The 855073-nt window shown below is 50.5% G+C and overlaps 312 protein-coding genes across 312 annotated transcripts in view; 151 read left to right on the top strand and 161 right to left on the bottom strand.

Annotated features, from left to right (window-relative positions):
- Z518_04963 (uncharacterized protein) overlaps positions 1 to 322 on the top strand; it is a gene marked incomplete at both ends in the record, with an annotated part of 3644 nt that extends 3322 nt beyond the window's left edge. Inside the window, one exon of the mRNA XM_013418669.1 lies at positions 10 to 322. Within this exon, the coding sequence (XP_013274123.1) occupies positions 10 to 322 (313 nt within the window). The remainder of the gene's footprint in view (positions 1 to 9) is intronic.
- Positions 323 to 1787: 1465 nt separating this feature from the next.
- On the bottom strand, positions 1788 to 2390 carry Z518_04962 (uncharacterized protein; the record flags this gene model as incomplete). The annotated part of the gene is made up of 2 exons (XM_013418668.1): positions 1788 to 2081; positions 2145 to 2390. The coding sequence occupies 2 exons, from the start codon at positions 2388 to 2390 to the stop codon at positions 1788 to 1790; spliced, it is 540 nt and encodes a 179-aa protein (XP_013274122.1).
- A 697-nt stretch (positions 2391 to 3087) lies between these two features.
- Positions 3088 to 4448, bottom strand: Z518_04961 (uncharacterized protein; the record flags this gene model as incomplete). The annotated part of the gene is made up of 3 exons (XM_013418667.1): positions 3088 to 3566; positions 3719 to 4021; positions 4103 to 4448. 3 exons carry the CDS (start codon positions 4446 to 4448, stop codon positions 3088 to 3090), a joined length of 1128 nt encoding a protein of 375 aa, XP_013274121.1.
- A 2764-nt stretch (positions 4449 to 7212) lies between these two features.
- Z518_04960 (uncharacterized protein) lies at positions 7213 to 7554 on the top strand (the record flags this gene model as incomplete). The annotated part of the gene is made up of 2 exons (XM_013418666.1): positions 7213 to 7468; positions 7517 to 7554. The coding sequence occupies 2 exons, from the start codon at positions 7213 to 7215 to the stop codon at positions 7552 to 7554; spliced, it is 294 nt and encodes a 97-aa protein (XP_013274120.1).
- A 5321-nt stretch (positions 7555 to 12875) lies between these two features.
- On the bottom strand, positions 12876 to 14057 carry Z518_04959 (uncharacterized protein; the record flags this gene model as incomplete). The annotated part of the gene is made up of 1 exon (XM_013418665.1): positions 12876 to 14057. One exon carries the CDS (start codon positions 14055 to 14057, stop codon positions 12876 to 12878), a length of 1182 nt encoding a protein of 393 aa, XP_013274119.1.
- A 409-nt stretch (positions 14058 to 14466) lies between these two features.
- On the bottom strand, positions 14467 to 15816 carry Z518_04958 (uncharacterized protein; the record flags this gene model as incomplete). The annotated part of the gene is made up of 1 exon (XM_013418664.1): positions 14467 to 15816. The coding sequence occupies one exon, from the start codon at positions 15814 to 15816 to the stop codon at positions 14467 to 14469; it is 1350 nt and encodes a 449-aa protein (XP_013274118.1).
- A 529-nt stretch (positions 15817 to 16345) lies between these two features.
- Positions 16346 to 18052, top strand: Z518_04957 (uncharacterized protein; the record flags this gene model as incomplete). The annotated part of the gene is made up of 5 exons (XM_013418663.1): positions 16346 to 16630; positions 16684 to 16880; positions 16937 to 17046; positions 17113 to 17261; positions 17318 to 18052. The coding sequence occupies 5 exons, from the start codon at positions 16346 to 16348 to the stop codon at positions 18050 to 18052; spliced, it is 1476 nt and encodes a 491-aa protein (XP_013274117.1).
- A 331-nt stretch (positions 18053 to 18383) lies between these two features.
- Z518_04956 (uncharacterized protein) lies at positions 18384 to 19466 on the bottom strand (the record flags this gene model as incomplete). Its single annotated transcript, XM_013418662.1, has 1 exon — positions 18384 to 19466. The coding sequence occupies one exon, from the start codon at positions 19464 to 19466 to the stop codon at positions 18384 to 18386; it is 1083 nt and encodes a 360-aa protein (XP_013274116.1).
- A 303-nt stretch (positions 19467 to 19769) lies between these two features.
- On the bottom strand, positions 19770 to 20307 carry Z518_04955 (uncharacterized protein; the record flags this gene model as incomplete). Its single annotated transcript, XM_013418661.1, has 2 exons — positions 19770 to 20048; positions 20116 to 20307. The coding sequence occupies 2 exons, from the start codon at positions 20305 to 20307 to the stop codon at positions 19770 to 19772; spliced, it is 471 nt and encodes a 156-aa protein (XP_013274115.1).
- A 674-nt stretch (positions 20308 to 20981) lies between these two features.
- Z518_04954 (uncharacterized protein) lies at positions 20982 to 22843 on the bottom strand (the record flags this gene model as incomplete). Its single annotated transcript, XM_013418660.1, has 4 exons — positions 20982 to 21097; positions 21149 to 22467; positions 22520 to 22689; positions 22748 to 22843. 4 exons carry the CDS (start codon positions 22841 to 22843, stop codon positions 20982 to 20984), a joined length of 1701 nt encoding a protein of 566 aa, XP_013274114.1.
- Positions 22844 to 23253: 410 nt separating this feature from the next.
- Z518_04953 (fumarylacetoacetase) lies at positions 23254 to 24783 on the top strand (the record flags this gene model as incomplete). Its single annotated transcript, XM_013418659.1, has 5 exons — positions 23254 to 23358; positions 23421 to 23543; positions 23595 to 23810; positions 23889 to 24369; positions 24419 to 24783. The coding sequence occupies 5 exons, from the start codon at positions 23254 to 23256 to the stop codon at positions 24781 to 24783; spliced, it is 1290 nt and encodes a 429-aa protein (XP_013274113.1).
- Positions 24784 to 24942: 159 nt separating this feature from the next.
- Positions 24943 to 27680, bottom strand: Z518_04952 (acetoacetate-CoA ligase; the record flags this gene model as incomplete). The annotated part of the gene is made up of 11 exons (XM_013418658.1): positions 24943 to 25423; positions 25484 to 25553; positions 25621 to 25977; positions 26058 to 26122; positions 26179 to 26303; positions 26373 to 26453; positions 26508 to 26885; positions 26940 to 27037; positions 27095 to 27329; positions 27382 to 27485; positions 27584 to 27680. The coding sequence occupies 11 exons, from the start codon at positions 27678 to 27680 to the stop codon at positions 24943 to 24945; spliced, it is 2091 nt and encodes a 696-aa protein (XP_013274112.1).
- Positions 27681 to 29141: 1461 nt separating this feature from the next.
- On the bottom strand, positions 29142 to 31273 carry Z518_04951 (uncharacterized protein; the record flags this gene model as incomplete). Its single annotated transcript, XM_013418657.1, has 3 exons — positions 29142 to 30350; positions 30407 to 30702; positions 30763 to 31273. The coding sequence occupies 3 exons, from the start codon at positions 31271 to 31273 to the stop codon at positions 29142 to 29144; spliced, it is 2016 nt and encodes a 671-aa protein (XP_013274111.1).
- Positions 31274 to 32113: 840 nt separating this feature from the next.
- Z518_04950 (uncharacterized protein) lies at positions 32114 to 34346 on the top strand (the record flags this gene model as incomplete). Its single annotated transcript, XM_013418656.1, has 7 exons — positions 32114 to 32458; positions 32518 to 32536; positions 32584 to 32778; positions 32839 to 33134; positions 33186 to 33392; positions 33456 to 33967; positions 34022 to 34346. The coding sequence occupies 7 exons, from the start codon at positions 32114 to 32116 to the stop codon at positions 34344 to 34346; spliced, it is 1899 nt and encodes a 632-aa protein (XP_013274110.1).
- Positions 34347 to 34808: 462 nt separating this feature from the next.
- On the bottom strand, positions 34809 to 36354 carry Z518_04949 (uncharacterized protein; the record flags this gene model as incomplete). Its single annotated transcript, XM_013418655.1, has 6 exons — positions 34809 to 35089; positions 35141 to 35428; positions 35484 to 35775; positions 35833 to 36071; positions 36123 to 36192; positions 36274 to 36354. The coding sequence occupies 6 exons, from the start codon at positions 36352 to 36354 to the stop codon at positions 34809 to 34811; spliced, it is 1251 nt and encodes a 416-aa protein (XP_013274109.1).
- A 505-nt stretch (positions 36355 to 36859) lies between these two features.
- Z518_04948 (uncharacterized protein) lies at positions 36860 to 37936 on the top strand (the record flags this gene model as incomplete). Its single annotated transcript, XM_013418654.1, has 5 exons — positions 36860 to 37024; positions 37093 to 37170; positions 37225 to 37267; positions 37322 to 37757; positions 37810 to 37936. The coding sequence occupies 5 exons, from the start codon at positions 36860 to 36862 to the stop codon at positions 37934 to 37936; spliced, it is 849 nt and encodes a 282-aa protein (XP_013274108.1).
- Positions 37937 to 38226: 290 nt separating this feature from the next.
- On the bottom strand, positions 38227 to 38886 carry Z518_04947 (uncharacterized protein; the record flags this gene model as incomplete). Its single annotated transcript, XM_013418653.1, has 1 exon — positions 38227 to 38886. The coding sequence occupies one exon, from the start codon at positions 38884 to 38886 to the stop codon at positions 38227 to 38229; it is 660 nt and encodes a 219-aa protein (XP_013274107.1).
- A 481-nt stretch (positions 38887 to 39367) lies between these two features.
- Z518_04946 (uncharacterized protein) lies at positions 39368 to 40735 on the top strand (the record flags this gene model as incomplete). The annotated part of the gene is made up of 3 exons (XM_013418652.1): positions 39368 to 39763; positions 39825 to 40381; positions 40435 to 40735. The coding sequence occupies 3 exons, from the start codon at positions 39368 to 39370 to the stop codon at positions 40733 to 40735; spliced, it is 1254 nt and encodes a 417-aa protein (XP_013274106.1).
- A 791-nt stretch (positions 40736 to 41526) lies between these two features.
- Positions 41527 to 43092, top strand: Z518_04945 (uncharacterized protein; the record flags this gene model as incomplete). The annotated part of the gene is made up of 5 exons (XM_013418651.1): positions 41527 to 41935; positions 41986 to 42176; positions 42242 to 42407; positions 42458 to 42708; positions 42763 to 43092. 5 exons carry the CDS (start codon positions 41527 to 41529, stop codon positions 43090 to 43092), a joined length of 1347 nt encoding a protein of 448 aa, XP_013274105.1.
- A 778-nt stretch (positions 43093 to 43870) lies between these two features.
- Z518_04944 (uncharacterized protein) lies at positions 43871 to 45796 on the bottom strand (the record flags this gene model as incomplete). Its single annotated transcript, XM_013418650.1, has 1 exon — positions 43871 to 45796. One exon carries the CDS (start codon positions 45794 to 45796, stop codon positions 43871 to 43873), a length of 1926 nt encoding a protein of 641 aa, XP_013274104.1.
- Positions 45797 to 46661: 865 nt separating this feature from the next.
- Positions 46662 to 47078, top strand: Z518_04943 (uncharacterized protein; the record flags this gene model as incomplete). The annotated part of the gene is made up of 1 exon (XM_013418649.1): positions 46662 to 47078. The coding sequence occupies one exon, from the start codon at positions 46662 to 46664 to the stop codon at positions 47076 to 47078; it is 417 nt and encodes a 138-aa protein (XP_013274103.1).
- Positions 47079 to 47653: 575 nt separating this feature from the next.
- On the top strand, positions 47654 to 49363 carry Z518_04942 (diphthamide biosynthesis protein 2; the record flags this gene model as incomplete). Its single annotated transcript, XM_013418648.1, has 1 exon — positions 47654 to 49363. The coding sequence occupies one exon, from the start codon at positions 47654 to 47656 to the stop codon at positions 49361 to 49363; it is 1710 nt and encodes a 569-aa protein (XP_013274102.1).
- Positions 49364 to 50143: 780 nt separating this feature from the next.
- On the top strand, positions 50144 to 51085 carry Z518_04941 (uncharacterized protein; the record flags this gene model as incomplete). Its single annotated transcript, XM_013418647.1, has 1 exon — positions 50144 to 51085. The coding sequence occupies one exon, from the start codon at positions 50144 to 50146 to the stop codon at positions 51083 to 51085; it is 942 nt and encodes a 313-aa protein (XP_013274101.1).
- Positions 51086 to 52032: 947 nt separating this feature from the next.
- Z518_04940 (uncharacterized protein) lies at positions 52033 to 53946 on the top strand (the record flags this gene model as incomplete). Its single annotated transcript, XM_013418646.1, has 1 exon — positions 52033 to 53946. The coding sequence occupies one exon, from the start codon at positions 52033 to 52035 to the stop codon at positions 53944 to 53946; it is 1914 nt and encodes a 637-aa protein (XP_013274100.1).
- Positions 53947 to 55532: 1586 nt separating this feature from the next.
- On the top strand, positions 55533 to 57215 carry Z518_04939 (uncharacterized protein; the record flags this gene model as incomplete). The annotated part of the gene is made up of 1 exon (XM_013418645.1): positions 55533 to 57215. One exon carries the CDS (start codon positions 55533 to 55535, stop codon positions 57213 to 57215), a length of 1683 nt encoding a protein of 560 aa, XP_013274099.1.
- Positions 57216 to 57646: 431 nt separating this feature from the next.
- Positions 57647 to 58858, bottom strand: Z518_04938 (uncharacterized protein; the record flags this gene model as incomplete). Its single annotated transcript, XM_013418644.1, has 4 exons — positions 57647 to 57886; positions 58018 to 58305; positions 58393 to 58591; positions 58710 to 58858. 4 exons carry the CDS (start codon positions 58856 to 58858, stop codon positions 57647 to 57649), a joined length of 876 nt encoding a protein of 291 aa, XP_013274098.1.
- Positions 58859 to 61175: 2317 nt separating this feature from the next.
- Positions 61176 to 64550, bottom strand: Z518_04937 (uncharacterized protein; the record flags this gene model as incomplete). Its single annotated transcript, XM_013418643.1, has 9 exons — positions 61176 to 62030; positions 62296 to 62374; positions 62452 to 62512; positions 62614 to 63123; positions 63189 to 63285; positions 63353 to 63669; positions 63734 to 64086; positions 64141 to 64282; positions 64334 to 64550. The coding sequence occupies 9 exons, from the start codon at positions 64548 to 64550 to the stop codon at positions 61176 to 61178; spliced, it is 2631 nt and encodes an 876-aa protein (XP_013274097.1).
- Positions 64551 to 64873: 323 nt separating this feature from the next.
- Positions 64874 to 67115, top strand: Z518_04936 (uncharacterized protein; the record flags this gene model as incomplete). Its single annotated transcript, XM_013418642.1, has 8 exons — positions 64874 to 65174; positions 65287 to 65457; positions 65507 to 65650; positions 65701 to 65811; positions 65865 to 65992; positions 66054 to 66427; positions 66491 to 66733; positions 66818 to 67115. 8 exons carry the CDS (start codon positions 64874 to 64876, stop codon positions 67113 to 67115), a joined length of 1770 nt encoding a protein of 589 aa, XP_013274096.1.
- Positions 67116 to 68706: 1591 nt separating this feature from the next.
- Z518_04935 (uncharacterized protein) lies at positions 68707 to 69964 on the bottom strand (the record flags this gene model as incomplete). The annotated part of the gene is made up of 2 exons (XM_013418641.1): positions 68707 to 68968; positions 69015 to 69964. 2 exons carry the CDS (start codon positions 69962 to 69964, stop codon positions 68707 to 68709), a joined length of 1212 nt encoding a protein of 403 aa, XP_013274095.1.
- Positions 69965 to 71005: 1041 nt separating this feature from the next.
- Z518_04934 (uncharacterized protein) lies at positions 71006 to 71601 on the top strand (the record flags this gene model as incomplete). Its single annotated transcript, XM_013418640.1, has 2 exons — positions 71006 to 71039; positions 71111 to 71601. The coding sequence occupies 2 exons, from the start codon at positions 71006 to 71008 to the stop codon at positions 71599 to 71601; spliced, it is 525 nt and encodes a 174-aa protein (XP_013274094.1).
- A 1621-nt stretch (positions 71602 to 73222) lies between these two features.
- On the bottom strand, positions 73223 to 74197 carry Z518_04933 (uncharacterized protein; the record flags this gene model as incomplete). Its single annotated transcript, XM_013418639.1, has 1 exon — positions 73223 to 74197. The coding sequence occupies one exon, from the start codon at positions 74195 to 74197 to the stop codon at positions 73223 to 73225; it is 975 nt and encodes a 324-aa protein (XP_013274093.1).
- A 340-nt stretch (positions 74198 to 74537) lies between these two features.
- Z518_04932 (uncharacterized protein) lies at positions 74538 to 75148 on the top strand (the record flags this gene model as incomplete). The annotated part of the gene is made up of 3 exons (XM_013418638.1): positions 74538 to 74774; positions 74825 to 75010; positions 75056 to 75148. 3 exons carry the CDS (start codon positions 74538 to 74540, stop codon positions 75146 to 75148), a joined length of 516 nt encoding a protein of 171 aa, XP_013274092.1.
- A 128-nt stretch (positions 75149 to 75276) lies between these two features.
- Positions 75277 to 75900, top strand: Z518_04931 (uncharacterized protein; the record flags this gene model as incomplete). The annotated part of the gene is made up of 1 exon (XM_013418637.1): positions 75277 to 75900. The coding sequence occupies one exon, from the start codon at positions 75277 to 75279 to the stop codon at positions 75898 to 75900; it is 624 nt and encodes a 207-aa protein (XP_013274091.1).
- Positions 75901 to 76877: 977 nt separating this feature from the next.
- On the bottom strand, positions 76878 to 78806 carry Z518_04930 (uncharacterized protein; the record flags this gene model as incomplete). Its single annotated transcript, XM_013418636.1, has 4 exons — positions 76878 to 78097; positions 78165 to 78394; positions 78460 to 78599; positions 78633 to 78806. 4 exons carry the CDS (start codon positions 78804 to 78806, stop codon positions 76878 to 76880), a joined length of 1764 nt encoding a protein of 587 aa, XP_013274090.1.
- Positions 78807 to 80054: 1248 nt separating this feature from the next.
- Z518_04929 (uncharacterized protein) lies at positions 80055 to 83041 on the bottom strand (the record flags this gene model as incomplete). The annotated part of the gene is made up of 4 exons (XM_013418635.1): positions 80055 to 80268; positions 80342 to 80426; positions 81097 to 81359; positions 81405 to 83041. The coding sequence occupies 4 exons, from the start codon at positions 83039 to 83041 to the stop codon at positions 80055 to 80057; spliced, it is 2199 nt and encodes a 732-aa protein (XP_013274089.1).
- A 410-nt stretch (positions 83042 to 83451) lies between these two features.
- Z518_04928 (uncharacterized protein) lies at positions 83452 to 84337 on the top strand (the record flags this gene model as incomplete). The annotated part of the gene is made up of 2 exons (XM_013418634.1): positions 83452 to 83652; positions 83699 to 84337. 2 exons carry the CDS (start codon positions 83452 to 83454, stop codon positions 84335 to 84337), a joined length of 840 nt encoding a protein of 279 aa, XP_013274088.1.
- Positions 84338 to 86401: 2064 nt separating this feature from the next.
- Z518_04927 (uncharacterized protein) lies at positions 86402 to 87984 on the bottom strand (the record flags this gene model as incomplete). Its single annotated transcript, XM_013418633.1, has 9 exons — positions 86402 to 86777; positions 86829 to 86927; positions 86996 to 87072; positions 87138 to 87181; positions 87237 to 87342; positions 87404 to 87438; positions 87487 to 87709; positions 87756 to 87785; positions 87835 to 87984. The coding sequence occupies 9 exons, from the start codon at positions 87982 to 87984 to the stop codon at positions 86402 to 86404; spliced, it is 1140 nt and encodes a 379-aa protein (XP_013274087.1).
- A 2736-nt stretch (positions 87985 to 90720) lies between these two features.
- Positions 90721 to 90945, bottom strand: Z518_04926 (uncharacterized protein; the record flags this gene model as incomplete). Its single annotated transcript, XM_013418632.1, has 1 exon — positions 90721 to 90945. One exon carries the CDS (start codon positions 90943 to 90945, stop codon positions 90721 to 90723), a length of 225 nt encoding a protein of 74 aa, XP_013274086.1.
- A 13-nt stretch (positions 90946 to 90958) lies between these two features.
- On the bottom strand, positions 90959 to 91732 carry Z518_04925 (uncharacterized protein; the record flags this gene model as incomplete). Its single annotated transcript, XM_013418631.1, has 1 exon — positions 90959 to 91732. The coding sequence occupies one exon, from the start codon at positions 91730 to 91732 to the stop codon at positions 90959 to 90961; it is 774 nt and encodes a 257-aa protein (XP_013274085.1).
- A 1082-nt stretch (positions 91733 to 92814) lies between these two features.
- On the top strand, positions 92815 to 94320 carry Z518_04924 (uncharacterized protein; the record flags this gene model as incomplete). Its single annotated transcript, XM_013418630.1, has 1 exon — positions 92815 to 94320. The coding sequence occupies one exon, from the start codon at positions 92815 to 92817 to the stop codon at positions 94318 to 94320; it is 1506 nt and encodes a 501-aa protein (XP_013274084.1).
- A 1509-nt stretch (positions 94321 to 95829) lies between these two features.
- On the bottom strand, positions 95830 to 96815 carry Z518_04923 (uncharacterized protein; the record flags this gene model as incomplete). The annotated part of the gene is made up of 2 exons (XM_013418629.1): positions 95830 to 95996; positions 96095 to 96815. 2 exons carry the CDS (start codon positions 96813 to 96815, stop codon positions 95830 to 95832), a joined length of 888 nt encoding a protein of 295 aa, XP_013274083.1.
- Positions 96816 to 97656: 841 nt separating this feature from the next.
- On the bottom strand, positions 97657 to 99474 carry Z518_04922 (uncharacterized protein; the record flags this gene model as incomplete). Its single annotated transcript, XM_013418628.1, has 2 exons — positions 97657 to 97942; positions 98096 to 99474. 2 exons carry the CDS (start codon positions 99472 to 99474, stop codon positions 97657 to 97659), a joined length of 1665 nt encoding a protein of 554 aa, XP_013274082.1.
- Positions 99475 to 106643: 7169 nt separating this feature from the next.
- On the bottom strand, positions 106644 to 108056 carry Z518_04921 (uncharacterized protein; the record flags this gene model as incomplete). The annotated part of the gene is made up of 1 exon (XM_013418627.1): positions 106644 to 108056. The coding sequence occupies one exon, from the start codon at positions 108054 to 108056 to the stop codon at positions 106644 to 106646; it is 1413 nt and encodes a 470-aa protein (XP_013274081.1).
- A 756-nt stretch (positions 108057 to 108812) lies between these two features.
- Positions 108813 to 109811, top strand: Z518_04920 (uncharacterized protein; the record flags this gene model as incomplete). Its single annotated transcript, XM_013418626.1, has 1 exon — positions 108813 to 109811. The coding sequence occupies one exon, from the start codon at positions 108813 to 108815 to the stop codon at positions 109809 to 109811; it is 999 nt and encodes a 332-aa protein (XP_013274080.1).
- A 395-nt stretch (positions 109812 to 110206) lies between these two features.
- Z518_04919 (acyl-CoA thioesterase II) lies at positions 110207 to 111248 on the top strand (the record flags this gene model as incomplete). The annotated part of the gene is made up of 3 exons (XM_013418625.1): positions 110207 to 110284; positions 110369 to 110801; positions 110860 to 111248. The coding sequence occupies 3 exons, from the start codon at positions 110207 to 110209 to the stop codon at positions 111246 to 111248; spliced, it is 900 nt and encodes a 299-aa protein (XP_013274079.1).
- Positions 111249 to 111881: 633 nt separating this feature from the next.
- On the top strand, positions 111882 to 114587 carry Z518_04918 (uncharacterized protein; the record flags this gene model as incomplete). The annotated part of the gene is made up of 1 exon (XM_013418624.1): positions 111882 to 114587. One exon carries the CDS (start codon positions 111882 to 111884, stop codon positions 114585 to 114587), a length of 2706 nt encoding a protein of 901 aa, XP_013274078.1.
- A 3240-nt stretch (positions 114588 to 117827) lies between these two features.
- Z518_04917 (uncharacterized protein) lies at positions 117828 to 119633 on the bottom strand (the record flags this gene model as incomplete). Its single annotated transcript, XM_013418623.1, has 2 exons — positions 117828 to 119065; positions 119138 to 119633. 2 exons carry the CDS (start codon positions 119631 to 119633, stop codon positions 117828 to 117830), a joined length of 1734 nt encoding a protein of 577 aa, XP_013274077.1.
- A 7555-nt stretch (positions 119634 to 127188) lies between these two features.
- Z518_04916 (thioredoxin) lies at positions 127189 to 128200 on the bottom strand (the record flags this gene model as incomplete). Its single annotated transcript, XM_013418622.1, has 2 exons — positions 127189 to 127631; positions 127687 to 128200. 2 exons carry the CDS (start codon positions 128198 to 128200, stop codon positions 127189 to 127191), a joined length of 957 nt encoding a protein of 318 aa, XP_013274076.1.
- Positions 128201 to 130012: 1812 nt separating this feature from the next.
- Z518_04915 (uncharacterized protein) lies at positions 130013 to 130294 on the bottom strand (the record flags this gene model as incomplete). The annotated part of the gene is made up of 1 exon (XM_013418621.1): positions 130013 to 130294. One exon carries the CDS (start codon positions 130292 to 130294, stop codon positions 130013 to 130015), a length of 282 nt encoding a protein of 93 aa, XP_013274075.1.
- Positions 130295 to 131115: 821 nt separating this feature from the next.
- On the top strand, positions 131116 to 131649 carry Z518_04914 (uncharacterized protein; the record flags this gene model as incomplete). Its single annotated transcript, XM_013418620.1, has 1 exon — positions 131116 to 131649. The coding sequence occupies one exon, from the start codon at positions 131116 to 131118 to the stop codon at positions 131647 to 131649; it is 534 nt and encodes a 177-aa protein (XP_013274074.1).
- Positions 131650 to 132900: 1251 nt separating this feature from the next.
- On the bottom strand, positions 132901 to 134425 carry Z518_04913 (uncharacterized protein; the record flags this gene model as incomplete). The annotated part of the gene is made up of 2 exons (XM_013418619.1): positions 132901 to 133930; positions 133986 to 134425. The coding sequence occupies 2 exons, from the start codon at positions 134423 to 134425 to the stop codon at positions 132901 to 132903; spliced, it is 1470 nt and encodes a 489-aa protein (XP_013274073.1).
- Positions 134426 to 134921: 496 nt separating this feature from the next.
- Positions 134922 to 136278, bottom strand: Z518_04912 (uncharacterized protein; the record flags this gene model as incomplete). The annotated part of the gene is made up of 4 exons (XM_013418618.1): positions 134922 to 135052; positions 135110 to 135568; positions 135617 to 135900; positions 135959 to 136278. 4 exons carry the CDS (start codon positions 136276 to 136278, stop codon positions 134922 to 134924), a joined length of 1194 nt encoding a protein of 397 aa, XP_013274072.1.
- Positions 136279 to 137761: 1483 nt separating this feature from the next.
- Z518_04911 (uncharacterized protein) lies at positions 137762 to 139490 on the bottom strand (the record flags this gene model as incomplete). The annotated part of the gene is made up of 3 exons (XM_013418617.1): positions 137762 to 139225; positions 139292 to 139325; positions 139375 to 139490. 3 exons carry the CDS (start codon positions 139488 to 139490, stop codon positions 137762 to 137764), a joined length of 1614 nt encoding a protein of 537 aa, XP_013274071.1.
- Positions 139491 to 143472: 3982 nt separating this feature from the next.
- Positions 143473 to 144714, bottom strand: Z518_04910 (S-methyl-5-thioribose-1-phosphate isomerase; the record flags this gene model as incomplete). The annotated part of the gene is made up of 2 exons (XM_013418616.1): positions 143473 to 144097; positions 144152 to 144714. The coding sequence occupies 2 exons, from the start codon at positions 144712 to 144714 to the stop codon at positions 143473 to 143475; spliced, it is 1188 nt and encodes a 395-aa protein (XP_013274070.1).
- Positions 144715 to 145060: 346 nt separating this feature from the next.
- Z518_04909 (uncharacterized protein) lies at positions 145061 to 146072 on the top strand (the record flags this gene model as incomplete). Its single annotated transcript, XM_013418615.1, has 2 exons — positions 145061 to 145414; positions 145512 to 146072. The coding sequence occupies 2 exons, from the start codon at positions 145061 to 145063 to the stop codon at positions 146070 to 146072; spliced, it is 915 nt and encodes a 304-aa protein (XP_013274069.1).
- A 317-nt stretch (positions 146073 to 146389) lies between these two features.
- On the bottom strand, positions 146390 to 146638 carry Z518_04908 (U6 snRNA-associated Sm-like protein LSm6; the record flags this gene model as incomplete). The annotated part of the gene is made up of 1 exon (XM_013418614.1): positions 146390 to 146638. One exon carries the CDS (start codon positions 146636 to 146638, stop codon positions 146390 to 146392), a length of 249 nt encoding a protein of 82 aa, XP_013274068.1.
- A 507-nt stretch (positions 146639 to 147145) lies between these two features.
- On the bottom strand, positions 147146 to 148242 carry Z518_04907 (uncharacterized protein; the record flags this gene model as incomplete). Its single annotated transcript, XM_013418613.1, has 2 exons — positions 147146 to 147951; positions 148002 to 148242. The coding sequence occupies 2 exons, from the start codon at positions 148240 to 148242 to the stop codon at positions 147146 to 147148; spliced, it is 1047 nt and encodes a 348-aa protein (XP_013274067.1).
- Positions 148243 to 149115: 873 nt separating this feature from the next.
- On the top strand, positions 149116 to 150675 carry Z518_04906 (uncharacterized protein; the record flags this gene model as incomplete). The annotated part of the gene is made up of 3 exons (XM_013418612.1): positions 149116 to 149308; positions 149370 to 149566; positions 149641 to 150675. 3 exons carry the CDS (start codon positions 149116 to 149118, stop codon positions 150673 to 150675), a joined length of 1425 nt encoding a protein of 474 aa, XP_013274066.1.
- A 1590-nt stretch (positions 150676 to 152265) lies between these two features.
- On the top strand, positions 152266 to 154644 carry Z518_04905 (uncharacterized protein; the record flags this gene model as incomplete). Its single annotated transcript, XM_013418611.1, has 3 exons — positions 152266 to 153426; positions 153477 to 153562; positions 153615 to 154644. The coding sequence occupies 3 exons, from the start codon at positions 152266 to 152268 to the stop codon at positions 154642 to 154644; spliced, it is 2277 nt and encodes a 758-aa protein (XP_013274065.1).
- Positions 154645 to 154905: 261 nt separating this feature from the next.
- Z518_04904 (uncharacterized protein) lies at positions 154906 to 156402 on the top strand (the record flags this gene model as incomplete). The annotated part of the gene is made up of 1 exon (XM_013418610.1): positions 154906 to 156402. The coding sequence occupies one exon, from the start codon at positions 154906 to 154908 to the stop codon at positions 156400 to 156402; it is 1497 nt and encodes a 498-aa protein (XP_013274064.1).
- Positions 156403 to 156891: 489 nt separating this feature from the next.
- Z518_04903 (60S ribosomal protein L36) lies at positions 156892 to 157376 on the bottom strand (the record flags this gene model as incomplete). The annotated part of the gene is made up of 2 exons (XM_013418609.1): positions 156892 to 156975; positions 157164 to 157376. The coding sequence occupies 2 exons, from the start codon at positions 157374 to 157376 to the stop codon at positions 156892 to 156894; spliced, it is 297 nt and encodes a 98-aa protein (XP_013274063.1).
- Positions 157377 to 157863: 487 nt separating this feature from the next.
- Positions 157864 to 159180, bottom strand: Z518_04902 (uncharacterized protein; the record flags this gene model as incomplete). The annotated part of the gene is made up of 1 exon (XM_013418608.1): positions 157864 to 159180. The coding sequence occupies one exon, from the start codon at positions 159178 to 159180 to the stop codon at positions 157864 to 157866; it is 1317 nt and encodes a 438-aa protein (XP_013274062.1).
- A 250-nt stretch (positions 159181 to 159430) lies between these two features.
- Positions 159431 to 161188, bottom strand: Z518_04901 (uncharacterized protein; the record flags this gene model as incomplete). Its single annotated transcript, XM_013418607.1, has 1 exon — positions 159431 to 161188. The coding sequence occupies one exon, from the start codon at positions 161186 to 161188 to the stop codon at positions 159431 to 159433; it is 1758 nt and encodes a 585-aa protein (XP_013274061.1).
- A 293-nt stretch (positions 161189 to 161481) lies between these two features.
- On the bottom strand, positions 161482 to 163992 carry Z518_04900 (uncharacterized protein; the record flags this gene model as incomplete). The annotated part of the gene is made up of 4 exons (XM_013418606.1): positions 161482 to 163117; positions 163165 to 163394; positions 163440 to 163805; positions 163957 to 163992. The coding sequence occupies 4 exons, from the start codon at positions 163990 to 163992 to the stop codon at positions 161482 to 161484; spliced, it is 2268 nt and encodes a 755-aa protein (XP_013274060.1).
- Positions 163993 to 164578: 586 nt separating this feature from the next.
- Z518_04899 (uncharacterized protein) lies at positions 164579 to 170746 on the bottom strand (the record flags this gene model as incomplete). The annotated part of the gene is made up of 7 exons (XM_013418605.1): positions 164579 to 166123; positions 166175 to 166639; positions 166701 to 166827; positions 167128 to 168837; positions 168883 to 169111; positions 169157 to 170495; positions 170546 to 170746. The coding sequence occupies 7 exons, from the start codon at positions 170744 to 170746 to the stop codon at positions 164579 to 164581; spliced, it is 5616 nt and encodes a 1871-aa protein (XP_013274059.1).
- An 813-nt stretch (positions 170747 to 171559) lies between these two features.
- On the top strand, positions 171560 to 174490 carry Z518_04898 (uncharacterized protein; the record flags this gene model as incomplete). The annotated part of the gene is made up of 1 exon (XM_013418604.1): positions 171560 to 174490. The coding sequence occupies one exon, from the start codon at positions 171560 to 171562 to the stop codon at positions 174488 to 174490; it is 2931 nt and encodes a 976-aa protein (XP_013274058.1).
- Positions 174491 to 174544: 54 nt separating this feature from the next.
- On the bottom strand, positions 174545 to 175933 carry Z518_04897 (uncharacterized protein; the record flags this gene model as incomplete). Its single annotated transcript, XM_013418603.1, has 1 exon — positions 174545 to 175933. One exon carries the CDS (start codon positions 175931 to 175933, stop codon positions 174545 to 174547), a length of 1389 nt encoding a protein of 462 aa, XP_013274057.1.
- Positions 175934 to 176337: 404 nt separating this feature from the next.
- Positions 176338 to 177810, top strand: Z518_04896 (uncharacterized protein; the record flags this gene model as incomplete). Its single annotated transcript, XM_013418602.1, has 1 exon — positions 176338 to 177810. The coding sequence occupies one exon, from the start codon at positions 176338 to 176340 to the stop codon at positions 177808 to 177810; it is 1473 nt and encodes a 490-aa protein (XP_013274056.1).
- Positions 177811 to 178080: 270 nt separating this feature from the next.
- Positions 178081 to 178685, bottom strand: Z518_04895 (uncharacterized protein; the record flags this gene model as incomplete). Its single annotated transcript, XM_013418601.1, has 2 exons — positions 178081 to 178282; positions 178339 to 178685. The coding sequence occupies 2 exons, from the start codon at positions 178683 to 178685 to the stop codon at positions 178081 to 178083; spliced, it is 549 nt and encodes a 182-aa protein (XP_013274055.1).
- A 404-nt stretch (positions 178686 to 179089) lies between these two features.
- Positions 179090 to 180865, top strand: Z518_04894 (uncharacterized protein; the record flags this gene model as incomplete). The annotated part of the gene is made up of 1 exon (XM_013418600.1): positions 179090 to 180865. The coding sequence occupies one exon, from the start codon at positions 179090 to 179092 to the stop codon at positions 180863 to 180865; it is 1776 nt and encodes a 591-aa protein (XP_013274054.1).
- A 901-nt stretch (positions 180866 to 181766) lies between these two features.
- Z518_04893 (uncharacterized protein) lies at positions 181767 to 182594 on the top strand (the record flags this gene model as incomplete). Its single annotated transcript, XM_013418599.1, has 1 exon — positions 181767 to 182594. One exon carries the CDS (start codon positions 181767 to 181769, stop codon positions 182592 to 182594), a length of 828 nt encoding a protein of 275 aa, XP_013274053.1.
- Positions 182595 to 184056: 1462 nt separating this feature from the next.
- On the top strand, positions 184057 to 187738 carry Z518_04892 (uncharacterized protein; the record flags this gene model as incomplete). Its single annotated transcript, XM_013418598.1, has 3 exons — positions 184057 to 186458; positions 186540 to 187146; positions 187196 to 187738. The coding sequence occupies 3 exons, from the start codon at positions 184057 to 184059 to the stop codon at positions 187736 to 187738; spliced, it is 3552 nt and encodes a 1183-aa protein (XP_013274052.1).
- A 406-nt stretch (positions 187739 to 188144) lies between these two features.
- On the top strand, positions 188145 to 189878 carry Z518_04891 (uncharacterized protein; the record flags this gene model as incomplete). Its single annotated transcript, XM_013418597.1, has 1 exon — positions 188145 to 189878. One exon carries the CDS (start codon positions 188145 to 188147, stop codon positions 189876 to 189878), a length of 1734 nt encoding a protein of 577 aa, XP_013274051.1.
- A 1620-nt stretch (positions 189879 to 191498) lies between these two features.
- Positions 191499 to 191845, top strand: Z518_04890 (uncharacterized protein; the record flags this gene model as incomplete). Its single annotated transcript, XM_013418596.1, has 3 exons — positions 191499 to 191576; positions 191636 to 191667; positions 191722 to 191845. The coding sequence occupies 3 exons, from the start codon at positions 191499 to 191501 to the stop codon at positions 191843 to 191845; spliced, it is 234 nt and encodes a 77-aa protein (XP_013274050.1).
- Positions 191846 to 192156: 311 nt separating this feature from the next.
- Positions 192157 to 192939, top strand: Z518_04889 (uncharacterized protein; the record flags this gene model as incomplete). The annotated part of the gene is made up of 1 exon (XM_013418595.1): positions 192157 to 192939. One exon carries the CDS (start codon positions 192157 to 192159, stop codon positions 192937 to 192939), a length of 783 nt encoding a protein of 260 aa, XP_013274049.1.
- An 894-nt stretch (positions 192940 to 193833) lies between these two features.
- Z518_04888 (uncharacterized protein) lies at positions 193834 to 197346 on the top strand (the record flags this gene model as incomplete). Its single annotated transcript, XM_013418594.1, has 1 exon — positions 193834 to 197346. The coding sequence occupies one exon, from the start codon at positions 193834 to 193836 to the stop codon at positions 197344 to 197346; it is 3513 nt and encodes a 1170-aa protein (XP_013274048.1).
- A 1873-nt stretch (positions 197347 to 199219) lies between these two features.
- On the bottom strand, positions 199220 to 199867 carry Z518_04887 (uncharacterized protein; the record flags this gene model as incomplete). The annotated part of the gene is made up of 1 exon (XM_013418593.1): positions 199220 to 199867. One exon carries the CDS (start codon positions 199865 to 199867, stop codon positions 199220 to 199222), a length of 648 nt encoding a protein of 215 aa, XP_013274047.1.
- A 653-nt stretch (positions 199868 to 200520) lies between these two features.
- Positions 200521 to 202059, bottom strand: Z518_04886 (uncharacterized protein; the record flags this gene model as incomplete). Its single annotated transcript, XM_013418592.1, has 1 exon — positions 200521 to 202059. One exon carries the CDS (start codon positions 202057 to 202059, stop codon positions 200521 to 200523), a length of 1539 nt encoding a protein of 512 aa, XP_013274046.1.
- Positions 202060 to 205246: 3187 nt separating this feature from the next.
- On the bottom strand, positions 205247 to 206551 carry Z518_04885 (uncharacterized protein; the record flags this gene model as incomplete). The annotated part of the gene is made up of 1 exon (XM_013418591.1): positions 205247 to 206551. The coding sequence occupies one exon, from the start codon at positions 206549 to 206551 to the stop codon at positions 205247 to 205249; it is 1305 nt and encodes a 434-aa protein (XP_013274045.1).
- A 3241-nt stretch (positions 206552 to 209792) lies between these two features.
- On the top strand, positions 209793 to 211418 carry Z518_04884 (uncharacterized protein; the record flags this gene model as incomplete). The annotated part of the gene is made up of 1 exon (XM_013418590.1): positions 209793 to 211418. The coding sequence occupies one exon, from the start codon at positions 209793 to 209795 to the stop codon at positions 211416 to 211418; it is 1626 nt and encodes a 541-aa protein (XP_013274044.1).
- A 2175-nt stretch (positions 211419 to 213593) lies between these two features.
- On the bottom strand, positions 213594 to 215193 carry Z518_04883 (uncharacterized protein; the record flags this gene model as incomplete). Its single annotated transcript, XM_013418589.1, has 3 exons — positions 213594 to 214202; positions 214252 to 214433; positions 214485 to 215193. 3 exons carry the CDS (start codon positions 215191 to 215193, stop codon positions 213594 to 213596), a joined length of 1500 nt encoding a protein of 499 aa, XP_013274043.1.
- Positions 215194 to 217467: 2274 nt separating this feature from the next.
- Positions 217468 to 219594, bottom strand: Z518_04882 (uncharacterized protein; the record flags this gene model as incomplete). Its single annotated transcript, XM_013418588.1, has 2 exons — positions 217468 to 217614; positions 217690 to 219594. 2 exons carry the CDS (start codon positions 219592 to 219594, stop codon positions 217468 to 217470), a joined length of 2052 nt encoding a protein of 683 aa, XP_013274042.1.
- Positions 219595 to 222329: 2735 nt separating this feature from the next.
- On the top strand, positions 222330 to 223769 carry Z518_04881 (uncharacterized protein; the record flags this gene model as incomplete). The annotated part of the gene is made up of 1 exon (XM_013418587.1): positions 222330 to 223769. One exon carries the CDS (start codon positions 222330 to 222332, stop codon positions 223767 to 223769), a length of 1440 nt encoding a protein of 479 aa, XP_013274041.1.
- Positions 223770 to 224236: 467 nt separating this feature from the next.
- On the bottom strand, positions 224237 to 224708 carry Z518_04880 (uncharacterized protein; the record flags this gene model as incomplete). The annotated part of the gene is made up of 2 exons (XM_013418586.1): positions 224237 to 224368; positions 224451 to 224708. The coding sequence occupies 2 exons, from the start codon at positions 224706 to 224708 to the stop codon at positions 224237 to 224239; spliced, it is 390 nt and encodes a 129-aa protein (XP_013274040.1).
- Positions 224709 to 226837: 2129 nt separating this feature from the next.
- Positions 226838 to 227815, top strand: Z518_04879 (uncharacterized protein; the record flags this gene model as incomplete). Its single annotated transcript, XM_013418585.1, has 2 exons — positions 226838 to 227196; positions 227278 to 227815. 2 exons carry the CDS (start codon positions 226838 to 226840, stop codon positions 227813 to 227815), a joined length of 897 nt encoding a protein of 298 aa, XP_013274039.1.
- Positions 227816 to 228304: 489 nt separating this feature from the next.
- Positions 228305 to 229859, bottom strand: Z518_04878 (uncharacterized protein; the record flags this gene model as incomplete). Its single annotated transcript, XM_013418584.1, has 4 exons — positions 228305 to 228948; positions 229039 to 229168; positions 229257 to 229409; positions 229497 to 229859. The coding sequence occupies 4 exons, from the start codon at positions 229857 to 229859 to the stop codon at positions 228305 to 228307; spliced, it is 1290 nt and encodes a 429-aa protein (XP_013274038.1).
- A 1206-nt stretch (positions 229860 to 231065) lies between these two features.
- On the top strand, positions 231066 to 231272 carry Z518_04877 (uncharacterized protein; the record flags this gene model as incomplete). Its single annotated transcript, XM_013418583.1, has 1 exon — positions 231066 to 231272. The coding sequence occupies one exon, from the start codon at positions 231066 to 231068 to the stop codon at positions 231270 to 231272; it is 207 nt and encodes a 68-aa protein (XP_013274037.1).
- An 810-nt stretch (positions 231273 to 232082) lies between these two features.
- On the bottom strand, positions 232083 to 234226 carry Z518_04876 (uncharacterized protein; the record flags this gene model as incomplete). The annotated part of the gene is made up of 4 exons (XM_013418582.1): positions 232083 to 232348; positions 232442 to 233854; positions 233911 to 234122; positions 234144 to 234226. 4 exons carry the CDS (start codon positions 234224 to 234226, stop codon positions 232083 to 232085), a joined length of 1974 nt encoding a protein of 657 aa, XP_013274036.1.
- A 2275-nt stretch (positions 234227 to 236501) lies between these two features.
- On the bottom strand, positions 236502 to 236877 carry Z518_04875 (uncharacterized protein; the record flags this gene model as incomplete). The annotated part of the gene is made up of 2 exons (XM_013418581.1): positions 236502 to 236573; positions 236650 to 236877. The coding sequence occupies 2 exons, from the start codon at positions 236875 to 236877 to the stop codon at positions 236502 to 236504; spliced, it is 300 nt and encodes a 99-aa protein (XP_013274035.1).
- A 586-nt stretch (positions 236878 to 237463) lies between these two features.
- Positions 237464 to 239878, top strand: Z518_04874 (uncharacterized protein; the record flags this gene model as incomplete). The annotated part of the gene is made up of 1 exon (XM_013418580.1): positions 237464 to 239878. The coding sequence occupies one exon, from the start codon at positions 237464 to 237466 to the stop codon at positions 239876 to 239878; it is 2415 nt and encodes an 804-aa protein (XP_013274034.1).
- A 766-nt stretch (positions 239879 to 240644) lies between these two features.
- On the bottom strand, positions 240645 to 241657 carry Z518_04873 (uncharacterized protein; the record flags this gene model as incomplete). Its single annotated transcript, XM_013418579.1, has 2 exons — positions 240645 to 241361; positions 241574 to 241657. The coding sequence occupies 2 exons, from the start codon at positions 241655 to 241657 to the stop codon at positions 240645 to 240647; spliced, it is 801 nt and encodes a 266-aa protein (XP_013274033.1).
- A 588-nt stretch (positions 241658 to 242245) lies between these two features.
- On the bottom strand, positions 242246 to 244112 carry Z518_04872 (uncharacterized protein; the record flags this gene model as incomplete). Its single annotated transcript, XM_013418578.1, has 5 exons — positions 242246 to 242976; positions 243026 to 243796; positions 243846 to 243871; positions 243922 to 243959; positions 244020 to 244112. 5 exons carry the CDS (start codon positions 244110 to 244112, stop codon positions 242246 to 242248), a joined length of 1659 nt encoding a protein of 552 aa, XP_013274032.1.
- Positions 244113 to 247848: 3736 nt separating this feature from the next.
- Positions 247849 to 253750, top strand: Z518_04871 (1,3-beta-glucan synthase component FKS1; the record flags this gene model as incomplete). Its single annotated transcript, XM_013418577.1, has 3 exons — positions 247849 to 247997; positions 248051 to 253330; positions 253396 to 253750. The coding sequence occupies 3 exons, from the start codon at positions 247849 to 247851 to the stop codon at positions 253748 to 253750; spliced, it is 5784 nt and encodes a 1927-aa protein (XP_013274031.1).
- A 505-nt stretch (positions 253751 to 254255) lies between these two features.
- Z518_04870 (uncharacterized protein) lies at positions 254256 to 256035 on the top strand (the record flags this gene model as incomplete). The annotated part of the gene is made up of 5 exons (XM_013418576.1): positions 254256 to 254483; positions 254540 to 254640; positions 254696 to 255206; positions 255261 to 255752; positions 255841 to 256035. The coding sequence occupies 5 exons, from the start codon at positions 254256 to 254258 to the stop codon at positions 256033 to 256035; spliced, it is 1527 nt and encodes a 508-aa protein (XP_013274030.1).
- A 2382-nt stretch (positions 256036 to 258417) lies between these two features.
- On the top strand, positions 258418 to 261579 carry Z518_04869 (uncharacterized protein; the record flags this gene model as incomplete). Its single annotated transcript, XM_013418575.1, has 4 exons — positions 258418 to 258504; positions 258556 to 258895; positions 258955 to 260535; positions 260585 to 261579. The coding sequence occupies 4 exons, from the start codon at positions 258418 to 258420 to the stop codon at positions 261577 to 261579; spliced, it is 3003 nt and encodes a 1000-aa protein (XP_013274029.1).
- Positions 261580 to 262351: 772 nt separating this feature from the next.
- Positions 262352 to 263107, top strand: Z518_04868 (uncharacterized protein; the record flags this gene model as incomplete). The annotated part of the gene is made up of 1 exon (XM_013418574.1): positions 262352 to 263107. The coding sequence occupies one exon, from the start codon at positions 262352 to 262354 to the stop codon at positions 263105 to 263107; it is 756 nt and encodes a 251-aa protein (XP_013274028.1).
- A 2105-nt stretch (positions 263108 to 265212) lies between these two features.
- Positions 265213 to 270271, bottom strand: Z518_04867 (uncharacterized protein; the record flags this gene model as incomplete). The annotated part of the gene is made up of 2 exons (XM_013418573.1): positions 265213 to 265351; positions 265410 to 270271. 2 exons carry the CDS (start codon positions 270269 to 270271, stop codon positions 265213 to 265215), a joined length of 5001 nt encoding a protein of 1666 aa, XP_013274027.1.
- A 1089-nt stretch (positions 270272 to 271360) lies between these two features.
- On the top strand, positions 271361 to 273145 carry Z518_04866 (uncharacterized protein; the record flags this gene model as incomplete). Its single annotated transcript, XM_013418572.1, has 2 exons — positions 271361 to 271656; positions 271714 to 273145. 2 exons carry the CDS (start codon positions 271361 to 271363, stop codon positions 273143 to 273145), a joined length of 1728 nt encoding a protein of 575 aa, XP_013274026.1.
- Positions 273146 to 273807: 662 nt separating this feature from the next.
- On the top strand, positions 273808 to 278323 carry Z518_04865 (uncharacterized protein; the record flags this gene model as incomplete). Its single annotated transcript, XM_013418571.1, has 3 exons — positions 273808 to 275073; positions 275126 to 277951; positions 278018 to 278323. 3 exons carry the CDS (start codon positions 273808 to 273810, stop codon positions 278321 to 278323), a joined length of 4398 nt encoding a protein of 1465 aa, XP_013274025.1.
- A 1820-nt stretch (positions 278324 to 280143) lies between these two features.
- On the top strand, positions 280144 to 281123 carry Z518_04864 (uncharacterized protein; the record flags this gene model as incomplete). Its single annotated transcript, XM_013418570.1, has 3 exons — positions 280144 to 280306; positions 280369 to 280484; positions 280548 to 281123. The coding sequence occupies 3 exons, from the start codon at positions 280144 to 280146 to the stop codon at positions 281121 to 281123; spliced, it is 855 nt and encodes a 284-aa protein (XP_013274024.1).
- A 1357-nt stretch (positions 281124 to 282480) lies between these two features.
- On the bottom strand, positions 282481 to 282825 carry Z518_04863 (uncharacterized protein; the record flags this gene model as incomplete). The annotated part of the gene is made up of 3 exons (XM_013418569.1): positions 282481 to 282563; positions 282676 to 282708; positions 282774 to 282825. The coding sequence occupies 3 exons, from the start codon at positions 282823 to 282825 to the stop codon at positions 282481 to 282483; spliced, it is 168 nt and encodes a 55-aa protein (XP_013274023.1).
- A 1444-nt stretch (positions 282826 to 284269) lies between these two features.
- On the top strand, positions 284270 to 285633 carry Z518_04862 (uncharacterized protein; the record flags this gene model as incomplete). The annotated part of the gene is made up of 4 exons (XM_013418568.1): positions 284270 to 284398; positions 284463 to 284867; positions 284926 to 285556; positions 285602 to 285633. 4 exons carry the CDS (start codon positions 284270 to 284272, stop codon positions 285631 to 285633), a joined length of 1197 nt encoding a protein of 398 aa, XP_013274022.1.
- Positions 285634 to 288852: 3219 nt separating this feature from the next.
- Positions 288853 to 290661, top strand: Z518_04861 (dihydroxy-acid dehydratase; the record flags this gene model as incomplete). The annotated part of the gene is made up of 1 exon (XM_013418567.1): positions 288853 to 290661. One exon carries the CDS (start codon positions 288853 to 288855, stop codon positions 290659 to 290661), a length of 1809 nt encoding a protein of 602 aa, XP_013274021.1.
- Positions 290662 to 292487: 1826 nt separating this feature from the next.
- Positions 292488 to 292769, bottom strand: Z518_04860 (uncharacterized protein; the record flags this gene model as incomplete). Its single annotated transcript, XM_013418566.1, has 2 exons — positions 292488 to 292564; positions 292628 to 292769. 2 exons carry the CDS (start codon positions 292767 to 292769, stop codon positions 292488 to 292490), a joined length of 219 nt encoding a protein of 72 aa, XP_013274020.1.
- Positions 292770 to 294963: 2194 nt separating this feature from the next.
- On the top strand, positions 294964 to 295536 carry Z518_04859 (uncharacterized protein; the record flags this gene model as incomplete). The annotated part of the gene is made up of 1 exon (XM_013418565.1): positions 294964 to 295536. The coding sequence occupies one exon, from the start codon at positions 294964 to 294966 to the stop codon at positions 295534 to 295536; it is 573 nt and encodes a 190-aa protein (XP_013274019.1).
- A 1025-nt stretch (positions 295537 to 296561) lies between these two features.
- Z518_04858 (uncharacterized protein) lies at positions 296562 to 298078 on the bottom strand (the record flags this gene model as incomplete). Its single annotated transcript, XM_013418564.1, has 2 exons — positions 296562 to 297547; positions 297610 to 298078. The coding sequence occupies 2 exons, from the start codon at positions 298076 to 298078 to the stop codon at positions 296562 to 296564; spliced, it is 1455 nt and encodes a 484-aa protein (XP_013274018.1).
- A 334-nt stretch (positions 298079 to 298412) lies between these two features.
- Positions 298413 to 300434, bottom strand: Z518_04857 (uncharacterized protein; the record flags this gene model as incomplete). Its single annotated transcript, XM_013418563.1, has 1 exon — positions 298413 to 300434. The coding sequence occupies one exon, from the start codon at positions 300432 to 300434 to the stop codon at positions 298413 to 298415; it is 2022 nt and encodes a 673-aa protein (XP_013274017.1).
- A 549-nt stretch (positions 300435 to 300983) lies between these two features.
- Z518_04856 (uncharacterized protein) lies at positions 300984 to 301479 on the bottom strand (the record flags this gene model as incomplete). Its single annotated transcript, XM_013418562.1, has 2 exons — positions 300984 to 301168; positions 301224 to 301479. The coding sequence occupies 2 exons, from the start codon at positions 301477 to 301479 to the stop codon at positions 300984 to 300986; spliced, it is 441 nt and encodes a 146-aa protein (XP_013274016.1).
- Positions 301480 to 303889: 2410 nt separating this feature from the next.
- Positions 303890 to 305389, bottom strand: Z518_04855 (uncharacterized protein; the record flags this gene model as incomplete). The annotated part of the gene is made up of 1 exon (XM_013418561.1): positions 303890 to 305389. The coding sequence occupies one exon, from the start codon at positions 305387 to 305389 to the stop codon at positions 303890 to 303892; it is 1500 nt and encodes a 499-aa protein (XP_013274015.1).
- A 1499-nt stretch (positions 305390 to 306888) lies between these two features.
- Z518_04854 (uncharacterized protein) lies at positions 306889 to 308157 on the top strand (the record flags this gene model as incomplete). Its single annotated transcript, XM_013418560.1, has 1 exon — positions 306889 to 308157. The coding sequence occupies one exon, from the start codon at positions 306889 to 306891 to the stop codon at positions 308155 to 308157; it is 1269 nt and encodes a 422-aa protein (XP_013274014.1).
- A 1438-nt stretch (positions 308158 to 309595) lies between these two features.
- Z518_04853 (uncharacterized protein) lies at positions 309596 to 313678 on the bottom strand (the record flags this gene model as incomplete). The annotated part of the gene is made up of 4 exons (XM_013418559.1): positions 309596 to 312302; positions 312350 to 313311; positions 313360 to 313386; positions 313511 to 313678. The coding sequence occupies 4 exons, from the start codon at positions 313676 to 313678 to the stop codon at positions 309596 to 309598; spliced, it is 3864 nt and encodes a 1287-aa protein (XP_013274013.1).
- Positions 313679 to 314253: 575 nt separating this feature from the next.
- On the bottom strand, positions 314254 to 314814 carry Z518_04852 (uncharacterized protein; the record flags this gene model as incomplete). The annotated part of the gene is made up of 4 exons (XM_013418558.1): positions 314254 to 314559; positions 314611 to 314638; positions 314691 to 314738; positions 314792 to 314814. 4 exons carry the CDS (start codon positions 314812 to 314814, stop codon positions 314254 to 314256), a joined length of 405 nt encoding a protein of 134 aa, XP_013274012.1.
- A 284-nt stretch (positions 314815 to 315098) lies between these two features.
- Positions 315099 to 315410, bottom strand: Z518_04851 (uncharacterized protein; the record flags this gene model as incomplete). Its single annotated transcript, XM_013418557.1, has 1 exon — positions 315099 to 315410. The coding sequence occupies one exon, from the start codon at positions 315408 to 315410 to the stop codon at positions 315099 to 315101; it is 312 nt and encodes a 103-aa protein (XP_013274011.1).
- Positions 315411 to 316339: 929 nt separating this feature from the next.
- On the top strand, positions 316340 to 318086 carry Z518_04850 (uncharacterized protein; the record flags this gene model as incomplete). The annotated part of the gene is made up of 2 exons (XM_013418556.1): positions 316340 to 317492; positions 317632 to 318086. The coding sequence occupies 2 exons, from the start codon at positions 316340 to 316342 to the stop codon at positions 318084 to 318086; spliced, it is 1608 nt and encodes a 535-aa protein (XP_013274010.1).
- A 903-nt stretch (positions 318087 to 318989) lies between these two features.
- Z518_04849 (uncharacterized protein) lies at positions 318990 to 320390 on the top strand (the record flags this gene model as incomplete). Its single annotated transcript, XM_013418555.1, has 1 exon — positions 318990 to 320390. One exon carries the CDS (start codon positions 318990 to 318992, stop codon positions 320388 to 320390), a length of 1401 nt encoding a protein of 466 aa, XP_013274009.1.
- A 904-nt stretch (positions 320391 to 321294) lies between these two features.
- Z518_04848 (uncharacterized protein) lies at positions 321295 to 322118 on the bottom strand (the record flags this gene model as incomplete). Its single annotated transcript, XM_013418554.1, has 4 exons — positions 321295 to 321785; positions 321834 to 321887; positions 321940 to 321999; positions 322055 to 322118. The coding sequence occupies 4 exons, from the start codon at positions 322116 to 322118 to the stop codon at positions 321295 to 321297; spliced, it is 669 nt and encodes a 222-aa protein (XP_013274008.1).
- Positions 322119 to 323646: 1528 nt separating this feature from the next.
- On the top strand, positions 323647 to 326321 carry Z518_04847 (uncharacterized protein; the record flags this gene model as incomplete). The annotated part of the gene is made up of 4 exons (XM_013418553.1): positions 323647 to 323766; positions 323814 to 323906; positions 324049 to 324177; positions 324228 to 326321. The coding sequence occupies 4 exons, from the start codon at positions 323647 to 323649 to the stop codon at positions 326319 to 326321; spliced, it is 2436 nt and encodes an 811-aa protein (XP_013274007.1).
- A 2256-nt stretch (positions 326322 to 328577) lies between these two features.
- On the top strand, positions 328578 to 330292 carry Z518_04846 (uncharacterized protein; the record flags this gene model as incomplete). The annotated part of the gene is made up of 4 exons (XM_013418552.1): positions 328578 to 328962; positions 329026 to 329321; positions 329371 to 329495; positions 329545 to 330292. The coding sequence occupies 4 exons, from the start codon at positions 328578 to 328580 to the stop codon at positions 330290 to 330292; spliced, it is 1554 nt and encodes a 517-aa protein (XP_013274006.1).
- A 998-nt stretch (positions 330293 to 331290) lies between these two features.
- On the top strand, positions 331291 to 332725 carry Z518_04845 (uncharacterized protein; the record flags this gene model as incomplete). The annotated part of the gene is made up of 3 exons (XM_013418551.1): positions 331291 to 331549; positions 331606 to 332201; positions 332258 to 332725. 3 exons carry the CDS (start codon positions 331291 to 331293, stop codon positions 332723 to 332725), a joined length of 1323 nt encoding a protein of 440 aa, XP_013274005.1.
- Positions 332726 to 335975: 3250 nt separating this feature from the next.
- On the bottom strand, positions 335976 to 337382 carry Z518_04844 (uncharacterized protein; the record flags this gene model as incomplete). Its single annotated transcript, XM_013418550.1, has 3 exons — positions 335976 to 336582; positions 336651 to 337222; positions 337284 to 337382. The coding sequence occupies 3 exons, from the start codon at positions 337380 to 337382 to the stop codon at positions 335976 to 335978; spliced, it is 1278 nt and encodes a 425-aa protein (XP_013274004.1).
- Positions 337383 to 339089: 1707 nt separating this feature from the next.
- Positions 339090 to 340599, bottom strand: Z518_04843 (uncharacterized protein; the record flags this gene model as incomplete). The annotated part of the gene is made up of 2 exons (XM_013418549.1): positions 339090 to 340332; positions 340400 to 340599. The coding sequence occupies 2 exons, from the start codon at positions 340597 to 340599 to the stop codon at positions 339090 to 339092; spliced, it is 1443 nt and encodes a 480-aa protein (XP_013274003.1).
- An 862-nt stretch (positions 340600 to 341461) lies between these two features.
- Positions 341462 to 344134, bottom strand: Z518_04842 (uncharacterized protein; the record flags this gene model as incomplete). Its single annotated transcript, XM_013418548.1, has 4 exons — positions 341462 to 342763; positions 342822 to 343033; positions 343088 to 343895; positions 344000 to 344134. 4 exons carry the CDS (start codon positions 344132 to 344134, stop codon positions 341462 to 341464), a joined length of 2457 nt encoding a protein of 818 aa, XP_013274002.1.
- A 1100-nt stretch (positions 344135 to 345234) lies between these two features.
- On the bottom strand, positions 345235 to 347323 carry Z518_04841 (uncharacterized protein; the record flags this gene model as incomplete). The annotated part of the gene is made up of 2 exons (XM_013418547.1): positions 345235 to 346645; positions 346698 to 347323. 2 exons carry the CDS (start codon positions 347321 to 347323, stop codon positions 345235 to 345237), a joined length of 2037 nt encoding a protein of 678 aa, XP_013274001.1.
- Positions 347324 to 347926: 603 nt separating this feature from the next.
- On the bottom strand, positions 347927 to 348928 carry Z518_04840 (uncharacterized protein; the record flags this gene model as incomplete). Its single annotated transcript, XM_013418546.1, has 1 exon — positions 347927 to 348928. The coding sequence occupies one exon, from the start codon at positions 348926 to 348928 to the stop codon at positions 347927 to 347929; it is 1002 nt and encodes a 333-aa protein (XP_013274000.1).
- A 288-nt stretch (positions 348929 to 349216) lies between these two features.
- Positions 349217 to 350340, top strand: Z518_04839 (uncharacterized protein; the record flags this gene model as incomplete). The annotated part of the gene is made up of 3 exons (XM_013418545.1): positions 349217 to 349305; positions 349360 to 349476; positions 349524 to 350340. 3 exons carry the CDS (start codon positions 349217 to 349219, stop codon positions 350338 to 350340), a joined length of 1023 nt encoding a protein of 340 aa, XP_013273999.1.
- A 556-nt stretch (positions 350341 to 350896) lies between these two features.
- Positions 350897 to 353882, top strand: Z518_04838 (uncharacterized protein; the record flags this gene model as incomplete). Its single annotated transcript, XM_013418544.1, has 2 exons — positions 350897 to 350932; positions 351000 to 353882. The coding sequence occupies 2 exons, from the start codon at positions 350897 to 350899 to the stop codon at positions 353880 to 353882; spliced, it is 2919 nt and encodes a 972-aa protein (XP_013273998.1).
- A 978-nt stretch (positions 353883 to 354860) lies between these two features.
- On the top strand, positions 354861 to 356141 carry Z518_04837 (uncharacterized protein; the record flags this gene model as incomplete). The annotated part of the gene is made up of 1 exon (XM_013418543.1): positions 354861 to 356141. One exon carries the CDS (start codon positions 354861 to 354863, stop codon positions 356139 to 356141), a length of 1281 nt encoding a protein of 426 aa, XP_013273997.1.
- A 368-nt stretch (positions 356142 to 356509) lies between these two features.
- Positions 356510 to 358372, bottom strand: Z518_04836 (alpha,alpha-trehalose-phosphate synthase (UDP-forming); the record flags this gene model as incomplete). The annotated part of the gene is made up of 5 exons (XM_013418542.1): positions 356510 to 356627; positions 356751 to 357090; positions 357177 to 357547; positions 357620 to 357998; positions 358084 to 358372. The coding sequence occupies 5 exons, from the start codon at positions 358370 to 358372 to the stop codon at positions 356510 to 356512; spliced, it is 1497 nt and encodes a 498-aa protein (XP_013273996.1).
- A 1107-nt stretch (positions 358373 to 359479) lies between these two features.
- On the bottom strand, positions 359480 to 360706 carry Z518_04835 (uncharacterized protein; the record flags this gene model as incomplete). The annotated part of the gene is made up of 1 exon (XM_013418541.1): positions 359480 to 360706. The coding sequence occupies one exon, from the start codon at positions 360704 to 360706 to the stop codon at positions 359480 to 359482; it is 1227 nt and encodes a 408-aa protein (XP_013273995.1).
- Positions 360707 to 365594: 4888 nt separating this feature from the next.
- Positions 365595 to 366766, bottom strand: Z518_04834 (eukaryotic translation initiation factor 3 subunit I; the record flags this gene model as incomplete). The annotated part of the gene is made up of 4 exons (XM_013418540.1): positions 365595 to 365954; positions 366006 to 366122; positions 366173 to 366679; positions 366740 to 366766. The coding sequence occupies 4 exons, from the start codon at positions 366764 to 366766 to the stop codon at positions 365595 to 365597; spliced, it is 1011 nt and encodes a 336-aa protein (XP_013273994.1).
- Positions 366767 to 367456: 690 nt separating this feature from the next.
- Positions 367457 to 370276, top strand: Z518_04833 (uncharacterized protein; the record flags this gene model as incomplete). The annotated part of the gene is made up of 1 exon (XM_013418539.1): positions 367457 to 370276. The coding sequence occupies one exon, from the start codon at positions 367457 to 367459 to the stop codon at positions 370274 to 370276; it is 2820 nt and encodes a 939-aa protein (XP_013273993.1).
- A 508-nt stretch (positions 370277 to 370784) lies between these two features.
- Positions 370785 to 372413, bottom strand: Z518_04832 (uncharacterized protein; the record flags this gene model as incomplete). Its single annotated transcript, XM_013418538.1, has 3 exons — positions 370785 to 370928; positions 370982 to 371133; positions 371204 to 372413. 3 exons carry the CDS (start codon positions 372411 to 372413, stop codon positions 370785 to 370787), a joined length of 1506 nt encoding a protein of 501 aa, XP_013273992.1.
- A 783-nt stretch (positions 372414 to 373196) lies between these two features.
- On the bottom strand, positions 373197 to 377856 carry Z518_04831 (uncharacterized protein; the record flags this gene model as incomplete). Its single annotated transcript, XM_013418537.1, has 4 exons — positions 373197 to 374069; positions 374130 to 376850; positions 376918 to 377150; positions 377199 to 377856. 4 exons carry the CDS (start codon positions 377854 to 377856, stop codon positions 373197 to 373199), a joined length of 4485 nt encoding a protein of 1494 aa, XP_013273991.1.
- Positions 377857 to 378952: 1096 nt separating this feature from the next.
- Z518_04830 (uncharacterized protein) lies at positions 378953 to 381137 on the top strand (the record flags this gene model as incomplete). Its single annotated transcript, XM_013418536.1, has 4 exons — positions 378953 to 379121; positions 379187 to 379396; positions 379452 to 379762; positions 379821 to 381137. 4 exons carry the CDS (start codon positions 378953 to 378955, stop codon positions 381135 to 381137), a joined length of 2007 nt encoding a protein of 668 aa, XP_013273990.1.
- Positions 381138 to 384083: 2946 nt separating this feature from the next.
- On the bottom strand, positions 384084 to 385927 carry Z518_04829 (uncharacterized protein; the record flags this gene model as incomplete). The annotated part of the gene is made up of 7 exons (XM_013418535.1): positions 384084 to 384221; positions 384288 to 384488; positions 384542 to 384709; positions 384768 to 384958; positions 385016 to 385368; positions 385422 to 385767; positions 385846 to 385927. 7 exons carry the CDS (start codon positions 385925 to 385927, stop codon positions 384084 to 384086), a joined length of 1479 nt encoding a protein of 492 aa, XP_013273989.1.
- Positions 385928 to 388151: 2224 nt separating this feature from the next.
- Z518_04828 (uncharacterized protein) lies at positions 388152 to 389984 on the bottom strand (the record flags this gene model as incomplete). Its single annotated transcript, XM_013418534.1, has 4 exons — positions 388152 to 388320; positions 388459 to 389541; positions 389611 to 389837; positions 389895 to 389984. The coding sequence occupies 4 exons, from the start codon at positions 389982 to 389984 to the stop codon at positions 388152 to 388154; spliced, it is 1569 nt and encodes a 522-aa protein (XP_013273988.1).
- A 794-nt stretch (positions 389985 to 390778) lies between these two features.
- On the top strand, positions 390779 to 391928 carry Z518_04827 (uncharacterized protein; the record flags this gene model as incomplete). Its single annotated transcript, XM_013418533.1, has 4 exons — positions 390779 to 390966; positions 391027 to 391123; positions 391172 to 391254; positions 391325 to 391928. 4 exons carry the CDS (start codon positions 390779 to 390781, stop codon positions 391926 to 391928), a joined length of 972 nt encoding a protein of 323 aa, XP_013273987.1.
- Positions 391929 to 392149: 221 nt separating this feature from the next.
- On the bottom strand, positions 392150 to 393699 carry Z518_04826 (uncharacterized protein; the record flags this gene model as incomplete). Its single annotated transcript, XM_013418532.1, has 3 exons — positions 392150 to 393416; positions 393524 to 393604; positions 393647 to 393699. 3 exons carry the CDS (start codon positions 393697 to 393699, stop codon positions 392150 to 392152), a joined length of 1401 nt encoding a protein of 466 aa, XP_013273986.1.
- A 382-nt stretch (positions 393700 to 394081) lies between these two features.
- Positions 394082 to 394411, bottom strand: Z518_04825 (uncharacterized protein; the record flags this gene model as incomplete). The annotated part of the gene is made up of 1 exon (XM_013418531.1): positions 394082 to 394411. One exon carries the CDS (start codon positions 394409 to 394411, stop codon positions 394082 to 394084), a length of 330 nt encoding a protein of 109 aa, XP_013273985.1.
- Positions 394412 to 394460: 49 nt separating this feature from the next.
- On the top strand, positions 394461 to 395096 carry Z518_04824 (uncharacterized protein; the record flags this gene model as incomplete). Its single annotated transcript, XM_013418530.1, has 1 exon — positions 394461 to 395096. One exon carries the CDS (start codon positions 394461 to 394463, stop codon positions 395094 to 395096), a length of 636 nt encoding a protein of 211 aa, XP_013273984.1.
- Positions 395097 to 398732: 3636 nt separating this feature from the next.
- Z518_04823 (uncharacterized protein) lies at positions 398733 to 400606 on the bottom strand (the record flags this gene model as incomplete). Its single annotated transcript, XM_013418529.1, has 5 exons — positions 398733 to 399200; positions 399256 to 399627; positions 399699 to 399893; positions 399942 to 400370; positions 400418 to 400606. 5 exons carry the CDS (start codon positions 400604 to 400606, stop codon positions 398733 to 398735), a joined length of 1653 nt encoding a protein of 550 aa, XP_013273983.1.
- A 5932-nt stretch (positions 400607 to 406538) lies between these two features.
- Positions 406539 to 407732, bottom strand: Z518_04822 (uncharacterized protein; the record flags this gene model as incomplete). The annotated part of the gene is made up of 2 exons (XM_013418528.1): positions 406539 to 407451; positions 407578 to 407732. 2 exons carry the CDS (start codon positions 407730 to 407732, stop codon positions 406539 to 406541), a joined length of 1068 nt encoding a protein of 355 aa, XP_013273982.1.
- A 1899-nt stretch (positions 407733 to 409631) lies between these two features.
- On the bottom strand, positions 409632 to 410817 carry Z518_04821 (uncharacterized protein; the record flags this gene model as incomplete). The annotated part of the gene is made up of 6 exons (XM_013418527.1): positions 409632 to 409665; positions 409723 to 410145; positions 410196 to 410336; positions 410383 to 410464; positions 410516 to 410659; positions 410706 to 410817. 6 exons carry the CDS (start codon positions 410815 to 410817, stop codon positions 409632 to 409634), a joined length of 936 nt encoding a protein of 311 aa, XP_013273981.1.
- Positions 410818 to 411746: 929 nt separating this feature from the next.
- On the top strand, positions 411747 to 413268 carry Z518_04820 (uncharacterized protein; the record flags this gene model as incomplete). Its single annotated transcript, XM_013418526.1, has 5 exons — positions 411747 to 411971; positions 412027 to 412150; positions 412201 to 412230; positions 412283 to 412379; positions 412434 to 413268. The coding sequence occupies 5 exons, from the start codon at positions 411747 to 411749 to the stop codon at positions 413266 to 413268; spliced, it is 1311 nt and encodes a 436-aa protein (XP_013273980.1).
- Positions 413269 to 415718: 2450 nt separating this feature from the next.
- Z518_04819 (uncharacterized protein) lies at positions 415719 to 416305 on the bottom strand (the record flags this gene model as incomplete). The annotated part of the gene is made up of 2 exons (XM_013418525.1): positions 415719 to 416028; positions 416064 to 416305. The coding sequence occupies 2 exons, from the start codon at positions 416303 to 416305 to the stop codon at positions 415719 to 415721; spliced, it is 552 nt and encodes a 183-aa protein (XP_013273979.1).
- Positions 416306 to 419480: 3175 nt separating this feature from the next.
- Positions 419481 to 421256, top strand: Z518_04818 (uncharacterized protein; the record flags this gene model as incomplete). The annotated part of the gene is made up of 2 exons (XM_013418524.1): positions 419481 to 420053; positions 420111 to 421256. 2 exons carry the CDS (start codon positions 419481 to 419483, stop codon positions 421254 to 421256), a joined length of 1719 nt encoding a protein of 572 aa, XP_013273978.1.
- Positions 421257 to 422708: 1452 nt separating this feature from the next.
- Z518_04817 (uncharacterized protein) lies at positions 422709 to 424043 on the top strand (the record flags this gene model as incomplete). The annotated part of the gene is made up of 1 exon (XM_013418523.1): positions 422709 to 424043. The coding sequence occupies one exon, from the start codon at positions 422709 to 422711 to the stop codon at positions 424041 to 424043; it is 1335 nt and encodes a 444-aa protein (XP_013273977.1).
- Positions 424044 to 429890: 5847 nt separating this feature from the next.
- On the bottom strand, positions 429891 to 431204 carry Z518_04816 (uncharacterized protein; the record flags this gene model as incomplete). Its single annotated transcript, XM_013418522.1, has 1 exon — positions 429891 to 431204. The coding sequence occupies one exon, from the start codon at positions 431202 to 431204 to the stop codon at positions 429891 to 429893; it is 1314 nt and encodes a 437-aa protein (XP_013273976.1).
- Positions 431205 to 431444: 240 nt separating this feature from the next.
- Positions 431445 to 432205, top strand: Z518_04815 (uncharacterized protein; the record flags this gene model as incomplete). The annotated part of the gene is made up of 2 exons (XM_013418521.1): positions 431445 to 431700; positions 431757 to 432205. 2 exons carry the CDS (start codon positions 431445 to 431447, stop codon positions 432203 to 432205), a joined length of 705 nt encoding a protein of 234 aa, XP_013273975.1.
- A 714-nt stretch (positions 432206 to 432919) lies between these two features.
- Z518_04814 (uncharacterized protein) lies at positions 432920 to 434083 on the bottom strand (the record flags this gene model as incomplete). The annotated part of the gene is made up of 1 exon (XM_013418520.1): positions 432920 to 434083. The coding sequence occupies one exon, from the start codon at positions 434081 to 434083 to the stop codon at positions 432920 to 432922; it is 1164 nt and encodes a 387-aa protein (XP_013273974.1).
- A 708-nt stretch (positions 434084 to 434791) lies between these two features.
- Z518_04813 (uncharacterized protein) lies at positions 434792 to 436357 on the top strand (the record flags this gene model as incomplete). Its single annotated transcript, XM_013418519.1, has 1 exon — positions 434792 to 436357. The coding sequence occupies one exon, from the start codon at positions 434792 to 434794 to the stop codon at positions 436355 to 436357; it is 1566 nt and encodes a 521-aa protein (XP_013273973.1).
- Positions 436358 to 437113: 756 nt separating this feature from the next.
- On the bottom strand, positions 437114 to 440052 carry Z518_04812 (uncharacterized protein; the record flags this gene model as incomplete). The annotated part of the gene is made up of 4 exons (XM_013418518.1): positions 437114 to 437739; positions 437797 to 437961; positions 438010 to 438273; positions 439191 to 440052. 4 exons carry the CDS (start codon positions 440050 to 440052, stop codon positions 437114 to 437116), a joined length of 1917 nt encoding a protein of 638 aa, XP_013273972.1.
- Positions 440053 to 440870: 818 nt separating this feature from the next.
- On the bottom strand, positions 440871 to 441569 carry Z518_04811 (uncharacterized protein; the record flags this gene model as incomplete). Its single annotated transcript, XM_013418517.1, has 1 exon — positions 440871 to 441569. The coding sequence occupies one exon, from the start codon at positions 441567 to 441569 to the stop codon at positions 440871 to 440873; it is 699 nt and encodes a 232-aa protein (XP_013273971.1).
- A 4469-nt stretch (positions 441570 to 446038) lies between these two features.
- Positions 446039 to 446374, bottom strand: Z518_04810 (uncharacterized protein; the record flags this gene model as incomplete). The annotated part of the gene is made up of 1 exon (XM_013418516.1): positions 446039 to 446374. One exon carries the CDS (start codon positions 446372 to 446374, stop codon positions 446039 to 446041), a length of 336 nt encoding a protein of 111 aa, XP_013273970.1.
- A 283-nt stretch (positions 446375 to 446657) lies between these two features.
- Positions 446658 to 447264, bottom strand: Z518_04809 (uncharacterized protein; the record flags this gene model as incomplete). Its single annotated transcript, XM_013418515.1, has 2 exons — positions 446658 to 447167; positions 447244 to 447264. 2 exons carry the CDS (start codon positions 447262 to 447264, stop codon positions 446658 to 446660), a joined length of 531 nt encoding a protein of 176 aa, XP_013273969.1.
- Positions 447265 to 447860: 596 nt separating this feature from the next.
- Positions 447861 to 449294, top strand: Z518_04808 (uncharacterized protein; the record flags this gene model as incomplete). Its single annotated transcript, XM_013418514.1, has 1 exon — positions 447861 to 449294. One exon carries the CDS (start codon positions 447861 to 447863, stop codon positions 449292 to 449294), a length of 1434 nt encoding a protein of 477 aa, XP_013273968.1.
- A 2193-nt stretch (positions 449295 to 451487) lies between these two features.
- Z518_04807 (uncharacterized protein) lies at positions 451488 to 451956 on the top strand (the record flags this gene model as incomplete). Its single annotated transcript, XM_013418513.1, has 2 exons — positions 451488 to 451570; positions 451614 to 451956. The coding sequence occupies 2 exons, from the start codon at positions 451488 to 451490 to the stop codon at positions 451954 to 451956; spliced, it is 426 nt and encodes a 141-aa protein (XP_013273967.1).
- A 1806-nt stretch (positions 451957 to 453762) lies between these two features.
- Z518_04806 (uncharacterized protein) lies at positions 453763 to 456814 on the top strand (the record flags this gene model as incomplete). Its single annotated transcript, XM_013418512.1, has 3 exons — positions 453763 to 454085; positions 454333 to 454804; positions 454865 to 456814. The coding sequence occupies 3 exons, from the start codon at positions 453763 to 453765 to the stop codon at positions 456812 to 456814; spliced, it is 2745 nt and encodes a 914-aa protein (XP_013273966.1).
- A 1344-nt stretch (positions 456815 to 458158) lies between these two features.
- Z518_04805 (uncharacterized protein) lies at positions 458159 to 458979 on the bottom strand (the record flags this gene model as incomplete). The annotated part of the gene is made up of 2 exons (XM_013418511.1): positions 458159 to 458622; positions 458706 to 458979. 2 exons carry the CDS (start codon positions 458977 to 458979, stop codon positions 458159 to 458161), a joined length of 738 nt encoding a protein of 245 aa, XP_013273965.1.
- A 5098-nt stretch (positions 458980 to 464077) lies between these two features.
- On the bottom strand, positions 464078 to 465535 carry Z518_04804 (uncharacterized protein; the record flags this gene model as incomplete). The annotated part of the gene is made up of 1 exon (XM_013418510.1): positions 464078 to 465535. The coding sequence occupies one exon, from the start codon at positions 465533 to 465535 to the stop codon at positions 464078 to 464080; it is 1458 nt and encodes a 485-aa protein (XP_013273964.1).
- A 3718-nt stretch (positions 465536 to 469253) lies between these two features.
- Z518_04803 (CDP-diacylglycerol-serine O-phosphatidyltransferase) lies at positions 469254 to 470196 on the bottom strand (the record flags this gene model as incomplete). The annotated part of the gene is made up of 4 exons (XM_013418509.1): positions 469254 to 469625; positions 469686 to 469867; positions 469983 to 470020; positions 470072 to 470196. The coding sequence occupies 4 exons, from the start codon at positions 470194 to 470196 to the stop codon at positions 469254 to 469256; spliced, it is 717 nt and encodes a 238-aa protein (XP_013273963.1).
- A 470-nt stretch (positions 470197 to 470666) lies between these two features.
- Positions 470667 to 471574, bottom strand: Z518_04802 (uncharacterized protein; the record flags this gene model as incomplete). Its single annotated transcript, XM_013418508.1, has 5 exons — positions 470667 to 470896; positions 470949 to 470977; positions 471032 to 471177; positions 471227 to 471327; positions 471379 to 471574. 5 exons carry the CDS (start codon positions 471572 to 471574, stop codon positions 470667 to 470669), a joined length of 702 nt encoding a protein of 233 aa, XP_013273962.1.
- A 206-nt stretch (positions 471575 to 471780) lies between these two features.
- On the top strand, positions 471781 to 474260 carry Z518_04801 (threonine-tRNA ligase; the record flags this gene model as incomplete). The annotated part of the gene is made up of 2 exons (XM_013418507.1): positions 471781 to 474013; positions 474094 to 474260. The coding sequence occupies 2 exons, from the start codon at positions 471781 to 471783 to the stop codon at positions 474258 to 474260; spliced, it is 2400 nt and encodes a 799-aa protein (XP_013273961.1).
- A 483-nt stretch (positions 474261 to 474743) lies between these two features.
- Positions 474744 to 475922, bottom strand: Z518_04800 (uncharacterized protein; the record flags this gene model as incomplete). The annotated part of the gene is made up of 3 exons (XM_013418506.1): positions 474744 to 475331; positions 475386 to 475826; positions 475899 to 475922. 3 exons carry the CDS (start codon positions 475920 to 475922, stop codon positions 474744 to 474746), a joined length of 1053 nt encoding a protein of 350 aa, XP_013273960.1.
- A 379-nt stretch (positions 475923 to 476301) lies between these two features.
- On the top strand, positions 476302 to 476763 carry Z518_04799 (uncharacterized protein; the record flags this gene model as incomplete). The annotated part of the gene is made up of 2 exons (XM_013418505.1): positions 476302 to 476319; positions 476371 to 476763. 2 exons carry the CDS (start codon positions 476302 to 476304, stop codon positions 476761 to 476763), a joined length of 411 nt encoding a protein of 136 aa, XP_013273959.1.
- A 781-nt stretch (positions 476764 to 477544) lies between these two features.
- On the top strand, positions 477545 to 478660 carry Z518_04798 (uncharacterized protein; the record flags this gene model as incomplete). The annotated part of the gene is made up of 1 exon (XM_013418504.1): positions 477545 to 478660. The coding sequence occupies one exon, from the start codon at positions 477545 to 477547 to the stop codon at positions 478658 to 478660; it is 1116 nt and encodes a 371-aa protein (XP_013273958.1).
- Positions 478661 to 479153: 493 nt separating this feature from the next.
- Z518_04797 (uncharacterized protein) lies at positions 479154 to 481662 on the bottom strand (the record flags this gene model as incomplete). The annotated part of the gene is made up of 2 exons (XM_013418503.1): positions 479154 to 480304; positions 480351 to 481662. 2 exons carry the CDS (start codon positions 481660 to 481662, stop codon positions 479154 to 479156), a joined length of 2463 nt encoding a protein of 820 aa, XP_013273957.1.
- Positions 481663 to 482125: 463 nt separating this feature from the next.
- Z518_04796 (uncharacterized protein) lies at positions 482126 to 482766 on the top strand (the record flags this gene model as incomplete). Its single annotated transcript, XM_013418502.1, has 2 exons — positions 482126 to 482367; positions 482418 to 482766. 2 exons carry the CDS (start codon positions 482126 to 482128, stop codon positions 482764 to 482766), a joined length of 591 nt encoding a protein of 196 aa, XP_013273956.1.
- A 31-nt stretch (positions 482767 to 482797) lies between these two features.
- On the bottom strand, positions 482798 to 483973 carry Z518_04795 (uncharacterized protein; the record flags this gene model as incomplete). The annotated part of the gene is made up of 1 exon (XM_013418501.1): positions 482798 to 483973. The coding sequence occupies one exon, from the start codon at positions 483971 to 483973 to the stop codon at positions 482798 to 482800; it is 1176 nt and encodes a 391-aa protein (XP_013273955.1).
- A 278-nt stretch (positions 483974 to 484251) lies between these two features.
- Positions 484252 to 487372, top strand: Z518_04794 (uncharacterized protein; the record flags this gene model as incomplete). The annotated part of the gene is made up of 6 exons (XM_013418500.1): positions 484252 to 484287; positions 484335 to 484881; positions 484927 to 485053; positions 485135 to 485173; positions 485221 to 487165; positions 487214 to 487372. The coding sequence occupies 6 exons, from the start codon at positions 484252 to 484254 to the stop codon at positions 487370 to 487372; spliced, it is 2853 nt and encodes a 950-aa protein (XP_013273954.1).
- Positions 487373 to 488980: 1608 nt separating this feature from the next.
- On the top strand, positions 488981 to 489643 carry Z518_04793 (uncharacterized protein; the record flags this gene model as incomplete). Its single annotated transcript, XM_013418499.1, has 1 exon — positions 488981 to 489643. One exon carries the CDS (start codon positions 488981 to 488983, stop codon positions 489641 to 489643), a length of 663 nt encoding a protein of 220 aa, XP_013273953.1.
- A 1034-nt stretch (positions 489644 to 490677) lies between these two features.
- Z518_04792 (uncharacterized protein) lies at positions 490678 to 492157 on the top strand (the record flags this gene model as incomplete). The annotated part of the gene is made up of 3 exons (XM_013418498.1): positions 490678 to 490990; positions 491129 to 491725; positions 491835 to 492157. 3 exons carry the CDS (start codon positions 490678 to 490680, stop codon positions 492155 to 492157), a joined length of 1233 nt encoding a protein of 410 aa, XP_013273952.1.
- Positions 492158 to 493618: 1461 nt separating this feature from the next.
- Positions 493619 to 497410, top strand: Z518_04791 (uncharacterized protein; the record flags this gene model as incomplete). Its single annotated transcript, XM_013418497.1, has 3 exons — positions 493619 to 494555; positions 494618 to 495067; positions 495120 to 497410. The coding sequence occupies 3 exons, from the start codon at positions 493619 to 493621 to the stop codon at positions 497408 to 497410; spliced, it is 3678 nt and encodes a 1225-aa protein (XP_013273951.1).
- An 853-nt stretch (positions 497411 to 498263) lies between these two features.
- Z518_04790 (uncharacterized protein) lies at positions 498264 to 499703 on the bottom strand (the record flags this gene model as incomplete). Its single annotated transcript, XM_013418496.1, has 2 exons — positions 498264 to 499099; positions 499163 to 499703. 2 exons carry the CDS (start codon positions 499701 to 499703, stop codon positions 498264 to 498266), a joined length of 1377 nt encoding a protein of 458 aa, XP_013273950.1.
- A 1641-nt stretch (positions 499704 to 501344) lies between these two features.
- Z518_04789 (uncharacterized protein) lies at positions 501345 to 503051 on the bottom strand (the record flags this gene model as incomplete). Its single annotated transcript, XM_013418495.1, has 1 exon — positions 501345 to 503051. The coding sequence occupies one exon, from the start codon at positions 503049 to 503051 to the stop codon at positions 501345 to 501347; it is 1707 nt and encodes a 568-aa protein (XP_013273949.1).
- A 1456-nt stretch (positions 503052 to 504507) lies between these two features.
- On the bottom strand, positions 504508 to 508889 carry Z518_04788 (uncharacterized protein; the record flags this gene model as incomplete). The annotated part of the gene is made up of 3 exons (XM_013418494.1): positions 504508 to 504776; positions 504827 to 508664; positions 508725 to 508889. The coding sequence occupies 3 exons, from the start codon at positions 508887 to 508889 to the stop codon at positions 504508 to 504510; spliced, it is 4272 nt and encodes a 1423-aa protein (XP_013273948.1).
- An 865-nt stretch (positions 508890 to 509754) lies between these two features.
- Positions 509755 to 511478, top strand: Z518_04787 (uncharacterized protein; the record flags this gene model as incomplete). Its single annotated transcript, XM_013418493.1, has 3 exons — positions 509755 to 510039; positions 510093 to 510250; positions 510299 to 511478. 3 exons carry the CDS (start codon positions 509755 to 509757, stop codon positions 511476 to 511478), a joined length of 1623 nt encoding a protein of 540 aa, XP_013273947.1.
- A 400-nt stretch (positions 511479 to 511878) lies between these two features.
- Z518_04786 (uncharacterized protein) lies at positions 511879 to 513922 on the top strand (the record flags this gene model as incomplete). Its single annotated transcript, XM_013418492.1, has 3 exons — positions 511879 to 512424; positions 512471 to 512743; positions 512795 to 513922. 3 exons carry the CDS (start codon positions 511879 to 511881, stop codon positions 513920 to 513922), a joined length of 1947 nt encoding a protein of 648 aa, XP_013273946.1.
- Positions 513923 to 515697: 1775 nt separating this feature from the next.
- Z518_04785 (uncharacterized protein) lies at positions 515698 to 516820 on the top strand (the record flags this gene model as incomplete). Its single annotated transcript, XM_013418491.1, has 2 exons — positions 515698 to 515989; positions 516198 to 516820. The coding sequence occupies 2 exons, from the start codon at positions 515698 to 515700 to the stop codon at positions 516818 to 516820; spliced, it is 915 nt and encodes a 304-aa protein (XP_013273945.1).
- Positions 516821 to 517803: 983 nt separating this feature from the next.
- On the bottom strand, positions 517804 to 519542 carry Z518_04784 (uncharacterized protein; the record flags this gene model as incomplete). The annotated part of the gene is made up of 3 exons (XM_013418490.1): positions 517804 to 518605; positions 518658 to 519121; positions 519171 to 519542. 3 exons carry the CDS (start codon positions 519540 to 519542, stop codon positions 517804 to 517806), a joined length of 1638 nt encoding a protein of 545 aa, XP_013273944.1.
- A 438-nt stretch (positions 519543 to 519980) lies between these two features.
- Z518_04783 (uncharacterized protein) lies at positions 519981 to 521335 on the bottom strand (the record flags this gene model as incomplete). Its single annotated transcript, XM_013418489.1, has 2 exons — positions 519981 to 520938; positions 520989 to 521335. The coding sequence occupies 2 exons, from the start codon at positions 521333 to 521335 to the stop codon at positions 519981 to 519983; spliced, it is 1305 nt and encodes a 434-aa protein (XP_013273943.1).
- A 1050-nt stretch (positions 521336 to 522385) lies between these two features.
- On the bottom strand, positions 522386 to 524662 carry Z518_04782 (uncharacterized protein; the record flags this gene model as incomplete). Its single annotated transcript, XM_013418488.1, has 3 exons — positions 522386 to 522673; positions 522729 to 524351; positions 524405 to 524662. The coding sequence occupies 3 exons, from the start codon at positions 524660 to 524662 to the stop codon at positions 522386 to 522388; spliced, it is 2169 nt and encodes a 722-aa protein (XP_013273942.1).
- Positions 524663 to 525834: 1172 nt separating this feature from the next.
- Z518_04781 (uncharacterized protein) lies at positions 525835 to 526683 on the top strand (the record flags this gene model as incomplete). The annotated part of the gene is made up of 2 exons (XM_013418487.1): positions 525835 to 525879; positions 525934 to 526683. The coding sequence occupies 2 exons, from the start codon at positions 525835 to 525837 to the stop codon at positions 526681 to 526683; spliced, it is 795 nt and encodes a 264-aa protein (XP_013273941.1).
- Positions 526684 to 526718: 35 nt separating this feature from the next.
- On the bottom strand, positions 526719 to 527479 carry Z518_04780 (haloacid dehalogenase, type II; the record flags this gene model as incomplete). The annotated part of the gene is made up of 2 exons (XM_013418486.1): positions 526719 to 527257; positions 527314 to 527479. 2 exons carry the CDS (start codon positions 527477 to 527479, stop codon positions 526719 to 526721), a joined length of 705 nt encoding a protein of 234 aa, XP_013273940.1.
- Positions 527480 to 527879: 400 nt separating this feature from the next.
- Positions 527880 to 528635, top strand: Z518_04779 (uncharacterized protein; the record flags this gene model as incomplete). The annotated part of the gene is made up of 1 exon (XM_013418485.1): positions 527880 to 528635. The coding sequence occupies one exon, from the start codon at positions 527880 to 527882 to the stop codon at positions 528633 to 528635; it is 756 nt and encodes a 251-aa protein (XP_013273939.1).
- A 3517-nt stretch (positions 528636 to 532152) lies between these two features.
- Z518_04778 (uncharacterized protein) lies at positions 532153 to 534494 on the bottom strand (the record flags this gene model as incomplete). Its single annotated transcript, XM_013418484.1, has 2 exons — positions 532153 to 534244; positions 534292 to 534494. The coding sequence occupies 2 exons, from the start codon at positions 534492 to 534494 to the stop codon at positions 532153 to 532155; spliced, it is 2295 nt and encodes a 764-aa protein (XP_013273938.1).
- A 329-nt stretch (positions 534495 to 534823) lies between these two features.
- Positions 534824 to 535504, top strand: Z518_04777 (uncharacterized protein; the record flags this gene model as incomplete). Its single annotated transcript, XM_013418483.1, has 2 exons — positions 534824 to 534860; positions 534912 to 535504. 2 exons carry the CDS (start codon positions 534824 to 534826, stop codon positions 535502 to 535504), a joined length of 630 nt encoding a protein of 209 aa, XP_013273937.1.
- A 1655-nt stretch (positions 535505 to 537159) lies between these two features.
- On the top strand, positions 537160 to 539374 carry Z518_04776 (uncharacterized protein; the record flags this gene model as incomplete). The annotated part of the gene is made up of 5 exons (XM_013418482.1): positions 537160 to 537229; positions 537283 to 537763; positions 537817 to 538931; positions 538989 to 539191; positions 539243 to 539374. The coding sequence occupies 5 exons, from the start codon at positions 537160 to 537162 to the stop codon at positions 539372 to 539374; spliced, it is 2001 nt and encodes a 666-aa protein (XP_013273936.1).
- Positions 539375 to 540383: 1009 nt separating this feature from the next.
- Positions 540384 to 542840, top strand: Z518_04775 (uncharacterized protein; the record flags this gene model as incomplete). Its single annotated transcript, XM_013418481.1, has 2 exons — positions 540384 to 541011; positions 541063 to 542840. The coding sequence occupies 2 exons, from the start codon at positions 540384 to 540386 to the stop codon at positions 542838 to 542840; spliced, it is 2406 nt and encodes an 801-aa protein (XP_013273935.1).
- A 1474-nt stretch (positions 542841 to 544314) lies between these two features.
- Z518_04774 (uncharacterized protein) lies at positions 544315 to 546217 on the top strand (the record flags this gene model as incomplete). The annotated part of the gene is made up of 2 exons (XM_013418480.1): positions 544315 to 545398; positions 545451 to 546217. The coding sequence occupies 2 exons, from the start codon at positions 544315 to 544317 to the stop codon at positions 546215 to 546217; spliced, it is 1851 nt and encodes a 616-aa protein (XP_013273934.1).
- Positions 546218 to 548350: 2133 nt separating this feature from the next.
- Positions 548351 to 549309, bottom strand: Z518_04773 (uncharacterized protein; the record flags this gene model as incomplete). The annotated part of the gene is made up of 3 exons (XM_013418479.1): positions 548351 to 548616; positions 548677 to 549156; positions 549222 to 549309. 3 exons carry the CDS (start codon positions 549307 to 549309, stop codon positions 548351 to 548353), a joined length of 834 nt encoding a protein of 277 aa, XP_013273933.1.
- A 1041-nt stretch (positions 549310 to 550350) lies between these two features.
- On the bottom strand, positions 550351 to 550848 carry Z518_04772 (uncharacterized protein; the record flags this gene model as incomplete). The annotated part of the gene is made up of 3 exons (XM_013418478.1): positions 550351 to 550521; positions 550572 to 550687; positions 550740 to 550848. 3 exons carry the CDS (start codon positions 550846 to 550848, stop codon positions 550351 to 550353), a joined length of 396 nt encoding a protein of 131 aa, XP_013273932.1.
- A 577-nt stretch (positions 550849 to 551425) lies between these two features.
- On the top strand, positions 551426 to 553048 carry Z518_04771 (uncharacterized protein; the record flags this gene model as incomplete). The annotated part of the gene is made up of 1 exon (XM_013418477.1): positions 551426 to 553048. One exon carries the CDS (start codon positions 551426 to 551428, stop codon positions 553046 to 553048), a length of 1623 nt encoding a protein of 540 aa, XP_013273931.1.
- A 325-nt stretch (positions 553049 to 553373) lies between these two features.
- Positions 553374 to 554875, top strand: Z518_04770 (uncharacterized protein; the record flags this gene model as incomplete). Its single annotated transcript, XM_013418476.1, has 2 exons — positions 553374 to 553628; positions 553682 to 554875. The coding sequence occupies 2 exons, from the start codon at positions 553374 to 553376 to the stop codon at positions 554873 to 554875; spliced, it is 1449 nt and encodes a 482-aa protein (XP_013273930.1).
- A 784-nt stretch (positions 554876 to 555659) lies between these two features.
- Z518_04769 (uncharacterized protein) lies at positions 555660 to 556026 on the bottom strand (the record flags this gene model as incomplete). Its single annotated transcript, XM_013418475.1, has 3 exons — positions 555660 to 555715; positions 555815 to 555944; positions 556003 to 556026. 3 exons carry the CDS (start codon positions 556024 to 556026, stop codon positions 555660 to 555662), a joined length of 210 nt encoding a protein of 69 aa, XP_013273929.1.
- A 1113-nt stretch (positions 556027 to 557139) lies between these two features.
- On the top strand, positions 557140 to 558360 carry Z518_04768 (uncharacterized protein; the record flags this gene model as incomplete). The annotated part of the gene is made up of 2 exons (XM_013418474.1): positions 557140 to 557251; positions 557327 to 558360. The coding sequence occupies 2 exons, from the start codon at positions 557140 to 557142 to the stop codon at positions 558358 to 558360; spliced, it is 1146 nt and encodes a 381-aa protein (XP_013273928.1).
- A 1883-nt stretch (positions 558361 to 560243) lies between these two features.
- Positions 560244 to 561594, bottom strand: Z518_04767 (uncharacterized protein; the record flags this gene model as incomplete). Its single annotated transcript, XM_013418473.1, has 2 exons — positions 560244 to 561105; positions 561182 to 561594. The coding sequence occupies 2 exons, from the start codon at positions 561592 to 561594 to the stop codon at positions 560244 to 560246; spliced, it is 1275 nt and encodes a 424-aa protein (XP_013273927.1).
- A 2323-nt stretch (positions 561595 to 563917) lies between these two features.
- On the bottom strand, positions 563918 to 564166 carry Z518_04766 (uncharacterized protein; the record flags this gene model as incomplete). Its single annotated transcript, XM_013418472.1, has 1 exon — positions 563918 to 564166. The coding sequence occupies one exon, from the start codon at positions 564164 to 564166 to the stop codon at positions 563918 to 563920; it is 249 nt and encodes an 82-aa protein (XP_013273926.1).
- Positions 564167 to 564960: 794 nt separating this feature from the next.
- Z518_04765 (uncharacterized protein) lies at positions 564961 to 565504 on the bottom strand (the record flags this gene model as incomplete). The annotated part of the gene is made up of 2 exons (XM_013418471.1): positions 564961 to 565210; positions 565371 to 565504. The coding sequence occupies 2 exons, from the start codon at positions 565502 to 565504 to the stop codon at positions 564961 to 564963; spliced, it is 384 nt and encodes a 127-aa protein (XP_013273925.1).
- A 1025-nt stretch (positions 565505 to 566529) lies between these two features.
- Z518_04764 (uncharacterized protein) lies at positions 566530 to 568676 on the top strand (the record flags this gene model as incomplete). Its single annotated transcript, XM_013418470.1, has 6 exons — positions 566530 to 566736; positions 566787 to 566840; positions 566892 to 567179; positions 567245 to 567464; positions 567517 to 567685; positions 567737 to 568676. The coding sequence occupies 6 exons, from the start codon at positions 566530 to 566532 to the stop codon at positions 568674 to 568676; spliced, it is 1878 nt and encodes a 625-aa protein (XP_013273924.1).
- Positions 568677 to 568784: 108 nt separating this feature from the next.
- On the top strand, positions 568785 to 570011 carry Z518_04763 (uncharacterized protein; the record flags this gene model as incomplete). Its single annotated transcript, XM_013418469.1, has 1 exon — positions 568785 to 570011. One exon carries the CDS (start codon positions 568785 to 568787, stop codon positions 570009 to 570011), a length of 1227 nt encoding a protein of 408 aa, XP_013273923.1.
- A 316-nt stretch (positions 570012 to 570327) lies between these two features.
- Z518_04762 (uncharacterized protein) lies at positions 570328 to 572241 on the bottom strand (the record flags this gene model as incomplete). Its single annotated transcript, XM_013418468.1, has 1 exon — positions 570328 to 572241. One exon carries the CDS (start codon positions 572239 to 572241, stop codon positions 570328 to 570330), a length of 1914 nt encoding a protein of 637 aa, XP_013273922.1.
- Positions 572242 to 574529: 2288 nt separating this feature from the next.
- Positions 574530 to 575621, top strand: Z518_04761 (uncharacterized protein; the record flags this gene model as incomplete). The annotated part of the gene is made up of 1 exon (XM_013418467.1): positions 574530 to 575621. The coding sequence occupies one exon, from the start codon at positions 574530 to 574532 to the stop codon at positions 575619 to 575621; it is 1092 nt and encodes a 363-aa protein (XP_013273921.1).
- A 357-nt stretch (positions 575622 to 575978) lies between these two features.
- Z518_04760 (uncharacterized protein) lies at positions 575979 to 576650 on the top strand (the record flags this gene model as incomplete). Its single annotated transcript, XM_013418466.1, has 1 exon — positions 575979 to 576650. The coding sequence occupies one exon, from the start codon at positions 575979 to 575981 to the stop codon at positions 576648 to 576650; it is 672 nt and encodes a 223-aa protein (XP_013273920.1).
- A 291-nt stretch (positions 576651 to 576941) lies between these two features.
- Z518_04759 (uncharacterized protein) lies at positions 576942 to 577896 on the bottom strand (the record flags this gene model as incomplete). Its single annotated transcript, XM_013418465.1, has 2 exons — positions 576942 to 577640; positions 577693 to 577896. 2 exons carry the CDS (start codon positions 577894 to 577896, stop codon positions 576942 to 576944), a joined length of 903 nt encoding a protein of 300 aa, XP_013273919.1.
- Positions 577897 to 578189: 293 nt separating this feature from the next.
- Positions 578190 to 579085, top strand: Z518_04758 (uncharacterized protein; the record flags this gene model as incomplete). Its single annotated transcript, XM_013418464.1, has 3 exons — positions 578190 to 578399; positions 578453 to 578971; positions 579020 to 579085. 3 exons carry the CDS (start codon positions 578190 to 578192, stop codon positions 579083 to 579085), a joined length of 795 nt encoding a protein of 264 aa, XP_013273918.1.
- Positions 579086 to 579240: 155 nt separating this feature from the next.
- Positions 579241 to 579999, bottom strand: Z518_04757 (uncharacterized protein; the record flags this gene model as incomplete). Its single annotated transcript, XM_013418463.1, has 2 exons — positions 579241 to 579468; positions 579517 to 579999. 2 exons carry the CDS (start codon positions 579997 to 579999, stop codon positions 579241 to 579243), a joined length of 711 nt encoding a protein of 236 aa, XP_013273917.1.
- Positions 580000 to 580385: 386 nt separating this feature from the next.
- Z518_04756 (glutamate 5-kinase) lies at positions 580386 to 581831 on the top strand (the record flags this gene model as incomplete). The annotated part of the gene is made up of 3 exons (XM_013418462.1): positions 580386 to 580425; positions 580486 to 580673; positions 580731 to 581831. The coding sequence occupies 3 exons, from the start codon at positions 580386 to 580388 to the stop codon at positions 581829 to 581831; spliced, it is 1329 nt and encodes a 442-aa protein (XP_013273916.1).
- A 4062-nt stretch (positions 581832 to 585893) lies between these two features.
- On the top strand, positions 585894 to 589484 carry Z518_04755 (uncharacterized protein; the record flags this gene model as incomplete). The annotated part of the gene is made up of 1 exon (XM_013418461.1): positions 585894 to 589484. One exon carries the CDS (start codon positions 585894 to 585896, stop codon positions 589482 to 589484), a length of 3591 nt encoding a protein of 1196 aa, XP_013273915.1.
- Positions 589485 to 590133: 649 nt separating this feature from the next.
- Positions 590134 to 592036, bottom strand: Z518_04754 (uncharacterized protein; the record flags this gene model as incomplete). Its single annotated transcript, XM_013418460.1, has 2 exons — positions 590134 to 591317; positions 591376 to 592036. 2 exons carry the CDS (start codon positions 592034 to 592036, stop codon positions 590134 to 590136), a joined length of 1845 nt encoding a protein of 614 aa, XP_013273914.1.
- A 738-nt stretch (positions 592037 to 592774) lies between these two features.
- On the bottom strand, positions 592775 to 593731 carry Z518_04753 (uncharacterized protein; the record flags this gene model as incomplete). Its single annotated transcript, XM_013418459.1, has 1 exon — positions 592775 to 593731. The coding sequence occupies one exon, from the start codon at positions 593729 to 593731 to the stop codon at positions 592775 to 592777; it is 957 nt and encodes a 318-aa protein (XP_013273913.1).
- Positions 593732 to 594044: 313 nt separating this feature from the next.
- Z518_04752 (uncharacterized protein) lies at positions 594045 to 594467 on the top strand (the record flags this gene model as incomplete). The annotated part of the gene is made up of 1 exon (XM_013418458.1): positions 594045 to 594467. The coding sequence occupies one exon, from the start codon at positions 594045 to 594047 to the stop codon at positions 594465 to 594467; it is 423 nt and encodes a 140-aa protein (XP_013273912.1).
- Positions 594468 to 594897: 430 nt separating this feature from the next.
- Positions 594898 to 595292, top strand: Z518_04751 (uncharacterized protein; the record flags this gene model as incomplete). Its single annotated transcript, XM_013418457.1, has 2 exons — positions 594898 to 595087; positions 595135 to 595292. The coding sequence occupies 2 exons, from the start codon at positions 594898 to 594900 to the stop codon at positions 595290 to 595292; spliced, it is 348 nt and encodes a 115-aa protein (XP_013273911.1).
- A 203-nt stretch (positions 595293 to 595495) lies between these two features.
- Positions 595496 to 596443, bottom strand: Z518_04750 (uncharacterized protein; the record flags this gene model as incomplete). The annotated part of the gene is made up of 1 exon (XM_013418456.1): positions 595496 to 596443. One exon carries the CDS (start codon positions 596441 to 596443, stop codon positions 595496 to 595498), a length of 948 nt encoding a protein of 315 aa, XP_013273910.1.
- Positions 596444 to 596632: 189 nt separating this feature from the next.
- Positions 596633 to 597454, top strand: Z518_04749 (uncharacterized protein; the record flags this gene model as incomplete). Its single annotated transcript, XM_013418455.1, has 1 exon — positions 596633 to 597454. The coding sequence occupies one exon, from the start codon at positions 596633 to 596635 to the stop codon at positions 597452 to 597454; it is 822 nt and encodes a 273-aa protein (XP_013273909.1).
- Positions 597455 to 599661: 2207 nt separating this feature from the next.
- Z518_04748 (uncharacterized protein) lies at positions 599662 to 600417 on the top strand (the record flags this gene model as incomplete). Its single annotated transcript, XM_013418454.1, has 1 exon — positions 599662 to 600417. The coding sequence occupies one exon, from the start codon at positions 599662 to 599664 to the stop codon at positions 600415 to 600417; it is 756 nt and encodes a 251-aa protein (XP_013273908.1).
- Positions 600418 to 600498: 81 nt separating this feature from the next.
- On the bottom strand, positions 600499 to 602568 carry Z518_04747 (uncharacterized protein; the record flags this gene model as incomplete). The annotated part of the gene is made up of 8 exons (XM_013418453.1): positions 600499 to 600522; positions 600592 to 600733; positions 600889 to 601073; positions 601202 to 601311; positions 601660 to 601894; positions 601941 to 602047; positions 602154 to 602322; positions 602383 to 602568. The coding sequence occupies 8 exons, from the start codon at positions 602566 to 602568 to the stop codon at positions 600499 to 600501; spliced, it is 1158 nt and encodes a 385-aa protein (XP_013273907.1).
- Positions 602569 to 603391: 823 nt separating this feature from the next.
- Positions 603392 to 605227, bottom strand: Z518_04746 (uncharacterized protein; the record flags this gene model as incomplete). Its single annotated transcript, XM_013418452.1, has 5 exons — positions 603392 to 603947; positions 603992 to 604413; positions 604460 to 604894; positions 604942 to 605079; positions 605129 to 605227. The coding sequence occupies 5 exons, from the start codon at positions 605225 to 605227 to the stop codon at positions 603392 to 603394; spliced, it is 1650 nt and encodes a 549-aa protein (XP_013273906.1).
- Positions 605228 to 605976: 749 nt separating this feature from the next.
- Z518_04745 (uncharacterized protein) lies at positions 605977 to 608492 on the top strand (the record flags this gene model as incomplete). The annotated part of the gene is made up of 4 exons (XM_013418451.1): positions 605977 to 606143; positions 606197 to 606408; positions 606461 to 606996; positions 607044 to 608492. The coding sequence occupies 4 exons, from the start codon at positions 605977 to 605979 to the stop codon at positions 608490 to 608492; spliced, it is 2364 nt and encodes a 787-aa protein (XP_013273905.1).
- Positions 608493 to 608823: 331 nt separating this feature from the next.
- Positions 608824 to 609606, top strand: Z518_04744 (uncharacterized protein; the record flags this gene model as incomplete). Its single annotated transcript, XM_013418450.1, has 3 exons — positions 608824 to 608920; positions 609133 to 609360; positions 609440 to 609606. The coding sequence occupies 3 exons, from the start codon at positions 608824 to 608826 to the stop codon at positions 609604 to 609606; spliced, it is 492 nt and encodes a 163-aa protein (XP_013273904.1).
- A 92-nt stretch (positions 609607 to 609698) lies between these two features.
- Z518_04743 (uncharacterized protein) lies at positions 609699 to 611326 on the top strand (the record flags this gene model as incomplete). The annotated part of the gene is made up of 8 exons (XM_013418449.1): positions 609699 to 609769; positions 609818 to 609946; positions 610070 to 610135; positions 610186 to 610250; positions 610304 to 610555; positions 610606 to 610657; positions 610715 to 610786; positions 610843 to 611326. The coding sequence occupies 8 exons, from the start codon at positions 609699 to 609701 to the stop codon at positions 611324 to 611326; spliced, it is 1191 nt and encodes a 396-aa protein (XP_013273903.1).
- An 827-nt stretch (positions 611327 to 612153) lies between these two features.
- On the top strand, positions 612154 to 613069 carry Z518_04742 (uncharacterized protein; the record flags this gene model as incomplete). The annotated part of the gene is made up of 3 exons (XM_013418448.1): positions 612154 to 612448; positions 612517 to 612764; positions 612827 to 613069. The coding sequence occupies 3 exons, from the start codon at positions 612154 to 612156 to the stop codon at positions 613067 to 613069; spliced, it is 786 nt and encodes a 261-aa protein (XP_013273902.1).
- Positions 613070 to 613872: 803 nt separating this feature from the next.
- Positions 613873 to 614783, bottom strand: Z518_04741 (uncharacterized protein; the record flags this gene model as incomplete). The annotated part of the gene is made up of 3 exons (XM_013418447.1): positions 613873 to 614028; positions 614077 to 614318; positions 614366 to 614783. The coding sequence occupies 3 exons, from the start codon at positions 614781 to 614783 to the stop codon at positions 613873 to 613875; spliced, it is 816 nt and encodes a 271-aa protein (XP_013273901.1).
- A 1323-nt stretch (positions 614784 to 616106) lies between these two features.
- Positions 616107 to 618409, bottom strand: Z518_04740 (uncharacterized protein; the record flags this gene model as incomplete). The annotated part of the gene is made up of 4 exons (XM_013418446.1): positions 616107 to 617156; positions 617201 to 617502; positions 617554 to 618240; positions 618289 to 618409. The coding sequence occupies 4 exons, from the start codon at positions 618407 to 618409 to the stop codon at positions 616107 to 616109; spliced, it is 2160 nt and encodes a 719-aa protein (XP_013273900.1).
- Positions 618410 to 619650: 1241 nt separating this feature from the next.
- On the top strand, positions 619651 to 620310 carry Z518_04739 (uncharacterized protein; the record flags this gene model as incomplete). The annotated part of the gene is made up of 1 exon (XM_013418445.1): positions 619651 to 620310. The coding sequence occupies one exon, from the start codon at positions 619651 to 619653 to the stop codon at positions 620308 to 620310; it is 660 nt and encodes a 219-aa protein (XP_013273899.1).
- Positions 620311 to 621066: 756 nt separating this feature from the next.
- Z518_04738 (uncharacterized protein) lies at positions 621067 to 621420 on the bottom strand (the record flags this gene model as incomplete). The annotated part of the gene is made up of 1 exon (XM_013418444.1): positions 621067 to 621420. The coding sequence occupies one exon, from the start codon at positions 621418 to 621420 to the stop codon at positions 621067 to 621069; it is 354 nt and encodes a 117-aa protein (XP_013273898.1).
- Positions 621421 to 623715: 2295 nt separating this feature from the next.
- Positions 623716 to 624368, top strand: Z518_04737 (uncharacterized protein; the record flags this gene model as incomplete). The annotated part of the gene is made up of 2 exons (XM_013418443.1): positions 623716 to 623970; positions 624018 to 624368. The coding sequence occupies 2 exons, from the start codon at positions 623716 to 623718 to the stop codon at positions 624366 to 624368; spliced, it is 606 nt and encodes a 201-aa protein (XP_013273897.1).
- A 647-nt stretch (positions 624369 to 625015) lies between these two features.
- Z518_04736 (uncharacterized protein) lies at positions 625016 to 626997 on the top strand (the record flags this gene model as incomplete). Its single annotated transcript, XM_013418442.1, has 6 exons — positions 625016 to 625420; positions 625469 to 625633; positions 625693 to 625858; positions 625907 to 625975; positions 626022 to 626714; positions 626774 to 626997. The coding sequence occupies 6 exons, from the start codon at positions 625016 to 625018 to the stop codon at positions 626995 to 626997; spliced, it is 1722 nt and encodes a 573-aa protein (XP_013273896.1).
- A 417-nt stretch (positions 626998 to 627414) lies between these two features.
- Z518_04735 (uncharacterized protein) lies at positions 627415 to 630132 on the top strand (the record flags this gene model as incomplete). Its single annotated transcript, XM_013418441.1, has 8 exons — positions 627415 to 627592; positions 627650 to 627704; positions 627758 to 627857; positions 627912 to 628047; positions 628074 to 629056; positions 629117 to 629208; positions 629297 to 629667; positions 629762 to 630132. 8 exons carry the CDS (start codon positions 627415 to 627417, stop codon positions 630130 to 630132), a joined length of 2286 nt encoding a protein of 761 aa, XP_013273895.1.
- Positions 630133 to 630975: 843 nt separating this feature from the next.
- Positions 630976 to 632945, top strand: Z518_04734 (uncharacterized protein; the record flags this gene model as incomplete). The annotated part of the gene is made up of 7 exons (XM_013418440.1): positions 630976 to 631222; positions 631283 to 631595; positions 631645 to 631724; positions 631771 to 631922; positions 631971 to 632397; positions 632454 to 632808; positions 632858 to 632945. The coding sequence occupies 7 exons, from the start codon at positions 630976 to 630978 to the stop codon at positions 632943 to 632945; spliced, it is 1662 nt and encodes a 553-aa protein (XP_013273894.1).
- Positions 632946 to 633084: 139 nt separating this feature from the next.
- On the bottom strand, positions 633085 to 634785 carry Z518_04733 (uncharacterized protein; the record flags this gene model as incomplete). The annotated part of the gene is made up of 1 exon (XM_013418439.1): positions 633085 to 634785. One exon carries the CDS (start codon positions 634783 to 634785, stop codon positions 633085 to 633087), a length of 1701 nt encoding a protein of 566 aa, XP_013273893.1.
- Positions 634786 to 634989: 204 nt separating this feature from the next.
- Z518_04732 (uncharacterized protein) lies at positions 634990 to 636612 on the bottom strand (the record flags this gene model as incomplete). The annotated part of the gene is made up of 1 exon (XM_013418438.1): positions 634990 to 636612. One exon carries the CDS (start codon positions 636610 to 636612, stop codon positions 634990 to 634992), a length of 1623 nt encoding a protein of 540 aa, XP_013273892.1.
- A 1395-nt stretch (positions 636613 to 638007) lies between these two features.
- On the bottom strand, positions 638008 to 639780 carry Z518_04731 (uncharacterized protein; the record flags this gene model as incomplete). The annotated part of the gene is made up of 6 exons (XM_013418437.1): positions 638008 to 638393; positions 638444 to 638549; positions 638594 to 638786; positions 638836 to 639203; positions 639258 to 639553; positions 639612 to 639780. 6 exons carry the CDS (start codon positions 639778 to 639780, stop codon positions 638008 to 638010), a joined length of 1518 nt encoding a protein of 505 aa, XP_013273891.1.
- A 1291-nt stretch (positions 639781 to 641071) lies between these two features.
- On the top strand, positions 641072 to 642022 carry Z518_04730 (uncharacterized protein; the record flags this gene model as incomplete). Its single annotated transcript, XM_013418436.1, has 1 exon — positions 641072 to 642022. One exon carries the CDS (start codon positions 641072 to 641074, stop codon positions 642020 to 642022), a length of 951 nt encoding a protein of 316 aa, XP_013273890.1.
- An 831-nt stretch (positions 642023 to 642853) lies between these two features.
- Positions 642854 to 643222, bottom strand: Z518_04729 (uncharacterized protein; the record flags this gene model as incomplete). The annotated part of the gene is made up of 1 exon (XM_013418435.1): positions 642854 to 643222. The coding sequence occupies one exon, from the start codon at positions 643220 to 643222 to the stop codon at positions 642854 to 642856; it is 369 nt and encodes a 122-aa protein (XP_013273889.1).
- A 1648-nt stretch (positions 643223 to 644870) lies between these two features.
- Positions 644871 to 645330, bottom strand: Z518_04728 (uncharacterized protein; the record flags this gene model as incomplete). Its single annotated transcript, XM_013418434.1, has 2 exons — positions 644871 to 645183; positions 645245 to 645330. 2 exons carry the CDS (start codon positions 645328 to 645330, stop codon positions 644871 to 644873), a joined length of 399 nt encoding a protein of 132 aa, XP_013273888.1.
- A 333-nt stretch (positions 645331 to 645663) lies between these two features.
- Z518_04727 (uncharacterized protein) lies at positions 645664 to 646196 on the bottom strand (the record flags this gene model as incomplete). Its single annotated transcript, XM_013418433.1, has 3 exons — positions 645664 to 645859; positions 645925 to 645977; positions 646017 to 646196. 3 exons carry the CDS (start codon positions 646194 to 646196, stop codon positions 645664 to 645666), a joined length of 429 nt encoding a protein of 142 aa, XP_013273887.1.
- Positions 646197 to 647068: 872 nt separating this feature from the next.
- On the top strand, positions 647069 to 647811 carry Z518_04726 (uncharacterized protein; the record flags this gene model as incomplete). Its single annotated transcript, XM_013418432.1, has 2 exons — positions 647069 to 647190; positions 647235 to 647811. 2 exons carry the CDS (start codon positions 647069 to 647071, stop codon positions 647809 to 647811), a joined length of 699 nt encoding a protein of 232 aa, XP_013273886.1.
- An 835-nt stretch (positions 647812 to 648646) lies between these two features.
- Positions 648647 to 649640, bottom strand: Z518_04725 (uncharacterized protein; the record flags this gene model as incomplete). Its single annotated transcript, XM_013418431.1, has 3 exons — positions 648647 to 649402; positions 649474 to 649566; positions 649629 to 649640. The coding sequence occupies 3 exons, from the start codon at positions 649638 to 649640 to the stop codon at positions 648647 to 648649; spliced, it is 861 nt and encodes a 286-aa protein (XP_013273885.1).
- A 764-nt stretch (positions 649641 to 650404) lies between these two features.
- Z518_04724 (uncharacterized protein) lies at positions 650405 to 651681 on the top strand (the record flags this gene model as incomplete). Its single annotated transcript, XM_013418430.1, has 5 exons — positions 650405 to 650544; positions 650586 to 651009; positions 651058 to 651117; positions 651165 to 651533; positions 651583 to 651681. 5 exons carry the CDS (start codon positions 650405 to 650407, stop codon positions 651679 to 651681), a joined length of 1092 nt encoding a protein of 363 aa, XP_013273884.1.
- Positions 651682 to 653770: 2089 nt separating this feature from the next.
- Positions 653771 to 655174, bottom strand: Z518_04723 (2-methylcitrate synthase, mitochondrial; the record flags this gene model as incomplete). Its single annotated transcript, XM_013418429.1, has 1 exon — positions 653771 to 655174. The coding sequence occupies one exon, from the start codon at positions 655172 to 655174 to the stop codon at positions 653771 to 653773; it is 1404 nt and encodes a 467-aa protein (XP_013273883.1).
- Positions 655175 to 655742: 568 nt separating this feature from the next.
- On the top strand, positions 655743 to 657437 carry Z518_04722 (isocitrate lyase; the record flags this gene model as incomplete). Its single annotated transcript, XM_013418428.1, has 1 exon — positions 655743 to 657437. The coding sequence occupies one exon, from the start codon at positions 655743 to 655745 to the stop codon at positions 657435 to 657437; it is 1695 nt and encodes a 564-aa protein (XP_013273882.1).
- A 621-nt stretch (positions 657438 to 658058) lies between these two features.
- On the top strand, positions 658059 to 661436 carry Z518_04721 (uncharacterized protein; the record flags this gene model as incomplete). Its single annotated transcript, XM_013418427.1, has 2 exons — positions 658059 to 661315; positions 661373 to 661436. The coding sequence occupies 2 exons, from the start codon at positions 658059 to 658061 to the stop codon at positions 661434 to 661436; spliced, it is 3321 nt and encodes a 1106-aa protein (XP_013273881.1).
- Positions 661437 to 663003: 1567 nt separating this feature from the next.
- Positions 663004 to 664077, top strand: Z518_04720 (uncharacterized protein; the record flags this gene model as incomplete). Its single annotated transcript, XM_013418426.1, has 1 exon — positions 663004 to 664077. The coding sequence occupies one exon, from the start codon at positions 663004 to 663006 to the stop codon at positions 664075 to 664077; it is 1074 nt and encodes a 357-aa protein (XP_013273880.1).
- Positions 664078 to 664289: 212 nt separating this feature from the next.
- Z518_04719 (uncharacterized protein) lies at positions 664290 to 666347 on the bottom strand (the record flags this gene model as incomplete). The annotated part of the gene is made up of 2 exons (XM_013418425.1): positions 664290 to 664379; positions 664446 to 666347. 2 exons carry the CDS (start codon positions 666345 to 666347, stop codon positions 664290 to 664292), a joined length of 1992 nt encoding a protein of 663 aa, XP_013273879.1.
- A 51-nt stretch (positions 666348 to 666398) lies between these two features.
- Z518_04718 (uncharacterized protein) lies at positions 666399 to 667229 on the bottom strand (the record flags this gene model as incomplete). The annotated part of the gene is made up of 1 exon (XM_013418424.1): positions 666399 to 667229. The coding sequence occupies one exon, from the start codon at positions 667227 to 667229 to the stop codon at positions 666399 to 666401; it is 831 nt and encodes a 276-aa protein (XP_013273878.1).
- A 399-nt stretch (positions 667230 to 667628) lies between these two features.
- Z518_04717 (uncharacterized protein) lies at positions 667629 to 668841 on the bottom strand (the record flags this gene model as incomplete). The annotated part of the gene is made up of 2 exons (XM_013418423.1): positions 667629 to 668722; positions 668772 to 668841. 2 exons carry the CDS (start codon positions 668839 to 668841, stop codon positions 667629 to 667631), a joined length of 1164 nt encoding a protein of 387 aa, XP_013273877.1.
- An 820-nt stretch (positions 668842 to 669661) lies between these two features.
- Positions 669662 to 670897, bottom strand: Z518_04716 (uncharacterized protein; the record flags this gene model as incomplete). Its single annotated transcript, XM_013418422.1, has 1 exon — positions 669662 to 670897. The coding sequence occupies one exon, from the start codon at positions 670895 to 670897 to the stop codon at positions 669662 to 669664; it is 1236 nt and encodes a 411-aa protein (XP_013273876.1).
- A 408-nt stretch (positions 670898 to 671305) lies between these two features.
- On the bottom strand, positions 671306 to 673248 carry Z518_04715 (uncharacterized protein; the record flags this gene model as incomplete). The annotated part of the gene is made up of 2 exons (XM_013418421.1): positions 671306 to 672926; positions 672971 to 673248. The coding sequence occupies 2 exons, from the start codon at positions 673246 to 673248 to the stop codon at positions 671306 to 671308; spliced, it is 1899 nt and encodes a 632-aa protein (XP_013273875.1).
- A 776-nt stretch (positions 673249 to 674024) lies between these two features.
- Z518_04714 (6-phosphofructokinase) lies at positions 674025 to 676409 on the top strand (the record flags this gene model as incomplete). The annotated part of the gene is made up of 1 exon (XM_013418420.1): positions 674025 to 676409. One exon carries the CDS (start codon positions 674025 to 674027, stop codon positions 676407 to 676409), a length of 2385 nt encoding a protein of 794 aa, XP_013273874.1.
- Positions 676410 to 677637: 1228 nt separating this feature from the next.
- On the bottom strand, positions 677638 to 679194 carry Z518_04713 (uncharacterized protein; the record flags this gene model as incomplete). Its single annotated transcript, XM_013418419.1, has 1 exon — positions 677638 to 679194. One exon carries the CDS (start codon positions 679192 to 679194, stop codon positions 677638 to 677640), a length of 1557 nt encoding a protein of 518 aa, XP_013273873.1.
- Positions 679195 to 679844: 650 nt separating this feature from the next.
- On the bottom strand, positions 679845 to 681370 carry Z518_04712 (uncharacterized protein; the record flags this gene model as incomplete). Its single annotated transcript, XM_013418418.1, has 5 exons — positions 679845 to 680016; positions 680067 to 680617; positions 680675 to 680986; positions 681038 to 681186; positions 681286 to 681370. 5 exons carry the CDS (start codon positions 681368 to 681370, stop codon positions 679845 to 679847), a joined length of 1269 nt encoding a protein of 422 aa, XP_013273872.1.
- A 1720-nt stretch (positions 681371 to 683090) lies between these two features.
- Z518_04711 (uncharacterized protein) lies at positions 683091 to 684657 on the top strand (the record flags this gene model as incomplete). Its single annotated transcript, XM_013418417.1, has 3 exons — positions 683091 to 683597; positions 683647 to 684210; positions 684352 to 684657. 3 exons carry the CDS (start codon positions 683091 to 683093, stop codon positions 684655 to 684657), a joined length of 1377 nt encoding a protein of 458 aa, XP_013273871.1.
- Positions 684658 to 684780: 123 nt separating this feature from the next.
- Positions 684781 to 688998, bottom strand: Z518_04710 (uncharacterized protein; the record flags this gene model as incomplete). The annotated part of the gene is made up of 1 exon (XM_013418416.1): positions 684781 to 688998. The coding sequence occupies one exon, from the start codon at positions 688996 to 688998 to the stop codon at positions 684781 to 684783; it is 4218 nt and encodes a 1405-aa protein (XP_013273870.1).
- A 242-nt stretch (positions 688999 to 689240) lies between these two features.
- Z518_04709 (uncharacterized protein) lies at positions 689241 to 691382 on the top strand (the record flags this gene model as incomplete). The annotated part of the gene is made up of 1 exon (XM_013418415.1): positions 689241 to 691382. One exon carries the CDS (start codon positions 689241 to 689243, stop codon positions 691380 to 691382), a length of 2142 nt encoding a protein of 713 aa, XP_013273869.1.
- A 254-nt stretch (positions 691383 to 691636) lies between these two features.
- Positions 691637 to 691903, bottom strand: Z518_04708 (uncharacterized protein; the record flags this gene model as incomplete). Its single annotated transcript, XM_013418414.1, has 1 exon — positions 691637 to 691903. The coding sequence occupies one exon, from the start codon at positions 691901 to 691903 to the stop codon at positions 691637 to 691639; it is 267 nt and encodes an 88-aa protein (XP_013273868.1).
- Positions 691904 to 694781: 2878 nt separating this feature from the next.
- Positions 694782 to 696380, top strand: Z518_04707 (uncharacterized protein; the record flags this gene model as incomplete). Its single annotated transcript, XM_013418413.1, has 2 exons — positions 694782 to 696092; positions 696150 to 696380. The coding sequence occupies 2 exons, from the start codon at positions 694782 to 694784 to the stop codon at positions 696378 to 696380; spliced, it is 1542 nt and encodes a 513-aa protein (XP_013273867.1).
- A 1640-nt stretch (positions 696381 to 698020) lies between these two features.
- Z518_04706 (uncharacterized protein) lies at positions 698021 to 699383 on the top strand (the record flags this gene model as incomplete). Its single annotated transcript, XM_013418412.1, has 6 exons — positions 698021 to 698253; positions 698343 to 698476; positions 698526 to 698681; positions 698759 to 698959; positions 699152 to 699277; positions 699331 to 699383. The coding sequence occupies 6 exons, from the start codon at positions 698021 to 698023 to the stop codon at positions 699381 to 699383; spliced, it is 903 nt and encodes a 300-aa protein (XP_013273866.1).
- Positions 699384 to 700842: 1459 nt separating this feature from the next.
- On the top strand, positions 700843 to 702884 carry Z518_04705 (uncharacterized protein; the record flags this gene model as incomplete). The annotated part of the gene is made up of 5 exons (XM_013418411.1): positions 700843 to 700905; positions 700976 to 701083; positions 701141 to 701472; positions 701525 to 702429; positions 702499 to 702884. The coding sequence occupies 5 exons, from the start codon at positions 700843 to 700845 to the stop codon at positions 702882 to 702884; spliced, it is 1794 nt and encodes a 597-aa protein (XP_013273865.1).
- Positions 702885 to 704958: 2074 nt separating this feature from the next.
- On the top strand, positions 704959 to 705854 carry Z518_04704 (uncharacterized protein; the record flags this gene model as incomplete). The annotated part of the gene is made up of 2 exons (XM_013418410.1): positions 704959 to 705293; positions 705350 to 705854. The coding sequence occupies 2 exons, from the start codon at positions 704959 to 704961 to the stop codon at positions 705852 to 705854; spliced, it is 840 nt and encodes a 279-aa protein (XP_013273864.1).
- Positions 705855 to 706396: 542 nt separating this feature from the next.
- Positions 706397 to 708210, bottom strand: Z518_04703 (uncharacterized protein; the record flags this gene model as incomplete). The annotated part of the gene is made up of 2 exons (XM_013418409.1): positions 706397 to 706983; positions 707052 to 708210. The coding sequence occupies 2 exons, from the start codon at positions 708208 to 708210 to the stop codon at positions 706397 to 706399; spliced, it is 1746 nt and encodes a 581-aa protein (XP_013273863.1).
- Positions 708211 to 709565: 1355 nt separating this feature from the next.
- Positions 709566 to 713023, bottom strand: Z518_04702 (uncharacterized protein; the record flags this gene model as incomplete). Its single annotated transcript, XM_013418408.1, has 2 exons — positions 709566 to 712809; positions 712857 to 713023. 2 exons carry the CDS (start codon positions 713021 to 713023, stop codon positions 709566 to 709568), a joined length of 3411 nt encoding a protein of 1136 aa, XP_013273862.1.
- Positions 713024 to 713918: 895 nt separating this feature from the next.
- Positions 713919 to 715114, bottom strand: Z518_04701 (uncharacterized protein; the record flags this gene model as incomplete). The annotated part of the gene is made up of 4 exons (XM_013418407.1): positions 713919 to 714115; positions 714186 to 714227; positions 714282 to 714950; positions 715009 to 715114. 4 exons carry the CDS (start codon positions 715112 to 715114, stop codon positions 713919 to 713921), a joined length of 1014 nt encoding a protein of 337 aa, XP_013273861.1.
- A 690-nt stretch (positions 715115 to 715804) lies between these two features.
- On the top strand, positions 715805 to 717183 carry Z518_04700 (uncharacterized protein; the record flags this gene model as incomplete). The annotated part of the gene is made up of 6 exons (XM_013418406.1): positions 715805 to 715997; positions 716083 to 716172; positions 716239 to 716496; positions 716555 to 716805; positions 716881 to 717062; positions 717123 to 717183. The coding sequence occupies 6 exons, from the start codon at positions 715805 to 715807 to the stop codon at positions 717181 to 717183; spliced, it is 1035 nt and encodes a 344-aa protein (XP_013273860.1).
- Positions 717184 to 717215: 32 nt separating this feature from the next.
- Z518_04699 (uncharacterized protein) lies at positions 717216 to 718181 on the bottom strand (the record flags this gene model as incomplete). Its single annotated transcript, XM_013418405.1, has 1 exon — positions 717216 to 718181. The coding sequence occupies one exon, from the start codon at positions 718179 to 718181 to the stop codon at positions 717216 to 717218; it is 966 nt and encodes a 321-aa protein (XP_013273859.1).
- Positions 718182 to 718701: 520 nt separating this feature from the next.
- On the bottom strand, positions 718702 to 719813 carry Z518_04698 (uncharacterized protein; the record flags this gene model as incomplete). Its single annotated transcript, XM_013418404.1, has 4 exons — positions 718702 to 718770; positions 718829 to 718935; positions 718986 to 719685; positions 719769 to 719813. 4 exons carry the CDS (start codon positions 719811 to 719813, stop codon positions 718702 to 718704), a joined length of 921 nt encoding a protein of 306 aa, XP_013273858.1.
- A 1037-nt stretch (positions 719814 to 720850) lies between these two features.
- On the top strand, positions 720851 to 723378 carry Z518_04697 (uncharacterized protein; the record flags this gene model as incomplete). The annotated part of the gene is made up of 5 exons (XM_013418403.1): positions 720851 to 720990; positions 721039 to 721066; positions 721153 to 721771; positions 721877 to 722679; positions 722770 to 723378. 5 exons carry the CDS (start codon positions 720851 to 720853, stop codon positions 723376 to 723378), a joined length of 2199 nt encoding a protein of 732 aa, XP_013273857.1.
- A 306-nt stretch (positions 723379 to 723684) lies between these two features.
- On the bottom strand, positions 723685 to 725015 carry Z518_04696 (uncharacterized protein; the record flags this gene model as incomplete). The annotated part of the gene is made up of 4 exons (XM_013418402.1): positions 723685 to 723818; positions 723898 to 724344; positions 724447 to 724570; positions 724722 to 725015. 4 exons carry the CDS (start codon positions 725013 to 725015, stop codon positions 723685 to 723687), a joined length of 999 nt encoding a protein of 332 aa, XP_013273856.1.
- Positions 725016 to 725720: 705 nt separating this feature from the next.
- On the top strand, positions 725721 to 728049 carry Z518_04695 (uncharacterized protein; the record flags this gene model as incomplete). Its single annotated transcript, XM_013418401.1, has 8 exons — positions 725721 to 725929; positions 725997 to 726234; positions 726291 to 726600; positions 726667 to 727051; positions 727173 to 727418; positions 727559 to 727628; positions 727697 to 727742; positions 727802 to 728049. 8 exons carry the CDS (start codon positions 725721 to 725723, stop codon positions 728047 to 728049), a joined length of 1752 nt encoding a protein of 583 aa, XP_013273855.1.
- A 578-nt stretch (positions 728050 to 728627) lies between these two features.
- Z518_04694 (uncharacterized protein) lies at positions 728628 to 730795 on the bottom strand (the record flags this gene model as incomplete). Its single annotated transcript, XM_013418400.1, has 3 exons — positions 728628 to 729492; positions 729554 to 729663; positions 729761 to 730795. 3 exons carry the CDS (start codon positions 730793 to 730795, stop codon positions 728628 to 728630), a joined length of 2010 nt encoding a protein of 669 aa, XP_013273854.1.
- A 1477-nt stretch (positions 730796 to 732272) lies between these two features.
- On the top strand, positions 732273 to 734310 carry Z518_04693 (uncharacterized protein; the record flags this gene model as incomplete). Its single annotated transcript, XM_013418399.1, has 2 exons — positions 732273 to 732435; positions 732509 to 734310. 2 exons carry the CDS (start codon positions 732273 to 732275, stop codon positions 734308 to 734310), a joined length of 1965 nt encoding a protein of 654 aa, XP_013273853.1.
- A 572-nt stretch (positions 734311 to 734882) lies between these two features.
- Positions 734883 to 736663, top strand: Z518_04692 (uncharacterized protein; the record flags this gene model as incomplete). The annotated part of the gene is made up of 4 exons (XM_013418398.1): positions 734883 to 736042; positions 736097 to 736230; positions 736291 to 736494; positions 736551 to 736663. 4 exons carry the CDS (start codon positions 734883 to 734885, stop codon positions 736661 to 736663), a joined length of 1611 nt encoding a protein of 536 aa, XP_013273852.1.
- A 909-nt stretch (positions 736664 to 737572) lies between these two features.
- On the top strand, positions 737573 to 739527 carry Z518_04691 (uncharacterized protein; the record flags this gene model as incomplete). The annotated part of the gene is made up of 7 exons (XM_013418397.1): positions 737573 to 737830; positions 737886 to 738108; positions 738165 to 738233; positions 738287 to 738622; positions 738684 to 738968; positions 739021 to 739249; positions 739311 to 739527. 7 exons carry the CDS (start codon positions 737573 to 737575, stop codon positions 739525 to 739527), a joined length of 1617 nt encoding a protein of 538 aa, XP_013273851.1.
- Positions 739528 to 742103: 2576 nt separating this feature from the next.
- Positions 742104 to 742286, top strand: Z518_04690 (uncharacterized protein; the record flags this gene model as incomplete). The annotated part of the gene is made up of 1 exon (XM_013418396.1): positions 742104 to 742286. The coding sequence occupies one exon, from the start codon at positions 742104 to 742106 to the stop codon at positions 742284 to 742286; it is 183 nt and encodes a 60-aa protein (XP_013273850.1).
- A 1746-nt stretch (positions 742287 to 744032) lies between these two features.
- Z518_04689 (uncharacterized protein) lies at positions 744033 to 744688 on the top strand (the record flags this gene model as incomplete). The annotated part of the gene is made up of 3 exons (XM_013418395.1): positions 744033 to 744127; positions 744183 to 744478; positions 744618 to 744688. 3 exons carry the CDS (start codon positions 744033 to 744035, stop codon positions 744686 to 744688), a joined length of 462 nt encoding a protein of 153 aa, XP_013273849.1.
- A 584-nt stretch (positions 744689 to 745272) lies between these two features.
- On the bottom strand, positions 745273 to 746831 carry Z518_04688 (uncharacterized protein; the record flags this gene model as incomplete). The annotated part of the gene is made up of 2 exons (XM_013418394.1): positions 745273 to 746423; positions 746477 to 746831. 2 exons carry the CDS (start codon positions 746829 to 746831, stop codon positions 745273 to 745275), a joined length of 1506 nt encoding a protein of 501 aa, XP_013273848.1.
- Positions 746832 to 747849: 1018 nt separating this feature from the next.
- Positions 747850 to 749232, bottom strand: Z518_04687 (uncharacterized protein; the record flags this gene model as incomplete). Its single annotated transcript, XM_013418393.1, has 2 exons — positions 747850 to 748860; positions 748927 to 749232. 2 exons carry the CDS (start codon positions 749230 to 749232, stop codon positions 747850 to 747852), a joined length of 1317 nt encoding a protein of 438 aa, XP_013273847.1.
- A 2069-nt stretch (positions 749233 to 751301) lies between these two features.
- On the top strand, positions 751302 to 753132 carry Z518_04686 (uncharacterized protein; the record flags this gene model as incomplete). The annotated part of the gene is made up of 8 exons (XM_013418392.1): positions 751302 to 751465; positions 751542 to 751642; positions 751756 to 751832; positions 751935 to 752090; positions 752168 to 752438; positions 752561 to 752812; positions 752915 to 752988; positions 753058 to 753132. 8 exons carry the CDS (start codon positions 751302 to 751304, stop codon positions 753130 to 753132), a joined length of 1170 nt encoding a protein of 389 aa, XP_013273846.1.
- Positions 753133 to 753595: 463 nt separating this feature from the next.
- On the top strand, positions 753596 to 755409 carry Z518_04685 (uncharacterized protein; the record flags this gene model as incomplete). Its single annotated transcript, XM_013418391.1, has 3 exons — positions 753596 to 753910; positions 753971 to 754356; positions 754425 to 755409. The coding sequence occupies 3 exons, from the start codon at positions 753596 to 753598 to the stop codon at positions 755407 to 755409; spliced, it is 1686 nt and encodes a 561-aa protein (XP_013273845.1).
- A 913-nt stretch (positions 755410 to 756322) lies between these two features.
- Z518_04684 (uncharacterized protein) lies at positions 756323 to 758280 on the bottom strand (the record flags this gene model as incomplete). Its single annotated transcript, XM_013418390.1, has 7 exons — positions 756323 to 756520; positions 756694 to 756713; positions 756767 to 757073; positions 757246 to 757571; positions 757625 to 757772; positions 757829 to 757971; positions 758040 to 758280. The coding sequence occupies 7 exons, from the start codon at positions 758278 to 758280 to the stop codon at positions 756323 to 756325; spliced, it is 1383 nt and encodes a 460-aa protein (XP_013273844.1).
- A 553-nt stretch (positions 758281 to 758833) lies between these two features.
- Positions 758834 to 759634, bottom strand: Z518_04683 (uncharacterized protein; the record flags this gene model as incomplete). Its single annotated transcript, XM_013418389.1, has 2 exons — positions 758834 to 759005; positions 759066 to 759634. The coding sequence occupies 2 exons, from the start codon at positions 759632 to 759634 to the stop codon at positions 758834 to 758836; spliced, it is 741 nt and encodes a 246-aa protein (XP_013273843.1).
- A 596-nt stretch (positions 759635 to 760230) lies between these two features.
- Positions 760231 to 761085, top strand: Z518_04682 (uncharacterized protein; the record flags this gene model as incomplete). The annotated part of the gene is made up of 1 exon (XM_013418388.1): positions 760231 to 761085. The coding sequence occupies one exon, from the start codon at positions 760231 to 760233 to the stop codon at positions 761083 to 761085; it is 855 nt and encodes a 284-aa protein (XP_013273842.1).
- Positions 761086 to 762912: 1827 nt separating this feature from the next.
- Positions 762913 to 764853, bottom strand: Z518_04681 (uncharacterized protein; the record flags this gene model as incomplete). The annotated part of the gene is made up of 5 exons (XM_013418387.1): positions 762913 to 763270; positions 763341 to 764069; positions 764126 to 764491; positions 764562 to 764597; positions 764660 to 764853. 5 exons carry the CDS (start codon positions 764851 to 764853, stop codon positions 762913 to 762915), a joined length of 1683 nt encoding a protein of 560 aa, XP_013273841.1.
- Positions 764854 to 765685: 832 nt separating this feature from the next.
- On the top strand, positions 765686 to 767128 carry Z518_04680 (uncharacterized protein; the record flags this gene model as incomplete). Its single annotated transcript, XM_013418386.1, has 1 exon — positions 765686 to 767128. One exon carries the CDS (start codon positions 765686 to 765688, stop codon positions 767126 to 767128), a length of 1443 nt encoding a protein of 480 aa, XP_013273840.1.
- Positions 767129 to 767751: 623 nt separating this feature from the next.
- Positions 767752 to 769810, bottom strand: Z518_04679 (uncharacterized protein; the record flags this gene model as incomplete). The annotated part of the gene is made up of 6 exons (XM_013418385.1): positions 767752 to 768111; positions 768217 to 768295; positions 768352 to 768434; positions 768499 to 769208; positions 769264 to 769481; positions 769539 to 769810. The coding sequence occupies 6 exons, from the start codon at positions 769808 to 769810 to the stop codon at positions 767752 to 767754; spliced, it is 1722 nt and encodes a 573-aa protein (XP_013273839.1).
- Positions 769811 to 770602: 792 nt separating this feature from the next.
- On the top strand, positions 770603 to 772082 carry Z518_04678 (uncharacterized protein; the record flags this gene model as incomplete). The annotated part of the gene is made up of 7 exons (XM_013418384.1): positions 770603 to 770672; positions 770770 to 770899; positions 770958 to 771103; positions 771174 to 771284; positions 771342 to 771436; positions 771498 to 771875; positions 771942 to 772082. 7 exons carry the CDS (start codon positions 770603 to 770605, stop codon positions 772080 to 772082), a joined length of 1071 nt encoding a protein of 356 aa, XP_013273838.1.
- Positions 772083 to 773189: 1107 nt separating this feature from the next.
- Z518_04677 (uncharacterized protein) lies at positions 773190 to 775363 on the bottom strand (the record flags this gene model as incomplete). Its single annotated transcript, XM_013418383.1, has 5 exons — positions 773190 to 773348; positions 773455 to 773870; positions 773929 to 774430; positions 774508 to 774851; positions 774955 to 775363. The coding sequence occupies 5 exons, from the start codon at positions 775361 to 775363 to the stop codon at positions 773190 to 773192; spliced, it is 1830 nt and encodes a 609-aa protein (XP_013273837.1).
- A 1004-nt stretch (positions 775364 to 776367) lies between these two features.
- Positions 776368 to 778657, bottom strand: Z518_04676 (uncharacterized protein; the record flags this gene model as incomplete). The annotated part of the gene is made up of 7 exons (XM_013418382.1): positions 776368 to 776978; positions 777059 to 777198; positions 777268 to 777474; positions 777530 to 778158; positions 778217 to 778374; positions 778423 to 778518; positions 778576 to 778657. 7 exons carry the CDS (start codon positions 778655 to 778657, stop codon positions 776368 to 776370), a joined length of 1923 nt encoding a protein of 640 aa, XP_013273836.1.
- A 497-nt stretch (positions 778658 to 779154) lies between these two features.
- On the bottom strand, positions 779155 to 780945 carry Z518_04675 (uncharacterized protein; the record flags this gene model as incomplete). Its single annotated transcript, XM_013418381.1, has 5 exons — positions 779155 to 779202; positions 779263 to 779568; positions 779643 to 780385; positions 780527 to 780830; positions 780901 to 780945. 5 exons carry the CDS (start codon positions 780943 to 780945, stop codon positions 779155 to 779157), a joined length of 1446 nt encoding a protein of 481 aa, XP_013273835.1.
- An 815-nt stretch (positions 780946 to 781760) lies between these two features.
- Positions 781761 to 783447, bottom strand: Z518_04674 (uncharacterized protein; the record flags this gene model as incomplete). The annotated part of the gene is made up of 4 exons (XM_013418380.1): positions 781761 to 781926; positions 782001 to 783071; positions 783126 to 783352; positions 783415 to 783447. 4 exons carry the CDS (start codon positions 783445 to 783447, stop codon positions 781761 to 781763), a joined length of 1497 nt encoding a protein of 498 aa, XP_013273834.1.
- A 550-nt stretch (positions 783448 to 783997) lies between these two features.
- Positions 783998 to 784558, top strand: Z518_04673 (uncharacterized protein; the record flags this gene model as incomplete). The annotated part of the gene is made up of 1 exon (XM_013418379.1): positions 783998 to 784558. The coding sequence occupies one exon, from the start codon at positions 783998 to 784000 to the stop codon at positions 784556 to 784558; it is 561 nt and encodes a 186-aa protein (XP_013273833.1).
- An 807-nt stretch (positions 784559 to 785365) lies between these two features.
- Positions 785366 to 786865, bottom strand: Z518_04672 (uncharacterized protein; the record flags this gene model as incomplete). The annotated part of the gene is made up of 1 exon (XM_013418378.1): positions 785366 to 786865. One exon carries the CDS (start codon positions 786863 to 786865, stop codon positions 785366 to 785368), a length of 1500 nt encoding a protein of 499 aa, XP_013273832.1.
- Positions 786866 to 787332: 467 nt separating this feature from the next.
- Z518_04671 (uncharacterized protein) lies at positions 787333 to 788010 on the top strand (the record flags this gene model as incomplete). Its single annotated transcript, XM_013418377.1, has 1 exon — positions 787333 to 788010. One exon carries the CDS (start codon positions 787333 to 787335, stop codon positions 788008 to 788010), a length of 678 nt encoding a protein of 225 aa, XP_013273831.1.
- A 23-nt stretch (positions 788011 to 788033) lies between these two features.
- Z518_04670 (uncharacterized protein) lies at positions 788034 to 789282 on the bottom strand (the record flags this gene model as incomplete). The annotated part of the gene is made up of 2 exons (XM_013418376.1): positions 788034 to 788272; positions 788319 to 789282. 2 exons carry the CDS (start codon positions 789280 to 789282, stop codon positions 788034 to 788036), a joined length of 1203 nt encoding a protein of 400 aa, XP_013273830.1.
- A 197-nt stretch (positions 789283 to 789479) lies between these two features.
- Z518_04669 (uncharacterized protein) lies at positions 789480 to 791579 on the top strand (the record flags this gene model as incomplete). Its single annotated transcript, XM_013418375.1, has 1 exon — positions 789480 to 791579. The coding sequence occupies one exon, from the start codon at positions 789480 to 789482 to the stop codon at positions 791577 to 791579; it is 2100 nt and encodes a 699-aa protein (XP_013273829.1).
- A 1742-nt stretch (positions 791580 to 793321) lies between these two features.
- On the top strand, positions 793322 to 795497 carry Z518_04668 (uncharacterized protein; the record flags this gene model as incomplete). The annotated part of the gene is made up of 2 exons (XM_013418374.1): positions 793322 to 793393; positions 793452 to 795497. The coding sequence occupies 2 exons, from the start codon at positions 793322 to 793324 to the stop codon at positions 795495 to 795497; spliced, it is 2118 nt and encodes a 705-aa protein (XP_013273828.1).
- Positions 795498 to 796236: 739 nt separating this feature from the next.
- Z518_04667 (uncharacterized protein) lies at positions 796237 to 800244 on the bottom strand (the record flags this gene model as incomplete). The annotated part of the gene is made up of 1 exon (XM_013418373.1): positions 796237 to 800244. One exon carries the CDS (start codon positions 800242 to 800244, stop codon positions 796237 to 796239), a length of 4008 nt encoding a protein of 1335 aa, XP_013273827.1.
- Positions 800245 to 800777: 533 nt separating this feature from the next.
- On the bottom strand, positions 800778 to 801962 carry Z518_04666 (uncharacterized protein; the record flags this gene model as incomplete). Its single annotated transcript, XM_013418372.1, has 1 exon — positions 800778 to 801962. The coding sequence occupies one exon, from the start codon at positions 801960 to 801962 to the stop codon at positions 800778 to 800780; it is 1185 nt and encodes a 394-aa protein (XP_013273826.1).
- A 273-nt stretch (positions 801963 to 802235) lies between these two features.
- Positions 802236 to 804221, top strand: Z518_04665 (uncharacterized protein; the record flags this gene model as incomplete). Its single annotated transcript, XM_013418371.1, has 1 exon — positions 802236 to 804221. One exon carries the CDS (start codon positions 802236 to 802238, stop codon positions 804219 to 804221), a length of 1986 nt encoding a protein of 661 aa, XP_013273825.1.
- A 1031-nt stretch (positions 804222 to 805252) lies between these two features.
- Z518_04664 (uncharacterized protein) lies at positions 805253 to 808297 on the top strand (the record flags this gene model as incomplete). The annotated part of the gene is made up of 2 exons (XM_013418370.1): positions 805253 to 805417; positions 805580 to 808297. 2 exons carry the CDS (start codon positions 805253 to 805255, stop codon positions 808295 to 808297), a joined length of 2883 nt encoding a protein of 960 aa, XP_013273824.1.
- A 2347-nt stretch (positions 808298 to 810644) lies between these two features.
- Z518_04663 (uncharacterized protein) lies at positions 810645 to 813720 on the bottom strand (the record flags this gene model as incomplete). Its single annotated transcript, XM_013418369.1, has 2 exons — positions 810645 to 813632; positions 813691 to 813720. The coding sequence occupies 2 exons, from the start codon at positions 813718 to 813720 to the stop codon at positions 810645 to 810647; spliced, it is 3018 nt and encodes a 1005-aa protein (XP_013273823.1).
- A 3847-nt stretch (positions 813721 to 817567) lies between these two features.
- Z518_04662 (uncharacterized protein) lies at positions 817568 to 819970 on the top strand (the record flags this gene model as incomplete). Its single annotated transcript, XM_013418368.1, has 2 exons — positions 817568 to 817630; positions 817772 to 819970. 2 exons carry the CDS (start codon positions 817568 to 817570, stop codon positions 819968 to 819970), a joined length of 2262 nt encoding a protein of 753 aa, XP_013273822.1.
- A 522-nt stretch (positions 819971 to 820492) lies between these two features.
- Positions 820493 to 823792, top strand: Z518_04661 (uncharacterized protein; the record flags this gene model as incomplete). The annotated part of the gene is made up of 5 exons (XM_013418367.1): positions 820493 to 820804; positions 820860 to 821823; positions 822622 to 822804; positions 822856 to 823580; positions 823625 to 823792. 5 exons carry the CDS (start codon positions 820493 to 820495, stop codon positions 823790 to 823792), a joined length of 2352 nt encoding a protein of 783 aa, XP_013273821.1.
- Positions 823793 to 823954: 162 nt separating this feature from the next.
- Positions 823955 to 824629, top strand: Z518_04660 (uncharacterized protein; the record flags this gene model as incomplete). The annotated part of the gene is made up of 1 exon (XM_013418366.1): positions 823955 to 824629. One exon carries the CDS (start codon positions 823955 to 823957, stop codon positions 824627 to 824629), a length of 675 nt encoding a protein of 224 aa, XP_013273820.1.
- Positions 824630 to 825036: 407 nt separating this feature from the next.
- On the bottom strand, positions 825037 to 826598 carry Z518_04659 (uncharacterized protein; the record flags this gene model as incomplete). Its single annotated transcript, XM_013418365.1, has 2 exons — positions 825037 to 826419; positions 826482 to 826598. The coding sequence occupies 2 exons, from the start codon at positions 826596 to 826598 to the stop codon at positions 825037 to 825039; spliced, it is 1500 nt and encodes a 499-aa protein (XP_013273819.1).
- Positions 826599 to 827845: 1247 nt separating this feature from the next.
- Positions 827846 to 828627, bottom strand: Z518_04658 (uncharacterized protein; the record flags this gene model as incomplete). Its single annotated transcript, XM_013418364.1, has 2 exons — positions 827846 to 828421; positions 828481 to 828627. 2 exons carry the CDS (start codon positions 828625 to 828627, stop codon positions 827846 to 827848), a joined length of 723 nt encoding a protein of 240 aa, XP_013273818.1.
- A 2288-nt stretch (positions 828628 to 830915) lies between these two features.
- Positions 830916 to 831530, top strand: Z518_04657 (uncharacterized protein; the record flags this gene model as incomplete). The annotated part of the gene is made up of 1 exon (XM_013418363.1): positions 830916 to 831530. The coding sequence occupies one exon, from the start codon at positions 830916 to 830918 to the stop codon at positions 831528 to 831530; it is 615 nt and encodes a 204-aa protein (XP_013273817.1).
- A 1521-nt stretch (positions 831531 to 833051) lies between these two features.
- Positions 833052 to 834188, top strand: Z518_04656 (uncharacterized protein; the record flags this gene model as incomplete). Its single annotated transcript, XM_013418362.1, has 1 exon — positions 833052 to 834188. The coding sequence occupies one exon, from the start codon at positions 833052 to 833054 to the stop codon at positions 834186 to 834188; it is 1137 nt and encodes a 378-aa protein (XP_013273816.1).
- An 878-nt stretch (positions 834189 to 835066) lies between these two features.
- Positions 835067 to 835700, bottom strand: Z518_04655 (uncharacterized protein; the record flags this gene model as incomplete). Its single annotated transcript, XM_013418361.1, has 2 exons — positions 835067 to 835281; positions 835367 to 835700. 2 exons carry the CDS (start codon positions 835698 to 835700, stop codon positions 835067 to 835069), a joined length of 549 nt encoding a protein of 182 aa, XP_013273815.1.
- A 6462-nt stretch (positions 835701 to 842162) lies between these two features.
- Positions 842163 to 842949, bottom strand: Z518_04654 (uncharacterized protein; the record flags this gene model as incomplete). The annotated part of the gene is made up of 2 exons (XM_013418360.1): positions 842163 to 842871; positions 842921 to 842949. The coding sequence occupies 2 exons, from the start codon at positions 842947 to 842949 to the stop codon at positions 842163 to 842165; spliced, it is 738 nt and encodes a 245-aa protein (XP_013273814.1).
- A 4465-nt stretch (positions 842950 to 847414) lies between these two features.
- Positions 847415 to 848468, top strand: Z518_04653 (uncharacterized protein; the record flags this gene model as incomplete). Its single annotated transcript, XM_013418359.1, has 2 exons — positions 847415 to 847534; positions 847647 to 848468. The coding sequence occupies 2 exons, from the start codon at positions 847415 to 847417 to the stop codon at positions 848466 to 848468; spliced, it is 942 nt and encodes a 313-aa protein (XP_013273813.1).
- A 429-nt stretch (positions 848469 to 848897) lies between these two features.
- Z518_04652 (uncharacterized protein) lies at positions 848898 to 850581 on the top strand (the record flags this gene model as incomplete). The annotated part of the gene is made up of 2 exons (XM_013418358.1): positions 848898 to 848935; positions 849003 to 850581. 2 exons carry the CDS (start codon positions 848898 to 848900, stop codon positions 850579 to 850581), a joined length of 1617 nt encoding a protein of 538 aa, XP_013273812.1.
- Between the last annotated feature and the right edge of the window lie 4492 nt (positions 850582 to 855073).

The raw sequence follows: 855073 nt of genomic DNA, 5'->3' as shown, positions 1-855073 counted from the left end.
AAATTGGAGCGAGACAATTGTGCGGCTGTTGGTGGACAAGGGCGCCAACATCGAGGCCACCGACAACGACGGCAAGACAGCACTACTATGGGCAGCTATAAATGGGAGCGAGACAATTGAGCGGCTGCTGTTGGACAAGGGCGCCAACATCGAGGCTACCGACAACGACGGCAAGACAGCCTCACTATGGGCGGCTGAAGGGCAACGCGATAGGGTCGTGGAATTACTTTATGGCCAAGGGTGGGAACATCGAGGGGCAGGACAAAGACGACCGTACGCCGTTGTTACACGACAGCTTGGAATAGGGACAAGCGTGAAGTAATCGACATCTATGGTGAAACGCCCTGCTTGTGAAAGGAGCCACCAGTACTTAGGCGTACTTTTGGAGAATATGGCACCGCCATCGGATCCAGTCTGTGGACCATGTGGCCGAGCAGGGCTGGGGACAGTATATGGTGCCGGCGTCGATATCTAGATGGTGCTTAGATCGGATCCCATGATATACCACCGCCATCGGATCCAATCCGTGGACCATGTAGCCTTTGCATGGAATGCAATATCACAACGTTGAACCCCTGAGACAGAGAGTACGCAGTTAAACGGCTCTGGCACTCCTCGACGGAGCTAAAACCCTCTCCTGTAATAGGTTCCTCGAACCACTCAGGCGGATAGGAATTGACGACTCTCTTCAGGACGAGGCGGACATGTTCGGGGGAATGTGGAGGCGCACACCAGCCGTGGGCTTGAAGAGAGGACATATTGATGCGGTTGAGGCTATAAACACCAAGGATTTCTATACAGATAGGGTCGACGACGAGGTTTTGCAACTGCAAGACTATTTTTCATGAAGGATGGAGCAGGTACCTACGTTTGTGCGGTGGAGCCAAGGAATCATACGTACAGTACCATAACATAATAGCTGAATTTGGTGCTGAGTTTATCTATTCCCGAGAATATTTTTAGGGTAGTGTCGAACTTCTTGTGCAACTTGAATTGAAGGAGCACTCTGGCTCTTCCAATGAGTGCAGGACAGAGCCCATCTATATATCTGTCTACGCAGTGTACGTCAACGCTGCCGCCTGTCAATAGTGATGTAGCCTAGTTGGCGAGTGTTGCCGAATGAGTCGGTCTGTTGCGAACGATAAGTCACCAATTGTTCCACAGGTAGAATCCGGTTTTGCAAGCCTTTGTACTTAGTCTTCTAAAGCGCTTATCGCAAACCGTGCATTTGTGCCTGAGTGTTTGCCAACATATTAGGTGAAAATTGACCCATGAAATTTGCCGAGGAGCAAAGAACATTGTTTAGAAGAGACTATCTTGCTATGCAACGTGTCAACGGAGCGTTCGCCAGACGTTGTAGCCCTGTCGGGTGGCACAACAGCATGCATGCAGCTGAACCACGATTGGAGCCAATGGATTGGTCATTCCCTCCTTGGGTAAGTTGGAGGAACGTCGATATGCGGGCATGTGCAGATGCCGTGCATTGAACTCGTTTCGTCCAAAATGCCCCATGATGGTCTGGAGAGCCGCATGGATCTGGGCTGCAAGGTGTTATGGAACAGCATCTCGACTCTTTGAATTGGAAGATGTTTCTTCAGGAAATTTGTGGAACAGTCAAATTAATGTAAGACGTGACGGGAAACTGTTTGATATTATAAAGAGACATTCATCATTGTCGGGGCATACCATTGAGATTACAGTATGTCAGAAATGTTAGAAGTCCTTCGTTGCATTTAGGGCGCATTAATCAACGTTAACGTGTTAGGCTGACAGTATTTGCTAACGACCTAAACCGCCGTCTTGAGGGTTTTCGGGAAAGTCTCGATGAGCTTAGCCAACGCCTTGATGCGGTTGATCGAAATCCCAATAGCCTTAGCCAAAATATCAATAATCTCAGCCACCGCCTTGATATCATTGATCGAAATCCTAACAATCTCAGTCAACAATTTCATACCCTCGAGCAGAATCTCAGCGGGCTCAGAGACGGGTCTGACAGCTTCCAACGCCGTCTCGACGCAATTGACCGAGATCTTAACAATCTCGGCCAGCGACTCAACACCCTTGATCCGATCGTTACTGAACTAAGGCAGAATATCAATAATCTCGATCAACGTATTGGTGCAGTCGATCGTATCAATCTTGACCAGCGACTCAATGCTCTCGAACAAGGTTTTAGGCGGCTCAGAGATGATTTTGGCAGTATCCGGCCGCGAATTGACGCCATTGACAGGAATCCTGACGGTCTCGGTCTCCGTTTCAACATTCTTGAGCAACGTTGCAACGACCTCGGTTTCCGCCTTGAGGCTGTAAATGGAAACATCGACCGACGTGTCAACAGGCTGAATAGAAGAATCGATAATCTGGGAGCGTGCTGTGTAATTTTGTGACATAGTCATTGAAGTGAACACTTTTCCAAAATCGACACTCTTGAAAGAATGCTGCAGGAAGAATGTTGCAGGAAGAATGCTGCAGGCAGACGATGTCCATCCATTGATTAGCTAGACGCCGGCCCCTCGCTTCGGCCCCTCCATATTAGCCTTCAGGGCCCATTGACTGTCAGGATATAGTGACCTACAGAATATAATAACCTTCGGGACGTAGGGGCCTTCAGGACATAATAGTCCAATAGCCAATCCAAATGCGCTTGTGTCAACAACGCTTTCACGAATGAGTTGGAGGATATCCGGGGCCAATCTTAGTTGTCGCGCCGGCGAGCCTGACCTCAAACTGGAAGCGCGAATTCTAGGATTCGATCGCTGACAACCTGGACGCCGATTTGGGAGGGCCAAGACAGTAATGACCACCCGTGTCGTTCCGCCATCTCCCCATTATCACGATATCTCCAAAGATTCCTACGTAGCGCAGGTTCTTCCCGTACTTATGCTGATTCAGAGTTCTGGAAACAGGTGCTGGTGGACGAATCGCACGAAACTAGAGCGCAGGGACGGCGTTGATGTTGAAAACAGGCTTGCAAATAGATAAGCCATATCCAGATAAATCCAAATCCAATCCAATCCAATCATGATGTTGGATTTATTTGGATTCTGTCCAATCAGCGCTCGCCAGCATTAGGCAATATTTATCCAATCAAGCTGAAAACGCATATATCGTAACCCTTCTATTTAGTCCCCATTTCACAGATCCAGTGTCTTCTAGATCAGTGAAATAGATTACGGTTCGCGCAATCCTCCAACTGGCCTTCCTGGCTGAAGTTAATAACACCTTCATTCCTTGGAAGGTCGCATGCCCGATATCATCCTGATCTTTTAAAGGGGGGAACACTCCAGCAAAGCCACAAAACGCAGCCACACTTCTTTGCCTTGGATCTCGTTTGAGGTGGAATGCAACTGGATCGGACAGTGGATCATTGACGACGTCGATTGGTTTTTCCTTGTGCGCACACGAATGCTGATGAAAATTGATACTGGCTTGAACGTTGGACACGTTGGCATTTGGTTGTTCAAAAGCGATCCAGGGACTCTTATCCATTGCTTCAAGAAGCAGCGGAATGATATCTGAAACTTCGAATCCAGCTTCATTGAGGTAAAGAAGCCATTCGAATTTCCCTTAGATACCCAGTCAAAATGCCTTGCAAGCAATAGCTCAACAATTTCGGTGTAGTATTTAGTCAGAGCAGTTTCCAAGTGTGATGGGCCGTCGATGCGATTTCCTCTCTCCAGAAATAATCGTATTACTGCCGCGTGTCGATTCTTTATACCCCAAGAGAGCGGCGTCAGATGGAAGAGGTTGTCCTTAGAGTTAGGGTCAATGCCATCTTTGGTGAGCGGCAGCTTTACCACCGCCTCGTGCCCGTTCCCTGCGGCCCATGATAGCGGCGTCCGACCATCGTTGGCCTCGGCGTCTGGGGCCTGCGGCGTACTGCCGTACCATCCGGCACGGCCACCATAAGCACTGACATCCGCTCCGGCATCCAGTAACATCTTCACCACCGTCCCATGGCCATCTGCTGATGCTGCCTGGAGTGCAGTGCCATGGTATCCTCTTTGAGCATTGGCATCCGCTCCGGCATCAAGTAATATAATTCACCACCCTCTCATGACCATCTGCTGATGCTGCCTGGGCTCTATTCGAGATAATGCACTTTCCACCTCTTGCTTGGTGAATTTCCATAGTAGTGCTGACTTGATCCGGTCTCTTTTCTTGGATGATGATAATTTGCTCACGATTGTCTCAAGAAAGGTTTTGGACTGGGTCCAGCGGGCCATTTTGAATCCCAATAACTTCACTTGATTAAACCATGGATCGTTGGATCGGGCTTCTTCTACTCGAAAGCGGAGCATGGTCAACAGACCGTAGAGATTATTGGCTTCAATCGCCAGCAGAGCCTTATCTTTCGTCGCATTTTTGGAATCGTTGATGTAGCTTGTGAGGGCTGATGTGAGCTGCAGAACAACAATAATGCCGGCCGTCATCGACAGAGCTTCCATCGTGCGCGATTTATGGAGTAGGCAGGAGGATTCTTGAGGTCGGCCGCTCAATCACTGCTAAAGTTATCGAAGGGAAGGAGAGGAGGCAGAATCAGACAAGTAGGTTTACACAATATTGCGCGGCTTGGATTATCGATATGAAAATGTGTTCATGGTAGACATTGATGATTGATAGGACAATTCTTCGATGACGCAGGCGGTCTTGACTTAAGCCATAATTAAAGATCCCGACTAAAGTGCAACGTCATGTCGAATGAGTGGACCAAAGGAGGGGGTCGTAGCGTACCCACTATTGCCACAAATAGAATTCTGCTGCTGCTTTATGTGGCTTCAGAATTTGGCTAGAGTTTCGTAAACATTTCGTGTATTCGATGGTAATTATGATACTATCGTACAAAAAGCCTCTTATGTGATTGGCGAGTGGAATGAAAGGCTCTTGACTTAGAATGGCAAAGTGGCCGGACCCCTTGCATCGAAGTGGGGTGGAGATTAATTCGAGTTGCATTGAAGGCGGTTTTAGAGGGGTTGGACGGGACCTGTTATGGAAGCCATCCCCTTGCGTATCAAGACAGTCGACCATCATACCCTTTCGCCAAGGCACTATTCCTAATCTAGTTCCTCTCGTTGCTGTAGTAAAAGTCGACATGTACGTGCGGGATCCGGAAAATCTATAATCCGACAACCACCACTTCCTTTGCTCTGATTGGCTGGCCCCATCGGATCCAGTCCATGGGCCAACCCCCGGGCCTTTCGTGTCACGTGGCCAACCCGATGTAACCCGGAAAATTTATAATCCGAGTATTACGTAATCTTTTGCATTCCACATCGGATCCAATCCATGGCATCCGCCCTGATCGGATCCAGTCTATGGATCACGTGTAGACGATGTTGATCACGGTGTCCTGTGCCGTAATCCTTGGCACATGGTCCCGTGACAATGTGGTTGATATCACGGTACTAATTGTTCGAGGTCAGACCTGTAACCCAAGCCAGAAGAAGAAAGCAAATAATCGAATCTTAACCCGCCTTCTGCTGCGCCTCTCAAGCTAGAAAGAAGAAAATCAAACACGGTCGGATCGAGATGCTCATTGTGGTGTCGAGCGAAGCTTTTTTGGTTCTGCAAGGGCACAGTTCTTGGCAAATCTTCGGTGGTCCCTGTGTAGGACTCGGAAGTGTCTTGGCAATACTATGCCAAGAGCCTGGATGGCGAATTTTCTCTCAAATTAGCTCTCTTGTCTCAGTATCTCAGACCCCAGGCTCAATTGCAGGGTGTGGAAGCACTAGGTCATTTCTGGAAGGAAATGCCTTCGCAAGAGCGATGGGTATTACGTCGACAATAGATGCGAGCTAGACAAACCCGGAATTCGGGAAATTGTTGCTGGTCACTCAAGAGGTCACTGCGCTTAGGCAGCAACAACAGGGCTAGCTCAGTAAAATTGTCCCACTTATCATGACGAATTCGCAACCTTCTGGGAACTCGAGATCCTGCGTTTGTATCAAGACGGGCATTTAATTCCCTGCCATTTCTTCAAGCGGCAAATCGACAGATGGCTCCACAGGAATTCTTGAAATCTGGCGTTGTCGGTATTAACAAGAGCTCCAATTTGCGAGATATGGGACGATAAGATGAGAATCCACTCGTTTACCGTGGTGGAGTCACAAGTGGTGTAAAGTTGAGGGGGAGGGAATGAGAATGGGGACGGAGAGGGTGAGAATAAGGGTCGGAGGCCAACCCGCAACGTTCTAGAAGATCGGATCCATAACTTTAGGCGCCTGGGGTCCCAATGCTAGGTAAAACTATAGACTTGCGTCTGCCAACAGTTGAGGATAAAGCAAATATCTAGCGACGCGTGTCAAGTTACAGGACTCGTGATTATCAGCCGGATACCAGCCACCTCGATATCCTTATACTACTAGTATTGTGGCAGTAATTCGTACCGAACACGAGCCCAACATGAGGATGTGAATGGGTTATCTATTTGTTTCGAAATCCACCAGAAGCGTCAGGCTGGGCCGGCCCGTCCTCGCATGAGAATGACCCAAATCCACGTCTCTACTCCCCCCGGTGGCCAATGGCAAGGCTGTCCAGCCCGAGGGAGTAGCCGATAGCACTCTGACGCCCATCGGGAATGAGGATGACTGGCTGGCTCATACTATTCTCGCGGAGTATTGTAGCCAATCTCTGGAGAGTGCCCTCACATATACCGACCATGATCGCATCTATCGGGCCTGCAAGAGCCAGTTCATCTGTCATTCCCGACCGTCCGAATTATCACCATGTCCATTTAGTTCTGGTCAAGGTCCCTGTTTAAGACGCCAATGGATTGTGAATCAGTCGTCCTATCTCTCCATTCGTGCTCCATGTCTACGATCCTTGCCCCCTCTTTGCCGGCGAACCGATGTTATCTGTAGTACATATCCTCCTCCTGTTCCTTTCTTCCCCTTTAGCTTTGCACCTTTCTCTCGTGTGCGTTGTGATACCTTGACAAAACTCACCAGTCCAAACCGACGCCGGCGCCTTTCAACTCCTTCCCGTGCCACCTTTAGCCATCTGCCAGTCGAATAAAGGGGAAAGGAAGGATCCCAAGCGGTTCAACCTGACCGGCCATATCGTTCGAGAGTCCTCTTTCGCATAGGCATTCATAAGTTCACAAAGACGGAGTTTGAAGGTTAGGATAGCGCTGGACCGGCTGCCGTTGCTGAACTGACATGGACCAAGTCAACAGGCATTTTCTCTCCTTCTCCGTACATCATCATTATCGTCATGAACGAGGAAAAGGACTGTAAGGCTGAGATGCTTGACTCTTACCTTTATCAGCCCCACAACATCGTCGATCGTCTCACTGAAGAGAACGTTGATTGCCTAAAAAGCGACAAGAACCCAAAAGAGAGCAAGGAAAATGAGCATGATCAGAAGCATCGTAAGAAAGGCTGCGATGAAATTGTGCGCAAGCTTGAAAAGGAGTTAGACGCTATGACGAATCCTATCTTCCTCGGCGAAGCCAGAGAGGATCAGCAAAGTAAAAGCCTCCTTGTTCAAGGAAGTGAACAGTGCTAACCGGCGTCAGACCTCAAGGACGGTACCAGCTCTTACTCCCAACTCTGACCTTGCTGACGGCATGGCAAGAGCATGGCAAGAGCCGTGCAGCAGAGACTCGACGTGGTGGACCATATCAACAGTGACTTTTCTTGAGATGTCTTAATGAATTAATTGCGCCTTGCTTGCCTTTCTTATTCAGGATCGTTTGGAGGAATATTGAAATTGGTCGGGCGAATCCGACGATGCTGAATTTTGAGTTTGGGGCATTCTTTTCCATGGGTACCATTTCTCCCAAGTGTAGCTTGTCGAGGGAATCGGCCCGCATTACTCTTGTTAATGCATGACGTGCACCAATTTTTCATGAAGGCAATCTGTAGCTTCTCTTTTACTTCCGGTTTCCAGCTCATTCTTTGAGGAAACTTGGGGCGGCAATAGCAAGATGACGATTGTTGAAGTTCGCTCTGTCAAATTAAAATCCACAAGACGTTGCCATGAGGCTGGGAAACTCGTAATATAGCCGGAAGATGGAACGGATGATCTCGGGCCGAAAAATTTCTTCAAGTGTTGCGGACGCGTATCTGGTTGTGATTTGGATCTTAGTTTAATGGATACTGAGACAGGGGTCCGACTTGGGTTTGGGAGCGTCGTAGCAGCGAAACAGGCCGTTCAAATACCGTTCAGTATCATATTCTGATCATATGCTGCACAAGCAGCTAACCGGTTCGACAAAATTCATCGATCCCGCGAATTGTCTGAGACACTTTTCCGCAGAAGCAATATCGGACTCGTTATGATGTTCCTTTGGCGTCACGTGACTTCAAAAACGGATCACACTGGGAACTTTTGTCAAGGCATGTGAACGTGAGGCTGTCGGCCCCCTAAATCCCTGTCTCTGAGGGGTTGGGGATGTGTCCACCCTACTTTGGGATAAGGAGCCCAGACAAAGATAAGCCGGGGGTTATCCAGGCGCTTAGGAGTCGACAGCCCCCAAGGAGCATCTCGCCAAAGCTCATCACTGGATCGCACTTGCACTTCTAAAAGATCGGACGAATTCTTCTCCTCCACTGGTTCTCAAAGTTTCAAACCGGTGTCCGCATTGACGTGCATGAATCCCTCCCCAATGATCTCAGGAGCACCAAACTCAGTACAAAGAGCACCACGCTGTCGCAGTGCTTTGTCACGAGAACTCCGAACTTGTGTTACCGAGGCAGATAGGTTGGTGATCGCTGTAGGTAGTCTCTTACGACTTCTCTTCACAATCGAGTCAGCTTTATTACTGGGCGTTCACAGGACAGAAGTCCAGGTTTGTAAGGCACCGAGCCGTGCGCCAAGACGGGGTTTGCAGTTGCTGCGACTCGGTATCTCAGCCTTCGTCCTCACTTTAGATGTCGTGCGCAAATTTTTTCCAAATGCACTCTGAAGCGCCAACTCGAACCGACCCTGCAAATTACACCGTCTGGCCAGGCGAATATGACCTCAGAGCCTCTGTCCCCGGTCGCTGATCTTGTACACAAAAGCACACGCCCCACAACCGAAGTTAAATTATTAAGCATCAACTCACTGATATGATGAAAAGAGTGGGAGATTCGCCATCACGCCCTAGGGGGTAAGACACTGAGCTCCCGACCTCCTTAGACACTTTGCCTCGTATTACTAGGGAGAAGTTCGTGGCCAACCACTGAGTAACCTGGTTCCGGTCTTGAGACCGCGTCAAGGACCGACCCATTCCGCCAGCGCTACAGGTTGCATCAAGGCAAGTCTGGCGGCATCTCGCATCCTCGGCTTGGACAAGCTCACTATTAATTCTCCGTCGTTGCCGGTGTGTGACCCATATCCGTGGATCAGGGAGTGAGACAAGTCTAGCCGCATGAGCCGGTTGTGTCATCCAGAGTCACCGTCGCGAGGCTGAAAATGCGTGTTCCGAAGGAAGGAATCTTTTGGCTCATGCTAGAAAATTCCAGGAATCCGGTATTTGTTTCTCAATATAGCCCGGCCTGAAGCGAGTAAAGCTTTGCCAGTCCCAAAGTATAATGACACGGGAATGTAAGTCCGGCAACGCCTGCTCTTCGATTATGAGTCGAGAACAACTAGTGCGTAGGGTTGCATCGCCTGCGAGGCCATCGCACGCGCTTTTCAACCGTCTAACAGAATATCTTCTCATCCAGTAGTTATTTCTTGACAGCGTAGTGTGTACTCTGTTCCGACTGGTATGACTTGGTATCGAGCTAGTCAGTCGTGATAGGAATACGAGTTCAACAGGGAGGACACCACGCGGCGATCCTACATAGGTGCACTAATTCTGTCAGCCTCATCGTTCCATCCGGTATCCCAGCTTCCAGGATCAAGACGGCGTGCCGTGCAGATCCACTGGAGACTTAAAACAGTCACATAATCATGGTTCACCCCCTTGATGGCAGCTCAATCTGCCGGCTCCAGCACAGATGGGAACCCAAAGGATCTCAGGAGTCAGAATCTCCCGTGTCAGTGAGAGCCACGGGTTGACCGGTGGTACTGATCTTTCGTGTAACATTGCCAACCCCGTCTTCAATCGCGTTGGGTCCCCTTCCGGCCACAAAAATCAGTCTCCTGACTTCGAGGCACACTGATATCTCAAACGATTGAACCTTATCCGCGGACAAAGGAGGTCGTGCGGATCGTGATTTTGCCGCCCTCATTTCATTGAAGAGGACCTTTTGGTGAGCTCACTCTGGTGGACAAAGTATGTGGCAAGCTGCCGTTCCGACGAATACTTATTGATGTTCAATCTGACTTGTGTTCCAGAAAGATGAGCCTGGGTCAGGTGTCAAAAGGGGACATGCTTCATGCCTTCCTGTTCACCCAGGACACTTTTGTTGATCGACTGGCCTCCCACCACGGTCGAAATCTTCGAAGCTCCGCTGGTACACCAAACAGAATCGGAACGGACCAAAGGACAAAAACGTGCAGAGACTTGACCCAGAATGACTGACCCGGAGATTCTGCGCAGCGCAAGATGGGATCAAGAATGTAACTCCGTTTAGAACGGAAACAGCCTGGAAAGATCTAACCTGCGGCAGCGATCGACTGGGGTGTTAACGTCTGCTCCTCAGTATCAATCTTGGTTGCCGTTGATCCCGGCCAACAAGCCATCCGACGATCGAGAAAGTCATCCGCGAAGCAGTCAGGATGGATACAGTGAAGGGACACCACCGAACTAGGATATCTTGGAACCCGCTGGTGGTTACACCGCCCATGTTCCGGAATCAGTTCGACCATTAGGTTGGAATGTTCAAGCTGAAGAGTGTGGTGCAACGTTCTCACCGAATAATAAGTCGACGGTAGAATGGGCGGCACATGTCGGCGAATCTTGGTTCGGGATAATTGCGGCCGGGCCGCAATGCCGAACCCAAGCATGTTTGTATTGGGCATCGAGGCGGATAACTTGCCGTGTAACCAATCTCGGATTTATCCACGTGGCCTCAGTGTGTCAGTGGCGCGACGTAGCAGTGTCTGTTATTTTCTCCCATATTCTGGACGGGTATTGCTTTGCGTCACCGTCATCGTCATAATGCTCGACTCCCATTCAGCTTGTTGCCTGATATAGGAGCTGGTCACTTACGGAACCTGCCAACCCCGTTCCTGAATAGGCCTAACCGGAAGAAATCGGGCTTTTGCAGAACGCCCGATTTATATGATATGTGGCCCAGCTGGAGAATCCGGGGGACGGGTGGGGTGTTTCTGGGCCAATCCTCGAGCACTTGAACTTCAGCGAGGTTTGATGGAATTCGAGGAGCTTGCCTGTGACAAGACGGCCTCTTGATCTGTGTTGGACGGCGCAGACAGGCTCTCCGACAAAGGTTCTCAAGGGACTCGTCATGAAATGCAGCATGGATCGTTGTCAGAGTCGCAAACCACGCAGTCCCAAGCAATTCCGTCGCAGCGTCATAAAGCTTTAGTGTCAGAGAAATTGGTTCAAAGCCACTCGAAGTCCATTAGCCAACCAATTGGCTGATCAGTAGAGGTCATCTTCATGCAAAGGACTTGTTGTTTTTTTTTCCTTTTGGAGTGGTAACCTCTTGAACTGTCCTTTTTTCAATGGAATGGAGAAGATGCGCTAAGTGATCGGGACGAGTTCCCCGGCACGTCTTCGCGGTCGTCGCCTGACTTTAGGTCCAGGACCGCCTCAATTATATGGCGCCGGCCGAAAGAGGACGAATCATGAATCGATAGAGCCCCGTCATTACGTTGGCACAAAATCAGCCTTCTGAGCGACGAGGCTTCCGCCCACCTAGCGTGGGGGTGATTCACGTTTCACTGCCCTCCAGGCCAGACACAATAAGCGATCCCACAAATAGACCACCGTAAAGCACCAAAAAGGTCCCCAAGGGAAGCAAATGCTACTTGATAGTGCATGACGGACGCAAAAAAAAAGGCAGGATTGCCTGTCTTGCCAAATCCTATAAATGTGCCTAGGGCTCTTAGAAGATTTCAAGTAGAATGGATCTGTTGTAACATGCCTGGCATGACACAACAATCAGTGCCTAGACTTGAGTCAAGTTGGCTTGAACAATCTTCTTTGAGATATCAGTGACCGATGGCTGGGACACTCAGGTACGGACGTGAGAGGCGAAAAGGGGGATCGCTGATCAAGCCCAGGATCGAGAAAGTCGGCTCTGAAGGACGTGACATCCGCGGACGACAAGAGAGCGGCATGCTCAACCAATTCCTCTACGGTGGACAGAACGTGATGGACTTCATCTTGCTGGGCCGAGGGACTGACAGTCGAGTAATCCGAGGAGACGGGATGGGAAAAAGGGAATTGAAAACAGGCGGGCGCGGCAGAGCAGATCGTGATAGGATGATGGCTCTGGTAAAAAGCATGGATGAATTGACGGATGTAAATATCATTGAGGAAGCGCAGAAGTATCGAGCCTTGCTGATTGGATAAGAGTGGATGATTAAGAGAGCGAAGTAATGAGGAGGATGACTGTCGACCTTCGGTTTCAATGGGGGAAGAAAAAGTACTGCCAAGGAAAAAACAACTTCCTCCCGGCCGGGGCACCCTACCCAAGAAGACCCCCCAGTTTCATTGCTGCGGAGACGGAAATTTGATTCCGCCCATTGAGCTGGCAGCCTCGTAGCCTCACTGCCGGAACAACCCCCTTTCTCATGGCGTAGGGAATACTTCAAGAGGAACTGGTTATTAATTCTGGTTTGGTAGGATGGAACCAAGCGTGGTAGCTATCTTTCTTCTCAAATCCCATCCATCTATGTCTTATCACCACCATTCTATCCACCGTCTAGACCTAGCCTCTACTATTGTCACACCCTCATCTCCCTCTTTGACTGCCATCTATGGAGTTGTACAAAACGCCTTCAACGTGGTACACGAGGATTTTGCTCGTTGTTCAGTCCGTTCGTTTCCAAAAATCCATGATACTTGCAACCACTTGTTCGCTCTTGCTGATGGGTACTTCGTGCCCGGCTTCGAAGACCACAAACTCGGCATTCCCCAAAAGGACCTCTTTCGCATCCTCTTCAATCTCTTGCCTGACGATGATAGGATCATTCGCGCCGCAGACAATAAGAACCTTCTTCTGAGTGTTTTTCTCGTTGTTTTCCCGCGTCAATCGGTTCCCAATTATGCGCCATCGATCGTGTTGATCTCGTACAGGGCCGTATCGAATACTGGACATGAATGCAGGCACAAATCCGACATGGTTGTCCAGCTGGTCGATCACCGTCTTTTCGACCGTCACGTGTGGTCGTGTTTTGGACAAAACAGCGGGCGGATTGGATTCCAGGTTGACTTCGGCCTGCACGGCTTCAGTGGCGTCCACTATCTTATTCTTCTCCGCTCCTTTCAATGGAGCGGCCATCGGAGTGCGAAGGCGTCTTTGGACCAGGGTCTGGAGTATCGACTCAGGGATGATTCCCTCCGAATATATAATGTGGCTGGTTTTGCTGATGTGATGAGGCCGCAAGAGTCCCGCGGGAGCAAAGAGAATCAGAGAGTCCACCAGGTTCGGAAAGTAAGAGGCGAAAGTCGCAGCAATCCCACCTCCCAAAGAGTAGCCGATCATAGAAAATTTCCCCGAGCTTGATCCTGTCCATGACAAAGGGGACGAAGCCAGTGCCAGCAGGATTTGGGTGGTGAAAAGTCTAATGTCATGTTTCAGATCCCCAGGATTGTCGGAGTAGCCTCGTCCAAACAGGTCGAAAAGCATCACACGACACCCATTGTCCGCCAGAGCGTGGGCGACGGCGCCCAATGCAATTGCCGGCGTACTGATCCCGTGCACCAACAACACCTTTCGACCGTCTTCTGGACCAAACTCGTACACCCGTATCGACCCAAAGGGTGTATCGACATCTCTCACCCCAGGTAACACATCTGGAGGATATGGAAGCTGGGCCTTCTCACTTTCGGACAAGGTTGGCAGGAGTGTCGCCCGTGGAGAGCGTTGGATGTAAGCTTTGGATTTGCTGACGATGCTTCGGGCCAGGACTCCTGCAGCAAAAAAACAAGTTCCAGTGAGGACGAATCTCCATTCCCATCCACTGGGGAAAAGGCTTGACTTGGATGCCATGCTGGATTGTCAGTCACTGGATGAGGGAACAAGAACGTTTCGGAAGAAGCTCGTTCTTATCTAAATTCCTGACGACGAATCAGAAAAAGTTTGAATTTCGCTGCCTCGGCCCTTTCGTACGGCGTATCACTTCGCTGTTCTCCGAGGCCAGCCTCTCCGTTCTCAGCCTCGTCAGGAAGACAACATCGAACTCCTCTTGGTTGTTCCCAGGATAATCATTATTAATATTTGGTAGCTGATTGAAACAGGATTTGATCTGTTCCAATGCGCGGGACATCATCTCATTGTTCAACGAACATTGATCCGCTCAGATGTATCCTGCCTTCTCTCAAAATAATATATATACAGAGGGTATTTTTCCGCATTATTTTGAAAACAGCATGGGTCTTCTTTTTGGTCATCCGAATGATCATAGGGAGAAGTCCAACGCCTTCCCACCCGATTTGTCTTTTCCCTTGTTCCTCTTTCGCTTTTTTCGTTTTGGCTTTGTGCTCTGCTCTTCGTCGTCGCCGTCGTCTTCCCTATCAGATTCTTCACCGCCGTCGTCGTCGGAAGAAGACAGATCGTGTTTCGAAATTCCACTTCGTCCCCCACCGGGCAAACCTTTGGCTTCTGTCCACACTTTGACGGTTTGGCCTCCCCCGCTGATCATGCGACCCTCCACATCGAATCCGAGGCCCACCACTCCATCGATATCGTCGTGCTTGGCATCCGCGTCGGCCAAAACCCCATTGCGGCCCAGACGAATGAATCGAACTCTTCCGTCTTCCAAGCCCGCAGCCACGATTTTTTCGTTCATCTTCAACTTGCCCCGGAAAGAGCCGAACGGGACTTCGGCCAAGCTCTCCACTGCTAGTCCTCCTCGATCGACTACGATCCGTTCATCAAGATCGTCCCAGACACCTTTTTCCCACAGACTTACAACGCCGTCGCTTTGACCCACCAGGACTTTCTCACCGACACTGGTGCCGCCCTTTTGGAGACCCTGAACCACAGCTATGCTGGTCAATTCAATTTCCTGGTCCTCACTTGTCACCATCGTCCCTTTGCGAAGATCAGTCACTGCAAGTGTGGTGCCGCCCACGCTGACCCATTGCTTGGGAAATCCGCTGGTACTAGTTTCACCGACGGGCAAAGGCACCAGTGCATTGACATGTTCGTCGCCGTGAGGAGTCCACGTCTGACTAGCACTGGACGCGATCTCTTTCCCCCCTTGCCTCAAGTCTTGCAGATACAGCTTCCCCGAGTCTGTGCCAAGCAGAAGCGCTTGCGGTGATAGAGCGCGTAATACCGTAGGTCCATCAACTTCTTCCTCTTCAATGGATGGCGGAATTGCTATCTTGCTGATGACTCTTCCCGTGTCCGTGGTGAAGGCCTTTACCAAACCATCAGTCCCGGCCGAGTAGCATGTTTCTCCATCATGACTGAAAGCAAGACATCGACATGAGCCCTTGTGTCTTCTCGTGGTCCAAAGTGTATTTATTGATCCTAACCCACTTTCCGAGACGCTTCCTGTCGATGACCGGCGAAGGGATGGTAAAATGGGGGTTGATCCAGAACCGTTGATCAGATTTGAGGTTTTCGGTGGTGAAGAGGAGCTGCCTTCAGAGGTATCCTCGACGACATCAGAGTCGGAGGGGAGTTTGTATGTGTGCACATGCCCTGAAGATAAGCCGACTGTAAATAGAGGCTCGGAGGGATGGATAACTTGGGCAAAGACGTCGGATTGTAGAGGCAAAGTGCAGATGATGTCGAACATGACGGAATGAAGATCAGGGATAGGACATGCACAGGTGTTGTTGGGGGTTGTTTATTGGGGGGGAAAAGCTGGCGGTTGTGGTGACCCGGGTTTGAAGCAGCCGAGATCTCGAGGTTGCAAGGGTCATAAAGTATAATTTGGGCGGCTACGTGAATTTCTTCGGGGCATCCAGGGGCTGCCGGACGGCCAAGATCGCGGGTTTTTTAGGCGACGTAGAAGAAGCCTGGAAGATGGCTTTCCCTCAGGTACACCAATCATTCTGGGCGCGCTTTTAAAACATCGAGCCCGAGGAAGACAGATATACTTTCCATCACTACCTGTAAAAATTACACTGTATATTTGACGAATTTCATCCTTGAATTGGATTGATGTGCCTTCATCTAATAACATCGACCAAAGTACAACGAGCTACTCCCTTCATCGACGTTTTCAAAACTTACGATACAGCGCTGCTTTGAGTGACTGATTCCTCCAAGCTCTCTGAGTTTCATGACTGCGATTCTATTCTTCTAGAACCTAAACGTCCATCATGACTGCCACCAACTCCACAGAAGATCACGCCGACGCTCAAGTCGACGATGAGACGACGGCATTGCTTGTCGTCCCCACTGCTTCTCAGGACCAGGAGAATGGCCCCAGCAATAAGACTATCGACGAGGACAAGCCGTTACCCAAACAGCAGATCTTTTTCCTCTGTTTTGCTCGCCTGGTTGAACCTATTGCATTCTTCTGTATCTTTCCCTTTGTTAACCAGATGATCTGGGACACGGGCGAAGTCGCGGAGACCGATGTCGGATTCTACAGCGGCTTAATCGTGAGTCACCTGCTTTATCTATTCAAAGCACATCTCTCACACGCAATCTCAAGGAATCACTATTCTCATTAACCCAAATGCTGCTCATGATCCCTTGGGGCAAGGCAGCGGATCACTGGGGAAGAAAACCGGTCCTGGTCTCCTCACTGGCCGGTGTGGCGGTTGCAACGGCCGTCTTTGGTCTGAGCAAATCGATATGGCAAATGATTTTGTTCCGATGTTTTGCCGGCCTGTTCGCTGGGACTGTCGTGTACGCTCTTTTTCACGCTTCTCTCAAGGTCCACGACTTACGCTCGAGGAATCCAGAACCATCCGAACAATGATCACCGAGAACAGTACACAAAAGACCCAAGCTCGAGCATTCAGTTTCTTCGCGTTTACTGGTAACCTGGGTATCTTTCTGGGCCCTATCCTCGGTAGGTGTGCTCCTTCGTATTTACTCCTTGCGATATGACTACTGTGAGTTTGACTCTCTTGTCCAGGAGGCGCACTCGCGAACCCAGCAACAGAATACCCATCGGTGTTGGGCCACATCAAGTTCTTCCACGACCACCCTTACGCACTTCCCACGTTCGTGACGGGTTCCATTGGAGCGATTGCTACAATCACAAGCGCGATATGGATTGAAGAAGTATATGAACCCATGCCCAACTCGCCCGGAAACTGACCAGAACCATTTAATCATAGACGCTTGTCCGGAAATCGAGATCATTCTCCGATTCCTCTGACTCGCAACCACGCATGACGACCCTCGAACTCCTACGCGCCCCCAACATCCCAATAACACTCTACATCTACGCGCACGTGATGCTTCTGGCGTTCGCGTATACGGCCATTGCACCCGTCTTTTTTTTTACGCCCATCAAGCTAGGCGGCTACGGCTTCAGCCCCTTGCAGATCTCTGTGTTCATGGGCATCGGCGGCCTAAGTCAGGCGCTATGGCTCCTCATCGCGTTCCCCTGGCTCCAAGCACGCATGGGCACCGCGGGCGTGATGCGTCTCTGCGCCACAGCGTATCCGTTCTTCTTTGCCGTCCTACCGCTATGCAACATCCTCCTGCGTAACCACTGGACTGCGGCGTTCTGGGCCATTGCCCCCGTCAGCCTCTGTGTGGGTAGCGGCGTCAGCATGGCGTTCACGGCGATCCAGCTCGTGCTTAACGACGTGAGTCCGGGGCCCGAAGTGCTAGGAACCCTCAACGCCGTCGCACTTACCCTGGTCAGCGGCATCAGAGCGTTTTCACCAGCCTTGTTCGCAAGTCTCTTCGCCACGAGCGTCCGCAGTAGGATCGGGGGCGGCCACTTGATCTGGGTCCTGATGATCGCATTGGCGGCTGGTTTTACTGTCGTGAGCCGGTGGGTGCCGGAGCGGGAGAAGTTGGTGAAAAACGCCCGCTGTGATGAGCACGGGGAAGAGGAATAGAAGCCATCGGTTGTTGTATAAATATTAAAACCGTTTTCGGCATAAAACATAAACATAAAAGGCTGGATCTGATTTGAGACGATCTGGATTGGAAATAGAATGTCGATAGCAACCGGGGATGAATTGACAGGCAAGGAAGACAGGAATCATGGAAGAAAGGGCAAACAAGGCAAAGGCGGTATTCACATTCTTGACATTTGACAATGGACCGTCTGAACCCTGGCTGCCCTTTTGGTATATATTTAAATCACTTCATCAGAGAGCGGCGGCTTGTCAACCGAGTTTTGGCAACCTAGACTTAACCCCCCCCCTCCCCCCCAAACAAAAAACACTATAAATCAGCCCTAGCTGGTTCACCAGCCCACGCTCGCCGAATCAATTCCCGAATCGGCTCTTTCTCAACCTTTCTTGGATTCGGGTATTGATTACTCACGGCGATCTCGGCGGCTTTGTCGATGTCTTCCTCCTTCATGCCAAAGTCCTTCAACGCGCGTTTGACCTGGAGTCTCTCCAGGAGGACGTTCAAGCCCTTAGTGGCGTCACCGTCACTTCCGGGAAGTACAGAGGCCAGTTTGGCCATGGCGTCCGGGATAGCGGGCGCGTTGTACGAAAGAGCGTGCGGGAGCACGATCGTATGTGTCTCAGCATGCGGTAGATTGAAGGAGCCGCCGAGTGTGTGACATAGTTTATGGTGCAGGGCCATGGAGGAGGATCCGAGGCAGACACCGCATAGCCATGCGCCGTACTGGGCTTTCTCGCGCGCTGGTTGAGATTGGGAATTTTGGATAATTTCGGGAAGAGATTCGGCGAGGGCTTTGGTGCCTTCAAGCGCGAGAAGTGATATGATGGGGTTTTTGTTCTTCGCATACAATGCTTCGACAGCGTGGGCGATGGCGTTGACACCTGACGTGGCGCTCAAAGAGATGGGCAGCGTCATGGTCAGGTCGACGTCGTATATGACCGTGCCAGGAAGGATTTGGGGATCTGTCCGAGTGGTCTTGCGGCCGTCCTGTGTTTCTCCCAGGATAGGCGTCATCTCACTACCAGCATATGTGGTGGGGATGCAGATATGATGTAGACCAGTTCGGACTGATATGGCTTTTCCCAGTCCGGTTGTCGAACCACCTCCTATTGAAACAACGCAGTCTGCGGATTTCGAGTGAATAAAAGACATGGCTTCTTCGGTGATGTGGGAGGGAGTGTGCATGGTCGCATTGCTGTATACGCCAGCAGGGTCGATGGAGGCCGAGGTCAGGATCTTTGCGAGATGTTCTACTTCACGGACTTGTTGAGGTGTCGACAGAAGAAGAGGCGATTTGAAACCCAGTCGTCGGATCTCATCCGGCAGTTTTTGGATGCTACCTGGACCAAAGACCACGCGGCCCGGGTTCGCGTTGTACTCGAACGGTTCCATATTGGGAGGTTTGAATGTGTGCCGCGGAGGGTGAGTTGGTTATTTTGCTCAATTCGAAAATTCGGGATGCGAAAGAAATTATAAGATGACTGAGTCGGCAGAATCGAGACCGGGAGAACACGACTTGCAAGGGACCCCGCATCGGAAATGGGCATGTTGATGGAGGCCTTTTCGTGGGGCATTGCCGGCAGAGGCACTGCAATACCCGCAATCTCTTCTCCCATTTCACGGCGTTTAGGTTCCGAAATGTCGGATGGTATCTCATAATCCTGACAAAGCTTATCTCGATTCATTCCGCGTTCGTCAGTTCAGAGTCAATTGCCAAAGGTACATCACCGTCACAACTGCCCAGCTGACGGCCAACACCCCGAGTACCTGTCGCATCTGATTCGAAGCTGTGATGCCTTCATTGTAGTCCGACAGATAAAGCGCTTTGGCCTTGTTGCGCCAGAAATTACGAAGGTGTTTGTATGTCAGAGCGATACCAATCGCATTCGTCAGGCTGAGCATGAATGGCCACTTGCTCCGATCGGATGACGGACCGATGGCGAGGATCACAGATGAGACCAAAGAGGAAACCGTCTAGCCACTTGTATTAACCCATTGAGGTGAAGCAGGCGTCCTCGGGGATTTGAAACCAATAACTTACAGCGAGAGCTCCAATGGTTTGAGTTGTCCTGGTCTTGTGGAGTTGATGTGCAGCCATATTGGACCATTGCGCCGCAGTCTCAGCTTGACCTTCACGTTGTTTGAGATTGTAGATGGCCATGGCGGAGAGGAGGCCGGTACCGACGCTGGCACATGCTTGAGCAGCATGGAAGAGGGAGAGGACGACAGACATAGTGAATTTGGAGAGACTGAAACGTCATGCTCCTTTGATACGAATCAGACTATTCCCGCTACTCGTTCAACTCATTCCTCGATGATTAGGTTGCGCAATTAAGAGAGAATATTGTGACTGATATCTGGAAAGGTGAGAAAAAAAGTTGACGAGGTTGCAGCAAAGATCGTCAAAAGCGGCAAGGTGCACTTCATGGGTTGCTGCTTTAACAGAGTCCATCTATGAACCTGAAACCCTTGGGTGAGAGCCTGGTCATCTCGCTTACCAGCAGCCAATCTCTTACTCATCTTTAACTGTTACCGGTTCTCTGACATACAGATCCAGAGCAAGGCGACTTAACTAATTCTGAGCATGGTTCTGACCCAGAATGGATTTTCCACGGATATACAGAAATGGTATAGCAAAACCTCGAGCCGGACTATCTGAGCTGAGGAACCGCAGTGGCAGTGGATAATCTCGACGCGTACATGTACATCGACAACGACGAAACGACTACACCTCCAGGAGAAACCCCGCTCGTTCATATGGAAGAACAGGTTCGCGGTATACGGCATTGGAAAAAATCGAGCAGAGGCGGTGAAGAAACCAAATCTTTTGCGGAGAATTTCATGACCAGTTATGAAATAGGATTTAATCCGCTCCTCCAGTTCCCACGCACCATCCTGGGACAATATTTATTGTGCGACAGCCTTCTCTACCGCCCTCTCCCCTGGAGAGATATCGACAATATCGAGAGGCGCATCGATGGTCGACGTGAACTCGTCCTTGGGATCTCTAAGAAAGCCTGCCCCTGCTGTGCGTTAGTATGTGGAAGAAGTGTGACGGGAAGAAAATTCCTTACCAACGAAAGCGAGGAACGTGAACGATGCTGCAGCGGCCCAGACGTAGCTGAAAGCAAGATGGTACGTTTCTTGTAAGGCCAAACCTGCCGCCGCGATTATTTCAGGAGTCACTCCCGGAATCTTCGCCACTGCCGCTGTGTCACCCGATGTCAAGCCTCCAATCAAGGGTGCTAAAGAAGTTTCCGGCATCCCCAGCGATAGGGTCGCCGCGGCTATCTTCGGGGCCAGGTTCTTCGAAAACCCAGCGCTGAAGACGGCTTGGAAGATAACTAAGCCGGTGGAAGCACCCAAACTTCTCACCGCGAGCACCAGACCAGATGTGATTGCAATAAGCCCCGGCGGAGTCGAAAATTGCGCTGCAACAACCAAGGTGGTGAGAAGCAGTCCGAGACCTGCTCCCAAAACGACCATGTAACCCCAAAAGTTAGCCTCAGGGGTGGATGTTGTGGAGGTCGCTGCGAGGATGAAGAACAGCAAGAATCCTAGAAACCCGGACATTGTTGGGATTCGGACTGATTTTGTTTTCCAAATGAACAGCCCCGCCGTCAGCGCGAAGAGGATGAATGCGAAATATGAGACGGCATAGCACAGCCCCACCCGGAAAGAGCCCATCGAAGGATACCCTGTACTGAGTTGGAATGGCACAAAGTAATTGGCCGCGAATGCACCGTGTCCTTCGATATAGATGCATGCCAGCGCAATCGGAAAATTTCGGTGGCGGAACAAGCTATGATGGAAGAGCCCATCCTTCCTAAACTTCCACTCATACACTATAAGGGCGACAAGAATGACGACGCCGACCAAGAATGGAGCCAGTACGTGAGAGCTTTTCCATGGATATGGGTTTTCAGCCCAGGAGAGACCGATGCACAGCAAGGACACTCCCGATGCCACCATACCGTATCCGATCCAGTCGAGCTGTCGAAGTTTGCTCCGAAAACTCGCAATCTGGGTTTCTCGTGGAGGTGGATTGTATAGCAAGGCACATGCTATGCTCGATGCTGCATAGACACTAGCTGATATGTAAAAATAGGTTCGAAATCGCCCGGGATGGGCCTGGGTCAGAGCACCTCCGACCAGAAGTCCACATATGGCCCCAAGGCAAACCGACACGTTGACGCTGGCTTGAGCCCAGGATCGATACTTTCGCGGTAGAACTTCTGACACAACCGCATGGAGGAGCGGCTGAGCGACGCAGGACAGACCGCCAATCGTAAATCCGGCTATGGCCATTCCCATCGAGTTTGATCTGGAGACAATGATGGCACCGACACATCCAAAGCCGGTAAAGACGACCAAGAGGTGCTTCCGCCCCCAGCTTGATGACCAGTCAGCTTGCTACGTGTCCAGTACAGGCTCGACTTACTTACTAATCGGCAACCTGGGATGCAGGGGGGCTCAGTGCGGCGACCATGATACCAAGAACCGCGGTAGGCCATGCTGTAAGCGAGGCTCCGCCGACAACAGCAGCAATGTCCCGAGCGAGGAGGCCGCCACCAACCAACAAGGTCATCTGACAAAAGTAGATGCTGGAAACAGCCTGCGAATTTTTTGGGATCAGTACCGACCTTGTGCGAATGGAAGGGGATTTGCTATACCACAACCAAGACTAGTGTCTTAAGATGATTCCAGTAAGTTGGTGAGGGCTGTTGATCAACAGCGGCCTCGATATGCGTACTGTTGGGGTTTCCCATCTTGGCTAGTGAAGAAGTAGTTGTGGAAAGGAAGATATGGACGTCCGATGGTCTCTTTTCAGCTGAGATCTGCTGCCTCAATGGTGGTCGCCTGATTAATGTATACTTTTTTTGCAAGGCTAGAACTACCCCGAGATTCCACGCCGTCCCGAATTTAACCCCGGGTTAACAGCTGCCCTGGCCCAGCGCTCCAAGGACGCCAGATGCTAAAGGAGCCTCTTCCGAGGACCGATAGCTGTCCTGAAATCCCTGCTCAACGCACGTGCCGAGGTAGAGGTTCACTCGGATGGCTCTTCACACGTCGGTCCGAAGATCGTACAATACTAGACCATTATACAAGTAGAGGCCGGATCGATTGAACAAATACGTGGAGCAATTGGAAGAAAAGAAAAAGAGGTGTTTCTGTCATCATGGTCGTTGTTTCCTTCCCCATAACGATTCCGAAGGACAGTCCCTTCGGGTTGTATAACATTCCTTTTGGGATTTTCAGTACCTCGCCAGATGTTGGTCTCGGAGTTAGTTCTTCCAGTATTATCTGAAGTCTTCCGTCAGTGCTGATGGAATTATTCATGTTCAGTCGAAACCTCGAGCCGGGGCCGCTATCGGCGAGTTCGTCCTCGAGCTTGCTGAATTAGCAAAGCATGGCATATTTGCTGCTGAGTCTGAGACTTTGATGCCATGGGAAGATATTTTTCTTGAGGTACCAGGACCCAGCAGCTCTTTTGGACAGCCCTCATTGACCAAGATATAGCCGGTTCTCAATTCGTTCGCGGCCCTGCCGGCCGAGGAAAGGAGATGGATCCGATCTACCATTATCCAGAACCTGTTCAACTCGAAGTCCTTGCTTTTCACGGACTCGGATCTGAATGAGAAGGCTTTTGTCCCGATGGACCACGTCCAGATGCATCTGCCTATGATAATCACGGACTACACGGATTCCTTCTCATCTCTCATTCATGCTCAGAACGTATCCTCAACAGCTTCCTTTTGAGTGCCGGTTCATTGCTGACCGACAATGTCGTCTCTTCATCCGTTAGGACTCGAGCTACCTTCGGCATTCACTGAATATCCTATGGGATATAATGGTCGGATTTCATCCATCATGGTGTCAAGAACCGGCGTTCGCCGACCCTGTGGATTTTACCTGAGCCCGGGGGATAGCAGGCCCACCTTTCAGCCATCCAAACAGCTAGATTTCGAAATAGAGCTTGGAGCTTTCATTTCAAAACCCATTGATTTCGGCGGGACGGTAGACGCGAAGACAGCCGCGGATCATATATTTGGGTACGTCCTGCACAACGACTGGTCAGCTCGCGATATTCAAAAGTATGAGATGCCACCTCTCGGACCATTGCACTCCAAAGGGTTCATCACGACAATCTCTCCGTGGGTGGTAACGGTGGATGCGCTGAAAAGTAGCACAGCTGGGCCGCCGACATCGAATTCAACCAAAATTCATCCTGCGCTTGTTGCTGACGAGAAAGACCACGGCGTATATGATATTGAATTTAATGCCACCGTCATCCGTATGTTTGAATTAACTACCTGCTCAATCTGACGCTGACGAACTGGCAGGCGGTGGCGGCGACCCCGTGGAGATAGTACGCTCGAATTTTACCCATTCTTACTGGAGCATTCCACAAATGATAGCATATCAATCATCGGCCGGTCACGGCATCCATACCGGCGATCTGGTGGCCAGTGGGACCATTTCGTCACCTGCACCGGAGCTGAAAAAGGGCCTAGGCACATACGGTTGTTTGTTGGAAGTTTTCGCCCAAAACCATGTGCTCCCGGAGGTAGGTGGAAAACCGATGTCCTGGCTCGAGGATGGGGATACTTTCACAATTGAAGGCTGGTTCAGGACAGAAGATGGCAGTAAAGGTGGTTTCGGCGGTGTGACGAATCTCGTCCTATCTGCCAAATCTTCTTGGACATAGACACATGATCTTGTAATCATTTCCATCACCATACCGTTGTCGAGGATACGTATTTCGGAGGAACATGTTGGCGCAAGTGAGGCCGACAGGATACCTTCCCTCATCGATGTCCGGCGCTATACATGTTGCCTCATGTCTCGATCAGAGCCTATGCATACCTCACAGTTTCGCGCCTCCTTTCTTCAGGTTCATCACCACCTTCTCGATCTCATAGAACCTCTCAAACCACTTGATCTGTCTGAACTCCTCCTGAGTCAGCTTCAATTTAGCAAATGCTTGCTTACCCCCACACAGCACCGCCTTGACCTGGATCTCCAGCTTCTTCCCATTAGCATTGTATGGCACTTCCTTGGTCTCGAAGATGAAAGCCGGAACATGCCTTCGGCTGAGGTCGTTCGCGATCTGTTCCCGAATCGCCGCCTCGATTTGGGAACAAGGACGCAACGTCCCGGTACTGGCCTGCGGAGTACATTTGAGGAAGAGGACCACGCGTTCGGCCGGATCTGAATAAGGTGGTGTGATTCGTTGCTGACCGACGACGATGGCATCGGCAATGCGGCCGTTAAATTTTGGCGCCGCGAGAACGTTGTAGATCTCGGAACTGCCAAAGCGTACACCTGAGGGATTGAGTACCCCGTCGCTGACATACGCGCATGTTAGAGTCGGCATCCAGTAACGGCCCAGATACAAAGTAACTCACCTCCTCCCGAGGACATAAATCCCCTTTGTTTCTCGGTGAACCTGGATAAAGTCTCCGTGAGTCCAAACATCTAACAGTATTATATTAGCCATCTCGCCTTGCACTCTTGGGAGAACCTCCTTGCGGAGACAACTTACGTGGAAATCTGGTAAAGTACGAGCCATAGTACCGCTTGCGCTCCGGATCCTTCCAGAACATGACCGGCATGTTTGGAAATGGCTTTCGACAGACTAACTCGCCGCTCTCCCCGTCCGGGAGAGGCTTCCCATTCGCAGAGAACACGGCAACATCGAGTCCCAACGCCTTGACCGTCATCTCTCCAGGATGAGACGGCAAGGAGCGGGTGCCGTGCAGAAAAGCACCACAGAGCTCGGTACCCCCAGACATGGAGATCTGGCAGACCGGACCAAAGGCCTCCGCGAGCCACCGAGCGAGAGGAGGTGTGAGAACAGCTCCAGTCGATATTATGGAATGCAGGGAACGAGCGTATTTGTCTGCGTCGGATGTGGTTTAGTTTATCGAGGCCGAAGAAACCAAAAAGGAGTACGTCAATTGATGTTAGTGACCAACTTACTGGGCTTCACATCCAGGTTTTGAAGTTCTGAATAATAGCGAGGCCCAGCTCCGAAAGAGGTAATCCTAGATCTTTTGAGTACCTTTGTTCATCACCATCGGGTAATATAGGACCGACCAACCTGTGTTGGAACAACATTTCCAGGAATCTCTCCGTAGACGGGTAGAATGGGCTACCATCGTACAGGATCATGCTGGAACCCACGAACAAAGCCCCAATCGATATGTTCCACAAGGTCCATCCGATCTGCGTGCTCATTAGGCACGTCCCTATGGCAGAGGTGCTGTTGCAAACTATTCTGTGGCTGCGACTCACATTCGTGTACTGGTAGTGTAAATCTTCTGGTCCAAGGTTGTTGTGGAGAAGATATTCCTTCATGCCGTTCATCACGAGCGCCTATACTAGATAAGCTGCATGGCTCAATACGTCCTCGTAAATGTGCAAGCTTACTCCTTGCGAATGGACGATGCCCTTGGGCGTTCCTGTGGTCCCTGACGAGAACATGACCACAAATGGTGTGTTGAAGGGAACTTGCTCAAATTCCAGCTCCCTGCCCGTGGCACGCGCGAGAAAGACATCGAACGAAATACTGGGTCGCGTTAGGTATTCGTGCACTTCAATGGTTGCTAGGCCATGAACTACATACCATTTTGATTCCAGCCGCTGCAGCGCACCGATAATGATGGCCTCACAACTGCCGGTCGGTTGAAGTTTCTCGATGGATAGGTCCAATTTGCCCGAGATGTCGTGTCTCTTTCCATTGTAAGAATATGTAGATTCCGCTATCAGCAAACGGGGTTTCAACAACTGAAGTCGATCATCAAGTGCCTATTGACCACGTCAGACCGACGCTGATTTAGAGGCTTGAATGTCTGCACGAACCTTGCCTCCCATATCGGTCGCAAAAGAGCTAAATATGCCTCCTATTGCCGCGGTTGCCAGCAAAAGGGCAAGCGAACGTATACAGTTTGACCCGATAACTGTTCCCACGATGAGTACCATTGCGACGCTACCAAGCGAAGGGCGGATGTTCATACGCGCGACAACTTCCCCCTTCTTGAGACCAGATGACTTCAAAGCATCGGCATATTTTCGCACGAGTTCCCGCAAATCCTGGTATGAGAAATGCTCAGGCTTGGTCATGTTGCTTTCGTTCATGTTGATGATCGCTAGACCGTTTCCCTTGCCTGCAAAAATGTTCTCGCTGAAGTTCAATCTCGCGTCTTCAAAGAAAAGTGGAAAGTGGTCGATGATAGCATCATCGTCTATAGCCTGATCTTGTTATGAGCTATTCTCATTGGACTAGTGGGCCTTGCACGCTTACCTTCACTGGATGCACTGATGCTTTTATGCCTGAAAAGTCCCACAGGGTCATCCAGAAGTCGTTCAGTCGACTCACAGAAAATGCATGCAGATCGGCGTAGGTAGCTGAGGGTCAAGGCGAGTTAGAAGGATCTGGCAAAGAGCCCACGGTGATGAATGATGCGGCCGTAGCCCCGAGTGAAGGTATTGAACGGAATACTCACTCAGGCGTAGATTGTACTTCTGGTTCACGCACGCTCTGAATTCGTCCAGGGGTGTCCACAACCCTGCCGGGGGTAGATAGGTGGGAGTAGGTGTCATTGGTCCTCTGAATGTAAATGCTTGGGCAACTAAAATATCAGATGTAAAATACAAATCTTACACCGACAAATAGCAAGCTGAAACTGTAGAGTTTCAAAACATCTGCTCTGGCTAGTGAATTATGTCGAGCTATTAACAAATCCCGATAAATCACAAGAGTCTGAGTGTATGTTCAGAATTCAATTCTTGATGATTCGTGGGGCCATATCAGGACAAATTGTAAAGTACTGCTTGCTGCAAAACTTAGTTTTGGCTCAGATCGAGCCGACCGAGTGCAAGCTCACGTCTTGCACCACACGACGAGTAAGCCACAGCTTGTTGGAGCGGTGGTGTGGATCTAAGGTGTTGCACGGTCCGAAGCATGAGGTCGGAGAGGGATTTCAGACTTGTCCTAAAATAAAGGAGCCGAGACTTGAGCCGTAAAGTCTTGGCATTTCTCGGTCCGCAAGCCCCTTTTCGGAAGAGCCGAAGCATCTTTGAATTGAGCACTGATAGCACAATTTCCCGGCCGAAATGAGCTTACCAACATGTACCCAAGCATTTTTATCTACGGCATCCGGCGGATAGTCCGCAAGGGCCAGCTTTTGCTTCAGTCGTCGAACCTTATGTGTAGGAAACTCGACGTTGAAGGTGTGGATTGGCATGACGAAAGATGTAGGATACCAGTATTGTCAGGGATGAGATAAAGCAATAAGGAAAGTGATGCATTCGTAAACTTATGCTGGCCTCGTGAACTCATGCAAGGCTGGCGACTTCTGCACAATGGTGGCTCCGTGAAATATCGACAAGATGCCTGTTGACGGGCCTTTTGGATGCACCTTCTCGTGGAAAATCGTCCCGGTTATGACGACCCCATTTCCGCCGCTTGTGGAATTAGCTCCCCAAATCAAGTACATAAGCACTCAACATGTGTAGAGGACTTGCCCAGACCGGCCTAATTGCGAGAGCATTGAGTGTGCACAAATAGCACGTGCAATGAAACTCGGTGAGCCTCTCCGCACTTCTTCATCTACGCGTTGGCTATGACCTGTTGTGCCTATGCCAAATAAAAGGTAGTGGAGTCGTCGAACCTGGACCGTCTCGCGAAGGCAGCTGACAGAACCCGATCATTCTGGAGTGCTCTACAACCTCTTTGCGAATCCTTCCTTTCTTCTCGGGTCGGCGCACAGCTGCGCACATGACCATCTTCATTCGGGCCGGGCTGAAGTTTCTTTAAGCCGGCTTGTTGTTTGGCGTCAGGCCTTATTTGTCGATTCTGACCCGGAATTCTCGTCAGCCTCGCTTTCTTGCTCACTCATCAGCGAACAAAATATATTCGGGAAAGCTTCTGGTGCCGACTTGCCAAAATCGAAGAGGAAAATTTGCCATCATTGGATGATAGCCGAAGACAAACGCCATCGATCATCTAAGCGAAGCTTCTCAAGGCTCGAGACCAGGGTTGGCGGGTATTATGTGAACGTCTCAAAGTTTGGCACCGCCGAATTTATCATGTCGAATGAGGACAGCAAATTCCATCTCGGCGAATCTAGATTCATGAAGTTGACCTAACAGGATACGAGTTAGCATATCTTTGGCGTAGAAGCGCACCCTGGTTCGCTGGTGAAAGTGACATACATCGCTTAAGGCCGCTGGATCAGGTTCAGGATTGTCGAAATGGAGAGGACCAATGTCGAGAGCTGGCATGTGAGCATCATGGCCTTGGCGCTCGCAGTGGGCCGTACTTTCGACGGACGTGGGATCTGGCTCCTTGGCCTTGGCCGCTTTCACTACTTTGGACGCGACGTTGGCGGCTTCTCTCGGGAGGGAGATCGAGACTTGCGATGAGGTGAGAAACTCAATGTAGCCGAAATGTCCCGCGCAGACATCCAGCAGACCCAGGTCGGCGGTGGCCGTCGACAGTGTTGGATACTTGAGAATGTAGATGAACAGATTGATGACCGCATAGATCGGGTAGTAGAACGCCAGCCATGACGGCGTGGTCACGTTCGTGTGGATCAACCGAAGAGCGAGAATGATCTTCCGTGCCGCTTCCGCCACCGTGCTCGACGAGGACGCGATCTGGGTCTCGACAGCGGCATTATATCCCTCGGCGGCGAACCTCGACGTCATCCATGGGTAGAAGAGATGTGCATGCACGGCCATCAGACTGCCATAGATGGAGAAGTGAAGGTACATGATCTGGATAAGGCGACGAGTCGGGTGCGGTGGTCTTGCCAGTGTGCCAATCTTGAACTCGGCCGGCATCTCCTCGAGCAATTGTTTGAGCTGATCATGAAAGTGATTGACGCAACTGATGAGCTCATTGGCCGACATCGACAGAGCTTTGAACGACAACAGCCGACGCGATATCTGAGAGTGTATCTTCGAATAGCGGATGCCGATGCTCAGGCTTTCTAAATGAATATTGCTTCCGCTGGGCAGCGTCGTCGGAACATGAGCACTGACATTGTCATCGTCAATGACGGATGGTCGGCTCCCACACAGGGCGAGATGCTTCTCAAGAGCATATATCGCCCACCAAAGCCAGTTCCTCTTGAGGGATTCATCGGGAGAAATGCCCCATGCGTGGTCGGGTTGACGATGTAGTCCTTTGGATTGAGCTAAATAGACGGCATTAGCGCACAAAAAATGCTTGAAAGCTGGATTGCCGAGGCCTTCAACATAACATGCCTATGATAGATCCGTATCAGCATCTGCCGGAGACGTCCCGCTGAGAATGCACACACCATCAGTGTTAGCGCTCGGATCGCCATCAAACGTGCCGGGGGTAGGAGGAGTCTCGTGAAGACGGAGAGCGCATTATGGAAATAGTGCCCTGCTTTTGCCTGCGCGGCGGCAAATGAGATGGTGGGGTCTCTTGCTAGCAGACTTCGATATCCGCCCGCGAAGACGATATTTCGAAGTGCGAACCACGTGGGATCATTTCTGGGCATTTGATTGCGGTAATGAGCTTTTAGCTGAGCCTCGAGATCCGTTCGGTCGATGATACCAAGGTCAGCTTCCCAGCAATTCTGATAGAATGCTAGAAACACGGGGTTAAGATGATACCATTGACGGCGCCGGATGTTACGCGATCGCTTACCATCAACATACTTCCATGCAGTCGCTTCGCCTGTCTCGGGTGACCTGGCACTCGCTGACAGATATTTGTCATATGAGGATCTTGGGACCATGTCTTGCGCGAAACGCTTTGTAGTGGCTACGAAATCTCGACTCCCCGTGACACTCCGGATCCACTTGGAACCGGTCTCAGAGCAGATTGATGTCCAAGACCACGGCTCATGGTACTCCCAGTTGGAGTCTTCCAGAGAATCTTGACTGTCTTCTGGGTTTGGAGGACTGCCGGAGATCCCGATGTCGAATCCAGACGTCTCTGAGTTGCATTCTTCTTCGCGAGACACTCGACTGGTCGCTGGCCGAGGTGATTGAATTGTGTCTCGACAAAGGCGACCAGCTGAAGCGGTGGGCTCGTCCTCGGCTCCCCGTGTCGGATACAGCGGGGCGGGATCTCTCGAAGGGAAAGCTCGTGCAGAGATGAGAGTGTCGTTTCGGGTTCTGCTATTCGAAAGCCTCGCATCCCAGATCCTTTCCATGCTTCTCCTAGCCGAGTTTCCGTTGGAATTGGGAGTCTGGTCGTCTGGGGCTTTGCGTCTCCTTTGTTGGACGGGAGGGTAAATGCACTCTTTCCTCAGCCTCAGACAATCTTTGCAAGGCTCGCCGCCACTACCTTTTCAGAATCGGTCAGCATACGGCCAGAGAAGGGTGCAAGAAAAGCCGTTACATCTGACTTTCCTCTGCCGACAGTTTCGACAAGCTATTGCCACTCTTCCGACCTTCGGCCGTGGGGAATGGGAAGACATGCTGGCCGTAGATCTTGCTGTGAGAACGAACCGCTGACGAAAGAGAGCATACAGCTTCTCGGAGAATATTCTGTCAGCGGCTTTGATGCGTTACCATCGCAACAAACATCGGTTGTTGAGAGAGTTCCGAGGATGTCAGGATCAGCAGACGTGGTATGGAATGAAATCTATGGCAAATTCCCGCCTGAGGGAGTCTAGGCGAGGTGAACCGTGCACGTTTGACCCGAAGCGTAAAGCCTATGGGTTTAGATTAATGGTCAAATTTCCTCAGGCCGTGCCATGGCATGGGGCTTTGGACATGACAAGAACCCCGCGTCTTCATTTGCCCTTCGCCTCCACCTCCACACCTCCGCGCCCCAAGCAAAAGTCACACACTCTTTCTTCTAACCGCATGTGTGTGCAAACCGCTACTGAGACAAACTTTTGATCCTACCAACCGTTCGGAGAAGCATGCTGTACTAGACGACTGACGGCCGCCTGCAGCTCAATCTAGGAATGGGCAACACCATGTCACCGATCTTCGTTGGACAGCAGATAAACGAATGAACACATTCTCCCTCAAACAAGACGAAGATGGAAGATATGCTACATTTTGAGGGTTCCAACCCGTTTCCACCCCACCTACAGCCCTCCGATGGCAGCCTTTGCCAACTTTTTGAGCCTTTGGGGTCTATTCCAATCGATGACGAGTCAGACACTTTGGGCCATGATTCTATCAATTTCAAGTCTCCTGAGTTATTTGCGTCAGGAGTGCTGAACCCGGACGCGTTCATGTCCCTGGATGGCCCTAGGCACTATCAGTCCGTGAGCGATTCCGTCGCACATGAGAGGTATGAAGAGCCTCTGAACCTTCCTTCCGCTGGCGAGGTTTGCTACGAGAGCCCCAAATCGTCTCGCTACTCGGAAGATTCGCAGAGTGTAAGAGATCACATCGATTGATCCAATCGACTACCTACACGGGGCTGACCTGGCATTAGATCATTCCAGAACATTATGGTGAGTCTCAAATGGAAAGAAATGAGTACATCTCATCATTTCAATAGGGCCCGGATGCTGGCTGTCTGTGTGCTCGCCGTCCGGCCTCGCTTGGGTCCAACAGCGCGCCGGCGCGGACGACTTTGCCAGTATAGCTGCCGACTTGACTGCAGCGTGGGCAAAGCAACTAAAGTTGGAGCGTGACGAACCGACCCTCCGTAGTCCAGAGCCCGGAGCTGAACTGGCTTGGAGATATTCTCATGGTATGGTCGACTTCAGCAAGACGAGCGCACGTGCAATTTACTGATACGGAGCGCATACAGCCTATTTCGAACGATCCGTGGACTCCCTGTTTGAGGTGGTCTACCGCCCGGAGTTTGAGTGGCATCTACGTGGTCACCTCGAAAACACATATCGCAACGACGATCCTGCGTGGTATGCTCTTCGCAACGCCGTCTATGCATCGGGCTGCCGGCTTTACCACTCCGCCAATCACGCCGCTTGTTTCACCAGGATTCAAGATGAAGCCTGGCGCTATTTCTCGAATGCATTATCCGTTCACAGTGAACTGCTGCTGAGGAGCCCTTCTCAACGAGCGGTTCGGGCATTGTTGGCTATGGTTCGTGCGATATGCTCGCAACCGAGGTGTCGGCTAACTTGAGAAAACAAGGCACTCTTCGCAGAGGGGTTAGGGAGCCCGGCCCTTGGATCTGGCTTGATTGCCAATGCCATGCTGCTGTCACAGTCCCTGGGCCTGCACCGAAAAGTGATAGTCCTGGAATCGGCGCTGGACACCGAGACTCTGAAACGACTCTGGCTGTTTTGGGCGGTATATTGCTGTGAAAAGAGCATTGCACGACGGACTGGTCGTCCCTCCGTAAGTGCCAGGGGTCTGTGACGTGGGCGTGGCTCTCTGACCTTAGCTGACGGAAACACTCAGGTGATCGATGATGACGATATAGGCTGCGGTATCCCTACCGTGGTCCACTCAAGGAGCACGATAGACCCGGCCGCCGTCAGATGCATCATCCGAAGCTGTCAAATCTCGAGTCGAATTTGCAAAAGGTTGATGTCCGTTAGGAGCCTGGAGGGCCAACTTATGAAAGTCTTGGATATCGTGACGGACTGTGACAAGCAGCTCCGATCCTGGAAAGATTCGTTGCCAGTCGCCATACGTCCCCAAGACCGCCTCAAGCAATTCCAGGTCTCCCGAGATACGAGCTCGTTGGCGCAAATACTGCTGCATTGCTCGTACTACGACCTCGTCATGGTGTTACACGCACCATTTGCATATCCGTGGATGACCAAACACTTGTGCTCTGACACAAACACCAATCTTCGAACGAGAGTTAATGCTCAGATTGCTCAAAGCTCGGAAGCGACGGTGGAAGCGGCCAGAAATATCATCGTCATGGCTAGAAATTTTGAGATCAACGGCGCCAATACCCATGCGTATGGCAATCTCCCCGATAACAAAATGGGGTGTTCCTGCTGATGAGAATATAGGTTCATGTTGCATTATCCCATGCACGCTTTCATCAACCTGTTCATATACGTCATCCAGTTTCCACATATGAAGTCCGTTCGGACAGATCTGGCTCTGCTCGACATGGCGGCGGGTTATTTCGGCCAGATGGATTTCGTCACGGGTTCAAAGCTCAGCTTCCCCTTTGCCCGCGATATTGCCACGTTCGGACGGCAGACGGTCGACAGTTACTCTGAACAATCGGCCAGCTCACCTAGTTGTCGTGAATCCCTTCATCGACAGGGTCCCAGTGTCGCCTCAGCGACCATGCCGGTCAGTCTCCATCCATATTCGAGCTCGAGTTGACACTTTCCTTCTCGTGACGGCACCTCAAGTCTTCGACAACGAAACCTTGCCGCCAACTTCGACGACTTCATTACCGGAATGGCTTCTATGTCATTGTATGTTTCCACCAATAGCCTCTCCCCGAGCACAAGATGGCGCGTGCCTCCCGTACACCAAATCAAGCAAACCTGTCCCGACATGGTCAGCTTGGCCATTTTACCGTTGGGTGGCTCACATGGATGGTAACGAGGGTTTGGGGAATGCTTACTTGGACAATAGTCAATGATATGCAGGGGAGACTAGATCTCTGCTCAAAATCGCGTCGCATTTATTGTGGACCTAGGCGCCACCAGAACTTCTCGATATAGATCTATATACTCCCACACGCGCGAATCAACCGCAGGACATCCTCTTCGATGAGCAATTTGACCAGGCCCTCGGTTCTATGATGACTCTGAATCCTCGGATGTCGTGCTATTCGGATCAATCCGTTAGCTGGACTGCATTGGGGGCTCTGACGACCTTCTGGCCGTCCATCTTCTGCAAGCCTACTTTGAACATGGGGCTCTCTTTAAGCTCGGCGACAAAGAGTTTGGATGCAGTTTCAAGCGACAACGCTACATCCCTAGTCCCTCTCGGTCGCATTCGTTCCTCGTATGCGGTCACCACTTCTTTCAGGGACGATTGTCCGGAAGCAGCCAACTTGACCGCATCCACAATCTCTGCAGCGTCCTGCATAGCGTTATTCAACCCTTGTCCACGATCTTTGCATTGTTAGGGTCACATCGTGCAGAGCTGGCGAATATTCTCCTTACTGGGAAGCATTGAGTGAGCGGCATCTCCCGCAATCGTGACCGTCCCATTATGATTGTCCCAGGGAATCGTTGACCATTGTTGCCCAGGATCTGCGGGCAGCACGGTATCGTCGGGGAGAGCAGCGGCGGCCGTGGAAAACGGTTCACAAATGCGGGAACTTCTCTCCCGGAAGAATTGAAGCCGAGCCTTGGGATCTTTCAAGTCGGCTGCTGTTGGAGCCCCCCACCAGGCATGGTGAATCTGGAAACTCCACGTTTCTGGCTTTTCGGCGTTGGATGCATCGAGTACTATACTCGTCAGTACTGGGAATCAAGTGGGAAAGAGACTATAATTCAGTCATACTTGTTAACAGAAAGATACCGGATACTTCTGGATCATAGAAACACGTCGCAACTGGATGATATTTCCGGAAGAGGCGAGCCTGCTCTGCCGTGAAACAAGAGGCAGCGTGGTTGATGATGGTCATGCCAGTGTCGGATGGTTTCGCAGCCTCCGGCCCAACCAGATATTCCCGGACTTTTGACCGTGAACCGTCACAGCCTACAATGAGATGTCCTCGTTCTGTGGAGCCGTCTTCAAATGTTGCTGTGACAGTCGATCCCGTCGATTCGACAGAAACGAGTTTCTTTTTGAACTGTACCACATCGTTAAATCACGTTGCTCCCTGTGGCTTGTTGGATATTGAACCCACCGATATGTCGAGGTCTCGCTTTGATGTCAAGAAAGCTCGCAGTTTCTTCCTTGACACCCGGACCATTCCTGGCATTGCTATTCTGGCCATCACTTCACCCGTTTTTCCGTTCACATGGGGAATAGGAACTCCTTCCGTTCCATCGTATGCCGGATCGGCCAAAGTTTCGTCAAATCGAGCTTGCAAGTCTGCCGGAAGCGTCTTCATCAGGAAGCCCCTCCCCCAGTGCAGCAACATCCCTGATTACCACTTCAGTTTTCTTTCAAGCCGCCTACAGGAGGTCGATATACCCCAGTCTCGTGTCTTGTCCCAGAAGTCCTCTGCGGAGTCACGCTCGAATATCGTGTATGGGATGCCTCCCTGAGACGGACCAGTCAGCGCCCTGGCGAAGCTTATTTCCAATCCTCCCTTTTACCAGTTTCCTTCGCGAATAATACTTACTTTCTGCAGTCCTTGTGCAATAGCCAATCCGCAGGCGCCCGCGCCAATAATAAGGACACGGAACCCGTCGCAAGACCCCATCCTGCCGCGACTAGTTCTCTTTGGGTTGTGTATGAGTGTCGGTCTGCTTCGGCAATTGAGCGGAGTCACAGCAGGTATATGATATTGGATCTCTAATATACCATTCCGGCCTCTGAGGTCCCCCAGCGACATGAAACTTGGCGCAGAAGAACGTTGTTTTCGCCAGACATGATGACCCCCCTCCGGCATGTCGTAAGTGCAAGCATTTTCCGAAGTACTTCTAGATCGCTTGGGCTCTGGAGGCCGGGCCGAATCTAAGACTGACCTAATCCGGGGGTGAACGCTGTTCGGTTCAACCGCATCCGAAGTCAGCCGCCGTCAACGCACGTCTCACCCAAGAAGCCATGGGAAAGCGCCGTTTCGCTCGGCACGAAGGGAAACGTAAGTCATGCAACGTCAGACGTTTTGGACATCGGCCTAATAACATTCTCGAATCCATAGATCCTGTATTCAGCCTTGATGAGTGTACCCAGTTGCCACAAACCCAAAGCATTGACAAGCAAGCATGGCGGCCAAATTCTCTCGACTCGTCCGCTTCGAAGACTCAAGTGGGAAAATCCACTTTGGCGAGGCTGGATCAGATTGGCAGAAAGATCTCGTTGGGCAAACTGTTCCTACCTACAACATATCTGATGCATTCGATGGGGAGTATGCCTTGACTGGAGACAAAGTCGAGATTGCAAAGGCAATGATTGATTCTTTCTCAAGGTATGATCGAGCAGCTGACACCATTCGCAGGTTCTTTGCCCGTTGATGTCGGTGCCCATCATCATTGGCATAGGCCTGAACTACAAAGTGCATGCCGAGGAGGCCAATGTAAGAGTGCCATGGGCTGGCAAGTTTGCAACGTACTGATATCAACTTCTCCAGCTGCCAATACCGGAATACCCCGTTGTCTTCACCAAATTTGCTGGTGTGTTGGGCCCATCAGGCTCTTCGCCGTTCTGGGAAAGCTGACACGAGCTAGACACTCTGGCGGGGCCGTTCCAGGACATCCATGTTGATGCGATCGCGAAAGAGCTAGACTACGAAGGCGAACTTTCCATCATCATCGGCAAGGACGTGAAGAACCCTCGTCCTGACGAGGATCCCCTTGATTATGTGTTAGGTTACACAGTCGGAAATGATATATCTGCAAGATATTGGCAATGGCCCAAGATGTCGGGCTCGCAACACGGCTATGCCAAATCCTTCGACAACTTCGGCCCAATCGGCCCCGTCATCGCTTCTAGGAAAGTCATTCCGAACCCGGAAAGCTTGAGGCTGAAGACCTGGGTCAACGGCGATCTGAGACAGGACTGCAAGACGGATGATTTGATCTTTGGCATTGGCAGGCTTATCCGGCATTTGAGCCAAGGCATGACGCTCAGGAAGGGGACTGTTATCATGACTGGCACACCAAAGTAAGTACTCCTGGGCATCGTTGAATCAGTCATCGGGTTGACCCTTGAACAGCGGTGTAGCTGCCTTCTTGCAGCCTCGAAACTGGCTTAAAGACGGCGACGCGGTCAAGATCGAAATTGAAGGGATTGGAACGATCGAGAACAAAATGGTAGTTGCCTCTGAACGAGGCAGTGTGTAGAGGCTGCGAGACTCTTCAGTTGCTAGCAGCAGGATAGAACAACGACATTCACCCCAGCTGGCCTCAGATAATTTCTTCTACCGCAATTTCATCCGCCTCCTCTGCATATTCACTTTCAGTTTCCGTAATTTGGTTTTCGTCTCAGAACAAATCGAACGGGTTGTAATGCATCGATGTCACCAAGCAGCATGAAGTTGTTGGATGCACCATGCATAAAAGTTGAGGCTACATAAGCAAATTCGTCTTCCCTCACCCTCTAAGTCCGATGATGCCTAAGCTATCGGACGTCATCATGGCGCAAGTGCAACCCATGGGATTTCATGTCTGGGGCCAATCTCTTTTCTGGTCTTAATGCCCCTGATTTCTTCCTCCGTAAGGCCCTCTTCTCCATTTGGCTTCATCTTGCTCAGAATTCGCTCGGCCCAAGAAGGAGGATCGATGTCTGCCCCGACTGGATTCGCCGTGAATAGTGGACCTCTGACGAAAGCGTCCGCTTCTTCCGGGGTGTCAAAATTCTCGATTTGTATCTCGACCTTGTTACGTTCCGGATCGCGGTAATACATGCTGCTGGTCATTCCGTGATTGACTGCCCAGTAGGGCTCATACCCTATGCTTTTGAGGTGTTGGTAGACCCTTGCCATCGCTGTTGGGGTTGCAAAGGTGAAGGAAACATGTTCAAGCCCGGCGCGGTCACCCTCTTTTGGTTCTGTTTCAGGCGTCATCAGAATACCGACTCGGTGGTGTTCATAGTCATAACGGAGGAATGCAAAAGTCTTCTCCTCAAGGATGATCTCTCCATTCAGGAGCTCCTGGTAGAACGTGACCATTTTGCGGTAGTTGGCCGGTGTAGTCCGCAGGACTACATGGGCAAGAGCGATTGGACTTGGTCGCGGAGTCATTTTGATGTCGCCGATGACTGTTGTGCCATTGGCATCGGGAATCGATCCCATGATGCTATTGATTCGAGTTGCGATGAGTGTCTGGTTTAGAATTCTCAATGTTGCGTGTGGAGTCCCAGCCACAAGCGATGAATTGTCCCAGATGAGTAGACAAAGATGGAATACTCTGGGGAGGTTGTGCCATGTCTTTGCACCGCCTTCGGTTCGAGAGCCTTGTCAGTTTGTCAGGCCAGAAGTCCCCAGGTTCGGATAGTTTTGAGACCTCGGTTCGGAATTAATATTTAAAGGGGAAGAAGACGCGACCGGCCCGAGAAATCTAGTTGCGCGTAACACAGAAAGCGGTTCAGACAGCTAACCACCTTGCTGCCGATGTGGTGCTAACTGCAAATAGCCATAAGTCTCGACTCACCAGGAATGTCTTCTGAACTATTGCAATGTTGCGTTTATCTCACGCTTAAAGATTGATCGTCCGTATCATTCTTTTTGTCACACGTGAAGTGATTGATCCCGAGTCTCATCGTCGTCTTCCGTCATGACTACTTTTGTTATAAAAGATGTCCGTCTTTTTGATGGGGAGAACGTGCTTGATAATACAAGCGTGCTTGTTGAAGATGGTGTGATCAAGCAAGTTGGGCACGAGGTGGAAAAGGCTGACATTCCGACCATTTCGAAGCCGGGGCACACTTTACTTCCGGGATTGATTGATGCCCACTGTCATCCATATCGGGAGTCCAGGCTGTCGGAACAAGCATTTCGTTTTGGCATCACGACTTTGATGGACATGCACAACTTGCATGAAAACGCGGTTTTGCAGAAGAAGTGGGCGAAAGAGAGAATGGATTTTCCGGATGTCAAGAGCTGTCACTTCGCCGCCACAATTGACGGAGGTTGGCCTGCATGGGTGGAAAAGCAGCTGAAGAACAACGAGGTAGGGTCCGCTTAGAGGAAAAGTCCTCGAGTTTCAGCCAGCATCCATTTGACCATTCCAGTTTTCTACCTACGATGATTGGCCCAATGTGGCTCGAGAAGAAGACGCTGAACCATTTATTGAACGGGCCATGGCAGACGGTTCGGATTACATCAAACTGATGCATGAAGCCGGCAGGGCCATAGGAATCGAGGCGGGCCTAATCAATCAGCCGAAAGAAGCTGTGCAAGCAGCGGTGGTCCGAGCCGCTCACAAGCGAAATTTAAAAGTCGTCGCGCATGCATTGTCGCGCAAAGACACTCTGGAAGTTTTGAGAGCCGGTGTAGATGGTTTGGCGCACACATTCTTCGATGAGCCCATCACCACCGAGGTCATTGACTTGTACAGGCGCAATAATGCCTGGGTCAACCCTACCCTGATTGCTGCTGGATCTCTGACCTGCGAGTCGAAGGAAATTGTCAAACTGTTTTCAGAGGACGAGAGAATCAAAAGCAGAGTCTCGACAGGAGACGTCCAGCTGATGCATCATTGCTTGCATATGAAATCACCCGGCGCCAAATGGGAATATGCAATTGACGGCGTCCGTCAATTGAAGGCTGCCGGCATTGACATTATCTGGTAAGGAGAAAACTCCGTGTTGTTGAAACGGAAAGCTAATGTCGTCATCTCAGTGGCTCAGATGCAGCGGCGGGCGCCCCAGGTCTGGTCTTTGGTGCTAACCTGCATATTGAAATGTATTTCCTGGTTCACAAGGCAGGTCTATCACCGATAGAAGTGTTGAGAGCCACCACAAGCCTGACAGCCGACCGTTTTGGATGGGCAGACAGAGGAAGGATAGCAGCGGGACTAAAGGCAGATTTGCTCCTTGTAGAAGGAAATCCTTTGAGCGATATTACTGACCTGCTCAACATAAGAGGGATCTGGAGGAACGGGGTAAAGTTCAAAGGCCACCCAGGGTTTCCGCAAGAGTGAACAGTGTTGGAACAAGTATTCTAGGATCTGATCGTCGGAACGCTCATCGCGGCGATCACCCACTGTCAGAAAAGGAGGGCGTGGACGTAGAAGCTAGGAGTGATATCTGTGGAAAATAATGCCACATATCCTTTAGACCAAAACACTCTCGCGGCTGATCAGAGCTAGGTAAAAGTATCCAGAATTCACCCCAGCCGGGCCTTTGGAAGATCCCATGGTCAGGGACTCGGACGGGCCACGTGCACTTTAACTCCCCCCGAAAGGCTCTGGTCTGGAGTGGTTGCAGACCATAGTTTTTAGTTTCGGAATTTCACCGCTCGGCCCGAAACCAAAAGCGGTTTCATGTCACACATATCCTGTTCGGCTTGAGCAGGGTTCGGCATCCCTCTGAGTCGGGCTACATCCTCCCCGCAAGTTTCGCATATGTGGAGTAGAAACGGGATATAGGTGACGGACCAGAGTCACTCATAGTTGCAACCGGCTCAAGCCAAAAAGTATTTGCTGTATTTCGATTTCTTTGAATTAGGAAGTCCAAAAGACAACTTCCCATTCTTCAGGCTCTCGTAATTCAAGCCCCTTCCTCCACTAAGACACCGACCAATCAGTAAAGATGATCTTCCCTCTGAGTAATCTGGTCTTCTTTGTGGCAGTGTTGGTTGTAAGCTGGTTGGTGGGGAAGGCCAGTCTTCACACTCTCTCAGGTGGAAAGTCGAGGAGCTGACTTCTCCTAGGTCGCCTACGCCCTGTTCTTCTCACCTTTGAGAAAGATACCAGGACCTTTTGTCGCCAGGATGACTCCTTTATGGCTGAGACTCGTGGACCTGGCAGGCAACCGGACTATGACTATCCACCGACTGCATCAACGTTATGGATCGACAGTCTTGATCGGGCCTGATGAGATTTCCCTCTCTGACATCTCAAATGTGAAGGATCTGTATGGCCAGCAGACGAGCTTCATGAAAGCTCCCGTCTACACGTCGTTGACTATGCCCCCCAATGGTGTTTTCAGCATGAGAGACAAGACGGCGCACAGTCAAAGAAGAAGACTGCTGAGTCATGCCTTCTCCCAATCCAATCTCCAGGAGTGTGAGCCTCTGATCCAGAACCAGATCCAGAAGTTGGCCGGGGTGATGCAGAATCATGCAGATAGACCCATAGACATGCTCAATTGGTTCAGGCTGACCGCTTTTGACGTCGTTGGTTCGTGGGGAGCCCACCATCATGAACCACACAGACTGACTTGCCTCCAGGGGAACTCTTCCTCGGGCAATCCTTTGGAGGTCTTGACTCGGGAGTAACACCACAATTTTTGAGTGACATCGAGCTTTTCTTCATCCTCGCCGATCTGCAATGGAACGATCCTTGGCTTGCAGCCCTCATCTCCTATATCCCATTGCCCTCTGTTCGACACTTTTTGGGCGCAATGCAAAGACTCGCAGATGTGAGCCATATCCTGCACCTCGGTGTTGATGTGTGTGATTCTATCTGGCTAATGAGTTGGGTTAGTATGGAGAAAAAGCCTTCCGCCGTTACATTGATCTGTATGGCCGGGATTCAGGGCGTAGGGATCTCTTGACAAAGATTTTGTCGGTCAAAGCCGAAACTGGAGTTGCTCAACTTAGCGACAAAGAGACATCACTTGAGATCGGCAACCTCATCTTTGCGGGCACAGGTATGGTGGATCATTCCGAATGAATCATCGTGGACATGACAGCGTGATAGACACAACAAGCACCACCCTAACCTTCTTGTTCTGGGAACTCTCACGACACCAGACCTGGCAGAAGAGGCTTCGGGAAGAATTGATGACTCACACTGGCAACTCACCAACATTTCAGGAAGTGCAGGATCTACCAGTGCTTGAAGCGGTCATCAACGAAGCTCTCCGGCTTCATCCGGCGGCACCAGCGAGCCTTCCAAGAGAAACGCCGGCTGGTGGTAGAGAGTTGAACGGGTATTTCATTCCCGAACAGGTAGGTTATGGACAGTTTTCCAACCGTGCAAGTCATTAGTCTGACCGTCACTAGACCATTGTGTCTATGCAATGCTATACGACGCAACGTGACCCCACGGTCTACGCAGACCCCGAAAGCTTCAAGCCTGAGAGGTGGATGGAACCGAACGACGTCACATATGAAATGAAAGAGCTCTTCATGCCGTTCTCCAAAGGGACAAGAGCATGTTTAGGAAAGAATCTGGCAATGATGGAGTTGAAATTGATCACCGCGCACCTAGTGCGGCGGTTCGAGTGCGCACCAGCACCCGCGACAACAGAAGAGTCCATGACAACCAAAGATCACTTTCTTCTCGTTCCAGCCGGAGGAAAGTGTGAACTGGTATTAAGGGAAGTTCAATGATGTTTGTTCGATCTCCGCCGAGTGGCAGAGCTGTTCCCGAGCCTTTGCTGCGAGCTCACGCGTCCTGCCAGTGTCGACTGAGCAATTCTCTTGCTGTTGATCGATTCCATGAAGGCTTTAAACGACCGTGGAATGAATCCCTCTCTCCATATCCAATGTAGTTTGCTTGCGTGTGACACTTGTGGACGTGGTCCTGACGACCCCGCGTGCTGAGCGAGACGGTCAAATTTGGTTTTTTGGATCAACGGCCACATCAGAGGGATTTCCCAAAGGAAGTTGTACTCCGGTGTGCGGCATAGGCATACGAAGTAGGTGTCATCGCTTCGCCAGCAACGTTTGAACCTCTGGAGATTATAGGCTATGGACGATCCTGAATGGCATGCTAGCGCTACGTATGATGTCATTGAAAGAGTTTCCAACTGCTCTAAGACGACCTTGACGAAGCCAGAGAGGAGGACGTTTGTCGAACCGTCATGGGCTAGTACACCGTTTCTGCTCACCCAAAAACGTGTGTCTTTGTAAAGGTCGAGGACGCAATATTAACCTGAAATTTTAGTTTGCGGCAACATTCAAGCGTCGAGAATTAGCACGGTCCGAGGCCGTAGCCTTGTCACGTGGCAAAGGGGGCCCGCCAATACTAAGTATTTAGCCTACTTAGGGTACGTGAACTAGCCCATTCGGCTATGCTACCATAACCTCGAAACTCTAAGATTGGCATTGAATCAGATCAGGAAGGATATTAGATCGTATATAGCTAAAAATATGGCTATTCTTCACCTCAAGTACTGGTGGAAGCTGTTGCTGGTTGTATAGTATTAGGACCGACCGTAGTAGTAGGTGCAGTTGGAACCGGGGAAGCAGTCGGATTAATGGCTGACTGCGGCATTGTCGGCGACGTTGATGGAGACGAGACTAAGTTGGTTTGTGCAGATGTTGTGGACGAGACTGGTGCAGTTTGAGTTAACGAGATCGATGAGCTCGCCCCTTGTTGCTGGCCCGTAACGGCATTCAGAGGTACGGAGAAGTTGCTTTTACTTCCAAGTTGCGGAGGATTAGCCATGAGCGACAACGTGGACTGTTGCTGAAGTGACGGAATGGAAATACGAGAACGCTTTTTCCAGAGCTTGAGGCCTTCGCAAATAAGTATCGCGACGAAAATGATGACGACTGTGGCGATAAATCCAGACCAGTGGATGTTGGTATATCCTCCTTCTCGAGATTTTATCATTTGGCAAAGTTGATGACTGGTTGAATCCGAAGGGAATGGGACGAACCCGTCTTTGGAAAGGAACGGTGTTGGATGAGCTATTGAGAGGATGTTCAATTGCAATTTGGCCAAAGAGATGCCGAACCAACCATTCAATTCCTCTTGCCATTGCCGTTCGCTTATTTTTTCTTGATTCTGTGACGAGATTGATCGCTGCACAAGCAAGGCAGAGGCGCCACGCCCATTGATGGTATAGTGGATACTTGTGAGGGAAAGGACATATTGAAGAATGCTCCAAGCAATGTCATCTTCATCTGTGTCAATAGCGCCTCCAGGGTTAGGGGCTAACGCTTCCGGAGATTCCCACGGTCCACAAGCACCCGTTCCATTGTTGCATAGGATAAATTCATCCACACACGCGGCGACGTTAATGAGGTTGTCAGCAGACCATCTCAACCCGCTTGCAGCGAAAAGGTTTTCTTGATGAGCAGAGAACATCAAATCATCCACTGGCTGAGGGAAGTATACATCAGGAGCTTGGAGCAAGATAACTGTCACAAAGCCATTCGGCATCCTCAACCTCAAGTCAAGTGGTTCACTTGTCATCTGCGGGATTGTAGATAGCCTGTAGCCGGGTGATATACCAGACAGATTGCGCACATCATATTCGTAGACTTCATGTGCGCCGAAGATCAAGGTGAAGGCCACATCTTGAAGCTCCGGCCTTGGAGATGCCCGAAATCGCTCAAAGTCAAGAACGGTGCATGTCATCGCTTTCTTCAGACGCAATTTTGATCGAGAATTAATGCATTGTTCGTCCATCGAGATAAATGGTGTCTCCAGTCTGATATTTGTCGGTATTTCGGCAGTGGTTGAGTTAGCACAGGCTTCAGGTGAAAAGGGACATTCAACGTCGCTGCTATTCCAAGGCAATCTGTCTTGTGCTAAGTTGGACTGGCAACTAACCGGACTGTGTTCGAGATAACACCCCTGGAAATATTCGCTTGCCGCCAGCGTCATGTTTGCGTTTCTCAACGTTGCTGCCGATCTCTCTGAAGGTGTCAAAAATTCGCAAATTGAACCCGAGGACCTCACAATAGGCACTTCTTCCGTCTCATAGGTAAGTCCAAGTGCCGCTCTTATCGGGATCCCCGGCGAAGCAAGTAGAAATAGAGTTGAGATCAGCCAAACCAGGAGCAGAGATGACCAATGTTGCTGTCGACGGCGCTCATGCCACATGGCGAAAATCAAGTCTGAAAAGACTCTACCGTATCCGGAATCATCAGAGTTTCTCAGTTCTCTCAGTGAGGCAGGCTGTGGAGGCAACAGTTCCCGGAGATACAAATACTGTGCAGACCAGATGCTGGTGATAGCATATGAGATGAGTAGAGCAAGAAAAGTCAAGATCACAAAGGCAACGCTGTCAGTTATCGTCAAGTGATGTCTCGTTGTTCCTTGAAGGTACTCTTTCCAAACTCCGGAAAATATGTATGCCATAGTATAATCCTCGATGTGGGCGTTGCTGATAAATCTGGCATGTATGACGGGCGTTTGTCGGGTGCATTCGAGTAGCGAATGACTCAAGGGCTGGTCTGGTTGATATACATGAAGAAACAAAGCCAAAGTTCTCTTTTGATTTGTCTTGGTTAATGTGCCATTGTCTCTAGTCAGGGATGTGACGAAGTTGCAGCCTATGCCACTAGCCAAGGGGAGACAGACGCAGAACGCTGTCTCAGAGGAGAAAAAAAATTATAAAAAAAAAAAAATTATACCTCTGCATCTAGCCGAACCCCCCGATCCATGCTTAAAGTTAATCCACAGCGGGAGCCTTTGATTGAACTTCATGAAGCAGTTCGAGTCAGTAGCGAGAGTCATTGGCTCTTTGGTGTTGATGAGGCTGATGCCTAGTAAATGCCTAGCCTAATAGCGTGAGACACCACGAGTCTAGAACTGGCCTGTTCAGCTGGTATCGGAGTACAGCCTGATCAGGCTCCGGATGAGAGTAGACGATCAAACTAAGATCCATCATACATACCTCGACATAGAAGAACAGGCTGAACCAGAGCGCCTCCGGCCTGCAAGAATTGCAGTCGACATCCCGAAAGCTTTTGCACCCCCTAAATCTCGCCTTTCTTGGCCCATTCCAGGCATGGTAAAACAAACTACGTCAGCTACAACTCCCACACAGAGGTAAGAGGAACTGGTGGTCGCAAGACTGCTCCTGGATTCGGTGATCGAATTTATGTTAATCGTCCTCATAGGAAAAAATGGCCCAAACTCATTGTCATAGCGATCATTGTGATCGTGATTGTGTTGGGTCTGGGTTTGGGTTTGGGTCTAGGCCTGGGACTTCAAAAGAGCAATGAAGAGCAAACCAGTGACACGCCTGACTTACAGAAGCAGTGTCGATTCGGACTATGAGCTTCTCCTGGGAGACTGGCTCATCACAGATGCACCCCTGAGTAATGCATCTGGGAATTGCGTAACGGACAACAATAACGTCCCTTATGGGGATGGAGGTGAGCTGTGGTCAACCTGTGCCGGATATTTTGGAGAAACCAGGTTCACCGTATCGCAATATGCCAATGGGAGTTATGCCCTGGCCGGCACCTTTCCGATCGAATTTGACAACGCACTTGGGTTCTCGCCGACAGAGGGAAACTCACCGTTTTATCAATTCCCGGTCAAATTCTTCACTTCTTCGGGTACTTGTGAAGTCTCATTCCATATAACCATCCGGTTGGGAAGGACGAAGGAGGACTTCCAAATCGAGACGTAAGTGGTGAATGAGCAGGCTTACCGACGACAAAAGCCTGGGACTTCGATGTGGATGAGCTGATATTTCTACGCAGACTGTCGAAGAACCCGAGCGTGTGTGTTGTAAAGCGTAGTGTTAGCGAAGCTTTTTTTATTTAGACTCCGACCCTCCCGCGCGCGAGACCTAGGGATCAAATTTGCTCACGTGACTTTGCCCGTTGCTGATTGGTCGGAAAAAGTCCAATCACATGATCTCCCGCAATCACATGACCTCGAAGCCTTGGCAATCTCGATCGTAGTGACCCCTGGCGTTGGAGGGGCTAACCGCCAAAATACAGAAGCGACGCTTTTACCCCCCGTGGAATACTGTCCACGGCCCCTAGTTTAGGAGAACAGCGTGCTTGGAAAGTAAAGGAAAGGGCAAGGGTGAAGAAGCTGGAGAAAGTAATCTTGGATGGCCATCCACGTGACACACACGTGACTTGAACGCCAAGTCGCATAGTATCCTTCTTCCAATTTTATCTCCCTGATCCTCCTCTCCTTCATTCAAGCAGCCATCTTCAAAGGCTGTTGATGCTAAAGCTGTCGATATAAAACATGGCAGAAAACCTCACAGCCCCGCCTGCGCTCTCCACGCCCGATACGCGCATCTTGAGTGAGGGTGTGCCAGACCTGGCCCAAAATACTCCCGAAACTTTGTCCGAGGAGCAGCTCCAGACAAGGTATGAGGTCAGGAGGACAATCAACGAAATCAAGCAGCGAAAATGGAACCGCGTGGCCTTGCAATTCCCCGACCATATGCTGCAACATGCTGCCCGCGTCTACCAACTCTTAGCCAGAGGTTTGCGAGATAATGGTCAACACTCACATGCCACCGCCGCCACGGACGGGAAGCAGCCTTCTGAAACCCACATTTCTGAACTCTCCATAGAAGAAGACATCAAGCCCGTGAGGCTCACAATTCTAGGAGACACATCTTACGGATCCTGCTGCGTGGATGAGATTGCTGCCGAGCACGTCGATGCAGATGCAGTAGTACATTATGGCCGAGCCTGTCTGTCGCCGACCGCGAGATTACCAGTCTTGCATATTTTCACCACAATGGACTTGGACTACGATTCCGTGGTCAAATCGTTTCAGGCCTCTTTCCCCGAACGCGATGCAAAGGTGGTCCTAACGGCTGACGTTCCGTACGCGACACACGTCCAGGCGGTATATGACATGCTACAGAATCTCGGATACTCAGACGTCTTTGCGGCGTCCATTGTTCATGATCCCTCTTCATCAATACCTAACCGAACGGTCCCGGCGTCCGTCTCCTCGGATCCGTCATCCCTCTCGGATTGGAGCCTGTTCCACATCTCCGAACCCCCTACCTCACTTCTCCTGACCCTGACCTCGTGCATGGCTAATATTAGAGTCTACCCGACCACCAACGACCCTTCGGCCACTGCAAGCCTATCAACGTCGTTTGCCTTGGAACACTCAACTAAGCTTCTCCTCCGCCGACGCTACGCTCTGATCACCTCCCTCACCACCGTTCCCGCCTGGGGAATACTCATCAACACTCTCAGCGTCAAGAACTACCTCCACATCCTGTCACACATCCAACGCCAAATTGCAGCCGCAGGCAAGAAATCGTATCTCCTTGTCGTTGGCAAGTTGAACCCTGCGAAGATTGCCAATTTCTCCGAAATCGGTGGCTGGGTTGTCATCGGCTGCTGGGAGAGTTCGCTGGTCGACAGTAAGGAGTTCTACAAGCCGATCATCACGCCCTTTGAGTTGGAGCTCGCTTTACAGACGGATGAGAGTCGCTTATGGACGGGAGACTGGCGGGCGGATTTTCAAGGAGTGCTGGAAAATGCTGCCAAGCGAGCGGAGGGGGGCAAGACACCGACGAAGGATTCGCTTGGTGAAGCCAGGGCGACAAATGGCACAGATAAGGCCGAGATCGATATGGACTCCGAGTCCGAGTCTGAACCGCCAGAATTCGACCTCCGAACAGGTCGATACATTGCACGCACGCGGCCGACGCGGAATCCCCGGACGGTGCAAGCCGAACTGCAACAAGGCACCGGCACCCAACAGTCCACAGCCTTGGCGAAACGTAACAAGGGCGACGTGATCGCCGTCAACGGCGTTGTCTCGCCTGCGGCCGAGTTTCTTGCTCAGAAACGCACCTGGCGCGGACTCGGCAGCGATTTTGAGGTCAAGTACGAGGAAGATGATGAGGTCGGAGGCATGGTAGAAGAAGGACGAGCAGGCATTGCGAAGGGGTACACGGTCGGAGGATCATTGAGGACGTGACACGGATAAATCATTAGGTTGAGGCCATGGCAAAGTCCTGAACTGACTCCATTGTCAGAGCCGATCCAAGACTCGAAACAGTGCATCGACGAGTTAACATATATCTGTAAGACTCAAGCATATCCGAGCCTCGCGGTAAATCGGGGTAACTAGATGGGGCTTTTCCCGGAGCCGAAATTGATTAAGCCGCACTCTGTAAGCTTTGGGCGAACTCGTGTACCGAAGAAATTCAGGCACGTCACTGAATGGACGACTTTGTTGTCCACGTCGATGAGATGATACTGGGTCTGGGAAGGGCTTTGCGACCGGCCTATTTATTATTCTGTTCTCCAGCCTTTGATTCTTCGCGAAAGATTAGGAACCAAGATCTTTCACGGTGTTGCTTCGGAGTGACGAATACCATGCACAAAAGTGGGAGAAATGTGTCAGAGGGATCCTCCCCTCCCCTCCTTATTACTCGAATAGGTGTACTCGATCGAGATCCTGGTCATCAGCGAGTGAAGATTATCGACGTGGCGATGGCAAAACATTGACGTCATTCTAGTATATGCCCCACGCAATATCACTTTCGACTGGCACTGCATGGAATAATCCTCGGAAAACGACGAGATCACCGATTGAGGACCTTTGTCTGATGTCACACCGTTCGATGATGGATGGCGTATGGAAGACTTAAGGACCTCCTCGAGAATGGGCCGTCAAGGGACCAGATTCCCAGCAGGACTCAGCCTCGCCCATTCACTCACCTAGAACAAGACGTGACTTATGGCTGCGAGAAAGATGACCAGCTTACTCTTTAAAGCTGCCAGGCCAGCCTTGCGAGCCCAAGTACTGAATAACCACCGGCTACTCTCGACCAGTCCAATCCAAAGCCAAGCACAGACACTGCTCCAAGACAAAGAGAACGGATTTGGATTCATTCGGCACAATCCACGCACTCCCAAACCTCGAAACAAGGGAGTGACGGAGATTCGTGGTCCATACTACTCAGCTTATGGCAAGCGTCACCTGCAAGATGTACTGGAAACGATGGGATACCACGTTGATGGACTGAAGTTTGCTGGCGGGAGTTTCTCCGTGATGCCTGAGGCGGTGGTACGAGAACTGGTCGACCTGGCGCATCAGCATGATGTGTATGTGAGCACAGGAGGATGGATGGAACATGTCCTGACTCAACCCGACTCCAATACGGTGGTGGACAAGTATTTGCAAAAATGCAAAGATATGGGGTTCGACGTGATTGAGCTATCGTCTGGCTTCTTGTCTTTCCCGCCCGATGACTGGCTCCGACTGGTGGACAAGGTACACAGCATGGGAATGAAAGCCAAACCCGAACTGGGGATTCAGTTTGGCGCGGGAGGCGACACGGCCGCCGAAGACCTTGAAGCGACGGGGACATCAGACCCAGGCAAAGTGATCAATCTCGGCAAGAAATTCATCGATGCTGGAGTGGAAAGAATGATGATTGAGAGTGAGGGAATTACAGAAAATGTTAAGAGTTGGCGAACAGATGTGATCCAGGCGATTCTGCGAGACTTGCCTCAGGAGAAGGTCATGTTTGAGGCGGCAGATCCGCCTGTTTTCAACTGGTATGTCCGAGAATTCGGAATCGATGTCAATCTGTTCGTGGACCACTCGCAGATTGTGCAATTGACCTGTCTCCGAAGCGGGATCTGGGGCATGGCGGATACGTTTGGCAAGATTGTGAGTTATCGAGAATGAAATGAGGAAAAAGAGGGCCGAGTATCCGCCACTTCCTCTTGTAGGATGGCTTGCGAAGGGAACTTTCGAGGCAATCGTTTCGATGAGGGAGTGTGATTGGTAGGGAGCTTCACAAAGCGCGGAGGACAAGACTTTTGGCGTGGAATAATAAGGTTCTCGGATCCACCTCTTGCATAAATTAAACCGAGGGTTGCGAATGTGGCGGTGATGCGGGATGAATCGAGGAAGATCAGATGAGTGAGCAAGGAATATTCCATCTTTTCAGGGGAATGAAAGTGGCTGCGCATTTGTCAATGGCGGGGCCAATTTATGCAGGCAAATGGACGGCGAGCGATGACGATTTGCCCGTCCAGCCAGTCATATCCCGGTACCGACGTAAAATATCTGGCAAAGTTTAAAATTCCCTACTAGGTACAACAGCTCTCACCTGTCCAGCGTCGCATCTTCAACTTGCTGTCCCCCCGTTCTACAAACAAAACCTCTGCGACGGAGGCCCCGGATGTTGGTGGAATGCTCACACCAGGCTCACTCTCTAGACGTGTGCCAGTCTAGTACTAGTACCAGTCAGCCTTCACCATCCTCCCGCTGGCACCGTGGCACCTATAAGTATTGGCTATTGACATCAGATCCACCTTTGCTTGGGCCGATTCGACTTTGTTTCTTGGTACTGCAAGAGACCCTCTTTGTTTTGCTCTATTAATGACTTCCTCTGTTGCCTCTGTAAGTACTGCCATGACCGTGACGTGCATCTGAATATCCCCCAGTAACATTTCTCATATCTTCTCATTGAGTCCCTTTCCTATCCCTGCTGTCCTGGATATCTACTCTCACGCACCCTACAGAGAAAATCAATCAGCATGAGATTTGCCCTGGTCGCTACGATTTCCGGCAGCATTGTTGCCGGTGTGGATGGTATGTTCATACTCCCCCCCCCAATCAGCTTCGTCATGCCTCGTCTGATATCTGCCACAGCGTATTCCGTTTCTGTCGAAGATGACTCCCTCCATGCGGTCCCAGCTGTCCGGAATCGGCCTCGAGCCCTGCCCAACTCTCCGAACGAATACACGCCATCCTATCTTGATTGTCCACCCGATGTCCCGGTCGTAAGAAGCGCCACTGAATTGTCGCCCGACGAGACGGCATGGTTGGAAAGAAGACGGAACAACACTATCGGACCCATGCGAGATTTGCTGGGTCGTTTGAATGTCTCTGGGCTCAATACCAGTCAATATATTGACCGAGTGTCGAACAATGCGTCTGCTCTGCCTAACATTGGTATTGCCGTGTCTGGTGGTGGCTGGCGAGCCAACAACAACGGTGCTGGCGCTATCAAAGCCTTCGATTCGCGCACTCCCGATACCACTCAGGAGGGAGGGCTAGGCGGGCTCCTTCAGGCCACCACGTATCTTTCGGGCCTCAGTGGAGGTGGGTGGCTCGTGGGCTCTCTTTTTATGAACAACTTCACGACGGTGGGAGCACTGCAAGCGGATGACACCGGTTCAGTCTGGGAGTTTGGAAACTCGATCCTTGAAGGTCCCGAGGAATCAGGCGTTCAGCTTTTGAATACGGCCGAATACTACTCCACTCTTTACAGCGACGTCGATGGAAAGGACGATGCCGGCTTTGAGATTTCTCTCACGGATATCTGGGGTCGCGCTCTTTCATTCCAACTCATCAATGCCACAGACGGTGGCCCCGCTTATACATGGTCTTCCATCAATCTGGCCCAAGAATTCCAAAATGGCAATCAGCCGCTCCCGATGCTCGTGACTCTTGCTCGAGCTCCTGATGAAAAGTTGATTCCAGGAAACTCGACCGTTTATGAGTTCAATGCATTCGAGATGGGCTCGTGGGATCCCACGTCATACGGCTTCGTTCCCATGAAATACTTGGGCACCAACTGGACAGCCGGAGAAGTGCCGAATAATGAACAATGCGTAGTCGGATTTGACAATGCAGGATTTGTCATGGGAACTTCATCTTCCCTCTTCAATCAATTTATTCTCCAACTGAACGGGACGGATATACCACAAGGACTGCAGGATTTACTGTACAGCCTTTTGGAGTTGATTGACGAGGATAACAACGACATTGCCGATTTCACGCCCAATCCCTTCTACCACTACAACCGCCAAACGAATCCCTCTGCGAATTCGACCCGCCTGACCCTGGTCGATGGTGGTGAAGACCTTCAAAACATCCCTTTCCACCCCCTCATCCAACCTAATCGACACGTCGATGTTATCTTCGCCATCGATTCCTCCGCGGACACGGAGTACCTGTGGCCAAACGGAGCATCCATTATCGCCACCTACGAGCGCTCGCTGAGTGACATCTCCAATGGCACCGCATTCCCCAGCATTCCCGACAAGAACACTTTCCTCAATTTGGGTCTCAACTCCCATCCGGTGTTCTTCGGCTGCGATACCTCCAACTTCACGGAGGGCACCAATATCCCCCCTTTGGTTGTCTACCTCCCTAATGCACCATACGTGACCTACAGCAACCACTCAACCTTTGCACTTGAGACGAACAACACGTACCGCGACGCCATCATTCTCAACGGTCTCAACGTCGTGACCATGGGCAATGGCACCGTTGACGAAACTTGGCCTACCTGTGTCGGTTGCGCCATTCTGAGCCGTAGTCTCGAGCGAACCGGTACCGATGTCCCCGACGTCTGCACGCAATGTTTCGACCGATTCTGCTGGAACGGGACCACCGACTACTCGACACCTGCGCCGTACGCACCCGAGACCATCCTGGAACCTCTGGATATCACCGGTAAGGCCACGACGAATACGATAAGCCGTTGGGCGGTCGCGGTTGCTGCAGTTGTTGCGGTTGCTTCGGCTTGGTAATTGCGTGAAATTGGCTTTGGTCATGATTTTGAATTGCACGGACCGACTGGGCACACATTACGCAAAATCACGGGGGGCTGGCGTTCAGATTTTCTCTTTAATATTTTTCACCGTTTGAAATCCCTCCATTTACGATTCACGATATCTTGGACATACGCGGGGACGGTTGGGTGCGTAAGCGATGGAAATCCTTGGTTTTTGTATGGCATGTTAGATTTGAGAGTAAGGGAACATGATGATATCCAGCTGCGGTCTTTTAGTCTGAGATTTGGATGGGGGAATAACGCTTCTAGATGTGCATGTGCATCTGCGATCCTAACTTCAAAGCCTTGGAGTGTGGGGGTTGTATAGTAGTGTATACATATGGATCCTAAAACTTCTCGACTGTCTGAGCAATCTTGAAGACGCGGTAAGGGACTCGTACACAATAACTGTCAACTTCTCTGAAGAGGTGTAATTCTTTTACACAACCTTGTCATTATCAGCCTACCGAACATGCTGAGGACTACGTCTAGAAAATGAACATCGCTCAGAAAGGCAAGCCGTAAAACTCTTCTGTTGTGGAGAACGGATCAAAGTCTGACCTGCTTCGAGCAATGCTCGCCTCCATTCACATTCAGATGCAAGGAGGAACTTCTATTGCAAAAGCTTTGTATCAAGTCACGGTTCGCCCACGATCATGCCTGTGGCGTGTATGAGTTTGGCGTACGAGAACCCACCAAACTCAGCGCGAACAATGTAACCGTACATAGTCGCAGCCAGAAATCATGGCATCACCGCCACCTCACTGAAACCATTTGGACGCGAGAGATAAGACAAGGAGAATCGAGCACGATTGAAAACCAACAGAACGCTGACATAAATCTTGAGTCATGGCGTTGCCACGCTCTGGAAGCATGCTATTCAACGACCGAGGTCAATTCCCTTATTCGGTTTGTCATCTAACATGCTATGGGGAGTCACATATATTCGACAAATGCATCTTGCACGAAATGAGAGTCAAGAATCGATGAAATAATCAATGCTGTCGGAAACAAAATGGCAAAGAATGGTTACCTGTGGCAAAAGCTTGTTGATATACACACGCAGGGCGTCGTGGTGAGCCCGAACCATCTGTACCCGTCTCGCAAAGAGATATCATCTTCACAGATGAGGTCCTTTGGTTTGTGCGTCATCTTGTTCGAGTGCTGACAAAGACACCGGACGTATCTCGGAATATGAAAATGGAGCCCCGCATGCTGGTGAAGACGCGATGTACCCCAATCACTGAGGCTGATACCGATCCAGCAGCCTCCTCGGTCTATTGCCCGCCGTAAAGCAGGCTCTGTCAATGGTCAGCCAAGCGGAAAAATGACACTCAGAGGACGACGAAGGAGCCCCAGTCGTGGTCCTTCTTTGGAGAAACAGAAAACCTACGGTCTAGTTCAGTCACATTCCTCGTCTTTACCTCCTACTCATCGCTACGATAGATTGTGTTGGTTTGTAATCCTCCTATCCCACGTATAAGCCCGTGGCTCACTCACACATAAGTACAACAGGGCGTCCTACGAGCGATGCGTTGGACGCATTGATCCAAGCAAACCCCAATGGCCGACCAGATCGAGCAACGATTGATGTCATCGCAGTCGCACACACAACAGAACAAAGTCGACATGGACAGCCTTGAATCGAAAGCAGAACCCATCCTGGCCTTGGAACCGTCACCTAAGAGTGCCACGGTGCATAACGATGGAACCGAAGATGGCATTAGATATGTGTATCTGACTTTCGACACCGAAATTCCCCTCGAGAGGCTCAGTCCTTCGGAGGACTCCTCAATTCCTCCTCCAGACCTTCGACGATATGAGTCGCCGCTCACGTGGTCCTCGACGCATAAGACCATCGTCCTGATATTGTCATGTTGTTGTACCTTTCTTGCCGCATACAGTGCTGGCTCATACTCGATCGCCGCAGGGCCTCAACGAGCAAAATGGAGCCTGTCCGGTGTCGCCTTTAACACTGGGGTCACCACTTGGGCAATGGGGTTTGCGTGCTCTCCAATGTTCCTGGCGCCATTTTCCGAGATCAATGGTCGGCGACCGGTCTTCATCGGATCGGCCGTCATGTTTCTGGCAGGTCTTATTGCGTGTGCAACTACACCGTCGTTTGCTGGAATGTTGGTTGCTCGATTCTTCGTCGGGGCTGGAGCGTCCACCTTTGCGACCATGGTGGGCGGAGTGGTTTCCGACCTGTACAATGCTGAACATCGCAACACTCCCATGGCCATTTACAGTGGTTCGGCACTGACCGGCACAGGGATAGGACCCTTGTGCTCTGGCTTCATCATTGGACGCGCGAGTTTTCGTTGGGTGTACTATCACCAAATTATGGCTCTCGGCGTGGTGCTCGTGGTGGTTTATCTCTTCTTCAAAGAAACTCGTGGCTCAGTGCTGCTCAGTCGGAAAGCCAAAGCCTTGAACCAATATCTGGCCGAGATTGAGAAACACCATCCCGCTGATGACCAGGTCAATGAGAAGCCACCAACTCTTTTGCGCATCCGCTACAAGGTTGCAGCAGACGAGAACCGATCGTCATTGGGTCACATGTTGTACCTGTCATTGACCATCCCTTTCAAGCTCCTCGCCACGGAGCCTGTTGTGTTTTTCTTTTCTTTGTGGGTTTCATTTGCCTGGGCTCTGCTGTACATGACATTTTCCGTCATCCCACTGGTCTTTAGTACCCGACATCACTTCAACACTGAGCAAAGTGGGGCAGTGTTCTCCGCCATTTCCATCGGTACCATCCTCGCCACCTTCATATCGATATACCAGGCCAAGATTGCAAAGCGACACTGGCCAAAACTCGACACCAGTCCGGAAGGACGATTGTATTTCGCATGTCTTGAATCTGCCCTCCTACCGATTGGGCTTTTCTGGTTTGGGTGGACGACATATTCCTCGGTGCCGTGGATCTCTCCGATCCTCGCCATTGGATGTGCCGAGATGGGTATCTTTGTTATCTATCTCGCCGTCTTCAACTATCTGGCCGATGTCTACCACCGATATGCGTCCTCGGCTCTTGCGGCGCAGAGTTTCATGCGAAATCTTCTTGCAGCCGTTTTCCCTCTGTTTACGGACCAGATGTTCCAGAATCTCGGCTATCCTCAAGCCAGCAGCTTGTTGGGAGGAATTAGTGCTCTGTTGACTTTGGTGCCATGGGTTCTGCTCTTCAACGGCGAAAGGATTCGTGCTCGAAGTAAGATTGCAAGACAAATCATGTCTGGAAGTTGACATTGATGTCTTGAGGATTTAACGTCGCCATCTACATAGGAGCTTAACCGTTTCAACTCTTCTAGGGTTTTGTATTCCTGTAACCCAGCCTTTGGGAAAATCAGGAACATTCTTCCGATGAATGGACTGGAACGACGATTATGAACACTGTATGAATTATGAAGATCAATTGGCGTAGGATATTTGCTGGAAAAACGAGGCCTTGATCGTAGCAAGAGCAGCATCTGGTTCATGACAAAGGAATTGGAATCTGTTAACCAAAATCTGTTACCTCGCATGTGTTAGCCGCAAAGTCCCAAATCATGGGAGATGATATATGTCTCAATCATATTCTGATCCCTTCCCAAATTTCAGCCATCTATAATTTTGGGGACCCGTCGACCATGCACCTGTTCCATCGCACACAATTATCCCAGATAAATTTCTTTTTTTCACCGTAACCCCGCAAGTCGACGTTCGTGAACCTCGGTGAGCGCCCTGCTTCCTGACAGAAAAGCCACGAGCCCAAACGCGAATAACACGGGCAAAGTCTGAAACAAGTTCCAGCTGGTGTAGTAGAGAAAGAAGACGCCTTCGATACCGATGATGGATCCGACGAAGAGGCCATGTGAGATTGGGGCGTTGGTCAGTGCTTTGGACAGATGGTTGATGTTGCCGCCTAGGTACATCCACTGCTCACAATATCAGTATGTATTTCAATAATAATAAATTTTTTTTTTTTTTTTCTTTTTCCTTTCTTTTTTTGGGGTTGGGGGTTCCTCTCCCCTTGTAATTTCTTGGATTGAGGAAGTAGGGAACTCACAGCACCCAACAAAGATGGCAGGCTCGCGAGCACAATACCCAAAATAACCATGCTGATGACGACATTAGGACTCGTTGGGTCCGGGCGGAAGATATGGTGAATTTCGGGCAATTTGCCATAACGTAGCGGTTTCTCGACCACGGGTACAGGCACGTTCGGGTCCAGCTCGACGGTCAGCATGAATGCGGCAGAGTTGTACCCTACGGACGAGCCGAAGGAGGCGATGACGATGCTTGCGTCGATGGATGAGGTGGTGCGGAGGAATTGGATCGGTAGGTCTTTGTGTGTCTAGGATACCAGGTATGTGTCAGTTATGTGTGAGGATGGATCGATGTCTGAAAGGCCATTAAGGGAGTGATTGTTGTAAGAACGAACCAACTCGACTTTCGCCTTGCCTGACTCTTTAACGCTGAAAGGATAAGAGACGTCCAATTTGGACGTCGTGTCTTGGAGGAGCAAGAACGCTTGATGTGGTCGTTTGGCCGATTTGCCTTCTTGCGTCGTCAGGACGACTTTCAGGGTATCGCCGGCGCCGAATTTGACGGGTGCACTTAGAGGTGTGAATGGGACGAGTCTAATGAATCAAACCGCAGGTCCCGTCAGTATTTGGTTCCAATGGCAAGAGGCAGAGTGGAAAAGAAGCTGGCGATTCAACGGCTGATATCTTATGTCCTGGAGCATTGTCAACTCACTTCTCTTTCAACCCGACTCCAACACCGGCGCCTTTAGCCGCAACATTGACGGAGCCATCTGTGAAAGTCCACGAAGCTGCAGCTGCTGCGCTTGAGGATAGGGTCGATAAAACCAGAAGGGCCTGGGAGAGTAGTGATTGGAGGCGCATCGTTGTTTTCACGGGGTAGAGTGAGAACCCTGGAACTCAATGGAGTCAATGGAGTGTACATATGTAAATGCAACACGTTGCCGGATGCAGCAGCACTCCAAAAATTGCCAAGAATGCATATCCCTGATTTGGACGAGAATGACGCCGCCCTGTGCCATCCCCCAGGCCAAGACGGAGGTGCCTAAGAGTCACGTGTTAAACACGTGACCAGATAATGTACAGCTCAATCCTGGTTGGTCCCGACTGTGACTCAGGCCGGCCTGCAAGGACAAAGATCAACAGGGAGGTAGCAACTTGGCCCTCCGGGATATCAAATTCATTAGAAGCGCGCAAAAGGTCTGATAGTCAGCCGAGCTGGTGTATCAGATCGATTGAGATTGTTCCTGACAGAGAGCCATCCGACCTGAGCTCGTCGTCCGCTGTTGTTGTAGCAACAAAGCTGCTTGTCTGCTTGATCAAGCCTCAAGTGCTATCGTTAATATGTTGTTGGCGGAGTGCCATTGATGAGCAGGAAGCATTAGTTGAGTACGCTCCCCAAAGAAGGGCAAGATTGATTTTCTTTGCCTATGCAAGGTACCTACGAACTTTCAACCCCCCAGTCGTAGGGAAACGGTCCCGGAACACCGTTTCATGGAGGCCGGCCATGGGCTAGGATATGGGGCCGGCAAATTCGGTATTTGGCAACGCCACCTTACATTGGGTCAAGGAAAGTTTTAAGAAGCTGGCCACGGTTGCAAACTAAATTCTCTCGCGTAAATCGTCCGAGAGGCTCGACTGGTTTCTCCATGTATTGTGGCACCCCTTCTTGTTGTCCATTATTTCTAATCAAGAGGAACCTCGTCGCTACAGTACCTTAGGGCTCAATTACCTTGTATTCGACCTCCTCAATCCAGTGCTCATTGCTGAGTGACTCATCCACTCGCGCAGCATCCGCGCCCGTCAGGGTCTCCTTGAGGAAGAGAAAAAATCAATCAGTGCTACTTGTCTGCTTGTTTTCGTCCAGATTTTCGACTTACCTATTTTCACACAACACCTCAAATTCTGGCACATAATCTATGAGTGTATAAATCAGGAATGATACGACAAATGCCCGTGTGAAACCGATGAGAACTTTTGCAATATGGATAAAGACCAGACGGAAATTGCCGCTGAGCGGCCAGCTCCTCGCAAACTTTGCACCAGAAATATGTCAGATAACTGCAACGTACGAAAACGAAAGGCATCAACGGCATCGGCCTTACCCTGTCACAAGCACCACTGATTCCAATCGCACAAACAGTTGCATCGTAAAGTAGCTGGAAGAAAGCGAAAAGTATCGCAGGGATGGATCCCGCAAATTCAGAAGGCACACATACGGAGCACATTCTTCAGTCTTCCAATGATACCGATGACCTCCCCGTATGCCAGCGTATAGCCCATAGTCCATCATTGCACTGCCCCGACGGAGACAGTGAGCAACGATGAGTAGAAGCTCGTGATGGCATTTCTGCGCGTCGACTAACCTGAATGCGCAAACCCAAACGCCAGGATGATAAGCCAGAGAATGCACAACAGTTGATGACGAAGAGAGTATCGACCTTGTCGCAAGTGTCCTAAGCCGCCAGAACAGCGAACCCAGCACCCATGATTGCGATTTGACAGTACCATTTTGTTCAGTCAAGACGTGATTACAACGGGCTCGGAAAGCTCGGAGAGAATGAAGCATTCAACAGATGATAGAGAACAAGTGAGAACAGGTGGGGAGGATCATCTCGACCATCCGTAGGAGCGTACTGAATTTATCTTTGGGCGCAACTCGGTATTCTCTTCCTCCTTCTCTCCCCCCAAGTCCCTTTTTGGTAGAATATCCGCTGGGGCAAGCTATTGATTGTAATCATCTTGTCCAATGTAGTTTGGCACTTCTAGAGCAGCAATTTGTAATCTGGTTATCGTTGAATCGACGTTTGAGTATTGGAAAGGATAGGAGGGAGTAAGATCATCAAGCCTTCTACAGTATAAGCTGAGCTCCTGGTGGGGCCAAATAATAAGATGGAATATTGAATACTAGAACCTGTGACGGACGGCAACCTTTCTTCCTGAGAAGGTAGTAAGATACCCAGATACCCAGATGGCCGAGGTTCGGACAAGGCTGATACAGGCCTCTTGTAGAATACTCAAGCCTAATTTGCTTGAAAGGAGACACACCTCGGTCACTACCCGACAGCATTCACCAGTGAAGTACGTTTTGTTTTCTTTCTCACCGGATTCCAATTTCCTCTCGAAATAATCCTTCCCGAAGGGGGGGCAGCAGAAGACGGATTGATTCCTTCCCATCGATTCATCTTTCCCCAGTATTATTCTTGCCTAGAATCTCCCGCAGCGTCTGTATCTTCCTCAGTCTCCGTGTCCCATAAAGCGAGAACAACGTGCTCAAAATGACGCTTGCGCCCGTCACTACCGCGAAACCCCATGGAGCTTCCTCAACATAATTGACGAGGTTCGTCCCGAACAACCCAGCGACCAATGTTCCGGCCGCCAATCCGAGCGTGTGTATAGCAAGTCTTGCCTCCAAGAACATGATTTGATTCCGCTGCACTGCAAGTGCCGCACGAAAAGTATTTTCCTTCTTTCGAGTGACACCGATGGCGGCGGAAGCCGATTCAACTAATGCATCGGCCGTCTTGTGGTAGGCTTCAAGCATGTATTCGGCCTCCTGGTGATCGCTGACGGCGTGGGGCTTCCCAGCGAGGCTATCGGTTAGGTACATTGCCGCAAGATCTTCGTCGGTGTCAAGAACTTCGCGAATAGCATCACGCACTAAGCGGGCCTTTTGCTCGATCTTGGACAGTCTCCGCGACCGCTCGAACAACAGGTCCAGGCCAACGGCGGCAAAACCGGATTCCAGTTTGAGCTGGCTTGCGCTATGCTCGGCTTCTTTTCTGGCTTCGATGAGCTCATTTCGAGGACTCGACAGAACAGCCACCAGCGCAGCCTCGACTGCGCGGAATTCATATGGCTGTTCCGAGACACCCACCGGGCCATTAACTCCGGTGAGATTCTTCTTGAAATCGTGGGGCCAGGGTGCTGGCGGACTTGGTGCCGTCTTTATGGACGGTGTCGATGAGTATGGCCTCGTCAGCCTGGATAATGATGCATAGGTCAAAGAATTGAAGTAGGATGGTAGCAGGACGAACTAGTATCCGAGTGACTGCCTCGGACCTCAAGTCGATGTCGCGAAGATCTCGCTATTGGAGGTCAAAGCGTTCCGCTACCTGGGCTTTGGTGAGCTCTTTGGGTTCACAGACGAGTGGGTCGGCTTTGGGGAAAGAAATGCCAGTGATTGAGAGGCAATGGGGTGATGATTAGATAGATCAACGGCCGGGTCGCTGAGGAGGCGATCCAAATCTTGTTTGGAGAAAGGTCGCGAATGTGGGTGAATGTTCCTCGACAGGAAATACCAGATTTGCGACTGGGGGCTCTGGGAAATCAGGCATGGCCTTAACGTTGACGGGAAGAGCGGAGCGGCTTTGCACCGGACTACGGGAACTCGGAGCATCTCGTCAAGACGAGAGAATGAGCACTGCTAGGTATATGCTCCGCCCGAATACTCTCACCTAGTGACTCTTTTCGCCTTCGCCGCCCCGAAAGCTCCCGCTTGCCCTGAGGCTTGAGCCCCTTATAAAACATTGTGGCCAGCACCTGTTTTAGGTCTCCCATTCTTATTTGACCTTGCGTTTATGCCTTTGTGACCCCAAACACAGGAGTCTGAACCATACCAGTCTCAGCAAAATACACTTCCCAATGATCGACTAATCGCTTTAAAATGGCTGGCTCTGATTGAGAAAGGTCATGGAGCTCCGCCGGGTCCTTGTCCATATCGTAAAGCTCCCAATCATCCTTGCCCCGAGGACTGTTGATCCATACTGCCTTGTATTTTCCTTCTCTGATTGCCCTTTGTCCAAACAGTTCCCAGCCATGTACATGTACATCTTCACCATGGACAGTACTGGCTTTATAGTCACTTGAAGATAAATGGGGGACCCAAGACCGACCTCGAGGAGTGGCAACGGTTCGACCCCGGAAGCTCGTACCGGGATGAGACACGCCGGCCAGGTCGAGGATCGTGGGCAAGATGTCCATTACCGTGGTGAATGAATGGGTTATGGCATTTGGCGCGTTCTTGAATGGAGGGTATCGAATAAGGCAAGGACACCTAATCCCGCCTTCTGTGATCCAACATTTCGATCCTCTTGATGGCGCTGTTGCAGCACAAGCCCAACGAGGCCCTGGAAGTCCATCTCAGCACCACACCGTTGGGACATGAGAATGTGTCGTGAATTTTCCTACTTACCGTACCACACAAATGAATTGGCTTCGCCAATATTCTCGAAACTATTGTCATAGTACTTTTCAATAATACTACCCATCGTTTGCGGGCCTCCCATCATCTTGAACCAAAATGCGTCTGTCAGTAATGAAATCCAATTTCCAGCACGTTCAAGTATCAAGACTCACCGGGAGCGCTTCCAGAGCAACACCTTCCGCCCCGTTGTCCGACATGAAGAGAATGAATGTGTGGTCGAGTTCGTTCGTGCGTTCGAGATAGTCAACGACTCGACCAATATTCGTGTCGATGATGTCCACCATGGCCGCAAATACTTCCATTTTACGGGCAGAAATCCTTTGCTCTTCTGCCGTCATGTCTTTCCACTCCTTTCCGAGAGCACCAACTGGCGGGGCGTGCTCTGTACCTTCTTCGATCAGACCAAGCTCGATAAGACGACTCAGCCTTGTCCGAGTTAAGGCATCAGGACCATTATCGTATTTTCCGGCTACCGCCCCCCGAAAGATAGACAATTAGCCCTTAATGCCAATAACAACGCCGGTGACACTCACCGTATTTCTTGACAATTTGTTTTGGAGCTTGTAACGGCCAGTGGGGTGCCGTAAAGGGCAAATACGCAAAAAAGGGTTCTTCTTTTTCCTTGCCTGTCCTATGCTCCAGGAAGTCGAGCAGCTTGTCGGTGAAGGATTTTGTCGAGTAAAATTCATCGGGAAGACCAGTTTTCCGATCAATGAATTGATTTCCCTCCATCCAATGACCGTCGGTGTTGAGGCACGGGATTTTAATCTCTCCATCGTCCAGCTGGGGCTCGTATCCATGATGATTACCTGCTCCCGGTAGGAAACTGAAGTTTTTCTTGAAGCCGCGAGAGCATGGAGCGAGGTCCTTTGGCAAACCCAGATGCCTAGACTGAACGTGAATTACCAAAATCATTTCAGTCAACGATAATGAGGCTTACCATTTGCCGGACATGATTGTATGGTATTCGTGGTCCTCCAGAATTTCCGAAAGCGCTGCCACTCGCCAGTTCAGATATCCCTCGTAGCCGGGCTTGTCGTTGAAGTAATCACCAAACGCTCTCATATGCTCTGCCATCTGACCTGCCAGTGGTCAATGCCTTTCAATTCCCTGTAGGCTTACTTCAAACTTACCCAGCCCCGCAATATGGTTGTCGGTGCCGGAGAACAACATGGCTCTTGTGGGTGAACATGCCGAAGCAGTATGAAAATTGGTCATTCGAATACCCTCTTTGGCAAGTCTCCAGAGCGCAGGAGTATCAATTTCTCCTCCGTAAGGCGCGATATCACTGAATCCAAGATCATCAGCGACGATAATGAGGAAATTGGGTCGTTTGAAGCCGACGGCCATGGTGATGTTAGAAGTCAAGAATGAGATTACGGTAAGTCCAGTTCTAATCGATCCGTTGTGAGGGAGATTGCACAGTGTCTTTGACCAGCTCGCTGAATCGAAGTTTTGTGCTTTTGTTCTCACGGCATTCGAAGCTCCCTAGGTGTCAAACTCATAAGCCACGTTGCGGCCTGGCAAGTCAAACATGGTTAGGATCCACCGATGTTGCTACCATGTGGATCAATTGCGTCATTATAGAAATGCCATAGATCCTCGTTTACGGCACAAGTTCGATTATCTGCAATGTTTTGTTAGTTCTTTTGCAAGTCAGTACCGCAATCCGCATGGGACCGAGGACGAAGGGAGCTCGGTCACGGTTGTCGGCGCTCCAGCCCCTTGCCATCCGACCGGCCCTGAGCACCGATATCCGTTTCAGCATCCGCCAAAAACACCCCAGACTCAGTGGACACTCATCCCGCATTCGCCTGGATCTGAACTGGAAGCCCCGAGAGCCTGGGTTTTGGGAAAAAGACTATTTTCCCCGATACGAGTCAGAAGAACGGGTCCTCATTCAGCAACTCTCATATATCAAACGGACAGCCCTCGCTCCTTCCACAGCTTCATTCACTTTCACAGTAACACTCTGTAAATCCTTCAATCCTTTGTGCATACAGAAATTTCCAAATGCTGGGACTAGGACATCTTGCTCTCGGAGAGAGCTTCAACAGGCGACTCACTCTAACTGTTCTCCTCATAGCAGTATCACAATTTAACTTCGGCTTTGATCAGCAAGGGTTTGCTGCAACCCAAGCCATGGACGCTTTTGACCGACAATTTGGAAAATACAATTCGAAGAAAGGCACCTATGAACTACCCACTGTGTGGTTGTCGCTCTTCAATGGACTTAACTATATTGGCTTCGGCGGTGGTAGGTACAAGAGAAGTGGTTCGTCGAGTATGTGACTTACAAGCAACAGGAATTATTATCGGAAGCTTCGTCAGCAAGCACTTTGGCAGGCGTATGTGCATGTTCACAATGAGCTGTTGGGCCATTGTTGCGGCGACTATCATCATTACTTCTAAGAATCGGGATCAAATTCTTGCCGCACGCGTGCTAAATTGTGAGCAATTCAGCGTATTAAGATATGAGGAAGGTGTTTGACGGATACAGATATCTATATCGGCATGGAGCTCTCGGTTGTGCCTATTTTCCAGTCTGAAATCACTCCTCAAAAAGCCCGTGGATTTGTGGTGGGAACGTATCAAATCAGTCTAGTGGTGAGTACACTATTACAATCACAATGACATCGCCCTAAATTTTTGGATGGCTCGGAGGTCTTGTCATCAACAGTGTCGCCCGCGGAACTGGCTCTATGGAGAACAATGCTGCGTGGCGCATTCCATTTGGCCTTTTCTACATCATACCATCCTGTGTGGCCGCCTGTATTTGGTTTGTGCCAGAGGTGAGCTACCCAGATTACAGCATAACATATCGTGTATGATACTGACTTCTACGGCCTCCAGTCTCCTCGATGGCTTATTATGAAAGATCGCCCCGAACAAGCCATGCAAACTCTGCGGAAGCTCCGAAGAGGTAAATTCTCCGATGACGAAATTGCTGCCGAGTTCCAGATGATCCTTGCCGGTATCAACCAGGAACATGAAAAAGGCACGTTCGTCGACATGTTCCGTGGGGTCAACTTGAAGCGGACATTCATTGTCCTGGGCTGCAACTTCTTCCTTCAATCGACTGGTTCCATCTTTGTTTCGGTCTATGGGGCTATCTTTGTGAAGTCATTGGGTACAATCAACCCTTTTACCATTACTTGTACTACGGCAGCGGTGAACTTTTGGGTTGGCATCCTCGCCATGGCGTTGGTGGATAAACTTGGGAGACGGTAGGTATAGTTCATCTCTATTTCATTGATAGGAAATGATGTCTGACCAATACGACTCTGTAGCATCATGTTACTCATCGGAGCCTCCATTCAGTGTGCAGCATTGATGATCATGGGTGCTCTAGGGACGGTCCACAACCCTGGCCATGACATCAAATCAGGCATTATTGCGATGATGATCATCTTCGCTTCAGGGTATTCTCTGGGTTGGGCTCCAATTGTACACACACTGAGTGCAGAGCTTCCAAGCTCGAAACTGAGAGACATGACGTACAGAACCGCATCTGTGCTAAACATCTGCACACAGTAAGTTTGCAGAATTTTACCCTCCCTTCCACCAGTGGCGTTAATGTCGACCGGGCTGAGCTAATACATGATCGCGCTTCACAGGTTTGCTGTTTCATTCTCCATACCATATCTCCTCAATGCGCCGTATGCAAATCTTGGTTCCAAAGTCGGGTTTATTTTTGGCAGCATGGCATTAATCTCCATTGTTTTTGCCTTCTTTTGCGTGCCTGAGTGTCGCGGCCGCTCTCTGGAAGAAATCGACCTCCTTTTCGAATCGGGAACTAGGATGCGCGACTTTGTGACTGCCAAGGTAGACCTCCAAGCCGATGCAAGGGAGAACTTGGAATTGAAGGCGGGCGTCGTTGCTCATGTTGAGCAATCCGTAGTTCCCAAGATATGATGTGTTTTCATGGCTGGGGGCCGCGGACACCATCCTGGTCTGGGAACGGTGATAGGACAGTAATTCAGCGAAATACTTTATGGCTAGATACTGCGGTAGTGTTGTCAGACTAGTTAGGACGTTGACCCACTGAATAGAACTTGACCAACAAGCCGCGCGACCACGAGGCCACCAATCAGAAATGCATATCTTGAAGTCACGTGCACAAGCGTCCCTTTTCCTTGGCGCGTGTATAAGACGAGGTCAATGGACGGGCGCGCTCACCTTGGCGAATTCAGTGCCTTATAGACTCGAATCCGTGATTGGAGGCTCCTTCCGTGCGCACTGCCAGCATGATCTGCAGGTGCCATGTTTCTGCCTGAAATGCCGAGAGAGAATGAGGCCTCCTGGTAACGTCCATGTGACGAGAGTTGCTCTGTAGGATATGATTAGACTTTATCCTCTGGTCATAGTCCTACACTGTACGATCGATTCGTCTCACCAAGAGAGTCTCTGCGCTGTAACTACGAGACTACGAGACTACGACACCATGCACCTAAAATCCGAAAAGGCGATTGTGGTTGGCTCTTGTGTAAGGATTTCCCGTGCAAAAGAAGTCGTGTGCATTGACTTTCAGAAGATTGGTTTTTGCGCGTGTGGCCTGTCATTGTACGTCTGACTCAAAACCTTGCCAGATCGTCTTCTGATCCAAGCCAGGTGGACAGGCGTTCAAACGCAGAATCTGGCGTTGCCGTTTCCTTTCTGGATTTCAACACTCAATATCTGCATTTCCTTGGCAGGGTTGGCAGTGATCTGGTTCTCTGAATGGATCATCTCGCCGATCCGAGGCAGGCAGCCTATTTCTTACCTCACCATTCTTTTGTATGGAATTGTTTTGTTGCCCTTTACTTTAGTGGTGCTTTCCGCCACGCATGTCGTACCTTCAGACCTCAGAACCTGCCGCACTGAAATACGATGGGATCAGCTATTCCGCTCTAAGAACGAAGCTATTGTCCGATCAATACAGAGTCAATTACATTGCTGCGGCTTCAATTCAATGCGCGATCGCGCATGGCCCTTTCCCTCTCGGAACGTTGATGCTCGCACCTGCGAAAGGACCTCAGGGTTTCGCACCAATTGCGGACCACTCTGGGATGAACAATCACAACTTGCTGCCGTCCTGAGTGGAGTGGCCAGTATTTTGAATATGGTGCTGCTGGTTTGTCCTTATGGAAGCATAGTTTGAGAAAGTAGCTGACGAGTCCGGTAGCTCGTCATTGCGTCCATAATCTCGAGATTCCCAAGATCGACTGACTTTTATTCGCCCAACGAAAAACCTGACCGGCAAAGGAGCCTCCTTCACGGTGACAGCGATGCTGCGCGCGATGTACAAGAAACACTGGAAGAAGACCTGCGGAGGCGGGTGCGGCGAGAATCTATGTGAACATGGGACACGAATCCAGAAAGCATTTTATCCCGGTGTTCGAGTCCTCCTCTTTCTGCAGACTTTTAGTCTTCGCCAGATCAGGCGATAGTACGTAGGAATCAGAGCGACATGTCAAGACCAAGGACAACAGACGTGCGGACAAATATCTGTCCCTATGCACCGTTATTATTCTCTGTCCAACGAGTCACTGTCCTCTCCATTGTCTGGCAATTCTTCGCACAGTTCCACCACTTTCGATGGGTCCATGGTTCCCCCGTTGAAATCGCCGCAAAATTCGACTGCCAATTTCGGCACATAGACTTTGCCATCATACACAGCTTGCACAAACGGTGTGAGTCGTGCTGCGGCTTGACGTACGTACCCATTTCCCTTCTTTCCCAGGAAAGTCAGCAAGACCTCGCATGACTTCTGGCGAAGGGTCTCGAACCTTGATCGGTCAGCGTGGTCACAGGAATGGAAGCGACCGAACATACCTTTGATTTTGTATGTGAAAGTCTCCTCCACTGGGAACCAGGGCGATGATACCGAGTCCGAATAGGTCAACTGCATGTCGCCAGTTTCTAGCCGCTGAAAGGCGGTTTTTCAAACGCTTTCTTTCTGCCTCATATTTCTCGCGCCATTTCTGAATATCGTCCTCGTCGGGATTCCCGACAGTATGTGGATAAGCTTGCTGTACGAGCTTGTCCAGCACAATGCTTTCCACTTTACCTCCTAACCAGAGCCGACGATTGCTCGCGACGTCTTGTTGCGAATTTTTCAGCTCTTCTAGCAGGTCTTTACGATGATCGACGATGTGTAAAAGCAAAATTCGGCGCACGAAGGCAATGGACTGCTGTAAGGTGTCCAACTTGTCCAGTGCCTTGACGGTGTTGACGACGGTGGAAATGTCATGGCACAGAGTCCACTCATCTGATCTACGCATTGCCGAAACCACGTCTTTCAGTTGAGACATTGAGTCCGGACTGGCCACAGACCGGTACAGGTCGCACAGAAATTCCACTTTGTTTTCATCTTCGCCCTCCAGGCTCTGCGTGAAGTCGTGTCGCAGACTGGCGTCGTCCCCCGATGCAGAGGACGGTGAGATGCGCCTCATTCTCTTACGTCTAGTATCTGCTCTGGGGACACGAGATATAGCTTTGGATCGCGATCTCTCATGGCATCTAAGGCGCGTTCTAGACCCTGGAGATTGATGTAACCGGGACTGAAAGTGCGTGGCCGTTTGTTCTAAATCGTGGTGAGTGGTGCTCATATTAAGACGGAGCACCGCAGGATCTATGGTATCATTCCCAGCCATCACAGGAGGACATTGGCCTGTAACCAGGTCTGAGGCTGTTTCCACCATTCTTGTCATACTGTCGTAAACCTCTCCGATATGCCGCAGCTCGGGAGATGAGAGACTTGTGTCTAAAGCTGGTAAGTTCATGCTGACCGTGGTATTTCGAGGTATGCCGCCCTGCAGGTCTTCAGAGGCTTCGCCGCAAAATCCTAGAAAGAATCAACTTACGGGTGACGTGAGATAATTAAAATCCTTGTGGAATAACAACAACCCGTCATCTGGAGTAGCCATGGCTGGACTGTTCGGGCAATGTATCACCTCGTGGAGTTGGGTGGAACGGCCGCCATTGTGCTGGAGCGCAATCTGGTAGACGTGGCGAGCATATTGATCCAACTGCCCTCCTATCAATACGGTCTCTAACGGCCATTCCTGCTGAAGTCGACCAAGGAATGTTACAAAATGGTTGATTTCTCGACTAAATTCCTGGGCCGTGGGTGACTACATTCAGCAACGTTCATCGTCAGTCCCCTAGTTGGATTACGCACATTAATGATAGCCGATTTGCTATCTTGGGACATTGCTGGCCATGGACATGTATCTCATTCCAAGAAACAAAATGTGCATCGACATAGGGAGTTTGGATTTCACGTACCGCAGGTTCACCTACATTAAATTATATTCTGTGAAGATATTTCGGCATACGATCTAGCGGGGCTCTGGCCCCGTCCGTGGGATATCATCATGACATAAGCCCCACATCTCCAAGCCTCTAAAGTTCATGCAGCGACTGTATTGGCGGCCTCTCGAGATTTATAACAAAGACCGGAACAAGTTCCTGTGCAAGTTGGCTGCTTGCATTTGGATTTGCTATGCTTGCACAGGGACAATGCCTCAGTGGACTCACGAAAAGCAACAAGAAGGTACTCTCGGGGTTAGTGTGATCTCCCGCAGAACAAGCGATATTTGTCTCAATTTGATTTTTGGCAGGCCAGGAATATTCCGAGCTCCAACATTGCCGCTCCCCGCAGGGCTGAACGGTCTTTGCTCATTCCTACGAAAGAATCATCCTCACGGAGCCTGTTAGACGTTGCAGGCCAGATACCCTCTGTTTCACGTCCCCAAGAAGATGCCTTGCATCAGCGACGGTCTGTATCTGGCAATAAAAACTCTGAAGGGATGGGTGACACGATGAGGGGTTCCGATGATAGCGCAATGGTGGGGTGTATGTTGTCCGCTACCCCGATAGCGGGGCTTAGACGGTATAGGTCAGTACCAGGCTAACAATTTTGCTAGTCACGACGTTGCACACTCCCATAAACTCTACAGTGAAAACGGAAGCTGCCGATGCACCGGTGGACATCAAGTTGTCATTTCCAAAAACAAGTTCGGGAGAAGGTCAGGAGACATTTCGCCAGCTGAAAATTCTATCAGCCCGAGCCGAGCAACTAAGGAAGGAGCAGGAGACGCACCTCCAGAAGGCTCAAGAGCTGCAGCGACTGATAGAAGCGGGCGAACTTGCTTGCGGGCGAATGACTCAACAAGTGCTGCAAACACAAGAGGTAATTCGGCAGATGACTCGGCAGGTGGCGGAGACACAGAATGCAATTGATATCCGGAGAAGGCACATCAATGAAGACGAGGATAGATTATCGCAAGAGATGCGGTCCAGAGCGCGCAAAACGGAGGAAATTATGTCGATTGTCTCACAAATTAACACACTTGCAATAGAGGCGAATGCTGAAGCATCCACTAGTGGTGCGTCACTTTGGCACGAGTCAGACTGAACATGCAAGAGCAATCCATGGGTACTGTTAGTCTGGGACCATGAACGACGACCTGTACATATCATCTTGATGTTCGAATGGGGGACTGAAATCAGTTTCGCCGATTTATTGCACGCCATAACAATTTACAGCATCAGGAAACCCTGCTTCCGTCTGGCTATGCAAGAAATCATCTTTGAGATTATTGGCCTTTCATCCCGCTTTTCTAAATTCTGCATGGCGTACAATGCCACCGGGTTTGACGTGTGAACAGGGAACCCTAATGCAATGCAACATTCAGCGTGTTATCCTCGAGACGTAATTTGAAGTGGAAAAGCGGTCCAAGTCCACGACCTGATGTTGTCTGATCGATTAGGTCGTCGAACTTCTTGCGTAACTTGAATTTGAATGAATGCTCTGGCTCTCCCAATGAATGTAGGATAGAGCTTATCTAAGCTTTCGCGGCTCTGGCAAGGCGGTCTTTGAATTTAGTCCATAGTGTCCAGACTCCGTTGCGGCCGAGTCAAAGTCCTCATATACATACACTGATCCCTGCTTGGCATTGTTCCCACCCCCTGACCAGCCATGTTGTCTCGCTCCCTGGGCGATCTGCACAGATACTCAATAATCCCTGGTCACAACCAGGGCCAGCCAAAAGACAGGTCAATGATCTCCGTTTCCTAACGTGTTCTTGCTGGCAGTAGAACCAGCACCAGCGTGGTTTTCGGTAATATTATCGATAATGAATCGATCGATAACTGTTATCGGTCTTATCGATATCGATGTCGATAATGGTGGATAATTCCTCACATCCCACGCCCGTGACGCACGTGATGGGGAGCCCCAGTATACCAAAGCAAAGGCTCGCATAATGTTAGCGAGATGGAGCCGTACGGCACATGGTCACTACAAACATGCTAGGCCATCTGAAGTCAAGACATGAGATCGATGTTGAAAACACTTCGAGTTGAAGGAGTGCTCTGTTCTTCTATCTAACTAGGTTTCTGCATCTCACGTTTACATAGGGAACGATGGTTGCCATCTTTCGGCGTGTTCGTACTCAGCTTATGGATGAAATCCTTGTCTAGCTGAACATTCATTGCCACGCTGAAGTGTTGCCACATATTGTCTCACAGTTCAACAATATCCTGTCAATTTCAGCCATGAGCGACGAACCAGAGCGAGTCTTTTCGGGAGCACGCCGTACGATCTCGTGGGAACTGAAGGCATTGAGAAAGTCGAGTGCTCAAAGCACTGGAAACCGAGTGGTATTACAGAAGGGCACCTTGAGATAGTCAACTAAATCTCTTGTTGACCTGTAAGGGCTGGGAGTTTGTTGTCAAAGGGATCTATAGTTAAGTGCTCTGGTTAATCGATCCCGGAGGTGGTCCACAGGCATCTATATCATTCAAATGCAAGCTTGACGACACCAAGAGATATGGTTGGATGAAGAGTGAAGACTTTGTGGATAGTTGAAGTGAATGCATGTGCTAACTAAACCTATCTGCCGAGGTGGCCGCTTTACTTATATGTCCAGCGTAAATGAATGTAACCTAGCGTAAACCAGAGTTCTTGGTAGAAATCCACAAGAGCGTGGTCATATGTCGACAGACCTGCCCCACCTCTCATAATTTCATGCTTGCTACCAATCCAATGCGCTGTTGGAGGCACACTTTGACGAGGAAGGGCGTTTCCAATCGTAAACCCCGCCTCGCTCGTAAAAGCTGTCTTCATCCCAAAAAACCTCGGACAAAGCCTGTTGTACACCCACGGTCAAGATGGATGCAGACGGTTTGCGACCTTCTCGGTCGAGAAAGCGCAAGTATTCATCCAATATCAGGTATGATTTCGCCATCAATCGATTGGGCTCCGGCACCATGCTCACCTGTCGTTGATGTCTCAGGCAGAACTCGTCAAATTCCCCGTCTGTGATCATGAATTTTCGTACGTCCCGGAGTGTCTGGTCAGAGTCGTTCTCTCCCGCGACCATCAAGACCTGAAAGCATTTCCACCGAAACGGTTGGAGCCTCGAGATATGCTGGTTCATGTCTTCATTCATGTTCAGCTTGCAGACGACCGTGTTCAGTTTGAATTTGATACCAAATTCTCGGCACCACTCGGCAATCTGGTACAGTTTCTCCACCTGGTCCCCGGCGCCTCTGCCAATCGCAATGTTGGTCTTTTCGTCGAAAGAGTCGCACGAGACGGCGAGGATGTCGATGTGGTGGCCATATTTGGACAAGAATGACTTGGTCACCAGGCTGCCGTTTGTGACGATGGAGACCGACTCTAGGTGGAGTTCCTCCTTGCAATAGCCCACAAGACTGCCTAAGAACTTAGGATAGAGAAACGGTTCTCCCCCGGCAAAGTTCAACTTTTTCATCCCGGCATCTTTCAGCATCTTTAATCCACGCTGTGCTGATAATAGATCCTCCTTGTGTGTCGTAGTCGCTGTGTGGAAGCAAAACCCACAAGACTTGTTGCATTGTCGAGTGAAGTGATAGTTGACCGACACAGGACACGACTTGGACATACGATTACCGGGGAAACACCAGCGGACGACCAAACTCAGCAGGTAAAGTACAATGGCCGACAAGAAAATGTACAGGTAGTGCATGTTTGTTTGGAGCCAGCGGCCTGGATTTGGGAAAAGGAAATAAGAAACCAAAGACGTGAATTACAAGGTAGCATTTGGTTTGCAGACTCGAACGTAGGCTTTCATACCTATATATATTTAGGCCTCGCCTCACATCAAGGTTGTGCACGAGGCGATCCAAACTTTTTCTTGCACTGGAATGTGACTGTTCCAGAGAAAGCTGCCCACCATGAACAATTCCGAGGAAAGAAAGGTCATCTACGTCATTGGTAATCCTCCCTCGCGGTCAAGAAACATCAACTAAGTATTGGAAGGTTGCCCTGGCTCCGGGAAGGGCACCCTGTGTGGCAAGCTCACCGAAATGAACCATTTCTTTCACGTTTCTGTGGGTGATCTGTTGCGACAGCACGAACGGAATGGATGGATCGCAGAACCCCAGATACGAGAGTGTTTGCGAACAGGAGCGTTGGTGCCGGCAGGATACCTCGCCGGGATCTTGAAGAGCTCTCTTGCCGATCATAAAGACACAGCCACCGAGATTATCCTTTTGGATGGATTTCCCAGGCGAATTGACCAGATCGAACAGGTTCAGGAGGTCGTAAGTGAATCACCAGCGGGACGGCGAGCCAGGCGCTGAGGCCTTATCAGATAGGTTTGCCATATGCCGTGTTCTTCTTCAACTGCTCAAAGGAGATTGCGCAGCACCGTGTGATGCATCGATCGCTGCCCTACCGCGAGCATGACGAAGATCTCTTTGAACGTCGCTATGCCGAGTTTTGCCACAACAATCCTGCCGTCATCCAGTATTTTCGGGACAAGGAGATCTTGATCGAGGTACGATCATGCTGACACCACAGTTTGGGATGCTGATAGGTGTAGGTTGACACGAGCGGTTCGACACCGGAATCGTACCGGCTTCTTCTAGAGGCATTGCAAAGTCGTGGAATTGTGCAGGGCGGGACAATCGGGTGAAACGGGAGATGGTCTCGGCGGACAAAGATCTTCGGCGCAGTTGCCATTTGGAGGGATTTCAGGTCCCCAAGCTCTTTTTTGATACGGAGGCAACTGTAAAATGTTCTCCTATTCCTTGCACCTCAATAATGAAATATCCTACTGCCATTCGTTTAGAGGTAGAACGCAAATTCACATCTCTGAAGTGCCATCCCCTGCGCGTGGACGGTGGCAAACCACCCTTCCTCAGTCTCAGAACTCTAGGCAAACAGGATTTTCATGATGTTTATTACGATTACGAAGACCGACTCTCGCGTGCTGGAACCTGGCTCCGGCAGCGGAATGGCAGGTGGCAAAGCAAGGTCAGAAGGGGTGGGACTTATACAAACTCACAATTTGAAGAGTCATCAGACCTGGAGACGATCTCCACACATATCAGAGCGTTGACGGGGCTGGACATTCCCGCGTCTCAAAGCTTCGGCCTGAGTCGCATCGCGAGCCTTACCACATTCCGCCAGGGTTGGATTGCGGATGAGGAGTTCAAGATTGTGTTCGACCGCACGGATTTCGGTCACCAGGTGGGTGAAGTCGAGCTTGAAAAAGAGGTCATCGAGCCAAATGAGCAGGAGATCAGGAAGATTCTGGAGAAAATGGACCACGAAATTGCAGATTTCCTCCGGCGTTACAATTGGGCATTTTCAGAGGGTGAGCCCGTCGGAAAATTATCAGCCTACTTTGCACAGGGCCACTCCGAGGGGCCCTCGAGACATTGAATGAGCTTTCGTGAAGGAAGCGGTTCAACGCAGCATGTATTTGAAACGACACTCTCACACATCAGCGACCAACTTCAGTTGGCTCTTCCCTTGATCCTCTTCTTCGGTGTGATGAGCTTTTTGCGACAGCTAGGAAAGTTATTGGCTGCGGGAGGGAGCGCCCAGCAACGTTTGCGTCCCTGGGTTTTGGAGACGATTTCAAATGCGGGCACAGGACTGTCACAAGCAGAGGCTTCGAATTATTAGTCTGAACAATTTTCCGAAAGCTTGACCAATGCATCAGAGTCATAATCAATGAAACTTGGTTAGCCGGATGCCTTCAAACTCATCAGACTTGTTGAATGATGTATGAGCGGTCGTATTCAGCTCTACCCCTTGCTCCGAACAAGGCTTGTCGGAGTACATAATAGGGATACAATCGTCAAGCTCACGCGTGACACTGTGACTGCGTGTCTCACTTCAGCATAAGTTGATGAATCAAAATGACGACCGGAGTTAATACCCACTGGTTCTCTCTTGCCGCTTCTATCGAAGATGTCTAACTTGAGCCTCTTACAGTAAGATCGCGGTCCCTTTTTCAAGACTACATATGAGATTCTCCTCTCTCTTTTCTCTTCTCTACAGAAGAGACAGACGACACATAAGGTCAGAAAGTCTACCTTATTCTCCACCGTGGTGGTAGCGGTTGTCCTGGCGAAACTCGGTAACATCTCAAAAAAAGGGGAAGCCACAAATCCTTGATCATGTGCCTCAACCGGGCTCGACGATAGCGATACGTATGGCCTCGCAATGGTGTATGGGTGGACCCGCGTCGAGAGCATTTTTTAAAAGAGGTATCAAGATACACACTCTTGCTTGGGGGTCTCGCCATGGCGAGGATTCTACGGTACTGCTTCTCGATCAACCTCGATCGGATCTTAGTGAACATGAGCCAACCGTTTATTGATGTAGAATGAGATGAGCCAGTCTCCTCACTACTAATGAGCAGGCAGCAAAAACCCGGAAAAGTACTCCTCCGCGGGTTCCCACGCCTCGACTGGGCCCTGATAACCAACGTAGCCGTCAGGTCGCACGATGACCAGTCGCCCTTGCACAGGATCGACGTTGTATGCTGAATACGCCGAACCAGCAGGGGGGTCATGCTTGTCATTGCCAGCCCCGTCGTAATACAGCGTATCATAGACGTACCCCAGTGTCTCGTCACAAGAAGTAAACACGGCAGGCAGGTCGGTATAATTGAGTGTGCGTGGATTTGCCGTATGTAGGGTTAAAGGAGCGATGACACTGTCGTTCCTCGTGCCCGACAAGGTCGTGGGAGCGTACTTCTTCGTCAGCCGTGAGAGGTTCGAGCCCAGGTCTCGATATCTCGTCATCGCTGTGGCCTGGGGCAGATCCCCGGCGAAGACAATGACACGGAATCGGCCGCCGCTCCTGAATCGATCGCCGAACCAGACGAGGTGGCTTCTGAAGTGGTCCCGGACTTGGTGGCTGGGCATCCGCATCCCGGTCACGACGCCTGGAGGGAGTTGTCCTTCGTTGATAGATTTTTTGGCCTGGGCAATCGCGTCCAATGTGGTACGGGTGAGGATGCCCGGTGGGTTGATCAACTGCAGATTGTGGAAGACGAGGAACGCAGCCTGGTGGAGTTTGGGCGCCTGCACCTCGGTCGTCGCAGATTCGGAAAAGGATTCGGGCAACGTGCTCCCCGTCATGGTGGCGGCGTATTTGCGATCAAAATCCACCAGGGCCTGACCCGCGCCGAGTCGCTCGGCCTCGTAGGTCGGGAGAATCTTGTCCGGGTCGGCCAGTCCCTTGGTCACCAGGGCCAGCTTCCACACCAAGTTGTGGGCGTCGAGCATCGAAGCCATCATGCCCTGACCGGCATGCGGCGAGTGGGTGTGCACGGCGTCTCCGGCGAGGAAGATGCGATTGTCGACGGTGTTCTGACGTGCGATGCTGCGACCGATCTGGTAGACGACCCACCACGCGCAGTACGTATAAGTAAACTTGTACGGCGCGAGCTGCTCTTGGACCTGCTTCAAGATATACTCGGGTGTGACGCGAGAGCGGAACTGCTGGCCAGCCTCGGGTTTCAAGGCTGCGAGGGCAGTGTAGACGCGAACCATGCCGTTCTCGCGGGGAATCCAGAACAAGCCTCCTTTCCCAGTCGTCACCACGTTGATGAATCGGGGCATTGCTCTCGTCGTGGACGTCAGCGGATATAACATCCTTGTAAGGTCGAACTCGGGAGCCAGAAAATTTACGAAAGTCCGTGTTTGGAATCACGTCCAGGATTCCCCAGAATACATCTGTATCCTCAGCCGTCATGTTGATTCCGACCTCTTTTCGCGTCCAGCTATGAGCCCCGTCGCAACCGATGATGTACTTCGCCTGGATGGTTTCTGAGGATGCGCCAGCCTTTTGGCTCTCGGACAGGATCGCCTCATCGTCGTCCAAGTGGATGTCATTGGCGCTATCAGCTTCCGTTCTCTGACTTTTCCGCGTTGTTATCGACAGGGGATACTCGTGCTGTCGACGTTCGAGCTTCTCGGGAATCACCCTCTTTCAACTTGAATGGTCGAGGCCTGGTGGATAAAGTCCAGCATCAGGTCCGAAATTCGAGCTTGCGATAGGGCTTGTGTCCGGTAGTGACTGGGCATCTCCATGTCGCCCACTTGTTGTACGTGCATGAGCCCGTTCTGGGTCATTTAAGAGAGGCCAGCGGGTCTTACCCAGATCTGCGAAGCATTAAATTCCACGTTCGTGTCCATGATTTTGCTCGCCAGCCCAAAACTGGCCATCAGCTCCATCCCTCGTGCATGCAGACCATCGCCATGACCTGCCAATAGCTTCGTCGGTCTCTTGTCGATGATTCGCGTCTTGAGCCCATACGAGGCGGCCAACATCGCTGCCATAAGACCGGCGGCTCCAGCACCGATGATCAAAAAGGTCGACTTGACTTTCGGCAGACATTTTGGCAGATGGTCCAATGACGAGATTGACGGTTCAAGACTTGATAGAGCAGAAGATGAGGGTATGTGGCAGTATCTGAAATTTCTCCTGGAGGGAGACTCTCTAGCGCCATATGCCTCTTCAACTGACAATCAGAGCCTTTCTGCGTCCCTTAGTGCTTACGCTGAGACCGCAAATGGGATTGATAATAAGCAACTAACTTATCCACCGCGAGAGTAGATTTCATGATCATTCAGGGGCTGTCCTCGTGATTGTACGACCTTCTGAGGACCATACTCTAGTTGTCCAACGCATCGGGGAGGGCTAGCGGCTGCAGGGTGAGAGATGAGAGGTGTGAGGAACGAAGAGGCTAAGAGCAAAGATCGCTATTGCATAGGGGTGGTAACTTGACATAGCTGGACCCCTGTCTTGCGGCTCCAGAACCGCCATGACCCAGCTCTAGGAGCATACAGAAGTCGGGTATCCCCAATCACCCGAAGCGTACGTAACGTTTGGTCGCCGACTAATCGATCGATACAAGTGCTGCTTTAGGGCCCGTAGTGAAGTCATGATTCAGGATTCCCGCCTCCGGGGCAGCGGATCCTTGGGAGTAACACCGTCAAGAGGTGAGGACAATTGCGAGTACAACCTCCGCGGACGCTCGATAAGCACAAGTATCTACCATCTACACGAGACTGGCCAGAGGTTTTTCTTGGCAGGGCTGCCATCCTTCCTCTCTCCATTCGCATTACTAGGACTGTTGCGAGAACGTTTCCGGGAAATTGACTCTAATTGACTGAGATCGGTGGGGTTGTGGTGGTTTAGATCTTGCATATGCCTCATGTGCTGTCGTGACGAAAGGATACGGAGGTATGATACAGAAACGACAGTCTTCCCATTTCGCGTTAGCGGTAACGTATTCGGTCTCCACTTATTTATGGGGATTTCTGACGGGTACCTTACATTAGGTCCGGATGTACATTGCTAGCGCACTAGGCAGCCACCCGACCCACATGTAAGGCGTTGTTGCCCCTCTTAAGACATCGGTGGAGTACTCTTGGTTGGAAAAAATCCTGAAGCTTGGCTAGCTATACTATCGCTAATCACCACGACCCGCGTTGGCCGAGACGCTGTCTAGGAACTTCTGTGGCAGAACAAAGCTACCCTCGAAACATGTAGCTGACACTGGCCTCGAGAGCTGCCTACAAGTCGGCCGTGGCCGCGGGAGCGGTATGACGTCTGAAGACGTCATCGAAGACGTCCTCAGCATGCAACTCGGCATCATGTTTGAGGATCCAGTCTTCCCGGGGAAGGGCGACCGACGCAAGAATCTCGGCAGCTTTTGCCCAGTCAGTGTTGTGCATCATCCTGATGGTTGACAGTGCCGTCTTTTGGATTGCCTTGACGCGATCGTACCTGCGACAGTTGAGAATTGGTCAGGAAACGTACCGGAGGGAGGAGGGCTGCCATTCAGACAGGGAATACATACCGGATGTCTTGGTGAGTTCGGATTGCAGCCGGGATATTGCGCTTACCTGTGCGTCTCAGGCATGCGGCAACCGTGGCGGCATCTTCTAACGCCTGAGTGGCCCCCTGCGCCCTCGAGGGCAGGAAAGGATGTGCAGAGTCGCCCAATAGCAATACGCGCCCACGTTGGCTGACCCTCTAGATGCGCTAAGGGAATGAAATCTTACTTTGTGCTTGGACCGTTTCTCGAATTCCGTTTACTGGCTATGGCAAGCACCTTTCTGCCGATTTGAAGCTGTGTGAGGACGGTGTTCCACTATTTTTTGGTCGGAGAATTTTCTGGATAGAATAGCCTTGTTGCATTGTTGATCTGAATGATGGTTCCAACTGAGAAATTGAACCCTAGCCATATGTTGACGAACAGACCTCGACACAGCCGCCCGTATAGGCAATTGGAGCGAGGAATGTGTTCCCTCGTCAAACTTCGTTCCCGACCTGTGTCGCTCAGTACATTGACACACTTTGCTTTTGTATATCTCGTTCTCAGGCCTGGTCCCTCGGACTTGCTCCCACTTGTGAGGAGATCGTTCTTGATTCGTCCGACTTCGTATCGAGCGATTCCTAACGCCATACTGATAAGCATGGCGTTCCAGTATACTCCAACAATTCGTTACTTATGGCCACCACGACGCGACGCAATCCAGGCAAAGATGTTAAGTGTCTCGTTCTGAGCTTCCATTAATGGACCGGGTCATTTGGAGGGGATATCTTGCTCACGAACGACCTCGTCACGCCATCTAGCAATAGCTAGTTGTCCAAGAGTTCGTTCCGGAGACTCGTGGCTGTTTCCCCCTTCACTCTCTTCTTCGAAAAGATTCTGCATCCAAGGGTGTTTGTTTAGATTGCGGATCTCCTCTAAGCTCTTACCATTTCCTTCATCCAGCCACATCCCATCTTCGTAGCGAGAATACCAGGCATATAGGTATCGAGTCGCATTGCTCGAGATTTCAAATGCGGATAACCAGTTATCACGGTAAGAGCTAAATCTGTTTAGCTCGGATTCCCAGAAACGTTGGTGGACTCACACAGCGTCATTAGTCGTTTCACTGACAAATGTTTGCAAGCGCACTGACTTGGCGCCACCTGTCCACTCTTTGCCCATTTCGCGAAGATCATTGTTTTGAAGGCGTTCGTAAAACTTTGCGGATAAAAATCGGTGACCGTGGCTGAGGTGTTCTCTCAACACAAGGCTCAAGTTCCTTATTGGGGTTTTGCCAAACGGTGGTGCTCGAGGCAGCGGCTGTATTATTTCTGGACGCGTAAGGAATAGTAGGGAAAATTCTTTCGCTCGACTGATGCAGTCTTCTCCGTTGCCGGATACATACGATACCTGCCAGGCGGTCTGTACACTGTGCGTCCACACCGCTAAAGGAATACAGACGGGAGGACCTAAACTGAATATTTCGTCCATCATTTCTCGGGCTTGACCGCAAGCAGCAGCAGCATACCAAAACAGGGTCAGGTGTGGAAACAACGTACAGATCGCCGTGAGAAAACGATCGCCGCTTCCTTCATTGTCGATGTCCAGAGCAGAAAATATTGCCATATATTGTGCGCCCAAGATATTACAAGGCAATGAGGGATCGAACGATGCTTCAGAGAGAAAGGAATCCGTCCCTTCAATTATGGATCCCAGCATTAAAATCTGATCAATTCGATCGAAGACTTCGTATGCAGCTGGAGGAACTGTCCCACCCGAGGTGGTTATTTCCAGGGCCGGGCTTGGAATCCATGGCATCAATTTTGGAAGAGGTCTTCGGAAAGTAGGCGGAGACAACACAGCGATCGTCATAGCCACAAAGAACTCAGGCAACAGGAGGTGCCGAGTACAAAATCGTAGCAGTAGATCAAACACTTTGCTGAAATTCGCCAATGCCGGTTTTGTAGACAGACTATAGTACTTGTCAGCGTCGCAAAGGAACAAGGTGAAAATGGTGATGGCATACTGATGACTTGTGATCCAACCTTCGCTCTTGATCATGAATGGAGAATAATAAACTTGGTTCTCATGGGTGAAGTGGACTTGCCAGCTTTCATCCTTTATCATCTTCCAAAATGCTTCCTCAGAGCTCCAATTCGCTTGGTGAAGAACAGCAACCTCCTGTCCACTGGCCTGCACGATCTCAGCCCACCTGCAAGATAATGCGTAGGACCAACCCAAGACTAACCGCCTCAAGTGTTTCAGCCGACAAGGGCTTTTGCGGAAGGAGCTTGTCATCAGCTCAATCTCATCGTTGGCTTCGGCAAACGTAGACCATGTCGAGGAGCCCAGTGACACATTGAACTCGATATCCTTCATTGGTTGAGAGCAATTTGGAGCATCAGTAGTCTGTAAACGCATAATGCCTGGAATGGTGAAATTGGCCTTGACTTGATCGGCTTGGTGGTGTGGCGTTCTCCGATAGTAGCCGTCGAGATTACTGACGCGGAGGGGAGGCACACCATCGACACGTTCCAAAAACGATCGTATATGATAAGGATCATCGTCGCTCCAGGTAGCTTCCTGGGTCGAGGCTCTAACCCATCGATTCTTAACGGCGTTATACACAGATTCGTGCGTTGCCAGAGACGGACAAACGCCATCACCGAAAACACCTCCCGGATCTGGGTTTGATTCCACAGTCGACAAGGAATAATCAGACGCGGCCTCATCCTGTACCATGCTGGTTGCATCCGGCATCAATGCAAAATCTTCTGGTTGTCTGAGCCACCTTGGGATGTTTCCTTCACTGGTTTTGCATAAATGCGCAGCAGTTGAAGGACCAGACACGGGCTGCAATATGTGGCTTCGGAGTTTCAAAAGAATTCCGTACAGAGGACGAGCAGTGACTCGTGCTCGCTTTTGTCGTCCGCTAGAGGCGATGAGACTAGACTGGAAGCCCGACAGAGGCCTTTTGGTGACGGCTGATGTGGACGAACATTCAAAATGCTGGAAGTCTGGTGGAGTGGTTGCAACCACGATGGGCCCGAAATCGGGATTGTATTGGAAGGAGGGTTAACCGAGTACGAATGTTTAACGGCCACCACGTCACCCGTAGGAACATCGCGTCCTGCGCGGATCAGTCATAAACAATGTTTCATCGTGTCTCTGACAAGCCTCCCAATGTACACTTTTCCAGCAAAGGGAAACGTCCTCAAGGCATCAAGAAGGGACAAAAGCCAAATCCTCTTCGACGGAGCGCCCGTTTGGACTGCTTGATCGAGATTAATGAGACTCAAAAACCCAGCAAGCAGTCTCTACCATCTCCAGTCAGCGACGATAAACGTCTTCATGTAAGCCGCCAACGCCATTCTGTGACGGAAGACTGATCCAATATAGCGTGCGCAGCCACCTCCTACCCATCTACCATCGAAGCCTTCAAAGCGGAAACGAGAAGCTGAACAGCAACTAAACCCGCCCTCTCCGAAACGACCGCAAACATCTTGCCCTAGACCCTCTGTTCAGGACGTTGATTCTGTTACATACTGGACGCAGACATACCACTGGCCGCGAGGATACTTCAACGAATGTGGCGAAATGAGTCACTTATTGGCGAGAAAGAAATCCACCGCCTCACTTCGCCGAAAGCGATCGGATAGCGAGTCTGGCACACCCAGCTCAACTACACCGAGCGACCAGAAGCCTAGGGAGGAGAAGAGTGCTCCTTATCAAGACCCACGCTACAGGTCACTTCTTGAGGCGAAAGGGAGCTTTATGGGCAAGTATATTGGCCGGAATGAAGAGGGTCCCACAGCAGAGAGCAAGAAAGAGTACAAGTCCTTGCTCGAAGCCGAGCAGGCAGTTCCTGAGCACGATCACTTCGCCCTCTTGGATCCTTGCTTGTGGAAAGCAAGGCTGCAACATAAACCCCGGCAGACACCTTTCGAAGTTTGGCAAGCGCTAAGCACGATTGCTTTGGCCAGTTTCAAACCGAGCTTTCTGGAGCACGTGTCAAGTAAACCTTGCCGCTATGAGTAAAATGTACTATAGGCCAAGAGGTGCTTCAGAAAACCTTTCCGGGTGGCGGTATTCTTTACTTTGGCGTTGCTTGGCATTCTGTCATTGAGGCTGTCCGTAGGCCGGTCTAGAGAGCAAGGCGGCTTGCTGAGCGCTCGTCTCGTCTCGTTTATGGACCGGATTAACCATTTTCCGGGACCTTCGCCATCGGATCCAGTCTGTGGACCATGTGCCCCTCGCCTCCCCGGGGCCTACTAACCACACATGGACTGGATCCGATGAAATCCCCTTTTTTACGGATTAACCCTTTTCCGGAATCACGTGCTCGTCCGGGTTCCCCCTAACGGATTAACTATTTTCCGTAATCGTGATTACGTGCTCCCTCCCCGGCCGGGGGCCCTCCCAACTCGACGTGGTTCATGGATTAAATTCGATGAAATCCAGTCTATGGGATTAACCATTTTCCGGGATCACGTGCTCCCCCGGGCCCATGTTGAGGGGGCACCCTACTCAATAGGTATCGATATCCTCGATATCGAGATGATCCACGCATCGGATCCAGTCTATGAACCACCTGAAAAGCTCTACTAATCACACTCGAGATGGTTCGTAACCGAGCGTGAACGGACGAGCCTTGTCGTCGAGATGACTCGTATGGATGTTAATGGATAGTAATTGGTCATTTCACTGAATTACCGAAATTTCGTATAGATCATTTGATTAATTGTATTGTGGTAATGTTGGCCACACACAAATCGGTCACGATTTTGACCCAGGCCCTTCTGCAAAAGGTCGCCCCCACGGGGGCGATTAGTGCCTTGGCACACCAAGCAGAGGGTCGTGGGTGCCGAGACAAGACGTAGGAAGTGACCAGGGAGCGATCTTGGCATCGAGGGAAGAAACCCTCCAAAAGCGGCGGCACTGACCGCCAAATTCGGCGGGAAATTTCCCTGCAACCTGGTAAACACCCAAACATTTGTTGCTCGCGCTTGGTCTCTTACGCTTAAATAGTCCACTGGAAAGGACCAATTACCTTCACAGATCGTCTTCAGCAACTTCCACAGCAATATTTGCTCTTCAACATAACCATTGTCATGACATATGGTACAGAAGGTTGGAGATGTCGTCCGGACTTAATCGATTACGCCAGCAGCTCGACGAAGAGAAGCGGCTACAAGAGGAAGAGCAACATCACCGCATTGCCGCCGAAGAGCACGCCATTTCGAAGCAAGAAAGCTACTGTCGAACAAGGTCTCACTGAATGGCCGAACAAGTGCCTCTTTATTGAAAAGGGGTTATCACCCCTATGCAGGTTTTAGGGGTAGAAATAGGAGAAGAAAAGGGGTCAAGCCAACCTGTATATATACCAGCAATCTGGCAGGACCAGTTGTGAGGTAGACAGAGCATTTAATACGTTCCCCAGTTTGACAGGTGCTTTCTGCGTCGACTTCATCTCGGCCGCACCGGTATCCATCATTCTTGCCCAGGAAGAGTGCTTCGAACGAACGCCAACGCAGATCAATCATGCAAACAAACTCAATATCTTACTTCTCTAAGTGGATGACAACTTGTCAGGCATACAATGGAGCAGCTCTAGCTCTAGCACCCAGCGGCATTAGCGGAACTATCACGTGTCCTCTGAGCACATTTTGGGGTCGGGGCCCCATCATCCTCTGGACGTATTTCGTCTTTCTTTATCCTTGGGTGCGTGCTCTCAGAAGATTTCCCCACGTACTACAGCATACGGTGTCCTGTGGGAATCGTGTCCAATGCCGCACCCACAATTGCCATTGGCCTGCCGTAAGACATGGTCTTCTTCCACGAAAGAGCACGTAAAATCGGGCTCTGGACCGTCTGTTTTATCGTCTCACCAGTAGTTAGTCCGTTCAAGCACAACGTACTTTAGATATACTTTGGTACGCAGCTTTATATCTAGTCGTATTTTTGGACGAAACCTAGTACCGCCGCGACTTAAATCGTAGATGTCACCTGCCGCGGGCCCATAGAGAATATTATTTCCGTAGGACGAAAAGCTTTACCTCTGACGCTACAATGCCCAATCTAATCCTGCACAAGGAGATAGATCTATTTGACAGTATAGACAGATCTCCGGACATTCTGGCCCTCGACCCGGCCCTGCGCAAATCTCTCTATGCTATCGTCACTGCTCTTTCCCACGAAACTCTGGATTGTCTTCGCGTTCTTCATGTTGTCCACCTCCGACATCATGTGGGCCTCGTCTTCCATTCCAAACCGTGTTTGGCTCTCGCTGTCCTCCTGTCGTGGCTTGCTTCTAAGATTCTTGTAGAAGCTGATGGACATTGGCCGTGTGTCTTGAAGGTTGCTAGAACGCCGAGGATCCCTACTGCGCCCGGAGTGCAATGACGTGCCGAGTATGCTAACGAAGAGAGGTTTAAGGCAGGGCAGGCTACCAGCGATGATGCCCACGGTAGCTTCAATTCTGATCCACAGTCAGCTCTGGAGTCGACTGGGGTGGAAGACCGAAACTCACGTGCTCCACAGAGTAATATTTCTTGACTGCCACAATAGGTCGCTTCGCTGTCCGTAATCGCCAATGTACCGCATCTTCACGATTGCGGCCGCACAGGAGCTGCGGTGAGCCGTCCGTCAGTCAAATCCCCGCCGAAAGGCGCACACTGGCCCAGAGATGACACTTACAGAGTGCCCAGGCTGAGGATGGCTATAACTGAAAGCCTTGTCCGAACGTTCATCTGGAGCTTCCACAGGATGGGGATCTGTATTGGAACTCGAATGGTCAGTCCCGGGAACTGGGCCGACACGAATTCGGACGATGACTGACCGGTATACCAAGCGCGAACAAAATGTCAGTCAAAATACTTACACCTGCACACTCGGTCAATATGCAGTGGTCCATGAAACCCACTGATAAGGTACTCACCACTGGTAGTATAGAGCAATGGCCCGAGCGCTTTCACGCTGATACATTCGGACTTTACATTGGGGTCCCATAGGGCCGCCGGTTTCTTGCATTGAAGTGTGATCACCTGCAAATATTAGACTTTCCCTTGGACAGATTCATTTTTTCCTCGCCCTGTGACCACGTACGAAGAAGTTTGCCAAAGTAAAGCAGACTGTGAACACTTTGGAAGTCAAATTCTGAGTCCATAAAGTCACATCACTGTGCTCACCCATCAAAGAAGTGATGAAGATTCTCCATGGCCTGCTGCGAGCAAACCGGAGTAAGGCCATGCCGACCGATAGCTTCACAAAACATTCTACCCAAAGGTACAGCGGAGGTGTAACAAAATTCAACTTTTTTCCGATTGAGACTGTTTCTGCATCTAAATCCGAAATGTGCTTTCCGAGCCCATAGTGAACGTTGGCAATAACAACTGCTTCGAATGCAATTCCCTTGCTTGGTCAGCCTCAGTCTCTTGGTCCCGAAGAAGGTACCTACTAATAACATTGCAATAAGCATCAGGTAATCCTTGATTCCTGTCAGTTTCAGAACGGACAGCATGATCCACGAGACTCACATCCCATCCTATGTTCTGGATGATTTTGATCCGCACGTACAGTCGAAGCATGACCGTTAACAAGGCCAGTATCGACACCGCCAGAGTGACTCGGATGATTGTGGGCCCGTCATTTTGGCCAGAGTTTGAAGGCGATGGTTGATCGGCCATGTGGCGGCCGTCTGGTATAAGTCGTCTTTCAGAAGCGGACAAGGAGACTTATCAGGTATGGGGACAAAGGTAAGTGCCATGTAGTCCGACAGCTGTTATAAAGATGAACATGCTCAGGGAAAATCCTGGACGGGCTGCTGGACGGGCGTGGACGAGGAGGAATCCCCCCCACATCCCGAAACTGTCTCCAAGCTGGAATCCGATCCGGGGCCCCAAATTGGTCAGGACGCCTTCCGAGTGCCCCAACCTCACTAACAAGGTGGACTACATTCACGCACTCATGTCTCTAACTGCATATGGTAAGAGAACGTTGAGCTTCGTGAACTTCGGGCTCGCTGATGATTTTGAAAAGTTCCGGCGGGGCAAAACCACGCAGAGCATCCCATGGTAAGGAGGCGCCTCCTGAGGGGTACAGACGAAGCGAACGCCACGAGGATTCGATTATTGCGGATGCACCATCCGAGAACATTGACATGCAGCTAAGTGCTGGTGGCAGACGCATTTTCGCCTTCGGTTTCAGGGGAGCTTTCCTCAGCTGAGAATGCGGCTGTTAAACCATTGGATAGCTTGAGAGTTGCTAAGGAACCACTGAAACACTGCTAATGTACAGGTACGCCACTATCGCTGTCTGAGTAAATTGGCACGTTTTATATTTCGTATCCCGGAAATTTGATCTGCACAGGGTCTAAGTAAACCATGTGAGACCGTTTTTCCGCCTTGCATGAACTCCAGAGAAGGGCGCAATAAATTCCGAGAAACTTTTCAGCCTAGCGAGAGAGGGACTCCGCGCCTAGAGTTAGACTAAATTATTACGTGACGGCTACTCCGTAAATGTGGGGAGAATCCTGTCAAACTTCTTAGAATTGAAAAAGCGTTCTGACTGGATTTTGGTCAGAAGGTGGCATAGAGCTCATCTATATATCTATCTAAGGAGTGCGCATCATCGTTCATGCCTATCAATGGTGATACAACCTAGTGGCCGAGTGTTGCAAAATAAGCCGGTCTGTCTCGAGCGACAGGTCACCACCATGTTTGGATTTTGTGGTGAGGAAGATTGCAGTACGACTTCCGAGTTGTCGCAGATTAGTACCAATCTTTGTAACAGTTGCTTTCACATATCGCCCCCCTGGGGCCCCACGTAAATTCAAAATCTGTCCAATTAAGACCCGGACTTCGGCCAATACACTTCCCCTGACCTAGAGCGACACGGGAAAACAAATGTTAAATACAGCTCGCTACTAAGCGCGCCTGCTTACCAGCATTCGGCCTGGTAAGATATTGACCTTCACCCTATTCGAGGCGCGCAGTGAACCGTCAAGCACTCGACTTTCTGAAGTTACCGAGACGGGCATGTCGACTGTCAACGGCTGCTTGATTCGAGCATTCTGCTGTGAAGTCCTAGTCCGATGCTGTTAAACGGTAGTATTGAAGGAATGGTGACCTATCGTTCACGGCAAACCAGGATATTTTGCAACAACTCGCTCACTAGGCTCTAGGAGAGCCAGAGCACTCTTTCAATCCAAGAAGTTCGACAGATGCATACTGTCTTATTAGGCCTATTTTTCGTCATGTGATATGTGGCGACGCCAAGGCTTGTAAAGACCTTAGGAAGCGTCGTACGTTTCGTCCACGCTTCGAAAGTACTTAGTCTGACGGTCCCCTGGACCCTTCGAAATAGGGCAAGTCCTCCATAAAATCACAAACCATCTCGAGCGTGATCAGTAAGGGCTTGTCTGAGGTGGTCCACAGACTGGATCCGATGCGTGGGTCATCTCGATATCGAGGAGGGTGGCACCTCGGCCGCATGGTCCACGGATTGGATCCGATGACGGGGCGACAAGGGGAGTGCCCACGAGATAATGCCAAGCCATATACCTACGTGATTGGCCAGCACGTCGCTCTTGGCGTCGCCACACAACGCCAAGCCGCACCCAGGCGATTCCTAAACTAAAAAAATAAAATAATTCAGGCTTATATTTTATTCCGCCAAAAACAGCTTCAAAATTGACACCAAATCGTGGTTGACCTATCAAGGACGAAACCGAGTGGGCGCACTAGGTTTTAGTCGAACCGATAGAATTGAGGGACCTTACTAGTGTTCGATCATAGGTAAGGCAAGAGGGTTGTCCGGCCTAGCTTTCTAGGTGCCCTAGATGGGTAAACGTAATGCTCCAGCCAGTGATTGTTGATGTCGTCTTGTTCATACGTTGGGAGGTCACTGATTCAAACTCTTCTGCTGTTGGACTTGTGTGGCTGAAGCTTTCACTGGCTGCGGCGCCCCATCTATGAGTTCGTCAAAGATGGACTATAGGAGGGAGGCCTTTTAATAATTTTTTGTTTGCGTATATGTGGACCGCCTGCCTTATAGGGTTCATATTAAGTAGGCGTAGAGGAATTTCACTAAAGGTTAATGTTGTGGAGTGGTGCTAATGCTTCGCGTTAAGGATAGTGGTAGTAAGCTAATTAAAGTGCAGGCCACTTTGTCTAAATAAGTTCCCTTCAGACCCACTTAAAGTCGCCAGGCCATTCAGTTGATTGAAGGACTTGACAACTGGTCGAGAGCCGGTTGATTGATGGAAATGCAGGTATTGGCAATCAATTCAATCAATTGGTTGAAATGGCCACCTTCTCTTTGTCATGAATTGACCTGCAACTCCAGCATGTCGTATTCGTCGGCTTTGGCTTTCTTCTGGGCGAAACGGGAATGGACTCGGCTGTATCCAACAGCGTCAAGGCTCATACGGTCTCTTCGTCCGAGCTCGAATCGTAGACCTCCTTCTTCTGCTGAATCATCTCTGGAGACTTGGGGTCATGTCCAGTCTTTGAGAGCGACGGCCACCAGCTTGGACCTCCTGACCGTGTCGGGCTGCTGGAATCTGTGGGTGCTTGTTTTCTCAGTCGGCTTCTCTCCCATACCGAATTGCCACCACTTCTTGTTAGACCTCGAATTCTTTTGAGCATCTTTGGCCGCTTGCTACTCAATCTTGTGAATGTGGCGTTCTACCACGGCAATTAACTCCTTGTCTCCTGTGCTCTTTACAGACTGTAGCGTCGACTCCAAATCTTCACTGGACTGAGTCCCCCGCATCCTCTTCTGCTCCTCGTTCAAGAATACCTCGAGTGCGTCGGCACGTTTGCGATTGATTGCTGTCATTTTGGGAAACGATAGGCTGGCGGTCAGGGGAACCGTCCTTTTGATGACTTCTATCGGTTGGTCGTTGGTCATGGCCGGCAACAATTCACATCCAAGATGGTAAGTGTAGCTGCCGTTGTCCAAACTCATCGCTCCGTGATCTAGAAGGAAGAGAATGAAAGGCGCATTCTGAGGACCCTCTTCAATAGCCAAGCTCAGCATGGACGTCATGTGGTCGTCGAACCCAAAACTGACAACGTCAGGGGAGTAGGAATAGATCAGCTTGAGCATATCGAGGTCTCGCGTCTTAGCGAGCGTTCTGACGGACCAGGGTTCTCTGAAGTCGAAGGCAGGATATATCGAGCGCAGGTATCGGACGGTGGATTGTTGCCCATGAGAAATGGCTGCTTCAAAGAGCATAGCCGTCGTAGGAGCGCCCTCTCCTTTGGTGTCCTTATACCAGATAATTTCGTGACCTTGCTTGACATGGTGCTCCTCAAACAACCGTTGCAACTGAGCTAGTTGACCGGTCTTGCATGCTTCGATCATGGCTTCCTGGTGAGGAGACAGAATCTTCCATGGCTGCGGCTGGGGTTCTGGAAGAGATGTGGCCATTATGGGAAGTGCTGCTCAAGAATAAGATGTAGATAGAAGGCCATCGGAAAAATCAGATGATCTCAATGACTGTAGACGGTCTTCGGAGGCTTTAAGCCACGAAAATGTGATTCTTACAGCCCGCAGTCGCCGGCCGGGAGGCCACAAGGCGTCAAGTACTCACTGATTTGGCGTCGGCGGGTAAAGCCTTGTTTCAGTATGCGCTGGCTATGAAGCCTTACGGGAACCTGTAGCCGCTTGAGGTGAAACTCTCTTGCCGCTGGAGCTAAGTAAGTCCTCGTAAGATTTGAGTGTGGAGAAGTGCTAGTTTTGGCGATAATGAGGCTCTGTGCTACGGCGAAGGATTACGGTTGGCCAAGTCCCTCATAATGACAATTTTCCCATTGTTCGTCGTTCTGTTTCGACTCGAATGCCGCAAACTCTCTGCATCGACAGCGCACCGATTTCATCTGTGTATGAACAGGACCAGGCTTCCCGGTAAGCCAAGACTGCACACATAATTTGTTCTCAATCTCAAAGTCCCAAATGTTGAGCTTGGCAAAACATCTGATAAATTGCGAAAGCCACTGCAGGCTCCGCGAGGGCGACTCGCTCCGTGGCCACGCTATAAACACCATGTCTGCTTTTGGCAACATGTGTCGGTAGTTCAATGCTGCTTCCATAGCAGGATGGAATGCCCGAGTTTAAACGTGCAACCCGACCACGCTCTCGCCATGCTAGGTCCGAAGCAATGCAGGGCATCTAACATTGAGATTGACTCCACTGCAAATTCATCAAGCGCCGGCTAAGAGCTTTTAGAGTCGCGAACAGAACTCGAGAATACTGCTGAGGCGCCTCAAACCCTTCCAAATTACATTCGATGAACTACACCTCTAACAATAGCGTCGACGATGTCCAAAATGGGGACAAACCAGAGAGGTAACCCATGCTATGCACCGGTAATAGAGTACTATATATGCAGAGCTGAGGACTATGGATCGAATACCTCTCCTCTTATTACAGCAAACCTCCGCCTGTGTTGGACCAACGATAAAGTCAAAACGACGAAGCTCCCCAGTGTTTCCTCTCTCTTGAATTCCGCAATGGTCCACTTCTTGTCGGTCACAGCCGGCAATTGTCTCTCAGATCAGTCCGATGAACCGCTGGCTCCTCCTCTTCCGCCATACAAGGAAGGAAAGCTATGTCCGGAACTCTGGGCTTGCGAAGATCCCAACCTCGACTTTCCTACAGTGGAGTGCCTTCTCGCTGACGTCAAAACGTGTGGAATCATTGGCGCAAACGGGGCTCCGACTATTATGTACTCCTTTGGCGTGACAGATGGCAACATTGCAAAATTTCATGACCCTATCGTCCCAGAGGGCAACATCTATCGCGATATGCTGGACGGTCCCTATTGGACACAGGCGATAACACACACAAATCTGAAAGACAAGACGAAACACGACCCATTCAAGCTGGGCGTACCGGCAAGGGTGGATGTTCTCATTGCGAGGTCTGCGGAAGCGTACGCTGCCAGTGCGAGCGGCGAGGTTCTCGTCTTCATCGGCCAGCAGAAGGGCACAGTGGAGGGTGACACAATGCTCGGGATCTTCCAAAAGCCCTTCGTCGACCCAAAAAATCCAAACCCCGACCCCAGTATGTTGCAAACTTATGAAATTCCGATTTTGCAACGCAACCCTACCGTCACGCGGATCGTCAGCATCGACGTCTCCAACAACTTCCAGAGAGACGTTGACTGGGAGAACGGGCAATCGCCGCCAGGTCTGGATAACCCTCTCCTACCTTTAGGTGAAGCAGATAACATACCCGTCCCACCTGTTCCTGCCGGAATGCGGAAATCCCGGAGAGACGGAAACAGCACCGAGGACGGCGCCGATCCTCCAACCCTCTGTCCTATCGCAGTTGCCGACGCAGTTGCGACTCCGAGCTCAATATCTCCGTCTCCAACTTCCAAACCATCATGCGTTCTCCATGAGCAAGATCCTGACCAAGGCATTACGCAAGCATTCTGTCTCTGCGACAGCACTGCGACTCTCTCGCGACTCTCCGCGGCGTCTACAGGCGGCCCGAGCGACAGCTGTGCATACACCACCATCCCAGCCACAGCGAAAGAAGCAGTGACAACGTTCACGTCCACGTACACTAAGAACTGCCAGGGCTGCACTCAAGTTGGATTCAACGCCCCTAGCTGCACAACTGTTCCTCAGTGTACCCCTACTAGTGCAGAGGTTACTGTTCAAGCAGGAAGCTCCCCTGTCCACGTTGGGACCCTCACCGGCACGGCTCTCCATACTTCTGTTTCCAGTGCACTGGAAAAGCTGTGCCCATCGGTGACTCAAGCCATGAGTTCCACCGCCTGCGAGACAGGCAGCGTAACGATTCCGAACACCGATTTTGTCAGCGACGAAAGTCTCGACAGCGATGGCGAGCTGGTGATCAAGGCAGCAGCAAGTTCGTACAACTCGACCGCGCTCCGCGATGCAATGATCAAATCTGCACAGAAGGGCTCCAAACAACCTAGTTCCTGCTACAATCAGAGTTATACTGTCATGGGGCGCCAAGACCCCATGCCAAGAACATGTATATAGCATGCGTTACGCAGGATACCCCTATCCGACTTCCAGGCGTGGAAGTCGATGTCGCCCCTGCACCTATATAGATAGATAGGTATCCTTTTGACGTCTTTACAGCCCGCTGGCGAGCCTGCCCCTGACATCCAGGTCGCCCCAGGCGGCGATTTCTTGTGCGACTTCATCGAGGATCTGGAGGTAGGATTAGCCGTGGTGGCGCCGGAGTTCGCAGTTGGGGATCTCACCACGGTGCCGGATATACAAGCCTTCTGCGGCGGGTCGCTTCTTTGAGAGAACGGAGTGCTGGCACTCATGTACAGTCCAAAAAGTTGGTGGCTTTGTAGAAAACATTGAAGCATATTTATGGTGAGGGGCGTGCTTGGTTTCTGTCGATTGGCCACGGTAATATTTTATGTATAGTCTCGCGGTAATGGTATCTTTACATCTACCCCATTCGGTCACTTTCCTCAAGAAAGCCTACCCATAGGACATTAAGTGAGATTCTCCTGTTACTCTCGGTGACATCCAGCTCCCCTAGCCAGACAGCCTTGTGGCATGGCTAACCACGAAAATGTGAGTGCTGCTGATAACGGGAACGGCCAGCCGCATTGCCCATCGAATACATAAAAGAAGACGAGTAACGAGACGCGGTTTAAGAGGGGTCAAAGAAGGTGCTCTTCTATGGGAGAGTGAGAAGATCCATCGAGATCCTTGCTGCGCGTCCTTCAGGCGCCATACTTGGGGCAGTGAAGGCATCCATTCTTTCGGTGAATGGACGATTCCGTTGTTTCTGAAGGGGACTGTTTCTGGTCCTACTGAAGCCGGCATGAGTGGGGGAGTCAAGTCTGCAACGAGGGAAGGCCAGGGTCGGCGTTCTTGGCACCGAGGGAAAACCTAAAGAATGCTCTGATCCCTTGGGTCAAAGGATGGCATCAAGCCTTGTCGATATATCTATCTAACGAGTGTACGTCACCATTGTTGCCTGTCAATGGTGTTACAGTCTAGTAAGCAAAGTGTTACAAATTTACCCGGTTAGTTGTGAACGATAGGCCATCAATTGTTCAACACCTGTGCTCACCCGTCGTGACAGCGAAACCGTCAGCCTCCTCGGCATTAACAGTGTGGTGGACACTGTACCCACCACTGGGCCAAACATTTGAGACTCCTTTCCTCAGCATGGACACGCTTGCCAATGCCGCTCGCCGTTCCTTTGCCCACACAGCCGGTGTTGCCGCCGAATATTCGACACGTCGGTACTTATGCTGCCAATGTTCCGAAGAGTGAGCAGCTCCTGTCTTCCACAAAGCTGAAGGTATGGCCGCGATGTTTCCCTCCAGGGCGTTTAGCTACCCTGCCTGTCATCTCCTGACCTAACGCGATTCGTAAGAAAAATACTCTTGACAGCATATCTCCCGACTTGTCTACCGTTACCGCATTTCAATCTAATGAATGATTTAGATTATCTAAGTCTATGTGTAGGAGTGACTAGATAATGATGGACGGGGCTTCTTCTGCATAGTCTTAGTACTACATTGGCACACCGTGCAACAACACCCTCAGGAGCAGTGAGTCCTTGAGCTCGTCGGCCTGAGCCTTCAGTTCATCCACGTCCCAGTTGACCCACACGAACTTTCCCTTGAGAAACTCGGCTTCAGGAGAGGCAAGCCAAACATGGAAGTGAGCGGGAAGTTCGACTAAAGAAGATGGCGATTAGCCAATGGCAAGAGGGACAAGAGGAACTAAACAAAAGAGATGGGGGGAACGTGAGGAAAATAAAACACTCTCTGCTTACCATCATCTTGCCCTTCCATCACGGTATTGATTTCGGTCGTCACGACGCCAGGCTGGACGTTGAAAACATGCAAGTCCGGATTCTCGGCCTGCAGGTAGTCGAACATCTTGGTGTTTGCCGCCTTGACTACCGCGTAGACCCAGACCCCGGGCACGGCGTTGATGTGTGCGATGCCCGACGTGACGTCCAATACCTTGGCTTTGGGCGCCAGTAGGGGCAGCACAGCCTGGATCGCGTTGAAGGCGGCCAACATGCTCAGCTCCACGCCGTGGCGGAAATCCTTCTCGTCGTAACTGGTGACCGGGCCGACCGTCGGGAGGATGCCAGCGTTGCTGACGAAGACGTCAATCTGGGCTCCGCCGGCCTGCTGGGCAGCGCTGGCGAAGGCGGCGTCCACAGCCGCACGCTGGCTCAAATCAACGCCCTCGAACACCACCGTGGTGGTCCCTTGGGGGTTGGCGTTGCGGATTTCCTCGGCCGCCGACTTCAGTCTCTCGACGCGCCGCCCGAAGATGGCGATGGCTTTGGCACCGGCCTGTGCGAAGGCGATCGCGGTGGCCTTGCCGATGCCACTACCGCCGCCCGTAATGAACACCACTTTGCCGGTGGCCCCAAGCTCCGGGCGGGTGGGCGAGATCTGGGGATAAGACTTGCTGTGCCAGGTCTTGGTGAAGGACTTGAACATGCCGTTTCCTGGATACGGCTCGGGGTAGCTGCCCATCGTTGCGTTGATCCACGTGAACTGCCTGTGAAAAGATGGTCAAATTTATCTGTTGGTATACCAGGGTTGTTTTCTAACAGAAAGAAGTTGGATCAGGATGTATCAAGTGATTTACATGTCCTTGGAGGAGAGAAGTTTCCCTCGTCTGGCGGGTGGTCGAGACAACTTATGTACTCGTGCTGATACATCTCCTTTGACCGACCGACAGCTACACGATTCGAAATCAGCATTCCTAATATGACGGGGGGTTAATGGAACATGTCTCCTCGACATGGGCCCGCCAACGTTAGGTACCCGTGTTCGAGGGTATCGAACGCCATTTGGAACCTTGTTTAGCGCATCCATCTTTGAGAATGATGTGATATCGGTGGTTCCCGGGGCGACCGTGGAACCTAATCGAGTCGCCGTGAAACAGATCCCGACAAGGAGGAACTTACAAAGCACTGGGGAAACACCGCAGGAATTAAGCTATCCGCTCAACGTAGACGGCACTGGAAGACCCTCCGCGGCCTTCAGCTTACTCAGTCGAACGTCTGTGAATCATCCTACGCCAACGCAAGTGTGACTTAAACTTACATAAGCTGTTCCAAACTGTCGTCGTCCCGCTCAAAGCAACAGGTATCGGACAACCCCACCCCTCCGCGGGCCTCTAGTTTACTCTGTGTGAATCATTCCGGTGATGCCACGCCAACGACGGAAGTGCGCCTCAGACCAAAATATGTATGTTGTTCACACTTTTCGTCGTTACAGCTGGATACATTCTCTATTGAACTAGGTCAACAGGGTGCGGTTGGAATAATTTTCTGTACACTACCAAAAACCATCGTGACGTCCCTCTTCCTCAAATCCCCGACTGAGCATCTGAGAAGTATAAGAAGAAGTCGCGGTGGTTGGCCTTCATGGTGGCTTCACCACGGCTCCTCCGCTGGACCTCCTGATTTAACTCGGCGCACGTGCCCCGAAAGGACCGCAACGCTTCGCTCTCCATCTCCTCCACCATTGTGTCAATGGTCTGCAAACCGGAAGCGACTAGCTGGCTATCAAAGGATATTTTTTCATGCCGTGGTCTGTGCATGCTATTCGCCGTCAACAGTATCATGGCCGTCATATAAGTGCAGCCCATTTTCCTATTGTATTGTTGTTGCGAGTCAGCCTCATCATGATCAATCATGGAGCAGCGATTAACATCAGTTATATATACGTGCGAGAATCGGATGGACACGTACGGCCATCTCATATGTTCGATGCTGGCGTGGTGTTTTTTGGGGAGGTTGACTTACCAGAAGTTCCAGCGATCTGTGAGCCGCAGCGCGCTCAACAAGACCATCAAATCACGCGCCTCGTCCACAATCACCTCCCAGTGAGGTGGCAGCAGTGGTACGGTGCCCTCCCTCCCGTGCCGGCGTAGGCTGGCCACCCATTGGGCGTTCCAGGCATGCGCCTGGCTTATCGCCGTCGTACACAACAGACTGGTTGAGTGCAACACGCACAAAAAGCGGAGCGTGTCAGGAGACACTCCTCTCAAGGCCGCCGCGGCACTAAACTCGGGCGGGTTGGAAGCCTTCCACCGCTCGAGGGCGCTGGCTACACTCTCCAGGGCGCGGGACCGCTCCTTGGGACTGCGTTTTTGGGAGCGCGTCGAGTACAGATAGTCGTACACACCGCCTTCAACAACGGCCAGCTGGATGCGGGCGACGAAGTAATTCATCTTCGCGGCTCCGTCGGCGGTGGTGATAATGCCGGCACCGACGCCGTCGGCGTCGTCGTCGTCGTCGTCGCCGCCCACCTGACGTTCGGTAGCGGCGAATTTGGGGGAAGGCAGGTCAAGGTCGATGTCGTCGTCCAGCTGGATCGACGGCTGTTTCGAGCGCATACTGAGGTCCTTGTCGAGAATGTACGCCAACCAGAAGACGCGAGTGCGCTGTCTCGCGAGGACGGGGTCCAGGTGTGCCGAGGAGGCACGATTGTGCAGGCCCAACTTGTGCGCGAGACGCATCGTCATAGCAAGCAAGATCAGCGAAGGCTGCAGATCTTGCGAACTCTGAGACAGCATCACCATACCCACCAGAACCTGGATGTTGAGCAGCTCTATGTTGCCCAGCGTCACGGCCGAAAGCACTGACTGCGCTCTGCTGAAACACTCGGCGTAGTACTTAGTGTTACTACTGCCTGCCAGGCCCTGCCGGTGTGCGAGGGCTAGCACTATGTTGATGGCACCCCATGCGACAGGATCGCGCCGTTTCTGGGGGCCACGATGGTAGAAATCGTGGACGAGATGCAGAAGAGTGTCGGCATGAAAGAGCGGTAGCACGGCGTTGAACTTTTGGAGGAAGATTTGGACGACAGGCAGGACCTGCTGTAGGGGAGGGAGACTGATCGATTTTGGAGAGTCGTCGTCGTCGTCTGCATTTCCATCCTCGCTTGTCGGCATCGTTGACAACGTCACTGTGGCGGTCGGCTTGGGTCCCCGGAGCTGAGCCTTATCCTGAACCTCATTTCGCCTTTCAGCAGCTTCTAAGCGTTCAGTGACCTGCTCAAGGAGAGTCTCTAGGTACCGAAGCCGGGCCTGTGTGTCGCTGGTGCTCTCCTCGATCTTTGCATTGCTCTGTCGTTTCTTCGGCTTGGACTTGCGACTTGGTGCCGTGTAAGTACAGTGCATCGCATAGATAACGCAATGCGAACAACGAGGCGTCTGTCCATCGCACTTAATTTTGCGCAGGTAGCAGAAGTCGCAGGCCTTTTTCGTTGTCTAGTTGTTAGTCAGTGGCCCCCACAGACAGTTTCGCGATAAGGTAGTTACTGCAGATTTCTATACTTTTCTGGGAGTCTTTGAGCCCTCCATGGTACTTTCACAGTATCACCCAGGCCCACGAGAACGAACGCAGTATTTTCGCTCGCGGTGCAGCAGACTGTGTTCGCTCCAAAGTCACAGGCCGCTGAATAAATAGAGGTCATTTTTGAGCCTCCGCGGAAGGCCATCGGAACTGGTTGCTGACAAACTCGAAAAGCAGAAAGTCCACTAGTGTGGAGGGAAGACTCGACATCATTGGTGGTTTGAATCACGCTAGACCTTCGTGGGCATACTTTCCATGGCCTTGGCATCACCTCGACCCCGTCGCTTCTTCAAACCGCGAGCCTCCATGAACTCCATATGCTCCTTCGATATGACGAAGCCTTCATTCCAGTTTTGAGGCGAATGATAAATGCACCTGCTCAGATATGTTGATTTCCGATTCGATGGATATTTTCGGTTTCGGTATGTCTACACTCTCCGGTCCTTGGCTTCATGGATATGTTGAAATATTTTCGCGATGCGTCACACGCGCGATCCGTTTCCCCTTCACTGTGGACCATGAACATCCAAGTTCTGAAGTAAAATCCGAAGCATAACGACCAAGTTGCATAATTGTACGTAGCGACCACGCTTCCCGGATGTGATTGGCTCAAGCAATGCATTAAGTGACAGCTGTCAAGCGCAATTGAGCAATTCCTGTTCGCCGAGGCGCAACGGATCAAGCACGAAATGAATCTGGCGAATAGCCGCAGGATTAATGGAGACTCGTTGACTTGCCAAAAAAGACTTAGAGCATTCTCCCCTGTCTTCCTTGTCTAGTTTTGATATAAGTGAGGTTTTTCAGCCACCTTCGGCGCACCAGATGCGCTCTGGTAAACGTTTCGGGAAATGACGGGAGGGAGAGAGGCGAGAGAGGAGACGCCAGTGCCACTACGATTCGAAAGGCTCTCTTTTGTGTAAGAAGTTATCCGCTCATGGATGAGGAACTATCCATGGAGGAAGGGGAGGACTTGTAGAGGATCGGATCGACTCTCCTCTCCTCTTTCATATGTACACTAGCGAGAAACGCTATCGCACGTACTGTACCTATTCTGATGCTTGAGCACCAGAAGTGTCTGGGGAAAACGGAATCCGCTGGTCCCTTTCCGATTCCCACGTAGAGGATCCCAGGACACACATCCGGCGCCAGATTTCCTCCGTGGCCGTTTGCTCAAGTGGCGTTCAAGGATCCATCTCAGGATCCATTTCGGGCCCTGTACGGAGAGCCTAGCATCGTATTTCGTTTTCAGTACAGTATGACTCTTCTCATACCCAGAACCCAAAAGGACGAAAATGGTGCCCTCTAGCTTCTCGGGGCTTGTTTCAGGGACCACCCAGAACGGGCGTACGAGGCTGAACACCCATTGCCACGCTGAAAGTGTTGCCCATATTGTTTCACAGTTCAACATGTCATTTTACGCCTTGTTTATCTGTCGAACTGGGGAACAACTTGAGATGTATTGAATGCTCTGTCTACCTCACAACCGGTCCTGCCAGATTGCTGGTATATATACATGTTGGTTTGACCCCTTTTCTTCTCCTATTTCTACCCCTAAAACCTGCATAGGGGTGATAACCCCTTTTCAATAAAGGGGCACTTGCGACTATTCGGCCATTCTGTCAGGGCCGCCCCTGCCAAGACACTAGATACCGGGCGAGACGCAGGCTTATAACCTGCTCATCTCACCCCATCATCGCTTGACTCCTCAAGCGATCGAGTCGATATCATATAGGACTGTCAATTCCATCAATTCCCTATTGAATCACGCTTGCCCTTCCGTTCCTTGGCATTCCTTGATACATTTGAGTTGAGATGGGAGGCGAAGAGAGAGAGCGCGAGAGAACACTGGGGAAAAGAGCGGGTCCACGAGAGAGTGCTGTTGGCAGTGGTATTCATTTCTGTCTAGCTAAGTTCTCTTGGGTATTTTAAGAGGGGTAGATGTAGCAACAAAGCCAGAGAGGAAGGAGCGTCTTGGCATCTCGTGACAAGTACAAATTGTGATTTTACGGAAGACTTCGAAGGGGTCCAAGGGACCGTCAGACTATATACTTTCGAAGCGTGTACGAAGCGTACAATGCCTTCGAAGGTCTTTACAAGCCTTGGCGTCGCCACATATCCCATCTGCCGCCGAATTTGGGCAGGTGGCGCCGCCGCTTTTAGAGTTCTTCTTCCCTAAATGCCAAGATCATCCATTCTTCGCTCTCATTGCAGCGAATTCATTCCCACGCGAGCATTTGGCTGGTACACCAAGTCTTACAGCCTCGAGAGAGTGACACTTATACATCCGCTTTCACCTATTGTGTTCATTGTTGGCCAGAATAGGCAATGCTGGCTTGGCGTTGTCACCGCGACTGGCTTGGCATTATCACTCTATAGTGACACTTGAAGCAACTTTGTACCCTCAACTCAGTACACTCCCGACTCGTCAACAACTTTTCCCTGCCTAATTCTCCTACCAGCTTTTTCCGCTCCTTCAACATTGCGCCATCTGCCCTTCGAACCTCAACATGAATACAATTTGCGGACCCAGCGATGGGGCACGTACATGTACACCCATGTCAAGGTCATCCTCAAGCTCAAGTACATCAAAAGAGACTATGACAGTGGAGAGTTCACCACCGAAGTTATCGCCCTTAGAGGGATTGGAATACGCTCGTATGTATAGGTATAAAGGGATCCGAGATCTAAAAGAACGTGTCCGCTCGCAGTCTGCTGCGTTGATGGACGGTCACACGAATCAGCACTACCTTGTTTTCATGGGTGTCACAAAAGACCACCTTGAAAAGATTGACCATCAGCGCGCCAATATAGGGAAGCATACCCGGATGAGCCTTTACGCGTATAACAATCTATTAGTTATCAAACTGATGCCCTCAGCGGAACATGAAGTTGCGCATCTCAGATTAGCCCAGAAAATTGATCGCGCATTTTCCAGAATGGGCCTCCCAGAAGATTGCTTATGTCCTATTGGCGGGACAACGTACAAACTCCCTAATTCCTCTAAGGAGGGTGATATTGAAAGTGTTGCCACATATTGTCTCACAATTCAACACCATACAATTTCACATCGGCCCCCGTCGCACAGGGCGACAACGACGCCCAAAAAGGCACTTTGACGAGCTTAATTAGGCAGTACTACGTAGAATGGACCACGTGCACTCAGTGTGATGCCTTCCTGGACCTCTTCTCTCTGTAAATTGTACTGCAAAGAAGGCCCTTTACACCTCCCTTCCATTGAAGCCTTCCCGCAAATTGACCAATCAGAGCAAGGCTCGGAGGTTTTAGACCAATCATATTGAGTGTACGGAATAAGTTAAAGGATAGTGAACGGAATAAGGATTTTCCATCGGTGTTAGTAAGGGCGGTGTATTAATTAGTAAATCCCGGCAAAGCGTTTTCCAAAGTATTAATAAAGTCAGTTGCGGTCGCCGGCAGTAGCGTCTTTCCGACACCCCCATGTTTCTGAAAGCCCCACAAACGCGCTCCCCGGCCACGCCGAATATCAAATTCTCAAAACTTCAATTCTTCCTCGATTGAAATACATCCTTTTGCATCTTTTTCGTTGTCTTTGAATGGATGCCTATACCGAAGGCGACGCTCAGAACGCACTCGCAGATCTCAAAAATGGGGTCGTTTTTGCCACCGCTGCCACTCGACTTGGGGTCCCACGTAACACTCTACGTGGCCGCCTTAATGGTACCCAACCTCACCGGTATGCTCACGACGACGAACAGCGGCTTACGGCCGTTCAAGAAGACCATCTCGGGCTCTGGGTTCTCCAGCAGGAGGCTCTCGGTTACGTGCCAACGCACACGCAAGTACGAGCGATCGCTAGCGGCGTACTTCAGCGGAAAGGGTGACCACAAGCCCCTAGGGAGGGAGTGGTCAAGTCACTTCGTGAGGCGCCACCCGGCCATCAAGACAAAGTTAGGTTGCCGGACTGACTGGGAGCGTATAAATGCGGCCACTCCGGACAACATTAGACACTTGTTCAACTTGTACAAGAATTCCACGGATTCCGCTGAGTCTGAGGCTGAGTATTGCCTCAATTCAGGATTGTTCCTCCCAACTTCGATCAATGGGTTTCGACGAGCAGATATGCACGTCCTGCTGTGACGGAACAAGATGACTACAAGAAACACCTTGAAACGGCGCATTGTCCGAATCGGCTCGGAGATACTCAGTCGAGCTCTCTCGACCCAAGTCGGTTGAGTGGCGTGCGTTCTAGGCACACTACGAAGTCGAATATCCGTCGCTGGCTCGCATGGCCTTTGACGTGCTGTCGATCCCAACGATTAGCGCTGGATGTGAAAGAGTATTTAGCTCCACCAAGCTTCTGCTCACGGACCAGAGAGCTCGGATGAAGGAAGATATAATGGAGGCATCGGAATGCTTAAGGGCTTGGCTTCTAGCTGGGCGGAATGGGAAGCGGTCAGATTCGTAGTTGGCGCTGCTTGTCTGGGTGGTCCACAGACTGGATCCGATCCATGGACAATCTCGATATCGTGCCCTCCGCCCGAGGGGCCATGTGGTCCACGGATTGGATCCGATGGCGGTGGTATGCCTTCGTCCTCACGCAATTATTCGACGCACGATCTTGGCGTAATCACGTGCCGCACAACACCAAGCCACAACTAGGTAAATCCCAAATTAAAAAAAAATTAATTATAGTGTAGCGTTGGCGAAGCTTTTTCTAGACTCCGGACCCCCGCCCGCGTGAGAGAAGTACCTGGATCAATCGTGTTCACGTGACTCGAGTCGATTCTGATTGGTCGACGAAATCGCTTCTGATTAAAAAGCGGAGCGCTTGGAACAGGAGGGATATTGTGCGTATGCCCTACCGTAGAAACATTGGCGAGAGGTTGACGACGTTACTGATGGTTGCTCTGCGTAACGACGCAGCATTCGCATGTCTATAAAGTACCTCGACAAGTAGACAGAGAACAGAGCTCCGCGGAGGACGTCCGCAAGTGAGATATTTCGAAAGGGTACTGTCAGCCATCCAGGCTGTCGATGTCGCACGGTGACAACAACTCGATTCTATGGCTCATACGGAGTGAATTTCTCATGAGTCGGAGAAAACTTGGAAGCAATCAGTTTGGATGACTCTTGAGACGTCGAAGCTAGCTAGCGCAGCCTATGCTTGGTTGCACGGCTAAGCGCCTTGAAGGGACGAATGGTAGTAAAGTTCTGCCTCGCATAAGCGACACCGCATCATTGGAAGACTCGGAAGGCGAGGGTACATTCAAGTGCCTGAAGATATTTGTGAAGGTACGGGCCGTCGCGCGGTGACCCACAGAATGAACCCTTCCGTCGCTGCAAGTAGTCAATCTTCCGCGATCGCGGTGATCCCTCCGGGACTTTCTTACCGCTGCAGAGTGGCAGCTTTGTAAGACGGGCTTGGTGGGCACTATGACACTGGCCAAGGCCGCCAGCGACCGCGGGTAATTCATTCAGAGTGTGGAAGACACGATGGAAGAATAACTCCGCGGGTCAAGCTGGGGGGGAGGACGCTCTTATAGTGCTCCTGCATAGCTTCCTAGGAGGCAGGGACAGTGTATGACGAAATCAATCACTCAGAGAGGAAGCATGGGACAACGTCTCGAGGGGAGAATTGCTGAAGGAGGAATGTCCTTAGGGTGACAGATATCGAGGACAGATATCCTGGCAGCGTAGGAAGAAGCTCAAGGGGGAAAACAACACCACCTAGAGCTCAGCACAGATTTTTGAAAAACGCGTAAAATAATTGCTCTAAATTGCCCAAAGCTTGAACTAATTGGCCCCTGTGACCATTGACGCGTTCAAGTCCCGTAAAAAGGTGTGGTGGTAGCCATGGAGCAGGTGTGGCCGAGTATAGGCTCTGAACCCGACAGCATAAAAGAGCACGCCACGTTTCTCCATGAGGCATATGCTCAACTTAGAGCGGTCCAAGGCACTTGTACTGCGATACCAGCGACTACTATAAACCCTATTATTGATTCCACCCTGTACCTTTTGTCCAAGATCTCCCGCCACCTTGAAGAGCAACCTGACACGAGGCTAGTGACCCAAATCCAACAATTCATCAAGGAACAGCCAAAAGAACAGCGCGGTGCACAGATCAAGGATCATGAAACCATCAAAACCGCAATCAAGACAGCCACTGCTCCACTCCAGGCTGCGACCTGCTCCGGGGTTGGCCCTTGCTCGAATACCTTCTATGCACTAAGAAAGCAGAATGGTGGGTCACAAAAGCGAAATCGTCAATCTTCTCTCTAAAAAATAACAGAATCTCCGGTACGCCAAAGACAGGGCCCGAAGTCTTCAAGATCGTAAGTAGTCTTTGAAGGACTGCCAACAATTCCTCTTATGGAGCGGTGCTGCCTACTCAGAGACCTTCCCTCAAGTTGAGAAATTTTTTAGCCATTTCATCTACTCGAACAAGAAAATCTATTTGCTTTCTCCCAGAGCAGATGAATAGCCTTCTGGGGGAACTAACACATCCACGACGACAAGGGACTTCTTCTCTTTGACATACTGCACGGCCTGCCTTATAGCGGCCTCGAGCATCGTCCGCTTCTTCACTTGATTCCCCAACACTGTGGCGCCCAGAGATTCGGCATGTTGGCTTATATTTGGAGCCGGTTCATTGATGCGGATCCCAATACCTTTGTGTTTTTGACAGGTCTACTTCGGGTGACCGCTACTCGTTCTTGGTGCACTTCGTCATTGAGAAGTTGTTGGCAGTGATGATCAAAAGTGGAATCTTGTAACGGGCGGCCGTCCAGATGGCTGTTGAGCCCATCATGAAATCCCCATCACCCAAAACGGCAACGGTCAGGTAGGGAATGTCTCTCAGTGCTAATGCTGCGCCGACGGCCAGACGTCCCTTTGACCCTGAAACGAAACAGCAGCTTTTGGAGGTCAAGGCCACGGGGGCCAACTTTGGACTTCCTCGCCGATGAGATTCTATGTGGCTCACTCCTCCCCGCACCATGCCTGCAAGGCTGGTACCTTAGGACCCTGTCGCGGATATTCTGAGGTCGGTAGAACCTCTGCTTAGAATCTGTTTAATATCATCTTCACATCCGAGAGCGTACTCACAAAGACCCCATCGATGAATTTCGTTGATCCATTGCAGTAATCCGACAACTTCTTCTTCCTCCAGACAAGACCCGTGATCAAGCACTCGTATTGTGCAGCCGGCCCAAGCACCATTCACTATTTTTGGTTCAAAGACCCGTACTATCCAAAGGTCTTTCTCCATCGTCAATCCATAATGACGAACTAGATTGAATTGCTGGGATTTGAATTGCTCCAAAACGGTCTGAGAATAGGCATCGAGCTTTAACTGGCATCGGTTGAACAAGGAAATCAGACCTGCGGCAGCGACTTGGTTTTGCACAACTCGCGAATCATCGGTTCCTGCTTTGAACTCTATCGAGAAATAGGGACAGAATGCACCCGAGGCATTACAATGCACGACTTGTTTGGCAAACCTTCGATACTCGACATTTATGACCTTGTTGCTTAGCCAGTATTGACTGTCGGCATAAATGTCGAAGCCAAAGAGTTTGGAAGGAGTCTGGTTCGAAAGGAGTGGAGGTGCATACCACATACGTTGGCTAATAGTTTCGCGGGGTTTGAGCGAAACTTCCGCGAGCCGTACAGCACAAAGCTGCCTTTGAATATCATCTATGATTATGAGCTGCTGCCCGATGAACAGATTCTGCCAAGCATATATCTTGAATTCAGCTTCGGAGTAGTGTGCCTCTCCCAGTCGGCGATACGCCCTCTGCACGAACTTGACGAAGTCGGAGTCCATGGACAGGAATATCGAATCGTCTATATCCTGCTCAGCTCTTTTCACGAGCGCTTCTTGGACGGCCGCCCGGTAAAATTCGCGTGATTTGGCAAAGTCCGAAGGTTTGTCAGAGCCGAAATGGTTGTGAGCTCCTGACACAACACCCACGCTTAGATTCGCATGTTTGTATATCTCAACTCCTCGCGGAATTAGCTGAATCTCCTCGAAGTCAACGTCGCGGACCGTGGCATTTCTGGCGCCCTGTGTTCTGCTCGTACCTGTCCTAGAGACCGTTGTCGAGGAGTTTGTCGGTGTTCGATTTGCATGAGCATTTTGTGGTAGGCCTGGTGAGTTCCCCGGAGCCGGGCTCCTGAGTTGGCTGGCCGTTGTTGGACGCGCGTATGGGGGTGTTTGTGATGCCATAACTTCTCGCCAAAGCAGTTTGATTTGTTGTGGATCGGTTTCCTTTATTTTATCCGCCGAGAATTGTGGAGAGTAGGTTAACGAGTGAGCTTGTTTCGTGTTCTTTGGTCGAGTAGTCTTTGCTTTGGGTTCAGGGCGAACCGTGGAGGAGGGACAGCCGGCACGGTTGCCTATTCTTAATGAGTCACAGCGTGTTTGCATGGGGAGTGACATACAAGTTCGCAGTTCACCTCCCATTGAATCTGCTACACCTCATGGACATTGCATGTCCAGTGGAGCATGGTAGGCCGTTTTCGTCAGAATATCCGTCGTGGATCATTCAAGATTTGCCGGACTTGATATACAGCCTGGATGCGGTTTGCAAAATCTTGAACGTTGAACATTTCGAGAAGGATTGAACACCGACGTGTGTTGTTGTAGCGGCGGGAAGAGAATGTGTGTACTAACTAAAACTGTTTGTTGGGGGTGGCCGCTTTTACTAATATACTGTGTATGCTCCGTAAGCGAATGTAAGCTAGCGTAGGCTAAAGTCCTTGGTAGAGAAATCCCACACGCGGTGTTGAGAGCCAGGGTAGTCTCTTGGCATTGAGGCGAGAACGCCGTCAAAAGCGGCGGGAGAATTCCGTGCGAGCTGTGGTACGAAGGTCGCTGCCCTGAGACGTTCCCTGGCCATCTCATACCCCCGATGTATTGACGACCTTTTCAGCCAGGAAGAATTACTCCCGCAGCCTCGCCTCTGACTAATAGGGAATGCATACTCATTCACAAATTTTGCGCAGAGGTTGTGGCCTTTTCCTTCGCATGTCGCTCTCAGGTAACATGGACATCCCCGCTCCAGAAAAGGTTGAGTTCTTCCGACAAATTGCCCAAACATTTTTCATGATTTATAATTTTTGACCCTTGCAAACTGTCTCCCGGGCATATCTCTATTTGAAGAGTCCTGGTTTCTCCCCGGAAATGACCGAACCGGCCAAAGTCTTCATAATCGGCCCCGGGTTCATCGGTTGGAATATCCTTGAGCTTCTCGTTGACGAAGGATATTCTGTCACTGCCCTGACTCGCCGACAGCAACATGCTGAGGGTATCAAACAGTCTGGTGCTGTTCCGATTATGGGCTCACTGCATGACCTGCACATCATCGAAGAACTGAGCGCAATCAGCGACATTATCTTCCAAGTGGCAACGGGCGATAATTTGCCGCTGGTCCATGCGATTCTAGCGAGCGTGAAGACACGAGCCCAGCAAGGCAAAGGCACCATCTACATCCACACGAGTGGAGCAAAGGTGTTCGACGATGGGGCCAAGGGCATGTTCAGATCGGATAGGATCTACCATGACGACAGACGCGGGGATATGGACAGTGTCGCGGACGATGCTCCGCATCGAGAGGTCGATCTAGCTCTGGCGAGAGCCCAGGAAGAGTGGCGAGACTGGTTACGGCTCGCTATTATTTTGCCCCCCGAAGTATACGGCTACGACAGCAAACATGGAAGACTGTCCATGATGATACCCAAACTGACGCGATTCGCCATGAAGCATGGCTACGCCCCAGTCATCGGAGATGGTCTATCGGTGGAGACACAAGTGCACTTCCGCGACATAGTCCGCGGATACATGACCGTGCTACACTTCTTGGAAAAAGCAGATCAGAAAGACGTCCTGGCTAATCCTTACTGGCTATGCGAGAACGGCGAGGAGTTCTCATGGAAAGAGGTCGCAGAGGTTATTGGACGGGCATTGCACGAGGCGGGCAAGATCCAAGACCCGACTCCTCAACAGCCGCCGAGGGAGTTATATCATGAACTGTGTGGAGAAAGGACGGAGAGCTATATGGGTCTTAACTGTCGAGCCCGAGCTGTGCGATTGCGGAAATTGGGCTGGGAAGCTCGTGAGAAGGGGATTTGGGAATCGTATATGGAAGATGAATTACCAGTCATTTTGAAGGAAGCAGACTAAAGGGGTTGTGACCTACAGTCAAGCGATCGCAGGGGAAATACATGCCTCGGTTCTTTCTCCCTCGGCGCCTCAGCCGAACTCCCCGCATTCTTACAACGAACTTCCCACGCGAAATCCAGGATCTTAACGTTATGTATCAGGTGCATTGCTCTGACGTGGTCCACGGAGAATCAAAGATATAAAGGGAGGCTCGGGTGTCAGTGATTGTTCTCTTGCAAAAGTTGACTCGGAGTCGATGATCTTCGCAGTTTCGAGACGCTAGCGACGCAAAGCTCAATGAGTAACATGACTTGGATATAAATTGTCGGAACACATTGTACTTGAGGAAGGTGCATTAAAATCGGCAGAAAAGTCCCGTTGGGGGTCGGGACCACTCATCGAACCGCTGCAAAAAAATGGCCAAAGGCAAAGACACCTCCGCGACAAAAGCTTTGGATTTCGAATCACATATCGAGTTGAAGCAAATCGCACCTGTAAGCAGCCTACACTCCGTCTGGTTTGTTGGAAGATGACATGGGTCTTCAAGTGCAACAAGCAATCTCTGATCAACATGTCAGGATGTATTCACCAACGTCCATCAACCATGGCTATTTCATATCACATACACTGTCCCTGGGCCACTGATGATGGCCGAAGCTGCGGCGGCCGCCTACAAGACCGTTCCTGAAGGATTCAGGTTGCATTCACTGCAGACGCACTTCATGTTGCCCCCGAATGGGTCGAAGCCTCTGGTATACAAGGTGCAAAGACCTAGCCAGGGACGACGGTTCGCAGTGCGGATCGTGACCATCGAACAGGATGACAAGCCGTTTGTGACCATCACGACAAGCTTTGTGAGCGGGGCTCACTGGACAGGGCGAGCAATGACGCACGCGGTGAGAATGAAGATCGAGCGACGAGTGCGGGAAATTACCTTGGATGATTTTGAAGCGGCGCGAGGGCCGCTGGGACCGTTTATGAAGTTCGAGAGACTCCCGCTCGTCCATGAAGGTGAGAATCCTGGGATGGATGGGAAAGAATGTGAGGCTGAGCTCACTTGTCTTCTTAGATCCGCAAGACCCCAGCACGACCGTCGCCCCCGTGGTCGCAAAGATTGATCCCGCGATCAAATCTCCTGCTGGCACGGCCGCTCATATTCTTGCCATCATTTACCTATCCGACTACCACGTCATGGACTGTCCGCTGTCCATCCACGGAGTGAATATTGGCATGTTTCCAATTGGTGACCATTCCAAAACGCTCACGCCGGTGGGAATGAAGATCATGACTAGTCTCAACCATACCGTTTCCTTTCATACACATGAAGGGTTCAGGGCTGACGAGCTGATGTACATCGAGGTAACTTCTCCGTGGGCCAAGGACGGGAGGGCGATGATACATTCGAGGATCTTCAGCAATCAGGGTCTTTTGGTCGCGACATGTACTCAAGAGGTTTGAGTCTTCTTCCATTCTTTTTGGTCATTGTACTCTGGTCTGATGATACGTGATAGGCTTTTTACGTGTTTAAAGACGAATCGAAGCTCTGAGAGAATTGGGAATCTCGTGGATCATGGGCATAGAGAGCGAAATAGTCCATATATAGTGGAGAATGCCGGAGGGAGCTGTGGACGCAGGAAGTGTTGGGCAAAGGCTTGGGAGGCTCATTTGTCGACATTGAGGCCTAGCTTGAGATGCATTACCTTCAATAATGCATTGGCGATGGACTAGATAGTGCGAGACAAGACCTAGAACGGCAAAATTACACCTGAATGAAAGAGCAGAATATGGAACGCTTCCCTCCAATAAATTCGAGCCAGGAAGAGCACTTTACCGAGTTATGCTCGACAGTACATATGGAGTACGGCGGATCAATGAACCTGAAAATGTAAAGTAGAAGGGCGACCACCGGCCAAGTTTCTTTGCGTGACCTCTCCAGCTGTCGCTTCTCATGCTAAACGCCGTTGATGCCAAATAATTGATTGGAACTTGGCTTCGTAATAATAATATTATTTATATCATGAATTGACGGGAGTGCAACGCAATCGGTCACTTGAAAGTTGTACCAATGTTTCCAATATTGGCAGTTCAGGAATGTCGGACTCTCTCCATGTCATTGCACTGATATCCGGTGGCAAAGATTCTCTGTTCTGTATTCTCCACTGTCTCGAGAATGGCCACAAGATCGTGGCACTAGCGAATCTCCATCCCAAACACCGACAAACTTCTCAAGGCGCAGATGAAGCCCTGTCAAACTCCAACTTCAAGAGACAAGGAGAGGAAGACCTCAACAGTTTCATGTACCAAACCGTTGGACACTCGGTTATCCCACTCTATGCCGAATGTCTTGATCTCCCACTGTACCGAAGACACATAACCGGCTCAGCTGTGCAGACTGGCCGATATTATGATACCATCAACAAGCAAGCCGCATCGGACAAGACCGAGGACGAGGACGAAGACGAGACAGAAAACCTGGTCCCCCTTCTACAAGAAGTTATGCGAAACCACCCCGAAGCCAACGCTGTCTGCTCCGGCGCTATCTTGTCAACGTATCAGCGCACCCGCGTCGAGTCGATCGCCATCAGACTCGGCCTTACGCCCTTGGCGTATCTATGGCAGTATCCCGCTCTCCCTCCCCCGACACCAAATGACTCAGACGGTCGCGGTGATTCCCTGACTGGCCTACTAGACGATATGGCAGCCGCTGGATGTGATGCGAGAATTATCAAGATCGCCAGCGGTGGTATTAGGGAAAGTCTATTGTGGACTAATGTCGCTGACGCAAGGGTCCAACTAAGGCTCGTGAGTGGGTTAAGGCCGTTCTTTGCCGACCATGAGTTCGGGCTTCGCGGTGCGGTTTTGGGGGAAGGGGGAGAGTATGAGACGTTGGCAGTCAATGGACCAAAGAGGTTGTGGAAGAAGAGGATCGAAGTCTCCGACGGTCCGAATTTGGCTCTCACGGGGGATGGGGGAGCGAGTTACATCCGCGTAGGAAAAGCAGTGACGGCGGAACATGATCCGAAGGACATTGAGCAGGAGGACAAGGTCCTGCGAGTACCCAAACCGTTGGATCCTCAATTCGAGGCGATCTTGTTGAAATACCAAAACCAAAGAACTGATATCTCCGGCAGCGGGAGCAAAGCTGTAGAAGACCCCAGCAGCAGCTCGTACAACGTTCCTCAAGGTATCCTAGAATTTGTTCACAACCTGAGCTCGACCCATTTATCAATATCCAACATAACGATGCCTTCGTCCAGCTTGCCAGAAGTGGACAATAACGCCACCACTCAAATGAAGCAAATATGCGACAAACTCGATGCCTTCCTTGCGTCCGTATCGACCTCTCCTAACCTCCCTTCCCGCCTCACGACCTCCAATATCGTCTTTAGTACCTTGATCCTCAAGAACATCTCCAACTTCGCCGCCGTCAACTCCATTTATTCCTCACTATTTCGCTCCGGAGAACCCAATCCACCAGCCCGTGTGACCGTCGCATGTCCGCTCCCCGAAAATGTGGAAGTCAGTTTGAGCGTCGTACTTGATCGGGGACCTCGAGAAGCAAGGCGTGGCCTCCACGTCCAAAGTCGCAGTTACTGGGCACCGGCGAACATTGGCCCGTACAGTCAAGCGATATGTGTTCCGCTCGTGGTTCAGCTAGACTCTGGTGTCAATGTTCATGACGCAGAGTCAGTGGAGATGGCTCACATGGCAGGTCAAATACCCTTGGTTCCACAAAGTATGCAGGTTGCGCAAACAAGTTTCCATGAACAGGCGGTGTTGAGTCTTCAGCATCTATGGCGGGTCGGGCAGGAGCGTGGCGTGGATATTTGGCCATGGGGGATCGCTTTCCTTCAGCATGAGGATGGTTCTTCGTACAAGGTCGACGTGACATACAGAATATGGCATGACGCTCACCGGATTTCGACAAGGACCAAAATCAACTCACCTACCGAGGATGAAAATGACCAAGAGGAAGGCCCCGATGCATGGGATCTGCAATACAACCGATCTCAGATATATGAGGTGGCCCCACTGCAGATGACCGTCGGGAACCATCGTCATATTCTTCCTCACTCGACCATTTTCAAAGACACGACGAGCGAGTCGGTGTTTATTCCTCCTTTCATCGCGGCAGAGATTCTTTCTCTACCTCGACATGCGCCAGTTGAATGGTGGAGTCTAGGAATAGCCAACCTGCCCGAGAAACCTCATTCAACACCTCGTATATCTACGAGTCGAAAGCATTATTCATGGGGATCCACCAACCGCGTCACTATTCATCCTTCTACTAGCCTTGAGGAGCGTGCTCAGTCAGGGGCCAGAGAAACATGGGTTCATTTGGTCACAGTGTTGGTTCACCTAAATCCATTAGATATCAGTTCCGATGTCAAACTCGTTGAAGAAGTGCTATTGGACCTCCTTCTGCCGAAGTCTGATCTCGGCACCTTAGCATTTTCAGATCCGGAAATTGTCCACGGCACAGCTTTCATATCCCACAAGGGTTACACTTACTGGACCAAGATGCGTGAACGGCCACTTTTTGCCACCTTGACAGTCATCCCGTGCACCACATTGTACGGGAACTGTAGAGTTGACACGTCCATCGACGATCCAGGCGATGAAAGCAGCGGGATTTCCGTTTCCAAATCTTCAACGAAAAAGACCGAGCAAGAGGTGTCTTCACTACGGCCCAACGAGGAGACAGATATCAAAAACGACGCGGCGGCGCAATGCCCCTGGCAATGCCGACCTCTCGCGGCAGCAATGACCATCCGCATCGATGAGAGCCGAGACTGACAGAGTAGCTTTTTGACCGGTCCGGACCTGTGTATCTTTTGACAGCTTGTCAAAATGATACGGGCTTTTTCGGCCCAGCCACTCGAATTCGAAGCGGTCTCCACAGAATAACCTCCCAGTTGACACATCCGAAGAAACGGAAAAAGTCCCAACCCCACAAAAAAATCGTCGTGGAGGCTTACAGCAGACGATTCCGGCCAGGTGCATGGACACTTGGACCCAAAGTTTCGTGTTTCGCGCGTCCGTTTGACAGGATGCGCCATTGTGGATAAGTGAAGACGTCAAAGATAGCTTTTCAAACTTAGGAATCGTGTCCTCTTAGACTTTTCTGCTCTGCGATCGCAATGTGGCAAGCCTGACCTATACAACCACCACGTCGACTTGCTTTGCTTGCAAGGCTGCTCGTGCTTCTTGACAGTTCGGTAACAATACAGCGAAGAGACATTGATTCGATCCTGGAACCCTGGTTCTCCAAAATGACATCCGATTCGGATCTTCGGGATTTCCCGCCCTCTGCATTTTGGCAATTGGAAGGAACGACACTGATACCCTTGAGCCGTCTCGTTTTTGCTTTGTCTGATATCGCAAGAATCTGGATGTTTGCATGCTGAGAGGGGGTCCACAGACGACAACGGCGCTTAGGGCAAGGACTACCATGCCGCACCGCCCTGCCTTCCCTTGCGGCTTACCATCCGCAATGACAAAGGACCACGTCCAAATTCCAAGTTCCAATGTGAGTGCTCCCCCCCCGGGGGGGGGGGGGGGCTTCTCCCAGAGCCTAAACGCAATAGCGTTTCCCCCGCCAGAGCCACAGGCCAACCCTGAGTAGATCATCATGGACGCATCTTTCCCCTGGCATGGTCCTTTCCTTGGGCAAACCTGGAACAAGACACTGGGATGCTTGCTATCAGTTCTAAACATGACATGCATTGTACAGCCATGTGCAAAAATAAGTCAAGGTAAAAAAGAGTAGAGCAGGGTATCAAAATATAGAGATGTAGAGAAAATGGAATAGGAAAAAGAGAGTTTACAATTCATTTTGACATAGCAGATCCTCACTTTGGCATTGCCAGAGGAAAAGGGAATCTGGTGTCCTCAACATTCTCGCATTTGTCGCCATTCCAGTGCAACTGGACCGTCATGAAAAAGGAACCCAGGGCTTCAACCCGTGAGTCTATTTGAGCACAGCCAGGTCCAAGCGCCTAGAACATGCACTGCCGTCGATGGACGGGAGGATACTCGATCCTGTACCTGCACTGCACTGCATGTTATGTTTCTTTCTCGCCGTGTCCATCCTCCTTCTCTTGAACCACATCGTCTGCTAGAGGACGCGATACCTGGCTCACAGACTAGTTCGCGGCGTCAAGTCAGGTGAAGTCACTAAGTGACAGTGTCAATTGAACATAGCCCGAAGCGCGCTGCCTACTCTTCACGACTCAAAGTCAGAGTGGGGGACCTAGCTGTGCTGTGACCCACGACGCGCTATCGGAGAGCCTGTCGCGCCATGGAAGTTTTGTTCGTGAATTGTATTGCGTCGCCTCGCCCTCTGGCCTTCTTCTGCCAGAGCGTACCCCGAACAAGGAGTACTTTGCTCAAGTATCCAAGTAGATCAGGTACTCCTACACCCCATTCAGCTAAGCGGAACGAAGAGGTCAAGAATAATCTTCATCTAACCGCCAGACAGCTTCGAGAAATCCCATTGGTATATCCAACCAGGCAGCAATCGAGATCTGGAAGCGCCAAGGTTGAGGGATCAGCTGAGCGCGAAAAGAACAAAGGCAAAGCGACGCGCCCAACTCATACTGTCAACTTGACAGCGCGAGTGCGAGTGCCTTTGGTTATCCGCGCAGTCCGCATACGAGGGCTGGGATAGCTGGCTGTTAGGCCTGATGCTGGTGGGGTGTAGCAACAAAAGTCAAAAAACTTTGGAAAACAGAGGACTCTGTCTCGCCTTCCCACTTCCCCCGCCTCGCCTCACTAAAATTCTGAAATTTGTTGCTCGAAAACCCAGAATCCAGGGAAATGCCTGGAAGGACATTCGAAACTTCCGGCCCCTTGGCCCCTGCACTAGCTTCGTTTCATGTTTTGGCTTTGGGCGCGAGCATTGGGAAGACCATCATTTCGTTTGTTTCGTTTCTGTGCATTGCGGTGATTCCTCTGTCCTATCATTGGTGAGTTTTTCTGCTCTTTCGGGTCAACAAATCGCATCTCATCACATCTTTTTCACCGAAATGAGCACGGGGAATGAGGACAAAAGGGAAGCAGAATATGAGAATACGGGTCAGTCCCCTGGTCTGAGAAATGACAACACTAACCCACATGGGCGTCAGGGTAGATATCTCGCTAGTCCATTCTCATTATCATTATCGACAAGTACCCGAAAGGCCAAAGTAAAATTCCTCGTGGGTAATACACTATCTACAAGGTGCCGACGCGGTGGGTGAGCAGTGGATCGTGGGCATGGCACATGGATGAGAAGACCTCATATGACCTGGCGTAGATATTGCAAGCACTGGTCGTTGGGGAATAATAGATTGAAGTGCTAAATCTAGCAGACGTACAGATTGTAACAAAACAACCGAAAAGACGATGAAAATGGATGCAACTCAACGTGTCAATTGTCTAATGGTACATTGAACGGGTATGGATACATACAAAGTACGAGCAACGGCTGTGATGAGTAATAAGAGGCTGTGCTGCTGACACAAATCTCTCCTTGCTTTCCTTTCGCCTACTTTCCACACCCCGAACATCAAAAAAAAAAAAAAAAGGGAAAATGAAGGATAAGAAGCCTATGAAAGAAAAAAATAAAAAAAAATGTTGATGAAACAGAATAGAAAAAAGTTATTCCCCCTTGATCCCCTTCTCCTCTGTGTGTCCAGCAAAAAAGGGCATCCGTTCTTGTAACTCACTCCAGCCATCACCGTAAAGCCCATTCCTCGAGAAACCAAGGGCCATAGAATACATGATTTGTCGAAATTGACTAAAAGAGTTAAAAGGCTTCGAAACACTTTTTTTCCTCCCGTAGGCATACCCTCTTTGTTCTCAGCTCCTAAATCGCTGTTCTGTCTTATGACTCCTTAACCTGGCATGTCCTATTGTGTTGTGAGGTTTTTCTCCCCTGAGAATATTTCCGCTTTGCACTGGGTCTTCTTCACATCATAAGGATCGTTCCGTCGTGGTTGCTTCGAGTTGTTTTGGTGATTTGTTTTCATCTCTCGTGAGGTCAAATCTGGTAATTTACATAGATTCATCCCGCTTTCTCTTCTTGAGAAGACGTTTGCTATCTCCAGATGAGGATGCCTCAGAGCCACTGCTGCTGGAAGAAGTGGCCAGGGCCGCTCGTTGAGCAGCTTCGTAGAGAACATGACCCATTTCCTCATCGTAGGGCTGATGAGGCTGGAGCTCTCCATTCTCCAAAACACCCATCACGATGGCACCGCTACCGTGGGTACGGGCGTGTTGAGCCAGATTGTCCGAACGCGAGAACTTCTTGCCACATTCATTGCATTCGAATGGCTTGTCTTGAGTGTGGAGGGAGCGGTAGTGACGCTTGAGATGTTCCTGGCGACGGAAACGACGAGAGCAAAGAGTGCAGACAAAAGTCTTGGAGGGGTCCTCGGTCAGAGACTGCTTTCGGCCACGGCGGTTGGCAGGAGCTTGTTGGGAAGGAACAGAGCCATCGGCAGGAACGGACGTGTTGTTCTCGTCAGTAGAGCTGGGCTGGCCTTGAGGAGTGGCAGAGGAAGTGTTTTGGCCTTCGGATCGGCTGTGGATGTGAGCATCAGATTGGCTGAATTGTTGGAAGTCGAGATCACTGTCTGCCGAGCCGTTGCGCTTCATCTTGCGTTGAGACTTCTTTTTGCTGGTACAGCAGGAGCCGGCGTCAGAAAAGGAAGACACAGGGGGCGAAGGAAGACCGGCGTGCGCGACGTGGTCTTCGTCATCAAAGCTGCCGAAGCTGTGAACGCTGAGAAAATCCTCCTCTTCCCCGAGTGACAACTTTTGCCGTTTGTCACCGTTGTAGACAATCTCAGGGTCGGTGAAGTTCACAAAGCCGAATTCGTCCTCGGAGTCAAGATCGGTGCAGAAGGACGAATCGAAGGAAGGATTCTCAGCGAGAGTGAAAGGATCGGCTGTATCATGCTCGGGAGTGATGGGAAGGGCGGTGTTGCCCAGCGCAAACTTGTGCTCGTCGTCCTCCGCGGACAGAGTGGGCAAAGGGGGAAAGCTCTGGAGAGGAGCAGACACGACAGGTTCAAAGGAGGTGGAGGTCAATTCTCGCAGGTTGACGAACTCGGCGACGGGGTAGGTAGAGGGCGAGACCTGAGATTGGGGTGAAGCCGGGACTAAAGCGGGAGATGTGCAGCCACTGGAGGTGGTGTTGGTAGAAGTGCTGTTGGAAGTCTGAGCAGTGGCCGTGGCCAAAGTGCCGGGTAAGAGCTTGGCATCGCCGGGATGCGGGAATATGTGAACTTCTGTTCTCAGGCAGTATCAGCATCGGTTTCAATTCCAAATCCCAAAACACGCAAGTTCCGGATCATACTTACGTCCGCTCTCCGACCAGTCGTCCAAAATGGGCAGAGGCTGAATTTCCTCCTTTGCGGCCTCGATGGGCAGGTTGAAGTAGCCTGCCCCGTGCACCGGAGTCTGGTTGACACTACTAGACGGCGGGCTGCTGGCCGTGCTGGGACATGCGGAAAGGCATGGAGTGGGTGGTGAAGAGTGCCTGCTCTCGAGGAAGTGTCCATGTTCCATTTGTCCATTGTGGTCCATGATGATCTTAGGCATTGGCATGGCCAGTGTCAGCGGTGGTGAGGCCTTGGGAGTCATGACCTGCTGCGGCATGAAATGAGCTCGGGCAAAGTGAGGAGGTGCTTGCCAGTATTGAGGAGCCATATACTGCTGAGGGTATCCAGCCATGGGGCTGAATACCGGTTGCTCGCTGGGCATTGGAGTGAACACCGCGTTATGTCGTGCGTCCGAGTCTGGCCGGTATTGGTAGAATTGAATCTGCTGAGCAGCCATTGGATATGGAGCTTCCATTGCAATGGGGCTTGGTGTGTTTGCTTCTTTTCTTTTCCCCTTGAACTCAGCTTTTCTGTCTCTGGCAGAAACCTGGAATATCCCAAAGTCGTTCAGTGATGGCAGGGTTCCTGATTGTAGTACAAGTCGGTACGAAGAAAATAGGTGTCCAATGAGTGGCACTGTCGGCTTCAAAGATCTCCCGTTCGATTTCCTGGTGACTAGCTATACATATAGATGCAGATATGCTGGTAACCGTGAACAAGAGAGAGCGCGTGGAGTTTCCTTGACGTATGTAAGGTTAGAGGATTATGATATGATACAATATTGGCACAGGCTTGAAGGAAGGACTGGATGATGTTCAGTGGTGTTGTACAGTGGATTGAACAAAGGATCCGGGAAGGGCCTGGTCAAACGAAGAGGTATAAACAGATGTAAAAGAAAGTTGTAGATCGCGGGGAAAAAGAGCGACTGCCTCGATATGAAAAACGAAAAGAGAGAGGATAAAGCTGAGAAGCAAGGTCGAGCCATAAGAGAGATCGCTAGATGTCCTGAGGGTCTTGAGGACCGGCCTTGTCGACCAGTGACTTGGGCGCTCGATGGGGAATGGCAGAGGGTTGCAGGAACGGGCGCTGCGCTCGGGACCGTCGTCGCGACCCATGCAAGTGACTGGAAAGGATGGTGGATCGTATGGAGTGTAAGGTCTCACTCCACCCCAGTCCGTCCCGAAGACTATCACCCACTAAAAGTGGCCCACTTTGCCAGCCGCACTGTTAGAGCAGCAAGCTCCTCCGGGAGCCCTGGATAGTAGACTGGCCAGGGTTGACGCTGGGAATGTCCTGTCACGCAGAACTGACATGCACGGGAAATTACACACTGCTCAGCACACCACCTTGTCTGCGAAATGTCTTAATGCCGATGATGCACCTTGGCCCTGAAGGAGGCCAGATGTGCGGTTACTTGACTGGCCGCCTCTATGGTGATGGGTTGCTTCTATTGAGGGTTTGAGCAATCCCATGGTGGAAGAAGACGACGACCATGTCCTTGTCATTGGCTAAAGGAAACCCATCTATCACAAAGGAGCGCTTTGAATAGAGCATGTCGAATGGCTGACAACCCGTTTGAGAATTGGTATGTCTGAGATCTTGGCCAAAGTTTCCTACCGTTGGGTGTTCTGGGTTTGTTTGGTCAACCGGACGTCCAAGCAGAAAAGAGAACGTCGTAGTCAAGACCGTTCCAGGGTTTAAAAAAAAAAAAAAAAAAATACCTCGTAGGCAAAGGCTGACTGACCTCCGTGAGATCATTCGCCTGAGACGACATATCGTGACATGGGATGACACAAGAAGTGGTGAATGACAGAAGATACGCCTCGATAGGCTCTGTCGTTCACAAATGCAGGCAAGTGGTGCTCGAATCAATGACTTGGGACCTGCATGTTGGTCAGTGTAGGCATCCCGAGTCTGTGATACTCCATCCAAGCGCAGACAACGACTGGGCGAGTCGCCGGGGATTGTTGACGCCAATAAAGAACCGGACGTGAGAGAGGAGTTGGTGATAAGCTGCGCCCTCGGGTCTCGAGCGAATCGCTTCATGGCCTATTCTTGGAGTTGACCACAAATCCAATACCCATATTGCCATTCCATTTTCTATGGGGAAATCTGGCATACGGCCTGAGCTGACAAGTGCCGGCGAACAATACTACCGACAGCACCTAAGACACCTTGTTGAGTTTCGTGAAATGTCAATCAGGTTCGGGAAAGAGGTGGCAAAGGAAAAGGCCTTTGACTAGGATATTGAAGCGGCTTGATGATGGCGTAGAATGGCGCATGTGTCTCAGACTCTGCGAGAACCACTACATGCCTACATATGCAGGTACACCTCGCGAATTCAGTGGGCAAGAGGTGACGACGAGTTTGCTGGATGGTGGTGACCTTTACCACTTAGGATCTGGCTTCGCATCAAAGAGGGCTGGGATCTGCCAAACACAAAGCGAGTTGTTCCTCGCTCTCAGTCTTTCATGACGCGACACCAAGTTTCAGTCGAAAAGTCGGTTTTGACTTGTTTTCTTTTCCTACTTACGCGGTCTCCAATTCTCACGTGAGGATGCAGGGACGAAGAATTGGAGGCGACTGGAAAATGCACATGCCTTCTACTTCTCCTGCAGCCATGCCGTCGCCACTATTCGCTACCAATGGCCAGTGTGCAGTTGATGATGGTGCATCACCAAAGTCACAGAATCCAGAAACCTCGCCTGCGGGTTATACCACTTGCTGTTCCCCGCGATTCCTACACGCACTCGAAAGACGACCGCGTGTTTCATCCTTCTCCAACGGCGTCCACAATGCATGAGCGCGAGCAAAAAAGGCGGGTCAAGAGGTTCGTTCTCGTTATCAATGCCAAATGGATGGATGGCGAGATGGGAGAAAATCATCAATTCTGGCTCATAGCACCGTCTTCTGTAGCATTGAATCATTGACCCGCCGGGACCGTGAGGATTTAGAAGCCAGTAGATCCATCCCATCGTAACTTGTGGCCACATATCAACAGGGCCCTTGAAGGCCGAAACAAACCTACCAAAAAGGTCTGGGATGCGTGGAGCCCAGGACTTTCCCTCTCAGGTCGGTTCGAACTTTCGGTGGGGTGAGGAATTCTTCCTTTTCCCAGACCAACGCTTAGGTTATCGATAGGCATCTCTGGAACTTGGGTCATGGCCTCATGGCTTGGGCCGATCAACCACTAAAAACTTCCTCCATCCATTGGTCTCGTCCGTCAAGAGACAGGTGGGCAGAGATTACCTTAACAGCAAGCCCTCCTACGAAATGTTGGTGCTTCATCTCGGGGTGGTATTGTACTTACTCACACCTGGCCACTCTTTAAAAAGAGTAAGGTGGTATGGTCTAAGTGGTGCGTGTTTTGATGGAAACTTGTTTTCCTTCTGATCACCAAATATCGCCTCATCATTTAGCGGACATCAGGGTCAATCACGCACCTAATTGCGCTTGGGCGATGTCGACACCTTCCCAGACGCTACCAAATTGGACCTGGCCACTCAGATGGTACAAGACGACCGCAGCACAAAAGCAGCACTACCCTTGACTCGATGAAGCTGGTGCTGCGAGCAAATCCCTCTCTGGTTGACGAATAGCGGTATGGCTGTCAAGCCATTCCTAGGGGATCAACGGAACCAAGGAGCTAGGGGCTGATCCCAATGCTGGCGACACGCAGGAACCATCACCTCGCCAAGTGCCCAAAACACGTCCAACTCGGCCCCCAAAGTTCCCGTTCGCGACCCGGTTGTGCTACACTCCCAGACGGAGGACTTCCCAGTACCCATTGTCCGCTGCGTAAAACTCAACCCTGGACCATACCCCTGCCTAGGTCGAAGACCCCCCAGCCTGCGGCGCCGTCTTCTCTTTGCGCAGACGGGAACACCTTTGACCCTGCAACTTTATGCCCGAATGGGAGTAGAACCGTTTCCAGAAGAGCCCGTTGTTGATTCCGATTCCACAAGAAAACCATGGCCTCGGGCCATAGAGTAGCGTGGCAATTCTGTGCTCATCCTCACCCAACCGAACCTACGAATGCCGCCAGAAGCGCAGCGAGACCCGCTGCTGGAGCTGGACCCTAACGCAGGAACACCGAAGGTTCCTTATGCAGCTTGTGCCTGAGAGGCTCAGAAAACCACGGCGGCCGCGAGCACCACTACCTCTACCACCCAATGAGACTCTCGAGTTAATGCAGGTACGCAGTTTTTTTTTTTCTTCCTTTTTTTTTTTCCCCCCTCCTCTTCATTGTGTTTCTTCATCCATTAGCATCAGTTCTTTTCTCTTCTGTTTGTCCGAAGAGCTGCAGCTCGTGTTTCAGGTTCGAGGCGGTCCGACTTGCCGGTGCTCATCACTGTGCATCAAATCCATCCCATGTTTGATTCCTTATTGCAACCTTCTCCCACACTTGCAGGTTACACGAATTTTTTCTCCCCTCACGGCTACAATGCTCGAGCTCTCACGCTCTGGTCGGACATTAGCTTCGACTGGTTATCTTAGTGCTGGATGGGTGGCTTAGATATTCCTCCAAATTTGGGCATGGACACCTAGCAAGTCTGGCGGCCGCCCCCGAGTCACTATGAATTAGCTGGTCCTTTTTTGCCAGGGATCAATTATAATAACTGGCGGCGAACGGATTTCGCATTCGATCGTGGATGGCAGGAACCAGCTCGGCCTTCAAGCGGAGGGAACAGATGGTGCTTCCGGGGAAATTGAGTCTCCACTCAATTATCTTTCTTATCGTACCTGGCGTCGGGGAAAGGATGAGTGGCAGGATGGCTAGTCTGCAATGGTGGAGGACAAGTCTTCACGCATTGGTCGGTCTCTTTTCACCTTCCCCGACAATTTTTTTCTCTTTGGTGGCCAGGTTGAACCTCCGTTTCTCACCTCTCCACGATATTTCGACTTCGACAAATCCAGCCACATCCACCCAATGATGATAACAGGCTAAGCGATCTTTTATTTTCTCTCCGCCATCCTTCACGTCAACGCACTAAGCAGGCCGGAAGATCGGCAATCCATGTTGCCCTTTTCTAAAATTCTCCAGCTCAATCATTTCGGCCCTGCTCGAGACGAACTGTACGTAGTCTTGTGTGGATTGACCAGTCAACTTCAATTCTGTTGACTGAGGAACAAGAAAATCAAGCTTATAGGCAGTTCTCCAGATTTTCTGGTAGGCTGTGATCGGAATTTTCTTTGACAGAGTATGGGACCAAGCGATCAAGCCACACAGCGCCACCATTCGATCCACCTAGAAATGGCATAGCATGATGAGATTTGACAGCTTTGACATCACAGGCCGTGGATTCGACTGGGTCACAGGTATCCTTGACCCTGCTGTGCGAACCCATGATATGAGGGCCGACATATCCCAGAAAGCGTGGTTCTGTGAATAGAAACGTGTAGGGATGCTGCAATGTAAAGAACGCGTCTAATTCGGTAAAGCGCAAGAGGCTGTGTACGAAAGCAATCAAATATCCCGGCGCCACTCGTGTTTTCTTGCCTCTCGAAGAGTGTGTGTGCCTCCATGCTCGGTAAGCAATCGATCAACTTTTGGCATGAGGCATTTCGATCTCTTTCCTCAATTTTGTCTATGACGATCCTGTACTCATCCTTTGGCATTTTGAAATTTTGAAGGTTCAATCCCAAGGTTGAGACCTTGAAAAAAGCTTTTCCTCTGGCGGTGTATCTTTTCATCAATGCATAACCCTTAAAGCGCGAAGAGCCTGAACCGTTTTATCATATGCGATTTACCCTGATCAAAGGGGTAATTTTTGAGAACTGACCTGGGAGAAGTCACATGTCCCAGCATTCGAGTCGACCAAGACTGGGAGGCACTTGGTTTGTGAAGGTACTTATCATTCCGATACCATCACTTTTGGCCATCTGTCAATTGCGATCATGGATTTCAATCTAGCTTCAACTATCCCCGGACTCTGCAGGATGGATTATCTGTCAATCCCATACAGACCATTTGTGATACGATCTGAACGTTGGAAATATTGGCATGTTTGAGCGCCATCTGATTTCATCTGGCTTCTGCTCGCAGATCAAAATATTGCCGTCCTTTGAACGACTCGCGAGCGAACAAATGGAAAATGGCCGACGCAATAGCCCACAGACCGAGCCTGATGCACGTACTCCTGTAACGGCGAGTGAGCCGAGCCGAAACGTTGAATGCACTGATGAAGTACAGGCGTCGTTTTGGAGGGAAAAACCCAATCACGTCAAAAGGGCACCAGAAGATATTTTCAATCCTTTGGACCTGATTCAGGCTAGCAGGCATTGACCCTTGGGTCCTCGGGACGGGAGGATGAGCTCACACAACAGCTTGGTCGGGCGACAGGGTATCAACCCCAAGATATGTTTATTGTCAATATCTCACACAGGCCGCATCGTTGCTGAAGCTTCATCAAATTTCGGTCCGGCCCGGACACAACACAATGAGATGTCAACTGATAACAGCGCAAATGAAAATCTCCAGACCCCAAAGAATGTTCAAGACGGAAGCGTCGAGTAGTTTCAACGGGCGAAGTACTTCGAAATTTGGAAGGTATCAAGGTCTGTCCATCTTACCTCTGTCGGGGCCGACAGGATACCCGAGGCGCAGAAGAGAACCGGATGTCCGCATGTAATGATGCAATTTGCATTTGGGAGCATCTTCCACAAGTGTGATCCAAGCCCGTGGCTTTCAAGATCGATGGTCATCCTTGCAGTGGTCAAGATATTGACTCCGTTTCTTCGGAACACTTCAGAGTAGACATCAATGATCAAGTCTTCCCAACAGGAATCACTTGGACGGGGAATGAGTTCAAGAAGTATATGCATGAACAAGCTCGCCGTCAACAAATACCAAGTACTGCCCAAAGTGGCGCGTGGCAAAATTATAAGTTTGGCTTCAGAATTTCAAGTCAATATTTGAGATCATGATGATCTCCACTCAAACCAGGTTTGAACGAAGAGACCAGCAATCATTCTCTTCCTATCGTTCATTTATTGTTCGATTCATCACGAGCCATTTCTTCTACGTTGAATTCGAACTAGTAAGGCTGCAAGTTTCATTTTCCTTAAGCGAGAAATGCCAAGACGAAAAAATAGTTCTGCTTGACAGAGAAGGTTTACCGAGAGTGAAGAACGATCCCCGGTCCTGTCCACGTCTCCTGAAGTGCTTCGATGTCCTCTACAATTGCATGGAGACATTGATGATTTCGGGATGAGAGATTGACAAAAAGCTCTGCAGGGATGGTGCATTCCGAGACGCAACAGCAAAAACGAAGTCGCAGTGACGGAGGCCGCCCAAGCTATAGACATGGACTAATCCCAATCCGGCTACTTCCCACAGATTCTCGCCTTTATCATAACCTCGCACCGATTTATCCCTTCTTTCTTATGTCGTGCGGCGCTGCCACCAATATTTACCCCTGTGTTGCTTGGCCGATCTCCATTACTCTCAATGACGAGTCCAAGTGTCAGTGGTAGCACAGATGAACTACAATCCAAAATTGCAAGCCGATCTCCTCGACGGAACAAGCTCTTGTTTCGCTGCTCAGGCTGTCTACCAAGGCTGAATTCGAGCTCGTCGAGTGCTCCTGCGCTGGTTCACGCGTGGGGTCGGACAGATTGAAAATGAAAACGAAAACGGAAGTGACTCAAATATGGTCGACATTTACCGTGATGGCGACTTGGCGTGATAAACTCAATGAAGTGTAGCAAAATTTGTTGCAAGAAATGATGAGCTCGGTCCCATCATGACATGACGACTTGGGGCTGTCGGGAGACCAAAAATGTACAGACGTAGGGCGAAAATGTGAACTCTTTAGTAATATGCAGTGAGATTCAGGCCGTCTTGCTTTGAGGGCAGGTTCATTTTGCTCAGTCATTCAATTCCAACCCGACCATTTGCAATTCCTCTTCAGGCTCTATGACTTTCCATATTGGGTCCACCTGTGCCTTGGTCTATGATCTTGTCCCAGCCGGGATGCAGTCATATCTCATATATCTCATGGTCAATTCCAGCATATCCATATCAACCCTTAGTCATCAGATTCAATCTTCTCAATCGTGGCATCCCTCTTTTCGCCCGTCTCTCCTATGATTCGCACCCGATCAATTCTGACCTTCTCATTATCTCCCTCGCTCTCTACAACAAACAACACCAAGCTAGTCACGTTCTGGAATTTGACAATGCGTAGATCGATCTTGGCCGTTCCAGTTTTTGGGTCCCAATCTTTCTCTGACAATGTCACCTCTTGCGTTGCTTGTGTATCCTCGGCCTCGTCAAAACCTAGAATGCGAGGCCGATTCGTGTAGAATTTGATCAACTTAGGTCGACTGGGGGATTCGTCATCGTCCGTGGTGTCCGGCAAGGAGGTAAGCTGTACCGAGTGGATTTTCAGGATGGACTGGAAAGGAATATAGAACATGAGTTGTTCATCCGTATCGCTTTCGACCCAATCAGCTTGGGCATCCGCTTGACCTGAAATCATCAGCTCAATCCGTTATGCACGTCACATTGTTGTATGAGGACTGACCTTTGGGCTTGTCACCACTGATCAAGGTTCTGGCACTGCCGTGCGAAGAATCCCAATTCAACAGCTCCATACCCAGGACGTCGACCTGAGACGTAACATTGCTATATCCGCGTGGAAGCTCTGCACCAAGCCATGTCCCACTAGAAGGAACTCCACCAACTTCACCCGCTTCCATCTTGTTCGCCTCGTTTGCCAACTGTTTGACCACATTTGACAGTTTTCTCGGGTCTGCCCCTTCGATGAATTCCACCTGTTGAGCATTCTTGAAAATCATAAACGTGGGCATCGCCTTGACTCCGTATGACCTGGCAAGATCTTGCTGTTGATCTGTATTGATCTTTGCGAAAGTGATTTTATTCGGGCGGGACAATTGCGCAGACAGTTGTTCGTAGATGGGGGCGATCTGGCGACACGGCCCACACCAGTCGGCGTAGAAATCGGCGACGACAATAGCAGAAGAAGATAGCAAAGCAGAAAATTGTGAGGTAGACTCGATATGGACTGTTTTGGACATGGTGGGTGGTGGAAGGGGAAGATGATGGGGAAAAGGGAGTGAGATCGAATGGATTTGACAACTGCAATGAACAGAGCCCCAGATTAAGAATGAGGAAGATGGACCAGGTCAGCAAGTTTGTCGAGCATGTGGATTAGGGGTTGGAAGATTGCATTTGCAGGTCATACGTTAACATGTAGGCGCAGGCATAGAATCCCAGACCGCACAGCTACTCTTGAGCCCCACCGGCGTGGGAACACCATTTCGCCGAATCAGGGTACACCTTAGGACTTCATCTCCAGCCACGTCCCACTTCTTAACCGTGATCATGTTCCTGTTCCTGGTGATCTTTTTCTCCTCGCTTACTTCTTCAGCCGTTCCAGACCAGCCACGGTCTGACCTCGTGTACAGAACTACCTCTCTATGTCGTTATTCCTTCGACATCGCTTATACTTGCGGCGAAAAGCGAGCTGAACCGTTTTCCCTATGAAGATCGATCCATCCTCGGAAGAGGACTGGTCTGATTCCATTGACCTTTTCGAAATTTCTCAATGTCTCTTACCCATCGACCTCCAGTTCCATCGAGGCGCAATCCCCATCTCCTCCCCTTTCTGTTTCAGTCTAAGCATCCTTCTGCCGATACTTCGCTGAAATCAAAGAAAGATATGTCTTCAACGGGCGAAACCAAGGTCCGCTTCATCTCCTACGGGTCTTCGTGTTCGTCTGAATCGTCCTCTCCAGACACTGCCGGGACATTCCAAAACATACTGCTCGCGAGTACCACAGAAAGCCAAACCCCAACGACTAGCTAAGGATGGCGCGTTACATAAACGTCATGCGCGCAGCAAGAGCGAAGCATCCAATTCAAATCAAAGATATTTCTTTCATCGCCGCCTCTTACCCTCGAAGCCAAGGTCGCCCCGATGGCACGAACTATACCGTGCCCCTGCCTATTGTTGATCCGGGAGCTGGACAACTCGATCCATTCAATGTCTCCGTTCCCGGTGATGTACATCCCGCAGGTCCTAGAGATGTTGGACCATGGTACGTAACTCAGTTCAACAGAACAGATCTTACCATACTTTCAGGTGCTATACTTGTTCAATCTCTGCTTGTCCGTCTCGCGGAACTACTCTCCGCCAGCAAAGGTCGTGGCACTAGTAGGCAACATCAAAAATACGGTGCTGGCCTGCGCTATGGCCGTCCCTGCCTCATTCTACTCGATAATCTTTGCGGCGCTACCTAAAATGCCTTCGCTCCTGTAGGCAGCCAATTGACTCCCAAAATTCTAAAAACCTTGCTCCCCTGACCTAGATCATCCATACTGACCATTCGTACCGCTTTCAGAAAAGAGGCGTGCATGACACCGTTCAACATATCCGACCTTGAAGCGAACAGGTCGGAGTTGATCAGTGACCAAACCGAGGCCAACAGGTAGTTTAGTTATGCGACGCTCCCAGGTATCAAGTCTTCTGCATCGTTTGCTGTGGGCCCCTGTGGACGAGCCGCATCCCAGAACTCATCTTCTCAGACTTCCTCCACTTTCTTACCTAACCAGCTTCAAATCGCCAGTGTCGCCGTGAATTCAGTGCCAACTGAGGTCAAGAGAATGGCGATGGCGAGAATAAACGGCTCCAACGAAAGTCCTTTTTCTTATTTGATCGAGAAAAGGTCAAATCAAACAATTGAATGACGGCCATGGACAATGACACCAGTAGCATTGCACTCCCCACACCTACGGGTCAATGCAAACTGGTATGCCCTGATCAATTCCGTCGTGAGATAATCGAAGTTTAGTGGCGGAAACAGTTTTTGCATCCCGTTAAGGTTTCTCTACTGTTCTGAGCGTTCTGCATCCAATTTGGATTTCGGTTTCTTCGCACCACTTAGGCCTATCATAGCCATTGCCTGGGTTCCTGAATATCTGATGATGATTGGAAGAGGCGTCACTAGGTTGCTGAATCCTCTGGCCCCCTCGTTGCACTGCTTGTGTTTCATGTCATTCCTCGCCTGCAACAGCTTCGGTCGTCGATAGTTCTCGTTTGCCTGTTTTGCCATCTCTTTCTTCTTTCTGTCCATCTGATGGATGCTATTGTCCCTGTACTCTTTCCCCATTCTGGGGTGACTCTTCTTTGCTTCTTGCCGAATCTGCTAGCCCTTTCCACATTCCTGTTCTGTATCTTGCATGGCTAGTGTTGCGACTCAGGGCAATCCTCACCCTTCAATACACCTTTGGCTGGCATTATATGCTCTCTTCACGGTGGGGTAACTTCCTGGTCCCGCCGCGCATCTTCGGCAACGCGCTTCGTTCGGCTTTGCATTTTTGAAAGGTTGGAATGGGATGACGAGAGGTGAGGGTTGCATGGTATGTTCTCCGGCAAACATCTGGGTCGAACTCGTCTCGAGCGGACATTTTGACAGTCGGATTTGGTGTAAAAAAGAGTAGTACTGGGCGTGCTATACTGAGGGAGTAAAGCAAGGGCAAAACAACGACTAAGAAAACGGCAAAACAGGACCTTTTACCTGTGACACACTACGCGAACTGAACGAGAACCAGTCGCAGCAAAAGAGGAGAAAATGAACAGATTCATTCAACCGCGACATGATCAAGTCTTCTTGTAATGGAAGCTACATCATCGCTCCGCAATTTGTAGACAAACCAAAGTAATGAGAACATAGGAGCAGCTTATGACGTCTGAAGATTGCACGCGTCTAGTTACAAGGGACTTTAACCCAGGCACCGCACTCAATTCACTTTCATAGGACATGGTCTTCTGCATATCGGCAATTGAAAGCCAGGAAAGAAGGATGCGGGTGTGGGGCGCTAACCCTCACAAACGCCCCCCCATCAAAAGCCCACAAATCGCATCTTATTACTTTTTGTTTTTTGGTTCTCTACTATTTGCGAAAGGCGACGACGGCGATCGTGTTTATTGATGTCCAATTCATCAAATGATCGAGAAAGACAACACAACCATTACGATGTCCTTCAACTCCCGAGTTATCCAAACCGTGCTCGATTGTCCAAAGAAAAAATCAAAGCGGCTTACCACCGTGCCTTGCTCATCCACCATCCAGACAAATCTCCGAATGATTCCCTGAGGCCCTCACCCGGCTCCCATAAGTCTTTATACTCCATCGATGACATTGTGACTGCTTACGAAGTGCTCATTGATCCCCAGAAGCGCGCTACATATGATCAGGCACTCGCGCAGGATGAAGCCTTTGGGTTGAAGAGAGCCGGTGGTGAGAAAGGTACACATATTGGAGTGGAAGTATTTGACTTGGAAGATCTGGAATATGATGAGGTCAAGAACAGTTGGTCAAAGACCTGTCGTTGCGGTGACAAGCAGGGATACCTCTTGACTGAATCTGATCTGGACAGGGAAAGCCAGCATGGAGAAATCTATGTTGGTTGTGGAGGCTGTAGTCTGTTCATCAAGGTCTTGTTTGAGTTGGAAGAGGAATGATGCGTGCCAAAGTGACAGCCTGCGTTTTTCATAGCTGCCGGTTGTTCATTCACTCGTGACTTTTCCTGCGAATCCGATTTTGGACTTGCACTCTCCTCCAAGTCATTCAACGCCGCCATGGCCTCATGAACATCCTCGGATCGACCTTGCAGGACCGCCACGAATTCTTCCTCGACCACCGCATACGCATCTGCGAGTTCTCGGGTGTGCTTGATGATTCGGCTCTCAATCTCAGCTTTCCGCTGCGCAAGAGCAAGCAGTCGGGCTAAACGGGCTTCCTGAATGCGGAACCTGTTGATAAGAGCCATGTTAGAGGAACAGGAGCTCCGGAAATTTTCATAGGTTGAAGTGGATGAAACGCACGATTCCTGCTGATACTCCTCAAGCCTCTCGTCAATTTGATCTTCCAGAGCTCGGACTTGATTTTCAAACTCCTTTTCAAGGCGCTGTTGTTTCTGCCCTTTACGCAAGCCGGCCTGATGATGTCAGTCGAGTACGGTAGCATGATTTGACAAGGGAAATGGGGAATGATTCAAAGGCAGCCATCCAATAATCAAGTGTCCCCTCAGGCTTGAGGACCCAACTCGCATCCATCGCCATGCTCTTCTTCAAATTGGCCTCCATTACTCTCAATTCGCGGCACCCTTCAAGTCCAGAATCCCCATCGACATCGGCGTCTTTGCTGTAAGCCTAAGGTGCATTCGAAGCAGACGAGGATTTGGTCTGTGCCGCTCCGAGTCTTCCGGAAGGTTACTTGGGAGGCGTCGTTCGAAATAAAATAGAGCGCAGTGAGGAGCAGAGATTCTCGAAGGCGAGAAGGAAGAGAGCAAGAAAGATTGACAAAGCAGACGAATAAAGGACAGTGACGAAAAGTACGGATGAGGAGCACCCCAAGGTCAGACATTTGAAATTCATTCCAATCCCATGTTATAATTGTGATTGAGATGCTCTTCCGGCAAAGAAGCCCTCCTTTTGAATATGATACATTGTTATAATCCGACCGGCTGTCGCGGTACTTTTCTGAACAAGCTAGTCTTTATCCAGCGTCCCAGATGCTGTTTGTCTGTCCAGCACAAAACTCGTCACCGCCAATCCCTTGCCCTCGCCTAATGACAGACGTAGTATATTACACAAATCTCAAGCATGCCTGGGTATTACCACAGTTCCAGCCTGCTCAACCCATTTCAGCCCAGCCAGCCCGTTCACCATAGCTGGCCTGTCATCAAACGTCTCATACGTCTCATACCTTCTCTACTCGACAATTTCGAGCTCTCCCTTTCGGTCTTTGGCAAAAGTGTTTTTGTATCCATCCCACAATCGGACCAACTCCGCCACGTACTCAGTATGGACTTGGTCAAGGTACGCTTCATCCACTTTGTTGTCTTTACTGCCTTGCTGGACCACTCTAATGGGTCGACCCACCACAATATTGACAGCGCGGCGATAGGGCATGAGCCCGACATCATAGTTGAATATGCCTCGAGCATGAAACAGTGGAATCGTGAATCCCATCATCTTTTTCACAATCATTTGTCCCTTGTAAATCCAAGGGTGTTCGACGCTGTCGACTTGATCGTACAGTTCGTTCTCACCGAAAGCCAGCACAGGAACAAGATCAGCACCCATCCGGATTGCCAGCTTGATGAATCCTTTTCTGCTTCGGAGGACGAGTCGTAGAGAATGGGGCCGAGCATCCAGACTTTCTCGAGCGCCCCCGATGACAATAGTCACCGCTCGACCCATGCCTTCGCCATTATGGCCACCTTTAGACAACAGATTTTCGATGGACTCTCGTGATACGGAGGCTAAGCCCATTGCCAAAGCATAATCTCGATAGAAGGGAACCCGAAAATTGGTGTCGAGTGTTAAGAGAGTGTTTGTTATACCAGGGTAGAGATCCGCGAACCCGAGCGCTTCTGTTGCGAAAGCCGCAAATGCTCCATGAGAGATTATTCCGTGCGGGTGGTACCCAAATATGTATTTTCGGGTCGGCTCCAGCTCAACAGTGCGATGCAAACGAGCGGGGAAATAGGATGCGAACAAAGACCAGAACTTAGATCTGCGCATCCAATTGGACCTTCGGGAAAGTGTCCCATTTGTAGCTTCCTCACTGATCAAAAGGGTATAGATGAGATAAGGAATCAAAAGCGGCCAGGCGAGAGGAATGGCACAGAGCAAGAAGAAGAGAGAGAGGAAGAGAGGAATGGAAGTCGTATGCCACAAGACCGCCAGGGTCTGAAGGCGTCGTTGAAGTGGTACATTCAGAGGAGCCCATCGCATCCTGTGCGGGCGATTAGCAGACTTTCGAAGCATATAGAACCATGTTGTGTTCATACGCTGACCTTTCCCAGCCTGCGCCAGCCCTTCGGCCGCTCGCAAGCTGAGCATCGGGTACATCCTGTTGTTTGGACGGCTTGTTTGGCTTCTTCTCTCGTGGCGGCGTCCTTGTCTTGTGCGTGAGGTTCTTTTCGAGGTTCTCGCTGAGCTTGATGCCTGTCAATGAGGTCTCTCCTTCCTTACATAAGTGTTTCTCATATATCGCTTTCTCCTCATCGAGCCGTTTCCTCGCGCCGTTAACTATTGGAGCAGGGGCGGATCCGTTGGCTGCGCTGTTCTGGCTTGCGGCAGCAACAAGACCATCATTTTTCCCGTTCACTTCGACCGGCTCGTTAACGGCGTCGGCGTCAGATTTCGGAGGAGGATTGTGCTCAAGACGATCTTGCGGCTGCGAAGGCTCCGAGTTCAAGAGTACGTAGCTGCCGGCGGTGGACGCCATCTCGGACAAGAGATCACTGCGCGCTCCCACGAAAACCAGGCAAAGTCGGAGTGACCTCGCTGGAGCATAAATTTGAGACTAGAATGGGAGTGACATTGCTTGGAGCGATAGGCAACGCAGCAACAGAGAGGAGTGAGCAGGTCATAGTCAAGTTCTTGGAGAAGGGGAGGCGATCGGAGCAAGCCCCATGACGTCAAATTGGGTGTGTAAACGTGTGAACAATGCAGGTACAAAATATGTGGTCAAATCTAGATGATATATAGCCATATCCATAATATTATGCGTTTTGTCCCATATTTATGTACGTTTAGACACACCAGAACGGAGACTCCTGTCCAAACTCTCGATTGAATATGCGTCGTATATCCCATTCAGACCCACACGATGCTGAACGCTCCTTCAGCCTGACAGCGCCCCCCCCCGCTCCTAGTCTCCCAACGACTCTCATAACACAAGGAGTCACCACAGCCATCCGAGATTGCAAAAGGTTGATCCCTTACAGGTCTTTTGGCGCGAAGCCAAGTTGGGTGTTGTCGCTGTCAAAAACAGCAAACACAGCCTTGAGGAAAATATCCCCGTAGATGGAAAAGCCGATACCTTCGTTGCTCTGAAGGCCACCATAGCAAGCTTCGGAATACTACATTAGTGATGTCTCGAAACAAGGGACAACAAGATTTCACTCACTAGAAGAATCAGCTGGAGCAAAGTTCATGAATGAACCTGGAATAACAGCGTGATAATCTTCAATGCCGACGGCGAAGTCGGGGAGGTCAGCTGAACAGGGGAATGTATAACCACCTTGGGTGTTGTCGTATTTGGCACCGTCAACTTGATCGTAATAGGCGGAAACAATAGAATCATCCATGAGTAGGAGCGTGGTGCCGGTGTCGGCAATGGCGTCAATGCTCTGCTGCTGGAAAGAACCATCACCTACAGCATAACCCGTGCCAGTGAATTCCCAGAAGCCGTTTGCAGTGTCCACCGGTGTATAGGTAATGTCGCCGGTGTGTTTGCTGTCGTCAATGAAACCAAAGTCGTATGTGCCGGGTTCACCTTTCTTCAAATCGACCGTGAAGAGGTTTTGAGACAGAACCCCTTGCTGGATCGCAGTATCGAAGAAAGTTGTCTGTTGGTCGGGTTGGACTAAATATCGGTTAACCTGGGTCTCTCAGAAGGAATCGCGCCACGGACCAGTATTGATCGAACTGAAAGCCAGGCCAAGCAAGCCATCATTGTTTTCATCTTGCTGGAATTGGGCGCTGATCTGAGCAGCTAGTTCGACAGCTTGGCCGGTGACAGTGGTGCCGCCAACATCAACAGTATCGGTGTAGACGTTGCCGCTGGCACCAGACCCATCACCATAGGAGATGTTCCATGTTGCGCCCTCTAGCTCTTTCGCAGTATCAGACTTTGAAGGGTCGTAGATGCTATGTCCGGATTGCTGTGAACTTGGCAACTCAGAAGAGAAGACCCATCTAAGTACGGTTAGTCTCCCATGCCCGGGCCCCGCCTTGGGTAAAGGGGACAGCTCACAGGTCCGCGGAACCGGTGTCGAAGTCCAGGTTCAGTGTCTGACCTCCAATGCTGACAGGAGAAAGATACTCCGCATCATATTGTTCGGGCGTTGCGGTGACGGAGCCATCAGCTGCAGCGGCCTTGACATCGGCCGGCACAGCGGTGGTGTACTTGTTGTACGTCTTTTGCAAGACCACAGGACCAGCCTGGAATGGTTTTGCAATAGCTTGCTTGACAGTGAAGCCTTTCTTCGTAGAGACGTCCGAGGCCGGGATAGGCTTCGCAAGCGAATGGGAAGCGAAGGCGGACACCGCCAGCAAAACTGTGAAAGAGTGCATATTTGATAGGAAAACGAACAACGGGTCTTGACACAGAGAGAGAAAAAACGAATGGATGTCTTGCTGGTTGAGAATGAACGGCTGACCTGGAGAGATTTTGAAAGAGAGTCACCCTTCGAGGTTTTATATATCAGTTGCAGAGCACAAGGACGGCCATGCCAATTCGCATCGGACCCATAACTCCATAACCTCGCCTGGCTAGGGTATGAAATGGTCACATCACAATGATACTCTGGACCCAGCAGGCGAGGATCCGTGATATTGAAGGACTCTCGATATGCACGAGCATCACGGAGTGCTGGACGATTCAAGAAGGTGGGGGAGATATCGAAGTCTCAAAAGCTTCTAGAGCACATGTCATATGCAGCCATGATTCGAGAACGCCGCTGAGCATCGACAAGCATCAGGCGGAAGCTTCGGCAGCTCTAATCTGGCCAGAGAGGCCCGTTCAGCTGATCAATTGGACAAGGCCAATGACTAAGGCAGTTGGAAGGAGTCTATACAGGCCCTAGTTTGCGCCTCGAGGAAATTGACAGGGGCCGCGAAACACAGGCGAGCATTGGATCATCAACGGGGGAGCGTGTTTGAACAGAAGGAAAGTTGGCAGCCTGATAGATTTGGATAGAGAGGTTGACCACTTGGTTTGATGGAATTTTAAGATGAGGTTGGAAGAAGAAAGGTGCCATGCCCGGCGCTGATTGGCTCGCCGCCTGCGTGCGCTAGTTTCTCCATGATCGACGCCCCTCGACGCCCCCTTTGCATCGACGACAAACCATCTTCTGTCACCGGTGTCGCAGATGTTTCGGGGCCTAAGAGCTCGACCAGGGCCCCGCTAGTCTCTGCACAGCATATCTGCCTTGCGCATCCGTCATTTGGTGTTCTCGAAATGAGCTCTACCCCCGCACTCCGCTGTCGAAGAGAGGCTCTCTCACAGCCTTGATCCTTGCCGTCATATCAACTTTACTGCTTCACAATGCAACTCGACTCGGACGAGCTCCTTGTAATCTTTCCCCAGCTCGAGACTCTGTGGCTGAATACGGGGAGCGAGAGATGTTCTCGCAACCGTCCTGCTCGGCCAGTTCCGTTTTCAGGTGTACCACCACCACTATCCAACCCATGTGGTGTTCTTTTGAACCCATCATTCTACATGGTAGTCATACGAGAGTGGGGCAGAAACATCGCTGAGATTACGGCCAAGAATGATCTCCATCCTACGAGAGGCCATGGTCCCCGGAGGCCGCCGATACGAACACACAGAACAATAACTTGGGGTCAGATAACCCAATCTGATGGCTTAGACGAAATAATAGATAATGCTGGTGCAGATATCAGATTTATGCGGTGTATTTCCTTCCCGTACACGCCTCAAAAATAATGCTTTATGGAAGTTCCCTGAAACCTCAACCATGCGAAAGGAGATCACGCTTTTTATCTCTTGTCATACCGTCATATCCGGGATGGTGCCGGAATAACAAGCCATTCGCTACAGGGATGATCGCGGGGGTGCGTAGTTGAGCGCCTTTGCTGTCTCAGGGCGGGAGACGCCGGCGGCGAGCCCGGCGAGTGTATTTGCCGCATCGCTTTCTGACCGGTCTAGTGCGGACTGGGCCTCATCTCGCCCCGATCGACGAATCTGCAATGCCTCGGTTATCAACGGCCGTGGCTGTTCCATACTACGGCCAAGATGCGGAAGGGTAGGGGTGCCCGTGGATGGAGTTCGTGGAGGTGGCAGAGTTCTCGAACTGGGCCCTTGACCAAAGTCGGCCAGTCGATCGGGCGACAACAATGGTCGTAGCTGAGACGGGCTTGATTGTTGTGTGCTGGGAGATGAAAATGGTAGAGAGCTGTAAGGAGCCCGTGGTGTTTCCTGGTAGCCTCGAACATCTGGCGGACGATTTCTCCATGACGGCTCCTGCATGGTCGGCGACGGCAAAGTCGGTGGAAAAGCCGCGCCTGGAAGAGATTGTGCACTTCCAGCGGCACTGGGGAGCTGTTGCTGCTGTACGAAATACGCGAGCCGGGATCGCGCAATCAGGTCGGGGGATCCCTGTGATTCCGTGGACGCAGCACTTGGCGCTAGTGCTGGGAGTGGTGGTGTTCCCGAGGACGTTGCACCCAGTGATAACGCCGATGTACGCATCAAAGATTCTGGCAACTCACTCCGTACTGTAGAAGACTCATCCGAGACCGAGCTATGACTCGAGACCAAGCCTGGTCGAAAGTAGTCTCGGCCATGATGGACAGAAGGAGGAGATCCACTACGAGATGACGAAAGTGCTGGCCGCGGTTGCACGGTGGACGTTGACGTATTTGGCTGCGGGGGGACACCAGCAAATGGGGAAGACACAACCGAGCCCATGGAGCCTCCTCGAACATGACCCGACAGCTGTGACACGGCTTCATGGTTTGTTTCCAATGACTTTGCAGACACGATGCTGCCACTGGATTCGGGATCAAGTTTGGGTCTCTTTGGTTCCGAAGTCTGCCCATGTTTGGCCTTGAAGTCTGAAAGATACTGCATATATTCCTTGTAGGCATCGGTCTTGCGATACGTCGATAATTGAATGTTATATCTCTCTTTAGCCGCACTTGCCTGGGCCTCAAATGGCTCTTTGCCTGAGGGATCTAGCTTTTGCCATCGGTCACCAACCAGTTTGGCTATTTGTGTGAAGGACAAGTTCTGATCTTTCACCTCTTCACGCACCTTGTTGGAGAATATTACGTAGGCCGAAGGAGGTCGTTCGGGTGCATTCTCGTCGGGCTTGGGATGCCGCCTGTACTTTCTCTTGGTCTCGGGCGCCGGTCCCGAGCTTCGTTCCGGCCCGGTCGGAGGAGTTGCATTGCTCTCAGGAGCCCGGCCGCCATCTGGAAGGCCTTCTTGAGCCGGAGACCCAACGAACCGTTCGTACGAGATTCCTCGATATTCAGCAATTGCCCGCTGAAGTTTCTTTGCACCGGCTGTCAGCCAATCTTGCCTAAATACCTCCGGGGGGGGGGGGGGGGATAGACTCACCCTCCGATGACCCAGTTTGACATTAAGAGCGTCACTAAGGGCAGGTCAGGATGCGATACTTTCGCAATGTTGTACCAACTCACAAGTCACTTTCTTGAATGTCCGTCACAGTCTCCCAAGTGTCGAATCCCTCGCCTATAAAGGCATCGAGGTACTGCTCAAGGCCTAGGCGCTGGAGATGGGGGGCGAGATCTGTCATTCAAGCGCACGTAGTTGATCATCGATAGTGAGGCGTAGCTGAGGCGGGTAGCGATCAATCAGGACGATAGGCCTTGCAAGCAGTACGGTGGATCGCAGTAAAGGATGGCCTTTGTCGCATGTGGAAATGATATCTGGGGTGATGTGGCTGGATGTCAATTAAGCATTTCACGGTTTTGCTCCTTTGAGTATTGAAAGAGTAATGCCCTGACTGGGTAGTATACAACGGCCTTGGCAACCTCACCAGCCACAAAGTAGAAGCCTGGTGCTTTTAAATTTTTTTAAAAAATTTTTTAAATTTTTTTTTCCCCCCGAACGTGATATTGTAGAGAGACGACGTGGGTTGAGGCGACTTCGGTCTCAGACCGATTCAAGACGCCCTTTGGAAAGACACAAAGATCTTTCCTTGAATCCGTCTCATTCGGTTCGATCACCGAATTAGTGATGACAAACAAAACCGGGAGATGAATTCTTCAGGGTCCCCAAAGATCTGTCTCAAGACCAATCCGTCCACAACAGCATGTTAATAGGGTAGACACAAATGAGCTGCGATACTGGCAGACCCTTGCGATGGAACTGGGCTTGTGCAGCTCTGATCCAGATCAGAGATAGATTGAGCAAGTGCTGAAAAAGGATGCTCAGATCTCGTGCTGGGCAAAAAAATGTACGAGGCTCGATGGCGTTAAGATGGCGAAACACGCGGTCAGGACGGCGGTTGAGGTCGAAGGCGACGAGCGCGCCGCAAATAGATTCGCAAATCCCCGCCAACACACCCGTGAAATGATCTGACGACAAAAAGTTTGGCGACAAGCGCCAGTATACGGAAAGGATGGGGGAAAAGGCGAGAAAGTGCCGGCAGGGAAAGTCTATAGGCTGTTCATGACCTGGGATAGAGTGATGTTTTGGAAAAAAGAAGCCAAGTCAGGTGCGTCAGTGTGGACGTGGAGACACACAAAAGAGATGATGCAAAGATGCTGTTTGCTGCGCCGTCATTCGCCGGCTAGCGAGGAGCAATAAGACGCGTGGGCTGGGTTGACGATGGTGTGAAGGGACGGCTTGGGGGAGTTTGGTGGGCGGCGCTGCCCACATTGACAACCCTCTTTTCCTGCGGTACATAGTTTCGTACCCGTAACCGAGTCGTATAAGCTTCGTGCCCGACTTTTCTCTAGTCATCGCCCAATGCCCGCCGACCAGGGACCGCCCCTCTCGGGCGCTGAATGGAGGGGCATATGCCCACCCGCAAATTGTACCTGCGTGCCTGATGACTGCATCGAGGCGTTCGCTTCCATGTCAGATATCGATGTCTGAACAGCACTCTTTAGATGCAAGATCTATATACATATCGCAGAACATGGGAGACTGTCCTTTTTTCCTTGAACACCGCAGACGCTTTGCCGAATTACTCTTGTTTCTCCGACCATAATACACCAGCGGTAATCTCGCATCGAGCATGTTGCAAGCTGTACCAAGCAGAGACCAGGATGGTCCATCGCTTCTGGCCGACGGGCTGGACTTTGACAGTGCTATAAATCGCAGGGTGCTGTAACTGGAGCGTTCTGAACCTGGGTGTGCTGATCCAGCGTCACCAGTCTCCGGCAATAAGGCTTGTTGGCGGCTGAATCGCTGGTTCGGGGGGTCCAACTTGGCTCGGATACAGCAATCGAGGATCAACGCTACGCACCACTGAGCGAACTGGACAGTGATGCAAGCGGTTGGATCTGCTGGTGGAACATGTCCTAGGACCCTGACTGGTACAGGCACTCACAATCGTAGTGCTGTAACGGTAAGTATGGGATATTCCCGTGGAGCCGTCTACGTCGATTGCAGGCCAGGACTGCGATCTCGGAACCCGGGGAGCAATACCTGTGTAAATGAGATGTCCCTGCAAAGATTCGATCTTCCGGTCGGTACTAACCCAGGCCAAGATTCGGCGTGTCCACGTCTCTTCAACGGTTGGCCAGAGCTCAAATCTTTCAAACTTCACGAAGGTTGGAGCGCCGCTCAATAATTGGAGGGTTGACTCTTTCGGTAATTCCTAAATGCACTCTGACCTCGCTAGGCGATCCGCAAACCGCCCACCAGCCCATGGTGAGAGACTGCATCCATCAAAACCGGGCCTTGCAATAAAAAGAAATGTTTCGGTATAGTCTAAAGGTGCTCCAGCTTGCAGGTGACAGAATTTGCCGAAAACTCTACGATCCCCTTTTAGGTGTCAAGAAGGCCAGATAAACACCCAAAGAGTCCATCCCAGAGGGGGTTCATTTCGGTGTTTGCGAAGTGGCTAGTCTGTTACGGAATTGGAAAGCCGAGTAGCATGAATTCATCTTTACTAGGCTAAAATGGGGGTATGAGAGATTCAACCCCGGCGTACGTCATAAGCAGCACACTCGACTTTTTCAATTTCGGCATGTTGAACAAGTCCGAGAATTCAGGTGCTGTTACCGGAAAGTCTGGATGTAACAATCTGCCATTCGACCTCCTTTGCTTTTAATACTGAAAACCACCACGTGGGGGAGTCTTGTGGATCGACGGGATCAGCACCCAGCATGCCTAGGTTGTCCAAGTCTTCATGCCCTTTCTTCCGCCCGCCTACTTCAGGGTATATGTTATTTCTCCTGCGGAGGACAGGTTCATCACCCTAGGGAAATGGGGTCGGGAGCTCATGGATGGATCGACGGGCACCAGAATGCAGACTCGGCTTGGCGTCGAAGTGAAAATTTGGTAGCGAGAAAAATTGGAGCCATTTTGGAGAGCTGTGAGTAGGCCTCTTTAAGGTTATATGCTCCTATCCAAAACACGATCTGGGAAAAGAAGTAAGAAACCGCTGGAGATTGGAGCAACCACACAACAATCATTCGTTGCAGGACCGGGCGAAAAGTCGATGATCGTTTGGCCTGTAGAAGTGAACTTTTTTGTTTGACTGTAGAAGTCGAATGCGGAACCGGAGCATGCCTCGGGGCAGAAACCCAGCCTGGAATAGAGGGGTCGAGCGCAGTCTGTTGGGGCCAAGGTCTGATCCGATCAACTGGAAAATCGAATGCAACGCACTGAGATACGCGGTACGGAGAGCGCCAGATGCGCTGCTTGCTCTTTCGAGGAGCCTTTTTTCTCCATCTCTTACCTCGTTTTCTTCCAGACTCTGTCCCTCAACCATTCGCACCCCTCCAACTCTATCCTACCGCTATTTGTCAACTCTCCATTGTCTACGGCAATTACTCTATTTTCGGTATTTGCTAGACGAGCCTCTACTTTTCCCATTTTAGTTCCCTCTTTTGCGCCTCACCGCCAAAAATCCCCCTTGTAGCCGATCCTCGACTACTGACTCACCAATTCCACCACGGGGTTCCGGCATCCTACCGACAAACCAATATCTTACCTATACACCCCCGTCCCATCGCAACTCTTTCCCCCCCCCATGGGACAACAAACCCCCAACTCCCAGAACGCCGGTGCCCAATCGGACCCTGTCCAAGACAATGACCATCCTCCGCTAGTAACCTCCGAGATGGCTAAGGTATAGCAATGATCCTACTTGAATCCCGGCCCGTCCTTTCCGCTGACCTTGCACCATGTTTGATGAAAAGGCTTTCCAAGACATTGCTCGGTATGGCTATCACTACAAGCATATCCCTATTCCGCGAGCCCTTTTTGGTCATTCCCACTTCTGGAGGAACGTTCTGACAGTCATTCAGAGGCGAGCGAACTGCGTCGGTCCTTGAATCTAAACTCGACGGCATCCACAAGAGCCTTGACCAGCTCCTAGCAAGCTTCGAGGAGAATGCACACCCACAAGGCCCTTCGACAGACACGCAAAAGCGAAGCTAGATCTTTGGGACAGCCGTGCGGCCACCACCGGAGCACCTGTCGCTTATACGTCTAAATTGAGGACAAATCCTTTCAGCAAATACCGTGTTTGCGGGTCTCTGTAGTATAGAACCACACAGCCTCACGGCCATTTCAAGGGCAGATACCAGCTGCCGGGGTCAAGACTGTTGAAAAATAGATCTAAAATCAAACTTCCCGTTGACCTTCTCTACCACCCCAACCTCGGTAATGACACCATCGATAAGCTCCGCTGGAGTCACATCGAAAGCAGGATTCCATACATCAATCCCAACGGCGGCAATGCTGATGATTTCTGACCCCTCGTCAATCAGTAACTTCCCGTCCGTCGTGACTTTGGGCCCCTTCATTCTAGTGACTTCTTCCGGCGCTCGTTCTTCAATTACAATGTATTCCCCCGAAGCCGTCGCAAGGTCAATGGTCGTTCTCGGGGCAGCGACCAAAAACTTGACGCTGTGATGCTTGGCGAGGACCGCAAGGGAATAAGTTCCAATCTTGTTGGCGGTGTCGCCGTTTGCTGCGACTCGGTCGGCTCCAACGACAATAGCGGCGAGTTGGTTTCCTTCTCTGGCCAACAGAGCACAGGCCATCGAGTCCGTGATCAGGGTTGCTGGTATCTTGTCGTGGACAAGTTCGTATGCCGTCAGCCGAGAACCTTGATTATAGGGGCGGGTTTCTGAGCAATATGCCCGGGTGAGCATGTCGGCGTTTCTCAAGGATCTGATCACACCGAGGGCAGTTCCATAACCTGCAGTTGCCAATGACCTAAATAGACGTCAATATCACTGCGCGTTCCACCAACTGCCGGCCGTGTCTTACCCAGTATTGCAGTGTGTGAGGACCTTCAACTCCTTCTCCTTGTCAAGTTTTCTCCGCTTCCCAGCCACGGTATTTTCCTCAATCCAACGAGCCCCATGTTCACCAATGGCTTTATTGTCGGACACGTCGTCCTCCAGCATTCGTTCAGCAGCGGCAATGTACATTTGCACGACGGAGTTCGCAGTTGCTGTCGGCTCAGTTGTGGCCATTTTTACTACCACCTTCAGCTTGCCTACCGCATCACCCAGGTTGACTGCTGTCGGTCTGCTTGTTTTCAAATATTCCAACCGTTCGCCTAACATCGCTCTCACCTCCTCCGCTGACGTGGGCAGTTTTCCCGCCGCGGCCAGTGTCCCAGCCTCCACAGCAAGGGCAAGGGCAGCGACAATCGCGATCGCGGGTGCTCCTCGCACTTTCATTTGTTTTATCGCAGCATGGGCTTCCTCGCAGTTGGTAATCTCCACGTAAATTGTTCTATGAGGCAGCAGAAGCTGGTCGAGGATGCGCAGGGTCGGAGGCAAGGATGCGGACACTGGTTCATATTGAATGGCTTGCAGGACCATGATATCTGCGGGATGAGGAGTTTGATGAGTCTAAAACTAACAGTGACTGACGAGGCTTCAGGGTTTATTGTTTTTCCGCTCTTGATTCCACAGTTAAACACCAATTTTTTAATAACCGTCAACAAATCTTTTTTGTTTTCCACGCTTTCCACCGTGCGGGGTTTGCATGTTGTTACCCCTCATTCTCTGACTGGTCCGGAGGACGTTGTCGTCGAAATGAACACCGAGGGGCCCCCTGGGCTCGCATTTTGAAACTTCTGATTTGACTTTGGCCTAGATTTCCACAGAGTTGAGATCGTTGGTTCTTTGGGATCTGCTTGCTGTATACCAGATATAAGATCTCATCATGAAGACATCAGAGCTTCCAGAAGCAGTCAAGACCGGTTTCGCCCCGGCAGCAGCCTATGATGCTCATCGGCCATCGTATCCTGAGGAAGCAGTTGAGCAACTACTCCAAGGCCTGAAGGTTGCCGGCGTAAAAGGTGCGAACTTTGCAGATCTCGCAGCTGGAACAGGAAAATTCACCGAACTTTTGGCAAGGAGACCCGAAGAATATGATATTATCGCAATAGGAACCCACGATGGAATGCGAGCACAACTGGCGCAGAAGAACCTCGCTCGAGTTCGGATCATGAAAGGAACCGCTGACAACTTGGTCGGAATCCCTGATGGAAGTTTAGCTGGCGTTGTGGCGGCTCAGGTAAGTCACAATGTTGCAAGAATGGGCGATCAATTCTCTCATCTGCCATAGTCATTCCATTGGTATATGAAAAGTCCTCTCTCTCACAAAGAGGCAGGTGTCTGACTTCTCCGTAAGGTTTGCCACCATGGACGCACTGAAGGAAATAGCTAGGGTTCTGAAGCCAACTGGCGGGTTTGGAGGTATCTGGAACATTGACGACTGTGCGCTCGATCTCGATAGTCACAGACCAGGGCCACAAGCTCATCAAGAACCAACAGATAATTCACCAAGATCGTGGAAGATCTATCCGGGGTGGGAGAGCGTAATGCGAGACGTAGTCTGGACATTGGATGACAACATGCCCCGGTTCCGACATGAGAAATGGCGTCAAGTATTCGACGATCGAACCGAAAGTGATCCTTTGAGTCCGCAATTTGCCGATTCGTTATTTAAACTGCCATTGGGTGAAAGCGAGGTGGAGTTTGAGGCATGGCTATCCAAAGATGCCGTCTGGAGCAGATTGAGAACGCCGAGTCAGCTTGCAATATTGGAAGGAGAAGAACGGGAGAAGGTAAGAAAAACATTCTGGGACAGTGTGGACTCAGAATCCACCAAGACAGATGAGTTTCGGGCGGGTTGCCGTGCATGGCCGAACTGTGTTCTTCTGGACAAGTAAAATACCAGCGAAGCCGTAGAAAATTGGTGGCTAGACATTGTATATCAATCGAATTGTTTCCACCACCTTCCGGCACCATCATGTATATATCGAATCTTGATGTTTCGAGCTTCGGGTCTCGAGGGTTCGCGTGGAATATCGAATTCATCTCTCCGCAGCGAGTCTTTGCTTTTCATAGCGTCTGTTGGGTCTTTCTCACTCGCTCGAGATATACAGCACTGTACAGAATCATGAAACCTTGTCAGCCATTACCATTCACCCGACCTTGATGGCCACCGCAGGGTCAACCTTGTCGCTGCTAAAATTCCGCGCCGCTCTTAGGGTGCTAACGAAAAATGCAGCGTACCATTATTTCCCCTGACAAACGCATCTCCATAGCTTCGCCGCAACTGGCCATTGACGTATTCCGCGCACTTTTCCAGCGCGATGTTCATGTATCCGTCCACAGATTGCAGCTCGCCTTTGTAGATGACGCCAGAATTCAGCTTCACGGTCACAGGGACACCGATGATCGAGGAAAGGAAGTTCGCAGGGTCTTTGGGGTCGGTAGAGTCGTGGTTCTCCATTTCTGGTTAGGATTTCAAGTGGAAAGCTAGGATGAGGATCGGGAGAGTCGTGTTGTCATCTGAACTGCCGACGCGCAATGAGTTTGTGGATGGGGGGTGAATGAGCTGCCATCTTTTAGGTTGGGGCTCAAAGCCTTGGCGGGGGGGGGCAGATAGCAAAGGCTTGGCGGCGAATGCTCGTTCAATACTCCATAAACACGGGAGCGGAAGAAACATATGACCGAAGATTTCGATATGGTCCCAATGTACTGCAATTTGTTGCTATCCAAGGCGAAAAAATCCGGCCTCCCCAAAAACCTCGTACCAGATGCAATGTTTCTGCCAAAAGAAAACAGTCATTGAAGATCCATTTCCACAATGCTTCGTTTGATATGTTGGTGCGCTCGCATGACATTCAACTAAATGGTGGAACATTTCCTGGCCTAGCCTTGCGATCGCAACAAAATCTGACCGTCAACAATCATTCATCTCCTGTTGACCCCCTGTCATCTGGCTTCTGGCCATACACTACGTATCTGCAACCGTGATCAGCAAGGTAACCATGCAATGGATGAACAGGACGAGAACGTACATGGGGAAATAGCTATGTATGCGTTTGTTCTTCCACTCTGACCTGCACTGCGCCAGCAATGCTTCCAACTCCTCAACGGACCAACCTAGCAGCTGGGTGTAGACTCTTACACTCAAGCCGAAAACACCATCTAACAGACCGACGAGAGTACAAAGTCCAGACTGGCGCAACATGGGGTCTTTGGCCCATGCTCCAATCGGCATTTTGAAGGGGAGGATGTGGACGTTGATGAAACCCGCTTCCCTCATCTGGTTTGCCATCTGATTCGGGTAGCATCTGCCCGTCATACCACCTTTCTGAATTCCTTCCTCCCAAAGATTCTGCCATCGTATAACGGCACTATCTGGGGGGATGGTGTTATCGTCCGATTTAATATCAAGGTCAAACTCCTGGCACTCCACCCAACCGCCGGGTCTCATTGACTGGAAAGCCTGCTCATAAAACTTCGGCCAGCTTTTAATGGAGAATCCGTTCATTTCTCGGGTATGGATGAAGTCAAATCTGTTAGGCATATCCCATGTCTCCTCGAGATCAAAGACCCGGAACTCGAGGTTCGGAGCAACCCAAGTGGGCTGTATGGGAGAGAGGTCGATCCCGAGGACGTGCGCGCCTGGATATGCGTCTGCCATATCCAAAGCCCAGATACCGGTCCCTGTGCCTACATCGATGACGGACGTGGGGTGTGCCATCGGGGCATGAAAGAGTTTATCTCCCATGGCATATCGCAAGCTGTGATAGTGAACTGAACGCCACCTTAATTTCGACCAGAGAATTGTGTGCTCAGAAACTCACTGTCCATGCGCTCCTGCTCAGCTTCGTCGTTGGGTATCACGTAGGATTTGCCCGCCTGATATTTTCTCCCATTCTCGATGTCAAATGCGTATATGCTCGAAGTGACTGAGGAAGTTGAAAGGGTTTTCTCTTCGTAACCAGAGTCGCTGTCACTGCTGGTTTGCTCGATAGCATCGATGGGAAGGGCACTGGGCACCTCCGTTGAGGCGACTCCTGCTCCTTTGACTGAATGGGAAGCCATCACATTTTCCAAATTCCATTAGACATGAAGTTGAGCCGGAAAAACAAAGAGATCATCGGACTTGCCCGGAGTATAACGATGGGAGGACCCGATACCGGTTCCAGGCGCTAGGCCCCGTAAAGCAGTTCCTCTCGGTGTGGGCGGATCTTTCCGTACTGCCCATGCCTCGTAGTAGCTGTGCGTGGGAAATGTTGCAATTTAGAGGCCGTCTCTAGTCCTTGCGCCCCGTTTTAGAGACGGTGGGAGGTGCATTATGCTCCTGAGCCTAACGGCTAAGTCACCCGGCCCGGCGGCCCGATTTGGTTTTCAAGGCGTCCCCGGCCGTGACGTGGCAGCTGCCGAAAGGTGATAAACCAGCGCTGTCAAGGCGTAATAAGGGACTACTTACCACCCGCAATCCCCCTACTTCGTAGATACACCCCCCTTCCTCATTCAGCAACAATTTACTAAACTATACCTTTCGCTTTCCTTAGCGACGTGATTAGAGAATTGGCAATGCCCTTTCCCTGAGCTTTCACTGGTGATTTTGCAATTCCTATCGGTCGCTCCCGCGTCTTAATGCTTGCCTGGTCCCTGGTCCCGACGTACCGTCCGCGCAAAGAAATCGCGATTCTATTCCGATTCATCCATGAGCAGGGCTTCGCTTACAAGCAGAGTCCACAGAAGGATCACTCCCGCCACAATTATCCGCAAAGACTTCTCTGCTAGTGACAACTAGTGCAGTGGAATCAGCCAAGCCAGAGTTCTTTGTGTACCACTATTCCCCCCCGTTTCGTGCTTGGACCAACTTTTACCTTCCTCCCTCTACCTTTTTCTTCCCTGGAGTAGGATCCTCTTCTGCAGAGTTTGAAAAGATAGTTAGGATATCCCATGATGGCTTACACTCTGGCCCTCATATTGATCGGCGCTTTCGCGTTATACACTGTCGTGAAAACATATCTCGACTATCGCAAGCTAAGCCACTTCAAGGGACCTCCGCTGGCCGCCTTTACAAGTCTGTGGATGGTAAAACAGGCCATCACGGCCAATATGAATGTGGCACAAAAGGAGGCTTTGCGAAAATATGGTATCGTTGGAACTTTTCGATTTCGAGCCGGACCCAAAGGACTGGGCTAACAGATCTTCAGGATCTCCGGCACGGATTAGTCCTAAATTGCTTGTTACAGACGACCCAGAGTTATTGAGGCATATGAGTGCCCCAAGGTCCAAATGGACGCGCAGTTCTTGGTACGAAGGCATGAAATTAGATGCCCGAGTAAACAATATCTTTTGCGAACGCGATGAGCGTAAGCACGCGGACATGAGAGCCAAAATGATCGGGGCTGTGAGTATCATTGCACTCCTTGCACCGCATTGACGAGTGTTACGCATCCCGCTTGTGGGCGCTGACTAGTGTAGTATTCTGGGAAAGAAATCGACACGTTGGAACCCGACATTGACGAGAATCTGCAACGACTACTGGCTTTAATCAAACGAGAGTACAATGGCAAACCTCTCGACATGGCGCTCCTGGCCTCATTTTTCACTCTGGATGTCCTCAGCCAGATAGCATTCGGAGACCCGTTTGGCTTTGTTGAAGCCAATGAAGATCTCTTCAATTTCAACAAAATTGCAAACCAGTTCTTTGCGGTGATAGAGTTGATCGTCAACCACGACACTCTACGAAACATCATCCAAAGTAGGCCAATGCAGAAATTGCTCGCGCCGAAAGGAACGGATGAATTTGGTCAAGGACGCATCATCGGTATCGCGCAAAAGGCAGTGGCAGAACGCTATCGCCCTGGTGCCAAGGTAAAGCGAGACATGCTCGGACACTTTATCGCAAAGGGACTCAGCCAGACTCAAGCGGAAGCTGAGTCCCATCTCCAAATCATTGCTGGCTCCGATTCTACATCGGGCACCTTACGAATCACAATGATGATGCTGGTGGGCAACACAGTGGCATATCGGAAATTGGTATCCGAGATTGATAACGCCGTCGCCGCGGGAAAAATCTCCTTTCCCATCGTCCAAAATTCGGAGGCGGCTGAATTGGAATACCTCCAGGCCTGTATCTGGGAAGGTCTCAGATTATTCCCTCCCCTGTTCGGTCTTAAGAGCAAACTGGCCCCTCCCGAAGGCGACACTATAAACGGAGTCTTTTATCCTCCGGGTACAGAAGTGGCGCTGTGTGATGAAGCGTTTGGGCGCAGAAAAGACATATTTGGCCCCGATGCAGATGTCTACAGACCAGACCGATGGCTGCATCCTGACCCGGATGTCAGGGCAAGATATTTGAGGCACACGGAACTAATCTTTGGCAGCGGAAGGTATGTCTGCTTGGGAAAGACTATTGCAATGATGGAGATGAGCAAAGCCATTTTCGAGGTAAATCGAGCGACATTGCAAATTTCATATCTGAAGTATACTGACTTTTCACAACCCAGCTGGTAAGGAATTTTGACTGGGCTCTTTTAGACCCAATCAAAGGGGCAACGTCCATCGCTCATGGCATTTGGGTTCAGGAGAACATGATGTTGGTTGCTTGGCCTCGTCAAACCTAATTTTATATCATGCCAGGAGCAGACTGCTCCTGAACCCCAGCTTTGTTGTGGCCGCGCACCTCTCTCCCCCCACCCCCCCGGGGACATGAGCATGTTCCCTTCTCAGAATCAATGCGTTAACCAATACTATGCTTGTGTTTGTCCTCTCCCACGAACTTCCGACCAATATCTCCCAGACCCAAACCCGAGCATCAACCTCCAAGTTTCTGACAGATCTTACACTTGACCGAACTATTGACCACATCATGATATCATGCCGTCCTCAATTCTGCTGGATCATTGAGCATTCAAGGTCCTGGGTAGGGCAATTCTTCGCACCGCTCCGAGAGCCAGTCTCCAACACACGTTCAACAAGGAGGGGTTGGCCAAAACATACATCAAAGTTGTCGGAGGTGAACTATCCAACAAATACACAGGAGATTCACAATGTGTGCATTTATTGGGGCTAGGGCCTAAGCCGATGCCGCCGCAACGGCAAAGGCAGGAAAGTTCTCCATCGAGCTATCATGAGCCGATCGAAGGCGCTGAGGTCAGTCGCACATCTGATGAATGAACTCTCGCGGATTGCCGCTGTCGAGACCCTGTGGACGAGACATGGACTCCTTAGTCCTATGAAGTGCAACAATGGGTGTCCGAAGCGACTCACATGCCCATCTCATCGGCCTTCGCGGCTGGCTTTTCCGATGTGCTTTTCGGCATGTTGCCATAGACTTGAATTGGGAAGCTGTCTGATATTTGCATTGATGAGAGATAACTTGCCGAGTTGAGAGACATCTCAAATGGAGTCCCAATAGTCGGCTTCTTTTATATCAACCCCTCTCTGTTAGCTCAATTGAAGTCGGTTCCGTAATCTCAGAACTTTGTCACGACGACCACTCCCGGAATCTAAAAGCCATTGATCGCCTAACCAGACCAACATGCCCGACTCCCTCTTCAAGGAGGTACTCAAGCTACGGTAGATGAAAGGAAGCGCGTGATGTTCAACGACCTCCAATACCACAAAGATGTCTGCTGGTATCTTGGGTTCTTGAGATGACAAACAACTAACGGAGAGAAGTCTCGTCCTGGTGATTGGCTGATTGGAGGTGAAGATATCATTCATGTTGTTGCCTTCGGTACTCGCTTTGTCGGCACTAGGGAGTGCTTGCTTGTGTTTATTCCTGTTATGGAAATTAGGTCAAATGTGAGCATTGAGGAAAAGTCTGCCTGATTTCGATGATGCTGAGCTCACAACCCCAGGCTCTATACTAGTCTTCTTCCCCCCCCGCACTTTTCTACTGATTGGGTGCCTGTCAGGTGCCAAAGCACTTCGTGTCGCTTGTACTCCCAAATTTGCGATTTTCTCAATTCCGTTAGTCACGGTGTATTCAAACTGCGACTTCTTGAGCGTCATCCCGTCGGATGGGACACATCCAGCCATATCGTGATCGTCTGGCGAGAGACAGCAATCACCAGCGCTGCAATCGATACCTGAGCGAGAATGGCTGAAGCCGCGGCTCTAATCGGCCTCGTGGCCGCCATAGCTCAGTTTGCTGAGTATGGCATGAAACTGTCCGAGCGTCTTGAGGATTTCTCGTCCTCGGTCAACGACAGGCCAAGTGCCTTCACCGCGATCAAAGTTCGGCTGCCCGCCGTCTTGGGAATCCTCAAGCGCATTAACAAACAAATCGACAATCACCTGCTTGGCATTTCTGAAGCCGAGATGCTATTCCCTGTTATTGCCAACACTGTCGGCCAAGTCAAGTCGTTGCTGATAATAATTGAAAAGTCAGCACCGCCTAAGAAAGGCGCACTTGTTACCAGGTATATCAAGGCGATGCGGAGTCTTTCTCTCGATACGGAGGTTCAGAGAATCGGCGATCGGCTACAGGATAACCTTCAGATCATTTCACTGTTTCAGACGACGGGTCTCGTGGAGTCAACTCAACAGCCTACACAACAGTTGCCCTCTCCAAGTCCAGACGGCGTTGCTAACTCTCACGACGTCGTTACCTTGAGCCAGATCGCTGCGATAGCTGGCGACCAAGCCGAAACGACTTCGATCAAGACATCAGATGGTAGTTCAACATCGATTTCTGGTACAGATAAACTTGATATTAAATTGTCTGTCTCGAGCCTGCAACCAACATGTGAAAGCAGGACCGCGCCGTCGGACTCGGACCATCCTGAATCATCGCCGCACAAAACTGGACACGGGGGAAAGTCTTCCAAAGACTTCGCTTTGACCGCCCCGTCAGCAGACCGTTGCTCATCGTCCTGCAGTTGCGTTTGTCATCGACCATACCAGCTCTCCACACCGTCCTTCTTATCGCAGCTAATAGGACATCTCTCCGTCAACTATGCCGGTCAAGCATTTGTCAAAGTGCCTTGCAACGAACGGAATTGTCGAAAGCGAAAAGAGTCTGCGGCACGTATGACCTATCGCTTTCCCAACTGGGCTTGGGATCGAGTCGTTCATATGGCTCTGTCCTCCACGGCGTTGAACACCAAGGTGAATCTTAACACGATGAGGGTTTTACCTGATTCTGCGGAGGTGTTTTCGGTCATATCCAAAGGTGACATTAACAAGCTTCGAGACATGTTCAAGTTTGGACAGTCCTCCATCTATGATGTGTCGCGGTCGAGTTGGACCCTTGTTCATGTAAGTCTCTCGGATTCCGGCTCTCATGCTACAGCTCTGATTGTCCTTAGACTGCTTTCACGCTGGGCAGAAGAGAAATGTGCGAGTTCTTAATATCGGAAGGAGCAGATCTTACTATAGACGCCGCAAATGGCAGGTATGACTCCTCTTGCGCCATCGTCGTTCAAGGTCCTGAGTCTCATTCATAGTAATGTCATTGAGAGGGCCTGGATCCACGCCCAGAAATCCGCCAAAACTCCCGGAGACTATGTCATGTGTGATAACGAAATTCTGAGAGAAGTTGACCTGGATGACTTCGTGAGCAGCCAGCAATACAACCTGATCCAGAAGATTGTCCTCGGGATCTCAAAACTGAAACTCTCCGATGTTCTTGAAAGTTCAACATCCGACATCGATGGCACTGACATCCGCGGTGCCACGGCGTTATGGTGGTCTGCCGCGCAGGGAAATATCCCAGCACTACGTATGCTCCTGGAGAATGGTGCCAGCCATGCAATTGGAGCCGCCATGTCGCAGACTCCTTTGCATATGGCCAGGAACGCCGAAGTCGTTCGCAGCCTTCTGCAACATCAGGCTCAAGTGGATGCCAGAGACACAGCCGGGCGCACACCTCTGCATTGCTTCTGCTACCGCCAAGTAGGAGCTTCAGCAGGCATTGTCCGCGAGATCCTCAAAGGCGGCGCCGATGTTAATGCAGTCGCCTCCGGTGGACAAACACCACTTCACTACGCCACCATGTTCGACAATGCAATCCTTATCCCACCACTACTGGAATTCGGCGCTGATATAAATGCCCTCAAAGATGAGAATGTCACTCCCTTAATGGCGGGGATTCGATACGATAAATCTCGTGCCGTCAAATGCCTCTTGGAGAACAATGCCGACCCGACAATCGAGAACCAGTACCGTCAGAATATTCTGCACGTGGCCGCAATCTATGCCGGCCCAGAATGCATGAAGATTCTCGCTTCTTCTGATCTTGGGCGACTTGATCCAGGAGCCCGTGACTTCAAGGGTTGCACACCGTCGGAATACTTTGGGGTTCGCAAATTTGTGTTTGATGATTTGGAGCAAGCGTTCCGCAATCTCATCGGTGCTGCGGGAAGTGTAACCGGCGATGAGTCCGATAGGGAAGACGACGACATTGATAAACGAAAAGCAGATGCTGGAGCCGACTGCCAACGGTTCGTGATGCCAGGCTCCTTTTCGGCCTCATAGATCCTAGACGAAAGACATGGCGGGATTATTCTCCTGAGCTCAGAGTCCGTCTGACCAATTTGTTCGCTCACCCAATTGAACAGGGGACGTTTAGTTCTTACTAACAAGACATGAGAAATGTTGAGGAGAACAAAAGCCCGCCGAGAAAACATTCTACCGAATCGGGTTAAGTGTTCGCGATACGAATGAAGGGTGCGGCAAGGTTGCCAACTTACCAAAACACGACTTTCTCCGAGCAGAGCTCCCATAATACGCGCAAATATGAATACTGGCGTAAAACGGACCCTCTTCAGAAAGCCGGCCTGGGATGCGCCCACCACCTCACTCCCAGATGACTCCTCCATTTTCGGACGGAGTGTTGTGTACGATGATATCCTGCGGGCCGAGCAAGCGAAAAGAGAGAGAAAGGCGGCCAAGGCCAAGACTTGCACAGATAAAGAGAAAGGGAAAGGGGAGGGACTAGAGACGAAAAGGAGAAGAATATCAATCGATGATGAGGACGGGGCCAACCAGAACAGGGAGGAAGATTCGCGAAGCAATTTAAGTCAGACAAGGACGAAAAACATAACGAAACGTCGAGATGGACCCGTGACGCGGAGTACACCTCAGGAGGCGAAGCAGTTGGCGGAAGGGCGAAATGCTTCACCTCGAACATACCGGTCTCCGCGACGAGGGCGGGGTGTAGGAGATGTGACTGTACTAGACGACGATGCTGACCAGGTCGAAGACGATGAATTGGTGATGTTGACGCCCCCCAAACCAACGAAGACATCGCCTACGAAACGCCAATCAAAACCGCCATTAGACGTCGAGGATTCGGAAGAGGAGGATGAATACCTGCGTGAATTGAAACAGAAGGCACGCGAAAAAGCCCGACTTCAGCGACAAGGCGTCGATTCGGAGCGGTCGCGCACACCAACCACGTCGTCCTTGGCTTTGAATCGGAACGCAAGATCATCATCCACAGAGCAGAACGATAGTCGTCCAATCTCTGCTGGTTCAGCTCGAGAGTCCGCCAGGACCACACCTGCCTCTGAGCCTGAAGATGATCCGCGGGTCAAGATCCTCATCCAGTCAGAAATACCGAATACAAGGCCCCTGATCGTCATGCGCAAAGCTTCACAGTCTCTAAAACAGGTGAAAGAGTACTGGTGCATGAAATCGACGTTGGACGAATCCACGGCCAAAAAGGTCTTTTTCACCTGGAAAGACACGCGATTATTTGACTCGACCACCATGCGAGGCATCATCCGCCAACTCAAGCAAGACCACTACCGTCAGCAAAGCGTCAGTCTCGACCAAGATGACGAGGATGACGACCACAGCAGTGCCGTCCAAGACCCGAGCAAAGGGAACATCATACTCGAGGCCATGACGCAAGAGATCTACGAGAACAAAATGCGACAGAAAGAGCAGGGCCGGAAAACGGAGACGTCTGCGGATGAAGAGCAAGAAGATTATTACGAGGGCGATTCTTCACGGGCAACCACGGGCATGAGAGACGGTGCCGAGGCAGAGGATCAGTCCAGCAGCGCCATCGTGATTTGTCTAGTCAGCCAGACTCTCGAACCCATGCAGTTGCGAGTGCGACCACACACGACCGTGGCAAAGATCATGCGTGGCTTTGCGGCGATGAGGAAAATCGAAGAGGGCAAGACACCGTGGTTGATTTTTGACGGAGACCGCTTGGACCCCGACGATACTGTGGAACAAGTTGGTTTGGAGAATGATGATAAGGTCGAAGTACGTATCCGATAAGAGCTAACAAGGAGAGATGGTAGAGAGCAGAGAGCAGATCAGAAGACGATCTAGAAAATAACGAATCGTCCAACGGTCACGAATCATGCATGAACCAAATCAGCTTTGTGAAGGAATCTTTTTCTTCGTTTATTGATTTCAGCTCCTTGTCCATTCCTAGCCAGCCCTGATCTTTTTGACCAGAAGCCAGAAGGATAACTCTTCGCGATTCGACAGGCCGGTCTTTTGGGCCCATTTCTGCTTGGGTATGGAAATGCGAGATCCATCCATTCCATCAGCACTGCAACCGCTGCATTCCCATTGCATTGGACTGGAGCGCCCTCCACAAGGGAAAAAGGTGTTCAAAAATTCTTTTCACAACGCCCCATCGTTTTTACTTTTTCTGAGTCTGTCAGGTCGTTCCATACCGCGGCAAATCCCAAATCATATTTCTCATCTTCCGTTCCCAGACCCCAGAATCAACAAAACATCGGAAAGGTGTAATGCTGTTTAGTGGCCACCGGTTCTTCTGGCTTCGGCAATGACGCGTTGCAGTTCGTCGACCTTTCTCTTCGCACGACCGAATGTACCGAGCTGCAATCATCGATCTCTGTTAGCCCCATTCTTCCCGTTATGCGTCAAGTTGCCTCAAACTGCCCGATATTGACGTGAACTTCATCACCATAACTTGAGTCCGTGAGAGAACCTCGATCCGTCTCCTCGAACGTAGATATCCGAAAACAATGCTCAGACAAAGAGTAAAATTTTGTGGGGAGACGTACCCTCTTCTTTGCCAACTTTCTAGCACGCTTATCCTTACTGTTGCGCAACAATTCGATAACACGACGTTCGTACGGTGCGAGACCAGCGACTTCCTTGACAATTTCGCGGACGAAAGCTGTGCGCTTACTCAGGTGGCCTTTTGTGCGGCTGATGCGTGGTTTCGGGGTGATGGGTGTGACTTTCTGTTCATTGAGAAGGATGCCGTTAGCCATAACTTGCGCTCTTGTCAGTAGCAATGAGGCAGACCTCGGCAAAAGGACACCGCAATCGAAGGAATTCTCGAATGGAAACGGTAACGAAGATTGACCTCTCTTCGCCGCTGGGATGTCGACTTCTTGTCTGGGATTTGCTGAAGTGATTGCGACTTACATGGCCCTTGTTCAAGCCGACAATAATGCCGGACTTCTCAGTTGCTTCCTTCGCCATTGTTGATGACGGTATTGGCGACGGTGACTGAGAGTGTGCACGAGTTTGTTTGTTCGATGAAAGATCGAGGTCCGCTTTGGTCAAGCATTTCGTACTCGCCAAGACTTCGATTGTGGGCTCCTGAAACGGAAAAGCGCCCTTATATTTTCTTGGCATAATTGGCGTGTTTGTCCGTACAACTTTTCAAGTCCTTTCCCGGCTGCATCTCCTATTGATCTGGTCTGATATGGAGGTTCGACATTCGATGTCGACCGTGAATAAACCGCGTCAATACTACGACTTCAACGAATGCATCACCAACTTCTTGTAGCCCTCCAATGCCTCCTCCATATCCCCCACCGTCAATGCCTCATCCTTCCCGTGGGCCACCAGAATACTGCCAGGCCCGTATAGATACCTCTTGACTCCGTCCGCGACTTCAAGATTCGGCACATCAGTCCCATAGTTCACCGTAATAGTATCGAATCCGTCAACATCCGCATCCAAAGGAATGGGACCGTAGCCTTGGCTGAATTCCAACTCCAACCGCTCATCCGGGTCGATTGATCGGACAGCATGCTTGATAATTTCCTTTACTCCCTCCACCGTACCTCCTGCCAATCGAAAGGCTATATTCGCCATGGCGAATTCAGGGACAACATTTGCTGCCACGCCTCCTTGCATGTAACCTATGTTAACTGTACTCTTTCCATACTTTTCGCTACGGGGTAAACCCCCCTTCTCTTCGGGAATATCGCCTAGTTTGTCCAGCACCGCCAAAGCCGGGAGGATCATGCTATTCGCACTGCGTCCCAGCCAAGGATATCCTGAGTGCGCGGCTTTGCCGTGAGCCTTAATGGTAAGCATGATGATGCCCTTGTGGCCGGCAGCTAGTTTGCCCTCTGTAGGCTCGCCGAACAAAATGGCCTTGTAGTCCGAGTTGGTTCTGCTGTAGAGCCCCGAGTCGGAAAAGTGTCTCATTCCGTCTCCGTACTTCTCTTCCCCGACCACGAACAGCAACGCCACGTCGGATGGATTGATCTTTGCCCGGGGATCGGCAAGTAAATCGAGCAGTGTTTGGATCTGGACCGCCACACAGGCTTTATCGTCGACTGTACCACGTCCAGCGATCACAATGTCCCTCCGAGAGGAAGGAGAGGCCTCCGATTTCTTCGGGAGAGACAGCGAGTACGGGATATGTGGCGGAACAGTGTCGATATGGGAGCTCAACAGAACCTGGGGAGAAGTCTCAGACTTTGGAGTCTCCGCTCCTCCGTACTTCGAAACATCTGGATATGCGTAGACATTAAGTCGCTCCTTGGTGCTGTTGGGCCGCGGAACGTTTTGAGTTTGGACGGTGAAATTATGAGCTTCCAGGATGGAGATAATGAGCCTTCCCACCGCCAGCTCGTTGTCCGTGATTGATTCCACTTCACATATTGCTCGATGGAGCGAGAGTAAAGGCGATGCAGCTATTACATCGGAGAGCTTTTGATGGGTAGAGGACTCGGATGGCTGAAATGGGACAGGATGTTGTTCATGCATGGTAACGAGCGCCTGGGACGCGCACGTTGCGAGCAGTATCGGGGCTCCGCTCCAGAACAGCTTCATGTTTCCAGCCAGACAAACTTGGAGAGTCTAAATATTCATATGTGGAATGAACAAGGAGTGTGTTGATCAACCAAAAAGAGAGTTGGCTCGGTAAATGCATGCTGCGGGATAACGGCCCGAAGGATCGTCACATATCTGAAAATCCCCCTACTGAAAGACATGATCGAGACCAGGCCATTCGCCAAGCTCAACTGATGCAATCGATTCTCGATTGGATTCTACGGGGATTTGGTGATCATGTCTCATTTGACTATGCTTTTGCTTTGCCTTTCGCAGTTCCATTCGCCACCTTGGGTTTTTCCTTTCTTCGTTCCCACACCATCAGATAGCCTTCCCTGGTGAAAAGCGTCTCGGCTTCCGCTCGTTCAACCCACAGATCCTGAACTTCCAACCATTCCGGGAGATCGCTTCGCTGGGCGTATGCCGCGGCTTTGTCTCGCAGCTGAACCTTCCACGCTACCTTTTGACCCTCTGCTCCGACGGCTTTGTTTGCGGCATCTGCAGCATTTGAATCTTCACCCCCGCCGGTGGACACCGATGTAGTGTCAAGGATGATATTGGCCACCATCTCATAAAAAATAGGTTCACCGGGTGGATGGATCGCTGGATTGGGTTCGACATAAGGCGACATATCCAATCCTCGAGCGGAAGGAAATGTCACAATGGTGGGATTCCTCTCGGACACGAATTTGTTGACACTGAATCTCTTGATGTGGAAGAGAAGGTACGGAGGAAGTGGATGCAAAAGCCGATGTCGAACTCGATGGGCCTGTCTCTCAGAAGCATGGATACCATCGTACTTCTGTAATAACGAAGTGAGGGGAACTTGGGGAATGATATTTTTGGATTCGACGGCGTCTCGAAAGAGAGGCACCGGAGGGAGATCAAGAGTAAGGATGAGATATGGGGTAATGTTTGTCGCAATGTTCGATGATTCTTCAAATCTGAGACGATCACCGGTGGTATCAGATTTGGCCGTGATGGCTTGCGACTCCACTCTCAGTTTTCCCTGGAACGTCCTTTGAATGATGGATGACAATGTCTTCGTTTTCGAACCTCCAAGGGTAAGGTGGAGGTTGTTGAGAAACCAGGAGAGAAATTCAACCGGGTCGGATTGTTGAGTCAATGTGAACTTCTTCGAAGATCGTAGCGCGATCTCTTGTAGCAGCTCATGTGGTGACACATGTGATCGGAACGCTTTGGGATTCCACAACTTTCGCACCAGCGTGCTGAAACGGATGGGGAGCTGAGACGCCGTCGGAGGAAATGAGTGGAGGAGGAAGAAATTCCTCAGCGGTGCCACATGCGCCAGCGTCTGCACCACCACATTAAGATAATCGTTGGCTTTGATGTTGTTCATCCCAATAAAGCCCGGCCGATATTTCTTGTTCGATAGATCGGTGGACACCCGCGGCTCTCTGTCCAATTTTCGCACCTCGTCCTCGGTGAACTTGGGATCTACCACGTATTTGATGTCATCCAAGCTCTTGTTGTGTACTTCATAACCTTCCGGAAGTACATAGACTTTCTTCGTCTCCATGTTGATGTAGACATGATGATCCACTTCGAGCGCGTGAAAATATGCATGTGACTTGGGGCCGCGTCCTTGAAAATATTTGCCACAGACCAGACATGCGTAGACGTTGATATTCGAGAGCGAAACGGAGCACAATTTCTCAAAGTCAAAGTCGAGGAGGAATCGGTTGATGGTATCTAGGTACAGGTCGTTATAGCCTTCGGTGGGAGCGCTTTGTCGCAGTGGCGCGACCGGAAACCTGTCATCTTCGACATCGGATTCGAGATCATCCTTTTCTTCGTCATGTGGTACCTCTATTGATCTGCTCGTGTCCTTGGGCGTTTCGCTGTCGTGGGTTAAGTTGTTCTGCAGATCTCCGTTTGCAGCCTGCAATCCTTCCTCCGGGACATCTTCGACGCGCGCTCTTTTACTCGGCGGAGACGTGTCATTGATGACCCTCTCTAGAGGTTCTTCAGACTTGCGTTTCGACATGGTGGACCGCTTCGTCCATGCGAGATGAAATTCTCCAAGAGATATTTGACCCGGCAAAAAGCAAACGGTGCAAATAAGCTCCCCACCACAGGCAGACGCCTCGCCAAGGTGGGCCTTTTTCATTGCAAGACTCCGGTAACAGGAAAATATGACACGATATGTTCGAGTTTTGGATCAAGATCATGAATTAATCAAGCAATTCGTTTACAGATGGTGGTCAATGGACCGGGTATCATCGTGATCGTCAGTCGTTCAAATGGATGCCAACCCTTCCGACAACCCCAAGTAGACTATTAAATGTTGCCCCATCCGAATTGACGACCCAGACGGAGTGTCAAATGCGTGCTCGCCTTCCAAATCACGAAGTTGATTAAACCTTGCATACCAATAGTAATCGACCAATTTCCCATGAAGCGACACCAACCTGCGAAACTGAAGTTCTTCACCCAAGACCCGATGGGCCACACATCAGCGAGCAATGCATCTGCTCCAGTCATTCCAACTCTCGACTGATGAGTAAGATGATTCTGAGCAAGTGATCGCAGAAACAGGATTTCGAAGGGAAGCAACACGACTGTCTCGACAACGGAGGCAAGACTAAGAGCAAACATTTCCGCTGGGTGATTTGAAAGGATGGTGACACGATACTGTCCTTCTTCTCCATGGCGAAGATTTCTCGGCGGCTGTTGGCGATAGAGTAGTTCTTCCCGGACGGGCCGGAGGCCATGATCGATGTCCGTAGGTCGACGAATAGGTCTCGGATTTGTGAGGGGTAAACTGGCTGCTCGAGAAATGCCTGGGACAGGAGAACTAGGATCTGGGGAGTACTGACTAGGAGACGGACTGGAAAGAGCTGGAATAGGCGTGGACGGGCGCGGCCACGGATCGTCATCGGTGTCTGTTGAAGCAGCCTCGAGTAAGGTTTCAAGCGGAACGGTGGGCTGCGGAACAGCAGACTGCATGGTAATATCTTCCGGATCTGGAGACGTCGACACCACCAGAGACGTACTGATCCCACTTTGGGCATCGGCAGACTGGGCGTTTTCGGCTCTTGAGTTGTCTTCGATCTGGTCGGGGAGTGCTTGAGCTGTACTCGTGCCCGGCTCAACAACTAGTTCATCCCGAATATTGTTTTCGCTCCTTGGTTCTTGCATCGTTTGTGCCGCAGGCGGTAGGTCTGTTGGGTCGGGTGTCGAGGTCGACACATCACTAGCAGTATGTGAGCTCATTTCATCGGCCATGGCAAAAATATCCACGATGGCATGATCGGGGTCTAAGTTGTAGTCGTTAAAGGCGGAACGAATCGCCCTAACACGGAGCTGTCGCGGAGTGAGGTCCGACACGGTTTCGCGGTCCCGCTGAAGCATTTGTCGGCGGTACATCCTGCTCCGTTGGAGCAATTCCTCCTCGATATCTGGGCTTAACTCGACTGGCAGAGGAGCTCTCAGAGTTTGCAACAGTTTTTCCCAAAGCCAGAACGTGGCCGGAAACCACGTTCTGATGGCTTCCACCACCGCCTGGGCCCCGTAATAATCTCTACTGATTTGACTGCTCAAAGCCATGCGCGAGATAGTCGTGTCCTGGAAAGAGATGTTTTGTCTGGCGCTCAGAAGTGAGATGCGGTCAGGCCTGTCGGGTTTCACCACAAAATGGCGGGCGATCGCATAAAATTTTGTGAAGAGAAACTTGCCCACCCGGTCTTTGATGTAAGCAAGTAGAAATGGGTGGGAAACAATATTCATCGCGGAAGAGAACAACGAAGGCATCGAGCGACCGAGAGACAGCTCCGGAGCTTGAATGAGCGATGCCCTGGTAAACGGTATCAAGGATAGAAGATTTGGTGTGGTCTGGAGAGGCAGAAGGTAGAGTGACTGCAGGACGGAGAAGGCATAGAAAGGATATTGGACCGCAAACCAAAGAATTCGTAAGCTGCTCTGAATTAGCTGGAGGAAAAGTGTTCAGAAAAACCCTCTCACCTTTGGTTCCCGATCGTTCGGACGACCATTCCGCGCTCGGACAAAATGCTGGAAGATTGAAAGACATCGGGAAGACGGTCATCATCCAATACTTCATCTCTCAAAAATTCACTTAAGCTTGAAATCGTAGCCAACGGGATACCCGCAAAGAGGAAGGCTCTAGGTCCTAATATCCTCCATTCAGAAAGTATCATACTGGGGATGGGTAATCCCAGGTAAGATTTGTAGGTCTAGATAAGTCAGACATCAGAATGAGGATTTCCAGTTCAGCTTACAAGGAGTCGCCGGCGAAACGTCACTATCCAGCGCGTGGACAGTTTCTGAAGAAAGGTAACGAGCAAGCCAAAATGGGCGCCCAAGATGTTTTCGTCGAGAAGAAGCTGATGTTTCTGCTCATCGCTCATGGTTTGCCAGAAGGAGCGGTTCATCTTCTCTTTGCGAACAACGACGCCAACGGTGGATAAAGCGTCATTTTGCGCCCGCATAAATCTCCGACTCGAAGCCAGGGATGTCAAATTTTGGGGATGGCCTCGTGCGTCAAAATGTTGGACATAGTCACGACTGGTATCATGTTGTATGTTGGGACCGAGAAGGAAATCTCCATTGTCGTCTTGTTCGGGTGCCTCGAACGGCGACCTGCCCTGCAAGAACAGTCAGCATGCCTTCCAGAACCTCTTCGTGGTAGAAGCATGGTTTGCAAAAGACCAGGAGGACTGCCGGTCTTCCTCCAAAGAAAGCGTTTGAGCCGATAAGGGTTCTCTGTCAATACAAGTATCTTGGGGGCTGTCTCACCAAGGCCAGTCGGGTAAGGTGGGATTGGCGGCCCATTCTTCCAAAGTCGCAGGTATTCAGCGGCCGATAGAGGAAGGCAATCAGAGACAAGTCATAGAAGTGGAATAATTAATTGCATCGCGAACGAGTGCTCACTACTCACTGGCGAATAAGGCTTAATTCAACGAGTGGGCGCCCTTGAGAGAAATGTCGACAAATCTCAGGAAACAACGCGCACAGCGCTTCACAGTGACTAACCGGTTACCAACGGTGAGCGCTTCGCGCATCATACGTTGGAAGCAGCAGGTGGGATGGAGGATGTTGGGACGGACTGATGATTTTGTCGACCAGGATACTATTTCGCGGTAGTCACGAGTTCAAACTGGCAGTTCGTCATGATTTTAGCCAATTTCATACTAGCTCCATGTGGTTGTGACCAAATAGGTCTACTCGCTCAACTCCACTAACGCCAAGTAGTGTAATTGTGGGCTTGACAGAAAAGCTCTACTGCTGCCCAGACGATACACTGGATCTCGTACTTAGATGCGTAGATTAGGGATTATGTGGTCGGATACGAACAGCTATTGTACTATTGAATATCACACCAGGCCGGTTAGGCTGAATTGTGATAACAGCCCTCTCCTCACGGCTCTCCCTTTCCGTAACTGCCGATACTACCAGTATTGTCATGATGGAAGAGTCTTCTCCACAAAGGAGACCGTTTCTCTTCAAACTTCGGCTCGTCGCTATCCTCGCTCTCCGCGCCGCCATCTTTGGAACCTCCGTCAACCTTCTTCAGGCTTTTCTTGTATTTTCTTTTCAAATTCTCGAGCTGCTTTTCTCCTTCTTCCTTCTCCTTCCGCCAGCGTTCCAGGGCGGTTCTCAGTGATTCTCCTTTTTGCAGGTGTTGTTCAACATTGCCAATGCGTGGGACCATCAGGAACCGCTCTAGGTTGAGTGTTTTGTATTGCTCTTCGGCCTGACGGAGCTCGCGGAGCTGTTTCTCTCTCTTATATCGCTGTTCGGTCTCATTTTCTTTGTGGCCCTGTTTTGCCTGAGATGCTGCAAATCGGGTGCCCACAGACGTCGTGGATTTCCGTTCATCCTCCTCTGTCCGGAGTTCGCGGTCAAGGCGCCGGAATGGATACAACGGGAGGGTATATAAGAGAAGTTTGACAAGATCAAACAGGTTGACGACCACAATGTGGAGGATCTGGACCAGGAGGTAAAATGGGAGAGTAAACGCCCCGAGGACAACCTTGAAAGTGTCGTTCCACCATTTCTGTTTCTGCCTGAGCATTTCCCTGTGCCTCCTCCTCTCCTCCACAGCCGTGTACGGGCCTTGGATAGGACGGTCCCCGTTGTCGTCGGCACTATTGATCCTCTCCGGTCCATCTTTTGCGAGCGACTTCTTGTGTTTCTTTCCCCTCTTTCTTCTTCGTAGCAATTCCCGGCTGTGTATGCGTTCCGCGACGATGACGCGAGCAGTGAGGACCATGTTGGATGGGACCTTGACAAACCATGTGTCGAGAGCGCGGAGTACACTCCACCATTGACTTTTTGCGTGCTCCATTGCGAATCCATCCGGGGGTAATCCCAAAATCTTGTTCTTGTATTTCGTCATAATGCGCATTGGTGTTCCCGCATTGAGGACGAAGATGATGGTGGCCACCAGGGCCACAAAAGCGGCGATCAAGAATGAATTGACTGTCGGATTGTCGGGTGCACCTCCCATCGAGAAAATGCTGGATGCGAAACTCAGCGGCAGGAAAACAACGGTCGCGTAGGTAAAAATACGGACGTCGTCGGCCGAGCGATTTGATACTCGTGCCTCTTTCAGGTTCAAGTCATCAAGGAGCCACTGGCGTAGCTGCGTGATATGGTCAATCCTGTTTTTGACATGGTCGTGCATGTAATCAAGAGCCTTGACATTGGCGGTACCCTCGCGCTCCCAGATATCGATCTCTTCCCGATAGGCGGCTTCGTCGTCCCGTGTCCAACGCGGCTGCGTCTCCCGGAAGGCTGCCCTGGTTGTCCAACTTCTTGTCATATTCCTGATGGCTTCGAGGCTGTCCTTCACATCGAAAAGCAGTTTAATCAGATCGCCGTAGAGAAGGTAAGTCTCCTTGTTCTGGTCAAACGTCCTGCTAAAGCTGTCGTACTTGTTCAAACTGTAAAACCGATTGTCCTGCAAAAAGAATCAGCCAGACCATCCCGGTATCGGGTGAAGCGACCCTACCTTTTCTCCAGAGACTTCCGCAACATAATCCAGGATCCCTTTCGTCTCATTCACCATGGTCTCGGTCGCTTTGGCAAACCATCTCGCCTCTAATATCTTTCGTTGACTATGCCGCGTGTTCTTATTTCCTTCTCCAGAAGGAGCAACAAGATCAAAGGAATTCTCGTCAGCAAACCATCGGCGGTTGCCACGAGGCATATAAACGAGAACATGGCTCGTCCAGTAGCGGTCATTGAGGTCCCCGACAAAGTGAATGCTGATCGCCGCCGTGTCGATACACCAGTCTTCCCGACCGGGGCAGGGCAATCCTACCCCGTCAAAAATTGAGTTCTGGGGGCTCCCCTCTCCATCTTCTTCGTCACTGCTGTCGTCGCTGCTGTCATCGAGATCTGCCGGAGTCTTTCTGAAGACACTGTAGAAGCCGAAATGGAGCTCCGTGACCCAGGTGTTGGCATGTCTTCGTGTCTGTGGGGTGGACAAATTATTACTCGGAAATAGTGTGACATCTTGGAGTTCGAAAACTTACCTCATCGTGCAAGAACATCCCTCGTTTTTGATGGCGTTCCAGAAATTCGGGGAGATAGAACTTCTCAACGCCGGCAGCTCCTAGCATCAACGCTAGGGCCGTGCGAGGAGCACAATTGTAGACATATCTGCACAGGGGATTCGTCAGCACTGCAGAAGACGATCATCCAAACACTTGGCTGCCAGAAATTTTCAGAATTACTCAGCGAGGTGCACTGAGAGAAAACGCCGCATTCCTCGGCCGGAAGACAATTTTATCCCATCAAAGGGGTTCGACCGACCGACCGTCATTTAACAGCTTTAACTGCGCCTTGCTCCGTGAAAGCGTCTCGATGCGGGTTTCCACCAAAGGCAACTCCTGACAATCTTGGAAATCGGCGTCGGGCAGCGCTGAAGATGAGCAGGTTTTGAGTGTGAGTCTGACTTACATCAACCGCTTCTTGATCTCATTCCTCTCTCTCTTGCTTCGAAGCTTTTCGAGGAGCTCTTCAGCAAAGTAAAGCCGTTCTTTTATCACTGTGCCAACCTTCCAGCCATTTTCTGTACCTGACCGGATAACTTCGTTGACAGCAGAAGTGTTTGCACGAAAACTGTCTTGCCCAAAGGAATGATCGTTGGCTTCAAACTGCGCGATGCATTTGGCAATAACCTTGAATTCGCTGTTCGGAAAATCATCGTCTAGGCTGAGCTCTCTTTTGAGACTCTGAACATCCTGGCGAAGTACCTCCTTGTCGCAAGAGCGATCTTCGGTAGTGAAGAAATCCGGATCATCAAATAACCATGCGGGCTCGCAGGGATTTTCGAGAATATTTGCTTCGTTGACCTTGGCATAGAATCCACGTTTCTTGATGGATCGGACAGACTTTTCATACTTGAAATTCTTTCGAAGATGTCTCTGAGACGATCCAGGTAGCTCGAAGCTGCCATCGTCGCCAACATTCCAAAAGCATCGTGTCGGATTCATCAGAAGGTGACGGTATTTCTGGCGAAGTAGGAAATGGGGAACGGTAAACATTGTCTGTTTACGTTTTCGATATTCCCGAGGACGGGGAGTCTTCGTAGCGGGCTCCAACTCTTCCGCGACTCTTCCGTCAATGAGAACACTTCTCAAGATGGTTGACGTACAAACTCGCACCATTTCCCTTGCGTCCATAGATTGGTCGATGGAGAATTCGGAATTCGAAGCCAGAATAAGCGCTAAAATGTACCTGTGCGGCTTTTTCCAGAGTGCTGCGTGCTGAAAGGTCTGTAGCTCCAAAGTTTGCCTCCACTCGTCCATTCGATTGTTAGGACCTTCATTCACAGGCGTCTTATTAAAGATACCACCATCGTATCCTTCACAAAGGATCATGCTGTCGGCAGTCCAGTGGAATCGTGGTTTCTGTTTCCCCGAACGACTGACTGCAATTAGACGCCTGCTCATTTCGCCAGTTGAGTCTTGGGGGGTTCCTCCTTGAGCTCTCAACTGCAGCAAGTCACGAGGCTGGAATGTATGGTTAAAGCTAAAACGGTCGAGGATCAGATTTCGCAATCCAACCACAGAGAACAGGTGTCGGAGTTGACTATCCTTGAGAACGTCATTCAACTTCGTCGACAAATCTGAGACGCGGTAAGAGGGGCATGATTGTCCAGAATCCGCCATCGTGCGAATAGCACCGAGGGTCTGCCAGATAAGTACCGACTGACAGAGATCATACTGGGGTACGATGATCTTATGGGGATTCTGATAGGAGTCTTCCCCCTTTTCAAGGCAGACTACCTGCCTGCCCTCTTCCCAAAGCCCAGATTTAGTGTTCTGAGATAATTTCAGGTGAGTGAGCCACCCTTTCAATCTTTTGGTAAGCTTTTCAAAGATGAAATCCTGGTCAACTGGAAGCTTCTCCCCGGCTTCGAAAAGCTTGAGAAAGTGTAGGCAACCTTGAATATAGTCATCCTCGACAGAGAGCATCGAGCCAAATGGTCGGTATTTCTTGGCCCACGTGCCTGAACGAGTTGTTTGAGCTATGTCAAAGCACCAATCCAAGTGACCCGTGCAGATTTGGATGATGTGCGTCTGTAGTGCCTTTTTCAAAGAATCATCGGCCACTTCACCTTTTTCGAGCAACCGATACATGTCAACAAGGAAACGGAACTGGAATCTATGATGATCAGTCATCCATATCCAAGAGTGCGAAAGACCTTACAAGCTGGATTTACTGTATTTGTTGTTCTCGAGAAAATGGCCGTCGGAGAAAAAGTAGGCCGCACGCACTTCTCCTTTGCTGCTCCAGTGAATAGGAATTGTGGTAACGAGCAGCAAGTGCTGAAGATGACGGCGAAATAGGAAACTTGAGTCCGCGCCGCCAAATGACCCCTTCCAATGTCCGTAACAGCTCATTCGTAGATATTCTTTGGTGTCTATGTACAGCGGATCTTCCAAATGTCAGCAGATTTCGTCATATCAATGAGGAGCCTTACCGTTTTCTCGCCTGATTTGCGTTCGTATCCGTGCAAATGCCTCTTCCAATCTCGAGTCTTGAGCCTGCCATCTGTTTGGGCGAGAGCCTCTTGCAAACAGAGGGATTCTGAATGATGCGATTGAATATTGTGAGGGTTCATATTCTTGTTCCCACTCCATACCGAAGAGCCGGTGGGAGGAAAACGTCTCCCCGCCCCAATTGGAAAAAGGCTTAATATTCCTCGTTTGGCCAAGGTCAGGGCCGTCTCTTGTTGATTCATTTGCGACTTCTTTTGTGGGTAGGCCTTCATCTAAGAGGAGTCGTGCACTTGCCAAATCATTGGACGCTTTGTACTTTTCATACTCTTCCATGAATGTTCTTTCATCCTGACGCTGTTCCTTGTACAACTCTCGTGGCTTGTTTGCGATCAGGTCCATGGAAAAAACTTCCTCACGTTGCCAGGGAACATGGTCAAGATGATAAATGGCAGTAACAGTACGTATCTCCCCTGGATGCATTCGAACACGGTGTTCATGGACTATCCCCAGGATTTTCTTGGCCTTTAGGGTGACATTTTCTTTCTCAACATCGCTCTCATCCGAGTTGTCACTATAAAAGGACGGATCTTTGTCATCGGTCCAGGAAGGTTTCAGAGGAACTGGTCGGCCATCTGCAAAGAGTGATGCATAGAATCGAACGTAACCTCCAGGCCCACCAGCAAGAGCAACCGCCGTAGGGCCCGTTGTGAAAAGTTCACCGTTCGCATTGCACGCATTTATCAGTCTCCCATCATTCATAAAAGGTGCTTCGACAAGGATCCCCATGTCGAAGATAAAGTCGACGTCGACAGTAGAACTGCTTGCCAAAGTATAATGCTGGATGACCTTCCCGTCTTTGATGGACCATTGGACCAGAGCACCAAATTTTTGATAGTTTGATGATATTCGAGGCCATCGATCGTGCACATACTCCACGTTGTGGGTTCCACTCTTGAGAGACTCCCCGTGAAAAAGCCTCAGACCCATACCATATTTCTCACCCCGAACAACTTCAGTCAGGGCGGACTCATTATAGTAGTTAGGTCTTGCCCGGAATAAACCGGAGGGTCCGAGGTCGAGCATCTTCACAATACAAATGAGCTCGCCTCGCTCGTTGACATATGCTACCGTCCCGTTTCCGTCTCCCAAAGCAATGTCAGTTGGAACGCTTGGCGAAGGGCCCGGAGGGGCCCTGAGAATGCATTCTGGGCTCAACTGGCAATCATCTCGAAGCCTTGATTCAGGCGATTCCGGTGGCTGAGAGGCTATATCTGCAGACGTAAGCGCGTCGAAGCGTGTCAAAGGAATGGGTTCAAACCCCTGGCAACCAGTCTATTTGTGTCGTTCGACAACAGAGATTGGTTATTTACCCTCTGATCCTCTGGGTAGCTTCCATAGAAATAGAGAACAGAGCGTTGACCCCGAAGCCGTCCAATATGAGCAGCATTGGTTACAGGCGCAAAGTCGGCGGTCACAATGCCAGCCTTATCGCCCTCCTGCTCACCGACCTGGTCAACGACAGCGTGATCGAGCAGATCACCGTTAACATCTCCAGGTGGTTCTGAGTTCATAGCTCGTGTGCCAACCTAAGCTCCGAACCAGCAACGATGGCTGAAGAGGAAGGAGGCACATTGTGACCGATGTCTGAAGAGTCGAACTTGGAGCCCATCGATGGCTAGTGCCCATTGAGACGTGAGGCGGGGGCACAGAGTTGCTTCGGCCACAAAATCGCTCGCCAATAAAAAAAAAAAACCTAAAGGTGCAGATCGCTTGGGGCGGAAAGGCTAGTGAGGCTGACGGTCAAACAATGCATATAGCGCGGTTGTTCCCTGCCGATAACGATCATCTAGTAACCCCCTAGGCTCGACGGATCATTAGGCTCATAGCCGACCAATCCGATGTTGACAACTAGACAGAGGACTTGGGCCTGTTGACGTGAAAGGTCGGAGACCAATCACGTCATGTTTGGCAAGGCTGGGAGCCGCAACGCATCTCATGCGATGGGGGAGGAAGAATGACTGGTCGGCTGTACCTGATCAATCAAAGAAGGTCATATACTATGTATGTCTTTTGAATAGCCATATGTATTGATCTCCCTGGCACATAAAAAAGGATCTTGCTTAATTTCAGTAGTGTACGGTACCACCCCTACATGTATTAACGGTCTCGCTAACCTAAAGTAGCACTAGTGCAACCTTGAAATTCTAACCATTCATGGAGATCTCACATCGACAAACAAATTTTTTATATCCGTGGCGACAACCTGCCACTTGGACTTCCAGAGACTTGAAACCTCCCAGAGCCGGACTGCTCTGTCTGCACACCTTGGGTTTGTCAATCATACCATCTGCCGATATGGCTACAACATAAACGACAGCAAGAAAATGGCCACCAAAGTCAACTTCCAGACCACGTTCGAAGCGGCCAGGACCATCGAGCCGATTTATACTGGCGGCGATGTATCTCACAATTCCGCCGGGACGCTGATTGCGACATGTATCGAAGAATATGTCTTGATTGTCGGCGTGCGCACTGGCAAAGTCCTGTGTCGAATAGAAGGAGATGGAGAACCAGTGACAAGCTTGTGTCTGGCTCCCAACGCGGCGCACTTGGTTATTTGTTCCCGATCCCTTTCTCTCCGAATATATGCCCTCGCTTCCGGAGAAGAATCTGACACTTTGATTCCTCATCTCTCCCGCACTCTCAAACCACACACTGCCCCTGTCGTGTCTTCTGCGATTGATGCAACAGGATCACTTCTCGCAAGTGGAGGTGCGGACGGAGTTGTCAAAGTGTGGGACGTAAGAGGAGGTTATGCCTCCCACACCTTCCATGGCCATGGAGGTGTCGTTTCTGCATTGCATTTCTTTGAGTTAAAATCGAGCGATTCATCTACACAAAATGGCATAACGCCAAACCGAAAAAGAAAGAGCCGCGATGGAGAGCGAATGGATGTTGATGGCCCGTCTCCCGCCCGGCTCCTCTACCTTGCATCTGCTGGCGAGGATGGAAAAATTCGGATATGGAATTTAGTCAGTCGGAAGTCTGTTGCGATCCTCGATTCACATGTCAGTGTCGTTCGAGTTCTGCAGTATTCTAAAGACCAAGATGTTCTCTTATCAGCCAGCCGGGACAGGACAATGATACTCTGGGAGTCCCAAACGTGGACACAGCACAAAGTCATACCGGCACTTGAAGTTATAGAGACAGCAGGTTTCCTTCTGGGTGGCCTATTCTTTTACAGTGGAGGAGAGAACGGGGTCCTGAGAGTGTGGAGGACCGTCACCGGGCGTGAAGTCACGCCCAAGCCGAAACCCGGCCTCGAGAATGACACCATCACAGCCAGTGTACAAATCGTCGAAGATGATGCACTTCTCTCCATACATCAAGATCACACCATGAGATTGCACAATATCTCCCCGCTTCGAAGGCTCCAAGAAGCTGAATTGCTCGGTGTCCTCCCTATGATCAGAACGATTTCGGGAAACTATGATGAAGTGATCGATATGGCTTGTGTCGGACAGGGTCGAACATTACTAGCCCTTGCCACCAACACGGAGAGCATCAAATTGATTTCAATTGCAGAGAACGACACCGAGACTACGGAATCCTCCAGTGCCAGGACTTTCGGCAACGATGTAGCTCTCCTTGAAGGGCATGAAGACATTATCATATGTCTAGACGTAGACTGGTCAGGCTTCTGGCTGGCCACCGGTGCAAAGGACAACACGGCGAGACTATGGCGGTTGGATCCTACTTCTTCATCATATTCTTGTTTCTCCACTTTCGCCGGACATGCAGGATCCCTCGGGGCTATCGCCTTACCGAGAAGTCCGCCCCTTGATGGAGCCGCTTCCAGGAACCCTGCGGACCATCCTCCAGCATTTCTGCTCACGGGGTCTCAAGATAAAACCATAAAGCGGTGGGATACTGCAAAGCTACAATACTCTCCGTCAGCGACGGAGCCGCATTCTGGAGTCAAAGCCTTGTTCACAAGAGTGGCGCATGAGAAAGACATCAATGCGATCGACGTCTCGCCAGTCGCCCCATTATTTGCCTCTGCGTCTCAAGATCGGACTATCAAGATCTGGTCGTTAGAAGACGGATCTGTGGCCAGTATCCTTCGCGGGCATAGGCGTGGAGTATGGTCCATCCGATTTTCTCCAGCCGGCACCCCTCCGCTCGCTCTCGCAGACGGAGGTTCAAGTGGCCCTCGTGGACTCCTCGTGAGCGGATCTGGTGATCGCACGATCAAAGTCTGGTCACTGTCGACATATACGTGTCTTCACACTTTCGAAGGCCACAGCAATTCCGTGCTCAAAGTCATCTGGATTCCACCGACGAGTTCCTCCTCAGATTCAGAATCTTCTTCAGACCCCCGACAACAACCTCGACCTAATAATCAACCTCTGATCGCATCTGCCTCGTCAGATTCCCTGGTCAAGCTCTGGTCTCCATACTCATCCCTAGATTCCGACCATCTTCTCGCCACCCTCGACAACCATACTGACCGAGTCTGGGCACTGACAGCACCCAACTCCTATCTCACAAATACATCCACATCCACATCCCCACGTCCGGCACCATCCTATCCCTACCCCTTGATTTCCGGCGCCGCAGACGCAACCGTAACATTCTGGCGCGACACGACGATCCAAACCGCAACCCTCGCCTCGAAACGCGCAACCGAGCGCATCGAACAAGACCAACAACTTCAAAACCACATTTTTGCCAGAAACTACCGCGAAGCCATCACATTGTCCTTAGTACTAAACCACCCAGGCCGCCTACTCGGGGTCTTCGAAGACTTGGTCAACCTGCCCGACGCCGAGAAAGACAGCTCCAGCATCATGGGGGTCAGGGCCGTCGACGAGGTCCTCGCATCGCTTGATCACCAGCAGATCTTCACCCTCTTGGAGCGAGTGCGTGATTGGAACACCAACGCACGCACCGCGCCCGTAGCACAAACAGTGCTGAATTGCTTGTTGAAAAGCTATCCGGCGAGCATTTTCGTGGATATGGCGAGAGAGCGGGGCTTAGGAGGCACGTCTGGTGACAAAAGCAACAGCAAGGGGAGAGGGGGGATGAAGGAGTTGCTGCGTGCTTTAGAGGTGTATACTGAGCGGCATTACAAGAGGATGGAGGATCTAGTGGACGAGAGTTACTTGATTGAGTACACGTTGAGAGAGATGGATGAGGTTGCTGGAGTGTCGGCGACGGGAGGAATCGGTGGGCTCTTCTTGCCGAATGGAATTGGGAATGCCGGTGCCAATGGCGGTGCAAAGGGGTTGGATGAAGATATCGTCATGGTTTGACGTCGTGTAGAACAAACAAAGATCATTATTATTTTTCTCTGATATGGGATCAAGTCATCTTCTGTCCCGATGATGGTGATCGCTGTCCCTGTCCATATCTTTATCACGATTTCTGCGATTTCGATAAGAGGGACTCGAATCATACCTGTCTTCGTCCCGGTAGCGGTCTCGATGCTTGTTCCGATGACGGCTATCGTAGTCGCCGTCTTCCTGCCTTCTTCTATTCTCTTCCCGCCTCGACCTCGAATGGTCATAGTCACGATCGTAGTCACGGTCATCCTTGTCCCTCTTCGATCGAGAGTATTCCCGATCATCCCGGTCTCGTTTGGACGAGCGAGACCGAGAGAAAGAGTTCATTTGGTCGCGATAATCGTCGTTTCCATTAGTTAGGCCTCTTCGATCACGGTCGCGATCACGGTCACGATCTCGACCGTCGCTCTCGAGATTGCGGTCTCGTCGTTTTCGCCAATCCTCTTCATCCTTGGTTCCTTTGGACTCCTTGATTCGTCTCTGCAACTCTTCCTCAGATATTCTTTCTCCTGTCGCTTTGTTCTCTCGCATCAGCGGGGTGAAGAAGCCCTGGCCCTTGTTGTTCTTGCGCATTTCGGTCTTACCCCAGGCGCCCAATTCTATGTCGGTTCCAGGTGCGGCTTTTGCACCAATCCCAAGAAACCCTTCTTGTTTCCGCAGCTTTCGCGGGTTGCCATCTGATGCCGAGATCAAGTTGATGACCTCGCCGTTGGCACGACGTTTCTGCCCCATGCCTCTTAGCATGGCCATACCGAACTCTTCCACAGGCATAGCGGCATATTCTTCTAAGGTACTGGAATCTGGTCTTGACGCCACGTCGTCTCGGAAGTCTTCGATCTCGTCGCGAGACGAGAGTTGCGTATTTCCTTGTTGACCGATGACCGCCTTCGACTTTGGCTTGTCAGGCCTATCATCCAAAAGGGCCTGCAAAGCCTCCTCATCTGCTGTTAACTCTTTCCGTGGTTTCTCCTCCAGCTCAGTCGTTGTAGGTTGCTGTTTACCATTCGTTTCCGGCTCTTTCGTTTCGCCCCCATTTTGTGCAAACTGAAGTCCACCCGCCGTGCTGACTTCATCTCTTTCGATCACGACAACACCACCGGCTGCTTGCCGTGCTTGAACACCTGCAGGAAGAATGTTTTTGTGTCCTCGCCTGCGCCAGTCACTGTTGCCGGTATTTTTAATGACTAACTCTTTCGATTCCTGTACAGGTTGACTTAGAACAGCACCACTTGACGAAAAGCCAGTGACTGACTCGTGCCTAGGTTCTTCCTCATCTTCGTAGTCTGAATCATGGCAGAGCGCAGTTCGCGAAGGGCCATTCGAGGCGACATGTCTCCGAGCAAGCAGGCCTCCACCCTGAACGGGCGTGGCGGGCTTTTGCTTGCCAAAACCGAATGAAATGGACTTCGACATGGCTTTTGAAACGATAGAGACACCTCGCTATCATCTATTAGAGAGTCAAAGTAGCGACGTCACACAGAGATTTGAGAGATGTTCGGGAGACTTTCCTCTCCAATAGAGAAATACATGTATTGCGGTAAAACATACCAAGCCCTCTAACAAGCATGCCAAGACTGCGTGTCGGGATTTACGAGTTCGAAGTCTGGCGGGCCTCCGCCCGACCAAGTGTGTTTGACAGACGCGCTGGGCAGATACTACCAACACAAGGCCATTTTCGAAGTTCGCCGTTCTTGTCAACGGCAGCAGCGTGTCACCTCTTACCGATGTCTCATAATCTCCCCTATAAATCCTAACTGAGGACTTGTCGGAGGCTGATTCGAATCTTGTATGACACATTGAACGAACGTCCTGGCAACATGGCGAACGCCGATTTGGCCCTTCTTGGGACGTTCCAGAAACACATTGAGGATATGCGAAACCTGTCTCTATGTAAAATTTGCATAAAACCCTTCTACGAACCATTCGTCCTCGCATGCGGCCACACATATTGCTATTCATGTCTTGCTGGCTGGTTTGGTGGACCGCAAGCCAGAAAGAGAAAGAAAAATTGTCCAGATTGCCGGGTCGAAGTGACGGTCCAACCATCTCCCAACTACCTCCTGCGAGATCTCGTCCATATGTTCATCAGCCGGGCCGAACTCCTCCCCGAAGATGAGACTGTCCAAGAACATCAGCAGGCAAAGGAAGACGAGGCGTCTGTTCTAGCTGCGGACCGCGCCGGAGGCGGTTTGTTCAAGGGTGCTTTCAAACGCCTCCGGCCAGGATACGATCACTGGAACCGGGGCTTTTACGACCCGGGAGATAATATTCTTCGATGTCCTGATTGTCACTGGGAGTTGGAAGATGGTGAATGTCTTCATTGTGGTTTTCGTGTATATCAACACGATGAGATTGGTACAGACGGAGATTCTGGAGGAGAATCACAAAGCTTACGTACACTCGATTCTGAGTTTGATGACGATGAGGATGAGAACGACGGCGACTTTGAGGCTGGCATGGAGCCTGACCACTACCATCAGTGGCATACCGAAGACGACGCGTCTGCAGCAGAAACAACCGCCGCTGATAATGATTACTACGATGAGGACGACGGTATGGACGGATTCATTGAACCCGATGAGGACGATAACGAAGACGAAGATGCTAGTAGTATATCCACAACGGCCACTATCAATGGGGCTCGACCAGTTGTTAACAATCGAAGACATGGCTTTGGTACAGGAGCCCGAAGAGAGCGGTCTTCCAGATTTTATGGGGGAGAAGACGATTATGACGATGAGGACCACGAGACCGATACGCATCCCACAACAGATGAAGGACATTCTCGTACTAATATGAATTATGACGAAGCTACAGAAGGCTCGGGCCAGGAGAACCACTATCCACCTATCCAAAGAAACAGGAGGTCACGCATTCGAATCGTCATAAGCGATGACGATGACGAAGAAGGTCTACGAAATGGTGAGGAAGATTCACAAACGGAAGAAATAACAACTGAGGATTCTGAAGATGGTGACGAAGAAGAGGAATCGCCAGAAAATTCCGAAGATGGATATGGAGAAGAACAATACGAGTCCGAAGACTCGGATGTTCGGCCGCCACAGCCATCAGCACGGCGTAGGCAGCATCTGCAAAGCCAACGAGCTAGGCGGAGCAATCACAGCTATCAGCCACATGTTCGGAGCCATAGAGGCCAGCAGAGTCACCCTCCGGCCAGCGACGTGAGGCAGCATCACCATATTCGTCACCGAAGTAACATTTCTCAATTGAGCGGTCTGGGTCGACTGGGGGTATATGAACGGCGACTACCGGGGATTAGAAACTTCTGAATCACGATGACGACTCTGCGGATTGTCAAACGGTAACTAGCAAGGCGTTTTGCAGGAGCATCTTCTTGGGAACCAAAAAAGCAGACGTCGAGAGTACAGCTCACGCTATAGTTGAATCTCCTTTGAATCTCGAGTAGGGGTAAAAAATACCCCGAGTCACGGATAAGATAGATGCATCATCATTCAATCGATACCCATTTGATTAGAGACCCTATTTGCGCCGCGCTATGCATGTGTATCATGGGACATATTCCACACCGGGGCCGGTGCTTAGGCAGCCAAGACTTGCTTGCTGGTGTCGTACTCCATGTCCACGATTCCGTCCTTTTTGACCACTTTGACTGTCATCCCCTTGAAATCGATAGGTAGTCTTCGCTGCAGCTCATCCGTACACATGCGTAGGATCTTCATCCCCTGCTCGAATGAAATGTCTGGATGGTGGTGCTTGTCCAGGATCGAGAGGCAATAATATCTGGGCGATGGTCAGTCAAGCAACCACAAAGTTCATTATGTATCGCGGGCACTTACTGGGCATATCCATGAGCAGCATACGGCACCTTCGCACTGCTGGCGAGATAATCCAACCAGTACAAGCTTGGCCGCTTGGTGATCGGATCCATGCCGCCCAGCAGCAGATTCACACTGTATGGCTTCCTGCTCCGCAGACTTTTGGCCAGTTCGCCTCGAACGTAGCTAGCGACTGCGCCTGGTCCCAGCTCTGCCTCATTCCTCATCGTGTACAGTGCGATGTTTGCTTGAATCAACTCGGCGAATTGAACTGTGTCACCCGCCTCACCGGAGAATGCGAGGAGTGTGTGCTTATTGAGTTGTCTGGTCTTATCATCTGATGATTTCAATATCGTGGCGCCGCGCATGGCTGCTTTCGAGGCGGCGATGATTGTGAAATCACGGCCTGTGAGGCCGAGTAGAACTTCCCTGGGATTTGAATGTTAAGCTCTCTGCTTCTTGCGAAGGAGTTGACTCGTGTGGGCTTACATTTTGAGTGCAAAATGAGTAGAGTGGCTCTAGATGATCTCAGAAATGTTCTTGAGGAACGGACTTGAAGGTATTGGAAGGCGTAGAATGTGACCGTGGTCAATTATTGAATCAGACACGCACGCGAAGCTCTGCCTTGGGGATGTCCAGTCTAGGAAGGTGCGGCGGGATTTCCAACTACGAGGCTCTCAAAATTTTTTGGGAGACAAAATACAAACCCTCGACATGCACTACAGCAACTAGACGGCCCAATCTCTGGGACATATGACCTTGTAACACTAATATGTCTTCCTTCTTTACTCTTCCACCCTCTCGACGGAAGCGGAAGCGAAGGAATGAGAGCCCGACAAAAGCAAGAAAAAGGCGCGAAGTAGACCAAGCCGGAACACACGACGAACAAGACGACGGGGCCCGTCGAAGGCCGATACGACCACAGAAAAGAGATCGAGACGAATCGATATCCGGAAGCGATTTTGAGGACAATGGAGAACCTGTGACTGATGATGAATCAGACGCTACTTCGGAGGAGGGCGAGACCGCCGCAGACAGACGTATGAGGCTTGCGCAGCGATACCTCGACAACATCAGACAAGAGATAGACGAGGTCGGCTTCGATGCCGAAGACCTTGACAAAGACTTAATCGCACAAAGATTGAAGGAAGATGTTGACGAGGCGAAAGGGAGACAATACAGGTTGATTGCCTCAAATCTGGACTTCGCCAATGCCACACACTGTGCCTTTCGCGCAGATACAGAGAGCACTACTGGAGTGGCCGTGTGCCCCCCTTATGCATACACCGTGAGCAGAGATAAAACTTTGATCAAATGGCAACTCCAACCACCGGCTTTCCCAACAGACAGTAAAGGTCCCGCAGCGCCCCGAAGGCGGCGACCGAAGCAACTACACTATGTTAAGGGCATCAAGATCAGGGTCCTTGCACCGCAACAGCACGGCCATACGGGAGCTATATTGTCGGTCGCCGCTTCACCGGATGGAAGGTATGTGGCTACCGGAGGAGCGGATAAGAAGTTGATCATTTGGTCTGCCGAAGAGTTGAGGCCACTCAAGACATTCACAACCCACCGAGACGGAGTCACCGGTCTCGCATTTGCACCAAGTTCGGCAACGCAATCGGGATTTGGAGTGCAGCTTTTTAGCGCAAGTATGGACCGATCGTTGAAGACATATAGCCTAGCTGGCGAGGACAGCCTTGCTTATGTGGAAACTCTCTTTGGCCACCAGGACCACGTTGTGGATATTTCGCCAATTTCGGTAGATCAGTGTGTCACGGTCGGAGCCCGAGATCGAAAAGCCTTGTGGTGGAAAGTGGTGGACGAATCCCTCACCAAATTCCTCGGTGACAGTTCCAAAAATGAGGAGTATCAGACCGGAAGTTTGGACTGTGTGGCAGCACTGCCTCCACAGAATTTCGTGACAGGCTCTGACTCGGGAGCAATCAGTCTCTGGAGTATGCATCGAAAGAAGGCCCTCTTTACCATCCAAACCGCTCATGGTGTCGACGAGCCACCTCCACTCGAAGAAGTGACGTCGGAATCGGACCCAGCTGTGATTCAAAGACTGAAGAAGAATGATGGGAGGAGACCTATAGCAAGAGCCATAACTGCGTTGGCCGCTGTACCGGGAACAGATGTTGTCCTGAGCGGGAGCTGGGATGGATGGATTCGAATATGGAAGCTGAGTGATGACAAAAGATCCTTGTTGCCTCTCGGTACAGTCGGTCGGCCTGGCCAGCGTCCCGAAACTCTGAATGGGCACGCGAATGGAGATTCAAATTCGACCAGTATTTCTTCAGCTGCCTCAACAAACTCTGAAGTCACCTCAGGCCCGATACGAGGCGTCGTCAACTCGCTTGCTGTGTTTGAGAGAAGAAAAGAAATCGCGAGCGAGCTGGGAGGGACAAAAGAGGGTGGATGTCAAGGAATTTGCATCGTTGCCGGCACGGGGAAGGAGATGAGGCTAGGACGGTGGATGAGGATACCTCACGGCAGAAATGGGGCAATGGTGTTTGAAGTACCATTGCGGAGAGATGCCAAATAGAAATGTCGACTATGTCGGCCCGGGATGTAATGGGAGGATGGATTGCTATCCGTTGAAGACGCGAAGTCGACCCGATGCAGAGAAAGTCGACAAGGCTGTATGCACGTGACCCATCGACCCCTCCAACCACCAGGGGCTTGGCGGGCGCCACCACCAAAACTCGTTCCGGTCGAGCTTCAGCTTCTTCTTTTCTTCTGTTCAGATCAAAAATGTTAACAGAGCCAGCCACGACCGTCGTTTCGTATTCTTCCACAGCGATGTGTTGCCATGAGTTCTCTCGAACTCGGTGGCCCTGGAGAATAATCTTCTTTTCCTTGTAGGAAGTTTCTTTCTCGTTGGGTCCTCTTTAGTGAGGGCGATGAGCTTGAAATGTCGATTTATGGGAAACATTCCCTTTTAATCCCCCATGGGCATTGATAATTGCCGGGGCCTGCATCCAGAATCCAGGACCAAGCATCGCACCTGAGCTCGAATGACGAAGACTCGAATGGTCGACCCATCCAGCCAGTCCCATCCCTTCGATCGAGCATCAGTCACAAATCATATCCAGCTTGACGAATGTCCAATCTCCAAGGCATTCTTGAGTACGCCGTGGAGACGTGCTCTCATTCCCCAACCATGTCCTTTCCCCAATGAGACGGTTGTTGTAGTCTATTTGCATTCCAAACACATCGCTATGCGGAGCTCGTCATCGCGCGGTGACCGCACCAAGGTAAATATCATTGCTTGCTACACCATCGTTGATGTGTCCTTCTTCCAGCTCGATTGAGACTGGTACACGTGTTTGGAAAGTGCTTTCTCGCTCTCAAATCACTCATTTGTATCGTTCGTTTTGATTATTGTTTCCTTCTCAACAGAAACGTACGAATTACGTCAGGTCCATCCTATTCACTCTTTCAAAATGAAGCAATATACAAGAACTATACCAATAGCGGCACTTCTGGCTGCGAGTGCCAATGGGCAGACCACGAGCGTCGTCGGTGACCTGCAAAGTAACGGTACTACAACTGTTACCCATTCAGTCTGCCCAACCGCTCTGACCACTACCACTTCGCCGAGCACAATTACCTATTGTCCAGGACTCGGCTGCAATGGAGGTGGTCCACGGATCACCCCTCCTTCACAAGGTCCATATGGTGGCTCCGAGGTTCTCGTTTTCACTACCACCGGTCCCGACGGAAATTTTTCGGAGTACCGCGAATTCCTCACCGTTTACGACCAGATTTGCCCAGCTGGAGCTTGCATCAAACAGGCAACTTGCACCATCATGGAAGAGTGTCCATGCCACGTGACGAAGAATCCGTCTTCCATTCCATCGGGATTCACCACAACAGTTGTTGCCTGCGACGTTTGTGCTAATGGCGGACCTACTGTTCTTACTCTTACAACACCATGTGCTACGGGCCCTTATGCTACCGTCACTCCAGACGTTGATTCTGACACTGGCGCTGGTACTGGAGCGGATACAGGGGCAGGTACTGGTGCTGGAAGTGGTTCAGGCTCTGTCTCCGACTCCGGCTCTGATAATGGATCTGCCTCTGGTGTGGGAGCCGGCTCGAGAGCCGGATCTGAGATGGGAGCAGGAGCGAAGAATAACACCATCTCACCACCTATCACGCCTGTCACCAGTGAAAAGACCGCAGCATACATGGGCGGAGCCGACAAGACCCCCTTTGCGCTATCAGCCGTTTTGGTTATTATTGTTGGATGCTTACCATGGACACTGTAATTGCGGGGCTCTCAACATGGAATGGAATGGATTGGAATACTGGCTTTTTTTTTTTGGAATGGTTCGCAAAGAATGCATATTTCTTTTATCAGGACATATGGTGCCGATGGATCCTTAAGAGATCTGTGGACGAAGTGCTACGCTGGTCCAGTAGGTAGCATTATACTAAGGTTGGTGTAGGTCGTCCGAACTTGCATCTTGTTTCTGAAAATCGGCTTCAGCCTCGTCCTTGATCATTCAAGTCCTATTATCCAAATTCTATTTACGGTCTCAGAGACGCAGTGTTTCACCAATCTTACCAACCACTTCGAGCTGTCGGAGCATTCTGCATTTTCTGCCCCTTCGAGATGATGCTTATAGAATGGCATGCAGGTATTCCATTGGATCTATCTATCCTAAAGACCTTGATTTGATCCAGGACACTCTGACAATGTGTAACTCGCTATGCGATCTGCATCTGCGGCTTTATAGATGGCTACTGAAGTCGCTTTCTGCGGCGCCAGAAGGGCATTGTGGAGGAACCTGCACACAAGGAGTAAGACATCTCTTATCAATACGAAGCTTCCGGTATATCACTACCTTGGGACGTGACCCGACCTAGAACAGGTCAAGAGAGCGGCTATCGGCGAAGACATATCCTGAAGTCGGGCTCGAATTCGAGATCTCCATACCTTAGTTTTGCGCCGGGAGCATAAAAGTCGACCTGGCTCTCGTTGGCGCGACGGCAAAGTCAGGTCCCCATTCAAACTAGATGCGGGTGCTCTTCGGGGGACAGGCTCACAGGAGAAGCGTGGTCTGGCGTGACCAATCATGAGCATGAAGAGCCAGATTGACGCCCAAATACGTGGGGCGACAGAGCGAAGAACAGTGCTTGGCCGGGCGGCTACAATCGTCGAGATGCGACTGGACGGCAGAGGAGGATCAGAGGATGGAAACATGGGATCAGTGGCACAAAATAGCAGCTGGACAAGTACCAAGTAGTACCGCTGGCGAACAGAGAGGAGAAATCCAAGTGTACTTGTCACGTTCATCCAGCATGCGTTAGAGGACACATGAGACGACAAGAAGGAGTCTGCGCCCGAGAGAGCAGCAGTGTTTCTCTCATCATCTACCAAGATATCCGTCTAGTTTATCTGCTCGCTGGTATTGATCACTTGCTGGCCAACCGTCTTCCTCGATTCTCTCCCCTTTTCCTCGTCCTCTTCTAAGGCCATCTTTCAGGTCCCTCGGACTCTCACACACCTTCTCACGCCATCAGGTGTTTCTAATTAAGTCCCCATCGAAGGCCTCGACCCGGGGGGCCATCCCACTCTCCTCGTCAGTCTGTGTCTCCGCACCCGGTCAAAAACCGCCAATCCATCACCGTCTTCTACGAAGAATTGGACACATCCTTCCTCAAGCCTCTCGGGTGCAAATCTTCATTATTGACATACGTCGATCTCGGCGTTTTTCGTTTGTCGTCATGAGTGCCTCCGGGCACCATGGCAAGCCGGAAGGCGAGATGTTCTTCAATCGCCCCTCCGATCGCGACTCACCCACCATCGTCGAGCCACTGCGCATCAATAAGAGAACTTCCAGCGCATCCTCTGGAATGCCTTCAACCACCGGCAAGCAAAGCCCTGCTCCCCAGCAACCACCTCAAAGTACAACGGTGTATCCTATGCCTTCCCTGCCTTACCCCGATGAATATTCCAGGCAGCAATCAGAGTCTTCAAGAACCAATGGCTCCCCCGCACCGAATCCGTATCCATATCCCGATGTGAGAAGAGTGACTTCTCCAGAAGGGATTGGTAGCGCAGGCAGTGGAACAAGACAACAGGCTAAGAGAACGACTTCGGGAGATGGACGACAGGGCCAAACTCTGGCAGAGCGACGCGGGACCATGCCCAAACCTTTACCAGAGTCACCGGGACCCGACGCCCCAGATAAAGACGGGCTCTTCCAACGAACCCCTCAACGAGGTGATCCTCCATTGACGGCGCCCATGCCCGGCATTCAGAATCAACAGCAGTACTGGCCACCGCCATCAGCCTCGTCTGCCGCCGATGCTCTCAGCAGGCTACAGATCAGAGATCCTTCCTCGATTAATCGCATCAGCTCTACCGCTTCGACATCGACGACGCGTGCTCAGCGAGGGTCACCTCCTCCACCAGAGACACCAATTGTGGCTCCTGGCGCAAGACCCCAGACGGACATAGAAGCCCGCTATGCAGCATCGGGAATTGCCGGTACGGCCACCTTGACCAGCTTACAAGCTCAAAGCGTAGCCGCGCAACAGAGAGCCGCTCAGTATGGGATTGCATCTCAGCCAAACCAGACGCAGAGCAGTGACCCCCCGAGGCGGCCATGGACACCAACCGAAGTCCCAGGCAGCAGCTCTCATCCAGCCCCTACAGTCTACCAGGGCATGGGTGAGGCCCAACCTTCTCCTCCAGCGGCAGCACCAGCACCAGCATCTCAATCGAGACCGATCCAGTCTCCAGGTCGGACCCAGCATCCTGTTGAAAGTGAGATATCAAGAGTACAGCCTCACGAAGAACCCCCGCCGGCATATTCCCAAGTTTCCGGCCCCGCCGCGGCCGCCGCGCGACTCCAAAATGAGAAGAACCGACGAAGTGTCGCCGGTGGAAGCACTCCGGCATCAACAGCAGGACCAGCTCCTCAGGCGAGCCCTATGCCTGGAACACACATGCCCAATCAATCGGATCATCCGGCTTTTGCTAATGATCCCCGACAGACCGCCCCGAGCGTGGCAGCTCATCAAACCGTCAATGGCCCGGTGCATCCCGCTCAGCAAGCCATGCCTCAAACTCCGTCGCAAATCCCTCCAGCGTCTCCTCCTCCGCTCCCGGAGGGATGGATAGCCCACATGGACCCCAACTCTGGACAATATTATTATATCCATCTTCCGACCCAGTCGACTCAATGGGAGTTCCCCAAAGGTCCAACACCACTGAACTTGAATGACACACCATTATCACCCGTGGCTAGTGTCTATCAAAATCCTCTGGCATCTCCTGGACTCTCTTTTGCTCAGAAACCAATGGCATCCCCGGGGCTCCCCTTGACTCCGGGATACGACCAACAGAGTGTCATGGGCTTGTCGAATCCGGCCGCTTTCACAGGGCCACCACCGAGCAGTGGAGTTGATTTATACAAAGTCGTGGCTACTAATGGAGTTTATTTTGGTCCCTACCTCCGTTATGCCAATATGGATATCGATCGAGGCATTTGGTATGGGTCAATTCTTTTAGTCACAGACGCACCGCAACCGCCGACGATACACATCCACCAAAGTGTCGACTTGTCACCCAACCCGCGCCAATTGAAAGCGGCCAACATTTCGACGCATCAGCGCTGGACGTTCTACAAATACGACATTGATCTTCGAATGGAGGAGTCGGAACCAGCGAAGTGGACATACGCCATCACGTCCCATCTTGGCTGTACACGATATGAATTCCTGGTCGCTGGCAAGCACGAGACAAACTGGCGGTTCATTGCCACGTCCGGAAATGACTTTTCGTTGAACGTCAGTGCCAATGAGCGCACGAGATTGGGCGGTGTCGGTTTCATGTGGAAGGATATTATGCAAAAACATGCGGAATGCGGTGGATTCCATTGTCAGCTTGGGCTAGGAAGCCAAATTTATGCTGACAGACTCTGGAAAGAGATCCCTTCGCTAAAACAATGGTTGGCGATGAGCGGGAAGGAGAACCGAAAGAATGCGGTTTGGACGGCAGCTCACGAAGAGGACGTGACCCATGCATACTTTCATTACTACACCAGCCATTTCGACCAGCCGTATTTGCGCGAAGCTTTTGCTCAAATACCTCATATTTTGATAATTGATGATCATGACATGTGAGTTGTCTCCCCGAAGGAGGAAAAAAAAAAGGAGGGGGGTTTTAAGGGGGTTAAAGTATGATGCTAACAAAACTACAGTTTTGATGGTTTCGGATCTTATCCCGAATATATGCAATTCAGCAACATGTTCAAGAATATTGGACGTATCGGCATCGAGATGTACCTGCTTTTCCAGCACCACACCACTTTAGAACTTCTCCGCAACGTGTCGGACGACCGAGACTTATTCACCATCACAGGAACTGGATGGCATTTTGTCAAATTCCTCGGCCCCGCTGTGGCTGTGGTGGGTCCAGATACAAGAAGCGAACGGAATCCTCACCAGGTCATGGCCGGCCCGACGTATCAAGGTCTCTTTCCCAAAATTGCATTGCTCCCACAGACCATCCAGCATTGTATTTTGATGATCGCGGTGCCGTTGATCTACCCCAGGCTTGATGCAGCTGAGCAAATTGCTCATACGATGGCCACCGGAAAGAAAGCGGTGACGGGTGCGTATAATGTTCTGGGGAAAGTCACAAGTTCTGTAGCAGGAGTGGTGGGAGCCAAGGGCGCGGTGGGCTCTGGATTTGATTCGGTCAAACGTGCCGTCGGCAAATCAGGATTGATGGGAGGCATCCTGAGTCCCTTTGGAGATATCGATGTTCTAGACGAGTTGAAAGACCAGTGGACGCACGAGTCAAAGGTAAGTTCCATGATGGGAGTTATGAATGCGCTGTTGCTAAGTTGACGAGGATCTCGAACGGACCTACTTCATTCGTACGCTACAAGGAATCTCTCACCAGAGGTCCATTCGCATGACGTTTATCTCCGGTGCTGTCAACACCTGTGGTGCAGGTTTAGTGCATGACCCGTCGCATCCATCCGATCACAAGACGATGTATCAACTCATTTCATCGTCGGTGGTGAACACGCCTCCTCCCGGATATGTCATGAAATTGCTCAACAACAACAAACCGCTTTACATTCCGGCAAACGGACAGAGATCGACTCCCTCGCAGCCGACTGATACCAAAGAAGACATGATGGAAATCTTCACACACGATGTGACCGGCCAACCAAGCAACAACCGGAAACTGATGGCAAGGAGAAATTACGTGGCGGTGGTGGTTTATGATCCCGAAGTGGTGAACGGAACTTTTGGCCAGACCGGCATGAACCGAGGATCGGGCAAGTTGAGTCTGGCAGCAGACTTCTTGGTGCAGGGAGAGGGCACATATGGGAATGTAGTGAAATTTGGACCAGTCGTTGTACCGAGCTTGGAGTATGGACGTTGACGAATCTGAAGAGACGGAACTTTCTGCTCTGGAATGAACGATTGACAAATTGCGCATAGCGATTGGTTGTATTTTCTGGGCCTTTCAATATCTATAGCGCAACCCAAGTTACTAGTCCGTGGAAAAGATATCGTGGAGACAAGAACAGAAGAGGTCAAGCTCACTCATACACTGCCACGTTTCCCAGTGTGGAATGTATCGATTTGATTGGTTCAATGCTACTACATGTGGACAAGCCAGCGTAAGGCTGGGCCTGCTGACTGACTGACTGACTGACCCAGTGACCCTCACGCGTTAACTTGGATAGCTTTTTTCTTCTCGATCCTTCTTCTCTCTGCAGGTGTCTGTCACATTCTTTTATTGTTTCTTGCATTTCGAAATAACGACAATTCTCTCCCACGGCAAAATGTGGCTCATTAACACGGAGACCATGAAACTCGAATCGGTAGTGGACCATTGGTACGAGCCATATGCGATACTTTCGCACACCTGGGGAGACGAAGAGGTGTCTTTTCAAGACTGGGCGCAAATCGAGGCGGGGGGTCCCATTGCCGAAACTTTGAAAAAGAAGGCAGGATACGACAAAATCCAAATGACCTGCCATTTGGCCAGGGGCGAGGGTCTGAAGTACGCCTGGGTCGACACCTGCGCTATCGACAAAAGCAGTAGCGCCGAACTTTCTGAAGCCATCAACTCGATGTTCAAGTGGTACGGACACTCGCACATTTGCTACGCGTACCTGTCCGATCTTGAGAGCGGCTCCGAGCTTCAAGCTTCCCTGGGTCAATGTCGATGGTTCTCGAGAGGTTGGACCCTTCAGGAACTCATAGCACCTCAGAAAGTTCGATTCTACGACAAAACTTGGGTTGAAGTGGGCACCAAGTCAATGCTTCAACAGCTCCTCAGCGAGATCACCAAGGTCAACTCGGAAGTCCTTCGCGACAACAACAATCTCCTCCTCGTCCCTGTCGGGAGGAAGATGTCCTGGGCGGCTTGCCGGCAAACGACAAGGATCGAAGATGTTGCGTACTGTCTGATGGGAATTTTCGGCGTGAATATGCCGTTGCTGTACGGAGAAGGGCCCCAGGCGTTCACACGCTTGCAAGAAGAGATTGTGAAAGACTCGAACGATCTGAGTTTGTTTGCATGGAAGTCAAAAGGCGGGTCGGAGTTTATTAGCGGAATCTTCGCCTATTCACCTTTGGATTTCCTCCATTGTTATGACCTGAAGTCTCAGGCGGGAGGGGATCACTCGAGGAAAGAAGTCACGATCACCAATATTGGATTGCGGGCAGAAGGGACGTTCTATCACGACGCAGAGCAGGGGGAGATCTGCATTCTGGACCTGGCGTGCTGTCGGGGGACGGGGCAGGCAACAGAGTGGCTTTGCGTCCGGCTTGAGAAGGTTCGAGGGACGTTTGTGCGAGCTTCGTCTGCACATCTTCACACGTCCAAATCCCGTCTCCCGTGGTCGAAGGGCAGCAAGAGAACGATATACATTCGTAAAATGCTGTCGTTGCCCGAAACCATGGAGACGAATGGCAGGTTCCGCGAATCGTATTCCATCAGAATCCGCTTTGGCGATTCGCTCGGCGGTCTCGTTTCGCATCATGGGAATGGCGTTCTGCCGTCTCGCTACTGGCGTAGGAATGGCAAAGAATTCTCCATCGACAAGGGAGAGTTTCTGGGCGTGTTCCCGTTGAGGTTCCAGCTCGGCAGTACGAGTGTGCGTCTGGTGCTCGTTTGCGGGATTGGTGATTACTTTGTCCCCGGACTGAGAGGGCTGGATCAGGACTGGGAGGTTTTGTTCTGCGAATTGGATCCGGTGCACCCTTGGGCGAAGTCCCTTGTGGAGCTGGCGCACTGTGACAGCATCGACGGCGATGAACCGCTCACCGAATCAGATCGACTGGGTGAAATCAAGGATATTATCTTTACTAATTTGACGGATCATTTTGGATCGCTATCGACCCGGGATCTGGCGAGATTAAGTTCGGTGATGATTGACGATCCTGCAAGCAAGGGCAAGAAGCAACATAAATTGTTCTTGGTGACGCACAGAATTATCAACTCGGGAAAGCCTAATGATCCAATATCAATTGTGGTGACGCTGAAATATGAGGTCATTCGACGGGATTGACTGGAGACGACAGGATTTACGTCGATATGGTGCCGGATTTTACGATTTCAAGGGCGATGGGTGAAATACGAGAATAAGATGAAACCGGATGAGATATCTAGTACATACCACAGGTTGAATGTACAGCGAACGAGTAAAAAGGTGGGTCAGATCTCTGGATCGACAAGGTAACTCGAATATATATACCAATTTTTGGAACAGCTTTCCGGGTTTCCGTTATCTGTGACGGAGCTATCAGTCTCATAGAGGATTATTTTTGAGAAGTGTTCTATAGTGGGTTGACGTGCGAGAGAGTATCACTCAAGTATGGAGGAAATGATTATGACGCACTTCAACATAATTGGTCAAAAACTGTGTCTCTGGTTTACTTAACTCGCTTTCATCCCAGCATATCCTTGAGGGCCCGCGATATTCCGATTTAGACAATTACTAGATCTCTTCTGTCAGATACTCAACATGGAATTGGATACTTGCCTGTTCCATCATGTCTGAGGGTAGACATGGAATTCAATGGTTGCCGACCTAAACGGGGACCCGGACATGCATATTGCCTCGTGGAAGCGTTCTTCCGCGACGTCGCACCATTCCGATGCTTTGGCTTCATCCATCAGCCTTCGTTCATACAGCACTGCAATTGACTTGTCCCAAAAGAGAGAACGGACCCTCTTCTCATGACCATCGGCGCTCTCACAATCAAGACGAGTGACTAGGGTTCACTGCAAAAGTCTGGAACAAAATGGACGGCCGAAGCACTTCGCCTGGTGTTCCAGACGATTGACCACACCAGTGTGCGTTTGATAGTGCTTCTCCATGAACACTCAGCCCGGATTGATCGACTTTGTTTGTGTTTTCTGCTCTTGTCTTGAATGCCGCAGTTCAAAACTCTCAACAACGGAGAAGGAAACGTGCAGACGTCTATTGTGGGCATGCTGCGTGATTGACTCCGCTACAGCATGTGGCGTTGATCAATTGAAATTACCGTGCCAAGAGGATATAAAGATTCGACTGCATAGAAATGAGGATCGTTTTCGTTAGCGCCCGGCCCAGGCTACCTCGTCCCTGTCACCGATTGGAATGTTGAACAAACCCATGCTCGTCACGAGCTCACCATGAGATATCGAAGGCTATCGCCCATTTTAGGGTGGAGTTTGTGGTGCTTCGAGAACGAACTCTTCGTTTTCGGAAGAGACTCGGGCAGGGGGCGCAGTCGACCTTGAGGCGTGGAAAACGGCTTTACCTTGCAGTCTGCACCTTGATCCGGAAGTCATCTAATTACATCCGGAAAACTGAGCGTATGTTGGGAATGTCTCGGGGTGGAGTAGTGGATAGAAACAGGTAACCACTAAGGCAAAGGTACCTAAAATCCCCGGTAAAACGCATATAAATCGAGGTACCAAAACATCACCCCGCTGTGGTACGAAGGCCGCTGCCAAGAATCGCTGCCCCAAAACATTTCCCCCTTAAACCCCGTCACCTCGGCCAACGCGTGGGGAATTTTCCACGGGTGAATGCGATCCAGGATCGAGCGATGATACAGAAACAAAATAACACCCCCATAGCCAAATAGTGCGGTCGGTGGCGCGGTTCTTAGCACTTCTCCGCGAGTGTCAGACCTCGAACATGCGCTATTCGGGACTGCAGCGGGAAGTCCTCAAACTCTATCGACAATGTCTGCGTGAGGCGGGCAAGAAGCCAGAGGTTGGTCCGACCTAGCTTCGCCACACATCAAGGGCCGACTCTAATCAAATACTATCCAGGCAACAAGGCAGAACTTTCGAGACGCGGCGCGGTGAGTCTGAGATCTGTCCATATCGCCCAAGCGAGATCTGATCGTGCTGGCTAGACGAGAATTCCGCAAGAACCAGAAGATCGATAAAAAAGATTTCTCCGCGATCGAGACTCTGCTCCGGATGGGGTCCCGGAAACTCGAGCTATACTCGTCACCGGGGGTCAAAGACATCCATTGATGTGCTCGTGGCGGGATCTGATGCCAGCAATGAGATCTAATCTCACGACCAAACGCATCTGATCCTCGCGTGCGGATGGAAGACTCGTGGCTGAAGGGTTTTGCTGATGGCAGAGCCGGCCCTCTCACGTGATTAGAGAACCGTGTAGATGCTCGGAGAAACGTTTCGCCACTTCCGGCACGTACTGGAATCAGGCTGACAACTGCGTGCGTTTCCCAGAATCAGCTAGCATTATCGACATTTGTCGACAATGTCGACATAAGCTGCTTTCTCATCGACCTCGATTCTCCCAGTATCTTCCATCAGGCAAGATGAGCGGCTATAAAATCTTGATCGATGCAGGGCTTCCCGCAATCCGATCATCGTCAGGAATCATCCCTCGATCGTCCAGAATCATCAAAACCATACCATCCAATACGAGAAACATGTCTTTCCTCTTCCCTAGAATCGTTTACGCCCCTGTGCGCTGCGGACCAGTTCGCCACGAGGCCGCTCCGCTCTTTAGCCTCTTTGATGAGACATTCAATGAACTCCAGAGAGCCTCTCGTCAAGCACGAAAACAATTCAATCCTCGATTCGATCTGAAGGAGACCGAGGAGGCTTACTCCCTCGCGGGTGAACTTCCCGGTATCGATCAGAAGGATCTCAGCATCGAATTCACCGACGAGAACACGTTGACCATCAAGGGTCGTACTGAGCGCCACACCGAATCTGGTCAACACCCTCAAGCCGCCGTCGAGGGTGAAAAGAAATCTGAGATCGAGAAAGCTCCTGCATCTGAAACCAGCAGTGTCAAGTCACACCAAGCCACCGTTGAAGATGAGGAACCGGCTAATTCTTCTGCGGCCGCCAACGAGAACGCAGAGGTCGCCGCACCAGCACCAACACCAGCCACCGAGCCAGCAAAGGCTAAGGAGCCTGCCAAAGATCAATACTGGATCTCTGAGCGCCACGTCGGAGAATTCACTCGCAGCTTCAGCTTCCCAGCTCGCGTGAACCAAGAGGCGGTCAAGGCTTCCTTGAAGAACGGTGTTCTCAGCATTGTGGTCCCCAAGGGCCCAGCCCCAGAGAGCCGACGCATCAACATTGAGTAAATGAATCATCGTTGGAAATGGACCTTCATCCTGTATAACATCGGCATAGCAGAGCATTAACACATATGGGATTGTATAGGCACTGGCGATGAAATGGATGGGCGCATACAGGCGAGGGAGTGATTGGGATGTACCTTTAGAATAGGATCTCGGCTCCCTCGAACTAAGATCATAATATATATGAATTTGACATTCCTCGAAAGACTTTTTTTTGTGTTCTTCGGCAGCATCTCCGCTGGCTGTCTTGGTTTTGGACCCGTCTGACGCGCAGGAATATGCACGTCTATCGCTACATTTGTCCGTGTAAATCCACTGGGGCCCTGCATCTTCGCTGGTAACTCGATCACGTGATAGCATAACGTGACCGACAAAATCACCAAAAGAGTAGACAAAAGCGAGGTCTGACAGCCCAATAACGAGCGGTGGATACTCCCTGGCGGGTATTGGGAACCTTGTTCCCTGGACCTCGGTGAACCGCGTGAGCCGAACGTAAACACGCCTTTTTCGCACTCTTTTCTATTTCTCTTTTGGTTCCTCATCGACTCTTTGTGCCTCCTGGCTCGCCATTGTCGTCTTTCACTGTCATTATCGCGATCGGGGGCCCCTCCATTGCAGCTGCATTCACTTCTACTTGAGCAAACTTGTTTATACTTCAAAAGTCATTCCTTCAATTCCCTTATTCTGCTTCTCTTCTTTTCTCACATTGCTTTGCTCCTACAGCTAGAGTATTGCATCACTCCCTCGCCGTGCGAGGTGCGGAATGTTAGTTGATTTCATCCTCAGTTATTCGTCCTGTCGCCACCTTTCTCCCCCAGATCGATGGTATGCCCTAGTACGGCCGAACCAGACTGTTGAAGAGAGGGGCCCATGACAACATAATTCCTGAATACGGCGATGGAAGACGCCCACTCACACGCCAGTACAATCCATACCCGCTCGCGCTCGATTCCTACCCCAGCCTTGCGCGATCCTCATCCGATACAAACAACTCCCAAATCGGCTCCTCATCCTCGTCAGCAGCGATTGTTACCGACTCGTCATGCAAGGCTCTCCGCACAAAGACTATCTGTTCATGGCATCACAGTACCGTTTCCTCATCTGATTCGGTCAGCCGAGAGCGACGGGTCCCGATTTAACAAGTGCGAAGATGATGGCAACAATTACCACGAGACTACACTTCTAAGTAGCCCTTCGCCGAGAACTTCAATATTGAACGAGATTACAAATTCAGCTGGCTATAGTGGGCGCAGATTACGGAAGCGGGCTCCCATACCTGTCTTTCAGGATTCGCCAGACAAGCAGCTTCCTGAAATCATAGGTACGAAGTCTCCGTCAGTGTACCACGACGCATCAAGCAACATAGAGCCACCTTCCATCAGTTCGACTCAAGATCGCTCACCGAGTATGGGCGGCCTGAGAGAAGTTTCTGTCAACGTTCAGCGTCCATCGCCTGACAAAGAGCCTCCATATTACCGCTCAACGCGAGCGTCTTCGCGCCGTAAATCGTCTTCAGTCAGACCGCGGTTCAATTCAGAAGAGGACATCGAACACGTCGAGAATGAGTTGCAAATGGTCAAGGACGCCATGTATTCTCCAACCACCAACATATCATGGAAGGAAAAGTTGAAAAAAGTGAAGGATGAAAACGACCGATTGAGGGAAGAAATGGAGACTCTGAGGGCATCTTTCGAATCCGAACTCCGTCAGACAATCGAACGCTATACAGAAGCTGAATTGAAGCTGAAAAGGAGGATTAAAGACCTGGAAGACGAAGTCGAGCACAAACAAAGCGCGATTCGAGATCTGGAGGATGTTCGCGAAGAGAAAAGACTCGATCAAAACACCCTGGAAGTATTGAGGTCCAGGATTGACAAGCTCGAAGAGGACAAGACAAGCTTGGAAGTTACCAATCGAGGCATGATGAAGCGTAATGAGGTCTTGACCCAGCTCCTGGCTTTGTCGCCCACGAAATTGCAGCAAAAGATGGAACTTCCTACACCGAGACGGAGGAATGCGCGTCCGATGTCTCTGATCATTCCTCGAATTCCTTCCTCTCCCGGAGGCCAAACACCCTTGAGCAGACCGCAGTCGGTCCTCGCATCACCTGCAAATCGCGGTTCAGATTATTTCCCGGCAAATCCTGCATCGTCGTCGTCGTCGTCGTCGTCATCGTCATCATCACTTTTGGTGTCAAGTCCAGGTGTTCGTGCAACCGGTTCTCCGCCAGTTACAGATGAAATTCATTCAGTTGATTCTGGGACTAAAGGGTCATGTTCGCAAATTTCTAATCGGGGAGGGTTTGGATGCTCTACACTGACGTCTCATGCTTCGAACAACCCAGAAATGCCTACAACGGGACGCTCTGAGCTTGAAGGTAGACCACAATCTCCAGTGAAGCAACCTTCGAAACGAAGACCTCGAAAATTCATATCAAGCTCAACCCAGTTGAAGCCTCTTCTTTTGCCTACGTTCACTGCCGACAATGGTAACCTACCTTCGACATCACCAATTACATCACCTGATCGCCCACTCCCAACTACTTCTTATGCGCCACAATGGGAACCTTCTCCCATGTCATGCAAAACAAACGGAACTTTTCATGGAACCCCTCCGCTGAGTCCTGACCTTGTCACTGGCCAACCGGGCCCTTCATTTCAGAGCCTTGATGAAGTCTTTGCTAAGGATGAAAAACCATTTCGACCAGGAGCCATTCCAACGTCCATAGATGAGCTTCTTCATCCAAGACAAAGTACACAATACCAGACGCCACTTCAGCCTAAGCACCTGGGACTGAATCTCGAAGTTTCAGGTCTTGGGAAACCCCAACCTCGTGCTCATGTTGACTCTGGGTTTATGAAGACAATACCGAGTGAAGGTGGATTCTTGTTCGGTCAATATCGTGATCAAATGGATCGAGGCGAGGACCATTATACGCGGAAACCACTGGGGATGAGCTCAATCTTCCATGATCCGCAACTCTCGCCTGAATGCGATGAATCTCCGATTGGTGATATCAATGATAATGTCGAAGTCCCACGCCCGTTGTTTTCGAGATATTCTGAACCCCGAAGTGGAGCGGCTCGGCCATTGTCTCATTTTCATTATGATTCGTCTCCCCTGAACCCTCGAAAACGGCGAAAGGGAAGCTCTGTACACGAGTTAGGACTGCCGGATACTGAGGCCGTTAACCGTGGAGCATCTGAAACACCATTGCCTCCGCCTGGGTCTCGTCAAGTGCTGATGCCAAGCTCGGTCATAAACCGTACAGCCAAACCCATCCCGAATCTGCCATACCCTGGATTCGCCAGAAAACAAGGTCCTACGAGAGCCCGGAGTTCATTGGAGATATTTCAACATTGGAACATAGGCTCAAGACCTCTTGCCGCGATTACGATTCAGACAGTTTATGCGACCTTATCGAGATACACGTCTTACATACAAAGTTTCAAGCGAGACCCTCTCGCCTTGGCTCGACGAGTGATGGCAAATGCCTGGCGATCAAATTGGACCATGTTTGGAAAGTTGAGTTGGTGGGTGCTTGGCCTTTTCATTGGGTATCGACGTCCCAACCAGGATGGTCGCACGTGGGATTGGGATATTTATGACGGCGAAACCATCGCCGATCGGTGTTGTACGACGCGTGTCAGTGATCCCCCAGTGGGTGATAATTCAAACACGACGGCCCAAGAATCTTCAGAGGCGGCCAGTGAACACGATAAGAAATCAAATGCGCAAGCGTCCACCACGTCAAAGTCTCTCCCGAGTGAACCTAGGGTTGGTTGGGGGAGATCACTCTTTCTTTGGGGCAAGTTCAGTGTTGCTATTATGCTTGCTGTCGGTGGAGCCGTTGTTAAAGGGCCGGCCGAGATGTTACGGGAAACTGGAGAGTGTAGAAGATCTCGAAACAATACGGCCGTCGAGCCTCAAGTCGACGGTAGCAGTGATCATTCCTGTCAAGTCCGAGACCGCGGTTGGTCCACCGAACACGTTGATAGCAGAAACGATGCATGCGGCGATGCTGACGACTTGAGGTCGCACAATACAACGGCGACAGAGACGATTCGCCAGGTTCGAAGCTTCAGCTCTCCAACGCCATCAACGAGACGCCATCAGTTTGGGACTGCTATCACAAGCCAGTGTCAGCATAAACGAGATGAGCATAGGCGAGGTTCTGGGCCGGAGAGTCCCAAGGATCCGACTGGCGCTGTTTCCCTAGAACCTGAATATTCCGGTTCCGTCAGTGATGACACGCTGAAACCGACAAGGAGCGAGCGTAAGGGACTCGACTCTATATTCCAGGAGTCTTGTGGCGAATACTGCGAGCCTGATATCTCTGCAGCTTCGGTTACTTCATCCCACGTTGAAGATGATGACAATAGGTATGCGGACAATTCAGAGCACGGCTAGCACTGAATATAATCCCGCGCCGACTTCTCTATTCATTGTGTTGTCTGAACCTGTTTGGCAGGGCTGTGATGAGGAAAGGGGGGAAAGAGGGAGGGACGAATGCTTGCACGATTAATGAGTTAATGAATTATAGCATTGCACTGTATTATGCTTGCATATTGTATGATGGCGTGAGAGATGCGGCATGTCGGAGGAGAATTGGGTGGGAGAGCAACGAGGTCGTGAAGTGGAGAATGATGATATGATGATGATGAACGTTGCATAGCATTGCGTGGATGAGCTTGAACGATATGAGAGGTGTATTCGGTATGAATAGAAAAGAGTCGAGATTCAGTTGAATACTGATGGGAGCTGGGGAGTTGTAGTGAGGCGCTGGGCTATGAGATTAGGAACCGTAATGATGACGAAACTTGCATACGACAGTGTTTTTCCTTTCGTTTCTTTCTTTGAAGTCATTGTTTGTGTCTCCAGTGCCGCGACTCTATATGGACAAATCCGTGCCTTTGGGTGCATGTTGGTCTGAGTTCAGGGGGAATACGGCCTTGTCCTATTGTATCGACTTTCCCTTTCCACTTTTTTAATTCGTTCATCTGTCTGGCATCACACCGTTCGTCCCAGTCCCTTGACTCTGATGGCTTAATATGTCAGGCAATTCAATGCGTTACACTTCAGCACAAAGATGTTGGCAATTGACTTTATGCCTCAGCGTTGTTCGATATCCTGTAAGCTTACCTAGGTATCTTGCGTCTCGTTGAATTTGATTGCAGTTTCCGTATCGTCATCCAAGTGAAGCACCATGGACTTTGGCTTGGATCAAATGCTCCAACTCCATGCAGACTTGTTAGGTCGGCTTTTCTTTTGAGCGTAGCGTTGATGTGGTATGAAGAATGCCCCTGACTCGACTGGGAACTTCAATTATTCATTGTTTGCTCTTGCTCCTCGGTTCGCTGAATGAAGAATCAACGCATGGGCTCGAAATCGGTCGTCTCGAGCTCCAGTCTGAGTCCTGCATAGGAAGATGAGGAGCCAGGCCGGCTCTTTTGCTAAGCACCAAACAGCCTTGGCCTGATACAGTTCTCACCAGAGTGTGGACGCTGCGATGGTTTCAACACCGACGAAAGACTCCCTCATTCAGACATTGCTCTCGCATGCGATGGCAAGAAAGGAATCATTGACCACCACGCAGCCTTAATTATGGAGAGGGGGGGATTCAAAAAGACCCAACATCGGAGAATCGAACAAACACCAACAATGGACACCTGGCCTGACACTATTTGTCTCAGACATATCTTCCTACGCACCTGCCAAGGCCCCCCAAGCCCAGTGTCTCTGACAGACAAAGATTTAGGAAATTCTATTGTATTTCCGAAAGTGCGGTCATTGGAACGCTGTGGATGCCAGTGAAAGGCTTCGATGAGGATAATGCCAGACAGCGGTATGCGGAAAGCGGCGACTCTTCCATACTCTGCAAATGCGAAAACTTGGATGGTCATAGTAGATTCATCGAGAGGTAGTCTCTCGAACAGGAAAAAAGACTAGAAGATATGGAGAGGTTCCTCAAGTCTGTTTGCTGAGGGCTGAAGGGAGCGTTGCTTCTTCGATGGACGAAGATAACGCATTGTTCGATTGTATTGACATTCTCCGTTAGAGAACCTTAAATACCTTGGCGGATCGGCAGATAATTCCGGGCTTTTGCTCGGTAACGATATGCTGAATTTTGCAGACGAAGCTGGATCGATTTATGATTGGCCGCCGTAAACCGTCGTACGAAGTTTACCAGTCTCTGGCGGTGGAGGAACGTTCTTCCCCCCGGCCCCCTTGGGTGGACAACGGGTGGTTAATAAACATCGGAGCGCTTTTCTCAGTGTCTGGCTCAATCCTTGTCGTTTTCATTTTCACCCTTCAATTTGCCTTCGGCTCGTAGCTTCCTCCTCTCACCAACATCCCAATTGTGTACTCTGGCAATAGCGACCTCAAGCGTAGTTATTTGGATCCTCAGAAATTCCAAGTCTTCCTCCGCGGCGGCTAAGCTCCCTTTGGCTTTATCCAATTTTCCCTGTAAAAGTTCCTCTGCTTCATCGAGGGGATATGCAACCATGACATTGGCTCCGAGCCAGAGGTAGACCTCACCGATTTCCGCAGGCTTGATTGTTGCTTTTGCGTAGAGCGTGTCTTGCAGACTAAATGTGGTTTCGATGTCGTCGGGAGTGGTTTTCTTGCCCTCCAATTTGTCGTCAAGCTCATCTTCATCTGCGCCCTTCTCTTTCCTCTCCGCAATGATCTTTCTTCTCTTCTTGATGAACCTGACGACCTCTAGCGTTCGTTTCATCTCGGGCAATTTCTCTTTCAAGCCAACTGCTCTGCGCTCTACATTCCGCTGCATGAAGGTATATTTCGAGATCATCTCTTGAAATCTTTGCAGTGTTGATTCCACTTCGTCGATCGACTTGACGTAATCTGTGACATTCGACATGAACGGGAAGGTGGGAATACCCCGAGGATTCGTGGTTGTAATATCCATCGAGTGAGATGTTGTAAGAAGAGGATGGAGCCTATCAAGTGGTTGGGTGTGCGGGGCTTGTCGATTGAAAAGATGGAGGGTTTGGACGTGTGATTAAATCGCAAAGTCCCGAATAGAAATGTTGTGTGGCAAAGACAACACGAGAGAGGCAAGTCTCAAAGAACTTTGATGTTAGCCGGAATTTCTATAAATCCGATGCGAGATTGATTAGTGGGAAAAATCTTTGCGGCGAAACGGCCACGCGCTTACGAAGTAATTTTTGGGGTCCGCAGAAGAGCTCATTCGAGCACCGGTTTGAACTTCTCGCATTTATCAACTTGTAACATTCAAGATGGAAGCTCGTCAGGTGATGCCTGTAGAAACGATGCTTTTTTAACCATACATATGGCCCTTTTTTGAACTTTTTCTTTTGTGCTCGTGGGAGCTTTCCGTCCGACACCGGTATTTCAGAGGCTACAGGGGCTCAAAACTAACACATTCTGCACTCTTATCGTTTCCATGTCGCTTCATTAAACAATTGCCGCGCCATTTCCCTAACGCACATTCGCGGTATCAGTAGCCGCGACCACACGCCTTGGGAACCCCCCCAAAAAAAATTTCATTAGCGATCATTGTCTGGTACAATGTTGTACATCATGGCATTCAACTTCACATCAGATTGTTTGCTCTTTGGCTTTTGCCTGCGAGTCATATTCCTGTCGTCTTCTCCTCATCTCATCTGCATCAAATGCTGGGATCTCTTGAATGATTTGTTCATCGTTGCGATTTGTGGGACGGTGGCTGCCGTCATCAGGACTCGTATTTGACCGGATCCTTCTAATACTGCGCTTAATACTCAAGCCGCGGTCTTTCGCGGGTGTTGGTGGTGGTCGTTCCGAGTTATCCATCATCACTATCTCAGTGGACGGCGCCGATGCAGTTCTCGGTCGTGGTTCGTAGTTGACGTTATTTCGACTTTTCATTTTTCGTAACTCGCGAGCAATTCGCTCCAAAGTTGATCCAGAAGTTTTCTGTGTCACTGCGATATCGTCATCCTTGGGGGGTGGTAACGGCTTCTCTGGTAGCTGCTTGTCCCTCGACACCTGACGACTATGATTGCGGCTTCCAGTGCTGAAGCTGCTACTTGTGCTCGGTCTTGTTGCATGGCTCTGACCAGAGTTGCGGTTGGACGAGCCAGCTGAACCGAAGGAGATGGCCGAGTCAACTTTGCTTCGCCCATCCTCGTCATATTCTGCGGAGCTGAAAGAGGCGGCAATCGGAGAACTGTCACGTCCGGTGATCTCATAACACTCATCAATGACACTGTTTGCCATGCAGACATAGTCATCGAGTGTCTCTCGGAGTCCTGTCCATCCTGTAGCATCCTCTGGCCTCTTGCCCTGATCCATGAGCTTGGAGAGAACTGAAGGCCCATGTCGTTCGACAGCCGTGATATACTTGAAAAACCCTTTACCCTGATCAGCGAGGACTTTTGGCGTCAATTGGGCCGTGGGTTGGATAGTGATGGGTGGATAGAGGGTGCTGAGCATGGCTAAACAGTTGGCCTTGTTGAATGGCGTCAACGAGAGCTCGTTGATCATCGTCCAGCGTCTCAGACCCAAGTAAACTTGCGTATACAGGGCCTCGATCTTGCGCTCTTTGTCCTCGATATCCATGACCCACCGCAACACACCAGGATACTTGCGGGCTAATTTGTCTCGATGGCTGATATCATCTCTTTCGATGCCCAGCTTGTCCAGCGCCGCCACCACCTCCCGTCTCCGTCGAACTTCCAGGTCCTTGAGGTAATCCATCGCGGTCAAAGCCTGTGGGAAATCGACTTGTTCCAGTTCAGGAGGGAAACATCGTCGAACGAAGCTGGTTATGAAGCTGGGAGGTAATGACATTGGCTGGGAGGGTAGTTGTGAAATATGTGTCATGAGGTTTGCCCGCAACTGGGCAGCTGCTGTGACAGTAGCCATACTTTGTTCGTCCACCGCATCGTGGGTTTTGCGGGGAAAGGCATTTCCAATGACGGTGGGTGATGTTGGCAGACTCGGACATTGTTGATTTTGGGTTGCGGCATTGAGAGCGTACATAGTTCGCAAGGGAATCTCGTAAGTGCCTGGGTAGGCCAACAAATGCTCGAGAACCCATGAATAGGCGGCACCCTGAGAACCAGGATCTCCCTCGGGAGAAGACATGGCTTCCATTCAGGGACTTCAAGCACGTGGATTTGAGTTTTTGATGTTCGCGTCGGACCGATGTTGAAAAATGTCGAGGTCGAGGGAAGAGGTGTCGAAAGATCAGATCTTGAGGGTCCTCCTCTTTGACCGAGTCACCAGGAAGCTGGTTGCACGGAATACGCGTCCAATTGTTTAGAGCGTTGGGGAATTTGTCAACAACACAGCAGTGGTGAAACCTGTGAGGGCTCGTACGTCAACGCGAAAGCTGGACAATTTGTGAACCGTGCGTTGACGACAAGGCCTGATAATGATGGATGAGTTGTGTTCGTGTGCGAGCGAGAGGAATTCCGAATGTGAAAGAGGGACGGGATGTGGTGTTGGGGGAAGGGAATATCCCAGACGAGAAGAGAAAGAGAGCTGGAGGAAATGCTGCAGCAGTTTGTATCCTGCGGCGTTGTAGGAGTATGTCTCGGAAGATGGAGAGGTAGTTATGTGAGAGATCGAGCAGTGAAGGACCAGAGGTATTCGGTACGGGTAAAGAACTTGCATGGATGTACCAGAGACTAGCAACAGTCTAAAGGGAAATGCCAGATGCGGTAGGAATGAAAGATGGGGAGCAACGGGCTTGGAAGGATCCGTGACCAGAAAAAGGCCAGGATAGAATTGAATGACTCGACTGCAAAACCGTTCGACAGGGGAGTTTAGTAACTGTGACGGGATTTTGTATGGGGATAATACCACAGTATACAGAATACGCGACAAGTAGCTAGTGGTACTATCTACATGCCTAATTACATGGAGAATTTTGGTACCTGGTATCATTGGTAACAGGCATGGAATCCTGCCCACTGGTTAGTTCGTTACTCCATCGTGACAAGTTCCTATCATAGTACTCATTAGTTTCGCTACGGATACCCTTCCGTAGTCGGATCTCTTCCACCATTTCCACCGTGACCACGACCCACCGGCCCAAATAACAATGACAAACTGCGTATGATTCGGTAACACAGTAGGTGAATATTTGGATGGGATACATACGGATTCCAATCGACATCATCGAGTCTGGGCCCCTCCTCTCATTTCCACAGCCCTCTGGTTTCTCGGTCTGCCGTTGTTCAACTTTCAATTCGTGGTCATATCTTCTGATCTGGACCGATGTGTCCTCCTCCCAGTCCCTCGTACAGATTCAATCAGTCCTCATCGACGACTTATCGTTCCTGCGCCTGACTAGCCCGCTATTACCGGATATGCCCCACTATCCCACGACAAGCAGCCCTAGAGCCAGGGGCCCCTTAGCGGCAGAAGTTGATCCTGGTCCCAAGTCGCCAGGCGGCAGCCACTCCACATATCCCGTCGTGTTGCGTGGCTGGGTTGGCCGCAGATTTTGGCAACGCTACACCCGACTACCTTGCCTTAGCCCCTCTTCTGTCCACTCGGCTTCCTCAAACCTTCCCCTTGTCTCTCTCATCCCAGCCAAACGGCATCACACTAGCTTGAGCTCGGGTCAAAATTGTCCGGTGGGCTCATCACAAAACCCAGAACGACATGTGAAGCAACCCGTCAGGAGTGTCATCACTTCTATCACTTCCATTACTTCCCCGAATACAGCCAGGGTAGGACGGATTGAGATGTTTGCAAAAGATAAAAAGTCAAGGCCCAAAGTTCAGTACCACGGTTGTTCTGTACAAGCGAGAATCGGTGCCCTGGTGGCACAACTCCGTGATCTCGAACCTTTTTCCTTGCCACCTCCCTTTGCGGGGGGCAGTGATTGTTCACTTGCACTGCCTTCAAGGCACACAACAGAGATCTTCAAGCTTTTACGAGGCGGCTTGGAAGGGGCTGAGAAGGCTGAAAGTCTCGATGCGTCCCGGACGTCCCCCTAAGCTGTCCCTCGCCTGCTGTTGCAAGCTTGTTTGATTATTTGACGGGAGTCCTGCACTTAGCAACCCAAGGTGGACGTCCAGTGAGAACTAAGTCACGCCAAGTCCTGGGATCGGAAACTCTACCATGTTCAACGCTTGCCAGGGAAAATTTCCCGTTCCCACCCCGAGCCATACCACATATGGTGTCGCTTTCTTCGACGCTCTGGTCCCAATTGCCATGAACCCGAATTGGGAAGAGCACGAGCAAATATGCAGGGGAACGGGCAAATCGCAACGGTGCGCGTAACATTTTCGCCGGCACCCCGACTGTCGCGGATGCGGACGTCAAGTTGGTGTCCTCGGCGTACCTCGCTTGTTGGAAACAATTGTCACTGGCAGCCTGGGGCTGCTTCTGATACTCAAAGCTAACTCTCGGGAGCCCGAACCCTTCCATAACTCACAGTTCAGTCCTAAGCAGCATCTGCGACCAACCTGTGACTACGGCTCTTGAATTTTCCGGCCGAGTGAGGGTTCGACGGTAGCCCAAATTTTGTGACCTGGACTCTGATTGGGTACGTTTTTTTGCTTCCGTGGGCTGGCGCCCAAGCAAGTGACTCCAGCACTCGGCACTACCGAGGGGCAGCCTCCAAAGTTCCTCTGAAATTAGGCGGTCCATCCACCGAGACGCGGCAAGAAAATCGGGGGAAGGGAGACTCCCGTGTTATGAGGGGTTATGACTCTTGAATGGCAAACGGGACGTCCCTTGCTTATGCCCCCCCCCCAACCCCATGAGTTGCACAACGACGGAATTTTGCATATCATAATCGATCTCCAGTTTCACATCTGGATGGTGAGATCTGCAATGTCGTGAAGGGTCCCATCCTTGGGCATGGCTCCAAAGGAAAACACTGATGTCGCCGACCGGGGGCCATCTGCGAACTAACGGAGAAGGAATGGGGACACGCCATCCTTGCCGGTGATCATAAAGTCATGACTGGCGGGCGACATCATACTTATTCAGCGTCCCGGCTATGGAACAAGTCGGGCCACACTATTCTCTGAATCGAATGCTAGACTCGACCAAGCCTTTACTAGCTGCCTCAGTTTCCTAGCTGCCTGCCTGAATAGGATTCTCAAACAGGACCATCTGCACTTTTCGGGGGGGGGGGGGGAAACATGGGCATGGAGATGATCACTTCCGGACCAACTTCTTCGGCGTCTTGGTTATTCATGCTAGTCTATGCTGACCACCGGAAGCCACTATGATGTTTTGAAACTTCTATCAAACCGCCTGAGCCGCAATCTTGTACCGAATCCCAAGCCCCTGGCACCTGTTGGTACAAAGACATGGATCAAGTTGTGCCGGCATCGTCGTTGGAACTTTCACCACCATTGCCAGAATCCTCCACGTCGCTCAATGCCCACTCGCCCAAGAATCCTTCCTCTCGGACAGGGCTTATCAAATCAACACCGTTCTTCTCCGCCCACTCCACAATTTTAGATCGCTGAACGATCATGGTCGCCAGTTCCCCTGCGTCTGGTTCACCATGGGCACCGGTTCCGTTGGCTTCGGTGGATGTGTTCTTCTTGCGTTTGGGCACCATCACTTTACAAATGCCCATCTCACTAAGGGCAGCAGCGACATCTTCCCCTAACATCCCCGTTCGATCTCCAATTTCCTTGACTGTCATTTCTTCCTTTCTAGGGTTGACAGTCTTTTTCCTCGCATTTGGAAAAACTCTCTTTGCATCCGCATCTGCCGTCTGCCCCATCATAAACCGAGCAATACGCTCCGACCAGAATCTGAGGTAGCTTTTGCGGCCCATTGCACTAAGAGGCTTTTCCGGGCCACCAATCACTCCTCCTTCCCATTCCCATCCACTGAGCTTGTAGGAGACTGCCATGAGCAATTGACCCAACTGCCGGTGCTGGAAAGGAGGAAAGATTAAGATACATGCCAGGTTGTTCGAGTCCCAAGACAAATTTTCTTTGGAGAAGAATCCAAGCACCTGGGCACGGGGTAAAAGATCATCTTCAAAGACCGATGAGCTTCGTTTTCGCCCCCGTCCTTTGGGGGCTGGGGACGGTGGAAGGGAGGGTATATGCGTCAAGGCATAATATTTGAAACCACCAGTATCAAAGAAGACGCTTTTCTGCTCTAGAAAGAGTTTTCCGAAAAGTGAAAGGTTCTGGCAGTAGAGCTTTTCCCTCTCGCCGTCAATCTCCCATACCGCATAACCATCCCATTCGTAGACTTTGAACGCAGATTCAGGCACGGGCTGAGTCTCGAGCCCTTGCTCGCGCAAGCCTCGGTGATGCTGCAAGTGCTGCACATAGTCACGCTCATCTGGGGTATAGCGAAAGCAACTTGGACAAACATAGAGGCGACGACAGAGTGGCTCTTCCTTATCTTTGACGAGACTATGAGCGTGCCCGTTTCTCAGGTCGGCTGCGGATCCGACATGCTTGTAGGCGTGTTGAGCATTTGGACCGAGAATAATACTGTCCGGGTAGGGCGAATAGTACCAGGCATCAAAAAGCAGGTTACCCAGGACCACCTGGTTGATGTTTCGGTTCAAAATCCTGAGAGAAGCCCTCCGGGACCGATGCGGGGATCCTTCCTGGAGGACTGATATGCCCTCGACCGCGGACGGCATTGTCAAGCGACCACCATCCCGCAACAGGGGCAATCAGCCATCTCTAGGATTGAAGGGTCATCCTCAGCCTTTGATGGAAGAACGAGAATGCAGTTCGTGTAATTCGAAATATTGGCTCGTGAGCAGCGCTCCAATTTGATGGATGTTGAAGTCTTCAGGCGCGTGTGACGCCCGAACAACCGCGCCAAGAGAAACGCAACTCTTTTGGGAGAAGCGTGATGCCGCCCTATGCTCATCCTATCGCTTGATGGTCCTCTGATAATCATCACGAAGCGCTCTTTCCTACCCCCAGGATTTTAAGAGCCTCATCATTCTTCCTCGTTCTTTCTCAGATCCGTTGAACGTCAACTTAGTGGGCTATGAGATCCGTCATTGGTCTCCGAAACCTTGAGAAGCTTGGAAGCCCCTACCGATTCCCCGTCAAGCCGATGTGTTAGATATCAAAGTATGCGGGTGCAGTTTGAGTGGAAGTTGGTCTCGCAGCTCGATGCTCCTGACTATGTCCTTCCTAGATCTATACTCCGCATCATTCGGTTCAATATGGCACATAGCATAGTTCGGACATGAACCTGAATGTCCACTCCTCTGGCCTTCGTTCTCATTGATTTGGGATCCATGCCTGAAAGCCCTTGGACGGTAGAATTGAATGTGGAAGAATTGTTCTGCTAAATTGAGACACAGATACCGAAGACGGCCATGGACCTTGACACGCACCCAAGGCCGTATCGACAACACTCGACGGGCACTATCAGAAACTCCCAGGAGCAGAGAAAAAGCCGGGTCCTCTCTCCCACGGTTTTGGATCACTGATCTTTCATGTCCTTTACTTCTTGAGCATTCTATTGCGTCTTAAAAACATCTTTCGTCCGACCAACTTTGTCGACCGGTACAGCCTATCATATCGAAGAGCAAATTCACGCTAGGCTTTGCTCTCTTGTGTCTGCTTCGCGGTGCCATAAGATGATCGAGACCCAGAGGAAAGAGACATTGATGTGATCAGTTACCATGACCTGGCTGGTATGCTCATGCAATCCACTCCCATTCGTTAGTCACTTCCGCATGACACTGATCGGTGAAGTAGATTGTCAATCCAGTTCAGTCGATCACCTTTATGGGAATGCCTCCGCAGGGATATTGACCTCTCCGTAGGTAATACTGTACGCCTGGCAGCCTGGAATTGCTCCGAACCATATAGCACAGCGGTGTTTCACTCCCATTACATCAACTTGACGCGATTTTACGTCGAAATTTCGGATTCTTCAAATTCCTCCAACGCCCCACCCTCGACCATTTAGCCTGAGTAGCTCAGAGACTTCGGCCCAAAGTTCGGCCTCGGCTTCATCCACACCTTCGTTGTCCGGAACTTCCTTTGAACCGTGCAGCCGTTGGCGGCAGGGGCGGCGTCAGAGGCGGTGGGGGAGACTCCCTTTACGGTCATCGCTGTAGGATATTGGTACTAGATGCACCAAACACGGCCCCAAAGAATTGTTAGACTCCTCGGTACTCATCCGAGCTGCCTGCAGAATGCACAAAGCACTCTGACTCCACGAAAACATAAACCTGAACGCCAGAGCGGGCATTTTCATGGAGCAAAAGTAGGTGGTGGGTTGGATGTATTGACCATTCTCGTGTTCCACGTTATTTGAGCGCGGATCTCGCTTTGTTCTGTCAATGTAGAAAGTGTTTCAAGGTGAAACAAAACCGCCCTCGGGCTTGCTTGACGCGCCATGATCTGTCCCTGTATATTGTCAACAAGCCTAGATGTAACAATGCTATTATCAATTCTCTTACGTAGTTGGGCCTCTTTACCAGTTACAAATCCAAAACATACTGGTAGTAGCCTCCACAAATGATAGAAACATGCCTTGGAAGGATCCTGGAGTTAACGCCATTTTAACAAGTCGCGCTTGTCAGAAGTCTCTTCGTGCAATGGAACCTGGAGCCATTGATGTCTCTCGGTGCTCTGAATCAGCTCTCAATGTGCCTGGTAAAGTCCGAAGAACGGAAAAATACATCCATGCCTCCAGGCTTTGTGGCCTCATCTTCATGCTCAGGTAAGAACATTTCTCATCTTGACTCGAGAATAAAAGAACACATCTGTTCCCGAAAGCCCAAGAATTTCGATCCCTTCTTCCATCCATTCTCAAACATGTCTACCATCTCAATCAAGAAAGGCCCCATCCATCGCGCTGGAACTTCTGTTTAAGTCATCAGCGGCTTCTTCGGGCCGAGTCACCTACACTGGCTATTGTCCATCCTAGTGGTGGCATCAAGGAGCAGACTGCAAGCTGATACGCAAAGTAGCTTGCGGAGGTGGGTTTCGCTACTGTCGGCTCTGACTCTTCCCACCAAGGCGAAAGCGGCGAAGGGTCTCACTTCCCGAAAGACCTAGCTACTAGAGTTAGCGATGGTGTGGGCCATTGTCGACTATTTCCAACAACAAGATTTTGTCGATACTGAAAACAATCGCCGTAGTCGGCATCCGCGCCGGAGGAGGTTACGCCGTGGCAGCAGCACAGATGACAGCTGAAACTGTGAAGGGTGCTGAATGTGTGGCTGAACCGGCGTACCGCTCCAAGCTGACGGCAAAACGCCATACGACCTCAAAGACGCACACGAACATCACGTCACTCCAAGATGTCAACATCCCCTGGCCGCAAACAAGGACGTTGATCACCAGCCTACCCGTGTCCTCATCCCTTTGATTCCTTCCGCTTAGCCGATGTTTTATTGAAGCAGCCAACTCTTCATATCGTGGGTGAGGATGCAGGCTCACGAAGGCATACCCGAGAAGCTCGACAAGATGACCAATGGGGCTACCAAGAGGACTGCGGTCCCCAACGGAACTCACATGAATTTCTATGACAAAGGAGCCATTCGCTGATCCTGCCGCTAAGAATGTCACCAAGTTTATGAAAGCTAACTGGTCTTCAGGGTACCTTTCTTATGCGAAGGCCTTACGACTAACTCCTTTCGGTCTCTAATACGGCACGGTCGGGGAAATATGGAGCTTGTTTAGGCACAAGGCTGACGAATTTCTGCGAGGCTGCAGCAAACGACTTGACACGTGACATGCCAAGTACGGAAGAGGACAGATTTAACAGCCTTTCCACGAACAGCTGCGACGTTCTACCCACACTCCTTCTATTCATTGTCTACTTTTTCTTCTTTCTATCCTCATTTAACTTCTGCCCCTGTACCGTAATTTCGAGGACAGCGTGACCAGGAACAGTATGCGACGATGATGTTGCGATTTCATAGACCAGTCTTCCTCGCAGCAGTGCTTGGACTCTGTCTCACTTCTCTTTGTATTGCCGAGACGGTCAACATACCTTCCGATACTCCTATTTCTTCCTTAATTGCCTCTGGAAAGGCCGCTCGTGCTCGCGGAGCCAACAATGAGGCCCTTGCATATTTCGATGCCGCCGTGTCCAAGGACCCATCTGACTACATCAGCCTATTTCAGCGGGGGGCAACGTATTTGTCTTTAGGCAGGAATGCACAGGCTAGTGCAGATTTTGACAGTGTCTTAAAAATAAAGCCTGGGTTTGATGGAGCATTGTTACAAAGAGCAAAAATCAGAGCGAGGAATGCAGACTGGACTTCGGCCAAACAGGATTATCTCGCTCTGGGGAAGAAAGCGGCAGAAGAATTAGCCCAACTCGAGGAAGCAGAGGGTGCAGCCTATCTGGCATTCGAGGCGGAAAAGAAACAAGACTGGGAATCGTGCATCAATCAAGCGGGCATCGCAATCATGACGGCGGGAACAGCCCTGTCACTCCGACAACTACGCGCAAGATGTCGATTCGAGCGGGGCGAGGTGCAAGAGGGCATCAGTGATCTGGCACATGTGCTGCAAATACATCCAAGCCTTGTTGATCCTCATCTCCAGATGTCAGCCATGTTGTTCTACAGCTTGGGGGACACCGAACGCGGTTTGGCGCAAATCAAAAAGTGCTTACATTCAGATCCAGACTCAAAGCCCTGCAAGTCCTTGTTTCGAGAAGAGAAGGCTATCCTGAAAGAAGTCGACAAGATCCAGTCCCTCATCAATAACAGACAATTCAATTCTGCAAGCAAGTTCTTGGCCGGCCGGAATACCCAAGACGAACCGGGACTTCTAGCAGAAGTCAAATCCAATATTGATCTCCACCGCTCGAGTGGTACCATCCATGCAAAAGCGCCATCCGATCTCTATTTAACCCTGTTAGAGAAAACTTGCGAAGCCTTCCTCTCCATGAATAACATGATCAAGGCAAACAAGTATTGCCCAGAATTATTAACCCGGAATCCGACATCGCTTCAGGGCCTCCTCCACCAAGCACAAAAACATATGGACAGCGAGAATATCGATGCGGCAATCGCCTCACTCAAGACTGCCCGAGACAACCATCCGGAAGCCCAAGCCACAATCAACCAAAAACTCCAAGACGCTCAGGTCGCCCTGAAACGCAGTAAGTCCAAGGACTACTACAAGATCCTGGGAGTCTCCCGTGATGCGGACGAAAGAACAATCAAAAAAGCCTATCGTACGGCAACCAAGATTTATCATCCCGACAAAGCCGCTGCAAAAGGAATGTCCAAGGAGGAAGCCGAGAAGAAAATGGCTGCCATCAACGAAGCGTATGAAGTTCTCAGCGATCCCGAGCTGAAAGCGAGATTTGATAGAGGGGAGGATCCAAATGACCCGTTGGCGAATCAAGGAGGCAATCCATTCCACGGAAGTCCTTTCGGGCCTGGCGGGCAACAGTTCTTCTTTCAGCAAGGGTTCCCTGGGGGCGGGGGTGGTCAGAGACAATTCAAGTTCTCGACCGGTGGAGGAGGCCCGGGAGGGAATCCTTTCGCTGGCTTTCCTGGATTCGGATGAGATCATGTCCGGCACCGTCTGGCTCGTTTTCACGGCCTTGCTGTTGTCACATCTTGGCGCTTGTACGAATTGATACCCCATGTTTTGAACTCAGCCTCCTACAAGTATCTCATTTCAGACTCCTAATTTGGAGACAGTTGTTCCAGGATTTCGGAACTTCCCTAACTGAACCCTATCTGACACACCCAAAGGGCGAACTCCATTTTTTGAAACATCCATGCCCTTCTCTTAACGCACACCTTGCCTTCTTTGGTCGACCGTTGAAGGGATAGCTTCCCGGTGTTGCTGATTCAGATCACCATCGGACTCAGAACCGGCATATTTGACAATCCCAAACGTCAACATCCCCTGTCAATGTTGAAATTCAGTTCACCATCTGGGCTCTGGTAATTGATACAGCCGAAGTGGCGTAATCTAGACACGGTATTCAAAACACGGTGCCTTCCCCATGTCGACTACGCCGGCTCTTCTCAAGAACCGTCTGCCACCGAACACGGATGTGCCAAACAAGGCAAAGCACTAGAGTTTTAGCGGCACACCAACCCACAACTCGCACGGACCCGCCTCGCCTCGCCTGGCCCGCAACTTCATGAACCCGCATACATATTTGCACCAATACTCCATGTACCTCAGGGTTGAAACATGAAACAATAAAGCAGGAGAGGTTAGGATGAGTGAGTGATACCAACGAAAGTTTGTTCTCGAGCATGTCCTACGGAACTCCTCCTCTCGGAGTATCTAATGTTTCATTTCGAGAGCCGTTCTCTTGTGTGGTTTTTCGTCACTGCATCCTCTAACCTTTTTCGCACTGGGACTTTTCGATGGTCTCTGCAACTACTACTGATTCCTGCATAAGTACCCGTCACTTGAATCCCATCACCTCAGGCCCGCATCGCATGCCGAAGGAGCGTGGAGTACATACATCATGCAACCACTGCTTGCATCTGCTATAACAACTAGGCCTTCAACTTCACATGTCATAAATATTCCGATACCTCCAGTTTATGACCATTGCCGGATTAGTTGCCCAGGACACACGAAACAACCCCGTGTACCATTTCCACTTCGGGGGCTCTGCTATCCAGCCACAGCGCTAAGAAGTCATGGGGCCCTTGCGACGTCAAGTGTCGGAGAGAGCAAGTGAAAGCGACGGTATGGGCGAATTCTCACCCCCCTCTTCTCTGGCCTTCGTAGCAGGAAAGTCCTACCATCCACCGCCTTCCCCGGAAGCGAGACTAGAGCGGCGTTCATTCAAACTCAGATGCAGGAGGAATTGGGATGGAATAGGGTACAGTGGACTAGAGCAGAATGCGTCAGGTCCCTTCTTCCGGTCCTATGCTCTACGCGAATCCGATACTGCGAACACCAGAGTTCGGCCTTTCTCTCGCGCACGCGCGCCTCTCTCGTTCTCTCTTTGTTCAAATCTCATTGAGAGTCATTTGCTAATTATTGATCTGGAGCCTGCTCAAAAGAATGTCCACTACTGCCAAAACAGAGTCTAGGGAGATACGATTCTCTACGTTCATATCTGCAGTGATCGCTTGATTTTTCCCAAGCCGAAGAGATAGTATTCTGAAATGTCTTATAAGAAAGAGTCTTACCCTGTCCTGCCATGTCCTGGATTGTAATGTAATGCCGGCTCTTGCTCTAATTTGTCCTACAGTTGACAATATCTAGCAAGCAGGTCAAGGATCAAGTTCACTGTCTTTTCGATGGAGACATGAATAAAACATACGGCGCTTGGAAAGACCAACTCAACTCCGCAATGTCCTCGAGCCTCAGCCTCGTGCGACGGGTATGAGAATAGATGTGAGCCAATGGGAGTTTAATGCCATTTAAACCAGCACTTTTCCTTTCTTGCTTGTGGTTTTCCACATGGATTGGGCCTTGTCGCTATCTTGGTGACACACTCTACCTGGCTGTTTGTCTGCAATCATTAAACCGGAGTTTTCTGTGGTTCAGTGTGTCTGATGATTCGATTGCACCAACATACTTGAAAACCCCCCTCTTTTTCCCTTCTTTGCCATTGTGACCACAATCCAGTGGACGAAGCTCGCGTACCAGCTCAAGGTACTCTAAGCATATCTCTCCTTGATTCAATGAAGAACGGTAATACTGTAAAACCCACACCATCGCTGTTTCATCGATCACTTGCTCCGGAAATATGTTCACCTCTCAAGTCCGAATCTTTCGTGAAGAAATTCGAGCCAACCCAGCTGCACAAGTATTGTTGTACCAATTCATGTCCAGGCTGTCTACCCAGAAGATACCGACTTGCCCCTGAACATTGGCGTAGAAGCTCAATGTACTCAACTTGTAGAACAAATGATTGAATATGATCTTCGTGAGCTGGCAATTCTTGAAATTCGGACATGGCGGGATGCGGAAATGTTGAGTTGCAACCACCACTTCACTCCCTGTAGGATTGTCCCATCGGTAAGCAGTGGCCACAAAATCGCAAACTGTGCTCCAATTCGTGGCGCCATTATCACAGCCCACATAGGCAGAGCTTGCAGTAAACCAATATCGATTATCGTAGTTGCGAGGGCCTGCACCCAATGAGCTCGGTGGAATAAGTCCAGTGTATGGGGAACCGGTTATGTTGTTGGCTTGAGAAGGGATAAATTGAGCGAGTCGATTTCCTGATTGGGGTGGATAAGGCTCGTTGGGGGGAGGTACATACGCCCATCCGTCACCCCAGAAGAAATGGTCGTAGGGATTGAAAATTGGCGGGAAAGGTGCTGTATTGTTGTCAGCTGGTGAGAACACGGGAAGTTCATCAAACTGCCAATCGTTAGTCATTTGGCGATGCAAAGATACCCGGATTTCTTACACCAATTTGAAACGGCCCAACTTCGCCGCACGCGGTGGGACTGGGAGTCGATGATCCATATATTGGGACAGTGGAAGAAGTTTCGAAAAATGAATCGACAGATGAAGATAACTGATCAGGGGAGCTGGCAGCTGTGCTTGCCTTTCCGATGGTATTGATGCCGGGTATATAGGAAGGGGGAGCTATGTTTCTGTCAGTTAAGTTGTTAAATATGCCACCAATCTGTAGCCTACCAGTTGTCTCCCAGGAAGTGAAAGTCAACGTCGAACCTCCAGCCCAATTATTACACCAGCCCACCTCTTGACCGCCGATTGTAGCGGTTATCCAGACACATGTCTGTCTCTTCTCGACAACGTCATACTCAACCCACACGTCCGGTGAGCCATATCCATAATCAGGGGTTCCAGATCCGAATGTTGGTGCTGCAGTCATAACGACACTTTGTGTGACGGCGTAAATGGTGTGTGTCAGGGTGAGTGTAGACGCAGGTACTTCGCTTGACGCAGCTCCTAAACCAGCTCCGGAGCCCCAGGAGGTGGCGTTTGTGCCATTCCAGCCACCTGGAGGTCTCGAGAATGATCCGTGGGCCGAGATACTCAGGTCGGTATCCCTATGAAAAGTCGCTGAAGACTTAGGAACTGGTAAAACAGTAACGGTGGTTACCTCGGCGACGATAGCCTCTGATGGCATGTCGCCCCAATTAGTGTTGGAAGGGTCCTTGGACATGTAGAAGACCGAAGTGCCATCATTTGGGATTTCAGTGGCTTCGTAGCCTGATATCAGAACTGAGTGGGTGAACACAGGTGTGGTAGGATTTAAGAGGTTCGAGACAGGGGCTTCCAGGCTCTGCTGAATGACTTGATCAGTGTCAACCGATGCCATGGACTTTGCAACCGAGGATGGATCTTGTTGAAGGATGGTAACAGTCGGAGGGGTGTGCATGATGGTTTGGGTGATCGTGACCGTATTAAAGACTGTGACAAGAGAGCATGGTGGCACTGGTCTGTTTGGTGCATGTTAGGAAGAAGCACCACCAACTTCAAAGCCTTCGTTGGAATGTTCATCTTCACGTAGGAATTCTTTCACTCACTGTGGTGTAGGGTTGACGTGTCTGATGGGTAAGATTCCAGCTTCACAATGGGTCGAGATCACCCCCGTAAAAGCGATCGAATGCACAAGTCTCATGATGTCTTTGTGACCGTGATCTTGTCAGATCGTTGGTGATTTGCTTCCGTCCGGTATCTGTCTTGTGGCTGAGTCGGCTCGTTCGACCAGGAAAGGAGCGATGGCAAGTGAGTGTAAGCAGAGGTGACCTCGGCAGGAGAGGGATGCTGGACTGTGAAAGGTCAGATTCGCGAACAAAAGAGTGAGTAAAGATTGTGAGAAGGCCGTAAGAGTGTAAGAGAGTTGAGAGAGTGAGAGGATGGCGAGAGTCAACAATCAAATAATGGTGATGGCGCGGGTTCTGTTATGAAGGAGAAGAGATTCGCCTGCGCCTTTCTCAAAGAGTAGGCAGCCATTCACCAGCATTTTCCCCTGGGGTTAGTCTACCGTAGGCTTTCCACAGCTTGTCTGCCATCCTTGTGTTCAGTCCTCCTATTTCCCCTTACCCGGCCATGTGTGAGGTCGCTTCTGACCATCGAGCCAATGGAAAATGTCGCCTCGACGTTCTAGTCCCAGCCTCGCTCCCACTTTGATCTTCTGCGAGATCGCACCAGGCAGCATATATGCACGTGGAAGCCGTGACCCGAAGACGAAACATACCCATCTCGCGGAGCTGCTTCTCTACGTAGCTCGAGCAATGTTCCTAACCGATCTCAAGGGCAACCACAACAGCCGATCGATTTGGAAAAGCAGTATGTCAACATGGACGCCGCTAGCCTTCAAAGTGGACAATTGTGAAGTTGACGCTGACAGATTTCCTTGAGAGCAAACAAATCCATCTCAATTTGTGGAAGAATTTTCAAAATGAGGCATCGTGCTTGAGTGGTGTTGATCATCGTAACGCGATGACACGGGAGGGTACCTACAGCATATGACCTCCACGCCGGAGATTTAGTGAAACGGGTCAATTAAATGCATGTGATCTCCAGAATGTCCAATTCTCCTTCAAAGGGACATTAGCTGACCAAAGATAATTGAACTAGCTGGACAAGATTTTCAAGGAATCTTCAGCGCAGATACAGTGTTCAGTGCGGCATCTTTAGGGGTTCCGATCGCAAGGCGGAATCTTTCTGTTGACCATGGCGGATATTTATTGAGCTTCCAGTATACCTGGGATGGTGACAATAAGACGGGGTTGCGGTGCTCTCCATGACTGCTGTATTAATCATGATATTGGAGTGAGAGTCCCAACTTCATCACTATTCGGAAACCAAGCTGGACATGATCCAAATTCAGCTCTTGGTCCTCCCGGCAGCTGAAGAAACGTCGCAACGCTCCGCGTTCAAGTTTTGGTCAAGTTTGTCTTGGCATGGCAAGCCACTGTAGATCGATCGGGCCTGACAAGCACTTTCACAGTAAACACTGTATCGGGTATCAGGATCCTTGTTCGGGGGTCACCGGGAAAGTTGAATATATATCAAATTGCAGCTAGGAAGAGGAGTCACTCAACGAGGACGCGGGGAAAGCAATTGTCGTATGGTTCATTGAGAAACTAGATGACAGATCAAAACAGTTTGTGCTGACATCTATCCATCAACACATTCATTCTCTCCAATCTCAAAATTTGTTGTACCGCCATTGGCAGGAACTCTGATCGTGACGGCGAGCTCGAAGGCGTGGAGTGAAAGAGACGAGAAGTTTGCTGAACGATAAACTCGTACACCTCGACTGAAATCCAACCAAACGGTACTCATAATCACAACAGTCATGAACTAAAACGTGGGTATTTCATGATGCGCCCAAGAAGCCACTTCTTAACGCCCGCTTGCATCAAGAACAAAATTTCATAACCCATATGCATGCACCCAATAAATCCAAAGGCATGAACACATGAACTGAATGGAATTAAAGAAAAATTCGTTATGGGTATCTCTCAATGCAGGCCGTCAAGATTCAAGGATCAGAGAGCTGTGTCTCGAAGTATGCCACCGCGTGGGCCATCGTGAGAATTGAGAAGCCATCTCACTCACGGGGCCGGCTCTCGTCGTGAACTTAGTGGAGTCGTATTAGAAATAGGTGTCTTCGTCATCGTCACAGGCGGATACAGCTGATTTATCGAGCACCATTTTCACCGCTGGTTGCTACCGCTACCAGGGCTTCAAGACGATTCATCTCACTGCCAGTGCCACCACGTTCATGATAAGAGGTCGTGTTTTGGTGGCGAGTTGTTTCGATGTACGGAGCAGGGGCAAGACACACCTGCAGCAAAATTAGTTGAGACCATCTTTGGTTTTTTTTTTTTTTTTGGAAGGGATGCTCAGGCGAAAATCTTACATTTTGATGTCCATCTGGAGGAAGTGCTGCATGCTGTGTGTCCATGTAGCCATTGCTGGACATAATCATGGGATGCACTTCCACAGCAGTCATACCAGGGGTCGGAACCCCATCACTACTGCTTGAATCTTCAGGAGATGTTCGACCAGGAGGCAGAGGTCCATTATACCATCCCTGCCTCTTGGACTTCTTCGGAGCGGAAGACTGCATCTCGAGCGCTTCTCGAGCCATTTGTTGTTGCTGTTGGACGGACGTCATGGACGGAGGTGGAGGTCCCATGTCTAAGGGTCTGGTCTGCTCATGATGCTGAATGCTGATGTTCTGGATTTCATTGATGGTTTGTTGGCCCCAGGATCCTGCCACTTGGCCCCGGTCTCCGTGATCATCAAGATCGGGATACTGGCTGGGACGACTCCCGTCCCAAGAAACATGGCCTTGACGTACGCGAGGATCTTGACTCGGAGCCGACGATGAGAGATGGGAGTCGGCAGGGTGGGAGTCAATCTGCATGGGACTTGGTTGACGCCGAGGAGGGGTGTATGACCGATGCTGAACATGATCGAAACTCTCAATACCGGGCAAACGTGGAGCTTGACCGGCAGCGGCGGTGGCATGTTGTGCATGAGCAGGTTGAGGTGCATCCGGGGTTTGGGAATATGTCAGTCCGCTTGTCGCCGGACGTCCATAGTTGTAATTGGCGGCAGGATAAGTGGACGGGTGCCACGTCCGTCGTCGCCAATCCTCTCCTGGTAGGATATGTTGGCCCGGAGCGCTGGGAAACGTAGTCGAGGAGGGACTAGCAAACACGCTCGAGTTTAAGGATGCATGCGAACTGGGAGGACCCATTTGATTCATATAAGTCATGGGATATCCTGGTGGGTATTGGCTTTGATATGGATTTGGGCCTGAGGGCACCGATAATCGACGAGCTGGCGGTCTCGAACCGAGGAACCCGCTTAACCGCGAATTGGTCGACACCGGAGAACCCATCGACGATAGAAAGCCTGGACTCCCGGGAGTGGCCGAAAAGTTCGCAGACGTGGGTGTACTCATGCCACTGGGAGAATTGGTATTGTACCCCCGATACTGCGCTGGGGGTGTTTGTGGTGGTTCGATGCCCAAATTGGGTCTGTTCGTGCTATCATTGGCCATGAGGAGCGGCGGTGGTCGCCTTTTCGCTTCTGTAACAACGCTGTAATTGGATGATGTCGAACCAACGCTTGAAGCCGAAAGGTTTCGGCTGTGACCTCGACTGTGACTGCCTGTACTCCCAGCAGTGCCAGTACGAGGACGACCGGTTGGCCGGACACGGTCAGTGCGTATCTGTCTTTGAAACCGAGTGCCCGTAGCGGCGAGGGAATCTGTCGGGATTTCCTCATTGACGTGAACAGTTTGAGCATGTTGACGCAAGTTATCCAGTCTGGAGAACCTTCGATTGCAGTGACACTGGAACGGACGTTCGCCCGTGTGTTTCCTTATATGGCGAGCCAGATGCTCGCTCCTGGTGAAACTGAGATTGCAAGGCGGATAGCCCGTGCAGAAGAATCTCTGGCCCTTCTTCTTTCTAGAAGCAGAGTCTGCCTCGCCGGGCTCGGCTTCGTTGTCCGAGCCATGCTGATCGTTTTCATCATCTCCCATATCCATTGAACCCGGTATCGCCTCTTCTCTATCGGCATGGTCTTGACGATGGTCCGGGCCGTCTTTCGGCGCACCTCGACTTGAAGGTTGGGAGATTGTGGGAGCGCTTGATCTCGGGAGGGTTTGGCCTACGACGGCGACATTCGAATCGTCGGCAACCGTCGAGGCAAAACGACCGGCCCGCGGAGTTGTAGGAGTGTCCAGCTCTTCCACCCGGTCTTTCGCAGGTATAGCCTCGCTCAATACGAGGCTCGATATCGCCGCCATCGTGTGGGTTCAGTGAGGCCTTACGATGGTCAAGCAACCCAGGAGTTTGCGGCTTCACGCCACACAAATGATGCGCATCCGGAGCGGCGCTGTTCGAAAATACAAATGCAATATGTTTCGCAAAGGTATCTGGATTGATAGAGTATTCGGGTTCGAGTGTGTGGCAACGGACCCTCTCGGAGGGGCTGGAGGGGGACGGCGATAAGACTAGGGTTCGGATGAAGAAGGTTCAGGAAGGCTGCGCACACCAACAATCCATACGATCGACGAGGCCGGGGGAAGGCTCAGGGGATGAGAAACAGGATAGGATGAACGAAAACGCTAGCAAGATCTGATGAATTGAGTGTTGCTAGGTCGCCAAATGAACTTACGGCGGAGGAGGGTAGAGATCCTGATGTGAAGCGCTGAAGTGTACGGAGCAGTAGGCTCAAGGTGTTGGCGTCAAGGCGGGCCCTGCTGCATGTGGAGCCAGAATGGCAGATGACGAGGGCGCCCGGCTGAGCGGTGTGTGAGCAAGGAACTGGCGGAATATTATACTGTGTAAGGGCCTGCTTGATTTAGTCAGCGATTCGGTAGAAATGAATGGATGAATGGCCGCATGGGTGATGATGGTATAACTACTGTAGACCAGGAGGAGGCGAATGACGAACAGATGGCGATGGCGATAACCGTAGCAGTGATGATGATGAATCAGGAAAGGAGCGTGTCTGGTTACCTCGCAGTGCGTCGCACTGAATGAGTTGCATGTGCAGCGACGCAGCCTAGTTTTGCAGTGCAGATTGCAGTGTGTAGGTGATTAAACTTGCAGAGGGCTGGCATAACCAAGGACTTGACTGTTGGTAGCAAGTGGAATTGAAGAAAGGTACTGGGCACAACTAAGCCGTCATTGCCGTCAGAGAATCAAGAGTCAAAAGAGAGGGGCAGGACGTCACTAGAACCGCCGGTCGAGGGCACATATGTCGGCGATGAGTGGCCACTTTGCTGGTTCCTGTTTTCACCTGGCGGCCGTCTGGGGCGCCTGGAAGCGGCTAATAAAGGAGTGAACAAACCTTAAATGCTTCTTCGAGGACCTCCAGGGGCATTGATTGGCAGGGCTCGACCTGGGCAAACCAGGGCAGAGAGGAAAATCGCAGGCTGCAAAAGGCATAACTACGGATACTGCGTTGATGTGCAGCGGGGCCCGCACCAGCCTACTGTATCTGCATGGTTCATCGCAACCCTCAGTGTGAACCCCTCCCCTCCTTCGCCCCTGGGCAAACATCAAGAACGTCAAAAGTTGATCCTGATGAACCTCAACCGCTGCAAGATCAACGGCGCGGCCAGTCAGAGTCGCCGGTTTGAATGGCTTTCATCGACTCTCATATCTCTCCCACTTCACCAGGCAAGGTCAAGATCTCTGGCCACCTCAGTTCGATCCTTAAAACTCTGGTAACCAGCACATCTTTTTCCTTTGACTTTGGCGGCCTCGCCACCATCATCATCCTACCCGCTTTTGTCTTGTCCAATGTCCAGCCTTCGCCTTGTCATCCCACCCACATAATCCTTTCAACACGAAGGAGGCTAACGAGGCCGACCATGTCATCCTGGCCTTACATTCAAGCGTCCTCACTTGCCCACCTCCTCCACTGACTCACAACTTTTTATCTTGCGCGTACCAAAAGGGACCCGCCCTGCAGCCCTCCCCCGCCATCGTATTCGCTCGCCTGCTGTCAAAGGAGGGGGGGGTTGGATGTTTCGCTGACCGCAGATATCCGGCTGGACTCTTAGGCTTCTCAGAAATAACTCAGGTACGTACTACGTGGAGAAGGCGGGCGCTGTAACCCTTAAGCATGACAGCAGAGTTCTTTCGCTCGGTTCAGGCACAGGCACAGACTACTTGCAGCGTCAGGTACCCTCGAATCGTGAACAATAGGATCCGCCGGTCGCTGGTCGCTGGTGGACAGGAAATCATATGACCCTTTTCGATAGACTATCTATTGATGCGTTTATCGTCAGGTCAAACCCGATCCATTCATCCGAGAAAACGACTACCAGTCTTCCGTCGCATTCTTTCTTTTCGCGATTACAACTTGTGATATATAATTGGGACAGACCCTATGAGAATACACCTCGCGCAAGCATCCTGCATCGAAGCCCCGACATGAAAATGGTATATTACGTCATGCTCTCCCTTTGGTTTATTTACCATGTCACTGATATCAAACCGTATTTTGTAATTCAGAAACACGGAGGACCAACATTGAGGACAGCGTTACCGGCAAGCAAGTAGCAAACAGATCATGTGTCACATAACAGGCCTCCAATCCTGGAAAGTATTGATATAGCCTTTGATTTTACAAAACGCTCCTTTCTCGAGCCCTTCTAAAGAGAGTCTGGTGCAAATGACCAAGAGTTGGCCTGATCCTCGACCCCTCGGAGGGGCCAGCCTCAGCCTTACTCTGGTGGCGTTGTGACGGCCTAGCCTCTTTCGTGCAACGCATCATCCCATGTTCTCTGATCGAATCAATAACACGGATATCATATTTGAACCATCTGTTTATCGTCCAGAACCGACGGACTCATCACAAATTGAGTGCAACATGTCACAGGTGCAGGGCTTCATGCGGTGATCTATCTTGACAACGTCTCTTTCAAGACAAGGGGCACAAGACTTATTGAGGGCAAAAGAGGTTTAATCCCAACAAAAACTGCTCTGCCAAACTCAGTAAAACTTCGTCGTCATCTTCGGCTTGAACATGACTGCACCAAAACCTACCACTTCAACATCGACCTATATCGACCTAGATTTCCTCACATCCGAAGACTTTTCGCCCTATGCTCACGCCAACAACCTTGTCACTGCGACCAATAATCCTTCCGATCCCACGATCGACCTCACAACACCGCTATCCCGAGTCCTCTTTGATCTCCAAGAAATAGACTCCCACATTCACACCCTGACGTCCCGGTCAGCCCTGGACATACTCACGTACACCTCCTCCCAAAATGCTGCCGCTCAACGGATTCTCTCCCGTGTCGAAGACGAGCGTGTTCGTCTGGTCTCCAGTTATGAACGTTTAGAGAAAGAAGTGCTGGTACGCCATCAACGAGCGGTCGACGCCAAAACCACGGCTCAACGAAGCTGGGAAGTTCTTAGACTCGGACGCGGCGTGCAAAGAATCCTTGGACTCGCCAGGCAATTTGAGATGATCCTGGCCGAATCAGGGCTTGGAGGCGGCACGAGGCCCGGGAAAGAAGACCATCACGCCCTCGTCCGCGCAACGCTTTCGATCCTCGCGTTCCGTGATGCAATGAGCGGGAATGATGGCAATGAACTCGGGCGGATCAACCTCGTCAAAATATTGCGTGGGAGAGTCTTCGAGGATGGGGAGGCAAGGATTCTCGACTTCGCCCGGCGGGTAGTCCGAGAATATTCCATGAGCGCACTCCCATCAGCGCCGACTAGTGGAGGATCAGCGTCAGGTCCTACACTGCGCGAGGCGGAAGACAGTCGTGCCCGGTTTACGAGTGCAGTCCACATTCTCTATCTTCTCTCACCAGCGCCAAGGATCGACGGTGAGAAGATGACGAAGCAAGACTTCGAGCCCGAATACTTACTTCGGGCGTTGCAAGGCTATCTACAAACCGCCATCACATCAAGTTCCGCATCAATCGGAAGGGCGCTGGGCCAATTACCAACGCTGGACAGAGCCTTGTTGGAAACGAGTGCAAGATGTCAAAACGTAGCTGCCCTGGAATCTCTCCTGCGTGGAATATGTGCCCCTGTACACCCTTTGCTCCGGGAGGAACCAAAGAGCGATGTAGAGGATAATGACGAAGATGATGTCACAGACACGACAAGGGAGTCTTCTTCTGACACATTTCTCTCTCTCCTTCTCAATGCTCTCGATACCGCATCCCTTCCGTCATACTTTTGGCGCTCTCTGGCGTCGTCATTATCTCCTCGTGTCGCTGAGATCTTGAACAGAGGAGGAGTTGCTGCCCGCACGCTTCGAAGTCAACGCGACACTGTTCGGGCCGAGATACGCGAATGTGTACTACGAGGATCCAAGATGCCGAGCAGTGTTGTCTTGGGAGATGCGAGGGCGGCAGCTAAGAGTGAGGAAGTGGTGGAGAATTGGGAAAGGGAGGCTGCGGTCATGGTCGGAAGTGTCGCGGGTGTCCTGGGACGATAGAGAGATCTCTGTAGCCTGTGGTAGAGGGTCGAACTTTTCCTGCGATGAAAGACCAATGTTTCTGTCGCCAGACGATAGGAAACAGTGCTCAAAACTGCCAAAGACTACATCCAGGTATGAGTAAAGATTATTCATTCGGAGTGACGTCTCAATGGAGCGGGGAGCTGTAACATCTCCATCCCCATAGTCGGACCCGAAAATGCCTTGTTCTCGTACACTCGCGCTATGCGATTCCGTCATTTCTTTTATACAGTGTGCCAGTATGCATCCAACTTCCAGCGAGAATGAGAAGATGGTTTTTGCCGTACTCTGAGGACCGACTATGGCGCTGGTGCCGTACGATATAGTACGTTGTTCAGAGATGCGCCGCGGCTCCTCATCCAGCAAAGTGACTTCTTCCATGGTGTGTTCGGCCAATATCCTCTCATTTGGCATCGTAGAAAGCCGGATTCACGTTCGCTGTTCAATCATCCAAACCATGAACCTTTCTTTCTCTCGGCTTTCGCCTTCGCAACCATTTTCGCATCGTCTTCCTGGATTTTAGCTAATGTTTGATCCCGTTTATATTCCATCACTCTCTTCTCTTTGAAATATTTAATCTACAAACACCCCATAAGGTCAGCAGGCTCTTCCATGCAGAAAGTCTTCCAATTTTCAACCAAAAAGTGTGATGGAACCCACCCAGGTCTTTGCACAGTCCCGCTCAAATTCCGATATTTCCTTCGGACACACCTTCCTGGCCTTTTCGTCCTCTTTTATGGCGTCCAAAATGTTATTCTTGTCCAGGCACTCAAAGAAGATATCTCGGGACTCGTAGCAGAGTTCTCTAGCATTGCGATCGGGAGCGATGAACCCCCCATCTTTGGAACGAGGTCGGACTGTCTCTGGTCTTGAGGCAGGAGGACTGCCACCGAGCCAGGTTGGAAGCCCCCAGCCCATGCTAGCAAAAGAGAGAAGGACGGAGTGGATTTCGGCGAGAATTGGACGAGATTGAGAAACAACCTCTCGAGTAAGGGCTATTGCGCCGTAAGTGCCTCCAGGAAATGAAGAGCAGGACTTTGCGAGACAAAACTTTCCATTAAGATGCAGTTGGTTTAACAGTTATTGAACCTCATAGGGCTGAAGTCGGCGCACCTCCAAAAATCGGAGAAGACTGACTTGCACGTGACGAGTGACTGCGGCGCGCATCACTCCAGGCTCCCAATTCCATCCGTCATTTATTTGTTCCTTTTTTTGAAGGGAGGGGTTTTATAGAAAACCAATGTCTAGACATGCAGCAGATTTCGAACTCCCCCCGGCCATGCTGAAGCTTCTTTCTGTCAGTAAAAGACGGGCCACATCAACAAGCGAATGCCGCCTCGACGAAGAAAACCACCTCGCGCAGGCGCCCTCACTGAACTCCCACCCCTCAAGATCATCCGGTCAATCCTCCTCCTTCAACTTTTCTACTACGCGACCGCATTTGTATTAATATTATTCACGGCTCTTGTTCTCGGGCAGAAGTTCTCATTAGGGTTACTTTTTGATTGGAACAGCGTTAGAGGTGACACCACGATCGGCTGGACGGTCGGATTTCTCTGGGTCATTGATGGATTTATTATGTATGCTCGGACATCTACTTCATTGGATCCCTGCATGTCCAGACTAATGATGGCCATCAGAGTAATACCAATTCTCCTTTTCGTGTCGCGGTCAAAGCTGGTCCCGGATTTCGCCCTCACCATCTACTTTATACATCTCGTAATCACGTCTCTCTACACGCAAACCATCCCGACGAATCTTCTTTGGTGGGGATTAGAGGCCGCAAGTGCTGCGCTGACGATCAGCTTGGGAGTTTGGGCGTGTCGCTACCGAGAGATGCAACCAATATCATTTGGTACGGTACCGAAGAGGACCACGCAGAGTACAACGAACGAGCCTGCCACGGATAATGATCATATACGTGGTGGACAGGGCCGAGGCAGAAATGTGGACGCTGGTCCAAGCTACGAAATGGTTAATGTGACGAGAGGAGATCAAAATGTATAGTGCCAATGGACAAACTCTCCTCTGTGGGGGGGAGAATGAAAGCAGACTCAACTTTCTTCACCCAAAAATCACGCTTCTAGTGAAATTCGCTTGAACAGGGCAATCCCAAATCGGCGGCGAAATTCCTCGACTCTTGAGCAATCGCCGCATCTCTAACCGACGATCTTTAGCTCATGGAATCAACAGGTTAGGGCAAGTGTGATCCTCTTCCAGAGTCTAATTCTTTGAATCCAACGCCAAATTCCTTCCCTTGGACCATGCTATCCTTGCCACGAGGCGGCGTCATTAACGGGGACGGGGAGAATACGACAATTTACCGTTAGACCCCACCGAATTTGTGGACCTTTTACAGCGACGCTTTCGCCTGTCTGGACGATGTCAACAGACTTCCCTTAACCCTCAGTATCGCCCTTCATGTCGCCCAAGGCTGGATCAATGTCCTGCAGCACGGTAAGCTACCGGTGTGGATGCGTACTTATTCTAATGGCACCAATGGAATCTTGCATACGGCAAGAGCTGATTAGTGGATGTATTCACCCTGCTTCACTGCTGTCCAACGGACTCTGGAGGTGCGGAACGAAGCAATGATCTATCTCGACTTCAGAGGATTGCGGCTTTCCATGACCCAGAGCTCATTGGCTCACCCCCAAGACAACTCAGCATTGCATGCATACCGGTCAGCGTCCAACCAATCTCGAAAGCTGCGAACAGGAAGGGTTTGGTTGCCCAATTTCCCCGTGTGATCAGTGCTCGCTTGACTCAACTTGAGCCTCCTTGATGTGGGGGAGAAAGTACAATACAGGCCCTACCCCGAGGTATCGCTTTGACAACCTACAGGTTGGGCTTTGCCTGTAAAGCTTTGCAGGTTTCCCCCAACGCTCCCCTTACCAGGTCGTGGTATTCAGCAACAGATTCCTGAGCTTTTCTCATCCCATCGTCCGCCGAACCAACCTTGATGCTATATGCGTGACCAGGACATATTTCCTGGCCTGTTTCGAGCACAACTGCCTAAAATTAAACGGGTTTCTGCCCCCCCAAAAATGGGCCAGGGGGAGTACCTTGTCAAGCTGACGACATATGTCACGCCTGAGGAATACGATGAATTGCAAGAGCACGGCATCGAAGATGGCGACGATCTAGCGAACAGGTTCATTGAATGGATGAAAAACGACAAAACCCTCAAAAAGCGGAATAAGTGTCTCAGGGTCCAGAATGAACGCTTCGAGGCGCAGTCCAATGAAAAGGTCCAGGAAGTGCAAGAGTATGCCAATTGCGTACAACAGGATAATACCAGATTAGAGGTTCAGGTTAAAAAATTGACGACCGAGAAAAGCGAATTGCAGGCTAAAATGAAAGAATTAGGCGAGAAAGCGAGATGCACGGAGAAAGCTAGCCAGTGGTACGTGTGTGATAAACCAACATCTCAACATATCAAGAGGATCTGCATCTGTCGGCTGACAGGCTACCTGACTCTATCTAGGGCCGGACGGTGGAGTGACCTTCAAAAATCAATCAATGCAACAATCCAGGCCGAGATTCCAGCGGACCAGCAAATCATATCAATGGAGCTCGTCTGTCGATCGCTGTTTGAACATGTCCAAACCAGGGAACCTGTCTCGCCGACAGCGGCCAGACCAAGATATTCATTCTCGGGAGAGATGAATTCAAAGGACTATGGAAAAGGTGCAAAGGCCATTGAATCTTTGTTTGGGCGATTGAAGCCCCGGAACCCCGAGAAAACCAGACTTTATGAAGAATTGTCGGACTATTTCATCAAAGCCTTTGATCTCTGGAAAGAGATGAAAGATGAGGGCTATGTGGTCCAGCTTAACTGTAAGCCTTGCCGAGTTTGCAATTGTGGGTGGCGGGTGCAGCCGATGCCGGCACAAGAAAAGCTGAAAGATCCGAAAGTCATATGCCTGTTTCCCAAAATCCGAATTCAAAAAGACGCTATGATGACGGTGGTGGATGGTCTATATGCCCTTCAAGAAAGGAGACAAGGCTCCTCAAAAGCCTAGACGAATGGCATGCCTTCTGATTATCTGTTTGGGTGACTAAAATTCGGACATATGGTGGATTGTCCAGAGAGGAAAAGACGCGGCTGTTTGTCTCTTTAATTTCACGATATCTCTCATGAGCATGCGGTGGTGTTTCAAGGCCGCTGGCAGTCAGACGATATTCATTTCAATAATCTTCGCCTTCCTTATTACGAATAAATTCGCGACTCGTCGAACACCTTTTCACCGGCCACCTCCAATTGTCTCATCTCGTCTTAGCTTTTCAAACACAATCTTACAGCTTTGACCCCTCGGCCGACTCGCGATAATCTGATCCTCCATCTCCATATCACTGTTCATCTGACCAGATACCGTCGTTCGACACTGAGAATAGACTTCGCGGAGGAGTAGTTTCATCTCCGCAATCGCCAGGCTATTTCGACACCGGATCAGGATATATCCAAACAACAGCTATCTCGAAGCGCAGGAAAAAGAAATGAGAAGGATTGCTTACTGTTTCCCAAGACATCCTCTTCCCCCAGCCGAGAAAGCGAATGACCACCGATTCCTCTCCGGCCCGCCTTCTCTCTCCAACCAGCGTTCAGGTATGAACTCTAACGGGTGAGGAAATACATTGGGATCCTTATGCAATGTCCACGCTTGACAGCTTACGATCGTGCCACCGGGGATGAAGTGGCCTTCAATGGTGCTCCCTCCCTGGGGAACATAGCGGGGCAAAGACATAGGTATGGGCGGAAAGCAGCGCAGGCCCTCTTTGACCACGGCGTCGAGGTAAGGTAGTTGATCAAATGGTGTGTTTGGGCTGGAGACCAGTTCTTGATGCAGGAGTGATTGAATGCGCTGCGAGGCATAGGTGGGCAGTGACAAGTGGTACATTAAGAGGCACAGAGCGTCGCCTGTCGTGTCGACACCGGCAGCCAGGTGGTCTTTACATTCAGCGGGGACGGCGAGAGGGGCCATGCTCGAAGTGGCCTTGGCCTGGGCTTGGAGTTTGGACAAGAGGCTGAACGAGGACGGCGATTCAGTCTTGCTAGTTTTCAGGACGTACTCGTTGGATAAGGGTGCCGGCTTGGGTGGGTTGATATAGTGGATCGGTTTCGAGAGCCATGGTGCGTAGTAGAGGAGGTAGTTGCCTATCAGTCATTTGTCGGTCGGAATTAACATTGTGAAATCGTAGAGAGACAGGGGTAGGGAAAGATAGGTAGATAGGGGGCCAGACGTACTTTGCAAACTGTTGTGATAGGACAGTTCCTGCATGAGACGGAGATCTTTCTCGTTCACATTGGAGTGTGTCCCGTATGGATGGAAAAGCTGATGTGTGACACCGTCAAGAGCGAAGCAGTGGAGATGAACCTTTAAGAAAAAAAAAAAAAAGATCGCTCATCAGTTTCTGACATTCCCTTCCTCCATAGGACTAGAATGGGTTGTTTTTGTTACTTACATAGATATCCGCAAAGCCATCCCGGGAAGAACATCTCTCCATGCATTTATTCAAGAAGTCCTTCGCGTGGCTGGAAATGCCATTCAAAACCTCGGTTTTCATGATACTCGTGTTGGCATAGCGATCTGCCAGGTATCGTTTCATGTAGCTATGCTGAATGCCAGACAGGCAGATAGAGTCAGTCAAGATAAAAATTCAATGACGGTAGATGGATGGCGGTGCAATGGTTCACTGACATACCGCCGTCCGCGGCAGCGTAGAAAACAACGTTCGCGTCCCGAACTGCATAAACAACGTATAAAAAGGTGTCTTGTCATAGCCACTTCCGCCAGACATATAGATTTCTTTTACTGCATCGGCTGTGGCGAAGGATACTTCGTTCGGGGCCAGACGAACGACCGGTCCATATTTCTCGTGCAGCGCGTGAACGTAAGGCCGGCGGGCGTGAGTGAATTCCTGATATTTGAGGACGATGGAGGTAATCGCAGTGTATTTTGGCCCAGGAAGTTTGGTCAGAGGCGATCGAATCCTTGAAATGAGTTTGACGAAGCCGGCGAGGCATATGAGATATGGGAGTAACCATATTGTGTGTGAGGCGAGCATGCTGGTCGTTGATGATTGCCCTTTGAGATCACACTTTCAGCATCGAGAGGATGAAGATGAATTGCCTTCTTTCTCCTGTTGAGCGTTCGCTATGGCAAGTCGCATATATATGTAGCCTAAGCTAGTGGTATAAGGAAGACTTTATCTTTTTCAATGGTTGAGGCGGGACATTTGCGGTCAATATTGCTTAGTCCTTTGGAGATAGCTCTCCTCTTTTCACGATTCTTCAAATGAAAAACGATAGAGCGACGAGATGAAAAAGGCATTATTTGAGTTTCGCATTGGGGCTTTATCGTCGTTCTCCCTAACCTTCCCCATCCAGTTTAGTGTTGCTGAGCATGTTGATGATTATCGGACAAGGCTGCGTGCAGATGCCCGCTGTAGGCGCCATAGGGTCTTTATCATCTACCTCGGAATCTGCTCCTCTCCAACTTTCCAGACGGGAATTGCTTATCTTGACGTCCAGAATATGTTCAGCATGGTTGAAAGGGAGTATACAGTATATAGGCTTCTCTCAACCATGATCCATTCCACAGTCAACCCCGTAGTCTCAATCCCTCCACCGGTTTTGCCCCGCCACTCATCCCAGCAGCACTGGCAAAATAACTGCTCAGGCGGATACAATGGAGGAAAAACAAATCCCGACGGATATCTAGGGTGGTCGCCTCTCACTTTGATGCAGCCGATATTCGCCATCTTCCTAGAAGTACTGGGAGCAAACCTCTGGTGGCGACACCATCCAAAGACTATCTTGATCCGTTGGACTGGTCAACGCCATGCAAATATCTCACCGTGGCAGTGGTATGCTACTTTTATTTCCTGTTGAACCTATTTGATGATCGCGTCTGTACCCTCTTCACAGAGCAATTCAATGCTTCTTACAACCAAGTCAACTGGTCCTTTGGTCCATGGGTCCCTTCGTCACCAGCAGAAACATATGGCTGTCGAGTTATAACTGTCATCGCGACGTTGATCGCTGTTCTGACCAGTGAATAAGGGGCAATCGATCGGTCAATACATGGCAGCGAGGTTTTCCGAGGATTTGTTGCTGGACCGGTAGCGAACGTTGGCTTAAGCATCGTCAACGATATTTCTTGGGAGCAGGAAAGAGGCCTCCCAATTGCTCTCTGGGCCACGTCTGCACATTCGGATAGTGTCCTAGGTTGGTCTCACGAAGGTTCCTCGCCTCTGGTTAGACCGCTAAATATGGCTGACCTGAACCTAGTTGGTAGTTTCGTTGCCACGGTGGATCAATTCTGGGTAGCATCCCATGTTGCCATGGCTTTGGATCTCCTCCTGCTCCTGGAAATATTTGGCCTGACCGAGAACACAGTGTTCTCGTGCCCAACATTGTCGCTTTCGAACAAAGCCGGTCAGACCTCAATGCCTGTCGCGAAAGCATTCAGAGTATGACAATGGGCATGAAAAGAATGATGCACCTTCCCTGCTGGACAGTGCCGAGATATATTTTGTTAACAGGCTTGATGGAGTTTTCGCAAGATCAATCGTGGGCGATATTAGTAATATTTTGCAAACCGTACTCTTGTCCAAAATTGGCTGCTAGTGTGTGCTTACATCTTCTTCCATTATTGGTGGTATGCAACCAAGATGTACCTTGATTCGAACAACCACTGAAAAGATGCAAGATCGCGGCTTTGCTCCCAATAATACCGCCGGCTTATTTCGAATCTAAATTCAGATCCAAGGACTGTTCTTCGCAGGAGCATTGATCGGTGTCATCTTGGTGGAGATATTTTACCCCCGGACATTTGAGTGACAGGATCATAGGCCGTCTTGCACGAAGGAATGGTGGTCAGAGGATACCTGAATAGAGGCTCTGGCTTGCCGCAATTCTCTCCTCCATCGGTCCATTACTTTTTGGTGCTTCCACCAAAAAAGGGACGTCACTGGATTGTCCGACAAAATCGTGCTTTTCTTCTTTGCGGTTGGTCTCCAAGCTGGTAACACGACCTTGTCGGTGTACGTCATGGGCAGCTATCCGGACCAGGTAATCGGGGTAATAACGTTTATTCTGTGGTCATAAACGTGAGTAGGAGTTCAACATGGCATGTATGGCGTTGAAACTGACGGAGACCAGATATCCGCATTCATTGTGCCCTGGTATATCTACGACCGGGCCATGGCGGTTGGTGAGAACCTGCGAGATCAAGATTTTGAGATCAATGCTGACTTTGTCAAGATATGGGGGCGGTACTTCGGCACTTAAGCGATTATTTGTGCTGTTTGCCTTCCGCCGACATATTTGTCCTCCAAAAATGGCGCCGTGGATGGGTGAAGCCAATAGTCCTCGCCTCGGATGGCTCGGACCAAGGATTCGATCCTTGGTATTGATATTCCATGGACGGAGTCAATTAGCCCCAAGTGGTCGCACGAGAAGCAAGAGGAGAAGAGCGATCCGTCATTAACTGGATCAAACTCTGTCGTCTTCCGATCCGAAGGAACTGGGAGGGGATGAGGAAGGGAACCCCCTATGGTGAGTTAGTAAGGCAGAAAATCCCAATTACGTTGACCTGTTCTTTTGTCAAATTTCCGACTTTGTCATGGAATGAAATGTGACATACGTGAGAATTCCTCCCAGTTGATTCCAGATGCTTCAGATTCTCTCCAAAATGTCTCCAACACTTCTAATGCTCGTTTCATGTTTGGCAATCGTAATAGGGAGAACATGTTTGTTAAAAAGTGTGCAATCTTCCTCCGTGCCACGCCTTGAGCCTCACAACCTGCGGTGAACAGGGGAGTGGTCAACAAGGTGAGCGGTGATAATGTTGCGGCAGGCTTGATGTTGTCAACACATTCGATGATCCTTCTAACAGACTCTTGAACCAAGGGAGCATCTGGCGGGAGACGACGAATACGTCTGTGAATGTGGATGAGTGCGGTATGCTGATAGGCTTCGTTGCAGAGGAGGAATTCTTCACCCTCTTCCAGTGACAATTCATGAGCCCCGGACACGTTGAATAGGACTGCGCGGGACCTATCACGCTCCATTATTCTTCGGACCGACAATTCTAGGATGTCTGCTTCGCGTAAGAAATCGGCCTCAGAAAGTTTTGGATGCTGAGTCGGATTATCGGGGGCGCTCTCTCTTTCCCAAGCGACGGCTCCGATTTCTCTGAAAGCAACGGAAAGATCTTCTGTGCAACCAGTGTACACGTCAATACAAACTTCCTGATGTTCTCTTTCATATGGCTGCGTTTGAGACCCAGGGAATGTGATCTGACCCGCCGACAATCCCTCTGTCGTGAGGGCTACGAGGGCTTCGGTGATATTGTACCACCGTCGAAGGAAATGGATCGAGGAGTCTTGCCAGGAGCTTGGGGCGTTGCCAGAGGATCTTTCCGTTGACATGATTAGGGCCTGTGCTCCCATGAAATGCGCTCTCCAAGCCCGGAGAGTGGGAGATCCGGAGATCACTTCGCACAGAAAAAGTGTACGAATAGTGGCAAGATTGGCTCCTAGTTGACTCGATTGAGACTGTTGGAGTTGTGCGCGGAGACATCGAATGCTGGTGGCTGTCAGTTGCGTGACAAGCGTTCTAGTGCCATGGTCGATTTGGAGATCAACCGTCGAGATTAATGAAGTACGATGAATCTCAGCCAGGGCAAGGGTCGCGTAAAGGAGTGCCGGATTCTCCATCACCATAGGCAATACAAGCTTGCAGACTTCTTGGTGGACAAAAGTATGAGAAGCCAGAGCCATGGAAGCATTGCAAGTAAAGTAATCCAGGAGTGCTCTGTTGTTCGGAGGGATGAACGAGAAGAAGTCGATCCGAGCGGGAATCGTGATATGCTGCCATCTGGTGGTGAGGTGGACTAAATCTAAGGATGTATCAAGATTAGCTTCTTGAGATGGGAGAGTCGCACTCTCTTCTCGGACAGGGGTGAAGCTTGCTTCGCCTGCCGCTAGAGTTGGCTTGGAGGGGACACGTTTTGGAGACGGCACTGAAGTGTACACGAAGCCTCCGTCGGTCGTAACTATGGCTCAAAGTCAGAGACTGTTTTGCGGATGCCAACGTCCTTTGTTTTCCTACCGGCTTTTCGCGCGCCCCCATCCTTGGTCGAAAGACATTTTCCAAAACGCGACTGAGCAAAGGGTCGCCCTCCGAATCGCAATGTCCTCTCATATATGCATGTGATTCCATCCCTCTGGCATCGACTGCATTGTGGCTTCTGCTCACCGCACTTCTGTCGTCGTTTGCGGCAGCGAACGCAGCCATTCCAGGATCGGGAGGCGGGTTTCATCCTGCTCGTGAATTGTCCCTACTGTGCAGCGGGGGCATGCTGAGCATCGCGTGGAATGTTGGCATTGCCGAATTTGGGACTTTTAGAATTTGATCGATACGCCATGATTCAAGACAATAGGATATCCATTGTCAGTGCACGCCGTGGGGGAACCCGATCTGATGTCCGGAGAGTCGAAAGTCGATGGTCGTCTTGATAAGGGAGTGAAGTCTAGAGCCTTACCCCTAAACCTGAAGGGGAAGGATGAGGCGACAGCGATGCCCGGCTTGGACCGGAAGAGGGTTTTGTCCAGAACGTGTTCATCCCTACCGAATTACTGCTCAATCGGTCTCGAAGTTGTATTAAGAGTGGGTACTCGCGATGATAAATGTTTTCATTGACTTTATTGGTGGCGGCGAGAGCTGTCTAAGCACCAATTGAGCCTAGTTGTGCGAGTGTTTGTCCGGTGGATGGCGAGGTACCTCAAATCCCTAGTAAAATGGGGGTTTTTCAGGTACCTTTCCATCCACTTTGCCTCGCTCGCATAATTGGCCCTTTTCCAACGTCGTTGATCTATTTGACAGAGCCCTTTGCATTCGTCTTTACCGGCCTTTTTGCACTCGATTTTGGCGTTGTTGCGTGGTCAGAGCGTCTCTGTTGTCTATGAAGGTTTTCTATCGCTCGTGGAGCCCGCCCTCCTACCTTCTGACCATGTTGTCACTTCTATCGCCTCTGTGGGCTCCCGGCCGCCTCTTGACGTCGCTGTCGAACCCCTTCAGGACCTTCTTGACGCTCTGTGAGCCTCTTGTGAGCCTTGAATGAATCCCTGCTCTTTTTCCTGGTTGTATCTCGTAGTGTGAGTGCGCACTCTCTTGCCTCTCACCCCGGCCAGTGCTGGAGGTGCTGTAGATGCCGGAATCTCGATTGGCGAGGCCTCAGGAGAGGGCGATCGACGCGGTCGGGGTCTTTCAAGAGTGCGGATCGGTAGGCGCCGTGAGAGAGCCCGCAAATGCCACAGGTGTGTCAGTACCTCAATTTTGATGTTTTGGTACCTCGATTTGTGCGATTTACTGGGGGGGGTTTTGAGGGGGGAGGGAGGTGCTAGGTACCTTTATATCATTGGTTGTGCCTCCCCATCCACTATGCCAAATCGAGCTTTAATTAAAGTCGCTGTTGTACGAGGGTCGCTCTCCTGATCCTTGAGGGGCCCTTTTTGTCGACCGAATATCCCGTCACAAAACGAGAAGACACGTCAACATGTCCTTCTACGAGAATCAGCATCCGCTGGGTCCTAGGCGAAGCATCTGAACCGACCGATACACTGGTGATGAGCGCGGGCGGCCAGTATGTCGATATGCGGATTACCAAGCTTGACAGCTCCATTGACTAGGCAATGGCTGGTGAAAGAATTATATTGTCCCAAGAGCCGTGTACGTTTGATTGTCATGCGGAGCTCTTCCCCCAATGTCATTGCATTTGTCTTCGTCGTAAAGAGCCTCCAACCTCGAACCGACGTGTTCTCGGCCGGTAACATGCAAATGGAACGCATTGGATAGATTCGAGAGGGTCCACGGAACATGATATTGGCAGCTTTCAACCCTCTAGCTCTGATGTCGTTGAAACGGGCACCATGATCAATCCGGAAACAAGCATTCCCACGCCTCATGAAGAGGCCTGGCGGTCACCTCCCGTACGCTTTGCCGAGAAGTTCGAGTATTCGTGGATCGTACGAAACACGGAAGGAAAGAGGTTGCTGAATGGTCAATCATGAAGCGGGAGATGCGGTAAACCTTGAGCTCTCTGCCTCACGTAGCAGCATGCGCTGAGATGGGCAATACCAACCAACAGTTGTGTGAGAGAAGCTACGAGGAAGAGGATGCCGTGAATATCTTTGGAGAAAACATTTCGTTGGTACAATCGAGGGAATTAACTTGGGCCTGTCTGTGATTTATCTTGCGAGCATCTTGTCCGTATATGCCGGCCAAGACATATAAATTCTCGTGAACCTGTGTTTGCTTTTCCAGTTCCACGAAATGCCGGGCCATACAATTCATGGAGTAATTCTATACCCGCAAGAGGGTCGAAATCACAGCACAGAAATAAAACTCGCCATCATAGCCTTGGGTCGGTTGGAAAGAAATGCCCACGATCTTCTCATTAAAGAATAGCCCAATGATGCTCGCTTGGACACTTAAGAGTGGTCTGCGGCACTGCTTGTGAGCTGGCCGTTGATTCGCTAGCTCTAGCATATGAGAATGTGGGTGATTCGCCCCGGTGTCGCAGTCAACAGGCCCTGGTCGATGCATTCCACGACGACCTGGAGTGGATTTTCAGAAATGACGATCAGATTTTGTGATATTTGGTTGTCGGCGAGCGACCATGAGTTGGAAAGAAGACGTGATCACTGTGCACCTTTATCTTCCTTTTTTTCCTTTTCTAATTCTTCGGCCATCGCATCGCGATCCGCTTTAATCTGACCCGCGTTCGTCAGTCATCACCGATATTCCCGAGCGGAGTATATCCATTCTAGGATCCTACCGTCTACTTACATCGGCCTCGCTAATCGTGGCATTCTCTTCGGACCAGTGGTGGCTGTGTTTTCTATCTGGTAGCTTCTCTTGTGTGAATCCGCTTTCTGGATGTTTTTTCAGGTCTGCCGCGCTTTCAGCACGGTGGATGGCAGTCGGCTGGAAGGCAATGGGGCTTGCCGTGTAGCGTCGGATTGCAGCGATTGGCACCAGGCGTGTTTTGGCCACGGAGTGGTAAATCGATTGCATGATTGAAACGGAAGTAGGAAATCGAGACGAAGGGCTTCTGGGGATGGCAAATGAATAGAAGCAGGAGATGATTTATGTGCAGGTTTGAAATTCTTCCCGGTTGAACAAACAGCGTGTGTGATATCTATGGTTGAAATCAGGTGGTGTGACGTGGAGATCTGGGTGATTCCTATTCGAGGAATGGTTTCTCAGCGTGCAACCAGTATCATCATCGCTCACACCACTACTTCCAATTAACTTCAGATCCGGCAAGGTCCATTGCTGGTTGGACAAGAATGTTCGTGGAATAGGCGGGACATAGGGCATCTTCCGTGCAACATACGCGGTCGGCTATGGTCATCGATGCCAGAATATTCAGGCGAACAACTCAGCCATATGGGATGCCAACCGGTTGGAGTTTTTGTGGTGGGGGCCAACAATGTTTCTTGGTAGATTATGTAATCTTGCACGTGACTGGGCGTTTCTCGTTACTCGAGTGACCCAACCAAAATTTCCCGAATGGGCGGACATAAACATGTAGCATCTATATCTCAATCCTGACGGCACCATTGAATCGTGAAATCGGATCCAGGTGGAAGCAGCCAAAATGTTGCCCCATTCACTAGAAGAGGACTTGCCAGAGCTCAACGCCATCCTAGCTCCCCCACCATTAATGGCGACAGGTACAAATGACTCTCTTCGAAGATCACCGCGAAAGAAAACCACAACCACATCATATATCGACAAGTCTCCGAAGAAGAAACTGCGAGGTATCGCCAGTCCAAAGAAACCAGCACCCATCAGCTCTCTCAAATCGTCGACAGACACTAGGTCTCTCACCATATCAACAGGCTCGGCCAAGGTACCTCCATCCATCGTAGACAGCACTCCTCTTCTGCCTTGTCATTCGACAGTGTTTCCGAGCACCACCACTTCCAGCAATCGTCACTCACCTGCCACGGGCCAAAGAAGTCTCACGCTCGCCCATGTTGACACCTTCCTTCTCCCTTTGAAGGCCACGGCACTGGAGGAACAATGTTCCGATACAATCGTTCCTCGCTCACTGACGAAGGCTGGACGGTTGCGAGTTTTGGATGACAAGGACCGATCAATGATGTCTCTCATGACAGAAACAGCGAGAGAATCGAATGCAAAACGTGTACCTCAGAAGATGATCCAAGCGTCCGCCGACGCAGGCCGATTTGTCTTGAAGGAAGCCCGATGTAACGATGACGAAGACGACTCCGTTGATGAAGACGATGAGGATGAGGACACCGATTTGAGCGGGTTTATTGTGGACGACGATGCTGAACTTAGCTATCATAGCTCTTCAGCAACAGAGCCGGACGATAGTGATGGAAGGAAACAGCTCAAGAATGTTCCTCGACCAGCTCCACGACGAAGACTTCAACGAGGATTGCCTAATCGAAGAGTGACAGATTCCTCTGACGAAGAATCTGATTCACACAAAGAGGAACATCTGGGGAAAGTGCTGTCGAAAGCTTTTGAAAATATCCGTTTGAATGAGGGAGGTGCGCACGAAACGAGGGAAAAAGAGATCGAAGTGATTGATCTCACTTCTTCTCCGAGTAATGTACCTGACCTTGATTTGAACACACGCCGTGGCCCGATCTCACATCAACCTCCAGTCTCTCGTTCAGTGAAAAGGGCCTCAGACAATTCACATCCTTTTGATGAGTTCGATGGCATCCTCAAGATGGCTCCTCCGTCCTCAAAGCCCACGCTTCGGATTCCATCGAAAGCCATGTCGCCTCAGGGACCCATCGACCTCGACGGCACAGAGGACGCGGACGGATCAGCCGAGGTGACGGATGATCGCTTCAGAACGCCGCCAGCCACTCCTTCCCGATTGCTATCCAAACCGAGGTCACCATCGAAGCTCTTGTCTCCGTCAAAGCGACAGCATATTCCTCAGTCACCCCATCGTCAGAGTATGGATGCGTTTTGGGATCATAATGTGATCAACGAATGGAACGATGAGTTCTCTCCGCAGAAAGCACCCGCGACGTCCCCGAGAAAGCGTGGACTTGCCCGTTTTCCAAATTGGTCAGACTCGGAGGAAGAGAAGGAACAAGAATATCCAGGCAGTTCAGATTTGCTTCCCAGTCCCTGTTCTTCACCGAGGAAGTCGCGGTCACCAACTAAGCGTCCACAGAAAGAGGAGAAGAGACAGCTGTTAGAAGAGAAACGGGCAGCTCTATCGCAGAAGAAGGACTTCGATGCCCGAAAGAAGCAACTTGCCGTCGATTTGCTGTATGAACTTGACACAAAGGTTGCCAATTCACAACTCGGAAAACTGGCATCCAGTACTGGTGGTGTTCAGATAAAATGGTCCAAAACTCTTCGGTCCACAGCCGGCAGAGCAAACTGGAAAAGATCCGTCATCAAACCGTCAGGGTCACCGGTTAAAGACACGGAGCAGATCGGTCCCGGAGTGACAGTCCAGCATTACGCGACTATCGAGTTGGCCGAAAAAATCATCGACTGCGAAGGTCGACTAGTCAATACTCTGGCTCACGAGTTTTGTCACTTGGCAAATTTCATGATCAGCAATGTCCGCGACCAACCGCACGGGGCCTCATTCAAGAAATGGTCGGCGAAAGTGACGGCCCACCTCCGACAGAGCGACGTTGATATCTGGCGCCAGGTCAACGTCACCACCAAACACAACTATGTGATCAACCACAAATATCTGTGGGTGTGTATAGGCAGGGACAGGACGCGCACCATGGACTTTCTCAACCTGGATGAAGATGAAGGCTGCGGGGCAGAGTACGGTCGGCATAGCAAGAGTATCGACACCGAGAAGCATCGATGTGGTAGGTGTAAGGGACGCCTACTTCAAGTGAGGCCAAGGCTGAGAGCAAGTCCGCGGAAGAAATTGAGCGAAGAGAGCGCGGGGACTTCTTCAAGTTCGAGTTTGGCTTCGAGGAGCACAAGTGCGAGTGGATCGGGGAGTGTCTTGGGCAGCATGATCGAGACAGTGGTGTTGAGTGACTGATTGTTGGATATCAACGCTGTACAGAATCGGTTCATCTCATGTGACAAAATTCATTGGACGACGGGATTGTTTTGGTCGACAAAAAGGATTGATTGATTGGTACTAGCCAGTCTTGAGCATGCAGACAGGCGATATGGGACGTCGGTTGAGTATGCGAATGGCATCGTCCGGGTTCAGGTTCAAGTTCCCGCATATAAAAGGAGTGCTGAGCTGACCGAGATTTTCAAAGTCCTGTTTTGACTTGAGAGCTGGGATGAATATGAATGGAGCATTTCTTCAATTGGAGGACTTCCTTTTCTGTTCTTTTCCACTTAGCAGAGCATTGTCGAAGAGTTGATCCTATTTCGTGGTTGATTCGCTATCTAATTTGTCTGAATTCGTCGCTTGTTGACCAGATCATCGAATGTCGTGTGGTTGGTGCTCCCTTCGATCCTGGCGCCCTTTGCTTGCTCTCTACGCTTGTGATCATGACAAATGACCGACGTGAGGCCGGTCCTACCCATCCTGTCCTCCATCCATCAAATATACCCAGGCTTCTTTGTACTTCTGTTTCTGCACTATTTCATCCTCGCTTTGTCCACCTCTGAATGTGTAGGATGGCATCAGTTTCATCGCCTTGCTGAAACCCGACGCCGATTTCGAAGCAGCGAAATCCCTCCAGATGCTCATTTCATTCTTCCAACTAAACATCTCAAACCGTCAATTTAGAAGCCCTTTGCAACGCGATTAACCGCAAAAGTTCCTCTTCTTCGCGCGCTTTGATTTCTTACTCAAAACCGAAAAGCCCAAAGTCCACAACCGACAACGAGGCAACGACGCGCGAGAGCATGTCTCCGGCAAACGTCTCTTCGGCGGCGACCCGGGCATCATTCTCCCCGAATTCTTTCATGGGAACGTTAATGCGGACACAAAAGTCGGTCTTGTAGTCTCCCATTCGGATCAGGAGTTGGGTTTGGTGTACGAGAGACTGTAGCACCGAGGTGGAGAACGATGATGCCTGAGTTACTTCTGACGATGAAGAAAAAGAGGCAGACTGAGCATGAGGCTGCGGGAGTTGTGGTTGGGATGGCTGGTGCCACCGGGAGGTCTCGTAGCTGATTATGTTGCCTGAGAGTATGTATGCTGGGTAACCCGCAAGGCTGGGTTTTGCCATGGTGATTCTTTGCGGAGTGGGCAAGGGTGAAGCAAGTGTGTCCGGCGGTGAAATCACGTCGGTAAAGTGATATTTCGCAGCGTCGGCGTCCGCTTCGGGACCAGAAGGAGAAGAAACGCCATTTGCGGCGGTGGTCGTTGTGGATGTGGATGTGGTTGTTCCGTTCGCTACGGTTGCCGTCGTCGTATTCGTCGTAGGGTGAGGGTTAGGCGTCGAGGATTCGACGTAGGCGTTTATCTCGAAGATGACGGAGGTAAGTGTTGTAGGTGAGAGGAAGACTTCTTGATGGTCGGGGATTTGGCGGATATTGCTGTTCAGGGTATTAGCCAGCTAAATATAGTGGTCATCATGGTAGCATCGAGAAATTTGCAAATGTGAGAGGGTGGAGTTGCCGTCAGTACAGAGATCTAGAGCAGTGTTTTCCGCTTCACTTCTCCCCGTAGTCATAGGAGATATGACGAGAGAAGCAGATTATTCTCTCACGCATCCCGCATGCGTATCTTCCGATGGAATCTGGCGAGAAACATTCAGAAGGAACTAACATGCCTAGAGTCAATGAATTCCACGGGCAATTCGACTGTCATTGCCCCTCCATACAATTCCCGGACGCCGTAGGTCGCGGCCATATTCATCATCGAAGCGAGACCAAACCCTGGCCTTTGGACTCTGATCTAATCTCAATATCAAATTCTCGAAAGGGATAACTTGGTGAACGATACACGGGCAAAGGAGTAGGTTCGTGAGGTGGTCCACAGTAAGTTTGAATATTCTTATAGATTTTGTCCAAAATAGGCAGCACCGCTTGCTTTGGAGCCTGAACGGGCAAGGCACCACATGCTTCACCTACGTCTAGAATGATCGCATTCACAGTTCTATAACGAAAATCTGAGGTCGGGAAGTATATTCAGGGTCATGAGACTTCTGGCCTTTCGAGTCGGCAAGGCTCGGAGCCCCGATCCGCTCTTTGGAAATACGAATAACCAAAAACATACTACGGGAGCCAGTGCCAGTGGGGTGAACGCTCTGTTCATCATTTTGACACAAACTAAACCAGCCATCCCAGCGCATGCGAGACTCCATTAATGCTCTAAATTACATTCCCAAGTAATGGAGCCGTTCCGGGGTGCTTTCGCTAAAGAGGGATTGTGCAAACCCATATTAAAACATGATCTGTGTCCACCAATCCAACCAAGCATACTTCGAACTGTCCTCGCCTACAATAGAATCATGCCAGCACCAGAGACAAAGGCAATGGAAAGGTAGAACACCACATGCAAAAGACCAATATGGCTTGGAACGGAGAATCCTGGAACACCTCCACTGGAGGAGCTGCTGCTGCCGCCGCCGCTGCCGGAACCGCTAGAGTCAGAGGAACCCGAACCGCCAGTGCCGCTTGGTTGCGACGTGACTGTGCCAGTGCCTGCACTACCAGCTTGAGCAATCAATTCCGAGCATGTCCCGGTGGGTTGGACAGGGGACTGTGTTGTAGCAGATCCCGAGAAGTCGCAGGCAGAGGCGCCATTGCCAGCAGCTTGCTGTTGCTCATAGTAGGTGTTGAGAGCCCAACCCAGTTGTTGAGTGGGGTTACACATGCCATAGGCGCCGTAGTCACCACTGGTCGCATTCGCAGTGATGCCGTCGCAGACTCCGTCGGCCAAACCGCAGACAACACTGAAAAGATCGCCAACGTCGTCGGTGCTGACGTCATTGGGGACGCAGGTCAATGCATCGAACATGCACTCACAAAGTTCTTGGTTTGGTGTAGGAGGCAGTTCGTCCGAGGCTTGCCATTCGTCGCCAACAGTAGGGCAAGCGGCAGCGGCGGTGTTGGTAGGCGTGTAGTCATTGGCATTGACTCCAGTCGGGTCGATCCGTGCAATTTGTGAAGACAAGGCGTTGAAGTCAGCCAAAGTGCTCACCGAATCTCCCGAAACGCTCACAAGACCTAGAATACGGTCAGCCGAAGGCTGATAATGACCAAACATGAATCCTACCGTAGTCGTTGGCTTCCTGGAAGTACATGTAGACAATACCGCCGGACCAGACAGGAGTCATTTGATCTCCATACAATGCTTGAACTTCGGTGAACTCGCGCGGCTGCACGGTGTTGCATCCATACTCGGCGAAGAAGACAGGTACATTGTACGTTGAGAACTCCTCGGTGCGGACGTTATAGCCGGACTCGGTGTAGCTGGAGTCTCCACACCACGAGTAGATATTGTAGCCCCAGAAGTCAATCGCCTCATCACGGTCTCCGCAATCGAAGTAGTTGGCAAGATTTTCACGGATGTCGGCATCATCATTGGTGGCGTATCCAACACCAATCGTGCGGTAATTTTGCTGTTTGATATAAGCCTTCATGTCCCGAACGGCAGCCTTGACAAATGCACTGGCATCAGTGTTGGTATTGTTGTTGGAAACCTCATTTCCGGCGAAGAACCCAAGGGTGTTCGTGTAATTGGCCATCATATCAATGACGGAGGTATAGCGAGCGTAAAGGTCATCGTTCCAGGTCGGATCGTCACGAATGATCGAATTTCCGGGAGAAGAAAGGTCGGCAATGACATAGATACCCGCATCTGCCAACATCGACATGCAGTCGTCGTGGTTCTTGGTAGGGTCGAGGGCGTAAACGCGGATGGTGTTGGTGCGCAGCTGTTGCAGATAGGGGATATCTCTCTGGCAGGATGAGGAGTCAGCTAAGGGGTCGACATAGTTGTCGGTCCCATCGCTAGCCGAGGTTGATCCATTACCCAGGTATTCCTCTTGACAGGGTCAGCTCATGTCTTCATAAACGTGGTGGCTTGGACGAACGTTGATAGGCAATACCCTTGATAAAACTGCGCCTGTTAGACAAGTTTGCGGTCCATTTCAGTGATGAAGTACTCACAATTGAGTCCCATTGGATTGATAGAAGAATTTAGAGCCCTTGAAACATAAGATCAGAATACAAATCCTCTTCAAGGGAGCACTTGCGAGCCGACATACTTTGATCACAATTGGATCCAATTGAGCATAGGCGGATTTAAGAAAAAGCGCAGCGCCCGCGACAGCAGTCGCCGCGGCGGTAAAGCCCTTCATAGCGATGACGATAAGCGAGAAATGTGTTGGACACGAAGTACGTGGTGATTCAATTACGTGTATCGAGGTTCGAGACTGGGGAGTAAGATGGATGGGACTCGTCCTTACTCGAACGGCGAACGAATTGTCACTGCCGAACAAAGGCAGGAACGAAGGACGATAAGAGCTGGATGGAAAGAGTGTCACGAAAGTGAAGACAATGAAGGTGACAAGAAGCAAAGCAAACGTGCGGAGGGCCACACAAAAACAGATGCACAACTTCTATCAAGGGGGAAAGAAGATGAATTGTAGATTGAGTCCCAGGGATGAGATGGGGGATGAAAAATCACCCACAACACCGAGTTACCGCTTCGGCAGCCCTTTTGGACTCCAGGGGACGGGGGCGCAGGCAAGCTTGGCCACGACGATACGGCATTCAGGTGAGGTTTTTCCCAACTCATGAGTCGTTTGGGTGTTAGTCCTCCAAAGCACTCGAATGCTTCAGGTCTTGTCCAGATCCGGGTCCCTAGTTGGGTCATCCATCACCACCATTGGCCATCGCAGTGCCGCATATCTGTTTTCAACCATGGTCTCCGCTATTGCTGGTGTAACACGAAGCATCGGACACGCGTCCTCTCGATCCAGCTTGTCTAACATTGGGTCGGAACACTTTTCCAGAATCCTGCCCGTGATCGTCCGTTCATTTTTGCATGGTCGATTTGCCTACCTCAGTATGTGACGGCATTTGACCATTAGGAAAAACATTCACGTTTGGGGTACCGTCACGGTATGGACAAATGTCGAGCTTTTGTCTTCGATCCCTTAATTTTCTTCACTAACATCACTTCTCTCGGGCCGGCGAAACAGGCCACAAAAAAACCGTGCCGGTGCATAAATCTGTCAGAGCAAATAACACGTCTGGATCCCCAGCTGGGATTGAAGGAACCATTGCAACCCACATTGTCTTGCAAATATCATCAACCGAATGCTGTGGTAACGGGACCATTTGCCACGAGCCTTTCGAGCAAATGAAAGTTGAGGAAAATTACTGCATGTCTCACCATGAGTGCCTCAGTTGCATGATCTGTCTCGAGGTCTCCAGATGTGTCTCGCTAAGTAGCTTTTCTCTCATTTGTTCATCGTCGAAATTGGATTGTCTGGTTTGCTGGCAATTGTCAGGATTGATTTGGGGATCTGCCCCTTTTCCCGTCCATCAAATCGCCGGTTGTTCTGAACCCCCGAGACTTTAGAGGATCCAGTAATCCCATCTTGCCAACCGACCAGCCAACCAACGGCATCCTTACCCCCTAGACAAGAAGACGAAAGGCCTTGTCAACCTTAAATAGCATTTGCCACTCGAAGCCGGCCCGTTGGCTATTGTTTCCCATCAAAGCTTGTTTCACGCTGGATTTGGACATACCAAATGATGTTGTGAACTTCCACCACAGTAAATCCAGAGAAGGATGTTCCTTCGGCTCCAGTAAACATGTTTTCAAGCACATGATATGTCGGGAAACGGAGTCTGATGTGAAGAATGCCATGATCGGATTGAAACAAAGCGGATAGCAGTGGAAAAAAAGACACGAAAAGCTTTCTCAACTCCCACATCGGGTGAATTTACGGGTGAGCTCTCACTACGCTTGCAGCCTCCACCAGTGCAGATGGCTGCCGATCCGTTATCAAGATCCACAAAATGGATGAGGCGGACTTTCCGGAATGATAGAGGGGGAAAGCATGGTTATTGAGCTGTCAAAGAGCATATGGACGGGCCAGGACAACGGTGAGGGAAATCCTACGTCATGTGCCGCATAGAAACATTCTCATTGAGTCTCCGGACTTTTCGCGAATCGCTCGTAGAGATTAGTAGCTTTTCCACTTGTTAGATCCGGGTGCTCGTCACGGAGAACTAAACATCAACGACGCTGAGATTAACGGACTACCGATGATAAAGATGACCTCGCATTCGCAAGTATGTGTTTTGGACGCCCAGAAAAAATAGTCGTCAGCTCACGGAGCACGGAGAACGGAAAATGCCCAATACCGTATTGGCCGCCTCGACCAAGTGGTACCTCAGCGGACTGCGCCTTGTAGACACAGCACCTGGGTAGGCCAGTATGTGAGAGCAAATGTGGTATCTTTTGTCAGCTGAGAGATATTGGCATCGAACTCCCCAGTCTTATTGCTTGGTATTCGTACGCAGCTTATCGTTCAGATATTCGAGAGTCCAGATTTCAAGAGTTCGTCCACCATTTCTGTGAAGGGCACTCGGACCGCCTGCATTTTGCCCGCAGAAAAAAATTGTCCGACACGCATCAAGATCTGCAACGCAGAATGTCCACAATTTGAAACATGGATTGTGTAACCGTGGGTGCGGAGTGATGCTCCAGGCCTGTGTCTCTGTAGGCGAGTGCAGGAATTCTATATCTCCCTCTTTACAATATGTTCCAAGTTTGGGGCGTCAGTCATGATGGAAATTGTCTTCGGGCTCGACCTATCGATATTCTGCTTTTTGTGCATCGCCACAGAGTTACGAAGGACCCAGCCACGGGAATGCGTCTGATTTGGGGGGTGGGGGTAGTTTGGTCCCAGAGATAGTAGTCGACCTGCAGCTGGGCGGGAGGTTAGTCCGTAGCGTAGCAGGCGATGCCGGCCGGGTGGACTCGTGAAGTGTCGCAATCAAGGCCACAGGAGCGAATTGCGGGAACAGACGAACTTAGGCGTTCCTCTAGCTGAGGGAGGCCCGGTCGAAGTTTTGACTCTCGATGTGTTGACTGTCAGTCGAGCCAGCTGGTGTGGCGCACCACCGTGGTGCCTTGGTTCCCCTGCCACCCCTTGTTTGATTCCCTGCCTCCCTGAGCCCCCTACCTCTTTGTGGCCTGTCAGAATGGCCGGGACAGGGCAATCCTGATTTTGCTCCGTCACGCTCTTCCAGCTTTAAGCCCCTGCCGCCCAAATCAAAAAGAAAGGGATCCACCCACCGTACAAATCCACTTTGACCACCCAAATTTCTGGCCTGCGCGCACCCCAGTGGTGGCCCCTAAACCCGAAACAAGCAAACCTGGTACCACTGCCAGAGCTCGCCTGCATCTCCTGTCTCCCTGGCTTCCTTTGTTGCCCTTCTCCCAATTCAAACCAGCCTCGCCTCAATACAATCGTTTTCCCACCCTCGTCTCCTCCTTCACTCGTTTCTATCGTTGCGAGAAAAGGCAGGTGTAAAAGAAGCTGTCGACAACTCGAACTCCCTCAGAACCCTCGGGCTGAGGAAGTGGCCGGCTCGGAATCCGTTTATTAGCCACGCCTGCCGTGGACGCGCTCAGCAGCTGCATTGGCTGAGCAACCAAACGCTTCTCCCTCACTCGTTTCACAACAATCGTTTTGCGACCGCGTCCTCCTCTTTCACTTGCGATCTTGACGTTTGGGCTACCTGCTACTGTCTCTTTCGACTTTCTTCGGATAGACAGGCACAATTTTCGCGGTCGATTCTGCAGAAATTTTCCAAAATTTTCCCGTGTTCGCTTACACCCCTGAACTAACATTCGCTGCTTATGCTTAACATCTAATAATATCAACCACTGAATAAGCCACAACCTCACAACGCATACCTCGCATATTGAATACAAGGAAAACCGTTGATGGGACTGTCCTAAAGTACGTGGAAAAGAGTCGGGAGAGGCTGCACATCCCTGAGTCAGGCACACACACACCCCTCAAGACACTCCTGACATTTCTGTGTGCCCCCCCAGGGATCTCACTCAACATGTCTGGACATCCTCAGCAGGGCGTTTACGATGATGGATACGGCCATCACGGTAACGACGCCTATTACCAGGACGACCATCATGGCTACCACGATCAGTATGACTATGGCCACCAGCAACATGGAGGCGAAGGATATTATGATGAATCGTATGGAACTCGCAGTTCTTGATCTTGATTTCTCTGGCTGACGACGAACATAGGGGCTACTACAACGCCGACGCATCGAACCCGTATCACAATGACGGCGGTTACTACGAAGGCCACCAAGGATATCAAGATGACTATTATGATGGCCAATACTATGACCAAGGAGCTGCAGGACAGCACAATTACCATGGTCAACGCCCAAGGCGCCGCGGTCACGACTCCGAAGAGGATTCGGAGACATTTAGTGATTTCACTATGAGATCAGACATGGCTCGTGCCGCTGAAATGGATTACTATGGAAGAGGAGACGAGCGTTATCACAGTGGCTACGAAGGCCAAGGTGGACGTGGATACAGACCACCATCCTCACAAATCTCGTATGGCGGTAATAGGTCCTCCGGCGCCTCCACTCCGGTTTATGGAATGGACTACAACAATGCTTTGCCTGCGGGCCAACGCTCTCGTGAGCCCTATCCAGCTTGGACCTCTGATGCTCAGATTCCCCTTTCGAAGGAGGAAGTTGAAGACATTTTCCTCGATCTCACCGCCAAGTTCGGTTTCCAACGGGACAGCATGCGCAACATGTACGACCATATGATGACTCTCTTGGATTCCAGAGCCTCTCGAATGACACCAAACCAAGCATTGTTGTCTCTCCACGCCGACTACATTGGGGGTGATAATGCAAATTATCGCAGATGGTATTTCGCTGCCCATTTGGATCTTGATGATGCCGTTGGATTCGCCAACATGAAGCTTGGAAAAGCCAATCGTCGGACACGAAAGGCACGTAAAGCTGCCGCTAAAAAGGCAAAGGAGAACCCGCAAAACGAAGAACAGACTTTGGAAGCCTTGGAAGGTGATAATTCTCTTGAAGCTGCCGAATATCGCTGGAAGACGAGGATGAACAAGATGTCTCAGCATGATCGTGCTCGCCAGATTGCTCTTTATCTCCTTTGCTGGGGCGAGGCGAATCAAGTTCGGTTCATGCCTGAAGCACTCTGCTTCATCTTCAAGTGTGCAGATGACTACCTCCATTCTCCGGCTTGCCAGAACCGTGTCGAACCGGTTGAAGAATTCACCTACCTCAATAACGTCATCACACCTCTCTACACCTACATTCGAGACCAATGTTACGAGATTATTGACGGCAAATATGTTCGACGCGAGCGAGACCACAACAGAGTCATTGGCTATGATGACATTAATCAACTGTTCTGGTACCCAGAAGGTATTGAAAGAATCGTCATGAACGATAAATCTCGGATTGTCGACCTTCCTCCGGCTGAGAGATACCTGAAGCTCCAGGATGTCAACTGGAAAAAGGTCTTCTTCAAGACGTATAAGGAAACACGATCTTGGTTCCACTTGCTGGTCAACTTCAACCGTATCTGGGTCATCCATCTCACGGCTTTCTGGTTCTATACGGCTTTCAACGCCCCCACGCTGTACACGAAGAATTATCAGCAACAATTGAACAATAAGCCTCATGCTGCTGTCCAGTGGTCTGTTGTGGCTCTCGGCGGATCTGTCGCTACACTTATCCAAATACTGGCAACCCTTATTGAATGGTCGTACGTTCCTCGAAGATGGGCCGGAGCTCAGCACTTGACCAAGCGACTCCTCTTCTTGATCGGTGTTTTCATCGTCAACGTCGCTCCCAGTGCGTACATCTTTTTGTTCAGTCAAACTTCAAAGATTGCACTGATCTTGGGCGTGGTGCAATTCCTTGTGGCTCTTGCGACGTTCTTCTTCTTTGCGATCATGCCTCTGGGCGGGTTGTTTGGAAGCTATCTGACACGAAATTCTCGTCGGTATGTTGCAAGTCAGACTTTCACTGCTTCGTATCCTCGATTGAAAGGTAACGACATGTGGATGTCTTATGGCTTGTGGATCATGGTTTTTGCGGCCAAGTTGGCTGAATCGTACTTTTTCCTGACCCTGACATTCCGGGACCCGATTAAGATCTTATCCTATACCAAGATCAGTCGTTGTCAGGGAGATGCGATCCTGAAAGATTACCTTTGCAAGTATCAGCCTCAGATCCTGCTCGGCATCATGTTCTTTACCGACTTGATTTTGTTCTTCTTGGATACCTACTTGTGGTACGTCATCTGGAACTGTGCCTTTTCGGTGGCTCGATCATTCTATCTCGGTGTGTCGATTTGGACACCATGGCGAAACATCTTCTCCCGTTTGCCGAAGCGTATCTACTCCAAGATTCTGGCCACCACCGACATGGAAATCAAATACAAGCCCAAGGTGTTGATTTCTCAAGTCTGGAATGCAATTGTTATCTCCATGTATCGAGAGCATCTTCTCGCCATCGATCACGTCCAGAAGTTGCTCTATCACCAAGTCCCTTCGGAGCAAGAAGGCAAGCGGACGCTTCGGGCACCAACCTTCTTCGTCTCTCAGGAGGATCATTCGTTCAAGACCGAGTTCTTCCCATCTCAGAGCGAAGCCGAGCGTCGTATCTCCTTCTTCGCTCAATCTTTGTCTACACCCATTCCGGAACCTCTTCCAGTGGACAATATGCCAACATTCACCGTTCTTATTCCCCACTACGGCGAAAAAATTCTTCTCTCTCTCCGTGAGATTATTCGCGAAGACGAGCCATACTCCCGTGTCACCCTGCTGGAATACCTCAAGCAACTCCACCCTCACGAGTGGGATTGTTTCGTCAAGGACACCAAGATTTTGGCGGATGAGACATCTCAATTCAACGGTGACTACGAGAAGTCCGAGAAAGATACTGCGAAGAGCAAGATTGATGATTTGCCTTTCTACTGTATTGGATTCAAATCTGCTGCCCCGGAGTACACGTTGAGAACTCGTATCTGGGCTTCACTTCGCTCTCAGACTCTCTATCGCACAATTTCCGGCTTCATGAACTACAGCCGAGCGATCAAGCTCCTGTATCGTGTTGAAAACCCGGAGGTCGTGCAAATGTTTGGTGGTAATTCTGATAAGCTGGAGCGTGAGCTCGAGCGTATGGCACGACGTAAATTCAAGATCGTCGTTTCAATGCAAAGATACGCCAAATTCAAGAAGGAAGAACGCGAGAACACCGAATTCTTGCTCCGCGCTTATCCAGATCTCCAGATTGCCTACCTTGATGAAGAGCCACCGCAAAATGAAGGCGAGGAACCTCGTCTGTATTCTGCTCTGATCGATGGTCACTCGGAACTGCTTGATAACGGCATGCGTCGACCCAAATTCCGAGTTCAGCTTTCTGGTAACCCTATTCTTGGTGACGGCAAGTCCGACAACCAGAACCATGCCATCATTTTCTACCGTGGAGAATACATTCAGCTCATCGACGCCAACCAGGACAATTACCTCGAAGAATGCCTAAAGATCCGAAGCGTTTTGGCCGAGTTTGAGGAGATGACTACGGATAATGTCTCACCGTATACTCCTGGTCTGCCCCCGACGAAGACCAATCCCGTCGCCATCCTTGGGGCTCGTGAATATATTTTCTCCGAGAACATCGGTGTCCTGGGTGACGTCGCGGCCGGCAAGGAACAGACCTTTGGCACTCTCTTCGCTCGTACCCTGGCACAGATTGGAGGCAAGCTTCACTACGGTCACCCTGATTTCTTGAACGGTGTCTTCATGACGACTCGTGGCGGTGTCTCTAAGGCCCAGAAAGGTCTACATCTCAACGAGGATATCTACGCCGGCATGAATGCTCTGATTCGAGGAGGTCGCATCAAACATTGCGAATATTACCAGTGTGGAAAAGGTCGAGATCTTGGTTTCGGCTCCATTCTCAACTTCACGACCAAGATTGGAACGGGCATGGGTGAACAGATGTTGTCCCGCGAGTACTACTATCTCGGTACTCAGCTACCCTTGGATCGTTTCTTGTCCTTCTACTATGCTCATCCGGGTTTCCATATTAACAACATGTTCATCATGTTGTCAGTGCAGCTTTTCATGATTGTCCTGATCAATCTGGGTGCTCTGAGACACGAAACTATCCTCTGTTTCTACAACCGCAATGTGCCGCCGACGGATCCTCTCAAACCGACGGGTTGCACCAACTTGACTCCAATCATGGACTGGGTTGAGCGTTGCGTTGTCTCGATCTTCATCGTGTTCTTCATCTCTTTCGTGCCTCTGGTGGTACAGGAGTTGACTGAACGTGGATTCTGGCGCGCTGCTACTCGTTTGGCCAAGCACTTTGCCTCTGCCTCGCCAGTCTTTGAAGTGTTCGTCTGTCAAATCTATGCTTCCTCCATCCAACAAGATCTATCATTTGGTGGCGCTCGGTATATCGGAACTGGTCGAGGGTTTGCCACGGCCCGTATTCCTTTTGGAGTCCTCTACTCCCGTTTCGCCGGCCCGTCCATCTACCTCGGAGCTCGGTCTCTGATGATGTTGCTCTTCGCAACTGTCACAGTCTGGGGTGTCTGGCTTTTGTGGTTCTGGGTTTCTTTACTCGGTCTCTGTATTTCGCCTTTCATCTTCAACCCGCACCAATTTGCGTGGAATGACTTTTTCATCGACTACAGGGACTATCTTAGATGGCTGTCTCGCGGCAACTCTCGTTCGCACGCATCCTCTTGGATTGCCTTCTGCCGACTGTCACGGACCCGCCTCACAGGTTTCAAGCGCAAGGCCCTGGGTCAGCCCTCTGAGAAGCTCTCTGGTGACGTTCCTCGTGCCAGATTCACCAGCATCTTCTTCAGCGAAGTTGTGGGACCGTTCGTCCTCGTTATCTTCACGTTGATCCCCTACCTCTTCATCAACGCTCAAACTGGTGTCACCGACGATGTCCAGCCACCCACCAATTCTCTTGTTCGAGTTGCCATTGTTGCCTTTGCACCTATTGGCATCAATGCCGGTGTCTTGGCCGGTCTGTTCGCTATGGCCTGCTGTATGGGACCTGTCTTGAGCATGTGCTGCAAGAAGTTCGGTTCTGTCCTGGCCGCCATTGCTCACTGCATTGCTGTCATCATGCTCTTCGCTTTCTGGGAGGTGATGTTCTTCCTGGAGGGATGGGTCTTCGCCAAGGCTTTACTCGGCATGATTGCGGTGGTGGCGCTCCAGCGATTCGTGTTCAAGTTGATCATTGCTCTCTGCTTGACCCGAGAATTCAAACACGATTCGTCCAACATCGCCTGGTGGACCGGCAAATGGTATTCCATGGGTTGGCATTCGATGTCTCAGCCTGCTCGAGAATACCTCTGCAAGATTACGGAGCTTGGATTCTTCGCCGCCGACTTCATTCTTGGACACACCATCATGTTCATCATGCTTCCAGCCCTCTGTGTTCCTTACATCGACAAATTTCACTCGGTTATGCTCTTCTGGCTGCGCCCTAGGTATGTAAATTGATCATCCCTGACGGCTTCGTCGTGCTGACTTTTTTTTTTTTTCCCTTCCGCAGCCGTCAAATTAGACCGCCTATCTACTCCATCAAGCAATCCCGCCTCCGCAAGAGGCGTGTCATTCGCTATGCCATCTTGTATTTTGTTATGCTCGTTGTATTCCTTGTTCTGATTGTCGGACCGGTCATCGTCAGGAAATATATCACCGGCCTTCCCGACATTCCAATGGACCTGGTTCAGCCCACGGGACAGAACAACAACGATACAACTACCGGCATCACCGGTTCTGCTCTTCTCGACTTCGGTCAGGACGGTGGCGGCGGCACTGCCGCTGCGACTGCGGCTGCCACGAGTGCCAACTCCAACGATCCTTTCAGCTTTGGCGGAGGTGGGAGAAGACTCATTCGATGGTAAAATAAGTCAAGCCCAGGAACTGGGAAATCTGATGCGTCCCCACAATGGAAAAGGGAACATGTGTGAGCCCGCATATTGGTCCTAATGAATTTGAGATCCTCTATCGGTCTTTGTTCCGAACAAATTAATGATTGAAATGGCATAGACAAAGCAGCCTTTCACATAGATAGGTGCTTTTTCAGCTGGTTTTTACCCTGGCAGTTATTTGGGGGGGGAGGGGCGTCGCGGCAACTGGGCAATCCTTTTTATTCATTAGAAATACTTGTTCTGTACATGAAAATCAATTCGCAATTGCACCTTCACACGAACTGCTTTCATGTGATGTATATTCTGCAGGGATTGGGCCGGAAACCATCGGAAATTTGGGTGCCCCTGATTGAAACACGTGATCGGCTGCGTTGAGAGGCCGTCCCTGCGCGCTCTGACTACCCAACGTCTCGAGGCCGCCAGAAATTCTTCCATTGAGATTCTCGTTTTGCGCGTCGGCCGCTGGTTCAAGCGCAAGATGGATTCTCAAGACGCTCAAGTGTATTTTACGAGCCTAGCCAATGTGGCTTCCGAACAATTCCAAAAAATCCCTGGGTCGGCGATCTTCCTGCGGTACGTCAAATCAAGTTACCAGAATGACCCTATTCGTTCCGTGGTCGAACTCCTCCTCGTTTTGTTCGCAGTACGGTATCTTCTCGCGCCAAAGTATTCGACGAAGCCCAATTATGTCAAGTTATCTGAAGAGGTGGGCATTCTGTTTCCCAAGGACTAGTCGGGCGAGGTTGGCTCACCGGGACATAGGAGATAGATGATCTTGTGGAAGAATGGACGCCGGAGCCCTTGGTCGGCAAAGCAACACCTTTTGAAGAGGCTGAACTGGAGAGCCGACCTGTCATTGTCGGGTTAGTGGATCACCCTTTCACTTCACCTGAGAATATGCTAAGTGCTTTGGAACAGTCCCAGCGGACCTCGGTCCAAGTTAGCCAACGGCCGCACTGTGACGAACCTTGCCTCCTACAATTTCTATAACTGGGTGTCAAACGAGAACCTCAAGGAAAGGGCTATTCAAACATTGAGAACATATGGAGTTGGTCCTTGTGGACCGCCAGGATTTTACGGTACCCAAGACGTGCATTTGAAGCTCGAGTCTGACATTGCCGCGTTCCTGGGCACCACGGCGTGTATCATATACGCACAGGCCTTCTCGACCATCTCAAGTGTCATCCCGGCATTTTCGAAGAGGGGGGATATCATTGTTGCCGACAAGGCAGTGAATTATGCCATCCGAAAAGGTATACAAATCTCTCGGAGTGCAGTGAGATGGTACGAGCACAACGACATGGACGACCTGCAAAGGGTTCTTGCCAAGGTGACCAAAGAACAAGCAAAGAAGCCATTGACTAGGCGGTTCATCATCACGGAGGGCTTGTTCGAGAACGTTGGCGACATGGTCGATCTGCCAAAGATTGTGAGTAACGGCCATTGATTGAGCCGCGAAGACATGCTAAGCGGGAGTGCGCAGATCGAGTTGAAGCTCAAATATAAATTTCGTCTCATTCTCGACGAGACGTGGTCATTCGGAGTCTTGGGAAGGACTGGAAGAGGTGTGACGGAGCATCAACATGTGGATGCTGCTGAAGTTGACATGATTGTCGGATCTATGGCCGGTCCATTGTCCGCCGCAGGAGGTTTCTGTGCTGGATCAGATGAAGTCGTAGAACACCAGCGATTGTCCGCCACGGCGTACACCTACTCGGCTGCCCTTCCGGCGATCTCTGCGGTGACTGCGAGCGAAACACTGATGATGATGCAGACCCAGCCTGACCTTTTTGTTCAGTTGAGAGAGAACATCAAAGCCATGTGGGCTCAACTGGATCCTCGAAGCGATTGGATGTACTGCACGAGCGCACCCGAAAATCCCATCATGATTCTTGTTCTCAAACCGGAGACTGTTTCTTCCCGAAGGTTGACGATCCAAGATCAACAACTATTACTTCAGGACATCGTAGATGAGGTAAGCCTTCGTGTCAATGCCTGTTGCTGTCGGCCCTCCCCCCCCCGAAGATCCATATCAGCTAACGTATGCCTGTGCCTGAGTATAGTGCCTCTCGCAGAATGTTCTTATCACGCGGGTCAAGACACTTCCTGCCGGTCCCGCTGGCGCCAAATCCGACATTTACATGCCTCTGCCGGCCTTGAAGGTCTGTCTTACGTTGGGACTGACGAAGAAGGAAATCGAGAAGGCTGGCATTATTATCCGCCACGCAATTACCAAAATACTCACGAGGAAGCGGTGACCAATTTGACATTCATTGGAGTTGGACAGAAGTTCACTTTTGTACAATATTTACTTAGACCTTTTAATAGCGTCAGAGGAGGGAAGATGGAGCAGCGACCAGGCTTTATACAGCACGGAGTCAAAGTATGCATGAATTCATAGAGCGCAACTAATGGGCCACGTAAACAAAATTTCTACCAAAGCCAGTGATTGACACACTCAATTAGCCAGACTTGGGGACCCTCAGCCTCCCAGGACAACCCTCAATAAGTAGATTTCATGATGGATGGTTCGTCACTTACGTCGTGAACAAAGTATAATGAGTTTGCCATTTTCCTGGTTTGAATAAATAAGCAACCAACGGGTGGCATTAGCAGATATATTTTCCGAGCAACTCGCGTCGATCAGTGCATGAAAATGGCACTTCACGAAAGGAGTACCGGAAAGAGTCAATAGTCTGAGAATTTGGCGAGGATCGGGGCGTCGAGGCGTCTTGTCAAGACGAATCGAGGCTTCACTTGGGGTTTTGTCGGTGAGCGAATAACGCTGTGACACCTTCCTGATCCTTCTTCCCTTGCTTGTTTCTTATGTCTGGGATTTCCCTGGTCGTTTTCGCTTCATTTTCGCTTAGATGTTACCTTGAGACGTCAGCAAGCGAGAAGGAAGCGAGAAGGTCTCTCACATGTCCAGTGAGGTTGTCGGATAAGCGAGTTATCGTCAATATGTTCGGTTCTTGAAGCGAAGGGAAAATAGTGGGTGAGGAGATGAGACAGAAAGACGAGTTGGGATTTAGAGATTGAATGGGTGAGGATCGCTTGAATTCATATGATCTGACTACCTGAGATCCCCGTCGTTTAATAGGAATGTAAATAAACATCCTCCTTCCTCCGCTCTCTTCGTGATTTTGATTTTCATCTCTCCTTCTCTCGTTCATCTCAGCGGTCTTGATTTTGGCCTGTGCGCCCTGATAGACTGTTGAGTCTAGAGAAGGAATGTGTTGTTGTTCTAAGAGAGCAAGACGAAAAGAAGGAAGGGCGCAAGTTGCCAAGCCAAACTATCTCACGTGACATTGCCAAGGCAAAGCATCACGTGACTGGCCAACACGCCCCTCATTCGTCCATACGAATTTCCCAAACTACCATGTCACCACAGTCCAAAGTAATCGTTCCTACGCTGCCTCTCCGTCTTGGAGGCTGGAATTGAATGATTACCTGTTTGTCTGGACAACGATTGACCATAGAACATGTTCCCTCAGGCAGCCCTACTGACAAAACGCTTTGCACAACTTGGTTAGAAGCTTCTACGAACGCGGGGGGCCCCACGGGTTCTTCTTGCTCTGGGAATGCCTCGTCTTCAGCATCTCTTTCCACATTATGCGATCGCTGAACCTTTGGTGGCTTTCCGGCTCAAATTCAACATATGTAGATCGAATGAACTTTGAAAAACTCCACCTCGTGCTGCTCGTGGACGCCTGACCCACGGGTGTGGCTGAGCTGAATGTATGTTATCTGGTGAGTTGATCGGGTTTCGTGCATAGGACGGTGGGAATGTTTTGCTGTTCCCGGTATAATCTCGGCACCGCCAGTGGTCCTTTTTGCTTCCGCATTGACTGGTCATTATTCGAAGCAAATCCGTCCCAAAAAAACAAAATAGTACGCCTTGTCTGTACCAACTCAATCTCGCTCCCATTCTCACAGGAACACGGGATGACGAGACACGAAAACATTCTGCCATGAAGTGGATGGAAGATTACACCATCATTTTCAACGCGTGCGGAGGATGGGACAAAACCTCAAGTGACTGGTTTACCTCGGATTTCGCGAGGATGGCCAAGGCAGGAATGGGATGTCCAAATTCCGGGAGAGTTCCATTTCATCTACGTCAAGAAGAGTGGAGCAGCACGGGGAGGGATTGAGACGAGAAGAACAGAGATCATGAGCGACTCGATGCAGAGAGAAGTCTTGAAGATGTAGGGGAGTTTTCACAGGCTGTAATTCCGTTCGATTCAAGAAATTTGGATCTATTCCCCCATTGTCCTTGTGTTAGAAGTACCTTATTCTCAGTCCACAGTGCAGGATGCAGTGCCATCGGAGCGTCCCTTGATTCGTTCTTTTTCTCTCTTGTGGATTCAGAATGATTTCCAAGGGTTCGCCCAGTGCATTTTGGTGGCGCGTAGGACATGCGGACAGTGTACAACGACGACGAAGTCAGTTGCCAAGCGAGGCCAATGACGCTCCAGAGAAGTGATGGGAGCCAAGAAGTGAACGCGTTACGCAGCCTTGAGAGGTCAAGGCTCATAGCCCTTGCCTCGTCCTCTGCTCCGCCTGTTAACAACGGGCAAAGAGTTGAGAAGTCTTACTTCCTTTTGGGTGATGTGAAGATCACCGCACCCTCAGACGATATGGCACACCTCCTTCGCGGCAAACAGGCCGGTATCCCAAATGATCTCTCGGTTGGCATTTCGCCTGAAGTCTTCATGCTAGACGAAGTTGGTTCCCCACCCCCGGCCTACATGGATCTAGATTAATGACCACGATAGTTTGCCCGCTATGGTATCAATTCTCAGATCTCGGTCCTCGCCTATGACCCCGTCCAATCCCTCCTCGCGGTCGGTACCAATGAATCCCCATTTGGACCAGGCCTTGTCTACGTCTTTGGCCAGAAACGAGTCTGCGTTACCTTCACCCCTCCACGACGGTCCTCGATTGGAACCATCCAATTTTGCGCCGACAAACTTGTTGTTCTGGACAGTAAGAACGATATTAGCATCTTCAGCCTTGAAGCCAAGCACATGCTTGCCAACTACGCCCCGCCCGGTCATGTTATCACTATTCTCACGGACCCGAGCCTAGACTATTGTTTATGTGGACTGCAAAATGGTGGGTACGGAAGAGAATATGGTGACGCATCTCCAAAATGGACTGATATGGGTCCCCAGGTGACATTGTCGCATACGATTTGGACCGAGAAGGCATCACGCCATTCAGAATCCCCAATCTCTGGCGCGAGCGGAATCCGCGAGCTCGAATCCTCCCAATCGTGTCCATGCAATTTCATCCCAAAGATATCGGTACCATACTCATTGGGTATCCCGAAGGAGCCGTGATCTACTCTTTCAAGCAGAACAAGGCGACCAAGTTCTTCCATTACGAGGTTCCCAGAGGGGCTCGAGGTGGTGATGGAGACCCTTCAGCCTCCAACCAAGTGAGACATCCACGACTCACGCACGTTCTCTGGCATCCGACGGGCACCTTCGTTTTGACTGCTCATGACGACTCGAGCTTGGTGTTTTGGGATCCTCGGGATGGTAGAGCTGTCCACGCCAGAACGGTCGATGAAACAGATGTGAATATGCCGAGCGGCGGATCATCTCGAGCGGGGCCCGGAACAGTTTCTGTCAAGGAGCCTTATATCAATATTGCATGGTGTTCTAAAGAGAATCCAGACGATACTGGTCTGCTCGTGGCAGGTGGCTCGCCCACCACCAATCCAACAAGAGGTCTGACCTTCATTGAACTGGGCCCAACACCCAATTATCAAACATCGACCTGGGATTTTCTGGCAAGTCATTTCAGAAACCCGAAAAGAATACATGTCCTCCCTACACCACCCAATGCCGAAATCTGCACCTTTACTCTAATTCCTCGCTCATCTCCTCATTTCTGCGGCGCCCATGATCCGATAGCAATCTTGACCGCGCTGTCCTCTGGAGAACTCATCACTCTCAGCTTCCCTTCCGGACATCCCATCACACCCACCAATCAACTTCATGTCTCATTGTCTTTCGTTCATCCGTTCGTCACGAAAACGGCATTGTCGTTTGTCGACCGGGTGAGATGGCTCGGCCTACGCGAGATTCGTCAACACGGTCCCAATTTCTTGCTAGGTGGAGCTGAAGGGACCAAACCTCGGAAAAGATTTGAAAACAGAAACATCATTCAGACAGCACACGCGGACGGGACCGTTCGTGTCTGGGATGCTGGACACGGCGATGCCATCGAGAATCCTGGCGTACTCCAGGTCGATCTGGGGAGGGCAGTTGGTCGATGGGACCAATTGGACGTGACTCAAATGAGCATGTCAGGTGCCACTGGAGAAATCTCGGTGGGGTTGAGGACCGGAGAGCTCGTGGTTTTTAGACTCGGTCGAAATCAATTGGCCGGTCATCCCCCGCCTGAGCCCGGCCCCCATGAAGGACCTGGACGAATGACAGATATCGTCGAACGAGCAGATGCTGGGTTGAAGGAAGGTTTATTACCATTGACTATGACCAATGATCAGCAAGGCCCGGTAACGGCTCTACGACATTCTGATGTCGGGTTCGTGGCTGCTGGATATGCCGGAGGGGGTGTCACCCTGGTTGATCTTCGTGGACCAGCTATCATCCATACGGCTCTGCTGAATGAATTAGCGGGCGGGAAACACCGAAGAGGGAGCATCAGACGATCGACCCCTGCGACTCAATCTACTGAATATCCAACCGCCATGGAATTCGGTATCATGACCCTTGAAGGCGACGGTATTTTCTTTCATCTCCCGTAGACGGCTGAGCTAACCATCGCCGACAGACTACTCCTCGCTCGCCTTGTTTGTTGGCACATCGCGTGGTCGAGTTGCTACATTCAAGATTCTGCCATCTCAATCTGGTCGATATTCAGCACAATGCGCCGGTGTGACCCAGATATCAGATGATCGAGTGATTTCCCTGTCGCCGATTGATACTCGAGTCGGCTCACCAGCGGTTGCCACAGGCCACGCGATGGCTGGCTTACAGTCAGGCAAGAAAATAGAGGGGGTGTTGGTGGCAGCCACGACGTCATCTGCCCACATCTTCCGCCCGGCACATGCCAAAGGGGCGTCCAAGACTTTTGATCATTACCTGTGCGACTCATCTTCGGTTGCGCGATACGAGAATCGTGGTTATGCACTTGTCGGCTTATTTGGAGATGGCGCGGCTCGAGCGTTTTCTATCCCTGCTTTGAAAGAGCTTGCCAGCACTCGCGTCAACCATCTCCTGGACACGAAAAGATTTGGTGATGCCATCATCACCCCGACCGGGGACATTCTTGGATGGGCAGGCCCAAGCGAGATTGCCATTGTTAATGTCTTTGGCGCTGGCTTGTCGCTCCCTCCAAGCCCGGATCGACTATTCGACCCTGCGAAGCTCGTCCCTCCTCGACCGACAATCAGCAATCTTCAATGGATCGCGGGTACACAGTACATCACACCATCGGACATGGATATCCTTATCGGCGGTCCTGACCGACCACCTTCGAAACGAATGATGGCTGAAATGCGTGCGGCGAAAGAGGCAGAATTTCAGCGGCAGAGGGAAGCTGCACGTTCTGGTCGATCTGCACCACCAGATCAAAGTCAAGAGACTTATTGGGCATATATGCAACGACAGTTGGCTGAGAGGACGGAAAGTCTCGGCTTGGCGGGCGACAGTATGGATCGAGCGGCTGAATCCAGCAGCACTTTCAGCGATGACGTGAGTAAATTTGTTGCGAAACAAAAGAGGCAGGCGGCGATGGGATACTTTACCTCCAAACTTGGCTTCTAAGAAGTTGTGTAGGTATAGATGGAAGGTATGTGTGATTTGCCGTCCCTTTCCCCTTGGGCTTCAGGGCAAGGGTTGATTGATTACGAGTTACGCTTATACAACTGGGAGAAAAGATCTGTTCGATGGACTCCCTGTTACGTGCTCTATTATTCCGTATTCATTCTTCTTTTGCCCTCTTTCGCTAAGTTCTGTCTCGGTCCCATCTTCGGACAAACTAGACTCACGTGGCGATAAATGCCCGGACGGCATCAGCTCAAACTTCGAACTCTTCCTTTGTCATTCTGAAATACACCATTCTTTCTGGGCGGACTGTCAAAGAGTTCACAGTGGACCGACATACTGGGGGTCTTCCATACATGTACCAAAAAAGTGGCTCCGACCGTTCATCACCTTTCCCGCAAACAGTCATTCATACTCTGGAGCATGACTTGTACCATCCTGATCCGATTAACGCATGGCCAATGAATGACTGTGGCAGGGACTTGGGCCTTACCTTGTTGGTCATGGCGGAGCCCACATTGTCTTCCGCATTCGGTATACTCTGGTTCGTTATAATGCCCTCGCCACCTTAGTGTACGAAAAGCAGGAAATATCGCGGGCAATCGCATTGAGATCTCATCCTCGCAAACAAGGCAGGATTTGAGAAAAAGACACGAAGCTGACAAACAACAAGGTATCACAGATCACAACGACCCCCGCCGAACAGCTGGGATCTGAGCTACATCTTTTCGTGCCCTACTCAATTAAGAAGGACAAAGCGTGAAAGGTAAACATGGAGGCAAAGATGAAGAAGCTCGTTCGTTCTCTCTTTTCTCCAAAAACAAAACCTATCTCAAGTCCTTCGGACTCAATCCCCCCAAACACACATCTCTTCTTTCGGCAATGTCCACATACTACGCCTCCAACACCGCGGCCCGGGAAAATCCCTCCCGTCCTACAGATTGAATTGCTTGGCCAATCCAAGAAAGACCAATTCCAACTCCAAGGTCAAGGTCAAGGTCAAGTCCTCGGTGTTCCAAATGGCAAGTCTACACCCCCTGCAGCAGACTCAGATATCAGACAGTACCTGACCGCACCCCCCCGATGCCTGGACTGCACACTCGATCTCGCGCGCGAGAAACAACGCACGATCCATGAGGTGATTGGCAACGACATCGCGGGCTGCCGTGCAAGGATTTTTGAACTAACAGCTCAACTTGCGACTAGCACCGTAATCGACTCAGAGACCGCGGAGATGTTGAATAAGGAAATCGCCACGCAGCAGTTGCGTCTAGCTGAGCATATCCAAACTCGGCACCGTGAGGTGCGCGCAGTTTGGGACAATGTCAAGACAGAGTGGGAGGGGGCGGCGAGGGGTGTGGTGCGAGGCGATGGATCCGGAGAAGGTGAAGAGAGGTGCCACTTTGAATTCGAGCCTGTACCTCAAGGTCCCCTAGGTGTTCGTGATGGGGAGGCTGAGGTTGAGAGCGAAGCAGAGGAAAGTTGGCGGGTTCTAGTCATTTGGACACCTCTTGAGGAGGGGAGTTGACTGAGTGGGTGCGAGGGTGAATGAATCACCACCCTGGATGTACCTTTTGGAAAAATCGTTTCTCCCCTCCTTGGATATGAGATATGGCCACGGCGTCATGATGTCGAGATCAAGAAAGAGAGATATTAAATGATAAATTAGATAGAATACAGCTCTTGGCTCTAGCGCCTGTGATTCGCACCTTCGCAGCCCCTTTTTCTCTTCCTGGTATCAACTTCAGCCTCGTAGGGAGCCTCACCAGGGTGACCTCAGCCTCGTGATGACACTTCCCTCCCGCGCACTTGGGTTAAGCCAAGGCAGGACCCTAGAAGACTTAGGTAATGACGAAAAAGGGAAATCAATGCATAGCGCGAGCCAAAGCCAAAATCAAATGGCAGGAGTTGAACAACATCACGACACCTCTCCGGCCCCCCTCTGTAATCATCTCGACGTTCTTAGCTGCATTCATCACTATCACTTGACAACGACAACAAATCCTTCCCCCACCGTTTCATCAAAGACCGGTTTAGGCTTCTCCTTCATCTTCTTCGTGGCCGTCGCCTTCGCCATCTTGACTCCGCCTGCTATCTCTTTTCTTCGCAGGTGATCATGTCTGTTGTTGCGCAGGGGGTGCTAGTGGTAGTAGTAGCTGCTTTAGCTGCTTTCTTTGCTGTCGCTGACGGTGTGGCTTTGCCGTTGCCCTTTTGTTTTGACGGCGGCGGCGGCCTTCTTCCTCCTTTTCGCAGCAGGTTGCTTTCTTCGTCGTCCTTTCTTCTCCTCGGCCGGTCATTGGTGATTGGGACAAGCGATGGCTTGGCCTTGGCTTTCTTCTTCAGGCTTCCGCCCAGGATACGCGGAGTTGGATCTGTTGGCGGCAACAACACTGGCACCCTCTGAGTTGTGACGAGAAGTAGCGCCGGCCATGGAGTTGGGTTTCCTCGCGCTGGCACCTGCACTCGCACTTGCGCTCGGTGTTTGGGCTCGTCTGCCACCATCACTGCCGCTGCTGTCTCTAATCTTGGCCATCCCCTGGAGAATTTCTGGCGGGATACCGGCTCTCTGCGATGGTGCTGGCTTGCTTGAGTTCGAATGGGCACTACTAGTATTGACCCTTGGACTCCCGCTCTTTGAAGGAGACGATTTTCGCGGAGAACTTTCTTGTTGAGACCTTGAAGGCTAGTGTTGATGGAAATTTACATGTCAGCCGATATGTTTCGACCAAATACCGTGAAGGAATGAAAAAGGGAGAGGCTTGCGCTTACATCTGATCCTGACAATGACTGTTGTCTCTGCTGCTCAACTCTTTAAATCCTTGGTCGTGACGAGCTGAATTCAGGCTGTCTGTGGGATGGAGAAGATGAAGCAAGCTGGAGGCTTTCCGGCCCCATCTTTGGAAAGGCTGGTGGAATACAAAATCCTAGCCACCGACGAACTAGAAATGCTCAACAGGAGAACAAAGCCAGATAGGTGAAAGCAGCTTAAACACGCTCAACTCTCCCGGGTCAGCTGCCAACTAGAGGATAGGCTGATTGGGGTGGGCGCCAGCATTGGTGCAGCAGTAGGGTTGTGCTTTATGGTGAAATAACAAAACAATTGCCTGTTGGGAGCGGATAGAAGTGAGGTATGTAGAATCATCCTGCCGAGTAAAAATCGAACTTGGAATGTGGATGGAACAACCCGGGGAAAATAGAAGATTCAGAATTCCAGAGTTCCAATCACTTACTCTCTCCTGCGGCATCCAACAGCGTTATCCAACACCCAGTGAACTCGACTGTAGAACTATTCATCCGGGAGACTCCATCGCTCCATGTCCCTTTCATTCCTCACCAAGATCGCATCCAACCCTCCAAGATGGATGCGACTCCAATCAATGGTAATACTCATACATTATGCCTTGTTCTTTTCTTGGGGGGGTCAGAAATTCGTTCGATTCGTATTTCGCCGTTTTTTCTTTCCTCGTCTTATGATAACCTCGATCCCTGCACATCCATCAAATAAGTTTGCAGCGTATCGTGGGTGGCATGTGTTCCGCGTTTCGAATCGACGGGGCATAGGATTAGCACTCGTGAATTTGGAGGTTGTAGAAGTTCGTAAATTAAAAGGGCGACAAGGCGGGGAAGAGTCCGTCAACCACCCAGTCCAGTTCCATCTACATTTCTCAATTTCGCCGCCAATGTGGTATCGTAGAAATTGTAGTACGGGTCCGGAACACAGAATGTGGAGTGTCGAAGGAGTGTGTCGGCGGTCGGTCGGTCAGTTGGATTACTGTCGACGGGTCAGAATTCTCAATCGTTCATAAACATTTTTAGGTAAGTGGACTTACACCTGGAAACAGTCGTACATAAAGTTCAAGCCGTCGACTGTTGCGGTCGATTGTACGTCTTCGGGTATAGGTGGGGCCTGACTGAGACTTCCCAGCTTGAAGATGGCACCGATGGCTTCTTCTCGACTCCACGGTCTCTTTCCTGCAAACATTTCCAAGACCACACAGCCAAGGGACCATATGTCAACTTTGGCGCTATATCCTTGTCCTTGTGACCGAACCACTTCTGGTGCCATCCAGAAGACGGAACCTTGCATGCTATTGGTGACGTCGTTGCCGTAGATATTGTCCGATTTCTTCGATATACCAAAATCAGAGATCTTACAGCTTCCGTCCAGATCGAGGAGGATGTTGTCGGCTTTCAAATCCCGATGGAGGATACCTTCGTGATGAAGATAAGCGAGGCCTTCCAAAGTTTGTCGGGTCAGTGATCGAACCACTGATTCCTCGAATTTTCCATGCTTGCGAAGGCAGCTCCCGATCGAACCACCGGGAATATATTCGAGATAAATGCTGATGGAATATTCTTTGCGCTCACAACCAAGATATTGGACAATGTTGGGATGCTCGAGATGCTGCATGGTGTCGATTTCCTGGTCGAGGGCCGCCACCATTTCCTTGATGCGATCTTTGTCGTGACTTGCCACTTTCTGATTTACTTCGACCTGCTTGACGGCCAGGAATTCACCGGTTGTCGCGTTCATACCGAGATAGACACGTCCGTAGGTACCTTTTCCGATAAGTTGACCACGAATGATCTTGAATGTTGCCTGTCGCTTGGGCGTGTCGTCGGTAGGGACTTCTTCTTGCGGTATTGGATCGAGAGTAGAGAGCCGGTTGCCCGGCTTCGGTCTGATCTGGACAATTTTGCCACCAAACATCTTCGTGCTCTTCCGGCGAACGATGCTGCCGGCATTGGCTTGCTCGACCCGAGCTGCGACGGATGGTCCTCTTCCGATGTCATTCCTCTTTTGTGCAACTTCGCGGATGGATTTCATTCGGGAAATACCGCCTGTTGCCTTTCCAACTTGTCTCTGCGCCACGCTGGCGACTTTGTCACGGTCTTTAGCTTTGAGAGTTGATTCATCGGATCCCAGAGTGTCTGAATCACTCTTCCGATTGAATTCAAGATCCAGACCTGCGGTGCCAAACGTAATGCCTCCTGTTGACGCATTCTGGAAATTGTCAAGAGCATCGTGATCGGCCGACTTCATCGGAGAATTGTTATCTCCCATTTCTTCAAGATAAGGTTTATCGAGATCGACCCCCGGAAAAAATTCGTCGAGATGATGAACAACATTTTCCACGGCCGGTCGATTCGCCCAGATATCACTAATGAAAGAGTCTCTCCGACTCATCCGATCATCTGGCGACTGCGCAGAACCACTAAAACTGCCATCAGAGAGACTCCGTTCGTAGGCCTCTCCGCTTGTCGTGGCGCTCTCATCTCCAGGATTCTGATTCAACGAGACTCCACTTGATGAGCTTGGTGACTTGAATCGAACATTCTTGCCGGTGTTGTGATCCGTGTCGACTGTCAGCGCCGGTCTTTGATCTTTGCCGCCGACCATTTGACCATCACTCTTAGACATGGATTTGTTGGCCAAAGGAATCGCAAACAAGCCATCGTCGGAGTCATCGTCGGAATTTTCATCCTTCATCGGATGTGGCGATGGAGCAAACGAAACGTTCGTCTCTTTGAATTCAAGATCTGGACCGTACGACTTTCTGGTTTGAAGAACAGGTCGGGGTGCGGTCTCACTAGAAGGACTGACATTGGGAGAAGGTCCGAATCGTCGTGCGTTGTCCAAGGCAAGATTGCGTGGCCGATTGTCTTGATATGGCTCGCCGAAACCTTCTTCATAGTTAGGAACTCTGAACAACATATTGCCTTTACCCCTGGTCAAGTCGGGACGAGGCGACCCACCTGACATGGCTCGATTTCGGTCTTGCTGCATGCCCTGGCTACTTAAAGCCGCTGGTGCCCCGGCCATCTTACCAACATTGGCCAAAGCAGCACCAATTCCACCCGAAGCAATTGCCGGGGAACCACTGGTTTTTTTCTTTCCACGGTCCATGTCTTCTTCGGCGATTGGATCAGAAATTCGCTTCAAGGCATCCAGAGAGGATCTACTGCCTGATCCCTTTGCTCTCAAAGAATTGACTTTGGTCAGAGTCGTAGACTCGGCCGGCGCTGTTGGCGGCCGTCGGACAGGTACAAGATTCTCCACCTTCTTGTCCTCAAAAGGCGACAGTCGTGGACTATCAAAGTCTATGACTGTACTTCCGCGGATGCCGCCTCCACTATATGTGGAACTTTGTTCTTTCTGTGCCCGACGAGTCTCGAGAAATGCCTTGTGCTTGGCCTCTGTTTGTCGTCGATACTCTTCTGCTTGTTTCTGAAGCAGAACGGGGTCTGTCACGGTTTGATCTGCTCCCGGACTTGGATTCAACGGATATCCATTACGGTCGATTCCACCAGATGAATTGGACTTGACCATAGGTGCACCCCGCAGAGGCCCTTCCCCTTTTTGGCCCAAAGAAACACCTAATCCGGCGGATTGAGCACTGGGTCCCCTCACGGCCGACAACGTGGGGCTTTGCACGTAGAGCTTCAAGCTTCCTGAATTATCCGTTCGACTTCGTACAGCAAGCAGCATGTTGTCTGAAAGCGGATTTTCATGATCAGTTTGTCCGGGCTCGGTGACGAAAATCTGGGCATATTCGGAATCCGCTATCCCGAGCTCGACACAAATAAGACTCCGCAACGAAGCTGCAGTATCCACCTCCGTCACATCGACGAGTCGGTAATTCCAACAATCTGGCGTGACGAACATATATCGTCTTGAAATGTTGGTTCCCCGGCGGACGGGATATGTGGATTTCTCATCTTCGCTTGCCACGCTCACCGAAGCTGGACGTTGGAGTAGTGCTGAATCACTGCCATTCGCACCAGGTTTCGAGAACAGCCGGAAACCTCCTGGACTCGTGGGTGATTCCAACACATGATCTTCCGGAGGAGGTTGACTATGCTCGTGCCTTTTCCTCATGAACTTGCTCAAAAAGCCTTTGCTCTGATCTTTTCCTCCTGGTCCTGGAGCGTAGTCGTTGCTCCATGTCCGTTGGACCTCGAGTGGTGAGGGTCTTGCCATTTCCTGCGCGTCGCGTCGATCCGCATAGAACCGTCCAGAAGCTGCGCCATCAGAGGATCCAGATGCCGCACTTCTGCCGGGTTCAGATGCGCCTTGATTACCAACCGTAGACCGAGGTTGGCTGCTTGCCTTGGGCATGGAGTCAGTGCTGTTGCTCTTACTGTGGTCGGGCCGGTAGGTTTGAGAGGAACTCGAGTCTGATACGGGCACGGCGTTCACTAGGCCTGGACTGGCGTTTGGCGAGGCCTCAAAGCCTTTTGGTAATAAACTGGTGGAATTGTCGCCCGAGAGGTTCGGGCTGTGGCGACCACGGCTGCTGATACCGGTCAAAACACCTCTAGTATAGTCAGCGCGGGTGGCGCCATGAAGGCTGTCTGGCGGCTTGGGATCGCTTGGAGTGGAAGCAGTGCTGCTATGCTTGCTGAAAACCGGCATCGTGCTGCTTCGTCCCTGGGAGTTTCGGGGACCTAATCCTACCGGAAATTGTGCAGGCATTTGCTTTCCCGGGCTTCCCTCAGTCCCCGCGGTGCCAGGAGTGCTGCCAAACTCCGATCGAGGGAGGTGAGGCGAATTTTCCAAGGTGCCTTCTGTGGATGCACTCGGAATAATGCCAGACTCGCGTCTTCGATGCCCGATACCTGCGCTAGCTGGGCCTTCCCCGCCCTGTTCTACAAGTCGCGAGATCAGTTTCCGCAGTCTCTTGCCTTCTTCACGCTCTCGACCTTGATCCCATCCCGTATTGCTGCCAGAACAGACCTTGGCAAGCTGAGGATAGATTGTCTGATGCATCATGCCTAAATTGCCTCGTCCATTGGGACCACGGCCGAGATCGAGAAATTCCGAGCCCTGAAGCTTGAGGAGTCTGAATGTCTCTTGCCAATCATTGGAAAATCCGTTGGCTGCTAGCCAGATGAGAACACGCTCTAATGGCCATTGCGATCCAATCTCGCTCGAAGTATTGCTGGTGACGGCCGCACTGTGCGCTCGCTGTCGATTGTGGTCACCACTTGTTTGGGGATTCTGCAATGTGGCAGTAGGGGGTCCGGGAGAGACTGGCTCATTGATGTCACGGAGCGGGAGAGTGAACGAAGGCCTGTTAGAAGATGCCGAGGCAGCACGGGATTCTCTGTTGGCAATATCAGGATTGGGCTGAGACGGATTTGGGTAAGAATAACTGTGCGACGTCGTTGTACCGTCCAAGTATTTCTGCTCCGAATGAGAGAGGGAGGGTTCCGAAGTGAATGGAGTGTCGTACCGGGAGTATGACGAATAATCATCAAGGGGAGGGATTCCCACTCCTGGACCGAAGGAATCGCCCGTCGGGATAAATGTCGCGGACAGAATTGGTTTATCATTCTGTGGAGGTGGAGGTGGTATGTTGAGATGAGACGGCTGGCGCATACCGTAGGGCAAATTTTGGACTTGGGCCTGATTGTGGCCGACCATAGGCGGTGGAGGGGGGATATTTTGACCCAATCCAGATCTTCCCCATGGCGGTTGCCATTGCGACCCAGGAATTCCGAAAACGCTCCCTAACGGTAGGGCCGCTGATGGATGCGGCCCTGGAGGCGGAGGAGGCAGATTGGACTGCGGATATGGTCGGGGCGGAGGAGGTGGAAGATGGCCCAGAGTACCTTGACCTGGGGGGGGGGGAGGCCCGGGAAGATATTGCTGACGCTGGTTATCCATGATCTGGCTGTTGGAGACCATGGTCCGATGCGTAGTCGTTCATGAACGCTATGTTTTGCAAAACAGTGGCTCAAAAGATCGGATCGCAACAGTTTCACCGCAATCCAACGACAGAGGCCGACATAGCGTACATTTACCCAACTTTTTCCCGCTTCAATTGTGCGTCGCAGTCAACGACGATTCTTAGACGAGTGCCTTTTGTCGGTCTTTGGCCGGTTGAACGTGGTGATCGAGGGTCGTGTCCTGCTGCCGATGCAGTAGAGCAATAATCCTTTCACCAGCGCATGACTTCTGGAAGGTCCTTGCCTAGCATTTGATCAATCGAGCAACCTGCGGCGGGCAGATGAGAGATGGAAGCGGTGCGCAAAGGTGTCGTGGCCGTTCGAGTTCAAGAGAGGAGGGGAGATTTGCAAGTGAAAGGCGCGTTTTTTCTATCTTGGAAAGTCACCAAAAGAACCCAACAACTCGCAAAGATTTCTCAATCAGCTCTTCGACGCAGTCAAGCTGGAGATGGTCAGCAACGAAAGCCAATCGTGGTTGGAAAGTCCCGCGAGGCGGAAGGCCCGTGGTTATCGGACGCTGTGGATATCCGAGGGGGCTTTGAGCGAGAGCGTCCAATGGAAACCCCCGAATAAGCGCAAAGCGCGAGGTGAGAGAAGTGCTCAACAGGAGAACAAAAAAGGGAATGTGATTGGCTGTTCGTACTGCGACGTACTGGGGCCGATAAGTGCAACGGAAGGGCCATAATTTTTTCACGTTACGTGACTGCGGCGGCGTGGGGGATTTTGCCTCAACCCGTTACCTGCCTATGTAAGCCCTGAGTGGTTACAGGCCTCCGCCACCACATCACACCACGTTTGCACCAAAGCTTACTGTATTTGGTGGCATGCTTGTTCTCGACGCTTTGGCCTGATTGCTTCATACTCCAGCTCTCTGCAAGTGTATCTAAATGTTTTTTGTGTTGGCCTCTCTCATGGAAAGGCTTGCCGGCTTCTCCGCTGCACCCTGATGACGTTTCTTTCCCATGAGTATTTATTTTTGACGCAGTGACATCTTGAGTCTCCTCTTCCTTTCAAATTTCCTCCATTGCTGTCTCCGTGCATGTCGAGAATGGCTACTGGTACTGACATTCGAACATCCGAGCTCAGAGAGCCAGTGGATGTTGCTACTTATCTCTTTACCAGACTCAAACAAATAGGAATCGATTCGGTCCATGGTCTGCCCGGAGACTTCAACCTAGTTGCACTTGACTATCTCGAAGGCTGTGGCCTCAAGTGGGTGGGCAACTGCAATGAACTCAACGCGGGCTATGCCGCAGATGGCTATGCTCGAATCAAAGGCATTTCCGCCGTCATAACCACTTTCGGTGTTGGGGAATTGTCTCTCCCAAATGCCATTGCCGGATCGTAAGTGGATGCCAAAAATGCAATTCAACCAATTTGCCTCGGGCTAACACGCCGTAGTTACGCAGAATATGTCCCGGTGGTTCACATTGTCGGAACACCCAGCACCATCTCGCAAGCTAACGGCATGCTCCTTCATCATACACTAGGCAACGGCAACTTCCATATCTTTGCAAATATGGCCAGCCATATTGCGGTGGATGTGGCCAGGTTGACAGATCCTCGAGACATCCCTTCGCAGATTGACCATGCCCTCCGCGAATGCTACCTCCGAAGCAGACCGGTTTACCTGACCCTGCCCACAGACGTGGTGAAGAGAAAGGTAGAGGGCGAGAGACTCCAGGCCAAGCTCGATCTGAGCCCTCACAGAAACGAGCCGGAGAAGGAGGATTATGTAGTGGACGTGGTGTTGAAGTACCTGAGAGATGCCAGAAATCCTGTCATTTTGGTCGACAGCTGTGCCATTCGTCATCGAGTTCTAGACGAGACACACGAGCTCATTGAGAAATCCGGTCTTCCGGTCTTCGTGGCTCCCATGGGAAAAGGCGCGGTCGACGAAACCACGCCCACCTTTGGTGGTGTTTATGCCGGCGATGGATCCAATCCCGGAGTACAGGAGCGGGTGGAAAATGCTGACTTACTCCTGACCATCGGCAGTGTCAAATCTGACTTCAATACCGCGGGATTCACCTACAGAACCTCACAGCTGAAAACAATCGACTTCCACAGCACCTACACCCGTGTCCGTTATTCTGAGTACCCTGGTGTGGGCATGAAGGGAGTCCTCCGCAAACTCATTGACCGACTACCGAAACTGAATATCGAGCCCGGCCCATTGGCTCCCCAAAACAAGATTCCTCTTGATGAAGACCTCGGTGATCCCACCATCACCCACGGTTGGTTCTGGCCCCGAATGGGTCAGTGGCTGCAAGAGGGTGACATTGTGCTCACCGAGACGGGAACGTCCAACTATGGGATCTTCGACACCCGTTTCCCCAAAAATGTCACCAACATCAGCCAGATTCTATGGGGAAGTATCGGTTATGCCACCGGTTCATGTCAAGGCGTCGCCCTGGCGGCCAAGGAACTTGGAGGCACACGCAGAACCATTCTCTTCACGGGAGACGGCAGCTTCCAGCTTACGGCACAAGAAGTAAGCACAATGATTCGGCACAATCTCAACCCGATCATCTTCATCATCTGCAATAATGGCTACACCATTGAGCGTTTCATTCATGGAATGAGGGCAGGTTACAATGACATTCAGAACTGGAGATACAAAGACCTGATTCCAGCGTTTGGAGCGAAAGAAGGCACATACAAGACTTACCAGGTGAAGACCAAAGCCGACGTCAACGCTTTGTTTGAAGACGAGAACTTTTCCAAGGCCCCTTATCTCCAGTTGGTTGAACTGTACATTCCGTGGGATGACTGCCCTTCAGCATTAAAACTGACCGCAGAGGCGAGCGCAAGGAATAATGCGAAGATGTGATTGCTAGAGACTGCGTCGAAAAGTCCAGATGGGGCTGGGCGGAAAGTGGATGAGTTCTCTTCAGAAATGGAACGGTTTTTCTGCGCCAAAGGATCCCAATAGTACCGATCTTGATAGATGATACAAATGTAAATGTCTCGTAAAGGAGCAGAGGGGTTGGAATGTCGAACCGAGATTCGCCTAAAGTTGCCTCGAGACCTGCTCTGCCTAAGCACATCCACATGCCCCCTTGAGCCCCAACGGCCATGCTTTTTCTCGCTTTCTCAGACCGGTCACGATGCATCCAAGAGAGCCGAAATATACTCACCATCATTCCCGCACTGGCACAATGAGAAGGTCAGACGTGAAGTGTCCTGGTTCTCACGCGCCTTGACAGCCAGAGGCGCCTCAGAGCGCCTCATAATGTCTGGGTCACCTCTGATAGATCCTTCCTTAGCTATCGGGCTCACTTGCACGACAAAAGCCCTCCCTTTATCAGGTGAGCTCTCGCCGCGGGATCTGTGACCCCCAACCATCCAGACAAACGACTCGCACTCCATCCTCTTACCCCCAGATGCTTCCTGCGTTACCTAGAAATTAAGCAGTCCGTTTGGGCAGCCGAACCGGGCGAGCCGTCTCTCATCTCCAAAACCGCACCCGCCCAAACAAGCCTTCACCGGACAATGGCGAACCTCGACACTCCTCTCAAGAAGGGCAGCAGCCGAAAACTGCAGAAGCGAAACCCCAATCTCAACCGCCTGCCCTCGTCGCATATTCCTTCTCGCCTCCGACTCGGTGCCGATGCCCAGGAAGATGTAACAGCGCCTACCCGAGGCCACAACGCGCCAGCACAATACATGAACCAGTCCATTTTCTCCATGATTGCGGCGGCAGGGTCGCGCACGGATTTCAATGCCAGATTTGATGAATCCAGTGACAGTGACGATGAGATTATCGAAAAGGAGCAGACAACCACAGAGGGTGAATCGCACGCGGCCCCTCGAGGAACTGAGTCGAAGGCGGCACAGGCGGTGACAAGGAAAGACGGAAAGACCTCGAAAAGCCAACGTCTTTTGGGCGGTCGACCGGTACAGTCATTGGAACGACCGTCTTCAAGGCCTGCGAGATTGGAGGAAATAGAGCCGCCTCCTCGGCAAAGCCCCAGCCCTCAAAGCGATGCCACCTCAAAGTCCTCTAGAAGCAATCCGCGAGATGCACCGGTGTTGAGCAGACTCATCACCGCCGAAGCTGAGTTCCAAGAGTGTGCCGAGGCGGGTGAGGAAGGGTCGTCGTCTCCCAGAGGCCAGAAATCAAGAAGCAGACGCGAATCCTCCCCACAGACGCTCCTTGCCACGAGACTGATGGAAATTTTTGGATTCGAAAAGCCAGAACAGGTTGTGGCCGAGTATCCATGTTGGTTACTGCAGAGCGTGCTCCTCCAGGGCTACCTATACATCACCGAGCACCATATTTGCTTTTACGCATATTTACCCAAAAAATCACATACTGTCTCCAAAACTGGATACCTGTCGAAGAAGGGCCGGACAACGTCAAAGTACAAGAGATATTGGTTTTCCTTGAAGGGAGACGTGCTGTCATATTACTCTGATCCGTCCAACCTCTATTTTCCCTCTGGAAACATCGATCTCCGATACAGCATGTCTGCCGGCTTTTCGAGTGAGAAAAGTAAACAGAAGGAATGCAAAGACTTTTCAGTGACGACAGATCACCGCACGTATCATTTCCGTGCCGACAGTGCTTCGAGCGCCAAAGAATGGGTGCAGACATTGCAAAAGACAGTCTTTCGCTCTCACAACGATGGCGACAGCGTGAAAATATCCCTCCCTGTCGATAACATTATCGACTTTGAAGAGAGCCCCGTTGTCGAGTTCGCTGAGACAGTCAAGATTAGGGTGATCGAGAGTGGTGATTCCTATGCGATTGACGAAGTACGTCAACCTCAATATAACGTGTTTCTTTAGCTTCTAATATGGGTTGCAGTATTTCTTTTCTTTTTTCAGCTTTGGCCAAGATGCGCTACAGGTTCTCGGAGGGTTACTCACCGAAGCTCCAACGGGACGGACATCTGAAGATCTATGGTCACCAACGAGGAGAGGTGACACCATGTTGAGTCCCCAGGCCATGTCATCTGCCCGGCGCCACTCCTCGGATGTTGTGTCAGGCAGTCCCAGAGCCCAGTCAAGCCCACCTCTCAAAGACAACGTTCGAACAACCCTGCTGCCATTTTCCCTTGGCAGTGATGGCAGAATGCCTCCGGGGATGAGCGGAGAGTTTTCGCGCGGTGACAGTCCTTCCCGTTCCAGCGGCGACTTTGGTGGTGAATATGGTCGAGCCAGCTTTGACCGAGGTCGGAGAAGTGGCAGTACAAGTCGACTGGACGTGAGCAAATCGAGACGAACCGGTCGATCCCCGCTTGCGCGGCACCACGATTCAGAAGATTCATATGTTCAGTCGATCGACAAAGAGACGGACTCGTCGACTGCCCCGTTATCTCCCGGAGTGGAAGCGCAGATGTCGGCCAGTCAAATTCTATCCCGGAGCGACGTGTTTCATCCTCGTGCTGCCCATCGAATGGAGACGTTCACTTCTCTGTCAACAGAGCCTACAAGAAAATCGTCCGAGGCGGGCACAATTCTTTCCAGTTCTCCGCGTCGGGAAACGACCTCCCCGATCCCAATTCGATGGATGGCAGACGCAGCGGGCCATGCCTCGAATGACCGCCGAGCCACAGCACCGGAGGACGTCGTGTTTTCAGAACTGGAACGTGACAAGAAATTGTCCAGAAATGACCCCCCGCCAACCCTGCAGGACCTGGTCAAGGCGGGGACTTATCCTCTTCAACGCGCAGGGGCCCTCGCCGACTATCTCAAAAATCGGTCGGTCTCCATGCGAAAACTCCTGGCGACGGAATCCATGTCGTACCTGGAAAAGGTTTCGGGCATGTGGGCTGGAAACAGGAAACACTATGGTGAAAATGAAGGCATCGTGCCCGATGACAAAGGTATCGACCCAGAAGATGAAGAAGCTAATGTCGGCCACGGCGATCGATTCCGGGCACATTTTGCTCTGCCCACGACCGAAAAACTCCAAGCGACTTACTTTGGCTTTATTCATCGCGTCCTTCCGCTGTACGGGAAGATATACATCAGCAATCGCAAATTTTGTTTTCGGAGCCTACTTCCGGGAACGCGGACGAAGCTCGTGTTGCCGTTGAAGGATATTGAAAACGTGGACAAGGAAAAGGGCTTTCGATTCGGGTACCATGGCCTGGTCTTGGTGATCCGGGGCCATGAAGAGCTCTTTTTTGAATTCAGCTCTGCGGAGCATCGCGACGATTGTACCGTGACCCTTTTGCACAGCCTGGAAACCGCTCGGTACATGGCGGAATCTGGGCTACTGGCACAACAGGACGAGGATGATGCCGAAATCGCCAAGGAAGAGCATCGCATGCTTCAAGAAGCCCGTCGGATTTCGGCTGGCGAACATCACCTTGTGTTGCCCGACACGGCCGAAACCATCTACAGCCATGAAGAATCTCCGCCGGTCCTGTTCGATGATCCCCACGCGTCCATCATCAACTTTAAGCCCACGACGCCGTTGCGAATTACCTGCCTCACGGTCGGCTCGAGAGGAGATGTGCAACCCTACATTGCTTTGTGCAAAGGCCTCCTGGCCGAGGGTCACAAACCCAGAATCGCCACGCATGCGGAATTCGGTGCCTGGGTGCGGAAGCACGGCATTGAATTTCGACCCGTTGACGGCGATCCGGCCGAGCTGATGAGAATCTGTGTGGAGAACGGCATGTTCACGTATTCGTTCCTTCGAGAAGCCTCGGCCAAGTTTCGCACATGGATTGACGAACTGCTCACGTCCGCCTGGCACGCGTGTCAAGACAGTGACTTGTTGATTGAATCACCGAGCGCCATGGCGGGCATTCATATTGCAGAAGCGCTTGGTATTCCATATTTCCGGGCCTTTACCATGCCCTGGACCCGGACTCGAGCCTACCCACATGCGTTTGCGGTGCCCGAACACAAAATCGGGGGAGCTTACAATTACTACTCGTACGTCATGTTTGACAATGTGTTCTGGAAAGCCATCGCCGGACAGGTCAACCGGTGGCGGAAGAAAGAACTTGGACTCCGTAGCACCAACTTGGACAAGATGCAACCAAACAAGGTGCCATTTCTGTACAACTTTTCGCCTCATGTGGTGGTCCCGCCATTGGATTACAGCGACTGGGTTCGAGTTACCGGGTACTGGTTCCTCAACGAAGCGCAAGGTTGGACGCCGCCGGCAGAGCTCACCGCTTTCATCCAAAAGGCCCGTGATGACCACAAAAAGCTCGTCTATATTGGATTTGGATCCATTGTGGTTTCAGATCCGGCCGCCCTGACGAAAACCGTGGTTGATTCGGTCATAAAGGCGGATGTCCGATGCATTTTATCCAAAGGCTGGAGTGACCGGTTGGGAGATCCGGCGGCCGTCAAGACGGAAGTTCCCTTGCCCCCGGAGATTCTTCAGATCAAGTCTGCACCACATGACTGGTTGTTCGCGCAAATCGACGCGGCCGTGCACCACGGCGGGGCTGGGACCACCGGAGCAAGCCTGCGAGCTGGCGTCCCCACCGTGATCAAGCCATTTTTCGGAGACCAATTCTTCTCTGGATCACGTGTGGAGGATCTGGGGGTTGGCATTTGCCTGAAGAAAGTCAATGTCAGCCTGTTCTCGCGGGCATTGTGGGAAGCCACCCACAGCGAACGGATGATTGTTAAAGCACGGCTACTCGGAGAACAGATCCGCAAGGTAAATACACCCCCCTCCTCCCTGGCGGGATGGACATTGAGGATTCGACACTAACGGCTTGACCAGGAGGATGGTGTGCAAACGGCCATTCGGGCGATTTATCGCGATCTGGAATACGCCAAAACGTTGATCAAGCCACGTCCAGCAATCGAAGGATCCGCGGCCATCGCGGCTGCCGATTTTGATGACGGAGGCGACATTGAAGAAAGTTGGACATTCATTGGCGATGAGAGCGACCCCGAACTCCAACGACGGATGCACGATTGGGAATCTCCCGCTCGTGGTCGTGCGCCGAGAGTGAGCATGGACCGGGCCGGGCTGCGAGCTGTCCAAGGCGTCGAACCCGTGAGGAAACACAGTGTCAAGCGATGACGGTGACAGGTGACGGGCACGACGTGCCAGGTTGCTGTAGAATTCACGCCACAGGAGTTGACGGTACGATGATGAAAGGTGTTTTGCAGATATTGAATGGGCGTACAGGAGAGAGGGGGTATGTATTGGATCGATGATCGTGACAGAAGCAGAATGGACCACATTCGATATGAGTACGGTGTTCGAGGCGGCTACTGATCGGGAACGGGACGAGCACGGGAGGGAGAGCGAGGTAGTGGACCATGACCACCAGCTTTTCGTAAATAATGACCGGGACGAGATTGAAGAGATAGAGTAATTTGTGGCCTCTTGTTCTATGCTAGGTGGATTGCATCCAATGATCCATTCTTCTGGAAACCATATCCGATGGAGTATAAGGTTGGTGCTAATCGTGACGCCGGGGATCCCTTCATGATGATAAGCGCGAACCTTCCACCTACCCAGGCTGAGATCACGGGGAGTCACTTCGTATTATTACTGGCCTTTACCCAACGGTGATCTTCCTGGCACGGGGAGCATTCCAGAATACTAGCATAAGCCTCGGACCCCAAACCCGGGAGTATGGAATGGGAAAGAAACGGAAAGGGTAAAACGTATCTCCGGAATACCAAGTGGCGGAGGGCATATTATGGTGGCGGTGGTGGCGGTGACAGATGCTGACAGCGGCATCGTACAGAAATGAGGCCAAATACATGACGATACCGATCGGATTTCAGTGTCCACCCAGCACGTTTCGCAGCCACTTCGCCCAACTCTCTCCTGTCCACGCGACGGAGGACATTTATTTGCCTGTCAGCTTTTGGGTTTGGACCACCTCATTCCCCCTTTTTGTATTTGCGTTTTCGTGTAGGTCTTGCACAACAACATGCACATCCCAAAATCACACTAAGATCCACCCCGCCATCTCCGAACCCGTTTTCCAAGACAGTTATCTGCCGGTTCGAACACCCCCGGCGCATTTCACATTGCTTCTCTTTCTCCAGACTTCCAGTGCTGGTTCTAGCCCAGCCTATACTTGAACAAAATCACCGATTCCCCACCCCCCGTCCCCTTCTCGGGGCTTATCACGCTATACCTTTCTCCTCTTCCCACCCCCTAGACCACTAGAACCATTCTACTCGCCTCCTCCTGGTCTCGACCTTCGATTCCCGCAGCCATCCTCGATTCCTCCCGACCCTCGACTTTGCCGGCCCTCTTCTCTGCGGCCAGGGTGACCTGCAGACATCAACTAGTCGAGCCACCCACTGCTAACACAATTCGGTACGGGACATTGTTGTCTTTTCGCTTACTTCCCTCGCCCACTGACAGATCAGATAACACTTTTTGACAAAAAACATACCACTGTTTTGCTCCCACCACTACAGCAAGAACAGTCGTCCTGTCCCTTCCCCCCCAACCTTGTGGCACAGCCCACTCCCTCCCTGCGCTACCACACCAACTTTTACGGCCATATGCTAACCCACCACTTGTTTCTCCACCGCTTTTCCGATCCTCAAGCGGTCGGCCACACACATAAACTTTCTTGCTCGATACATCTACCCGTGGATCATCCTCGCCATCTCCCGAAATCTTACCTGATCCTCCTTCTTTCTTGGTGCTCTTCTTGACCGCTCCTTCGGCACGCGCCCTTCCATCAATCTGCTGAGTTGCTCTCTGAATTTTGTCCGTTGATGTCCTTCATACCTTGATTTCCTGGATCAACTCAAGCCTCGACCAGAAAATTATGAGACCAGTGAATGTCAACGCTAGTATGTCTCCCCTGTCTGGTCCTCCACCCAGCTTGTCCAAAAGTACATCGTTACCAATATCTCGGTCGAATAATGGCCCGTGGGACAAACCTGAACGAGCTCGTACCAGTCACGCTTGCGAACCATGTCGTGAGCGAAAGACCAAGTGCGATGGTTCACGACCCGCGTGTCGCCGATGTCTTCATACTGGGACCACCTGCTACTACGGCTACGGCAAAGGCTGGAGGAAACGGAAGTGAGTGACTGCCCTTTCGCAGCCGGTTACCATTCGCCTACTGATATTCGCTCCTAGAACAGCCGAAGACCTGACAGCCACCTCCCGGCGGTTGCAAAGATATGAAACTCTGCTCAATGACATCTTACCCATGGTATCTCCAGAGGTAAGGGCTCTAATCGAGGAGGCCCGCGACCATGTATGTCAGATCTCTCCCCACCTCTTTTTGACCACGGCGCAGCTCTTCTCAACTCTCGAACAGGACGCTGGAGCTTCCAACGGTTCCGAAGGAACGGACACCGACCATCCTTTTGCTCCGCCGAGTTTACTCAAACACGACGCGGGCCCTGGCGGTCGAATAATACTCCCACTCCCGGTTCCAAGTCCTCTCCCCCCCTCAGCCTCAGGCGCCTATGATTCAGCTCCACCTCCCTCTGTCGGGGGTGGTCCTCCTGCTGCTGCTGCTGCTGCTGCCGCCCCGATGGGAAGTGCCAGCGCTGGCGCTGGCATCAGCGTCCAAACATCTCGACGACTTTCACCAGATTCTGCTTCAGCAAATCGATTACCGTCCATCACAATGGATGGGACTCTGATTGAAGCGGGAATGAGAGACCATTCACCACCTATGGGGCAACGATCCCATGATTCGACCGGAAGTTATGGACAAGACCGTCTGGGAGGTCGGCCGACCTCTCCGACTAGTCACACATCCCATGGAGGTTGGTCCAACGAACCACTTTCTGGACGTGTACACGCTGACAGTCGGACAAGAGACTACGAGGCGGCAACCATATTCCCCTGGCTAAAGCCTAGTAAAACTGCCACAGTTCCAATTTGAATTCCCGCTTATCTAGCACGGATTTGGTTTCGGCTGCGATCCCCGAATATCTTATCCGCCAATTCAATTTTACCCGAATACCCCCTCTCCCGCTGGAACGAGCAGTTCTCGGACCTTGCACAGGTTCTGTCATGTGGGATGTGGAACTGGGGGCCACAGTCGGGAGAATTACCTTTGATCATCGTCGAATTTGGACGGCCAGCCAGACCTCGGCTTGAAAATGAAGGTACCAGGAGAAATTTGGGAATCCCATTGATGGAGCGTTCGGGGGATTACCATTTGTTGGAATCTCGATCGGCCTTCAAACTGCATCTGGATCAACCTAGGCAAATCCTGCAAAATGTGGAGTAGTGGTGGTGGTGGTGGTGTTGGTTGGAATATGGTAGGCTGTCTGCGAAGCGAGCAAAATTTTTGGGTTCTGATGCAGGGATGACAGAAAAAGCCAAGGCTTCTTCGGAAGAAAAGCACCGCCGCTATCCTCTTGGACCATGCAATACCATGCGATTGGTTACATCGGTCCAAATTGCCTCCCAATCTGTTCCGAGTGGTGGCGGATTTCCATTCCGACACGTCACATAGCCGACCAGTGGCAGACCAGGCCGATTTCAATCCGGACTCCGAAACGGAAAAGTGCTGACGGGGATGAAACGTTGTCATCGCATTGATCTATGTGGTGTGTATACCGATATATTGACGTGCCTCGTGCCTGCCAGGTAATCACCAATGACATATCGCGTGGAATTCCTGCACCGATATCCGGACCACACACCGAAAGGATCTTCATTCGATGTGACCTCGTGGGAGAGACATTGGGGGGCAAGTTGAAGGCCTCAACCGCATCCAAAGGTCACTCCACAGCCTGTTATTACCGATGAGGAATATCATGACACTTTTACAGCGCATGAGTCTAGACATTCAAGACCGGACTCATGATCCAAGGTGGCTGCAGAACCGACCATGAGACACGCGGATGAGTTTCCCGGCGGCGCTTGATGATCCTAACGCCCAACCTATTTTTTAAGGTCCAGTTAACGAAATGGGAAGCATGGTGTTGACACAGATGGTATGCATATGAAAGATCCAATGATGATATTATATGGGCCGTATATTTTTGTACAGGAATTATCCCGTGGGCTCGCTCTTGCAGTCAGTGGGGATAGAAATAAATACACAACGCCACAATCTCCACAATTCCACATCTGGCGTCCAAACACCTTTTGCTACTGATCCCATTTTCCTTTTCCATGAAAGGTGTTACGCCCATGATTTGGGAGATGCCTAGTTGATTACCTCCCAATGCCGACCTTTCCCCTTGTATCTCCCCCCATTGACATGCAAAGATGCTTTTCAACGTACCTTATCTGGCCTTTTCAAACATGTCTCGTGCCTTGTCGGTCATCTTTTCATTCATATTCCATGATTTTGCCGGGTCAATTTTGCCTGAGATCGGTCGAGATCAGTGTCTCTCCCCATGCTGGCGCCTAAGGTTCCAATGAAAATGGTGGAACACGGGGCTCTCAGGCTCCTAGAAGAGTCGAAACGCAAAACGTACCACCTCCGAACTTCTTCTCCATGGCATCGAGACCTATAGAGAAAAGGAAGGAGATTAGCTCTCTGGTCCCCCGCAGAAAGAGCAAAATCTAAATTCACCCATGTCGAGGTAATCCTCTTTTGGATTGGCACCGGCTCCGCGATTGTTCATCTTGGATGAGGTGAGGAAAAACTAGATGGGTGGTTATATGCAGTTTTGGGAGAGGAACAATAGATGTCGCTTGAAGTGTGAAGCCGCAGGTGTCTCGATGTACCCCAACCCTGGATTTGCATCTACATCATAGCCCATCGACCTGGTCCCAATGCACGCGCCTCATTCATCAGACCAACAAACTTTGCTATCAGGCGTGCTACAAAATACATTCATGGCCCTTTTCCCTCCAGTCTAGGATCTGAACCAGAGGACCTCCTCGAATTGAAGGGGGGGGGATTAGCAGAGACAGAGTTTCAATAGGCAGGGGCAAGATCGGGTTAAGTTCAAAGACGCCCGGAGGTTGTCACGTAGCAAAGTAACACCACAGGAGGAAAGGGGCTCCCAACAAGCTGGATTCAGATGTTCTGATGTCATATGCTGTCCCAAAATAGATTAGCTCGCAAAGCTTCGATCAGAAGCATCTTGGCACCTGGCACGTGATATTAGGGCTTGGCATTTCGTCTTGCCGCAGGGCTTTGAAACACTCGGCTCTCCTCGTAACAGCTTCACCATTGTCCGGCTTCTCGACCCTCCGAGCGACTTGAGGAGGATGGAGTCACAGAGAGACATAGGATTGTCTCATCCACCTGTGTGGCTGGTGCTTTTTGCCTTGATTTGGCATATGTGAAGGTTTAATCTCGACATTTTCGGAGAGCTGCCACGCGCAGGGCTACCCTCGCCTATCTTCTTCCGGCAGCTCACCGTTCCTCCAAACGATTCTCGCAGTCCTTTCGCCGTCGCGTGCAAATTGCAGTGGTTAGAAGCAGAAACCGCTTATGCGCCCCCTTCCCATCATCCTGCCCAACTCGGGACTCTCCTCTCCGCACGGTCCTGGCCCAGTTACCCGACAAGGTCCAAAGATCTCTCGCTACCCGCCGCCACATTTATGTCCGAGGCTTCAGCCTTCTTTTGCCAGAGGTCGTTACCAACTAGCGTGAAGATCGATGTTCGGGATCTTCCACATTCCGGCAGAGAACCGCCAAGCTACAATGCTCCTTCCTCCCTGACACTCACCATAAGCCGAGTTGAAACGACAAACCTCTAACATCCGGTATCATAATTTGTAGTCAACTAACACGGCAATGTGATGAGCGAGTCCGAGTTCGTTTATTCGGATCTTCATGTTCCTGCTTTGGTACGCTTCGTCTATGTATATATTCATCCCCCATCCTCGATCTCTTCCTTTCCGAACGCTTTCCATCACCAAGCTCCACCGCACTCGCAGTTCCATTCCTTTCACCAGAGACTTTTGATAGGTCTCCTTTCAATCTTTACGGCTTTTGACAAGCTCTTCAAATTCATTTGACTGGTGCCGGACACACTCACTTTCACGTTACAGAAACCATCCTTTTTGCCCATCCATTCCCGACGGAACTGTTGAACGAAGACAACGACTATCAAAATGAAAGCATTCTCTCTCTCTGCATTGAGCACTCTCTTTGCTGGCTTGACGCTGGCTCATCCCGTCGACCTGAAGGCCCGGTCTGGTTTTTCCGATGTTGACATTACGATCCTTCAATTTGCCTTGACGGTGAGTCCAACCATTAACTCCCGATCCTATGGGGGACGAACGGAAGTCTAACATGTGAATTCAGCTCGAGCATCTCGAAAACACGTTCTATCAACAAGCATTTAACACGTTCACTTTGCAACACTTCCTTGACGCTGGCTTCGATGAGGACTTCTTCTTGAATTTGCAATTCATTGCCTCGGACGAGTCGGCCCATGTCGAGCTGCTTCAAGTCGCTATCCAATCCGCCGGCATTGTCCCCGTCGCTCCCTGCCAATATAGTTTCCCTGTCACCGATGTCGCCAGCTTTGTGACTTTGTCCGCCATCCTCGAAAGCGTCGGCACCAGCGCCTACCTCGGTGCGGCGCCCTTCGTTGGATCAAAGGATATTCTAGCTGTCGCCGCGAGCATCATGGTAACTGAGGCTCTTCACACGTCCCTGCAGAGGTCGTCCCTTGGTGGAATTGGTGCCGCCGATCCCTTTGGAACTGTAAGTCATGTTCTAGTTCTCCACCCGGTGGACCCCATGCTAATGAACCGACGAATAGTCTCTCGATGCGAATTCCGTCTTTACCCTCGCTGCCCAATTCATCGTGTCCTGCCCTCCGGAGAACCCACCGTTGCCATTCACTGCATTCCCAGGCCTCCAGGTTGATGCACAGCCTTGCTTTGGCGAAGACTCTTTTGCTACTTCTGCCGTCGAAGCTGCCGTCACTGATGTTGCGAGTGCGACGGCCACTTACTCCACTGATACCGCGACCGTCACTGACTATGTTGCGGCGGCCAATGCCACCGAGACCGCCGCTGAGACTGCTACCGAAACCGCCTCTGCGACGGAATCTACCATGGAGATGGCTATGGAGACTCCAGCCCCTGAACGTCTCCGAGCACGCACTGACTCTCTCAGCTGTGCTGCTCCTTTCGCTGGTTCCAACGTCAACTTGATCCCTGACTTCGGTGCCTCGAGTCATGACTTTAGCCAGATTGTCACTATTTTCGTGACCTTCGTCTCTGGCCTCAACGTCATCTCCGTGGCGGCCACCATCTCAAGCGGTACAATCAGCGTTTCTATCCCCTCAGGCATTGGCGGACAGGTCTTTATTTTCATCACTATCATCGACATCACTGGCGGAAAACTCAGTGACAGTGACGTGCTCTTTGGTCCAGCGATTATGGAGGGTGAGTTTGTTTTATCCTCTTATATTGACATAGCTAACTCAACAGTCGCTCCTGCGGTCCCTTCGCTCGGTCACTAAGCATGTTACGTCAAAGCATCACATCGCGTCGTATTCTACCACCGCATAGCAACGAAGGGTCGCCACGGATCGGGCATGAGGGGGGGAAAATTAGAGTCATTTGAAAATTTCGAATAGGAGGCCGATTTTGTCACCAAGAGGAGATGTTCCCGAGATTTGGTAAATCCGAGGCTGCTGCTTTTATTGCCCGTGCTTTGTTTCTTACCTTTCGTGTCTCTCATTGATGAACATTTGATGTCCTCTTAGCATTTTTGTGCTCTGTATCAGTCTGTTTCTGCAAAGGGGAAGGACAGGAAAAGTTGCAGTTGAAATTCGCCGGGGAAGGCGATGAAAGGGAGAGAATGCTGAACCGTTATGGGTACACTCATACTGTATATTTCTGCTGATGGGTCTATGGAATGATACCAGAGAACGAAAGGGAAAGCAGATCTTTGAAATGACCTGAAGACCAGGGGGAAAAAAAATTTTTCCCCCCCAAAATATAGAGATGAAGAAATACTTAAATGTGTAGGAATTTTGGAATCCTTTTTCTCATTCGTCTTTCCACGAGAACCCAAAAAAGGTGCAGAGTTCGAAATTGCCTGCAGAAGTTCGTGAGAGAATGAATCCCGCTCAGCTGTCTACCAGAACTCTCACACTCCCTAACCACATTTACCTTTTTAGCGAAGTCGAGACACGTTCCTTCCTCCCGAAGATTAATTGCGCGAGCACATTTGGAATCCTGCATTGCGACACTCCTTAGACCACCAGAAAGGGAAGAATATTGTAAATCCCGAGACGTTATCTGTCTCCGCCTCGATGGAAGGCGTTTTGTTCCGACACTACTCTGCGCCCTTGAAGTTCATTGCCTTGCAGCCAAGGGGTCCAGGGATTCGAGGCAGTCACAGTCGCACCACGAGGGGAAGGCGCTCAAGGCCGATGAAACCATGCTCCTTTGCCAGTATTCATCCTGGGGAACATCCTCCGCCGCTCTTTCTGGAGAAGGGATGTCTCGCCCATTGACCTTTCCCACTTTACTAATCTGAATGATGAAGGGAAGAGTATAGTATGAAGTTTGACTCTTGGAAAGTCGATTGCATCGAGACGTTTTGGAGTCCGCAGGAGATAGGCCAGCCTTGCTAAACACCTGACACGATCAGAGCGGCGCAGCGGCGCAGCGTCTTCTTCACACATAAACTCGGAGAAATACCGGAGATCTCTGTCTTTCTTCATGAGGCTGTTTGGATGATGCAGTTCTCTACCTCAAGGAGGGAAACAGGCAGGGCGTATCGACAGCCTTCCGAGCCTCCAAACATATGTCACGCGGAAGTTCAAAAGAAGGACTTGTGGTAAGGCGGGATTGTCGATCGGGAGGTGGCTGCCTAATAAGTCGATGACAGCCGTGATGGATTCATCCCAACGCAGGCATCAACACACTCGATATAATCACTCGTACACATTGGTCGCTCCAACAAGCCATTTCAACGCCAGCTTGAACGCCACGAGGCTACCCATTACCAATCTCTACTGCCTGCATTTTGAAAATGATCTGAAAACTCAAATTCCCACCTAAAACATCACACTGACTGTGACGCCCAACCATTGGCGTGATCAGGGGTCAAGAAATTTTCCTGCCTGTTATGTCAACCACTTCGAGCTACAGCCAGAGCGGGAAGCTCCCTGCGTGGTGATTCGTGACGAAAATTGGAAGCCTATACCCAAAGCCAGACAGGGATTGACATACTCCCGACTTGCAACATTCACGGGAGCTTCACTCGACCATTAAGTTACACCCGAACTCGAGCACCAGCAGACACAGAAATATACTTTCTCTATCTGTAACAGACACACCGCCTCAAGGGTTCAGCATTTCCCAGACACAATTCCATTGCCCAACACAGGATGAGAATAATGCTTCCTATCACGATTAGCCTTTGATATTGCCGAAATCCTGTCCTGCTAGTGATGACATATCCCTGGATGGTAGGGTCGCTTCGATTAGCAGCAACTCTACCGATAGGGTAGTAGAAAGGGGTATGTCGACCTATAAGCTAACGCGGTCCGCGGCGGCTGTGGAATTCACAAATTATTCGGCCCAAGATATTACATACTCATGGAGCTTCGTCAGGGCACTTGTCAGCATACTACAATTACTGTACACCATTTCATCTCCTTGTAGTGCTAAGGGTAATCAGATTGATGTTTATGGCCACGCCACCATTGTAGCGCCCTACGCTGTCATGTGGTTTACCCATCTGCTGGGACAACTTGGTAGCGGTGGAATTTCCCAAACTGCACCTGGTTGGGTTTTCTATGATGCAAGAGGCAATCGAATGCGGAGGAAGATACGTAGGAGTGGTCGGAAGATGGTATACCCCCAAAGGCACTACCAACTAATACTATCTTTGTCAGAGCCATCTCGAAAGAGGCGGGGATGATGTCGTTGAATTCGTAATGCAGAAGACTACAGAAACAAATGAACCAGTTCCAGAAGCCGTTCAAACGACAATAGGGAGATGCCAAACCCTAGATTGAATCTCAGCCTGATGCCCTGGCTATTCCAATCGATGTTAGATGCTCGGCCAAGTGCGTCGTCAATATGGAGATAATGGATACGACACTGTATGTGCCTGGTAGCCACATACCTCTCCATCGTTGGACGGACAAAGTACAATAGCAGAGCATATGTGGACAATGACGTAGTGACGTATGGGCTTGTCGAAATGTCTCTATTTGGCTTGAAAGGCAGGTCTATTAGGCTTCTTAGGGTGTTTTCTGCGGTCAACAGTCTTGGTCGAATAAAGTATGGGCGAGAGACTTAGATACATCGCTCTTCTCATTGGCTGAGACGCCAAACAAACCCCTCGTTCGGAATAGTCGCCGACTCCAAGGGGGGAATCGGAGTATATTGTTCAATGTGGGGGAACAAACTTCAGTTCCCTATGTGACTGTGACTCTTTCTTTAGGTCGTCCTTTTCTCTGAGTGCTTGATTCTTTGGGAATTCTTTTTTGTCCTTGTGGCCGTCGTACAATGTTTTTCAGGTCATTGATCTAAGGGAACTGGATACACATTGAAAAGGATCACATACATTCGACACGACATCTTCGGAAAATCATCGGAGGCCACTCACCCAGTCAGTTACAAGCGAACCATCATCGTGTAGACGGGAGAATTCTATCATAAGTTAGCTTGACTTTCGCGACTATCTTTCCATATATGAAAGGTTAAATTTATTCAAAATGGCGAAAACGGAAGGACTCCAGGAACCCCGATACCTGGACTTCACTCGCTCCGCCGAAGTCACCGGCATCGACAACAAGCCCATGCTTAACCGGTATTCCTCCCACTTGACACGCGACCATGACTTCCCCGGTGCTCAAGCAATGCTCTATGCAGCAGGGGTGCCCGATCCACTCACAATGAAGACCACCCCGCACGTCGGCGTCGCCAGTGTCTGGTGGGAAGGTAACCCGTGCAACATGCACCTATTGGACCTGGGCAAAGAAGTTAAAAAGGCCATCACATCCCGTGGCATGCTGGCTTGGCAGTACAACACGATCGGGGTCAGCGATGGCATTACCATGGGCAACCAGGGGATGCGATTCAGTTTGCAGACGCGCGAAATCATTGCGGACTCGGTCGAGACCGTGACGTGTGCGCAGGCCCACGACGCCAACATCACGATTCCCGGCTGCGACAAGAACATGCCGGGCTGCATCATGGGGATGGCGCGGCATAATCGGCCGAGTCTGATGATCTACGGCGGGACCATTGACAAGGGATACTCGGAGACGCTGCGCAAGCCGATCAACATCGCGACGTGCTTCGAGGCCTTTGGCGCATACAAGTTCAACACGCTCCGGCAGCCAGATGATGGCGGTGATACGTCCAAGACCAAAGACGAGATCATCCAGGATCTCGAGCGGCATGCCTGTCCGGGCGCCGGAGCCTGTGGCGGCATGTACACGGCCAACACGATGGCCACGGCGATCGAGACCATGGGGTTGAGCCTGCCGGGATCGAGCTCGACGCCGGCCAGCTCGCCGGCAAAGATGCGCGAGTGCGCCAAAGCCGCGGAGACCATTCGGACATGCCTCGAACAGGACATCACGCCGTCGAAGCTGTTGACGAAGAAGTCATTTGAGAACGCGCTGGTCATTACCATGGCGTTGGGCGGTAGTACGAATGCCGTACTGCATTTCCTCGCCATGGCAGTGACGGCCGGCGTCGATTTGACCTTGGACGACATCCAGCGAGTAAGCAATAAGATCCCCTTCCTCGCGGACCTGGCGCCCTCGGGGAAGTACTATATGGCGGACCTGTATGAGATTGGCGGGGTGCCGAGCGTTCAGAAATTGCTGATCGCGGCCGGGTTGCTGGACGGCTCCATCCCGACCGTGACGGGTAAGACGCTCGCGGAGAACGTTGCCCGTTGGCCCAGTCTCCCGAGCGACCAAGTCATTATCAGGAGCTTGGACAATCCGATCAAGAGATCGGGACATATTCAGATTCTGCGCGGGAATTTCGCGCCGGACGGGGCGGTGGCTAAGATCACAGGCAAAGAAGGGCTCCGATTCACGGGCAAGGCGAGATGTTTTGATAAAGAGGTCCAGCTGAATGAGGCGTTGAATCGCGGGGAGATCCCACGGGGAGAAAATCTCGTGCTGATCGTTAGATATGAAGGGCCCAAAGGGGGCCCCGGGATGCCGGAGCAATTGAAGGCCAGCGGGGCCATTATGGGTGCCAAGTTGACCAATGTCGCCCTGGTCACAGATGGAAGATACTCCGGAGCATCGCACGGGTTTATCGTCGGGCATGTATGCCCTGAGGCCGCGGTGGGAGGGCCGATTGCATTGGTCAAGGATGGCGATGAGGTGACGATCGATGCCGAGACGAATACTATCTCAATGGACGTGGATGATGAGGAGATGGACAGGCGAAGGAAGGAGTGGACACCCCCGAAGACGTCGGTCACACGAGGTGTTCTCGCGAAGTACGCTGCGTTGGTCGGTGATGCCAGTCATGGGGCCGTGACGGATCTGTTCTAGCATGGCATAAGAAGATGAACAGAAACGCAGAGGAAAGGGCACGTGGGAAAGAGGGTAAAGATAGAGCCGCGGTGATAGTACGAGGGAATCCTGCTGCAAATAATCGAGTATGGATATAAACGAGAGTAGGTGGAAGTTACTTCTTGGTCTCACCCAGCGAATGAACAAAAGGTTTGTGGAGTCCGTCAAGGACAGTTCACCCTGACCGGGAATCGTGATGGTGGTCATCATCTCAATAGATGCCATAGCCGACAACCCAAATCCGTATATCCAGGGTGCGGAAGGTGATAATCAGAAACACATGTACAAAAGGTTCCTCCGATCGGTCGGCACCCAGAATGACATACTCTCGTACAGGTACACTGACAAAGTCGTCTGAGCAGCGAATACTCACCATGCAGGTTGTAAATGACGCCGAAACGTGGGACGGGATGGGTGAAGGGAACGTCCCTGGATCCATCGTCGCCGTCGTATTGATTAAGACCTACAGAACCCTATCCATGAGGCCATCCTGGATCGACCATTCATGCAGCATTTTGAGGATTTTCTGCTATGCTCAGGTAGATTCCGAAGATCTGTCCGATCTCGGGAAGGTGTCTCGACAAGAGTTCAGCTACCCTTTTCACACGGGGAAGAGGACTTTTGAACTGACGGGAAAAGGGAGGGTTCGTTTCTATATCAAAGGCCAACTTCCTCATGAGCCCTTTTTCCTTCTTCATCCTCTCTGTCCCTCGAGACGAGCGCGCGCTGATCCTATATCACAATACACGTCTTACTCCAGAGTATCAATAATCTCCTATCTGGGCTTCAACATCAATCAAACTCAACAAAGAACATCATCCCAGTCTACCAGACCAACAACATCAACATTACCCTCTTCAACGACCTTCTAGAGGCAGAGAAACCAGCCGCCATCCAGCCACGTTCAACACCTCGTTTCTGAACAACCGGGCTCCTCCCACACCGCCTCCAAGACTCCGGTTGGTTCTTTGTCCTCATCAAACAAGACAAATACGCCTTCCTGCCAGGTGGTATCATCATTGCTAACGCCGCTACCTCCCCTGCCACTGTGGGCCAGGGGACGACCGTTGCTAGTCCACCACGGGACATGTTAAGTCTGGACAGATGACCATATTCCCACAGACGTCTCTCCACACGATGAAGAACATTGGTTATGAGAATGCGCCACTCGTCTCTGCGTTGAACTATGATGTTACTGGCACCTCCGACCTCGCCAGTGCTTTCTTCGGCTTCCCCTGAACATTTTGGGGACGGTTGATGGAGGTGGTATCAATGTGGTAGAGTGACTTCGACTCCTGGGTGCGCGCCTACAGCAAATATCGAAATCCTCGTGTAATGGGTCCGCCAGGATTGTGGAACATGGGGGTTATTGAAGGATACGATTGGTAGATATGACCTGAATGGTATTAGTGAATAACGATTGCAAATTACGAGCTAGGTTATGTATGTCCGGGTTCTGAGGTCCTGTTTCCTAACCCTTACCAGCTTGCCAGCTTAGCTTGTAGTAGCTGTAATGGGCTTTGGTCTGGGAAAGATGATGCTAAGGTGGTGAACGACCGCCCAGCCAATGCTTTTCAGTGCCTTCCTAGCAGGCCTTCCAAGACATCAATGTCCTCCAGAGGGCCTTCTTTCCTCGCTTTCCCCCTTTTGCCCAAGCCTTGCGTTGACCAAAGAAAATCGAGGGATGTCCTGTCTCTGTTGGATGATTTCTCCCTTTGGATCTCACCAGTCCAGTGCCGCCGATCACGCCCCTCGCCATTTCTTATTATGATTGTTAATTGTGGATGCCGCGCGAGACGACATGCTCATCTGGCCCAAGCAGGCAGAGTTTCACGTCGGCCCTCTGGGATCCTGGGCTCAGGAGGTTCGATGTTCTTGATCGCTGTGAAGGATAAATTAGCATTTTACTCGATAACAAGAAGGCTGCCCATTCTGATTGTCGAACCTTTCACGACTCTTTTGACTAGAGACTCTTTAGGCTTCCTTTGAGAGCCCTCAGCTTGGGCTCTTTCCTTCTCGCTCATGAGTGAAGAGGCAGAAATAGAGGCGGCGTCAAAAGAAGTGTTAGATTTGGGATCTGGAGACATGATGTACTGCAGTGATTGGTGTTGCTGAAGGGCTAGCGGTAGGAATACCCAGATCTTCGAATAGACGATGTCGTCGAGTATGTCAAAGTAAGCTTTCTTCGATGCACCATTGAGTGGAGGAAAAGAAGACTGACGACTCGGGATCATCCGACATGTCTTTATATAGGGTGACAAGATAGACACTGGAGGAATGGGATGCCGGGCAGGTGCCAGGCAGCCATAGAATTAAACTGCTTTCTACTCACGTTGATAAAAAGCATGCCTGCAGATCCTGATTCAACCATCCTTGCTTTCCTGGGTATTCCTCTCTTTTCCGCACATCGTTCGACTGTCTTCTGCGGAGCTGAGTGGGCCCGCTAGCGCCCCCGGCCCAGAGAAAGACTCTGAACCGCTGACTCATACGTAAGCTCTGCCGCCTCGTTTTTCTCAGCCGCTTGACTTCTTGTATTTTCGCTGCCCCTGACGAGTGCTTGAAACATCATCATCATCAACACGGTCCGTGGTCAGAACGCAATCCCTATTCACATGGAGACGAGACACAAGCTTTGTGGCTCCGTGGTATGGCCATGCAAAGAGAAGCTTGTCGGGACCATTTGGCATTGGACAGCGCATCTTCGGTTTTCCACTCAACGCGCAGACCAATCACCGCCCATGATCCCGTAGATGGCCTCATCAAGCGCACCGACGTACTCGTAATATTTTCCGGCTGTCTGAGTCACAACTTCCATTTGCATTTCCAGCGTTGGGTTTTTGCGTCATGGCCGCTCGTCTAGAACACCAAACAACAGAATTCTCTGTTGTCACATCCGCTATCATGCAAGAGGATATCACAATATCCGTTTCCAGAAGGTGGGAAGGTGGAAGGTGCGATTTGAAATCGTCCGATACGAGCAAGAATCACATCAAGTAGATGACAAAATACTTCCATTCGGTAAGAGAGGGCAGACCTTGGCCTTCTTAGCAAATTCCTCCCCTTTTTCTTCCAGTGCATTGACGAATTCTCACTTCCTGGCGATATGTGTCAACTCTCCTCCTTTTGTCTGCCGGCTTGCCAGGCGGTCCGCCATCACGAGCGCAGAACGGCGTAGTATTTGCGCGGGCTGGAACGATTTTCGCGAGGATCCTTAACCCTCAGTCTTCGATCTTTCGAATTCTGAGGCAGAAATCGCTTATTCCCGATGGATTAGAATCTCTCCATTCTCTGCCATGGATAAGCATTCCAGCTGCAAAGGACGCCCTCGATTCACTGGTATGCCTCTTGAGAGATAGACGAACCTGTCCCAAGTTTCTTTCAAAGTCTGTTAATGAATCTCGCAAGATGAAGACTGCGGTCTGCTGGCTGATGAAAGCGCCATTCAGAGGGAGAACCCCCTTCTCTGGGTTATGCCGTGAACTTGCACCCTTTTGCTGACTGAATCCATTCCGCGAATGAACATCTAGATCCTCAGATGTCTGACATCAATCTACAGACACATATGATTTGCTCTTCTGATGCCGTGACTGCACAGATTCACGGTCCTACAAACTATTCTCTCAATTCGCTTCGCTTTCTTGACCGTTCACCACAGGTAATTGTCACCATTGCTATCTGAGCGCAGAAGGGACCAACAGAGGTGCGGCGATGCCTGTGACAGAGCCCTGGGCCCGATTAGAGGTCCTTGATACCTGAATAAAGCGTTTCCACATCCGAACACTTCTCAAACATGGGCTGTTGTTTCTCATCAGGCCGATCTTCTGAATATGTCCGGGAAGATTGTTATGATCCATCTCCACATGACGGCTGACCAGGATGTTACTATCCCTATCTGGCCTGACCCCGTACTCCCGCCACATCGTCACGACACTTCCTTGAGTACTACTTCGAACTTGTGTCCATCAGCCGTCCTGGTAGCGCATACACTCGATGAACTGCGACGACGTATCGCCCAACTGGATTCGATTGATCATGAGACACTCCTTCGTCCCAGAAAACGAAAATCTCCCCTCTATCACGATCACGAACACCAGATCCAAACAGTTCAGGCCGCCCTTGTCAACGAAGGTGCCAACCCTACGAACGAGCGACAGATGTGCTATTCCTGGCAAGACATTCTCGAGTCTCTTCCCCTTTTTCTACCATGTTGTATAGGACGTCTCGTCACAATGCAAACAGAGGACCATACCATTCAAACCGTCGTCGTTTGTCATGCCCAAAATGGACAAACGCCACGACAATCCTCAGGTTCACGCCATTGTTCGTGTATATATTCACCATCCCAAACTTGGTCCCTCACTCATATGCTTCATTATGGCCAAACAAAAGCGCCATCGTCGTAGAAATGGCGGTGGTCGTCGCGATCATGTCTCTCGACGAGCTCATTCCTCTTGCAGAGACGGAGATAGAGATTCACAGCGCCCTCCGCCCAAGGACTTCACTTATCGCGCCCCTCAAGAATTCCATCACCCCATCTTACCTCCTCACTTTCACCCAATTCGACACCGGCCAATGCAATACCATCTTCATCAACTCCGACCTGGGAGCATTCCAGAAGCTCCGGACGAAGGCATCAACCAAGTTTCCACTGGAGAAGCTGCTGTCGCTGCTGAACCAGGACGGCAACAAGGCGTGGGCCCAAATTATCATATCCTATTCCAAGGCATTACGAAAGAGGAACGTCTCTACCGTCTGAACCACTTGAGCTATGTGGTCGTCCTGCTCGGTGTCGTGCTTATGTGGATGCTCGTTCGATATTTCTTCCCCTCAGTCAACGGAACCGATCAATACTGAATGAAGAACCATGGTACGTTAAAGACTCCTGTCTGCCGCTTGTTCGCTTGCACCATTGTCTCATTCGAGGAACCAGCAAGGAAGATCCAGTCATGACATGATGTGAAAAGATACAATAGTGTGGAACAGGATAGGAGAGAAGACAAGATATGAGGCAGGAGCAGAAAACTCTTTCTGTTCGGTTCGTTTTGGTTTGGTGCTGTTTACAGAAATACTATCGCTAAATCAGTTGAATGTAATAGCTCACGTTTTAACTTCGATTGTCTGTCTCTTTCACTACTGCCGCTGCTGTCATGATCCCAGCACGAGATCATGCATCGAGCGACAAAGACGGTGACAAGATCACTTCGAATCCGGATTCATCCACGCTGACTCAACCTCACCATCAACAACACGAGCATCGCTATCGACATCGACATCGACGTCAACGCAAACACCATCACCGTCATACCTCCTCCTGAAACAATATCATTCAATTACCGACACGCTCTGGATTCCTCCAGGCTTGACGTTAGGTGTGGTCCGATTCTTGTGCTTCTTTTGGTTCCGCCACGTCCGATGCCGATACAACGCATAGAACCGATAGAGATACGAGAGAAGGCGCCGGGGGGTTAGAGCTTTTGCTGGTCTGGAAGGTGACGTGGGGATGAGAAATCGGAGTCGATAGTGAGCTGAACGAGGGGGACAAAGAGGCCCACAGGGTATTGTTGACGGTGTGTGGTCAAGACTTGAGGTCATGGGTACATGTATGGGCTTGAACTAGACTGCCGATGGCAAAGAATTGCGTGCTGTTGCTGCTGCTTTTCCTTCGATCTCCTGCCTCTAGGGTCATAGCATCGAATAGGTAGATTTGGAGGAAAGATCGTCCCAAGCCAAATCTAAATTTTGGGTATCGTCCACATTCCACGTTTCCGGATACCTTTCTCCACTGGTGTGGGCTCGGTAAAATGATCATCGATGAATTTCAAGCACTGCCTGAACGGTCACGGACCGCAGAGCTGACCTTTCAGCGTTGATGCTGACGCTCACGGACCTTTTCCGCTCCCTCCACTGACAAAGCGTCTGGTGACCCAAGCGCTTCCGTGCTCCAGGTACTCATCTCTGGTAACACCATACTCTCTCACGACTTGAGGGAAGCTGCTCGCCATCCTCGCGCCTCCGAGCCACGTCGACTTGATAGGATCGTCCATCTTGCGCACTCGAACCATCCATTCCGTCTTAATCCTCGTGCGAAGCTCGGCTTCAATCCTCTCCACGAAGCCTGGCATCTTCGCGCTTCCGCCAACGACAAGAACGTTACTGAGCATCGTGGCTTGGACGAGCGGAGGGAGCACTGAAAGCGATTGCATCACCATGTCGGCGAGACCGGGCTGTTTGGAGCCGATGTCGCTGGGTGAGAAGAGGATTTCGGGGACGGAAAATCGTTCGTTCCCCAACGTCATAGAGATCTCGGCGTCGGCGGGATTGGAGGCGGAGAGGGTGGCTGGTTTGCGTTGTCGTGCGGCGGGGGAAGGGTCGTGAGGTCGGCTGAAGCCCCTTAGTAGATGGATGCCGTCGGGGAGAATGTAGTCGACTCGAATCTCGTCACCGGAGGGATTCCGGTCGACGTCCATGGCACTTTGATCGGAATCTTGCTCTTTGGTCGGAGCTGTTTTCAGACGTCCTTTGTTTCCTTTCCACGTCTTCTCGAGATCATTTCTGAAATCTTGGCTGACGAAACACACATCGTCTTTGATGTCGTTGACGATTTTGGTGTCTTGGTGTAAATCGAAGTGACGGATGGAGATGACCTCTTTGAGGAGGTTTGTAAGGTGCTTGCCTCCGAAGTCCAACCGGCGTATCGCACGATGTAGCGGACGTCCATTGAAGAGGGGGGTAACTGTCGTATGGCTGTAGCCACTATCGATGACAAGGAGGCATTCCATGGGGAGGTCGGCAAGGGGGGGCGTCGAATCCATCGGAGTCTCTTCAAAAAGAGGATGAAGATCATTGTATGCGTTAAGTGTCGGGCCTGTCTCAACAGTCAATGCCGGTACTTCAGGCATAAGACGATTCCGGCACAGCCATACCTACCGATAACCCTTGAGTAGCCACCAAATCCCCATTCTTCCATGATAATCTCGTCGGCATTCTTCTGCAACGCCGGCATCGCATTGGGAGGTTCGGTGAAAATCAACGTCGTGTCCTCGGGGGCCCGGACGAGAAGATCTCGTCTGGCAGTACGTTCGTCGAAGAATGATTGATCCCATATCTCTTTCTGTGCCTCCCAGCTCACAACTTGTCCATTCTCCACCGGTCGGCGGAACAAGGCTTCGCTCCATTGGGTGATCTCCTCGGATTGCGCTCCGACGTATATTTTCTTGTCCCGAGTGCGGACGAGGCCGTTAGGAATTAGGTGGCATCTTGAAAGCGTCTCGGTGTCTGAAAGGGTTTGAGAGGGCGCAAAGCCTGCTTTGATACTGTAGCCACCATTGTCGAGAACGAAAGTTGTAGAGGGGAAGCCGGGAATATTTCGAGCAGAGGTCTTGGAAGTACGAGGCATATTGGATTTATGTGGGCGTCGGTCATGGTTCGGCGGGAGTGCGAGAATTTGAATGCTCCAAAGACGCGTTCCAGAGCAATGGTTCTCCAAGGAATTCCTCACTACAGTAAATCGAGGAATTTGGATTCATGGATTTGCGGATGAGAAAAATACGGTGGACCATTACAAGCCTAATGAAGAAGTCCTTCGTCGCCCATTTCATCTTATGGATTTTCTGTGTTATGATCAAATTCCAGCCCGTACTTCCATTTTCATTCTCATGATGGATAGCCTGGATCATGTTTACATCTCCAGGCAAGAGGCGTCTACGGTGTCAGCTGGCGAGGCTGTAGCCTTACCCAAAAACTTCAACCATGAAATGATACTCCACTTCCGTCCCATCCTCCCTTCCTCTAAGCGTCATCTGATGGCATAAGTCGGCCAAAGCATGGCCGATGACCGGTGCGCCGCAAAAGAAAACGCCAACTTTCCTCTTTCTAGCTTTATCCCTCGCGAACAACGTAACCATCTCGTCGTAATGCTCGTTCATGATCTTGGGGAAGTCCGGCCGTCCAAAATGCGTCGGCGCAATGAGCCCTGTTAGTGGTGACATGGGCTGCGCCTCTGTGCGATGCTTCTCGAGCAGCCACCGATAGATGTGCTCGGAGATGTCCTTACGCTTCTTGGTCAGGTGGTTGTGGATTCGGACATCGAGGTTGGGATTCCGCTGTGAAGATTCAGAAGATATCTTGTTGAGCAGATCCGAAAACCAAAGCAAGTGGTTCTTGTCGCGCACGATCCAGTGGAAGTCCACGCGGCGATATTTCTCGAGGTCGTAAGATTTGGCGTTGATAATGGCCCTGTTGCCGTTGGCATTTGACGACGTTGTCGCAGCTGGTCGCGAGATCTCGTTCGACGCGTTCGTCGAAGTCGAGTCGCGTCGTCGGCTCCAATGGTGGTCTTCTCTCGTCTGCAAATCATTCAGAATCCCCGAGAATGGTGTTACACCGATCCCGGCACCAACAATGATCGCCTGGTCGAACTCGTAGAATCTTTGAGCCGGTGCCCCAAAGGGACCGTCAATTCCCACAAACCTAAGGTCTTTCAATTCTCGCAATTTTTCGGTCCAGTTTCCATCGGTCTTGATATGGAGTTGGATTTCTCTGCCGACACACGTCGAGATGGTGAACGGATGCCACTGAAAGAAGGATATCTGAGGGACTTGCAAAAATACATACTGGCCCGCTTTGTATCGCCATATGCGGAGTCCGGGAATCGTGCAGCTTATGCATACCGTCTCCTCGTCTAGAACTTGGAGTGTTGCAGGAAGTTTGTGAAAGCCGCTTATGATCCTTGTCAAGCGCTCAGCCAATACCAGTAAGGAGGGGACCGCCATGACGAGGCCAAGAACAGGAAACTGAAGGAGGTTCTCGGTGCCATGTGCCATCAGGAGACCAATGAAAGGAAACATCAGAAGGTGACCAATCTGAAAGATTTCATAAGATCGTTTTCGGATGTAAGGGATGCTGAATGAGGCAATCACGTAGAACAGGCCGAGAGCTGTCAGTCCGGTCCAGCCCGGGGTCGATCGGATGAAGGCGATGTATGGTCGAGGAACTGCATCTGGGCCCAGAAGAGCGGCAACAGCATCCTGTCGATTTGTTCGACTACCGTAGACGAACGAACCTGCGAGATGGCCGATGGCATGGAGCGATGCGAGACCCAAGGCCGCACAGGAAATCTTAACATGGAAGGACTGGCTCAAGTCCCAGTTGATGACGCGAGAAATGTAGTACGACTTCCGCATCCAGGTCGAGAACCACCGAGACATGCTCAGCAACACAAAGAACATTGTCGGATACAGCGCGCCCGCGCATGCTTTGGCCATCCCAACGCCCCAGCCCAGCGCCGCTTGATATTGGCCGCCTGTCGAATACTTGACGCACTGCCAGAGGCCGAAGCCGATCTGAAGGCCACCAACGATGAGCAGGAACAGATACTCGGGTCCATCGACCTCCCAGATCGCCCTCAGCCTCCGGACCCAGGAGATCCCTTTCATATAGTTGTCCTCGCCCCGGGCAGCCTGCTTGTCCTGCTCGAGTGACGGAATGTTCCACGACACCACGGCCCGCTTGAACTCCTCCGCGGGGATCGAATCCTTCTCCGTGCCCATGACGCCACGCAGAAACTCGTGGCGTGCATGTTCCCTTGAGTCGTGGTGTAGATTGTAGTGTCTGGCGTCGGGTTGTAGCTCCTTGTATACGGCGTCGAGTTTGTGCTCGAGCTCCACGTAGGAGATGTTGCCGTCGCGATCCTTGTCGAGTGCCGAGATAAAACTGTTCATCTCATTCTCGGTGAGGGTCTGGGTGCTCGCCATTGCCTAGGCAGAGAAGACGACAATAGTATTCCGGAGAGGGGTATGAAATACTGACGAAAGACCTTGCCTTCGGCCAAGGACGGCCCAATTTGGGCGGTTTTGTCTCTCTTCGTCCCCTTGAACATGTGGTTTCTCGACACGGGGTCCTCATAAGGTTTTAGTTCCAGAGTGCGTCGATGATACCATGGTGTAGCGAGTGCCAATGAATGCCCAGGAGTGACCCGAACCTTTAAGCGCGATGCCGAGCCAACGGCTCAAGGCACTCGGTCGAATGAGGATGAAGCATTTTCTATATCTGCGTAGCTATGGGGTTAAAAGTCGGCCCGCCAAGTTTGCAGGAAACTTGGAAGGCTTCTCTTGTCGCCAAGAAAGGGGGGAGATATGAAACAATACGCGTTCAAAGTGTACGTCACACGGACTGGGTGTTTGGGTGTCGACGTGCATGGCGCCGAGATGTCTTTCTTGTATGTACAATATCTCTCTATGGGCAAATCCGTGATGAGCTTATCGGACCTCCAGAAGGGACCATCTTCGTGGGTTTATTCATTCTTATGTTAGACTGGTTCGTGTCGCTTCGCTGGCCTGAGATTCGTTCACCTCAGGCTTCAGCTCATCTGTTATGTTCTTGTCGTCTTTCCACGCAAAAGCCACAAACTTGGTGTGGCTTCCTCGGGCCACGATCTCGTTGTCCTTGTTCATGAATTTGACTGAAGTGTATGCGAGGGTTTTGCCAACTGGTATCAAGTCAGTCCGAATATGCAATGTTGTCAGAAAAGACCAAGATCCTACATTTGTCACATATCACCTCCCCTCTAATCAGGTCACCAATCTTTCCGCCAGCATTTAAATAGGTAACGTTCAAATCCGTCGAGACTCCGGTAGAATATAGACCTCGGGAAGCCAAGGCAAGTGAACCGCTGGTGTCGACCATCGTCGCCAGCGTTGCACCATGTAATATTCCCAGGCGATTCGTATGGTGTTTTTCGATGGGCAGTTCAAAATTGACCTTACCAGGTTCGGCTGCCGTTATTCTCATCTGGACCATGGCGCATAAGTCTTTGATTCTTCTGAGAAGCTTCCATCACGAGGGACGTTCGAGTTCAATCATTTCAGAATCCGACTCCCAGGCTGCAACCTTCTACTCCCGTCTCACGCCAGATTTGAACTTACACTATCAATCAATCTATCGAGGCTTAATGCCAATTCGGCCCCGTCAGGTTGCTGGACTCACCTTGGCTCGACTCCCGACGTGGTTCGAAATGATTCCCATACCTGAAAACGTCAACTTCCAGCGATATTACAGGGCTTCGGAGCGAATGAACGTACTGAACGGACGAATTTCAATGCTGACATGGTGGGTTGGAAACCTAAAGTCAGGCTTTCTCCGTTCGATGCAGGATATGAAAAACCCAGAGAATATGTACTTCACCGTATTAAAGATGGAAAGTATGCCGAGATGACGTAAAGTAGCCAACGTGACGGACATTTTCACTTCATGATAGCGATATGGAATCATGGAGTGCAACTTCAACGTTGGGGGATGAATAACCTGTTCGGCGAGCTTGAAGTTCTTCGTCATCTGGTAACTGTGTCCTTCGGCCAGAGACAGAATTATGCATTTAGGGAAAGGAACTATCAAGGCGCCTCGTGTGTGTGTGCGTATGGCTTGCATGAGGCATTGCGAGGAGCTTCTCTGAGTGCTCCTTCATCAAATCTAGACTCAAAAAGTAGCGGCGGTGACGGAGTCGTGGTATTCTATGTCCAGCAGACCCTGGAGGTGCTCACTCCATTCAGAAAACCCAGGGTCTTTCTTACACATCGGAGACAACGACGGTTCCGATGAGGCAATGATATGTCAAAGCTGTGCGTCCGATGGTCAAGTTCTGTGTGATATCGACAACAAGGATGGTTACTCTGTTAGATTGTCGCCCGTAGAATGTGTCAGGAAGTATGTCTGGAGGATAGAGCGAGAATTGTCTTCTCGTCGCCATTGCGGCCTGGAAAATTGCGCGGCATTCGGGCTCTTCGCAGCATCTCTGTTCTCTCTTTTGGAAAGCTTGCACTCAGACATACCTCGAGGTATGCGGAAATGGAGTTGTGGGTGAATTTTGTGCAAAAGAAACGGCAAAGTGGGTCCTGTCCTGGAAAATCTCCTCCACCGAGTCGATGGGCAAGCCAGCGCCCCCCAAAAACCCATTTAATGGGTTGAAGAAGGAAGCGCAAGGATTTTCGAATAACATCCTTGATACTATCAATGCGGCGCGATATCTCAGCCTTGATGAAGAGGTCTATTGTGACCACCTTCTTTAATGCGGCGCGGCATTGAATGGCTCGCTTGCCACGGGTCATCAATGGATCCCAGGACGACCACAGATTCAGTGGCTGATGCCAAAGCGTGCTCCATATCTTTACCAAAGAGAATCATGAACGCCTTCTCTCCAACAACTTTTGTTTCGATGAGAATCGCAGCTTTGAAGGTCATGTCGAACTTGGCTTCAATACCACTATCCCAGAGAACGAAATGGTCATGCTTGGCCTTTCTGGCGCGTAGCATACGAATTCAGTGCCAGTTCCGCAAGCAGTCTCGACTTGCAAATGTATCTCGTCCAGCCTTTCAAGAGCCTCCTTCCATCGAGGGTCGACATAGTATTGGGTTCGTTCGGCCATTTTCAGTTCGTGTAAGTGTGTGTCTCGTCTTTCGAGTAGTTGATTGTTCAAAACAGGCATGGAAAACAGGAACAGGTGTATCTCTTGCTAACCTGTGCTGAGCCTGGAATTTTGTTGGCTGGACATTGTCGACTGAAAGACCGACAGAAACACACAAGGTGGGCAACAAAAGAGGTTCACTGACAGTCAGAAGTATGAGAGAGAAGGGGGGAGGAGAAGACGACAGGATGAAAGGAGACCTTGACGAGAGACTGGCACACCAGAGAAACTAGCTGAAAACTCGCTGGAGTGGGTGGGGAGGCAAGTTCTGCATGAACAAGGGACCTGTTCTCCGGAAAGAGAAGTTGAAATGCTGGAAGAACAATGTAGACAGTCTGTATCTTTGCCGATCCCACCGCGTAGTGCTTCACCAGCAATCTCTGAGTCGTCTTGCATCGTGCGAGAAATCCTAGCAAAACCCAGGAGGAAGAATGAAAGTGTTGCTGGCTAGGAGCAAGGCTTTGTCCCTTCTCCCATCTCTCAGACAATACTGGTGTACCGCCCATCTCAATTGGAAAACAAGGATTCCTCCCAGGATGTAAAGTGGCTAAGAGGGGAAGGCGACTTGCATTCTTGTTGGAACGGAAAGTATCAGGTCAACCAAGTGGAATTTAGGTTGTAATTCTCTTTGTGGAACTCACCCTCCTCAAGTCCTCTTCTTGGAGACACAATGCGGGAGTCGATTATTGTTACATGAGTTCTGAGGCAAAGGAAAGAATGTTTCGTCTCGTTCCTAGCCAGCTAAATGATCATCCTTGAGCATTTGCTCTCCTCTCTGCCATGAATGCGCGAACACCTTCAATGCGATTGACGAAGAACATTCTTTTCTTATCATTCTTCCACACCAACACACCGATTTCATCGGCGTAGCGACATGGTGCTTCATAATCGGCATTGTTGGAGAAATCTTTCAGTAGAAAGCCAGCAGTGGTCGTCATTCTATCGCGCTCCAGCTGCCAAAGATGTATTTGATCCAGAATGGTCGCAGGGAGGATGGGCACGACGCGGCTTTGATCTGTATTGCGGGCTTGGAGTTGAGCTTGCTCTGCTTGTGCATGTCGACGCATCTGTGGATGTGCATGAGATGTCAAGTATGAAATGATCTGATCGGCTGTGATGCCTGCTTGGACGGCGCGTTGCACAGAAGCCTTACTCATCTTCCCAGTGACGAGATTCGGATGGCGGGATCGGAGATTGACGAACAAAGACAGAAGGGCAATCTGCAGCGGAGATGACGTGTATGCGTACACGCGATAGTTTGTTTCGACGATGATGAAGTCTTTGGCTGAGCCGGAAGAGGACGAGGACAGAGAGGAACCGATTGTGGTGTTGGTGGCGGAGAGAGTCGTACTAGAGTCAGAAGTCAAAGTGGTCGCGAGCCGAGTTGGGTAGAAGTAGTCCACAGGCTGACCATCATCTAGGAGGGGTTGGTAGACGATTCCGAACGAGACAAGGTCGGAGAGACAGCGCTGCTGGGTTTCATCCAGGGTCTGAGTGGAATACGCGAGACCGAGCTCGAGGGATGAGACGAGGAACAGGAATGACAAGACATCGACTTTGTCCATGTCAAAAACCTCTGCGTTGTCGACATAGAGGAACAGAAGCGTCCAGATTTGCGTATTGATATCTTGAAGGACGAAAGCAAATCCCTCTTTGGTGATTTTGGCGGCCTGTCCGGGACTATGGGTCCCGGTGACTTCGATAAGATGGCCGGCTCTAAGGAGCTCAACGACTCCGGGGGATGGTTCAATGGCTGCCTGCTCTGTCTCCAGCGGAACGGCCGAAGATCCGACCATGTAGCCCAAAATCCCTTCCCATCGTTGGCGAGAATACTCGTCGAGTTGAGCAGTGATCACCTTCTGGTCGTCTGGAACATTTGCTAATTGTCCGAAGGACCTGCTATCACCTGCGCCGGTCAAGGCTCGACGGAGTGATTTTGCAAAATCTGGTGTCAGCGAGTAGGCTCTTGCCGAGTCGAAGGTGACATCTTTGAAGATATGATAGCGATGAAGCAGGTCGAGGGCGTACTCACGCTCCCCTCGACTGGTGTCCTTCACAAATAATTCTAGTTGCTTGACGGGCATGGGCCGTGGCATGTAGAGCAGCATCATGACAAAGGACTTTGCTAGACTCGATAGCCGCTTTCTGAAAATCGCCAGCGCTGACGATGGACTTCTGTATAGTCGATAAAATTGAGTTCCTGGAAGAGTCTCGAGGTACTCCCATGACTGTAGAGTGATGTCTGACATGTTGGTTGGTGCGACCAGTAGCCATAAGTCTCGCGGTGCGCTAGGGAGGCAACCCTTGAGATTTAGTTTAGCTAGCCATCGCATCAGGGGGACATCTGTCACCCTCAGGTCTGAAGATTCAAGTGGCAGAGTTGATATTGTGGATTTGAAAAAGAGGCAGCGGACGCCAAGCTTTTATGTTGCATCTATTTGGGAACAATGTTCACGCCGCTTTAACACGAGCGGAGACGACCTCTTCTGCCTCCCTTCCAGCACTCCCTTCCGAGTCCAGATTCAGTAGGTTTAATGATGTCTCGGGGCATCTTGACGTTCGTACATGGCACGTTTTCTGATGTCCAAGCTCTTGAAGACTGCCGCCAGTGAGATATCGTTCTTGGTTCCCTCGGAGACTACTCTGCCATCCTGCCTCAACGTCACCAAATCGCTGCGAACATGTGGTGGGGTTTGCACAGCCGAAGGTTCCCATCCGATATAAGCATCTATGGGACCATATCTGAAGATCGATGCCACCCCCCCTTCAACGTTGTCTTTGATTTGAACAAGAGTGACCATTGATATGTTCTTTGCCAGCTTCCCAGGCGCATCGATGTTCGGCGAGACCGCAACCACTCATGCACCCATAGCAGGGGCTATCTCCAAAACTATTGCCACCGGGGTCCCATAGGGCCACGAATATACCATTGCACCGCTCATCTCTCATGAGTTTCGTTGATGGCTCAGTGAAGCCCTCCGAGGCACCTATGAGGATAGACACATCCGTGTCTTTACAGCCTCAGATGAACACTTCCAGCCTGACTGGTTGGCTGACAGTCAAAGTCGTAGTGTCATCTCCTATTGCGGCAGTCTGGGCCTTGACAGTAACACGGCCTGAATCAATTATAGGTGCGGGAAACGACTTGACGGTCAAATGGGTCCTCTACAGCTCTACCAGAGAGACCATGACTAGTGGCCGGAGACTTGCGCGTTGAGATTGATCCACATTGAAAATTGCAAAGGAAAAAATATCAGTGAGTACATGCTACATAATTTTCTGCATATTTGTCTTGACGAGTCGGACTTTGCACATATCACCGGGTCATCTACCAGCATGGGAGATTAAATTCGTCTTCTCATCCATAACCGAGGCTCTGTGGGAGGCAAGTCTTCTACAATATGCGGAGGGTGGCTAGTCGCAAATGTGAAAAATACGACAGGAGGTTAGCGCAAAATATTAGCGCACCCCGAAGACCCTCTCATGAGGAAGATAGAGTTCAACTATTGGTCCCTAGTTTCATCAAGCAATCGGCTCAACTCTAAACTCCGGCCACCGCATGACGTCTCTTAGGCCTTTAACGACCCCAGCAGCCGACTCTAGAAACAACCTCACCTCTGTATTTCCAGGGAGCAAACAATAATTTCAGCTCCACGTATTTATATGAACATCGCCCTAGACACTGCTGGCCGTCTAACTCGAACGGGAAGGGCGTGCTGGCCTCATCAGTGATTGAGCTGGACAAGCCATGGCCAAATCTAGGTCTGACTCCAGCAGCGGAGATTCGTCTTTACGCAAACGAAAAGCACACAAGAAATCGAGATTAGGGTGTCGAAACTGCAAGCTGCGCAGGGTCAAATGCGACGAAAAGAGGCCCATGTGTGAAAAATGTCTGGAATTCGGTGTTACCTGCAATTATGATCCCAATATTCCTGATCTCCAGCCACGGCCAGGAGCTGCCAAGGTCATTTGCATGGATACCACAATTCATAAGTCTCCTCTCTCGTCAGCCAATAAGCCTAAGTTGGACATGATAAATATCTCCCTTCGAGAAGACAGAACCGTGCCTGTGGGCAAGTACGGGCCAATGCGCTTTGATTTTTCCGACCTGGACCGGCTCGAGAAATTTCATACGAGGACCATTCTCACCATCGGGACTAAGAACTCCTCTCGTATTCTTCGAAGGGAATTGGCCCAACTCTCTTGCTCGCATCGGTTCCTGATGCACCTTGTCCAATCAGTAACTGCCTCGCACGACCGATTCCTGTCCGGATCGGCCATTTCGAAACCCACTCCAGTCGAAATGTACCACATGAGCCAAGGCATATCGATGTTCCATACCAAGCTCTCTCGACCAGTCGTGGACGAGGACCGTGATGCCTTATTTGTCGCTGCCTCCCTTCTTGGCATCATCACATTCTTTACCTTGGAAGCAGAGTCTATCGAGGACGTTTGGCCCCTCAAAGACGACGATTTGAGCTGGCTCCACCTGAGCGATGGCAAAAAGGCCGTGTGGCATGTCACAGACCCTTTGCGCAAAGATAGCATCTGGCGACCTGTTGCCGACGCATACGCGCAAAAGTTGTGGCCCACGCCGATGATTCGTCAGCCATCATCCCCTTCAGTGTTCGATCATCTCTTAAGTGATGACGACTCGATATCCTTGGCGGCGGTCAATCCGTATCACAACACCGTCAAGAATTTTATACCGTTGCTTGATATGGAATGTGATGATACCACGTGGGTGAGATTCCTCGATTTCATCTGTCACACCGACCCCCCCTTCAAGGTGTTGCTCCTGCGCAAGGATCCCTGGGCTATGCTCATGCTAGCGTACTGGTATATGAAGATGTGCCGAGGTCCCTGGTGGGTTACACCTCGTGCCATCTTTCAGGGCAAGGCCATCTGTATGTATATCGAACGGTACCATGCCGACGATAGTGCTCTTCAGGGGGCCGTTATCACCCCAAAGAGGGAGCTTGAAGCCGCGCTCAAGGAAGGCTGGGCTGGGTTTTGACCAAAATGCGCGTGGCTCGTTTGCCGTATATTCGTCATGAATCTTGATCGATCTGGTAACGTCTCTGGAAGGTTAGCTTTTGGGGGGAGTTTTTTTTTTTTTTTGATTGAAAGCTCCAATAGTATCGTCGGTTCAGGCGCATTGAGAGTTGGAAACCAGGGAAAAATATTGTGGTGTTCTTCAGAATCTCATCGGAATGACCCAGCCTGATGGCGAGGATGGAGGACAACTTGAGCAAGCATGTTCTTTCGCGCGTCGCGTGGCTCCATATCAATCAAGATATCACTAGGGTTTGATCAATAGATGCTCGTGTTTGCGAGTCTAGCTTTCTAGAGACACAAAGAATTAGCTCTCTTTGTTGCTCCTTTCTTTGTTTTGTTGTATCGCTCCATTACCTATTGTCGACGACTCAATGGAGCTCTTGTACGTGACTGAACCTTCACAACGTCCTATTGAGATGGTACGTACTCATCCACCTTCGAATCGCCAGAAAAGGGGGGCCCGACTGGCTCACGCGTCTTCCGTCGTAGCCGTCTTGATTGATCTAAGGGGTGAAGGTGTCTCCATAAACAAAGTCTCGAACGTCGGAGATAACATACATCCTGGATGTTGCAAGATCTCGCCGCTTTTTCCCAATGCACCTTGCTGACAGTGAATACTCCTTATGTCGTGTATAAAATCAGGAAAATCGTGGTTGCATAGGGGCTTCGGGCTCCAAACTCGCAACGTCACTGGCTCGTTGGCACAAATCACGCCATCGATCGGGCTCCAGTTGAATTCAGGTCCCCGATGATCATGATGAGTATTGTTTCTTTTCCGCATGTTCATTCTTCACAGGGAAATGTGAATTACTCATCGGTGATGGGAGGTTCCGATCAAAGGCTCGGTTAGCTCAAAGTAGAATTCCAAGGTGTAATCGGGAAAACCCAAAGGCTGTTGGACAGAAACCGGAGACTGCCTTGGACGACTGCCTCACTATTGCGCCGCGGATGATTTTCGAGGAGACGCTCCTGCTGCTGGTGCGGGCGCGGGTTGCGGGCGTTAGTGCCTTCTGTCTGGGAGCCGCGTAGAGGTGAGTAAAACGAAGATAAGAGCGAGAGGACCTCGGACCACGTGGAATGGGAGATTAACAATATTGCTCCCTGGAGTTGACTGGTGGAAGAAACGTCGATCAAAATTGAAGATGGTTGTTGGATACCGCAGACTGCTGTCGGTAGGAGAAGTGTGAAGGAGAGACTAGAATGTACGGTGGAATCATGAACTTGACTGGCAGGGGTATCTTTGGTCTGTCGAGGAATGCCTCCTTGTGTTTCCTTGCACAATTACTCCAAACTTTTTGAGCCTGCGTTATCCGAATCTGTTGGCGACGGCCCCATCGAGATCAGATAAATCATCGTCGGGATGACTCTGGCAATGAGCAATGGTTGAAAAATTGAATTTATCCACCGCCCACAGCTTCCATCTTCTCGCTAGACTCTCGACAAAGGATACACCCGCCCACGGCTTGAATCTTGTCCTTCAATAAACGCGCATATGTGACTTTGGGGCCAACGGATCTTGAGAACCGGGTTTCATCGGCATCGCCTTCGTCATCCTGGCTTTTCTGTGCAGTCGCATTCCGGGGTAGAAGCACTTCATCACCCTCCGCGTCTGGGCCACGGAGAAGATGCGGGACGTGGTACACATGTCCACAAGCAAATCCCACTAGCGTATCCGTCTCGTCTTGGTGAAATGCCTTATGACACGATGCACAATGTCCTGGTTGAGCATCATTCCCGCCTTCGGCTTGCTGCTCTGTCGCGTGCTCTTGTTGACCGTCGACATCATGAACTGCTGGTTTCTTGGGACGAGGAGTGGCTTCCAAAACATCAAACTTGATACCCTTTCTCCGACCACGTCGCAGGGTTTCCATACCAACGGCGACTTCACCGCTCAACACCGTGGCTACACCAGAGCTGATGCTATCCTGCAGATCGTGTTCTCGAATCATCTTTTTCAGGCCGTCTTTTAATCCCTCGACCTCGAGTCCAGACGGTATTCTTTTGACCAAGGTAATCGGATCAATCGCGGTCCCAACCTCTGCCAACAGCCCGGAAATGAACCGGGGTCTCGACATACTGTATTCGAGTAAATCGTCCCAGAGACCCTGATCGTCTTGTTCTTTGGCGAAAGCGATAGCTTTTGAGACGTCCCCGAGTTCGTCGATGATCAGAAACAGTGCTTTCTTCATTTGTCCGGTTTTGCTCAACAGGTAGACCAGTTCTTCGACATAATGCTTCTTTTCACAAACTTGGACCGCTTTTTCGAATGTGTAGGCTGTTGACGCTTGCAGAAACTCCATCAGCAGGTCTCGATCATATTCCGTGAAAAGTTCGACCGCGGTATCCGCAAATTGTTCTACCAGTTGCTTGCCCCTGTCCGCCACAAGTGATGTCACAACAGCGGAGTGGCCGACGCGAGATCGTGCAGGTTCAGGCGCTGTGCTCTCACCACGCCAAAGAGCACGAAGATAGAAATAAAGAAAAGGTTTCAGAAGGGGAGAATCAAGTTGCGCGACGACCTCATCAGGCTCAACCACTCCCGCAGTGGCTTCATCCACAAGGACGTTAATTGGTTCAGATGCCAGCTCGCCCAGCTCGTCCAGTGACGCCGACTTCAATTCGTTAAGCGATACCCGTAGCATCACAAAACTGGGAATATCGTCGGCGATCGCGTCGACGAGGTGATGCTCCCTGATCAGTGACATAGCCGCGTCGGCGTACTGAAGACCGATGTAGCATTTGAGAGCATCATTGTAACGCCCATCAGCCAGGAAAAGCTTTGCCAAACTTTCTTGCAACAATCTCCAGTCCTCCGAACCTTTGGGCGCACTACCGTTTCGGAATTGGTCTTCAATTGCTGTCGTGATACTGCTGATTTCGAACAAGTCCGACGGCCACTGATCAAGCAACTCTTTGAATCGTATCCTGTCCGTCTCCACATAGTGGCCCAGGATTATCTCAAAAATGGATGACGGAAGCGGAGGTGTCAACTCCAGAGTCGGGACGTGAGGCGATATCTCATCCAATTTCTTATTTTTGATGAATATCCAAACCCAATGCTCCCATCGGGTTGTTGTGTTCAACACTTTGGCAGCGACCTCGCCAGCATCAACCCAATTATTGGCATCAACCAGTTGTTTCAGCCAGAGCTCGCCTATTCGGCGCTTCTCTTTCTCTGCAGCAGAGAACTTGCTCTCCGTCTTAACTTGAGCCGAACTGGTAACGGAGGCGGAGTCCGCAAAAAATTCGGCCAAGGTGGCCTGGTGATGGGCTTGAGTCGGACTGGGCGGGACGCCGGAGCTAGGTTTGGCGAAAGAGCTCGCCTTAGACGGTGTTGGCGGAGTTGATGGTTCGAAAGATTCTGCTGCGGTTCCAGCGGCTTCGGGATGCTGATCCACCAGCTCCCAAGCTTGTTGATATCGGTTCACACTCACCAGCCACTGCATTCGGTCGTGGAGGTTGCGTCTGACTGCGACGATACAATCGTAGGGACTGTAGATGAATATCTTCATACTCTGCGCGACTGCCATTGTATTCACGTCTTCGTGGGCATTCGTTTCGCTTGAACCCAATCCAGGGATCCAGCCTGTAAGATAATTGCGTTCCCTGGTGCTTCCCGTTCGCTCAGGGCCACTTGCGCCACTTCTGATGCTTGCCGCACCACTGAAGATCCGATTGGCACCTAACATTCGTGGTCCGTACATCGTAGCATCCCACATACCTTGGCCAACAGTTTCGACTCCTGTGTAGAGACCTGAGCCCACTGTGCTCATCCCCGAACCGATCGTACTAAGATATCCTCTATGTACGAGACCAGCGGGAATTCGAACGGGCGGAAGAACGCCTAGATGATAGTCTGACGCCGAAAGGGTTTCAAATCTGCTCACAGTGAGCGTGTCGGTGCCGATTTCCTCCTTTGTGTTAATGTCAACCAAACGCAACTCCGGTTCTAGGGCATTGTGTCGTACACGACGACCTTTTTTGCCCGGTTCATTGCTTTGGGGCGTTGAGTGATCCCCTTTCTTCTCCATGTATGCAAGTACTAAAAGCAAACTCGGGGTATATAGCGAAATTCCAGATATTGTACAATCATCAAATCGTATACTGCAAGATGGTTAGCACACCACGGCTTTTCAGAGCGTGCTGCTCACATCGTAGCGACCTCTGCGCGTCCCATTTTACTCTCAGTTCCGTTCTCAGTAGACCCCGGATAGACTTTGACTATCCATGCCGAGTCTCCCCAACCTATCAATATTTCTTCGGTTTTGGCCTTCTTGGGACCTGGCTTGGGTGATACGCCGTTCGCTGTAGAAGGTACGGCAGAGGTGATAGGTAAGTCGTTATCAGCTTCGAGATTGTCCCGATCGATCCATTCAGCGCGGGCCTTCCAGACTCCAGCCATTTCTTCCCATCCAGGTCGGGTGGGTCTGTCAATATGGCTGATTCTTTTCCACTCTTGGTCCGACTCTCCGCTTTCCAGCTTCAGATTTGACCTCATAATCTTGATTCCCCGCTCATTGACCCACAAAATATATTTCCCGGACAGAGACCATTTGATTGTACTGATAACGCCTTCACCGCCGTGCAAGACCTTGTCTGAACCTGTATGGGCCCCCAGACCAATAGATCCTAGCCAGCCAGAGGCGGCAGCGGCAGCCCCTGTTGTAGTAGCATTGGTACTCTTTCCCGCTTGCCCACCGACGGTCAATATAAGGCTTCCCGCTAGACCACCTGATAGGTAGCTTCGGTCTGATTTATACTCCGGCGAGAGTGCCACTGTTTGCACAGGCCTCCCGAAATTTCGTAGCTGCACATCTCGAGAATCGACCAAGGATGCAATGCAGACATTGCCGTCAATGGACGACGTTGCAATATAGATCTGGTTGGATGGTATGTTCGGGACGGGGGGAAGTTGCTGCTTTCCCTTGGGCGCTGGAGAGCTTGATGGTGATTTGCCACTAGTAGCAGCAGCTGCCGCTGATAATTTTTGTGCTGGTTCACCACGAAAGGTGGGTAGCGGAGGGGGATAAGGGGATATCGAGATCGCCGAAATGCTAGCTGTATGGGCATGATACACCCTCAGCGGCTGGAACTGTGATAACGCAAAGACATGCTATCTATGTGAGTAGGTTTTCGCCAGAGAAGAGGGAATTGGTCGTACAATGGTTCCATTGTGAGTTCCGACAATCTAGAATCCAAATGTATCAGAGGATTTGTCCACGAGAACAAAAGCAGTGTTTTCAACTTGCCATTTTATCCCCGGCCACCAGAAACGTACTCGTCGCATCTCCATTGCGATACAATGAGCTTACGTTCCTCGTCAAGGTGGCATATTTCAATCGTGGTTCTTCCTCCTCTTCATCATCGTCCTCGGATTCCTCTGCAGTCGGTTGGGGGTTTGTAGGCTTTGGAAGAGATTCATTTCCAGAATGGAGCTTTTCATCGTCGCCTGGCTCTGATGAGCCATCTCCGCCCGCCATCCAGATCGAATAAGGGTCAGTGGCGCGTCATCGGAATACAAAGAGCTCGACACTTTCATGCGGAGCCCTGACGGGACCTCGACTCCAATTCCAGTGACGAGGAATTTTAAAGCGGCATCGCGTACGGTAGTGACTGGGGCGCAGCGCAGGGACACGATATGCACGTCGGAGCCGCGAGGACGACAAGTCAGCAGCCATGAGCTGTGGCTGTGCTGTCCTGGCCGTGTTTTGAGTAGCTATGAGCACAACTGACGCTAGCACTGAGCTGAATAGGTCGATGGAAATACACCAAATCCATTGTAAACACCCTGTCGCCTTCTCAACCACAACCCGCGACATCTTCCACCTACCCCACTAAATCTAAGCCGCAGCAAAACAACACATATTCGTTCTCGCCGTCCTAAACATACAACCCACTCTTTAGTCTTCACCGACTGCATCACCCTCCTCGGCTACCCATCGCGAGGCAGCCATCAGTACAACCAGGACAGTTGTATGGCTTCTTGGGCGTGCTTAAGGCGTCATTACCGTTCTCATAAACATCATTACCGTGTCTGCGGGAGCGTCATCGGCCATCAGAGGGTTGCCGTCAGGTCGTCAACAAAGGGGACCGTCCCATCGGCGTCAATGAAACAGTTGTAGTGAGCCGCGTCATGGGCGAATACTCGAGCTTGACTGTTCCAGGTATTGAGGTCCACCCGGTCTTCTTCAAGCTCCGCTTTGCCTTCTTCTATCGAGTCTGCCAGTGAAGGCAATTCATGAAAAAACTTCTGGTAGAAGGTTGTGCGGGTGCACTCGACACCATAGTATGTGGCACCGACTGGATTGGTGTACGCCTCGAGCCAATTCTTGTCATTGCCTGGATACCGTGTGGAGGAACACTACAATCTGGAGGGCTGTTCGGTTTGTCTCTGCAGCCATTTCAGGATCACCCGAGTTGTGGCCACCGCCACAGCGTACCTTGAAGAGTATGAGTATGAGTGGATGATTAATGGCCTAGTGTGAAACTTACCCAGGACCATGGACAACGAGTAGATCTGTTGCAGTTGCACAAAGACGTCTGTGAATATGTTGTCAGCGAATGCAGTCGCCAGGAGAGATAGGCGCGTTTACGCTGATCCGTTGTCGGCGGTCATCCGGAATTTGGAATATACAAACTTCGGAAGACGGGATTAGTTATGACAAACGTCTCTCCATGTCAGGCCAGGAGACCTACACACGCAACAGAGGGAATATACCCTATCGTCGTACTCGAAAATGACGTTGCTCTCTTTTCCACAGTGTTAACAGCATTTGACGCGTTTCGTCGCGTATTGGCCGTCTCCTCTTGTGCTTCCCCGAGCAATCAACGTCGTTGTATTTCCAATCACTCTTGAACAGATCGTTGTTCAAGAATCAGGAGAGGAGGGTTTCCGTCCCTTCACGATGTATCTGCAGCAATTAGCGTTTGTCCGCTGGAAGAGTCGGGGTCACGCACGCTGACCAATAGCCGTGGACCGACTTCGTCCTCAACTCCTTCCGAAACCCTGCTAGAAAAACCTGCAGCGCTCGTTCCATCCCAGCACATCCTTAAACAGCCGACACCCATGCCATACACAGCGTTATAAGGTGCGATCAGACCAAATTTCCCAGACTCTTTTAGCATTGGGCCTTTTGACCATGGTCCAATTGGAATCTTCTTTGCGACGACCTGAGTGTTGATGAAGCCAGCTTTTGTCATCTGGTTGACCATTGTCCGAGGAATACACCTGCCGGTCTTGCCAATCATTTCGACACTTTGATTCCAGAGCTGGGCCCACTCAGCAAGTTTGGTATTCTCGAGAAGTGTACCATCATCGCTGACAATGGTACAATCGAACTCCTAGTTCTCGACCCATCCGTCATGCTGGCCAATCACGTGGCACATTGCTTGGCAATGTCGCAACTGGCGCCCTTCCTTATTCAGTCTTGCTCTCTTGTGATAGAACAACAACGCATTCTCTAGACTCCGCAGTCTATTAAGACACTAAAACCCATTCATGATTCTGGTGTGCACCAATGAGAACCAACCGCACCTGAGCAAAGGCCCATGGCTCATCAGCGTCAGCAACTTCGAACTTCAAGTTCGGCGGTACCCGGCTCGGTTGGATTTCCCGTCCGACTACCTCAGCTTCTGGCCGAGGGAACTTCGTCAGATCAGAATACTTGGGATACTAGGAGCGAAGCAGCTAAAGGTATGAATTCCAAGCTGCATGTTAGCAAGAGGTTCTCCTCGCATCACGACTTCTGATAAAGTCTTCTCCAGCTGAGGAGAATAATATACCTACCTAGGTAGGCGTACTTCAATGCAGATATCGCGCTTCGGAGCGAACTTCCGATGCATCCGGCGAGGGTGCCTGCCCCGCTGCTCCCTGACGATCCAATCCTCGTAACCCTTGCGCATCCTTTATTTACGTCGCTCTAGACCACCAAATGCGCTGCAAGCTGCATGGGTACTGCAATGTGGTGCCTCTCGCTCCTGCAGTGAAATTGCTCGTAGCTTCCTTCTCTCTGCATATGACAAGTAACCAGCTCAGCAGGTCTTCCCCCGCAAGTTGTTCTTCTTTGTCTCCTTCCAACTTCTTTAGTCCTCCCAGGTTTCGTCCTTGAGGCTTGCTAAGGCTAGTATCCCCACATACACAGATGGAACGCGAGGTCAGATTTCCACTCTGGACCCTTCCTTTGTCCCTTATTGCCGTGTTCCTCTACATCGGTGTACACTGTTATCTCAACTACTACAAGGCTCCTCAATTTCCTGGCCCATTCTTGGCGAAGGTGTCGACGGTATGGCTGTTGATTCATACATTTTCGGGAAAGCTGAACCAGTACAATGCTGCTATACTCGAGAAATATGGCTCACCCGTCCGCATCGCGCCCGACAAGATCCTCACCAACGACCCCATCATCCTCCGGTCCATGAGCACTCCTCGCTCCACCTTTCGCCGCGGCACCTTCTACGACGCCTTCTCTATGCAGCCACCGCTCAAGAACGTCCTGTCTCAAAAAGACGAAAAACTCCACAACACCCTTCGTGCGAAACTCATTAGAGGCTACTCTGGCAAGGACCTCCCAAAGCTCGAGTCCGACATTGACTCCAATATCACCAATTTCGTCAAACTCATCCGCACGGAATCAGCGGCTGGCAGACCAATCGACTTCTCTCGCCTCTCGCAGTACTTCACACTTGATGTGCTGACGCATATCGCCTTCTCCGCTCCTGTCGGCTACTTAACGCAGAACAGGGATGTATATTCCTACATCCGCACGGTGTCCGACTTTTTGCGAGTCCTCGAATTAGGAGCGAATAGTTCTATCATTCAAACCATTCTCGATTCCCCTCTCATGGCTCCGATGCGGCCGACGCCGGCGGACAAAGATGGCATGGGCGCGATGATGGGCATGGCGAAGAGAGCCGTTTCCGAACGCTACGGCCCCAACCGCAAAGTGGAGCAGGACATGCTTGGTTCTTTCGTCAAGTGCGGCCTGACGCAGCAAGAAGCCGAGTCTGAAGCTATGGTGCAAGTCCTCGGTGGCTCCGACTCAACTGCTACTGCCATTCGCATGATCATACTATATGTGACCACGAGCCCAGCCGTCTATGTCAAACTTCAGAAGGAACTGGATGAGAACCACGGCCTATTTGACGGCTCGTTGATCACCAGCGCGAACAGTCGCAAACTGCCGTATTTGCAAGCATGCATCAAAGAAGGTCTGCGCATATGGCCGCCGTTACAAGCTCTCAACTCGAAGCTCTCCCCACCAGGAGGAGAGACTGTGAATGGGGTGTATATACCAGGTAAGTGACTCTCCACGAGAAGAGGAACGAGGCTGCTAGGAAACAGGATGACTTCTTTCGACGCCATGGCGCCCTGCCAACGCACATGCTGCTTCGAGTTTTAAGCCTTTGGACTTACTTGGGACTGACTTCCTCTCAGGCGGCATTGAAGTCTGCCACAACGCCTATACCACCCAACGCCGAAAAGAGATATACGGCCCTGACGCTGAGTTTTTCCGTCCAGAGAGATGGCTTGAGGCCGCTGTCGAATCCGGTCAACTTGAAAACGGAGCACTCAGGAGTCATATCATGCAGGGAGGCGAAAATAGCGACATCGAAAAGCGGCCCGCCATGACCGAAACGAAATCCAGCCGATCCCGTCTCACGCTCATGGAATCCACTCTTGAACTCATTTTCGGGTCGGGGCGGTTTGGCTGCTTAGGGCGACATATTGCCCTGATCGAGCTGGACAAAGTGATCCCGGTCCTGTTGAGAGAGTTTGATTGGAGTGTGGTCGATCCGCAGAAGGGGTTCCGTAGCCAGTGCTATGGCGTTTTCGTCCAACGAGGAATGTGGCTTCGAGCGACAATCAGAGATAAGAGAAATACTGATTAAGTGATGCAGTGTCAGGCTGGACTCTAGTACGTTAGCCGAAGGCGGCTGATTTTGAAGCAACGCATCTTCTTTTTCGAAAATTTAGGGCTTTTCTCAGTCCGAGTGCTGTCGGCTGGAATGCAAGAGTTCTTAGCTGGGACTTGGAGTTTGACCTACTGACTCCCGCCAATATGCACCTGAGACTACATTGTCCGCTGACCCAGTTAGAATGCGTACCGCGCTGGCTTCCTGGCCATCAACACCTCTGCTTCGATGATGACACTACATTCCTCTTCTTCAAGCTCGTTATAACTTTGTCCACAAACTTGAAGACATCAGTGCTTATACCATGATTCTGGTACTAGCTTCGCTGTTCGTTTCTCAAACTCCAGTAGGTTTGAGCCTACATTCGTTGTCCGTGTATACAGCCGTGGTAGCAGAATACAGCGGTTTATTCTGCCAAGAATCATCAATACTGAATGACGAGGTCAGAGCACCTCTTTGGACGAATGAAAGTTACAATGTGTCCGCAAGTATAGGCAGGTTTCGAGGACGTCTGTAATGGAAGTAGCCTGCCTATTCCATGGGAGAGGTCAGGGTAAATGAATTCACTCATTTCAGTCAGTCTGTACAAAGGACATGGTAGACTAGTAGGTATTGACCATGTCCTGCCAGTTAGATCCAAAATCTCCTGGTTAATGGAGCATTTACGGTGCCGCCGCATTGGCTGTGCCAAATCTGACGAAAAAGAGCTTCATGTCCCTTGTTGCTGACATGTTGCAAACCATTGGCGCGCATTCGTAATTTTGCCAAGAAGGCCTGTGGCCAAATTCATGTGGTGTCACATGTGATCTGGCTTGGCGCGGGTGTCATGGACGGTCGTGTTTATAGTGAACCACTTTTCAACCTTTACATCCTCTGAGAATGCGCCCGGTGTCTATCCGCCCAACCCTGGGTCTTGGGAATCAGCATCTCTGTGCCAATTGTCGAAGAACTGGCTATGAGAGTTTCAGGCAACCTGGTTTCCGACCACTCCATGCATCGCCAATTTTCCAGCGTCCCCGCCGCCGTGAATTCTTCTCCTCGAACCCTTTCTTATTGAGTCAATCGGCGCAAAAAAAAGAGGCACAAGAAGATGATCCAGGCGTCGGATCGGCCACAGTACAATCACATAAACGCAAAACGGCACGTTCTCCAGGCACCAAAACGTCTCTAAGAAGAGTGGGATTAGAGGCACAAAGATCAAAAGCGAGGAACCTGGTCAAACCGGACGGAAGGATTCAGGATGACATTGGGACGCCGAAACTTGTCACCGCATATGCCGTTGCAGAACAGTTCGATCTGAGCAAAGTAGTTGACATCCTTCGCAACAAAGGCTACGAACCAGATCCATTGAGCACCGGTCTCTTCCCACAAGTCGTTCATGTGCAAATTCCCATCTCGTCCATCTACCGATCCACAAATCCTTCTGCCAGAGATCTGTCATCCACCGAGGTCGGTGATGTTTTCATCTTCCCTTCCGGCACCCTGGTAACGTGGGCTCTGCCGGAGGGGTTCACGTCGTATTTTGCGACCCGTACCCTTCTCCCCGCAGCGGACAATCCTCACGAGGAACCAATTGAAACCGAGGATTTAGACTACATCGAAGATCCCAATCGTGAGCACAGCCTGATCCGCGGCGACACGATCATCCTGGGCACGAAGAAATCAGAAAGCCCGGCGCAGGATAGTGAGATTGACGACCAGTCCGAATCACAGTACCAAACGGTGGACACAGTCCTGACGAAGATTGCCTTTTCTTCAGGTTTTGCACGAAGCACAAAGCTAGCCGTCCTCGAAACTAATCTATCCACCTATCTGGCATCCACAGCCGATATCCCCGCGTTGCTGTCCAAAGGCTCACGTTTGCCCTTCAAACTCTCCCGTCAATTCATCCTGCGTAAAACAGGCCAACTGCTCTTGCTACGCGCCCAGCTGAACCTGTACTCCGAATTGACGGACTCTCTCCCGGATCTTTTCTGGGATTCCCGCCACGAGCTCCACCTGGAAACCTACTATGACCAAGTTGGGCGGGCTCTTGACGTTGGAATTCGGATTAAAGTGTTAAACGAGAAAATGGACTACGCCGCAGAAATTGCGTCAGTGTTGAGAGAGCGTTTGAGCGAGAAGCACGGATTGTTTCTGGAGTGGACGATCATTGTGCTCATCGCAATCGAGGTTGGGTTTGAGGTTTTGAGGCTCTGGAAAGAGGGCTTTTGGGAAGAGGTCTGGGAGGATAAAAAGAACCAAGAAAAGGAGGAAAACAAGAAGAGGATCTTGGAGTAACACGGTTCTTGATAGGCATACTGTGCTTTGAGACTTGGTCATCTACCCAGGTTTTTGAAAGCAGGAGGTCCTCATCGCATCTTATCTCAATTTTTATGCGCTCCGCTCTTTCCTCCTTCCTATTCCTCCCAATTTCCTAGATTGGAGATTGTTCCCGTATGACGAAACCTTCAAGACAGACTACTCCTTCTGCTATGATTCATCCCTGTTATATTCCTTTCGCTTGTCTTCCATTCTGTGGTATAGTCCCCCTCAACCTTCCCAACCAAAAAAAAAAAAACACGCTGACTGTTTAGCAAAGAACTTTCAAAGGCGACTGACCGGAATAAGAGAAGGGCATTCAATTGTCAGCTTAGTAAGCAAAACTGAAAGAGTACCTGTGCCATGTCCGGTCTTGTAACATGGGCAGACATGATTTACGAGAAGGAAGGACTCATAGAATAACGCAAAGACTACGATTGAACAAACACCCCCGGTAAGAAGGGGAAAGGTGGATTGCAAGAAACAACTCTTGATTTTCGGAAACTGGCTAAGGTTCAATGATCGTTTTGACCAATGAGCCACCTATGGGTGGAACCGTCATTAGTGGCAACAACAATTAGGTTCGATTCCTGATCCAACTTGGAGGTGCTCTCAGTCGTGACCATCACTGATCTCACCAAGCCAAATGGCCTAGCTTGAAATAAAAAATTCAATGCAGTATGCGATCCCCTTACTAGTGGTCGACCTATGGTGTTCCATTTGAAAGAAGCTCGTTGTGATCGTTTTGTCAATCAATCTCATTTGTTGGATGTGAATGTCTGTGTCATTTGCATATGCTGATGGTGTGGCAAGTTGTGGTGCGTGGCAGACATAGCCGCAAAGAGCTTTTTGGTGGTGGGGTGGATGTGTATGAGGCATGTTCTTAGACGAAAGCCAACATAGCCACAACACCTGCCAGGGCTACATTGAGACCAGCAGTACTGGCGCCGTTGTTAGGAGCAGGTGGAATTGTGGATGTAGTTGAGGTGACCGTAGGACGGGATGAGAAAGTTGTTGAGATTTCAGTTTCGGTAGTGGTGGAGGTGCTCTCAACACTGCTGCTGGTGGCAGAAGTCGGGACAGAGGTGTTTATTCCAGGTGTGGTCTCAATGCTGGTCTGAACGGGTGGGGTAGAGTTAGCCTCAGACGTGGTTTCGACAACAGGAGTCGAGGTGATCGGAACACTCGGAGCCTCAGAGGGAGTTTCCGTATTGACGGTGCCGGACTCTGGTGGAGTGCTACTAGTCAAGGACTCGAAGGCAGTAGCGAGAGTGGATGAGGTTGGACTTTCGGTGGTAGCAGGTATAGACGCGGTTGCGGGTGGACCGTAGGAAGGACAATCAATCTCGGTGGTTGTGACTGTAACGGTATTTGCTGGAATGATGTTAGCAATATCCAAAAAGCAATAGGATTTGAGCCCACCCCGTGGCATGAGATTGACAATCTCCTTGATCTCATCAGCCGACATATCTCGAGCTGTGTCCATTGTCAGTAATCGAAAATTAATTTTGTGGAATCGGAATCTCACCCTTCAAAGCCGCAATGACTTTTGCTTTCGCAACACCGTTGCTGAAGTTGACCGTAGTGGCTATCGAAAGTCAGCAAACACAGGCGCAGCCAGAGGAGTCTCTAGTCGAATTCACCAAAGCCCAAGCCCACAACATTCATGAGGATGACCAAGAGGCCCGCCAAGTTCGCGGCCTTCATGATGAAAGACGTTGAAAGAAATTGTGTCGGCAGACTGTTTTGAGTAAGAGTAATGGTTATCCAAGTTCAGGGAGTATCTGGTCCGACAGAGCGACACAGGAAGAGTTGATGGAACTTGATGAATGAAGTGGTGGGAGTAAGAGTGAGTTGACGTTGTGTAGGTGCAGAGGAGAAATCTATACCAGTCAGAAGAGCCTCCAGACCAGTGAATCTGGGAATCACTGAATCGCCAGGCAACGACGACAAGAGCGATCCGGCGCACTTCGCCAATCTGGTCTGAGCTGATTTGATCTGATCGTACGCACTGCCGGTGCTCAATGTGCTGGCGGGTGCCTGCGGCTAGCTAGTGCGGTGAATATAAAAGGCACTTGGCTGTTTGTCTATCTGTCTGACTGCCTCCTCTCACACACCATCCATGCAGACATCCGACGGAGGCAAACGCAGAGAGTGTGTCAGGACAGAGACACCAAGCAAAGGGGAAGACACCTGGCCCCAAATGAGGCTGATACACTGCTGAAGACAAAAGGGCTCCTCCTCCCTCAAGGATGCTGGCTGATATAAAAGAGGAAAGTTGTTCAGCATGTCTGGATCTTTCAGAATTCAACAGCCAAATTCGGGGGGCTGGAAGTCAGCTTCGGCTACCTGCAATATCTCATCACACACAAACCAGATCTGCACAGATCCCTCACACTTCCTGACAATCTTCCTCATCCATTCTTCGACAGACATACACAGATTCAACATGTTTTTGTCAAGTCACATTGCAAGTGTGATACAGTGTCAAAGGAGTGATACGATGAAGTGAGGTGAGTGGGGATTATGTCTGAGCGGCAAATTAGCGGTGGATGATTGATCGCCAAACTAATTCCTAGCTCCTTTTAAGCGTCCCAAGCCCCTTTGGTGGGAGTCTGCCGTTGTGGTCATAACAATCCCAGTACTATCTAGGCGGAACGAATATTCAAAGTGGAATAGGAAAATCATATCCACTACCACTCGATCAATGCAGGCAATCTTGAGAGCTCTTTTTTGGGGACCAACCTGGATTTTCTCTCTCCTTGATCCTTCGCCGTCATTGGTTCGAAGCTGTCTGTGCGATCTGGGATGATTGGTGGATCAATCAAGTACAAGTTCGGCGAATATGAGAGGCAGAGCATCAGGGCGGCGCGCACATGCGAGGGGCAGCATGAATTTTACCACCATGGCCCCTTCCGGAACCTAGGTTGCTGTTCTCGAGAACCAATTCGAGGCCAATTTTGCATCTCTCCTGCTCCTGTAGTATTTCAACATGGCGAATATCTGACCAAAATGGTTTTTGTGGGCTTGTATGCCGTTGCCACCCTGGTGTGTGTGCGTGTCCGTACAACGCTGCGTATACTCCGCAGGCATGCTTTTGTACACTTTTCAATATCCGGTCCATGAACTATAAGACAGACAGGATTACCGACCTCGGGAACCTAGGGTCATGGGAAGCGCACACTTATCTACGTGATTAAGCGGCTCCTCACTAGGATTCGACCAATTTGCCTGCATGCACCCGTTCTCCTCGCTGACTATTTGCATTTTCGTCGCTGGCTATATCACTGCGCGTTGGGATCTCGTAACAAGGCTCTACGAACTGGCCATCTTTGCCTGGGATCACGGTGTTGTTGTATGTTCGTCTCTCTCGGCCAAAGTCAGTCACTTACAGATTTGCAGGCCAGAGCGACAAAAGCTTTTGCCATCATTTCGCTCATCTTCATCCTCATTGCCATTCCCCTTGACCGCATTGCAGCACATGAAGCAGTAGTTGTGAGTTGGTCCCTAGATAAAAGGAGCAGGGCTAAAAAAAAGGGGCAGCATCCCCGATCCCCAACGCATGGAATCTCAGCCCGTGAACAGTTACGTCGACGAGGGTCATTCTGAGTCTTGACAACATGTTATCATGGTCGAGAATAACGATGGCATGCTACGGGTATTCTGGCCAAACAGCCTTACTCGGACAGTCACACCCGGTGTGATAGTGGGGTGGAGAAATTCCGAGTTGGATTTGTTTGTCATAACTGTCCTCGAGGACGTCGAGGTATGCCTTATGGAGAGATGAAATTCTAGCGCCATCTCTGACTATAGCAGGTCCGCAATGTTGAATCGGCTCTTCGCATGGGAACCCTCTTCCGCAATAGTCCTTACCCTGTGGCTCGAATTTTCCAACTTTGTGACCGGCCGAATATGCATGTTTTGGGTACACTCAATCATCCAAATTTGCCAGACTCATTTGAGCCTACCCGAATCTGCGCCTTTACGATGCCTGGTACTAGACGGCCGTACATTTATTGCCCTCCGGAAGCGAACTTATCTCTGCAGATAGTCCTTTTCGACCCGCCCAACCCCACCCAGATGCAGTACGTGTCTCTAGAACCGATGTCACTCGCTCTTGGGCGGGACCACTCATCCGCCCGAGTGCCGCTGGATTCTGGGGACGAGGTCGAGATTCAGGAGGGGAAAGAGCGTGAGCGGTTGTCTCATTTGGTGTCAAAACTTCGATTTCACACCGTGGTGAGACATGCACCAACCAAAAAGGAAGTGGCTCTGGCTGCCATTCTTCGCCAGATCAATTGTGCACAAGAGGTGGCTGATCTGTTGCAGAAAAATACCCCTCTCGTTGGGCCTCGTCGGAAACGAAGCATCTCTGTGAGTGAGAGAGTCGTGGAATCTGCACAATCTCTCTACGCATTTGCGGCCTGGTCTGTCTGGACATTGTTCATGACGTACGCATTCCCGAGTTTGTTGTACATTTTCAAAATTGCCATCATCGGTCATCGAATTGTCGCGGAAGGGATTCTTCAGATCCTGGAATGGCCATTACCTTTGCAAAGATTCCAACTTCCGGAAAGCCCCCGGCCTGTCAATGGAACCATTGCCCTCAAGGACATTTCAGCTTGCTGTCAACAGGTTCACCTGAGACTACAGCAGTTTTCCTATTACCCAACGCAATACTCTCTCCTCCGACGTCGTCACGCGACGTGGTCGTCTTTTCCAACCACGAACAGCGACTACATCCGATTCTACAACTCTCTTTGGCTGGTGGCGAACGACGTTATCATCGGTATAGCATTGGGGAGTTTCATCAGTGACAATGCCCAGGCCACTTCGCAATTTATTGGGGGGGTACTGAATGAATACACGATTGAAGGACTCAAACGTATGATCAGATGGCTCATGTCATACCCTGGTGGCCTAAAACTCAACACTGAGCTCGCCGCATTTCTGGGTGATTTGTTTCTGTGGGTTATCGAATACTGGTCTTCGACGACAGTCCAGCTCATTTTACCCCGATTGCCCACAATTGTATACTTCATTGGATTTTCCTCTTTCGCCGGAGCGAGCATGCCAATCGCAATCTTCTCCGACCTTCTCAGCTTGATGACGATACACATATATTCCTTTTATGTGGCAAGCGCACGCATCTTCAACTGGCAGCTCACCATCATTGTCAGTCTGTTCCACCTGTTTCGAGGCAAGAAACGAAATGTCCTCCGCAACCGAATCGACAATTGCGACTACGATCTTGATCAACTGCTGCTAGGCACGATTCTTTTCACCTTGTTGTTTTTCCTCCTACCCACTGTGGTGGTTTTCTATCTGACGTTCGCCTCCGCTCGAATGGCTATCATATCATTAAAGGCCACTCTGGATACCTGTCTGGCATGTCTCAATCATTTTCCATTGTTCGCACTGATGCTTAGAATCAAGGACAGCAGGAGGCTGCCTGGTGGTGTTCATTTTCAGCTGTTGGACACAGAACACATCCGGCTACCATACCAGGAGGAGACTGGCCGGGATGACGGAGAGGAAGACGGTGATACCGATGGACAGGAGAGCTTTGCCACAAGTGTCGCTTACATTCGATTGTCGCCTACTCCGTTGTTACTGCGGCAGATATTTGAGCAATACTTTCAGCTCTGGGCCCGCATCCGCCGACACTATCTATCTCCCAAGGTGGTATTCCGACTACTCACAGGTCGATTCGTACCACCCTTAGGTCGGAGCGAAATGTACGGACTACAGTACTCTGTTCTTCCAAGAGAGCGCGCAACAATATCCGAAGTGTGGAAAAGCCTGAGTGAGAATCAATCAACCGCTCGAGATCGTGTACCTTCCTATCCACGCACCCCCAAAGGGTCTCTGGGAACAAATGGGACCGTCATAGGAAAACAATGGAAATGAGTAGTCCTACTTAGGTCGAGCCCACCGAACCATCTCTCACTCCATCCAAGTCTCATTCTCGGTTGACTTAATTGTTGAAAGCCAAGCTGCTCGCTACGATCAGAAATACGCTTACGTCATCGTCGATATCCATTCACCATATTGATGCTTCTCCCCTCTCAATATCATTAATTTTTATCTTCCTTTTCCCTTCCTGTGTGTCGCAAACTTATTGCTTCATTCACCTTTTTAATAGACTTTTGGGTATTCCCGCCCTACTTCTCTACCCCAATTCTTGTTATCCACAACTTTTGTCGGAGCAAGTGTTTTCATTCCAGAGATTGTCTGGCGATGGCAAAGTGCCCAAGATGCGGTGGGCGTGTTGACTTGACCAAGGATGGAGACTGGGGTCACTGCGCCAATTGTAACACACCAGTCCCTAGCAATGATGTGTATGCTGACAAAGCCTTCAGGCAATAATGTAGGCTGGAACAAGTAATGCTTCTTTAGCGCAGTAGATACTGAACATTTCAAATCATTGAAATCAAGAAGGATGATACCGGAGAGAAAGCAACACAAGAAGCAACAAGAACATCAGCCGAAGTCAAGAGATGAGTTTGACAATTGAGGTCGAGTGGAATACGGAAGTCAAGAGCACGAGATCCTAGAACGAAAGGGAACTATCTGCACTGAAGTGGCCATGGGGCGCGTCACATCTTGTTGTGTCGCTGAGATATTTACATTGACCGCGCTTTCCCCTGCGGACGGCTCAATCCGACATAAATCTGCTCCTCGACGTTCTTTTACTCTTATATTTCTATGAGCTTGAGCTTGACATCGATTTTGCTGACCTGGCTTCTCTGCCTTTCATTCTCATCATTTCAACCCCCCTCATTGCAACGTCAATGACCATGAAATCCCCTCTCCCAAGCCATGGATCTTCTTTTTCGCCCTCTGCATCTTCAATCTCGGTGCCGCTGCCCCAACGGAGGACACCAACAAGGTGAATGCGAACGTGGCCGACGCCAGCGAGAGCTCCAGCGAACAGGACGCAGTCATTCCGTCCACTGGGTGGAAATTCCTTGGATACCGCCACACGGATAATAGACTCAGCCTAGGGCATTGCACTCCAATCAACGGGCCGTCGTCTCAAGATAGGGCCAGATACTTGCAGCCTGCAACTTTCGCCAAGCCTGTTTTCAATGTTACGTGTGAGTATCGACCAATTTTCAATGATGGGGCATGTCCAATGCTGCTGCTGCCGCCGCCCCCTTACACGCGGACGATAGCACACACCGGGGAACCTAACTGGGAGCGGGATGAGGAGAACGATGATAAGGCTGAAGTTGACAATGATGCAGAACTGATATGGAGGCGGAGGGTGGGACACATGATTTGACGACGGAATTTGGGCCTGACGGCAACGCAATTCTCACCAAACGAGTTATAAATGTCTCAACCCAACCTCGAGGTGGATCAACGATACGACTGTAGAGCGCGTCCAACAAAACATGTTCTTCAGCCGACGGGGAAAAACCGCTGTTGTTGGCTAGGATGGTGGCATGAGCACAAACAGACTAAGGTACGACGCGATCTCTGTTTCATGACAAGCCCGGCGAGTGAGACCACGGAAAACTCGGGCCATCTTGCTCGGTATATCACCGCTGAGATGGTGGTAGAAACTAAACCCTTTACCCTCTGTGGCAGTCATCAGCCAGCCTGCTCTAATGAGCCCCGCCTTGCTGACTTGTCTAGAAGGGGTGGATGTCAGCACTGTCTTCGATAGCTTTGTTTTGAACCCCCCTCCTTAGGGGCTCCTACCCACTGGGCAATTATCTATCCTTTCGCGCTTCCTTGGTCGATTGAGCCAGTGCTAAACGAGAATCACCCATTGAAGAGCTTGAAAGTTGATCTCATCATCTCCCTACCCAATTGCACCGCGGTGTCAGGGCCACCGTATCTCATACTCGGACGTAATTTCTCGCACGTCCCGGACCAGGTACAACTCGTGCTCGCCGCTTTATTCTTGCTGAGCTCCTTCTCTCCCGGGTTGAATTGTGAACAGCATCTCGACTGTCACTGGTCCAGCTGACAAAGCGTAAGCGCTCTCTTGGCCCAGGACGGTGAACCCTGACTTTTCTTTCGTATGAACCCGGTTGTTGGGGAGAGGCGGTCGAGCGGGGGCATTCTGGTCCATATGCATATACAGTTTCCCCCCCTTTAAACCGCAAGGACGTCCTTCGCACCAAACATGGTGTTTTTGGCTCAATCAGAGATATGGCAAGATCACTCAGGATAGAAGAGCTACTCCTGCATAACTCTTCTTCAGGCGACAACGACAAGACCCGCCAAAGCCCCTCAAGCTGGAGGAATGATGCGCAAAGCGGGACGCCGACGCCTCGTCCGGAGCTTTTGGTGAAGACTTCTACCAGCCTTGTACGGTCCAAGCCCCAGGCCCTCGATCGATATTCTTGGGAAGTCAACAGCGATGAATCATCTTCAGTCCGTCCCGGAAAACGAAAATCCCCTATCGAGGGCCAGGTTGTGCCGGTAAAGAAGCCTGCTCGATTACCAAGATTCTCCGTCAACATCTTCCATCCCGAACCAATTAATATTTTCCCCATCCCTGCCGAAGGGTGCGTACCGCGCATGGTGAAATATTGTAAGTTGGAGTCCTGTCAAAGTTGCACGGGCCCTTAGCAATATATTTTCTGACTGCGTACAGACTTGCAAGTTTGGGCGCCACAGCATGGTCGGGCTCTTGCCTTCGAGGGTCATTCAAGACCATACCAGTCCCTAGTATTTCCTTATGCTCTCGAGCATGCTGTGCTCTTTGAGTCCATGGTGGCTCTTAGCCGTGCTTCATGGCTTTTGACGGAAGGAATACCTTGGTTTCGGGACAGTGCCTTGGCTTACCACCGCGCAAATGCATTTGCCGCCCTTCGACTGAGATTGACATCCGAGGCCACACGGGCGGACGACACCACGATTTTAACCATCGCTGCTCTGACTACAATCGATGTAAGCGTTCAACATCTCCTCGACCTTCCTGATCTGACAACCGGCACAGTACATGTTGGGGATTCATGAAGGTGCAGAAAACCATATCAATGCCATGCGGCAAATCCGAAAAATCAGAACCGACCTAAAAGGCGACACACCATGGCAATACTTTGTCATTTCTTCGATGAAAGCGTAAAAAATTTCACCCGGATCTCCATCCTACATTGGCTGACGACACCAGTTATGAAGCCCTCTGGACATTTGTCAAGGACAGAAATGAGGCTACGACAAACATGTCTCAATTGTCCATAGAATCGCCCATGCGGAACGAACTGCCCGCTTATCCGTCCCTTCCTTTCAACACCAAGGTCTGCGAAGCTCTATCAAAAGTTTCCCCGGCCTTTAACGACATGGCCATGGAAGGTGAATTGTCCATTCAGATAATCGACATCTTAGCAAACCTTTCGATCGCCACAAAAGGCGAAGGCAGTCCCAGTCCCCCGAGTAGCCCACCAGGCTCACCCGGAGCTCGAGATTTACTAAACACGATCGCTGACCTTCGATGCCTCTCCGTCATGGCTACCACTTCAATAGAGCACATGCTGTGCTTTGGAATTATTGGCTGTTGCTTCACATTACACTTTGGAGGTGCTAAAATTGGGGAAGAATTCAACGAGTCACTCCAGGAGCTTGAAGATACCCTTACCGGCAATGGAAAGCGAGGACCACAACTGGAAAAAACTTTGGAGACGCATCGAGAATGCTTAACATGGATTTCAATGGCTGCCACAGGTGCTCTTGAGATGTCAGAAATTTTGTCACCCGTGAGTAGAGTATTGGACCAAACATTGGAAAAATATCCTGAAGAAACAGCTCGGTGGGAGACCTTAGAGAAGATACTGCAGAAATATCTGTGGAACCCCCTTCTAGCACGACACTGGAAGAGGTGTTGGCGAAGAGCCATTCACCGGCAGTCAAAAGCACGATGAGATGCACGCAATGAATCAGCAAATTTTGGTCATACCGCCTGTCAATCTACTTGCAGGCTCTGCACAAATTCGATGGCGAAAGAAATACCAGACTTCTAAGCGGCCTGTGGACACCCGATCAGAAGATGTTTGCTGGAGAGCCTTGTCATACGCATCTATTATCAGGAAAATTTTTCGAGTGTGCAGTCCTTCTATCCAGATCCTTTTCGCCTCGTATATTGGAGCCTGCAAACAGAGGAACTTCTGCGGTCTAGAGCGCGGGACCAACCTTTATCCAACACAGGGTTCTAGCCATGATATTCGACACCAAATCATCATTGGGCAGACTATTACCACGGTTGCACTGCATCTCGTATTTATCTTTACACCCTCAAAAAGACGAGTTGGATGACAAAACACACCCATCAAGCTTCCCGCCCCCGGCCTGAAAGGCTCTCAGGCCCCCACCATATTTGGGCAGTCCATATCTCCTCCCATCTGAGGGCGCGGGTGCCTCAAGAAGAGCTCTCTGATTCAAGCTTGAAGATAGAACAACGTTATCCCACCGGCCTTGGTCGGCTTGATCTAGCCTTATCGTGAAACCAGGACTTCCGCGACAACATGGACAGCTTACCGGCAGAAAACAATACAGAAATGGTGGGAGGGATTGTCGAAACCGCCACCTCAGTCGCCATTCAAAGTACGCAGGCTACAGCACCAACGGCTGGAGCAGGGGATTTTATCACTCTTGCTGTCAATATGTCCGGTTTACTTTGGAAAGGTAGTGCATACCTTTATCATGCAACTCAGTGCAAGAAAAGCTTTCCTTATGTTTCCTAGAATATCAAGACCTCGGGCTCTTAACCAAGTTGCAGACCTCTCTTGATCCGAAGGCCACCAGCTGGATTACGACCCCATCATTTGGAGATGCGCATTTCCTCTGATCAACACATATCCATGGATGAACTGCAGAACCTTGGACTATTTTCCCAGGTTACAATCTATACAGACCCCAGAAGATGTCATTCAATATCATGCAAGGACTGTCACGCTCGTGTGTTAGGTATGGAATTCACGATCCCGTCAAAACTGACGCCGAACAACGTTTCAACGTCATCGGCTCCGCGCAAATGGGATATATTGCACTCCACAACGCTTTCATTGCCGAAGGACAGAGGCGGGGAAATGGATTGCAACCTCATGTGGTTCCTGTTCTTGGGAGGGTATTGGCTCTCGTGGCGGCTTGTGGCATTTTTGAGATTTCTCTCCCTGAAATATGTGAGGCTAAGGGCATCTTTGATCTCGTATTGCGCATCTCACTGATTTATTCGAAGCCCCTATCCTCGGAAAGGCACCAATGTTCGAGACTGTCGCCAGAGAGAGGATCGCAAATCTCCGTGGTCATCATGCGAGCCACATTTTCAACTCTCTTCTCTTCCAAGGGAGTACGGAAAGTACCGCAACCGGCTTTTCTCAGAAAACTATGTCATTCAAAGGCACCAGGGTCGTCATCGGACATATTAAGAAAGCGAAAAGGGTAGAACTTCTACCACAATATGTGTCGAATCTCTGCGAAGTGTCCGGGTCCGTGGACAAAAAATATCCTGTGGGCACACCAGTGTATATGCTGTCGGGCTGGGCGAATCTGCTGCTCCACCGGGAAGCCACGGAAATAGACAGGGACCAGAAGACATTCATGAACAGAGGTTTCACGTGTACTCCAATCAGGACGACCGACATTCACGGGAACGCATATATGTCCGGTGGGGAAATGGGCAAGATTGGAGTCCGGGTCAAAGAGCTATCGGACGGCACTTTGATGGCGAAACCACGAAAATTCGACCATTTCGACTACAAATGCAGCGCGGACTATAGCAAAGGCCATAGCCGCATCGAAGCTACGGGTCAAGAGAAGCTATTTGGCGGCATTGTTGTCGAGGAACCCCGGATCCGGAGGGGAAAGGCCAGCTGATTCGGACATGGAAGTTGGGCACAATGCTGAAAATCAGCAGCCGAGACATCGTGGGCAATTCCATCGAGCATACGATCGGCATGTCCGCTGGTAAAGTGGCAATTCTTTGGCGGCCGGGTGACTGGGTACTGGGTTGTTTCCTGATGCAGACGCTCCCGCAGAGCTCGTACCTTCAGGGCAGAGCCCAGTGTTTGTATTGTGCGGTCGAATGCGCCGCTCTCACGGGATGCCCCGAGGTCATTGCTTGTGGAAGCGGACGAGTTACGGCAGAGACGCTTGCTGAAGAGGTGGAACGAGACCGGCAACGGCAGAGACAGTCAGGGAGGCTTTCGAACAGCGTTCCCACTCCTCCTCCCACGACCTCGACCATTGGGAGTCCGCCCGTGCTTCCGCCTTACCCCTGCTTCGCCACCAGTGCGCTCACCCTCGACACCACCTACGCCTTTTTCCGCGAAAATGGATCCAGTACGGTCACAGGGTGAACCGCGAGACGATTACCTCACCCCCGTTTCATCAGAGAAGGTTACTCAACCGTCAATGACATCCTCGGCATGCTATCGATCTGCTCCAAGTGGTATGCTTTCCCGATTTCCCTCCTTGGCTAGAGGAGTCGAGAAAGAGACAGCGGCGCTGATGTCAAATATGAGACTCAGGAGCAAAAGCAGGACTAGGACTAGAACTGGAAGCAAGTCCAAGGCCACTCCCTATCCCCTCTCGACGAATCCTTCAGCGGGATACGAGTATCAAAATCATCCACCGCAGCGGAGTTTCTCAAGTATGTTTGTTGCCCGTGAAGATCGTTACTCCTACCCGCCATCAGTCAGTGTTCAAATTTCGGCATCTTACGCTAGCCATATCACTCTCTCCAGGCTTCCATCCAGACGCAGATATCGAGAATGGGGCAGAAGAACCCACTCCGTACGTTCTTCCACCAATATCGCCATTAACCCCGTTCGAAGCATCTGACACGGCCTCAATCTCAAACCTCAAATTCCCTCATCTTCTACCTTCCCAACCTGACACACTGCATCGCCTTGACCAACCACCCACGAGTACGAGGATAGTTAATGTTGGGGGCAAAAATGGTGGAGGTGAGTCAGATCCTGTTCAGGCGACTGCGGAAAATTGGACACCTGCGAGACAAATCAAGGTCTCGATTAAGCGAAAACCTGTGGGGAATGGTGGTTTGAATACATACAGAACGCCACGGATCTGAGCGGCCGGCGGAGAGACAAGAGGAGACACGTCCATATCAATGGACTATTCTGAGAATGTACTTCGTCAACGACCCGACAGCGAATCCGTCCCTTGCCGCTTGATATCCTTGCGCCGAGAACTGTTTCAGCTATCACCCCGCTATCGATACTCCTTTACTTCGCATGTACTCCTTCTCTTACCTGACCTTCTATTCGTACATGTTGATGTAAATACTACCTTACCGGCGGACTACTTTTTCAACGCTCTCCGCCTCGCAGAAGCACTCCACACTTGATTTGGCATCGTTCCATAGAAGGCTAGACTCCATCTGAGGTGTTCGTCAACAAGGCAGCAGACACCTAAACATGGCAAGTCACTCTTACAGTTCATTACATACTAAAATTACACAGCAAGTTACATGCCCCGTGACCAACTTCGTAATACTGTAGCGGCAACAAAGTCGTAGAACTTGGTTTTATGCTCTCACGGGGCCAAAGAACTCTACTTTACGCTAGACCACATTCATTTACGAAGGATATATAAGTAAGGCGGCTCCAGCACATTCCCAGTTTGAGCCAACCAAGATGAGCGCTACCAACTAGGAAGGCGAGATGTTGGGTTCTGTTGGATAATGATGGACGGAGGACTAAATACCAGAAGGATCGCGCAATGCCCATAGGCACACGGTCTGTAATATGTGGGATATTTCAGTTCGGTTCTTTCCTCGGATTCGAGCTCATGAGCCGAAAATAGATTTCCAGATTCTCTGGCATGCATCCGCGCGGCCTGGTCTTTTTTTATCCAAAGAAAGATTTTGAAGAAATGCAGAGAGCCGTGGCAAGAACCGCAAAGATCAAATATGAGTGCAAGAGTCCCTGAAACAATTTTTGGCAGAAGAGCGCCTCTGGGAAGTAGCAGTATGGTTGGTGCTGACAATGCAAGAAGTACGTGTCAAAGGTGCTGTCGATAACTTCAGGCGGCGGTAATGCCGTCCACGGTTTTCATTGAATTGTTAGCACAGAGGGTTTAAAGGGAGAGGAGTGGTCAAATGCTCTCACTGATTCTCCGATGCGTTCACGCTGCTTGTGGTGATCGCGTGTACCCCAAACTGAGGGCATTTGAGAGGAAAAGGGACATGGCAGCTTGAACCAAGCAATCAATTGACGTCCAGGACCGAAGGGGTCCGAGAGTTGATATTGCGTAGGAAGCTGCATGGGAAGATTCGTCTCACCCTCGCAGTCTGGTCAAATTCCTAGGGACTGGTTCCAGCGTGACTGAGTCACTATAGAGCTGTCTGCTGCTTGGTCGGACTCTGGGCAGATAGAGTCGGTTGTGTGCTCGCGTATGCGCCTCCTTATTCTCTTCCTCCTGAAGAAATAGATGAGGCCGATCAGCAAGATGACTGAATGGTGCAATTGAGTCGTGCCGGCCTAGCGACGGCGGCCGCACGCTCGTCGAACCCGCTCACGAGGTCTGTTGCTCTTCGAAGAGAGATGGATAGGTTGCATATCCAAGCGGTTGATTGGTTTCGATCAAATCCGGAGGCTTGAAGTGTCAGCGACCGGGCCAGAGGAGCATTCTGGCCCTTTATAAGTTTAGAGTTGGTCCTGGAATATGTTGAGGATCGTGATCTTCTCGTAATGCAGGAAGGTTAGCAAATTTGATAACCCGGCTACCGCGAGGCTTCTCCGCAAGGCCAAGTATTGATCTTATGGCAGCAGGAGTGCATAGGCCTCGGTATTGAGGAAGGAATCATGACCAGTGCGCGTTGGAGCACGATATGGTCGGGTGATTTGTAGACACATCCGTTGGTATATTAGTGGAGTTTTCTATCTTCTCCCATTTGTTTCCTCAGGCCCAGACCAAATCCCCACGCCACCCATATCCTCAGTTCCGTGCTACCGAATGCAGATTCCGAGGAGATGATGATGCACTGGCGACAGAAACTGAAAGGCAATCCCCCACCCCAACGAAAAAGGGAACAGTACTAGGCGAAGTATGCGGTGTTAAGTTCCAGTGGGTAACAGGTTCAACCAACACACGTCGATATCCATTTCCACATACTGTCCGTATCAATATCCGTACAAAGTCTCCCATCCGATGTGATATCCAAATCGACGAAGGATTCGGACTCTGACCCCGACTCCCATGTCGCTGGTCCCACGCAATAAAAGCGACCCTCTTGCTGAATTTCTAAATTTCCGAACTTGGGGTGAATATGACGCTCGCGGAAAGTGGTCGTTACATGATAATATGAGGAAAAACGGTGCCGCCGGTTCAAGGTGTGGCCCTAGATCCATGGTTGCTCTTCTTCGTTTTATATGCTGTTGTCTGATTCGCTCTCGGCTTTCTGCTGAGCCACCGTGGCTTCTCGGTTCAGACTCCTTCTCTACCTCAAAGATCACACTTCAACCCCCTCTTTCCTTTTCAAAAATCACTTTTATATCCCAACCCCTGCTGCATTGAAAATAAATCTCGCACATTTCCGATATCGAATCGACGGCCACTTTTCATTCCGAGTGGCCGTCCAAATGCTCAAGGCTCTTCCTCATCTCTAACCACATGATAACGGGCTCCTTGTCTCTGCAGCCGGTCTCCCGTCGTCGGAAGAGGTTTGTCGACTCTGAGCACCCAACAGAGCATATCTTCCGCCGGCAATAAGAACATCCAGACCTTGTTGCATAGCAATGACGTCGTGGTTGTACACATGGCCACTATGGCATCAAGCCAGTAGTGATTGGCCGTTGCCACGATGACCGTCAAGACGAGCAATGGATAGCAAATTCCCGCCACGAGGAAGAATATCTGCCAGACGACTGATTTCCGGGGCTCATTGCGACCAACACGGCGGAAGACCCCAGAGTGGTAGATGAACGTGCAACCAATGACGAAGGCGTACGTAAAGTGCAGACTTGGCATGGCGGCCAACTGATTGACGTAGTTGCCACCGACCCAGACGGATTCGGCGTTGGCTTGGCGCACGGTGTCGTGGAAACCATATTCCTCGGGCAGGAGCCGTGGAGGCATGCACGGGTAGAAAGTAAAGATAGAGAAGGCGGCAAAGTTACCGAGTGTCATGGTTCGGCGTACTGTCGCGAAAGTCGAGTGGTTGGGCGCAGCGTAGTAGTACCATGACAGGAAGCTGGAAGGGGACAGTGTCAGTGTCAGAAAAGAATGTCCCTTGTGGGGGGAGGAGACAGCCAAACATACGCCACAGTGCCGGGAATATGGACAAGCGAATAGATGCGATTCAAAAAAGTCATGGTGGTCAAGTGGCCATTGAGGAACCAAGCTTGAAACTCATTCTCCCAGATGGGGAAGAGGAAACGCAACCAGGACTTGTGCTCGATGTCCAGGATGAGCACGCCGTGGTCCTGGGCCAGTTGGCGCAATCCGCCGTACCCGGAAAAGGTGACTTGGGCGACCGCTTTGGTGAGGGTGTAGAACAGGAGGTTCAAAACCCAGTAGAACATTTCAATCAGGAAGGGAAACTTGGCCAGAATCCGCGAGTGGACGTGGTCGGCGAACCGGGATGAGTTCGGGGTTTGGACGACCATACCACAGCAATCCCGCTTCTTGGGCGGGTGCTTGGACGAGGTGAAGACATCCGAGTCGGTGGATATGTACGAGTCGGAATCGGTAGAGCCATCGGGCGAAAAGTCCTGAAGGTGGCTATTGGGCAGCAATGACCGGGTCGGTGATCGTCCTCGGTGAGCATCGATGATCCGGAAGCCTCGTCGACGGTTGACCGTGAGGGACGTGATCATGATTGAGACGACAATCTAAGACTGGTCAGGATGGGAGACAACTAGGACGGTCGACGTTGGAGGGGGGGAAACATACAATGGGTTCCACCCAAGTATGGGAGGCGAATTGAGCCCCGCCCATGTTGGGCTGAGCAGCCGTGGCGGCCTCAGTGACATTGAGAGCGGGGGAGGCCATGGTTGCAGAAGGACAGCGCGGGAAGTCAGGATTCTTCGAGATGGTCTTGGATCATGAATTTCGTCGATGAGGTGCCCAAAGTGACCGTGTCGGAAGTGTCGCGTGTCCGTATCGAGAAGATCACGTGCATTCGGGGGTCCGAGCACCTTCACGTCCAAACAATCGCCGGTCGCGTGTTCGAACCGGAGGGAAAAGGAGTGACAAGACAGCAATGAAGCTTAGTGACAGCGGCAGGGAACGAACCCGCGACGGAAATGTGGGAAAAGGTTCCGTACTCAGTGGAAGTGAGGTTTCGAATCCCTGAAAAAGCTAATGGGTGTGAAGAAAGGACGTGAACTCGAGAGGGTGGTTCGTGTTGGGCGAGAGGAGGAATAAGATATTAAAAGGTGGTGAGGGAGAAACAAAAGGGAACGAAGAAAGAATGGGAGGGGGAGATGGGGATGAGAAAAATGAACGATGGGAACTGATGATGTGAGTGAGTGAGAAACACGAGAGAGGGAAAAAACAAAAAAAAAAAGAGGTGATGGCGAAGCACTGTAAGGCGAGACAAACGCCCGAACCGGCTACTGGTCGGTCTTTGGTTAGGGGATGCGCTGGGGTAGGTTAGAGGGAGACGGGCTGGCTGTTGCATTGTGGCGGTTCCAGAATTGGGGCGAATCATCAACGTCTCATGTCAGCAACGGCGATGGGGACACCACGATGATGGGAATTGGTATGATTTCGCATTAGGCAATTATTAGCCAAGTGCCCAAAGGCTGTGATTTTTCGAGAGGTAAATCAACTGCTTCAAGGGGATTAAGGCCGGCCATCACTGTCCCCATACGGAGGACCTCTGATACATCAGTATGGGTCTCGCGCAGAAGGTTAAATAGGGGGACAACTTTGCCATTACGCGTGTCAAAATCTGCCCCCATGAGGAGGGAGGAGGGAAGTGAGTGAGTGTCTTACCATGCATATACGTAAGCGTACACATTCACGGAGGACATCTGCATCCGGTTGTGTTTGCACAGTCATTCATTACTGTACCCGGAAACTAATACCTGTCTCGCCCGTAACTCTCAAAATTATGTCTTGCTGCTCGTTGCGAGGACACGGAGTCGGATGAATTTTGCGAGCACGTGCTCCGATTTTATTCTCCACGTCAGAGAAATTAGCTTCAATCACGTGCTAGGCGGCTAGACGTACGTCCTTGATCACCAGCCCGAGTCACTAGCGCCGCATTCTCGCAACAGCCCCTATCCCAGACCAGGCAATGCCTCGTCTGCGCCCATTCTGGCTCCAACCCTTACACCCATAGGATGGTCGTATTCGATACGATGCTCGTGCTTTTTCCCCTGAAAGCAGGGCATTTGGGATGGAGAAAAGATCGCAACGGGGGCCGGAGCACGCTTGAAACCTGTTGACCTCTTTTCCTCATCTACGATCCGAGTCGCGAATTTCCTTTCCCCACGACCCTATATCATCACGAGCAAATGGCAAACGGGGTGCGTCGGAACCTCCGACTCGAAGGGACATCAATAGATAAAATACCTGTTGTCACATATCTTCTCAATTCTTTGGTACTGTATGTATATCTAGGAAAAGAATCACGGAATGTCCGGATTACCCAGACCATCTCCTGGAGGTCGTATGCAAACCAAATACTGTCCATGATCATGCATCATCCAATATGCCCCCATCGAATCCATACTTGCCGTGTCCATCTTCTCACGGTTCTAGAAACTCTCCCGAGACAAATCGCCGACTGTCCCGAAATCTTCCCTTGGTGGCCTTGTTGCTCATGAGTTTTCGAGGGCTTCGCATTCCATCACCGCCGGGAGCCCGCAAGATCATTGGCAGAGCGTCCAGGACTCGTTTGTTGCCCTCAAAGTAATGATTGACAAACCCCCCTCCCAAAAGCCGTCGAATGGCGTTCAACCGCATGAGTTTCCACCACTTGTCCACGCGCATCTCTCCCTCACGATGAATTCGCACGACCATCTTGGAGGAATTGCTGGCCTGGAGTCCTCGTTTCGGATTCTGCACCGTCAATGAAATGCTGGAGAAAGATTGGTGCAACAATCTCTTGTCCCTGCGGTTCATCGATTTGGTGCTCAGGGAGGCCAGCGCCGTCACCTTGTCCAACACTTCATGGGCGTTGTGGTAGGCGTTGTATCGTTTGACAAGGTCGGACGTATCTCGCGCGGCCGGCAATTCATCTGACGAACCCGTCTCGTCGTCGTCTCCCGATGACATGGCTTCATCCTCTTCTCTGGGCGAGTAGCTTTTCTCGTACAGCAAGGCAATGTCTTCCCCCGCTGCCACTTGAACCTTGACGTTGTCCGCGTCCAATTGATCCAGAAACGTGGCCACGGCGTCTTCCGATTCGTACTCGACGTCGTCCACTTGGGTGGTCAGGAATCCATATGTGTTCAACGCTGCCGCAACCACGTCGGCGTCGTCATCGGCCCCGATGAATGCACCATCACTCGAGGCAATTTCCAGCAAAAAGGTCATGACATCCATGATTTCTTCATCTCCCGCGCCGCCGAACGAAATACATATTCCGATGGAGTAGATGGCCGCCGCTTTGACGACGGGGGATTGTGAATCGGAGATGGACCGTTTCAACAACGCAGAAACCGCGTCATAGAGTGTATGGTCAGCGAATGTAATGGCGGTGAGGGCCATCGCCCGCAATGCCAGCGTGGTTTCTTTCTCGCTCGTTTCCGCCTTGATACTCCGACTGAATGCGGTGAGCAGCTCGGAGACTCGGCCATACAAGACTTCGGCGAGATAGTGCGAGGTCAGACATTTGACATAGGTGGTTAGAGAATCTTCCCGGCTCTTGGTGCTGCTGCCCTTTCTATCTAGAAGATCAGAGATCGCGTCGCCAAGATCTTGTCGGAGGACGTCCGTCGTTTGCTCATTGAAGTCGTCGCTTTCGAGGAGGGCGTCGATCGAATTGATACTATGGAACACATCGGTCAGCTTTCTCTGAGATGTCCACGGGGTGAGCGGGACGCAGCGCCTTCTACCTCGGTGTGGTATCATCGCTCAAATTTCCATTTCCGGCGTCTTCCTCATCAGACACATCTCTGCTCTGGACTCGAGATGCGACGCGGGAATTAGCGGCTGAGTTGCCTCGAGAACTTCCGCGTGACGATTGTTTCGATTTGGCCCGGTTGGACACCGTCTTGCCACTTTCCAGAGCTCTTCTGCGCAAGTCTTCATGCATAATGCCCGATATTCAGGCTGGAAATCGTCCTGTCGAGGATAATCAATTGATGGCCCACCGTCGCTTTGGTGAGAGGCAATGAACGTGTGGATGATGCCAACTGACGCGAGTGTGCTGTCACCCTTTGGGAAGAGAGGCTCGATATGACAAATGGTGCGGCGGGAGTCGTTGAATTTCCATGTGGAGAGGATTCACGGACTTATAGAGGATCGGACGTGATGGTTTGAGAGGTCAAGTAGAAATCACAATAACAGTATACCAGTGTACCATGAATATAATGAGAGGGGAACACCGGGAGCGGTGAATAATAAAACTGGGTGTGGGAGTACTTGGCCGGCACATGCACTGAGGTTTTCAGCCACTGACGAGTCATACTACCTGGGAACGGCACAACCCGGGAAACCACCTTGTCCTCTCATCCGCTTGGGCCCCATGACGGCAAATCATCTACCGTCGTGCGCTTTGGCCTCCAATCATCTCGTCGAAAATGGACGTGAGGCACTTGGCCCATGTTTTTCTTGGATTTCCTCGTCGAAACCGAGGTTTCGAACGCCAAGTCTCTTCACAGATGCTCGGTTTCCTAGTCTCCTATCCGAGCTCGTGTGATTCAAGGATCGACGCGTTTCATGGCAATGAAATGAGATTGCGGTACTTAATGAAAACAAGCCTATCCCCCCTTGACCCCCGCGCCGATTCAGCCTGATCCAAAAGCCTTTCCTTTACTTGCTCCATAATCCTTGGCACTTGGTCACCATTCATCGGAGCATCGTTTTCTTACCGTGCTTTGGCAAGCTGAACTGATTTCTTGTAGTTGTGCGAGAACTACACTCGTTTGTCAAGGCCACCATGTCCACCCCATCCTTCACTTGGCCACTGAGCGTTGAGCTTCGTTCAAAAAGTCCTCGTCACTGGCATTCAGAATATCGTATTCCTCATCGGTCAAGAATCCATCCTCATCGCTCTCGGACTCTTCAAGCTCAAGACTCTCGACATCCTCAAACAATTCTTGTTCTTCGGTTTTGGTGGTGGGCTCCATCACGGCCGCGGGTGCTTCTTCCGCATGTTGTTCGCTGATATCGTTGACGCTAGAGCGGGGAGACTCCTTCTCGAGCTTCGGGAAAATCATGGTGGAGCTGTCTGGCGACCCGTCTTCCTCCTTGGTATCCGTAACTGGCTCCACTCTAGCGGGAGCAGGGTTCAAAACAGCAGGTCGAATCGGCAACTCAACAGGAGTGGAACGAACTTCAATATCGACCCAGAGCTTGTGGCCGAATGGTAGACCCCCAGGAGTTTTGAGACGCCAGTACGAAATAGCTCGTCCCTCGCGAGCGGGAGACTTGAGGAGAACAGTGAAGACCGCAGTCTTGCCCGGCTCGAGGCTGGTCTCGAGAACATTGCTGCGATTGGCCACGGTCATGGTACTCACACTGGACGGGTGAAGAGCATCGAGATTGCGCATGTCATCTCCACCGACATAGTACACAGCACAGCCGGCCGGCCAGGCCTCGGGACCCGGGTTGCGGAGGGTCCAGGACTGAGAGACCAGATGATTCGGAGCGATTCTGGTCCCATCTGGAGTAGAGTCCGACATGTACCAAGCTTGCAGATCGTTGGGCAAGGGCTTGCTCGACATGACATCGTTGGCCTTTGGAGTTTCCACCAGAGCTGGCACGTGGTCCGCCGGGTCGACCTCGGCCACAGTTTGCACCTGGGTCGCGGCATTGGCGGAAGTCGACCGGGTCGTTTCTGTAGCGGCATGTTTAGCCATGGGTCGGTCTCCTAGCTGGGCGATCTTGACACCATTTTCTGTCTCTTGCTGGGTAGTAATAGAGACATGGCGGATGGGGATCTTGATCTTGATCAATGGGTGGGATGGATTATGGCCGTTGTTGGGCAATGCTTCACAATTGGCGCAGAAATCGGTGTCGTGGCAAACGGCGCACTTGTATCGATCGCCAGTGATGTAACGGTTGTAATTGGTGCACAGTGGTCCGTCACAGTAGATACCACGGTGGCTCGGCTTGGGAGCACGAATGTTCTGAAGAGGAACATAAATCGGTGCAAACCGGTGTCCGGGATGCTTCTCGCCGGCCGAACGAACACAAGTTGAGCAATAGTCAAAGTCAGGGCAGCCCAAGCATTTGTGACGAACACCAAAGATACCCTTTTTATCTCAACTGTCAGTCAGATGCACTACGCCAAACGCCGCGGATCCAACGTACCTGCTCGCAGCCGTCGCAAATGGCTTCGTGGCGAACCCCTCGTCCAGGTGCACAGAGAGTTTTGATGACCGGCTCGACCATCCGCTCTTCAGTTTCCTGAGGCTCAAAGGCATGTGAAGGGTCGTGACCATGTTCACCCTCTCGGAAACAGGCTAGGCAGAGGTCAAAGTCGGGGCAGTCCTGGCAAGTCACGAAATTGTGTGCGGGCAACACTACAGATATGATTCAGTCATGATCTAGAATGGGCTGATCTCCGGCCGACTTACAGCAGATGCACGAGTTGCAAGTCCGTTCACCGTCATCCTGTTCTGGGCTGGTCGGTGGATTCAAGTCATCGGATGAGCGAGCGGTAGCCGTGGACAGCTTCTTTGGAGGGAGAGTCTCCGTGGTGCTGGGAATGACTACTCCGTTGCGGATAGTTCTCTTGAGGAGCCAATGCTCATCGCCGTCGCAGGTCACTCCAGAATCAATACATTCCTGGCAGAGATCAAAGTCACCATTCTCACAGATACCGCAATGGTAGTGCTCGTTGGGGACAGACTTGCCGCAGTGATTGCAATCAATGCTGTACGAAGTGGAGGGGAAGTCGTTCAGCGAAGGCAAGGTGGGAAGACTGAAAGCATCGCCGTGGCCGTCCTTGGGACCATGAATGACAGGGTCGAGACCTGAATTGTTCAGGTCAAAGGCGCCGGGAACGGCACAAGTTGGGGAATACGGCAAGTTCTTCTGGAAGGACTTGAATGAGGGTGCAGAGCCGTTGGCCAGAGGCTGAGACAGGACCGTGTCGAGGAAGCTCTGCCTCGGCCCCGATGCGGAGCCCGGGGAAGCATCCTTCAAGGTGTTCTTGACTCCAGACTGGTCCTCCTCTTTGATGTTGCTGTCATTCGATTCCCTCTGGCCCGGCGTTTCGAGCGTGGCCCTCAAGCGCAGCTTGAGTTTGGCCTTGGCTGCCCGGTACAATTGCTTGTAGATGGCCGGATTGCTGCTATCGAGGGTAATGAAGGCGCCGGCAGAATCCGAGAATCGATCAAATCGAACTTCCTGCTCCGGAGGAATAGCGAGCAAGAAACGAAGCTTGTAGATGAGAGAGTTAGCTCGGTTTCAACGTCGGGGATTGCGGTATTGGGAATTGAGCTAGTTGGCAGAGGAGTGTTAGGCTGACCAGGCACAATTCATACCTTTTGGGGGAGCACGTTGGCACCAAGATCACGAAGAGCAAGTTTGAATCTTCGATTTGTTCCGTCGATGATTACTTTGACCGTGATTAAGGTGTCAGGACCAACAGTGCCTATGTGAGGATGAGGAGCTGCCATGATCGGTGATAAGGGCTTAGTTAGGCGGTGTCGAGCAGGTTGAACGGATGGGGATTGCCGGTAGGCCCAAAGAGGAGACGTTGAGATTAGATCAGAAACCTCAAGAGGAAGAAAAGCATGGATAAGAGAAAGTACCTGGGACACCTCTCTTCAAGATCGAAATGGGTGAAGGAGGACCGAGATGAAGGTGGATAGAAGGGCAGGTTGGTGGTCGGGGTGGTGGTGGTAGAGCAACAGGCACGGCGGGAGAGGTGCGAGGAAAAGAATGACGGATTGCCCGCAGCCTAGTCCCACTGAATGTGAATGAGCAAAGGATTGCGGGCGGGGAAGTCTGAGGACCAGAGCCTAAGCCCAAGCCGAACCTCACTTCGGCGCACAAGCTATGAACCACAGAATAGCGCAGTCTGACACACAGGCAAAGTTTCTCTTCGCTTTTTGAGGGGGTGTGGTCAACAGCAGTCGCCTCGTCAGACTGGTAAATTGGTGGCAAGTCAAGTTACGCCGCAGGCTCCCACCATTCACCTGATCACTCTCACCGGTCACCTCAACTTCACACAATCTCGGACCTTGGTTTGGTTTGCCTCATGACTACGGCAGGACAAGAGAAAAAAACGGGGGATATCTCAGTGATCCATTGCTTGACGACCCCCAAACTCCCGCTCTCCGAGGCTACTAAAACCTCGTTGACCGACGCCGGTCTCAGCGAATCCAGCCTCGCACCAAACACCGCAAAACGTAACCACAACCAATCGATCAATAAAATATGTGATCCGGAAATCAGCCTTGAGCTTTTCCTTTTCGAAAGTCCGTTTGCCCCGCCTGAGCCAACTCTGTCCCAAGGTCTCTCTCTAACAAGTCCACCTGAGAATCTCTTTTCAAACCACGAGATATAATGTACATACCGGATATATGATGAGGGATATCTCGAAGCCATGATGCGGAACACTAACCAAAAATGGCGTCATTTTGACCCCCTTTGCAGATCGACAAACCTGCTCACTCCCCAAATGCAAATTTACTCCCATAACCGGCGCTAATCAAACCAAATCGGACGTATTATAAAAGGAAAAAAAAAAAATGCGTTGGCCGGCAAAGATAGATCATTCAGGCTGTGCCGGGTAGAACATTCCATTCGGAACGGAAGGATAGTAGAAGGGTGTTTGAGGAGGCATTCCGTTGGCCATGGCCACCATGGTACCATTTGTAGCAACAGGGAATGGCTGCAGCCCGCCTTGAGTATCCGGTGTGAAGACAGGTGAGTTGTAGTAGTAGACCATGCCATTGGACTCGTGGGCCACCATGTTGGAGGGAATGCTGCTTTCCACCGGTGCTGCAGCAGGTAAATAACCAACTGGGTGCGATTGCGAGCCTGGAATGAAGTTAGGTGCTAAGACGGGGCCAGTCATCGGAACTCCAAAAGAGCTACCATCAGCCGGGGGTGGATAGAAAACTGCTCCGGTATTGTAAGGCGTTCCAAAGTAGGTTGGTCCGCTCATGACGGGATATGGTTGAAAGCCTTGAGCAAAAACGGCCCCTTCGGGTATCTGCGAAAGTGGCGTTGCTCCAGCCATTCCAGTCACGGTTTGACCAGGCTGAGTTGCTTTCTCGTCCGCGTAGGAATTGGAAATGTGAGCTGGGACTTGCTGGTGGAACGGCTGTTCTTGCTGTTGTTGAGGGGCTTTGAATTGAAAAGAGGCTGGAGATTCAATATCGGCGACTGATACAGTTTTTTGAGGCCTGGGCTGATGCATGGGAATCGTAGTCGAGTGGCTTCCATACATTGCAGGAGGCTGCATATGCGGTGGTGGGGGGGGTGGTGGCACATTCATTCCAATCTGTCCATTCATAATAGGCATTCCCGTCCTTGAAAGAGATGGTGTAGGAACTGCTGATGGCATTCGAACAATCGGTCGGGTACTGTCCGTGCCGGTAAAAGCCATGCGAGAGATGACGGACTCTGACGGAGACCTTATACCATCTCTCATGGTAGACGCACCGATGGAAGACTTTCGGCTCATGGCAATACTCGAAGTGTAGGCGCTGCCATAGAGGCTTGGTCGGCGGCTTCCTTGAAAACTTCCTCTCCCACGGCCACGATAAGATTGCTGATTCGGACGCAACGCTCGGGGAATGAAAATAAATGATCTTTCAGTGCTGGGGAAAATATATCGAACCGGTTCGTCGGGAATGGAGACACGAACGGGTTTATCTCGTCTCAAGGGCGGGCGATGCTGCGGGAGCAAGGTATATTGCTTCTTCACAACATTGGGGATCGACAATTTCTGCTCCATGCCCGGGAGATATATTTGAACGGTGACATTTCCAAGCACTGTCGTAAATGAAAAGGACCTATTTGGAGCGGTTGACCCTGATGACTTTGCATTTTGTTCGTTTTCCGAGCCAGGCACGTCTTTATCTTGAGGCTGTTCGGGTTTCAGCGGCATCTCGTGGTCTTCGTGTAGGTCATGAGCCCATGGTTTGTCGGTAGGCTCATTGAAACTCACGCCGCGTCTGGTGGTGATCAGTAACATGAAACAATGCTCCGCAGGGTTGGGCATCTTACCCTGGGTGGGCTGGGAACCCATAGCCTCTACCTCTTCCCCGTACGAAAGGTCTGGCATTAGGTCTCGTCGATGGCGAGTTGCGATCGTCGTGGAGAAAGAATCCGCCTCTGGTCGGGACAAATGCGGGATTGGTGTTCCGCTGTCTGATGTATTCCAGATGCTCCCGACGGCTCTTTTGCGCTGCAGTCTCGTGTCGGGGTGCTTTGGGAACAACAACCTCCGTCTTTGCAACACCAGCGTCTGCCGGCGCAGCCAGATCGTCGAAGTGGATCACCTCCGTCTCTTGCGACTTTTCAGTCTGTCCAAGCCCGTGTAGCATAGCTTCTGTATCAGCAGAGGCTTTGAATGCACCATGGTGTTTTGAGACAGCCTCAACCGACAGCACTGCATCTCTCTCTCGTTGTAAAGCAGTTTCTGTTGTGTCGGTGGTGTTCTTGACGGACTCGTGCTCGTCTCCACTAGAATCGCTCTCGTCGTTTTCTGCTTCATCATCGCCATTACTGACCGCGGAGCCTTCGCTCAGAGAGTCGTCTTCAAAGTCCCCCACCACAGACCCTTCGTCCTCTCCATCATCTTGTCGCCGCCGTCTGCTGGCGAGGAGGGTTTTTCTTCGGGGCGCAGGCATAGTTCCGGGGGATGAAGAACTTCCGGTGAGCTGGGTAAAGCACGATACAACAATACACACAAAGGCACTCAGAAGACAGAAGTGTAAATCATTCTCGGTAGTTCGACGACACGAGTTTCGGCCCGACGATGCGAGGACGATTTGTTTTCTCGAACAACAAGGATTGGATTTAGAGAAGCATCATTTCGAGGATGGAGCCGGACACAAGCAACATGGGCCAGGATATTGATGGTAGGTGGGCACTGACCTGGAGGTCAATAAAATTGCAGACAAGAAAGACACCTCTTGCGTTCACAGAAACCGTCTTTTTCGGGCTGGTGTTCACTTGAAGGCGAAAACGGAAGCCATTGCCCCAGATTTTCGTCACGGTCACGGGCAACCGCCAAGCGCATCGGGCTCGCTAAAGCATAAAAAAGTAACACCACCGTCATTCGCTACTGGTGGGAGGCTAGTAACACAATCTGTACTTGTACACTCAATCTCGTGCTTTTTCATTCTGTCATGTGTTTTAGATGCTACTTGGATCAAAACGCCCCCTTTGAGCTCATTCTGAGACATGAGCTGATGAAATTATACTGGCGAGAACAACGGGCTTGAATTTGCCTATTCAAACACGGTCCGTTGACCTTTGCTCTCGACAATCGCCCCGGTCAACCTTTGGACCGTCTCCTCCGTGTATTTTCCACCATGCTTCCGTGCGTTCTTCCGCCTGACAGCGACCGGCTTTGGTTCGTCTTTCACTTCCATCATGGGTTCATGAGCAGCGCCTTCTCCTCCGTCGCCAGACTCCACAGATTTTGCATTCTTTCCAAATCGTTTTTGGTATCGGGTGGCCTTGTCTTCAGCATACTCCATCCTCAATTTTCTGCCGTTGAGCTTGTGTAACCAGATCCCCTGTTTCGACCACTTCTCAGCCGGAATGGGTGGTTCTCGCCACCCTCGCATTGCAGCCTCTGCCGAAGCCGCCTGTTCAAAATCTATCCAAGCATACCCTTTGCACTTCCCGGTGTCTTCAAAGGTGGCCATATGAGTGTGCGAAATCGACCCACAGGCGCCAAAATGCGTTTCAAGATCCTCCACGGTGGTGTTGAAATCGAGGTTGCCAACGAATATCCGCTTGCTTGGAGGGTTTGTCGGTGCGTCATCCGTGCCTTTCTTCGGCTGTGGTCTTCCTTCAAAATCTTTGGCATTCTTGATTAGCACCCGGCGGCCACCGAGTAGGGCTTCGCTGAATTGTAATGCACGATGAAGGGAGTCTTCGTCCAGGAAGTCGATGTAAGCAAAACCCTTATTGGTTGCTTTGCCAAACTTTGGCGGACCTTGAGGTAGATGAACTCTCGTAATGTGATCTTTCTCAATAATATTCTCTGAATCACCCGTCAAAAATTTGACGAGATCGTCCTTGGTGGTGCTGAATGATAAGTTGCCGATCCAAATTCCATACGGAGATCTCTTGCCGTGGATTGAATCATTTTCCGTTGTCAGTTTGGCACGCTTCGACTTGCGCAAAGCCTTTTTCGAAGAAGGCTCTGGTGCGTCGATATCAATCTCAATCTCTGCCGCTTCAGCATTTCGTTTTCGATGTTTTGTCCCCGTAATGCTCATTGTGCTTGTCTCAATGCTCGTTTCTCACAGTGTGGCAGTTGGATTAAGGTCTCCTGGTAGGTCAGCAGCAACGAAAAAAAGTGATTTTGTTAAGATTTCGTTCCTCGCGGATATCAAATCCGTTCGCTCCAGGCTAACCCACAACCTGATAGGCTATAACGCGCAAGGGATTCGCTCCCCCTTGTCTCTATCATCAGCCGCTCACTTTGTTTTACTACAGCTCCTTTCATACATTTTTGTGACTCCGCTCTTTACCGTGTCATCTATCTCTCCGTTGAACTTCTCTCCATGGCTTCCACAGACCCTCTCGAGGTGCCGGAGGTGGCTGAGCAACCGAATCCCCTTGAGCAACCTGCTGCTTCGAAAAAGTCATATAGGTAACCTTTTCCGGATATTTTGAGTGGACCCTGTCCGATCTCACTGCTTCCTAGACGGAAATATCGCAAGATCATGGTCTCATTCGAAGAAAAAATGAGAGACAACTCTGCATTATTCAAGGAAGAGCAAAGGATCCTCGACATATCACAAAGACTGGCTGAGCAGACCGAGTAAGGTTGGAGATGGTTCATATTGCCTCTGCTAATATCACCTTCAGTCAAATGCTTCAGCTGCTGGTTGATCTCAACTCCTGCCCTCAAATCCCCCCCCGACTTCGGTACGACCTCGCCGCTCCTGGAGATCGAATCTCAACGGATGGAAGCTTGATACAAGTGGACGGCGAAGAAGAAGGCCACCTGGATCTGCGGAAAGCGAGAAATCAACTGCAACGAGGAGAGATTGACGCGGTCAGATACAGGGAGATTGAAGCTGGACTTCTCAGGACGGCAGCATTTGCGCCCGGTCGTTCGTATTCATCCCTACTCGACGCCGCGCCTCCTCCCAATCAATCAAACGGAAGCCATGGCCTTCCGAGTGGGTTCTTGTCGACCAAGCAAGAAGAGCAATATTTGCAAGGATTGGACGCATTTCTAGACGGCGCCACCACGAATCCCCGGTCGCACGCTGCGAACAGCTTGGGCAACCGAAGTATGGACAAAACCACCGAGCGCGAACGCGAAACACAGCTCAAAAATCCTGTGTCAGTCTACAACTGGTTACGAAAACACCAGCCTCAAGTATTTCTACAGGACAATGAACCTAGCACTGAAAAGGCAACCCGAACCACAGGCTCCCGAAGTTCTACAAGAAAGTCAACGACCAAAGAAGCATTCAAGCAGGAACAAGACTTTTATGACGATGATGGTATTGCAATAGAGATCGAGTCATCCTCGAGAGGGAAGCGAAAACGAGACAACGATGGCGGCTATCGACCCAAAGGAGGAAGTGCACGAGGCACCAAGCGAAGAAGGGAGTTAAGAGAGGATACCGGTCGTAGCAAACGGGTAAAGAAACTCTCAGTCGACGCGAGATAGGCCACATGCTCGAACTTTGAGGGATATTACCTGACTACTAGCACGCGGTGAATGACCTGCGCTTTCTGAGACCATTCCATAACATTCTCAAATAGGAGAGAGGCTGAATTTTCACGTGGCCCCAGGCTGGATGATCCCGTGTCTAATGGCCCATATTAGTGTGGTATCATCTACAGTGACTGGTCAGGCTTTTATCATCACGCCCGAAGCAAAGCCGGAAAAATCCTCAGCTACATAAAAGTTATGTCAGAAGTGCTTGCCCATCGGTGGGTTGGAGGAGAGGGAGGCCGGGCCGGGCGGTTTCATGAACATTCGTGCCCTTATTTTCTCGGCAAGTTGCCTTACCATTCTCCGATACTACTTACGGGGTTACTTTTTTCCCTGGTCCTTCCGGACACGAGCAGGCTGACTCGCATTTCTTCAAGGCCGGATGCGCCCGCAAACGCGTCCAAATACAGCAGTTTCGTGATTGTTCTCCTTCATATCATGTCCTTGAATAACGAACGGCCCAAGTTCGCATGAAAGGTTGGGTCGAGACTCTCTACCCTTTTCCTCCATGGCTGGCCTTGAGCAGATTGAGGTGCATTCCAGGGTGCGCTGACACCACCATGTTTACGGTTTTTGGGTACATGATCGCTAACTCGCAAGCCACACTTTAGAATTACCTCGTGCGCTGGGTGAATGTCAAACAAGAACATACAATCTCCTGGACAATTCAACCTCACAAAAAATCCATCAACTTCGGATTGTTCAAGCATCCAGGACCGTTGTCCCCTCTCCATTCCTCCTCGACGTCGCTGCCTCCTTCTTCACCCAATCCTTCCGCTGCCGACGAGGACAAACTCGACAATCACTCCACCGCGATTGAGAAATTGACCGGAATTGGACTCAAACAAATTCGGTGGGTGGGCAAGTGCGAGGCCGACAAAGTATCGCAGGGCAAGTATGATGTACGCCGGGGTGAGGCCGGTAACTATGCTCTGGTCTTCGACAATACATTCTCCAAAAGTATCTCCAAGACAGCCACGGTTTTCCTCTTCACCTACCCTACAGCATGTCAGTCGCAAATTCAATTCGGTGCCCAACTGCACCACTCTCAGGCCATGGCCTCCGCCATGGCCACCGCCTCGGCTTCTTCACAAATTTTCAAGAGAAGTCCCAAACTCAAGGCCAGGGACAAGGAATCGGTCGACTCGCTGAGACAAGCATCCATGAACCATCCGGTTCCAGGAAGCACGGCGGCCGCGCCTGAAGGGCCCAAGGCGGCAGAAGAACCTGCCTCCATTCACACCGGAGTTTTGCAGAAACGAAGAAGGAAGAAGCATCAAGGTTATGCGCGAAGATTCTTTTGCTTGGACTACACGTCGTCCACGCTATCCTACTATCGCGATCGGAATTCTTCAGCTCTTCGAGGGGCTATTCCACTGTCATTGGCCGCCATTGCAGCAAACGCCAAATCCCGTGAAATTTCCATCGACTCAGGGGCGGAGATATGGCATCTGAAGGCGAATAATGATGCAGATTTTGGGGCTTGGAAGACCGCATTAGAGAACGCCGCACGTCTCATGCTCGAATCCACCACCCCTGTGGATCATATACATGTTGAGACGGGCCATGAAGCTCCCGTTGAGAAGACCAGCCCGTTCGACGAGCAGGAGTGGGCAAGACTAGAAACACTTCTGAGTAGAATATCCGGCACACGAGACGCGGTGAGGAGGCTGTGTTTGGACACCCTCGCTCAGCCATTGCCTCCTCCATCCCCTCGACCCGGTTCCACTTCCACCAGTACAACACCCACCGACGGACCGAGTGAGGACTACTTCAAACAAGAGGAAAGGCGACCCTTTTGGAAACGAAAACCCAGTGCGAACAATAGTCAGACGAATGTCTTTAAACGAAGTGTCTCTGCCCAGCTCGCCGTTCCGGTTCCGGGTGGTGTCGAGCCTCTTCTACGTAATGGAGTTTCTGCCCCTCAAGGAACTCCCGTCATGCACCGGCCTCATCTTCATCACGAAGAAAGCATGTATGATCACTGTATGGCATTGCTACATGACCTTGATTCGGTGGTGGGGGAATTCTCGACGCTCATGGCGGAGATCAAAGTCCGCCGGACGACGCCACCGAAGTCGGCGGTGTCGAGAATGAGTCTCCGGTCGGTTGAATCGCAGGAATATTTTGATGCGGAAGATAGTTCCCGACTCCTCAATATCCACAGCGACACGGATCACGAAGGCATCGACGAGGCAGGAGAGGTGGAAGATTCTGCTACGAGTAGTGACATTGGCGAGGATTCTCTCGACGTCTTGAAGAGGCGATCAGGAAGTGTGTCATCATACCTCCCTCCGCGAGCCAAGTCTTTGACGCCCTTGCCGTTGGACCCAGTCCACCGAAGGAAGTCGATTGCAGCGCCGACGATCATGCCGCCTAGTCTGATCGGATTTCTCCGGAAGAACGTGGGCAAGGATTTGTCGACCATTTCGATGCCGGTGTCGGCCAACGAACCGCTGTCACTTCTCCAGCGAGCGGCCGAGCAGCTGGAGTATTCTCAAACCTTGGACCGTGCCGCCAAGTGCACGGATGTATACGAGCGATTGATGTATGTGACGGCGTTCGCCATCGCATCTCTGTCCAACACGCGAGTCAAAGAGCGATCAATCCGGAAACCCTTTAATCCAATGCTGGGAGAAACGTATGAACTGGTGCGAGAAGACCGGGGTTTCCGATTTATTGCCGAGAAAGTGTCACATCGACCCGTGCAGCTCGCATTCCACGCGGAGTCCTATGATTGGACCTTTGCTCAGTCACCCTTGCCTTCACAGAAATTCTGGGGGAAATCGTCCGAGATCGTCATGGAGGGCAAAGCCCGATTACTCCTGCACAATACCGGGGAGGTGTTTAGTTGGTCGGCAGCGACCTGTTTCCTGAGAAATATCATTGCCGGCGAGAAGTACGTGGAGCCGGTCGGGACCATGACCATCTTCAATGAAACTTCTGGGCACAAGGCGGTCGTGTCTTTCAAGGCCAAAGGAATGTTCTCCGGTCGTGGTGAAGAAGTGGAGGTCCAAACGATCAATGGTCACGGACAAGAGTTGTCCGTGGGATTGACGGGAACCTGGACGAATTCACTTCAGTTGAAGGAAGCTGGGAAACAAGGTCAGTCGACGATCTGGTCGGCCGGGCCCTTGGTGGGGGATGCTCCCAAGCATTACGGAATGACTCTGTTTGCAGCCGAGCTGAATGAGATGACCGAGATCGAGAAAGGAAAGCTGCCTCCGACCGACAGTCGGCTGCGACCAGATCAACAAGCATTGGAAATGGGCGACCACGATCGGGCAGAAGAAATGAAGAATCAACTGGAAGAAGCACAACGAGCCCGGAGAAGAGAGATGGAGGCGAAAGGAGAGACGTGGAAAGCTCGGTGGTTTACCAAGGTCGAGCTAGGCGATGAAGTCGTCTGGAAGTTGAAAACGGGCAAGGAAGGGTATTGGGAAGAGAGAGCCCGAGGCGAATGGACAGGCGTAGTACCTGTTCTTGGAGCGTGACCACGGGCGTGATTGTGATGGATGACACTGTACATATCCGGTTGGTTGCCGGTTAGAACCACGCTAGAGTCTCCAAAACGTAGAGATTTATACTATATAGGGAGGTGGTTGGGACATGCGCTCAAGACAGGTTATCTTTAATCTTTCCCATATCGACATGGTCCAGGAGGGAGAATGATAACGATGATTGACCTCATCTCTGCTATTTCTGGCCCCGTTTGCCCGCGCCTGATACTAGTTGTCGGCGGTCGAACAGCCTTGAGTGCCGTTCTCAAAGCTGTCTCCCAGTACCAATAGCAGCCTCTTCCGTCCCACGTTTTTTCCCTCCCGTTTCCTTTCTCGGCCATCCGGGATATCGACTTCATCTGGACTTTGTCGGCTTTCCTGGTCTCGAATTAACGGGCCTGAGTTGAGATTGCGGCAAACCATGGAACTCAAAATGCATGCCATTTCCATTCACACCCACCTTTTCGTCCCTTTCTCTCTATCCTCGCTCCATCCCCGCCCTCTCTACTGTGTGGCCCCAGATATCCACTTTCAACTGAGGTTTTCTCTGACCGTATCATTTTTATTCCACTTCTAGCCTACCTGCGATTTCGTTTGGACAAGTTTGCCGCGCTTGTCCAGCCTCACAGCACCCATTTACCTCGCTCCTCTACCACTTTTTCCATCACCTTCTCTGTCACCTCCTCCGCCACCGCCACCGGCTCCGTCGCCTTCGACCGAACAAAATTCAAACTCGGTATCAAATCCATGGAACCGGCCTGGATGGCGTACTGAATCCCATCATAACCATTTTGATCGTCTTTGCCAGTATGGCTCTTACAAGATTACCCACCCTCGGACAACCAAACCATACTGTCATCAACAATTTCTTATGACAATGAAGGAGATATCTTATTCGTAGCCTCTGTTTCCTTTCAACCACCCTAGCGCGCGCAACACCTGAGGATATCAACATTCCCCCGAGGAGGAGAAATGTCTGATCCCCGTCCCCTTACGACTCCAAGCTCGGTACCCGCCGCCGAATCTGGTGCTCAGCCTGGTTATCCCAACACATCGGTGCTCACCCCTCCAACCTCACCTCGACAAAATCGATCGTCGTCCAATATCTCAAACATTGCTCTACCCTTCTCCGCTCCTCATGCACAGCCTATCGCATCACCGTTGAAATCACGGGGTGGGAACCTCGACCCTATCCAAACCAACATCTACCATCGGCACTCCCCAGCCGAAACACGAGTCCCTCATTGCCCCTTTGAGATCCGAATTCTCAAAGACCATCAAGACAGAGACGCCATTTTTGGCACCGGCGCTTGGAGCGTCGTCTACAAAGGCACCACGCATACCAAGGCGAGCACGATCTCCGGGTCGTTGACTCCACCTCAATCCCCGACTGTCACCACGCCTGTGCTCGTCGCCGTGAAGAAACCGGCCCGACGTGACGCAACGACCGTTCTGGAAAGCGAAGCCCAAGTCCTCCAATATCTGCACACCATCCCCGAGAGTGAAAAGTACATTGTGCCCTTCTACGGCGTCATCGACGAAGCAACCCTCATTCTCGAGGCCCTTCCATTTTCCCTAGAAGACCACATCCGCAAATGCGCCGTTGCCGCTTCCCACACCCTCTCCACCTGGACCATGAGCGAACCTATCATCGGAGGCTCAGCGAAATGGCTCCACCTCGCCAAACAGCTCATCTCTGCACTCGCTTGGCTCCACACCGAAGCCGAAGTGGTTCACGGTGACATCAAGCCCGGAAACATCCTCCTCGCGTATATCCGTGGATCATCAGAGCACGACGTCGACCGCGGCCTCACCTTTGAGCCCGTCTTCGCCGACTTCTCATCCGCCCAGCTCCTGAATAGAGACGAGACGACGCCTAACACGCTCTCCGCCCTCACGAGGGAATACACGGCGCCGGAACTCCTGAGCTCCAAAGTTCTTCACGACCCCAGTGCCACCGCCACTACGGCCTCGGATGTGTTTTCACTCGCGGTCACGCTACTCGTAGCCGCCACGGGCCAAATGCTGGTGTACCCTGGAAGTGTTTTCCAACGACAGGCAATGGCGACGCAAGGGTGGTTGGTTCTCAACCATATCCGCAATGGCGAGCAGGGCGCTAGAGTGCCGAGAATGGGCATCGTGGAGAGGGTCGTGGAACGAGCCGTCCTCAAAGCCGATATGGGTCGGGTGAATGCTCAGCAGTGGTGGGAGATTGTGGAAGGCGTGGGTAAAGGGGAGCCGATGAAGCTATGATTCCCGGCCGAGGGGATCACATGGAAAACGGAATCAAAAATAGATTGTGTGCCACCCTCGTCCGTGGAGCCTGGCTACTGGCATGGGGGCCACAACAAGCTACTCTCGTTCTGCTCCATTCTAAAATTTTGGGGAGTTGGCTCAACTTGGGTTGGGTTCAAGACTGTTTACGTGGGTGGTGTCGGTCTCACCAGTCTGTACAGTATATGTACCTGTCCCTATTCACGAGAGCCCCGGAAAAGTTCCCAAACTTGAAAAATTTCTACGACTTCGTCAATCAGATGAAACTTTTCCTTCCTATACTCATTGAATTGGAGTTCATCATCAGGTCATGCCGTCCAACTACACTCCATTGTGGTCGTCAGCTTTTAGCTTCGATGTCCGTCACATCCGAGTTGGGGACCGGCGTCTTGGTCTGGGAGAGCATCTTCTGGTGGAATTTCCATGGTGATCATGGTATTCAGGAACGAGGTGCCCCAATTGACACTATTACCGGCCACGGAGTCAGTGCTAAAATTCCGCCGATCATGGTGGGATAAAGCCCGTCCAGGTACACATCGACGCCCTGTGGAGATGGGGATATAGAGGGGATTGAATAAATCCGCTCACCTTGTCCATTTATCCACCACTTTGATGATCTCGCCATGTCGTCTCTCGCGCTCTTCCATCGGCATGTTCAACACTTGATTGATCCTTTCCGCGAACCGAGGTGTATCCCATGGGTTGAAGACCACGCACTCGGGCAGCGTCTTAACGGCACCCGCGTAGTGCGACATCATCAACACCCCCTTCCGTTGCTCCTGGCAAGCGGCGTATTCGTAACTCACCATGTTCAACCCATCGCGGACCGAGGCGATGATGCACACGTCCGAAGCGGCATACAAGGCGCACAGTTGTTCTGGCGACACGGATCTGTAGAGGTAGTGAATCGGGGTGTGGGAGAAGGTTCCTAGATTTGAAGACGTGAGTCGGTAAGTTTTCGGTCGAGATCGTTTGCCGTCGAAGCCGATGACAAGGAAAAAGAGCTCGACGCACCGTGCTTCCCGTTGACATGGCCAATGAGCCGTTCGACTTCTTCTCTCAACTTTTGGTACGTGACGACCTCCGCTCGCGTCGGTATGGCCAACTGAATCATGGTCACCTTGCCCACCCACTCTGGATGATCTGTCAGGAATCGGTCAAAGGCTTTCAGCTTCAGCGAGATGCCCTTGATGTAGTCCAAGCGATCGACCCCGACAAGTATCTTCTGGTCGCGAAATTCACCTTCGAGCTTCCCAATCTCTCGCTGCACCGCCCCCGTACGTATCCGCTGCTTGAAGTCTTGCGGTTCGATTCCAATGGGAAATCCGTGGACGACGACTCTCCGACCGTTCCAGTGTAAATCGCTCAACGAATTGGAGACGCCCCTATTCGAGGTTAAAAGGTTAGGGTATTTTCCATCCCGGCCATTTTGAACATCGCCAGAGAGTGAGACATACTCAAGGACGATTCTTGCACTGTCCAAAAAATCTCTGGCATATTGATCGGTATGAAATCCCACCACATCACAGAGAAGCAGACTACGACAAATGCTCTCCCGGAACGGCAGGATGGTGAAGTAATCCTCGCTGGGGAACGGTGTGTGGAGAAAGAACCCAATCCTCAGGCCCTTCTTTTTGTGCAAGCGATCTCGTAAGATCCCAGGAAGGAGCAGGAGGTGGTAATCGTGTATCCAAATCAAGTCTCCATCTTCCACCAAAGGGACAATGTTGTCCGCGAATATCTCGTTCACTTCTCGATAAGCGGTGGCCCAGGCGTCCTCAAAGTCTGAGCTGACTTTGTCGGGCATTCGGTGCATGAGAGGCCACAGGACAGAGTCTATCAAGAGGGTGAGAATGGATCCAAAATGGTCACGCTCCCCCTTCCGACGCCCAGTGACGTTAAGGCATTAGATGGGACTTACTGCAGAATCCATTGTAATGCCTCTGTGCAAGGTTCTCGGTGAGGAAAATCGGCACGGCGTTGAACTGATCACGCAGCTCCTGCCTGACGCCGTCCTTGTCGTTACGATGGATGTCAACACCCGGCCAGCCGAACCATTTGAAATCCACGGCCTTGGCCAGACTTCTCAGTCCGGATACCAAGCCTCCAGTAGCCATGCTGTAATCAATGGTGCCATCATCGTGGACCGTTGTAGTAATAGGTAGCCGATTTGCTACAACCAGGACTCGGCCGTCAAGATCTGAATTCATGTTTCAACGCAAGTACCGAAATTGATATATGCGTTTTCAAGCGTGGCAAGGTTTCATACGACTTCCACGGCCCAGATAGTCTTTATATCCTCTGCTACAGCATCGGCGAGCCATCATAGCAAAGAATCCTTGGCTCTTCTTGGATACCAAATGACGTCAGAATCAATAAGGGCCAAATACGACAAGGACAAACGGTTGGGGCATAAGCCTGATTTCACACACGGAAAGCGAAGAAACATGGGGCATGAGGCATCTTGGAACTCGACGTAGTGGTGTAACCAACCGGCTTCGTTGCAGAAGAATACCAGTCCATCATGAGCACACCCTCAAGCGGTAGGGGAGCCGGAGCATCGTACACCCGGTATTGGCAAAGGGGCAGGAGCAATGGCAAGGCTGCGATGTGTGACGTATGGCAGCCGGAGCCCGGATAAAACCCAATCTGCAAGCGCAGGTCCCCATTCTCGTAGGATGATTCACGCCCGATAGTAATACGCAACCGGACTGAAGAAGGCTGTGTCGCTGGTTACTGGCCGTTTGTTGGGATCGTCACCGAAATGGTAGAGCCCGGAAATATTACCCATCCACTCCCCGTTCGGCGGGTCTTGAAGGATTGGAAATGCAGTAAGCCAAGCACCACGCAATGGATCGAGACGATGAATTCGTCATTTGTCCATGCGGTGGAAGGAAGAAAGCAAGGTCAGGAATCTGTGTATGCCGGGGTCCTAGACCACCCACCGATGAGAACCATAGATGGGAACTTCACTAATATGAATAGGACCGGGATAGAGTAAAGGCAGATGTGCAAATTGAGGAGTCTACGGGAAGATATATCTCCTGCTGTTAAGCACGAATTTCGATTTGCCATGGAGAACCAAGTTTCGACATTGGATATCTGGAAATTAAATATGTATCTGGCTATGTGGGCCTGTGTCCAAACTGGCCTTTTTTTTTTTTTTTTTTTTTTCAACCTGATCATCAGAGATCGTCAATACGCAGGGTCGCTGAAAGGCCAACACAATTTGACACCCAAGCTCACAGATTATCTCTTCAAATGCAAGGGTTTCTGCCCTACCGCCTAACTGGCCCTTTTTGTCCAATCTTCGACTCTCAACTGACACTGAAATCTCTCCTCTCAACAGCTCCACCCATACTTTCGCAAAACTCTCCCAGACGCCTTCCCCACTCAATCATCCTCTCCTCCATGTACTGAGCGTAATCTTTCTTGACTTTCTTCGCCAGCAGGCCCCGTTGCGTTTCCCAGTCCCAGTACTCGCACATTTCCCTGCCATCGCCTGTGACGATAGGCCGGATCTCGTGCACTCGTTGGGCCTGCAGCAAGAATTTCGGGAAAGACTTGGGCGGGTTGTAGCCGTTCGCCATCGCCCAGACAAGTCGGTACACTCCGGACTTGGATAGGGTATGAGTCTGAGTTCTCGCCAGTTTGCCCGGTCCTTGCTCCTCCAGCGGGTCATCTGGTCGTGAGACTTCGGTCACCACGACGTTCAAGTCTCGTGTCTCCTGGCTCGTGGGCAGCTTCATTTTCACGTGGAATGTCATTCTCGTCCCGACTTGGATTCGCACGCTCGGCTCGCCGTACAGTGCGTTGATGTGCAGTTGCCGTCGGTGGGAGTGGCTCGCGCCGCTTTTCCGCCGAGTTGCTTTGTTGGAAACCGCTAACGCAGTAGATGCTGTGTTTGCCGGCGCCGGCATCAGAACAGACGGGTGGTCCGGCGACTCAAGCATCACGGCGTTCTTCGTCGGAGGCGGCTCTCGGCCCGACGCAACAGAGACCTTGCGGGCTTCTTGAGCAGCTTGGTAATTTGGCGCCGCTGAGACTCCATTTGTCGAATTGGAGCGAGCTGTCTCGGTGTGGGACTTATCGGACATTCTGCTGGCGTTGCTGGCTAATCGTTGCCGCGTGACAGGTAAGCCTTCCGGACTAACCGGACGGGAATGATGGCCAGAGCCCGGTGGCGCGAGGCTGGCCCCTCCTGTTTCAGCGCCAATGACACCACGGGCCATACTCCCTCTCCTCGGTGCCGGGTTATCAGGCATGATGGCTCCGTCCGTAATGTCCGAGTCGAAACTCACGGCAATGGATGTATTGCGGACTAGTTCTTCTATCTCGGCCAAGGTAGCATCGTCCTCGTCGTCAGGTTGGAATGTTATCGTCACTCGCGGGATCCAACGATTCCAGTCTTTCCAAGTCTCGGTATTGCGGAGCGTGCGGAAAACAAGGCTCGCCGGGGCATTGATCTGTGTGCATGCCGAGATGGAGAAGGTAGCTTCAGACATGGGAATATCAGGAGTTGAGAAATCCGTTTTAGTCGCCATCTTGGGGTTGGTGGAAGTCGGATTCGACAACAGGGAATCGTCGGATTCGTGGCGGCGAAATTCTAATGTCCAGATTATCCGCACTACGTCTCAATTAAATCTCCAGGTCACGAAGGGACTTTGTCATATTAAGACCTGACCCATAAGCTCCCAAGCAGTTCCTTTGGTAATATTCCCAACGATGTGTTGAAGCAGTGGACACTTGGGAACAACGGGGTATGACTGCAACTAACCACTAACTATTCCAAGCAAGCGCCCGTTTTAATGCAAGAGAATGATTGACTCGGGACCAGAGCAGGGGTTTTCACAGATAGACCGTTCTGTGAGAGCTCGAATCAGGCTGACGCGGGCTGACTTGACGCAAAGTGTCCCCAAAAAGAAATATTGTGGGCAGACCAGAAAGCTGATGCGATAGGTAGGATCTGGAGATCAGCACCGAATACGACGGAGTATGTTTGACTGAGAGCACATGACATATGTCATGACTTGCTAAAGTCAGGTCCTTGGTCTCCAATGGTCAAGTGTGGTCGCGGGAATAAGATCGAGGAGAATTCGATAAATATGGCAATGATAGAACATTCACACCGTCGTCATGTGGACTAAATTTCAACACACCAAGACGAATAACTGCTAGCAGGTAGCCCGAGCTCCGTAGATCCACACATTATCGGACTATCATATGTAGAATGGAAAAAGAGGAGAAAATGTGCGGCACTGAGGGAGAAATCGAGGAGGAGAAAAATGTGGGGAAAGACGCAGTATTTGATAAGAACGCCAAATCAGGAAGACACTGCCGAGATCATGTGACATTGTCACGTGACCGTAATCTTCGATCTCCGAATTACATACAACCTTTGACCAGAAGTGTAATCTACCATACCGTCGCGTTTTGATGCCAAGGTTCAAGAATCTCGCGACATACTGCCCTCTCTAAACTGCGCGTCGTTCAAAGTGACCTTGTACTTGTCGAAGGATACCAGATTGGGAGCTGCCATTGTTATCACCAGAGCGCTGCCGGAAGCCGTACGGATCGCGTCTTGCACGTACATGTCAGATTCTTCGCCAGCCATGCTTCAAACGTCTTCTGGTTACCGATTTCCAGCAGGAGGACTCCCAGTCCCAAAAGGGCGTCAATGGCCGTGGCGCGTTGGTATACACCACTTGCAGAATTACTCTGAAGGCTTTGGGGAATTTGAGAAGGTGCCGGTGTAATATATCGCCTTGCTAGCGAGATGGAAAAAATGTTATGGAGTCCTTCGTCCAACATTCCTCCGGCTGGAGCGCGAGTACCGCCATAGCCGGGGGGGGTTGATGATCGAATTGCTCCGTAGGAGATGCGAAAGAGTGAATGTGTCGACGGTCTCAGAACTCTTGCAATGCACAGCAGAAGGAAGTTTGATATTTGAAATCACGTTGTTCAGCAGATGGAGGCTGTGTTCGAGGTACTCTGCACCCTTCATCACCTGACGTGTGTGATGAATTGGATGGTTTTGAATTTGCCATGACAGTTCAGCACCATTAGGCACATGAAGTGTCTACAGCGACTGAGATGTGAAGCTCCCTTCGGACCATGCTACATGATTTTTTAATTCGTTTGGGCCAATTCCATCATCGGGATGCAACACAATGTGGTGAGAATCCAAGCATTCAGGCAATCGAGCACTATTGGATGCAGTGTGCAAACACTGTGCGTGTAAGCTTGCTACATGAAGCCTCGTGATAGGCACATGGCTTGGCATTTGTTGGCTGCTTGTGTCTGCAATCGATCCACCACACCACTGTCATTGATGAAGACACTGAGTGTTCCAGTTGGACTGGTCCCGCCTGGTAACCAGTTCTCCAAGCCCTTTTTGCTTCATAGCGAAGTCAAGACGCTTCCCTTAGGTGAAAGCATCATCCGACGTCGACAGAACGACAGGCACAATGGCCAATACAAGACTAGCAACACCCAGTCAGGACATTTTCCACTACGGCCGCTCAGGGTATATCAATGCCACATCACGGGGGCGGCTTCCTGGGACTCAAATACATGAGCTGTGCGAGAAATGAGGCTGAAGGAGAAGTTGAAGATCTCTTGAGATGCTGATTCGTGCGCCTACTGCATACACCATGCTGACCTTGGATGGGGCCTCGACGATACTGTACAAGCCCTCATCAATGACGAGGACCACCAATTTCGGGCTATTTGGGATCTCAGTCTTTCATGATGACAGCAGGCCCCTTTCTCGGGTTCTTCATTTTTCAATACACAATCCGTTGTTTGGGTGTGCAGCGTCCTAGACCAGAAGACAGCATCCATGGCCATGTCTAGCCCCACCAAGTCGTTTCGCGAGTGGGAATCCGCATTCTTGATCTCTTTGACTAGATCACATATGGAGACGGCCAGAAAGACAATGATAAATCCAATTTTGGTGATATCGGAGTTGAATATCAAAGGTTTCGCCTGTGGGCTACCAGCCACTATCGGCTGCGTGACGCTCAAGCCAATATGATCTGGCGAAGCACTCTTGGGAGAACTATCCCGAGGCCCTGAGCGATTGTGGATTATGAGTCAACGGTGTTTTCGCGGAGACTGACCATTGCTGTGGTCGACATCTCTTCAGGTAGACGCCGATCGTACGAAGACAAGCGCTCAAGCAGACCCAATATCACCACGGTCATCTCAACTTGCTGCAGCATCTCTTGAGTCCGTCGATGCCGATGACTTGTCACAGTTCTCTTCCACCTCCTCAGAGCAAGGTCCGGTGGCCAGATGTTTTTGCAATAATCCAGAAGCTTTACCAATTCGCGATTGATATCCGAAACTCAAGCACAAGATCCAGACCCGGAGGCGCCGCCCGCCACTTCCAAAAGAATCTCCCGAGAAACGGCCGAAGTATATCGAGGAGACTGCCACCCCCGAACTCGGCTGGACTGAAAGTCACCTTCAACCACTCCGACGCCAATTCAATGCATGTGGATATGGGGAAGATGTGTCGTCGAGAACTCTCTGGAGCAACAAGCAAAGTCGCTGGGCTTCCAAGGCCTTATCGAGTCCTACCAATCTAACGCGAATGGACTATGGAGAACATGGTCGTACTACTTGCTTTGGACTGGGTGACATTGAACAGCCTCCATTCCCCCAAATCATCAAGCTTTGTTGCGCTTGGGTTTCAAGAAGCATTTAGTTTGACAATTTATAGCAGTTGGGATGAAAATGATATACTTCTTGAATGCGAGTTTCAAGGTGATCAGGACAGACATATGTCTCGACAACAAATGTCAGGGATGGTACTATCGAGACGGGCGTACAGTGTGTACCTCACATCCAAAGAAGAGTCCGGAAACCTTCTTCTACCACCACCTACATAGAACCCTCAGACTCCCGAATCCTGCATATTTGTCCACGTCCTCCCGCGTCGGCTTCTTAAGGTCATACAAGATCCAGATTCTCGCATTGCTCGGCTCAAATTTGCTTGGCTGTTCATTACAAGGGCTTAAATGACTTCATCGGCATTCCATTTTAGACGTCGTTTATACACAATAAGGAGGGGGGGAATTGTGCACCTCAATCAAGTTCCCGAAGTTGTATGCTTCCATATTTACTACCACTACAACAACTCCTGGTAACTCCTGGATAACTCCATCGAGGAGACTACAGAGCTTGTATGTGTCGTCAAAGAGTTCAAGTTTTTCTCACAGTCACCATGATAATGTTGACAATGTTGAGACGAAAGACGAATTCATATCGAGCAATCAGCTGTGCCCGGGTTTCCAGATCAAGAGGATTCCAACCAAGAAGATCCGGTCTCTTATGGTTCAACTGTGCCTCGAACCGAAACGAGACTGGGCGGTTCGTCTCGCCCATCTATGGTCGGATGGTGGTATTGTCTCTATGTCAACAACTACCGCCATCGCTAGTTGGAGATGCGTTTAATGTCCACAGATGTATAGGTGGGAAACAAACATGCTGGTTTACAGACCTAATTATGTATATCGCAACTTTGGGAGGCTGCAATTTCTAAACGGCAAAGTAGGTTGAATAGGAATCCAAGCCGCATTAATCCGAGCGGATCAACGCTCTTCGACAGGTAAGATGTTTCGTCATTGCTCGAGCAGGAACCCATACAAGGTTCTGACACGATGGAAGTCAATGTGAGGCATTATCTGTGCGCAGAATATTCTATTGAAAAGAAGACTATTTTGGGACGAACGGTGAAAATTTTCTGTTGGACCATGTCGTTCCGTGCCTGACCAAGCAGGTGGTGGCGAAGAATATTCCATCCTGTGGCCTGCTTGCCATCTCTAGATCATGAACCTCGTTGAAAAGGCCCGGCGCAAGCGGGTGATGTTGACAACCTCAGCCTCGTGGCGGCTGCGCTCGGCGCAGAAATTCATTGAAATATCCTCATTTTGATGATGACCGAGGTCCATCTTTGGATCCATCATCTCGAAGTCCATGGCCGTGATGGATTGACCCGATCGAGTCCACAGCCGTGGATCTCTATGTCAAGGGCTTTAATTAGAATGCCCCGAAGGGTTGACCTCTAGTGGTTAGCTTTGTGCCATTGAGAAGCATGAAAACAAGCTCAGAAGAGGAATCCATTTATCGGTATCCCCGTATCAGCGCCCGTTCCTTCGTCCCGCAACCTCTTCGTGTAACATTCTCGTCGAGGATGACATGCGACTTGGCGATGTGGACATCGCCAACAGAACGCCGAGCTGAAAATGCGACATGTGCAGGTGAGCTTATTCCTGTTGTCTGTAATCAACAGCACTCTATCGCCGCACTACCGATCGTCCGCCGTTTTTACAGCTGCTCTCTGCAAGCCACCGATGCTTGTGCGCTCATTGGCTATGCTGTCATACATTCTCATTCCATCAAGGATCTCATGAAGAGAGATCAAAATCATTTCCGTGCTTGTTCCCTTTCAACCTCATACATAAAGTCGAAATAGGGTTTGTCGAAATGGTGCATTCTGACGTAGCCATCTTCTCCACCACTGGCGTACGCAACGCCTTGTGGGTGAACGGCAATGGTGTTCAAAGGGCCAAAGTGACCTCTCACTCGACCAATCTCATCCTCGAAGATTTTGTGGTAGAATCGAGCCTCGAATTTGCCCTGACGAGCAGATGTCGTGGTGACTTCCATTGCGGCTTGGCCCCCTCCGAGAATGACAAAGTCTTTCTTGGGAGTGATGGCGGCCGTGTTTAAAGGTGTGTCGGCAACATAGGTCTTGAGGATGCTGAGGTCTCGAGAGGATATGATCTGGTAATATTAGCAGAGTTGGGTAGAACTGGGGGACAAAAGCGGGCTAACCTTGGCAGTTTTGTCTTTGCCGGCGGTGATAAAATAAGTTCTATCTGGCGAGAATTGGAGGTCGTTAATTGTGGTGTCGTACTCGTGCGCTTCCACGCTCATCAAGTTTTCTCCAGTCTGTTCCTTTTGTGAATACCAAGTTTTCAACGAGGCAGAATCGTCCATACCTTGGCATCCCACTGTGTGACTGTTCCATCTTCATGGCCGGAAATAATGTATTTGTCCAGGTAGCTCCAGCCTGCCACAGTAGCCTTGCTGTCCTCACAGGTAATTCTGAGGCTATGCTCATTGGTCTGATCGGCGAGATCATCTCCGTATCGAATGTCGAAGACGACAATTGTTCCCAGGTATCCCATTCGCTTTTCTGTGACGGCCAGCAACTGTTTCCCGTCTTCACTGAACTCCACTCGTTTGACTGCGGTTGGAAATTCCCACGTCTTGACATTTTCTCCAGTCTGAACATTCCACAACTTGATTGTGTTGTCGGCCGCGCCGGAGGCAAGAAGGACGGTGTTGGGAGAAACATCGACTGTCCAGATGGCACCTTGATGACCACCGTATGTTCCTAATCGTTCTCCATTGCTGGTAAACCAGGCACAAATCACTTTATCTTTCGCCACCGAGAACAAAAGGTCGCCATCTTTATTGTATTTGATTTGGTTGAGCGATCGCTCCTGGACAAATTGTCAGTAGATCCGGTAAAATTTTATTTTCCGTCGATCAAAAGAGCCTACATGGCCTTGCAATAGTGTCGGCCTCATCTCTGGGACGGTATTTTCCTGCCGGCTGAATAGTTCAAAACACTCGCCAGATATGAAGGGTTTCGAGTTTCTTCGACTTTCTCCGAATGGAAAGGCTGGCTATGCGATAGGGTCGAGAATGAATTATGTTCCTCAAGAATGGTCTGAATCGCCGATGTGGGAAAATGATCGCCAAGACTTCGCTGCCGCACGAGTCATTCAGGTTTGCTTCAGTGAGTCATGTCGCAAAATGTTCTCTTAACGGCAAAAAAAGCTTCGTTTCAACCTTTACCCGGCTTTCAATGATGGCTATACTTTGAAGACCGGGGATAACCACTCCTCGTGGTCACCGGGACGATTTTTTACGGAGCAGAGCGCTCTGACATGGCCAGCAGATTATCTAGTGCGCCGTATCCAAGTACGTCTGGTGCCTGTCAGTTACCTTACCCCAAACGTTCTCTCCGTCCTCCGATATCACCCTCTCAACTTACTCATCCTTCTTCCGTAGTTCTGTCAACCACAAGAACTGCGTCTTCACCCAGCTGGAATAGAAGAGGCGTTTCAACGGCTCGCAAGGCTCCTTGCCGCCCACTTCCTTCCCCAAACCCCCTCCGGCCGACTTGTATCTTGTTCAGTGGGGTCTCACGAGCAGCACCTTTCTCGCAATTATCGTCATTACAGCCAAGATATTTCTCCAGTACGACAAGAACCATGAGGGCAAACAAAATCGATGGGAAGGCAATTGCCCAGAAGATAAGAGAGCGGTTGGCAGCCGAAATCCAAGAGAAACAAAAGGGGAATCCCCGATACAAGCCATGTTTGAAAATCATACAAGTGGGGGATCGACCAGATTCAAGCACCTATGTGCGAATGAAATTAAAGGCCGCTGAGGAAGCTGGTATTGAATGTGCTTTGATTCACCTCCCATCCAGCATCTCGGAGCCGGAGCTATTGCAGCAGATTGCTCAATTCAACAATGACCCGTCGGTCCACGGCATCCTCGTTCAATTGCCTCTTCCCAAACACCTTTCTGAGCACACAATCACCTCCGCCGTTCTCGATGAGAAAGACGTGGACGGTTTTGGCGCTACCAACATTGGAGAACTGGCGAAAAGAGGTGGGAAGCCGTTCTTCGTCCCATGTACACCCAAGGGAGTCATGGCTTTGCTGCACGAGAGTGATGTGGAACTCAGAGGCAAGAGAGCGGTGGTTCTTGGACGAAGTGACATTGTGGGAAGCCCTGTCAGCTATCTTCTGAGGAATGCCGATGCGACAGTGACTATCTGTCACTCTAAAACGGAAAATTTGAAAGATGTGGTTAAACAAGCCGATGTTTTGGTTGCCGCGGTGGGTCAACCGGCCTTTGTCAAAGGAGATTGGTTGAAACCAGGTGCGGTAGTCATTGATGTCGGCACCAACTACATTCCCGACGCCTCGAAGAACTCGGGGCAACGACTGGTGGGAGACGTCGAATTTGAGACAGCTGTTGAGGTTGCTTCCCGAATAACCCCCGTCCCGGGCGGTGTGGGTCCCATGACGGTCGCCATGCTTATGCAAAATGTTGTCGACTCTGCTTCTGCTTACTTCGAAAGGCTTAAAGCGCGGCACATCGCTCCCCTTCGAATCAAGCTACAGAAGCCGGTGCCCTCGGACATTGCAATCTCAAGGGCTCAGCATCCTCGGCGGATTACAGATATTGCTGCTGACGTCGGCATTGCACCCCACGAGTTGGAGCCATACGGTGCCTACAAGGCTAAGGTTGATCTGTCGCTGCTATCGAGACTGGAACATCGTCGGAATGGAAAATACATTCTGGTCAGTGGTATCACCCCAACTCCTTTAGGTGAAGGAAAATCCACCACCACCATGGGCCTGACGCAAGCTCTGGGAGGACATTTGGGTAGACTGACATTCGCCAATGTTCGACAACCCAGTATGGGCCCGACTTTTGGGATCAAGGGTGGCGCCGCTGGCGGTGGTTACAGTCAAGTCATTCCTATGGACGAGTTCAACCTTCATCTGACCGGTGATATCCATGCCATTACTGCTGCGAATAACCTCCTGGCCGCTGCCATCGATACACGTATGTTCCACGAAGCGACACAGAAAGATGGGCCTTTGTACAAAAGATTGGTCCCTAGTAAAAAGGGCAAACGCGAATTCGCTCCTATCATGTTCCGAAGACTCAAGAAGCTCGGGATCGATAAGACCGACCCAGATGACTTGACAGAAGAGGAAATCCGCCGGTTTGCACGACTCGATATCGACCCTGAGACGATCACTTGGAGAAGAGTGCTCGATGTCAATGACCGACATTTGAGAGGCATAACAATCGGTCAAGCACCAACGGAGAAAGGACATACCAGAGCAACGGCTTTCGATATTTCCGTGGCGAGTGAATGTATGGCCATCCTTGCATTGAGCAACGATCTGAGAGATCTCCGTGAACGTCTTGGCCGAATGGTGATCGGGGCCTCCAAAGCCGGTGATCCCATTACCTGTGACGATATCGGCGCCGGCGGTGCCTTGACTGCTCTTATGAAGGATGCAATCAAACCCAATCTCATGCAAAGCCTGGAGGGAACTCCAGTCTTTGTTCACGCCGGACCATTCGCCAATATCAGTATCGGCAACAGTTCCATTCTAGCTGATAAACTAGCTCTTAAACTGGCCGGAACCGAACCTGATGAAGATCATGAAGCCAAAGCTGGATTTGTTGTTACCGAAGCGGGCTTTGATTTCGCCATGGGAGGTGAAAGATTCTTCAATATCAAATGCCGGTCTTCCGGTCTTGTGCCTGATGTTGTGGTCGTAGTCGCTACAATTCGCGCTCTAAAGGTTCATGGCGGTGGTCCCGAAATTTCAGCGGGTGCATCATTGCCCGAAGCGTATCGCACAGAAAACATCGAAATGCTGCGGGCTGGCTGTGTAAACCTGAAGAAGCACATTGCAAACGCAAAATCATACGGAATACCGGTCGTGGTCGCGATCAACAAGTTCGAGACAGATACTGAAGCTGAACTCAAGGTTGTCGAAGAGGAGGCACTTTCTGCTGGAGCTGAAGCAGCTGTTCCTGCAAGTCACTGGGCCGAAGGTGGCGCCGGTGCTGTCGATCTGGCGAAGGCAGTGATTGAAGCTTCGTCAAAACCAAAGGATTTCAAACTTCTCTATGGTCTAGAAGGAAGCGTCCAAGAACGCATCGAAAAAATTGGCAAGGAAATGTATGGCGCGGGAAAAGTCGAATTCAGCGAATTGGCGCAGAAAAAGGTGGACATGTACCAAAAACAAGGATTTGGCAACCTGCCCATTTGCATTGCAAAGACTCAGTATTCACTGAGCCACGATCCCGCTTTGAAGGGTGCACCGACTGGATTCACGGTCCCAATTCGGGATGTAAGGCTGGCAGTTGGTGCCGGATATCTGTATGCACTCGCTGCTGATATCCAAACGATTCCTGGCCTTCCCACCGCTCCAGGATATCTGTATGTGGACGTGGACCCGGAGATCGGCGAGATTGACGGTCTCTTCTAGATGGACAAATAATGCATGTTATCACGACTTTCAACAATTCCGAGATACCCATTTCAACATTCATCGAGGTGGTAGATTGAATCGGCGCATATTTGAGGGTACATCATCTCAACGTCTTGACTCGTTTTGAGTCCCTGCAATAGCAGTCTCGGAGGGTTGCCGGAAGGGGAATGCCGGCCCCGGGAGATATCAATCATATCAATAATGAAATTCACTTTCCTGACGGCCTCTGCATCGCCTGAATGTTTATCCCCCTCTCCGTATATCCTCTCTGCAGCCTCACGAACTTTTGAAATCGAAGAGCGTCGACTGGCCTAAAGGTATTAGCGCGGTCACTTTACAAGATTGATTCGGCAGGAATCGGAATGCAAGCTTATGCTTTCCGAGTTTTCGTGCCTGAGGAGACGGGAACACGGGTATTTGCAAATGCCACCATCCCATTAATTGATGCCTGCCTATCGGAAAGACAAGGAATGATCCTTCAACAAGATTCTGACAGCCGTTCACTTCACCTTTTCACGGAACGGGACATCAGATACTCCTCCATCAGACCGGAGTAGTCCTTGGGATAGTATGGTCGCAATATTTCCCTCCAACCTCCACCCTTTCGCGAGTCTTTCAGACCCAGATCCCGGACTAGCATGGACTGGTACTGCACTCACTGATTAGTATTATAGGTTCAAACTTCTCGAATGTCTTACTCACAGGAATTTGGTCAAATATAATGACATGCCCATCCGAGAGATATCGACGACGTCGCCAAGCGATCCTCGAAGCAACTTCTTCTCGCCTCCTCTCTACGGGCGGAAGCTTCAGTTCATTCGTCAGGTAAGCAACCGCCCGGAGACTTTGTATCTCTGCGATCAGGAAACTCTGCGTCGTTCCTACTTGGCCTAGAAATGCCGTTGACCTATCCTCGTCCTCGACGGGAGCAATGGACCGGTACAGGTGATTCGGCCGCCAAGCTATTCCACTTTTCCACGTTCTCGGGTGGCACATCTCTGACCGACATCGGTAGGCCAAGTGCAAGGGCATCCTCTTTCGAGAACATTGGATACGACAGATCCCATCCTGTACACGCAACCACCGCATCGCAGTCCAGCATTTCACCGGATGACAGGACTGCAGACTTCTCATTGATTCGAACGACCTCGTCGCGGTAAATTTTTGCCTTTGCAACCGTATCCCAGAGGTCAACTGTATTTCGCACTCCAACATTATCTGAACCCCAGAATGCCGATCGATCTGGTTTTAACTTGGACATGTTCTGGCTGCGATCATACTTGGCAGGACCTTTCCACTGAGAATCGACGTGACTCCAAATAGCGTTTGAAATCCACCGACCCAATCGCCATCGGTGGAAGAACCGCACCCACCGGTCACCAGGTTCAAAGACGCAGGGGCTCGTCTTGGAGATTAGTCGAAGTGACAGGATCTCATTTGAGTTTCGAAACGGTCCTGCACCTTCTGGCGCTGCGAGAAGCCCGGGCCCATGTCCACCAGGGCGGATGATCCATGAGACTGACTTGCCGGCTTGAATCAGCATATATACCGCGTCGAACGATGACTTTGATCCACCGATGACAACCACATGCTGGACCTCGTCAGAGCTCAGAAATTCTGCATTTCTGGCCAAGTCTCTGGAATGAACAACGGGAACAGGCTGAGGCTGGTTCAGAAGCTCAGGTAAATGAGGGATGGATGTCGCTCCGGTCGCCACAATTAGTTTCCGGCATCGAGCCTGCAGTCCATCGACGGTATGAACCTCCCACATCCCCTCTCGTCTTTGAGCCTTCGTCACCAAAGATGAGAACCTCACTCGCTCTTTCAAGCTCTTTCCCGAGAACTTCATGCTCAAAGCAAACGCCTCGAGATATTCGCAACTGTGCTCTCCAGAGAACAGCCCGTAGAAGGTCTTCTCCGGCTGCTCCATGGGGAAGCACGAGTATTCTAGCATGCCCACTGGCGTTTGTGTTGTCAGGGTGGGATAGACACGGTTGCGACTCCATGCTCCGCCGAGCTCGGTGTCGCTTTCGAAAATAATCACATTCGAGTCCGGGCTGAACTTTAGCCAGGTGTACGTAGCGATCAAGCCTGAAGAACCTGCCCCGACGACTACCAGGTCCACCTCAGACATCGGACTGTCAAAGGACGCAGCAACCAGTGGATATTAAAGAGTCGTATGTCTCGTTCAATTAAATTTAGGCATGGGAGGGGCGACCTGAATATATTTACGGATCCAAGCTGTAGACCTACATTTCTGATCCTCAAAAGACGGCGTCCTAGAACTTTCGCTCGTATCCGGATTTCTCAATAATTAGTTGCATACTTTCAAAGAATCAAGCTTTACCGGTTTCCGAAAGATATTCAATAGCTGCCTGTGTTTGTGCAGCATGGGACCCAATGGGTAGCTTGAGTATCTTGGCCGCATAATGTTGCATGAACCAAGAATTTATAGGAACTTGGGAGCTGAAGTCCACGAGATCACTGATACATGCGTTACTTTCGAGTGTGCTGGGTGCTGTGGACAGAATCATTCGCATTGATTGTTCGGTACGCTATGTATGGCTGGGCAGAGACGACACCCAAACTTGACATGAAAGCATTTAAATGGCCGACGGATTACGGGCGAATGGACTTCTTCTGGCTCCTAATTTTCCTCTTTCCAGCTGCGGCCGATGAAAGTCCAAATGCTACCAGTATAGAATCTAGATAAAACATTCCGGGAGCATTTTTTGCTGCGTCGCAAAATCGACCATCCCTGACATACATTTGACTGAAGCCGACGAGACTCCGAAAAGCGGTCCACTAGGCCTTCGAAAATAAAAGAGAGGGGGGTCTATGATTGAAAAGGAAAGGAGAGAGAGCCTCTTCGGCATCCATCCAGTATCCCCCACACGCTCAACAAAACTCACCCATTTCATGCCTTTAAGCTCGCCGTGGTCTCGGTCGGGCTATTCTTCTTATTTTTCATCAGCGACAGTATCGATCTTCGAACATGGAATGTTGCCACTTTGGCAAGGTAGAAGATGATGAAGGCAATGCCGGCGTTGAAGACAACGTACGCGAGCATGATGCCCAGGTTTCTCCAATGCTCGCTGTAATACATGTTGCGTGTCTCGAGGTACTGATCTCCAGTCGCGTAGCGACAGTATTCGCAATCCGAAGTCGAATCCGGATTAAACAACTGACCACTCACGTGGGCAAATGCACCAGCATACTCCCCGCATGTTTGTCCAGTGGGAGGTTGAAAGATGTTGATTTCCTTGGGCTCGCAGACGATGCGGACGCCGTGAAGGGTGGTCGACACCACGCCACCGAGAAGGTAAGTGTAAGGTGTCAGATGGTACATGAAATGCCAAAACTCCGGTAGCTGGCTTAGAGGCTGGAGGACCCCATTGAAGGCGACGACAAAGGAGGCGAAAAGCGTGGCGAGGGCCGAAGCAGTCTGAGCATTGGGTGCCAAAGAGCCGATGGCGATTGCAAAGGTCGAGAACCACATTTCAAAAGCCATGACTTGGAGCCATATGTAGACGCCCCTTGACGCTGTGTCTGAGCCCGGCCAATCGCGAGAGAACCCGATCCCGAAGTACCAGGGGAAGAAGAACAATGTGCCCGTCAGCAGATTGAAGGAGACCTCACTGATGAGACTGGACAGAACGAAAGTGCTCCAGTGGTACATGTTCGAAGGCCTTTCTCGAGCCGTGAAGAGACTGGCTAGACTAAAAAATTGGGGCTGCAGCTGGTGCATCAGGGGCATAGCGATAATGCACGATGTGAAGGCCGCAAATAACTGGTAACAATTAGATCTAAAATACCACCTTTGGGAAATCCGAGTGTGACGACGGCTTACCTTGTTCTGAAGTCCTTGTACTGAGTTGTCTTCCTTGTAAAAGGTAAATCCGAGAAACAAGCCAGTCAACACGTTGACCATGATCTTGCTAATGACATATTGAGGTGTTCTCCAGAAATGCAGATAGAGCCTCGATTGTACAGCGCGATACTGGGTCCACCACGACTCTGCAAAGCCACCGTCGAAAACTCCATTTCGAGCTTGAACTGCTTCTTGATCCGTGGCATACTTGTTTTGCAGTGTCTCGATATCTTGAAGCACCTGGCGGTGTTCTTCGCTCTTCATCCATATCTCATCCCATTTAGGCTCGGAACCGGTATTGACACCCGCCCCGGTGACATCGAGAATGTATTCTGCAGGATTGCTCTCGGGAGGACAAGGGGTGCCGCCATTCCATTCAAAGTATCTGATGACAGTCTGGGCGTGTCGACCGATCTCACCGAAATAGACGGGCTTCCCCCCTCTGGCAAGCAGGAGCAGTCGATCGAATTGCTCAAAGACGATAGACGAAGGTTGATGAATCGTGCAGAGGATGCCTTGTCCAGAATCTGCCAGCTTCCTCAGTAAACGAACAATGGACCAGGCCGACAAGGAATCAAGACCGCTTGTCGGTTCGTCTAAGAAGAGCAATATTTCAGGCTTGGCCACGAGCTCGACTGCGATGGTGGTTCGCTTTCTCTGTTCAATATTCAATCCATTTCCGGGAGTGCCGATAATGGCTTCGGCGAAATCTTGCATCTCGAGCATCTCAATGACCTTTTCCACGTAGTCAAGTTTTTCGGCAAGAGAAACCTCCCTTGGTTGGCGTAACTTGGCTGAGAACTGCAGCGCTTCTCGGACAGTGGCGGATGAGAGGTGAACATCCTGCTGTTGCACGTATCCAGTCATACGTCGAAACGACCGACCCGGCGGTGAGCCATTGACCAGACATTGTCCGCCGACGACGCCAGTGTTGACTCTCTCAGCAAGAACTCTAAGTAACGTTGTTTTACCGGCGCCAGACTCTCCCATCAAAGCTGTGAGAGTGCCAGGCTTGACGTAGCCCGTCATTTTGTCGAGTAATCTTCGAGAAGAGCCATCGGGCAGGGTGATGTCGTACGTTATATCTTCCCATGAGAAAACGTTTCTGCTCTTAACGAAGTCTTTTATTTCCGAGGTATTGGTATTTGTTTCTGTCAGGGCAGTTTGCGTCCTTTGTTCTTTGTAGCCATCAATCATCTCCTCATCCGGAGTCATTCTCTCTGGCTGTGCTGGTTCGTGTCCCCTTCGATAATACAGTCGCTCTTCGCTGTGATGCGACGACGAGGATATGAACTCGGTGGCAAGGGCAAATATCGCAATGAGTCCGCACAGGAAGGCGCCCAGAATCCCAATATTTCTCCATACGTGGGAGTAATGATAATCGAATGATGTTTCAATGTAGTCATCGCCGCTTACGTGCGCTTGTCCAGGTCTTGATCCTGTTACCGCACAGACCTGATTCTCGGGCGATACATTCTGGTAGCCCGGGCCTGATGGTACCAGACTCGCACAAGGTGCCCACGTGTCGTGAAACTCGTTGGCGATAAGTATTTCGAAGGCATACGCGAGTGGATTGATGTATGTGATCCATTTGAACCACGGATGCATGCTCGGCTTCGGAATCAAGTACCCTGTGTAAATGGCGAATACCAACACCGAAACTCCAGCCACGCCGATTGCAGATTCTGGAGCCTTTGTGACGGCCGCAATGGATCGAAAATAGGCGCTCATGGTCAGAGTGCCTAGGTATGTGGTGAGCCACAGGATAAAAAATGCTCCGGCGTCTCGCTTCAAGCCAACCATGAAATAGACCACGATGTCGAAGGCGCTGACACTGACGATCTTGTACGGCCATTCCACCAGGAGAGAGGCCAACGCGTCGACAAATGGATGGTACATGGCGTACGCCTTTTGACGGTTGATAATGGGTCGCTGTCCGTACAGAGTGCCAATCTCTGCTAAGGTCTGCAGGGCGTTGAAGAGAATGGCGAAGAACAGAGCACCTCCCTTGGAGAAGAAACCGTTTGTCGAATTGGATGTATCGAAGAACAGGCTCCCCATGATCAGAGACATGTATATTGCCGAGAAAACCATGGCTCCGAGGAAGGCTTTATCACCAATGAATCGGAAAAATGCCCGTTGGAGGTTGGCAGAGAACTGAGTGGGAATGTCGGTGGCGTATATGCTTCTCTGTCTCTGGTGTTTGGACTTTGTTATGGAATGGTAAGCTTCATATTTCTCGAGTTCGACATTTTCATCGCTGAGATCTTCGGTGTATGTTTGCAAATCTTTCTGCAGTTGGCGGTAGTGGGAACTCTCTTTCCAAAGCCTCACAAAGTCATCTGGAGATCTGGGAACTCTCAATTCCCAACCATCTCTTGCCCGTCTCGCCGTGGGATCGGTGATTGCAGTCAAGAAATCCGCGGTCGTTTGCTGCGGATGACATACAAACCCCATGTCTTCAAAGTATCGTTTGGCGTCTGTGACGGTCCCGAAGAAGATTTGACTGCCACAATAGAGCAAGGTCACTTTGTCGAACTCCTTGATGAGATTTTCGCCCGCTTGATACAGGGCCACAATCATGGTCTTGTGGGATATTCTCGTCATAGCCCGGATAACACGAATGAATTCGAGAGACGTCGACGAATCAAGGCCGTGTGTAGGATTGTCCCAAATGGTAACCGACGATCGTGTAGCGAGCTGTGTGACACAACGTTAAAAAGAAACGCTCGATATATGATGGACGCGTCGAGGTATAGACACTGACCGCTTCAGCCAGAGAAACTCGCTTTCGCTCCCCACCACTGATTCCATGGACGTACTCGTCACCGACCTTGGTGTCGAGAGTATGTTGAAGCCCGAGGAGATTGGTGTAAATGTTTGTCATGGACCGCATCAATTGGGAACGGGCCCGGCCCTCCAGATTGGCCCGAGGCGTCTTGGTCTCGGACGCAAAGTCCAATGTATTGCTAACAAGCAAATGAGGAAAGTGAACGTCGACTTTGTCGGTCAGCCTAGATCTATGACACGTCGTGCAGATGTACTTACCATCGGGTGTATACACCGAATCTCCTCGGAAACGAGCCATGAAGGTGTTGATATCCACTCCATTGTACTTGATTTCCCCATTTACACGTAGACTGCCTTTTATTTGTCCCCCCAAGATTTTCAGAAATGTACTAACGACGTTGTTAGGGCGGCCCAGGACCAACAACATTTCACCTTCCCTCACCACGCCGCTAACGTCTTGAAGGATGATCCTCTCCGGCTTTCGCTGCCGTGATAGGAGAGACGTTGCGAGGGTGACCGGGGTTCGGAAAATGCTGCCAAGAGTAGGTTGAGCATATGTCCCCGTCCTTGCCTGTCGGGCGCACAAGTTGGCGAACATAATAGACGAGCGAGACGACATCTCTGGAAGGTTTTGGCTCTGGAGCAACTGTGACATCTCACGAAGATTGTGGTGGAGTCTTTCCACGCCTAGAGATTCGTCCGATGTCGAAATGTCTGGATTGGCCGGGTTGGGGGGTTTTTGCCGGTCATTTTTGGCTGTAGGGTACCCGCCATGATTTTTTGATTTCTCGTCACTAAATCGATCTGATCCCGGCTCCCTGGACAACCCACGATGGTCTGGTGAGGCAACTTGTCCATCGACCACAGCCGCATCCTTTGATTCATTGGAATATTGGTCAGGAGTGTTGTCGTTCATGGTGGATGGAATTGCCGGTAGACGGGGGGAGAGCGTGAATGATGAACATGAGGGACTGAACAGAGTGAAAGGAGGATCAGCGAAGAGAAGGGAAGATATAGCATCACCGTTGGTTGCGAAGGGCCGTTGAAGCGTTTGTCATTCTGAAAAGCTCTAGCGCCATGGGTGTCGGCGGAGAATGGAACGAAGAGGGCCCGAAGAAGGGGGGTGTTCGTGAAAATGGTATCATTGCCAATGGAGATAAGAAGTCATTATGGGGATTGCTTGTCGAAGAGAAACACTTGAGAGCAAAACATGAGATTGTGTCCCGGTGCATCGGAATGAGAAAAAGGCCGTTACAGTACCGATACGTCAAACTTTATTTTATGCTCCAAATAAATCTACCGGTATGGTTTTCTCGTGAAATCAAAATACGGGCGAATCACCACCCTGCTTTCGCGTATTCGCTGTACGAACGTCTTTCGCCCTGCCTAGATGGCCCGATGGTCAGTGGCAAATTCTCCTTCCCGCACATGACATTTGCATATCTGAATCTAAATTCTTGTTACCCTCTGGGACATCGATATCGAACTCTTCGCGCTCTCTCCTGCGCTGTTTTGGCACCCTTGCGTCTCGGAGCGTCGCCCTGACCCCCACATATGCGCTTTCGGCCCTGAACTTCCAAGCCAATGCCAATCTAGCAAAAGAGGACAAGATCACAGCTCCATCATATCCCAGGAGACCGGTATTAATCATGCAGCCCTCCGGTGCCGGAAAACAAAGGCGAGGCAGAATTTCTTGCGACTTGTGCCGACGAATGAAGGTATGTCCCCATAACTAGATGTCGGCTTCTCGTGCCTTGTCTGGCGGTGATTTGGGCCTTTTTACTCACCGCAGTATCGACATGACTAGATCAAATGTGACAGACAGGGTGATAATCATCAATGCTCAAACTGCCGACCACGGGAGATGCAATGCGTTGTCACGCCGCTGGAAAGAAAGTCCACCAAAATGAAGAGGTTAATGCCCATCGCCTTTAGTCAGTGCGATCGGCGCTAAAACACCACCCTGTTGCAGAGCCGAATTTCTTCATTCCATAGAATCCCGGATTCAACGAATGGAAGCTCTCCTCCAATCTAGTTCCGTACCGCCTCCTCGAGCGCCCGCCGATGTTAAAGGTTCCCCTCGTCAAGAATCCGTGGACGCACGGAGCGCATCTCCTTCTGTCATTGAGAAAGAGCTTGCTAATTTGGTGATAAATGAGACAGGAGAGCAGAAATACATTGGTAAGCCTCATTACGGCTGGAACTCGAAGTCAACCGAAGTTGCTAATGAGACCTGTTCAAAATAGGGCCATCGTCGGGATTTTCGATTCTTTCTCCCCGAGGACTGGCATGGATTGAACGAAAAACCGGCTCGATGAGGATGAAAACTATCCTGCAAACCATCCAGCGTGCAGGGCCTTTTTGGGCCTCCTTTAGGATCGGCCATCAGTGGGACGGAGATCAGTCGGCAAGATTTGACCTCCCATCCAAGGAAGCAACAACATACCTCGTCAACCGTGAGTGGAGAAATGTTGGGAAATTTTCATCTCTACTAAGTCCAAGTATGTGTAGATTATTTCAAATGCTTCAATGCCTCGTTTCCTCTTTTCGACCGGTTCGTGTTCTGGGAACTTTTCGAGCGACAATACTCCAATAACCCTCCAACAAAACGGTCTTGGTTTGGCGTGTTGAATGTCGTCCTCTCCATTGGTTGTATCACGGCCACCGCCTCAATCCGCACAGATATTCAGACGCGCGATCCTTTCATGTCGACCGATATGTCAGACTGGCCCTGGAGATTCTTCAAGAACGCCTGCTCCGTCCTGTTGGACATCATATTTCTAGACACTGACCTCATGGGCGTCCAGACAGTGATTGGAATGGTAAGATCGATTTCCCCTCCCATATACGGACCTGTTTCATGCTGGCTAACCCCGCCAGGCTTTTGTCATGCAAGCCATAATGAATCCTGAAGGTGCCTTTGCCCTCATCGGGATCGCAGCACGCCTCGCCACCTCTCTAGGTCTGCATCGATGGCTTCCAGGTTTTGGTCTTTCCAAAGTCGAGCTCGAGCAACGTCAACGAGTGTTTTGGATAATGTATATCCTCGAAAAGGATCTGGCAACTCGTATTGGCCGGCCTTCTGCGATTGATGACGACGACATTGGATTCGGACCTCCTTCCGGAGAAATACACGGCGAGGGAGAAATTGCTATATCGTTGCCCTCCATTAATTATAACAAATTCTACCCTTTTCAACGCATGTGCACTCTGGCCATTATCGAAAGCAAGGTGTACAAGGAACTCTATGCTGTTAGTTCACGGGTCAAGACGGCCAGTGAAAGACTCCGAGCAATCAGCAGACTAGACGCGGAGCTCCAAGAGTGGAAGGAAAATTTTCCGATAGAGGTCAGACCGGAACATTCACTACAGTGCGACCCAGAATCCAGATTTCCCATTATCGTTCTTCACTTTGGATATTATCACTGTTTGGCAGCCATCCACCGCGTCAACGCGCATCACGAGTTGTGGCTTGCTGATGTGGAATCTGACAGTGGCAGTGGTTCCCCGGAAAACCCCTCGACAGCTGCAAAGAGGAGTGATCGTGGTCACACGTCGTATTCGCTTTGCCTAGCTTCAGCACGGTCTATACTACACCTTTCTGTAACTTATCTGGATGACTGGAGTGATCCTCGCAACAAACTCATCTGGATAGCGCCATACTTTCCAGTTTCTGCATTTCTGGCTTTATTTGCACACATGTTGCAATCGCCTCTTGACCCAAGGGCTGCCGGAGACCAGATTCTGATGGAGCGGATACTGGGATGCCTCAACAGAGTAATCACTTTGGAAGACAGATCGATCGTACAGTTCCTCGCCACCATGATCGGCGAATTATTTGTCATCGCCCGGCAGCACGTCGACAATGTCAAAGCGCGATTGTCCTCACCCAACTCCCAGCAATCCAACTTTGGTGCAGAAAAAGGCGAGATGAATCCGATTCCACAAGGATTCGTGAATCCACTTACAGAAATGGTTTCACCACTACCCGATACTACCACGCCTTCTCAGTATTTTCCAACCAATGAGTTAGTCACGTCGCAACCACATACCACAAATCTCTTCAATATAAGCTCCTTTCCGGCTTCAGATCAGACCATGGGCCAGAACGACAATACTCTTGCCGACTTTCCAGATTCGATGATGGACGACCCGTTCTTTTTAATGCAGGACTATGATTGGGACTGGAGCTACTAACCCCGGGTCGCAGATGCGACATGAAAGAGTTGGTTGCCCATTTGGACTTCATGAACAAACCACCGGGTTGGCCCCGACCCCATGGATATCAATCTCGATACATTTGGTTGTTCAGATTTTCAATCAGAGGAAACTCGACGGAGCCGTAGGCGACTATGCTTTCCGGTTTTGCTATCCGAGCTACACGGTATCGGTCTGTGTCTGATGAGGCCTTGTGCCTCGCAGGAGTTTCTTTGGTTTCGATACAATGGAAGTTACAAAACATTCGGGGGGTATTTACGAGTACTGAGTATGCGTCAGTGCTTCTGGCAAATCGAGTTCCACGTGCTCTTCTCGGCGAGATACTTTAATTCAAAGCTACCTGGCATTGATCCCTGCTGCCAGTGTGCACATCCATCTCCCGAGATATCGATCCTCCGCCTGAAAATGTGGTCTGGTGAAGTGGGAGGGGGTGAGAGAAGCTCCATTGATATTCGTTTTTCATGCTGCCGCAGGAAAACTTTCAGCGGGCCCTTGTGCAACCTAGTCACGTGGAAAATATTTTCTAGGATAGGAAATTTTTGTCCTGCATTAATTCTAATAAGCTGGATGAGCAGCGCTGAAGCAAATGCTTACGCGGTACAAGCTCTAGGGATCCTTTGACAGAGATTAGTCTGGAATAGAAAAGTAGAGTAAAAAAACAACAGCGGCGTCGGCACAAGACCTCATATTTACTACATTCGTAAACAGGTCAGTCCAGAGATCCGGGCCTCCACCAGATTCGACTGGCTATTGCCGGCGGTATTGGAAAACTCCGGGGCGCCTATCAAAGCATCGGAAGCTGTCCAGATGGGTTAACAAGCACTTTCTTCGCCTAGGGCCAAGATATAGGTGCAGGGGCGACATCGACTTCCACGCTTGGAAGTCGGATAGGGGTATCCTGCGTAACGCATGCTATACATGTTCTTGGCATGGGGTCTTGGCGCCCCATGACACGATGGGCGACGGGGGGATTTTATCGGATCCAATCCATGGATCATGTCGAGTTGGGAGGGCCCCCGGGAAGGGGCATATGGTCCATGGATTGGATCCGATGGCGAAGGTCCCGGAAAATGTTTAATCCGATGTGACGGTGATTCGGAAAACGGTTAATCCGTTGGGCGACGAGGGCCCCCGGGGGCTCACATGGTTCACGGATTGGATCCCCGATGACGGTGATCCCAGAAATATTTAATCCCTTAGTGGTGGTCCACTGACCGGATCCAATCCATGGACCATGTCCGTCCCCCCGGGGGCAACATGGTCCACAGACTGGATCCGATGCGTGGACCATCTCGATACCGAGGATGTCAACCTCTATCGAGTAGGGTGCCCCCCACCCCCCCAGCCACATGGTCCATGGATTGGATCCGATGACGGGGCGGCAAGTGTGAGGGTTCGGGGTCAAGGATACAATCGTATTCTAGCTAGCATCGAGTTCTAGGTTACAAGACGTAGCACGAAGGGAGTCAAGATGGGATGCTAGCTAGAATACGATTGTATCCTTGACCCCGAACCCTCACATGGAGTGCCCACGTTCCCACGTGACACGGCCAAGCCGCGTGCTTACGTGATAACGCTAAGCTAACGTGGATCACAGGCTTTGGGATCGCACGGGCTCGGGGATCACTCAATTTCCTACCAAGATTCGTGAAATTCGCAACGAAATATCTCAGCCATTAGAAAAATTTTTAATGCCAAATTTTGATCCATGATATTTCTCATTGATTTCATTAAATCCGGGGCTTACTATTTTGTACACCCCTCCGACTATTCAGTGCACTCGCACTAAACTCTTTTTGGCCGGATATTACTATTCCGTACACTTTCTCCGTCCCCAGAGCCTCATAAATCCTTATCCCGTACACTTAACAACGTCATGGACAAGGCTGTTGTTATGGAGACGCCCCAGCAAGGTAGGTTTGGCGAGATCAGAATGGGTCTTTTGTGCTGACTAGGGTAACAAACCAGCGCCCATAGGTTGGGGGGACCGCCCATAACCCGGGGGTGAAACCGCCCATAAGCCGTGGGGGAACTGCCCCGCTTATGAGCGGTTCCCCCCCAAACCTATGGGCGCTAGTTTGTTAGTCAGCACAAGGTATCGACCGTGCAGGGGATACAAGGATTTTACTAACCCCGAGTGGCGGTGGCAATCCTTTCTATACATATGCGAGGCAGGACCTCAACTTGATAGAAGACAGAGCACATAATGTAACAAATCAATGTAACAATCAAGAGATACTTACTCTTCCTCTCATTGTTCGACAGGTGGTAATGCAAGCCCATACAGGTCCGCAGCGAGTCCCCCGCCGACAGCGACGCGCAAAGAGGCAATTGTGCGAGGTCGATTAGGCAGTATTAAATAAAATGGACCTTGTGCGCTTATCTGTAAATCGCACTGCGAAGAAGGCCTTTTGTAACCCCTTCTATTGAAAACCTCCCCGTAAATCGACCAATCATAGCAAGGCTTGGAGATTAGTGTACGGAATAAGGACTTTCCATCGGTGTACGGACTAGTAAGGGAGGTGTATTAATTAGTAAATCCCGTATCTATTGGGGGGAGGAGGGCACGGGCAATGTCAGCTCTGCATTCCTGTGGAGGGCATTGTAAGCACCTGTGTGATCACATAATGACTTGGTCTAGTGTTAGTTTTGTTGGGGGGGGGGGGGGGGGGGGGGTTGCCGTCCGGAAGCTGGTGGTGTTCGGCATGAATTTCACTCTGAGAGTCGACCAAAAAGGCTTATTTGTAGAAGCCAAGATCCCTAGTTGGCAGATTTGTGACGGCCGCCAAGGCGGGCTTATTTGCTCCACCACCTGGATTCGGAGCTACATACGACTCGTAACCATACCTGGGACGCAAGCCTGCCATCACAAGATCATCGTGTGGCTCTCACAGATCTTGTCTCAAAGGGCCGGACTCTGAGCCACTAGGAGTCCTTCATCTCAACCTGTTCTTGGTGCGTTGCAGAAGCCATAAAGGTGTCGCCTGGTGCTTTGTCAATAATATCCGATGGCGCTGCAACTGTATCGCCAAACACCCCTGCGATCTCTTCCAGAGTTTTGGACTTCAGATTGGGTTAGCACTTTCGGTGGAAACGAAGAGGCAGTGGGCTGCCTGGGTTCGTGCTCACCTTAGTCTCAGGGTAGAAAAAGTAGACAATAACCACATATACGCAGTCAAAGATGAGAAAGATGAGAAAATATTTCCACGAGATGGCCGCTAGGGCGAGTGGCGCCGTCTGGAGATGGAGGACTGTGACTGCGTTAAAGGTGAAGTATCCCAGCGCGACGCCAACGGCCCGGATCTCTGTGGGCATAATCTCGGCACCATACTGTAACCATTAGAGAAAGGTTATCAATATCTGTCGCGTCCAAGGGATCATACCGCTGGCCCGAACGAGTTCATGACGGCCGAGTAGCCGAAGGATGTAAGGAAAACACCAACGTTGATGCCTCTAGCTAAGTTGAGATTCTTCGAGCTGCCAGCCTCATACGCAGCCCAGAGTCCGACAATGATACAGGCAGCTGGGATCATGATCCCATAGCTCATAAACTCGGCACAGTCAGTATAGCTAACCGCACTTCTGATGGACCACATTAACAAAACATACCAAGGAGTTTCGTCGACCCATCTTGTCGATAAAGAAACCAAGTGTAAGTACTGAGACTGTGGAAACCGTGCCCCATAAGCCGGTTAGAACTAGTGACAATACGGCACTCGCGCCTAGATTCTGGTAAATGACGACTTGGTAAAATGTCAATGGAATAATCCCAGTGCACCTATTAGCGACGGTAAGTGCCACTCTCGCATTCTTGGTATGAGATGGGTAGTCTCACTGTTGGAAGAAGAAGAAGGCACAGATTAATGCCACTCTTCTCATGTACGATTTCTTTTTGAAGATAGCGCCGACTCCAAGCTGATTGGACTTCTCGAACTCGATTTGTGCCCTAATCTGATGGAACTCAAGCTGATAGAACGTCTGATCATGCTCATTGGAGTGCATTCGTTGAAGGACTTTCAGGGAATCGTCATAACGATCTTTCAGGACAAGCCACCGCGGAGATTCTGGCATGTAAAATGATCCTGCTAGCATGCACAAGCCAGGCAAATACTGGAGGCCAAACAGAACACGCCATGAAGCGTTGCCGTGGATGAAGTAGAAGGCCAATCCCAGCCATTCCGTGATCATGAAAGCGACCGATATATTTAGACTGCCGTGGTCGAATTAGCAGTGGCGATTTTATGAATTCAGAGAAAAACTCACGCGTAAAATGCACCGACACGGCCTCTGAGTTTCGGAGGCGCGATTTCGCTGGCATAGACAGGACACAAAGAGAAGACCATTCCCCCGCCGATACCGCCCAATATTCGCCCCACAATGAACATGGCATAATTTTGAGCAGCAGTCTGTAGAGTGATTCCTACAATTGTGACAATGGTGCCGAAACGAAGAGACCACAATCGACCCATCCTGTTGGGCAGATACCAGTTCAAGACTGTACCTACAGCGCTCGCCCCATAGTAGGCCGAGTTAAAGGCTCCAATAGTTGTACTATTCAAGGCAAAGTATTCGAGAAAACTCGTATACGCCAATACAGATGATGTGATCCCTATGGCATCAGGCCGTCAGCAGGGATTCTGAACTCAACATATATCTGCAGGCAGCTGCCAGACCCGCACCAACTCACCAGTATCATAGCCGTAGAAGGAAGCGCCGAAGCAGATGTATATCAGGCAGCATGCCTGATATACGTTCAAACCGAAGGCCATCTTTTGCGTTGGCGAAAGGCAGAAGCTGGGTATGGGTAGATGAAATCGGGGCTGTGACCGTCCCCAGGTCGCAATAAAATGCGGAGGAGGCTCCCCACGTTCAGAGCTATCATTCCCTCGCTTGCAAGCGAGGGCCTAGAGCTTCGGTACACGGCAGGTGCATTTTGAAGGATCCATTGACGACTCGTGAGGTTGGAAGTATAAGAGCTGTTTCTATTAGTCCGTAGGTCCGTTAGCTCTGATATGAACAGCGGTACGACTCGTACCGCGGTGAAAAGATCAGCCGATTTCCGAGGCCTTCCCTGGGCGAGGATGAGCGAAGTTGTGCTACAACTCTGGTAATGGTACAGTGCCCGAGAAGATCGGCTGGCAGATGTCCGTAAGCCTTTCAAAGAGGATGAAGTACTCGTTCAGGCCATGAACAACGTTGACTGACTCATGTTACTACTCGCTACGTCTGGCGGGTGTGACACTGGAAGACACAGCTGCCATGGCGGCGTGCGTTTTCATCTCAAACGTGTTTCTTGGGTGGGCTGAGATCGTGTGCTTGTTGAACTCGACCATCTTAATCTCGAAATTGGCTCTGCCGGGGGTCTTGCAGAGGTATACGTACTGCGATCTCGGCTATAGGCACCGTGGTATTCACCACGGTGTTGACTAATCGACTGGCGACGACAGTACCTGATAAAATTGCCCCTGCTGTCATCAAAGCAGGTCTTCCACATTCAAGTGTGCCAGACTTTCTTCAAGCTCTTAGTGTCGGTACAGCACAGGCATTTCCCAAAGTTCCGGGCATCGCAGAAGCAATCATCAACGATGGGCTGCTGGCAAATAAGAAGGCCTATGTGGCATCCTTCCGCTCAGTCTACCTAGTCAGCATCACGTTCGCTGGTTTTGCGTATGCTGTTCCTGGTTCACGCCCAATATGGAACAGTACTTGAATTCGAAGGGGGCGACGGTCTTGCATGCTGAACAACTCGAGAACAATGCATCTCCCGACAAGGCTGCTGAAGGAGTTAGTGAAGCTCAATTAAAGAAAATACAGGCTACTCGAAGTGACCGATGAAAATTCAGACTTTGAGATTCTATTTAGCCCGACGAGTTTTGTGCTGGACTGATGACAGTTCTGTCAATCGGTGTCGCCTGTGGCTGTTGCATGAATGTTCCGCATTGCATGATCAGGGCCTAGGGATGCTCTGAGATTGCCAACTGTTATTACCATATATAGGCAAGTCTGCCATCTTGTGTAGCCGAGAATCACCACCGGTATGCTGCCCTTACCCGACATTTTTGGTTGTAGGATTGAAAAAAAGCCCATCTGGCGACAAATCCTCAATTCTACGGGCATTCCTGGCCTTGAAACACTGGAAGATCATAGTATCCGCTCCTTGATTAGATGCACATTTTCCCACCAAGTTTTTCCTTTTGGGGAGACGCACGTATAGCCACGCGGAGAACTAAGGACTTCGAGCACTCAAATTGATCGGTTCGATGTCACATTACCAGGTGTTGTCTAACGAAGCTTCTCAAGGACTTCCCATGACTCGAAAATATCCATTCTCCTTGGTATAGCATCTTCTCTGGAGTTGCATTCCTAGTGTGAATGCTTCTCCCAGATTGAAATAGTATGAGGAGGCTGGTGGACACATGGGGCAGCTTTGATATGAGTCGACGCGCTTGATACTTCCGATCCAGAGCCTCAGCTTCCGCGATTCCAAGTAACTACAATTTCTGCATATATCAAGACATATCAAAAAGAGGCACGAGGGGGCAGGCAAGGCAGAGGCAGGAGGCTCAAACAAAAGAACCCTCGAGTATATGGTCAACACTGGCCTTCCTACAGCCACGTCGCAGGGCACTACACAACGGTTCACCACACTCAATGCACAATTCAGTAAATGTCCATCACCACACACGGGTATACTAGCCTTGAGAGTCTCGATATAGTACGTAGCACGCACCAGCAGCAAGGTTAGACGGCCGTAACCGTCAGACGTCCGTCCTTGACAGGTGACACAGCTTCAGCAGGAGCCATTTCGTATGATATATATTCCAGCTCGCTAGAGCATCTGCTTTTATTCCAACTATGCGTATTCCCACACCTCTCGCGCTTTCCAAGAGCTTTTGGATAAATGGATTCATACCACTTTATGGTTCACCCAAAAAGACCCCATTTTGTCGTGGAATCCTGGAGCTTCAAAAACGGGAACGTTCGACGCAGATGTCAAGCTTCTTTACGAGGTGTGATGTTGACGTAGAGCGAAGGCTTCTCCCAAAGCATGAACGTCTGTTGAGTGGTAATCCACTTGTCGTTGTCACTCTGCGGGCTCAATTCAAGGTCGAATGTCCACAACAGTTTCGCCAAAATTGATCGTAGTTCTCCGTACGCAAGACTAAAACAAGGCAAGCCAAGTAAATTAGTAAGAATTCTTCTAAGTTCGCGGTACTCCGCAGTGACTTTGAGCGCAGGGGCCTTCTGAGAATGAAAACCAGCCTTCGACCAAGGCAAGAAATTAAACAAATATACTCACTTTTTCCCTAGGCAATTCCGCGGCCCAACGGAGAACGGTTGGACCACTTCCTTGTTGTCGTCTTCGAAAAGGTGTGCTGGCACGTCTTGGCTCTCGTCACGCAGAGGATGGAGGTCCGGGAGGTGGCGCTCTGGTAGGAAGTCATCGGGTCGATAGAAATTCTCGGGGTCATGGTTGGTGGCCCACTGGCTTACTCCAACGGTGGTGTCTCCAGGTACCCACCGCTCCTCGATGAACTCGCCGGGCTCTGGGACAATGCGTGGATGCGTATTTGGAGCCGGCGGGTAGCAGCGGAATGACTCTGCCACAACCGCCGGGAGATAGCGAAGCTCGTTGGTGCTGACAATTCCTATTGACTCGTATGTTGAGAAGGTATCGCGGATCTCCTTGACCAGGCGCTCATAAACTCTCGGATTGCGTAACAAGAGATATAGTGCACCAGATAGAAACGTCGCCGTGGTTTCACTACCCGCGACCATCAGGATGATGGCAGTTTGCTTGATCTCCGCGTCCGACATCCCTCGATCGTCGTTGTGGCGAAGAATATAGCTCATGAAATCCTTGCGGTCAATATTGTCCTTCTTGGCAAGTCGCTCATCAACAGTGCTGATGGCATTGTTGTCTGCTTTGGATTTTGCTTCGACCAACTCGTGTGGTGTCAGCCATTTCCTTAGCGCTGTGAGATTGTACCACAAGAGGGCCTGGACCCACGGGTGTTGTTTGATGCCTTGGAAGATCATCTTCACCCAGTCGTGGTAACGTCCTTCTTCGAGACATCCAAACGGTTGGCTGTACGTCAGCTCGCCCATAATATCAAAGGTGGTATAGTTGAGCCAGCTGACGATGTCTTGGGGTCCCTCGATGCACTTGTCTCTCAGCCGAGAGATAAGGAGATCGACGTAATACTGCATGCGATCTTCCTGCTCCCTCAGCGCCTTTTCAGAAAATGCATGAGCCACAGTTCGTCTCATTCGGGCGTGATCTTTACGTGGAGCAGTGTTGATGGCCGGAGCTTCCGCAAACGTTGGGAGGAGTCCAGACCCTCTCAGATCTTTAGACATTTCATTGCTGCGTAATCCGTATCTAGTTAGATAAAACGTTAGCAAGCGTTTAGTTGTCGGCTGAATTGAAAGGCCTTCGGGTTCAACATACATCTCTTTCCAGGCATTTTTAGTAGTATAAGACAGCTCTTTAGGACCGATCCGAACGATTCCACCATACTTCTTGTGGAGCTTCAGGATCTCATTGTGCACCCGGCCATTTGTTGAATGGTAAATGAAGGGGACTCGTGAAGCGGCCCACCATTTTGGACCTGGATATTTTCGAAGAGGGTGAAAGAAGACATTGTAAACCATCATCCCAATTGTATAAACCAGACACTGCCAACAGAGTTAACCTACCGAACAATCGGAGATAAATCTGACGCATCACCTTACCAAGGAAATGAACACCGTGGTCAATAACATAACGCCTTGCATGATCGTCACCCTGGAAAGCAGGCCTACCCTCTCCTTCATGACATTCATCGCGAAATCCATCCTGTCGTCGAGGTATCAAAAATTATGATCGTCAAAGGCGCTCTAAGAGATTCACCGAGACAACAGACCCAGTGTCGTTTCTTTTGGCAAATGACACGCTTCTTTGCGTATATGTACACATTTGGCAAGCAAGGGAACTTCGCTACGATTCGTACATGGCGGATCATTTCAGGTACCATGCCAAAAATTGGAGTAGCTCCGATAATGAAAGCATCGAATAGGTGAATCTGATTTCTAACAATAAACTTCATCACTTCGCAAAAGCCAATTCTTCAGTTAAAGTGCAACGTTGCGGGAAGCCCTACCTAGGGTTTTGCATGTACCTAGTGGCGTCCACCGCTCTCCCCAGACAGCCACGATCATTAAAATCTTGTACTTCGCCCGGTGATTGTAGGGCCCCCGGTAGGTGCCAAGTAGTGTAATGACATGGTACGTGATGCGTACCACTGGGTACAGTATTGTAAAAGTACCCCGTATGCTTCGCATAGTCCGGCACTCTCCCAGAGGCCTCCTTGAATCCACCATGTCCTCCATGAGCCACAGCCCTACGTACAAGGCCCCTACTTTAATCAGTGCACTTCGCATCTGTGGTCCTGAGAAGTTGGATCCAAAAAAAAAAGATGACTGAGAATATCTGTCACCTGATTGGGACAGATTTCATCCCCGCCTCCGGGTGGCCCCTGATCGTGGGAAGAAACAGGAGCTACAACACGAATCCTTTCACAAGGTGGTCAAGCCTTCAGCACTATTTTCCTCACCAGTCTTCTGTGTTGATTGTCACCATGTCTTCGGGTCTGGCCAAGCCCATTCCAGCCTTTGATGACTTGCCCCTACGTCAGGGAGACCCTCACCACTCTGCTTGGGGTCTCTGGGAAAATCCCGCGTTGGGCGCGTTGAACCATCTCAGAGATGAGGTGGTGTTGAGGATCGTGCAGGAGGAAGTGCGCACTGGCGAGCGGGTGACCTTAAAGTAAATCCAGCGTTCTTTAGTGGTCACGCAGAAGCCGTCTTGTGTTGACCAGCTTTTTAGTCTCCCACTCGATGCAGTGAAACCAGCATTGCTCGGCCGCATCGATTTCGAGCAGAGGATCATCAACAAAGCTCCCCGAATTATCAACGATGACGTGGTAGGAACCCTCGATCTCAGCCGTTGCAGCCATTTCACCTAGTTACAGATTACTTTCAACACCCAAACAAGTTCCCAGTTCGACTCGTTCAGGCATTTTGCGTATCAAACAGAAGGCAAGTTCTACAACGGGTATGTTCAAGCTCGTTCTCAAAAGAGCCGCTCCCTTCGGCTGATGTTCTATCTTGATCTATGTCTCCAGAGTCACCCAGAATGACATCCACGGACCGCCCGGAAGTGCCGTAAATGGCATCGACGGCTGGGCTGAGAAGGCGGTTGCTGGTCGAGGCATTCTGATTGATTTTCCCTTGTGGTCGGATGAGCAAGGTATTCGGCACGACACAATGACCTCACGTGCCAGCTCTGTCGACCACATCAAGGCGATAATGGCCGCGAGGCATATCCAGCCACGGCAAGGCGATATTCTCTTCCTTCGCACCGGCTATGTCTTGGCGTATACGAAGCTCGATGCCGCGGCGAAAGCCGGCCTGAAGGCCGCCAGTCACAGCTGGCCGGGTCTCCAGCAGGGCGAGGCCATGACGCGCTGGCTCTGGGAACAGCAATTTGCGGACGGGAGCTCCTCTGACCATCTCATAGCGCCGGTGGACGAAGCATGGCTCCTTCATCCTATCTTGCTCGCAGGCTGGGGAACGCCTATCGGGGAGCTGTTTGATCTCGAGGCCCTGGCCGAGACATGTAAAAGAAGGAGTCGCTGGTCCTTTTTTGTCACCAGCGTTCCTCTAGTCTACAGTGGAAGACGATCGAAGTCATACCGAGGAGCACATTGGTTTTTCATTGTAGTATGAGCACGGGTTAAGAGGGGAAAAAATTAGATCGTCACTATCGTAATGATTGAACTGCGGAAGAGGGATATACACAAGCCTGTACAAGTCTTGACTCTATGAATCATGCTGTTGTCCATCCGCCTTGAAATCTCTGTTTAAGAACAACCCTGTTGTTGGCTCTTGGCCTCGTTTATGCTTCACATCTGGATAACACTCTCAGCTGCATTACTTTTTTTCCCTTTTCAGGGCAGGACTCGACCGAATTGCCAGCTAGACGACACAGGAACGTGCAGTTTCTTTGCCGCCGCGAATACCCACCCAGGCTCGCGCAGGAACTGGCGAGCTATCAGCACAAGGTCAGCCTTGGGTTCCTTGCCAGACAGGGCGGCCTCCGTGGCGAGGACGTCATGATCGTCGGCACCCTGGACGATGTCGCGAGCGGCCTCAGCCTCGGTGATCAGACCTGCTGCGCCTACCAGCGTCGTGTGCCCGGCCGCGTGGATCTCTTTCCGAAGCTGGTCGGCCATCTCGACCTGGTAGTTGCTGTGTGGCTGGATCCGTTGGTCCTTGTGGTTGCCGCCGGAACTGACATCAATCCCGAGCCCCTGGAGGAGTGTGACCAGCCGGATCGACGACGTCATGTCCCAGCTGCCCGTGCCCGTCTCTGCTGCTGCCACGCTTGGGTGCTCTTCCAGCCACTCGGTGGCGCTGATGCGGAGGAACAGCGGCATCCCCGTGGGTATGGCGGCGCGGATGGCAGTGGCGACTTCTCGCACAATGCGCGTGCGGTTCTCAAAGGTGCCTCCGTACGCGTCGGTGCGGCGGTTGGTGACGGGGCTGAGAAACTCGTGTAGCAGGTAGCCATGCGCGGCGTGGATCTCGATCACGTCTACGCCCGCCTCTACGGCGGTCCTGGCGCTTGTTGCGAAAGCCTGAACGACCTGTTCGATTTCCGCGACTGTGATCTCACGCGGTGGGCAGAACTTTACATCGCCAGGCGCCCATTTAAACTCCTTGCCTCCCGTCGGGGCCACCACGTCCGAGGGCCATCCGTGCGCGCTTTCGTCGCACTTAATGCTGCTCGTCTTGGGGCCTTCCCACGTCGTCGACAGCCAGAGAGCGACGACGCTTGCTTTGCGGCCGGCATGGGCCAGCTGGACGCCGAACAGAGCTCCTTGGCTGTGCACAAAATTCGCCACGCGGCGCAGGCCCTTGAATTGTTCCGACTCGGGGCCCTCTTGCCATAGACCCGCGTCCTGCGGAGAGATCCTGCCGTTGGGCTGGACGGCCGTCGCCTCGGTCATCACCAGCCCTACCCCCTTGGTGGCCAGATGGCCCAGGTGGGCGACGTGCCAGTCGGTGAGGGCGCCCACAGCTGGCGAAGTGGGGTCTAGCTCGGATGAGAACATACACATGGGCGCGACCACGATCCGATTTTTGAGGGTCTTGTCCCGAATGCGGAGCGGACGGAACAACGTGGGGGTGTCGGAGCCCCTCGGCCCTCGTGTCCTGCGGCGATCGGAATGTCATCGATTCCGCGGTGTCATGCTTATTTGAGGGAGAGACTTGGAAGAAGCCACCCCTTCAGGGCGATTTAAGTGGAAGGCACCACGCACCAGGTCGTATATCGGCCGATCATCTCGTCCATGGGTGCGGAAGGTATCAGCTCTCCATCCCTCTCTCCGGGGATGCATGAGCTGGGGCACAATACTGCTCGACTTGGAATTCACCATACGAACCCGGGACCCCAGGGATCATGGCCCAAGACAGAAGCGTCGGAATTTAGGGTCATGATGCTGACTATGACCAGTGGTTACGTTAATTGTGACAATAGTCGTGGGTTTATTGGAGTGTTGTATCGTTCTTCTATCCCCCGTGATCAACCATTCAAAGGCTGAGCTTCGGGCAGGTGGTGGTGACAGACGCCTCAGGGACAGTAGTCTGACGAAAGGCTTCCTCTTTCCTCGACAGAATTCTAGGCGTGTTGTCGAAAGAAACCGAATCCCTGACCTTCCCAGTGCCTGGTTCGTGCTATTTCGCTTTGATCTAGTACATTTGCCCTGGAAAACGGGTTCTCCATATCAGGCTATCAATGCATGGTATTGACCAAGGCAGTGGGGAATATGCAAGGGGGAAGAAGTAGGCGGGTATAACAAAACGACGACCTTGTTGACTTACTCAAACAGCTGAATCCTGTCTCGAATGACGTCTCCATACTGGCTGGCACTCCGCGATCGGACGAAGAGAGTAATTCGGACTTGTTCGCCAGGATTGTTTGGCACAAAGAACCAGCATGCCAGGACGGGATCGATCGACTCCATCTCCTCGCTGAGTAGCCGCGCTTTATCCAAGAAGCGCGAGATATTCTCAGGGCCCCGTGCGGTGTATTGGACGAACGTGAAATGGTCATGAGGTGCGACCGCCTCCTGCGCACCCTCTTTCCAGAGGAATCCAGCGCCCGCAGGGACGTACAGGGGCACACCGCCCCCCCACTCCGCCTTCATCACATGGCGGGTGGGGGATGTCGTCCGTCACATCGAGCTCGAGCGGGAGATGGAAGTCACAAGGTCTTGGACCGAAATTTTCCGAGGTGTCGATGGGAAGCGCACCCACATTGCCGTCCTGATCATCCTCGGAAACGCCTTGACTGGTATCTATTTTGTTGCGCCTTACGCCGCCCTCTTCCTCGAAAGCGTTGGCTTGAAGAATGCTTATGTCCTCAACGTCGTCGTAAACTCTGGTGTCTTGGGTGGTTCACTTTTGGGTCCGTCTCTTTGCGAATTCGCCGGCCGCCGTTGGACGCTCATCGGAGGATACACCGGCATGGCGTCTTGCATGCTTATTGCTGCTGCCTCCGCCACTGGCCTTGGACAATCGAACCACACTGCACAAAACCTCCTGGTTGCCTTCCTCTTTATTTGGGCCTTCATCTTTGGCGCAACCTCAGGCCCTACCGTTTGGGTTGCTTCAGCGGAGATGCATTCGCTCCGACTTCGTACCATCGGCCAGGCTTACACAACCGTTTTCTTCGTTCAGCTGTGCCTTCTGGATGCCGTATATGCTCAACGCAGAATATGGGAACATGGGAACGAATGTAGGATACTTCTATTTTGGCATCACCATCGTCATCATTACTCTTACGTGGCTGTTCATGCCGGAGTGTGGACAGTTGTCTCTCGAGCAGGTTGACGAGTATTTCGTGAGCGGGAGGCCGGCATGGCGGACGAGCTTGAAGAAGAACAAGGTCATCGCGGCTCAAGGAATCATACAGCATGCTACTGCCAAGGAGGCCGAGGGGTAGTGCTTTCAAAAGGAGAACTCACTAGGCGTCAGGCGTTCCTGTCACTACTTCAAGCCCCCCCGATCTCATCCATTGGTTCCCTTTATGTAAAGTTTGTTGTCGGGAAATGCGCCTCCGGTTTGGGCAGCCTGGCCCTTTCGGGCATGGTCGTAGGCTGGGCGCGCCGCCGCTTTTGACGTCTCCAAGAGGAGTGTGTCTCGATCACCTCCTCACGGCCGGCACTTCGGCCCCCTCAAAGTCCCCAATTTCTCCATGGCACATTTGACGTGCAGGCTCAGCAGACCCCGTCGATCATCTAGAAGCCTAACTAGGGGCCGCGGACAGGATATTCCACGGGGGGTAAAAGCGTGGCTTCTATTTTAGGGGCCACCCCCAAACCCCCAGGCCTCGCTGCGCTCGATATTGCCAAGCCTTTGTAATCACGTGATCTAACCGGTCACGTGGACCTTGCCATTCTTGGCGGCGCACCCGTGCGGCCCCATAACGTCTCACGTGATTGATTGACCCCATCGGTGTGATTTCACGGAGGACTTAGTTGGCATTCGAAGAGGTCCGAGGGACCGTCTGACTATATAGTATCTGAGGGTTACTAGCGTGCTTCGAAGACCCCTGGTCATTACAAGCCTTGGCAGACCTTCAAAAGGGTCACGTGGGCCACCCATAGTCACATCGGATCCAGTCCATGGCACACCCAGGAATGGGTAGAATGCCGCCTTTGGATCATATGCACAGAGTGTTGATCCCATCGGATCCAGTCCATGGCCCACGAGTAGACGACGGTACACTCAATTAGGAAAGCCGACAACGATATCGGCGATGAGATCGGCATTTGCTAGTTCGGAGCACTGTCCATTATCTCATGCGCAGCCAGAATTGCGGACTTTTGGTCTTGGCACGACCACGCCTATTCAACTTATTTCTTCCAACTCTTCTTTTTGACCACTTTTCCCAGTTAAAATGCAATGCAAAGGCGTTCTGCGAGAGTTCCTGTTCCCAAACGTCATTTCGAAGATGTGTTCGAAATTTTACCCTCCAAAAAGCGCCAGAAATCGACTCAGATTGTGCTGCAACCACCAATGCAAGAAGAGGCGCGTGTGGGCGCGGACGCGCCCGTATTGGTTACAACTCAACCCACCCCTTACGAAGAACCCACTACTCCACCACCAATGCCTATCGGATTCGAGGACTTTAAGATCCATTGGAAAGAACGAGAGCCAATTGAACTATTTCTTCGATTCTTTGATCCACAGTCGCTATTCGCTATTATGCCGTCAACAAATACGCGTGCAGCCCGTGTACTAGCGCGTCCCGTCGAGTCCTCGACTACGAAATTCCAATATCGCGAATGGCACCCAGTTTCAGCCGGAGAGTTACTTCGATGGCTCGGAATTCTTATTTATATGGGTCTTCATATTGAGAAGTGTCGTTCCGACTACTGGCGTTCCTTCAGCCACGAATTAGGTCGATACATGGGCAAAAATCGATGGGAACAGATTCATCGCTTCCTGACTATTAACCCTGACGAATCTGTACCCTCCGACGCTCCAATCTGGACTAAGCTGGAGCCTGTTAACTCAATTATACGAAAGAATTGTCAGGAGGCTACACAACCTGCTACCTGGTCATCGATTGACGAGGGTATGGTAGCGTTTCGAGGTCGCTCCATTCATAAGGTTAAGATGAAGAATAAACCAATCGACGAAGGCTTTAAGCATTGGGCTCATAGTACACACGGCCTTATACATGACTGGTTATGGCATTCGAATTATCATGGTACAGAAGAGTGCTCAGAAAAGGGTAAGAATCGCCAGTTCGATAACGTACCAGAATACGGTACAATCCTTCTTGCACCAACATTTCAAGTATCAATTCGGCTCGCGGAGAGACTAAGAGCCCGCGACCCTTATACGAAATACACCATATTTATGGACAATCTCTTTCTAAATGTACCTGTGGTGCGCCAATTACTCAATATGGGTATTGGTTGTACAGGCACTATCCGCAAAAGCGCCGTTGGGTTGCCTATCGAGTTACTATCAAAAATAGCTGAGAAAAGCTCTCTTCAATGGGGTGAACACATTGCCGTATTAGCTGGCAAAGCACTATGCTTTATCTGGCAGGACAACAACGCTGTCCGCGGCATTACAACGTCGTTCAGTATACATAGAGAGGAAGATAAGGTTATTCGACTCCGCCGAAGGCCCAAAAAGACCTCTACCAACGCCGCGCTTATACGGCCTATCTTTGGCGACCTGGTACGTAAAGAACTACCAATTCCGACTGTCATTGATGCCTATAATCATCATATGAATGGCGTCGACCTCGCTAATCAACTCCGCGCCTCGTTCACGTACCATAGACCTCTTGAGGACCGCTGGTGGCGTCCAATCTTATATTGGCTCATCGATGTCTGTACGGTCAATTCATTTCTGATTTGGCGGACGACTAGGTGTGAAAAGGAAGTCAGATCTCGGCGCTTACATCGAATATTTCAAGAGTTATTGGTGCAGTCCTTATTGGCTTTCGACGTTCAGTTGCCTCTTTACGACAGGCTCTCAGACCATACTATTGAGCGCCGCAAAGGCCATGGTTATTGCGCATGGGGTCGTAAGCACCCAGGGCAGTGTCAACAGGGCATTAATAATAACGCTGGCACTAGAGTTGTATTGGGAGAGGTGGTTAACGAGGCAAGGGGGACGTTCAAGCGCCCACGCCAAGTTAATAGCTTTTGCACGAGGTGCAATGTATATTTATGTATTAAACAACAGTGCTACAGGCATTGGCATGTATATTTATATAGTAATACTAACTAATTTGCATAGGAATGGCTTCACAGTTGTGGAATGGTACATGGTGTGGAATGCCAAGACCAAAAGTCCGCAATCCTGGCTGCGCATGAGATAGTCCAAGTCCTCGGTCTTGGGACATAATAGTATTTGCCCTCTTGAAGTGATCCAAATCAAAGGGCCCTCAAACAACCCCCCGTCCAAGGTCTTCACCCGTGATACCGCTACATACGACAGGCCCAGACAGTGCTCTGTTTGACTTAAATCTAGAACTACCCTAGGTAGGATTAGGCCCTGGCTTTTATGAACCGTAATCGCATAGGATAAGCGGACGGGAAGCTGAGTGCGGGAGCATGCTATCCCTTGGAAATCAAACTGACCATTAATAGGAAAGATCGGGACGACTCCTGGGTCACACTGGGGGAAATTTGGGGCCGGTATAACTGTCAAAACTTGGCCAGTAAGAATGGGACCGAAGAAAAGATCCTGGCCTTCCTGCCAGGCAATATCTTGGATGCAACCCATCGATCCATTCACCAGCCCTAATTCGGTCCAGAGATTTGTGGTGAGCATCACGCGGGCCTGAATATCTGCAGAGGTACGTCCAATAGGTCAAGAACCCCCATTAAGTCGGATTGCCAACAGCACAACACGGGTTGACGGGAAATCTGCCGCCGAATTGGGCGGGTTGTACCGCCGCTTTTCTTCCCTCAATGCCAAACCACCACCCTTCATTTTCTAGTGTCTCCTTTTGGACCCTGGCCCTACCATCTTATCTAGGTGATTCCCATTCACAAGCTGAAACTTGCTGACCCACTTGCCATGCCTATCCATCTCCCTCACAAGTATCTGGCGTGATCCAACAATCACCACCGCAAAAGCACGGAAACTTTTGTCCGCAATCTCCTTTTGGACGGTAGACCCCATAACGTAAGACTGAAGCTGACTGCGGACACTTCCAGACACCGGACCATACCTTCTTCCATCAATCCAGTTGTTAATGCTCCCTGTTCGGTATTTGTCGCCCTTGAATTTCAGTTTAAGAATGTCGTTGAGCTTCATGGCTTCGAGTTCTTTCGCTTTTCCAATATTGTCTTCTCCACTCAGGTCCAGGTAGCGGAGTTGGATGTTCTTGAACTCGACAAGGGTGTAGAGGTTTTTATTGTCTGTAATGAGGAGATCGACAAAACCTGGACTGTTACTCACCTGCACAGATCAGCTTCATATTCGCATTTATTGGATATGAACACAGAGGTCTTACCTTCGCAACATGATATTCAAGTGTAGACTGCATGGCGTCGTTTTGTAGAATACCCCACCGAATATTGTCTCGGTGGTGTTCCTCCTTCTTTAAAAATGCGTCTCCGAAGACATCACGCTCTCGCATCATGTGACAGTACCCAGCCAGTACGTCCTTTGGGTTCCCAGTTTTCGCAAGAGTATGTACAGCATTGATCATAAAATGGTATAAACCAAGTCGATCAAGGAGCGCGAATCCGAACCTCTTCGCTGCTATGAGGTTAGGTATCTTCAAGTAATTCGATGGATCATTCATATCAAAAGTCAGACCGCCCATGTAGACCATTAAGGATCGCCATGCAGACATGTCGCCTTCACTAGCAGCCTGGAGGTTCTAAGTAGACAAGGATGTGAGATACCACACTATAGTATAATCTCTCCGACTAATAATGGAACATAACTTACTAGTTCGGATAGTTTGAAGCTGCGGAGCACTTTGTCATATGGAATCTTTCGGTAAGCGCCGTGTTCGTCTTTTTGAAGTGCTAATTGTATCTCGTCCACAGCTCTAGGTGCCCCTGCACAAGCCTCCAAGAAGCTTTCAGAGACCTCCGAGTTTGGAGCTTCACCAGCTTCAGGTCTTTCTCCCTGCCTAATTTCCTATCCGGTAATTAGCATTAGGGTTAGCTAGCACTTCTCTTTACTCACTTCAAGATATGAAAGAGCCGTATGAGTGTTAAACACCGGCTCTACACTCCGTCTGTGGCAGAAGTGATAGCCATTGGCGTTGTGTTCCAATTCCCTCAGGTTCTTTTGCACCTCTTCCTCATTGTTGCAGATAACCCTTAGTGCTCCTAGTACGTCGGATCGAGTTAATCCGCAAATGGTTGAAAATAATGGACTGAAAGAGACGTTTTCTTGGTTGTTCGCACCGCTGACAAGGTCGCTTAAAAGCAGAGGCGTAACGCCAGTGATGTATACCTTTTTAATACCGTAACTCCACCTCTGGCTAGTTTTGACACTAGCCCAGAATGCCTTCAAGAGACGAAAGGGTGCGTCATCGGACCATAACCTTGGATTGTGCGGATCCATATAATCGTTGGCGCAAGCATCGTATTCGTCCGCTAGCAGATAGATCTAGATGCATTAGAATGTATTCAGTAGTTGGTTGAGAATAAATATACCCCTTGTACATTCCAGAGGGGATGGTCCTCCTCGCCTCTCTTATGAATGTCTTGAAGCGTTCTATCAACAGCAAGAACTAAGCGTGCGAGATTTCCGACTGGGTTATTCTCCATGAAAGTAGACGTCCGCGATGCAAACGATTCACCTAGATATTCGGTGTAATCACTTATGAATGTCGACAGCATCATGTTTATATGTTCCCCAATGAACTGCGCAGACTGGTCAAGGTTGTGAGGACGGATAGGTTGGGAGAAGTCAAATTCCAAAAGAAGATATCGTCCAGGTTGAATTGTGCCATTGTTGACAGCTTCATCCACGTTGAGACCCTATTGAGCATAAGTCACAAATCTAGTAGTAAGGGACTTCACACCACACTTTGAAAAGCTCGTCGTATTGGTCGCGAAACTGGAATCCATGGAAATATCGCAGCGTAGTGACGGTGAGCGACTTTCCGAACCGTCTAGGGCGGCAAACGAGCTGGACCGCTGCCCCCTCTTCAACCTCAGAAATATATCCCGTCTTGTCGAAGTATGCCCCTCCGGGGATCTTGCGAATACTTCTGAAGTCCGATAACCCCACGGGGAACTTTCCTAGCTTGCCGCGTACCGCGAGCTTCGATGGCGAAGTGGAACTCCGGCGGGCTGCCACGAGAGGAATTCGGCTGTAGGGGGGGGGGGTAGAGGAGGGCAAGCTTGAAGGAAATGAAGTGAGGGACTTGTTAGCCTAGTACAGTGCCTGAACAGGTCGACAGGCCGGCTGCCGATCATCGCTATAGCAAAGGCAGATCAGTGAGAGAGAAATGGCGGCGAGGAAGGGACGCGGCACTAGATGAAGACGTAGAAGAGTGCTTGAAGCTGCAAATACGACGAAGCGTTGGTGGTTCGGAAAAAAGAAAAATTAAACGACCATCAGGTAGACCGCGTGGTGCAGGGGAGCAAATCTTGGCATCGAGGAAAGAAACCCTCCCAAAGCGGCGGCACTGACCTCCAAATTCGGCGGGAAATTTCCCTGCAACCTGCGTTGACCTGTAAAGAAGTGCAAAAGCAATGATGTGGCACCTGCAGGGTTGATCGACAGACTGTCACATGACATCTAGGTTGAAAGACCCCTAGGCCTATTCGGGATTAGCTCAATAGGCACCTACTTTGGACCTCTTCGAAATAGGACAAGTCCGGGGGGTATTATTCTGTACACCACCTTTTGTTATCCTGTACACTCTTTTTGCAACATTGAATCGCCTTTGAAATTAGACCGACCAAAAAGCTTCGAGTTTTTCTACGTTGTGAGGTAAATAGAGTGGTGGGAAAAAGTTGCGTTTTGTACGTTAAATGGTACGACGTACAAATTTCAAAGGGTGGACCATTACGCCAGAATGGCATTCACTTTACTACAATTCTGCAAGAATGTTTGAGCGGTTTGAAAGCTGAAAAGATGTATGTCTACTGTACTAACTGAGTATGTCTGCACATGATACAGTAAAACTTTGAGTCTTTTACGCAGTATTTAGAGCGTTCTGTGGGGGATATTGCAGTAAGGTGGTGTACACCCCCGCAGAACGCCACAAACACTGCATAAAAGACTTGAGATTTTGCTATATCGTGTACAGAAATACTCAGCTAGTGAGCAAACAACTTTTCAGCTTTCAAATCGCTTATATATGCTTGCGGAATGGTGGTAAAATAAGCGCCATTATGGCGTAGTGATCCGCCCTTCTAAAAATTGTACGTCGTACCATTTAGCGTACGAAACGCAACTTTTTCCCACTGCTCTCTTTACCTTGCAGCGACGTAGAAAAACTCGAAATTTTTTGGTTGATCCAAATTTTAAAGGCTACATAGCAGCTATATTAAGAGTTTCAGTATTGTCAGACCACTCGTTGTTGAGATTTTGGCGATTCAATGTTGTGAAAAGAGTGTACAGAATAGCCGCTGCCCACCTTGGACACGATATTTTATGCAGATGTCAAACTTGGGAACAACTTGAGATGCATTGAATGCTTTCTCTACCTCGCAACTGGTCCTGCCAGGTTACTGGTATATATACACGTTGGGTTGACCCCTTTTCTTCTCCTATTTCTACCCCTAAATCCTACATAGGGGTGATAACCCCTTTTTCCAATAAGGGGGCTCTCACTACAATACCGTTCAACCGTTCAGCGAAGCCTTGTTCGACAGCAAATCGGACAAGCAAAGAGTGTGGAATTAAGACTGCAAAGAAGATATCCTTGGCGCCTCATTAGAGTGCAGCGCCACTCTATCCGGCCCACGTTTCACTTTTTCTTCGTATGCGGCGAATGTTTTGAGATATTTCCCAAAGAACCATTGATTGAGTTGCATATTCTTCTTGCGTCCCACCTTTTTCACCGTCAATCCGGGTTAAGCTTGACGAGTCCTCCTGGAATTCCTTTGGGATTTCGTTACCGCTGTCGAAGAATGTGACGATGGATTGTACCCATTCTCCAGGTATCTGCAGGATCTTCTGCCTCCCTGGTAGAGTTATCGTCCCAAATATCCGATGAGTTCGCTAGCCTCTTTCGCGGAATCGGTGGACCGTGAGGTGTAAACCAGCTTAGGTTGCTTACGTGCAATTGCTCATGCGATTCCGTATATACACGCAGTGAATTAAGCAAGTCGCGAAGGTGTTGCTCCCGTATTCCAACGTCGTAGTCGAGATACTGGAGAAGCTCTCGCTCCATGCAGTTAACCTGGGCAAGAGTAAAACTGAATGTGACCTGGCCATCAATGGTGGAGATGGTGCTTTGGTAGTAACCTCCATACGTGTTCGGGTTGATGTAGTCGGCGTGCCTCATCCTCTCATTGATGAAGTAGTCACCGCCTCCTTTATTTCCAGCACATTAATTTTACGCGTCCATATATGTCCCTTTTTCTCTCGGGGCAAACTCACTATTGACTTCGAGTAAACACTCGCGCCGTACGGCCTCTAGAGTCGGTCTCTCACAGAAGCCCGTTCGCCCGCCAAGATTGCCAAAGGCGTCTACTAGTGAGGTGGCCGCTTCAAACGGGGAGGTGTATCTAGGGAATACCGGCCTCTGCAGCACGTGTTTCTCGTAACGTAAGGGAACCGAATCTCGATCACCTTGCCTCGGTATGGCGCAGATGTCTCGCCAGGTTTTGAGGTCACGAAGACCACCGAGCGCAAGGACCGTACTCATGAAAAATGCCACGGTATTGCAGTAAAACGGCTGGTCGATCAATTCGTACAGAAGATGTTCCGGCCTTTCAGTCCTATTATTAGCGCATTTGTACGCGGGTGATAAATAGGAGGATAAACTGGCTGCTTCCGCGGGAGATTGGCAAGTCCCTTGGTGTGAGTACGACAAAGATCGACAACGATTTGTGGTTGCCGCCCTTCCTCCATCTATACTAGGTATATGGCAGTATCCTGAAGATGTCAGTCAAAAATAAGATCCAAGATCCTCGTGCTGGAAGGGGAATATCTAACGCGGTATCTCAAGTTCATCACATACTCGGCAGAGCGAGCGGATGTGTTTGCGTGAAGTAGCATCATCAGCTGTACGAGGACGCGATACAGCTCGCACTGGAAATCATACCAATCATTCCCCTAAAGTGTGGCCCACGCAAGCTTTGAAGTCGATTGCCGTGAAATATCGAATAGGCCGCCGTACCGTCCTCAGGTTTAGCCAATTATCGTCGCCACCGTAAATGAGCTAAATAGAAAAAAGATAGACGTGTCAACGTCCTCCCTTCTTGAAGAGATCGCGGAAAGGGAAAAAAGAGCTCACAGTCTCGATGGTCGTTTGAATATGTTTCGGGATGGAGGCTTTCTCTCTGCGTTGGCATCCTGACATAAAATTCTTCCAGCACGTGTATGCCGAGTCTTAGGTGATTCGAGGTAGCTTTTCGCCGCTTTCCTCCTCCTCCTCGCCTTCCTCGTCGATGATGCGGCCTACCCGTCCGTCACAATACCATTTCAAGAACTGTTTAAGCGTCTCGAGAGGCGAAACCTCGCCGCCATGTTCAGCGCTAAATCTAAAACTCCGTCAGTATTGGTTTCCCCCTAGAAGCGGGGACTGGAAAAAAAAGCAGCTCACGTATCCCATTCCTCAAGCATTCGGTCATACGAGCTCTTGTTCTCGGCTTAATAGGCTTCTGAGTAACTTTATCGGTAGCCTTGTCCGCCCAAAGTCTGAAGTTTCGCTTTTACGGAGCTTCGCCCGCTCGGCTAGTTTACGAGCAACGAGGTGTTCCCTCATGGGCGAGTTTGGAGCACCGAAGGGGAGAGAGGGGAGGAGGAAAATAATTTTCCTAGCCCGACAATGACCACCTGGATTAATTTTTTTTTTTTAAAAAAGGGAGCGCACCCCACGGAGAGCGTGAAGCGCCAACTCCCCTTCATACTTCGCGGGAATTCTGACATCCAACCACCTCTCCCTCCCGCCGTGGTTCTTGTTGGGCTTCCCGGTTTTTTTGGGTTGGGGGGAAGGGGGGGTTTGGTTCCCATTGAATTTCGAGACCGTCCCACGGGGAATGGTGGACACACTCGATCCCAAAAAGGTGAGCGAGGGATGAGCGCGGGAGAGCGCGAGGGAGAGGCGCTGGTGTGAAAGGGGTGAGCAAAAGGGGCGAGCGACACCCTCCCCAAGGGGAAATGGACCGGTGAAGAATCTGGGCCCTATTACCGGCGGTGTTGGAAAGCTCCAGGACGCCTATCAATTCGAATGTCGTGTAGCTAAGTCCGAAACCGAACTCGTAAAAAGAATCAAAGCATCGGGATGACGATAATCAATTAATTGCGCCCCCGTGAAAGGATCTTGCCAGTTATTGGAATTCAAGCGGGGTGATGTTACCACAGGAATGTCGAGGTACAGTGTATGGCAGCCGTCTAGATGGGTTAACAAGTGAGAGAATGCCACTTTCTTCGCCTAGGGCCAAGATCGCCGTGACATTAGAAAGCGATAACGTGTTCACACCTCCGGAACGTGTAATAACAACCGTGTTGTTGCTTAGAAGCTACTGAATTGACAATAACCTCAAAGTCGGTAGGGTCCGCTGCCTTTAAGATGCCAGCCGTAACGTAGTCGTTTATCGATCAAGTGCTGGGACGCGGGCGCCCTGTACGATTCTTAATTGTTTCGAGTGTGCTAGACTCTTAAGTAAGACGACAGGCTCGGAGCCGTACACCTCTGGGCTGGAAAAGTAAAAGGGACACATGAGTTGATAAGAACGGATCCATAGTTGGATATCCCCGGTCCTGGCCGAGGGGCGTCATGATGCGTTCAATCATATCGTCTAAGTGCTCCTCGGATAGTGTTGCATTCTGAATCGCCTCAACGATATTTGGACCCCAGAACGTGGCTCCTGTAAGAACTGATGCGTCATCCATATGGCCGGGCGTATTCATGTCAGCACATGGCCTTGATCACAAGTCGACATTGCAAACATACCAAAGTTTTACATTGGGCCCCTTTGCACGAATTTCTTTCAGCTATTGCTTTCCTTGTCCCACGTCGCAGCTTCCGTAATGTCTGCCTGATGCTGGATGGACAGTCCGAAAGACAAAGGCCGCCGAATCCCAAACGACCCAATCCAAGTCCATTGTCGATGACGATTCTCGCCCTCTCTTTTAGTTGGGCCGGGAACGGTTCAGCTTTCTCTCGAGCAGACCCTATAGTATCATTGCGGCGGTGGAGGTCGGGAGAAATTCGGGTGTGGAGAAGAGCAGACTGCGACAAGGGCACAGGAAAAAGGTCGAAGACTAGGACCTCAACAACAGCGGGTGGAGAACAAAATCCGTCATCTCGGTGCATCTCACAGCGATGGAATGATGTAAGTCCAGGGAATGATGTCAAACATGTTGTGACGCCACGGCCGAGGCCCTAAATCAAGGGAGACAAAATCTGAATGAGGAGCAAAAGCAGACACTATGCCTTGCCCGGAAAGCAGAGCCGGTATCCGCTCGGGTTAGGCTTGATTTGTAGTCGATTTGATTCTTCATCGACAAGGCTTCTGGAACTTTTGTCGATGTTTGCTACAAGGGTTGAACATTTAGCCCCATGGTCAAAAGATCAGGAGCTATCTGTTACTGCCGTTGAAAAGGCCTGGTCCGGAGTCTACCGCGAATCTTGCATTGAAATATGTACTAATGACCGCCCTGTCCAAGGGCTTGACGTTTCCTTTTCTCTGCAGCCTGCATCTCAGCAACCGCGATTCTTTGTTGCAAAGCCGCGTGTTCTGCCTTCAGCCGTCTTAATGATTCGTCCGACTCAAGGGCTTCCGCCATCTCACGTTCCTGTGCTTTCAGGACATTGATATCCGTTGAGGATGTTGAAGCCATCTGCGCCACTTCCGGCCGCCCGGATGGGTCGACCGGGATCTTTTCTGAACCAGACCCGGCCACGACTGGGTAATTGAGCGGCGGTAACGTTGGCTCTGGGAGTGGTGAAATTGATTTCTCTGACTGTAGGACTTGTTTCCCGTCACTTCCTTCGGTCAACGTGGAGCCTGTCGATGTCCAGGCCGGGACAGATTCAGGAGAAGATCCGTACATTTTTGGTGGTTCTATTCCCATCTCATGCTTGGTCGGAGGGGCACCTGTGTGTGGCTGTTCATTTGCAGCGAGTTCGGGTTTCGCGTAAGGCTGGGACGTTTTTGCTTCCGCTTTGCGTCTGGAACCAAAGGTTTCAGGGTTAAAGTTGTCGTGATCATAGGTTCCAGAGGTGTCGTTTGTATTGCCGTAGTTGCCTAGGTCTGGATCCGGGTGCGTGTCTCTCTTTAGGACACTGCGCTCCTTGGACCGGTGGCGCTTATAAAGCCATAGACCTAGCAAGCCCAAAATTATCACCACAAGAGCCACCCCAACACCAATTCCAGCTTTCGCTCCGGTGCTCAGTTCAGATGATGCTGCTTCATCCTCATCCTCAGAGCCTACCATGACGGTGACAGCGGTGGCATTGTTGACTATCAAGAATCGGTATGACCTGGCTAGGCTGTTGCTGTAGGTGAAGTTCTCCGTAGCGTATTGTGTTTCTCGAAGTGAAATCGCAAAGTCGTACCTAGGTGCTCTCATTAGCTTTATTCCCCAATCCATAGCTTAATCACAGTGAATTGGGAGAAGGGGGATGATAACGTCAATCGAGATTTTGATCGCACAAGGTGGAGAATGCAGCCTGTATGCTTACCTCTCTGAGAAATTGAAGCCAACTGGCAAGGCTGTCACTGGAAGCGTGTAGTTGACTGTAGCCGGGCCCGTGTCGTCATCATCATCGCCATCATCGCCATCTTCGTCATCATCGTTATCATCATCATCATCATCACCACTCGAACAGTCAAACATTGCGAGACCGTAGGTAGTAGTGGTTTCTCCAGTCTCGTATATGACCAAGTCGAGGCCGCAGAGCTCCGATGCAGATCTAAAGTGGGTTTCATTGTCAGCTTGCCTGAGCAGGAAACCCCTCACAAAGACAAAAACTCGCTGGGCAAAGAAGAAGATGTGAAGAAGACCAAGTAAGTGGAAAGGGGGGTTCGGGTCTCGTACTGGAAAGAAAGCCTTGTCCATTGAATATCGAACGCATTGGTATTCCCCACGTTCCAGAGACTACCCGAGTTTGGGATCTTCACATCCCAGGCTAAACATTGCGAGACTAGCGTGGCGAAGAGGGTAATGGCCAAAAGAGAACGGCCCAGGCGAGAATTTGTCGCCATGATTCCTTCGATGAAAGTATTTGCGCTGGCGACCGAGGGTGGCATATCTTAGCTCATCGTACACGGCTGCTGATGTCCACACCAAAGGAGCTACGGCCGGCGGACCAGCTCGAACTGCTAATTATTTGAGCTCGACTGCAATGCGAAGAGGTTCAAACTGCCGGCAGCGCAATACAAAAGATTGCAGGAATCCAACTTAACTCCAAGTTGGAGCAGAACAAAGGAGACACGCGTCAATTTCGGCATCATGAGGCGTAGTACGTATTTTGGGTCCAAAAACAAGAATTGCCAATTCCTGGACCCTGCTTTCCCTTGGATATGCCCCGTCTTCGACATGGCTGAGAACCTCGCGCCATCGGTGGTACAGAGTGACCAATGACAGCAACGAATATCGGCATGAATGGGCCTTCAATTTCGACCTTCTCCCTTGGCCCAGAACGCAAAGTCTCGGCATCATTCAACGCAGCACCGCACGCGCTTTACGCAAATTCTCCCATTCTCTGCATTTCCACTTTATCATCCAACTACTCTACCAATTTACACTTAATTAGGCTCAAATGGTACCCAATCGAGAGTCCCATCTTCAGTAAGCTATCAAGGACTGTCAATTGTATCGATATCCTTCCATTCGGGGCCGCTGCGGCCGCAAACGATGTCGATTACTCTACTTTATCCCGCAGACTAGGAAACCAGGTCTCTCGCCTCGTTTGCTCGCGAGCCTTAACAGCTACGGTCCATTCAACAAGAGGAGTTAATGAAGAGGTGGATAATCGACCTTGAGGCCTCCCGTTATCCAGTTTCTGGGACGCCCCCGACGAAAGTTACGAAGTCCCACAATTCCTCCTACGAGCATTGTGACACACATCTATAGGAAACTTACTATTTAGTTCCCGTTATGATGACCCCGAAAGATTTCAGAAGAGAGACTACAGAAGACAAGAGCATCAATACTTTCGGTAAAGCGGCCACCCCGGCAGGTAGGTTTAGCTAGCACATTCTTTTCACGCCGCTACCGCAACACACCCTTCGAATCGCCTGCGAGGAGTATATTGCATTCATACCTCCCTAAAGCGCGACTAGTCGATTTACATTGACTGCCTCGCCGAGCTCCTACGCTTGTATATCCTTACGATTCCACCCCGAGGCACTCTAACAATAACTTCCCATGCCAGAAAGGGGAGAAGGTCGCTGAATTGGCAACCGTATAATACCTGTACAAATTGGTGGAGTTTTCATATACCTCATATTCGTTCCCTTTCTTCTAGATTGGGTCTTTCCTTGCAGACCAATATACACGATGCGAGTTATATGAAAGGATCTCGTAATGATTCCCAGACATCTCCTTGGACGTGTGAGCCAAAGCTCCATCCAGACGCCTATTTCAGCACCCATGGTGCCATCACACTGACGAGAAGGTGGAAGATGGACGCTGGCACAGCCATTGGTTTGGCCGGTAAAAAATACCAGCATAAGTCATCAGCTAATTCGTCCGCCGCCATACAATCAATCCCAGTCTCCAACAACACCATAGTCATACGTGCGGTTTCTGTCCGTACACAACAATACTAGATATAGCGTTAGCTTTCGTGTCCCACATTGAAGTAGAAGTATTAGAACCTCACAACGAGACGTAGCTATGAAACCGCTGATTCACCAGCTCCTTCCTCATCCGGGTCAGCAAAAGCTCCAGCTCCTCTCTCGTTCTGCCCAAGTTTGTCGTATACCCTCGAAGCAAGAATGCCTGTGCCCCTTCCATTACATTCATCAGCTCCAATGCACCAATCTTCTTTAATCTCGGATCCCGAGGCCACGGAGAGGTGGGTATCTTGAAGATATGCTCGCGAACATTCTTGAAACCGGCGTCAATCATCCACGACCTGTAGTTCAAGGGAGCGTCAGGCGCCGCGCCGATCTTCTCTGCAATCTCCTGGAATGTGTCGCACACCTTTACGTACGCCGAACCTTCTCTGGGCAAGGTGCCGTCGTCGCTCTTGGGTACTGGCCACACGCAGGCAAGTTCGAGATATCCTCCGGGCCTGAGATGGCTTGATTCGCGTTAGTTTAGGTCCCTTCGGCTTGCTTTGGAGCTGCTCACGTGTATGCTTGGCCGATGAGCCTAGGCCAATCGCGAATTGAGTGGTAGAGGTCTCGGGCGTGGACGTAATCGAATAAGCCCCTCGGGTACACCCAATCTGCTTCTGCATCGTCGATCTCGAAAGAGCAGTTCGGGGGCACCCTATACTCGTGAGACTCTTCCCCTTCGAGCAACGTAGAATCCTTACCATGGAGGTTGCATTGGCGAAATGTCCGTTCCGGTGACTATGGCCGAGGGGAACATCTCTGCAACGTCGATGGCAAAGATCCCTTATTGTATCAGACTCTGTCTCCGCTTCACGTCCGTAGGGCTGAAAATACCTGTGCCGGTCCCAATATCTAATATCCTCTGGGGGTCTAGAGGCAAGGGTGCAAGAAATAGCTTGTTTCCCTGCAGTAGAGTGTACTTTGCGTGGTTCATATCGATCCGATCCAGCTCGTATTCGTCAACGGGCAAGCCATATTCTAACACTCATTAGAGGCTTCAGAAGGGGAGAGGGACTCTTCGCACCATTTTTTCCGTACGCGGCGTACACGCGCCCATTCTCAATCCTTCCGTTCCTGATCTCCGACTCGATCGACGTACAATAGCTCGTGGTACTTTGAGCTTTCGTCAGCCACATAATGGACCGCAGGCCAAGAGAATTACCTTGACTCTGCAAAACCTTCGTCTTCTAGTGCGGACTGCAACAGCAGGGTAGAAAGACTCCTGCAACAGAGATGGTCTGGCTTACGTCTGGTTCAATACCCACCTGTGTAATCAGGATCGGATCGTTTTCCTGCGCATCTGCCATCGTCCAGCTTCTGTACCTCTCTGCTATTTTATCATTGAAATTGGTCGAGGTGGAAACCAAGGTCTGTGCGTGGAGTATTGGTGTGTGCCAACAATATAGCCATTGCGCGCTAATATATAGGCATGGGAGAAACTGCCCTCTTGTCAGTCCGGCAGGTGGAGGTTTTGCGTTCGGGAGATCGCCTTCCGAGGAGATCTTCCGTTCCCCGTCGAACTCTAATTTAACCCTTCCCCGTCGAACTCTTCCCACCATTCAATTATAGTGCCATGTGCTGAGCCTGCGAAGGCGCCTCCAGTGATTCCCCTCCTCACCCCACCGAGACAAGGAATGGCACCGGGTGTATGCAGCATGCATACCGTCTATGCCGTCATCGGGATGGAGCAAGTGCCTCTCATTCTAAAACCTGCAATCGGAGACACTGCCAGAACACCCACAAGTAACGAGGGCCAAGCGAAGGGGGAGACGCGGATGCTGAGTTGCATCCGAAGTGCGGGCCGCTTGACCGCTAACAGTGCATTATCAACAACTCCTTGTCTGCATTAGAGCCAATCCCATCGTTGACCTCGCAGAAGGAATCTGCTGTACATTCTGCGGCTTGCCCCTTTTCCTTGTTGTGGTCGGGGTGGGGTGGGCATGATGGCCTTATCAAGGCGCGATACCCCTCACCGAAGCTGGAACCTTGTCATCTGGGCTTTCTGTCTTTCCCTAGATTTAATTGACGGCTGAAAACGAGCCTTCGGGGCTTCTGGTCTGAAACAATGGGTTCTGAAGGAAATGATCCTTCCACTCTTGATGCCGGAACAAATGAGCTCGTTGAGTCTCTCTATGCCCTCACCCAGCAGATTTCCCAGGCGTCGAAGGACTACAAGGATCCCTCCGGGCAACAAGGTCTACTGTTGCGTCAACGAATGGCCAATGCGGCCAGGCAGATCATCGACATCATCCGGGAGCCTGGTGAGACACCGTATGAATTCTCAACACACGTTAGGCTTTCAGTTCCTTCCACATATCAGTGCCTAACGGCTGACATTGTTTCAGATGGCGGAGATGGGTGCGATTCGTATGTTCATGAAGATAAGAGCATTTGACAAGATTCCGCTAGAAGGGACCATTTCATATAGAGATTTGGCGGCCAGTCTTGGTGCTGAGGAGTCGCTCATCAGTACGCTTGATGATTTCACTTTTCGGAGGAGGTTAATTAACGAGTACAAGCTCGCATGGCGTGGATGATGGTGGCTACTGGTAAGTCGGGTGAGCATGCACTACAGTCCGGCCTCGTCTTAACACGATACAGGTTTCCTCCACCAAATTGGGGAGGACCTTGTTGCACATTCCAGGCTTTCAAAGCTCTATGTCCATGGCAATCCTCAAGGTGTCTTCTTCCAGATCATGTAACACACCCTCTTTTCTACTACAACTAGAGACTGAAGAGGTCTCTCTTCCAGGTTCGATGAAGGCATGGTCCCATGGGTCCAATGGCCCCAATTCTTTGACAAGTATGGTCTGAAAGAACCCAAACTAGGCAATTACAATCCCCACTCCTTTGCTTGGGGTGACGAGGACAAAACCTTCTGGGAGGTCATCAGTAAGGACCCGGAACGCCAGGCCGATTTCAATCAAAGTATGAATACGTTCGACGAGGTGCTGCCGGTGACGGGGATGTACGATTTCAGCTGGATTGCGAAAGTGGAAGGACCCGAGGACAGGCCGCTGATTGTCGATGTTGGCGGTGGGAAAGGCCAGGCCCTCAAGCGCATCATGGCTACGTTCCCAGAGATTCCAGCCAAGAGGTTGGTGTTGCAGGATCGAGGATCAGTCATTGAGGAAGTCATTCAAGCCAATGAGCCCGGGTTTGAAGAGGTCAAGAAGATCCCTCATGACTTCTTCAAACCGAATCCTGTCAAAGGCGAGTTTCGCCCCTTTTTCCTCTGCACCTCGCTTTTCCGCGCCACTGACTCTTCCTTCCCATTTCCAGACGCTCTCGTCTACTACATTCGGCGCTGTATGCATGACTGGTCGGACGACAACAATCGCATCATCCTCTCCCACCTCGCTGACGCCATGGCCCCCGACTCCAAGGTCCTCATCACTGAGCAGATCATGCCCAACCCGCCAACTGCCCTAAATGCCTGGACGGATCTCTGCATGTTGAACCTTGGTGGCAAGGAACGGACGGAGAAGATGTTCGACGCTTTGACGGCGAGCGCTGGGTTGAAGATGGTTGGCGTGCACAAGAGCTTGGCGACTGATGTCGCAGTTATCGAGTGCGTGAAAGCGTGACCAGAGGCGATGGAATGCTAAGCTAGGTGCTATAGGAGATCATTAATTCCATAGCCTAAAGTTTACAACGTCTAGTGGAATGACTCGCAGGGTCTGTGACGGGTAGCTGGTATCGTACATCGACAACCAACCATTTCAACAGCGAAACCGAAGTCTACTTTAGTTCAATGTTCTTCGCTTTCAGAACTCTTCCGCCACCTACTCTGCCGACTTGGAGAACTGAACGAGTTGCATTTCGGACACGCAACGGACGTCGTTTCCGGTCCTACTCAGACATGGCAAGGACGCGATGAGGACGACCAGTGTTGACGATAGTGGCGGCATCAAGCCAATCAGAGTGCAGGTCAGGCAGCGTTCCTAATAGGGGGTCGGTCCAGTCCAGAGGCCTCAAACTGGGACCGCCTATCTAATTAGGACCTGTGGACCGGACCACCTGCCAGTCCAGACATTGTGGACTGCCTTATACAGTCCATGTGGTGGTAGAGCTTCGCGTGCGTAACGACAGTTTGGGACTAGTGCAGAAAACTCTTGGCACACTCTTAATCACGTGATACACACTCACAAAATCGGGTATTTAAGCGCGGCTAGTCCTAGCCGGGCGTAAGCGTAGCAAGGTATTAACTGCAAAGAAAGCCACGAATGCCGCGATGCTGATTGGCTAAGCCAAAATCCGCCTCCTTAGTCGGCCAAAAACGAAAGACAAATCATGTGATCGGGCTTGGCAGTCTCACGCGAGGGTGTTGACACCCGCCATCGGATCCAGTCCGTGGACGATGTGCCCGGGGGGCACGCTACTCGGTAGGAGTCGATATCGACATGATCCACGCATCGGATCCAGTCTATGGACCACCCAGAGAAAGCTCTATTGATCACACTCAACATGGTTCGTAGATTAGATCTGATGAAAGACCATCGCCATCGGATCCAATCCGTTGACCATGTGACCGGGTAGGGCTGGGGACGCGAGGGTTCAGGGTCGAGGATCCAATCAATGTATTCCAGCTAGCATCTCGTTCTAGGTACAAGACGTAGTACGAAGAGAGTCAAGAAGGCATGCTACGCAGGAAGTGCCGAAGAACCCATGAACACGTGATCCTTGGCCGCGTGCTCTGTGATTTCACGGAGGACTTAGTTGGCATTCGAAGAGGTCCGAGGGACCGTCTGACTATATAGTATCTGAGGGTTACTAGCGTGCTTCGAAGACCCCTGGTCATTACAAGCCTTGGCAGACCTTCGAAAGGGTCACGTGGGCCACCTATAGTCACAACACTGCCGTCGTTACGGCGCCGACCCCGATATCTAGGTGGTCCTTGGATCGGATCCCATGAAATACCACCGCCATCGGATCCAATCCGTGGACCATGTGGCCGGGGGACCGGGAAGAGTGGTCTTGCTCCTTCTGCAGCGTGTGCAGCGCAGCCTCCCTAGCCTGATCGGATCCAGTCCATGGCCTATCTGGACGATGTCGAAGCTGTAGGGGCCATCCCGCAAAATCCAATCGTTTGTGAATGAGCGAATATCGTACCCCTATTGCGTTAAATACTTCCCTCCTGAGTCTCTATCGTACTCACTCGGCATACGGTCGGACTCCTCAACCTTTGCAGCAATTGCATAATTTGGATCGTTCTCGCTTCCCCAATCTCCGCAGAGCGCTTCGCACTTAGTTTTCATGTTCGTCTTTGGGTTTACTATTCGGCAGCTTCGGAGCTGCTCGCAGCTGTTTATTGAGTGGAGTGCAGCATTCGTACACCGTTGCATGTCAATGTCGCCGCAACGGCTTGATGTCACGGCGATTTGCTTGGATGTCACACTGCTGCATGTCGACTTCGCGGTGACTTACAATGTCGGTAGCGAGGAGAGGAACTCGATTAGGAATAGTGCCTTGACTGAGCAATTTGATTGCATGTATTCTATTGGCTTAAAGTGTAACGTCTTAGCAACCCAGTCGGGCCAGCCACCCCAGCCGGGCCGCCGCCCGGAACCCAGGCACTGGACAGCCCATCATTAGGCACAACCCCGCCTAAAAATCGGCTCCCCCTGCCTCTAACGATGATACAGGAAGTTTTGGGGGACACTCTTTGCACAACTTTTGTATTGGTGTCGAAATATCATTTCATTACACCTAAGAGAGCCACATCCCAAATCTCACAATGTTCCGTTACATTGTGGTGGAGGTATTCAGGTCCGAAAACGCAAGTTTTCTCTGTGTTTTCGGGTGGCCCGGACAGGTTGGCTGGCTCGAGCGCCTGCAGTCGCCGGGTCTGAGAGGCTGAGACAAATACCCAAAGCAGGGAGCTTCGGGCTACTACTGTATGTGTCGACGTAGCCGTTTGTAAAACAAATCAAGGAGATAAGATCACTTTTTATCTTCCACCAGACGACAAAATATTATGTTGACACCTAGAATGCTCATGTGTTTGATCTTATCGAAAGCGTTAACATACATCTACTTAATAAGAAAGTCCTAAATCAGTAATGTACCTTAAGGTCGAGCCCCCAAAATTGTTCGTTTGCTGCCCGGAGAAGTAGCCTTGTTGAAGACCGTAATTTTGGCTTCCGGCGAATGTGATGTTAAAGATTTGTTCCCCACCAGAATGGTTAGACTTGATGGCAGTACTAAGCTCAGGGTCTTGTTCGGCGACAAAAGGAGCAATGAGCGACGTGTTCTTATCCGATGCTAATTCAGACCCGTCCTCCTCGCACAGCCGTTTCTGCTCCTGCCGAGCGGCTGGGAACAGTTCGACCAAGCCATTGACCACCCTGGATCAATCGATTGAAATATTTCTGGCTTGAACCGCCTTAGTGATAGCATCTCCAGCTTCTTATGCAGGGAAGCCGTAGCCTCATCCAAATCGTTTGCGGTGTCACAAACATTAGAATCCTTCCTCGTAGGCTTCAACTTTACCGATGTTCGTTCTGCATCCTCAAATAATTCCACTATCTGGTCGAGCAATTCTTTCGCTTTCTCATGATCATCTTGAGACCCGACCACCCCTGGTAAAATTTGCGTACTTTCTGCTACTCGATCTAGTCCCATCGATTGGCCCCAGTGTTCCGATCTAGTAGTTCTCGATCGCGTCGTCGATGGATCTAGTAGATCCGGATGTCATATCCGTCGCCGATCAGTGGCGGTGAGTGTGTGAATATCTTCATCGTCATCGCAGTCTACCTACCTGTAGACGTCGTCGTTACATCCTATATACCTATATACGACGTCGTCGCTGACTGTTGTAACTTGCAAAATGGCTAATAGTCAATCATCTCTTCCCTCCACTGTGTCAGCCAACCCACCATGCCTAGCGCTGTGGATTACTCAGCAGAGAGGCGGAGGTGGAAGGGCATACCGCAAGAAGAAGCTACTTATCCCGATTAGAGGCGACAGCGAGATCACGATACGATACGATATTCATACACCCTGTGCGGGTTGAGCCTATAGGGCAGCGAGATCACAAACACCATGGGGGGAAAGGACGGAATACCCAATTGGGAATGCCGAGAGCGCGATCGAGTAATTATCTACTAGGTCTCGATCGCGTCGACGATGGCGATCCTTGATCGCGAGCGATCTAGTAGATCGAAACACTGATTGACCCCATCGGGAAAGTCGTAGTTTGGAAATGTCGAGTCTGAGGATGGCAGCCTGAAAATCTTGGTCGAAATTTCGAGCAACTTGGACGCACTCGAACACTGAATTGCGTCGTTGAAGGCGCCTAATATTGCGAATGCTAGTCCAACAGCCTCGGCCATCTTCTTGTTGTCTCAACTATGACGTATATACCTCGAATGTTGAGGGTTTGAGGAGAACATCGATGAGCAGAGGTATTCTAAAAGGAAAAGAGAAGTGAAAGGAAGTGAAGTGCCTATCTGTTCGTCGGGTTTGCCAAAGAGTATTAGCTAAGGCTTCAACTTTTAGGCTGAGCTTGGCCTCGACCAATGCAGCAGTCGTTGGCACTACAACACATTCATTCCGTCGACAATAGCGGCAGCTGCGACTCCTGTATCCGCAAGCCTTGCCTAGCGAGCGACCTCAATTGGGCTAATTTGGTGCAATTTCTGCACTTTCATTCGGTTGAGTCGTGTGATATCAACCAGGAAGACACGGAAATCTTCCCAAATCATTTTGTCGGAGCAGGCTCTCATGCCGGTATCTTCTGGGCCAACACGATAGCCTATCCAGGGAAGATTATGGGGATCCCAATCGAATCCTTGCTGTTGAAGCTCGTCGGCCTCGAACAATTCGACGCAACTATCGATGCGACAAGGATGCAGGACGGTAGGCCGCGATGATTCATACATCACGAGAGTTGCGTGTCGTGAGTTGTCGGATGACAGCCAGAATAGGAGTAAAGTCTGTGATGGCGGGCTGGGTATGCTTTCCGCGTTCAATTAGGCCCGACAGATTCGAAAGTTTTCACTCAGCTCCACCAATGATATTGACCTGGTCGCCAAATCGGTTGAAGTTTGATTCATCAACTCTTGTACTGGACGGATCCGGCGCAAGAGTAGACCAAGGCCGTCGTAAACCGAGGCGACACGCAGAGTTCCGCGACAAAAGTCATAATCAGCTTTAACTCTTGGCAATAAGACGAGCTGGTTGCCAAGCCTTATGCATTCGCCGAGCGAGTTCGTATTCTCGAGGTGTGGCCTGCTCCATAGGTCTGTGGGTGAAACGTTGTTGAAAGATTTGGCCGTACGCCCTGAATACGGCAGAGCTCTGTCCATAATTCCGATATGAGCTGTGGTCCGCGGTCTGAGACGACGGTATTGTTGAGGCATTCACAGGCTTGGTCTTGAGGCAGTTCCTGAGGCATTCTCGGCAGCGTGGAAAACCAGATTCCGATTTTAGGCACTCCTCTCGAGGCATTTGAGCAATACTCTAAAATCAGTACATTTTATATATAAAACAAGAGGATCTCGCTGAAATACGAGAGGGCAGACGGAATCATACAGAGAGCTTATGATCTCACAGAGCTGCGTCCGGTCGTCCGTGAATACGATAAACATTCGATACAAAGAAGCGTACCATATCCTTCTCGGTAAATAGTCCTATAGTAGGGTATCGGGTACGCACGCTTTCCAGGCCGATTGATCACCATGTTAAAAATATTAAAGCCACACTCGTTCGACTGGAAGGGATCGCAGGTTCTGCAGTATCTGCGTAACATGTTACAATAGTTTCCTGCGAATATCTCTGTATAGTCCGTATTCTGTAATGAGACGTGTGAATCTGAGCGTTGGAGATTATCGTCGTTGAGGCAACACGCATTATGTCTCAGTATGGGAGCTACTGTACGTACGTTACCGCCTCGCTTGGCACCATCCGCCCCCCCGCCCCTGGCCCCCCCCCTCTTCCCGGGGGTCCCCCGGCTTCGATGAAATGCTTGATTGATACGAATCTGGGGACTTTCGAAGAGTCAGATTCCCCGAACGTTTCTCCGATCGCTCTCCCTGACATCCCTGATGCCGAATTTACATTATACTGAGAGTTCATGTTCCTATTCTGGAAAGGCTTGAATAGGTGAGGCGATGGGCGGGTTGGAGCCACCACTGGAGTGATGTTTGTCTCTTGGATAGAGGGATGGCGTCTCCGTTGTTGAAGGGGCCAACCTCATCACTGTGAGTAACCATAACTACCTGTTCTTTTTATTAGAGCTCATTCTCGTCCCTGCTCTCGGTTAGCTATAGAGCTCACCGTAGCTGTCAGGGGTAGAGCTGGATTTCTTGGGTTGTGTGCCGCTGAAATGCTAACTGGACACAAATAGCAGAGAACGGAGTGGATGTCGGCCCAAAATCAAGAAATCCTCTAAATTCCCGGGGTGACTTGGACGCATATATCGACATAGCCGCCAAGGTTGAGTGAATTGCTAGGTAGAGTAAGTAAGTCCCGAATACGCGATGCCCGACAAATGTCCGCCCGTGAACCATCTAGTGGTCTTGCTTTAGGAAATTCCTCTCACCCGGAAAGGTACTTGTTCTAATTTCTGGGTGGTGCTGCTACGACGCAGCCCTTCCACCACTTCCACGATGTCAACGCCCTCAAGGCATGATCGGACTGACCCTCAATTCGGAGCACAAGAATCTAGCTCACAAACAGCCAGGATTTTGTTTATAAATAAAGCCCAAGTAGGTTGTTGATATCGAGCCATAATCTTCCCTGCCTACCGCTCTAGTCCTCGTGACATATACCATTGACGATCACCATCACAATCATCATGGACATTACGACCGACAAGAATGGTGTTTCTAATGTGGAACACAGCTCAGTTGTTGCAGCCCTACCCCCTGATACCGGAACAATTGTTGCCAATGATTCCACCTTCAGGCACTTATCCACGTCAGTCCCCAACTTGGCCGAGGTTACTCGCAACGCGAAATCCGCAACAAATCTACAGCACAGCCAGGGCGTTCTCGAATCAATTAAACGCTATCCCAAGGCTGTCATGTTCTCCATGGCTCTCTCGCTTTGCCTTGTCATGGAAGGCTACGACCTGGCTCTCCTCCAAAACTTCTACGGCCTACCTCAATTCAATAGAAAGTTTGGCGTTCGCGTTGGCGATACCGACGACTATCAATTGACTTCGTCATGGCAGTCTGGTTTGCAGAACGGTGCGCAGGTTGGCCAGATTGCAGGTCTCGCAATAGCAGGCGCGATCGCAGATCATGTGGGATACAAAAAGACTCTGCTGGGCGCACAGTTTTTGATGATCTGCTTCATTTTTCTGTTCTTTTTCGCCCAGAATGTTGGTATGCTTTTCGCCGCCGAGTTTTTGTGCGGTCTTCCGTGGGTTGGTACTATGACTCTCCATGGTTCTGACAATTGTTATTGATACGAAGGCTTACAGGGTGCTTTCCAAACACTAACGACTACCTACGCGGCCGACGTCACTCCAATTGCTTTGCGACCCATCTTAACCACATTTGTGAACATGTGCTGGGTTATCGGCCAGCTCTTGAGCACCGCTATTCTTCGCGGTCTTCTCAAGCGAGAAGATGACTGGGCCTGGCGGATTCCCTTCGCTATCCAGTGGGTCTGGCCAGCTCCCATCATCATCTGCATTTTATTTGCTCCCGAGTCACCCTATTGGCTTGCTCGCCACGACCGCATCGACAAAGCCAGAAATTCTTTGCGCCGTCTCACCAGCAAGAGGGTTAATGAAGAGGAGCTGGAGATGAGCCTTGCGATGATTGCTCACACTAACGAGCTTGAGAAATCTGCTGGCGCAGGAACTACCTACTTCGATTGCTTTAAAGGCACCAACCTCCGACGTACAGAGATTGCCTGCGTCACCTGGATTGCTCAGGTAGGGTGTGGCCTTTGGTTTGGCCTCAGCGTCGTGTACTTCCTCCAGCGCGCTGGCTTTGATCCAGAGCAATCATTCGATTTCGGTATCGGTCTTTCCGGTGTTGCCCTTTTCGGTACCCTTTGCGCGTGGTTTATCATGTCTAAAGTCGGGCGGCGCACGCTCTACCTAACAGGTCTCGGTACTATGTTCACACTCTTACTCATCATCGGCTTCTTGGGAATCCCCGAAATCAAACCAGCTTACGGCTACGCCTCCGGCGCATTGTTGATGGTATTCATGTTCACCTACGACCTGACAGTCGGCCCGGTGTGCTACAGTTTAGTGGCTGAGATCCCATCGACCCGTTTGCGCATCAAGACCGCCGTTTTGGCTCGTAATTGCTACAATGTTGCCGCACTTTGCGCCAATTTCCTCAACCCTCCTATTCTCAACCCCACAGCATGGAACTTGCGTGGAAAGGGTGGCTTCGTCTGGTGCGGTTTCTGTTTTTTGGTCTTGGTCTGGTCGTTCTTCCGTCTTCCAGAGCCAAAGGGTCGTTCGCCAGCTGAACTCGACGTGTTGTTCGAGCACAACATATCGGCGCGCAAGTTCAAGAACTTCAGCCCCGACCCTTTCCGATCCGACCATCTGAAAGTCACTTCAGACGATGTCCAGAGTGAGAATATCCATGACAAGATGGGTTGAGCAGAAATGCACCAGTGTTACGACCCTGTTACGCTAGTGGAGGGATTGGCAGCAACATGACACAATTGATAAAATCCACCAAAAGGAGAGAATCATGGTCTCGTGGTACACGCTCATTTTCCTTGTGATTGAGAGAGGAGAACGCGTCTCAAAGAAGTCGGTCCTCTTGTTCGGATGGTAGTATCCCGTTGTCGCAGCAGGAAGGCTTTTTGCCGACAATTCGTCTGAATCAGCGGAAAGATGATGAATTATACTTAAAAAGCCCACGCTGCTCCAATAGGACTAGTCAATGGTTACAAGGCTAGCAGAATTGAACCTCTCTAACCTTGGATACTTTTGAGACCGTCCTTAGGCCCCTTGAAATTGCTCACCTCGAAATCTGTTTAAAGGAGGAAAACTGGCTTGCACATGATCATGTCCTCCACTTTGAACAAATTCTAGAAATCTTTCGCCAGCTTCCGCCATTCGCGCGGCCCCTTTGCGGATGAGCGCTAGGAGGCCTTCATACATGCTCAGTAACTACTGACTCTCGAATTCGTTCTCAACGGCTTGGCCTGATGCTGATGACATTGGCGGAAGCTAATATCCCTCGCCCCAATTCTCGTATTTTTTTAGAGGGGCCAGCAGAGCTGCATACACCCTTGCTGCAACTCCGTATATTAGGTAGCAAGATGTATGGCTCGTCCGGTTAGGATAGAGTCATCGTCGATCGTCCCTCTCCGGCTCTGCTAGTAGCGGTCATCTTCGTGATTTTTGGCTTTCACCGCCCAAACAGGGTCTATCGCAGGGTTCCAGCATACACACCTAGCATCCAGTCCTTGCGCCCAAGGTTTACGTACTAGTGTCGTTGCTAAGTCTGTTTGCGGCCCCACGGCTCACAGGGGCTTGCAGATTCATGCACTTCCGTTCCTAGATATTCATGGGCTCAACAGCTCACGTTGATTTGCAGTGAAGGTCCTTGAAGCATTTTCATCTGTAGTTTCCTTTTGAGTGTGAGCTAGATATCATTAATGTGATTTTACGAAGCTTACCTAGCCTTGGCGTTGCTGCATATCACACGTCCTAAGCATCGAGGGAAAGACGCCTCCAAAAGCGGCGATACCAACCGCCAAATTCGGCGGGAATTCTCCTTTACAACTTGCGTTAGACTCGGAAAGAGCGAGGCAGAAGCCATCGGCGCTATTTGTAATGGTTCAAGTTATGAACCGATGGAAGTTCTTGGAAAATTCACGGTATTGCTCCCTTTCGAAGTACGAATTCTAATCGAGCGCTTACTATACTTGTGCTGCCGAACGGGTGTGAAAGGCCGGCCTCGGCCCTTTGTCGGTGCTGAGTACCGAGGTAGTGTGATCGTCACGGAAACTTTTTAGGTCATCTATAAGCCGCATTTTTCAACTGTGGTCTTAAACCTCACTTTCGGCGTTTAATCTCAACAGCATCACGAACCGAGCAATGTCTACAATAAACACAGCAGAACTCTCGCCTTCCGTTAATACAAATCGGCGCTTCGAAGTCCTCGAGTTCGATGCTGGCGATATCACCTCGATTCAGGCCTCCAGACTCTCACCGACAGACGGTGGTCCCGCAGCGTGGCGGCTCTTAATCGTAGCATTCGTCTTTGAAGCTCTCCTCTGGGGCTTTCCACTCTCCTTCGGCGTCTTCCAGGACTATTACTCCAGCCTCCCCGAATTCAAGGACAATCATTATACCTCTGTGATTGGCACGACCGCATCAGGCATCTCGTATCTCGGAGCCCCTCTAGCTTTGCCGCTGGTGAGGCGTTGGTCAAACTACCGGACGCAGATGATATTGGTGGGGTGGCCGCTGTGCATTGTTGGGTTGATTTCGGGAAGCTTTGCGGATCGGTTGGCAACTCTTATCCTGACGCAGGGAGTCATGTACGGCATAGGTTTCATCACTTTTTACTATCCGATATTGACGATGGTGGATGAATTCTGGGTGAGAAGGAGGGGAATGGCGTACGGGCTCTTGTGCGCCGCATCCGGGGCATCGGGTGCCGTGATGCCATTGATACTGCAGGCGCTGTTGACCAGATTTGGGTACCGGACCACACTCAGGGCTGTTGCCGTGGCGCTGGTGGGACTGACGGGACCTTTGATACCTTTGCTTCGGGGCCGCCTTGGACGACAATCCAATGCGAGCCTCCGGACGAGTTGGAGATTCCTGAAGAACCGATTGTTCTGGATCTACAGCATGAGCAACCTCTTGATGGGCCTGGCCTATTTTTTCCCTTCGCTTTATCTCCCATCTTACGCAACGGCGGCGGGCCTAACTGTATCAGATGGAGCATCACTGCTCACAGTCATGAGCGTTTCACAAGTCGGGGGACAGTTCACCTTTGGCTATCTTTCCGACAAAAAATTGTCGGTGAATGCTCTTATGACGGTCTCCCTCACCGTCGCGGCTATTGCGACATTCAGTACTTGGGGTGCTGCGCGCTCGTTACCTCCCCTGATCATCTTTACCCTGTTGTATGGCTTCTTTGGCGCAGGATATACAGCCATGTGGGCGAGGATGGTCACTGCAGTTGACGAGGAACCCTCCGCCTCTCCAGCCATGTACAGCCTCTTCTGCTTCGGGAAAGGCATCGGGAATGTGCTGGCTGGTCCGATCAGCGCCAGCTTATTAAGAATGTCGTCTGGCAGGGCTGGATATGGGCAGGGAATGTACAAATCGGTCGTGATTTTCACTGGAATTTGTCTGCTTCTCAGCGCCGGTAGCTTAATTGCAACTCAGTGCAATTGGAGGAAACAGCAGACAACGTAGGTTCGCCCTGCTTTGGAGGGAAATCTACGACAATTCGAAGCAGCCTTCATCGAGGTCTGCCGGAGCAGAGGCCCGATCATCCCTATTCCAGTGGGACGAATTAATGCTCCTGACTAACATTCACCTCCTGGCGTGCAACACCATTGACAGGCAACAGCGCCAGCATACACCTCGTAGATAGATATATAGATGGGCTCTATCCCACACTCATTTGAGGGGCGCAGAGCATTCAATACATCTCGAGTTGCACCCAGTTTGACAGATGCTCATTTAAGCTTGGTTTTCCTATCTTGACACACCAGGTGTCTGTTCCGACTGCGTTAGCAGTGGCGGCAAAGTAGCCGGGTGAAACCTGAACAGCGCTTGACGAAACAATCTAAGGTTGACGTTGGAAATTTTATTTTGGGGCGCTTAAGATGCGATTATAAATACCTGAGAAGGAAGCCTAAGCCCCGTAGAGATCCTTATCTTTGAGGAGAATCTTTGAAGCGATCATGGTTGACGCATGAGTATCATTTCCACTGTTGGCCTTACTTCGGAGGCTGTAAAAGCACTTGCCAGATTTCTGGACGATGTAAGGAAGCACGATAAAACCATCAATGCATTATTTGAAGAGGTGCAAACTCTCGAGCCTGTTTTGAGTTCTCTTCACGAAGCTGCGGTAGCGGACACATTCTTATTCGCAAGGATTGAGTCACCCCTACAGCGATGCACAACAACATGCAAGGATTTCACGGCCTTGATCAAGAAGTGTAACACCCATTCGAACGGATCTAAACCTAGCATCCGCGATGTGATAATGCTGAAGTGGAAAGAAGACGATGTCATTGCATTCAAGGAATCGTTGAACTCTTTGAAGTTGACTATTAATACAGCTCTTAGTTTCGCAAACTGGTACCCCCCCGTTTCCGCAGAATCAGGGTACTGCCACTGAGAGATCGTACAGGCGCGGGACTGACGACAACACGACTCGGCTCAAGCAGCAACAAGAGTGCTTCACGAATACGGTCTCCGTACTTGAGGAACGCCTGGCGAAGCAGGAAGAAACTTCCGCAAGTCAGATGCGGACTTGTCCGACGAGGACGCAAAGGAGAGAAACCGTTTGATGGCAGACAAGGCTAGCACCCAACAATATATATCTCTCTGCACGGAGTTCTCAAAACAGCTGGAAATGCATCGTGGACAAATAGCCGCGAATCAGAAAGTAGCTATGGATCTAGGACTGCGTCCTTACGCTGAGCGACGCACGAAAGCACTCTACATGTGTGTGGAGATGAGTCCAGTCGAGCAAAATTAGATCTCCACATGGAAGAAATTGATAAGAAGCTCCAAGGTTATGCTTCAGTCAATGAGAGATTATTGCACGAAATGGAACAAGAGCGAAAGAGAAGGGAAACCACCGAAGAGATGCTAAAGATCTGCTTAGAGTTAGAAGCGGAAGCGAATGACACGAGATCCTGTGCGTTCAACGATATGGCTGTCGGAGGCGGCGGGGCGCAGATCACAATAAACACATTTGGAGGAGGGATCTCTGGCAGGGGTTTAAAAGTTGAACCTGAAGGATGTCAAATAAGTGGACCGATGGAAAAGGATACTGCGCAGCATATGTCGCAAGATCACACCGTCCGATTGCAAGAACACCATTTTCATATCGACAACCGCACCGACGGATTGCGTAAGCTACCGGGCAGGTTGAGGACAGTACAAAGGCCGAAGATGTCCGAGGATCGGCTTGTTGCACAGGTCAGATATCCGATGGGAGATAGCAAAAATTTTGAGAAGCGCGGACAACGTCAAAGCTGGTAAAGGAATACCTCACATATTTGTTCACCCTGATCGCTCTACTCTGTCTATTCGACAGGCTATGTAACACCCAAATATCACGCAACGAATTCCCAGCCATCGCAGAAGTGGCAGGAAGGGGGTTGGACGCCGAGAATGGGCAAGTACCATTCTCAGCAAGTTGCCGGCCATGTCGTCAATAATGCCTCGGCGAGTATTAGGGCATTGGTCTCCGATCGAGATTCTGCATAGCCATGCCGGATCTACAAAAGCCCTCTCTACTTTAACATCCTGAACCCCCACAATGATTGTAGTTGACACGAGGTAATTTCTCGAACAGATGATGGCGAGACAAGGAAAGGAATATCTCGGAAAAGGGAAAGAGACAGCATTGTCAAGCAGCTGGTAGGAATGCAGCCCAGGTGGACCCGAGTGAATTGTGAGACCCTGTTGAACAGCTGGTGCCTAGTACTCTTGATGTCAAACTGGGGTGCAAATTGAGATTTGTTGAACGCTCTGTCTTTTTGACAACTGATCCTGCCAGATTGTCAGTGTATATACATGCTTGGTTGACCCATTTTCTACTCCTATTCTTCCCCCATATCCTCCATAGGGGTGATAACCCTTTTCCAAAGGGGTACTGCTCATTGTTCGACACCTGAACTGTCTACATACAGGGGCTTCCCCCCTTCCATAGCTACAATCTACACACGAGTTTTCCACCTCTTATCCGCCCTTGTCCTAATTGTTCGACGTGTACATTGTTTAACATGAGTTTCTGCCTCGCATTATATATAGAGACAGGTTGCCACAGCTTTCGACGTCTCCCTGGCCAGCTCATAGGTGATAGGCTGTGGAGTCTAAAGACACGAAATACGTTGTTGTTCTCCCAAACAGAGAGAGAACTTGAATAAGTGGGGCGCAAGCTGCGACAGTGCCAAGCCAATAACAATGCCAAGTAAACGTGTCTCGTGATTGGCCAATACCACTTTCATACATCACACTGTAGGGGAAAAAAGAAAACCCCAAAGGCCCCCTCCCATAGTCCGTCTCTGACGAACTCATAGATGGGGCGCCGCAGCCAGTGAAAGCTTCAGCCACACAAGTTCAACTGAAGGAGAGTTTTGAGAATCAGTGACCACCCAACGGTATGAACGAGACGACATCATCAACAATCACTGGCTGGAGCATTACGTTACCCATGTAGGGCACCTAGACTCAATGGAGCTAGGCCGGACAACCCTCTTACCTTACCTATGATCGAACACTAGTAAGGCCCCTCAATTCTGTCGGTTCGACTGCGACCAAGTGTTTTTACCACTCGGCCACGTCCTTGACAGGTCAACCACGATTTGGTGTCAATTTTGCGGTTGTTCTTGGCACTGTAAAATATGTAGTTTATTTTTGGTTGTAGTCACGTGAATTTGACTAAAGGTGCGTGGGGATGCCAAGGCAGCGGTATTGGCCAATAATATGAGCATATGGCTTGGCACTGAATGCGGTTGGCTATCCGCTAGGCTGACTCGGTGTGTTTTTAAAGGGGTACTTGCTTCTGTTCAATATGTTGTCTATAGCAACCATCCTAGTCGACAGTCGACGATGTGAACGGACAACGAGAATTGGGGACGAACTTGTCTAAAGCACTTCGACTGGGGCGGAAAACTGTGGCTACTGTTCCGGGAGCGTACTCGGTATTGAATCTGAGTCTCGTTAGGACTTGGGTAATATCAAACTTCTTGTGCAACTTGAATTTGAATGAATGCTCTGGCTCTCCTAACGAGTGTAGGATCGAGGCCCATCTATATATCTCTCTACATAGTGTAGTCAACGCTGTTGCCTATTCATGGTGATACAGCCTAGTGAGCGAGTGTCGCAGAACGAGTTGGTCTGCTGTGAACGATAGGTCACAAATTGTTCAACGGGAAAATCAGGGGAGGAAGTCGAATGACAGGCGATTGATTATGGAAGCGTCGTTGTAGCGACATCATTAGCGACCACTATGGTAAATAATGATCCGTTTCTCCCTACCATCCTGAATTGCTTGGTAAGTGTGATTTTATGGGATTTACGGCGCAATCGAGGAATTGGGTTTGTCCATCGAAATCGAAAGAGTTGCCATCAATCTTACTCCCGGAACGATTTGGTGATCTCGGCATTTTGCGAGGTATACTGTTTAGGGGGACACTAGCGGGTTGCCGTTATTGCGAGAGGTCAAACGTAGTCGATAAGCTGTCGGGATGACACCGAGCGGCTGTGGCCACGTTCTTGCGACCATAGACCCCTAATGGTTCCAGGTCCGGTCGGCGCTCTCTTTGAGTTTGTACTTCTCGGAACGCCTTCCCTATAAAACGTTTGAGGGCTACAACGGCGGCGGTATCAAATTTGCCTACGTTTACCCCACCAGAGGTTGGGGCAAGTGTATTAGCATACTTCCGAGAGCTTTGAACAGCGACAACCAAAGATAGGTTGTTTCCATGTTTTACCAAGGGGTGTTCGTTAGAGATCGATCCACAAAGGTACATCACTTGAGAGGGGCCACGGTGCTATCATTAGCATGCTTTTTAACGGCGGAGGCGATGTTTCGAGGTTGGCAACGGTCAATCCTGAACGATACGAACAATTACGTTAATTCCCCCCGTTCCCATAACCGCGAATGTGCGGGAATACAGTTGCCTACAAGAGGAAGGGGAACGACCAAAACAAGCTCTAAATGAATATATGCGCCGGATTCGCCGTAGTTGGTATTACGATTTCGACCGTTTTATTGCCTTGGATCTTCGGGCCGGTGCCATTATTTGTTACAACCGGGAAAGTGCGGGGTATATCACTCCCAGGTCTCGAATGCTGAGGGCGGATCGGCCGACACCTGGCGGGTTTCACTCCAAGACCGCGATTGGCTTGGCCTGAACGGAAATAGAGCAGTCCTACGGTTGCAATAGTACTTTCCATCCTTTTTAAACACTCCGAGCCTTATGCGGAGTAGAGAAGAACTGGTAATATAAAGGCAGCAACGGAAGGCCAGTTCTGGTTCGAGAATTCGAGTATAGGGTCCTTGGTGACTCAAAACAATACGCGTGTTCAGTGCAAACAAAAGCTTTTGTCCGTCCCCTATCTTTAGGAAAGGTAGTTCCCTTTACTAATCTTCTGGCATAGATCTTCTTACAGCGAACCCCCCGGTTCGTCCTAAGCTTCCACAACATGCAAGGCGCCTACGTCTGGAAGCTCGCCCTTACGAGTCTTGACCTCTCGAGCATAACATCGGGCTTTGTTATGGATGTATACGAAAGCGGAGATTGTTCTGGTGAAGCAAGGAGTGTCAATGTGTACGACAATACTTGTGCAAATTGGATGGGGACGTTCAACTCACTGAGAGCGAATGCCCTCAGCTGGGGGCCTAGACAGCACGCTTATATTTGCTATGGTCCTAATTGCAACTTCTGCGATTTATGGTGGGTGAATGGAGACAGCCCCGAGTTCCAGCCAGGTCTGTGCATCTCGTGTACCGAGTCGTGTAACTCCGCACGCTCATTCGCCCTTTGGGTCCGTAGAGATTCGTGGCCAAATAAGCGGGATCAGATCGTGAAAGACTACGATCGGAGTGTGCGCAATGAGCTAAAACGGTATTCGATGGACGAGTGTAACTCTTTCTTGATATGTTCTCCACATCACTCCGTCACTTTAGTCACCTGCGCTGAGGAGATACCTCTGTGTTTTCTGTGGACTATATTAAGACTAATGTAAAGGTGATGAACGGTATAGCACTTGAGTGCTGTTACGGCACAACCTGGCTGGCCCCGATGGGCCTGCCGGGTGCCTGCAAGATGGCCATTGGTGCCTGCCGGTGGGCCCACTGTGGCTGTCGATAGTTTTGTGTGCCTGCGTGGGAACCTTGTGGTATGATTATGCTACGAGGTTATAAGTATCTAGAATAGCCTCGCACTGCTTTTGTCTCTCGTCTTGTACTTTATAGTGCACTGGATAGTAATATCATTGTCGGATCTCCACCCTCGTTCTATTGTACGTCTCCACCCTGACAACTGGAGGGTGTCATTCATTGATTTGCAGTCAGGCCACCCCGATCCTTCTCCTCTTCACGTCAATCTGTTTGCTGTCTTCAAGTCCCTCTCGATACGCATCCTTGTTCCTGACCGTGTATTTTCGGCGTCTGTCCTTGTGGAGTTTCTTGTTCTGCGCTTTCAAGTACTCGCTTGCAACCTTCTCGGCAGACTGACGGAATCGCACCAGAGCCTGGCTTGTATTCCAGGGATTGACCGTGAGCTGGCTTTCTCTGTCATGGTCAACCACAGTTGCAGAAGTTGCTGGAGCAGGACCAGGGACCATCTCGCGAAGTTGTTCTTCAAAGTCGGCGTCCAGATCAAGTGGCTTCTCCTCCTGTTCCTTAAAAGTCACTTCAGCCTCAGCTTCATCCTCGTCACTGACGTATCCTTGATCTTCTGGGCTTGCCAGATTCTCGTGTTCACCATCCCCCAGCTTGATAGTAGGTTTCTCCTCCCCATCCTTAAAGACTACCTGATCTTCGATGTCACTAATGTTTCCCTGCTCTCTTACGTCATTGAAGGAATCATCGTCACTATCCTCCAGCTTGATTGCCGGCTTCTCGTCGTTCTCAGGGCATGGTGAGATTAGAGCTTTTAGCAATGGTCGTGAGCCTGTGTTCTGATCATCATGGTGGTCGTCTACAGGATGGCGATTGTGTTCCTCTTGCTCACGTCGTCCTTCCATCTTTTCCGCCCGGTTTTTCTCTTCTCTCTTCTCCTTTCGAGCAATCTTCACCAGGCCTGTACCAACGCCTAGGCAATAACTGTGTTTGGCGTTCTTGCCAGTCTTGCTCCTAGACCATTCAAGCGTCAGATTATGAGCCATTTCGAAGGCCATTGCTGCGGCGACCGTGTTTGCAGCAATCCCGTAAAAGGTCCATTCAACTGAAGCCAGACGACGCGTGGAATAAGTCTGGCAGTCGAAGAAGATAGTCATCGCGATGGCAACGTCGTGAACCCAAGTTTGGGAGATGACTCTTGCTCCACTACCTTTAGTGCTCGTGATATCCACCACCGACTGCCCTCCTAGCGCTGCGTAGTCGTCATCGTTAGTAGTCCGATCCAGAAGATCGGCCTGTGTGACGTTGTATTGAGCCATTAAGCGGCTTGCCATACGCCATGCAGCTTGGGCTTCCGACTCTGGGGTGTTTGGATGCTTAGCTCGTTGGAGACATTTCTTGATGCGGTCTAGTATTCGCTGCTCGATGTTCGAGTTGCTGTCATTGTTTGCTTGTCCCTGAACAGCCAGCTCTTGTACCTTCGCGGTCTGTGGGGGAGGAGGGCCGAGCTTTCTTCTGGAGTTGCGGTATGTGCCAGGCATGTTGGGCTCGTCGTTAGACACTTGAACAAATGAAAGAAATGTTGAAAATGAAGGACAATCTCAGCCCATCTACCCGTGCCGTTGTCGCAACAAACTTGGATCTTCGGTAGGCAAGCGGTTCCTCCGAGCGCATTTGGCTTAGACTTAGCAACCCATGGTTATGCCAAGCCAAGCCAAGCCAATGAAATCCCGCGATTTCCTGGGCTACAGATGCAGTATCTGACCCCAATTATCACAGGAATGCGACAACTGCTACGGAGTAACACTGAACGTTATGTCGATATCATCTCTGGTGTCAACGATACCGCCGAGGACCTGATCAAATCCATTGAGGAAGGCCATGAAGAAGTCTCCCCATCTACAGTCTTCGCTGTGGCTTGTATTCTTGACAAGGTCCCCTTCATCAATGGTTCTCCTCAGAACACATTCGTGCCTGGTGATATCGATCTCGCCGAGAAGCACGGTGCATTCATTGGTGGTGATGACTTCAAGTCTGGTCAGACCAAAATGAAGTCTGCACTGGTTGATTTCCTGGTCAACGCTGGCATCAAGCTCCCAAACAATTCCGCTCCAAGGAGATCTCCATGAGCAACGTCGTCGATGACATGGTTGCAGCCAACACCGTCTTGTACAGGAAAGGCGAGCACCCAGACCACTGCGTAGTGATCAAGTACATGCCTGCTGTTGGCGACAACAAACGTGCTCTTGACGAGTATTACGCTGAAATCTTCTTGGGTGGTCACCAGACAATCAGCATCTTCAATGTCTGCGAGGATTCCTTGCTAGCATCTCCGCTTATCATTGATCTGGCTATTGTCGCCGAGATGATGACGCGTATCTCTTGGAAGACCGAATCCGCGAATGACTACAAGGGTTTCCAGAGCGTCTTGAGCATCTTGAGCTACATGCTTAAGCATGACCTTCCGAGTTTCGACATTCACATCGAAACTACCCTTCTTGTGACATTGGCAAATCACTACAGAGCTAACCACTATCGTTGAATAGGTACCACTGACGTCGCCCGGCACTCCCGTCGTCAACGCACTCGCAAAGCAGTGCAGCGCTCTGACAAACATCTTCCGCACCTGCGTCGGGTTGCAGCCGGAATCCGACATGACCCTTGAGCACAAGTTGTTATAAACCCCCACAGCGTCGGTTGTCAATCTACCTAAGCAAGAGAATGAATCAAATTAACCCTGTGCAGTCAGTACTTGTGAACCTTTCGGGATTGTACCTACTTTGTAACTCCAACTGCAACTACGACGAGGGTAGCTGGACTGCTTTTGGTCTTGATTGTTCTTGCATTGCGAATGGCGAACCTGATCTTCTCTCTCGACCTCAATGAGGGTTTCTCCTAAATTGCACAGAATTGTTCTTTGCTTTATGCCCAACTCTAGTCATTCTTTTCGAGAGTCAGTGCAAATAGTCTAACAAAGATATATTGGCCTGTGAATTATGTTGAGTTCCCATTGCCATCTTTGATTTCAAGGCCGAGTTGAAAGGATCTATCTTTGACATCTTGCATGATCCTAAAGTACATGATTCCACTGGCTCATTTCCGTACTTTCTGGTGTACAGTACGTCGCCATGTTTTGCAGAACAACCATTTTAGATTGTATTTGACGAAGACGAACGTGATGTAATATTGATCTTCTCACATATGTAGTCTATCTTCGACTTTTTTGATATAATACGATTGATTGCTTGATTTAAAATCATTCCTTATATTTCCTATCATGGAATCCCGCAAGTACCTCAACGGTGCCATCTCCATTTTCCGCCCATCTCTTCGCCGCGATCTCTGGATTTAATTGGAGAGTCTGTTTGGCGCGGACCCACTCTTCCATGGTGACGAGCTTGTCGAACCGGGGCTTTACGCCCGCGGCTTGCAGGACAGGCGAGTCGGTGATGGGAACGAGCACGGTGTCATTATGTGGGCGGGCAAAGTACAAGAGTCCTGTGCGCTTGTACTCGCGCTGGTCAGCGGGCGGGGCCACGACACGGTGGACCGAACTCTTCAGCCATCCGCCCGTGAGATGGGAGAGTGTATCGGCCAGGTTGACGGTGATGGTGCCGGGTTGGGCTGCGACGTAGTGCCACTCGCCGTCCTCGTCGTTGAGTATCTGTAGGCCGGCCACGGGCTGGCGGAACAAGAGCGTCACGGACCCGAGGTCGGTGTGGCCACCGCCTTTGCCGTAATTGCTGGCTTCCCACTCGGTGTCGCTGCGTGGGTAATACAGCATGTAGCGGAAGTGGTCTTCCGATTTCTTCTCGTATGTGTGCCGGCGGGCCAGATAGTCCTCATCCGGGAGGCGGAGAATGATGGCGAACAGGCGCAACAGTGGGGGCACCACGTTGGCGTGCAGTGTGCGGTGGAAGTGTTCGATCTCGGATATGTGGGCTTGCAAGAGCGGCGGTTGCGAGTACTTGCCCGCGAAGTCGGGCGTGAATTTGGCGAAGTTGTAGATTTCCACGTTGTCTTTGACCTTGGCTTGCAGCGAGCGGCCCGGGCGGCGCCAGCCGTTGTAGTCGGCCGAGGCGTAGTTGATCTCATATTTTTCCTTCTCAGACACGGGGAGCTCGAAAAAGTGCTTGGCCAGTGTGAACTGGTGGTCGACTTCTTCCTGGCTCAGGCCGAAGTTCTTGACGTAAAAGAAGCCAACGTGGTGGACGGCGTGCTCGAGTTGGGCGGCGAGTCGTTCTTTGCCGCCGGGGCGGGCGTAGTCTTCGAGGTCGAGGGTGACGAGCTCGGCCCAGGGAAGGTCTTCCTTGGTGACGGGCGGGTGCTCGTAAGGCGTGAGGCGGTCATAGTCATATTGATGCGGGTCGGCAGGAGTTTGGATCTCAACCGATGCCGGTTCCACGGTGGTGCTGGACATATTGAAGCTTGAATCTTTCTTGTACTGTGACACCACGGCCAAGAGATGCTGCTTGTCTTTTCTTCTTTCGCTGGGTGTCGCTCAAGGTACGGTGCGGTACGATAGGACCCCGCGAGCAGATACCCGATAATTTAGATACGAGGTTGAAGAGGGGAAGACTAGATGTTGTCATCCCGTCACGATAAGTCGCCATCGAACATGGGGCTTGACTCTCGTTCGTTGAAGATAACCCTTTTTCATTACAGGTGTATAAAATAGTGTAATCACGGTATGCATTGAAACGAATTATAGCACTGCATACGGGGCAGTGCGCGCTTTCCGACGGCGTGGGCCGTTGCATATCTGTCTCCTGACATCCCGATCACTGAATCGAGTGACGGGGACTCCCAACCGCACGCGAGACAATTGGTCCGCTTTTTCACGCCCCACTAGCTGATATGCCCAGTTATGCTGTCTCTACAATGTGTCTTGCCAGTTAGTTTTGTTCTGCGACGTAGCGGAGACATGCTCAGAGACCCTATTCGAGGCCAAAATGTCAGGAATTGTGATATGGCGCAATCATGTCTCGAGCAAATGGACTTTGAAAGAATGCGGATGATGAAACCAGTGTGTAAAATGTCGCCATTGTGATGAGACTCTTTTATAGCGTAGTTGTGGAGGTCTTCTTTCCAAGCCAAAGCAAAGGTACATTCTCCTAATCAAGCAAATATGGCGGCAGTGGTATCGAACTTGGACAAGCCTTCTTTGGAGGTTAATACCAATCCCGTGGTAGAGCCAGCCTCAAAAATATTTGAGGCAAGGCGTAATCCTCAGCACCACGGTGCTCAGAGAACAAGGAGTCGTCGCGTCCTTCGATCAATCCAACGATACGTCTGGGATGATCCAGACAAACCAAAAACGGAGAAGTGGTTTCTGTTTAAACTTGATGTCTTCCTGCTCACCATATCCTGCCTGGGATATTTCAGCAAGAATCTGGACCAGGCGAACATCAACAATGCTTATGTCTCTGGAATGAAAGAGGCCTTGCACATGGACGGAAGCCAGCTGACGTATGCCGGGAATGTCTTTACAGCTGGGTATGTTCTCGGCCAATTACCTGCAGTGATGTTGGCCACGCGTGTGCGTCCTTCCATTCTCATCCCAACAATGGAGGTTCTGTGGTCTATCTTCACATTCTGCTCAGCAGCGATCAAGACAACACCCCAGCTATACGCCATGCGATTCCTGCTTGCTGTCTGTGAAGGCACATATTTTCCCACGGTCGTCTATATCATCGGATCATGGTATACCCGGAGCGAGCGTGGGAAGCGTATGACCATTTTCTATGCCACAGCGAGCTTGGCCGGGATGTTCAGCGGCTACTTGCAGGCTGGGGCGTACAGGGGGCTGAATGGACAGCTAGGCCACGAAGGCTGGCAGTGGTTGTTCGTTATCTGTGGGATTATCAGTTTGCCCATCGGGCTCGCTGGGTATTTTCTCTTCCCTGACTTTCCCGAGACGACCCGTGCCTTTTATATCACGAAGGAAGAGGCCGAATGGGCAAGGAAAAGACTGTCGGCAGATGGCATGAAACCTCTCGGACCTTCAGCATGGGATCGGACCAAGATCTTCCGCGTCATGGTTCAATGGCAGTTCTGGGTTCTCCCGGTTGGATATTTTCTGGTCCAAGGCAGCTTACCCATATATCAGCCAGTCTTTGCCCTGTGGCTGAAAGCCACAAATCATGCCCTCCACCAAGTCAATGTCTGGCCCACTGGTCAGTACGCTGTCGCCGTGGTGGTCCAAATATTGGCAGGAATCATTTCGGACTCTTCACTGCTCCGGGGTAAGCGCTGGCAGACCTTGATCGCGATGCAAGTGCCTACAATCTTTGGTTGCATCGTGCTTGCAGTATGGAATGTCCCTGTCGGGCTCAAATACACGGCGTACTATTTGACATATAGTTGCGCTGGGGTGCCCGGCATTTATTATGCTTGGTATTCGGAGCTCATCCCACATGACCATGAGATGGGAGGGTTTGTGATCGCTTGGTCGAACATGTTCAGCTACATCCAGTCGATATGGTGGACATTGACAGTCTGGAGAACCATCCTCGCACCACGTTTCCATGCAGCATTCGTTGGCGCCACCTGCCTGGGCATCGCGCTTTGTTTGCTCTCGATTCTGCTTAGGATTCTTCAAGAGCGCGATCGTAAGAAGCGTGCTCTCATCCAGGAAAATATTGGTGATGAAGAGACACCCGCAACAGAGAGCGAGGAAGAGAGCAGAAAGTAGCTTGCAATCGTGGGCGACCTAGTCCGCTAGGTCTGTAGACAGGGGGTGAATACCTGCCTCATTGTGTCGGGATAATATAGTTGGTGCAATTGGCAGATGTCAAGTTTCCGACTCTTCTCACCATCACAAGAGTTTCACGACCATGATGAAATCATGCTTTGCTTGCAATAGGACTGACTTCCACCATTTTGCAAGCGTGGAATGACTGTGATTGCCGTACGATGCTGCAGTTGGGTTCCACCAGAAACTATCGAATACCACCAATGTCGAATAGGCTTAGATGAAGCAGTACTAGGTAATAACTTTTCTCCTAATATTGGTCCCCTCCAGTTGATCGCGAGATTTTCGTAGGTGAGCTGGCGAGATCTAATCGAGTGTTGTGGAAGGAGACGAATTAGAGCATCAAAATCAATGCTTCAGCGTGGTGGATCGTACTCGACAGTCATCATTTTCGTCAAGAATCATAATAATAGAGCCCTCTTCGTTTCAAATGGTTTAGTCAAAGCAATGACGATAATGGACTGATATTGTCATGGGGCGCCAAGACCCCATGCCAGGAACTTGTATATAGCATGCGTTGCGCAGGATACCCCTATTCGACTTCCAAGCGTGGAAGTCGATGTCGCCCCTGCAACTATATAGATAGATAGGTATCCTTTTGACGTCTTTACAGCCCGCTGGCGAGCCTGCCCCTGACAGATATCGACCGCAATCTGTGTCGAGAGTGCATATGGTCTATCGAAACAAGCATCCCAGTTAGTCCCGCCCAAAACCCAGAATCTTTCCAGAACGGATTTGGCGGTCAGAGGCGCACAGGTGTCTACACGACGGCTCCATCTCAGTTAGCAGCTTCTTGACAAAAGTACGCACACCTGTGGGCCCATGTGTAGCTTCCACACCGAGAACCACCAGTGGCCAGAGCAGGAATTGGTTCAGTCTCAGCGATGACGACGCTTGGTCAAGATGTACTTGCAGCCGCTGACCATGTATGGCACATTGTACACTCAATGGCCCATCGTGGTGCAGCACCGACAGGCTCTGGAGTGAAGAGATGCAGTATAGAGCCACAGGAGCCTGGTAGATGTTGGCTAGCAGCATCCAATCTCTTTGTGACGAAGCTTTAGTTTCAGACCACTGTTCCGGCGAAAACTCTTCGATGCGGCGCAATATTTCGTACGTCTCTTGCGATAGATTCTCATCCGTGAACTCGTCTTTCGTGGTTCGCGAGCGAAGGTGATTTATCCTGATGATCTCCGCGACAAACAAAGAAGGACACGTTCGGTGATCTCCCGCACAATAGAGTTGCAAAGGGTAGTCGAGATTGTCAAGGTGCAAAGTGGCCATGGCGAGGTCAGATGCAGGAGATGTTGTATTGCCAAAGACTGCAACCCGGTGTGAGGTCAGTTTTCTTCTTCACCAGAAATCTTGTCCATGGCAACATACAAGACGAAGCAAAGCAATAGCGGCTCCACTACTTTGGAGCTCGACCACGCTCGAATACCTCCACGAAGCCAAATCAATCTCTGCATGCCCTCGAGATGATTTCGCCAGTTCAATAATAGCACGGTCAATCAGTTCCATTGCTGCGCAGGAAATACCCACGTCTGCAAGCAAAAAAGTCAGAATTCCAGCAAGGACCAAATCTCCCGTACGCTTTTGCTTCACGTCTATTTCTTCATTAAGAGAGCGGATGGCAATGTCACGATAGCGATAAAATCTTTCAAGCAGGGAGGTACACTGAGGTTCATATCCCATCTTGTTGATGCGGTGGCTAAGGGTCATACAAACAAAGCTCAATTGTAAATGTTTAGGGTATTTTGGAAGACATCGGAGGTGCTTAGACGTGATTCGGTATACCTCAGGAGTGGACCCGGGCTCTTGAGTCGCGGCCAGATCTTGGTATATGCAGGAATTGACTGTTTCAGTTAGATTGCCATTTGTGTATATTAGAAAGATCTCTCCGCTTGTACTTGCAGTATTGAGCGGCCTCAAAGACAGCGCAGATATCTGTCCTTAAGTCGGCGCGAGGAATGAGCACCTTTCCAAAATTGAGGGAACCATCATCGTCAAATTTCGATTGCATTTCGTCCCCAACTTCAACAATGGTACCAGGTGAGACTTTTTCGGACCTGACTTGATCCACTTTAAAGGCCTTGCATCATCGTAGCCCGGACATTCAACACCAAATGTAGAACACCTCTTGCATGCGGGAGTTGTGGCGTCGCAGACCAGACGGCGGTGGAGACATTCCCAGCAGTGGCGTTTGCGGCTCTTCTCCGGCTTTCTCGCGGACGATGCCATGCCTTGTAATAGTTGACCATCCTGAAACCTCTCGGAGGTGTTGGAGGGAGCCCTTTGACAGCGAGTCAGAGTACGGCCTATGCAAAGTTCAGGTAAATTAAACTTGGGATGGAACGTCGTAGAGTTCTGCAAAGATATGGCTTTTTAGCATGGCGTTGTTGAGTATTAGGGTGCTCATACAGTAGAACGGGGTGCTTTTGTTCCCGCTTAGTCTGCCTCAGGGAGTCTTGGTGTTCTGGAGAGCGCGCGTGGTTATTTTCCCGTACGTACTCACAGAATTGAGGAGCTAATGAACGTTGCGTAATTCACCATGGGGAAGATGAAGGTAAATAGAGCCATAGCGTCCGTAAGCGACATCTAGAACTGGAGTAGCTTGTCGCCAGACGAGAACGAAATGCTTTTCACAGTACAAATAAATTTTCTACATAGCGCCAGCGTTACGTTTGTGATTGAGTTCACCTCCGGCCCTCCCCAAAAGGTTACTGCTACTACTACAACTTCTTCTCTGGCGCCTTCTTCCCATTAAACGCACTCATACTCCCCAAAATCAACGCCCCGTCGTTAAGCCTCGTCGGCCACAGCTTCTTCATCTCCCGCGTGAGCTCCCTCCCGTCCTTGATCCTCCCGCTCTCCACCAACCGGTCAAAATCCAGGATATACCGGCGGGAGTTCTCAAGATGCCACGCGCCGTCCAGTTCGTGCGGTTTCCTGTGGCCCGGCACCACGGCGACGGGGTGGAGTGCCATGACTTGTTCGATGGCACGGACCCATTCGAGGCGCAGGAGGTGCGTGTTGGCTTCGGCGAGCATTTGGTGCACGTCGCCGTACACGACGTCGCCCGCTACCACGAGGCGAATGGAGGGCACCCAGAGGACGGTGCTGGAGTGGGTGTCCGAGTGGCCGACTTCGATGGCTTCGAGTTCGTAGCCGTCTTCCTTCTCAGGGCTGGGGAGGTAGAATTTCTTACTCGGCGTCTGCGGAAGCGGTTCTGGAAACACAAAGTCTGTGTCGATCTGGTTTGGGAAACGCGATCCCCACATCGCATTGAATGTCTTGGGCTCAATTTGGCCCTTCATGTGCTCGATCGTTCCCCTGGTCGCGATGGCCTTTGCACCGGGGAATTTCTTGAGCAGCTGGCCGATGCCGAACCAGTGGTCGCCATGTCCATGCGTGATGTAGATGTACTTGAGCTGGGTGCCTTTGTGGAGCGTTTGTTCAATCCAGGTGATCAGAGCGTCGACTTGGGATTTTGTAATGGGCGTGTCGACGAGGACGGCGTGGGTGGCCGTGTGGATTAGTGTGCAGGAGATGGGGGACCAGAGGCCGCCAGGTTTGCCGCCGGGCCCGGTGATGGGGATGGGAGGAGAGACGTGCACAGAGGCGTAGAGGGGCATGGTTGGCTTGGATGGAAGGAGGTTCAGGTAGGGATCGTAGTGCATAGACTAGATGGATGGGAGTTGGAGCAAGCCCGAATGATATCAGGTAGAGGAATACAAAGAGATTACAGATTATACAACTGCAAGGAAGATACTTGTTGCTGTATTTCGCAGCACACGGGGATAGCTCCGCATGATATATCATCAAAGTTGTAATATGCGAGAGAAGATGAGGTCGCAGAGTGCTTGGATTCGGGGGAAGATCTAAAGAGATCAGTTGTATAGTAATCCGCATGTTTCCACTACCGAGGAAGCAAGTTGATTGGCCAGGACCTGGATGGCGCAACACTTGGGTCACTCAACAGGGGAACATGTACACGACCTGGGGTGCCCTCAAATTCATTTGTTGCAAAGATGAGTAATCACAATCCCCGCCCTTCTTGACTTGTCGATATGATACTCACGTCCATCATCCCACTTGTTGCCCTCGGCCTCTCCAGAATATACTCCCCGGCCTTCATCGGCTTGTATGGACTCTTGCCCATACATCGCTCCGGCAACGTCGTCACCTCGGCATCATAACTGAAAAAGAACGGCACAAAAGATCTGTCGAATCGCGGAACAACTTGAAATGTATTGAATGCTCTGTATACCTCACAACCGGTCCTGCCAGGTTGCCGGTATATATACACGTTGGGTTGACCCCTTTTTCCTCCTACCCCTAAATCCTGCATAGGGGTGATAACCCCTTTTCAATAAAGGGGAACTTGCTACTATTCAGCCGTTCAATGAGACCTTGTTCGACAATACTTGGGGACGGCTCCTCCATCTTGATTTCAACCATTAGCGCTGCCACGTCTGTTACTTTCATGATTCACGGAAGCGGGAGAGGACCGCTTGGGTTCACCCCTGGTGATCTTGGCGATGTTCTCCTCGTCGGATTCTGGCAACGCCATCTTCGCTACTTGCATGAACTCTTCGGTTGCCGCTTGGAGCTGACGGCCCAACGAGTAGTGGGACGTCAGGATGCCGGCATCGACCATGTTGTCGTGCAGGGTCAGGAAGGTTTTATTCATTTGTTCGATGGTGCTTTGGAGATCGGTGATCTTGGCTTTCAAGGTGGAAATAGTGGTTTCCTTGTGATGCCGGTATGCCCGCTGTGCCAACCGAATTTGTGTTCGCCGGCGGTCGGCGGCGGTCTCGTCTTGAGTGTTTAGACGGGGCCTGCCCCTTTGTTTCCTGGTCTCGGTCTGTTCATCTTCATTGGATGGCCGTTTGGTGGACTTCGTTTTCTTCTGTGGTTGGGCTTGCTCGGCTTCATTTGCTGAAGATGGCGTACTTTCACTCCTGGTCTTAGCAAGCGAGAGACTACCATCGCGGTGACTCGACAAGGTCGCTTTTCTCTTGCGAGGGCTCTGCTCCATCTCCTCATATGGTTGTGTTAAAGCATGAGGGTACTGAGATGCAGAAAGGATATCGAGATCGCCGCCCAGAGACCGATGAGGCGGGCGATTAGAGATCAATACGTATTGCATGAGGTTGTCCAGGATTGACTTCAGGGTGCTTTATGCTCGATCATTATATGGGTCCTTCGAAAAGGACTGCATTGTGAGAGACATTGCACGTTATGCCGCCCGTGTTGCCAGAGAGGTTCATCCGCCCGAACTGATTAGTGAACCTCACTGAAGAACCGCTGCGGGGGTAAGTAAGGCTACAGCAGTGATGCTAAGCAGCTTGTCCAGGCTTGTAATAATTACCTGGAGGAAAGGTCTCGGAGGCTCTCAATTCGCGGCCGACATATTATCGATACGGTGTACGAAGAGCAGAAGGTGAGATGGTGCATTATCGACGCTTCTTTCCTCTCTTCGAAGGTCAAGTCCGAGGGATTGTCAGAGGGCCTGGTATTTCTTCGTTCAAGAAGTCGAAGTCATCGACTTGCGGTCAGTCAGCTGGGTGGTTGGAAAGGATGAATAGTAATCATGGTAGCCGCCGACACCGAGATTGGCGGATGCGGGGAGGGAGTTTAGCGAACGTATTAGCCACCCGATACCCCGCCGGTACAAAGATCGGCCCCATCCTGAATGTGAGAGGATTGAATCTGTTTGAGCGAGGTGCAAGGGCAGCGGCTATTCTGTACACCTTAATTAGTAAGCGAAAAATACTATTCAGTATACTAATCACGTGATAAGCCTTATTCTGTACATCGGCCTCTGATTGGCCAAAAGTTGACGTCATCCCTGTTAGTTTCATCACGTGATGCAGTTTTCCCGCCGTCACGGCTTCTCATTGGCCAGAACTTTGTGTTTGATGCGTGCACTCGAGGATCACTTCGTAGGTAAGCAAGAACGTCAAGATGCACGAAAGTAGGCTAATAAGTGTTGCATCTTTATTGGTGCTATCCGAGCTGGTCGCCAAGAAACCCCGCGCACGCCGGCAACAACGGTGACTTAGTTACTACCGCACATGTCCAATTGCATCGATATCGGAAGACCACTGGCAGCAACGGGAAGTTGCCGGGCAGGGCATGGCCCCGACCGTCTCCAACAGCTACTAGGCACCGATGGGGCGACTTTGAGTGCCAAATCCGCGCATCGTTTCGAACTTGACTGTCCACGGTGCCGATCGAGTTTCATGGGCCTGTGGGCCTCAGAAAAAAAATAGATTGTCTTTGAAGGATGCATGTTCCTTGAGGGGACAGCTGAGTCTTGGTCAAACAGATGTGGTAGACCCAGTCGACCGGCGTGTCCCGTTCGCGTTTCACTGGAGGACATGATAGCGTCATCAAGAACTCATATTCAGAACTGCCTTATCACCTTCTGTGTGAATAGTGACTCGGCTGTCAAATTCAACAGCAAGTCGTGCTCATTGTGAACACGTCCAAAGCTATGACTAATTCTACAAGATCCTTCCCAATCTCCATTCGTACCTTTATTTTCGTATCTTCCTTCTCGGGTATCTGGAGACTGTTCAACGTCATGTGTGTGATTTTGATCGGGGTGCAGAGCATGGAGGCACGATAGCACGCCAGGATGTGTAACAACGATACCAACGAATCTGTTACGAGGGGTGTAGGGAGAAGGATCATAAATCGTTGCGAGTGCACAAGGTATGGTATGGAATGGCAATAGACTGAAACCTATCTCTCTATCTAAGGGTTCGAAGGCTCTTCTTATACCTTTCGATCCTTTCATCTCCTTGCCTGTTTTCGGCGTCCAGCCCCCTTCCAGCGCCCCTCCTGCCACTTCTGCGATGGCTGGGAATTCGTGGCGTGATATTTGGGTGTTACAGTCGTGACTGGGCAAAAGTCTGTGGACTGTGTTATGGTACCAAACAGAGTTCTGCAGGTGGGAAGAGTATTAGACAGCAGCAGGAATATACACTGAACAAAATACGTGTCGTCAACATGATTGAAAGACATTCTGGCCTCGCTGGACCTATCTCGTTGGGAGGTCCCCACAGCAACAGCCTCGTCAATGAGTATACTGAATATGGATTTACAGGCTCTGGGGAAGGGAAAGGTGTATGGAATAGTGGTATACGGCCAAAAAGGGGTTAGCGCGAGTTACGGAGAAGTTAGAGGGGGTTGTACTAATTAGTAGATCCGACGGGCACTGCGTTAACTCCCATCCCATCCACTTTTCCCCAGCTAGCCATGTCTTTCCACCACAGTCACTCAGCATTTCGGAACCCCAAATTCTCGCTCCACTGACAAGGACGATCATATCACACCGTATGCTTCAACTCCTCCCCCAGCGCAAATGGTATAGCAATAGCAGCGGAAGCCTCGTCACTGGGGAATGTGCTAATATGTCCAGACGTCGATTTGTCTGCTGTGTCTTCAGCATATCTAAGCCCATGTTTCCCGCCTTGGATCCACGCATCGGCTGTGCTGTCTGGAAGTGTGAAATGGATAAGGTCGGATATGAACCAGACGAATCTATTCGAAGTATTAGCGCCACTCGTCCCGGGTCCAAAGGGAAAGAAACTTGAACATCCTGAGCTACAGGAGCGTTATGTAGGCCAGCGTAGTATCTCGGCGGAGAGACACTCAATGTCGAGTTCGAGGCATTGCCAAGGAAGACTGCTAGTGAGCCTGCAATTCCCGGTACTTCTGATGTATAGAACGGCGGTAGTTGCCAGCATTGGAAAACGGAGCTTTTATTTTTGGTTGCTATGACTGTAATGCTCAGGGCCGGAGTTGTACTGGTGGTCAACGTAGTAGGTGCACATTTGGAGGTAGTTTGGGACAAGGCCCCATCGAATAGCGTCGATAAAGGAACAAGGAAATAGGGAAGGATAGAGAGTAGCTTCATTCTAGAGTAGGAGGGCGAGGTAGAAATGTAGAGGCAATTGCAAGTCTTGAGATGAGAATAGAAGTAGATAACGGTGACTTATGCTAGAATAACCGATCTCCTACGGGAGTACTAGGATCCTGAGGAGGGATAAGAAGATCGTATCTCGGGCCTCCGGGTCGATTGTTTTGCATTTCATGATGAAGGACGTCTTCTTGGATATATTGCCTTCAACTAACTCAAGGTCATGTTCAACCCCATGTTCAGATAGCCGAAGTGTCAAACGTGGGGAATGTGGAGGACAAGGTGAGTGGCTCCCCGGGGTCCAGGGAAGGTTTGTGTGATGGTTGTGGAAGTGGAGTATCCACATTTTCCCCAGGATGCCATAAGATGGAGGGACGAAAAGAGGGAGCTAGGTGAGGCAGACACTTAACTCTGGTATTTTCGAAGGAAATGCACGTGTGAAACACTAGAACTCTGGCTGTAGGCGACAAAAACAAATTGAACGGGGCCCTTTGTTCTGAGAATAGAGCGATAGTGATCGAAGTACCGATGGATCCGACCGAGCTGACGTGGGGAGACGAACGCGATAGTCCTTCGAGATGCGAACATTCTTGGCTCAGTTAGCCATAGTTTCCTGATTTTTATTGCATTCTTTTTGACTCTTAGCATTGATAATATTCAACTAGACACTAGCAGAGGACCCGCGGATCGCTTGTCAATCCGTGCCATTGCACATTTCCATGTCCCTGTCGGTGGTCATCATCCTTTAATGGCTCGTCTTTCTTTCAATTTCAACCAAAGCTTTGCCGACACCAGCCCCCCCGGTGAAGGTATCATGAATCTCCATATCGGATGGCGTCATTTGGACCCAGTCGATCTCACCATCAAAACGGAAGGAAAAGGCGGACGAGGCCAGTGTCAGCTCCAACTCGGCAAGGTAAGAGCCCAGACATTGCCGACTGCCGAGGGAAAGAGGAGTGAGAGCCTGATTCCGCAGTTTCTCGTTGTCACGTAATTTTGCATTCCTACCACCTTACCTTTCTGCACAAAGGCACCGTCCAGAGTCACGTCCTCAATAACAGTCCGAGGCAAGGTCGCAGGAATCGTCAGGCACGGTCGGAGCGTCTCGATGAAAACCGCCTGGAGATAGGGTAGCTTGCTGAAACCAAGATAAGATGGTATGGTGGTCCTCTCCTTGGTCAGATCCGGAAATGCCCTCGTCGATCTCCTTGTGCGGCGACTCAATCACCCGTCGATTTTGCAGACTCGCCCAGAGCAAATAGGTAAATGCGTTTCCTATAGTTCCACTGCCACCGATCATGCCTCCCGTACTTTCTTCAGCCAGCCCTGAGTCTGTCAATGGCCGCTAGAAACCTTTATCTTCAGAGTTCATGACCTGATTGAGATATCGTGTCATCTTGGTCGACGCATGGCAGGCCTTGATGTGGGATAGCGAGACCTGTTTCCCGGCCTTGACATCGTGGAGCATGTCGCCCACACTGCCCGGCAGATGGCAGCCCCAAAATGCAATCTTCCGAAAGAACTGTTTATATTTGAATGTCGGACGCCACGACCGCATGTACGTGCTCTTTGCCGGTCTCGACGATTCTCAGATCCTCGCCAAACATGATCCCGTAAATCGTGTTGAACCCAATCATGTGAGACCACATAAATGCATTGACCGAGTTCCCGGTTCTCGTAAGAACAGATCACTGATCCAACATTGCCCGGACTTTTCGTGCCAGATGTGATTCGAAGTCGTACATGGCAGCACGGGAAATGCCTTTGGAGAGCATCTTGCAGCGAGCCGAGTGGGCTTCGACGTGCCTCTCGGCGAAGATGTGCATTTGATCATAGAGCGTTTTGGATCCGTAGAACGCATTTTCCTTGACGAGACTCCTCGACGTGTAGATCTGCCGGGCGACGGCCGGGTTGCCGAAAGACAGCTCATTGGGCACTACGCTGACAACGGGGCCGTACTTTTCATGTGCTGCAGCGTGGATGCGATGAGATTTACCTGTAGTTCCGGGAACTGTTAGTGCCATGGAATCTGCTGTCGCCCGAGATTGAGACTTCAAATCAAGGTGGAAGTTGAACGGTTAGAAAGCATATGGGGTACGTCAACCTACGTCCAAGAAAGTTTCCAATAACACACCACAGCGTAGACACCTTAGCCAACGGTGGCCGGGGAACTTGCTCAGAGAATGAAAGAACAGATTGTACACCGCACATCCTGCGAAATAGGCTGTGGAAAGGGCTAAGAGGAGGAGCAATGCTCTTGTGGGCGGGACGGGTTGCAAAGAGCAATCCTTGCGTCTAGCCCCATGCTCAACTCTCGGGACGATTAGCGAAGAACTGCTCAAAGCTGCAGCTCATCAATTCGATGACCATGCCCCATGGATCCTGCATATAGAGCGCCACGTCGTCCTCTCCAAGATGTCGATATGGGACGACGCTCTGTCCAATCTTTTTGGCTCCCGCGGCGACCGCCCTCTTACATACTTCCTCAGGATCTGCAACGGTAAGGCCAACATGGAAGACTCCGCCACGCGTATAGTCAAAGTCCGCCTGCTGCTTGAATGGCGGGTCGATGAACTGGAATAATTCAATACCCACCCCATTCGAGGCACTCAAATAAGCGACCTTCGCCTCATGAAGGCGGTCGCCGTAGATCTTGAAGATGTTGGCATTGGGGTTGACTTTTCGATCCTGGACACGAACAGACTTCCGCAATTTACGGAAGCCTAGAATTTCGGTGTACCATTTGATAGCAGCCTCAATGTCTGGCACTGAAATGGCGACATGATTCACCGGAATATTGGCCAGTCGCGCCGTATACTACGGTTGTTGTCAGCGCACCCTCATAGTGGCTAAGATTGATGGGCCGATAGCAGCTTCAAGGGATAAAATTCACCTGCTCGCCAGGGGTGCCCATTGCGAAGAATCTGGCGTAATCAACCTGATACTCGGATTCAACAAAAGGGAGTATCTCAAAGTTATGCAGCCGAAAAAACAGGTTTTCTGAGAGATGCCGTCTTCTGTTCTCATTTCAGGCGTCAATAAGACACTAATATCGTGGATGAGGAAGCTGCCTTATCTCTCTAGCTCTCAATGGAGCCAGATCAACAGGTTTTACGGTTTCGGATATTTCAAACGGAGGGCTGTGTGACGATAATGCTATCAGAGAGAAAGCCAATCACATAGCTTTCGAAATGGACTAGCGAGCTCAGCATTAAACCGCTTTGAACGAGCGATTGCAGTTGCTCTCTCGGTTTTGGCAACGAAGATGATCTAGGGTAGAGCCCTCCCCCACCGGCTTTACCAGGTTTCCCCGAACCGGTCCATCTTCCGACAAGGAAATATCCCGTCCTCATGAATGTTCAGTTCCGTACCACCTTGATCTTGGCTCTTGATGAGCGTTTCAAATTCCGCATATCGGTATTGTGCAGTTATAACGAACATTTCGAGATTTTGGTGGCTCCTATCCTTCCACCTAAATTCAAGATAATTTTGTCCCCAAGATAAACCAGCATGATCGACCAAGCGATTCGTTTCTGTCAATTCTCTTTTTCAGTAAACATATACCTACTTATCGGCTATGTGGTGCTGATACCTGCCCTTCTTTATGTATGCGCAACGGAGTATGTCCGTTCCTCCGCCAGAATCAAAGGACTCCCGGGACCAAGGGGCTTTCCTTTGGTTGGCAATATTCCCCAGATACGAGTCAATGCCGCTGAACAGTACCGCAAATGGGCCCTCCAGTTCGGACCCGTTTATCAGATCATGTTGGGCAATGTCCCGGTTGTCGTTATCAACAGTGCCAAAGCCGCGAAGGACATTTTCAGCGCAAACTCGCAAGCACTGAGTTCGCGGCCAGAGTTCTACACATTCCATAAAATCGTCAGCTCGACTGCGGGCTTAACAATTGGCACCACTCCTTTCAGCGAGAGTCTTAAGCGGCGACGGAAGACAGCAGCATCGGCTCTCAACAGACCGAGCGTCATGACATACACGCAGCATATTGATATTGAGTCACGGTCATTTGTTAGAGAATGTCTCGAGCAGGGCGCTGCTGGAAAGAAGGGAGTGGATCCCAGAGCAATGGCACAGAGACTGAGTCTAAGTCTTGCACTAACACTGAACTGGGGCATCCGTGTGGAAAGTCAGGATGACGAGCTGTTCGGTGAGATAACACATGTCGAGCAAGAACTTAGCGGCTTTCGCAGCACAACAGGAAACCTCCAAGACTACATCCCGATCCTGCGTTTAAACCCATTCCACTTCGGTAACGCAAAAGCCAGAGAAATGCGGAACCGACGAGATATTTATTTAAACGATGATCTGGAAGCTCGTATGGAAAAGGGTCTGGATAAACCGTGCATTCAGGCAAATGTCCTTAGGGACAAAGACGCAAAACTGTCCCGTGAGGAATTGATTAGCATTTCTCTGACGATGTTGAATGCCGGCTTGGACACATTGGCAACGCTGCTGACATGGAGTGTGGCATTACTGGCCAGCAGACCCGACGTGCAGGAGGAAGCATATCGAGCAATAAGGGAGGCGTATGACCAGGAAAAAGCAGGGATCCTTTGCGACGCTGAGGATGATCAGTCCATCCCATATATTGTGGCGATGATTCGGGAGTTCCTACGTTACTATAGCGTGCTCAGACTCAACTTGCCCCGGGCCAGCGTCAAGGACATATTCTACAATGGAGTGAGGATTCCAGCGGGGAGCGTGTTTTTCCTCAATGCCTGGGCCTGCAACATGGACCCTGAGGTATGGGGTGCAAATGATGCTTTCATCTTCCGACCAGAGCGGTGGCTCGAACAGCCTGATGCGCCCATTTTCAGCTATGGTGTAGGGTATAGGATGTGTGCTGGTAGTTTGCTGGCTAACAGGGAGATGTATACTATCTTCCTGCGGCTAATCAGTGCTTTCGAGATCAAAGGATCTCACCTATGAGCTGGTCGCGGAGACGCCGAAGGGCTGTGCCATTCGTTCTCTATTCATACGTGCGAGGCAGGACCTCATATCAAACTTGAGGGTGCAAATGAGATGTATTGAATGCTCTGTCTCTTTGGCAACTGGTCCTGCCAGATTGCCGGTATAAATACATGCTTGGTTGACCCCTTTTCTACTCCCATTCTTCCGCTATATCCTGCATAGGGGGTGATAACCCTTTCCCAGTAAAGGGGTACTGTTCATTGTTCGACAGATAATTATGCAGAACTAGCCGCCAGAATGGCGAAACCAGAGAGGGAATGCTTTTTTCTCGAAACTTCTGAACGTCAGCCTTCGTAAACCACACTCTTTCGATGAAACCTTCAGTGTGCGCGTTCAAGATCGGCGTCTATGCATCGATAAGGTCTTGAGAATGGATTGTAAGAAGAGTTTCCCTGGATCTTGTCACATCGGTGCTGCGAGACAATGCGTTATTTAGCGCCGCAATCAGTTGAAGATAGATAAATTCAGCTTTTTGCATGGTAGAGGACATCAAAACATCTCTTGGACGACAATGCGAATCAGTAGACGACTGCGAAAGGGTAGAAAATCAGTAAGGAGGAATGGTGAATTGACCCAGCAACAGTAGTGGAACCATCGGTCTTTTGGCAGAAGACTGAGATTAGGATATGTACACACCCTCATTCGTGACCACATCTCAACCGCCTCGGAATTAATCTTGCCAACTTCGGGGGTGACTTTGAGCAAACACTAGCTGCAGCGCTGGAGCACTGGTATTTGCCATTGTGAGGGTCCTGCGTGGAGTTAATGGAAGGTGAAGGCTCTAATGCAGGGATTTCAACCAGGCTATCTCGAGTTCTAGAAACAAGATGTAGCGTAAAGAGTGAGAAGGGTGTGATCTGTAGCAGTCGAAATTGTGCCCCTGCGTTACCTTCGGTGCTGCTATCTTGGGCACATTGCCTGGTGATTTGGTCAAAGTTTCTAATAATACTAGTGTAATTTGGAAATACCCTCTTCCTTCGCCAGACGATCTGCCCAGTCTTGTCCAGGAAGACCAATGGAATTATAGGTGGTGGAGATGTTGGATGAGAACGGTAGAATGGCCCTGACAAATTCCAGATATCCAACCCGTGCCGGTCCCATCATGCTCCCTGTCGGCTCTAGGCCGACCTATGCGAGTGGATTGGAAACATCATTTCACACAGCTGTCCTCCTCAAAGCATCCGTTCCCTGAAGTCGGTGGATAATAGCAATGAGAACTAGCATGGCAAAGTAAATTTTCGACCTCAACATCCAGGTGCTGATGGCGTCCCTCATGAACATGAGATAGAGGAGGATACTGTTAAGTAATATTGTGAAAGTCAGAAGGAGAATTCGGATGAAGAAGTTAGCTGAATTTAGCATCGTCATCGAACCACCTGTAGTAGCTGCTGGCTGTGGATAGGGAGTGGGAAAACACTGCTATAGAGGACCGGGAAGTGTCCTTTTTATAGGCAGGTGCCAACGGACTGTGGTCCGAAATATCCATCCTGGACCAATCAGATTGCGAGTGAGGCCACAGCAAAGAAAAGAGCACAAAGCTCGATCCGCCGTGGTATCCACCTTTTCCTTTCCACACCAGAAAACCGGGGTGGAAATCAGTGTTGGCCGGGTTTCCGCCAAGCGAGCTTGGAGAAGTCAACTATGTATATTTTGGCAGTGGCCTGAGTCAGGGGGCTCGCCACCAAGAGATCAGCGTAGAGCGGGAAGCGTGACAGAGAATTCAGTATTCATTTCGTGCCCACATTGTAAGGAATCATGACCTATAAGTTGGCGGCCCTTAATGGGTAGCCCTACACTATATCGACTTGTGGCACTACCTAGCCTATTCTGATGCTATGCGGCGCTGAGCGGGCGTATGCGGGTTTAGGAGGAGATTGATGTCCCATCAATGAAAGACTTCTATTCTAGTCGATTCTCATCATTTCAAGAATAAGTTGCCAAAGGACCTCGATGTCATGATGGCGGCCATCAAACGTCCTTCAAAACAACAAGACATTCATGTCCTCTCTGCATAACCTTGGCCATGGTCACAACAACAGTATTTCTGATATCCTCTCTTGCTCTAGCGGCTCAATGGTTTCCCTTGGCCTCATCTCAAGAACTTCGGAACGGCCCTGCAGACCAGGAAGTTAAAGCTTCCATATCAATCATATGGGCCTCAACGTCCGCAACATGACAAAGTCCATGGACTTTTACGGGAAGGTCATCGGAATGCGTCATATAATCACAATACAGTACACACCCAGCTACAGCCTTACTTATATGGGCTTCGCGCAGGGTGGTCGGAACGGCACCGGCTTTCAGACTGGCGCAGAGTTGCTTCGGAAGAAGAACAACAGCGACGCATATCAAACTGTTCCATTTCGCCGACCCCGAAAACCCTCTTGTCGCAACTACAGAACGGACCAACACCTTCGCGAACATTGGTCTTGTCGTGCCTGATGTTCAGGCCGCTCAAAGCCGCTTCGAAAAGCACGGCGTCAAAATCATAAAGGCTCAAGTGGACGCGGTGATCAAGGGACTGTTGACTACGGACTTCGAGTATATCCTGTTTGTGGAGGACCCTGATGGCAATATGCTTGAGGTTGTGAAACAGGATGGATTTTGGGGTGCTGCTTAACTCAGCACGTACATTCTGACGTTCTATGGGCATGAGGCGGTACTCAGGCTACTAGTCAGCAGAGGTGCGGACGTCCACGCGAAGGACAAGGAGGGTTGGACGCCACTGTGGTTCGTGAAAGAGAAAGGGCACGATGCGGTTGTCAAGTTGCTGGCCGACGACCGTGGCCCATCATATCAACCAATTATATGAACGCCGAACCCGCCGTCGACCAGAGTTGTTGTTAAGGGGTCCACAGACTTCCGAACGTCCCTCCTTACAAGGTATCGGGTGAAAGTCACAGCTTTGTTTTGTGTCCGCCTTGCCATTTGCAAGGATCGCACCTGGTAGACTTCATGTTTTAAGAAGAACCTTTTTATCTTTCTCGTAGTAGACTTATTCACGGTTCCAGAGCCTTTCTGAGCAAGGAAGTATAGATGATAAGAGGAAGCCGATTTGTTGTTATTCAATGCTCAGCTACAGTTCCCCCTCTGGCCATATCTGTCATGGCTGCCCAGCCACTAGGAGAATATGCTGTTATCTTGCTAGTCACACCCTTACCCCTTGATCGATTGAAAGCGATCAAGTCGATATCAATAGATTAGTCAATTCAGTTAATCACATCGTCAAAGACCCAGTATCACGCTTGCCCGTCCACTGACTTGGCCAGTCTGATAATATCTCTTGTTCTTTCTGTTGATTCCCTCGTTGATTGTTTCATTCGTTGTCCATTTTTCCCCTTCATGTTGTCCATGATTCTCATTCCGATGTGGGCGTTATCGAGGTTGTCCAGTTCGTGAGCCCTCGTGAATTCGGAGAAGGGTAGGACAGGCAGAGATAGAGACGAGGGATAATTCAAGGCTTCGCGAACCTCGATCGATGTAATATGCGCCAGTTGCGTCGAGTTGGTGCAGCCTAGGACGAGCACGTCAATTCGGCCACATAGCGTTTGTCCATTACCATGACATGTGGGCTAAAAGTGGCTGGACAAGTTGCTGTCCAATGGCACCTCTTTTGTAAGACTCCATGATCCTGGTCTAGGACCACGACTAAACCTCGATGATGATGGAAATTCGCGATCATTGCCCCGGAAAGAGCGATCATAGGGTGATAGCGTAGAGATGTTCGAGCAAAGAATGGTGATCGTATCCGTTTCGAACAGGTGCAGATGCACGGCCAATTATGGTTATTTTTCAAATTGTTCCAGAGAAGGGAGGAGGATGTCCTTGAACTTCAAGGTCTATTATCCATCTCCTCAGTACGTTTTCTTGTTCGTGTGACAAAAGCTATTGTTGTTCTTGGGTAGGAGTGGCTGAAGACCAACCTGTATTCGTCGGCAAGGTCTTTCGGTCAACTTCGTGCGCCGCTGCGGCTGCGTGAAGAGAGGAATATCGGCCGTTTCGCATGGCATCAATAATTTGCGAAGTCGTATCCCTTGTCGGACGCCATCTGAGAGCAAATCGTACGAATTGGGAGAGTTGTCGAGGGTCGAACCCAAACACGGGTTAGTGATGCGAAAATGCATGGGCCAAAAGGGGGCTGAATGAGGGTGGACCTACCCCATGGTTAAAGCCTTTGGCCCCCCCTCCCGGATCAAGCGGCCCGCTCCGTTGAACCCTCTTTTGGCCCCTCCCAAGGCTGATTCATTTCTGAGACCTGCTCAGCATCATGAACAAGCTGCGCCAGAAGGCGGTGCTGCCTTCCCAGTCATATCCGCACTTGGGTGACTCAGCCTGTCTTGGCTGCAAGGTTTGAGGTATCGAATAAATTGGTCAATCTTTCCTTGGATTCTGAACTTTGAAGTGACCACTCTCTAAGAACAGCAAAATGGCGAACACCGCAGATGAAGTCCAACTACGCAGACTGTTGAGACGATATAGGGTGTTCTACGATCTTGATGATCGTCAAGCCCCGGTCCACGATGCTTACTTTGAGGATATTCAGAAGCTAGGCGAACACAACATTGATGAATACCGTTCAAATATCACTATTGAGTCCAGACAAAGACCCTGGAGGCAAGACATCCTCAGCCGAGCAAAGGCCATCAGCGCGAAGGCTCGTCGATGCCTCGAGGCGAATAAGAACGAAGCAAGTTGGCGTTTGAGTATCGAGTCGGAGATCCTCGCTCGCTTCAGCGTTGAGGTTGTCTGGTAAGCTGGGTCGGCACAACACGAACGTGTAGATGCTAACTAGTGTTTCGTCCTGAATGCTGCGCCCGCCTCTGGAGATCTGAATTGGAAGTCGCTTTAACTACTTCGGAAGGCAACGTCGAGGATTTGGCGAATAGACAGAAAACTCGGGTGGCTTGTCGATGCCCGTCACGCAAACGGGGAGAAGACCGGTCGGTGTTTCCTGCCAAAACAGACTCCCGAGTGCATTATCTAACACTGGCGAAAGCTCTGATGAAGGTTTAAATCCGCTTTTTGACGACCGGGCAGACGAGGAGATTGAGCATCCGAGTGAGATTGAAAAGATTCTGAAGATAGGGAAGAAACCCGATCGTTTAATAGGCCTCAGAGTCACGAGAAGATTGGACAGGATCCTGAATCAGACTGAAGGTCCACAAGGTGACTTGATCGGGGACTCGATCAAGACATCTCCGTTCAAGCATGGTTGCCAGCCACTTCTATTCCCCTTCATACTTCTGGAAGCCAAATCGGAGAAAAGTCCAGACGCGTTTTCGAAGATTAATCTACAGACTGGCTTCGCCATTCGAGCTTTGCTTGAGCTACAACGCAATCTTGCACACGCTACGGTTGAGAATCGGCAGTCGGGAATGAAGCCTCTCGTCTGGTTCTTATCCTATAGAGGAGAGAGCTGGCGTTTGTCGGGCGCTTATGTGGAAGAAAGAGAGGCCGAACCAAACTATGTAAGTGGCCGTTCCGGATCTGCTGCACCTTGGCTCTTGAGACTGATCACATCCCCGCAGCACATATTGCAACTTTGGGAAGGAAATATAATCTACGAACATCAGGCACTTCGCCTCCTTCTGATTCTTGATTATATATTCGACTGGGCACGAGATGTTTACCGTAAAGAGATTATTAGCAGCCTGTTGTCTTTGGCCGTGAACGCTTCACCCAGTCTCGCCGAAGACACTGATGTCTTCAGCACCTTCGATCAGTTAAATGATATTGGCGAAATGCCTGAACTAGATACAGACGATATTACGGAGCAGATTGAACCTTTTGGGGTCCCTCAGTTACTAAAGTTTTTCGACAATCAAGATATTGCTTTCCGCGACGCCAGATATATGCACCACAAAGTATGTGCTCTTCATGTCACATTAGCAAACCTCGACAAGTTTCTCTACTCGGTCAGGACAATGAAAGAGGCGAAATTGCTCGCCAGGAAACTGTGGAGATCAATTCGCGGTCAATGGACATGGTCTGTCACTGCAGAATGTCTCAATATTGTGGAAAAGCTGTGGACGGACAAAGAACGGGAGCTGCATGCCTTTCAAAACCCTGAACAGCTCTTTCTTGTGTCGTTTGCAGTCGAGTCTTACCTGGCACATGGTGAGCAACTGAGGCCCGGGCGTGGGGAACGAGCTGGCCAATGGGATCAGATTCATCGGCTCTCATACATTGCCATAGCCCACGATGCATTGCCAGCCTTAAGAGAGCGGACAAAACTCAGCCCTCGTTCTTTACAGGTGCGCATCGAAGATTGCCCCAAGGTGCCTACCGAGTGGGTTGTCGATCTGTTCGAGCGTATGCGGTTTGCGCCTGTAAGACAGAGTCTTGCGGCAGCCATTATCCGATCTAGGCTCGGCTCCGAATCTTACAAGAGCTCACCAGACAAGCAAGACGGCTTCGCAACATGCCCAGATGCACGTGGACGTGTCAAGTATTTTGCTCCAGCCCTCACTAAATCCGAAGGTTCGTCGGTTCTAAGTTCAGCGGAACTTCCTTGGGTGATATACAACCGTCTGAAAATTGGAATGACCGAGCCTTCGGAAAGCTTTCTCCGAGTTTCGCAACATTTCGGTAAGCACGACACCGACAGGACTTGCTCCAGGAGGGCGAACTGGGCGAGAAGAACACAAAGTATTCTTCGGAATTATGCTGCTGTGCTTGTGGCAGGAGTGGACGGCGATGATGAAAGAGTTTACTCGGTCCGCCATTGCGTTTTCGTCCTCGATTTGCCACCTATCAACGAAAACGAGAGAGGAGATACATCCAGCACAGCAGCAGTGCTTCCGCAAGTTCTGCGTACGTTCCTCCGAATCCGTTGGAACAGCGTCCCCAAGTATAATTTCAGGGATGTTAAGTGGGACAGGACGGAGGATTTGCATATTAGTCTCCAGATTCTGGAACATGTCTCGACGCAGTATCAGCTGGTTCATTCGCTTAATCCCCATGGGTCTCCTGGTGGTATTCCTGGCTGGATCAAAGAAAAACAAGCAATCCTCAGCTCATCGGAGAAGGCAAAGTGGCCATACGCCTTTTTGGAGACAATAGATGGCATCAAGCAAGTCGGGGAGTCATATAGTTTTGGTCAGATCCTGCAATATCTTATTGCAGCGTTTCAAAAAGTGATCAGAAGCGAAGAGGCACAGTCGAGGCTCCTGGAGGAACTGAATCGTCTCAAGCACGCGACAGAAGTTCTGAAAATGTCAGCTGCAGGCAATTCGAATGAACCTCCGGGAAAAGTCGATGAGGCAGACAGCAACAACGATTTCGCAACCGGCTCTGCCACTTCGAAGTCATCATCGACAGGTCAATCTCCCATTTGTTCACACGAAGTGATAGTCGTCGACGATACAGAAGATGACATAGAGGGACAAACTATCTGTTCGCCAGAGAGCAACATCGAAGAGGCCAATGAACCAGTGACCAAGAAGCGACGACTATATGATAGTGATACGGAGATGTAAGATATGCCGTTCAGAGAAGGGTTAAAGGGTGGGTGTCAATCTCATGGATGGTAGATACATGCACAGGGCACATACCTACACAAGATGCACAGACCTCGTGACGGTGCCTGGGTTGCTGCTGGCGGTGGACTTCGAGGAGGCTTGGGAAGACATGGCAAGACACCTTCACGGCCTGTCCCCAAACACGGTTCAAAATCGCTTTCGGAGGCCCCGAAACCTGAAAGCTCGATTTGATTTCAGCAGCCTGAAAGCTCAGGCGCATATGTATTGTGGCAATTCGTCGGAGTAACTTGAGGCCGTCGCCCCGTCTGGCAGTGGTTGGCGCATACTCAACAACAAGTTCCGTTCTGCGTCATATCCGACTTTCAATTGCAAATTCAAATGATTGTGGAAAGTGAACCATCAGAGCAGGGCTCCAGCATGTCCACGAAAAGCTTCGAGCAACTACCCAGCGTGTTCCATTGGTTGCACTATCGCTTTTGGCGGACAATTCAAAAGATGTTTCGAGCAACCCCGCAATGGTGTCAAACATAGTCTTTTATGTGGGTGAGGTGGAAGTTCCCGCTATCCTGTATCTGGACGATCGTCAACGCGAGCCGGATGCAACTTGTGTCAATCCAGTTAGTTACGAGGAGGCCCCTCGTGTCACGTGATTAGCCAAGCCCGCGTGATCCGGAAGATCTATAATCCGACACCTAATCACGTGCTCTAATTGGCTGACCCCATCGGATCCAATCCATGGACCGCCCCGAGCGGGGAGCTGAACACGTGATACTTGGCACTTGATCACGTGCGATTAACTAGAGCACTTAACGATCTGTTCGGGGGGTTGATTAACCAGGGCATTTAACTAGATCCGCTCAAAAACCCCCATCGGATCCAGTCTATGAACCCTCTTCGGGGGGAGGATTAGCCGGAGCATTTAACTAGATCCTGTCAACAACCAACCCCATCGGATCCAGTCTACGGACCACCTTCGGGGGTTTGATTAGCTAGGGTATTTAACTAGATCCGCTTAACAACTATCCCTATCGGATCTAGTCTATGGACTGCCTCAGGGGCCTTTGGCACTATCAAAGGCAGCCAAGCGGGGGTACGATTATTAGAAGAAATCGACGGGGAAAATCCATTAGTTGCATATAAGGGAGAAGAGTATTTTACTATCGGAACACGAAGGCCATTTCTATTTCGGCTGGATACTGGTCGTGCGGGAGCAGGGTCAACCTCGTCGTCGATGACTCTCGTTTTCTGGACTCCTCTATCTACTCCGACACCTACCTAATGCCACCTTGAAAGTCTCCCGGATTGGCGGGACAGGACGATTTCTGGCCTATACCTCGCCCGCTAGTAATCGCTTATCGAGTCGTTGCTGGACAATGATGGCTCGGATTGAGGTAGGCCCATTGGCGAGGACGGAATAGGCGGAGGACTGCTGCGGAGAGGAATATCACGCTCTTCCCGTTCAGTCCAGCCAACATGCTCGGGACGACGTCGTTCTCGATCGGCTAGGCGTGACTTGACCGTGTCAGATATTCTCACTCGAAAACGCTCGAAATCAAAAGGCTCTTCGAATAGGATACCTCGGAGTAACTTGATGCGGGACACTGCGACGTAGCTGAGACCCGCCACAAAATCACGAGCCGTGAGGTTCAGGACGGCCTTTTTCACCGTCATTCCTTGCACCTTATGGACCGTGATCGTATAGGCATTGGTGATGGGGAACTGTGTCCGAAAACAGCTGACGGCACCGTAGTAGAAATCTCGCCTCGAGCGAAAGATCGGCACCCAAGAATGGCCACCTTCGTCACCTAGAGAAGGCCCATCGTAGCCGTCAAAGTGGACGAGAATCGCGAATGGAGGGTCCTTCCGCCAATTCGCATCCGCCTTCCACTGGAATGTTCTCTGCCCTCTTGAGAAGACCGAGTTTGTGCAGTCCTTAATAGTTCTTCTAAATTTGGGGTGGGTGAAGGCTCGCCGCCGCCGCGACGAATAGATCGATGTTCTCTGCTAATTGCAGCTTGTCGTCGACGTGCATCTCTTTCTGCAGGCGTGTCTTGACTGTTGAGATTGCGAGGGAGAATAGGCCGAGGAGTTCGGCCGCGAGCTTTAAAAGTCACCGTCGGTTGCATAAAGCCAGGTTTGCGTTGTTCATGACCGGGGCTCATTAAAGGTGCCGTACTCCGCTTCTCTGATGTAGATACGCCTTCACGACATTCTATGCAGGTCACTGTAAGCCTTGTACCTCGCCTAGGTCTAAAGTCATCAATTGACTTAACTTGACCACAATGAGAACAGGTTCGGGTCTTCGATAAAACACTCGATTGATCAGGAATAGACAGTGAAGGGTCCGAAGGCTCAAAAGGGTTCGGTGGTTCTCCAGCGGGAGTAATTAACGAGGCCATATTAGCCCTCGATAAAGTAGTATCTTTTGCCAGTATTCTAAGATGAACGTCGGGCCATCACTTTCCGGTCATAAAGAAACGGTCTACCTTGCGCCGGGGAGATGTCGAGGCGAAGTTTGCGCTTCTGTTTCTGCTCATACTGCTTATGCTGATGTTCGTGCTCATGCCAGGTGCGCTCTTTTGCCGAACTGCTCGTCCTCGGGACTTTCTACTTCCTTTCCCTTCGACCCGGTCAGTCTTGCTTCCACTTCATGCATTCTGGCCTCACTCTCTTGCTCATATCTGAAGTTTTCATTAATTTCGGAGAACACTCTATTTCTCTGAGAGAGTCGATCGGCCAGAGTGTTGCCCGTTTGCATCGCGGCAAAGAACCGCTCGCTCGAATCGGTAGCCTTGAAGTGCCCTAGGCAGCCAAAGATGGTATGGCCGTGTCCTCGTGAATGGATAGCCCACAAATCAGGTTGCTTTTCATTTGCGCTGCGCATCACTTGAACAAGTGGAGCGTAAGCCGCACTGCTTCTGACCACCCCTAGATCGAAGAGGAGGAACAGGATCGGGTTCGCCATCTGAGTGAACACAAATTTCGTCGGCTTGCGATCAGAACTCGTCGCCTTCGATTTGCCCGAATCCGACTTGTTCGGGCTGACATTGATAAACTCCTCCCCGAAGATCTCTCGAGGTGTGGTGGCATTCTCCTTGTTCTTCACCTGTACTACGATGACTCCGCAATTCGAAGGGTCGAACGTCTCATCCTCCGTGCCATAGTACACCGGAATCAGTAGATCGTATGTTTCCTGGTTCCAACATAGCTGCATCGCAGCACTCCGGCGCAACAGGTCCCGACATAATGCAGGAATGTCCTCGGCGGTAAGTTGTGTATCAGTCGATAGAAAATGAGTGAAGTTCATTCTAGCTCCCAGTGTCTGCTCAGGTATCTTTCGAATTGAATCGTGATGATCGTTAGCATATAATGCCATGAGAAAGTCGCACACCGTAAAGGTTGGTGGAAATACTGGTTCACGAACCCACCGAACCCAGTCGTGTGCAAGGATCAACACTAATCGAGCATAGAGTTCTCCTTTGCGCCCCTTTTCGATCAATCCTTTCTCGAGAAGCACCATACAGAGCGTGGAAATGCTCAACGACCAGCGGCCTTCGATGCAGAGATGCTCCATTGCTGCCTTTGCCAACACTGGCTCGGATGGCGTCGTTGTGTCCATCATTCCCGTCTCGTGGTCCATAGATATGACCACTCTCATAAAGGAATTCACCGCCTCCCTTGTGAGGGAGAGAGTGGCGGGGTTCTGCCGGCAGACATCCAAAGACAGACGAAAGGACAGCGCAGCAAAGACGTGGTTCGAGTCGAGTGGATTGTACTCTGATTGTTGCTGGCCGCCCAGAAGCTTCAATTTGGCCACATCGATCATATTCTCTTGCTGACATGTATATGCATACCAGAGAGGCCTACCGAATAAGGCCATGTGCTCGAGGTCCGCAAACTTCTTTAACGACTTGACGAGCTCCTCTCTCCTCAGTATTGGATTCTGCATCCTTCGTCGGTCCTCGATGTCGAGCTGGAGACTCACAAATGGGGGAAAGCGCATCAGTTCGGCGGGCTGTGTAAAACTCTCACGAGCGGAACGGTCGCGACCGCCAGTTCGGATGATATTGTTCGGCGGGACAAGGTGTCCGATGAGAGATTCTGTTGAGAGGAAGAAGGACCACATACGAAACTTCTTCAGGCAACTGATAACTCGATTGAGCGCCACATAGAGTCCGGTGCGTGGTTCACCAGAGAACCCCTTTTCTATCAAACTTGACGCCTCGTCGAACACGATGACCAAGAGTGAGTTAGTGTCACTTACGTTCCGGCACTGCTGAATATTTTTGATCAGGTTTTCGGCAGCATTGAGGAGGCCGGTTAAGGGATCGAGGGGTTCTGTCCACGCCATTTCGAATTGACGACGAATGCTTGAGGAGCGGTCATCGCCGAACTTCTCGACCCAGGCCGGACTGAAAATCCAATCGTTGGCGATAGCCCGAGCTCTCTTAGCTACCGATTCGCAGAACTCGATGCGCATCTTGGAGCGTTGGTTCTGAGTGTCGTTAGCATCGGTAGCTGGTGCAAGCGGTGCCATCTCTGCGTGCCTGTCACCTGCAAGCTTTTCTAGAGTCATCTCGCTAAAGGGCTTGCTCTCCACCCAGATATTCACTGACAGGATCGAATTAGCGAGAGTTTGGTGAAAAAGCCATTAGCAATTTACATATCTCGAAACTGGCTTGGAGCAATGCTGCAGCGAGAGTGTGATTCCACGCTACGATCGCTCTCCTCTCCAGAAAATCACTAGATGTCCCCTGCAGGCTGGTGGGCTCGGGGATGTTGTCTGGCCGCTTCTCGCGCAGAAATGACAGTATCTCTTTATCAGGAGGTGGAAAGCCGGAAGTTCCAGGCTCACGGAGAGTGAAGTTGATCATGGGACAGAGTTGGCCGAAAGCATCCGCCAATCTTGATTTGCCCGTACCGCTGCTCTGAACGAATACCAAGGTCTTTGCGTAATACTTGCTCACATCGAGTAGCTGGTACCGCCGAATGAGGTCCCGCAGCGCAATTAGGGAGTGCGGAAAATAGACATTGTTCCAATCTTTTTGCAAAGCATGGAAGATAGCTCTTTTCTGAGGGGAGGTCAGTACGTGGAAGGCGGGATTGTTCGTGTTTGACTCCTCCTTCTTAGCCAGATTCGGGAATAGCTGTTTGTACTGTTTTGGATGGTTTTTCTTCAGCCAGCTCTGTAGCTCTTTCATAGTCATATCGTTTAGCTCCTCGTCGTACTCCTTAGGGTAGTTTTCCTGAAGCCAGAGATGCAGGTCCAACTGTCTTATATCTTTTCGCTCCTCTTTCGCTATAATGGGCTCTACTTGGGAGGCTTGAAAGCCTAACCCGGCGTGCCCTGGGTTCGGTTCCGAAGGGGTGCTCATCGTGATGCTACCTAGAATAGCTGGACGTGACGGGAAGAGAGGCGAGGAGGAGAGTCCTCGGGGGAAAGTTGGGGGAGGTATTGAGTGGGAGTGGCAGGCAACAGCGGCGGCAGAGCTGATGAACCAGGCGATGAGAATATGCCTTGATCGATTCTATTGAAGATGAAGGCGGTGGAAGAGAGTTCAGTCTGTTGAATGATTGATTTGACTGATTTTCTGTTCGAATGAGTAAAAAGGTTGAGGGATCGTATTGCCCCAAGTGACGCGGCGGGAGTGACACGGCGAACACAACACGCCAAGCCAGGAAACACCGCGGGAGTGACGCAACACACGTGACACAGGGAAATTCCGCCTGTCTGCCCGTGAGAAGAATTACCCAGGGGATCAGTTTTGTTCACGTGACTTAAGCCGTTTCTGATTGGCCCACGAAAATGCTAAATCACATGATCTCGCGGTACGTGCGCGCCTTCGGATTTCCTCGACGCGTTTGCACTCCTCTTCCCTCCTGTCATGTTCGACGAAGATACGAAATACTGCTCGGCCCGTCCCCAAAGGCGCCCCCTCTCCTTCTTTCTCAAAGATGCCGCCGCCGCCCCCGGGAGCAAGGTCTTTTCCACCTGTATTGCCCGCCGTGACAAGTCCAGAAAGTGGAGGGCTCGACAGCCGTCACGGTCGACGATCCCGTCCAAGAGGCGTGCGACACCGCTCATAGAAGCTTCTACACGTCTAGAGTTGCCTTCTCTTCTCGAACGGGCGTCGGTGGTGGAGAGCGCGCCGGGCGGCGAGGGGAGGATCGAAGGTGGATAAGGTTGAGGAGGCAAGGCAGATTTTGAAAGAGTCGGGGGGAGGATAATCCAGGAGAAAGTGGGGGCCTTGATGCGGCAGGGGGGGATTCAGGCGTTGTCGGGTGTAGGGCGACGGAGGTGAAGAAAGACAACAGGTTGGAAAGGAGGAAGAGAGGGATGGGATGGGAGACGAGGTTTTTATAGATGTCAAAAGCGGCGGCGTGCCCAGCCTGCGACCATACCCAAAGCGGGCGGGCCGCCTAAACCGTAGGCGGATTTTCTCAAGACGCAGCCAGGTCCCGCGGATCCCAAGGGCTCTCTTGCGTGATACCGCTCGCCTGGACAAGCTTGTGCTCTCTTGGGTTAGCGACATCCCTTACCAGTTCCGACCGGGAGGAGACTTGCCGTCCCCCCGGGAGAATTCCACATGGCAGCTCATTTATCCATCCAATATAACCAGGCCTTGATTGCTCTGCAGAGAGCGGGTCAGATCACTCCAACAGCCAGCTCTCAAGCCGAGGTTGCGACCCTCTACGCGGACGATCCTTATATGTATCGACTCAGAGAGGGAGAGTCGATCTGTGTGAACAGTGCCCAAGCAATAGCGAAGGTTTTAGCCGCAGCGTCCTCGATTGAGGCACGCTTTCTCCCAAGCTCCATCAGCACTGGCTTTAGATACTTGCCTGCAAGCAATCCAATGATCCGACAAACCACAACACTCCCGATGAATTCCACATTTCTGATGGCTTTGTGCGCGATTAATGCCTCTATGACGGCGGGAGAGTTCTCGTGAGGAGTTTGTATGTCAATAATGACATCACGGGCCAACTCTGGTTCCATGACTGCCTCTAAGAGGAGGTGATGAGTCTTCGGGTAAACGGCGATTTGCTGGGAGTGGTTCGGGACACCAAGAGTACTGATTGAATCAAATGTCTTTGCAGGGCTGTTGTTGTGGCCGCGGGAAGAGAATGTATGAGCTAACTAGAACTATCTGCTGATGAGCCTTTTTAGGGTTTCGAAGCAAAATGCTCAAACATTCATGCTAGGAGCACAGTTAGTATGGAGAGTTCAACACTAGTTGACCGGAGATCAGTCTGAACTTACTTGATCATGATACTCTTCGGCTCCAGATAAGCTTTCAGGCCTTCCTCCCCAAGTTCTCTGCCGATACCTGATTGCTTCATACCACCAAAGGGGGTTTGGACTTCGGGCAGGAATGGTGAATTGATGCTTACGCCACCTGTCTCGAGCGCGCTTGCGACACGAAGGCCCCGTGTTAGCGAAGAGGTGTAAATGTTGCTCGCCAGTCCGTAAGCGGTTGCGTTGGCCAACTCGATAGCCTCTTCCTCCGTTTTGAACGTTTTGATGCTCATCACGGGTCCAAAAATTTCCTCAGTCCAGATTCGACTTCCCTCGTTGGGGTTCCTGAATATTGTTGGCTCAATGGCATACCCTCTGTTACCTTTCCTCCTTCCTCCTGTTATTAACTCGGCATCATCCTTGCCAATGTCGATGTATCCGGTAATCCGATCGTACTGAGCCTTGTCAACAACAGGGCCGTGTGTGGTGGTTGGGTCGAGAGGATTAGCTCCGAGTCGCTGGTTTGCCGCCTCAAATTGAGCCTTTACTGCTTCTTGAAACTTCTCGGCAATGTCCTCTTGTACCAAGACTCTCGACGAAGCGACACATATCTGACCACTATTCGCAAGAAAGCCCTGGGCAACGCCTCCGACAGCTGCTTCGAGAGGAGCATCGTTAAAAACGATGGCTGGTGATTTTCCACCAAGTTCTAGGGTGACACGTTTCATGTTTGACTTCGTGGCGGTAGCCTGAACTGCCCGTCCGCCACTGACCGATCCCGTAAAGCTGATTTTGTCGATGTCCATGTGACTAGCCAGTGCTGCACCAGCCTCACGATCGCCTGTAACAAATTGAACGACTCCTGGCGGAAAGCCTGCTTCTGCGTAGAGAGGAGCAAGTCCAAGAACTCCTAAAGGAGATTTCTCCGACGATTTGAAGATAAACGAGCAACCCGCCGCCAATGCAGGTGCAATCTTCCAGCCGACGTATAAGAACGTGGCGTTCCAGGAGGCAATTCCAGCACAGACACCGACAGGCTCGTAGCGGACCAGTTTGTAAGTTCCATTGTCCTCGGGAAAGGTCTTGCCGGCAATCTTATCAGCCCAGCCCGCATAATATCTGTAAACTGATACCATGGCAGGAAGGTCAAAGTGCGTGATCATGCTGATGGGTCGGCCGGTGGGTAGAGATTCTAGGCGGGCCAACTTCTCAATGTTCTGCTCGACTAAGTCCGCGAATTTGAGCATGGCAGCAGCTCGTTGTGCCCCGGTGAACTTCTTCCATGGTCCTTTCTTGAGAGCCTGTCTCGAAGCAGCTACAGCAATGTCGACATCTTCTGCCGTGGCACAGTGAACCTCTGTCGCCACGGTGGACTCGTCCCACGGATTGTATAGTGTTAGACGGCTCGTGCCCTTAGACGGTGCAAATTGACCATTGATGTATAATCTGGTCTCAAACTGCGAGGAAGTATCTGCCATCGTGAATGGTGGCAGGTTTTCGATGTACGGGGTCTTGGGTCAGGTGTACTCTGTAACAACAGGTAAGAAAAAGTGAGAGAAGAAGAGATGTTGTTGGATAGTAATATGGCCGCGGAATAGACGCGCCTCGCCTATTCCGTGTCGCACCATATACACGGAATTGAGTCTGGGCGTAAATTTGAAGAAGCTGTCTTAGTCAGATCCACAATTGTAATATCTCGACGGAAGCCTTCCGACAAGATACACTTTTCGCGGAGATAAGGCTTTCTGCCGAGGTATGCTGGAGCATCATATGAAATAGCTGCCGTCCATACTACAGCTAGTGAAGATGGTTATACCAGAGTGACGGTTCCCCAGATGAACACAGCTGTTCGTCCAGGATCTCCCTTTCGTGGCAAATGACGTTGTCCGTCGAAAGCAAGAGCCTCCTCGCGAAGTGGCTGACAGTAAAGGAATAGAGCGCCTTGAGGTGCATCCGAATACGAGAAATTGAACGAGTCAATGGTGTCGTGCTCTTAGATATTGGCGCAAAGGGCCCTGAAGGCGGCGAGCGGGGCGGCTTGAAGCTGGCTAAAGACGGTCGTGTATGGTTCTGTCACCCCTGTGCAACGACACTTGCTGAACATATTACTCCCAGACCGTCCTCATCCCTCGGCCTTCAGATGATCCTAACGGTCCACCGAACTGGTCTGAGACCAGTGGCTGTACGTGCGCCTCGGTTGATATGTGGCTGTCTGGAGCCGTTAATCTTAATCGCTTACTGGAGTTGTGGCCCAATCTGGCTTCTATCATATCTCTATGGGGACGAGAACGACTTCTGTTCTGGCTGAACTCGATTCGCACTTGCTTGACGTTAAGGTATTCTTAGTCCAAAACCTGGCTGGATATTACGGAACCCGCACTCTCATGGGCTTCTGCTTCTCTCTCAATCTAACGGCCGGACTGGCTACTATCCAGGATACTTTCTTCTTCCATCAACAGGCCCGGAAGATTAGCATTGGGACCGCAATGTTGCTTACTTCTCCCTACTTCGGCCCTCTTTCGGCTCCTTGATTATTACCAATACGAAAAGGTAGCGAGCACCTTACTACTCGACAACGTTCGAACTCAGCGGCTTGACCTTGGTCCTTTGCATTCTTGTGAAACAATACGTTTCTAAACACAGCGGGATTTTCAAACCAGGGGCTCGATTAGCGCCTGTGTATCCTGCGCATCTCCTGATGGTGGCCGTCTCATACTCCTCGGCCAGACTTTTGGATCATCTCCTTCATTGGGTATGGTTCATATTTGGGTGGGGATTTTCGTGGTCAGACAAATGATTGTAATCATCCGGCTGACGGCTTGTGCTCTGGATGCTACCCAAGTGCTCCAGGCCAAGTGTCCGCGCTCATAAATGCTGCCCGACTTTTTAAGGATTGTCGGCCGGCTATTTTCAGCTGAATTGGGGATTGAAAGTAGGATTCGACGTCTCATTCGGAACCCGGGCCGCCCTTGCGGGGCCATCGGTTTTGATATTGATCACCCTTCATGTGTGGGACCGGAAAATGAGGGCAAGAGGCGGAGTTGATATGATCCCATATTCGGACGCACCTCGCCTTCTTGTGGCTCTTACTGTGCAGGAGTCGGTATTTTAACGTCTCATGAGCTTGATGCTTAACTGTACAGAAACGGACTCCGGCTGACGGATGATGGGGAAGGCCTCCCGCCATAGCACCGCCCGAAGGTCGAAAGCCACTTTACCTCTTCAGCTCGCAATGTAGACTTGTCGGTTGGCTTCAAAGTCTTATACTCCGCTTGAACACTCCCAAGCCCGAAAAGCCAAGGACGCCAAAGGCTGGCATCAGGCTGAAAGTGGCCGGACTTGGAATTTTAGTGGACCCCCGATTGGCCCAATCGTCTTAAAGGGGCTAGGCAGGGGGGAATATTCTCGGCATGTAGGAAGGAGATATGCTCACTGGACCCCATAACGGGGCACTGGATACTGGTCAACAGCAAGGGAGGTACCTGAACCCGCCAATTTTTACCAGTAGTTTCAGGTACCTCGCCTTCGGTTGAACAAGGCTCGCACAACTAGGCTTAATTGGTGTTTAGCGGGTCGCTGTGGTATGAAGGTCGCCGTCAGGAGTCAAATACAGTAGTTGGCATGATGTAAAGCTGAGGTTGTTACATTAATCTAACTTCAATGCGTAAAGTTGCCGCTGAGATGATCAGAGGTGCTTCTGCTGAGTATAGAAATTCATTCTTCGATTGTCAGGAGACAATGGCTACACGGCAAAGTCTAATTGAATGTCCCTACACAAGGAGCTAGGGGCCCATGATGTGACCTTTGATCGCAGCATAGGCGGATATAGTTATGCAGCCCATGTGACCTGGTTTTTCTTCCCAGTGTGAATTTTGAGAACGCGGATTGAATGACTGTTTCTCATTTGAGATGGACGTTGCCTACTCATGTGTGCTCACTCAGATCTGGGTGTTTGAGAAAGGTCTAATCCTCTCCATCGAACATGAACCAGCTTAACTGACGATCTCCGCCAGACCGTAGGTGTTCGACGGCGTCAAGTTCCCAGGATTCCCGGTCGTCGAACCGTGGAAAGCATAAGAAGCAAAATTCCTGAAAAAAGGCTTTCTGCTTTCGAACGGGTCTTGTAAGATGTTGCTGGGTTGTGCCTATTGTCTAATTAAGCAGTGTCAGAGAGGTACGATAAAGGACCGGTGTAGTAGACTCACTGTGAGGATCGTGATAATAGACCACCTTTATCCTCGACGGATCTGAGGATCGGGCGATGCGTAAGCCGGTAGGGTGTTGGTTTCAAACCCTGTAGGAGCTGATGTGATGTGAGTGAGAGAGGAATGCAAAAACAAAATATTGAATGTGGTTGCACAAGCAGGACAAAGCCTCGCTCGCAACGAGAGCAAATGCACAGCAGAACGCCCGAGACCGAACCAGTATCACTAGGATTTGGTTCAGGGTCGAAGATTCAGTGGAGAAGACCTGTTGCGATCATCCAAGATTTATATACCTTTGAACAAGGTGGCATTGTTTTCCCAGCGACAGTGTGACGGACGCTACTAGTACTAGTATGCATACCAATCAAGGGGCGGTGGATTCTTCTGCCTCCGAGTACCTGCAAAATCCTCAACTCAAGTCGAAACTTTGGCCTTTTCTTCTATGTCACAAGAGTCCAAATGTATTGCGCATGCTAACAGATTCCAATTTGTCGATAGCCTCGGGCCCTTTGTTGGAAGGGAAGCAGCTTGAAAATCTGGCCGAACTGGCAATGCTTCACAAATCTTGAATCCGGTGCAAAACACATTGCTAATAGTTCGGTTCAAGGCGCGATGATTTGCGGCGGACTGCCAAAGACCGTGATACGAAGTTCCACGGTCCTGGACAACAGGGCGGAACGGAGCTCTTTTCCATCGAGTATCATTTGCACAATCGGCGGTGATTCGGATTCAAGGAAGGTTCAGTCAGGCCTCAGGATCGGTGCCGAACTCGCGTATGAAAGGACCAAAAGCTTTCTGGGAAAGGAAGCAGAAGTAAGATTTTCGCTGTATCCATGGGTCGGCTCGAACTCTAACTCCGTTGCCATGCCATTTTCCTCATAAGCCCCAAGTTGCTGATGATGGCACACAGCAGGAGCAGTGGAGATCCAATATCAACTGGCCGCTCATAAAACTCCCCTGTGAATAGCTCGTACAAGCCGGCCCTATTTTATCATGGTTTGGGGACGTGTAAAGTCTTGCTCACCATCAAACAGCCATTCACAAAAAATATGACCGCAATGGGATGAAACTCGAACAAAGACCCGGCCAAAATAGTCCCGAAAGGCAAAGAATCGTGAATCAAACCCATAAAAGTCCATGTAGCCATGATCCCCGAGCTTGTCAGACAAGCGAACGGCACGGGGGTGCCTTCGAAATACTTCGACTTTCCGGTTTTATCCTTTGGAAGCATGGCGACCGTTACGTTGAACCGTGCTAATCGGGTCAAGCTGCAAAGCACGTAGAAGCTCAGGATCATCTGGTCAACATTGGTGCGGAATCCGATGGCAAATCCTACCACCGCGGGTGCCAATCCAAAGGAAATCTGAGGAACATTTCGTTAGATCTCGTCCATCTGCCGACGGGTGTATGGTTGTGTGCGTACCAGGTCTGCCAACGAATCTAATTCTTGTCCCATTAATGACGACTTCTTTCTCCATCGTGCCACTTTGCCATCAAAAAAGTCAAAAAACAACCCAAACGGCATATACGCGAACGCTAGCCACAAGTTTGTGAAGTCGGATGGGTCGGCCAAGCAATATCGTATCGAAGACAGAATGGACATGACTAGCATAAAAGAGGATCAGCGGTTGGTCCAAAGGCAAAATGCATTATACGTACAGCCACAGAATCCTATCATTGAATTAGCATATTCTGTCAACGAAGCATCCTCGGGGCTCACCATTCATTTCCGTGATCAAGTCCGCCAAATGTAGAGCTCTGGCCTCCAATTAGCGGTGGAAGATTTGTCTGAAGCATGGTGGACCCTACTTTATCAAACTGAAGTGGCCAGTGTCTTGAGCCAATAGCATAGCTTGCTTCTTTTGCCCATTGTCTGGAGGTGCGGTGGAAGATTCTCTTTGATCGGCATTGTTCGTACCTGATCTTCGAGACATGGTTGTGGTGAAGGTCAAAGAAAATGGGACAGGGGAGCTGCCAGAGATGAAATGGTCTGATTCAGAGGAAAGAGACCTGAGAATAGAAAAATCAGGCAATAATAGAGAAGTAGATAAAAAGGATCGACCGAAGTAACAAAAACATTTTGGAGAAACAAGGCGCAGCCACGTCGAACCAACCTCGACTGGTGGAGGCGGACGACTCATGAGCCACTCTTGTGTCGTCATCACGCAGTTCGCCCGTCGCAGGAAAATGAGTGACCCAAAAAGCCAGTCACGTGCCAGGAACAAAGAAAAAATGGAAAAGACCTTGGAATCGCTGCGAAAGAAACTTGGTCCTGCTTTCTGATTCATGCACAACCAAGACTTGTCTGTCCTAATGGAGTTGTCTTCCCAGTCCATTGTAAGGGGTATTTCCTTGAACGCCCAAGTCATGCTGTAAAAGACATTCAACAAAGCACACAGCGGGATCAGGACCTGCCGCCACCTCTTGTTCCAAAGCCACTGCCTCTCGGACCTCCTTGTCCGGCAGAGAAACTTCTCCCACGCCCTCCTCCTCTAGGAGCACCTCGAGCACCACCACCAAAAGATCCTCTGCCTCTGGGAGCTCCTCTTCCAAGTGCCCCTCGTCCTCTAGGAGCACCTCGTCCACCTCTGGCACTACCACGAGCACCCGCTGGTTTCTTGGCTTTGGCTGCACCTGCGAAAATTGTCAAACCGTTGCCTGTCTGTCCACCAAGATGGCGACTTACCTGGAGGTGGTTTGGGCTTGGGCAAAAACCTGTCAACTCCCTTAGCATCATATTCTCCCCTCGGTTTTGGTGACTCGACTCACTTCTCTAGCGGTAGCAGTTTGTCTCCTCCAATGTAGAATTTGTCCCCCTTCTTGAAAGATGTAGCTTGAATGCCTTCTTGTGGTTTGATTGTGAAGTAAACTTGATTTATGGGTCCTAGAATTTCATCCACTTTGCCTATCGTACTCTGCTTCTGTCAGAAAGGAGCGCAAAGGGGCCCGGGCAACATTTCGTACCTTGTTCTCGAGATATATCGGCGCATTGAAGAAGGGAATCTTGGGGTTAAGGGACTGGCAGACCATTTCTCCTTCGGACGCGTGCATGAATTCGCCCATTTCTGATCAAAAAGTGAGTTTCACAGATTCGCCATCGACATCTTCCAACTCACCAAGCACCTGTGCGGGTGGGCCGAAGCTCTGTTGCTGAAAACCTCCTCGCCCTGCATAACCCACCCTGGTCAGTTCAAGGGAAATTGTCGTGCGCGGAGGCTTGATTTTACCTCCGCCTCTTCCACCGAACGATCCTCTTCCTCTATCACCACCTCGAAATCCACCACGACCGCGCGAATCGCCTCGAAACGCCATTCTTGTTTGTTGTGGAGCGGAAGTGGTGGTACGAAAAGAGCTTGTCTGGGGCAATAAATTTCATACTAGTTTCCTCCATGTTCAAAGCTGCATGCGGATGCGGGCAGAATTTCAGAAAACACGTGATTGACACCTCAACCCGACACCGTACCCCCAGTGCGATATTCCCAAACCATTACTCAACCACTCTATCGAGGAATTTGATCATGAGCCACCAGAAGAAAGTCAGTCTCAATCCTCATGATCTGTGGGGAGTGCTGAAAGGCGGCGACGTGAGTCAGAACGGCACACCTGGCCCTGAGTCATCCACCCCTGGGTCCCATAATATATCAAAAAGACCAGTCAGCCCAACGTCCAAGAAGACGGTCGCTAGCAGACCCAAAGACATGTCTACCCAAGCAGCGCCAAAGGCCCGTCAGCCGCCTAAGTCGCTGCCGGATTTCATCTTGGAAAGAAATGAATTCTTCGACCAACTGAAGAAGCAGCATGATGAAGAACTGGCCGGCAGGGACAAACCTGCAATTCAAATCCAACTCACCACTGCTCCTGGTCAGGAAACCACGGTCCCGGGTAAAGCCTGGGAGACTACACCAGGTCACTTGTTGAAAAATGTCCCCAAAGAACGGGCAGGGCAGATCGTGGTCGCCAAAGTCGACGATCAGCTGTGGGATTTGGATCGACCGCTCGAAAAAGATGGCAACGTGTCCTATTTGACATTCGACGACCCAGAGGGCCGAGATGTCTTCTGGCACTCCTCAGCTCACGTCCTTGGTGAATGTGCAGAACACGAGTATGGCTGCCGACTGTCCCACGGTCCCCCCACCGCAATGGGTTTCTTCTACGACATGGCGCTGGAACCCGGTCAAGCCGTCAAAGAAGCAGAATGGCCATCTCTTGAAAGTCGGGCGAAGAAATATACCAAGGACAAGCAACCGTTTGAACGCCTCGAAGTGTCCAAAGAGAATCTGCGCAAGATGTTTGGCTACAGCAAGTACAAGATGCACTACATTGAGAAATTCGTCCCCAATGGCGCATCCTCCACAGTCTACCGCAACGGCACACTGGTCGATCTCTGCCAGGGCCCGCACCTCCAGAACACGCGCAAAATTGAATCCTTCAAGATCATGAAGAACAGCTCTGCGTATTTCTTGGGTGACCAAAACAATGATTCTCTGCAACGCATTCACGGTGTGGCATTCCCTACCAAGCAACAACTTAAAGATTGGGAGAATTTTTTGGAGGAGGCCAAGAGGCGCGATCACCAAGTCATCGGCCAGCAGCAGAAACTGTTCATGTTCAGCAGATTGTCGCCGGGTTCGCCGTTCCTTCTGCCCCATGGAACCCGGATTTTCAACGCTCTCCAGCAGATGCTGCGCGAGCAGTATTGGGAACGTGGATACCAAGAAGTCCAATCGCCCAACATGTACGCCGTTGATTTGTGGAAGACCTCGGGCCACTGGCAGCACTATCAGGATGACATGTTCCGAGTCCAGGTGAAAGACGACTCAGCGGAGCCGATACCTTTGACCGACCAGAAACCCGACAGCAAGCCTGTCGCCGAGATCAAGGATAAGGATAAAGGCGTCTTTGCGTTGAAACCAATGAACTGTCCGGGCCACTGCCTCATGTTCCGTGATGAGGAGCGTTCGTACCGTGAACTCCCCTGGCGAGTGGCCGACTTTGGCGTGTTGCACCGCAACGAAGCATCCGGCGCTCTGTCTGGCTTGACTCGTGTGCGCAAGTTCCAGCAAGACGATACACACATTTTCTGCACGAACGAGCAGGTTCAGTCTGAAATCGAAGGACTGTTTGACTTCATGGAACACGTCTACGGTCTCTTTGGATTCCCCTTCAAGTTGAAATTCTCCACCAGGCCCGAGGGCTACATGGGCACGTTGGAGGAGTGGAATACAGCAGAAACACAACTGAAGCAAGCGCTCCAGAACTTCCGTGGTGATGACTGGGAGATGAACGAAGGTGATGGCGCGTTCTACGGTCCTAAAATCGACATCACCATCTCTGACGCCTTGATGCGTGAGTACCAGTGCGCCACGATCCAACTTGACTTCCAGGGCCCGCAGAACTTCAAACTGGAATACCGCACCGGCGAGAGCGGCGAGGCGATTCACAACACCGAGCGCGATGCCAAGGGTGTTGCCCCTGGAATGGCTCGACCAGTGATGATTCACCGCGCAATTATCGGATCATTTGAACGTTTTATTGCCATTCTGTGTGAGCATTTCGCAGGAAAATGGCCCTTCTGGCTGTCTCCGCGCCAGATTTTGGTGATTCCCGTCATGAAGGCCGCCGAGGACTACGTGCGTGAGATCCAGCAAATATTCCACAAGGCCAGAATGTACATCGACATCGACGTTAGTGGGAACACCCTGCAGAAGAAGATCCGGTCCGGCCAATTGGCTCAGTACAACTTCATTTTCGGTAAGCCCAAAAAAAAAGGGGCAACCTCTTATACTGCCCACGTCCAATAGACAGACCAAGGCTAACAAGCACTGTTTCAGTTGTCGGCGCCAAAGAACAAGAGACCCGTACCGTCAACATCCGCAACCGCGACGATCCATCAACACAGAAAATGGGCGAACTGATCCCGCTGCAAAAGGCGCTTGAGCGGCTCGTCGCACTGCGCGACGAGAGAAGACTCGAAAACAAGATCGACATGTCAGACTAAAGCGATGGTCTTCAAAGAGAGCTGTGATATCATCTTGAACAACTCTTCGGACCTTTGGTTTCTGGCAATTTGTCTTCGATTACCAGTTCGTCCACGCGAACAAATGAGAGCATTGTTTCTTTTTCACTCAGCGCCCCAGAGTTAGAAAGGAAGAGAGACCCCGGTGGAGGTCGTGAAGCGGGAGGAGTGGCAGGGATACATAGATGAAAACGCCTGACTTGTTGAGAGTAGATTTTCAGTATCACCCTCCTCTCCGGTATGTCAGTTTTGGGGCCTTGTTCGAACACCCAGCAAATTCATGGAATTGTGTACTTTCAAACCATCATGGACAATCATTGACGGGAACGAGTCAAAAGCGTAGATTGAAACGCATCGGCCCCCTTTTTTAAGCTGCTAAGCATTGTTGATGTTTACAATGTCCCAAGTTAGACTTCCGAGAGAAAAGATTCCCAAGAGCCAAAAAAAGAAATCATGGACACAGACCTATGCCGTCTGCTCAGGAGTCTCCCCTTCCGCGACCACTGGCACAGGAAGACCGCGACTGGGACTCTGCAAAACCAGAGCCTCATGCCGCCTGGCGCGCAAAAAGTCGGAAACTGCTCTGATGAGAATAAACCAACCAATAATCATCAAAACATAAGAAATCCAATCGGCGCTCGTAAATCCACTAATCCCCTTACTTCCCTGAGATTGATCGCCGGAACCATCAACGGCATTGGGGTCGAAACTGTGGCTATTGGGGTCCGGTGGGGACGAATTCGAAAATTGACTCGGGTTCCCAGTATCTTGGGTTCCATCGCCCGATCCACTCATATAGAAGCCGTACTGAACAAGAGTCAGGCCCAATCCAGCTCGACTGCCATGTTTTGCTGCGTGTGTCGTGTGAAGAAGGTAGGTAAGGAGAAAACCAACGAGTTGGAATGACATGGATATCATGCCGTTCCAAACAAAGGAAAAGACTGAGCCAACGGGAAGGCCATCGACATAAACTTCATCGGATGACATGCCCGGGGCGAGAATGGTGGTTTCCCAATAGGGAGGAGTAGCATCGGCGGCAGCTTGTTCGTAAGTCTGAAGATGAATTAGTCTACTGTGCTGATATATGTGGGTTATGGTATCACCTACAGGAGGCTTTTCGTCGAGTTGTTCACCCCGTTCAGGCTTCGCAGACAAATTTGCAAACACGCCATCGGTAGGTCTCGAAACAGATCCCGGCATTGGCCTGAAAGCGGGAAGTTCAGTCACCCTCCGCTCAATCGCGGGTGTTCGTTGGCCATCAGAAGTGGACGTAGAGGGAGAAGCAGCATCTTGTCTCATCGCTCCAGGGTCGGCTCTCATCAATCGTTGTCTATCGTCACCATCATTTTCGGCATCTGACTCCTCGCCATCATCAAAAGTATCTGCGAGGTCTTGATCCGCTTCGCTAGATAGGGGATCTTGGGCTAGTAAGCGGCGCGACGTGGGTGATGACGCTCGGGATCGGAAGGAGGGAGGAGGCGAGGAAGGGATGCCCTGGGAACGATCGGGGGAGAGAGGAGAGTCAACATCGTCGTCATGCGAGTTCACCTAGACAGAGTTAGTGATGATCAAGTTCTGATGGCCAATCGTGATGGGATTCATCAGCCTAATGATACTTACCGCTTCATATCTCTGAGGGGCCATTACGAGGCCGCGGCTGAAAGATACCACCCTTGGCGGTGAATTGTGTGGGAGTGAGAGATGAGAAATGCAATGATGTGAACGGAAAGATGAAAAGGTAGGTGATTATTAGGAAATCGGAAGCACACAAGGGACTGGAAGGGAGTGGAAGGACGTCGTTGATTTGGCCCAGACGCTGTGAGCATCAGAGTCAAACCAAACTCGGAGTCACGGCAGGCCACGCCACTCAGCTTCGGGGCGCTGTGGCCAAAAGTGGAATAGCCTGATGATTGAATCGTGGCGTCATTCCCTGGACAGAGCATGGGGGTCGAAAATAATCTTCCATACTCTTTGTACCTCTTACAACCATCATTCTGCCATCTTGAATCCTATCATCTACAGCATGTCAGCCAACCAGTCCGTAAGTTCCCGTCATCGTTCGCGATGTCATTTCACTCATCCCGATATCTAGATTGCCGTCAAGCACTGGGCACGCATCATTAAACGATGGCCTGTCGACCAGCTGCGTCCTGAGTACGTCTCGTTCCAAAAATGCATGCAGAATCGTCTACAGGATCCATCTTCCACGCCTGTCACACCGGAGGCAAAGCCCAATAAAACTGTCGGAACGACAGCAGGCGAATTTACATCTAGTCCAGAAAAAGACATACGACAGGTGAATGCCCTCTACGCTCTTCTAGAAGATCGATTCGCCAAAGAATATCCCACTCCAAACGCCCTACGTCATCCTAAGGCTACCCCTACTCACTATGATGATTTGGCGAAAGAGATGGAAGCAGCTTCAACTCGAAGCTGGGCTGGGCAACTTTGGAACAGACTGAAGGGTGTTATCCGTTGGGGATAAGATACGCCGTGTGTGATCGCAGTATGCACACTCCCAGGAACGAAAAGATTGATACGTACCTTATCGAGATACATGCTAGTCCGGGAGCGGACACCCGTGATTCCCCACGAAGCGATGAAGACACTACATGTTTGCAGATCCCCATAATTGGGAAAGGTGCTGAACACACCCCGTGCGCGAGACGTGTGTATACCGCAGGTATTTGGATTATCGGCCCATTCTGGATTGGCGATCGAGTGCTTAGGTATTCTCAACACCTTCGAAATCCCTAGTCAGTGTTCAGGACGACGGGAGGATGAATATATTCTGATTGGTGGTGGAAATGAGACGAGGAGAGCTGGCATTCATTCTACTAAACGAAAGAACCTCAACGAGCTGTCAAATCCATCTGATCTTTACCAAATTGGTCGGTGGTGTTGTGGAAATCACTGAAATGGTTGCGGGCGTGATGCACGGTTCTGCAATACGCTGGAGCAAACCTGGGCAACTCGGTGGAAATCGGAGTGATGGTTGGTGGTACAGATAGATTCTGAAGCGATCAATGAGTTCTTCTGGCAGCTCAAAAAGACTCCTGGCTTTGGGTGCGATGTTCAATCTATGGCGAATACCGTTCAATGTCGGAGAACCCAGAAACATTTTCCCCCGCAAACATTTCAACCGCGGCTCAGTGATGTCCATATTACTGTACATAATTTCGTCCGCTCTCATCCTCCTACCCTTTTATTCTATCCTGTTTCTATAGAACCGTCAACCTTGTCCGGAGTTCTTCCTCTCTACAACCATGTCCAAAACCACCCCTAATCCCGTCGCCTATACCTATGGACCGCCCCGTACCGGCTTCGGAGTACACTTCATCCCAAATCCGGAACCCATCTCCGACGCAACATATCACATAGCCGGTATCCTAGTAACGGTCTTCGGGCTCAACGAACTGCTCCCTTCCACAAGCGATGTCGCAGTCCTCTGGCTCTTACACCCACGGCTGCAGACACAAGCATGCATGGCACCGTTCGCTGCCCACCTAGTCACAGAGTGGAACCGATATCAAATTCGCAGAAACCCGAAGACGAGGAAAGGTCTGATTGCTGTCTCCTTTGATCAGCGTAACCACGGAACCCGCCAAGTCAGCGCGATCGCCAACGAGGCCTGGCGTAGCGGCAATGAGCACCACGCCCAGGACATGTTCAGCTGCTACGCGGGCTCGGCGCTCGACACGTCGCTGCTTCTGGACTACTTGGCAGGATACGTCTTCCCGTCAAACGAGCGGCGCATTGTGCAAAACCTCGTCTTGGGCATCAGCCTCGGCGGGCACGCGGCCTGGCACTGTGTGATGCACGACCCGCGCATCAGTGCCGCAATCGTGACTATTGGATGCCCGGACTACGCTCGCCTGATGACCGATCGCGCCAGGCTGAGCAAGCGTAAGACCTGGACGGAGACACAGGGCAGAGACTTCTTGGGCTCGCCTGACTTCCCGGCCAACTTAGTCGAGGCGGTCCGCAAGTCCGATCCGGCCGGTCTGTTATGGTCAGGCGGTGGACTGAATCAGCAAGCGGGCCAGGAATACTTACACGACGACATGACGGCCGAGGAGAAGGAAAGACTCATGTCTCTCATGACACGATGTCTGGGGAACAAGCGCATCCTACATCTCTCGGGCGGGAGTGATAAGTTAGTCAGCTATGCGCACAGCAAGCCATTTTTGGATTGGCTGAAAAAGGCGGTCGGTAAGGGCGGCTGGTTCGACGGTAATGGCCTGTATTTGGAAGATATTGTGTATCCTGGCGTAGGGCATGAGGTACCATCGATGATGGTGGATGCGATGGTGAAATTTGTGAATGAAACGCTCGAGAATGAACAGGAGATGAGGCAAGGGAAATTGGGGAGCAAAATATGACCACAACACCAGCGGGGCAAGAAGCAATAGACATCCAAAAAAAAAAAAAAAAAAAAAAAAAAATCATGGACACTGTAATTTGAAACATCATATCGGTAGGACGTAGAAATCTATGCGGGAAGTTTCGTTTGGTCCTTTGATCATGATTGATTTCATCGAGGTGGTGATGCTAGACTCTTGCTGTGTCAACTGAGCCATTGGGCAGAACTCTGGCTCTCTACCGCTGTCGATGCAGTAGGTTCAGCGAAGGAACACACCCAGCAATCCTTGCCAAAATTGCCTGATTTTTCCACCAGCATATCGACATGATTGTATCTGTATGCAAAACAAACCCACTTGATCGAGACATGATCACTGGGGGAAAAAAAAACCGACGTTGACAACAGAAACCATCACGTTGATGAAGATTGAGGGAAATCCGCTTCTCGGCCCTCGCAAGGAGCACCCTATGCTTCTCATTTGATTCCATCAGCCGCGTCTCCGTGTTTGGGATTTAACGATTGTATCTCGCCAAAGTCTCCATAATATTTTGTACATTTTGTTGTGGTTGTTGCCCAGTTCCATATGCTGGAGCGTTACCATAACTTGGTGGTTGTTGAGAAGGAGGCGATTGTTGAGGAAATTGCCCAGCTTGACTCTGTTGACGAGCTACATTGCTGAGAATGCCCGCAAGATCAGGCGCAGGTTTCTCGCTTGTAGTTGACGTACTATTCTGTGACTCTCCAGGCTGCCGAAGGTTCGCCAGTAGCTGCTGTAGATTCGGAGCGGACGAATTGGGAGTTAAAGGCGTCTGCACCTGGCTGTGATATTGAGATTGTTGGCTGTACCGGAATTGATTGTGCTGTGGCTGTGGGAAATTTGGAGGCAATTGGGGTGCGAATTGAGGAGCCGGGTGATGGCCAAACGGTGTCTGTGGGTATCCCTGTGGTGGAAAGCCTTGAGGACTGAGCTGCACAGTTCCTCGTTCTTTTTGTCGGGCATGAAGGACAATGTCCGCCGCGACCGGGATATCAAGGTCGACATATTCGTTGAAATTGACGTTCGAAGCTCCTGTGCTTCGGTCGAAAACTTGGAGAGGAATCTTGCTGTTGAATTGAGCACTTTGAGTCAATTTGACCACTGCTTGGACACCTTCAATAATCTGCCTTTTCACGACGGCACTAAGAGGGAGTCGAGGGCTGAGCCAGATGGTCGAAGCCCGCAACCCTTTAGAACGGAAACCTTGCTCGATCCAATTGATAAAGCTTCGTGCAACTGAAGGGTCGATAATGAGGAGCTGTACGTCCGGAACATCCGCTGGTTCTCTTCGCGGCAGAGGCAACAAAGCCTCTTCGTCATATCCGGGAAGATTTGCCGGTGGGAAATTGCTTGAATACGGGGACCTGGGTCTTCCATCAGAGCCAAATTGTGGGCTTTGACCAATTTGGCGATAATCGTCTCTGGTGCGATAACTTCGAGGCGAAGGCGAACGTCTAGGGCGATAGTCGTCACGCCTATTGGGTTGGTCTCGGAAGTCACTAAAGTTTGAGCGACCATATCGGTCATTCTGGCGTGTGACTCCACGATCCGGAGAGCGAGATCGACGTCTTTTGTTGCCTTGGCCCTGACTTCTTGTGTTCTTCTGAGGCTTAGAAATCTCCAAATCTGTTCGAGTCAGTCGTGATCCGTCTGCAGGTCGATAACAACTCACGAATTTTCCTTCCTCGAATTTCGACACCTTGTTCTGCGTGAAGCGCAGCTTGGCACGACGATGCTTCCAAGTATTGGACAAAACCATACGCTTGTTTTATTGATATTTGAGCCAATCGGCCATGTTTGTGGAATGTATGGAAGAGATCACGCTTTGTAACTTTCTCCGATGGCAGATTACCGACAAAAAGCCGAGAACCTTGAGGAAATTTATCCCATATCCCTTCCGTAACATACCGTCGTTCATCCTCGAGAAATCGATCATACAGGGCTTGAGTCGTCGGAGTCCACGGACGTTCGTTCAGATCGGTTGATATCGACGATTCGGATGATTGAAGAAGATTGCTGGCGGAAGAAGGTTCAGCGTTTCTGGGCAATACTTGGCTGGCGGTCTGATCCCAGGTGCCCGGGGCTTGGGTAAGGATGCCTTGAATGGCAGGTTGGGACGTAGTTGTCTCTGTACCGTTGAGTTTGGAAGCATCGTGGTTCACTGTTTGGTACTGTTCTCGAGGGTCGCTTCTGGAGTTAGAATATGTGTAATAAGTGGGAGATTCTGGAGGATTCGCCTGCGCCGGTGGCTTGGGGGGTAAACCGGGAATTGGAGGAAATGGATTGGATCCTTGGTCGACTAGCGATGCAGCAGCAGTTGGGGCAGAAACAGGATCTGCAGCAGGGGCAGTAGAGGTAGATCGAGAAATGGTGTCCAGAAGTGACTGATAATCTACTCCACCTTTTGCTGACCGAGGGTTGGGCTTCACGGTAGACTCTGGCTCAAATGTGCTCTCAGCAGTAGTTGGAAGGCTAGAATTTCCATTGCTAACATTGGCATTGGACTCAGTGATCGACGAAGTTTCATTGCCTGTCTGCGCTGCAGTTTGGGCCTGGTTGGAGACATCTTGGGATGTGTGTGCATTTGGCTCAGACGATTGCGGAAATGTGGAAGTACTTGCAAGGGCTGGAAGAAGCGTAGACTCGATAGAAGTACCACTCTGGGTAGTCTGGCCATTTGTATCTGGGAACTGAGCATCATTCTCGAAACGGGCATTTTCTTCCTCGGCGCCTCGTAAGAAGTTTTGAACGGCGTCTTGTTCGTCAGAATTGGGTTCATTCATAGCGCGGGCAGAGTCTGAGTAAGGAGAAAAGGTTTGATTATGAGGAATGTTATAGGTGGCGGTGTCATTGAAGACTGGGTCCATTTGATTCAGCAAGACGGGAATGGTTGAAGGCTCGGGTATATGGACAGGTCGAGGGCTTTCGGGCGTCTGCGATCTACCAAAGCGTTGCGCTTCTGGCGGAGGGCTTGTATCAGTCATTTTGAGGCGGTGCAATTCATGAAGGGCGACGCAAAGGGCGAATGTGTCTCTCAGGCTGGCGACGCAGGGAAAAAAGGCTGAAGGAAAACTGAACAGGTCAAGGGAAGTTCCAGTGACAACAGTGCATCAACAGGAGAGAAGAATCGATAAGAAATAGGAGCCCCAGGTTTTTAAGAATGATGAATTGGATAGTGAGAAGAAATGCGATGTGATTGTTTGTTAGTCGGGAAAGGCGCAGGCGCAAGATCGAACTGGAGGGGGAATTTCGATGGCGAGGACGGGGCATCATGGTCGGTTCGGCAAACCTGCTCTGTGGACATGGAGCATATTCTTCGGCTAATCCACCGGAACAAGAACTTGTCTGTACAATTCCAGAACGGAGGATAAGGGAGATTGATAACTTCCTGTATCTCGCAAAGTCTTACCGATTTGCATGTTCAGACAAAATAGCAAAGTGTCGCTCATGTTTTCATGGATCAGAAAACCACCAAAAGTTCGCACTTGGTCTCATTCACGCCGAGGAACCCAACTGCCGCTCGGCTTGACTACCACCAAATTTTACTCCTCAAAGGTTGAGCTGCCCGAATATGACTACGCAGCAGCGAGGGATTGGTTTAAGAATTTCGATGCCCTGAAGGCTCTGCATGATATTGGCGAGGTTACTTACAGCCGTTCCAGTGGTCCCGGTGGCCAGAATGTCAACAAGTATGACAATGTTTTACAATTACTAGCTGACCTTATCTCATTCGTTCCAGAGTCAACTCAAAAGCGCAGTTACGTGTTCCTGTCGATCGTCTCCTTCCACTGATTCCTACCGTCTTGCACAAAGGTATTCTCTCCTCACGGTACTATGCGGAGAACTCGTCCAGTCTGGTGATTCAGGCAGATGACAGTCGAAAACAGCAGGCCAATAAAGATACATGCTTCCGCAAGCTCAACGAGCTGATTGTTGATGTTTATAAGCACGCTGTACCAGGAGAAACAAGTGAAGAACAAAAAGAGAAGGTCAGGAGGCTCCAAAAGGCGGAGAACGAAGCAAGATTGAAGAGTAAAAAGATTCATTCAAGCAAAAAGCAGAGAAGGTCGAAGAACGATCTGGACTGACGAGGCCATGCGGAATAAGTTGACGTTTCATTTATGCCGACGAAGGACTGTCTAATGACCTCAAGACTGATTGTCCCACCTTCTGAATTCCTGGGTCCGAATCTGGGTTCTGTACCAGTCTCCGCAACCAGCTTCTTGCCCATGAAAGTATCTCGGGATCATTTGTCTTCACGCGTGCCTCTTTGAGGTGTACTAGTGCCTGTCTGAAGGCCGGAGGAAAAGCCGGAGAAGAGGGCGCCAATGAGACAAGTGGTAGTTGAATATGGCAAGCCTGGCTGCACCAACTCTGTGGATTATCTTCCATCAACTTTGCTTCCACATGTTTTAAAATCTGTCGACAAGCTGAAAGTTCGTCATACTCCAAGACCATGTTGAAGAAGTCGAATCCAAAAGTTGGGTCCCGGAATTGAACCATGGCCGCGTCAAATATTGCCATGGGGATAGCACTGCTCATTGCTGATGTTGATTCCAAGTTTTGCAAGGCTGATCTGTCGACCCCATTTCCTGCCAGGTCCGGGCTGATGTCCGTCGCAGTCAAGTTTGGTAGTCGCATGAGATTCTCGTCCTCGTCAGCCTTCTCTCCTTGGTCTGGCTTGCTATTCGTTATCCCCAGTATTTGTCGACGAGCATGGATCTTGGCAATATAGGTCATCTCCAGCCTTGCATATTCCAACCACATGGCTCTAGACCCTTTGCAAAATCTGAGGCCTCGCCGCATGTAACTTCTCGCTTCCGTCATGTCACCATTCTCCTCCATGGCAAATTGCGCGGCGTAAATCCAGAGGTCCGACTTTGTAGGATGTAGCCTGAGCACATTGGTGAACATTTCTTGGAGCTTCTTGTAAGCCTTCTGTTTCCTGGCAAATTCTATTGCCTGCATCCATAGACCGACATCTCCAGGATGTTTCCGTGTTCCACGGTCGAAAACGAAAAAGATGCGCCTCTTGCCATTATGAGTCGTCGACTTGATCCCCAATCTCTTGGCCCTCTTGCGCCTCAAAGCATCAAGATTAATTTCAAATTCTGCATATCGAGCATAGTCCGTTGGTGTGGAGCCTCTGGCGTTAATTTTGTGCTCCAAGTCGGAACGTTTGCGGACAATACTGCTGATTTCGTCGGGACTGAAGACATTCTTTCGCTCGAACTCTTTCAACTCCGGTACACACTGCTCAAGGAAGTAACGAGCCTTGTCACTTGCAGCCGCCATGGAGATCAATTGCAGGTTGCTTCGGTGCCAGACTTGAAAGCAGAACTTTTTTGCTCCCCACTTTTCGGGTTTGCTCCGATTGCTCCGCCCTACAAGCATCCCGGTTCGGCAAGTTGCCCAGGCTGCGGATCATCAGGGGGCCGTGTCAACTTTCCCTTGCGCAGCTCAGAAACATCCTCCTCAATATTAAACCAAAAACTTCTTGTCACTCTTTCTCCCCTTTTTTATCATGTTCTTCTGATCCCTGCTGGTCGCCTCATAATCGTTGATTCTGCGACATGGCCCCCAGAAAAGATGGCGACGTGGTGTTTTCTGTCTGTAATCTCCATCTACGTTGTCGTTGAAACTAACGTTTTGCTAGTTCAATGGAAAATATGTTTCTTGGGTTCATACCGTTGTCGCATATGCCGCTTTTATCGGAGCGTTGATCGTTGGAGTTTCCTTACATTACCATAAGATCGTACAAAATGAATACTACGGATACCCGGATGAATGGTTTCCCTCCGTGTCTAGCACCATTGGCGATCGATATCCTGAACGATCCGTCTTCATGGTCTTCATTGCCATAACCTCGGGCCCTCGATTCGCTCTCGTTGGGTTGTGGTATTTCCTTACTAGAAGACCCAATTCGAATCTACCAGATATCATCGCCGCTACGGGCCTGTTTAGAACACTTACATGCGGTGGATGGACATACGTGACGTCTACGGATGACCACGATTGGCATGATATTTTCATGATATCGTACCTGGTTGCTACCCTTCCCTGGACGATGGGATGTCTGGCATTGAGTCCTCCAAATGCTAAGGCCGTCAAATATCGTAAGATTTTGGCCGGTCTGTTCTTTGGTACACTGGTGCCGTTGCTTTACTTCTTTATCCAACATAAGGTCCATAGGGTAGCTGGCGGTAAGCCTTTCTGCTTCAGCGTCTAGCCAACACTGACTTGTCAAGCCTATACCACCTATTCCTTTTTCGAATGGTCACTAATTCTGTTCGATGTGGCTTTTGACGCGGTTACGGCACTTGATTTCGAAGCATTTGAAATTGTCGTGAAAGACGTGAAAGGGCTCAGTCGAGGGTACGTGCAGATGCTCCCGAGATACTCAAAAGTACGACCAGGTCGAACCATGGTTTGTTGAGTGACTGACATTGTTGTTAGTGACGCCAAACTTCTTAACGAATCGATAAAGGAGAAAGCGTACGTTAAACAGACTCGTCTCAATGGCTCTACTGACCTCGATCTAGGAGCGACAGTTCCCTCATCCAAACGTCTACTTTTGAAGGCCCTTACTATTGGCCCGCTGTGCTTGACGCCGCAGCAGATATCATCCACGGCTTCGCATTCTGGTCCATTCTTACTTCCCTTGGTGTCCTTGTCTGGTACTTCCCCTTGTGGCATATGGGCATCTCTGGCTATGAGGTCATGGTCATGTCCACTATCTCACCTTTGATGCTTGGTATTCCATTCCTCCGATCTCTGGCGATCAAAAATATCAGATGGGTCCACATGTCGTCTCTGGTGGGACTCCTTGCTTGGCTTGTGAAAGATCCAGCCAATCGGTTGTTCACCGTCGGATTTGCTGTCTGGATGGGATGTCTCGCTTGGACCGCAACCTGGTATGCGGAACGAAGAAACCCAGCACGGCTTCAAAGCAGAATCCTGGCTTGGAGTATTGGACTCATCCTTTCCTCCATCGCCAAATTCGCCAATCACACCAACAACCCTGTCTGGCCAATTTTGCACTCTGGTATCGGCGGTTGGAACAAGACCGGTTTGGTGATTGCCGTCATGGCCGTTTGGCGATCGACTCGCCCGGTTTCCACCAGTGGTGGAGATTACGTGCCACCGAACCATAAAAAGGGTTCAAGTCTTCTGGCCGGCCTTGGTCTTGGCGGTCTGTTTTTCGCCATGCACTCTTTGCTCTCAGACTCCAGCACCATGATCTTATGGGTCTGGGAAGGGTATCCTGTTCACGGACCGCTTGCAGTGCCGCACGGTGCTGTCACCATTATGGTGATGAGTGCAGGACTGTTCCTTGGAGTCGCTCGACCGGGATTTTTTGAATCCTGGACGGCATATGGCTTAGGAGCCGTCGGTGCAGCGTTGCTCACCTGCTATGGTAACTGGACCGGGTATTTCGGTGGGCTCATCCTGGCCTTCTATACCATGGGAGTCGCGCCAGTTTTGATCTCTTCGGCAGTTCAACACAACCCAGCACCCACCTTCGGGCTTGGTTTTTTCCTGTACAACGTTATGGTGTTGTTCCACGTCTGGGTTGTGGCCTATGCTTTTGTTCCAGGCGGGCCACTGGTGAGAGAACATACCGACTGGGTGATGATCACCACCATGCTTATGATGGGAGCTGGTGTTTTTTCCGCATTGACAACAAACTCAAGCTACCGGCCCAAAAGCCAGTCAAGTCCACGTGCTCGGAAACAGTCAGCCTACTATCTGCACCTTCTTCTGGCGCTGCAATTGCTGACAGCCTCGATTGCTTATCTTCGCTTCCCTACGAACGACTATGCACCCTACCATAAAGATGAGAAGTTGATCACGGCGGGAATTTGGACCATTCACTTTTCGCTTGACAATGATATGTGGTCGTCTGAACGAAGAATGCGTGATGCCATTAAGGAGCTAGAGCTCGATGTGGTTGGACTTCTTGAGTCAGACCTTCAACGAATCATCATGGGCAACCGGGACACGACTCAATTCCTGGCAGAGGATCTTGGAATGTACGTCGACTATGGCCCCGGCCCCAACAAGCACACCTGGGGATCAGCCCTCCTGTCCAAATTCCCTATTCTCAATTCTACTCACCACCTACTTCCGTCACCAGTCGGTGAACTGGCGCCGGCAATAGAGGCCACCTTGGACGTGTATGGGACCCAAGTTGACGTTTTTGTGTTCCACTCCGGGCAAGAAGAAGACCCCGAAGACCGACGACTTCAGTCAGAGTATTTGGCCCGGATTATGGGAGCTACTCCTCGACCGGCAATTCTGCTAAGCTATCTTGTGATCAAACCGAATGAAGGAAATTACAACACCTATGTGAGTGAGCTTAGTGGCATGCATGACATTGACGTTCGAGATTGGGATCGCTGGTGTGAATACATCTTATACAAGGATATCAAGCGAGTGGGATATGCTCGAGTGAGCAGGGGTACTATTACAGACACTGAGATCCAAGTCAGTATCCGGCAAAGACCTTTACAGATATGGACTAACATGGTGCAGGTCGGCAAATTCGTCGTGGGAGAACCAGTATCGTACTCGGACGAGAGAATCCCAGAGGAACAGGTTCCACCGGGACGAAGGTTCCCCGCGCTATTCCGTGGTGAAGGTGTCCGTGGGCATCGATACCATGTGTTTGATGAGCCGTGGTATTATGCTTAGAGATGTGAGAGAAGTCGGGATGAGGATCTGGCCATTGTGAGCTTGTTGGAACAACGGTGGAGAGATTTTGAGCAACAATGGAAATGCTCCGAGCTGCAGTAAAAGAAAATTTATGTACAGCACCACGTTTCCACGATAATGGGGAGCGGACTCGGCGACGAGAGGAGTTCGCTTGACCGTGAACGCTCCCCGCATTTATAGATTCCTCGTATACGCCCGTTTACGGAAGAGGTCCAAAACAAGGTCCAACGCTCAGACCGGTCCTGGACGCACAGGGTGAGCGGCGAGCTTTCTCATAATGGAGCTCACCAAGTCCCAACACACCATTCGATGAGTGCCATTTGTCTGACCAGACGCCCGACCCCGCTGACGTTCTGCATCGAACTTCCGTAAAGTTCTATCCCACTCAGTCAGGACCCATGCATGCTGGCATTGTTCAACCGATTGCAACATCCTCTCCTCAACGCCGTCTATGATTGCTGTTGTCGCCAATTGACAGCGTTGTTACCTATTCATAGGTAGTCTAACGGTACGACATTCCAACAGATGATTCCCGAGTCTACGACAGACACCAAAACTGATTATCGTCCGAATTGAGCCAGATGCCAATTGCAGGTCCTGGCGGGGGGGTCATGTCTCGGTTAGAGTTTTCTCCTTGAGATGCGTCAACACCGGCCAGACAAAGATGCTGCAACTTTTGGATCTGAAGAGCGTTCCGTCCTCACAGCACGCTGAAAACAGAAGGTATTTTCTCCCAAGGACTCTTGAGGAGAGTATTGGCTGGGAGATCTAAAGAGACGCGACAACAGAATTTTGCCGCGGTTCTGTCGAGTGACATAAGACGACCTAAGCCCGCGTGAAGCCTTTTCTCGGTACATGACTGCTGCGTTCTTTGCCGCCGGTGCCTGATTCTTCCTCTGTCATCTGCCAATCGTCTTCAGGACCCTTCTTCTTTGTGACGTTTGGCAATAATTTGTAATGGAGTTTGCCATGCAGACAGTCTCGTCTTCAAACTTGGTGGTTGTTCGGCCGTTGAGAGCGGGGACGAGAGCCGTGAATGAACAGCCCGCGTTGAGAGCACACTTCTCTTCATTGAAGACGGGTATGATCTGAACCCCTGAACCAATCCGAGTTCAGAACTGAGAATCAGCCTCCATGAAATAAGCGATTGAAATACTCTGGTCACAAGAGTGTGGTCCGAATCGCTCAGCCAATAATAAAAGTTAACGGTGGCGGTCTTATCCTTATCACGAAGATGGATTGCGGGGAAGGTTAGACCGCGCAGTCTCGGAAAGACTTGAACGTCATCAAAGCTATGACTCAAACTTGATTGAAACGTGACTCAGTCAACCGTTCCATACACAAACCTCTCTTCCGCTGCCTCCGTTTGTACCCGCCAATAATAGATGCATAGCTGCCTGCCTACTCAGGTGTAGCCACCGAGTACAAAGAACGCTGCTCCAACCCCAGAACTTCCCCCATCATTCCTTTTGTTTCCCATTCCTGCAGGTCAGTAATTCCAGCAGACCATTGAATTTCCTTTGCGGTTACGGTTACGGAGCTGGTGACGGCGTTCTTCAATCCTTCGTCTCCTAACAAGTTATCATAATGGCTGATTCATCTGCTCCACCTCCTCCCGGTTCGAGGGCAATCAAGATCCCCGTGCACGTCAACAAGATGTCCGAATATTCAACGCCTAACTCACTCCGACGTAGCGAACGCTATCTCAAGAATGCCGAACGAGCCGAAGTATCAGATGCTGGTCCATCCTCGCTAGGCTCTGACCAAGAATCTCCCTGGTCCTACAGCCCTGTTCCAGGCCGGCCGCAAGATCGCCTGCAGACTGTAGCTTCTCCATCGACACAAGACCGCCAGTTCCCGGCAGCATCGAACCCGGCAGATGAATCAAATACGTCCCAACGAAAAGACAAGCACAAAGCTGGCTTCCCTCCTCCTGACAGCATGTCTACGCTATTCAGCCCCTCCTCGTCTCCGCTCGGTCCTTGCATGCTATCTTCAAGCTCCTACAAGTCTATCAACCTCAACTCACATCACGATGACCCCGATGAACCTCCCAGGTTGATCACATACACCAAACACAGTCAAGGGTTTACGTGGAATGATGAGCTATTCCTCCCGAGCTACATGCTGGGACGGTATGGACCGCGGGGAAGAAAGAAGCAATATGATGGAGACTTCGGAGATGAGGACCAATGTCCTGTGGCAGAGATCTTTGTGACTGATGAGGAGGCCGAGGCTATGATGCCATGAGCACACTGTCCTCTGATATGTTAATTGAAGCGGAGTTGCAATTGGAGGATGTCGGGTTTGAACCAACATTAAACTCTTCAGCAGGCGGTTGATCTCAATAGTAAGCGGTCGTTGCCTGGGAATTTCAAGGTCATTCTTTTGGGATGTGGACGTGTGAGTGGTTGGAGTATCGGGAAATGGTCATGGGAAGAATGCTCCACATGCAACATTATCAAAGACAATCTCAACTCAAAGCGGGAGTATTGGGATACAGGGGACTGAGAGGAATCGTGAACAACCAATTAAACATGGTGGTGCTTTGCCGATAATTGCTGGGCTTTCCGCAGTACCCTCCTGTTGTGTAAACATGTGAGAACTACATATACACACCTTTCTTCCAACCATTTATCCCCCTTTTAAAGTTTCCTCCCATCGCTCTTATGCCACCCCTTTGCGCCATCCAAATTAGGAATCACTCATAATCCACTTTGCAAATCCTCCTCGATCACGGGAGCAATCTTTGGGCAAATGAAGCAACTCCTCCCTCTAATGCCGAGCCTAGTCCAAAGTGGATCCCTACCTGTGCCGAAATGAACGACATAAATGGCCAAATTCAACGAGTACACCTCACGATACCTTGACCTGCGATGCGCTGGCAAACGGAGATGCCAACAAGCCACTTGCATGATACCAACGCAGGATGTCTCTATCCTAACTCCCGTTAAAGCTCGGATTTGGCCACGATGATGGTGATGACGGCGGCCGTTATGTTTATCAGGAACTACGTTACCTCGGCGCGAGGGGCCATCTCGCCTGAAAGAAAAAAACATTTCCTGGCCGTAGCAGATACATAAGAAGTCGCAGGACAACTCATTGCGGTCTATCTACAGCCTTTCACTCGGGTGAGCCTGTTCTTTCAGAATACTGGCCAAAGCAATAAATTCACTTCGTTAAGCCGCCAAGTGAATCGTGACAACACTTGAAAGATCTCGATTGAAATCTCGGCACGTTTTTGTCCGTCGTCGAGAAATCCGAAAACAGCGTTGCAAATCCATATGGCGGATTCGTCACTAACATCGCTCACCTCAGAGCTTTCCAATCTCGCAGGCAGTTATGTTCCGCCCACAAACCACGACGCTGCCTCCCTCGCTCCGAAAATGGCCCTTTTCAACCTCTCGAAGAAAATCATGTACTCTCTCATGGATCCGGGAATGATGGTCCAAGCGCATTCTCTCCAGATGGCCGAAATGGTCTCCGTTCGAACGTTGTTGGACCTCAAGGTATTTGAGAAGATGCCGACCGAGGAGGGCAAAACGATCACGGCCAAGGAATTGAGCGAGAAAACAGGAGTTCAGGACGCTTTGCTTGGTGAGGCTTTCATTTTGCCCTTTTGGCCATATCAAGACCGTCTTTCCGTGAATCCATTTACCGGGGAACGCCATGGTTCCCTCGAGGTGAGACAGTTTTAGGGCGTCCTCCCGGCTAATGCACGATCATTCTGAACAGAAAGACTGCTCCGCCCTCTCGTCGCCTCAGGTTTCATCACTCAAGCATCCGACGGTTCGTATGGCTCCACGAAGTTTTCCCAAGCATACACATCCTTCCCTGGCCTATTCTTCACCCTAATGTTCGACCACTTCCTCCAACCCATGACCGATCTGCCGAAATATCTTTCAAAACATGGCGCGGCGGAGCCCACTTCGTTTTACGTCAACCCTTACTCCGACTACCACAACGCGAGCGATTCCGGAATGACAACGTGGGAAATCATGTCGAAAGATCCGGAGAAACTGAAGACGTTCCAGTTGGGCCTAACGACCGGTGACGCCATGGTGCCGGTCACGGGATACTACGACTTCAACCAGCTCGCGTTGACAAAGGAAGAACAGGAGAAGGATCCAGACCGAGCATGTCTCATTGATATTGGCGGTGGAGTAGGCAACGTGGTCAAGAGGATTTTGGATGAGTATAAGGACCTTAGTCCCAAGAACGTGATACTGCAGGATCAAGGTTCCGTCATCGATATCGCAGAGAGAGAAAAGATTCCGCCCGAGGGCGTCAAGTTGATGAAGCATGATTTCTGGACAGAGCAACCGGTCAAAGGTGAGCTATCCTCAAAACAATGGGCCTGGACCAGATTCTTTCCAGAAGAGCGACTGTTTCACGGGACTTGCCCAGTACTAGGACTGACGATGCGTGTTTTTGTCTCTAGGTGCAAAAGCATATTACTTCCGCCGTGTCTTCCACGACTATAGCGACGAGCTTTGCGCCAAAGCCTTGAAGCAGATCATCCCGGTCATGACGGCGTCGGACTCTCGTGTTCTCATCGCCGACATGCTCCTGCCTGAGATCATGACGGAGAAGGAAGCTCACACGGCCGCTTTGGACGTCGCGTGTATGGTCATGGGCGGTAAGGAACGGACGGAGGAGAATTTTAGGCAGTTGTTCGATAGTGTAGGTCTGGAAGTCGTTGCGATCCATCGTGCACCCGGCGCCGCGGCGGGAGTGGTTGAGGGGAAGCTGAAGAAGGAGTAAGTGAGAGGCTATAAGAAATAGTGTCATAAGCCAAGGATTGGGATATCGAGGAAGGCGGTCGCAACATGGCGATTGCGTCTCATCGATACGTAGGATGAATAGACATGACGATTATGGGGCCGAGGATATTGAAGAGCGTTCATGGGTATCCCACCGCCGTTGACCTCTTTCTCCTCCCCTTGGGCCATTTAGCAGCCGAGCATTTGTCCTGAACCTCATGTAAATGGCCAAGACGATGAGTGCTATACTCAGAATCCAGACCATGATGAGATGTATTGTCTGATCAAAATGGAACCCAAGATTTTCTTCCTGAATTAGGACCTCTTTGACTTACTATACTTTGTGTGCTGCAGACGTGGATTCGCAGCTCCCTCAGATTTTAGGGCCTCATAAACGTAAAGGACATCAGTTGCTGCTGGTCATTGTGTTATTCTCGTCGAAGATCAACGTTAGCCAATCTGCGGGGCCATGGTCCGAAAAAAGAGACATCCTAACTAAATCAATCCGTGTAGTCCGTAATTCAAAGCCATCCGTCCATTGTTGGACATCCATCGAGATGGCGTTGTAGCGGGGGGGCGAGTTTGGTGGTATAGATATCACTACTGGTCATGGAAAGGATGCTGCAGTCCGTCGAATGATAGGGTCGTATTGGTTGTTGAAAACGCTCTCTCCCTCTCTGTATGTATACCTGCCCTTCCCTTCAATCAGCTATTCTTTATTGAGATGGTTGCGAGAGGCATTTGATTCAACCGAGGACGCATAATACGTTCACGAACATTGATGTGCTGTCATGCTAATAGTGGGTCCGTGTATGACCTTGTCAATGGCCAGCGAAAGTCGCTGCATAAATGGCCTCCATTCTCACGGTCACGCGCTGGTTCCTGTTCCGGTGTTCCTTGATTCGCAAATTCTTTGCGTTCGACTCTTTGGTATGCTCTGAGGTTAGCTAAGGCTCCTGGCCGGGGAATTGGTCCCAGAATGAGGCTGAGGCTCGGTCTCGGCGCTAAGCACCGAGTCGTCGGGGCCATGCCATCGACCGTCCGAACAACGGGAAATGTTTTGAAGCGTTGCGTGATTGGTTCGACCTTTGGAAACTAACTCACGCGATTTGAACTTTGTGGTCGGGTGCATGAGTTGGTAAGTGGTTGTCGCCAGAATCTAACGGTACTAGGCCGTTATCAGCCACCTCAGATGTGCAAGTGCAACACTGCTCAGGGCTGAACGTTGACTTCGCCCCGCTCTTGATCCAACGACTTCCAGCCATGTCCCTTGGGGCTGAAAGAATTACTCATATCGTCTCGATGGCATCGTTTCAGCAAAGTAACTTCCTCCCTGCCCGAGGCATGGCATGAACAATGCCGGCGAGAAACGAATAAGAAATTCCCACCCCCAGCCTTGCCTTGCTCACTGCCGACCGGTGAAACCTCTGACCATTGAACGATCCAGAAAACGGTTGATAAAATGCCGGAGGGAAGAAAAAAGCGGCTTGACCACCGCGACTACACCGTGGCCATCATATGTCCCCTCGAGGTGGAACTGAGCGCGATGAGGTTGATGCTGGAAGACGAACATGCCATGTTACCGCCAAAAGCTGGAGACACGAACGGATACATCTGTGGAGAAATGAGTGGACACAATATTGTAATTGGGTACCTGCCTTATGGCTCCCAGGGTATCGGAGCGGCCGCTTCGGTTGCCACGCACATGGAGCGTACTTTTCCCTCCATCAAATTGCGCATGCTTGTTGGCATTGGCGGTGGCGTGCCTAGCGACGAATACGATATTCGGCTCGGTGATGTAGTGATAGGAATGCCAGACCGCGGACATGGAGGCGTCATTCAGTACGACCTGGGAAAAGAAACCCTTACGGGATTTCAACGGAAAGGACATCTGGACGCTCCCCCGACGATTTGGCGGGACGCCGTTGTGCGTATGCGATCAGATCACCGAAACAAGCGAAAACAGCAAATGTGGAATTTCTTGTCAGAGGCGCAATCCCGAGGATATTCATGCCCTGCTCCGGAGAAAGATGTTCTTTTCCTCAATGATAGCCCTCACGTTCCGAACCAGCCAACGTGTGCACAATGCGACAAGACTCGAACGGTAACTCGGACTTCCAGAGATCCATATGTACCGTCCATCTTCTACGGCCTAATTGCCTCAGGCGACCGAGTGATGAAGAATGCGAAGAAACGAGACAAGATCAGTCAAGAATTAGGAGGCGCTCTTTGCTTTGAAATGGAGGCAGCCGGCTCGATAAATGATTTTCACTGCATCGTCATTCGTGGAATTGCCGACTATGCTGACTCTCACAAGAATGACGATTGGCACGCGTATGCCGCTGCGACAGCGGCCGCGTGTGCAAAAGAACTCTTGACATATGTGGCTCCCGTTGTCGGTACGTCGATGCTCCTACCCCCAAGTGTGCCCACACGTGAAGATGTGAACTTTTTCCACCAGCAAGGTCCCCCGAGCCGCCGAAGTCCGAACCGACGAAGTTTTCCAATATCCCTAAACTCCTCGTCAAAGATTTTGTAGGTCGAAAAGCCGAGCTACAAGATATCGAAGAGCATTTCACTAGTCGAGTCCCGGATGGACCCCGAATTATCATAATCTCCGCCCTCGGAGGACAGGGCAAGAGCCAGATTGCCCTCGAATATTGTCGACGAATGAAGCCCGTCTACAAAGGGCTCTTTTGGGTCAATGCTAGTTTCAAATACACCGCCAAACGATCATTTTCGGAAGTGGCCAAAGCGCTTGGTCAACCCGTAGTGGACTCAGAGAGCGAAGACGACCAGGTCCAGTTTGTTTGTGACACTCTCGCCGAGTGGGAAGATCGGTGGTTAATGGTGTTCGACAATTACGATGACCCCGATAATTTTGGCGAGGTTATGGATTTTATTCCCCATGGTATATCGCCACCTTTTCAGTAGTGTCGGTAGGTGCTGACCCACTGCTCTAGGGACTGAGGGCGATGTCCTTTTCACCAGCCGCTGCCAGGATCTAGACCGGCTCGGTGAGACTATAAACATTCCTCCCCTGGCGACCGATGATGGAGTTGCGCTCTTGCTACGATCGTTTCGGGGCGTGGACGTGGAGAAACACAGGCCTGAGGCAGAGAAAATTGTCAAACGACTTGGAGGTCTCGCCTTGGCCATTGACCAGGCGGCAGCTTATATTCGATATCGTCGACTGTCCGTTGGGGACCTTCGTGGCTTCGTGGAGCTGTATGAGGAGCAACGGGAGAAAATCCTTACTCACACTCCCGATCGATTTTGGGAATATGGTGTGTTTGGTAAGGAGAAGGAAGCCCGAGAGAAGGCGTTATCTGCTTTCACTACGTGGGAAATGTCGTTTCAGCAACTTTGTCAAAAATACGAGAAAATCGCGGACGCCGTTGCTCGCTTCCTGACTTTGTCTGCGTTCTTGGCCGCTATACCGATCAATGAGTGGCTTTTCATTAATCATCGAGATAGGAAGGTCCCCCCAGATGATTGGACCTCGATTTTCAGCCTGAGGGCGGGCTACGATGGAACGGTGCGTGGCGAGGGGGATGATTCGGCAGTTCCACCGCCGGGCTCCGAAGACCATGTGGACTGGGATACTTACAAATTTTGGGATTTAATCCATGAAGGTAATCAGCTTTCATTGGTGCAAGAGATCTCGCGAAGTTCAGGCCAGGAGGGGGCCACGTTTGTTTTTCACCCTCTGATTCGAGACTGGCTTCAGCTTAGACAAAGCCCCAAAGAACGTCAGAACTTTACGAAAGAAGCGATGTGGGTCATAGTTGATTCGATCATCAAATTTGAGAAGTCAACCGTGGTGGCAAGCGTCAAACAAACCCTTCTTCTCCACATCGACGCCGCGATGGAGAACGACGAGAAGTTCTCCAAAAAAGGTTGTCGCATAGGGGAAGAAATGAAGGGTGATGATGCCGGCAGGGACTTCGCAACGTTCTGCTGGCAGCAGGGCCGATATGCCCTGAGCGCAAAATTGTGGCAGATTGTCCGAAGGACAAGAGAGGTCGAACTCGGTAAGGAGCACAAGTCCACATTGGCAGCCATGAACGACCAAGCTTTGGTAGCGCACGAACAAGGCAACTACCCGGATGCGGAAAAGCTATACCGGGAGGTCCTACGACTGAAGCGGAAGGTTCTAGGGTCAGAACACCCGGACACCCTAGTCACCATGAATAATTTGGGAATTTTACTGAGGGAGGAGAGTGCATACGAGGAGTCAGAACAGTTGCACCGAAAAGTCTTGAAGATTCAGCAGCAATTGCCGAATGATCATCCAGATGTCTTGCACAGCAGGGTGCACTTGGCGGCCGTGCTTTGTGATCGAGGCAAGTTCAAAGAGGCGGAACACATATATCGAGAGGTCTTGGAGATCAGGAAACGCGTGCTAGGGGACCAACATGAAGATACGCTCGTGACGAGGCACAACTTGGGCTTAGCATTGCTCCACCAACGTGAATATGCTGAAGCTGAGGTGATATATCGAGATGTGCTCAAGATCCGCGAAGAAGTCCTTGGGATGGAGCACCCAGAGACGCTGAGTTCTAGGAACAACCTTGCCGAAGTCTTGAACTATCAACGAAAGACGGAGGAGGCCGAAGCTCTATTTCGAGAGACGCTTCGAAGCGAGGAAAAGGTGTTGGGCCCTAGCCATCCAAACATGATCAGAAGCCGACATAATTTAGCCTGGGTCCTGGAGGGTCAAGGAAGAGATGATGAGGTCGAGGCTCTATATCGGGATGTGCATAAAGCCCGCACAAAGCTGCTTGGGCCAGAGCATCCAGCCACGTTGTTGACCATGAATAATTTGGCAGTGTTGTTGACCAATCAAGGTCGGTTTTCCGAAGCTGAGAAATTGTACAAAAAAACTGTGGCTGGCCGGATCAAAGTGCTGGGACGCGATCATGCAGACACTGTTGCATCTGAGGAGGATTACGAATGGATGCGTGAGAAACGACGGATTAAGGAGGGAAGAGATCCCAGCCCCGAGAGGAGAACGCCCGATACAACGCCCGAACGAAGTCCTGACGCACCCACCAAAAGGAAGCATCGTCAGCCTGATACGCCCACAAAACGAGACGAAAATAGGATTCACAGGAGAAAACCTGCCTTTGGGGAGCGAAGGATCCCAGAACGCGGGGGAGGTCAGTACGAACGTTCTTTGATGGAGACCGTTGGACTAATTGTAGCAGTGAGATCGGCTCTACGATCATTTCTTAAAGGTGACCGCTACTAGAGCTGGCATGCGTTGGGGAATTGTCTATCATTGGCAACGAGTATGAATCTGTTTCGGTAGCATGCGCAAAAGATGAATCGGGGAATTCGGAAAAAGGACTCGGACCAGAGACAAGCAGACACCAGCTCAATGAACATCGGCTGCAAAATTGCCAAGCGAAGACATTGAATCTCAAAAGATCCAGCAACAAGGCGCTCGACATGGTGACTAACTAGGACCACGACAATATCATGATGCTCTTTGCTAATACACCACAGGCGCCGTTGTATATATCTACACATATATATAGTATGCAGCGAAGCTCTACTCGTGGATAACTTAATCGATACCAGATTCCTTGAGAAACAGCGCGAGTGTGAATAATACTGTGTGAGAGGTATCATCACATCAGCATAGATGCGTAAGGCCGAGTGACGATCAACGGAAGGCCTCAAATGCGGAGAGCGCGGGACAAGGCTGTATACGCCAAGGAGTCAGCGTTCAACTTGAGCATCGCGCTCTTCTCCTCCCTTCCATCTGATTGCAGGCTGCCTTGCTCAGTCAAATGGCTTGCACTCATACTTGTTTCATCGTAGTATCGTAGCAATAGACATATCCTCTTCCTTTTGTTCCCCTAATCAGGCATGCTTCTGAGCCTTTCCCATCCTCGTTGGGCTGAAACTGCTTTGCTTTCGAGCCTTAGCCAACTCCATGTGTCGGCGGGAGTGGGAGGACGTCTTTGTCCTTCGATGCCTTCATTTTTGATATATCCAGATGATACAAGGACTGATTAGTCAGGCTTTCCCCCATCTTTTTTCAGTATTGTATTGGACTGTATTGCAGCTTTGATTGGTTTTTCTTTTTTTTCTTTTGATCAGTGCAACCAACTCGTCTTGATCCGACCTTCCTTATCGAACTCTGGACCTTCTGAGCTTCGATGCTGATGGCCGAGATGGTTATGGTGATGATTATGACTAACTCTTCGTCCGATACTCGTTGCAATGCCAATCCGAGCTTCCTGCTCCTTGAAATTGACCATACGCACCTCCTCGCCGTACGAATGCTCGTCTGAATGTGCTTGTGTTTCAACATCATCGGTCGTGACAACGCTGCCTGACCCGTCGCCGCCACCTCGAGACCATCCGAAGTCCTTTTGCACCACGATCTGGCCGCCCTTTAGGGCGGTGACGCTGTTACGGCCGTAGCCAGGCCCGTCTTCGAGAGGGATTGATTCGGACTTTATGCCTGCGCCGGACTTGGAGATCGCGGAGGCGAATGGGCTTCGTGTTCCTGCGGCGCTGTGTCCGCCTTGGATCTTGCCTGAGTGTTGGCCTCCGCTGTTCCCGCCGTATGCGTAGATGGCGCCAGTGAATTTCTGGATTTGTTTGCCCAGGAAGCTCTTGAGTGGTGGGAGGGATCCGATGATGACAGATACTGAGCTTTCGACGAGACCCCAGACAGCGAGGCCAACGGGATCGGCACGAGCCTGTCCCACGATCTGTGTTAGGCGGATGATGGCTACCGCGATAATGGCTAAACCCAGACAGAAGACGACACCCAGGCCAATTTTTTGTGGTCGCGAGACTTGAAGTTCGCGGAGGAGGCGGAGTGGTAGGGACATGATCATTAGGTCGGAGAGGATATCGACGGCTGTGGAGTAGGAAATGCTGATTGTGCTGCCTGCTTGGTCAATGGGTTTGGAGCACTGGCCTGTCAAGTGGGGTTGAGGTTAGTATTTGAAGATATGGGAACAATATCATGGTATTTGCTAACCGAATTGAAAATATGTGCTAGGAGGGTGACATGTCCAAGCTGATGCTATCCAACAACCGGCATAAGCGAGGGCGCTGAAGACGGCGACCACCCACCAGAGGCGCTTGTAGGGGGGCAACCCCTCGAACAACCTCCAGAACAGAGCCAGAAAGCTGGCCTTGACGCACCAGAGGACCGTCCACATCAGGCCAATGATGGCAAATTCGTACCGGACATAGATATTCCCTTGAGTGATCAACTCCTCGCCAGCAGCAATGCGGCCCACTGATACATAAAGAATGTAATAAAGGGACTCAGTCTGAAGAGTTTGAAGGACAGCATTCACTGTAAGCACGATAAAGCTGGCCACCATCCAGTAGTCGTCAGCGAAGAGGCGTCGAGCCTCACGAAAACGGGAGAAGAGTCGTAAACTGAGGAATGATGCCGCTGTTGCTACACCTGCCCACGCCACCGCCTTGAGGCCGCCTTCACTAAGTCCTCTGGCTGCACCAGTGAGCCTGGCAGATGCTCCTGCGGCGACTGATGATGTTGAGTCTGACATCTTTGTAGAATTAGTGACATGAAATATTAAAAGGCACAAAGAGAGCAGGTGGGATGTAGATCGGCGAGAGTTGTCGGCGATGAGTCCGAGTATCGACGCTCACCCCGATCTCATTCCAAGGAATGGAGATAGAGGAAAATAGGGAAGCATATCTTTTCAGGGAGCGAGTGAAGAGAAGAGGAGCTCTAGCAAAGGAGTGCTCGCTTAAAAGCCGGATGCCTCGAAGAGCAGTATTAAGGTGGTGGCGAGCTAGGCAGTGAGTAGGTTCGTTGCTTGTCCCAAGCCTGACAGCCAGCAGCAGGAGCCGTGTTAGAGCTTCGTCAATAGCCTCGACAGGGGGAAAAACTAGGCTGATGCAAGGTGTCTCTTACCAATGTATGAAGGGGGGAACGAGGCAAAGTGTAGTATGAGCCAACAGAGAGAGAACTCAGGCGTTTAGCCGAAGGAATCAGTTGTTCATCTTCTTGGTGCAGCCCTGAGAGGAATCTCTACTGGCGACCTCTAGAACAGATCCTTGCAGCATAGAGTTTCTTGTGTTGGGGGATGAGAGTGGACCGAAGCATCTTCTTTTTGTTGTCATCCAGCAGAAGCAAAGCGAGCAAAACGAGGGAAATTTCAAGGAGAGACACAATAGTTCAAACTACCATCTGCAAAGCTAGCCAGGAAAGGGAACCCTCGATCGCTCGGGATAGGCGGGTGAACGGGGATAGTTAGCGGAAAGGGGAGCGCCGTCTTGTTTGACCTGTTCAAGAAAATGGGCTTCGGTAGAATTGAAGATCAGGACGCCTCGTCCCCTCAATCTGTGTCTGGGCTACCTAGGTCGAAAGTGGTAATGCATTGGCAGTGAAGCGTAAGGCACATTTCGATTGATCTGAGAGATCTGTAGCCTCTTGGTGTATTGTTAGAAAGAGAACGCTCGGAGGTATCCGATGTCCGCACGTGGATTCGGATGAGAAGGTGGAGTGGTAATGGTCATAGGGACCAATGCTGATTCGTGGACAGGGTGACATTAACTTCTCAATCGATGTGTCTTCGGTTTGCTCGCCTGAGCATGGGGTGTAGGAACAATCGGCCGTTAGTGGACTGGGCTGTCTCTGAACACGCTTGACGGGGCAAAAGATGTGTCCCGTTTGAACCCCGTGGCACTTCCTCTGCCAAACGTGGTTCCTTGACTCGGACATTTGCCCTCCAGCCTCAACTTCGAAGTCGATGCTCGAGGTCTGAAAGTTCAGCAGCCAACCGGGGTGGCGTTTGTCGATCAAAAAAGGCTTTGGATCCAAAGTTTAGAAACCTAAATCCAAAGCCATGGTTTTGTCCATGGCTGGGGGTTAGTTTGGCACCAATAATGCAGCCACTGTTGACCGTCGTTTTGAAATCCGTCGGTAAGCAGGTTTCACGCTTGTACCTGCCTGGGTTTGCATTATCAAGTCAACAGTGCGCAAATTCTTGCCTCCCGTTGCTTATTTCCCAGAGAGAGGTTGCCTATCAGGCATCCCCTGCCTGAGCAAGGGTTCATGATGGTCTAGGCATTCGGAGTGATACAAGTCTGTGACCAGTCTGTGTTCTGGTTCAAAGCTCCTGGTCAACAATTAGAAATTAGAATTATGATTGAGATGTCTATGTTGCATATGTTTCGTGAATCTATACTCTGCAAAGTCGTCCTGTGGCATCTTCTCCGAATGCGTCGCTACCCACACACGTGGGGCAGTAGAACACCAAGGAAGGATCGTATTTTTGCTTGATTGACAGGAACTTGTCGTAGTTGCTTCCGTAGAAGTCAACCTTCCAGTCGGAATCCATCCGGTCTGCTTCGTTCATGTATGCCCCCGTGTTGGGGGCCAGTGATTTCATAGCGGCCGTCTTGACATGGGTGATGTCATACTGAATAGAATCCACGACAGACTGGGGTGTTCCAATGGGATACCCTCTAGCAACAATGTTACTGAAGTAAGAGGTTCGCCAGGCTGGGAGGACGCCCGAGTATGGATCGGCTTTGTCAGTGAAGACCTGCCCTCCGCTGACAATTTCGAAATTGTTAAAGGTGAACTCTTCAGGAGCTCCAGCAATGGTGCCGACCATGCTTCGAAGAGCAGCGAAGCTTTGCGTGACGGACGGGCGATCGAAAAGGCGAGATCCAAGTGTGGCCGAGGCACCGACCGCGGGCTCAACGCCGGATTCAGTGTCGTAGAAAGTCCAGTAGTCAGGATAAGAGACATAGCTTTCCGAAATGAAGACGCTGGTCAAGTTGTATGGCGCAAGTCTCGCTCGTGTTGCGTCGAAAGCGGCTTGGGCTTGGTCCACAGTCTTGTTAAACATGTAGATACCGTGAACATAGCCGGCGGTGAATGTTGCGAAGAGTGGCGTTGGGCTGTTGATCGCCCACTGGCCGTATCCGGCATATCCCGCGTCGTTCAAGTCCGGGTAGGCAGAAAACATGATGGCGATAGTGTCCAAAAGGCCCGTGGTATCCGCATTCAGCGCACCGATGGCGAGGTGTTGTACTGCGACGCTGACCATTGGGTGTGCCTTGACTGTGGTTGACACTACTACTCCATAAGTGCCGCCACCGCCACCTCGAAGAGCGAAGAAGAGATCGCTGTATTGGCAGGCATTGGCCGTGACGACGAGGCCGTTTGCGAGGACCACGTCCATCTCGAGAACTTGATCAGCCCCCAATCCAAATTGCCTCGAAGCTGGACCATGGCCACCACCTTGCATCCAGCCTCCAATAGCTCCAACAGACGGTGTACCACCGCCAACAACGATAACATTGTTCGCCTGGGCAACCGCATAGACATCTTCCCACGTATAAGCACCAGCAATTTTGATGGCACTGCCTGTCCAACCACTTTTCGAACATCCTTTCGAAGACTTGAATGTCTTCTGAAAGGTAATGCCGTTACGCAGATGACGAATCCAGACTTCCAAGCCACCATGGCCCTCAGATCGACCACTCATATCGTGACCAGTATTCTTAACCACGAGACGAATGTTGAAAAGTCTCGCGAAGGCGATAGTCAAGGCAACATGCAGAGAATTTTTGCAATCGACTGCATAACTCGGGCTCACTCCCAGTGTGCAAGTGCCTTGAGGTGTCTCGCCGGCAGTGGCATTGACAGGAGGGCAGGTAATGTTGGTAGGATATGAAAGCCCAACCACGTGGTCGGCCTGAAATGTTGCGTCGGCCCAGTTTGCGTCGACATAGGCACATTGAGATTGGCTTTGATCGGGGCCAGGGTAACAAGATATGGCCACCGGCTTGGTTTTGATCAGGTTGCCTCCCACTGTCGCATTGAAGATTTTCAAGACCAAATCCGATGGGAAACATGGGTCTCCGGGGGTCTGCATTTGATGTTAGGCCAAGGCTGTATGAGAGACGCACGGACAACATACGCATTTGCATGAATGTTCGGGGAAAAAATTGGAAGCGGTGGCGACCAGAGAATCCGCCGAGGCTACAACATCTGTTGATACAGAAGCAGTTGAATCTGTGCTTGCTGTTGCGGAGTGGACAGCCGAACATGCAGCCAAAAAAAAGACTGTAATCCGAGAAATGGCTGACATCGTATTTGTCCGTCTTGCCAAAGAAGAAAAGAATGAAAGAAAGCTAAGGAGTGGACGAAGGCAGGCTTAGCGATCGAGAAGGACTCGCCGACTGGTCTGCAAGGGGCGAGTTCTTATGAGAACCTTTCGTCCGCATGTTGATTCCTGATGTTAGATCTCCGCAACACCCTCGAGAAACAATCGTAATTCTTTCCACGTGTGTTCCTTGGAGGAAATTAAACTCGGACGGACCGTGGTCCCCAATAACCAGAAGAGTATGTGGATTGTTCCATTTTGCTCTAGAGGCTCGTGCGGTCTTCAAGGGGAGGATCGCTTGAAGACGTAGTGTCGGTCGGTCCATGCAAACCCTGACCTCCCCCCCTGTTAGGGAGTCTTAACATCGGAAGACTAGCATTCTTTCAGAGGTGGTGCATCTTGGCTGGCCGCGTGCACCAGGCGGACGGGATCATAAGTCTACCGGGGTTGTTGGGGTCGTCAATCCTCATTGAATCCTCCATTTGGCCATGAGATCCAGTACATCGCTTCTTCGGCCAGAACATCCGGGGGTGATGAATATGGAGACCGTTTCCTACCTTTTTCTTGTTTCCTCAACCCACTTGAGATGCCGTCCTTTGTATTCTCTTTTCGTATTCAGTCATGGACGTGAGGGGAGGATTTGATGGCCGAGTACTTGGAGTTCGGCCTTCATAACTCTCCGCAAGACACGCTGTAGATGTACTTCGATAAAGACTAGCAAGAATCGTTACCGGAATAGTAGAGAATCTGAGACCTTTCTTGTTGCATCACAGTGTTATTCGGGTTCTGAGGATTGGAAATAATCTTAGTAGAAATTGCAACACCCCGACTAGCAGATGCTAACGTGGGTACTAATGCACACAGGTTAGCATTATCAGCTTATCCATCACTTAGCATCCGACGTCAAACCCCCTTTGCTTACCCTAGAATAGACGTCTCGAATGCAAGGAACAAAGCCTATCCGATCCGTCCCCTAGGGGTCGGCAAGGCAATAACATTGGGGTCGAACTTCTGCGCTCGGGCACAGCTTAAGGCCCCACATTACCCCCTGCAAGGCTCCAGATTTTGAACCAAAGTCAAATGCGAAAACGAAATCACATCGATTCAATGGCCAGTCGTAAGGATATTCTGGTTCTAATGACGCTCTATGTGCCAAATACAGAGCACAATTCCCTACTCGATGCTTGGGGATTCCGTCTAGCACTAATAAGGAGAATTCGATTTTTCATCTTCTCACTCCTCTCCCCATGGTCGCCGCTTCATGCATGTTCTGGAAAATCAATTTGAACCCGTTGCACAGATCTCGCATAGTAGGATATGGTTGCTTCATCAGTTCGAACCCCTGAGGAATGACTCTCACAGCCCAGTCCATTAGTTTGGCATTCTGACCGGCTTTGAAGACGAGATGAAATTGGCCAGGTCGTTCTCGGTTGATGCAGAATTGATACATTGATCGTTTAGGGTTGGCGTTGGTGTAGGTCGTCAGCCACTCTTCTATTCCTGGAGTCAGTACTGTTCATTTTACTCAATCAATGGCCACTCACCCAATGCCGCTTTGGACTTGTCTTGGAATTTTTCGTTGCCACACATCTCATCCACTTTGCGGGCCATGGCTTTCACGTGTAGCACGATCAATTCGTCCAAGTCCGAGTAGTTGTACCGACCACCGATTCTCAACGTCCGGCCGAGGGAGAACTCGTTTTCTTTATCCAACTCAAGCACGTCAATGTGCTGGAAGATTCCATCGGCGACTTTCCACGTCACCGCGAGATGGTCTGTGCCTTTCGATGATGGTCGAATCACAACATCACCGCGATTTTGGCTGCCCAAGTATTCTTCTGCTTGTTTGGCATTGAAAGGTCGAAACAGAGGGTGTTTGATAACCCTGGCGGCACGATTACCTGAATCTGTCTTCTCTTCCAGAAGTTTCTTATCTGCGGCCTCTTCTCGGTCATCCCATTCGTCGTAACTCCGGTCGCTATGGTTGTACCTCTTGAATGGCTTTTTCAACAGATCGTCTCTTAAGCTGACACTCACGGTGAATTCTTTTCGATTGATCGCCGTGATATGAGCTTGAACGGTCTGGTGGAGCGTGTAAAGTTGCTTTGGTGAGACCGTACTGTCCGCCCATTGACCCTCCTCGACAACCGCGTCCAATCCGGAATCCAGTTTTCCTTCGACGTGCATGTCGGTGATCTTCTTCAGGGAGATAGGCACATTCATGCCTCTTTGAAGCGAATCTCTGGTCTCCCCGGTTAGCATTGTAAATATCTCTGATTCTCCCAGGTTGCTGCGGAACGGATTTCTCAGTTCCTCGTAGGGTTCGATGAGTTCCGCTCGAATGTTCTCCAAGGTCGTATGCTTCTTCGAATTGAGGTTCTTCTCTAGCTGCTCAGCATACTCCTCGAGGACCAGATCGTTCACTCGCTCTTGTGCTTCCTCTCGGATGAGACGTCGGACGATCGCTCCCGATCCACCTTCCTGTCTCTCAGCCTCGATATCTTCTTCGTCCAGTTCGAGAGCGTCGGCGGCCATTTTGCGAGCAATATCGTAATCTTCGGGATGGACCCGCGTGTTGTCCAAATATTCCGACGTGGGTTCCGATGGATCAAACTGAATGTACAACGTGGCGGCGGCATTACTCCAGACTTTGAATCCCATCGCCGCATGTAAGTCGTTGATCCCGAGCAAATCTTCACGTGTATTGACGTAACCGCCATTGAGATGGATCACTTTGAGAAGATGTGAAGCTTTGCGGGGACCGAGACCGGCCACATATGGAAGGAGATTTGCAACGGCAGTGTCACTAGCGGCCTCATTGAGATCGACTCCAACCATGTTGACGTTGTCGACCAGAGCCATCTCCAGCTTTTTCAACAATTTCTCTTGAGGGAGGAGGTTCTGGGCGGGATGAAAACTGACCGAAACAATGTCTCGACCCAAAGCTGCATATTCCTTCAGAGGATCTTGTAGATATCTTCCCAGAGCGACGCAGTAAAGTGCCAGTTGTGGAAATCCCGGATGATCCAATTTCGCTCGATCACTCGTCTGATACATTCGCGCAACTTCGTCGTTGACCATTACCACCTCCAAGAGTTCGCTTCGGTCTCGGTCGTCCTCGTCTGAAAATGTTGGGCCATGAAGGTCGTGGTTTTTAACCAACGTCACCAGGTTTGAATGGAGTTTCCGCGTATCGGGGCACCATCCGGATACTCCAATGACTTCTGGTTCTCTCCGTCGGATGACCTCCAGGAGAGCCTCCACATCTTTACCATCCGGAATGCCGCGTTCTCGATCGCCGGGGCCTAGTTCCTTAAACCGACCATGTTCGAGAACCCGGCCATCGTCGTTGACAAATGCCCAATAAATCATGTCACGTCCAGGGACACCCCCTCCATTAGACAGCGTTAGGACGCGCGGAGTGGTGCCCTTCTTCATTCCTCTGGGTTGATAAGGGGCTTGGTCCAGTCTCTGATTGAACTCCTCGCGGCATTCGACACCGATATTATTTTCGCACTGTTCTTTCAGGTTCTCTTTGACCAGTCGACCCATGAGCTTCATCACCTTGTCCACAGCGACCGAGATGACTTCGCGGCGTTCAGCATTCCAAGCATCCGCCACGTTCGAGTAATTGTCAGTCTCGATGTGCTTGTTGAGCTGCTTCTTGAAATTTTCATTGTTCCGTAGTCTGACTTGGATTTCGACGAGGCCTTCTTCCTCAGCTTTCAACATTTTCAAAAACAAATCTGGCCGCTGGAAAAACGAGCCAAAATTCTGGTTTCGTAGGTACTTGAATTCATAGTAAGGGTGTTGCTCGTCAATCTTTCTGAGACCTTTCTCAGTCCGATGACAGTCAATCACTCCCTCTTTGTAGACATTCTCCCGGATCAGACCTCGAAATCTTGGGCTCATCACGAGTTCTTCGATAAACATGGATTTCGCCGCTTTGAGCACTCTCGAGCCCGTGGGGAACTCGCCGTCGATAAAGGTGTCGGCAAGATTCTCAGGATTATCAGTGGGATCCTCCGTGTAAGTTCGGACGCCTTTTCGGGCCGCGTTTTGGGCGAATGCGTCCGCGGTAATACCAAAAGCGCGAACAAGACCATATGCTTTTGCTCCTCGGATTTCTTCATAGACCGTCTTGGTCGCCGCCTTTTTTTGGGACATATTGATGCCGTTGGTCTCACCGTGGGATGTGAGTGCTAAATCTTTGAGCCGTGACGCGTATTGGAAGTAGAGGTAATCCTGGAGATCCTGAAGTTCCTCCATGGTAGCGGCCAACGGTAGCATTTCCTGAAACATAACGTCCTCGGGGATGTTAACTGATTTTAAATCTTCGTAGGCCTTCCGTAATGCCTGTCTCTTCTCAATAAGCGCTCGATATTTGAGGTCGTGCTCGAATATTTGCCATAAGTCGCGTTGGACGAGGAGTCTGGTCGCATCTGATACCGTCCGTGGAGTTCCATCTTCTTCCCTCCCAACAACTCTCTGAACAACGTGGAGGAGGTAATCTTTCCGATTCTGGAAGATGAAGGGAACTTCGTAATCATCTCGAACCAAGAACTCCAAGACCTGTGCAACCGCTCGTCGAAAGGGTTCATGAAGGTCTGCATTGAATTGTTTGCTCGGAAGCATGAGATTGGAAATCCAAACGGCCTCTTCCTTGAATTCGTCTTCACTCAGTTCAACGTGGCGATATGGCTTTCTTGCAAGTTGGTGCCGTTCGGCCTCATCGGTGTATCGAATGGTGTTGTCTTCATCGGTCAACATTTTCTCGGCCAGCTGTGAAGGCTCAAAGACATCCTTGAGGTCCAAGTGCTTGTCTCTTTCGGCCTCCTCTTCATCGGCCTCGTCTTCTTTCTCAAGCGCGAAGTCGTAGTCAGTTCCGTCACCGAAGGCAGCACGGAAATCCTCGAGCGCCTGCTCGTCGAGACCAGCTGCATCTGCAATACCCAAATCTGGCAGCCCACGTCGATTGGGACGGGCCACCTCTTCATCTTCCAGTTGCCGCTGTTGCTCCTCATCCGAAAACACATCCTCTTCAATGAAGTCATCAAACTCGTCCTGCAAGCCACGGCGGTCCGGACGACTTGTTCGTCGGCTGTAGTCAACAGCCTCCTCTTCTTCGTCCGAGTGGCCAAAAATGTCATTGACACCGTAGGGCTGCTGTACGTCACGGTCTTCACGAGGCCCACGCTTCAGTCTCTTGAATTTTGGTTCCGGCGCCTCTTCCGCAGGCTTCAACCCAATCAACTCGAGATCTTCCTCATCAAGCCCTTCATCTTCACGTTCTTCGCGGCGCCGCTTCTTTCGTTCGCGTCTTCGCTCTCGACGAGTCTCTTCATCGTCTTCATCCTCGTCGACGATGAAACCTTTGGCGACCTAGAAATTATATCGATATTAGAACGCTTGTATATGCGCAGGCGTCGTCGATAATCTCACCTCCGCTGCAGCTTCTTCGTCGTCATCATCCTCTTCTTCCTCGGAGGAGTCATCAAAATGACCGTTAGCTCCGTTGGACTTTTCTCTGACTTCGCCAGTCTCTTCATCAAAAGATTCATCGTCTTCTTCATCGTCAAGGACTGCGCGATCATCGATGAGATCCATGTTGATGAGAACAAAGAGGACGAAGTTGACGGAGATAGGGCGCAAGAAAGAGGAGACAAACACGCCAGCAAGACGAGGTTCACTCGCGCGATCTCCTGTCTAAACAACAAGTCACTGTGAGTTGCGAAGATGTCTGGTGAAGAGGTTGCGGCTTTCGCCAGAATTTCCTTTTCTGGAAAAAACCTGCGGATACGACAAACGAAATCCGCCGTAAACCAGTTTAGGCACTATACCGCGGAGTATTTCCCACCTTAATGCAGCACTCCACAGTTGTTAGCTACTTTGTGTCTCTCTTGAAGCCCAAATAGGCGCTTTCGCTTGAAGCTACGACTGGTTATTGGCGAAATCATCTGGACTACCTCTGCCTATGCCATGAACTATTGACGAAATCTCTCCTTGTTCTGCTTTCGGTCAATCCACGCTTCGCTCATCCAAGGCCGTACTGAAGCGCCGTTGCCCCTATCTCCAGTAATCCAGTTTCACAATCTGGTTTTCCCTTCAAGACTCAACTATATTTATCAGTTGCCGTCCAACGACCCTTCTCGTGGAATTGTGACATCTTGCACCCTTCAGCATAGCTGACGCCTGGTTTATTCCAAGTTCGACTTGGTCCAAGATTGCCGCCGCTGACCCTCCTCTACCTGCCCGATCCGCCCCCCTGCTCAGTGCCCCATGGATCAGATGGTCATCGCGGTTGGGGTCTGAAATAGCCGCCCAATTCACTATCGTCCACATAACCGCGCTCAAAAATACACCGGAACCTGCTCTGTGTCTTCAGTCGACCCTCGAATCCTTTCCCAACCGTCCCATTACGAAACCGTCTTCGTCGATCTGCCGTGCCTCGATCCCGCATACCATCAACATCATGTCCGACCCCTTCAAGGCCAGAACACTGAAAAGGAAGAATGTCAAAGGATTGGCCTTGAATGCTCCTCCTCGGACAGCAAATCCCTCGGAAGGTGATTCACAGATACCTGGGGCCCTGGGAAATTCGGAAAGTGACCGTACAGACACGTTGGAAATTGGATTGGAATTCAAACTCGACTTGAGAAGTGAAGATCTGATCGTACTTAAAGAGCTGGGTGCGGGCAATGGAGGAACTGTGAGCAAGGTCATGCATGCCTCGACCAAGGTGATCATGGCGAGAAAGGTGTGTGCAAAGCCATTCTAAGAAGGCGGACCCGTATTCTAAGTGGGATACAGATCATCCGAGTCGATGCAAAGGAAAATGTCCGCAAGCAAATCGTCAAGGAATTGCAAGTCGGACATGATTGCAGTTCACCATATGTGATCACATATTATGGAGCTTTCCAAAATGAAGCTCGCGATATTGTACTCTGCATGGAATACATGGATTGCGGGTGAGTCGCGAGGCCTCCATTGATTGTCACCGCGTTAATGGCCTCCAGATCCTTGGATCGTATATCTAAAGATTTTGGTCCGATCCGCGTCGATGTACTCGGGAAAATCACAGAATCCATACTTGGAGGCCTTGTATACTTATACGAGGCACACCGCATCATGCACCGAGACATTAAGCCATCCAACGTGTTGGTAAATTCGCGGGGAATGATCAAGCTATGTGATTTTGGGGTCGCTACAGAAACCGTCAACTCGGTTGCCAACACATTCGTCGGAACTTCTACGTACATGGCGCCGGAACGAATTCAGGGAGGAGTTTACACCATCAAATCAGATGTTTGGAGCGTGGGTCTTACAGTGATGGAACTTGCCATTGGGAGATTTCCATTCGACTCCAGTGATTCTGCCGCCGGCGACCGGGCCAGTGCGGGACCGATGGGAATTCTCGATCTTCTGCAAACCATTGTCCATGAACCTGCACCAAAATTACCGAAAAGCGAAGCGTTCCCCGTCATTTTGGAAGACTTTGTGGCCAAATGTTTACTCAAAAGTCCCGACGAGAGACCGACGCCGAGAGAACTGTACGACAGGGACAACTTCTTGCAGGCTGCCAAGCGGACCCCTGTTGATCTGCAAGAGTGGGCTGTTTCGATGATGGAAAGACACAATCGGAAATCCTATTTGGCACCTCCCGCCCCGAAATCCCTCAAGAGTGATGGCACAAGCTCGGACGCGTCCTATGCCACATCTGCGGCGTCCACCGCATCTTTCGCCAGCGATACTCGAAGCACACCGATGACAGCGAGACGATATGCAAGTCCTACCTCCGACGACATACCAGTTGCGGCTCCACAATTCGCCTCTCAGCAGACTCCAACTGGAATTGTGGAGAGATCACCGCCCCCTCCGCTTTCTTTACAACATCTCTCCTTGGAGACGAGGGATGCGCCCAACGGCGTCGGATCTCGTTCCAATCGCCTGGGATACAACGACCGAGACAACATACCTGAGCCGGCCTCAGCTATTGAACCTTCCCAGCGGCCAATGTTCCCGCCGAGGACAAGCAGTAGTAACTCTGTCATGAATAGAAACCCTCTGGCGAGCCCAGCGCTTTCCATACGACAACCGCCACCTTCTGGACCCCTCCCACCGCCTCCGATGAAAGACTTACCGGCACCACCTACATTGAGAAGCGCGGGAATAGCTAGTCCACGTCGAACTAGGTGACATGCAGCACACATATTTGACACTGTTGGGGACGGAGACTTCGAGCATTGTTGTGTGGGGGGAGGGCAAAAAGGGGGAGGTCCGCATTGGCTGTAGCATTTGTTCCGGCGTATTCGTTTCATCCGGTATCTTTGCAATACCCTGTAGATCTTGCAGAAGGACACTTTTACATGGAATTTCATTTGATGGCCTACGACGGTCTTTGGAGTTCGCTTTTGTCCCCCGGTTCTACGCAAGGCTGTGACTTCGGTGTTGGCTTGCCCCTCCTCCATGCACGTGCTGCCAAGAGCGTTTCGTCACAAGTCGCCCGTGTCCCTTTCTCAGTCAGAGGACAATTGCCGCAGTCTTGAGAAAAGAGAATCAGAATTGGACTGATCAAGTTTGCTTCGCACGAAGAAGCATGGAAGCCACTTCGGCAAGGATGGCATCGAGGAACCAATTTGATGGGTTCTCTCCGCCTCGGTCGACCCTCCAACGGTTCATCTACAATGCTTGCGATCCCATAGCCAACCTGGAACCTAATCTGGCCTTGAACCTCGAGATCGTTGACCTGATAAATTCCAAGAAAGGCAATGCGCCTCGCGAGGCTGCAATCACGATTGTCCAACTGATCAACCATAGAAACCCCAATGTCTCCCTCCTGGCCTTGTCGCTACTTGACATCTGTGTCAAAAATTGCGGATATCCATTCCACCTTCAAATCAGCACCAAAGAATTTCTCAACGAGCTGGTCCGGCGTTTTCCCGAGCGGCCTCCTCCACGGCCCAGTCGAGTGCAGAACACGATCTTGGAAGCCATTGAAGAATGGCGCCAGACTATATGTCAAACGTCGAGGTACAAAGAAGACTTGGGTTTCATAAGAGATATGCATCGACTTTTGTTGTACAAAGGCTACATGTTCCCGGAGATTCGCAGAGAAGATGCCGCCGTGTTGAACCCGAGTGATGTATGGGAATGTGATCCAATCATTTGACCTCGGCTGACATGTATAGAATCTTCAATCTGCTGAGGAAATGGAGGAAGAAGATCGGGCGGCACAATCGGCTAAACTCCAAGAATTGATTCGACGAGGACGGCCCCAAGATTTACAAGAAGCGAATCGGCTCATGAAGGTCATGGCTGGTTACGATACGAGGCATAAGACGGATTACCGTGCGAAGGCAGCCGAAGAGGTTGCCAAAGTCCAACAAAAAGCCAAAATATTAGAGGAGATGCTTCAAAGTCACAAAGCAGGCGACAAGATTGGGGATGGAGATGTCTTCGAGGTAACCTTTCATTTCGGATATGTTTGGCTCAAACTTCTAACCGACCAATAGGAGCTCGCGGCAGCCCTCCAGAGCGCACATCCAAAGATTCAGAAAATGTGTGAAGAAGAGTCCGATGACGCCGAAGCAGTCGCCAAGTTGCTCGAAATCAACGACAGCATCCACAGAACGATCGAGAGATATAAGTTGATGAAAGCAGGCAACATCGAAGCGGCCAACAAGATCGAGAAGGGCACCTTGGGAACCACTACCGGCGTCGGTAAAAACGCCGCCAACGAACTATCATTAATCGATTTCGACCCAGAGCCTTCAGCCTCACCGACTGCTCAAGCGGTGTCCGATACCAATGGCTCTTTACTTGACACTGGAGCCGGTGCGCCGACGCAAGCCAAACCAAAGACTGTGGAAGACGATCTTTTGGGCCTCTCATTGGAGGACACCGGATCTGGGTCGCCGGGAGCTATTTCTCTTGGACCAAGTACCGTTTTCACGGCTCCTTCTGGCTCAATCTTTTCGAATGCTTCCCAACTGCCTACAAGCCAAACCCCGGTCTCTCAACCCTCGCCTAAACCCAATTACGACGCGTTCGCTTCCCTCACTAGTGCTCTGCCGCAGTCCAAACCGGCAAGTCCCCTCCCAATGTCCCAACCGCCGCGGCCATCCAGTCAAGCACCTGTTGACCCGTTCGCCGCTTTGGTCGCCTCCAGTTCTCGACCGTCAACGCCTTCACGTCAGGCCAATAACCTCCAGCCCATGACGACAAAGCCGGCTCCCACTTCCGCGCCCGCGGAAGACGAATGGATGTTCGAGTCGTCACTGCCGGAAACTCCGGTGGTGAAAGTACTCTCTTCATCTGTTGAAATCGAGTTCGAAGCTCGACGGGCATCAGGAGAAGCAGAAATTCAAATAACTGCCCGCTTTTCCAACGCGACTGATCAACGGATCACGGGATTGCATTTCCAGGTGGCTGTGGAGAAAATCTACTCTCTCCAACTGAAACCGCAGAGTGGGCGTGAGATGTCACCGCGATCACGACATGCTATCCAACAAGAAGTCCTGCTCAGGGGCGTTCCTGTAGGCAAAGGAAATGTAGTTAAGATGCGGTTTAAGGTGGCATACGAATTAAACGGCCAACCGCGAGAAGAACAGGGCAACGTGCCATCACTGGGAATCAGTTAGAGCGATGGGAAGTTCCACCATGCGATATTCCCCGGAAGAAGCGAGATGACTCACGAGTCAGAAGTGCGACAGCAGTAACTTGGTGTTGTGACGGCAATTGACATTCCCCTGACCATGGTTCAAAGCAACCGGAGTCCTTTTTCCAATCTCAACATGCTATGTTCTTATTTCTCCATCTCTTCCCAAACGGGTTAAGTTGTCGTGGAGTTTTGCATTTCAATCTTGGATCAGAGAGGCAGGAGAAATATGGCAAGTCGGGCTATCGAGGTGTGACGTAGAACAGAAATTTTTGACCTGGAATTGAAAGTCCCAGACGCGAGGCGGCAATAAAGGGCTGTGATGGACAGTGCCAGCTGATTCGCGACGATCAGTCGATCATCATAGGTACGGATGATAGATCTGTATCCGAAGGGGTTGGAGAGATCAGATTTCGCGGATGCCAGGAACTGATAAAGCGTGGGGAGATTATCAACCTGGGTTGCCGATCTTGTAGTGGGGGCGTGGGGCGAGGTCACTTTGATCCCACACTCCACGTCCACTAGCTGGCATTTTATTTCAAAATCATTCCAGGCTCTACCGGATTCCCAGAACCGACATTTTAAGGAGCCCCTTGGAACCCTGACGGTTGCTTTCGACTATGCTTTAACCTCAAGAGGTCATTCTGTGGGGCTAATTGTGAATCAATATTCCGTACCAGTTCCAAAATGAACAAGTTCTTCTTCATGTCAATGGTTCAACAGTAAAGATAACAGGTAAGTGGACCATTCCGTTTATGTTCCAGCTGAGGCTATGACTGCTAGGGCGAAAGCTGACCAATGCCTAAGATCGGAACATTTTGCTCTGCAGCATTTCCCCCTCTCGAACCTGAAACTATGGACATGGGTGAAAAAGAGGGACTCTTGCACATGTATCGCAACGAAGCCTGGGAAGAAATGGATCTTCCGGCATGAGACGAAGATCCAGGACTTAAGGAAGTCGCCCGGACACATACTTTCGATGGACGAATCAAGGAGCCGACGGAAATGGTTTACGAGAGGGGCAGGTACCGTTCATGATGCATGATTGCCAGGCGACCGCAGTCCCCGTCCAACTCTATTATCATCCCTTTACCGGTCGATTCGAGCCTGGTGGCCTCCAATTCGGCTGACCAAAGTGGTTCCTCTGCATGAAGATCTGTCTACGAGAGCTTTTTTTCGACACCATCTCCCGCCAACCTGAGCCATTATGTCCCGCGATCTTTGTTTCGATAACTCCACCTCCTTCATCTTTCTTCTTCCCCTATCTACGGAGCCTGGCACTTCATGGTTCCGTCTCGCTTCGGTTGGACTTTAGAGTACTGCTTCTCGCCGACTCACATGTTACACTTCACCACTTCTCGTATCTCCTCTTTATGTTGCCTCCACCTCAAATGATATCTCGTTTTGGTCCTGTTTATGCCATACGACAGTTCCAAATTATCATTCGACCGTTTTGCCATGCCAACGAGTATCGGGCCTTACCAGGGGATTCGCCACGATATAATTCGGCTTCCATTCCTTGAAGGTATCGGCAAGAAAATGAACTCCAAACTATTTGCTCCCAGCGACAGCACCCGTCTGGGCCCTTGAAACTGTTTAGAACTACTTTCACGCTATATCCACAAGCAGCAGTGTGGAACATTGCCACCATTACGCACTACTCCGGCTGCTAAGGCAATTAAAATGGATCGAATTCATGGTGAAAACCAGGAAAGGTTAGCCATACTTTAAAACATACCCTTCCTTCGCACTGACAACATGAGAAGAGCATATATTGTGGCGTCAAGAAGGAGTGATCGAAGTCTAGAGGCTCGGGTAGAATCAGTACGAAGAGCCTCAGAAATCCACCAACGTCGAACCGGCCGTTCTCTACGTGTGACGGAACAAGATATCATCAATGAGGAAATGTACGAAGAGGAGGACGATGATTTGCCATTACCGTATCATCGTCTCACGACGCACCTTCAAACTGAGTTTGGCCGATTTCAATCGACGATTGGCTGTTTATTTGACGAACCAAGTGGCAATGCGAAGCGCAATGGAACAGATGGTCCAGAACACCTATGCTCAGTACCCTAATGATCCCTATCAACAAAGACCAACGATGTTTCCATCACCCATGTTCCCTCGACAACAAAATATGACTTAATCACCTTCAACAGTGTATCGATCCGCCCCATATCTGCCTCCTCACCGACCCAACTTTCGACCAAACCACCACTGAACATTCTCGATGGCATCACTATGGACATCCCAAGACCCAACATCGCCTTCTGGATCCGTTCCACCAGGCCCATTTAATCATAGAAGGATGTCGACAACAGCATCACTTCAACATGGTGATATATCGACCGACCATCAAATCAGTACCGATGGTATGAAAATGGATTCCGAATACCTGAGGCGAACTCCGTTCACCATCTTCCCATCTGTTGGTGCCACTTCGTTCTCGCCTTTATGGGAAGACATGGGACCCTTCACAACATCACTACCACCCAGATGTCAACAGATGATCGCTCAGGCACCCGGCTTCGATCCCAATGAACCTGCCTACGCGATGCTCATACGTGGCTCTGACCAGTACGTGTCCAATCTATATGACCCATGGCAGGACATGCGTGGTGGTGTCAAAAGCATGCTTGGCCAGATCGTCAACGGCGCGCAGAACACCAACCCGGATTCAAAGCCCAAAACTATAGCTGCACATCCATCCCTTGGGCAAAACGACTACGACCAAAATGATCTTCCGACGGCTGGGTTGGACTTCAATTTCAGCCTGGAAAATAAAGGTCTAGATTTCGCCGGTGGGGGGGTGAATTGGCCCCTGGTTCAAATCAGATCACGTCTGCAGGAGAGGAATTCTTGGATCTTTTCGTCATAGATGGGAGCTGGGAGGATAGTGGGGAATTAGACACGTCAGGTTTCGGCGCTGCTAGGAACGCTGCCGGTGAGGCAGGATGAGACATCAACCACCTTGAAGACGGATGTTGATGAAGAGAAATATTCTGGATGGGAACGTGAAGGAATAAGGACCACGAGGACATTAAATCGAGTCCCTCTGATTCGCTCCTGGCGTTCTGGATTATAGAAAACGAGAATTTGTTCGAGGCTGGATCAAACAACCAATCCTCACTAAGTGTTTTGAAATATGCCCACGACAAAATCCGGAGGAAGACATGATTCAGGAAACCTCAACGAAAATGAATTTAATTGTCAACGACGTTTTGTCAACAACCCCTTTTTGGACAACTATGTCAAAAAATCATGTCCACACTTCCCGAGACGAAGAAAATCCGAATGAATTTTCAAATTGGCGAGCCGTGTTACGCGTTGCTACTTGGGCGCCAAACTCGATGACGTACCAGTTCGGGAGTAAGTTTATAACGCATTTTTCCATTCGTTGATACCGACACGAACGGCAGAGTGAATGATACTGTGCCTTAGCTGGAGGATACACAATATACCTGAGCATACCGGCAACGAGTCCTTTTGCTTTTGTGACAGACTAGTAGCTCGACCCCTTTCTTCCTCCGTACTTTCCCTTCCCTCGGGCAGAGTAGAAGATGCAAGACAAATTTCGATGAATCTGCAATGTAAACTTCAGGAGAGAAAAGTGAGCGCGCCAACTGACATGTATCTGTATCGATCAAACAACTTTCCTCGAATTCTTCTCAGATTGTATTTCGTTTTCGATTCTATGTATTATTTCTCGCCAAGTCGGGTATCCATACACATAACATACTCACCTCCTCATTCATATCTGTACCCGCGCCCTGACGTGGGAGCTTTGGTCTGTTTGCTTTTGTATCCAGAAGGGGAAATTCGAGTGTTCGAGTCCGTTGTGTTGCCTCCGGCTTCCGCTTCTCAACCCCTCGCACTTCCACTTGTCCCTGCTCCACTAGCTTCCCGGGGCAATTCCCCTGACGGCCTTAATGCCGATCCCTGGCCCGAAATCGACGGCCTGGATCCCAAATCAATGCTCTTCCTGACACTGCTGGAACTGCTTCTCCTCCTCCGCATGCGAATTTCACTGGGATCTGCGACATTCGTGAGTCCGCCTGCACGGGCAAAGAGGATCAGGATGTCAGTGAGACTGACGACGCCGACCAGGCGGCCGGAGATGCGAGCACCCGGGAGTGACGAGGCGGAGACGCTTGGTCCCGTTGGAGCGATGAAGGGCGCTTTTGGCGAGGGGTCGGCGACGGCGCTCGCGAGTGGTTCAACGGGGGTAGAGGCGACCAGGGGTGGAGTGCCGTGGTGTTGGCTGGAGCTGGAGGAGTGACTTGAGGTCGGAGCTAGAGTTGCTGTGTGTAAAGATGGAGTTGGAGGGCTAGAAGAACTGGGTGATACCGGTTCTGTAAGCCACATCCGGTGGGATTTGGTAGCGACAAGTTTCGCGACGGTGTGCGCGAGGGTAGAAAGCGGCGTGACATAGAAAACTGGAAAGGAATCCTTCCCTTCAACCATACCACGCGTGGAGAGAATGACAGTAATGAAGTGGATGCAAGTATTGCGGAGGAGTGGGAGTGAGGACGATTTGGTGAGTAATTTCACGTCAACATTCGAGATGTTGCCGATGACGTTGCGATTATGGTCGACGACCGGAAGGGAAGAAACCCCTTCGTCTAGGAGGAGGGTGAGCCCTTCGGCTAGCGGTCGATCGCCGCTGGATTCATGTGAGCATGACTGGAGATGGGGACAGAAAGGGAGAGACTTACTTGATGGCCACGACGTCGTGGGACCCAATCTTGAGATCTCGCAAGTGTTGTGTATAGAGTTGATCGAGAACGGGAAAGCATCTTCTATTCTCCCACAGGAATCTGATCAGCCGGCTCTGACTCAGGACACCGGTTGCTTCTTTGGTGGTTTCGTCAATCACCACAACACGATGGACACCTTTACCAAACGTCTCAATGGCCTTGAGCAAATCTGAGTTCTCGTCCAAGAACGTCAACGGTTCCTTTTTGCAGAGGTCTTTGATTTCGCCAAGATGTATAAGTTTTCCTTCTCGTGCGCGTCGAGCCAATTCCATAAAATCTTCAGCATGTTCGTCATCCGGTCTCCATAGGCCGACGACCAGGAGGAGATAGGCGTTGAGATCACGGTGGTCGAATGTTCCAATGACGGGCGATCCAGCCTTTTCGCGAATGAGCACCACTGGTGCACCGGATTCAATGAGAAGCTGTCAGCTGTCAATATCAAAGCCCAAAACTCAAGGAATCCCGTCTTACGTTGGTGGCTGCTTCCACTCCTGTGTCAATGTCGACAAACCTCAGGTCGTCGGGATTCACCAGCTCTTTGACCTTGACCGTGGTCCAGTCTCGTCCAGCAAACTTGGGATCGGGGTTCTTCATTGGAGGGTTGTCAATCAACTCCTGAACAGCTAATTGTGAAATGGAAGGTTGTCTCTGAGATCTTGGAGAAGGAGGATGGCCTCGCAGTTCATGGAAGCTCTGACGGTGTTGAGCCGCAGCGCTGGGCATGGAAGGAATTCGTAGCGAAGGGGTTCTTGTGGAGGGTGACTGAGCGTCCATGCTCGACCTTGATGACGCCGACGTAGATGGGGTAGAACTGTGCGGAGTCTCCCGGTTGGGCGTCGCCATATTGGCAAGCGTTTGAAAGGGGATTTGCGAGAATGGGATCAATGGGCTCGGTTCGAGATGGGGTCCAGCTCAGTTAGTCGCGGGGGCACACTGTGACGCATCCAATTGGGAAGAGTGAAGTCGTATGTATGGTGAGGTGACCAACAACCACGTCTGATCGAGGTCGATATAGAGGGAATGGACCGCGGGATGCCCTTGGATGTCAAGAGACTTTTTGTTTATGTCACAAGCCGAATCACCAGGCGGGCTTCTTACTTGGGTTTAGGCTAGAAAGCTGGAGCTGACGTCGATGCCGAGCCAGGCCCCATGACGGCTGTGGAAACAGGGTCATACCACACTCACGACCCCATTGTCAGAGAGCCAAGACGCTTCCGAAGTTATTCTATTTGTGTCCCGAGGACCGAATGAACCAGAATATCGCTTGCTTCATATCCGGTGTCAAGCCTGAAATTCACACAGCAAGTCTGCAACACTCTTTCCATTCGACCTCATCATTGGTCTCGTTTGGGGTCCTCGCTTCGGCGGAGGCGACAGTGTCCCTGGAGGAGCCAGCTCCCGGTTCCTTACTCTTTTGGCCTGGTCACGATTGCTGACTGGAGACCGTTTGGCCTTCTCCGCCCTAGCATGTGTCTTGAGATTCTCGAAGAATATCGTTCGCGTTGAGGGAAAGTCATCAACAATGTGCGACCATTGCCGGGGTGATCCGAGCCAGACTTCCAGCAAGGGTAATCTGTCTACCAGATTTGGCCGGCGGGCGTGGGCCAGGTTCCTGAAGAGCTCGATGCTGTCGTAGTAGCAGCCCGATACGGAGCCAAAGTGAAAATCCTGGTCGCCAATGATAGGACGCAGGCTTCTGGCACTCTTCTTCGCGTGTCTGGCATCCCAACCGGCCGCGATGGAAAGACTTTCCCAGTCTCCCCGATTTCTTTGATGCATTCGTGGGCAATCCGTCACAATGATGTGGCATAACGATGGGAAGCGGTCGACGTATTTAAAAATCCAACCGGATAGATTCTCTTGCCAACCAAGTAAAATCACTCGGAGATGTTGAAATGCCTGGCCAGACGCGGCCAGTTCCGCCCACGCCCGCATCATCCGTTCGTCATATCGCGAGGAAATGTCGTCGATGGTAATTTGTCCATCAGAGAGGTCAAGAATTGCTAGATTGGTTATGGTATGAATTGACAAGAAATCACTCGTAGCCATCTGCTTTGGTGAAACACGCAGGCACGTCAACCAATTGTTTCCGGGAGACGTGATGCCAGTATAATATTCCGAAACAGGTTGCAAGAGCTGTTTGATCTCCAAGAGATATCTGTATTCCCTTTGACCAAACTCTTCTGCGTCGGGATATGCCGAAGCCAGAGTCCTCCACACATGGAAGCTTTCTCTCCGCCTGTCTCGAAGGGTCAGCGTGAACGACCCAATTGAATGCTCGCTTCGTACATGGACAACACATCATTCCAGACTCTCTGCGCCATGGCCCAGGGTATATGAGTAAAATGATCCGCATTTAGCACCCTGAATTCGAGAGCAATTTTGATTATTGCCATCTCAGCCAGTGAGCGAGCACCCGCTCCATTTCGAGGTGGCTTCTTGACCAGAGCGGGCGTTTTGGGCTCCCCGATCCAGTCAGAGTACTGCTTCCTGTTGAGGGGTACTTCTATCTCCGAGAATACTTGGCCAGATTCAGAGTCAAACTTGTGATCTCTTGTTGGCCTTGAATATCCCAAGCTGGGTTTATGCGAGGGAGCTTTTCGTCTCGATAGAGCAATAGCTGACTTCATCGCCATTCTCGAAACCCAGGACCCTTCTCATTGAACGCTGGCGACACACGGTGTCAAGTCTGTTGAAATCCGCGTGCAATTCCAAATAGATTTAATATCTCAACAATCACAACCAGGTCTTAACAGCTTCGTCATGGCTATCAAAGATTCTTTCCCCATTCTACTTGAATCGCCGTAATTCACAGTGGAAGACGAAGGCTGCTGAGTCCTCATTGTTTCCCAGATCTCTCTAATATGGTACTAGCTAGAAACGTGCTAGTGTATTTACGAGACGATGATTAACAACCCAGTGTTCCAATCATCCTCGATCTCGTAGAGATATTTGATGTCTTACCCGACGCCGCAAAATTCCGCTTCTTATACTATCGACGGTTTGATGAGAAAGGCAAGTCCTGGACTGTGGAGAGAAAAGCATCATCTCCTTAACAGACGTGCTGTATTGACGACTCTTCTACTGCATATCTTTTTATTTGCTTTGTGGTCTGCCTACAGCAATCCCGCGCTTGCTAAGGACCTCGATTGATACCGCTGTCTTTGACATGGTCTTCCACGTTGAGGACCTCAAGAACGGAGCCGCAGGTGAACAAGGGCCCTAGGATCGTTGAGCCATACCGAGGCGACGCCTCCCGTCCTGTAGCCGGGTGTTGCAGTTCATCTTTGCCAAGCGATATTTCCCGCCTCCTCTCCCCCCAACACAATGACCAGCAGTTCGAGAGCTTCTCGGAGATCAAACTCGTGACCCCTCAGTTTTAGATTGGGGGACCGGCAGAGCACCTGCAAAAATTACCAGCTCATGAATCAAGTCAAAGGTTGCTCTGAGATGGAAATATCCTTAATTATCATCTCGCTTTCAGCTATTCGGTTGGGGCTCCTCGGGGAGCACCGGTAGTCAAAAAGGCAACTTTTTATAAACTCGAGCTTCGTAGCAATGTTGCTAAAGAGTAATATGGTCAGCGCCGAAAAATAGAATAGTCATTTCTCATGACCAAATAGCAACTCCTTGAGCCAATGAGGGGTGTTGTCGGCGAGTAGCTCTCTCCTTTCGATCGTCCTCTTTTACCAGAATCCACTGGACCTGACAAATCTCTCTTGGTGCTCCTTCAAACTTGCCCAGTGTACCAGTTCTTCCTCTTCGATCTCTTCCGCCGTCCGCAGAAGTCCCCCCGTGCCCGCATCAGCCACCCCTCGGAAACGGGCGGGACCTAATCTTTCCAGCTTCGACAAAATACCGAGGAAGGTGTCGAGGTATTTGTTGACGCCCTCCGAGTCGAGCGTCGGCATAACGCTCATTCTGGCACGCTTGGTTTCAAGTAAAGTCGAGGCGACAGTTCGAATTTTGTTACACTGCATGTAAGAGTCAGTATTAATTCCACTTGGCCATATGATGTGTTGAGCTTACAAAGCTCATCCCATTGGGCTCCATGTTGACTTGATTGATGCTCTTGAGCAGAAGCGCCATATCACGAACAATATCTTCTCGCTCCACGGCCATCATTTGTTCTCCAGCATCCATCATACTGTCGCTAGGGGTCCGACCAGCCACCTGTCGGTAACTGTGCTCCATTCCGGTCGTCATGATTCCCGCGGTCGGAGAAGAACTGGTTCTCGACTTGTCGGAAGGGAGGGTCAACTTATCGCGGTCGACGATTTCGTACAAGTTCCAAAAACGCTCGACGAGGTATGATCTGGACGACAGTTGCGTGGCGTAGATATTGGCCTTTTGGATCTCAAATTGGATGGCTCGCTTGGAGTAGGGCAGTGGTAAAGATCCACGGGCACTGCCTGGTGTCGCGCTTGGATCAGTCTCACCTCCTTCACGATCATGGAAGAGATGAGAGTATGCTGAGATGTCGGCTTGCGTGGGGGGCCACTCGCCGAACCCGTTGGCAGGATTTAACTGCAGTTCTTTTGGGGCATCTCGAGTGGCGTCCTTGACATTTTGCAAGGCTCGGCGAATGATTTGACGCTGGCGATCCCAGTCGTAGACGGTGTTTGCGCCAAAGGCCATTTCCAAGGCGGCCAGGAAGTGAAAAGCCCGAAAGACTTTGACATTAAGATTGAATCCTACCATTTCCGAGACCACTCCACGAGGCTGGGGAAAAACCTGAGACTCTGTGATGTATTCATCGTCCACTTCGAGAGGCAGAGGCGGAAGCATTTCGGCATGTGACACTGGGGGCATTAACAGATCGCCCTCAGCTTCGTCCAGTTGACGGGCCGACATGGCGCCAACGAATAACAACCAGAAAAGCCGACGACCAGATTCTTGATAGACGTGGTCGACGGGTGGCGGTCGGTTGGTATCAACCGGGGAAAATAATCCTCCGGGCGGAGCTGAGGTTGGTCGATGAATCTCTGGTCGATGGAAATTGAACTCCCTCATTATGATGGTGCATTCTCCCAGATAAAGACGCATGCGGGGAATGTCTAGAACGTAGCCAGCAGCGAGTCCGGTCAAATAACTCGCGATCCCATCGTAGAGGCTCATCGGCCTGTCCATATATCCGAGACCTCGGGCCTCGACGAAGACTTGATGACATCTGTCGATCAAAGCACCCGCATTGGGAAATTGTGCTCTTGCTTGTTCCGAGGTGAATAATTGTCGTGGTCGGCGTGGAAATGAGGCCACCAGACATTCCACCATAGCAGCCACCAAAGACAAGAAGTTATGGTTGGTCCGGTCCTCTCTGGCCTCAAAAGATCTCCGGAATGTGGGCTCGTGTGGAAGAGGTATCAAGGGATGGATGTAAATGAAATAATCATCTAATAAAACTTTCAAGGTAGGCAAATCGCATATGGATTCGGCGGACAGAGGGGCAGGGCCAGACAGAGCGGCGAGGCTATATGCGGCATCGTGGGTTGGTGAACCTCTTGAACCTTCAAAGCCCCCTCCTTCGAGTTTCTGTCTCTTGATGGCTTCGGCATGTCTGTTGGGAGGCCCACGACGTCGACTGGGACGATCAAAGGTGCATGGAATATCGAGGGCAGCGCATGATTTGCATGGTGGACCGGTCTCGTCACACTGAAATATACATCAGCTTGTGTCGCGACGATGTCATGATGAGGTGCACTCACCTTAACTTTTCGCACACTGCAACTGTCACAAGCCTTCCTCAGACGAACCTTGGGTTCTGATGACCCAGAACCTTGAGATTTCGAGTGATCATTTGGATGAGCTTCAGGTCCGGAGCGAGGGACGGGTAGAGAAACCTCGAACTGATGAGGATAGGCTGATGGGATCTGGTACGCCGTAGGATCCTCGTATTTGTAGGCATTGCCTGCGTCCTGGGGCTGAGAGGATGCGTAAGAACCTGTGGGAGAGATTGACGACATTGAGAACAATTCCTATCTCCGTGTCTCGGTATGCAACAAGTCAAGGACGACGACGGGTGAACGTCGGCACATTTGGAGCGTGAGTTGGTACGGTTCGGGGGGAAGGTTTAGATGTGGAGGCGGGGAGGTGGGATGCGAGACACAAAACCTGCCCCGTAGTCGCTTGCACTCGGCACTTGCGCGAGTTTCTTCTGTCGGTTCGGGGAGGATGTTGTCATTCACCGCATCTGCTGAAGAGTTACCACGAGATTGAATTCGAGAAAGGAAGGGAAATATAGGGTGCAGGCGATTTACAGGGAGCTACAGGCGAAATCAAGCAACTCACCACACGGACAATTTTTCGTAGCCAATTAGTAGCAGCCCTCGGGGCCAGCAAAAGCTGGTCGGGTCACGCTCGCCCCTCGCGCTCAAGTTTTTATTTGATGTATGGTTTGTTTTGAAAGATCCGGGGTCGGTTGTTGGATGGCAATCTCATTTCCATTCTCTATTGGAAGCCTCTTGTTGTTTCTGTTTCTGGATCTACCATGTCGGTTGACCTAATCATCTCTACCAGAGAACCACCATCAGGAGACAATCCGTATATCAGTACGGGGTATCAAACGATTGATTTTGCTGCAGGAAAATTATCCTCTCGCTTCCCCCAGATCGAGAAGTCGTCTGGCATACCTCTCGGTCCTCAGTGCGGCCGACCCCTCATCCAGAAGTCGTAATCACAGTCGCAAGATGTTTGAGCTCCTCCGGTACCAAATACTGATACTGGCCAAATGAGGAATGAAATACATCAACAGTCCAGTGCATTGCTGTGCAGCCATAAATATTTCCAAAACCTCCACGATCCAGCAAACACAGCCATTAGCAGGTTAGCAGCAGGAGGCCCTGGGGTAAGTGGGCAGCTGTAGGAAATTCCTCTCTCCTCCGATTTCCCCTCCAGCAACTATAGTTACCACAGAGAAGCGGCATTCATTGATAGAGTGAATACGGAGGATGTATCAGTTTTGGTAGCAAGGAAAAGATCGAAGAAATTTGCGTTTTGAAGGCCGGAACGGGACCCGCCAAGGTATTTCGGCTGACGTGCGTCAAACCGAATTGAGACTCTACGGTTGACAGCCTGCAGTCTCGAAATTAGGGTAGTAAGGACTCGCCAAAAATCCATGTAGAAAAGGCGTTTCAACATGATACGTACCTTGACAGATGCTGTGTGGCTTTACCCTCTGAAGGTGAGTGTCTTTTTGGTTCAACGTCGAACGATCCACTGATCGGTCGCGTTACAGGGGATTGTCTACTTTGTCGGCCACCCATACTTCTACCCTCTCTTCAAAGCACGTCTAGTCCCCGTCCTCCTCCTGTCCGCCTTCATCTACGCGAATCTATTCATCTGGGCATATCTTCCACAAGTCGCCTTCCTCGCAATCTTTCATGGGCCAGGAGCTTGGTTAAATGCAACATTTTTGGTCCTGGGCGAAGGCGCTGCCATTGTCGCCTTGCTGTTTGAGGCTTTCTTCGTGGATGAAACACTAGTGGATATCTTTGATGCAGTCTTCATTGACCAAGGTCTCGACGACATGATCGATGAAGCTCGTCTGCTTGATCAAAGGGGTTCCAACTCTGTCCAGATGCTGGGGAAGCCTACAAAACCGTCGGTCTACAGTCCGTTCTCTCTGCGTCAGATTATCGAGTTCGTGGTTCTGCTTCCGCTCAATTTGATTCCCTTTATTGGCGTTCCAATCTTCATGATCCTCACAGGATACCGAGCGGGCCCATTTCATCATTGGAGATACTTCCAATTACGCGGTTTCTCAAAGAAGGAACGAAAGGGATATATTGAGAACCGGCAGCTGAAGTATACCTGGTTTGGAATTGTGACATTGACCTTGCAGCTTGTTCCAGTCCTGAGCATGTTCTTCCTACTGACATCTGCTGTTGGTAGTGCCCTGTGGGCCGCGAAGATGGAAAAGGCCCGGCGGGCCCGGGAAAGTCTTCCTGCTTCAACCACGGACCCATATCGAGATGACCCAGCGTAACCGGCTCTTATATTCAGACCATTCGACTATTTGGTTCAATGAGCGTGCTTCCCCACAACATCAGCTACCTCCTCTAAGCTCCTCACAGTCACAGTTGGCCCACCAGCCAGTCTATCCTGCCAGCCATTTCCAGCTCGGTCCACCCACGCTGCTTGCATACCCACGGCGCGAGCACCGACGACGTCAAATGGGTTGCTCGACACAAGCCACATACCATCTTCCTGGCCTGCCTTGTCGACCTTTTGAGCCAGGAATCTATAGACCTCCGGAGCCGGTTTGTAGGCTCTTACAAAGTCGACGGTGACGAGGTCTTTGAAGACGGAAGAGTCAAGGTCCCTGGACTGATTGACTGAATTGGATACCATGGTCTTGGTGCCGTTGGAGAATAGCACGCATTCAATGTTGGGATCCTCTGCCAGTCGCTTCATAGCCGGGTTTACATCCGGAAAAGTGGACAGAGAGTCATATGCTTTCATGACTTGATCAGATTCCGCCTCGCTAAGGCTCACTCCGTGTTCGGCCAAAGCGTGATGGAGGGACCTGCGAGTCACTTCGGAGAAGTGTTCATATTGTCCTTGACCACAATCAGCCACTGTTAATTAGCATATGCGATCAGATCAAGGCGTGTACTCATGCTATTCAATCTCCATGTATATTCCAGCTGGTACTTTCTCCACACGGCAGCAATTGAGGCGGCCTTCTCATCGCCAAATTGCGATGCCAATACCTGGGCAATACTTTCTGTCGACAGCAGGGTGCCATACAGATCAAACGCCACCACGATCTTGTTTGTCATGTTGCAAAGCAAGATAGTTGACAACGGGGTCTTTCTCCAAGCCAACTTCATCTGTTAGCATTCTTAAGTTCGTGGAGGTGAGCCTCGGACAAGACACCGACGATGTCATCTCCCCGCCATTAACCACGTGACTTGTTCCACTGTGCGCCATACGTTCCTCATCTTCATTCAGCATTGCTCTATTCTGTGATGGAGTCCAATATGCATATAGCCTGACATATGTATCTTGTCTATATGAAAGACTTTCACTGTCAAACACGCCCGTTTCCCTGACGACGACCTCGCTGTACCTTCCACGTTTGACATCAACATAATTGCGCGGCCGACGCGGCATAAGAATAAACCTACATAATCCTTTCTTTCCACTTCCATTGAACCATCCCCTTGTAATGTATCCTCCATGCCCATCAGCAACGCCAACAATACCAATTATGACGCCTTCAGAGATTGTCTATTCTCTGTCGTTGTCGAAAAGTCCACGGACGGAGTCCGTAAGGGCCGTAAACGTTCTGCTGTTGGGAAAAAGACCACTCCAGCAGAATCAACATTCACGGCAACAGAGCCTTCAGAGCTGACAGATTTCTCTGATTATTTGGCCATCGAGATGTTTTCTAGCCTTCCAGAGGAGCTTAGAGGCCTTTCTCACCATTCAGTTCAGAGCGACGCCGCTCTTTCGGAGAAATGGTCTCCACCATTGACGGTCTCTGGCTTGGAGGAAGTTACAACACTCATTCCAGGAGACATAACCGATACCCTGACAGCGTATGGACTTACTAACCCTCCCAAATCTGATCTGCAGTCTTTTTTGGCTCCTGTTCTATCGGCATATATTGCTTTTGTCACGACACCACCTCCCAAGTGGGCAGAAACCAAAAAGAATGCTTGCGAAATATGCGAGCGTGACTGGGTGCCAATGACTTACCACCATTTGATCCCGAAACAAGTACATGCCAAAGTCTTGAAAAGGCGCTGGCATGAAGAGCATCAGTTGAACAGTGTAGCATGGCTTTGTCGTGCATGCCACAGCTTCGTCCATCGGATGGCATCAAACGAGGAACTAGCCCGTGCATGGTACACTGTCGACCTGATTTGTGAAAGAGAAGATGTTAAGAAGTGGGCACAATGGGTCCAGCGTGTAAGATGGAAAAAGAAATGACAAACGCGCCGAGAGCACCAGCATATGTCTTGAAACTCTTGTACAACCGACTTCTTTGTCAGAGGAAAGGTCCACATTAGCATGGTTTGACCGAAGCGATGGTTCCAAGAGCAAATGGTTCAATCAGCCAAAAAAGCTGACATCTATCACTAAAGCCTCCTCTATTCAGCCTTGCTCGTCTATTTGTCCGGTGCTTTCCAATCGCCCAAACGACGCCCCCAACGCCTATTTCTCAATATCTAACCTTGCCGTCGTTATATAAAGAACGCTCCCCAGTATCTGTCGCCGTGGCAGCTCAACGCTTCACGTTATTGACATCGAGAAGATTTCTCTCAAATAAACATACACTTCTTCCACGAACTCTTCCTTTCCACCTTCGCCTGTTCACGTCACTGTCCATCCACAACAGATCAAGTTCGAACTTGAATTGTTGGCTTGGCAGCTTGCACAACAGCTTCCGACTGCTCTATTCTTCGCTGAAAACCATCCACCTCCGTCCTCCGGCGTCGGAAAAACAAAGCCCCGGTGAAAGGAGTTCAGCCTCAGAGAGCACGTGACATCATTACCTCGACGTCTTCATAATGGCAACTTTACGGAATAACCACGACGGCAACATTGCCGCACCTCTTCCAAACAATTAACAGCATTCATCCAGACGTTGGTATTGAAACCGCAACCAATCAACTCCACAACCCTCTTGATTTGTCGTCGATCCAAACACTTCTCAACCTTTATCCTGGCTCTGCACTGTCATTCAGACAGTGAACCAGATCCACACAGTTGCCTTCTTTCCAGTCGGCGCAGAAGTAAACAACCTTCTCCACGGCGTACCCGTAATGAATTCCCTTCCCGCAAGCGGCCTCGTTTACAACTTCGGGAGAGCGCTCAGCTACCCATATCAATTACTTCTCTCTACAGCCTCAGACAAACCGTTGTTCAGAATTTGCTATCTCTGCCAGCAACACACAACAACTGGCGAGACCCCTTCGGCAGGCTGCTGGGTTTTCTCGTCCAAAACACTCCCCACCTGACCGCACACCAAGCAGCCACGAAGGCCTATAGAAAAGGAATTCAACAATACCTCCAAATCGTCCAAAACCGCGGCGTCCTTAAACCTGTGCGCTAAAAGCCGTTTGAGGAAGCAGTCGACCAACTTTTCCTTATGGGCGACAGGCCACACGCGGTCTTAGAGGCATCCGGCAAGCAGGCGCTCGGGAAGCTCGTCTTACTCAAGGACACCTTCGCTAGCCACGGAGTCGTGCTCCGTCGGCAGCGGCAGGAAGTGGCGCTTGGCCTGGGAATCAAAATGTACCAGGTCATCCACAACTCCCAGTTCGTGCTCCGGGAGCAAACTGCCGGCGGAGCCAGGCTGGCAAGGAAGGAGGAGGGGCTCGGGTGTTCGGCGTTGCGCACGCCCAGGGAGGATGCGGAGGAGGATAAGGGGCAGGGGGGAGGGATGGAATGGATAGGGGATGCAGAGGAAGAGACAGAGGAAAACGACGACGACGAGGCTGGGGCCCCAACGGGCCGCCCCGTCCGTCACAGACCCGGACGTACGCTCCCCTGGGTCTGCCGTTTCCGTGCAAACCACAGAGGAACAAAACACAAGACCTCGATGACCCGCCACCTATGGATGGTCCACAGCCTCCGTGGCTTGGAATATTAGAGGTTCGCCTCTTAGGAGATCGGCGTTCATCAATGGTGGAAGATCCTGTTCGTTTTGTCTGATGGTGTGCCTGAAGTGCCCGGCGTGCCTGCGTGGACTTATACTTGTCTTGTTTGCTCTTACTTTTTGTGTGCCCTCCGGCCATCTCCTCCCTCAGTAAAGGGAAGGATGGGAGAAAAGACAAACAAAGAAGTTTATGCCGGGTTCTCCTTCATCTTCCTCTATCTTCCACGTGCTGTGTGTCTTGTATGTCCTTCGAACCTACTCATGCCCAGTATCCCATTGCTCTCGCCATTGAAATCGTCGAATAACTCCTTTAGTCCTGCAGGCTGCGCTCCGCTCCACTCCGGCCCATAGAGATTTCACGATTGCCTCAGTTGCCTTCGACCGCTGGAAATTCTCAGCCCAAACAATTCACCACCATCTTGTGACCGCCGTCCTCCAAACACTTTGCCTTCTTCCTAAGGGAGCAGCGGTCCAGATATCTTACAACATTCATCTAAGCGCATTCACCCACACTGCAGAGACCCTAACAAGTTACCCCCTTTCCGATGTGCATATATTGTTTGAGTGCTCTTTGGTAATCAGACGGCCGCCGGCGTCTCTGGCGATTTTGCAATTCAATCACCCTTTGAAACCTCAAGGCCGCCGTTCGCAAGTTCTCAAGTCCCGATTGACGATCTATTGTGTTAACTCCACTTATAGAGAACACCTCTGGCAGTGTCTCCGTTGCAACTTTGTGCATTGTAGTACCATGAGTGTTTCCTATTACGACTGTTACCACATTCTCTGTTCCAACTTGTTCTGCATTCTTGATACTGAAGAAATGTTGATTGTTGACCACCAGGCCGGAGTGGTCTTACTAGTCGTCTGGGATTGCTTCCCAGGCGGCGATTCCGGTACCGCTTTCAACAACAAATGCTAGCACAGCATGTACGCCGACATCGAGAGCATAGTAGTTGTCACTTATCTGGTCATCCGCAGGAACCACGCCAGAGCGGCTGGTTGTTGTAGCAAGTCGGCCATTTGATCGTTGGTTGCGACCCTCCCAAATTGATCTCGGTAGTCGTCTTGGATTTGAGCTAGAGAGGCGTTTTGATGCCACTGATTCGAGGACGACACTCTGGCTGCCTCCCATGTGCCAAAAAAGAGAAGAAAAGCCTGGACAATCGCAAAAGGCCTGCAGCATCTTCCGTACTTGACAGGCGCCACAGAGGTGGCAGTGCAAGAAGAGGACTCGTTGAATACAATTCAGACGGGGGAAGGTGTCAACATGAACCGGAAAGAGAAGGGCCTAGATAGATCGGTCAGCGGCTTAGATGTTGAAACCTCGAATGTGTCAATGTTGGATGATCTCTAGCCCTGCCGTGATATCCTCCTACCTATCAGCGGAGGACCGCTATATATATTTAATGTTGAAAGAGAGTGGGAATGTGGAGAAAACAATCGTGGAACAGAGAGGGCGAAAAGTACAGTACCCGACGTTACACTCATACTTCCAGCAAGGACGATAGTCAGTTTCGTTCGCTTCTTTTTGGTCAGTGCGACTGCGAGCACAGGACGCAATCCTGGCACTAGAGGAAGAATTGCAGCCGGACACAAAGCTCCAAGCAGTACAGAACATGGAAAGGTTGCTTGTTAATGGACTCCTCTTATAGAGAGATATTGGATCATCCTGTAATAATTTTGAGACAGCTGTCAGCCTTTCGGATATGGGTCAGGGCTAGTCACTGCAATGACTAAACTCGGCATTTCATTGCTCGATATATTGAAGAGACTTGACGATACTCTTGTTCCATGCCATCATATTCAGTACTATAATATCATCTCTCGTAAAGAGTGGGATACCAATCAGAAGCGGACGAGCTCATCCCAAAACATAGTCTTTGTGCTGTCGCCTGCGACATTGAAGACACCGCTTGTCCCTTCAAACGCGGTGATTTCGCCCGCTAGAGATCTTCGATCGCCATAGTATTTTAATCGGTACATGCCAGTCTCGGTGCCTGGTTCTATCTCCCATTCTATATGGACCTCACTGGTCCCGAGGGTGGTGCTGATTCTCTCCCATCGATACACCAGAAACCAGTCACGGTCGGAACGGACTTCAACCCAACGACCAGCTGAAGAATCAAACTTTTCCACGGCCGCAAATGTGCCTTCGAGGCGGAAATTATTGCGCGGGTTCGCCCCGACGAATCGTGCTTTGACGATTGAACCTGGTGTGAATGATTGAGATGGATCAGGAGATGACAAAGTGGCGCCAAATTTTCGAAGCAGACCAGCGTTGTCAACGACTACTGGTGTGATGAATGACCACGAGCTATTGACGTTGATGGGAGGACTGGGACCCGGAGGAAGTCGGTCAAGGTGAGACCGTTCATCTTCTGAACCCAGATAAGGGAGGTAGGTGAGTGTGAGATTGATATAGGCTTCCAGAGTATGTTTTCCGTAGAGAGTGCTGGCACCTTCGTAACGTTGTACGGCGTATTCCTCTTCCGTTGTAATGTAATGTGCGTAGGTATTGGCAGGGCCACCGAGCACGACTTTTGGTTCGTCAACGCTCAGGACGGATGGAGCAGCGGCTGCCAGCGCATCACGCCAGCGGCGTCCTGCCATTGTGGTAGCCTCACCCGGCGAAACGATGATTATGAGTGGGCCTATCCGCAGGAGTTGAATGTCAACAATGTTTGGAGACCATGCGTAAGGATCGTCGGCTTCTCCTACGTCGAGCAGGATGGGCTTTGGCTTCTGACAAGTAACCTGCTCATCTGTTGGGTTGTGAACGAAATCCCGTGCCAGTTTCCAGAGAGGATTTTTGAGTGATGGAGAATCGTCAGTGTCATTCGTCCCCTGAGAGAAGTCGAATGCTCCGGGACCGTCCGTCGTTCCACCTGCAAAGCCGTACCCTAGTGCCGCAGAACAGGTCCTCAGGTGTTGAGACCGGTTGTAGGGTGATGTAAAGGAGAACGACGAGAAATTGACATATGTATGGAAGAAGGATACTGTTGATGCTGGTATTCGTTCTAGGTTGTCGCTATCTAGGATGTCTCGGGCTGCTGCCATCTGACGGCTCCCAATCTCGAAGCAGGATTTTGTTCCTTGGTCCACGGATCTAAACATTGGTCCACGGCCATGACAAGGTTGAGTGCGGCCGCCGCAAGTACTGTCGTTGAAAGAACATTGAAGGCCAGTGTCTTCACAGAATGCCCCGAGAATATTCGGAGATGTGTCGCCAACATTTGCTTGAGAAAAGCCCGCTGTAAAGTTTGGATTCTTTTCTTTCATATACTCCTCGAGTAGATATGCTGCAACGCCCTTGTTGTCGCCAGTAACGAGAGTATTGTTCTGATAGAGCGAAGTCCCATGAACCGGAAACCAAGACAAGATACCCAGAGGGTGACCATCAGCTGTCTCGAATTTTAAGAGACTCAGATGTTTGTCTACATCTTCAGTGTACCGATGTCGCTCCGTCTTCGGGTTTTGTAGATAGGCGTACGGGCTGCGATTGATATTTGCATTTGAGATCTTTTGACGTCCGAAGCTGAGATAACCTGGCACAAGGCTGGAATGTGCCCGTTGTATTGCAAGTATAGAGCCATTGACAATAGCCTCATAGCTCTCCTTGCTGAATCCTCTACTCGTGATTTGTGGCAAGAGATAGTTTAACCATGCTCCAGGTCCGCTGTGGCTATGTGTCCCCGTCACGGCGACCGTGTTCTTGTTGTACATGTCATATTCGGGACCCAACTTCTTGAGCTCTTCCAGGATGCCATGCCGAATAGCCGTGTCTCCGGATTGAGTATCAAGGATAAGGTATACGATTCGAGAGGAGTTGTGCGACAGGCTTCCGACAATGAAGGCTCTGCAGTAGATCCGCTGCCTCAAGCCGGTTCCCACTTGATCCGTATCAGCGTATCCCATCAGATTGATTTCAACAACCGGCCTGAATGTGTCAGTCCTCGCTCCAAAGGATACTTGGCTGTTTCTTACCCAGTAATGTCCGCCCTCCCAACCCCCACCAAGTAGTCACCCTGCACGGCTGCTTCGTCATATTGTCGCCCGTTCGGAAGCTTGAATGGGAAGAAATGCTCGTCTCGAGCACCATTTTGGAAAACAAAGCAAGGCAATAGGAAAGCCGTAAGCAAAATAAGACAGAGAGTGTATAGAACAAGGGCAAAAGATCTCCGTGCCATTTTCTAGTGCTGCTGAACGGTGATGTTCTTGCAGCCTACCACTGGAGCCTTTGAAGAATAATCCCGGTCCTTTTTCGGGAAAGAAAGGGTTGTATCGGAAGATGTCATCCTCCTTGCCGTCTCTGACAGATAGAAAGAATCACTGAAAAGGAAACGAAGCTGCTCTGGTGGTAACAAATTCTCTTTGTCCTTGCTCTCTGAAACGGAGTGTCGTCATACTTGCCCAATACAGACATGGCTTGGCATCAAGTTTTGGGACATCAAACTGCATCTTCCTTTTTTTGGGCCTTTGCGGCAGCGATGATTGTGTCCTCCTACATCACAGCAGGATGCCTCTCATCTTGGAGTCCCACGACTCCCTACCTTGTAAGCCACTATATGGCCGCCTTTCCCACACCCTTACTGACTTGTCTGCAGATATCGACCCGGACATTACTAATGCCGACCGCGACCATGCCAAAGCCTTGATCACAGAACACCTCCCTCCCAACTATCTGACCACGCCGCATCCCTCTCTTGCCCCTCTTCCTACAGTCGAGTTTTCCGAAATCTTCCTTCAAGAGGTTAACCGGCTAGCGGCGGGTCAGCCCCGCCAGGCAGGGATCGACCTGTCACGATATGAAGCACCTGAGACACCAGCCAGTGATAGCAGTGAGGAGGTGATGCGACAAGCACTACGGAATGCGTATGTCTCGAGAACATTCCTGTCAGGCAGACACACGAACCTGATCCTCTTGGATGAATTCGGCAAAAATGCTTGGCTCACCGGCAATTCCCAAGCAGAAGAAATCCTCCAAGGCCTGGAACGAGAACTCGCCAGGGTGAAAGCTGAAACTGAGAGGGTAAATAAAGCACGAAAGGCAGCGCAAGAAGGCTCCAAGGGGGAGCTTCTGGGGCTGGAAGATGCTTGGAAGCGCGGAATAGGTCAAATACTGGAGATACAGGTCGCTACCGATCGACTGCAGCAGCTGATTGTCGAACGACAACGCAACCCTGCACCAATTCCCTGAACCACGAAAATGAATCTTCCGAATGCGTGATAAGCAAGCAAGGATTTGTGCTCATGTGGATGCTCCATTCAATGCAGTGATCTCAGTCAGATGCGGAGAATGCCCGTCGTACAAGTATATACGAGTCGGGTCAATCATAGGCGAGCGCTCCGCATTGTGGAACCTGCTGCCGAGCGCAGTTGATGAGAGTTTCTGAGTTTATGCTAATTCTCAAAGCGAGGGAAACCCGGAGAAAGGTTTGCTGAAAGGAAATCGTCGATGGACCTGAAGAGAGACCATTTTATCAGGGAGGATTTCTGAATCGCTTTGGACGGTTCTCGACCTCGACAGGAAGTACGAGGTCTGATCGATTTCGGTGAGCAATCTACCAAGTCCCAGACCGGTTCTGGGCTATTTTCGAGAGGAGCTATACCAGTTAAGTCCACCACTGCGCTGGCCCGAAGGCATCCTCGGGTAAATCACTCTAAAGGATGACCATGTCTTCTTAACGTGGGGAGAAAAAAATATCCCCACCACACATCCTCCACCTCAGTGCCATTCTGGGCGACGCAGCCAATGCTGGAGACGTCAGCATTCTCGATTTCTCCATCCTGACAGGTCGGAGAGCGAACTGGAGCTCCAATATTGCGGCGGATCCGAATGAAGCTAGATCAATCTCCCCGCAAACAACGGATAGGCTATTGAGGGCGAGACACAACCTTTTTCCTTCACGGCTATCATCGCATCACTCCACCGGCTTACGCAAGGATTTTCATCCCTTCTTCTCGACTTTGGGATTTTGCCTAGTGGGCTTTTTCCCCGCGTTTCTTGCATTGGCCGCCATTATGACACTATGCGGGTGGGGCTTGAACCCGCTCAATCCGCTGGCGGCAAGGTACAGACGCATCATCTTGGCTGACATGGGCCCCTTCTACATCTTCTCACTTGCCGTGTTATCGAAGGGAATTTTCTCCAACAGCTATTCTACTCGTTCAATGTCTCGAGTCGAGGACCCAGGTGCTCAACTTGACTGGCAGCAGTCGACCTAGCTTCACAAATTGAGGCCTCGCTCTGTGGCTCGCTCAAGCTAACTCGTTCTCTTTCTCTTCTCGCTCGAGCTAGCCTTCTTGAGACAGATATGTGGAATATGTCCCTGGTCAGCCTGAATTCGAGACTTGTGGCCCTTGTCATCTGTTATGTCTCGAAAGAGTGTCTCACTGACTTGACTCGTTCCATTTCTGCAAGTCCAGGGACTCCCTAGTTTCATCCCCAGCACAGATTCTCCTTGTCGCCTCGACGCACGTCGGGCCTATGTCACAACACGGCTTCCTGGTTCTTTCGTCAACCCACAACCTTACCGTCTAAACCCCGCATTTCACTCGAATCAGGTCATCCTTGAGCTCAATTCGAGATGATCAGCTCGCAAAGATGACCGAGCATAGCCCGGACCTCCTCACTTCGAGGACCAACTAGCATGCTACCTGCATGATAACCCCCCTCCATTTTCTTTACCGAAAGGTGGAGAGGAGCTGTATCAGAAAATCTTATAATGCGAGTTTGTGTTTCCCTTGCTCTTCTCTTCCTTTCTTCCAGCCTGCTCCTGGTTGAGCAAAGCGTGTCTTCCTTTTATTGTCAAGTTTTTACGAGCACGAGTTTCTATTGAATCAATCGCAATCATGACTGTCCCGGACGAGGTTGATATTATCGTCTGCGGAGGCGGCAGTGCAGGATGTGTTCCTGCTGGGCGTGAGCTTTCCGTAAGAATTCTCGTCATCGACAAGTCGCTAACATCTATCAAGGTCTGGCGAATCTGGACCATGACCTCCAGGTCCTCTTGATTGAGGCGGGCGAGAGCAACCTCAACAACCCATGGGTGTATCGTCCTGGTATCTACCCAAAGAACATGAAGCTGGATTCCAAGACAGCGACATTCTACTACTCCCGCCCTTCCGAATGGCTTGATGGACGTCGAGCGATCGTTCCCGCCGCCCACGTCCTTGGTGGGGGCAGCTCAATCAACTTTATGATGTACACGCGTGCCTCAGCTTCCGACTACGACGATTTCCAAGCCAAGGGATGGTCCACCAAGGAGCTGATTCCTTTGATGAAGAAGCATGAGACCTACCAACGTGCTTGCAACAACCGAGACATCCACGGTTTTGAAGGCCCGATCAAGGTTTCGTTTGGCAACTACACCTATCCCATCATGCAAGACTTCCTTCGAGCGGCCGAAAGCTTGGGATTCCCCGTCACTGACGACCTTCAAGATCTTGTCACTGGGTATGTGCAGTTTTGTGATTTTGATCAGTCACAAACACTGACCTCGAAAACAGACACGGTGCCGAACACTGGCTCAAGTGGATCAACCGTGATACTGGCCGTCGTTCTGATGCTGCTCATGCCTACATCCATGCCACTCGTGCCAAATACCAGAACTTGCACCTCCAGTGCAACACCAAGGTTGACAAAGTGGTCATTGAGAACGGCAAGGCAGTTGGCGTCTTGACTGTGCCAACGAAACCAGTTGGTGGAACCAACCCACCTCGCAAATTCTGGAGGGCTCGCAGACTCGTTATCGTCAGCTGTGGTACCCTGAGCTCGCCTCTGGTCCTCCAGCGATCTGGTATTGGTGACCCGGTGAAACTCAGGAAGGCTGGCGTCAAACCCATTGTCGACCTCCCCGGTGTTGGCCTCAACTTCCAGGACCACTACCTCACCTTCGCCACCTACCGTGCCACGCCTGATACGGAGTCCTTTGATGATTTTATCCGTGGTGTCCCAGAGGTCCAGAAGGCCGTCTTTGAGGAGTGGAACCTCAAGGGCACCGGTCCGTTGTCAACCAACGGTATCGAGGCTGGTGTGAAGTCTCGACCGACCGAGGAAGAACTCGAGGAGATGAAGTCGTGGCCCACACCGGACTTCAGCCCCGACGGATGGGAGAGCTACTTCAAGAACAAGCCAGACAAGCCCGTCATGCATTACAGTGTTATCTCAGGATGGTTCGGTGACCATCTCGACATGCCTCCGGGGAAATTCTTCACCATGTTCCACTTCTTGGAGTACCCATTCTCTCGCGGCTTTACCCACATCGTCTCTCCAGACCCATATGAGGCTCCTGACTTCGATGCTGGGTTCATGAATGACAAGCGAGACATGGCTCCGATGGTTTGGGGTTACATCCAGTCTCGTGAGACGGCCCGTCGCATGCAAGCCTATGCTGGTGAGGTCACAGCTATGCACCCTCACTTCAAGTTCGACTCGCCGGCCCGAGCTGCAGATTTGGACCTTGCCACTCGCAACGCCTACGGTGGCCCGAACCACATTTCTGCAAACATCCAGCACGGCAGCTGGACCATCCCGGCGGACGGAGGAGATGAACCTGCGGCCACCACCCTCAACTCGAACAAGCAAAATTTGCGTGAGAAGCTCAGGTACACCAAGGAAGACAGTAGGCTTAACTCCTTCCCTACCACGATGCATTATCTTTACTAACCTGGGACTCTAGTTGCTCACATTGAAAAATGGGTCCAACGACACTGCGAGACTACTTGGCACTCCCTTGGAACTTGTAGCATGGCTCCAAAAGAGGGTAACAGCATTGTTAGGCATGGTGTCTTGGATGAGAGATTGAACGTCCATGGTGTTAAGAACTTGAAGGTGGCTGATCTCAGTATCTGCCCTGACAATGTTGGCTGCAACACCTTCTCGGTAAGACCTCTCACCACCCCTTTACTTTGTCCAGCGCTGACCATATGCCAGACTGCCCTACTCATCGGCGAGAAGTGCTCCGTGCTCGCTGCTGAGGATCTTGGATACAGGGGTTCCGCCTTGGACATGAAGATCCCAACTTACCACGCACCTGGTGAGACTGTTGGTCTTGCTCGTTTGTAGTGAGAATGAAATGAAAAGTGGTAAAAGTAACCTTTTGGAAAACCTTGATGGATGAATGAGGACATTCCTTGACTGGCTCCTCACGACGCTGAATGATCATGTTTGTACGAAATATGACCAAACCAATAGTCAATGGACCCTCCCCCTGTCATTCATTAATTTCTTCTGCAAACAAAGTGTTTTTTTTTTTTTTTTTTTTTTTTTTCGTTTTCGAAAGGAGAACTACCCTCTGAGATGCCTTGGCGGAGGATGACTGGGATTGACCTTGAAACTGGAATTCTATTAGTTCGTATTTCCGAGATCTCTTCGATCCTTCTTTGCTCCTACCAATCGTAGATTTCGATCGTCTTCGAAGCCGTCGAATCCCTCATTTGCGCCATTGTTGGGCAGAGAAGATGTTTGGTGAAGTGGAAACAAGGGCCGGAAGTGGCATCCAGAAAATGGTTGCAGGAGGAAAAAGTAGGGTAGATTAAAAGAGGAAAGGAGCGACGCCAGCAGCGGGCTGCCCCGGCCATCTCCACCAACTGCTTTATTGAGATCGAGGTTCTGGGCTCTAGTGGCCGTCGGGTATTTCTTTCCCATCAACTCCTCACTGCCATGCGATCCGCCCGGTTGCTAGACAAAAAGAGGGGCCATATCTGTAGGTCAGCATCGATCTGCATGTCTGAGACCTTGCGAATCGAAAAGATTGTTCCCACATTCATACTGAACTTCCATCGCAGCAGAGCACTGCCCCCCAGGCGTGGACCACCATTCCCACCTGACTTCATTGGCCGTTCCATGTCCCAGTCTTGTTGACAATGGCCTGACTTAGTCGCAGCTGATCTCAATCGTTCAACCTCATACACATCCGAGTTCTAGGCCTTGAATTTACTGTACGGTGAGCTGTATTCAAACTCATCTATGCAAGACACAGCCTTTCTCCCCCCGGTCGTCATTGTTTTTCACTGTTGCCGCCATCACTCTATGGCCCGTCTCATTTGCTAGGCACGTCTCTACCATTTTCCGAATGGCATCCAGCGAGTTTCAATGCTCCGATTCCGAACATGCCACAACACCTACGGACACACCTATTCCTTTCCAGAAATATCCTCCTCGTTGGAGCCCAGAAGCTGACAGGATACATTACGCCCGAGACCCCTGTTTGGGTGACGATAAACCCCTTCGCCGAAATTCTGCCTTTCTCGAAGTCGGACTCGATGGCGATGATGCGATTATCGATGCCAAATTGAGAAGGGATTCAAGACAAGGACTACAAGCCCACTTTCGTAGCAGAGTTGACCTCTTCAAACCTGATCCCGTCAGTTGGTCGGAATCGTTGCCTCCAGAGAAACATTCTCGAGAACAAATGCTTCCGTCCTTCCCTACACTTCCCAGGCTACTCTTTCTGACCCTTGTGATTGTACTTGTTATTCCAAGCTTGCCTACGTCTCCTTTGCTGACGGCCGATGCAAATTCTGTTGGAGAAAGAGCTGGAACCCTCGGAGATATTGAGGCCATCGGGAAGGTTAAGAGAGACGACAGTCCGACCGTTGTTTGCAAAAGATGGTCACAACAAAGCGCCTTGGTCAATGGGACATTATATTTGTACGGAGGCCGATCGACCACGTCTTCAGACCAGACGACAGATACGTGGAGTATGTGCTCCGAGTCGCTCCTGTTTAATCTGCTAACCGTCGTGCAAATAGATAACGACTTTCTTACCCTCGACCTCACCAAGTCCTGGCAGATATCCTCGCCGTCATTGACTGGCCTTCCCATCCCCAGTGGTCCACCTGCAGTTTCACTCGGGTACCTCTGGAACTCGTATGATTCCTTGTACCTCTACGGCGGCGAGTTTTCGGATTCTCCAGTTACTTCACCTGTTCCCTTTTCGACCTGGTCCTACGATATCTCCTCCTCATCATGGTCTGAATCATCAAACCCGCTAACAAGCGCCGGGCAGAATTCGGAAGAAGCCAATCAACCAGTTCAGCGTGCGGCCGAGGGCGCAGGCATATCGGTACCACATATCGGCCGCGGCTTTTATTTTGGTGGACATCTCGATGGCTATACTACCCCCGGTTGGTCCCAGTCAATTGCCCGAGTCTATCTTCGAGGCCTTCTTGAATATACGTTTCCGGGATACAGCAATGCTGCGGTGAATGGTGGAAACGTGGCCGGTTCGTCGGGTATTTATCGCAATATCACGGAGGGCGGAACCCAGGATTCGGATGGATTTCCTGAACGTGCAGACGGAGTCCTCGTTTACGTTCCTGGATATGGCAAGTCCGGTATTATACTTGGCCTCGCAGGTGGCACCAACGCCACGTTTACCCAAATGAACATTATCGATGTCTATGATATTGATTCATCGACTTGGTATAAGCAAGCCACGGCAGGAGAGACCCCGGAGATTCGAGTCAATCCGTGTGCCGTGGCAGTATCCGCGGCCGACGGAAGTTCAGCCCAGGTATACATGTATGGGGGGCAAAACTTGATACCATATGGAGAGCAAACTCAGTACGACGATATGTGGATTTTGACAATTCCGTCATTCACCTGGATCAAGGTTGATATGTCCAACCAAGCGAACCCACCAGCGAGAGCAGGACATACTTGCAATGTTTGGAATGCGCAAATGGTCGTGGTTGGTGGATATGTCGGGCAAGATCTATCTTGTGAAAGTCCCGGCATATACGTTTTCAACACCAGTTCCCTCACGTGGCAGAACGAATATACTGCCGTGGAGACCAAAGACAACCTTAACCGGCAAAAAAGCCAGCAGGATGACCCTTCCGCGCTTCAGGGTTCATATGGTTACCAAGTTCCAGAGCCAGTACAGTCCGTCGTTGGAGGTAATGCCGTGGGAGCAGCCACCCTCACTGCTCCCGCTCAATCGGCCACTCAAGGACCTCTGGCCACAGGCACTCCAAGAACATATACGGTCACACAATCCGACGGGCCTGTTGCGACAGTGACATCATCTCCGGGCAGTGGCGCTAGCGGTAACGACAACGGCGACAACAATTCATCAGGCGGCACCAATGTCGGAGCCATCGTCGCCGGAGTCATCGCTGGATTTTTCGCCGTTCTCGCCGCTTATTTGGGATTCTGTACCTGGCTATACCGGGAGCAACTCAAAATTTATAAGAACCACGTGTCAATGGCACAAAGACAGCAGCTGTCAGATGACCCCAGGTATATCGAGACCGGCTACGGGGGCGGAAAATACACAGACAAGAGTCAAACAAGCGACAGCCGCAACAGTGCGGATAACCGAAGTGGAAATGGCAGTACCGGGTCAAGAATCGGAGGGAGAGTGAATCAGTTATCAAGCAACAATCCTTACAAAAATGTGCCTGGTGGTACTGGCTCAGCGACTGCAGCAAGCAGTACAGATGACCTTATGGCAGGTCAAGAACCGAGTTTCTTAGGGGTGGTCTTGAACCCAAGGCGAAGTCTGAGGGTCGTGAACAGGGATTGAACCCGGAGAGCATACGGATTTCATGGTTTCATGATTGGCTCAAGCGTCGACACAATGGCATCTGAGGGTTCACGCATACGCATGGTCATGATTAAGGTGTTGATACAGCAAAGCAAAATCACGTTGCTGATTTAGAGTTTCCTTTTGACTTCTCCTCGTCTTCTCGATATACAGCTTTTGATGTTTGAGAGACCAAAGAGTAACCCGTCCGTAATCGCTTTATGAAAACGCCGAAGTCTTCCGGAACCAATATCTATCTGATGGGAGTCGCTATTTGTAATTTGTCGGTGGAGTCTTTTGGGGACTGAGCGATTGAAATGGATGGACCCTCTTTCATGCCATTATTCGAAGTCTTAGCGAACAAATCCTAATCGGACGACCCTTCACCACACATGGATTGACGACAATGAGCATTCAATCTGGCCTTCGAGATAAAAGAAACATTTCCTCCTTCTCAAATCATGGCTAGGACTTCTCCGGACGGCGACGGACCTAGATGATATGAGTGTGTAAACAGCCTCGAGAGTGTCGTGGACTGCGATCCGCAATGGTGCAGCATTCGCTAGCAAGAGCAAGGAATTTGACAATGCCAGAACACATAACAAGGGTCTCATGAGCTCTACCTGACCGAGTCGTGCTCTCGCATTGGTGCGTCTCGAAGACAATCGTTGAAGTCTAGAGAAACTTCCCAAACACAAAAATTTTCACGCCCATTTGATTCTGATGCTCTCGATCGGCCCAATGTCGCCAGTCCGAATCGAGAAACAATAAATGGCGAGCCACCATGAGAGTGATTATGGCTGCGATTCCTGATCTATGTATGGTATGACGGGGGTACATCAACAGATTGCGCCACTCCTCGGGCCATCTTTGAGATATATCTCGTGATAGGCCTGCCCCCTCCATCCCCAGGTGCGTCGACAATCTGGGGAATGAGCGACTTTTGCAGCCTTTATCTCGCCTATCAAGCCACTGCTGAACGAAGGGGGGAAGAGTTTGCGCTTGTCCAAAAACAACAAGACACCCGACGAGGGGGGATACCGAGGTTCATTTGCAGGGGGGATGAAAACTCTGCTTAACAATCCAATAGACCAAAGCGGGCGTATACAGACGAGTTTTTCATGGGCTTTTTGCCTTTCCCCACCAGAATACCACCACCGAAATGTCTTATCTCCGACTTCTCAAGCTCTGCCATTGCCGCTCTTCCTCTTCACTAGCAAACTCTTGCCTCGTCATGACTGGTCTGCACGGCACCTTTTCCGGACGGTTGAGTCGACAAGCCTTGCGCAACCCAATGTAAGTACGCCGCACTTCTACTGTGATATGCCATAGGTAGGTTCATTCACTCTCTTGCTCGGTTTACGCCCTTTTTCACCGTTGCGTGGCAATCCTTCTTTGCATCTCCCCATTTCCCGAACCACCCCCAACATAGCTGTTGCGATTTTGAGACCAGTCTTTCGAATATTTGGCAAAAATGGCCAATCTGGAGAAATCGGTTCCTCCAGTCGTCACCTCTCCATACCCCCCTCCTGATCATACAAGACTTCGAACTCCAGACCAAAGTCCTAGCCCTCAAAGTCCTTCTCAAAAGGAATTCTATTCCTCCGTCGACCACTCTCCCACATCAACAATCTCTCGATCGGAATCTGATCATGATGAACGGGCACTTACCTTAACCATCACTCAAGCATCAAGACAATCCGCCACAGGGACTGCGACCAGAGTCACGACTCGAGGCACGACGTTTACTTCAGATCCTGCGTATGAAGTCGATTTTGATGGGGATGACCCTGGAGATCCCCGAAACTGGTCGTTGTGGTACAAGTCCTTCTCCATCTTCGCCATATCCTTTGGCACCTTGGTGGTGGTGATGTATTCGACGTCGTATACATCCGGCATGTCAGCCATGCAGGAAGAATTTGGAGTCTCTTCAGAATCGGTCGCGACTCTTGGTGTGACGACTTACCTGTTCGGTCTCGCGATAGGCTCACTGATACTCGCGCCCATTGCTGAGACATACGGTCGCCGTCCGGTCTACACAACATGTATGGCCATGTTCACCATTCTCGTTCTTCCGGCTACTCTTGCCCATGATATGGTAAGTATCATTGTGGTGAGGTTCTTTGGGGCCATCTTTGGCAGTGCGATGATCGCCAATGCTCCCGGCACCATTGCGGATCTGGTGTCTGACGAATATCGCGCCACAGCCTTCTCGGTCTGGTGTATTGGCCCCATGAATGGACCGGTCGTCGGACCTACAATTGGCGGCTTCGTGACTGAATACCTGGGCTGGCGATGGACAAATTGGATTACCATGATTTGGGGAGGGACATCATTTATTCTCCTCGTGCTCCAAAAGGAGACATACGCGCCAGTCTTGTTACAACGGCGAGCCCAACGGTTACGCCGTGAGAACAATGATGAAAGATACTGGAGCCGGTACGACGTTCGAGTCGGATTCATCGAGTTAATGAAGATCAATCTGAGTCGTCCTTTTGTCATGGCTGTCAAAGAACCCATCTGCATTTTCTGGAACGTCTACATCTCGCTAATATACGGTTCGCTCCCCCCCTTGCCTTTGGAAAACCAACAAAACTGACGAGGACCTAGGAATTCTTTATCTTTGTTTCGTCGCGTATCCGATCGTCTTCACCGAAATGCGAGGCTGGTCCATTGGTGTGAGTGGTCTCTCCTTTCTTGGAATCGGTATCGGGACCATGATCATCATATGCAGCGCCTCGCCCGTTCGCAAATTGATCAATTCCCACGAAGTCGATAAAGATGGCAACGTACCGCCCGAGGCAATGATGAGCATCGTCTGTATTGCCGCCATTCTTATCCCCATCGGCGAGCTCTGGTTCGCTTGGACCTGCTATCCGATCAGCATTCACTGGGCATTACCCATTGCAGCCGGTATTCCGTTTGGTTTCGGTAATGGTGCGGTCTTTATCTACGCCGGCAACTACCTCACATACAGCTATGGAATATACGCCGCAAGTGCTATGGCCGGCAACGCCGTCATGCGGTCGCTCCTGGGCGGCACCCTCCCACTCGCCGGACCCGCTATGTACCGAGCCATCGGTCCCAATTGGGCCGGAACCCTTCTTGGTCTGCTTGAGGTGCTTATTATCCCGATTCCATTCCTCTTCTACCGTTATGGTGGCCGCATTCGTGAAAAGTCGGCCATGATCCGTGAGATGCGTGAGAATGAGGAGCGGCAGGAGCGAAAGAGGAAAAAGGCGGAAGAGAGGTTGAGAGTCGCCGTCATGAGTGGTGACGAAGAAGAGACGCAGGAAGCGAGGGTCGACCTCTGTCGTGCCCGAAGCCGTTTCGATGAAGACGCTGGTGTCGAATGGAAACGAACTCGAACATGCTAGCACGACACGACATGAGACGATGGCGAGACGCAGCAATGAAGTCTGAACTGCAATTTGATCATTTCTACGACATACAGCAAATTAAAGCACAACATGGCAAAATTTACGGACGCATCGACCTTGGCATTATCGGTCATGTTCGCACAATCACCTCTATTCATCGAAGAAAAGCAAAGCCTCGCAGCGTTGGAAATGGGTTACTTCTTGAGCAAAAGCGTTCGGAGTTTGATCGACGTTAAGCTGGGTTGGATTGGACACCGGATACCGGACAGTGGAATGAGATTTGAATGAGTGAATGAATGAATGGCACTGGATTTAGAACTGGTGGGAGGATTTGCATTTATTCATGGCGTTGGACCTTTCGACCGCTTTTTGAGAAGAGCGGGATCGACGAACCTGGGAGAATTTGGATTTGGAATTGGAAATATCAATTGACCTGAAGATAGTGGGATCGAATTGAAGATCTTGAGCTGGGAACGGGTAGATTCAAGGTCTTGAAGGGACCATGGGTAGACGAGCTGCTTGGCTATAGCGGTCCGTAGAGCACTCAATTTGATCCATGGGACAAGAAGATGACCTTGCATGCGTTAGACTGAAAGGGCCGAAAAGGGCAATGATGTAAAAGGTACCTAACAACCCCACCCCCCCAAAAAACCTTGTAAAGTCGTGTGAAATATGCCAAGGCGCTAGTAACTGGGAATAAAAGTGGCCTTCTAGCTACCAAATACAATTCCACTCGTTATTTTACAATCGTACAAATCGAGGTACCAAAACATCAAAATCGAGGCTCTCACATACCTTTGGAATTTGCGAGCTCTTTACCTCATTGTTGCTCGATTCGCGATTTGTATAGACGATAGAAAGGCTTCATAGACAACAGAGACACCCTGACACGCAACAAGGCCAAAATCGAGTGTGCGAAGGAGGCAAAGTGGAAAGGTACCTCAAGCCCTAGGAAAATGGGAGGTTTTTCAGGTACTTTTCCACCATGCGGACAACGCCCGCACAACTAGCCTCAATTGGTGTTTCGAGTCCCTGTGGGTGGTTGCTTTCCCGATACATTTCCAAAATGGGGACTTTTTGTATTATTTCGGACCTGAGGCCGGGCATCTTTCCTTTTTCAGTCCGGGAGCGAGATTGACAAAAAGCTGGCCCGGAAATCGCCAATGTGGAGGCACCCCGAACATACTCTGCGAACTCCTGGAGTCGACTTGTGGTCGTTTTGCTCGAACTGTTGAAAATTCGGTGGAAAGTCGCCGTACCGTGTGGACAGTCTCCAGCACCAGAACCATGTTCTTCGTTCAGGGATAGTCGAGGTGAAAAGAAAGACCCATCCTCGGGTTGTGGAGAAGTTTCACATGCAGATTTCAACAACCAAGAGATTTGGGAAAAGCTTTCTTGTTTCGTGAACCGAATTCTACTTGACTCTTGCAAAGCATCCCAACTACGCCAGAACCGACCTTCGGTAACCACGAGATCACGAACACGGAAAGTGTTGCCGAAACCGGCGCATAGGCTGATCGATAGTCTATCCCACTCAAGATTCCTCGTTATCTTTGGAGCCCATTCTTGCACTCTCCAACCAGATCTTCGACACCGCCGCCTCATCACTGACACATCATTCCTCGCTCGACGAATGGGCCCGTCGTTTATCTCAACGCGGCTCTATCTTGGTCTACGCTGCCTGCACTGGTACAGGTACCACGACTTCTCCAGAACATTTGTCATCAACAAGCGCGGACGCAGCTTCCTACCATTCAACTAGCGATGTGAAGGGCTTCATTTTCGCACACGTCAGATCAGATGGCTCATTTCCCCTTCCACGGCTGCACATCTGGTTGGCCGGCGTCAGTGAAGTGGCGCGTGGGACTGGCGTGTTTGCCGGCATGGTCAACGAGGTCGAAAAGCACGCAACAAGCCAAGGAATAGAGACCTTGAGCGTATGCACCTTTCCCGACGAGTTCGTCAAGATGTTCGTTGTCCTTCAAAAGCAAGGATGGGAAGTCAAGGAGTGGATGGAAGAGGGCAAAAAAGTGTTGATGATAAAAATTGTGTGAAATGAGAGCTCAACAAGCATCTGCTGGCTGGGCCTTTATTGAGCACCAACCAGGTACAGGCATACCTTTACTCAGATCACTCTTCGAGTTCTTCGTGCGCACTCTCAACTTCACTCGCATACTCCTCCTGAGCCTCCTGGAGTTCCTCAATATCGCTACTTGACGGGTCGGACTCCTCAGCCACCTCAGCCTTTGCCTCTTCGAGATCCTCGCGCCCTTCCTGCAGGGAAGATCGCTGACTTGATGACAACTCTGGATTGTACTCGAGTGGAGGCTCTGTTGGAGCCGCAGGGGGCAGTGCTCCATTGCCTGCTGGTGCAGTAGCCGCGGCAGGGTGTGAGTCTGGATTGGTGTTAGCACTATTTTTGTGATGAGCTGTTGCGGGAGATCATTTATCATCACCACCGTCCGACAACACATTTGCAGCGAGAACACCCAAGGCGGCACCTCCCACTCCAGCAACGACCATATTTCCTATGCCAGAGCCTTGGTTCTCTTCATGTCCGTGTCCTGGAGCACCATAATAAACTCTGGTGTGCTCGCCATGTCCACCCATCGGTGGTGCAGCGGGCATTGCTCCACCATAGTTCTGATGGAAACCCAGACCACCGGACGATGGTGCCCCTCCCCAACTCGGAGGCTCATATTGAGTCCGACCAGTGGTTTGTTCAAGGTAGTAATGTCTTTGAGTATTTGGTTCCCACTGTGATATCCAACCTGGCGGTAGCTGGGGACTAGATGGAGGCAGGTCATATCCGGATGGTGGTGGAGGAGAGTATCCGTATTGAGGGTAAAGTTGTTGCGGTTGACCATAGGGATCTCGTTGATCGTTTACGTTTGGAGGCTGATTGTGGAAGTCCCTGGTTTGATCGGAGGCGTGAACTAGATGGACGTGTCAGCTTCGCGGGAGTATTTAGAAAGGTTGATCTGGGATGCTGGATCCATACCTTCCTCCTCTTTCTTCTGCTTGCCGCCGTCATCGCCATCATTCAACATCTCCTTGAGTTCATCTTTGAGTTTCTTGAAGAACGACATGGCTGATATCAATCAAACGAACAGTATCTTCGAGAATGCAGAAAAGAAACAAACCTACCACAGGCCTTTTTATCGACTTCACTTCCTCGAGGCGAATGAGGGAGGCATCATCAAACGGCCCATCTTATTTCACTCGGCGGTTCATGCGTGAATGTGTACCCCGGCCCAGCTGAATGCCAGCACATCAAGTCAATTACTTACCACTAGAGACACAGGTGACACGGGAAATTTGCCGGAAATTCTTTCTCGCCCGCATCCCCCATTGGGGTCATGGGCAGGACTTGTTGTATACGTTTCTTGGCGGCATGTCTCGGTCATGCTTTCTGTACAGAGTGAATGGTCGATTTCGACTTGGTAGTGGATATCTTCATGCGAGACACGTCATAGTGTCGAACAGCGCAGGAAACCAGTGGTTCGATAAGGCGCATTTTACTCTGTTGAGGTGCGAACGAACCTGGTATTCGAGAACTCAGGGCCCGGACCGTCGCGTGGTTCCATAACCGGTCTTTCAAGGTCTTGAAAGGATGATTGAATTCTTGAAGAGGCAAGGAGAGTCAAGAGACAGGTCTGGATCAAAGCAATACTAGAAAGATCTGATAATACCTCGGAAATCTCCCGATCAATAGTTTGCTGCATCTGAGCTGCATGGGACTGGGCTCGGTCTGGGAAAATTGACTGCGTTTCTATGAAGTTAGTGCGGACGTCAACTGTTTGAAAGCCATCGCAAGTCAGTCAGAACGGATGCCCCTCGTCTGATTATACATACCCGAGATGCACTGGGGAGGAAACGCTTTTCTCGACGATGGCTGTGGTCACGCGTCTCAAGGGTCTCAAGGTCTTGCCTGTCAGATCATGTTGGTCTCAAGATTGATCCTGGAAGAATACAAGGTGGAACAGAATCAATCGACGAAGCTATGGCGCCATTGACTGTACTTTGTTCTTAATTTGAGGCCGGGTCGTTCCAGAAGCACGATGTACGCAGCATTATACACATGATAAATCTCCCCAACGCCAGAATCAGCACCATCATCGCAATTTGACCTATTTTCCAGAACCGAACCAGCTGCTGATTCCACTCTTTGCCTTGGCTGCCTTGTCTTCCACCGTCTTGTCAAACTTGTCAATGGCACTGTTGATCTGATTGCCTGTCTTTGCACTCAAGTCTTTCGCTTTGGATTCGGCATCGGCGAGTTTGGATTTGGCATCGGCAGACTGTGGCCTGGTCAGGACTGATTCGTGCGATCAGACAGTGAGGATCTTACGGCTTGGTCGAACTTCTGGCCAGTTTGAGCTCCCCAAGCATCCGTCTTCTTCTCTGCTTCCCTTTCTTTACCCGGAAGATCATTCTTCACTTGTGAGGATAGCTTAGAGGCATCGGCTACGGTCACGTCAACGAGAATTCGAGTGGACAATGCTACGAGGTTACCTACCTTCGAATTGTTTCCGAGCAGCCTTAGGATCACCTCCAGCAATATACAGGTAGTACCCAACCCCGCCTGCGACAGCCAACCCGGCAATCGTGAGTCCTCGTCTCGACATGACGGAGTGCTTGGTTCTGAGGTGGAGGAGGAATGGAACTGAATCGCTCAATAGTCGAGGTATGGGGGGAGATATCGAATGACAAAGACGTCAAGATGAAGTTCGAACAAAATACGGGGCCCCGGTAAGAAATTACCTGGGTAGGAGGATAGCAATGAGTGGTGGTATGATGCATGCGGCCTCCAGAATGACGAGAAGCATGGCCTTTGACGGTGACATCATTGGGTGCTTCTTTTATTCCCCGCGCATCATGATTTTAATTAAACGACCTGGTCACAGACCCCCGTCCACTCCGGATGTGGGCACTTTATCCCGATCTCTGCCTTGCTTGTGACCTAAATACTCAATTCAAGTTCCAGGCCCAGCAGCGGCCTGTGACGCTCAAACTTTCCTTCCCTTCTGCTCCTCTTAGTCTTCTGACATTGAAGGCAAATATTCTTGGTACATATTTCAACAAAATTGTGGTAACAAACACCTCTTACCGACGCCTGGAGTTGGGAAGCTGCCTACTCGATTATGAGTAGATCTTGAATATCTCGCCTCCAGCAACTCCTCTTCCTTTCTGCATTCCGAAGGAATGTCAGAGAATGTCTCCAACATCGTCACGCGCATTTCTAACCTCGACGGGGCTGCCCCCGATCCCTACGACCACCAAATTTCCTTAGTCGATGCCACCGAGCCAGAAAACCAAGATGTACCACGATCCAGCTCGCCTAGCCCAAGCTGGAGAAAGCTTGCAAAACGAGCAACCAAATCGTCAGTGAAGGACCATCTGGCCCGAGGGAAATATGCCAAGGGGCAAGAAGATCGCTATTCTTCCCAAGCGGGCAGTTCTGTGGCAGAAGGGAGTGGGTCAAAACCTGCATCGATACGCCCCGAAACGGGAGAGTCAGCCGAAGGGACCAATACTGTAGATTTCGCACACAGTCAACCGGTCGACAGACGGCTAAAGATTGCGCAAAAGAGACGGAAGGAGTCCAAATATGTGAAAGAGCAGGTTCATGAGATTGATATTCTCTATGAAAATCAACGAGGGTCCTTCTTCTGTGGCATACCATTATATTCACACTCCTCTCTCATGCCCTATGATCCAAGTCCTTGGGTCAACAGGGATTTCAAGGAATCACCGGTCAACATCACCAATGCCCAGGTGCCAGATCCTAGTTGGGAATGGGCATGGAAATCATGGTATGTTGACATGAGTGATGATGTGGATGAGGAAGGTTGGCAGTACTCGTTTGCGTTTGGACCAAAGTTTGCCTGGCATGGCACACATCCTTGGTTTCATTCTTTCGTCAGGCGAAGACGCTGGTTGCGCAAAAGAGTCAAGAAAGAACCAGAACCTGGACGCGGAAAACCTGGGAGTATGGGTGCTGCTCATTACTTGACCGGGGACTATTTCACCATTCATTCCCAACGAGATCAAAGTCCTGTCAGTGCTGTCGATGGTCCCGGTAAACCGGCAAGGCCATCTAGCTTCATCAGCTATCCCAGCACAACCGATGTGGATGAGCCACCCGAGGACATCAAAGATATTGCAAGTCTTCTCAAAGCCCTGAGATTCGCCACGATCGATCGAGAAAAGATTGATCTGGTGAAAAAATTTGTCACTCAAGGGGGAGAGGAATTGGTCTACCTGAGGGATCATGTTTCCGACGTCATGTCATTCTTCGTCTTTCAGAATTCAAGGAGACAGCTACTTTCGTATCTTAAGGACACGGCAAATGAAGCACGCCAGCATCGGCAGAAACATGACGACGAGAAGAGACCGGAGGGCGAAGTTGAAAGTCGAAGAATTAATCATCTCCTTGCTGCTGTGGATGCCGCCGATGCCCAAATTGGAGAGCTTGAATTCTGGAGTGACAGAAAACATGTGTTGAAGACCCATGACAATGCAAGTCTTGCTACACGAGCAATTGCTACCATATTTGATGAGCCCACACCGAAGCTGAAGACTGCAGATGACCCAGTGGAGGAAATAAAAGGAATCTCGGAAAAGGCCGATATCTCTTACGACAGCTACCCACCAGTTTTCAGTCCAGCGCGACAAACGTCAATTGAGGGCAAGGAGGAGGAGAAGAAGGAGGAGGACAAGGGCAAAGGTAAAGCAATTGAACACGATAGTGAGGATGATCGAGTTGAAGGGAATGCAACTCCTCGATTGGGACGGGACGAAGTACTCATTCTCAATCAGGATTAGGAGTCTTCGAGATGGGATTGCATTGTTTATTAGCGCAGGCGTTGGGGGATGCAAGCATGAGTACGTGAATACAGGACCACAGAAATTCTAATATGTTCCCGATTTGGATTAGTTGAACACGTACGCGTTCTCCGCGTCGACCACCGCGTTTTCTAGAGGTTCAATCGAAACCACCTCCTGTTTACAAAATTTGGACCGCGCCCGTTTAGAACACAGGACGAGCTGGGCAGCTACATATTTCTCCTGTAGTGCTTCTCCACTGCTTCTCGCCATCTCTCCCACCCAAAGTCGTATTCGCATTGCGCCTTCCGTCTTTCAATCCACCATGGCGTCTTCCGTTCGTGGGACAACCAATCGAGTCAGCAAGCGACAAACAGGTCTTCGAAGTTATGCAAAAATCTCCAAAATCACCAAAACTCAAGTTATTTGCAAGTCAGCCGTGATAGAAGAAGCCATCAGCCCAGCAGTCAATCCCAAACAAACCACCAAGTCTACTCCGAAGCGCAAACGCAGTGAAGATCATGATGACAGTGAGACTGAGTCAGGAAGTGCCTATGTCGCCACCCATGGTTCGAAGAAGGTTCGACACTCAGTATTCCAGTGCCCAGGATGTCATTGCTGACCTTTACCCAGCCAAAGCTTCAGTTGCTCAACCCCCCATCTGCGCATCGCGAAGAGTTGGATTCCATTGACATTGAATTCTCGTCTCCAATTCAAATGCGACGCCTTTCGCTCAACACCGACCCTGTTCCAGAAGAAGAAGGACCTGTGAAAGAGCTTCACCCTGCCCTTCAAGACTTTGTGTCTTTGCACGCTACATTCCTCAGAGCATATACTGTCCACATTGTTTACCACGGTAAATCGGCACCAGCGGAATTGGATAGCCTGATGGCCTCTATCACCAAGTTGTGGAAGAGACGCACCGTCATAAAAGAGGACATTCAGCGAATGTTGGCTTTTTACGAGCCCGACGTGTCCGGTGTTGCCAGTCCTCCACTTCTTAAACACAAGGAAGCTCCCTTCAGATTGACGACAGTTGGTGGCGATTTCGTCCGATATAATGTCGAGTATGTTGGTGGTGACAGCATCAACCGACCTCCGGATCCTCCATATGATGAGCACACTCTTCAAAAGCTCTATGAAAGCAAGATCGAGGCCTTTTCCACCTCTCAGCGACACAACTTCTCGGCCTGGCTTCATGGCGAGCTACGCTACTTTCCCCGTCTCGATTTCGCTGTTGGTGTGCAGACACGAGCTCGCAAGGAAAAAGTCTCTGCCATTCGAAAAGAGATCTTGGCTAATCGTCCAGCATCACCATCCGATGGTCTGACGAATGCGGAAGTCATTGCAGAGGAGATCCAAACACCATTGATTGTCAAGGATCGAACTTTGTCTCTCTTGGACCGTGTTCGAGCAAGAACACTCGCCAAATCTGCTGCTACCCCTCACACTCACGAGGCTATCCTCCGTCGTTACGCTCTCGGTCGAATCCATGAAGTGGTTGAAATTCTTCGAATGAAGCAACAACGAAAGCTGAGCTCCCAATTCATCTCATATGCTCACTCCAGCCCCAGCAAGGTTCGAGGCAGAGTGTCGTTCGGCCTGAAACAACTTGTCGACGACATCAAGGGCAGCGTCGCTGTTCCAATCGGCGATGCAGAGGTCAAAACGTGTATCGACATACTTGCAAATGATATTCCAGGAATATGGTGTTCTGTCTATACTGTCGGAAAGCTTCAGAGTGTCGTTCTTAATGGACCAGGTTTGAGTGGTATTGAGGTCAAGAAAATTCTGGATGAAAGGGAGAAGATGAACTGGGAATCGTGAGGAATTGAGTCAGTGGGCTAGGCGAGCTAAGTCGTTGAAGAAAGAATCGTGGTATCGATATCCAACTTGGACTCCACGGGAATTGGGGATCTCAACACGAGGGATGTGTTCAAACCCCTGTTTATACCAATTTGAAAGTCCAGAAGTTACATGGTATGGATAGGTCAAGGTCGTGTCAGCCGCTGCAATTGACACACAGAGTTGTCTCACTGATCTGCTCTAGGGCATGATGACCGAAACGACAACATGAGAGACCATATCTATTTCACTTCCCTACCCATAGGACCGGGGGTTCCTATCTCCATCTCTTCTTTCGCTAAGCTGAAGAAATAGAATAATGAAATAGGTCCGAGAACGTGTTGCCGGAACTTTGGGGCTTCTTTGTGCGCGGAAAAACAAACTTGGGTATCGTGACAACCACAAGCCCTTCGTTCAGTTCTGGCTCACTCACCAGCTCACCATGCATTTGTCTGTTCATGCTGGAATTTGTGACGACTCGGCATCATGCGTTGTTCTCAAGATCCTCTGATGCCGAAAACGGCCACCTCATTGACGATAGCAGCTTTATCCCTGCTCGAGGATCAGTCCGACATTTCAATAAACTGCTTCCGTGGCAATCGCTACCTCATGGTCTGTTCCTCGAGCCTTCTCCATCCGTCCTCAAGCGATCAGCCCGTTCCTCGCCGCAGAGCCTTCCTGATCGAGAGTCGTCCGTGACCGAACTGAGATGATTCCGCCGGAGTAAAGAACCGCACCATATCACATCCGAAAGGAGTCTTGCTTCCTAATGGATATGCGAATGAGCTGGTTCCTCATACTTTGTGATGACCCACCAGGCATCTAGAATCAGAATGTGATTAGCGAAAGAGGGTTCAGCTTCAGTTTGCAGTCCATTCCCCCTTCGACGATCGACGTGACTTGGGATGCAAATCGACTTACGGATACATCCAGGCAGCCAACTCAGAATGGTGAGGAGGATGTTGATGATGAAGTTGGAATCACATCCGGTCTTCAAGAGAACAGCGAGAGGGGGCAGGAAGATGGCGAGAATGTACAAAAGCACGTCGCTCTATCCCGCAGGTAAGTCGGCTTGTTCGAGAGATTCGAGAAAAGAGATGTTTGCTTACAGTTGAAGATGGTGGTTTAGACATGGCGGGGATGCGTCAAATGTCGAATAGTATCGTGTGAACTGTTTTGTCGATTGGGATGATTGACTTGTTGTCAGAAGGGTGTCAAATTGATCAACCAGCAAACAAATGGGAAGTGGCCGGAAGATGGTCTGATTTAAATCATCTTCTGAATGACACTCCCTGGTCATGCGACATGTTATGACTTAACCTCGATTCGACTCGAGGAAAGACCACCTAAAGAAAATTGACGCGCAAAAGTCGGCTCACGACGGCACCAGGATTCAATTGGATTGGAGAGAACGGGATGAAACATCTAGGCTGTGATCACCACGACGATGTCGACGAGACAAATTTACCTTCAAGGCCCTTTGGTCATCTGCCCATCTCCATCAAAGGCACAGCCGATGGAAACCATGATGAAAAAAAGGCGAAAAACTGACGGATATCAAACGCGAGCCCTTCTGAATTCTTGGAGCTTTCAAGGCTGTTTTATTATAAGCGGGCATGATCTTCAACGCCACAACCTTGCATGACGTGGGGATGGGAATTGAGCCTCACCAGCCTCAGATGTTAACCGAGGGTGGCGAAATCAATTTCTTCATGGCCAAGGAATATCTCCAGGGCCAAGAATCGGTGACTTGCACTGATGCTAGTTTTAATACGGCCCGATCCTGGATATACGGAACACGTCCTTGAAACGATGTCGGAAGGATGATGAGTTCTTCTATCAGGCCCAGAACGTTTCCCCGTCATTGCTGACCAGTGAAATGTTAGCAGTCTACAACGACAAGATGTTGCTTCACTGGGATGGTCTCTTATCTCTTTTCTCCCCTTAGGCAACCCATATTCATGTATTGGAGATGCTGAGCTGGCCCCTAAGCTCCTCCCTCCTCATGAGGGTATCGTCAAAGGGCGGACTTTCTCCAGTCAACCGAACAGCTCACAATTTCATCCATCTATAAAGTGAAAGTCATCATTTGAGATGCCGACCTTCACAGCTGAATCTCGTCGGCCTATTTACGCCCTCTTTGCCTGCTGGTGGTTTGCGACATCGATATCTGTTACCAGACTTTATGCCGGAAAAGAATTGATTCATTGCGATAATATTTTCGTACCAACTCTATCCACATCAACATGTCTGGAGGAGCACCAGTTCCTGTTGTCGTCAAGGGCAAGGAGGCTGCCATACTCTGTATGGAAGATCTTCAAGCAGCTGCTGATGCAAATCTACCAGAGATTGCTAGAGGTAGGCCCCCAGAACTCTGGGATTCAATGGGATCTTGATGAACATCTACTCATCCCCCTTTGTTGCGGCCTTCAGATTTCTACAACTCTGGGTCGACCTACCAAACGACCATTGCTGAGAATAGCTCCGCCTTTGGTAAATACCGATTACGGTCTCGGGTACTTGTCGATGTCTCCAAGCTAGATACCTCGACGACTTGCCTTGGACGCAACATCAAATTCCCCTTGTCAATTTCTCCGGCCGGATTGCAAGCGATGGCTCATCCCGATGGTGAACTCGCGACGAGCAGGGCCTGCTCCACCACTGGGGTGAACATGGCCATCTCAAGTTTTGCGAATCACCCTATCGAGGATATCATGGCTGGAGGTCAAAGAAACGTCAACTACGCCATGCAACTTTATACAATGAAGGATAGAGCGTTGCAAGAGCGAATCATCCAGAAAGCAGAAGGGGCAGGATGCAAAGCGATTTTTTTGACGGCCGATTCGCCGGTTCTAGGAGTTCGATTCAACGAATGGCGCAATGATTTTCGGACTCCTGAAGGCCTCGAATTTCCCACGTTGGAACTTACGACGCAAAAGATCCGCACTCAGACGCATGATTCGGGCTTTACGGCATTCAATGACGACTCACACAACTGGGAACGCGACATCGCGTGGTTGCGATCGAAGACGAAAATGCAGATATGGATCAAGGGCATCTTGACGGCTGAGGACACGATACTGGCGATCAAGTATGGTTGTGACGGTATCATTGTGAGTAATCACGGCGGACGACAATTAGATGGTGTCCCTGCGACCATCGATGCATTGGTTGAATGTGTTGATGCCGCGAAAGGAAGGATTCCCATTCATGTCGACGGCGGGTTCCGAAAGGGGACCGATATCTTTATCGCGTTGGCCCTGGGTGCGAAATGTGTCTGGGTTGGTAGGCCTGCCATCTGGGGATTGGCATATAAAGGTCAAGCCGGCGTTGAGAAGATGATAACAATGCTCCATGAAGATTTTAGGCGGTGCATGGCACTTTGTGGGTGTAACACTGTCGAAGATATCAAGAGGAGTTGTTTGGCTATGATGGGGATCGATGGTGTCTTGAGAAGATTGGAATAGAAAGACGTTCAGAGGCGCAATCGGGAACAGATGACAGACCGCCTTGCAATCTACGGCCTCGAGCACGAGGCATCAGCCTTCACGGCGAGCTTGAACGACTCTGAGGACTTGCGAACTCGATCACCATACCTTCAAGAGTACATCCCTTGCTGATCTGGACATAGCCGCTTGTGCTCCAATCCTTCTCAACGTTCATTTCGCTTTAGATATCGATGAGGAAGAGAAGACCGTGTTCGTGACCGGCATCAGCGAGCACAAAGAACAGACGGTTCACTCATTCCCTCAGAGACAAGAATAAACTGGACATCTACCATATAAAGCAAAGGCATAAATGCTTGTGACAAAGCGAGAAATGAAAGGAATTCCTTTGCGAAATCTAGGAGCACTTCATGGTATGCAATTGACTTGATTAATTTAGATCTCCTAAAAGCAACAGATCCTCACCCGTGCTACTGTATCATCAGTCCGCCGCGTTATGAACGCATCAAGAACCAGGATCGGGGGGGTTGAAATTGAACTTAGGCTGGCTCCAGCCCCGATGCGCCACTCTCAAAGCTGTGACACGCGACTGATCTGAAACAATTTTATGCCCCAAACTTTCGTGACCCTTGTCATCCCACCATCTAAATAGTACAAAGTTGAAGGTCTAATTTCTACGCGTTGCTTGGGAGCGAAGTTTCCTGCTCAGTTAGAAAGACAAATGGTTTGTGTTCAGAGGCAATGTCTATTGTACCTGCGTCGGCATTGTGCATTCATTAGGTATTATGGTATTAGATTACTTCATCCGCGTTCTCTCGCGTTCAAACTTCGCGCTCCTGATTCCTGAATGCGTAGCGTACGCGCCCTTTTCCCCGGTTAGCCCCAAGTCCACGACGACTGCATGGTTGCGTCAAACAAAATGTCCAATGAAGATGAGCTAGGCTGAAAGACTGCTGCCTACACGGTTACCAGAACGTGCAGAACTCGACATTCTGTGAAAGCGGAGTCCATGTCCATGCACCAGGACACCCTGTCAAAAGTTGGGGGGTGGAAATAGTGTGGCTTCAACTTGTGGGGGCTGAGGAACGGTTGCCTTTCTGACATGGATATCCCTTGATGCAAGATGGGTTGACTCGGTTTCACCAGCAATCACTCCTCTTCAACGTTCATGCCTAAGCTTTGGAATCATCATCTTTTTACCGCCTCCTCCAGAACTATCACACTTCCCCATGTTGACCTTGACAAATCAAAATCCATGAACTCCAAGCTGCTTTCTCTTTCTTCCTTTCTTTCCCCTTTTTGGGGAACACAAGCGAATGGCATCTCGGTCATAACAATCGACAGTCGATATTGTTTTGTACAAAGTGTGAAGCGAATGTCGTGTCTCAATTCAGACGGTAACAGTAACCGCTGAATGGGCGCAAGAAATCTTTGAGAATGAAAAACCGCAGGAAAACACAAGTGGCCGTCCCAATCCCCATCCCAGGATCTGTGCTGTAAATATCCTGCTGTTGTGCAAGGTCCGAACCACACCCAATGGCAAGAAAACCTTGGGTGTCAAAACAGTGTAAAAATCCCAATGTTCAAAGATCAGTAGCCATTGAAGGCTTTCCGAGTCGCCTGATTAGAAGACAACGTTAAAGCGACAGGTTGGCGTGTCCCTCGGAATAAATTTGGGGTGAATTGAAATCGTTTCGCCCGACCACAACTATTACAGTAAGGTTTGAGGTCTATTTGCAAAAAATTCAAGAAGTGTCGCTCATATGCAAGTTTCATCCGTAAAACGTCGCATGGCTCGTATAATGAACGCCTGCCAATAATGCCGAGACTTTAAAGAGAGGTCCGAGGTTTGAGGTTTGAGGACGTCGTATGAGTTCGATCTCAAGACGGGAATTGACATCCCTTCATCTTTCGTGGTTTGAATAGGCTTCAGTCCAGAGATTTTGGTTTTCCTCAGTGGGACTCATGGATCCGGATGAAACGGATGACGATGATCCAATGGTCCATTCATCGCTGTCTGGGCTGGTTCCGTCTAGACCAGCAAGACCATAACTATAGTCACTGGCTGATTCACCAATTTCAATGTAGTCATAGTCCCATCGATACGTCTTGTCGGGTTGCAACCGTGGGAGGAATTTGGCCTTTGCGAAATAGAAGATGACGCCGGCCAACATACTGCCCGCAACCAAATCGACGGCATAGTGATGTGAAAGGTACATGGTAGCCCACCATAACCACACGGCGTAGAATGTCCATAATGGGGTGAGTTTGGGGAAAACATGGCTCATGAATAGAGCTTCGAGAGTCGAGGTAGCGGCATGGAGAGAGGGAAACGCTCCGAAGACCATAGGTGATGCAGTGAAACCCGAAGTATAGAGATCCAAACCAAGCAATGCATCGATACGGGCCAGACCGGCTGGCGATCCTTTCATGGAATAGTTTGCCGGAGCCAATCCGTACATGTTCTCGTACCACGGCGGGGAACAAGGGAACAAGACTTGAGTGATGACTCCGAACAGATTCATGTAGCCGAAGGCGAATCCAAACACGGGAACGGTTGACGGCGGTCCATAGATGAACATGACGGCGGAGCAGACGAAAGGAGCACCAAAGTGACCGAGCCCGTATGGAAACCATGCCAACAGATCCAAGACGGTATTCTTGTGGGCGGAAAGGATATTGCTCAAATTGGCGCCATAGAGGATATTCTCGAGGGCAGGGAGGACTTTGACCCAGATCGGAGGTCTCCATTCAGCCGGGATGAATCTGTAGAGCACAAAAATTAGTTCTCGTCGACTCGGTATTGTCGGGAATCAAGTGCCACGGTCCCAAAATCACCCACCTGCAGGCATAGAAAAAGATCAGGTATGCAGCTATAGGCATGAAAGGCCGGAAGAATTGTCGTGTGATGGGGAATATTAATGAGGCGAGTAAGAGCGTTGCAACCGCCGTTTTGACCATCGGGCCTGGAGACTCAATAATGCTCAAGGAGAAAATTCCCACCACCGCCAGAAACAACCATTGTCCGTCGTACAGCGTCCATCTGTGACTCTGAAGCGATCGTAGTGTATCGACAGGAGAAAACGAGGTCTGAAGGGCGGTGATGGACGAAGCAGGGGACTGTCGGTTGCGGAGCTTAGATCTCAGCTTGCGCCGAAATCGATGAGGTACCAGAAGTTGTATTGACCGCCATGGTATTTGAATATGTTTTTTCGAGAGAGCGGTGTCCTTCCAGGACGGAAGAGAGGGCTGCATGGCACCTGGTGGTGCGAGGAATTGAGCGTCGTCGCCGACGTGTGAGCAATGGTGACGAGTTTGCTTTGAGGAACCGGAGTCGCAGGAAGTGGTTTGGGTACAGTGGCGCCAGGAGAAATGCAGGAGGCGTGAAGGAGGAGAGGATAAGGTCGGTCGAGAAGTGATTCCGAAGACGCCGGTGAAAAGCAATGGGTGACGAGAAGTGGGAGAGAAGTAGAGAGGTAGGAGGAGAATTGAGGACTTGAGGATTTCGAGGAGGCTTAGGTGAGCGAGCAGAAGAATGGTGACAGTAACAAGTGGATGTGAGCGGAAGACTAGGGATTTGATGCGCTGCGATAGGTTACTTGAAAGTCGAATGGGCATAACATTAGGCGAACTTCGAACGGTGGAAGAAAATGAACCGACGTTCCCGTTAGCCGTGTGTGCCTAATGCCGTAATAAGCCCTGGGGGCCGCTGCGACCAGTCAGAATAGAGAGAGCAGACAAGGGCTGCGATGCATGACCGCTGAACATCTAGGCACGGTTCTCCTCGCGCCCAATTGGTTGACGGAAGCCGCCTGGAGCACAATACTTTCCTCTCGTCGGAAAATTTCTCTCTTCTCTTTCCCTCTTCGATGTCAACCATCGTCCGTGGCTTGTATCTCGCGCATGATGCAATCATGCAGATAATTGCGAATGGGCTGACCGTTCTTATTCCAGGAGCTAGGCATTCAATCGATTTTATCCCGTCGCGACACCGATGGATATGAAGCACAATGGAAACCCGGCCATCGGACTCGTACCCGAAGCTCTATTTCGAATCCTACACTTTCGTCTCCAAAATTGCAGGGCTGGGATAGACAGTGGATAGTGGGCACGCGAACAACAAGGAGGCTTGATCAGCCAGACTCGCGGACGCACTATCGAGATGTCTGTTGATTGCAGCCAATTTCCCGATTCCGTTACCCATCGTGCTGACAAAATGACCTCCGTCACATCTGGGATTTTTGAGGGATTTTTCTCCGATATTTCGTCAGACTGAATTTCTTTTTCTTCCCTGGACCGTTCCTCCATCTCCCCCTTCAATTTCCCTTTTCCCTCAACCATCCAATATCATCAGGTGAATCAGCACGATTTTCTCCCATTTTTCTCCATAATCTGATCTTTTCGAGCCTCATGGCTTCTCAAATCAAGCTCCAACAATCTGGTTTGATCGACGGGTCCCTTGTCCCCCGCGGCCTTTCCTATCGCTGGCACGTGAGATTTCGCTTGACCGCATAAAAATGATTGTTCCGGCCGAAGGCTCCCTTACAAGTCATGACCCGAGTACGAAAGACAAAATCCGAACCCGAGCGAGTTGAAAATACAAGTAACTGCCCCCAATTGTCGGCTGTGGGCACCTCCGCTGCCGCAACTGTGACGGGGGTCATCCAACTATACATGAAAATGATGTTCCTTGAGCAGAGCCGTGATGTTCTCCATGCGCTGATTGGATTTTTTGACGCCGTACCCTGGCATTGGCCAGACCCGTCCGTTGATTTGCTGAGATTCTTCAGGCTGATGAGTCCTTGCGGACAAGCACCATTGTCCCTTGTCGGGGATGCGCCCTAACGTACAGTCATCAGCTTGCTTGAGAGCCACCAGGCTTCGACGGTGAGAAGTCGCTTTCTTGGACTACTGAGATGCTTGTGATTTTTCCGTGATTGGAATTGGCCGCACTATTTTTGAGAATTCGTATCAAAAGCAGCTTTGTCCCGAACGCGAACATCATGGCGTGTAGTCCCCAGAAGCCGAGATTTGGATACCGGAATATACCACTCGACTTCTGATATTTGGACAATGATCATTCCCATTTGTGATAATTCATCTTCTCTGGATCCAAGGCTCCATTTCTAACTCTTCATTTCATCCGTAGCGACCGCTCGTTTCCATATTGTGGCGAATGCGCCCTTCCACCGATCATGATTTCCTCCGCCCAGATCCCGTCAACCGAAATAAAATTGTATTCTAGGCTTTTTTCACGCTCTGGGTCGAGGTAGTCCTCGATGGCGGACTCACTTGTGCCGATGTTGTCCTCGACAAATTGGCCTGACTTGAACCATGATGAGAAAGGGGAGGAGTTTGGGTGGAAGATGCTCGGGAGAACCTATGATCTTGACAATCAGCCATTGGATGTCCCGTACACCCTTCCACTGGATGGCAAACGTACGGGTTTCGCTTCTCAACTGATGGTGTTGATCCAGGAGGTTTGTTTCCTTGACCCCACCCCAAAATCGAGTTATACTCCGGCCACGATGAATTGTTCCAGATCTTTGTTATCACCCTGCACATGTCAGCGCCCCGCCTAGAATGAAGGCCCGAAATGAATTGAGATATACCTCTGCGTCGCATCTTCTTGCTGTTCCACGGTGACCTCTTTGACCCCTACTTTCATTCCTTCCCGACTGAAGGATACATTCTTTCGTTCCAACTTTTGCCTCGTCTGATGTCCGACGTCATGAGCGATTGAATATGCCACGAATCCAACAACTGCGATGACTGCGACAATGATCAGGAGAATGATCAACGGGATGATGTGGCTGAGATTCGGCATGATCGCCAGATAACCACTGTGGCAGTTCGAATGTAAGATGAGAAGGAATCAAGTGAGAGATCGCAATAAATGCGTCGAAAACGTTGGAATCCTGCGAACGACGATTGAAAGTCGTACCCTGCGCGAGTGGTCTCAGAAAGGCTCGTAACTAAAGAGTGGCCAATCCTGATCCTTTGATAATGGTGAATCCGAATCCCCCTTTATGTAGCTTATGATCCTTTTCAACGGATTGCGATCGCTTGAATGAATTTCCTCCTGATCAAAATTGGGGGCGATTTGGCACGCTGGTAGGGAAGCGCCACAGTTGAATCTCCCTGAGGCTTGAGACTGGGAGGGAAAATCGCTAGTTGAATCGGGCAAGGACCGGCGTCACGACGGCTGAGTTCAAGTAATAGAGCCCGCCCCTCCTTCGGGTTACGGGTAAGGCCGCTTTAGAGTGTCGCGCGGGTGAGCGCTCAACCCCTAATCGCCCTCTGGCCCCCAATCCTAGATGTTTGGAGTGGCTGAAGTTTTATTCGCTGCCATTCTATCCTCAACAGACGTTGTAGTAGGATAGGTATTGGACAAACCCGCTGAGTCGTTCTGTGCCCTAGCGTTACCACTGACCGTCCAAAACCTCCTCGGGACCTTCTCAAACACGCTTTCGTTCTTTCGTTCTCTATCTAAAAGACGGGGGACATTCGGTTCTACCGGAGAACAATGCTCCAAAGATTTCATGGTACAGACTTTTCCTTAGCGAGCCTAACCCAGAGGCGTTCAGACCGATATTTTACAATTTAATCAACCCACTACCCTCAATCGCTATCGCTGTCAGATACGATATCCATGTCCTCTAATTCATCCCCCTCCTCTTCCTCTTGCCGTTCGGCCTCAGTGCCTTGCTCATCATCATCATCATCATCGTAAGAATATTCGCCTTTGCAATACGCGATCCGATTTCTCACGACCTGTGCTGTGTCCTCGAGCGTCTGGATGCGGTCATCGTGTCCCTCGTCAGCATCATCGCCCTGCTCTTCTCGAACTCTCTCTCTCCCTTCACGCTCACTGCGACAGAAGGCAAATGGTGTCAGCTATGAATGTTCGGTTCACATCGAATTTGGCAAGGACCTTCGCCGACGTTGCTGAAAGGGCTGGCGGGCCAGGAGTGTGATGAAGCGGAACAGCCTTGATGTGCACGGCAGACAAGAGGGAAAATTTGGCTTACGCTTCGATCTCAGCCAACAGCTCTTCGTTGTTGAGCAGTTCATTTTCCTCCCACTCCTCCGGATGCTGCTGGCCCCAATCGTTCAACTCTTCCCATTTGTGCTGATGGTAGTGATAGTCTTCATCGTCAGACATATTGGGTCCGATGAGCTAAACATCAAGAGAAGCTGCAGGAAGTTGGACAGGGCGGATTTACACCCTCAAAGTTGAACTCTACGAGGGCTAGTGGAACGCAGTTTCCAGATCCTGTTAATAGGAATGGTGTAAGGTTTATGTGGTGTTGAAGAATGTATGAGCCCGCAGCTTGCATGTCTGAAGACCTTTTAGTTTATGCAGGTGCGAAGCGGCCGGTGAATCTGGCCCCCTATTCACACCACTACTTACCATCGAGCTACACCCTCTACGTGGGAAGTACGCCCTTGTTTCTTAGGCGCCCCGGGTGAAGCTACTGCTGGCCAAGCCGTCAAGTCCAGATGAGGCCCCGCGCTTTTGCCCATGTATTGTGCCGCGATGACACCTCAAGGGAATCACGCTCAACTTTGTTGCATACACGAGCCAACGGTCAAAATTATCCATACACGGCAATGAATTTGGTTTCGTTGCCTTCCCCCTCCCCGGTATGAATACCGGAAGAGGTGTTGGCTAGCTTTGAGTATCGCCGCTTCTTTACCTACCCAGCTAGCGCTTGAGTCAAAGCCCCCAGGTCGCTTAGTGACTTTGGGATCGCGCGGCCTAGCCTTACTTGAACTATGACATGCTGCTCTTTCCTGTCTGCTCCTTGCGGTCGCGATACAGCAGTAGCAATTACCGCCACATCCAACGAGAAGGGGACTTGTGAGAGATGGCCACGATACACAGGGAGGGCTTCTCTATCGTGTCTCCAAGCAGGAGCCGAGCATCTCCGGATGCAGCAGGAGATGCTGGTATTCCGGAACCGCTCGTGAAGTAGATTTTGCGATCCCGAGTCACAGTCTATGTTGACATGATACAGTGTTGTGCTCATACACGGCCTTGGGGGCCATCCTCGCAAGACTTGGGGACAGAATTCGAAGCCCGTCAGAGAAGGCACGCAGGGCCGTTCAGGATTCTGGATTTTCAGATCTCGCAAGAATCAGTCCCAGACGCACGAGTCATCTCCTCAACCGGCCACAATTGCTACTATGGCGGATAGCTTGAACGCCGCTACTAGTGGCGACTTTTGGCCTAAGCAGATGTTGTCCGACGATCTCCCCCATGCCAATATCTTCGTATATGGCTACCACACCGATGTCAGCACTGGACTGTTCCAAGGCAACAATAAGAATAGCATCCTGAAACATGCTCGAGATCTTCAGGTACGATTTGATCGCGAGGAGCTGTTGCAAACGGTGAAAATGAGCCATCTCACTGCAAGGGGTGCTATGACTGACTCACTTAGCAGGGTTCTGTCATATTCATCGCGCACAGTTTGGGTGGACTCATTTTGAAAGACGTCAGTTCAACCCTCTCCTCGATGCGCCTTTCATGTATCTGATTCGCAAAGGCCTTTACGAGATCTTCGAGCATGTCTCAGCGCACGAAGCTTATCATTTTCATGGGAACTCCGCACAGAGGCAGTCAATACGCTTCGTGGGGCGAAATTGCGTCGAGAATGGCTACTTTGGCTTTGGTCGATACCAATAGGAAGATTTTGAAAGACCTAAGGGTCGACAGCGAAGTTTTGGACAGGATTCAAACAGACTTCGTCGACAAAGTGTACCAAACGAAAACCAAAGTACATTCCTTCTACGAATCGAGCGGTTACTCCTCCATCAAAGGTCTGTCTAACAAGGTGTGTGTCAGGCCCCTGCTCAGTATGTCATTCACTGGGACTATCGCTAACAATATATGTCAAAGGTGGTCCCCGATGCTTCAGCGAAGGTTGACCTACCGCAGTCCCTTGAGACCGTTGAATCTTTGCCGGGCAATCATGAGACCATGATCAAATACAGCTCGAAAACAGACATGGGGTACCGAAGCATCGTCGCGGTTTTGCGAAATAACATGGCGCATAGCTTCGTCGACACCACTCCAGGAGAGACCCAAGCCAGTCAGCCTGAAACTCAACGAATATCAAGTGAGTCAGGATTGCCTAGATATAGCCATCACGACTGAACCAGCGCAACCAGTTAAGGACGCCGACGCGGCGCTTGCCATGGCACAGCCGTTCCACAATCTTCCAGCGGACTCTTCCGATTGCTTCGTTGGCCGAGGGAACGCCCTTAGAGACATCAACGAAGCAATACAAGATCCGAATGGCAAACATTACTTTGCACTCGATGGACTTGGTGGTATTGGGTAGGACGGCTTCCTGCATCTGCAATGAGGACTGTTAACGTGTAACGACAGGAAATCCACCGTCGCCCTCCAAATCGCGCGGGAAGTCAACAAAGAGCTACACTATAAAGTATTGTGGATGCATGCGGGCTCGTGGTCTCGGTTCGAGGAAGACGCGACGGTATTAGCCCAGGAGCTCTGTTTGCCAGGAGCTACGGAGGCAAAAGTCCACAAACCAGCACTACTTCGAGACTGGCTTGAGAGCAGTCACGCGGAGAAGTGGTTACTCGTTCTCGACAATGTCGATGACTGGAACGCGATGTTTGGCAAGATCATAAAGGAACTCGACACCAAGGACCCACCGACTCAATACATCTCATCATACATTCCCAAAGTGGCGGGCGGTCAACGTTCTGTGCTCATGACCACGCGCAACCACAAAATTGCTGTCAAGTTCGCCGGATCCCAGAACACCTTTCGTCTCGATGAGCTAGAACCGGACGCTTCCTGCGAGCTTCTCCGACGGCGGATAGGGGGAAACTATACGGTGGATAGCGCAACCCGAAACCTCGCTGTGGCTCTCTACAACATCCCTTTGGCACTGGTTCAAGCAGCCAGCTTCATGAGTGTCAATACCATGTCCGCAGAGGAATATCTCGATCTTTACAGCCGCAACAACGATCAGAAACTGAGGCTATTGAGCAGGGAGGCTACCCACGAGTTAAGCACTCCCATTGCGAAGACATGGGTCATATCTTTCAGAACGATTGAGCGCGACGATGCTCTCGCGATCGACATCATGTCTTCCATGAGTATGTGGGATTCTCAGGACATACCTACTAGTTTATTACCGCCTAGGGACGATGAGATCGAGCTCCAAGAGTCTCTGGGTACGCTGAAAGCGTACTATCTTATTTCGTTCAAGGCATCCACCAAAAGCTACAGCATGCACGGCATGATACGGTTGATCATGCGCAAGTGGCTTGACGAAGCAGGAAAGTTCAAGAGCTAGGTGGAATTCGACGTCGCGCTCATCGCTCGGACATTTTCCGCCGCATTGGAAGAAGACGAACGCCACGGTCAAGCGTGGCAAAGATATGTCCCGCACGCGGTCTCTGTCATGGACTCGGCGGCCTCTTTACATTACGAAGCAACGGAAAGCGAGCCGATGCAAGTCGTCCAGACCGCAAGGGCCGCACTGCTCAGCTGTACCGCATGGTTCTATCGACACTCTGGATCATACAACCAAGCAGCCACCTTCCTCGAGGAGGCAATTAGGATCCAGAAAGCGAGGAAGGGCGTCACGGATATCGAAACCATTGCCAGTATCGAGCGACTAGCCGAAGTCCAGCGAATCATGGCACACTACGCGGAAGCACAGAAACTGATCGAAGAAGCGGTCGAAGCGAAGAAGAAAATTTTGGGGTCTCACGACCCGGGAACGCTCACGAGCATCAGCAGCCAGGGCGTCATCCTGCAAGCTCGGGGCCATCATGCAGCCGCAGCCGACGTCCACAACCAAGTCTTCGAGAGCCGACGAGCAATTCTGGGGCTAGCCCATCCTGACACTCTGATGAGCATGAGCAACCGCGCCGTCTCTCTGCGATCTCTTGGCCAATTCAAAGAAGCAGAAGCCCTGCAACGCACCGTCCTCCGGGAGCGAACCCTGCTCTTTGGCGAGAATGACCCCCTGACATTAACCAGCAAGAGCAACCTCGCCTACGTCCTGCAGTCCAACAGCCAATACGCGGAGGCCGAAGCACTACATCGCGAAACACTCCGCGGCCGGCAGCAGATTCTCAACGAGAACCACCCGCAAACGCTAATGAGTATGCACAACCTGGCCGAGTGTCTCCGCCAACAAGACAAGGACCCCGAGCAGGTGATCGAGCTGCACCAGGGCGTCGTAAGACAGCGGCAACTGGCCCTCGGCGCGCAACACGTGCAGACGCTCGAGAGCATCCAGGGCTTGGGCAGGGCGATGTGCCGGGGCGGCAAGCCTGAGGAAGGAAGGCAGCAGATTGAAGGGGCGCTGTCCGGCTTGCAGCAAGCGCTTGATTCATCTCATCCCAAGGTCATGCTTTGCATGGACACGCTGGCGCAGTGCTGCGAGGAATGCGGCGATCGTATGGCCGCCAAATCATACTATGAGCAAGCGCTTGCTGGGTATGAGGCGAGGCTAGGGAAGAAGCACCCGACATATATGGCGTGCCATCAGAGGTACGTTGAGCTGCTGAAAAGGGCTCAAGACGTTGCTCACTGTGACAGAGCGATAGAAAGGGAACCCAGGGTAACGTTGGCTGTAACGAGAATCGCTAGCCCGGTCCCTGCCGGCACACTTGTATAGACTAGGCCACTATGAGACGACACGTAGCTTTGAATAGAGTGTTTAGGCTGTTGAATGCGACTAAGCTCAGGACTGGGAAAGGTCGACGTGATCGTCTCGAAATGGACATCGCCGATGAAGGGGGGAACGATTGACGTCGCCAAGGATCGCATTTGATCACCGGTAGGAATTGAACAGAGGAACCCTTCAGGTTCAAATGATCTGTATAATTCCTTTCTATACGTCTCTTGTGAGAACGACATTCAACTCCATTTTGACACAGGATATATACCAACACCACGCTATGCAACAAATCGCCTCTGTACGACTCGTCTCATCATTCGTGATCAAAGATTTGTACCTTCTCACTGATTTCCCAAATCCGGCTTTCATAGTTTTCTTCAATCTGATATCCTTTGCCGCCAGCAACACGCAATATCAAATCATTCAGGCTGCTTCTACCAAGAATATCCACATGATCTCCAGTATTCGGTCCACCTCGAGGACTAAATCTGTCCGGTTCGTGTGGCATTTCAAAGGTGCTGATTTTGATTCCGGCTGGATTGTATCGTTTGATCTTTTTCCATCCTTTGGCACACATGAACCCTGTGGACAACAAATTCACTGTCCCATCTCCTTCACCAAAAACCACCCCATGATCAATGGAACCCAGTTCCTGGAGACGACCATTTGGCGTATTGATCGAGGTATCGATGGATACGTTGATGTTGCCATGAAGCGGATCATCATTCTCCTTGTAGAAGTATGCTCGCTCGGTTGGTTTGCCGATCCCGTAGAAGCAGTATATCTTCATATCTGGTGCATGAGGAAGTCGAGCTTCCAATGGATTCAACCAAGTTTGAGGTATGTTTTCGTTCTTCTCCACCTCTGCTTTGGTATGTGCGACCCCATGAGAATACGAGTGTTTGATCTGATCTGCATACCACGGCTCCGTGTTGTTTAGCAAATATTCAAAAGATTCCGCCATTGTCAGATTCTTTCGCAGAATTTCGGTGGCATTCGCTTTCGGTTTGAAAGAGAGAAAGACACCGTGAGTAGTGTTTTGTGTTGGCGATGGCAAATCGTCTGGCGCCCAAGAACTGTTGCCCCAAACTGCGTCGCCACCTTTGGGTAACATCGATGATATCCCAGGCATTGCTCGGAAGAGTTCTGCTCGATCCCCCTTGGACAAAAACTTTTCCAGCCCGTAGACGGCGAATGCGTTCAGCTGGGCTGTATCCTTCATTTCTCCCGACAGAATGGCTGGGATGTCTTTGACCGCCCCAAGCATGCATCCAGATATATTAATCCAGGAATCAATATGATCGTTGACCCATTTCGGACCTCCTTTTCCATGATCTTTATGTTCGACCCATTTCATAAAATAGAAAAATACTTGACTGCCCATAGAATGCGAAACAAGGACGACCTTCCTTCCAGAAGTGGCGTGCGCGACCTCAATATAGTTTTTCAGCCGGGTAAAGAATTGGTCACGAACTTCCAGATTGGCATAGGAAAGACGCCAGTCATAAGATGCCGTGAATGCATTCGTTGGATCATACCCAATGGTAGCGAGGTTCTCCAAGATTTTATTCCAAATCCAATATCCGGTGATGAAGAAATCGGTCGCATCAAAACCCTGTGCGGCACGAAGTTTGATTCCTGGAGGATCAAGTCCTGTCTCCTTGTCCAGCATGATGTGTTTCTTCCATTCTGCTTGATCCATCACAAGAGCTCTCATCATTGACCAAGACCCCCAAAGTCGCTTTCGAAAATATTGTCGGGATTTCTCCCCGGTGGACCATGACTCCAGGCCAGTTGATATCACTCCCGGAACCATAATTACCGGATGGTGGGCCGATATTCCTTGGGATTGTAAATGTAAACCCACTGAGAACGAGTCGTAGTTGACAACCTCTCGCTCTGCCCTGGATAGATCTTTCACGTCCTTGACCATGCCTGCAGGGATCGCATCCATCAAACTGTCCAGGTTGACTTCGAGTAATCCTTCCAGCTTTATCACATCTTGCGATTGCGCAAATAACAGTGCTAGCACCAGCCCAAGAAGACCTCCAAGTCCGAATATGATCCCCGACCTCCTCTTGCTATGTTTTCGGGTTGCGAACTTGTCCGACTTCTTGGCCGAGGCAAGTTGGACCTCTTCATTGGAATCAGGCGTGCTGTCTCGACTTGCAGAGGGGGAAGGTGAATCTCTAAGGGCATTGATGATACGGCGACGAAGAGCAGACATTATCGATGGTAATGCTCTTGAAGAACGGAAAATCTCGCCGAGGAGCACGCGATAGTCAAAGATTGCATCGATCGAAGATTGAATCAGCTAACAGGCAGACCGGAGAGGCTGTAGCTTTCTAGTAATGGCTGGTTGCACATGCTGCTCGTGATTCAGTCAATAGTTTTTAGTTCCAAGATCGCCAGGCACAGCCACCCTGTCGCCATACGGGCGAGTATTTGACCACCAAATGCTTTTGGCCTCGAGCCATTCAGCCTTACAGCAGATTCAGCGAAATCGCACATTCTCCGAGCAAGTTCAGGAAGTCCTCTTTTCAGGTTCAGCTCTGTTCGAGGCCTGCTGCATCTTAGCAAGGACGATGGACTTTACAACTATTTCTGTGGACTAACAGGTACATAGCAAGACCTCCGATTTTGACTGATTTGTTGGCCTACTACGCCCGATGTCGTATCCCGGGAGCGAAGTCGGAACGGTTCTCGGTGTAGATGGGCAAGAGTCTTTCTTTATATCTTGATGATATGTTACCGACGATCGACACGAGGTCAAGGTCATCGTCGTTAATCTTAGCCGCAACAGATCTGCCGCCATACAGACTGCGAAGCATGGTCAGCACCAACACAAACCTTCCTCAGCGAATACGTTGCTACGTTAGGAAACTCAGCCTGTGAAGAATAAGGTGTCTTCTCAGCAACGATTCCAGCTGCATCATCTACTGCGTTTGGAACGGCAAGAAAGACGACTCCTGATATCGCCGCATTTGTGAATGGCACCGTGATCCGTTCCGTCAATGATAGGTACTTTGCTAAAGACACTTGCACGCTCTAGCGATTCCATCCCAGCCTGTATGACGGCTGCAGAAGCCGAAGGAGCAAGTGGACAGGATCCAATTTTATCCATCGTCCTTGCCAATGAAATCCAACGTCGCCACAGCCAATCTCTATAAGCATGGACGGGATCATGTCCTCATTGCTGCTGCTGCTGCAGCTGCTGCTGTTGTTGTTGTTGTTGTTGCGGCCGGGAAAAAATAATGAGGCTCCCTCAAATCCTGCTCATGGAAGCCACCAACATTACGGTGAGTTCACTCATAGCATTACGACAGATGCGAGCATATAATCTCTCGGCTTGGAAAGGCCCCTCGGCAGCAAACGTTGCTAGAAACGGGGTTTTACTCCGCTCTCATTGGGGTGATGTTTTGAAGGACCATCTTTGATCTTTGAAGGTGAATTGGGTTCACAAGGCAGATCACCGGGCCCATTCCGGCTGGTATCCGAGAACTTTGGAACTCCGAGGACAAGGATTTTCATTGTCTGTCCAAAGATTGGCGACTCCGGGGTGAACAACATATGGCCCTGTTTGCGGCTTTTGAACTCACGAGATGAATTCCTGACTTGTCCCAGGTCAAATCAGTTGGTTTCGACACAGCCTGGGTTACATATAACACACTGGGCAAAGATCCAGAAAAGTGGCAGCCACAACCAGGGAGACGGCAGATCATAGCTTACCGTACACTGCAGCACGGTCTCTCATGGACGGAGAAATCACACCAAGATCGAATACCGATGGAAAGATTCGCGATCCAAAGGTTCTGGAGTTCATAAAGCAGACTACAGTTAGCGAAAGTCCCTCACTGACAGCTATGTTTCCGGACAGGATTCCAAACAGAGTAACTATCCAGCTGACTGCTAGAGAGATCTTAACAGCAGCAAATGGATGGTTTTGGGTGTTCCTGCGGAGAATAAATATTCCATGATCGACGAATAATTCGAGAACATATGCCGTGACTTGGTTCGGCCATATCTATCGCAGGAGAAGAGTGAAGAACTTCTCAAAACGCTTCGGAATATAAATAAAGAGAAGGACGCTTCTGCAATTGCATCAAAGTGCACCGCTCAAGTGCAGAATCAGAAAGAATAGGAAACGGGCGGTCCACACCCGCAGTACCAAGTAGAAATTCTTACTCGCGTTCCAGGAAGTTTCAACGACCATCAAACGGTTCTTAGTATCCTCAGCTTGCTTGTGAATGGCGGGATCGGCGTCCTGAGCGAGAGTGGCCATATCTTGTACATATGTTTAGGCCCTATTTTGGGTAATTTGTGGGTCACTCCATGTTTTCCAAACTACGGTCAAGTACTTTGATATGTGGGAGGCTGAGATGATCCGGTTCAGGACAGTATTGGATCGGAATTCACCCGAACCTGATCCTGTGAAAGCCTGAAAGAGCTCCGACCTCGCATCATAGTCAATTCCTTCGTGATGACTTGACTTCGCTGTTGAATCAGACAATCTGGATGTCGACATCTCGGAAACCGGGATTTCTCTACACAGGGGAGAAGATCTCCGTGGTCAACAATGCACCGACAATGACATATTTTGTTCGCGGCGACCCAGCTAAACCGATGATTGTGGTCATCCCCGGCGCCGCACACCCCGCTCGAATATTTTACGGAGGACACGAGAATAGTGACCCTGTCGATTTCATTGGACACTGGTTTACAAGGTTTGGATACAGCTTTTTGGCCATATCGTACCCTTTTGAAAGCGAGCCTGCGCTTCTGCCGGCTGATCGGCCAGATTTTACAGTGCAAGAATGGGGAAACCAAGCTGCTGAAGTTACCATGCAGATCATCAAGCAGGAAAACTTACCTCGACGGGCCATATTGTTGATGTGGAGCATGGCAGGGAAGATCTTACAACCGTACTTCCAAGCTGCACACAACTATGCTTTCGACGTCGACTTTGCTGTCAGTCTGGTGGCGACACCAGCAATTCGAGGATTGAGAGAAAGACCCCCAGGAACGACCTCGAGCAAGACTGGATATTGTATCGCCAGCCCACAAATCAAGCAGTCTTTTCTCCTTCATCTTCAGGAGCAAAGCGCCATCAACGGCGGCAAATGCATCATCCCGGACGATACCTATGTCCGAGAATACGTGGCAAATCTCCCTGTTGGACTGACGGGCTGGGGATATCGATGGTCCGAACAAGACCGACAGCTGATCGATGACAAAAACGTGGCCTTCGAAGTTGCAGACCAGACGTCGATGGGCGATCTTCCTTATCTATGCTCAATATATGGCGACAGCCCTGCGGATCTGAGACATTCAATAGCCGATAAATACACATGGGGATTCATGATGATGTACCAGCTCATGGGGACTTTGACCCCAGCCGAGAAAATGTTTCTGATTGAGAATCCGGAAAAGGGGAAAAGGGTCACCCGGATCATCCAAGGAGCGCCGGATAGACTTTCTGCTCTCGTGCAGGGTGGTCATCATTTCTTCATTGGAGAGAAGGGAGCGAAACGGACGGCAGAACTGGTGGTGCGGTTTGAGAAGGATCTTGCGCACTTGAAAAGCGAGTTGCGGGCAGTATTTCAATAGCGGTTCGTCATGAGTGGAAACCGGAGATCGAATGTATGGTGATCAATCACGATCAAGGAATAGCAGGTATTCCTGTGCAATTTGCTCATAGTCATCAATGCTAGTCTGGGCACTGGATCATCAACTGCTCGTGAGATCAGGACGACGTCCTCGTCGACCGAAGAACCCTAGGATAACTCCTTATCTCACATAGCCTTGCCCTAGTTCAACAGCCTCGTCACCTGATCAGGCCGACTCACGGGGAGACTTTTGGCCTGCGCTGTGAACGCGAGTCACACGACCTTTCTTTCGACCATGGCAACACCTGACATGACACCTCGCTAGCATCCGTCGCCCTTTTCCTTCTCTCCTCTGACGATGAGCAGCGATGCTGCACTGACGGCCCTGACCACGAAGAGCAAACTCGACCTTCCTAGTGCGCACTTTCAAACCAATCCCCCAGGCATAGATTATGTACAGTACTCGCTCGAGAAGGAACCCGAATACCTGCCTCAAATCCGCGAACTGATTTCCAAAGACCTCTCGGAACCCTACAGCATCTACGTGTACCGATATTTCCTGTACCAATGGGCCGAACTGTGCTTTATGGCCGTCGACACGACGGACAACAATAAATTGGCAGGCGTGGTGATTTGCAAGTTGGAACCGCACAGAGGTGGTCCCCTAAGGGGTTACATTGCGATGTTGGCGACGAAGGAGAAGTTTCGCGGGAAAGGGATTGCGACGACGCTGGTGAGCAAGGCGATTGATTTGATGATTGAGAAGGATGCGGATGAGATTGCGCTGGAGACGGAAGAGACGAATACGGCGGCGATGAAGTTATATGAACGATTGGGATTCCTGAGGAGTAAGAAGTTACATCGGTACTATTTGAATGGGAACAGTGCGTATAGGCTACTGTTGTACTTGAAGGAGGGGGTCGGTGGGATTCCGATTGATGAGGACTATGATGATATGCCACGTACACAGGAGGAGCTGAGACATCAATATCGAGATCCGGATGATGCTTTCAGCCATGGAATTGTCTGATACGACTCCTGGACCGAAATGATGAGGATTCACCACGGCGACCAGCACAAAGACTGATGGTCTCTCCGCGGTCTTATACCGTCTCTCCCACTGCAACCACGAGCCGGAGCCATAAAGGCATGAAGATAATTGAAGATATTGCCGCTCCAGCTTGTCCCTGATGTGGACACACTCTGGGAAAGAGACAATCCCGTACAATGACCAGGGCAGAAAGCAACGTCAAGCCGATTTTCAATATCGACTACTCGCGAGATGAATGAGAAATAGATATCGGAAGCTTGTCCAAAATGATCATAGACAACTGCCTATCCATTCTTCCCATCTTCTCACGCCCTTTCCTGCTTCTTCACCTCTGACTGCGCCTCCAACAATATCCACACTAATGTCGTATTCTTCTTGCATCAACTGGAAACTGAATTTCTCTTCTCCTCCCCCACCAAGAACCTCCTCGTCGGCACTGGAATCTGGATCCTGACCCACCGTCGTAAGTCCTTTGCTTCTGGATACTCTCACTCTCTCAATCTCTGTTTGAAGTCGCTCTTTGACTGCGCCGGTCGGTAAGGCAGTGAACAGATCCTGCTTGTTCGCCGCTATGAGCACGGGGATCTCAGTTCTGGCCTTGTTCTTCCCAGTCTTTCGTCGTTGAAGCGCAAGCAGTGTATCATGAAGGTAGACAGCAGTGTCGCGAGACGAGGAGGAATCACTTGAATCGAGTGCACTTGCATCGACCACAAAAATTACCCCGCGGAGAGCAGGATTCTGTATCTGCGATAAAGCTTGTTCCGACCTGAGTTTGCCATGACCTGGGGTATCTATCATGACATATCGAGTGGGTTGCTTGTCCTTGAACGAAGTGTCATTCTCGGACCGATATTTATCGGATCCCAGAGACACCGAGGCTGAAAGCAGTAAGCTGACGGTTGATGATACCTGAGAAATACGAGTGAGGGCGGCCTCGGAGTCTTCTGGATTGGAAGATCTTTTTTGCAACTGACTCCATCAGCGAATTTTTTGCGCGTGTCCGGACCGGAGGATGCCTCACAAGAGATACGAGCGAAGTCTTTCCTGCGCCGCTGGGGCCCAGAAGTAGAAAATTTGGAACAACTTTGGCACGCGCAGTTTGGGTGTAGAAGTAGAGATGGAGGAGGAGTGGAAGCGAGATTGTTACCAGGAACGCAAGAAAGATTGCAATGGGATCGCCGGAGAAGAGTCTGGTAATCAGACTGTCTGGCGACGACCAGCCCATGATTACCAGATTGAAACTGTTTGTTGAAGATTGTCGAACTGCATCGTCGATGACTGGCGAGCCATCGGGGGATAACGTACCTGAGGAGGGCCGTGGATTGGACCGCCGTGCCTGGCAGCGCGGCCGTCTTTATTTATGGGTCTGGATGAATCCTTAGCGGCTGTGCAGTGATCTCCTCAGGTCTCAGCGACTTGCGCTCACCCTTCCCCGTCTCATCTTTCTTTCATTTCTCATCCCAGATTCGATCAATTCTCCCTCTTTCGCCCTCCGACCACATTCAGACGGTCGAAACCATGATTTTGCGGAGCGTTTACCTTCTGGCGACTGCCCTCCTATCCTTCACCCTGGCCGACATTCAGGTCACTGGACCGGTCGCAGGAGATACCATCACTGGTCTCTCCCTCGACATAGAGTGGAAAGATTCCGGAAACTCCCCTCCGATTTCAGACCTTACATCGTACCAAGTGTTTTTGTGCGCCGGTGGAAATTCCGATTCGAACTTTGTAAGAGGGGAGACATTGGATATGAGGCGGACTCGGTGCTGACACTCAATTAGATTCAACTGGGAACGCTTGTACAAAATGGCGATTTTGCAGATGGCAATTCCGTCACCGCGCAAATTCAGGCTGGTTGGGGTGCGGATGTGACAAACGCATACTTCTTGAAGTTCATATCTACGGCAACAGGAGGCACAGTGATCAACTATTCAGATCGTTTCTCATTGAAGAGCATGACTGGTACATTCCCGCCGTCGGTGACCCAAGGTCTCAGAACCGTATCTGGGACTGCTGGACCAGAAGATGTCAATAATATCCAAGCACCACAAGCAGAGGACGCTCAAGGGGCTACCTCTTCGGCAGGGGGGGATTACGATGTCCCATATACCCTGCAAACAGGAACGATTCGTTATGCTCCCATGCCACCTATGGCTCAATCCAAGATCACTGCCAAAAATGCTTCTCCTCAATGGCCGACTAGTGCATACACGGTGTACACGGCGGTCGCCGGAACACCCAACGCGATCACCACCCAAACAGCATCTCTCACATTTAGTGTTTCCAGCAGAGAGGCGACTGTACGTTTCCACGAGGTCTGCTGCATAACGACATGCTGACTCTCACAGGTTGCTGCGGCCGGTCAGCCCACTGATGCTGCTTTGCAAAAATTCTTGAACCGGTGGAAAGATTAATGGTGGCGATGAAATTGTATGGAGCTGGCGTCGAAGGTGAATAATCATGGATTGGGAACGGAGTTATTTGGTTTTGTCTTGATCTGTAGAATGCCCATGTGAAGAGGCGCCTCCAACGCCTTGCTAAAAAGGATTCAGAATCATGTAACCATCTGTCAACGAAAGATTTCGTCAAAAGGCCTCGTGTCTCTGAAACAACTGTCCCAGACCTCATTCACCACTTTGACGGCCTGGACATCGTCTTTGCAATTCGGTCTGGACTTGACTGAAAGTATTGCTCTCCGTCGAACGCAGTCTTGATGATGGTTTGTGAAGGAGAGGATTTTATTTCGGAAGAACTCGTTCGCCCATCGACATTCTCCGCTGAGATTGCTTGCTCTGATCTATACCTTGTCAAAGACAACACAGTCATCCACGGTATATCAACTCACCTCCGAGCAAGCAGCATGTCGCAAGTCATCCTCTGGACCCAAATCCGTCTTGAATCGCAAATGGTCGTAGGCATGTACCATCTCATGAGCCATAACATCTTCCAGCATGCTCTTCTTCTCTACCCAATTGGCACAGATCATGATCCCATACTTATGATCAAATCCACCCAGTTGACCCGTCTTGCAAGTTCGACAGCGAATATTGTGTCTTCCAATGTCCCCTCCCAAGTTTCGTATGTTGTCCGTCATGAATCTGATGATGGGCGAATATTTTAACAAATAATCTCGCTGCTCCTCACACCGTTTACAATCTATTTTGCTGTATCTTTCGTCCGCATCTTCCCAGTATAACCTCTGTCCCTCCGGAGACATCTTGCCGGTGGCCATCCGATAGAAATTTCTAAACTGATTGGAGAGAGTGTCGCTAGGGAGAAAATCGGAACCGGGCTCGGGTTCGGCGGGAGATTCTTTTGAGTCAGCCATAATGAAGGAGCAGGACTAAACGTAAACAAAAGCTGAACAGAAGCAGGGAATGTTTGTGGACGATGACAAAGTATTGAAGCTGCGGAAAAGGGAGGGCATCTCATCTCATGTCAACGAGTTGCGTTATGATTGGACATCCAAACTGCGGTTACATTTTATATTCCCCACTGTAATTATAAAAATGCCTTCCCCAGTCTCTATGATTCGCCAAATCCGCATCACAGGGCGGTCAGGCAAAATTTTCTGACAACGGGCGAACTTTCGTTGCTCCATTAGCTAGCATTTGTGAGTCTTATAGGGCGTACTGCCCTCGTTTCTCTTCTCTTCCAAAATGATAGGTCTTGTCCAGACGGTTTCACGGCGGGGAATATATCCTCACCGCAGACATGAAGCCAGGAAAACATTTGACTGTTGTCATCAAGATCGGTATAGAATAGACCATGCCGCGCTACCAGAAAACAGCGGTAAGGCTCACTGTGGTCATAGGGACCTCTTCTATTGTCGATGAGAGGACACATGAACCCATACTTTCTATTCTCTCCTTGATTGTGGAAACAGCCATCAAGCTACGACGAGATGGACACCGAGTGGTCATTGTATCTTCGGGCGCTGTTGGTGTTGGCCTTCAAAGAATGAACATGCCTAAACGGCCCAAGCACCTTGCCCAAGTTCAGGTGAGATGGCGACAGTGTAGCCAGATACAGTGGGCTACTCTGACAAGATCAATCTAGGCCCTTGCTGCCATCGGACAGTCCAGGCTCATGTCGATATGGGATTCGTTATTTGCGCATATGAACCAGCCTGTCGCCCAAATTTTGATTACAAGGAACGACATCGCCGATCGGTCCCAGTATCTCAACGCTCAAAATACTCTGGCAGAAACACTGTCTCTGGGGGTCATCCCCATTGTAAACGAGAACGACACGCTCGCCGTGTCAGAAATCAAGTTCGGAGACAACGACACCCTCTCAGCAATCGCATCAGCAATGGTTCACGCAGACTACCTCTTCCTCATGACCGACGTCGACTGCCTGTACGACAAGAACCCACGCCAGTTTTCCGACGCCTCGCCGATCCTCGTTGTCGATGACATCGACGCTCTCCAAGTCGACGTCTCTTCCGCCGGCTCAACACTCGGGACGGGAGGCATGGCCACGAAGATCGTCGCCGCCCGCCTCGCAACCGCAGCAGGTACATCAACCATCATCACCAAATCGTCCAAACCCGGCAACGTTGCCTCCATCATTCGTCATCTTCATCCGCCCATCGACGCTGAAACAGGCGCCGTCATCACCGATCCCGTTCCACCTCTGCACACCCGCTTCATTCCCTCCAGCACACCCATACGCAACCGCGCATTTTGGATCCTGCACGGCCTCGCGCCGCACGGGACCATCTACATTGACCGAGGCGCCAGCAACGCACTGGCGAATAAAGCCGGACTTCTCCCCGTCGGCGTCGTCGGCGTCGAGGGGACATTCGCACAGCAAGAAGCCGTGCGTCTCGTGGTCGTCGACAAACAACCGCTCGGCAGCCTTTCACCGACAGGAGACTCAGGCTTCGTGGCCATGCAACTGGTCCTACGCGGCGAGGAGATTGGAAGAGCCGTCGTCAATTACTCGTCGGCCGAGGTTGCGCGTATTAAGGGCCTGCGCAGCGCCGAGATCATGGGCATCCTGGGTTACGCAGACTCCGAGTACGTTGCGTTCAGGGAGAATGTCTCCTTGCATACGACGGAAAGGAGTCGGCCAGAGACGCCGAGCGGGTTCCGTACTCCGACGACGAATGCGACCCCCGAGCACAGTATTGTGGATTTAAGGGCTGGACAGTAAAGGAAAGGATTGTCAGGACGAATTTTCGTGATCATACTTCAAGGAAAGAAGGAAGACATCTAGGCAGAAAATGCCTCCAAAAAGAACATGGATTTCCGCAGTCAGAGCAACAAGGACGCAGAAAGAAATGCACATTGGATGGGAGAATCGTTTTAGGATATGTAAATATGATGGCGAGCGGAATACATATGCACCAAAATGGCAGTGGAATCCTATTTCTGCCTCGCACGTGCTCTGAGAACATAGTCTACGGGCTGGTAGAGGGGGTCGTGGCCGTGATGAGGCCATAGGATACCCCAAGATGTGCTTGAAAGCTAACCAACCGCAGCAAAATGAGAGACATATGAGAGACCTGAAGGAGCAAGGAGCCAAAGGCCAGATCAAGCAGATATCAAAGTTGGGCAAAACGACTGAAGTCAATGTGCTTTCATCCTCCCTCGTATCATCCTTTGATCCTGATTTGACCACCTTTAGGGTGCTCCTGCAAGCTTCAAACCCATCCTGGCTCCTAGTCCTGATGGGTGGGATGTGTTGTGCAATGGTGGACCAATCGCAGCCACTGGGATCGATGAAGTGTATGGGTTGCATGCCGATTTCTTTGGGTACCGTGAAGAACGTTTGTACCACATTCAAAGGTCCTGGATTTGCGTCGTTGAAAAAGAATATGGTTGATTGTTCTCGCCGCCTTGACTCGGGCTCGGACCACCCCCCCAATACGGTGCATTGAGTGAATACTAACAGGCGGAAAGATTATTATCATTCCCGGGGTCAGTATCTGTTCGACGAGACGCACTCCGTTCTCTTGGGCCATGGACGTGTGAATCGATCCAGAGATTGCAACCACGAGCAGAGCCAACAAGACCCCGAGGTCGAGTTGGGCCGCTGTCACATCGAGTATCGAGAGCATCGGCCATGTGGCAGCATTTACATTGCAAACACTTCCTGGTTTCCAAGAGCGCTTTGGGTTGGCAGAGAGGAGCACGATGGAAGTTTCTCCGTCGGAAAAAGAGGTAGCTAAGTCTGAAAGTCGTGACCAATGTGAAGAATACTGCGAGGGGTACACCTGAGGGCGGTATAGTCTCCAAAGTCTCGAAAACTAATTTTGCCCCGGTTGCAGTAATCTCGGATGGTTGCGCAAACCCCGGAAATCGGGTCGGGAGATGACACAGACATGGGTCGTTTCGATTTATGTGCGTTCCCACCAACCACTTCCTGCCTTGATGAGTCCAGGTTCTCGTGGCCTGCGGATTTTGTGAGGAGCTGACGGTCAGTTTGAACAGAAAAAGTGGCATTCTCGATCTGTTTCTGGGAAGATGATGAAGGACCACAAGGGATTACTGGTCGTCGTTGGTTCTTCGTCCCTAATGATCGAGAAATTTGATTCGATACCAAGACGAGTTTTCGGTAACTCTCGCGAAACATCCCAACGGAACGTGTTCTCATCATGGTCATGTGTCACCCAAAATCGTTCCTCTTGTTGAGGATGAATGAGAACGTGCTTGTGTTGCTCGTGTTGCCTGGTTCATAAGACCAATCTTGAAAATCGTACAGAAAGAACAATCTCAGGTGAGTGAGATTGTACATCAACCAAGCGAGACCTTCGGGTAGCGGCCTTTGACGACTTGAGCATGAGATCGATTTCCAAGGAATCAGGAGGTTCTCATCTAACTCCGTCGTGGTGAAAGGCATTGAAGTAACCCGAGGGAAGTATTCAACATTTCGTGGATGAAAGAAGAAAAAGTATCATCCCTAAACATTAGCTTCTGTAGATCATCATTACTTCATAAATAAGTAGGAAGGAAATTTTCCAGAGACATTGGATGATTTTCTTGTCACAAACCTTTTCCCATGTATCCGCCATGTGATTGACATGGCAGAGAGCGAAGTGGCTTGAAGCTGTACATCAACCAAAGTGTCGAGAGACTTGATCTTCCTGTGTAGCAATTTGACCTGTTCGTTCGTACAGGCTGAAGAATTAAGTCGGCGAAGCTGTCAGTTGGCCTCAAGTGAATAGATGGTAGGGACATTGAATATCTAATCGATTGTCCCCTGTGCCAATGTGCTCACAGCTTTATACAACCATTCGCCACACCGGTTGAATGCCCATGATCTGGTAAGCGTCCGGAACTCCGTTCATGAACAAATTGGGTAATTGTTGCACCAATAGATCTTTGCACTACCGGGTAAATATCTTCCAGAGCAACCATCCTGGTCTGTGTATAGGATAATTGTAATGCAGCTGGATATTTGAATCAAGCACGCAAGCGGACCGGTCACCATATGAAGGCGAGGTTGGCTCGCGTAAATTTGCGCAGGGCCGAGTTCTCAATTGTGTTGCTTTTGTTGTTTTCATAGAAAATGCATGAACGGGGCTAACCGACTTGGGCGAAAATCTGAGGGCGTCTTTTGATCTGGCCTGCAAGGTCGGATAATATGCCGCGCTGCTGGCTGTCAAAAGTCTTTAGATCATGCATGAAAAGGCGCCGTTGACATCAAGCTGCGGCATTAGTCAATATTCATGTTCGTACTAGTTTTGGCCACGAGGAAGCCTCGTTTCCCAAGGTATATTGTCCTCCGAAGGATTGGGTTGTTATGCTTCAGTGGTCGGGAGAAATATTGATTCCCGTTGAATCATTTTTTATGGATAACATGGGGGCCATCTCTCTCCCCGCAAAGAACGATAGGCTGGTGGAGCATCTTAGTGAAATACGAATCGGCTCATTCAGCAGGTTAGCCATTTTCTGGGAAGTCGAAGCTCGGCGACTAGGGGGTGACAGGAAGGCAGGACAAATTGCGAAGTTGGATGAATTGTGAGACTTTCTGAATACACGCTAGACGTTGACGAAAGCCAGGAGAAAGAGACGGCTGCGTAGCGGACAAGACTGGCGTCGGACTCGGTTGGATAGTGGAGAGGTAGCAAAAGGTGGTGTGGTGGAAATCAGGGGTTGGCTTTTGAGTTTTTGGTGAGCCCACAGCGACTGCGAGTGGCTTGTTGACACACAAATGAGGGATGGTGCGTGTCACGAAAATGTGCCTGCAGCAATGCAAGTCCTGCTAGTTCAGCATCTTGGGTCTGGTTCAGGGATGCCGCATTCAAGGAGATAGCAAGATACTAAATGGGAACTGCACGAGCTGTCCAAAAACCAAAGTTCCCATCACAGGCTCAAAGCTCTCTCCGAGTTTCTCATCCTCACTGAAGGGCCCCCCGTTTCATCCTCTCCGCTGTTTCTCTAACCGACTTTCGATCCCTTCTGCTTCCATTGGCGAACCGCTCAAGCTTGACCTTGCCCCTCGAACAAGTGACCGCGCGCATCTGAACTCAACTCCAACTTCATCGCGGACTCTCCTTCTTTCCTCCTTGACTATTGTCAGCGTCATCCCTCCCCCCCCATTTCTAGATCCTCGAGACCCTACATCCTCCGAGGATTCTCATCACACCGCCCTGCTCTTGAGACCCCGGCAGTCACGGACCTCTTGAATTCAGTGGCGAACCCATACCCACCCTCGACCATCAGCGGCGGTGGATACGCGGCAAGAGAACATTTTCAAATGTGTGGGATTGAATAGGGAAACGGATAGACGACGGCCTATACGATGTCTGGTTAATTTGACGCCATGTTCTGGTCCAAAGCGAAACTCAGGAGCACAGGTTATTCGAAACAGGATCACGGTCTTTTCTCGAACGGTATTGTCTTCGACTCCGCGATTGCCTCCGATATCATTCTCCGTCGGACTTGAAAGAGGGTGCCAATTTTCTTCAAGAGTGGGAATACGCAGACATTCGAGCAAGGGGGACCCGATTGATTTACGCTGGTCGTCGTGATTCCCATCCCGACTGAGTCCGAATTCTCCTGATTCATTAGGCGGCCTTTCACCTGCGGGAGCGAGCCGCGGCAAAGCGTTCGTTTGAAAAGGTACACCAGTGCGTCGGCTCTGCATCGGCAGCGTAGCCACCGAGTCCGATTCTCGACATTGGTCATTTCCTCATCACCCACTTGTGACATCGATGTTACCCCAGCTCAACAAGCAAAGTCCGGATCTCTGATCTTTTCTGTCAAAAGAATGAACCCGACTGTGACTCCTACCACCTATAACGGGAGAACCTCAGGGTCTAATTCGGCGTCGACTTCTGTTCAGACGGTCAAAAAGGTCGCTTCTGTTTCCGCCCAATCTTCTCGGAATGCCCACTTGAAAGGAAGATCCGTCAGTCCAGATCGTGCATTGCTACCTCTGTCCGGAAATCGTCATTACGATCGAAGTCGTTCGAGAAGTCGACCTGAGAATCATTTCGAATCCCAGACACTTAGCCCGAATTTGAACATCAATCGGTGGTCGCATTCAACCTCTTCCAGTGTATCAGCCATTGATACCGAAGCCCTTCGTGCTCGGGCCAACACATCATCTCGACGAATGAGTATAGGTCCTCCTTTGATAACGTCAGAACGAGGACCAATCTCATCCCGTTTCTCCATGACTTCCAGATCTTCCAGTCAAAGTCCTCCTAGGAAACAAAATTCGGGGTCAGGATTTCTCCAGGTGGACCACCATTCCAGTTCGCGCGATATCAGTCCTGTGGCCATCTCTCCTCTAACTCCGACTTCGATGTTCAACCCTGGCGCGGGTGAATACGTAGGTGAAACCTGGCAAGGTCGGAGGACTGGGAAAAATGGGGAATCCGTTGCTATGTCGGTGCATTATATGAGGACGGGTTCACAACCTAGTCTTAAACCTGCCGAAAATATCGCATCACAATATACGACTCAGACTCCTCGTCCCGGTACCCGGGAAAGGAGACCCGCCACAGCCGGTCAAGATGGTTCCGCTGAAGGAAACACTGTTTCCATTCGAGGAAGAAGTCATCGAAGCCCTTCTCAAAAGGCGATGTTATCGAAAGCACTCGCCAAAGCAAATACTGCTGTTCTCCTGGACAATGCTCAAAATACTGAAGGCGCGATTGAGGCTTACGCTGAGGCTTGTGATATTTTACAACAAGTCTTGGTACGGAGTTCCGACATGGATGATAGAAAAAAGTTGTCCGCTATCAGAAGTACCTATTCGAACAGAATAGCCGAGCTTCATGATCTTAATGACTCCTTTTCTGGTCTGATGGAAAAGGCTCTTCCGGAAGATCCTCCTCTTGATGAAACCAACAACACATTCTTCACCGGTGAAAGTGTTGAACCCGATACCACTGGTCTGCTGGAATCGGTTCAAATCCCTCCTCGGCAGGAATCCTTACTACCCGAGATTTTTGGCGGCGAGACGTATATGAACGAGTCATCCCGCAAAAGGTTGCATATACATAGTCTGGCGGTGCCGATGGATACGCAATATATGCCTCCACCACTTTCACCAAGGAGGCCGGCATCCCCCTCTTCCGAGAGGGATACCAATACCCCGCTGGCGACTACACCTGGTGAGTCCGCAGATGGTGTTCTTCATGCACGAGAAGATAGTACCGAGTCCACCTCATGGCTGGATACTCTTGAGGACGGTGATTCTTCATCCAGATCATCTCGACTGTCATCCATCGACCTTGGTATTCGTACCAACCAACATCTTGCTGATGATATTGAAGCAGAGTTTGACGCGGCTTTGAATGCCGCTGTCGACGCTGCTTATGACGATAGCCTAACGGAAGAACCCACGCCCAGACCTGATAAACACGGACAAGACTTCAATGGAAATTTTGGTCTCCCTCTCCCAGAACTTCAGTCCACCTCTCAGGGACGGCCTGAATTGTCAGATCTCGATCTTACTCGAGAGTATGATGAAGGCGATTCGTCAGAGGAAGAAGAGCGGTTACTGGAGGAAATGACCAAAGGCTATGTCTTTGATGATTTCTCCTTCGATAACAAGTCCAAGTCTGCCCTTCCTCGACAATCAGATTCAAGTACAGTTTCAGGTCGAACCTGGGCGAGTTCAATTCCATCGACAACGGCAACAAATGCCACGGCGTTGAGTACACTGGCGGAATCTCATGAACCATCAAGTGAATCCTCTCCACCACCGATACCTCCGGCCAAAGACCCGTTTATGGCATCACCCCTTAAAGCAGCACCTCTTCCTCCTGCTCCTACATTGCCTTTACCAAATCAACCGACAAGCAGCCCGACCAGGACCGACAAATATGCCGGACTCGGTATCCGGGAAAGAAGGATCTCGGGTCAAGTCGGCAAACAGCTCAAGATTGAAACCTTTGCCAAACGAAGTTCGTCTAAGCCAACCGTTCTGGCACCCTCTGTTCCAGAGCTGGAGATATCATCTACCGATCGTTCGGGAGCACCTCAGACGGCACCGCTTGAGGCTACGTCTTCGTTGACATCCGGAACCCAACCGATTACACCCATGACTTCGATGCCATCCACAGAGTCGATGAAAAGTGAATCTCCGGCAACTCCTGCTTTGACCCAGGCTGGATCGCAAGGTAGTGTTGATGATTCAATGGCCATGCCACCATCACCAGCCAAAGTCGCAAAGATGATGCCACCTCAAGCAGCGGTCAGGAAGAATTTATCTTCTTCGAGCTTAAGAATGAGGAATCTTTCTGTCACAACGACCGAGACCAATAACGAATCTCCAGTCACACCAATCAACACTAGTTTCAGTGCCGACGCCAAAAAGGTTGTACCTCCTTTACCTTCGGCTGCGTTGCCCACTCCGTCGACAACTGCATTCGGACCCCAACTTCTTCAAGCGGGAGGAATGTACTTGTTTGAGGATCATACTGGAGCCACGAGTTCGCCAGAAACACCACGTACACCAAACGCCCCCACCATGGCTCCCCCACAACCTCTCGAGCCTTGTCCAGAATCTTTCTTACTTCGTCCTTTCTGGTTGATGAGATGTCTATATCAGACGCTTGCTCACCCTAGAGGAGGGTATATTACGACACGACTCTTTATACCTCGGGATATCTGGCGGGTCAGAAATGTCAAACTCAGGGCTCTGGATGACAAGGTCTCACAATGTGATCTTTTGACTGCTGCCCTTTTGAAACTGGCCAAAGTTGACACTCTCGATGCAGATGCAGTTCTTGAAGAGTTACAATCTTTCGAGGCTGTCCTGGATCAGGTTCGAACCACACTGCAAAAGAAAATTGGCAGCGATGTGGGATTCTCGGGTTCCTCCAGCATATTTAAAGCTGCGGGAGAAGAAGACCCCAGTTCCAACAGGACGAGCAATACCACCGCCAAATCTTTGGCTTCAAGTTGGAGAAAATTACGGTCGAAGTCAAGCGCTCCTGCAATCGGTAATCAAAGTGGACAAAAGGACGGTTCTACCGCTGGTGTGACCATGTCTTCATTACCAATGACTTCGTCGAATTCTATTCATTCATCTCGATCGCATCAGAATCGAAAAATCGCGCCTCCCCCAACCCCGTCACAATTGACCAACGTTCAACCGATCCATGCTGCTTATATGTCAAGCTTAGCTCGTCTATTTGACGCCGTTCAAGTCTTGGATGGGATCGCTAGACAAGTGGAAGATCCGGGGTTAAAATGTAGCAATAAAACACAAGTTGGGTTGGAATTGGGGGTCAAGAATGCAGCAGAATTCTTTGCCTTTTTCATCATTCGGTTTGTCATGGCAGATTTGATGTTGTTGGTGGATAAGTTCCTAAAAAGAGGAACGGAATGGGTTCTGACTTGATGTCACAACGTCGCAAATTTACAAAGTCTGGATTGGAAGTATTGAATGTTGCATCGTTCTTTTGGGGGGGGGGGGAATGATGATCGATCAACGAATGTCGAACGTCGTGAAATGAGCATGAGCATTGTCGTGCCATGATACTTGAGTGATACCTACAGAATTGCGCATTGCGGATTACTTTCAGCGGCATCGGTATTGGCGGCGGCCTCAGTCATTTACGGCCGTTTTTACTTTTCGTTTAATCCACTTAAGGTTGCAGTTGCATTTGCCTTTGCATGCAGTGGAGCCTTTTTTGTTGTTGATGTTTTATGATACCAATCACCACTGTCGCTTTCGTTGTCGTGTGAACGCAGGGGTTTATGTCTAAGTGTCCAGATATACCGCCAGAACTGGAAAAGAAAAGGGGCCAAGCTACAGATGGATGGCACGCAATGGGATGGGATGGATGTAAATAGGCAGAGACAGCTTCATGATCAGAGTCAGCTGACTTTGGGTGAAAGAGATCTCTTCTGTGCTGAATCCCTGAGAGCCGTTGAGGGCTCCGTATTCCCATTGCTCAACCCCCTTTCCAGTACCCTATACCGTTGAAGCCGTTTCCAGTCCAGCCTAGTCCGGTCCCGTTATCTATTCGGATTGGTAGGTATATCCTTCAAGCTCCGTCATCGTGGATCGGCTCAGCTTTCTCTTCATCCACGATCCTATTAGATTGCGGATGTCTTTCCTTTCCACGCTGGAATAAAAGAGTCCGTCGTCCTCTTCTGCCAGTGCCAGCACGCGTCGCTGATCTTCGCTGTCCGGCCTTGCTCGCTTTCCTTCCTCCAATCGAGCCTTGCGAACTGGATGCAATGGACCATGCCCGCCTTCTCCACCATCTTCGGTGATGGCCAGGCACTTTGGCATGTTGCTTGGGCTTCGTCGTTATGAAGCTCAGCCAGAATACACATAAGACTAACCCCGCCGCGACGACGGCAGCGATCCAGAATCTCTTGCCCCCACCACCCGTACCCTGTGCCCCCCCTGACGAGGAAGAGCCAGGTAAATACGCGTCGTTCATGCTGAAGAGGCTGGTGACGAAGCTGAGGGGCACGAATGTTAGTCCGAGGTAAGTTAGGGCGCGGACGCTGCGGGCTTCGGACAGGGATTGCCTGTTGCCGACGATGCTCGCGAGGTTCGTGAACGAGGTTAGAAGCGAGGCAGATCTGCGCTTGAGCTTCGCGAAGCGTGTGCTGAGATGGACGAAATCAGGGCGCGAGGACGTCCAGTCTCTCGCCGTATTGACAGGTCCGTCGCATGAGCTCGAACAGACACCGCCACAGTAGCATTGACCTTGTCGGTGGCGCTCTGCTGTCTGTTCAGACTCGGGCTGCTCGATGCCCATTTGCTCAAGCACCGCGGCAATGTCGCTCTCATACTCGTCGCACCGCCGATTGAACGAATGCAGATCACTGCATCTCTCCTCTACCCAGTCGAGCGTTAGATTTGCAAACGTCTCGCGCCGCGACAACAGCCACTCCAAATGACTCAAGACGCCCCGGTAGTACTCGCCTAGCATCATGAAGTGCGAGGCTACGATCTTCCGCACGAACAGCGTACTGCTTGCTGGGGAAGCGGTGATGGTCAGACAATCGGAGTGATGGGAATAGTAGTACAGTAGGTCGTCGAAGAGGGATGTTCGCGGGGGTCCCGGCGTGGATTTCGCCTCTTCTAATGATGTGTAGTTGATAAAGTCGGCGTAGCCGCCTTGGAAAGCCTCGTTGGGCATTTCGGCACGGCGGAACGTTTGACCTGAACCGACGAGGGCTTCTTTCACGGGTCCGTCGACGATGAGGATCGCTATAGCAATTGTTAGATCGCATTATGCATCATGGATATATATCTCCACACAACGTACCATCCCACCCATCGCCTTTCGTGACTTTGGCCCAAAACGATACCTTTCTCTGCACAATGCCCACATTGTCAAACCTGCTGTCGATTCTTGATACCGCGATGTGCCGCTCATTGGGCGCACACCGGAGGTAAAAATCGCGGATCTGATCGCGCAGAAACCAGAGAAGTTCCCAGTACTGGAAGCAGAACTGGGTGGACGGGTCACGGAGACTCGGTAGCGCGGGTGTGTTGCCCGCATCGTGGTCGTACTCCCATAATGCCTTGCGTCGGTGCTGCGAAATGACGGTTGGTGGTATGCGTAGTCGGTGACCTAACACGGTCACGTAGCTGGGTTGGAGCTCTTCGAGCAGGAAGAATCTGCGTGTGCCGGCTGGGGGAGGTTGAGCGAGGAATGCATCGAGTGCTTGTTCGCTGGGGAATATGCGGTGCGCAATGGTTGAGGCTGAGCGAAATTCGACGCATGCCACGCGCGACTGGCCTGCCAAAGGTTGTTGGAACGGGTATACTTCATACCGTTTGTCATCAGCATAACGTAGAGTCGGGTACTTGCTCAGCAATTCTCGGATGTCATCGTGATATGGCGGACCCGCGAGATGGAGGCCGAAGGTACCGGACCCTGGATGCGGCATAGGGATGGCACTATTATGATTTCGCGAAGACATCGTTGATGATGTGGCCGAACGACGATGTCTCTGTCGGTTTCCGAGATGTGTGATATGTTGGGGGATTTCATTGCCTGGTTCTCGGAGCTTGGCAAGGCGCAATTCAAGACCTGACGGCCTGATCGTGGAGGAGCAAATGATTCGTCCTGGTTGCAGCGAGGCTGTGGGATTGGAATGGGCGCAGGCCGAATCAAAGGCGAATCAACCCCACAGTGTGAATATTGTACTCTGCATATCATAGCACACAAATAGAAAAGGTAAGCGAGTGGGATTCTCTGGGCAGTTGATATTGGAATGCCATTCGTGATATTTTGTGAGTTTTTCCGCTATGCAAACTTACCCCTAGACCTTGTACCTGGCCTTAGTCGTGGTCCTGATGTTGCTTTTTCCCTTACCGGTTTGATGAATGTTGCCTGGAAGGCTGAAGTGACCCTGTAAACGCTGCTGATTTATCCCTTATCACACTTCCCTGAGCTTGATTCGATCACCATCCAAGTCAAATTTGCCGTGACTCTCGTGTTTGCGGAGACGTGCCTCGGGAGGCTAATTCTAGAATAGCTGAAGGCGCTGTTGCAAGCGAAGCATTAGGAGGGTTGCCCAATGGAAGAAAACGCTGCAAACCAACCGGAAGGACCATGGTGAATCTGAGACCATTTCGTCGGGAGGGTTCAGGAGCTGAATCTTGTCCTGGCTACCTAAATGCAACGCATGCGGGCGACATGGAGATGGTAGGCTCATCTATCTGCCTTTGAAGGATGGCTTCCTTTTATCTGCAAATGCCTTCAAAGCTTCCTCTCGGTCTTCGGTGTTCAAGATGACTTCGTAAGCCTCATTTTCTGCAACCTCACCTCGTTGCCATCCATTAATTGCTCGCATCGCCTGGGTCAGCGCAATGGGACCACCTTCACCAATATCATGCGCAAGCTGGATACTGGCATCAAGAACCTTTAGCCGGGCTTTTCCTTCCTCTTTTGACTCCTCTGGTGTGATCTCCACCAATCTGTTGCACAAACCCAGGAAGTATGCTTCAGCTCCACCAACTCGTCGTCCTGTGAGGATGAGATCTCGTGCTCTATTGACACCGATCAGGGCAGGCAATCTATATGTGCCTCCGGCCCCAGGAATAATGGCCAATTTTGTCTCCGGCTGGCCGACGATCGCCGACGATCCGAATACCCGTAACGTCGTGCAAAGAGCTATTTCCAACCCTCCTCCCAGCGCAACTGACGAAATGGCTGAGATGGTCGGGATCGGTAGGTTTGATAAATCACTAAAGGTATTTCTCATGCCAGTCAGGAAGTCTCGGGTCCTGTGCGACTCATAAGCGACGATCAAATAGAATAGATGCCGCATCACGAACTCTTCTGGGGTCATTCCCTTTCTCTCCCTCAAATCTGCCCCAGCGCAAAATGCCTTGTCTGTATTTGAGGCCAGAATCAATGCTCTTGTAGGACCTTTCCCACCTTCGGCCTGGATTTCATCCACATGATGTCTCAAGTCGGCGACCAGTCGGCGGGAGAGAGCATTTCGAGCTTCGGGTCTGTCGAGTAAGAGGATGCGAATATTCCCCGAGTGAGGTGCTGGCTGATGTTGGACTTTGATCGGTGAAGGTTCCGCCGCGGAAGCAAAGGTGCGGTGCTGTAAACGAGAGACGCGTAGGATCGCGCGAGCCTTCCATCCTAGAGCACCTCGCATGGTGAGCGTGCACATAAAGTCTCTGGATATTGTGTTCCATGATGATTGATTTAAAGACAGCATTAGAAAACGACCCGATGTCGGCTACTGGGCCCGCAGGCCGAAGGGCTGATGGTGGTTCTTGGACGAAGATCAGTCCACTGCCTAGGCGCCACTTATCTTAGTAGGTATCACCAGGAATTTCAAGTTTGTCAACTTGGTATATCTTCAAGTCGCGAAGACAATCGAAAGGATTGATCCCCATCTGTCATCTCCACACCAATCTGCCCCAAACCGGTCATTCCGCTCCTCTCATTGTCATTCAAATGGTAACATGGATCCAATGTTGCACGACACGATCCGCTCACTGGAAGACCAAACCTGGCGAGCCTTGATGGACTCAGGCGCCGCTCTTCTTCCCTTCCTCAGTCGAGATTGTACAATGTTCTTCCCCTTGGGCATGAAGGTCTCAGCGAAGACGTCTCCTAACCTGGAAGATGTAATGCGGAGCGAAGCATTTGTTCCTTGGAAACGCTACAAGATGAGCGAGTGCGAAGTCATTCCACTGGGACCAGAAGCAGCGCTTATCAGTTATCGTGTCAAGGCGACGAGGCAGCATATCACCGATGATGACGATGAACGACAGGACGAGTTTCGCGCATTAATCTCGAGCACTTGGAAGAAAGATCTTGACACGGGTAAATGGTTGATGTGTTTTCAACAGCAGACACCTTATGAGGAGGATTTGGACCTTTGAAAGATGTTAATGCAGCGGTAAAGGGACGCTCGGAGAATTTGGGATATTTGAAGCTGGCCTTTTTTTTGGATTATTTCGGTATCTTCATCCAGAAGTGACGATATTCTTGATTGCAATTGTCGGATCCCATCTTCCTCGCCCCCGAGTTGCATAGCGATGCCGTGTGAAGCGCCAATGTCTGCACTGTGACATCAGTTGGTAGGGCGTTGCTGATCCCGGCAAGTCAGTGGCGTTTCGCCTGTGGGCAATCGATGTGGGGTCAAAGTTCAATGATGGATGGTTCGCAAACTTGAAATGGTTATGGCACACCCTGACATTGTGACGTCGGTGAGCAGGAAAGAATCAAGCAGGTCTTCCTTCATAATTCGACCTGACCTCTCTCCCACTACCTATCCTTCGAAAGACCACACCTGCCCTCCACTCTGTCAAAATGTCGTTCCTCTATAAAACAACATCTGTCCTTCACCCGGCAGTGAGATCCTCTACAATCCGTTCATCACCTCGCCTCTTCTCCACCGCGATCGTTCATCAGAAATCTGCTGCCGAAACTGTGAAAGATGGCCTCAAAAGGGTTGACCGAACGGTTTCTGATGCCGCTGTCGTTGGTATCGACAAAGGAAGTATGAAATGTCCACATTTTTTGGGACAATGCTGACATGATTGCAAGTGGAATTGAAAAACAAAGCCACCAAAGTTGCAGGCATCGAGACGGGCAAAGCTCAAGGCAAAGCTCAACAAGCTGCGGGTGAAGCCCAAGGCAAAGCTACCGACTTCAAAAGCAAGGCCAAAGGAAAGGCTGAGGAAGTCCAGGGCAAGATGTCATGAACTTACACATTGATCGCGGAGGGGAGTTTAGACGCATTGCATCCGAGCAATTCAAGTTACCAGGGATAATAGCTGGCGTTCTGTGCAATATCCATCGATGAGAATTTGTCCCTCATTGGGTCCCAATATGTACAGTGTTCACAAGAAATGGGTTCCCAATGCTAGAGCCAAAGCCTTTGACTGCCGTCTATCCATAAAATCGTCTAATCAGCATCGACATTTCTTAGTTGTGGCGGGGGCGGCAGGTTGTTTTGATCCGCAAAATGTTTCCGGTACAGATCCTCTTCCCCATCTTTTAATCCATACTTGGACGGATCTCTTTTTTCCAGAAAATGTTTCACTCGACCGTCCGAGCCAATTTGATTATCATTTAAATGGCTCGCCCGTGCGGCCAGGAATCGATGCGTCTCTTCTGTAAAGGCACGGGCCCGTTCTTCAATGGATCCAGAGAATTGTCCGGCCCTTGTTGCTTGAAGGACTCCGGTCAGGACTGCAAGGAGGATGACAAAGGATGCAAAGGCATTGTGATGGACATACAAGCCCGAATACTCTTGTTTCGGCGGATCGTCATATCGTCGATACCATTTTTCCCAATCTTCCCATGTTGCATTTCGGAAGATGGACTGGTCATCATCAGGGCCGAATCCATACCTCTTCCCTTCCGGATTGGTAAACCCCGACGAGTGTCGGGTGGCAGTTCTCGTCCCCCAGCCTGCACCGGATATATCATACGCCCGTCTCTTGACCGGGTCCGATAAAATCTCATGTGCCTGCACCACCAACCTATATCTTTCCAGTCTTTCTGGATGGGTGAGACTCTCCGACCCACCAGACCCATTCCTGTCAGGATGGTACATCTTGACCAATTCATAAAATTTATGCTTTGAATAGACTGCGGTCCTTTCCAATTCAAAGATGTCGTAGGGTGAAGGAGTCCAAGCGGTGTTTTTTCGACATGGCCAATTCATATGATCTCGAAATTCAAAACTTCTGTCGGATTTGGCATCCGTATAGCTCCTGGACTGTCGCGTGAACCGTGGATCGGGCTTTAACTTCTTGTGGGAATGCGAAGGGGAGGAATTGCAGGCACAGCATTGCCATGTACTATAGACTGCCGGTAGCTTGACATTTTTTAAGAGGGAAGAAGGCATCTCGAGCAATCAGATAGCATCCTGAAAGATGTAGAGAAGAGCTTGAAGAGGTCAGACGAGCAGGCCGGAGGAAGGGGAGGAGGGGGCGTCTTCATTGTCGGGGTCTAGATCGCCGAAAAGGCAACTTTGCCGACCACATTTCAAAGGAAATTTGGAAGAAGATTTTGACAATGACCCAATTTGTAACAAATGCCTGACTCCGATTCAGCGTCGCCTCCGAAGCGTTATGATCGCGATTCTCGAGGTGAGGATCGAAGAAGCAGAGACGACTACCGCAGGAAGCGACGGGGGTCGCGAAGCCGAGATCGGCCACGAAAGAGATCCAGAAGTGTAGACAGAGACGAGCGCAGAAGGGATCGAGATGCTCGCCGGCGATATCATGATGAATACAGACCTGATCGGTCCAGGTCTCGCTCTCCTCGTCGCAAACTCTCGCAAGAGCCATACCAGCGGTCCAAAGGTCCCCTTCCATCCCAGGCCGACGCATTCAAATCTACCGACAAAGACAGTCCGTCACCAGGGCCTGAAAAACAGAAGCCAAATTTCCGGCCCTCTGGTCTTCTCGCAGCAGCCTCCAATGCAGTCTCAACTTCGACTGGCTCTATCGTTTTGAAATATCATGAGCCACCAGAAGCACGTAAACCACCCTCCTCCCAGCCGTGGAGATTGTACATTTTCAAAGGAGAAGCCATACTCGATACTCTCGACTTGTACTCCCAATCATGCTGGCTCTTCGGCAGAGAAGCGTCCGTCTGCGACTATGTCCTTGAACATCCAAGCTGCTCCAAACAGCATGCCGTCATTCAATTTCGGTACATCGAGAGGAGGAATGAGTTCGGCGACAAGATTGGGAAAATCAAGCCATATGTGATCGATCTCGAGAGCGCGAATGGAACAAAGATTAATGATGAGGATGTGCCGGAAAGAAGATATATGGAATTGAGAGACAAGGATGTGATCAAGTTCGGCCATTCCTCCAGGGAGTACGTGGTCCAGCTGCCTCCTGGATAAACATGAGCATTTCGAACGATGAGTGAGCTCGAACCGACCATGAACGGACCCGATGAGATGCCACATCCGTCGAAATGGTTTATGACGTTTCTTTCAGGCCCAAGGCCAAACCGGCCGTATCAAATCTTATTCAATTCCTGCCTGCTGTTTGCCTTGTATGACAAAGAATCGCCTTTCAAAGCTCGATTAGATGAAAGAGGCCTCGATTTGCTGGCCCTTGCATCCAGCTAACACCTTGAGGAACCTGAAACCATTCAGACTGGGAGGTCCGAAACTTCTGAAACTGAACTTTTCACACCCACGACTCAGCTGAAAACGGACTAGATGCAGCCGAACTTGCCGGGCCTTCGTCATCAAATGGCAGCGGCAGGACCCCAGAGTCAATCATGCCTTGAACAGAAGAGAAAGTTCAAGCCGATTGCAAACGATCTGCTTCCAGATCGCGCAGGTCCATTATTTGGCCATTGTAGTGAAGCTCGGAGTCTAGAAACTCCTGAGCAAGACACTACTTCTTCGCAGCCCTCGTCTGGACGACTCCAGGCGCAGACATTTGGTTCTGAAAAGAACTCGAGGACCGATACGGTCCTCCTGCGCAGCACTGCTGAGCAGCGAGCCGTTATGGTTGTCAGGCCAGTCCGTGTAGATCCAGCATTTCGGAGCCCAAGCGCTCCCACCAGATCACCCGGCTCTAGACAAAGTCGTCTGGTTGCCTCTTAAAAAGGAAGTTGCTCAGCTTTTCAACCCCCCGTTCCCTTCTCAAATTGAGGGACAATGAGAAGCGTGTAAACAGATGGATGACTACCCCATAAATGTGACAGCCCTGCCTTCAGGTCCAGAATCCAATGTTGGCGTTTGGAAATCCCCCATTGTATGTACTTCTACTCTAGATTGTTTTCACATGCAATCCTTTCGTAGCCGATTTCGAATTGCAGCAAGCACCAAACGTAGTCATGGATCTCCCATATCTCTCGACGTAATCATCAACTTCAATAACCACAGGATCAGTGAAGGACAAAATGGGATGATGGTCATTGTGAAATGGCTCCCTTCGCATACCTGAAGTTGAGAGTGTGGAAGTTGAGAATATGCTAGCAGACAATTCGCTTATTCGTCGTACCCAGAGGAATGTACCGACTGGTTTGAAGCGAATTACCACTCGACTGGAAGCAGCAGCTCTATCAATGATTTAGATATTCTTCCATGCAAGGAATTCCAACAAGTCCTTGCGTTGCACCTGCCATCCCAGCTCCAAGGAATCCTGGACTGCTCTTCGGCAAATATTTGTCGTGAGCATTAGAAGTCGGATATATCCAACGCCAATTCTCAGGTTGCGACCGTTCCCGTTTAGCTCGATCTTTGCATGGCGCCCTTGAAGTCGAGAATAGAGCAAGAACCGGTCAAGACGAAGCTTACCTTGTCCATCCCCGATCATCAATATGGCGGAACGTATGGTTCACGACTCTCCTCTGACCAGATGTCAGTCATAACCATGAGGAGCTGACGCAAGAAAGGTGGCACATCGACGGAAAACAGTCAATGCTACTCCAGTCGTTCTAAAAGAACACTCGGATCCAAAGCCTCCTCACGAAGGGGAATCTTGCAGTGTTCGGTAAACCAGTAACAAGGATGGCCACGGAATATCCACCAATGATGCCATCAGAAACGGATAATCCGGTGTATTGTTCAGCTTTTGATGCTATCTCTTCAGCGTGCACGTATTATCTCGAAAATGTCCTCTTGATCTCGACTGTGTGCCATGAGCTGTCTCGCATCTCAGTTGTCGCAGAGTAAAACCGATTCGTGGCGGATCGGACTCGTCGGCACCAAGGGCGTGTCACAATAACGGGGGTTGAGGTGGTTGCCTGAGCCTCATTCAAACGCACCGGGAGGCTAGGCTGAGGAATGGAAAAGGTCGAAGAGATGAAGTTACAGAACTGTATCAGCTCCAGCTCTATTTTTAGCCCCCGAACCCCCAAATTTCGGCCTTCAATGCAGTGCGGTCAACATATACGGGTACCGAGCACCCTCTACGAGATATCGGCTCTACAGCATATAAGACGGCTCGCGAATTCGTCTTTCTGATCTTGTTTCAGAAAGATTCTTTCTGTGGATTGATATCCTAGCCTAGCCAGAGCAGTCTGAAGTCATCTGGGACCTCTCACTCGACCAATCAACCAAAAGTTTTATTTCTTCACAATACGGACATCATGTCAAACCCAGATCCCACGTTGAACTTGCCTCGCATCCTTTGTCTTCACGGAGGTGGCGTCAATTCTGCTATATTCAAAGCACAACTTCGGGCGTTCTTGAATCACGATAAACTCAAAAATCGATATCGCTTTGTTTTCGTTGATGCCCCATTTTTCTGCGATGAGGGAGTTGGAGTTTATCCGGTCTACTCAGATTGGGGCCCCTTCCGGAGATGGTTTCGATGGCTGGACTCTCATCCTGAAATTGATCCCGCTGCTTGTGCATACGAGCTTGAGTACACTATTGAGCGGTGCATGGAGAGCGACGAGGGGACGGGGGAATGGGTGGGCGTTCTGGGCTTCAGTCAAGGCGCCAAACTGGCAGCTAGTCTGCTTTACGAACAGCAGATTAAGGAGAAAGATGGGCCCTGGAAATTCGCTGTCATCCTTGCGGGACGAGCGCCGATTGTCAGCCTCAGCGAAGAAGCGGAAGAATTCCCCTGGATGCAATCGGCTGGAGGACTATCTGACGCTGCGGATCTGGACAGCATCCTCGAACGGCCAGATATGAAATTGAAGATCCCGACCTTGCACGTACACGGATTAAAGGATGAGGGTCTGCATCTGCATAGAAAGCTGGTGGAAGATTATTGTGCGCCTGGTACCACCACTTTGGTCGAATGGGACGGAGGTCATCGAATACCAATCAAGAAGAGTGATGTCGATAAGATCGTCGATGCTTGGGTGGATCTGGCAGATGAGTATGGAGTATGAAAACGACTTATTTCTGTTAAATGCAACGCTTCCTGTGTGAACCGGGAGATCCTTTTTGCGACGGCGTCACCAAACTACTGCTCAGACCCAGGCAATGCGGAACATCTTCAAACCCCGTCAATGGTTCTTCGAGATCCCAACAGTTTCAATCCAGATCTCCGACCAGAAACATACCTCCCGCGTCGGCATCTCAATCACCCTTCTCGCCCTCTGATCCGCGTCTTTGTTCATGATAGCCTTTCCTTCGGCCACGCCTTTTGCTTGCGAAGCCCGTTTCCGTGACTGGAATAATCGTTCACCTGGAGGACCACGAACCCTGGAGCAGAAATTGTTAGCAAATGCAATTCTTTAACGGTTCCGATACCGCATGCACCACGTAAATATATAATTTCAACGCATGCCCCGAGCAAGGTCCATCCGCGACTTTCTTTTTTGGTCTTGCTTTATTTTTCCCTTCGTCCTTTCCCTTACCCCCCCCCTGCCTTGAGGTACGAATTCAAGGCGGTCAATTTACTGTAGTATTCGAGCCATTGGACTCTCAACATTTTGACGGACATGGCGGAGATGCCATTCGTCAAGATCGGCTTTTCTCTAAAGAAAGCCTTCTCGCTCTGGACAAATTTGGTGTACTTGATGATCGCCTGCAGCTTTGCTGGCTTCCTCAAAGTTAGCGAGCCACGCAAGGCGAGACAGTCGACATGGACCAGACATTGAGAAGGAAGAGCCGAACCAGAAATACGATTTAGCGCTCTAGAAGCTCCAAGTCGCTGGCCCTCAGGCCAACAAGAGTGTTCAACTTTTCAGAAACTTGGCCTTGGAATTGTGCGAATGCTTGCTCGATTTGATTGACGAATTTCTCAAACCCCGTCAGATCATGACCTGCAGCCACTTGTGCTGTGTATGTGATTTCGCCCCGTTTAGGAGCAAGATCTCCGGACGAGCTTTTTGAAGTGTCTTCATCTCTAGGTACACCGCATTTACGTCCTCTTTTAGACAGCCTTTGGTAAATGAGGACAGTTGAGGCGTCAAATCATATACGAACGAATGGGTTCAATTGAGGTATGTCTTGACCTTGCTTTCACCGGCAGCGATTTTGGTGTACTCCCCCCCGACCGATAATGTGAGAACTAGCCTGCGACTTTGTCTTGGGGCGGATTGAGGGTTGGTGACGATCGTCGTCTGACAGCATCTCGCCTCCAAGGTGGTCGGGTATGTTATTGGTTTAAATCGTCAGGCTCATACCGTGAATGTAGCCCAAACCGCAACAATGCTCCACATTGTACTCCTGCGACAAGCTATTATGTACGGAAGCGGTGATGAGGGTCAAGTCTAACATTTTCGAGATCTCTGCGTTCGGCAACACTGCAAATTCATGGGTCTTACCTGCAATCAGGGGAATGCCTCTTCGGGCTGCTGAGGATACCACCAAAAGAGCCGTCATCCGCATCAGATTCGAGGTATTAGACAGACCGTCGTGCTGGATGAAGTCATTCGACCGGTGAACCCTCAGAGAAAGGATTTACCATCTTGCCGGATCTGGGATCCTGCAAGCTGATCGAATACTTGCCTACTGGGCCGCGACGCTGATTGAGGCGCAGACCAATGCATTTTGCGATGGCACTTGAGAAGGCTGGAAAATTTGGCCCTGATAGCTTTGCACTTGAAGATCAGTTTGTCCGTAGGGCAGGGAAGAGGTCATAATCTTACATGGGAGCGTGCAAGGTTCGAAAACCCACCTATAGCGGTCGAAGGCTTGAAAAGCACACTTGTAGCTTTTAAAGACATAAAATCTGGACTTGAAACTTGGGAAGACTGGGGAGCCTGATTGACAAGGTCCTGACTGAGACAGCATTCTGCCTGTAGTGACTTAACGTCAGCTTCGCCACCAGGGCAAAAAGGCCGACCCTGTTGGATAAGAAGTCCTGCACTTCAAAAATAAGGTCATCTAGTCATGTTGATACGTACCCGCGGTTTGAATGCATGGAGAGGGAGAGAGCAAAATCCAAGGTGAAACGTGTCATTCGTGGCGGCCCGGTAACGCCTTGCCAGTTGTATCTTGCGTCTCTTGCCAGCAAGGTAACTTTTCGACTCGTTCCGTAATCCAACACTTAAGGTTGGGACGTTCATCAAGTAGAAAGCTTTGAGCTGCATGAAGATGCACAGGTGCAGTAATAGCAAGGCCAACGATGGTCACGTCATCACCTATAAACCACTGAGACTCTGCGAGCTGAGCATCAAGAATGCTGACAGCGTGCCACTTTGATACTTCAGCATCGACAGCTCATTGACCAGGCTTAGCCTTGAGGAGCGGGCTTCACAACACATCCGGCTTATCCAGATACGCATAACAGTGTGGGAACCAGACCGGCGTCTCCTACAACAAGTAGCGATTGACAACACAACTCTGCTTTGCGTCCTTTGGCCGAACCACTGTCTTCGGCGATATACAGTATCTGTCAAATTGCATTGGATTCGGTGATGGTCAGGTCTCGATCGACTGATGCTGGAACGGTTGCGTGCGGAAGACCCAGGCTCGCCAGCACTTGGACCGTACACGGATCGAGATATAGCAAAGCCTTCGATCTTGTTTAAACAGCTCTCAGCGCAGCTCCAGAGAGACAAAAGGATTCCTCTTCTCTTGGAAGGTCATCATATACCCCGCGTTCTGATCATGTTTCTCTTCGGAGCGAAGAGAAAACCCTGTCCTGTCGTACATGGGATGAATAGTGTTGTTGAAGCTTGCTCATTCGTTGCCACTGTAGCAATGAGGAGTATCACCCCGACAAACACGGGTTGCTGCAGGAAAACTTGAAAAGACAAACTTCGAATGACTTTTGTGACATTGGGATCTCGAGATTGGGTGTGTCCCAATTCAACCTTCGTTCGTGAGGCTGCACGATCGAGACCCAAAACCAGACAGGTCCGCGAAAGTTTTTTTCTAATTGTGCATTATGCAGTATTCGGTATGACGTTACTACAGTTTCTGGGTCTGCTGGCCTGGTTCAGCCTTCGCCATCTCTCTCAGGATGCGTTTCAGGGGTTTCCCGGCGGCGTTGCGTGGAACGGCGTCAATAAAACGAACACCACCGGTGAGTTCTTTGTATCTAGCCAACTTTCCTCCACAGAATTCCTTGATGATTTGCTCATTTAGATCCGTTTCCTTTGACTCCGGTTTCCTCACCACATACGCCCTTGGTTGCTCAACGTCCGGCTCATCCGGCTTTTTGACACCAATGACCGCCGCGTCGAGGATCTGTGGGTGCGACAGCAACACGGCTTCGATTTCTGTCGGAGTGACCTGGAATCCGCGGACTTTGATCAATTCCTTCTTGCGGTCGATGATGTACCATTTCTTGGTTTTCGAGTCGCAATACATGATATCGCCCGTTTTGAAATAGCCTTCGTCGTCGAAAGAGTCTTTTGTTGCGGTTGGATTGTCGAAATAGCACGAGATGATGGTCGGACCCCTGATGCACAGCTCGCCTCTCACATCATACCCTGTGATGTCTCGGCCATCGTCATCGATGATTCTGGAATGGTTAGTTCACGACCCCTGGGAGAGCACGCAACATACTTCACGTCCAAGTTAGGCATCATCCGTCCAACACTGCCCGTATCATCACGCTCGGTATAATTGAATCTCGAAGCGACGCAACTGGTTTCCGTCATGCCCCAGACCTGAGTGAATGAAGCATCTGGGCTCAGAAGAGCTTGAATGGCATTTTGATGATCTTTGTCCAGTTTGCCGGCTCCCGCTTGAACGATCTTTATTGAATTTAGGGAATAGTCCTTCAATTGTGGAAATTTCAAGATTGCAACAGCAACAGGAGGGACAAGAATCAGTTCGGGAATTCTATACTTTTGGACCGACGAAAGAAGATGGATCATTTCGAACCGCCGCAGGACGTAGGTCGTATTACCGGCTCGCAAGGCGGTGACATGGCTCACTGGGACCGTTGCTGCATGGAACATTGGAAGATACAGGATGCGCTTCACCTTGTCAATGTTAGCAGAGGGCGCCCAAGAGAGTGGGAAGACCAACTTCGTATGGAGCCTTGTACACTTCAAACACCAAAGTGTGCTGAGCAATGAAATTGTAATGGGAAAGCGCTGATGCCTTGGGCAATCCAGTCGTCCCACTGCTATACAATCTCGCCGCCGTGGTCGATTTCGAGACTTTCTCGTCATCAAACCGAGGCCAATCCCTTTCGCCGTGCTCCATCAAAGTTCTCCAAGACCGAAACCCAGGAGGAATCCTCTGATCCTGGGTATCGAAAATCCAAATGTTGGATTGGGGAATGTCACAATCTTTGGCAGCGAGAAGTACAGAAGACAATATCTCGGGCTCTGAAATCACAAATTTTGTCTTTGACGTCTTGAAATGATGGCCGAGTTCGAATTGCGTGTATGAAGGATTTGTCCCTGCGAAGATTGCTCCAGCAGCGAGAATGCCCTGAAAGAGCATGGGATAGTAGATCTGGATATGTCAGAAATTTTGTTTTGTGTATGAAAGATATCACCAACGTCATTGAAAGAGTGAACACAGACGCAATCCCCAGGCTGAACACCCGCGGCGTGAAAGCCCGCGGCAAGCTTTCGAATGATCCGGTAAGCCTGGTTCGCCGAAATCGATCTCGATGGATTGAGTGCATCGAGATAAATCTGTAAGTCTCAGCGAATTCTATACGATCAAGATGACCAGGCCACTCACTGGCTTGTCCGAATCGTATCTTTGGCTTTGCTCATCGTATATCCATGATAGAATATCTTTGTTTGGGATGGGAACGATTTCTTTGGCAAGGAAAGGCATTCTGTTGCTGGTTCCTGATGATAGGGCAAAATTGCTTGGATTGTGAATGACTGGCACCAATCCAGCTGACATTAAACTTATCTCACGAAGGCAGAAAAAGAGAGAATTACAGTCAGCTTTACAGTAAGATGGACCTCGGATGGATTTGTATAGCCGGCCTGATCCTGCTTGAGGCTTAAGTGGGGGGTCGATTTGTGTGGGTAGGAGATATCTCACCTGATTTCAAGCCTATAAGTTGTGAGTATCCACAGATTGGATCCCTGAAACCGTATATACCTTTCGTGAATATCTTACATTAGCCCTGCATAATCAGATGTGCTTCTGATGGTGGTGTGCTGAGGTGGGTTTTTGCTCAACACCAGAAGCAATCCGATGCTTTGGGGTTTCTTATCCTCGCTTTCGTAAGTACCTGGGAAATATCTCTCACCAAACGTTCGGCAACCAAAGCTAACCGAGGTCCCATCGGTTGTGGTACTCTCCAAGAACCCCAATATAACCCCGTTTCAGCGTCCAAACCCATCGGATCCGAAGTTGATCAGGCCAAAAACATGTGTGGAGAAATGGAGTCCTGGAAGCTGAGGGATCCGGGGAACGCTTTACCGCAAGAGGTTTAGCCAGTAAGATGACCAAGCTTTTACTTCATCCAGCCCCAGCTGTTGAATTTCCAAAGAACGTTGGCAATCTTCTAGAATTCGTAAAGAGAGGGGTGGGAAAAATAAAAAGGAAAAAGGCCATCTCCAACCCCAACCATGTCCGAGTACTTCAAGCAGTGGCCCTTGACCAAAAGAGCTGGGAGAGCATGTCTGAATTGCAGGGCGCGCAAAGTCAAGTGCAACGTGGATGAGAATGGGCCTCCTTGCCGCAACTGTCTTACCGGCGACGTTGCTTGTCGTGTTCAAAAGAGTAAGCGAGGCAGGTATGTTTGGGCTGAAGTCTTTCAAGATTGCATATTGACGAACTGGTCAATAGGAAGCCCGGAAAACTTAGCCAGTACTGTCCGTCAAATGCTCAGAAGACATCCCCATCCGATGTCGTGATGCTCGATGCCGACACCTCTGCAATTGGAAGTTCTCGTCGGCTTGTAGCTGCAAGGCATACGACAGGTTGGCTACCGAGTTATGATTCGAAGAATGAGGCAACTTCACCGCCTGACAAGAGTGCTTCGCCTGGCCAGGAGTCTGGTAAGTTTATCCAAATCGTTTCCGAGCTTTGCCAATTAAGCACTTGGAGTAGATATGCTTTCAAGATTGTTTGGAAGCTCCATCCCCAACCTCGACCAGGACCACCTTCATCTGGAATTATCGTACGCCTCGTTGATTGATCCTGATACGATGCACTACACCACGCACTTTGGGCCCCACTCACCAGGGAACGGGTCGACATCTCATCCATCTCCTTCCGTCCAGTCAATGGAGACAAATCTTTACAATATGCCGGATTATGTCAAACCTCTCTCTCCACATCTTACACCAGACGATATGAATTACCTCTACACCAAAGGCGCCTTAGAAATCCCTCCGATCTCGTTTCGGGACGCTCTCATCCGATGTCACATTCAATACGTCCACCCATTTTTGCCTCTCTTGGATCTTCCATCACTGGTCTACCGCACAATTGTGCCAGGCAGGATCGAAACTCCCCAAATCAGCATTTTGTTACTTCAGGCAGTCATGTTTGCGGCAATGGCATTTGTCGACATCGACGAAATTCACAAGGCTGGATTCAAAACGCGACGGTCTGCGAGGAAGATCTTCTACGAAAGAATTCGTGTAAGTCCGGATCCATTTCATGGCACTCATTTTCTAACCGTGGAAAGTTACTCTACGACCTTGATGTCGAGAGCGACCGTGTCACAATAATTCAGGCAGCTCTCCTCATGTCATACTGGAATGAAACACCAGGTGACAACAAAGGAGGATGGCACTGGATGGGTATTGCCGTGTCTCTAGCACTGACACTCGGCATGCACAGGAAGACCGAATACACCGTCATATCGCGGGAGACTCGACTCTACAAGCGAATATGGTGGGCATGCTATATCCGAGATCGAATGTTGGCCCTGGGGATGTCTCGACCACTCAGGATCAAGGACCACGAATTTGACACTCCCATGTTGACCTTGGGCGACTTTGAGATCGACGATTTTGCCACGGAGCACGTGGACCCTTTTCTGAGCCCGAACTCGCAGACTGCGTTGGCGGAAATTTGCATCGAAATGGCCCAGCTGTGTGTTCACCTCGGAGTCGTTGTTGATCTGCACTTCTCCCTCCTCGCCGCAGGTCATTCTGCGTTGAATCCGGCCGATAAAACCGGCCGAACAAACATTATGCTCTTCCCAAGAAGCATCCCGTGTCCGTCAGATTCATTGCAAATTTGTGACGATGCTCTCCAAAAGTGGGCCCACAATCGTCGATCCGCCCGCATTTACAATTCGCCGGGGCCGGAGGACGTGGCCTCCAGTCCATGGATCATTGTTCAACGGGCATTTCTAGACATCACCTTCGAATCCATTGTCTCAGCTCTTCATCGTCCCCAGATTCGGCCACATCCGCAATGGACGAATGAGGAATCAAGGAAAATGTCCGTTAAGAGGATCGAAGAGGCAAGCATAGGCATTGCAAAGACGGTTCGTGATCTTCACCAATTTCACCTTGATGGTTATCTTCCTCCAACAGCGGCCACAATGCAATTACCGGCGATGATCACCCATATGAAGCGACTTCAAACGCAGGAAAACAGAGGGGCCCAAGAATATTTGGATTCATTGTTCTGTTGCCTCAAGGTGTTGGAGAAATTACAGGAGCTCTATGTGGGCGCAGATCTGTGCATGTTTTTCGCCATGGAGCTCTTGAAGGGAGCGAATATCACTCCTGCAGTCGGCAGTGACTTGAAGCTCAGCCAGATTGTTTATCGAGGAAGCCGATCGGATCTCAGCCTGTTCCACTCCAGTTCTGTCGAGATCCCTCTGGCCAGGACCGCCACGACCGCCACGGCCCGTGTTGATATGGTTTCGCGTAAAGATGGGTATCAAGACATCAGCAATCTGGAATCCGATTACATGCCGCCATTTATCGGAGATGATACAGATGCGGGTGTCCTAAGCAACGGGCTCCCGACTGACGGGAACTATAATGGGCAAATGTCAACGCCGAACGAAGCGGACTTGGAGGATTTCTTTGGCACACTGATAGGTTTCGACGACTTATTGGAAGGGGAAACGGGTTGGCCAAACTATTTGAACGACATGGAAATCCTCGTGCCTTGATCTGCTGGAAAAGAGAGGCATTTCCCTGGCCCTCGCCGTATCTATACATATAACACAATAACAGGAATGCTTGGTATCATGATTGACAACCCTCCCGGCCAGCCGAGGACCCGCAGAATCAACTTCGAACCAATTGGCATTCGAGGTCGGACCGAGTAACCGAGAAACTCGCCCGCTTCCGGTCTTCTCGGCTGAGGTTGTGGAGGATCGGGGAATCTCCAGCGCTTATGATGATCTGAATCCCATCGCGGCAAACTCTTATGAGTGGATTCAATAAACCCGATAGATCTCTACGATTCAAATTCAACTTGTGAAAGATAGGCGTTACAATATGGCGCCGACCCCGATATCCACTCCCCTTCCAGGCTTCCGGACAGCATTGGATGACTTCCAGGACTATGTCAATGATACATATGGACTCCAAATTGGTCGGTTATCGTCTACGGGCCTCACCCATCAGACTAGCCATGACTGATAGATCAATCTCTCCAGGATCTTACGATGACTTACACGCATTCTCCGTGATTCGTCTGGATGTCTGTCTGGCGTTTTCTGAGTGTCAAAGCTTCTGTTCACTCCCGCAAGATATGTATCACCTCATAAGACACCATCACCATTACTCATTTGCCTTACGCGGTAGATGAGAGTATTCCAATCGATCAGTTCCCGTCATTCTTCAAAGATGCTAGACTTAATTTCGCTGAGAACATGCTTCGTGGAGATGACGATCAAGTCTCAGCCATCAATATGGACGAAACGAATCTATGGAACCCTCAGAAATATACGTGGAAGGACCTTCGACAGCTCGTTGCAACATATGCCAGTGCGTTGCGTTCCTCGGCACTCGCAAAAGGATATGTCGTTGCCTGTATGTATTCGGTCTCCGTTGAGCATTTCGCTGTCCTAGAAACCTCCTTCTATTGGCTTCTTGTTGACATTCGGAACAGTAGTAGGAAGTAATTGTGTTCGGTCTCTGGCTTTGCTTTTGGCCACGGCGGCGGTCGGAGGAATTTTTACGTCACTGGCCACAGATATTGGAGAGAAAGTGAAAACAGCTCGCCGAGAAAAACTCGATATATACGCTGACAACCGTTCAAAGGCTCTGAATGATTGAGTCGGTCAATTGAACCCCGCCTGGTCATTGCGGAATCATCATATTCTTATAACGGGAGGATTGTCAATATTTCAACAAAGATTGCCAACTGCATGAGTAAAATCTCCAACACATTGTCCAGGCTAGTGATAATCGGAGATCTGAGAGGGTGTGATCTTGAGTGGTGAGTCTCGTTAGCCGTCGAATCCGAGTGATTCTGACACTGGACCAGCATACGTTTTATCCAGAATGCTCAACAGACGCCTTTGAAATATGAGCAGGTACCATTCAATACACCACTAGTTGTCATGTTCTCGTCAGGTACCACAGGTACACCGAAGGGATTGTACACTCACGCGGAGTACGCCTAGCTTTCCTCTACCCTATCCACTGGCTTACCTGTATAGGAACTCGTGTTGAACGGTTTTAATGAACACCTGCTCCATAACAATTTCGGACCCGGAGACGTACATTTCCATTTCAGCAATGTAAGATGGATCGCCCTTCTACCCGATCCGATGGAATTTCTCAAGGCAGTCTTTGCGACAGGGTATGTTGAGCCATTTCCGCAACGGGGTCAATGGCTAAATCCATAATCAGCGTCACAGGTTTCGGCGCTGGCCCTCGTTATTTCTCAGAATTGCAAAAACGCAACGTGGAACCGAGTTAGTTGGCCTCTTTGAACGATATGGTCTGAATCTGACACCGGTCTAGAGAGGTGGGCAACAAAACTTCACACAATCTTCTCCACAGGTGCAAGTACTGTCACCCAGCCTCGCAAGATGGATCGCAGACGCATTTGGACCTGCCTGTCAAATCTCACTCTCTGGAGGAACCGAATTGTGCGGTTCATTCGTGCACGGCACACGATCTCTGCCCTCGTATCCAGGTGAGATTGCTGTCAAAGCACTTGGAATGGACGTTGCCGCGTTCTCAGTGGACGGTCAACCTCTGTCTGATGGAGAAAGCGGTGAACTTGTCTGCCGAAAACCATTCCCAAATATGCTCGTAATGTTCTAGAACAAACCCGGCAGGAAACGATATCACAGCTCGTATTTCGAAATCTTTCCTCGTAAGTATCCCCCCCCTTCGAGCTTGACACCAGCGGCTGATCATCTTTTAGAATTAGATGTATGGACACATGGCGACTTTATCAAAGTAAAAATCCTAACACGAAAGGGATCTATGTTCTAGGGAGAAGGTGAGTATCGTCTACCCGGTTGTCTATAATGTCCCAGGTCTTAATCCTTTCTGCAGCGATGGAACGCTCAACCCGTCCAGCGTGCGCTTCGGTAGTTCTGAAATCTACGACATTCTCTCGGTGCACAAACTTCGCTCTTCAATCCTCGACTCCATTGTCGTCGGTCAACAGCGCACCACAGCACCATACTCAGATACCACCGATCGTGTTCTGCTCTTCATAAAATGTCACCTGTCCTCGTCCACCAGTGCAATCATGCCATCTAAGGATCTTAACACACGTATCCGGGACCGAATCGCCCACGACCTCACGCCCCGACATGTACCTGCGCACATCTTCGAGGTGCAAGAGATCCCGTATAATGCGAACGGGAAGAAAGTGGAAATTCAAGTCAAGGCGGTCGTTAATAGTGGGGAGTCAGCAAGGAGCAGGCAGCGGCTCACGGGTCAGGAATTGGGTATGTTGAAGCAGTTTGAGGTGTTTTATCATCTGGAAAAGTTACTGAAGAAGGTGAATGGAGGAAGGGTGGCGAAGTTGTGAGCTCAGAGCGCAAGATATGTGGATAAGCGCATCCCAGCTCGTTCGGAGCCTCAGACAGCGCGCCGGAGGAGTTGGGGAAGGTCTTTGGTTGACTGAGAATAGGACCATTTCCACACGTCCGTTCTGTGCAGTTCTTGAATTCTGCTCGGTATCGCCTTAGTGGAAGGATCAAGATCCAAAGTTCACTAATCCAGCAGAATCGACAGACGGAACAGTCCCCAGCCCGCTCTTCACGACCGAATAACGGAGTACGAATCAGTCAATGTTATCTTCGTCCGCCGAACGAAATACCTATGCGTTTAACATCCCCAGGGACCAGGAGTCGTCTCGTATTCGATTGCGAGAGACGACAATTCGAAATAGGTGCTATGGGGGCGAAGAAAACCTAGCCAATTATCGGCCCGGCGAACCAGTAAGCTTCAGCCTCGCTAATGCAGGACAAAGGGTGTTCTTTTTTCCCATTCTGGCTTAGATTGATGCCAGCTCTCCACCAATGCCGGAAGGACCCATTTCCCATGCACCGGATGCGAGAGCAAAAAGCATCAAGTTGGTGTCTTAAAGGACATCAATGGAGGGTCGCATGTTTGATTCTGAGTCATAATTGCCGGAGGGCTTCGGTGTTTCGGACGAAGAAAAAAGGAGATTGGAAATCCTGGATAGCAATTTAGCAGGAAGAGGATCTGAGGCGTGGTTATATAAAGGGCCCCAGTTGAAGGTAGGAGGCTCATTTTCATCCTCGTCTTCAACTTCATTTTCTGCAAGTTATTTATCCGATCTTTCGAATTCTTCTCGACCACAAAATCAAGACCTCGATATCCCGAACCGAAATGAGACCAGACACACTCTCCCTCAAAGGCAAAATCGCCATCATCACCGGTTCTGGCAAGGAGAACGGTATCGGTGCAGGCATTGCCACAGCCCTCGCCCAAAACGGTGCATGGGTCGTAGTCAACTATGTCTCCGAAGCCACCGATCCTCGAGCCGCCAACGTCGCGGCGAAAATTGAACAGGACGGAGGCAAAGTCGCGGTGGTCCAGGCCGATGTCTCGACACCAGAGGGTGCGAAGAAAATTATTGCAGAGACGGTGAAAGCTTTCAACGCGGAAAGAATTGATGTTCTCGGTATGGGGGTCCTTCAAATGACGTCTGCATTGTTGTCATGAAAAACGTAAAGACTGATGGGTAACAAGGGAACAACGCTGGAGCTGGAGCCACCGGGCCGGCGATGCAAGCCAGCGATGAAGACCTTAAAAAGGTCTTTGGCGTCAACGTCTTCGGCCCCCTGTATATGATAAGGGCAGTCGTACCGTTGATGCCGCGAGGCGGTCGGATCGTCAACGTCAGCTCCATTGCATCCAAGATGGGAATGGCTGTGATCCCGCTGTATAGTTCCGCCAAGGCGGCGCAGGATCAGTTGGCGTATGCGTTGGCCATGGAGGTCTGTATCTGGCTTACCAGTTGAGGACTTGAGAGACAGGGTCGCTGACAGATGTATGATAGCTTGGGCGCGGGAACGGAATCACGATCAACACAGTCGCCCCTGGACCGGTGCCGACGGACGGTCTTCCTAAGGGTCCGGTGGCTGATGCCATACACGATGCCCTAGTGCCGTTGACGAGAGCAGAGGAGCGGATGGGGACGGTGGAGGATATTGCGGATGCGGTGTTGCTTCTAGTTTCAGAGAAGAGTAGATGGATTACGGGACAATATATTTCGACAAGTGGTGGTATGACAGGCGGATGATTTGACTGAACCGCTTCCACGAACCGAGGGATGTTGTTGAGGTTCACTCTGGGATAGTCCAATTCGTAGGTCCAAACCGACCCTCATCTGAGCCATGCGAGGTGAAACCCCGGTCGATTTCGGAAACAAGATCCCCGGGATTTAAAACGTCCAATCTTGGGATCCATATGATGTTTTGGGCGATTTCGATTGCAGCCTTGCCGGTGGTGATGCCAACCTCTCTCATCGAATGGTGAATCGCGCATACATGCTCTCTCCTTTCTCCTGGCCGCATCGAGGCCAACGACAAGGATGATCCACAGTCTGAGTTCTGGGAATAAGCTCTCATCCGCTGGCAGAGTCAGCAGAGATGAAAATCGTTCTCGTAGTGCGCCGAGCTCATCTGAGATAAGAGAGAAAACGTTCTTTAGCTCAGCCATCATGATGAGGAGACCAACGCGGAGAGTCTCTCTGAGCAGTGCCTCGGAGGATATATTTCCCGGAGGAGAACTTGGTAATCTCGGTAATGAGAGCAGAGAGTGAATGGCTGGAGCAATGTTTTGGGCAGCCTTTGCACCCTGTTTCCAAAATAGGTCAGAATGGGAATTCTCATTGACCAAATTTGCGAGATGAGCGGCTCGTTCGAGGCAATTTGCTGTTTCCGCCAAGTCCGAAGAGGTGTTTTTCAATCGCTGAATGAGCTCTTGTACGGTGAGAGAGAGGCTCGAAATTTGTCTCCCATCGTCAAGAAATTGGTCAGGAATGGGAAATCATGGAGAAGAGTCATAGAAAGACGATCCAAGAACGTCAAACCTGCGGGAAGTTCAATTTTCACCGCATCCATATGCTGCGCGCAGGTCATACCAGGATGTGAACATTGACGTGTTGGTACTGAGGATCTGAAAACCTCCACGAAGCTGCAAGATATTTTCAAGGCCATCCATATGAATGGCCCATCTATCCCATTTTCCCAGGCATGACTGACCTTGGTCAGATAAATGGATTTGGAACGAGGGCTAGACACATACATCGTGGCAAAGAAATCCCAATATGGTAGTAATGACGCCTTGACTAATGCTGTCTGTTTTGCTCCCAAGTCTTTGAGCAATTTGGTTCAGACATGTGCTGAAATACCGCGCAGATTCGACACAGTCACTATATTCGGTCCCACTGTGATTGGTGATTTGGTAGAACGCACTGTAATCGACAACCGCCATAGAGAACCACTCGTACCGAAATGGTCGATAGACATGATCTCCTTCGGTGTGCACTGGCAATTGATGAGTTTGGGGTCTACACCTCCTCCAAGCAACATACTGAATTGAATGAGCTGCCGAGCTCGTGTACCCGTGTCCACGGGAAATACACCGTAGTAATGAAGTGATCGAGGGACGAATCTCCAAGAGGGCCAGTTATCGAAATCCTCAGCCGATGGTGCGCCTGATATTTGGGGTGTCTCAACGTATGTGGGTAGAGCTCGGACTGAAAAGGTAAATGATTTAGGGGGCTTTCTTCGTGATTTACCAACAGTTGCCATCACATGATGTCGGATTGCTTTCCTTGTGTCTTTGTCTTTTGCATCGTCGGGACGAGATATGTTAACAAAGGAAAGTCCCTGAGAGTTGTCGTCTCGATTATGCGGAGTTGGTGAGATGGGGATCTCACGGCCTAGTCTCCGAGTGCCGTGATGCTTGGTTCGAATACCAGTCTGCTGAACGCCTTCTCCAATAGCCATTGAGCAAGATGAATGTGAGGCCCGAAGAGTAATACAAAAGATCTGCCCAGTTGACGTGGAGAGAATACGGAGTAGGATGGCCAAATTTTGACTAGTACTAAATTAGTTGGCGTGGTTTGGTTTGCGGGAAGCTAATCCCTTCTCAGAACCTACAAAGTATCAGACTACACTCGACCAGGACTTCTCAACCCATCAAACCTCTCCATTCAATTGTTGAATCACTACATATCAGCCATACGGAAGGGGGGGAAAAAATGCTTCCAAAGCCAAAAAGAAACACCTCCTCTTTTTTTTCGCTCCATAGATCTCCCTGCAGAAGTCTACGAAGCTATTATTGATCGACTCGATCTACCCCTCTATTCATCACAATCTGTAGCCTCACCGAGCGTCATTTCGTCTACGGTAGACTTGCGACGGAGAATGCTGAGCAGTAGGATCCGGCTTGAAGCCACGACCAAGAAATCAGCGCCGATGCTATTGACAACTAGAGCTCCACGTGTTCCTTCTTTCGAAATCTTCTCTCTCGACACATCTTCTGTGACATCGTTTAGACATCTTGAACAGCCAGCACGGCATCGATTGAACTGCTTTCCCAGACACATCACTGAAACAACGTCCGATCACTTACATCCCATACCATTTTTGCGAGCAAGAAGAAAAGACTTTTACCGTATACGGGTCTAGACAGGCTTGATATCCAACCTCTAGCTGCACTCTATCAAAGCTCCCATCTAACCTTCAGTCTCTACCTCTCGACTTCCCTTACCATTGGGCATTGGAGTCCTTTGGCTATGTCACGATAAACAGAGAACATTGGGAAATTTGTGCACCAGCACACTTCCGTCCTGTTCGCAGCCGGTCAAACCGACATTTCCTCGCAATTGTCCTTCGCTTTCAACTTGTTCAAGATCCCACCCGGAAAGCGTGACACATACTGGAGTCCGGAAATCCACCAGGGTCTGAATCATGTGACAAATCTAAAAATATCATTCACCCACGACGACAGGTTCGATGGCGAGCTCAGGAAAACCCCTCTGCCGGATTGCAGAATTTCCAAACACTTTGGGAGAGTTGTTCTTCGATCATTTGTTCCAGGATCGTGTCACTTAGCCTCGATGCCGACGTTTTCCGCCCCATATATACGTCTTGGAGATTCGGGTAGATGGCTCATTCCACGAAACCCTCAAAAGTCGTGGAAAGGTTATCCGTCACATCAATCGAGGAGAAAAGGTTCCAAGACTCCATATCAAAGTTCAGGGGATCAAACTGATTGGCCTACATGGTCACACGTCAGCACCGTTCCTAGAACTGATCAAAGAAGACTCATACCATATCAAACGTGGTTGATAGCGAGCCGCTCGATTCGTCCTGTCGATTGGGCGCTCGGCCAATTTCAATGATGGATCCAGGCTCCTGTGGCGTGACTGGGGCCGTGGCATTTTCTTTCTCCGTCCCTTTAACCGCTTTCACCATCCTAGAGCAAAGCACAGCTGATTCGCGGGGGAAATGGAATGAAATCTCCGAATTCGTCACATGTTCAACGTGACCGAAATGTCCGGCACAGATGTCTAGCAACGCCAAATCTGCGCGCGCCGTCGATAATGAAGGGTATCTCAAAATGTACACGAAAAGATTGATATGCGCGTACATGGGATAGTAAAAGGCAAGCCAGGCCGGGATGGCCACGTCGGTTGTGATAGATCGGAGTACCAAGATGATCTGCCGTGCTGCGGTGGCAATGGTCTCTGATGAACTGACGACTTGATTTTGGAATTTTGGATCGGATTCGGTGCCGAAACGGAGAGAGATCCAGGGGTAGAAAAAGATGATGTGCGTCGCCATCAGACTTCCATAGATGGCAAAGTGGAGGTATATCGTGTGGACCCGCCGAGAATTTGCGGGGTATTCGTGTCTGACCGCATTCTTCACTTGGAGCTGTGGAGGGATGGATTCTAACAGATCCAGCAGTTGGCGATGGATGTCGTGGATAGTATCCATGGCTTCGGCGGAGGACTGTTTGAAAGCCTCGACGGACATGATTCGACGGGAAATTTGGGCGGATATTTGCGCATGTTTGATGATCAGAGTGAAAACCTCAACGTCAATAGTACTTCCGGGGGGTGCCTTGGTTGGGATAGGAGTGCTGATATTGTCGTCGTCGATGACTGAAGGACGACCGCTCCGGAAGGCAATCTGTTTCTCCAGACAATAAATTGCCCACCAGAGCCAGCTTCGATTCAATACATCGGATTGGGGTAGACCCCAAGATTTGGATGGTTCTCGATGAAGCCCTTTGGCTTGGGCAAGTTGGACGGCATTGGTACATAGGGGGTATTCTACAGCGGGACTTCCCAGTCCCTCGGCAAAAAATGTCTTGCTTCATTAGATGGTGTCGTGATATCGAGATGCTGACGTACCATAAGAGCGAGAGCTTGGACAGCGGTGAAACCCGAATGGCCAAAGATGATCTCACTGAATACTGAAAGAGCATTGTGGAAGAACTGCGTGACTTGAGCATCTGCATCGACAAATGATACGGTGGGATCGTTGGCCAACACACAGCGACATCCCGCGGCATAGACAATATTCCGCAGTGCAAACCATGAAGAATCTTCAACAGGGAGGGCCCCATGAGGATCAAAGTGAGCCCGGAGGCGTGCTTCGAATGTTGGACGATGGAGAATGCCAAACACCGCGTCGTAGGATTGTTCGAAGTATGCTGTGGACATCATCAATGACCGGCTCCATCCTTTGGGATTGCGGAACTCACCGTCGACATATTTCCAGGCTGTTTCTTTGTCTGGTTCCGCAGCTTTTTTTCTTAGAGGCTGAAATCGTTTCATCTTCAACCGTCGGCTCCAGGTTTTGGTGAGTCCGTTGGCGATTTCAACGAATTCATCGGAGCGAGTTCTTTCACAAACCCATCGGAGACCTGGTCGTGAGCAGACTGACACCCACGACCACGGTCCGTGGTGTTCCCAATGTACCTTTGGGAGAGGAATCACACCTTCTTCCCCATCGGCAACCAAATCCTCCCTCTCCCTGGCGCCAGATGGACCGGGCTCTGCCAGAGGATAGTGAGCCTGGATCGGGGATAAAAGATCAGGCGAAATATTTGATGTGAGGAACTGGCTTGTCGGGCGAATATCTCTGGTTCCGGACCCTGAATTCGATCCGAGCGTCGACCCTTGTGAGGGATATGTCAAGCCGGAAAGAAGTTCTCCATTCCGTCCCTCGTTCGTGTCGGGCGAAGTATGAGAGGGTGTGAGGGGGAGAGCAGATCTCGCTCCATAAACCTGGGCATTGCTGTTGGTGGTGTCGAAAGCCGTATACTGACCCCCTCCTTCTTGAGCAAGGCTGCGCTGAGTAGGTTTGGATCGTTTCCCTCTTCGTGACGCTGGATATAAACACTGCTTCTGTTGCCTTTGACAAGTCGCGCATGGCGAACCTCCGCTGCCTTGCTTCTTGTCAGATCAAAATAGAAAGCTGATTTGACATTTCGTACATTTCACTTTTCGACCGCGGCAATTGGTACAAGCACTGGTCAGCCTGACAAGCTCTCCCACTGACTGCATGGGCACGTTGAATTTGATCAATTCATTCAGATCAGAATTCGAATTCGGCATAAGAACATAATCCTCAGAGAACTTGGAGAAACTTGACGCAGGCGGGGGACACGGTTAATTCGGATATCCGGGAGCTGACCTGGAGAATCGCCACAGCATCGTTTGGTACGAAGGAAAACACGAACGATCCGAGTCATTTCGAGTGCTGGTTACCAAGTTCTGGATTTGAGAAGCTCTGGAATACCCAGGCACCGATGAGAGGTGATTGGCTACTAAACTAAATGAGGAATCTTGGTGTGGCCTGGTGAGATACGCTGAACTTCGTCTTTCTCCTGCCGCCATGTTGGAAATTCATATACTAAATGATTGCAGCGCCAAATTCAGAAATCGGCATTGCCAGTTACAGCTACAAATATTCTGAGAAGAGCACTCTTTGCTCGTGGACGGCGCTACAATCATCGGCGCTTTTCCGGAACATCCAAGTCGTCAAATTACCACCCCAAGTTCTCTTATAGACGATGATTTTCCAGACAATCGGCATCATCCAAGCTTCGTATATACCCGTTTTCCAGGCACATCAAAATCGCTCTCCTGAGGCAGAGGGGTATTCAGCGATGACCTTCTCAGGGCCGAGGACCCAGATTCGAGTTCACCGAGGCCTTGCAGTATTAGGACACACAGATCGACTTCACCGAAATCCGAAGCACTCGGACCGAGATGACGATGGGGACTTCAAGAATCTTGCCCGCCATTGGTTCAACGCATGTGCAGGGGGCTTCCTGGTCCCTTACCTTGGTCACAAGATGTTGACAATCCTTCTCTGCAGCAAGGTCCTTTCTGGTGGGAGCCATGACTACGAAACGAGTGGTACGATAAGTTCTAGGACTAGTTAATGTACGAACCAAACCTCACGTCCTGATTTGACAGACTAGCTACAACACTCAGCCATGTATCGCTTACCTGAGGATTTCCATGAGATCAATTCCGTTGTACTGCCTCACGATAGCGCTCGGTCCAGGCGATCTGACAGTAAGATCGTGGAAGAACAAAAGCTACTCAGGCCCATTGAACCTTCTCTCCACGTTTCCGGGAGGTACCATGATGGCCGAATTCCGAACCTTGACCTACCCCGTCCCTCAAGTCTGGGGTAGACACATACGTCGGGGAAGTTTGTCGTGACCGAGCTGAAATGATCTAATATGAGCTCATGCTAGCAATGAGCTTGTACATAAATATCACAAATTCTCGGAGAAAACCAAGACATTAAACGGTCACTTGTTGGCCACTCTTTTCACATCGAAATGGCGTCCTCTGCCATCGACCATGGACGCATCACCAACGGACCAGGCTCCTTAATCCATCACCGCCCCAAACAACTTGCCCACGTCGTTCTCCGCACGACGTCAGAGAACTATGAGCCCATGATCCAATTCTATCTCGACCTCCTGGGGGCTTCCATTGTGCGCAAAACCCCCGTTTTGTGTTTCCTCCGCTACGATGAAGAACACCACCGAATCGCCATCATCCAGACCCCCGAGACGCAGCCGAAACCCAAGGACGTCGGTCATGCGGGCCTCGACCACATTTCCTTCACCTATCCCACGCTCACGGCTCTTGCACAGCAATATGCTTATTTGAAATCTCTGTCCAAGCCCGTCCTCCCCGTGTGGACAGTCAATCACGGCCCTACCACGAGCATGTACTATCGCGATCCGGACGGAAATAAGATCGAGTTGCAGGTCGACAATTTCGACGACCCTGCAGATGCGGATGCATTTATGTCAGGGCCCAAGTATGATCAAAATCCAATGGGCACAGACTTCGTTGCCGATGAGTGGGCAAAGGATATCCTTAGCAAGGCCCTGGCGAATGGTGAAGAAGGGTTGACTGAGACGGAGATCAGGGAGAAGAAGATGCGAAAAGAAATTGGCGAGCGTCATTCGTTGCCTGAAGGGTTTTAATGACAGGATGGAATTTATCTGGGCCGGGACGATGATTAAAGGCAATCGCCCATGGACGGTTACAGCTATGTCACTTCGGAATGATACCTGGTGCCTGTAATTGAACTGATCCCATCCACTGCTCTAGAAGTAGCTTCAGGTCCAATAACTGATTCCTAGGTCTGGTCGTCCATTGTTCTCATTGACCACAAGATTTACCAGCTCAGTATCCGACTCGGCCGCATTGTATGCTTCCACCTGATTGAAGACGTGCGATATATCGCTGAAATGACACGCACCCAGGCACGAAGTATTTTTCTTCGCGAACAAAGGTCCGAACAGCGGTTGGATCAATGCGTACGAGTACAATTTGGTCGCTTTGCTCGAATAGTAAGTCACGGACTCGCTGATCATTAAACTGGGCAGGGGTCGAGGCTGTTTCTTCTCAAACGGCCGGCCCCTCCGAAGATTGCCGCATTACCTGGGTCGCCGCCCGATGGGAGTATGTTTTTTTTTCAACCCATTCGATCCCCAATCATTGATCCTAAAGGCCAAAGTTTAGAGAGCCCGTTCCGTTCAGAGCGGAAGGTGCTGCAAATCCAAAGACTCTGGCGCGGCAGCTACGATCCTTGGGGTTTTGTCTTGCTGTCAGGATCCAATGATGATCCTCACTTCAGAACCACAAAAAAGATCGGCAATCTTTCCGCATCAATCCTACGGTAGGTCCAGCTGAGGTTGGTGGCACGATGGTACACCTAGCCGATACTATGTCCACCGCTATATTTCCAAACCATGACGGGTAATTTTGGCATCTGCCGAGGTATTGGCTGGTCCGCCCACGCGCAACTTCAGGCAATTTTCGGAAATGTTGGTGGCATTGTCAAATATGTTGAGATCTTGCGGTGCTTGGGGTATCGATAGCGGTATTTTTAAGGGAGGCGAAGGCGTTAGTGCTTGCGAATGGTTCTTGCTAGATGTATCTTGACCGAAACCGATGTCCAGAAAGATTCGACCCGTTGGAATAGTTTCCTTGATAGCATATATTGGTCGACAACCAGAGGGACTTTGGATACCGAAGCCGTAGGTCGAACAGCGGCGCCAAACCAAGAAGCTGATTATCAGAGCTTTCATGTTGGCGATTGGTGGTGTCGAAACGAAAGAACTCATCCTTCAATAACGAGAGACCAACCTCTTAGATAGGCCACAGGAGCCCTCTCTCCATGACGTACTTCATCATAAACAAAAGGAGGCTCACAAGCCTCACGAAAGCCATCTTGCTTCAGCTCACTGATCGTCGTGGATGATGATTTTCCCAAAAGCAGTGGGTTCTGCGAAATTCAAGCTCTGGTGTACAAACATGCACATATTGTGAATATCTACCCAAGGAGCAGAACGCCACAGTCTTACCATGGTTGCCTTTGTTTTCGGATGTGTCGGGATATGTAGGTGTTGATTTCCCCTTGTGACTGATCACCATCAACACCTCGAAATTATTTTCACTTTGGGTGCTATCCACCCCAGTGAAGTGGGACATCAATACGTGGGATCAACGGACAGGAGTCTGTAGGTAAGAGATACAGAATGACTGACAAATATCGAAACCGCAAACCTGAAAGATCAGCGATGGGAGTCACTGCTGGTGTGCCCCAAATGATCCACGGTAGTTATGCATTCGAGTTTTGATCCACCGTAGTCGTATGACCGCCAACTACCGCGTACAATTTGAACCGGCAAGGGAAATCCAAACGTTTATGCCTTCATACACACTCCGTTCCCATGCGAAGATCCGTGAGATTGTTATCGTCATGACGTGTCAACCCAGCTGCAACATTCAAACTCCGGTCTCAAGAGCTTTCTGATAGACTGTCGAGTCTAGAGAAGGAATGTGTTGTTGTTCTTCTATCTAAGAGAGCAAGACGAAAAGAAGGAAGGGCGCAAGTTGCCAAGCCAACCGGCCTCACGTGACTAGCCAACACTTTCCGCATTGAAATCGGCACAACACGGGTTCACAGAATGCCATTTTCTTTTTCGGATATCCTCTGCAGGCGCAAAGTCTGAATCCAAAGATATTCGAGGGCGAGCTATCTCATCCACTGTACTGTACATAGTGCGGAAAGAGGAGGCTATCGATCATGAGCTCTACCTCATGGTTAGTCGATCGGTGCCAGTCCTGGCAGCCACTAGCCTTACCCTTTTGGTTTACTGGTAGGATTGATGTGCCACCATTTTTGATACAGACGATCGCAAGAGAATAGTTGTATGATGTTCTGATTCCAATATGTACCCTGGTGTCCACGTGTAGGTCAAAAAGATTGGGATTGAGAAGGTCAGCCTGATACTGAGCATGGATGTTTCAGTGTCGCAGCTTTTCTATTTGGTCCGACTATGATTTCGTTCTCACCGCAATTGAGCGTGCAGGCAGAGTGAGTCTTTTTATACTGTATATCCCATGCTAATCGGAAATGCTGCCGATTTTCACGTAAGTGCCCAACCATGAGGGAATTTCCCAGCTCACTAGAAACCGCCAAAATCATCTACTGAATCAAACATCGCAGGAGTACAAGTCACGTATTTCAGTGAGGCAAAAGGACATGATCCAGATGCACCGTCAACATTGACCTCGGGAAGGGGAAATCAATATAGCCAAACCAAGGGAAAAGGAAAGAGATAAGAAAAGAAAAGTGCACGAAAAGTGCATGAATTCGATGGCGTCAATCAGTAAGATGCATAAATTTACTTATACGACTTCTCAACATCTACGCATTCAACAGTGTCAATCTCAATTTTGATCAGTCCAAGAAAAAGTTGACAGCTGTCAGATGAAAGCACTCCCGGTCGAGACCATCGGTCGAGACCAACGTTCATCTCGCCCAGTGGAATGCGACTGTTCAGTTTGATGTCTGTCAAAATGTTCATTTTCCTGTCCTTGCTGGACTATCGAAATTTCGGCTCCTAAGCGGTGGTTACTACGACCGGCGGATTATATGCCGGGCATGGACAACAGCTTTCCTGGTCTGCAACAAGATCAACAAACTTCCCTGAAACGTCTTTGACGGGCTTTGGAAGAATGAGAAGCTTTGGAAGCATGAGGAGCCTTGAAAGCATGAGAAGTCTTGGTCAAATTCCATATGACCGGAAGGTGGCTTTGCATCCCTTGATCATGTACAACATACGAGAATGGTAATCTCGTGGATGAGCACAGGTCAATAACATCTCCGTTGTATACCGTCGCAATAGGGTATATAACTTCATCTCGTCCATCTCGAATCATTTTGCCTCTCAACCACTGCAAATTTCCTGGAACTTTCCCAAGTCATTTCGTACCAGCTTTCAAACTTTTTACTTTCAACATTCTTCATCTTTGATACCTCTCAACCATTCCAAATGAGATTCGCCACTGTCGCCGCTTCTCTCAGCCTTGCCTCCATGGCGGCTGCTGCTCCCAGCTGGGCTGGCTGGATGAAGCGAGGGAGTTCTTCAGCTCTTTCTCTCGATGAATGTGATTGCACATGCGATTCCGATGTCTGCCTTGAACAATCCGATGCTGAAGACATCATCGACGAGTTCATCAGCATTCTGGAACATTCTGACATCATCGAAGCCAATGCCACTGCTCAGGCTCTTCTAAGCGACGACTTCTATGAGGAGAGTGATTCCATCAACATCCTCTCTGGCGAGCCAGTAAGGTGAAGGTATAAATTATTGGAAGAGACATTAACAATATCCAGCTTGGGAGCCTCACCTTCGCCGGGAAACAGAGTTACATCAGCAACGTCCTCAACGCTCCATCGATCGAGGATGTGTCAACCATCAAAGCCATGCCTGCGGGCTGCCGAAATGTCTTGTGGTACTGGACGATGAACATCGGATCCGAGAAGATTCCTATCACGGGAATGAACTTGATGGAGATCAACGACGAGAAACAAATTGTTAATCAATTTGTTGAATTCAACAGCATCGCATGGGCTCTTGATGTTGGTGAGTACTCTCTTCGAACCTGTTCACAGGTTCAAAGATTAATCCAGTCATTAGGATTCACGGTCATCAACTCGGCTGGCAAGACTCTTCCTTTGGCATAGATTCAATCAGACCAGCCATATCCGAAATTGGGCTTCAAAAAATTTTCATTTCTGTATCATTGAGGTTTTGGCGATGGTCGTGATTTTTCGTATGGAGGGTTCTTGGGGATGGAATTTCTTTTTACCTTTTTTTATATCTTTGGTTTGCAGAGGGACGGTTTCACGGAAGATCGTTTTCCGCACGATACCGCCCTTTGATGAATTGAATTTTAACTGGGGGACCACATCCTCCAATCCTTTTGTCCGCACGACTGATCTAGTTCGTCACCCTTGTGATCCGAAAGTGGGATTAGAGATTCCCTGCCGTGGGGTATTTCCGAGGCCGACCTTTTTGTACTGTACCTTGTCGTCTCGATGGGTTTACTCCGGACTGTGGGGGGAGTTTTCTCCTATCCTTTCCCCATTCTCCAGAATTACTAACCCCTAACTGAGTGAATACCGATCGTTTAGTCGAACCTGGTACAGAAGGTAACGTGTTACATTTGGGATAGGTGGCAAGTGGTACCACTTGACGATGAGCCCTTCTTATCGGCTTGAGATTCGGCAAGGCCGTGCGAGAGAATGGATCTCTTATTATCCTCTCTGAGCCTCTCTGATCTGGCAGAGGATTAGGGAGGTTGAATCTTTTGTTGAATTAAATCTCAATCATGGGCGAGGCTCCGAAGTTTTGGCTTGACGACCGATGCATCGATGACTGTCGACCACTTCGCGTGGCAGTCATTGGGGCCGGAATCTCGGGAATTCTCGCCTCCATTCGCTTTCCACGGAGGATTCCCAATCTTTCTCTTCAGGTGTACGAGAAGAACTCAGATATTGGCGGGACGTGGTTCGAAAACAGATATCCGGGATGTGCCTGTGATATCCCCGCGCATACATACCAAGCTACATTTGAACCCAATCATGAATGGTCGCAGTTCTATGCCACTGCCAAGGAGATACATCAATATTGGAAGAAGGTGGTGGACAAGTACGATTGTATGAAATATATCAAGCTCAGGCATCAGGTTGTCGGTGCATATTGGGATGATCGCCATTCAAAGTGGAGCATCCAGGTCCGGTTTGGTCTCTGCATTGGAAGAAATTCGCTGACATCTGGCTAGATCAAAGATCTAGTCAACAACGTTGTTTTGGCAGATTCCTGCGATGTTCTGATATCAGCAACCGGCGCTCTCAATGACTGGAAGTGGCCCGATATACCCGGTCTTCCGGACTTCCAGGGTACATTGCTTCACAGTGCCCAGTGGGACGAGTCGTTTGACTGGGCGGTAAGACTGCCATTCTTGAACTCGGCGCCACACGAACTGACACGATCATTTTTGTGAAGGACAAAAGACTGGCCGTGATAGGAAATGGATCAAGTGGAATTCAAATTGTCCCTGCTGTGCTCGCCCGCTCCCGTCATATTGATCATTATATTCGTGGCCGAACCTGGCTGTCTCCGACATTTGCCAGAGAAAAAGTCGACCAAATGGGTCAAGGCTTGGATAATTGTAGGGGGCCCGTCAACGTCGTGATCGTATTCTGACAGTGGTAAATAGTTTCATTCGCACCAGAGGACATCAGCCGGTTCAAAAGAGATCCAGAATTCTACGAGAAGTTCCGCAAAGGTATCACGGCCCCGAAAATCCGAATGCATGCGGCTGACTTCCTTAGACATTGAACTCGAACTCCAATCCGTCCACGCCGTGACCATCAAAGGCTCACCCGAACAATTAGGGGCGGTGGAACTGTTCACGGAGAACATGAAGAGAAGGCTCTCCGGGAAACCCGCTCTGATCGATACCCTTATGCCATCATTCCCACCAGTGTGCCGCAGATTGACTCCCGGACCGGGATATCTTGAAGCCCTGACCGATCCGAAAGTGGATGTCATCGCGACGGGAATCCGCGAAGTCGTGGAAGACGGCATCATCACAACAGACGGGGTCCATCATCCGGTGGATGCCATCATCTGCGCGACAGGCTTCGACACGAGCTTCTGTCCACGGTTCCCCATCGTGGGCAAGAATGGTACCAGTCTCACAGACAAGTGGAAACGGGTCCCATCGACGTACCTGTCGGTAGCGACGGACGAGTTCCCGAACTACTTCATTTCCCTGGGCCCGAATTCTGCCCTGGGCACCGGCAACTTACTCCTCCTGATCGAGAAGGCCATCGACTACATGACTCTATGTATGGCAAAGATGCAACGGGATAATATCCGTTCCATGGCTCCGCGAGCTGATGCCGTCAAATTCTTCGTCCAGTACTGTGACTTGTATTTTCAAAAGACCGTGTACAGTCTCGATTGTCGCAGCTGGTATAAAGGTGGCACAACAGATGGGAGAGTCAGTGCTCTTTGGCCAGGTGAGATATCCTCCCTTTTTTTCCTTCGCTCTCCGGATCTCGCTCACACTACTCGATAGGATCGTCTCTTCATGCCATGCAGGCGCTGGCGTATCCGAGATGGGAAGATTTTGAGTACGAGTTCGTCAATGACAATCCCGGAGCATGGATCGGGAATGGCTGGACGGTCAACGAGAGGGAGAAGAAGGTCAATGTGGATTATTTGAATTATGACAAGATTGATTTTCCGCCTGTACCACCGCCCGCAGAAGATCGAGGTGCTGGTACCAGATCTGCCCTTTAAAGAGAGGAGAGAGAGAGAATTATGGGAGTAATTGATCGAGGCCCCTGCAACGGCGCCACCACTCTTCGCGCATCGTTTCATTTAATTGGTTCGCCTTTTCTCACTCTCCCCACATCCCACATCCGGGCCATCCACTCCAACTCCGTAAAATTCCCTGGTCCCTCGGGGAGGCCCCAGACTGGGACTAATTGATTCTGAAACCTGGAGGCGAGGGGCAAAATGTCCTGTAGTTTAGAGGCATCACTCCAGGTGGTTCCCGGCAAAGCTCGAACCGGCGTTGGTTATTCATCCGGACGCCCATCGTGATCGCTTCGCTTTGCCAATTAATTAATGAAACCCATTCCGTTCCCTTCCCCCTCCAAAAACTCTCAAATCCTATTGTTCTCTTCTCAATTATCAGCACCCGTATCGTACGCCATGGAGAATTTCCACGATCTAATTCGGAATCAAGCACTGTTGTCGTCAGCGTTAATTCAAAGGTCTGCCACCGCGAAGACAACGGCGTCTCCGACGGCGACAGAAAAGCGGTACCGGTGCATGACCTGTGGACAGAGCTTCTCTCGCGCTGAGCATTTGAAGCGGCATCAGACGCGGCGTGAGTACCGGTGCGAGAGATCTGTTTTGCGCTGAAGCTGATCCGCGTCGCGCAAAGATACGGGGGCGAAACCATTCTCATGCGTTTTCTGCAGCCGGAATTTTTCTCGAAAGTACGGATTTGACCCGAGATCTGAGAGCCTGGCGCCATTAACACTGGCCGTAGAGATCGCTTGCAAACGCATTATAACCACTGCCAGCGACGAGGGGAGCGAGAACCCCCCAATTCCATCCCCAAAGGAAGACGACCACATGCTTGTGTGACGGTGAGAATCATGGCTCTTCAATAACCAATCCTTCCTGACTTTGGGTCTCTTCAGTGCATTTCCTCCAAGATTCGCTGCGATGGAAGCAACCCATGTTCACAATGCAAGAAGAAAAAAGTCCCCTGTCGTCAAAAACACTCGGTGCAACATGAATCAAACGGTTCGAACCATTCCGGCGTCTCCCTATCTCGTCTGGTCTAACCTGTGCGTCCGTAGTGAAAAACTTGAACACCGTCGAAGACCGGGTCTCAATCAAAGCCCTCTTGAACGGTGGTACGGATACATTCACCGAGGCCTTCAACCTGCCTCCCTGCGACGATCGGGTTCGCAGCCTTCAATTCCACCAGCAAAACGAAGAAGAGCCCGAGGAAGCCACCGATCTTGCCAGCAATGTCAAATCTGTGGATGCCAGCCCCTCGTCCATCGACGTTGATTACTCAAGCATGATCGAGTCGCCTTTGGACCATATGGACGATCAATACCTGGACTTCTGGACGGGTCCGTTCGCATTCATCCCGTCGCCAGGATACTCGGACCTACAACTCGAACTCTATGACGCAACCAAAGTCATGTCTGGCGGTGACGTGCTCGTCCACGGGCCGACACCATCTTCAGACTCCACGCAGACCCAGACACACACGGCGACGAGCCACGACCAAGTGGCGTCGACACCGGCCTACGTCTCCAGCGTCAACATGGCCCTCTACAATAAACTCTGGTGCCTTGCCCTCGACAGCAAAGCGCGACAAGAATTGACCACGTGCCTGAACTTCCTCTTGACGACGGACAAAATCTCCAAATTCATCTCCCTGTACTTCCGCAACTGGCACCTGAATTCCCCATTGATACACAAGCCGTCATTCGACCCGTCCAAAGCGCCGCTGAACCTTGTGATTGCCGTCGTCTTCGTCGGCGCCATGTACTCGCGCGACCAAAATGAGAGGTTGGCCGCAAAGAAACTCGTCGATCTCGCGGAACTGGTTGTTTTTGACTCGGATATCTTTGCGCTCGAGATGGAAATCACTCACGCCATGACGAACCACATGCACGGTGCAGAAACTGCTGACTCGACAGATCGCGGTTGGGAAAAGTTTCAAGAACTGCAAGCCGGATTCTTGATCGTTGTCGCGCAATATTGGGCGGGATCGAAGATTCAAAAACGTCGCGCGACGGAATGCCGCTTTGGAGATGTCATTAAAGTAATACATACAACCCTCTCTCCCTTGACCTCCATTTCTATATTGACTGGTAAATGTCAGGTCGTACGCAAACTCCAAGTCCACCGCTCTCGCCACCAACCTTCCGACCGTATCTCAGAAACTGCCTGGCTTCAGAAAGAGTCTCGGATCCGGTGCGCGTTTGCTTACAACTCTCTCCGATCCACTCCTCACACGTCACGTCCAGGCTTCTCGTACTGATTGGTTGTGTGTACTATATAGGACCCTCGCCGTAATCGCCCTCCTCGACTGCGCCATGCGCATCTACTCGAATTACCCATGCCGATTGACACTGGCTGAACTGGACACCGACTTACCCTGCAAAGAAGCTATCTTCAGCTCCCGCCACCCATTCATGCAAGATGAATCGATCTTCGCTCCCCGCCTGACGATCTCCCAGGCTTTTGCCATGTTATTCGAGGGCAAAGCGCCCACAGCCGCTTCCAACACCTCCTCATCCCTGTCATTGTCGTCCGCATTGGTTCGAGTGGGAGTCGATGCCGCAGAAGATCCTTCACACGAACCGACAACGACCATGGCTGAAGATTTGAACTGCGACATGACAGTCTTTGATTTATTCATCCTCATCCACTGTACGATTGATTGCACTCCTCCCTTTCCTTGTGCCCGAATCTCTACTCTCTCATCGCAGATTGACTGACATCTTTTTATTTTTGGTTTTCGCAGACCTCTACGTCTACATCCACTCCTGCATCATGACGCTCTCCATGAACCTACCAACATCCTCTCTTCCAAGCAGGAAGCTGGACAGACCTCTAACTCTGTCCTCGAGCCCCGCTTTTGGGGACCTGAAAATCGCCCTCGACCGCTGGCGCCAGATTTATCAAGTCGTCTCCTCTGCATCATCGTCCAAGTCAATGAAGACCGCGGGCATGTTCAGGAATTGCTTCCACTTCTGGCTCGTTGCGCAATTGATCATCACCAAAGAAGAAGCCGTCGATGTCATTACGGGGATGGAGGTGAATTGTGATGATGCACTCACCAAATTGAAAGTGCTATTTCAAAACGAAAACGAAAACGACAATGATCAGGAATGAACGAGGAACGAGTGAGCACGAACGTTTACTATCTGAGGACCAGGAATCAATACCAATACCTGTCCATCTCCGTCTATTTATCGATTTCGGACGGAGGCCATGTAGACGGCTCCTAAGACAGCGGGAAATTCGAGAAAACCTCCTTCGCCCGCCGTGTCTCGTCTTGAATGAAAGTGCCCCGCAACCTCAAGACGAACATATCGTCCAAGGGTCCATAGATCCATACGGATAATTACCTGAACGGAAATACCCCCGACGACAAGGCATGGGTGTAAACACCATCGGATAATTCCCCCTCCACTTTAAACCCCAGGCCCGTGTTCCGTAACAATGAATGGGCACCGGCGTAGGCTACAACCTACTAGGGGCCGTGGCTAGAATCGGCGATAGATTTGATATCTGTTCAACAGGCTCCGCTCTGGCACGACTAGCTAAGATCGCGAAGAGAGATGTGGATGGATATAACGCCAGCCCCATTGGTGTACCGGAACATTGAGATTTCAATACTGAACACCCAGTCAGTACCCAATCCCCAGAGGAACGCCTCAAGCATCCAAGCCCAAGTCAACACTTGCATGCTTCTCCCAAGTGCCGACAAAAGTCAAACGATTGGCGTCGTAAAAGGAGACCTCGATGCTAGAAATTGTGGGAGATGGTACACCCACGTGGAGACGTTTCCACACCCGCTCTTTTTGTCTGCCGGATGAACCCACTTGAATGAGTAGACTGCATTAATCTACTTAGATAGGATGTATTTACCCATCTCGATCCTGGACCGATCTCCTGATCATCGCTCGCCTTCTCTCCCCCTTCCCTTCTCTTTGGGTCAGGCTTTTCGTCAATATGCCCCTCGGAATCATCGAAGATACCAAACTTGAGCATGTGCCCGGTACGGCACCCCTGAGCGAACTCGGTCGTATCGACACAGAAATCTCAGGCATCGACCCGTCACTCCTCAAGCATGATCCCAGCGGGACCATCGTGCTTGTACCCCAGCCCTCGGACTCCGTCAATGATCCTTACAACTGGCCCAAGAGAAAGAAGTGGCTGTTCGCCATCGCGTTCGCGTACGGTTGTGGATGTGTCGGGGGTACGTCGCTCACGAAAAGTTTGTCAGCAACAACGACTCTGATTGATTTTGTTCGTTAAGCTGTCGGTCCCCTTCTTGGTTCCGCATTCGTTCCTCTCGCTGCAGAACTCAACGTCGATCTCACTAGCTTTGTGTCCGGTGTTCAAGGCGGGTTGATCTGTGCCATTGCCGTCGCTAGTATCCTCCTCAATGGACTCGCGGTGAAATTCGGCAAACGGCCTGTCTATCTGATCACTTCCATCGGGTTGGCCGTGTCATGTTTCTGGGCCGCTGCTGCAAAATCGTACGCGTCTCTCGTCGCTGCAAGAGTTCTACAAGGTTTTTGTATGGCGCCTATGGAGGCATTGGTGCCTGCGTCGATTGCTGATGTTTGGTGAGTGGAGTCCGTCTCGACGATTATTGTTGCGCTCATCCGGTAATAGGTTCGTCCATGAACGTGGATTTTACACTGCATTGTTCAACCTCGGTGTCCTGGGCGGAATCAATCTTGGTCCACCTATCGGTGTGTCTGGCAATTTCGTGGCGTAATCTGGACTGACATGCGTCAGCTGGGCCCATTATTCAATATGGCTCGTACAAGATATGCCTTTATGCCATGGGCGGAGCATTCATCCTTCAAGTCCTCTTGACCTTCTTATTCATGCCTGAAACCGCCTTCAAACGTGAGGGAGCCCTGAATATCGACACTGGTGGGCAAAATGTACGTCACTCCTCTCCGTTGCGATCTTCATACTCAGCTCTTTCGCAGGTCACAATCAACGATATCAAACAGTCCGTGGAACAAATCGAGCGGTCAGAGAAAGGTGGAAACACAACCACCTCGCCACCAGCCTCGTCAGAGGAAACGATCTCCTTCACCAGAGAAATGCTCCCATACTCCGGATATGTCAACCACGTTTCGCTCTGGAAAACACTTATTCACCCGTTCCAGCTGCTCGGTTCACCTGCTGTTCTATGGGCAACATTACTCTTCACCACTTGTATTTCCTGGTTGGTTGGCATCTCTATCACACTGTCGCAAATCTTTTCTGCGCCGCCGTACAATTTCTCCATCATTTCCGTCGGCGCCACAAATCTATCATCCTTCGTTGCATCACTCATTGGTACGGCCATCGCCGGACCTGCGATTGATGGTGTAGCGAAGCTAATGTCGAGACTGAATAAGGGAACGTTTGGTAAGTATCGTTTGAATTTTTTTTTTTTAAACCCTTGGCGGACCTAACTTGTCCAGAACCTGAATTCCGCCTTCCTGTCATGGTCACCTATGTTCTCTTTACCGCCACGGGCTTCTTCGGCTGGGGTGAAGCAGCATATCAACAAGACCCATGGCCGGTCCCCGTTGTTGTATGTCTTGGACTCATCAACTTGGGCGTGCAGCTCGGTACAACATCAGTCGTCACATATGTGGTGGACTGTCATCGAGAACAAGCCGGTGAAGCATTCGCCACCATGAACTTCATTAAGAATTTCTTCGCCTTCGGTCTGACCTTCTATCTCAATGGTTGGATCGCAAGTCAAGGTGTCAGAAATGTCTTCTTTGTCATTGGCGGGATCACTATTGGTGTTACTCTCTTGACAATTCCAATGTGAGGACGATATCTTTGAGGATGTGCCATTTCTAACACATCTTCGCAGGTATGTCTTTGGCAAGCGTGCCAGAAGCTGGGTATTCCGACATCATGTCACCTCTTCACCCATCCACGGGAATTCGAGAAGGACGTGAGGAATCACGTTGCTGACCGTTGGATTATGAATATAGAAAGGCATGACACAGATGCAGGAAACCATAATCACAGAAGAGATAGCCGTACGCCAGCGGAGAAATTCCATTCCATTTCTGATCCCATCGGCGAAGTTCCTCCTCATGAAACTGCGTCACTGGACGTCATTCGGCAAAAACAAGAAGACTTGATAGGTACATCTGCCATGGCCATAGCATATGTCAATTGCGGCTTGAGAATTCGAGCTTCGGCCATTCGACCCCGCTTGACCAGACATTCGTAATACCCGTGAAGTGACCATACATTGTTTGGATGTCGAAGGGCACGAGGCAGTGAATCATCAATTCCTAGATCGGCACTGTACACCGCAGCGGCTTCTTCGACGTGACCTTGTTCAAGCAACAGTGCCCCGTAAGCATGTCGTGGAGGTTGCATCCAACCCCATGGCTCGTCGTAGGGGAGTGCATCGTCGAGAGCGATAGATCGACGCAAATGATAGAATGCAGTTTCAAAATTTCCTCGACGATATTCCAACTCACCATTCAGCATCGAGTCGGCAACAGCCAAGATGTCGACACAGGTATTGTTGAACAGAGTCCGCGACGGCTTCACAAGCTTCACCGCTTGTTGAAACACAACTTGTTGCTGTTCCGCTTCCTTCACTTTCCCGGTTGCGGCCAATGCAATACCCTTCGCATAATGTATCAGGGCCGTCGTCACACAGTAAAGATCCTGATCCTCTGGAAGCGGGAGGCGGAGAATATCCGGCCACATCCCGAATCGAATGAGAGCATGGACGCGCAGTCCCAAAATTCCTTCGAGCCAATCAGCCATCGGCGGTGATTTCACACGCAGCAGTTCTTCTGGAATTGATGCTTCTAGCCAGGATAAAGTCTCGAGGGCGACCTGGGATTGGCCAGCGAACATGGCTGCATAGAGACAGAAATGATAATCGTGTGATCTGTACAGGGTGTAGAATTTCAGGGGACCTGCGCGAGCGAGGAACTTCTCATCGGCGCGAATGGCGTCGAGATTTGAAGAGATGGCTCGTCGATAATCACCGCATAGGATATCAAGATGCGTAGGCATGTGGTTGAGATGACCGGCGTCCGGCACCAGACCTCGTAAATGATCTGCCACCGGAAGAGCAATCTCTGGAGTTCCAGACATCTCCATCAGATGGATGTAGAGATGGAGAATCCCTGGATGTCGGAGGCCCCCGGGTTGAGCTAGGGCGCGATCAAGCACCATCTTCACCTTCAGTGTGCTGGCTCCAGGAGCAGGTTGTCCGGTAGATAAATCCCACAGCTTCCATGGTGTACGGTTCATCATCGCTTCTGCGTAAAAGGTAGCGACGTCGAGATCGGTTGAAAATGCTGAATATACATTGCCCATTTCGTCGGCATATCTTTGATTCCATACTGAACAATCGGGAGCGGGTTGCGATTGAGGGTATCTGAACTCAAGGGCGTCAATCAATGCTTTTTCAACTGTGTCGGCAGAGCTTGATTTCTTTCTAGCCTTTTCCACAGCCGAATGTGCTTGTGTTATAACCGATTCGAGTTCTTCACCATCAAAAAGTTCCCACGGTTTGTTGTAATTGGGTCCAAGGGCATAGGCAAGTCCCCAATATGCCATGGCACAGTCTGGATCGATGGCAATGGCTTTCTTGAAGCATTCGGCTGACTCTTCATGATTGAATGCGTAGCTCCATACAAGACCGCGATCGAACCACTTTTGGGCCTCATTGCTCTGAGTGGTCACTGGACGATGGAAGGATCCTAGATCATAGTAATCGTCTGACGGAATCGGCCGGTCAGGCTGGGTATCATTGATAGTCATGATTAGAGAAATGGACTAAAGAAAATGGTGTGATGGTGATTGAAGGGAAAATGAGAACGAAACAAAGATGATCTTGTATGAAGGCAACAATGCTCCGCCGTAACCCTTGTCCTCGACCGTAGGAGTTTCTCGCGGTCTTCACATAACAGCCAGCGCTTCTGAAAAGCACCCAGGTACCCACCCGGCCAATTCCGTCGAAAAGTCCTACGGGAAATACTTCAAACCAGGCTCCATCTGACGGGGTCGAAGACTGCCCCAATATCCTCTCCTACCCTCTAACTCGCTGGCATTGCGACACTGTGGATGCTCATGATCCTCCGTGGTCCCAAACGGCCAGACGGGAATGAAACAGACGGTACCCAATGGACATTCCGGGCACCGTTTCCATACAGTCCAATCCAGATACTCAATCAACGAGCGCAGATTGTCCATCGTGTCCAACAGAGGAACGTGAGCATCAAAAGCAGCAAACAACGCCGAGCAGATCGTCCGAGCGACAGAGTGGACAGCTCGACCGGCCACCGAACACGAAACATCGTACTCGATGGGAATCATCTGAGCCACGCATCGATCGACTTCGGCCGTGGTGTTGCGAGCATCAGAGTCGACGAAGACACGCAAGATTCGAACGAGTTCGTGGAAGAACTCTTCGGGTTCCGTCAAAGCGCCAGAGACAAGATATTTCAATTCCTTCGCATATCGTTCAACGACCATGTCGGCGACCTTCTGCCAATCGATTGCCTTTTCCTCATACAGGTTAATCGAAGGATCCCAATCGTTCACCATGGAGTGGATGTCGTCGCGGATTTTATCCAATGAAGAAACCGGGATGTTCTCCAGCCTCGGAAGACCATCGTCGCCTGTGAACAGGTCGAGATCATAATGGTAGCTCGTGACGAATCTGTCGTAGTTCAATTTCACTCTCCCACCCCCAATCCCATCATACCGTGCCGCTATAGCCTGGACCCAATCCCAGATATTTCTGTCTCCAAAAAAGCGATCGTCCGGAGGAGGCTCTTCCCCGTCCGGCGCAATCGAACCCGCCCGAACCGCTTGCAGGAAATCCAAATTCTTCGCAAACGAGCACATGATGATCTCAAACCCGGCCTCCATCCGAATAAAGCCTTTAATCTTACCGTTCCAAGTCTGGGCTGCCATCTTGCACAGTCTCTCTGCACGTTCCCTCTCCCAGAACATCCCCTGACTTTCGTTCCGAGCGTTCAAAAGCAAGACATCTTGAGTGTCGAGCGTTCCTTTCTCGCATTTTCCGGCAGACATGCCATCGATGTAGAGCAAGGGCGTGAGAGTTTTGGTTCTGTACGTATGCAACCAACCTGCTTCCATCGGGTTCGGCCTCGGTCGTGGTGCTGATTTCCGATCATCACCTCCTTCCATGATAGGACTCTGAGGAAATCGATGATCTGTCAGATGACCTCGACAGTGTTCCTCCAACCCAGCTTTACACGATCGAGATTCATCCAACGACATTTCCATCATGCCTGGCTTATCGGGTGGTGGTGGCGGTGGGTGTTTCATCCTCGATGCAAAATTGATGGCATGCTCAGGTTCAAAGGCCAGCCACTCCATGCCTTCAACAGGCTCTTGTTTCGGGGATCCATGGTAGAATTGTGTACCAGCGGGAACTTGGGCGAGGAAAAGTGACATGCCATTATGATTCAATGAGGATCCCCATTGGCGCATGGAGGAATGGATGGCGTTGAAGATGTGGTTGGCATTCCGGACGCCATCATCGCACGGATTAGGCTGTATATATGGTAGGACCGCTGCTTGCACCGCCGCCGTCGTGAGCAGTAGAGACCACAGCATCGTCAATGATGGCAAATCAAAGGGATGACGAGGAGGGTTGAGGTTGAGGTCGAGGCCGGGTGCTTGATGAGACTGATACAGTACGACCATAATCTTATCTGATCATCACTTTATCTCGGGCCTCTGTACCCGTCCACTACCAACCTCGACGACGCGCTTACGTGGCCATCAGGCGTGGCTTGATAAGCATCAGAACGAAGAGGACTAGTTTTCCCGAATAAACTTCCGTCCATCCAGGCTACCTCGATCCGCTCCAATAAATCACACCTTCAGACCCAAAGGACCATTCTGAATCTGTCATCATGCCTTTGCTACTCTAGTCTCCAATCACGGAACCCAACCTCAACTTCGACACCAACAACAAAGCCTCCCACAACAGATCTGCTCCTTTGCAATCTGATAATTAAAATCTCCCCAATCCCTAACAAACTCCCTTGCTCCCCTCCTGTCCGCCCCAGAAACCCTCCCCTTTTTCCCAATCTGACTTCGTTCTCATACATTAGCCGATAATCTCCCACAATATGACACCGTACCACAACCCGCACCCTGTTCCCTAAACGCATGTTTTTCAGACTGGTTTTCCCCGTCGGCGCGCTCCTGTGCGTGGTCCTCGAGTTTCGTGCCATTGGCTTTCGTCCTCTCCGACACAGCGAGCACAAAGCAAACGCCAGTTCAGTGCCGGTGTCGAATAGGACGACTCCAGAAATGATCTCAGTCGAAGGGGTTGGGTATTTCTGGCTTCTACCCAATGGGTGCCTGATCAGCAAATACGGCGGAGCAACGTCGATGGATTGCAGAAGAAGATCAAGATCTGAGACTGCATCTTGAAGCGGTCAACGACCTGGTATTCTTAGGCACAGTGCTTCAATCATACCCTGCCCTGTCGTAGAAGAGGAATGTGCTGAGATATTGTTGGGACTTTGACGTAGATTGCGATCGGGCCGCCTGCTCTGGGAAAGATGAGTCCCCGCTCACCAGATCGTCGTGCAGGCCCAGAGGATGAAGCGCAGAGCGAATGGCCTTTTTCGGGAATGGGAGTCACGGCCGATATTTAAGGATCTTCGTTCCATGGGTTCTTTGTGCGGATGGCCATTGCGTTTTAGCGAGAAAGAAGGGCAGCATAGATCATTCCATGCATGATATGAATGAAGAATGAAGGTGCACCTGTTCTAGACCTCGATCTTACTGTAACCATGATATCGCATAACAGCGATCATCCAATCGAATGTATATTCCGTCTACTCAATTCAAAGCAGCCTTGAGATGCTTGATATGGCGGTCAGTCAGACGACTCAAATCTCAATGGCGGGGGCTTGGGTGCCATAGTAATAGCAGGCCATCCTCCCTCCTAGATGCTGACACTCCGGGCGACGGCGCTAAGTCCAGCTCTCGATCCTAAGCCTTATGCTCCAACTGTTCCACCTCTGCATTAACAAGGCTCTTGTCTAACCTCGCTCTCTCTTCCGCTGTCAAATGTGTCAGGTCAACAGCGACTTCGTCGCCGAACTTGGCCGCAATCTCCTCCAGAGCCAACCCTTTGGTTTCGGGGTAGAAGAAATACATGATAGACGCGCCGAAAAGGGGGATAATTATGAAAATTAAATAATACCGCCAGCCAATATTCCGGAAGGCCACTGGAGCGCACATGGTGTAGATTAGGCTGAAGCAAAAGAGGCCAGAGACACTGAATCCGGCGCCTTGGGCACGGATCGAGGTCGGGAAGATCTCGGACGAGTAGACGTAGGAACTGGCGTCCATGCTGCCTCCGAAGAAGGTGACGACTGGGGGAGAATTAGGGAAAGTGCCCAGACTGAGTTTAGACGGCACTTACAAAGGTAGAGGAAGAAAACTCCGAACCCGTTTCCGATCTTGTTGTCCGTGCCACCGTATCTCGCGAGGCATGCAGTGAAACCGGCCACGGAAATGGAACAGCCAATCTGGTGGATTAGAAAGTGCAATGCGGACGGGCTCGAAGACATACCTGTCCAACAACCATGATTGGAATGCGTCCAACTTTATCGAGCAGTAACGCGTTGACCAAGTTCATGAAGGCCGCCCAGGTATCCCAAATGGCATAGAGCATGAGAGGCATTGCCCCATACAGACTGAGACCATTGTACAAGAGTACTTGATAGTTGTTGATGACCAGACAGCCAGTAGACTGGACCAAACCACTGGCCATGGTCAGGATTTGAAAAACATAGACGGCATATTGGGACTTACAGCAGGAGAAATCCAAAGAGGAGGCGCTTTCTGTAGGATCTCCTTTGAAACAGGAGGATCCATCCCTTGACCCAACCCTGTCTCCAGCCTTCTTGTCGTTCAAGATCCAATTGTTTTCTGATCTGGTAAAGTTCCTCACGGGCTATGGTGTCATCCTCGTCTTCAGGAACGTGATGGAGGCGCTGCAGGATCGTAAATCCTTTCTCCTGCTGGTCATTCGCCACCAAGTAACGAGGAGATTCAGGGAGCCAGGGGGATCCAACTAGCAGGCAAAGAGGTGGAACGATCTGAAGGGCCAGACATAGACGCCATTGAGCCACTTGGCTTGACAGGAAATAGCAGCCATATCCAGTCCAACCTGCAAGTCCCTGTAAAATTGGTCAGCGAAACAGGCCTTTTTGGAAAGGCAGTGAACCCCATACATAGCCAACGCAGAGTATGAATCCGTGTGATCCAACCATCCTTCCTCTTGTTTTGGCAGGGGAAATTTCTGATTGATAAAGAGGAGTGATGACATTGACCATGCCGACACCCACACCCATAAGAAACCGAGCAACCAGAAACATGGCAATATGGACCGATCCAGCTTGAAGAGCACCTGCTATAATGCAGAGGGTCGCCGTGATCTGTATTGCTCGCTTCCGGCCGACCTTGTCGGCTAGCCATGTTATGAAAAAGCAACCGATGATCCCCCCACCGGCAAACAGGCCATTCGTTGCTAAACAGGCTGTCAGATCCAAGAGGGATAGGACACAGTCCAAAAGATTTGGTCTCACCTCCAGTAATTCGAGATCCCTCCTCTGATTTGATGTCGATACTGAAGTACTCGAAGAAGGACGGCAGACCGATGACCGCTCCTATGATGGCCGAATTATATCCATAAGTTAGAGACCCGAAGGTCACAAAAAAGACGACGAGAAAATTGTATTGGTTTGCTCCCGACATTTTGAGATCCTCTGCTTTTCTCTAAAGTTCTGAAGTCGTTTTCCCCTGCTGCATCTCACGGACCAATCTTCATGTCAGCTTGCCCGGCGTCTTAAGGGGAAGTCCTGGGACCAAATGCCCATAGCTTCTCCAAACCAGAGTGTCGGGACGTCAGAATTACCCCAAACAGGGCGTTATCTTCGAAGCGTATTCCCCATGTCCGGTTATTGGCCAAAAATTGGAGAAAGTGTTGGTATAGGCTATGGGCGCGAGATCCTTACCAATTTGGATCAAGATCGCGAAAACTTTTCCCCTTCAAACTGAAACCATATGGGATCAACCATGGATCAAGGATCTCTCCGCAATATTGGGGAAGAGATATCGGGGTTAAAACCTCTAGCCCTAAAGTTGTCATATTGCCGCGAGTATCCCCGAGGAATGGATGTGATCTCTCATTGGATCCCAAAAGGGGGCTCTATTCCTGTCGGTAGAGGACTCACATACCCATGGCGTCGACGATAATCCAACCATTTGGCACTCTTTGGGTTCAACGAAAGTCCCAGCTGCATCTTCAGCAGTGTTCACCCCTAGATTGACTTAAGAGGTCAGCAGCCCCAAATTTGCCGTTTAGCGAAGGAATAGCTTTTTCATTCTCAGATTCGGAAAAACATTGTGTAATTGGCAAGATCCTCCGAAAAGTCTCTCCAGCTAGCAAGTTAGGTAGTTTGGGGATGATTGAAACCCCCCGCAGGAAGCTAGATTTGTTCGCTTCAAGATCAAGGCGCCACATTGGCTAAGTCGCTTCAAGGAACGAAAGGAAGGAGAAAGAAAAGTAGAGGCGAGGTTGGGCTTGACTTTCATCCAAGAAGTTGTTTAAGCTTGTGATGACGAAGCGTCCTTCTGGCTTTTCCAGCTGTTCCAGGAATACGGCTAGATCGGAGAGCCAAGTTACCCCAGGCTTGAATGACAACTCGGAATACGATATCGGTAGACCAAAATGATTGGTTGTTTCTCTCTTTCCAATTCGGTTGATCATGATGATGTGGTTGTCTTGAAGATAAAGGTACAACGTCCATCCCTGGAGAGTTGAAAAATGAGCTCTGACAAGATGGGTCCGATGACGTCTCTGCCGGCAACTCTCTAGCGGTGCCTGCGGATAGGTTTCTCGATTTGTACCGGATAAGTAGCTGATCGTCTAGATTAATAGTTCCGGCGTCGCTCACCTCTTGCTTGCTGGTTCATTTCGTTCTGGCCAAGAAGGGGATTCTTACCTTGACAACCCAAAATCTTCCAATCCATATCTTGAACCAGTATGCAAGCGAAATACCGCCATTCTCTTCCCCAGTTGAATTCTTCAAATTTGTTGCTCACTGAAGGAGGCATCGAAACAACTCTGGTGTACAAGAAAGGATTCCACCTCCCCGAATTCGCGTCAGGACCACTTCTCTTAACCCCAGAAGGAACGAAAGCATTACAGGATTGCCATGCTTCATACATTGACATTGCACTTCGGCACAAGCGTGGTATAATTGTCGAGACTCAAACTTGGCGATCATCGAGAATATGGTGCGATAAGCTGGGCTTCTCTGAGAATGAGATGATGAAATTGAACAGGAGGGCAGTGGCCTTTCTCGAAGATGTCCGCCGAGAATACGAAACCGACACCACGCCAATTGTTGTAAGTGGCAATCTCGGTCCTCTGAGTGATGCATATCACAATTCAACTCAGAGACTGTCGGTTCAAGACATGATAGCAGTTTACCGTGATCAGGTTCAAGCACTTTGTGAAGCGGGTGTCGATATGCTAAGTATCATGACCCTCGCCGATACAACCGAAGCCATCGCGGCGGTCCAACTTGCGAAGGAGTTTGGAATTCAAATTTTGGTCTCCTTCTCGGTGGAAACGGATGGAAAGCTATTGAATGGAGTAACACTTGAAGATGCAATCCGGACGGTAGACAAAGCAACCGAATCGTATGCAGCCTATTTTGGGATCAATTGTGCCCATCCGAGCCATTTTCATCCCACGTTGCGAATGATGGACCCATCTGTACTTTCGAGGATAGGTGAGATTCGAGCGAATGCGAGCCGCAGAAGTCATCAAGAATTGGACAATTCAGAGTTTCTCGATAGAGGTGATCCGACTGATCTAGGCAGATCCTTCAAAGATCTGATCCAGCTGTTACCCGGATTGAAAGTGGTTGGCGGTTGTTGTGGAACTGATCCAGAACATGTTGAAGCCATTGCATCAAATGTCTGTTGAGCTCTTCCAACATTGGAGATTATTCGAGATCATCAATTTTGAGAATGAGATATGCTGGATTGGAGCAAAATCGGGTCGATGCTTCGGAACCCTGAAGGATCTCTAGCCGTCCGATTGGAATCCGATTTCCGGCTTATCGTTCCAAAGAACGCTAGAGATTGATGGTCGCTAGAAAATTCTTCACGGCCCACACAAGCACATGAATCACAAGCTATGTGATGATCATTCTGTTAGCAGAGCACGTGTGAGCAGGCGGCCTGAGCCGTGCAGGATCATGAAGGCACCAGTGGTCAGACTATATATCCTCGACGGCCATGACTTGTCCCTCGTGATGGATTGTTATTTATGTGCCTGAATCGAGTGTTTGTAGCTTCCAAGATCTTGTCGAGTTCCTCAAGCTATCCACGGCCAGAAGACTCCCAAAAACGACCGAACTCCAATCCACTGTTCTTTGCGTGTCTCTGGCAGGAAGAAATACCAGATTAAGTCTTCTAGCCAATGGTCGTCCAGTGCCACTGGCCATACTATTTTTGTAGGATTAGACAACATTGGAAGGAAACCGACACATGTGGCATTATCTCTTGTGTCGGCTTCACTTACCAAATTGATTCAGCAAACCGCCCGCGTTGACAGCTAAGCTAGAAAATGCCACGTACGTTGCTCTCATCTCAAACGAAATCGTCTCAACAGGATACAGGACCTGCAAGGGATGTGTTCCAAAAAGACAGCATCGAAGATGAAAATAAATTCCACGGTGGCTCGGGTAGCGCTATCATTCGTTTGTCCGGAATGAGCAAAAAATACTAGCGGAAGTAGTGACTGCAACCCAAACTAAGCAGCAGCATGCCATGCTACCGACGAGCCCCAGCCAGAGCAAACACAACCTGCATATCCGAGGAATATGTTGGCTTGAGTGACCTCCTCGGCGTACCCGGCGGACCCGGCGGTATCCAACATAGCAGGAAGGAGCAAAGATCGAAGAACAGTAGTTGGCCGTGATTCGATACCTGCTTGATCGCCTGTTGAAAAGTACGCGATAAAACCTAGAAGCGTTTGTCCTATCATAGCGCCGTTCATGTTCAAATGTTCCTCGTATTCATCCAACTGCAACTTGACCCAGGCGGAATTCCGATTACCGTATCCATGCCACTTGGTAAGCATACTGATCACATTGGGTCCGGTATCACGATCTTGCGACATGAAAGGTGGATCCTGGGGAAGCTCCTCTGGCAATTTTGAATCCGGGCCGTAAAAGTCACCATGTGGGAGATAATTGAGAACCGATATAGGGAAGTCTTTCTAATAGACAATTGGTTGAGGACGAACAACCGGAAAGACTTCAGCAGACCAGTGATCTCAAGACCTTGTTACCTCGTGCAATTATTGATCCCCGACAATTCGCAAAATAGGCAATCAAGATTCAATATCGGCGTACCGAGTGTGGGACAAGGAACATTATTGCCTTCTTGTCCTAGAATAGGCAATCAATTTACGTTGCCGCGAACCCTGTTCACCGGATATGGGAACAATGTTTGTTAATGGTCCAGCCGAACATTTTCGTGCACTCTGTTTGTTTGTTGGCTGAGTCAACAGTAGGTTTGGGCTGCTGAATCGTACCGCAAGGTCAATCGACGGCTGAATTCTAACAATTTCTTTTTGATGAGAAAGGCGAGAGCTATTGTAGCGGAGTTTTGCCAGACTACAGAGTTATTATTGCCAGGTAGGGAGAAGTAGGATCCCGGGCTTCTTGGGACTTCATATCTCAAGTGTATCTCATCGCTTTTATGGAACGCTGAACGAGCTCCATGGGCGAAAGTGATACAAGTTTCTTTCCTCATCCCACCCTCTCCGTTGAAGGGTAATTTCATGTCGTGTCTCCGAAAGAATGCTTGTTTAACTCGTATGTGCGACTGTCTCATTCTTGATTTTTGTCGAAAATGATAACCTGCGGAAGCAGTGCTCAGACTCGGGTACCCAGTTCCAGTGACCTCACTTTGGATGATATGGCTCAGGATCGAGGAGTTAGAATCCTTTCCAGTCGAATCATCTCCAATCCCGTTACGAGCTTCAATTCAGGCAGTCATCAGGTACCAACTTGTTGCCCAAAAGGTTGGGTTCGTCTCCATTCGACCTCCGGTCCGCAACACGATAACCGTTTTTCCTATGGACACTCGTCTGAGTTCGGCGTCAGGCAGTGATTGAGACAAAGATGGCCAGGACCGACATTCTCTTGAAGTGTTCGGGAAGGTTTCGAGTCATCGGTCCTCGAGAAAGCCAGCCCCTTTGAAAGTGTGGTGGATTGACATCTTAGGCTGAGATAGGTCGGCTTAGATCTATGTCCAAGTATGTTACGTCTGCGTGTTCCTTCGATTCAAAAGTATAATTTCCGAAGAGCTCTTGAAGTATGCTTCGAGATGGATAGGGGAGATCGAAGAAAACGGAGAGAAACAGGGATTCGATGTAGATGAAAGGGAGTTAGATTGGTGACAAAAAGGTTCCGTACCCAGAGACATACAAGTAGAGATCACCTTGAGTCAGTCTCATTCAGAGTGACCTCTGTTTTCAGGTATGCCTTGTAAACTTTCTGTCGAATTGTTCTAGGTAGGTGAACCATTGGATCATCAGATCACTTGAGATGTACCGAGGCTAACAAAGGGTAAGGAGGCCCCCAGATACCTGGCCTTCTGTAGGAACTGTAGAAAGAGCGATAGCACAGAACGAGGAGGGCCAGAACACCCGTAACCCGGTTTCATATATCCACAGCCTCTATGTATATATGCCCAATCTCATTCCTGCAACCTTCCACCAGGAGAATTAGCAGATGTCGCTACTATTATTCCGGCTCATTTCAAAGGCTGAACCGTATATGACTGTTCGTATGAACCTCGATTTTCCTCTGATCTTCGCGCCATACTTGTAAAATAGAATGGGACGGAAAGAATGCCACGCAAAGGAAGGCGAGAAGAGAGGTGGCCCAGGCCACACCCAGGTTATGATACATGGCGGGTGCAAATAGTGGAAATCGAATGAAGGTGTTGATAGCGATAGCGCTGTTGGAGTAGCAATCGATGATATAGTTCCAAAAGGTGACTAGACAGCCTCCACCAATGAGGGCGGTGGCGAGGACTGATGGAACCCAGCTGATGTGCGGATCTGACGTCCTGAGGCCAGTCAGTCAAAAGGTTCAAAACTGGACGGAAAGATTCAACGTACTAAGCAAACCAAAACAATCCAATGGGCAGAGCTGCAGCACCCACAATCATAGGTGGCAAGCGTTCTTCAGGGTTGTAGAATAAGCCCGTGCCCATAGTGATACCGACGACAACTGCCGTGAAGGGAAGAGATCCCACTCCTGAAAGGCAATCGGGTAGGCTTCGAACAATGTGCCGTAGATGAAGCTCATGTATGCTGTTTCCTGGACGAACATGACAAATGGCCGAACCAGATAGACCGAAATCAATGTAGGGCCCAATTCTTGGTCTCGTATCGGAGCCTTTTGGCTTTCCTCTGCAGAATTCTGGCAGCAGATGTCTCCGGGATCAGGCATAAGCCGACACATCCGAACACTGCAGCCATGATCCAAGCTGTCCATCGCCAACCAAGATGTGATTGAGTGATGAAGCCACCCATGATCGGACCTGCTACTGGTCAGCCAGAGCGCCTCCGACCACGGCCAAGGGAGAGGCCGCGGCGAATCCTCCGAAGAATCTGCCTAGCATGATGGTCTCGACATTTTGAGCAACGGCGACGGGGATCTGGAAGACAAGATACCCGGCAAAAAGAGGCACTCGGTGGCCATACACCTCACTGGCAGGTCCGAAGAGGAGTAACGAAACCCTGAGGCTTGTCAACCTCGTCAAGGATAGGTGTGGTGTTTTTGTCTAGGACTCACTAGAAGAAACAGTGATACCCCCAGAGTGGACGCCACGTATGATACCGAAGGAATGGCAACACTCTGCGGCTTGTCAGTCTGTTGTCTAAACACTGCACTTACGTGGATTGAGCTGGAAAACGTGACGACAAAAGTCATACCACCCATTGCACCGGTGATGGCCCATTTCTTCCCTTTGAACCAATTCTGTGGATTTTCCGGATCATCTGGTCCATCGAATTCGACAAGATCATTTCCGATATTTGAGATTGGGACCACTTTCAGTTGCGACTCCATATCCATTTCTCTGAGGTTAGCGTACAGTTTCACCGCTCATCTCCATCAATCCTTGACAATGAGATCGGTTTTAATTGTCAGCGCCCATGTTTGTCGGACGTCGTCAGTTAAAATGTCATATTCATTATGCTCTCTGCTTCAATTCAAAATCATGAGGCGATAGAGGCAGCTTTGCGCGCTGGGGCAATGCTTGGCTGGCATCGGATATACGGCTAACTCCTTGTCTCCAATGGGAGATATCCAACTCAGGACCATAGGCCCGTCCTTCGGACCGTAGAACGGGTTATCCTTGCCGGTTGCGAACGTGCATCATCTTACGCTTTCGGGCATCCGGTTAAGCCGCTGTGACCTTGTTAGTATGGCTTCGTTGGGGTGGTACAGAATGGGCCCATATTTGGAGTGAAATAATTCTGTGATATTTCGTATAAAAACGTATTCGTCTCTTGTCATGGCTATGGTCTAGCCCAGATTTGGAAATTTGTGTACCGCGCTTCTTTTTTCGAGCAGCATGCTTCAAAATTTACCCAGTCTCGAGCTCGAAATCCAGTGTACTGCATCCCGACGAGCGGTTGCGCAAGGTCCCAGATGCGGTCGATGAACAGGTTGGTCCCGTCAGTAGTCGCGAATGAGCGTCGAGACCGTGTGCGTGCGGGGCGACGATCGCTCTGTGAATGAGAAGGCAAGGTGTGGTCTTCACGCGGCTCAGGACGTTAGGCAGGTCTCAAGACCATTCTTTACGACTCATAAATGGGAGCCTCCATGTCTCGGGTGAATTTCTCATCCGAAGTTCGCTTTAAAAGCACATATTGTTCTTGGCACAAAATGAAGGCACGCTTGGCCGAAGGGAACTGGAAACACGCACCCAGTCGACAGACCAAATGGACCCGATTATTTTCACACCACGACTGAAACTGACTCTCGTCACGAAAGCGGAAAGAGGAAGTCCGGAGTTCAAGTGGCTTCATGAACTGCGCAGCAACGAAAAGGCTATGTGGTGGAGGTAAGAGGTGCCTTTGAGTTGGTTTTCGCGGTTAACTTTGTAAGCATCCATGGCCAGGCGAAGTCCATCGAGGATACGGAGAAGGTCATGAAAGGCTACCTGCCAACCAATGAAGGAGAAGAAAAAACATACAGAGTCGTCTATGCTGTGCACAAGGTCCTTGAGTCGATGAGTGGTTCTGTTGAAGGTGAACCGCAACCCGCAGAGCAAGGGAAAAAGTCAACAGAATTTATCGGCCTTGTGAATCTGAAATCGTTGGATGCTGGCAACCTTGCGTTGCCGGAGGATCTTACGTTACCGGTTGCGGCCGCGACTACGACACTGACTGTCGAACTCTCATATGCGTTCTTACCCATCGGATGGGGTAAAGGATACGCAACCGAGTCGGTGAAGGCGGTATTTGAGTCATGCAAGAGCGCGCGATCTTTTTGGACACCTTTCTCGAAGCTTTACATCCGAGCAATTGTGAACGGGAGTAATCCAGCGAGCCTGCGAGTGATGGACAAGACTGGAATGACCAAAAAGGGTGTTTACGATTGGACTGGGAAAGCCATTTTCCTCGCCGGAGAATGGCGAGAGCGGGGTAGTCTTCATATTTATGGCATGCATCTGTTAGAGTGACGAGAGACAGAAACTCCTAAGGATATCTGGATGAAGCTTGCTGCCACCTCAGCTGGGGCCTAAACAGTATTCCCAGAGCCCCCGTGGAGAGAGGTCTGATATGGGGGTTGTGCGACGGGGGGCGATACAATACTCCATGACTTCGACTCGCGGTGACTGCCATCAATCCGTCCCTCAACGACCATGACTTTCATGTTATCCACATCAATCGTGACAACATCGCGCTCGAACCTGTCCCTTTTCCTATTATACCTCGGAAAAAGATTCTCCTTACCCATTTTCAAGCTGGTTCAGATTACCACCTTTCCAGAAGCTCCAGACTCGAAGCATCTCCTTGCACGAATGTTGTCGTATTTGGCGGAACATAGAAGCTGGGTATTGGTGTATGAAGAATTGGACCGTCTCCACCAATAGAGTGGGCCCTTTTTCATGTTCGATAGGCCCTGAATTTCGTTGTCGTTGTTCAAGTTCCACAGCGCTTGAGCCACGATGAGGCAATTTCTCGATAGAGACGAAGTCCTGGCCCTCTGGAAAATGGAAGACATGATCGTATTTGACGTCGGACATACAGAGTGTGGTTATTTACCGTAAACCCAGTGTCACATCGGCCTGCGACGAAGACCACATCGCAGCACGGGAACGGGAATATGTGCTTGTGGATACCAAATTCAATCCAAAAATGCGAGATTCCTCAACAATGCTTGAGAGTATCAAGAACATTCCGATCATCATCGTCGTCGTCGTCGTCTCAATGTTGTCACCCGCCGGTTAGGCTCGAACCGGCAGACAATTCGCAGCGGGTTGGTGTGCCGATGAGAATTTTTTTTATACATATTCAGATTTCCGGATAAACATCAGTCCTCCTTAGTAGCGGAATACCTCTTCTGATATCTTTGACAGATTCAAGATCAACATCAACGGTGAGTATTTCTGGTTCACGGGCATGTTCTTTTTCTCTGTCCAGATCTTCCACGTGGTCCAATCGTCCAGCAATCTGGCCATTCGGTGAGATAACAATGGCATCTCCATAGCTGACTCGCTTTTCATTGTGTCTGCCACATTGTGCAGCAGCTATAACCCAGCTTTGTGTTTCAATGGCCCTTGATCTGAGGAGAGTCTCCCAATGAAGTTTGCCAGTGGGAACGGTGAATGCCGAAGGATAAAGGAGAACTTCGGCTCCTAACCGACGCAAACGAAGAGCTGGTTCTGGAAAACGTAGATCGAAGCAGATCAGGCTGCCGATTTGGCCCAAGGACATGGAATACGGTGGAACAATTTCATGTCCGGGTTCTGTTGAATCACTCTCTTTCAGTCTGGGGCCGTTTGGACGGAGATCGATGTCGAAAACGTGCAATTTCTGGTATCGATGAACAATGTCCCCCTCTTTGTCAATCCATATCAGAGTGTTCCTTATTCTTTTCGAGGGTGGAATTGTCGGTTCGTGAATACCAACATTAATGGACAAATTGTTGTCTTTGGCAGCTTCTCGCAAACCGCGCACAAAGATACTTTGGGAGACATCTTGACACAGACCCACGGATTCGGTTGCTGATGAAGCAATATAGTCGGAGGCTTCGGGGAGGAATAGAGCCTAGAAGGACGAACTCTAGTGAGGACTTTGGTCAACGACATGGGGAATAGAATAGGAGGCAAAGAACACACTTTTGCTCCAGCCTCCACAGCTTGGTGGATGAGCTTCTGGCACTGAGCCAGGTTATGGGCCATGGAAGAGGTCGAGCATATCTGCCCGACAGCCTGGAAGAACAGATGGTCAGCCAATCATGAGAATTTCCTTGATAGTTCTGGGGGCAGCATACAGCGATCACCATGGTGGTAGATGGGCTAATTTGGTAGTGACAGACAAGAAAGGTCTTTGCAGAGACTGGGTCCAAATGACCTGATCTGGTTATACTCCGCTCACCCGGCTTAGAAATAGCGTTGAAAGTCAAGAGATCACTGATTGATTGACCGCAAAAAGATGCGAACGCATGAAGTTGGTATCTGCTCGGCTGGCCTTCCCATTACAGGCCATATAGACTTTTATCTGTAGTACCTTTTCGCTCATTTGACCTTCTACCCTGCAACAACTTTTGCAATAGGTCGGGTCAGCCCGAAATGCGATATCCGACCCCAGATCTCGAGTGAGGCTTTGAGCAAATACCACAGAAGTCTGGCCGTCGACACACATGGCTACCGTCGGCTCCGCAACGCCGTAACAAATGAAAACAACGAGCGGAAGCGATCACAAATCCTCTCCGCGTATCATATCCTCGATAGAATCATGCCGAGATCCCCAAACTATGCCTCAAAATCAGCAAATGGATCATCTAAGTCGGGCATTATTTACTATACCCCGCCCCTTGGTCCTTCAACCGAGTCAGTTCCGCTGAACACATCCTGCGGGGGAATTGACTATGTTCGGTCGAGTCGACCAAAAAGTGACTCGGACTTGGGGGATAAGTGATCATGAGAGCAAATTTGTGCCGGCGTGATTCTCGAAAGAGTTACAAGTATATATATTTGACCACGCCACTTGCCGATTTTCCTCTTCTCACAAGCCAATTTCGCGCCCCAACAAGAATATTCCCCCAAAATGGCGACAGTAAACATTCCCAAATTACAAAAGGCTGCCGTCAAGGTTGGCAGCGGAGCGGATGCCAAAGCTCCTGTTCAACAAATTGACGTTCCTACTCCAGCTCCATCAGAAATCCTCGTCAAAATCAACTGGCAAGTGTTGCTAAGAAGAAGAGCTCCTCATCTAACATTTCGATCAGGACTGGTCTATGTGCCTCCGATAAATCACTGATCCTTGATGAGTGGGCACCGTTCGGAGTCGCCATGCAACCAAGTACCAAAGGAATTGCTGGTCATGAAGGCGCCGGTGTGGTCGTTGCAGTCGGCGATGATATGCATCACAAATGGAAGGTAGGAGATCGTGCTGGTATCAAATGGGTCTGGAGCACTTGTGGCGAATGCGAGTTTTGTACCAATGGTGTCGATGAGCTTCATTGCCCTCAGCAGAAAAACTCCGGCTTCACGGCGGCGGGAACTTTTCAACAATACGCTCTGAGTGATGGGAGATACACGACACGAATTCCTGACGGGGTTACGGACGAAGAAGCAGGTCCCATTATGTGCGGTGGAGTCACTGCTTATACGGCTTGCAAAAGGAGTGGAGTGAAACCGGGTCAATGGATTGTGAGTTTAACATCTTGCCCTGTCGGTGTCAAATAACCGGTCGGATAGGTCCTTCCTGGTGCGGGTGGTGGGCTCGGCCACTTCGCTGTACAATACGCGAAAGCTATGGTATGGGAATTCCCGCCATAAAGTATCTCACTAATATTCTGGCACAGGGTATGCGCATCATTGCTATCGACGGAGGCGATGAGAAGAAGGAGCTCTGCAAGAAGCTCGGTGCTGAGGAATTCATCGATTTCACCAAAGTTCAAGATATTCCGGCCGAGGTTATGCGGATCACGAAATACGGTGCTCATGGCGTTATTGTTACTGCCGCAACCAAAGAGGCTTATGCTTCCGCACCTGGATTGCTCCGTCCTGGTGGTACAGTCGTTGCTGTTGGTTTGCCCAAGGACCCCACTGTGATTGCTGGCGCACCTCCTCTCATGATGTGCTTGAGGAAATTAAACGTCGTGGGCAGTGTCGTTGGTACATTGAAGGATGTGGAAGAAGCTCTGGATTTCACAGCCCGGGGTTTGGTTCACGTAAGTCCATGGTGTCCTTCCAAGAGATTGGCTACTCACAAAATTCTAGCCTATCTTGACCAAAGGAACTTTAGAAGATTTGGACAAATACATAGGTTTAATGATCGCTGGTAAGCTTGCTGGAAGAGCTGTACTGAAAGTATCATAGTCGTCGGGATCAAACTCGTCGTCGAAATTCAATGATCGAAATCCACTGTTATTCAACGATTTCCAGATGCGTCACACGCAAGTTTTATTCCCGAATTCTTCACCACTTGTCCCTTACAAAGAGAAGAGATCCGCCCGATTTTCATGTCTCGGCTCTGGGTGCCGTTTCGTGACCGTCTTTAGGGCTCTCGCAGAAACATTCAGCACAACTGCACGCTTTCCGCAATTGAACGTCAACAGAATCGATATTTCAGCTCAGCAGACACCCTTATTTTTTTTAACAATTCGTTCTGTCTAACGCATTTCCGGCGACAACACCGTCATGACTTCAGGCCAAGAGAAGATAGAGAGAATTGGCAAGTGGTCAAGTATGATGGAGGCCATTCCCAGCTCCTTGGGAACCATCCAGCGGAAGGTTCATGCCAATTTACCGACAGTGGATAACATCAGGGCGCATTAGTACGAAAGACACCCCGCCAGACCAAGTACGAACGATACGAAGATGATCCAATATTTTCGGTAGTTGGGAGAAGACGTTGAACAACGGAAATGATCGAGAAGACGACACAGAAACTCAAAACATGGTCATCCTCTCGATCATGACTTCCGAGATGAGAGATCATACAGATGATGTGAACAGCACACCGGATACGTGGGATCTCTGTCGTCTAGATGTCGTGAGCGCCGCAATTTGAGAACTAGAGAGCATTCTGACACGGCAGGAGATCGAAATACAGTTGGCCTTGTCTTCACTATGGCATTCTGGGCGGAAATGGACGCTGGCAATTCCGGTAGGCGAGTGGTCCTTCAAATCATCAAGTCTGGCCTGTGGACGTTTGAGCTGGCCTAGAGCATCGAATGTTCAAACACCGCTAATATCTAAGATCAAGTTATGTCAGCCATTCCACAAAATCCCCAGAGCCACGAGTTTCCGTTTCACAGTTCTAGCTCGCAACATCACAGGTCATCATTTCATCCATCTCTCCGCAATTCATGACCCTTGAGCGTGACAGTCTCGTAACCGCTCTCACTATAACTTACCGCGAACAATCTCACGGACAACGTAGCCGTGTCACCCGTTCCAAGGCGTATGTATCGATTCCCCTCTTTCTCATCTATGCCCCACGATCCGACATCGACTTTCGACGCTAGGTTGCTTTGGACGAAACCAAACGAACAGTTCAGGATCAATCCTGCTCAAATAGCATCGTCTGACTTCCCAATCTGTCATTAAGACCAAACAATTATATTCTACCAGAGATCTTCGACCCAAAGGGATATTCTCTTGCATCCTCATCTCTCCCTTTAAGGACCACCCATTCAACCCCGATGGGCTAACCCTATCATCATCACAGCCACCAATGCTCCCCTCCCCCCCCCGCCGAAAAATAGAGAATGAAAAATGGGTTAACAACGACCCTCAATAGCTATACCAAATTTCAGGCCCATTTATCCCACGTTTCCTTCTAAAGTTTGCTTCGTATAATGGTCTGTGCACTCGGGGAAAGACTCTCCCCAAACGGGAACAGATGAAATGATTCGGGGCCAGGTCAAAAAGAATTTACAGGAAAAGAGAGAATTTGCTGGCTGGAAGAAACTGTCCAAATGACCGACTGACTCCAGGATGGATGTATCATTGTTTACCAAGAGAACATCATCAACGCCGGATTCAACAGAACCGGCAACGACAAATGACTCGCAATAACAATACTCATTGGCAAAAATGGCAATGAAGGCCATAATCATATGGTACAAACACACCGGGATTTTGTGTCAACACAATCATCACCACGATACCGAGAATGCAAAGGCGATGCTGAATTCGGGCTGGCTTCCTCGTCGCATCCCCAAATTATATCGATCTCGGATCAAAGTCGTTTGGCCGATATAGGAGATCGAGGTCCGAAGCCGGAGATAGGGGCTGGACAAAGTCGTTACCGCATTGCAAGGACCGCGATGTCGGGCTCAGTTGAAAAGATTCATTTGCAAACTATCCCCAATACCGGCAACACCAACTGACTCTATGCTTTTCCATCCATGTGGGAATGACCAACTCTATGTACAGTGTGATTGGGTGGATGGACATCACTTTACACCAACTTGATAAGGCCCTCGAGATTGATACTCTTTGGTCGCTCGATTGGCATGCCAAGAGCACGGTCCCAGATTAATTGAGCCAATGGACCCAAGCCTCTGCTGACGCCAAAAGTGACTGTGTAGTACAATGGATCTTGGAAGCCGTAATGATGGAAGAGAACACCAGAAGCGCTGTCCACATTGGGGTGAGGGTTCTTGGTCTTGCCATGTTCAGTCAAGACACCAGGTGCAATCTCGCTGTTCTTCTTGACTAGACGGTAGACTGGATTTTTGGCGATGTCTTCACGAGCATCGCCAAAGTCGATCAAGGCCTTGAAACGAGGATCAGGCTTGCGGAGCACACCATGACCATAGCCAGGCACGACTTGTCCAGAACGGAGAGTGGACCAGAGATAGTCTTTGACGTCTTGATCTGAGAAGTCGTCTCCAATGTGAGACTTCATCTTCAAGATCCAGCGGAGCACTTCTTGCGCAGCGAGACCGTGTAGAGGTCCAGCTAGACCCAAAAGGCCGGCCGAGTACGACAAAAATGGATCCGAGAGAGCAGAGCCCACCAAGTGAGTTGCATGGGCAGAGACGTTTCCACCCTCGTGGTCTCCGTGGAGAGCGAGGTATAGGCGGAGCAAGTCCTGGAAACCTTCATTTTCCTTGCCTGGCTTTCCAAGCAATTTAGCAAAGTTGTAAGCCCAATCTTGATCCCGGTCCAAAGGCATGTCCAGAGCAGATTTGTCGAAGATGGTAGCAGCCACACGAGGCAACTTGGCCAGGAGGCTGATGCTGTCATCGAAGGTGGGTTCCCAATATTCAGTCTTGTTCAAGCCCTCGGCGTACTTCTTTGCGAAGACGGATTCGGTGTTCAGGGCGGCCACGGCACAGGACAACTGTGTCATAGGATGGACACTCTTGTCGAATGATCGGAGCATAGAGACGACATGGGCAGGAAGATCCGATTTCTCGGCGAGCTCGCGCGAAAGGGCTCTAACCTGGGAAGTCGAGGGGACTTTGCCGGTCAGAAGGAGCCAGAACATAGCTTCAGGCAACATCTCAGTGCCAGAAGTGCCTTTCGGAAGCACCTTTTGACAATCGGCGATTGTTCGGCCATGGAAACGAATTCCTTCATTGGCGTCCAAGACGCTGCCTTCCCAGACCATAGATTTCATGGTTCTCATCCCGCCAATGACTTGGCCAATAGTGATGTCTCCAATCTTCTTGTCAGCATGGCTCTTGGTCTGCTGGAGTAGTTCGCGTTTCTCTGGAATGACGGATTGCAGGGTGGCCTTGAGATCGGGTTCAGCAGCAGAAGCGTAGGTTCGGGAGGCGAAGGAGGCATATGGCCGAGTCGATGAGGCACGTAGAGCTCTCAAGACGTTTTGAGCACTTCTCGTGCTGGTGGCCATTGTGATTTGTCGAGCTTCTACCCAGAAACTAAAATTGGCTGGTGTCAGAATGAACTTGCGGGGGTGTGGACGAGGGGAATATACGAGGACTTCTTGAAGAGCAAGTCAACAAGATACTAGAAGTAGCTCGAGCTTTGGAGCTTCAATGTTGGTGTCTCCTCTACGCCCGACAAGGAGGGAGGATCGACTTAGTACTGTATCAACGCAGTTTCCTCGGCGGAGACCCCACGCCGAAATAACCGACCCGAGGCTGAACTGAACACTCCTGGCAAAGTCCGCTGCCGGCCCGAAAACTCGCGCATTCTCAGGATTTTGGCTTCTTCGGAGTAGTATTTCCGTACATTCAACACAGAGCCTCATTACAAAGCGGCTTCCCGCAGAGCCTGTATCTGCGTGCTACAAAGAAAGTCGGGGGACGTTCTTTTGCTTTCCTGACACTCATTTTCCATCACGGTTTGAAGTCAAACCAAGATCACGACGGACAATGCTGCAACGAGTACCGAGGAGCCTCCCAGGGCTTGCAACTAGACCTGCCGTGAGAGCAGGATCCAAACCTTTTGGCACAACCATGCCCCGTTATATGCACTCTTTACCCGCTGTTGAACCGCCCGTATCGACCTCCCTCGCGTCCGACTCCTTCCAATTACTCTCGACCGAAGACAAAGCTGGTGATGCGGAAGATATTCTTTTCAAACAACAAGTGGAGGACGTAAAGAGGTGGTGGGCATCTCCTCGATACAAAGGAATTAAAAGGCCATATACTCCAGAAGATGTTGTGAGCAAAAGAGGAACACTACAACAGACCTACCCCAGTTCTCTAATGGCGAGGAAACTGTTCAATCTGCTGGCAGAAAGAGCGGCCGAGAGAAAGCCAGTTCATACCATGGGGGCTATTGATCCCGTACAAATGACACAACAAGCGCCAAACCAAGAGATCCTGTATGTGTCCGGCTGGGCCTGTTCCTCCGTGCTCACGACCACCAACGAAGTTTCGGCCGATTTTGGAGATTATCCCTACAACACCGTTCCCAATCAAGTCCAGAGACTATTCAAGGCTCAGCAACTGCATGACCGCAAACATTTTGACGCGAGACGGAAGATGAGTGCGGAGGAAAGAAAAACCACCCCATACATCGATTATATGAGGCCAATTGTGGCGGATGGTGATACCGGTCACGGTGGACTATCTGCTGTCATTAAATTGGCCAAACTTTTTGCTGAAAATGGCGCCGCGGCCGTTCACTTTGAAGATCAACTTCACGGTGGAAAGAAGTGTGGCCACCTGGCTGGCAAAGTATTGGTACCAGTGGGTGATCATATCAATCGTCTGGTGGCTGCAAGATTTCAATGGGACATGATGGGATGCGAGAACCTTGTCATTGCTCGCACCGATTCCGAAAGTGGCAAATTACTTTCCAGCGCTGTCGATGTTCGGGATCACGAATACATCCTTGGTGTTACCGAGGAGACTGATCCATTGGCCGAAGTCCTTCAAGAAATGGAACTGAATGGTGCTTCCGGACCAGAAATTGACCAATTCGAATCGGCGTGGGTCAAGAAACACAAATTGGTCACGTTTGATGAGGCCGTGGAGGCTCACCTCAAAGCTGAAGGTGGAGACCCTTCTGAATATCTGTCGAAGACCCGGGAAAACCGCAACATGTCGCTTTCAAAACGCCGAGCGCTATCTGCCCGACACGCTAAATCCCCGGTGATTTGGTCTAGCGATATTCCTCGAACTCGAGAAGGATTCTATCATTACCGAGCAGGACTATCTGCCGCAACCAAGCGAGCCATTGAGTTTGCTCCTTACGCCGATCTTCTCTGGCTTGAGACTGCCGATCCTAGCGTTTCGAAGGCGGCTGGATTCGCCCAAGAAATCCACGAAAAATACCCTGGAAAGCAATTGGTTTATAATTTGAGCCCGTCATTCAACTGGATGGGACAAGGTTTTGATGATGCTTCTTTGAAATCTTTCGTGTGGGATCTGGCCAAAGAAGGATTCGTTCTCCAGCTTATCTCTCTGGCTGGTCTTCACTCTACAGCCACTATCAGTGCTGAGTTATCACGCGCCTTCAAGGAAGATGGAATGCTTGCATATGTCAATTTGATTCAAAGCCGAGAAAAGAAACTCGGAGTAGATGTTCTGACCCATCAGAAATGGAGTGGAGCTCCTTATATTGATGGAATCATCGGTGCCATCCAAAGTGGTAGCAGTGGTAGCAAGAGTATGGGTGAAGGCAATACAGAATCCGGTTTCTGAGGACATGACACTCCAAATGCACTAGGCTTGAGCAACCTAGAGAACTCCGATGCTCTTCAACTGCTTTTCCTCGACAAGCTTGCGGGGAGGTATGCGCCACGGATGAGAGAGAGAGAGAGATGACAATTGCTTCAATTCTGCCCCACGATTGTGGCAGTACGACCTTGATAGATACCCTGACGCCATGCATTAGTTTTGTATATAATAAAAAGTATCGAATATGAATCAATGTATCAATTTGAGACTTCTCAGTAAAGCTTTTGTTTCCACCTCATCTTCCCCTTGACACGAGGCTGAATGAGTCCCGCCAATTAGATCGTCGAATAGTTGCTTACGTAACCATAGTGCCGAACTCAGTTTAGTGGGCCCCTATCGGTTATCGATTACGAGACCCTGGGACCTGAGCCCAAAAAATTTCTTAGGGCGGCAGATTTGAAATTTCTCAAAGCATTTCACTCTCCACTCTGGACTTTGTGGCACAGAAAGGGCAGGACGTTGAGGCTCGCCACTACGATCAATCACAGCGGCTGCGCCCTCATTTCTTTCATTTACGACTCGACGACCTGCATTTCAGTTTTCCCGAGTATGCCACATCTTGAAAGTCCTCCCCGGGCACCAGTAATGGCCACTCCTGTGGTTCCTTCCAAGTCGAATTTTTCCGGTATTCCTCCCGCTCCTGACGAAGTCAACAGTATCTTGAGGACCATTCTCGACACCGAGTCCGCCCAGACCTCACTCGATGCCTCCTACTCGCTCACGAATCTTCTTATTCGGTCGGTCGGAATTCGAGCCTTACTGGGCTATAATTTGATCCTTGAAATCAAGAAGGCGGCGGGAGACAAGAAAAATGGCTCCAAGAGGGAGAGCGCCATGTTCATTCTTGGGGCCATGTTTGAACGCTTCCCTCGAGAACAACCGCTCAGCGAAGTCGTCTTCCTTGTGCAAGATGGAGGACTTTTCAGCATGGTCCTCGACGGATTAGCCGACAAAGGCCCTTCTGTTCGTGAGTCGGCGCAGTATGCTGTTGACGAGTTATTCAAGAATCTCGAGCCCGAAGCAATGGTAGTCGGTCTTCTTCCAGCCTTACAACAGTACCTCTCCAAACCCACCGGCAAATGGCAAGGAACTGTCGGCGCTTTCACCCTGCTGGGGAAAATGGCAGACAAAGCACAAATGGGAACGGGCACGAAAGAGGAGGAACAAGCCAAAGACGTGCTGCGAGATTCTATGGGCAGAACTCTCAAAGATCTCATCCCGATTGTCGAGGCTGGGATGCACGACCTCAAGGCCGAGGTCGTCAAAGCTGCGACCAAGACTATGACATCCCTTACCACTCTACTCCAGAACGACGACGTGGCTCCTCGAATACCCTTGCTGATGGACACCATGAAAAATCCATCGGCACAAACCCTCCAAAAAGCCATTCACGCCCTTTCCCAGACCACATTCGTCGCCGTTGTAACCTCTCCGGTCCTCGCTCTCCTCACCCCATTGCTCGAACGATCGTTGAATACGCCCACCACCAGCCAGGAAGTGCTGAGACAGACTGTGGTGGTCGTGGAAAACTTGACCAAGTTGGTCCATGACCCGATTGAAGCTAGGACCTTCCTGCCCAAATTACAGCCAGGAGTTCAGAAAGTCAAGGACAACGCTTCCCTTCCCGAAGTGAGAGAATTAGCCACAAGAGCGGTAAATGTGATGAAGAAGGCCATGGGCGACGACAAGAGTGGAACCACCAATGGGGAAATTGCGAGAACGAGCACAGATGACGTTCTCAAGGTTCTCGACGACCAGATCCGATCTCAAGGCGGTCTTCAAAAGGAGGACATGGCCGTGTGGAAACGGGGCCAAACCTATGTTTCCGAGATGGTCAGAGAAGATGTAATCACACGAATCTTCTCACGCATCCCCATGCGTGTTGGCCCTTATCTGAAGTACATGTTCCCGGAGGAAGTTTGCAAGGCGATTGCCGAAGGCGTTCAGAAATTCTTTATCGATGAAGATCACCAGAAACACGGCGGCCCCACTGTGGAGAACAGCGATGAGGTCGAAATCGTCAATGCGGACTTCTCTCTCGCCTATGGGGGGATGTTGTTATTGTCTCATACCAACCTACGACTTTTGAAAGGTCACCGATATGGACTTTGTGGTCGCAACGGGGCGGGCAAATCCACGCTGATGCGAAGTATTGCGGAGGGCAAATTGGAGGGTTTTCCTCCCAAGGAAGTTTTGAAGACGTGCTTCGTTGAGCACAACCAAGGGGAAGATGCCGACATCAGCATTCTGGAATTTGTGGCCAAAGATCCCGAAATTGCTAGCGAAGGAAAGGAACGGATTTCGGAAGTTCTCGCTGAAGTTGGATTTACCGCTGGCCCGGACGGAAGACAATCCCACAAGGTCGGTTCATTGTCAGGAGGATGGAAGATGAAGTTGGCATTGGCGAGAGCCATGCTCATGCGTGCCGATGTTCTCTTACTTGATGAACCGACCAATCATCTTGATGTGGCCAATGTCAAATGGCTCGAAGAGTACCTTCAGAGCCACTCGGAAATCACGTCGTTGATTGTATCTCATGACTCGGGATTCCTCGATGCGGTTTGCACCGACATTTATCATTACGAGCACAAGAAACTCGTCCATTATCCTGGAAATTTGGCTGCTTTCGTCCAAGTTAAACCCGAAGGCAAGAGTTATTATACTCTCTCTGCCACACAAGTGCAGTTCAAATTCCCTCCTCCAGGCATTCTCACGGGCGTGAAATCCAATACTCGGTCCATCATTCGCATGACCAATGTCCGCTACACCTATCCCGGTGCATCGAAGCCCAGTTTGCAAGATGTGTCCTGCCAATTAAGCTTGTCATCTCGAGTCGCCATCATCGGAGCCAACGGTGCAGGAAAATCGACCTTGATCAAACTGTTGACGGGCGAACTTATCCCTCAAAACGGCAAGGTGGAGAAGCATCCCAATTTGCGAATTGGTTATATCAAACAGCACGCTCTTGAACATGTCGAAATGCACCTCGAAAAGACTCCGAATCAGTATCTTCAATGGAGATATGCCAATGGAGATGATCGGGAAGTGTTGATGAAAGCGACTCGCGTGCTCACCGACGAGGACAAAGCACAGATGGAGAAGTGGATCGACCTCGGAGATGGTAAACCGGCCCGACAGGTGGAGAACTTGATGGGTCGACAAAAGTACAAGAAAACGTTCCAGTATGAAGTCAAGTGGCGGGGAATGTTACCCAAGTTTAACACTCAAGTGTCACGAGAGACACTCTTGGAATGGGGGTTCCAGAAACTGGTCCAAGAATTTGACGACCATGAAGCATCTCGAGAAGGTTTGGGGTACCGAATCCTCGAACCCAAGGTGATTGCCAAGCATTTTGAAGACGTCGGATTGGATCCTGAAATTGCCAACCACAACGAAATCTCGGGTTTGAGTGGTGGACAGAAGGTCAAAGTGGTGTTGGCCGGGGCCATGTGGAACAATCCCCATCTACTGGTCCTGGACGAACCGACCAACTTTTTGGACCGAGATTCATTGGGTGGTCTGGCAGTGGCCATCCGTGACTACAAGGGGGGTGTTGTCATGATCAGTCACAATGAAGAATTCGTGGGGGCTTTGTGTCCGGAACAATGGCATGTTGCCGATGGAAGAGTGACACACAAGGGCCATCTTGCCATCGATCTCAACCGATTCGAAGACTCGAGACCGGGTTCAAGCAACGTCAGCTCGACGGTTTCAAGTGCGACTGCATCAGCGGTCAACTCGGGAGCTGAAGACAATAGCGAGATGAAATTCAAAGCGAAAAAGAAGAAGAAGTTGACCCGAGCACAATTGAAGGAGAGAGAAGTTCGACGAAGATTGAGACAGTGAGTTCGACGTATGAAGTTTTGATTGTGGACGATATGCTAACCAGGACGTCGCAGTATTGAATGGTTGAATAGTCCCAAGGGGACACCACATCCACCAGATACGGATGATGAGGCATGAGAGACGAGGCATGGAAACAAGAGGACCATTTCCAATCGAATTCACACATAGCGTTGGCGTTGTTTTCCATCTCGAGTAAGACCCAAGATCGAGCGACGGGCACCGTGGCATAGACTGAGCATAGACTGACGGCTTTGTTGGGTATATTCAGCTTCACCTCGTTCGGCAGAAGATAGAGACGATGGGTAAGAGAGGGTAACGTCCTAGACAGAATCAACCCGGGACAAACATATGTTCTGGGGATAGAAAAAACAAAGGGTGATATCTACTATGATATCATTTCCTAGTACGCAGCCGGACAATTTGGATCATTGGCCTTGAAGGACTTTTCATCCACTCTTACATCCCTTTTTTCTCTCTTTTATCTTTGTCGACAACTCCAAGCTTGCATTTCTTGCCCTTCTTGGATGATGCTTGACCGTCGATTTATGTTGCTTTCGGATGGGTCCTCAGTCTCGTGGACTGCAATCTCTGCCTCGCGAGTTCCTTCTTAAACCTGCCTGGATTCCCCCGGCTAGAATATTCCTTTCTCTCATGGCATCCGTCACGGCCTTCATCACGGCCTTGTGTCGGCTATCGATCAGATGTAGCTGTGGATGTGGATTGCTCCGCTAAAATGACAAGCAACAGGACAAAACCGGAATCCTCATCTGTCACAACTCTATTAACGTTGAAAAAGGTACGGAAGGTTTGCTCCTGAGAGGGAGCATCACTCCTTGGAACGGCAACTTCTTGCGATGTGTATGGTGTGTCGTGTGCTCTCCTTCTATTTCATGCTATTTGGGGCAATTTACCAGAATATAGCGCGCCGCTTCCCTGTAGGAAGAGCAGAAGAAATCGTACGACAACGAAGGAGAGGCATACCGTGCGGACAGACGCAGCCACAAAAGTGGGTGCCAACCGTCTGGAAGAATATATATTCCCCTTCCCATTGAATACGGGCTCGTCAACAACATGGACTGTTTCCTCATCAGCCACAGCGGGCGAAATCGCAATCATCCAGGTTCTCAAGGACACGGAACGGTTGTATATCCGGATAGACTGGATCTGTATACCCCCGTCGGGGTCTCGGACTGAACTCGAGTCTCATTATTTCGCCAACAGGCAAATTGTCCTAGATACAATCAATCGACTTACACGCAGATATATTCCAATCCGGCTTGGGGTCTCAAGGTTGATAAAGCCCAAAGGTGAAGAGAACCAGAAGGGACAGACGCATACATTCACCCTTGCATTTCGTATCATTGATCATGTGTCTGAGCCTGGTCGGAATCAATCTGCGCAAGTACATGTATGTATACTAATATCGAAAAACTCGGCTATTGTCGGGGTTAAGACTCAACCAATGACGTCGACGCATAAAGTTCGCAGCCTCAAAATACCGGGATCAATGAATCCCTTCTCTTGTGTGAACTCTCCTTTTTGAAACGATGACCGATCCTAGAGCTTCAAGCGCTGCAGCAACTTAATCTCATCCGAACCAAAAGACCCTATGCTATTCCCTCCATCTCCTTCTTCACCAACGTGAAATTCCTTTGCCCTCCATTTGTCCCGTCCTCATTTCACAATGAGCACGACGGCCGAATCCGAACTTTCTTCACACTCGAACACTACACCTAATACCTCCACGACTACGTCGGAAGACTCAGAAGCTTCGGCAATGAAAACCCCTGTATCCATCAACTCCTCCCGTGCCTCCGTCCTATTCTCCAACATCCAAGACGTGCGCTCTCGAATCTCCTCCGTTCTCACTTCCCCGCCTCGCGCCTCACCAGCATCCGCATATCTCCCTTCGAAGCCGCCTCGCCTCGTCGCCGTCTCCAAATTGAAACCCGCCAGCGACATACTCGCTCTCCATACCATTCCTCGTTCACTTTCACCGGCACAGGCGAAAATAAGTACCAGTCGTCAAACAGAAGAACCACAAAGAGAGACAGAGACGCAGACAGAGGCAGAGCCCCAGCTTCATTTCGGCGAGAACTACGTGCAAGAACTCCTCGAGAAATCCCGCCTCTTACCACACAGCATTCGATGGCACTTCATCGGCGGCTTACAAAGCAATAAATGCACCGCACTCGCACGGGACGTTATATCACTATGGGCCGTCGAAAGCGTAGACAGTGAGAAGAAAGCAGCACTGTTAGATAAAGGGCGCGGCGAACGGAATGCTCGATTACATTCCGAGCCTTCTACTGCCATCCCTTCGTCCGACTCTGCTGGCGCGGGAACAGAAACAGAAGCTCGGACCGAACCAGGTCCGTTAAGGGTATTTATCCAAATCAACACCAGTTCTGAACCGAACAAATCGGGCCTCGACCCCGGCAATCCCGAGCTTCTCTCGCTCGCGCGGTACATTCGCAACTCATGCCCCAATTTGTCTCTGCAAGGTGTAATGACAATTGGTGCTCTGGCGCGCAGTCAAGCCACGACGCCCGAAACCGAGAATGAGGATTTCATCGTGCTCCGACAGACGCGCGACAAGTTGGCGAAGGATCTAGGAATGGATGTATCCGAGTTGGAACTGAGTATGGGTATGTCGGAGGATTTTGAGGGGGCGATACGGCAGGGCAGCAACGAGGTGAGGGTGGGAAGTACGATTTTTGGGGAGAGGCCGGCCAAAAAAGACGCGAGGATTTTATAAGACTTCGAGGCCGCCTCGGGGGCAAAGTTGAAGTTGATTATATTGTGTCCAGGAAGGAAGATATGTCCTACGTCAACGTACGGATGCAAAAACGGTCCCGACCCGTGCAATATGCAATTGAATCTAGAGTAGATGGTCCATAAGCCGGGTGCCATGCACACTCCAAGGTCCATTTAGAAAAGGATGGGCCCGGATACGACCATAGACCTCGATCACGAACCCCTGGCAAGACGCTCTTGCATCAAACGCAGTAAAATGCCCGGAACTGTATCCTGCGTCGCTCGAATAGTCAGACGGAACATCTGTGAAATGCAAACAGTCAGTCTTTGCTCTTGTCTCATCTCTTTGCACAGATTTGTAGGACACACCTTCTGCTGTTGATTCGGTTCCAAGCGCAACAAACATCCCGTCTTGCCCTTCTCGAGCTGCAACACGGCACAACCCACAATATTCTTCGGGTTCGGATCCACCGTCTCCAAAATACGCCATCTAAATCCCTGCACCGTATCCCGAATATATTTATCACTCATTGTGGCATTTGGACTTCGTAGACCGAAAGTACTCTGTGCCTCCATTGGTCCCGCACCAATTTGTCGCCAGCGTTTGAAAAAGTCCTCCGCCGACAACTCGGACGGATCCATGAATCGGTGGGGTAGGATGGGTAGTTTCAAAGTATAGCCCTGTAGAGCACCAGCCAGGTACGAAATTCGGATTGTAGGAGGTTCTGCAAATGGCGCCACTGATGTACACACGATGGTTTGTTGGACTTGTGAATCAGCGTCAACGGAAGAGTCTGGTAAACTCTTGGTGTCGATTTTGAGATTCGGGGCCGATTTGTTGTCCAATGTCGTCGTGAACGAGCCGATGGAAAATGACGCTTTATTGGTGAAATACATCTTCACCACACCCAAGTGGCCACGATATTCCGCTCGGTAACCGACTTGAATTTGAGGATCTTCATACAGAACACCTTCATCAGCAAAATACATCTGATCATATCCAATTTCCCAATCAGGTGACAAATGGGCTGTGCTGGCGAGGGTGGGAGTTGTCACATCATCGTGACCGTCCATGTCAAGCCCTTCGAGATCTTTCGAGGCCGATCCATTTTGAGCACCCGCCGTATTTGTTGCCGTACCGTTTGTATTTGATTTTCCTGGCGATCCATTGACGATCGTGGTGAACGTCCTTTTTAGGCCGGTCTGTTGAGCAAGTAAAACTTCTTGTTTGTCGGCGTTGGCATCTTTTCCGCCCACTAGCCAAGTTCTCCTCTCACTGGTCCCTACGCTCTTCATGTGTAGTCTCTGGAGTAGGATCGAAGCTCTTTCGGAGAATGGCGGCATTTCATCACAAACGGTTCTCAACAAATCATCTGTGGGTAATGTGGCAATGGCCAAGTATTCGCATGCTCGTTGTTGCAATTCTGAATCCGGCGAGTGACTGTAGAATTGAAACATTTGCAGTAATTGAGGTTTGATTTCGGGGAACAGGTTGACGAATTTGACAAAGGTTGACAACAGCAGTGCCCGCGTCGGATCGGGTGCGGATATCATTTTGGTCTGCAGAACCATCAATTGCTCGATTGGACTGCAGCCCGTGTTGTCCGCAATCAGATGGCCAAACTCTCCCAGAATGTATCCGCCAATCTTGACCAGAGTGTCGTGGCAATTCTCGGCTTTCAGGTATTCGAAGATATGTTGAGCGGCATAAGCCTGGAGCTGTTCGTTGTTGGTGACGATTTGCACAACCCTCTGCCAAACTTCATCACTGACGTGATCTCCAGCCATGGCCAACAATCTGAGTGAGATGTCGATATACCATTGAGCGTCAGTCGCATACTTTTCGGTCAGAATGGCGATTTTCAAAGTCATTTCTTCTCGTATGGAAAAGTCTGCCGATTGAAGGTATTTCAACAATTCATTCACAATCGGCTGAGCATTTGAAGTGTCGCACATGCTGTAGAGCAAATCCAATCCTTTTCTTCGTACACTGATGTCACGATCTCGTAAAGATCCAATGATGATGTTTTGATGTCGTTTGATGGGATCGAGTGTGTCGGACCGGGCGGCAAAATGGGTCATTGCATCTAGACCCAAATACCGTACATTCGTTTCTCGTGATTGAATGAATCTGCCTAGTTTGGCGGATATTTGCATCATCAGTTGATGCTCCGTGTCAAGGTGAATCAGAAGATTGATTGCTTCGAAAAGGACGGCATTTTGGGCATTATTCTGTTGTACATTTTTGGGTGTTTCCGTGGCTGATTGCATGATCGCCTGGAGCGATTCGCGAATAATATCGCGAACATGTGAATCTTCTGTTCAGCCTGTCAGAACCTGGCTCGCTTTCATGTAGTGTAACTTGCCTGACGGTGGGTAGTATTGCAAGAGTTTCAAAAACTTGACTTGTATCCATGGGCAAGGAACCTTGTAGTAGAGATAATCGGGAGATATGTCGTTTTCGATGACAATCTTTCTTAACCTTTGAGCAGCCTTGACATAACTTCCTTTGTAGGCGTCAGGATTGTCTTGAATCAATGCCGTGACCAACGATGTCACGGACAAAACCACCCCCATATCTGGGTCATCCATCAATGATATTATTCTTTCCGCCCATTCTTGTTGCATGATGACCGGATGTTTTCGATAGAGACGGAGGAGGGTCAAGGCGGCTTTCTTCTTGACAAAGGATTTCGAGGTGGGAGATATGAGAAGTCGATGAACATCCGCACTCAAGGCTTCACCCATTTCTCTTCCACCAACATTGGCCACAGCATGTAAGGCCAGGCAGTTGTTGAGTTCATTGTGATCCATTAAATCTTTCCGAATGCTATTGACCACCAGGTGAAGGAGTTCGTGTTGTTCGTGGAGGAACAAAGTCACGGCCAGGTATCCGATCTGTTTTTCAGAGTATTTGATGGCAGAAATGAGGTTGACCGCCTCGAGATGTCCAAAGTCGACATTGTATCCTTGGATGTAAATATAGAGCAACTTGCAGACGTATTTCTTTTTCTGGTAGCCATCTAATTTCTCGCTCTTGAATTTCTGCCTGATGTTTGCCAATTCCTTGTTGATGCGCTTCTCTTCCAGTTCCCTTGCCCGGGCGTTTCGTAGATCGGCTATGAATTGAACCAGGCCTCGCATGGACGACATGGTGGAGGTGTGAGTCGCGGAAGCATCTAAATGCACCTGCGGTTCAGGAAGTTGACGGTGTGGTCCGGGTGGAGGTGAAGGAGCATCGGTCAGTGGGGTATTCTTTCGCAAGTTTCACATCCCATAACTATCAGCAAGTGGAATAGGATTGAGAGCTGTCATAATCCGACGACTCGGAATCGCATTCAAGGACGGGCCTCGTGCGGTGGACCAAGTACGAGGGACGGCCACGGACGTGGTGGCAACGGGGAGCAACGTTGGAGGTCAGTGCCAAATGTCCGTAATTCGCACGTGTATACCTCGAAGTAGTAAAACCTCGAATAGATCTATTCTGCACACAGGTGTCCCAGATCCCCTGTGAGTAACCCGTCATTCATCCACTTATCCATCCCATCGCATTCATTTGGTCTGTCCGAGAGCTATCATCTCATCCAACAATGCCACAGTTTCGGCCGGACTGGCAATCCATGCACAACAACACGCACTTCGCGCCTTGAAATCATTCCCTCCACCGCTCAAGAACTGATCGCCCACATGAAGAGTACTCGAAGGTGGGATACCGCCAAACCACTGTTGGCAGGATTGCACCCCCAAAGACTTGTCTCCAATATCGAGGAATACATCGGCACCTCCATTGAACACAGTAAAGGGGATGTTGGCATGCAGAGCCGGTTCATCGGTGCCTGACGTCGTCAGTGAACTCTCCACCACTTGCTGGACCACCAGCACGGTCTCTTCGAGTTGCTCCCGGGTGAGCTTCTTCGACTGATCTGCTGCATATATCCCCACGGCTCGTTCTTTGCGGAGCACCCTGGCCTGGAGGTGGAGAGTCCGTATGCATGAGTGAAAAGCCGCTTCTGCAACATCCAGAAGTGATTGAATGGCTGGTTCAGACCAGGTCTTCATGGTCTCCAGAACCCATTGGCGACGATGAATGTATCGGAGACAGTACTCTGCCTTTTCGTCAAATACCAACAAGAAGTTGGATTCTCCACCCATGATAATCAGGTTCGACTTTTGAGCAGGGGTCAGTGCCGTCGATGATTGAACGGCGAGAAGGAGACCAGATAATCGATTGTAGTAATTCTGTGGCTGCGTGTATCCGGCAGCCGTAACAATACCAATGCGTACATCTTTGGACAAGAAGTGGAGCAGCCGAAGGATCACGGGGTTCGCTTCGGGTGAATGAAGAGACGCTCCATCCTCATACAACGTCACATCACCGTCGAATGTGAGCAAGTCGAGCCCGGGTTTGATGTTGGATTTTAAAGCCTTGTACGGTTTGGGTCGTATCATGGCCATGATTTGGGCCGTATTGAGAATCAAGCGGATGTCGTTGAAGGATGGCGCAACGAAGCGGCGGGATGAAATGGCACGGATCGAATCTTGATGCTTGAAAGCGTCTTCCAATGCTAGAGGAGTGAAGAACGTCGAGATCGTCGGGACCAACATGCTGAGTTTGGATCTGGAGCCGGAGGAATTTTGATGGTTGACTGTAGATCTGGTCAGCTCCTCGTCTTGGTCCGCTGACATTCAGCATACTCTGATCTAAAATGAGGTCCTCCACATCCCGGAAGATCTCTGCGTATCGTTGCCGCGCGGATCTCGCCATGGTATCCAGACTCTGCTCATTGCCATCGTCATATTCAACAGCTGGTTGAGAATTGAGTACGAAGGGGACTGCAAGGAGTCCCTTTGAAGACGTCAGATAAAATAGGGGCGATATCCACGGAAAGATTCTACCTTGATCCACTCGATCTGACCGGGGGAAGGTTAATCAGATTCATGCATCTGGGATTTTCGCTCACCAATTGATCTCTCCGGTGAGTCTGAATCGCATCAAAGTCAGCATCCCGTGGTGGCTCTCAACGGCATCAGTCAACACTTGCCTTGAGCGCATCTACATTTCGTCAGCAAGAATGCACCCTGATTCAAGGGCAGGATGCCATACATTCGACGCGATATCTTGTCGTCATTTCGGCTATTTCTGATGTTCCCCACGTCAATTGTTAACCAGGACGCAGGGAAGAGCTGCCGATATTCTCTCTCCGGTGATCAGGTCAATGGCATGAAAATGGAGAAATGTTACATTGGCGTCGCTGAGCTGGATTTCCGGTTGCCGAGATGAGTAAATCTGAAGTATGAGCGATGCCGTCCGTGTCTACCCTCAGCCGCCGTTGTGTGATGAATTGACTGGTCCAAATAATGCGCTCTCAGTGGTTCCGGTTTTCATCCAATGAGCAAAACAAGCCTCCAATACCATCCTCTCTCATCAATTGCAAAATGAACGACACACGAGTAGCTTTGGGAAGAATGTCGTTCACGAGAACCCCCCGGATATTGGAAACTAGTATTTAATTCCCGGGCAGAAATAATATCATTGGTTTGTCCGATCGGGGATCTAGAAGTCTATCAAATCGGGCTCGCCTGGTCTATCTCTCTCTCAACAACGGCCCTCTCTTGATTGGCTCCTTCACCGTGAACTTCAACGTAGGCGGAATGTCGTCCTGATTCCAATACGTGGTGGCATGCCTCAGCCAGTGCGCATACGTACCGGGCACATTGTCCGACCCCTCGTGCTGCCTCCACAACGAACCCAGGGTGACCTTGAACACTCTCAAAATGAGCCCATGAGCCAACTTGAATCCAAAACTCTTCTGCAGACACCCCTCGACGATCTCCCTTGCCTGCTTCTGCTCCGCGTTCTCTTTCTCGCCTGGTTTGGGCAGCGTCAGCGACATCAAATCGAACGCTTTCTGTCCGTTCCAGTCCGTATATTCGTTGATGAGCTGCGAACCCGCCATGAAATCGATACCATAGACATGGTCGGCGACGTACTTGGGCCCATCCCAGCCGTCTTCTTCGTCGACCAGTCCCATGACCATCGTCATGACCTGTCCTTGAATGATGTAATCGGTCAATATCCGACCGACCTCCTCGGGACCGATCTTTTTGTCGTCCTCCTCGATCGTAAAGGGACCTCCCATCATTGGAACGCCTTTCAGCAAGGGACTGCGGTGCATTCCCTCGGTGCTGGTTTTGCCGCCATCCGCCGCCCATAATGCCAGGAGGAGCTTGTGGCATCGGGAAAAGAGCGCATTATCCCGACGAGAGGCTAGGAAGTAATTCGTCAGACTGGGTGCCTCGATCTCGCCGTTGCAGTACGAGATCACTTCGAAGCGCGAGTCTGGATTTCCGACCGTCTCATTCCACAGACGGTCCAAGTCGCCGATCTGAATCATGCCGACATCCGCGTACACACCGCCGTACTCGAGCAGGAGCGGCCACCTGACGAGATCGGACGTGTGCTGAGGCGCATAGTCGCCCCCAATGGTGCCATCGATAAAGGCTCGGGGGAAGGTGTTCGAGTCGGTGATGTCCAGAAAGTGGGCGACGTTCAGGGGAGACGACGGCTGCCGGTCCAGCACTCGAATGGTCCAGCCGTGCTTGGAAAACCGTCGATGCCAGGCTCGAACATTACGTTTCGTGTAAGGGTGCATGGTCTTGTAGCCACTGTGCCAGAAGAACCAGATGTTTTTCTCGTCTGAGATTGGTGGGGGGTGGAGCAAGGTCTCGTCGATCTCAGGGTCTGGGCGGAGGTCGACCAGGTCGGCGGGTATGGCATGGAGGCCTGCGGGGATATGGTAGTCGTATTGTTGAGGGACCATTGTGCGTGTATGTTCTTGAAATTGCTCTGAAGGCGAGGAGGAAGTTTTTGAGTGGCATCGGCATCAAGACGAGTCTGCAATTGTTTTATATATGCGTCGTTCTGGAGTAGCTTCGAAGCCGATGGGGGTTCCAAGTAAAAGGGTTTTAGGATCGCGTCATTGCCAGTGGTAGTCGGAGGGAATTGTGAGAGAAGCGAGCGATATTGTTCTAGCACACATCGGCTTACCGAAATTGGTAAGATGGTTTGTTCCAGATGCCGTTCTGAGAAGGAGAACAATCCTACAATTACCCATCCTAGTAAGTTTGCTACGTACTGCCCCACCTCTGGTTGATGGTCTCTGGTTGGGTATGAATAATAGTCTCGCAAGGGCCCTAGCTATTGCGGAATTGATATCAGGACATCCTCCCTACACCTCCGCCTTCAGTATCAGGCTCAAGACATGGTCAAATGTAACACCGTACTCTGTTCTCACCTCCGACCCTTGGGCCCTGGACGCTCCGGTGGATGTCCACGACCATGACGCGTTCTCCGGGCTAGATGTCCTCCCCCAGGTGCATAACTTGACACCAAACGATTGGGGTTGAACAGCAATCTGCACCTTTTTCACCGCCTCGTCTGAATCATAGAGACATAATTCACCACTGTGCGGTTGTGATACTTTCCATTGTTGGGACTTGCCATCCTGACCGGTCCGGATTTGCCTGCTAAGGCTCTCCGCACCGGAAACAAGGTCCAACATCAACACTTGTCGTACAAATGATACCGCTGCTTCTCGGGTCTCTTGACGCGCGGCTGGTAGGGTCGAAAACCCGAAATCGATCGAAGATGTTTCATAGCGCGATCCAAACAGAGGAGGTCCTAGGAAGGTGGCCAATCCGATTGCCAGACTTCTGCCCCCTGTTAGGCTGATCTTGAAACCGGTTTTTGCGGGAAGCATCAAGTTAGCGAGAACGGTATCCGGTGCTTCTATGTTCAAGGAGTTGAACCCTGCATTTGAATTCTCCATCTCCAAGCTGACAGGTACGCTTGCGGACTTCAGAGGTCGAATCAACGCTTGACAGCTATTCCAAAATGCCGTTGTTTCGGATTTATGTCTCAGACGGGCTAATATCGGTCGAAGAAGCGCGTATTCAGGTATTGGTCGAGGTTTGAGTGTCATTGGTGGTGGTTTCTGCGATCTTCGGATCAAATTTTGTTCGTGTGCAGCGGTCAACAATAATCGTAGAGAAATTCCGACAAATTCGGCAATCGTGTTGTCTTCAGGATTAGTCGACGACACGTCTGATGGCTGTTCTTCGGCAGAGACGAGTGCAAGTTGATAATCGCCACCGACATCAATTTCCACGGCCTGTGCCCGCGCCGCGATTCCTTGGTTGGCTACGATGCGCGCCTCCCGGCAAATCTCGTAGAATAGCTCTTCCTCGAAAAGAGAATCGCGCATGTCAGTGAGCTGTTGACCGATATCTCCTGTCGGACCTTCCCCACGAGTCTGAAAATGATAGCCGCCCGTCTTGACCTGGTCACGAATCACATAGACTCCCAGACGTTTCCGTCTACGCCGGGTTGACTGCTGATCCAATGTCACCGTTCCATCGTCTGACTGACGAAGAAGAGCAAAACCTCGGTCACCGAATTGAGGTGCAGATTCAGTAAAACCGAAATGAACTCCGATCGCTTTGCGGTCGCGGGGCAGTCTCGAGACCGCCCAGCCATGTGTGGTGAGGTCCGCCACTTGGGCCCAATATTCAGATTCGCGTTCTGCATCATTCTTCAACCGAGACGACGCGGCCGACAGTTTCTCTGACGCAGATCGAAAACTTTCTGATCTCCAGCCTTGAGAGGTCGCAGCTAGTTGCCGTTTCACGGAAGTGGAGAGCGTTTGGTGCGGCAGGACTCGTGCAGCAAGAGTCCCCGCAGGAACAGCTTCTTTGAGAGCTGGAGACATGGAACTCTGAGCCGGGGTGGACTGTTTGGAAATGAGGAGCGAGACAAAGTCCAGCGCACAGAGGATCTCATTCTGAGCGTAGCTGTTCAGGTCAGATCATGAAATAAGCGGAGACGAGTTATTCACCTCAAACGCTCCAGCATCTCTTCCCGGCACTTCCATAAACGTTCCCGACGTTTCTGTGGTGGTTCATCTTCCTCGGCTTGGGCATCATCTTCACGACGGGAATCGAGGACATCGGGAGCCGAAGCCTTGCCCTGGATTTCGGCAAGAAGAGAACGCTCAGTCACATGACGGAAGTGGCCCCGCTGAGCGGTAATTCTTTGGATCTGGGTTTGCAAGTCTTGTGACCGTGAAGTCGGTTCGGGAGGGATGAGAAGGCTGATGGAATTTGGCTCAGGCATGACGTGCAGCACTCTGATGTCAGGAGAAGCCGTTGATGTGGATGAAAATGGCTCATGATTGACTCTAGATCTGGGGACAGGGTGAACCAATATTTGCCGAAAAGACAGGTGCCGCTATCGGAATTCCAGATTCATATTGATGACAAGTCCGTGTTGATATTGCTTCTGGAAGGAGAGGCAGTTTGATTGGAGAGCGAGCCTGGGAATCTGGACGCGGCCTGGTCAGCCTTGGCATCAAAATTGATATCCGACCTTTTTGGGACTAGTCTCAAGAGGGTAAAGTGGCCGAGTGCGGGAGCTGACCATTGGCTCATTGGCGACCACGCTATCAATAGTGCCGTTAATTCCTGGAGCTCCACCCCTCACACCATCCGGCATCCCTTCCATAGCTCTTTCACCCAATGACGTGAGCTCCCCTCATCATCCGGCTCGGCTGAAATTTCATCACCGCCATGCGACAAACATCCATCAACCTATCAGTCGACATTCGCTATTATCTTCACCTCACACCCCATCCCAACCTTTTTTCTTCCCCATAGAGCTTGCTTCTGACCTCGAAGACTGTTCCTTTCTATCCTTCCTTTTTTTTTTTTTTTTTTTTTTTTGTTTCCCCCCCCCCCCCCCAACACCTTTAGTTTCTCTAGCTAATACATATCTCTGCTCCCTTCTGCCCTCTTCCCTACTCGGGCCGTTCCCCGATCGATCTCAACGAGCCCTCCTCCTATTTCTGTGACACCTTCGACCTAATTTCTTCTCGACCTCCCCGATCCGAGAGCATGGCTGAGAACGGCGGGCCGGAACCTCCTCGGAAGCGTCGAATTGGTGTCATGACCAGTGGAGGTGACTCTCCCGGCATGAATGGAGCTGTCCGAGCTGTGGTTCGTATGTCCATCTACAGAGGCTGCGAGGCCTATGCGATCTACGAAGGCTATGAAGGGCTTGTCCAAGGTGGAGATTTGATCAAAGAAATGAGGTGGGAAGATGTCCGTGGATACTTGTCTCGTGGGGGAACTCTCATCGGCACCGCAAGATGTATGGCCTTTTTCGAAAGACCAGGAAGATTAAAAGCTGCCAAAAACATGGTCATTCGGGGGATTGATGCTCTGGTCATCTGTGGTGGTGATGGCAGTTTGACTGGTGCGGACAAGTTCCGAGCAGAATGGCCAAGTTTGCTCAAAGAGCTGGTGGACACTGGTGAATTGAAACGAGAAGAGGTGGAACCTTACCAACACCTCAACATTGTCGGCCTTGTCGGTTCCATCGACAACGACATGTCCGGAACTGATGCCACCATCGGCTGCTACTCCTCCCTCGAACGCATTTGCTCTGCTGTCGATGACGTCTTCGATACCGCTTCTTCTCACCAACGAGGATTCGTCATTGAAGTGATGGGCCGGCATTGCGGTTGGCTCGCTCTCATGGCGGCGATAGCCACCGGGGCCGATTTCGTCTTCATTCCCGAAAAGCCACCCCGAGTGGGTTGGGAAGATCAAATGTGTGACATTATTGCCAAACATAGATCTCGAGGCAAGAGAAGGTCAATTGTCATCATCGCCGAGGGTGCCCACGATATTGAATTGAAGAAGATCACAGCCAACCAGGTCAAGGACCTTTTGAGTACCAAACTCAAGTTGGACACCCGAGTCACCGTCCTCGGACACACACAACGAGGAGGACAGGCGTGCTTCTATGATCGGTGGCTGTCCACCTTGCAAGGTGTTGAAGCCGTGAATGCCGTCCTTGATGCGACTCCCGAGACTCCCACCCCGGTCATTACGATTCGCGAAAACAAAATTGAACGATCCAATTTGATGGAAGCGGTGGCATTGACCAAATCCGTCGCTGCTGCCATTCAAGCGAAAGATTTCGATAAGGCGATGCTCCTTCGAGACGTCGAATTCAAGGAATACTACCACAGTTACATGATCACCACATATACCGACCATCCCAAACTACGTCTCCCGGAAGAGAAGAGAATGCGAATTGCCATCATCCATGTCGGAGCCCCAGCAGGGGGCATGAATCCAGCCACGCGAGCTGCTGTAGCTTATTGCTTGACCCGAGGTCACACTCCCGTGGCCATTCACAATGGCTTTCCCGGCTTGCAACGTCACCATGATGACAAACCGCTCGGATCCGTTCGTGAGTGTAAATGGATTGATGTGGACCCCTGGGTGAACGAAGGGGGTTCAGAGATCGGTACAAACCGTGGTCTCCCCAGTGCCGATATGAAGAAAACCGCCGAATGCTTCGAACTGTACAAATTCGATGCGTTGTTCCTCATCGGTGGATTCGAGGCATTCACCGCAGCCAGTGAACTCAGAAAAGCAAGAGCCGAATACTCCGTGTTTAAGATTCCATTGATTGTCTTGCCGGCCACGGTCTCGAATAATGTCCCTGGAACCGAGTATTCCCTGGGCAGCGATACGTGCCTCAACACACTGATCAACTTTTGCGATGCCATCCGACAGTCAGCTTCCTCATCAAGAAGACGAGTCTTCGTTATTGAAACACAAGGGGGTCGATCCGGATATCTGGCCACAATGGCTGGCCTGTCGGTGGGCGCGTTGGCGGTCTACATTCCCGAAGAAGGAATCAATATTCACATGATAGCCCGGGACATTGAATTCTTGAGAGAAAATTTCCGAAATGACCAAGGAGCGTCACGAGCAGGTAAGATCATCCTTCGAAATGAACGAGCTAGTCAGACATACACCACTCAAGTGATTGCCGATATGATCAGAGAAGAAGCTCGAGGTCGGTTTGAATCAAGAGCGGCGGTACCGGGTCATTATCAGCAGGGCGGGAAACCCTCGCCGATGGATCGAATAAGAGCCCTCCGAATGGCGATCAAGTGTATGCAGCACATCGAGGATAGATATACCGGCAAGTCCAAGGGATACATTGCGGATGATCCTTTGTCCGTGTCCGTCATCGGTATTCAAGGTTCCGAAGTTGTCTTTACTCCTTTGGGAGGAGAGACAGGGTTAGAAGCAACTGGAACAGATTGGGCAGATCGAAGACCCAAGAATGAATTCTGGATGAAGATGAAGGACACAGTGGATATTCTCAGTGGACGACCCAAACTCGGGGATTGTTGTGAGGAATGCGGCAAACCTTTGTCTGGGGAAACTCTAAGGCCAGTCCTCTCGAAGCAGTAGAGAATAGAAAGGGGGGGAACAGGAACATGGGGAGTATTAGGACTCACAGTTGACTGGTTGAAGACGGTACAGGAGCAAACGTGATGTCCATAAATGAATGACCTTTGGCGAACCCCCAATCATTTTCAATCATAAGTTGACTCGAGATGTACCCGCAGTCCCCATCGCTGATGCTCAGACAACTGAAACGAACAATGTCATGCCACTTAGTTCAGTTGATAATGTCCATTGGATGATTGGCTTTCCTTTGAACGAAAACTGGCAGGGCTCGCCAAATCAACCAATCAGCATTAAGCTAATTGTCAGACTGCCCTTCAACGTCATGTATTGAGGAAAATATAAAAGTATCAATCACTTCGTCAATTCTCCTCGACCATGAAAATCACGAATACGAATCTCGTCCCCAGTCGACACTCAACACTCCATTCAATTCCACCTTGATCTTTTACATTCGAAAATGGTCAAGCCAACAACCTGCTGCGGCCGTTCCTCAGAGTGTGTCTGCGCTCAAAAAGCCACATGCTCCTGCGGCAAGCAGTCTGCCATGCACTGCACGTGCGAGAAACAAGCCACCGAGAACTCTTTGCAAGGTGCTAGATGTTCATGCCGTATGTGACTCCTTTCTACCTCATCCTATTTCTACACTCTGCTCTGGTGAACTTCATTTCAATCCATACCCGCTTCTCTGCTACGCAGTTATACCGCTAATGTTGCATCGAATGCAAGACTAACGTCTCCTTTGATGTGTATATAGGAGCCCGTCCCGCAAGCCAATGCACCTGTGACCGCGCAGCTACGGAGAATGTTGCACCTGCTGGAGCCACGTGTGCGTGTGGCAAGAGGAGCGCGGGAAGTTGTACGTGCGAGAAAGCAAGTGATGGCGGCCTGTTGCCGGGGGAAGTCGATTTTACAACAAAGGCGTAAATCAGACTCGCCGTGCGCATACCGGAGATGATCATGTGACGACGGGACGGGAATGGTTCTTGGGGATGTGTACGATATTGTTTTACCACACTCAACATCAAGGTACGATAGATGGCGAAGCTGGATTAGGTATGCGGCGTTGCGACGGGAAGTTGGGAATCGGGACGGCGGGTCTGGGCTGCGAGTGGGAAAAGGAAATGAAATACCACAAGACCAGATGCCACGGATGAGAGAATGTATGATTTGATTTCGACGACGATGAAGGGCCATTGCTTCAAAAATGTCGTGCCCTGGGGCGTTTTTATCATGACCTTCTCCAATCTGTCCGTCTGGGATCGATCTCGTGACGACGACCCTCATCACAACCGGTCTGTGCATTTTCCTTCTCTTTCTTTCTCTTAATCTTCGTCAAATGCGCATGACTCTTCTCCTGATCCAGTTTCTTCTGCTTCTCCAGAACACCCCTCCAATTCTCTCGCGCCCAAACCAATACATCCTCAAAGCGCCCTTCAGCATACGCGGCCTTCACCTCTCGCAACCCAGGCACATCCTCAGAGTCCGGCATGTCCTCATACCGACTCGCCACCCCCCTCTTCATACCCTTCATGACCCAGCCGATCTCCACGCCCTCGAGAGGCAATCCCTTCCTGATATCCGCCCAAAGCTGGCCCACATTGATCTGACGCACGCATCTTGTCTTGCGATCGTCAAATCTCTCAGCGAAGTCCGGGTCAAAGTACATCTTGGCGTCCTCGACAACTTCGTCGCGCGCCAGATGCGCGGACTTGCCTGGTTCATCGTCCTGATGCGCAGGCCAGTACTCGTCGATCCAGTATGCAAAGACGGGCCTCTTCGCGCCGCGCTGCCGATCGTTGGCCTTGAGCTCCGTCGCTTTCTTCTCCGCATGTCGTTCACGCCAGTGTCCGGGGTCGTGGAATCGGCAGGACGCAGCATACTTCATCATTTCGTCCCAAGAGGCGAATTTCTCCCAGTATCTCGCCGTATCAAGGCCCAGGTATGAGAGGACGGTGGTCGGACTGTTCGTCATCAGTACGCGCGATTGTTCTTTGTTGTGGGACTCGACTTCTGCGATGCGTAGACAGAGGCCCTTCGATGTACATGTAAGTCCATGTCGGCGGATGATGCCGCCGAGGATGTTCCGTAGGTCACCGTGCGCTTGGAAGAAGAGGTGCCAGGTGAAATATGTCTGTTTCGGGCAGTGGTGAATGTCGACCTGAATGTATTTTTGGGAAGAAATACTTGGTGCGGGTGAGGGTGAAGGATCAGTAGTGGTCGCGAGGTTGAGGAGTTTTTGTGTCTCCTTGGCTTCCTCGCCCGTGTCTGCTCCTGTACTCGGACTCGCGCCCTCCTCCGCAACAGTAATCCCGCCCATTTCTTCCATCTCCTTTGGCCACCGGAGTGCGAGATTAAACGTCGAACTCCCACCTGTACGCTTCCACTTGTCCGCTCCTAGCACCTGGGCTAGAAAAGCTCCTGTCACCGGTCCACTTTTGTTCGTGGGCTCTGCAACAAGGACGTCGATGTCTCCATGTGAAGTCTTGGCGGGCGCTTCGAGTGCGTGACCTACGTGTTTGAAATGTGCTCGTAGCTTGGATTCGATCTCTGAGAGAACGTGGCCGTAGACAGCGAGACAGTCCTCCACATTCTTATGCCGATTGTCAAGCAGCTCACCGTCGTTGAGTTGCTGACTTTCCCGGATGAGATGCGACCGTTCCAGATTGACGGTCAACTCGGCGATGGTGGGCGGCCATATGTGTATCTTTGCGCTCCAAGACCCCGAGACAGAACCGTGATGCGAGAAACTGGGTTCTCCGAACGATGATTGGATTTCCAATTCCATATATGGCCCAATGGATGTTAGTAGAGCTCGAGCCCCTATACTTTGAGGAGGCTTATTGGTCTATTCGAACTGACGTCGGGCTCGTTTTAGAGTGTCCTCAATCTTAGAAGCGGAGCAGCCTCGTGCTTCGGTGAAAGCTAGAGCTTCCACTTGTGAACTCTGTTGCCTGGCACTGATGTACCGGAGATCTATTGAATTGTTGTCTCTTCTACCAAACATAATGGATATCTAGGCGCGTGGTAAATCGCAGTCGCAGATATAGGAAGCGACACACTTGACTTGGAGGTTTTCGTTTCCACTTTCTAGATAATGTATCCTTAATGATTCTCTGAGTAAATGACCCAAGCCCTAAGTTCAAAGTCTTCGAAAATATGGTTGCTCATGAGCGAGATTTTGTATTACAAGCCGGAGACCAGGTCCTGGATATTTTCAACGCCGATAGATGAAAGGACTGCCAAGGAGGTCTTTCCTTCTTTGTTCAGCTCATACTTGCTGTGGATGGGGCCGGTGTGGAAGTGCGAGGGATTCGATGGTGTATGTGGTCAATGTCATATTGCGATCTTGTGGGTTATACCTGAGCAATATCTTGACTGGATCAAGCAAATGCACCCACAACGGACATTCCAGCCGCTTTGTGACGAATAATTAGTTCAGTAGAGGAATAGGATGACAAATGTAGCGGGGTCCAACTCACCTCCCATGAGAACATATATAAATGCAAGAATTTTGTCTTTCTTCGACATGGCGTGTTGAGCCTCATCGGAGAGGAAATCCTCTGCCAACAAGTCTACCGTCGCAGCGTAAACGAGAAGACCCGATGAACTTAAAATAGATGTTAACAATGTCACATCTGCACGATAGACAGAACATACAATGCATTGAAGGCACCAACAAGAATCAACGCAAATGCGCTTGAAGGATCATAAGAGTTGCGGGTGAGCAGTCCGATGGCCTGTCCAATGGGACAGGTGGTTCCAAAGGCGACGACCAAAATCCATGGGCGGACAGCCTTCTTAGGATATGGAACGGCGGCAATGCGAGAACCAAGACCCAAACCCTCAAAGAATTGGTGGAAGAGAATGGCAATCAGCAAGATCAAGAAGCCTTCAGTGGTAATGGAGATAGTCATGCCGACGAAAATTGAATGGAATAGGATACCACCTTCGAGGAGGGTGATATTCAGATTCATGCGGCGTAAGGTAGCTTCATCGGCAATCGATTGCGTGTCCGACAACGCGATTGAAGATCGGTCATCAAAGGATGACACCTCGGCCTGAGTAGCAGGAGAAGGTGTAATGGCCATGATCATTTGTCTGAGTTCCTCTCGTTGTCGGACGTACTGCGCGTAGAAAACTTGGAACCATGCTGGCATGTCGGACAGGTCGTTATATTGTTCCATCTCTTCACGCGCGGCGGGAGTACCCTCATAGGTGCTAATTGAAGAATTATCAGCTGAATTACATCCTGGAAAGTAGAAAACGTACTGTGTGTAAGCGTGTGGCTTTTCAAAGTCAACGTCTCTACTCAAAGTCCCCAATTGATTTCCATAAGGCGGAAGGCTCTGTTGAGACACAACTCCAGGGCGTGCCCCTTGATCGGCAAGCGCCACTCCATGATGACCCGTGGGACCGCTATGGGAATGGCCTCCAGCCTTTGCCTTGAGGTAGATTTCGATGGTGAAAAGTGCGAAAAGTGCCGCCATCATGATGACACCGGGCATTGCAGGATATTGTTCTGTGAGGAGAGGGGGAAGACATGGGTCGGTCAGTGAAGAGAATGCCGTTGGAATAAGCTGTTTTCGAAGGTCAGAATAGTGTTCTCTACCTTTGAGGACTCAACAGACATGAACGAATGCTGTGGCCACTAGAACTCCTGTGCCGAAGTGTCTGCAGAAGAACAACACTGATGGCGGGATTTTCATCCATCGAACTCTTTTGCCAACAACGGGGAAGCCAGCCCCTGTAGCTGTAAGTATCTCGGAAAAGGTTAATACTTTGATTGGGTTCGTACCTCCAATACTGAAGAGGAAAACCAGAACTGTTCCCTTTCGTCAGTATTTCATCCTCGCTGATTATCATGAATAAGACATACAAACAGCAGCAACATGAAGTGGAAGATCATATTCATCTTCATTGGCCTCTCCCCCGCCACATTGAGGTCTTTCTGCATCGGCCATGTTGAGACGGGAGATCCAGTTCCTAGAGAAATGAAGTCGAGATAGCGAATGGAAACGTATGAGAGGCGCAGCCTCAAATGCAAACAGTGAAATGCAAAGAGCTGCCAGAGCCTGAAGAGAGGGAGTTTTCCAAATTCAAGGAGGTCAAGCTTCTATAGCTTTTGCTGGGCAGCATTCTATCCCTCAGCCTTCTCCACGGTTGAAACTTTGATTTGACATCGCTGAACCCCTGATCCGTCTCGAAATATAATAAAGAAGTCGACGATCTTCATACGGAGGTGACAAAGGAGTTCGGCGGGGATGCTGTATCTTATCTGATACATCTCAACTCCTCAAGCCATTGAGGTACGAAAGTCCTCGGTATATGTCAATCAGCGGGTCAACGACGCCTGGAAGAGACTATTCTACTTTCCTCTCCTTCCGTCTTCAGTTGTGGGAAGAAGATGGTGAGACCAAGATTGCAGGGCGATGGAGACGCTTTTCATTGGTTTTGCTGAGCGGCTCGAACATCGCCATTCTTCATTTGAACATGAAGGGCGAGCTTTATGCTGTAGAGAGCTACAAAGAGACAAACTTGCCTAGTAGCCGCCGTCGAGAAAGACCATTGTTGAGAGGGATGCTGGATGGAACCTCAAGGATGTTGGCTTGACATCGTCGTCGGGCAGTTCTCACTTGCCAAGAGCCGAGTACGTATCCTGAGGTTCGGTATTTGTTATTGTAGCAGCGGATACGAATCATGTCGCTCGCCCTGTCGAGGATGTGAAGCAAAGGAGAACAAGAAGGTCCAGCCAGGCTGAGGAAGTCATGGTGATGTCTTGGCGGGCCAATCAGGGGCTATGTTTTGACCCTGAATTAGCGGGGATGTGATTGGGCAGGGCCAATATTTCGATCCTGAGAATACTTCTGTTCGGTACTGTCACACCTGAGGCTCTGGATGCTTCTCATAACATCCCCCATTTTCAGATTCTCCCGTTCCACCTCCTAGATTCGGATAGTCAGCCAAGCCTTGTTGGGTCCATCTTGTTCCTTTCCAGTCGGCGGATTAGTGGACGCTTGTGCCGTGTCAAGCAATCTAACCCCGTGTTCCATCTCCCTCAGAACAGGATCTCTCCGACTCTCCACCTCTCCGCCAGGAATTGTATCTTCAAACAATACCAAGAAATTCCTTCTTGACAATATGTGGTCCAAACATCAAGCGAAGCCCCAAGTCTGCTTTCCAAATGCCGATATTGGATGATCTATGGGTAGATGACGCGCATCTGCTACCCAAAAAGCAATGTCCAGAAACAGCCAAGAATTGCATGCATCATCATTCGAGGTCAAGATTTCCTTAGGATGTTACTTTTTGGGCGCTTTGTTCCACAGAATACCATGATTACCAAAGTATTGTGCGATGATCCTGCTCTAGGACAGTCGCAGATTAACAATGAGGATAGGCAAGATAGTCAGGGCACAAATGACAAAGAAACGTGATGGTCGATGAAAAGACCTCGTCTCAGATGTATGAGTACTTCATCAAGGCATGGCCCCAGCTTCACTCTCAAATTCAGAAGGCCCACACCATATCTTGTCCTGTACCTGTCCTTGTTATCCAGGTCTGTCCTTGCCGCGCCATTTGTTTTCTACAAAAGTCACAAGGGCAAATGAGATTGCTTCCATTTGGAATTTTCCCGATCGCCGATCATCTGATCATCAAATTGTAAGAAATCGATAGCCCAAGATGAATTCGAATACCGAAGAAAAGACGCACGAACTGGCCAGGGGAAACGAATCAGCCGAAATCTCCTCTGTTGTCGAATCACCCCGTACTTCACCAACTGAGGGTTCCGCTGTTGGTGCTGGCAATCAAGGCGTCAAACCCGAACAGACCACGACTTTTCCTGCTCAGGGGGACAAGGCTCCCCAAGTCAATCCTAAGGACCCTTTCTCTCTCCTTGGATACAAGCGAGAAAATGACGCCCTTGACAAGACAACCAGTCGGCTATCCAAAAAAGGGAAACGAAAGGTGAAGAAATATTACAGTCGACAAAATGCTCTCATCGACGCCTACGTGGGTAGCACGGACGAGGAAGCTCTCGAGATCCAAGACAACCTCAAGAATGGAGGCAAGGTCCGCTTCGCCGTCAATGCTAGCTTTGTCTGCAACTTTTGCCTGTTCGTCATTCAGCTCTATGCAGCAGTCTCCACTGGCTCGTTGTCTCTTTTCGCCACGGCGGCGGATGCATTTGTAAGTGGATCCCCCCTTTCCCTGTTGGCCACTAACGTTAATGTTCTAGATGGACCTCGTCAGTTCCGTCGTGATGCTAATAACATCGCGCATGGCTTCAAGGCCTAAACAGCCCAAATTCCCTGTCGGAAGAAAGCGAGTCGAGACCGTTGGCATCATCTTGTTCTGCGCCCTAATGACCACCGTCGCCGTACAATTAATCATTGAATCTGGCCGTTCATTAGGCAACGGCACCCCAGACAACGAGCAGTTAGAAATCATTCCCATCGCCTTCGTATCGACGGCCATTTTCTCAAAGGGATGCTTGTTCGTCTACTGCTTCATCCTCCGACGATATCCGGCAGCACGCATCTTCATGATCGACCACCGCAACGACATCGCCGTGAACTTGTTTGGACTGATCATGTCGATCGTCGGCAGCCGCTTTGAAAAAGTGTGGTACCTCGATCCCGTCGGCGCCATCTGCATTGCAGCGCTGATCTTGTACTCGTGGACGTCCACTGCGTTCGAACACATGTGGTATCTCGTCGGGAAGAGTGCGCCACAAGACTTCTTGAATAAGATTGTATATGTGTCCATTACTCATGACGACAGAATTCAGAAGATTGATACAGTGAGTCGGAACCAACTCCCCCCAACCTCTTCCAAAAAAAAAAAGCTACCGCCATACCACAATGCAACACACTACGTCATTTTCTACCCTATAATCCATTCCATCTTATACTCTGAGACAGCATACTAAAGCTTGTTTCAGGTCCGCGCCTACCACGCCGGCGATAAATTCTACGCCGAAGTCGACATCATCATGTCCGAAGACGAGTCATTGAAAGTCACGCATGATGTCTCCCAATCCCTGCAGCGCAAACTCGAAGGGCTCGCCGACGTGGAACGGGCCTTCGTCCACGTCGACTACGACGACTTGCACGACGTGCATGAGGAACACAAGGCGTTGTATAAGAAAAGCGACAAGATGATTGAGCGAATTGATGAGACTCCCGTAGAGGAGCAGGTGGTGAAGAAGGGCTTTTTTGCTCGGATCTTCAAGAGCAAGAAGCGATAGTCACGAATGTCGGGTGAGGACAGGGATCTTTATAGCAATAGGAAGGCAACCAAAAAAATTAGAACAATGTATACGTGCCTGGCTGGATCGTGTCATAGAAAAGGTCTAAAATTCACAACTTAGTTAGATGGCATCATGAAGAGGATCCCCCTCGTCGACATCAAGGCCATTCTCCACCTCGCCATCGGCATTGCCGTAAGCATCCTCATCCTTCTCCATTTCAGCAGCCAAATTGACCTGCCCACCCAATGCCTTGACCTTGGCCTGGGTCATTTCAAAGACGTACTGGCCAAGATGCTCGACGCCTTCCATTTCCGTACCTGACACGTCGTCGTCGAGTAAGCGCTCTGTCGGGAACATCTCACCCGTCGTGAGCACCAATTTGTCAGTTCTCTGCACCAGCAAATCCATGGCCGGTTTCATTTCAAGGCACGATTCAAACAATTCTCTTCGCCCGAGGACATACAGGCCCAATCTAGCGCGTGAGAGAGCGACGGTCAATCGGCGTACGTCTCGAAGGTATCCCACAGACCGAGTCCGGGTCATCGACACAATAACATAGTCGTTCTGCTCTCCTTGATATTTATCCACCGTGGTCACAATGCGAGGCATGCCGAAGAGTTTGTTGTTTTGGCATCTGTGCCCCAGGACGTCGCGGATCAAAGCTCGTTGGCCTGCGTATGTGGCTAAAATGGAGATGTTTCGGGATGGGTAGCCTAATAGCCTCATGTATTGGTATAGCGCCACAGCGTATTCCGCCTCACCGAGATTCTGAAAGAAATGCGGCGTTGGCTCGCGTTCACCTCCGCCCTGGTAATCCGGGACGTCGATGAACTGATATTCATGGCGGAAGCCGGCATTGGCACGTGCAAATTCGGGCAGCTCCAGAAGATGTGGTAGATTACCCAAGTTGTTGTACCGCCACTTGAAAAGTTCAGCAATCGACGAGCGACATCGACCTTGCTGATCTAGATGGATGGTAGGAACACCAAGCCGAACTAAACGGAGGAAAAGGGACTGCTCGAAATTGGCATACTGGCGCAAAGCCATGTTTTGAATAATGGGAGAATTTTGCAAATGGTCTCCAATGAGGACGATTCGCTTCAAGAGAAGTTCTCCCGATTTTGGATCTGGGTTCTGCATCGCACATGGAATGAACGACTCGATTTCGGTAATTTGTGCAGCTTCCTCCATGACTAAGGTGTCGTAGTGGAACCCCAACTCCGCAATCTCTGATCTTCTCATCGCGGCATGCGTTGATGTCATTGCAATGATGCGTGCCTCTTTTGTGAGGAGATGATTTGCTTGGTCACGATTGTTTCGTAAGATTTCGAAAGGACGAATTGATTCGAGCTCCGTGAAGATCTTGTCAATGTGATACTGGCAACCAGAAGCAATATTGCGCGCCTCTTCAAGTGAAGCATCAGGGGGGAACAATGTCGCGACTGGAGCGTTGCTGAAATATTTGTGGAAAGGGAAAGCAGCGAGGACATTCTCAACTGTGGCATTTTCGTCTTCCGCAATATCCCAGAAACGTGCCCATGCCGGTCTCACAAAAACTTGGTTGAAATAATCCGCTGTCTCGCATGAACTCCCATGGGCGCCCTCAGCACCAATTGACGCTGCAAGTCTATTTACCTCGGACAGGTACGTCTGCCGGTTTTCCAAGAATGACTCGACTCGGCCATACTTACTGTATGATGTTTCGGTCTCGAGTTCTTCTTCTCCATGACCCAAGCGCAGGAGATGTCGAGGATCGATGTCGAGAGCAATGATTTTCTGGAAAAGCTGATTGAGTGCTTGGTTGCTATGTGCAATCAGAAGAATTCGTTCGGATGGAAAGTTGTGGTAGAGTAGATTTATCGTTTGAGTAGCAACATCAGTCTTTCCAGTACCGGGTGGTCCCACAACAACTGTCAGGCCGGGTTGCGTTCCCGATACGATTGCTTCCACTTGTTTTGGCGTGAAACGGATTGAGTTCTTCTTGCGGACATCCGTCGGATACGGTCCTGTATTGCGAGGCTTGTAGGTTGAGACGTTGATGGTTGAAGTATCTTGCTCCATCTGACTCCGACGTCGTTTCTTGGGATTGGCGGGTGGCTCATCTGAAATTGGCGGAGCCGTTCGAAGAACAAAGGGTGGGCTGAGAGGCGTCGACCTCTCTGAAGCAGCCTCGACAGTTTGGCCCGGGAAGCTATCTACCAGGTGTTGCCAATCGAGAAATGTGTCCAGATAGTCGATGGATTCGATGCGATTGGGAAGAGACGTGAAAGAAGCGCCTTTCGGATCACCATAACCCAAGAAAACTTCCTGTAGCCATGAGGGAAGTGATGTCTGCGAAGAAACCAATTTCCGGATCGTTTCCAGAACTGGTTTGAAATTATTTTCCCGACCCTGTCGACGAGCAATGACATTGAAAGAGGCAGATTTCGCCGCGGAATCCGTCCTAGGATCCATATCGAGTAAGAGACGTCTCCGCCAGGGTTTCGAGGAGTACCCATTTGTCTGCATCTCTCTCAAAGCTCTCCCATTGTCATCCAAGACTTGAACCACCTCGGCAGCTCTCAAACCCGCCAACATGTTGTGATTTCCTTCTTGTTCCTTGGGGCTACCATTGGGAAGAAGTCGGGAACTGTCAACAACTTTGACGGAAAGTAGAAATACTATGTCATGGGGTTTCAAGCTATCCCATTCTCTCCTGATGCTGTCCGTAAAGCGGTTAACGTCGAGAATAACCTCTGCCCGCACAAACGAAGGCTGAAGATGACCAACCTTGGTGGGGCCGACCTCGATGATTGCCGGTTCCGTGATCGGTAAAGCCATCTTCGAAAACCCTTCGAATATCGTGGTACTCCGATCCCTTCCTGCCCTCGGTTTCATTCGTTTGACGATACTTTCCATGTCCTTTCGGATGCCATAAAAGGCCTCAGCTTGGTAGAGCTGAAATGACCGCCACATGAAGTCGCTGAGAGTTAGGTACTGAAGATTCAATTTAGGAATCCCCAGTGGTCGAGAGCCATCGTATGAATCATTCCTCAGCAAAGCAGGATCGTATATTGATTCTGCCGTGGGTAAGACCGACGATTGAGCCACCACGTCTTGGAAATCTCGCGGTTTCGAGAACGTGGACAGGAGAGTCTCCATCATAACAGCTCTATTAGCGGTGAATCCCGTGCTCGCCGGATACGTCGTTCGGAACCCGAGATGCGTACATAGGTCTTGGAGCTCGGAGTCTGATAAAGGAGCGAAATGAGACTCTAGTTCGCTTCGTTTAGTGATTGATCCGAAATTTGACAACGCCAGAACCTTCAGTTTCTGCTCGAAATGTTGAAGTGCAGTTCGTTGCAGTCTCGCCAATGCCTCGTAGTGGGCCTTGCGGATACCTTCACGACCCGACTCAGTGCTTCCCCAGTCATCGATAGTAAAACTCTGGAAATGGTCCAACAGACTTGTCAAATCGCGCAGGAGTATAGCATCCTCTTTCTCGAATGACTTTGACGTTCGAATAATCGGTAGGACGTTCAGGTCTTGTAAGAGTGGATTCGTATATCGTCTCGTAGGTAATTGACTAACGAGGTCTATCAGAAACTCTAACATTCGTTCACAGTATACCATCTCTTGAGAGCTGCTCATATTTGACACGTTGAGTCGCGTCAGATAATCGATCAGCATTGAATACAACCACGCACGATCAAAGCGCAGTCGAGTTTGTGTCTCTGGATCCGCCGCATTAAACCTTCGTGAAGCAGCTCTCCATGCTTTCCTTCTTGCCGGGCTGGCCTCCAGAAGTCGTTCTCGAGTACTTTCATTGTGTATATTGTGCCATGTCGAGATCGAAACAAGAGGGGCGCATTCTTTGCGGATGTGTTCGTTGTCCAACGATTGAAACGCGCCAATGACAAAGCAGAGTAATGACGAGCGAGAGGAGAGGGAGAGAGAGGAATCGAGGTTCAATGAGAGTATTCGACGAAACAGGCGTGAAAAGTCTTCTGGGCGATTGGTAAATAACGTCCAATCCTGAAGGCGTGCTCTCTGTTTGACACTGACGAAGACTGCGATGAGTATGACATGGTGATTCGATGAATCTGCAGAGAACGTAGGCCAAAGAAATCTCTCAAGGATCTGTAGATTCTCTAGTACTGCAAGAGATCGGAAAGCAAACTGGTCCTGCTCCAAAGGATCCCAAATCGCCGTCTTGATCAATTCTGGCTTGACTCTGGTCGGCGCATTTTTCAGCCAGTACTTTCTGGCCAGCTCTTCCCAGGGACCTTCGACGACATTTTGTGTATTAGCAGAGACATCGAGGGCTGGAGCTAAGGCAGGCCGCAATTGGAGGCCCATTATTGTGCCCGGGATCAGTTTTGCAGAAGAGTTGCCTTGATGAAGGTATCTAAAATTTATTGCAGGGCAGGCGAAGCCTGACCTTAAAATTCTCCGCACAGCCTCAAAGCCTTCCCCCCCCAACATTCAGTTCGCTGTCTTAGCTGTTCATCATCTTCACTGCCGTTGTCTTCTCACTACCCTAACATTTCTAGCTCCCCTGATGTGAGCACGTACGGAGAGCTCCGCACCCCTCTGGCACAATGTCTGTCATTGACGTGCCCGCTGTCGAAACATACAAACCCCTGATCGAAGCTCATATTCAACGGCTCAGTGAAGCTCGTGAAGACAGCGATGTCGATGCTCCTATCCTGGAACCCGACTGTGAAGAGTTGCTCGAGCAAATCCGAGAAATTCGTAACCAGGGCGATTCAAAAGAGGGCGCTCAAATACACAATGCCGCCGTCGAAACAGTATTTCGCGAGATCTTTGTTGATGTCGTTGCAAGTGTCGATATTTCTGAACCGGCATTCGCGCAAGTATGGGTTTTGCTCGACATCATAACGGTGCTTTCCGACAACGACTTGTGCGAACCCGGTCTGAGTTTCTGGCTCATTGAAGAGTTATTGGATAGTCAGACGATTGATGGGTGCAGAAAAGTGTTTGACTATCTCGAGTCTCGAAGAGAGAGGATAACAGCGAAACACTTCAAGCTCAAGAATTTGGTGATTCTAAGATGTTGCAATGAACTTCTCCGGAGGCTGTCGCGCGCAGAGGATACCGTGCTTTGCGGAAGAGTTTTTATCTTCCTGTTCCAGAGTTTCCCCCTGGGTGATAAGAGCTCGGTCAATCTGCGAGGAGAGTTTCACGTTGAAAATGTCACGACCTTCGACCCTGCACCGAAGAAATCGGCCGATGCAATCAAACCGATGGAACTTGACACCGACACTCCACAAGCAACGTCGGGGGCTCAGACTCCAGCGTCGAACAGTCAATCCCACGAGCAGGAATCAATGCAAAAGACGGCAAGAAATACACCCGTCCCCAAAGCCGTGAAATCTGATACGAAAGACCATGTGCCGCCCGATCTGGACACGCTCTATCCAAAATTCTGGTCTCTCCAGTCCTTATTCTCCTCGCCGACCAAACTCTTCGAACCGTCCAACATGGCCATGTTCAAAGATGGCATTGCAATGACCCTGTCCTGCTTCAAATCAGTCTCCAACAGCTCAGCGCCTAGCACAAACCCTTCCGATATACAGCGCGGCCTCAAACGCAAGCGAACCAATACTGACACTTCATCCTCAACCTCGACATTTAATCCGAAATACTTAACGAACCGCGACCTCTTCGATCTCGAAGTACATGACATTGCCTTCCGGCGTCACATTCTCGTCCAGGCACTAATTATGATCGACTTCCTTCTCAGCCTCGCCCCAGCGGCCAAAGCGAAATTCGAAGGCCTCACAAATAAATCGGTCCTGTACTCGTACACCCTGTCGGAAGAGGACACCAAGTGGGCCCAGTCCACCCGAGCGTCAATCGCGAGCTATCTACAACAGGGCAACGGGAACGAAGGCAAATTCTATTACCGAATGGTCGACACAGTGCTATCCCGGGATAAGAACTGGGTGCGGTGGAAAGCGGAGAACTGCCCATCGATATCACACGACGGCGTCTCGGTACAGACATATCTCGAAGCCAAAGAGACACTCACAAAATTGACGGAGGCACAAAAGGAGCCTCTTCCCAATCCACCAGGCGCAGGGGATCTGGCGTTCCTCTCGAAGATCGAACCGCTAGAAACGCTAAAGCGGCCGTCGAAGCGGCACAAAGTGCCTACGATGGAAGAGTATTATCGAGGTATCGAGACAGATAATTTAGACATGGACTTTGCAACGGAGGAGGAGAAGAAAGAAATTGAGGAGCGCAAGGCCGGACGGGTGTGGAGAGCGCTGCGAGCGAGTGGAAGACGGTTCGTGCTTTGTGAGAAGGTCCAATACGGTGGGGATTTGAGGGCTTTGATCGAGGGGGATGTAGAGGCCGAAGCGGACGGGACAGCAGAGAAGGCAAGAGAGAACGACAACAAGAATGCGAACGAGAATGGAGAGGGGACAAAGGTCGAGGTCGAGGGTGAGGGTGAAGGAGAGAAAGAAAGGGATAATGATGGGGAGGGAGAGGCCGAGGGTCAACAACCCGAACCTGACATTGGAAAAGTCCCGTCGACTGCTGAAGAACCACCCTCCACCGAGGCAGAAGAAGCTGCTCCTGAAGAAGACAGGAATTTGCAAGGCGAGGACGCGGAGATGACTGATGTTGCTCCTGTGGATGCTACGGCCACGGCTGAGGAAGGAAACAATGCAATAGACGACGACACGGACAGAGACTCGGGCGAGACAGAGTGACGAATGCTTTTTGTGCAATGTCTTGTAATATCAAAAGGATTCTCGAATTATATTATCTGGAACCGGGGTTGAGACCCAGCCTCAAGATGCTGTTCGCTTGCCCCGGGTGGATTAATGCAATGCCGTGCAAACTTCGATGATGAATGCAAATCGCTCCTTGTTGACCCTAGCCCGCACAAAGACCCCTCCTGCACTCGAAACCGACAACATCACAATATAACAGCTCCAGTCCAAAATGTACAATCAACACGTCGTTACACGTCATGCGCATTAAATGATTTCATTTTGCCATAGATGTCCCTTGTCCAAGCCTCTCCAGCATCAGTTTGGGTGCCCTTGCCAGACATGTTGGCGAAATTGGCGATGCTGCCGAAGCCTTGGTAAGGGTGTTCGGTGGGGCGGAGGCAGTCGTACCATTTGCCCTTGGGAATACAAACTGAAGAGGCGCGGCGAGGAGATGGTCGAGGCACGGAGGGGTCGGTGGATTGGTTGGAGGTTGATGTTCGTCCGGACGCAGACATGGTGTGAATAGTCTGTGTGATCCGGTGAGATGGAATTGATTGTCGGCAGCTAATAGAGCCTTTACCAGGAGGATTTTGAAGATGGATTACATCTGGTGTAAAGTGAAAGTTATGCTCGATGGTAGAAGTGCTACCCCCAACTTCAAGAGGGCACAGTCAGTAGGTTCTTTTATAGACAAAGTCCGGGGTTAAGCAAATCGTTTAGTTAGTACGTCAGGGGGGATTTGCATGGTTCATCTGGGCAGGTAAAATCGACCTGCTTACAGTGTGCAGGTTGGATCGATCACGAGCAGAGAAAATTCTGAATAAAACGTCAGGGGAAGCAGACAAAAAAAAAGAAAGTATTGGATGTTTGTGGAAGCCAGAAACTGATTATGTGTCATAAGTTGAAGCAAAAGGAGGAATGAGTTACGTAGGAGAAAAAACTTGCGCCATCAAAAGGCTGAAGCGCAGCCTGCCCGAACTGCCGGAACATTTTCCGTAGATCCTAAACTGACCGTGGGGCGCCGACTGTCACGTGCTGCACGTGACCAGATCGGTAAAAAATTTTTCTTCCAGAGCTTTTTTGCGGCGTGCCATGGCGGACGCCAAGGGCAAATCGCGGGTGGGTTGAAAAATTCTGAACCTTGTCAAAAAAGGGCAGGGACTGCGGGGTAAGGCTAACGAGTGCACCGTAAGATGGGGGCCCAAGCGAGAGTGAGACTGCATTCGTGTGAGGATGCCAGAGGTGGGCAGGGTAGGGAACACGTGCGATGTGATGGTAAATGAAATAATATTGAGTTCCTCGTGGGCGATGATGCAGTAAATTGATTTCAGATCAAGCCTGAATTGGTGTGTTTGACAATGATAACGATGGGGGGCTAAGAGGGAGATAGGTCAGGGGATGAAAAAGGAAGGTGTGATGCGGCGGAAAGCTGGAGGTAATCTATCATCCGATAAGCAATTGCAACTCGATCAGGATAATCATGGAATGGGAGGCTGGGAATTCATGTTGGTCTGCGCCCGGGATTTCGCGTTGGGTCAAATCTAGAAATGCAGTGAGTCTGTCAACCGGGACAAGATCTGGGTATTCTAGGATCTTGGGCGAGGCGTGAAGTAACATCTCGAACAACCTCACCATGACGCAGCCCATCACCCTGGAATTTTGTTCACAACACTTGTCGTGATCGAACTGGGCCATCAGACCTGCATCAGCCTTGAATAGCAGGCCTCGTTGGGCCGCAACGAGGCTTCGAGCCTTGTGCTGGTTGAGATTGGGGGCGACAATAAAAATGAGTCAGGCTGGGAACATGAATGTGGTAACGGGCGAAGTTGTGGGCACGGGGATGGAGCCTGCAAAGCCCAGGTCGAGGACGTCGGCGACGGTCGTGGGAGCGGGCTGTGGCTTTCCTTAATTTCCATCGTGAGGCGAATGGTGAAATAGCAGGTGGCAGAACAACCGCTCGTAGTAAATGTTCGTGATTGATGATGACGGATGGCGAGTCCTTTTCCCTAATCCCCTCATAATTTTTTCTCTCTTCTTGTGGATTGGTGCTGGATGGCCTGATAGGCTAATGGCCTGATGGCTGGAGGGGGCAATGGTTGCCGCTGGGGGGCCTTCTATTGGTCTCTTGGCTCGTTTGTCGGAGACAAATGTATCTGAAGTGGGATCCGTGAAGCTCTGAGGATTCCCTCCCTAGCCTTGAGCCATCGAGCAATTAGCTGTTGTTTCTGAAGCCTTGTCCCGCCAGAGCCCTGTCAAATTGGGAATTAGGCTTCCCCTACCACCTCGTGCAGCCTCGGCAGATCATTGACCACTCGAAGTCACCCGCGCTGCACCGTAGGTTCAATGTGGTAGTGATAAGGGTGGTTCTGGGGGATGGATTCTCTTTGATCTTGATAAAGAGTGATTGGCGACCTGACTGGTGAGATCTCGATCGTGAGTTAAGATAGATCCTCTGTTGGTAGCAGTACTATTGATGGACTCGAGCTGTCATCACGGTGAGCGAGGGAATTCGTTCTTGGGGAAGGTGGCCGCCCAAGCGGCCAACCCTTACCGTAACTTTTTTAGAGCCTGAAGCAGGAAGCACGAAGCCTGAAAGCCTGACCGGAAGAACGAACCACTGATAAAACTGCATGGCACGGACACCTCAAAACTCAGCTACAGTGGCCAGACCTCCTCTCGCGCTCGCACTGGCAACGCAGCCTTACAGGCTAAAAGCCTTGTCCACTTTCTAACTTCTGCGAGGAACCTGACTTGCTACCGCTGCAACTGCTGGCATTCCCCTCCTCATCCCATCGTTCTCATTATTCCTCTTCTCACCCCTCCCACCATTTTTTTTTCTTTTCCTTCTCCCACTGAACTCTAAGAATCACTTGCACCTTTCCACTCCCAAATTCTTATCAGCCTTTCCCTCACCAGAGATCTTGTCCTCTCTCTCGTACCAGCTCGGCTTTGTGTCTTGCAACTGCCCCCTCACACGAGCGCGAGCTTGCAGCCCAAACGCAGCTATCTATCGAAGATTCTTCTTATTTCTCCTGCCTTGTTCCCCCTCCATTCACGTTTGCCTCTCCGAAACCAACGGCAGCCGCCTTGGCAAGTCTCGCAACAATTTCCAACAGCTCACCAGCTGCCGACACCACGCCCAACACCACCTCCTAGCTGTTCATCTCTTCATCAATATCTCCATCATCATCATCGTCGTCGTCGTCGCCTGCCATCAATCACCACAACGCCCCCCTCCCATCGCCCTAGCAAAATAATGGTCCATTGCATTTGAGGCCCTTCGGTGCCCTTGGTCTCAGAAGCCTTGCTTTGCCTCGTCGCCACACCGACGCCTCGTCTTCGCTCAACTCCGCCTCTCACCCATCAAAGTTCACCCACTTTTGCATCCCCCAGATGGCCACCGATTCTAACATCAACATCACCACGGCGTCTCTGAGAGGCAGCCCTTCGGATCGCATCATCAAACCTCGTCCCCGCAAGGATTCACTCCAGTCGATCTCGGGTTCCGACACACATCCCGGTCGAGTTGTGAAGCCTCGTGCGCGAAAATCCCCGGGCTCCGGAGCCAAGAGATCCGAACCTGCTAAGCGTAAATTCATCTGTTCATTTTCCCATTATGGTTGCGACGTGGCGTTGAGTTCCAAGAATGAATGGAAACGCCATGTCTCTATCCAACATCTACAGTTGGGCTTCTATCGCTGTGATGTCGGTTCGTGCAATCCCGACTTGAATCCTAACGTTCCGGGTCACAAGCGAGTCTACAATGACTTCAACCGCAAGGACCTTTTCACTCAGCATCATCGGCGCATGCACAAACCGGAATCTGGTCCTGGTTCGGCTCCATTCCCATCCAACAATGCAGACGCCAAGGATTGGAGAGCCTTCGAGGACAGTTTGGAAGAAGTCCGCAACCGATGCTGGATGGAGAAGAGAAAACCTCCCCAACGAAGCACTTGTGGTTTCTGTGGCCGAGTCTTTGAAGGTGAAGGGAGCTGGAACGAACGCATGGAGCATGTTGGAGGTCATTTCTCCCGTGACATTGTAGAGGCCAAGGAAGAGAGGGAGGACGAAGATCTCACGAATTGGGCTCTCCAAGAAGGCATTATCAGAGATGCCGGCAATGGTCGTCATGTTCTCGTGGATCAGCCTCCATCGAGCGAGAGACCCTATCAAACCCGAGACGCCCCGCCCCGAGATCGAGATATCACCATGACGGATCCCCCCAGCTCCGATGGGGCCTCACACGATCACGAACAGTCCCCGTCCCTGAGTGCCTCATCGAGAAACAGAGATTCAGAGAGAGATTACTATCAGAAAGTCGAAAGCCCTCGGGAATCACGGCGCCTCAGCAATGCGTTGCCGCCGAGTGCTAATGGCACTCCTCGCGCTCCGTCCGCCCCCTTGCTGCAGCATGTCCCTCCTGGGGGACCAACAATTGCTCCATCTCCTTCCAGTACTTCCGCTGCGCCCGTCCTTGCTCCAGCTCCGTCACCTAGATCTGCTCAAGCTCAACTTCAGCCTCCACCAACCCCTCCGGAGCGACGAGGTTACAATCTGGCACCACCCCCTTTGCAGCCAAAACAATCACCTGGATCAGCTTCTGCTCCGGCCGATTCTGGAAGTGGGGACAGACTCGAGGATTTGATCAACCAATTGATTCGACCCAAACCACCCAAGACTCATCGACGCTTGACATGGAAGTGTGTAAGTTGAGAGCCCCTTATGCCCTCCATCGAGCGCAATACTGATCCATCGTTGCAGGATTGTGCTTTGGAAATGTCGGTCGACATTGACGATGCAGATAGACAGGCGATTGAAAGCCTTCAGGACATCAGCATCATCTGTAGTAAGACATCCAACCCCTATCTCAAAGTGGCCAAGACTGGAAAATACCATGTTGTTGCTTGTGACGAACTTGCTGGCTACATCTGGAGAAATTCAAAACAACCAGTGGAACAGCACAGTCGAGCTAGCGAGATGACGGTCAGTTAGACGATGGTCGTTGCTTCTTCTGCATCGGGAAGTCACGTTACCAAACCGATATGAGATATCGCACGTTTCGAGAGATGTACGTTCCGACGAATTTTGTCAATACGTCGTTTCTTCATCCAACTGGAAGGCGTGCTCAACCGAGATCATACGTTACCGGAGTCGATGGCGCTATCTATCCGGATCCACCGAGAGCTCATCAAGGCCATCATGGAAAATTGGTTCGCGTGGAAACGATAACGAAAAGATATGATGCTGTTCCTGTCTGGTTTGATTGCTAGGGAAAGAGGGATGGAAAACATGGAGACAATGGCCTCAGGGCTGCTGGAGAATTACAACTACAGGTTTTATGTCTATAGGATGTTATGGAGTTGGGGAAGGATGTCAGCGTTCATTCAATTTTTTTTTTTTTATTTTCCCAGCTTGAGCAACAAATAGTCACACAGCGTTAGGTAGCTCTCTTCACATGCTCCCGGGTGGATTACCAAGCTGTACTTAGGTGCTTGCACGGGGCACTTTACGACGATTTTTACCCCGCCCAACATGTCAGAACGAAAAAAATTTCTGCTCTTTTCTCCCTCTCGACGGTGCCGTATTGTCTCCATCCTAGACTCGAGCAGAGATGAGAGGAAGAGTGTGGAAATAGTCTGTTCTGGACAGTCCTGCACGGGACGGCACCCCAGACTCTTCCCGTTGCTCTAGAAGCAGATTCATGGTTCTACGAACAAGAAACAGAAGCTCGGTTATCAAATACCTTTTGCTTTTAAGGGGGATGTGGGAAGCGGGGCACCGGTGCTTATACCTAAAGGAGGGATAGCCTCGTTAATTTGCCGCGTGGGCAGGTTGTCTTTCCGCACCGGCCGCCAGGCACCAATTTCTCTGTTGGACGGTGGACACCGGATGAGGACATCAAGTCAATCCCTTCTGGACCACAATCAATCATCCTTTGGGCCATGGGGCTCGTTCTGTATGGCTTATTGCTGCATTGCATGATCAGGGCATGCACGTAGTTGATCGTGGTCGCTAACTACTGTGCTGGCTAGTACAGTACCTCGCAGGGTCGGAGAGAGGCCATCTGTCCACCTGTATTCCTTTCCTCCTACTGGGCGAGATATCCCTTCTGGCGCCCGCCCAGTTCTGCCCTCTGGGTGGCTACCCTTCTCAATGTGGTCACTCAATCTGGTCCGTGGTCTAGGTTCTCAGCCCGGGGGTTTTCTGCCTCTCTCCATCTCTGCATGCAGGCCAAAAATGCTTTCGAACCTTGGGTGGTTCCTCTCGAGCTTTCCTGACCACACACTCTACCACGTTCTCACCCTGCCATGGCACCTCTTGAACAAATCCCTCCATTCCCTTCAGACTGATATTGATGGCGAACATGGCTGTCTCCATATCATGTCGCTCTTTAACGGGACCTCTTTATGGGCTCTTATCCTCCCGATTCGCCATCTGGAGCCTGCGTTTGCATCTCACTCTGGATCATGGCTACAAGTGAGACTTTCTTTTGCTGTGTCACCGCCTATTATCCTCCATCCTCCTCGACCGTGACATAGCTAGGTTAGGTCGATCACTCGCCTGGACTGGTCTCTGAAAAGCCTTTCCGAGCGGTCAAACCCTGACATAATCTAATCGGTGGACCAGTGGCCATGTCGGGCCAACCCAATTTTTTCGACAGCACCGACTGGCCCCTGCAGCCATCACCACGACAAGGAAGTCTGTCTTCACTCAGCCCTGCTTCAGAGACTGCTAGTATACACTTTTCCAACATCCCACTCCCACCGACTCCCACTGCTTCTCGCCCTGCGAGCGACAAGAGTAGACTGTCTAGTTGTACATCCGACCACACGGCGAACGTCCCACTGAGCAAACCGGTTCACATGTATGTCGCCCATATACTTGGGGTTCTTTGTTTCAGACCACCTGCTCTATCAGCACATTTATTGACCGGGTTTTTGGGGAAACAAACAGCTCTTTCAGTAAGGGAAGCAAATTGTTCAAGTTGAGATATTCGCAAATCGAACTTCGAAAAGATGCGGCGGGAAACTTGAAAAGAATCGAATTGAGCGAGCCTTCGGGGATTCAAAGCGCTCTGATCCATTCTTGTCAGTTGGGACCATGCTCGTGAGGAAAGATGCATACTGATCCTCGCAGTTCCTGGCACCCGAACGCCGATTCCCCATCTTGAACAACCGGTGACGTCGAGTCAGAGTCACATATCGAGAGTATCTTTTCTTGAAGAACAAAACGTGCAGACCGCGTCGACCCTATTCCAAGCACAGCCACAGTATACATTTGAGACATGGGAAGGTATGGGTTGGGCTGACCACCACGACTGATCTCAAATTCTGCGCGTCAATCTATCGTACTAACTCACCTCCCATTAGATTGTGTTCATTTTCAAGAATGTCTCCTTGACCAAACCGTCGTCTTTACCGCCGGGATCGCAGAAGCAAAGTCCAAAGGCCGGGGGGAAGAATGTATCAGCCAGAATTTGCGCATCCTACGTGCCCGGAATGGACGACAGATCATATTGTTCTTTGCCAATTCTCAGCGAAAGGAAAAGAAGCGATACATTTCCATTCCTCGTGAGTACCTACGGAGCAACCAGCAACGCCGGTGCAACGAATCGGTGCGCAATCGGACGAGGATGTCATCAGATATCCATGAGGCTCGTCCGCCTGATCATCATGGGTGTCTCCTCGTCCGATGAGGTCACTTATTCGAAATGGCTCGCTGGATGCTGAGTTTATGGACGACCCTTGCTGACGAGGGCGCAGTGGATTGCATCGACCGTCTTGAGCAGAGCAAAAAATCTGGACGACCTATGACACTTTCATTACGACCGAACTTCGAGCTGTTAGCGCAATTGAAGTCCCTTCATATTTCTTTTCTCGATGATAATGGTAAGCGAATACCCCCGACTACGTCCCAATGGAGTGACTGATTTCACGTCCAGACCAAAAGAGGTTTTTTGGCCTTTTATGTCAAGGAGTTGGCTTCCAAGGATGAATGAGCGTATATTTCTAGAGATCACGATGCATCAAATAGTGTTATGTGAGCGTGTGAGCGTATGAGCGTATGAGCGAGTATTTGGATACCCGTGGAGATGTCCATTGGTCCTGAGTTAGCCATCGGTCTGAACCATGCCACTGGGGAATCTGGACCCCAATACAAAGAATGACATCGTCTGGAAAACCCGGCGGAGAAAGTCTGACATAAGAGCCTCCCCCCTAACGGCCCAGATAATGGGACATAAACGTGGGCGGATGAATGGTGCCATCCTCGTCAGACAATACCGCCACGACTGAGGGGTGGGGGGGTTTCGCAGCGAGCAAAGCGGTTCTCACTTGGAAGGATACCTCGCCGATTACTGGTTGAATCAGTGATCTCGCAATAGGGAAATGTCGACATGAGGCACGCAATGCGCTCGCTACAATCGGATGATTGTTCTTGGGCACGGACGCATACTTTTCTGATCCCGATTATCCAGGTCAGGATCAAGCTTGGCCAAGGCATCGAGATCGAAAGAGGCGTTCGATCTTTTTGTTATCTTAGCAATTCTTTGCCATCTCTTCTGCTGCATATCTTGTCCTCATGCTATGCTAGGGATACCTAATGGAAACCAAAAAGGTTTCAAGAGGTGGTAAGCGTGGCGCTGGACGATGACCGTTCTTAGCCAAGACTATGCATTCTAAACAGAATGGCTGGGGACTGGAAACCGGCAGGAGGCATTTATTGCAACTCGAGACCCCGGGGGATTAGAGCTGCACGTGGGAGAAATTCCAAGACATGAATGGGTGGAGGTGCCGAAATGGCCCTCGATCCTACAATGACCATTAGACGAAACACCCCTGGTTCGTCACGGCTTTTCTCTTTCACACCTGGCGATCCACCAGTCATGGCCCGAAGATGCTGGGCATGGGCCGGACCTGGTGGACGCGATGCCTGCTAAATCGCAACAAGCCTACGGAGGGCTAGTGCATGCGCATGAGAAGTCTTTTTCGGATATCTCTCGTGATAGTACTATAACTCCTATCTAACGCTTTGCGGAGGGGAGAGGGGAGGAGGCTGGTCTGTATGATACCCTGGGTGGTTCCATGCTCGATCTCTCACTCCCTTTCAAGAAGTTCGAGAAACGAGAAATGACACCCGAGGAGGGGGATGGAAAAGAAGACTCGCCTAGGCGGTGGCACACTATTGTAAAGTATTGCAACTCAAGTATTTTACGTCCGACTCCGCCCCAACCACCAAAAGAAAATTCAGGTACCATCTGCAAACTCATCCATTTATTCCCTCTTCCACATCCCCATCTTCTATTTGCTCCCGTTTTCCATTTTTTCTGCAACCGCACAAAGGTCCCCCTGTGGCTTATCATTCCTGCACATTATTAATCCTTCTCAGGATGGACCGTTGAACAAACTTTAAACCCCTCTCTTTTGGCCCCATTTGTTACCCGTGAACTAGCAAGATGGGACGATGGCGTGGACGTCTGTACGCGACTGATCGAGCCCGAGACTTTGAGCATGAGCGAGTAAGTCGCCGTGACCTGGAACATTATTTATTGACTTGAAGGATCATATCCTGATCGCTGTCGGACTTAGGACCGCCATGTTCGTGTGCGTCAGATATACGAGACGATCGACCGACAGCCCTACCAATGGGTGGTGGTCCTCGTCGCCGGAGTGGGATTCTTACTCGATGGATTCTCCGTAGGACTTTGATCTATTTCATTGAGGACCGGATCATGTCGACTGACATCTTTGTAGTTATTCACCGGCAATATCGCTCTTCCTATGATTGCCTACGTCTACTGGAAGGAAGAAAGCTCATCGTACCGTACGACATGCATCAACATCGCCACCCTCGCCGGGACCTTGCTGGGACAAGTCACCTTTGGATTCATGGCGGATAAAATGGGCCGGAAGAAGATGTACGGTATTGAACTGGTTTTGCTCATCGGCTCCACTCTGGGGGTGGTCATGAGCTCGCAAGGCTACGATGGGAGCATGAGCGTATTCGCATGGTTGATTTGGTGGAGAATAATGGTCGGCATTGGTGTGGGAGCAGACTATCCCTTGAGCGCCGTTATCACCGCCGAGTCAGGAATCCTGTCATCACGTCGTCGAAGTGGTTCGCTGACCGGTCAATAGATTCGCCCCGACAAAGCATCGCGCCCGTATGATGGCCAGCGTGTTCTTCATGCAACCCCTTGGACAGATCGCTGGAAACTTGGTCTCACTTATTGTCGTCAGTATCTCGCGAAAATCCGACAGCAGCGATCTACAACGGTCCGTGGACATTATGTGGAGATGGATTATCGGGATCGGGGTCGTCCCCGGCGTGGTAGCCTTGGTGTTTCGATTTGCCATTCCCGAAACCCCCCGATTTCTCCTCGACATCGAAGACGACCCTGTCAAAGCCGAGTTTGACGCCACCCAATTATTCGGCGAATCTTCCTTGGGTAGTGAGATGGAAGAGAACGTGTGGTGTGATTCTCTGGAAGGGTCCAATTTGTCCAACCGGTCACTGGATGAGAGTTCTACGGCCAGGCCGTCTTGGACCATCACTCCGGCGCCGTTGACCACCCTCAATTCGTCGTGGCAGCTCTCCCAAGCCGACATCAAGCAATACTTCTGGACGGAAGGAAATTGGAAGACCCTCGCGGCCACATCTATGTGTTGGCTCCTCCTGGACTTTGGATTCTACGGAATCGGCCTCTCGAGCCCTCAGTTTCTCGCGAAGACATGGGGATCATTGGATATTCATGGCCCCAGCCCGCCGTGGAAGACCACGGACGACCCGAATGTCTCCATCTATTCGATGTTCTTTGATACTTCGGTGCAAGCGCTGGTGATCCTCAATACGGGAAGCTTCGCAGGAGGAGTCCTGTGGATTTTGTGCGCGAATCGGTTGAACCGGATCAGTCTCCAGAAATATGGCTTCTTACTGCTGGCGGCCCTGTTCATCGCGCTGGGGACCGTTTTCATTACGATTCAACAAGAAGGGGCACTGGCCATCACACTGTACGTCATTGGACAGATGGCGTTCAACTTTGGTAAGTCAACCAACGCGTCCACCGGACCATATCAATATCATTTCGCGCTGACTCGCCGACTTTCCCCAGGCCCCAACTCAACCACCTACATCATCCCCGCCGAACTGTTCCCAACCCGCTATCGAGCCACCTGCCACGGTATCTCCGCCGCGTCAGGCAAGCTCGGATCCATCCTCGTCCAAGTCTTTTCCCTCTACTACAAATTCGGCTCCTCCGACCCAGGCGACTCGCAGACAAGACGCTACGGGACAATCCTGGTCGTATTCAGTGCGTGCATGATTTTGGGCGCGATCATCACACACTTCTGGATCCCCGAGGTGCAGGAAAAGGCCAAACGCGGCTCTATCTGGGCCGGCAAGGCTAAATCCCTGGAAGAATTGGCGCTGGGTAAATGGGGCGTTCGGAGTCAGTCGGTCGTGCGGTCTCAGCACACGAGGAGTTTCGATGGACTATAAATGGATGGAACTGAATCGTTTATTTTGGATCGATGGGCGTGTTGATACTTGTCGTTTTGGCACGGCGATCCTGGAGTTTATGAAAAAATGATTTTATGCGGTCTGATCTGACAGGCAAGCATGTACGTGCGAAAACCGACACAGAAACGGGACAGAGGGTTAGAGATGGACCGATGACACAACTTTGGTCATATATGAAATTACCGAACCCACCAGGGAAGAAACTCTAATTGTATCATATTTGAAAAGTGGAGGAGATGTTTGAAATGTGCTCAGGAGGTATGATTGATTGATTGATTCCTACGCCCGTGCAGGCCACTCGATCGTCTATCCCATACCCAGTTCCTGCTCAGAGGTAGGGAATGAGTTGAGTGAATGGATCAACCTGTCGGGCTTGTTATCGTCCGCAAGCAGTAGGCAATCCGAAAGCGCCATGGTAAAGCTTACCTTCGAATTTAACAGAGAGGAACAGCCGCAAATCGAATTGATGGCCCAGTGTCTACGTCCTTGCCCTTGTATCGTTGTTTGCTAAAATTTCACGATCTCGTTCGCAACTAGGCTTCACTTTCGTCTGCTTGCAGCAAACAAGCCGCAACCCTTCTAGGTACTTCCGCGACTTCTGAGAAGCGGTTTCTTTGAGTCATTGGCGGAGAGGGATTTTCTCGAGGCGCACATTTGAATCGCCATCAAACCTGACGTCAGGTCAGCTTCCTCCTGTCTGTCTTCACCCCTGATATTGCGCAAAGATACTGGCGCCATACCTTTCTCTTGCACATTCTGCGCTCATGCCTTCTCTTGCAAGTGAGACCTAGTCTATTACAGATCTATGAGCAGCTATTCACCCTGAAAGCAGGGATCGTCTGCAGACACATGACGCTGGAAGCGAGGCAATCGAGAAGCTCCAAGTTCCACCTCCAAGGCCCTGCCGACCACATGCATGTGTGACGGTAGATTTTCAAGCCACTTCTTCATGCAGGTACCCGAAGCGTCGGTAGTGTTACTCCTCTAACAGCATCTGAACTCCCGGCAAAATGTGCTCGAATACCGTCTGTTTCAGCCGGGAATGTTTCCTTCAGCTTTCCAATTAAATCGTCCACATATCTGCACCCTTTGCCGATCCCAACTGACATGATGAACCGCAAAGCCTTAGCGTTGAATGGAGAGAACCCCCGAGGTAGTGTCTACCACGGTGCAAGATTTGGCAGCATTCGTTGCTCTCGGCGTTGAGTCGTCCCAGCCATGGCTGGCTGTTGCGAAGCAAGGATTACGCTCAACAATCTCATCGAACCCGGACAGGAAATAAGAGGTACTTGAACCAATCCCTCGGGATACCAATACACCCAAGCTAACCACCCTCGCCCCCTGCGAGTCCTTGGATATCTGTGGGGCATGAGTAAGACTTTGAGTATCAATTGGCTGCTTGCTGCATCTCGGGGAACTCTAACTATTGCCTGACGTGGAACAATCTCCTCCCAGACTTCTAGTTTATTCCGCTTCGACCATTTCCAATAGAGCACACATTTTGAGCAAATAAAGAGATGAGGCTGAATGTTATTCGCCGACCCCAACCTTGTCGCCAGTTCCTGGATGACTTCAACGGCGTAATATAGACTGTCCGCTACTCTCTTTCCCGTCTATGAGTGGCCTGGCTGAGGTGATTATTTATGTACAGAATATATGTGGAATGTGTCTCGACTTATCCACAGATGACAACAACATTGGTGATACCACCTCACTCGGGAAATTTCCTCAGGCTAACACATTGATGTTGCTCCAGGTCTCCTGACCGACAAAGACAGGAAGAAGAAAGCCGTATGCAGTGAAGCCTACGACTCGTCACGGGCGACAGACGACCCTTGTCCCGAAACCCACATTCGCCAGCCTTTGGCAGATCCCCACTTTAAATCCCTATCGAGCCCCGTCCATAATGACCTCCTTTCTGAGGTAGTCTTGTGCCCATTCCGTACACAAGGGTTCCTGTGTAGTCATTTTCGTGAGACAGGAATATTGTTCGGCCGAGGATTTGATCAGGACAAACGAGCGACCGCTTTTTTCTGGAGTATAGAGTCCAACAATGGGATCTTCAGATAGTTGGACTGCCATTGTTACTGGGGGGGCGTCGGGCATCGGGGCAGCTACATCGAGAAAACTCGCCAGCCGCGGGATTAACGTCCTGGTCACAGACATTCAGACCGAACTCGGAGAAAAAATGGCCAGCGAATTAAAGTCTACCTTCAAGGTCGATGCGGCCTTCCTCCGTGTCGACGTGTCAAGGGAGGAGGATGTTCGTGCTATGGTGAATACGGTTGTGCAGAAATGGGGCCGACTGGATTATGCTGCGAACGTGGCTGGATTCTGCAAAGAGGACCGATATAACGAAGCTAATGTGTCAACGGAGGAGGTTGATAAGTATGTGTCCACTCCCTTCAGCGTGCAGCTCGGCATGAGACTGAAGACGATCAAAGACATTTCGCGGTCAACCAACGAGGGCTCTGGCTGTGCCAGAAATTCGAAGCTGCGCAGATGTTGAAACAAGAGCCCAGAGAGGTCGAACTATTCCCTAGGCCTTCATTGCCAATCAGGCCACAACGCGGGGCCATTGTCAACGTCGGTTCGACCACGGCCGTCACGGGAATGGGGTTCGCTGCCTACGCCCCAACGAAAGCGGCTTGCCTCGAGATCACTCGGAATGGTGCTTTCTTTTACAGCCCACGTGGAATTCGTTGTAACGCCGTCTGTCCTGGCGCGACTGTCACAGCCATGTCCGCGGCCAATATGGTCGACGAGGTCGTAGGCTCAGGAGACCGTCAGGCCCTAGAGAACGTCTATACGCGGCCGATCGCGCTCAAGACTATGGCATGTCCCGAAGAGCAGGCGGCCGTCATCAGCTTCTTGTTGAGTCCAGAGAGCAGCCACGTCACTGGTAACACCGTCATGGTCGATGGCGGGTTCAGCAACGTTACTTTCTAGCGAGTAAATGAAAGAAATCAAATAATAACAAAAGTAATAATTAAAAAAGGCCACTGCATATATAAGGATTTTTCTTTTTCCCGGAATCCCCCTTGGGAGGTGGGGACACCGTTGTCTTCTATCACTCCATTTGTTGGAAGGTCGATGTTGCACCTTTGTAGTAGATTGGGAACTAAGAGTTTCCTCAGCAGCGATTGATCCTCGTATGAACTTGTCGGAGTTGGGAAGACGGTCCTGGCTGGATCTACGTCGACGGTACCGAGGCATCGGTCCAAAAAAGATACGGTTACGCTGCCCTGCCCTCTACTGTTTGAGGCCAGGCCTGATCACGTTGACGAGCGATTGCGTGAATGAATGAGTCTCATTACGGGGTGCCTTTGCCTCACTGACGGTTTGAGCATCGAAACGAGCCTAGAGAGGAGACACCGGCGTATCAAAGGAACAAGCTTGATAGCTAAGTATCCAGCCTCAAGTGTAAACTACTCGCGTGGGCGACTCAGGACCCAGGGATCCGTCACATTGTGAGTAAATGCTGTGGTCTGCTAGGCTGATGCAATATGTCCCCTTTTCATTTCTACCCTAGCCACGATATCCTCTCGTTCCTTCTTCTCATAGAGCCTCGTAGCCACCTCGCCAGTCATCAGATCATCAACATTTGGAAGGAAGAGTGCGCTGATGATTCCGGCACCGCAGAACGCAATCGTTGTGTAGAATACCATTCTATACGCATCGGCATTGGCGATTTGATAGGCACGAAAGACTTTTTGAATAATGCTGGGGGTGGTGTCCGGAATTTCTTGCAGACCATTTCCAGTTGAGAATGCGGCGATGAAATCGGCCACAGTCGAAGGAGGGAGACCGGCACTTTCAACCGCCGATGCTACTTCCCTCGGTACGGTCACCGACAGACGATCTGTCAAGACCACGCTGTATATGGCTGTCGCAATGGTGGTGATTGTGAAGCGGATGGTGCCTCCAAATCCACATCCACTGCCCATTTGCTGTTGGTCGGGGAGAACCAAGGTAGTTGTGGTCAGAGAAAGGCCTTCAACATAGCCCGCTAAGAAGACACTGAGTGAGAGGAGGACACATGCACGAGTTTTGGTGTCGGGCGTACATGTCGCCATGCCTAGAAGTGACCAAAGTCAGTTAACGTGTTCTTGAGAAGCCCAGTCCAGCGCAACCGGTGTTACTTACAGGCCAAGAAAATGCCAGCAGCTGCAATGGTGACGATGCTCTGCCACTTGACCCTTTTGATGGGCTTCGCCAGAAAACCCGACAATATTTCTCCCGCCACCCATCCCGCGCCGACAATCGATGCGATCATGCCATCCGTAATCGTATCGCCAGTAGGATATATGATTGTAACCATTGACGGCCACACGACAGCAAGCGCGTAGTACAAGCTAGCGCCTAGCCCAGACAAGACAACCGCGGCGGCCCAAGGGACAGATTTGAGCAGCTGAATCGGGACGAGCGGTTCCTCCAGTTGGGCGAAGGTTTCCCATGAGACGAAAGCAACCAAAGACGCCCCGCCCGCGATCAGCGTGCCCAGGACATGTGCGGAATCCCAGGGATAGACGGTTCCCCCCCACTGTAAACCCATCAAAAAGACCAAGAGGCCGCCGGCGAACAGGACAAGGCCGACGAAGTCGAACTTTTTGGCGTATAAGAGTCTATTTCCAGACTGGTGTTTCATCTTGAAAGTGGGAGGACGGTAAAAGAGGACCCAGCACGCCAGAGCAACAGCATTATATCCGATCAGAATATAAAAGCAGGTGCGCCAGCCTGTCGGAGTATGAAGGATGGCGGAATTTGCGATGGCGGGTGAAAACGCCCCTCCAGGAGTGGCGAAGATATACATGACTGCGTTGCCCACAAATCGGTAGTTGGAAGGAATCAACTCTGCCGTGACATAGAAGTAAGAGACCTGTGTTGATGCGGCCAGACCGATCAAGGTCATGCCTGCGATCAACGCATTGATGGTCGGGGCGGTCGCAGAGACGATGCTCCCGACGACACCTAGAGCCGCACCGCCGATAAAAGTGTATCTTCTGCCGAAAATGTCTGTGAAGCGACCGACGATCGTCAGTCCCACGGCAATCATCAGCGTGTACACGATCGCCACCCAGGACAAATTAGGACTGGGACCGATGTCGTTATTGATTACGCCCAGGATGGGAGCGGCGTATGCGAAGCCTGCAATGGCACTGAGCAGACCCATTCCTATGGCAGTCATGCTTCCCAGGAATAGGCTGCTCCGAAAGTATCCCGGTGGAAGGTGATCCACGTGAACTTCTTCGATCTGGACATCTCGTGGATCTAGAGACGACGTCTTTTCTGACGTGAACTTCATTGTTTCACAAATCGGACTCTCAAGGCCGATTGCACGGAGTGAAAGTGAGGTTGAAAATCGCCTCTCATGTATCCCAAACGAGCATTTAACTAACCAGGATTGCAGCCGAGGAGAAAATCCTTCTGGAGCCAGTATTCCGAATTCCGCGATTAGCTGACAAGAAGTTCTCGACCTGGGTGTTGGAACCGGTCGTCCAACACGATTCCACAACTGTACCGCCCATGGCCTGGGCCTCACGAGCCTCACGAGGTTGGCCCACGCGGTTAAGGGTCTTTCGCAGTCAAGGAGTCCACATCCCCTTTGGTAGGATGCATAATCTCAACACGTGGTGCCGCTGTTCTGGAAACGGGGCTTGATCAAATCGCACAATTTGGTGTTTGTTAGGACGGTGGGGAATGTCGCAAGTTTAGATGGGTTCCTTGCAGTTGTGAAGTTGTTGCCCGGAAATCCGCCTTCGGTTTAGGTGGTCCTGCCGTTTCGGGCGTGGTTGCGGGCTGGGCGCGCCGCTGCTTTTCACGGCTATTTTATGCGAATTATCGCCCAAGATCAAAGCACTTGTACCTCTTGACGCCTGCGCTCGGCCGAACGTACCTTCCAGCGCTCACCCGCGAATGAAACAGAAAACAGTGAGTATCTCTGCAGAACGGCCATCATCCTAGAGAGATCCCCAGCCGCAAGTTGACGAGGACGGACTCTGACATATACACATCAGTATGCACCGTTCATGTACGCGTACGATATGGGATCTCTATTACTCACCTTGGCTGGCTCCGAGCTAAATGCCTGCAGCAGTCGTCGCGGTAGGGTTGCCACTATTTTCACAGTCGCTCTCGCGACAACACTCCTTGCCAGTCCTGTCAACGGGAGCGGGCGGTGTGGGAGCCTTGCAGTTGCTTCCTCCAAATCCTGATTCGCTCCGCAGAGAGATGTTAGTGAGCGATGGAAGGTCGCTGATTTCGCTTTCACTGTCAATGTCGTGATCTTTGTCGTATTACTCACCGTTTTCAACCTTGTCACCGTCGATTCCGCCGCTGCGGCGGGCTCTGGCAACTCGGATGCCGCGTTTGCCAGGACCGTGAGCCATTAGCTCCAAAATCTCCCGTACCGCCAGATATTCTCGAGCGGCGTTCTGGGTAGAAGGAGTTAAATCGACGAAATCCACATTACTTACAGGCTGTGCCTGTTAAGATCTCTCTGCAGTTGACCCGCCCAGTCTCGAAGGTTCCGGCGGTCTCCGTTACGGCCACGCTTCCGAGGCGTTGATCTAGCCTCTTGTCAGGTAGAATTTGCCTCGGACGAGTCTAGATAGTCTCGTGTGAGGTAATCACCAGTAAGCCGAATGCAAGAGATCTCAATCAATCTTCCCCTTGCATAAGCATATGTGTCTCCAATTGCTGAGCCGATGAGGACTCTGCACATATTTCTTGAGATTGAGGGGTTTTAAACGGCTGAAAAGCCCCTGTCTCCGTCGGGTGCTCCGCTTGTGATTGTTCATAGTGCACAGGGGCGGTCGCCAGGTCTATCGTGGACTTGGTGTTCTGGTCTTCATCTTCCGCGACCAGATCCTTGAGCATCTCGGCAATCTTGACATGACCTGCCTGTAATGCCACCTCATAAGCATTCTGTCCTTCATCAGATTTCGCGTGGACATCTGCTCCGTGGTCCAACATCATCTGCACAATGTCCGAGTAGCCCTGAGACGCAGCACTGATCAAGGGGAGCCTAAAGTTGGATGGCAGATTCACATTTGCACCATGCTTAACCAATTCGAAGACGATGGACGACATTCCTCTCTCCACGGCGACCCCGAGCGGTGTTTTACCCCATATTGAACCGGATGGGTTTATCAACACGCCATGTTCTAGCAACATCTTCACAACCGGAGGCCTGCCAGAATCCACTGCCATCTGCAAGGGTGTGACCCCTAGTCGCGAGATCTCAAGCGGACCAAGGCGCTGATGCGCCCGCCGCCGATTATGGAATTGTAAAAATTCTGCTAATGTACTATCGCTTCCGTGATGCGCCACTGCAGCAACCGCTGCTTGCAGCGTGTGATAACCAGTGCAAGCAAAGTGCATACGTAGCGTCCACAAGCACATATGTGCATCCGAGGCACAGGCATCAAACTGGTTCCAGCTGAGATTCATTGACTCCATGACGGGCTGTGCGAATCGAACCGTATCAAAATTGAACTCGAGGCCGTTGCCCAAGATAGCATGCCGACGCCCAGCGGGACGCTGGCTGGCTACGCGAATGCAGTGCCATCTTAATAAGACTTGGGTGAGATGCTCTGTTCGAAATTCGTTACTGAGGTCTGGTGGTAGCGGTTTGCGATACTGTCGCAAGTAGGCTGGATCCCAGAATCCAGAATTGACCAGATGGAAGCAGATGTTCTCCAGGACATATTTTGCGATTGTTGTCCCTAGCCATTGGGAGCCCTTGGTAACTAGATCTGGAGTCGATGTGAACAAGTCGTTGCACTGTCGCTCTGTGATGACGCAGCTCAGCTCGTCGGTAGTTATTATACGACTGCACATTTGATAGAGGCGGAAATGCCCCATAGACGAATCCATTGCCAGAGGCGATGAACGCCCGGGAAGATGGCACACACCATCGGCCATCATGAAATCCCTGACAGTTTCGTGAATGACATGAACAATCCATCTCGTTTCTACGTCACTATCCTCCTGGGTCGGCACTTGCGGATTCTTCTCCTCTGGTAATGTGTCATGCGCATAATCCTTGACACCAAGCATCACTTCTAAATCGGCTGAAGATTGAGGTCGACGACCAACGGGCACACCAGAGTCAACGACTTCGAGAAGACCTCCGGACAGTTCGGTAATGAAGAGCTGAAAGTATGAGACTTGTTCCGTTAGACATGCGAAGTCGTGCAAGGCTGCAGGGTAGCATTGTCTCATGAATTCGATGCCGAGTCGAAGCTCATCCGTGTCTAGCGGTCTGGTAGCATACAAGACGAGGTACATCAAGCTTGCAGTGTCCTCCGCCAATTCAGGATCAAGGGTCGCGAAGATGTCGCTGTAGAGCGTGCTCAACTCGTCTGGTAAATCGTGTATGACCTTTTGAATCCTGGCAATAGGAAGACCTTTGTCAGCAAGTTTGCATATCTTGTTGACAACAAGAACACCCCACAGAAATACGCCCTTGGATTTCTTCACAATAATTGGCTCTAGACAGCGGAGCGACTCTCGACGTCTCGATCTGGCCAAATGGCGGCTCACGTATAAGGCAATGTCTTCAAGGTTCATGTTATCCACCTTGATCTCGAAACCGTGCACGATGCTGATGTACGGGTAGTATCGACTAGACCAACAGATCTTCAGATTTCGGGACCCCTTCGCCATATAAACGGCAGCACATGTTTCGAATGCAGCAATGATTGCGCGGACCTCCTCATCGTTGCATTCGTCCAAAGCGTCGATAAAGATCTCCACAGGTGCTCTGGAGTTGAATTGGACCGTATCAAAGAATATATTCCGCAGTTCTGCCGAGCTCCAGATGATCCCTCGTTTCCCTGCCATCGCCCTCTTTTTCCTGAAGAGCGTTAAGAGTCGATTTCTCATAAAGAGAGATTCATTGATAAGCTGGTGAAGAAAAGTTTTGAATAATCCCTCGGCATTTCGTTCTTGCTCAGTCCCACGGGCATTGAAGAAGAAAACGAGTCGGACTGTCCCTTTTGGTTTAGGGGTTTTGGAGGCAATGTGCTTCATCAATGTGCTCTTGCCTGAGCCGGGCTTTCCTTTGACCCAAAGGAGGCCATGTGATTTATCTAGATCCTCACAATTTGCCCAGGCCTTGTAGGCGGGGTTTTGCAAGATCCAGTTACACGTGCCCGACTCGGCCCGTTCAATGATGGCTTGCCGGACGCCCATTTCTGAGAAGGACAGTGTCTCGAGGAAAGCTTCTGCGTCGGCATTTAAACCACCATCTGCCGCACCTCGTCGCGCCCAGCGTCCGAGGACACCTATAATGCTCTTACAACCTGGATGGTCTGCTGATGCGAACCGTGCCACATCTCGGTGATCTGCATGAATTGATATATTGTTGAATCCTGGAATTGTAGCGGAGGGTTGGTCGACGATTTGGACTCTGCCGAGTAGAGGCATAGTCTCGTAGAAACATGCAATCTCGATTTGTCTGTGGTCCGAGCCTCGTCGTCGAATCATGGAGAGGAAGTCATCATGTATTCGAGCCAGTACTTCAGAATTCGGCTTTAATAGTGACAAAAGGGTTACATCTGTCCTCTTCAAAATATCCAGTATCGTGACAGGGAGTTTAGCCCACGTTGCAAGCCAGCTTCCCCCGTGCGGCGTCCCGATAAATGCGATACCCCATGTACAACTTGTAATTGATTCTAAATGCATGTCTCCACTAACCTCTGAGGCACGGAGAGCATCCTTGCACAAGACGCCCCCGAGACTGTGAGCGACGAAAATGATAGGCCTCGTAGCTGACGCATGGTCTTGTCTTTCATTGACGAGGGTATTGAGCAAGTCTTTTGCGTGATGAGAGATGTCAATTTGGGCAACTTCGCCATGTTTTCGCACGACGTAAGCGTCGTATCCAAACGTCAGCACTCTTGTATCAGGTAAGAAGTTGGGCAAGATATCGCGAGGCCAACAAACTCCGGTGTGGGACTCGTCCAAGTTCGTTCTCTGTCACCGGTAAGACCGTGAACAAATACTACATCGAGAGTCGCCTCGGGAGGGTCGAACAGGACCTTGATGCCTGATGGGAAGCTTTCGAAGACAGGGGCTCTTCGCCAGTTCCTCCTCTTTCCTATTAATGCCATATTTGGACCTGAAGAGTGACAAGGAAGGCATCCCCTTAGCTGCTCAGTTTGGTGGCAAGCCCGCGGGACTCATTCTCGTCCTCTTTAGGATATCGAGCGAGAGGTGTAGGGACATGGTTCTGATGAGAGGAGGATCAGGCTCTTGAAAAGGCATTCCGATGAAGTAGCTGGGCGACAGCCGGCTATTTTACCTCTCTAAGGTTAGTGGGTAATTAGGCACCAGTGCCAAGACTCAATCACCATATAGATAGGCCTTTTTTCCCGTCCATGATTACACGAATTCTATCCGCTCATTTTGACTATAGCAAGGCCACTGCCCTAATCGAGCCCTCAATCGTGTCATCAAGAGCGCTTTCATGAGTGTTACTGGTCTTATAGCGGTGCAGCCACTTCCCCCGTCCTGGCTCTTACCATTTCCTGTGAGCTGTTATTCCTATGTCACGGAGACTACATAGAAACGAAAGACCACGTGATGTGGCTTTTCCGACGAGGCTACCCTTTGGGTGGGCTTTTTTTTCTTTTTCCACCCTTCTCATTCTCCTGTGATGTAGATCCTGGTCGGCCTCAAGCCGAGTTGATTCTGAATGAAAGGGGAAAGTAGCTAATGTCGCGCTTCTACGCAGTGATTCTCTTATCTGTCCTACTTGTTTCGTCCTAGATAGGTGGACGTGAAGCCGTGAAGCTCTTTTTAATTTGCTGCTTTACTTTTTGCAGCGGGAAAAGATTCTTTTCATCGAGTTTCAGAACCTCAGGTTCTTTCCCCCCAGGATCGTTGTGGTAACCATTGCTCCCTTACCAACGTCATCAGCCGTTCAAAATGGAAAGGAGTCCCCGTCACAGAACTTACAGGGTCAGAATATTTCCATCGGTATCTCCAAAGAAGATCCAGATCGAATCACCCCAGTTTAGGCATCCTGCCGTCTGTGAACATGGTTCTATGCTGTTGATTGAAAGATATGGTAAAAGGGAGAGGAACGATGAGGGATGGAGCTGCACCTTTTTGCCGCTCGACGTATATTTTGTTCCTTCGCTGTTTCACACCTCGTACGGCTGCTTCGAAGTCGGGGACCTTGATGCAATAGCGAGCAATTCCTGTCGCGTGCCGTGGTCAGCAGGTACTCACGTCCTATGAAAGATCCGCTCCACGTGTGGCTCTCGGTACCTCTTTGCGCCCATGTTGGCTCCAGTCCTGGGAGTTTTAGATCTGTTCATGGTTAGCCTCGGGGTTGCAGTCCTCATCTGGTTCACTCGCAAGCACCTTCTAGAGATTCAAGAAGCTCGAGGTGCATGTGACTTGGATCTCTTTTCCCGCGCAGGAAATCGCAGCGACCCCATTGGGGCCATGCCCCAAAACCCTGCTTATACTGGTTTTGAAAGTACTCGAGGCCGTCTGGCCAGCCCACTTCCGGTCGAAAGTCGACACCGTGGTCGTGTGACATTCCGAAGGACTGATAGAATTTGGTCATCTCTGCAAAGTTCAGACAGTTGACCATAAAATGCAGGAAGCTTGTCCGATCATTCGAGGGCGGTGTTGCAGCCTCGACATGCGGCGATCCTTCGATGGAGATGATCTCCAGAAAATTCCCTTCTGGATCTCGTAGCAGCGTGGTCGTTGTGGGGCCCCATTTTCGGGGAATGACCTCTGGAGCTTGGAGGATTTCCAGTGAGCTGAAGTCCCTCTGGATGCGAGCAATCTCTTTTTGAGCGTCATCGACAAGTAAGGTCAGACAGCAAGATCCTATCTGGTTGAAGACCGGTGGCCATTGCGCTTTGGAAGAGATCTTGTTCCAGCTGTAGAACCAGACATGCATGAATGGGTCGTCGGGCAGTTTCATGGCAACGCTCTGATTCAAAGCACTGCGACTCACTCCGCGGGCGGCAAACCAGGAATCCGGCAGACTTTGGCCACCCTCCACGTCCGCATCTTCTATGGCAGCCGGTCAGCGTCCTGCGTCGGTGATGGTGGATATGACCTGGTTACTTACCGTCGATGATGAAACCGACGTGTCCATATAGAGCAAGCTGTTTCTCCAAATTTGGCGTGTTCTGGTGCACAGCAAAGATCCCAACCAGGTTTTCGGCGGCGGCCATTTCTTTGTCCAAGGGTAGTGATCAAGCCCAGGAACCGAAATCTTGGGGTCGACTTTTGGTGTTCTATTCTACTAATCCTATTTGTTTGAAGTGCGTTTACCTATTGACCGGGGATTCTCCGAGGGGCCCCAAGGGATTGACAGTTTGGTAAGCTTTTTTTCTTCTAGTTAGTCGTCGTGCACGAGTCGTTCTCTTCAGGGCGGGGTGTTGCCAGTTGACTCTGAGAGTTCATCGTTGACCGAATGAAAAGCTAGGGCGGGCCTCTCACCTCTCGGCTCGAGACCCATTTCAGAGGCTACATGAAATTCTTACGAAGGGAGGCTGTGGACGCACCGTGTCTGTCGGAGATATCCACGTCTCTGGTCGAGTTTGTAGCATGATACAGGGCAGTTTAGAACCGTGGCTTCTGGCACTGTGTTGTGGAGATGGCGACCAATTAGCCGACGGATAGTCGCCACCAACGACTTCAAACTTCCCAACGTTCATAGTTTTGAATGAATCAGCGGTTCTGGGCTCGACCCAAAATAAAAGTGACAGGAACAGCTCATATTACTAGCACCAAGCGTTGCAAAAAGTAGAAGAATCGTGAACTTCAACCTTTTGGTTGGAATTTTCTGTTCCCCGTATACCCATATCGTAGTCGCCAAAGCATTCTAGCACAATACGCCTGGAAAGATTTCAAGGGCGGTCATGTCTATGAAAGCAGCACTCTTTCATGGAGTCGAGGGGGGACTAGAGATCGGGACCTGTCCGATACCGACGTTGCAGGCTGGCGACATTCTCATCAAGGTCGCGGCGGCTGGCCTGTGTCACTCAGACCTGGTGACCCTGAGTGGACAACAAACACCTAAAAAGGGGTATCCGATCATCCCCGGGCACGAAGGTGAGAACTGATATCTCCCTTGAATGAGAGAAGCCACCTTTGGCCTGATGAGAGATTTTATACTTACTGCAAATCGATCATCCAGCCTCTGGGACCGTGGAAAAGGTGGGAGAAGGGGTCAAGGGGTTCAAAGTCGGTGATAAAGTTGGTTTTCTTCTCTATTACCACAACTGTGGTGAGTGACGTAACCTGGGCGTTCTGTTTTTCTTCCCCTTTCTAGTCTGATCCGTGAATTTGAAAGGGAAATGCCTCCTGTGCGCTGCGACCCCTATTGCGTGTCCCGATGGTATTCTCCAGGGTTTCAACGGGGATGGATATTTCGCCGAGTACGCCGTCGTGGATGCAAGATCTGCCATGTTGCTTCCTGAGGGTCTAGATCTGGTCGAATCCTGTCCGCTGTTCTGTGCCGGCCTGACTGCCTTTCATGCAGTGGATCAGAGTGAGTTGAAACCTGATCAGTGGATAGGGATTGTGGGTATCGGCGGGTTGGGCCATTTAGGTAAACTCCCCCCAACTAATGTGGCAGTATATGATCAACGAACTGAATGGTTTCATAGCGGTTCAGTACGCTGCAAAAATGGGCCTGAGGATTGCAGCCTTGGACATTGACGAGAGGAAACTGGCATCGGCTAAGTCGCTGGGGGCTGAGGTTACTTTTAAGGTCAAAGACCCTAAGTTCATTGATGATCTGCGCCAGATAACGGGCGGAGGAGTTGACGTTGCCGTCTGCTTGAGCGGATCGAACGCTGCTTATGACACCGCTGCGAGTATCATTAAGCCCGGCGGGACGTTGATGTGTGTTGGCATTGTAAGATTGAGCCATTCTCCCCTTCTCAGCCTAGCGATCCATCACGCAGCAGCTAATGTCAAACTGTCGCTACAGAACGAAGGACGGCTTCCCATCTACAGCGTCCCCCTTGCCAATGGACTCATCAAGGTTAAGGGTGCTTCGTCCGGGTTTCCTGGTCCTATGATGGAGAAGGCTATCCACTTCAGTGCCAAACACAACATTGTGCCACATGTGACCAAGTACCGCCTGGACGACCTTCCAGAAATGGTGAAAAAGTTGGAGGCCGGCGACTTTGATGGTAGAATGGTGGTGGTGTTTTGACTGACCCTAAGTAGGGCCAAGAGTGTCAAGAAACGCACTCCGACTACGGACAAGCCGCTGGGTACACGAGCCTGAGTCATGCCATTGATGTCTATAAGGGTACAGCTCTATGTCCACAGCTCAGGTGTATATCTATCGTCATTCGGCAAGATCGTAGTGATGAATCCCCAAGGAATGCCCAAGCCGTCGGCAGGTTCCACAATGACCATCTCGTCGTTCTCGGCAATGATTCTGACTCCTTGAGCCCTGAGATGGTTCTTGACCACAGACAAGTCCTCGACCTTCCACGTCAAGGCGTGGTAGACATCCTCCTCAGGATGTTCCCGAGTCTCGTAATCTTTTGCCGCATATGAGCCTGAATGACGCGGAGTTGCAAATTCATAGACAGCATCAGCCAGCAGAATATAGACACTGTCAGTTCCACGGAGCGTATTCCTTTCGTCATGAATCACTCTCCCGCCCAGAGTGTCCACGTACAGTCGGATTGCGCGCTCCCTGTTCCCGGTGAGGATGGTGTGGTGAGAACAGAATTGAACCTTAAGATCGCCCTTGCCGATCCGCGGCTTCAGTTCCCATGATGGGTTCTTGCGGTGGTCGTAATCGCCAATACTCTCCACGGGATAGAATTCGTAGCGAAGTCCACTGGTGGGTGCTTCGGTATAGAACAGTTTGGACTTCTTGAACGAGGCCACCGGGCACACTTGGGGATCAGAAGGCCGGTTTGCTTGGTCAGTACAGCGGATGCCCAACGTTTGGACTTTGGCGTAAATCTCGTCGATACCCTCGACACCCCAACCCAGGCCGTTCAACTGAGGCTTCTCGACCGTGGCATAGCGTTGTTCTCCATCGATGATGTATTTTCTGGGGTCGATGCAGTCGAAGAAGACATCTGCAATGGATGTAAAGATGCAGTAGTCGGTCGGGTACGTTGGGTATCTAGGATCCGGTTCCGTGTAAAGTGCGCTCCGCCATACGCTAGGGATCCCAAAGACTTTGTTGAAAAACTCGTCGGCTTCTTCTAAGCTCGGCACACGGTGGCTTGGGTGATACAACTTTACAATCCTGTAGGCCATCAAGGGCCTCTCTGTAGGGCTGAAAAGGAAAGCGGCATGTAGCAAATTGCAATTCGAACGGTACTTGAGTCATAGACGAAACTCGCTTAATTCGTAATGCTCCAGGATGGCAGAGAATAACCAAAGAGTCGGGCATCTGGATATAGCTACCGGAGATCGGGACGCCTCGAATGATGATGGGTTGTGTCGTTTGTGCACGACCACCCTCCAGCCTCCGACATGATCGTTACGAGGAACTCGATACCGAAGTGGGCCCTGACTTTCAACCCGCCGAAGCTGCAGCAATTAAGGCTCTGCATGTGCACTGAAAACAGCTCCACAAAATGGGCATGAGCAGCAATATGAATGAGGCTTCTTTACTAAGGAGATTCGGGGGCAAAAAGTGGCCTACAGCCACGGGGTCTCTGGCATGTTAAATTTTTCATTGTCCTAAGGTCCGTAGCCATGTCAAAATAATGAATCTATTTCCTACGTTTTTCCAGTATCCAGGGCCATAGCAGCACGGTTCCGCCGGTAGGTCCTAGCTGACTCGACTTAAATCTAATACAACCCGGCCGTGGATCTTTCCCGAGTGCAGATCCTCAAATGCCTGGGCTCGAAAGTCAGTCATCTCCTTCAGGGCTCTCATTCTGGCGCTGTAAGTTTACCTCTGTCAACCGGTTCATGGGTTCTATCCGGAGAGCGGGGACGACCTGGCCCAATGCAGCCGGCTTTAAGCAGTCCACGGCCATGACCCTGTTTCCCGTGACGGCACCTTGCGGGATCCGATAAGTTTATGAGTGCAGGAAGAGTCGAGCAGCTTACCTTTGATTTTCCACTGGTTGACGATGATCTTCCACGGAGCTGAATTGGGCATAGGATGAGGGTCGACCTCTGGGATCCCGACGCAAACAAGCGTGCCTGCGTAGCGCAACAAGTCCAGCGACTGATCATATGCCTTGGAGCTGGCATTGCAGACCAACACAGCGTAACAACCTCCGTCGGTGATTTGTTTGACTTTCTCTGCCAAGCTCACAGAATCATACTGAGTATAATCAATGAAATGATGACTCCCGATCTCCAGACAGAAGTCTTTCTTGGATCCGTGGTCGATGGAGACGACTCGAAGGCCAAACGCTTTTGCGTATTGAACCGCCAGATGGCCCAGGCCGCCTCCAGCGCCTGATATCCCGACCCAGTCGCCGTGTTTGCAGCTTGCCTCTAGGAGCGCCGACCACACTGTCACGCCGCCACAGAGCAGGGGTGCCGCCTCGGCCGGTGGGATTTCTTTCGGAATAGGGGTCACGTATCGGGGATCGCTGATGATGTATTGTTGAAAGGTTCCTGGCGTCTTGAACCCGGCCACTTTACGTTTCTTACATTTGTTATCAAACCCCTCCATGCACTGCGGGCACGTCAGGCAGGCTGAGGTGATCCATTTCACTCCTACCACGTCCCCGACCTGCACCTCCGTCACTCCTTCACCCAATTTCACCACGTACCCAACCCCTTCGTGACCTCCGATCTAGGTATGTCGCGCGTCATTGGTTTGTTGACCTGGGTTGACCCAAGAACGGGACGACAGATGGGTGATGAAGCTCTACTTACCTGGCCAGCTGGGGTTGGCTCTGGCATGTGTCCGTACGAATTCATTATGAACGCAAAATCCGTATGACAGACTCCAGAATGGGTCCTGGGCAAATCAAGTCAGTGAACAGAGGTATCCTAGGGCGTTGTGACGGGGCCCAAAATCCTGAATCTTACAGTCGTATCAGAATCTCGCCCCGCAAGGGCGAAGGAGTTGGCACATCGATGATCTGTGTGGCGAGCGTACCCGGGCTCGAGTAGATGATAGCTGAGGACAAACGATGACTGAGTACATGCTGCTATCAAGACACAGAAAGGTTTTTTTTTTTAAAAAAAAAAAAAAAAACATACCCTTATGGGTGGTTGGGATATCCTCCATCACGAGAAACCGACGAGTTCTGAGGAATTACAGCAGGGAAATGGAAGAAGTATGCAAGGTTTCGATCAACTGACAACCTGGGTGTTCTCACAGAGTGGCCCTGCGTGTTACTCGGGCAATATCTTGCGACTAGGATAAAAATCGCGGCTCTTAAATGATTGAGCAGGTAGACCCAGCTCACGCTGGTCTCTACAAACCATTTGTTCCCAATAGTATGAATCATCTCTTCGTGCTCGGTCTCTATGTATGTCGTCGGGACCGACAAATTTACTGTCCAATGTCCCAGCGGTGTGGGGGAGAGGGGCCAATCTTAGTTACCGCCTGTGGAGAACATCACGGGAACTAGGACGAATCCAGGGATGTTGGGTGCGTTGCCCGAGGCATTCGCACGAAAAGCTATGAGTGACATTGACCAATGTCAAAGGCTGGGGAGTCTCCCCAGTGCCCACTTGGCTGGCAAGGGGTACATGCGCATTAGTTATCTATCTAGGCGCCCCCGGGGTGGAGCAGTGTAATAACGACCTCGTTCGGAACGACATATTCGGTGCCAGATTCAAAGCAGCTTTTCCATCGCGTTCCTTCGACACCCTTGCTTGCCTTTATACGTTCACTCAAAGTCGCAATTCTGATCTCTTCAGAGACTATCTCTCCGTTTCAGTGGGAAATATTTCACTTTCACGCTCTACCCTGGCTTTTGCGAACAAAAGCCTGTGCTCTGATTAGTATGTCCAAGTCGACCGTTCCCAGTGGCGCAGATGTACAGACGGGGAGCGGTGGCAACTTTACGGCGATGGAGAACGAGATAGACACTGAAACGTCCGTGCCAACCGGTCAAAAACGCAAGAGATACGTCACGCAGGCTTGGTGAGTTGCTTCGAGCTGATTTTTTCTAAAATACTGACCACGCAACAGTGGCGAGTGCAAGAAGCGCAAAGTCAGGGTACGTATGGATTTCTTGTTGGATTGAGGTGCTCCCGACTTCAGTTCCCGCCCAGGTCCAAGCGAACTTCGTCTGATGCTTTTCAGTGCACCGGCGAACAGCCGTGCGAACAATGCTCGACGAGCCGGTTGAATTGCGAGTACAGCACCGAGCCGCGACGACGCAATCAGCAGCATGCCGGCGTCTCTGATAGCCCTGGCGAACACACCTCCACCTCGAGCAATTTTGTGCTATCGGGCGGCGACGCGGAGAAATTCACTTCGGAAGTTCTGAACCGACTACACACTATTTTAACGGAAGTAAGGATGGTCAAGGGCGCGATTGGGACTTCTCCCGGGCCGGACAAGCTGACGCCGCTCTCGTCCAGCCTTCGAGGCCTAATCACTCCTGAGTCCGGCGAGGGTTATGGGACGTCAGTCGAAGGTCAAAATCCCGACAGGAATGTCTTCAATGGTGGACCCAGCATTCTCAAGCCGTTGAACACACTTGAAAAAGTAGGAAACAATGCCGGAGATGGCGGGAACGATGACGACGCTGCGAATTCTCGCTCCGGGGCCAAGCAAGATTGCTTACTGTCTGCCTGTTCCAATATATCAGAATGCTACCTGCGTGAGCTTCGACTCTGGGACGCAAATATCAGGCATCAGGGCATTCACCCTCTACGGGAGCCGATCGATGTTTACTTCTCGCTGATGAATCCCCATTGTATGTGAATTTATTTGGCCCCGGTCGCTGCATTCCCTTTCTCCACCCCATATGCAACAGATCGTCTCAGCTCAACCGCTGACATCATCGCTGTGTTACGTCTAGATCCTTGCTTGGACGAAGATCTCTTTCGAGAGGTGTTTGACCGTTATGTGTGTAACTATCTTCTGCAAGACGTTACTCTCGACCGGATCCAGTTTATCGCACTGGTCTATCTGATTGTGGCCGTGGTCAAAATCGTCAAGGAATTCTGTGCCGAGGATAACGTGGTTCCTGGATGGTACGAGTTCACCCGAGCAGAGCACCTATTGAACCATGTAATTCGAACAGGGAAAGGGGACTTGGCCACAACGCAATGCCTAATCCTCAAGGCGTCATATCTATTGTACATTGAGCGTCATGACTGGGCTTACGACGTGATGGGCACGGCCGTCCGCCTCTGCTTCCAACTGGGTCTTCATAACCAGAAGTCCTGGACTGGGGCTTCCCCTTTCGAGAGACACATGAGAATCCGGATTTTCTGGTGCATCTATTGCCTGGAGCGGAACATTGCTCACCAATGCGGAGCGCCATACCAGATTAACGAAAAGGACATTGCGGTGGACCCTCCTTCAGAACTACCATCCGGCTCACGGGGCTTTGTTGTCAGCGAAGGCAGCATCAGCCCGATTCCTAGCCAGATAGCAACCATCAAGTGGGCGAGGTTATGTTCGGACATGTGGGATTCAATGTTTGGTGTGAAGTCACAGCCCGCCACAGCCGAATTCATTGCCGTGACTGATGCCCGGATCCTTCTCCTGCTCGAGGAAGTTCCGGAACCCCTACGGTGGTCGTCAGAGACCATCCGCAAGCTCGAATATTTACAATACCCGCACTATGTGGTGCGCCAGAGTATTGTCCTACACCTTGTAAGTAACGACGTTGCCACCCTTGCAGGTAGGAAGAGAGAAAAAAAAAAAAAAAAAAAATAAAGATCCCCGTTCTAAAAGACATCACAGCGAGCAAATCATCTGCGACTCCTTCTTCGGCGGAGTGACTTGTTGGATGCAAAAAATGGCGGTCGGACGGCTCCTCTGTGCGTGGAAATTGCGGCCTCATCCATCAATGCCATGCACGAATATCATTTTTCGCCGTTGAAACAGAACACTGAACGTTTTCCAACCGTGTCTTTCCTTTCCGGGGCCCTGGTCGCCCTGACTGCTGTGATCCTGGGCAACAAGGTTGATGCGAACACATCTCAGAAAGCAGAGGCAGCCTTTCAGAAAGCCATTCACTTGCTCGAGGACATGTCTCCCGGCTTCAGTCTTAGCCGCCGACTGTTGCGCCGTTTTCAAAGCGTCATTCAGGCCGCGACGCGGACAATGACCACCGCTCCCGAGGACGTTACTTCAAATGTCGGCGGTTGTATTGATCCGACGTCCTCAAGGCATGATCCCGCTACGGCAAGCAATCATGCGCTGTTTGACTTGGAGCTAGAAGACCTGATTCACTTCGACAATTTTCAGATGATGGAGGATGAATCGACGTTGTCCTTGTTGAACTCGGCTACCGCGGCTCCGATTCGATATCTTTCACCTCCACAATCTTCATTCAGCAATCACAGATAACGAAAAAATGAGGGCGGCCCATCCCGAAATCTCAACAAAGTTCTCCAAACGCATAGAGTTCCGTTGTCGGGCTGCGGCATCCAAAGTCGATATTTACGTGGTGAACAGTAGTCAGGGATGGTCACTATTGAAGCAGTATGATATCGCTGGAGATATTGAGAGTCATGAATTCATTAGCCACTACGGGCTGATGGCCAGGACAGCAAGCCAGGTTGTTCTCTGAGGCAACGAGACAAAGTTGCGTCTACTTCGGTGTAAGGATAGCTGTCCTGTACTTTTGGTTCTGCTCATCTGGGCCGTAATTTTTCAGAAGATAGCAATAGTATTTGGCGGACTCCCAACCCCGCCCTCAACGTGCAGAGGAGCACTGGTAAAGAAGAAGCTCCATCGCTTTTGTCGTTTGCACTGCTCACTCAGCGCTTCAAGATCGAACATTTCCCCTGAGAAAGATCGATCGGGTGAGCACGTCCGATGTCGATGTCGGGTAAAAATAAAGCGGATTTTCATCTCAAGACTTACCTATCGGCATGCCCCAACCACCTAGCATGATCTCGTGGAGCGAGAGACCTTCTAGGCCTGCTTCTGGGGGGGAATTATAGTTAGGGATCCGTTCCCAGCCAGGAGCGTCTCCAGCACAGGCCGAAATCCCCGAGTCCCAGAGGAACTGGGCCATTTTGCGCGTGGTCTCTACGCCGACCCAGACGGTCGGGTTTTCTTCACTCCATTCCTTTTTCTGTTGGTCGTTGAGAGCACGATACGCGGCCCAGAAGCCCGACCGGACGAATAATATGTCTCCCGAGCGAATCTCAACACCCTGGGCGGCAGCACAATCTTTGAGTTCTTCAACCGAGATTGCGTAGTCTGCCTTCTGGCCAAGTCGCTCGTAGTTGATGCCTTTCGATAGAGCATACGAGTGAAAGTCGAGAAGGACGCCTCGGCCTACAATAGACCCGTTCCTGACCCAAGCTGATGGAATTCCCAGCATTAGAAAACATGACCCCGGGACAAGATTTTATCGGAGATGCTGAAGGGCGGCTAGAGGCTTGAAAATGCCTGTAAAGAACTCACCATCGGTGCCAAGGACTGTCGGATCCGGATTATGACCGGAAATAGTGTCTACGGGGGTGTTGTTGTAGAATAGCCTAAGCTTGAGATAGGCCATGTGCCTGAAGCCATCCCATTGCGCTCCGATCTGTACAATTATATCAATGCTCAGTACTTGTACTCATCACCGCTTTTGTACTGGGCCCCACTGCTCGATGTCGTGTTTCTTCGGAAGGGATAGGACAGACCTTGGGGAAAGCCACTGAAACAAAGCTCGCGAATCGACTGGGGTATCATACTTGAGTATTAAATTCTAGCACGTCATCATGGACCGGTCGGCCTTCTCCTCGTCGAAAAATGGTATGCTTCAGTCCTTGACGGCCGTGGGTGGGCTGTAAGAGCGAGTTTACTGGAGGATCGAGAGAGACTCGTACACCTGTCTTTATCTCGCTCTGTGCTGCTGCACGGGTATTTTCTGCAGTGAGGAGGTTCAATGCACCCAGTTGTTCGCTTTCTCCGTATAATCCCCATGCTGAAAAGGGCGGATCCCCCTTGCGAAAGGGGAGGCTGTCGAATGGAGGCCTTGCAGGCATGGCTGCAGAATAATCCTTTTTAAGTATTTGAAGAGAAAAGAATAGACCAGCTGGGACTGGTGCTCTGGGGATGTCCTCCTTTTTCAATCACGTAGGTTGTAGATAACACGGGCGGGCCGAAGTAACTCACAGTCTTCAAGAACAAGAAGATCATAGAGCTCACCAACCGTACGGAAAACTCAATTGCTACATTTTTATTTTCCAGGAGACGGCTTCCGTCCGACAGTTCGTCAGGAACCGATCCAAGTCCACCGGCTATTAGTGAACAGATTCGCCTTGTTGGTAATGATCTTCGATGCAACAGGATCTATGCAGCACTAAGCTAATTGCGGGGATTGGATGACTCTGCAAAATATGGTCGATTTACTGGTAAGTCGTGGTGAACGAGTCGCTTATGAATGGAATTGGATTCGGGACTTCAAGGAAGTCGGAAATCAGACCCAGTCAGGCCACAAAGTGCTTCTAACATCTCCTGATTGGCATTAAGGACATTGATTCAACAAGTGGACTATGTGAAATGTCTCCTTCAGCCTCGGGGTGGGGGGCCCATCTCTGACGAGCACCTGATAATGATGCATCCCTATCAGTTATGGACCCTTTCTCTCGAATACTTATGACACGATGAGTCTCTCTGTTTTCCTGCAGGTACAGATACTACAACACTGACGTTATTTGTTTCCTTCGTTGGACAATCCAAATATTACCATGCCTCACAGCGACCAGCCAACCCGAACATGGAGTTCGATGATCTACGATCACGAAATCGATGAGCTGAGGCATATGGAAGTGATATGCGTGGGAGCGGGCATCTCAGGCATCCTCACTGGAATCAGACTGCCTCAGCAGATTCAGAATTTGGAACTCACGATCTATGAAAAAAATCCAGAAGTGGGAGGCACCTGGTACGAAAACACGTAAGTTTGGCTCTTGAGCCGTGGCTCGCTCCCGCCTTGAATGCAAACTGGAAGACTAACCGATCAGTTATCCTGGCGTTCGATGCGATATCCCCAGTCCCGGATATCAGCTTACCTTTGAGAGCAACTCTCAATGGAGCGAATTTTACGCAAGCGGTGCCGAAATCCAAAACTACATGGTCAATCTGGCCAAAAGATACGACGTATACCGTTTCTGTAAGTTCCGGCGTGTAGTTACTGCTGCCAAATGGCTTGATGGCATTGGAAAGTGGGAAGTTACGTGCCAAAATCTCGAGACTGGAGAGGTATGCCCGTGCTTTTGCCAACTCGACTTGCCCTCTCAGTGCTGAATTTCGGGCAGTCTGAGACAGATCGCTGTGATGTCCTCATGATGGGGACGGGTCTCCTGAACAAGTGGGATTGGCCCCAAATACCCGGGCTTGATACATTCAAAGGACCTAAAGTTCATTCGGCACGATGGGATCAGTCCATCGAGCTCGAGGACCGCGACGTGGCTCTGATTGGCGCCGGTTCCACGGGAATACAGATTCTTCCTGCCATACAACCAATCGCGAAAAGGGTTGATCACTATATGAAGGGGAAAAACTGGATTTCTCCCGTGGGAATTGGTGGGGATGAACTAGATCGACGAAATGCTACAGAGGGCAATTGTTCGCAATCCCTTTTCCGGAAAGAGGCCATCTCCTCTTCGGGCATAGTACTAACGCCGTGAACAGTTAAACACGCTCCGGAAGAGCTCGACCGATTCAAGGACCCAAAAGAATATCTCAAGTTCAGACATCGGATCGAAAATGATATAATGAAAGCTCCTTTAGCGGCATTTTACGGCACGGAAGAACAGAAACAGTTCCATGTGATGAGCAAAAGGTTCATGGAAGAAAAGCTAGCCAATCGGGCCGACATACTCAATGCTCTGATGCCAGACTGGACCCCCGGATGCAGAAGACTTACACCCGGGCCGGGCTACTTGGAGGCATGTTGTCAGCCTAACGTCGACTATGTCTCTACGCCCATTAAGCGGATTCACGAAGACAGTATTGAAACCGTGGACGGACAGATCAGAAAGGTCGATGTTATCATATGTGCAACAGGATTCGACGTGTAAGTATCTCTTCCACCCCTTCCAGCTGACCATATATTTCTCTGGTCCTGTCAGCCTCGTTACTCTCGCGTTCACAATTGCTGAAATGTCCTACGTTTCTAACCAATTTATCCGTACCAGATCACACCAGACAGGACCCAAAATTACAGGGCAAAGAGGGCAAGACCTTCACAAGCTCTGGGACCCGATTCCTGAGGCCTATATGTCAACCTGCCCGCCTTGCATGCCCAATATGTTCATCTACTTTGGCCCCAATGGAGGACCGATGACTGGCAGCACCATTTTGATGTTAGAGTGGGTTTGTGACTTTGCGATTGCAGCGATTCAAAAATTACAAAGAGAATACATCAAGTCTCTGGTTGTGAAGTATGTGCCTCTCCTCAGAGGATCGTCCTCTTTCCTTTCGGGTTCGTGCTTTTGAAAGCCGAAAACAGTCTCTTTCGCCGGTCATTTATCGGCATGTCATATTGAAACAACCAGGTGATATAATGCTAACTATCGTATAGGCCCGAAGCTAACCAGGATTTCAGCCGACACGTCGACAAATTTTTTGCAAAGACAGTTTTTACACAGCCAGTATGCGCCTGTGCTCTCCAAAGACCAGGAAGAACGCAAGTAATCTGCTAACTGCCGTCCGTAAATAGTGTAATTCGTGGTTTAAACGTGGTACAAAGGATGGTCGGGTAGTTGGTGAGTGCATTTCCCCGGGGAGACAAGCATTGCTGACATATATCTTCTTTCTGTCACAGCAAACTGGCCAGGCTCCGGGGTCCACTCAAGAAAAGCTCTCTTGAACCCGCGTTGGGAGGATTTCGACTACGAGTTGATGCCCGAGATCGAGGGGAACCGGTTGGGTTGGCTTGGAAATGGCATGACGGTCGCGCAACGAGACGGCACTTGGGCAACCGACTATCTCGATCTGAAGCAATACATCAACAGACCTAAGCCAGTGCATCCAGAAGTGTCTGTGGAATCACCGCGGTCGCCTAAATCGTAATTGCGGAAGGAAGATTCATGGTCAGCTCAAAGAAGGATAAATACGCTACAACATCTTTTGCGCCTCAATTGTCATTTTGAAGATGTCGTTTGTTCTTCCCTAGCCTCTCGAATTTCCTCATCCCCTTTCATGGAGGAACAATTCACCAAGATAAAGTGCTTAATGTACGTAGAAATCACCCATATTTCACCATTGAAGGATATACGGTAGTCTACTTGTCAGCTTGGCGGCGAGAACGCCTGAGATTCCCAACCTTTTTTGGTCTACTGGGGCTTGATGATTCCTTCTACAGAAGCGCCGACCATAGTAATTCGTATTCTCCTCTTACAGTCATGCTGACTTAGAACAGGTCTACGCAATTAAAACTGGACGAAAAAAGGTCTGCGCTGCTTGTAAGGTCCTTTGTACGTCGAGATATATATTGTTCAACAAGACTGCAGAGACAGACACCGCTGTCACTTTCGTAAATAGCACTCTGGAGAGTAACCTGGTGGCTTGATTTCTTGAACACATTTGCTTTCTTCTCCTTCTAGAGGTGAACCAAAATCCACGATCATTTCCCCCGCCGTGATGGTGATCTAGACAGAGAACAAAAATTCTCCTAGCCGGGAATCGTCTAGTTGCATTGACCAAGGCACAGGAACTTGCCATTCCATGAGAGACGGATCGATCTGGTAGCCCGGAGTTTCGCAACTGGGGGGCATCGGGTTGAAATCCCCAAACCTGGCATCTTTGTGGGGATACGCCGGCGAGGCTTCGACCGGACGATGTAATGACTTTGTGAATTCCATGGGCACAGACGTGCCACTAACCCTGACTTCAGCCGTCGTTGAAGGTGATAATTTCGTCTCGACCGAGCCATTGGCCGATTGGCCGTCATCTCTAGCGACGGATGAAGCGTTATGACCAGGGGGCAAACAGCCTTGGACGTGGGCATTGAACACGACCGGACCGGAGTTTGACACCATGTTCGGGTTTGAACCGTCTTTGGCCATTGTGTCACTCCTCTCCGTACTTGCGAGAGGTAGTTCTAAGCCCGACGGAACCGGTTGACTTGGCGTAGACCATTGTTCATGCACTGCACTTGTCTCTGGAGGACTTTCAGTGACGATTCTGGGTATCCTCATAAAGCTCAGGTCGTTCTTGGAGATGTTGAAGTCCGTCCTGAACTCGAGGTCAGAGTCGCTGATGTGGACGAAACGAGCAAATTCCGGAAAGGAGTCTACAAATCCTCGATGCATGCGAAGGCTGCTCAGGTCCTGGAACCATTTCTCCGCTCGGGGATCGATTTCAAGCTCGGAGCCATTGGGAGTGATGCGGAACAAGCCTCTCGGTTGAGAGCCCAGTGGAGTGTGAATGTCAAAATTCTCCACAAAGGAACTGTAAAGGTTCTGCGCCTGATATGACTGCCAATCATGCACGAGATGTGCGCGGATCCGTGGCCTAGTATGACATGAGTGAGTCAAGATTCGGTTGTAGGGCTACTATTTTGGGGCATTCCTACCATGGGATGAAGTCTATGAACGATGGATGAGGGTTCCACATCTGGACAAGAAGAGGTCGATACCACACTGGGCACTTGGACAGGTTCTTAGGTGTTGGGAAAACGAGTAGCTATCACCGTCGTGTCAGTCCATAGAATGTTAGACCATTGTTGGCAGCTTCGTGATCCCGCTGGGAGTGAAAAAAGAGGGCGGGAAGGGGCACCTACCATCAGCATGCGGTATAAGGCCCAGAACATGGTGATCCTGGCAACTTGAGAGCAGTACTTCCAGTGCTTGATGGCCTCAAATGCACAGAGAAGGAGCTCCTTTTTCACGTTTGAGACTGTTGTCTCCGGTGGCACGTGGGACGGCGGCATCAGAGCCGTGAGATCCAAGCCAGACTGCGATGATTCCAGGTCCTGTACCACCAACTGCACAAGACTGGGGATACAGGCCATGGCAGATAACTTGTCCTGCGTCAAGTAACCGGGGGTACGGTCGACGTGAAAGATCTGGGAGGCCAGGCCAAAAACGGTTTCCGTGTTTGGGGATTTCCGTCTCCAGAGCATGATGGACTCGAGGAGTTCGTCGTCCGAGAAGTCGACGTGGCAGCTCGTCTGGTCCATATTCACACAGATGCCTGGGAACGGCGAGGGCGAATTTGGTACGCGCATACGAAAGTTCAGTTCCACCGTGAGATCGGTCTTTGTCTTGATTTCCTGGCCGAGAGAGCGCGCTTCTCGACCATGAGAATTCGAGTTGCTATGGGTGCTTTCTCCTTGTTCCGCTGGGCTCGATGGCCCGGCCACAGTCACGGCCACGTCCATCGACGAGAGCGGTTCTTGGGCATATCCGGTTCCTGTTGAGTCACGTCGTCCTGTGATCGATGCCGATGCCGAATCGCCTGGATCCAATCTGGCAATCAACTCATGCGTCTCCTCTCGACTAATGCCGGTGGCCACGCATACTGATTGCAATCGATCCCGCAAGGCGGTTTTCGCCCGCTCAAGGGCAGCATTTTCTTGCATTAAATCTGCGATGACTCGATCGGGCTGCTGGCTACTCAGCAATTCAATCCGCTCTTGAAGAACCGCGATCGTGCGCCGAGCTCGGTTTCGATTTTCTCGGACCAGCGCCCGGTCAGCAGCACGCTTTCGGTCCAATTGCTGATCAGTCAGTTTATCTTTCCAGCACGATTTTGGCTGGTTTGCACTCCTCTCCCCATCTTTGGAAATCTTGGTTGGAGCTCGTGCTCTAGGCATCTTAGGGACTCCGAAGGCGACGACCACAACAATGGTACAGCGACAAGTATCTGGCTCAACCGGTGACTGCTTGGAACACAGAGACGCATCGCATGAACGCGTGAATGAGTGAGATAATGACTTTGAACTGGACCAGGTTCAAAGGAAAATAATGAGCTCGGCCCTAACACTAGAGAGCTGAGCAAGACTAGATCAGTTTCAGTTCCTTGGATCCTCGCCAGGCTCTTTGAAGATGCCTGTGCCAGACTGTGGAGACTGGGGGACCCCAGAGACAAACAATTTCGCGGGGTCTAACCAACAATGTAAACACCAAGGGCGGTCCCCCCAGATTGGTCACGAGAGCCTAGGATAATGCGCATATGATAGACCGTGGAACTTGTTCTCGGTCTCCGGAACGAAAACTTAAGGGGGGGGAGCTGTTTTGGTTCGCCCAGAACAATGAACTGAAAACAAATTCGATGGCATCCCCCGCACATCTCGACAACAAAATACTGGATACTATGCAATGCACCTGACATCTGACATTCTTTTCCAGTCCATCCTGCCTGCCCGCTCTCCTTTCTGCTTACTGGTACCTGTATGGATTCTCCTCGCACGTAAGCGTGGATAGAAGATAGGACTTGGGTGGTCTATGATGCCACGGTACGCTGGCCGAGCCACTTGGGTGTGTCAAGTGACGATCGAATATCCTCGCTGATGACTAGTGTAGCGAGGTGATACGGAACACGGATTATGAAAAAGGGGTATGCCATACAACAGGGTCCGAAACATGCATAAGAGAGTACACAGGCGGGCAGGAAAGGCTTACAAAAAAAAAAAACATGAAACAACCGAGACGAGTCAACAGAGTTTTGAATCCATTGAGTTCTTTCTAATCATATTATCGTCCCTGTCAGGTTCATACAAAGGAATCAGCTAAGCGATACCGACACCGACGTCTTCCTTGCGTGACAGGCATTCAAGTGCTAAGCCGTTCATCAACTTTACACTAGAAGTCCAGAGTACGAGGTAAAGAGAACTAGGTTACCCAGAAGGCCTGGCGCACCCTTCAAAACTCAGATCCGTGGCACTGATTCAGCGCTGGTGACAACGTCTCAAGAGAGGCTAGAAGTACTTTGAAAGGTACGAGACCGTTTGTTCTCGGCAGAGGCGAGACCCCACCGTCCTGACCTAACGGCGTTGTCGGAATGGGACTGGCTGTGAATTCCGGGAACTCTGAGCTCTCGGAATTCTCGGGATTTGGATGACACCCAGAATTGTGAGTTTAACTTGCCTGGAACTGACTTGCCCGGCCAACTGTCGTGGAACAAGGGACAGGCAATGGATCCAGATGTGGATGCGCCTCGTGGTAGATGCCACCACGAACATGACATTGGAAGATATCCTCAAAGATGCAGCCCTGCGTACAAAGCAGTGGTAACAGCTACAGCACTCACGTCATCTCACAGAATTCATCACGGCATCAAGTTCGTCCAACATGACGCTTACCAATGACGTCTACAGCAGCATCTCCAACAGTTCGACTGGTAGCATGACCAATGATATATCGAACGGGATAACCAACGGGGAATCTGGTTATCTGCACAATGGCGACAAACCGTTTCGCAGGCGCCCGATCGTGGTCGCAGGTTGTTCTGGAGGTCAGCGGGACGGATATCGCATGGCAATTGCTAGTGCGAAACGTGTTGGTACAGGGTGGCTGACGCGGACTAGGCACCGTTGACCGGAGCAGGGCCCTTCTCGATCTTTCCAAGTTGCCCGAAATCGACGTGATCACAGGCGACTGGATGTCTGAGGCTGACATGACGGTCAACGGCACCCGGAGATCGCAATTGAAAAAGGAGATCGGCTCGATAGAGGCTCTCGGGCTGTCTCGAGAAGCCTACCACGGCAATTTTCTGGAGAAAATCCAGCCCGCTCTCAAGTACCTCGCACAGAACAATACCAAGGTTGTCTGCAATGCGGGGGGGAGCAATCCTCACGGTCTGGCCGAGGCGGTCAAGGAACTCATCAAGCAAGAAGGGTTGACCCTTCGCGTCGCTTGGGTCGAGGGGGACGACGTGACCGAGCCGGTTGTGGATTTGATCCGGTCTAAGACGGTAGAGTTGACCAACATCACGACAGGTAAGGATATCCACAGCTGGGGGTTTGAACCCATATCCGCACAATGCTATCTAGGGGCTTCGGGCATCGCTCAGGCGTTAAAGGACTCAGACATTATCATTTGTGGCCGGGTCGCCGACTCGTCCCCTTGCATCGGAGCCGCTATCTGGTGGCATGGATGGGAAGCCGACAATTACAAGGCGTTGGCATCGAGTCTGGTCGCCGGCCACCTAATCGAGTGCAGCACCTACGCCACAGGGGGTTGCTACTCGGGATTCAAGAAATGGCAGGGCAAGGCGGTGGATCTGGGCTTTCCCATTGCACATATCAGTCATACCGGGGATTTCGAGATCTCCAAGGAGCCCGGCCGGGACGGCGAGGTCTCGGTGGAGACCCTGACGACGCAGTTAGTCTACGAAATCCAGGGCCCGTTGTACTACAACTCAACCGTCGTTGCGTGTCTCGAAGGCATCCGAATGGAATCAGTCGGACCTGACCGAGTCCGAGTCACCAGGGTCGAAGGTCTTCCGCCGCCGCCGACGACAAAGGTCGGCATCACGGCATTGGGCGGTTATCGCGCTGAGTATCACATCTATCTGACCGGTCTGGACATTAAGGAAAAGGCAGAGATGGTCAAAACGCAGACGATAGCCGCGATGGGCCCTAAGGTCCACCAGCAATTTAAACGGCTGGAATTCCAAGTAGTTGGTTCCCCGGACCCGGATGCTCGATCCCAGGATGCGGCGACCGTAGATCTACGAATCTTTGCACAAGCGTCGGATCCCGAACTCCTAGCGCCGGGCAAGTTTCTGACCTGGTGTAAAATGAACATCCTCCAAGGTTGTCCGGGACTGACCCCAGTTACAGACCCCCGACAGGGGACGGCTAAGCCTTACTACGAGTACTGGGTTGCTCTGCTGGACCAGTCCCTAGTGAAGGAAAGCGTCCATCTACATGATGGCGAGGTTCTTCACATCTCTTCTCCCGCCGTGACACGGACGTACCCTTCTCAGCAAAAGTCCTACGATCCCAGCGACCCTGTGTCGGCCGAGACTTGGGGCCCAACCACTCGAGTGCCTCTCGGTTATGTCGTTCTCGGACGCTCCGGAGACAAATCATCTGATGCCAACCTTGGCCTGTTTGTGCGACACGATGACGAGTGGGATTGGTTACGCTCGACGTTTACCATCTCGAAATTGAAGGAACTCCTCGCAGACGACTACCTTGGCAAGCCGATCGACCGGTTCGAGATCCCAGGCCTGAAGGCTGTCCACTTCTTGCTCCACGATCATCTCGATGGGGGATATAGTGCCGGATCCACGTTGGACTGTCTGGGGAAGAATTTGGTCGAGTACATTAGAGCCAAGGCCATTGATGTACCTGTCAAATTCGTGGAGAGGGGAAGAATCTAGACGTCCTGCGAGCGCTCCTTAAATCCTCATATAGTAGAGCACCAAGATCGTCGGGGAAACAGGAGTTACATTGAAATATACATATATATATATATATATGGTTAGACTTATATAATAGGAGCGATGTGTTCTCAGGACTGGACCCTTGTGTAGTGCCCCAGACAAGACCTTCTCTCGGGGACGGCCGCATGTGTGGCATAGTTGTGACGGTGTCGCAGGACGGTCTCGCTCGTCGTCGTGATCTCAACCTGATACAACTGGCCCACTTTCTTCCAAATCCGTCAAGAAAGCTATTTTGACCATGTCGAGACGCACCCCATATCTGGTGATTCGTTTGGTATTGAAAGGATGAATGCCAGAGTGGCACCACGATGCAGCCTTGTCGTTCCCTACGATCGTACGTTACAAGATCTTTCATCGCATTTACACGATATGTATTTATGCATTATTCATTGGATGATTTCGCAGGAACCACACGTCCACGAAGGCTGATAGCATCTTGTATAAATACATGTGCATCATGTTCAGTTGTTTACCAAGCAACCCCAGCAATATCGGTAATCAGCCCAACCATGGGCTCCGTCGTGAATTGTGATGTCCTCATTGTGGGAGCTGGTTTCAGTGGGATGTATGGTCTTTATCGGCTTCGAAAGCTCGGGTTGAAAGTCAAGGCATTTGAAGCCGGCAGCGATTTTGGGGGTGTTTGGTACTGGAACCGATACCCTGGTGCTCGAGTCGATTCAGAATGGCCGTTCTATCAATTGAGTCTTCCCGAGGTGTGGAAAGATTGGAATTTTACTGAGAGATTCCCGGATCACAACGAGATTCGTGCGTACTTTCACCATGTGGATAAAGTGCTCGACCTGCGAAAGGATATCGAATTCGACGCCCGGGTGAACTCCTGTGTTTGGGATGGTACAGAAGGTAGATGGACAGTCAAGACGGTGGCCGGACACCTCGCAATGTGCAAATATCTTTTCCTCTGCACCGGCCTCCTTTACCAGCGGCACTATCCTGACTTTCCCGGGTTTGAAAAATACAAAGGCGTGGTTCACCATTCGGGCTTTTGGCCTGACCACTTGGATATGACCGGGAAAAAGGTCGCCGTGATCGGCGCTGGAGCGACTTCGGTGCAAATCGTGCAAGACCTCACCAAGGTGGCCAGTCAACTCGATATGTACATGCGTCGGCCTAGCCTGTGTCTTCCGATGGCCCAACGAGACATCAGCGAAGCGGAGCAAGATTGCCTCAAGCCGTACTATGGAACATTGTTCAAACAGGGACGGAAATCCGCCGGAGGCTATCCAAGATACCCCCCCGACTGCTCGATATTTGACGTCTCGGACCAGGAGAGAGAGGACTACTATGAACATCTTTGGAAAGCCGGGTCGTTTGGTTTTGGGGCGTCAAACTATAAAGAGATCTGGGTCGACCTCAAGGCCAACCGACTCGCTTATGACTTTTGGGCCAAGAAGACACGAGCACGCATATCAGATCCAAAGAAACGAGATCTGATGGCTCCATTAGAGCCGCCTTACCCTATCCTGACCAAACGAAGTCCCCTGGAACAAGACTACTATGAAACGCTGGATTCGAATCACGTCGAGATTGTGGATCTGAAAACTACTCCAATCAAAACTTTCAGTGAGAATGGGATTGTCACCGCAGACGGAAAAGAGAGGGAGTATGACTACGTTATCCTTGCCACGGGTTTCGATAGTTTTACTGGCTCGTAAGTTGATCTCGGGGTTTCAGAGGATTTATGCGCTGAAAATGAGGTTTCCAGGGTTTCCAACATGGGCCTCAAAAGCAGAGACGGGGAAGATATCAAAGATCTCTGGTCCAAAACCGGAATCAGCACCTATTTGGGTATTATGATCCGTGGATTTCCCAATTGCTTTATGGTCTACAGCCCTCAAGGTAAGGCTCATTACTCTCCCTTCCTAGCCGAGGGTATTTGCCCTGCTGACCTTCCCTCAGCGCCGACAGCACTGTCCAATGGACCGACGATCTTGGAATGTCAGGTCGACTGGGTGGTGGACGCGATCGAAAAACTCGAAAAAGAAGGCGTCAAATCCATTGAGCCCAAACAAGAGGCTCAAGACGCCTGGGGAGAGATGATTACTTCTATGAGTCAGCAAACGCTTTTCCCCTTGACGAATTCATGGTGGACAGGCGGCAACAGTAAGTTGAAAGCCTCTCACAAGAGACACCAAATAGTCCACTAATGGTTGTGCAAGTCCCTGGAAAAAAGGTCCAGATGCTCACCTACACTCGAGGGATTGGCGAGTATGAGCCTCAATGTCGGGAGACACTCGATAGCTGGAAGGGCTTTGAGGTCGCCAGCGCGTGAATGATCCTAAGTGGCCTGGACGGGTGTGATTTTACTAGTAGATGACGTCGTATAGGACTCTCCAACCTTGTCGATAAATGAATGAATCATAAAATTGGCATACCCTGGTCAGCTTTATGATTGAGATGTATGTTGTCCACTACGCGACTGGAAGGTAGTTGATGTAGAGTTTCAGTCGATATGATTCCAGCCCTCGTCAGAAGTCCAACTTCCTGTACAACCTGAATTGAAAGTGTGCTCTGGCCAGATCCGATCAGAGAATAGAGCCCATCTACGCAGCCATCTGAACGGTGTCCGTCATCACCGTTGCCTGTGCTGTGGTCGGTGTTGTAGGCTAGTCGGCAACCGCCTCGTGGAATTTACAAGACCAGAGATCCAAGGAGTAGATTTGCTCGCTGGGCCCTCTAACGGGGCACTGGCTACTGTTTAATATCATAATTGAGTACTTTGTTGAAGTGAACCCCGAACAGCTAGAATGAGAACAACATGTAGACTTGGCTCAGAACACATTTTTCTAAGACGACGTTCACCGCTGGGCAGTAGTGGTGATGCTGATGAGAATGATGAGACGAGAGTCAGGAATTGACTTGAATGATCTGCTTCCCAGAGCTATTCCAGATCAAATCGACTCATTTCCATGTATTTCATCTCATCTCATCATTTATTTTTCATACGACGGACACGACTGGCTTCTCAGCGCATCGTTACAGAATATGATCGGCACCCAAACGTCGTATCTCCGGTCGAAGTCGTTGATTGCGACTCGTTGATGAAGTCAACCGGTCAGGGAGTGAAATGGACGCCAAAATTGTGGAAATTTCAAACCATCCCTCTTGGAGTGATTAAAAAGAGCGTTCTTCGTGGCTGCAATCTGTCTTTTGAAAATCAAGAGATAGTCTCGGATTCATCATGTCTGTGATCATGGAGGATATCAAATGGGCACGGCGTCTTACAACACATCCAGATCGCGCGATGACCTACACCTTCGCCATCATCATCCCCTCGGTGATTTACATCGTCTTGAAGGTTTTCCGTCGTTCGAAGAAGAGATTTCCGAATGCACCATGGCTTCACCTTTCCGACTTACCAGGCAAGGCGGGAATCGAAGAAGATGCTCGGAGGTTTGTTCAGAACGGTCACAAGGTAATTTGTGCCGGCTACCAGAAAGTGAGTGTTGAGATCGAGTTTGGGGCCTGGCTGAGACTTACCAAATCATATACAGTACACCAAGAATGGGCAAAACTGGTTAATGAGAACTCCGGAGGGAGGACAATTCGTTGTTCACCCCCGGTTCATTGAGGAGATCCGATCTGCAAAGGAGGTGGATTTGCACAACCTGCCGGCCAATAACGACTTGATGCAGACACGCCACACAATGCACCCGGACCTCGAATGGGATCAGTACCACTTTAACGTGGTCTCCAAACAACTGACTCACAGTCTCGGTAAGCCATTTCCTGTGAAAAGCCATCATCACATCGATCATAACCGAGCCGAAAAGGACCTGGACTTCCGTCCATTGTGGATGAATGTAAAGGCGCTTTTCACGACCAAATTGGCGAACCAAAAGGTATCGGTATTCTCCCTGTCTGATACGACCTGGGAAATGACGGACGTCTCTAGACTGGACGCCTTTCCATATGTACCCGGTCGCTTTCAAAATCACGACCCGGACGGCTAATCGATTGCTCTTTGGTCGCGAACTCGCAAGAACCAAGGACTTCCTCCAGCTTGCCATTGACTACAGCGACACGTTCTTCGGCGGGGCTAACATGATTCGGCACTACCCGGAATGGATGAAGCCTCTTGTCTTATATTTTAATACTGGTATTGTGAAGCAGACGGCGACCGCAAAGAAGCATCTTTTCCCACTCTTGACAAAGAGAATTGCTGCGATGGAGGAAGCGCGACGGAACGGAACATACCAAGAGTTCGAAGCCACAAAGCCGGCCGATGTCGGTGAGAACAAGTTCCCTCTCAATCGAACTGGGTCGAGACATTATCGCTTACGAGCTTCCAGTCCAATGGGTCTTAGACATTACACCATTAGAGAAGAGAGACCTGCATGTACTGACACTCAGGTTGATTCACATCCTCGTGTCAGCTGTACATACCAGCAGTGTGACCTATTTGAACGCCATCTATGATCTGGCACAGCACCCCGAGGTTCATGACGAACTGAGAGAGGAGATTAAAGAAGTTTTCGCCTCAGAGAACGGAGAATGGAGAAAACAGGGTCTTACCAAGCTTGTCAAACTCGACAGCTTCATCAAAGAAAGCGCTCGATTCCACCCCTTTCAAGCAGGTAACTATGGACCTCACCCCATGGGATTCTCGAAAGTCTGATATGATGACAGGTACGATGGATCGGATTGCGATGCGCGACTACACTTTGAGCGACGGGACATTCGTCCCCAAGGGAACATACATGTTGGTACCGTCGTCGGCTTCTAATCTCGACCCGGACGTGTGGGGGCCGACCGCTCTCGAATTTGATCCTTGGAGATTCCAAAAAATGCGACTGGACCCCGGCCAAGAGACCCACCACTCCATGGTCCAAACGACGCCGAATTTTACGTACTTTGGGTGAGTCCACGCGACCCGGTCGACCCGAGTGGACTAAAATGGTTTCTCACCTCTACTCTAGACACGGAAAGCACGCCTGCCCAGGACGGTTCTTTGCGGTCAATGAGATTAAGGTCCTTCTTATTTACACCTTGATCTTCTACGACGTCAAATATCCACCTGGGGCTCCCGAGCCTCAGATGATGTGGTTTTCCGGCAAGACTATGCCTGATATGACCGCCAAGTTACTTTGGAAGGCCCGGGACAATGTTGCAATGCCATGGAACGACGTCTCATGAATGAGGATCAACTCTGGTTCGGTGAAGGAGTGGAAAGAACGCCGTCTGTAATACGATGAAGGGTATCCATTCATCTACCAGAAAACATGTTTGTATCTAGAGTTTTTGAACGAGGCGCATCAATCAACATTCATTGTGACACTTTCACCGAATAGAAAAGGCTAGGCTGAGCAAGTTCCCGTGTCAAACCAAAGAGGTGGATCTCCGTATGAGGTCTATACTGGCCAATCCCTCACCGCGCTTTCTACTCGAAGTCGCTGGAGACTGGAGCAATCTCACCGCTCTCCTTCTAGCTCGGACCCTTGACCTCGTGGTGGTTCTATGTTCCAGGTTCCAAGCTTTCGCCTTCCGAACAGGTGATATCCAAGCAACAGCCGCCTTCAATATCCTCAATCTTGACAATGTCTACCACTACAGTGGAAACTTCTTCCGTGGAGAGTGTATTCGCCGCCGAGATATTGTATTGTGCTGTCCGCGACGGGTCCTGAGACGTCATCAGGGTATGGACAGCTTTGTAACGAAGACCGGTCGGATCAGCATCACAGTCGGATTTTATCGAACTGCTATGATTTTGGCAAGACTGAGCGCTCGGTTGTTTACATACTCCGCCTATATTGCTGCAACTTATTGTTTCCATTGAGTTTTGTACTCTCTGATTTTATTCTTTATAACTCACTGCAAGCTGCGTAGCTATATCGCTTCTTAGAGCCTTTTTATTCTCTTCTTTCTTGTAGACTTCCTCGAGATATCTGATTATCAAGCACCGGAATGCTTCCATGGCTGATTTAGAATACTTCCATAATTAACTTGTAAGTCAAGGTTTCATATCACAGCGGGTGTTACAACAGTTGTTACACTCTGCTACTGCCTATCGTTGCTTGTTGCCTAGAATTACTCCCCGTTCAGATAGATTCTGTCGAACTGGGGAACAACTTGAAATGTATTGACTGCTCTGTCTACCTCACAACCGGTCCTGCCAGGTTGCTGGTATATATACACGTTGGTTTGACTCCTTTTCTTCTCCTATTTCTACCCTTAAATCCTGCATCGGGGTGATAACCCCCTTTTCAACAAAAGGGGCACTTGCTACTATTCGGCCGTTCAATGAGACCTTGTTCGACAGATTCAATCAATCAATCCCCTCTCGGTCCTATAAAGGGTGACCAATCGAGCTTGTTTGGGTGGTCCATAGACTGGATCCAATGGGTGACGGGGGATTTCATCGGATCCAATGCGTGCATCATGTCAAGTATGATCAATCGAGCTTGTCAGGGTGGTCCACAGACTGGATCTGATGGTCGAAGGGAGGATTTCATCAGATCCAATTCATGGACCATGTCGATATCGAATGGAAGGTCGCGGGGGAGAGGGGAGCACATGGTTCCGGAAAATGGTTGATCCGTTAAGGGTTGGGCGGTCCATAGACTGGATCCGATGGGCGACGGAGGGGGGGTCCACAGACTGGATCCGATGGCGAAGGCCCCGGAAAATAGTTAATCCGGTCTATAAACGAGACGAGACGAGCTAAGGTTTTGCTCGAGCTCAACTAGTCTCGCTCAGTCTCGGCTCGTCTCGGCTCGTTGAGAATCCTGATTGAATGCTCTGAGCTCTTCTAAGGAATGTGGGATAGAGCCCATCTATATATCTATCTAGCCTTTGCAAAGGCACATCTAATTCCCGATGCACCTTCCCGTAGTGAGAACAACCTTTCCAGAGATGGAAAACTCGACCCACTGCGTAACAATGACAGAAGAAGGCCCCTACCGTAGGAATAGGCAATGCGCAAGGAGGCGCATGTTCGTCGAAGCCCCCGAGAAGAAGAAACAGCGATGATTGGGCTGGCAGGCGATAATACTCTTTCGAGAAATAATGTGCTTACATCAGACTTATTAGTCCAGGTGTACAGCAGTTGCTAACTAAAAACTATCTGCTCTTGATGGCCGCTTTACTTTATATATCCGTTCGTAAATGAATGTAGCCTAGCGTGACCCAGAGTTCTTGGCATATCTCCACAACGGCAAGGCTAGATCACGTGATGAGAGTGATCGATGGGTCTGTTGTGCTCTGGAACAGAACAGCAGGTCGCTGCAGTGCATTACGAGTCTCCTTGCCATTTCATGACTCTACTGAGTAGTCATTTTCGTTCTTATCGCAACAGCTACGTTTCGGTTAGCTATAGTCTCGCTCAGCACACCAGCCCACCGCCGGGTTCGTGTAGAGTATGCCATCGCCCACCATCATTTCTGCGTTCTGTATAGGCAGACTTGGGTGTGTACAGACTAACGTCTGAGTTCCTGTGGACAGGTTCAGTCACATGGCTAAATCTTGGCACTGCAGACCTCTCCTCGGTTCCTTTTTGTGGAATCACTCTGATTCAGTCGAGTTGGTTCATCATCCTGACCCTGATATCGTCTACCGGTTGGCAATTGCACTTTCTCTTTCCGCTCACTTGCCCTCTACTGCCACGCCCACACCTGCTTCCTATGGCTGTCTCCTGCGCCTCCTACGTCTGACGCCAGCTTCCTACACCTGCTGGTGCTCGCTTCTACCTACGTCCCGCCGTCCTATCAACCACCATGGACTCCTTTCCCGAACATAGCCCCAAGCAGGCCGGCCAGGCAGAGCCCACAATCGAGGAGATCAAAGAGTGGAATGCGGACGAGCTGTTTGAGTGGATTCAACAGGGCCAATCAAAACAACTCAAGGTGACAAGCTTGAAAAATTCAAAGCGGCAGACATTTCGGGGAAGGTTTTCTTGATGCAAGCTGGTAACGTGGAGTTCTTCGAAAATAAATGTAATCTGCCTATTGGGCCTAGCCTAGTACTCGCGAATCTGGCAAAGGAGATGGCGGGGAAGGAACGAGATATCAGCATTGGTAAGTCCACCCACCCCGGTGGGTTGGCATTGCGAAGTACCTCAATGCGGAGCAACTCTCGATCACGACTTTGCCATTGACTTGCATCTTCAGGCTCATGGTCCTTCAACCTTAACTGAATGGTATTGCGGCGAGCTTACTTGCTGCACTGGCCCCGAAAGGGTCTTCAGCGGCCGTCAGAGCTTTGAGGTTCATGTTGCTACCGAGCACATGAATTCAAGGTACTGCTTCGCTGCTGCACGCCGCGTCCCTCAGGTGGAAGTTTTGCTGTCGAGCCTTCGGCAACGATTGAATTTTCCACGCATACCAAGCATTCCTATCGAGCCTTCTAATGACGCAGATGAGTCCCACATGTCGTCGGCGACCGTCAAACACAACTGGACTCTGGGAGATACCACACCAGAGTCAATAGAAGATGGTACACATGATATTTCAAGTCAGGAAGACATTGCCTGGGCTAGATTTTGTCGTTTCTATGAAGCGGACAAAACTTCGGAATCAGATGGATATTCCGTAAGCACTGCAATTTACGTTATGTGTCTTTTTGGAAAAGTCGCACAATGACCCCATATGTCGCCCCACCAAACTATTTGGTTGAGACACTGACAGGTCTTATGCTGATGGACAGGGGTGATGCCAAGAGGTTTCTTAAGTCCTGTCGCAAATGGTGTACCTTACTGGGGACCAACGACAAGAACAAAACTCTGGACTTCGCTCAGCTTCTTACTCCAGATATCTCGATGGGCAACAAGGTGCGGGATGTCGATGAGGAAGCATACTGCTGGCCAGACACTCAAACCGGATGGGACTGAAGAACCTATGCCCTGTGGACAAAGATCCAGATACATTCTAGCTTGCCCATGGCCCACCCGTACATGCACAAGCGTACGCAGGTACGATATCAGTGTCCATTTCTTGTCCACTCGTTTGAATTGCGTGTGGCAATGCCCTGAAAAGGGTTGCCAATATTGTGGCTATCTCACACCTGTACACCTTGAGCGCCACAGAATACACTGTCATCTAGGTAGTTCACTTCAATGTGGTCACAATGACTGCGACCAAATTCTTCTGGGAGAACCTTGGGCAAGCCGAGGGTACATAACCTATGCAACTCTCCGAGAGCATTTCGAAACATACTTGCAATCGATGCTTACAAAATCTGTGTACAACGACCTCGGACTCAGACTCAGATTCACTCTATCTCAGCAATATCCGAGAGCCTCAAGAGCCGCTTCCGCTAACGGTAGTACGAAGTACTTCAGACATGATCGTCGATCCTATCGCCTCAAGCAGAACTACCGCGTTTTGCTGGCTTACAAAATTCGACCGGAAGATATCGACATTCAGGGCAGCAAGACTTGCACAGGCTTCTCAACCTCGACACAGCAATGTTGATCTTCGTCCCCTCGTTCTTATTATTTACAGTAGCACCGACATGCGACTACTGTATCTATGCTATGTCTTTAATCTCACGTCCTTTTGCGAACCTACCGCCACCCTTTCATTTTGGGATCACGGCGTGGTAAGGGTTCTAAAGGCAAACGCAAACGAATAGGCACAGGAAGAAACGTGAATGATCACAAGTCATTTCTTCAAACTATCAACGAACAGGATTTACAATTACCACCTATGGCGATGTTGTACAAAGAGGTCAAGAATTTGTCCACTCATAAAATCTTCATCGTCGATTTCGAGACCGCGCGGCGTTCGGAGAAAAAATTTACGTTTGTTCCCAATCGAAGTCACTGTTCGTAGTGGAAATGGTGAGATCATTATCAGCTGCCCCATCAATGAACAGGACGTCACGAACGCTCAATTCGATGCTCGTCGCAGAATTCGAGGTCCTCCGGAAAGCCAATTTCCACACGGCGTCAAAACCTCGAAACAAATCATCCCTACACTGATTGATGCAGGACTTAGCCCTAATTCAATATGGGTTGAATATTCGACAACATCCTTTGATCGCAAGTGCATGGAAGTATTGATTAAAGATGCTGGAATGCCAATCGACTCGATACTTCCACCTCGTGTGCGGTGTTGGACAGTGATCCTTGACTTCATGCGCTTCCTGCCTGGTAAGTGTAAAACTGACCTCTCACGTCATGATTCAACCTTTTCTAACGGAACTTATAGGACTAGCCTCATATCGACTCGGCGAGGTAGTAAGACTGATGAACCCTGGTAATCCAAATTTGAGGAATCTTCATTTTCCAGGGTCGGATGCTGCAGTTCTCTACGACTTTCTCCAGCGATGGATCAACCTCCCCGGGCAAGCTGAGGCTTGAAAGAGCCATCTTGGACAACATCAACGAGAGTGTTCAGCTCAGCAGAAGCAACGATGGTTCGTCACGATCAAAGCCCGAATCTGCAACAGCCCGGCAGGACCATCGTTGGGAGCGAATTAATCGCCTTTTGAATCCATGATGAACAAAAGACAGGTGTTACTGGAATCGATTGATCCGCATCAAATTGCCTCAGATGAAGAACACGGTGTAATAGTCCCATAGCTGTGTCAAGGTGAGGCTATGCGTTGGAGAGAAGGGTGTACAAGTAACAAGGTTTTCCGTTCTTTGAAGCTCAGAGTGGTACGTGTTACATGACGCCTGCTAGGCCAGGTGAGGACTGTTGGGACTAACCCACTGGAGGGCTGTCGACTACTTTCTTCCACTCCTTGCTACCCCACACAGCCCTGAGGAACAAAATACAGATAGACCACAACGACTACTTTACTCAATCTTTGCCATTGCGGCATTCCCTTCTTCCTTTTCTTCCCTCTCCTCTCCTAGATATGACAGAGAGAACATGGTCAGGATTATAAACTATCGAGGACGGTGAGGTGAGCACGGAACGCTGATCGCCCAACGTTATGTTATGACAAGGCGAAATAGACCGTTTTCAAGTCCGTCCACTCCTTTACCGAATACATCCCCAGCTCTTTGCCAATTCCACTCTGCTTCCACCCTCCGAATGGCATATCATGTGTCATCATTGGACTGCTGACATTGACCCCGACGTTGCCAGCCTCGAAGGTTTTAGCAATTCGGAGCGCACGGAAGATATCCCGAGTAAAGACACTGGCATACAAGCCGTACTCGCTGTCGTTAGCGCGCTGAACGACGTCCTTTTCGTCCTCAAAGCTGCTGAGACAGATCACAGGCCCAAAAATTTCTTCTCTCACGACTCGACTCTGCTCATCGGGCTGGAAAATGACTGTTGGCTCGATAAAGAAGCCTTTGGGCCCTTCACGATTTCCTCCGTGAAGTATTCTGTAGCCGGAGGCCTTGGCCTCTTTGATATGTGTCAAAATCGAGTCGAACTGGGATTTAGTGGCCTGAGGACCCCTTCGTGTCGTCGGAAGCAAAGGGTCGTTACCTGAATCGGGGTTGCTTCCAAGCTTCTGGAGCGATTCAACGAGTGCGTCACAGAATTGTGACAGTATACCGCTATGTACAAATACCCGAGAGCTTGCAATGCAAGCCTGGCCCGAGTTAAGAAGGATTGATTTCGCCGATGCGTCGGCTGCCTTAACAATGTCGGCATCATCGAACACAATGAGGGGACTTTTGCCCCCGAGTTCAAGAGTGACTTTCTTGAGATTGGACCGGGCCGCCGCTTCTAGAACGGCTTTTCCTGCCTTGACAGAACCGGTGAAGGATATCTTTCGAATTCTCAGATGTGAGGCCAGGGAGACGCCGCATGGAGTTCCAAAACCATTCAGGATATTGACCACTCCTGGCGGGAATCCGGCTTCTTTGATCAGTCGAGCGACAAACAAACTGGTCAGCGGTGCTTTTTCCGAAGACTTGGCCACCAGGGTGTTCCCGGCAATCAACGCTGGAGCCATTTTAAACGTCAGCATGGTTACCGGTGCGTTCCATGGAGTGACGGCGGCGCAGACGCCAAACGGCTGTCGCAGTGTGACGCTCATGAACCCGGCGGTTTGAAGGGACGACTCCCCTTGGATATCTGTGGCCTTTCCAGCCATGTACCTCAGAAATCTCGCGGAAGCGAGTCCTTCAGCTGTAGCCCGGTTAGCAGCCATAGACGCCTAGTCATTCGAGCCGGAATCTTACTGTACGTGGACACAGGTCTTCCCATACTCATCGCCTCGAGGCGGGCAAGTTTGTCGTTATTTCTTTCGTACAGGTCGGCCAACTTGTAGAAATATGTGGCTCGCTGAAAGCCACTCAACTCCGACCAGGCAGGAAATGCGGCTTCGGCTGCCTGGACTGCAAGCTCAACATCGGCGTCTCCTGCTTCTTGAACCTTTGCTGTCACTTCTTCCGTGGCAGGATTGATCACTGGGAACATTTTCCCACTCCGAGAGTCCACAAACTCATTATTAATGAAAAGCCGTGTTTCAATGCTGCCATGTTGGTGTGGATGGCGGTCGTGGTGTTCGGCAGACGATTCTCCGTTCACCGCCATGTTCACACAATAATTAATGGTTACATCTGACCCAATTGTTTTCTTTATAAATTATTTATATCAGGCACGCGGATGACATGTTCATAGGAGATGGGGCGTTGGCGACGAGAAGCCACACCTGTCTGTGTCGTCGGACACGACATACATTGACTTGCCGAACTCCGAGAAACGGGACCGGGGGACACTTTTTACATCACGAAGACATTAGTATGCACACAGGTTACGTTCGGCTCGACAAATAATTGTCCACTAGTAAGTGACGATTCGACTCGTCCCGATCAGTCGAGACACGGAGTGTAACACCCAAATATCACGCGACGAATTCCCAGCCATCGCAGAAGTGGCAGGAAGGGGCTGGATGCCGAAAAAGGGCAAAGAGGCGAAAGGTATAAGAAGATCCTTCGATCCCCTAGATAGACAGACAGGTTTCAGTACATTACTATCCCACGCCCTACCTTGTGCACTCGCAACGATTTATGATCCCTTTCCCTACACCCCTCGTAACAGATCCTTACCCTTCGTTAGGATCGCTGTTACACGGAGAGAGAGGTCATTCCTGAGTGAGCTCGAGTGCGCGTGTCCAGAACTCACAACGTCGAATCTACATAGTGGGAGAGCTCAAACTTGATAAGATCGGGTCATTCTCAGGTAGTCTGAGACGGTCCTGGTCCTCCACTGAATGGAGCAAAGTGCCCAGTTGCCGCTTCTCAGAGCGAACTTTTCTAAATCCTTGATTGTTAAAGAGACTGCCAATGGGTCCTTCCCAAGCGTTCAAGCAGCTCCTTCAACACCAGACCGACTTCCAGGACGAGTGTTTGATAAAGTCATCTAAATTGGAGATAATGACCAACAAAATCATCATCATCAGTAAAGCCCTGCTGCTCTTTTGCCGTGTCAGCCAAAAGAGACGTCGCTTCTTGAGAAGGAGCTCATTCAGCGGTGTCGACAGGTGTCTGAACAAGGTTCGACTCTTTGGCCGAAGAGACCGTGTTGACATCCATGTCAGTGTCTTCATCATTTAGAGCCGCCGGGTCTCCAACCCTCGGATTAACTGAAGCAGCAATTCCTGAGTCTGAGTTTCAAAGTCGGGCAACTTGGAGATGTATCCTACAGACTGCCGAAACTCTTGGGCGTCGTGCTCGCTTTGGATGAGATGCTTCGTCAACGTCCCGATCAACTGGGCGAGGACCTCGCTTGAAGTGACTCGTATTAGCCCATTTTCACACATGGCGGTCGTAACTTGCAACAAGCCCTGAAGTGCCCGCTCTCGTACCTGGCCGACTTTGTTGATGGTTTCAAATTTTGGATAACCAACTTCTTGACAAGGGTCGATCGCTGTCATATCGGCGACAATGAAAATCTGGAGATTGAACATGATGAGAAGTCTCGCAGTATGAGTCGCAGCCACGTAGCTGCAGTCGTTTTGCGGGCACGCTAGAGATGCGAGCGACACGATCTCTGGTTCCAATTGGGAGAACCAGAGCAACAAACCATTCAGAAGAGCTACTCTGGAGGAGGGTTTTGGACTGTTTCCACCGTCGGCATGGGCGAGGGACTGGAGACGACTCCAACGTAGGAATTGACCATGAAATAGTTCGATACGCCGGAGGCAAACCAACTTCAACATGTTGCTGGCCGCGTCGTCCTGGTTCCCCTTTACATCTAAGTCGCCAGGCACTGTGAGATCGAATGGGGGATCCTCATCAACGGACATTGGGACATCACCGGCGGTGGTCGTACCAGGCTGATGTCCATATCGCCATCGTAACTCCTGTTCCCGAGCAAAGCACAACCACCACAGACCGCGCCAGAAGGGCTCTTTTTCCGTGCCCAACATGTACTTGGAATTGTCACGGTGCACCTGCAGTGCTAGCCCAATCATCGAACAGTCATTGTAGCATGCATTTGGGTATCCACAGAGATGACCCTTGGAGTCGCTAAACGAGAGGAGAAGCAACGTCTGAACGTTGATCACCGGGTCTTTTTCGTATCTTCGCTGGTAGAGAGCCTTCCTTGCCTGATCAGCTTTCTGGTTTGATTCAAGGTTAAAATTGAAAAAAAAAAACCCACGACAATTCGCCAGGAACTTACTCACCAGGGCTCTGCTAAAGAAGATCCGTCTTGCCGCTTGCTTGTTTTTGAACCCCGCCTCTATCAACGAAGCAGAGTCAATCGTCTCTCCCCCGATAAAAAAAGTAGCGTTTAATAGGAGTTGACTGGGACTGTATTGTCCAGGTTGACTCCTGAGAAGACCTTGGATATCGGTTCCACTCAAGACCGGGTTGAAGGGATGATGCCAGGTAATATAGTTTGCTATTAACTGATGGCGAAGGGCTGCGCTCAGCGGTTCGAACCTGGCCCGGCCTTGCCAGGCGTTTGCGCTTGCTCGCCTACCATCCATTCCTCGGGCAGTGGGCCTCCGAACTAGTAGATTCACAGGTCTTTTGAGTTCAAAATATCATGCACGATTTTTGCGCTAGAGATTCAAGGTCAGCCATTGAAACCAACCTCGATAACAGAAGAAAATCGACTCACCAAGGGAGGTCTTTCAATCAGACCTTGTAGACGCAGCGATTGCTATCCTTAATACAATTCACACATGGTCCATTGGTTTCCGTCGCAAAGCAGCGGACCTTTCTCTCGTGCCAGCATCCCCGAAATTAGGACGGCCCATCACCGGAATTGTAGGCTCCCATATATTCCGATATCCTCTACCACTGCCACATGGTGGACCAGGGGTGACCTTAGGGGATCCTTGTCCGCTTATTCTCTGGTTAGGTTAGTAACCTCTTCCGTTGACTGTTCGTTTTCCGCAAACCTGCACAGCCCGCTGATTCATCTCAGATCAATCTCGACTACTATGCTCCCATACCAGAGCACATCAGCACTATCATTGGAAGCAATCCTGCCAAAGAAAACTATGTTCCTCGTACCTCACTTGACATTGGAATGTGGCGTCCAAATCGCCTTTGGGCACATATTTTCAACTGCTTGCCTCGTGAAATTTGCCTCTCAGTTGCCCAAGACATTGCGCGGGAAAGCTGTAGAGAGTGTGTCTGTCACTAGAGCACTCGTTTACTTCTTCCACTCCTGCTACCCCACAACGACTACTTCAGTCAGCCTTTGCCATTACGGTATTCCCTTGTTCCTTTTCTCTCCCCTCTCGTCCCAGATATGACAGTCTCCACCCTCATTTGACCGATGGGAGTGCGGGGGAATCTCTTGAGTGTGGATACCTAAATGGTCCAGCCAGCAGAGGCCTTCTTTGCGACAGCCATCAGCTGCCCTGGAGGGCCAAGAAATGGGTGAAGAGAAGAGAAAGAAGCTTTATGTGTGTAATTGTGTGCTGAAGGACGATCTTGACTCCAGAGTGTCTCACTTTTCTTAGAATTCTACCATCCACGAGTGAGGGAAATAGAATTACTATCGTGACCTGGCTTATGGGCATTGGAGACATCTTGACACAAGTCTGAGTTAATGTGTTGAATGTATTATCCCCTCTCACCTCATCCCGTGAGAAGTCATCCACCAAGTAGTCTAGTCGGAGGCTCAATAAAATCACCTGGGGAGGAGGGGGAAATAAAAACTCCGTGAGTCTCATATTCTTGGTCGAGCTACCGTCTATCTAGCGACCTCTTCTGGCAACATTCGTTTCCAGTGGACCATTTCCGACGGGCGGCGGGAATTTGGGCCATGTTAGCGTAATTCCGGGGGAAGGGCACCCAAGGGCAGGACTGGCTGCTTTCATGGACGGGCCCATTATCAATTGCCCAAGAATTACCGGCCTAAGTCCATCCACAAATCCGAAAAAGCCATTGAATCTGGAGAGGAGCAGGCATTCTTTCTCTGAAGAACCGGAAGATGCGGATCATTACTATAGGGGCGGGCTTCCCAAGTATCATGTACGCCTATCAATTCCAACGCGAACTAGAGAATTTCGAACACGTTGTTTATGAGAAGAATGGGGATATTGGCGGCACTTGGCTAGAAAACCGCTAGCCGAATTGTGCCTGTGATGGTAAGAACATCTACTCCCCTAGCAACTGGTGGTCGACGTTTCGTACTGACACCAAACCAAAGTACCTAGCCATTCTTATGTCTACAACTTTGCCTTGAATGTGAGGAAGTCCTAAATCATAAGACAAGACCATCACAACCCGCCTGACGGCTCTGATTCTAGCCATATTGGCCCGAGCTTTACTCTTCTAGTGATTCTATATGGAAGTACCTCGACCGCGTGTGCCGCGTGTGGGATCTTAGGAGATACATGCACTTCAACTGCCGCGTAATCGAGGCTAGATGGTCAGAGGATCGCGGCCGATAGAAGGTCAAAATCGAACAGACGTATTCAGACGAGAGCACCAAGGTATAGGAGGACGAATGTGTAGGTTTCCTATTGGCCTTGACCAAGGTTCAGCCACGTTGAAGACCCTAATTTCGGGGTAGGATGTCTTGTTGCAAGCTACTGGCATGCTCAATAATCCCAATCTTCCAAACATTCAGGACCTGGAAACTTTCCCCGGTCGCGTGGTGCATACCGCGCAATGGCCCGATGATTTTGGCCCGACCGAGTGGAAAGACAAAAACGTCGTCATGGTCGGGGCAGGGTCGTCCAGTATTCAGGCCACTCCAGGGTATGAGCAGAAGAAAAACGAAATCCCCTCCGAGTGGACAATAATCGAGTGGTCGGACTCTGATTTTGAGGTACAGGATGCAACCACATGTGCGAGATCTACATGTCTTCATCCGATCCAAGTCGTGGCTCGCATCGGTCCAACCAAACTACGGTGTATGTAGTCAACATCTGTTGAGTGCAGTGTCCGACTGCTAACTCCCCCGTATGCATAGCTCAAGCCCGTTTGTGAGCTACTATCTCTCTCCACGATCAACAGAAAACCTGATTCCGCTGACACTGGTGACCCAGGGCAGAAGGAAGACCAAGACCATTTTGCACAAGATCATGGGAAGTTAGTGCGACAAGCACGAATCTATGAAGAAGGTGTACGTGTTTTTCGTATACTTATTGTTCAAGTGAAACCTATCATTGGCGGCTTGAATATACTGGAGCACACATGCTCGATGAGCTGAACCTTTTCTTTTCAGGCAAACCGAATTTGGAAGTCGCTCTTTTTAAATGCACCTGAGCAAAAAGCACTGCGGTCCCGATTCATCGAGATCATGCGAGACGAACTTGAAGACGAAAAGCTAGCAGAAGAACTGATTCCTAACTTTGCCGTTGGCTGTCGGAGGACTTCTCCGGTCAGTGAGCGAGTTCATCCAAAGCAGTTGGGGGGATTTCTGTTTTGATTGAACTTGGTTTGACATAGAGGCTGTAGGGGCGCACGTTCATGCAAGCGTTGAAGCAACCAAACGTCTATCCTCATTTCACGGCGCTGCAGAGTGTGCGAAAGAGGACTGTCGTAGGTGCAGACGGCACCGAAGTTCATGACGTCGACGCCATCGTTCTTGCCACAGGCTTTGATACAACTTACCGGCCTCGATTTGACATCATTGGACACCGAGGTATATCATTGAAAGAGAAGTTCACGCCCAACCCCGACTCTTATCTGGGCATTGGAGTCCCCGGTAAGCCCTCTGACCTCGATGGTATGATAAGATTGCTAACGGTTTTGCCGCCAGACTTTCCCAACTTCATCTGTGAGTTTTCTTTCCCGGGTTATTTCAATTCCCACAAAATCATCTTTTGAATCTGCTAATAGCGAACCAAGTGTCCTTTGGGCCTACATTTCCCGTCCTTACAGGATCGGTGACGGCCTCGCTCAGTGCAGTGGCAGACTATGCCTTGCAGATGATCAAGAAGATTCAAGCCGAGGACCTCCATTCGGTCACTCCTCGGCAAGACGTCACCGATCAGTTCAACGAGCACACCCAAACTATGTTGCACGGCATGGTCTGGGAGGAAGATTGTCACTCATGGTACAAGCGTCCGTCCGATGGACGTATCACAGTAGTCTGGCCTGGTAAGGGAATTCGGTCTAACCAGGCTCTCTGGATGCTTCTCGAAGCTCCTTGAGCCATGCTGGCTTGTTTTCCAGGTCCATCTTGCTGACAGACTCAAATAGGTAGTGCATTGCATTTCCAAGAAGTGGTGCGAAATCCTCGATGGGAAGATTTCCACATCCAACATCGCAACCGGGTGAGTGATGACCGTGAAGCCATCCAACTTTAAGACCTATCGCATTAACCCATCCCAATTACGCTTTAGTTGAATATGTGGGCATTCCTCGGCCGAGGATTCACGAGGATCGAGAGGGACCCTGAAGCCGATATGCTCCCATAGATGATGGCTGAACCACAAGCCAAATGACAAGCCAGTTTACCGCGCGATAGTATATGCTTGATAGAGGCTAGTCCCATAGCTCTCTCTTCCTACCCATATCCCAAGACGTTTCCTTCACAAAAGGAATTTTCTCTTGGTCGTTAGCTAGGCCGACTATACTGAGCTTCCTACACTGCTTGTGTGACGACGAACGATAACCGCTGACAATAAGAAATTTTACCTGAGCGATAAAGGACCCTGAAAAAGTGAGGATTACGCCAAACCCCTGACGGTAATACTTAGCACGGCAAGGACGTCCTACCGCCGCGGCCGTCCATGAGATGGGCGGTGGAGACGTTGAGTCAGCGGAATTAGTCCGGAATAGAATACCGAAATCTCGAATTTGTACATGTCCTAGGTTATATATTCAAGACCAAGTATATGAAGGAGCTAGGTCAGGATTCTTCCCTGTCATCACGTCAGAATGAGGGACAGCACACAGGTCCACGAGACCACTGCGCCCGCGCACGACAACGCGGCCATCCCTCGCGATAACGTCAGTCCAAACGAAAAGATCGAGGCGGCTGAGCACCTCGACACGATCGACATGGACAAAAGCCATGGACTCGTCGGACATACAAACTACCACGGCATCGACACGACTCACGTCCAGCCTGGCGCCGACGCCGCATATGAGGCCAAGATCTCACTCCTGAACGAAGCCCTGATTGACATCGGCATGGGGCCGTTTCAGTGGAAGCTTTTTATGCTGACCGGATTCGGCTGGTTCGTCGATAATGTGAGTCCGCTGTACATTTCTCCAGCTATTTTCCTTATTCGAAGTTAACTGCTATGTCAGACCTGGTTACAGGCCATCACCATCGTGGGTCCTGCTATCCAGCGCGAGTTCGATGTCAAACGCATTGCTTTTCTTACTGTGGCCAAGTACACTGGTCTGACAGTGGGGGCATCAACGTGGCCTTTGACAGCAGATTTCATCGGCCGGCGTCCGGCATTTAACATTACCTTGCTCTTTTCCTCCATCTCTGCGCTTGTCGCCGCCGGTTCTCCCAACTTCGTGGCCATGTGCACCCTTTGTGCGTTAATTGGGGTCGGCTGCGGCGGTAATCATGCGATCGACAGTGCCATCTTCCTGGAGTTTATTCCCGCCACACACCAGCATCTCCTAACTGTGCAATCGCTCTTTCTAGCAATTGGTATCGCTACGGCTGCTCTCGTTTCATGGTAAAAACACGATCCAACCGGACCACGTGCTTGTACTGCATTTGTGTACGTGCTAACTGCTGCTACAGGCCTCTGGTGGTGAATTTTACTTGCCCTCCAGAGACTCCCCAGGACCAGTGCGGTTTCCACGAAAACATCGGATGGCGATACATCTACTGGACCTTAGGCGGCCTGACTCTGTTTCTCTCCATCCTTCGCTTTTTGTTCAACACGTATGAAACTCCCAAATACCTGCTCGGCCGAGGTAAAGATACAGCGGCCGTTAAAGTGGTCTCACAAATTGCCGCACGTGACGGCAAGACTACCTGGCTTACTCTGGCCCATTTCGAAAATATCGATGCCCGCTTGGCGGAGATTCGAGCTACAACCGCTGAGGATTCGACCCCTGCCGAGGGTTCGTCCAAGGCCATTCTCCGCCGGTTTTTCTCAAAATGGACTCCGGAGAAAGTCCAGGGACTGTTTTCTGCCCCGCGTATGGCTCTCTCCACGAGTATGATGATCGTTCTTTGGGCGGCTATCGGGTTGTCTTATCCTCTGTACAATTCTTTCATTCCATTCTATCTCGAAAGAAAGGGCGTCAAGGTAGGCTCGGGCGACTTGAATACCACCTACCGAGACTATACCATCCAAGCCATTTGTGGCATTCCGGCGGCCATTCTTGGAGGTTACATGGTGAGACTGAAGCACATCGGACGCAAAGGCACCGGAGCACTGGCCTGTATTTGTACCGGCCTCTTCCTGTTCCTCTACACTCGTGCCGACAGCTCTGCTGGCGTCCTTGGCTTCTCGTGTGCCATCTCATTCTTTCAATTCCTTGTATACGGGTTGCTGTATAGCTACACTCCCGAGCTGTTCCCGGCAACCATTCGCGGGACTGGCAATGGAATGATGATGATGTTCAATCGGATGGCAGGAGTTATGGCACCACTCATTCCAGCCTACATGGGCGTCGAGACCAACCTGCCGATCTGGATCGCAGCGGCACTGATAACGACAGCGGGATTCGTGTGCTTGTTGCTCCCCTATGAGAGTCGGGGGCGTGCAGCATCATAGCTTTCTCGGTGAGCCAAGGACCATTGTTGTGCGCAACGATGCTGGACGGGAGGGCAATCTATCTTTCAAGGGCCGGGTCCACCTAGAGGTTCTCTCTAGGCAATCGGTCTTCTGACTCTGTTCTGTACGACTCCGGGTGGCATTGTATCGCGCCTCAATATTCGTCCTCTGACACTGGCGTGTACCTAGGTAGCTGTACTAGAAGAGATATATGAACACAAAAAGATTTACCATCCACTCGGGGGATGCACATCAATTCCAGGGCCCTTGGAAATGTCCCCACAAAAGAAAGAACTATCCATTTTCTCTCTCTACTAAGGTTGGGGAAATCATCACCCGAGAGCGCCGGCAGCGTCTCTTACTCTCAGGACGATCTCAACCGTGGTCAAGTGATAGAATCCATCTACATCCAGATACGTTCTGGGAAGACTGATTCAGGAGATGCTGGCTGGCTGTATGCTCTTTTTGGTGATAGCTCTCCCCTCGCAAAGTCTTATTTCTCTCTTCTCCTTCTTCTGCTTTTTTTTTTTAAGTAGTTTGTGATAAATGTAACAGTGAGATGAATGCAGAGACCTCGCCTAGTAGAGGAAAAGCCTCGACAACTATTCCTCGAGCCCAGTATTTTGTACACGTATTATTTGAGCACCAAAAGCAGGGGCTGCACTAGCAACTAAATTACAACGACTCTGCAAAGTCAGTCCAGTTCGACTTTCTCTCACAACTAGTTGGTCCTGGTGGAATAAACCTATTTTCTCAGTGATCCAAACGTCCTTCCAGCACAGCCAGAGCTGCTTTGTCCAAGCCGCTAGTAACCTCTCCGTCTCTGAGCCAGTGCTGGTCGTCAGCCTGTCTTCCTCGCCTCCAGTGCTGCCGGACGTGACCACAAGCGCAATGTAGGGCGACTAAGGAATACTCAGATTTCCATTGATAGGAATTTGTCGGTGTCAGCGGCAAAGGCCGCCAGGATGATCGACGATATAAAGTAGATGTTAGCAAGCTCAAAGATGAATTTCCAAGCGTTGGTAGCTGCTCTGCCCATTGCCGCGAAAATAGCCTCAGCCATTGGTAGGGTCATTTCGGGACCTTGAGAGTGTCGAAGGATCCCCGGTAACTTGTGCAGCAGTGAGTGCTTGGAACAGGCTAGGCAACGAAGCCTGGGGTAGACCGGCCTTGAGGACAACTTCGGAAACGTATGAAATGGTTTTAGATTCAAGCCTTGGTTGAAACTGACCACCACACGCGTTAATGCCATCTCTCCTAGAATCGGACCCCAAGAATGCTTACAATCGCCATGAATACGCTTTCTGAGGCAATTGTCAGCAAAGAAGCAAGAGAACTAGGGGTGTAGGATACATACGCAAAACTGCGTAAAGGAGATTTCGATTGCCTGACAAAAGACCGGTCACAAGTCCCATGTCGCGTCTGTGAGCTGCCATCGGCGCAGTCACGTAGGTGATCAACATGCTGTAGCCTTGGCCAATGCCAGCGAGAGCCAAGAAAGCCAGAGCCATCTGCTTTCTCGTCGGGTTGAAGGCAGCAAATCCTGCGAGGAAGACCATGTTGACCGTCACCCCAGAGAAGAGATGCCACTTGACAAATTTGGGCTTGATCAGGGCCAACGCAGCCAGGATGAAGTCCGAAACCAAGCCTGCAGACCAAGCCGACTCGGCACCGTCAACGTAGTTCAAATTCCGTTCAAGATATACTTACTGAGTGCCAGGCCTGCGTCATCCCTGTCTCCAACATTCGAGAACAGAACTACCGTGGTCGAGGGGAGAGACCACAACAGAAGAGAGCTAAAGCGGGCCAACGACCAAGCCCGAAATTGTGACTAACGTGATCATCTGTGCCTTTTTCCACTCTGGATATATTGGTCAATTTCTTTCTCGTTCCTAAATTAATCCGAAATGCAAACGAACCAAAGATTGTCCTCCCCCAAAGAAGGAAGTACGTCAAAGCGCCAAAAGACGCGCTGTCAGTACCACGAGCCCCCTTCCAATCTTTGTTCAAGAGGTGCTCAGCATCTGGGCGGTCGTGTAGTTCTCGATATGTGGGCGGATGATAGAAGATCAAGAGCCCAAGTGTCGCCACGAAGGAGAAAATCGCATTGATGGAGTATGGCCAGTGCCAGCTATCCGCGGTGTTTTCGAACAGTGCCTCGGCTAGAGCGAGCGTGTGAGCGTACGAGTAATGGTGGCTTGGTGCCTGGGCTCACCAATGGCAGGATACATGGCATAAAGAGGAGCAAGGAACGACATGGACGCTTCCACCACGACGAACCGATGGCGTACAGGGACGATCTCCGCCAATGCCAGAAACGGACCGATAATTTGCACTCCGGTGCCAATACCAATCAGAACGCTCTTTCACCGAGGTGAGCAAACGCAAGGAAAGGAATGCCATGTAAACGAAAACTTACCAACCCGGCCAGCCAAGGTCGCTTTCCCGCGACGAAAATCCATCGGCGACCTACCAGATCTGACAGTCGGCCGAAGAGGACGGAGCTGAAGGTCTGTAAGAGAATCAGAGTGGGATACGCCCAGTTGAGAGATGAACTCAAGCCTGGCCCAAAACTAGTCGTTAGCAGCCCTTCTCAGGCTTTTGCGCAGCCCCTGTGGTACCGTCCTTACCTAAAGCCGCCGGAATGTCAACCAGAAGCAAGTTCCAGCTAGGAGATGTTTCCAGCATGGCAGCATAGAAGCCAAAGGAGATGGGAACGAAACAGACAATGAATTGCACATCCCAATAGGTGAAATGACGGGGTCCGGTTTCGTCGGCCAGGGGCGGACCGGGACTACTGTCGCGCTGCAACGAGACCGCATCGTCGTCATGGTGGACGACAGACGACGGTTCGTCTTCTTTTTGTGACATTAGGTGGAAACTGAACCGAGGGAAAACCAGCAAGAATTGATGATCAAGGCAATTTTCAAGATGGACAAGCTCAATATACAGATGACTCTATGAGGTTGAATTCTTCTTCCTCCTGGGAGGTGCCGCCTCTTCTTGATATGACATATTATTATCCCTGTGCACTTTTAGTTGTGCTTGCATTCCATGTCCGTTTCCCAAATGATTCATAACATTCAGTGATCGTAATGCACGACAAGCTGAGATCAATCCTGGGAGTGAATCAGCGGTATACGGAGTGCTGTATACAAACCATCGTGATCGGCGTGATAATCGGATCGCCCATAAATTCGGCTAGGACCGGGTCGTCCAAACGGGGATATTGAGCCCCAGCTACGTAGTTAGTAATGGCTCTATCCAATGCTAGTCGACCGTTTGGGCTGTGTATAATTGCTCGCTGTGGAGATTCTGTCGGGGTGGGGACGTACGAGGGAACGAGAGTGGAGATCCGACGATAGATCCCATTATCTCAGCTTCCTCGCGTCACCTTCGTCCAGTGTGGCCTTTACTCCTTCCTTCAGTGAAAGCCGCCATCAATGCTCATAGTTGCGCCTGTCACAAACATGCTTTCATCACTTAAGAGATAACTGATCAGATAGCTAATTTCCTCGGCCGTGGCCTTCCTCTTGATTGCCAAATTCTGAGGAATGTCAGGAAATCTGGCCGTCATTGGCGTGTCTACGATACCGCTGGTAAGGAGGATTAGATGGTCAATTGGACCAGCTCGGGGTGTTTCGGCAAGGACTTACGGGCATAGAGCATTGATCCGGATCTTCCTATCCCCGACTTCTTGGGAGACGGCCTTGGTAATGCCTACCACGCCGTGTTTGCTTGCTGTGTACGCTGAGGTCATCGGATGGCCTTGGAGGCCTGCGAGGCTGGCTACGTTCACAATGCTGCCAGCATCGCTCAATACCTCTAACTCGGCTTTCATGCAATTGAAGGTCCCGGTCAGATTCACGCCGAGAACGAAGTTCCATTCGTCCGAAGTAGTTTCAGCTAGAGTGCTATATCTCAAGACACCGGCCGAATTCAAGGCCCCGTCCAGAGCTTGAAAGCGCTGCATGGTCCGCTGCATCCAATTGCGCGTGTCTCCCAGTCTGCGGACGTCAATGACAGTGGTCAACACATTGCACTCGGGGTGTGCTCTAGTGATGGTGGCGGCAGCCTTGCTGAGCCCTTCTGCGTCGAGGTCTGCGAGGGACAACTTCTTAAGACCTCGATTGGCCAGCAGAGATGCGGCTGCCAGTCCTAACCCGGATGCAGCACCGGAGATAGCGATGGTCTTGTTGGCGAATAGTAAGCTAGGAACGTTCATGTTGGGGAGAGACGAGGATGGAATAAGCGCTGTATCCTGTGTACTGTTGAGAAAAGCACCAGGAGGGCCAGATCGACGACAATTTTTCAGGAAAATCGCACCCGATTGACGTCTCCCGGAGAACTGACAGTTCGATGATTCAAGTATTGTTGCAATGACTTTACTGGCTTGCGTGGGAGTCCTAACCCAAGCAGCTCCTTGGCTGGGGCGTGGGGACCGACGACTCGTCGTGAACGAGATCAGGTACGGACCGCGGGACAAGACCTATCAATGAAGCCTTTTAATAATGCATTGTCCATCTCTAAGGGTGATGGTGCCCAAGGCCACTGTTCTCAAGATTTTGAGGGCGACCATGCTCCATGTAGGGGCCCTGATTTTGCTGGTACGCGATAGCCTCACATTCTCTCGTCGGCATGGTGATCTAACATCACAGCTGGTCGTGTACCGGATCGGTGTCATTATATACCGGCTGTTTTTCAGCCCCCTTCAACATTTCCCTGGTCCTTGGTACTATGCGATCTCCAACTGGCCCATTCTCTGGCTGAGAAATGTATGTGGGGTCTGGCCCAGAACGTTGAAGGGACTGCATGACCGGTATGGCGACATTGTACGAATCTCGCCCCACCGAGTTGTCCTGCATCTACCCAGAAGCATGGGCAGATATCTACGGCCATAAAAACAGTGCCGAGCGAGAGTTCAGCAAAGACCCGACAGATTTCCCTATCGATGCGAGGCGCAGGGAATACAATATTATCTCCTCCAACCACGAGAACCATCGACGCCAACGCAAGCTGTTGTCTCATGCCTTCTCCGAACAAGCCATGCGCGGTCAAGAACCTTTGTTGATGCAGTATGTGGACCTGTTCATCCAGCGATTGCACGAACGGAAGGATGAGCCTGTCGACATCATCCGATGGCTCAACTTTACCACCTTCGATATCATGGGTGAACTCGGGTTTGGCGAACCCTTCGGTTGTCTTAAAACAAGGGGTTATCACGAATGGGTTGATATTATTTTCCAGAACGTCCGTATTGGAAGTCAGGTCAACGCTGTCAAATTCTACCCACTCGGCGAGTTCCTCCTAGAGCTACTGCTGCCGGAGAGTTTGAAACGGAAACGTGATGCTCACAAACAGCTGGCCTGGGCAAAGGCAGACCAGCGAATGCAACTCGGGGTGACCGCCCATGGCGACCTCATGTCCCAGATCCTGAAACACAACGACACCATATCCGGCATGAGCCACGAGGAGATCCGTGAGACCACGAGTCTTCTCATCATTGCGGGCAGCGAGACCACCGCGACAGCGTTGTCAGGCCTGGTTTATTTGTTAGGTATGCATCCCCACCCCTACAAGCGGGTAGTGGAGGAAATCCGGACCGCATTTTCCAGCGAGGAAGAAATCACCCTCCTGACAGCGAGCAAGTCGACCCATATATGCAAGCTTGTATAGAAGAGGCGATGCGTGTTTTCCCACCAGTGCCGGGTGCCATACATCGACAAGTGCCTCGAGGAGGAGAAACAATCCGTGGCTGCAAGATCCCTGAAGGGGGTAAGTAATTTGACAATACGTGATGAACCCCTTCTATGGGGTCGTCCATTCTCTCCCTTGTATAACCTGGTATATGGCTGACGAGTAACTGAATTCCTCATAGACTTTTATCGGATGCCCACAATGGTCAATGTATCACAGTGGCAGAAACTTCGTCCGTCCGGATGAATTCATTCCTGAACGATGGCTGAAGGACGAATCTACTGGCCCCTTCGCTGTGGATAAGAAAGATGCATTTCAGCCCTTCTCCTATGGCCCTAGGAATTGTATCGGGAAAAAGTAGTCTTCCACTCCATTATTTTCAACGCACGAGAAATCATATCTAACGGCCACGGCCTTGTCCTGTGACAGTCTTGCCTATGCAGAGATGAGATTGATCTTCTCTCGCTTCGTCTACAAGTTCGACTTTGAATTGGTCCCTGAAAGTCGCGGCTGGATCAAGGATATCCCTGTCTTTGTACTCTGGGACAAACCTCCAATGTATGTCAAGCTCAAGCCTGTTTACGACTAAGTCTTCCTAGTTGCATGCATAAGTCAGACCTGACCCGGTTCGTTCTTTTTTCTTTTTTTCTGTGTGTGAAGTAACTCGGAGGGCTATTGTGTGGCCCAGATCATCCTTAGACCACAAGCGAACGGAACAGCCCAAACTTAGCCCGGGGGGGGAGGGAGGGCGGGAAGAGGGTGGGGCATAGACAATCTACAATAAATTTGCGATTAGATATGCTTCCTGTAGACCAGTTGTGGAATAGTTTTGCCTTCCCCGATGATTCAGCCGTCTCCCAATGACAACTCATCAGTGATGTCGTACAAACACGGACAATCCCTCCGCCAAAGCCTGTCATCCTTGTGTTGTTAGCAAGGGAGTGAGAAGTACTATACAGTGATCATCGCGCCTATTAGAGTTATTTGTCGTCGACGGGCCGCCACCCACACCCTAGAGAACATTAGTAGCACAGGCCTTGGGATGTGCAATCGATTCATTTTCTGTTCCTTTCACGCTCGACAGGACTGGTGGCCACACATGTTATTTGACAGGGCTCAACTTTCTAACTCCAAAAGCAAGAAACAAGTGGCCCAGGACGACATTGATTGAGGGACATTACAGCCCCGTGAGAGTTGTATACCGAAATCCTAATCCGTGTAAAAGAGGTATGCTTTCTCTCCGGCCAGGGTGTTGTCCAGAACTGACTGATTCCCGAACCTTGAATGCAAGGCGCCACAGCTTCCATGAAGTCCGCTCAATCAATACTCATCTCTGTGCAGAACGGTCACAACTGTTACATACTCGCGCCTCTGGGTCCATCATGCGTGAGAAATCGACACTGGTAACTCCCGAAGGGTCTCGAGAGTGCTTGCTTCCGCCGAATGCTGCAAGGGGACTGAAGGAGCGGAAATCATCAATTAGCCAGAATGCCAGGAGATTTTTGGACATCATTTCAAAAGCTGTGTTGAGTTTCGAAGGCACCGGGCTTGTATATTCTACGTGAGGGTCATGGCCAAAAAGATATTGATTGATACAGTTCATCCAGGGAAGGAGGAGGAGAGTAATCTGCCGCGCTATGATGGACGAAAGGGAAATAGGCCGGGTTTCAACGACGTTAGGTCATTCTATCTCAAAGCCAACAATCCAGAAAATTTTCTCCCAGCCAAAGATAGACAAGCCACCCATCGAACACGGCTGGCGAAAAGAGAGATTGTATTGCCGCTGGCTGATATGTGCTCCATCCTCTATTTAGTTTTTTTCAAAGTCGAGGCGAATCGTTCATTTTTGCCCAACGGGATCGCATCATCCGCTTGGCGAATATACCAAGCAAGATCGGCACCCAAGGTCTCTCGTTGCGAGAAACCGTTGCCCAAGAATGACCAGCGATTACTAGGGTCGGTGTATTCCCAGCCATAGTCTTCAAAGCGCGGCCTTTCCAAGAGCTCAATGTAATGGGGAACGGATCCTGGCCAGACAGCGGTCACCGTTCCTGACGAGTTTTTGTACCAGGAGCGACAGTCCTTATCCCAGACGCTGCGCTTCATCCATACGTCTTTATGACGAGTGAATTCCTCCACAGCCTCTTCCGTGGGAGTAAAGGACCTGTTTACCACGTTAATCGGACCGTGACACACTTTTGCGTGCTTGCAAATACAGGACATGTTTCACTTACTTGATGTTTTCTTCACGAAATTTCTTAATGAACTTCATGAAGTAGTCGGCCTGGGCTTCGATGCCGATGAGCACAGGTCCATTTCCAATCGGGCAGTTTGGGCCTAAGAACATGAAGTAGTTGGGAAAGCCGGGAGCCCCCATGCCCAGGTACGCTTTTGGATTATTCTCCCACTTCTCACTCAACAATATGCCCCCGGAGCCTCGAAGTGGAAAACGTGGTTTGAAGCTGGTATCAAACCCCGTAGCGCACACAAGCACATCGATAGGGTGCTCTTTTCCATCTTCGGTGACCGGGCCCTTGGGACCTATCCTTGTGATCTCACCATACACCACACTGGACTTGGGGTCACTCAAGGCTTTCAGGTAGCCAGTGCCAGGCGTCAGGCGACGACAACCAACGCTCCATTCCGGGACGAGCTTTTGTCTCAGATAGGGGTCAGGGATCTGATCCTTCATGCTCTGTGAAAAGAATGACATTGCTTGTTGCTGCTGTTGACTCTCCGTGAGGAAGAGCGGGAAGATGGCATTTCCACTGCTTTCTATGGATCGTCGATACTGCAAGTGCTTGTCCGGATTTTGTTGGAACTCCTGCTTTTCCTGTTCATCGAACTTGCGGGCTTCAAAACCCGGTAAAATAATTGGCGAAATCCATGCGGGCTCACGAATAAAGTTGACGGCGTGCTTTACCTGCGGGAGAATGGTGGGCAAGATCTGGATTCCCGAGGATCTGTATAGTCAATTGTGAGCGAGAAACATTTTCCTCAAAGGTGGAAAGCCAATTACCCATTTCCAATCAGGCCAATTTTCTTGTCTGTGAGATCCAGACTCTGATCCCAATTTGCCGAATGTAGTTTTGGACCTGCAAAACTATCCAAACCAGGGATGGCCGGCCATCTCCAGGCATTCAATATACCTCCTGCGTTAATCAGGATATCGCAAGAGTCTTCTTTCTTCCCGGCTGGGGTGGTCATCTCGACAAGCCATTTTCCAGAATCCGCATCCCAGGTAGCTCCTGTAACTGGACTCTCATACTGGATATACTTCTCGAGATCGTATTTTTGGGCAAAATCTCTAAAATACTCGTATATCTCGGGTGAGGTGGCATACGCCTGTGACCAGTCCGTCTTGGGTTCAAAGGACCACGTATACCTGGCAAGATCAGTGTCTGGGAACGAGCGGACGGCCGAGGCAGGCCCATAAAAGGAAAGGAAACACGAACGTGTGAGCTGGGCAATCACAAGCACACCCGGGGTATCTGGATGCTCGTCAGCACTGAATAAACGGTCAGGCAGAAGTACCCGGTATGGAGATATGTACCTATTCTCCAACCACGTGCCCCCGAGGTCTTTGTTTTTCTCATAGACTTGTATTTCGACGTCTTTCTCGTCGAAATTATACTTGACTTTGTACGCAAGCAACAGGCCCGAAGCCCCAGCTCCGATACAAATAATCCTCACAGGTCGCCCGGAGTGGAGGGGCTTCTCAGGAATTTGGTAGACTGGGGAAATCATGTTGGCCGTCTCCGTGCTTGTGGGCGTGGACAATCGACACAATCGATCCTCGTGAGATTGAGGCCAGGAGGCCAGTCTATAAATATCATTGTGCGCCCGACCACCTCTTGTGCCTTTGCTGAGGTTCAAATCTCCGTTTCTGGGATGATTCATTCGTCCATGTTGATATCTCGGCTCAATTCAATTTAGTGGCCCATTATGTTTGGGTTGTTCTCGCCCCGTGAGTGAGACGAGAGGCAGCATGGACTTTTCTTTTCTTGGCAAGGGTCTTCTTCATGATCATGGACAAGCCTGCTCTTCGGCTGAATAAGTCTCCCGACAAAGGGAGAGTTCTACCACTGAATCAGCGGTCGGACCCAACGAATAAGATCTCAGCCGCAGACTCTCCGACTAACTTCTTGCCCCAGCCAAGGCCCCACTACTTTTGGTCAACTCTAGACTGAGGTGTCGTGCTGGCGACTTGTACGGGAGGAGGGAATTCAGAGATCGTGAGTGTTGAATGTTAATACGCTCAGGTGACGATATTCATGGGGGTGTAGGGATGACCCCCCCGGAAATCCTGAGCCAATGGGGAAAGGTGTTATCACACGTGACTTGCCCCAGATTGTTTCCCCCGGAAAACCATGCTGGAAATCCGCTAGCCATGGTGACAAGTAGGTACAATACACAACTACATTGCTTCCCTACACTTTGTATTGTTGCAGCCCAATGCACCTGCGCACTCTCTACTGATTGCCTGTGGGCTGCACTCACCACCCTATTATCTTAACCTTCAAACCAGCTCAGAAGCGAGCCTTGCTACCCCGGTTATCTCTTGATCCGCCCGGCCAACATGACAGCTAGTCGTGCTATCGATGAAAAAGGACCTCCCATGTCCTCCGCCGACAAAAAGCGCGCCAGAGACCGGCGAGCCCAGCAAAAGAGACGGGAAAAGAGGGAGGCACATGTGAGGAAGCTCGAAGAAGAGCTTGCTTTCTATCGGGACCAGCATAGACCGCAGCATTACCGTCAACTGGAGGACACCATCGATAAACTGAAGAAGCAGAACAAGGCTCTCTTGGAGAGACAACAGGCACTACTCAAGCTGCTGGTGGATTGGAATGCCGACACAATGGCTTCGACAGATCTCTTGCGCCCTGAGGCTTACCCCGTGCCGGCCATTGCTCGCGCGGCGCCGCGGACTTCTGCTGAAACTGAAGCGCCTGAAAGCACTCTGCTGGTATCGCCTCCCGTGTTATCTCCAGGGATATCACATCCTACAGAAGAGCCTCCTGACCAGGCTCGTACGCCAGAGCCCTTGATAGCTCTCCCTCCTCATGGCGATACCACCGTCACGCAGGTCTCTGCACAATTTGTCTTGAATGCCGTCGTTGCACTTCTCCAAAAACACTTTGATAACATTCGATCCTCATTACCGGCTCGCGGAGATGTCCCCTTCGACTCCTGCCTAGGCATGGATTCTCCGCCTACAGGTTCACATTCAACTGAGCACCCAGACCGACATCGATCAATTATCAGTCCTCTAACCGAGAGTCTCCCTGAGAGACACTCAGAAGACTGGTCCGACTCAACAGTCACCACATTAGACAAGAACGACCATCATCGACATCCAGAATCCGGTGGCTTGGAAATCTCCCGACGTATGTCTGTATCCGTGCCTTACTGGGCTCAAGTACCGATGAGCGCCGCCAATATTCAGAGCGAATCCTATTGCCCATGGCTTTCCTGTCCTGATATTGTGTCCATCATGCCTGATCTTCCTTATCCGCAAGACCTTTTGTATGGTTCCACCAAAAATCCAGTGGCGAATTCGATTTACATCACATTGAAGGACTACAGCTTTGGCGTCATGGAGAGGCTAGCCTGTGGCTGGCTTGTATACGTTTACACCAAGTGGCGTATTTGTCCTTCGGAAGAGCGATATCTCAATATCCCTGCTTTCTTCCGTCCGACATCTCTACAGTTAACCCAGCCACATTGTCCCATGTTTGATAATCTAGTCTTCCCTCAACTGCGGGATAATTTGATCAAATATTTTCAAGACTCTAATATGGACGAGATTTTTTCGCTTTTCTCGACCAGTGTCAACATCAGGTATCCTAAAAATTTGGAGTGTTTGATACCTGACGACCAGAACCACCTCATATTCTCACCGAACTTCTTTATGGCGTTGACACGACTAGAATCGTGGACTTTGGGACGCGAATTTGCTCTCAAGTATCCACATTTCGCCGAAGGAATACCGACGGTCACCTCAGCACCTGCAGTGAGGTAGATTTTCTCGATGGTCTGGCGCGGATTAGTTCTCCCTATCTTGCCGCTTGACATCTGGCTTCAATGGCTCAGACCTCCATCTCTCAGTATACTCTGAAAGAAACTCATTAGTGTCAAGTCAAAGCAGCTCTGCTATCATTTCCTTTCCCAAGATCTATCTTGCCATGCCCTGCATTGATTTGGCTAGCGGGCCCTGACTTCATTTGCTATTTCGCGTTCTCAGAGACATCTACTTTCGAAGTCCTGTTCTTTGTTCACAACAAACCGAATGAAAGAGAAGATATTGTCTCTTAATTGAACCGCTTAGTAAAAATTATGGCCCAAAAGGAAGTATTTAGGCAGGCTGTCCGCACAATCATGAAGCGGTGCCCATCCTTGACACAACTGACCTCTGAAAAAGTGTATGAGTCCCCCTTGTTTTGTAGCTCAGAGTTACAATCTCGCCTCAAGCGCAAGACTTCTTGTTCAACTTGTCCTGCCGGGTCAAGCTCATTCTGGGGAGAGGAAGCAAGTGATCTCTCCACGCTTTTCGACTTCGCTGTATGCGCCCATTTCCTCTCCCCCCTTTCCTAGGCCCGGCGGCGGGGTTGGGGAATCCGACAAGGAAAAATATTCCTTGTGGAACTAAAACACGGTGTCTACGGAGAGGTCGATGGGCCATCTCGATTGGTCCACCCCATTTCCTCGCGTCGAAACATCGTAACCCGGCTTTACTACGTTATCCACAAATCGCAGTACCGGTGCCACGATCTTGATTGGCTTCTCGATTGTCGACACGAAATGGGTGTGAAAGAAATCGGGTCGAAATAGTTTGGCCCCGCTGTTTCCCATCAACATCCTCAAATACGCAGGAAGCGTGCGCGGCATATGGTCAGAATGGTGAAAGACTTGAGATCCGTTGCGCTTCCAAACCGCCTCCCAGACAGAATCAGGATAGGTGCCAACACTGTCAACCAGCCATCTCGAATAGTAATTCAAAGCGATCTGGAGAGGGGGAATAAAAGAGATTAGATAACGGATTAGCAGCCAAATTATCGTCATCATCCCGCCACACACACACACAGAGAGAGAGAGAGAGAGTTTACTTACGTCGACCGTGTAGGAGCCACCTCGTTCGGCTCGCTGGAGCAGCGCCGTGAGAATGCCGACGGCACCGGCAATGCCCGAGCTATGAAATGGTGAGCTTATGTTCATACCATGTTTGCCCCGAAGGAAGGATCTCACCAATAGTCAGAATTGGGAAAAACAGGAGTCACAGGCTCGTCGAGACCCATTGCTCGCCCAAATTCGAGGGACACACCACAGTTCTAGCTCTGGTCAACAGCTCCATCCTTCCTACTCCCTTGGAAAGAAACATTGATCCCGACTCACGGCATCGCTGATCTGTTGCCATCCACTCCTGTCTTTCCAAGGACCTTGCCAGCCGTAACAGTTCTCACGGGCATATATAATCCCGCGCTCGCGACTCGAGCACAATTCGATGATATCCTTTTCGCCGAAACCGTATTTGTCTAAGACGCCGGGCCTATAACCTTGCAGGAAAACGTCGGCGTCTAGAATGAGCTCGCGGAGCTTTTGGCGGTCATCATCCTGTCGGAGATCAAGGGATGCATTCCATTTCCCAAAGTTCAGATCGACGTGCAGAGCAGACAAGTCAGGGAGATGTGGTGCGGTAATTCTCATCACACTGGAACCAAGCTCCGCTAGACCTCGCGATACGGCAGGCCCCGCAATGATACGGGTAAGGTCTACAACCTTCAAGCCTGCTAGCGGTCGTGAGGCCGATGTGCTAGGTACATCTGCCCACCAACACGGTTTTTGGCCGTCATTTGGGTGAGAATGAATCTCGAAAAGCCCAATATGTTCGTTGGCCTTACCATGTTCGCTCTTGCGGTACTCATCAGTGCTCCAACATATTGTGCCAGCCTGTTGGTACACATCAGTCTCTAAATGCTGCAGGTCCTTGGAGTCAGTATTAGAGATGGCATCGATGAAAGGAGATATCGCCTCCTCATGAGTTTTCGCCGGAGCGTCCAAGGGCAATCCAATACTTTTCAGCACTGGGTCAGGGTTCATTGACCCTGTAGCAAGCGGTCAATCCTTGCTACCTCCCTTGACAAAACTAGGATAACATACCGTGCAGATGAAAGTATCGTCCGTCCTTACACCGATAGATATTAGTGGCGGCCATTCGGTGCAGAGATGAATTTGACCGATGCTTGTCGCAGTCTGGAAAGAAGGCCTCTAACTTCTTGCGGCTCTCTGGGTGCAGAATCGATCCCGCATTCAGATTGTCACCTTCGGGATCAATGGTCCATAACAGACTCGACATTATGAAGAGCTGCGCATGGTCGCTGCAACACATCGTCTCAACCACAGTATTGTCACGCTATCATCGATTATATACTCACGTATTGATCCTAATTTGAGGAGGATTGATCCCATATTTACGCCTGAGCAGGACACTCAGAACTGCAGCCTCATAACCCTTCAGGGCACTGACACTTTCAGCAAAGCGCCAGTTGATGGGAATGCTAGGATCTGGGCTCCCTTCGAATGCGATGTTCGAGCATTCCTTTGTCTCTGGAGGCAGGAATTTTTGGACTAGAGGGTTGTTGAAGATGCCATTGGTGAGAACCTTTTCGGCTTCCTCGGGAACCGAATAGTCAACGAGTCCATTCATCTCGAAAACGGTCAATCTCAAGGCCGGTACTAAACACAGCCGCGTTCGTCAGAGAGGGCTGGCGTGATTAAACGCGTGGCATTGAATTGCGATTCCTTCGAAAAGTACTTGATATGTGTATGTGAAAAAGGGACAACAACAAAACGGGGGTATTTCAAGGCCGATCCGTCAGATGTCGTAGACCGCTTCCCGAAACTTTTCTATGGCTAGGGGCCCTCCAGGTCCGAACACAGACCTGATGAGCAGAAATATAAGGAGGCCACCTTCGTCTGCGGGGGTTTTTTCCCGGATACTCAATCGGACCTTCTCAACCGACTGACATTTTCGATGCGACGGTGTGGTGCAGACTCTGCTCCCGCCGAATCCTCCACAACGTAAGCCACTGATTCAGCGCTGAATCGAAGTGGTTGGTCGCATACTCTGTGGACGAAAGGGAACTATTCAACATTTTGATCAAATATTTCGCCTCCTTTCCGGTGATTGTCCCTCTGAAGCTCGCTCATCGGAACTTCAAGTCCAATTCCGGCGCCTCCAACTGCCAGTACCGCGCCATCGGTCCCTATAGCCAGTCTTATGGCAAACGGGTGAAGCGGGGACCATCCATGTTATTGTCCACCCAGGCAAATGAACGGCAGGAGCTTAGGCCACTCCTGCAAGACTCGTACATAAATCGACATGGCTCCGCACTCTAGGGTCCAACACGGAAAGAAACGTGCATGAGGAGGATTCCATCTACGTGCAACACGCGAAGGAATTGAAACAAAGTCGAACTCCTTACTGCTCTCAGTCACCATGGTATCAAACAAGCCAAAACTGTCTACCATCGATTACGTCCGTCTCATCACGTCGATCTGCAAAACAGGTGAGCGGCCTTTCCGATGTCCGAAGACACCTGCCACGGCGAGGCTGCTACGTCTAGACCCATAAACAAAGTCCATCAACTAAAACACCCGGGGCAGCCATCTCGACCATTGGTGCTGTCATTACCGGCCCTTTCCGAGGAAACTCAGGTCCGACCTCATACAAACATCATGTGTTGTTCACTGCCATGAGGGCGTACATGAAATATACCCCAACCCACCAATTGCAGTGCGGTCCACCAGATCTCGATGGTATGTTGTACCACCGAGCTGACCAAGACGGCTAGAGCGACCACACCTTCCACCACCGAGGCATATGCTGCTTTTGTTAAATCGATGTCGCTCCCTTTCAAGGCTTCGACGCTCGAAGATGGATCGACGGCGTACTGGCTTGGGCACAAGGCGGCGGACACGGTCCTGCTTTTCTTCCACGGTAAGGGCCGTGGTCGAAGCCGAGGCTACATAGCGTCATTACCTTGCCGTACCTAATATCGCGTGTCTAGGAGGTGGATATGCCATGCCAGCCACCGTTGCTCATTTCCAACTACTTTCGGATCTTCAAGGCCAAGCCACTTCCCAAAATTCGTCTTTATCTGTGCTGATACTCGAATATGGTAAGTAGCGCCTGGCAACACAGGAATATGAGTGCTGTTAGTCATGCTGTTCTCCAGGATTGGCGCCTTCTGCTCAATATCCATCGCAGCTGAAGCAGGCGACTTACGCGTACAAATACTTGACTGAGACACGGAAACTTCCTCCCTCCCGGGTAGGCGCAGAGGCCGATAAGGGTGACCGAATGATCTCTGTCTGCTAACGAGCCCGATCAGATCTTGCTCGCCGGTGATTCAGCTGGAGGCCACCTAGCTTTAGGACTCCTCTCGCATCTAGCTCATCCACATCCTGAGCTCCCCACAACAAACGCAACTGATCCGATTGCAGGGACTATCTTGATATCGCCATGGGTGACATTCGTCACCAACTCTCCGTCCATGTCTAAGAATCTCTATAAGGACTGTCTGGATATTGGGACTCTTCAAAAATGGTCCAAGGCATTCATTGGCAATGCTCCGATGGACAATTATACTGTTCCTCTCAACGCCGAGCCTGCGTGGTGGTCTGGCCTAAAGACCAAGGTATTGTGCATCGTCGCCGGGGGTACCGAATTATTCTTTGACGACATTGAGAATTTTGCAACCAAGGTCAAGGTCAGATGTGTCCCATTCAAAAAGGGAGTGCCTTAAACATTCGTCTCCTAACGCCCCTCTTCACAGGTTCATCACCCAGAGGTGGAGTTTTTCAACAGTCCTGGCGAAGCACATGATTCCCCAATTTCTGATATCGTCATGGGTTTCAAAGAAGGTGCAGCAGCGCGCAAGTTCTGTCAATGGATTCTGACGACTATTAAAAAGTGAGGAATTCAGCACCACTACTTACTCCCTGGCAAAGAGGAGGTTGGTAGTGATGAACGGTTCCGCACCTGGGTGCCTGTCACGCAGGGAGGATGTCGTCGACAGGATCGTTGAGCAACCACACACAAAGCTCTAATTGTTTCATTTCTCTATACTCTGCGTCTCTTCGCGTGCGTGTGTGTCCCCTTGAAAAACCAAGAAAGGCTCGATGCACTCCTCAACATTCTAGTTCTTGTTTTGGGGGAATGGGCCGTAGAAGAGAAGACCTGTCTCGTCATTCATGATCCCAGCGGGAATGTACCTTTCTCTAAACGGATTTAACTAGTTGTGTGCAAAGATGGAGCCAGCGAAAGATGCTCCAGTCCAATGGTCAATTTCTGAGTAACCATAGACATTTCGATGGAAAAGAAGAGTATAGGAGCCGGTGATGAACTGGATGGATACGGAAAACGATATCCGTCGTTGAGACACCAAAGGGATCGGAAGCCCGGTTATGCGATCAGCGACCAAGAATATTCCCGGTGATTATGGCCGAAAGCTACCATGTATGGGTGGACATAGTGCGTCGTACGCAGCGTTATCCCATTGTATTGAAAACTATAGCGTGTCCCGAAGAACAACGTGATCGGTCCCTTCTCATCCCGAAAAGCAGTTATATCTCTTTAGTGAACATTATAGTCGAGCGGAGTTTTACCTTCACAAGGACATTGTTACTATGTACCAGCATTGTTGGCGACGTTCAAATAAATGCAGTCGAGGAAGCTGAGAAGGCTTTTCCAGCTTCGAAAACGACCTTTCACCTCCCCAGGGAGGCATGTGGAGGTTGGAATGTCACATCGTCTTCAGCTGCTGAGGCGTGTATAGTTTGGGCATTCGACTACGTCTTCTGGATGGGCTAAAGTACGTGCCAGCAGGAAACGAGGAAAGAGAGCATTGAAAGAAACTCTCTGGCCGCTCCTAGCAGCGCCTTGATCAAACGACCTATCAGCAATCGGCCTGGAGATGGAATCGCTTTCATCCTCTTGTAGTCAGCTTTCCCGGACCAAGTTCAATCTAAAACCTACGTTCCCCTGTCTTGAGAATCTTCCAAACAGGAATGGATGAGAAGAACTACGAGCTTCTCCTGGCCCGGGAAGCCACATGTTCTGGCTTCACGTGGATGGGCACCGTTGTGTTCGCTTCGCTCGGTACACCCTGACCTTCCGCGTCCTCGATGGATAGCTCAGACTTGATGTGTTGAGCCACCTTCATAGTCAGGTTCGGAGACAGCTAAGCATCGTCATTCATGAGTCTTGCACTGGTGTATGGAGGGAAAAGAGAGACCGGCTTGATATTTGGCGACTACGTGTCGTAATGGGGTGGTGATTTGACTTACATCTTTGGTGGAGAGAGCGCAGGCCAGGGAAACAACCCCAAAAGGGATGCTGGCGTACCACACGTATTTGAATGAGTCCATATAAGCTCGTCTCAATGCCAGACTCGAAATCTCGATGATGCCGGGCGTGACGCCAGGAACTGCGGAAATAGGAGTAGTAGTGATGGCGCCCGTCAAGACTCCTAGGAACTCAAGAAGGGAAGACTGCGGAAGTCCCGCCTGGATTGCTACCGCTGCAACATCTCGAGGAATCAATTGGCTGGCTTTGCTCTGGAAGATGGTGGTGTAGATTGCAGTGCCCACGGATCCCCCCATGCACCTCAGGAGTCCTATGGCCCCATTTGCAAATCCAATCCATTCGTCAGGTGTTGCAAGCTGAATCAGCAGAATGGTCAAGAGCTCAATGATGCCAATACCTGGGAAAGTGGTTAGAATTTTTACTTAATCACACAGGCTCCCGAGCGAAAAACGGACCTATTCCACCGAGGCAGGAAAATGCCAAAGCCATGCCTTTGGTGTTTAGTCCCGGCAGGCACATCAGCGGAATGAATAGGACTTGTAAGAGGACGCCGAATGCGACCATCCACATGGTCCCGATCTTGGGCCCGATGATGGGTAAAAGTATGGCAGAACCGACTCCGCCGACTTGGGTGCCGATGCCGAAGGGGATGCCGTCAATCCCGACTTGCCTTCCGTCAGTACCATCGTAAACGGTGGACAAGTATGTTGGGAAGAAAGCCTGGAGAGAGTAGAACAACATCCCCCCAACAAAAGCCGTGACCAAGAGCATGGTAAAGGTCCGAATCCGCTTGAACAAGAAAGGATGTAGAAGAGGGTTCTTTGCGCCGTAATTCTCATAGAGACCAAGCGCCACGAGAATGACTGTCCCGGCGACAAAAGGCCCAACGAATTCTCCGCTGGTGGAACCGTGTTCTGGGATCCAGATGATACCCATGAGGAACATGGTGGGTCCAACCTGGATATTGTCTCTCTGTAAGTAAAGAACGTCCATAGAACACCGTAACGATAACAATAACTGTGAATACCACTCACCACAATCCCCAGGAGGCCAAAGTAGTCAAAATCCTTAATCAACTTCCTCTTGCTGAGGTTTCTCCCTCCCAAGGCAGGAGCTGGGAAGTATGTCAAGAAGGTGAATACGGTTCCCACGACGTTGACTGCCAGTATCATCCAGAAGATGGACCTCCAGCCAGGCTTTGTTTTGACCGTCATCTCATGACCGATAAGCGAACCACATGACACCCAGAAAATTGCCGATCCGTTCATAACGCCGATGACATAACCTCTGTGTTTGGTCGCCACCAATTCGGCCACGGCGACGAAGGAGTTGACTGCTAAGCCTCCGTTGAGACCCATAACAGCCATGGCGCCAATTGCTAACCTAGGCGTCAGAATCGATCGTGCGCTCGTGGGTGGGATGGACAGGAACAAGTTTTCTTCTCGTTCCCCCTGTTCTAAACCAGAATAAAGACCACTTACCGGTTGGAACATCCTGAGCGAGTGCACCAATCAAAGCAGCCAGAATGCCTAGGAGACCCGTGGAAATGCAGAACCATCGTCTTCCAATCAGGTCGGACAATGATCCGGCAACGATCAATCCGACTCCTGAAGCGACCGTCCAGGAGGAAGCCAGCCAGGTGTATGACGGATCGGGCCCGAGGTCCCGATTCATGTACTGAATAATGGGCACCACGCACAAAAATCCGCCCAGGGAGATGTTGTATAGGAAGATGAGGGATCCTATGGCCATCCATCGCTTGGACGAAGCGGGTTGAGGCATCTGAGATGCATCGGTGATGTCGTGTTCGTGGAATTGATCACTGACATGTGTCCCCGCGGGTGCCAGGTCATGGTGAGTAACCACGGTGTCGCCCTTGTCTTCAGCCATGGCTAGCAGGAAGAGTCTGACGGATGGGCTCAACTAAACAAGCAACTCCAAAACAGAGACACAGCAAGAGGATGGAATCGAAAGGAGAAGGAGTGATGAAGACGCCAAAAGACCTAGGTGATCGATAGAATTTAAGTCTGGGCCGGGTCAGTCAATGGATATGCTGAATACAGAGAAGGATGAAATACTGAGATTTTCCCAATGCCCAGGGGGCCCCGGAATCTGGCTCGCGATCTTTCCAGCTCGTGGCACTGGCTTCTCCATTACGATGACAATGTCAGTCGTTGGAGATTTTTTTTTTTTTTTTTTTTTTTTTTGACACTTTTTGATTCTCTCCGGGATTCTATGCTCCACTTCCGGAACACGAATCCATGCTGATCTCTGTCTTTGCGGGTTGACTTAGCGGGTACCGTTTCTTCGGTCCCCTATCCGCCGACCCTCTCATGGCCCGACAAAGTCAGGTCCATAGCATAAACCCAGAATCGACGCCGACTCGTCAACCACGACACTATGCACGAGGGTCCCGGCAAAGCTATCATTCATGGGATCCTGCTCCCCAGAAACACCGATTTCGTCCAGTGTATCTATTCCATGTCTGAATCAAGATACTGGTTGTGGATTTTCATGCTTGTACGTGCCATCAACCGAATTGGGGATGATATACGCCGTACTACCAATGAACATCGATAGTCTATGGACGTTCTAGCATTCTCCATGGCGAATCTGCATTCATTCGGCGACAGCATAGTTGAATCTGTAGAGATTGTGACAGCGTCTCTCTGTGAGTCATCGAATCTGGACCTGGCTCAGCTTCATTGTTGTGTTGGTGTCAACGTTGGTATTGACGTCGCGCGAATCACGTAGGAGTGGAGCATTTGTTACATAAACATGGTGTTGCTGGTTGGTCGAGCGCATTGCATTAATCGAGACTAGCGGTTCTTGGCGTCTTCTCACAAAGATCCCAGCGTCCTCTTCATTCCCATTCAAGAGGCCAGCGAGAATTCTCATGGCTCATCCCACGAAAGGATTGGTCTTGGGTCTATCTTTGCTGCCAATGACTTAGGGATACTGATCTTCTTCGCCCGGATATAGTCGGCGAAACCTTTGCCCAAGATATCGAGATTGGTGGCCGAGCTAACCCCTCTGCCGAGAATCCCATACACGACAAAGTGCACGGCGTAAATATTAGGGAATTCAACTCTCTCGATGAAGTAGGAGCCTTCTTTCCAGTCGTCTCCGATCAGGGTTTTGAGTCTGCTTCGACTCATGTAACTTCGGAACCAGTCCCAGAGCTGAGGGTCGCGGACGAAAAATCCGGCGTTGATATTGGCCCCCTTATCACCGGACCGGGCAAGAGCAATGTCGCCCAGCAATAGTTCCGACTGTGTCTCGCCCATCGATGCAACAGATACTGGGTACGCAGTGTCGTAATTTGCTCGTTTCCCGGGTTTCTTATACGTGGGAGGGTGGCCAGCATCGACGATCGAGGCCTGTGAGCCATATTCACCCAAAAGATGTGCTTTTTCCTGCAATTGGTCCTGCCGCATGACAGCAGGATAGTAAGCAAGGAAGGGCCGCGGAAATGCTGTCCTGAAGTCCAGCGAGCAATGCATTCCTGTGAGGAAAACCGAAGCGTCGTCAGATATGCACACTGCAGTGGGAACACCGCCTTATGGCTCACTGAGGGATTGTTACCAGAATAATGCTGCATGCCAAATTCCATAAAAGATGTCAATAACTGTTGAAGGGTGGATGGTTCCGACGCTTGCGCGAGGAGTCGAAAGTACGTGGTACTGCTCAACTGACTTCGCGGATCGCTCTCTGGCACGCCGATGCTTTTGATTTCAGTCAGTCAAATATTACCCCCTTGGGAGAAGATCAAATTAGGATTGGGGGTTGCCTACTGTTGGAACTCGAGCGCGTCAAACTGGTCTCGTACCTTGTTTTTTTCGAGGGCATGCAACATCTGCTTCTTCCAGAGCTGGAACTTATGTCCCGTAGCGTATCCTGCAGCGTTAAACAGCAACTGGGATTCAAATCCGCCCTGGTAAAAGATGGCTAACTTGGTTGTGGGCGGTGGTGGGCCGCCCTTGATGCCCCATAGACGAACCCTGGATCATGTTGTTCATTAGTTGGAGCTAACTGAAGCAGGATCGATGCTCGTACCTGTTCAGCCCGACCTCTTCCACTTGGACATCATGCATATGCGCGGTGACGTCGCTGTTGAGATAGACCTCGCCCTGAAGTTCGTACAGAAATTGGCATTTGACTGTGTCGGCCGTCACGAGTCCGTTGGATCTTTCGTGTTTCGTCACCACCACTGAACCGTCGGCTTCGACTTCCGCGATACCAAAGGGCAAGTCGATCAGCTTGTCAAGAGGGACCTCGTCGAATCCTGCAAAGTTGGCTCCGGTCACATATGCGGAGCACTCAATCAGATGTCCGGCCACCAGGGAGCCGGCCAACGCATCCCAATCATTGTCTGCCCATCCATGCCACCACCATGCGGCCCCGATAACAGGACTGGCGTCAGCAACCCGTCCACAGATAATAATATCGCCTCCTGCTTCGAGTGCCTTGACAATCCCGCGGGCGCCCAGGTAGGCATTGGCAGAGACCAGGGCTTTGCCCGGCTTCAACAGGTCGGTGACATTCCTGGCCAAGATCACATCCTCGTTTTCGGCATCAAGATGCTCAGGGAGTTGTCCTGAGCCCTCCAATTGCCTCTGGACGTCGGCAAGGACATTATCCCCCGATACCCACGCGATCTGGAGGTGGAGGTTTCTCTCCTCAACCTACAAGGACATTTAGGTCGAGCTCGGCCACATACATGTGGAAGGTTGGAAGACGAACCAACTTCTGGCACTTCCTGGCTAGGCCTTCCGGGTTGAGAGCGCCGCCGTTGATGACGATTTTGATTCCCTTTTCGGCCACCACTTGCACGCTTTGACTGATTCCATCCCAAGCAGTTGCAGCGAAGCCTTCATGCTTCCCGGCGGCCATTGCCTGCGCTGTTTCCCATGAGGACATGGGCATGCGCAGGAATAACAGGTTCTTACCGTTCTCAGCTAAATTGACCTCAGCAAGATAGTCTCCCGTGATAAAATCCACTTCGCCATCGCTTGCCTGTCTCAGCATCTGATAACCCGGATCACCTGTAACATGTCACTTAGTACCAGTTGGATGCACGTTGCCGATTTGACGGGGCGGACCTGCTGCTCCAGAACAATTCGCAATACGAACAGCACGCTTCCCGCGCTCCTCGAGGCTCTGGTTCAATTTCTGACACGGCATCTTGGGATAAATGAATCCTGTACAGTTGGTCTCAGGTTCAGTATTTTCAAGGGCCACAATTTGGGTGGATGAAGAGGAAGCGCATTGAGGACTCCAGCTCGCAATAACTGCGTCCCCCTGTCTCTCCAAAGTGAATGTTTGAGCACTCGAACGGATTTAAGTAATGTCAGAACCTCCCCACCCTTTCCCAACTCAATTGAAGGGAAGCGCAGCGGGTCGAGTACTCACAGAGTGGGGCACATTTATGACAGGCGAGTCAGCGCCAGACTGCCAATGTCAGGGGGGCTACGTTTATTTATGCGCCTTCATAAGATTCAGTGTTATGAGTGTCAATCGAGCGGAGTACAACATATCCCATTTTCCCATCATTTGATTGACTGCTAAGTCCACGCCTTCATTCAACATCACATGATTCTGAAGTCTTTGCCCCCTTTTCAGTAAGTCATGCTAAATGCAAGATCAGCAACCTTGTTCAAATCATGGCATGAAAGGAGACCTTACTTGATAAACATGGTCTTGGGCTCGGTATAGGCCAAGATACCGTCCTGAGAAAGCTGTCAGTCTCAGATAGGCCAAAGATAAATTCATGTGAAGTCCTTCCTTACCTTGCCGAGTTCCCTTCCCCAACCACTCTGCTTCATTCCACCAAAGGGAACCGTGTAATCGATCATTGTGCAACAATTCACACAAACAGTACCGCTGCGAATCTGACTGGCGACCCTCAGAGCTCGGTTGATATCTTGCGAGAAGACGGCACCTGACAGGCCAAATGTGGTGTTGTTGGCTCTTTGTATGACATCTCTTTCATCTTCGAACTCGCTCACTACCACCACTGGGCCAAAGATCTCCTCTTTGTAGATTTTTGCGTCCGGATACGGATCGATGAAAAGAGTGGGAGTAAACCAGCAACCCTAACCGAGGTTATGAGCGTCCGCAGTTCTACGCATCCCACGCGAAAATACTTTTAGCAGTGATACTGACGTACCTGGTCATAGAGTGCTTGTCCCCCTGTCACCAATGTTGCTTCTTGCTTTCCATGCGCGACAAAGCTTGAAACCCGATCGAAATGCGCTTTGTCGACCAGGGGGCCGATCTGAGTGCCCTGGTCAAATACGTCTTTGCCCATCGCCATGTGCAGACCTTCAAATACGGTCCTGATACGATCTATAAATTGTTGTTTGATGTCGCGATGTACATATACCCTTGAGCTAGCGATACAGGCCTGGCCTGTGTTAGCAGTAATCCCCTGGACACACCAGTTCACGGCCACGTCCATATGAGCGTCAGGAAAAATGATACTTGGACTCTTGCCCCCCAGTTCCAAGGTGACTCTCTTCAAATTACTGGCCGCAGCCGCTTGGGCAATTTTTTTCCCTGTCGTACCGCTGCCGGTAAATGAGATTTTGTCGATGTCCATGTGGGAGGCCAGAAGGGCTCCGGTCTCTGCTCCGCCACAGATCAGATTGACCGTGCCCGCGGGAAACCCAGCTTCGTTCGCCAGCTTTCCGAAGAACAAGGTGCTGAGCGGCGTCTTTTCGCTCGCTTTGATAATGATCGTGTTTCCTGCTGCAAGGCAAGGGGCGCTTTTGTTGGCTAGCATAATCAAAGGCCCATTGAATGCGTTGATCGCAGCGCAGACACCGATCGGCTCCCTCTGAACCACCCGCATGAAACCGTTGTCCGGGGGGAACGACTCTCCTTCGAGCTTGTCAGTGAAACCGGCATAATCTGTATTTGTTTATGGAACCGTCAGTCTTCCATTCCCTAACCCCAATTCTAGGCTCCTTCCAGCGACAACCCATCTCCCTACGCTCGGGATGATTATACAGAGAAGTTAAAAGGTATTGCGCGCTGTGGCTATCCACTCACATCTGAAGGTATTAGCCGCCATGGCAGCCTCATAACCAGTCGTTGACACGAATGGTTTCCCACTGCAGATTGACTCGAGCCGAGCAAAGGCCTCAGCGTGCTCCTCAATCAGGTCAGCCACTCGCAACATTGCCTTGCTCTTTGTGACTGCTGAAGCCGCCGCCCAGCCCGGAAACGCTCGTCGAGCTGCCACCACCGCATCGTTGACATCATCTTTCAGGGCTACGTGGACATCAGAGGTGACGACCGAGTTGTCAATCGGGTTGTAGCATGTCAGCCGACTCTGAGTTTTTGCGTCTACATACTAAGTTGGGTCAGCAACTGAAGAGATGGTGAAGTCATGAAATCCTTGAATCACGGTCGATACAACGAACCTCTCCATTGATAAAAAGCCTCGTCTCAAAGCCAGTGCCGGCCATGTTTAGCTTCGTCGAGGGGTTCCAAGCCTCGTCGGACTTTGACTGAAGCTGGAAGCTGGACGCTGGACGCTGGACGTGTGAAATCTTCCCGATCCCTGCACTCAAAAGCAGATCTACAAAAGGGGTTTATATCACTCTTCGAGTGAAGTCGGGATCAAATACGGGGTCGCAAAAGAGAATTCCCACAACACGTTTTAGTCAATAAACTGGGCTTCCACTATACGAGTTTCACCATCTGCACCGTATGGGTCTGGCATGTATGAATCATCGCTTTGATGGGTCAGAGCAGCGGCCGATGTAATGATACTCGAATGACATGCGTCATGCCGGCGCTCTCGTCAGTTCTATTCTTGAGAAGAATAGCGACGACTCGACAAGAACGACATGTGGGGGATTTGAAGGCCAAACCAACCTTAGAGAAGAGAGGGAGGACACTTCACGAATTGGCAATCTAAGACTCTCGGAGCACGTGGCGAATGATTCAGTGCCTTGTGCAAGCGGGATTGGTGATCCGCACGACCATGGACTCCGTCAGGAAAGAAGACCATGATTGAAGAGAGGCCGTGGCATTCGGCATTATCCCATCCTTCTGAGCGAAAGAGTACTTGAAGAAGCATGCATGATCTAGTTAATGTACCAACTCCCATCGATCGAATCTCATTTGTTCTACCATGTTTGTTTGCCCTATTCGAAAGCCTAGAGGTTCTTTCAATTGTTGACTTCTCGTCCTTTACAGATTCATGGCCACTGCCTGCAAATGGACAACAGCATTCGTCATGATTTGATTTCGCTGAGTGTTGGTACCACGCGGTTCTTTACCTCTTCACAGGTGTAAGGATGACATTCAACTCCGGCTTCTCCCAGAGCATATATGTGGGTTGCTTCGTTGCCCATGTGCCGTTGTCACAGTCAGGTGCTAGCTGAAGGTCGAAGGTCCAGAGCAGCTTCGAAAGGATAAGTTGAAGTTCGGCATAAGCGAGGCTGTGTCGAAAATTTAGCATTAGGAGTCGTGGAATGAGAGGGAATAAAAGAAGAAGAAGATATGAAAACCTTACTTTCTGCCGATACAGTTTCGAGGACCAAAGGAAAAGGGTTGCACCACCTGCTTCTGATCTGCTGCAAAGTTCTCTGCGGGAAGATCGCCTCCCGCGTGCATTGACTGCGGTAACCAACGCTCGGGGAGGAATTTTTCAGGCTCGAAAAAGTTTCGGGGATCGCGGCTTGCTGAATATTGATTGACTCCGACCGTCGTATTCCCTGGAACCCACCTCCCTTCGATCCATTCTCCCTTGCCCGGCACAATGCGAGGAAATGCGTTGGGCGAAGGGGGATAAATTCGAAAGGTTTCCTCCACGATTGCGGGTAGGTATTTCAATTCGTTTGTCTTGACCATGGTAATGTCCTCATAGTTCGAGAAAAGGTGGCGGATTTCCCTGACCAGCCGCGTATAGACTGCCGGATGCCGCAGGATATAATATGTAGCCCCCGAGAGGAAGGTAGCGGTGGTTTCGCTCCCGGCTATGATCAAAATGACGGCGGTTTCTTGCATCTCGGGCAAAGAAAGGCCTTTTTCGTCATTATGCCGCAAAATATAGCTCATGAAATCCTTACGGTTCAAGTCCTTTTTCTCGAGCCGGCGGTCGAGTTTGGCGTAAGCATTGGCATCAGCATTCCGTTTGGCCTCGGCGAGGTGCTTGGGGGTAACCCAGTTGACAAACCAGATCAAATTGTAATAAACGGCGGCTTGAACCCAGGGGTACGCCTTGACACCGTCGAAGATCATGCGGACCCAGTTATGATATTGACCCTCCTTCAGGCAGCCAAACGGCTCGGCGAATGTAAGATCCCCCATCATATCAAAGGTGCACCAATTGTACCAATTGACCAGGTTCTGTGGACACTCCGAACACTTGTCCTTTAGCCTGGATATCATCAGATCCACATAACCTTGGAGGAGATGTTCTTGCTCTCGGAGTGCTTTCTCGGAGAAAGCATAGGCGACAGTTCGCCGCATACGTATATGATCTTTATGAGCAGCCGTAATGATCGAATCGGTCCCTTTGAAAGTTGGGAGAATACCGGCCCCCCTCAGATCTTTCATCATCTCCGGTGAACGATGTCCATAACTGGTGTGGGTGAGCTGCGCTGTCTGGCCTGGCTTTCTCTGTATGGGTCCTTACATTTGCTTCCAAGCGTCTCCCGTGGTGTAGGAGAGCTCGTTTGGAGCGATTCGGACAATACCTCCGAACTTCTTGTGCAATTCCAATATCTTGGTATGGACCTGGCCGTTGCACGAATACCATATCCACGGCAACCTGGACGCAGCCCACAACTTGGGGCCTGGGTACGCGCGAAGTGGATGCAGGCAGACATTGTACAGCATCGACCCCAGAACGGAGGCAATCAACTTGTGACCCCGTCAGTGGTTTCCCGCCATGGGGGAGTGATCAGCAAGGACGAGGCTCTCACCACTACCGGGAGCCCCAAAAGAATCCAGATCATCTTGGAAAATCCCCTTGGGCCCAGCCAAAATTTCTGAGAGCAATGATCAATAGTGGCAGTAGCGGGAATTTAGAATATGTCCGCCTAGCAGAGCCCAACGAGACACCTACGCTACAGTGTACTCGAGACGAAATCTTAGATTATTCTCATGAGCGCCAATTTATGATGAAGTATTGAATGTTCCCTCATGTACATACGGAGACCCCGCCACAGACATGCTCTCTCCTCATCAGGGCCCATCCGGAAGGCTGTCAGTCTATAACGACTCGGTTATACCGACACCACGACGATCCGTAGGCTCTCCAATTCGGATGTGGATGGATCTTGTGGTTCCAAGTCGGACCAGCTTCTACAATCGTCTCCTCAGGTCGACATCGACGACAGAGGATTTCATTTGCAGGGACCTTCTAACTCTGACCCTTGGGTTATAAGAAAGCGGTACTGAAATCTTCTCGGCCTGTCTACGACCCCTTACTCGCACCAACAACCATTTGGACCCTGAGTTCTTCGACCACAAATCCGCTGAAATTGCATACATCCTTTTGCGACGATGTCAGGAGTCACACATAGCCGGACCTCTCAGATCATTGATCTTCCCATTGAGGAAGTGTGGAAGTTTGTTACTGTACCTGCAAACTGGATCAAGTTGGGTCTCGGCACGTGGAAAGTCCATGGCTCTGGCGGTGAGGACGATCTCGAAGCCGTCAACCGCACCATGCAACCTGGTGAGCATTTTCTCGAATACATGCACATGAAGGATCGGTTCGATTTTGTTGGGGACTGGGTGGTTACCGTGTGTGAGGCTCCCCACAAATGGGGATTCAAGTCGGCCCATTGGCATGGTCACGCCCTGCCCGTGGACATCGAGGCCACCTACACGCTCGAAAAGCTGGGTGAAAATCAGACGAGATGGTCGAGACACCGAGTCAACACTCCTCGTCCAGGGAAAGAGTCCAAGATTGATTTCCTGGCCGGCAAGAATGATCTGGAAGAAGAATATCAACAGGTCACCAAACAATACCTCGAGAAAGGCATCCCGAAGCAGCCACCCCACAATCCGACGCCACCCCATGAGGCTGGGTGGATTGAGACGCTCCCCGTGGATGCTTAAAAGGGAAAGGGAGCACGATGAATCGGGTTCCGTCAATCACCGTCAAACCAGGCCTCACATATATGTAAAATATGCCGCCGTGTGCTTTGCCGGTAGGCGCTAAATCAGCGAAGCCTTCACGGTAGAAGCCCTCAGCGTCAACAATCAACACGCCTAGGAAACTTCCTCGGGCAGGAACAACATGATATTTGATTTTTCCCAAATTGACCTCCATGTTGTACATCAAACAGATCATTCCCTTCATTTTCACCTCGTATATTCGCTTCCACGGGAATCTCGCCGCTTCGATGTGCCGGGATTGTCCACGCTCGTGAGTGAGGCGGCTCGAGATATCCTGTGGGGTGCTATGCCTTTCAGGCAGGGAGCTGCTCCCAGACAGACTGCACTAGTTAGTTGAACGCTGGGATGAAGCTGGCCCATACTAAAGACGCAAGATGACTGCTTCCATTTCCTACCCCTGCATGTGCAGTAACCACATGGAGCGCTTTTTTTTTTTTTTTTTTTGATTTCGTTTCCATTTTGACAATTTGCTGTATATGAATTGCGTACGATACGCCACGTTCATCGTAGCTGAGCTGTGGCAATCATTCTACTGGAGCGATGCACATCGCATGGGACCAAGAGGGGGGCGATCGCATTATCTCACGGCGTGGCATACCCGGCTGGTCGATGGCATCATCATCTTCTTTCATTAGCGGTGATCATCTCCATGTTCGCGACCTTTTCATGTTCAATTCAATACTTCCTCGACCTCAACCTTAACCTTAGCCAGAGCGACACCGAAATTAAACCTACCTCGACCCATCTCTATCCTTGCAGCTCATTCGAGATTCCCCCGACCGTCAATGACTTGATGACCGTGTACTCATCAACACCGTACTTCGAACCCTCACGTCCGAAACCGCTCTCCTTGACACCACCGAACGGACTGGCCGGATCCGAGATCAAGCCCGTGTTGATACCGATCATACCGACCTCTAGAGCCTCAGCGACGCGGTAAACCCGTCCCACGTCTCTCGAGTAGAAGTATCCTGCCAACCCGACGGGAGCTTCATTAGCGAGAGCCACGACTTCCTTCTCCGTGGAGAACGGGAAGAGACCAGCCACAGGACCGAAGGTTTCCTCCCGGGCGATTTGCATCTCGTTCGTCACGCCCGTGATGACCGTCGGAGCGTAGAAGTTGGAGCCGAGATCCGGCAATTTCTGGCCTCCGATAATGACTTTGCCACCCTTTTTGGTCGCATCTTGAACATGCGCGTCGACCTTAGCCATGGCCCGATCGTGGATGACGGGGCCATGTGTGACGCCGTCGTCAAAGCCATGGCCGACGTGGAAACCTTTCACTTTCGCGGCGAACTTCTCGGCGAATTCGTCGTAGATGCCCTTTTGGACGTATATTCTGTTGGCGCAGACGCAGGTCTGTCCCGAGGCGCGGAATTTGCAGGCGATGGCCCCCGCAACGGCGGTGTCGAGGTCAGGACAGTCGTCGAAGACGATAAAGGGGGAGTTACCACCGAGCTCGAAGGAGAGTTTCTTGACAGTCCCGCTTGCTTGTTTCAGCAGCAACTTGCCCACGTTCGTGCTGCCTGTGAAGGAGACTTTCTTGATACGGGGGTCGGTGGTCAATATCTCGCCGATTTCAGCGGTGTTCTTGAGGGCGGTCACGATATTCACGACGCCCGGAGGAATTCCGGCTCGTCGAGAAAGCTCCACAATCGCGTTCGCGGTGAATGGTGTTTCACCGGGTGACTTGGCGACGACTGTGCACCCCGCCGCTAACGCCGGGCCGATTTTGCGCGTGATCATCGCCGCTGGGAAGTTCCAGGGCGTTATGAGACCGCAGACACCGACGGGTTGTTTGAGGGTTATTATTCGGTTTCCGGGGACAGAGGCGGCGATGGTGTCGCCATAGATGCGCGGGGCTTCTTCACTGAACCATTGGAAGAAATTGGCGGCGTAGGCGACTTCTCCTTTTGCATCGTTGAACGGCTTCCCGTTTTCCCATGTGATTAGGGTGGCGAGATCTTCGGCATTCTCTTGCATCAAGTTATACCAATGGCGCAACATAGTGGCTCGTTCGCGGGGGAGGGTCTTGCGGAAGGAGGCAAAAGCATCCACGGCCGCAGCTATGGCTTTGGCGGTGTCTTCTCTGTTGAATTCGGCGCATGAACCTATTTTCTTGCCTGTGGCAGGGTCGTGAACGTCGAAAGTTTGTGAGGTGCTTGAGTCCACGAATTCCCCATTCACATAGGCCTTGGAAATGAGGAGGGAGGGATCATTGAGCTGGGGCACCGTGTGCATGTGCATTTTGCCGATGGCGGTTGATATTAATCGGTATGAAGGGTGTGCCGTTCGAGTGAGAGAGGACGAGAGACGAGGGCGAGACGAGAATAATAGTGTACGGATATATGAAGCCGAAGTTGCTGGTGATGCCATCGCTTCTTGGGATGATGCAGGTGATAGGTGAAAAAGCGGGTGGATTTATGTTGTGAGCATTGATTGTCGGGTCATTTCGCGACCGGAACAGATGATCAAGCAGATCAAATTTGAAGAAGTTCACAAAGAGTCTCGCGGTCGAGTAGCACGGGTGAAGAGGTAGAAATGGTGACCAATTATGGAAAAGAAACTGACCTCATTGAACGTTGCGGAGAACTGAACTGACAAGCTTCGAAAACGGTGCAGTAGAGGGTCCTACGCCGCAGTTCGATATATCCCGGTGTTAATAAAATATACCGTCCATGCCGCTCTGAGAGGGTCAATTTCAAATCAGCAGCATGTCCGATCCCGATGTCAGAAAGGAGACGACGAGGATATTGAGGAATAAGTCGCAAGCAAAGGCCATTGAGCAAGGGAAGTTGGTCGAGTCTACCAATTCTCTTTCAGCCGAAGACTTTTTCGGCAAATACGAGCCATTGATGTCAACATTGGACGATAACTTGGGCCTGCGACAAACACGGGGAGACGCCGTGACGGTACCGAGTCACTGGTTGGAAGAATGTCTGAAGTTGATCGAGCAGACCAGCGCCAAAGACTACCAGAACTCCGAGATGAAATGGTCAGCGACCAAGAAGAGAAAGGAGATGAAGTTACCAGATATGAAATACATTATCCTCAGCGAGAGCAAAGGAAGACGTGTCATTGGCTTCATTTCCTTCATGATCACTTATGAAGATGGGTACGAAGTGGTATACATCTACGAGATCCATTTCGTGCCCGAATGGCAAGGCAAAGGACTGGGCCAAAAATTGATCAACTTCGTCGAGACGATCGGTCAAAATGTCGGCGTGACCAAAGTCATGTTGACTGTGTTCAGAGCCAATTATCGAGCCATTGCATGGTATACCCGATTGGGTTATCGAGAAGACGAGTTCTCTCCTGAACCGCGCCAGATGCGGAACGGCACCATCACACAACCGAGTTATATCATTCTCTCGAAACGATTGAAAGACTGAATGGATTCGATCTCTGCCGACTCTTATATCTGACGAACACTTTTACCCTTCATCTCGGGTCGTTCCACTTCCCATTCATCGCGCATAACCGCAAACAGGGTATCCCCCACGAGAATGGTCAATCCTAAACTCCACACCAGCGTGATGGCATAGAAGAAGTTGGCATTGCCGGAACCGGCATAAATCCAGAGGTGGTAAAAGGCCGGGCCAAGAAGGGTTGAATACAGCAATACTGATGCCGCGATGAAAGTGTATCGAGTTACTGAGAAAGTCAGCCGGTCGATTTGGATGAATGGGGACATACTCACATGGAAGAACGTGTTGATACATGGGAAGAAACCCGAGATATAGAGACACATCCGCAATGCTCGGATATGGTTTGAAGATGGCAAACAAGCCCAATAGACTGGCGATAACAAACAGTGGTTGGCTTTGAAGTCTGAGGGTCATTCCTCCAACGTATCCGACCAGATGTAGCCAGAAGACTCCAACGAAAAAGTCTCGGAAGGAGTCGAAAATTTCGATAAAGAAATACCACCACAATCCGACGTTGGGCGTAAGGTCCGGTACAGTCATTTGTGCCCCGTAACAAGATGCAAGGAAGTCCCCGAATCCCTCGGTCAAAATTGGTGTCGTGCCGAGTAATGCTGCCAGGGCTCCGATATATGCACCCATTGAAGTTGGAAGGGACGTTTGTTGGCCCTTGCTCTTGTGAATCATGAGTAGAATGGGTGGCAGAAGAAGAGCCGGGTACATGGACAAATAAGTACCCATGGCCAATCCGAACATGGCTCGAATCGCCTTCCCCGATTGAGCATTCAAAACAGCTTGAATGATGGCAGCGTTGGTGAAGATGCTGGTGCTTCTTCCCAGGCAAGACAGAATGGTGAAAGGGTTGAAGAGGTAGGCGGCGGCAGTCACGGAGCCATCAAGTTTCTGAAAACGAGACGTAGGTATTTGTAGATTCTCGGCAATGGAATGTAGAGAGGTGGCATTCAGAATATCGAGGCCGACAAAGACCACGGCAGGCGGTAATATCTCGAAGATAACCAAGAGTAATGGTGCTTGGTGAAAGACTCCACCATCATATGGAGAGAGTCCATGTTGATATAGGAAAAGACCTTCTTGAAGTCGTTTGTAACTTGATATTGGAGTTGATATTTCGACCTGGGTGGTCAGGAAGTCGGAGAGGTCCGGACAGCCGAAGAAAACCAGAAGGCGGAGAATCACGGCACCTGCATATATCGCGACCGTCTTGCGGTCCAGCGACATTACCATTCCTGCTATAACCAGGAGATCAACATTGATCCGGCGACGATGGTATTGCCACGGAAGAAATGAGATGGATTTCTTGTAAGGGAGTCGAGGCGACGAAGTTGTCCTCTGTCGGCAAACCTGCCCGGGTAAATTCCACCTCCAAAATAATTTTTTTCCCATAATGAGATCCTCTTACTCACACAGCGTCAAAAATGGCCAAACAAAAGAAGAAAGGCCAGTCTGGCCAAGCGAAAAACTACATAACTCGAACACAAGCCGTCCGCAAACTACAAATATCCCTCCCCGACTTTCGGAGACTCTGTATCTTCAAAGGTATCTATCCTCGAGAACCGCGAAATATCAAAAAAGCCCATAAATCTGCCACCCACTCCACCACCTTCTACTACACGAAAGATATCCAATATCTCCTCCATGAACCGTTGCTGGGCAAATTCCGAGAACAGAAAGCCCTTTCCAAAAAGATTGCAAGGTCCCTCGCCCGCAATGAAGTCCAAGATGCGGTACGGTTGGAGAAATATGGCATGCCCAAGATCAAACTGGACCATATCGTGCGAGAGAGATACCCGACATTCGTCGACGCCCTACGAGATCTTGATGACGCTCTCTCCCTTCTGTTCCTCTTTGCAAATCTCCCCTCGACCACGGCGGTGCCCGCCAAAGTCATCGCCCGCTGCCAACGACTCTGCCATGAATTTGAGCACTACCTCATTACCACGAATTCCCTTCGCAAATCCTTCTTGTCCATCAAAGGTATATACTACCAGGCGACGATCCAGGGCCAAGATATCATGTGGCTGGTGCCGTACAAGTTTGTGCAAAGAGTAACCCAGGATGTGGATTACCGAATAATGGGGACATTTGTCGAGTTTTACTGCACGCTACTCGGATTTGTGAACTACAGACTTTACACCTCGATTGGTCTGGTTTATCCACCCAAATTTGACGTGGCAAGTGATGAGCGAGGAGCAGAATTGTCCGCCTTCACCCTCGAGGGCCGCCGTGTGGCGGCAGCCGTTGAACCAAAAGAGGAGCCAAAACAGATGACGAATGGTCACGCACAGAGCGGCAATTCAGAGGAGCTCCAAGCTCAGATCGACCAAATTGCCCAGGAAATTACGGCCGACGACGACGTCAAGCAGGACGAACAGACCGAGGATCCAGCAGATTCCGGGGCAATCGACGCCTTCACCCCGGCAGCGCCAGAAGGCGATGTTCTCCCACAGCCTGACCGCACTGGTGACGCAGCTGCAACACTATTCTCAACCTTAACCTTCTTTATCTCCCGAGAAGCTCCCCGGCATCCGATCGAGTTTCTCCTGCGAGCTTTCGGATGTAAACGAATCGGATGGGATGCCGTTCTCGGGGACGGCGCATTCACTCACGACGAAACAGATCCCAGAATTACACACCAGGTTGTCGACAGACCCTCACCGGCACAACCACTTCCCGCCGTCCAAGGCCAAGAAGACGCAAAGGACCAGAGCCTCCAAGTCGTCAAGCCGGGATACATCATGCCTGGTAGAACATACATTCAACCACAGTGGATATGGGACTCGGTGAACGAAGGAAAACTCCTCCGGGCCGACCTGTATGCGCCTGGAGAAACGTTACCGCCACACTTGAGCCCGTGGATTAAACCGACAAACGGTCAGTATGATCCAAGAGCGACATTGGAGGAGCAGGAATTGGAAGGTGAAGCGGATGAAGCTGTCGATGAGGAAGATGCCGACGAGACGGCTGCAATTGCTGCTGAGAAAGATGAAGACGAAGACGAAGACATCGATGTAGGAGACATGGACGTCGCTGTCTCGGCGGACGACGACGACTCAGAAGAGGAAGAACAAGACAAAGTCGAAGAGACAGACACATTCGGGGGCTTCGACGACCCTCTTCCCGACCCCGACTCGGACTTCGATTCGGAATCACAACACCAAAAAGAACTTGAAGCCGAAGCCTCCGGTCGTGCTGTGCCCATGGTCACGAGCGTCACTAATGGATCCAAATCCAAAGCCCGCAAAGCACGACAAACGGCTCAAGTTGAAAAGGACGAAGAGATCGAGCGCCGGAAGATGATGATGGGTAACAAAAAGCGCAAACTGTTTGAGAAGATGCAGTACTCGAATAACAAGCGCGACGCGGAGGCGGAGAAGTTACGAAGGAAACGCAGGAAGATTGAGAGGGCTGCTTCCGCAAGTGGGAAGAGAGAACGTGACATTGAGCAGAATAAAAAGGTGAAAACTTACGAAGGTATGTTTGAGAGGGTTCCTAGTCGTGAAATGAATGATGTTTGAATCCTGCCTAAGCAAGGCGTCTGATAGAGAATGAGCATGAATAGAAGGGCAAAAAGGAACAAAAGAAAAAAGGGACGACGGAATGGGAGAAGAATTATGATGAGTATTAACAGTACAGATGTGAAGGAGTATGATCGCAGATGCAGCTTTCCATTCATCCAACCCTTCATTCATCAGGCTGATCGCCCGCTTGCTCGTGGCCCATCCATTATGTCTCAATTGATCGCCAAACGAAATCAACCATTTTACCATGGGGAAGAAGCCAGCGTGAGATTTTGAGTGACAGGCCAATCGGGATCATATCATATCGACTGAGCTTCATTGAACCCGCTCCTATATGCATGTTTCCAAGCTGTTTCTGGGATCCTCACATTCGCTTGTTTGGGTCGCCGCGGCTTCGAGCGGAGAACTAAACCTGCGCCACGTTCGGCTGCCTAATCAATCGGCATGTCGATTTCTTCCGTCACGATCTCGACATCTTCATTTCCATCCGCTTTGAAGATCATAGCCGTCACCTAGCTCTCCACTTGGCGCCGACTACCCGACCGATTCGACCAGATCTACCAGCAGCACTCGTTCCATTTGCGTCTTGAAGTAGCTGGCGGATTCTGGTAAGAGTTTTGACGTTTATACCGGAGAAACATTTGCTTGTGGTACCGGGGGTGTTTTTTATAGAGAGAGAGAGCGGGTATTCAAGGTGGACATGCATCCAAGATGGGTTTCAACAACGGAAAAGCGCATATCTGATCTGGACTCTGCTGGGAATTTTGCTACGATTGCCGGACGACAAGGCTCCTACAAATTGAAATGAGCCATGTTCTGCAGCGACCGCTAACAGACTTCCATTGATCTGGATGGCTACCACGGACAATCCCTTTTTTCTCCTCTCCGATTCAAGTCAAGATTTTTGAGCTCGAGGATGCATAACCTCATTAGAGCTACATGTGGATCGAATATTCGACCATTCAGACATTCAGTCATGCATTGCTGCACATGCCTTCGCTCGATGAAATTCGCCAACAGATGCTTTTTGAGCAACATTGCAATCTCCGAGGTCGGTAAAAGCAAGTTGGAGGAGTGTCAGTGGCCGTTGGGCGTGATACCTGTTCTAGATAGAAGGCGGACTTTACCAATTTCACTGTCCGGAAACACATGAAAGTCATCCTTCGAGGTCGGAAGCGCGATTATAGCTTCCAAGGAACGAACGAACTACTAGCTTCACCCACAAGAACACCCCTGGCTATAGCCGCACTGTTTCAGGCTCATTGTCTCGCATTTCCTTCACCAAGCTGTTGTTCACAAGGGTTGATGGTTGGACGTGTTTGCTAGGCACAGCTCGTGATTGCCTCATGCGGCCTGTTCGCAAGGCTGACACCGCAGCCCATCCAATGAACGGAATACACTATTTCAATCATGGAAATGGTTCAAATCCATGATTCGATCTACAGTATGATGGCGTTCTCGAGAAGCTTTGCGAGAGTTAGATGTAGCGAGCGAGGGTGTAGACGAATGTCTTAACCCATGCGCTCGTTCCGTAATGGCATGCCGCTTTAAATCTCGTACTCTATTCTTCTATAAGTGGTCCCGGTGGGCTGGCCAGTTTCCGTTAGAGCAGCGTCAGTCTCGGGCAGAGTTGGAGCTTTAGCTACCCAATTGTTCAAAACTTCACGACCCATTCAATTTCCTCCCGTAAAATCCTGACAGTCATTTTCGAGGCCTGGAAGTTGCAGCGCAGGGCCGTAATGCTGCGTCTAGCCAGGCCTGCGGGCGCTTCATTGCGCAGGCAGTTGCTTGCGCAAGCTGTGCCATCCCCAGTATGTCAAAAGCTCCCAGTCCTCCATCCAGCTCATACGACTGACAACGAACGTACAGCGGAGAAAGTTTGCTGAGGGGAAAGACTCAATTCTAAGCTCCGATCCCGCCTTCATACGAGGAACCCAGAGTTCTGCTGCTCCCGTCAGGACAGAAGTTCCCTTGGGCCCTGGAGGTCCTGGCAGCCCAGCTCCTAAAGTTTCTACTCCCGCAACACCCTCTTCTTCCTCTACAGTGCGTCCTGAAAATGTTCTATTAGCACCGCCTAACCCGCTCAAGTTTCAGACGGGACCCCCTACAACTTCCTCTTCTGTGAGCCCGGCAGAACCTACCACGCCACCTCCAGCACAGAAGCCGACTCCTCCACCTCCAAAACGGTTCAGACGACTCCGACTTTTGTTCTACCTTTTCCTTCTCAGTGCTGTCACCTACGGAGGAGCTGTATGGTACGCTTTGAGGAATGACAACTTTCACGATTTCTTCACCGAGTACATACCTTTCGGTGAAGAAGCAGTCTTATATTTCGAAGAGCGGTCCTTTAAAAAGAGATTTCCACATGCGAGACATAATGTGGTGAAAATTCCTCGACCCGAGAGACCTGAAGATAATAAAGTCACAATTCCCCAGAAATCTGGACTATCATGGCGGGTCGCACAAGATACTGAGTCCCAGGGCAGTGATCTGACGCAAAAGGGCAAGCATATGAGTGCATTGGATGCAAACACACCAGCATCAGGCCAGAGTGTCAAGGATGCCAAAGCTGATCCGAAAGGGGCAACATCCAAGGAGATCAGCGCCGCCGTTGAAACTGCAAAGAAGGACTCGGGAGTGAAACAAGAACCCAAGCCGAAGGATGTGCCCGAACCTCTTCCTCCCTCTCCGGCCGGTACTCCCTCTGAAGCATCGATGCCGAGCCCAGCGACTCCAAGTCCAAAATCTGACGAACGACCACCGGCTATTCCTCCTGTAACTCACATCTCGCCCCTTTCCGTTCCCAATGCGGACGAACCCGTCGTGCGAGAACTGATTAAGATCGTGAACGACCTTGTTACGGTTGTGAACTCCGATTCAGCCGATACTGCGAACAAATACTCCTCCCCAATGGCTAAAGCCAAAGAATCTCTCGAGGCCGTTGCCAACCAAATCACCCTCCTTCGTGAGGCCGAACGCAAAGCAGCCGAGGAACGAGTCCAGCAAGCCCACAAAGAATTCGACGAAGGTGCCAAACAACTTCTCAAGCGAATTGAGACCCTCCAAGCTGAAGAAGACGCTAAGTACCGGGAAGAGTTCGAAACTGAACGCGCTCGCCTTGCACGGATCTACGAAGAAAAGCTCAAGACCGAAATCGAACGAAGCACGGAATTGGCAGAACAACGGCTCAAGAACGAACTTGCCGAGCAAGCCATCGAGATGAAACGCGATTTTGTCGCGCAGATCAAATCGCTTGTGGAATTGGAACGGGACGCCCGCCTCTCCAAACTGTCTGACTTGAGCTCTAATGTGGACAACCTCACTGAACTCACCTCGAATTGGAACGGTGTGATCGATGCCAATCTTGCGACTCAAAAGCTCCAAGTGGCAGTTGATGCCGTCCGCTCTGCACTGGCACGGTCCGCTGCCTCTGATGCGCGTCCCAAAGCATTCGTTCGTGAGATGGCAGCATTGAAGCTGGTGGCCGATGGCGACCCTATTGTCGATGCCGCCATCGCATCTATCAACCCAGCCGCCTACCAGCGCGGTATCCCGAGTCAGTCACAACTGATTGATCGCTTCCGTCGCGTAGCCAGCGAGGTGCGAAAAGCCAGCCTTCTCCCTGAAGATGCCGGCATTGCGTCCCACGCCGCCAGCATCGTGTTGTCGAAAGTGCTCTTCAAGAAACACGGCCAGCCTACGGGTGAGGATGTAGAGAGCATTCTCGCCCGAACAGAGACATTGTTGGAAGAAGGCGATCTTGATGCCGCAGCACGTGAGATGAATTCCCTTGCGGGTTGGGCTAAGGTATTGAGTCGGGATTGGTTGGGTGACGTGCGGAAAGTCCTGGAAGTCCAACAGGCGTTGGATGTCATTGAGACGGAAGCCAGGTTGCAGTGTTTGAGAGTGGAGTAGGGCATCTCTCTGGAGATGAGTCTGAGGTCGTTCGTAAGAGGTCGCGATTGATCGGTAGATTCCGCCCGAGGAAGAGCAGATGGAATGACAGACTACCCTTTTTTTTTTTCTTTTCCCAACAAGAGGGAAAGGAGAAGTTTGTTTTGAACCTTGCCTGCGGCGCATGTGTGTACTACAACCAATCGAGCAGCTAGAAAAGACGAAAAAGACATTCTGAATACTGGTATACTTTTCTTCAGCTTTGACGTGCAGTAACAGACAAATTTTAAGCCTTCGTCAAACCGGTAGGGGATTGTTTTTCTTTTCAGTGATACGAAATCGATTAAAAGATGCTATAGAGATACCTGCCAAAACTGAAGTGTTTTCATATATCGGGTGCCGTTCGAAACAGTGTAGAGACGAAGCTATGCAATCGTTGACATTATCCAACGAGTGAGATATGCACGTTGAAGCTTCATGGGGAATAATTTCTCTGGCTGCTGCTGGAGTTTGAATTTTTGACTCTGAATTTCCCAAATGCGTTTTCGTTTCGTTTCGTTTTCCTTCCCATTCCAAAAACCAAAATAGCGCCATGATCAGCCAATCCGTTTTCCTTGGACGCCTCGCTAGCAAAATATGAATATGAATGAGAAATTTCCAGAATTGCCGTCCGGTAATGTGAATTCAATATAATATAGTTCCCACCTCAATTCTCACCCTAGTTAGACCTCGATATTCTTCAAGCTCCGTTCTTGTTCGGTCAATCAATCCAAAGTAACCACCTCACGGTAGTTACCACACCATTGATGAGACACAGAACAAATCGGATGACAGAGACGATGGCCCAGATGAACCACAGCAATCCAACAACTGTCCACTCAATGCCAGCGAACCAAATTTTGCGGAGTAATCGGATGGGACCCCTTCGTCTCCTGCGAAACGCAACTCCGATTGAATCATTCAACTCTTTGACAGCCAGCGTGCTTGTCGTAGTGAGTTTCATGCTCAGCTCTCCCGCATCGTCTGCTGTCATCCTCACCTGAGGCGTCATGGTATTCTCTACCATATCCTCCAGCGTCTGGAGCTGAATATGTAGACTGGGGGCGACGGAGGCACTGAACGAATGCGACTTGGAGTTGAAGGTTGACGAGGACCTCTCGAGTATCTTCATAATATTTTGCGCCGCCACAATGTGATGATCGCGTTTCTTAACACGCAACGGAGTCGCTGAGTGCAAGGCTTCGTTTTCAGGAGTGAGGGTGTCAAGGAGGAACTTCGGGAGCTCGGTCCCAGGATCATCTTCCCGACGACCAATCTCTCGTGCTTTCACCGTTGAGGTATATAAAAGAGCTTCGGCACGGCCAATATCACGCCATGAGACTTCAGGAGGCTCCATAAGTTCTTGACCGTCCCCGAACCCTTCTGCTTGTGATAAATCACCTGTAGATCGGGATGGTCGGAGAGGTGTGACGCCTGTCACTGGGCCAATTGCATTATTCAGCAATTCGGATGCATCACGAGATCTGCTCAGGTCCAGGGCCGATCCAAAACCATAACTCTTTCGATGAGTCAGACCATCCGGCGTGCGTGGAACTCCAGTGTCGAGTTTGGGCAAGCCAATGCGATCGAGTCGAGGTGAGTGAGAAGCTGAACGGTGCTGTGCAGCAAGCCGGGAGATATGGTCTGTGGAATCAGTCCTTCCAAGAGCGCTGTCCGGCTCAAGTAGTTTCTGCTTCTTCTCCTGTTGTTCTCGATCTCTTTGGAATGGGGAAGTGAAGCTGGGAAGGTTCGGGTTGTTATATCGAGGTCGATCACTTGAAGGAGGGCTTGAATTTGAAATGTTGGGAGATATACGTTCACTCTTGGTACTCGAGACGGTCGATGATCTCGAACGAGGATAAGTCTGGGGCGGCGTCTTCAAGATCGTTCCATTTAGATGATAAATCTCTTTCTCCGAATCAGATCCATGGTGTGATCGAAGACTGCCATCCGAAGCTGATCCTTTGAGTTTGTCAACCGATGGTGGATCCCGTTTCCAGATGAAATCCCCAACGCGAGACACTTCGTTCCCAACGATCTCAGCAATCCGACCTCCTTTAAAAATACCACGAATCTTCGAATGATCGCTTGCAGCGTGCGTGGTAGAGCGCGTACTCACCTTGCTTGCTGTGCTGAATCTGGGTTCATTCGACGAATGAAGGGCAAGATCATCTGGTTGCGTCGAGTGCGTCCGATCCTTGGACAATGGACTAAGATCCCGCGTCATTGGGCTCGTGTCTCGAGTGCCAGGACTATCATAATTCTTGTCCACATCACTTCCACGATCTTGGTGGACGGGATGGGATGGTGGAACCTGCGCAAAATCGGTGGTACTGATTTGGCCTTGTTCTTTATGGGGCTTTCGATAGAACGGGTGTAAAATTGTAGAGATTGGTTTTCGCGTTGGTGAGGTGTTTCGACTTGGAGGTGGTGATAAGTTGATGGCAATACTTGGCCATTCCACGCCATTTGGAGAGTTTGGAGCAGTGGTCGTATCATATTCGGTCGATGCACGGGGTGCTCGTTCCTGTTCGTGGCTTGATCGAATTGGTACCTTTACGGAAGTCGGTCGGGACGATTCATGCCTGACTCGCGATCTGGCCAAAGGTGAGGACTTTTTGAAGCTATCCACCCGAAAGAGCTTGTTGAGAGCAGTGTGGTCAACAGAGGATCTTTTGGAATTTGGACCGGATGACCCCGGGCTGGAATTGCCGCGACCCAGTCCAGGCTTATGTGGGGATAGTTGAGTCTGGGGATGTGTATAATGTTTTTCCCGGTCATCGGTGCCAGGGGATGCGTGCCTCCTGCGTCGCAACCGCTTACGACCACGTTCAGGAGCTCCCTCATCTGAAGATGTCGACTCTGAATAATCGGACTCACTACTATCTTGAAACAACTTCCGGCGAATTCGCGTGCGTTCTCCTGGGCTGCTTATCTCTTTAGGCTGAAGAGAATCTTTGATTTTATCTCTCCGACGACCATGACGTCTATGTTTGTGAGAATGATGGGCCGACTTGAAAGTCGGTAGTTCGGGCAATGCCGAAGGTGGCGCTTCTTCAGGGCTATATTGATCCGGCTCTGGAGATGGAGATGGAGATGGTTGCTGTAAAATACTGGGGACGTCCACGGGTTTCTCGTGGCGCCATCCAGCGAATTTGAAATGGGTATTGGGAGGATATATCAGATTGTTGTCTCGGTCTTGAATTTTGGTCTTGTTCATGCCTTGTTCCAGCCAATACGCGTCAGCTATCATATCTGCCGGATGAGTGACCCAATCCGATCGGGGTCGGCTTGGTTTAGAATGAATCTGATCCGGTATTCGGGGTGACATGGCATTTTTCGGTTCATCTGGCGAGGTGTCTGGGTCATCCCCATGTGAATTAACCCTTCGTTGATCCAGTGGCGGCAAGCGAACACACTCAGTGGAGTCATGTCGTATTTCTGAATGGCTGGAAACCACTGCGTCAACCCAGGATCTGACTTTTTGGACATCATGCCAGCCATCCGCTTCGCTATTAATAGGAGTCTTCTCCCAGATGCGCAACTTCCGATTCCGGACATATTGCAAAGGATTGTACGCCTTTTGCATTTCTTCGGGGCTGGATGATCGTGGAAGAATGCCTGGTCGTCGGATGGGGGGGAGGTGCGAAAGAAGTCGACGATGCTCGTGAGCAAGCTCAAAATACAGCTTTGCTTTCTCAACACGGGCTGCGGTAGCCGGCGAGATTTGGTCCGTAAAATCCATATCATCATCGAGCTCATCTGGCTCCGCTGTGACAGCATCGGTTGGGGGGATTGAAGTCGGTTGATTTGGATCATGGTACAGGGGTGTGAACGTAGGCTTTGGAGAGCCGTTCCGGGAAGATTGACGTTTAGGGGCCAGGAATGGGGCAATGCTTTTTCTTTTGACCGTGTTTCGAGGGCTTGTCGTTGACGCTGCCGAGACGACACGACGTTCACCTTGCTCGGTCGAGACATACCTTCTAACAGATGCGAGCCTCCGTCGGCCTTCGCTCAAACTAAGAGCCATGTTGACAATTTGCGCGGGGTCGTGGTCGTATCCGACATCAGCCATAGGTGATCTTTTGACTTCAATCTTGCGTGAGCCCATCGATGAACTTCCGTCGAATCGACCATCATTTTGAGAGGATGACGTGGATCGTCGAACGTCGGTCCCGGGAACAAGCTGATCAGAGTTGGGATGGTCGTGTACAACGGGATCCTGTTTGACTTCACTCGCAAGCGGAGAGCTTTTGAAGGATGCATTCGCGTGACCGCCATTCCTTTGCCTCCTCTTTGAGATCGACAGGCCCGATTCCTCACTATTTCTCTTCCCTTTGGAGTCCTTCCGATGCGGAGCTAGTGATGTGTGCGAGAGATGTTTCGAGTTGGATACGGGTTCGAGAAGGAAACCTCCAGAGCTTCGAGCGACATTGTGTCGACGGCCACCATTCTCTTTTTCCTTGTCTCTGTTTCTAGAATCTGGATCGCTCCGTATACTGCTGCCGTGTGAGAGGCGGTCTAACACATGGCCGGGCTCCTGTTCGGCATTCCGACTTCGACTTCGATGACTTCGCGAGCCCGAGGCCACAGAACCTGTTCGTGTCACTCCATCTCTTGAGTTGTCGCGAAGGGAGTGAAAAGCAGGAAGGGACAGATGATAGTCTTCAGAATGTTCTTCCGGATCCTGGCTGGCAACTCGGCCATTTGGAGGAGTAGAAGTCGACATTCAGCACCTGCCCATGAGCGCAGGTGTTACGTCTGGCTATCGCAGCTTCCTGCATAGAGACGAGGATGAGATCACTGCAAGGAGGCGGGGGGGATGAGTTGGCGGGCGCGGTAGGAACTGGGATCGCAGGTTTTCGAGACCGGAACTAAACTACATATAAGTTGAGAACTGAGGTCTGAGTGGAGATCAGGTGAGAAAAGTCAAGGATCAAGGCCGGGGGCTGGGGCCTGTGGCCGAGGTGACAATGGGCAGAGGCGATGGGAATGTCACAGCGTCTGTTTGCCAGTCTCCGTTGGGTACGTACCAAGAGACCGCTGTATCTATTCTATCCACATTTCTACAGGATAACTGTCTCTAATGGTCCTGCGCCCGACCACCAATCTCGTCTCGTCCAACCGGTGGTCCGGTTGAATCTGGCCCTTTTTGCGGGGGCAAAGCGTAGGCGAGAGAAAGCGCCGATCTTGCTTCCATCCCCTGTCAGCTTGTCCCCAAAAAGAAAAGTCCCCCAAGTTGTCCACATCTGACATTTCTCCTTAAATATCGTCTTCCAGTAGCCTTAATATGGCCAGTTTGGCTTGCTCGCTCGTCTGGATCCTGTTGTGGCCCCCATGCCGAATCATTTCCCATCGGAGGCGCTTTTTCCCATCCTCACTCTTCCATTCTTCATGATCAAGATTGCGAGTGAGTTCGATCTGATCTCCTGAGGCGGCAATCAAGACCTTGTCCCAATGAGCACGACCTTCATACCACGGAATCTCCCAATCGTCGCGAGCATGCATCATTGTCAGATCTAAGCGAACTTCTGGGTTTTGCACCAAATCCACCAATCTTTGATTTGCATCCCACTTGTCCACAATCTTAGAGAGTAACCATGCTTGGATCTTGGGGTATGCCAACAATGGAGACAATAACGGAGGAGTCAGACCTTTGAACGAGTAAGAATCGAGCAATTCCGTTAATGAACGGAAGCTGGCGATCAAGACCAAAGCCTTGAATGGCTCTCTGCCGAGATTCAATACCCACTCGTGATACAAGGCTGTCGAAATGAACGTTCCCATCGATTGCCCAAAAAGAATGACTTGGGAGGATTTCACGCCCCGAACTTCATGACCACCGCCTTCAGCACTTGTTGTCTGTCCGGTAAGAGCGGATAATAAAGACATCGAGTCCTGTATCACTCCCTCTTCCGTCGGAGTTCCCGTACTCAAGCCAAAGCCGCGATAATCAAAAGCAATCACATGAACAGGTTTCTCCTCGGTCGAGAGACTCAGGATCTGCTGATATGTCGTCGGACGATAGGAGCTTCCCAGATGCATCGCATTTCCATGGAAACTGACAACCACGGTTGCCTGAGGGTCATTAAGGAGGAGTTGGATGCCGACACTTTTCGCTGCAGCCTCGTATGGTTTTAGCCCGGAATCAGATTGTGCCTTCAGGGCTTGCTCATGTTTACGGTAAAGACGAAGAGGGAGAATGTGCCAGGCGAACAGAGTGACATTGTCAGGAGTGGTGATCGTGAATGGTTGGACCTGATGGTGCAGGAAGCCGAACTGTTCGGTATTGTTCAAGTCTTGGAAGAAGGTCGGATTGATATTGTGGACGTAGGTAGCATTTCGCTGAACAAATGGATGTGTCAAAGCACCAATAGCCAAAGCATATACCAGTCCACAAGTCGCTAGAATCCAGTATGCTTTCCGAATGAAGCTATTGAACGCCATCATTTACAGCAGTCCGAAGTAGCGACGATGTCCTGGGCAGTCGGAAGGCTATAATTCAACTCCAACTTGCAATCGCCATGTTTGAGAGCAAAAAGGAAGCAAAGACATCGTCCATCCTATTCCATGGGATGGAAAGAGCAAGTATCAGCTTGATAAGATCGAATTACCCCAATCGGGAAACCTTCCGTTTGCAGGGACGCGTCAACTTCCACGCTCCAAACTAACACGGAAGTTGTGTGTGTCATCAACCTCGCAGTCGCTGACCAAAATGACATGGCGGACGGATCTTCTAAGAAGAGAGTATTGCCTGCGCGTGAGCGCCGAGAAGCCGCAGCCAAGCGCAGAGCCTCACCTATGCAGCAGCCTCCTGTACAGCGTTCGCGTAAACAGTCCACTCCTCTTCACTCCTCAGAACCTCGTCCAAAGCGGAAATACACCAAGCGTGCCAGCAAGGTCAAAGATGACACTCCGGTTCCTCGCTCCTCTGCTTCGGCCTCAGACGCCGAAGATGCCTTGCCCACCAAAGTCACCGCCAACAAACCTCTCCCAACTTTAAAAGAAAAACAACCAACTAACTTGTCGCACAATGAATACCAGTCTGTTGCAGAGAGCGGCACCCTCGCGGTATCTCTTAGTCGATCTCGCCTTCAATGGCTCTGTGATGGAGTTTTCGAGAAGTACTGGATTAAACCTGTCAAGAGAAAGGGTGTGGTTGAGGCTCCCCCCCATAACCCGGATGTTAAGTCGATGCAGAAATTGGGAAGTGCCACCATTACCATCGAGCCACACACTTTTGATGCCATTTTTTATACTGTTCGTGATCCAGCGGCACCCCAACCATACCAACGCCATCCGAATCAACATACTGCCAAAAACAAGATTCCCCCTCCTCCCTCCTATGGTATGTATCATGCTTCGGGCCCATACCAACAGCCTCGACCACATGGAATTCCCCCACCACCACCACCTCCTCCTCCAACTCCAGGCCCGCCTTCGTCGACAACAACTGCTCCTCCTCCAGCACAGCCTATTCCATCATCCTCCGCGTCACCTTCCGCGCCCTCACGTGGCCCCGTCCCGGCCGGGCCTCTTCCACAGTATACCAAACCCGAGGACAGTCGCAGACAGACCTCCATTGCACCCATTGCACCCTCGTCATCTCCAAAAGAGCCTGCCCAGTCACCACATCCGAACCAGACTCCAGATCCACCACCTCCAGGGGGAAGAGGAAGTACATCCGAACCAGTCATTTTAATGTTGGCCGCGAGGGCTGCAGGGGATCCTCAAGTGAAGGAATTGATGAAGGTGGTGGCTACATCTAAGGCGTCTCCTGAGCAACTAAAGGAATTCCAAGCTCACATTGACGAATTCAACGACATAATTCGCCGGCGAGAAAACTTGACCGGTGATGAACGACTACCGAGTAGACCGCCATCGAATCCATCTGGTCTTCCTGCGCAATTGGAGGGCTCCAAAGAAGTGAAGCCTGAATCTAAACCAGCAACGCCCAAGCCAGCAACACTTGTGCAGGCTCCGCCTCCACCTTCTGCATCACCACCAGCGCATCAATCAACATACAATTCAACACAGGTGCCGCCACGTCAACCTCCTCCCTCACCAGGACCCGGCCCGCTACCTGGCATGATGCATACGTTTCCCACCCCTTCTCACCCAGCTCCCGGACCTGGCGTACCGATGGGCGGCTACGTAGGCTACCCTCCACCTCCAAGACCAGAACCCATTATCAAGCATATTGTATTGGAGTTGACCAGTGCTCCATCTAGCAGTCAATCTGCATGCCAGGATCGATGGCTCTTCCCCGAGCATGCGGTCTTGGAAATACGCTATGGAGGACTAGAGATGGTCTGTTCGTTCTTCGTGGAACGGAGCGGCTCACAGATACTGTCCAAGGTGGGTATGGACGCAACAGACGAAGAGAATAGCCGTGCGCATGCAAAATGGAAGGCCGATCAGCACTATTTTCAACCAGTGACGATGACAGTCAAGGCAATGAATCACCGAACAATTGAGACGATCGCTCGAGCAGCAAAACCATTACCAGCAGTGCAAGACTATATGAAGAACGTGATGGGGAAAAGCCAACGAGCCCCAGTGGAGTATTTGGTGCAACAGCTGCCACGCGAGAGAGGCCATGTGGGTGTGGAAGGACTTGAGACTGGGTTCGTGGACAGTGGTGTGGAACTGGGCAGTGAGCCTGGCACGGAGGACGACGAATTAAGAGACGTGTATGGCATATGAGGAAGACGGGAGATAAGGACCGTCATTTTTCGGCCTGGTTCGGCGGGCTGAGATAGGTACCTGATATCCCGCACACAGATATGTACTGCTACCCGAACCGATGGGGCTCTGGCAATTGAACGATCAGTAACAAGAAACCACGACAAGTCTCCCAGGTGTTTGTCATGCAGGCAACAGGCCACTTAAATCGCCTTGACCGGCAATCAGGGGAAGAATCCGAATGATATTCGTCTTCGCTATCGTGCTGGTATGCCGTTGTAAGTGTAATTTATCTCGGTCTCGAAAATACCTGGGTTCTAGGATCCCCATGCCCAGTCCCAAGCACAAAGTACCCAGCAGCTGTGGTACCACCAAATACCGTGGCACGTGACTGGCGCCTCTGACGAAAGAGAACTGCGCCGAAAGCGACGGCACGTTTTAGGCTCCCATCTCATCCATGATGCATGGCTGCATGGTCCACTCACTTGTCTTGCCGCTCCGTCGAACCACCCCTGCTTTCAATTACCATCCATGTGCTTTCAGAACAACAACGCTGCGACCCGTGGTAATGTCGATAGAGCTAAAGGTTCAAATTTCAATAAAGAGGATGCGACTTAGTCGAAGAACACAACCAGAGCAACACCGGCCATGATCACCCTCAGGCCCTAGGCGGAGACGGTCCCAACCCTCATCCCTTCAGCCCGTTAAGCCACCCGTCGACCGGAAGAGACACCCGCAGCGGAAAATAGAACAAACACTAGGCCGAGTGGCGTCGATGGGTTCGTTCCTCCATCATTGGCGTGGTCTGCCAGCTGCTAAATGGCAACTCGCGCCCACCAACTCAACCTACCAACAAGCCATATCCATTCTACCATTTCGCCGTTTATTGGTCCCGCTATGTAAACCCAGCATTCAGTTCCATCCCCGGTTTCTATCGCCGCTCTTCTCTTCATCCGGGCAATCCTGTCCTCCTCAAACCTGAAACGATTTCAACGAAAACCCGCACAGTCTCTCTGTACGGCCTGTTCAATTGCGACGAATCTTTTCATCGCATGTCGCCCTCCAGGTCTTCCATTCCTCTCTCCCCCTCTCACGATCCTCCTCCCAAACCCACCCAGGTAAAGTTCTATCGTCCTGCCCAAATGGCTCTCTTTGCCAAACTCGCCACATACCCTCCTCTTGCCCAAGTCACGGTGATATCTCCTACTCGAGAGAAAGTAAGTCCCCGAGCCTCGTCTCCAATATTTCTAGCGCCGGCGAACGTCATGGAAAAAGATAAAATAAAAATTGTTTGTCTGATCAAAATCCCTCTCCCCCCAGTCTGAGATATACCGTCCGGACAAATACTTTCTTTGTTCATCCTGATTAACCCATCATAGTTCAACTTCACAGTTGTATTAGAGTCTTCCAAATCATTACCCGAGAGGCCGTGGGAAGTGTCGATATGGTACGATCACGGCAGCTACTCTGGAAGCAGGTCTCCATGGCGGGCTCTCGACCTTACACTCGTCGACCACACTCCAGCAGTACTTTACGACGATAGTCAGACTTCAACGTACCGTTACACCTTTTCTGGAGAACTTGGCAGCCCGTACGTATCCCCTGATAAGACATATAAGGGTCGGCGGGTTCCTTTCACCGTTCGATACCGAGTAGACCCGAACTCGGAATGGACGTGGGTGTATCATAATTTTGGCATCAAAGATGGTGAACTCATCCTCCAACCCCCTATCGATCCCAACTTCCTCGGAGCGTTCCCTGCCGAAATCGAGAAAGGTTGGATAGCCAGGAAAACTGCAAGTGATGCGCCTGAAGCACGACTATACACGATTGAATCCGCCCACTCCATCCACGCCCCTGAAGAAGGAAATGCTCAATTCGAATCTCTCGTCCTGGGTCGCGTAACACAAACTAGCAGATGGTTTGCTTTGGTGAGAATATGGGAGGCATGGTTTGCGCCTCGACACGGCGAAAGTCAACTACACTTATCTGAGCCGGCCGTGTTACTGTCCTTCTTACGAACCGATGGCCTGCACGTCGTCTTGCTTGCCGTTAACGGAATCGATGAAGTCCTCACCCAGTTCACGTCAAACAGCCACGGTGAAATCGTGGTAGAGGCCAGGAATGATTCCAGGAAACATCGCAAGTTCAGAGTTCTCGCCGCCTCGGCGTGGAAATTCGAAATTGCCAATGCCGCTGTCATGTACGAGGCGCGCAAGTTAGTCCGCCAGTCTGCTGCATACCAGCAGGTGGTCGAACAACTCGAACAATTACCAAAACACATCAGAGCCGAATCCGTTGACTCAGATACGGTCCTCGTCAACGACACCAAAGATTCAAGTTCACCGGACGATCCTACGCTGACTCCACAATGGTTAGAATCCTGGTATGACAGCCTCGCCTACTGTACATGGAACTCCCTTGGGCAAGATCTCAACGCCGACAAGGTCATGGCGGGATTGGATTCTCTTGCCAAACACGATATTCGTATCGGAACGCTCATCATTGATGACAACTGGCAATCACTCGATGGGACTCAGGGAGAAACAAACCAATTTCACCGCGGCTGGAAAGCGTTTGAAGCAAACCCTCTCGGCTTCCCGGATGGTCTGAAAGTAACTGTTACCAAAATCCGCGAATCATACCCGTCAATCCGTGACATTGCAGTTTGGCATGCCTTGATGGGCTACTGGGGATGTATCTCTCCCGAAGGCGAAATTGCAAAGACCTACAAAACCGTTGAAGTCAAGTTTCGTGACGGAACTCCGATGGCGGGTCGAAAACTTGCCATCCATCCAGATGATATTCACAAACTGTACGATGACTTCTATCGATTCCTATCCAACGCCGGCGTGACTGGTGTGAAAACCGACGTGCAATTCGCGCTCGACCTCCTCGCCGATACACCTCATCGACAATCACTCACCAACACTTACCAATCAGCCTGGACTCAAGCCCACCTACGCCATCTTACAGGAAAAAGCATCTCCTGCATGTCGATGATACCCCAGATCCTCTTTCACAGCTTTCTTCCGACAACGACTCCTAGAATTCTGCTTCGAAATAGTGATGACTTTTTTCCTGACGTGCCCACCTCGCACACATGGCATGTCTTCGTCAATGCTCATAATGCCCTCTTCGTACAGCACCTCAATGTTTTACCGGACTGGGACATGTTTCAATCAAGCCATCCCTATAGTGGGTTCCACGCCGCTGCGCGCTGCTTATCAGGTGGACCGATTTATATCACCGACACTCCAGGCGAACATGACGTAGATTTGATCCGTCAAATGACTGCTCTGAACCCGAGAGGACAGACAGTCATTCTTCGTCCCAGCGGCATTGGCAAGACGATGGGCGTGTATGACAAATACGACGAAAGAGGCGTGCTCAAGATCGGAGTCTACGATGGTAAATCGGACGTGGGGACCGGGATGCTTGGTGTTTTCAACATTGCAGAGTCAGAGATCAGCTTTATACTACCCATCACAAAATTTCCTGGAGTGAATGCGCCTGCTTCAACGACAAACAGCTCGGGAATTTCGAAACAGAAATGGATCGTTCGCTCACACATGTCTCAACGTATCACTTCACCCATCCACCCCTCCGATCCCATCCGGCCAGACAGTCTGCTTCAATGCACCCTTCCCATACGCGGGTACGACGTCTGGTCAGCTCTACCAGTACACACTTTCCATCTTTCCAAATCTAATCCCAGCCTCGACCTGGCGGTCATTGGCCTCCTTGGTAAATTCACCGGCGCATGCGCCATTGTTGAATCGAGTTTCAACTTCGCCGAACCCAAGTCCGACGCACAAGCACAATCAGGGTCTCGACTGAAAATCCATATCCAATTGAAGTCGCTTGGCGTGCTCGGTATTTGGCTTGCGGATGTTCAATCAAGTTCTCGAAAAGTTGAAGATGTCATGGTCCTTATCCAGGGAAAACCTGTTCCACAGTCCCTGGTGAAATTCAATACAGATGGCGCCCCTGATGAGAGTGGAGTTCTCGAAATTGATGTCGACACTGCCTGGAACAAGATGGGATTGGATGCTGGTTGGAATAACGAAGTTGGAGTCGATGTGTTCTTGAAGTAAATCATCATGAGGAGATGATATGAACAAAGGCCGGGAAAAGCATTGCTTGCAGTTGTGAAACATCAAAACGAGATATGAAATAAGAATGGAAGGGACAGGATTTTTAAAAGGCGGACAGGTCGCGCTGTGATTCACACCGGCATTGATCACCAAAATTCCACATGGGAGGGGGATGTCTGAGTGGCTGGCTGATATAATACCATTAGATATCCTCTAACAACGGCAAAACTGAACAGGAGCTGAATGCATCGTTAACTAGAAGACATTCAACAATGGCATTGGACATGAAACTACAATAGACATGTTCGCCTTCAAAATCCTCCAACGAGCTACGAACGTCGAGAACCTAACGAGCCAAAAAGACAGTACCATCTAGACCTTCACGTAAACATGAACACACAGATAGATAGATACTAGAAATAAAATGAAATTGGATCGCCAGGGGAAAATCGGGCGGTCGTGAGCCGGTTTTCATTCTCAACCGCATTTGCTTCGGGACAAACGGTTCCTAGGTATGTACAGAGCAACTAGCCAACTGATCGGCGTGCAACGCCTCATGGGGGAATTTGCTTCCCATTCCTTGCTCTCTTCTTTCCTTGATTTCCTCTCCATCCACTCGAGCAAGAAAGGCTCAGTCGTTGGATGGAGTCCTGCTCTAATAGATAGTCCTTCTTCCTCTCTGGGAAATTCAATTCGATAATGCGAAATGCCGATCAAACAAGGGGAGACAGCAAAGGCAAAACACGTACAAAAGCAGTGTCGTAAAGTGACAAGACCCAAACGTTCGAAAAAGAGATTCATCCCCATGCCATATGTCCGGCTCCGTTCCATCACGGAATGGGTGATATTTGGTACGCGCCTTCGTGAAAGGGAAGGTCTGGCGGGACAGGGTAGGAAGGGGAACTAGAACTCTATTTCGAGTCGTCATAAAAGCCCTCTTTCTCGAGTCGTCGTCTGGCTTCTTCTAGTGCCCACGTTTGTATCCTGAAGGCTGATGTTAGTTGGTGTCCGTAAATCATGGTGTTTCGCTGCTGATGTCGCCAACTCTTCTCATGCCACTGCAAACGCAATAAAAGGCCCCATGACATGCCCTGCATGGGACCGGAGCAATATCTCCCCTTGCGGAGCAAATATATTAAGAAGGACAGGGGGAAACATACGAAGTATCTTCTTTCATTGTATAAGCGGCAATGGCCACAACCCAACTTCCGACAAAGATCCAGGCAAAGGGCTCCCATCCTTCCTTCTCGTATTTTTCTCCAGGCCGTTGACCCCAGAGCCAGCCACCAGGGGGGTCAAAGTGATCTTCATGGCCTCCGTGGCCGTGGTCATCGTGCTTCGCATCGTGAGAAGCAGAGTGCGCGCTCGCCCAACGGAGCGGTGTGCGGGACTGGATTGACGATGAACCGCGAGACGAGGAGAGGAGGGAGTGCGAGGCACGGCCGAGGCGAGGGACGCGGGCTAACATCTTACTTTTTGAGGTTATGGATGGATTATGAATGTTCGAAGTGCGGATGAGATGAGGTATGAGAAGTGAGAGATGTGCCTCAAGTCGGGGCACAATGTTTGGTGAGGACGAGGAGCTTGTCAAGATGGAAATGCAGCTGCGGGTATCGTCATGGAATGACCAGGGCGTAGTTTGAGGTGAGTATAGTCGGTGAAATGGTTGTTGAAGCTGAAGAGTTGTGGCTGCGGTGGAAGTTGAAGTTGAATAAGGTTGAAAGTCGGTCACGTGCAAAGCTGGGTAAATTGGGCAGTGGCCAACATCGGTTCTCTCCAGATACAGATACTTGGTTGATTTGCACCCATTCTCATGGATATCATTGTTTCTACGGCAATATCCACGGGCTAACCAGCTATCACATCACAATCGAATGGCAAAACACAAACCATGGAAGTCTCCAATTCCAACTTACTTGCCAGTCAAACGGATTCAACCATTCATGACCCCAAAAAGGTCTCATGCTAATATTTTCGATCGTTGCTGCAACGGCTTTTTTTGGTGGAAGGCTTCTTTCCGTGTGTGTGTGTGTGTGTGTATGTGGGTGTTGTGTACAGGACCAAAAAGGGAGACAAAAGAGGCCTCCATCATAAAACTCCTCCATGACAATCGTAAAACGATTTGCAGTGGCCGTGCATTTTCCAGTATCACAAGGCTCTTCTTGCTCTTCCGGCTCTTCCATTTTGCTTTTTCCAATGCCCCAACCCCATCCAGAAAATGCTGAAACGAGTTACGCCATCCCATGCAACGCTCTTGAATAACCCGAGGTTTTGGTTCATAACGCCGTTCCATCGTACTGTACAGTTTCTTGGACAAATGAAAACAAGATTCAATCTCATGCCATCTTCAATTCGCCTCGACCACCTTGGTGAAATTCAATGGTTGTGAAATATCATGACCATTGCTGGTGCCAGCTCCATCCAGGTAGCTGTTAGCACTTCGACTTTTCGGTAGTCCGGGTTTTCTCAATGGTGAGGCGGGTGACGAGTCCGGGGGATCGAATATCTGCCGGAACACAGGATCTTGAAATTTGTGGGTGGGTCTTTCTGGACTTAAAGACACTCCTTCCGCTTTTCGTACAGTCTCTTTTAATGCTCTTGTGATTACGCCCGCTCTCACCACCAGATCTCTGAGGTCTTGTGTGTCAAAGGGCAATTTTTCACGGGAAAGGGTGTTGTGATTGGTCGGTGAAGACTCTAGTCCATTTCGATTTTGATGAATGGTTTGGAGAAATGACTTGGTTTGTAGACTCTCACCACGAGGTCGTCCATAAGGGGGTGTTCTAGGACTTGAAATCGAACGTCGATTAATGGTTCGACCCAAACCAGGTTTCCCAGCTTCTTCTTCCTCAGCAACGCGTTTTGGTGGAGTTTCGTCGCCGAAAATGTCAGCCGGTGCTGGCGAAGATGGACGCGGTAAACCCTCATCATCCTCGTTGACAGCTGCCAAATCAATGATGCTTTCTGCATCCTCCCACAGTTGTCTTGAGTGACTTTCTAGCAAACCAAGATTGGCACCACGCACTCGGAGTCTCTTGAGTTCTTCAACAAGGAGCATAAAGTCTCTGACTTGGCCAAATTGAATGTGAACGCTTTGCTGACGATCCATGATTGACTGCGGAACTTTGACACTGCGGATTGACTCCCGCTTTCTCCCCTTTTCATTGTTTACACTCTCCATCATCATTTCTTCATTCTCGTCGACATCATCAAATTCGAAATCATCACTCCATTCCTCGCTCACTGGTTTGCTACCGAGAGCCCAGGTCCCAAATTTCGTGGCTGACGACGGTAGATCATTTTCCGTCACACTGTCTCGATTGACCGGGACACTCTGACTGCGAAGATGCGTCGCTGCGTTGCTTTTGCGTCCAGAAGGACGGCTCCTTCCGACATCGTTGCCGTGTTTACCATGTACAGTCTTCGGTCGAGGGCTTACTCCATTGGACTGGTCGCTCCCAAATTTGTGATGTTCAGACCAATCGAAAATCGAGGACCTCTTGTTCGATCTTTGTTCATCAAATTCGTCTTCGGGTAAGTGATCAAACCGAATTTGCACTTCACTGGAAGACGTGGCCTTCGGTGGTGCTTGATCACTATCAGCGGTGGATTTTGGTGACCAGTCGATGTCATCGTCATCATCATCAAGATCCATCATCTGAGGCAGCTCCGGCGCTTCATGATGAGGCGGAGGAAATGGACAGAGGGAAGGGGAAGAAGACAGAATGGGCCCATTACGAGAGACCTTCTTGGGCACTGGGGTCGACACAAGATCCTCCATATCCCCCCGGAGACCTTTGACCGGAGTAGACGCCTGATCAGGGCTGACGTTTCGCAACTTGTCGTCTTCTCCAATACTGCTAATACCGATGCCAACATTCGAAGATTGTCCAACCCCACCTCTTGGGCTCAAACCAAAATCATCAAAGGTGGTTCTTTGCATCAGATCTTCTAACCCAGATGTCTCAGGAGGTTGCTGGTCAGCATGTCTCTCGTCAAATATCGTCTCGACTTTAGGTGGACGGAACGCTGAATGACTACTGGCTGTGGCTCGAGTAGCTAGTGAGTCGTATGCAGTATCACTGTGAAAATCCATCGAATCATCGTCAGTAAACACACGGGTGTCGTTGTCAGAGCTTGCCGTTGTTGGATCCGAAGGAGCAACCGATACCCGTTTGGGTACGGTAAAGCGGTGTTGAGGAGGACCATACGAAGGAGGACTTGAAGTAAACACTGGGGTCCCATCGGGCAGGTCAGCGTCAAACGCAGAAATATTCGACATTGGTGACAGATGGGGAAATGTCGTCGACGGAACCATACCGCCGTAAGCTTCGTCTTTGTTCACTCGAACTATGGGATCAGTAAAATGTCGTTGAGGAATTCCTCTCCGCACCGAACTCAAAGTCCGACGGATTTTGTGCCTTCGAGTGGTGGTCGGTGCTACAGGGGTCTCGAAAAGGGGGGAAGATCGACCCTCATCCATATCGGGAGATTTTCGAGGTTCGACCAAACCACCCATCAGAAGGGTCGGGGTCCGGCTTTGGGCTGTCGAGATCGTCCGGGCAGAAGGCTCACGGTAGACTCCAGAAGAATATCGCTTTCTCACAGAGCCCGAGTCAAAGAAAGGTCGCCAGCTGGGTTTCTGAGATGTGCATCCTGGTGAATCGACAGCCAAATTAAATTCCCGGGTAAGTGGCCGCGTATAAGGAAGACCAGAGAGCGTTGCAGACCTCTGATGGCTAGTGGCTGGTCGTTTCAATAGGGCAGCAGCTTCACGGCCGTGATTCGCAATTCGTTTAGAGGACGAACGTTTGACCAGTCTATTGGGTTGCTCCAGGTCAGTAAAGGAGGGCCGAGAAGCACTCGAGGATTCATCTACCCTAGAGGAAGACGAGGCAGGGCTGTCGTGGTTTCGACGAGAAATACTAGATATTCGTCTGGCCCAGGACGATCCAGGTCTAGGCTCTTTCCTTTCCGTTGACGAGTCTCGATCTGACGTCCATGTTCTTAATATGCCATGCCTGCTCATAGAACTTTCCCGAGACTCAGTGACAGTGCGGTCGGGGGGGGCCGTGTTGGACTGGACAGTCTTCCTTCGCAGGATAGATGTTGACAGCCGACGTTCGAGCCTCTCTGGTAAGGTTGGAGAAGAATTCACGGGTTGGGATGTTGGAGGATGCGCGGAGAATGGTAGATTAGGAGATATCGGTGAGCGTGTAGTGGCATTGGGTCCAGGAGACTTCCTCTTGCCAGGCTTGATGAGGAATGAATCTCCATCCAATGTCCCTAGAGCCAGTCCTGCAGCTGCAATACCAACAGTGCCTACGGCACAGAGCTAGATATGTAGTCAGAAGCGTGATCAGAAGATTTTATGACAGAACAGGGATCTGTACCGTGGCAATGTGCTCTTGACGGTGTTCCATTATGCCCGGGAGGCCAATTGCCCTCGAGACGCCGCAGCCCAGAGTTTCTGGTGGCCTTGGAGACAGAACGTCCTCATGGCGGGTTCTCCATCAATTGCAGAAACTCCGGAGGGTAAGAAAGGTCCCGTCGGTGGTGTGTAGACGCAAGGGGATATGTTCTTTCCGTGCACGCGGGCGAGAAAAAGGGCGAGACACGCGACTCAGCGAGGAAGGATGCGAAAGGTGAGAAGAAGACGCAAGGCACAAGACATACACAGAACCAAAAAGAAAGGGACCAATGAGTTCAAGAAGATGGGTATGATGGTGGAAAGGGAGAAAGGCAAAGGAAGTGGGAATCTCAGCTGAGTAGTGAGTGGTGAACGGTAAATGGGTGAGGTTACCAAGATGAGCAATTACGGGTATTCGGTATGGGCGACACTTTGGCTGGGACGCTGGCAGCAAGCACAACGCCAGTCTATAAAGTCGCCTCGACTCAGTTCCCGCTTCAGTTCAATTCATTAAAATCCATCCGACCATCATCCACACACGGCAAGCTTGTTGCCCATCAGCCCCAAAGCAAAAGTTGATTGTTACTAGCTCCGTTAGCACCCTTCGCGCACATCGATTGCACCCCACTGGCACGGTATATGTCTGTCAGAGTCTCAACCGCCTTTTCATCCTAGGTCCCCCCCGGCCATCGCGCCAAATGGTCCCGAATGTTTTGCGTCAAAACTTCTAGTGGTGGGACTGGGACTATTTACTGCTGCTTGCCGCTTCACAAATCTTTTAATGCATTGTGTCTGAACACAATGACCGCAAATGCCACCATTATCTCAAGGTAAAGTTCCTCAACAGCTACTTTGACCGGACATAGTGCTACACCTGGTACATTTAGATGTCGCGTGGAAACCAACATCCGTCCAGCAGTCTGGGGCGAAATCTTCCCATATTTGGAAACATACATTTGTCCATGGCCTTTTTAAGGCAGCCAATCCTCCTTGTTGCCGTAGTCAGTGATACTTTGCTAGTACTCCAAATATGAAATGTTGGGGGTGATCATGAAAGCTTGAAAAAGGACAACGGAATTATAGTTCGCGGTGGCGGTGGAGCCCGGCTTCTGATATCGGTACCCAAGACCATTTGGATTAGAACAGTACTGACTGCAACAAACGCGACAGAATCGACCAGGCTGGTCCTTGCGAAGGCAGATCCATCACTGACCAGGGACTGCGTAGGGCTCTGTGACTGCTTAACTGCCTTTTGGCAAGCGGCATCACCCCGGTCGATTGATTCTGGATTGGCTCCTCGCTAAGTTCAGGAATCTCAACAAGGAGTGAGGAGGAGGATTGACGGACCCGGTACGGCCATCTTGCTCTGCCCAGCCGGTTTTGTGTGTTCAGTGCAAGCAGATGATGTCGATGAGGTCCTTGATATGGACAAAATGCCAGCTTGTAAGAGCTGAACGACGCCCGGCGTCTGCGCCATGCAGACGGCCGAAGCGAGCAAAGGCTCCAGTTGCAGTAGCGAGGGTGCAGAGCATGAAACGCGAAGATGAACCTGGGAAAAACAAGGCCGGGATGTACGTAAATGGCTGGTCAATCGGATGAAAAGTCCAAGGGTGGATTTCCATGAGCATGAAATGGCATCAGACAGCGGCAAGCCACATGTCCCCGACAGGGATTTGGCCTTTACATTCCTCCACTCCATGTATTTCTCACGGCAAAATCAAAACAAGTTTGCAAATCCGAGAGCGTCATTTTTGTTTGTTGTCGGTTGCAAAACGCCGAGCGAGGCAAGCGGGGAGGATGATTGAAATCGTGAAAGTCTAATGGCTAGCTTTGGTGGATATTCTTTAAAGTTCCTTAGCTGATTCGGTGGAGGCCGGATTTGCGTAAATAGGGACCACCAAGCGCCATGATGCGCTGGGGTTTTGATGACGAGAGGGGATATTCGATTTGATACGCTCAGAGTCAGATCTCGCGTCGCGTGTCTAGCGAATCTAGCTCAAACTGGTGGTTGTTGACGCTAGCGGTCACTCAGGTCCGTGGCCTTTTGGGCTGACAATTCGGGGTTTTTTTTTTGGTTTTTAATGACTCGTAAGAATAAACAAGGCGTTCATGTCACACATATATCGCACACATCAGCCTTGGATAGCGTGACAATTGTCTGGTAGAGCATTGGGCCTTTTAGAAAGTGCTGGACGACGATTGCTCTATGATGTTGTGCAAGGTGTTGGAGCAAGATCAAAGTGGGTTGGTATCTAGCATTGAATGACTCGCCAGTAGCCAGACTAGCGGTACCAGTCTCAAAATCCAATCCCCAATTGCCTACGATACCCGAGAAACCATGCTCTGGAAGACATGCCAGCGTTGTGAGATTATAATTTTGTAGCAATGAAACCAAGCATACAAAAGCAAGCAGTGAACCGAGTCGTGGCACCGTTACAGGTGTTGCAGCAACCGGGCTCTTTGACGGCTGAACGAATAGAGTGCGGAGATAGAAAATCTCGATAGTAGGTCTCATCTCCGCAAGCCTGTTGGCATCATAATTTGACGAGAAAGACGGTGCGCATCTCGTGATGGCGTGATTCTGGCGGTCACAAACGCAGTTCTGAATGGCTTCGACTTTATGCGTATATGTACAAGCCCGAAACATGACGTGGGTGGGCGTCGTCCATTTTGATCAGCGAAACTCTTATCAGGATGCAGCACGGTGGCACAATTCTGAGCTGGCATGTTATGAAACGCCTTCTTTTCTTGGTCCAGTCCAAGTCACGAGTTTTGGAACAAAACATTCGCTGAGAGGGGGGTTTTCTCTATCGAGATTGCCTGAAGGACAAGTGCCCATACATCTGCATACAGACTTTGGTGTCAGAGAACGGTTCGTAAAATACACAGTAATAATTCCCACTTCCACAGTCTAGGGTAAGCAGACCTTGAAATATTTCAGATTCTCTCTGCGTTCCGTCTTGCAGGCTTACATGTAAACTCAGTCAAGAAGTCTTAGTTACCGCAGATGCGGTAATGCCGGCCATCCGCGCTGCTGACTACTGCAAACGCTGGTGATTTACGCGAGGTGTTCCCTGTCCGGAATCTTCCACACATCCTTTTTTTGTCCCTGAGGGTAACGTGGGGATAATGCGTTCTTGTTTCGTTCTTTTCGTTTCGAGGTCTCCGACTCAGGCTGACCAGCTGCAAGGATAGAGGCATGACGCGTAGTTCGGGGCCTACAGCATCCTATGATCTGTATGGCTTGCTAGAGACGCGCTACCGGAAAGGTTGCTTGATGGGGAACCAAAGGGTACTTGGCAGCTAGGGGTATGGATGGAGGATCAGAACATGAAGTGCGAGTTTGATACATCGACTAAGCCGCTTTTGCGCAGCCAAGGCCACCCGGAGAAATCTCTCACGTGATGCCTGTCGTTCGATATTTTTGATTTCGGGCTCTCGGTAAAATCTTGGGGGACCTCGTTTGTGTACACAAACGCCCAACGAGTCGCGATCTCCCTCGTCCGCCTGCATATTTTGAGACTTCGGAATAAATCCTGGTAGGATTTACGAGGAAGGAATGACACCATCAGTGGACGGCGGAAGAGCACATGTGTGAAAATAGCAGAGGACCAAAGAGTGCCACTTTCATCCCGCCTCCCCTGCAATTTCAGCCGTGTCTTCCCCCATCTTCAAATCTGCGCTCCACCTTTGGTGGTTCCAAATCCAAAATCAAATCAAAATCCCAATCCTGTTAAATCGGAGCCCGGTTCCTCTTGACTCTCGACGGCCTTTCTGGAATTGCGCAACCGCCACTTTGCCTTCCACGGTATTGGTCGTTGTACGTCGTTCAAAAGCCCTGGGTCCAACATTGAGGCCCAATGGAGGCAGAAATCCAGGCTCAGATTCCTAACATTGACAACGTCCTTTCGGAGTACTCCGTTGTAAGTTGAAACCCATCGCCTCGCCTGGCCCTGTATCGGTAACACCATTGTGCTCCACACAAAACAACAACCCAGTCTGGTTACACCAAGTTTTTTTCTTCTTGCAAGGGACGAAGTCGTGACACTGACCACCATCTCCAGGGTTATCTCAATCATGCATCAAAGTTGTATTTCTCCGAAGATGATCCTTCTGCCCAGTCACCACTGGCTGAAGCACTTGAAACTGTGACTTCTCTGCTTGTTTCTGCTTCAGGAAACTTCTCTGACGAGAATCAAGCTGCCATCCGTCACTTGGTAGAGAAATTTATCTCAAAGCTGAGTGAGGCCAATGGCGTCGACGGGGAGAGACGCCAGATGCCATTCGCCGCCAAAAAACTCGAGCACACCATTCAAGTCAGCTCGCAGCGGAACATTTCCTCTACTTTGGGATTGACTGGTGGTATTGTTGATCTTGAGGCTACCAATGCTCGCAAGGTAGAATCCAAAGTGGACAAGAAGAAACTCGAAAAGGCCGAGCGAAAAATCCGGGCCAAGCAAGACAAAAAGGTCATGAAGAATGTGGAGTATGAGGCTTCCAGGCTGCTCGAGCAGCCAGACAGCACCCAATCATACGAGGAGTTCTTCATGGCAGTCAATCCACTTCAACTTGGTTCCGATGCTCAATCAAAGAGCAAAGATATCAAGGTCGAGGGGATTGACGTGTCTATTGCTGGCAAACGGATCTTGACCGATACGTCCTTGACATTGGCCTATGGCCGAAGATATGGTTTGGTGGGTCAGAACGGTATAGGTAAATCCACACTGCTACGTGCATTGAGTCGCCGTGAAGTGGCCATCCCAACCCACATTTCCATCCTTCATGTTGAACAGGAAATCACAGGAGATGATACTCCCGCTCTTCAAGCCGTCCTGGACGCCGACGTCTGGCGGAAGCATTTACTGGCCGAGCAAGACAAGATAACTAAGCAGCTGGCAGCTCTCGAGGTGGAGAGATCCAAAATGGCGGACACGTCAAAAGATGCCGCTCGCCTCGATAAAGAGAAAGATGGGCTCGATACGACATTAGGCGACGTTCAAGCCAAACTTAGTGAAATGGAATCCGACAAGGCCGAATCTCGAGCGGCCAGTATCTTAGCCGGTCTAGGATTCTCGACCGAACGTCAACAATTCGCCACCAAGACATTCTCCGGCGGTTGGCGCATGAGGTTGGCTCTGGCTCGAGCATTGTTTTGTGAGCCTGACTTATTACTACTCGATGAACCTTCAAACATGTTGGACGTGCCGTCTATCACGTTCTTGTCCAACTATCTCCAATCCTATCCCAGTACAGTCCTGGTGGTCTCTCACGACCGTGCTTTCCTCAATGAAGTAGCCACCGATATCATTCACCAACATTCTGAGAGGTTGGACTACTACAAGGGAGCCAACTTTGATTCATTTTACGCCACCAAGGAAGAACGAAAGAAGAACGCGAAACGCGAGTACGAGAATCAGATGGCTCAGAGGGCACATCTGCAGGCATTTATCGACAAATTTAGATACAATGCCGCGAAGTCCTCCGAGGCGCAGTCTCGCATCAAGAAGCTGGAAAGAATGCCCGTTCTGGAACCCCCTGAGGCAGAATACACAGTCCATTTCAAATTCCCAGACGTGGAGAAACTTTCACCACCCATAATCCAGATGTCAAATGTTTCATTTGGCTATTCGAAAGACAAGCCCCTCCTTCACCATGTCGACTTGGATGTTCAACTGGACTCCAGAATTGGAATTGTTGGTCCGAACGGAGCCGGTAAGACAACAGTTTTGAAGCTTCTCATCGGACAGCTTCAGCCGACGTCAGGATTGATATCACAAAATCCACGTCTCCGAATCGGATTTTTTGCTCAGCATCATGTGGACGCTCTCGACATGAACACCTCTGCAGTCGGCTTTATGCAAAAGACATACCCTGGGAAGACCGACGAAGAATATCGCCGTCACCTTGGAGCGTTTGGCATCACGGGCATGACTGGTCTACAAAAACTGGAGCTGTTATCTGGTGGACAGAAATCCAGGGTTGCATTTGCCTGTCTGTCATTGACCAACCCTCATATTCTCGTTCTTGACGAACCGTCGAATCATTTGGATATCGAGGCGATGGATGCTCTCTCAACTGCCTTGCGGCAATTTCAGGGAGGAGTGTTGATGGTCAGCCACGATGTCACGATGTTGCAGAATGTCTGCACCAGTTTGTGGGTTTGCGACAAGGGGACGGTTGAAAAATTCCCCGGGGATATCAATTCATACAAGAAAAAGATATCGGCGCAGGCAAATGAGGCCGGCGTCGTTCAAGCCCATTGATAGAGGTCGTCGCGATAGATGAGAAAAATAGATCACGAGAGCATATTTGATAACGCCCGAATCCGGCCAGATCCGTATATTGTTCATGGTCAAATCGTGAAACATGGGTGATTCCTTTCCCCCCCCCTGTCGTTCATGCCTGATGTCCTGACGCGTCCCCGAGGCTTGTGTCCTTGGGTTGCATGGAAAGGAGTTTCGTTCTGGGAGCGACAAGCCCCCGGTACCTCGTATACCCTACCTGCCATAGTACCTCCTGGGCCCAAGTTCCCACCTCCATCCGCCAACGTCGCACTTCATAGGCACTTGATGAGATCATCATCTAAGTGCTTTGTCTCTGCAACCAGAAGTGTATCGCGTCACTCCATCTGTATAAAATGACCAGAAACCCGCTTCGACAGCATGCCTATTCCTCTAAACTCTTGTCGCAGCTGGGCTCGCGACTTGCGCTCATCCCATCTGGGCCTCCCCCCGACTTACCTGCGACCGATCTATCCTACGGATCTTTAAATGCCTACCTTCAATATGAACTTGAAGACTCTACATGCCCTTGTCGCGACAGCGGCATATGCAGCTCTACCTTCCTTTTCACTCGCGCAGTCTTCCTCAAGTTGCGGACCCGCCCCTTCTGGCGAGATCCAGCCATCGCTTGCTTCAGGATTTCGCATGCAAGTTGTCGCGACAGGGCTATCAGAGCCTCGTGGTATACTTCTCGATCAAGATGGGAATTTGTTAGTCGTAGAACAAGGACGAGGTGTCATCTCAGCACACACACTGGACGAAAATGAGGATTGTGTGTCTGTGAGCACCTCCTCCGATGTAACCACTGCCCTGAGTGTATGTTCTTCGCTATTGGTGACTTTGCACGATAACTGATGGTGGAACCTTCAAGCTTAATCATGGTATCGAATTGTCCAGAGATGGAAGGACTCTGTACGCATCATCTTCTGAGAGTGTTTACTCTTGGGAGTACGACTCCTCTGCGCGAACAGTTTCAAGTCAGGAGACTCTTGTGACCAACATGGCGGGCTCCGATCATACCACCCGGACGCTATTGCTATCTGACAAAGTCCCCGGTATGCTTGTGGTCACAAGGGGAAGTACTGCCAACATCGACTTTGAGTCAGCCAGCCTAGACTCCGGTCATTCCCAAATCAAGGCATTCAACTTAAACAATCGCACGGGTGGGCCCTACGACTTTAATACCGACGGACTGCGACTGGGGTGGGGATTGAGAAACGACGTTGGGGTTGCAGAACATCCAGGAAGTGGAGGTATTTATGCCGTCGAGAATTCCGCTGACCAACTGACCCGGATGGGTGTCGACGTTCACGAGGACAATCCTGCCGAGGAGTTGAACTTCTTGGGATACTTGGATGGCACAGAATATGCTCCACAGGGCGGAAGTTTTGGCTACCCTTGGTGTTTCTCTGCATGGAGCGTCGATGACCTCCCCGATAATGGGAATTTATCCGTCGGCAGTCAATATGCAATCGATGCATCTCCGGCTTCAAACAATGAGAATCGAACAGACGCCTATTGCGCTGGGCAGTTACCTGCACGTCTGGTTTTCCAAGCCCACATGGCTCCTCTGGATATCAAGTTCAACAACAGTGGCCAGGAAGCATGGATCACCTTCCACGGGAGCTGGGATAGGACTGATCCGGTCGGATATAAATTGTCCGTGGTGGCCTTCCACGAGAACGGTGAGCCCGTGGACGATCTTCAAAGCACCACTGCCGCCCACGATATCTTTGCCAATGAGGATACATCGAGATGTCCGGATAACTGCTTCCGGCCTGTCGGTATGGTAATCGACTCTCACGGACGGATATATGTCTCTTCGGACGCTTCTGGTGAGATATATCTGGTTTCCAGAGTCTCTGGACTAGGTATCCCTGGATCACCCACTTCGTCAGGCACCGCTTCAGCAACTGCTACTAGCTCTGTTGGTAGTGTCATATCTCCGTTTTCGCCAGAAGGGAGGATATTGTCATGCCTCGTGGCTGCACTTACATTATTATTTTATCTCCCATGAGATCGATGAGAAGCACGACTCAAATGAGGGACGTCGTCTCCGGACTCCAAGCATTTCTGACAAGTCGGTATATATGTCGAAGGTGGGTTCACCAGATATAAAGGTCGGCATCTTTGTGAATATAGCATTGGCATAGCCCTTGAGACAGTTAATTCATTGACCAGTCATGTCACTCAAGGCGGGATCTGAGCTTTGGTTTTGTCTCTTTCTTGAAATTTGGGAATTCCAGATCACCTTCTGAACAGGATGAGATATTTTCCCCCTTTTCCCCTCCCCCTAAAAAGTTGACTGTTGTCGCTCGCGATCATCCGGAAAAACGAATCTTCCATTGCTCGACATGACCTTGAACAACAACGTTCTCGATTCACTTTCCAACCTCGACTCTGAGCTCTCTGACCCTCCATCGGACCTCGGCTCCGCGGATCCCTTTATCGAGACTGGCTTTGGAAGGATGGCTCTTGACGGTCATCCGTCTGAAAACAATGCTGGCTCTCCGCTCAAGCGCAAGCCAGCCTCGCGTTCAGCGTTTGAGGGCAAGTCGTGCTCGGGCGACAGCGGCACAGAGAAACCACACCAGAGCACTGCGAGACTCTGTCGAGCTCACTTATCCCAAAAGAATCAGCCATTTGGAAACAAAGATTCCTTGCATGCTATGATTATCCAATGGTCAAAGAACAGACCGAATATATCTACGCATATCAAGAGCGCCGCTTTGTCCTGACACATTTCGTCGAATTCACGGACCCGAAGGATAAACGTCTTCCCATTCAACTATGTGTTCTGAGGGATATGGTCATCGGTATGTACCCTTCTTAATTGTGACGAACGTCAAGTTATGCTTCGATTGCAGAAGCATCCTGCCAGAAGAAGAACCACCTTCCTCCACCTCTGACGTCTCCAAATCTTGCGGCATTCGAATCTGCTGGTGGTTCTCCATGGATGCGTACCTTCTTGTCAGCTGCATTCTTCCCCAAACCTGGTGGAAGACATGGTCAACGCCATCCCCTTTTTGATGCTCTCCAGGTCCCCATCTCTCACCTTCTGTCGCCTTCTTCCCAGATGGTCAATGCGCTCATTTCGTCAAGAGAGAATTACGATTTGACCATCGTGTACAATTGGAACAACGATTTCGGCACTCTCTATCGTCTCGTACCAGTATCTCGAAAAGAGAAGGGAACGGGGCCTGTGCAACCAGCGTCGAAGAGGTCAGCCCGAAACCTCAGATTGCGACATCCCGTTACCAAGAAGTCTAAGATCAAGTATGAGCTGGATCTCTATGCCCTACTCCATATTCGCAACTTTTGGCATGGGCACCTCATTGACGACACCAGGGCGCCTGATACTTCCGGTAAGGTCGATTTCATAGTGGAAAACACTTATGCAAAGATGGCAAGAGCCCTAAACGAAGCTGGCATCGCGCCAAAGAAATGGTATAAGCCTTTGACCGACGACCCACCAGAAATCGATACAGAGTGGTATGGACACTATAGTTGCTTATGCCCCTGGCCGAAGTCCTTGAGAGATCTGGAGGAAGTACAGGGTCTCGCCTCGAATTGGGAAAAAGTCGACCCGCTGGTAAGTGTGATGTTGCCCCTTCGCTTACTGACTGATCTAAATAGAAATTCGACTTTGCTATCAGCAACAACAATCTAATGGATGGATACTGGCCACCGATCTTCCATAACATTCCAGCCTTCACAAAGACTATTCCTGACTTCATGTCTGGGGCTTGTGTCTTCATTCGAGGTCTTGCTCCCTTCGTCGAGCTTCCCGACGTCAAGCAATAAGAGAAGGACTTCGGCACCGTCGACCTCCCAGGCGACTTTCACAACACCACAACTACCAAAATACCATCTCTACCTAGGCCTTCGGGTTCGTGGTGTCATTCACAATATTGCTAACCAACAGACTCTGAGGAGGATAGTATCCCGGGTTGGAATCGTGTTGTCATGGTCCTCTACAAACCAACCAAGAGATATCTGGCTCAGGTCCTGGAATGGGAAGAACAAAATTACGGTGAACCGTTTGGACCCGCTATTAGCAATCAATTGATGCAGGACGCTGAAGGCGTCGTCGGATTTGATCTGGACCCGGCCCAAGTGGATGCTCAGATGGAGAACCATCTCATAACCAAATTGACAGAGAATCCAGACTGGCGCGACCCAGACAAGATGAATAAATTCACCGTAGGGCACATGGAAGAATCCTTCCGTACGAGCGAATATTTGAACTGGGAAGACATCGAGTACGCCTACGCCTACAGGGGTGTCATCATACCAAGAGGAAAGATCATGATGGGAAGATATTGGAGATGTGGAATGCTCGGAAGTGGCGATGGCCTTGAATTGGATGCGGATGGTCAATCATTGCATGGTGGTAATGATTCAGATGGAAACGTCAACGCTATGGATGATCATGGGCCGTCTATGCCGCCACCCCCCCCACCCGAACAAGGTCAAATTGGACAGAGGTCCTTCCGTCTTTTGGCGTTGAGGGCATTCGTCCGACAGGCATCTCCCTTGGTCAAGGCGCAGGAACACATTGATGGTGGTTGGCATCAACGAGTCCATACTGCCGAACGCTCGACGGACAAAGCTGGAGCACGCACGGAAGAATTGAATTGAACGGAGCTGTACGGAATCAAGAGGTCTAGTTGCTAGAATAGACTAGCTTGAGCAGGCAGCTCATCCTGGGTAGCACAGCCTGTCCTGGCCTTCCAAATGAAAAGCATCAGATTCACATCAAAATATATATTCTGTTCAGTGAGTAACTCTCGTCGAAATACAACACCTGCTCTATTGCCCATTTTCGGGTAGACTCCGGCACCAATATTTCAACGCTCAATTGATGAACCACGGGCGTAGTGGTAGCTATCCATCAGTCCGTCCGTCCAACCTCCTCTCTGTCTCATCTCGCAAGGACGTGTGATGTATACAAATGGTCAGTTCTCGACCATCTGACCATCCGAACGACGAACGACCTCCACATGCCCAACCTGGAATGGATGTGGTGAACTAACTTTACCGGGCCATTATGTCATCTCGCCAGGGCGAACAAACCGTCTGGCAAGTCCTGCGTTCTCATCCACGTACTCGAAGTCACTCGCTGAAATGCGCTTTTCGAGCGTTGCACCGTCATCGTCATCACCTACGCTTCCATCGTCGACAATGGCGCCAGACATCTCCATCTCGGCCCGTCGCAGCCGTGGCGATTGGTCCGGATACCATTTGCCACCAGGGTGGAGGGCTTCGATTTGGGTTTGCGGTTGCATCGCCGGATACTGGTCGTCGTCAAAGCCGTACGTCGTGTACGGTGGCACAATTAAGCTGGAGGCCTTCGAGGCCTTCGGTTCCATCGACGGTGCGTAGACGGCATCCATGTCGGGAAATTCAAAGTGGGATGTCGTTGCAGGCTGCTTCCCTTTGGTTTTCACGTTCGCCTCGCGGCCCTGCCGTTGCTGGTCCAGGTTCAATTGGTCCTCATGTCTCTCGAGGTCTGAGGTAGAGGTAGACGCCATGTCCATATCACTGGTGGTTGTCCCAGTGACGGCAGCCATTCCCGTGCCCACACTTTGGAGATCGTTATTCTGGACTTCGACCTCACGATCGCGAATCCGTCGCATCAAGTCTAAAAATTGCGAGTTCTGGAATTTCGTGCTCGTGTCATGTTGGACGCTGGACAGTAGTTGTCCGGCCGTCCGGGCTAGTTCGTCGGCGTCGTGCATGTCTTGGTCGGGTGTCCGTTCGGATTGCTCACGGTAGTGGATGGCGTCGGAACCGATCCTGATCGTCGTAGTTTCTCTCTGTTCGATTGTCGTTTCGATGGTTTCCGAGGGCTTGTTGTGTGGTTGCTGTCTATCCATTTCTTGGGCATGGGCAGATACGTCGGCGAAGGCGGCTTCGAAGTCCACGTCGGAGATTTGAACTTGCTGGTCCATAGAGACTGGGCGGTGTTGGTGTGGTTGCTGCCCCTGAAATCCGTCGAATGATTGGTATACGGATTGCGCATAGCTTAACATGGGCGATCGAGCTTGACTTGTAAACATGTTGGTATTTATCTGCCCCGGTGGTTCGGCCATTATTTGATTCCCTTGCGCCGACGGCGCCCGTACACTCGATCGCTGTCGCATAAATTCATCTTGCCATCCGCCAACGGTCGATCTGACGAGAGGAGCCTCTGTACGGAATTGTCCTGCGGGAAGAGGGTGGTCGTGGATATTCAGTCTCTGGAAATCTGCCGCCCATCCTGCTGAGGCTGTAGCTGGTTGGACATGCGCATGGGCTCGAGAGTGGAACGCAGGCAGGGTATCGGCGAACCCGGGCTGCTGGAATTGGAAAGAATTTGGTGCTGCGTTTTCGAAGGCATGGAAATCGGCGTCCAGGGAACCTGCTCTTGGGTCGGCGGATCGAAAACCCTAGAGATATTGTTTGTCAGTCCTATATGTAGGATCTGGATAGGCCGAATGGGCGAACATACCTGCCCGGGAGACTGTCTGGGTCCGACTAGACGGTCTTGTTGCAGTGTTCGATCGATCTGCGTGTGTTTTTGTAGATTCTGTAGTGGGTTGGAAGGGCCACAGAGGGCGTCCGCCATGGTGAGTTGGTTTGGCTCAGGGCGAAGAGATCGAAGCCAGGTTTAATGAGGAAGGATCAAAAGAAAGTAGAAGACGAGAATGAAGCCTTGACTTCAAAGGCATTTCGTCGAACAGGAGAATAGTACGGACGCAAGATGACTTTATCTAAATGATGAGTCTCTGCAGAATTGCGCAGCCGAGGCCGTCGGGACCGGAACTGAGTGAACTTTTAGCCGCGGATGACAAGGCTGCAGCCTCGTCTACTCGCCCATCTACTTCCAAGCCACCGCCAGGTCCCTTCATCTCCTCTTGCCGAGCAACCAGATTCAAAGCACCTCGACTTCCATACGACATCGTCCTCTTTCTCCTTCGCATTGCACGCTACCCTTCTTCAATCCTTTGCTTCTCTCTACTTTTACGTACCGAAATTGCCGTTCTCAATGGCATCTGCGGCCTTTGCCAAATCTTCTTGCTCTCCAAAGGATCCTGTTCTTCTAGCGGCTTGAGCATGGTCGGACTCGCATGCAGTGGTCTAACTGTATCAAGCTCTTCGACCGGCTTCCTTAGAGGGTCGTCGATCACGGATGAACTGCCCTTGTACAAAAATGAGCAAATAATCATACACGAATCGCCAGAAGGGTGAACAATATACTTGAGCATATCGAGGCCGTCTCTATTCCGCCACAAACATCATTGCACCCAACGTTGAAGCTATGCAATGGAAAGTCGTCTATATATGTTCTAAGGCTAAACCCCTAGTCTTAATCTCGGGCCCTCTAGTAGCTTCAAGCCTCAAGCGAGCCTAAAGGATGATTCCTGGTAGGAAATCAAGGGATGTGTTGCCAGATGACGCCGGAAACCAGTCAAACATAATAGCTCAGTTGAACTCTCCCAGCGGTTGCCTCCCTGGGCGGTCGAGCCTTGGAGGATGACGATTGAGGTCTTCTAGGTCTGGAGCTGAATGGTGGACTCGACCACAAGATGCTGGTGATGTGAGTGTGCGGAGACTCGACCAAGCGCGCCATGTGGAGGTAGAGGCTGACGATAACCAGCTCGCCCTGGCAGATAGTGCATCTTGTTTGTGTTTCGTGACTCAGAGATCGGGAATCGATCGAATTTGAAGGGGATGATCTCCATCCGCTCCTTCTCGAAGAATCTGGTTCATTCTATCTTGCCGGTGAAGAGAACATATCACTTCTCCTCTTATTCATTTTTGGGGCCATTTGAGTTGGATTGCCAATCTTGATCCGAAGTTTTCAAAGCAGTTCTAGGTTGCGAATCTGCCAGCTCGAATTTCCTCCTCAGTTCTCCTTCGCCAAGAATCCGATACCCGAGACCAGTCCACATCGCCTAATCTTCCAAGGGCTCGACAGCCATCACAATCGACATAATCGCTCAAGGTGCAGGAGACGTGGCAAGCAGGACAAATATCATGAACTTGCTTGTGCCAACTGGCATTGCGGAAGGTCCAGCCTGTCTTCTGAATCCAGAAGTTGCTGACCTCGCACCCAGAGACGGTATTCCAATATTCCTCGCAACATGGTCTGTTGGTCAGGCAGTGGTTACATAGACGGAGCTCAACGGGCATCCATGGTTTCAGTTGCGCCATGAGTTCCGGAACATCGAAGACAGCCCGAGGGAGGATTCCGGCGTATTTGGCGGAAGTAGTTGAGAGACGTAATTGAACATCCCGAGCAGCAGTGGCCATGCGCTTGCAGGTCAACGCCAAGGCAACCTGGGAAGGAGCGTGGGCAATGCTGTCAAATATTGCCAATATTATCTCATATGGCATATTCAGTAGTATTGAGTGCTCATCAGGCTCCTCAGAGGCGCCTTGGAGGATCTGCCAAATGTCAGAACCTGGGAAATGAAAATGGAGGCTCGCATTGGCAACCGTCGTACCTCATCCCGAAGCACAAATCGACAGGAAAGCTTCCTTTCGAAATCCTGGCTCTTAGCCAGACATTTGAGAGGCTTTCGAGGCCCAGGACATATTTCAACTTTTTGTCTCAACCCGATTCCAGAGGGGAAACCGGTCCAAAGAGCCATGGGTTTTTGGTCGTTGTTAAAATTGGCGAGAGCTGCTGGAGAAAGTGTGTCACTCAAAGAGGACCGGACAAGGGCGAAGCGTCTATTTAGGGAGACGATTCCATTGCTGGAGACACAGAAGTACGGCGGAGGCAGTGCCAATGAAGGTGGAACCTGATATCCACCAGAGTGGGCCAGAAGAAAGATTAACCAAGCAGCAGGATGTAATGAGAGGGTAAGAGCTGATTATGATACCAGCGCACAGGTCATCGATGGAATTAAATGAACGCTAAAACCAATCAGGTTTAGACTCAAGGCTGAATCGGGACCATCCGCGATTGCCGATTCTTCTCCGAACATCATCACATCCCATCATCTCACTTATCAGGCCACCATCTCCAAAAGTATATACAAAATCTCCTACGCAGGCTCTCAGAGATGGTAAATGCCTCATTTTCTTTCAATCTGGCGACGTTTCATAGTCAAAGACAAGTGGACCTTACACGCGTGGCTGAAATTCAAACAACAAACTTCTCGTTCCGAAATGAAGTCTGCTCCCTCATCATAGTCAAAAGAACTCTTCAGGCTCTCTACGGCTTTCTAGGAAAGCCCATGTCATATGTCTTCCGGCGCTATTTGGCTGCTTTCTTTCCAGTTGGCTGAAAGAAAATCAGAGCCTAAGATGAATCCATATCCCGCGACACTAGCTTCGATCACAGCTGGCACGGACATATCTCCTCGTGGCGCCAAACAAGCGGCATGACATCCGTTCTCCTTGAGCGTTCGGAACATATTGGGTTCTCAGAACTTGATCATATTCTCGAATGATCCGTGGCCCGATTTGTGTAGATATTGACCCGTGAACATCGAGACTTGACTTTGGGTGCAAACACCGGCCTGCGCGTAGCAATTTGTGAATCTCACTCCGATTGTTGCGAAGGAGTCGATATGGGGTGTCTTTGCAAGCTGGTTACCTGGCTTCTCTCGCAAGGCGGTATGGCCGCTATTCAGTCCATCGCCTTGGTGTATATTGCCACTTGCTGCCCTTTTGTGTTCCCAGCAATACAATAGCCGTCTGAAATCAATAACAGTTTCGTCGTCAAACCTCCTCAGCGAGCCGAGCACGAAATATATTGTCGGCAGACAAAGCTAGAGCCCGCTTCACAAGCGGGATTCCCTGTTCCAATGCTGTGCGTTCTCTCTGCATCCTAGCAAGGACAAAGGCCGATGGAAGCAAGAGGTGGCATTCTGGGGATTGCTGAAGCAGAGCTGAACGAAAGAACCTTCTGAACACGGAATTCCCAGATTTCAGGTTCAATGACCCTGACACGACAATCCGCCCGATGATCGGCTGAGGATGCAGAATCAGGCGACCGTCTGGTCGGGTGGTTGGCAGCCCACCAATCCGTTTTGCAAGTGCTGAACCAACCAATTCATCAAATTCATCAAATCTTTCAATACCAAGATCTGAGGTCAGCAACCGAATACCTGCACTGTGCATGAACTCAATGTCATCAACCAAGAAACCATCGCAATTACCAGATGTCGGGCTTCAGAGCAATCGGACCCGATTGCGTTGAGTAAATACCTATAACAACTGTTTTTGAGGTAGGGTTGGGAGCTGAGAGCCATCTCTCCCGGGCTTTGCGAGAAAGAATACCTCATGGCCGCGGAGGAAAAGCCAATACTTCTCATCGCCGAACCCTAGATCATGGAAGGACGATATTGTTCATGAGGGCCGGCATCAAGATGTGACAGGCTGGGGGCTTTTCAGCCGAAGAGCAATTCGCTGAGGGAAATGGATAGGCCGTGTAATCAAGGCGCCTCCACATTGACCGGACGAGTTGGGAGCTGTATGATCTGCATCGGGATCAAGGCGAGGTCCACAATCTCGCTGAACAGGAACCAGAGATATTGAACAACTGGTTGGTGGTGTGGGAAAAGCATTCTGCCGAGACTGGATGTACGTGCCAGAGACATAAGAAATGAATCTATGAGCCATCAGAGAAGCCGGAGAGGCTCTCATCCAGAAAAGGTTCCAGCCGGGCTTGTCAGCCTACAAGGCGCTTTTGGCTTGATGTCAGCATCGTCCCGAAGCGGGGTTCGGACCGAAGTAAGGCATGTCGGTACCTTGGCGGGGAGCCTTAAGTGAAGGCAGCACTATTTCTTAAGCACCTTATAGGGATCAGTGTCTTGCGTCAGCCTCTTCGTGGGCTTCTTTCGAGCTTCGTCAACAACATCTTCATGGACTTTTTCCTTTGTCTTTGCCTGTAGAACTTGGGGAGCTGGGCGATCACTGGACCCACGACATGTCTTTCCTTGTTTCCCTCTTATGCTGCTCCAAAGATTCTCCTGGCAAGCTGGAAGCGGAAACCCGACATGCCCGCTTGGTCGCAGTCTCCCATGGCAATGATCACTACAATGGCTCTCTTCCCCGGCCACAAGAATACCCCGACAATCCTCCAGAATACAAGGACATAGCACGTCACCCTTTGATCTCCATAGACGAGAAATGTCCTATAGATTTTGAACTGGTCGTCGAAGATGAGGATGACGCACCCTTGCCGATCTCACCGAACTCTTCCGTCGTCTCGATCCCCTCCACGCGGCTGACAGATTTGACGTCTATGCAAACAGGCGAAACTGCAGTAACACTGGCAAGAGGTAGTTTGGACCGGGGTTCGACTCATGCGAGTCGTCCGCCATCATATCATTCAAATCCCAGGAGGAGTCCAAGCCCCGTTTCATTCGTCGGGCTGAACAGTGAAAGCGAAAGAGATGGTGTCTGGCAACACCCAGTCATGTCAAACAACTGGCTTGAAGTGCTACGGCAGGATGCTATCAGACGAGCTGCCACACAGGATCGAAATCGAGAGCGGGCTCCAGGGCCATATGGGGCTGCTAGAAGAGTGGGTTCGGGTTGACAAGCAAAATCTCGCTCAATACCCTGTGTCAGCAGCGGCGACCTCCTGTCGTAGAGGAACCGAGTCTCTAAGGCAAGGGCTATCTATACCAGAACGACTTTCATTTCGTTGAATTTCATGGTATCCTCGCTTGAAGAAGACCATCGGTGCTCTCGTCAACGCAGCATTACAACAATCTCTAACCTGAGGAGGACCGGTTGAAAGCCTTGACTGGGCTTCAGACTACACGATCATGACAAACACCATCTACTGGCCAGCAAAAGGAAGTAGGGCTACAAGCTAAAAATTCAATTGCAACAGCAGCCATCTATCATCAGACCTTCGCCAAACGCTCTTTTTCTCGATATTGGATTATAGCACACAACAAGTATGTACTCGATTCACCTTTTTGAAGGTCATCACGGACAGCACAGTATAGTGAGGAGCACCCGGGGTCCTCACATGGTGCATATTATACGCACGAACGCCTCGAACATACCCTCGACACTTCGAGATTTCTCTTTTCATTAAGGCTGAGTTGACACCTCCATCAAGATGCCTCTATCAGATGCTTTCTCTCATTCACGCAGCGTTCGTGACGTCGTCACAAAGTGTACGCTCCAAACTCAGAATACAGTGCGACAGATCAATGGAACAACATCATTTCCTCCACAGAACTCTTTCGATCTTTGCTTCAGATGGTTATTTTCTATTTGCTCCTATGGTGAGGAGGTCTGAACAGATCTCAGACCATGCGCCTCATCGTCTCAGTTATCCAATTGTGTGTCAAAATAGTCGAAGGTTCGGTGAGCGAGGGTCGTAGGGGTTATATATATGACAGCAGCGACACGAACCGGGGTTTAGTTGGAACATGCGCTCCTTCAATTTCGCACCCCCCGAGTTGTCATGACCATCCCTTGGGGAACGCAACAGCAAAAGGCGCCGCACAATAATGACAAGGCACGGCTTCAGCCGGCCGATGGAGTTAGATCAATTTCCAAAATAGAAGTGTAAGAACTGAGGCATAATGTCAAACTCCGAAGCACACGAGGCGGCCCTCCCCTGGAAATTGTCAAAATAAGGGGCGAAGCACTGCCGCGCGAGCTGTCTACCAACACGGGGATCGATGTTATGATTTGATGCACGATCTAAATGAAGTCTGGCGTCGAATTCCGCCACAAATACACGGTCTGGGACGGCATATTGGCGAACAATTATTCAAAAAGGAAAGCCGGCGTCGCGACGGACTCGGTTCCAAGAACTGGGAAATTCGCGGGGTTGAAGCGGATCGGCGGGTTTGGATGCCACATTTGTTAATTAAGGAATGGGAGCTGATGTCTGGCCTGGCCTTAGTGTCCGCTGGAAAACTTGGGGATGGAATTTTTCCAAGTTCCAGCATGGAGACGTGGCATCTCACATCTTCACACCGAAAAATATGGCCACGGAATCAATTTCTGCCTACAGAGTCCATTATAATCGGCCATTTCTGCCTTGATTAGGCATGTCAGAACCTGTTTTCGGCTCGGGATATACCAGCCAATAATGTCCTCCAACTCGGCAGCTTCCGCCAGCTCACCATCCTCGGCTGGGGAAGGGATTACAGGAGGCTATGAAGGAAAGAGCCTTGCCTTGAAGGTTATGATCGCTTTTTTTCTCGGCCTTGCCATGTACAACGTCGTCGAACTTCAGATTCTGATTTTTGGTACCTTCAATAAGTTTCGAGGCCTATACTTCTGGAGCTTGGTAATTTCCAGCTTGGGGATTATTCCCTACGCGATTGGATTTATCCTCAAATATTTCTCTGTCCTGACAGGAGGTGGAAAATGGTTCTCGGTCTTCCTTCTCTCCATCGGATGGTACCCTATGGTCACAGGCCAAGCAATTGTTCTCTGGTCCCGTTTGCACCTCATCGTCACGGGAGAGAAGGGGGACCGAATCCTCAAATGGACGAAATGGATGATCATTATTGATGCCATTGTCTTGCACATTCCTACGACCGTGCTCACTGTGGGATCCAATAGTGATATCAATACCGACACCTTTGTGCGCGGGTACAACGTGATGGAAAAGGTACAGATGTGTGGCTTCTTTTTGCAAGAAGTCATCTTGTCTTCCATTTACATTGTTGAGACGGTTCGAATACTTCGTTCCTCGGCTCAGGAGAACACCAAACGCCTAATGTATCAACTCATGGCCATCAATGTTCTGATCATCATCATGGATCTTGGACTCTTGGGATTGGAGTGCGCGTCGCTTTACATCCTGGAAACAACCACGAAGCCGGTCTTTTATTCAATCAAACTCAAACTGGAGTTTGCTATCCTGGGCAAATTGGTCCAATTTGTCGGTGGTCGCCAACAAAGTGGTCGTCAGCAATCAATCCCTTTTTCGGATGGAGAGAAACAAAACTCGTCAGGTCTCGACCGCGCCGACCAATACGACATCTCAGATTTTGTCGACTTGACGAAAGTCAGGACAGATGTCACTCGGACTTCCCAACTGTACAGCAAGAGTATTTCAAAAAGGGCCGACGGTCAGGATCTCAGCCTCGACTATGAAATTGCTCGACTGGAGCACGTGGAAACCCTTCCCTCCCAGGCCAGGGTGCCCAATGGAGATACTGCTCCACCCAGGCAACGGAAACTTGATTCATTGCAGTGGAATTTTGAAGATATCTGAGAAGTCATAATCGAGTCACCTCAGTGGGGTGCAAGCACCCCATTCCGTGAGCCCTAGGCTCACGAGAGACGAAGAAGTATTTTGGGTCCAATTGCCCTGTCGGTCATACAGTCGTTGAGCATTCCAACAAAAGCGATTAGAACATGAACCTCTTCGACAAGAGACTACTCATAGTCCTGGATTCTCTACGCGAACTTTTCAAATAGCCAAGACATGACGATGGCAGCAGCGAACCAACATCTTCCAAACAAAACTCTACCTGGACTAACATCTCTTCATTGATAGAGGAATTGAAGTGAGACCTATGACAGGGCTGACTAGATCTCCCGAACATCTTGATGCGATAAAGAATTCCAGCGAGCCAGTTTGAAAGCATCTAGTTCAGATTGGAACAGATGTCAATTCGATGAGATGCAAGAGAAACGGTCAAGAGAAAAAGGACGAGCTTCCGATACCAGGAATTCAATACGAAGCTCTCATCCTTTGGTGCAGTGAGAATGCGATACGATAACCTGATCTGACTCATGCACGACCCCGGAGTCATAGAAACGAATGAAAGGCTCGGAAGGCTTTCCGAAGTGATGGTTGACTTGACGAAAGATTGGATCTTGACCATTCGGTATGCTTCCTTGGATCAACCAGTTTGTTGATCCTGGCTGCAACATGCTGATGAAGCGTTCTCCGAGTCGATGACTGGCTCCCTTCGGTTTCAATCTGACTATAAAACCCAACTGGGAAGGCGATTGCCAGTGGAAGAGTGTGTGGCTCTTTCCTTAAATCCTTTCAAGATTTCTCGAATCATGGACTTCCACTCAATTGCAACCTCGCACACATTCTCGCTCTTGGGCGAGAATGGGCACGTTGGACTTGCCACATTGTCAGAATTTACTCGTCCTTCGCCCCATGATGAAATCCTTCATGGAATCAGCAACGCTTGTCCTTCTGCTGGCCCAGGTATTTGACGGAAGACTAGCAGCTGGGCTCTCTCTTCGTTGATTGATGCTCGTAATACTTTGTCGGCGCATATTCTCGTTGTTCATGCGGGCTTCCTCGATCTCAGCATCGGTGGGCTGATACGTATTGGACCCCACACCTATCTCACGCCAAAGGAAGCCGTCAGCCTATGACCAAAAGATAATAGCGGGTGAGCGGCCAGCGGTGTCTGAATTCTCACATACCTCTTCCAGTATGGGCGCTTCCTTCGACAAGAACAATTCCGGGGGCTTGAATGTCACACATTAAGCAAGCCATATCTTCGGCTTCAGGTCGTTCTCCAAGTTTATTTGTGGATGAGATGTTTCCTACACCTCCAATCCCGGTTCTGAATCTTCTTCCGCGCACTTCACGTCCGACTACTTGGGGTTCGAAGCTGTAGCTGGTTCTTCGAGAATCCTGACGCGAGGACTTGGCCACGTTGCCTAGTTTACCAGTAAGGTGACCCAATCTCAAATGAAGTGATGTCGTGAGTCGCACCTGCACCGCCTCGTCCAAAATGGATCTGTACTCTGTCATTGCCGACTACCATCGTTGCTGCAAAATATCTGGATGAATGGCGACTGAAATCGATCGACCCAAGTCTGTGATGTGCCCAGAATGAAGATGAAGAAAGGATAGAACCAGATGCCCCAATAATCTAGAGAATCGGGGTTTGGGCGCGACTTTCACCAATTCTAGATACTCGAAAGTTTGGATCTACTGGAATGTAGGTTTAGGGAAAATAGCTAATTATACATAGTCGGAACAATGTTCAAATGCAAATAAGACACCTGAGCCATAGACAGGGAACGGCTGATCATCAGGATTGCGTCCCAGAAGGCATCCCTTTTGGCTGACTACATACCAGGACTGAAACGGCACAGACATTGGAGCGACAAAATCTGGTGACTGGCTCAGACGAGGCAGAGATAAGAGAATCCCAGCGACCCAAGTATTTGGGGCCAATGAGGACCTAGATATCTGGGCACCATGGTGCACGGGTTCACCAAGAGCGGGGATCTTGGACGTTCTTTACCACATCCTAGCAGAGTTCACGGACTGTGAAATGGGATGGAATTCTGACCTCGCAGGGCACCCTGGGAAATGGTGTTGTATTGGGGCATTTGAAGATCTGGGAAAGCAAGAGCAATAAGCTTTCTAAGCCGAGGAAGCCTGATTTCTTCGAATTTGCTGGGCGTATATTCATCTCGCGGGCTTCTCTTGTCGTTGCTGAATATGCTGAGTAGGAAAGAAAGACTACGTCCAAGATGCGACCACCGAATTCGTATTCAATGCGCGATTTTCCAAACTTCTCTGGTAGCTTTGTGGATCACCAGACAAGATTGCATACATAGTTGAGACACCCCGGATTCTCCCCCAGACATGTCGCCTCTGACCAGCTGGTGATTGGTCCTGCCCCGCATGAAAGATAAACTCACAGGCCAAGGCTCAACAAGACTCTACAAGATCATCCAAGCTTTTGATAAGGGCCAAATTGCTTCTCTCCGCGCCAACTGGGAGGTGTTCGCAGTGCTGCCGAGGGGCTCCTGAAAGACTGTGAGGTACCCAATGATGGCAGAGGAGTGCTTCCTGAGGCCCCGTATGAAGTCGAGGCTTTGCAACAGAAGGCGTTCTGGACTTTGGAGCTCTGCGAGGGTGGATTCACGGTCCGAATCCTTCGTTGCGGAGTCCTCTTCTTGCTTCAATGATATATAAGATACCGCATCGGGACGAGGACTCGAATCTCTGATGGAAATTCGCTTTACATTTTGGTATTTGAAACAATCCGACCAGACCATCTCCTGCGAGTGGGTCCACTTCTACGGACAAGCTGAACAGACGCAGGTACTTGTCGTTGCGTCGTTCATGGGTGACGGTTCAGATGGAAAATGTTCGGTTCCATGCTCGTGTTCGATAAAAACAGAAAGCGGCGTGGCGAATCATGCACGAGTGATTGTTTTTCTCCCGGAAACCGGTGACATTTTAAGAATGTCACCCCACGATTTGAGGCATTCAAAATGATCGAGGAGTATGAAGAATGGTTCAGCTTGCTGGCCTCACCTTGGAAACGGCCTTGGGAGCAGTTTACTGCAAGGACTCCATCTTGACGTAGGCGGTCATCCCCTGCAATTCTTGGTTGCTTCCGTCCTACCTAATATTCCCGGCCTCGATATCCCTGTGCCCAGTTCTGGATCAACAGTTGGTCACCTTGTAGTCCACTTGCCGTCGTCATTGACGCCCTGTAGCTCCTTCTTTCGATATCAGCATCAGTTTCAGCTCGAACATCTCTCGTCAAATCGCATTCACATAGGCATGAAGATTCGGCCCCTCCAAACCCCCCACCGACGGGTGACTCGGTGCAAAGCCATCGCTTCCATATAATTCAGCGAGCCCGCCGTCAATCCCAACTCTGAGCGCGAGCTTCGTCAGTTTCAACGAACCCTCCTAGATAAAAGAAGGTATGATTCAGGTATTCGCCCATCGAATATCAAATGCAGTAATAGGTCGGGGGAGAAAAAAGAAAACCCATCTGTTTCCCCTCCTCTCCACTTGTTCTGCCTCGGCCCCCAATCAGTGGCCTGATCACAAGGCTCGCCCTAGCATTTCGCCCTGTCTTTGGCGTCTTGGAAAATGCCGGAGACCAGAAACGTCGGGAATTGCAGATGGGGGATAGGGCAAGGGACATGCAAAGTCCATTTCCCAAATTAAGAAACGCGAACCATGGAGAACGGAATCATTTCCACTTACATGACAGGCCTAGGCCTATACTTAGTTAGCTGGCCCATGCTCTCTCTTCAACAAGGAGAGAAACCGACGATCGTCCGTTACGGGCATGTGTGTGTTTAAATGCGTTGCCGTTTAATTGCCTAGGAAGGTAGTCAGGCTGTCCATTAGCTGAATTCAGCAGTAAGACCTCGATTCATGAGTCACCACATCATGAATCATGACAACCCGTATATTGGCTTTGCTTTGGAATAGGGATATGATCAGGTCGATCCAAAAATGCTAAACTTTAGGGGGGGGCCAACAAGTCTGAGGCTAGTTAGGGCCAAGGAAAGTCTGGGAGAAACTCCCCTGGGTCCGACGGTGTGGACCAACGAGTTGTCATCGCGCCTTTGAGCCGCCTGCAGTAAAACTGGAGAATGGATATTGCATTAAGGTTGTGGGCCGCCTTTTTCCATCCCCTGAATGATGGAAGACGGAAGATCACACCGTTGATCGACGACGCCATCACAGTCGGCTGTTTCCTATCGGCCCTTTCAGACTCGTGGCTATGCAGGATCCCTTTGCAAGTCTCTTTGACATTGAGTTCTTCTGGCTCGCTGTCGTGACGTTCCGCTATTCCACAAACCCTGCAGATGTCAAAGGTACTGTGCTAGGTCTACGGGGATGAGCTACCATTCATGAGCCATTCGAAGCGTGCTCTCGAACCGAGAACTTCCTATTCTATCTCTCTCTCTCTTTTTTTCCCCCAACAGCAAAGACCCAATTCCGTTCGGTCCGACTCCGTTGCTTCTATTCGAACTTTTCACCACGGCCCCCGGATCAGTTATGGATTGTGAATATCAAGACTTCTCTGCTGGGGCCAGGGGCCAATGTTTTCATTCGTCTGGTTTGCTGCGGAATGTGGAATACTTTCGTCCCGAGTATTCGCCACATTCAAGGACATGAGCCAGGGGAGCCCCAGACAACGCTCGAAGATTGTTATTGGAAACCAATCTGCTTGTCATAGCAGACCATCAGACCACCTCTCGGAATTGAAATGCAGACGCAGCCACAGATGTTCTTTTCGGCACAGGAACCCGCCAACTAATTGTTGCGACTGCCGGATCGCAGGAGCACCAATGTAAGGCCATGAGTGCAGTTCAAGAGAGAAGAAAACCTTTCCACCATTTCAAGCCAGCGAGACCTGAAATGGTCGAAAACAAAACTGAAAAAAAAAAAAACGGAAGAAAATCGCAGGGGAAGGGAAGAGAGCGAAGAGACCCGGAAGTCATTTCAATCATTGAAATAGTCCAGGAGACCATCAGCTGATGGATTTGACGTAGGGATAGGCAATACTTCTCAATCATCAACCATCATTTCTTACCCACTTGGTCCAGTGGACCGAAGAGTTTTCGCCCATCAAATATTCAGTCAATCTACCAAGGGACGTGCCTAATGATGTAAACGTGTACAGCCATGCATCTCAAGCGTGGCTGCAGCATATACATGCATTTCCGCAATTCCCCTTTGTACCGGTCCGGGTCTTTAGGCGAGGGGCTCCCTTCAACGGTTGCATATTAGCCCCGGCCTTACCGGCATTTGGGCAAGTAGCGAGCCCATAGCGAGCCCCATAAGCAGTAAAGCAAGAGGAAACCCCCACGCCAGCCCCAGTGGCCACGCTGCATGCCGGTCCATCACTGACCGAAAGGAGTGTCATGGTCTTGCTTGTAAATGACTCGTGCTGTAGTAGTAGGACATGATGCGAGATGCTTTATCAAATTTTCTAGGGGCACCTCGTGTGGATCTGACAATCAGTCCACTAGGACGAAGCTGGGGCCCTGGTACATCCTGTATGATCAAGCTTGACTATACTATCCGTCTCTATCCACCATTGGGTGGATAAGTCGATACTGTCACTGATCAAGCAAGATGCATGCGCGGGCCTGGCTAACGCCGTTCGTTGCCAATCATTCAAGCCCAACTAACTTACTCTCTCCCGAAATCTGTTTCATGTTGATCAGAAAGCATCCTTTCCCTCGACAGACAAACAACTAAGAATGCGCTTTTTCCCTCCCACGACCGAAAGACCGGTCTCCTCTCTATGCCCTTCCTTTCCTCGGACGTTCGCCTGAAACCAGCAAGCACCGAGATAAATAGTCTCTAGATGAACGTCACCTTGGGCCACTGCGAGTTCCATTTCCTTTGTTTCCCCAGTGTGAAAACGTCACCGGTGGATAGTATTTTCACCGTGTTGTCCTGCCATGAAAAAGAGAAATTGGGAAAGTTGTTCTTCTCTCTTTTTCCTTTTCCAAACCTCGCTCAGATTTGCAATACTAGTTTCTTGAAAACATTAAAGCCGAAGGTAAAATGCCTCCGGGCGTAAGGACACACGTTTCCCGACACGCCGGTGGCCGTCGGTCGACGCCCGTACTACCTCCTCCATGCCCGTCATCCAGTCGGACGGCCCTTGACCCTTGGACCTTGGTACCCCTTTTGCAGAGAAACACTTTGCGGCCGACGCGAAACGAGACTGGCTGGCCCAGTCGTCGGTGTACAAAATCCTTTCAGCTGCCTCAGCACACCTCATATACAAATTCCACGGTGTTCGGCCTGACGGCCAGACCAGGACTTCCCAATAGGGCCTTAAGGCTTACATGATGGTAACACTCTAGCCTCGTGGGTGGTCTCAGTAGGTCGTGGGCCATTGGACCATTGCAGATCCCACTAACCTAACTAGATATGTACGGAAAAGGCCGATCGCGAAAGATAGAACAGAATGGCCGCGGTCACGGCCATGGCCCTGGGCTAAGAAGGTAGGGAGTTTTTTAGCACAAGATATCTCAGATTGATAATCCTAATCCCGGGGATGAGAACGCGAATGAGAATGACGGAAAAATACCCGGCCTCACTCCGTTCTAGGGAAGACGGAAGATATATCCCCCCGGGTTCGCGGCCTCAAATGTGACATATCATACTGTTTCATCAACAATGTCGGAACAATTTCTCACCGTATCATTCGTGGCCAAGGCAAGGCTCCGCGGTGACGGGGCGCTGATGCACGATGAAAAATCATCAGGTCAACGTTCCCCGAATCGCATGTACTAACGGACTGCGTTGGCTCACCTCCGCTTTCCTAGTTCCCCGTCCCGTAAGCACGCGGAGACCTGTTCCCTTCTTCGTCTTCGTCCTTCATTGCTGAACAGTGCGGCCGTACAGAGGAAGACCGATGAATGTTTCCAGCTACCGTGCAAGGAACATGAAACCCGTCATCGCCGACAGATGAATAATCAATTCGTATGTCCGATATTTTCTAGATGATATTCTTCGGGGTTGTCAGTTCGCCGAAGGATGTCAATCAATACCTTGAGTTGAGGTCAGTTCACGGGATAAGGTGAATCAATGACTTTGAAGGGATTCCGGGTGGAGAATGCAGATATGACGCGTTCGGGAGGGGGGTGAATCATTCCATTTCCTTCTCGCCTCTGGACAGGGCCCCCGGTATGTACACTCTCGACGAAGTATCGTAATATCCAACCCGTCCTACCCTATCCCACATCCTTTTCCTTCCTTTCCTATTCAGGTTTCCAATTTTTGATTCCCGTGTACTCCCTTGTCTTGCTACTTACGTTGATCCGAACCATCGTGCTCCATTCCATTTTTCTTCCTGAGGAGAAAAGTTCCAGATCTCATGAGAATGAATGACTTGAGTTGAACGTCCACACAGACATGACGAGAGAGTTTAAAAAAAAAAAAAAAGACACCATCCAGCGCCTTCGCTTATCACTTTCCCTCAGAAATCGATAACCGCTCAAGCTCGTTTGCCCCAACACCAATGGGTGGGTCAGTTTCTTCCAAGACTCCTGCAGAACAGATTGAAAGCATAATCAGTAACCAGATACAAATGCCCAGGTCCCTGAAAGTACCAGGAGAATGGCCAACCCAGAACAGACTTGTAGTGTATTAAGAGTACGGCTTTAGTAGTACTGTTAGTCCTGGTGAAGTTGAACAGGAGAGTATTCCACTTTATGTGAAAGGTAACGGAACCTTTGTAGTTGATGGGGGGATTCCGGACGAAGGAAGGTGAGGTGTGCAAGAGTTTGCAAGGAGGAGTGGTCTCTCAGGTGGTTCTAGACGAACATATAGAATCGTCGACGATGCATGATGAAAGGGCCGTGTCAGAAAGTGTTTCCCGTGGTCGAGCCCCAAACGTAGGTGGGCAGATATCGTCGAGGTGCAAGTGATGGGATTCACCATCGATCCATCTTCGACCCGGTCGACGATGTTGGGAACCATTCAACTGGAGGTGAGCCTCTTTCTCGACCATTCGGTATCCGGAGTATTCTGCATCCATTGTGTCCTCACTAGAGAGCGTGATCGTCGCATGCGGACCCCCCGTCGAGTACGACTGAATTGCTCGCCAGCGGGGTGATTGGCTCGAGCGTAGACGAGGTTGGTGTTGTCCAGAGAAAGATCTTCTTCATACCCTGGATCTTCTGGAGAAAGAGGCAGGATCGCGCAGGGGGACCACTTTCGTTTACCGAGGGACGGTCGAGGTGGTTCGGGATTCATCATTTCTTGCAGCGCCATAGTAGACCTGGAAGAGTTTTCTGATTCCACGCTGGGTAAAGGAGAATCTGGATGCCGGTCCGGACTAGACACGTCCGACACGTCCAATGGCGGCAATGGATCAGGGAGCGGAGAAGAGATGCGGATGTCGGGGAGATATTCCGCGTAGGGCGAGCTGGGCTGGCAGGACTCGTCTAATTTGTACCGCGCAAAGTAGCGGGATATCTGCCGGAGAGTGTCTTTGATGCGGTGAGTATGTTGGGCTTCGAATCCCACGCTTTGAGTCCCAAGTTGAGAGACAGCAAATTGCCTTTCGTGTGATACCTCCAACATGGGTGCATCGTACATCCGTTTGAACTGACTCGGACCATCATCTTTGACGAAGTGACGCACATTGTACTCGTTGACTTCAATTCGCCAGTCGGGTTCCAGTTCGCTAGAATCAATCTCAGTACTATGGCAGATGGAAGGCAGATGTCACATACCCCGATCGGAAGCGATTCCATGTGATCATGTTTCCGTACACATGAAGTCAAAGTCACGGATGAGATGCCGGGCCCCTTTCATTGACGATAGGGGATTTTGAAAGAAGAGCCCAACAACTTTTTGGCATCAAGCGGACAATTTGTAAGCCGAGAAACCACTTCAATATGTTGAAAATACTAGGCGGGACCAGGGGCCAAGCAGCCCTTTGCAGCACGGTGATGTGCCTGTCAGCCCTATCGAGACTTGGTACGGACCCGCGTTTTAGTCGACGGGATGACGGTTTGGGGCGGCGTTCGGGGAGGGCCTGACATGGGATTCTTGCGTGTTGCAGAGCTCGCACAATGATCGAGGCGCCTTTGCGCAGCAATTGGGTAGTCTTGGGAGTTAGGCCTGGCGAAAGCCGTGTAGAAGGAAGCTTGAGTAGTGGGAAAGCCGGAAGAGTCAAACGGAAGAGAACCCGATGCTGATTTTGTGGACACTAGTTTCGCCGATTGAATGCCAGCGCCGGAGATTGTCGGTTGATAAGAAGGCTAATTAATGGAGTACGCATGAAGGGACAGGAAAGGGAGAGTGAGAAAGGTGTTGGATTTTTGGCATAGGGACAGCGAAGGTATTAGTAAAAGTTGTTCGTGTTGGGAGGAGCCAGTACAATGGACGGGACCGTGGAGCCACAAAATAAGTCGGAAAATAAAAAAAGATTGGATCAAAACAGAAGCGAGCGGTAAACGTGCTGAAGCTGAAAGGGTACTGGGGCAAGGAATAGCAAGGAAGGCCAGGCAGATAGCCAAGTTGGGGACAAATGCTGGTCTATCTTTGGCGGCGGCGCGTGAGCTGGGGATGGATGGAACAAGCGACAGGCACGGGCCAAAGACGAAAGAGTCGGGAACACTAAGGTGAGTTTGACAGCGGCATATTAATTAGGAAGGGTTTTTTTTTTTTTTTTTTCTTCTGTCGATTCAAAACGGCCGGGTGCAGAGAAAGAGAGGGACAGTGGTTAGTGGGATCAGGCACAAGGGAAAGAAAGAGGACGGGGAAAAGCCCAGGGGTGTGTGGCAGGGGGGTGCGGTTTTGGTGTGGTCGTGGAAGTGGAGAGACAGCGAGCCGGGTGGAAGTGAAGGACAGGGATTTGAGAGTAGGGGAACCAGGGAGCAAGGAGAGAAAGGGGGGGTGGTATGGGCGATACTAGAGCAAAATCGACAGGTTCCTAACCCTGGAGCTCCGGGAGAATGCGGTACTATCCCACCACGTAAGGCTGGTGCGGCAGATTGCTAGCCTATACCAGTACTACTGTCTAGTTGGTTAAAGTTGGCTGCAAGATGAGCGCCCGCGGAATGGCCTCCCAGTTCAACGTGCATGTACGAGGCTGCCAGGTTCAGGGAACAATTGTTTCCGGAGATCCAAACTGCTGGAGATTCGGTCCTGTGTGGAGGATTGAGTTCTGGCTACGATATTCATGACACTCACCATGTTACTGTACTTTAGTCTGTGGATGCGCCAAACTAACAAGGTAACATGGTCGATCAGAGTCAAAGGAGGCTATATTCTTGCGAGGTCTGACGTCCGGTGAGCCTGACGAGATGCCAATGAGCGGGATCGGCAGAAGAAGGGGGGGGGGGGGGGGAAGGACGGACATCTGACATCCAAGAAGGGTCCAGGATACGGGTTCAGAGACGATGGCGTTCTGGGGGAAAATCTACTATCTGCGGTTGATTTCCACGAGCATGTTCCAATTCCCGACCAAATCGGTCACGACTCTAGACAATAAATTCCTCAGAATTTCTCATCAAATTAGGATTGATAGAGGGACTGAAGAATGAAGATAAGTTTGAAGAAGCAAGATAAACTGACTTTTCCCATTCCACAACGGGAAGAGGCACGAGCCTTTGATCTACAATAGTTAAAGCCTGGGGCGACGTCTTGACCAACCCCCCCCCTTTCCTCTACCAACACCAAGAAATCCAGTGATGTCCAGGTGCTCGTGGTTGGAACGGGGAACAAGGGATGTGGGCTACCCTAGTTAACCTGCCAAGCCAACAGAGCCAACAGCGCACCATTCATAGAGGAGAAGGGGAACTCTGGGGCCTATTGGCCTGCAGGAAAGCTTACCGAGTAAAAGAAGAAACATGTCTTGCATTTCCAAGCGCCCTGGGACACAACAGAACATGTTTCTATCCTGCTGCCCGCTGGCTTTGTTGCTACCGTGGATCCCCAGGGCATTGATCACGAGGAACACGAACAGGATCAGAACCAAGCACAAAGATGTTCCCTCCTTCCGCTTCTGTCTGCTGTTCCGGCGCGGAAGCGGAAGACCAAGGGCGCAGGAGGCAAGATGCAAAAAAAGAAATTACCCCAGGCTCAAAGCCCAGCCTCATCAGTTGTTCACCCTGGTCGTTCTGGCCATGCCCCCCGCATGTCGATGCCAGTCGATTGCCAATGTTTGGTTGCAGGTCACGCTGCAGAATGCGCCTCCTGGTGACTGACCCCCTCATTGTAATTGCACTACATTGGAGACCAACGACATGGTAAGCGCAAGGAGAGATTCACCAGTCCATCCCGCTCTTTCACACCAGAAGGACCAATGAAAACATGGCATCACGCATTCAGAAATGAGTGTGGAATCATGAACTTGTAGACAGAGGCATGGCTCACATGCTAAGTCAGGCTCTCTCGGCTGATCGGATGTGGATGGGGTTGGATTGAGGTAATCTGGCCTTACGAGGCACGGAGATGCCGTCAAATCTGAGCTCTCAGCAATCATTACGTGAGCCGCGCATACACCATGCCAATCCAGACCGTTGATCGTAATTCATCAGAAGCTATGAAAATGCAGTGCCGGGGACGATGCAAACAGGCACGTACAGGTCCCCCTCTTCCAGTCTACCGGGTCCCTGGACAGAACTCCATCCTCGCAAGTCCTGACATATCTCTCTAGTCAAATCGGAGTGACGGACTAAGAAGCCCTAATAGCATCTAGTCCAATGGGCCCTCACTGTGTGTCTCGTATCCAGGGGTGCGCCATCCGCCCGGCGGACTGTTGCATCCCAGAACGCCTCGGCATGACCAAAGATGAACCACATTGGTGGAAATCATATACCGGTGGCTTTTGGCGACCTTGACATTTTGGGAACACAGAAACCTTGACCGCCCCAGCCGCTCCATTTTGCCTCGAGGAATAGGCAACTCCTGGAGTCACGGTGACAGGGGCCGGGGACGGGGCTCCCATAATTAGGGTCAAGGGACATTCAAACCTCGCCAAACAAAACATGGGAGGCTTGTACCAGTATCTTAAACATGACAAGAAACGGTATATCTAGGAAAATATAGGACCTCCCGTCAGGATGTGGAGCCCATGGGTCGGTCACGGAGGGAGATCCTCCGTCTTTGTGAAGTGTCTTTTTTCTTCAGAGTTTCGGCATATGAGTTAAGCTGTAGTAGACAGGAGGTAGGAGACTTTGCGTCAACCGGGTGCTTAACAGCATCCGAAGGATTGACGGATGTGACAACATGGATGACCCTGATACTGAACCTGATACCATGGGCCGCTCGATTCAACTTTTCTCTCCCCATCTCCACGCCAGCTTCAGGTTTGACCATCTCGCCTGTCAATGAATGACCATGGATCACAAGCGAATCTCGGCTCTTGCAGTAGTCATGCGACTTCCCAACAAGTGGTGGTCATTACCCGGGCATCTTTTGCCGCATCCCCCATAAGCCTCGCCGCAACGCACGGAGTATTTTGTAAGCTGTTAGAGACTTGTGTGGGCGTTTTTGTCGTCGACGCTTTTGGCCGCCATATATGCTCGTCGTCTGCCTGTCTTGTTTGCTATTTTCCAACCCGACAGGATGATGTTTCCATTGGTGATCGTACTCGACAGAGACAATACCGGGCCGTAGTAAATGGAATTGCATTCAAAGTAGAAGCGAGAGATTCTGAGCGATAGAGTGGTGGGAGTTTGGGCTAGGGGGAACTTTGCCAAATGCTTTTGCGAAGTTCGCGAAACTCCGCCAACTTCGGGCCTCACATCCGAAAAGGGTTATTCCAGACTTCAACTCTCACAGTTGCTGTTGTCAGCCTACGCCATTAGCCATCATCACACGCCCGAATCCAATTTCTCCGGCTCCTCCTCAAGTTGCTGAGCTTCACTGAAAGGCCCCTCCTGGCAGTCGAATTCCCCTCCGATTCCTTTGATAAAGATTCATTCCGAGTGGATCGGTGCCTATTCACACACCGCAACAAATGCCGGTGCCGGAGGCCAGCGTCGTTTTTGGTTTCAACGGACCCCTGCTCCTCGACCAAATCTGTTCTTCCGCCAGACTTACGCCGTAAAGAGCGACGGGGACATCCATACTCCTGTAGGGTTTAAGTGGGCCCAGGAAAAATCTACTCCATATTCCGTCCCTTGGTCATCCCGGACCACAAGGCTAGGTTGTGTCGCTGTACTGTGACAACATCCCGAATCCACTCGAGAAATTTCCTGATACTCCACTCATTCATGGCTCAAGATGCAGCTTTGCAAGCCCTCCAGCAAACGGTGTGGCAAGCTCGTCTACCTTTGGAAATCAGACTAGCGACATCAGAGTGTCGAACCTTTGACGGAGCAGATCCTTACTTGGTGAGCTTTTTTTTTTTTTTTTTTTGCGTCGGGCGTCGAAGGATTTTTGTTTCAAGTCTCGGGGATGCTAGGATGATGGAAGGCAGAACTGACTGACCATGAGTTCATCCAGATTGCGTATCCGCGCCTTTCGTACCTTCCTCTTCTGCTTCCCAGACTACATGCTTTCTTTTCGCCCTCACTTATTGCCAATCCTGAGACCATTTCGCCGTATGCGGGCTATTTCACTTACGACAATGTTCCCTTGAAATGGCATCTACCGCTGGGGCTCCTCTACGACATCTACGTCTTGTCAACTCAAGATGCCGCTTCGGATCATCTGTCGTCGGCTCCGTTGCCGTTCAGGCTAACCCTGCACTTCACACCGGATCCAGAAACGCCCACATTGCCAGACGCCACTCCGGTCGTCTTGCATGACTCGTTCATGAATTCGGTCAAGGAGGCTGATTTTTTGAGGTCTGGCACCGCGAATCCTATCCGGACTTTGTCGGCTCAAGAAACACAGGCATTGTGGACCTCTACACAAGACAATGATTTGATCACCTTTTCCAAAATCCATGGAAGTCTGGTCCCATCTCCTAACCAGATGAGAAACATTCCGCTACGAGTCTACTTGCCGTCGACACCAGAAAAAGATCCGGGTAAGGCTCAAATTAAAGCTTTGCAATCGCGTATTCCCCCTACAGTCGCGGCCGCCACCCAGAACTCTCCGGCAGCGTTGCGAGGGGGGGGAAGTGTAGGGCAGCCTCAGACATTGGGCACGGCGTTGCATCAATTAATACCGAGCTTGTTCCCGTCTCGAAGAACTCCCATTCTGGCGACACCTCTCTTGCACGGGGTTCCTGTTCCAATGAGTGCTCAACTGGAGGAATTAGTTCGGTGGGGATGCTATGCGGATGGATGGTTATCTGTGGTCATTGCCATGCGTGGATAGAATGGAGAGGGGCTCGAAAAGAAGAAGGAAGGATTTCTCTGATCACTGCATTCAGACATGCGAATCAACGAGGAACAATACCGAGGTTGTCTCTTTCAGAACCCAAAAGTGGCCTTTGGTTCATGTGAATCCCGCCTCGCGTCACGTCATACGGTGTGGCTGAAATGCTGACTTCTCAGCCACATACGGAGTTCTCCATTGGTCGCCAGCCCTTGGATAGCCACTTTAGCCACCCACCTGACTTCCAGTTGACAAACGACCTCAGCGCTTCAACAGACCGGATGAATAAAATGCTTGACAACGATTCGGAATCGAAAGTTGCAACCCCCCGTGGCTTCAAACCTCCTCCCCCCAAGCACTTCGACACCTTTAGCCCATTGCCTGCTTGACGTTTCCTGCAGACGTTGCCTGCGTCACTGATCACTCAAAATGCCGCCCTTCCCAGGAGAGGAAACATTGGCTACCGTGTGAGCGCAGTTTGGACTTCCATCTTCTTTGATCCTCTGCTGACCAGTGAATCTCTCTTTCCTATAGGTATGCCGACCTTCACACCTACTTCGCCGCTCCCAGCCCTCGACCTTTCCTCCATCGCTTCGACAAGGCTTCCTATTTCTACGTGTACTACAATTCCACAAGACACACCAGTCGCATTGAGGTCGCACTCCATCCTGGTACACCTGATCAAGCCGCCTTCAATGGATTTCTCGATAATGTCAAAATTGTCCATTCTCACAGATTCCCGACTCGTCTGACCCTGGTTGTCGATGGAACCAGCCCACCAAATGCTTCCCCCTCTTCTGCCCGACCAGGGAGAGATCCAGATGAATGGCGACTGGCCAGTGCAGACCCAAGAGATACGGGCACAACAAAGTATCGAATCCACACAATCGACTTTTATTTCTGGGTTCAAGATGATTCAAAATTGATTGTCGACATCTTGAAGAAGTTGTTACCCCAGCACCAGCTAGACATGGATGAGATACAAGAGGGGCCGGATCATCATGACATGGTCAGCCCGGTGGTTCAAAATCTCGAAAACGTCGCCATATCCGACCCGGCATATCAAAAGGACAAATCTCATGGTCCTGCTCCAGCTGCTCAGTCCGCGCCCACTGGATTATCACCGCCTCCACCGCCTCCACCACCCCCACCAACAACGACCCAAACCCAGACCCAAGCGACATCTCCTTCACCCCCTTCGGTGACCGCAAATGTTGATGGGACTTCGTCTGGCAAAACATCCACACCAGCAACCAATTATACTCCTCTAGCATACAATCCAGCCGCACCTGCCGCCCCGGAACCAATCGCCCATCGTGAAGATACTCCTCCTCCACCGGATGCAGCTGATGGTACAGGTCTCGCAGCGGCGGCCATGCATGATAATCCATATGCTCATCCAGCGCATCAACAATCGTATGGTGGTGCGCCGGGACCTCAACCAAGTCCATATGGGCATTATGGATCTCCTCCCCCACCATCACTTGGACCACAAGCAGCGGCTTCATCACAACCGTCATTCGGGCCTCAGGCCGCCGTCACTGGACAGCCCTCTTTTGGTCCTCCGGCCACTTCCCCTGCTCCTCCTCAAGCTCAAACGTCGCCACCAACATCTGTATCAACGAATTTCGCCCCCCCACCAAGCACCGCAGGCGCGGACACCGGTCGCCATCCATCTACAGCTGCCCAAACATATACCACAAACGCCGTACAAGATCCAAATGCTCATATTCTTGGCCAGGCGGCACCGGTACAAACTCCAGCAACCCAATTCTACTCGTCTATCAATGACCAACCCCACAAGCCATTGCAACATGTTCAACCTCACTATCCCGATTACTTGGCCGCCGGGCATCAAGCCCCCGCCCCTCCTCCTCCCGGTGGATACTCGAATTATCAATACGGACAAGCCCAACCACAACCCGCTGCTGCGGGTAGTCCTTATGATGTCCATCATCAAGTTTACCGTCCAACCGAGACCGAGCATCATACACATCACCACTCGAAACCGTCTAGAACTTCGAGCAATCCACAAAATAAACCCTCTCAAGCAGAAAGGCTCGAAAAGGGTGTGGGCAAATTGTTCAAGAAGATCGAAAAGAAAATTGGATGATGAGAGAATGAATTTATTGACACTGTAGCTGTGGTGAGGTTGAGTTTTTCATGAAATTTTAGCAAGCGAGCAAACGTCGTCAAGACCGTGGAATTGAATGATATGTTGGCTTTCCTTTGAAAGTTAATACCAAGCTGGATGAGAGCTTTCATTAGCCTTGTCACCCGGCTCGGCTATCCTGTGTCTATTATACATTACATTCAATTCAGAAGCCGTCATCGTCATCTCACTGGTCCTCCATTAGAGCTGAAAGTCTCCTACCTTATCTTTGGACATATGTCAATTTTTGTGTTTGTTTTGTTCTGGTCGTGGATTCTAGCGGCCTCGCATCTTGCATCTCGCATCCTCTATGGCCTTCCCAGTCTCTCAGCGCGTCTTTGGCAAGTTTCCCATGGGTGCTTGTATTCATGAAGTCCTCAAGCTGCGTCGTAACGCTAAGATCTTCGACGTTTTCCTCTCCGGTTTCGGCTCCCATCTTGATTGATTCTCCTTTCTCCTTTTCCTTCTCGTCCATTCTAAGAGGACTGGAGGATATGAATCGATCGATGACTGAATTGCTGGCCAAGTACATCCAAACAGGCGACTGCATCGGAATTTTCGAGAGCGTGGCTTCGGTCAAGCCATCATGATTGCAACTGCGATTGTGATCTTGTCTTCTCGATCTCGGCCTCTTCGATTGCCCGGGTCAGCACATGTTCTATGTTGCATATATAAAGGTGAGTGCTTCGTGGCTTCGAATAAGGATAGTCTTGAGTTTTGTTGATACGTACGCCTCTCTTGGAGTCATCTTTTCTCCTCCTTTCTCCCCGGGTCCTTTACTTCCCCAGACCAGAGTAAGCAATGTTATTGAGCAGATTCGTTGTCGTTATTCGAAACGACACAAAGGAAATGTGCAATCTGAATATGAGTATGATGATGGAGGATGAGGAGATGCTCTTTCTTCGTTGGCTTGGACTGGCTGGGTTGGCATATGAGAGAGGAGTTATGGGAGTTACATCAACCAAAGACCACAATCATATCACATGGTATAGCTAGGGTGCTGAGGGACGGTTTGAAGATGGGGACAGCAAGGGGAAGGGAAATAGGAAGGGGAGTCCTACCAAGTCCGTTGTTGCCAATGGTTGTGGATCCCCAGGAAACAGGAACATGATAGGGCAGGGCATGTTAGAGCAGGTCTTCAGACCATCGATCCCTGAAGCACATTCTGGACAGACAAGCGAAGGGCCTGCCCATGTGCGAATACCGATTCCATTCCCACATCCCATCCGAGCATTTCGGGCGAATATCCAACCCCAGAAGGACCGGGGCAGAGTGCACCGGAAAGGACAAACGAGTGCAAAGACTTGGCACATCAGGCCTTTCGCTGCGAAAAAACACGCCAGGCATAAAACCGAGCGACTGTTCTGCATACATGAATGAGAATGCAAGAATCCTGCATTCACGGCACGCCGCAAGCACTCCGGGCATATGTATGGTCGGGCAACAGACGACAATTGAAGTTTTAGTTCGTTCCGCTCGTTCAAGTTCGCATTTTGGTAATGTTTTTTCGTCTCTGCTGTTGAATGCTATCGTACTAGTACAGTACTAAGGTCCAGCTTTCGTCTGCAACGCGTGGAAACTTTGCGCCCAAGGAGTCCAGACATTTTCTCCTGATCACATTATAGGTTGCGTATTGGCATGACAGATGAGCCAAAAGAGGAAATCGGACCACCACTTAGTGAGTTAATGCAGGCCCGGCAGTCCAGAAGACCCGAGGCCGGATGACCACCCAGGTTGAGTTGGGTTACGTAAACTTACCAGGCTAGGCTGGCCCTTTTGCTTTTGGTCAAGATAAGTATGGTGTTTGGTAGTCTGTGTATGAATATCCTGGCCAATGGCATTCGGAATGGACTAATTTGAAGCGATGATCAATGGATGGATCCGAGTTAATGCTTATGACGGCACCGTAGTACTGCCTGAGGAAGGGGAAGTTTGCGATTATGCTATGCTCTGGTCTCTGTCATCCGTCTATTCCACGAAGGCCGACCAATATCCGGGCTAGGGACGGGCATAGGTGGTATGCTTGTTTGAACGCTTAGATAATACTTCACAGCCTCGTCTGCTTATGTTACCCCGCGGTCCCCCATCATCACCATTATCATTAACGATCGGCCCTCCGGAAACCGGTGAACCAGGCATGCCTGTCTAGACGTCTGGCTTACGTACCCTATGCCGGCAGAACTAAGTCAACGATATACAATGGGATGGCTAAGTATCAGAGTCTTGGGTAACAATCAATGAATCACTCTTGCCGGCCCACTTCTCGTGACGGTGGTTCTTAGCGGAGGCCGAACATTTGTCCACGGCCCCTCCCTGGCAGATCTGATGGACTGGTGGTGCTCTGTCATGGACATCCACACACTGCTCAGACTTGGGGTCGACAATTTCAAGTTCCAGATGGGGGGGTTGAGATATGTCGTTGGGATCAAGATACATGAATTGGGAGAAAAGAATCCAAGCTTGGATGCTCCCTCCTCCCAAAAGAATGCTGGTCATGGCCTGCCTCTGCGGACGACTGCTGTACGACTGAGAGAAGATTGATTGAATCCATCCAAAAGAGAGAGAGAAATAGGCGAAGGATGCAAGCTGCAACAATGCCAAGCAAGCCGCCTCGTGACAAAGCAAACTGCCTCATATGGCTGTCCAACACTGCCTTGGATGTATATATATCTGCTGCTCAACCAGAGCACATTCCATCTTGGATACCCATCGCTCATCCTCAGGTCGGTCTTGGCGTTATTTTCTTCGTCATCCTTTATCCCTCAAATGTACCAGATTTCTTCCTGTATACTCGTACCCTCAGGCATACAAGTCCAATCTAACATTTGAGAGAGCCCGACATAGCACCGTTTTCAGATTACGCGCAATTACCCCCAGGTGAAGCAGGCACAGGAAAGTCGGCAGGAAGGATCACATGAAGCAGCGCCATGAGAAAGTATTGTTGTTGCAGCGGGGGGAAGAGAATGTAGGAGCTAACTAGAACTATCTGCTGGGGTGGCTGCTTTACTTATATATGCTCCGTAAACGAATGTAGTCTAGCATGTGCCTGTCTGTGGCAGAAATTCCACAGGACGTGATTGGCCAACAAACCTTCAATGTAACACCGGCAATCCGGAAAATCTATAATCCGTCTATTCCCGAAAACCCCCGTGCGACGCATTCAACCCTATCGGATCCAGTCCACGGCCCATGAGTAGACGATGTCGTTCACTGTGTCCTTTGCCCATATGACACCTCCCATCGGATCCAGTCTATGGCCCATCCGGGATGAGTAGAAATGCCGCCTTCGCGAGCACAGCCCCCCTTCCCTTTTGATCGGATCCAGTCCATGGACCATCAGGAGATGAGTTTTCTTAGGCCTACCCCGTCGTAGCCTCAGTCAGAGACTTTATCCCCAGCTGCGCCTTGAGAGCTTCGAACTTTGGGTAAACGAGCGGCTTGGTCGTGACTTGCTATGGAAGTCTTGTGAACTCGCAAGCGCGATTGCCCCCCGTGCTGTCGGCGTGAATCGTTGTTCGATCACCAACAGGGCGTTGCAATTCTCCCATGAATCGGTGTAGATAGACTGCCTCCTTGGTCGCACCGCCCCGAGCAACGTACTCAGACGCTGATCCCACGGAAACAGCACCGTCGACAGTAAAGATGTAGCTTCCAGCTGTGGCCAGCCCCCCTTCTCTGTAGGAGTAGCAGCAAGAGACTTGAGTTGCTCCATCGATTCAGCTGTGATTCCATTCAAATGAGCCGCATTTGCAGAGGAATTCCTTCTGCTGCTCTCATTTGAGCCTTCTCCTCGTCCCTCTTGGAGTCCTTGACTTATTTTGATTTTTGGGATTCTGGCGACAGTCCTTCCAGGCATGGCTGGTTTCATGAGTCCTGCAAGCCCAATTCTCGTTGGACTCGTCCTTAGAAGGATCGACAGGCTTAAAGGAATTGTTGTTTCCATTGTCGTTGTTGCCTTTTCCTCCTGTGAGATTTGAAGGCAGAACAGTAGTAGTTGTATTCTTCTTTCGTAACTCCTCGTTAAAGATCAACTAAATGACATCGTCGAAGACCCAGTCCCTTGGTCAACGGAGAGCAATGAAGATGTAAGGATTTCAAAAGGGTCGCCGAGACCCTTTGTTGGACCGAGAGGAGATTGATTGATTGAATCTGTCTGAGCGAGGTGCAAGCTAGAAAAAGGGGCACCAAAGGGTGCGGTGCACGTGACTAGGCTAGGCCCAATGTGGACAGGGGTAATGTTATTCTGTACACCACATTTTGTTATTCTGTACACCGCTTTTGATTGGTCCGGATTTTTATTTTTCCGGTTATCTGCGCAGTTCGAAGATACGTGATGTCACAACACCTAAGTCTGCCTATATAGAATGCAGAAATGATGGTTAACGATGGTATCCTCTGCACGGTCGATACCTCGTGCTGACTAAGGTAACAAACCAGCGCCCATAGGCTTGGG

The sequence above is a fragment of the Rhinocladiella mackenziei genome (genome assembly GCF_000835555.1).
Source record: "Rhinocladiella mackenziei CBS 650.93 unplaced genomic scaffold supercont1.3, whole genome shotgun sequence".
Classification (NCBI taxonomy): Eukaryota; Fungi; Ascomycota; class Eurotiomycetes; order Chaetothyriales; family Herpotrichiellaceae; genus Rhinocladiella; species Rhinocladiella mackenziei.
The sequence above is the reverse complement of the archived record's forward strand: the minus strand, read 5'-3'. Positions and strand labels throughout refer to the sequence as shown.